The sequence below is a fragment of the Pleurodeles waltl genome, chromosome 4_1, assembly GCF_031143425.1.
Source record: "Pleurodeles waltl isolate 20211129_DDA chromosome 4_1, aPleWal1.hap1.20221129, whole genome shotgun sequence".
NCBI lineage: Eukaryota > Metazoa > Chordata > Amphibia > Caudata > Salamandridae > Pleurodeles > Pleurodeles waltl.
The window spans coordinates 209,445,025-210,598,457 of NC_090442.1; the positions used below are offsets into that span (position 1 = coordinate 209,445,025).

At 45.3% G+C, this 1,153,433-nt stretch overlaps 1 protein-coding gene across 4 annotated transcripts; it reads right to left on the reverse strand.

Moving 5' to 3' along the window:
• Window positions 1–29,325: 29,325 nt before the first annotated feature.
• IQSEC3 (IQ motif and Sec7 domain ArfGEF 3) lies at window positions 29,326–922,159 on the reverse strand. 4 transcript variants are annotated; one of them, XM_069228145.1, is made up of 15 exons: window positions 921,242–922,159; window positions 727,098–727,178; window positions 489,240–489,438; window positions 467,849–468,927; window positions 334,023–334,184; window positions 232,258–232,380; window positions 204,939–205,105; window positions 165,812–165,951; window positions 164,375–164,500; window positions 129,313–129,412; window positions 106,345–106,506; window positions 80,769–80,861; window positions 65,823–65,866; window positions 58,857–59,036; window positions 58,551–58,761 (listed from the first exon to the last, which is right to left on the reverse strand). In XM_069228145.1, the coding sequence occupies exons 1-15, from the start codon at window positions 921,916–921,918 to the stop codon at window positions 58,609–58,611; spliced, it is 3,486 nt and encodes a 1,161-aa protein (XP_069084246.1). In that variant the 5' UTR covers window positions 921,919–922,159; the 3' UTR covers window positions 58,551–58,608. The 4 variants fall into 4 exon arrangements, with proteins under 4 accessions (XP_069084244.1, XP_069084243.1, XP_069084246.1 ...); XM_069228144.1 differs by having other exon boundaries at window positions 489,150–489,438; window positions 921,242–922,109; XM_069228143.1 differs by lacking the exons at window positions 58,551–58,761; window positions 58,857–59,036 and adding an exon at window positions 29,326–32,106 and having other exon boundaries at window positions 921,242–921,992.
• Window positions 922,160–1,153,433: the final 231,274 nt, after the last annotated feature.

Below are 1,153,433 nucleotides of genomic sequence, written 5' to 3' on the forward strand. Positions count from 1 at the left end.
CGCCTACGTCGCTGTTGGTCGTGAAGGAGCAGAAAGACAAGGGCAGGTAGTATTTGGAGTTCCTGGTCCATGGAGTCGTCGTTCCTCGTGGGATGTGTAGAAGGTGAGCGTTTTCCCATAGCAAAAGCTGTTTCCGCCGTGTTTTTATCCACGGTGAATCCGCCCCGGAAAAGGTGGCGGATTGGCCTGTTGTGATACTGTGGGCGGTACATTGTCTCCCGCCTGTCTGTTGGCGGTGACCGCTGCGCTGCTTGTCTGTACCGCCGTGGCGGGCGAAGTGTTAAAGTGGCTGTCTTTGTTGGCGGTTTCCGCCAGGGTCATAATTCCCTTTTTTTGTCCGTCTGACTGTTTGCGGTATTACTGCATCTTTAACACCGTCCGCCACGGTTGTAATGACCCCCATAGTGTATTGTAGAAGAAGGAAAGACAGCTTTCACGCACACAGATATAGCAGTAACTTGAGTGCTTTCTAAAGCATAGCTTTCTGCACAAGTGGGTGCAGAATTAAAAGCTTCCTTCAAACATACGAAACAAGTAGAATGCAGGCAATACTGATGTCATCTTCTATCACCAACAGATCTAGTACAGAATATGCATCAGACATGTAAGCACCCCTGACACAGAAAAGATATAACACAAGCAATGTAACTCTGCCTTCCCTTACACACAGAACAGGTACAGCACGAGCAGCAACCAGCAGTGCGCACTTCCTTACCACACACACACAAACAACATGTACAGTATGGGAAATGACATACACACACCATGTACAACGTGGGGACTGCACTACAAGTTCCCTTACATATAAAGGTAGGCAACATACATCTTCAGAAGTGCAAGTGTCTCTCAAACACACAGAACAAACAAGTACAGGACAAGAAGCAGCAACATGATGGAAGTTTTCCTCACACACTGAATATGTCCACACAGAGAAGCATACACAAACATACACACACATGCACGTGCACACACACACATACACAACAGTAGACAGTTAGGGTTGAAACAAAATGAACTTCCAAATATATATAAAGGACCGGGCAGCACATTCAACAGAGGCAGTGCAAGCTTCCTTCACACACAGGTGAAGGTCAAGCAACATCAGGCCATGTTTCTCTCACAAACACAGAACAGGTCCACATACACAGAGGAACACGCACTCACAGGCATGCAAACACATTCTAGTTAGAGTACAGGTGTAGGTTAAATCTCTGATGGTTGGAGATTATTCCCCACTTTACTTTTACCAATTGTCCCCTAGGAATAGGATAACCCATATAGGAGGAGACCCACCACTGGTTGTACAAACAGTAGCAATGTTGTGTGCACCTAACATCATTGTATTTTCTGTACATAGCATACAGCAGTAAAACTGCCCACTCATCTGTGACACAGAAGAGATATAGCAGCAGGAGTACACGCCTCCTTACTCATGTATGTCAGATGCAACACAACTAGATCTACATGCTTTCCTTCAACATACAAAGGTTACAAAACTGTCCATAGCAAGACAAGTTTCCTTTATACATTTTTCAAACAGAGGAAACAATTACACTACAGACTGCTTGAAGAAGTATCTTTTTTCTCTCCCCCACACACACATGTGTATGACATACATATCACACCACAGGCAGTAGCACTGCAAAGTAGCGTCAGACTGGGGACTGTACCTACCAGTTCCTGCAGGCTTTCAAGTGCGCACAACTCCAAATAATAAATTGATGTTATTTCCTCACCTGGAACCAGGAAGTGCTCCCTAAAACCGAGTGGGAAACATTGTGGCACCTTAGTATCACTCACAAAATATCAAAAGTTAAGTGTGCGTAGATTTTCTATGCCTAGCTCCACATACATGTACTACAACAACATACATATCTCCAAGGGACATAGCTGTGGAATCTATAACAGTAAATCTATATTTTCCCATTTGCACTTATCTTCCTTAATTTTGTCCCTTGAAATCTGTTCCATGATATCAAAGTATCATGATATTCTGATTTTCAATTTTCAGTAGCACACTCCCCACTAGGTGCAACAATGCTGTTTGTTAGACCTATTATTTACAATATACATAGAGAAGGTTTTGGTCGTCTCTCTTCAACAGAAACTTATTTGGGTCAGCCTCCTTTTCCGATTTCTTTGAAACAGTATCAGTGACATCTTGGGTCCTCCTAGAGGTCAATACATGACTCATCTTGTGCTGTTTGGTGTATCATTCTGCCTCCTAGGAAGGGACTATTTTCCATCCATAAAGTACATCCAGTCATCACACTTTTTGTCAGATTCATTTCTTCATTTCGTACTTGCATTATATACAAAAGGCAAAGCATTTACAATTGTATTTTATAAGTTTGCACCGCTTTGGCGTCAAAAAATGAAGCAAATGTGGTGCAAAAAAAGTATAAATATGGGACTTTGTTATTTGTTAATCAATGTAGGAGATATTGGTTCATTTTACAGAAAAACAAATTAATTGCTAGGGATGCCAAAGGGTTATTCTTCTAATGGTTATTTGGAACTCCCCGGCTGCTGCTATCGGGCGGCTGATGAAATACAAATTCAGCACATCTGGTGGCTCTATTTCTAGCCAGAGGCATTGGTTATTCCGATGCTTTGTAGTTTTCAAATCATGTGTTATTTAGCTGCCGGAGAGCCTGTAAGTGATGGACTTAGCCCTTTCTGCAAGTTCAGCCTCAAACTTTTTGCCTTTATCCTCCTGTTTTCTGAACCTGTTTCTGTTGGCTTTTAGGACTCTGTGCACTTTACCGGTGCTAAGGTGCTTGTGCTCTCTCCTTAAAACATGGTAGGATTGGCTTATGCCCAATTGGCATACTTGCTTTACTTGTCAGTACCTAGTAAAGCCGCACTACATGTGCCCAGAACCTGTACATTAAATGCTACTAATGGGCCTGCAGCACCGATAGTGCACCCACCTAAGTAGCCCTTAAAACATGTCTCAGGTCTGCCATTGCAGCCTGCTTGTGCAGTAAACTGGTATTTTGACAAGGCAAAATAAACATTTTGCCAATTCCAAACATTCATTTTTATTACATACACACCACCTGTATGGTAGGCCCTGGACAGCCCAGAGTGCAGGGTGCAGTTTATTTAGAAAACTGAACATGTACTTTTAAGTGTTTCATGTTCTGGTAGTGGAGAACTCTTATATTTGTTTTTCACTACTCCAATAGGATAACACTGGAGTTAATTTATATTTAATAAGCTGTAAATTCCAAATGGGAGCAGGTAATCAGTTCAAGTTTGGTGTCTTTGGATTTGTAAAGAAAAATCCTCTCTTATGGCAAAGTCAGATTTTAAATTACTATTTTGAAAATGCCACTTCTAGAAAGCTGGCATATTCCTGCCCTAGCAATTTAGTGCCTGCACGCCATCTCTTGTTCACATGACTGGGTGTAGCTAACAGTTTGGCTTTGTGTATTCCTCATAGACTGCCACAAACAATAGAGAGCTTAGGTATGTTTGGATGGGTCATCATCACTGGCAGAATGGGAAAGCGGAGTTGGGCACAGGCCTACTTCCACTTGAATAGGTTGTGTGCTGCCTTCAGACAAAGGGCTGCACATCCCCTGTAGTTAGTCTGGAGCCAGGGCAGGGGAGGAAATCTGTGCACTTCAAAGGAAAACCTCCAGAAGCTTCTCCCGCTTCAAACGATGGAACTTGGAACTAATATTTGACGTTAGTCACATAATTTTCCGGCACACTTCTGGACCTGTAGAGATCCTGTTAAGAACAAAGACATCTGTGCTACCAAAAGGACAGCCTTTTCGGAGCCAAAGAGACAGAACAGGCAGTCAACCACCTGACCCAGCTACCAGATCCAGCTGGAGTAAGACCCTAACACTAAAAGTGTGCCTTTCAGGTCCTGTACCCTTGGTGTGGAGTGGAGCTGAATTGAAGTTTTGGGCTCTTTGCGACCACGGACGGTGCCATAACCTTGTTGCTCACACTGATTGTAAACACAAAGTTCCATCAACCCAACTATTACAGCATTGTCCTCTCACAGGAAGCGCCATTGCGAATCTCTGGGCCAGCCACCCACGATGACAACAGGATCTTCGTGCTACAGCGATGACCGTCTGCAACACCTGGCCTGCATTTCATGCTAGGACACCAAACATCTGCGATACTTCCCTGCTCCTTGCAGCCCCTTGCACTGCAAAACAGATGTAGAAGGTAACTTTTCAGCTGTACTAATCTAGTCCCTGTATCTGACCCGTGCTCCACAGAGGTCAGCCTGACCTACTGGCTTTCATGACCAGACATCCACAAGTGGTGCTTTAGCTTTTTGGTGCCATTTTCACTTAAATCTTTAAAATTGTGTAACCCCAGTTCTACTGATTGGATTTTTGTCATGTTGGTCTTTGTTTACATGTTGCTCTATTTTTCTAAATCAGTGTGGGATTGTTCTTGGGTTATGTTTTCACTTTATTACTGTTTGAGGTGCTGCATAAATACTTTACATATTGCACTGTACCTGACTGCTCTTTTCTAAGCTACCAGAGGGTTAATTTGGGGTTGCTTGTGCCTCACCCTGACAAGGATTGTGGTTTTCTACTTTTCTACCCGCCCAACCAGCAACCCAATTTCTCACAGTGAGGTATCAGCTCCTTTCAATCTGTACCTGTGTCTGTTTGGGTCTCAGTGCCTTGCAATCCCATTTAAGATGAAGGGTTTAAATCTAGACAATACCTGTGTTTGAAAGTTTGATAGTGGATCTACCCACCCACCACCCAACCCCCTGCCAATATGTCTATCATGAAAACGTCCCTAAAGGAGAACATTCAGAGTTGGCAAAATTACTCTTCCTACTGAACACTGGCATGTCGGGTGCGTATATTTTATTAGATACATCTATGAAGACAAAGCCTGGGTTGTTCTTCAGCCTTCATTCATTGGCTTCTATTTCACACGCTTGGCAAACAGGACATTTAAGAAAGGCAAGTGCAGATCTAAACATAAACCCACTACAATCTGGATGTGAAACAGGAGGGTCGTACTGGCCTATAAGGCAATTTGGCAGTGGCAGAAAGGCTGGTCTGGCTGGTAAGACTGTGGGATGTTTTTCTGGCTGTTTGTGGGCCTGTTTTAGGACTGGTTTAGGTCTGATGTACTGGTGTTTATTGTTGATTTCCTTGATATTACCACAAACATTGCTAGCAGCAAGCACAAATGCATGCAGTCGCTAATATCCTGCAAAACACTTATACAGTGTGTCTTTCCATGACTGACACAATTTGATCCTGCAGATCAAGGGATCCTTCAAAGATGTTTTAAGGCATGGCCAAAATGGCCTCTGTGTCACAGCCCACACCTTTAAAGGGGCCACCTCATTAACCTTTCAGGACAGCTCCACACTGTCTAGAATTAAAAAGTAACCAGTTGTTTACTTAATGTCTTATTTTTTTAGCCAGCCCTGCCGGAGAGAAAGAGAGACTTAAAGAAAATACCTATTTTATTCCGGTTTGATTCAGCAAGCATGCTAACCTTTCAAAGTGCATAGGCTCAGCCTTGCTGCACTGGCCTTTGTCTTTATTCAGCATGTGACATTTACTGTGGAGTAAAGATTGACATGATGTGGTTCCACTCTTAATGCATCGCCCTTTGAGGCTGCTGTTAGGTAATGCAATTAAAGCTTACTACTTCCTGATTCTGAATACCTGTCGCTCACAGCACAGGCAGTGCAGTATACAAAGGCACCCATCAGCACTGTGTACCTAAATGGCTCTGACTGACTAGCTACAGTGTAACAACATAGACTGTAGTTAGAAGGCTGGGTCGGAGCACTAGTCTTTCTGATTTTGTGGCAGGTAGGCTGTCAATGTGAATTGCGGCATAATATGCTCCCTCAGTGATTGCACAATCCACATGGAACCGGTGCAATCACAGCTTAGTACTAATTGACACAGAGTCCCTGTTCCTCACACAGCAGGAACTGAGGTACAATAAACAGAACAAAACCCTCTAAATGCACTAGTGGCATAATGCAAAATGATTCGGCTACGATGGAGAATGTGAATGTGATGGGAAATCCCTGAGTCTCATATACCTCACAGACATTCATTGGCATAGGGCTGAATAGGGACCCATTAGAGGCTGGGAGGCTCTTTTAAGGACTGGAGGCCGCCTGCACCACAGGGGCTCCCGAGGCCTGCATTGCACCCCTGATATGCACAGGCCCTAAAGGTGAGACAAGAGTCTCACAGTACCACATGCAACAGGCTGGTTCAGATTGATAATCTATCTGTTTCTCTGGTGCGGGCAAGCCAGAGAGACACTGTGTGCTGTAATGATGGGCCCAGATGTAGGCTGGTCAAAGAAGAGGACTGTCAATGATGGGCCTGTTAGACTTTTCATCCTTGACGTGGTCTCCCTTAACTTTTTGCCTCTGTTCCCCAGGAGGTAAGCAGGGGTTAGCTGAGGGTGATTCTCTTTTACCCTGACTAGAGTGAGGGTCCTTGCTTGAACAGGGGGTAACCTGACTGTCAACCAAAGTCCCCATTTCTAACAGTGGTGATCAGCGGTTGGGGTTTGGACTTGTATTTGTACTTGACATACAGTGATTAAGTGTACACTACTATTTTGAGTGCAGACCACTACGTGACCACATACTACTTGTTTGGTGATTTTTGAGTTTTTTTCTTTTGCTTGTATTTTTCCCTACATCCATTTTTGTGGTAGTCTTTGATTGACTTCTGAACTTCACTTGGGAACTTTTCTGCTTTTTGGAACTTTGCACTTTTGTTGACTTTTCATCATTTCTCAATCTGGAGATGCATCAGTTGGAGCTGCTTTTGACCTGGAGAAATTGGATCGCTATACCAAGTCCCAGTTAAAAGAGTTCTGTAAAAGCTTTAACTGTCCCATTAAGAGCTCCAAGAAGGAGGAGCTGCAAAAGGCGCTGAGGGCCTGGGTGACAGACAAGAGCACTGGAGGGCACACAGAGGATGAGGAAGATGAGGAGGAGGAAGTGCAGTCTATACACAATGGTATTGTGGGTGAGCCTGTTATGTCCAGGGAGAGGGTCTCCAGGGCAGGTAGCAGTGTCGCATCTAAGGGTCTGACCCTTGAAGAGTTGCAGGACTGTCAGGCAGAGAGGGACACCAGAGGGAGTTGGAGAAAATGAGGATGGCACTAGAAGAGAAAAAGATTTTGTTGGCTCATGAGCGTAGCTTGAGAGAGCTGGATCAGAGGAGCCAGTCTAGTAGGGATGGTGGCAGCCATCACAGTGCAGCCTGAAAGGAGGGTGCACATTCCTAAAGATCTTGTGAAGGATTATAAAAGGGAGGACGACATATACTTGTGGTTTAAGGGGTATGAGTCTGCTCTCCGTATGAATCTGTCCCTGAAGCTCATTGGGGGCGGGTCTGTGGAAGCACTTTGAGGTAGAGGGGAGGGATACACTGACAGCCTTAGGGGATGCTCAGAATTTCACCTACTCTAGCATGAAGGATGCCTTGCTTACAAGGTATGGTCTTACCCCTGGGCAGTACAAGGATACATTTAGATCCTACAAGAAGAAGGAATCCCAAACATGGTTGGAATGTGTTGATTCTTATTGCAGGTCAAAGGATGGTTGGGTGAAAGGCAGTAAGGTAACTACGTATGAGGGGCTTTACAATCTGACTGTTTGGGAGCACTTGTACAGTTTATGCTTTCCAGAGCTGCGCCAGCACCTGATTGATAGCAAGCTGACTGACCCCAGAAAGCTTGCGCAGGAAGCGGACTGCTGGAAGAGAACCAGGGTCCAGAAGAGGTATGGGAGAGACCACGCCAAGCGTGGGCAGGGTCCCTCTCAGAAGAAAGGGGGGGTAAGGGTAAACAGGGGGAGTTCTCTAAAGGGCCCCAAACTGATTCCCAGGGTAAGGATTCCCAACCCCACAGTGAGAAGAAGCCATGGTTCTCCAAAGGGAAGCCAGTGGCAGGTGGTCCCCCATGTAAGTGCTATGCATGTGACCAGGTGGGTCATGTGAGGGGGGAAGCCAAATGCCCCAAAATTGCACTGGCACCCACTGGTGCAACGTCCCAGGGTTTGGCCAGTGTAGTGCTTGGGGAGGAGTTGGTTTCAGGTGGGTGGGAACCAGCTGAGATGACCCTTGTCTCACTAGGGGACAGTGAGATGGTCCAGAGAACCCCAGTGCCTGAAAACACTAAGAAGTACAGGCAGTGGGTGACCATTAATGGACAGAGGGTGGAGGCACTGAGAGACACAGGAGCCAGTGGGACTACAGTGAGGAGTCAGCTTGTGCATGAAGAGCAGATAGATCCCTGGGTACTTCACCAAGTAGTTGCAGTGGACAACTCAGAGCGCCTGTGCAGAGTGGCGCACGTTCCCTTTGAATGGGGGGGGGTCTCAGATTCCTTGAAGGTAGCTGTGAGTCCAACTATGCCTGTTGATTGTTTGCTAGGCAAAGTCCTGGAGGATTCCCCTTGGAAGGAGGTGGAACACAGGTCTCACTTGGAGATGTTGGGTCTGCATGGGTGGGTATACGTATCCACCCGGTCAATGGCAGCCCGTCAGGGTAGTCAAGAGCCCCTGGAGCCTGAAACAGTGGCCCAGGGGACCGCCAAGTAGAGGAAGGGAGGAGGCGGAGCCTGAGGGTGACGACCCGGAGCCTACAGGGGAAGAGGTGGCTGAACTGGGTGAGGTCTCTGAGGTGTCGCAGTGGCGGCAGGAAGGGAAGTCCACCAGGGAAGCATTCTGTGCAGCACAGAAGACATGCCCTACTTTGGAGGGTTTGCGGCAGCAGGCTGCAGACCAGGCGGCTGGCAAGGAGCCAGGATCACACCTGATTTATTGGGAGGATGACCTCCTGTATAGTGAGCCTAAGGTTCCTGAGCTTGGATCAGCCTGTGTGCTGGTGGTACCCCAGTGCTTCAGGGCCTTCCTACTGGGGTTGGCTCATGATGTGCCTTTAGCTGGACATTTGGGGCAGGACAAGACCTTTGAGAGGCTTGTCACCCACTTTTACTGGCCCCTAATGTGAGGGCACTCAGATGCACATTGCCGGTCTTGTCAGACTTGTCAGGCAAGTGGTTAGAGTGAGAGGAAATGTAAGGCTCCCCTCCAGCCTTTGCCTGTGATTAGTACTCCCTTTGAGAGGGAAGGTATTGACATTGTGGGGCCTATGGACCCCAAGACAGCCTTGGGCAACAGGTTCATCCTGTTCTTGGTGGACCATGAAACACGGTACCCGGAAGCCATTCCTCTGAGGTCAGTCACCTGTGGTGGGTCGTGCACTGATAGGGGTTTTACCTGCATAGGGTTCCCTAAGGAAGTGGTATCTGATAGGGGTACAAACTTCATATCCACGTATATGAAGTCTTTGTGGAAAGTGTGTGGGGTAACCTACAAGTTCACAACACCTTACCACCCCCAAAGTAATGGTCTGGTTGAGAGATTCAACCGCACCTTGAAAGGCATGATTCACGGCCTGTCAGAGCCCTTGAGGCAGAAGTGGGACATCCTCTTGCCATGCCTTCTGTTCGCCTACAGGGAGGTGCCTCAAAAAGGACTTGGGTTTAGTCCCTTTGAGCTGATTTATGGCCACCCTGTGAGGGGACCTTTGAGTCTGGTGAAGGAGACTTTGGAGAAAGCTCCTAGTAAACCCCCCCAGGATGTATTTAGCTACATGCTGGCTTTGAGAAACCAGACTGCCCGCTTCAGGAGTCTCGCCCAGGAGAACCTGGAAGCAAGCAAGGAGGATATGAAACTGTGGTAAGACGAGAATGCAACTCTGGGCGAGTTTCAACCTGGTCAGAAAGTGTGGGTGATGGCTCCAGTGAGCCTAGGGCGCTCCAGGATAAGTGGACTGGGCCATTTGAGGTGGTGGAGTGCAAGAGTGAACCCACCTACCTGGTGGACTTGTGGTCTCCAAGGAACCCTTTAAGGGTCCTGCATGTCAACCGCCTCAAACCTCACTTTGAGCGTACTGAACTGTCCAGGCTCCTTGCGACAGATGATGGGGTAGAGGAGGAGAGTGAGCCTCTTCCTGACCTCCTGTCTGCAGAAGAAAAAGATGGGTCAGTGGAGGGAGTGATCCTCTCCCCCTCCGTGACTGAGGAGCAGCAAGGATACTGTCGCCACGTGTTGGGACAGTTTTCCTCACTGTTTTCCCTGATCCCAGGAGTCACACACTTGTGCACACATGATGTGGGCACTGGAAGCAGTACACCCATTAAACAGAAGGTTTACAGGGTGACTGACAGGGTCAGGGCATGCATTAAGGATGAGGTATCCAAAATGCTTGCTGTAGTGGTTATTGAGCACTCCAGCAGTCCTTGGGCCAGCCCAGTGGTATTGGTCCCAACGGCTGCTGCACCTGGTGCCACTCCAGAACTCAGGTTCTGTGTGGACTACCGGGGACTCAATGCGGTCAGCAAGACTGACGCACACCCCATCCCCTGAGCTGATGAGCTCATTGACCGGTTAGGTGCTGCCAAGTACCTCAGTACGTTTGACTTAACATCTGGGTACTGGCAGATTGCTTTAACTGAGGGGGCCCAGGAGAGGTCAGCATTCTCTACACTAGATGGTCACTTTCAATTTAAAGTGATGCCATTTGGAGTGAAGAATGCCCCTGCCACCTTTCAGAGGTTGGTCAACTAGGTGTTGGCTGGGCTGGATGAGTTCCAGTGCCACCTACCTGGATGACATCGCTGTGTTTAGTTCCACATGGGAGGAACACCTGCAACACCTCTGGAGAGTCTTAGAGGCCCTGCAGAAGGCAGGCCTCACTATTAAGGTGAGCAAGTGCCAAATAGGGCAGGGTTCTGTGGTGTACTTAGGACACCAGGTGGGGAGTGGCCAGGTGGCACCCCTACAGCCTAAGATTGACACAATTGTGGCTTGGGAGCCCCCCAAGACCCAGACTGAAGTGAGAGCCTTTTTAGGTCTCACAGGATATTACAGGAGGTTTGTTAAGGGAAATGGTACCATTGTTACCCCCTTAACTGAGTTGACTTCTAAGAAGCAACCCAGGAAAGTGATCTGGACAGAGGCTTTCCAGAACGCTTTTGATGCCCTGAAGGCTGCCATGTACACAGCACCTGTGCTGAAGGCACCTGACTACTCCAAGGAGTTTGTGTGCAAACAGACACCTCATAGCATGGTATTGGAGAAGTACTCTCACAGCTTAATGAAGAGGGCCTAGATCAACCCGTAGCCTTCATTAGCAGGAGGTTACTACCCAGGGAACGTAGGTGGAGTGCAATAGAACGCGAAGCGTTTGCTGTGGTCTGGGCCCTGAATAATCTAAGACCCTACTTGTTTGGGACTCACTTCTGAGTTCAGACCGACCACAGGCCCCTCAGATGGTTAATGCAGATGAGGGGTGAGAATCCCAAACTGTTGAGGTGGTCCATTTCCCTACAGGGGATGGACTTTACGGTGGAACACTGTCCTGGTACCGAGCACGCCAATGCTGATGGTCTGTCCAGGTTCTTCTGCCTTAGTGATAAGAACTCCCATGAGGTTGGGTAGTTGCTCCCCACTTTCAGCTGGGGGGGGACACATCTTAGACTTTTCATCTTTGGCGTGGTCTCCCTTAACTTTTTGCCTCTGTTCCCCAGGTTTTTGATGTGTGCTGGACTCTGATTTTGCTGTTTTTGTTACTCTGGACACTTTACCACTGCTAACCAGTGCTAAAGTGCAAGTGCTCCTTTACAAAATGTGTATGTGATTGGCTTATCCATGATTGGCATATTTGATTTACTAGTGAGTCCCTAGTAAAGTGAACTGGAGGTGCCAGGGCCTGTAAATCAAATGCTACTAGTGGGCCTGCAGCACTGGTTGTGCCACCCACATAAGTAGCTCTGTAATTATGTCTCAGACCTGCCATTACAGTGTCTGTGTGTGCAGTTTTAACTGTAAATTCGACTTCGCAAGTGTACCCACTAGCCAGACCTAAACCTTCCCTTTTCTTACATGTAAGGCACCCCAAAGGTAGGCCCTAGGTAGCCCCAAGGGCAGGGTGCAGTGTATATTTAAGGTAGGACATATAGTAATGTGTTTTTATATGTCCTGACAGTGAAATATTGCTAAATTTGTTTTTCAATGTTGCAAGGCCTGGCCCTCTCATAAGTTAACATGGGGGCTACCTTTAAATATGATTAAAGTGTAGATTCCCTTTGGGAGCGGGTGGACATGTGGAGTTTGGGGTCTCTAAGCTCACAATTTAAAAATAGATATTTTAGTAAAGTTGATTTTAAGATTGTGTGTTTGAAAATGCCACTTTTAGAAAGTGAGCATTTTCTTGCTTATACCATTTCTGTGACTCTGCCTGTTTGTGGATTCCCTGTCTGGGTCAGTTTGACAGTTGGGCTGGTTGCACCTCACACTAGACAGTGAGACAAAGGGAGCTGGGGTGTAGTCTGCATTTCCTGATGAGCCATCTGTGCTAGGAGGGAGGGGAGGAGTGGTCACTTACACCTGAAAGGGCTGTGCCTGTCCTTGCCAACATCAGGGCAGTGCGTGCTCTACGGGCGACTGGAATGCAAAAACCCAGCACTTACAAGATAAAGTAATTCATACATTATGCTGATGCGCTGTTGTTTAACCTTTTGCATTGCAGAGTTTAATCCTGAAGACTTATATTCAAGGTGCTTATAAATACTGTTCATTTGCAATGTATTGCTGCAGGCTTTCAGAGTGTGTCAGGGTGTGGTCCCTTTCCAGGGCCTTCTATAAGCTTTCTCTGCAGCATGACTGGGTGTGGTTTGTGGGCTGGGGCAAAACTCTATATAAGGGAGCCAGCCCAGCTCCACGTGCTCACTATTCAGAGGTCCCGGTGCAGAGCAGCAGCAACTTCCTGAGCTCCTGTTCCGGAGGCCTACTTTGATCTTCCAGGCCTTACCCTTCACTGGGTTGGTGATCCTTGATCAGGGCGGTAAGACAGAGGTCGGGCTGGGCCCCCGATCCCGTTCTTGAAGGCTTTCGAGTTCTTGGGCCTAATTTTCATGATAAAAGATTTTACCTTGAGCGTGTGAATGTGCGCTTGTTTTTTTCTGGCATTTGAATGCTGATATTCGAATCGGCAAGATGCGCGATTCATTTCTTGTGTGTAACTTTTGATATTCAGTGTGCGATACCATTTCATGGCATTCAAATGGTGGCATTCAAACCGGCAAAACGTGCGATTCATTTCTTGTGCTTAACTTGTGATACTCATTGTGCGCATCCATTTCTTGGCACTTAAAAGGTGACATTTGAATCGGCACAACGCGCGATTCATTTCCCACAATTGAACTTGATGTTTCAGATCATATGCAGTGTGCGCGATCATTTCATGGCATTTGCATATTCTTGTTGAAATCAGCAATGTGCGTAATTCATGTTTCTGCATTTAAAAACTATGGGCCTCATTATGACCCTGGCGGGCGGCGGAGGCCGCCCGCCAGGATCCCGCCCTCCATTATACCGCTCCGCGGTCTGAAGACCGCGGAGGGTATTATGAGTTTTTCCCTGGGCTGGCGGGCGGTCTCCAAAAGACCGCCCGCCAGCCCAGGGAAAAACTCCCTTCCCACGAGGATGCCGGCTCGTAATCGAGCCGGCGGAGTGGGAAGGTGCGACGGGTGCAGTGGCACCCGTCGCGTATTTCAGTGTCTGCAAGGCAGACACTGAAATACTTTGCGGGGCCCTCTTACGGGGGCCCCTGCCGTGCCCATGCCATTGGCATGGGCACGGCAGGGGCCCCCAGGGGCCCCGCGACCCCCCTACCGCCATCCTGTTCATGGCGGCTTTCCCTCCATGAACAGGATGGCGGTAGGGGGGGTCAGAATCCCCTCGGCGGCGCAGCGAGCTGCGCCGCCTTGGAGGATTCTAAGGTCAGTGGAAAACCGGCGGGAGACCGCCGGTTTTCCCGTTCTGACCGCGGCCAAAGCGCCGCGGTCAGAATGACCAAGGGAGCACCGCCGGCCTGTCGGCGGTGCTCCCGCCCCGTTGGCCCTGGCGGTAGAGAACCGCCAGGGTCAGAATGAGGGCCTAAGTGTTAGAATTCTAGATGTTACATTATATGTGCACAATAAGTTCCTTACTACAGCTCCTATGGTGTTCCAGAAAAAGTTCAGATTATTTCTTTGTCCTCATGCAAAAAGACTATAGGGGTCATTCTGACTTTGGCGGGCGGCGGAGGCCGCCCGCCAAAGTAACCCTGTCGAAAGACCGCACCGCGGTCAAAAGACCGCGGGGGTTATTTCGACTTTACCACTGGGCCGGCGGGCGACCGCCAAAAGGGCGCCCGCCGGCCCAGCGGGAAAGACCCTGCAACAATGAAGCGGAGTTGCAGGGGTGCGACGGGTGCAGTTGCACCCGTCGCGATTTTCACTGTCTGCAAAGCAGACAGTGAAAATCTTAATGGGGCCCTGTTAGGGGGCCCCTGCACTGCCCATGCCACTGGCATGGGCAGTGCAGGGGCCCCCAAGGGCCCCATGACACCCGTTCCCGCCCCGCCAGAAACAGGCTGGCGGGAAGGGGGTCGGAATCCCCATGGCGGCGCAGGATTCTCCGGGCCAGGGGAAATCTGGCGGGAAACCGCCGGATCCCCTTTTCTGACCGCGGCGGTGGCCCTGGAAGCACCGCCAGCCTGTTGGCGGTGCTTCCGTGTCCCTCCACCCTGGCTGTCCATGACCGCCAGGGTTGGAATGAGGGCCTATGTTTGATTTTGAAAAATAATTCTAGAGGGTTCTTATGTTTCTAGTCACTGTGTAACATTTCATTAAGAGATTCATTGAGAAGTTGTATTAATCATTCTTAATTCCTTCCCAGGTAACAAGACGTCTTGAGGCCTAGTTATTTAGTCCATGCTTAAGTTATCTATGGTTACAGTATGACAATGCTTAGAATCATAGTCTAGTAAAGAATTGTTGAACTTTTGGCCTTACGCAGGGTCATCCACAGTCTTTTTGCCTCCTTCCTCCTGGTTTTTCTGACCTCTCGCTGTTGGCTCTAGGACTCTGAGCACTTTATCACTGCTGACCAGTGCTAAAGTGCAGGTGCTCTCCCGTCTAAAGTTGGTATGATTGGCTTATACCTAATTGGCATATTTAATTTACCTATAAGTCCCTTATACAGTGGTATCTCTATACCCAGGGCCTGTAAATTATATACTACTAGTGGGCCTGCAGCGCTGCTTGCGCCACCCACTGAAGTAGACTTTCAAACCTGTCTCAGGCCTGCTAGCGCAGGGCCTGTGTGCGCAGTTTCTGCCACAGGGACCTGGCATCTAAACTTACTTGCCAGGCCAAGAACTCCCCTTTTACTACATGTAAGTCACCCCTAAGGTACGCCCTAGCTAGCCCTATGGGCAGGGTGCTATGTATGTAGAAAGGCAGGACATGTGCCATATTGCATGGCCTGTCCTAGTAGTGACAAACAGCCTAACTTGGTGTCTCACTGCTGTGAGTGCTGCCTTCTCATAGGATTGCATTAGAAATGCCCTACCTTATGTGTAAGGGGTATTGTCTGATTTATGAGGGGTAGCGTAGGCGTGTTTGGTATGGTTGTGATGGTGATAATAAATGCTGCTTACTGGTGTGGGTGTATTTTTTATTACTATCACAGAAATGCCACTTCTAGAAAGTGCGCATTTATCTGTGCTTATGACTCTGGTGTTTTGCAGCTTGAGTCCAATCCACGTCTGGGCAGAGTGACAGATGGGGCTTTGTGCATACTTTTCAGACAGCCTGTACACAAGGAGGGTGGAGGTGTCACAGATGTGCATCTGCATACTGAATAGTCTTCCTGGGCTGAGAGAAGGGAGAGGCGGGGCACACCTGCATTTGTAAAGACTGTGCCCTGGCCTCACACAATAGGGTCGTTAACCCCCCACTGATGTTTGGAGCCTGTGCTGAAAGGAGAGAGGGGGCACTCCCAGAACCAGTTGTAACTGGCTGGAACCTCCTCTCCCTACCATTGTAAAACACTGTAAGAACTGACTATAAGTACAGGGGAATTTTCCCCACAATTTAGAGACTCTTGGAATCATCTTGGAACTGGACACCAAAGGCTGAAAGGACTCACCAGGAACCGCCATGGACTGCTGCTGCTGTGCTGACCTGTGACCTGCCTGGTCACTGTGAAGGACTTGTCACTTGCTGCCTTTCCCTTGTGCTGGCCTGTAGCTGGGCCCTCCACCTGAGGACCTTGTCTTAAGATTCTGCTCCCCAGGGGCAGGGTGCTGTGGCCCCTGACCCCTGCATCAATTTCTTCACAAGGGGTGCTTCTCCGTGGTTGCGGCTGCCATAGCGCTGATTGCAGCGCGCTTATGGAGCCTTGGGAGCTCGTAGGCTCCTTGCTGCATTGTGCCCCTTTAAATAAGATCACCGCAGCGGCCCGGGAAGGTGGAAGAACACTCGCGCACCGCATCGGGTGCAGGCGAGTGTCTGCTCGGGCCCCAGGAGGGGTCTGATCTTCTTGTGGCTGCACGGCAGGACCAGGGGAAGGCGAAGGGAGTGCCTCCTTCCTCCTGGCCTCTGCGTTAGGAGCAGGACGCTCCTTTTCTGCTGTTAGGTAAAACGGCATTATTGTGCCCCCCCCCCTTGGTGGAAGGGCCAATGGAGGCCCAGGGGGCCCCCAGAGATCGTGGGTCCCGGGAGGGGCCTGTCATTAAACCGGAGGGGGTGCGTGGTGCCCCCCTCCTGCCCTAAGTTGTTTTTGCTGGCTTTGGCCGCCCTCGTGAGGGCCGGTTGAGGCCCTGGGGGGCCCCCAGTAATCACAGTCCCCGGAGGGGCCTGTCTATAAAAGAGAGGAGGTGCATGTCGCCCTCCTCTGACCCCAGAGTATAAGGGAGGCCCCCGTTTTGCGCATAGGAGCGCCGGGGTCCCCATTGTTCGCCTTCTAGGCACTGGAGGTGCCTTCATCCAACCAGGTACTGTTTAAAGGAACAATATAGTTGCAATCCAAAGTTCTTTCTACAGACTTTTGTTTGATTCATATATTACCTACCTGCGTTTGATGTCTTTACATATGTGTATGCAAATGTTCCTTTTATGGACATGCTTGCTAATATGTGTTTCTAACTTGCCATATGTTTTCTAATGTTCCTACTATGGGCATTTTATGATATTCTTATGACAAGTGCTGTGATGTAATAACGTGTTTTCCTGACTACTGCTTATGTTGCAGAATACTGAGTAATCTGTGTGTTATGTGTGACTACTGCTAGGTTGCAGAGTAACTAATGTGTAACGTTCTGACAACTGCTAAGGTAGCAGGATAGTACTGATATGTGATGTTTGGTCTGATAATTGCCTTGTGTACAATGCAGTATATTTTCATATAATCTGGTGTTGTATTTCCTTTGTGGTGGGGATATTGCGTCACATGTGTTGTGTGTGTTGTGCAAACGCTTTACACATTGCCTTTGGGTTAAGCCTGACTGCTCGTGCCAAGCTACCAAGGGGGTGAGCAGGGGTTATCTTGGACATGTAACTCCCTAGCCCTGACTAGAGTGGGTAAGTTCTGCCTGGCTGAGGTGCATACCCTAGCCAACCAGAAACCCCATTTCTAAGATTGGTTGTCAGCGGTGAGGATAGGACTTGCGCTTGCACAATACCATTGTGACTCATTATTTCACTACAAGGATTGCGTTTAGACCATCACATGTTTGGCTTCTCTTAACTTTCTCTCTTTGGTCATTTTTCCTGTTTTCAGTTCTCACGCTTGGGTATTGTGGTTGTCACATTTGAGTTATTTGTACCTTTTCAAGATGGGGCTTACCTTTGATTTAGAGGACCTGCCGTTTTACACGCAGGAGGAATTAGAGGGGTTCTGTAGAGAGAGAGGGCTGCCTGTAGAAGGGGACCTCAGGAGATCTCTGAATTTCTTTGAAAGGTTTGTGACATATACCCAGGGAGGGAGTGTGCTTAGGGGGTACCCAGAGGATCCTGCGTGTAGCGAGGGTTCCCAACGGGGGGGCTCCCAGACCTCATCCCTAGACAGTGGTAGAGAGACTGATCAGGAGGGTGAGAATGACCGGGTGGGGACGTCAGTTGACAGCGAAGGCCCCAGTGATAGGGAGTCCCTTGCTGGGTCCAGTGTAAGAAGCAGGGCTACCTCTCATTTCTTGATGCCTGATGAGCTAAGATATAGGCAGGAAGAGAGGGACCTGAAGTTGCAGTTAGCGTGCCTAGCTGTTGAGGAGATCAGGGCTGAGGTAGAGAAGGCCTTAGTACAGGAGAGCATGGCAGAGGCAGAGAGGGCCTTTGCCAGAGAAAGACTCGCTCTAGAGCGCAGTCTGAAGGTTCTGGACTCACCAGCGCTGCAGGTGGAGTCCAGTGGTGGCAGCAATGTACAGTGCTGTAGCAAAGATGTTCCTCACATACCCATTGATCTGGTACCTAGGTTCCAAGAGGGGGGTGACATACATCAGTGGTTAAAGGAATATGAGAGGGCTCTGGTAGAGCGCAGGATCCCTGAGAAGGATTGGGGAACTGGCCTAGGGAGCTTTATTCCTGAGGAGGGGAGGGATGCCCTACTGACTCTAGAAGAGAGCGACAGGGAGGGGTACTCCACTATGAAGAACACACTGATTGAGAAGTATGGTTTTTCCCCTGAGGAATACAGAAAAAGGTTTAGGGGTGGTAGGAAACTGTCCCACCAGTCTTGGGAGGAGTTTGTGGAGGATTGCTGCATTGCACTAGATGGATGGGTGAAGGGTAGCACAGTAAACAATTTTGAAGGGCTGTTTAATCTGATTGTCAGAGAGCACCTGCTTCATTGTTGTTTTTCAGAGTTACGCCAACACTTGTCAGTGAGTGAGTTCTCTGACCCCAGGGAGCTTGCAAAGGAGGCATACTTCTGGTTGAGTAGCAGAGGGTCTGGTGTGGCATTAGGGGGTGTTCCTAATGAGAGTGGTCTAGGTTTTCCCAACCAGGTGGGGTGGGAAAGGAATGGAGTGTCCCAGGTAGGTCCCAGTGGACTGGGATGGGTGAGGGACCCCATGTCCCGTCTCAGAGGAGAGGGAATGGGGTTGGGCTGAGGCCCAGGGTACCCGAGCTCCAGTCCCAGGTCCTGGAGGGTTCCATGAGTGAACGCCAGGAGGTGAGCCTAGCCTGTGCCTTAGGGCCAGCTGTTCAGAAGGATCCCATTTTGTCATTAGGACTTGGGCAGGTGGCTGGTGATAGCGTTCCGCCGGTCCTGGTGTCTGGTAGTCTCGCTCTACAGCAGAGGAGGCGGAAATCCAGGCATAGGGTTGAGAGGGGGCTGCGGGCCCCAGTGGAGAACCTGGAGGGTCAGGGGTCAGCTCTGAGAGCGAAGCCCCCCAGGAATGACCTTGGTGAGACCATTTCTGGGCTGGGGGGAATCCAGACTCTGTCAGATGGGCAGAGGTCAGGAGACCTGCGCCAGCCAGACTCTTGTGTGGCCCTTGGGGAAGGTGTTTCCCTGGTGGGGGGTAGGTGTGCCCCCCACAAAGTCCTGGTGCGCCAGGCAATGATTCAACCGCAGGGTGGTGACTCTGGGTTGGATGATCAGGTTCAGGGGGGTAAACTCTGACCTGATGGGGAGTAGGTGTGCTCCCAAGGAAGTCCTGGTACGCCAGGCAGTGGTTCAACCCCAGGGTAGTGACTCTGGGTTGGATTGCCAGATTCAGGGGGTAAGCTCTGATCTGGTAGGGGGTAGGTGTGCTCCCAAGGAAGTCCTGGTTCTCTGGGCAATGGTCCAGTCTAAGGGTGTCGTCCCTGGACTAGATAGACAGGTTCAGGGGGTAAACTCTGACCTGGTTGGGGGGGCGGTTAGTGTGCTCACCCCCGTGTGAAACTTCTGGTGGCTTCTCCCGAGGTGGGGGGACGCAGGACTCTGGAAGTGGGGTTCAGGGAGGGGGAAACCCGCTCCGGGCCCCGGTGCAACCCAAGGGTGTCCTCCCTAGGTTGGGTGGTCAGTCGCCAGGTAGTGATCCTGGGCTGGCGAGAGAGTTGTGCAGGGCTGCTGTACCAAGCACCCTGGCAAGTGGGGATTCTGGTGATACCCCTCCTAAAACAGGAGGGCGGGATCCTAGAAGGAGGGGTGGAGGGAGGAGAGGCTCGCCTTTAGCCCCTGTAGAGCCTATAGGTACAGACCTTAGGTTGGTGGATCAGTGGCAGGGTAGAGCTCCTGAACTGATTAGAAATGGAGTGGAGACAGGTTGCTTTGCACCTGGGGCTACCGCCCCCCCACTCGTTATGGTTTCAGAGACCAGAGGCTCCTAGATGGCCTGGGACCTGGTTCTGGCCATTGGCAGCTAGAGAACCCCCGTGGGTTGGTCTAGGCTGCCTGGGAAGCATTGACAGAGAGATCCAAGTGGAGTCAGGAAGGCATAGAACTGGAACATGCCCCTGCTGTTGTGGGCCTGGGTCCTTGTTCTATCGCCCCAATCAGGGAAGTACATCAAGGTATTGATTGTTCTCCCCTGGCTATTGGCTGGTAGGGGGTTGTGTTGGACTTTTGGCCTTACGCAGGGTCATCCCCAGTCTTTTTGCCTCCTTCCTCCTGGTTTTTCTGACCTCTCGCTGTTGGCTCTAGGACTCTGAGCACTTTATCACTGCTGACCAGTGCTAAAGTGCAGGTGCTCTCCCATCTAAAGTTGGTATGATTAGCTTATACCTAATTGGCATATTTAATTTACCTATAAGTCCCTTATACAGTGGTATCTCTATACCCAGGGCCTGTAAATTATATACTACTAGTGGGCCTGCAGCGCTGCTTGCGCCACCCACTGAAGTAGACTTTCAAACCTGTCTCAGGCCTGCTAGCGCCGGGCTTGTGTGCGCAGTTTCTGCCACAGGGACCTGGCATCTAAACTTACTTGCCAGGCCCAGAACTCCCCTTTTACTACATGTAACCCTATGGGCAGGGTGCTATGTATGTAGAAAGGCAGGACATGTGCCATATTGCATGGCCTGTCCTAGTAGTGACAAACAGCCTAACTTGGTGTCTCACTGCTGTGAGTGCTGCCTTCTCATAGGATTGCATTAGAAATGCCGTGCCTTATGTGTAAGGGGTATTGTCTGATTTATGAGGGGTAGCGTAAGCGTGTTTGGTATGGTTGTGATGGTGATAATAAATGCTGCTTACTGGTGTGGGTGTATTTTTTATTACTATCACAGAAATGCCATTTCTAGAAAGTGTGCATTTATCTGTGCTTATGACTCTGGTGTTTTGCAGCTTGACTCCAATCCACATCTGGGCAGAGTGACAGTTGGGACTTTGTGCATACTTTTCAGACAGCCTGTACACAGGGAGGGTGGAGGTGTCACAGAGGTCTCCCGCCGGTTTCCCGCTGCCCCCAAGGAATCCTCCAAGCCGGCGCAGCTTGCTGCGCCGGCTTGGGGATTCCGACTCCCCCTCCCGCCATCCAGTTCCTGGCGGTTCTCCCGCCGGGAACCGGATGGCGGGAGGGGGAGTCGCGGGGCCCCTGGGGGCCCCTGCAGTGCCCATGCCAACGGCATGGGCACTGCAGGGGCCCCCGTAAGAGGGCCCCAAAATGTATTTCACTGTCTGCTGCGCAGACAGTGAAATATGCGACGGGTGCAACTGCACCCGTCGCACAGCTTCCACTCCGCCGGCTCGATTCCGAGCCGGCTTCATCGTGGAAGCCTCTTTCCCGCTGGGCTGGCGGGCGGCCTTAAGGCGGCCGCCCGCCCAGCGGGAAACTCAGAATGCCGGCCGCGGTCTTCAGACCGCGGTGCGGTATTCCTGCGGCGCAACTTTGGCGGGCTGCCTCCGCCGCCCGTCAAAGTTGTAATGAGGGCCTCTGTGTCCAATGCACACAGAAAAAACTGTGCTTTTCACTTTACATACACACACACAAGGACAAGCCACTGACAGTATTTATTATTCTAACTCCATGTGCATTTTCCTACTGGGATAGGTTATGAAGCAAAAGCAAATATAACTGGACTCAAAAACTGCACTTTTACTTTCTTAATATGCTCACTCAAAAGCACCTAAAAACACTACAATGACCGTTTTTCATAGTTCACTGGTCCAGACAAAGCTAGTGTTGGCCTGGTTCTGTCAGGGTTTACCAGCACTAGGAGGACCCGTGTGTATGTTAAACACACACACAAACACACACACGCATACACACACACACAAGCACTGCCTGTCTCGCTTTTCTCAAAAACACTGTTATGGCACATTATTTCCTTCTATCTTTTCTGCAACCTGAATCAGAGGTCACATCCTATTTCTCCCGCTGGGTCAGCAGCCATTTTCGTCTTCTTGCATTTCCGGTCAAGTTTCACAATATAATTTTTAATTGAGAACAATGTTGGCCTGCCAGAGTCTCACCAGAGGTTTCGTTCTTCTTTTTTTCAAATTATCTGCAAATTATAGAAACTGAGCTGTGTGTCACCATAACAGAAAACAGTTGTTCGCTTGGTCAACCCTGGGTTTACTCAAAGAAGAAAACAAAGGCTGCGGGCAGTTGTGACATATTTCAATATAATTTCTAGAGCTCTATGGAACAGGTAAAATACTCCATATCCAATTTGTTTTTAAAAATATTACAGGCAACTTAGTGGCGGGCCACACCGATTGGAGGACGCTGCTCTGTTTTTCTGATTCTTGAAGAACACATTTCACATCTCTTCAGCATCAATCAAACATTACAGTCAGATTTAGTGCCGACCTCCCCCAACAAATAAATGGCATTGTAGGTAGGCCCAGGCGTGTAAGAGAGCAATCCATATACTTAAACTTAAATATTCGTTTAAAAACAATGTTACATCTTTTTATGACACGTGTTAACATCATCAACAAATCGAAAAGCAGCATAATGTATAATAAACATTGCAAAGCTTATGAAACACTTCTTGTGTCCCCATCTGCACTCCTGGTGGTATGAGTGTATCGTGAGGGATAGGGTGAGGGGTGAGGTTTGGCTCTCTGGTTAGGGTCGAGCCTGCGTTGCATCCGCTCGCGCATGCGTATCGCAGCGAGGCGCTTTAATGTTTAGAAAAGGGCTCGGAGCCCTGTCGACGTCATGTCAGTGTCTTTCATTGGTTCGTGGGCTTGCCTGTTAAAATCTGCTTGCTTTCATTAGTCTAAGACATGTATACTTCATGCCTTTTCCGGTGGTTAGCCCTCCTCGAGCGCATCGACCAAGTACAGAAAACGTGCGAGGCTCGCTGTTTTCTGTCCGGCTCGTGGACTACTTTTTTCTCTAATTTACTAGCACGATTTTGCTTGGCAGAAGTCGAGTGCTTTACATAGTTAATTGCACTTTTTCGGGTTACCTACATAAATGCACTTTTGCCGATAGGTGAAAAGTCGGGTTAGGAGTTTACAATGCTATCAGCTCTAACATGAGCAAACGCGAGACCCGTTGCATTGCAAATGCTTGTTTTGCTATGGGAGCGCTTCAATACTGTCAGGGTGGAATTCAGGGACTCAGCGTTTACCCTGATACACGGTGGTGCAAAGGCCTTATTCTTCCGTGTTAGGATTGCAGAACAAGCATTTGCAATGCAACAGGTCTCGCATTTGCTCGAGTTAGAGCTATCAGCATTGTAAACTCCTAACCAAACTTTTCTTGCCACATAAATTGAAAGAAAAAAAATTAATTTAATCGTGCTATGTAAAATCCAGCGCGATTGCGCTGAAATTGAAAACCAAAAAAACAAGCGCGATCGCACTTTGTAAAACCCAGCGCGATCGCACTGCGTGGAAAACAAAAACATAAAGTAGTGTAGAAACCAGCCTTAAACATTGAGCCTCGTATGTTTTCAGTAGTTGGCCAGTGCGCTTGAGGAGGGCTAAACACCGGAAAAGGTATGACGTATGATGCCTTTCACTAATGAAATCAAACGGATTTTAAAAGGCAAGCCCACGAACCAATGAAAGTGACATGCGTGACATGGGCATGGTTAAAAGCCCAAAGAGCCATTACTACAGGGACGGAGAGCTTGTGCGCTTGACCCTAAAAAGGAAGAGCCATTGTTAATGGGTGAATGATAGTGGTTCCTGTCAGGCACATTGGGTTGTAGCAAGAAAACTGTGTCCTATATTCTGTTGGCCAACAACAAAATACCTAGTCCTATCTTTCTCTGACACATGCAACCTAACTACAACACAGGGCAATGGCATACATTTGCTAAACACAAAGTATGCAGTGCTTAATTTGTGCTTGTTGTAAACGGTGCTAAGCACCAGCACTTATTTTTTAGGGCCGCCGCTTAGTCTTCAGTCTCAAGCATTTACAGCGAGCTAAAGACACATTTGGGAAAGACGGAGGAAGAGAAACGCGACAAAGCTTCACAATGGGAGAAAGGAGAAAGCTGCAAGCGTGAGCTGAAGGGACAGGGAGGGGTTTTAAATGGATTGAAGAGGCCCGAGATGGCTTCACTATGCAATTTCGCTGTCCTGTCTTTCAAAACAGCCACTTGACCAGAACATATAACCAATCCGGTACGCTCTATTTATTTATGTATGTGTGTTCCTGCAGTTCTAAAGCACAAACCTAGATGGCCTGCAACAGAGCTCTGGCTACCAAAGGTGCAAGAAAGACAGAGGGACTCTATGAGACCCACAGTTTCTATAATGTAGGGGTCTACCAAGTCCTGAGGAAGGCCCTATACCGTTTTTGGCCATAGATAGGACAGAAACATGGCGAATTCGGAACAAAGCCTAAGTAGGATCGTAACAACCCACCTTAGGTGCAGCTCACTTTTTTACCTTGTGACAGGGAGATATCATAGAATGAGAAAATCTCTCATTACACAATTTTAACAGATTGTGACCATAATAGTGTGCTAAATACAAATACCACACTCAGTCACTTTAAAACACATCTGAAGCTCTCCATGGACCAGTGTCCATGGTTAGGAGCTTACTCGATGATAAAGCATTCCATATAACTCTGGGTGAGAGCCCGGCGTAGAGCTGACTGTACAATATTTTATGAACAAAAACAAGAACTCATCTTAAAAACTTTGGGGGGGTGCATCAGATTAGGATTAGGAATGCTAATAAAGCCTGACCTCAGAAAGGTTGGAGCCTTTCAATGTATTCCTAAATGGAAACGATAGGGTTCCCTAAACCACCTTTCAGGCTGAGGCCCATTTGCTAAACCACAGAGAAAACTGACCATTTAAAATAAAAAGAGAAGCCCCTGGTTGCACTATTTCTCTTTTACTACCCATGCAATGGACGGCTCTCATTCTGTATTGGTAACAATACCAAATATTAATATTGGAAAGTCTGTTTTAGAAGCATGATTTTCCACAGTGGTGCGCATGTCCAAAACTGTTGCTTCCGCTGGAGTTTCATGAACACTCTAGAGCTTTAGAACAACTTAGCTTGGATCTGGATCTTGAGAATGTCTTGTCTAAGATCAGGAGAACAGAGTCTGAATTTCTCTAAGCATGAGAAGATCAAGGACAACAGAAGAAGAACTAGTGTAAGAGTTCCTATGCTGTGAGAGTTTGGAGAAAGAATCATTTCAGCTAGGTTGCAGGGCAGCTCAGAATGTATGTCCCTTCAGTCTTTGAACTTTACCCTCTTTTCCAAGATCAACAACCCAAAAAGGTGTCCACAATGGGTGGACACAATGATGACATGGAAAAGTTAGATGGAATTTTCTCTCTAGGACAGCTTCTAAAACTGCAGAGTAGGCAGTGACTGTGTAGAGTAGGACAACAGCCAATCACTATGAACCTTTTTAAAGGCACTTTTGTTTTGTAAACAAGGAGACAATTGGCTACTGTACGTGCATATATGCATTTAAGGAATCCCTTGTAGCAACCTATGTTTATTTTTAAGGTAACAAACCTTTGGCGAACGATGTAAATAAACAGTCATGTGTAGGCTCTCTTCCCCTTGACAGTGTACTACTCCACCATCAGGCGAAGAACTGATGTGCGTCTTGTCTCAGCTCACCATTGCTCAGCTGTCCTTGCCCTCGCATTCCCCAAACTAAACTTCCTTTTTCAAAAGGGAATACTTGTTATACATTTAAGAACTGTACTTGAAAAATCCAACCATTCTGACTCCAGTCAGAGGAGATCTTCCAGAAAATAAGACTATGGGCCTCATTTAGTTTGGCTGAGGGGGTTACTGTGTCACAATCGTGTTACGATTCTATTTTAACTTATGGAAATCGTAATACGGCAGACGGGATATCCGTCACATTTGTGACAGAGTATCAACTCCGCCAAACTCTAAATCAGGCCCTAAGTGATGAATTGTAGTCCCCCTCAACCATTCAGGTGGAATTTTGAGTGCTCCCTTGCACTTGAAAATGGGAAGAACATTTCCTCTACAGCCCAGGATGTAATTGGCCTTAGAGCGAGAGTGGAGTCATTTGCACATAATAAGCCCAATGCTGACCCCTGTTCAACGAGGACCATTAAAATCCAAGCTCATTAATCGAGCCTACAGGCCCACCGCCGAACATGCAGAAAAACCTTAAAAAGAATGTGGTTTTCTAAAAATCAAAAGAGCTGGTTCCACTATGCTTTCAGGCAACCCTTAGGTAAAAACCTAGAAGCGACGCTCAGAGACCTATGTGAATTGGGTTGTTCAACACACAGTGGAAATCAGTGCATCTTGTCAGTTGCACATGCACAGATAATTAGGCTTAGTTTACATATCAGTTAGGCATCTTCTATGCAAAAAAGTATAATTCGATTTTCTTAAGCGAAGAAAAGGAGAAAAACTGTCAAAATGCCTTCAAATAAGTATAATTTCCCCTTCTCTTTCCATGGAAGAACTTTCTAAAAATGTATATAATCTCACTTTGATGTAGAACTACAGAGCCCTTGACAGTGTAGTAAAACACGGAGAGAGAAGGTGACAGCTTGGTAGTTGAATTTTAAACATCTTATCCTATTTTTGGATCTCTTTGAAACATTAGGATGTTATTTACATTGATCCATGACAAGAGGAGGAGGGTGGATGCACGTGCTCCTTTGTAAATTGTAAGACATACCAGAGGACCTGGCCGGGGCAGTGGAACAATCAGGAAGTGTTTCCGTGAGCGTGGTGCGTGACTGGCAGACAGCGGTTTCGTGCCCATCTCATATAAAAAAAGAAATTCCATATTGTTGGGGTGTCTCCATATTGATAACTTTGTTGCAGTACAATATGCAGCATACAGAATCTTGATGAAAGACAACACAAAACTAACCAAGGGCATAAGAAAGATGCAATAAAAGGCAGCAGAACGTGCTAAAATAGCGCCATGATTACCGCAGCTGCCAACTAACTCAGGAAAATGAGATGTTTTGATTTTCAAAGGATTCAATTACTGTTTTGAGTTACTTGCACAGCTGTGAACTTAGCTCATGGTTTGAGGATGACTTTCAACCAGTCTTGTTTAGCTGTGCATGCTAGGACATGCAGACCCATACCTTGGGAGGGAAATTACAAGTCTCGACATGCTCTGTAATGTCGCCTGAAAAAACTGCTGCTTGAACGTCGCCATCGTGGCATGAAAACATCAACTGCGTGGGAACGCTGGTGTGCTTGGAATATGTAGGCATGTCCATGTACTGTTCATGGCTGCTTAGAGCTAAGTTAGGTATGTACAAAAAGTGCTTTTACAACTGTGCATCTGGCTTGACCTATGTTGTGTTTTTCTTGGACATACCAGTGAGGGCATATATGACTGAGTTGTATTTGTGTCACTAGGTGGAACAAGGATAACAATGCAATGTTGATATACTAGTAGCAACCAATGGCATCGCCTTTCAACAGATCAATACAAATTATAAACTCAGTTTTGGACCAGAAGACCGTACAATCAGCAATTTTTGTAAAAATATTCTATGCACAACTTTTAGCTTCTAAATTGATAGCATCATCTAAAGTTATCATCTTCACTATGTTAAAAGCCATCTTTCTGAGATGCGCATTCATGACTTGAGATATGATTCTGCCTCAGCAGCTTTCAGATTAATTTAGGTCGGAGACTTCCTGTTATGCGTGTTTCATTCTCACTACTCCCAATCGTGCTTGGTATACTAAAATAAAAATGAATCAATACATGTTAATACAAAGTATAACAAGAAACTAGAACACTTGTTCAACTAGATTACAAAACAAGTAACATAAAAAACAGTTCAAAGACTTAGGTGGAAGTTGCAGTCCAGTGGCATTCATCTGCAGTGTATGATGGCATCCCATGTTACTCGTCCTTCTTTGCAGCTCCAGCTCAAAGAGGAGTGAATGCTTTCCTGTACAACGTGTTCTAATCCGTTTTGAGACTGGTAGTTCTGATGGAACATTCCTGCATCAGAAGGCTCTCGAATATTTCACCTGACAGAATTGTCACTCTTTCTTCCTTCTTTCTAAATGTTCGCAGCACTATGGCTTTATTTACTAGTAACCACCAAAATATAAAAATTTTAAGTTTCCCAACAGATTAAGCATATAGAGTTTTTGCACCCATGATGGCCTCCTTCCAAAGCTACAATTCTCAAGACAAAATGAAGATGGTGTCTCATAGCATTACAGGGTCCATAATGCAAATTGCTATTTTAAACCCTGCAGTGCACAAAATTAGAGTTTTGTGACAGGATAATGTATTTTTGGTATTTACCGCAACCCATTCTGCAGTTGGATAAAGGTTTATGAAATCGACAACATGGGTTTAGAAATGGATACTAAATTGCAAATATTAAGGGGTGTGTTTGGGGTGTCACTCCAAGTTGCAATTTGGTACTGAATTTATCAATGGTTCGCGACCTCAATTCCCATCGCAAACCATTAAAAAGTTTCAAACAACTCAAGGGAGGTGATAACTCATTTGAAATGAATGATAAAAGTGTTTATTGGGGAGTAATGTGGTGGTCCATAGGATCACTGCCACCTCAAACTTAAAAAAAGTAAATTATTTCTTGCCAGTTTGCTGAACCTAGTAGGCCATCAATACTTATGAGATTGTTCAGATTGCCACCCACTTAGAATGGGAATTTTGGAACCCGGCCTATTAGTAAATAGGTCAGTTAGCAAAATCAGAATCAATTCACAAAAAATTGGTATGCAAGTCGTGACTGCTTTTTGCAAATTGATTTTTAGTACTTCTGCCCACAATGTGCTAAAGGTTCACAAATGTAGCTTGCCAGATCAGCTAATTTCATGAACACTGAGACATCTCAGCTGCTGATATCTATCCAGGGCCCTCCATTTCTAGATGATCATTTACTTCCTGGGCAGGTTTGTGTAACAGCTACTGGTAATGTTGCTATGTCTTTATGTGGAGCTTGTTCAGTTACATGCACAACTACAACTAAGGGTACCTTCATGTAGTACCCTTTCTGAATCCATAATAGCAAAGAATCTATGCTGAAGAGAATTTACTAAATTTAACAATTTTCTTTTTTTAATTTACAAGCTCTAAATATTTCTATTTTTATTAAACTGCAATCTTTCCAAAGGGTTTGATGGTAGTCAGGTAAATAGGACCTCTCTGGGTAGAGTTCAGTTAATTCTTCTTTCATAGTTTTCAGAGGTTTCAGTATGTGCTTATCTGCTTGAGACTCAACTACGTGTGACTAAAGGATAATTGTAAGCTATTGAGCTTGGTTGAAGACTATCCACACTATCAATGTAAGAGGAGTAAAATAGAAAGAGCCTTAGATATTTCCAAAAGTATTGAAATGGGATTTGGCAATTTAGAATTACAGCTTCCCAAAACATTTCTGACTTCTACTTTTTCTTCATTTCCTCTGGATTTCTTTACTGTACAATTTGCTTTTAGTGGAAGTAAAGAAGAAGATGACGCTGACAATAGAAAATGAGGGCCTGATTTAGAGTTTGGCACATGGGTACTCTGCCACAAACATGATGCATAACCCACCTGCCTTATTATGTGTTCTAGGTGATAATGCACTTGGATTCAGGCAGATGGGTTATCCATTATGTTTGTTATGAAGTAACCTGCCCGCTAAATTCTAAATCCGACCCTAAATCTACACTGTTTGTAGTAGATAAATACAAACGTTAGACACAACCCCAAAAGAATATGGAATCTCATCATTCAAAAAGTTTAACTACTAAGAATTCTGTTCTCTTTGTGTCTTTAAGTTTATGATGTAATAAAGAGATCCTGAGAAGTTAAGGTGATACTGTACCTGAGGTATTGATCATTCCTTGTAGGTAACAAAATTAGCCCAACTACTAGGCCATTTTTTTATGATACAAATTAAATTAAATCACACATTTAAAAGTTCCTGAAAAAGAAAATCAGATTTGCCATGCTAACATTGGTTTAGAATGACCTTATTTAAATTCTGATCTTCAATCTGTTAACATAATGTTATTAGACTGATGATACAGTGCTTAGTACCACAGCACTGAATATGGACATGCAGCAAGTAATAATAAAGCCAAATTATCTCCAATCAATCCGGCCTGCCTTGGAGAGATTACAGTCCGCTTACCTCCGCTGCAATTCAAATCTGTGACTGTAGGTTGCAATAGATTTTATGACAGGACACTAAGTGAAAGTATCAGTAAAATATACATTGGACATTTCCAATCAAGAGCTGTATAAAAATAGTTGCAAAAACATAGGATAAAAGGTCCAGACACTGGTGAATCTCTGTCCAACTGATCTCAAGTCATGAAGGCCCGATGATAATCTCAGCCAAAATTAGCTGGCTGGGAATCAATCAAACTTTCTAAATAACACAACTTTTTAAAACTCAAAATAAGATACAATTCCCTGACAAACCTTACTTTAAAAATGACTGCCACCTTTTATCAAGGGTCCAGAGAATAGTGTGGTGCTTTCATTGTTAAACATGCTTCATATTTACATGTGATGCAGTGAATGTCTTCATACTATATCGTATTTTTGACTTGACAGAGAGTGGTGGATTCTGTTAGAGAAAGATATAAACATACACTTCGACAGAAGAGAAGGAAGTCCAACCTCAACCAGTCTACCCTTTGTCCCTTTTCCTTCTGACCCAAGCCCATTGGGGCACCAATTAAAAGCCCTTTCTCGTTACTATTGCTTCTTTCTGAGTGTGTGTGTGTGTGTGTATGTCCCAATCAATGTCTGCATTAGTTTATTGTTTCTGGCTTCACAGCTTCTACCATTATCAAAGGACTCTGTAGTAGACTCTGTAGCTTGCAAAGCCTCTGTCCCTCCGATTAACTTGCTGGTCCGTAGGATTCCAAAAAAGCTGAGTGGTCTCCACTGTCAATTAATCACTGGTCTCCATTCTCCAACATGATGCAGAATCTGCACCACGATGCCCCACAGTACTGGTGTAACAAGAAATGAGGCAGTCATCTCACACAGGACACCAACAGTGTTCTTCCATGGAAAAGGGTACGTAACAAGAAGGAAGATTGCAAACTAAGCCATGTCATCTCCGCTTTGGACAAAAGAGATACAAAAGAAGTTGGACTGTCCTCACAAAGCATCAGCAGTAAGATGTGACACACACAATACACAGTGAGGGGTAAAAATGTTTAGAGATGAGTGAAGAAAGCAGTGGGTAACTCTTAATGTCTATAAATATGCCCTGTATTTAAAATTCTCTTTCGAAAAGGGAGAGGAAAAAAGGTTATATCGCTCTACAAAAAAAGTATTTACAAACTAGGTGTTACCATAAAGATGTGGTAAGATAAAAATGACTTTTGTGTTAGTGCTAGGAACACTAGGGGGTCTGTGCAAATGTCAAACAAGGTACAGTCTGTGCTAGCATTAGCTGGGCCTGGAGCAGCTACACCAAACTGCGAGAGCCGCTGGAATACCGACGCCTGCTGAGCAAGGAGCTAGGGGGGCAATACTGATGGGGATGATTGTAGGGTGGTGGTGGTGGCGGCAGGGGGGGCTGATGGTTGAGTTTCACTGGTGTCCCCTGTAGCCCACTATTCCGATTGCGTAGTGGTGTGGAGCTGCAGGATTCAGATACATAGCGGGTCATAGTCTGGTTGAGGCCCGGCATGGCACGGGCAAAGCTTGGGTTGTCCAGTACAATGACTTTGACAATCTGCTGGCACTGCACAAGTGTCTCTGGAGTGGGCTGTGATGGCGCCAAGGTGACCTGAAGCATCTCCTGCTGCATATTAGGATGTGTGCTGTGCTGCATCCCACTCACTGGGTCCAGGGCAGAGTTGTGCTGGTACGTTTGAAGCCTGTTGTGAATTGACACCTAGTTTAGAAACAGTCAAAGAAGCATTAAATGTTACAAGACTTTTTGCCCATCTCCTATGACTGGATGCCCTTCACACCTAACAACACCCCACCTCCATTATACAAATTGCAACCTGACCCTTGCTTGTGGGCACAGGCTCCACCCACCCATTGTTATACACATGCAAACAAGGCACCAATACCACAGTTACAATACAGTACACAATAGACTTACTTCTGTTATAATCACAGTACCACCAAAACATCATCACAAAATAAATTTGCATTGTTTTTTCTAATTGTATCCCCTTTGGGTTGCCTTTCTACTGGTAGTACATTAATTTGAAAATTAAGGTGGGCAGTATTTCTTATAATTATCATATAAAACTAAATATATATGTCTGCTTGTCAGATGTTTATATTTTGAAGGTAACAAGCTATTGTGAACGCCCATAGTTCTACGCAGAACACACGGGTGAGATTTGCACAGGTACACTGGGTGAACAACTGAATTGATCAGGAATGTACAAACCATATGATTACACTCAGAAAAGCACAAATAAAGATGAAAGGCGTGTCCAAGTCAATCTACATTCTACTTTGACCAAGATATCAGGTAACTTTATTGTGGTGGTACTGTGGGTTTAAATATAGATTGCATCATGTCCCGGATCAAAAAGAGTCATTCATTCCTAAAGAGGAAATACTATACATGTTTACCTCTTAAAGGGGCTATTAAGTGAACTATATCATAACAATTCTTAAAAAGCAAAAAAATATCATGAAGTAAATATATATCATGGAAAATTGATGATAATAACTTCTCTTGAATTGAAAATTGATGTTCCCTTATTGGAGTGACATTGCCTGCAGGCTTTGAGCAATCCCTGTTCCCTTTGTGATCAAAAGATGAGAGACTATGTAGTGTATTTCAGGTCACCGAACAGAAGCAGTATTTACCATGATAGCAAAGGTGAACAAAAGCATGGAGTGCTCCAGTGGGTAGTGGTTCATGGTGTACCAGCAAGGTTGCTTGATGCATGGAATGATAATGAGGTCATACCTGGTCTTCAGTGAGGACCCTGTGATTGCTTGGAAGGTAGCAGGTCCTGTCACACTGTTTGCTCTAGATCAATAGGATACATCTGTCCACTAGAACACTCCATAAGATATGAAGCTAGAGTCAACTGTAGACATCTAGGTAGTCCATTTTCATGTCTGCTGTTATCAGATAGACCATGTAATAGCTTCAAGATTATAGATGACTCCTCACATACTTGGTGTGACTCTAGAGACTAGCAATTGTGAAATACGCTAGCCAAGCATAAATGGGTCTGTGAACAATTGAAAAGTACAAAAAGAGTCTTAAAAGTACATTAGATGTAGGTTCTCACCATGTTTTCTAATTCATTTCAGGTCACCACCGACCAGGGTATTGAGGAAGAACAGTGAGCACAGTAATATTTGTAGCCTCTTCACCTGGTAGTAAGCAGTGCCTGTTTGATTTAGTTAAGTTGCATGACTTCTTTCACAGTAAGAAAACTTAAGAAGTTACAAAGGCACTTTCAATCTTTTCACAGAAGTAGTGTTTTTCAACATGGACCAATTTCTGATTGAACATCCCTGAACAGGTTCCTATCTACGGAGTGAAATGTGTTGACTGTATTTTAGAATTTCTTGGATGAACAAGTAAAGAATCGTTTTGATGAACATTGGAAGATGTTTGAGTACTCAGTCAAGTGAAACACAAGAAACATCAAGTTGTTTACCAAAATGTTGTCAACAAATCAATATTTGGTTGGATGACTATACATTGATCGAAAGTGCCTCTTCCATTTGTTAAGTTTCCATTGATGGATGGGTCTTTTTGATGGTTGACCTAGGCAGCTGGACACTCTTAGTGAACACATTTTTGATACAAATGTCAGAAGTGGCAGCTTTTTCCACAACCGTCTTTTGTAAATTGAGAGGTACCTTTCACAGTGTGTCTTCTTTTGCATTTTTAGGGGAAGACATTAATAGTGTCATCACTAAATGGAACATTTTTGGATTTCTCAGGCTGATATGAAATGTCTTGCTTCCATAACGTTTGTAAGTGTAGCTTTTGACTTACCTTAACAAAAACAGTATTTGGCTTGTACAATTAACAAGTGCAAGGCAAGATGCAAAGGACTGTGCAAGGAAGGACGACCACTAGGCAGACTCCTAATCTAGGACACCCAGGTTCTTCTTCCTAAAGTGGCTTCTTTTGGCACAAAAGAACATATTTTAGAAGTTTATTTCAGTGATTGTACCTAGTTGGTGACTCAAGGATCATTTAATGAGAATTTGACTATTTAAGTTATAATCTTGTGAAGAAATGGTTCAATTTCAGGGCAAGAATTCTAAAAAAAAACAGAAGCAAAACTACTAGATAGCACAAGTATGCTCAACTGTTGTGAGTAAAGCAGAGGCACCAACATATATGTTTTTTTAATTTTTCACTTACTGTTTTAATTTAAACATTATGCCTTCATTGCATTAAGCGGTATTACATCATATGACTTCTGCGAAGGTCCATATTCATTCTTATATATGAGCCATCAGAGCCCTTCATGGCAGGCTATATATAGGATTTCAGCCTTATGCGATGCATTATTCTTCTGTAGAGATCAAGTCCAAAAGGCAAGTTGCTTTATTGTGTCACATAACTCCAAAATGATTTGCAGTAGTTTTATAGTACATGGGATTCTGTAAACCATGTAGAAACTGCAGTAATTTCTTTATAATCAGCAAATATGATGCACCAAGTCACTAATTATAAAGAAAAGACTTCAGAACTCGACTATTATCGCATAATATAAGTTATTACAGTTGAGTTCTGATCTCACAATGCCGGAAGCCAGAGCCAACAGCCAAGGTGAAAGGCAGGTCAGCTCATGGAGAATAATTAAAGCAGGTGTTTAAAGCAACAAACAGAACCTTGCTTTTCTTTCTTATGCTCTATTTTAATAGCTTACAAAGGCAATAAGAGAGAATATGTTTATTTTTTGCACTCCTCAGTTAGAGAAAAGCTAGAATCTTTCTGCATGTTTCTACATGTTCCTAGCTACTGCAACTTTTTATAACTCGACTTGTATTGAGCAGTTTCTAATTTCCTTTTGCAACAAATATCTAACAGGTTTTTGATGTGTTTAATTTTGCACTAGAGGTTTTATTTTTAGTCACGTTTGCAAACATGCTTTCTCTTTCACATGAAAGAGCTCTACGCACCGAGGTTTTAAGTGGTTTATGGGAAAGGTGGTGGTGTGACCATGTATTATATTGATAAAGTAGCCCATGGCGTATATGATAAGGATACTGCAAGTCACCTCGGAGTTCCATTACTTTATAAAGGAACTCAGTCTTCTGCCTTGTTCGTCTATATGGTTTTGGAACTCCTCCGTGACTTGCAATATCCTTACAATGTACAGCGGCAGGTGCATTATCCCTTACATAATATATGGTAAGTGACAGATTATCTTCATAAATCATGGTGGTCGTTATTCCTTACCAACCACAATAATTATTTTCACAATACTGACAAAAGAAGTATTTCCATGGCCGATCCAATGTAATTTAGTGTGAAAGCGTGTGTGGGTATGTGTGTGTGTGTGTGTGTGTGTGTGGGTGTATGTACATGCATTTGGGGTAAGTCGAAGGGTTGATGAAATATTCTGTCTGCATCTGACGTAGAACGTAACTACCAATTACCTACTGTAAAATAATGAAGAAATATGTATATGTCTGCATCACACGTAGATCATGCCTGAATGTCATGTGACGTATCATTTTGATAAACGTATGTGCTTTCATTTAAAGAAAGCCCATGAGAGGAAGAATATATTTCTCTGTGAGCATGAACTGTATGCTTGAGTATGGATTTTTTAAAGTTGGTGAATACACAGGGGACCCTGTGACAAGCTCTGCATGCTCAGAATCATTTTCTGATGTAAATCCCACTTTAGCCCATCCAGCCGACATCACAGGAATCAATGGGTCCAATGCATACTCAGCAGCCACAAGCTCACCTTTAAGAGATCCCGAAGGGAAGGTTTGAGGACAGCACTGGATTCCAGGAAGGCTGTAGTGACTGCCTCTCCATCTGGAGGGGTGAGTTGGGCCCCTCCCAGCTACTGCTTGGCCCCGTGATAAATTTGTGTCAATCCAGCACACTGCGCTCTGCTGTCCCTGTGAGGCTGAGACCAGCCCCGGTCATCAGTCCTGATTTCATTACAAGACCAGAGGCTAATATTATGCATAACATCTTTTAATGCCAATCCAAGCAGTTCCTTTAAATAACTTTTACAAAAAATCTAGAGCTAGAACACTGTAAACAGACAATAAATATCTCCTGCATACAATGTCCTTCCTCTTTTAAATACTGTTTCAAGAAAGATAAGTACCATGAGAGACAGTGTTAATATGTTAATATTGTTTATAACAATAGAGTAAATTATTTGTAATAATTTAGTTGAAGATAATATTGAGTGAAGTGAGTGCTGCGCATCTAATTTTCAGAAGCTGCAGGGTGTGTGTGTGTTTGTTCAGTTGAATTCTTCACTAATTTTAATTTTAGAAATAGGCTCCTCAAAGCAGGTTAAATCATGATTTCAGTATACGTAATTTAAAAAATTTCAGATAGATGGAGCCATTCAAGTTCACATGAAGGCTCTGTTAACGTGCGTGGTTAGGAACAAGTTGTCACGGGTAATGTGTAGCTCGCACTGATATGGGGCTACAGGCGCTTGTTAAGAACATCAAATAAGCGTTCAGCACATGTAGAGATTCTTACCTCAGCAGTTGTTTTGTTAGCACGCCAGGAGCCACAAGCCATTACTTAATAAATAACATTTCGGGAAATGTAAATAACACACAAGTATGGCACGAGTTGGCTGCCATTTTAAAATGGTCTAAATACAATTCAATAATATAGTATACATGGGGAATGTTCCATGTGACGCGAATTTAAAACAACAATAGAGATAGCAACACAATTTGGTTACAGGAGTAGAATAAGAAGCAAGTTGGATAGTAAGGTTGTTTTACTGGATACTAGGCAGTTCATAGAGAACCTAGTTATAGGGGAAAAATGGAAGAGAGTTTGAGTCGGGATAGCCTTAAAAATGTATTCAACAGAAGATGAAGTCCCTGGTGAGAGAGACTATTGGCATGATAATGTTAAAGAAAAGGAAGGAGTTGGGGTCTGGAGATGAATATGTTAGAAAATGAAGTGATAACAGAAAAAAAGGTAAGAGGAAACAAAAGACTAAAACATATTGAGGGGTCGTTTATGTCTAAAACAGAAAAGGAGGAATTAAACACCATCAAAAAGAGAGGCATCCTTAGCAGCATGCATGGAAGAGGTATCCTTAGCGGCACAAAGGAGAAAATGCATGAGAATTTTAAGGATATTGAATTGGGCCATGGGTCATAAACAGATTTAAATGAAGACTTGGATGAATATATTTTTGATTTACATCAAGATGAGGATTTTGATGAGGAGTTGGAGAACTTTGGAAGTTCAGCCTCAAAGGGGTCATTGATAGTCCCTTTGGGGGAACAAAGGTTTTCGCCTCTCAGTATGATATTTTCTATCCAAGAAGTGGTGAATGGTGGCCCATGGAACACATTAGAATGTTTATTAGGGAATGGATTAAAAGGCCATTCGAGAGAGAAGTAAAAAGAGTACTAAACACAGAATGTGCTAAGGCAGTATCTGAGGACAAGATATGTTGTACCCCAAATATGTACCCAGAGATAGTTATAGTTACATTTTTGTTTTGTTTGGGAAGAGATCCCCACAAGGGGCTTGAAAGATCATTGAAACAGTGTCAAGACCAACTAGTAGATATTTTAGGTCCTCTGGGATGCATTTTGGGAATGTCTGAGGAGGCACATGTAAACTTCCAACTGACATAGATTTGTTGCTGGGATGGAGTCAAAGATCATTAGCAATTCAGGCAATATTTACAGGTCCCTTATATTAGCGGGCATTACAAAGGGTGAATGTGAAAGCCTTGGGACAAGGACTATGGTATGGAGACAGTTTAGGGTTGCATCCAAAATGGCAAAAAAAATTCTGTCCCCTTTGGAGAATTTCTGAGGATACAGAATAATTGTACTAGAATGGAGAACTACATATGAATGGTGAGGAACTGAAGAAGAGACTTGCTCAACTAGGATACCCCAAGCGATTTATCAGACAGGCCTTCAAGAGGGCAAAGTATTAAAATCAGGAGGCAATCCTCACTAGCCAGAAGAGGAATGAGAAAAAAGAGGGAAAATTAGTGTGTGTTACAAATCATTCCAACATAAATTTTAAGGTGAGGAAAATCTTCGAAAAAAAAATGCAACATACTTAACACAAAGAAAGAAGATCAGAGATTAGATAAGCCTATCCTTGCTTGCAGAAGAAATGCCAACCTCAGGGACAAGCTGGTTCACATACAGCTAAAACAGAATGAGGGAATATGCCAAAGTGTTATTACAGGGGCCGCACCTGTAAAGCGGAAACCAATGATGTGGCACGTGCCATGCTTGCCTTCAGCTGTAACTACAGAGAAATGGGAACATAATGGGAATAAAACCACCTTAAGGATATGACTATCTGCAAATGATTCATGTAGTTTATCTACTTTTGTGTCCTTGTGGCCTAGGATATGTTGGGGAAACCAGCAGAGAATTTAGGATACACTATGGGGAACACGGGTCAGCAATTAGAACAAAGGTGATGCAAGCCCCATTGGTTAAACATTGTGTGGAAGCTGGACATGGCGAGGATGAACTAAAGTGGCTGATATTTGAAAAAGTCAAATGGAAATTGGGACATTCAGAAACAAAGATACAGAAGGAGAGGGAGCAACCTTTTGGATTTCCTCCCTCGTTAAGACAAATATGCGGGCCTGAATGAAGAGATGTTATTGTTAGGGCCTTGAAAAAAGTACTTCATGAACTGAACAGATTGGGGTATTATGATGAATGGATCAGTAATAGAATGGAAGAGTATATGTGTCCGCAGATAAAGGTCCATGGTATAGTTTCTGTGGACATAACCCAGGTGTATTTGTCCTTTTCCCGTTTTTTGCATTTGAAGACATGGAATATGATTAATCTGATTGATGCAGTTGTTTCCATATCAGGGACACATGTATGTGAGTGATAGCTGAGGGTTTAGTACCATGCTGTCTCAGTAATTTAAGTCAGCATAACCTGTTGATGGTACAAGATGGCACCCACAGAGGTAGGATAGGGGAACATCTGGCCGTCTAGATGTTCTTGATGAGGCTCTTCCTAGGGGTGCTGTTTGCTTTAGTGTGGTAGAAGCGAAGGCAAGATAACAGAAGATAACCACTATTTTGAAGATCATCACTAATCTGAGTCTAATTGTAAATCTAAGATTATTTCCCACATGGGGTTGGTCATCAGTTGGCAGTAGTGAGCTGAGGGAGTCGATAGTGACTTATTGATGGCGCAGAGAAGTTGCAATCCATAAGGTACAGGTAACGTTCTAGTTGCAAGAGATTCAGGGGGTCAGAGACTCTTTTTAAGAGGAGTGCCGAACCAGATGGCAAAAGGTAACTGATCACAATGCCGTACTTTGCTGAAAGGAAATAGGGTGAATAACAGAAAGCAGTATGATCCTAGAAGATTAGTTGGCAAAGTTGGGGATCACTAGTCCCCAAAGCAACAGTGGGAGATATTGTGCTGCAAAACACGAAGGGGCTAGTAGTCGACTTACTTTAGTATTTTATGTCCTCCAGATAGGCAAGCTCTATATCCAGGTGGCAACCAGTGTGGAGCCGGTACACACTAGACGGGCCCTAGGGAGTAGTTTTACAGAGGCCTAGAATCAGCAAAAAAAGGTAATTGCCTGCAGAGCTATATGGCAAGTCAAGCGTTCCGTTGGCTTCTTCTCTGTACATTTTGTGACAGCTTCTGGTCAACATTTGGCCCTAATGTGTTGGCCTTCTAAAAAAATCTTAGTCTTTGAGTACATCGTATATATAGAGCACATGAAGGCCTATGTTGACAGAAACATAATTTGTTTTGTATATTTTGATAAGTCTGGTCGTAATCTGTCCCCCGTTACAGAAACACTCGGAGGACTTGACTGTGTATGAAAGTTACTAGGATCCTGTATGTCGAGTGGATGAATTCTGTGTGTAGTCTCATTGGGGAGAGGTAACCTTAAGCCTTAGTAGGCTCCTTTCAAGGTTTTCTAATATGTGGTTATTCTCTTGGTTTTTTTCAGATTGGTAACCTTAGGAGCAGTTTTTGTGAAGCTGTAACCAGCTTCTGGACACCAACATGTAAGTGTAAAAAGTTGGTGAAAAAAAAATGAATATATAAGTAGTGTAAAAAGACTGACATAAAAATCACTAATGAACCCATAAAGATTTGCCTAGTTCGAAAAAACGAGAAGGCACGAAACACGAAGAGGACCCAGTATTAATAAAGTGCATATGTAAGTGTATTGAGTAAGATGGCACCTCACAGAAAGGGGATTTGGTAGCATAAATTAATGTGCAAGAAGCTATGGAAATTTTTCTGTGTTGCATGCCTTCCACTAGCAGACTTATTGCTCCAATTTGGGTTTCTGTGAAGCTATGAACACGTTTGGGTGACACTTACTTAGTCTCTGCACATGAGGGTCTTGTGACACATTGGGGTGTTGGCAGATCTAAGGCAAAACTGGAGTAAATATATTATGTTGGAAGCCATGCTCAACAGCAATGTGGAATTGACCTTTGGTTTTTGTTTATTTTAGACTTTCCTGTTCGTCCTGTTAGTTTTTAATCATATACTGTACTGAGGTCCTGAAGAAGGTGGCAGAGATAGTGCAACTCCACCAAAATGTATATTGACAGTTGGTAAACCCAGTTTGACAACACCACAACAGGAGGAGAAGGAAGAATGGACTCCCCCTGAGTTGGGGAGGGGTGTTTGACGTGTCCAAACTGGGGGTTCTAAAGTGTGAGAGATAAAGTATGAATGCTGTAATAGAGGTAAGAGTAAGAAGGAGGGGACAAATGGAGTCCTGTGTTTTTTTCTAGGGTTAATTAGTGAAATTGTATACTATGAAAAGGGTTTGGTTATTCAAATTCTAGTTTTGTATTAGCTACTGTATGGGTTTTTCTGATAAATGCAGCAGACGAGAAGTATATGCTGTGAAAATCAATGATATCTATATATATAAAATAAATAAATAAAAGCAATGATGTCTGTGAAATGACTATGTGAGTATGTTGGATTAATGCTGGTTGTAGAATTGGGGTAGGCAAGTGGGCTCTTTCTGTTAATTTTGACAGTTTAGAGTTGAATCAGGAAGCAAAACAAGAGTTGAATTGGTGGTTGTACAATCTGGAGGCTTTGAATGGCAGGGCAATATTTGGTTGTGCCCCACATACTGTGCTAGAGATGGGATGGCTGGGATGCTAGATTATAAGAAAAACAAACAGGAAGGAAATGGTCAGAACTGGAAAGAAGAGAGGAACAAGTAAATTGTCTAGAACTGGCAACAGGTTTGTATGCTTTGAAGAGTTTCAAGACTCAATTGAAAGGCCAATCCGTTCTAATGAAAATTGACAATGTGTCAGCAGTACTGTATATAAACAGATTAGGAAGAACAGGATCTGGGAGGTTGTCAGAGTTGGTCAAGGAACTATGGTACTTCTGCTTCATCACAAGATAAGTGTAAAAGCAGAGTATTTGTCAAGGGAGATGAACATGATTGTGGATTTGGAATTCACGCAATCTGAAAAGGTTTACCAATTGGAAGTTGTGTCAAACAAGCTTTGAACGATAAAGAATGTGTGGGGTCCAACAAGCTTTGTACAATAAAGAATGTGTGGGGGAACCTTTGCAAGCAGGTTGAAATTTCAAAAGGAACAATATGTGAATTGGAGGCCAGACCTAGGAGTGTGGGAAGAGGATGCATTCCAACAGAGTTGGAAAGGGTTAAGAGCTTATGCATTTCCACTCTTTGCCATGATACAAAGAGTTTTGTTGTAGGTACGGAAAGAGAGATGCTTATTGATACTAGTGACTCCTTTTTGGGTTTCCCACGCATGGTTTTTGACACTGTTGGAGTTGGCTTGCAAATCACTTTTTATGATTCCTGCAAGGGAAGGTTTGCTAATAAATGGAGAAGGAGAGGAGCATCCATTGGTGTAGAGCAAAGTATTGAACCTTCTTGTTTGGAAGGTATCAGGAGATCAGAATGTGTCAAGGGACTTTCAAATAAGGCTGCTGAGCTATTCCAAGAATCAGGGGCACCAGGGACTAGACGCAGGTATAAAGGAATTTGGAGAGTATGGGTATATTGGTGCGTGGAAAGGAATGTGGGTCCCGTGGAGGCTCCAGTGGTAGAAGTGGCAAACTTTTTGTTGGAACAATTTGAGAAAGGTCTGAGATGCAGGGCAATAAATTACTATACATCAGCAATTTCAGACGGTTATTCCCAGATTGATGGAAAATCAGCAGATCAGGATATTATGGTTTGTAGGATTATGAAAAGTATGACAATGAGGAGACCACTGAGGGCAAGATATGAGTGCATGTGGGATGTCAATGTTATACTAACTTAATTCCAATCATGGCCAGTAAATAAGGATTTAGATTTGAAGAGACTTTCAGTAAAATGGTCAGCTTTACTGTGTTTAATATCTTGTAGAAGAGTATTGGATTTTAAAGCCTTGGAAGTAAACATCAGGCTATATGGACTACATGGAGTATATTTTGAAGTTTGTAAAAGAACAAAAACAATGTATTTTTATCCAAGGTTTGATGATCGTAAGAAGTTGTGTGTGGAAGATTGTTTAATAAATTATGCAAGTCAAATTCTGGAAAATAGAAGGGGTGGAGAAAACCATTTGTTGATGTCTTATGTACAACCATTTTGAGCGGTAAGTACAGCTGCAATTGCAAGATGGATTAAATGGGTTATGGGACGAACAGGTCTTGATGTGGAAAAGTTTAAAGCACACTCAACAAAAGGTGCTATGGCAAGTAAAGCTTTCTAATAAGGTGGAAGGTTAGAAGATATAATGAAGGCTGCAGATTAGTTTAGTGCAAGTACATTTTTTAGGCATTATTTCCGACCAAGGGAGAATATTTCAAATGTGGTGTTGAAGAGCTTTTAACATACATAATGGTAGCCTCCAGTTTTGTAATGAAATGACAATCCTCAAAATAAAAAAAAACAGAATCAAGATTTCATTAGATACACAGAGGCTAACATTATTCCACTCTCCGCTCCCTTAAAAAAAGAATTTGATGAACTTTCCATGTTACTGACTATTTAAATAAATGTGGTCTGTTTATTATTTTCAGATGTAAATTAAGAAGAGCATGGAGGAGACAGATTCTTTGAACGGTTGAAGATTAGGAAGTGAATAGTTTGAAGAAGAATTTAATTTCTTTCACGCATTTAAAAGAGGAAGGACATTCTATACAGGAGGTATTTATACTCTGTTTAGTGTTCTAGTTCCAGATTTTGTGCAAACGTTATTTAAAGGAGCTGCTTGGGGTGGCATTAATCAAATTTTGTCTTTAATGAAATCTTGATATTCTTTTCATTTTATTTGGAGAATTGCGATTCTCTTCACCCACACCTTCCGAAGGTCGGCCATTTTCAAGGTCCAGTGGAGAACACCCGGAAATAGGCATAGAAGCACAACTCTCTAGTCACCTCCCAGACGCTGGCCATTTTGGAGGTCCAGGCAACACAGTGGACGATATAGAAATAGAGGCAGCAGAAATAGAAAGATGACTCACTAGGCACTAGGTAAAGCAGGCATCTCATTTTTCCAGAGGGCATTCGAACATAGTGGTAGAAAGAGAACTTAATGAACAACTGCTATATCAGCTGACCTTCCAGTCCAGGACATCAGTAAAAACAATAGGTTGCAGAAATCGAAAGAGGACTCAAAACAAACACAACCCCCTAACAAAGAAACAGAAATCAAACCAAACCCCTACCAAGTCAATCCCAATGAGAAAGCAAGCACAACCCTGTTCAAAAGAAGCCTTAATCGAACCTTTTCTCAACTAAACCAGCCAGACTCTCAACTCTCTGAAGATTAGCATATCCTCCATCAAAAGAGACTTAAAACCTCACTTTTTCCTAAGATACCTCACCAATTGTTTGAGTCACACTTAAACTGGTCATCCTGAGTCTGTTATACGGTTCCCACAAAAAGTAGGAGTGCGTATTAGGATTACAGAACTTCAGGATAAAGGGACTGAGTTTGCATACACTATCAGGAAATGTCAGCCTAATTCCTAGCTAGCACACAATGCCTCACCAAATCCCTAACCTTCCTAGGGTAACAGATGGTTTTGGCAACCTCGAACATGCCCACTCTGATTTCCAAGGAAATTGTGGAAACAGATCTTGCTCTTTTGTTTTTTACTTATGTATGCCCAGGGCAAACACAAGAAAGGACGAATAAAGGTTTTCAAACATCTATTCAAATAATCCTATTCTTGCATAGAGAGAATGAGCTGTGATTATTAGGCAGAAAAACTAAGGATTCTAACCAGCATTACCAACATGGTGAACCGAATAAATAATCAAACCATGGTAATCTTATTTCTGTATCTTCTTACCTATCACTACCTATACTCTGAGAGCATAGCAGTTGTACCCTGTACTAGATCTTGAAGAATAGCCTGAGCTCCCCCATACCTAGATAGCTGAGCCGGGGGGTTTGCTTAGGGTGAAATTGGCAATCCTTCCTTGCAAGATAAAAAGTCAGTGAAAGCAGAGCTGCATATCAAGCACATTATCTGTTCCAGGACAATTCCTCTTATCCCTGCAGGGTAGTGCACGGTATATATAATGAAAACCACACTGTGTTAGAGGCACAGCTCTGATGAGATGATATATCTAGAGTCCAGAAGCTGTTTCCAAATGGACAATGCATGGATACCTTGTTCTATGTTCCTAGTCTTGACCAGAGTGTACAGGTTACATAACGAGAAAGACTTACTGAAAACAAACAGTGTGTACAGCGTATTCTCAGAAATATATCATGCAAGCTTAAACATATAAAATAATATTGCTAAAAATGATGTCAGTATAAAACCATGTAAAACCTGAAACTAAAATGGAGCACCAAAGTGGGCACCATAAGGCTTCGTGATAAGTCTGGAAGTCAATACTCGGGTAATGAGCGTTTGCATCCTCATGCTATTGCAGGCCCTCAAGTAATTTTCCCTTCTTACATTCGTCTCACAAGATCGCAATCAATCAATAATGACAACCAAGTCCCTAGGTATGTCCATAGGTATGTACCCTATGAATCTCTCCAACACATCTGTACACAATTACAAACACAATACCCTGGAAGAATCTGCAGGCAGCCTGTCTGCTGATCAGTACCATAGCCCCGACACAGGAAGCTCATTTCAATGACTCCTGCCTATCATTGTTTGACCACTCATTCCACTCCCTGCTCAATGCCTAAGCACAAGGCCAAATTGTCACTCCTCCTACCAAGCAGTCAAAACCACATACAATACTCAATCACCATCTCAATCACTCCTTTCAACCCCTACACTCACTATACCCCTTTTTCTCCCCAACAGGGCACCACATTTCAGCCTACCACCTCTACGAGCCTGTACTGGTATCCCACCACAAACACCATCCTGGGACTTTTCTGAGTCTGCCTACCCACTCTGGGCTGCAACCCCATTATTCCACCAGTCCACCCATCCTGTACACACGCTGTCCTATTCTTACCAAGATCTCCTTCTGTCACACTCCTACCTACCCCCAATACACACACACAAGGAGCATACCCCTACACTATGGGTGCCCTCCAGTAGAACTCTCCCTCCAATACACCCCGCTGATTCTTAATTACATAGCCGACCAACCACTTCTCTCACAATACTCACAAACTCATGTGTGTTACTTGAAAAGTCCCCAAAACATGTTAATAAAACAGTTCCTGCATTTCATCATGACCATGGCATGGGCTCTATATATCACAACATCCGGTTTGATATGCCAGGTGGCTATAGGAGAGATGGAGTGCACTTCACTGCAGAAGGGAAGAGGATCTTCCTCAGTAACATCAAGGAATGTATTCAGTTCCATGTGAAGCTCAACATTATACACTATAAACACAATGCACAAGAATCTTGCAAGAGCGGGAGCACAAATGCCTTCTTCCACTCATGTATTTGCATGACTCTCGCAAGAGGCACGCAAGCTCAAACATTTCACATATATTTCATGGATAAGAGCTGTGCATAATAGAGTGTGATTACTAGAGTCTGCACACACACAATAAACTTCATTAGGGACAGATTTTCTGTACCTCCTATTTTTTTAATATGATCCAGCAAGACTCCTATGAGTGAGGGAGTCCTGCAGCTGTGAATTTCTGCAAGGCTCCTAAAATTGCAGGAAAAACTAGTATAGTAGATGGCGTATGCTCTCCATTAGCCCCATTTTTTGCATGACTACTGTGCGCAGCAGGGTGTGGTGAGAGACTGGCCTCTCCACACAGACTTCTGTCTCAGATGATAGCTGTGCGTACTAGTATGTGTGGAGGGACTGGTCTTTCCACTGAGAACTCTCTCTTGAGTGACAGGTGTGCGTATTATGATGTCTAGAAGGACTTGCCTCTTCACTAAGACCTCTCACTTGGATTACAAGGGTGCATACTAGAGTTTTTGGTCCGAGTAGCCCCTTCGATGACACCTCTCTCGGATTATGCATAGTAGAAATTAGGCAGGGATGGCCTTTTCACCTAGACCTCCCTCTTAGATCATAGGTGCATGTAGTAGAGTGTAGAGAAGGACTGACCTCTACAATCAAACCTCGTTCTTGCATGAAATGTGTGCATAATAGAGTATGAGAAGGAGTGAACTCTCCACAGAGACCTCTTTCTTGGATGACAGGTGTGTGTAGTGGGGTGTCTACATGGACTGGCCTCTCCACTGAGACCTGTTGACACCAGAGCAGTACGCGCTCTATTGGCGACAAAAATGCAAAAAACCAGCACCCCAAAACAAAGTAATTTATGCATTGTGCTGATATGTTGTGGTTTAACCTTTTGCATTGCAGAGTTCAATCCTGAAAACTTATTTTTAATATGCTTACAAATACTGTTCCTTTGCAATGTACTGCTGCAGGTTTTCAGAGTGTGTTAGGGTGTGGCCCCTTACCAGGGCCTTCCAGAGACTTTCCCTGCAACATGCCTGGGCGTGGTTCTGGGCTGGGCCAAGACTCTATAAAAGAGAGCCAGCCCAACTCCCAGTGCTCACTATTCAGAGGTCCCGGTGCAGAGCAGCAGATTATTCCTGAGCTCCTGTCCCGGAGGCCTATTTGGATCTTCCAGTCTTCTGCCCTAATCCTTCATTGGTGATCATTGTTCCAGGCGGTAAGACGGTGGTTGGACTGTCCCGACACCGTTATTTAGAATTTTCATATTCTTGGTTTAAATTCTTAAATGAGTAACAGATTACTTGCGCGCTACCATTTCTTGACATTTATATGGTAGTTTACAAATAGGCAAGATGCGCAATTTATTTCATAAAGGTTTGACTTTGTTATTCATTGCGCGCTACCATCTCTTGACATTTACATGGTGGCTTAAGAATCAGCAAGACGCGCGATTCGTTTTATGGAGTTTAAACATTGTTGTCCATTGCGCGCTACTATTTCTTGACATTTACATGATGTTTTACAAATTGGCAAGACGTACAACTCGTTTCATGAGCATTTAACTTTGTTGTTCATTGCGCGCTACCATTTCTTGACATTTTACATGGTGGCTTAAGAATCGGCAAAAGAAGCGCGATTCGTTTCATTGTATTTTGATCTTGGTATTTATTGTGAGCTGTTATTCCTTGACATTTACATCGTGTTTTACGAATCGGCAAGACGCGCGATTCGATTAATGATGATTTGACTTTGATATTCATTGCGTGCTACCATTTCTTGGTATTTTACATGGTAACACTCAAATTGGCAAGACGCACGATTCTCTCCTCGAGTTTAATTCATGTCGTATATTGTATGCTACTGTTCTAAGATATTTATTATGTAATATTCGAGTTGACAAGTTATGTGATTTGTTTCCTGAATCCATATTGTGTTATTCATGGTGCTCAATCCTTTTATGGTGTTTACTATAGATATATATATATATATATATATATATATATATATATATATATATATCTGCAATATGCACAATTTGTGTTGAAACATTTTAAGAGTACACAGAAGGGCAGAGTTTCTAGATGCAATATTGTATGGTCCTAGTATACATTCTCAAAACAGGATTTATATGACTGGTTTAAAATTTAGTCAGAATGTTTTTTCTGATTCTCATGTAAAGGAAAGTACTTGAATAAGAAAGTTTTCATTTAATTAATCTTGATTCCCCTACAGGTATCCGGTCATCTTGAAACTTAGTCATTTTAAACTTAACTCTTAGATTGTTCATGTTTTCAGAGTGACTAGGCTTAGAATCATAGTCTAGTCTATGATATAATTTTCATATTGTGTGTTCTAACCTTTTTCTTACTACAGGTCTTCTTCCCAGCTGTTCCCTTCCTAATCCCCTCTTCCCCTCTTGAACTCTCTCAGTCTCTGTGATTTATCTATCAGAGTCTTGGAGCTGTTCAGTGGTGGACGTGTTGGGAACATGCACAGACCCCCAGGATCTGGTGACTCTGACAGAATAGTGAGCCCACTAATTATTATCCTCCTGGCTTGTGTATGTTCTCAACATGGCCACGCTAGATGAGTTAGTCAAGGCTATCACCCAGCTCCAAGCAGAGGTGGTATCATCCAAAGAATTGATAACTAGCTTAACAGAGAGAGTGAGTCAGTTGCAAGATAAGGTAGAGAAGAAGGAACAAAATCCCACAGGTGTGTCTTGGCCAGGTACTTCTTCTCAGGCTTCTGGAAGTAATCCGATTTCCCTAAATGTTCCTTCTGCAATTCCTTTAGCTCCCCCAGAACGTTTCTCAGGTGGCCCTTTGAAAGCGCAATCTTTCCTGGTTCAAGTGGAACTACACTTCACCTGCAGACCAAATACTTTTCCCGATGCCCAGCCCAAAGTAGCTTTCTTGTTATCATATCTGTCTGGGGATGCAGCTACTTGGGTAATTCCTCTTGTGCGTAAAAATAGTCCCTTGTTGTATAACTGGAGAATTTTTTTTCGTGAATTTGAGAGAGTTTTTGATCGTAGAACTGTAACACAGTCAGCAGATCGTGAATTATTAGATTTACGAAATGGGCGAAAAGGTAATTTTGCCAAAGATTGTCCAATCAAACCAAAGAACAAGCAAGGTCCAGTTCAGAAGGTCGCAGCCAATGCACCAGTCGAGTTGGAAAACTAAAACACCCGAGATGCAGAGAAGGGTTGCTCTTGGGTGTCACCGTGGACCCTTCACAATCTAGACATCTTAAACTGGAAAAAAGAGTTCAGGTCAAGAAAAAGATCTATTTCAAAAAAGCTCTAGTCGATTCTGGGGCTACTGGAAATTTTGTTGATGTCCAATTGGTTTGTGCATGGGGGATCCCATGTATTGAAAAGAAGACCCCAGAAATCATCCAGGCAGTCGATGGAAAACTCTTGAATGGAGGTCCGGTAACTCTTCAGACTATCCCCTTGTCGATGATTTTGAAGATAAGATTCAAAGAAAGAAACATAAAGAGAATATCATCTTTGACGTGATCCATGCTCCCCAATATGGGATTATCCTCGGCTTGCCATGGTTAACTCATCACAATCCGGAGATCAATTGGGCAGAACGAAAAATCGTGTTCTCATTTGCGCTATGTAACGAACAATGTCTCCAAAAGATTCAAGTACCAAAAGTTTGCAACTCTTACATTGCTACTGCCGCGGAGAAAGAAATTCAGCTGCCCAAACAGTATTCATCTTACAAAGATGTATTTGATGAGAAAGGAGCAGAGACTCTACCTCCTCATAGATCTTATGACCGTCAAATTGATCTAGCCCCAGGTGCGATTCTTCCCAACTGTTGTGTATATGCCCTGTCAGAACATGAAAATCAACATTTACGAAAATACCTAGATACATTTTTGGAGAATGGCTTCATTCGCCCCTCTAAGTCTCCTGCAGCTTCGCCTTTGTTTTTTGTTACAAAAGCTAATGGAGAACTTCGAACTTGCATCAACTATAGGGGTTTGAACAAATTCACCATCAAGAATAAATATCCTTTGCCCCTAATTCCGGTCTTATTGGAACAAGTAAAGAAAGCAAAAATCTACACGAAGTTTGACCTTTGAGGTGCTTATCATTTGGTCAGAATGAGAGAGGGTGACAAATGGAAAACAGCGTTCAAGACAAGATATGGCCTTTTTGAATACACCGCCATGCCTTTTGGTCTGTTTAATGCTCCAGCAGCATTTCAATTTTTCTTGAATGACGTTCTTAGAGAGTACCTGGACATATTTGCCATAGTCTACATCGATGACATTTTGATCTACTCAGACAATGAAAATGAACATGTCCAACATGTCAAGAAAATTCTTGCAGCCCTTTGAAAACACCATTTATATTGCAAACTAACCAAGTGTGAGTTTCACGTTACCACAGTTGAGTTTTTAGGGGTTATTCTTACCCCTCAAGGTATGGTGATGGCAGAAAAGAAAGTAAAAGCCGTATCTGATTGGCCCACCCCAAAGACTATTCGTGATGCACAATGTTTCCTGGGGTTTGCAAATTTTTACCGGAGGTTCATAAATCATTTCTCCCAGACAGTGGCTCCAATCACTAAGCTACTAAGAAAGAAAGAAAAGTTTGTATGGTCCCCAGAAGCTGATCAAGCCTTCTCGACTTTGAAGGATGCTATCTCCACTGCCCCAGTCTTGACTCATCCTGATGCGAATCAACCTTTCATAGTGGAAGCTGATGCTTCAGATGTAGCAATAGGAGCCGTCTTATGACAACGAAATTAAGACACTGGTCAACTTCATCCTGTAGCTTATATGTCTCGGAAGTTGAACGAAGCCGAACAGAACTATGTCATTGCTGAAAAAGAGCTTCTGGCGATTCGTGACGCCTTTAAAGAATGGAGACATCATTTGTTGGGTGCCAAATACACTGTTACAGTATATACTGATCATCGTAATCCTCAATTCATGAGTTCCGCCAGACTTTTGAACCCTCGGCAATTACGCTGGATGCTTTTTTTTGCCGAATTTGATTTTGTAGTAACCTTCCGGCCTGGTAAAGATAATCGCAAGGCTGACGCCTTGTCCCATCAAGAGTCTACCACGCTGCCTGCATTTCAAGCCTCCAGAGCTATCATTGCTCCTGACAAGGTTCTATGTATCATAAAAACTGAAGATTTCTTTGAAGAAATTTGCAACTCTTTCACTGTTGATAAATGGCAAACATGGGCCCAAGCAGATCCCAAAAGGTCAATCAAGCAAGGTTTACCCTTTCATGACGCTCGTTTGTTCGTACCCACTACCAAACTTCGCAAGATAGTGTTTCATTGGTTGCATGTTATACCTACGGCAGGTCACCCAGATACTCCTAAAACTCTTGAACTGATTCAACGCTATTTTTGGTGGCCTACCCTAACAAAAGATGTAAAAGCAATGGTAAACAACTGTGAAGTTTGTGCTGGCATTAAAACAAGTCATTCAAAACCAAAAGGGTTGTTACATCCACTTCCAACCCCAAGTCGTCCATGTGAGCACATTTTTTTAGACTTTATTACCGGTCGGCCAGTGGTTTAACAGCATTCAGTAATTCTGGTGGTAGTAGATAGTCTCACAAAATATGGACATTTTATCACCTGTAAAAAATTGCCCACTTCTAGTGAATTGGCAACTATTTTACTGAACAGAGTAGTTCGTTATCATGGACTGCCAAAGGTTATCCTCTCCGATCGGGGGTCACAATTTTCCTCCAATTTCTGGAAGACATGGTGTAAAACACTCCAAGTGACATCTACGCTATCTACTAGTCACCATCCTCAAACAGATGGTCAAACGGAGAGACTAAATCAGAATTTGAAACAATACCTAAGTGCCTACGCTGAAAAGGCACTTCATTCTTGGACATTTATGCTCTGGTTAGCTGAGTTAGCTTGCAATAACTCATTCCACACTTCTATTGGCGTTACACCCTTTTTTGGTTTATTTGGCTATCATCCTGACACCTTGCCCATCACAATTCCTCAAGAAAGTTCTCTTACTCCAGCTGTGTCAGAAACCATTCAGCATTTACATCAAAGCCAGAAACTGATTCAACAGCATTTAGATAAAGCCAAACAAAAATATAAAAGGCATTATGACAAGAAACATTGTGAGGGACCGCAATATCAACCAGGTGACAAAGTGTGGCTTTCCACAAAACATATAGACTTCAAGAAGAAGCACATGTTTAACCCTAAATTCATAGGTCCTTATACTGTCCTTCAGCAAATCAATCCTGTGACCTATAAACTACAATTGCCCAGATCCTTACGGATTCATCCAGTGTTTCACACTTCCCTCTTGAAAAAGGCAGTCCAAAAGGTCCACCCTCATCCAGCTCCTGTTCTAGTACAAGGGGAAGAAGAATATGAAGTCAAGAAAGTGTTGGATTCTACACTGAGAGGGCGTAATCTATGGTACTTAATCTCATGGAAAGGTTATGGTCCTGAAAGTAACTCATGGGTTTCCGCATCTGATGTTCATGCTCCAGTAATTGTGAGATGCTTTCGTCGTCTTAATCCAAGCAAACCAGGCCCTAGAGCGCGTCTGGGAGAGGGGAGTACTGTCAACACCAGAGCAGTACGTGCTCTATTGGCGACAAAAATGCAAAAACCCAGCACTCTCAAAACAAAGTAATTTATGCATTGTGCTGATACGTTGTGGTTTAATCTTTTGCATTGCAGAGTTCAATCCTGAAAACTTATTTTTAATATGTTTACAAATACTGTTCCTTTGCAATGTATTGCTGCAGGTTTTCAGAGTGTGTTAGGGTGTGGCCCCTTTCCAGGGCCTTCCAGAGACTTTCCCTGCAACATGCCTGGGCGTGGTTCTGGGCTGGGCCAAGACTCTATAAAAGAGAGCCAGCCCAACTCCCAGTGCCCACTATTCAGAGGTCCTGGTGCAGAGCAGCAGATTATTCCTGAGCTCCTGTCCCGGAGGCCTATTTGGATCTTCCAGTCTTCTGCCCTAATCCTTCCTTGGTGATCATTGTTCCAGGCGGTAAGACGGTGGTTGGACTGTTCCGACACCGTTATTTAGAATTTTCATATTCTTGGTTTAAATTCTTAAATGAGTAACAGATTGCTTGCGCGCTACCATTTCTTGACATTTATATGGTAGTTTACAAATAGGCAAGATGCGCGATTTATTTCATAAAGGTTTGACTTTGTTATTCATTGCGCGCTACCATTTCTTGACATTTACATGGTGGCTTAAGAATCGGAAAAGACGCGCGATTCGTTTTATGGTGTTTAAACATTGTTGTCCATTGCGCGCTACTATTTCTTGACATTTACATGATGTTTTACGAATTGGCAAGACGCACAACTCGTTTCATGACCATTTAACTTTGTTGTTCATTGTGCGCTATCATTTCTTGACATTTTACATGGTGGCTTAAGAATCGGCAAAAGAAGCGCGATTCGTTTCATTGTATTTTGATCTTGTTATTTATTGTGAGCTGTTATTCCTTGACATTTACATCGTGTTTTACGAATCGGCAAGACGCGCGATTCGATTAATGATGATTTGACTTTGATATTCATTGCGTGCTACCATTTCTTGGTATTTTACATGGTAACACTCAAATTGGCAAGACGCACAATTCTCTCCTCAAGTTTAATTCAAGTTGTTTATTGTATGCTACTATTCTAAGATATTTATTATGTAATATTCAAGTTGACAAGTTATGTGATTTGTTTCCTGAATCCATATTGTGTTATTCATGGTGCACAATCCTTTTATGGTGTTTACTATAGAGATATATATATGTATATATATATATATATATATACATATACATATAGATATCTCTATATCTGCAATATGCGCAATTTGTGTTGAAACATTTTAAGAGTACACAGAAGGGCAAAGTTTCTAGATGCAATATTGTATGGTCCTAGTATACATTCTCAAAACAGGATTTATATGACTGGTTTAAAATTTTGTCAGAATGTTTTTTCTGATTCTCATGTAAAGGAAAGTACTTGAATAAGAAAGTTTTCATTTAATTCATCTTGATTCCCCTACAGGTATCCGGTCATCTTGAAGCGTAGTCATTTTAAACTTAACTCTTAGATTGTTCATGTTTTCAGAGTGACTAGGCTTAGAATCATAGTCTAGTATTGATTTCAGGAGATATAATTTTCATATTGTGTGTTCTAACCTTTTTCTTACTACAAGTCTCCTTCCCAGCTGTTCCCTTCTTAATCCCCTCTTCCCCTCTTGAACTCTCTCAGTCTCTGTGATTTATCTATCAGAGTCTTGGAGCTGTTCAGTGGTGGACGTGTTGGGAACGTGCACAGACCCCGAGGATCTGGTGACTCTGACAGACTCTGTCTCACATGACGGGTGCGCATAAAAGAGTGTGCTAAGAGACATTACTCTCTTGCTGAGACATCTCTCTAAAATGATGGTTGTGCATATTAGAATGTGTGTATTAAGGTGTGTCCATGGACTGGTCTCTCCTGTCAGACCTCTCGCTCAGATAATGAGATTGCATAGTAGGGTGTGTACATCGACTACCCTTTCTTTCCTGACCTCTTTCTCAGATGAAAGTCCAGCAAGATCGTAGCTTTAAAAATTAACCATCTACTCTTTAAAGTACTTATCTGTTACACACTTCCTCTCAAAAACAAGGGCAACAATATGCATTCCTAATGGAGCGTATGGAGAACTTATCTAAGGCGTTTTTACTATTCGAGATCCCACAAGAGTCCTGCATGACATAAAGAAAAAGTTAAAAACAATGCCACACTGGCTTGTGTTACTCTGCCCCAGGGAGGCATTCCATGGGCGGAGCATGGCAATTCCCACATTTACCGTTACTGGTGGACCTTGGAATGCGCTCCATTCCGCCTATATATTATCGTTAAACCAACTTAAGTAAATAAAATCCAGAGAGTTAAGGAAGGGACATCCATGCTAGTGGAAGGTGAAGCTGTAAAAGGAGTAATATGTGTCACCGTCACGAAAAATAGGTGAAATATTGCAAAAAATAATTGCAATAAAATATATTTGCAGAAATATAATGTGATGATCAGTTGCTTTATGCTTATTTTAATGTTTGTATTTAAGATGATTTGTTGCCATATGAGATTGACCTTTATTATTCAAGTTAGTATCAGTAAATCCAGCAGCCCTAAAGTGGAATCAGCTCTGTTTCAATCTTGTAATGGCCATCCACAAGAACTACTTTCCCTCCCACAAGATTTTCAACAATTATATACTATTCTCATACATTTCTAGGAAACTTGGACTCATCTGCCAATCTCACACTTGAAACGCACAAGTACACCCAAAAGTCGCCAACTCGCGAGATGAAACTGCACATGCCATCAACAGAATGAAAACCATAGAAGCAGTCCAAACTCTAATAACACCAAAACAGAGGGAATCCGCTATACCTCCCGTTCATGTTCAATGGCCCCTCTCCATTTCTCCTCACTCACCGAGTCCTTGCTCACCATTCGCTGTTCCAGTCTCATAGGATAACTCCCACAAAAGTGTTTCTAACTAAAGTCCCCGCACTCAAACAGGACAACTAAAAAATACCTCTTTGCCTCCAATAAACACAGCTTTTGGTAGCTTCTTAGTAACCTATAAACCAACCTAATCCAATAGCATCTATGCTGCACGGAATACCAGCTCGACTACAAAACCCCATGCAGGCCTGGAAAACAGACAGTCTGTATCCCTATGAAACTCAGAATTGCTTTCACTGTCCTCTGCCTGACAGACAAATACCTTATTATGCCTGTCAAATAAAATCCTTCCTTACGCTCTACGCTGACATGTTATCCTCCAATCCCCTCCACCTATTCACCCCTTAAAATGTGGAAACATCTTGTCCCAGGACAAATCCTTTACTCTGATATTCATTGATCTTTCAGCACCATCCATTATCATTGTCTGCAGAATGTCACATATTATTCACCGGTTCTCCTCGTTGAATGGAAATGACAAATGCAGCCCTCTACTGAGTTAATATTCCCGATCTTACAAGACACACAAAGTTAAAGTGGCATTCATCCTCATCATGTCCACCAAAATCTGCATAATTACTCAATTGGAAGTCCATGTCAATATCTACATGATAGCTCTTCTAAACCTTTCTGCCAGCTTTAATCTGTTCTGCACATTGAAAATAGCAAGATTCACGTCAGAAAAATTAAGCATGCAGAAGAAAGCTAGTAGGGCATGATTTTCCTGACAATGTCTATAATGTATGCATCATAACAGATTCGGTGTCCATAGTTCAAAAAGCCCCAGTCAAATCTTAGTTCATTTCAATTGGCCACCCCCCCCACACACACCTCTTCAGCAGTGGTGTAACGAAACTTGAGTGGTCACCCCTGCAAAGCCCGATACTCAGCCGCCGACTGTCAGGAGCCCGAGGGTCCCCTGAAGCTCGGCGCACCCTGCAACACAGGGCTGTAGGGCCTAAAGTTACACCACTGCTCTTGGGCTGTATCTGGACTCTCAAAATATTTGCAATGTATGACTTTCCTCTTCCTCACCCCATAACTCAGCTGTGTCAGAAAAGCCTATCTAGTCACTGTGGTCTACTCTCATATAATTACCATAACACTATTTATAGTGACCAACAAGCCAAAACCAGGGTCAAAAAAGTCATGCCAGTAGCCACATCTTTGATCTGCAATACATTGACCATATTGCTTCAAGCATAAAGTCAGAGCACTGGCTTGCAGTATTTTAATGGGACAAATTTTAAACCCCTTGTCTTCTTCATAAGTCCCTATACAGCAGAGTGCCAAACTGTCTATCCAAGTTCATACTATCCTACTAGCCAATCATCCACACATTAACAAATAACGAAAGCAGATTTTTCATGTGCTTGTTGAAAAATGCAGCCCTCAAGTGAGTTAATATTCCTGATCTTAAAAAACACACGAAGTTAACACCCTACGGTTTCAGAAAAGTAGATCCCATGAAATTCCAAAAAGATTTCAAAACTGACATTTTCCAGTTGGACTCCCTAGCTAAGTTTCTGTCATTCTGCAGGTGATGAATCAACCACCACCTCTATCTCTGTGTGATTATCAAAATCAATGCTCAGAAACATCCCAAGGAGGGTTAGCGATTTCAAAACAAAGTTTAAACAAATATATTGAAAGAGCAGTCAGATATCCCTATCCCTTAGGACAATCTTTCACTCCGGCTCAGAAATACACAATTTCTCATCACCTTCAGGGGCTCTGCAAGTCCCACTTTTTCTCTGACCATAGGGGTAATAAAACACTATATTGTGGCTGAAATATTGACCTGCAAAATTATTCCTTCCACTATACATATAACATTACTGTAAAGCCAAGGTTAGTAAATGTATTCTTACCGCTACACGTTACCTTGACAATAGTGGTAGTCGATATGGTAGATGTGATATTTTTGTAGGTCAATATTTCAGTCACAACATAGCGACACACCACCACACCTAGGTGCCTCAATTGCCTCTCACAGAACTAGTGCATAGTCTATTAAGGAGAGTGAACAGATCTGTTGTATTGAACCTGTCCCTGTACTAGCCGCAGCACAACAGTAACTTAAGTTCTAGTGCTGTAACACAGGCAGAAATAAAACAAATAAATAACTAAAAAAGTAACATAGCATAGCCTGATTATGCCCAAGCTACTTTAACCTTAGCAGAATGTAAGAGCAATGCAGGGATTTTTGAGGACATTCGATCAGCTCAGCAGGCATACTAGATTCCACCTGTTTACATTACCTAAGCACAATGAAATAATGGCTGTGTCTATTAAAACACAAAGGGCCTGCTCGGGGAAGGCTTTGAAGTGACGGGCCCATAATAACATATGGACCTCCCTAGAGCTTTGCAGCACTATCGCCATCATTTATGGTGCTAATCCAACAAAGAGCCACAATAGCATCATATATTATGACACTATTATGGAAATATGTGCCATGGTGCACCGTATTGTAAATACAGCGTGCACATGGTGTCGTTAGGTGGTGGTGGTGGTGGTGGTGGTGGTGGGGGAGGGAGGTGCAAGAAATCTGGAAAAGTGGGTGACTGCAAGTTTAGTTTTTCCCTTATCTATGGACCAAGTGCTTCCATCAACAAGCTGGCACTACCAACATATTTGAGTCTGGTATATTTGTGAAACATGCATCTCATGTACACAGCTTCCATGCAACAACACTAGAGCACGACTTTACAAACAAAGAAATTACAAGTGCCACTACTTAATCTATTTCTAAATATATTTTATTGTTATTGTGGCTAGCACATCCAGTGACCAAAGAAACAATATATCACATCTGGTGCTGTGGATCTGGGTGAATCAAAGTGGCGTGCTGATGGGGGCAGGGAGAGCATCTCTTACGGCGCCACTGGCGTCCCCCGCAATCGGCATGCATCACCCCCTTCACCTCCTGCTTCAGCAGCTGGAGGGAGCAGCCGTCAAACTGCAAGAGAAAACGTTTCATCAAAACCCCAAATTGGCAATCAGCCCTATGCGCCCAATATAAGGTTGGACCACATGCATTTGTAATTGCCTCACTGTGTCCAGGTTCAGGATTTCCCAGCAGCTCCCTCCACTGTCCCGATAACCAGCGCGGCTCAAACGTAAGCTGTCAGGAAGCCTAGGGTCCACACCAGTGTCCCCATGCTGCGCTCTTGTCAAGGCCTGTTGCAAATCCTGGCGTATCAGTTGAAGAAGCTTTGCCCTCTGGGTGTCAAACTGCAAAACGTGATAGCAAAGGCCAGGGTTAAACATACTGCTTTGTACTTACCATCAATGCTAATGTATGGAAAGCCACTCACATCTTTAAGTGTATGAGGTCACATACCTGGCTAGGGAATGCCACCGACCAGGGATGCTCATTCTCCATCCAGTAAAGTCTGCCCACGACCGCCAATCAAACAGGAAGAACTAAGAGCGGTGAAACATCCAGCTCCAGGTGTTTTCTGCGGCAGCTAGAAGGGATCTGTGCCATTTCTCCTTCCAGAGAGAATGTGCAGACAGAGCGTGAGGCTGCACTAATGTATTTTTCATTCACTGCATGCACTTCTCAGGAGTACTCTTACATCAGGAGTCTTGCTGTGATCATGACAGCAACCAAATCAAGGTTGCTTGAGCGTTCCACTTTCCTTCAGATGGTCGATGAGAGGTACTGGACTATGGTGGAGCGTCCTTGGATGGTGGTTTTCCCCACTCAGGTAAATGTGTTTTGAAAATACAGTGGCATTCAGTGATATTTCTGGATTAACTTTCTAAGAACCTATCATCAGACATTAATCTAGTAGCTTACATAGCTGTATCAATATTACGTTGCATTTCAATGACTAATTGAACTTAACGTCACAAGAAAACAATAAGATCTACTATAGGAAAATCTGTCACCCTATGGAAAATGCTGTGCCATAAGGCTGCTATGGCAACGTCACTGCAGTATATATTATATTATTGTAAAGAATGTTGTATCATTCTAGGAAATTATGCAGCATACTGTAGTGTACGGTAATGCTGTAGGTACGAGCTATACTGTATAAAATGCAATGTTATAATGTAGTAAGTGGTGTCGGGCACAGTAGTAAATCTTTTGTCATTATGAAAAATGGTATGCCATACAAAACTAAATAGTGTGTCATATTCTATTTCGTATGATAATGTAGCAAAGAAAATGCTATTTCATCAGAAAAGGATAAGCCAAGATCTAGGAAAGTGCATGGGGAATTTATCTCTGATTGTAGGAGATTACATGTGGTGTTTTGGAAAACAGTGTACCATGTTAGAGGAAATCATATGAAATATTCCTGAAAACAGTTGGTCATCATGTAAAAAACTTTATGTCATATTGTAGAAAATAATATGCAACCTTGTAGGAAATTACATTGCACATTGTAGGGAGGAGCATATATTAATTCAAGAAGTTAGATATATCATTTTAATTTAAGAAAATGAATGATATAATAAGATCTATTTTAGGAAATGACATGCCGTAATGTAAGAATGTGGGAAATAGTTTGTCATGCGGTAGAAAATTATGTCACACAGGAATGAGAAATATAGTATGTCAAATTTCGAGAATTATGTCATATTTTGGGAAATAGAATGTCATTATAGGATATCTACATAATATTTTAGAAAGTGTAATCGAATGACAAAAAACAAAAAAAATTAAAAGTGATATGGCATACTCTAGCAATTTATATGACATACTGAAAAGAAAGTACTGTCCTCTTGAAAAGATTATGAAAAATGAAATAAATACTACAGCAAACATCAGCTAAACATGCTCATTATAGTAAAGAATGTGTTTTATGCAGCTAAGGTAAAGATACATTGCAGGAAATAATTTTCCACAGCTGTAAGTCATTTCATATGTCATGAAATTGGATGTTAGAGTGTAGAAAAGAAAATGTTATAATGTATGACTGCATATGTTATATTGTGGAAAATGACGTATTATAGAAAGGAAAATATTTGACTATGCAGTATAAACGAATATGACGTGTAACAACATAAAGAAAGTGTCACGTTGAAGGAAATTATAGCACGTCATAGTTGACAATATGGAATGCAGTGGAAAACAATATGACAAAATCACAAGCCAGTACTCAACAAACTACACAAATAAACTGATAAATACATAAACAAATTAATTCATTCATTAATTAGAAGAGCAAATATCATGGCACTATCTGTGAAGTTTTTTTTGTCAATATGCATTAAATTATTAACATATACCTATTACATTGTAGCAAATAGTAGATCAGATGAGGAAATATATGTGCCATGTGTAAGAAGCTGTTTGTCATACTTCAGAAATAAGTCATTTTGTTAAAAAACAAATTGTATTTTGAAAGTATCCTACAGCATTATTTTTCTAAAGCAAATCAGAAGTGCCATCACTGCTAATTCAGTTAGCTATGATTGACTGCATATCTCAATGGCATAACAGCAGGAGTAGAAACTACATATCCCGAGATTGGGATTTTTGTTAGGGAAGTATTTCCCAAACTGTATTAGACACAATGCCAAAATATAGTAAGAGTCTGGAATCCTGTAGGCAATTTTACATGTTTTGTATCAAACTATAAGAGATGGCATAGGCGCCTATATGAAAAAATGTTACAGGATCAGATTGGGTTATCTTGATAATTATACAAGAGTGCAGCACACATTAGGAAAGAATATGACACTTATATATGATGGAAAACATACTTTCAGAAAGGATATGGTGTGTTGTAATGATAGTAGTAGAATAAGGATAGCAAATGACAAATGCCAACAATAACAATACGGTATAAAAGGCAAAAGTTGAAAATATGATATGGATCCTTTTCTCATGCGTTATACTGAATAACTGGAGTGTATCTTCTAATGTAGATAGGTATATCATATAGTAGCGAACAAACTATATTATTACAAAGAATTGACATTCTTTGGTTGAGGGTTTAGAAGTGAAAATATTCAATTGACAAAATTAGTCTATTTCTGATGATATGACACATTGTATAGAATATGTCGCCATTTAGGTAAGTGTGTAAGGAAACATTGGCCCTAACTGTACCAATAATGATGATACCTTGCTTTGCTTCGGCCAATAATACTATCATTTTTTATTTAGCCATATATCCCGTTTCATGCTAAATGATATGGAAAAACCTTTAAAAGTTTGGGGCTGACTAAATGGAGGTCAGTGAAAGAAAAACACACAAAAAATGGTATCATCCACTCCCCCTGAGAAACTGTTTCCCCCTGTCCAGAGTGAAGCACATGGTGGCCCTCCTGCACCAGGAAGTTCACTGGACTCTGCTGTCTGGTGCAATGGTTATGCACATTAGAAAATAACACATCACAGCATGTTAGGGAGGTGCAATATGTGAACACATATGATGAACCTTTCCATTACCCACAACTACAAACAGAAAGTTGATCATCAGTGTTTGACATCAGTTGATATTCCACCATTGTGCTTCTTTAATAATATGGCTCCTCCAGTGTCAATTATAGATACTTTGAAAGAAATATGTCCCCCACTTTGGTGGACTGTACTAAATGTGGCAGATGTGTCTGTGCCACCTTGGCTGAAGCAGGTACAGTGCAGCAATGGCAAATTAGCACGTTACGACTCAAACTTAATCAGGCCATAAATTAAATGTTGTAACACAAGGTAAGTCAGATATGATATGTATAATTGTGGAAAGGATAGTCCAGTGTAGAAAAAGATATATCATACTACATCATAACATATAGGAGATGACATTGAATAAAATATTGTAATAAGTGGACTAATTTTTGTGACAGAATTGCATACTGTAGGACAGCATTAAACATACTGTAACGCTTTTACTCATCTGTATATTCTAAGTATCAATATTGCTGGATACCACTGCATTTCACGAGGTTGATATTGAATGTAAGACAAATGTGAGACAGATGAGAAATGATGTAGCAGCTTTTTTTTTTATTCTGACTTTTGTTAGTAGAGCAAAGCTGTGAATATACAAATGGTGGAAATTTGTGCCTGTGTGTTTGTTGGTGTGTGAATGTGTGTGCACATGTTTACTCTTTCGTGCATGTGTTTGTTAGAGCTTATGAAGCCTGAGTGTGAAAGACAGGTATAAAATTGCTTGTTTATTATTTATCCAAAATGGTAGTCACAGGGACTGATGGTTAAGGAATGGAACTGATCCCATCAGGCATTACCATCTCATCCATTGATACCTCAATGCTGCAGTAGGTGACATATTAGAAAATAGTGGGTCCGATCTCAATAGAAAAAAACACATGCAGACTAACGTCACATATTAATGTTTTAAGAGTGGATGGAAAGGGCTTAGCTAGGCTTAAAGTGCTGCTGAAAATATCTGGGCTCATAGTAGCTTGAATAGAATTGCACACAAAAAGCTGAGTAAAAAATTCCTCCTATGCTTTGTTAAATATTAAACTCCAACAATACCATATCCTTTCTATGCTTTGCTCAATATTAACGTTTCCAAATGTTCACTTTTATCATTTTTATAATACTTTTTTATACCTTTATTATTATCATAATGTGTCCTAAGAATTATCGTCATAATATGTTCAGTGTTTACATTTATACATTTTGTATTTGTCCTTTAAATTGCTCACTGGACGCCCTTCTACAATTAAATTTAAATATTTGCATTTCGCCAGTCAGTGATTCTCCCCATAGTATCTTTTGTCAATGTGTACAATTATCTAATTAAATATTCTTTCCATATTTGTTCCTTGCTTCCATCCCTCCAATTAATGATTCTTTGAAAAAGGTGCTTAACTACTATTTGCTCTATTACAACTAGGTGTCCCTCTGTACTTTGATTAACTATTTCACATTTTTCAATATGTCTTCCCTTCTTTTGTCGTTGTGTGTTTCTACAATTTTTCTCATGTTTGCAATTCTACAATTAATTACTGGCTCCATACTTTGATTAAATATGTGTCTTTACTAATTAATATTCTGTTCAGACACTGTTCATTCAGTGATTATAATTGTTCAATATACAATTATTTTGCATATTCTTTTTCACAAATTTTTACATTGCTCAATAAATTATTCAGTCTGTACTGTGTTTAATGTTCACATTTCTGCAATGTAACACTGTGCATATTTCCTTAACTGGTTTTAGATCTACAATGAATTATTATCACCATGTTTATATTAGTATTCACATTTCTCCAATATTATTTTCACTTCCCTAGTAAATTATATACATTTCTCTAATAAAGTAGTATTTCCTATCACTAAAAATGTTTGCATTCATTCAATTAAGTGTGCTCGGTATACTCTGCTCTGTGTTTACAGTTGCCAACAATTATTTAATCTTTTTTCTTCATTGTTTACATTTTCCTCCTTAATGAATTATTCCTGCCATACTTTGTTTTAACTTAGCATGTATCCAATACTGAATAAATGTTCATGTGTAAAGAGTCTAATGTTTACTTGTGTTCAATAAATTAATCTCTCTGGCCTTAGTCCTTTGTTTTATATTTACTCAATGCATTTTCTCCTAAACTGTTTATTGTTCACATTGCACCAATGTTTTTATGGTTCATTGCCAGTTTTTAATTATCTACACTGGTGCATTTACAGAAGTGTTCATGATTTCTGTCAATATATACTTTAATATGTATGTGTTTAAATAGATATATTTTTCAATACTCTGATAATAGGTAATTCTGTTAAAACATCCTGTTTCTAGTGGAGGTTCTTTCAAATATCACACATGAGGGAAGGGTAAATAGTCTCTTTTCACTAAGATTAGACCTCCTGGGGGCAACTTTGTTTTCTGCAAATGCAGGCATCTGTGCTTTAGCTGTAGGAAACCAAATAACAATAAGAACAGTTACTCTTTCAACCCCCTCAGCATGCCAACAATGAAACACACCTTCAGTAGAACAGAAGATATACTAAACTGCATAGGGGGTCACTGAGCCACTTCATATTCTCACTACCAGACAACATGTGTCTACTTGGATAGAGAAATATTGGGGTAAGAAAACAGTCTGAAATCCCTAGACCCTTCAATTGACAACGATGGCAGTGACCACTGCATGCACCAGTTACTGTTACTAGAAAAAGCATTCATTTAAAGTGTGAGGCCTGTTACCTACAAAATAGAAGTTACAGAATGAGAAAGCGGTAACCAATTGATAACCAGGAGATCCAGAGACAAGTCAGATTTTCAGGAAATCCAAGTAAGGTACAAATTTAACCTATTAATCAAATAGAACTAGTTTCTATAGTCAGTAGTTAGATGTAAGTCTGTCATGTTTGAAGCCCTAGAGGCACTCTGATCTAAACATTCAACCAATAAATTATGATTAATTTACTTATTGTCATAGTGCCCTTTGGGACAAAAATCACCTTGCCAAAGCCCATCCTTACTGTAACAATACAGTCCCCATTTCACAACGCTTCGTAGGAAAACGCTAGGGCATGTCCACAATCTGTCCCTTAGCAAACAGGCTACACCTAATGACTCAGGAAGGAAGTAAACGCAAGTTCTTTGACTGTTGTATATTTTTGTAGAATTTGACCCATTCATTTGAATACATCACACTACCTTAATTTGTCACAAGGAACTTCTGTTTTCCGTATAGGTACAGAATCGATTATTAGGAAGAAGTAGATGGGAATTAGAAAGAACAAAGTAAAATTTAAAATCCTCTGACTATTATGTACATGTCCTTCATCAAAATCTAATTCATTTTTTAATGTTAAAAGGGTGAGCAAACCACACTCCTATTTAATGAAATGTACATTCACAAACATATTTAGGAACATGGTATATATTTTAGAAAAAAATAATGGAGCTAGGAAGAATTCTGCTGCATGGAGCAATCCTAAAAAGGGAGGGGGCATTAATGTGACCAATCATTTTGACCCAGGACATATGCATTGTCTGAATTTAGCGAACAGCTCAAGAGACAATGGAGCATGGGATGGGATGTCACTACATAGCCTACTTACCTTGGTTACTGAGTCACACTTACCTCCACTGTGTTCTCTGAACCTTTCTCCCCAAAGTCTCTTTTACCTTAAAAGGAAAGAAAATACCCAACAGTTAGGCAAAGAAAGAAAAATGCATGGCCATGCAAAACATGGAATCATGTTTTTCATAATGACCAGTAATTGTTAATATAAGCTTTTACTACAACCGAAAAAACAGTATTCATTTTAGCTAGGTAGCTTGAAAAACAAAAATGCAAAATCTACATTAGAAGGCAGTGTTAATCCATAAATATCTCTTTGTAGATGTCCTAGAGTGAATTGTGTAAGGTAATATTTATTTTGGAACCCATGTTCACACATCTTTTTGCAAAAATGGAAACATAAACTGAGATGATAACAACTATAACTACTAGTTAAACAAGCAGGTTTTCACCAATTTTCTAACATTAGTTAAAGTGATTCAGAGTGCTAGTTGACGGGCATAGTATTCCAGAGGTTTGATGCAGCTCTGCAAAATGACCTATCTTCATAGGTTAGTGAATTTTCAATAGGAGCCACCAGAATACAATGATTTAAGGTGTGTCGGGACCAAAGAGAAATATACCAGACACATTTGGTCTCTCAGGTATATGATTTTGCATGTTATCACCATTGGTTTAAATACAACCTTTCCTCAGCAGAGGGATCTCAGCATGGGAGGGGATCACAGTACCCATTATCACACTTTCGTAGTTGAGTGCCATCATTAATATTTAGTTATCCATTAGAGACCACTAACAAATAAATCCTAATATCCATGTATTAGTGTAGGAAAGTGGATTATTGGTAAGGGCAGGTAAGTACCTACACTTAGCAATAGGCCACTAGCCACCACTAGGTCCAGTCAAGTCTCAATAAATTAATCCCAGCTCAACTCTTGGAAGCTTGGCAATGAGCAGTTAGGCTTAACTTGGGAGACAGGTGTGTAAAGCATTTAAAAATCACAAAACAGTAAATAATTAAAGCACAAAACACAACAAAAATCCAATTTATGAAAATAGATTATACTTTTATCTTAAAAATTACACTAACACAACAAAACTCTAATGTAGGGAACCAGAGATATGAATTTGTAAAGATTAAAAGTAATTATATCGCTTAGAAGCAAACAGCGCTCAACGGGTTAACAAAGGTCCCACTGGCCAGGGGGAATGTCCAGAGTTCAGGCCACCCACGATGTAACACTGTTACGCTTACTTTCAGAAGTGTTTCTTGATACAGGAAAGTGGTCCACAGCACCAGCAAAGGGGTCAGAGGCTCTGGTTTGTCTCTTGCAATCTGGGACTACAACTCCCACAATTCACCTCTTCAACTTATGGAGTGGTTTACAACAGTTGTTCCAAATGTCTCCAAACTTCTGGATCTTCTTCCAGAGGTAATGTTTGGGTCCTTGAAGTGTCCACAACTTGATGCAAGGTTCCCGAAGCTCTGAGTTGCTCCTTGGGAATTGAGACAACAATTCCCGGAATGCATCTGGTCAGAATCCTCAAATGGCCACTGGACGCTGCTCCGCTGGGCTCTTCTTGCAGGACTTGATGCACGGACTCTGGGTAGCTCCTTAGTACCTGTAGCTTACAAGGAGTCCACTCTTGGAGTTGTAGAAGTAAGGCAAGGTCCTTTTTTTGTTGAAGCCCAAAGTGTGCAGCTGATGCAGTCCTTGCGAGTACAGTGTCTAAGTGCAGGCCAGGGATCCAGCAGGGCAGTCCTTCTTCTCCAGTATCTTCTTCCAGCAGGGATCTGAGGTGTGGGTGCAGCTCTGCCATATTTACACTTGCTCCTGGGGTGGAAAGCAGGGGAGCCAAATGTCCAATCACAGGCAGGCCACCACCCTCTTGGATGACCACTTCCTGTAAAGTACAGCAAAAATCAATTTCTGAGAGCAATATTCTTTAAAAATCCAAAATAGCAGATTCTGAATTCTGGAAGTTAGGTCTGGCGAGTCTACCCACTGGTGTGGATGAAATTCCTTAACACACCCTGTTCCTGTCCTCTCCTTATCTAATCAGGGGCACACCTGGATGGGGGATACCTGGCTATCTGGGTTTGCAGGAAATGTTAGGGGGTGCCTTGAGCTACTCCAAGTGTCCTTCCTTCCTTTGAAGACCAGTTTGGCTGCTCTCCCCCCCTTCTGTTGCACCATCTGCTGAGGCAGATCTTCTTCCCTAGGCACTTCATTTGTCTTCAGCCCAGGCCACTTCACACCTCATCAATGCAGCCTGGCCAGGCTGCCAGAGGTTGGTCCATCAGAGAAGGGCACTACAGAGCTGAAGTTGGCAACTTTCAGGTGGAGTTCTAAAACTCTTTCCCTGACTAGTTAAATAAAATTCAACAATAGCAAGTTGTTGGATTATTTAAACAATAAATTTGATAACAGACTTGACATATCTATCTCCTCTTGAGGCCTTAATAATTAAAATAAAGTCTCCCCATTTTAGCCTATTGAGGCCATCCACTACAATGAGGGAAAATGAATTTGGTTATTTTTCTTCACCAGGGCTAATAAAACATCTTTTATAAAGTCCCTGCTTATAGTTACACTGCACCCAACCCTGAGGGAACACCGTAGAGGTCACTTATATGTACCAATAAGGTAGTTTAAGACTTTGGAAGTACTTTTAATACCAAAGTCAAATTTGCATGTAACATTTATTTAAAAGCAGCCAGCAAGGCAGGCCCGCCTTTAAAATGACACTGGGCACCTCAGCAGTGCAGCAGCAGGTAGACTACCAATGCTGGGGTCCCTAAACCTACATGCTCTACCATATACTGGGGACTTGTAGGTAGGTTAATACTGCCAATTATAATTAGCCTAATTTGCATAATTATTTTAATCAGAGCACAGGCCCTGGGACTGTTAGCAGTGCTCAGGGCACCATCAGAGTCAGGAAAACATCAGCAAAAAGTGAACAATATGTGTCAAAAAGTTAGGAGGCTTCTGCAATCAGCCTAGTTTTCTCACAATTAGTTAATGACATGAGGGACAAATTGGTGAAACAGACCGAGACTAACCATGTATTTCAAGCATGTTAATAAAATCTGTCCTCGCGTGATAGTGAAAAGGATGGAAACTAGAGTGAATGTGATGCTGAGTGAATGCCAGTTGATGACTATGATCCAGGGGGTATCCAGTGTGTTGGGTGATGGGGTTACTGAACAGGAGGAGTCCCTGGCAATTAATATTCTCTTACTTGGTAATGCCTCAGGGAGTGACAGTATTTATGTAGAACTATACCTGTTATTTTTACAACTCCGATCCTTTGTTTAGGTCCTGAATTGTGGAGGAAATCTAATTGTGCATCCTTCTGCTGAAACCTAATGCACACAGTAAATACTAAGGCCCAGATTTATGCCAAAGTGGCGCAGCACGGTGCTGCAACAAAAATAGCAGCGCCAAGCTTTGCCACTTTTGAAATGCAGTGATGCGCTGCATTTACAGGAATATGTCACACCGCTGCATTTCCCCCTGCGCCGGCACTAAATTTAGTTGCCTGCGCCAACGCAGGCATCCTTGCACCATAGTGCAAGTGTGTCTGTGTTGAGGGGATAGATTGTTTCTGTGCAGGAAGGTGTCCCATAGAAGTACCAAAGCGTCATTTTGAAATGATTGTTTATGTGCAGGAAGGGACATCGTCCAGCACTTAAACAATCGTCCATGGCATTTTGCTTCTTCTATGTGTGCTGCTAAATGCAGCACACAAAGAAAAGGCAAAAAACGAGGAGAAATAAAAACATTCCTCCTCGTTTTGCCATGCTAACGCCACCCCTGGGATGGCGTTAGTTTTTGTCACTGCCACAGACATCTTGAAAATCTAGGGCAGCATCAAAAGTAAAGGGTTGCATTGGAACGCCCACTGCAACACCCATTGCACGCCCCTCTGACACAGAAAATGGCGTCAGAGGGGCCCATATCTACAAGGTGGCGTAATGCCACAACAAGTGATCTTACACTGGAGCGTCACAAAAAGTGACACTCCAGTGGCGCCAGGGGCTCTTAAATATGCCCCTCAGTGGATTAGTTCATTATTTACCAGCTATACAATCATTGACCTTCTCTGCATTACATATGCTAGACTTGGGGATCACACATTAATGGAATTGCCCATTTTTAGGTTTGCAAATACCTTGTGTGTCCAATTTGTTTGTACAAAAACCTTATGGGAGGCACAATTTGCACCTTGGGGTAATAACTAGTCAGGTGCAACCAGAAACTTGCGTCAGATTCTCTATTCCTACAGCATTTGGAAACATGGTCTTAGCAATCTTCACATCAAAGCAATAGAGGAAGGATGTGTCGCTCAGGTTTGTAGGAGGATGCATGTGACATTTCTGACTAAAGCAGGGTAAACTGGTTCTAAAATCTACCGCTTTTACCATATGCCCTATCAAAGTTGTGGATCTAATGCCACCAAAAGAGAACAGACACACCACTGCATGTCTTCGAACTAATAATCCTACTCCCTTTTTAAAAAGAGAATGCCTTTTAATCGCATTATTTTACCCCTGAGCCATATATTTGAAACCCACTGGACAAACCTTGATTCAAGTGCATGTGATATTTGACACAGCAGAATTAGTTCTTATAGATGACTCTGGGATGCTTCACTCTTCTGCCAGCTACGAAAGTGTGATCAGCGAGCTGGAGGAACAGCTCAAAAGAGTTGAACAAAGGGTTTACCAGGTCACAAGTTTGAATCCAACCAAATCCCACTCAGCTCTCTTGGAGGTTGGCAAATTTAACACAATAAACTGAGAAATAGTAACTTCTGTTGCTGTTCACTAACACTGCAGCCAAGTGCCTGTTGCACCCAACAGCATGGTGGAAAATAAGGGAGGTTGGTGGATGAATGCGGGTAGGCCCCACCTCAGGATGTGAGTTGAGAAGTATGGTCCTGGCTGGGAAGAAAGGCTAGGACATACGCGCACTGAGGGAGGCAGGACTGGTGTAAGGACATTGGGAGTAGGCAGGAGTTGAAGAGGAAAGCATGACAGAGTTGAGTGAACAGTCAAATGGAGCTTAAGTAGCACTGGCAGCCTTTTAACATTTTGAACAGGCGCAACTCCAAGCCTGGTGCATGCATTCAACACTCTTTCGAAGAGGTTGCCACCTGTGTCCCTGTCTAGAGCATAGTTAGTAAGGCTGTGACTGGGCGGTCCTAAACAACAATCACCTACGATTTAAAAGGTACTTCTCAAAATGTGGAACACATGGACTTTCCAGATGTTGACATGGCATATTACCTTAGTGAACATGATGTCTGGACTTACAAATTCACTCACTTATCCACTCATTCATCCCCTTCAGTTCATTAATCACTTGCTCCAGAGATCTGTCTCTAACCTGCATGCAATTCAGGCCTTAACTGGATGTTATCTGACTAATAAAAGTTTGCACTAGTCTGCTTTCTGTAACTGTTCTCCTTGGAATGGATGATTGCACGTGTTACCTTCTCTGAGAGTGGGAAGCTTGCTTTGCTACTGCCATCCTGTACCAAACCTGTTAGGAAACAAAAACTTGCACTGCTGCCTGTTTTGTATGTGTCCTGTGATTGTGAAAGCTTGCACTGCTGCTGCTCTACCTGTATTTTTCCTCTGAAGGAGGGATGTTTGCATTAGTCTACCTATTCTATGAAGAAGGTGCAATGTTACTGCAGAATGAAGGTGTTTCCCCTGCTTATGAATTAAAATATGTGTAATGCACTTGGGTAGCATGTCCTATGAATTGGAACTTTTTCACAATATTTGATGTGAGATGTGTGCAGTCCTGGGGACGTTCCTGTCCCCAGGGGGCAATATTCGAGCGCCACAAAATGTTGATAAAAGAGACAAGAAGGTTTCCATTGCAGTACTCTCTGTTCCTAATCTTGGGGCAGGGAGCCACCCCTAAAAACATCTTAGCTCACCCACAATAAATTTTAATATAGGTATGGGAGCATACATGTTGACATAAAGAACATAAACTTAACAAACCTAGGGAACCCATATCTAGGAGACTGTACAATAGTAAACAGAAGCACTCTTGGCTGTTTACAGTGTTAGCTGTGGAACCCTTTTATGAACTTTACAAAGCTAGATAGGTGGGTCTCATCATCATATATGAGTACATTAAGACATAGTAATTCTAGTAGAGGTTTGGCTCTTTTTTCTAGGAGTGTTGTACTTCTTGTATATTTATGGGTGTTTACGGAGACTGTTAAACATTCCCTTAACTTCTCCCACTGCTTCATTAGGTTGTTAGCTACCTGTGTTTACCGAAACTATACTGTCACCTATCTTTTACCTATTTTTGTGTGTGTTAGTGAAAGCTGCATTGCTACTGTTCGAGTTGTTCCTTTGTTGTGTTGTAGGGCTGGGAATAAGGCTTTCCACCACACAAAAGATACCAATTTGGAGTGCCAATGCAAAAGAGTAAACTCTCACAAAATATGTGAGCAGAGTTTACTTTTGTTTTATGTGTGAAATAAGCAGATTTTAAAATGAATTAAATTACTTTGTAATACCCAGACGTGGGTCCCATGCTCGCTACGCCACCGGGTTCAAGCTAGCCTGGCTGATAAGGGGTAATATGCCAAAACCGGTCCCCGGATGCTTGTTTTCCTGTCCAGGTAGGACTTGGCCTGCCTGGGAGCAGGGTCAAGGCTGATTTGCATGTGTTTGGGTCCAAACAGGTATGGCGTGGCAACAAAATAACAATGGATTAAACCCAGATCTGTTGTCTAGGGGTGACTGTCCGACAATGTTCAGCATTCCGTCCGTCATCTTTTTGTCTTGCATTTTTGCCCTAAATGGGAAGGGTATGCTCAGACGTGGGTCCCGTGCTCGCTACGCCACCAGTTTCAAAATAGCCTGCCTGATGAGGGGTGATACCCAGAAACTGATCCCAGGATGCTTGTTTTCCGGTCCAGGGAGGACCAGGCCTGGCAATTTGGGTTGGACTGTTCCCATGAGGAGCAGGGTCAAGGCTGATTTCCATTTGGCTGGGACCAAACTGGAATGGCGTGGTGAGCAAAATAACAATGGATTAAACCAAGATCTGTGACTGGGGTGAATGTTTTATAATGTTCAGTATTCCGTCCATCATCTTTTTGTGTTGCATGGCCACAGAAAGCCTTGGAAACAGTATGGCATAGCCCAAACTAGCGAATTGAAAAGCCAGACCATGAGGCCACCAAGAGCTATGTAAGGCTGTGGCAAAGAAAATACACTCTTAGCCCATGAACCAACAAAGATACACTGCAAGAGTCTTACGAAATTAGGACAAATAGCAATTAAAAATAAAAAGGCAGGCATCTGTCACAATCAAGGAGCCAGAACTCAAAGCAGACCATGATAAATGGATGCTACCTCCTCCGGCCGATATAAGGGCAAGGTCTTGCAGTACTGCACACCAAGGAGCAGTGTGACAGAGAAAAGAACTCCATCAGCTAGAACAGCCCAAAAGAGCTAGTGACATAAATACTAAATTAGTGGTCAAAGACAGATAGGGACATTAACCAAGGGCCAGGAGAACACCGAAGCAAGCAGCAAAGCAAAAATACCTGGGTCTGGTGGTTTAGTGAAACAATGCATCCACTCTGAGGAAATATGATTGACCTCATGGTTACAGTTGTGAATCCCATTATGTCCACTCATCTTTTAATCCTTTTGATATCAATAGAGGGAGTAACAATGAGTTGAGTTATGTTATGTTATGTTAAAATTGCTTATTTAGCGCCTAAACTGCCCAGGGGCCTCGTATCGGTTATACTACAACGCAGAATCATCACTGTTCATAACCGCATAGGACATCACGCTCTAAATAACCAGGTTTTTAGGGCCTTCCTAAAGGGGATCTCTTGAGAACTTAATCTAATATTAAGAGGAAGACTATTCCAGAGTATAGCACCTTGATATGACAACGACCTTCCTCCCCATCTTGCTTTCTTCACTGTTGGAAATGTGACTAACATAGGTGAGGAGGGTCTGAGAGGTCTGCCTGGTGTGTAAAAGGAGGCCAGTGTTTTGAGCATTTCAGGGTCTTGATGGTATAAAGCTCTATGAATATGGCATAATGCCTTGAATTGAATACTTTTGGCTACTGGGAGCCAATGTAAGGAGGAGATTCCGGTCCGTATGGATTGTTGTTTGGGTGTTTTTCAAAGCACTTGTGCTGCAGCATTTTGCACCCTCTGTAGTCTTTGTATTACGTATCTTGGTGATCCTATGAACAGAGCAGTGCCATAATCAAGGCGTGATCCTATTAATGCCTGAATAGCCAGTCTTCTGGCTAGAAAAGGCAGGATTGCTAAAACCTTCCTCAAAGTCTTAAGCAAGACAAAGGAAGTGACATTGAGAGTTGGGGGTCCAACCATACCCAAGACTTTTTATAAGGTCTTTAGGGGGCGGGAGAGTGGCCACTCCTGTTGTTCTAATTGGATTAGCTAATTAATTTTTTGTTTGCCCAAAGAACATAACCTCAGTTTTTCCATCATTGAACTTCAATTTACTTCCCGACATCCATACAGCAACTGCTTTTAGGCAGGGACCTAATGCTGTCCCCAGATCCGGTTGTGTGTTGGAGAGGGAGACAATAATTTGAGTATCATCTGCATATGATACTAAGTTCAGACCAAATGACTGAACAATATCCACTAATGGCAGCATATAGATATTAAAAAGCAGAGGTCTCAGGGCAGAACCCTGTGGGACTCCAAAGCTGCTTATGATACGTTTGGATGTACAAGATCTGTCCAACACCTGGAAGGATCTTCCATGAGTAAATGATAGGATCCAATCTAAGGCTACTCCAGAGATTCCAATCCCCCACATCCTATCTTTAAGAGTGTTTAGGTCAACCGTATCGAATGCCGCACTCAGATCTAAGAGGATGATGGCTGTTTCAATTCCTTTATCCATCCTCTTTTTTGCTTCCTGAGTAATGAACATGTATATTCAGTATATTCAGTGCCAAGATGTCCCTAGGAGTGAACATGCATTTTAGAAATGCACATTATGTCATGTAAACCAGGCCCTTACCTTGCCCAGTAACTTCCAGCATATGAGAGCAGCCACAGCAGTGGCATAAAAAGGGGGCTATGGGCACTAATAGAGGCAAGCAAGATTGCATCCTCCGCACACCACTAGGTAGCCAAAAGGAAGAAATAATTTGGGCTACAGCGCTTCTCACATCATTGGGCCCCAGTGCCAATGCACTTGCTGCACCTTGGATAGAATGCCCTGAAAGCACAGGCAAAACCAATGCATCGCAAAGAACAAGAGACGTCAGAGACAAGCAATTAACAGCCATGCCATCTTCTGAAGGTTGTGTATCACAATTTCGAGGTAAAAAAAAAAACCTCCACAACACTGACTTCTAAATATTGTTAATTTTAGCATACATAAAAAGTATAGATTTTCTATTCTTTACTCCATAACAACTTACCTTCATGATATGTCAATAAATATGTAGGCCGATAATTAAACTTGAGTATTACAGAAGAAAATCCTAGGTGAGTTGCAGATGTTACCACTCTCATTTAAAGTTAATGTAGCAAAATCAGAATAGTATTAATCCCAATGCCTGCCAAAGCCAAGACATACGTAGGCAAAAACAAGTACTACACACCCGTACATGAGCATAACAGAAAAAGGTCTAGAAACACACTGTCGTTCTGTAGGAAGATGGTTCTTTATATAGTGGGCCAAAATGAGGTACACTGTGTAAAGAGTCCAGGCAAACCCCAATTGGCTGGGAGAGGCAAAAATTATAACTTAAATGCTCTCTTTAGTGGCAGTGTGGGTGAGCAAGAAGGCTTATCAGAGGGTCGTGCTAAGCTTTTATTGCACAAACAAAGGCAGTAAATGACACATACAATAAAGAAATCCAACACCAATTTATAAAAATAACACAAACGTTTATATGAATTTAAATACCAAGATCATTGGAATCGGGTAAGTACTTTGAGATATTAATTTTTATAGGTTTCAAAAGTTCACACACTGCAATTTCCAGAGCGACAATGTTATCCTATTGGGTAAAAAAATATACTGCATTTGGGCACTTGTCAGCAACATACGGGACTCTTCTCCAGGACTTAAGGTGAGTATGGGGCAAGGTCCAAGGCAGCACCAACAGGTCACTTCGGGAGGCAGTGGGATGTCCATGTGCAGAAGTGCTTTTCAGCATTGGGTGCCCTAATGTTATCCTACTCGAAAAGGAACATATACTACATTTGGGCACTGAGCACTGACTTACAGGACTGTTCTTTTGGGGTTAAGATAAGTATGGGGCAAGGATTAAGGCAGCTCCAACAGGTCACTTCGGAAGCATTGTCGGTTGAGGTAGGCCTGCACACTTGTTATTGAGGAGTCCTGCACAAAGAGGCTGCCGGCGGTGACTAGGAGTCCAGTCTGGTCAAACTCAGTGATGGGATAAGCCTTTGAGGGTCTCATGACCCCATTGGCATGTCACCTCCCTCAGACTTGGGCTGTGGGGTGCAGGTGGAGAGGTACTTTGAGGTGTCTGATGGCGGCGGTCGGAGGCTCACTCTTTGTCTTGGTTCTACAGAAAAAGGGCAAACAGGACAGCTGGGACTCACTTTCCCTGAAGTCCCTCGATGTACAGGTCGGTCTTCCTCAGCGTTGGTGTCTGGCTGGATACAACAAGCCTTGGTTGCTGCAAGGGGTATGGTAACCCAGGTATTGGCACTGTGCAGCTCCAGTCAATCTCGGTGTCCCCACACTTGGAGGGAGGACAGATGTGACCTGTGGGAGCACAGTAACCTCTTCCTGAGTGGCTGCAGCACTGGTAGTTCCTGTATTGGTTTGGTGCCTGAAGCTGCAGGGGAGTAGCTCCCCCCCTTAAAAGGAGTGCTCTAGTGATTTGCGAAGCACTGGCACCCTGTAGGTTTCTTGGAGTCTGCACAGTGGTAGTACAAGTCGGTTTCTCCATAATTGTCGGGGCCAGTAGGAGGCTGGCAGGGGCAGCACCAAGACAGTTGCTGCTCCTCTGTTCTCGTGTCAGCACTCTTCTTTGTCCACTCCTTCATGTCTGTTGAATATGGGTTCCTAGAATCAGGTGTGCCACCTATGTACAGTATATAGGGATGTTACAGGGAATGACAGGTAATAGCCCCATGGGCTAACTACCTATAGGGTGACTACACCATCTTTATGACCACTTCCTGGGTGAAGTGGGCATTACCATGATGCAGAGGACCTAATTCCACCAAAAACCAAGATGGTGCAATTTTTCTAGTCATATGCACTTCAGGTAGCCCACCTTAGGGATGGTACTAGCCTGAGGGTGTGCCTGAATAGCTAATTGTCCCACCTGTCCTGGTGCCAAATGCACCCTGGGCAAGGGGAAGCATTTCCCCTATTTGAAGGGAGCCATGGTTGCAAATCAAAGGGCCTTTAAAGCCTCCTGTTTTGATATGCTGATTACCAGTCATCCTGCTTGGAGGAGGTGACAACACCTCCTGAGAGAGCAGACATTGTTTCCGACCTCAGAGAGTGTAGGAGCTCACCTCCCGAGGATCAGAAACTCGTCTGTGGAGGCAGGCTGGTCAGGACAAGTCAGCCAGTACACTAGTAATAGGTAGATTTTCAGGGGATACCTACCTATGAGTGCATGTATTAATAAATCCATCACTGGAATCAGTGTGGGTTTATTAATATGAGGTGTTTGATACCAAGCACCATAGGTTTCAGTGAAGTCATTATGTAGCTGGGAAACTCATTTTGACAGTGCCCAGTATATACCTCAAAATGGCTTCCCTGTTCACTTGTACTGTCAGTAATTGAACTGGCCAACATAGGGCCATATCTTCTCATGCAGATCTGTCCTCACATGTAATATAATGCACCCTGCCTTGTGGCTGCAAGGCCTGCTGCTGGGGTGACTTACAAATATTACATACAGTATAAGGGGACATGGCACACAAGGTGTGTGCCATGTTGTGTTTTTACTGTTTAGAGCACCTCATCATGCACCATGCAGTGGCAATCCGTATGAGTTTTATGTTGTCTCACTTTGAGTGGCACAAGCTATGCTGCAGCTCTTATGGACCTTCTTTAGTACCCTGGTACCACGGGTACCATTTACTAGGGACTTACAGAGGTGCAATAGGCCTTGCCAATTGGGGATCAATTGACCTGTTATCTTGTTTTGGAAAAAAGAACTCTGGCACTGGGGACCTGGTTAGGAGGATCCTAGTGCACTCCAGTCAAAATTGCATCAAATACCAGGAAGAAAGTGGGGGGGACTACTGCAACAAAAAGCCAGTTTCCTACACATTCGGCCAAGCAGGACAGGACATACAAACAGAAACCAAGCCAAGGGCCAAAACAAGCTTGGCCACAGTGAGCCTATCGGTCACCACATCAGACTGGGGGATGAAACAGAGCCAATGCACAAACTGTCCATCAAATGCGTGTTACCCTCACCCCCTACCACACACACACAACTTTCAAAGTGCTCCTGGTACAGAGAGAGCAATAAAGCAAAATAAAAGCAAGACCAATGTGTGAATACTATCAGATGGTGTCCAATATCTTGAAGAATAGGAATAGCAATCTACTAAATACAGGCACAAGACACCAATCATTATCCATGACTGCTAGAGCTGAAAGCCCTCCTTGATGGACACAAAGCATATACTGCCATCCATACACAAAACCACAGCATAGCACAAGTTGAGCACCTGATAGCAGACACCAGTAAGCCGTCAGCCTGGTCCAAATGCAGCAAATAGCTCTTGCCCAAGTCCACTGGACCATAGGACTCGCATAGATGTAAGCTGGAGACCAAAGATGAAGGGAAGGCTGAGAGGCGCCCCCGAAACATGCAAACAGAGACCAGAGATTTGTCCTGCTACAGCAGGGACCATGAAAAGCACATTGCATAGCAAACAAACAAGCTACTCAACTCAAGAGATATCAAGATGACAAAACAGGATAGCATTACGCACGTCTGACTGCCCAACAGCAGTCTCAAAGAACATGAGGTAGTGAGGGATGGGGAATTGAGTGATTACAGAAGCCAGCACTCACATACAAACACCTGAACCCCATACAGGCTATACAAGACTCGGGGAACAGACCACACCACATGACACCACATCCCGTCAACAAGAAAGCCAAGTAGAAAGAAAGTGAAAACGTGGAGACAGAGCCCACTAAAGTGAGGCGCCACCAGTACATGAATTGCCGCATCAACCATTCTGTCCCAGCTAGAGCACCTAAGTAGGACAGACCGAGGCCCAGGACAGAGACCTGCTTGCTAACGCAAGGCAGTGGAATAGAAATCAAAAGGCAAATACGAAGTGACAGTACAAGACATATAATGAATAGAGAAAGCAGGTCATCAGCTTCTGGATGGGGGCAGGAAAAATAGGAGAAGCCTGAGTAGAAGGTACTGCCCTGTGGATAAACGACCACAGTATAAAAATGTAAGAAAACAATCAACAGAGTGAAGGGAAAACAGCCTTTTTCTCTTTTATGCAATCTACTGTCTCAGGGTGATGATTCAACTCTTGAACATAAGGAATGGCAATGAGTAACTCACTGCACCATCAAATCAGAATGGGATATCACTGCATGTCTGACAAAAGCAAAGAATAATATCCACGTCTCAAAATTTTAAAGCACTTAAAAAAATAAAACCAAGGTCAACGTGATGATGGAACATGCCTAGCCCCACCCTGTATGTCCTTTCTGTGAGAGTAAATTAGTATTTTAACCGGTCATACATTGTAATTAGGATAGTTATTGCATCTCAAAAAACATCTACAATCCCTTGCAATGATTTTAATAACAATTTTAAAAACTAGTGCAATCTCCGTGTTATGTGTACATTCTTGGGTTATTGCATTTTGGTGGAGGTGTGTGTTTTATATCTTATATGTGAATCCGCTATTTAGCAAGCATTGGCAAAGCCCATAGGTCTGGCATTGGTCGCCAGCATTTGGCAATTCTTGTTTTATTTTCCATGTTTTTTTGTAAAACATTATTGTTCCAGGAGCTGCTGGGGCCTTATCAATTTAAACAACATTGGCTAAAATCTCAAATGTTTTGTGGGTGTAAAATAAAGCAGGCTTTGCTATAGCACTCCCTGGCACTAATGGGAACTACTTTCTGTGTAGATGTGCTCCTTGTGAAAGGCAGCATGCCAAAAGTCAAAGTGAAGTCAGCCAATGGCTGAGACATTACCCTTTGATGCATGTTGGATTGGGTGGAAGAAAAATGTGACTGAAGTAACCACAGACTAATAGATTAAGGCTGGCTGAAAACTCCTATACGTAAGTATAATATACTCATAATTTTAGTAAAATCGAAAAGATCTTGACTTACACAAACTTTATAAGGCTAATTGGTCTGGGGTTGGCTGCTAACCTCTTAACTTTGAGAGAGAAGGACAGAAAGAAGGAAAAAGAAAGAAAAAGAAAGAAAGAAAGCGAACAACCTTGTGTGCAGATGTGCAACCAGTGAAAGAGCAAAAATGCAGTTGCTCAAAGTGAAGTTAATCAGTGAAGTTAACCAGTGGCTTAATTAAGCTTACCCAGTGCCCCATGATGTGGTAGTGGGCGGAAGCAAAATGTGAATGATACAACAACAAACCAATGGAAAAAGAGGGGCGGCTGAAAGCCTCCTTACATAAGGATAGTATACGTTTCATTTTAGTAATCTTAAAGGTTTTTGGCTAACACCATGCCTAAAAATCATAACCCTATATAAAATAAAGTAAAATATAAAACATTCTGAAGGTAACACTTACACTTACACTTCAAGTTTAGTCTCTTTATGCAATTGGCAAGGCTATGCAGCGCTACATAAATGATGCAAACGGAGTAGCCGCTTGCTTAACTGGCCAGAAATCGCTTTAGAGCGCACAAGCGGTACAGAATGCACTATAGAAACACCAATACAGCACAACTGCAAACTTTAAGAGTGATATGCGAGGGGCAACTAACCTGTCGGAGAGCTTTGCCGGGATTGTGATTCGCCTCGAGCTGGATTGGCTTTCAGCAGCAGGGACTTTTCACCTGGTGGTTTCTCTTGTTCCCCTGTGAGGTATGAGTCGGTGAGGAGTATTACAAGGAGGTGGGTGAGCAGCAGTGGTTAACAAAAGAGGGTGAGAGAAAGCAGCATGAGAGAAAACGTAATGCACGGGGGAAACATGAGATTCATCATTATATCATGAGCATAAAGATAATAAAAAAAATGAGAGAGAAAGCAAAGAATTTAATATGATTAGCATCTCCAGTTCATACACTAAGGCGTGTGCATGTATGCAGGTGCGCGTGTATACACACACAAACACACACACACACACACCCCCACCCGGGTACTCTCAGAGACACTGAAAAGTAATTATTCTGACTCAGCAGTGGAGCTGGACCCCTATTTCCATCCAGTGGCGTAACAAAGGCCAGCACGATGCAGAGGGGCCCCAGAACTTTAGGGGACCCCCTCAGCACAGTACACTGTGCACATGCGGCAGGCCCCTGACTGGGTGCAGGGGAAATCAAGTTCCTTACAGGTACTTTGCAGAGGGGCCCCCTTAAGGTTGGGGAGTGGGTGGGTGGGGGGGGTGATGCCATGATGAAGAGGGAATATGAATGTTTTCATGGTGTTAACCCAGACGTCCAAGAGGGAATGAAATAAATGTAATATTGTTACGTAGGGGGTGTGCCCATATGTGATGAAAATAAAAAAATAACATCATGCACATAGAGTGAAACAATATGAATGTGCCACCCCAGTGGTATTTCCCAGTCCTTTCCGGACGCTCTGAGTTAAATTGCCAAGGGTTAAACTGTAAACTGTAAGGGTTCAAATGCTAATGCACACAACAGGGGAGAGCGGACATCTTTGTATGGAGGCTCGGGCAATATTGAGTGCCTCTCAGATGTGGTGGTCCAGTTTGACCCTGGATGTAGGAGAGGAGTACAGGAATCTTATTCAATGAATCATTTTTGAACTGAGACCATATTGCTTCAGTACTGCAAGCATGTAGTCCAAGCTTTGGGTGTCAAAAGCCAGAGGCGGCTCCTCCGCTAGGGCGAAGGATCGTTGCCCCCTCATCCCCCCTGCCAGCAGCAGGAACTGCAAAACTTTTATAGAAACAACATAATAAACTCAGTTTATTATGATGTTTCTATAAAAGTGGGCGGGTTCACAGGCGTGAAGTGGACGGAGGGGACTGCGCAGTGCGCAAGTATGTTTGGCAGCAGTATCGGGCTGGCCAAACATACATGCGGAATGTGATCTCTCCAGCCCGGCACTGTGTGAGAGATCATACACAGGCTTCCAGTCTGCCTGGGAGCACTCTAGCCAATCATGGGCAATCCAAACGCTGCTTTGAGTAGCGTGAGGACCGGCCGCACAGCAAGCTAGGAGCTTGTGCCGGCAGCCTGCAACGACGGAGCAGAGCGGATGAAGTGGCGTGGCGCGGGAAAAAGGTACGTTTGATTTTTATTTATTTATTTATTTTTGCCCCACCCCTTTTCCCTCCCGCAAGCTGTGACTGTTGAAGCCTTGTTCTATTCAATAGGGAAACAAGCTGATTCAGGCCATATACATGCTCCTCTATCCATCACATTGATATAGACATCAAAAGTCAACTAAAGTATTATGGTGTGGCTTGGAATAATTTTGGTCGGAGTTGATGAGCGTTGTTAACTGTGGTAGTAGGAGATCAGTTAGTATTTTACTAAGGATTTTATAATCCACATTAAGGGGGTGATTCTGACCCTGGCGGTAAAATCCGCCAGGGCCAACCACCGCGGGAGCACCGCCAACAGGCTGGCGGTGCTCCCATGGGCATTCTGACCACGGCGGTACAGCTGCGGTCAGAAACGGAAAACCGGCGGTGTACCGCCGGTTTCCTGCTGCCCTGGGGAATCCTCCATGGTGGCGCAGCTTGCTTTTGACCGCGCAGCGGTATTCTGGCGGTCCCCGCCAGGCCGGTGGAGTCCAGGGTCAGAATGACCCCCTAAGTGTCTATAATGGGTGGTAGGAGGCGACATTAGCCAGGTCCTAGTTAGGTTTAGGTATAGAAGTGGCTATGGCTTCTGTTAGACCTGACATGCCTTAGGGTGGTCACCCCTAACTTTTTGCCTGCCTCCCTCCACTTTTTGGAACCCTGTTTTGCTGGCTTTTAGACTCTGCGCACTTTACCACTGCTAACCAGTGCTAAAGTGCATATGCTCTCTCCCCTTTTTAAACATGGTAACTTTGGATCATACCTGATTGGACTATTTAATTTACTTATAAGTCCCTAGTAATGTGCACTATATGTGCCTAGGGCCTGTAGATTAAATGCTACTAGTGGACCTGCAGCACTGGTTGTGCCACCCACTTAAGTAGCCCCCTTAACCTTGTCTCAGGCCTGCCATTGCAAGGCCTGTGTGTAGAGTTTCACTGCCACTTCAACTTGGCATTTAAAAGTACTTGCCAAGCCTAGAACTCCCCTTTTTCTACATATAAGGCACCCCTAATGTGTGCCCTAGGTAACCCATAGAGCAGGGTGCTGTGTAGGTAAAAGGCAGGACATGTACTTGTGTAGTTATATGTCCTGGTAGTGTAAAACTCCTAAATTCGTTTTTACACTACTATGAGGCCTGCCCCCTTCATAGGCTAACATTGGGGCTGCCGTCATACATTGTTGAAGTGGCAGCTGCTGATCTGAAAGGAGCAGGAAGGTCATATTTAGTATGGCCAGAATGGTAATACAAAATCCTGCTGACTGGTGAAGTCAGATTTAATATTACTATTCTAGAAATGCCACTTTTAGAAAGTGAGCATTTCTTTGTACTTAAATCTTTCTGTGCCTTACAATCCATATCTGGCTGGGCTTGGTTGACAGCTCTTCGTGCATTCACTCAGACACACCCCAAACACAGAGTACTCAGCCTCACTTGCATACATCTGCATTTTGAATGGGTCTTCCTGGGCTGGGAAGGTGGAGGGCCTGCTCTCACGCAAAGGACTGCCACACCCCCTACTGGGACCCTGGCAGACAGGATTGAACTGAAAGGGGACCTGGTGCACTTCTTAGCCACTCTTTGAAGTCTCCCGCACTTCAAAGGCACATTTGGGTATAAAACAGGGCCTCTGCCCTACCTCATCAGACACTTGCTGGAGAAGAAACCTGAACCAGAAACTACATCCTGCCAAGAAGAACTGCCTGGCTGCTCAAAGGACTCACCTGTCTGCTTTCTACAAAGGACTGCTGCCTTGCTGTTGGCCTGCTGCCTTGCTGAACTCCTGTCTGGCTGTGAAAGTGCTCTCCAAGGGCGTGGATAGAGCTTGCCTCCTGTTCCCTGAAGTCTCAGGACCAAAAAGACTTCTCTTTTTCACTTGGACACTTCGTGCGCCGCACACCGACGCTGATCGACGCGACGCCTTCGGGACGCCGACCAGAACTTTGACGCACGGCCTCGCAAGGACAACGCCGCCGTGAGAAATCAACGCGACGCCTGCCATGAGATCGAAACTTCGACGCGCAGCCCCGCAGAGCGACGCGCAGCCGGAAAACAAGCAGGAGAATCCACGCACAGACCCGGGACATCTGGTACTCCCCGCGATCCACAGAAAGAGACAGTCCGCGCGCCGGAAAACGACGCATGACTTCCCCGCGTGGAAAATAACGACGCAAGTCCGTGTGTGCTGAGGAGAAATCGACGCACACACCAGTTTTCCACGTATCTCTTCTCCTGTGGCCCTCTGAGGAGATTTTCCACCAGAAACCAGGTACTTTGTGTTTGAAAGAGACTTTGTTTGCTTTCTAAAGACTTCAGACACTTTATATCACTTTTCAGTGATATCTTTACAAATTCATATTGCAACTTTGATCATTTTGACCTGAAAATACCCAGATAAATATTATATATTTTTCTAAACACTGTGTGGTGTATTTTTGTGGTGTTATACTATGGTGTTGTATGATTTATTGCACAAATGCTTTACACATTGCCTTCTAAGTTAAGCCTGACTGCTCGTGCCAAGCTACCAGAGGGTGGGCACCGGCTGATTTTGGATTGTGTGTGACTTACCCTGACTAGAGTGAGGGTTCTTGCTTGGACAGAGGGCAACCTGACTGCCAACCAAAAACCCAATTTCTAACATTGGTGATCAGCGGTGAGGATAGGACTTGTGTTTGTGCAGTGACATACAGTAGCTAAGTATTTCACTACCTACCCACAGTGGAAGGTCAACTTGATTTTTCATCTTTTTTGCCTTTGGTTCTCTGATGTCCTCCTGGATATACTATTGATATTTTGGACTTTGGATTTTGGTTTTTGCCAGTAAGGCTTTATCAGCAATCAGATTGCTTACCTGCTCACTCTTTGTGCCTACTGACCACCTCATTAAGGCTGACCTAAGGAGGCTTTGCAGAAAATGAGGCCTTCCTGTATCAAGGAAATCTACTAAGATGGAAATGCTACATGCCTACATAGTCTGGGGGGAAGAAAGATGGGCAGAGAGAGAGGCAGAAAAAAACCAAATGACTAAGTACCCCTCAGATGAGGAGGGCGACTGCTCAAATGAGGAGGAAGACTACTCAGATGAGGAAAGAGAACCAGTGAGAGATGAATGGCTCCTAGCTCTAGAGCGGTGTATGGAAGAGCTAGATGAGCAGCTTGAAAGGGCTGAGGCAGCAAGACTCTTAGCCCTAGAAGAAGAAAGGACTGCAGCTCAAGAGCTGAGCTGTGAAGAGCTGAAACTGGAGGCCGAAAGGGCTGAGTCCAGTTCAGATGGTGGCAGCAAAAATCTTGCATCCAGTACTGCTGAAGAAGGGCACAAGCCCAGAGATGTGGTGCCCAACTTGAAGAAGGGAGTTGACACACCCCAGGTGGTTCAAGGGTATGAGGTAGTTCCCGTTATGCACAGGGTCCCTGAGAAGGATTGGGGAACTGGCACAGGGAGTCATATTCCTACTGGGGGGAGGGACACTTTACTGGCTCTAGCAGAGAGTGACAGAGAAAAGGGTTCCCCCCTGGTGGACGTCCTGGATATAGAGTGTAGAGACATCCCAGAAGAGTATGGGTTGAGTGTCAGGGACAGTCAGATACTGTCTCACCAGTCTCAGAAGGGTGATGTAGAGTGCTTTTTCAAGGTTGAGTCACTGGATGGTTGGGTGAAGGGTACTGTGGTTAATACATGTGAAGGGCAGAGTGATGTAATTGCTGGAGAGCATATGTCTGGTCCTTATTTTCCAGAGCTACGCCAACACCAGGTGGAGTGTGAGTTCTCTGGCCCCAGGGAGCTTACAATGGAGGCAGACTTCTGTGTGAGTACCAGGGAGTCTGAAGAGGCATTTGGGGGTGCTCCTGAAGGGAGTGGTCTAGGTGGTTCCCAACCAAGTGAGGTGGGAGAGGATTGTAGTGTCCCAGGTAGGTCCCAGGTCCTAGAGGGTTCCATGAGGGAACACCAGGAGGGAAGCCTAGCCTGTACCGTAGGGCCACCTGCTGAGGGAAGCCCGCAGTGTCAGAAGAACTTGGGGGGGTGACTGTAGCCAGCATCCCAACAGTTCTGGTGTCTGGCAGTACCACTCCTAGTGAGGGGGTGCAGAAGTCCAGACATAGGGTTGAGAGGGGGTTCCAGACCCCAGTGGAGGACCTTGAGAGTCAGGGGTCAGCTCTGAGAGCAGAGCCCCCGAGGAATGACCCAGGTGAAACTGTTTCTGGTTTGGGGGAAACCCAGACTCTGCCAGATGGGCAGAGGTCGGGAGACCTGCGCCAACCAGACTCTTGTGTGGCCCTTGGGGACGGTGTGTCCCTTGTGGGGGGTGAGAGTGCCCCCCCAGGAAGTCCTGGCATGCCAGGCAAAGATTCAACCTCAGAGTGGTGACTCTGGGTTGGATACCCAGGTTCAGAGGTTAAACTCTGACCTGGTGGGAGGTAGGTGTGCCTCCCAAGAAGTCCTGCTGTGCCAGGCAATTGTCCAACCTCAGAGTGTTGACTCTGGGTTGGATGGCCGGGTTCAGAGGTTAAACTCTGACCTGGTGGGGGGTAGGTGTGCCCCCCAGAAAGTCCTGGCGTGCCAGGCAGTTGTCCAACCTCAGGGTGTTGACTCTGGGTTGGATGGCCAGGTTCAGAGGTTAAACTCTGACCTAGTGGGAGGTAGGTGTGCCTCCCTGGAAGTCCTGGCCTGCCAGGCAATGGTTCAACCTCAGGGTGGTGACTCTGGGTTGGCTAACCAGGTTCAGAGGATAAACTCTGACCTGGTGGGGGGTAGGTGTGCCCCCCAGAAAGTCCTGGCGTGCCAGGCAATTGTTCAACCTCAGGGTGGTGACCCTGGGTTGGAGAACCAGGTTCAGAGGTTAACATCTGACCTGGTGGGAGGTAGGTGTGCCTCCCAGAAGGTCCTGGTGTGCCAGGCAGTTGCCCAACCTCAGGGTGGTGACCCTAGGTTGGAGAACCAGGTTCAGAGGTTAAACTCTGACCTGGTGGAGGGTCAGTGTGCCCTCCAGGAAGTCCTGGCGTGCCAGGAAATTGTTCAACTTCAGGGTGGTGACTTTGAGTTGAATGGTCAGGTGCAGAGGTTAAACTCTGACCTGGTGGGAGGTAGGTGTGCCTCCCAAGAAGTCCTGCTGTGCCAGGCAATTGTCCAACCTCAGGGTGTTGACTCTGGGTTGGATGGCCAGGTTCAGAGGTTAAACTCTGACCTGGTGGGGGGTAGGTGTGCCCCCCAGAAAGTCCTGGCGTGCCAGGCAGTTGTCCAACCTCAGGGTGTTGACTCTGGGTTGGATGGCCAGGTTCAGAGGTTAAACTCTGACCTGGTGGGAGGTAGGTGTGCCTCCCTGGAAGTCCTGGCCTGCCAGGCAATGGTTCAACCTCAGGGTGGTGACTCTGGGTTGGCTAACCAGGTTCAGAGGATAAACTCTGACCTGGTGGGGGGTAGGTGTGCCCCCCAGAAAGTCCTGGCATGCCAGGCAATTGTTCAACCGCAGGGTGGTGACCCTGGGTTGGCTAACCAGGTTCAGAGGATAAACTCTGACCTGGTAGGGGGTAGGTGTGCCCCCCAGAAAGTCCTGGCGTGCCAGGCAATTGTTTAACCTCAGGGTGGTGACCCTGGGTTGGAGAACCAGGTTCAGAGGTTAACCTCTGACCTGGTGGGAGGTAGGTGTGCCTCCCAGAAGGTCCTGGTGTGCCAGGCAGTTGCCCAACCTCAGGGTGGTGACCCTAGGTTGGAGAACCAGGTTCAGAGGTTAAACTCTGACCTGGTGGAGGGTCAGTGTGCCCTCCAGGAAGTCCTGGCGTGCCAGGCAATTGTTCAACTTCAGGGTGGTGAGTCTGAGTTGGATGGCCAAGTTCAGAGGTTAAACTCTGACCTGGTGGAGGGTCAGTGTGCCCTCCAGGAAGTCCTGGCGGGCCAGGCAATTGTTCAACTTCCGGGTGGTGACTCTGAGTTAAATGGTCAGGTGCAGAGGTTAAACTCTGACCTGGTGGGGGGTAGGTGTGCCTCCCAGAAAATCCTGGTTTGCCAGGCAGTGATCCAGTCTGAGGGTACAGACCCAGGGCTGGAAGACCAGGTTCAGGGTGTCCCCCCGGACCTGGAGGGAGGGGCTACTGATAACAGTGCCCCTACCATGTTGTCTTCTGAGGAGGCCACTCCTAGTTGGAGGGTGCTGGACCCCAGAAGGGAGGGCAGGGGGAGGGAAGCCTCACCCCGGGCCCTAGTCCAACCTGAAGGTACAGACCCCAGGTTGGAGGGCCAGTTGCAAGTTAACAGCCCTGCACTGGTGGAGGAATGGTACAGGGCGACTTCTATAAGCACCCTGACCATGTTGGACTCTAGGGGTACCGCTCCAGGAGGGAGGGTACAGAGCCCCAGAGGGGAGGACCAGGTTCAGGCTGTCATCCCTGACCTGGTGGAAGAGAGAGTGGTTAAAGGGTGCCCAGCACCTGGGGCTACCGCCCCCCACACCCCACAGCCACAGTGGTGGGAGAGCTTTGAGAGGCCTGGGGCCTGGCTCTCATCCCTGGCAGCTGTCAGTAACCACTGTGGCTTGCTGTCCGGGTGGACAGAGTTATCCCTGGGGGGGGGACAAGTGTCACACCCCGGGGGTAGAGTGGGCAACACCACTGTGTTGGTCATGGTGGTACTATCCTGCTCCTGGGATACATCTGTGAGCAAAGTAAGGTTAGCTGCTGCACAGATGGGATCCGCAGGTAAGGAGAAACGTTCCCCATGGGTTAGCTTAGTGGGCCCTGAGAGTATGGACAGAGGGATCCAATTAGAGTCAGGAAGGCGAAGAACTGGAGCATGCCCCTGCTGTTGTGGGCCTGGGTCCTTGTTCTGTCACCTCAAACAGGGAAGTACATCAGGATAGTGATTGTTCTCCCATGGCTTTAGGCTGGTGGGGGGTCATGTTGGACCTGGCTTTTTGACAGGGTCATCCCCAAACTTTTTGCCTCCTTCCTCCTATTTTTTCTGACCTGTTGTTGTTGGCTTTTGACCTCTGGGCACTTAACCACTGCTAACCAGTGCTAAAGTGCATATGCTCTCTGTGTAAATGGTACTATTGATTGGTTTATCCATGATTGGCTATTTAATTTACTTATAAGTCCCTAGTAGAGTGCACTATATTTGCCTAGGGCCTGTAGAATAAATGTTGCTAGTGGGCCTGCAGCACTGGTTGTGCCACCCACTTCAGTAGCCCCTTAACCCTGTCTCAGGCCTGCCATTGCAAGGCCTGTGTGTGCAGTTTCACTGCCACTTCGACTTGGCATTTAAGAGTACTTGCCAAGCCTAGAACTCCCCTTTTTCTACATATAAGTCATCCCTAATGTGTGCTCTAGGTAACCCCTAGAGCAGGGTGCTGTGTAGGTAAAAGGCAGGACATGTACCTGTGTAGTTATATGTCCTGGTAGTGTAAAACTCCTAAATTCGTTTTTACACTACTGTGAGGCCTGCTCCCTTCATAGGCTAACATTGGGGCTGCCCTCATACACTGTTGAAGTGGCAGCTGCTGATCTGAAAGGAGCAGGAAGGTCATATTTAGTATGGCCAGAATGGTAATGTAAAGTCCTGCTGACTGGTGAAGTCGGATTTAATATTACTATTCTAGAAATGCCACTTTTAGAAAGTGAGCATTTCTTTGCACTAAAATCTTGTTGTGCCCTTCAATCCATGTCTGGCTAGGTTTAGTTGACAGCTCCTTGTGCATTCACTCACATAAAGGACTGCCACACCCCCTACTGGGACTCTGGCAGACAGGATTGAACTGAAAGGGGGCTTGGTGCATTTCTTAGACACTCTTTGAAGTCACCCCCACTTCAAAGGCACAACTTAGTATAAAACAGGGCCTCTGCCCTACCTCATCAGACACTTGCTGGACAAGAAACCTGAACCAGAAACTACATCCTGCCAAGAAGAACTGCCTGGCTGCTCAAAGGACTCACCTGTCTGCTTTTCTACAAAGGACTGCTGCCTTGCTGTTGGCCTGCTGCCTTGCTGAACTCTTGTCTGGCTGTAAAAGTAATCTCCAAGGGCTTGGATAGAGCTTGCCTCCTGTTCCCTGAAGTCTCAGGACCAAAAAGACTTCTCTCTTCCACTTGGATGCTCCGTGCGCCGAAATTTTCGACGCACAGCTTGTTCCGCGGCAAGAAAAACGCCGCACACCGACGCTGATCGACGCGACGCCCTCGGGCGACCGAAACTTTGACGCACGGCCTCGCAAGGACAACGCCGCCCGACTTCCCAGGAGAAATCGACGCGACGCCTGCTGTGAGATCAAAACTTTGACGCATGGCCTCGCAAGGACAACGCCGCCCAACTTCCAAGGAGAAATCGACGCGACGCCTGCTGTGAGATAAAAACTTTGACGCACGGCCTCGCAAGGACAACGCCGCCCGACTCCCCAGGAGAAATCGACGCGACGCCTGCCGTGAGATCGAAACTTCGACGCGCAGCCCCGCAAAACGACGCGCAGCCGGAAAACAAGCAGGAAAATCCACGCACAGACCCGGGACATCTGGTACTCCCCGCAATACACAGAAAGAGACTGTCCGCGCGCCGGAAAATGACGCACGACTCCCCGCGTGGAAAATAACGACGCAAGTCCGTGTGTGCTGAGGAGAAATCGACGCACACACCAGTTTTCCACGTATCTCTTCTCCTGTGGCCCTCTGAGGAGATTTTCCACCAGAAACCAGGTACTTTGTGTTTGAAAGAGACTTTGTTTGCTTTCTAAAGACTTAATACACTTTATATCACTTTTCAGTGATATCTTTACAAATTCATATTGCAACTTTGATTGTTTTGACCTGAAAATACCCAGATAAATATTATATATTTTTCTAAACACTGTGTGGTGTATTTTTGTGGTGTTATACTATGGTGTTGTATGATTTATTGCACAAATGCTTTACACATTGCCTTCTAAGTTAAGCCTGACTGCTCGTGCCAAGCTACCAGAGGGTGGGCACAGGCTGATTTTGGATTGTGTGTGACTTACCCTGACTAGAGTGAGGGTTCTTGCTTGGACAGAGGGCAACCTGACTGCCAACCAAAAACCCCATTTCTAACAATCTGCATTTTGAATGGGTCTTCCTGGGCTGGGAGGTTAGAGGGCCTGCTCTCACATAAAGGACTGCCACAGCCCCTACTGGGACCCTAGCAGACAGGATTGAACTGAAAGGGGACCTGGTGCACTTCTTAGCCACTTCAAAGGCACATTTGGGTATAAAACAGGGCCTCTGCCCTACCTCATCAGACACTTGCTGGAGAAGAAACCTGAACCAGAAACTACATCCTGCCAAGAAGAACTGCCTGGCTGCTCAAAGGACTCACCTGTCTGCTTTCTACAAAGGACTGCTGCCTTGCTGTTGGCCTGCTGCCTTGCTGAACTCTTGTCCGGCTGTGAAAGTGCTCTCCAAGGGCTTGGATAGAGCTTGCCTCCTGTTCCCTGAAGTCTCAGGACCAAAAAGACTTCTCTTTTTCACATGGACGCTTCGGGCGCTGAAATTTTCGACGCACAGCTTGTTCCGCTGCGAGAAAAACGCCACACACCGACGGTGATCGAGGCGACGCCTTCAGGACGACCGGAACTTCGATGCACGGCCTCGCAAGGACAACGCCGCCCGACCTCCAGAGGAGAAATCAATGTGACGCCTGCCGTGAGAGCGAAACTTCGACGCGCAGCCCCGCAGAACGATGCGCAGCCAGAAAACAAGCAGGAGAATCCACGCACAGACCCGGGACATCTGGTAATCCCCGCGATCCACAGAAAGAGACTGTCCGTGCGCCGGAAAACAACGCACGACTTCCCCACGTGAAAAATAACGACGCAAGTCCGTGTGTGCTGGGGAGGAATCGACGCACACACCATTTTTCCATGTATCTCTTCTTCTGTGGCCCTCTGAGGAGATTTTCCACTCCAAACCAGGTACATTGTGCTTGAAAGAGACTTTGCTTGCCGCCGCCCGCCAAGCGGGAACCGCCAGAATACCGCTGCGCTGTCAAAAGACCGCCACGGTAATTCTGAGTTTCCCGCTGGGCGGGCGGGCGGGCGACCGCCAGAAGGCCGCCCGCCTGCCCAGCGGGAAACCCCCTTCTACGAGGATGCCGGCTCCGAATGGAGCCGGCGGAGTGGAAAGGGTGCGACGGGTGCAGTTGCACCCGTTGCGATTTTCAGTGTCTGCTATGCAGACACTGAAAATCTTAGTGGGGTCCTGTTAGGGGGCCCCTGCAATGCCCATGCCATTGGCATGGGCACTGCAGGGGCCCCCAGGGGCCCCACAACACCCGTTACCGCCATCCTGTTCCTGCCGGTGAAAACCGCCAGGAACAGGATGGCGGTAAGGGGGTTGGAATCCCCATGGCGGCGCTGCAAGCAACGCCGCGGGACCCGCCGGTTTCCCGTTTCTGACCGCGGCTGTACCGCCGCGGTCAGAATGCCCATGGGAGCACCGCCAGCCTGTTGGCGGTGCTCCCGTCATTTTAGCCCTGGCGGTCGTCGACCGCCAGGGTTAGAATGACCCCCTTTATATTACTTTTCAGTGATATCTCTACAAATTCACATTGCAACTTTATTCGTTTTGACCTACAATTAACCTGATAAATATTATATATTTTTCTAAACACTGTGTGGTGTATTTTTGTGGTGCTATATGGTGGTATTGTATGATTTATTGCACAAATACTTTCCACATTGCCTTCTAAGTTAAGCCTGACTGCTCGTGCCAAGCTACCAGAGGGTGGGCACAGGCTAATTTTGGATTGTGTGTGACTTACCCTGACTAGAGTGAGGGTTCTTGCTTGGACAGATGGTAACCTGACTGCCAACCAAAAACCCAATTTCTAACAGCTTCCCAAGTGGTTTGAGGAAGAATGCCTAACTGTGTATCCTCTGCGAACAAAGATTCGGGTTGCAGAACTACAAAGGTTTCATATGCCACATAAAAGTCAATGAGGTGTCCATCGGAGCCGGGGGATTTACAATAGGATAGCACTTGAATTGCCTAGATAGTGATAGGGGAGCCGAACATTAGTACTGCGCCTGGGGGTATGTCTCCAAGCAGGGCAGCACAGGAAGAATTGGTGAAACATGGATAGGTTCATCGCGGGGCCCACCTTATATAAGTCCCTATAATGTTGAGCAAAAGGTTGCATTAATATCATTTTGCATGAATACATATGTGCTGGTGTTATCCCTAATGGTGTGTATAGGTGACACCATATTTTGGGGACAGATAAGTTATGTCAACAGTTTACTTGTGAATATGAATTTGCATCAAGACACACCAGGCCTTCCATGAGCCTGGTATGTTTGCCTCTCAAGGTGTTTAGGTGGCCTTGGAGATCGGGGTTTATCAGAATCCGGTTTTTGAGGTGGCTTAACTTGTCTTCAGTGTGTTTGAGGTCCGCTTACAGCGATGCTTGGGTGCAATTGTTAGTACGTAGTGCGAGGCCTCTTATCACTACATTGTAGGCCTCCCACTTGTGAGCCATAGTAGAGTCTAGTCAGGCATTTTTGGTAAATGTACTGTATCGTGTCTTTCCAAAAACATATCACAAAATGCATGATCCTTCAGCCACAGTGGTTGTATCTAGTTCTACTTTAAAATCCTCCCCCAATATCCAGGGGGCATCTCCGCATGTTTAGAGAAAGCACTTGAGGGTGAGGCCCAGTAGCTGGACTGATTAGTAGTGGGGGCATACATTTGATCCTACCACCAGAGGCAGTCCTTAAAGGTGTCCCCTAACTAGCACATATCTGCTTTCTGGGTTGATCCAGGAGTCATCCAAGAGGAAAAGGACTCCTGCACAGATCTAAATTGTAGTAACTCGAGTACATGAGGAGTACCGAGTACTAATGATGCAGCCTCTCTATTTATGACGTAGCGCTCCAATGTCTGTATCATTAGTTTTCTGGAGGAAAGTTTTGTGTCCACAAACAATCCAAGTAAGACGTGTGTATTTACCCCATTGGTCTGTGGTTATTATGGGTTATCTAGTGTATGTATGTAGAGCAACACATTCAAGTGGGTGGGAACAGGAAGAGTAATTGGGGTCATTGTGTGCATGAGTATGACTCACAGATGGTGTGGACCCCCTCACGGAGAGAAAACAGCACAGCCAGCAGTCCAACCAGCATCATGCCTAAAAATATCCAACATCTCCCAGCAGAGGTAACGCAATTAAACATCATCAACATTAGCAAAGAGAAAGAGGCAAAAGAAAAACAAGGAGGGGGTACTGAGGACAGAAATCACACAGCTGTTGGGAACCAAAAAGGTATAATGTGTGGAGTGGGCAGCAGTATGCAGCTAGCATCATCTATTTGAAGTATGTAATGGATTTGAGAGCACAGCAACAAATGTGAGAACCACAGAGAGGTTTGTTAGGAGTAAGGATATGCCATGGGCCAGCAAGGGTGGGTGACAGCCCCGTGAGGCCGTTACACCAGCCTAAGCAAACAGAAGTGAATGTATGCCAGCCAGGAGAATACAAAAGGGAGTGAAAAGAACAGGAGGGTGACCATCAAAGAAGAACAGGAGGTTAGTAGACAAAGTCAAACCAGGTCTTCCACCAACAAAGGCATGACCCTGGGGCAGTAAGTGAATTCAGTGTGATCAATGAGTCTCCTGAGTCTTCACTAAAAAGTGATTATTTTTTGGAGGCCTGAAGTGTAGCCGTCATTTCAGTGGCCAAAATGCAGCCTGGCTGCATTTTGGCCTGGTAAGGCAAGTGTCTATACAGGGTCCGAGGCACTTATGCAGATGTCTCCCTCACTGGACTGAGTATCTTGGCTTGAGATGATCCCAACCATACGACGTTTGTCGATCCATGATTGAACTTCATCAGGGTTTGAAAAAAGATGGGGGTGTCCTGGTGGGTGACATTTAGGTGAGAGGGAAACAAGAGGGCATATTTCAATAACAAGCCCTGGAGTCTCCACTTTTACTACCATAGAGGAGGCCCGATGCTGTTGCACCACCAGTGTGAAATGGGGGAAGATTGAGATCCTTGATGTTCCTTCTGGTATTGGATGGCCCTGTTGTGCTTGCTTCAGTATGTGGTCATGCTTACAATAATTTAAGTTTGGCCTCAATCATGCGGTGAGGAGTCCAAGGGGCCAGTGGCCAAGCCAGAACTCAGGAACCCACTTCATGATGCATGTGGGGGATAAACCCTCAGGAGTAATCACGGTGTGCACCTAGTGTTCAATGTAGAGCATGGGATTGGAGCCCCCCTGCGCTCTATGGTAGATGAATGGCCCTAAGGTTATTTCAGTGCATTCTGCCTTGACGTACTGGGCATGATTCTTTAAAGGTCTGGATACGATTGGTAAGCTCAAGTAGGCGGGTTGCGATGTCTGCATGCTGTGGGCGGATGAACTGTAGGGCATTTTCCATGGCTATGACCCTTTCCTTCATTTGTCTATGATCCTCCTGAAGCAGCTTAATGTTGATCGATAATGCATCAGTTTTTGCCTTCATGCCCATGCAAGTTTCTTGGACAGCGGCAAGCATGAGGTCGAACTTATCTTGGGGAGTGTCAAGGGCACCCAATAATGGTCCTGAACGACTGTAAGGCACAATGGAGCGCTTATCACTGGAGCATCTTCCTGGATAGTATCAGTAGTGGTTGCCATAGTCTTAATGGAGCAGAGGTTCCCCATCAATAGTGTTCAAGAGTTGAGAAATCAGCACCGAATTGTCCTGTGACACCTTTCAGATAATCATGTGAGTTGAGAAATTATTCTGCTCGTAATACTAAAATTGTTTCAACATTAGATAATAAATAAAATACTTGTAGGTCCTCAAGGAGAAGCAGGGTTAAGAGTTTCCCAGTATCATGTTTTTGGTACAAGAATATTTTGGACACCCTCATCGTCTCATTTGATGTAAGCACCAGTTCAAGAAAAAAAATACAAATATTTTTCATTTTCGGGAATCATTTACCATTAATTGCACTTCATAATGGAAAATGGTGTTTGGTATTTTGCGCTTTTCCTTTATGATTGCCATATTAACAATCAGGAACAAGAAATGTACTCTACTTTCTTTCTAGACATAGACACAAATCGCTTTGGAGGGAACATTTTTTGCACATTTTAAATCAGTCTCAGTAATGTGAAGACATCCACTCACAAATGGTCATCCATATATCACTGGCTGTAAAAGAACAGCATGCTGCCAATGGCATTGGTCGGAAGCAGTGCTTAATTTGTGCATGTTGTTTCCGGTGCGGAGCACCGGCACTTATTTTTGAGGGCTGGGGCTTATTCTTCTGTCTCAAGCATTTCCTGCGAGAAAAAGACATGTATGAGAAAGACGAAGGAAGAGAGAAACGAAAAAGCGTCACAAAGGGAGAAAGCAGAAAGCTGCAAGAGTAAGTTGAAGGGGCAGGGCTTGGCTGTAAATTGATTGAAGAGGCACGAGATGGCTTAAGGATTGTGCTGCCTCAGTATTCAGTGTTCGCACATTTAAATGCAGCAGCCACATGTTTCAGAGGAGATCTTTGGGCACCGGCATGTTTTTACTTACAAATTAAGCACTGGTCGGAAGGGACCATCCATATGTGAAATGTGCAATTGTGGTGTACAAAACATTATGCAAAGTAAAGAGACTGAAAGTCTACTATGCACAAAAGACATAAAGATTCAAGCCAGAGACTATATTCTTACTCTATACATGATGAGAAGTAGGGATACAGATAGATTTGATGATCCTGGTGGTCTTGTTTTTATAGCACTTAAAACTAATTTATGACTTCAAAGATACTGCACATGACCAAAGCCAAAATGAGTGTTTGGAAACAAATCTTTAGAAACTTCTCAACCTTCCAAAATGAGTGTTTGAGCACTATAGCAATTCCACATTTTCTGCATGGTCACCTCAAATGTTTCACTTTTTTCAGGATTCTTTCTTTGCTAAATTTGGTGTTCTGTACACTTTACCTCACCTAAACAGGAGTAAAGTGCCTGTGCCCCTCCTTTAAACATGGTTAAATTGGCTTATCCTGATTGATACATTTAACTTGCCTATATGTCCCTTGTATGTGGTGTAGAAAATGCACCCAGGGCCTGGAATGTAAATGCCGCCTTTGACTGCAGCGCCAATGTTGCCATATACAAGGTTGCCTGTAAAACATGAGTTCAGGCCTATCATTTGTAGTCTAACTGAAATAGCCTAAAAGGATGATGTCAAACTGTTGGAAAATGGGTTATTGGTAGGGCAGGTAGGTACCTACACCTAGCAACAAGCCACTAACCTCCACATAGGTACAGTTAGGTCTCAGTAAATTAATCCCAGCTCAACCCTTGGTAGCTTGGCAACGAGCGTCAAGGCTTAACTTAGGAGACAAAGTGTAAAGCATTCAAATATCACAAAACAGTAATTAAATAAAACACAGGAAACAGTTTAAAAATCCAAAACCAATTTATAAAAATAGTTTATATTTTTATCTTTAAAATGACACAAAAACGATTAAAATCGGTTCAGGGGAACCGGAGATATGAATTTTTAAAGAATTATTACTTTTCTAGCGCTTAGAAACAAAAAGCGCCAATCGGGTCATCTGGTTGCACCTCGACCGGGGCAAAGTCAAACTTTCAGGCTGACCGCGATGGAGCCCTGCTCGGCTACAGGTCGCGGGAGGCCTCGGTTAAAAAGTTACCTTCTGACTTAGTCTTTATTTTGAAGTTTTTCTTCACCGGGACGAACCTGCCAGTTGAATCCGACCTCCTGGAGCCCTTGTCTGGATACGCGATGTGGGTTTCCTCGGTGGAGACTTTTACCTTCGGACTTAGTCGTTTTTTCAAGATGAAAATCCTTTGACCGGGGTAAACCTGGATCTTGATCCGACGTCCATGGAGCCCTTCTCGGATACGATGGCTGGGAGGTCCCGGTCAACTTTTTACGTTCGGACTTAGTCTCTTTTTTGGATGTTTTTCTTTACCGGGACGAACCACGAAGTCAGGCCGGGTCGCGGTTGAGGCAAGCCGGCTAGAATTTCCGCAGCGGGTCGGTCCCTCTCTGGAGCTTTTTTCCAAAAATTCTCAAATCTTTTCCAAACTTCTGGGGCTTCACCCAGATGTTCTTTTAAGGTTCTTTTGGGGTCCACAGCTCACCCCAAGGGTCCAGAAGTTCTGCGATGGTCCTTGGGGGGTGCGGACTTCAACTCCCAGAATGCACCTGGCGCAAACTCCTTTTTGGCCACTGGACAGTGGTCAGCTGGTCGCTTTCTTCAGGAGTTGGTGCAGGGGACTCTGGTTTAGCAATTTTTCACCTGTAGCAAACAGGGAGTCCCTCCTTGAACCAGTTGAAGCCAGGCAAAGTCCTTCTTGTGGTGAAGCCCAAGTGTGCAGCTGGTGCAGTCCTTCTGAGTGCAGGGTCCAGGTGCAGGCCAGGGGTCCAGCAGGGCAGTCCTTCTTCTTCTTTAGTTCCTTTCTTGTTGAATTCTGGAGGGGATCTGAGGCGTGGGGGCAGGTCTGCCAGTTTTATCCTTGCTCCTGGGTGAAAAGCAGGGGGGCCCTGGTTCTCCAATCAGGGACAGGGTCGTCCCCCTGTGATGACCACTTCCTGGGAAGTGTGGCAAAAATCCATCCCAGAAGGCAACAGTCTCTAAAAATCCAACATGGATGAATCTGATTTTTGGAGGTTACATCTGGCTGAGCCCACCCACTGGTGTGGCTAAAAATCATAAACACACCCCTCTCCTGCCCTCTCCTAATCTAATCAAGGGGGCACCTAATTGTCTGGGGTTGCAGGATGTGGGGGTGTTGCTGGGTGCTCCAAATGTCCTTCTCTGCCTTTGAAGACCAGTTTGGCAGCCCTCCCCCTTCCTGCCTCACCATCTGCTGAGGGGAGATTCTCTCCCCCAAGCACATTCCTTTGTGTGAAGTCAGGCCACTTCACACCTCATCAAGGTAGCCTGGCAGAAGCTGCTGCAGGCTGGCCAATCAGAGCACAGCAGCAAAAACAATGCAGAGCTGAAATTGGCAACTTTTTAGGTAAAGTCTAAACTTTTTACCTGAACAAGTTATATTAAATCCCACAACTGGAAGTTGTGGGATTTATTACAACAATTAATTTGATACCAAATTCTTGGTATGTAACATTTAAGGAGACTTTAAAATTTAAAATAAAGTCTTCCCATTCTAGCCTATGAAGGCCATTTACTTCAATGAGGGAAAAACGAATTTGGCTGTTTTTACCTCACCAGGGCTTATAAATCTATTTTTATAAAGTCCCTGCTTATAGTTACATGGCACCCAGCCCTAGGGGCACATAGGGCACACCTTAGGGGTGACTTATATGTAAAAATAAGGTAGTTTAAGACTTTGGAAGTACCTTTAATTCCAAAGTCGAATTTGCATATAACTTTAATTTAAAAGCAGCCAGCAAGGCAGGCTTGCTTTTAAAATGACACTGGGCACCTCAGCAGTGCACCTAGGTGTGCACCACCTATGCTGTGGTCCCTAAACCTACATGCCCTACCATATACTAGGGACTTATAGGTAGGTTAACTTAGCCAATTATAATTAGCCTAATTTGCATATCCATTTTACACAGAGCACAGGCCCTGGGACTGGTTAGCAGTACCCAGGGCACCATCAAAGTCAGGAAAACACCAGCAAAAAGAGGAAAATGGGGGCAAAAAGTTATGGGGCCTCTGCAATCAGCCCTGTTTTCTCACACAAACTTATTAAAGTAACCCTTTAAGACAGATGGGAAAACCTGCTTTTAAAAATTAATAAGTCAACTCTAAGTACAACTTATTGCCCACAAAGTAGAATGTCCAAAATCTTAAAATTTAACATGTGTTAGCATGTTCCTCCAGTGACTAGAACCCAACAGTTATTTTTACTGGCATGGCTTTAACTGTAACCTAAAAAATGTTGAAACACAGATATAAACTTTAATTTGTAACTTTTGACAGGAAATGGCTAAAATACTCATTCAACTACTTTATTAAACAATAATAATCCTAATGAGTTAAGAAAACTGTTCCCACAGCAGAGAAATGACAGGCCTAGTGACAGAATAGACTGGATGTATGGCATTTGATTCTTATTAGCCCAGGAAGGCCAGCTGGGGTGACCCAGGAACTACATTAACTTGAATAACTTGACTTCATTGAGAGTTTAGTGTGATCTGAGAGCTGAAGAAGGAATAGCGTTTGTCCCCCAGGGTGGCTCTGATCCCAGTGGGGTAGCTTTCCCTAGAACTGGCCTGGAGTGGAGGGGAGGGTACTTCTCATTTTCCTGGCCATGCCTCTAGGTAGACACAAGAGTTCTGTGCAAAGGAGGAAGGGTTTTCCTGTATTTTATTTTAGGAGTGAGGAGCACTGGGTATTTTTCTGCAGTAATGCAAGCAAGATATGCTGTAAAAGTGAAAGGATTACCCCTGGGAACTTTCTCCTAATTGGCTAGGGATTATTCAGGACTTAGCTCCACCCACTGGCCAGTGCACAATATAAATGAGAGACCTGAAGGAACCCATTGCCATACAATAAGCCTGTCTGCTCTGTCTCAAAGATACCTGGGTATTGGGCTCAGGTTAATTTAATGATGTTGGGCTCCATCCTGGAAAGTTAGTGTTAATATTTCTTGATCTGGTATTATTTCTTTCAAATAATATTCCACTTTTTACACCTACCATGTGTAGCTTAACTGCAGCACCCTAAAAACCTGCTGGGAAACCTGTCAAAATAAACTTTTTTAAACCTGGGAAACCCTGCTTTTAAATATTAATAAGTTATCCCTAGCTACACCTTGTTGCTTTCAAAGTAGGATGCCTCTTATTTAAACGTGGAACATCTGTGAAGTTCCTCTAGTGACTAACCCTCCTAAAGCTATTCTCAGTAGGAAGGCTGTTACTGGAGCCTGGAAAATGTCAAGGTACAGAACATTAATGTTAACCTAAAGCTGTAACAGGCAACAGCTAGAATAATCGTTCAAAGTCTATTTTTCATATTTTTCAAGCATTCAGTTCATTGGTGAAGTATTTGGAAAAAGGAATTTTTAGAAAATAACTTTTTCCCTGACAGAAACAGAGAGTCATGCTTGTCATGGTACATATGCTTCTAACACATAGAGACTATGACTCAAAGGGAGGAGGTCAATGAAGGGAGATGTTATTTAGAATAGTCTTCTTTGTTTTCTATTTCATTGCCCTTGTATGTATCACATATGTTGAGGTATGATTGATGAGGTATTCCATAAAAATATTGTTTCAAAAACATTGTGAGACACACATATTGAGTCAAAAGTACCATGATGTCAAAATATTATGGGTCAGAATACAAAAGGTCCCAATAGTATTTTTAGGACTTTTATAAATTTGGTTTCTAAATAGAATTGTACTTAATATTTGGTTTCTAATTATTTGGTTGAGTTTTAATAGTTTTTTGTGGAATAAGTTGCTATTATTTTGATGGTAAATATGTTTAATTATTTGTAGTGTTTTTGATGATTTAAAATTATAATTTAAAGTTGTTTAGTTTATGCCTAATTTGGGGGTAGGTTGTTTGCTTTGTAGGGGAATAGGCAAAGCATTTTTTAATAATTATACGTTTTAAAATTTGTATTTGTTATCTAATTTTGTGCTTTTTTTAGTCATATAGTAGATCACTAAAAAAATAGTAATATGTTTTTATTTGTTTTTAGGTCAATTAGATAATTGATTCTGTATAACATTTCATTATTTTCAGTAGTTTGGATATTTCTTAATTATATTATTTTTAGACTTTTGTGGTGTACAATAATTAATTCTGTGGTGTTATTGTTTTACAAAATAGTAGGTTTTCTTCTGTTATCTCTTGGGTTTGCTTTTGTGGTTGTTGGAATCTTAAGGTAATAGGTTAGGAAGTATTAAAACTCTATTTTTCCATTTGTTATTTAAATAATTCTTAAAAATCACTTTATGTATAATTGCATATGTTTATTTTTTAATAATGTATATAAATTATATAATGCTAAAGTATGTTTATATCTCTGTGGAAATACGCTTGGAGCCTGATTATGAGTTGGGCAGTTGAACCACCACAAATCCAATATGGCGGTAGTGATGAGGCCATCAAGGCAGTGGCATCATTCCCATTGTATTACAATATTTCCGCTGGTCAGCTCGATGGAAACAGTGCAGCAGCATTGGCCTCGGCTCCCTTAGGGAGCTGAGGGCAATGCCGTTGCACACAGCACCCTTGGAACACGCACTGTCGGCAATAACAGACTGAGCATTCTAAGAGTGCTGGCAGGGGGCCCCTGCACTGCCCATGACATTGTAGTAGTAGGCAGGCCAGGGGCCATCCTGTGGCCCCCAGTACTGTCTTCCCACCAGCCTTTTCATGGCGGGGACCCCGCTATGAAAAGGCTGGGGGAAAGAAAAGTCGTGATCAGCATGGCGATGCCAACCTCGGAACCTCTGTGGCTGACCATGACTGACATTCGCCAACCCATCTGAATCCCTGATCCGGAGGAGGTGGAGGTCTCCTGGAGGTCCGACTGTCAGGATCGTAATCCAGAGGTCGGACCCCCAGGATTCGGGCGGTCCAACTGCCACCGAAATTTCGGTGGTCTGTGGACTGCCAAACTCGTGATTAGGCCCTTAATCTTTATTTATTTTAAATACATACAATTTATTTGGTATTAGTATAGGATGGGGAAAATTAAATCTGACCTGTAGCTGACATTGGAGTGAGAGTAGTAAATTTAACTCCTCCAAAATCCAACATTTTCCCTACTGTTGCTTAAGCTGAAGTGAGAATAGTAAATCTGATCCCTCCTAGGTCAAACCCTCTCCCTATTATTGCTCAAGGTGGAGTTGGAACAATAACTCTGATCCTCCCTATTACAAAATTGTCCTTAATGTTGCTTACTTTTGAGAACGAATAGCAAATATAACCCTTCCAAGGTCCAGCACTTTCTTTACTGTTAGTTGCATTGGCATGTGAACAGCAAATCTGACCCCTTTTAAATGCAGCACATTCCCTACTGTCGCTCAGGTTGGAGCAGGAATACTCTGTTTTTTTTGTAATTACTTTAATATATATTTGCTTGTTTTCATTTTAAGTAAGTTTAACATTTTTTTAGCATTTATTTTGTAGTTTTATTTTAAATTCTGTTTTTATTTTAATGGTGCTATTCTATAACGTATTTTAATTGTTTAATATCTATTGTTCATAATGATAATTCTGGGATCCAGATGTGTACAGAATTGAACTTAAAGAAACACAGTGAATACAAATGGAAACTCATCTCTGACACCCTCATCCTCCTACCACCAGCGCCTGTAAAGAAGTTATGTATTGAGCCAGGCATTCGTCCTACCTGATATTCACCATAGTTTTGTCAGGAGGCAGGACAGTGGATTGTCCTCTTGCCTGAACTAAAGCTGTTTATGGGAATTCCCCGGCTAAAATCAGAGTTTGATGGTAGAAGAGCCAGCCAAGAAAGGACCAGAGTAAAATTGTGGATGTTGGTGGGCTTTGGAGGACAGTGCCATTCAACTCGAGTCACGGTGTTGGAGAGCAAGATGGACAAGAACAGCAGCCATAGCACGGGCCCCAGACTAGAACGAGTAAACTGGGCTGAGCGGGGATGGGGGAGGGGCATCAGGAGCAGGTTTAATAGCAGCCCAACCGAGCAGGACCAAGCAGCTGGTGTTCGGGGTGATTTTTTATGGACCATGTTAACTTAGTGGTGCTCTTTTGCAGATTAACATTTCGCCGCCTGCACTGCAGCGCTTCGTTAAACACCATTGCAGTTGGAGGTGGTGAAATGCCCTAGGGCGGTGCCGGGAGGTGAGCAGTGGCACGAGAGGCACCGCTGTAATACAAAAAAAACAGAATAGCAATCATCGCAGGAAAAACGCCATCTTTGAGAGAGTGTCGGGGTTTGCCCCATGGTGAAATGCCGGCAAATCCCTTTTTTTGCACTACTTTTTGACTGAACTGTAGCGCAAAATGATGGATTCACATTTTGCATAATTTCTCTGACATTTCTTGGAATTATGCAAAAGTATTTTATGTGAATTTCACACACGCCTAAATTTGACATGCACACTGGGACCTTACCAATCAATGCACATAACACTCAACTTAGAGACGGAAGTCATTCATCTATTTGCAACTGAAAAACGAATGCTTTTGTCATGAACAGAGTTTGAATTGATGGGTGCTGCATCATCCACTGTGATACACACAGACACGGATACTTGTGCACACACGCATACACATACAACACTCGTAGACACTCATGCGCACATAACTTGCGTATTTGTGAAAGCGTATGATCACAATTTGGGGTATTTGGCATGTATTAACATATGCTTATTTTACCCAACTCATGGTATTCACTTTAACGACTTCGGAGTCAAACAGATGTGATACTATGACCACAAGGTGAAACACAAATTCCTACACCCACAGACAATCATGTGCAAACACCACTGCTTAATTTGTGTTTGTTGTTTCCGGTGTTGAGCACCGGCACTTATTTTTGCGGGCCGGGGCTTATTCTTGTCTCAAGCATATGCTGCGAGCAAAAGACACACATGGGAAAGACGGAAGAAGGGAAAAACGAAAAAGCGTCACACAGGGAGAAAGTATAAAGCTGCAAGAGTGAGCTGAAGGGGCAGGGAGTGGCTTTATATGGTTTGAAGAGGCCAGAGATGGTTTTAGGATTACGCTGCCTCAGTATTCCGTGTTCCCACATTTAATTGCAGCAGCCTCGTGTTTAAAAGGAGGGCTTCGGGCACCGGTACGTTTTTATTTACAAATTAAACACTGGCAAACACAGTTGTATACTTGTTCACACGAGCACACACTCATGCACCCACACTCATGTTAATACACTTGTGCACTAAACTTACCTGCATAAACATAGGCACACACTGATGTGCACACATATGCACACAAACAAGTGCGCACACTAACACTCATACACACACACAGGTTTTTTGCTTATTTAGTTGTTATACTTTATTTGTGGGAGCAGAACAGCGTTCCCTACCACCCCCAAGGCTAACACTGCTTGGAAGCTGGACCTCGGGGAGGCAGACACTCGAATGAGTGGTGGCTCAAGGGCTGCAGGAATGACTAAGCAGGACATATCAGTCTTCGTTCTTTATATCCTACTCAGGGGGGCATCTGCCTTTCGGTCTCCCTTTTCCGTGTACCAGCATCTAGACCCGGAATCACTGATTAAGTACATTAATGCAGGGGAGAGTGAGAGTTGACCCGATCACGCACCGAAGACTTGTGCGTGGCACCATCTACTGTCTGTAATAAACAGCTTCCGATCACTGAGGTCACAGAAACAGGGGCCCACCAACGGACAGTATCTGTTTCTGATCTTGGGCAAAGGCCTAGGGCAGGGCCCTGCCACAAACTCATACTCTGCTTCCAGGGGAAGAGTGAAGAGATGACCCGGCCAGCAAGTTAACAGTGGCATGTTACCCGACTGAAAGCAGACAGTGTTGGGGCGTTCTACCCTCTCCCCAAAGGCATGCCCCGGATCCTAAAGCATGCCTCCAATTATGGAATTTAACCCTAGTGAGCAACTGCTTCAAAGTTGACACACATTTCTCATCCTGTTGGGGTGGGGGGGTGGGAGGGTGGGGCGCCAGGCTTCCTTCCTCTACCAAGTCCTAGAGCCTCGACACAAGCACCGGTTTTTAATAATTATGATTGATAATCATCAACACCTAGTGACTGCCTATTGACAAAAGAGTACAAGTGCCTCCAGTGGTTCAGTCCTAGGTTCCTGCAGATTGCACAGGAACCACTGTGTCCTGCACAAACACTGCACCGTGGAAAGCAATTAACCTCTTACACAGCAACTACAAACATGTTATGCTTTTAGGTTGGTTCTATAACTCACCTGGCTGCAAAAAATGTTCAATCTAAAAAGAGTAAACACAAAGAAACAGTGGCACACATTCACAAGGCACAGCCTATGTTGTGGAGTACATTCAACTCGTAAACGCATACATGTATATCTACAGTGGCAGATGTAAATAGGTCTCTGTATGTACCCACAGAAATATATAAATAACTATATACTCTGAATTTTAAAGGTCTTACATTCAATGCGGATCTGCTCCATCTCTGTCACTTCTGTTATCGACTCTTTCAGGTCTTCCACAAACTTTTGTAACTCCTCAGAGCCCAGGGCACAGAAATGTAGAACTTGTTTCTTTTCAGATCCGGACACAGGGGTCACCAGTGTGATGCCATGGGGGTAATCTGGGGGCCACAATCATAGGTACATCAGAAGAAAGTTGACAAGAACACAGAAAGCTGTATAGTTGTACACTCTTTGGAAACTAAAGTATTTCCTCTAACGAGGAGCGATGCAGTGGGGAGGAGTTAGCAATAAAGGTAACTATTGCACGAGACTTAGGCCCCAGGTTAGGGTGGGCAGCAAAAATCTTGGCATAAAATGTCTAATTATCTCATTTTATAATCAGTGAGGTGCCGCTGTACTAGAAGAAGCCAAACATCACCGGCAGTGATGTTGTTTTAAGTGAAGACATAGAAGCCTTTTCACAAAGGTATTTTCATCCGTAAACATTACTTAGGAGTCGGAAAATCATAATTTACGGATACATCCAGATAGTAAATCCCAGGCAAGGGAAGTGGGCATTCCAACGTATGATTTGCCTTAGAAGTATAGGAACATATATAAACACATATTTTTGTGGGCATCCCATAAGATGCTCCATTTCCCTTGTGAGGAATTTTGTAGAATTCCGCACAGATGGAATAGGACCCCATGGACATGTCATATGTCAATGTTCGTAGCTCGAACAGCAGCTGATTACTACATTGAATCTCAAGGCAATTTTTAAGACTTCTCGAGACTTCAGTTTAAGGCCATCCCCAAGTTTGACTTTAAAAACTATAAAAGTAGTGTAAAGCACATGTCCAAAAGCCAAACAATAGTTTAATTTTCTCCAACAAATATCCAACTATAGGGAACAACAATCGTCATACAATATGTAGACCATACATACATATTCAAGCTTTATTTGTGAAAATAACAAAATGTATACCATAGAAACAATGGGGAAAAACAGTAGTTGAGAACTTTAAAAACAACATTTAGACTTTATTTTCTGTATAAAAAACTGACTTTAGCCTGTATAATTTTATTTCTCATATCTTCAAGATGCTCATATGACCTCTGATCAAGGGCCCAATGCGCGGTCTGACTGCCACAATACAACCCTGGCGGTCAGGCCACCAGGGAACTGCCAGCTCTGCCAAGATCTCAGATCCCTGTGGTCTGGAGGTTGATAGCGGTCCTAATCCGCTGGGGATTACAACCCCCTTATCTCCCAGAGATTTCATGGCGGTAGCACCATCATGAAAAGGCTAGCAGAGAATGGGTACAGGGGCCCCCAGAGGGGCCCCAGCACTGCCCATGCACTTGGCATGGGCAGTGCAGCCGCCCCCCGGCCAGCACCATTGCAATGGACAGTAAACATTGCGAGGGTGCTAGTGCACCCAGCAGGCAACAGCACTGCTACGGGCTCGATTACGAGCCAGGGTGCTGTAGCCGGTTTCCCGCTACCCCAGTGGGCAGAAACTTAGGTTAGAAGGAAACTCTTTATAACACAGGTGGGGAGGTCGCAGCGTAGGCGGTAGCCACCCTGTTGGGAGTTTGACGGACAGGCTTTCCAGTCCGCCAAACTCATAATAGGGCCACAAGTCTTATTTTGCTTCAGTTTCGCACTGTGATTTTAGAGTTAGTCACACTTCGAAATGGAATTTAGTAGCTTGTTACTAGTAACATTGAATGGAGCATATAAGTAGGCAAAGTTTAAGCATTTGATCTAAAATACGCATTTTGCTTGTGTAGATCCACTCACAAAACTGTTAATATTTCCAATTCACCTTGCTGCTCTAATATTTGCTTACCCCTTGAATGTCAATTCACCAAAACACCAGGGGTAGCAGAAGCAACACTGCATGTCTTTTGACCCCAATGCCATGAAAGAACGTGATGTTAAATGATCTTTGACTCTCTGTCACCCTTCTCTCAGCTGTCTGTTTCTCAATTGTCTTTTTTATCACCCCTCACTCCCCTGTCTTTCTCACCTGTTGCTGTCTCTTTCTCACCCCTCCTGTCAACTAAATCTTCCTCACTGATCTTATATCTCACGTTCTGATTTTCTCACACATTCTGCCTCTTTTTCACCTGCCTCCCACCTCTTTTACACCGTTACATATCTCTTTCTCACCTGTCTCTGTCAGATTATCACCTCCATATTCATCACTTTCCCTCCTTTCGGTCTCTCCCTCAGCAGTTTTGTTTCTAACCTGCCTCTGTTCCCCTCTCTCTCCAAACTGTATAAGCACTCTTCCTCCTATTAATCTCTATCACTTTATCACTGCTCTCTCAATTGTCTCCCTTATTTTAGATGTCAAATTCTCACCTGTCCACTGAAAAGGTGAGGCGTATACCGGAAGAGTTTCCAAATTATCTTCTTTATTTTCAAGCTCGAATAATACAGCCTCAACTCCCGTCCGCCCACACCGGCTGCCCAACACCAACTGCCCCCAACACATTCAAACCAACACACACCATTCCAATTTCGATCCATTTTGATCGCACGCATAGTCGCACGGAAGAGCGCGTTGCGTGCACAACCTAACACATCTCCTTCCTTATAACGACACTTACAAAATAACCGTAAACGACATTAATAAATCATTTACATGTTGCAACAAATATGGTAAATATAACACTTATGCACACTAACTATGGTGCGGTTACATCGGTACATAATCACTGAATTTCTTAGGCGGCTTAATGTTCCTAGAAGATCGCCTACAATGTTCTGCAGAAGGATTACATGTTCTAGAAGAACGCAAGCTAACGCGTTCAACCTGTTTATCGTCACACACGTCAGTTTCATTCACAGTACTAGACAAAGATAGACTGCCCTTGTTCCACCATTTACCATCCCCCAACTTAACGGCACTGTTTCCTACACAAATTATCTTCCTGCAGTGGCTAAACCTGGATTAACCCTTCACCATGACCCTCGGATACTTCACCCTCACTAGATCCCCCACCTTCCAATCAGTCATGCGGTTGTGACTCCTTTTGGTTGACTTAACAGCAAGTTCAGAGTCCACCTTAGTTATATATTTATGTTGTGCTGCTACGTGTTTCTCCATAACACCGTCAACTTTATGCCATGGCACACCAAAACAACCCATCCATTCCCTAGTTAACTTTGAAGATGGAATACGGCCGCGTAGCAGGACAAAGGGTGAAACTTGAGTGTCAGAATTGGTCGTGGTACGTACCGCCCACAGCAATTTAGCTAACTCCGACTTGCAGTGTAGACCACTAGACTTGGACAACTGAATATTATCCTTGAGTACCCTGTTGAACCTTTCTACAAGTCCATTGCTACGAGGATGATACAATGATGTCTTGGAATGTCTGATGCCCAAAAACTTCATAAACTTCTCAAATTGAGCTGAAATAAACTGGGGTCCATTATCCGTCAAAATCTCATCCGGAATACCTTCTCTAGCAAAAATGCACTCCAACCACTGGATTACATTGTTAGAATCGGGAACTTTAACAAATTTGACTTCTGGCCATCTGCTGTAGTAATCAATAAGCACCAATCCATACTCTTAGGACCCATAAGACAAACTTACCGGACCAATAATATCTATTGCAAGCTTACTCCAAGATTTATTCGGAACCTCAACGGCTTCTATTGGACTTGGCACAGTAACTTGGGACTTATCGCTGACAGCGCAATGCACGCAATCCCTCACAAAATGCTCTATGCATTTATCAACACCAGGCCACCAAAACCCCTCTCTGACCCTTCTTTTCATCGCACGCATTCCAATGTGGCCTTTGTGCGCTAAACACAAAACTCTCTTCCTCATGCTATCTGGTACTACCATCTGCCTTGATCTAAATAACAACCCATTGATTACTGATAGTTCGTCAAAAACATGTTTGTACTTGTCCTTTAGTTCATCATTAGAGGACCACAAAGACCACCCTGTGGATACAGGGCGCACAACAGATTTCATGTTCGGGTCTGTCTCACATGCCTCCCTCCACTCCTGTTCATTCAGCGCACCATCCAACAGTTTACTCATTGAACACACCATTACATCATCATCGTCTTCTTTGGAACCAAAATCAGTTGCCAATTCTGCAGAAGAGTCGGAGCCGGATAGTCTAGACAAACAATCCGCCAAAATGTTTTTTTTTCCTGGTACATATTCTAACTTAAAATTGTGCTCACGCAATTTGTACTGCCACTTAGCGATCCTCGGAGTGGCTTTCTCAGAACCTTTGGCAGTGAAAAGTTGAACTAGAGGCTTGTGGTCCATCCTAACAGTAAATCTAGTACCCCAAACAAACTGTTTGAAATAACTGAAGCCCCACCAACATGCTAGAGCCTCCCGTTCGATCACAGAGGACATCGACTCAGCACCCTTCAAACTTCTCGACGCAAATGGTACGACTTCGTCCTTACCATCTCTCCTTTGTAATAACACGGCCCCCAACCCTTTCTGGCTGGCATCTGTCATTATAATAGAGTGATCCCGGGTGTCAAAGGGCTTTAAAGGAATCGCATGAGCAATCTCTTGCTTCATACCTTCAAATTCATGGTTACAATTAGAGTCCCACAAGAATTTTACATTCTTCTTCAATAGATTTCTCAGGTTATAGGTCTTTTCTGAGCAATTTGGTACAAACCTGCCATAAAATTCTATCAGTCCCATGAAAGACCTCAATTGATCTTTATTCTCTGGGCACACAAAATCCTGGATGGCTTTCACCAAACTTACTTTAGGTTTGATGCCTTCAGCTGATAACTCAAATCCAAATAATTCACAGAAGACTCACTGAATCGGCATTTAGCGGAACTGAGCGTTACACCTTTCAATTTCAGTACATCTAGCACACAACTTAGTCTCTCGTCATGCTCAGATTTATCTATGCCATAAACCAAAATATCATCCTGGAATGCCTTCACACCACTTAACTTATTGAACATGCTTTCCACTGTTCTCTGAAACAGGGCTGACGCGGAGCGGACGCCAACCCAAAAGGCATAAGCTTGAACTGAAATAAACCAAAAGGTGTAATAAAGGCTGTGTAATGTCTTGAGCTAGGATGTAGACTAATCTGATGGTAAGCAGATGTCATGTCGAGTAGGGAAAATACTTTACCATCTTTGATAGAGGATAGCATTTCTGAGATGTTGGGTAGAGGGTATTGATCTACCCAAATTTGGTTGTTCAAATCACACAAATCCACATACATCCTTAACGATCCATTCACCTTACGGGCTAATACAACAGGTGCAACCCAATCCGAACACTCAATAGGTTCAATTATATCTAGAGTACACAATTTGTCTAGTTCTTTCTTAAAATTGTCTCTTAGGGTGAAGGGAACCTTCCGTACCTTGTGTACCTTTGGTTGTGCATCCTTATTAATTTAAATTTTGTGAGCAAAACCCTTGAACAGGCCTACATTACTATTAAAAATTTCAGGATAACGTGATTCCCATTCATTAGACATGATAGAAGACACCTGCAAATATTCATTTTTCATTACAACTTGCTCAGGATTATTTGGATCTAGCACCAGCATTAATTTACCCTGATCACACCATCCTAAAAGGCATGTGTCATCCTTGGCCACGTAAATAGTAGCAGGTGAGATGTTATTTTTAAATTTGAGTGTTGCTTGGAATTCCCCAACTACATCAATTGCTTTCCCTCCATACCCGATAGGATGGATTGGTGAAGGTTTTAAGATGACTCCACGGGCTCTAAACAAGTCATTCCACTTGGTTTCGCTCAAAAGGGTGAAGGGTGAACCCGAATCAGCCATCATGTGAACCTGAACACCATCTATCTCAACCAAACAAAATGGTCTTCTCATACTAGAGTCCCTTACTTCACCAATCAGAGGTTCTTTGTCATACACCACGAATATTTCCCCTTCCTCACTACTAGAAGAAGAGTAATTACTTGCAACGACACTATTAACCTTGTGGTTGAGTTTGTCTGAACTATTGGGTCCGCTCGATCTACATACTCTTGCAAAATGTCCCTTCTTGTAACATTTAGCACACATTTTATCCAAAGCTGGGCAACATTTAGCATTACCTAATGGGGTAGTACTACCACATCTGTAACACTCTAGAGGTTTGGATACATTTTTCCCAGTCTTGCTTCCTAAAGGTTGCGGTGCATTTCCACTTTTCACATTCCTATTTTTGTATTTAGACTTAACTGCTAACACCTCTGATCCCAGCGACTGATTCTTGTCAGCGATTGACATTTGTTCCATGAACGACACAGTGCTTTCAATTCTGGTAGCAATCTCTAAGGCTTTCTGTAAAGTTAAGTTGGGTGTGGATAATAATGCTTCTTGTGTATTCTTATTATTAGTGTTTTCCACCAGTTGGTCTTTTATCATTTCTTCCTCAAACTCTTTGTAATCACATGAGACAGCCAAAAGTCTTAAAGCCCCAACATAACTGGACACAGATTCGCCTTCAGATTGAACCCTTTTGTAGAATTTATGTCTTTCCAAAGTGACATTTCTGCATTTTTTAAACCTCAAATTGAACTAATTGATTGCAGTCTGATACTCATCTTCTACACCGTCACCCTCCCCTTCAATTGCTAAGACAGGCACTTTGGGAATATACTTTAAAATTTTGCGCCCTTCACTGCCCAAACAATGTCTTAAAATTGCAAATTTCCTCTTGTGGGTGAAGGTTTCACCTTCTAAGGCATCCAAATACGCCTCAAATGCCTCTTTCCATTGTTCCCAATCTGCATCTGGTAACGCTGGATTGGGAACAAAATGAGGAGGAGGAGTGATAGACTGCTGCATAGTGATAATTACAGGAAGTAAGAATGGATATAAATGTAAAAATCAGATTTAGGTGTACCGAGGATTGTCTGTAGTGTATAAAAATGGCAGACAAATATGTCCACAATTCAGTTAATAAGCTGTGTTGGTTGACATGGCCATCGAGGGGTGCGTGTCACTGTAACACGCAAGCAGAATACACTGTGCAATAATGTGATGTACCTCCAAAATGGCCGCCGAGGTGTCCAGCAGAGTGTGGAAGCTGTAGACTAGTTGACGAATACACAGTGCAATGATGAGATGTGCCCTTAAAATGGCCGTCGAAATGTTCAACAGGACGTGGAAACTGTAGACTAAGAGCCGAAAAGTGTACATGCAGCGTGACAGCAGGACTTGTACATGACTCCCAATAGAAAATGGAATTGCAAAACTCTCTCAAAATGGCCGCTGGGGTGTAGACAGCCTCGAATTTCGGTGTGCTTCAAAATGGCTGCTGGAGCGTCCCACAAGGAAAGCAGCGGTCTAGATGTTAAAAAAAAAAATTTACTTAGAGTGCGTCAGGGACGCGTTCAGTTCAGATTCAACGTACGCTGAAATTCCCCAAAGCGCAAAACAGAGCAGATGCTTCCCCGGGAACAGAGCAGAGCGGCCACCAGCCGTCAGATGGAAAGCGGAAATGGCAGACTGCAAAACTGTAATCCGACAGCAGAGATTGTGAATACCGGAAAAGAGGCTGGATGAGAGGACCCTCGTCGCCACTGAAAACGTGAGGCATACACCGAAGAGTTTCGAAATTATCTTCTTTATTTTCAAGCTCGAATAATACAGCCTCAACTCCCGTCCGCCCACAACGGCTGCCCAACACCAACTGCCCCCAACACATTCAAACCAACAGACACCATTCCAAGTTCGATCCATTTTGATCGCACGCATAGTCGTGCGGAAGAGCGCGTCGCGTGCACAACCCAACAACCACCTCCTCAATTCTGATGTCTTTTAAGCTGTCTCATTACCAAACCTCTCACACACATCTTCACTCCTCTCTGAGTTCTCTCTCTCTCTCTCTCTCACATCACTGTCTCTATTATCTCCCTCAACTGCATCCTTCATCCTCTCCTTCTCTCTGAACAGACTCTTTCTCTGTAGTCTGTCACATCTCTCACCTGTCACCTCACTCTCTCTCAGCTGCCTCTTTCTTTTTCTTGCTTTACCTGTCCATCTCTGAGCTGTATCTTCCTTACAATGCTCACCTACCTCCATCTACCTCTCAGTTGCCTATCACCAGCTGCCCCTTTATTACTTTCTCACACCTGTGTCTCCATCTTTCTTAGCTATCTCTTTCTCGTGTTTCTATCTATATCTCTCATACAGTCCTCTATTCCCACCAGACTTCCCCTTCCTCTGACTTTCAGCTGTCTCTGTCACCGATGTCCTTCATTTATCGCTTTCACCTTTCTCACTCTCTTTTACACCTGTCTATGTCTCTCTCACACCTGTCACCTCTCCATGGTGTCTCTTTAATCCTGTTCCTAGTCTCTCACACACACCTGTTATTTTCTCGCCATCGCTCATGTTTCTTTGTAGTGTGCTCTTCCTTTCCTTTTTCCCCATCATTTCCCTTCAAATTCTGTTCCCTCTATCTCCCTAACCCCACCCTACCACTGTCTCCTGTCTCCCTTGCTCCCTTCACATGCCCAAGAGCAGCTGGAGACACAGAGATTCCTTTTTGCTGGTATTTGCTCCCCTTGAAAGAATAAATAATTGTTTTGCAAGTTTGTTACGTTTCTCTGAAGGCAGGGGTCACAAGCACAGTTCTAGATGTCAAAGCAGGCAAGCAAGGGATCGCAGCTCAGAACCCTGGTGACCCCTAAATGACTTCCATATCCAACCCATTCCTAGTTGAGGAAGTGGAGAGGAGCACTGAGTCAAACGTTTTCTTGGAGCATGTTCCTGGTGCTGTTGAATGGTGGTGTTGCTGAATATCAAGGCACCCTAATCTTGATTCCACCCCATGCATCTGTCTTCCACCACCTCACACTTCTTTTCTCTACCTCACTTGCAAATGCAAGACAATTCGCCCTGATATTTTTCATAAATATTGTAAAATAGGTTGATTTCACATACCCAGCTCCCAACGTGATGAATTTTAGGGAAAATACTTAACTGCCTCTTAGATTCCTTCTTCACCCTGCTCCTCACCTTACAAAAGTTTGTCTCCTCCAACAGACAACTTTCCTTCTAGTTCTATTTCTTTTTTCAATTCTGAGAAAGAAAAGTATGGCATTGGGATATAGGAGCCCTCTTCTCACCCACAGATCCTGTAATATCCAAGCTATCAATCACTAACTCCAAAAGATTCACCACAGTGAGTAGAACTTCTGGGCACCTGTCTATCCTGTTTTCAAAGCAGTGTACCATACTCAGCTAAATCTCAAATATGGAAAGCAAGAACTTCCTTCGAGTCACGTGTGTTTCTAGCAGCCAAAGGGACTATGGGGGTCATTACGACCCTGGCAGAAGGCGGAGAAGCGGTGGTAAGACTGCCAACATGCTGGCGGTCTTTTTTTTGGAATTATGACCATGGCGGTTACCGCCATGGTCATCCGCCGCTTCTCCGTTCCGCCCGCCAGGGCGGAGACGACCGCTGGGCTGGAGACCTGGGGCTCCAGCCCGGCGGTCGTCACTATACCGCCGGCGGTATTTGGACCCGGCTGACCGCCATGGATTTCATGCAGTTTGGAACCGCCATGAAATCCATGGCGGTAAGCACTATCAGTGCCAGGGAATTCCTTCCCTGGCACTGATAGAGGTCTCCCCCACCCCCACTCCGACTCCCTCCCCTACACCCCCCACCACCCCTGCCACCCCCCAAAGGTGGCAGGACCCCCCTCCCCACCCCGACCCCCAACATCAGACACCACTCATTCATACACGACACGCACACAGGCACCACCAACACACATACACGCACACACACTGACATACATGCCAACATCCACACACACAGACACGCACACCCACATTCAAACATACACGCACACATCCATACAGACATACCCACAGACATACACGCACTCATTCCCAAACACACAACACCCCCGCAAGCATACACGCACTCACACATCCCCTGTACATACACACACGCACACCCCCATGCACGCACACAACACACAACACCTCCCCACCCCCCTCCCCTAGCAGACGATCGACTTACCTGGTCCGTCGATCCTCTGGGAGGGGACGGGATCCATGGGGGCTGCTCGGCCGACACTACACCGTCAACAGAACACCGCCACGCCGAATCACAGGACGTGATTCCGTGGGCGGTGTTCTGTTGATGTGGCGGTGGAGGTGGAGCAACCTCCACTTCCCCGCCGCCCGCCAGTATGGCTGTTGGCGGCTCTCCATCCGAAAAAGGAAGGAGAGCTGCCAACAGTCATAATACGCCGCGCGGAAAACCACCACCACTGGCGGTCTTCAGCACGGCGGTCCCTCAGCGGTCTTTCAAAAAGACCGCCGAGGTCAAAATGACCCCCTATGTCTTCTGCTATAATGTTAACTTATCTGGAGTTTTGTGGGAAGCTTTGAGACACATAAATGTGTAATTCAATTGTATGTAAACATTAGCACAGCCTTTAGCTCTCGCGTTTGGGATGTCATACAGGATGTGCATCAGGCATGTGGTGCCTACAAAATAAGAGAGATGTTTTTCTGTTTAGTTACCCATTTGAGATCGATTGGCACCTAAAAAAAAACACTCACTAAAGTTTTTTTTTTTTTTTAAAGTGGGTAGGAGAAGCAATGGGGGCCAAAGCAACATGGGGGATGGTGGTGGAGAAGCATGGGGGCAGAATCAACTTGGAGGCACGGGCAATACGGTGGGATGGGGATGAGAAAGCAACTAGGAGGGAGCAGGTGGAAGGAGAAGAAGCAACAGGTGAGAGAGCAAAGTGGAGCGAGCAGAAGATCAAGTAACAGGAGTGTGGACAAGAAGCAATGGGCAAGAGAGGCGGGTGTGGTTCTTCTGCAATGCCATGACCAACGTAGCAACATGGATGACAAACAGCTGCCTCAAACTAAACACCGACAAAACGAAAGTCGTGATCTTCGGGAAAAACATCTCTGTATGGGACCACAGCTGATGGCCAGCAGAACTCGGACCAATGCCCTCTCCATCAGACCACGCACAAAACCTCAGCATCATCCTCGGCTGCCAACTATCCATGAATTGACAAGTCAACATAAGTCACCTCCTCCTGCATTTACATCCTCAGTATCCTCCGCCGAATGAGCAATGGATCCCTACCGACACCAGAAAGACAGTCGCGCACACCCTGGTCATCAGCTGCCTTGAATTTTTAACACTATCTACGCCAGAGTGTCCTCCTAGCTAATTAAAATACTTCACACTCTACAGAACGCCACAGCCAGACTCATACTCAATTTCCCCAAGTGTTAAACCATCAGCCCACACCTCAGGAACCTCCACTGGTTACCCATCCAGAAGAGATGGCAATTCAAAATCCTCACACTCGCATGCAAGGCTCTCCACAGCCTAGGGCTGTTCTACATCAACCATCAACAGAGCTTCTATGTCCCAGCAAGACAACTATGCCACACCTTGCTAAACATTGCTCATACCACCCACATCCATCGCAGCCATAGCAGAAGCCTCTCCTTCTCCTACACAGCAGCCAAGTCCTGGAACAGTCTGCTCCTCTACCTCCAAACAGCTCCTTGCCTGGCGGACTTCAGAAGGAGACGCAAGACATTGCTTTTCGATAGAGACACAGCACCCTCAGCGCCCACATACCCTTAGGGGTGATAGTGCTGCATTTTACATATGCTAAGATTGATTGATTGATATATTCTATTACTGCAAACATGAAAGAATTGTGGCTATGTGGTGTACATTGGCACATGGATATCTTGAATGGGTTCTGGATTCTCTTACACACATTTTGTATGTCTTGTATGTACCTATGATGCATATCTATAGCAGGAACTTAGCACAAAGGCAGCATAGTGCTGTGCAGGGTCAAAGACACACATAAGGTCAAGGAGTTTTAGGAGAGGTAGCTGGTTTATGGACTATTAATGCATTGTTATAAAATATTCTCAAAGAAGTGAGTCTTAGCCTCCTTCCTAAATTGGAGCAGAGATGTGACAGGCAGTCCTGATGGATATGAGGCTGCTGCTCCAGATCCTGGGTGCATAGATAAAAAAGGCCTGCTGCCTCGTTTTGTTTTCTTTTTTTACACTTCTCAGTCTGCAGTCTGATTTCTTCTCAGCTAAAAGCTTTGAGCAATAGGCCCAACTATTCTGCAGCAGGATTAATAACCTATGGAGCTATACTGATAGCTATATTGATAGCTAAGCATAAGGACAGAGCCACTCTGCTATAAGACTTTGAACATAAGCTCAGGAGCTGAGACACAGCTAAATGTCATCTACTTTTGCAAGGCAGCATCAATGAACTTTAAGACCAATGACTTGGGTGCATTTTCTCTGCTATCGCACAGCCCCATGTGGAGGATTATCCAGCCTTGCGATGCGAATGTTATTTCTGCGGTATTAGCATTCAGCCCTGAAAAGACACAACTTCACCGCCTCTGCTCTTCTCAAGAGCAGCCAGTTGCGAAGCCAGCCTTTCTGGGAAAAGAGCATGAAAGCACAACAAAATATTGTTGGTTCAGACTGTGTTGCAGGTAATAACAAGTGAAAGGTTCATGTGTCCTGATCTGAGAGGAGGTTGATTGTGTGCGACAGAAGTTTCAGCAAAACTGTGAATTTAAAAGTACTTGTAGAGAAATGTTCTGTTGAATAGCTCTATGTGTTCAAAAGACATTTTCCTGAAGGGGGTGGGTATTCTTTGGTTTTTCTATCACCATCAGAGAATTTTTTATCATCGTTCTACTTCAGTATAAAACTCCTTCTTAGTTAACCAAACAGTATGCATTTACGAGTAGGCACCTGGACACCTAGCTAGCCACTTGCCTGTGACTTCTAGTTCCTGCTTGTTTTAGACTGATCCAGTGACACCGCAGCTGTCTGGGTTTTCCCGCCAGGGTTTTCCAGACTAGGTTCTCCCACTCACTGTTCATCCTGCCAACATAAGTCCCGCCCACCTCAGGACCTACATAATACAGGCAGCAGCATGACAGTGAATGTATGCCACAACCTCTGGCCCTCCCTCACTCCGAAGATACACCATCACTGAGCTCTACACCCTCCAACCCAAATACCGCAACAAACACTGCCACTGCGCCAACCCACACTCCATGTTAGGACCTTTCTCCTGCACCTACTGCCACTTCACCTGCCACAGTACACACACCAGCCCACCGACCAGCCCCAGCCCTAACACACCACAGACACCACCTGAACAAAAACACCAACTCTCTCAAAACATGCTCACTATCCAGGCATTCCACTGAATTATGGGACCTCATTGCCACCCTCGCACCTGACATCGTCTTCCTTACCGAGACCTGGCTCAACCCCACATGTGACCCAGACTTTGCCAAAGTAATCCTCAATGGATATAAATGACTCACCAGGACCGCACCAACAAGCCGGCAGGAGGAACAGCCATCATCCACAGAGACCATACACAGAGACCCACATGGAACATCTCAATTTCCAGCTCCACATGGACAACAAAAAGAACCATCAGAGGCACCTTTGCATACTGACCCCCAAGGCCCGTGCACCATCGTAGGCTTTGTTGCACTCCTGGCCTTACACTCCAGTGACTACATTTTCCTCAATGACCTAAATTTCCATATCGACAACCCCAACAACAACACTGCATACCTCCTTGACAGTATGAGCAGCCTCAGGTTGACCCAGATCGTCCATGACCCTACACACACCCCAGGTTACATGTTGGATCCAATTTTCACCTCCAGCAACCACGTCAAATACAGCCATGTCACAGAACTCACATGGGCCAAGAACTTCATCATCCACTTCAGCACTTCAGCAACTCAACTGCCCTGATCACAGCCATCAATGACATCTGAACCTTCTCAACCAAGGAGAAACAGCAGCTTTGATCCTCCTAGCCCTGAAAAGACACAACTTCACCGCCTCTGCTCTTCTCAAGAGCAGCCAGTTGCGAAGCCAGCCTTTCTGGGAAAAGAGCATGAAAGCACAACAAAATATTGTTGGTTCAGACTGTGTTGCAGGTAATAACAAGTGAAAGGTTCATGTGTCCTGATCTGAGAGGAGGTTGATTGTGTGCGACAGAAGTTTCAGCAAAACTGTGAATTTAAAAGTACTTGTAGAGAAATGTTCTGTTGAATAGCTCTATGTGTTCAAAAGACATTTTCCTGAAGGGGGTGGGTATTCTTTGGTTTTTCTATCACCATCAGAGAATTTTTTATCATCGTTCTACTTCAGTATAAAACTCCTTCTTAGTTAACCAAACAGTATGCATTTACGAGTAGGCACCTGGACACCTAGCTAGCCACTTGCCTGTGACTTCTAGTTCCTGCTTGTTTTAGACTGATCCAGTGACACCGCAGCTGTCTGGGTTTTCCCGCCAGGGTTTTCCAGACTAGGTTCTCCCACTCACTGTTCATCCTGCCAACATAAGTCCCGCCCACCTCAGGACCTACATAATACAGGCAGCAGCATGACAGTGAATGTTTGCCACAACCTCTGGCCCTCCCTCACTCCGAAGATACACCATCACTGAGCTCTACACCCTCCAACCCAAATACCGCAACAAACACTGCCACTGCGCCAACCCACACTCCATGTTAGGACCTTTCTCCTGCACCTACTGCCACTTCACCTGCCACAGTACACACACCAGCCCACCGACCAGCCCCAGCCCTAACACACCACAGACACCACCTGAACAAAAACACCAACTCTCTCAAAACATGCTCACTATCCAGGCATTCCACTGAATTATGGGACCTCATTGCCACCCTCGCACCTGACATCGTCTTCCTTACCGAGACCTGGCTCAACCCCACATGTGACCCAGACTTTGCCAAAGTAATCCTCAATGGATATAAATGACTCACCAGGACCGCACCAACAAGCCGGCAGGAGGAACAGCCATCATCCACAGAGACCATACACAGAGACCCACATGGAACATCTCAATTTCCAGCTCCACATGGACAACAAAAAGAACCATCAGAGGCACCTTTGCATACTGACCCCCAAGGCCCGTGCACCATCGTAGGCTTTGTTGCACTCCTGGCCTTACACTCCAGTGACTACATCTTCCTCAATGACCTAAATTTCCATATCGACAACCCCAACAACAACACTGCATACCTCCTTGACAGTATGAGCAGCCTCAGGTTGACCCAGATCGTCCATGACCCTACACACACCCCAGGTTACATGTTGGATCCAATTTTCACCTCCAGCAACCACGTCAAATACAGCCATGTCACAGAACTCACATGGGCCAAGAACTTCATCATCCACTTCAGCACTTCAGCAACTCAACTGCCCTGATCACAGCCATCAATGACATCTGAACCTTCTCAACCAAGGAGAAACAGCAGCTTTGATCCTCCTCGACTTCTTGGCAGCCTTCGACACTACATCCCAACACATGCTGATCGAAAGACTCCATCACCAGCACGCCCATCACAACACAACGCTCATGTGCAATCACAACCCCCACTACCATTCACACGTCTCCTGTGTCCTGTCCCAGTGTGTCTGTGAGCCCTCCTCCCAAAGTACACAAACACAGGCACACACCCACTCAACAGCCATCCACCTCACAACAGCCTCCAGCCCATGCTCCTTCACCCAAACTAAGCAGACGTACACCTCCTACAACCACTACTTCTTCCTCCACTCCCACACCCCCTCCATCTTCCCGTCCCAGTGTGTCTAAAAAACTTTTCCTAGCTAACTTTAACCTCTTCCCTGCACCTCTCACCCCGTCTGTCCCCTAGGGCCACGATGTCTAGATCCCAGCCCACCACCTCAGCCACCACATCTGCGTCTGCTGTGATAGATGCACGTCCGGGTGGATCGATGGGGGCACCCGTCAGAGCTGCCAGTGTGCCACCTACAGATGTGAAGGACCACCCGGTTCCGCCACCTGCCAAGGTAAAAAAGGGGCCAGCTTCCAGCAGGGGAAAGTCGCACCACCCACCCAGCAAGGCCTCATGCAAACAGAGAGGACAATGCCAAGGTCCCAGCAGCGACTGCCAAGGTGGGGAAGGGACACAAGACAAAGGGCAAGTCACCTCAGGGCACAGTGCCTCCTGGTGAGTGGCAGGTGACCACCATTTCCTCAGGGATGCCAGCAACCTGTACCACAGTCAACACCGCCACAACGACCGCCACCTGCACCGCCATCTGCACCACCACCTTCACCGCCACTGCCACAACGTCAGTCTGTAGCATCCTCCCCAAGGATCAGCCATCCGAGGCTGCCGGAGACGGTATGGTGTCTCCCTCCAACACAACAGACACCTGCATCAGGGCCAGCACCAGCAGCATCTCTGCCGCAGCCAACGCCGCAGCCACTGCCACCTGCACCACAATCTGCACCGCCACGTGCCCAGCCGGTACCACTATATCGGACGTCAGCAGCATCACCTGTGGGCAGCCGTCAGAGGCTGCAGGTGGCGTCCTCGACCGTGGACACACCACTTGAGGCACCACCACCAGCACTGGCACGACCAGCAGTTGGCAACCTAAGTCGCCGCAGGATGGAGTGTGGCTCTGCCTCCATGGAGTATAATGCTACCTGTTCCATGTACATCTCGTGGCTCAGACACCCAGGTGACAGAAGGTCAACTGTCACACCCCAGGTGCAGCATTACTGGGTACAATGCCCCCTCCAGAACCAGTGGAGAGATGCATCCACTCCCCCTATCCTTGGCAGGATCAAACACTCTGGGCACAATGCCCCCTCCAGAACCAGTGGAGACATGCATCCACTCCCCCTATCCTTGGCAGGATCAAGCACTCTGGGCACAATGCCCCCTCCAGACCAGTGGAACATGTCACCGACTTGAGAGACTGTGGCTTTGCACTCCCCAGGACCAAGCAGTGGGCAAACTACCCACTTGAGAGACTGTGGCTTTGCACTCCCCAGGAGCAAGCAGTGGGCAAACCACCCACTTGAGAGACTGTGGCTTTGCACTCCCCAGGACCAAGCAGTGGGCAAACCACCCACTTGAGAGAGTGTGGCTTTGCACTCCCCAGGACCAAGCAGTGGGCATGGAGGCCCTTCGAGGGGCAGTGGCGTCGTACCATCTTCCGGCTGAGGTGCCCCCCCACCTCCCCTTCCCCCTGAGGTGCCTGTTTTTTTTTCGAACTGATGCCCCTGCAGTGTTCTCTCCGTTTTGAGGCAGGTGTCATGTGTGGCCTTCGCCCATGCTTTTTGGACCACTGGTCCACAGACATTTACAAGGGACAGTGTACGGCCTTGTGTATATAATGTGAACTTTTGTATATACTGATTATTTGATTTTCTCTTGCCATATCTGAATGTTCCAATATAACACTGGTTAGACTCATTTTCTTTTGTCCTTGCGTTCTTCCAGGGGATGACGGGGTGTATCAGTATTGTTCGATGTGTTTGTGTGTATGTTGTTGTGGGTGAGTGTGGGGGGTTGTGGTGTTGCGTGCCGTATGTGTGTCACTCTCTTTTCCCTCCTCCCCTCCGTGCTAGGAGCAGTACTCACCGTCCTCACCGCCGCTACCTTCTTTCTACTTCCTGGTGTATGAAAAGATACACCAACATAGGGAGGATCTGCAATTCGGGCTCCATGGCATCCTGGTTCTTTGTGGAGTGTCGAAAGGTGAGTGGTTCCCCTTCGATGTACTGTTTCTGCTGTGCTTTTGATGGCGTTGGTACCGCTCCAGAAAAGCTGGCAGATTGGCCTCTTATATTAGTGTGGGTAGTACATTGTCTTCCGCCTGTCTGTTGGCGGTGACCGCCGCGGTGTTTGTTGCTACTGCCATGGCGGTTGGAATGTTAAAGTGGCTGTCTGTGTTGGCGGTTTCCGCTTTTGGTTGTGATCTCATTTTTTTTACTGCTGGCCTGTTGGCGGTGTTACCACCGCTTTAACACCGACCGCCAGGGTTGTAATGAGGGCCATCATTTTTTATTCCAACTGCAAACAAGCACTGGTCAACAAAAAGTTTGGAAACTTTTCAAGTTTGTAGCAGTTAGTTTGGCTACTCTGGCCCAGTTTGTATGAACAAATATGACAAGATAGAGATGGGGGGCAATGTGGTAGGTTTCGACATTTACCTGGCCACCAGACAGTTTTCCAGTCCATTTCCAAACTTTACAGAACGACTGCTGTAGACTATTATGGAGTGGTTCTGATGCTGGGGATGCAGGATGAAAAGACGCTTAACGGTGCTTGAGTTGCTGTTCAGTTGATGGGGTTGCCTTTGTGGTGATTTCTCAGTGCATGGGTAATGTGGGACAACGATGGCCACAGAGGTCGGGGACCCATAAAGTTCTATTTGAGACAGCAGAAGGCCAGCTGCTGCTGTGCTACTCATCTGGCGACACAGTGCTTGGAGTGAAAGCTTTTGGTGAAGGTTGGTGTCCCTCTTAGGTGACCAATCTGAACTCTGATGGCACTCCTGGGTCCGTCTGATTAGGGTTCAGCTTCTGGCCATCAACGATTGATCTCTTTGGGTGCCCAATGGCAAGTAGCTGCGGATCTTCTGCAGTGGTTACCAACTTGCCAGTTTGGGCTTCTTCAGCTCTTTTGTCCCTGGAGCTGCTTCCATAGGATTAGCCAACTGATCTTTGGAGTCACTGTTTTGGTCTGGGGCTGTGGCTGGGGCATGACTTTTCCCATGCCAAGCGCCACAGGCACAGTCCAAACTTTGCTAGCGCAAATTGCAGCAGGTACAGCTTAGCAGACAATGCAGCCTCTCTTTGTGCAAGGGCAGCAGGGCTGTCCTTCAGTCCTTTTTCCAGTTCAATGTGATCTGGGGCTCCAGATGCCAGGGGTGCCATATTTATCTCAGGAAAGTGCGCTGAGGCGATCCACATTGCCACTAGCCAATGGGCTACCAGGTCCCCTCCCTCTGGGTGATGAATATCTGGCGAAGTGTTACATTTGGTAATCCCAGGGTGCACCATTCTTGCCACCCTCAAGATGTATGAACCTTCCCTTGACTTTGAGGAGCTTTGTAGCCCATCCTAGAGGTGTGGCTACCTCTGAGCTACATGCCCACAGAATAAACAATTTGGGCATTGGTCTTCCCTCTCTGACCCTGTCTCTAGTCTGTCTACCCAAAGGACATCCTTTCTGGAGTGTTATTGCCATTTGCCCACCAAAGCCGGCTTCCCCTTCAAAGTTTGCCTCTTAGGATAACACCCTGAGTGGCTTCCTGCTAAGGGGAAATAACACCTCATCATTCTGCGATCTACTATTGTTCCTAAGCCTGGGAGTCATTCACACTACTCCCCCCGGAGAGCAGAAATCCTGGCCAGTGCCCGTGTGAGGTCAATGGAGCAGCTGGGTCATGAAGCAGCAACTTTCTAAAAGTTGCATTGTTTAAAAGTGATATTAAATTTGACCTGGGCCTTGTGTTGGGTTTAATGGCACAATTAATTGGATACCTTGCAGTGCTCAGTTAGGTAGTCCCATTCTGGAGTTAGCCAGACTGGGTGGCAGCCAGTAAACCTGGGTTAGACAATGTTTCTACAAAGTTTTCCACAGCAAAACAACAATTTCAAAGTGTTGCTGCTAGGACATATGAAAAATATATGCAAAATATGTGTCCTACTTAATATCCAGAAATCTTTCTGCTCTATAGGCCATCCTGAGGGGAGACATACAGACATTGTTAAGGGAACGGATGACTTTGCCATTGATTGGAATGGCAAAGTCACACTAACAGTGTAAATACTTCCCTTCCAGTCTGCAGTGACGGCTGAGAGCTATTTCATACTTTGTCACACACAGGGTGGCACAATCAGTGCAGCGTCCCTGGGAAGACACTCTGCCTTACATGCCCTTGGTTCCTGGGTACCATATACTAGGGACTTATGAGTGAGTCAATACTTGCCAATTGAGTATAGCCAATTCGATACACACTTTGAAAGTAGACCTCCGTGCACTCTCAGAGTCAAAAATCCAGCAGCATCAGTCTAAAAATTGGGGGTTGAACAAGCAAAAAGAGGCATTTCCTTACACTCAGGTTAGCCTAGCAAAAAGTGAACACTGTTACCGTCCATTGGCCCAGTGGAAAAGTCGAAATAGGGAGCCAGACATACTGCCAGCAATGGCGGTATTCTGGCGCCCGCAGCCCGAGGTTGTAATGAGGGCCTAAATATCTATCTGCTCCCAATGCAAAGTTAGCATTTAATAATCCTACCAAGGTAACGCAGTGTTAGTCAATAGGAGAGATAAGCCCTACAGTAGTGAAATAAACAAATTGAGGAGTTTTTCACTACTGGGAGATATAAAACTTAAAGCTACACATCCTTCTTGTTAAATGCATAGCAACCTCTCCTATGAGCCTTCAGAGTCCACCTCACAGGGGCGTAAGTATTAAAAAAAGAAGGTTGAGATCTAGCAAAAGGTTTATTTTGCCACGTTGCGTTGGTAGTAAAACTGCACTACAGGCTTTAGCGGTAGGCATGATACAAGGTTTAAAGTGCTACATTAGTGCATGGTGTAATGGGTGCTGCAGGCCCATTGATAGCAGTTAATTTACAGGCCCTTGGTACATGTTGTACCATTTACTAGGGCCTTACTAGTAAATGTAATGTGCCAATCAGGTGTAGGACTACCTTACCATTTTTAGACAGAGAGCACAAACACTTTAGCACTTGTTAGCAATGGTAAAGTGCATAGAGTCCTAAAGCCAACAAAAACAAATTCAGCAATGCAGGTGGGTTGACAGCAAAACGTTTGTGAGAACACCACATCAAGGATGTCACGTCTAACACTGAATAGCTAGGGTGCAATGAGAGAAGTCAGGAAGAAGCTGTTGAACTTTTAGCATCTACTGAGCTTAGACGTGAACTAGAGAAACGTGATGTTTGCAGTTCAAATTTCAAGTTTTGAGCTTTGGAACCCAAGGTTTGAGTATAGTGCAGGTCACTAAAAAGGAATCCAACCTTGAGGAGGCCTCCTTTGCAGCAGCACCTACCCTTCTTCCACTAAAGGATTTCAGTCTAGTACATGTTTCTAAGGGCCTCATTAGGAGTTTGGCGGTCCGACCGCTGAACCACCAACACGGCGGTCTGGAGGCCACCACCAGCCTCCAGACTATTGTATTATGAATTCCTCACTGGGCTGGCCAACAGAAACAGTGCAGTGGCATTGGCCTTGGCTCTAAGATAGAGCCGAGGACAATGCAGCCGCACTGTTGGTGCCGCCAGCACACTCAGAATGCTCATTGTCATGGCAGCGTGCATTCCGAGTGTGCTGACAGAGGGGCCTCTGCACTGCCCATGACATGAGCATGGACAGCGCAGTGGTCCCCCTGTGTCCCTATCACTGCCATTCCGACAGCCTTTTCATGGCAGGGTCCCTGCCATGGAAAGGCCGGCAGAATGGCAAGTCATGATCAGCACAGCAGTGCCGACATTGGCACTGCAGTGCTTGACCACGACTTGCACCAACTCATCAGGATCCATAATCCTGCTGGTGGTGGGGGTATTGTGGCAGTCCGACCACCTGCATTCAAGTCTGGCAGTCGGACCATCAAGGATGTGTCGGTCAGACCGCCACCGCGGGTACAGCAGTCCATGGACCACTGTTACTCTTAATCAGGCCTTAAGTCTGAATGTAAAAATGCTGACCCGGTCATGGTCCTTACCCTTACCCCACCCACTCTAACTACGTTGCCAGTCCTCCACAGAATTTGACCAGGTCAAGCCAGAAATCAATATCCAACCATGCTGCTCAGCTGTTGGGTGCCCAAGACCACTTCCACCATATCCCTTTGATGTATATTAGATTTTTGTCTCCATTTTTTTCTTATGGGACCCTTGTTAAGAAACTCATAACTCTTGATCCTCTCAAATTATTCCTATTGATGTGGTTTTATTTTTGTGATTGCATTGTATTATGTTTTACTAAATTGGTTTGGGAAATGAACCTAATTTATTTTTTGACCTTAAGATTTGTTTGGGAAATCACTATACAACACATGCACTTTCTCCAAGAATAGCCTATCTGTGTGTATCAAGCTACAACTGGTAAGTTCAAACTTCTTCACAGAAAACTGCTTTTACTTTTATGTGTTATATTATTTAATTGAGGAAGTGCAGATGCAGTCAAGACTGAGATCCCTCTTCCCCAGTTACCGATCACATTTTGTTATAAGCATATTCAGCCACCTGACTCTAGATGAGGTTGGCGGACCGAGAGCTTGGCAGACAGGACACTCCGTTGCATTTGTGATGGAGCATCTCTCCCACTACACTACAAATCTGGCCCTTTATGTATTCATAGCATAGAATTATATAGTATTACTATTCTAGACAGTTTCAAATTTCTCAAACCACTACACACAAATGAGTGAGGCGAAGGCTGTGACGAGTCTAGGGGATTGATTGACCAGTTCATTTTCATGTGAGTAAGAACCTTCACAGTTATTTTGAGACTATAATTTATATCTTTGTTGTTCAGATTTTGTCTTTATTTGGGAAAATATGATTGTCATTAGGATTACCCCAACTAACATTGAGACCGGTTGTGACCATCATGTTTTCAAAAATACAGAACAAAAATAGAAACAACTCAAGAAGAGGATATCGTCTTCCACTTCCTCTCCCTACTGTAACAACTTGAGCGATGCATTGTCCCGGGGTGAGAATTGCAAGCATTTTCAGATGCAGGACTAATTTCTAATGCAAACTGCTCCCACACCTGTTGAGGTTCTGCACTTATATTTGAGGAAATTGAGCGACTGGGTCCATTAACAGTGAACAGTTTGTATTTCCCATTAAATTGCAAATTAAGTTTAGGGGTGCCAAGTCTGATGGTACCAGAGACCGCGGTGCTGGATCGCGAGAGTAACCAAACACTAGTGAACAAAGAAGTAACTTGAAATAATTTTCCAGTGCAACAAGGTCTGTCATCAGAGTATACTTCTATGCTCCACCAGTGGGCAATAGCACTACTTTTGTATGTTGAGAGAGACGTTTTCAGAAGGATCATTGTCCCCTGGAAACTTACATTCATTTTCATACAGATGATACTGCATTCCCAGCAGGCCCACCGACTTGCAGAAGGTGTACGTGGAAGAACTTTTTTTCTTAGGGCAAAGTTTGAGGATCTGCGGAAGAAAAAGAGACAAGGAAAATGACCCAGAAGCGCAAACGTAGAAAGATAATGAGAAACGGATACGTGGAAAACTTTAAATTACAACAGGTCATAACTTCTCAATGCTCCAAGATACACTTTCCAAAAAATTTAAATCAGTCAAGCGTGGATAGAAATTGGCTTAATTAAGCACACACACTGTCCACAGTTTATGGTTTAATAATAATCCTTGCTTACCCAGACTGCAATTTCATGCCTTTGTGCTGCATAAGGAGCTGTCAAGTACAGTAGCTAATGCTTAAATTAAATGTATTCTAACTTGCCAACTTTTGTACACGTTGGCATCTCATTATTGAGACCACCCATCTTACAGCTGCTGGAATACCTGTTACTCATAAATAATGTCGATAGGAGAGAAATCTGTTTTTCCCCCAGTGGCAACCGTGGTTGGCGCGCAAGAAATAATTAATGAGCATCGATGCAGTTACTTGGAAAGTTCTCTCCTGTTGATATTTGTCATGTCAGAGACAAGTGCGTAGGTGATACTTTTATCAAATTGCCTTAATTTTGCTCACGGGTAAATTTGTCGGCGTTTAATCACTTTTCAGACAGCTTCTGTTGCAAATCACTGGCATATCCTAAAATGTGTGCTTGTTTTTTGTGCAGCTGTGTATGATGGTTTTCAGTTTTTTTTTAAGCCAAACTTTATTGCGCATCCTAGAAGGACCGCAACTGTAGCAGAATCAAATCGGCAAAACGTTGCAACGTCTAATATTTCGTACAGATCAGGGTTATACAAGAGTCAACGGATCAGCACATCATGGTGACTTGCTTACTGCCAAACAAAGCATTATCTAGCATTTTAATCAGTTTACTGCAGTTGCTCCTGAATCCACTTTTAAGGATTCCTGCTAAGCCCCCGGGGTGGTAAGGATAAGTGAAAGGGCAAACCAACTATCTTGGTTCCATGGTAGGGTCTCCTGGCCTCTTCCAGTTTCTCGTGATCTCCCATTTAGCAAAGACCACCGCCAGATCCTGGAAGCGACTTATAACTCTATCTTAGCTGTATGCGAGAACTACTCTAGGAGACAATGATGGGCCAAACAAGGGACCTAGCGCTCTGTGCAGGCGGACAGTGTCTCTGTGACGCCCCTCCAATAAGTGACTAACTCTGGACAGCTCCAAAACATATCATAAAAGTCCACTCCCGTGCATGGGCACGCAGCCTCCAATTGTGAATAGAAGCTACTGAGTTTCCCAGGGGTGAGGTACGCCCTATGTAGGTAAAAAAGTTAATGAGCTTAAACCTGGCATTTCTGGTCACCTGAGCAGTATTGTATAGGATAGTCTCCCAGTCCCTCTCGCTGATATCCTGGCCAAGACCCCCTCCATTTCCCTTTCAGGGCCAACAGCTGGGTCTGGATATCTCCCCGTTAGCACTTGTAGATGCAAGTGATCGTCCTGTATGTTCCTGACACCGTGAGTATGTATTGATGGTGGACGATCTCAGTGGTTCTGACAACCCAGTCCTCCAGTGCTAACGAACTGCCTCAGTAACTGCATTATGTAGCAGGTAATGCCCTTGGAGAAGAGCATATCTTAGTTGCTCAAAAGAGAGGAGCACCACCACTCATATAAAGCTCCCATTGTTGGTACTCCCGCCTCTTGCCAAGCCATTAGCCCACGCCATGTTTCTCCATTCAGCAGCTCTTTGAGGTATCAAAGCGGTATATCTGGCCAGTAAGGGACCTTGATCCGTGTCTTACGAAGGCTATGAATCCAGCACTGTTGGGTGACCCTGTGTTCAGTGGAGTCTCCAGATTAGGCAAGGGAAGGCCGAGCAAGACTTCGATCAGCCAGGTTATTGCTGGGGATAATGGCAACAGTTCTCTGCCTGGCGTATGTCTATCCGCTACCCATTGTGTAAGCCACTGCAGTTGTGCCACAAGATAGTAAGCCCCACAATCCGGTACTGCCAGTCCTCCTTCACCCGCCGGACACTGCATGGAGGTCAGGGCTACTCTACATCTACCCCAGCCCCAAATAAAGCCATTTACTATCCTATTAATGTCCAAAAAGTAGGAGGCCGGCACCCGAACTGTGAGTGTGGTAAAAAGGTAAAGCAGATGAGGCAATACCACCATCCTGAGGAGAGAAACTTGACCGAGAGTGGAAGCACTGTCCAGAAAGCCGCATTGCCCCTAATGGAGCTGATCGCCCTGCCTGTTTTCCACCAGGTAGTCCTCTGAAGCATGATAGATGCAGACCCATAAGTTTTGAAAGGAGTCGTGCTCCCATAATAGGGGCTCCAAGTCCTCCGGTGGCTGATGCAATTCATGGATCAGGAACAAGTAGGATTTATGCCAATTAGCTTTCAGCCCAGACAAGGATCAATAGCATTCTAACATAGTGTAGGCGTCCCTCAGGTCATCCGAGTCATCTCAGAGAAAAAAGTAGCAGGTCATCCTCATACAGTGCTAGCTGGTGGGTATGGCCACCTGCATTCAGGCCGTGGTAAACTGCACCAGTGCAGGCCCAGCAAGCCCGGGGTTCCACCAATAGAGCGAAAATCAGTGTAGAAAGCGGGCAGCCCTATCGGTCCCCTCTCCACCTTCCATCCCTCTAAAATCTTTCGTCCTGTGTGGACTCAAGCCGTCAGTCCTGCATAAAGCAAGTGTGACCACGCAATGAAGCTCTTCACAAGACCCATATGTGCCATAATGCCATAAAGAAAACGCCATTCCAGGCAATTAAAGGCTTTTTCAATATCAATTGCTAATGCCGACACTCTTCCCACTTCCCGGTGTCGCGTAGGTTCTCATTATTCTAATGAGACTGCTGGATTTCGAGTGGCAGAATCGCCTGCACTGTGGGAGACTGAGTCTGACCCACTACAGGTGACACCTGTCGCTCCAGTCTGGGTTTTGCTCCGGCTAACGAGCAGTGCCTCATCTCTACCCAAGGGCAGGGATGATTGGGTAGCCTAGCGCATGACATAACTGGTTTCTCAGGAAAGCCTGGGTCAGTCAGGTCTCATCCGTTTCTCTCAGTTACATTAGTCTCATATACACAATAACAAACAGAGGCAGTATATGTTTCAATAATGTTTTTAATGAAGCAACTGCATTTTAGATAGCAAAGCGTGAGCTGCAATAACCAGGATGATACAGCATAACAAGATTATTATTATGACAAGGAGAGTGAAGCATAAAAATAACGCTACCATATTGTCACTATAGTCAATGGACTAATTCCTACCTATGCTATAATAGAGCATGTTAAGCTCTAATTCTGCCCTTCAGGTTCCCCTGGTAAGACATCATCCCCCATACCGGAGCAAAGGCCTGGAATCTGCAAAAGCAGCTGTAGCGAAGCAATCAACATACGGCAGTGGTTCTCTGGCTGGAATCTCCCTCTAACGTGTAAGGGACTGGGAAGTGTTTTTATAATAAAACAGCTGTTGTTCTGAGATAATGTCCCTATGTGAGGATGTGTGTTTTTCTACGAATGTCGGAGACTAAACTTATACCACGTTCACCGGCAACCTAACTTGCTGCAGCCTTGGAAGAAGCACAGAGTGAGCAAGAATGTCTTGTTTGAGAACAGAGTGCTGGCCTAGGCAAAAACAGTGAGATATATAGAAAATAAAACAAGTCCGTAAAAGCGGCTACTGTAACAATAATAAAGCAAATCCAAATAAAATATATCTAGGTTAAAGTGCACAGGGGCAGGCCTAGTGTGTTAAACCAACATGCATGGAGCTATAACTAAAATGGCTACACAACACTGGGTATTATCTCCAAAGATCATACACAAACGCCTGATGTTGTGGGCCATGCTATGCCCCGGGAAAAAGCCCGCCTGGTTCTGGTGTATCAGGGCTGTCATGTATGGCAAGAGGTGCGTAGCCAAAATTCTGCTCAAGATCTTATAGTCCGTTGGCTGCATGGAGAGCAGTCTATAGACCCTCTTATCAAGTAGTTCTTTCTAAGGCTTCAACAGCAGGACTATGAGGGCCTCTTGAGTAGACTGTGGTAGTTGTCAGGCGCTTTTGACCACACTGTATATGTCCACCAATTTCGGGGCCGGTGGCTCGGAATATGTAGCATAAAATTCTATCGGGAGCCCATCCATTCCGGATGTCTTATTCCTGGCCATAGTCTTTATGACCGCTTTAGCCTCTTGAATGGTAATTATGCCACGAGGTCATCAGCCTCCTGCCAACCAAGAGTCGTCAGTCACAGTCCTTCCAAGAACTCAGCCAATCGGTAGGTAGAGGAGTCCACAACCCCACTGTATAATTTAGCATAATAGTTATGGAATTCCCGATTGATGTCTTCCTGACGATAGAGCCTACAACCATCGTCAGAAGTTAGCTCTAATAGAATCGACACCCGCTTCGCAGGGTTCGCAAGCCATGGCAGGAGCACGCCCGTATTATCTTGCTAGACGTGGGCCTGGACCATATAGTTGTGGTAGTCAAAGCAACACAACCTTCCTACTTTCGTCACCACCAACCACCAGCTCAAGTTGAATCTACAGGTGTTCTGGGAGGCATTCCTCTAAGTCCCTGAGAGATTCCTCCATTGCCAGGGTCTCCTGAAACAGTGTCCGCCATTTCCGGACGGCCTCAGATATGCAGCATCCCCTAACCACTGTCCTAAAGGCATCCCACTCAAATAGGGGGGACCCCACATTGTCCTCAAAATATTGTATTATGCTTCTTCTGATAGTGGTTTTAAAAACCGGGTCATTAAAGGAGTCCGGGCTCAAATGTCACATGGGTATCAGAGGGCGCCGCCTCTCCCATTGCAATCCCATCAGTAAGGGATTGTGATCAGAAATTGTGCAGGGTAGGTAGTCTGTAATCATCAACAGCACATGTACATCTGGGGCGCAGAGGAAGGCGTCAAGCAGACATGGAGGTCATGGATTCCAGCAAAGAATAAGTAGTCTCACTCCTGCAAGTGCTGTAGCCTCCAAGAATCAAGTAGACCCCATTCCCGCTGTCAGTCCATAAACACCCAGGACTCTCTTGTGACCGGCATTTCCCACAAGGGAGGGTGTCAGCGGTCCAACAGGACTGACCCCATCAAATGTGGAGCAAGTGTGTGGGAAAGCTCTCCAAAAAATTATTGCTGGCCATTGTTTGGACCATAAATGCTGTCCAGCACTATATCTCAACCATCTAATTGCCCCAATGCCAGCACGTAGTGTCCCTCTGGGTCCACAACCTGACCCACATGCTGGAAGGGGACCACTGCCCTAACCGATATTAGGACACCACGTGCATGTCAAGTACGTTGTTTAATAAAGCCACCCCCTCCACCTGTGCTGTAAAGCCAGCCCCTTTGCAGCTGTCAGATGCATCTCCTGAAGGAGAGCTATCTGCACTCCTCTGCGCTGCAGGTACGAGTAGATCTATAACTCTTAGTTTTTGAGGACATCCCTCGGCTATTCCAAGTGAGAATTTTATAGGTGACTGGAGTCATCATGAGAGCAGGTTGTGTGATTGAACTATTTGTGTGTGTGGTATGTAGTGACTTCCCTCAGTGCCCCACCCCACCATTCTAGTGCTAAGGAACAGGTATTCTATTGATACACCACAACCAGTGGCGGCTCCTCCGTTTGGGCGGAGGAGCATCGCCTCCCCCTCCAGCAGTAGCAGCTGCCAAACTTCTACACTACAAAAATAATAAACTGTGTTCTTTGTAGTGTAGAAGGGGCGGGGCCACAGGCCATCACAAGCACAGATGGCGAGTGCTCAGCACTACCCCCTCAGTACACATGTATGTTTGGTCAGCTGTCTCAGGCCGGCCAAACATACATGCGCACTAAGCTCTTTCCAACCCGGCAACGCAGTGCCATGTTGAAGAGAACAGGAAGAATCAACCAGTCTGTCTAGGAGCACCCTGGCTTGGCGCTCCGACCAATCCGAATGCTAATGTCATGCTTCCAGCAGCATGAAAGCAGCGTTCGGATTGGCCGCAGGGCAGGCAGGGAGCCTGTGCCTGCGGCAAAGGAAAGACAAGCTGCGCGGTTGTGGTGGCGGCAGCGGTGCATTCAGGTAAGTTTTGTTTTGTTTTGTTTTTTAAATTATGAATTTTTCTTCCCCCCCCCCGGGCGCCGCCCCTCCCTGCCACGTGCCTCGAGCTGCTACTGACCACAACATAACATCCCCAACAGTAGATAACGAAAGTGCCCACAACATCCCATCCCCAGGACAAGTAGGGTTTCCCCCATCACCCAAACAAATTAGACAATAAACCTGCCATTAATCAACAATGGGAGCGTTCACTTAGCGTCCAACCCGAGCTTGCCACCTGTCCTGTTCGCCAGTCCTGTCGGGTCCTTCCCCAACCTTAATTAAGGACCTAAGTGACCAAGCTGCTACTGTTTATGGAGCAGTGGGCCATACCCAGATGGCTGAGGTTACATAAATGTATACAGGTGAGTGAGTGGTCAGGCAAAAACCCCTCCCCACCAGAGACTCTCTTAACAATTAATGCTAGCCGGACATATAATGTCAAGGACTAGCCCTGTTCATTAAGCACAGTACTTAGTAGACTTCCAGCTACTGTTGTGGCTGAGATTAGAAGAGTTAATCTGCAGTACATGGTATGATGTTAGGGAGGTCCCATCTGACAACTCCAGTTGCCTATCCACACTTGAGACACTCAAGTGCTGGGAGTCTTCTCCTGTCAATAGGGAGAGTGAATCTCTGATTGCTCCGCTCATTGCTGCCACCTCCTGAACTGCTCGCTGTTGGGCTCTCTGTGCTCCCTCCCCCATCAGGACTATCCCACCAGGGGGGCACTTATGTCTCTTTCTCATCATGGCTGGTGGCTAGGTCCCCCTAGGAGCTCCTCCACTAGGTCCATCATGTTCATGCATATGTAACCAACTCCAGATCTCCTGGGCTGTATGGAAGAATTGTGTGCCCCTCCAGCAGTGCCACTCTCAAGCGTGCTAGGAAAAACATGGCATACTTGAATCCCAGCTGTCAGAGCCGGCGGTTGGCCTCCAGGAATGATGCTGGTTGCTTTTGAATGATTTTGGTGAAGTCTGGAAAAATCTTAATCTTTTGATTGTCTATCTGTAAATCTCCTTTAGCCCAGGCACAGGCCAGGATACGTTCACGGTCTTTATAGTGTAACAAGATTGCTACCATCGGTCTCAGTGGTGTCCCAAGTGGTGGCAGGCGGGCCAGGACCCTATGGGATCGTTCCAGGGTGTAGAAGGAAGAAAGTCCCTCCAGGGCTACCTCCTTGCGTAGGCATTTCCAGAGGAAGGCCAAGGCGTCTCAGTCCTCCATGCATTCTGGAATGCCCACGATCCTAATGTTGTTCCTCCTCAACCTGTTCTCTCCGTCTTCTGCATGGGCCTTCATAATTTTTACTTTGGCCTTTTTACTTTTAGCACGCAACGTGTCAACATCCAGCTGCAGATCAGTCAATGTTCTTCTCTCTGTTGTAGTCACACGTCCGACTAGTCAAAAGGATTAGGTCTGCTCCCAAGGTGGCAATCTTAGTTTCCAACACTTCGCGAGTCATCGTGGCAGCCTGCAGGATATCCTGAAGGGTAAATCCCAGGGGCGCTTCTCTGGTGGTGACATGTCCTGTGGCAGAGGTCATTAGGGCTGTGAGCCAATATCAGTGACCCGCTTTTGGGCAGCTTTCCCCATCAAGATACAGATGTGGGACTGGCAGTGCGAGGGAATGGAGTTCCAACCTCTACTGACGTGTTGACCAGGTTTGTTCCGTGTTGTAGTTGGCCTCAGTCCCCTCTTCGTGGCCTGTCCATCAGGGATAGGGGGGACCGCAGTGCTCTGACCTAGAGGTCTACTATTCAAACCTCACATTATGGCCCTCAACTTCACGATGCAGTGATGTCTTATTTAGTGGGGGAGGTTAACTAACAGTGCATGAGAGTTGCCACTGCTTGCCTCCCTCAGTCCTTGTGGCTCTCAGGGGAGTGTGCTGTCTCTGATGTGCCTGCCATTGATTGGGCCAGGGCTTATGGGGGACCCACAAGCACTCCTCTCTCTCCCTCGTGACCCGCACCTTTTCAGGAACGCCGGGGCCATGTCACATGCACGGGTCCCAGATAGTCTGCCTCCAGACCCAGTTGAGGCATCAGCCCAGGTGAGGCTCCTCAAGCCAGGGGTGCCAAAACTGCCTCTGTGTCTTCGTCGTGGCAGCAAGCGCCTCGTTCTCTCAGGATCCCAAGAGGGGGAACCTGGCCTCCGTACCCCCAGTGTTGCATAGGTAACGATGAGGATCCTCACCGCAGAAAGGCTCCCCTGCAATGCGTGTCTGTCACTGTGTGTAGGCAGCAGATGGGGGCAGGCAGCTCATGGGCACACTCTCCTCCACCCACATGCAGGGAGGCCCCAGGGTGCAGCGATTCCCTCACAGCGCTATTCACAAATCGAAAACCAACAGCTCTCTGTCGTGTCATCCACCATCAGCTCCACAAGCCCTCAAGGTTCACCTGCTAGGGTCCCAGGACCACTCAAAGTAACCTTTCCGATCACAGTACTCCACACTTGATTGTGCTCACCAGGCAACTGTAGTCAGCATCGGCCCACTGGGCTAGTGCACCCATCACTGCTCAGAGGCTGTCATCTTGGGGCTCTTCCCCTCCACCCAAGTGCGCTTCCCACTGGTTCAAAAATGTCTCAAAAATATCTAGCGCTCTCGCTGCATACTGGGGGCTATTTCCGCTCCTAGCCTCCGGTCACGGGGGGCTATATGTGCAACCATCAATGCAACAAGGGCGAGCCTGCTGCACCTCCACCGGCCATCATGCACAGGGAGGGGCCGGGCCCCAGCACCTCTCACTCAGCGCGGTTCCCGTGCCCTCCACAAGCAGCTTCTAGCTGTGTTTCTCACTCTCACCTCCTTATTCCTCTAGGCTTCTCAACGGAGGACTCCGGGCCATCACAGGGATGATGCCGTGTCGTGCTCACCAGGCTCCGTCAGCTCACCAGACCAAGCATCACCTCGCAGTCCAGAAGCTGCCATTGTTGGGTTGCCATACCTCAGCGGGATACATGTAATAAAGATGAGTCCTGATGAAAGTGGAAGCAGGTTCTTTAATAGGAGTATCTTAGCCACATACAGAAGATCTTCAGCCAACAGTCCCTCACCAACAGCTTCCTCAGAATCTCTCTCCTAACACTCTACTCTGATGTCAACCATGACATCAGTGCCAAGAGATGAGATCCCTTACATTCTAATTCTGCATTCTATTATTACATTCTACCACACACCTTCCCCTTTTTAAAACAAATACAAACCCTTGAAAACATAAAGAACTATGTACAAAACGAAATGATAATACCAAATAAACAAAATGAAAACTGGAATAAAATAGATTACAATTTCTTTGAAACAACTACACGGTTGAGATTCCAGACTCTACCATCTTTAATTCTCACTGCATTCCTGAAAAGCTTGACCACTTCAAATGGACCCATAAACTTACTTCCAGACTTGCTAAATCTAGGGTTTCTAATTAAAATCTTATCACCCACTTTCACCTCAACCTTGCATGTGCTTTTCCTCCTATCATAGTTTTCCTTTCTTTTCTCTAAGCACTTTTCCTCTTTCGCCCTTTCCTCCTTATTTCTGTCACACCATGATACACACTCATTCTTACCCCAACGCACCCAACCTGGCGCCAAACAAGTGTTAGCTTTCTGTCCCCTGAAGACTACAAACGATACCTTGCCTGTAGTGACATGAGGAGAAAATCTGTATGTGTAGAGAACATTTTTAAGGCCATCCTTCCAATTCCTGCCAGCTGCAACTTCCAACTGTATACATTCCTTTATGCACTTATTAAATCTTTCTACTGTCCCATTACCCTCAGGATGATACAAAGAACATTTCTTATGCATGATACCCCTGGACTTACAGTACTCTTCCATCTCATTAGAAACAAACTGGGACCCATTGTCTGTGAGAATGGTGTTCTGTAAACCCTCACGGCTAAACATTTCATTAAAAAAATTAATTACTTTAGTAGTCTCCATGCTGCTACCAATTGCTATTTCTGCCCACCTTGAAAATTGATCCACTAGGACTAGAATATAGTTACAACCACCTTTACCAAATATAGGCCCTACCACATCCACCGCCACAACATCCCACGGTTTAGTGGAACATTCACGAGTACACATCGGCGGCACTCTGGTTTTGTAAATCTTGTCACTGTTACAGCAATCTTAACATTCTCTTACCCTCCTTTCAATCAACAGGTCCATTCCTGGCCACCAATAATTGAGGCGAATTCTTGCTTTGGTTTTACTCATCCCTTGATGACCCTCATGCGCTAATTCTATAATTTTTTCTCTCAACGATACAGGGACAACCAGTCTAGTTCCTCGCAGTAAAATCCCATTCTCCATTGATAATTCCTCTCTAACCTTCCAAAACCCGCCTAACTCTTTATCCCCTTTAACATATGAACTCCATCCCTTACTATGTTCCTTACACACGCGTTGTAGCACAGCATCCTCCATAACCGCTCTCAACCACTCATCTTGGTCAACAATACCTCTAGTCACATTACACACACTAATGACATCTTCTTGACTTCCTTCCGAATTGCTTTCTACCTCAGTACTCAATCTCGATAGACAATCAGCAATCTTATTACTCGGACCTGGGACATAAAACACCTTAAAAGCAAAGTCTTGTAAGCCAACAATCCACTTACTGATTCTTCCAGAGATCATATCCAGACCTCTCTTCATGAACACTTCCACAAGGGGTTTGTGATCAGTGAAAATCTGAAACTCCTTTCCCCACAGGAAATTTTTTAATTTATTGATCGCCCAAAACACACTTAAAGCTTCCTTTTCTATTGTTGAATAATTCATTTCTGCTCCTCGGAGAGTTCTAGAGCAGAAGACCACAGGTCTTAAATCTTGCTCCCCCAGGTCTTGTAAAAGTACCGCTCCTAACCCCTTCACACTCGCATCAGTCATGATCACACACACTTTCTTAGGATCAAATGAACTCAAACTTCCCACTGATGCAATTCTTTCTTTATACTCTCAAACTCCCTTCTACACTCATCATCCCACACAAATTCTTTCCCTTTCTTCAACAATTTCCTCATATTTGTGGTTTTGGATGCTAGATTTGGCAAAAACTTTGCTTGAAATTCAACCATTCCCAAGAATGTTAATAGTTCTTCTTTTTTTTCAGGTTCCTGTAAACCCAAAATGTTCTTAATAAGCTCTTCCTTAGGATACACCCCATTGGGTGTTATCCTATGACCTAAATATTCTACCTCTGGTCTACCAAAAGAACATTTCTTAATTTTAAGAGTCAAACCATGTTCTCTTAAAATTCCCCAAACTTTCCTGATTATTCTCTCATGTTCCTCTTCAGTCTGAGCATGTATCAGGATATCATCTTGAAAACATTTAACGCCTGGTTCTGAGCCAAACATATTGTACATCAAACGCTGGAAAACAGCTGCAGCTGACACTAAACCAAAGGGCATCCTTTTAAACCTAAAAGTCCCAAAAGGTGTGACGAAGGTGGTGTAGTCCCTTGAGTCTTCATGTAGCATGACCTGATGGTAGGCTGATGTGAGATCCAGTTTACTGAAATACTTGGACCCATGTAGCAAAGTCACCATCTCCGTTATATTGGGAAGAGGAAACTGGTTACTCACTACACATTTATTAAGATTCCTCAAATCAACACAGAGTCTAATGTCACCCGATTGTTTTTGTGTGACTACAATTGGTGACACCCATTCTGATGACTCCACAGGCTCAATGATTCCATCTTCGCATAGTCTTTGTATTTCTCTTTCTACATCATCCTTCATGGCAATTGGAACAGGACGCACTTTGGAAATTACAGGAACTGATCCTTCCTTTATTCGGATACGGTGGACATATTTCTTAAGACAACCCAACTTGTCACTGAACACATCCCCATAATCCTTCACAAACTTTGGCCAGATATTTTCCTTGACTTCCTGCACAGGAAATTTACCACCATCCAGTACTTTTTTGATGAATTCATATTTCAACAATATCGGAGAAGTTGAATTAGGATCTAATATGACGTTCAAGTCTCGTTGGTGCGGCCAACTTAAAACACTGTCCCCTTTTACTGGAACATAAATCTTCCCAAAAATAGTATTTCCTTTGAATGAAATTTCTGATTCAAAATAGCCTCTCAGTTGAATAGTTTGACCACCATACCCTCCTGGAACAACATCTGGATCTTTTAGATGGACAATGTGACTTAACTTTTCATCAAATACTTATTTGAAATTAGAGTCAACCACGCTCCAGAATCAAATAATACCTCCACATCTTCATTTAAAATCAAAACTGTGTCTCTCGGGTGATTTTTCTTTTGAGCATTAGCAGAAATCGACAAAATACAATCTTTCACTGATGTCACACTTTTGCTTGACTTACAGCATTTAGCAAAATGCCCCTTTTTATTACACAACTTACACGTGCTGTTGATAGCTGGACATTTCTTATAAGAGGCAAAGTGACCCGTATTCCCACAGCGGAAACATCTCAAATCCTTAGATCTCAACCATTGAGCATGAGTCATCTTATCTTCTCTTATCTTCTCCTTTGTCACCAGTCGTCTCTTTACTATGATCTTCTTTCTTTTAGTATATTTTGTTTACAGTATTATTCTTTCCTCTTTCCAACTCTTCCACACAAGCCAAGGTGTGTTCAACACTTTTTGCTAATACTATGATCTCTTGTAAAGAAGGATCATCCTTGCACCACCGTTCCTGGCGAACTTTATCACTCGAGCATCTCAGCATAAATTGATCTCTTATACGTTCCTCGATGGTAACACCAAACTTACAAGTAGATGCAAGTTTCCGTAAAGCTGTGATATAATCCTCAACACTTTCTCCTGGTTGTTGCTCTCTCATACCAAAGTGATATCTTTTACAAAATAGTACTCACATTTGGTAAATAGTGCAAATCCAATTTTTTTAGACAAATTTAAAATTCATTCAAATCTGTTGCCTCATCACCAGTGTCAGGTAAATTCTCAAAAATTTCTTGTCCTTCGCATCCTAGACAATGCATCAGGAGGGCTGTTTTTCTTTCATTATATAGATTAGTTCCACACACCCTGGAGTAATGTAAGAAAGTTTTTTTCCATTTTGACCATTTTATAGGAGGTTCTCCTGGTGTAGTCAGAAAAAATGGTGGCGGTGAGATGTTCTGCATACTTCCTTGTTATTTACTACCAAAACAATTTAAAAGTTGGAATATAAATGTTCAATATGCTTTTATTGTGCAACTTTGAAAACGACAAAACTTGAATTGAGTTCCCATTCACTTCATTGTAAGTATTTATAAACCTTCCAGCCTTTTTCTAACGGAAATTGGAGTAAAGCACTTTCCACAATAAACTCTTGAGAAGAAGAAGATCTGGCTGAAGAATAAACACTGCACGTTAGTAGACTTCAAATTGATTTCCTACTTAAAACTTCATTAAAATTAAAATGCTGTAAAAAATAGCACGAGCTCGGCAAGAGCGTGCTTTACGTGATGAGCGCGTGATGAGAGAAGGAGCGCGAGAAGATACTGTTGCAGTGCGCGCGTTCGGAGTGAACCTGAACAAAAATAAACACAGAGCGCGTCTAAGGATTCACTTCGCTTTATGAAAAAGTCAAAGTAATTAACCCGACGCGTTAGGAAAAATGATTTCCCTAAAACGCGATGGGCATATTAAAACACAAAATATGAAGAAGCATGTGGAGACACAGTTCGAGAGTGCGGGTGGAAAACTCCGCTTCTCAGCAATTACAGGGGATATGAAAATAAATACAGAAGGCAACTAAAGATGCGCTCGAACGTCTCTTTGCGCACAGCCACACAAAGGAAACGCATGTAAAATTGATAGACGAAAAGGAGAAAGCGTTTCAGTCTTCAAGTTTCGATCCACACATTTCAATACAAAGCGTTTCAATCCAAACAGGGATATCGTTCCTCACCGTTTTGAAAGAAATATCGTAGCTTCGTTTTGAGTAGATTAAAAGGCTGGATTAAACAAGCTGGAGCGAGAAAAGTCCCAAAATATACTGTGTTAAGATACTCCTGCACCCTCGTCGCCAAGTGTAATAAAGATGAGTCCTGATGAAAGTGGAAGCAGGTTCTTTAATAGGAGTACCTTAGCCACATACAGGAGATCTTCAGCCAACAGTCCCTCACCAACAGCTTCCTCAGAATCTCTCTCCTAACGCTCTACTCTGATGTCAACCATGACATCGGTGCCAAGAGATGAGATCCCTCACATTCTAATGCTGCATTCTATTATTACATTCTACCACAATACACACCACAAGGGTTTCCAGTGTGGGCCACGTCCAGGCACAGTGGCATCTCGATCTCTTGCTGCTCCCCAGGGGTCTTCCCTGACTGTGGCCCCAGTCACAGTAGTCAGTTGGCTATCGCTTAAGAGCTAACCTCACGCTCCTCTGCCATCTTCTGCCAGCACGGGCCTTTCCGCTTTCGGGCCTCAGACCACCCCACAGCACTGCTGAAGTTAGTAGTCCACCCCCTTTTTGTGTCAGGAGTAGAAAAGGAGGGGAAAAGGGTCACCTATTAAAGCAGGATTCCCATGGGTTAAGGATCGCCGGGCGGGAGCCGGCAAGGATGTGTCCTACTCTATCGCTAGCCACCCCCAATGGATGATGGTTTTCAGTTGCTTCAAAACTGTAAAGGTGAGCATTTGTTGCAAAATCCAAAAGGTCTTACTGGTAGGCAAGTTTTTCTAGATCAAGCTGTACCTCAGATTCAAGCGGTGCGCTGCATGTGCTTTCCTTCTTATGGGCTCCGTGGCATAGAGTTTAAGGGAATCTCTAGCAAGGTGCTAAAAGGCTAGAACCCTTTATGTTGGGTGCTAAGGAGAATATCAAAGTAATTGACATACAGGATGGTTCAATTAAAAACATGAAATAAAATAAATAGGTAAAATGGAAGGACTGTAATAAAGGTGCCTAAAGTACCAAGTGGGTTTTCAAAATATTTCGAAGAAACATACTTGCCTACAGCATCTCGAGGTGCTGCAGCCTGTATATTACTTCAGATACAACAATAGGTTATACTCATAAGAAGCAAGAGATCTCTGTTAATTATTGTACATACCTTTAGGATGCTGACTGCATAATCTCTTGAGCCAAAATATTTATCTTTGTAGAAAGAAATGTGTTCTTGTCCCTGTTTTTTTCTGTTTTTTGTTCCAATTTCTCCATCACTTGGGATTCCAGTTGGCTGAAATTCAGCAGCTGCCGCCGCAAAAGTCAAGGGGGGGACCAAGGGGGATGACGGGGATGTGGGAAACAACGTAAAAAAAAAAAAACACTTACCTTTCTCATCGCCACAGCTCACCGCCTTGCGCTCTTCTGGTGTCCCAGCATTCACTGGGACACAAGCAAAGGCTCCCCAGCAATTCTGACACTGCTTTCATGTGAAGCGTAGCATGAAAGCAATGTCAGGATTGGTCTGAGTGGCTTGGACTGCCACTCAAACACAACCCTGGGGTCTGTGCAGTTTCTCCAGTCCGGCTGTTCAACATAGCCAGGCTGGATAAACCTAAGTGTGCATGTGTGTTTGGCTGGTCTAAGATGGCTGGCAAAACACACATGCTCACTTAGGTGCACTCTCTCTTCATCCCCACTCCCGCCTCCCATGACCCAGCCCGCCCCCTCCCTGCACTGCTGGCTGAGCCATAAGATGAAAAATAAAACCATAATAAACTATCATTTTATTTTTCATCTCCTGGCTCTTGGCCAGGGGGTGATGCTCCTCCGCCATCGCAGAGGAGCCCCCTGCTGAAATTGTGTCTTTGCCTGTGGAAGTGTCCTGTCACAGAAGATGTTTCATTTGTGCTCTTATTTTACTTCAATATTTGCTCAGCCTAATTTTTATTTTGCGTTCTGTTTTGATTACATAGGTTTTGTTGCATGTGCACTTTAAGCTACAGATGCCATTGATAGTATCAAACATGGATCTTCCATGTGTTGTAAATGTTTACCCGAGTTGGGATGGTCCACTTCGATTCCAGCGCTGCAATAGCTGCAGCTCTGACAAGCATGGGTACCTCCTTTTTAGCTCTGGCATTTGAGGCAGTTTTTTCTGTCTCCTTGGATTAGTGTTCTCAAAACAAATCATACATATTATACATACATAGGAGGGATTTAGTTCAGCAGGCTTTATCTATTGGTCTGTTGACCTCAGGGGCATAGCTTGGTCAGTACGACGGGGTGTGAGCTTTAGGTTTCCTGACAATCACGCTGGCATATAATGCTAAAATAAATTGTACAAGCAGAGTGTATAAGAGGGGGCTTAAAGGCAGTGGAAAAGGAGAGGACTGCAAATTGATAGGAGTACTAACTGAGAGAAAAATAACGTTAAGATTACCCCAACTAACAGAGACCAGTTGTGACCATCATGTTTTCAAAAATATTGAAAAAAGTAGAAACAGCTCAAGGAGAGGATATCTTCGTTCAAGATTTTTAGGCTTTCAAACCAGAGATGAGAGAGGGTGTGTGTGTGTTTTTGTCAGTGTGTGCATGCTAAAATCCCAGCTTAAATCAGACACACAGCTCACCATAACTGACTGAAAGCACCTGTTCCCAAGTATTCACCATAAAATACCTTCATTGGGGGGGGGTGTACCACCCCAAACACTGCCCCCCACCCCCTGAAGTTACGGCCCTGGATGAACTGTCATTCGCATTTTGATTCTCCCACTACAACACACAGCATGGGACAATGGGTCAGCCACTTTTACCCACTGCCTTCCTTTACTTTGAGTAACAGCAGTGCTTAATTTGTAAATAAAAAGGTGCCGGTGCCCAAAGTCCTCCTCTTAAACACGCAGCTGCTGCAATTAAATGTGCGAACACGGAATACTGTGGCAGCGTAATCCTGAAACCATCTCGGGCCTCTTCAATCTATTTAAAACTACTCCCTGCCCCTTCAGCGCACTCTTGCAGCTTTCTACTTCTCCCTTTGTGACACTTTTTTGGTTTTCTCTTCCTCCGTTTTTCCAAAATGTGTATTTTGCTTGCAGCAAATGCTTGAAGCAGAAGACTAAGCGCCGGCCCTCAAAAATAAGTGCCAGTGCTAAGCACCGGAAACAACAAGCACAAATTAAGCACTGAGTAACAGTGCAAAGCTTGTGCACATTGTTCACATCTACTTAAAAATAGTGTATTTCTCTTGAGTGACAAAGCAGCTTCAATGTGTGCATTTTTGGTTTTATTTCTGTATATTATCTTTAAAAAATAGCTAGGATTTTGCTTGCAATACATGTACCTGAATAGACTTGATCTGCATTTCTTTGAGATTGCTATGTCTTTGGTAAGCCCAAATAGGTTCTTGTTTCAATATGGGACAGTTATTTAAAAATGTTTTTTGACTTATGCACTGTTTGTAGACGATTTTGACTTCTGGTACTCAGGAATAATAACTCATTTATATTTTTGGATTATTTGTGACTTGATCTAGGACTTGAGTTGAGTAACCTACTCAAATAGTATTTTTCATATGTATTTCTTGTTGATATTTTTCTAGTTTGCGGTTTGTTCTTTTGCGTTGCATCAGTTGATGTAGTGGGAGAATCTTTTTTAATAATCCTTGGTGATTTTTTTTTTATTGTGAAGTAAGGGCCAGATGTAGGAACAAAGCAAATTGCGACTTGCAATTTGCGAGTCCGAGCGACTTGCAAATTGCAACTCGCAATTTGCCATGCAGAAAGGTGTCTCAGACACCTTCTGCGACTCGCAATATCATTAATCATTAATATTATTGAGGTGGGTCACAGTTTGCGACCCCATTGCGTGTCTGGGCACTAACAGGGATGATGGCCTACTGGAGACAGCAGACCACATGTCCGTGACTGCTTTTTAATAAAGCATTTTTTTTTTCCATCTGCAGCCCGTTTTCCTTAAAGGAAAATGAGCGGCACTTGAAAAAAAATACCGAAACCTTTTGTTTCGGATTTTTTCAGAGTAGGCAGTGGTCCATAGGACCACTGCCTGCTCTGAAAAAATATTTTTGTGTACATTCACAAAGGGGAAGGGGTCCCATGTGGACCCCTTCCCGTTTGCGAATGAGTTACCATCCACTTCAAGTGGATGGTAACTGCGAGTTCATTTGCGACCGTTTTCGCGGTCGTAAATCAACTTGCATCGCGTTGCGAGTCGCAAATAGGAAGGGAACACCCCTTCCTATTTGCGAGTCGGAAACGCATTTTGCAAGTCGGTTCCAACTCGCAAAATGCGTTTCTGCATCGCGTAGAGGCTTTTGCGCCTCGCAAACGGCATTTTTCGCCGTTTGCGAGGTGCTAATGCCTTGCTACATCTGGCCCTAAGTTGTTTCTGTCAGTCGGGTTTGAGAACCAAGGTTGCCAAATCATGGCCACGAATACATTCAGAAAAAGTATATATATATTAAAAAAAAATACATTTGATTATTTTTAATTATTAAAAAAATGACCGACCAGACATTGTCTTCAGGATGCTCCCACTGTCTTTGTACAGCTTCATTATTTACCGGACAGTCATTATTTCACGTCCCCATCGCACCTCTCTACTTAAGAAAATCTATAAATTGTGTGAAGTAGCCAATAGTAACATGTGAAAATATGGCGCACCCTTTCTAGCATTATTTTACATTCCTTTAGTGCATTTGTGGACTCATTTCAAATTGCGCATAATCGAGCTCTATTGCTCCTCAAGTCCTAATAAGTTGTCAGTACACTTAATGTACTGGGATACGATAAAGGGGGAGAACTGCATCATAAATTATCTATCAGGGATTTCCAGATGCTGAATCTGGCTCTTTCATTTCTCAAATTACAGGACTGGTTAACTGGTCCAAATGTATGTTCAATCAATCAATCAATCAAATAATTTCTTAAGCGCACTACTCACCCGTTAGGGTCTCAAGGCACTGTGGATGGGGGAAGGGGTGGGGGGAGGTGGGTTGCTGGTTACTGCTCACAAAGCCATGTTTTAAGGTGCTTTCTGAAGGTTAGGAGGTCCTGGGCCTTGCGTAGGTTGATGGGGAGGGAGTTGCAGGTCTTGGCGGTGAGGTGGGAGAAGGATCTGCCGCCGGAAGTGGTGCATTGGATGCGGGGGACTGTAGCGAGGGCGAGGTCGGCGGAGCGGAGCTGTTGAGTTGTTATGTGGAAGTTTACTTTTTGTTGAGGTAGGCCGGGCTAGTGTTGTGGAGGGCTTTGTAAGCGTGGACGAGGACTTTTAAGATGATCCCTTTGTTGATGGGCAGCCAGTGTAGGGATCTGAGGTGGGCGGATATGTGTTCGTGGCGAGGGAGGTTGAGGATGAGACATGCGGCTGCGTTCTGAATTCGCTGGAGTTTTCTTTGAAGCTTGGCTGTGGTCCCCGCGTAGAGGGCGTTGCTGTAGTCCAGTCTGCTGCTGATGAGGGCGTGGGTGACTGTTTTTCTTGTTTCTAAAGGAATCCATTTGAAAGTCTTGCGTAGCATGCAAAGGGTGTTGAAGCAAGAGGATGATATGGCATTGATTTGCTGTGTCTTGGAGAGAGATGAGTCTAGAACGATGCCAAGGTTGCGTGCGTGGGTGTTGGGAGTGGTCCGAGGGTGGTAGGCCACCAGGAGTCGTTCCATGCCGTCTTGTTGGGGCCGAAGATGATGATTTCTGTTTTGTTTGAGTTTAGTTTGAGGTGGCTTGCTGTCATCCATTTGGCGATGTCGATGAGTCCGGTGTGCAGGTTTATTTTGGCGGTGGCTGGGTCTCTGGTGAGGGAGATGATTAGCTGGATGTCGTCTTTGTATGAGATGATGGTGATTCCGTGGGGCAGAGGATGTTGGTGGGAGGGGGCATGTAGAGGTTGAAGAGGGTGGGGCTGAGGGAGGATCCATGGGGGACCCTGCAGATGATCTTGGTGGCTGGAGACCGGAAAGGAGGGAGGCAAACTCTTTGGGTTCTTAGGGTGAGGAAGGAGATGAGCCACTCCAGGGCCTTGTGTTGAATTCCGGCCTCAAAAAGGCGTGTGCGGAGGGTTTGGTGGCATACAGTGTCGAATGTTCACTGTATGCCTGAATGATCCTTCCCTGTGAAGCTAGAATCTCAAAAAGGACCAGCTGACTGGGTCGACTGCGGCATCAAAGGCAATAATGACCGTAGGGAGATCCATTTTGCTGGATTTCTTAATCAAGCAGAGCACGCTTCTTATGTAATGATGGGACTTTTTTTTTATAAATCCTGACTGATATGGATTTATCGGGTAAGGCATTAAAGATTCCATTCAGGACGGAAACATGTTTATATTTTTTTTTCACTTGTATTTTCTGATCTTCGAAAAAGAGGGAGAAGCATAGAGGATCAGGAGCATCAGTTCACTACAATTTACTAAAGAAAGCTGTGAATAGTCACTGCTTCCCCCCTCTGAGTTTATCAGAAAGACCCAACAGCTCCAGCATCTTTCTCAAGAATGCCTATTCAAAAAGGGAGAGTGTACTATAGTGAAATCCCCTGCCCATATATGTTCACCCACTATCTTTTATAATCTTTATCACAGAGCATATAGGCGGTCATTCTGACCCTGGCGGTTGAAAACCGCGAGGGCAGAGTGCCGCGGAAGCACCGCCAACAGGCTGGCGGTGCTTCATGGGCAATTCTGACCGCGGCGGTAAAGCCGCGGTCAGAAAAGGGCAACCAGCGGTTTCCCGCCGGTTTACCCCTGCCCCAAAGAATCCTCCATGGCGGCGCTGCTCGCAGCACCGCCATGGGGATTCCGACCCCCTTCCCGCCATCCTGGTCCTGGCGGTAAAACCACAGGCATGGGCAGTGCAGGGGCCCCCTAACAGGGCCCCATAATGATTTTCAGTGTCTGCCTAGCAGACACTGAAAATCGCGACGGGTGCCACTGCACCCGTCGCACACCAGCAACTCCGCCGGCTCCATTCGGAGCCGGCTTCATCGTTGCTGGGGCTTTGCAGCTGGGCGGGCGGGTGCCCTTTTGGCGGTCGCCCGCCCAGCGCGAGAGTCAGAATGACCGCCGCGGTCATTTGACCGCGGTGCGGTCTTCTGGCGGTCTCTGCCCGGCAGGCGGTGCCCGCCGCCCGCCGGGGTCGGAATGACCCCCATAATGTCTTGGTTAGCATTTGTGATGGGCTACTAAAGCTGGATATGTACCTCCAGGTTCTCCTATGACTATGTTTGCAGCCAACTCTCCACACCTTCTGGTTGGCCAATGCAAAATATTGATTAGTGTATTATTTGTGTATCATTAGTCTAACTTTACAAATCAGGTGGGGAATTCAATTCCCTTATTATTCCCAGTGAAGAGACGCACCTTCTTGGTTAGGAATGCCTACCAAAAACTCCACGGGGTCCTGAGGAGTTCCTCCCACCTCTCAGCAGACCTTTTGGTCCCCTCCTGGGATAGCATCACACCTCCTTGCAGGAAGGCAGCAGACTGTCTCAGGTTACAACTGCAGCAGGTAATCAGAAACAGCTATTAGAACTTTTGGCCAAGAAAGTGGTGACTATCTAAAGTCACATCACAAAACAAAATAAAATGATGGACAGGGTGTTGATACTTTTCAAACACTCACCCCCTGGCCTAGAAGTTCGGGCCGGACTGTTCCCATGGGGAACAGGGTCAAGACTGATTTGCATAAGGCTTGGTCCAAACTGGGGTGACGTGGCGAGCAAAATAAAGATGGATTAAACCCAGATCTGTGACTGGGGGTGAGTGTTTGAAAAGGTTCAACCCTCCATCCATCATTTTATTTTATTTTGTGATGTTGCTTTGTGCGCCCTAAGTGGCAGGGGTATGCCCAGACGTGGGTCCCTTGCTCGCTGTGCCACTGGATTCAAGCTAGCCTGGCTGATGAAGGGTGATACCCTGAAACCGGTCCCAGGATGCTTGTTTCCTGTCCAGGGAGGACCTGGCCTAGCAGTTCAGGCTGGACTGTTCCCATGGGGAACAGGGTCAAGACTGATTTGCATATGGCTGGGTCCAAACTGGGGTGACGTGGTAAGCAAAATAACGATGGATTAAACCCAGATCTGTGACTGGGGGTGAGTGTTTGAAAAGTTTCAACACTCCATCCATCATTTTATTTAGTTTTGTGACTATCTAAAGTCACCTAAACATTAAAGGCTCCTTCAAATGCGACTATAGCAAGAAGTCCAGTTTAATGTAACAATTAATTTGATACATTGAAGTACTATATTTGGTGGTCCCAAATGGAGGTTAACACTTAAAAGTTGGGCTAGTGTAACCTCATGGTAGCCAATTGTTCTACCAGTCGTGTTACAGCAATTGCGACAATTGTGAGTTTTCTCTGTTAGTGCACGTAAAGCAACAATCAATCAATCAATCATAGCATTTGTAAAATGCAGCACTATTACGCCTATGGGTATCTGGGCGCTGAGGGTGCTGTCGAAAAGCCACGTTTTGACTCTCCTTCTGTAGTTCTCCCAGGGAGAGAGCTGTTCGTGGTGGAGGGGCCGACTGTTCAAGGACTTGGCTGCTGTGTAGGACACGGCCTCTGCTACGGCTGCAATGGATGCGGTGTTGGGTGTGAGGTTTAGTGCTGTAGAATGTAGTTGTCTCACTGGGACATAGAAGCTGATTCTGAAGAGATCTTTCGTGTGGTTGGCTGCAGTGTCAATGTGGGCAGTGATTGCTACTCTTTTTGCTGCCTTGATGTGGTTGTGGTAGTAGTTGATGTCTGCCTTTTAGGCGGCTCTGTCGAAAGGGGTCCTTGGTCATGCACCATTGTTTCTGTAGACGGTGGCAGTCGCATTTGGAGTTTCTGAGACCCAGAGTGTATCAACTTGCTGACTTGGAGGTGTTGTTGGTTTTAGCTGGTTTTCAGCGGGCGATTCCGCCGGTGGATTTGGTGATACAGGTGATGCAGTTTTGGATGGTCTGGTTGAGGTCTGGCGTGGGCTTGGGATGTGTGGTGTCTAGGGCCTGTGCGCAGAGGGTCTCGGATACCTTACCTCAGCTTCAGAGGGGGTGCTAAGGTGCTTGGAGGTGGTGTGCTGGAAATTGGAGATGGTAAAGTGGACGATGATGTGAGTGATCCAGGTGAGTTCAGTCATGTGGGTAAAAGTGACTCTGTCACTAGAAGTAAAGATGGCGTCCAGTGTGTGTCTGGATTTGTGTGTGGGTTTGGTGACCAGTTGGGTGAGGCCGATGTTGCTGATGTTCTCTATGAGTATGTGTCATTGGGGTTGTTAAGGTGGAAATTGAGATGGCCGAGTACAATGCAGTGGAGGAAGCCACTGGCGAGGGGGGGTGACGAGGTCAGCAATGGCGTCAAGGAAGGCTGGGCGTGGTCCCAGGGATCTGTATGCGAGGGTCCATTACGTTGTGTTGTTGCATCAGTCTGGAGTCGGAAGTTGAGGAGTTCCATGAGGGGTGATGGTGCATTGGATGGTTTCCCTGAAGATGATGGCAATGCCACCGCCACGTTTGTTGGTGTGGTCTCAATGTATCATCTTGTACCTGTTAATGGTGGCCATGGCAATGTCAGGGTTTGAGGAGGGTGTTAGCCGTGGTTTGGTGATGAAGGCGATGTCCGGGTCATGGGTGGGGATGGGTTCCCAGATTTCCATGGTATGTTTACAGGAGCATGCGTTTAGCAGGATGCAATGGAGTGGTGTTTGGTTTTCGTAGTCTTCTGTGTGGGTCCAGTGTGCGCAGGTGGGCCCGCATTGCAGGAGAAACAGCAGTGTAGGAAGGTGAAGGGTCACTTAGTTGAGCAAGGGGCGGCAGTGAGGCAGCTGTTGATGGGGTGTCCAACGTTCAGGGCCTGGAGCTCCCTGGTTGTATAGTGGTGGGAGGACCAGGGATCCAGGCGCTGGGCACAGTCCATGCACAGATGGGCAGAGACAGGCTTGCCTTTGGTGCATCTTGGGTGTGCCAGCGGCTCACATGCTGCGCATATCCACTGGGCGGCCACGCTGCCACCTCCATTATATGTCCTGGGAGGTGGGAGGGTTGGGGTAGGAAGCAGGACAGTAGGAGGGCGGGAGTGGACGTGGAGTGAAACAAGCTTTGGTAGGGGCATGAGCAGATGCAATCAGGCTCAAGAATGAGGGCAGAGCTGTCACAATCAGGCTCAGGAATGCAGGTGGAGCTGTCAGCGGCAGGCAGGAGGGTCGTGGAGCAGCTCGAGAGCTGTGACTGGCCGAATGGGCCCAAAGCATAAATATACATGATCTTCTTTTTGATATTGAGCACCCTGCCTTATGTGCTACTAAGGCCTTCCCTGGGGGTGAATTAAATGTTGAAAAGGAAGGTTTGGACTTGGCAAAGGGGCTTATTTGGCCATGTCAGGTTGGTAGTTTAAAGGCTGCACGATTAGCCTGCAGTGGCAGTCCTAGAGCTATGATCTCACTTTGTCACTGCAGTGGTGTCACAATTGAGTGCAGCAGTCCACCACTGACATTTAAGTTACTAGCACGGGGTACCCTTTGAATCATATACAAGAGGCCTATAAGTAAGTTAAATATGCCAATCAAGAATTAGCCAATCACATATACACTTTAAGGGGTCTGAGCACATGGACCTGGGCCTGGTTAGCAGGGCCCAGTGCACTTCAGAATTAAAAGTCCAGCAGCATTAGCCTATAGATATGGGGGGTGATCATAAAAAAGAAGCCTTTTACTTAAAATAAGGTTTTTGACCTTCAATCAGCGGCTGAAGAAAACCATAACTGCATAAACCCAGAAAGGGACGGCACACTTTCAACTGAATTTGTGACCGCTTTCTGGGCTAATACATTGAATAACTTATGGATTTATTTTCTCTATACTCAGTTTTGGAAACAATAAAACAATTTATATCAAACCAAATTCTTATCAAGTTATGACTTGCCACGATTTATGAAAGATATAGGGGGTCATTCTGACCGATGACCACGGAAGCACCACCAATAGGCTGGCGGTGCTTCCTTTGCTATTCCGACCACGGCTATAAAGCTGCGGTCGCCCAGCCGGGTCCGGCGGTTTCCCACCGGATTTCCCCCGGCTGGGAGAATCCATGGGGATTCCGACCCCCTTCCCGCCAGCCTGTTTCTGGCGGTTTTCACCGCCAGAAACAGGATGGCGGGAACGGGTGTCGTGGGGCCCCTGGGGGCCCCTGCACTGCCCATGCCACTGGCATGGGCAGTGCAGGGGCCCCCTAACAGGGCCCCAGCAGGATTTTCACTGTCTGCTTTGCAGACAGTGAAAATCGCGACGGGTGCAACTGCACCCGTCGCACCCCTGCAACACCGCCGGCTCCATTCGGAGCCGGCTTCAATGTTGCAGGGCCTTTCCCGCTGGGCCGGCGGGCGCTCTTTTGGCGGTCGCCGACCGGCCCAGCGGGAAAGTCGAAATGGCCCCCGCGGTCTTTTGACCGCGGAGCGGTCTTTCGAGGGGGGAAGTTTGGCGGGCGGCAACTGCCGCCCGCCAAACTCAGAATGACCCCCATAATGCCATCCAAGGCACTTTTACAGCGCATTGGACAACTCTCAGTCCCATTCTTGAGCATGGACATATGATAACTATAGTGACCTAAGGCTGGGGGACGCACCAAATAGCACACACTCAAAGCATTCGCCAGCAGAGCTCTGGTGCGGAGCTACATCGCACTATTGCTGAGTTATCCCACATTCCATGGTACAGAACTTGGTATGGGTGATAAATATTACACTTATTAAATAGTGGGAGTATCAGTATTTACCTAGTGTAGTATTATCAACCCAAATATCAATGCCTGTGGAAAGAGGCCTATGCTTGCTACATTAATATTTTGGATAAATTAATTCATTTACAAAACTATTTTAATGAAAGTATAATATTGTTTTGAAAAGGAAATATGCTTACATATCTTATTATACTCTATTCAGTGCTCCATTAGTCAATTTGGCAGGCAGTGTAACATTAATATTAGGATAAAACGATACCTTCCCTCGTTATACATCCGTGGTTTAACAAAATCATGATTGTGATTCATGAGAACATTGAATCCTAAATTTGTTACAAGTAGAAGTGTTAGCTGTAGAAATATTTTGCATGAAGACAAGTGAATTGTAGAAATATGTCTCATAAAGAGGACCTTCCACCCAGACTGGGACAGAACAAGATCCTAGAAGGCATGGAGGAGAGATTTAATTAACCTATGAGAATATGGCCACGGCATTTGGACAATGGCAATGCACATGTAATAAGTCATAAAATGAAGGCAAAATAAACAAGCTTCCAATAAATGCTTTTTTCAGCTCTAACTGCAAATTTCTGCGCTGACAACTGAAACCGATCAATTACAGTCCTGAAAGAGTTGAGAAATAATCGCTTCCAGACAGACGTTTCAGTTAGAAAACTAGAATATTAACTAGGATATATATCCCTGAGGCAACTGTCACCCTAAATAGAGAGATACCTACCCTAACACCATCTAATTCTGTCACCAACATTGTTCACTACTGAATTCCAAAAAATACCGTGTCATCCCGTAAGGAATTGTAGCCTGGGCAAAAATAGAATAGACACTATTTAATTTAAAAAGTCATAATCTCTGTTTCGTAGTAAAAACTGTTTTATGAGGGTGATATAACACACTGTTGGGAAGCTGGTTTTCCAAAACACTGCAGGAAGTTAACTAAAAATATCTATGAATGTCGTGTTTTTATATGAGAAGCTAGTTTAGTGACGTATTGGTCCTTCGGGATGCTTTAATCGAACTGTTAATTAATTGAAAATTTGATTTTTATATTTGATATGCAACATATATTATCTGCATAAACATATATTGTATCATATATAAAATAATATTTGAATAAATATTTTGGCATATTATTTTAAAAATAGAAAAGGTAAAAGACTTGCTTAGAATGAATAAATAATATTACATTTTCAAAACCCCCTTTGGGATGTTGACAGCAATTTGAAAATATTAACTACAACCTAATCTGATAGGTTGTTAAATAAAAAAGAAGGGAGAGATAGTACATTGTTAATGAACTATGATCCATCTGGTAGGTAGCATCTCCCTTAGAAAATACATAAACTCTAGATCTCACAAATGCAGTCCCATTGGTAAATTTTATCACAAAGCATACTGCAAGGAGATCTATCTCCATTTCCCATTGCCATCTCAATCAATCAATCAATCAGTCAGTCAGTCATGGATTTGTAAAATCGTGGCTAATCACACATAGGTTGCTGAATGTAGGCATGCTGCTCAGTCAAAGAGCCAGGTCTTGAGGTCCTTCCTGAAGTGCTTCAGTGATGCAGCCTGCCTGAGCTTGAGGGGAAGTGTGCTCCATGTCCGTGCTGCTAGGTAGGAGAAGGATCTTTCTCCTGCTGTACTTTTCCAGATCTTAGGGTCGGCTGCAAGGGCGAGCTGAGGGGAACAGAGACGTCTGTTGGGTGCGAAGAAGGGGAGGCAGTGGTTGAGGTATGCTAGTCCTATGCTGTGCTTGGAGGTGTGGATCTGGAGTTTGTATGTGATGTGCTTGTTGACTGGGAGCCAGTGTAGGTCTCTGAGGTGGTAGGCGATTCGGCTGTGTCGGGGGATGAGTCTGGCTGCTGCATTCTGGACTCTTTGCAGTCTTGATTGAAGTTTCTTGGTGATGCCAGCATAGAGTGTGTTGCCGTAGTCCGGTTTGCTGGTGATGAGTGCGTGGGTGACTGTCTTCCTCGTGTGCGGGGGGAATCCATTTGAAAATTTTCCGCAGGAGATGGAGGGTGTGGAAGCTTGATGAAGAGATGGCGTTAACTTGGAGGGTCATCGATAGAGGGGAGTCCAGGATGATGCCCAGGTTGCGTGCATGGTCATTGGTGGCAGGGCATTACCCAGAGCGGTGGGCCACCAGGAGTCGTTCCAGGCAGAAGGGGTGGAGCCGATCACGAGGATCTATGTCTTGTCTGAATTGAGCTTGAGGCAGCTGGCCTCCATCCAGGCGGCGACTGCTCTCATCCCGTTGTGGAAATTCTTCTTGGCTTGAGCAGATTCCTTGGACAGGGAGAGAATCAGTTGGGTGTCATCGGAAACTATGTTTAGCTCATGTTGTTTGGTGATCTTGGCGAGCGGGGCCATGTAGACTTTAAAAAGCGGCGGGCTGAGTGAGGTTCCTTTGGGCACTCTGCAGCAAGTGTCTATAGTTTCTGATGTAAACAGTTCTAGTCTGACCCTCTGTGTCCTTCCAGCCAGGAAGGACCTGATCCAGTTCAGGGCTTTCTCTCGGATGCCGGCATGATGCAGTCTGTCACAGTGGGTGGAGTGGGAGATGGTGTCAAATGCGGTGGAGAGGGCGAGGAGGATGAGTGCGGCAGTGCCTCCGGGGTCCAGTATGATGCATATGTCATCAGTGGCTGCTAAGAGTGCGGTTTTGGTGCTGTAGTTGCTTCTATATCCGGACTGAGATGGGTCTAAGATACGGTGTGTCTCGGGGAATTCGTTGAGTTGCTGGTTGACACCTTTCTCAGTTACCTTGGCTGGGAAAGGGAGCAGAGAGATGGGTCTGTAGTTCTTCAGCTTCCTAGGGTCGGCAGTGGGTTTCTTGAGTAGCAGGCTGATTTTGGTGTGTTTCTAGTCTGAGGGTAATGTGGCGGTCTCGAAGATGATGGTTCAGCAGAGCTCCGGTGCAATGGTGGCAGTGGCCAGGTTGAGGATGTGTTGGGGGCATGGATCCGAAGGTGCTCCTGAGTGGATGGAGTTCATCAGTCTTTGAGTGTCCTCGATGGTGATGGGGGTCTAGGAGTTCAGTATCTGGTGAGGTGCTAGGTCTGTGGCGGTGAGTGCTGCTGGTGGGCTTTGGTTCTTGAAGCCTTTGTAGATGTTCTGGATCTTAAGGTGAAAGAATATGGGGAAGTTGTTGCAGAGGTCTTGAGAGGGAGGCATGGATGAGGTGTCCGCCCCGGGGTTCTTGAACTTTTTGACGATGGCGAAGAACTCTTTGCTGTTGTGAGTGCTGGTGTTGAGGTGTGCTTGAAAGGCGTCTGTTTTGGTGGCTCTGATGTTCAGGTAGCACGTGGTGACTAAATTTTTGTAGGCTGTGCGGTCTTCAGTGGATTTGCAGAACCTCCATTTACGTTCCAATCGTCTGCAGGTGTGCTTGGATTCCTGCAGGTCTGGCGTAAACCACTTGGGTGTTTTGCTCTGTCGATTCCCTGCTGACGTCCTTAGGGGGACTATGTTGTCGGCAAAGTTTGAGAGCCAGCGGTGTATGTTGCTTGCAGCTTCATTTGCATGCCCTGGGTCCGGTGGGAAGGTGTGGTTGAGAGCGTTGGTGAGCTATGCTTCTGTGACTTTGTCCCAGGGCCTGCCGGGGGGCTGAGGGGTGTGGTGGCGTGCGGTGTTCTTTGTGTCGGTAAAGTGGATGCACTTGTGCTTGGTCCAATGGTGTTCGGAGTTGTGGGAGGTGGTGATGTTGTCCCCTGATGAGAAAACGGGGTTGAGAATGTGTCCGGCTCTGTGGGTGGGGACGTTGATGAGTTGTTTGAGGCCGACATTTGTGAGGTTGTCCAGGAGGTTTGAGGTCATCAAGGGTATCAAGGTGGAAATTGAGGTCGCCGAATAGGATGTAGTCGGAGGAGGTGAGCTCTTGGGGGCAATGAGGTCGGCGATGTCTTCGCAGAACTGGGTTTGGAGTCCGGGTGGAGTGTAGATGAGGGTGCCATGTAGGGAGGTGTCTGGGTTGGTCTGAACCAGGAAATGTAGATGCTTGTGTGTTGACTGAGACTACAACTCGATGGTGGTAGTCAGGCGGAGGCTGTTCTTGAAGATTATGGCAATGCCTCCTCCAGGCCAGCTGGCTCTGTCCTTCGTAGATGATTTTGTAGCTGTCTGGGATGGTCCTGGCAATGTCTGGGGCAGCAGTAGGGGTGATCTAGGTCTCCGTGAGGAAGGCAAAGTCCAGGGCTGTTGAGTCGAGGATGTCCCAGATTTCTACTGCATGGCTGACGAGGGAGCATGTGTTGAGGAGTATGCACTTCAGGTGGCTGTCCAAGCTTGGTGCTGGATCGTGGAGTGGTACTTGGAGGGTGCTGGAGCAGGCACTGCAAGAAAAAGGTCCATGGGTGTTCCTGGGGTTGGCTTGGTGGCAGGCTGATGTCTGGGCTGAGGGCACGTAGAGTGCTGGCGTCGAACTGGCGGGGGATGAAAACCAGGGTCCGTGGCGCTGGGCGCAGTCCAGGTGTAGACAAGCACAGATGGGCTTGCCTTTGGTGAGCTAGCGGCACAGTCGCACTGCGGCCACCATTAAGAAGGGGACGGAGGCAGAGGGGTCTGGTCATCTGGGAGGCAGGAGGGCAGGAAAAGGGATTTGCTAGGGAGGGAGGCGGGCCCGCAGGGGCAGCAGTGGCTTGGGGAAAACGCAAGAGGGAGAAAAAGATAAAGAGACAGAAAAGGAACAGAACTGAAAAAAACAGAAGTAAAGGCATAAGTAAAAAGCAAGAGTAAAGAGAGGCAGAACATACTTACTTGCAGATGGCCACCAGGCCACCAGGGATGAGGCACAGCTAGGAGTCTGCAGGTGGAGGTACACCTCGAACTGAGAGTCAGGCAGGCTCTCAGTTTGTCCCAAGCAGAAGCAGCAGCAGTAGCCGGAGGAACTGCACTCTGGAGGGCAACAGACGCTGACCAGGAGATCAGAGGAGTCACCCCCTCACAGCGCTGCGGCCGCCATTAAGAGGGGGAGGGAGGCAGGGGGTCTGGTCAGCTGGGAGGCGGGAGGGTGGGAAAAGTGCTTTGCGGAGGGCAGGAGGGCGGGACCGCAGGGGCAGCAGCTGCGTGGGGAAAACGCAAGAGGGAAAAAAAGAGAAACAGGCAGAAAAGAAACAGAAGTGAAAAAAATTGAAATAAAGGCAGAAGTAAAAAGGCAGGAGTAAAGAGAGGTAGAAGATACTTACTTTCAGATGTCCATTAGGCCACCAGGGATGAGACGCATGCAGGAGCCTGAGGGTGGAGGTGGGCCTCGAACTGTGAGCCAGGCAGGCTCTCAGTTTGTCCCAAGCAGAGGCAGCAGCAGCCAGAGGAGCTGCACTGGGGAGAGCAACAGAGGCTGACCAGGAGGGAGGGCAACAGATGCTGACCAAGAGGTCAGAGGAGTCGCCATCTTGATTATTTCTTTCATGAATCCATACTGTTTGTGCTAAACAGTGTGCAAGCACACTTGGCAAGAGTTCAAAATAGAAAAAATGACTATAGTGAGGGGGAGGTCTTATGTACACATATATGAGATGATAAATTGCCCCCAACCCCATTTATGATAATGCTGATTGACACATTACATAAATCCATCATTCACTGCTTTTTATTAAACTGAAAATATACTGTAATTAATCTGAACTTCACATTAAAGGGCATTCCTTCGTATAATGAAGCTTTTGCTATTCAGGACTGAAAAAGAAGAAGAGAGGGGTTAGCTTTGATGTTTTTCATAATGCTGTTAATCAGTCGCGGATCCTCCATTAGGGCGGAGGAGCATCGCCCCCTCCCACCTCTGCCAGTAGCAGCCGCTGCAAATCCTTTAACAAACTAATTGATAATAAACCATGTTTATTATCATTTCGTTTGTTAAAGGGGTGGGCCATGGGAGATGACGAGGATCAGGGGAGTTCACTGTGCACTCCCCTCAGAGCGCGTGTATGTTTGGCCGGCTGCTTTGGGCAGGCCGAACATACATGCGCAGTAGGCTCTCCCGGGAGCCCCCTCGGTGGGCGCTCCCAGACAATCCTAATGCTGCTTTGAGCTGCTTCAGGACTGGCTGCAGGGCAGGCTGGGAGCCTGTGCCTGCAGCGACGGGAGAGGAGCAGCGTGGCAGCTGAGAAGCAGGTAAGTGATTTAAAAAAAACTTTTTTAAAATTAATTCACACCCCCTGCACATTCCCCACACGCCGCCCCACATTGCCCCAAGAAAGCCCTGCAAGCCACTCCTGCTGTTAATTGAGGATTTGAAAAATGTCATACTGTCAGAGAGGAAGTTGTTGGGAAGTAAGAACAGGGGTTGTTTTAATGGCCCGGTTTTCTATTCCTACCCATTTCTTCTTAGGTTCTGAGTGATGGATAAAGCAATGTTTGGTTTAAGGTAAGGTAAAGGATAGGTAATAATCCTTTAGTTTAAGAATGTTAAAGCACCTTTTTGTACACAGAATATTTAACATATTTGTTAATGTTTTCTTAATTCTAGTTTTACAAGCTGTCGAAACATTTCACAGAACATAATGGTTTTTTGAAAGTATGTTCCTATTTACTGAGTTGCATTTCACCACACAGTTTGCATTTTGGCAACGTTCTAAAACTAAGGAGAAGCTTTCCTCAACTTTACACAAATTATTTTTTTAGTGTTTTCTGTATATCTGTTTTAAGAGTTATCGCTAATACTTCTAGGTCTGTAAGTTGCTTGTATTCTCATTTAAATGTCTTCAATCATAGTCTTTATGTTAACAATTCTTGAGATTGATGCTGCATTTGATCTTGACCTGTTAACTAGAGAATGAGCTATAACTGTCTGCAAGTCTGCATAGTGCGCATAGGGATATGTGAGACAACAATACTATAAGCAACATGGGAAACAACAGGTCTTTAAAATCTGTTTCTTCTATTTGAATATCCTTTATACTATTGCATACGTTAGTACAATTGCAAAAGATTCTACAGCCAGGTAAAATTATAATGGGGATTAAAGATACCTTTATATGGTTCCTTTTTTTAAGTTTGTGCACTTCTTGACAATAAACCATTTGTTTTGAATTTGGTGAATGAGTTTCCATATGGTGCTTCTAATCCTTGATAAAAATAATTCTTCAAAGGACAATCTTTTAGCATTTCATTTAATTAAGGATACATTGCTGAACGCCTTCTTGGCATCTGGAATCAATACTATATTGTGACTCAGTTTGTTCTTAGTGATCAGCATAATATTTCTCATAAGTCTAAAATTACCTAAGGAAAGAGGAGGCTGACAGTTACTTTCTCAGACCTGAGAGGAAGGGTTCTAAAGATAGCCATTCTGAAAAAGAGTGAACTGGGGAGAGAACCAACTCTTACTGTTTCCATAATTAAGCCTCGTAGGGTAATCAGGAAAAGAGAGCTAATGGTCATTAAATAGGAATTGCATAAGGCATGGAAAATTGACTTAACTAGCATTCTGGTGTGATTAAAATTTGAGTTCCAGGTGAAGTGATATCTATTTTCCAGGGTGGACTCAACACAGGTCTTTTTAGAAAATAGAGATCAACCCACTGAGTAACTTTTTAATACAGTGGATTGAGTGCCTTGGGGTGAGACTCCCTAGTATGTGCCTCATTGGAACTGTGTAAATCTGTGGATCTTGTGGACTGATTTGCTGGAAATCTTCTGTGCAGGAAAAAAGTTACTTAGCGAAGAGTTGTTATATCATTAGTATTTTGTCACTCTGCTTTTCGTTTCATCAATGAGGAGCCGGAGCGACAGAGCACCTGATACTTCAAGAGGCATCCAGAAGGAAAATGACTGTTATACAGTGGCAATCTAAAAGAGATTTTACACTGCAATTGGGGGAGTGTAAAAAGCTTTATATGCTGAGGTTTCTGTAATTTGGATAATCTCTGAGATGACCACCCTACATCAATATGATTGACCTTAGTCTAGTAACACAGATTTTACTTAGGCTTTTGGCATCTAAACTGCTTTAAGAAAGGCTTGAGTAACTATTTATCTTTACTTAGTTTGGGGAATAAGTAGTATATGAGGGTTTCACTGAGTTGGTGGAAGATTTAGTACTTCCTGTAGCATTGCATAGGAAAATTAATTATGGGCTAATTACATTTTTGAAACATTTACAGAAATTGGATGTGAGGGCATCTCGACCTAGAGCTTAGGTTAACTGAAAAGATGATAGAGCTTACACTAATCCCTCCAAAGATATGTTGCTGTTCCTGCGTTTTAACATTATCATTTAAAGAAGAAATATCTAGTTTGTTTAAGAATATCTATATCTGAGATCCATTTGTCTCTGCAGGCTTTTGAAAGCTTTAAGAATATTTATAAACCCATTTACATATGTCAATATATTTGTTGGTGATTACATAGCTGTCTACTATGTAGAAAATGTGTTATTGTTCTCCATTTCTTTAAGTTTAAATCCTATAGGCTTACCACTAGCCGCAGAGAAGAAACCTATAAAATAATTTAAATCTAAAGCAGATATTGCAAAACGCCCTGACAGGAGGGAGACAGTGATTGTTCTAGATGTGGAAAATTAAGCTGAAGAAGCATACACAACACTATGAGCCCAAGTTAATACCAGGAATTCACTGGGACCCCCTCACTTATGACATGCAGTGACTGACATAGATCATCAAATCCATCCCAAGAATTGCTCAACTCAGTGATCAGAGAAAGCTGAAGTCTAGGAACGTTCTAAACATGTTCAAAATCCACAAACCTGACACTCTTGACCAACCATAAGCGGCCTACAGTGCCTCAGTGTTTACTGAAAAAGTTGTTTGTATAAGCTACTGACAGTTTCACAGAAAAAACTCAGAATTCCTTCAAAACTGCAATTGATAGGGAAATTCCCTTCTGGCCACGGTAGACGTTACTGACATACCTTAATATCCCTTTTAAATATGGCACAGCAGCCTATCTAACTTTCATGCAGAAAAGGACACATAGGGAGGACATTCCAGAAAATGCATTACTGGCTTCAAAAATCCAGAGTTATACAGAACAGTTTCTTCAAATGGCTGACATTATTAGACAACAAGAAAAATGTAATGGCACCACTTAAAGCCAAACGCAGTCCATTCTAAACATTCAAGTTATAAACAAGGTATTGCAAACCTAGTTGATTAATGCTGAGATAACCCCTACAATACTGTATAACTTGGATTTTTGGAAGAAGAGTGAAAATGTAATGTGGAAAAATAAATACCATTAGCAAAAAAAGAGTGTAGAGGCACAGTGAACTTACCACTAACAAGTCATTGAAGAGAAACACCTCCCTTTGGTGTGCTGCCTGCTTCTGTAACTTATTTACATCTGTCACTTCAAATAATCGACTACAGCAGACCAGTCGACGGTGTGGCACTGAAAGGACCTGTCAAGGTACAGCAGTATTTAGTATAGAGTCTTTCAATACTTACTAAAAATTTAAATCATTTGTTTTTATGGTAAACATTTGTAAAGATTGATCTCATGGTGCCCTATGCATAAGCAAATTCTGTAGCAAATCACACCCATAACAAACATAGATAATAGGGGTAAAACATTTCAAACAAATATGCCAAATAACAACTCTCAATTAAGAAAAAAAGAAAAAATAACAAATGTTGAATTATTAGTATTTATATTAAATATACCTTGTATTACTTGCCACTTTACCAACCTTTTACTTCACTGCTTCTGGGTTGACTACTTATGCTACTCTCCTACAAGAATTCAATAGAATAAATGATGGCTCAGTTTTAACCACAATTCTACATGAGACAACTCTGTCAAATGTATGTTTGCAACGATCTCTGTATCAGTGCTTTTTTTATCACCTCACGTATGTGCAGCTGCCATTGTTGTAGGGGACACCACTCTTAGATACAGAAAGGTACTGAATCTCTTCTGTGACCATGAAACAAGACCTCATATACTCTGCAGGATCTGTGCATTAATGTACCTCAATAGGCAGTAGGTGTCATTAGTGCATCAGTGTCAGTCATATCACTCCAAATCCCTGTCTTCCATCCCAGGCAGTCTGGAAATGTGAAACTCTAACCAATTATATCACTCTCCAGCTCATTCAGAAGAAACAAACTGACAACATTCTCATTCCAGAAACGTAAACCCCCAACCGCATCCATTTTGAGATCTCATGAACAAGGGGCATTGTAAATTAATCTGACTGACTTTGAAAGCAATTCCTGGGTCAGCTGTTGCCTTGCAAGTTGTTTAATTGTGAAGTGAATTTGTAGATGTTTACTCTGGACAACATAACTTAATAGCATGTACTATACGGCTTCAACCACCTTTAAATGAAGGATATAGTAGCGGTATTGATTGATCCTAATCTAGTACTCATCTACAGTATGGTTTATTGATATTAGGAATTATTATATTGCTTTCAAGTAAACGTAGGAGATAAAGACCTACATGATCAGGTGATATTTTAGTCACTGTACTTCATTTCTCACCAAAGGGAGAATAACACTTCTAAGCATGAATGCAGTCCATAAAACTATAAACATACAAGTATTTCCCCAGGCAGAAGGAAGTAATCAGAATACCTTTGTTTTTTATTTTTACAATTAGAACACACACAGTCAGGTCAGGTACAATTCAGCATGGACCACTGGGAAATACAGAACAAGAATACAACAAGTTTAAGAAAGGAGTCAAGGAAAGGGCCAGTTGTACTCACAGTTTTCATTCCCACAATGGATTTTTCTACTTTGGTAACATAGGTCACATGATCTTCATTGGACTTCAGCTCTTTCAACTGGATCCTCTCATAAATGCCAACCACCATCTCTCGAGGAATGTCTGCGCCATCATCCACGCCTGCAGTCAGAATGGGATTGGACTTGATCATCCTTGTGTGACAACAATTGCCATGACTACTATGTTGAGTAGGTCAAATATAGTTTAAATCACATACACATTTTTATCAGTAACTGTGGTACTGAAAAAGTACTGTGTTACAAACATAAGTACACAGTCCTTCTTATTGCTATGATTTTACAGGTGGACCCTGTTGAGACTTAGGGACTGATTTAGACTTTGGTGGAGAGGGTACTCTGTCACAACAGAGAATGAGTACCCTCTCAACCAAAGCAAAGGTACAGTTGCCTCATTTAGAGTCGGGGGAGTTTCAGTATGCAGATGTGGGAGATCATCTACTCCGTCAGAGTTTTGGCCATGGTCTGCCCACCCAATTAAGAGTGGCCAGACAGATGACAAGTTTTCACTGTCTTTCACCACAAGGTAAAACCTGGCAGTAAAGGGAAGTTAAAATATCAAAATGACCCCCACACCATGGGGAAATCTCCCATTCCAAGTGGGGTCATTGCTTTTTTATTTTTGAGAACAAAATCACGCTTTGGAAATTTAAAAAAAAGTTGAAAGTTGGATAGACAGCTCTGTCCTTCTGACAGAGCTGTCTATCAAACTTTCAGAGCATTTACAAAAACCGCCCTGATAACAGTTCATGTAAATGTAAGAGGTGTCCACTGCGCCAGCGGGCATCTCTAAATTTAGAGGCTGAAGTACCCTCACCATAGATGGTGTACAGTACTCTGCCATGATGATGGTACATAATCCATCTACCAAACTCAAAAGCAGGCCCTAACTTTCCTTTTTTGACAGAATGAAAAACATAAATGTTTGTGGTTCAATGCTTGCATAAATCTCAGTCACTCGGAAATAGTATGGGCCGCATTACTTCTTATTTTTTTGGTTCACTGTGGCTTTTGTCAAAGGCCAGCCACTGGGCTTACTGTACTATTCAATGGGATATTTGTTATAAAGGCATGCAGGTTTTTTGCTTTGTCATTAGCATACAGGAAATTATATTTGCAACTATAAATAAAGAAAAAATAGTGGAACTATCAAGAATTCAACACAGAACAATAGAAAAACGACTCACAATTGTGGCAGTTGATTGCCTTTAGATTCGAGATCCTGCCTGGGAATTTTGTATAAAACTAGAACTATTTTATTTTGATTCCCACCTTGACAAAATGGTCAGGTAGCCTGGTGGGATAAATTGGTTCCTGAAACAGTAAATACCTTTGCTACGCCCAAAGTGTGGACTCCATTAAATAAGGCTCGATGATAAGCTGCAGGCTACTTTGTGGATTATTGTATAGGTGTCATTTTGCAGTGTGATGTATGGGCTGAGTTGAGCAAGAAGGTGTGGTAGATGGACCAGATTGTTTTTGTTAGCAGCACAAACACAATAAGCTTATTGGAGACAAACTACCATTGCTGTGCATGTATGAGATGGGAAATTCTGTGCCAGGACTCACCAATTTTGATGCTTTTTGAAGTACAGGATTCTGCTTGTGATGCAACTACGTTTTGGTGATGGAGCAGTCAACTCAAAAGGAGTAACTGTGATCTCTATATCCCATACAGACACTGTCAGGTAGGTTCTCATTATGCTAATGAGGCTACTGGATTTGGGAGACAGGATCACATGGATTGTGGCTACAACGTAGAATTCAACACCACATGTCGCCTGTCGGCCTAATCCGGGTTCTACGGCTAACTAGCAGCGTCTCATCTCTGGCCGAGATGATTGTGGCAACCGGGCGCATGACAAGAAGACTCCTCAGGAGAATGGTGGTCGATCAGATCCCATCCCTTTCTCTCAGTTACCAAAAAGTCTCATACAGGAAAAGACAACAGAGGCAGAATATAGTTCAATAAGGATTTATTGAAGTAAGTGCATCTTAGATAAAAAGGAATGTATTGCAATAACTAGGATGATAAAACACAATAAAAGCAAGCAGGTGATTAACAGAGTAAAACACAAGAATAGTCCTACCATACTGTCACTAAGAATGAAATAGATGTATAGTTCTCCTACCTCACTATGTCTGAGCACAGTGTAATAAACCTAATCTGCCCTTTGGGTTTTCACCCTTGTGGTACACCATCCCTCATACCTGGAGGATAAGCCTGTAGTCTAGAGAGACACCGTCCCAATGCGGATCAGGGGTCTGGCCGTCTAGGCAAGTAGCTGCGGCGAAGCGATCAGCAATCAGCATACAGTCATGGTCATCTGGCTGGAATATCCCTCTCACGTGTCTGGGACAAAGGGGTGTTTTTTAATAAAACAGTTGGCATTCTAAGAAATGGTCCCCACGTATGAGTATGTGTTTTCTGTGAATGTTGGAGGCACAGCATACCACGTTTGTCGGCAACACTATCTGACTGTAGCCTAGGAGAAGGCACAGAGTGAAATAAATGTCCTACTAAGAACGTACAATGAGATAAAGAAAATAAAACAGCACCGCAAATATAGCTAGAAAAATAAAGCAATGCTGAATAAAATGTAACAGGGTTAAAGTGCAGAGCGGCAGGCCTAGTTAGCATAAAACAATGTGTCTAAAATATGGCTGAAATAGCTTTACAACAAAACCATGGAGGCTCTAAATTTTCAGCATTGCCACTACTTCTGAGGCTTTCTTTTCATTTACTTCAAACAGCCCACGCATTCCTTATACATTTGTATTCTTGTAAACACAACCCCTTCTACTCAGGCTTATCATCTAGTGTCACCCTCTACAGTAATGCAAGTGTACAAAAAATGACCATGGATACAATCACAAAAGAGCCACACCAGGAAAGACTTCAAATTTGATTTAGTTCAGCCATGGAGACCAAGAAGCAGGAGCATTTCGACCAACCTGTGGTCCTGAGAGTGACCACAGGCTGGCCGAAACGTGTCTGCTTCTTGGTCTTCCGGCAGAAATAAATTGAACTCAAGAGAATTCCTGGTGAGGCTTTTTTGTGATTAAATCACTGCCATTTTCCTCTACATGTTAGGGGGCAACAGAGAGCCCTACCATCAAGCCCCAGTCCTATAGGAGGGAACCAACATGTTCCTGGATTCTGGATGGATCTAATGCAAGTTGCTGTGCTTTTGGTTTGAAATACAGCTATCCCTGAGGTTAAAGTCTTCATTTGGCAGTGAATAAGCTATGCTGTGTCAGAGCTGTGGAGAATGACATATGAATGTCATTGTGGTAACACTGTTCTGTGCTGTGTTGTATGTTACATGTTTTATTATGGCAGAAGAGGTAGGGAGCACACTGTATGGAATACCACCACACAATTCACCCGGATGCATTGTGGTAAATGCAGTGTATGATAACACTCACTTGAGTTGAAAGTCTTTCGTTTTCACCATTGTCAGGATATTTGTCCTTCTTCAGCACTCCCAAATTTTACTTCTTACTCTCTATTGAAGAAGGGCTAAATTTCTACAAATCAAACACCTTGAGAGCTAAATCTAGCCATGTTAAATCCATGCTTGATGCTGCTAAAAATTGCCCAAAGTTAATTTTTGATATCATCAAATAGTCAAACTCCCACCCCTCCACCAGAATAACGTTGTGATCATTTTTTACAGAGAATGTGCAATCTATTGAGCAACAACTTATCCCAGATTGCATGCTGACCTGAAAAGCCCAGTGGTCCTGCTCACACATTGACACAATCACTGAGTCGGATTTAGTTGAAGCTTTGACTAAGGTCAAACCTTGAATTGTCTTTCATCACTTTGCTGGCACACTGAGCAAGGAAATGGGCAAGATGAAGCTGCCATACTCAACCTCTCTAGTAAACTCCTCACTGTAACAAGGTCTTCACCATCCAGAAAATGTCAACACTGACATCAATGACTTGAACAAATTGTGCCTGATTTCAACACTTTTCTTCTTAAGAAAGGTATTAGGAAGCTGCACAGCATCTCAGCTATCGTGCCACATCCAGTCCAATACCCTTCTTATTTTTTTTACAATCTGGCTTCATGGAGAGTGGTATCACAGAAATTACCCTCCTTTAAATCGGGGTTGCCTCTCTTCACCATCTAGGCTCAGGGAATCCAGGTCTAATTGTGCAGTTAGATCTTTCGGCTGTCTTAAATATCAGCATTGTTAGAAATGGGGTGTTTGGTTGGCAGTCAGGTTACCCCCTGTCCAAGCAAGGAGCCTCACTCTAGTCAGGTTAAAAGAGAATCACCCTCAGCTAACCCTTGCTTACCCCCTTGTTAGCTTGGCACGAGCAGTAGGCTTAACTTCAGAGTGCTAGGTGTAAAGTATTTGTACCAACACACACAGTAACTTAATGAAAACACTACAAAATGACACAACACAGGTTTAGAGAAATAGTCTTCATGTAATTTTAAACACACACTAACGCTGTTAGCATAAAAATTTACCTTGGGTGTATCAAACATAACCCCACATGGGCGAGTGTGCGTCAAAAAGGGCTTGCGATGCATCAATATCACTCACAAGCGAGACCTTGCATCGTTTCTCCTTTAGTCAGGTCGGCGTGCGTCATTTCTTCTCTCTGCAGACGAGCGATGCGTCGATCCGGTCAGCACTCTGTGGTCCGGGCAGGCCTTGCGTTTTTTTGTACGCCCAGCGGTGTTTGCATCAGAAATTCAGCTGCACGATGGTCCGAAAACCATGCAGCGCAGGTTGCAATCTCAACACCCTCCGTCAGTGATGCTGCACGTCATTTCTCCAGCCGCGGGCGTCGATCTTACGGTCGCGTTGCAGGCCAGCTTCAATTTTCAGCCGCGAAGCTGGCGGCGCATCAATTTTTCAGCCGCAGATCGGAGTTGCATCATCTTTTCCCTGCACGGCGGTCTGTGCGTGGATTTCTCACTCCTGGGCTGCCAGCTTCATCTTTCAGGGTCCCAGGAACTGGATGGGCACCACTTAGCAGAGTAGGAGTCTCTTCAGAGACCCCAGGTGCTGGCAGAGAGAAGTCTTTGCTGTCCCTGAGACTCTAAACAACAGGAGGCAAGGTCTAAATCAAGCCCTTGGAGATCTTCACAAGAAGGAAGGCAACACAAAGTCCAGTCTTTGTCCTCTAGCACAGGCTTCTCCAGGCAGTGGTTCCTCTTGGTTTCCAGAAGTGTTTTAAAGTTTGTGGGTTTGTGGGTTTGGGTGCCCTTCTTATACCCATTTTCTCCTTTAAAGTAGGCCTACTTCAAAGCAAAGTCTCTCTTGATTGTGAAATTCTGCCTGGTCCAGGCCAGGCCCCAGACACTCACCAGGGGATTGGAGACAGCATTGTGTGAGGGCAGGCACAGCCCTTTCAGGTGTGAGTGACCACTCCTCCCCCCTAGCAGAGATGGCTCATCAGGATATGCAGGCTACACCCCAGCTCCATTTGTGTCACTGCCTAGTGAAAGGTGCAACCAGCCCAACTGTCAAACTGACCCAAGCAGAGTCACAGAAATGGTTTAAGCAAGAAAATGCTCACTTTCTAAAAGTGGCATTTTCAAACACACAATCTTAAAATCAACTTTACTAAAAGATGTGTTTATAAATTGTGAGCTCAGATACCCCAAACTCCGAATGTCTATCCGCTCCCAAAGGTAGTCTACACTTTAATCAGATTTAAAGGTAGCCCCCATTTTAACCTATGAGAGGGACAGGCCTTGCAACAGTGAAAAACGAATTTAGCAGTATTTCACTGTCAGGACATATAAAACACATTACTATATGTCCTACCTCAACCATACACTGCAACCTGCCCTTGGGGCTACCTAGGGCCTACCTTAGGGGTGCCTTACATGTAAGAAAAGGGAAGGTTTAGGCCTGGCAAGTGGGTACACTTGCCAAGTCGAAATGGCAGGATAAAAGTGCACACACAGACACTGCAGGGGGAGGTCTGAGACATGATTATAGGGCTACTCATGTGAGTGGCACAACCAGTGCTGCAGGCCCACTAGTAGCATTTGATTTACAGGCCCTGGGCACTGCTAGTGCACATTACTATGGACTTAATAGTAAATCAAATATGCCAATCTTGGATAAGCCAATTACATACACATTTTGTAAAGGAGCCCTTGCACGTTAGCATTGGTTAGCAGTGGTAAAGTGCCCAGAGCAACAAAAACAGGAAAAACAGAGTCCAGCACACATCAACAACCTGGGAAACAGAGGCAAAAAGTTAAGGGAGACCACGTCAAGGATGAAAAGTCTAACAAGCATATTCAAGGAATGAAATAGTGAAAATAGGGAGCTTTGTTTTGGAGAAACGCAACCTAAAACAAGGTGTCCCGAAGGTCTCTAACTTCTCTTCCCACCAACACTGTTTAATCCATATTTTGAACCGCATGGCAAAATTTGGACAAAATCTGAAATCCGTTATCATCAATTTGTAGTTGATAGCCAGATTTAACTGAAGATTTCCTCCCCTGAAGACATCTCTATTCTCTACTACATCCTCGATAATGATGGCCAACAACCACTTAAAATTCAATCCTATTAAAACTGGATTTCTTCTAATCTTTCCCAAAAAATTAAACTTCCCTATCCAAAAGTGGCTTGAATCCTTCTCTCCCCTGAACTGCAATCTGGCAATTGTGGAGAATGCCAAATAAATGGCCTTTGTTCTTGACCATTTTATAGACCTCCAGAGGCAAACCTCACCCATGGCCAAGGTGCAGGCCACCAGCTAAGACTGTCCTGGGACCTGAGGAAGTTCATTCCTGAGAAAGACTGGTTCTCCTGGATGAGACTATGGTACCTCACTCTGGTCTCCCTAAAGTGCATCCAGCTACTCTGAGGTGTGCTCCACGCAGCTGCACATAATTGCATGCTTTGTAACAGACCACAAGAAATTCAACCACATCTTTCCTATTCCTCACACCCTGCAATTGCTCCACATTGATGCAAGTTCCCCATTTATGACTGCATGTATTACTCATAAAGACCTCCACAACTCTACTCTCTCCTACCTGGTTGGAACACCGAACGTCTCTGGAGCTCAACAAAGATAAACAGATGCTGAGTTTAACCTGCTTCAACCTCGAACTTTCACACAAGAGACTGGAGACAAGGCATTCTCTGGTACTATAACAAGACTTTGAAACTCCCGCACACTAGCCTGTTGAGCCTGGCCCTTCCCGCAGGGTCATCCGCAGACATTTTGCCTTTTCCTTCCTTGCTGAATTTATTTTTGTTGGCTTTAGGACTCTGGGCACATCACCACTGCTGGTCAGTGCTAAAGTGCAGGTGCCCCATACTCTAAACATGGTAATATTGGTTTATCCACAATTGGCATATTTAATTTACTTGTAAGTCCCTAGTAAAGTGCCCTATAAATACCCAGGGCCTGTAAATGAAATGCTACTAGTGGGCCTGCAGCACTGATTGTGCTACCCACTACATTAGCCCTTGAAACATGTCTCAAGTCTGCCATTGCAGAGCCTGTGTGTGCGGTAATAAACTGCCATTTTGACCTGGCAAGTTCACTTGCTTGCCAGGCCCAAACCTTCCTTTTTATTACATGAAAGTCACCCCTACGTTAGGCCCTAGCTAGCACAAAGGGCAGGGTGCAGTGAATTTAAAACATTAGGCATGTACTTTTAAGTTTTCATGTCCAGGTAGTGAAAAACTCTTAAATACATTTTACAGTACTGTGAGGCCTACTCCTCTCGTAGTATAACACTGGAGATTCCTTAGTAAATTAATTAAACGTAACTGATGATTGGAAGGAAGTAGAACTGTCATGTTTAGTATGTATGGAATTGTAATGATAAATTCTCTTTCATGATAAAGTTGAATTTATCACTACAATTTTAAAAATGCCACCTTTTGAAAGTTGGCATCTTTCTGCTCTTAGCTCTGTGTGCCTGCTACCTGTCCCCATTATACATCTAGGGTCAGTGACACAGCTGGGCCTTGTGCATTCCCTCTAAACCACCTCAAACAATGGGAGATTAGGTGTGACTTGATGTGCCTCAATGGGACATTAACTGACTTGATATGGGGGTGGAGATTAGCACTGCCGAACTTACACCTGAATAGGCTTGTTCTGTTCATACACAATAGGGCTTAATGACCCTGCACTGTCACTCCATCCAGCTTGGAGCCAGCGGGTACAGATGGTTCCCTGTAACCAGCCCACGCTCCATCGTGGTCAGCCTGAACTTGTGACTTTGTTCCAGTCTGGCACAACCAGATAATCACAGTTGGCGCTTTGCACTTTTATGTGCTATTTTCACCTAAATATTTAAAATTGCATATCTCAGGATCTACGTATTGGATTTTTGTCGTTTTGGTCTTGTTCTGTTTATTAAATTAAGCTCTGTTTTTCTAACCATGTGTGGATTATTTTTGTGTGGTGTTCTCACTGTTTTACTATTTTAAGTGTTGCCCAAATACTTTACACATTGCCTCTTAAGTTAAGCCTGCCTGCTCTGTGTAAAGCTACCACAGGGTGAGCACAGGTTAGTTTATGGTGTGTATCTGGCTTAACCTAACTAGGACTGTAGTTCCTGCTTGAACAGGATGCATACATCTGCCAACTAGAGACCCCAGTTTCGAACACAGCCCTTTGCACAACCTCATGTATGTTCTTGTTCAAAAGATAACTCAGAAACCTCTGTTGGCTTGACCTGTCTTTTAGGTTACTACGAGGGTTAGCTATCTACTTTTTAGCCTTCAACTTCCCTGATGGTATGAATGCGTTAATCTTTGTTTTCCTGGTGCTAATAGGTTGCATGATAAGTTTGTTAACCAGAAGTTAATTTATGCTCTCGTGTAAAGTGCTCTAATGCAATTGAGCGAAACTTGAGCTAAATAAAAACAAAATAATAAAATGATGGGATAGGGTCTCCCTTAGCGAGGCAGCTGCTCTGACACTACTCCAACTGACTAGCTATAATGTTCCCCTAATAGTAGAGAATGCAGGAACTCTGATATCAGGATCACCAGTGTTCCCTACATTTTAAATGCAGCATGAGGTCAAAAGACAAAGCACCTAGCAAATTCTGGCAGATGTCCTGTTACCATCCATCTCTAAATGAGGCTAAACGTCTCCATATTTGTCAAAACAAGCATGCAGAGACAAGCAAATTGAAAGCTTAACATCTAGTAGTCTATATAAGCATCTTCCTCATGTTGCTCTATTGTACCTATTGTATCAAAATGTTTTAGGTTTAGAGCTGGGTAAGGACAAAAAGTGTATATGTTAGGAAGAGCAAGGCCCTAATTGCCAATGGTGCAGCATGTACAGTGGTTCTGGGGCCCAACGTATTGGGGGACTTCTAGACCCCAAATATGGCTATATGGGTGCATACTTCCCCTTGCCTCCATGAGTGCCTACATCACTATTGCTACGCCACTGAAGCAGGGCACAAAATTCACATTGTTTGTTTAGTAGTGACTACGTAGCTGGCCACTAGATATTTAGCTTTTTTTTTTTTTTGCTAAAGCCACTGGCTAAATAACAAAAATCAACAACTAGTTGGTCGGCAGCCATGCAAATAGAAAAACTCCACTACTTACCAGGCTACTGGCTAAATAAAAGAAATAATGTTTGATATGACTGGTGGCCATGCAAATTGCAACAAAATATCACCATTGATGTGCCCGCAGTCACGGACTAAGCAACAGAGATTATGCACTGTTTGGCTGTGAGATGTTCTAGTAGCAAAGACACTTGGCTTTTTACCCAGCACGTGGATAAATAGCAGATATTATGCACTGATTGGCTGGTGGTTCTGCAAATAGCAGAGAAACCTTACACTTTGCCTGGCTAATGTTGAAAAACAGACATTATGCACTATTTGGCTAGTGTTCATGCAAATGGCAAAAAATAAACCTTCACCGTTCACCCAATCACTTGCTAAATATTATTTTTGTATGGAAGTATGTATCCGCCCCATTCTACAAGTCTTCTTAACCTAATATTTATTTAAACAGCCAAATCAATATTCCTCTGAAATATCTTGTCCAGATGAATTGCCTTAATTAAGATTTACCAAAATCTCTCCCCCTCTGCCTATTTTTACACCTCTACCACAGCCCCAAATATACCTCCCTCATGACATCTAAAACGTCCCCTTCAAATCTTTCTTCACAGGTCCTCAAAGCCTTTCCGCTAAGTCAGAGACAGGCTCTGGTTCTAAGAGTTCCCATTCAGAATGTCAGGCTGTATTTTCTACCCTTTTACTAAATGCTGACTGTAAGTCTGTGGGTCTCACAATGCATTCAGCTTCAGTGGCAGTAGTGTAACTCTTCAATATTTCCAGACCCCACTAGTTTCTGCCCCACTTTGTGCCAATAATGCTCACACCAGTCTTCCATCCTGAGCTCTCAATGTGCCTTTGTTGGCCCTCAAAGCCCCTCATATGCTCTCCTAAAAACACTCTGACAGCACCCTGAAAAGTTTCTATTCACCCACACTTCATATTCTAATAACTGCCTCTGCCAAGTTTCTGAGGCCTTTGACCCCTCAACCTCCCACCTTACCAGCATCAAACATTCTCTGCTGTTCTTTAGAACTCCTCTCTTGCCCGAGCAAACTACCCGCCCCAGCAACCCTTCCCATAGTAGCTCTTGGAACCCCTCTAATGGCCCTTAGCATAGTTAAGTGGCCTTATGTCATGCATAACACCATCAATCAGTCCTGGTGTTTTCTCCTGCAGCAGTTTACATCCTATGATTTGGAGCTCATAATTTCAATGTAAAAAGCAAAACTATAAGTCTAAGGATGTATCCTCTGGTTGACGAAATAGCCATGACTGGCCGAAGGCTTTGCACATAACAAGAAGCCACTTGGTAGCTATATCTGAGCCCCATTCTGTTAATCATTAGAAACTGCTGATACTCTGAGACTTTCAACAGCCATCACCATTAACTACCTCACCTGGCTATACCTGGGTTGAAGAAGGTGGTGGGTCTTTAAACAAGGGTTGGTCTATGACTCATAACTCAGAACCATTTACAGGAGGCATGGCCTCTGTGACTAAGGGCCACATGTAGGAACCATTTTGCATGGTGTAAACTGCGAAAATCGCAGTTTGCACCATGCAAAATGCTCATCGCGATACTCAATCACAATTTGCGAGTCTGTACCGACTCGCAAATTGTGAATGCGACTCACAAATAGGAAGGGGTGTCCCCTTCCTATTTGTGACTCGCATTTCGATGCTAAATTGCTTTGTGACCGCAAATGCGGTCGTAAAGCAATTCGCAGTTACCACCAGTGTCACACTGGTGGTAACCCTTTCGCAAAAGGGAAGGGGTCCCCATGGGACCCCTTCCCCTTTGTGAATGTTGCCCAAAATGTTTTTTCAGAGCAGGCAGTGGTCCAATGGACCACTGCCTACTCTGAAAAAACGAAACCAAATGCTTTATTTAAAAAGCAGTCACAGACATGGAGGTCTGCTGTCTTCAGCTGGCCACCATCCCTGTGAGTGCAGGGACTCGCTATGGGGTCGCAAAATGCGACCCACCTCATTAATATTAATGAGGTGGGTCTTTGCGACCCCATAGCGAATCGCAGACGGTGTCTGAGACACCGTTCTGCATCCGATTTTGCGAATTGGAAATTGCGAGTCGCACTGACTCGCAATTTCCGATTCGCAAAATCAGAACTTCCTACATCTGGCCCCAAATGTATTTTGTCATATATATAGCCCAGAATTACATCTGGTCATCCTAGTTCTGGACCATCTGGATGCCATTCTCCTACTGGATTTCCTTCTCCTATGCCTGAATATACTGCTGCTCAGCTGTGCCCTGGGCATCTTGGTCATACAGGTTCACTCTTCCGCGTCCTGGTATTCCTGAGCCTTCTAGTGACTCTGATCGTTCAGGTCTTGGAGGTTCTGGTACTTCTTCTCCTACTATTCCCATTCATACTAATCCTCCTCCTCCTCCACCAGGTTTTCTAGGTGCTCCTAGGGAGCCTCTTCCTCCTTCTCATCCTGCTGTTCCTCATGGTCTTAGTCCTCGTGGTCCTGTACCACGACCCTAGGCCCACCTGCTCCTGCTGCTAGTCTTCCAGGTGGTGCTTGTCCCTCTCCACCTGGTCCCTCTCCTAATTATCACCCTAATCCTCATTGCCTTTCTAGACCTTATCATCCTCCTGCCTAACCCTTCTTGTCCTGATGGTCCATCTGGGCATTCCCCTTCCTAGTCATCATCTTGGCCCTTCTACTGTTCCTCTCTGGTCATTCTTTGCATGGTCTTTCTGGCTCAGGACCTCAGCTCCTCCTGGTCATTTTAGTTCACCTCTTGTTCCTCCTATTCCTCCTCCACCAGGTTCACCTGGTCCTAGCCTCTCTGGTGGCCCTCCTCTTTCTGGCCTGTCTTGTCTTAGTTATGCTGCTGTTCATGGCCATCCTCCTTCTGGTACTCTGTTCTCCTGCTCTTGGTCCAACTGATCCTTTGATCCTATTCTGATCTTCCTGCTCCTCCTACCCCTGGTAGTGCTCGTTTTCCTCTTGGCGGTTCTCTTCTGCTGTTCCTAGTGGCCTTTCTCTTCTTCTCCATCATGATCTTCTTCTTGTTCTTCCTACTCCTGATGCTTTTCTGGATGCTCCTGATGGTTCCTAGTCCTCATTGTGGCTGACGCCCTGCTGTTCCTAGACTTGAAACTCTGTGTGTTGTGCTCATCTTCCTAGAGGTCCTGGACCTTGTTATAGTCTTTGTGGCCTTCCTGTGCCTTTGATTCCTTCTGGTATTCCCCTCAGTCTTCCTTGCATTCATCCTCTGTCTGCCTTCTCCATTGTACTTTATCATTACTGCCTTCATTCTCACACTCCTACCCTCCACCTTCCAAACTGGTCAGTCTTGAGCCAGCTCTATGGAGAGGCAGACTGGGACCTCTTGGATGTTGCCACTGCAGTTTTGCACCCAGTGAACCAAGTCCTGCAGAGGTTCAGGTAAAGGTACTGAGTTTCTTCACAAAATAAAAAAAATGTGGCAGGGGCTGCAGCACATAAGACACACTGTTAAGCTCTGTTTTGGAAATACATTTTAATTCTCAGAAAAGCTAAAATGGAGTAATATGCACTACTCCAGTAAAGCGGATATGAAACAAATGGGGAGGAAGCCTTTAATCAGCAGGGTGCTGGCCCGAAAGCTCCCCTTCGCATCCAGTTAGTCAGTGAACAAGCTTGCTTCACAGAGAGTCCCCAGCTACAGCACTAACTGGGCAGACCAGAACTTTGCTACTGTGCAGTTCAACTCTGGTTTAAAATTATTCCTGTATTTATGCAAATGGCAGCTGGGTGAATAGGCACTACTAAGCTTTCAGGCCCCATTTGGGCCATAAGAAAAATTCACACTCCTGATCCAGACTTTCATTTAACCATCTACCAGACCTCAAAGCTCCCCTCAAAAGCACCCATATGCCTTCCCAAAGTCTTAATGCCAAGTTCTGAGAGTCTTCATCTACACATGTGCCACATCAGATAACTCAAGCCAGCCCACTTTCTCCAGGTGCCCATTCTTGCGTTTGCGTTTCTGAGAGTGTGCACACCTGCCCCAGTCTGCATGTTCCCAGGAGTATGCCCATTTTCTTGTGATTTTGCCCGCTTTACCTCCAGTCTAATCCTTCTCCCAAATGTCTTTGCCCTGCACCTTCCGATTCTCTCAAGCCTCCTATTTTTCCTGAGTCCGACCACTTTCTTCTTAGCCTGCCTGCTTTCTTCCCTCGCTGCTGGCTTTCATTTAGTCTTCGGTTTCTCACCTGAGTCTGACACTTTACCCTGAGGCTGTTACACTTTTCTTAAGCCTGTCAATTCTAACGTATCTGGACTTTCCCCCCTCAGTCTGTCCACTTACCTGCAGTTACACAGTTCTTCCCTGAGTCTACCCGCATTCCTCCACTCTGAATGTTCTCAATGGAATAGTGCCACGCTCTGTTCAGCCTAACTTCCATTAGTCTACTGGCTTTCCCATAAATCTTCCCATTTTCCTAATCACCTGCCAATTTTCCCAAAAAGTCCTGCTTTATCTGCTGACTGCCCACTTCCCCTAGTCCGTCCGTTCTCCTCCAAAAGTGCCCAATTACCCTCAGCAGGCACACTGCTGCCCAGTCCCGCCCGTTGAATTATCCCACTTTCTCATCAGACTGTCTGCTCCCCCTGCAAGTCTGCTCAATCCCCCCCAGCATGCCTGCTTTCCTCTAGCTGACTTTATTGCCCGAGAATGCTCATTTGCCCTTTTTAACCAGTATGTTCTTCAAGAATGTGTCTCATTTCCTTTAAGTCTGCCTTTTTTGCCAGTCTGCTCATTTTCCTCCAAGTCTGCTGACTTTCCTCTCAGTCTGCACGTTTTCCCCTCAACATGACCCCTTTACCCCGACTACCTTTTCCCTATTTGCTTTCCTCTCAGTAAATCCACTTTCTCCCAGTCTGCGTGTTCTTCCTTCATTTTTTGTAATTGTAATTGTATTAATGCAGTGCTTACGTCCCCCTGGCGAGGAGTCAAAGTGATTTTCAGCAGGTAGCACGCTACTCCAGAACCCAAAAAGGAGTAAGTGGATTAGTATAGGGAAATATTAGTTAATTTGAGCAGCATCTGTTAGTTGGATTGAATAGGATAAGGGAGGGATAAAAAAAGGGGTGATTCAAGGAGGAATAGAGGAAGGAAGAGTCTAGAAAGGGTCTTAAGGGAGATCATAGTAGTAGAATGAGGTTTGGGAGGCGTCAGAGAGAAGAGAACTGATGGATTAAATCTGTGACTGGGGGTGAATGTTTGATTTGCTCTGCATTCTGTCCAACATCTGTTGTTTTTGCATTTTTCACCCCAAGTGGGAAGGGGATGCCCTGGCTTGGGCCACGTACTCACTGTGCCACTAGATTCAAACTAGCCTAGCTGATGAAGGGTGATACCCTGAAACCAGTACTAGGATGCTTGTTTCCGGTCCAGGGAGGAACTGGCTTGGCCGTTCGGGTGGGACTGTTCCCATGAGGAACAGGTTCAAGACTGATTTGCATATGGCTTCGTCCAAACTGGGGTGGCATGGTAAGCAAAAAAATGATGGATTAAACCCAGATCTTTGTGACTGTGGGTGATTGTCTGCATTGTTTAGCATTCGGTCCATCATCTATTCTTTTTGCTTCTGCCTAGTTCCTAATAGCCACTTCCTTTTTAAATATAGTCAAGGGCTATTCAAACACATTGGTATCATTGTCATAAATACTGAGCTATGTAAATAATTATATTGAAGGCAGAAGCAGGTAGACATTTACCCAGTGCTTAATTTGAGCAGGTGTTTGCAAGTGGGGGCCCACCGGCACTCTTTTGTCCTCAACAAACTTTGATCCAGAGCAAGAGAGAGAGAGAAACACAAAAGGAGGAAATGAGGAAAAGCAAGACAGGAAAAAATACAGATAAAGGGAGAAAGCAGGGATGAAAAGGTACCTGCAACAGTAAGAAAAAAAGGTAATGAGTGTCTGGTGGCGGAATAAAGAGGCATTAAGAGGAATTAAGACTAGGCAGCCTTGGTATTCAGCACTTTGGCCTTCAACAGAGATGGCCAGGGGCTTCTGAGCAAAACTTCAGACAAATTAAGGACAGCATTTACTCAAACTAAAATCAAATAAAGCTCCTTCGCAGTTCTTTTTTTACAATATGCACCCTGTATTCCCCACACAAGAAAAATCACCTCTTCATAACCTGCCCAAAGGCTGATTCTTTGGTCCTCAGTCTAAGTCTATAAATGTTATCTACACAATATCATAACACATGGCAGTACATGCCCTGCTCTGCTTTTCCAGCCCTCCGCCTCTCTTAGAGATGTGATGAGAATACAGCAAAAGGAAGTGATTTTGCCCTGGCTATGTGTGATTCAACTTTCGCATTGACGTGTTAGCAAGTTTTGACCTTGTGAAAACAAGTGGCTAATTTACTATAGCCCTACATCTTTTTTTCACTCCCCTGGGTCTTAACACTGTCTACAATTAATTGGCAAAGCAATATTTTCCAAACTTGTTTAAAAACATCAGAGGGCCAGGCCCACAAGCTCACCAAAAGAAACAGTACCTGCAAATAAAACACGCTCAATTTATATTTACCTTCATCAGTTCACTGGTAATAAATACAACCTAGAACACCCCACAGTCACATCACAAACTGCCAGGAAATAACTCCTGCCCTCAACCTTTCATAGTAGAAAACAATCACCCATTGCCCTAGTAAGGCTTCCATCCTCATAAAAATGAATAAACTAAGTCCGATGGAATCTAAGTTGGGACTTTGCCATGGTGTCACAGCATTGGGTCTGTTGGGCATGTCTGTGGTGCACAAGAACCCTAACACTACACTATAGCATCTTCAAGAAGAACAAATTACTTATCTTCCTCACCTTTAGAATATCCTCAGGTGCAGGCTGGATCCGGAAAGTTTTACACAGCAGTGCTCCTGTGTGTCAGTAGATGGCGCTGTGAGGCTCCACACTGACTTTCCAATAAGAAGAGATGAACAGAATCACATATAAGTGGTGCTCTTGCGCAATGACATCTGTATCTTCTTTGACTTTTTCCGCGCCCAAGCCTAAAAACCAATCAGTGTGCCAATGTGCGAATCTCTAACTTGGGGCTATTTTAGATAGAAACAAGAGACCATTCCACAGAATGTGGAGGTGGGGGGTGTTAAGGAATCTGCAGTTAGATAAGGTATTTCCTAGAAAGAGTGTTACCAAAGGTAAGTAGCTTGTTCTGATAGATACTTCTAAAGGCAGATTCCTCACCTTTAGAATATATACCAAAATAGTACCTTCAAGGAGGAGGGTCTGTGAAATTGTCTCAGACCAAAACGTCCTGCAGAACTAAAAGAGTTAAATGTCCTTCCCATCGGACCTGATTGTCAAGGCCTCAGTGCTTCATGGATATGTGTAAGGAAGCCTGCATCATGGCATGACAAATGTTAAGAACAGGCACTCCGTGTGCCAACACAATGGCAGCAGCCTTGACTCTGGTGGAATGAGCCCTCTGTCCTTCCAGAGGCTACTTTTTTGTCAGTGCACAGCAGATCTTGATGCAGAGGACTATTCACCTTGACAAAGATCATTTCTGCACTGCCTTGTCTTTCTTTGCTCCAGAATACCCCACCAAAAGTGGATCATCCACTCAATAGCCTGTGACTTTGATTTTAACTTACGTGGAGATTTCGAAAGCAATTAGGATCTGTCATGGAAACAACCTCATGAGTAGGTCTGTGGTTTTTACTTTGAACAAGAGTTGGACTTGCGCTGTTTCCTATGGCATTCATTGATGTATAGGTTTGCTTCATGTTCCTTGACCGCCTTTGGATTTATGAGGGTGCATTCCTCACCCAATTTGAAGTTGGATCCTGAGAACAAAGCCAAAGCATACATCATATGCCTCTATCACAGATATTTGTTTGCTATAACCCTGCCAAGGTTTAAATCCTGTAGTTTTATAAGGGGGCATAGTCCCTATGTACTCTAGTTGGAGAACTTTTAGGATAAAAATCTCTTCAAACTGATGAGGAAAAAGGGAAGCAGAACTTTGGATCAACGTTCAAAGGCGTGGAAACAAAGGCAATGACGTCAACATACAGGGGTGGTGCTTCTATGAGACTCTCACTTCTAGATGGAACAAGGTCAACACAGAGCCACACGGCATCACCTACATGGGCCCAGGATCCATTCTGGGGCCTCAGGATATTTTAAAGGTGAGGGAACTGTGTTTAGAAGTATTTATGAGAACTTGGGATCAAGGGAGACTTCTGAAAGGGATTAAGCAAACCACCATCCTTGTGCCCTCTTCACTGCAACCACCCACACCTTGAATCTGTATTCCTGCCCATTCTTTCTGCCCTTGTTCACGTAAAACTCCCAAAATGAAAGGCACTGTCTTGCAAATGTAGCTTGGTTTGCACTACATGAGGCACATACATACATACGGAGGTATGGAAAGTGCTATTTAAATACCAATGCAATACAACACATGGAATGTACTTCCTGTTGGGCCTCTAGAATTAAAGTTTGCTTCACAACATTTATACGTTCGGTGGAACCCTACTTAGTTATGTTGTGTGGCAACACAAGGGTCATTTTTGTCCTCTTGCTTATTTAATATGGGTCTGTAACTCTAGCAAGCACTATAAGGTCTTTTGACAAACCTTCATAATTCAGGAGGACACATTCTTGTTAAAAGTCATTTATTCTGCCTTTTCATGCTATAAAAAAAAATTCAACATTTATTCAGTCATTCTGTTGAAGGTTCCAACAGCTTGTGATAATATACCAATATGTGTATGCATTGGCATCTGCATAGGACAAACCTAACTCGAAAACTATGGAGCAATGTACATCAAAGTGGGTCTGAGCATCAATTAAAGATTCCATACATAATGCATGGAGAGGAGAGAGTTGCTGGAATCTTTCCCATGTTGTTCAATACGCTTTGTAATGGGAAGTGGGGGGCTCTTTATTCAATATGGATGATACAGTACTGAATGGATAGTAAGTCCTTGAAGGTAAATTCCACAGCAAGAGTAGATGTAAGATAATATTTTGGTTGGCAACTGTCCTGCATGAGCCCTTTATCTAGATTCTCCACTTCCTTATCCTGCAAGACAAAGGACGTATAGATCTTGGAAGTGTATGTTGACCTGGCACTCTCTCCTGTACGAGATAGCAAATAGGATTCATACAACATACAGTAATCTCAAATTTACCAATTGTCTCTTTGATAACTTGGCCTACCCAGTGAAGGTTCAATTTGTCACTGCATTGGTTCATTTCTAGATGGACTAAGGCAATAGCCTCCAAAAATGTGTTCTGAAAAAACTGCAATAACATCAAAATGCAGCAGTGAGAGTACTTACTAGAACCTCATTTTTCCAGTCTTTATCTCCCTTCGGTTGTTGTATTGAAATAATACAGTTTATCCCCTACTGAAGTCTGGAGCCAGGGCTTGGGTTGAAAGGGGGTGTTGTGCACTTCTAAGGTTCTTTTGAAGTTACCTCCACATCAAAGGCATTTTAAGTATAAGTACAGGGACTCTGACCCCATAATTTTAGACACCATGTGGGACTTGTAACCAGACACTGCTAGCTCTACACACTGCACCAAGAGAGTGCTGTGGTGCCAGGAAGATCACCACTTGGACTACAGTGCTCTGTTGTGCTGACTGGCGTTCATGCTCGGCTGCTGGAGAGACTGATACTTTACTAGGGAAACCAGTGTGCTGGCCTGCTGCCAGTCTCCCTGCTTGTGTGCCCCAGTTGTTCTCCTGGGACCAGTGACTGCCCAGAATTGGCTGTGGAACTCTGAGTCCAGCCTCTCTAGTCACCTGCCACTAGCTGGTGGAGAGCGCTTCATTGGGGAGTTGGTTTTGGCCTAACAGAAAAGCGGGTGGCGAGCGCTTCATGGTTCTCAGTGCCTCTTAATTCAGCCAAGAGTGTGTGTTGAGTGCTGTTGCCCGGAGAAGCCCGGCAGCCTTAAGTCATGCAGCCTTTCTGCTTTCCCTCATGGCTGTGCTCCTTTCTACGATGGCACCGGGAGTGTAGCATTGTTCTCCCCTGTGAGGAGAGCCGGGGGGATGGAGAACGGCAGCCACGCCTTGAGCCAAGGTTGGTAGTGGCTTGAAACTATCTGGCATCTCTACTCAGTGGTCTGTGAGGTCCCAAGGGCCTCCAAATGCGTTGCAATGTTGGCCTACGTATTTCTGCAAAACCACCTCGCACAGCTTTGAGCATTCAGGGGCAGCTGCCTTCACTGTGGTTGACGCGGGGACCCAGTGAGGTCTCCCAGCAGATTACTACAGTTTGTTCTTCCCCCCTAACGATTTCACTGGATAAGGCATACGGGGGGCCTGCTGGCTTAGTGTGGCACACGTTCAGTGTTAATGCTCCAAGGGGTGAACCTCGGAAGAAGTCCTGATCCCAATATGAAACTCTCCCCGCACCCAGGAAGGCACTGTGGAGGTTTCGCAAATAAATTACCATATTCCCTGGAACAGGAGCACAGGTGAGCCACTACCTAGGTTTGGTAATATTGCATGTGGTGGAAATCTTGGAAATGACTGTGTAATAGTTAATAGGTGCGCAGAGATGTTGTGCCCTATGTTGACATAGTAACTGATGTGTTTTTCCCCCAACAAACGGCATATGTTGAAAAGTATCTATACAATTCAAGTGTTTTATTAATTATCTGCTGCATTTAACCCCGCAGTGTTTCCTGTGGTATGTAATTTTATGCCCAGCACTGTTCAGGATAGCGAGTACTATATACACAGTAATGTTTTTCATGATGCTTACAAAGTATAAGTTTTTTCATCATAAATTGCTCTCATTTTGAGGCTTGACCATTGCATACTTGGCAAAGTAACTATTGGTTCATGTTGTTTTGGTCTTGTGTTATATACAATATATGATATCTTTATATAAACCTGTGCGGAGTCTCTTTTTTAGTGTATTTATTCTGTCAATAGTGTGAGTTGTTGCACAAATGCTTTGCACATGACCTCTGGAGATAGGCCTGACTGCTCGGTGCCAAGCTACCAGGGGGTGAGCACAGTTTAGCTTTGGTGTGTAACTTACCTGCCCTGACTAGAATGGTGGGTTCTGCCTGGCTTAGGTTTCTAACAATGACATTATGTCCCACCTTCATAACTTCCATTGGAAATGTAGTGTGGCAATTTATTTCTATCATTTCAATCAATTGACCGATATCTAATCTGAACAGAGACAGAGGTAATTCTAGAATTTCCAGAATACACAAAGTGCCTCAAAAGAGCTTGGATGTGAGAAGGTGCCTGGGCACTACTGGCATTTTCAACAAAGGTCCTTGTTGTAGAACAAATGCTACTTTAGGAACAAGAACAGATCAAGAACCTCACAGCTAGAAGGAAGTGCTCCACAGGCGCTTCTGTACCAAGCACCCCCGGCTTTGGTTCTTTTAATTTGGCATAGTGGTGATTTTGCTCCTCTAGTGTAAATTGCATTATGGAATGCAGGTATGATGTTATTTTGCCTATTAGTGTAAACATGGTGCACTTATCTTATTGCAGTGTAGACTGATGTTCCTTCCCTGGATGATTATTGACTGTTTCTTGTTAGAACTTCATCAGAGGCCTGTCACTTACAAAGACAATGGAACATTCTTGCAAGCACTGTACGACATGCTAGATGTGTCACTATTTGTAAGAAAGTCATCCTTTTAGCCAGGTTCATACTCATTTTTTACTTATACTGGTGTTAACTGACTCTAACTGTGCCCAGGGCTCTGCTAACTAGGCCGAGGACCAGTACTCTCATTAAAAAGGTATATGGTAACTAGGTAGAATTATAATTGGTAATGAAGACTGCTGTAAGTCGATAGTATATAATAAGGCAAGGGGGTTTCAAACTACCTATAAGTCCCTAGTATATTGTAGGGTAGGGAGGTGTAGAGGCCCAGTAGATTTCCTGCAATGGAATGTGAACTGCTGTGCTGCCTGCTGTCATTTTTAAAGAGAGCCCTGCTGTGCAGACTTTCTTTAAAAGTAAAATAAATGCAAAATCGACTTTGGAATTAAAGGTACTTCCAAAGTGGGAATCTAGCTTATGTTTACATATAAGTCACCTCTAAGGTCCTCCTAGGTGCCACAGGGGTGGAGTGCCATGTAACTATAAGCAGAGACATTATAAAAACTGTTTTATATACCCTGGAGAGGGGAAAACAGCCCATTTCATTTTCCCCATACTAGATACTTAGCTCCATAGCCTAACATTGGATTTTTTTATTTAAGTATAAATATTGCTAGGAAGTCAAAGACTTAAAAGATTGGCAATGATATATCCAAAAACTTGCCACTGCTGGATTTATCATAACTAATGCAGAAGATAAGTTATAGGACTTTCTTTTCTGGGAGCCAAAATCCAGCCTTCTAGCAGACTATCCTGATTGGTCAGCCTTAACAGACTTATCCAAGCTACTTTGATGAGGTGATAAGTGGTCTGCATAGAGCACAGGTTATCCGGTAGGTGGAGCTCTGCAGCTGCAGAGAACAGGCCAGAAATGGGTCTGGGTAAATCAAAATTGGCTTCAAAGAGAGCAGGACAGTAAGGAATGCCAGCCAGGTCTACCCCCTCTTCCTGTACACCCAGTCAGATGACAGGCCCAGGAATGGAATTTGCAGACGGTCTGGAGGGGAAGTGTTAATGTAAATGAGAAAAACCAGCAGGTTGGTTTAGTCAGGTCGTACTCTCCCGGAGAGTAATATCCCATCTTGAATTTTAAAGTGCAGTGCTTTGTGAGACAAGAATATGCCACACTTGGGAGACGCATTGTGGGAATTGTAGATCCAAACTTTCATGGACCATCTCAGGGCTTCTAGACCCTTGGATTTGTGTTTTAGATACTTTAAACCCTCAAGAGGAACTTCAGAAAGAAGTTCCAGAAGTTTGCAACACCTTTTGGAAAAAGCTCCATAAGTGAACCGACCCGACGTCAAGAGTCAAGCCGACTGACTACCTTCAACCACGACCCAGCCTGGTTTTCAGATCTGTCCAGCTAAAAGCTCTGGAACTCCAGACTTCCAGGATTTGACCGGGGCCTAGCAAAGAAGCAATCCAATAACACTGCATTGAAATCAGCCTGCTGGAGGGGACCGCACCACGTCGAGAGAAAATCCTCTGGAAAAGTTTCTAAGTTTGAAGGTAAAATTTTGACCGGGGCCTCCCGCTTAGTGTATCTCACCAGAGCTCCACTGCGGTCAGGCCTCAAACTTTGAAGCTGTCCCAGTCAAGCACAACCAGATATCCCAAGTTGGCGCCATAGGTTTTTAAGCACTAGAAAGTGTGTAATCTTTAAAAATTCATATCTCCGGTTCGTTTTGGTGTCATTTTGAAGATAAAGCTATTTCGTATTCTTATAAATTGGTGTGGGAGTTTTACTGTGTGTTGTGTCTTACTTATTGTAAGGAAATGCCTCCTTGGCATGGTTGCCCCCTGACTTTTTGCCTTTGCTGATGCTATGTTTACAATTGAAAGTGTGCTGAGGCCTGCTAACCAGGCCCCAGCACCAGTGTTCTTTCCCTAACCTGTACTTTTGTATCCACAATTGGCAGACCCTGGCATCCAGATAAGTCCCTTGTAACTGGTACTTCTAGTACCAAGGGCCCTGATGCCAAGGAAGGCCTCTAAGGGCTGCAGCATGTCTTATGCCACCCTGGAGACCTCTCACTCAGCACAGACACACTGCTTACCAGCTTGTGTGTGCTAGTGAGGACAAAACGAGTAAGTCGACATGGCACTCCCCTCAGGGTGCCATGCCAGCCTCTCACTGCCTATGCAGTATAGGTAAGACACCCCTCTAGCAGGCCTTACAGCCCTAAGGCAGGGTGCACTATACCATAGGTGAGGGTACCAGTGCATGAGCATGGTACCCCTACAGTGTCTAAACAAAACCTTAGACATTGTAAGTGCAGGGTAGCCATAAGAGTATATGGTCTGGGAGTCTGTCAAACACGAACTCCACAGCACCATAATGGCTACACTGAAAACTGGGAAGTTTGGTATCAAACTTCTCAGCACAATAAATGCACACTCATGCCAGTGTACATTTTATTGCAAAATACACCCCAGAGGGCACCTTAGAGGTGCCCCCTGAAACTTAACCGACTGTCTGTGTAGGCTGACTAGTTCCAGCAGCCTGCCACACTAGAGACATGTTGCTGGCCCCATGGGGAGAGTGCCTTTGTCACTCTGAGGCCAGTAACAAAGCCTGCACTGGGTGGAGATGCTAACACCTCCCCCAGGCAGGAGCTGTAACACCTGGCGGTGAGCCTCAAAGGCTCACCCCTTTGTCACAGCCCAGCAGGGCACTCCAGCTTAGTGGAGTTGCCCGCCCCCTCCGGCCACGGCCCCCACTTTTGGCGGCAAGGCTGGAGGGAACAAAGAAAGCAACAAGGAGGAGTCACTGGCCAGTCAGGACAGCCCCTAAGGTGTCCTGAGCTGAGGTGACTCTAACTTTTAGAAATCCTCCATCTTGCAGATGGAGGATTCCCCCAATAGGGTTAGGATTGTGACCCCCTCCCCTTGGGAGGAGGCACAAAGAGGGTGTACCCACCCTCAGGGCTAGTAGCCATTGGCTACTAACCCCCCAGACCTAAACACGCCCTTAAATTTAGTATTTAAGGGCTACCCTGAACCCTAGAAAATTAGATTCCTGCAACAACAAGAAGAAGGACTGCCCAGCTGAAAACCCCTGCAGAGGAAGACCAGAAGACAACAACTGCCTTGGCTCCAGAAACTCACCGGCCTGTCTCCTGCCTTCCAAAGAACTCTGCTCCAGCGACGCCTTCCAAAGGGACCAGCGACCTCTGAATCCTCTGAGGACTGCCCTGCTTCGACGAAGACAAGAAACTCCCGAGGACAGCGGACCTGCTCCAAAAAGACTGCAACTTTGTTTCAAGAAGCAGCTTTAAAGAACCCTGCAACTCCCCGCAAGAAGCGTGAGACTTGCAACACTGCACCCGGCGACCACGACTCGGCTGGTGGAGAACCAACACCTCAGGGAGGACCCCCGGACTACTCTACGACTGTGAGTACCAAAACCTGTCCCCCCTGTGCCCCCACAGCGCCGCCTGCAGAGAGAATCCCGAGGCTTCCCCTGACCGCGACTCTCTGAAACCTAAGTCCCGACGCCTGGAAAAGACCCTGCACCCGCAGCCCCCAGGACCTGAAGGACCGGACTTTCACTGCAGAAGTGACCCCCAGGAGTCCCTCTCCCTTGCCCAAGTGGAGGTTTCCCCGAGGAAGCCCCCCCTTGCCTGCCTGCAGCGCTGAAGAGATCCGTTGATCTCTCATAGACTAACATTGCAAACCCGACGCTTGTTTCTACACTGCACCCGGCCGCCCCCGCGCTGCTGAGGGTGAAATTTCTGTGTGGGCTTGTGTCCCCCCCGGTGCCCTACAAAACCCCCCTGGTCTGCCCACCGAAGACGCGGGTACTTACCTGCAAGCAGACCGGAACCGGGGCACCCCCTTCTCTCCATTCTAGCCTATGCGTTTTGGGCACCACTTTGAACTCTGCACCTGACCGGCCCTGAGCTGCTGGTGTGGTGACTTTGGGGTTGCTCTGAACCCCCAACGGTGGGCTACCTTGGACCAAGAACTGAACCCTGTAAGTGTCTTACTTACCTGGTAAAACTAACAAAAACTTACCTCCCCCAGGAACTGTGAAAATTGCACTGTGTCCACTTTTGAAATAGCTATTTGTGAATAACTTGAAAAGTATACATGCAATTGAAATGATTCAAAGTTCCTAATGTACTTACCTGCAATACCTTTCAAACAAGATAGTACATGTTAAATTTGAACCTGTGGTTCTTAAAATAAACTAAGAAAAGATATTTTTCTATAACAAAACCTATTGGCTGGATTTGTCTCTGAGTGTGTGTACCTCATTTATTGTCTATGTGTATGTACAACAAATGCTTAACACTACTCCTTGGATAAGCCTACTGCTCGACCACACTACCACAAAATAGAGCATTAGTATTATCTATTTTTACCACTATTTTACCTCTAAGGGGAACCCTTGGACTCTGTGCATGCTATTCCTTACTTTGAAATAGCACATACAGAGCCAACTTCCTACATTGGTGGATCAGCGGTGGGGTACAAGACTTTGCATTTGCTGGACTACTCAGCCAATACCTGATCACACGACAAATTCCAAAATTGTCATAAGAAATTGATTTTTGCAATTTGAAAAGTTTTCTAAATTCTTAAAAGACCTGCTAGGGCCTTGTGTTAGATCCTGTTTAGCATTTCTTTTAGAGTTTAAAAGTTTGTAAAAGTTTGAATTAGATTCTAGAACCAGTTTTAGATTCTTAAAAAGTATTCCAACTTTTAGAAGCAAAATGTCTAGCACAGATGTGACTGTGGTGGAACTCGACACCACACCTTACCTCCATCTACAGATGAGAGAGCTAAGGTCACTCTGTAAACTAAAGAAAATAGCAATGGGCCCCAAACCTACCAAAATACAGCTCCAGGAGCTTTTGGCAGAGTTTGAAAAGGCCAACCCCTCTGAGGGTGGCAACTCAGAGGATGAAGATAGTGACTTGGAGGGAAATTCCCCCCCTCCAGTCCTACTTAGGGAGAGCAGGGCTTCTCAAGCCCTGACTCCACAAATAATAGTCAGAGATGCTGGTTCCCTCACAGGAGGGACCAACAACTCTGAAATCACTGAGGAAAACTCCAGTGAAGAGGACATCCAGTTAGCCAGGATGGCCAAAAGATTGGCTTTGGAAAGACAGATCCTAGCCATAGAGAGGGAAAGACAAGAGATGGGCCTAGGACCCATCAATGGTGGCAGCAACATAAATAGGGTCAGAGATTCTCCTGACATGTTGAAAATCCCTAAAGGGATTGTAACTAAATATGAAGATGGTGATGACATCACCAAATGGTTCACAGCTTTTGAGAGGGCTTGTGTAACCAGAAAAGTGAACAGATCTCACTGGGGTGCTCTCCTTTGGGAAATGTTCACAGGAAAGTGTAGGGATAGACTCCTCACACTCTCTGGAAAAGATGCAGAATCTTATGACCTCATGAAGGGTACCCTGATTGAGGGCTTTGGATTCTCCACTGAGGAGTATAGGATTAGATTCAGGGGGGCTCAGAAATCCTCGAGCCAGACCTGGGTTGACTTTGTAGACTACTCAGTAAAAACACTAGATGGTTGGATTCAAGGCAGTGGTGTAAGTAATTATGATGGGCTGTACAATTTATTTGTGAAAGAACACCTGTTAAGTAATTGTTTCAATGATAAACTGCATCAGCATCTGGTAGACCTAGGACCAATTTCTCCCCAAGAATTGGGAAAGAAGGCGGACCATTGGGTCAAGACTAGGGTGTCCAAAACTTCCACAGGGGGTGACCAAAAGAAAGGGGTCACAAAACCTCCCCAGGGGAAAGGTGGTGAGACAGCCAAAAATAAAAATAGTAAAGAGTCTTCTACAGGCCCCCAAAAACCTGCACAGGAGGGTGGGCCCAGAGCCTCCTCACAAAACAATCCTGGGTACAAGGGTAAAAACTTTGATCCCAAAAAGGCCTGGTGTCGAAACTGTAGTCAGTCTGGACACCAAACTGGAGACAAGGCCTGTCCCAAGAAAAGTTCCACTCCAAACTCCAATCCAGGTAACACTGGAATGGCTAGTCTCCAAGTGGGATCAACAGTGTGCCCAGAGCAAATCAGGGTCCACACTGAAGCTACTCTAGTCTCTGAGGGTGGGGTGGATTTAGCCACACTAGCTGCCTGGCCGCCTAACATGCAAAAATACAGGCAGCAGCTCTTTATTAATGGGACAAGTGTAGAGGGCCTGAGGGATACAGGTGCCAGTGTCACCATGGTGACAGAGAAACTGGTTTCCCCTGGCCAATACCTGACTGGAAAAACTTATACAGTCACCAATGCTGACAATCAAACTAAAGCACATCCCATGGCAATGGTAACTTTAGAATGGGGAGGGGTCAATGGCCTGAAACAGGTGGTGGTCTCCTCAAACATCCCAGTAGACTGTCTGCTTGGAAATGACCTGGAGTCCTCAGCATGGGCTGAGGTAGAGCTAAAAACCCATGCAGCCATGCTGGGTATCCCTGAACTGGTGTGTGTAAAAACAAGAGCACAATGCAAGGCACAGGGTGAAAAAGTAGAGCTGGAGTCTGGAAGAATGGCCCAGCCTACCAAGAGAAAAGGAAAGTCAGTTGGGAAACCAACTGCAACACAGTCAGAAAAAGAGAACCTCTCTTCTCAGGAAGAAGTTCTACCCTCTGAGGGAACTGAGCCTTTGGAGCTTGAACCTTATCAGGTTGAGCTCTTAGGCCCAGGGGGACCCTCAAGGGAGGAGCTGTGTAAGGGACAAGAAACCTGTCCCTCTCTTGAAGGCCTTAGGCAGCAAGCTGCTGAAGAGTCCAAGGGCAAGAAAAATGGAACACATAGGGTCTATTGGGAAGATGGACTCCTGTACACTGAGGCCAGAGACCCCAAACCTGGTGCCACTAGGAGAGTGGTAGTGCCTCAGTCGTTCAGAGAGTTTATTCTGACCTTAGCCCATGATATTCCCCTTGCTGGGCATTTGGGACAAACCAAGACGTGGGAGAGGTTAGTCAACCACTTCTACTGGCCCAATATGTCCCAGAAGGTTAAGGAGTTTTGCCTCTCCTGCCCCACCTGTCAATCCAGTGGTAAGACAGGTGGGCACCCAAAGGCCCCCCTCATTCCACTTCCAGTGGTGGGGGTCCCCTTTGAAAGCGTGGGTGTGGACATAGTTGGTCCACTGGACCCTCCCACAGCCTCAGGAAATATGTACATCCTAGTAGTAGTGGATCATACTACTAGGTATCCTGAAGCTATTCCCCTTAGGTCGACTACTGCCCCTGCAGTAGCCAAGGCCCTCATTGGTATCTTTACCAGAGTGGGTTTCCCTAAGGAGGTGGTGTCTGACAGAGGTACCAACTTCATGTCAGCATACCTAAAACACATGTGGAATGAGTGTGGAGTGACTTACAAATTCACTACACCATACCATCCACAAACTAATGGCTTAGTTGAGAGATTCAACAAGACATTAAAAGGCATGATCATGGGGCTCCCAGAAAAGCTCAAAAGGAGATGGGATGTCCTCTTGCCATGTCTGCTTTTTGCTTACAGAGAGGTGCCACAGAAGGGAGTAGGATTCTCACCCTTTGAACTTCTGTTTGGTCACCCTGTAAGGGGACCACTTGCTCTTGTTAAAGAAGGCTGGGAGAGACCTCTTCATGAGCCTAAACAAGACATAGTGGACTATGTACTTGGCCTTCGCTCTAGAATGGCAGAGTACATGGAAAAGGCAACCAAAAACCTTGAGGCCAGCCAACAGCTCCAGAAGTTTTGGTATGACCAAAAGGCTGCACTGGTTGAGTTCCAACCAGGGCAGAAAGTCTGGGTTCTGGAGCCTGTGGCTCCCAGGGCACTCCAGGACAAATGGAGTGGCCCTTACCCAGTGCTAGAAAGGAAGAGTCAGGTCACCTACCTGGTGGACCTGGGCACAAGCAGGAGCCCCAAGAGGGTGATCCATGTGAACCGCCTTAAGCTCTTCCATGACAGGGCTGATGTGAATCTGTTGATGGTAACAGATGAGGATCAGGAGGCAGAGAGTGAACCTCTCCCTGATCTTCTGTCATCAGACCCAAAAGATGGCTCAGTAGATGGAGTGATCTACTCAGACACCCTCTCTGGCCAACAGCAAGCTGATTGTAGGAGAGTCCTACAACAGTTTCCTGAACTCTTCTCCTTAACCCCTGGTCAGACACACCTGTGTACCCATGATGTGGACACAGGAGACAGCATGCCTGTCAAGAACAAAATCTTTAGACAGTCTGACCATGTTAAAGAAAGCATTAAGGTGGAAGTCCACAAGATGCTGGAATTGGGAGTAATTGAGCGCTCTGACAGCCCCTGGGCTAGCCCAGTGGTCTTAGTCCCCAAACCTCACACCAAAGATGGAAAGAAAGAGATGAGGTTTTGTGTGGATTACAGAGGGCTCAATTCTGTCACCAAGACAGATGCTCATCCAATTCCTAGAGCTGATGAGCTCATAGATAAATTAGGTGCTGCCAAATTCTTAAGTACCTTTGACTTGACAGCAGGGTACTGGCAAATAAAAATGGCACCTGGAGCAAAAGAGAAAACAGCATTCTCCACACCTGATGGGCATTATCAGTTTACTGTTATGCCCTTTGGTTTAAAGAATGCCCCTGCCACCTTCCAAAGGTTGGTGAATCAAGTCCTTGCTGGTTTGGAGTCCTTTAGCACAGCTTATCTTGATGATATTGCTGTCTTTAGCTCCACCTGGCAGGATCACCTGGTCCACCTGAAGAAGGTTTTGAAGGCTCTGCAATCTGCAGGCCTCTCTATCAAGGCATCCAAATGCCAGATAGGGCAGGGAACTGTGGTTTACTTGGGCCACCTTGTAGGTGGAGGCCAAGTTCAGCCACTCCAACCCAAGATCCAGACTATTCTGGACTGGGTAGCTCCAAAAACCCAGACTCAAGTCAGGGCATTCCTTGGCTTGACTGGGTATTACAGGAGGTTTGTGAAGGGATATGGATCCATTGTGACAGCCCTCACTGAACTCACCTCCAAGAAAATGCCCAAGAAAGTGAACTGGACTGTGGAATGCCAACAGGCCTTTGACACCCTGAAACAAGCAATGTGCTCAGCACCAGTTCTAAAAGCTCCAGATTATTCTAAGCAGTTCATTGTGCAGACAGATGCCTCTGAACATGGGATAGGGGCAGTTTTGTCCCAAACCAATGATGATGGCCTTGACCAGCCTGTTGCTTTCATTAGCAGGAGGTTACTCCCCAGGGAGCAGCGTTGGAGTGCCATTGAGAGGGAGGCCTTTGCTGTGGTTTGGTCCCTGAAGAAGCTGAGACCATACCTCTTTGGGACTCACTTCCTAGTTCAAACTGACCACAGACCTCTCAAATGGCTGATGCAAATGAAAGGTGAAAATCCTAAACTGTTGAGGTGGTCCATCTCCCTACAGGGAATGGACTTTATAGTGGAACACAGACCTGGGACTGCCCATGCCAATGCAGATGGCCTTTCCAGGTTCTTCCACTTAGAAAATGAAGACTCTCTTGGGAAAGGTTAGTCTCATCCTCTTTCGTTTGGGGGGGGGGGTTGTGTAAGGAAATGCCTCCTTGGCATGGTTGCCCCCTGACTTTTTGCCTTTGCTGATGCTATGTTTACAATTGAAAGTGTGCTGAGGCCTGCTAACCAGGCCCCAGCACCAGTGTTCTTTCCCTAACCTGTACTTTTGTATCCACAATTGGCAGACCCTGGCATCCAGATAAGTCCCTTGTAACTGGTACTTCTAGTACCAAGGGCCCTGATGCCAAGGAAGGCCTCTAAGGGCTGCAGCATGTCTTATGCCACCCTGGAGACCTCTCACTCAGCACAGACACACTGCTTACCAGCTTGTGTGTGCTAGTGAGGACAAAACGAGTAAGTCGACATGGCACTCCCCTCAGGGTGCCATGCCAGCCTCTCACTGCCTATGCAGTATAGGTAAGACACCCCTCTAGCAGGCCTTACAGCCCTAAGGCAGGGTGCACTATACCATAGGTGAGGGTACCAGTGCATGAGCATGGTACCCCTACAGTGTCTAAACAAAACCTTAGACATTGTAAGTGCAGGGTAGCCATAAGAGTATATGGTCTGGGAGTCTGTCAAACACGAACTCCACAGCACCATAATGGCTACACTGAAAACTGGGAAGTTTGGTATCAAACTTCTCAGCACAATAAATGCACACTGATGCCAGTGTACATTTTATTGCAAAATACACCCCAGAGGGCACCTTAGAGGTGCCCCCTGAAACTTAACCGACTGTCTGTGTAGGCTGACTAGTTCCAGCAGCCTGCCACACTAGAGACATGTTGCTGGCCCCATGGGGAGAGTGCCTTTGTCACTCTGAGGCCAGTAACAAAGCCTGCACTGGGTGGAGATGCTAACACCTCCCCCAGGCAGGAGCTGTAACACCTGGCGGTGAGCCTCAAAGGCTCACCCCTTTGTCACAGCCCAGCAGGGCACTCCAGCTTAGTGGAGTTGCCCGCCCCCTCCGGCCACGGCCCCCACTTTTGGCGGCAAGGCTGGAGGGAACAAAGAAAGCAACAAGGAGGAGTCACTGGCCAGTCAGGACAGCCCCTAAGGTGTCCTGAGCTGAGGTGACTCTAACTTTTAGAAATCCTCCATCTTGCAGATGGAGGATTCCCCCAATAGGGTTAGGATTGTGACCCCCTCCCCTTGGGAGGAGGCACAAAGAGGGTGTACCCACCCTCAGGGCTAGTAGCCATTGGCTACTAACCCCCCAGACCTAAACACGCCCTTAAATTTAGTATTTAACGGCTACCCTGAACCCTAGAAAATTAGATTCCTGCAACAACAACAAGAAGGACTGCCCAGCTGAAAACCCCTGCAGAGGAAGACCAGAAGACAACAACTGCCTTGGCTCCAGAAACTCACCGGCCTGTCTCCTGCCTTCCAAAGAACTCTGCTCCAGCGACGCCTTCCAAAGGGACCAGCGACCTCTGAATCCTCTGAGGACTGCCCTGCTTCGACGACGACAAGAAACTCCCGAGGACAGCGGACCTGCTCCAAAAAGACTGCAACTTTGTTTCAAGAAGCAGCTTTAAAGAACCCTGCAACTCCCCGCAAGAAGCGTGAGACTTGCAACACTGCACCCGGCGACCACGACTCGGCTGGTGGAGAACCAACACCTCAGGGAGGACCCCCGGACTACTCTACGACTGTGAGTACCAAAACCTGTCCCCCCTGAGCCCCCACAGCGCCGCCTGCAGAGGGAATCCCGAGGCTTCCCCTGACCGCGACTCTCTGAAACCTAAGTCCCGACGCCTGGAAAAGACCCTGCACCCGCAGCCCCCAGGACCTGAAGGACCGGACTTTCACTGCAGAAGTGACCCCCAGGAGTCCCTCTCCCTTGCCCAAGTGGAGGTTTCCCCGAGGAAGCCCCCCCTTGCCTGCCTGCAGCGCTGAAGAGATCCGTTGATCTCTCATAGACTAACATTGCAAACCCGACGCTTGTTTCTACTCTGCACCCGGCCGCCCCTGCGCTGCTGAGGGTGAAATTTCTGTGTGGGCTTGTGTCCCCCCCGGTGCCCTACAAAACCCCCCTGGTCTGCCCACCGAAGACGCGGGTACTTACCTGCAAGCAGACCGGAACCGGGGCACCCCCTTCTCTCCATTCTAGCCTATGCGTTTTGGGCACCACTTTGAACTCTGCACCTGACCGGCCCTGAGCTGCTGGTGTGGTGACTTTGGGGTTGCTCTGAACCCCCAACGGTGGGCTACCTTGGACCAAGAACTGAACCCTGTAAGTGTCTTACTTACCTGGTAAAACTAACAAAAACTTACCTCCCCCAGGAACTGTGAAAATTGCACTGTGTCCACTTTTGAAATAGCTATTTGTGAATAACTTGAAAAGTATACATGCAATTGAAATGATTCAAAGTTCCTAATGTACTTACCTGCAATACCTTTCAAACAAGATATTACATGTTAAATTTGAACCTGTGGTTCTTAAATTAAACTAAGAAAAGATATTTTTCTATAACAAAACCTATTGGCTGGATTTGTCTCTGAGTGTGTGTACCTCATTTATTGTCTATGTGTATGTACAACAAATGCTTAACACTACTCCTTGGATAAGCCTACTGCTCGACCACACTACCACAAAATAGAGCATTAGTATTATCTATTTTTACCACTATTTTACCTCTAAGGGGAACCCTTGGACTCTGTGCATGCTATTCCTTACTTTGAAATAGCACATACAGAGCCAACTTCCTACACTTATTTAATGTACTGTTGTTTTAAATGCTTTACATATCTGTCTCCTGAGTTAAATCTGCCTGCTCACAGCCAGCTGCCATGGATTGAGCAAGGGGCTAATGTATGGAGACTTTGACTGAACTGTATATTGTCTTGGGGGCTTTATTACTATTGGTGGGTGGAAGTTACCCATTTGGCAGACTTTAACACCCCCAAAACCCTCCCTCGGTCTTGCATGTCAACAGGTTGAAACCCCACCAAGACAGAGCAGACATGACCATGCTGATAGTCACAGATGAAGGGAGAGAAGAGTAAACTGAGCCACTGTCAGACCTCCTCTCTCACAATGTGCAAGATGGGTCAGTGGAGGGAGTTGTACTCTCTCCCAAAATGACAGACCAGCAGCCCAGAGACTACAAGCAGGTGCTGGAGCATGTTGCTGATCTGTTCTCTCTGACCCCAGGTATCACCAGTTGGTGTATACCCGACATTGACCCTGGTGATAGCCTAACAGTCAAGAACATGTTGTACAGGTTGTCTGACCAGGTCAGAGCCAGCATCAAGGGTGAAGTAGCTCAGATGCTGGAATAAGGGGTATTAGAGACCCCTGACAGCCCATGGTCCAGCCCACTCGTGCTTGTGTCCAAACCTAATCCCCAAGGGGGAAAGAAGGAAGTTAAGGTTCTGTGTGGATTACAGAGGACTGAATCCAGTCATAAAGACTGATGCTTACTAACCCTATACCTAGAGCTGGTGAGCTCATTACTATGGGACCATTGTGGCTCCCCTGACAGAACTCACTTCTAAAATGTGGCCAAAGAAAGTCATGTGGACCCCAGAGTGTCAGAAGACCTCTGACACTCTGAAAGAGGCTATGTGTTCAGCATCAGTGTTACTGGCCCCTGAGTACACAAAGGAATTTGTGGTTCAGACAGATGCTTCAGAACAAAGGATTGGGGTAGTGTTGGCACAGATAAATTGGGAGGACCTTGATCAGCCACTTGCCTTCATTAAAAGCAACTTCTACTCAGAGAACAGAGGTGGAGTGCCATTGAGAGGGAAGCCTTTGCTGTGGTTTGGTCCCTGAAAAAACTGAGATGATACCTGTTTGATACGCACTTCTTTGATCAAACTGACCACAGACTTCTCAGATGGCTCATGCAGATGAGGGGCAAGAATCCAAAGCTACTGAGTTGGGCCATTTATGTACAAGGGATGGACTTCACAGTGGAACACAGACCTGGGGTTGCCCATGCCAATGTGGATGGGCTTTCCAGGTTTTTCCACTTAGCTGATGAGGACTACCAGGGTGTAGGTTAGTTAGTCATCACCTTTCATTGGGGGGGTGAGGGTTCAAGTGAGAAAGTCATCCTTTTTGCCCTGTTCAACCCCAGTTTTTACTGACACCAGTGGTAACTGATTTCCACTGTGCCTTGGGCTCTGTTAATCAGGGCCAGTGCTCTGTTTAAAAAGGTATATGGTAATCAGGTATAATTACATTTGGCAATGATAGAACTCTGTAATTCCCTAGTATATAATTAGGCAAGGGGGGTTTAAACTACCAATAAGACCCTAGTATATAATAGGGCAGGGAGGTTTAGAGGCCCAGTAGATTTCTTGCACTGGAATGGGCACTGCTGTCATTTTTAAAGGCTGCCCTGCTTTGCAGACTGTCTTTAAAAGTAAAATATATGCAAGTTCGACTTTGGAATTAAAGGCACTTCCAAAGTGGGAATCTACCTTATTTTTACATATGTCACCTCTGAGGTCTCCTTTAGGTGCCCCAGGGGGTAGGGTGCTATTTGACTATAAGTGGGGACATTATAAAAGATGTTTTATATGCCTTGGTGAGGGAAAAATGGGCCATTTTGTTTTTCTCCTTTGTAGATACTAAGGGCAAGATGTACCAAAGGGTTTTTCCCATTCTGTGTCAATGGGAAAATGTGTTCGTACATATGGCCCTAAGCTCCATAAGCTAGCATTGGAATATTTTATCAAAAATGTCATTCAAGGACTTAAAAGATTGGTAATGATATATCCAACAATTTGCCACTGTTGAATGTATCATGATTTATCATAACTAATACTGAAGAGAAGTTACAGGATGTTCTTTTCTGTGAGCCAAAATCTAGCACTCTAGCAGCCCCTCCTGATTGTTCTGCCTTAACAGGCTTAGCCAAGCTGCTTTGATCATTGAATAAATATGTGAGAGCTGCATAGTAACTCAGATCTGCTGCCTGAAAATACAAGGAGAAGAAGAACTGCCCTGCTGGAATCCTGGTCTGCAACCCAAAGGACTGGACTCTGAAGGACTGGTCCTGCTACACACTGGGAACTACAACCCTGATAACTTTGCCTTGCTTCCAAAAGGATTAAGGAATGGACTTCCTGAAAGCAACAGTTTAACAGAGCTTCCCTGCACCATCTCCCTCAAGAAGTCCACAGTATGGAGTGCATCCAGTGCACTTTGAAGGATTTGGCCAGGTGCATTGTGGGAATGTAGGTCCAAACGTGCAAGGACCATCTAAGAGCTTCTAGGCCCTTGGATTTGTGTTTTGGACACTTTGAACCCTAAAGGGGAACTTCAGGAAAAGTTCCATAAGTAGATTGACCCGACGTCAAGAGTTAATTTGACTACCTTCATCCACGACACGGCCTGTATTTCAGGATCATATAGCTGAAAGCTCCGGAGCTCCTGACTTCCAGGATATGACCGGTGCCTTGCGGAGAAGCAATCCGACATCGCATCGAAATCGGCCTGCTGGAGGGGACTGCACGACGTCGTGAGAAAATCCTCCAGAAATGTTTCTAAGTCCGAATGTTTACAGGGGCCTCCCGCTTAGTGTTTCTGACCAGGTCTCCATCGCAGTCGACCTCTGTGCTGGTCAAGCTCGACCAGATGTCCCAAGTCGGCGCTATAGGTTTTTCAGCTCTAGAAAGTGTTTAATCTTTAAAAATTCATACCTGTAGTTCCCTATATTGTATTCTTGTTGTTTTGGTCTCATTTTACAAATAAAGTTTTGTCCTATTTTTAGAAATTGATGTGGGATTCATATTGTGTTCTGTGTTACTTATATAATATAATGTATTGGTGTTTTTAACTGCTTTACATACCTGTCGCCTGAGTTAAACCTGCCTTCTCGCAGCCAGCTACCAAGGGTTGAGCCAGGGGCTAGTGTATTGAGACCTTGACTGGACCTTTTATTGCATTGGTTGCCTTATTGCTAGTGTTAGCTACATACTTACCCCTACTAATAATCCACCTTCCAACAGTATTTCATTGTAGAATGTATTTAGTGCTTCACAGTCCTGATCAGCCTGTGGAAGGTTCTCATTCCCCTCAGGTTCTCTGGCACTTTTTTTGGGGTGCCTAGTAGATAGCACATTGGTTCCGTACAGTGTTATATGGGAGGTGTTGGGTGTTGTGAGTGATGTTCAGAGACATGTTAATTAAATAGTAGAGCAAACAGGCAGTTGTGTATTGGCCATACATGTTGCAGAAAAGTGTAAGATGTGCAAGCACAAGCAGCTACCTAACCTTTTTAATAGGTGGTCTACATCTACTTTTAGGGCTCTCCACACTAGCACTACTTGAGATTTATATCTCACCTGCTTTGCATGACCTTTAAACGATGTCAATGCCATAAATGTTCTCTGAGTGTGAATATATTTGTAGGGCACTGCTGGTGCCATCTGATACCGGTGTTGTGCGGTTTGCATGACAGAAATGTGCACTGCTGATGCCCTGGTGGTATCTGTTCTGTCTGAGAGGGAAGACTGTGGTCCTGATAGCACACCCGCTCTGGTTGCATGACTGTGTAGGTGTTTGGGAAGATTGCACTTCTGATGGCAATGTTTCAGTCTGTGTGTGTGAGTGTGGACATGTATAAACCACGCTGTGAGGACCGTTTCAGTCCTCATAGGGTTGGTAAACCCTGATAGACCCAGGCAAACATTATCTTTGTGAGGACCGGTGTGTTATGAGGACCAATCCCCATAGTGTGTTTAGGTCATTTCGAGAGAGTACATCAAAAAACTAAAAGTGCAGTTATAGTTGCCTCGGTCCACTTTATAACCTAGCCTACTATCAAAGTGCACATGGAGTTAGAATAGTAAATACATACTTCATTATGGTCAATGGCCACTACTCATAATGATAGGTGTGATATGTTATGTGTGTGTGGGTGTGTTGGTACGCATGTGTGTGTATGGAATATGCACTGCAACATGCGCTGCTGCTTCCTGTGCGGTGTAAAAAAGGAAACGTGCACCCTCTTGCATCCTGCACTTTGACCTTACACACCTTCTAAGCCCTGCTCCCACGCGCTCTAGCACCCTAGTCCCCCTCTTTATCTTTCCCCAAGGGTGTCAATCATTTTGGTGTTTCAATAGTGAAAAGGTCACCGAGCTTCAATGGCATACAATCAAGGTACATCATAGTTAGAAACAGTGGAAGCTTCCCTCATATACAACATGTGAAAGCAGCATAATAATTATATAACAAACACACACACACAAGCAAGGCACAGATGAAGGAGCAGTACAAAATTAATTTGTACAAAATTCATTTCCTGCCTGCGGGATAAGAGCACCCGCTAGCGCGGTCCTTGTGCTTCTTAAGTATAATTTTATTTAACAAAGCTAAAATGAAGGGAATTGCTTGTTTTACTCCACTGCACATGCCACCTGCACGAGAACACATATGATTATAAGTTCAAGTGTTCATTTATTCTTTGTGCTTGCCTGTGCACCAAGAATGCTAACGAGTCACGGCCATTTATCGTGGTTGTTGAAAGGTATGAATATGTGCTGATAATGTGCGATGTACAATTACAATCCTATGTATTGCTCAATTGATTGATTGCAAGTATGCTGCAACACAGTATTCCTCGAAAACAATACATCAGCCACAGAATGTGCATCTATATCGGAAGCACTTACATTATTATATATAATAGTTGTATGTAGACCTATACCCAAGTCCTTACAGTAACATAATTGAAGCGACTTCAGAGTAAAATGGGTGGCCAGACCAGCACACACTGATCATGTTCCAATGACACATTAAAAGGCAAATTTGTGTAGAGATGACTTAAAAATATGACTATGTAAGATACAAGGATATGCTACGATGCATTAACAAGGGTAGTTAGTGCTAAACAAAAGGAAATAACACAACTAAAAAACATACTAGGTAACGATAGTCTGGTAAGGCTAGCAAGTGGACCAGGTAAAAACATGTCTGAACATTAGGACATCAACTGAGTAGTCAGAGAGAAGTGTAGCACGTTATACTGCTAGACTGTCTTGCAGTAAAATCAATACATTGTTCGACCTTTTTCAATGTACCCAGAATCCCAGTGGAAAGTGACTACACAGAAAATAGCACCTCAGGGCTGCTGCAAGGATTATGGAAGCCCCATGCAAATGAAAATATGTATTTTGGAAGCGTCCACTCCACTACAACAAACATTTAATGGCCATTGTTTGCACTCTGTCACACTCTTGTTCCTTTCTGCGGTGGCACCATAAGGCAGCTGCTTACAGAGTCCATGATGTACCACCGGCCCAGGGGGCACCAACTACACAAGAGATGATTCACAGCATGGTGAGAGAGCCATGGTGTACCACCAGCTTAGGGACACCAACTACACAACAAGGGATGAAGCACAGCAGTGAGAGAGAGCACTGACCTCTGAGGTTCCGTATGAAGTCTTCCAGCATCATCTTCCTGTCGGGTTTGATATTGGGGCTGTACATGTCGGTATTGAGAAGGATGATGGCAAAAGCTAGGATGAAGATGGTGTCGGGGTTGTGGAACTGCTGGACAACATCGGGGTTGCATATGCAGTAGCGCTGGCTGGAATACAAAGGGGTTTATGAGAAAACATCAATCTACAGCTTAGCACCTCATTCTACCAGAGACAAATATCACACACAACACACCTTGATCAACTACAGGAGGTGAACTGAGAACCGGCAGCCAATTCAAGATGAAGAAAGTGATATTTTACGGAATCAATAACTAAACTCAATCAATGTGTACGTTTAAGGCTAATCTGGACCACGATGTTTGCATCAGGAAGTGCAATGAATATGAAGGTTGTACTAAGTTTGCCCTCTAAACTGAAGGTTTACTGTGGCTGTACCATAGTTTTTTGGTTTAATTTGTGGGTTTATTATGTTTTGTGAATATGTCAACTGACCCTGCCCTTTGGGGGAAGGAGAAGGGGTTTTGACAATTGTTTTAGGCTTGAAAGGATTTAAATTACACTATACCATAATTAAATTTCAACAATTATGCTTGCCACTTGATTGGAGAGATGAATCGGACTGTTTATTTCATGTTTTCATTTGCAGAAGTTTATTTTCTCCTCAAAATAATGATGTATGTTTGTAGTAAAAACAAACTTGAGATTCAGAAAAAAATGCCGGATCTGCGACTGCAGAATGCCTTTTTACAATGTACTAAGGCCCACTGAGAAGCACTACCCCAAACCTAGGACAGGTAACACGATTTTCATTGGTTTGTCCTGGCAGCCAGACATTTCAAGCCTTTGATTGGAATAGCTCCTCAGAAAGCTGGCATGTCTACTCTGCCTAGTTTCATAAACGTTCAAAATGGTTTCAGGTGAAAGTGGTAGCTTTAGTGATCACTACATACCAAGTACCTACTGTTAGAAATTGGGTCTTTGGTTGACAGTCAGGTTACCCCCTGTTCAAGCAAGGACCCTCACTCTAGTCTGGGTAAAAGAGAATCACCCTCAGCTAACCCCTGCTTACCCCCTTGGTAGCTTGGCAGAGCAGTAGGCTTAACTTCAGAGTGCTAGGTGTTAAGTATTTGAACCAACACACACAGTAACTTAATGAAAACAATACAAAATGACACAATACCAGTTTAGAAAAAATAGGAAATATTTATTCAAACAAAACAAGACCAAAACGACAAAAATCCGACATACACAAGTCAAATTATGAACTTTAAAGATTAAACTAAAAAATAGCACTTAGAAACACAAAATGCTTCGATGAGGTGTTAACACGGCGTCGTGACGGAGTCGTTCCCAACAAGCTGACACCAGCGGCGCCGGACACGGAGTCGCGTAGACCCCCAAGTACAGTACCTTTGGTGAAGAGTGAAAACAAGTTGATACGCGAAGTCGAGGATCGCGGCGTCAGTGCGAAACGTTGAATCTGCGCACTTCGAGCGGCGTCGGTCACAACGTGGTGCGGCGACTTCCAAGGAGTCGCGGACTTCAGCGGGACTGCAGCGGCATCGGGCCTGCGAAGGTCATCGCATTCCAGCAAAGATCACGGAGTCGGTTGCAGGCGGCGTCACCGGATTCAGCAGCAGCGTTGGTCCGAAGTTGTCCAAAGTCGATTTCCTTGGATTTCCACCAGCTTCCTTTCAAGGGACCAGGGACTGGATAGGGCACCACTTGTCAGAGCAGGATTCTATCCAGAGACTCCAGGTGCTGGCAGAAAGAAGTCTTTGCTGTCCCTGAGACTTCAAACAACAGGAGGCAACCTCTAAATCAAGCCCTTGTAGATTTCTTCACAAGATGGAAGGCACACAAAGTCCAGTCTTTGCCCTCTTACTCTGGCAGAAGCAGCAACTGCAGGATAGCTCCACAAAGCACAGTCACAGGAAGGGAAGCTCTTCTTCCTCAGCTCTTCAGCTCTTCTCCAGGCAGAGGTTCCTCTTGTTTCCAGAAGTGTTCTAAAGTCTGTGGTTTTGGGTGCCCTTCTTATACCCAATTTCTCCTTTGAAGTAGGCCTACTTCAAAGTAAAGTCTCTTTTGAATGCGAAATCCTGCCTTGCCCAGGCCAGGCCCCAGACACTCACCAGGGGGTCGGAGACTGCATAGTGTGAGGACAGGCACAGCCCTTTCAGGTGTAAGTGACCACTCCTCCCCTCCCTCCTAGCACAGATGGCTCATCAGGAAATGCAGACTACACCCCAGCTCCTTTTGTGTCACTGTCTAGTGTGAGGTGCAACCAGCCCAACTGTCAAACTGACGCGGGCAGGGAATCCATAAACAGGCAGAGTCACAGAAATGGTATAAGCAAGAAAATGCTCACTTTCTAAAAGTGGCATTTTCAAACACACTATCTTAAAACCAACTTTACTAAAAGATGTATTTTTAAATTGTGAGCTCAGAGACCCCAAACTCCACATGTCCATCCACTCCCAAAGGGAATCTACACTTTAATCAGATTTAAAGGTAGCCCCCATGTTAACCTATGAGAGGGACAGGTCTTGCAACAGTGAAAAACTAATTTAACAATATTTCACTGTCAGGACATATAAAACACATTACTATATGTCCTACCTTAACCATACACTACACCCTGCCCTTGGGTCTACCTAGGGCCTATCTTAGGGGTGTCTGACATGTAAGAAAAGGGAAGGTTTAGGCCTGGCAAGTGGATACACTTGCTAAGTCGAATTTACAGTTAAAACTGCCCACACAGACACTGCAATGGCAGGTCTGAGACATGATTACAGAGCTACTTATGTGGGTGGCATAACTGGTGCTGAAGGCTCACTAGTAACATTTGATTTACAGGTCCTGGCACCTCTAGTGCACCTTACTAGGGACTTACTAGTAAATCAAATATGCCAATCATGAATAAACCAATCAACATTACAATTTACACAGAGAGCATATGTACTTTAGCAGTGGTTAGCAGTGGTAAAGTGCTCAGAGTTCAAAAGCCAACAGCAACAGGTCAGACAAAATAGGAGGCAGGTGGCCAAAAGATTGGGGATGACCCTGTGTAGGAAGTTGGCTCTGTATGTGCTATTTCAAAGTAAGGAATAGCATGCACAGAGTCCAAGGGTTCCCCTTAGAGGTAAAATAGTGGTAAAAAGAGATAATACTAATGCTCTATTTTGTGGTAGTGTGGTCGAGCAGTAGGCTTATCCAAGGAGTAGTGTTAAGCATTTGTTGTACATACACATAGACAATAAATGAGGTACACACACTCAGAGACAAATCCAGCCAATAGGTTTTGTATAGAAAAATATCTTTTCTTAGTTTATTTTAAGAACCACAGGTTCAAATTTAACATGTAATATCTTGTTTGAAAGGTATTGCAGGTAAGTACATTAGGAACTTTGAATCATTTCAATTGCATGTATACTTTTCAAGTTATTCACAAATAGCTATTTTAAAAGTGGACACAGTGCAATTTTCACAGTTCCTGGGGGAGGTAAGTTTTTGTTAGTTTTACCAGGTAAGTAAGACACTTACAGGGTTCAGTTCTTGGTCCAAGGTAGCCCACCGTTGGGGGTTCAGAGCAACCCCAAAGTTACCACACCAGCAGCTCAGGGCCGGTCAGGTGCAGAGTTCAAAGTGGTGCCCAAAACGCATAGGCTTCCATGGAGAGAAGGGGGTGCCCCGGTTCCAGTCTGCCAGCAGGTAAGTACCCGTGTCTTCGGAGGGCAGGCCAGGGGGGTTTTGTAGGGCACCGGGGGGGACACAAGCCCAAACAGAAATTTCACCCTCAGCGGCGCGAGGGCGGCCGGGTGCAGTGTTAGAACAAGCGTCGGGTTCGCAATGGAAGTCAATGAGAGATCAAGGGATCTCTTCAGCGCTGCAGGCAGGCAAGGGGGGGCTTCCTCGGGGAAACCTCCACTTGGGCAAGGGAGAGGGACTCCTGGGGGTCACTTCTGCAGTGAAAGTCCGGTCCTTCAGGTCCTGGGGGCTGCGGGTGCAGGGTCTTTTCCAGGCGTCGGGAATTAGGTTTCAGAGAGTCGCGGTCAGGGGAAGCCTCGGGATTCCCTCTGCAGGCGGCGCTGTGGGGGCTCAGGGGGGACAGGTTTTGGTACTCACTGTCGTACAGTAGTCCGGGGGTCCTCCCTGAGGTGTTGGTTCTCCACCAGCCGAGTCGGGGTCGCCGGGTGCAGTGTTGCAAGTCTCACGCTTCTTGCGGGGAGATTGCAGGATTCTTTAAAGCTGCTCCTTTGGATAAAGTTGCAGTCTTTTTGGAGCAGGTCCGCTGTCCTCGGGAGTTTCTTGTCGTCGTCGAAGCAGGGCAGTCCTCAGAGGATTCAGAGGTCGCTGGTCCCTTTGGAAGGCGTCGCTGGAGCAGAGTTCCTTGGAAGGCAGGAGACAGGCCGGTGAGTTTCTGGAGCCAAGGCAGTTGTTGTCTTCTGGTCTTCCTCTGCAGGGGTTTTCAGCTAGGCAGTCCTTCTTCTTGTTGTTGCAGGAATCTCCAATCTTAGGTTCAGGGAAGCCCTTAAATACTAAATTTAAGGGCGTGTTTAGGTCTGGGGGGTTAGTAGCCAATGGCTACTAGCCCTGAGGGTGAGTACACCCTCTTTGTGCCTCCTCCCAAGGGGAGGGGGTCACATCCCTAATCCTATTGGGGGAATCCTCCATCTGCAAGATGGAGGATTTCTAAAAGTTAGAGTCACCTCAGCTCAGAACACCTTAGGGGCTGTCCTGACTGGCCAGTGACTCCTCCTTGTTATTCTCATTATTTTCTCCGGCCTTGCCGCCAAAAGTGGGGGCCGGGGCCGGAGGGGGCGGGCAACTCCACTAGCTGGAGTGTCCTGCGGTGCTGTGACAAAGGGGTGAGCCTTTGAGGCTCACCGCCAGGTGTTACAGCTCCTGCCTGGGGGAGGTGTTAGCATCTCCACCCAGTGCAGGCTTTGTTACTGGCCTCAGAGTGACAAAGGCACTCTCCCCATGGGGCCAGCAACATGTCTCTAGGGTGGCAGGCTGCTGGAACCAGTCAGCCTACACAGATAGTCGGTTAAGTTTCAGGGGGCACCTCTAAGGTGCCCTCTGTGGTGTATTTTACAATAAAATGTACACTGGCATCAGTGTGCATTTATTGTGCTGAGAAGTTTGATACCAAACTTCCCAGTTTTCAGTGTAGCCATTATGGTGCTGTGGAGTTCGTGTAAACCAGACTCCCAGACCATATACTCTTATGGCTACCCTGCACTTACAATGTCTAAGGTTTTGCTTAGACACTGTAGGGGCACAGTGCTCATGCACTGGTACCCTCACCTATGGTATAGTGCACCCTGCCTTAGGGCTGTAAGGCCTGCTAGAGGGGTGTCTTACCTATACTGCATAGGCAGTGAGAGGCTGGCATGGCACCCTGAGGGGAGTGCCATGTCGACTTACTCATTTTGTTCTCACTAGCACACACAAGCTGGTAAGCAGTGTGTCTGTGCTGGGTGAGGGGTCTCTAGGGTGGCATAATACATGCTGCAGCCCTTAGAGACCTTCCCTGGCATCAGGGCCCTTGGTACCAGAGGTACCAGTTACAAGGGACTTATCTGGATGCCAGGGTGTGCCAATTGGGGAATCAAAAGTACAGGTTAGGGAAAGAACACTGGTGCTGGGGCCTGGTTAGCAGGCCTCAGCACACTTTCAATTCAAAACATAGCATCAGCAAAGGCAAAACGTCAGGGGGTAACCATGCCAAGGAGCCATTTCCTTACACAACCCCCCCCCAAACGAAAGAGGATGAGACTAACCTTTCCCAAGAGAGTCTTCATTTTCTAAGTGGAAGAACCTGGAAAGGCCATCTGCATTGGCATGGGCAGTCCCAGGTCTGTGTTCCACTATAAAGTCCATTCCCTGTAGGGAGATGGACCACCTCAACAGTTTTGGATTTTCACCTTTCATTTGCATCAGCCATCTGAGAGGTCTGTGGTCAGTCTGAACTAGGAAGTGAGTACCAAAGAGGTATGGTCTCAGCTTCTTCAGGGACCAAACCACAGCAAAGGCCTCCCTCTCAATGGCACTCCAACACTGCTCCCTGGGGAGTAACCTCCTGCTAATGAAAGCAACAGGCTGGTCAAGGCCATCATCATTTGTTTGGGACAAAACTGCCCCTATCCCATGTTCAGAGGCATCTGTTTGCACAATGAATTGCTTGGAGTAATCTGGAGCTTTTAGAACTGGTGCTGTGCACATAGCTTGTTTCAGGGTGTCAAAGGCCTGTTGGCATTCTACAGTCCAGTTTACTTTCTTGGGCATTTTATTGGAGGTGAGTTCTGTGAGGGCTGTCACAATGGATCCATATCCCTTCACAAACCTCCTGTAGTACCCAGTCAAGCCAAGGAATGCCCTGACTTGAGTCTGGGTTTTTGGAGCTACCCAGTCCAGAATAGTCTGGATCTTGGGTTGGAGTGGCTGAACTTGGCCTCCACCTACAAGGTGTCCCAAGTAAACCACAGTTCCCTGCCCTATCTGGCATTTGGATGCCTTGATAGAGAGGCCTGCAGATTGCAGAGCCTTCAAAACCTTCTTCAGGTGGACCAGGTGATCCTGCCAGGTGGAGCTGAAGACAGCAATATCATCAAGATAAGCTGCACTAAAGGATTCCAGCCCAGCAAGGACTTGATTCACCAACCTTTGGAAGGTGGCAGGGGCATTCTTTAAACCAAAGGGCATAACAGTGAACTGATAATGCCCATCAGGTGTGGAGAATGCTGTCTTTTCTTTTGCTCCAGGGGCCATTTTGATTTGCCAGTACCCTGCTGTTAAGTCAAAGGTACTTAAGAATTTGGCAGCCCCTAATTTGTCTATTAGCTCATCAGCTCTAGGAATGGGATGAGCATCTGTCTTTGTGACAGAGTTGAGACCTCTGTAGTCCACACAAAACCTCATCTCTCTCTTTCCTTCTTTGGTGTGAGGTTTGTGGACTAAGACCACTGGGCTAGCCCAGGGGCTGTCAGAGTACTCAATTACTCCCAATTCCAGCATCTTGTGGACTTCCACCTTGATGCTTTCCTTAACTTGGTCAGACTGTCTAAATATTTTGTTTTTGACAGGCATGCTGTCTCCTGTGTCCACATCATGGGTACACAGGTGTGTCTGACCAGGGGTTAGGGAAAAGAGTTCAGCAAACTGCTGCAGGACCTTCCTGCAGTCAGACTGCTGTTGGCTAGAGAGGGTGTCTGAGTAGATCACTCCATCTACTGAGCCATCTTTAGGGTCTGATGAGAGGAGATCAGGGAGAGGTTCACTCTCAGCTTCCTGGTCCTCATCTGTTACCATCAACAGATTTACATCAGCCCTGTCATGGAAGAGCTTAAGGCGGTTCACATGGATCACCCTCTTGGGGCTCCTGCTTGTGCCCAGGTCCACCAGGTAGGTGACCTGACTCTTCCTTTCTAGTACTGGGTAAGGGCCACTCCATTTGTCCTGGAGTGCCCTGGGAGCCACAGGCTCCAGAACCCAGACTTTCTGTCCTGGTTGGAACTCAACCAGTGCAGCCTTTTGGTCATACCACAACTTCTGGAGTTGTTGGCTGGCCTCAAGGTTTTTACTTGCCTTTTCCATGTACTCTGCCATTCTTGAGCGAAGGCCAAGTACATAGTCCACTATGTCTTGTTTAGGCTCATGAAGAGGTCTCTCCCAGCCTTCTTTAACAAGAGCAAGTGGTCCCCTTACAGGGTGACCAAACAGAAGTTCAAAGGGTGAGAACCCTACTCCCTTCTGAGGCACCTCCCTGTAGGCGAAAAGCAGACATGGCAAGAGGACATCCCATCTCCTTTTGAGTTTTTCTGGGAGCCCCATGATCATGCCTTTTAATGTCTTGTTGAATCTCTCAACAAGGCCATTAGTTTGTGGATGATATGGTGTAGTGAATTTATAAGTCACTCCACACTCATTCCACATGTGTTTTAGGTAAGCTGACATGAAGTTGGTACCTCTGTCAGAAACCACCTCCTTAGGAAAACCCACTCTGGTAAAGATACCAATGAGGGCCTTGGCTACTGCAGGGGCAGTAGTCGACCTAAGGGGAATAGCTTCAGGATACCTAGTAGCATGATCCACTACTACTAGGATGTACATATTTCCTGAGGCTGTGGGAGGTTCTAGTGGACCAACTATGTCCACACCCACTCTTTCAAAGGGGACCCCCACCACTGGAAGTGGAATGAGGGGGGCCTTTGGGTGCCCACCTGTCTTACCACTGGCTTGACAGGTGGGGCAGGAGAGGCAAAACTCCTTAACCTTCTGGGACATATTGGGCCAGTAGAAGTGGTTGACTAACCTCTCCCACGTCTTGGTTTGTCCCAAATGCCCAGCAAGGGGAATATCATGGGCTAAGGTCAGAATAAACTCTCTGAAACTCTGAGGCACTACCACTCTTCTAGTGGCACCAGGTTTGGGATCTCTGGCCTCAGTGTATAGGAGTCCATCTTCCCAATAGACCCTATGTGTTCCATTTTTCTTGCCTTTGGACTCTTCAGCAGCTTGCTGCCTAAGGCCTTCAAGAGAGGGACAGGTTTCTTGTCCCTTACACAACTCTTCCCTTGAGGGTCCCCCTGGGCCTAAGAGCTCAACCTGGTAAGGTTCCAGCTCCATAGGCTCAGTTCCCTCAGAGGGCAGAACTTCTTCCTGAGAAGAGAGGTTCTCTTTTTGGTGTTGTGTTGCAGTTGGTTTCCCAACTGACTTTCCTTTTCTCTTGGTAGGCTGGGCCATTCTTCCAGACTCCAGCTCTACTTTTTCACCCTGTGCCTTGCACTGTGCCCTAGTCTTGACCCACACCAGTTCAGGGATACCCAGCATGGCTGCATGGGTTTTTAGTTCTACCTCAGCCCATGCTGAGGACTCAAGGTCATTTCCAAACAAACAGTCTACTGGGATATTCGAGGAGACCACCACCTGTTTCAGGCCATTGACCCCTCCCCACTCTAAAGTTACCATTGCCATGGGATGCACTTTAGTTTGATTGTCAGCATTGGTGACTGGATAGGTTTGTCCAGTCAGGTATTGGCCAGGGGAAACCAGTTTCTCTGTCACCATAGTGACACTGGCACCTGTATCCCTCAGGCCCTCTACACTTGTCCCATTAATTAAGAGCTGCTGCCTGTATTTTTGCATGTTAGGGGGCCAGGCAGCCAGTGTGGCTAAATCCACCCCACCCTCAGAGACTAATGTAGCTTCAGTGTGACACCTGATTTGCTCTGGGCACACTGTTGATCCCACTTGGAGACTGGCCATTCCAGTTTTAGCTGGATGGGAGTTGGAAGTGGTATCTTTCTTGGGACAGGCCTTGTCTCCAGTTTGGTGTCCAGACTGACTACAGTTTCGACACCAGGCCTTTTTGGGATCAAAGTTTTTACCCTTGTACCCAGGATTGTTTTGTGAAGAGGCTCTGGGCCCACCCTCCTGTGCAGGTTTTTGGGGGCCTGTAGAAGACTCTTTACTATTTTTATTTTTGGCTGTCTCACCACCTTTCCCCTGGGGAGGTTTTGTGACCCCTTTCTTTTGGTCACCCCCTGTGGAAGTTTTGGACACCCTAGTCTTGACCCAATGGTCCGCCTTCTTTCCCAATTCTTGGGGAGAAATTGGTCCTAGGTCCACCAGATGCTGATGCAGTTTATCATTGAAACAATTACTTAATAGGTGTTCTTTCACAAATAAATTGTACAGCCCATCATAATCATTTACACCATTTCCTTGAATCCAACCATCTAGTGTTTTTACTGAGTAGTCTACAAAGTCAACCCAGGTCTGGCTCGAGGATTTTTGAGCCCCCCTGAATCTAATCCTATACTCCTCAGTGGAGAATCCAAAGCCCTCAATCAGGGTACCCTTCATGAGGTCATAAGATTCTGCATCTTTTTTAGAGAGTGTGAGGAGTCTATCCCTACACTTTCCTGGGAACATTTCCCAAAGGAGAGCACCCCAGTGAGATTTGTTCACTTTTCTGGTTTCACAAGCCCTCTCAAAAGCTGTGAACCATTTGGTGATGTCATCACCATCTTCATATTTAGTTACAATCCCTTTGGGGATTTTCAACATGTCAGGAGAATCTCTGACCCTAGTTATGTTGCTGCCACCATTGATGGGTCCTAGGCCCATCTCTTGTCTTTCCCTTTCTATGGCTAGGATCTGTCTTTCCAAAGCCAATCTTTTGGCCATCCTGGCTAACTGCATGTCCTCTTCACTGGAGTTATCCTCAGTGATTTCAGAGTTGTTGGTCCCTCCTGTGAGGGAACCTGCATCTCTGACTATTATTTGTGGAGTCAGGGCTTGAGAAGCCCTGTTCTTCCCTAAGTAGGACTGGAGGGGGGGAATTTCCCTCCAAGTCACTATCTTCATCCTCTGTGTTGCCATCCTCAGAGGGGTTGGCTTTTTCAAACTCTGCCAAAAGCTCCTGGAGCTGTACTTTGGTAGGTTTGGAGCCCATTGCTATTTTCTTTAGTTTACAGAGTGACCTTAGCTCTCTCATCTGTAGATGGAGGTAAGGTGTGGTGTCGAGTTCCACCACATTCACATCTGTGCTAGACATTATGCTTCTAAAAGTTGGAATACTTTTTAAGAAACTAAACTGGTTCTAGAATCTAATTCAAACTTTTAACAAACTTTTAAACTCTAAAAGAAATACTAACAGGGACTAACACAAGGCCCTAGCAGGACTTTAAAGAATTTAGAAAACTTTTCAAATTGCAAAAATCAATTTCTAATGACAATTTTGGAATTTGTCGTGTGATCAGGTATTGGCTGAGTAGTCCAGCAAATGCAAAGTCTTGTACCCCACCGCTGATCCACCAATGTAGGAAGTTGGCTCTGTATGTGCTATTTCAAAGTAAGGAATAGCATGCACAGAGTCCAAGGGTTCCCCTTAGAGGTAAAATAGTGGTAAAAAGAGATAATACTAATGCTCTATTTTGTGGTAGTGTGGTCGAGCAGTAGGCTTATCCAAGGAGTAGTGTTAAGCATTTGTTGTACATACACATAGACAATAAATGAGGTACACACACTCAGAGACAAATCCAGCCAATAGGTTTTGTATAGAAAAATATATTTTCTTAGTTTATTTTAAGAACCACAGGTTCAAATTTAACATGTAATATCTTGTTTGAAAGGTATTGCAGGTAAGTACATTAGGAACTTTGAATCATTTCAATTGCATGTATACTTTTCAAGTTATTCACAAATAGCTATTTTAAAAGTGGACACTGCAATTTTCACAGTTCCTGGGGGAGGTAAGTTTTTGTTAGTTTTACCAGGTAAGTAAGACACTTACAGGGTTCAGTTCTTGGTCCAAGGTAGCCCACCGTTGGGGGTTCAGAGCAACCCCAAAGTTACCACACCAGCAGCTCAGGGCCGGTCAGGTGCAGAGTTCAAAGTGGTGCCCAAAACGCATAGGCTTCAATGGAGAGAAGGGGGTGCCCCGGTTCCAGTCTGCCAGCAGGTAAGTACCCGTGTCTTCGGAGGGCAGACCAGGGGGGTTTTGTAGGGCACCGGGGGGGACACAAGCCCACACAGAAATTTCACCCTCAGTGGCGCGGGGGCGGCCGGGTGCAGTGTTAGAACAAGCGTCGGGTTCGCAATGGAAGTCAATGAGAGATCAAGGGATCTCTTCAGCGCTGCAGGCAGGCAAGGGGGGGCTTCCTTGGGGAAACCTCCACTTGGGCAAGGGAGAGGGACTCCTGGGGGTCACTTCTGCAGTGAAAGTCCGGTCCTTCAGGTCCTGGGGGCTGCGGGTGCAGGGTCTTTTCCAGGCGTCGGGACTTAGGTTTCAGAGAGTCGCGGTCAGGGGATGCCTCGGGATTCCCTCTGCAGGCGGCGCTGTGGGGACTCAGGGGGGACAGGTTTTGGTACTCACTGTCGTAGAGTAGTCCGGGGGTCCTCCCTGAGGTGTTGGTTCTCCACCAGCCGAGTCGGGGTCGCCGGGTGCAGTGTTGCAAGTCTCACGCTTCTTGCGGGGAGATTGCAGGATTATTTAAAGCTGCTCCTTTGGATAAAGTTGCAGTCTTTTTGGAGCAGGTCCGCTGTCCTCGGGAGTTTCTTGTCGTCGTCGAAGCAGGGCAGTCCTCAGAGGATTCAGAGGTCGCTGGTCCCTTTGGAAGGCGTCGCTGGAGCAGAGTTCCTTGGAAGGCAGGAGACAGGCCGGTGAGTTTCTGGAGCCAAGGCAGTTGTTGTCTTCTGGTCTTCCTCTGCAGGGGTTTTCAGCTAGGCAGTCCTTCTTCTTGTTGTTGCAGGAATCTCCAATCTTAGGTTCAGGGAAGCCCTTAAATACTAAATTTAAGGGCGTGTTTAGGTCTGGGGGGTTAGTAGCCAATGGCTACTAGCCCTGAGGGTGAGTACACCCTCTTTGTGCCTCCTCCCAAGGGGAGGGGGTCACATCCCTAATCCTATTGGGGGAATCCTCCATCTGCAAGATGGAGGATTTCTAAAAGTTAGAGTCACCTCAGCTCAGGACACCTTAGGGGCTGTCCTGACTGGCCAGTGACTCCTCCTTGTTATTCTCATTATTTTCTCCGGCCTTGCCGCCAAAAGTGGGGGCCGGGGCCGGAGGGGGCGGGCAACTCCACTAGCTGGAGTGTCCTGCGGTGCTGTGACAAAGGGGTGAGCCTTTGAGGCTCACCGCCAGGTGTTACAGCTCCTGCCTGGGGGAGGTGTTAGCATCTCCACCCAGTGCAGGCTTTGTTACTGGCCTCAGAGTGACAAAGGCACTCTCCCCATGGGGCCAGCAACATGTCTCTAGGGTGGCAGGCTGCTGGAACCAGTCAGCCTACACAGATAGTCGGTTAAGTTTCAGGGGGCACCTCTAAGGTGCCCTCGGTGGTGTATTTTACAATAAAATGTACACTGGCATCAGTGTGCATTTATTGTGCTGAGAAGTTTGATACCAAACTTCCCAGTTTTCAGTGTAGCCATTATGGTGCTGTGGAGTTCGTGTAAAACAGACTCCCAGACCATATACTCTTATGGCTACCCTGCACTTACAATGTCTAAGGTTTTGCTTAGACACTGTAGGGGCACAGTGCTCATGCACTGGTACCCTCACCTATGGTATAGTGCACCCTGCCTTAGGGCTGTAAGGCCTGCTAGAGGGGTGTCTTACCTATACTGCATAGGCAGTGAGAGGCTGGCATGGCACCCTGAGGGGAGTGCCATGTCGACTTACTCATTTTGTTCTCACTAGCACACACAAGCTGGTAAGCAGTGTGTCTGTGCTGGGTGAGGGGTCTCTAGGGTGGCATAATACATGCTGCAGCCCTTAGAGACCTTCCCTGGCATCAGGGCCCTTGGTACCAGAGGTACCAGTTACAAGGGACTTATCTGGATGCCAGGGTGTGCCAATTGGGGAATCAAAAGTACAGGTTAGGGAAAGAACACTGGTGCTGGGGCCTGGTTAGCAGGCCTCAGCACACTTTCAATTCAAAACATAGCATCAGCAAAGGCAAAAAGTCAGGGGGTAACCATGCCAAGGAGGCATTTCCTTACACCCTGCATAAGCAAAAAAGTCCAACACCTACCAAGTCCATCCATGCATGAACCAGCTACCTCTCCTATCACTCATTGACTTTATGCTTGCCTTTGGCCCTATACCGTGCTGCACTGCCTTTTGACTAGGCTTGCACTGTAAAAATACCACATACATGTATACATCACTATGCCTTCTTTGAGGCTGCGTTAAACTGTGCTTCATGGCATATCTGGAATAAAAGAAAATAAGTGAAGGACCTGCTTTGTGGATGATCATTTTACATGTTATTGCAACAACTTCTATTTGCTGATTTACAAAGGCCTGTCTGGTTCTTTGCACTGCTTTGCTAAGTGTTCTACAATTATGATGGTATGTTTTCAAAATCTCTGTATTTATCTGAATTTTTGATTTATCTTCACTGCTGCATAAAAGAGATATCTCCAATTCAAGTGCACCAAGAGGCATCTGGCCTGACTGCATTTGTGGTATCCCTTTTAACAGCATGGCTGGCTGGTGAAGGCCGGGATGAGTTTGGAACATATTTGAAATAGGGTTCAGACCTTTTTTTCCTTTGAACATGAGTTGCACATTTCATCTTTTCCTGAAATTACACTGGCTCAGTTGTTTTGGAGATTGTTCCTTTTACATCACTCTTATACAGCTCAAAGTAACAATGGTTCTTAAGGGGCAACAATATTAAAGAAAAATACATATAATCCATCTCTATGTATTCAAGACTAACTAAATAGTTTCTTAAGGGGTTCATAACATTTTCATTCGTTCTCCAACATTCAAAAATGTATCCGGACTAATTATACCACCCCGTTGACCAGATTAAAAATGAATGCGAATTTGTCCTCTCTAACTCCGGTGTAGAACAAAGGAACAACTTGCCTCTGGCTATCTTTGCAGTGGTTATTAAACCTGTTGCACAAAAAGTCAATAGTGAGATCGGAGACTCTGTCATACAAGAAACACTTGTTGTAGATGATATTTGCTTGATAAGTGATTTAAGTAGCCCAACATATCTTAATGCATACCTGGACCCGTATTGGGGTTGGAGATGTGCTCAGACCAAAAATAACACCCCAAAAATATGCAGATGCAGGCACCTGACTCCTAATAGGTTAGGTCACATGTCCTCATCTATCCAAACTATGTGGTAAATATTGCAGTCAGTTGGGGACTAGCTTCATGTGGAGGTGGGCGTGTGGTGATGTCAATGTTCATGTATTTTAGGATATAATGTCAGAAATGATATGCAACTCCCATGTAATCCTCTGGAGTACACAGGTGTTCATTGTGGTCAGATTCGTAGCTTTCTAAAATCACTATTGGTCAGCTACTGAACTGGGCCAGCAACACCACAGTAAACACAGGCAATGGAAAATATAAAAACCCAAAGGTAATCAAATCATTAAATATTTAGACATTTTCAACGGGAAGCACATGATGGACTTTGGAGGCCACAATTTCTTAGACATCCAGAGTTGGTGTAAAACAAAGAGCCAAGTTGATAAAGTGATCAGACGCAGAGCAATACTGACCAATGAATAAGACTATGGGATCCACTGTCTGGAGAACATGTGGACATAGTAGAGCTCCTTCTGAACAGCTAGTATGTTGTAGGGCTGGGGGGTGGTGGCTGAATTATGAGTTGTCATTTGACTTACTGAAGTAAAAAGAGCAATTGCCTCAACAGAAATTTGCATTTTGTGTTTTGTTTGGTCCCTTGGGGCCTGATTACGACCTTGTCAGATAGGATACTCTGTCACAAACATGACAGATATCCGGCCCGCCATTTTTCAAGTTCCAGAGGATATAATGGAACTTGTAATACGGCGGGCTGGATATCTGTCACATTTGTGATGGAGCATCCCCTCCGCTAAGGTTGTAATCAGGCCCTAGGTGTTTTCACTTTGAATATTAACATGTGATTTCCTATAATCAAGTGCAGTTATTGAACATGTTCAACAAAGATGTTAATTAAGGGATTTTAAAGCAATAGGATAAAGATTACCAAGTAATATTTGTAAACCTAATAAAAACACAAATACAGACAGAACGAGCTGCGTTATTAAACAACTAAACAGTTCCTCTTCCTGATTCGAGCCACTGTGACACTTGCTTTCAAAGCCACAGAACTGACCACTGTACACACACAATACCTCTCCTCTAAGCTGCTAATGGATACAAGCACTGGGAAATCCAATAGCTCTGGTGTTGGCCACCAGCCTTTTGATAATTCTTCTTTTGTTTAGTCATGGTTTTTGTACAATTTTATAGTTCAGAAATCTGCTGTGCTCTATTCAATCTCAAAAAACATGGGCTAGAGGAACAAATGTTTTGGAGTCTCAAAAAAGCATACATTACCATAGTACTCTATGAAGGTAAATACTTTGTGTGTGGATGTGCTACTAGTGAAAGGGCAGCATGATATAGCTCATAGTGAAGTCAGTCAATGGCTGGAGTGGGCAGAAACAGTACCTCTTGATGCATGCTGCAAATGGAAGGAAAATGTGAATGATGCAACCACAGACTAATGGATGAAGTCCCACTGAAAGCCACTATATGTAATTATGTTATACACATAATTTTTGTAAAATCAAAAGGTCTTAGCTAACACAGACCAAAACAAAAGCTAATCGTTTTGGCATTGGATACCAGTCTTTTGCCTTCGAGAAGGAATGAAAAAAAGAAAGAGTGAGTCAGAGTTGCAAATCCAGAGTTCGTGTAAGCTGCTGTTTGCATTACTGTTGTCTTTCAGAAGGCTGTGGTCGCCACACATTTTTCAGACCAGTCCCAGATTTGGTGCACTATTGTTATTGCAGCAAGTAGATGTTCATACAGACTATTTAGTTCACAGATACATTATGAAACAAAGAATACTGATCAGTCACAGAATACACAGCACCAGAAGGACAAATGTTGCATTACGGATCAGGATAGCTTACTCAGAATTAACCCACTGAGCTGCTTCAGCAAAGGTAACACTGATTCCACTGTAAGAAGCTGTCTACCTGGCTCATGAATGTAAACATAATAAGTCTCTTCTAGCAATAAGAGGGGATTGCTGAATGTTTAAGATCTATAGCACCTTTTCTCAAAGTGTTGCATGTTCTGGCTTTCATCCTTCTTATATCCAAACAAGGATTCTATTATCATGCAGGTGTTTTTTATGTTGTCTCTTATGAAAGACTGGTAGGGCTGTGAAAAAGTCAATAAATCCATTAAATCGCTATTGTTGTAATTCACTCATGAATGGAAAATGATGGACTCCTCTTTGGTAATGTGGCTGTTTAAGCATCACGGACTCTGTTTTGTGAAGACACCACATGTTTTGTATTAAAGCTTTGTATACATACAATAACTTTATTACACCCCTAGGCTTTTAAATTATTTATTGCGCTCTGCTGCCTATTGTTCCTAATTGTTTTTTAAAAAGCTTTTTAAACAATAGCCAATCAGCTGTGGGAGGAAGCTAGCAGAGTGTGATCGATGCTAGTCTCCTGTACAGACCTCCAGAGACTGACATCTCACATGATTTGAAGTTTTTCAGCTCACAGCAGCTTTTATTATGTCAGTGCTAGCAATGTGATTTCTTAGCATCTTTCTCATTTCTAAAATGGGACTAGCAAAGGCCACAGTGACCTGAACAAGAGGTTGGTTGATGGAAGTGTCCGCACATGTGTGGCATTTCCCTTTACATCACAAAAAGGTACAGGGACCTACAGTTTTTCCTAGGAATGCTGCTGGCGCTTCTGAATGACACCTATGCTTCACTTTCTGCATTCAACCTCATTACCATTTCACTCCCACCCGTCACTTCCTATCTCTTTACGTAATTACTGTTTCCCTAGATTTTTCCCCTTGTTGCTTTCTCCCTCCCTTCCTCTTTCTGTCACTCTTGGTCAAAGTCTGATGATGAACAATAAGTCTCTGAGCCCACAAATAAGTAGTGGTGCCCACCACCTACAACCACCAGCTCACTGTAAGCACTACGGTCACCTGGCATCATGACACAGATAAGGAAATATGTGTATGAATTACCACCCTTATTAAGGGGTCTGTCCTACAGAACACCTAATGGGTGAACTCAAATAACACTAGGACATCTCTCTGGGCCTAATATTGTATCAAGGTGAACAACAAGACAGTACAATAGTGGATGATGAATTAAAGATAACAACTGAAAAGGATGTTGTTAATGGCTGCACAACATCAGATGCACAATGCTATACATGGACGGCTGATGCTTGGAGACCAAGGGCCGTTTCAATAACCTGATTCATTGCACATTCATAGTCATCATCCAACAAATGAAACTGCAAAATGCAGAAAAAGTGACACTAGAGCTAATCAAGACAGAATTTGATGCATGATGGCATGGTAGACATTTATGTCTTCTGGTAATTTTGCAGTAAACCAACGAGGGAGTGCTAAAAAAGAAGTGTGGAATTGGTGAGAACTTAATTAGGAATGGGTGGTGGGTATTCTCCAAATACTGGATAGTACACAGGATAAAACTGGCAAATCACCAGCACCTTCTTGGAATTTTCTTAGCCATGCGGAGACAGTAGGTGAAGAAAGAAGACCCTTGTGGAACAATAACTCTTAAGGACATCTGACTCCTGCTGACACCTATAATTGCTCTTTAGTGGTCAAGTGGTTAGCCCCCTGTTTGCCTACACTAAAGACACAACAAGCAGGACTTCTGACTCCAACTAGGCCCAGCTGACCACAGAGGATTAGATCCCACAGGAGCTTGGCTTGGGAAAGACTTTTATGCCTACATGCCTGCCCCAAGGAACTGTAGTCTGCAGAAGTGACAATAAATAACTTTTTCAGCAGTTGGAGAAACATGGGACTTAGTCCTTTGTTCCCACCTCTGAAGTGTCTTAGCAAGATGTCAAGGTAAGGTGTACCCTAGGTGGGCATGAAGACCAGGTTTGTCTCAGTCATAGTTTTTTGCAATGCTGAAAACTTGTTCAGCCGAACCTTGCAGTAAAGCCTCGTGGAACTCTGACAGACTACAACTTTCCATTTTGCCCCACTGGAAGATTCTGAGAACAAAAGAGGTGGCTAAGGGCCTGATTTAAATCTTGGTGGATGGGATACTTCATCACAAACATGACAGATATCCAGCCCACTGTATTACAAGTGCCAGAGGAAACAATGAACCTGTAATACCGCAGACGGTATATTCATCACGTTTTTGTTGGAATATCCTATCCTCCAAGATTTAAATCAGGAGCAAAGTCCCAAGGTAAAATTTTGGACAGGGGCAAGTTATCAAATGTATACAAGCAGCGAAGCGACCTTGGCAGCTATGAAATCCAGCTTGCCCCTCTCAGAATTTCTGAAGTCTAAACCAACATCTTTTGTTGAATTTCAAGGTATTTGGCTTCGAGGGGCCCTAGCTTGCTTTCACCTTGACCGTTGCCCTGCTGGAAGACTCTGACCTCAAAAGTGACTATGTCAAAAAGTAGAAACTCTGATCAGTGCAATCTTTGATGTGTCTAACACCTGCCCCATCATGGTCAGCCTGAAATTGCACCTAGGTCCATGTCTCCTGAGAACAGATATTTCTCAATATAGCTTTACTATTTTAAGGTGCTTTTTGAGACTGAGGTTTTAAAATTTGAATCTCTGGTGCCCTTTGAGTTTACAGCACCACAGCACCAGCCTGTATGCATGGGGGTTAGCTGCCCAATTAGAGTTGGCCGGAGGGAACTGTTCGATCTGGTGTAGAATAAAAAAAGAAAGAAAAATCACTGAAAAGACCAAAGCCCAATATGAAGTTATGGTTAGGTTTTTTTTTATAACACCTCCACGTATGGGTAAACAAAACCTTATAATTTTAATTAAAAGAACAATATTAACCGCTTCTGTGCCTTGGAGGAGGTGACCTCGTCCAAGGCTACAGTTCCCATGTGCCTTGGATGAGGTCACCTCGTCCAAGGCACGGGAACTTGGGGGAGCGCTAGCGCGCCACCCCTGTGCACTCCCCTCCCCCCCCAAGGCGGGGATGGAAGGGGAAGACCTTCCCCTTCCACCCCCTCCCCCCCCCACAACCCCTGTGACGTCAGCGCGCGCTGATTTGTCACAGGGGCCTCCCCCATCGCGCTGGAAGCAGATTGAAAGAGAAATGCTCTGCATTTCTCTTTCAATCACGTGGGGGAGGCCCGGAGGGGCTTCAAAGGGAAGGAAATGTATTTCCTTCCCTTTGAAGTCTCTCCCAGGGTTTCAAAAGCCGGATTGCTTTTGAAACCCCACTAGACACCAGGCAAGGGTCGCTCCCCTAGGGGGCAAATTATATTTAGGCCATTTCTGCCCCCCTTGGGGGCAGATTGGCCTATTTTGATGAGGCCAATCTGCCCCCAAGGGGTGCAGAAACCACTAGACACCAGGGAGTTTTTTTTCTTTACGTGAATTTCACGCAAGGGGAGCGACCCCCTAGGCAAGGGTCGCTCCCTGGGGGGCGGGGGGGTTATTTTAGTCCATTTATTAGGCCGATCTGCCCCCGGGGGGGCAGAAACCACTAGACGGCAGGCAATGGGGGGCAAATGGTACAGATTGGCCGATTTTAGGTCAATCTGCCCCCAAGGGGGCAGAAACCACTAGGCACCGGTGATTTTTTTTTTGGTGCCAATGTCACACACGGGGAGCGACCCCGTAGGCAAGGGTCACTCCCGGGGGGTGGGGGTTGGGGGGGCAAATTTATTTTAGGCCATTTCTGCCCCCAGGGGGGTCAGAAACCTCTAGGCGCCAGGGCAATTTTTTTTGGGTGGTTTTTTTTCGTTTGTTTTTTTAGAGATGGGGAGCAACCCATTAGGCAAGGGTCGCTCCCCTGGGGGACAAATTGTATTTAGACCATTTCTGCCCCCCTTGGGGCAGATTGGCTGATTTTAGATCAATCTGCCCCAAGGGGGCAGAAACCACTAGGCATCGCAGATTTTTTTTTTGGGCGCCAATGTCACGCAGGGGGAGCGACCCCGTAGGCAAGGGTCGATCCCGGGCAGGGGGGGTTGGGGGGTCAAATTTATTTTAGGGCATTTCTGCCCCCCCCCCGGGGCCGGCTGAGCTAGAGGCCAAAATCCACAGGTAGGCACTTTGCAAAAAACACCTCTGTTTCCTGTGAAAATATATGTTGTGTCCACGATGTGTTTTGGGCCATTTCCTTTTGTGGGCGCTAGGCCTACCCACAGAAGTGAGGTACCATTTTTATCGAGAGACTTAGGGGAACGCTGGGTGGAAGGAAATTGGTGGCTCCCCTCAGATTCCAGAACTTTCTGTCACCGAAATGAGAGGAAAAAGTGTTTTTTTAGCCAAATTTTGATGTTTGCAAAGGATTCTGGGTAACATAACCTGTCAGAGCCCCGCAAGTCACCCCATCTTGGATTCCCCTGGGTTTCTAGTTTTCAAAAATGCGCTGGTTCACTAGGTTTCCCCAGGTGCCGGCTGAGCTACAGGCCAAAATCCACAGGTAAGCACTTTGCAAAAAACACCTCTGTTTTCTTTAAAAAAATGTGATGTGTGCACGTTGCGTTTTTGGGCATTTCCTGTCGCGGGCGCTAGGCCTACCCACACAAGTGAGGTATCATTTTTATCGGGAGACTTGGGGGAACGCTGGGTGGAAGGAAATTTGTGGCTCCTCTCTGATTCCAGAACTTTCTGTCACCAAAATGTGAGGAAAATGTATTTTTTTAGCCAAATTTTGAGGTTTGCAAAGGATTCTGGGTGACAGAACCTGGTCAGAGCCCCACAAGTCACCCCATCTTGAATTCCCCTAGGTCTCTAGTTTTCAGAAATGCACAGGTTTGGTAGGTTTCCCTAGGTGCCGGCTGAGTTAGAGGCCAAAATCTACAGGTAGGCACTTTGCAAAAAACACCTGTTTTCTTTAAAACAATTTGATGTGTGCACGTTGCGTTTTGGGGCATTTCCTGTCGCGGGCGCTAGGCCTACCCACACAAGTGAGGTATCATTTTTATCGGGAGACTTGGGGGAACGCTGGGTGGAAGGAAATTTGTGGCTCCTCTCTGATTCCAGAACTTTCTGCCACAGAAATGTGAGGAACATGTGTTTTTTTAGCCAAATTTTGAGGTTTGCAATGGATTCTGGGTAACAGAACCTGGTCAGAGCCCCACAAGTCACCCCATCTTGGATTCCCCTAGGTCTCTAGTTTTCAAAAATGCACAGGTTTGGTAGGTTTCCCTAGGTGCCGGCTGAGCTAGAGGCCAAAACCTACAGGTAGGCACTTTGCAAAAACACCTCTGTTTTCTTTCAAAAAATGGGATGTGTCCACGTTGCGTTTTGGGGCATTTCCTGTTGCGGGCGCTAGGCCTACCCACACAAGTGAGGTATCATTTTTATCGGGAGACTTGGGGGAACACTGGGTGAAAGGAAATTTGTGCCTCCTCTCAGATTCCAGAACTTTCTGTCACAGAAATGAGAGGAACATGTGTTTTTTTAGCCAAATTTTGAGGTTTGCAAAGGATTCTGGGTAACAGAACCTGGTCAGAGCCCCACAAGTCACCCCATCCTGGATTCCCCTAAGTCTCTAGTTTTAAAAAATGCACAGGTTTGGTAGGTTTCCCTAGGTGCCGGCTGAGCTAGAGGCCAAAATCTACAGGTAGGCACTTTGCAAAAAACACCTCTGTTTTCTTTCAAAAAAATGGGATGTGTCCACGTTGCGTTTTGGGGTGTTTCCTGTCGCGGGCGCTAGGCCTACCCACACAAGTGAGGTATCATTTTTATCGGGAGACTTGGGGGAACATAGATTAGCAAAACAAGTGTTATTGCCCCTTGTCTTTCTCTACATTTTTTCCTTCCAAATATAGGAGAGTGTGTAAAAAAGACATCTATTTGAGAAATGCCCTGTAATTCACATGCTAGTATGGTCACCCCGGAATTCAGAGATGTGCAAATAACCACTGCTCCTCAACACCTTATCTTGTGCCCTTTTTGGAAATACAAAGGTTTTCTTGATAGCTATTTTTTACTCTTTATATTACAGCAAATGAATTGCTGTATACCCGGTATAGAATGAAAACGCACTGCAGGGTACAGCTCATTTATTGGCTCTGGGTACCTAGGGTTCTTGATGAACCTACAAGCCCTATATATCCCCACAACCAGAGGAGTCCAGCAGACATAACGGTATATTGCTTTCGAAAATCTGACATTGCAGGAAAATGTTACAGAGTAAAACGTAGAGAAAAATTGATGTTTTTTTCACCTCAATTTCAATATTTTTCTTTTTCAGTTGTTATTTTCTGTAGGAAACCCTTGTAGGATCTACACAAATCACCCCTTGCTGAATTCAGAATGTTGTCTACTTTTCAGAAATGTTTAGGTTTCTGGGATCCAGCATTGGTTTCATGCCCATTTCTGTCACTGACTGGAAGGAGGCTGAAAGCACAAAATCTTTTAAAAATGGGGTATGTCCCAGTAAAATGCCAAATTTGTGTTGAAAAATTGGGTTTTCTGATTCAAGTCTGACTGTTCCTGAAAGCTGGGAAGCTGGTAAGTTTAGCACCGCAAACCCTTTGTTGATGCCATTTTCAGGGGAAAAACCACAAGCCTTCTTCTGCAGCCACTTTTTCCCATTGTTTCGAAAAAAACGAAATTTTCACTGTATTTTGGTTAATTTCTTGGCCTCCTTCAGGGGAACCCACAAAGTCTGGGTACCTCTAGAATCCCTAGGATGTTGGAAAAAAAGGACGCAAATTTGGCTTGGCTAGCTTATGTGGACAAAAAGTTATGGGGACCTAAGCGCGAACTGCCCCAAATAGGCAAAAAAAGGCCTGGCACAGGAGGGGGAAAAGGCCTGGCAGAGAAGGGGTTAAGGGCAGTTATGGTTATGATTTCAAACACACCAAATGCAACGCAGTACTGCGGATGTTTCATTTAGTCATTTGGTTTCTCCTTCCATGGGTACCATGGCTATTCCCCCCCCACTAAGCCCAGAGATTGTAGTGATTCCTAATATCCCATGTACTAACCGTTTTGGGCTATTGGAGGAAGAGGGAGATTTGCCTGCCTGTGTAACACACGCTCTGCACGGAGATGCCATTGAGAATGTTAGTCAGCAAAATAATGCGTTTGTTTCTGACGGTGCGCAAATTTTGAATGAAAATGTTAATCTAGCTCTCGTTTTACGGAAGGTGGACGAAGTAAAGACTTTGGTTGTATCCTTATTGGGGTTGATGAGAGAGAATCTGATGCCAAATTGTAGCTGTAGCTGCCAGATAACAAGAAAGAAGGTGGGAATGGGGATGGTTGGGGGGAAAACTGTACCCAAGCTAGGATTAACACCAGCTATTCCCCCCCCCTAGGGTAGCTACGAATCCCCTTGCAACAGATTGACTCCCGCCCCACATTAAGAGCAATCAGTCTGAAGTTGCAAGGTTACGCCCGAAGTGCACTGGAGCTCCCAGTATTAGAGGCGCCCGGGGGGTGTCTATACTGCAACTCGGCCCAGCCCTGCGGAAGACGCACTTGAGGGGGCTGTCACACCTTGTGGGTTAGATGGAGCAGCTGGCCCCCATGGGATCCCAATTGGTTCAGGTATCTCCTTGACTGGTATTCCACTGCAGGTACGACAGGTACAACACTCAGGTCAAATAAGTAGAGCTAGTACTGTTTTTTTGATTAATGTTCCCAAACTACTACCTGGCTCTTTCGAAGATCATGAATCCTTGACCAATAAGGTTATCCACTGGTTGCGCTTTAGATGCAATTGTCCTTCGGTTATTCGTTTGGATATCCGTGAGGTAGGAAGACATCGTCAACCAGGGCTAAATCATGATTATATCTCTGTTTGTTTTATTAAAAAATCTATGGTGGACCATCTCATGGAATTCATAATCCGAACACGTGACATGTGGGTCAAGAAAAGGGTTGACATTAACCTTTCTTTAAAACCACCCTGCATTTGTATAGAAAGGAATACTAGTGAGCTAGCCCAGCCCCTGGAATGTGAACCCCCTGTGGACCACAACTCTTTTCATTCCCTGGACGCCATTGACCATTAACCCTGGGTTATGCATGTATCCAACTGGTTTCGTACTTTGGGTCTACGAAGGTTTTGGGAAGAACCACACAACTTGGAGAGATCTGATAAGACCCTCTTGAAGACAGTATATTGGTCCCATATAAAGAGTAATTTGGCCCGTTGTACATCTTATGGCCGACTGCCCAATTTATTTACCGACTTCAAGTGGTATCCCCAGTTTGAACAATATCTTGATTTGATTCCTGACCTCCTGGGGAAGGGTCTCTATGCACGCTTCCGCTTTGGGACCCTCCCGCTGTTATCCTTAACTAAAAATTGGGGCGCACCCTTATCCATTGATCTTTGCCCGGCTTGTCTTGGTTGCACTGAAACCATTGAACATTTTATGTCCTTTTGTCCTGCTTACACGACCCCGAGCTCTAAATGGATCCGTGCAACCTGCCGAGATTTGGGCTTGAGGCAGTGTTTTATAGCTATTAGGATTTTAAAGAGTGATACTTCTAAAAATGTTATCCATGCGGTTAGCAAGTACCTTGCGACAGCTTGGCGTATACGACATTGCTCACTGAAATAAATCTTTTATTCTGTTATCATCTATTTTAGGTCGTAGAAACTAGAAGGTTGAAGAAAAGGGATGTATGTCTTTTCGTCATGTTTTAATCTATGTATACATGCATCAAGTCATCAAGCTAACTTGTATATTTTTACTGTATGCTTTTTAAATTTAGCTATGTATGTATTTTATGCTTTGATGGCCTCAAAGACCGAATAAAGCTATTATTATTATTATTATTAGAGGATCTCACTATATTTATACGTCTAGAAAACAATACAAATAAATAATTCCACATTCATAGTTGTCTCTTTTTCAGTGGTAACGATACTGTGCCATGTAAATTCACCTGTATTTGCATCATTTCTAATGCCATCTATTGCATTATGGTTGAATTCGTGAGTATTGCATTTGGTGTGTGAGTTTTGATTTGCACAACTATGGTGGGAGTTATGGATTGTTGTCCTATCCATGGCTTGTACATTTCAGTGGTTTTAAAGATTTAATTAATAGCTACTTTAATTGTGCGTTTAAGTGAATGTCTGAGCTTTTTTATAGACACATTGTATAACAAAACCTACCTATTGCTTTGCTTTAACCATCACTTTTCTTTCAGTGAGTATCGCTAAGACATCACCACTCACATAGTCAATTGATGGTCTACAATTGCTAAATCCAAGCTTTGGAACTCTGCTCCAAAGGAACCATGGGCCAGATGTATGAAATAATTTTGCAGTCACAAACACTGATTTACCATACAATCCCTATTTGGTATTTGGTATTTGATTTGTAATAACCCTATATTACAATATGGTAAAGCCTTTCCAAATTGCAATATGTGGTTAGCAATTTGGAATAGCTGAGAAAGGAGCATTCCTTTCGAAATGCAAATGGCTACAGTGTGCGACCACAATTCCGGATGCAAACAAATGATCGGTTACTGACTCTTAAGTTGGTGGTGACTTATTTGCAAAGGGGAAGGGGTCCCCTTTGGACACCTTTCTCTTTGGAATCAGTCCAAGGGACCACTCACTGCCTGCTCTCCTTGAAGTTTTCCAAAAAGGATTTATTTTAAGCAGCACTGATTTCTTTAAGGAACACGAACATTTTAAAAAAGGTGTTGCAAACTGTGACTTGCCCCATAAATATTGAGGCAATTTTTTCTGCGACCCTGTTAAATTCCTTGCTTTGTGAATTGACCTGTTAGTACATAAGCGGTTCACAAAACCAGATTCCATCCGCAAACCTTTCAACCACTTTTTTCGAATTGAGTCTTCATAATCTAGCCCTGAGATCTCAACCAAGTTTTCTAGTGTCCAAGAAACAAATGAAAGCACATCACTGACATTTAGCCCTTGAGTTAATGATGTATTCATCTGTATCCTCCCACCTTATTCTCTTCGAATGCTCTCACAGGTCAATGATATTTCTTGCTGGAAATATTTTCATGTATTCTACTGAGTCCAAGTAAAGCACAATAATTCCACTTGCTATCGTAGCGCTATATGACAACATTCAATAATAAATACATCCCCTGACACCACAGAGCTAATAAAAAACAGGATGTACCTACCAAGGATAAGAAACATAAAAGGTGATTAATGGGTAAAAAGCACCACGTTTTCAATAATTTACTAAAAATCACTTGATTGGATTTAGCACACAAACATTTATGGGAACAGACCGGTCACTGATTTAGCTTTGGGTGGAATCTCTTAGAGGAGCGTTATGAATGGTGCTGTGTGTACAAGACAAGCTCTAAGAACACACATTCTGGGGTCTTTTGATACACAAGATTGTGCACAATGACCAATGCTTTGATAATACCTTACTGCGAATTGGCAGCCAGCGATGAGATCTAAACACTGGTGAGATGTGCTCATGCCTGGCTGTCCTGTGATCAGCAAGGCAGCTTCATTCTGCAGTAGCTGAAGGCACTGGAAAAGCTTCTCCATTGATCCCATATCACCAATTTTGAATAATCTAAACTGGACTTGATCAGTGCCATTACCTCTGAAATATGTAAATTTGTTTAAAAAAATGAGTGAGCCATTTTAGAGAGTCATAATTGAAAAAAGCAGAGATTGTCCACCAGGCTGGAATCTGTTCAGACAAAACAGTTTGCAGACCACTTTAGCCATGAAAGGCCCATTACTGAAGCCAGGTAATTTTCCTGCAATACGAAATATCTGAGGCGGGATGCGTGCTAGTACAGAAGTAGAGGAATCCTACATACCTGAATGCCTCAATCAACCTTTCCACCTTCTGTGCTTCTCCTTGTACTCGAATGTGGGCCTGGAATTTCCGCAGTGCTTCGTCTAGCTCCATGTTCGAGAAGTCCATCTCATCTACCACGCAGCTGTAGGAAGAGCAAAAAACATGCTTAAGTATTGGACTTCCTAGGTGCTAGCATTAGCTTCTGTATAATGCACTCTGTTAGGAATAAGTCAAAAGATTTAGGAAGTTTAGTATGATTCCCACAGCTTTCATGTGGTGTTCAACCACAGCAGAAGCCCTACCCCATGCCCACCACTGCGCACCAGCACTATTCAGGGCAGCAAGATGATCCGAAATACAGCGGTGACTTATTTGCGGTGCAAAGTGAATACCTCCTCACTGGCTACTTAATGGAAATTACAAAATCATGGTGCATGGGTCACCAAGGTAATGTTTGCCGATCACTACTGACGGCCAACAAATAACAATAGGCACACTGTCCTCACTTTCCTCCAAAAAGGAACCCTAGAATTCCTGCAGGAGCCAGAATATGTAAATTGATGCAGTGCAATCTTGCTCCAACATTTGCAACAACCAACTAGTGCAAAAATGCTACTTAACAGGCAAGTAGACAATTCGTGTTTTGCGTCAGTCAGTTGCTTGGATATCTCTTTAGCATTCTCTTTGCAAAATCAGTGCAAAATTGCACCGGGGAAAAGTTTATGTAGTTTTTTGCTAGGTCTATTGAGAGGCACTGGTATTCTCAAAGTGAAGAATTAAGAAAGAAATGCACCGAAACTCAGAGGATTAAATCATTAGTTATGTTTCTGGATGAACAAAGACATGAAGAGACTTTAAAGTGAACACCAGGAACGAATTCACCTCTAAATGACCGATCGGCGAAGAGCTAATGGCGAAAGGCTGGAACTGCACCAAACTGATGAGCAAAAAACGCGAAAACACACTGACGTTATAACCCGCACTGGTACAGAGCTTCTTGTAGTGTGGTTTTAATATTTAAGGTTAAGTGCAAAGTGTGTTTTTCATGTGCGTATCAGTAGGGTCAGTTCTTTTTCAGCTAACCCATGTGAGGGGTGCCTTTCTTCTCCCTCTCTTTTCCACAGTATTATACAATAAATTTTGATTTAAAATGTTCATTTCACCTGAACATTTAAAAGCTTTACGCTATGAATATATTAAATAGAGGAGCGCATACCGAAGGGGATTTACAGCAGTGGGATGTTCATTGTATACTAATTGCTATTAGTGGTAGAAGCGCATTGTGAAATTCATGTTTCAAAATTTCCATGATAATAAAAAAAATATCTGAGAACAGAGAAGAAAAATGAGGGAGTGAGTGCCGGGGGAGGGGGCAATCGAATTTCAGTCGATCCCAAGGTGCAGAATTATCAATAATTGTGAATGTAAAAATCTGAAGAAAATTCTAAACATATAAAAAAATACTTTAAAAAGTGAGTGGTTAATTTCTATTTTCATACAGAAGGTGTTACAAATGGGGTCTTTGGTTGCCAATCAGGTTACCCCTGTCCAATCAAGGACCCTCACTCTAGTCAGGTAAAGGAGAATCACCCTCAGCTAACCCCCGCTCACCTTCTTGGTAGCTTGGCACGAGCAGGCAGCCTTAACTTCAGTCTAGGTGTAAAATATTTGTATATATTTTTATTTCTATTTTTCCACGCCCAGCGATGTTGCATCAAAAATCCAGTCGCTCAGTATCACAAAACTGCGCTGTGTGGGGTTTGCGTCGTTATAAGCCTCCATTAGCGGGTGTTGCGCGTCATTTCTCCAGCCACGTTGCGTCGATCTTCCATCCGCGATGCAGGTGAAGCACAGATTTCAGCCGCGAAGCTGGCGGCGCGTCATTTCTCAGCTGCGTCTCGGAATGTGCTTTGAAAATGTCCCCGCACAGCAGTCTGTGCTTGGATTTTCAGCCTTGGACTGCCAGCTTCACCTTTTAAGGGCCCAGGAACCGGACAGGGCACCACTTGGCAGGGCAGGAGTCTCAGCAGAGAGTCCAGGTGCTGGCAGGGGAAGTCCTTGATGGCCCTGAGACTTCAACAACAGGAGGCAAACTCAGGTCAAGCCCTTGGAGATTTCTTCACAAGCAGGAATTCACAACAAAGTCCAGTGTTTGTCTCTTTTCACAGGCAGAAGAAGCAACTGCAGGATATCTCCACAAAGCAGTCACAGGCAGAGCAGCACTTCTTCTCAGCTCTTCAGCTCTTCTCCTTGGCAGAGGTTCCTCTTGATTTCCAGAAGTGATCTAATTTTCAGGTGTTATACCCATTTTGGCCTTTGAAGTAGGCCTACTTCAAAGGAAAGTCTCTCTTGTTTGTGAGATCCTGCCTTGTCCAGGCCAGGCCTCAGACACACACCAGGGAGTTGGAGACTGCATTGTGTGAGGGGAGGCACAGCCCTTTCAGGTGTAAGTGACCACACCTCCTCTCCCTCCTAGCACAGATGGCTCATCAGGATATGCACGCTAATACCCCAGCTCCCTTTGTGTCACTGTCTAGGGAGGGGTGCAAACAGCCCAACTGTCAAACTAACCTAGGCAGGGAATCCACAAACAGGCAGGGACCCAGAAGGGTTTAAGCAAGAAAATGCTCACTTTCTAAAAGTGGCATTTTCAAACACACAATCTTAAAACCAACTTTACTAAAAGATACATTTTTAAATTGTGAGTTCAGAGACCCCAAACTCCACATGTCCATTTGCTCCCAAAAGGAATCTACGCCTTAATCAGATTTAAAGGTAGACCCCATGTTAACCTATGAGAGAGATAGGTCTTGCAACAATGAAAAACAAATTTGGCAGTATTTCACTGTCAGGACATATAAAACACATAAGTACATGTCCCACCTTTAACATACACTGCACCCTTCCCAGGGGGCTACCTAGGGCCTACCTTAGGGGTATCTTACATGTAAGAAAAGGGAAGGTTTAGGTCTGGCAAGTGGGTACACTTGCCAAGTCAAATTATCAGTTAAAAACGGCACACACAGACACTCCAGTAGCAGGTCTGAGCCATGTTTACAGGGCTACTAATGTGGGTGGCACAACCAGTGCTGCAGGCCCACTAGTAGCATTTGATTTACAGGCCCTGGGCACCTCTTGTGCACTGTACTAAGGACTTACCAGTACATCAAACATGCCAATCATGGAAATCCAATTACACATATATTTTACATAGGAGCACTTTAGCACTGGGTCGCAGTGGTAAAGTGCCCAGAGTAACAAAAACAGCAAAAACAGAGTCCCGCACACATCAACAACCTGGTAACAGAAGGCATATGAAATATCTGACACATTGGCAGGATACGGGACTGATTTCATGCCTTCAATATACAAATATGCATCTGGTTAGCTGTTGCGTCAACCTTTACTTTTTTATCCATAGGCTGCTTTTGAGAGTAAACCAACCATGGATTCCCTTTAATCCCTTTACAAGATTAGTGGTATACCCATTGAACGGTCCAATAGTGCACCCTCATAAGAGCGGTGGGAAGTTTTTCCCTACCTTCAGAGTTCTGTCCGCCAAGGTGAACCTTTTGTAAGCATGTGCTGATAGGCCGCCACTTACAATCAGTTCATGTAGATCGTTGTGTCCAATGTTGATCCACCAGGTCTGGTCAATGCCAAATGTTCAGGATAACCGTTAACTTTGCTAGTAATTCACTCTACGTAAATGGATATCATGTAGATGATATTAAAGTTTGACAAGAGTTCAATCCCTAATGGGCCAAAACTGGACTCCTCTGACCAAGGTTATCTCATTCTCTAAACATCCTTTTTCTACCCTTCAACACTCCCCATAACAACCTACAAGTTACCTTTATCAACTGTGTAGCATGGCATGCTCGTTGCTCAATACTACCTCTGAAAATACCCTTGAGGACTAGATGCATGCGTATCCAACACAGTAACTGTGTACTGTCCTCAGACTCTTTACTCCATAGGTTCACATTGTTTGCTTAAAGGTCCATCACTTGTTGCCTTACTTATGTCCTTTAAGAAATAATCCTTTATACCCTCCCCTCTTGTAATCTCTGCCTCAGCGGAATGCATTCAAGCGTGGATTACGCCTCAGGACCACTATGTCATATTTGGTCCAGAAGGCAGCTAGGACCTTTTTGTTGCTTTTACAAATTTCCTGCCGCTTGGCGTCAGTTTGTTAGAACATGCTTCTGTAGGAGGCTGGCCTCGTTTGTAGTGGGTACCTAAGGTACACCTTAAACCTGGTCCAGTTGTCCCTTATTAGTGAAATGTTGGCAGTGTTCTAGCAGCTTAGGCTGCCTTGAGGTAGCCTTGAGGCTGAACTAGGAGACATGCAAAGCTCCTGCAATACCACTATAGCTACACAGTACTTATACACAATAAAAGACAATGCTCAGTGTTACTAAAAATAACGGTACTTTATTTTAGTGACACAAGGCCAAAAATTTCTTAGAGGCAATACTCCTTCTGGAGATAAGTATCATATACAATATATATACTAGAGAGCAAAATCAGGTAAGTAAATAGTCATAGAATTGTGCAAACAGTTAAAAATACAATAGAATGCAATAGGCCTAGGGGCAACACAACCCAGATACTAAGAAAGTGGAATGCGAATCACAAATTCCCCCCTAGGCAAGTGTAGTGTGTAGAGGGGCACTAGCAGTGTAAGAAAACACCATAGATAAGTAAAATACCCCACCCCAGAGCCCAGGAAAGTAGGAGTAAAGTACTGCAAGTTTCCTCAGGACACAGTACAGGTTGTGATAAGAGATATTGCAAGAGCCAAGCAAGACTGCAATCAACAAATGGTGGATTCCTGGACCTGAAGACCTGTGAAGAGAGGAAACCAAGTCCAGAAGTCGCAGGAGATTCCAGGAAGGACAGAAGCCCCGGCCAACCTTGAAGATGGTGCAAACGTGGCTTCGCCGGTTAGAAGAAGTGTGAAGAAGAGCACCAAAGAAGATGGCTGCAGGTTCCTGCATGGTGCACCAGATGTCCCACGTCGAGATGTTGGATGCAGGCTGTTTGCGTCTCTGGATTCGTCCAACAAGCCTTGGTTCAAGCAAGGTCGTGGTTTGCGTCAAGATGGTGCTGCCTGGACCCAGGAGGGACCTGTGGGCCTCAACTTGGACTCAGGAGGAGAGGGGGCTCCCAAAATCGGAGTGAGCCCACAGAAGACCAGGCAGCACCCATGGAGTCCCAGGACACGGGGACAAAGAAGATGCAAAGTGCGGTTAGTGCAGCACAACAAAGGAAGGTCCCACGCCGCTGGAGAACAACTCAGCGAGTTGTGAGTCGCAGGATGGAGTGCTGGGGACCTGGGCTACACTGTGCATGAAGGATTCTTGGAAGAAGTGCACAGAAGCCCAAAGAGCTGGAGATGACACAGTGCACTGGGGTACTGTCGTAAACCGTGAAGGCAAGCTCTTACATCCTCCAAATTTGGACAGCTGGACCTTAGGACAGTCTGGGTTGTGTTGGTTCACCACCTGTGTTCCAGGGAGTAAGCTCGTTGCCAGGAGAGGAGTCCCAGAGAACCGGTCATCGTCGCAGAAGGGTGCCTGCAGGAGCAGGGAAGTGACTCCATCACTCCACGGGAGATTCCTTCGGTTCTTCTGGTGCAGGGTGAAGAGAGGGAGTCCTCAGAGCGTGCACACCTTGGAAACTGTTGCAAATGCTGGCTGGAGCTGAAGTTACAGGTCACAGGAGTTGTCCTGGATACTCTGTTGCAGTTACAGTGGTTCCTAGAGCAGTCTGCGGTTGATCCGATGGTCAGAAGCTGAAGCAGAGGATGCAGAGAATTCCTGGAGGAGTCTTGCAAGCTCAATCCGAGGAAACAGCCAAAGGACAGACTCTAAATAGCCCTGAGAGGGGGATTGGCTACCTACCCAGGTATGCACCTATCAGGAGGGGTCTCTGACGTCCCCTGCTAGCACTGGCCACTTAGAGGTCTCCAAAGTGTCCCCACACCTTGGAATCCAAAATGGCTAACACCAGGGACACACTGGAGGAGCTCTGGGCACCACCCCTGGGGTGGTGATGGACAGGGGAGTGGTCACTCCCCTTTCCTTTGTTCAGTTTCAAGCCAGAGCAGGGACTGTGGGTCCCTGAGCTGGTGTAGACTGGCTTATGCAAGGAGGGCACCATCTATGCTCTTCAAAGCATTTCCAGAGGCTGGGGGAGGCTACCCCTCCCCAGCCCTTAACACCTATTTCCAAAGGGAGAGGGTGTAACACCCTCTCTCAGAGGACATTGTTTGTTCTGCCTTCCTGGGACTGGGCTGCCCAGACCCCAGGAGGGCAGAAGCCTGTCTGTGGGTTGGCAGCAGTGGTAGCTGCAGTGAAAACCCCAGAGAGCTGGTTTGGCAGTACCTGGGGTCCATGCTGGAGCCCCGGGGATGCATGGGATTGGCACCCCAATACCAGATTTGGCATGGGGGGACAATTCAATGCCAAATCCATATTCGGAGTTACCATTGTGAGGCTACATATATGTATTGACATATGTGTAGTGCATGCGTGTAATGGTATTCCCGTACTAACGAAGTCCGGGGAATCGGCCCTGGACAGCGTGAGGGCACCTTTGCTAGTGCAAGGGTGCCCTCACACTTAGTAACTTTGCACCTAGCCTTCAGAAAATAAAGGTTAGACATATAGGTGACTTATAAGTTACTTGAGTGCAGTGAAAATGGCTGTGAAATAGTGTGGGCACTATTTCATGCAGGCTGCAGTTGCAGTCCTTAAGAAAGGTTTGTCTGAGCTCCTTATGGGTGACACAAGAAATGCTGCAGCCCATAAGGATCTCATGGAACCCCAATGCCCTGGGTACCTAGGTACCATGTACCGTGTCCTCAGGTCCAGGAATCCGTCTTCAGTGCTTTGCAGTCAGTTGTGGTCTTTGCAGAATCTCCTATCACGACTTTAGTGTGTTTCTGGGGAAGTAGGGTAACTTTACTCCTACTTTTCAGGGTCTTGGGGTGGGGTATCTTGGACACCCTTAGTGTTTTCTTACACTCCCAGCGACCCTCTACACACTACACTAGGCCTGGGGTCCCTAAGTGGTTCGCATTCCACTTTCTTAGTATATGGTTTGTGTTGCCCCTAGGCCTATTGCATCCTATTGTATTCTACAGTGTTTGCACTAATTTTCTGTTTACTTACCTGATTTTGGTTTGTGTGTATATTTTGTGTATTTTACTTACCTCCTAAGGGAGTATATCCTCTAAGATATCTCTGACACATTGTCACTAAAATAAAGTACCTTTATTTTTGGTAACTCTGAGTATTGTGATTCTTATGGTATAGTACTATATGATATAAGTGGTATAGTAGGAGCTTTGCATGTCTCCTAGATCAGCCTAAGATGCTCTGCTTTAGCTACCTCTATGAGCTGCTAGAACACTACTAACCTACCAATAAGGGATAACTGGACCTGGCACAAGGTGTAAGCACCATCAGGTACCCACTATAAGCCAGGCCTGCCTCCTACAGTGGGTGTCCCAAAACTGGGATTAGAAATATATTTCTGCCAAGAAAGGGCAGATGATGCATTGCTATTATCAGACCAGCTGTGAGAAATCACACCCCTATTGGTGTGCTCCATCCTCTTTTTGTTTCTTTTGACTGCATCACTGTATTTTGACTCCATAATTTCCCATTGTGTAATCTACCTTTAAAACACAAAAGGAGATTGAAAGAGTGATGATATGAGGACTGTAGTTGCATGTAAATGCATTGAATTCAGTTTCTGAGCTCCGGGCACACTACCTGCCTATCCTTTGTGTTGAGATAACAGACGTAGCATAGCTGAGGGCTGCAGAGAGAGGCCAACCTGTCCCCTCTGTGTTACAAATGGAGTCTTTGGTTGGCAGTCAGGTTAACCCCTGTCCAAGCAAGGACCCTCACTCTAGTCAGGGTAAGTCACACACAATCTAAATTATCCTGTGCCCACCCTCTGGTAGCTTGGCAATGAGCAGTCAGGCTTAATTTAGAATGCAATGTGTAAAGTATTTGTGCAATAAATCATACAATAACACCATATAGCACCACAAAAGTACACCACACAGTGTTTAGAAAAATATATAATATTTATCTGGATAAATGCAGGTCAAAACGATTAAAGATGCAATAAGTAAATGTTGAGATATCACTGTAAAGTGATATAAATTGTCTTAAGTCTTTTAAAAGCAAACAAAGGGGGTCATTCTAACCCTGGCGGTCCAAGACCGCCAGGGCTAAAATGACGGGGGCACCGCCAACAGGCTGGCGGTGCCCCGCTGGGCATTCTGACCGCGGCGGTTCGGCCGCGGTCAGAAGTGGAAAACCGGGGGTCTCCCGCCGGTTTTCCGCTGCCCAAATGAATCCTCCATGGCGGCGCAGCAAGCTGCGCCGCCATGGAGGATTCTGACACCCCATACCGCCATCCTGTTCCTGGCAGTTCTCCCGCCAGGAACAGGATGGCGGTATGATGGCCCCAAAAAGAATTTCAGTGTCTGCTTTGCAGACACTGAAATTTGCGACGGGTGCAACTGCACCCGTCACACCTTCCCACTCCGCCGGCTCAATTCTGAGCCGGCGTCCTCGTGGGAAGGTAGTTTTACACTGGGCTGGCAGGCAGCCTTTTGGCGGTCGCCCGCCAGCCCAGTGTAAAACACAGAATAGCCGCAGCGGTCTTCCGACCGCGGTGAGGTATTCTGGAGGGGGGAAGTCTGGCCTCCGCCACCCGCCAGACTTAGAATCACCCCCAAAGTCTCTTTCAAGCACAAAGTACCTGGTTTGCGTGAAAAATCTCTGCAAAGAACCGCAGAGGAGGAGATGCATGGAAAAAAAGGGGGTGTGCATCGATTTCTCGGGCCGCAAATGGTGATGCGTTGTATAGTTTTCACACTGGGATGACTGTGCACTGATTTCCGGCACTCGGTCGTGGATCCTCTTCGGGTTGCGTGCTTTTCAGATGCCCCGGGGACAATGCGTGGATTTCCTGTGCAGGCAGGACGAAGTCACAGGAGCTGCGTCAAGCCGGTGGTTGTTGCGTCAAATTTTCTACTGCACGTCAGGCGCTGCGTCAATTCCTCTCTGGAAGTTGGGCTGCGTCGTTCCGGGTCGGATGTGCGTTGATCCAGTGGGCTGTGCGTCAAATTTACGGTCGCTATGCTGGTGCTACGTCGATCTTCTCATTGCGTAGTCGGGCTGCGTCATTCTGGTTTGGCGTGCAGTGACATTTTCACCACAGTGCAGGCTATGCGTCATTTCTTGCAGCCTGTGCGTCGAATTTCGCCGCACAAGGAGTCCTTCTTGTAGAGAGGAAGTCTTTTTGGTCCTGACACTTCAGGGAACAGGAGGCAAGATCTATCCAAGTCCTTGGAGAGCACCTCTTCACCACAGCCAGAGAGCAGCAAGGCAGCAGGGCAACAGCAAGGAATCAGTCCTTCACAGAAAGCAGACAGGTGAGTCCTTTGGGCAGCCAGGCAGTTCTTCTTGGCAGGATGCAGGTTCTGGTTCAAGTTTCTTCTCCAGGAAGTGTCTGAGTTGGTAGGGGCGAGGCCCTGTTTATATACCCAAATGTGCCTTTGAAGTGGGGGAGACTGAAAAGAGTGGCTTAGAAGTGCACCAGGTCCCCTTCCAGTTCAATTCTGTCTGGCAGGTTCCTAGTAGGGGGTGTAGCAGTTCTTTGTGTGAAGGCAGGCCCTCCACCCTCCCATCCCAGGAAGACCAATTCAAAATGCAGATGTATGCAAGTGAGGCTGAGTATCCTGTGTCTGGGGTGTGTCTGAGTGAATGACCAGAAGCTGTCAACTAAACCCAGCCAGACGTGGATTGTAAGGCACAGAAAGATTTAAGTGCAGAGAAATGCTTACTTTCTAAAAGTAGAATTTCTAAAATAGTAATATTAAATCCAACTTCACCAGTCAGCAGGATTTTATATCACCATTCTGACCATACTAAATATGACCTTCCTACTCCTTTCAGATCAGCAGCTACCACTCAAACAATGTATGAGGGCAGCCCCAATGTTAGCCTATGAAGAAAGCAGGCCTCGCAGCAGAGTAAAAACGAATTTAGGAGATTTACACTACCAGGACATGTAAACTACATAGGTACATGTCCTGCCTTTTGCCTACACAGCACCCTGCCCTATGGGTTACCTAGGGCATACCTTAGGGGAGTCTTATATGTAGAAAAGGGGGAGCTTTAGGCTTGGCAAATACTTTTAAATGCCAAGTCGAATTGGCAGTGAAACTGCACAGACATGCCTTGCAATGGCAGGCCTGAGACAAGGTTAAGGGGCTACTTAAGTGGGTGGCACAATCAGTGCTGCAGTCCCACTAGTAGCATTTAATCTACAGGCCCTGGGCACATATAGTGCACTATATTAGGGAGTTATAAGTAAATTAAATAGTCCAATTGGGTATGATCCAATGTAACCATGTTTAAAGGGAGAGAGCATATGCACTTTAGCACTGGTTAGCAGTGGTAAAGTGCGCAGTCTTAAAACCAGCAAAAACAGTATCTAAAAAGTGGAGGGAGGCAGGCAAAAAGTTAGGGGTGACCACTCTAAGTCTGTCAGGTTTAACATGTGTCTCCCCAGCTGAAAGTGGAGAGAGCTACCCAACCTCCTAGGAGCTCTTACCGCTAAGGCGGAAGTATCTGGAGAGACCATCAGTGTAGGCGTGCTCAATCCCCAGGCGATGCTCCACGTAAAGTCCATTCCCTGTAGGGAAATGGACTCCCTCAAGAGTTTAGGATTCTCGACCCTCATCTGCATGAGCCGTCTGAGGGGCCTGTGGTCTGTCTGAACCCGGAAGTGAGTTCCAAACAGGTAAGGTCTCAACTTCTTCAGTCCCCAGACCACATCAAATGTTTCTCTCTCAATAGCACTCCACCTCTGTTCCCGTGGTAATAGTCTTCTGCTAGTAAAGACTACTGGTAGGTCTGAACTCTCCTCATTTAGCTGTGCTAGAACAGCCCCATGCCATGCTCTTAAGCGTCCTTCTGCACAATAAATTCCTGGAAGTAGTCAGGGGCCTTGAGCACGGGGGCCGTGCATATGGCTTCCTTCACGGAATCAAAGGCTTTCTGACAAGCCTTTGTCCAATTCACCAACCTAGGTTGCTTTTTGGAGGTAAGTTCTGTCAAGGGTGACGCAATGGTACCATAGCCCATGACAAACCTACGGTAGTATCCAGTGAGGCCTAAGAAGGCTCTCACTTTGGTCTGTGTTCTAGGTGGTTGCCAGGCCTTGATAGTTTCAATCTTGGCCTGGAGTGGCTGCACCTTGCCACCACCTACTAGGTGTCCCAAGTACACCACGGAACCCTGCCCAATCTGGCACTTGCTATCCTTGATGGTCAGGCCTGCCCGTTGCAGAGCCTGAAGCACCTCCTTGAGGTGGAGCAGGTGTTCCTTCCAGCTGGAACTATAGACAGCTATGTCATCTAGATAGACTGTGCAGTAGGCATCCTTGCCAGCTAGGACTCCGTTAACCAACCGATGGAAGGTGGCGGGGGCATTTTTCAACCCAATGGGCATCACCCAGAACTGGCAATGGCCATCAGGTGTGAAAAATGTCGATCTCTCTTTAGCCCCCTCAGTCAAGGCAATCTGCCAGTACCCTGATGTGAGATCAAAAGTACTCAGAAACTTCGCAGCCCCTAGCCTGTCAACGAGCTCATCAGCTCGGGGATGGGGTGAGCGTCAGTCCCTGTGACTGAGTTGAGACCCCGGTAGTCCACACAGAACTGGAGTTCTGGCTTTGCACCGGTGGCAGCAGCCTTAGGTGCCAGCACCACAGGGCTGGCCCAGGGACTGCTGGACTTCTCAATAACCCCTAGGGTCAACATCTTGGAGACGTTCTCTTTGATGCTGGCCTTCACCTTATCCGACTACCTGTAAATTTTATTTTTCACAGGGGGACTATCTCCTGTGTCAATGTAATGGACACACAGATGGGTAAGTCCAGCAGTAAGAGAAAACAGGCAAGAGAACTCCTCTAACAACTCATAGCAGTCTCCTCTCTGATCTAGAGTCAGGAAGTCAGAGAGAATGACACCCTCCACTGATCCATCACCTTCTTTGGCAGAGAGGAGGTCGGGGAGAGGTTCACTCTCCTCTTCCATGCCCTCATCTGTGACCAGGAGCATACTGGCCTCAGACCTCTCAAAGTGAGGTTTGAGTCTGTTATGATAGAGGACCCTTAGGGGGTGCCTAGGGGTCTTGAGGTCCACTAGGTAAATGGCCTCCCCCTTCTGCTCCTTAATCTCAAATGGGCCAGACCAGCGGTCCTGGAGAGCCATAGGCTCTACTGGCTCCATCACCCAAACCTTGTCTCCAGGTGAGAACTCAACCAGAGTGGTCTTCCGTTCATACCACTCCTTCATCACCTCTTGACTGGCCTCAAGGTTACTCTTGGCCTGCTTCCAGAAGCGTTGGGTTTGGTTGCGGAGGGCCAGCATGTAGCTGACCACATCCTGAGGGGGTGTCTTGGGAGCTTTCTCCCAGCCCTCTCTAACTATGCTTAGCAGTCCCCTGACAGGGTGACCATAGCGAAGTTCAAAGGGGCTGAACCCCACCCCTTTCTGGGGCACGTCCCTATAAGCAAACAGCAGGCATGGCAAGAGGGCGTCCCAGTTACACCTCATTGCTTCAGTTAGGCCATTGATCATGCCTTTAAGGGTCTTGTTGAATCTCTCAACAAGCCCATTGGATTGAGGATGATAAGGGGTGGTAAACCAGTAGGTCACCCCACACTCATCCCACATGGACTTCATGTATGCAGGCACACCTTCAGTAGGGAATCCCACACGGGTGAATATTCCCAGCAGGTCACCACCGGTGCAGTCACTGTTCTCAGAGGGATTGCCTCTGGATAGCGGGTGGCATGGTCCACCAACACCAGGATAAACCTGTTACCCAAGACAGTTTTGGGGTCCAAGGGACGAATGATGTCGATGCCCACCCTTTCAAAGGGGGTGCCAATGACGGGAAGTGGGATCAGGGGAGCTTTAAGCTTTTTCCCTGTCTTCCCACTAACCTGGCAGGTGGGGCAGGCACTGCAGAAATTATGTGAGGCTACCCTCATTCTAGGCCAATGGAAGTGGGTGACAAGCCTGTCAAAGGTCTTGTCTTGGCCCAGATGTCCTGCCAGGGGAATGTCGTTAGCCAGGCCCAGTAGGAAGGCTCGGTAACACTGGGGGACACGTGTTGCCCCAGGGCCTGGAACCTTAGGCTCACTGTAAAGGAGATCATTCTCCCAGTAGATATGGTGAGTGCCAGAGGCTTCACCAGCTGCTTGGGCTGTGGCCTATCGCCTCAGATCCTCAAGGGTAGGGCATTCTTTCTGCGCCTTGCAGAATTCTGCCCTCGTTGGCCCACCCTCTACTTGCAAGCCAGCAAGTTCAGGTAGGTTGCCCAGGTCACCTATGTCCTCTCCAGTTGGCTCAGGGGACTCCTCCTCCTCAGGGGCCCCATCCACCATCGTGGGGACATCTGAGGCAGGTTTCCTGCACCTCTTGCCCTTCCTCTTTGGAGCTGTCTGGGCCATTGTTCCAGGCTCCAGACTCCCTTGACTCCCTTCCCGGGCAGCCATGGACCTTGTGGTCATGCAGACCCCCTCAGGCAAACCTAACATCTCCAGGTGGGATCTGATCTCTACCTCCTTCCATGCAATATGCTCAAGGTCATTGCCTAACAGACAATCTACAGGCATGGCAGGACTCACAGCTACTTTCAGAGTACCAGAGACCCCCCCCCCACTCAAAGGGAACCAAAGCCACCGGTAGGTGACTCTCACGTTTGTCAGCGACTATGACTTGGTGGAATGTATTAGGGACTATCTGCTCTGCTGGCACCAGCTGACTCTTGACAGTAGTCATGCTGTCTCCTGTGTCACGCAGAGCCTCTACCCTTTGCCCATCAATGATGACCCACTGCCTATACTTTGAAGTATTTGCAGGCATGTGAGCTTTAGGCACCATCTCTCTATCTCCCAGAGACACTAGGGAAACCTCTGTCTGCCCCCCAAAGCTAACTGGGACTGTCTCCCCCCTGAGCGCTACACCAGCCAACCCAGGTGTCTGTCCAGTAGCGGACTGTGCTCTTTTGGAACACTGGGAGTCGCCCTTAGAGTCGCCCTTAGAGTGTCCATGCTGGTAGCACTCTAAGCATTTGGGGATGAACTTCCCTGATTTTCTGTCAAAGAACCCTGGTTTCTTCCCAAATCTAGAAGAGGAATGGTTACCACCCCCCATCCCCTGGGAATTGTTTTGGGGGCCTTTTGAGAACTCCGTATCTTTAAGTTTATCTCCCCCCTCTTTCTTACGGTGGGAACCCTGACCAACTTTGTGGGTCCCTCCCCCACAGATGCCTTCTTGGATACTCTGGTGCTAATCTAGAGTTTCACCTCCTCAGCAAGCTTCCTGGGATCAGTCAGCTTGCTATCTACTAAGTGCTGGTGCAACTCTGTAAAAGAAATACTGAGCATATGCTCTCTCAGAATCAAGTCATATAACCCTTTGTAGTCATCTACTTTGCTGTCCCGCACCCATCCATCCAGTGCTTTATTGGATAAATCATAACAATCTGCCCAAGTTTGTGTGGAAAGTTTGGTGCTGTCCCTAAACCTCTGACAGTATTTCTCAGGGGTCAGCCCAAACTTGGTCAGTAAAGCGGCTTTCATGGTTGCATAGACATTCCTATCCTGTGGAGCTAGTGTGAGAAGTGTGTCCCGCCCCACTGCTGGTACATAAAACCACAAGGCCGCCCCCCCCCCCAGTACTCCGTAGAGGTCCCATGGGCCCTTAGTGCAAGTCATAGGCAGCCAACCATTTGTCAATGTCATCTCCCACCACAAAACTTGGCACCACATTCTTGGGTATACAAATATTTTTCTCCCCAACAGGTCCTGCATGTATGCTGCCACCATCAGTGCTGGACTCAGACTGTCTCGCCTTGATCTCCAGCTCCTTAAGACTCAGTTCATGAGCCAACAAAAGTTTCTTCTCAGTCAAGGCTCTCTCAGCTGCAGCCTGATTGGCTGCTCTCTCAGCTTCAGCCTGTTTGGCTTCTCTCTCTGCCCTTCTTTCCTCCTGTTGAGCCTCAATTTTCAACCTTACCATCTGCAATTGAAACCCTCTCTCCTCTCTCCTTTCCTCTGCGGTTAGGCCTTTTTATCAGAGGCACTGCTGCCTGGTTTGGCAGGGGGCACAATTGCAGTGGTAACATCATCCACTGATGGCAAAAAATCCTCTGAGGGGCCAGCCTCTGGATCCTCCTCCTCAGCATCCTCCTATGAATGGGCTTCTGCCCAGGCCCTCAGCGCAATTTGAAATTCCTCCATTCTGGAGGCACCTTGGGTGGGTACTCCCATCTCCCTGCAGAACCTTTTCAGCTGTTTGAAAGTACATGTCTCCAACAGGGCTAGGTCACAATCTCCTGCTTGAGACCCAGCCTGAGACATGTTGCGTGAGGATTTTAGTTAGAAAATTGCAAAAAGAGATAAAAATCAAGTTGACTTTTAACTGTGGGTACGTAGTGAAATACTTAGCTACTGTATGTCACTGCACAAATACAAGTCCTATCCTCACCGCTGATCACCAATGTTAGAAATGAGGTCTTTGGTTGGGAGTCAGGTTACCCCCGTCCAAGCAAGGACCCTCACTCTAGTCAGGGTAAGTCACACACAATCCAAATTATCCTGTGCCCACCCTCTGGTAGCTTGGCAATGAGCAGTCAGGCTTAACTTAGAAGGCAATGTGTAACGTATTTGTGCAATAAATCATACAATAACACCATATAGCACCACAATAATACACCACACAGTGTTTAGAAAAATATATAATATTTATCTGGATAAATGCAGGTCAAAACGATTAAAGATGCAATAAGTAAATGTTGAGATATCACTGAAAAGTGATATAAAGTGTCTTAATTCTTTTAAAAGCAAACAAAGGGGGTCATTCTGACCCCGGCGGTCCTGGCGGTGCCCCGCAGGGCATTCTGACCGCGGCGGTTTGGCCGCGGTCAGAAGTGGAAAACCGGCGGTCTCCCACCGGTTTTCCGCTGCCCAAAAGAATCCTCCATGGCGGCGCAGGTCACTTCGCCACCATGGGGATTCTGACACCCCATACCGCCATCCTGTTCCTGGCGGCTCTGCCGCCTGGAACAGGATGGCGGTATGGGGTGTCGTGGGGCCCCTGGGGGCCCCACAAAGAATATCAGTGTCTGCTCAGCAGACACTGAAATTCGCGACGGGTGCAACTGCACCCGTCGCACCTTCCCACTCCGCCGGCTCCATTCGGAGCCGGCGTCCTCGTGGGAAGGTTGTTTTCCACTGGGCTGGCGGGCGGCCTTTTGGCGGTCGCCCGCCAGCCCAGTGGAAAACCCAGAATCACCGCAGCGGTCTGACGACCGCGGTGCGGTGTTCTGGCGGGGGTACTTTGGCGGGCGGCCTCCGCCGCCCGCCAAGGTAAGAATCACCCCCAAAGTCTCTTTCAAACACAAAGTACCTGGTTCGCATAAAAAATCTCCGCAGAGAAGGAGATGCGTGTAAACAAAGGGGGTGTGCGTGTTTCTCGGGCCGCAAATGGCAATGCGTCATTTAGTTTTCACACAGGGATGGTTGTGCGTCGTTTTCTGGCGCTCAGTCGTGGATCTTCTTCGGGTTGCGGGGTTTGCAGACGCCCCGGGGACGATGTGTGGATTTCCTGTGCTGGCAGGACAAAGTCACAGGAGCTGTGTCGATCCGGTGGGCATTGCGTTTAATTTTCTACTGCACGACAGGTGCTGCGTCGATCCCCCTCTGGAAGGTGGGCTATGTCATTCCGGCTCGGATGTGCGTCGATCCAGTGGGCCGTGCGTCAAATTTCTGGTCTGTACGCTGGCGCTGCGTCGATCTTCTTGTTGTGAAGTCTGGCTGCGTCGTTCCGGTTCGGCGTGCGGTGAAAATGTCACAGCGGTGCAGGCAGTGCATCATTTCTGGCAGGCTGTGCATCGAATTTCACAGCACAAGGAGTCCTTCTTGTAGAGATGAAGTCCTTTTGGTCCTGAGACTTCAGGGAACAGGAGGCAAGCTCTATCAAAGCCCTTGGAAAGCACTTCTTCACCACAGCCAGAGAGCAGCAAGGCAGCAGGGCAACAGCAAGGCAGCAGTCCTTCACAGAAAGCAGACAGGTGAGTCCTTTGGGCAGCCAGGCAGTTCTTCTTGGCAGGATGCAGGTTCTGGTTCAGGTTTCCTCTCCAGGAAGTGTCTGAGTTGGTAGGGGCAGAGGCCCTGTTTATATACCCAAATGTGCCTTTGAAGTGGGAGAGACTTAAAAGAGTGGCTTAGAAGTGCACCAGGTCCCCTTTCAGTTCAATCCTGTCTGCCAGGGTCCCAGTAGGGGGTGTGGCAGTCCTTTGTGTGAAGGCAGGCCCTCCACCCTCCCAGCCCAGCCCAGCCCTCCCAGCCCAGGAAGACCCATTCAAAATGCAGATGTATGCAAGTGAGGCTGAGTATCCTGTGTTTGGGGTGTGTCTGAGTGAATGCACTAGGAGCTGTCAACTAAACCCAGCCAGACATGGATTCTAAGGCACAAAAAGATTTAAGTGCAGAGAACTGCTCACTTTCTAAAAGTGGCATTTCTAAAATAGTAATATTAAATTCAAATGTCACAAGTCAGCAGGATTTTATATCAACATTCTGGCCAAACTAAATATGACCTTCCTACTTCTTTCAGATCAGCAGCTACCACTCAAACAATCTATGAGGGCAGCCCCAATGGTACCCTGTTTGAGTGGCCTCACAGCAGTGTAAAAACGAATTTAGGGGTTTTACACTACCAGGACATGTAAACTACATAGGTACATGCCCTGCCTTTTGCCTACACAGCACGCTGCCCTATGGGTTACCTAGGGCATACCTTAGGGGAGTCTTATATGTAGAAAAAGGGGAGTTTTAGGCTTGGCAAGTACTTTTAAATGCAAAGTCGAATTGGCAGTGAAACTGCACACACAGGCCCGAGACAAGGTTAAGGGGCTACTTAAGTGGGTGGCACAATCAGTGCTGCAGGCCCACTAGTAGCATTTAATCTACAGGCCCTGGGCACATTTAGTGCACTCTACTAGGGACGTATAAGTAAATTAAATAGTCCAATTGGGTATGATCCAATGTTACCATGTTTAAAGGGAGAGAGCATATGCACTTTAGCACTGGTTAGCAGTGGTAAAGTGTGCAGAGTCTTAAAAACAGCAAAAACAGTATCTAAAAAGTGGAGGGAGGCAGGCAAAAAGTTAGGGATGACCACCCTAAGGCTGTCAGGTCTAACACTTTGAAATAGCCATGTCTGTTTTAGCGCACAATCAGAGATGTTCCTGCTGGACACAGGCAGAGGAAATAACAAAGGAATGTGCTGGGAGGGGAGCTTGGCCCGAGCTGCAGCAAAGCATCAAATGGTACCTAAAGTTGAATAAAAAGATGCACAGAATTATGGTTGAGGGTTGGATTCGAAGGTGCCTAGGATCATAGGTCGACAGAAAGTTTGAGTAAAGGTTCAAGTGTTGTTTTGGTATTTTTTGTATACGTAGCACACCACGTGTGAAGAAAGCCTACTGTTTCAGACCCTGTTGCTACCAGGATACAAACGCAGTTATGCAGAGAGACTGTGCTTGCCTGATTAGGAAATAATGTTGTGTGGTGTGATGATCTCTTCTCTGCTGCGACAATACGGCTACCTACATCAATTTTGGACAAATCCTACATGGGAACTCTATACAGTCATTCACATACACAGGCTTCCTTGAGGAATCTGTATCTCCTTCCATCCTAGTTTTTGTGCCTGAACTCAGTCAGGAACTGCCCTAATGGGATTGCATGCAAACTAACCTCCTAAAAACCCTTTTTTAGGCATAAGGAGAGATTACGATTACAAATCCAGAACTTGATGCATCCATTAAAAAAGTTCTTATTTGCAGTTTACCAGCAAAAAATATAATTTTATTGAATTTTTGTGTTACATAGTTAAATAATCAGACAAATCAATTTATCTGCTCTGCTTTGCATAAGAAAAGCTAAGGAATCAAAGCGAGGGACATGCCAGCAAAGACTGATATCCATATAAATGCATCACCTTTCTGTAATAGAGAACATAGACTAGTACAATATATTATTAATCTTCAGGGCTGTTCCAAATGCAGGAACTGTGATAAACAGCATGATCACTATATTTTATGCTCAGTATCCGAGCAGAAGGGTTGCAGTCTATCTAAGCAGGTGTCATTTGTTTAAAAATAAAACCCCACTTGCTATGATGACAACTCCATCCCCTCATTGCAGGATATACATTAGATCTATAGTCTTCAGTTACCATATCGGATACTTATCTGTCAGGTGCACTCATGGGGATCCTGGCAACTCAGCTATTAAGGCCTCCAAAAATCATAAAAATGTTTCTAGACCTGCTGGTCGAGTAACTTGAATAATCTACTCGACCTAGCTGTAATGTACTTGACCTATAAAGGTGTCACAAATTGTGTGATCCTCGGAAAATAGTTTACAGAGACACCTTTTTCTTCAGTCTAACATATGATTGAACCTCCAACATACATGAGCTCAGCATTTCTGCAGTATAAAAAACCTCTTTTGTTTGATTAAGTAGTCTAAAGCTTGCTGCATGTATCACAAGAATCTAACCCACATATAGGGGACACATGGCCTATGACTTGCTTTTAGTTTACTAATAGCATTTCCATCAGGGCAGAAGTGTTTCTCAGTTTGTTTAAACACCCTGTTTTAATACATATATATCTAAACCATGATGTGGTAGCATACTGTCATCAACCCACAGTACATTTTCAAGAAATGTCCAAAAACCATTCCACTAACTTGCAGTTTTACTAATAAAACTATACAGTGTATTAACAACCTGTGAAAACTGGGTTTCAGAAAACATATCCTCTGCATATCAACACGTAAAGTATTATGATTTGTTTTCACTTTATTAAAATATTTAGTCTTTTTTCACACTCTAAAAAGCAGGCCAGACAGTTCACCTTACAAAATCCTGGAACTCTGCAGCCAGAAGGAAAATTAATTGTAAGACAAAGTGACTTTTGACCTCTGCCTGTGAACAAAGAGCAAATGTGACATACAAGAACAAGATTTAAAAGTGTCTTTTATTGCTCCTCCACTTTCTGACTGAACAGAACACCTGTACTTTGTCAACTAGCCTGAAGGGGTGAGCAAGTCCTAAAAATGGATTGACTAGATCAAATATGACTCACCATAGCGAGATGTCAAGTAGATTTTTTGAGCCCTGCTATTATCCAATGGTTAGGTAGCTTGCCTTTTAGTCCAGTGTTCCACTGACAGGGTGAGGCCTCAACTATTGTAGGCACAGGGAACTCCTAAATGTGTGCATCCCAAAATATTTACCTCAATAACTCACCACTAGTTTGATGAATCGGAGACAGCGCTAAATCACAATTTTATGAGGCAATGTGTCCCCAAGATAAGGCACCCCCCAACATCTCAAAATACAGTCAATTAAGTAACAACATACTCAGTAATTGAGTTCAAGATCAGGATTACATTTAAAAGGTTTACTACAAAAATTCAAAAGTGCAATAGAGAGATCATAAATGCAGTCAATGTTATGAGGGCTCTCAGAATAGGATATTACAGAATACTGGGCTAATCTTAAAAAATTCTAAGTCCCAAGTCAGAAGCAAAATCAATAGAGAAACAGACAGTATTCATAGTAGCATTGAGACGTCTTTTGGCTTACCCCCGAAATCGAGGGTTTATATAGGAAATCTCCTGCTATCTAACAATAAAAGTGTTACGTCATCATAGTGTGAACAAAATAATTACTTTCTTAGCAAACCAGAGCAAAGTTTTCTGAAATGTCATATTGCTTGAGTACCTAAGCACTATCCTACTACAAGGATATTGAGTATGCCCACTCTGAGCAAATGTCATCCAGAGATGGCAGGAAAAACTAGTTAAGTTTCAAGTTTCAAGGTTATTTTACTTATGTTACAGAACTTCAAAGGAAATCTACATAAAACAAGTAAACAAAATACAAATTCTCAAAAGAGATAAAATAGCGCATAATCAATACGTTCCTCAGAGAACAATAAAAACTGTAACAGCATAAAAACACTCTAATCTAAATATACTAACGTTAATGCTGATTTGAAAAAACACTTAAAAAGGTTAAACATTATTTAGCAGAACATTTCATTGGGAGGTGCATAAAGTGGCTGTAATACCTCTGACGTAGAAAGTATCAATATTTGTACACATATGGGTCTCAGCCATTTACGCCAATATAAAAACAGTGCTGGACAGACTTAAAGAACAAGATTTAGATCTTGTAGGCCATTTTGACAATGATTACATTCAGCAGAGGTGCCTTACCCTTTGGCCAAACAGACATTAAGCAGAAGTAAACATTGCTGCCACAGAATCCAAAAGCATCTCAACCCCATGCAGCAAATTCCAAGTAATATAAGGTTGTGCCTCATTTACTAAGATGGAATCTAATAAATTCTGGAAACCCCTTTTTTTTAAAGCATGCCTCTGTCTAAACGAAAGCTTATGGTCCAAGTAGACTTCTTTAAACTGGCTTTTAATTGAGGCAATGTAAGTGCAAATACCTAATTATGGTCTAATTGTAACATGTCTACAGCATAAGAAAAGAATCTACAGACAGAAAACTTTTCCTTATTACCAACCAAAATGTCTTTCTTTATCAGGGACCTAAAGAAGTCATCTTCACTCCTTGTTAGACAAACAACCCAGAGTACCACCTCACCAAACTCTGAACAAAAGCTTCTCAAGCCCATTTCCAACATTAGGGCCGCTAGAAACCATGTAAAATTATCATAGTTAGTTTTTTTTTCTTCCCATGAAAGCATATGATTTTTCTTTCAAAAATGTTCATATTCAAATAGTGGGCTTCTGCAAACTGTTGCAATGTCTGCAGAAGCCTGTTTAACCCTTTCGGAGTAAGATCTAAAATTATTATGTTGTCCACATATAATAAGCAAACTATTGCTTTTCACCCAAATTTCGGGGTTATACCCTCGCTCTGTATTAGATGGCCAGGGAGATCTGAAATATATGAAGAAACAAGTAGCGGGGCTAAGAGACCCCTTGTTTTAGCCTGTTTTTATGGTGAGAATTTTCTGAAAAAGACACCTATCACCTCCTAAATGGACTCTACGCCAGGTAGAAGAATGGAGGGAGAGAACTAGATCTAATAGGGTTCCCTGGCATACCCAATTTAGAGAGCATTCTCCACAACAAGATTAACTCCACTTTATCAGATGCTGTGGAGAAGTCTAGATAAACCACATAGATAATCCCTCCTCTCACTGTAACATATTTTTCATTAATAACCTGTGGCTCTGCTATATTCTCAATTGTTCCATATCTTCTCCCAAACCCAGTTTGTTCCACAGGTGTAATTTTATATTCTTCTGCCCACTCATTTATCTGGGTCAGTAAACATTTGGGAAAAAACTTTGTCCACTGCATCTAAAAGGGTAGTCTGACGGTAATTTCATGGCAATTGTCAATCTCCCTTTTTGAATAAAGGTATTATAACACTTTCTGTCCAAGAAGGGGGATTTTTAAAATTTTCATAGCAACTTTTAAAAACCAGGAATAATACTTTCCTCCAAATGGGGGCATCCTTCTCCTTTTCAATAGAGACACTCTGGAATTCCTTTCAGGGGAGTATGTCATATATTGCATCCTAACAAGGGCACTTATTTACATTTTTGTTTTATAACTCTGTTTTGAATGGGTTTATAATGCAGAACCAACAAAAACAATACAGTGCATAGCAATATGAGATATCACAGATATCTTCTTTAAAGACAGAGCACATACAAAGTCAGAAATGTGTGTCAACAGCAGCCAAAGCAGTAATGTTTCCCCTCAGCCCCCCCACTTGTTAGTACCCTTATGAAACCAATTTGTATGTATACTATAAGTACTAGAATTTCAACATAGCCACAGTTGGTTGTCACTTTCGTATCCTGCATGTGCAATCCCATTAGTCAATCAGCAGCATCTGAGCTCCACTCAGAGCTTAATTAATCTGTGACAGTGAAAAGCTCCAATAAGTTTCCCCCCATGCGATCAAATCAGTTAGTGCCCCCTCATCCCTGCGTGTTATCCGCATATGTTGTTCCTCTGCGGCTCCCCATTCCAGGGTATCTTGCATCCAATAATCAATGGAGGGATTCTAGCGCTCATCCAGCTTATGGCCACCCTGCGCCTAGCCAGCACTAGAACCAGTTGTGCTAGTCTGTATGGGACTTTCCTTCCCTGAGGCATGTCAACGGCATTGCTTCTAGACCCAAACCTGTAACCTCCTCAACCTTCCCAGCCACCTCCCGCCAAAACTGCTTCACCTCCCTACAGGACCAAGCCAGATGTAGAGAGGAGGCACCCAACTCACCACATCTGGGACACCCAGCTTCCCTAGTTGGGTCAATCTTGTTGAGACAATCAGGTGTAATATACGTACAGTGTACAAAATTGAAATGTAGGAGCTTAAGTATATTATTGCTTGAGGCTGCGTGCATCATCGACAAGGTTGTATCCCAATCAGTGTCCTCCACTGGATCCCCCAGCTCCCGCTCGCAAGCTCTCCGTGCCACATAGGCCACACCTGGTTGATCCCCACGAAGAGTTCTAGAAAACAAGGTAATTAAATTATTCCCATCCCCCCAATTTATCAGCCCTTTCAACACCTTTGAAGACAGCGGGGCAGCTGGAAAATCACACCAGCTTTTCCGCACCACCCATACCACTTTGGCATACTGCAGGAATTGGCCTGGTCCCAAACCAAATGTGTTTGGGCTTCCTGAAAGGATATAAACTCCCTAATGGGGAACACATCCCCGCTACAAAACATCCCCTCTCTCTCCAGCTTTCCAAAGACATGAAATTATCCATATCAAGGAAGGAAGCCAAGTCCCATATCTTAAAATCCTTCTTAAAGGAAGCACAGTGGACCACCTTTTTATCGGCCTGCTCCCAGATCCATGCAGTATTTCTAACCAGGTATGGGACAGCTGTTTCCGACCGACCACCTTTCATCAGCATATGTGCTAGCATGTTATTGCCCATCAAATGGTTGCCTCTCCCAGTTATCCGACTCAGTTATCCACTTTGCAGCATGTTGTAAGTGCGCTGCATAGTAATCTAGCCTGCTATTAGGGATAGCCAACCTCCCGTCCTCTAAATCCCTCTGCAGTGTGGACAGCGCCACTCTACTGCGGCGCCCAGCCAACACCAATGAGCTCAGCAAACTATCCAAACAATTAAAGAGCCGGGAGGTTAACGGAAACAAAGAATTTTGTACCAGGTATAACACCGTGGAAGAAACACCATCTTTGCTACAGCCGCTCTTCCCGTTACATAGAAAGGCAGCCTGTTCCAGAATAATACCGAGTGCTCAAGGCCTGTCACTACTCTTTCCACATTATGGTGGTCATTCCAACCCTGGCAGTCGGTGTTAAACCTGCGGCCAAACCGCAAACAGGCCGGCGGGGTAAAAAATGGAATTCCGACCCTGGCGGAAACCGCCAACAGAGACCGCCACATTACCACACCGCCCGCCACGGCGGCACAAACAAACAGCGCGGCGGTCACCGCCAACAGACAGGCGGGAGACAATGTACCGCCCACTGTATCACAACCTACCAATCCGCCACCTTTTCCGGGGCGGTAGCCCCGCCGATAAAAACACGGCGGAAACAGCCATTTCGAAGGGAAAACGCCCACCTCCATATACCCCACGAGGAATCAGGACAGCATGGAACCCGAACTCCACATACTCCCAGCGATAGTGTTCCTACTCCTCTACCAGGAGCACGAACGCCGGCGCAGAAGACAACGGTGAGTACTGCACCTACGACACAGGGGAGGGGGGAGAAGAACATATTACGGGTACACACATACGTGACACACCCACCCTCACCCTCACCCACTACAACACACACATCAATGCATAGCAACACATCAGAGTGACACCCCCCAAATCCCCCGGAAGAATGCAAATACAAAAGTAAATGATTCTAAACATTGGAATATATTGTATAACTGGCTTAAAAATATATCTACACATCAAAAAATCTGAGATACATAAATGTACAAGTCCGACCATTGTAGCATGCATTGTCCGTGGACCACTGTGCCCAAATCACATGGGCAAAGCCCACACAAGATACCTGACTCCAACGGAGAGAACACTGCAGGGGCATCAGATAGCAAAACTACAGGCACCTCAGGGAGAAGGGAAGGGGGGCACCTTAGCCAGATGAGTGAACGATGCCAGATCCACGAGGGGCCTCCATGGCCACTGTTCAATCCTGGGGAGTGCAAAGCCACAGTCTCACAAGTCTCTGCAGTGAGTGGTTTGCCCACTGGACCATCCTGGGGAGTGCAAAGCCACAGTCTCACAAGTCTCTGCAGTGGGTGGTTTGCCCACTGGACCATCCTGGGGAGTGCAAAGCCACAGTCTCACAAGTGGATAACAGTCTCCACTGGTTCTGGAGAGGGCTTTGTGCCCAGAGTGCTTCGTGCAGCCCTGCCCAACATAGATGCGGGCCAGCCCCTGCCGCTCATGGGGCAGCGGTGCTTGAGACGGCGGTGCCCAGTTCAGCGGTGCTTGAGATGAAGGGCCCAGTGCAGCGGTGCTTGAGATGAAGGGCCCAGTTCAGCGGTGCTTGAGACGGCGGTGCCCAGTTCAGCGGTGCTTGAGATGAAGGGCCCAGTGCAGCGGTGCTTGAGATGAGGGGCCCAGTTCAGCGGTACTTGAGACGGCGGTGCCCAGTTCAGCGGTGCTTGAGACGGCGGTGCCCAGTTCAGCGGTGCTTGAGATGAAGGGCCCAGTTCAGCGGTACTTGAGACGGCGGTGCCCAGTTCAGCGGTGCTTGAGATGAAGGGCCCAGTTCAGCGGTGCTTGAGACGGCGGTGCCCAGTTCAGCGGTGCTTGAGATGAAGGGCCCAGTGCAGCGGTGCTTGAGATGAAGGGCCCAGTTCAGCGGTACTTGAGACGGCGGTGTCCAGTTCAGCGGTGCTTGAGATGAAGGGCCCAGTTCAGCGGTACTTGAGACGGCGGTGCCCAGTTCAGCGGTGCTTGAGATTAAGTGCCCAGTTCAGCTGTGCTTGAGACGGCGGTGCCCAGTTCAGCGGTGCTTGAGATGAAGGGCCCAGTGCAGCGGTGCTTGAGATGAAGGGCCCAGTTCAGCGGTACTTGAGACGGCGGTGCCCAGTTCAGCGGTGCTTGAGACGGTGGTGCACAGTTCAGCGGTGCTTGAGATGAAGGGCCCAGTTCAGCGGTGCTTGAGATGGTGGTGCCCAGTGCAGCGGTGCTTGAGATGAAGGGCCCAGTGCAGCAGTGCTTGAGATGAAGGGCCCAGTTCAGCGGTACTTGGGACGGCGGTGCCCAGTTCAGCGGTGCTTGAGACGGCGGTGCCCAGTTCAGCGGTGCTTGAGATGAAGGGCCCAGTTCAGCGGTGCTTGAGACAGCGGTGCCCAGTCCAGCGGTGCTTGAGATGAAGGGCCCAGTTCAGCGGTGCTTGAGATGAAGGGCCCAGTTCAGCGGTGCTTGAGACGGCGGTGCCCAGTTCAGCGGTGCTTGAGATGAAGGGCCCAGTGCAGCGGTGCTTGAGATGAAGGGCCCAGTTCAGCGGTGCTTGAGACGCCGGTGCCCAGTGCAGCGGTGCTTGAGATGAAGGGCCCAGTACAGCGGTGCTTGAGACGGCGGTGCCCAGTGCAGCGGTGCTTGAGATGAAGGGCCCAGTGCAGCGGTGCTTGAGATGAAGGTCCCAGCTCAGCGGTGCTTGAGACGGCGGTCCCCAGTGCAGCGGTGCTTGAGATGAAGGGCCCAATTCAGCGGTGCTTGAGATGAAGGGCCCAGTTCAGCGGTGCTTGAGACGGCGGTGCCCAGTTCAGCGGTGCTTGAGATGAAGGGCCCAGTTCAGCGGTGCTTGAGACGGCGGTGCCCAGTGCAGCGGATCTGGCCATGGCGTGGAGGTCATTTGCCACCTGTCCTGTGGCTGGCAGAGCCTTCCTGCCCATCTGTGCTGTGGCTGGCGGGGCCCTCCTGGGCTGCAGTGCTGGGCCTGTTGGTGGCCTCCTGCCCACCTGGGATGGGGCTGGCGGGGCCCTCCTGCCCACCTGGGATGGGGCTGGCGGGGCCCTCCTGGCCAGCTGGGCTGATGGCGGTGTTGTCGGGCGTGCTGCCCTTCCCAGCCTTCCCTGATCGCCTGTGTCCCTTCCCCACCTTGGGCGGTGTGCCAGCTGTCTCCACACTTCCTGCCGGAGCCATGGTAGGGGTTTGAGTCCCTGCTGTCTTCACCCTCTCGCACCGGCCACTGCCTATCTTTGGATGTTTCTCCGGGGGTGGGCTGCCCGTGCCTTGGCTCCGTACTAAACTTGCTGCCCTGGAGGGTGGGGGACTCCACAGTCCATGGCAGACTGTCATGACAGGGCCCGGCTTTGTCGTGGCTGAGGTGCTGACTATAGTCCTATGACATGGACGGGGTGGGGGAGTTGGTGGGAAGAGGTTGAGTTTGGACAGGAAAAACTTCTTAGGAGCAGTGGGACGGGTAGGTGTAGTGGGTATGGGAGTGGAGGAAGAGGTTATGGTTGTAGGAGTATGAAGTCTGGTGTCTTTGGGTGCAGGTGCTGTGGCTGGAGGCTGTCGTGAGGTGGATGGCTGTTGGGCGGGTGGCTGCCTGCGTTTGTGTATCTTGGAAGAGGGGGTCACAGACACACTGGGAGAGGACACAGGGGACGTGTAAATTGTAGTGGGGGTGGTGACTGCACGTGTGCGGGGGGTTCTGGTGTGTGTGCTGGTGATGGACGTAGTGGCTGAAGATGTTGTGCATGCAGGTGTGAGTGGAGACGTGACAGGGAGGGAGGAGGGAGACGAGGAGGAGGGGGACACAGTGGAGGCAGTGGGTGTTGGTATGTCTGTATGTGGATGTTGCTTGGGTGAATGCCTGTGTGATCTGTGGTGCTTATGTCTGCCTGAGCTTCCCTTGGGTGTTGAGGTGTGTGCAGGCTGGTCTGATGGTGTGTCAGGGATAGGCTGAGGTACAGGTGATAGGGTCTGGGTGGAGAAAGTTGGAGGGGGGAGGCTAGAGACAGGGACAATGGCTGCCATCAGTGCTGAGGCCAGAGTGTTAAACGATCGCTGTAGGGCAGCCTGACCAGAATGAATGCCCTCCAGGTATGCATTACTCTGGTGCACCTCTCTTTCTACACCCTGGATGACATTCAAAATGGTAGACTGCCCAACAGTGAGCGTCCTCAGGAGGTCAATGACCTCCTCACTGAGGGCAGCAGGGGTGACTGGGGCAGGGCCTGAGGTGCCTGGGGCGAAGGAGATGCCCACCTTCCTGGGTGAGCGGGCACGGGGCAAACGCTGAGGGGCTGCTGGGAGGGCGGTGCTGGTGCGGTGGGTGGCGGCTGTACCTGTTGTTGCGGGGAGCACAGATGTTGCCGCCACCACAAGGGAGCTCCCTTCAGAGGACGAGTCCGTGTCGCTGATGTCTGCCCGAGTCCCCGCTGTGGAGCTCCCCTCGCCCTCCGTCCCACTGGTGAATTCAGAGTCCGTTGCATGGCCCTCCATGGCCATGTGGGATGCAGCTCCCTCGTGCTCCGATGCCACTTCTCCTCCGCCTGATGATGCTAATGCACACATGAACAGGAAGACCACAAAAAAGGGGGGGGCAGAAAATAAAGACATGTTGAGTGCATGCATTGGCGACACCGTTGGCGGACAGGACAGACACAGAAGCCCCCTGCACTACGCCGCGCACTTGGGGTCGACTACTCAATCCGTGGAACATGGCCTGCAAGCCTATAGACGACATCTGCACACATAGATGACACAGGGCCTTGATTAGCTGTACTTGGCACCCTATAGAGGTGGGGGGCGGGGGCACAGGGCCATGCCTTACTGAGGGGCCTAGCTTACAGAAATCGCCCTGGCCTAGGGATACCCACAGCCCTCCTCCCCCACCCAGACACCTCCACTGCGCGCAAAGTCAACAGAATGAGAGTGTACTCACCCCCTTGTGTCTGCTGTGATGTCCTCACGCGCCCATCCAAATCGGGGTAGGCCACCGCCAGGATCCGGGACATCAGGGGGGTCAAAGTCCGACTGGCACCCCTCCCACGTTGGGAGGCCATCCCCAGCTGAGCCTCCGCCGTCTTCCTGCTCCAGCGTCGGATGTCCTCCCATCTCTTCCGGCAGTGGGTGCCCCGTCTCTGGTGGACCCCCAGGGTCCGGACGTCCTTGGCGATGGCACGCCAAATATCGATCTTCTGGTGGGCGCTCACCTTTGTGAAATGTACAGGGGGGGAAAAATAGTCATCACCATCTGCATGCTCAATGTGAGTGGCCCCCCATCCCTACCCTTGCCATGTGGCACATGCTCTCACCGTCGTTTGATGCATGCTCAATCGTTCCCCTCCCCACCATCATTCATCCACCCCACTCAACACAGGCATTGCCCACAAAGCATGGTCCCAGTGTTCTTACCTGTTGGTCTGGAGGACCGTAGAGTAGCGCATACTGGGGGAGGACCCCATCCACAAGTTTCTCCAATTCCTGAGCAGTGAAGGCAGGGGCCCTTTCCCCAGTCGCATGAGCCATTGTCTCTTCCAGACCGAGGTCACAGCAGCACTTGCAGTGTAGGTCCTCTCCTGTCGAAGATCAGGTATCGAGTGATTAAGCTGATAGAAAATGGCGGTCACGCCCGCAGCGGTGCGTACCGCGGCGGTGCGTACCGCGACCGCCGGCGCACATCTCCATTGGCTCCTGAGACCCATAGGGTTCAATGGTTAACCAATGCTGCTTTGCGCCGCGGTCTTCGACCGCCTACTACCACGGTGTGCCACGCCAGCGCATTTACCTCACATCCCATTGTCGCACTTCACAGGTCAGGCAGCTGCCATTTCAGGGGCCCACATGGCTTTCTTTCTACTGCGTCACACATACCTAGGCCTTGCATCAACACTCATACAAGCCATTCAATGCATTGGGAATCGTGTTATGTGCAAGCTGTGGTTACGTACCTGTGGGTTGATTGACTCTGTGCTCGCTGTTGTCCTTCATAGGCACCGTCCGCTGGGACATGCGAGGAGATGGAGGAATCTTCCCGTGTACAGACCGCTGGTGGACCTGTCGACAATGGAGGAAAGACATGTCATACTGACATATAGGCTTGACCGAGCCACTATCCATGAACTGTGTGCCCAGCTGGAGCCAGACCTGATGTCACCAATCCGCCAACCCACAGGGATCCCCCCTCTAGTGCAGGTGCTGTCAGTGCTCCATTTCTTTGCAAGTGGGTCTTTTCAATCTACAGTGGCAATAGCATCAGGGATGTCCCAGCCTATGTTTTCCAAGGTGTTGTCCAGAGTGTTGTCTGCCCTGCTGAAACACATGCGCAGCTACATCGTTTTCCCTGAGGTGAGGGATTTGCCTACAGTGAAAGGTGACTTCTATGCCCTTGGACATATCCCCAACATCATAGGTGCCATTGATGGGACACATGTGGCTTTGGTACCCCCCAGCAGGAGTGAACAGGTGTAAAGAAACAGGAAGAGTTATCATTCGATGAATGTACAGATGGTGTGTTTGGCAGACCAGTACATCTCCCATGTGAATGCCAAGTTCCCTGGCTCAGTGCATGACGCCTACATCATGCGGAATAGCAGCATCCCTTACGTGATGGGTCAACTCCAGAGGCACCGTGTGTGGCTAATTGGTGACTCTGGTTACCCCAACCTGTCATGGCTACTGACCCCAGTGAGGAATCCCAGGACAAGGGCAGAGGAACGCTACAATGAGGCCCATGGGCGTACTAGGAGGGTGATCGAGCGCACCTTCGGCCTCCTGAAGGCCAGGTTCCGGTGCCTCCATATGACAGGTGGTTCTCTCTACTACTCACCAAAGAAGGTGTGCCAGATCATCGTGGCCTGCTGTATGCTTCACAACCTGGCTTTGCGACGCCAGGTGCCTTTTCTGCAGGAGGATGGTCCAGATGGTGGTATTGTAGCAGCTGTGGGGCCTGTGGAGAGTGAAGACGAGGAAGCCGAAGAGGACGACATAGACAACAGGAACACAGTAATACGGCAGTATTTTCAGTGACACACAGGTAAGAATCCACACCGGCATATTACATATACTTAACCACTACTACGTCTCTACTGTCTGTCCTTTTCCCCCAGTGTATGGTAACTGAGTTGTGACTTTCCCTTCCGATTTGAGAGAAGTGGGCCCCACTGCGTGACATCTGCTTTGTTTCCCCATGGACTACAGCTGTGTGACAGTGGTATGTTGGCATCACAATGTAAATATGCATTTTGGCACAGTAATCTCTAATACATTTGTACTAAATGACAGCCAGACTCCAGAATGTTTTGTGCAATGACTGTGTTTATTTCTGTGCTCTATATTGGTGGGTGGTTGCAAATCGGTGAGGGGTGATGGTGGAGGATTGTCCATGGCAGAGTCCAGACTAGTATTATCACAGGTGCATTGTCCAAATGGCTGTGGGAAGTGGAGCAGGGGCAGTTTAAGGATGGACAGGGTGACAATGTGGGTCAGTGGGATGACAATGGCGGGGGTCTTGGCATCTTACTCTGTCTTCTTCCTGGATCTCAGGGCCCGCTTGCGGGGTGGTTCTCCTTCTGCAGGGGGTGGGGTGCTGGTGGCCTGTTGGTCCTGTGGCGGGGCCTCCTGTCCACTAGCGCCGGCAGAGGTGGTAGGCAGTTCTTGGTCCATGCTAGTGTCAGGGGCCCTTTGTGGTGCCACAGTGTCCCGCAATGTGGTGACTACCTGATTCAGAGCCCCTACAATGGTGCCCAGGGCGGAACTGACGGTTCGTAGTTCCTCCCTGAACCCCAAATACTGTTCCTCCTGCAGGAGCTGGATCTCCTGAAACCTGGCCAGGACCGTCGCAATCGTCTCCTGGGAATGATGGTAGGCTCCCATGATGGAGGAGAGGGCCTCGTGGAGAGTGGGTTTCCCGGGCCTGTCCCCCCCCCTGTCGCACAGCAGCCCTCCCAGTTCCCCTATTTTCCAGGGCCTCTGTCCCCTGGACCGTGTGCCCACTACCACTGCCCCCATGTCCCTGTTGTTGTTGGGGTGGTGGGTTAACCTGGGTGCCCTGTAGTGGTGGACACACCGCTGATTGACGTGTCCTGGGGACAGAGGTATGTGCCCGCTGGGTGGGTGCTGTGCTGGTGTTCCCAGAGGGGGGAAGGTCTGCTGTGGCCTGTGGCTGTCTGAGGGGAACCGACTGTCCCGAGGTCCCCGATGGGCCGGGCTGGTCATCTAGATCCAGGTCGACAGAGGTGCTGTCATCACTGTGGGCCTCTTCTGGGGGTGGAGTGGACATTTGTGGACCCTCCTGCGCGGTGACGTGGCGTTCGGGTCCTGCAGGGGTATAAATGGATGGTTATTGCATCTGTGTGTTCCATAGCGTGCAATGGGTGGGTGCCCGTGTACCCCAGTGCTGGCATTCCTGTGTGGGGGCTTTTGTGACGGTGGTTTGGGGGGGGGGATGGGGATGTGCAGTGGGCATGCTTTGGTGATGGGTGTCCATGCTTTGTGGTCGCATGCAGGGCTTGGGGTTGGGATGGGTGGGTTGTGATGGTGAGACATTTGCAAGGAGTAGGTGTGATGGGGGTGAGGGTGAGGGTGGGGGTATGAGTTGGCATGCTGGTGGGGTGGGGGGGCTGAAGTAGTGAAGATGAGACTTACCAGAGTCCATTCCTCCAGATACTCCGCCGTGGCCCTCAGGATGCAGGATCGCCAAGACCTGCTCATCCCATGTTGTAAATTCTGGGGGAGGAGGTGAGGGTCCGCCGCCAGTCCGCTGCACCGCGATGTTGTGCCTGGATACCATTGAACGCACCTTCCCCCGTAGGTCGTTCCACCGCTTCCTGATGTCGTCCCTATTTCTTGGGTGCTGTCCCACTGCATTTACCCTGTCGACTATTCTGCTCCATAGCTCCATCTTCCTGGCAATGGAGGTGTGCTGCACCTGTGTTCCGAAGAGCTGTGGCTCTACCCGTGCGATTTCCTCCACCATGACCCTGAGTTCATCCTCAGAAAACCTGGGGTGTCTTTGCGGTGCCATGGGGTGGTGTGGGTGATGTGTGGGGTGGATTGTGTGGTGCTAAGTGTGGTGATGTGTATTGGTGTGTTGTGTGAAGTGCGTGGTAATATTGCTGGGTGAAAGTAAAATGCGCGTCTGGGTGCTCGGATCTCTATTTCTCTGTGCGTGGTCCCGATTCTGGAGGAGTGGGGATTTGAGGGTGATGTGGGTGTGTGTTTTATATTGTCTTGGGTGTGTGGGAGTGGTGTTTGAATGTGTATCAGGTGTGTGTATTTTGATTTGTCCAATGTGGTTGTATTTTGTAAGTGTGTGTGTATTTTGAACGCGGCGGTGTGTCCCGCCAATAGAATACCGTGGTTGAAAGACCGCCGCGTGGATTCGTGTGTCGTGATAGTGTGGGCGTATTTCTGTTGGCGTGACGGTGGAGGTTTGATCATCGCCAGTTTCTCGCTGGCCTTTGGTGTGACGGACTTTTGTGGATGTCTGTATTTTGGCGGTTTGCCTGTTGTGGGTCAGAATGACCGTGGCGGTTTACCGCGGCTGCGGCGGTATGTTGGCGGTCTTCTGACAGCAGTAAGCTGATATTACCGCCAAGGTTGGAATGACCCCCTATATGTCTCATGTGCCGCTACAGTGTGGGTAACCCATATACCTAAGTATCTGAAACTCTCCAGTTCCCACCGAAGCCTCACTAACGGTAAGTCCTCCAGTTGTTTACCACAAAGTATCCCTAGAGGAAACAGGAGCGACTTATGCATATTCACCTTATGCCCCAATACAGCCCCAAACTCATCCAACAACCGCAACAACAGGGGCACCGAAACACTTGGCGATCGAAGGTATACCAAAGCATCATCTGCATTTAACTAACTGATGTGGGTGTTATGTCTCACTTGAATAACCCAGGGGGCCAACTCCTCCCGTAGCCATGCTGCTAATGGTTCCACCGCTAAAGAAAAAAGGAGCGGTGAAAGTAGACACCCCTGTCTGGTTCCCCTGCCAACCCACCAGGGCTCCAATAGTTCTCCTCCCACCCGAACTCGTACTGTGGGTGCAGTATACAGCAAGCGAACCTATGCAAAGAATTGGTGGCCAAACCCCATTCCCTGCAGTACCGCCATGAGATAGCCCCACTCCACCATATCAAAGGCCTTTTTTAGGTCTTACAACGCTAGCGCCAATTCGTCCTCCACACCCATGGTTTCATGCAAGACATGCGCCAAACAACATAGGTTAAAAGACATACTACGGCCAGGTATAAAACCTCATTGGTCTTCATGCACTAAGCCCCGAACACCTACACGTAGCCTAGTAGCCATTATCTTACAGAGGATCTTAACGTCACAGTTTAACATTGTGAGAGGCCGATAGGATGAGGGGTCACTCGAATCCTCCCCAGGCTTGAGCATCAGACAAACAATGCCCTGGCACGAGGACTCTGGCAGGACGCCCTGTACTCAGACCTCTTCAAAAACTGCCAATACTTTCTCTTGCAGCAGTAGGGAGTATGTTTGGTAGAGCTCGACCGGGAACTTGTCCCCCCTCACACAGGAGTCTCAGATTTAAACAATGCCTCCACCACAGCACCCACTTCCTCTACAGTTATCTCAGCATCCAAGTCTCTCATATTCTCAGGGTCCAGCTGTGGGAGACGCTGCTGCTGCAGAAACTCTTCCAAATACGGGCGTGACACTGTTTGCAAATGTTCTGCCAGTACTTTTAAGATATCCCTGCGATTGGTAACCTGTACAAGTGCAGCATTTTGGATATGCAGAATGGGGGGAGATTCCACTTCATGCTTTGGGATCCACGCCAGCAACCTGCCGGATTTGTCCCCCTCCCTGTGTAGCCGCTGTCTATATGATCTAAGTGTTAGCTTATCCAGTGTCTCCCAACATCTACTGACTTCCCTATACAATCGGAGCTGCTCTCTTTCTGCCTCTCTTGTTAGAAGGGTCTGGCATTGCATATCCGCTAGTTTCCCCTCCCATTCTTTCAGATCCTGTTCCAATTGTCTGCGCACCCGACATGCCTATGTGTACCTATACACACCCCTCTCAGAACCGCCTTCATTGCCTCCTACTCTGTCCCTCTGGTGGCCCTGGCACCCCAATTCATGTCTATGTAGTCCTTAATTACAACTGCCATTTTTTCACGATACGCAGCATCTGTCAAAAAATCTAGGGGCATGCGCCAGCTACGTGTCACCCCGCCATCTGAACCCCATTCCAGCTGCATCAATACTGGGGCGTTATCAGATAAAAAACTCCCCAAATGTGTTATATCCAACACTTGTGAGCAATTCATGCCACCCAGGAGGAATCAGTTCAAATGACTGTACGTGTTGTGAGTCTTAGAGTGACAAGTATATTCTCTACTCTCCGGGTGCAGTCCCCTCCACCCGTCCCATAATCCTAAATCATGCATGATTGCTGTGAGGGATCTCGTCATCAACAGTTTATTACCCTGTTTAGAAGGGTGATGATCTTTTTCACTGTCCAATATTCAATTGCAGTCTCCAGCCCACACAATAGGAGAACCCACCACTACCCCAGCACCTCAGCTATATTATCGTAGAAGCAATGATCATCTGGGTTGGGTGCATAAGTATTGAGTATAGTAAGGTGAGCACCATCTAATGTAACTTGTAGGAGTATATATTGCCCCTTAACATCAGCTTTGCTGTAGACATGCGTAAATGGAACCCATGGTGCAACCCATATTGCTATTCCCCTGGCAGAAAAGGAAAAAGACAAAGAGAACACTTGGCCCCGCCATTTTTTTTAGCAAGCTTTTGTGATTCCATCATATGCGTTTCCTGTAAAAAGGCTACTTGAATCTTATGCAGCCGCAGGAAAGAATGTACTCTATAGCACGCTGTGTAGTCTTTAAGCCCCCTTCAGTTCCATGTCAGCATATTATTGTGTTGACCCATATTAGTATTTTGTATTCTCCATCCGTTGTCGACTTCCCCCCTGCAGGGGAAAAGCAGATTGAGTACTTATCTCACATCTCACACACAAGCATGCACTGTTACTGTAACCAATAAACACATGCAAACATGCATTTACTAAACAATTCCCAACCCCCATTCCCACCCCGGAGAAACAATAAAACAAATACATCAAAGCGTACTGTAGATCCATATGTGTAAATGCTACCAGGACAAAAGCCTAGAACCTCAAGAAGAATAAAGTTAACTGTCAATGGAAATCATCTCCACTCCCAGGTCAGGTGCCACAGTCAGTCCAGCAGGCAGGCCAGGGGAAACCATTGCCATTGTACCATCCTGTTGAATTTCAATTCTGCCGTCGTCGCTTGCCCCCTGCCCTGTGGAGCCGTCCATTCAGTTCTCCCTGTGTTTCCTCCAAACTGAGTCATCCAAACCAGAGACACGACCAGCGGCAGAGTTGGCCTGCCCACACCTACCCTGTGCAACTTTATCCCACATCTCCAGCCATCTCCAGACCTCCTAAGGGCAGTCAAAATAAGTGGGATTTGCCTCCCGAGTGCACCTTTAAGCGAGCCGGGTACAGTAACATGAATCAAATGTTCATGGCACGAAGCTTGGCCTGCACCTCCATAAATCCCTTCCTCGTTGTTTGTAACTTGTTTGTATAGTCTGGATAAATGGAAATTCTGTGGTTTTCAAAAACAGGTTTGTCCGTTTCACGTGCCGCCCGTTCGATACAGTCTCGGTCCCTATATCTCAGAAGATGTGCAATGATAGCCCTCGGAGGGGCACCAGGCCGAGGAGGTGCGACCAGTGCCCTGTGAGCACGCTCCACTATGAACACACCGGACAGCCAGACAGGCTGCAGTACATCCCTGATCCATCGCTCCCTGAAGACCTCCACAGTGAAACCCTCTGCACGCTCGGGAACCCAAGAAGGCGCACATTATTGCATCGGGACTTACCCTTGGCATCCTCCAGTCTCGCTTCAAGCACCCCACTTATTTCCCTAGTTAGTAGGATGAGAGGTTGGGGAATCGCCTTAAGCTTACTCTTGGTGGTTTTTTGGCTAGCACATACTAGCAAGTGCTTCATGAACATACTAAATATTTCCAATTCATCCCTCTCTCAGGCTTTGAGGGTTTCAAGTTAGCTTCAAGTTTACTTTTCAAGCTCATAATTATCCTGTGATCCAACTGTGTCCTCCCAGTTTTTTTATCAAATTTGGATGAGGGACCTTCAAACTTTCACAAACTGATGGATGGCATATTCATGTCCAAGGAACAAATCAACATACTGTGATCACTAAAGGGTATCTATTGCCTTTAGGTCATGCAACAAAAGGAATGAGGTATAACCTACTACCACATAATCTAAAATTGCCCTTCCCCTTGGAGATTTATGTGTGTATAATGCCGGGGAATCCGAGGGAAGTCTCCCATTAGCTATAATACAATCGCTACTTTTCAATTGAGCAAGTAGGAGCTTCCCTCTCATGTCACTTCTTATCTTTGGTGGAAAGATACTCGAGGGGATTCCCAATGCTTCCTCATCACATAATTGGTGCAAGGCAAAGTTTGATACTTTGCAATTTAAATCCACTCTGAATAATATGTAGGGAGCCTACTCCCTATCAAGAGATTTATTAATAACAGAGAAAACCTTAGCAAATGTGCATCATGAGAAGCATCTGGCGAAATATATAGGCATTTACTAATAAATGATAAAAGGGATGTAACACCCAACTCGTGCTGTACTGAATAAGGTCACTAGAGGGCCTAGCATCAAAATCCAGGATATACTAATCTTCAGACAAAAACTCGTTCACACCATGGCCCTCATTCTGACCCTGGCGGATTGAATCCGCCAGGGCCGAGGGCAGCGAATGCACCGCCAACAGGCTGGCGGTGCATTCATGGGCATTCTGACCGCGGCGGTAACGCCGCGGTCAGAAACGGGAAACCAGCGGTCTCCCGCCGGTTTCCCGCTGCCCATGGGAATCCTCCATGGCGGCGCAGCAAGCTGCGCCGCCATGGGGATTCCGACCCCCTTCCCGCCAGCCTGGTTCTGGCGGTTTACACCGCCAGAACCTGGCTGGCGGGAACGGGTGTCGTGGGGCCCCTGGGGGCCCCTGCAGTGCCCATGCCAATGGCATGGGCACTGCAGGGGCCCCCTAACAGGGCCCCACATTGCTTTTCAGTGTCTGCTTAGCAGACACTGAAAAGCGCGACGGGTGCCACAGCACCCGTCGCACACCTTCCACTCCGCCGGCTCCATTCGGAGCCGGCATCCTCGTGGAAGGTGCTTTCCCGCTGGGCCGGCGGGCGATCTTTTGCAGATCGCCCGCCGGCCCAGCGGGAAAGTTGAAATGCCCCCCGCGGTCTTCTGACCGCGGGGCGGTGTTTGGGCGGTTTCCGCCCGGCGGGCGGCGTCCGCCGCCCGTCCGGGTCGGAATGAGGCCCCATGTCTCCTGGAGACAAATCACATTGACCTTTAGTGAGTTTAAAAAAATGCAATTTATCTGTGCTGTTCTTTATTCCCGGTGCAGTCCAGGAACCCTTGAGCTCGCTGCTAACTACAGGAATACAGTGAATGACTAGTCGAGCTGAACCATTTAGGACACCAGGTAACCAAATCCAACTATATGTTCCATCATTTAAATCTCGAGCTGCAGAGTTCAAAGGTTCCCTGAGTAAAACCTGTCTGCCATTCCTCACTAGGTTTAATTTCAGCCCCTGTTTATTAGCCATCTACCCCACTAACCACTCTGATGAGGAGCCGTGCCTACAATATGATTCCCCATCGCCTCCAATATTGCAACAACATCAATGCCTCTACATTACAGGCATTCAGAGTGTTGTAGAAATCGTATTAGCCATAAGCTTAAAATAAAAGATCAGCCTTGATTTACAGCCAGACTCTGAGCATAACAGAGGCACCAGGATAATATCACTACTTTGAATTAGACTCAGAGGCTCGGTCCCCAAGAAACATTTAGGCAGAGAGGATGTATTCAAAATAAGTCTGCATCGAAAAGTAAAGTAAAGTTAATGACCAGGAACCCACATTACACTGCATGGGACGTGTTTCTTCTGGATTAGGCAACTGTGAAGACCCTAAGTCCACAAACGGTGTAGCCATTGGGTCCAGATAAGCCAGCATACAAGAAGATTGAGCAGTGGAAGCCTCTACCACTGCCGCCTCTGCTATCTTCTCATTTGACCATCATAAATCTCCAGAAACAGTACTGCTGGCGTGTCCTTTAGATCTTATATTTCTTTTGATATTTTATTTTATAAGAAGAAATTCTGGGGGAGGTCGCACGGACCTTTGGACTTTGACAGTGAGAAAGGGTATGGTCTCAAAGACCTCATCAACAAACATTTTAATCAACAATATCACAAATTCAGATAGGGAGTCAGTAACTTGAACGCACCATGACCTATGTGGCCACGAATCACCACACCAGTTTAGTAAAGTCTAAACATTTATTTCCCTAGATTAACAATGCTAAGATCACATAAATCAAGCTCAGAACTAAATTATAAAGATACACAAATAACACTGCTGCCCAAATCTCCTATCGAAATGCAGCTTCTGCAGAAATAATGTGGTTAGGCACTCTAGAATAATCGTAAAGAATAACAACAATATCAAATGAATAATTGAAACAGAATACACTGAGTTATGGCAGATGAATTAGTAAAAATCATTTTCAAACAACAGTCAAATTTGGGATGTGTGGCACCCAATCTATTACACCAATTAGATTGCGCATGTTGGGCTTCATGCAAAAAAGGAAAAATCAGGCCAAAAATCTAATTTGGAAAACATCTTCATATGGCGCTAACAAAAATTAGCGGTTTGCTTCTAGATGGGAAAACATAAAAACCTGCAAAAAAACCAGATGCACTGATTTTCTTCAGCAGAGTATCTTCATGGTCAGCTTCAGATGGGCAGTGACATAAGGGAATGGTTCAGTAAAAAGTGGGCTTAAAGCACCTGAACCATTAATGGCAGTAACTAAGGTTAAACATCAAGAACAGAACAGAAAAGACTGCAAAAGAATTGTAAAGCATATGAAATATGAAAGAACAGAAAAGAATCTAAAGAGCAACTGAAAAGAAAGCTGAGCGTGAGTTAGTAAGGCTGAGCAAAAGACAGAGTGAGAGAGACTAACAGAATCTGGAAAACTAACTGAACTGCCTCCTCATCACTCAAGGTTTTCTATTAAAGTATCAGAAAACATCTAAAATTGTCTGCCATTGGACAATTATTAAGTTGAGTAGGAAAGAACCAATGAAAAAGTCGAATACGTTTCATAATGTAACAGCTTTCTTATGTGGCATCTTCCAGACTCCTGTTCACATGCAGAGATTTCACCAACTGCTTCTTGTGGTGTTAACAAAATGCAAACTGTAAGCCATTGTCCTGCCCCAGCACACTATCAGCTAAGAAAGTTACACATATGTTGCAGCTATGAAACATTTCTCATGTGCTGCGTAGAGCTCTGGGAAAGAATGATAACCTCTTCCCTTCACGTCAAAATTCTAAACCGTTCTCTTCTGACCCAACATGAGTTTCAAATGAAAGAAAACACACATTTAAAATGTGCAGTATAACCATTTCATAAGCTCTACACTAAAACATTTTAATTTCATAAATCATTAGTTAACCATTGTGCAAAGGTAGTAAAATACGAAATACATTTCACAGTGTGTTTATTTCAGAAATACATACATGTAACATTGCGAATTCATTAGTAAAGTGTAGGCCACATTTTAAACCTGGCTCATGTTATTTTGTTTGTGCACTGTTTAAACATACATCAGCTTAGTTAATTAATCACACAATTAGTCAACACTAAATTACGCTCTCTCAGTGCCCACTGCCGGAGGGACAGATGAGAATTTTGCATTGGCCCATCTGCACTTTGCAGGCTATCTGCCTCCTCTTTTAATCCTAGTTTCCCGCTTCGGTATTCTAGGTTGGATCTTTTCATTCCCCTCAGTAGTTTTGTCTAATCCTTGAGCTTTGGGTGAGGTGCACATGTCTCACTAACACTTATATCCTGCGTGGTGCAAGATTTAAAGCTTGGGAACTCTTCCTGTTCCGCACACAAGGTTATCCAACAGAACCCATCACTGCGGATATAGAGTCAAAAATAAATCTTATGGAGCCAACTGAACTTTCAGCTGAGGAAACCTTTTAGGAGACTCTTTACACTGCAGTTTTCCTGCCTGGGAGCCAAAATCAATATAGGCACGAGCCACTTTATTGTAGGTCATTTTGGCTGTCATTGAAGTCACTTCTCTAGGGGCTAACTGTCTAAAATCAAATCCCCTGTCTTTCTTGCTATTGGTCAATTCCTTCAGTATTGAGGTCATCGTCTCCAAAGTACAATCTGATCCTCCTACAAATTTTTCCAGCAGATTTAAAATTGAGGTTAAGAGCCTTTCTTGACTAAATAGTAAGGAGGAGACTTTTGCTTCTTGATGTGGGGGATGACATGGCAGATTATCATTTACTTTCAAATCTGGCACCATAGAAAGATGAGAATACAATGATGGATGATTTGAAAAGCTGTGGCGCTGTAAAAAGCTACTAGAATGCTGTATACCCGTAGATGAGGTTAAGGCGGGAATTCTCATGGGCTGTAACCTTTTAACCTTATTTTGAGGTCCGTATCTCTTGCATAAATTTAATTTCTGGTTTGGTAATGTAAAATCCTCATCAAGGGCCCCAACAGCTACTCTTTGAAGGAGACCCTTCAAGGGTGGAGTAGACAACTTATTCACCACGTTGGAGACCAGTAATGGAAGATCCACGATAAGAGGCCAAGGGGAGGAAAACATATAAGGAAGACTAGAGGGCAACCCTTGTGGATTCTGATCTTTTTGCGGGGGCCACACATAAAATGATGTAGGTGCTATGTCCTCCTCCAAAGGTACAGTAGTTAAAATAACCCCCTAAGAAATAGTCCCCCTTGCACTTTCAGGGAACGCAGCTCCCTTTACCCCTTCACAGAAATTTGCATTTGTTTTACAAACTTCCTAAGATGCCTTCTCTTTTTCCCACAGGGTAAAGTTTTGATTCTTGTCCTTCAACGCTGTGACTAAATGGTCTCTGCTCTGCAATGGATTGGATTTAGTTTTTGTACATGCCCTGCCCTGGGAACAGGCACCCAGATCTCAGCTTCTTTGCAGTCACTGTGCTCCTCTGGAACCTCAAATGTATATGATTCAAGTGTATTTCTTATATTTGGGAAGAAAAGCAGCTCCCTAAGCCCCTTTGGTCACTACACCAATCAGGGAGAGTCCTGTCCTCTGCCATCACTCACAGCCTCCACTGATCTCAAAAGTGCAGCATCAGCCTGCAAATCCGTAAGCAGGTGTATTTACTGTATCCTCCATGGTTACTCCCAAAAGACCATAGTAAAAATACCAGATTCCAGCCTTATCAAAAAAGCACGTCTTGTAGACAGCTAGAATTGCAATACCAGTCCGGTTCACTGTGCTGCCCCTTCCCACAGATTATTTCAAGCTGCTGCAGCCTCTGTTCCCAAGGTTGTTGATGTGTGCTGGACTCTGATTTTCCTGTTTTTGTTACTCTGGGCACTTTACCACTACTAACCAGTGATAAAGTGCAAGTGCTCCTTTACAAAATGTGTATGTAATTGGCTTATCCATGATTGGCATATTTAATTTACTAGTAAGTTCCTACTGAAGTGCACTAGAGGTGCCATGGCCTGTAAATCAAATGCTACTAGAGGGCCTGCAGCACTGGTTGTGCCACCCACATTAGTAGCCCTGTAATAATGTTTCAGACCTGCCACTGCAGTGTCTGTGTTTGCAGTTTTAACTGTAAATTCGACTTGGCAATTGTACCCACTTACAAGGCCAAAACCTTCCCTTTTTTACATATAAGTCACCCCTAAGGCAGGCCTAGGTAGCCCCAAGGGCAGGGTGCAGTGTATGGTTAAGGTAGGACATATAGGCCCTGATTCTGACCTTGGCGGACGGCGGAGGCCGTCCGCCAAGGTACCGCCGCCAAATGACCGCACCGCGGTCAGAAGACCGCGGCGGCCATTCAAACATTTCCTCTGGGCCGGCGGGCGCTCTCCAAAAGAGCGCCCTCCGGCCCAGAGGAAATGCCCCTGCAACGAGGACGCCGGCTCAGAATTGAGCCGGCGTAGTTGCAGGGGTGCGACGGGTGCAGTTGCACCCGTCGCGTATTTCAGTGTCTGCAAAGCAGACACTGAAATACTTTGCGGGGCCCTCTTACGGGGGCCCCTGCAGTGCCCATGCCATTGGCATGGGCACTGCAGGGGCCCCCAGGGGCCCTGCGGCACCCCCTACCGCCATCCTGTTCATGGCGGGTTTCCCGCCATGAACAGGATGGCGGTAGGGGGTGTCAGAATCCCCATGGCGGCGGAGCGCGCTCCGCCGCCATGGAGGATTCCCCCGAGCAGCGGAAAGTCGGCGGGGGACCGCCGACTTTCCGCTTCTGACCGCGGCTGAACCGCCGCGGTCAGAATGCTCGTGGGAGCACCGCCAGCCTGTTGGCGGTGCTCCCGAGGTCAGTGACCCTGGCGGCCACCGGCCGCCAGGGTCAGAATGACCCCCATAGTAATGTGTTTTCTATGTCCTGACAGTGAAATATTGCTAAATTCGTTTTTCACTGTTGCAAGGCCTGTCCCTCTCATAGGTTAACATGAGGGCTACCTTTAAATCTGATTAAAGTGTAGATTCCCTTTGGGAGTGGATGGACATGTGGAGTTTGGGGTCTCTGAGCTCCTAAATTAAAAATACATCTTTTAGTAAAGTTGATTTTAAGAATGTGTGTTTGAAAATGCCACTTTTAGAAAATGGGCATTTTCTTGCATATACCATTTCTGTGACTCTGCCTGTTTGTGGGTTCCCTGTCTGGGTCAGTTTGACAGTTGGGCTGGTTGCACCTCACACTAGACAGTGATACAAAGGGAGCTGGGGTGTAGCCTGCATATTCTGATGCGCCATCTGTGCTAGGAGGGAGGAGAGGAGTGGTCACCACGGGCTGTGGCTGCCCTCACACAATGCAGTCTCCAACCCCTTGGTGAGTGTCTGGGGCCTGGCCTGGGCAAAGCAGGATTTCACATTCAAAAGAGACTTTACTTTGAAGTAGGCCTACTTCAAAGGAGAAATTGGGTTTAAGAAGGGCACCCAAAACCACAGACTTTAGAACACTTCTGGAAACAAGAGGAACCTCTGCCTGGAGATGAAGAGCTGAGGAAGAAGAGCTGCCCTGCCTGTGATTGTGCTTTGTGGAGCTATCCTGCAATTGCTGCTTCTGCCAGAGTATGAGGGCAAAGACTGGACTTTGTGTGCCTTCAATCTTGAGAAGAACTCTCCAAGGGCTTGATTTAGAGCTTGCCTCCTGTTGTTTGAAGTCTCAGGGACAGCAAAGACTTCTCTCTGCCAGCACCTGGAGTCTCTGGAGAGACTCCTACACTGCCCTGTGGTGCCCATCCATTTCCTGGGACCCTGAAAGGAGAAGCTGGCAGCCTAAGAAGAGGAAATCCACGCACAGAGCGCAGTGCTAGGAAAAGATTGACGCGACTCCGATCTGCAGCTGAAGAAACGACACGCCGCCGGCTCCGCGGCTGAAAATCAACGCTCCCCGGAATCGCGACTGAAGAATCGACGCACGGAGCAGGAGAAATGACGTGCAGCATCGCTGACGGAGGCTGGGAGATCGCAACCCGCTCTGCATGGTTTCCGGATCATCGTGCAGCTGAATTTCTGGCGCAAGTACCACTGGGCATGTAAAAACAATTCAAGGCCTGCCTGGGCCCGAGAGTGCTGACCGGATCGACGCATCGCTCTCTGTGGAGAGAAGAAACGACGGGCCCGACCCGACAAAAGGAGAAACGACGCAAGGTCTCGCTCCTGAGTGAAATCGGCGCATCGCAAGCCCTTTTTGACGCACACTCGCCCATGTGGGGTTATTTTTGACGCACCCAAGGTACATTTTCACGCTAACAGGGTTAGTGTGTTTTAAAATACATAAAGGCTCTTTTTGCTTTTTCATTGATAACGACTTGTGTATTGTGGATTTTTGTCGTTTTGGTCTTGTTTTGTTTAGATAAATATTCTCTATTTTTCTAAACCTGTGTTGTGTCATTTTGTAGTGTTTTCATTAAGTTACTGTGGGCCTCATTCTGAGGCTGGCGGGCGGCGGTAGCCGCCCGCCTGGCGGGAACCGCCATATGGCCGCTCCGCGGTCAAAAGACCGCGGAGGCCATTCTGGCTTTCCCGCTGGGCTGGCGGGCGACCGCCAGAAGGCCGCCCGCTAGCCCAGTGTGAAACCCCTTCCCACGAGGAAGCCGGCTCCGAATGGAGCCGGCGGAGTGGGAAGGTGCGACGGGTGCAGTTGCACCCGTCGCGAATTTCAGTGTCTGGATTGCAGACACTGAAATTCTTTGTGGGGCCCTCTTACGGGGGCCCCTGCAGTGCCAATGCCATTGGCATGGGCACTGCAGGGGCCCCCAGGGTCCCCACGACACCCCATAACGCCATCCTGTTCCTGGCAGGTGAACCGCCAGGAACAGGATGGCGGTATGGGGTGTCGGAATCCCCATGGCGGCGCAGCAAGCTGCGCCGCCATGGCGGATTCCTGAGGGCAGCGGAAAACCGGCGGGAGACCGCCGGTTTTCCTGTTCTGACCGCGGGCAAACCGCCGCGATCAGAATGCCCTGCGGGGCACCGCCAGCCTGTTGGCGGTGCTCCCGCCGACCCCGGCCCGCCGGGGTCGGAATGACCCCCTGTGTGTGTTTGTACAAATACTTTACACCTGGCACTCTGAAGTTAAGCCTACTGCTCTGCCAAGCTACCAAGGGGGTAAGTAGGGGTTAGCTGAGGGTGATTCTCTTTTACCGTGACTAGAGTGAGGGTCCTTGCATGAACAGGGGGTAACCTGACTGTCAACCAAAGACCCCATTTCTAACAAAAAAAGATGGCGGGAAAGAGGGGTGCAGGGCAACAAGCCACACTGCTACCTAAATGTGGCCACCTCCACTGCTTTTCGTGCTACCCTCTTGGCTAGGCCCCCCTGTTGGAGTACTCCAGCCAGAAGACTACTTCCTCCACTCACCTCTTGTCCTCTTGTCCTCCTCGTAGCTGTGGGGCTGGCGATTTAGGAAGTTCCAACTTATCAGCCGACAGGGCTGGCAAAGCTAACACGGCAGACCAGGAATCCTGCAGGCCAACCAGCAGAATACGGTCCGTGGCTAAAATCACAGCTCAATCATGGCTAAAAATCAGGCCCACTGCTGGAAAGGGCTGGAGAGGGCTACAGAGTGGTACAGCAGTACAACAAGATTTAGTGATGTCACTCAGGCCCAGAATTCTACAAACTAGTTAGATGAACAACCGTGAACTATTATGAGTAAGTAGCTAACACAAGATACCGGAGCTAGCAGAAGATCCTTGGAAAAGGAAACATTATTTTAACCATGCTGGAAAGGTTTCATTGAGAAGAGCAAGAACAATTTCTTGATTGACTATGTACTGCAGAAATATTGAACAGAGTGCATGCAGGAGAGGACATGCATTTTTAGAAAGATGGTGTCTAAACTGTGGTAAAGCTAGCAAGAATCAGGACACCACCTGTTAGAAATGGGGTCCTTGGTTGACAGTCAGGTTACCCCCTGTTCAAGCAAGGACCCTCACTCTAGTTAGGATAAAAGAGAATCACCCTCAGCTAACCCCTGCTTACCCCCTTGGTAGCTTGGCAGAGCAGTAGGCTTAACCTCAGAGTGCTGGGCGTAAAGTATTTGTACCAACACACACAGTAACTTAATGAAAACACTACAAAATGACACAACACCAGTTTAGAAAAATAGGAAATATTTATCTAGACAAAACAAGACCAAAACGACAAAAATCCAACATACACAAGTCAAGTTATGATTTTTTTAAAGGTTTAAAAATAAAAAGAGTCTTTAGGTAGTTGTAACACCACACTAGCGCTGCTAGCGTGAAAATGTACCTGGTTTGCGTCAAAAATAACCCCGCACGGGCGGTGTGCGTCGAAAGTAACCCTGCACGGCTGTGTGCGTCGAAAACAACTCGGCACGGCGGTGCGCGTTGAAAAAGCCAGCCACACGACGATCCGAAAGTCCCGCGGCGCAGGGTGCGATCTCTCAGCCTCCGTCAGCGATGCTGCGCGTCGTTTCTCCTGCTCCGGGCGTCGGTTTTTCGGTCGCGTTTCCTGCGGCGTCGTTTCTCAGCTGCGGAACCGGCGTCGCGTCGATTTCTCAGCCGCGATCGGATTCGCGTCGATCTTTTCTCCGCACGGTGCTCGGTGCGTGTATTTTTGTCCTTAGGCTGCCAGCCTCTCCTTTTAGGGTCCCAGGAACTGGAAGGGCACCACAGAGCAGAGTAGGGGTCTCTCCAGAGACTCCAGGTGCTGGCAGGAAGAAGTCTTTGCTATCCCTGAGACTTCAACAACAGGAGGCAAGCTCTACATCAAGCCCTTGGAGATTTCTTCTTCAAGATGGAAGGCACACAAAGTCCAGTCTTTGCCCTCTTACTCAGGCAGAAGCAGCACTGCAGGAAAGCTCCACAAAGCACAGTCACAGGCAGGGCAGCACTTGTTCCTCAGCGATCAGCTCTTCTCCAGGCAGAGGTTCCTCTTGATTCCAGAAGTGTTTCTCAAGTTTGTAAGTTTGGGTGCCCTTCTTATACCCATTTTAGTCTTTGAAGTCACCTTCCTTCAAAGGGGACTCACACCTTCTTGTGAAATCCTGCCTTGCCCAGGCAAGGCCTCAGACACACACCAGGGGGCTGGAGACAGCATTGTCAGAGGCAGGCACAGTCCTTTCAGATGAGAGTGACCACTCCACCCCTCCCTCCTAGCAGAGATGGCTAATCAGGAAATGCAGATCACACCCCAGCTCCCTTTGTGTCACTGTCTGGTGTGAGGTGAAAAACAACCCAACTGTCAAACTGACCCAGACAGGGAATCCACAAACAAGGCAGAGTCACAGAATGGTTTAAGCAAGAAAATGCTCACTTTCTAAAAGTGGCATTTCCAAACGCACAATCTTAAAATCAACTTTACTAAAAGATGTATTTTTAAATTGTGAGTTCAGGGATCCCAAACTCCACATGTCCATCTACTCTCTAGGGGAATCTACACTTTAATCATATTTAAAGGTAGCCCCCATATTATCCTATGAGAGAGAGACAGACCTTGCAACAGTGAAAACGAAATTGGCAGTATTTCACTGTCAGGACATATAAACCACATTACTATATGTCCTACCTTATCCATACACTGCACCCTGCCCTTGGGGCTACCTAGGGCCTACCTTAGGGGTGCCTTACATGTAAGGAAAGGGAAGGTTTAGGCCTGGCAAGTGGGTACACTTGCCAAGTCGAATTTACAGTGTAAAAATACACATACAGACACTGCAGGGGCAGGTCTGAGACATGATTACAGAGCTACTTATGTGGGTGGCACAACCAGTGCTGCAGGCCCACTAGTAGCATTTGATTTACAGGCCCTGGCACCTCTAGTGCACTTTACTAGGGACTTACTAGTAATTCAAATATGCCAATCATGGATGAACCACTTACATACAATTTAAACAGGAGCACTTGCACTTTAGCACTGGTTAGCAGTGGTAAAGTGCCCAGAGTAACAAAAACAGCAAAATCAGAGTCCAGCACACATCAACAACCTGGGGAACAGAGGCAAAAAGTTAAGGGAGACCACGCCAAGGATGAAAAGTCTAACACGTGTCCCCCCCAGCTAAAAGTGGGGAGCAACTACCCAACCTCATGGGAGTTCTCATCACTAAGGCGGAAGAACCTGGACAGACCATCAGCATTGGCGTGCTCTGTACCGGGTCGATGTTCCACCGTAAAGTCCATCCCCTGTAGGGAAATGGACCACCTCAACAGTTTTGGGTTCTCACCCCTCATCTGCATTAACCATCTGAGGGGTCTGTGGTCGGTCTGAACTCGGAAGTGAGTCCCAAACAAGTAGGGTCTTAGCTTCTTCAGTGCCCAGACCACAGCAAACGCTTCACGTTCTATGGCACTCCACCTACGTTCCCTGGGTAGTAACCTCCTGCTAATGAAGGCTACGGGTTGATCTAGGCCCTCTTCATTCAGCTGTGAGAGTACTGCTCCAATACCATGCTCTGAGGCGTCTGTCTGTACAACAAACTCCGTGGAGTAGTCAGGTGCCTTCAGCACAGGTGCTGTGCACATGGCAGCCTTCAGGGCATCAAAAGCGTTCTGGCAAGCCTCTGTCCAGATCACTTTCTTGGGTTGCTTCTTAGAAGTCAACTCAGTTAAGGGGGTAACAATGGTACCATATCCCTTAACGAACCTCCGATAGTATCCTGTGAGACCTAAAAAGGCTCTCACTTCAGTCTGGGTCTTGGGAGGCTCCCAAGCCAGAATCGTGTCAATCTTAGGCTGTAGGGGTGCCACCTGGCCACTCCCCACCTGGTGTCCTAAGTACACAACAGAACCCTGCCCTATTTGGCACTTGCTCGCCTTAATAGTGAGGCCTGCCTTCTGCAGGGCCTCTAACACTCTCCAGAGGTGTTGCAGGTGTTCCTCCCATGTGGAACTAAACACAGCAATGTCATCCAGGTAGGCGGCACTGAACTCATCCAGTCCTGCCAACACCTGGTTGACCAACCTCTGAAAGGTGGCAGGGGCATTCTTCATCCCAAAGGGCATCACATTGAAGTGGAAGTGCCCATCGGGGGTAGAGAATGCTGACCTCTCCTTTGCCCCTTCAGTTAAGGCAATCTGCCAGTACCCAGATGTTAAATCAAACGTACTGAGGTACTTGGCAGCTCCTAACCGATCAATGAGCTCATCAGCTCGGGGGATGGGGTGTGCGTCAGTCTTGCTGACCGCATTGAGACCCCGGTAGTCCACACAGAACCTAAGTTCTGGAGTGGCACCAGGAGCAGTAGCCTTTGGGACCAAGACCACTGGGCTGGCCCAAGGACTGCTGGAGTGCTCAATAACCCTTAGGGCTAACATTTTGGAGACTTCCTCCTTAATGCAAGCCCTCACCCTGTCAGTCACCCTGTAAACCTTATGTTTAACAGGGGTACTGTCCCCAGTGTCCACATCATGTGTGCACAGGTGTGTGACTCCTGGGATCAGGGAAAACAGTGAGGCGAACTGTCCCAGCACGTGGCGACAGTCCCTCTGCTGTTCCTCAGTCAGGGAGGGGGAGAGGATCACTCCCTCCACAGACCCATCTTTCTCTCCTGCAGACAGGAGGTCAGGAAGAGGCTCACTCTCTTCCTCCACCCCGTCATCTGTCGCTAGGAGCATGGATAGCTCAGTTCGCTCAAAGTGTGGTTTGAGGCGGTTGACATGTAGGACCCTCAAGGGGTTCCTGGGGGATTGCAAGTCTACCAGATAGGTGACCTCGCTCTTTCTTTCCACCACCTCAAAAGGCCCAGTCCACTTATCTTGGAGAGCCCTAGGCTCCACTGGTGCCATGACCCACACTTTTTGTCCAGGCTGAAACTCAACCAGAGTGGCATTCTGGTCGTACCACTGTTTCATGTCCTCCTGGCTTGCTTCCAGGTTCTCCTGAGCGAGACTCCTGAAGCGGGCAGTCTGGTTTCTTAGTGCCAGCATGTAGCTAAATACATCCTGGGGTGGTTTACTAGGAGCTTTCTCCAAAGCCTCCTTCACCAGACTGAGCGGTCCCCTCACAGGGTGGCCATAGATGAGCTCAAAGGGGCTAAAGCCAAGTCCCTTTTGAGGCACCTCCCTGTAAGCGAACAGAAGGCATGGCAAGAGGACGTCCCACTTACGCCTCAAGGGCTCTGACAGGCCCTGAATCATGCCTTTCAAGGTGCGGTTGAATCTCTCAACCAGACCATTACTTTGGGGGTGGTAAGGGGTGGTGAACTTGTAGGTTACCCCACACACCTTCCACAGAGACTTCATATAAGTGGATATGAAGTTTGTACCCCTATCAGATACTACCTCCTTGGGGAACCCCATGCGGGTAAAAACCCCCATCAAGGCACGTCCCACCACGGGGGCGGTGACCGTCCTTAGAGGAATAGCTTCTGGGTACCGTGTGGCATGGTCCACCAAGACCAGGATGAACCTGTTGCCCATGGCTGTCTTGGGATCCAGAGGCCCCACAATGTCAATTCCTACCCTTTCAAAGGGAGTACTGACTACCGGTAAAGGTTGGAGGGGAGCTTTGCATTTCCCCCCACTCTTGCCACTTGCCTGACAAGTCTGACAAGATCTACAATAAGCAGCTGACTGCTTGTTCATCAAGGGCCAGTAAAAGTGGGAGACAAGCCTCTTATAGGTCTTGTCCTGCCCTAGATGTCCTGCCAAAGGCACATCATGAGCCAAACCCAGTAGGAAGGCCCTGAAGCCCTGGGGTACCACCAGCATACGAGCTGACCCCGGCTCAGGAACCTTAGGCTCACTATACAGGAGGCCATCCTCCCAATAAATCAGGTGAGTACCTGGCGCCCCGCCAGCCGCCTGGGCTGCAGCCTGCTGCCGCAGTCCCTCAAGAGTAGGGCACTCCTTCTGCGCTGTGCAGAATACTTCCCTGGTGGGTCCCCCTTCCTGCTGCCACTGCGACAGCTCGGGGACCTCCCCCAGTTCAGCCACCTGTTCCCCTGTAGGTTCCGGGGCATCACCCTCAGGCTCTGCCTCCTCCCGGACCGTGGGAACTTCTGGGGCGGGTTTCCCGCGCCTCCTGCCTTTCCTCTTCTTGGCGGTCCCCTGGGCCACTGTTTCAGGCTCCAGGGGCTCTTGACTACCCTGATTGGCTGCCATAGACCGGGTGGATACGCATACCCACCCAGGCAGACCCAACATCTCCAAGTGAGACCTGTGTTCCACCTCCTTCCAAGGGGAATCTTCCAGGTCGTTGCCTAGCAAACAATCAACAGGCATGGTTGGACTCACAGCTACTTTCCAGGAACCTGAGACCCCCCCCCATTCAAAGGGAACCTGCGCCACTCTGCAGAGGCGCTCAGAATTGTCTACTGCAACTACTTGGTGAAGTACCCGGGGATCAATCTGCTCTTCAGACACCAGGTGACTCCTCACTGTAGTCACACTGGCTCCAGTGTCTCTTAGAGCCTCCACCCTCTGTCCATTGATGGTCACCCATTGCCTGTACTTCTTAGTGTTATCAGGCACTAGGTTTCTCTGGACCATCTCACTGTCCCCTAGTGAGACAAGGGTCATTTCTGCTGGTTCCCACCCACCTGAAACCAACTCCTCCCCAAGCGCTACACTGGCCAAACCCTGGGACGGTGCACCAGTGGGTGCCGGTGTACTTTTGGGGCATTTGGGGTCCCCCCTCACATGACCCACCTGGTCACATGAATAGCACTTACGTAGGGGACCACCTGCCATTGGCTTCCCTTTGGAGAACCATGGCTTCTTTTCACTGGGGGGTTGGGAATCCTTACCCTGGGAATCAGTTTGGGGCCCTTTAGAGAACTCATCCTGTTTGCCCTTACCCCCCCCTTTCGTCTGAGAGGGACCCTGCCCACCCTTGGCGTGGTCTCCCCCATACCTCTTTTGGACCCTGGTGCTCTCCCAGCGGTCCGCTTCCTGTGCAAGCTTCCTGGGGTCAGTCAGCTTGCTGTCAATGAGGTGCTGGCGCAGCTCTGGAAAACATAAACTGTACAAGTGCTCCCAAGCAATTAAATTGTAAAGCCCCTCATACGTGTTTACCTTACTGCCCTTCACCCAACCATCCAGTGACCTGCAACAAGAATCAACACATTCCAACCATGTTTGGGATTCCTTTCTCTTGTAGGATCTAAACTTTTCCTTGTACTGCTCAGGGGTGAGACCATACCTGGTAAGTAAGGCCTCCTTCATGGCAGGGTAGGTGAGACTCTGAGCATCCCCTAAGGCCGTCAGTGTGTCCCTCCCCTCTGCCTCAAAATGCTTCCACAGGGCTGCCCCCCAATGAGCTTCAGGGACCAGGTTCATGTGGAGAGCTGACTCATAACCCTTGAACCACAAGTAGATATCATCCTCCCTCTTATAATCCCTCACAAGGTCTTTTGGGATGTGTACCCTTCTCTCAGGCTGCACTGTAGAATTGCTGCCACCATCCCTACTGGACTGACTCCTCTGATCCATCTCTTTTAAACTGAGCTCATGAGCCATGTTTATCTTCCTTTCCTCAAGGGCCAGCTTTCTCTGTTCCACCTCAAGGGTCAGCTTTCTCTGTTCCCCCTCTAGACTGAGCTTTTTCAGCTCCAACTGGTACTCCCTCTCTGCCTGTCTGTCCTGTAACTCTCCAGGTGTCAGACTCTTGGAGGACACACTGCTACCTGCCCTGGAGATCCTCCCCTGAGACATAGCAGGCCCACCCACTACATCAGTGTGAGTGACTTGCAACTCCTCTTCCCCCTCTGGCTCCTCATCTGTGTGCCCCTCAGCTGCTTTGGCTGTCACCCAGGCCCTCAGCGCCTTTTGCAGCTCATCCTTCTTGGATGAGCTCTTAATGGGACAGCCAACATTACTACAAAACTGCTTCAACTGAGCCACTTTGTAGCTCTCCAATTTCTCCAAGTCAAAAGCAGCTTCAGCTAGGGCATCTCCAGACTGAGACATGATGAGAGGTTAAAAAAAAATATGCACAGTTCCAAAAACAGAAAAGCAAGTTCTCAAATGAAGTTTCAGCAAAGTCAATCACGGGATCAGCGAAAAAAAAGAAACTGAATGCAGAGAAAAATAGTCCAAGTAAAAAAACAAAAATCACAAGACTAGTAGTATGTGGTCACGTAGTGGTCTGAGATCAAAACAGTAGTGTACACTTAATTACTGTATGTCAAGTACAAATACAAGTCCAAATCCCGACCGCTGGTCACCAATGTTAGAAATGGGGTCCTTGGTTGACAGTCAGGTTACCCCCTGTTCAAGCAAGGACCCTCACTCTAGTTAGGATAAAAGAGAATCACCCTCAGCTAACCCCTGCTTACCCCCTTGGTAGCTTGGCAGAGCAGTAGGCTTAACCTCAGAGTGCTGGGCGTAAAGTATTTGTACCAACACACACAGTAACTTAATGAAAACACTACAAAATGACACAACACCAGTTTAGAAAAATAGGAAATATTTATCTAGACAAAACAAGACCAAAACGACAAAAATCCAACATACACAAGTCAAGTTATGATTTTTTTAAAGGTTTAAAAATAAAAAGAGTCTTTAGGTAGTTGTAACACCACACTAGCGCTGCTAGCGTGAAAATGTACCTGGTTTGCGTCAAAAATAACCCCGCACGGGCGGTGTGCGTCGAAAGTAACCCTGCACGGCTGTGTGCGTCGAAAACAACTCGGCACGGCGGTGCGCGTTGAAAAAGCCAGCCACACGACGATCCGAAAGTCCCGCGGCGCAGGGTGCGATCTCTCAGCCTCCGTCAGCGATGCTGCGCGTCGTTTCTCCTGCTCCGGGCGTCGGTTTTTCGGTCGCGTTTCCTGCGGCGTCGTTTCTCAGCTGCGGAACCGGCGTCGCGTCGATTTCTCAGCCGCGATCGGATTCGCGTCGATCTTTTCTCCGCACGGTGCTCGGTGCGTGTATTTTTGTCCTTAGGCTGCCAGCCTCTCCTTTTAGGGTCCCAGGAACTGGAAGGGCACCACAGAGCAGAGTAGGGGTCTCTCCAGAGACTCCAGGTGCTGGCAGGAAGAAGTCTTTGCTATCCCTGAGACTTCAACAACAGGAGGCAAGCTCTACATCAAGCCCTTGGAGATTTCTTCTTCAAGATGGAAGGCACACAAAGTCCAGTCTTTGCCCTCTTACTCAGGCAGAAGCAGCACTGCAGGAAAGCTCCACAAAGCACAGTCACAGGCAGGGCAGCACTTGTTCCTCAGCGATCAGCTCTTCTCCAGGCAGAGGTTCCTCTTGATTCCAGAAGTGTTTCTCAAGTTTGTAAGTTTGGGTGCCCTTCTTATACCCATTTTAGTCTTTGAAGTCACCTTCCTTCAAAGGGGACTCACACCTTCTTGTGAAATCCTGCCTTGCCCAGGCAAGGCCTCAGACACACACCAGGGGGCTGGAGACAGCATTGTCAGAGGCAGGCACAGTCCTTTCAGATGAGAGTGACCACTCCACCCCTCCCTCCTAGCAGAGATGGCTAATCAGGAAATGCAGATCACACCCCAGCTCCCTTTGTGTCACTGTCTGGTGTGAGGTGAAAAACAACCCAACTGTCAAACTGACCCAGACAGGGAATCCACAAACAAGGCAGAGTCACAGAATGGTTTAAGCAAGAAAATGCTCACTTTCTAAAAGTGGCATTTCCAAACGCACAATCTTAAAATCAACTTTACTAAAAGATGTATTTTTAAATTGTGAGTTCAGGGATCCCAAACTCCACATGTCCATCTACTCTCTAGGGGAATCTACACTTTAATCATATTTAAAGGTAGCCCCCATATTATCCTATGAGAGAGAGACAGACCTTGCAACAGTGAAAACGAAATTGGCAGTATTTCACTGTCAGGACATATAAACCACATTACTATATGTCCTACCTTATCCATACACTGCACCCTGCCCTTGGGGCTACCTAGGGCCTACCTTAGGGGTGCCTTACATGTAAGGAAAGGGAAGGTTTAGGCCTGGCAAGTGGGTACACTTGCCAAGTCGAATTTACAGTGTAAAAATACACATACAGACACTGCAGGGGCAGGTCTGAGACATGATTACAGAGCTACTTATGTGGGTGGCACAACCAGTGCTGCAGGCCCACTAGTAGCATTTGATTTACAGGCCCTGGCACCTCTAGTGCACTTTACTAGGGACTTACTAGTAATTCAAATATGCCAATCATGGATGAACCACTTACATACAATTTAAACAGGAGCACTTGCACTTTAGCACTGGTTAGCAGTGGTAAAGTGCCCAGAGTAACAAAAACAGCAAAATCAGAGTCCAGCACACATCAACAACCTGGGGAACAGAGGCAAAAAGTTAAGGGAGACCACGCCAAGGATGAAAAGTCTAACACCACCCTTCTTTGTGTCAAGGGGGAATTTGTTTCAAGTGCAATAACATCATATCAATGTGCACATATAAGTTTGAAAGTAAATCCACGGTCTGCATGGTGTTAACAATACACAAAAATATAGAATGCAAAAAACCTCCAACACTAGCTTCGGATGGGTGAGTTAGGAATTCTCCTCATGATGTGCCTGACATCGGCTCATGGTAGTTCTTTAGACGAGTATTACACTTAATTCATCTCCACATATGTGTTCAAAAGTTATTATCATGTCCTCTCCTCTTGATACAGCCCATCCCAGCCATAAGACAATACTGTCATATTAAGTGCCAGAGTGAGCCCAGATGACCACAGACAGGCATTAAGAGAAGATGGTAGTAGTAATGATGTAGATTTGATTTCCTCCATTGGACATGGTGGGGACTATGTACTGTTATTGGTCACCGTTTTAAACAGATGCCCCTTTTAAAGGTTTTGAAGTAGGCATTGGCATATATTTGAACATAGTACACCGATGAGAATTATAGCACAATTCTGTTATTTTCTATGGAGCTGCGTCTTCCTATGTTTTTAAAAAAACGTCAGGAGGGAATTCTGCCAAAGTGTAGAAAGTACTATGCCCTGAGTTGTGTCAGTATGTAAAGTACATGAATGGGGATTTCAGCTAATCTTTTCACCTAGTTCTATCAGCCAGTACATTGGGCGCATAGTATATGGAAGGAAGGGCCTTTTGCTTTTGCTTGCTGAGGAGCAAGCTACTCCATGGCTGTGAATTATTGGTTCACAGGCTCATTTATGTTCGCGATTTCAGGTCTATGTTCTAAAAAATGAACTGCCTCCTAGTATTCTGCTGGTTCCATAGTGTAGTGGTCACCATGTCTGCTTCACACTCTGACGGTCCTGGGTGGGAAGAGATGCAGCCAGAGATGCTGATTTTCGAACTTTGGTACCAGGATCGAGTACTGGCATTAGCTCAACATCCTGTGACTCTGGGCAAATCACTTAACCTGCTGCTGCTTAAAAAAAAAATTGAGCTTGTGTAATGTAACCTAGGGCATATGTATCGTGCATTGTTGCGATCACAAACGGCCCAATCGGACCTTTTGTGACCGCAAGAATGCACTTTGGTATGTATGAAATCCAATTTGCGATTCAGTAACATGTTACCGAACACCAATTTGGAATTGCGCATGCATACCGATTCGGTATTAGGAAGGGGCGGGTCAAAGGCGTCCCTTCCAAATACAGACTTGCAGCTGTATGTAGGAATGTTTTGTGACCACATTTGGTCGCACAACATTCGCATTTCACCACCTACTTCAAGTAGGTGGTTACCCATTTGCAAACGGAAAGGGGTCCCCTTCCCCTTTGTGAATGGTAACAAAAACGTTTTTTAAGAGCACGCAGAAGTCCCACAAACCACTGCCTGCTCTTAAAAATGAAAAGGAAACTTTACATTTTTCTTTTTTAAACGCATCCCGTTTTTCCTCTAAGGAAAACGGGCTGCATTTTTTAAAAAAAAGCTTTTTTTTTAAAAACAATTACAGACATGGTGGCCTGCTGAGCCCAGCAGGCCACCTTCCATGTGATTTTTGTGTTTCCTAATGGCTCGCAAATTGTGACCTGTTAATTAATATTAATGAGGTAGGTCGACTTGCAACCCATTAGGAAACGCAAAATGAAACTCATGAAGTTTCATACATTCAAATAGTGATTACCTAATTGCGATTCGCAGAGGATCGCAATTAGGTCATTGCTATTGAAAACAATGATACATCCGGCCCTATGCCGTCTAATGCCCTATGGACAAGTTCTTGCTATATAAAACTGTAAAAAATAGAACAATACTATGCGCGGGCTTAACTGCGCCTGTGCAGCACATGCAGCAAGGGTCTCCTTCCCTGCAGTGAACCGTCCACCTGGAGGAAGACACTGGTAAAATCCATAATGAGAAAGAGAATTACAGCTGGAGGGAGATCGATGGCCAGAGCTCGGCGAGATGGGGCTCTTTGTGCTTCTGTATTCATGAAGGTGATCACAGGAACAATCAAGAGGTGCTTTATGAGCGAGAAAGACAAAACGGACCATTTCACATTGCCTGGCAATAGTGTTGATGTGTTTTTCCCCATCCTATTCCTTTCTCCTTGACGGAAACAAAAAAAGATCACATTTCAAAATATTTAATAGCTACTGTCCTTTCCAGATGGGTTAAAGAAGGTCTGCAATTCTGTGCTGAACAAAGTGCTGAAATGCACATGTTCAAGATCTATTGACACAACCTTCTTGGGTCGGATCACAAAACATTTTTGACTGGAGCTACTTCATGTGCTTGGTGGTAAGTCAAGGCATGCTTGGTGCACACACATTTTACCACCATATAATGAAAGCACTTTTCTGGAAGTGGCAATGTGAGACAAGAATGTGTGCAAATATGTGTTTGGTGATATTTTGTTTTGGTCGGTGATATATTCCTCTTGTTTTTTTGTGCTGTTGTGCTTTGTGCTGCAATATTGCACCATGATGTTATATTGTGCTCACTTTTTGACTGTTGTATTGGGCTTTGCTATGTTTTAATTGTGTTATGCTACTTTGTAAATGTTATTCTATTATGCTTTATGGTTAGGCTGAGCATAGCAGCGCGCAAGTGCTGCTTTTCTGACGTTTTGTTTTGTATCTGGGCTTTAAACCACGCCCACCGCACGCCCATCACTATCACTCGTTAGTCGGCTTGCCCTTCAAAAATCCTTTGGTGACATTGGTAAATGCTTTACGTTTGTCCCTCCGTGGGGGGCCATCGCCCCTGTTACATGGATAATTGCACTTTTGTCGATAAGTTTGTCTGCAAGCGAACTTCTTTTTCCTTTTGTGTCGCTTCACGCTGATGGTTTGAATCGACGCGCTTATGTGAAACTGTTTTACTTTTAAATTTCAATTTATGTGGCAAAAAAGTCTGGTTAGCAGTTAACAACGCTAATAGCTCTAACTCGAGCAAATGCGAGACCCATTGCATTGCAAATGCTTGTTTTACTTTCGGCTTGTCAACAAATGCAACTGTATTCCCAGTCAAAAGCAGCGCATACCGATAAAGTTCCATTTGACAAACAACCATTTATCACTTTCTAATGTAGTAAAATCGTGCAGCTCCAGCTCTTCACCCATTCAGGACAGGAGTCAGCCCAAAACTGCGTCAAGGACCTTCCTTACATTAGCATTTGCAGTGCTCTCTGCAGGAGATACAGCCCCTTGTGTATTTTGAGGGGTCCTGCTGAGCAGTCCTCATTAACTGCAGCCACTTCCCTCGTTAGAATGGATAAGCCAAGCGTCTGCAGCATGCGGTTCCCCCACACCAGTCTGAACGTGCTAAAGGTGGTGTGTGTGTCTATTTGGGATTTGGAGCTGTGAAATGACAGTCTCAACACACATCGCAGTTTTAGAGAGAGGAAAATGAAAGAAGTAGTGTACCCTCCACGTGTATGTACGTACCGGCTTTATACACACTTTGCACACCCTGCGGAGCTGCGTAAATCATCGAGTCTTTTCTGTAGCATGTATCTGCACTGGTGAATGTTTGTTTCATTTTGAAAAAAGATACTGAATCCTCAACTACAATGTGTCATGCTTTATCATTGTTTTCTGCCCTGTGGTGCTGCACATCCACTGGAACTGGGGTGATGAAATAGACGTCTTGGTTTGGTTTAGCTGAAAAATGTTGCTATGCAGTTTTTCAGATTTCCATCATTAGAGTAGAAATCAAATTTGAACCACAAACTCTCGTCCTAAACAATTTAAAACAATATAATATTAGAATTTCAGCAACCAGTTTTTGCAATCAGGAGGAAATAGCAATTGTAATTAAACTAAATCTGATAAAATGGAAATGAAACTGCCTCAGACTGGGGAACTGGATCACAGTGGTGTCAAATCCTTCTGTGCTGAAAACTGTAAGAAGAAAAAGTCTACAAGAATCTGAAACAGAAACCTAGACTCCTAAGAATAAAAACGTAGATTTACTGTTGAAATCTCTTATTTTGTTTCCTTCCTTTTCTTATTTGCTGTTAAATTAATTATTGACCTTGCCTGCTTTACTGATACCTAGTCTGCTTTTGATATACATTAACAATGAGAGGGGAAAGGGCACCTTCTATTGGACTTGCCTCCGTATGCTTCTCTAGACACGAATTCCTTTTTGGACAAGAAGCTCGTGCTGCTACTAAACTAGAGGCAGAACCCACTTGAACTCAGTCAACTGGGCTTCGCAAAAGCATCCACTGAGGGGACGTGGCTAGCAGCATGGCCTCAAATACGTTAACCGTCGTGGCTCTGCCGGGTCCTAGGAAACTGCCCATCCCTGTCTTCAGGTTCATTATATTTTGAAGCACTGCAGCCTTTTTTTATTTCCATTAACTCCTTTTTAAAACTGCAGTGCTTCAAAATAGGTCTGTGGGATGCTTGGCAACACTAGCATCGGAATCAGATAGATCACACTTTCTTTTCGCACCCTTGTAGAACTACTCCAGAATGGACCATATTCTTGTGAACATGTCAGCTGTGGTGGAAGGTAAAATGCACTTAATAGCACTCTCTGATTGCCCTCCCATAAAAATAGTTCTAGCATAGCGCAAGGAGGGTGGATATTAAACCGTGCGTGGCTGAGAGGTGGGATACTGAAAGAGGAACTCGTATTTTAGAGCATTTTTCAATTGAATCACTGGAAAGATCCAAATCATGACGGTATGTGGGATGCATTTAAAGCGGCTATAGGGGGATTTTTATCAGGATGCCTCTCAAAATGAAAAAACTAAAATGAAGAGAGCATACCTTGTTAGAGGCAGAACTATAAACAGCTTAGAAATAACATAAAGGAAAACCTTCTAGATTCATTCAAACAAAGCTCATGACGATAAGAGGGAAACTAAATGTTCTTTTAAATATTAAGGCAGAAATGGCCATAGTGCATTTAGAAAGACACACATATGATCAAGGGGACAAACTAGGGACACATCTGGCAAGACAACTGAGACAGAAAATTTAAATCAATTACATAAGGGACATTGCATTCCGGTCATGCCAAACTGCAACATCTGAAGAGGGGAAACTAGAGAGCTTCTACGACTTCTATTAGACCTTACATTCACAGGAATCAAGCTCAGATATTCACCAAACATACTATCTTGATGCAGCTGATCTTTCCAAACTAATACATGATGAATGTGAAGCCCTAGATTATCCGATCACTAAGGATGAGATGCACCTGGCATATAAACCGCTTGAAGTTCACAAAGCCCATGGCCCTAAAGGCTTCGTAAGGCATATGTACCTATCCTAAAACCCCATTATACTACATGTTTCAATACAACATTGAGGGAGGGAAAAGTATCGCATGCAATGAGTGAAGCACACGTTACCGTATCAGCAAAGTCATCACATAATGTGCATCTTTTAGTCCAGTAGCACTGCTTAATATTGATGCTAAACTCCTAGGTTTAATTAATAGCTCGGTAGTTCCTAGTAAGGGGGGGTCCGGCAATAAGAGAGCTCAAGTGAAGGGGACTATAAAATCAAAAAAAGGGAGTTTTTCTGCCCCCCTTCCACCGGATTTGGAGCCAAGAAAGAGGCACAGCAACAAACTTAGTAAAACCAGTAAGGTTTTGTGCGCTCAAGGCTCACTATCTGAGGGGGGTAAGCTGGCATCTCCCATTGCACCCTTTTTGAGGAACACTTCACGCAGTGTAGAGATGCAGCCTCCACAATCTTTAGAGAACTCTCCTCGTTCCTTGACCCCGTTAGCCACTTCCTTTGAGAATGTGAAGCAGGCAGGTGAGAAAGAGTCTGCACAAAACCAATCTGTTGAGTGTGGTGGGGCACAGGGCCCCTTGTATAAGAGGGCTTTAGAGTCTGGTCCATCCCCTCAGGATTCTGCGGTACAGAACCTCTTGATTTCTTTATCTGAGGAGATCAGAGGTAAATTTGAGGTATCTGAGTATAACCAAGGACAAATTAGAGAGTCCTGCGCGGCACTGGAAACTAAACTTAATGCGTTGGCTGAGAGGATAAGTAAATTGGAGACGGCAGTCTCAGAGCAGGAGGCTTGAGTACTGTCCAATTCCCAGGATATTTCCCAGCTGACACGCAACGGCAAGATGGTTCAGGAGAAGCTAGAATCTCTGTAGAATAACTTACGGAGGAATAATATTAGGTTACTGAATGTTCCTGAAGAGCTGGAAGGGGATGATATTAAGGCTTTTGTATTAACCCTGTTTAAGAAATTTTTCCCCACTTTGGACCAGATAAGGTTGAAAGAGGTTCACCGGGATCCCTTCAGGAGGAAGCCTGATAGGAAGACCCCCAGGAAGATTCTTGTTAACTTTGGTACTTACTATGTAAAAGAAAGAATTTTGTCTGATGCTCTCAAGGCGGGTAGTTTTTCAATGGGCGATTGGTCTTTTGGGATTCGCTCCGATCTCTCCAAAGCAACTTTAGATAGGCAGTGGGAATTGAGGAAGTATATGCAGGAATCCTAGATCCCATGGCGCTACAGTCCAGATGAGGTTCCCGGCCTTTTTGAAGATCATGTGGAATAATACTATGTACAATATTAGGGAGCCTGCGGAAGTCCAGGCATTGATTGAGAAAATTAAAAACCCATGCTGATTGTTTATTCTTTGAGAAAAACTGGCCGGTTTGAGCTCATTTGGGTGGTAATAGTCACCCTTCTGGATGACGAGGGAGGGTTCCCATGGGTGGAGGAGGTATAGGGTTCACTTGGGATATAGGTCAGGTGGTGCTTTTCACGTGGGATGGGAGGTGGGTGGGGAATGGGTGGGGAGATGGGAAACTATGCAAGTGTTTTAAAATGTCCTCAGTAGTGTGGTATGTATTCTTATGAGGGGGTTCAACTTTTTGTTAAGTTTATGGTCCTCCTGCGATAATTCTTTTATCGACAATGGTTAACCAGAAGAGGGCCCTGTTGAAGTTTTTATCATGGAATGCTAATGGCTTACGGGTTCCTGGGAGGAGGAGGAGAATTTTTGAATTCTTAAAGAGGGCAGAGGAGGAAGTAATTATTTTACAAGAAACTAATTTGTTAGAGACCGAATGGAATGTTTATCTTAAACATCTGAATTGGGTGGGTTATTGTGCATGTACTAATCAATCATGTGTGGTTAAGGGGGTGGCAATTTTGATAAAGAAATCAGTATATGTGAAGGTTGCTAATGTTAAGAAGGACCCTAGGGGTAGGTGGTTGAATGTGGAGGCCGCCGTGTACGGTACCTGGTTTACGATCGCTGGGTATTATGGTCCTAATGTTGATGACCCCTCACCCTTTCAAGACCTCTTTAACCAGTTATTGGTTGCTAAATACCCGATTATAGATGGTGGGGACTTCAACGTTTTATTGAACCCAATGTTAGATAAGTCTACACCAAGACCAACGGTGAACTTACCTAAAATCTCGGTCAAGGATAAAACAGGGAATGTTGGATCTTGGTTTAATAGACATTTGACATCAGAAGGGAGGGGTGGGTCCTAGGTACACATTTATTACCAAGAAATATGGCCATCATTCAAGGATAGATTTTTTCTTAATCCAATATCAGTTAAGGGACATGGTAATATCGGTTTGCCATGCCCCGGCACATCTTTCAGATCATTCAGCAGTAATAATGCAAGTTTCTCTTAATAGCCAAGTGCCTACTCCCAGGTGGACAGCTAATCGTACTCTTTTTTTGGACGAGTTGATTGTGGACAGTTTGAGGAAGGCGACTAATCAATTTATTAAACTAAATTATGGATCCACCACATTGCAGACAGTGTGGGATGCATATAAAGCTTTTATCAGAGGTAGGCTTGTGGGGTTGGCCACTTATAGATACAGGGCGGAGAAAGATCAATTAAAACAACTTGAGCTTAAGGTGGCTTCATTGCAGGAGGCTACTTTAAGGGTGTAGGAGAGTCAGATGGGGTATTTTAAAGCTCAGTTAGAATCGGCAAGATCCGAGTTGGGCTTATATTTAGAGAGGAAAGCGAGAAGGGCATGGGAATGCAGCAGGTTTGCCCACTATGAATATGGGGAAGGCTGTGGGAAACTTTTAGCCTGGAAAACCAAATCAGACAGTTCCAAGAATGTTATTTCGCTTGTTAGATCAGAGGTTACGGGAGCTTAATCCACAACCAATTCCGAGATAGAGGAGGCCTTTGTGGGCTTTTTTCAGAGTCTTTACACAGAAGAAACGTCGTTAAAAGCATATTTGGATGCGCTTCATCTCCCTCAGTTAACAGCATTGAACCAGAAGCAACTCACTAGGGAAATAGATACTGGGGAGGTGAGAGCAGCAATTCAGATTCTAAAGAAAGGGAAGGCTCCGGGACCAGATGGTTTGCCTAATGAGTTATATGGTAACCTTTGCGAGGAGTTGGTAACTATTCTGACAGAACAGTTTAATCTTCTTCTACAGGAAGGGGTTGATATGCCTAAGTCTTGGGGTGAGGCAGTTATTAGCCTCCTTTTGAAACCAGGGAAAGATCCGGCCCTTTGTAGTTCATACCGGCCAATATCTCTGTTGAATTCAGATTATAAGCTTTATACCCATATTTTGTCCAGCAGGCTCCAGTGCGTGATTTGCAACTTGATCCATGAGGACCAGAAAGGGTTTGTTAAAGGCAGGTATTTGCACGAGTTGACTCATGATTTGTTGGGTGCGGTGGATCTGGCGATCTCCGAAAAAGTTCCCCTATCGGTTCTCACATTTGATGCAGCCAAAGCTTTCGATCGGGTAAATTGGCGTTTTTTACAATGTGTAATGGAGGCTTTTAAGTTGAGCTTGAAATTTATTGAGGCTATTCAGGTCATCTATAAAGATCCGTCTGCTTGCATTTTGATCAATGATAAGGTATCTTCTAGATTTAGCATTCAGAGAGGGACGCAGCAGGGTTGTCCGTTATCCCCTCTTCTTTTTGATTTATATATTGAACCTTTAGCAGCCAGAATTAGGGCAGATAGAGAGATCCCTCCTTTCTTATGTATGGGCTGGGAGAAGAAGACAGCTTTGTATGCTGATGATCTTATGATATACACCGGGCACCTGACACATGTTTTTTCTAGAATTCTATTACTCTTAAATGAGTTTGGAGAAGTCTCGGGTTACTCTGTTAATCCCGAGAAAACGGAAGTTATGTGTTGGAATACTACCTTTGATAGCCCGTTGGTTAAGCAACAGATTAGATACCTGGGAATTCAAGTTATTCCCAATCTTAATGAATTGGCGAGGGTTAATTTTGATAAGCTTTGTAAGGAGACTCGTAACTTACTTAAGACTTGGGCCGGGCTCCCTCTGTCTTTTATAGGTAGAGTAAATGTGCTTAAGATGGTTATTCTTCCTAAATTCACATTTTTGTTTAATGCGATCCCCTTGGAATTTAAGAAGAGCTGGTCTCAGAAGATGCAAGCTGATTTAACCTCGTTTGTATGGTTAGGATTGCTTGGCAAAAATTATGTAGGCCCAAGGGGAAGGGGGGAATTGCAGCTCCAGATTTCTATAAATACTACTTAGCTTTTCATTTGAAAAATGTTAGGATTTTGCTAAGGGATAGGTCTGAATATACATCCTTTTGGGGCGCAGTGACTCAAGAATTCTTAGTGGCTTGTAGTTTTTTTTGGTATAAGTTTGGTCACCCGAAATTCTTCAAAAAGATTTGTTTAAAGCTTCTTAAGGATGCCGCCAGAGAATGGTGGTTAGTACGCCAAGCTCTCCATATTCATTATTATAGTCCCAGAGCTTCGGTCTGGGACTCTCCTGGTACTCCTGAGTTTCTTTTAGACAGATTGTCTCTGGTGTTAAAGGGAGTGACGAGGTGGGGACAAATTTTGAAGGAAGCCAAGTCGGTGCCCTGGTCAAGACTCGAGGAATTAACTGATTACAAGCTTTCAAGGTTTAAATATTTGCAATTAGCAAGCTGGGCTGCATCCCTTCAAGAGAAAGGGGGAGTGTATAATTATTGGGAAGAGAAATTATCTTCGATCTTAGTACATAAAGAAGTCTCTGTTTGGTATCAGGCACTGCTTGATGCTTTAGATTCAGCGGTTTTGCTTCCCGAGTAGAAATGGGGAGAGGTCTTGCCAGATTTGGAAATAGTGCACATTTGGGAATTATCAAGCTCCATGCTCTGGTCAGTAACTAGATCTGCCGCTGTGAAAAAAAATCATCTGTTCATGATGCACAGGGTTTATTGGTCCCCCCAGAAGTTATCCACTGTGGGGAAGTCTGAAAAAAAGTGTCCACGATGTGGGGAGCTTAATGAAAATGATATACATATGTTTTGGAGTTGCCCAAGTTTAGGTATCTTTTGGTCTGGGATTAATGCTTTTCTTAAGCAGTTTATAAGTACTGAAGTGGAGGTGACCTCCTCTTTTGTATTTTTTTGGTGTTTCCTCCAGTTCTGCCTGGGACCAGAAGCTATCCAGGCCACACAAGTGTATATTGTTTTTGTTGATGTTATTGGCTAGGAGACAAATATGTTTAAAATGGATCAGGCCCATACCTCCAAATGTTTTAGACTGGTTGTCTTCTGTAGATTATTTTTCTTGCTTAGAACGTAGCGGCCCGATGGGTAAAAATGATGAATGCTGGGCCATTTGGGAAAACGCTCGGCAAAATTGAATTATTTTTGGTATATAATCCAATGATTTCCCCCTACTCTCCCCCCACCCCCCTTCCCGGGCTTGTGGTTTGACATGAGCATCGGGTATGCTCGGGAGAGGTGAAGTGCTGTATCTACCTGGGGTTAACCTGGTTAAATTGATTCACCACGCAGGATGCAGGTTGATGACCCTCGAGTGGTGTGGCGGGATTTCTTCTATGAGGACAAAACTAAAAAAAACTTTAAAAAAATATTGATGCTAAACTCCAAACTAAGATATTGGCAGCTAGGCTGGAAACCCTACTAAACACAAATACACCCTGAGCAGTCTGGGTACATTAAGGGGAGAGGAACTCATGATAATTTGTGCAGGTTTGTCCATCTGTGTCAAAAAAATGAGGAATAACAAAATACCAACTGTCCTGATTGGCGCTGACCCTTTGACCAAATGAACTGATCCTTTTCAGTTAAAACCCTGCAAAGATTTGGATTTGGTGTACTCTACATCTCAATGTAATAGCCGGCTACCACTCCCCCTATCAAGAATACTTGTGAATGACAGTAAATCACGACTTAAGGCCCTTAACTAGAGGCATGAAGCCGGGCTGCCCCTTGTTCTCATTGTCCTTCACACTAAGCATTGACTCGTTATCTGCACAATTAAGTGTCAAAGAGGGGATCGAGTCTTTCCCTTTGGGCAGCTAGAACATAAGATTTCACTTGTTGCTGATACTATCCTGCTGTCACTAACCTCTCATCACACATCCATTCCAAAAGCACAGCAGATACTTAGTATTTTCAAAAGTGTCTGGATTGAAAGTTAATTTGGGAAAATCACAGATCTTAAACCTCACTCTTCCCTAATCTAAAGCAGATGCTTTAGCACTGCAAACTCCACTTAAGTGGAGTAAAGACTCAATTATGTATCTGGAAGTCGAGGTCACTCCAAACCCTGATGACCTATATAAACCTAATTTCCTTCCTACGCTGAATGCTTTCCATAACGACTGTCAAAGAAGGAGGTCACTGCTTTATTATCTGTGACTGGGCAGAATGAATGCTATTAAATTGATAAAATGAGCAGAACCTCTTTCACCTCTTTCAAGCACTCCCAATTTTAAATTAGAGAGAGGTTGTTAGTATCCTTAAGCACATGGTATTGACATCTGTCTGGCAAGGTGGGAGGGCGGGGCTCTCATATAAACAATTAAGATGCCTTCAATTAGCAGGAGGCCAGGCCCTACCTGACTTAGTGACCTACAATAGAGCTGTGCAGCTGGGAGTGTTAGCCAACTGGTCTCTGAGAGAAACAGACAAGCATTAGAACCACATGGACAGGGCAGTGACAGGGTGTGGGCTAAAGATCAATGGGCTAGAATGCTACCTCAGCAATTGCCTGTGGTTAGACTTATGGTAAGCATTCCTTCCAATTCCCTTTGTGTGTTAGACGTAATTCCCTAAGAGACCAAGGGTATGGCCCAACGTGGGTCCCATGCTCACTGTGCACTGGAACCAAGCAGGACCCAACTGATGAGCCTCAATCAGGGCAAACCAGATCTTGGGTGGTTGTGTATTGATTCAGAGGGGACCTGGCTTGACAGTTTTGGCTGGACTATTCCTACTGAATCAGGACCAAGACTGATCAGGATATGGCTGGGTCTAATCTGAGGTAGCATGTTGGGCAAAAGACAGATGGGTTGGAATGCTATCCCTAACGAATGCCAATGGTTAGACATATTGCAGGCATACGGCCCACCACTTTTTGGGTGTTTGAAGAATGAGATGCAGCCACACAGAGCGTAGATAAGGGACTTCCCACGTACTCTTACCTACCAACAAGGTTGATTCCAGTGCACAGAGAGTACAGTAGCACTATGTGGTCACCCAGACATACCTACCTTCCAGATTCACCGCTCTGTTTTGCCATTCCGGTACAGTGGCCCTCCTGTTCTTTGCGTGGAAGGTGCCTGACCTCCACCATTAGCAGCTCAGCAAAGACCCAGTGCTCCCATGTCCAGTCCTCGACAGGGTGAGACTGGAAACCAAACCCAGCACTGGTAAAAAGTTCAAAGCAGCCCCACTCTGGAGGAGACGTGAATCGAATGGGTCAGTTGGGGCATGGCATGCCCATCCAGCTCTGAAGGCAGCCCTCTTGTCTTTAGCCCCCGAGCAAAAATTCCAAAGTTGGGGAAAAGCCAGTCTGGCCCTGCTCATGGATGCCCTAAAGCATGCCAAAAGTCTGTGGCAGCTCTTCTAAGAGAGATCCCCCAAGAAGGAAACCCCCTTCTACACCTCCCTGCAGGTTGCAACCTCCTTCAGGCTTCAGATGACTCATTCAGACAGAACATTCTCTCTCCCGGCAGAATTGAGGTACTCTCCGCCATGCGCATGACCAATCATACTCATGCAGTTAGTAAGAGATAACCCCGCAGCTATCCCACTCCCTCCAGTCCAAGCTAAGCGACCCGTGCCGCTACCTAATGGCCCAACCTGGAATATTGTTCCAGGGCTCTCGCCTAATACAAACCCTCAGAAGTGGGCTGGTCAGCATCCTGCCACTCACTCGCCAGTCACCCTGCAATGGCGTACCCTTCCAGAAGTTTCTTTCCCAGCTTCTTGAGAACTCAAGAGGCAAGCGCATAAAACAAGGCCAGTTCCACTTGCAATAAAATGAAGACATCACCCCATCCATTGTGGAATGTAAAAACATTGAATATTTACACAGAGCATGCGCAACCACTGGTACTTTACTTTTAAATGTAGATTACGAATATTTTTACATGTACTCATTGTCCTCCAATGTATGTTTTATTGATATTTATTGGATTCGCCTTTTCTAATGCTCTAAAAGTAAATTAGGAAAAATAATCATATATTTTGCAGCACAGGACTGTGATGCGGGTCTCAAAGCTTTAAATGGACGCAAGTTATTTATTCAACGTTATGGCAACGGGACCAAGTGAGGCCGAAGCAGGTGTAGGAGGGAAGCTGCCTATTAGCAAATAGCTGGGGGCAGGAGGTGTCAGGGGAGCCTCTGCTCACCGAGATGAGTTGACCTATTTTTGAGGTTGCGTGCTTAGGTGAAAATGAAACCAGCTCTGGTCTGCCAATAGCCCTCTCCAGGACTAGAAATTACACTCACAGACCAGAAGGAGGAAGGCAGAAGCAGCACGACGGAACCGTAAGGCTTGATTTGCCCAGAAAAAACGGTGGTGCACACATTTAGAGTCCACTGACATTAATTAGTGACTGCTCGAAAGCAGATGCCCCTTGTACTTTGGTACCCGTTGCTACAGGACAGGACAATAACCTGGTTTACTGTGTCTTTAGTGGTCACTTCCTCCGTTTCCCATAGATCCTTAGCAATCAATATGGGGCTGTTTGAGAGGATACTGGTGGGACAAGACAGCAATCAGAGGAGTGCGAAGATCAATGTGTTATAGTGAATTAACATCCATGCGTTCTTGACCTGAAAACGATTTACATAAGCATGTTGTAAGATGTGACTGAGATGCAGTTTCCACTTGAACAAAGTACCAGGGTCCACTGCACACTGTACCAGTACCGTGGAAAGAAATCAACTGAAGGTAAATTTAAAGTTGTATGGACCAAACACGCAAGTGAAGCCACTGCTGCACACCAGGATTTGTGCAGATCCCCAGAGATGGTCAGAGAGCAGCTGTCATGGTGCCCATCCTCCTATCCTAGGAGCCCCTTTCTTGCGGGGGACAGCCTGAGTGGGAAGGCCAAAGGTATCATATCAACGCGTGTCTCCCCACGCTCACAGCTGATGACCTGTCTTGACTCTTCAACAGTAAACAAGATGGTGCATCAAGTCCACACCATAGTGTGTCGTGGGGCACCCAACGGATGGGGATGTTAGTATCACCAGTGATGCAACCTCCCATGATGGAAGGAGCCTCCAGCATATGGTTGCTTCCCATACAAACACTCGTGTAGATGTTTATGATGAGATATTCTTGTACACTGAAGCTACTGGCTCCACTTGTGGCAATGTGCGTTTCTTCCTACTCAGTTTTTTGTTCCTTTCCACCCAGAATAAAGTGTATCTTTTCCATGTACACCAGTAAGAATGTAAGGCCTCTCCTGAAGGACCCCATTGTTAGATTTTTGAATGCTCCCTTGCAGAATCCTTTCTTGTGTAGTGTCTGATGAAGCATCTTTGAGTGTTTTGGCACAGCTCACTTCCATCCATGTCCGTGTACTTTGCAAATGTCTAGCATCTCTGGTTCCCTTCACAGCGGTGAAGCAGCTGCACTGTGCTTCTGTGCCGCTCCATCCTCTTTCCTTTCAGCGAGTAGCAATTCCCTTTACCTAGCCGTGAGGAGGCCAGCTCAGACTGAAAATGCTACCCATTACCAGTGTGTTCTCTGTGAGTCCAAATGATACCTCTTTACACCGCTCGCTTTCCAAATCCTTTCTTCATATGTTATGTTTGTCAATTAGCTATTTGAGCAAACCTAAGGCACTTGAATATTCAACTGATAGTTACTGTGATCTGAACTGTGTTGGGTGGCCTTGGGGGCTGTAGACAGTAGTCCAAAGGGCCACTGCCTGCTTTTCCCAATGTATTCAGAAACGGAAAAGCAGCACCTGTTCTTTAAAGTTTCCCTTTTGAGAATGCAGACAGGGATGGTGATCTGCTTTTCCTCATAAGTTACCATCCCAGTGTTCATAACTAATCACAGGGAGTCAGAAATATTGACATACCTAATTAGTATACATTACGTAGATTGTTCTCTGAAGCCTTGTGGCTGGACATTTTCTAACATGCCCTATTACTCCAGAACTAAATGCAGGTCGCAGAAAGGCATTGCCTAAATTGTGACATGCCTTTTTATACATCAAGTTCAAAGTGAGCTGCTGTGCGCAACTTGGAGAGTCATGTATAAACAATCTGCATATAAGATCAATTCCGAATAAGTTAGATGAAATACACTACACCCAGATGGGCGCAAAAGTGCATCAATGTCAAATAATTGAATAATGTTACCTCCTAAGGTAGGCCAAGCAGCGTAAATCCCCAGAAGAACAAGCAAATGGCAAGTCCTTCAGCACAACCAGGCAAATGATGCTGCACACAGAACGATAAAATGATCTAGCAAGCCTCTATCCTTTATAATACCTCACTTAACAATACACTCTTTAGTTCTACTCTAGACTGCTACAATCCTATAAGACTCTTCTAAATACATCTAACAATATTACACAGCCACCTTGTGCACCCCGAAAAACGTAAAGGACACATAGGCTCTGAAGGTGCTATGAGACTGTACCCACAGTAGAACTAAACTACGCATAGGCGACTCACATACGCTCACACCAACTAGACATACAAAATTAATATAAATTTTATGCAGTCTATCCATCACTCCTCCTTGCTCCACCGTATGCTCAAGTGCAATGACTGATGACAGGATGGGATTACCATTGGTCATCAACCTCATCAAGAAAACACTTCCCACATAGGCCACACTGCAGTTCAGCATTCTTCCAAACAAAGCACGCTCTCCAGTGTATTGTGCTACCTGGCTTTTAATATTTGGATTATTAACTGGAAATCTTCATTACTCTGAGCCCCGTCTTCCTCAACATAGTCCTAACCCAGGAGACAGGCCATTCTATCAATAAAATACCCATATCTGCCTAAGGAACTCCTTCTGCCCATGAAGATGGTTGTCAAACACCCTTTCAGATAGCCGCAGGACAGGTAGGAGTTACTGGACGTGGTGGTTGAGGCTTTTTACTCCTGATGTCCCTGGGCCTGACCTACAATGGGAGCTTAGCAACTGGCTCAAGCACCCCTTTAGCACTTGACTTTCAGTGATAGCGCAAGTTGAGCAGTCCAAGGCTTCTCAGGGATGAGTTAGGTGTAAAGCAGCACAGGCTCACAATTCAAAATACATCAAGCAACCATAATTTATGATTGTTCAGTCAAATACTGGCTTTTATGGAAAAATTAGCATTTATCTACTAACACACGCTACAGTACAACACAATGCAGAAGATATACACAGTCTCTTTAAGACAAGCCCAATAGAATTACCTGGGTCAGCTTTACAGTGCCACTTCCCAGATTATGGCTGATGGTTATTCCCCCTGTCATGTGTGGTGACGTCCAAGCTAAGCCGCACTAATGTGTTCAAGTCTCATAAGTTCTGCGGGGGCTCCATTATAAAGTCCCACAAGCCCCTGCACTCGTGCGTGTTCATCAGAGCAAGTTCCCCAGAGTCTTGCAGCATAATTGTCAACCATACCTGCTCTCTAAGAGTGGTGGTTTAAAGTCCCAGGGCACACTTATGCAGCTCGACTGTGCCTGGACAGAAAGAAGCTGCTGCCGCCATCCTCAGCGCTCTTCTAATGAAGTGAATCTCTCCTGGAACCCGAGGCCTGTTTCTTATGCTCCCAGACTAGTTGCTCTCACTCTAGGTCACAGCAGCACATAGATTTAGAGTGATGCTCTTATCCTCCCTCACAGCTCCTATCTCATATGGTTGGTTCACAGCAGCACAAACAGGACTCTCTCTCACCATGGCCCCCACCTTGCATATGGGGTCACAGGTTGCAGGAATACATTGATGACCCCTACTTGTTTCACAGCACAGCACCAAGGGCAGTAACCCTTATTCTTTCTGGCAGCCCCACCTAGCATGATGATTGTAGACTTTTGCTCACGGTTCAGCAGCCTGATCAGAGCAGCAATCCCAATGGAGCAGAATCTCATATTCCACTTCTGGTTTTCATGCAATGTGATCCCCACTGGACCTCTGTCCCTCCAAGCACTCTCTTTCGCCTCACAGGGCCCGAGTCTACTGGTCTTGGGTCAGGCAAAAGCTGGTGCTACAGTCCAGGCAGGTGTTCTTGATCCTCCTGAGTGATGTTACGTCACGCAGCATGGGAGACTAACAGACCTGTAGTCCACAGTCCTGGTCATATAAATTCTTGAACATGCATGCCACCATGTGCGCTATTTCCTGACATACCTTCCCACAGGCATACATACATCCCAACCGTGCACAAAATCCAATGCAGGCCAAGAGTGTGTTAAGCACACAGCAGCAGAACTTTCCCAGGGTGGGCCAGGAGGCGCTACTCCTGTGACACAGGTATAAAGGCCTTTTCACTATACTGATCACTAAAAACTGAAAGACATGGTACGCTGCTGTTAGAAATGGGGTCTTTGGTTGGCAGTCAGGTTACCCACTGTCCAAGCAAGGACCCTCACTCTAGTCAGGGTAAGTCACGCAAAATCCAAATTATCCTGTGCCCACCCTCTGGCAGCTTGGCACTGAGCAGTCAGGCTTAACTTAGAAGACAATGTGTAAAGTATTTGTGCAATAAACCATACAATAACACCATATATCACCACACAAATACACCACACAGTGTTTAGAAAAATATATAATATGTATCTGATAAGATGCAGGTCAAAACAATTAAAATGCAATAAGTAAATGTTGAGATATCACTGTAAAAGTGATATAAAGTGCCTTAAGTCTTTTAAAAACAAATGAATGTCTCTTAAAAACAATAAAGGTCTCTTGCAAGCACAAAGTACCTGGTTTGCGTTCAAAATCCCCACAGGGGGCCGTAGAGGAGGCGATGTGTGGAAAATGGGGAGGTGTGCGGCGGTTTCGCCCCTTCGCACACTGACTTGCGTCGTTATATTCCACGCAGGGGAAGACTGTGCGTCCATTTCTGGCATGCAGACTTGGTTCCTCTTCAGGTTGCGGGGTTTTCTGGCACCCCGGGGATGGTGGGTGGAATCCTGGGCTTGCGGAGCGAAGTCACAAGCGCTGCATCGATCCAGTGGGCATTGCGTGGAAATTTCTCCTGCACAGCAGGTACTGCATCGATTCCTTTCTGGAAGTCAGGCTGTGTCGTCCTGGGTCAGCTGTGCATCGATCTGGTGGGCCGTGCGTCGACGTTCCAGTCGCAACGCAGGCGCTGCATTGATCTTCTCCTTGAGAAGTCACGCTGTGTCGTTCCGGTTCTCACCGCGCAGCAGGGTGTGCAACGTTTTTAGCAGGCTGTGCGTCGAATGTTCACCGCACAAGGAGTCCAGTTGCAGGAGTGAAGTCTTTTTGGTCCTGAGACTTCAGGGAACAGGAGGTAAGCTCTATCCAAGCCCTTGGAGAGCACTTCTCAGCACAACCAGAGAGCAGCAAGGCAGCAGGGCAACAGCAAGGCAGCAGTCCTTCTCAGAAAAGCAGTCCCAGTGAGTCCTTTGGGCCACCAGGCAGTTTCTTTTGGCAGGTCTGGTTCAGGGATTCTTCACCAGCAGGTTTCTTGTCCAGAAGTGGCTGTGAGGTAGAGTGTCTACCCCAAGAAGTGTCCAAAGTCTGTGGTTTGGGTTCCTCTTCTTATACCCATTTTGGCTTTTGAAGTAGGCTTACTTCATAGGAAAATCTCACTTGTTTGTGAAATCCTGCCTTGCCCAGGCAAGGCCTCAGACACACACAAGGGGGTTGAAGACTGCATTGTGTGAGGGCAGACACAGCCCTTTCAGGTGCGAGTGACCACTCCACCCCTCCCTCCTGTGACAGATGGCTCATCAGAATATGCAGGCTACACCCCAGCCCCCTTTGTGTCACTGTCTGGAGAGAGGTGCAAACAGCCCAACTGTCAAACTAACCCAGACAGAGAATCCACAAACAGGCAGAGTCACAAAAATGGTGCAAGCAAGAAAATGCCCACTTTCTAAAAGTGGCATTTTCAAACACACAATCTTAAAACCAACTTTACTAAAAGATCTATTTTTAAATTGTGAGTTCAGAGGTCCCAAACTCCACATGTCTATCTGCTCCCATGGGGAATCTATGCTTAATCATGTTTAAAGGCAACCCCCAGGTTATCCTATGAGAGAGATAGGCTTTGCAACAGTGAAAGCCGAATTTGACAGTATTTCACAGTCAAGACATATAAAACACATTAGTATATGTCCTACCTTAACCATACACTGCTCCCTGCCCATGGGGCTACCTAAGGCCTACATTAGGGGTGTCTTATATATAGGAAAAGGGAAGGATTAGGCCTGGCAAGTGGGGACACTTGCCAAGTCGAATTTACAGTGTAAAAACTGCACACACAAACACTGCAGTGGCAGGTCTGAGATATGATTACAGGGCTACCTGTGTGTGTGGCACCACCGGTGCTGCAGGCCCACTAGTAGCATTTGATTTACAGGCCATGGCACCTCTAGTGCACTTTACTAGGGACTTACTAGTAAATCAAATATGCCAATCATGGATAACCCAATCAATAGTACAATTTACACAGAGAGCATATGCACTTTAGCACTGGTTAGAAGTGGTAAAGTGCTCAAGAGTTCTAAAGCCAACAAAAACAGGTCAGGAAAAAGAGGAGGAAGGAGGCAAAAGGTTTGGGGATGACCCTGCAAAAAGGACCAGGTCAAACATGCTGCCACCACCGCACTTGTGCTACTTAATTTTCAGTGAAGGCAGTAGTCTTCCATCCCTTAAGAGTAGCGCTTTGGGCACTCCTCCCAGTTCAAGCAGACATAAGAGAGGCCTTGGTTTCAGCAGTCCAAGCAGACATGAGAGAGGCCTTGGTTGCAGCACATATGCATGATTGATGTTCTCAGATGATTAAAAATTGATAGCAAGGATCCAGATATCACCACAGATGGGGCACTCAAGGCACGGATACATAGCTATCATCAACAAGCAACTTGTCCATCACAACATTGATATACTTCTGGTAGATCTACTCAAGATCCCTACAGAATTTTCCTGACACAAAGCACTACAGAATCTAAATTGGCAGCTTTTACACATCTACTTATGCTAGAATAAGGCTTATTTCCTTTCCTATTAGCCCCAAAGGTGTCTAACAAAGACTGAGATGCTGCAAATTGTTTAAGATAATTGAGTATTGGTCTCTTAACATTTAAAGAGTAACATTTATTTCCTTCAGGAGTAGAATGCTTCGGGAAAAAAACTATTTCCTTTGCTACATAACATTTGGGGCAAATCTTAGGAAGAAATTATTGTGTAGGTCTAAGAACTCCATGGTCTGGAAGAATCTGAGAATTAGGAGGATCAATTACCAATGCCCTAAGCTCTTCTAAGCAACCAACTGAAGAGAAAGCAAGCAGAAGCAAACTTTAAAGTCAGGACTATTTTCGTGACTCCTGGGCACCCTAGTGAGGAGAAGAAAGGGATGGTATGCTGACATAAGACTTCGAGACTAATAGAATGACATAGGCCCTCATTACAACCTTGGCAGGCGGCGGAGGCCGCCCACCAAGGTTGGACTGCCGAGTGGCTGCCTATGCGGCCACAATCCAGCAAGCTGCATTACAACAGAGTTTCCGCCCGCCGGCCCAGCGGGGATGTCGGCCGTAACATTGGTGCCGGCTCCTAATGGAGCCGGCGGTGATGCGGCCGTGCGAAGGCCTGTTGGCGGTACAATCGCAAAAAGAACCCTGGCAGTCTTTGACCGCTAGGGTTGTAATGAAGCCCATAGTGTCTACTCCTATGAACACTAAAATCTGAGGCATTCTTCTTGGCTTTGAACAGGTTCATCAAAGGAAGCACTAAGCAAGTGATCAGGAATTGAAACACCCGTGGATAAATTGATGATGGAAATACAAGAGTTAACTAATACAGTCTCTGTCCCTCCTACATAAATTTCTGATGGGGAGCTCAGGCTCACCTTGGCCACCAATCCAAGGCAACTGGCTACTTCTGACAGCTTCTGGGACCTTGTTCTCCCTGTCTGTTTATGTAGGATGTTGTTATGTGATTGTCAGTCCTTATTGCAAACACATGACCAGAAAGGATAAGAACAAATATTTCAAGTGCTCTAAACACCTCTGTCAGTTCTCTTCAATTTGAGGAGAAACTCCCTTGTCTAGGTTCACGTTCACCGTACACCAACCAAACTTTTTTTCTGAAATAAAGGCATATGGGTTACAACATCTGCAAATCTTCACTTGACAGATCAATGTGAGCCAGTATATTCTGCACCAGAGGCCCTTGGCACCACTGCAGCTCTATCCAACATGAAGGCTTCAAATTTTAGAATGTCCTAATCTGTCTCAAGGTTCTTTTTCAATAAGGACTCCAGATGTTTCTGAATGTTCTGCCACTCCTTTACTACCAGGAATACCCTCAAAGCATCTTCCTGAGCCATTTAAAAAAATCCTAAAAAATTAAAAAATCATCCAGATAAGGAAATATTTATATCCCCTGAAAGTGAAAAAAGGCTTCCAGAGGAGCTAATACCTCAAAAATTCAAGATGCAGAAGACAGTCTGAAAAGCAAGCAGTGCAATTGTAATAAAATTTCACTAGGGAAAACCAAATGATGTGCTCAAATATGCAAATATGCATCCTGAAGATCCACTATGGACAGGAAGACCCCAGAATTAATCAAAGGAATGACATTTTGCAGAAAGACAAGTCTGAATGTTGTGTTTTCCAGCTAGCGGGTGATATGAATTATAACTTCATTCAAATGGGCTCCTTGAAAATGTTTGCCCTTATGAGGCTCTGGTTCCAAATTTCTTCATCAACTGCCAGTTCAAATCTAGAATGCTTTGAATGAGCTCACAATGCAAAAGAATCGGCTTCGTCTATTATCTTCTGCAGTTCAGAGAAAGCTTTGGAGAAGGTGTTTATTCCTCTACTTAATGATATCTGTGGAAAAACTTGCATCTCTTCATACTTATTCCCCGGAAAGAATAACCGGGTGAAGCAAGGGCACTTTAATTCCTGAGAATCAATTTACCTGTAAAAAAATAAAGAGGCCAACTGCTCCAAACCTCTCAGGTGCTTCGCATGGAGCATTCTTTCAGCATGCACAAACGAACTGGGAGCAATGGCTCAGCCTCAGCATCCTATGGCACACTCTTCCATTGAGGGGCAGCCTTATATGATGCTCAAGCACACAAAGTGAACGTAATGAAGTTGTACTGCTGTCAACAAGTACTATACTATACCAAATCCCCATTCCTCAAAGAAAGAGTTGTTTCAATTTCACTTTGAAACTGCTGTTTTCAGGATGAGACAGAGTGAAGCAGATTTTGAAGTCGGTAGTATGGGGACTTATGGGTATGAGGGAGGGTCATAAGATAAAAGAAAGAGTAATAGGACCAACATGCATACAATCTAGCCAGTAATCATTAGAGTTGTTGATAAATTGCTTGTTTTAGCGATGGAACACATGCTTCTCAAATTAGAGCACCCTCAAATGATTAGGACTGTAAAGAGGGAGATTGCACTAAGATGTAATGCATTTTGGTGCCTGATCAGGGGCATGGAGTGTTATATAAAATACAACTACGATGCAATAGGTATGTTCAGAGTATAACGTTAGAGATTTCCAACTTTTAGCTCAATTGCTTTATCCTTAAGAAACTTCTTTTAGATTTGGTTAAACGTTTTCAAAAGTTAGTAGACAGAGATTCTACTTGTCATGGGTGATAGTGACATTCATGGTTTCCAAGCAGCTGAATCAATGCAAATCTATTCCTTACAAATAATGGACATATAATGGACATAATCCCAGACTCCAAACCTATGGGGGCCCTTATCTAATGGATGTGAAACAATCTAGGGTAGGGAATCATCAATACAATAATGTAAAATGTACCCTTAGTTTCACGTTCTAATCTTTATTTAACACATTCTTGCACAGCAGGACATAAGGTCGTCATTTGGTTAAATTGATGTCACTGGATTATTTTAGGAAGCTGGCTCTGTATATACTATATCAAAATGAGAGTCCAGGTTCCCCAGAGGCTTAACAGAGACTAAAGCAGATAATACTAATGATCTCTTTTGTGGTAGTGTGGTCGAGCAGTTAGGCTTATCAGAGGGTAGTGCAAAGCATCTGTTGTACACACAAAGGCAATAAATGAAGCACACACTCAATGACTAACTCCAGGCCAATTGTTTTTATATAGCAAAAATATGTTTTGTTACTTTATTTCTAGAACCACAAGATTCAAATTGCAGGTAAGTACATTTGCAAATAAGTATCCAACATATGTATCAATACCACTTTGTTTCAATTTGGCAAGTTATACGTTTTTTGAATAAATAGCAATAATCTGTTTTAAAAGTTGACTGCAATTTTCATAACAGTTCCAGGGGGGAAGGAAAGTTAGCACAGTTATGAGGTAAGTACAAGACTTACAGTTCCAGTCTCCGGGGGTTAGGATGTCCATAGATGTTAACCCCAAACACCCACCACCAGCAACACAGGGCCGGCCAGGTGCAGAGGTCAAAGTTGAGGTTGATTTGACATCGGCTCATATGGAGACTGGGGGCACTCGGAATCATGCCTGCTTGCAGGTATGTACCCGCGTCTTCGGAGGGCAGACCTGGGTGGTTTAGAGGAGCACCGGGAGGTCGAAGGTCAGCACTAAACACACACCCTCAGCGGCACAGGGGCGGCCGGGTGCAGGGTACTTTCTTATAGGGGGACCCTGGAGGTCACAAAGATGCTGCAGGTGAAGACCAGGGGGTCTGTTTGGGGAAACAAAGGCTGGACAATGAGGTGGGGCAGCCTGCTGGACGTTGCTGCACCGAATGTCGGATTCCCCAAGGCCATGGGGCTGCGGGTAAAGGGGTACCTTTGGACGTTGGGAATCCTCGTCCAGTTCTGTCGCGGTCAGTGGGGCCCTCCGGATTCAGACTGCAGGCGACGTCGTGTTGTACAGGAGGGGTCGATCAGGGTGGGAACTAGCCTAGAATCACCTCAGAACCAGCGCTAGTTGGTTCGGCCACCTGGAAACGGGCAGTGGGCAGTGGTTGCAGAGTGGACAGGGCCGCTGTCCACAAGAGTTCTTGGTCCTCTGGGGTGCAGGCAGTCCTCTTGAGGCTTTTCAGAGGTTGCTGGTTCTGCAGGATGTGTCACCTTCTTTTAGCAGGACTTTAGAAGCTGGAGACAGGCCGGTAGGGCTGGGGCCAAGTCAGTTTGCGTCTTCAGTCTTCTCTGCTGGGGTCAGCTTAGCAGTCCTTTTTCTTTTTTCTTGTGAGGTTGCCAAGGAATCTGATGAGCTAGGTTCAGGGGGGCACTTAAATCCTGGATTTAGGGGTGTTACAGGGGCCAGAGGGCAGTAGCCAATGGCTACTGTCCCTGAGGGTGGCTACACCCTTTCTGTGTCCACTCCCTTTGGGGATGGGGACACAGACCTAACCCTATTGGTTCCAGTCCTCCAAATCAAGATGGAGGATTTTGCAAGGAGGGGGTCACCTCAGCTCTGTACACCTTAGAGGTGGTCCCAGCTGAGGTGGTCACTCCTCCTTATTTTCCCTAATTTTCATGCCGGACTTGCCACCAAAAGTGGGGCTTTGTCCGGGGGGCAGGCATCTCCATTAGCTGGGGTGCCCTGGGGCACAGTAACAGGACGCCTGAGCCTTTGAGGATCACCACCAGGTGTTACAGTTCCTCACACCTCCACCCAGAGCAGGCATTGCTTCCGGCCAGAGAGAGCACGGGCTCTCACCCATTGTGGTCAGAAAATGGTCTGAAAGTGGCAGGCTGGAACAGACTGGTCAGTGCTGTACTAGTAGTTTGGATAACATACAGAGGGCATCTCTAATATTCCCTCTGGGTGCATTTTGCAATCAATCCAACACTGACATCAGTGTGGGTTTATTCTGCTGAGAAGTTTGATACCAAACTTCCCAGTATTCAGTGAAGCCATTATGGAGCAATGGAGTTCATAATGACAAACTCCCAGCCTATATACTCATTATGGCCTACTGCACTTACAATGTCTAAGAATGGACTTAGACACTGTAGGGGCATATTGCTCATGCAGCTATGCCCTCACCTATGGTATAGTGCACCCCGCCTTAGGGCCGTAAGGCCTGCTAGACGGGTGACTTACCTATGCAACAGGCAGTGAGGAGGGAGGGGTGCCATGTCGACTTTGTCTTTTTTCTCCCCACCAGCACACACGCTGCAATGACAGTGTGCATGTGCTTGGTGAGGGGTCCCCAGGGTGGCATAATACATGCTGTAGCCTTTGGGGCCTTTCCTGGCCACAGGACCCTTGGTACCATGGGTACCTTTTACAAGGGACTTAACTGTGTGCCTGGGGTGTGCCAAATGTGAGCACAATGCTACAGAACACGGGGGGCCTGGTTAGCAGGATCCCAGCACACTCTCAGTCACGTTGGCATCAATATCAGGCAAAAAGTGGGGGAGGGGGTGTAACCATGACAACAAGGGCACTTTCCTACAATTATCACACCGAAAAACTCAGATTTGTAAAAGCAAAGACCAGAACTTGGAAAGTTATGCTCCTCTGACATGGAGTCATGTGATAGTCGTAATCTGTGCTACGCAATTCAGCATTTTGCTTTTAAAGGCAATGGCTTCACTTTTTAGTAAGCATGCTTTGCCTCTCTCTGTTTCCTGCATTGAGGAAAAAACAGACAGGTGCTCGCCTGGGAGGGAAAATGAGACAAAGGGAACTAAGTGTACCCAGTCGTACTGTAACCAGCCCAGTTGCCCGGAAACGACATTTGCCTTATTGTGAAAGACGTCCTTCTGAGAAAAAGACAGCAGGCAGTTGCATGATGACCTTCTCTGCCTTTTTACCACCTACCGCTATGAAAATGACAATACATATTGAAGGGCCTCCACTGCAGCACTGACTGTTAGTGTCTTTGTTCATAGGTTCAGTGTTACATATTTCACGTGATACTGCCTGCTCATGGGAGAATCTTAAGCTTAGCAGTTTGAAGAGGAAGGTTAGAATACACCAGCAGAGAAAATGAAGATAAATTAACAATGAGAGAGCAGAAAGGAGTCCACCGTCCCACTGACCGTCTGAAGTACAAAATGCGAGCCAATAAATCTCCTTTCCTAGATGTACCTTATGGCTCTATGTCATTGGAAAATAATTTATACAGGTCCTTCTTTTAACAATTGTAGGAAAATGCCTCTTTTTTGTATGGTCACCCCCATTTTTCCTGGCCTGTTGCTGCTGGTGTTTTGACTCTGCGTACTGGGACACTGCTAACAATGCCCCAGTGCATGTGCTCTGAACTCTAATACATGTCAAAATTGGCTACACCCCTGATTGGCACATTTCACCTACCTATAAGTCCCTATTATAGGGTACCAAAGTGTACCCAGGACCAGTGAGTTAAATGTCACTAGTGGACTGCAGCTTGCACCACTTATTGTTCCACCACTAAAGTGACCACACAAAGCATGTCTCACGGCCAGCCCCTGCAGCCTAGATTGGTAGTTTTAAAACTGACAAATCCAGTTGGCAAAATATTCCTTTTTCCAAGCCTAAGTCTTCCTTTTATAACCTATATGTAACCCCTTAAAGTAGACCCTATATGTGCATGGGTGTCCAGGTATTTAATGTGAAGTACCTGATTACTTATGTTTCACATGCCCTGGCAGTGAGAAAACCCAAAGTCGTTTTTCACTGTGAGACGGCTGGCTGTCCCATAAAAGAAATCACTGGGCTACATAACACCTTATAATGCACAATATATAACTGCAGTTTGGGGATAGCTGGAAAAATACTTAAAGGACTCATTTCAATAATACATTAAAGCTAACTTAATGGTCAAGTCGGATTGTAAAATGCTATTTTGAAAATAACACTTTTAGAAAGTTGTAATTTTCCTGCTTCAACCAAATGTGCCTTTCTGCAGGTTTTATTGTAATTCAAGAGCTCAATGACTCCTTGGATGAGGTGTGAAGTGGCTCCCATGGCTGAAACCAAAGGCTGTGTGTGGGTGAATTTGTCCAGTGTCTCTGACAGGATGACCCACAAACGTGACTGTTTTAAATGGACCCCGTCTGTCACAAACAGATGTAGCTCACACCTGGGGGTTGCTGGAGTTAGTCCAGACCTCTAAGTGGTGTGCCTAGCATCCTGGGACCCTTAGATAAATGTCAGAATGTACTCCTCTTGCATAACACTAAAAACAGAGACTTTATAAACTTTTTCAAGGATTTTTGACTGGAGAACCGACAGAAGACTGGGACTAACCTTCCAAGTCAATCCAACAAAGACGCATTGGCACTGAGCTAACAATTCAGATAGTTCTGAGCTTTTCCAGCATCAAATCTGTTTTAGCAGGACATCATAGTGAAGCAGGACCTGAGGTCAGGGCGGCAAGCAGCAACTTCTTGCCGCTATGCCCCACTGGAGGAATCCAAGTCCTAAAAAAGAGGCTAAGTCTGCAGGTAAAAATCTTCACCGTATGAAGATGCTAAAAGTATCCAACCAGTAAGGGACCTTCCTTGAGGCCTGCTGACTTGGGAAGCTGAGGGGTTTTCAACTTCCATTTCATAGATTAAATCAGAAGGTAAAACTTACAACCAGGTTGAACCCAGACTTTGACCCTGTTTAGCACGGCCAGTTGCCCACGGTTTACAGTTTTTGCATTTTGGCACTAAAACGTAATTCAAACTTTAAAAATTCATATCTCTGGTTCCCCATATTTAGTTTTTTTGGTCTTATTCTGTTCATTAAAATATTTCTCGATTTTTATAAATTAGAGTGGGATTTTGGTTGTGTTATGATGTCATCTTTTTAACTGTTTGGTACTTCTAAGTGCATTTTCATAGGTTATACCTGTCTGCTCTGTGCCATAGCTACCAGAGGCTGAGCTCAAGCTAAATGACTAAAGCCTTTATTGGGACTTACAAGTATAGTGCCATTATTACTTGTGGTGGACTACAGCGCACTCCAACTAAAAATCCACTTTCTCACAACAAATAAGTATTATCAGGTGTATTAGTCTATTTTTGTCACCCATTCATAATTTGACCAGCGTCTAGTGGTCCAGCTGCACTGGCTGGCTATTAGTCAGTACCTGTGGATTTCACTGCCCAACATACCTCTGGTTAGTGAAAGAAAGGATCTCTCCACTACACACTCTATAATGACATCACTTGATGGCCACTAAGTCATACCTTTTGTCAAGAGTTGGTCCTGACCTAGGTGAGAGAGCAGCAAAGCTGCACATTCACAGCTTGTCAGTGGGGATGGGTAAAGGGGAGAATACAAATATATATTAAGCCCACAAGTTGTCCAAGGAGTAAACCAAACAAGATGGACTACATCCTTTCCTGATTACAGACAGCAAGAAATATAACATGACTATTCGATACACAATACACGTATTTAATATGCCATTAGTGTGCAGCTGCAGATCTACAAACAAATTAACAAAGACCATTCCTATAACACACCATGCTAATTCTATTACATTTGGTATGTAATATTGAATTTAAATACTACGCATCTTTTTGGAACTCATTTTACCGACCTCAGAAGAAAAACTATTTGAGCTCATTAAAAATAAGGTATATCATTTATTAGGAATAAACTTTGCAAGGATTTCAATGTATGCCTCCCTAGTTACAACTAGATGTGTGCAGCAGGTGCATAACCGATTGAGCCACTTACCATGAAAGGAACTTGCTAGCAGCAGATTTTATAAAATGCCTACAAAATATGCTGGAACTCATTGTGCTGTTTTATTAGGACACAAACATGTGGCCTGCAGGTTACATGTCATGCTCTTGAACAGGCCCATCAATTCTCTGATGTATAAATGATGATGCAAAGCTTGTGACCAGCAGACAAAACACATTTATCTATTTATAGAAAACTGATGTAACTGCATCAAAAATGTGTCACTCACTTATGCCCTCTGGCTTTACAAAAAATCATTGGCTGTATCAATCAGACCATCTAATTAGCATAAACGCGCCCAAATTCTGCATATGTTGTATATTCAATAGGTATTCAGATATTCCAGTCTTCAATCGGTTAAAACAATAACCATATTTTTACATAATTCTCAGTGCACTTCTTGTTACACTTGAATACTTCATTAAGGTGCTGAATTAACTAACTTCTCATGAACATGTGTAAAAGAACAAAAAAATATTTCATAGTTCTTTATCATGATTCAAATTATTAGTACTGTCTAAAAGTCATCAAAAAGTCCAACTTCTCTTTCTTCTTTCAATATATTCTCCTGATCCGGTGATTCCACCTTTGCTCAATTCGTCAGTCTTAGATCCAGCAGTCGCTATGCTTTCAAACCTCTGCTAGAACTCACAAACCATTGTTCCTTCGTGTCAACTGTAGCACTTATGCAAAACATTTCAGTTCTAATTGATAATTGTGCCTTTCACGATGGACCACTTTCATTCTATGTACCCAAGAATATCATTTCTATGCTAACCTTTAATAACTATCTCCTCCACTTACATATCTTTTGACAATTTAAGTAAAATGCAATTTGATCTGATTAACATCTCGGTAACTCTTTCAAAAGATCAAAAAAATGCATTAGGATTATAAGTTTTTAATTTCTTTGTCTGACTATACTCTTATGTTCTGTGATTCGAAGTTTATTTATTTATTTACCATTAAATAGTATTTATCACACTAAGGGAATCAGATTTTTTTTTCAAGCAGAAAACATAGGACAGTTATGAAAATCGTCTATAAAATAAGTTTATAAAATGAACTAGTATGTGAAACATTTTCAAATTTTCCATAGAATTAAAATAAATCTATTTGAATTGTCTAGGACAAAAGGAAAAAATAAATAGGAACTGTTGCTATAGGATGAGTCTTCAAAGACTTTAGGATCAACATTGTCTACTCTGAGGTTAGCTTTGTACATATTATTACAGTAGTTGGTGTTTCAGTTCCATTTTGAATATATAAAAATATGGGATTTAATTCTGCAGGTAGAACAGAGTTCTAAATTTTATCAGCGTGTCTAAAAATAATTGAGAGATGCTTCTGTCTTTCTTAAACAGAGGTGGTCCTCTGGGCATGGTTTCAGCACTACCGGTGAGTAGGAACCTCCTTGCCAGCTGGGGGTGCAGTCTTGCGAGCTGAAGAATACAGAGTGTTGCGTGGACAGCTTCTAGCTAATCTGTGGATGGAGGCGGTTACTAGCTTCTTAGAGTATGAGTCCTGAGTCGAGAACACACCATTTGGGGGTGGGGAGGACCCTGTCTTCTCGGAGGCTTGTAACCCCAAGGCTACCTTGGCCACAAGCAGGGGAGCTGGGTATTCATGCTTCCTGCCCTGGGCCTCCACTGTCTTCCTCTCGTCTCTCTCCCCCAAACATCCCTTCCCCCCTTGCCGCTTTGGGTACCGCATCGACAAGTTTAGTCTTAGATATATTGAATAAGGCAGCATTCAACACTGGGTAGTTCTTAAGATATATGTTATGCAGTTTCCACATTATTCTGTATATAGCAGGTATGAGTACTGAGCTACACACAGGGGCGTCAGGAGATATGCTGAGAATTTATTAAAAACTGTAACCCAGGCGTGGACACCATGCATTGTGAATGGAGAGATATGCCACTGGTGAAGTATGGGTGGTGTAGCCAGCCACATGACTGTGCAACGTAGTTGAATCCAACCGATGCACAAACATGGTGTAAAGCTTGCTATGTGCAGTTGAATGTATCTGCTGAAATTTGAATATCAATAAAGAAAGTTAGAAAAAAACGTATGTGCCAGATACTTCTGGGTGCCCTGGTGCGAGGGTTAGTGCGTGACCCAAGCCATTTTAAAAGTTCCCTCATTTCAATAGGGAGCCATTTGAGAGCCTTGGAGACCAGGATAATGCGATCAAAGTATTGTGCACCTGAAACCAGTCTGGCCAAGGTATGGATAGCAGCCTCCAGGAGTAACTGCAACTTGGAAGGTCCTGAGGTTAGATTCTGGTCACTCCTCGTAGTAGCAGTTTGAGTTTTTTTTTTTTTCCCATGGTATTTGTGTGTATGTACACATTTTGTGTCTGGTGGGAAGCTGAGCAATTCAGCATAACTGATGAGGGGAGTACAGTTTTGAAGAGGCTTAACCATGCATGTGCAATATTCATTGTTAATTTGATCTCCTGTAGTTGGAAGATGTGCATGCGCAACTTTAAAAACATTTGAAGAATGGATGCAGTAAAAACATGGATATTTTCTTGTTTTTGTAATGTTAATCACAATTTTTGGGTTGCTCGTGTTCTTCTCTATTGGAATTAATATTGCTTTTATCCTTGGTCCTCTTTAGGTAAATATAGGCTGATAACATTTTCTCTCCTAAACTCAATCCATTGTTTTCAAGTTCTAATACTTCTTTTTACTTGTTTTATTTGATATCTTTATAATTCATTGTTTGATCTGAGTACTAACCTTTTTCTCTCCTACACTTTTAATAGCTCTTATCTTTGCCTGCCAGGGACTCGTGACCTGAAGGGTGCTGAAATAAAACAGCGGTGTAGGTAGCATGTAATACAATACTGAAGTTAGGGATTCAAACCAACCCTATTAGTGTTTGGTTAAACAGAGTACAAATAAAAGTGTCCCCATTAGTGAATTAGATGGCCAAAAAAAGCTGGGTCATGATTTCAAATTGGGGTAGATTTAAACACGTAAAGACACTCTGTATTTGAGATTGCTTCAGCCAATATTTGCTTTAATCTCTGGAACATCAACAGTAAAAACCGGCCTAGCAGATTATAACCGAGGCCCCCAAACATCCAAAACCGGCCCTGCCCAATTCCCCTATAGGCAAGTCTGATCCCAGCACCTATTTTTGGAGGGACAAAAAAGGCATGACAATGGGTTTTCACCCAAACTGGGCTTAAACTCAGGATTTTGCCCCAAGCAATGGTGGCACCTGCTACTATTTGGTAAAATTTAAATTGACCAAGATAAGTAGGAGTGTGGAAGGATTTCTCAAATCATAGACTAGGAGTGAAAGGATTATTTGTAGATGACATTGTTGACCTATATAATCCTAAATAAATGTTTCCCTTTTGATTTCTTTTTTTCTTAGGTCTGTGACAGTGCAGTTGTATGCAAGAGATGTTGGTAATAGTTATCTAAAATATACATAGAGTGGACTTTGGCTCAAACCAGAGAAGTATTAGTGTCTCATTTTATGCTCTTGGCTGTTTGTGACCTTCCAGAAAGAGCTTCCACTGAAATGCATGTGGGACTATTTTACATCTGAAAAGTACTCTCAATAACCACACTGTTTGTCACATTCAATTGTTTATCGCCTATATAAGTTCTACACAGAAAGCAACTCCTTTTGCTACTGAAGCATTTAATGTATTAAACAGCATTTGTAAATGCCTATATTCACAAGCATTAGCATATCAAAGCCAGATCTGTCAGCTTTGTACTCGTGCTAATGGATTTTTTATGAGCACTTGAGAGGTGTAAGGCTTCAAGACTTTGAGACTTTCACATGCTTAGTTTCATATCCCTCCAATGTCTTTACGCTATCTTAGATATACACATTTTGATAATTCACAAGACAGTTCAGAATAGCCTTGGCTCTCTCCTGAGGATGTCAACAAGGCTTTTATGTGTCACAGTGGGAATTGTTCCTCCAAAGGATTTGGCCACTGTTTGACAGGAAAATCCATAGGGTCCTAACAATATAATGTCTTTTGTGTTTTATAGCAAAACCCAGCCCAGCCAGAAGCTAGAGACAGAGGGACAATGCTATGTTAACATTTCACTGATCGGATACACCTCAGATTCCAAAAACAAAAAACAGTGATACCTTATTAAACCAGCAACTCAAAACAATATTATCTAACCAAACAGATTTCCACCAAAAAAAGTAAACAGTTGGCATACTGAAATGGACTTGAATATGGCTGTGGAATCCCAAGCTTTGCTGGATGCAAGTTCAGCCAGCAACTTCACAGCAAGAATGTGTTAGCATTAGAGTCTTACAGTGGGTAATCAATGGTAGCCTAAAAGGTGGATATAGGAGCTGAATCTTCAGAAAGCTAAGTTTACGGTTCTATCTAGGGGACCTAAATATCCATGAGGAGAAATTGGAGTGTGCACAGACAATACATTTTGTTCAGGAATTACCAGTTATCCATCTGCCCCAACCAGACATGACAGCTTTAGGGTGGTCACCCTCAACCTTTTGCCTGCCTTCCCCATTTTTTACACTGTTTTTGCTGGTTTTAGGACTCTACGCACTTCACCACTGCTAACCAGTGCTAAAGTGCATATGCTTTCTCTCTTAACACATGGTGACATTGGCTCATACCCAATTGGCTTATTTAATTTACTTAGTAAAGTTCACTACATGTGCCCAGGGTCCTGTAGATTAAATGCTACTAGTGGGCCTGAAGCAATGGTTGTGCCACCCACATAAGTAGCCCCTTAACCATGTTTAAGGCCTGCTATTGCAAGACCTGTGTGTGCAGTTTCACTGTGAAATCGATTTGACATTTAAAAGTGCTTGCCCAGTCTCAAACTCCCCTTTTTCTACATACAAGTCACCCCTATGGTAGGCCCTAGGTAGCCCATAGGGCAGGGTGCTATGTGGGTAAAAGGCAGGACATGTATATGTGTGTTCTATATGTCCTGTTAGTGTAAAACTCCTAAATTCGTTTTACACTGCTGTGAGGCCTGCTCCTTTCATAGGCTAACATTAGGGCTACCCTCATATACTGCTTGAGTGGTAGATTCTGATCTTAAAGGAGTAAGAATGTCATATTTAGTATGGCCAGAATGGTAATACAAAATCCTGCTGACTGGTGAAGTTGGATTTAACATTACTATTTTAGAAATGCCACTTTTAGAAAGTGAGCATTTCTCTGCACTTAAATCCTTCTGTGCCTTACAATCCACGCCTGGCTGGGTTAGTTGACAGCTCCCTTGTGCATTTCACTCAGACAATCCCAAACACAGGATGCTCAGTCACACCTGCACATATCTGCATACTGAATAGGTCTTCCTGGGCTGGGAGGGTGGAGGACCTGACACTTACATGTCAAAGGACAGTGGCCTGCCCTCACACAATGGACTGCCAAACCCCTACTGGGACCCTGGCATACAGGATGGAATTGAAAGGGGACCTTGGGCACCTCTAAGCCACTCTTTGAAGTCTCCCCCACTTCAAAGGCACATTTTGGTATTCAAACAGGGCCTCTGACCCTACCAAATCAGACACTTCTGGACTTCAAGGTACTCCTTGGGACAGAAACTCTGCCCCAGAACCTGCAACCTGCCAAGAGGAACCTCCTGGCTGCCCAAAGGACTCACCTGGACTCCTTTTCTGAGAAGGACTGGTGTCTTGCTGTTACCCTGCTGCCTTGTTGCCCTCTGGCTCTGCTGAGAAGTACTCTCCAAGGGCTTGGATTGAGCTTGCCTCCTGGTTTCTGAAGTCTCAGGGCCAAAAAGACTTCATCTCTGCAAAGAACTTCTTGTGCGGCGCAATTGACGCACAGCCTACCAGAATCGTTGCACAGCCTGCACCGCGGTGAGAAAATCACTGCACGCTGAACCGGAACGACCCAGCCCGGCTCCCAGAGTGGAAATCGACACAGCGCCAGCGTTGCAACCGGAACTTCGACGCACAGGCCACTGGCTCGACGCATTGACGCATTGACGAGCCGGACAGACGCAGCCCAACTTCCTACAAAGAGGAATCAACGCAGCGCCTGCCGTGTGATAGAAATTTTCCCGCATCGCTCACCGGATCAACGCAGCTCCTGTGACTTCGTGCTGCACGCTCATGATTTCTGTGCATCGTCCCCGGGGCGTCCAAATACCCTGCAACCCGAAGAGGATCCAAGCCTGAGCGCCAAAATCGACGCAAAGTCCATGCTAAGTGGAAAAGCATTGACGCATCATCTGTGTGCGCCCGGAGAAACCGACACACACTCAGGAGACACTTATTGCTTTTTAAGAACTAAAGACTCTATTTATCATTTTAACAGTGATATTTCAGTGTGTACTTATCAAATCTTGATCGTTTTGACCTGCATTTAATCAGAAAAAGGTTCTATATTTTTCTAAACCTGTATGGTGTATTTTTGTAGTGCTTATACTGTGTTATTGCATGATTTATTGCACAAATACTTTACACATTGCCTTCTATGGTAAGCCTGACTGCTCAGTGCCAAGCTACCAGAGGGTGGGCACAGGATAATTTGGACTGTATGTGACTTACCCTGAATAGTGTGAGGGTCCTTGCTTGGACATGTGGTAACCTGACTGCCAACCAAAGACCCCATTTATAACACCAGGCATCCAGTATTAAACATCCTAAGTATCAGCAGGTATTAGCAAAGACGGTCCAGAGATACACTAAGGATGAAGATGTCCCCACGATGTATGAAAGGTTCAAAGAATGGGTAACAAAGAATTTAGATGAGTTAGTTCCTCTGCATACTAACCAAAAAATGTCATCCCAGAAGAATAACTTTTGGTTCTAACCAGATTTAAAACAACTAAAAAGAGACTGCAAAAAGCTCGAAAGGAAATGGGGAGCCGAAATGATGAAGAAAACAAATAAAGCTATAAAGCAGCCCCAAAAAAATATTACCATCAAATTTGGAAAGCCCGGGCAAATGATCTTTCAGAAAGGATCGAACAATCAAGGAATTCTTCCAGAGAGGTATTCAAAATAGTAAATGCGTTTCTGGAATGTGAAATTCCGAGAGCTGGGTCCACAGCAAGTAGAACAATGTGAAACTCTAGCACGTCACTTTCTTGGAAAAGTGAGTGACATCTATGATGCCCTGGCAGTTTCAACAAAGGGGAAGCCCTGCATATAAGAGGAATTAGGAGTACATATCAATAAACCTATGCTTTCAACTTTTCCTGTATTAACAAAAGAGGATATTATAAAGGCAGGAACGTTAGTAAAGTCGGGGTCTCCAGTTGACCCGGCTCTAATTAACTTTCTATTAAAATTAGGCAAAATGGTGGCTGGAATGCTGGTTGACATGTTTAATCTCTCCTTGGAAAAAGGCAGTGTCCCGAGGATAGGACGCATGACATTATTTGTCCACTATTAAAAAAATCTAATCTGGATCTAGAGGCAGTTGTAAACTATAGATCACTGATCACCGAGAAGCTAACAATATTCTTCACCCTACAAAATGTCTTTTCAGGCAGGATACAGGACAGAAACCGCTCTTTTATGAGCCATGGAGGACCTGAAAATGACAATGGATCATGGTGGATCAGCAGCACTTTTCCTTCTAGATTTCAGTGCCACATTTGATAGGGTAGCATAATCTACCCTTCTCCATCAGTTGGATAGAGTTGTCATTACAGGGAAGGCACAAAGGTGGCTTGTTTCGTTTCTGGAAAATTGTACCTTTCAAGTCATCAAAGGAGCAGAACTCTCATTGAGTTATCAACTGAAGAGTGGCGTACCATAGGGCTCTTCTTTAAGCCCTACCCTTTTTATTTTGTGGCCACTTGGAGATATCATCAGTTTATTTGGATTCAAGATGGTATCCTATGCAGATGGCACTAGATGGTGTTACGCTATTACCAGATATTGATGCAATCTCTAGAAGACTGAACTGCTGCCTGGAAAGGGTGTTTGAATGTATGAAAGACAGCTGCCTAAGGCTTAATGGGGAGAAAACGGAGGTGATGGTACTGGGTCACAGCACCATGCTTTCGGAAAAGATAGTGTGTCCAAGCTCCCAATGGGAATGACCATTGCCTTAGGAGGAGGTAAAGAGTCTAGGAATGACTCTGAACAACATCTGACTATGGCCCCGCATGTGAAGAAGGTGTTGAGCTGTTGTTTTGGCCTTCTGCGAGTGCTTAGGAAGGTGTTAAAGTGGCTCCCAGTGGAATCACACAGAGTGGTGATCCAAGAGGTTATCTTGTCGCACCTTGACTATGGCAATGCTCTTTATTTAGGGAGTCCCAATGCAGTAATAGTCTAAAGAGTATCCAGAATGCTACAGCTCACATTCTGTTGGGAATACTGAAAGCACAGGCGGCGACCACAGCACCTAAAACACTTCATTGGCTGCTGAGAAAGTGCAGAATACAATTTAAGGCACTCTGCATTCTGAACCAGGCAAAGTACAAAGTAGGCCCTATCCTCATGCAACATATGGTGATTCCCTATAATGGGAATAGGGACCAGAGGTCCAATAAGCAAGAGCTGTTGGTTGTTCCCAAAATCAAAAGAGTAAGAAGCGGGGGAGGTCATTTAATACCGAGCACCTAAAATATGGAATGCGTTATCCAGAAATCTGCGACTGACAACAACCACTTGTGTTTTAGAAAAAAACTAAAGACCTTCCTTTTTCTTCAATCCTCTTGCTAGGCTTTCCACTCCATCGCTTCATACAGGCGCTGGGAAACCCTAAATGCGGGTAGCCATGTGCTCTACAGATGGTTTGGAATTGGAACTGAATCACCTTCATTCACTGTACGAAATGAGAGGAGGAGACTCCCTGTCCTATCATGAAGATATCTAAAAGGGTTGTCACATCCTCTCCAGATTTCAGGTGGGACAAGCTAGATTCTTTAAAACAAGCATTGGCACTGCCAATAAGTCTGGTTTATAATGGAATGTCAAACCAGACCTATGAATTCATGTCAGTTAATAACTGCCCTCTTCCTATCTGGGCTGCTGCCATAGAAAAACACCACAGATTATCTAGCTATCTGAGACACTTTGATAGACATGTGTGTGCCCCTAGATGATCAAGCTCAGGCAACTGGATAAATAAACAAAATGATCACATCTGTGTGGAGGGTAAACACTTTTTTTGTTGAAGCACACAACTTCTGCCCAATCAAAACTTGTACTCCTGGATTCCAACATGCCGGAGAAGCCAAAGGCCCTATGGTGGTGATACTCACATGATTGTCTTGTGACAGCTGCAAAGTAAAACCAGACCATAATGGGATTGATGAGCTCTGGAGTGTAGCGACAGGAGTAAGAGTAAGACTGGTTATAGCAATGATGAATGACTTCATGTTAAATCAGAGGAAGTCTATGTGGTCCAGCAAGAATGACTGCGGGGGCAAGTAGAAACAGGCAGCAAAGCGGTGTGAGCAGTTGCCAGCTAATTAGAGAAATTCATGTAGGCTTAATGGACATGCCAGATTAGGGTGGGTGATTTAGGGGTTCAGAATCTTTTTCACTACAAGTCATGAGGTTTAAGTCCAAAGGAAAGCATTGGCACAGGCAATATTTTCACCTGACATGGCTACACTGATTAGGAAGGAATAAAGAAATCAAACACATGAAACAAACATTGAGAACCAGTTCTGGGTTTGGAAAATTGGTACAACGGATTTTATTTTATTTTTATTGCAAACATATGCCTCAGAACTAAAAGTAAGAAAATAGAGGAATGTTTGCTGTCCCATAAACATAGTAGTCTTATGCTTCCAATGAAAATATCAGGAAAAATAAAACGTACCCTATTTAAATGTAATATAATGTAATGTAATGTAATATGTAATAGTGTAATAGTGTACATACTAGTGTTTCCTAGCAGTCAGGTGCACTTATTACAGGTGTTGAAGCTAAATTCTGATTGGTGCAAAGAAGAGCCACTATTGGCTTTGACTTACTGACCTTGAAGACATGGGGCCTGATTTAGATCTTGGCGGAGGAGTTACTCCGCTAAAATATAAATCCCATAGGATATAATGGCATTTTAGATTTCGGAAGATGGTATGTCCGTCACCGTTGTGATGGAATAAACCCTCCGTCAAACTTCTCCACCAAACTCTAAATTAGGCGCAGAGTTTAAAATGCACAGTTTCGACTGCAAAATTAAAAAACATAAAGAATGGAATTAAAAAAGTATTGACAAACTATGATATTGGCCCTCAAGCCCTGAAACTTAAGTGCACTTCTTACTAGGCAAATGTGTGCACATGATTAAGCTAAATGCCAACAGTCACAATACAAAGACAATAATTTACAGAAGTGGGCTGGCAAATTGCCCATGTTGAATGCTGTGGTGGGCAAAGCCCTCTATGTATTGTGTATCATGTGTTTTTTACAAGGACGTGTAGGAAAAGCTCAGTCTGTTTCGAGGCTGGACCTAAAAAGGAACATCAATGAGATTAACAAATATTGGCGATGCCAATAGGTCTGGCTTTAAAGAAATGTTTTATGGCAATGTGAAGTATCAGAAGTAAACAGCATGGAAATAGAAATGTATTTATCTGATAGCAAAGGGTAATAGAATAATATTGGTGTAGGTTAAAAGGTCAGGTAAGAATTGCACTGTCAAGCCAGACCTCCAAACTGTGCTGCTACCAGAACAAAACAACATCAATTATTTTGTTATTGATGGCACTTTAATATTGTTACAGTGCCATATGTGTGCCCTTGAAAGTTCAAGCTTAGGCAGCTAGATAAATAAACAAAATGATTACAACTGTGGAAGGCAAGCACTTTTTTGTGGAAACACATAACTTCTGCCCAGTCAAAACTTTTACTCCTGGTTCCTAAATTGTGGGTGGACCCATAGCCCCTTTCTTCTGAAACTCACATAATTGCGGGCAACAGCTGGGCTATCATACCAAGCCATAGAAAGGTGGTGCCCAAAGGTACCTTTGAAGGCCACATTAGAAGAGTGATGGTGACAGCACCAAAGCTGAGTCAAAAATGAAAGAAATATTTAACTAGCAGGAGTCTGAACAAAGGAGATTTGCCAATAGCCAACAGTTGCCAGTGTGAAGTATCCTCCAGTTGAAGCTCCAGAGTAGGAGAACATTTTGGTTGGAGCTAATGTAAGTAGCCGCTGCAGGTGAGCTTTAGGGTGTCATAGTATTCTTCCTGACCATTAATGGGAAATGCAGCATATAGGCATTACAGATGCCTTGTAAAAAAGGGACTTCTACAAAAACAAGATAAAATTTCATCGGGAACATGCCCAAAGAGGCATGCCTCCTGAAGATCAAAACCAACAATATCGGTGGGAAGCAATATCAAGAACAGAATATCGAAAACAAAATATCAACAGGTAAATCTAGATTTTCTATGCCTAATTCCAAATCTATGTACCTACAGCGGTACATATATCTTCAAAGTAATGTTATGTGGAGTTAGGAATAGTAAATCTGTGCTTCCCTATGTGCACGTCCCTTTCAAATTGTGTCCCTCAATAATGTCTTCAGTAATCTTGCACCACAATATTGCTAGTGTCGATATTCAGTAGCACTACTGCCCAAAGAAGGAGAGACAGCACTGACGACTGTGACAGAGCCAGGCCTGTGAGAGCAATTACTTACAACGGAACAGGAAATTAGATTGCAGGTGCCCAGAAAATTTCGGTTTGTTCATATTTGCTCAGAACCTAAATAAATGCAACAAATATGTAGTTCCCTAAGGTCTCAGCCTGGCAACCTGAAAAGGAGACAGTGACGCCATTAGATTCTGCCAAAGCTTTCCTGAGCACAATGAGAAGCAACAGCTTCTCAGAGTAGTATAAGGGAGGCAAAGTTATTGTTCTGAATCTCAATAGGTGTAGTCTCAGTTGTCTGTTGGCACTCTGTTTGGTTTTAAAACATCCCTGGGCGTTTGTGCTCACTACCCGCAGCATCTTAAAATTCGAAATAGACAGAGGTATTTTGTCAAAAACCAAACCTTCCTCCCTTTTTGAGAGATTCTAGAAACATTCTTCATATGTCCTTCCAGGTGTACATCACCTCAGAACTAAACATGCTATTTTGTAACAATACTGCCATTCCTTTTTATGAAACTGTTTAATGTTTTATGATAATGGAAGTGAAAAACAAAACAGCAGCATCTCTCATTTATACCCGGGCATTTACCATATGTGACGCCCGATTGTATGTTATAAGGATGTTCTCTAATGCCTTAGTTACAGTTCAGCATAATTTCTTCAAAATGTGGCCACATTAGTCCCAGGCGTCCCTGGGTGACCATGGGCTTTACATACAAATTTGTATGACTTGGCACATTAGTCGATGCCACCCACTCATGTTTCATCTGCTCTCCCATTCTTTCCCCGGGACCTTCCCATTCCTCCATTATCCCCAACAGCGCCATTTTAGGGTCCTTCATAAGTGGTCCGTTCATTTCCTGTGTAAATATCTGTTGCACCCGGGTCAGGGGTGAATAATTACAAGGCATTCTCATATGGAAGAAAGGTTAGACCTTGGATCTACATCTGAGACAAATTGGGGTGTGGCACCTTCCCACCTCGCAGAGTCTTTTAGTAGTGTAGTATATTCAGCAGTATTGTCTTTCTCATCCAGATTGCTTTGCATCCGCAAGCACAAACCTCTCTGTTCAGTGCTCTTTTAGGATATCACCTGCCTTGACTATAGCACTCACTGCCCCCAAACAACAAACGTATATCATTAAAAAGTCACAACGAATAAACTACCCCATGCCCATAGTCAATCCCTAGTGTGCACAACCAAAGGTGGCACTTTCCTCTTCATGTCCATGGGCTCTACAACTTCACATATTCTGGCCTGTGGTAGGAAATAATCATCACTCCCCTTCACTCTGTCCCTCTTGTCTCCTTGGATGGATCTGATATCATATTAAAAAACATATGCTTTTTCTGTCCTCCTCAAAGAATACTCATTCCCTTTTCTTCCTTATAGACATGACAGCCAGAAATCTTTTGGTAGATAAAAAGCGTTTGTTGGCAGCAAGAACTCGTCTCTGGCACAGAGTTTGCTGTGAGAGTTTAAAATTTCACAAGATCAGGTGCCTATCTTAGGAGGGTAAACTTGTCATTTGTATCCATTGTCTCTGATGTAAAATAATTGTTTATCAGTTATGATGCACTAAAAATTCGGGTAGGTCCTACTGCTGAGTCATTACCAGTGGATGAAAGTACATCCTTGATTCTGAAACTGCTCTCCTCAATCAACCACAATCTCTTAATCCAGGTAAACGACCCTGTTAGAGTGTGAAAATAACATGCGTTTAAAAGTGCAAGGCTGAAATGAAAATGAGGCCTACGCTGATAATTGCACCGATATTTCAAAAACAAAAATAAATCACTGTCTAATTGAATGTATTTTTATGTTTTACTAACTGAGAGTAATGGAAAAATGACAATTACATGTTCAGAAAATAAATAGTTTGAGTTTCATGAAATGTTGTTCACTGCACATTTTATTTAATATTTAAACAGGCCTACGTTAAGCTAATTCAGATGAAATAATGTGATGTTTAGAAATTGCTGATGTGGATGGAAAGTCACTGCCACTGTTCTGTCCTTCATGAAGCATCATGGTGAAGTGGAGGGAAATGTACTAATATTGATACAATTGTTTAGTTCTTGCTAGATGGAGTTCCACAGAAAACAATGGCTTTTGGTAGTTTTATGTAGTTCGAAACATTTTATTTCTGTGACGGAAACTGGTGATGGTAGTGAAAGGAGCTGAACCAATGAGGTAGAAAAGAACACAAGAATTGCAACATGAAGAAATGTGCTTTAGTTTTAATTGGTTCTGTCTAAAACCACCTAGGGTCTAAACCAATGGTAGAGTATCTAGTTACTTTTTAGGACTTTAATATTGTGATGTTAGCTCAGACTTGGGGAGATTTTGCTTTGTCCTTTGCTGTGCTCCGATGTGCTTTTATTTCTGTTAGTGAAATAATGTGCTATGTGCCACTTGCAGTTCAGATGCATTAATGCCAAATATTACTTAATTGTTCACTATATGTCACTGTCTACGGAAGATGACCAGAAGATGCTCCACTGATGAAGAATTTGCTGCCTGCTGAACCCATTAAGGAGAGGTATAACATAGTGTGCGCATTTGCCTTTCTTGCAGGTTTTCATGTTTTCTCTTCTAGAAACCCAACCGCTATTTTTGCTAGCGCCACAGACAGATGTTTCCAAATTAGTTTTTGTCTTCTTTTTCTTTTTTGGTCAACCTGTGTTATTTATGTATCTTTATAATCTGGTTATGCGTTTGATTTACGTGATTTTAGCATTGTTAATCTAAAGGGCAATAAATGTTCGAACTTTACTACACTTGTGGTGATTCAAGCAGCATTGAATGTGCTACAGGCATTTAGTGGTAGCCAATTTAGTCATTTCTGTGTAACTTTAATGAAAACAAATTTCTTTGTTCTAGATGATAGGCCAGCACAGGGAAAAACAACTATAAAAGGTGCAAGTCAGTATTCCTTATGTGACCAGTAAATCCGGCATTGCAATACTTGGTTCTGGAGAAGACTAGTGCTTGAACAAGGTATCTGAGGTCCGAGCTAGGATGGAAGTTGTTGACAGTCCTAGTGGTGCAACATGTAAAGAGGCGCACATAGCAGTTGCTTTGGCGTGCAATTCAAGGCTAGGTTTAGAATCCAGTCTTACACATCAGGACTTGATCCTTACAGTTTCTAGTTCTCCTGCCATTTTGGTGGTGGTTTGCTGGCAGAGGAAATAAAAAGGATTGACATTTTCTGCGCATTCAGTTTAAGTTTCATCTGGCACATTCATTTTTGTATATCATTTAGGCAGTTTATGACGGTCAGGAGGTTATGGAGCAGCCCATCTTCCAGAAGATCTGGGTGTCACCTGCATATTGGTGGAAGCTGACAACATGTGTTCGCAACAGTTCTCCAGATGCTCTACAATTAACTTGAAAACGATGAGAGCAAAACAGAACCTTGTCGAACCACAAAGAGCGATGGGATGAGGGTGGACGTCTGGTTCCCAATCCTCACTTGCAAGACATGTTTGGAAGATAAGAGTGAAAGCAGTTTAGAACAGAGCCATTTTCACCCATTCTTTCTTCAGGGAGTGCAAGCAGGAGGCGAGGCTGAGTGGTTCTAAGAGGCAAGATTCTACATTGTCTTGAAGCTGAAGGGACTCATCAACAATCTTAAGGAAACTAACTGCTGTGTAGTGGTTCGATCAGAATCTTGACTGAAAGGAGCCCAGGATTCTGTTGATGTTAATGTGAGGGTTCAGTCAATATGAAATGCACTCTTCAGCATATTTGGTGAGATATGGCAATACGCTGATTGGTCTAAAATATTCAGTTTTGGAGGGAGTCAGCATCCATCCTCTTTATGAGAGATCATACTTGCCCAGTTTTGAGACGACCTAGTACCATGCCTGCTTGGAGCTAGGCATTGACACAAGCCAGCCATTTGGGTGCGAAGATGTTTTTTTGAGTTCTGTGGACTTGGCTACAGGCATAGGATTGTCTGCATAATAGGTGGATCTGGTTTTTGAGATACCTTTATTTAAGTCTTGGAGGGACATTGAGGCAAAAGTCTTTCATTCCCTTAGAGGGACACAGAGGCAAAAGAGTGCCAGTCCTTTGGAGGGACATTGAGGCAAAAGTCTTCCATTCCCTCAAAGGGACACAGAGACAAAAGAGTGCCAGTCCTTTGGAGGGACATTGAGGCAAAAGAGTTCCAGCCCTGTGGGGGGGACACAGAGGGAAAAGAGGTCCAGTGAGCAAGTGTTTGCTTGGGACTAAAAGTGGGCACAGCCTTGTTGTTGTAAGGGAGATTATCAATATCTTCTCGAAGAGCGTTTAGCTTGTTGGAAAAATGATTGGCAAAATTTATTGCGCCTTTTGAAAAAAGTAACAGAGGATTGTTGTTTAAAAATGTGAAACACTTACTTAAGGTGGCTTCTTGTGAGGTTTAATCTGTTACTGAAATGTGTGTTTACAGCGCTCCCTGCTATTCTACTATCACAAAAACAGGAATAAATAAAAATGAAAAACAACATACAAAAAAAGAAAAAAAAGTGCTGTGATTACTACAAATATCATCCTCACCATTAATACAAGGAGCAAATTGTAGAGTGCAATACAGTAACTCAGCTACATTTCTCTAGAAGAGACCAGGCCCTTCCTTCCTAATGACTTAACACAGTTAGCATCAGCAGAAACCATGGATGAATGCCACTCAGCGGTGATGGTCTTGATACCGAAGTGAAAGACCACTAAAATAAGTCATAACCCAAGGTACAACTAGACACCCTTCAATGCTATGCTGTATCAGCTAAATATTGTACAACAGCCTGCTGAAGCATCGTGTAACTAATAAACATGTTAACAAAAATGTTATGCATATACAATTAAAAAGTAACGTTGAATTAGCATTTTAGAAGCATTCTTCATCCTTACAAAAATACCTCTAAGTAAATTATCTTTAATGAAATGGTCGCATGAAAAACAAGGAACAGTATCAACAAGCTGTATGGTTACTTACTCTAGGACATCACGATTAAACTGCTTCTTGCTGTTCCCCAGGAATTCTCCAATCATCTGCCTGCTGAGTCCTTTTCGCTGAAGTAGGAAGTGCGCTACCCCGATGGGTGTGTCGGGGATAAACCCTCGCGAGATGAGGAACTGTGTACCTTTGTCTGGATTTCTAGAAAAGACAAACAACTAGAGTTAGTTTCTGTTCCTCACTCTTAATGACCAGCTGTGAAACCCCTCCCCTTCTCCCCCAGTTTGCCCATTCAGCACTTGATTCTTGTATTGTAAAGTCAGCCTTATTGGTTCCCTCTCATGTGCAACACTCTTCTTTATGTGTTTGACAACCTCTGTGTGATTTACATGGTGTAGTGCATTGACTGGTGTATCAAGTAAGGTTACTCAGACTAAGTACACTAGGCCTGAAAATCAGGCCTCAAAATAAGTACAAGTTTTAATGATTAATCCTGTGCAAGCGGTGGAATATTTTTAACTGATGGTGTAACAAATTTCAGTTTTCATGCTAGTGGGCTGCCAGAAGTAACAGGAACTAATGCTTCTGTGTTTTCGAATACCACTGTATGCAGCTTTGTGTAGCAAGCATGGGGTTCCAAGCGAGTAACCCAGGCTACATACACAATGCTAAGGAGGAAAAGACATATTAAACTCTCTTTATGCAGGGAAGGGGGGAGGAGAAACTTATTGCTGTGCACCAGTACATTCAACTGAAGACCTTCTAGTGTACAGCTCTGTAGAGGCACACATGGCTATGCAACAAACTAAATGATAATAAGACGCAGTAAATCAAATAAGGAGGTTTAGACTAACTAGTTGACGATGGACAACAGTTAGTATCACTGAGTTGTTCATTATTGTGATCATAAATATTACACGGTTTGAATTAGACTAGCACATAACCTTGAGGTAGTTTACTCATATGTTAAAGATTAGATTGTCTTGCTAAACCTCCTTGCTTCACGACTAGTCTGCTGTGTTTAAGTAAAATGGAAATTACATTTGTTTATTAAAAAATACATTAAATCCTAATTGTTAGAAAATAGCAAGGTTTTTGTGTGTGCTGCATCTGAGGGGTCATGTCTCTTTATCTGTACACTGCACCACCCATGGATTCTCTGACTTACTTCACTTAGGAAGCACAACTCAGACACGGGGGCGAAATACCTCTCTGCTTCCTTTTCTCCACAGAGAAGCTACCTTTCGAGGCTAAGGAATTCTGCTGGATGTGACGCCCTGAAAAGTGAGGGGTTCACCACATCACCTACTATTAATAATGTGGTAAGTAAGAGCTGGAGGGGGGCAGGAATTGCAGGTTTACCCTGGTGCCGGTCCATGCACACCCACATTAAGAAGGACCATGCACCCAACATCACATCACACTTCCAAAAGGCCTGTGTAAGTCTTACTTTGTAAGCACATAATTTTTAAATGTTTCATTATGATAGTAATTAGATGAGCCCTCTTCGCTGTTTCCCTATTTCATATCACACATCACTAACAAAAGACGCCGGGCTAAGACGGATTCATTGAACGTTAATGGCGCTGAAAAGTTAGACCAATGAGAGAAAGCACAATCTCCAAGTTTGCATAACATAACCTCAAGGTAAATGTGTAAGGGGTGTTGGAAGTTTTAACCCTGGTGTCCAATGGACGAAGCGCACCCGTGTGTATCCTCATACTGATGGCTACATCCCCCTTGTGAAGCCTACTTGTACACTGAAGATCAGTGTGAGATTGTATAAGCTGTCTGTGTAAAGGAATGCAGCATCTCAGTGTCAACTTTCAAGTGCTTTAGGTTTCGTGGCAAAGAGGTCTGTTTTGTTGTCCTGAGGGAAAACATCTCTTCCTGTCTGCTGAGTCATGTCTGAATCTATCTGCCTCAGTAAAACCCCTCTAACTGGATTCACATCTCCTAGTGCTTAATTTGAGGCGGTGGTTTCTGGTGCTCAACAGCAGCACTTAATTTTCAACACCGCAATAATGACAGTTCACCACATGGTGGCGCAGTCTGTCTAATTTTAAGATGAGCCCAGCAACCATGTTTAATGATTCAACATACATTAAAAATGAATAATTCTTGCAACCCATGCCTTTCTTATAGCTTCGAGTGGCCTGGGCTAGTGAGAATTGTCACACTTGTAGGGGCATGATGGTTAGTAGGTGTGCTGGTGCTGTCACTGCAGTGCTTTATTTGAGCCTGTGGTTTCTGGTACTCACCCTACTGTTAGTCTAATTTTGAAGTGAGCACCAGCTACCCATGACATTCTTATAGTGTTAGGTGGCCTGAAATAGTCTGAATTGTCACACTTGTAGGAATACAACGGTTAGTAGTTATGTGGGTACTGTTGTTAGCAGCGCTGGCAGGGGCAATGAGCGGAGAAGGATGTACCACCTATTGTCTTTTTCTTGTATGGTGGTCTTCTAAGGGGGGATGCCAATCTTGAGCGGAGGTTTCTTTGTTGAATGTATTTGGTTATTTTGTTTCTGATAAAAAGCGGTCCTGTTCCGTGTATAGCTTTGTGGGTGACACAAGCAGCTTGAAGGTGGATCTTCTTGCAATGGGCAACCAGTGTAGTGCTCTCAAGGCAGGGGAGATGTGGGCTTGTGGCTTTACATGTAATAGTAGCCTGGCAGCACAGTTCTGAATACTAGTAGCCTATACCTTGTGTGGAAGTCCGAGGTGGGGGAAGATGCGTCACAGAGTCTTCAAGGTGATGAAGCTTGTTTGTGCTAATTTGCCACTTGGGCAGTCATTGTTAACTTCGAGTCCATGGTAATTCCAAGGTTTTTAACTTCCTGGGATAGTCCGAGATCGTCAGACCAGAAGCACAGTGGGTCATAATTTTTCCACTCACCACATATGAGTATTTCTGTTTTGGAGGCATTTAGTTTGAGATTGCTCCAAGTCATCCACTGATCAACGGCTCTGAGGCAACTGAAGATTTGTGAGTTTTCAGTGTCTTTGGGGCATTCCAATTTAAGTAGTATTTGTGTTTCATCTGCATAGTTGTAGCATGTGAGTTGAAAATCATTGATCAGTTCTGGTAATGATATCATGTAGATGTTGAAAAGCAAACGTGATATGATTGATCCTTGGGGGACCCTTGCTTTTGTGAGGTACGGTTTGGGTGAGAAGGGGAGAGAAAAAATAATATTAGTTCTCTTTTGAAGGTAGGGTGTAATCCAGTCGAGAGCAGTCCCTTCTATGACAGCTTTGTGGAATCTTTGGATTAGGGTGTCATGGTCAACCGTATCAAAGGCAGCCGAGAGGTCCAAAAGAAGTAGTGCAGCAACTCCATTGAGGTCGACTGTGTTTTTAAGATCATCCCAGATTGCTATGAGTGCCGATTCAGTGTCTCTTCCTGGGCAGAATCCAGTTTGGTAGTCTGAAAATATGGAATTGTCTTCAATTAATTGTGTCATCTGGGCGAATGCTGCTCTTTCTATCCATTTGCCCAGGAAAGGTCAATTTGTGATTGGTCTACAGTTGTTGTGGTCCTGCGGGTCTAGGTTTGTTTTCTTTAATAATGTGCGTATGAATGTCTTTTTCAGGTCTTCAGGAAAGGTTCCTGTAGTTAAAGAGTTGTTGATGATTCTTCTTACAGGTGTGGCAGCAGAAGTAGATAAAAGAATGTTACTGAAGATGTGTGGTGGACAAGGGTCAGAAGGCCAACCGGAAGGCCTGCTAGCTTTGACCACATCCATAAATTCACCTTGTGATATTTGTTTGAAGGAGTGTAAAGGCTGGGTTGGTTTATTTTTAGAGGGGATCTTAGGAAAGGGGTTGGTGCTGATGGTTTTCTTCTGTTTTAAATAGGAGTCCAATGTGTCTGCCTTAGTTGTGTAATGAGCTGCCAGTTTGTTTGTGAAATCTTGAGTAGTTGGATGACTTCCTTCTATGCATTTAGGTTTTTGAAATTCATTGAGAATTTTATAAAATTCTTTGGTTGCAGATTTAGCATTATGGATTCTGTCTGTTTAGAACCTTTTTTTAGCTTTTTTGATTGATGATTTGTATATTCTGTTAAGTTTGCGTAGCTGCAGATTGTTCTGAATGTTGTTTGTTTTGAGCCAGGTCCGCTGCAACCTTCTGGTTTGTTGCTTTATCTTTTTAAGTTCTGTGTTTCTCCAAAGTGTTGTTTTTCTTTTGCCCTGTTTAGTTTTTCGGAGTGGTATTCAGATATCAAAAGCTTCCTGTAGCCACTCATAAAGTTTTGGAACACAATTAATTGTATCTATATCTGTGTTTGCTGTTAGTTGTGTTTCTAAGTCATCAAAATTGAGTTTGCTCCATGGTCGATAGGTGCATGTATGTAAGTAATTGTGGGGTGTGTTGATGTATGGTGTTTTATGTTGGAAAGTTATCAAATGGTGGTCAGACCATGTGATTGGCGTGATACTATGAACAGTAACTAGTTCAGGCTTGGCACAAATGACATCTAGGATGTGTCCATCGATGTGTGTGGAATTCTGTACAATCTGATATAGGTTCAATGTGACTAGGAAAGTAGTGATAGCTTTTGGATGGGGTATATTGGGTTTGTCAAACCAAATATTTAGGTCCCCAAGAATGCATAGGTATGAGTATAATGTATTAAGGTTTGAGATTGTATCTAGAAAAGCATCTGGGAATGCTAAGTTGTTAGGTGGAGGTCTGTAAGGGAGGAGAAAGTTACAGGACGAAGTTGGAGTAGGGTGGCATCTGGTGAGGAGGGCTTCACAACCTTGTATGGAAATGTCTGTTTTACTGAGATTTATTGTTTGTTTGAATATAATAGCTAGTCCACCTCCTCTCTTGCCTAAACGGTTTTGTGTGATGGTTTGGTAGCCCGGAGGAAGGGCTTCATGCAACACTGCGGCCATGTCATCTCGCAACCATGATTCTGTTATGAATAGTAAGTCAGGTTGTGTGTTCGTGAGCAGGTCGTAGATGTGGTGCTTGTTTTTTTAGAGTGATCGAGCATTTATGAGCTGGCAGTTTAGAAAAAGTGTGTTAGTGAGAAGGATGAGCAGTATCTTTTAACCTTGTAGCAGATGTGTTGTTAGTTGTGATAACTGTGTGAGGGCCACAATAGTCCTGTTTTTCAATATAGTGTTCCTCTTCTAGCAGGCTTAGGAGGCATTTTGTTGGGTCTGTATGTGTCAGTGTTGGCCTTAGTGGCTAAGAGAGACAGGAAGAGTGTACTTTGTTTTTTAGGGTAGCCTTATCATGTAATAGACAAGGGGATGCGAAATTGTTAAGAGTGGCATGCTGTTTATTTTGTTTGTGTCTGTTTAGTGTGGAAGGAGTATGGGTTAGGGGTGGTGGAGGAGCATGTGGATCATAATGGAAGGCTCTAAATTGTGCAATGGATGAGAGGCGGGTGAATGAATGTTGCTGTGTTGGGGTGCTTGTGGTAGATGTATGTGAAGAGTGAGAATGTAGGGGTAAAGGTTGGCCAGGATTTGTATTCTTTGTGTAGTCATGAGGGTGGGAGTGGGTGTGATGGAAAGTATGATGAAAGTTACAGTTATAGATACTCCCTGCCTATGCTTATGTCAGTGAGTGTTACAAGGAAATAATTATGTCTGACAGCCCATGTTTCCAACTTATGCTGGGTCTGCAATGTCCCTTAGATTATAATTTTACTGTCTATAGCATGCTTTGTGTCTCACACAGGTTTCAACATTTCAGCAACATTATTAAACACAAGGTAAACACCCTTAGATCTGATTGTTGTAACATTCACTCAACATAATAGCGCTCTGTTGTAAATTCAAGGTATGTTCTTGATGATTATGATGAGTTCCTGGAGGTCACTGAAGCAGTGGCAGAGCATTCGAGCCATGGACAATGCATTTACCCTATCAATTCGTGGGAGAAAAGATTCCCCATGGTGGGCATGATTGATCCTTTTGAAAAGCAACACAGGTGGGGAAATGAAGAGCAAAGCAATGTGGGTGCAATCCTACATGTACTAAACTAGGCAACAACCAGGCTAACTTTCTAAAGGTAGAAGCAAGGGAACTAGGCTAGGCATGGGTGGAAGATGTGGACTTAGAAGATCTCCTAACAGTGGAACTGTGAGGAAAGTAGTTTATATTTGGTGTGGTTGCCCAAACTCACAGTGCAATAAAGACACAATTCAGATGTGTTTGTTAAACCTGTGCTCATTCCTGGATAGCTGTAGCTCAGAACAGTCAGACTTTAACAGAGGAACAGTGTAAAAAATGTAGTAGTACTAAAGTAGTTGAATAAGAAGAAAACGCAACACAATAAAAATCTGACACCAATTTACAAAAATAGGTTGTGTTTGTATCTTTAAATAGACACCTGAACAACAAAAATCCACCTGAAGGTGCATGAAATACGAACTTTCAAAGAAACTATAAGTCACATATTTTTAATAAGTGCAATAAATCATTGTAATCTACAACGATTCACAGTTTAGGTTTAATCATGAAAAGAAGCTTGAAGACAGCTATAAAGACACTGTTGTGGCAACCAGCTCTGGCAGGTAGCCAGTCACAGGAACCAGTAAGGTCCAGTTGAACCGTTACCTCGCAAATAAAGCTGTCTCTAGTCCAGGGTCTATGGGGAAACCACCATAGAAATCAATTGTGTGATCCTAATGCAAGGGATGCAGGGTGCTGAAAACGTCCAAGGAAGCTGTGGATGTTGACCCAGTGTCTAAGGTTTTCCTGTAGTCACCTCTCAGTCCACAAATACGGCAGGGTGACTTTGGCCTCAGGAGCTGGTGTCCTAAAGTCTGGGTGAAGTCCAACCAGAAACCCTTATTCCCTAGTCTACTGGTCTTCGGTTTCAGCAAGGCCAGAAATGTCCTTCTCCTGGCAGTAACTCCCTTGCTGGGTGACCAAACTGCACTCCAATGACTCTGCTGGGCCCTGCAGTCTCTGGTGCAATGTTTGAGGACTGGGACTCGGTCTCCCAGGGTCCACTTCAGTGGTCACTGGCAATCAGAATGGTGTTCTTGGCGCCCAACTAGCCAAGGTAGATTTCTTCAGCTTTTATGGTCCTGTGGCTATAACAGGGAGTCATCCAACTGATTCCTGGAGTCACCTTCTCTGTCTGAGGATCGGAGATGACTTTTCCTTGAGCAGGACAAAACAGGCTGGTCTTTTCTTTGCTAGCCCAAGGTGAAGCAGGTGCATTCCAGTCTTTGGTGTAGCCTCTCTTTTTTGGGTCCATGGAACAGCAAGGCAGCCCTTCATCGGTTCTCCTTTCCCTAGAAAGGTGATCTGAGGTCTGGGGGCCAGGGCCTTTTATGCCCACTATGAGCTTGGCAGGATGGGGTAGGGCTAACTAGCCAATCAGGATACCAGGTCCATGTACCTGATGACAACTTCCATGAACTGTGGTATCTAGCTGTCCCAGGGTACACTATTCTCCCCACTCACAACATGGCAGAGTCTTTCTCTAGGCGTGAGCTCCTTCGTTCATCACAGATGTGTGGCTCCTGGGGGGGCTACATGCCCACGGAAAAAACAGTTTGGCAACAGCCTATCCCTCTCTATCTGATCAAATGAAAAGCAGCCCTATTCATGTATGGCTACCACCTTGAAGCCCACCTTTTGGGCTCACACCTTGTTTGGCCATCTTGCTAGAAGGAGGGTACACCTCTTCCCTCAGCAGTACCCTTTGTGGTCCTTCCTGGGAGTCAGTCAAACCTCTCCTCAGAAGGGCAGAAAGCTGTCTCAAGGACAACAGCTTGGGTGCAACCATAACCGGTCACTGGAAACTTTGAGCAACAAAGTGGCAACTTACTAAAGTTACCATTTGTGATAAAATAACATTAGTTTCCCCTTGAGCAACTTGTTTGATACCTTTAAGTACCATATTTAATAGTCCCATTCAGAAATTAGCACAGCTGAGTTTGTCAGTGAATAATCCTGTACTCACCACAGGGCTACTAGTAAAAATGACAATGCAGGTTTTTACTGTCAGGACATGTAAAAACAAGTCACTACTTTTTATGGGCGAGCACAAGGTGCTCTGTTCATTTTGTAATCTCTCTTTGAGCTTGAAACCACCCCCATGCCACGTCAGTCACTAACATTGGTTCGTGGGCTTGCCTTTTAAAATCTGCTTGCTTTCATTTGTGAAAGGCATGCATACGTCATGCCTTTTCTGGTGTTTAGCCCACCTACACAGCACCGGTAAAGTACCAAAAACATACGAGGCTCAATGTTTTCAGCCTGGATTCTGGACTACTTTATCTGTTTATTTTCCACGCAGCGCAATCGTGCTGCATTTTACATAGCGCGATCGCGCTGCATTTTTTTTTGCTTTACTACGCTAATAGCTCTAACTCGAACAAATGCGAGACCCATTGCATTGAAAATGCTTGTTAATATACAGCACTCTGCCTTAGGGCTCATTAGTTTTGTCTTACGGGTGACTTATATGTATTAAAAAGTAAGGTTTGTGTGTGCTATTACTTTAAATGGCAAAGTTGAATTAGTAGTTTAAAACTGCTCTACCACTCTGCAGTGGCAGGCTAGGAGAGATGATTCATCGCGTCACACTTCTGGTGGCACAACGAGTGCTGCAGTCTTTGAGGGGACAGATCATGGGTACCTGTGGTACCATATACTAGGAATTTATAAATAAGCTAGTCCATGCTATTTGGGTGTAAGACAATTAAACGTACCCTTTTAAGGGTCAGAGCGCATTGACTGAGGCCTGGTGAGTAGGGATCAGTGCACTTACAGAGTCGAAAAAACATCAGGCCAAAGTTACCAAAAAGTGAAAAGAACAGTAACAGTTAAAGTAGGTGAATGCAGTAATAACATGCAGCTATGGAATGTCACCAGAGACCAACCAGATTGCTTTTATTATCTTAAAGATAACACCGGCTAATAGCAAACGTCATCCCTAATAGCTTCTTGTATCGCCTGAGTGACGTCTTGTATATGATGTCTTGGATCTGAGTGATACGTTACCCTGTGAAAACCTAATAAAGAAAGTTTGACCAAAATAAATGAATTAGGTGAATGCATAACTAAATAAATTTCTGCGCAAGAGTGCCCTGCATTGATGGCTTGAGGTGTGAGTGGACAGACAAGTATGGTGCAAGTTATTGACAACTAAGTTCATGGATCATTAGTTGTGTAAGATTCTAAGACTACCCCTTGCGAAAAGGCTTTCTAGCCCAAAGAGCTGATGGGATTTGTTATTTATTGTATAATTAAGGAAATGGCAATTAAAGCAGTCTCACGGTGATGCCGCAATGAAACACGCAATCAGCGAACTGAGAAAACAAAATACAGCATAAAAACCTGTAAAACCATGACACAGCCCTGTCCTCTATTGTTCACAGTTTTGACGCGCCCCTCGCTTTCACAAACATAAGTGTTTCTGATGCACGTTATCCCCAGTCTAAGGTGCCTAAATGCCGCCTATCTGCCATTTGATCCCACGATTTGCATAACGTTTGACCTGCTGCAAATCTCAGGGCCATACTCCTGTGATTTACACCCGGAATGTAATTGGTTGCTGCACCACTAATTACCAGCCAATTGTGATAGGTCCTTATTGTAATAAACACCTACTGGCACGCACTATGATCATGTGTTCTGCAGATTCAAAGTGGCCGACAATATCAGCCGAAAGTGAGGGTTGGGATCGAATGACCCACTAACTAAATAGTGTGGTGGCTTATGCAGGTGGTGCTAACAGCCAGTTGCCCACTTCCTGCACCCACCAATTCATCTCGCCTCTCTTTCCAGAGGAGAAGCTAGTTTTTCAGCACTTAAGCTTCAAGCCTCTTGGTCCCTGAGGCCCAGGTGACTCGACGTTTCCTAATTACAGTTTAATAAAATCATTAAATCCCTCTACGGAGATGCACTGTTGTTTCTTTATGATTATGCGTCATTTTTAATTCATGGTTATTGTACAATTATGATCAATTATTAATGGTGATTGTTATTAATTGTCACGTATGTTAAATAATGTATCAGTGAATTATTTTATTATGCAGAAGCTATGAATGTGCTGCTCACTGCATAAAAACATACAAGGTATCTGAATTAGGAATCTAAGGAGAGACACTTTAAATTCAATCGTGGAATAATTTGGCCCTTTGAATTGGCATGCAACATATCCAACAAAAATATATTTTGGTTCCTTACACTGAGACCTTACACGTCATGTGGGTATTTGCTCACTTATTGAACTGGTTTGGTGGGATTCATCTTAGAGTCAGTCTCGGAGTTTACACTGCACCCATGGTTGGCTGAACTTGGTTTATAGGGCAATACTTGTGTTCATGACTTGCCTTCTCAGAATGGGATGGGCGTGAAGGCTCTGGTATAACCACAAGCATTGTGTGCTCACTGCTTCCATGCGCTGCATGATTGAGGGGGGCACTGCTAGCCTGTGAGATGCTAGTTCTGTGCCAGTACTAATTCAACCCTTCACCAATCTTCGTTGATTTTCCAGAATACCAGCCTCTGTAAAAAGTCTGGTTAATTCATGTTCAAGCCTTAGTCACCTTTGTTTGGCCAATAAAAAACCATGGATAAGTATGAAAAGCAATTTTACAACCATTTTTCAAGCTTTCGGTCCTTGCTCAATGTGTGAACATACAAAAGAGAACAATAATTGTATGATAGTTCATGCATCTTTGGAGAGCTTTATGTTTATGGAGACAAAGAGTTGATGTGTTTCTTCAGTAATTTCTTCTAAACAAAATATCAATTATAAACAGGTAATCGGAGACCTCGTCGCTAAAGGACAGTATAGCTCATAGAAACGGCAACCTATGGGGACTTGAACTATCCGATTCTGTCGGAGCCATGGAGCACAGTGACTATGACTTCATGGCATAAGCTTGTCTATCCCCAGTTTTCGTGCCGTTTATAAAATGTATCTGGTTACATAAATTGCTGGTTTGTCTCTGGGTGGAGGACTACCATCTGAAAAAGTCACCCACAGGATGACAGTGTTGTATGTGGTGGTACTGCTGTGGAACAGCTGCATGGTCCGTATGACTTAGTGATAATGTAACTTCACGTAGTATGGCTTACTTTATGTAATATGGTTTACAGCTGTACGGCATCAGAAAGTCATGCTTTTTTCACTGCTCCTGAAAGTGACACACAGATATAGCTCCATCTTTACGTGCCTTCACTCCTGCATCATCAGCAACTGTGCAAGTTGCTTTCAGATCTCTCAGTCTCCATTCTATCATTCTTGTCTAGTGCCCTCTAAACATTATTTCGAATCACATTCATCTTCTTGGGTTAATCAACATCACACACATTGCAACATGGATGGAGCACATCGTCATCTGCCACTTAAACAGCACATTATGCTTCACATGTGGGCCATGTCAAATAATATTAGAATATTGGAATGTTGGGAGCTCCATTGAAAACAATGGAGTGCTCCGTCTTCTAATGGCCGGTAGAAGCCCAGCACTCCAACATTCCAATGTTTTTGTTCACAGCTGTTGCTATGAACAAAGGCCTCACGGAGCCCGAGGGGATTTCATTCCCCTCGAGCTCCGTGGGGTCTTTGCTTTATTTATTAGAAAATTCTGCCCTCTAGTGGCATAATGTAGTAATAGCCTTGTAGCCCTCTGTAGCTAGGCTATACCGGCATTAAAGTGCCACTCCCTTGCCTTTGTCTTGGGCCTTTAACTCTGGAGCAGGCCTTTAATGGCCGGTATAGCCAGCTATGGCAGGCTATGAGGCTATAGTGTCATAGTGTTAGGCCACATGAGTGGCAAAAATGTCCTATATAAATGATAATCATAAAGTAAATAATGCATGGTTAGAAGGGATCTTTGCTAGAGAAGGAATTCCTGATGAAATTCTGACCGACAATGGTTCGCAATTTACTTCGGGACAGTTTGCTAAATTTGAGTGGGGCGTTGAGTGCAATCGTGAATTCGACAATATTAAACAAGAGATTTCCCAAGCTATTCCCTTGAAACCATTTGATACTAGGGATTACACAATCATCATGACTGATGCCAGCCAAAAGGGGTTAGGAGCTGTGTTATTGCAAAAGAGGGATGGAAGGGAGGAAGTCGCTGCGTTTGCCTCTAGAAGTCTGAAAGGTGCCGAAGCAACCTATTCTGTGATTGAACGTGAGGCCTTAGCGTGCTGGTGGGGAATTAACCATTTCAAACAATTTGTGTGGGGCACAAGGTTCACAGTTAGAACCGATCACAAACCTTTAGTCCAACTATTTACAGCCAAGGGTGCGGAGAAGGCTACTCCACGTATAGCTAGATGGCAGTACAAATTATATGAACACAATTTTAAGTTAGAGTACGTGCCTGGCAAGAAAAATATTTTGGCTGATTGCTTGTCCAGATTGGGAAATACTGATCTGTTAGAAGAAACTTCTATGCATACCAATCTCAAGGATGAGGATGAGGATGTTGTTGTTTGTACCATAAGTGAGCAACTTAATGGTGCGTTAAATGAACATGAGTTGAAGAAGGCTTGTGAAGAAGATCATGATATTAAGTCTATAATGCATGGGGTTTGTTATGGGGTGGTCACATTGGTCTCCTGATAGCGACCTTAAGAACAAATTTAAACACGTATTTAATGAGTTGTCGGTAATCAATGGTCTTTTATTCAGGTCGGAATTATTGGTTGTGCCTAGTGGAATGAGAAAAAGGGTCCTCAACCTCGCGCATGAGGGTCATATAGGTATGCGCGCTATGAAAAGGAGAGTCAGAGATGGATTCTGGTAGCCAGGAGTGGATAAGTCTGTTGAGCATTTTGTAAGAGATTGTGTTTATTGTGCTGCCAGCGACAAGTCTCAAATCACAGTTCCAAGTCCTGTTGAAGCCATTAGTGTTCCTGATAAACCCTGGAGCAAGTTAGCTATTGACATAATAGGACCTATGAATTTATCTTATGGGTTCCAGGAATATGGGTTAGTATTGATAGATTTCTATAGTAGGTGGCCAGAGGTGAAATTTGTTAAAGTTCCTGACTCTTATAATGTGATTCAGTGGTTAGAAGGGATCTTTGCTAGAGAACGAATTCCTGATGAAATTCTGACCGAAAATGGTTCGCAATTTACTTCGGGACAGTTTGCTAAATTTGTGAATTTCTTGGAAATCAAACATTCTAAATCCTCTCTGTACCATCCCAGGAGTAATGGTTTAGTGGAAAGGTTTAATAGAGTCCTCAAAGACAACATTCAATTGTCTAAAGTGAGCGGTTTGCATTGCAAAAACGAACTGGATAAATTGTTGTGGGCTGTGCGCACTACTAATAATTCAGACACGCAGGTTTCTCCGTTTGTTTTATTGCGTGGACGTGTTCCATCCTCAAAGCTAACCAGGGATTGGATGGGTCGTTTTTGTGTGCCTTGGTAAAAAGTTGAGGGTGTGATGGAGAAACGTCGGGTTGCGCAGCAAAAGTATGTGCAAAGGGGTTCGCTAGACAACCACCGTCGCAAGTTTGACTGGAAGGTTGGCAACTCAGTGAGTCCCCGAGATCCACTGGTCTACCTAAGTTCTCTAGTGGTAAGACAATTGTCCAAGTTGGTGACAGCGCTGTAAAGCTTGATGATGGCAAGTGGTGGAATAAAGACAAGATATCCCTCACTAAGTCTGTTGCTACGGAGAAGGTAAAGGACGGTGAAGGTGGTGAGTGTGTTGTACGTCAGGAATTTCAATTCCCCTATACATCAATTGCTGCCAAATATCCTAAGAGAACTGTCAAACTACCTAAGAAATTCGATGATTATGTTGTGCGTTCTAGTCATCATTCTACTAAGGTAAACAATACTCCAGTACATCTGTACAGACGCTCGTCCAGAACTGTTAGACCTCCTAAGAAATTGCTTGTTTACATGTACTGATGATTTTGTTATAATATTTTAATGTAAATGCATGGATGTGCAATGTCTTTATATTCATGAATAGTTCCTTTAATCTATTTGTTTTCACTATTTGTTGTTAACATTGTAAAGGGAGGAGATGTGTTGTGTATGGGTTCTTCAATCGTTCCTTGTTCTGTGGAACCGATGTGGAGATTCTTGGAATGTAGAATGTTGGGGGGGGATTTGTGTAATGCGATGACAGTTGGATTGGGATCGGCGGAAGGAGGACGGGAGTAAGGAGCTGTCTGGATTCCTTTTACATAATAAAAGTTATATTGTTTACTCGGAATCGTGGACCCTGATTCCTTTCAATAATGTAGTAATAGCCTTGTAGCCCTCTGTAGCTAGGCTATACCGGCATTGAAGTGCCACTCCCTTGCCTTTGTCTTGGGCCTTTAACGCTGGAGCAGGCCTTTAATGGCCGGTATAGCCAGCTATGGCAGGCTATGAGGCTATAGTGTCATAGTGTTAGGCCACATGAGTGGCAAAAATGTCCTATATAAATGATAATCATAAAGTAAATAATGCATTGGACCTTTTGTGTCAGGGAACCTGGTTTGATAGCATCATAGCTCAAGTCTTTCTATATAATGTTGGTTGAGTTTTGTCTTTTGCCCTCTTAAGAAAAAAAGTGGAGACATTTGTTATAATCTTTTTGTTCCCCTATGGTGAATAACTGGGGCAGATACATCTGGACTGCCATTGTGTCAGAATGCTGGATGGTGCTACGGGTTAAACAACTCAGTAAGCCCAGTTTGTACCCTCGGATATCCATCCCTGCAGAGCATCCTTTACAACAATATTGGTAAATGTCAATATATATATATATATATATATATATATATATATATATATATATATATACAACAATATTGGTAAATGTCAATATATATATATATATATATATATATATGCATATATATATATATATATATATATTACCTAGTGGCACTCGCTACTAGGTAGTTATAGGTAGGACCACGGTTCTATATCTCTGCCAATTCCACTCAGTAGTTTTTGAGAAATTAAGTGGAGAACAAATTTGTATATCCGGGGTTGCAAAGGATTCATGACCCCTAACGATCTTGTGCTGAGATCTGATTGGCTGATAACACTTCAACAACAGAAGCTGTTGAAGTGTTGCCAGCCATCTTGGGACTCAGCTTCAGCCGAGTCCCAAAATAAAAGTTAAAAAAATACAAACGGGGCCGGGGTATGAACACCCTGACCACTTAGCTCTGGTAGTGGGGAACCAAAGGTTTTACGAGTGGAGAGATGGTGGATCTGCGAATCTGCTTGTAAAATAAAAAAATAAAAATGAAGACAGACTCCCGCGCTTCGTTAGTTCAATGCCCTGGGTGGGCCAAGTCCTGGGGACCTTTTTTTAAAACAAAGTGGGGGAGGCCTTCTGGCCCCCTCCCGACGCCCCGGAGACCGCCACCTCCCTGGAGCTCATTTTTTTGGGAGCTGGAGGCCTGAGCCCCCGCTATCCTGAGAGCAGCCACCTACCCAGGGCTTTAATGATATAAAGGGGGGTTCTGTTTGCCCCCCCCCCACCCTGGGGACCACCACCTTCTCGGGGCAATCTCTTAATTAATGTGGGGGGCCCTGTGCCCCTGGGGCAACACGTTATTCAGAGCAGGGTGGCGCGTGCCCTCCCTCGGTGCCCCAGGGACCACATCCCCAGAGCAGCACTATATTTTGGGGGAGGGGCCACGACCCAGGGACAACAACCTCCCTAGGGCTATGTAAATGTTAAAGGGGACAGCAAGGCCTCCCTCGAGGAGCCTCTGATGCCCCAGAGTCAGCCCCTGCTATGTCCAGGGGTGCCCACCACCGGTACATAGCTGATGGATGTTTGCAGCCAAGCCACAGCAAACACTTTGGGTTTTGATAGCAGGACCTTTAAAGCAGGTCCTGCAGTCAAAATCTGAAATTTCATCTCTTTACTCTGCACGAGTGCAGGGGACAGAGATGAAACGTCAGCAAGTACGGAGCTGCGATCAAAGTATCTCCGTGCTTGCTGCAGCATTAGCACTACGAGGGAAGCCTTAAAGCTTCCCCCACAGTGCCAGGTAGCCCATAAGGGCTTTGTATTAAAAAAAAAAAATGTAAGTACGGACCATGGGGGAGCCCTTGAGAGCTCCCACACTGTCCCACATAGCCTGTAAAGGGCTTTATAATAACAATTTAAATAAAAAATCAATTAAAAAGTAGGGACCATGGGAGAGCCCTTGAGGTCTCCCCCCATGGTCCCTACTTTTAAAAAAAAAAACTAAAATTTAATACAATGCCCACAAAGGACTACAAAAAAACAATTAGAAAGAAAACCCCCATAGCTCGGTGCGAAAAGAAATATACTTTTTTAAATATATTAAATACATTTTTTTGTGAAAAACAACAAAAATATCTTGTTCTAAGTATATGAGATATTAAAGCCTAATAAAACTCTCTCTCTCTCTCACTTTCGTTCTGTCTCACTTTCAATCAATTTCTCCCACTCACACACCCCACTTACAGACCCACTCGGACACTCACACGCCCACTCACATACCCACTCAGACACTCAAGCACCCCTTCAAAGACCAGTGCACAGACCGATGCACCCACTAAAACATTGATATATGCACTCTCACACCCAGACAATCTGACAGCCACTCTCACCCCAGATACACCCTCTCACACCTATTCAATCAATCAATCAATCAGTTTATTTATAAAGCACTCTACTCATCCGTTAGTTTCTCAAGGCACTGGGGGGGTGGGGAGCTACTGGTCGAAAAGCCATGTTTTGAGGTGTTTCCTGAATGTCAGGAGGTTCTGGGTCTGGCATAACTGGAGCGGCAGCGAGTTCCAGGTCTTGGCGGCGAGGTGTGAGAAGGATCTTCCTCTGGCAGTGGTGCGTCTGATGCGGGGGATGGTGGCAAGGGCGAGGCCGGCGGAGCGGAGATGGTGTGCGGGGGGTGTGGAAGGTGAGTCTGTCGTTGAGGTATGCGGGTCCTGTTTTGTAGTGGGCTTTGTGAGCGTGGGTCAGGAGCTTGAAGGTGGTCCTCTTTGGTATGGGTAGCCAGTGCAGGTCTTTGAGGTGGGGGGAGATGTGATTGCGGCGTGGTACGTCAAGGATGAGGCGAGTGGCTGCATTCTGGATTCGTTGTAGCTTTGATTGCAGTTTGTCTGATGTTCCAGCATAGAGGGCGTTACCGTAGTCCAATCTACTGCTGACCAGGGCATGGGTGGCGGTTTTTCTGGTCTCGACGGGGATCCACTTGAAGATCTTACGGAGCATGCAGAGAATGTTGTAGCAGGAAGAGGAGATTGCGTTGACCTGCTGAGCCATGCTGAGAGTGGTATCCAAGATGAAGCCTAGGTTGCGAGCGTGGGTGGTGGGCGAGGGCGCAGTGCCTAGAGTCTTGGGCCACCATGAGTCATTCCAAGCTGAAGGGTTGGGGCCGAAAATGAGGACCTCAGTTTTGTCAGTGTTAAGCTTGAGGCAGCTTGATTCCATCCAGCTGGAGATGGCGAGAAGTCAGTTGTGGAGGTTGTTTTTTGCAGTAGCAGGGACATTCGTGAGGGAGAGGATCAGCTGAGTGTCATCTGCGTATGATATTATGTTGATGTGGTGTGTTCGTGCGATGTTGGCGAGGGGGGCCATGTAGACATTGAAGAGCGTAGGGCTGAGTGAGGAACCCTGGGGGACGCCACAGATGATTCTGGAGGCTTCTGACTGGAATGGTGGAAGGCGGACTCTCTGGGTTCTGCCGGTAAGAAATGATGAGATCCAGTTGAGGGCTTTGTCGCGGATTCCCGTGCTGTAGAGACGTGTACGTAGGGTGCGATGGCATACCGTGTCGAAAGCAGTGGAGAGATCCAGCAGGATGAGTGCTGCGGTTTCGCCTTTATCGAGCATGATCCTTATGTTGTCAGTGGCAGCGATGACTGCGGTCTCGGTGCTGTGATTTTTTCTGAATCTGGATTGGGAGGTGTCGAGAGCTTTGCTGTCTTCTAGGAAACGGGAGAGTTGGGCATTGATGACTTTTTTGATGACCTTCTCACACCCAGAGAAGCTGCGGCTAACTCCCACCACGCATGATGAAAGGGCTGTGCACAACGTGGGTTTGGGTGGTTGGGGGGTGTTGGCCACAGGATCTGGCTGCAGGCCACCTCTAGCGGGCAACCTCCCTGCGCATATGTGAAGTATGTGCACAGTTGGGTGCACCCATATGCTACTAACTGAGGTATTCACAGACTCATTCAGTTACTTGCACACCCACTGATACACCCACTGATACACCCATTCAAACTCACGCAGCCCATTAATAGATCACCATTCTATTGACACATCCAGTTAATCAGCTGTAGAACACTGACACACCCACACACTTACCCATACAGTCACTGACAAAGTCACTGGCTCATTATTACAGCCACTTACACACGCAATCACTCAACTATATAACTATTCACACAACAAATCACTCACATGAACAGGCACTTACATTCCCACTCATTCACCCATACAGCCATTCACACAGCTGCTCACTGAGTAGCACAAGTTCTCACACATCCACTCACTATCCTATTAAAATCTGACTCACCAACTTAGATTATGCTAAAGCTACTCATACACCCACTGAGTCTCGCATACAGTCAATGAGACAGCCACTCGGTTATACGTACAGCCATACAGAAAGTGACTCAGCAAGTCACTTACCAATACAGTGACACCCATTCACTTACCCAGACAACAACTCTGACACCCACTCACTCAGACGTGCAGCCACCCACTCACTAAATTAAATGGAGCTGCTCACACAGTCACTTGCTCACATGTATATAGCAACTTACACATCCATTCAGTCTCCGATACAGCAAATGATCCAACCACTCATACACCCACATACACACTCACACACCCACTCACACACCGATACAACTACTTACACTCACTGGATGATGTCCTCAGTGATGGTATCATGATATCATATGAGATGTCATCAGTGATGTCACTGACCATGTCATGAGTGATGTAATATGTGAAATCATAAGCAGTGCATTACGGGAGCGTCAGTTATTTTTGACTCAGGTAACTATAACTGCTGAATTTCTATGTTTTTATACGAGTAAATTCAGGACCTAACTATAACGTCTATGGAACCCTTGTTTTTTTCAGTGACTATATATATATATATATATATATATATATATATACCCAAAAGAATGGGGGGCACTCATTACTTGTTCTATAAGGAGCTTTATGTACAAATATGCAAACACTGGCCAGCACGATACAATGGATGGGGACATGCCATGACTGCTGTTTTTTTCAGGTTTAGGGGGAATGTTAGCCACTATGCACTACCATATAAGAAACTTTCATTTTACTTACAATAGGCCAACTTAATTATGATGGAACATATACTATACGAGGCCTTGAGGAAGCAATGTATATCGCAAAACATTTGTTGGCAGTATTTGCATATGTATGATTAAAGCTGCCTATGGAGAAATTAAAGAGTACCCCTCATTCTTTTGAAAAAAAGTTGTTTAATTGACATCATATATGGCAAAGTGTTAATAAGGTTGCATCACACTGGTCTGGGGTGCACATTTAGCATACGAGTATTTATTATTAATAATATTTAATAATTTGTGATAATATATGAGTGTCTTTTATAGAAAACTGACCACCTGAGTTAAATCAAAGTTTTGAAGATAAACAAAAAAGTTTTGATAATATACCAAGGCCGACTATATCCTCCATATGGGAAAGGACCAGACCACCTCTCCTGTTACACTGTGGGCACCTTACATATGTAAAATATAGGAACTCGAATAAAGAGAAAAGCCACACATATCCTTCTCATGCACACAAAAGATCCTGAGAGCCAGGTCTCATGGTGGGCCCTCTTTGCTGTCCGGACAATGAATGGTCTACTGCTCACCTGACAATCAGGTGCGCATGGCTTTCAGTCTCCTCTCTTTAGGGCATGGTGGTCACACGCTTTCAAAGCAATCATGAGATTACCAATCTCAACAGACCCTTACAATTATTATACAATCATTTTAAAGATTCACAATCTAATACTATGGCGGCATTCCTCGCAGAAGCGGTTTTAATGACAAAATAACAGTGACTTCCTACTGGACAAGTGACTAATGCCAGGGCTCACTTTAAGGGTCGTCATTGAACATTCCAGTTCATGCTTGGCTCAATACAAAGATGTTCTGGATGAAAATAAATGAGGTTCAGACTTGTCTTTTTGAGACCCTTTCTTCACCATTGCTTAGAAGATGAAGAGTCCTTAAGGGGCGTCAGCCAGAGACTCTCCTTCTCACCACGCGGAAAGGGAGACGGTTTGCCATCCCAAACAGGATGACCTTCTCTTGAACACTTTTGTAACAATGTGGATGATCAATACTGCAAGCACAAAAAACTCTTCTTAGCACCTCAGTGCCAACAAGTGCAGTATAATCATTAAGGATGCACCGCCATCAGGCAAACATTTCATGAGACTCCAGCATTTCTATGCACAGTTTTTCCAAAGTGGGCCACCGAGTCAATACAGGAAAGAATGCATGATAATGCATAAACAATAAAGTAAATACATAGTACACACCCCAAGCGCTCCATGAATTCAAACAGAAAGTAGATATATTGATATTGAATGGATCTGGGTCAGCGAATGGTCTCTAGACATAAGATATTAGGATATCCATCCAAATAGGGTTTTGCAAGATTATTTTTAAAACTGTGTGTATAAAACATGGGTATGTAGAATTAGGCCACAAATGTACTCTGTAATAGTATCCAAACAACTGTAGTTGAATACTAAACTACATGTTTTCTAACTGCTTAAAAAATAAAAATAAAACCTAGGTAAATTCTGGCAGTTTGTCCTAATTTGGGGTAGCTATGTGTAATATCATATATAAAACCTCAAAAAACAGAGGGCTGGATCAAAGTTTTTTTTTTTTTGCCGTTAATACATCTTTGATAGTAAATACAAGAGTGTTTTCTGCAAAGATTTTTTACCACTTTATCGTCAAAGCTGATTTGTGAAGGTGGTAATAAGTGATGCAAATGTTTTTGTCTACTTAAACATATGGACTGCAACTGAGGTACAGCGCCACATAAACATGAATACAGCACATTACAGTAATGAAACATGGCAACAACGCAACTTTAATAGAGCACAGCAATAAAATACAAAACAATGCAACAACAATCGCAGAACACAATACACAAAACTTAAAGACAGCCCATCACATCAACAAACTAAAACGACGCAACACAATGACAGCATAAGAACACAAGGGCAAACTAATAATAAACAACATGCCTTCACAACAAACAACACAAAACGAACAACACAGCAAAACAAAAATAACACGGCAGCAGCACAAAACAACAGAAGAGTACAATACGATAATACACAAAAATGAGGCAGCAAGACTTCATAGTACCTCAATTCAACATTGAAATTGTGTTGTATTTGTGTGCAGTGTAAAATGTTTTGTGTTGGGTTTGTGTTCTGATATTGTGGTGTGTACTTGTTTTATATTGGAATTGAGTTGGGGTTATGTTTTTATTAAGTTTCGTTCTATGGTGAAATTATGTCTTTTTGTGCTAAGGAGTGTTGCGTTGTTTTGCATTACTGCATCGTGATGGTGTCACATTTTTCTGTGGTTGTGGTATATTGAGTTAGCTTAAATATTGTCATTCTTAGTGCTTCAATAATGTGTGGTGTTGTTGCCTTTTATTGTGAGGTATGCGGCTCCTTTTCAGGCTTTAACAAGGGCTGTTATTTTTCCACAGAAAACCAGAACATTCCATTATAGTTCAAGTGCAAAGTACAAATGTATTAAAGGCGGTGACATAATTCTGCGTTAGTTGAACTATTTAGCACAGCAATCGCCCTAAAACCATAGCATGGACCATGCCATAGCACTGCCCCCCCTCACTTTATGTGATCCGGTACACAAGCACATTTACAGCCTTTTTCCCTGGCTCGCACAATTACAGCCTTCTTCCCTGGCTCGCACATTTACAGCCTTCTTCCCTGGCTCTGGAAAGGTTACTGGTTGCCTTACTGCTGTTGCTGTGCTTGCTGTCTGACGTCTGTGTCTCGGTGCCTCCTACACCGATGACCTGAGAGTGATGAAGTCTTCCTAGGCTGCAATTTCCCGAAGGAGCTCTGAAGACATACGGTTGTCAATTATGTTCTTTTGTTTCTGGGGTTTCCTCAAAGTCTTTTCTATTTCTCTCCTGTCTCCAAGACCGTGGGACTTACCTCCCACGGACGCCGCCTATGATGACTCACATCTCAGCTCACCGCCTGCTCAGGCCTCCTTTTCTTTAGTGTCCCTGTCATTTCTTCTGCTCGCCTACAAACATGCGCTTTAGCTTGAATAGAATATTTAGACGTGCCCGCCTCTTCCATATGCTGTGCTCGCTCTGACTCACAGCTCTTCGGCAGAGACTGTCAACTTATTGTCAACCACTGCAAGATGTTAGTGTGTGAAGTAGACTTCAATTCTTCAGTCTGTGGTGTTTTCGGAATGCACAAATGTACGTTTGCGGCCTCTATAGTAATACTTGCTCTTTGCTTTCTAGGGGACCATTACAAGGCCCAGGACTTTGCCACATCATCTCATCCTTCAGGCTTACACGTACCAGGGGTGGCGGGAGCTCCAAGAGAAGTGTACGGGTATTATAGGTGGAACCATCAGTTTCCCTTGAGAAATGAGGAATTACTGTGGAATGACTGTCGGTGATCACCTCTCTCAAGGCTATTATGGACACCATCTCCAGTCCTGAACTTTTCACTTACAAATTTTAGGGTGTGTTAATTTAACTAGTAATAAAATGGGAGTAAAATAAGACTACAACACTCAGAATGCATTTGTTTATCACACAAAATTTCAGGATTAAAAACTGTCCATAATGACTTGGAGAAAGGTTGTCATCCTAGATTAGATATTTCTGAGTCCGATTTCTTGTTTCACCTGGAGAGTTTGGCTGTTTTCAGCATAGATAGTCTCGAGAAAAACAACAAGTATTTGCAATGCAATGGGTTTTGCGTTTGCTCGAGTTAGAACTATTAGCGTTGTAAATTCCTAACGGGACTTTCCTAGCCACTTAAATTAAAAATTAAAATTAAAACAGTTGACATAAGCAAGTCAATTCAAAGCGCCACAGCCACCATGAGCGTGAGCGCAAGAGTTATTGGCTCCTTGTGTGAATGTCTAGAAAGGATCGCGGTTGGGATGAAAGGCAAACCGAAACCGGAGGAGGGGCCATCATACGCTGTAACAGGAGGAAGCGTGACGTAGTGTGATGGCCAACAAAAATGTTCACTTAGTGAAACCTCGTTGGAGGGAACTCAACACACAAAGCAGGGACATTTCACAAAATGCACCAATACAAATGAAGCATTAAAAATATGCATAAGAAATAATGAGTCGCAAGAGTGGGTGTGGTTAAAAGCCCACAGACAGATTACAACAGGGCAGAGCGTTGCACGCTTGACCCTAAAAATTATTTAAAGCAGACGTGGAAATTCCAATGGGGACAATAACAGTTTTGACTGACCCAATCAGAATTAAAAGGGACCTCATAATTGAGGTCCTAGTAACAAGAGATGATTTTCTAGGGCAGTTATAAACCATTGGAGTGAGATTCCTGAACAGACAGAAGTGAGTTCTAGTGGATGGGTTCTAGAAGGTAAATAGATAAAAGCCTACTGATGCTCATGTAGGAATTTCATGATTGGCACCCCTTTGCTCATCAGGAGAAAGGGACTGGAGCTGGAGAGAAACCCTATTATCACTCTAAATCCAAGAACTATTTCCCTGGGGAAACATCGTTTACAACAAAGCATTTACCATGAAATGTGTTTACAACCACATGCCTTTATTACGAATATACCTTTACCACGTATCCCTTTACAATGAATTTCGTTCTAAAGGCATGAATGGTAGATGTATATGCGTGGTGAAGGTTTTAAAGGTAAGTATTATTTTGTTTTATTTTGTAAAGGCATGAATGGTAAAGGTGTTTGCGTAGAAAAGATTTTGCAGGCAAGTACAGGTTTAGGTTGGATATGGGTTTTGGGGAGGTAAGGGCATTTTGAGTTTTTAGGGAGGGTATGGGATTTAGGGTGGTAGGGGTATTGTTAGGTTTTAGGGTCGGTATGGGTTTTGGGTGGTAAGGACATTTTAGATTTTAGGGTGGGTATTGGATTTAGGGTGGTAAGGGTATTTTTAGGGTTTAGGTTGGGTATGGGTTTTGGGGTGGTAAGGGCATTTTAGGTTTTAGTATGGGTTTTGGAATGGTAAGGGCATTTTTTAGGTTTCAGGGTGGGTATGGAAATGAGGGTGGTAAGGGTATTTTTAGGGTTTATGTTGGGTATGGGTTTTGGAGTGGTAAGGGCAACGTTGGAAAGTGGATTATCGGTAAGGGCAGGTAAGTACCTTTACCCAGCAATAGGCCACTAACTCCCACTTAGGTCCAGTTAGGTCTCAGTACATTAAACCCAGCTCAAGCCTTGGTAGCTTGGCAATGAGCAACAAGGATTAACTTAGTAGACAAGTGTGTAAAGCAATTACAAATCACAAAACAGTAAATAAGTAACACATAAAACACAATAAAAATCCAACACCAATTTATAAAAATAGATTATATTTTTATCTATAAAATGACACTTAAATGATTAAAGTCAGATAAGGGGAACCAGAGAAATAATTTTTAAAGAATTAATGTTTTCTAGAGCATAGAAGCAACTAGCTCTGAAAAGGTTAAAAAAGGTCACACTGGAAAGGGACAAAGTCCAGAGTTCAGGCCACCCACAAGGGCACACTGTCACACTACCCTGGACCCCCACCCCGCCCCTAAAACCTAAACTACCCCAACCCCCCACCCTCGCCCCTAAAACCTAAAATTACCCTGACCCCCCACCCTTGCCCCTACAAAGTAAAATTACCCCCACCCCTGCCCCTAAAACTACCCCCAACCCTACCCTAGCCCCACTTACGTGACCGCGTCCTCTCCGACCCGAGTATGTTTTCCTCTGCCTTAACCACGCACGTCCGTTATTCAGACATGCATGGTTAAGGCAGAGGAAAATAGGGTTGTTGTTCAGGAAAGTGTTGTTCCGTTTTCGTGGACAAAACATCTTGTTGTTCCTGTGTCGTTGTTCAGGCTGCTTCCCCACTAAAATGTATAAAGCGCCAGACCTCAACTGTGTGCTTTCAGAACCCATTTCTCAAATGTGCGCTTATCTCTCCCAAAACTCCAACCCTTCAACTCTTGAAGTGACTAACATTCTTTTTCGCCTGAGCACCAACACCAACATTCCAACGATGACATTGCAGGGTGGCTGAGCTCTTGATAAAGCTGCAACTTTCTGCATAACTGAGGTAGACATATTAATAGACTACTTAAGAATACGCAGGTAAAACCTAGGGAATGCACTCTCTATTAGTAATCCAAGTGTCCCCTTCAATCCTGTTCAGAATAAGGAAAACTAGAGACACACTGAACAGACCCTACTGGCTTCACCACTGCTGAACAGATATCCCACTCAGACCAAAAGTCCATATACTGAGGCTCATAGATATCTATAGTGAAACAGGTGCAGTGGCACAAGGGATCTAGGATGTGAGGGGCCCTCCGTACCTCTTTTGTGACTGCGTTTTATTACACAACGTGTGGAAAGGAAGTCCATTTGAAAAGGAGGGAGAGATATTGTTTACTAGACTGGGCTTGTAGCCTCCCCATTGCCTGCCTTTAATGGGTTTCATCGTCAGTCTCATCTGCTGCCTCCTGATTGGGCAGTGCGTGCCAGCTTCATTTCCTGTTCTTTTCTCTGGAGCATGGACCAAGTACTGATTGCTACAGCTTGATTGTGGTTCCTTCTGCTGCTGATGCTGTGATTGAGGTACTATTTTTTTCTAGCTAGCACAGTCATCTCTGTTGCTTCGTACCTCTCATCCACCACCCTCCCATTTATCCATGTTGCTTGTTCGCTTCCACCAAACACCCTACCGTGCTCCATGTTGGTTCTTCCAACCCAAGCTCACCATCCCGTTCTCAGTGCTGCATCTCCTCCTTCAACCCCTACCCCTCAACCACCACCCTCCCAATTGTCTGTGTTGCCTCTTTCCTCCCTCTCTCACCCTCTTGTTGTGTCTTGTTGTCTGTGTTGTCCTCCCACAACCACCATATGAAAAAAAGCACTACGATGTGGCCAGCACTGCCTGCGTCATAGTACTTGTTTTTTATAACTTGTAGCCATGCTGCAGAGCAGCCACATTGCACTACTGCATAGCTAAAAGACATTTGCAAAGCCAGTAGCTTTCATATAAGCACGATCTATTGGTTTTGCCAATGCTTGTTCTTCTTTGCTTTGAAACCTACAGCACCTTGGCTACGACGTTTGTAAGCTCAATGAGGGTTTCACAACAGTCGGCAGCGATATAGAAGAAATTAATCTGTCCAGGTTGTGATACCTCCAGTTTTTTTCCAACTTAAAAATTGAAAACAGAGGTTCCAATTCATTAGCTTTCAAAACCACACAGGTTCCTTCATCAGCACTTAAACTACAGTTTTACGTGCGGCGAGGAAACGCGTGTGGTCTTGAAAGCTAATGAACTGGAATGTCTGCATTAAACATCAGCTGAAAGGCATAACAAACTCCATAGCATCTGCAATTACCGCACACGTCCCTTGTAGCCCCTTTGAATAAATATTTTAGACTTCTTATGCACCCGGTGAATTCTACATGGCGTGATCCTCTCACTGCAGGGGCGGGAGCAACTTTCTGAATGTATAAAGTGGGTGCGTTAAATCATGTCTTAACATACCAATATTAAGGGAGAGCGGAGGGAAGGTGGAAAAAGAGTGAGAATTACATAGCCTACGAGGAGGCAAAGCACTATGAAGAAAAAGAAAGAAGTGTTAAAGAAGAAAGACTGAAGATTCTGAATGAAATTCCAGGTGAAGGTTTACTGATGGTTTCTACTGGGTCCAATTGTGGCACATATGGTTTATGCCGCTTAATTCTATGCCCATGCTCAGTTTAAATATCATGATAAGTAACACTGGTTAAATAAAAATATGAACTGAAACTGACAAACAGTACACCAAAACAGATAACCAAATCCAAGATGCAACTGTAATTGAGTAGAATTTTCACCATAGCTGTTGGACTTTTTTCGCTTATCCAGGGTCATCCCCAATCTTTTTGCCTCCTGCCTCCTATTTTTTCTGACCTGTTGTTGTTGGCATTTGAACTCTGAGCACTTTACCACTGTTAACCAGTGCTAAAGTGCATATGTTCTCTGTGTAAATTGTATGGTAGATTGTTTTATCCATGATTGGCATATTTGATTTACTAGTAAGTCCCTAGTAAAGTGCACTAGGGATGCCCAGGGCTTGCAAACCAAATGCTACTAGTGGGCCTGCAGCACTGGTTGTGCCACCCACATAAGTAGCTCTGTAACCATGTCTCAGACCTGCCATTGCAGTGTCTATGTGTACAGTTTTAACTATAAATTCGACTTGTCAAGTGTACCCACTTGCCAGGCCTAAACCTTCCCTTTTCTTACATGTCAGACACCCCTAAGGTAGGCCCTAGGTAGCCCCAAGGGCAGGGTGCAGTGTATGGTTAAGGTAGGACATATGGTAATGTGTTTTATATGTCCTGACAGTGAAATATTGCTAAATTCGCTTTTCACTGTTGCAAGGCCTGTCCCTCTCATAGGTTAACATGGGGGCTACCTTTAAATCTGATTAAAGTGTAGATTCCTTTTGGGAGTGGATGAACATGTGGAGTTTGGGGTCTCTGAGCTCACAATTTAGAAATACATCTTTTAGTAAAGTTGATTTTAGGAATGTGTGTTTGAAAATGCCACTTTTAGAAAGTGAGCATTTTATTGCTTATAACATTTCTGTGACTCTGCCTGTTTGTGGATTCCCTGTCTGGGTCAGTTTGACAGTTGGGCTGGTTGCACCTCACACTAGATAGTGACACAAAAGGAGCTGGGGTGTAGTCTGCATTTCCTGATGAGCCATCTGTGCTAGGAGGGAGGGGAGGAGTGGTCACTTACACCTGAAAGGGCTGTGCCTGTCCTCACACAATGCAGTCTCCGTCCCCCTGGTGAGTGTCTGGGGCCTGGCCTGGGCAAGGCAGGATTTCACATTCAAAAGAGACGTTACTTTGAAGTAGGCCTACTTAAAAGGAGAAATTGGGTATAAGAAGGGCACCCAAAACCACAGACTTTAGATCACTTCTGGACATCAAGAGGAACCTCTGCCTGGAGAAGAGCTGAAGAGCTGAGGAGAAGTGCTGCCCTGCCTGTGACTGTGATTTGTGGAGCTATCCTGAAGTTGCTGCTTCTGCCAGAGTAAGAGGGTAAAGACTGGACTTTGTGTGCCTTCCATCTCGGGAAGAAATCTCCAAGGGCTTGATTTAGAGCTTGCCTCCTGTTGTTTGAAGTCTCAGGGACGGCAAAGACTTCTCTCTGCCAGCATCTGGAGTCTCTGGAGAGACCCCTGCTCTAAGTGGTGCCCTATCCAGTCCCTGGGCCCTTGAAAGGAAAGCTGGTGGAAATCCAAGGAAATCGACTTCAGACCGCCGCCGCTGCTGAATCCGGTGACGCCGCCTGCAACCGACTCCATGATCTTCGCTGGAACGCAATGACCTTCGCAGGCCCAACGCCGCTGCAGCCCCACTGAAGTCCACGACTCCATGGAAGTCGCCGCACCACGTCGTGACCGACGCCGCTCGAAGTGTGCGTATTCAACGTTTCGCACAGACGCCGCGATCCCCGACTTCGCGCATCGACTTGTTTTCACTCTTCACCAAAGGTACTGTACTTGGGGGTATACACGACTCCGTGTCCGGCGCTGCTGGTGTCGGCTTGTTGGGAATGACGCCGTGTTAACACCTCATCGAAGCATTTTGTGTTTCTAAGCGCTATTTTTGTGTTTAATCTTTAAAAATTCATAACTTGACTTGTGTATGTCGGATTTTTGTCATTTTGGTCTTGTTTTGTTTAGATAAATATTTCCTATTTTTCTAAACTGGTTTTGTGTCATTTTGTAGTGTTTTCATTGAGTTACTGTGTGTGTTGGTACAAATACTTTACACCTAGCACTCTGAAGTTAAGCCTACTGCTCTGCCAAGCTACCAAGGGGGTAAGCAGAGGTTAGCTGAGGGTAATCCCCTTTTACCCTGACTAGAGTGAGGGTCCTTGCTTGAACAAGGGGTAACCTGACTGTCAACCAAAGACCCCATTTCTAACAATAGTAAACCAGTAGATGTCCCAACACTCACATGTTAGCAGGTGGACAAGAAGAAACAATTTGCAACTGGCCAGCTACCATTTCAACAAGGGACGGAGAAACAAAAAGGAAAGAGTTGTGTGTAGAAGCAGAGCTGTACACAACTACAGAAGATCTTTGCCTACCCACGCACTGACACACCCAGTCCTCCGTGAATATTCAGGTCATTCAAGCCAGTTATTGGACTTCACTGCATTTTGACGTGTTTCCCATTCATAGGGCCTGATTTAGAGTTTGGCGGAGGGGTTTACTCCGTCATGACTGTGACAGATATCCCATCCGCAGTATTACGATTCCATTATAGCCTATGGAAATCATAAGATGGTGGATGGGATATCCATCACGTTTGTGACGGAGTAATCCCTCTACCAAACTCTAAATCAGGTGCTCTGTGTCCTAGTACTGGCAACTTCACCTCTAGATTAAAAGCCAATGCAAATTCACTTTGCTTCACCCTCAGCATAGACCTCTCCTTCAAAAAACACATCGCCAAGAAAACAAAGAAAGCACAGTTTCAGACCTCCCACCATAAAAAAGTAAAATCCTACCTACCTGACACTGACTACAGGTTTACAGTTTAATCCTTAGCCTAGATAATCTGGATGGAACCTTTCCGACACCAGTATGGCATCACTAAAAAAGGCATCCTGTGTGTTTCAGCTGGTCCTATCAAAGTCTTGAAAATCTTCGAACACATCACCCCAACACCGAAAGAACTACAGTGGGTGCCCCTCCAAGTTCAACCTGTTTTCAAAACCATCTGCATTGCCTACATGGCCATCAGAAACAGCACCCTCCTAACCACCTCAGAAACACAGACCCAAACCAGGAGCCAGCACATCACTAGTCTGCAGATGAGGAATGGAAGAAGGTAAGGACCAGAAGACAGACATTCAACATACATGAATCAGGAATCTAGAATGACTCCTCCATCAACATGAGAATGGCACTTACCCAACTGTAATTTAGAACAGATTCAAGGTCGTCACTTCGAAAGAGCACACTGTAGGACCCTACATCCAATCTGCCTTTCTAGTAAACGTCATCATATTCTTGGTACACACCTAGGGGGTCATTTTGACCTCAGCGGTCTTTTTTAAAGACCACCGAGGGACCGCCGTGCGGAAGACCGCCAGTGGTGGCGGTTTGCCGCTCGGCCTATTATGACCGTTGGCAGCTCTCCGTCCTTTTACGGACGGAGAGCCGCCAACAGCCATACTGGCGGGAAGCGGGGAAGTGGAGGTTGCTCCATCTCCACTGCCACGCCAACAGAACACCGCCGAGCGAATCACGTCCTGTGATTCGGCATGGCTGTGTTTGGTTGGCGGTGTGGTGTCGGCGGAGCTGCCCCCATGGCTCCCGTCCCCTCCCGGAGGATCGTCGGACCAGGTAAGTCGATCGTCCGTGAGTGTAGGGGGGTGTTGTGTGTTGTGTGGGTGCATGGGGGTGTGCATGTGTGTATGTAGAGCGGGTGTGTGAGTGCGTGTATGCTTGCGTGGTGTTGTGTGTATAGGAATGAGTGCGTGTATGTCTGTGGGTATGTCTGTAGGGATGTGTGCTTGTATGTTTGAATGTGGGTGTGCGTGTCTGACTGTGTGTGTGGATGTAGGCATGTATGTCGGCGTGTGTGCGTGTAAGTGTGTAGGTGGTGCCTGCGTGCGTGTCGTGTGGGTATGGGTGATGTGATGTTGGGGGTCGGGGTGGGGAGGGGGCCCTGCACCTTTGGGGGGTGGCAGGGATGGTGGGGGGTGTAGGGGAGGGAGTCGGGTGTGGGTGGGGTGTAGGGGAGACCCCTATCAGTGCCAGGGAATTAATTCCCTGGTACTGATAGTGCTTACCGCCATGGATTTCATGGTGGTTCAAACCGCTGGAAATCCACGGCGGTAAGCCTGGTCCAAATACTGCCGGCGGTATAGTGACGGCCGGCGGGCGGATGACCATGGCGATAACCGCCATGGTCATAATTCCAAAAGGTAAGACCGCCAGCCTGTTGGCAGTCTTACTGCCGGTTCTCCGCCTTCCGCCAGGGTCATAATGACCCCCCTAGTGTTCAGTACTTCATCCTTCCCCAACACATACATACATACATACATACTGAGCAAGATACACTTCCACTCTTGAGTACTGTACCCCTCAATCATATTCTCTTCTGTGTACCATCTTGAAATCTAAGTATCTAGGTATGTAAAATATTCTATAGGCACACTCTCCTTATGTACTATATAAATGTGAATCCATCTTACTTGCAACCCTTCCAACACTTTGCAATGTACTGTGTGAAGGTGATTTGACTTGATTATATCACCTTTGTAATGCTTTGCAAGGGCACAGCTTTTCATTTCTCTCAAGGTGTCATCGTCGATTTCATGATGAGCTTCGCTGAAATACATCTCATCATGGGGAGGCCAGACTTTCATGACCCTTGCAAGCTAGACCACAAGCTCCTGAAAAGGGCCTTGTCCAATGGGTCCATAAGGCCTCTATGTTTTTTACTCATGTCTGAGTATTAATATTAGTGGCTCCCATTGTAGAAAGGCATATTTTATTTCAAAGAGACATACTGTGAATGCTTCAATAGCATTGGTCTCTCGCCCACGTGGACTTCCCACACTTAGGGCCAGATATAGCAAAGTTTTGCGAGTCGCAAATGGCCCGATTCGCAATTTGAAACACCGCAAAATCGGAAATGGGATGCAAAAATCCCATTTCCAAAGTGCAAATTGCGATGCGAGCCATTACCGACTTGCAAAAATAGCGACCTGATTTAGCGACCCGCAAATAGGAAGTCGCAATTTGCGAGTCGCAAACCATATAAAAGAGCTAGTCGCAAAAAGCCCATTTTGCACACCCAAATTACCACTAAGTCAGAGCAGGTGGTAACCAGAACCAAAGTATAAAAGGAGACCCAGAAGGCATCTGGGTTACTCAAAATGGCTGAAATATATGTGATAGCAAGGAGGAGGAGAGTCCACACCGCCCCGCACAGGAGGAGGAGGAGCCAGAGACAGGAGAGGATATACAGAACCAGGCAGACATTTTTCCAACAAACTGAGGAGGAGATTTATGACAAATACAGACTCAGCAGTGCAGCAATATTAGAATTAACTGAACTACTCAATCCGCAGCTTCAACGCCACACTATGCGCGGCAGCGCTATCACCACACATGTGCAAGTGCTATGCTCACTGCACCTCTTGGCCTCGGGTAGCAATCAGGGGGTGATTGCAGTGGCAGGTGGGGTATCCCAAAGTACCCTCTCACGATTCTTCAGATGTTTCCTAGATGCCATATTCACACACATGTCCAGATACATATACCTTCCCAGGAATGAGGCAGAAATTAACAGCACCAAGTTGGACTTCTACAGAATTGCCAACTTCCCCCATGTAATAGGGTGTGTGGACGGGACAAATATACAAATCTGCCCACCTGCAAATCTGGAATATGTGTTCCGCAATAGGAAATGTACCTACTCACTGAACATCCAGGTGGTATGCGACGCCCATAATGTCATCACTGACATTGTAGCCAAATTTCCAGGGAGTACACATGACTCATACATATTCAGGCACAGTGGGATACACCAACGCCTAGAACATGGGGAGTTTGGAGACGGATATCTATTAGGTATTGCTGACTACACCCTGTAGCCATACACACAGGTCACTGTAGAAACCATCCATGCCCTGCTAACATTGCTTATTTTTGCCAAACAGGTGACAGTGCCTATGCGCTAAGACCATGGATACTTACCCTGTACCTAACACCTGGCAATGAGAACGAGAGGCGATATAACAGTGCACATCGGCAGACCAGAAATGTCATTGAGAGGACCTTTGGACTGTTAAAGGCAAGATTCCGATGCCTCCACAGAAGTGGAGGTGCGCTCCAGTATGCCCCAGTAACAGCATTCAAGATCGTTGGCGCATGCGCAATCCTACACAACATTGCCACCAGACATGTGCTACATCTCACCCCTGAAGACACAGATTCGGAGGATAAGGAGCAAGAGCTACCACATCGCCAGCCTGGGGATAGAAGCATTGCAAATCAAGGCAGACAGAGACGGGACCACATTGCAACCCAATACTTTGGCAGGTACGTGGCAACTGTCACCACACTAATTGATGTCACACAAACAGAGCCCAGTTGTGTAGTGGAACAAACAAAACCTTTTTATTAGTGAACTAAATGATGAAAGAATTTATCTGTCTGTAAGGGGCTGCACATGTCCACTTTGTATGAGGACACATTGACTTCATGTGCCTCATGAGTCCTGATGTGTTATGGCCTACAACCTCCTCCTTGGTCGCCCAGCATGGCTCATTCCAGGTGTGTCTGCTGACCCCTGCCATGCACTTCCACTCCTCAGTACACGTGTGTCAGTTGCAGTTACACTGCTGATAGTGGACCCCTCCTCACTGTCCTGAGGGGTCTCACCTGGGCCCCTTGCCACCTGCCTGGCCTCCAACATGTCCACTGCGTGGCTGATGCGGCCTAGTCCCCGTGCCACATCCCCAGCAAAGTGGCCAGGTTTGACCTGCAGACTCACGGTCCGTCTTGACAGGCCTGTAGTGTTCGTGGCAAGATGCCCAATGGACGCTGCCATGCAGTCAAATCTTGTGACTAGGTGGCGCTCGCGGCGCCTTGCACTGTGTCTATCAGCCACCAGTTCCGTCACTAGTGGCTGGATGGACTGGGTGAGTTCGCTCACACTGTCATTGAGTCTTGCGAACTGCGAGTTCACATCAGCCAGGCCATGTTTCATGTTATGTTCAAGTCTGTGCAAAGCACCTGATATCAACCGCAACTGTCTATTTTGCAGGCGCTGACCGGTAAGGAGGGATGCCTCGACTACAGACATTGCTGCCTCACCTAACTCCTCCTGGGGCACCACCTGACCTTGGCATCTGCGTCTGCGACATGGCTGTGCTGCTGGCTCTGGACGTCTCACTGTGGGGCTGGGGCCAGGGGTCATGTGTTCGTCCTCCATGTCCTGCACTTGTTCTGGAGGGGACTGTGGTGGTGTCATGCTGGGCCCTGGAATAGCTGCTGCAGGCTCCTGCACTGCCTGTGGCCTGCTGTCCCCTCCCTGGATGGTGTGGCTGGTGGGGGTGTCGTGTGGGAGACCTGTGGGACATAGGGAACACACTGTCAGTCTCTCACATCTGTTGTATGCCTCATAATAAACATTTGCCTATATGCTGACTACTGTACTACATTGCCCATAATGCACCATTCTGGTGGTTGCTAGTCTGGAATGGAGCTAGTCTGGTTGTGCCTGCTGCTGTGTACTGGGAGAGTGTGGATACTGCATTTGTAGGTGTGAATGCATATTTCATGGTACTCACTTTTGGATGTCCCTTGCACAGAACTGTCCAATGCTCCAATTCCTGACACAGCCTCAGGCTCCAGTGTCTGCTCCACCAATTCCTCAATGCCTGTCGGTGGTGGGATGGTGGATGGGCATCCTCCTGTGCCCCTCATTTCCCTGAGGCGCTCTGCCACCCTCTCCTTTGTTCTGGAGCGCAGGTTGTACCACCTTTTTTTTTATTTCATCCAGGGTTCGGTGGCTCACCCCAATGGCATTGATCCTCTCCTGTATTTGCAGCCAGATCTTCCTCTTCTCAGTGTCTGGGACACTCTGGGCTGCCTTGACAAAAAGTTGGTCATGGTGCTGGCAGCATTCTTCTGTTAGCACCTCAAGTTCTTTCTCAGAAAACTTGAGTTTCCTTTTCCTCCCTGCACTGCCTGTGTCTTCCATGGTAGCAGCAGCTCCTTTCTCCTGGTTGTTGCACATCAGTTTGAAAAGGGTGTGGTCCTCCCTCCTCCCAGGTGTATTTGATGACTTCCTGGTTCTGATGTCATCAGCAAGAGCCAGGAAGTGTTTTTCCAACTGTTATGCTGCACCTGCATGCAATTTGCGGGCCAGTCGCAATTTGCGACATCCGACTCGCAAATTGCGAGTTCACTTTTTGCGAGGTCGCAAAAAGCGACCTCGCTAAAAGCGAACTCGCAAACTGCAGTGCAACATCATTTGCGAGTCGCAATTTGATGTCGCTTTTTTTTCTTGGATCCCATTTTGCAAGTCGGAAATTGAGATTCGCATTGACTCGCAATTTCCGACTCACAAAATGTTTCCTACCTACATCTGGCCCTAACTCCTGTAATCCTCATTGCTGAATTGGAGATGTTGCATTGATGTTTGTGTACTACATTCTAGGGCTTGGTCAGATCTTGTTTTCTGCCCTTCTAAGTGACTGAATGCCAAAAGAAAGCAGACAGGTGTACACAATTCACACAGCCATTAGATGAGTCAGTCTTTATCTCAGTGTCTACCAATGACTCCTTGAAGAGAAGGTACTACCGAATATCAAGCCCCAGAATATTGTGGTGCAACAGTATTGAGGGCAGAATATCGGGGGATCAAAAGGTAAGTGCATATAGGGAAGTATAGATTTACTATTCCTAACTCCACATCTATGTTCCCTTAAGCTATATACTGTGTAGGTACATATATGTTAAGTAAGCTATAGACAATCTAGATTTATTTTTTTCAATATTTTGTCCTCGATATTATGTACCAGTGATTTTCTGTGGTTGATAATCAAGATGCACACACTTGAAGAATCAAGACTGTCAGCTGCCACTACAAGAAATATAGTTATGGTCGGGATAAATAGAAGCTCATGCAGCTTGAAGTAATTGAAGGAGATCTGTTCACAGTGTCTACAAAACGCATCAATGTCTGGCACCTTTCTTGGAGTATTATGGTATCCTGACAGCATGGCAGCCACACAAAGACACCACACGTTCCTTGGGGATATGATGTTTCCCATGCAGTCTAATTAATGATAAAAAGCTTTTACTAAAACAAAAAATGTGCATGTCCCTAATGTGGATGGCCCTCAACTTTTACCAGGCGTGACAATAATGATGCTGGTAACCTTGGAAGTGAGATATTGTGAGATGGAGAGTTCATTTCAGCTTTGCCCAGTAGAAATGTCTGTTCCAAAAATTAACTAATCCTCTCATAGTGGTTTCAAAGTCAATTTGGCAATGTAGTCTTCTAGAGTCCAAAGTGTGGTGGACCCTGCTTTAAATCGCCTCTCGTTCCTCTCAATGGTGGCCACCGGGGCCAGGATCTCTGGGCCTGGGAAGATGGGGTATGTACATAGAACCTTTATTGCAGTGGCGACTGGTGACTTTTCAAAGTGGTAGGGCGTAAAAGGTAGGGACAAGTTTGACTTAGTAAGTGAGCCCTACTAACATAAGGAAGGAACAGGAGGGTTCTCCCCTGAGAAAATGTTGAAAAAGGGGCAAATACAGCATTTTAAGCTAATTTTGTCAAAGAATTTGTTGAAAAAGAAATATGAATCTAGACCACATATACAATGCACATGGCAGCTGACTTGTCTCATGAATGGTATTATTGTAAGAGGAGAGGCCGAATTTTTCTAGTAAAGTACACCTGCACCCCAATAAGCATTATCTAGGGACATTGTGTTGGACTAAACCTGACTTGCATTTTTATCTGTCAGAAATCTAACATAAACTAAAAATATCAGTGGACAGTATGAGGCTCAACACCCACCATGAAGGCTGTACTGTGAAAACACACCTCCTTCCCTAATAAATAAGCCACACACAGAAACAGTCTTACCTCTGCATCGTGACTTTTATTGAACAAGCATTTGGAATGCAACGAGACTTTGTTTGCTCGCGTTAGAGCTATCAGCGTTGTAAACTCCTAACCGGACTTTTCTTGCCACATAAACGAATAATGAAAAGTAAAACAGTTTCACATATGCAAGCCGATGGTCAGCCATGAGCGCGAAGGAAACACAGAAAAGGAAACAGAAGTTCACTCACAGTGAAACTTATTGCCAAATGTGCAATTATCCATGTTACCGGCAAAAGTGCAATTATCCATGTAACCAGCAGAAGTGCAATTATCCAGGTAACAGGGTCGATGTCATGCAAAGCGCTCGACTTCTGCCCAGCAAGATCGCACTGCGCAGGAAATGAAAAGATAAAGTAGTCCAGAAACCAGCTGAAAACATGGAGCCTCGTATGTTTTCAGTAGTTTACTGGTGCGCTCGAGAAAAGCTAAACACCGGAAAAGGCATGACGAATGCATGCCTTTCACAAATGGAATCAATCGATTTTTAACCCCTTTGCAGCCAGGCCTTTTCCCCTCAGGTGCCTGGCCTTTTTTTGGGCTATTTGGGGAAGTTCGCGCTTAGGCCCTCATAACTTTTTGTCCACATAAGCTATCCATGCCAAATTTGCGTCCTTTTTTTCCAACATCGTAGGGAATCTAGAGGTACCCAGACTTTGTGGGTTTCCCTGAAGGAGGCCAAGAAATTTGCCAAAATACAGTTAAAATGTCGTTCTTTTTTTAAAAAAAATGGAAAAAAGGGTTTTTTTACCTGAAAATTGCATCAACAAAGGATTTGTGGTGCTAAAATCACCAGCTTCACAGCTTTCAGAAAACCCAATTTTTCAACACAATTTTGGCATTTTACTCAGACATACCCCATTTTTACTATTTTTTGTGCTTTCATCCTCCTTCCAGTTAGTGACAGAAATGGGTGTGAAACCAATGCTGGATCCCAGAAAGCTAAACATTTCTGAAAAGTAGACAAAATTCCAAATTTAACAAGGGGTAATTTGTGTAGATCCTGCAAGGTTTTCCTACAGAAAATAACTGCTTAAATAAACAAATATTGAAATTGAGGTGAAAAAACAGCCATTTTTCACAACGTTTTACTCTGTAACTTTTTCCTGCAAAGTCAGATTTTTTAAAGCAATATACCGTTACGTCAGGTGGACTCTTCTGGTTGCGGGGATACACAGGGCATGTAGGTTCATCAAGAACCCTAGGTACCCAGAGCCAATAAATGAGCTGCACCTTGCAATGGGTTTTCATTCTATGCCGGGTATACAGCAATTCATTTGTTGACATATAAAGAGTGAAAAATAGGTATCAAGAAAACCTTTGTATTTCCAAAATGGGCACAAGATAAGGTGTTGAGGAGCAGTGGTTATTTGCACATCTCTGAATTCCGGGGTGCCCATACTGGCATGTAAATTACAGGGCATTTCTCAAATAGAAGTCTTTTTTACACACTGTCTTATATTTGGAAGGAAAAAATGTAGAGAAAGACAAGGGGCAATAACACTTGTTTTGCTATTCTGTGTTCCCCCAAGTCTCCGGATTAAATAGGTACCTCACTTGCATGGGGAGGCCTAATGCTCGCTACAGGGAACACAACATGGACATCACATTTTTACATTGAAATCTGATGTGTTTTTTGCAAAGTGCCTAGCTGTAGAGTTTGGCCTCTAGCTCAGCTGGCACCTAGGGAAACCTATCACACCTGTGCCTTTTTTTAAACTAAACACCTAGGGGAATCCAAGATGGGGTGACTTGGTGGCTCTCACCAGGTTCTGTTACCCAGAATCCTTTGCAAACCTCATCATTTGGCCAAAAAAACATTTTTTCCTTCACATTTAGGTGACAGAAAGTTCTGGAATCTGAGAGGAGCAACAAATTCCCTTCCACCCAGCATTCCCCCAAGTCTTCCTATAAAAATGGTACCTCACTTGTGTGGGTAGGCCTAGCGCCTGGGACAGGAAATGCCCCAAAATACAACATGGACACATCACACTCTCCCAAAGAAAACAGACCTGTTTTTTGCAAAGTGCCTAACTGTGGATTTTGGCCTCTAGGTCAGCCAGCAACTAGGGAACCCTACCAAACCTGCATATTTTTTAAATCTAGACACCTAGGGGAATCCAGGATGGGGTGACTTGTGGGGCTCTCACCAGGTTCATTTACCCAGAATCTATTGCAAATCTCAATTTGACCCAAAAAAAACACTTTTTCCTCACATTTCAGTGACAGAAAGTTCTGGAATCTGAGAGGAGCCACAAATTTCCTTCCACCCAGCGTTCCTCCAAATCTCTCGATAAAAATGGTACCTCACTTGTGTGTGTAAGCCTAGCGCCAGCAACAGGAAATGCACCAAAACACAACGTGGACACATCACATTTTCCCAAAGAAAACAGACCTGTTTTCTGCAAATTGCCTAGTTGTAGATTTTGGCCTCTAGCTCAGCCGGCACCTACGGAAACCTACCAAACCTGAGCATTTTTGAAAATTAGACACCTAGAGGAATCCAACATGGGGTGACTTGTGGGGCTCTCACCAGGTTCTGTTACCCAGAATCCTTTGCAAACCTCACAATTTGGCCAAAAAAACACTTTTTCATCACAATTCGATGACAGAAGGTTCTGGAAACTGAGAGGAGCCACATATTTCCTTCTACCCAGCGTTCCCCCAAGTCTCCCGATAAAAATGGTACATCACTTGTGTGGGTAGGCCTAGTGCCCGCAAAAGGAAATGCCCCAAAACACTATCTGGACACATCAAAATTATCAAATACAAAACTGCCTGTTTTTGTGGGGGGCACCTGCGTTATTGTTCCTGGGCTCAGCAGCCATCTAGGGAAACCTACCAAACCCAGAAATTTCTGAAAAGAAGACACCCGAGGGAGTCCAGGGGGGTGTGACTTGCGTGGATCCCCCAAAGTTTTCATACCCAGAATCCTCAGCAAACCTCAAATTTAGCTAAAAAATCTAATTTTTCCCACATTTCTGTGTGGGATCACCGCACCGGTACCGTACCAGGACAAATTTCCTACCCAACGTCCCACTCACTCTCCTGGTAAAAATGATACCTCACTTGTGTAGGTGGGCCAAGTTCCTGTGACAGTGAAGAGCCAAAAACATGTTGAAATTTAGAGGGAACCAAAGCAGGTCCAAAAGGGCAGTTTGAAAAAAAGAATTTTAGGCTGACAAGTGCAGCAGAATTTTTATCAGTATAGATGAGACAACGCTGGGTGGTAGGAATTTTGTGGATTCCTGCAAATTTCAGAAGGTTCGATCACAAAAATGTTGGAAAAATGTGTGATTTCCAGCAACGTTGGAGGTTTGCAGGGCATTGTGGGTAAAAAAATGGTGCGGGATGCATGTGAAGCACACCATCCTGGAATCACCCAGATGTTTGGTTTTCAGATGTGTCTAGGTCTTGAGGTCTTGGGGATTTTTCTACATGGCAGCGTCCCAAAGTCCAAAAAGTGTAGCCCTCACCATTCCAAGTGGAACAGTTTTGAGAGTTAGCCAAGCTCTCATGGCCCAAATGTAAAACCAAAACCCAAAATAATCAAATGTCCTCTTGCTTGCCGTGGGATAAGATGTTTTAGTGTGCAGGGGGAGAGCTGAAAGACTGTTACCCCATTCAGTTGGGGTGGGGGTATAACCAGGCCCATACTGGTTGGTAGCCACCACCCCACTATTTTATATATTTTTTTAATTCCCTGGCATCTAGTATGCTTTCTGCCCCCCCCCCCCGGGAAAGATCCGGGGTAATTGCCCCATCTGCCCACCGGTGGGCAGAACAACTTTGGACACATTTATTAGGGGTGGGGGTATGGCCATACCCCCACCTTCTTATTTTGGAAAAAAAATCTTACCTGGTCTCTGGTGGGCTTTCTGCCCTCCTTGGGGGCAGATGGGCCTTCCAAAAATAGGCCGGTCTGCCCCCAGAGGGGCAAATATGGCCAACAGTAATGTGCCCCCCATGGGGAGTGACCCTTGCCCAAGGGGCTGCCCCCCAAACAAAACACACACATACACACACACCAATCCCTGGTGCCTAAGTGGTTTCTGCCCCCCCAGGGGCAGACCAGCCTAATATAAATAGACTGATCTGCCCCCAAGGGGAGCAGAAATTGCCTAAAATAAATTTGCCCCCCCCCCCAGGTGAGCGACCCTTGCCTAAGGGGTCTCTCCACTTGCGTAAAATTGGCACACAAAAAATCCCTCGTGCCTGGTGGTTTCTTCCCCCCTTGGGGGCAGACTGCCCTAATAAAAATAGGCTGGTCTGCACCCAAGGGGGGAGAAATGGGCTAAAATAAATTTGCCCCCCAGGCGAATGACCCTTGCCTAAGGGGTAGCTCCCCTTGCATGAAGTTGACGCAAAAAAATAAAAATACCTGGTGTCTAGTGGTTTCTGCCCCCCTTGGGGGCAGATTAGCTTAACAAAAAAAGGCATGTCTGCCCCCAGGGGGCACAGAAATAGCCTAAAGACAATTTGCCCCCCAGGGGAGAGACTCTTGCCTAAGGGGTTGCTCCCCACATATAAAAAAATAAAATAAAAAAAATCCCTGGTGTCTAGGGTTTTCTGCCCCCCGGGGGCAGATCGGCCTAATTACAATAGGCCGATCTGCCCCCAAGGGGTGCAGAAATGGCCTACAACACATTTTCCCCCCCAGGGGAGCGACCTTGGCCTAAGAGGTCGCTCCCCTCATGTGAAACTGACAAAAAAAATCCCTGGTGTCTAGTGGTTTCTGCTCCTCTTGGGGGCAGATTGGCCTAATACAAATAGGCCGATCTGCTCCCATGGGGGGCAGAAATGGCCTAATTACAATTTGCCCCCCTGGGGAGCAATCCTTGCCTAAGGGGTCGCTCCCCATATATAAAAAAACAAAAGAAACAAACAAAAAAAAATTATCCCTGGTGTCTAGCGGTTTCTGCTCCCCCTGCTGGCAGATCAGCCTAATTATAGTAGGCTGATCTGCCCCCGGGGGGGCAGAAATGGCCTAAAAATACATTTCCCCCCGGGGAGTGGCCCTTGCCCAAGGGGCCGCTGTGAGAAGGTAGCCTCTTTCTAGTCTTGTTACCCCCACTTTTGGCCTGTTTGTGAGTGTATGTCAGGGTGTTTGTCACTGTTTTCACTGTCTCACTGGGATCCTGATAGCCAGGCCTCAGTGCTCATAGTGAAAACACTATGTTTTCAGTATGTTTGTTATGTGTCACTGGGATCCTGCTGGTCAGGACCCCAGTGCTCATAGGTTTGTGGCCTATATGTATGTGTCACTGGGACCCTGTCACACAGGGCCCCAGTGCTCATAGGTGTGCATGTATATGTTCCCTGTGTGGTGCCTAACTGTCTCACTGAAGCTCTGCTAACCAGAACCTCAGTGGTTATGCTCTCTCATTTATTTCAAATTGTCACTAACAGGCTAGTGACCATTTTTACCAATTTACATTGGCTTACTGGAACACCCTTATAATTCCCTAGTATATGGTACTGAGGTACCCAGGGTATTGGGGTTCCAGGAGATCCCTATGGGCTGCAGCATTTCTTTTGCCACCCATAGGGAGCTCTGACAATTCTTACACAGGCCTGCCACTGCAGCCTGAGTGAAATAACGTCCACGTTATTTCACAGCCATTTTACACTGCACTTAAGTAACTTATAAGTCACCTATATGTCTAACCTTTACCTGGTAAAGGTTAGGTGCAAAGTTACTTAGTGTGAGGGCACCCTGGCACTAGCCAAGGTGCCCCCACATTGTTCAGAGCCAATTCCCTGAACTTTGTGAGTGCGGGGACACCATTACACGCGTGCACTACATATAGGTCACTACCTATATGTAGCTTCACAATGGTAACTCCGAATATGGCCATGTAACATGTCTATGATCATGGAATTGCCCCCTCTATGCCATCCTGGCATAGTTGGCACAATCCCATGATCCCAGTGGTCTGTAGCACAGACCCTGGTACTGCCAAACTGCCCTTCCTGGGGTTTCACTGCAGCTGCTGCTGCTGCCAACCCCTCAGACAGGCAGCTGCCCTCCTGGGGTCCAGCCAGGCCTGGCCCAGGATGGCAGAACAAAGAACTTCCTCTGAGAGAGGGTGTGACACCCTCTCCCTTTGGAAAATGGTGTGAAGGCAGGGGAGGAGTAGCCTCCCCCAGCCTCTGGAAATGCTTTGTTGGGCACAGAGGTGCCCAATTCTGCATAAGCCAGTCTACACCGGTTCAGGGACCCCTTAGCCCCTGCTCTGGCGCGAAACTGGACAAAGGAAAGGGGAGTGACCACTCCCCTGACCTGCACCTCCCCTGGGAGGTGTCCAGAGCTCCTCCAGTGTGCTCCAGACCTCTGCCATCTTGGAAACAGAGGTGCTGCTGGCACACTGGACTGCTCTGAGTGGCCAGTGCCACCAGGTGACGTCAGAGACTCCTTGTGATAGGCTCCTTCAGGTGTTGCTAGCCTATCCTCTCTCCTAGGTAGCCAAACCCTCTTTTCTGGCTATTTAGGGTCTCTGTCTCTGGAGAAACTTCAGATAACGAATGCAAGAGCTCATCCGAGTTCCTCTGCATCTCTCTCTTCACCTTCTGATAAGGAAACGACTGCTGACCGCGCTGGAAGCCTGCAAACCTGCAACATAGTAGCAAAGACGACTACTGCAACTCTGTAATGCTGATCCTGCCGCCTTCTCGACTGTTTTCCTGCTTGTGCATCCTGTGGGGGTAGTCTGCCTCCTCTCTGCATCAGAAGCTGCGAAGAAATCTCCCGTGGGTCGACGGAATCTTCCCCCTGCTAAAGCAGGCACCAAAAAGCTGCATCACGGTCCCTTGGGTCTCCTCTCACGACGACGAGCGAGGTCCCACGAATCCAGCAAGACTGTCCAAGTGACCCCCACGGTCCAGTGACTCTTCAGTCCAAGTGTGGTGGAGGTAAGTCCTTGCCTCCCCACGCCAGACTGCATTGTTGGTTTTCGCGACTTTTGCAACTTCTCCAGCTCCCGTGCACTTCCGGCGGAAATCCTTTGTGCACCCGGAAGCTGGGGTCCCCGGCACTCTAACCTGCATTGCACGACTTCCTAAGTTGTTCTCCGGCGACGTGGGACTCCTTTGTGTGACTTCAGGCGAGCACTGTTTCACGCATCCTCGTAGTGCCTGTTTCTGGCACTTCTCCGGGTGCTACCTGCTGCTGTGAGGGCTCCTTGTCTTGCTCGACGTCCCCTCTACCTCCTGGTCCAATTTGCACCGTCCTGGTCCATCCTGGGCCACAGCAGCGTCCAAAAACGCCAACCGCACGATTTGCAGCTAGCAAGGCTTGTTGGCGTCCATCCGGCGGGAAAACACTTCTACACGACTCTCCAAGGCGTGGGGGATCCATCCTCCAAAGGGGAAGGCTCTAGACCTTGTCGTTCCTGCAGTATTCACAGTTCTTCAGCCTAGTAAGAGCTTCTTTGCACCAACAGCTGGCATTTCTTGGGCATCTGCCCATCTCTGACTTGCTTGTGACTTTTGGACTTGGTCCCCTTGTTCCACAGGTACCCTCAGTCAGGAATCCATTGTTGTTGCACTGCTGATTTGTGTTTTCCTTGCATTTTCCCTCTATCACGAATTCTGTGTCTTTAGGGGAACTTTAGTGCACTTTGCACTCACTTTTCAGGGTCTTGGGGAGGGTTATTTTTCTAACTCTCACTATTTTCTAATAGTCCCAGCGACCCTCTACAAGGTCACATAGGTTTGGGGTCCATTCGTGGTTCGCATTCCACTTTTGGAGTATATGGTTTGTGTTGCCCCTATCCCTATGTTTCCCCATTGCATCCTATTGTAACTATATTGTTTGCACTGTTTTCTAAGACTATACTGCATATTTTTGCTATTGTGTATATATATCTTGTGTATATTTCCTATCCTCTCACTGAGGGTACACTCTAAGATACTTTGGCAGATTGTCATAAAAATGAAGTACCTTTATTTTTAGTATAACTGTGTATTGTGTTTTCTTATGATATTGTGCATATGACACTAAGTGGTACTGTAGTAGCTTCACACGTCTCCTAGTTCAGCCTAAGCTGCTCTGCTAAGCTACCATTATCTATCAGCCTAAGCTGCTAGACACCCTATACACTAATAAGGGATAACTGGGCCTGGTGCAAGGTGCAAGTACCCCTTGGTACTCACTACAAGCCAGTCCAGCCTCCTACAGCCGCTCCTCTTATGACATAAACAAAACCAAAAAAATCCCTGGTGTCCAGTGGCATTTCTGCTGCACGATTGCATTGCGATCGGGCAGCAGAAATGCAGAGAGAGACATGAAAGGAGAGGAAAGGCCTTTCCTCTCCTTTAATGCTTCTCTCGCCCACTCAACGTGATCGGAGGAGAAATGCTTTTGCTGAGCTTCCAGTGCGGTGGGGCAGCCTCTGATGAGGTCAGCGCGCAATGGCGCAATGACGTCTTCAGACCCCACAGGGGGCTTGGGGGAAGGGGCGGAGAGGAAGGGGAAGCGATTCCCCTTCCATCCCTGCCCAGGGGAGGGGGGTGTCAGGCACCCGGGGTGAGCGCTAGCGCTTCTCCTGTGGGCCCCTATCTGGACGTAACAGTTAGTTAGTTAGGCAAGCCCACGAACTAATGAAAGTGATGGGCATGGTTAGAAGCCCACAGAGAGATTACAACATGGTTCAGAGCTCTTGCGCGCGCTCGACCCTGAACAAGGACAATAGTCAGAATACATCATCTTCTAAATACAATCCTTATATTACATAGCAGATTTAATTATCATTGAAATGTGGTTCACATCCAGGGGAAAACATGCCCAATATGCCTGTATCAAATAAACTAGTACACAGCAGATGCCATAAATATCCTCAAACAAACTGGGAAATTGGAGAAAAAATAACCTAAAACAAAAGAACTGCCCCCAGATAAATCAGTTCTGGAAGTAAAGAGGTTTTTGGAAAAATGTGAACTGGTGAACCATTGAACTCTACATGAAATAGACTGTGAAGTGGTATCACTGCATATGCAGTTTTCATTTTATAAAGAGGATGTCTCCGCTTGAAGCAAATTGCTTTTAATTTGCACTGGTAGGTAGAACATTAGTTTTCCAAGGCAGGCCAGGATGAATTGCTGCCGCTAAAACAAGGTAGCTGCCTGTCGTCGTGTTCCTCGCAATGGCGGGTGTAAAAAGGCAGGACCATCCTGCTGCTCATGTTTATCTAACTTTCCAGAACATTCCAACAAATGTGAACTACATTGTTTCTAACCTTTAATATCTGTGATAGACTGCTTACAAAATGAAAGAATATTCCTTCAACGTAAAGATTTTTTCTAGTTTCATCCTGATTCTATTCTGATAGCTTGACATGAAATACACACATAAACCGTGATTAGTAACACTCGGGTGTCTGGAATTCTTGATGTCCCAGTATGCACATCTGTGAGAGAGCATGTGACATTATGGCCAGACCTGCCAACTTTGGTACTAAGGAACATGTTTGAGTCTGGCTGTCGATTCAACATCTTGTGATTCTAGGCCTATCACTTTTCCAGTGCTAATAAAAAAAATGTGATTGTGCGTAATGCAACTGGTGCTCATGTAAAGCGCTACAATCAGGTAGAGTTCACTCTAGATAAAACTGCAAAAAATGCATTTAAAACAAGCATTTGCAATGCAATGGGTCTTGCATTTTCTCGAGTTAGAGCTATTAACGCTGTAATGCCTAACTGTACTTTTCTTGCCACTTAAATTGAAAATGAAAAGTCAAACATTAGTTGACTTAAGCGAGCGGATTTAAAGCGCGATGGCCACCGTGAGCGTGAACGTGAAGGAGAGTCACAAAAGGAAAAAGAAGTTCGTTCACAGTCAAACTTATAGGCCAACGTGCAATTATCCATGTAACAGGGTCAATGGCCAAGGCGGTAACAAAACTCCCCCAAGGAGGGATAAAGGTAAAGCATTTGCCAATGATAACAAAGGATTTTTGAAAGGCAAGCCCATGAATGAGTGATAGTGATGGGCATGCGGTGGCCGTGGTTAAAAGCCCACAGATAGATTACATGTCAGAGCGCATACACGCTCGATCTAAAAAGGTATTGTTAGAAATGGGGACTTTGGTTGTCAGCCAGGTAACCCCCTATCCAAGCAAGGACCCTCACTCTAGTCAGGGTAAGTCACACACAATCTAAATTATCTTGTGCCCACCCTCTGGTAGCTGGGCCCTGAGCAGTCAGGCTTAACTTAGAAGGCAATGTGTAAAGAATGTATGCAATAAATTATGCACTAACACAGTAGAACACCACAAAAATACACCACACAGTGTTTTGAAAAATGTATAATATTTATCTGGTAAGATGCAGGTCAAAACGATTAAGATTCAATAAGTACACGTTGAAATATCACTTAGAAAATGATATAAAGAGTCTTTAGTTCTTAAAAAGCAACAAATGTCTCTTGCAAGCACAAAGTACCTGGTTTGCCTTCAAATTCTCTGCAAGGGACAGCAGAGGAGGAGTTGCGTGGAAAACGGGGATGTATGCGTCAATTTTTCTGGCGCAAACAGACAATACATCATTGAGTTTTCACGCAGGGCAGGCTTTACGTTGATTTCCAGCGCAGAGACTGGGATCCCCTTCGGGTTGGGGGTTTTCAGACGCCCCGGGGACGATGTGTTGAAATCCTGGGCATGCAGGACGTAGTCACAGGGGGTGCCTTGATCCGGTGGGCGTTGCCTCGAAATTTCTGCTGAACGGCAGGCGTTGTGTTGATTCCTCTGCGGAAGTCGGGCTGCGTAGCTCCGGCTCAGTTTTGCGTCGATCCAGTGGGCCATGCGCCGGATTTCCAGTCGCAACGCTGGCGCTGCATTGTTTTTCTCTTCGGGAAGTCGGGCTGCAGTGATTTTCTCACTGCGAGGCAGGCTGTGTGTGCCAAGACATATAAACTACACAGGTACATGTCCTGCCTTTTACCACCATAGCATCCTGCCCTAGGGGTACCTAGGGCCCACCTTAGGGGTGACTTATATGTAGAAAAAGGGGAGTTTAAGGCTTGGCAAGTACTTTTAAATGCCAAGTCGAAGTAGCAGTGAAACCACACGCGCAGGCCTTGCAATGGCAGGCCTGAGGCATGGTTAAGAGGCTACGTATGTGGGTGGCACAATCAGTGCTGCAGGCCCACTAGTAGCATTTTATCTACAGGCCCTGGGCACATGTAGTGCACTTTACTGGGGTCTTACAAGTAGATTAAATAAGCCAAGTGGGTATGAACCAATGTTACCCTATTTTAAGGGAAAAAGCATTTGCACTTTAGCACTGGTCAGCAGTGGTAAAGTGCGCAGTCTAAAAACCAGCAAAAACAGCATCCAAAAAGTGGAGGGAGGCAGGCAAAATGTTAGGGGTGACCACCCTAAGGCTGTCAGGTCTAACATGTGTCCCCCCCAGCTGAAAGTGTGGAGAGCTAGCCAACCTCCTGGGAGCTTTCATCGCTAAGGCGGAAGTATCTGGAGAGACCACCAGAGTTGGAATGGTCAATCCCCGGGCGATGCTCTACCATAAAGTCCATCTCCTGTAGGGAAATGGACCACCTCAAGATTTTAGGATTCTCGCCCCTCATCTGCATGAGCCATCTGAGGGGTCTGTGGTCTGTCTGAATCCGGAAGTGAGTCCTAAACAGGTATGGTCTCAGCTTCTTCAGTGCCCAGACCACAGCAAATGCTTCTCTCTCAATAGCACTCCACCTCTGTTCCCGTGGTAATAGCCTTCTGCTAATAAAGATGACGTTGGTCTAGACCCTCCTCATTTAGCTGTGCCAGAACTGCCCCTATGCCATGCTCTGAAGTGTCTGTCTGCACAATAAATTCCTGGGAGTAGTCAGGTGCCTTGAGCATGGGGGCCGTGCACATGACTTCCTTCAGAGAGTCAAAGGCTTTCTGACAAGCCTCTGTCAAATTCACCAACCTAGGTTGCTTTTTGGATGTGAGTTCTGTCAAGGGTGACACAATGGTTCCATAGCCCTTGATAAACCTCCGTTAATAACAAGTGAGGCCCAAGAAAACCCTCACCTCGGTTTAGGTTATAGGTGGTTGCCAGGCCTTGATAGTTTCAATCTTGGCCTGGAGAGGTTGCACTTTGCCACCACCTACTAGGTGTCCCAAGTACACCACGGAACCCTGCCCAATCTGGCACTTACTGGCCTTGATAGTCAGGCCTGCCTGTTGCAGGGCCTGAAGCACCTCCTTGAGGTGGAGCAGGTGTTCCTCCCAGCTGGAACTATAGACGGCAATGTCGTCTAGGTTGGCTGCGCAGAAGGCGTCCTTGTCAGCAAGGACCCCGTTGACCAACCGTTGGAAAGTACCGGGGGCACTTTTCAATCCAAAGAGCATTACTCTGAACTGGTAATGGCCCCCAGGAGTGGAGAAAGCAGATCTCTCTTGAGCGCCTTCAGACAAGGCGATCTGCCAGTACCCTGACGTGAGGTCAAAGGTACTAAGGAACTTGGCAGCGCCGAGCCTGTCTACAAGCTCGTCAGCTCTGGGGATGGGGTGAGCATCTGTCTTCGTGACAGAGTTGAGATCCCAGTAGTCCACGCAGAACCTAAGCTCTGGCTCGGCACAGGAAGCAGCAGCCTTGGAAACCAACACCACTGGGCTGGACCAGGGACTTCTCTATCACTCCAAGAGCCAGCATCTTGGAAACTTTATCCTTGATACTGGACCTCACTTTGTCTGACACCCTGTAAATCTTATTCTTCACAGGAGGACTGTCTTCTGTGTCAATGTCATGGACACACAAGTGTGTGAGTCCAGGAGTGAGGGAGAACAGGGAAGAGAACTGCTCCAACAACTCGTAGCAGTCTCCCTTCTGATCGAGAGTTAGGGGGTCAGACAGATTAACACCCTCCACTGACCCATCACCTTCTTTGGCAAAGAGGAGGTCGGGGAGAGGCTCACTCTCCTCTTCCATGCCATAATCTATCACACGGAGCATCCTGACCTCAGACCTCTCAAAATGAGGCTTCAGTCTGTTGTGGTGGAGAACCCTTAGGGGGTGTCTATGGGTCTTGAGGTCGACTAGGTAAGTGGCCTCCCTCTTTCGCTCCTTAACTTCAAATGGGTCAGTCCAGCGGTCCTGGAGAGCTCTAGGCTCTACTGGCTCCATCACCCAAACTTTGTCACCAGGTGATAATTCAACCAGAGTGGCCTCCCGGTCATACCACTCCTTCATCACCTCTTGACTGGCCTCGAGGTTGCTCTTGACCTGCTTCCACAAGCGCTGTGTCTGGTTGCGGAGGGCCAGCATGTAAATGACCACATCATGGGGAGGTTTCCTGGGAGCTTTCTCCCATCCCTCCTTTACGATGCTTAATGGTCCCCTGACAGGGTGATGATAGAGAAGTTCAAAGGGGCTGAACCCCACCCCTTTCTGGGGCACCTCCCTATAAGCAAAGAGAAGGCATGGCAAGAGGACGTCCCACTTATGCCTCATGGCCTCAGGTAGGCCAGTGACCATGCCTTTCAGGGTCTTGTTGAATCTCTCAACAAGCGCCTTGTTGAATCTCTCAACAAGCCCATTGGTTTGTGGATGGTAAGGGGTGGTAAACCAGTAGGTTACCCCACACTCTGTCACGTAGGCTCTCATTATTCTAATGAGACTACTGGATTTTGATCGGCTGAATCGCCTGTGGCGTGGGAGACTGAGTCTTAACCCACTACAGGTGACACCTGTCGCCCTTAATCCGGGTTTTGCTCCAGCTAACTAGTAGTGCCTCCTCTTTACCCAAGAGCAAGGATGATTGGGCAGCAGAGCGCATGACATAGTTGATTTCTCAGGGAAATCGTGGTCACTCAGGTCTCATCCGTTTCTCTCAGCAACATTGGTCTCACATACACAATGACAAACAGAGGCAGTTTATGTTTCAATAAGGTTTTAATGAAGCAACTGCATCTTAGATAAGCAAAGCATGTACTGTAATAACCAGGATGATACAGCATGACAAGATTAGAATTGTGACAAGGAGAGTGAAGCATAGAAATAACGCTACCATATTGTCACTAGAGTCAATAGACTAATTCCTACCTAGGCTACAATAGAGCAGAGCATGTTAAGCTCTAATTCTGCCCTTCAGGTTCCCCTGGGAAGACATCATCCCCCATACCTGAGCAAAGGCCTGAAGTCTGCATAAGCAGCTGTAGCAAAGCATTCAGCAATCAGCATACAGTTGTGGTTCTCTGGCTGGAATCTCCCTCTAACGTGTAAGGGACAAAGTAAGTGTTTTTATAATAAAACAGCTGATGTTCTGAGAAAATGTCCCTACATAAGGATGTGTGTTTTTCTATAAATACCAGAGACAAAACTTTTACCAAGTTCACCGGCAACCTATCTTACTGCAGCCTTGAAAGAAACGCAGAGTAAACAAGAATGTCTTGTTTGAGAATGTAGTGCTGGCCTAGGAGGCGAAAACATCTAGATAGAGAGGAATAAAACAAGACCACAAAAGTGGCTATTGTTAAAATAATAAATGAAGCTGAATAAAATATATCTAGGTTAAAGTGCACAGCGGCAGGCTTAGTATGCTAAAATAACGTGCATGGAGGTATAACTAAAATGGCTACCCAACAACTCATCCCATATGGACTTTATGTACGCTGACATTAACTTTGAGCCTCTGTCAGACAAACCTCCTTTGGGAACCACACACGGGTAAATATCCCCATCAGAGCTCTATTCATTACCGGTGCAGTCACTGTCCTTAGAGGGATCCCCTCTGGATAGCGGGTGGCATAGTCCACTTTATCCACGATGAACCTGTTGCCTAGGGCGGTTTTGGGATCCAAGGGACCAATGATGTCAAGGCCCACTTTTCAAAGTGGGTGCCAATAACGGGGAGTGGGATCAAGGGGGCCTTAAGCCTTTTCCCTGTCTTCCCATTAGCCTGGCATGGGGGGCAGGCCCTACAGAAGTTATATGAGGCTACCCGCATTCTAGGCCAATGGAAGTGGGTGACAAGCCTTGCAAAGGTCTTGTCTTGGCCCAAATGTCCTGCCAGGGGGATGTCGTGAGCAACAGAGGAAAACCCAACAAACCCTACCTGACCTGGGCAAGAGTTCCTATAAACTCTGCCATATGGAGGTGGTGCACGCCGAACGCGGATTCCCGCTGCAGATCGGCTCAAGGTCCATTTGTGGACTTCCTCTGTTAAATCAAGACTTTGGCAGCACGTGGATTTCCCGGACTCAGACCTAAGTACATACCATTCAAGAGGCAGTGTTGTCCCTCGATAGTCCTATGAGGCCCAGAATGAAAGGGCCGAAAAGCGTTGACACTTAACATATCCAGGCGAGGTTGGGTTGAAAAAATGTATTCGACCCTACAGAGTTGCACCACACACTGCTAGAAACCCCAAGAAGAAATTGACAGGTGTCCAGCAAGTGTGGGTACAAGAACCTACAACCATCGCATTTAAGTGGATTACAACTAGAAATGTTACCTGTAACCACTACCTCTCTCAGAGGAGATTAAGTTGGGGACAACCCACAGTTGACAGACTGCTCCCTCTTAAGTCTTCATTATGTATTTTGAAATTGTTGATGTTGTGTAACTCGTATTTGTTGTATTTTTTGTGCTATGTGTTTATATAATTGAGTCCTTTCGTCACAAATTGAATCATTTATGAGTCATTCTTTGCCCCTGCTGAATCTGATCCAAATAAATATTGTAAAGAAATTAGACCACGAAGAGAGTATTGATCACTCTTTCTTCTGAATTTAGAGAAATTATCCTGGCCTTTCGACCAACTTTGTTCCATACTATGGGGATGTCATGAGCCAGGCCCAGTAGGAAGGCCAGGTTAACACTGGGGGACCACCAGCACACGTGCTGCCGCAATGGCCCGAACCTTAGGCTTACTGTAGAGGAGATCATTCTCCCAGTATATATGGTGATCGCCAAAGGATTCACCTGCTGCTTGGTCTGAGGCCTGTTGCCTCAGACCCTCAACACTGGGGAACTCCTTCTGCGCTTTGCAGAATTAATCCCTGGTTGGCCCTCCCTCCACTTGCCAGCCAGCAAGAACAGGTAGGTTACCCAGGTCGGCAATATCTTCCCATAGTTGGCTCAGGGCCCTCCTCTTCTGGGACCCCGTCAACCCCCACCAGAATATCAGGGGCAGGTTTCCAGTGCCCCTTGCCCTTCCTCTGTGCAGCTGTCTGGGCCATTGTTCCAGGCCCCAGACTCCCGACTCCCTTCCCGGACAACCATGGACCTTGTGGTCATGCAGACCCACTCAGGCAAACCTAACATCTCCAGGTGGGATCTGAGCTCTACCTCATTCCAGGCAGTATGCTCAAGATCATTGCCTAACAGACAATCTAGAGGCATGGCAGGACTCACAGTTACCTTTAGAGTACCAGAGACCCCCCCCCCACTCAAAGGCAACCAGAGCCACCGGCGAGCCACACTCGAGATTGTCAGCGACTATGACTTGGTGGAATGTACTAGGGATGATTTTCTCTGCTGACACCAGCTGACCCCTGACAGTAGTCACACTAGCTTCTGTGTCACGCAGAGCCTCCACCCTTTCCCCATCAATGGTGACCCATTGCTTATACTTGGAAGGTTTCGCATGCATGTGGGCTTTTAGCACCATTTCCTTATCTTCCAGGGATACTGGTGACACCTCTATCTGCTCCACAAAGCTAACTGGGACTGTCTTCCCCCCAAGAGCTACATTAGCCAACCCGGGTGTCTGCCCTCAGTGAGGGGCCGTGCCCACTTGGGACACTGGGAGTCGCACTTAGAGTGTCCATGCTTGAAGCACTCTAAGCATTTGGGGGCAAATCTTCCTTGCTTTTTGTCAAAGTATCCTGGCCCCTTCTCAGACTCAGGTTGGGACTGGGTACCACCACCACCCTGGGAGCTGTTTTGGTGACCTTTTAAGAACTCCTTATGTTTACGTTTTTCTATCTCCTCTTTCTTCTGTTGGGAACCCTGACCACCTTTGTGGGTGTCCCCCCAGGTACCTTTTTGGTCACTCTTGTGCTAACCCAGAGGTCCGCCTCCTCAGCAAGCTTTCTAGATCAGTCACCTTATTGTGAACTAGGTGATGGCACAAGTCTGCAAAGCAAACACTGAACATATGCTCTTTCAGGATCAGATTATATAGCCCCAAATAGTTATCTACTTTACTGCCCGCACCTATCCATTCAGTGCCTTACTGGAGAAATCAAAAAAGTCTACCCAGTTCTGTGTGGAGAGTTTGGTGCTGTCCCTGAACCTCTGACCGTACTTCTCAGGTGTCAGCCCAAACTTGGCAAGCAAAGCAGTTTTCATGGGTGTGTATCTGTTTTGATCCTTAGGATCCAATGAAAGGAGTGTGTCCCTTCCACTACTGGTACATAGCACCACAAGGCCTCCCCCCATTGCTCCTCAGAGAATCCATGAGCCCCTAGTGCAACTTCATAAGTAGCCAACCACTTGCCAATGTCATCTCCCACCACATAACTTGACACTACATTTTTGGGTATACAAACCTTCCCTTCTCCTGCAGGTCCTGAACGTGTGCTGCCACCATCACTGCTGGGCTCAGACTGTCTTGCCTTAATATCCAGCTCCTTGAGACTCAGTTCATGAGCCAACAAAAGTTTCTTTTCAGCCAAGTCTCTCTCAGTTTCAGCCTGTTTGGCTTCTCTCTCTGCCCTCCTCTCCTCCTGTTGAGCTTCAATTTTTAACTTTGCCATTTTTAGTTGAAATTCTCTCTCCACCCTCCTTTCCTCTGCGGTCAGGCTGTGGCTAGAGACACTTGCTCCCTGGTCTACAAGGGGGCACAAATCCAGGGGTAACTTCCCCCACTACTGGCAAGAAATCCTCTGGGGGGCCATCCTCTTGGTCCTCCTCCTCAACATCCTCCTCTGAATGGGCTTCTGCCCAGGCCTTCAGTGCCATTTGGTATCCCTCCTTTTTGGAGACACCCTGGGTAAGTACTCCCATCCCTTGCAGAACCCCTTCAGCTGTTTGTCAGTATATGTCTCCAGCTTGGCTAGGTCACAATCTTCAGCTCTTGCTTGAGACCCAGCCAGAGACATGTTGAATGAGGGTTTTAGTTAAAAATGTCAGGCAAAAAACGAAATTGCAGAAAAGGAAAACAAATCAAGTTGACCTTCAACTGTGGGTAGGTAGTGTACACTAAGCTACTGTATATGACTGCACAAATACAAGTCCTATCCTCACAGCTGATCATCAATGTTAGAAATTGGGTCTTTGGTTGGCAGTCAGGTTATGCCCTGTCCAATCAAGGACCCTCACTCTAGTCAGGGTAAGTCACACACAGTCCAGATTATTCTATGCCCACCCTCTGATAACTTGGCACTGAGCAGTCAGAATTAATTTAGAAGGTAATGTGTAAAGTATTTGTGCAATAAATCATGCAATAACACAGTAGAAAGAACACCATAAAAATACACCACACAGTGTTTAGAAAAATATATAATATTTATCTAGTAAGATGCAGGTCAAAACTATTAAGATTCAATAAGTAAATTTGAAATATTACTTAGAAAATGATATAAAGAGTCCTTAGTTCTTAAAAAGCAACAAATGTCTCTTGCAAGCACATAGTACCTGGTTTGCGCTCAAAATTCTCCACAAGGGACCGCAGAGGAGGGGTTGCGTGGAAAATGGGGAGGTGTGCGTCGATTTTTCCGACGCACACAGACGATGCGTCGTTGAGTTTTCACGCAGGGCAGGCTTTGTGTTGATTTCCAGCACGGAGACTGGTATACTTTTTGGGTTGCGGGGTTTTCGGACACCCCGTGGACGATGCGTTGAAATCCTGGGTGTGCAGGACGAAGTCACAGGGGCTGCCTCGATCCAGTGGGCATTGCGTGGAAATTTCTGTTGCATGGCAGGCACTGCGTCGATTCCTCTCAGGAAGTCGGGCTGCATTGAATTTCCGGTCGCAACGCTGGCACTGCATCATTTTCCTCATCGGGAAGTTGGGCTGCGTTGATCCGGTACAGTGTGTGGTGATTTTCTCACTGCAAGGCAGGCTGTGCGTAGTTTCTTGCAGGCTGTGCATCGATTTTCAGCGCACAAGGAGTTATTTTGCAGGAATAGTCTTTTTGGTCCTGAGGCTTCAGGAACAGGAGGCAAGCTCTATCCAAGCCCTTAGAGAGCACTTCTTAGCAGAGCCAGAGGGCAGCAGGGCAACAGCAGGGCAGCAGTCCTTTGCAGAAAAGCAGTCAGGTGAGTCCTTTGGGCAGCCAGGCAGTTCCTCTTGGCAGGTTGCAAGTTCTGGTTCAGGGTTTCTTCACCAGTGGTATCTTGTGCGGAAGAGTCTGAGTTGGTAGGGTCAGAGACCCTGCTTGAATACCCAAATGTGCCTTTGAAGTGCGGGAGACTTCAAAGAGTGGCTTAGAAGTGCACAGGGTCCCCTTTCAGTTCCATACTGTCTGCCAGGGTCCCAGAAGGGGTGTGGCAGTCCTTTGTGTGAGGGCAGGGTACTGTCCTTTGACATGTAAGTGTCAGGCACTCCTCCTTTCCAGCCCAGGAAGACCCATTCAATATGCAGATGTATGCAAGTGTGACTGAGCAGCCTGTGCTTGGAGTTGTCTGAGTGAATGCACAAGGGAGCTGTCAACTTAACCTAGCCAGACGTGGATTGTAAGGCAGAGAAGGATTTAAGTGCAGAGGAATGCTCACTTTCTAAAAGTGGCATTTTTAAAATAGTAATATTAAATCCAACTTCACCAGTCAACAGGATTTTGTATTACCATTCTGGCCATACTACATATGACCTTATTACTCCTTTCAGATCAGAATCTACCACTCAAAACAGTATATGAGGTAGCCTTAATGTTAGCCTATGAAAGGAGCAGGCCTCACATCAGTGTAAAACGAATTTAGGAGTTTTACACTGCCAGGACATATAAACTACACAGGTACATGTCCTGCCTTTTACCTCCACCGCACCCTGCCCTATGGGTTCCTAGGACCCACCTTAGGGGTGACTTATATGTAGAGAAAGGGGTGTTTAAGGCTTGGCAAGTACTTTTAAATGCCAAGTCAAAGTGTAAGTGAAATTGCACACACAGTCCTTGCAATGGCAGGCCTGAGGCATGGTTAATAGGCTGCGTATGTGGGTGGCACAATCAGTGCTGCAGGCCCACTAGTAGCATTTCATCTATAGGCCCTGGGCACATGTAGTGCAATTTACGGGGGCCTTGCAAGTAGATTAAATAAGCCAATTGGGTATGAACCAATGTCACCATGTTTTAAGGGAGAGAGCATATGCACTTTAGCACTGGTTAGCAGTGGTAAAGTGCGCAGAGTCCTAAAACTGGAAAAACACTGTCCAAAAAGTGGAGGGAGGCAAGCAAAAAGTTAGGGGTGACCACCCTAAGGCTGTCAGGTCTAACAGGTATGGTGATTTTTTTCCCAACATGTTTTTGACAAGATTTTCTGCACAACTTGTCCAGGTTTCATACAGAGCAGTACACATGTTAAAGCAAAAATTGTATTACCTTAGATTTAGCATGGACCTTTGAACGAGGCCCTGATTGGATGCAAGGTCCACAGATCTACAGGATGGTGCTTGTATGGTCTTAAGACCCTGTTGCTGTGTTTTTATGACAGGTTTGAACCTCATTTTTTTGGTTCTGGCAGACCGGGTATTTTTTCATGTTATGAGATCTGTGTCAGAGTCTTCTGGCAAGTGCTTTTTATGAATATGACATGTTGCTCAGGGAGATCGGGATCCACCCAAATTGGTGTTCCATTTTCCATTAGTAGCCATGGCCCTAATGACCACTCTAAGACACCACCAAAGGTCGGTGGCAGCAGATTATAGTAATGTTGTGTGGGCCTTTTCATCTGACCTCCAGTGGGGAACTCGTATTGAATTTCTCTGGAAAATCACTGTGGTATGCCCAAGCTGGTTCCCCTCGTTCTATCTGAATGTGTGAAGTGTGCATGAGGGTGTTTGGGTACATGCCACGTGCATCTGCCTGGCGTTGGATACACATAACTGAAAGAGGAAGGAAGGTTATTTGCTGCACTGGACCTGGTGCCAAATCTGTTCCAGCAGCTTGTGATCAGACCAGACTAACATTAAAATTAAGAAATGACTAAAAGACATGGTGAAGCATGTACAGTTCTTACAGTGAAGATGGGCTGTCTGCCCAAATGTCACATTACATGCTTTGTGTGCCAGTCTGGAAACAATATTCAAACAAAACAGGAGGATCATTTCATCTCAAACTGGATGCAATTGGCACACTGAAAGGGAATATTTACTTTACAGTGATTAGTTTTGCCCACCCTTTGGGGTTGCCTTCGAATTTGAGCAGTCCAATTGGCCCAACTGCCCAGGAACCGGATGTAGGATGTTCCCTTAAGGATATCCACCTTTACCTCAAGGAGCTCAGCACATGTTTGTGGAGAAAGGCGAAGACCAGAGGCAACATTCTTGGCTGCCTCCCTTCAAGGGATAAGGACTGTACCAACAGTACTTAAGGAAACATCTATTTCTTTTGAAGGAACCATACAAGTGCACCTCCCTGTAAGTGGAGTATCTTCCTTTTCAGACAGAATCCAAGTTCAGAATCTTGCCAAGAGAAAATGGTCGAAACAGTGCCAGCTGAGACAAGAACATATCAGCGCCTATCCACTTCCCCTCTACTGGACGCTGCGTGTGAACTGAGTATGGCACTGATGATTTTGTGACACCAGTGTATCTGCACCCTGCACTTCCGTTCTTCTTCACTCTGTGTATTGTATGATAATATCAGGCCTACATGCCTGCACCCTCTGTTGCAACGCATTTTTCCCCTAGAAGCACCTGTGATAGTGTGATGTTCTTGAGTTTGCACCCTGCAATGCAGTGGTCTTTCTGCAGCAGTGATAAGTGTGCAAGACCCAAGCGTCTGAACCGTGCATCCTTGTACATCTTTTCTTCAAGTGAATTTGATGACGCAAAAAGCCTGTTTGTCCTACTTCCTTTATAATGCACCATTTCCTCATGCAAGGTAGATGCATGGCCATGTGAGGCCTGAAAGCTCCGCCAGTTGTATGCTAGTTACAGACCTATCCCTTGCTGAACAGCCGCTTGAGTTGAGCCTCTTGTGTCTTGTGCCCCGCCTGTCGCTTCTACACCCTGAGACTGCTATTCAGTCCCCTCAGTACCCTTAGTAAAACTAGGGATGAACCCTATGAAGTTACCCCCACCCCCCAAAAAAATAGCCTCTGCAACGACAGTAGACAGATGGGATGTACAGAGATACTGCTATCAGAAAAGTTGGTAATGACATAAAACTCTCCGACGCTCCTAAGTATGCCCCCTTAATAATAATAAATGTGTTATGGCTTTTGCAGGGTCATAACACTGCATGCATGTTGTATTTATTACATGTGATACATGTGCTGCACAATCTATACTTTCTAACTCATTTTCACCCTCCAAGAGAAAGCCTGGGCTGTTTGACCTCAATATTCCCTGCACCTAACTGCCATTCATATGCGCATGTTCTGCACACTGGAGAACTGACCTGACAGTTTGACTTGTGTGTATTTTGGTAGAAACTGTGGAGACATAGGAAGGAGAAGTTGTTTAATTAAATCAGCAGTAAAAGCATACAGGAGAATAGTGGGCAAATGTGTGTGGGGGTGTGTTTAAAGTTTTTGCAATAGAGGTGTGCTTCTAGAACGAGATGTTCATGGCATTCGCACTGTCAGATATAGGCACGGGAGTAACATAAAAAAGCTGTTCTGAGGGTGTGTCATCGACTTAAAATTCCCAGGCAGAGTCTGTTGGTAGTGTGAGAGCAAGGACCAAAATAAGAGTGTTAGACTTGGCATCCTTGGCGTGGTCTCCCCTAACATTTTGCCTCTGTTTCCCATGTTGTTGATGTGTGGTGGACTCTGTTTTTGATGTTTATGTTACTCTGGACACTTTACCACTGCTATCCAGTGCTAAAGTGCAAGTACTCCTATGTAAAATGTATGTCTAATTGGCTTTCCATGATTGGCATATTTAATTTACTAGTAAGTCCTTAGTACAGTGCACTAGAGTTGCCCAGGGCTGTAAATCAAATGCTACTAGTGGCCTGCAGCACTCGTTGTGCCCCCCAACATTAGTAGCCCTGTAAACATGGCTCAGACCTGCCACTGCAGTGTCTGTGTGTGCAGTTTTAAACTGCCAATTCGACTTGGCAAGTGTACCCACTTGCCAGGCCTAAACCTTCCCTTTTCTTGTATGTAAGATACCCCTAAGGTAGGCCCTAAGTAGCCCCATGGGCAGGGTGCAGTGTATGGTTAAGGTAGGACATATACTAATGTGTTTTATATGTCCTAACAGTGAAATACTGCCAAATTCAGTTTTCACTGTTGCAAGGCCTATCTCTCTCATAGGTTAACATGGGGGGTGCCTTTAAAATATGATTAAAGTGTAGATTCCCTTTGGGAGCAGATAGACATTGGAGTTTGGGGTCTCTGAACTCACAATTTAAAAATACATCTTTTAGTAAAGTTGGTTTTAAGATTGTGTGTTTGAAAATGCCACTTTTAGAAAGTGGGCATTTTCTAGCTTAAACTATTCTGTGACTCTGCCTGTTTGTGGATTCCCTGTCTGGGTTAGTTTGACAATAGGGCTGTTTGTACCTCTCTCTAGACAGTGACACAAAGGGAGCTGGGGTGTAGTCTGCATTTCCTGATGAGCCATCTGTGCTAGGAGGGAGGGGAGGATTGGTCACTCACACCTGAAAGGGCTGTGCCTGCCCTCACACAATGCAGTCTCCACCCCCTGGTGTGTGTCTGGGGCCTGGCCTGGGCAAGGCAGGATCTCACCAACAAGAGAGACTTTCCTTTGAAGTAGGCCGACTTTAAAGGCAGAAATGGGTATAAGAAGAGCACCCAAACCCCTGAAAATTAGATCACTTCTGGAAATCAAGAGGAACCTTTGCCCAGGAGAAGAGCTGCAGAGCTGGGGAGAAGTGCTGCCCTGCCAGTGACTGTGCTTTGTGGAGCTATCCTGCAGTTGCTGCTTTTGCCTGTGAAAGGCGACAAAGACTGGACTTTGTTGTGCATTCCTGCTTTTGAAGAATCTCCAAGGGCTTGACCTGAGCTTGCCTCCTGTTGTTGAAGTCTCAGGGCCATCAAAGACTTCCCCTGCCAGCACCTGGACTCTCTGCTGAGACTCCTGCCCTGCCAAGTGGTGCCCTATCCAGTTCCTGGGCCCCTGAAAGGTGAAGCTGGCAGACCAAGATTGAAATTCCATGCACAGACCGCCGTGCGGGGAAATTTTCAACGCACCTTCTGAAAAAGCAGCTGAGAAACGACGCACCGCTGGGTTCAAGGCTGAAACCAATGCCCCACCTGCATCACGGCTGGTCGATCGACGCAACGCGGCTGGAGAAACGACGTACAACACTCCCCGACAGAGGCTGTTAACATCGTAACCCCACATAGCGTGATTTTCTGATACCGTGCAACCTGATTTTTTACGCAAACCTCATTGGGCGTGGAAGAACAACGCAAAGCCTGCCAGGACCCGAGGTGCCTGTCCAGATCGACGCATCACTCTCTTATGGAGAGGAAAAAAGACGCATGCCGACCCGACCGGAGGAGCAACGACGCACAGTCCTGCTTGCGAGTGAGAAATAGACACATCGCTGGCCTTTTCCGACGCACACTTGCCAGTGCAGTGTTATTTTGACGCAACCCAAGTACTTTTTCACTCTAACAGTGTTCTCACTGTTTTCTAAAGGATTTGAGATTCTTAGGGCCAGATGTAGCAAACTTTTGCGAGTCGCAAATGGCCCGAATCGCAATTTGCGACCCTGCAAAATTGGAAATGGGATGCAAAAATCCCATTTCCGACTCGCAAAATGTGACGTGAGCCATTACCGACTCGCAAAAATAGCTACCCCATTTTGCGACCCGCAAATAGGAAGTCGCAAACCAAATGCAATAGCCACTCGCAAATTGCGACTAGTCGCAAAAAGCCCATTTTGCACTTCCAATTTACCACTAACTTAGAGCAGGTGGTAACCAGAACCAAAGTATAAAAGGAGACCCAGAAGGCACCTGGGTTACTCAAGATGGTGAAGATATATGTGATAGCAATGAGGAGGAGAGCCCACGCCGCACAGCAGAGGAGGAGGAGGAGCCAGAGACAGGAGAAGATATACAGAACCAGGCAGACACTTTTCCAACAAACAGAGAAGGAGATATATGATAAATATAGACTCAGCAGTGCAGCAATACTAGATTTAATAGATTTACTCAATCCGCAGCTACAACGCCAGACTGTGCGCGGCTGCGCCATCCCTACGCATGTGCAAGTGCTATGCTCACTGCACCTCTTGGCCTCGGGTAGCTATCAGGGGGTCATTGCTGTGGCAGGTGGGGTATCCCAAAGTTCACTCTCACGGTTCTTTAGAGCATTCCTAGATGCCTTACTCACACACATGTCCAGATACATATACCTACCCAGGAATGAGGCAGAAATCAACAGCACCAAGTTGGAATTCTACAGGATTGCCAACTTCCCCCATGTCATAGGGTGTGTGGACGGGACACATATACAAATCTGCCCTCCTGCAAATCTGGAATATCTGTTCCGCAACAGGAAGTGTACCCACTCACTGAACATACAGGTGGTATGTGACGCCCATTATGTTATCACTGACATGGTTGCCAAATTTCCAGGGAGCATACATGACTCCTACATTTTCAGGCACAGTGGGATACACCAACGCCTAGAACGTGGGGAGTTTGGAGACGGATACCTCCTAGGTATAGCTGAATACACCTTGCAGACATACACACAGGTCAATGTGGAAACCATCTATGCCCAGCTAACATTGTACATTTTGTGCCAAACAGGTGACAGTGCATATGCACTACGACCATGGATACTCACCCTGTACTTAACACCCAGCAATGAGAAAGACAGGCGATACAACAGTGCACATTGGAGGACCCAAAATATCATAGAGAGGACCTTTGGACTGCTGAAGGCACGACTCAGATGCCTCCACAGAAGTGGAGGTGCCCTCCAGTATACCCCAATAACAGCTTTCAAGATCATTGGTGCATGCGCTATCCTGCACAACATTGCCACCAGAAGTGGGCTACCTCTCACCCCAGAAGACCCAGATTCGGAGGATGAAGAGCAAGAGCTACCACATCACCATCATCGGGATAGAAGCATTGCAAATCAAGGCAGACTGAGACGGGACCACATTGCAAACCAATATTTTGGAAGGTACGTGCTAACTGTCACCACACTCACTAATGTCACACACAAAGAGTCCAGGTGTGAAGTGGAACTAACAAGAAATTTTAATAATGTGCACCAAAAAAACTATATACATTAACTACAGTTCAGGGGCTGTAAAAGTCCACCTGGCATGAGACACATTGACCTCATGTGCCCCTACTCCAGGACAGTGCGGAGCTCACACTCTACGCCGGCCTCGCCCAGCATGGCTGGTGCCTGGTGTGTCAGCAGTGCCCTGCCTTGCGCTACCACTGCGCAACACCCTGGTGTCACTGGCTGAGACACTGCTGACGGTGGAGCCCTCCTCGCTGTCCTGCGGCGTGTCAGCCACGCCCCTAGCCACCTGCCGTGCCTCCATGATATCTACGGCGTGGCTGAGACGCACCAGTCCACGTGCCACATCACTGGCAAAGTGGCCCATGTCTACCTGGAGGCTGACCGTGCGCCGTGAAAGGCCAGTGGTGTTCACTGCCAGCCTGACGATGGAGGCAGACGTTCGGTCCAGCCGGTGCATTAGCTGCCTGTCACGGCGCCTTGCACCCTCTCTCTCTGTTATGAGTTCTGCCACCAGTTGTCTCATTGAGAGTGCAAGGTTGCCGACATGGGTATTGAGTTGTTGCAGCTCTGTGTCTACCAGCTGCATGCCACTGTTCTGATTTTGCTCCATGCGCCGCATGGCCCCTGATATTCTCCTTATCTCCCGTGTCTGCAGGCGCTGACCCCGTAGGAGTGCAGCCTCGGTGGCCGACATGGAGGCGTCCCCTGACTCAGCCTGCGGCACTGGATGGACATTTACACGTCACCTGCGACGCTGTGGAGGCTCTGTGTCATCTACACCGGCACTGTGGCTGGGACCAGGTGCTGGCTCACTCACCAGTATGGTAACTGGTGCATCATGAGGGGACTGTGTGTGGGTGGTGCAGGTCCCTGTGGTGGCTTGTCCTGAGTCCTCTGCAGGCTGGTGGCTGACCTGTGGCCCCTGGATGCTTTGGCTGGAGGTGCTGTTGTGTGGGAGACCTGTGGGACATAGGGAACACACTGTCAGTATCTACCATCTGTTATCAACTTCCTAATAAACTGTTGCCTATCAACTGCCTACTTGACTACATTGCCCATAATGCACCATGCAGGTGGTTGCTACTCTGAAATGGAGCTATTTTGGTTGTGCATGCTGCTGTGTACAAGGTGGGTGGGGGTATGGCATATATGGGTGTAGATGCATGTCTCATGGCACTCACCGGTTGATGGTCCTGGCTCTGAAGTGTCCAGCTCTCCCATCCCGCACACTGCCTCTGGCTCCAAGGTCTCCTCCACTCTTTCCTCCAGGGGTGTGGGTGTGGTTGGTGGTACAGTGGATGGTCCCCCTCCAGTGCCCCTCATCTCCCAGAGCCGCTCTGCCACCCTCTCCTTGGTCTGGGAGCGCAGGTCATACCACCGTTTCTTTAAGTCTTCTATACTCCGGTGGCTGATACCCATGGAATTCACCTTGTCCTGGATTTCGGTCCAGATTCTTTTCTTCTCCACCTCTGACACACTGAGGGCTGCCTTACCAAACAGTTGTTCATGGTGCTGACAGCATTCCTCAGTCAGCACCTCCAGCTCTTGTTCTACAGATTTTGCTTTCTTGGTGTCTCTGCCATGGTAGCTGCTCTTACTCCGGTTTGCAGTGTAGCAGTTGAAAATGGGTGTGGTCCTCCCTCCTCCCAGGTGTATTTGTAAACTTCCTGGCTGTGATGTCATCATCAGGAGCCAGGAAGTGTTTTCCAGAGTGTTCTGCTGCACCTGCATTCAATTTCCAGCGCAGTCGCAATTTGCGACACCCACTCGCAATTTGCGTGATCGTTTTTAGCGCGTCGCAAAAAGCGACCTCGCAAACAGCGGACTCGCAATCTGCGGTGTGACTTCATTTGCGAGTCGCAAATTTAAGTCGCTTTTTCTTCTTGGATGCCATTTAGCGAGTCGGAAATTGCGAGTCGCAACGACTCGCAATTTCCGACTCGCTAAATTTTTCCTACCTACATCTGGCCCTTATTCTTAAAAAATTCATAACTTGACTTGTGTATGTTGTATTTCTTTTCATTTTGGTCTTGTTTTGTTTAGATAAATATTACCTATTTTTCTAAACCTGTGTTGTGTCATTTTGAAGTGTTTCCACTGAGTTACTGTGTGTGTTGGTACAAATACTTTACACATTGTTTCTGAAGTTAAGCCTGCCAGCTCGTGCCAAGCTACCAAGGGAGTGAGCGGGGGTTAACTGAGGGTGATGCTCCTTTTCTCTGACTAGATTGCGGGTCCTTGCTTGGACAGGGGGTAATCTGACTGCCAACCAAAGACCCCATTTCTAACAAAGAGCCTGTCTGTCCTTTTCATGTTTATCTAGGAACGTCGGCCCTTTCAAAGTGGAACGTCATATGGAAGCACTGCTGCTTAACTGTGCACGTGGTACCAGAAGGGCGGCCACCGTGGCCAGGGGCTTCAGTACCTGCAGGAACACTGGCTGCACGCACAAAGAGCTCATTCAGCTCCACCAGTGGGTCTCGCCTTTGATGTGTCCAGTGACAATTGCTGACTTCTCTCCAACACAAATCCGACGCCTGCCTTAAACCAGGGCTGATTGAGACAGTAGTGTTTTTTTAATTAGACCAGATGCATCGTTGTGGGTTCCAAATCACCTCTCCAGAGATGTTCATTGCTAAATACCAATCTTAACAGGCATTTTTGTCTCCCATTTCAACAAAGATCTACTAAAGTTAGCAGAACAGCCTGAGAAGATTTATGGCCCCAATAAAGATAAGCAATGCCCTTTGTGTGATGTTGTGAGTGCTGGCAGGGAGGGCCCTGAAGAGAGAGCTACGAGGACAGCATTGGAATAAAGCCAAAACAAATGTCTGGGACGTGGAAGGAACAGAATGCTGCAATAAAACGCAGGCAGTTACCAGCCTAAAACACCCACAGTGAAAGGGAGTATCAAAGAAATGGAAAAAAAAGTCTGTCACAGCAACAGATAAAGAAACCAAAGTGGAACAATACAGTGGTAGGTCACTGTTCTAAAACAGGTAGAACTGTCTACTAGCGGGTACACATTTTTTGTGGACACTGCAACCAACAAATTAAATTGCTTTCTTCCACAGTATAGGTACACTTAAGTATACACCAGGTCGAACGCTAACGCTCGGCCTAAAAAAGCCCCACAGAAAGACAATACAAGTCACACTGTCATTAAATATCAGCCATTACAATTAAATAACAAGCAAACTACCAATCTCCCAGCTAAGTTAAAACATCTGAGTGACATTCTTACCACCATTCAACAATCGCATAATGTTTTCCAAATTTCCAAGGCATCCTTTTAGTTTCTGAAAAGTCTCAAGCCCCTAATGCTCTGAAGGTGCACTTCTTAACTTCAAACAGGTCCCATCATATGATCTCTGTACCTGATTATACTCACACTGGAAACCACAAGACCGTCCTTCAAGTAACTGCAGAATCGCCATAGCTAAAGTATCTCTTTTAATGGTAACCTCAGGTTATTATTCAGTCAGCCAACTGTTCGTATTAGCGTTAATACCCAACTTCACCATATGCAGCCTCACTGCGTATGCATTGATAAGACCACACATTTTACAAACCGTGATATAAGTATGCTTTCCCCAAAGCCCGGCTTTGCCCAGGTCACCAGCGGGCTGCGCATGACACCTTTCAGCAGTGGGTAAAAACCCCACTCTGCATTTTATGTATGTTCCTGTTGTAGCCGGGCATGTCACTCGAGTACATTATTCAAAACACTGCTTAAATGTGAGTACTGGCCATCTGAAAACCTTTAACGAAATATGTATTAGCAAAAATGTAATTTAAACTTGTGTAGCACTGGTTTAAAATCAGGTACATATTAATTTGCTGAAAGCTTTGATTCATTACAGAATCCATTCCCAAATGGAGCCAGGTATGACGTGTATCCTTGCACTCCCCTTCAACTCCAAATGCTATCCTTTCATGTTCATTCCTGCCCTCTTTGAGTTTGGTGTAGTGTGTTTCTGAGTATTGAGTTGCACAGAAGTCAAAACACAGAGTCTGGGTGAAGTGTGCAGTAAACCACAAACTATTAGTTTGATTACCATAATACATGTAGAGTATCAAGAGAGTGCTGAGCAAATGGGAAGCAGCAGCCGAGGCTAGATGTTGGGCACAGGAAACCATAACACATCCATTCACTGCTTGCTTACTGGTCCTGGAAGTGCTAGTGCATTTTGTGACTCACAAGGAACAGAGAATAGCCAATCACTTTAAGGCTTAAAAATAAAGCCACACCATGATTGACCATGTTCTGTGTTGCTCCCACCCCTACGCTGCCTTCTGAGCTTGAGAACTGCTGTGTACAGAACAAATCTGTGCATTGCTCTCATGCTATTTTAGTAGTAAACAGCATGAGAACAACACACGTATTTGTGGGAGGAGGTGAAACTAATGCTTCAAAAGAGACTAGGGAAACCGGACTGTGTTCCCCCTGCTCCTCAACAGCGATGGCTCATGAGGACTAAAGTGCGCATGTCTGGTTGGCCCCACTAAGAAACCTGTTCAAGCAGACATGCACACTTAACTGAATACCTGTTGCCTGCCAATCAGCATCAGCAAATTTGGTCACGGGATGCCCAGAAATTGAGCACAATGCTTAACACAACGTAGAGCACACTGGGTCACCCCATATGAATTCATTTTAAAAAATCTATAGATTTTTTTTAATTAAGGGTAATGCATGTGGCGGATCATAACTCCAATGAAGAAACCACCCCTGCTTTATTGATCACACCACTTTGATGGTTGATAATAAATGACAAGTAGGCAGGGCTTTTGTCCTGCCATGAGGATTTTGGGACTGTACACATTTAGCAAATGTGGGTTCATTGATGATGTGGCCTTCACAATTAGTGAGAGACCTGCAAACTATGAAAAGTTACAAGTTGGGTTTCTGATAATGCTGTTGTATATCGGACTGCATGAAAAAAATCTATCCTTACCAAAAGGACTTTAATTGGCCATGGGCCTCTACCATTCTTGTCAAATTCTGTTAAGACTTTGATCTTGAATTGACTTTCTAAGTCACATTAAAAATGTGGTGTTCGTAGGAAGCTAAGTATATACATTAAATATTCCTCAAAATGGCTTCCACTTTGTTCTCAAAATGGCTTACAATATTTTGATACATTAATTTAATACATTAAATAATCCTCAAAACGGCATCCATTTTGTTCTCAAAATGGCTTACAATATTGTGTTCTAGTCACAAGGAACCATGTCTTGAAAGAGAAGGCTTCACTTCGTTTGTGAGTTAAAAAGATTTTAGAAAAAGCTAAAATATGACATCTAGTGTAATCCAGTATCAATCTGTTATTCCCTTACCTGGTACAGATTAGGGAAAATTATATTGCTTGCAGTTTGGAAGTTTTATGTCCCCTGAAAATAAAACCTGCTTGCCACCACGGTCTGGTACATCCTAATTCCCAAGATACAGTCAGATCTATAGAGGGACATTGTACTGGGTTACCATAATCTGTGGTATGAAGCCGTGCCTCAGAGTAGTAAAATTATATGTCAGTGAAAAATACTTAGAACAGAGACACAGAGTCAACAAATTAGCATCACAAAAGCTCGGCTTGTTGACACCGTATTATAGACCCCCCTTTCAATCTGCTGTGACGATGTTGCCAAAAAGCAAGAAGTTTCAGTTCCTTATTCTGGTTGCACCAATTATCCCTGCTGCAAGTTGCAAACCTGATAAATATGGATACTGAGCACATCATTCTGAGTAATTATGGTTATGAGTTGATAACACAGATTTTCCATGTTTTGTCATGTGCAGACTCAAAATATGTGCTATTTGCCAGCACCTTTTGCACTAGGTTTTCTGAGCAGGCAAAAAATTTGAATACAAAATTAGCACCCAAATTGAAATCGCAATTTCATTACAAGACCGGAGGGTACCATTATACAATAACCTTCTACTGCTGCCCCTCATGCAGCCCTTTAAAGAAGAATAATTCATCATAAAGTATTAGAATGTTCAGTGAATATAAATATCCAGCGCACACAGTCATCATCTTCTTTTATTGGCTGCTGTACTACATTTAAGTACTTCTGATTTTGTTATGTTTCTCTTCTTTATGGTATATTTATTATTATTTCTGTCTCTAGTTTCTTGAGAATTTGTATTGATTAATTTTAACTCATGCTCTGCCCTCCAAATTATGTTTGGGCTTAGTAAGTATTTATTTGGTAAACTTTTTTACTCTTTAATAACTGCTAGTATAGCAGTTAAAGCCACAAGCTGCTAGCTCACCAGATTTGTCCATTTGGTTTCTATGCTGAGATTGCGTTTCAGTTGTCTTCTTCTAAAGGAAGGGGACGGCTTTCATTTGGCTTCCCGCCGAGATCTTCTTGTTAATTTTAGAAGCTTTCCACATCAAGCATGAAAGCGGGGGTTTCCTGTTTAAGCCTACATGCTTCGCCAATGTACAGCGTTCAATTTTATTAAAAAGTTAACAGAGGGCGCAATAGCGTAAACTGTGGCTCCGCTATCGTGCACCTCACTAAAATAAAAAGAAGACTAGGAGTCCTTCATTATTTTTTATTTGGTTGCCAGGCACCTCCGTATCATAAGAGCGCGTTGTCGGGCAGCTTAACAAATTTCGAAAGATGCTGCTGTAAGCATTTTATGAGCATCTCTTAGCAACCAGATGAGCCAGGAGGCAACTTTGTAACCGAAAACGAGGGTGTTAGAACAAGCCCTTTGGTTAACTCTTTTTTAAATAAAAACTGGACTCTTTGCAAGTAATTGGCTTCCCTCTAGTGGTGTTCTAGAGGTACCATACAATTTGCTGTAGGTATAATTTTAGTAATACTGTTGGCCTGCTTGTACATTATATTTGATTAATTGACTTGCATAGTTATAGTTATTCTGTCCATTTGGTGTTCAAAATCAACCTCTTGTCTCAAGCCTGTCATATTATTATTATTATGGAGTTTTAGAAATGGGGTCTCTAGTTGGCAGTCAGTTTGCACCCTGTCCAAGTAGGGACCCTCTCACTAATCCAGATAAGGGAGATACCCAGTTCAGATAACCCGTGCTCACCCCCTTGGTAGCATGGCACGAGCAATCGGGCTTATCTCAGAAGCAATGCGTAAAGCATTTGCATATCACACTTAACACAGTGAAAACACTACAAAAGGACACCACACCAGTTTTAGAAAAATAGCCAATATTTATCTATGTAGAACAAGACCAAATATGATAAAAATCCAACAAACAGTAATAAATATATGAATTCTGCAAGATTTACTCAAAAAAACAGTTCCTTGAAACAGAGAGCTCCATCTGGGGCTATCACGGCATTGTGATCAACATAACCAACAGTTCAGGCCGGCCGGGGTGTCGTGGGCCAGCTACGGTGTTGGGAAGACCCTCAACAGTACTTTTGGATTTGCAGGGCACAATGATCCTCCAGAGAGCGTCGTCCCTGGCACCGTGGTGTCAGTTCCAGAGTCAGTGCGGGAGTCGTCGGGCCCTTGAAGTCACACGCATTGCAGATCAAACTCCGGGCTGATGAAGTCAGGAGCACTGGCGTGGATGGCGTCAGGGCTGCGGTACGAATCGGGATGATGCGACGTGCGGTGCCCACAGGTCATGGTGAAGGCAGCGGCTCGGTGACGGCGTCCAACGGCATCTGTGAGACCAGGACTGCGGTGTGAAGCAGGGAGGTGCAACGTTTGGTGTCACCAGGTCACGGTGCATGCAGCAGTGGGGTCGCAGCTGAAGCGCTGTCTCGATATGCCCAAGCCAGTGGTGCGGGACAGGACGGTGCTTTGTGACCCTCAAGAGCGGTGTCCACAGGCCACGGTGCGGGCAGGGATGCCTGGTGACGACACTGGAAACGATGGTGCTGGCGTCGGTGGACCGGGGCTGCGGTGTGGGACGGGACGGTGCTTTGTGTACCTCATAAGCAGTGGCCACAGGCCACGGTGCAGGTAGCGGCGCCGGTGTCAGCAGGAGCAGCAGCGTCGGGGTGCCCAGGCTGCGGTGTAAGCAGGCGATGCTGGAGTGTGGGCCCACAGGTCACGGTGCGAGAAGCGGCTCAGTGAAGTCTTCCGATGACAGCTTCAGTGAGACCATGGTCGCAGTACGAAGCGGAGCAGTGTGGCTCTGTGCGATGTCAGCAGGTCATGGTGCAGGCCAGTGGCATCGTTGGCGGTGTTGCAGTGGTTTCTCCTCTTGAACAGCACAAAACACACAGTTCCCAGAGCTTCAGGTCGAGGAAACTGAAGTCTTTGGAGTCCCTGAGACTTCCAACAGGAGGAGAACTCTCTCAAGCAGGACATACACCAATGTCCACCCTTTGCACTCTTTTCAGACAGAAGCAGCAACTGCAAACCAGTCCAGCAAAGCAACACAGCCAAGGGACAGAACTCCTCCTCCAGCTCTTCAGCTCTTCTCCTGGGCAGAGGTTCCTCTTGATTCCAGAAAGATTCTAAAAGTCTGGGGTTTTGGGTCCCATACTTACACCCTTTCGGCCTTTGAAGCTGGCAAACTTCAAAGCAAAGTCTCAAGTTTTTGTAAGATCCTTCCTTGTCCAGGCCAGGCCCCAGACACACACCGGGGGTTGGAGACTGCATTGTGTGAGGGCAGGCACAGTCCTTTCAGGTTTAAGGGACCACTCCTCCCTCCACTCTAGCTCAGATGGCTCATCAGGATTTGCAGGCTACACCCCATCTCCCTTTGTGTCACTGTCTAGGGTAGAGGTGCAAACAGCACAACTGTCAAACTGACCCAGATGGGAAATCCACCAACAGGCAGAGTCACAGAATGCTTTAAGCAAGGAAATGCCTACTTTCTAAAAGTGGCATTTTCAAACTCACAATTTAAAAACCAACTTCACTGAAAGATGTATTTTTAAATTGTGTTATTAGAGACCCCAAACTCTACATTTCTATCTGCCCGCAAAGGGAATCTGCGCTTTAAAGTTATTTAAAGGCACCCCCCATGTTAACCTATGAGGGGGATAGGCCGTGCAACAGTGAAAACCAAATTTGGCAGTATTTTACTGTTAGGACATGTAAAACACACCAGTATATGTCCTACCTTTTAAATACACCCTGCCCCTGGGGCTACCTAGGGCCTACCTTAGGATTACCTTACACGTACCAAAAGGGAAGGTTTACCCACTTGCCAGGTCGAATTGGCAGTTTAAAACTGCACACACTGACACTGCAGTGGCAGGTCTGAGCCATGTTTACAGGGCCTCTAATGTGGGTGGCACAACCATTGCTGCAGGCCCATTAGTAGCATTTGATTTACAGGCCCTGGGTACCTCTAGTGCACTGTACAAGGGACTTACCAGTAAAGCAAATATGCCAATCATGGATCACCCAATCACCAATACAATGTACCTAGGGAACACATGCACTTTAGCACTGATCAGCAGTGGTAAAGTGTGCTGAGACAATAAACCAGGAAAAACAAAGTCCAGTATACCATAAAAACAGGAGGTCAGAAGGCAAAAAGACAGGGGAGACACACCAAAAAGCTGCCAGGTCTAACATGGAGCCTACCAATCCCCAGGCTTTTCCTGTGATTGACCTGATGGGAGATTCTTTTAGATAATTTCTGGAGGAGGAACGTAGGTGCTCAGTGAAAGAGGTGGTGGATGCTGTGCTTGCTAAGAGGAAGAGGGATGCTCTCTCAGAAGAGAATTATTATTCCTTTTCTGATAGGGAGTCTGCTTCTACCTCTGTATACCAGAAAAGGGGTAAAGCTTTTCTTAAGAGGAGGTGTAAAAAGATGCCTATGGTCCTGGTAGCCTTTGTGCTACAATATAGTTGGGTGCTCATAACAGCACAAAAGAAAGAGGATACCTTGACGGGGTACAGGGAAAGGTTCTCCATGGCGGCATGCTAAGAAAGAGTGACCTTAATGGCACAAAGGAGTCATAGGATGTTTTGACATCCTCAGTGGAAACATTAGAGGATGATGAAAGAGAGTGGAATTAATATGTTTTTGACCAGTAGGAAAGCTCTGATTTCTTAGAGAACTTGGATGATGATTTGATTTAGGCTTCTACCTCCGCTGAGATAATGGACCCCATTCAGTGGAAAATGTTTAATTCTACCATGATAAAACAGCCACAAAGTGCGGAATGATGGCCCTTGGACCACTTATCCAAATTTCTAAAACTATGGGTTAGAAAGACTTTGGACAAAGATACCAGTAATTTGTTGAGGGCTGAGTACCCTAGACCTTCTACTGATGTCAAAACTTGTTCTACTCCCAATTTAGACCCTGAGATTATCACCTTTCTGTTTAAGTTTGGTAAGGACCCCAGGAAGGAGATTGAAAAATGTCTGAACCAATGTCAGGACAAAGCTCTTGATATGCTGAGTCCTTAGACTCACATTCTTGATATGGCAGAGGAAGCCAGGAGCAAAACTAGGAGGGTTGACGTTGACTTGTTTAGAGGTTGGGCACAATGTGCCATTTATCTATTGGGAAATGCTATTGCAAGCCTGATCACAGAAAGAAGGAAAGCAGTTCTAATGAGAATGAATCCCAGACTGGCTGACTTGTCTTTGAGGGAGAACATGGGAGATCCAAAGGGTTTACTTTTTGGAGAGAGCTTTGGCAAGTCCCTTGGGCTCAAAATTATATGAGAAGAGTCTTTGGCTCTAGAACTATTTTTGGAAGGGCTGACAGGAGGGGACTGGATGTCAGCCATGGTTCCTTCAGGTCCCAATATTAAAATCAGAATGCAAGAAGTTACGATAACTATGAAAGGGGCTACCATCCCAAAATAAAAATCTTTCCTCAGAGTGGGAGAAATTCAAGATCCTGTGGGGGAAGATCGAGAGCTCAGGGCACAGGATCTCAAGGTGAGCACCATCTGTTCGTCCTATGTAAAAGTGAGGGAAGGTTGAGATTTTTCAATCACAACTGGGAGAAAATTACAGGAGATGCCTGGGTTCTAGAAACCATTGCTGGGTTCAAAATAGAGTTCTGGGAAACACCAGTACAAATCAAACACCCAAAGTAGTTGGCATTAAATTCAGAAACATTGAGTCTGATAGAAGCAGAAGGGATTCAGATGTTGTAATAAGGGGCTTTGGTTCGAGTTACAGATTCAGAAAAGGAGAGGAAAGGTTTTGTTAGTACAGTTGTTCTAGTAAAGAAGAAGGACAAAGGTTGACGTTCTGTCATAAATTGGAGCGATTTGAACCAGTTTTTGGTTTACAGACACTTCAAGATGGAGGGTATCGATCTATTGAGACATTTTTCAGGCAAATGATTGGTTGGTGAAGTCAGACCTAAAAGACGCATACTTCACAATACATATGGCAAGGGTCAGCCAGAGATTCTTACGTTTCAAATGGAGGGGTGTTCTCTATCAGTTCCTCTGTCTCCTATTTGGACTGTCCTCAGCTCCATGGTGTTTCACCAAAGTGATTTGTCCAATGGTAGCCTTCCTCAGAGAGAGGGGCATCCAATTATTAATTCAATTGGATGATATTTTACTGATGTCTCAGGACAGGTCAGAACTTTTGAAACATTTGACATGGACAGTCGGACTTCTGGAGAGTTTAGGTTTTTTAGTAAATACCAAAAAGTCTGTCACGGTTCCAACTCAGAATATAGAATTTCTAGGATTTCAAGTAGATACAGCACTATCCCATCAAAGATAAAGAAAGAATAAAGGGAGTTCTGTTAAAGGAGGTGATCATTTTAAGGGACCTTGCATGAGTTTTGGGACTACTGTCATCATCCATTTAGGCCATCTCCCCGGGTCCTCTACATTACAGAGGCCTTCAGAGACTGAAAGCTTTGGGTCTAAGAAATGTTTTATGGTATAGGGACTCATTTCCCCTGGCACTGGATGCTCGGGAGGATTTAGAACTATGGAATGAAAAGGCCATCTTTGGAAATATTCCCAAACTCGTGCTGGAATCAGATGCTAGCAGTTTCGGTTGGGGAGCTCACCTGGACAGTTTAGAAACTGGTGGAAGATGGTTCAAGGAGGAACTGTTACTTCACATAAATTATCTAGAGATGTCTGCAGGTCTGAATATCTTGAAGAGCTTCAAGGATTTATGGAGGAACTCTGTTATACTGATCCACTTAGACAATTTTACAGCAGTTTCATATATAAACCGCTTGGGAGGTTCAAGGCCAAAGTTTCTGGCAGACATGGTGAAACAAATTTGGTATTTTTGTTGGGATCACAAGATTGTGTAGAGAGCAGAATTTATTCCAGGCCTTCAGAATATAAAGGCATATTAGAATTCCAGGTACCTCAGGGACTTCAGCAATTGAAAACTGAATCCACAGGTTTTCAGTATGATTCAATGGCTATGGGGTCCCGTTCAAGTAGACTTGTTTGCTATCAGGCTGACTTACCAGGTACCCAAGTACTTCAGCTGGAGACTGAATCCGGAGGCAATGCAGGAAGAGCTAAAGATATATTGAATTATTCTTGGGCCCCGGAACTAGGAAGAGGTACAAGGCTGTTTGGAAGAAGTGGTGTAGTTGGTGTATGGAGAGGGGTGTCAACCCCTCGTGGAAGCTCCTGTTTCCTGTAGCAGAGATAGCTAATTTCTTAGCTGATTTATAAAATTCAGGTCTTTCATTTAGGACTAATTATTGTTATAGATCAGCTATTTCTGTGGGTCATGCAATGGTTAACAATTTTTTCAATTGTGAGTGACCCTTGATTAGAAGGGTAATAACAGGCATGAGATTACGGAGAGCTCCTGGGGTTCATTATGAGTCTGTATGGGAGGTGAGTTTGACACTCAAGATTTTTACTTCATGACCAGGTAATAGTTATCTTTCTCTTAGACAGATCTCTTGGAAGCTAGCTTCTTTGCTCTGCTTGATTTCTTTTAGAAGGATTTCTGATGTTAAGGCGTTGAACATTTTGAATAGATTCTGTTCTCCTGAGGGGGTACACTTCGATAGTTGGAAAAGGACAAAAACTATGTCTGATTCGATCTTTTACCCTTATTTTCATGAATATAAAAAACTATGTGTGGTGATGTGCATGACAGCCTATGAGAACAGAATGTAGGGGTATAGAGCAGATGATAACAATCAGTTGTTATTGTCATATGGTAAACCTTACAAAGCAGTCTCTACAGCAATGTTAGATGGGTGTGTGTGGTTATGAGTGAAGCAGGTGTGGACCTTTACAAATTTGATGCCCACTCTTCCAGAGGTGCCATGGCTAGTAAGGTTTTCTGGTCAGGTGGTTCACTTCCAGAGATTATAAAAGCGGCAGACTGTTCAAATGCCAATACTTCTGCAAAATTCTACTTGAGACCTGTGGAGCATGTAAGTTATGTGGTGCTTAACAGCTTTAAACATGCTTAATGGTAGCCTCCGATCTTGTAATGAAATGGAGATTCGCCTATTAACATGCAAGGAGAAAATGGAGACTAACATTATCCGACCCCCCCCCCACCATATGAGGAGAAGATGAGAAAAGAGAAGTTTTAAAAAAAGAAAGATGTTTGTTTCCATTTAAGTAAAGACATATATGAACTTAAAATGCAAAGTTTAAGGTATTACTTAAGTAGGATGTTTGGTTATAGGATACTATTAATTTATGTTTTTAGCATCATATTTTCGTAGATTAATTTTTATTTTTTTATTTTTCAGAGAGAATTAATTATAAGGATTGTCAGAAGGAGAAGATGTTATCCTGTTTCGTCACAGCCTAAAAGAGGATGATGACTGCATGCCTTGGATAATTATATTCACTGAACATCCTAATGCTTTGTGATGTATTATTATTCTTTAAAGGGCTGCATGCTGGGGCAGCAATGAAAGGTTATTGAATAATATTAACCTCCGTTGTCTTTAATGAAATCAACATTCTCTTTGCATGTTAATAGGAGAATATCCATTCTGCCAGAAACTGTGGCATGTGGCTCACTTAGAATGAGGGCATCAATCTGTTTCTTTTCATGTTTTTTGCTGCTATAATTCCTTATCTACATTGTACTTTTAGTATTTCCTTCTAACTAAATCTGTTTTTTGTATCGGTATGGTTAGTTTGAGGAATGTATTTAATCTTTACTTATGATTGTCACCATTAGGGTTCTCTAACACCAAAATGCTGATCTAACGCAAAGTTTATTTTACAAAAAATGAGGGTAAAATATGCGTTTGCCCTTGAATGTGATCAATATGCTATGTTTAGCTGCCTTTCATTATAACCACACAGGCTATTTGCTTTTCTTTTCAGTTATTGTAGATGCATTTGGTATTACCATAACTGATTACAGGTAAAACATACTACCTATGACCCCATGAGATCGCATAGAACCAAGAAAGTGGTATAATTTGACCTTTGGTGTTGAGGACAACACAGAAGGCATTATTTCTCCTTAACAATAATGACCACTGAGATTGTGTCCTACCAATAACTAATACCCATGGGAATTTCAATGCTTTCAGCGCTGTAAATAGAGAAGCAATGCTCATTAGAGTGGAAGCAGACACATTGTGTACCATAAATATGAGTATTTACCCTGATAAATAGTATGCGTCATAAATACCATGAAAGGAGAAACCATGGTAGTTATAAATATTACAAAAAAGAAAAACAATATAAATCAGATGTATTTCTAAGTAGTAATTACCCCTCAATGTAATATTATGGGGAGACAGTGACAATTGAAGTACTGAGCCACCAGAAAAAAATAAGTTATTACAAACTTCTCTGTAGTTATTGCGCCAGGAGAGGATGACCATTAGGAAGGATGAGAATATTATCATCAGTTATTGTAGCAGAAATTACGATCAGTTATTATGCCAGCCTCTGCTGCTAGGCATTAAGCCAAGTAACAATAATGAGCAGTGTGGTAGAAATTACATTCTTTATTGTGCTAGAAAAAGTAAGCGGCTTGGTGTGCGGAATGACCATCATGTGGTGTACGGGAAAAAACATATCCAAGGGCTAGAAACTGTTATATTATTGCGTCAGGAAATAGAAAAAACTTTATTAAATATGGCTAGTGTGGAAGTAAATAATGACTGGTGCTACACTATTCATTTACAGTTTATTTTTATGAATTGATAAATACCACATTCCAGTTGCCTCTCCTCCAGCGCTAGCGAGGACGGACAATGATCTGTTGGACCACCAAGAGCTAAAATTAATGATCACACAATTTATAGTCTACATCCTAGCCATGTCCCATGCAGCAGCAGCGGTTCAAGCTGGTAAACCCTCAGAGAGGAAAAAAAGCTGTGATCACAGACCATTGTAAAGGTGAGGCTGTCTTTGACCTCTAACCTGGTAGTGCAACGTTCTGGATAGAGGTGTCTTCAGGCCCTTACACAATCAGAGACGGTTCCCCTCTTGAGTTAGGCGCGTGGCAGGAATTTCCAAAGGACTGTACCTTGTGCATGCAAAGTTCCACCGCTGAAGTTCTTGCGCATGGTTTTGTGGATAGTCTAAAGGCTGCACACCGCAGAGGTTCAGCTTAAAGTGGTGAAGTATGGCCACGCAGCCACTGGTATACTGGGCAGAATGTTGAACTTGCGGTCACAAATCAGCTTTCTTCTTAGAGAGATATCAACCAACAAATCTAAGGTACCTTTAGAACACATTGGCGAAGTTCGTGCTCAAACATGCAAAAAGTCATGTGGATGTAAGCAATCCCAAAAACAATGCAATGCAATCATGAGAAAAATAACGGAGGTCCAGGGCAAATAGATATAAACATTGAAAAATGCCACTAGTTAAGATATTTAAGTGGGAACAACTGGGATAAAAAAATAAGCTAACTGTCCAAAATTATTCAGGGGCCTATGATTTAAGATAAAGATTATATTATGCGCCCATTAAGAATTATAACAGTACAAAATTGCCCAGAAATCTTAAAAGTGTCTCTGTCGGTCTGTTTGCCTAACCAAGATCACAATAGCTCCAGGTAAGCATGAGGTGGAGGTTGGGCTCACGAAACAAAGTAAACTTGGTATTTAAATATGTGTACTCTCAATTAACTTAAAGAGGGGTAGGCCGTATAAGGTGACTAAAATCGGTTCCAGGGAATTGAATCAGTTTGGTGAGATCTTGCAACATAATGATTTAAGGTGACAAAAACAACACCCGACTGGGGAAGTCATGATATGTGGGCTTCAGGTGAATGCTGCAGGCTTTCTACGGCTGTGCAAAATTTGCAAAATTTAGTTTGGCATAATGGCGTGAAATTAAAGGAAAATTAAGCAACTATAACGACGTACAAAGTTACACTATCCTGGTGATGAGTCAGGGAACATACAGCCCAGTTCTGAATTGTTTTCAGTTCCTAGACAAAGCCACTTGCTAAGTAAAGTTCTTCTTTTAAAAGGGAATCAGTACAGCACCGAGTGTGTCAAATATTTGGCCACCAACTTGGCAATATAAAGGCACAGCCTTAGCTCATGTATGATTGCTATATCCCAAGATTTCCGATAGGAATCTATTTTAAATGGATCACGATCCCTCTTTTACATCAGGGGAAGCAACGCAAACTCCACAAGAATTTTCCTCTCTGATATCAGGATCCCATTTTCTGTAAGAAATCAAGGCAATATCCACTGTTGTTTAGAAAACATGCGCCGCTGCTGTCTGCCGTTACTGTCCTGAAATGACAGGCTATGTTCTAAGCAGTGCTTAATTTGTGCTGGTGGTTGCAGGTGGTGGGCCCCGGCACTCATTTTTTTTAATCAGACTTAGACTCAGTGCAAGAGAAAGAAAGGCATAAAAGGGAAAATAAAGCAGGGATGATAAAGAACCTGCCGGACTGAGCTAAAGAGTCAGGAAGTGTAGAGTGGAAGAAATGGCCATGCAGAGCAACCAAGGCCAGGCAACCTCGGTATTCAGTGGCCCGAGCATTCGGCAGTATATCTGCAGCGAGCTCCTAAGGAAAACTTTGAGCTCCTGTGCTTATTTTTTGCAAAACATAATCACTGGTTTTAAGAGGTGAGCCATTGCACCCCTGCCCTAGAGACTGACTTCAAGAAGAGATGTGTCTGATTAGCCATTCTCCTACTCTCTCTTGAGGCCCCATGAGACGTGTCCTAATGTTTGGAGAATGGACCCAAAAAGAGTTCAGCAAAGTTATACACAGCTAGACTCTATGTGACTCAAAGTAGGTTTCAGTAAAGCAAACAACATTTATGATAGGCCGGCAGGAGATGTATGTCTTACAACGGTTGAGTCCCGCGTCACTCTGCACTGACAGCACACTGTTCATGCACCGCTGCAAGATAGCACGCCCTTGCTTAGGTTTAGTGGCACACCATTAGTGCAGTGGCACAGGGGCTCAGGGGTCTGACGGGCCCACTGTACCCATAACACGGCATTTTACTGCAACCCAACAGGTGGGCAAGGGGCCTATTTCCCTTTCTTGCATTAGAGCTCATGGCAGGCTTCATACACCGATACCAATGGTTAGGTGGGCCCTTTAGGAAATTCCTAGATTTGTGGTGATTAATTACAGCCAATCCCAGAGAACCTAGTACACACAGCATTGATGCTGCTGGGCTTTAAAATACCACATTTCCCCTTAAATGTTTAATTTTATAGATATTATTATTGGAATTGTACTGTTTCTAACTATGTTTGACAATGTTCTACTGTGCCCATCTTGAAATATTTTAAATCAAATATCTTTATAAACGGCTTCTAAACAGATCTGTATACATATTTATTTTATTTTTTTCTGTCGAAACAGCACAATAATAGCTTGTACATCTTTCATAATGACAAAATACTGAATATTGCACCTTGTGTTAGTGTTTGAGTTTACAGCCCCTTACTTTTTTAAGCGAGGTGGGAAGAAAACATGTCCAGACCCAATTCAAAAGCAATTTTTATAGACGCATAGCCACTTTAGGAATTCACAAACGTCGGTTTTGCACTTGTAAAAGGATTTAATCAAACGAAGATTTTTTTGGGACAATCGACCCAGTAAAGAGTTCGGCAACTTTACATACAGCTAGGCCCTCTCTGAAATAACTCAAAATTGGTCTCAGATGAGCAAACAACTTTTATTCAGCCAACAGCAGATGTATCTCTTACACCGGCTGAGTGCCCGTGCCAGTCCACACTGAGAGCAGGCGGCTCAAGCACCGCTGCAAGATGGCACACCGTTGTCTAGGTTGGGTGGCACCCCATCCTGATGATTATTGTCTTTATTAAGAACCTTTGTAAAGCGTGGCGGGTAGCAGTGGCCACCACCGAGTGCACCACAGCAACTAAAACTGCAACACTTCGGTAAACCCCGCAGTCCCCCAATTCATTTTTGCCCCCGCTGGGCCTCGGTGTTATCATCTCTATGTAAAAAAACCTGCATTAACGTCAGCCACAAAGAAATGAAAATTGAAAAAAAATCTTATTTCATCCTCTTTTAACCACTTGGCGGCATATAACTTTAAGCTCTATTTTAGGGAGAGCTCAGAAGTCTGCAGAAGTTGCGTCAAGAAGGGAAGGCGCATGTTTATGTAGCTGAAAGTAGCTCCTTCTCGGCTTACCTGGGTCACGGGAGGCAGAGACAGGCTCCACCCTCCAGGTGCTCAGAGAAACACGCTCCTCCACTTAGGGCCTCGCGACATTCTTCTTGCAAGCTGTGCTTTCATATTCTTACGCACACAAGTTCCGCTCAGGGGGAGCAAACAGAAAGTCGAAGGACATGAAAATCATTTTAATTACAAATGTGCGCACGCGAACGTAGATGCTCCCTACTGGCGCTTAATTAGGAGAACATTCCATTTCAAAGCTGCAGGCGACCAAAGAAATAATGCTGTGTTCGGAAAAACCATGATGAGGACTCAGGGGCAGCTCCTTCCCAATTGTGAAGCAGCTTCGCGCCACTGGCTGAGCCAGCTGATGAAAAATAAAATTATATTTTACCTTGTTTTATTTTTCAGCTGCTGGCTCAGCCAGCATGTGCAGGGAGGGACGGGGCTGGGACATGGGATGAGGAGGAGTGGAGTGCACTAAGTGCCCATGTCTGTTTGGCCGACCGTCTCAGGCCGGCCAAACAGACATGCACACTTAGGTTACTGTACAGACCCCAGTGCACTGTCTGCCGCTCAGACCAAACCTGATGCTGCTCTCATGGTAGGCATAGCATGAGAGCAGCGCAAGGATTGAATGGGGAGCGTGTGCTGGTGTCCCAGGAACTGCTGGTACACCAGGAGAGCAGAGGAGCGAGGCGGTATCAGCAGCGTTGGAATAGTATATATATATTTTTTTTAATTATTATTATTTTATTACCCTGCATTCCCCCAACCCGCCCCTCCCCTTGAGATTTGGAGTGACTGCCACTGGTTGTGGTGTCACTGTTCATCATCATCACTGATAAAGAAAGAGCAGGAAGTCAGCTGCAAGCGCTCAGCATGGACATTCCCCACCATGGATCACGGAGCTTCAGCTCTCTCTCCCCCCCCTCTCTCTTTCTCTCTCTTCCCCCCTCCCCACATTCCCTCCCCGTCTGCTTCTGTAAACCTGGCACTCCTGAGAGACCCCTATACAACTGTGCTTCCACTAGAGAAATCTGTTGGTGTCTTGAAATACAGCAAATGTGAGGGTGCTATGCATGGAGGCAAACGGAGGTATTGTTTCTGTGTAGCTAGATTGCTCTGTTTAAAGGACGAAGGTCCTCAACCAACCCAGGATGGCATGCTTCTTACAGGGTCCCTGCTCCCACCACTATCAGAGATAGAGGTGACGGGGCTACAACCTTCTGTGAAATGACGGAAAGCATTTAGGGGGGTGGTATCATTAGTAGGTGGTCGTTTGAGACCCTAGATGTGGGTGTCAGATAGCAAACAATGAAGAGAAAATAGTTACAAATATCACTTCATGGGCATTGTTCAGTGTTTGTTCTTGTCCTCAAAGGGTAGGGGCTGCGAGGAAAGGGTATATATAATTCAACCCACTTGTAGCAGGTCAATATGTTTCTGTCTGTACTTATCACAAACAGGGTGTGAAGGCATTCTTCAGGACCATGAGCAATACACTCTGACAACAAAATAAGTGAAACAACAAATGAAGGAACACAACCTTGGTGGTGAATTAAACAATGTTCATCCATTGGAGGTTAGACCCTCTTAGTGTAGTGTCTGGGGTCTCAATTCAGCTCTTCTGGTCAAGGCTATGGCAAACCTCTTGGTGGATGCAGCCACAAACCGCACACCAGGCTGAGGAGACGACTTCCCCCAATGCTACCTCCAGTGATTTTCTTCGTTCTATTCCTCTGCTTCATTGTATTAAAATGAACAACCTGGCAGAAAGTACCTGGATGCATCATAAATCCTTGAGGTTACTGAAAGAGTGCATTGACCACTACAGTAAACATGGCAAATCAATCAAAATATATGAAAATTCTGTTTTGGCGAAAAAAAGAGATGAAGCCACAAGCCTCATTGTTTACATGCATCGATTATTGTGTGGGTTGTGGTTGTTCAGGGTATGATGACTGGACGGGTGGCATCTCCATGTTAGTCACTTTCATAACCTTTCAGTTTATATCACCAAAGAAACAGAAAACGGATACACAGAGTCACTGTGACAGATGAGAATGGACAATTTTAAATGGTTCATTAGAACACCTAGCATAATGGTGGCTCTAGGGAGACAGATACAAGTCACTCTTTAAAAACATTGGTAATTTATTATCAGGGAGCAACTAACTTTTGAAATATAATGACTATCAATGCAAAAATGGTGTGTTATACGAGAGCCATTCTGGGTCAGTGCATATAATGGAGCTTAACATCCTCCAGTGTGGCAAACCTGAAACTGTATCCGAGGAAGTTTAATCAAAACTGGACACCGTTGCCACGAACAGCTTTTCTAAGTCCCAACTTGTCAGGATTTCTGGAGTAACTCTTATGGGTTACTTCTAAGGCTCCAATAACCTCAGCTGCAGCGCTTGGTAACAGGACTCACTACAGTGGTGGCCACCAGCAAGGTCTATTGCAGGTCCAATTGATACTGGTCAGCTGGGAAATTTGGGAACAGTCCTCTTGCAGCTTCCTGTGCCCCCATACCCACACAGGTGGTTAGCCAACTGACCTTTGGAGTCAACTTCTTTGTTCTGTGTACAAGAGGGAGCAGGTCCAGTCTTTCAGAGCTCCTCTCAAGTCACAAACAGCAGGTCTGGTCCTCTTCTGATCTCTGTCAGGTCCAAAAATTGTTCTGAAGAGAGTTCCTTGAGGTGTCACATTTATGGTTGGCACTAACCAGCAGGTGGGTGTGAATTCTGAACACACTGTTACCAAAGGGGAAAAAGTTGCCGGGGCAACTCTACGCATGTTTTCAGCAGTACCTGTTTACCTTACTGCAAGCAATCCCACAGTGCTACTCACTCCTAAAATTCAATAAAGGGAAACCCTTTGCCTCTAGTGCAGAACTCTTGTGTTCACTCAGAGGTGAGGGCCAGGTAAATGAGCAGCCCCCTTTCCCTGTGTACACTCTAAACCAGTTTTAGAGGTGGCTTCCTCCCTGTCTTCCACTGGGCCTTGTGCCAGCTAGGTTTGTTCCAGCTGGGTTTTTGCTTCTTCGGGTCCCCCCTTACAGTAAGCTATGAATAGGCACACTGTACCTCTGTTTCTTTCAAGTTAAAAAAGTTCTTGGGCCTATTGAAACTGTTCTTCCTGGGATGAAAGGAATAAAACACCTTACACCCAGTTCATACTTTCACCAGGCTTAAGCCATTGTTCTGCTCTGAGAGCAGTTTTCACACCTCATTGTGATCAAGAACTTGGTTGGACAGCTGCTGAAGAGCTAAAGTGAATTAGCGTCCAGGAGCTTCTGTCAGGGAACAGGTAACTTTGTGAAGTTACTTTTACTAAATATGTATTTAAAAATCCAAATTGAACAATCAATTGGACTTTTAATAAGTATGAGAAATAGTCCTTGAATTACTATTTTAGGTGTTTCTTGTCAAGCGTTACAGATTACTTTGACATTTCCTAGAATTTCCTAGAATTCAGCCACAGCCTTGCCCGTGAAAACAACTTTTGGAGCCAAGTCATTGGAGGTATATGTCAACTTTAATTTCACGCATGTTCAACTTTTAAATATCAGGCGCCCTATAGCTTTGGACAACAAGGTGTACTTAGGATGACTTATTAATATTTAAAAGCAGGGTTTTCCACCTGCCTAAAAGAGTTATGATGATAGCTTTGACAGCTGTCTTTAGGCTGTTCCAATCAAGTTACAAATTATAGGCCCAAACAATTCTTTCCAGGCCCACTCTGCAGTCTATAGGTGGCATTTAACTTCCAGACCCTGGGTACATTTTCTACACAGTTTCTAGGCTCAATGAGAAGTGTGGCTCAATGGTTAGAGCGGCAGACCCTGATGCAGAAATCTGGCCTGGTTCAATTCCTGCCTCGGCAGGTCTTGGGCTCACCTTCCTTGGACCTGATAATTCTCACATCGGTGCCTAATCTAATTCATGGGTCCCACTCTGTAACTCTGGGCAATAGCTTGCTTAATCTCCACAATGGCCCCAACAGTGCTGGGATGCCTGGCTTCACCTTGGAGGTTGCCCAGGAGTGGGCACCTCACAGGGAAAAGCCAGGAGGGGTTCCACAGCGGTATGCGTACATCGCCTTGAGACCCTAATGGGTGAGTAGTGCGCTATACGAGTACGAAGTTTACAGTTTAGGCAAGTAAATATGTCAGATGGGGCAGCCAATGTAACAACGTTTAAGGGGGGCACTGGCACTTTACTCCTATTCTGAAGGGATAGAGTTTATAGAGTTACTAAAACGGCAAAAATAGGGTCCTGAAAAAGGGGTGACCATGCAGAAAAGGCAGATTTGCTACAACAGTTATATTTTTATCTACATGAGATATTTATCCTTCTAACACTATTTCAACTCTTTACCAATATCCAAAATGATTTTGAATTGTTACTGATTGATACATATGACTTCTGAGAGCACATACAATATTTGAGAGGAGGTTACTCTTCTGCTGAAAAAGGCACTTCAGTGGAGCTAGGCTTGCATAAGGAAATGGTTGCGTATACCCAAGCAGAACTTGCCTATTGTAATATGTTTGGGAGTTTGTATAGACAGAAATCTCCATCAGGAGAAGTTGTGCTTCCTGGGGTCCTCTCTATTGAAGTCTAGGGTTTTTTAACTAGCCGTGTGAGTCTCATAACCTCGTCAGCAGTAAGCCCTTGATGATTCCAGTGTAACAGTTGATTGCTGAAAGAAACATAAACATTTTTCAACTAGAACCAGTCAGTAACTTTGTATGTTCTGTTATGGGGAAGTAAACCATTTGTGTGTATGGCTTGCAGAAATTGACCCTGCAGTAGAAAGTAGGAGCATGTGTTACACCACATCCTTGAATTCTTCTTTCCAGAAAGAAAGAAAGGTTGATTATCTCATGTGCAAATACAGCAGTCACTGAAAATTAGTGTGGCAGCAATGTTAGAGATGAGTATGCTTCCAATATCTTGGGGACAATCAGAGACAGAATTGTTTTCCAGCTAAAGGAAAGTACAGCACAGAGTACATTCTTTCACTCTCTTGGTGATCAATGGCAGTTCACATTCTTGCCATGGATGACACTATGAGTAGGGTAATTGTTGGACTTGGCCCTCTCCGTGGGTTCAACCCCTAACCTTTTGCCTTGATCCTCTTGTCTTTCTGAATTAATTTTTGTTGACTCTGCACACTTTACCATTGCTAATCAGTGCTAAAGTGTTTGTGCATTCTCCGTTGAACATGGTGAAATTGGCTTACACCCGATTGGTGCATTTAATTTACTTGTACTAGTAAAATGGTACTACATGTACCCAGGGCCTGTAAATTAAATGCTGCTAGTGGGCCCACAGCACGTATTGTGCCACCCACTTAAATAGCCATTTAAACATGTCTCAGGCCTGCCATTGCAGCCTTTGTGTGCAATTTTAAACTGCCATTTCTCCCTGGCAAAATAAAGCCTTCCTTTTTAATGCATACAAGTCACCACTAGGGTAGACCCTAAACAGTCTTTAGTGCAGGGTACATTACATTTAAAAAGTTGGACATATACTTTTTAGGTTTACGAGTCCTGTTAGTGGGCTACCTTAAAACATTTAATACTTGATACCTTTTGTGTGGAAGCAGTTAGGAATGACAGGTTTGGTGTATGATGAATTGTAGTTTAAAATTATCTTTACTGGTAAAGTCTGATATTAAGTCACAATTCTGAAAGTGTCTTTTGAGAAAGTTGGCATTTTCTTCTCCCAACCATTCAGTGCCTGTAGCCTGTTTCTGAGTCACATGACTGGGTATAGTTGACAGTTGGCTTCTGTATATTCCTTTTAGACAGCATCACAATAGAGGGTCTGGGTGTTGGCAGGATGGGCCATCTTGGCTTAATGGTGGAGTGCAGAGCTGTGATCTACCACACTTGCACTGCAAACCCACTGGGCTGGGCCAGCTCACACACGAAGAACTTAACACTAGCCTGTTTTGTTCCCAGACAGGCTTGTACCAGGGAAGGGAGGCAGGAAAATCTAGACACCTCTGTAGTGGGTGGGTGGACTCCAGAGACATCTCCCACTTCAAAGTGAGCACCAGGTATACAAAGGGAACTCTCAGACCCACTCTTCAGTACACTCCTGGTCCTGCGGATACTACAAAAGAAGGACACCCTTCTGCCCTGCTGCTTGAGGCCTGTCCTGCTTGCTGAAAAGGAAGACTGGACCTGCGCCCTAAATCCCAGAATTAAGTGACTCTAAGGATCAGCTGACTGACCTCCTTTTTTAGAGCTACAGAGACATAGCAAACTCCAAAGGCCTTCCTGCATCTGCCCAGCTGACCTGCAACTGTCTGGACCCTGCTGACCTCTGCTGGAGTGAGTTCCTGATCCACAAGATGTGCCCCTCAGGTCTTGTGCCCTTGGTGTGGCATCAATTGAGCATCTTCTTAAAGAAAAGGAGAAATCCTGACATTTTGGACTCTTCATGACTGCAAATGGGCTTGTTTGTGCCAAGATCTGAGCGCTTATGCCAACCACCAAACAGAAGCTCTGGTGAACCCAACTTTTCATGCTAAAGCGACAGCCTGCGACAACCAGCAACACGAGATCTTCACTTCGTGCTACAGCACTGACAGCCCGCAGTGACTTCCAACGCAAATCTCCAGCAACGACCGTCCGTGATGCCCGACAGGATCATCCATGATGGCCAGGCCTGCTCTTCGTGCTACAGCAATGACCTTCCATGACACTCTCCCTGCTTCTTTCGGCCTACCCCACCATGAACCGAACTCTTCACGCTCAACTTTAGAAGGTAACTTTTTCAGTGGGACTAAGCTGGCCCCTGTATTCAGCCTGCGCTCCATCACGATCAGCCTGAACATGTGACTTTCACTTGGTCTCACACGACCAGATAGTGCTTTTAGGCACTATATTTGTCTTAAAATTTGAAATTGCATGTCTCTGGTTCTACTGATTGGATTTGCATTGTTTTGGTGTTAAACAATGTATTATATTTTACTCTATTTTTCTAAATTAGTGTGGGATTTTTGTTGTGTTGTGTTATCATTTTTTTACTGTTTGTGTGCTGCATAAATATTTTACACATTGCCTCACAGTCAAGTCTGACTGCTTTTTTGCCAAGCTACCAGAGTTAAGCACGTTAATTTGGGGTTGCTTCTTTTTTACCCTGACCAGGATTGTGGCTGTTGCTTGAGAAGAGCTCACAACCCCCTCAACCGACAACCCAATTTCTCACAGTAATGACAATAAAAGCACATCCCCTAACTGCAGCAGAAGATATGGACAGCAGATACTTGATCTCCTTCCCACTTTAATACATATCCATGCCTACTCACTACAGCTCCATAATCCCTTGTTTTCTCCAAGTGGCATCACTCATGCATGAGGCAAAAGCCGCCATCACACCTGAGGAACAGGGAGTGCGACTAGAGGTATTTTTTAATGTGTTTTTTAATGTTGCAATAAGACCAATTGAAGGGTAGGACAGATCAACTACAACACCCCACAGCTTCTGTTTCATGCAAGCATGGCCAAGGAGCCAGAGGAACTGCCTCCCTTTTCATACAGTGAAGACAGATAAAGTTGTGGCACCAGCTATTGTAAACCTATCCAGCCAGCACTAAGCCCTGCCGCCCGGGATGTGTCTTTCAGCCACCCATCCCTTCTCCAGAAGCTCTGACACCCTGATTATTTCTCCAATCTCAGTTTGGTGATTCTGCTCAGAAGCCCAGTGTAAAGAGAGAACAGTCTGAAGAGAGGCATGACATGGTGCAAACACTACTTCAATGCAGAGTGCCTAGTTAATCCTTGAGTCAGAGGGAGAAGTAGTCTCTTGGGATTGAAGGAGCTTCTGCAAGAGCTATGGCAAACCACACTGGACAGATCATACTGCGAATGTGATGCTCCACTCCACTGCTTTACAGGTCTTACAACTCTACCACAAAAAACACAAGCTGCTCTGCTTCTATGTTTATCAGATCACCATGCACTTCATCGGGGCTTCTTTACAATCTGTGTCCAAAATGTCCTTCTCGCAGTTTACCTGATCCAGTCCCACGTTCGGCCAACTGGGAAATGCTGACACTTCTCATTTTCGTGTATGGCAGCAAGATACTTACAACATCTAATATTATATCCTGATCAAACATCTGTTTTATGGTCTATATCCCCTGGTAGTTTCTGATCGAAACTGCATTCATGTTGATTCATGCATAATAAGTAAAATAATAGACAAACGTTTTCATTTGTGGGCATGTGATTTGCAATCAATTGAATATGCCGCGCAGCAGCGAATGCTGAGAGTTATGATGCAAGTGGCTGTTACTGAAGGCCATCTGGCATCTCATGGGACCCTTTCTGACACTGGATTGACTCTGCTGCGGTCTTACAAGGCTCTCCGAGGTATTGCTGTGGCTTGAGGCTGGTTCTGCCCCAGCCCTTTTGGTCTGGATTTTCAACTTTCCTTTCTGACATGATATGGACTCTGCCCTTCCCCTTCTGATACTTCAGAGGCAGAAACTCCATCCAGATTTCAGGTCCTGTTGATACCCCAAAAGCCAGCCTTTGGCCAGGCCCAAAATGTGGGTCTGGGGATGGATTGAGGAGCAGCATGAAATTCAATACGCACTAGTATGTAAAGGATAAATACAAGGAACAGAACAACAGAACCAAGGGTAATGGTGGAGCCTTCTGCTGAAAATGTCACTCTACAGTGCCTTTGTTGCCTTTAAAAAATGCTGAGGTTTCTCTCAGTTCTCTCCTTGTTTTTCGGTCTGGGCCTACAGATGCTTTGATGACTATAATCGAGAGCTAACAGAGTAGCGTGGTTCAAAAACTGTACCACAAGGCATGAAATAGACGAAGGCAGATATAACCGTACTTAACTGAGAGAGTACTCTACATTGTGCATTGAAATAAGAATCTATCATGCTGTAAGCAAATTCAGCCTTCACCAGAAGTAAGGTGAAGGAGTTGAGGCTGTACCTCTTGTTCAAAGGAACCATTTCATTGCATTTCCTTACCTGATCTGTGTGTGCATGGGATGTCTGTGCAGCAGAAGCTTATTCAGTTAGGAGCGTAACTCAGGGACCTGGAGCCCCTGCGGTGCAGCGGTGGGGCCAACCCTTCCAGGGGACCCCCGACCCTTCAAGACGGCCCCATTTATCCAAAGGTCAAAGAATATCAGTGTTCTATGCAGCCCTGCCAAGTACCACGCATCAGGCGTTAGAGTAATGCATTTTTAAAGTGGTGGTCTTAATCACTGCATTTGTCGTAGTAAATCATGGTGAGTCAAAATTGCTAGTAGATAAAACTCCGACATTAACAGGAACCTTTATAACCAGTAGGGTCAATTTTGACACATACCCAGTTCTGAAGGAGGGAAGGCAAGAGAGTAAGCAGGAGCAGATGGGGAAGTGGGTTTGCATGACGGTGGTTGACCCACTGGCTTCCCTTTTTCCCTCAGTGTTCCCCTGCACCAATGCGGCGCGCCCCCACTCGGCTTCTGCCCACCCATGGAGCTGATATGTTTATTGAAACAAATTGTTGCATAGATTTTCACTGTCGTCCCATGCTTACACCTAGATCTACAGGACAGGGTGTGTCCTCTCACAATAGTTCATTTGTCTCGGTAGGTGCTGTTGGGCCTACACCTAAGCAGGCATGGGTGGTTGGCTGCACTCTTAGGGCTCATTGAGAAATGGCCCATGTCGGGTGCCTGTCCCTCGTTAGGAGCGCATTTCCTGCTGCTGGCTGCCATTATTGTGTGCTGGAATCCAGGATTTGCAACAACTATCTGAGTCTGCTGGCAGTTTGCGCAAAACCCCAGGACAAATGTTTCTCTTTCACAAGGTTGGTTGAGCAAGCGCATTACTCTTACATTATATGTGCATGCTCGAACCCCATGCACGCTTTTTACTGCTGAAAGGGTTTCATGTGAAGGCCTCTTCTCAGCTTTGTATTCATTGAAGGCATCCTCTCAGCTTACTTTCCATTGCTGTGTGATAAGTGGTAGGTAGCACTTCATGCCTCCTGTGTGTTTTGCACAGGTTTGGTTCCATATCTATTTAAGGTGGGTGGTACAAGATTAGCCAGAGCACACTGTAAGTGAGATGCTGTGGACCCTATTCTAGCTATTCGCCCTCAGAGATGGTGCACTCTGCATCCTTTCAATACACGACCTCCGGTATCAAAATCCTATCAGTGTATCACCTTTATAAATAGCCCTAGCTAAGGTTGAGCCCAATCACTTCACCTAACTGCCAGGCACCATGATGGCATCACATCATCCCTTACCAACTGAAATGGGCTCTGTGTATGGCGAATGGGGTAGCACCTTGCTGGTACACCCCCACGGTATTCCCAGCTGCCTATGGGACAGTCTCCCTAGGTCCTTTAATGAGGGTGTTGAGATTCCTTCTTCTGATACCCCCTTAACTAGTAAGATCAAATGCACCACATTTGGCTGCCTTGCAGCTCCTAAGGTTAATCAAGAGTCGTACCTCTGCATGTAAGAAATGACGAGTGAATCCTTTTTACGAGTCACACTTAAAAAACATCCATCCTTCTGGCACAGATAGACCTTAACTGGGGACCTTGCCTTAAGCTTACTTAGAAATATTACCTCAAGTCCTACATGTACCAAAGGGGCCTATGCCTAATCACAGGGATATCGGTAGGGTATCCCTCCACAGTGCTCCATCCAGAGCAACAGGAGTGATAGAAGAATGTTTGTAACTACGTGGGGTTGTGGAGTACTGCCAGCAGCATAGCAAGGATGCCATTGTCCCTGGTGGAAGCAAAATAGGCTTTTTTACTGCTGTGTGGGGAGTAAAATTGAGCAATTATCAGTGTTTAATGGGCTCCCTGGTCTATGGGTGCTGGAACAACTGCACCGGTTGCACCAGTGGTTTATCTACCCACATGAGTAATGCATCTACCACATAAGTGCTTTGGGACTGGAGAGAGTGAATTCTAGCTTTTTGACATTTTGTAGACTGAACTTTCCTCAAACAATGGATGTACGATGTACGAATTTCTCAAAAAGTTTAGTACTTCAGCAAGCAATTTCTTATTTTCACGTTCTTATTTTCACGAAAATGTTGAGCGAATGTTGCCACTAGTCTGAAACAATTTACTCATACTAAAAAACCTGTAGGTTGTGTTGCATCATTGGTCATAGGAAATCCCAGAACCTGATTTTCTCTTTTGGAATTCCTGGCATTCTTGGCTTCAAATTCCTCTGATTTCAGGCTTGAGATTCTGCCTTTTGCTGGTTTCAAATTCTTCCTATTAATTGGGTATGTCTCTGTATGAGTTCAAGCAAGATGGCTTCTGCAAGACCTATGGCAAACCACACTGGGCAGATCATACTGCAAATGTGGTGCTCCACTCCCACTGCTTTACAGGTCTTCCAACTGCTCTGTGATCTGCTCTGTGTCCTGCAGCGCAAGTCATTGCAGTTGTTGAGTCGCAACTCCTCATATCCATCTGCTGACTGCCTGTTCACTCGCATTGGGCTGCATTGCATCTACAATAACCAGCATACTTTAAGCGTGCATTATTATCCAACTTGAAGGTATTGGAAATTGGCTTCTACTTTAAAGTTTTTAATTAAATACCAATCCACCTTATTTGCAGTTCTATGTGCCGGTTGCATAAATCTACTCAAGTTTCCAAATCCTATGTGTGAGTACCATACGCAGCTGAGGTTTTGCTTTGTACGCCTGTTACTTGTAGTCCTGTCTGTTACATTATCATGTCTGCACAAGAAGCAGCAGAATGCCAACAAAACACGGACTGGGAAAGCTACTCGCAAATGGATTCGGGAAACATTAGAGTTCTGTGCATGACTTCTTCTTTGAAGGCAGGCTGGTAGGCTCTTCGCAATCTACATGACCTTAAAAATTGGGGTATCCAGGTTTAGACACTTGTGACAGAGCCTCAACAGCCACCATATAAAGGAGATCACTTAGCTGGGCAGATAGCCAGTGCTACAGCCACTTCATCATATTCTCCCTACAAAAATAAAGTTATTTTAAAACGATTCAGTATATGCCTAATTATGACGAGTTCAAGCAAAGCTAGGTGTTTCCTGTTTGTGCATATTGTGCTAATACTATATGATCAACAAAAAATATTTTTTGTAATTTCAACAATAATGAAACTGTGATATTCTGCTAATGTCATGCAACTGCCTATCAAAATTCTATTGTCATAAATAATGCAAAACTATGAAATGTTCTTAATGTTACATTTATTTGGAAGTATGTAAAATAGTATTCAAACATCTAATGAGAAGTAGGGATACGCATTCACTGAATGGTTTTTGAGTACATTTCAAGATAAGTTTGCCATCCTATAATCAGTGCATCCTTATTTAATGTTCTTCCAGATCAGGAATTTAGAGATTTAGTATCAATTTACTCTAGATGACAGTTGTATACGAAGTACCTCAAAAGTTGGAAAATATTGTAATTGCCTGTGTTGAGAAAGATATTCTACACATAGCACACACGGACAAGTGTCTGTTTCCCCAATGTTTTTAGTATTCAATGCGGAAAGAAAACTAATAATGCTATAACATAGTTTGGTGCAGAGGGCCTTTGAGTTTTAAAACATCTTACACCTCCGTTAGTGGACGATGATAAACTAGAGGAGTTGAATAAATGTTAAATGTGTTATATCCTATTACCTGAAACGGTTTTCCACATCCTGTCTTACCCCATGGTTGTTTCCTGTCCTGAATGATGTAATGCCTGTCACCTGAAGATTCCAAATGTGACTATGTGCCACTGAGCTGACTGCAAGTTGTGGTGGTGTAAATAAACGTCTAGAAGACTTCTACCAGAGTGGTTTCACATTATTTCAACATTGGCGACGAGGACGGGTGTGCGATCCGTATGTCGGACAGAAAAAAATGGAAAGAAAATAAATAAAGTTGGGGAAAGATTTAGGTCAGAGAGTCCCTGTGAACCAGCATAAAAATGATGTCGCAGGGCTTAGGACATTTGCAGACACATGGAACTTCAAGACCTTCCAAAACGCGAGGAGACCAATAGGTACAAACACATACAACAAAAATATTCAAGCAATTACTGAATGCCGAAAACAGCATACTGAAATTGTACAAAGAGAAGAGAGAAAGTGTACGTCTTTGGATACAACTGTAGATGTTTATGGTGCTAAGATTAAAAATAGCGTTGTGTCAAGAGAGAAAGACAGTGCATGAGAAGATGTAAAAATAGAAATAAGAAGATGCATTCTGGTGATTTACATCAGACAGAGCCAAGATCATAAGAGGGTTGAAGGAACATGAGAAATTTCAGCGATGCAAGGATTGTGAAAGGGAATTTGTAGAATTGAAAAAGTGATTGTATCTGCACCTGCTTTACAACTGCTTGATACAAAAAATGGGCATTGTAAGTACTTATCTAGCAATGCTGGTTCGGGGGTTCTATTACTAGAAATGCGAGATTTCATAGGCATTAACACCACTTATGATTTAAACCATGGGTACTCACAAACTTTTTCTCGGGGGCCAAAATTGCAGTATGGTTTGCGGCCGAGGGCCGCACTGAAGTGACAGCGGGGGGCGGGGCTTAGAGGGGGCGGGGCTTAGAGGGGGAACAACCACCCCACCCCCTTTTTCAAAACAATGCCCCTACCCCAGTAACACACACAGCGCGCACACATACAGCGCCATCTGCTCTCACCCCTACCCCAGTAACACACACAGCGCGCACACATACAGCGCCATCTGCTCTCACCCCTACCCCAGTAACACACACAGCGCCATCTGCTCTCACCCCTACCCCAGTAACACACACTGCGCCATCTGCACACAGCGCGATCTGCTCTCACCCCTACCCCAGTAACACACACTGCGCCATCTGCACACAGCGCCATCTGCTCCCACCCCTACCCCAGTAACACACACAGCGCCATCTGCACACAGCGCCATCTGCTCTCACCCCTACCCCAGTAACACACACAGCGCCATCTGCTCTCACCCCTACCCCAGTAACACACACTGCGCCATCTGCACACAGCGCCATGTGCTCCCACCCCTACCCCAGTAACACACACAGCGCCATCTGCTCTCACCCCTACCCCAGTAACACACACTGCGCCATCTGCACACAGCGCCATCTGCTCTCACCCCACCCCAGTAACACACACACACAGCGCACACACACAGCGCCATCTGCTCTCACCCCTACCCCAGTAACACACACAGCGCGCACACACACAGCGCCATCTGCTCTCACCCCTACCCCAGTAACACACACAGGGCGCACACATACAGCGCCATCTGCTCTCACCCCTACCCCAGTAACACACACAGCGCGCACACACACAGCGCCATCTGCTCTCACCCCTACCCCAGTAACACACACACACAGCGCACACACACAGCGCAATCTGCTCTCACGCCTACCCCAGTAACACACACTACATTAAAAACAAATAAATAAATAACCAAAGAGCCTTACCTGACTCAAAGCACTGTAAAGATGCCACAAATGTGGAACAGCAGGCAGGCAGGCGGGCAGCAGACTTGGAGCCGGTGACAGGAAGCAGACGACCAAAGCCCCATAAAAGTTAGCTGCAAGCGCTGACTTTTATGGGGCTTTGGCTTCCAGGATCGTCAGGGCAACGCCATAAACAATGGCCGCCGTATGTAAACATAGAGGAGGGCCGTGGGAGCATGCTCCGGCGGCCCTCTTCTATGTTTACATACTGCTGCCATTATGATGTGCCGTTTGGTGTGCGTCTCGCGGGCCGCCAAGCTAGGTCCGTGGGGCCGCTGGCGGCCCGCGGGCCGTACTTTGAGTACCGTTGATTTAAACCCTTGAAGAGTGGAGAACAAATTAGTCTAATGTGCAGAAAGAAGCTCTGACAAGTTGCTGAGGTACTAACTATTTTAATAGTTATGCTTGGAGCTTTGAATTTGTCATTAGGACAGATCATCATCACCCATTAGTATATATATTCACTGCTAAAGGAGCAGGAATGGTGACAAGCAGTACTTCCAATTGGATGCTGCACATGCAAGAGTGTTGCTTTCGAATGGAGTACATGCAACAGAAGAAAAATAGTATTGTGGATTGCCTGTTCAGATTATCAGTCGAATGCGATGAGGCACAATGGTTGTGAGCACGATAGCCGTTTTGTGGCAAGGGTACAGGAAGTAACTAGGGGATGTATTTCTCTTGAAGCATAGATGTGTTTTTGGAAGAAGATATGGTACTAACAAGAAAGTGAAAGAGAATGTGATGGGAAGTCGGCTTGCCAAAGGGGGTGCTGTAGGTGATCATTTGGACAAATACAGGTATGTGAGTCTGAAGTTACCATGTGAACGTGGAATTTGGTTAGAAAAGAAATCTTGTTTATTTAAGACAAACTGAGGAACAAAGTTATATCTTGTTCCCCATTGGCAGTCACATAGTTGTGAATGTTAATACAAGGCGTGGTCATGGTAATTTGCGCTGGTCAGGTTTACACAGTTTTGTCGAAGAGAAATTTTAAACTGTGTTCCTTGCACATGGATTGTTAAAATCAGAAGGTAATCTGCTATTAAGGAGATTCTAAAGAAAAGAAAAGAGGATTTGAAAGGGAAGGAAAGTAAACTGATTTGTGGTGGGAGGCTGGGTGTGAGTCAAGGAAGGCATATTTGTAAGAGAAAAAGTGTACATATTTTCAAAACCGGCGAAGATTGCGAGAGTGGACGATTATATGATGAAGCTAAGTAATAGAAATGTGTGGAAACCTAAAAAACTCAAGTTGCCCTAATGTTTGTGGGAATGAAAGATGGGGAGTGGGTGAATAAAAGAGAGGCAAGGAGAGAGATGAGCAGAGGAGTGTGAGGGTGTGAAACCAATGTCGATGTTGAATTCGTGAAATTAGCCAATGTGAATAATAGTACCATGTACTTTACTTGATGTTGCAGCAATTTTATTATATTTTTTCGCCTGCACTTTTTGTTAACCAGTATATAAACTGAATGTGTATAATTTTGTTAGCCAATGTGTAAATTGACTATATATAGTTTATTCTTATATGCTGGGATTCATGTTTACAATTCTGTTGACTTTATATAGGTTATTCTTATGTGCTGGGATTCATTTTTACAATTCTGTTCCATATCATCGGTTAAAGTTCATTTTTGTTTCTTTTTACTTGGGAAGGAAGATGTGTTGTATCCTGCTTAAGTGCAGCACACATTAAGAGTACATTCTAAATACAGAATTCCAAAAAGGTGCCCTAAAGTTCTAGGATTGTTAGGTGGCTGACGGTTTCCTCCATTTAAGTTTGGCCTTGATAACTCTCCTCAAGCCTTTCCATGCTGGCGTTAGCTCAGTGACAAAATGTGGGAGGGGAAGCGGGCTATTGGCTGAAAGGCTGTACTTGAGAATACGAATGGGGAGGATGCGAGCAGTGTAATGGACTGTGTAATGGACTGGCTTCTGTTTCTCTAACACTGCTGCGCGGAAAGAGGCAAATTAATAAACATATAAAAGTTAGTTCACTAAATTAGATGCTGTGTTCCAGGTGGAGCTTAAGGTACCAATCTCATAAGGATAAATTAGCTGAGGTGATAGCACCCTGGGGACAGGAGCAGGTCAGAGGTTTAGAAGTCTTTCATTAAGCAACTGTGAGTAAGATTGTAGTAGATAGAGGAGATGCCCATGTGGTTCATGTGACAGTGGAGTAAGCCTTCATCATGCTTTAACACTGACTCATAGTTGGAGAGATTGATATGTGGCCATACAACTCAGAGACCAAAACTCAATAAGAACAATTCCCAGGTATATAGGACAGAGATTTCAAGGTCAAGATTGGTCAGTGGTTGACTTAATCCACAATGAATGAGGTGGCCGAGGTCAAAGCCATTCGATAGTCACTGGAATGCCTGGTACGGGAGATGGGTAGCTCCAAAATACCTGATGATCTTCTGCCATATGCAGATCCACAAGGTACTCTCACTGGCGCCCCTTACTTCCCAAACTGGAGGCAAACTTAACTGCACAGACTTCTTGCTTCTGGTTTGGTAACTGCTTCATCATAATGTTCCAGTTGCCACAAGGAATTACTAATGATGAAGGAGCCTTAGTGTTCCCACTGAAAGTGCTATGCTTGGTCTAGGATGCTGATAGAGACACAAAACTGCTGGGGTCTTTTTGCTCCTACAACAAGCTTTACACATTGTTGGAGTGTAGTTTTATAATCAAAATTAACATAAAATGTTTAAGAATTAATGCATAATGGTGCCGCATAGAAACTATATTAATGTGCTTTTACTAAACGTGTGTTTGAAATGTGCCCACGGGGAGTGGTCACCAATGTATATGATGATAATTGAAATTGACTAATAATGAAATATTAATGTACTAATGTATGATTTTGTATTAGTATCAAGAGTTATATGTTAAGGTTTTGCTAATTAATCACTAGGCCTTAGTTTGCATGGGTCGGGGCCTAGCTGTACGGTTTCATATTAAATGTGTTTTTCTAACGTGCAATTTGCTGACTTGCTGAAGGACATGTAGTTGTACTTTTCCAGAAGCTAGAAGATGTGTGTAACCGTAGTAAATTCTTTCTCATGAGACTCGACTTGCTCAAGGAGACATTCTTGCCGAATGCAACAGTGTAAACTTGCAACAGGTACAAGGTCGCCTGAACTGGTATAGATAATGGAACTACTGACTGGGTCTGTGAGAGGACCGCAAGAACATGAAATTGTACCTGACATTCTACCCGTTGGAGACGTCAATTACGGAAGCCAATAAACTACGTGAGAACTGTTGTGAGGTGATAATCTTAATGAGGCGATAAATAAATAATTGGATGAAGAAAATGGCGCACCAAAACTTCCCCAATTGGAAATTAGGGGACTGTACAACAAGTTTGATATAATCGTAGGACATAAGGAGAAATCAGCCATTACGTGCCTTTGCTATTGCCTAGACACTTTGCCACTCTGTTTAAAGACTTCGAACCATCCTTACTTTGCCTTGCCCGATTCATACTTTTCTCCTTATGAGGGAAGTGTTCCTTATTGCCCGTCTTGCTGAACTTTGCTGTGTTTCTTGGCTGATAGCGAATCAACTGATGTCCTGAGGACGAAAACTGACTCTGTATGCTGACCCATTACGGAGGGTAACTATAGGATGATGAAATTGTAATTGTCTGTTTGCCTTTTCTTTCAAGGTACAAACTACTCTTTTGATAGGGACCATAGTTAGATATTTTCCAAATTTGTGTTACTAAATTGTTTTGCATGAAGCCCAACATGCTAATGCTGATTCGAGGTTAGTTAAGGAATTCACTAAACGGACGCAAGCAGACAAATGACTGAATCTATGCTTTGTTGAATGATGCGCTAATGATACTCTGCTGAGAATAACCCATGTTGACGTCGTGCTTTGTTCTAATGTTTATGATTTTTGCTTTGATGAAATCTTATTCGAGTTGCCATATTATAAACGTGTTGATGTGTTTTCTAGTCTTGAGACTAATAAACTTGCTAGTAGAGTGTAATCAATAGGGAATAAATATCATAAATCTTACAAAATATTGTGTGGTTTTTCATGACTGAGAGGTCTTGGTGTGATTTGATTCTTACTTATGCCATTATCCAAATTGAATCGATTTGTTATAGTGAGTATTGATGATGTTATTGATCTATTGATTGCTATGTTGATTAATTGTCTCGTCCTGAGGTGTCTTCAATCAGGGTCAAAAGATTCATTGGCCTAGAACGAGTCCCAGACTAATTAATTATTTAATAAGGAACGCGTTATCAATAGCCCTCTAGTCTAAGCTAGAACCCATGCTCTTGATATACAACCAGTTAGGGTTCTGTAAATGTACTTTGCAGTTTCTTCTACTTAGTTGTTGCACGTTCCATCCACAAATATCAATCACCAACTAACTGATTATTACCGTCTCATTAATTTGGCTAAAGATTCTTTTTTTGACCTGGGAATCAAATTCAGAATGAAAGTAGGAATTCATTAATGTGTACGAGGTGCAGTAAATGTACAGTTCTTCTGAGTAGGCCTCTCATTCATCAAATATTCAGGGATATGAAAAATACTAACCCTCATCACTCGGAGCTTTAATATAACTGTTTTAAGAAGGCAGACACACCTTTTAAATCAGAAACTTACATCTAGTTTTCCATTCTGAGTAACCATTTATTTTCTTTAAGTGTGCATCCCATGTATCTATAAGTATAATGGAAAGGTGACCTTCAGGGCTAAACACTAAAAATGCGCATATTTAGATTAACAGTTCTGAGTGCTTCTGGGAATCTACTTATAATTCAACACACATTCGAAGAATGATAAACCGAGAGCCAAGGGGATGTTATCGTAAAGTATATCCGGCAGCACAACATTTAAAGTCAGTACACATCAGCAAGGTCTAGTTCCTAAAATCACTTTCATCACAGTTAATTTAATTGTGACAGATAATTACAATTCCGATTAAAAAACAGATTCCGACACACTTTAAAGCTTTCCTTTTCTAGAAGTGCCCATCGTGGTCATAGCTAGGGTGACAGCAAGTGGTCAACTTTATGTAACCAGTAGGGGGGTGCACAATGTCCCTATCAGTAGAATGGATAAACTGTAAACTTCGTACTTGTATAGCGCACTACTCACCCGTTAGGGTCTCAAGGCGCTGTACACATACTGCTGTGGAACCCCTCCTGGCTTTTCCCTGTGAGGTGCCCACTCCTGGGCAACCTCCAAGGTGAAGCCAGGCATCCCAGCGCTGTTGGGGCCGTTGTGGAGATTAAGCAAGCTATTGCCCAGAGTGGGACCCATGAATCAGATTAGGCACCAATGCGAGAATTATCAGGTCCGATGAAATTGAGCCCAAGACCCACCGAGGCGGGAATTGAACCCTGGTCCTGGGCCAGATTTGCGGGCCAGATTTCTGCATCAGGGTCTGCCGCTCTAATCATTGAGCCACACTTCTCCACCAATGGATGCCCCTAGGCCTCGAGGGTAAGTGTAACGTCACTTCCTACGGAGAAAACAAACCGGTATGCTGATCCACTGACCTTAGAAAACAGATATGCTGGGATATGGCACAAGAATTAACGGGAGCCACAACTTGACTCTGGCTCAGTTTGGCGTTAATTGATTTGTGTTGAAATGCCCCTTAGCTGTTGGTACAAAGCATTGAGGTGGGGAAATACAGAAAGTGGTGGGTACCTTAGTTTCAAGACTGATGTGGGTCTATATTTAAGAAATTAAATGAAGGGCTATGGTTTATCGTCATCATTCCTTCTGTACCTTCAGATTAGGGAATACACAGACAGGGCAGATGTTGCACCCTCGAAGTTGTTCTCAGTGTTTTTAAAACAGAGGGTTGGCAAGAACAATTCCAGGAAAAAGTTGCTGTTACTTTGGTAATAATTCTCATGCATTGAATATGGAAAGATGTGTCAATTAATATGCATAACGGTTTTAAGTCTTTTTTTAATGGTGCCATTTGCGTGTGGTGTAGCGTTTTGAAAACTGGAAAGCCTAGAGACCTGAAAGAATAAACACATTCAACATTTTGTCAGTAGAAAATTCATAGTTTTAGTTTCTTGAACTAAAATTTACTAATGTGCAGAAGAATGTCACCTGGTAATTCCTACACATCTTCTTGTCCAGCAATACGGTAATTATATGACTCCCCAGTGACACCATTTTGGAGCAACATATCCTGAAAAATTAAAATAGTTCATTTTTCGATGTAACCTAATATCCATAAGTGATTACCATAGAGCATAATTAAATGTAGTGACCCAGAAACTCTTCTGGTGACATTAAGGTACGATTAGCTCCAGCATTAATTGTCAAAGCCCCGTGTGCCCAATAAGAAATATTGCTGTCCTCCACATGTTCAGTAAGAAGTATTGCCACTCCCCACATGTCTAATATCAGATATTATTGTCTTCAAAAGCCTAGTATGAAATACGTATTACTGTACAGTAGGAGGTGTCAATGCCTTCACAAACCCATTAAACAGTAGTCTCACTCGCCACATGCTCTGTAAAGGATATAAGCACCTTTACACATGTGGTAAGAAATTAATGATAGTCTCCCCGTGCTCAGAAATGGATATTGCCAGTCTCCGGTATTCTAGAATGATTAATGTCAACCATATTTGAGGCAGCTACTAAAGCCCTACTTGGAAGTTGGCAATGGAGCTTAGAGCTAGAGCCACGTGAGAATCTGACTTGGTCTTGCTCCAGCAGGAACAATCCAGCCTGAGCTGCCAGGCCGGGATCCCAATGAGCAGGAATACTAGCCCAGTTCTGGCCTATTTGTGCCTTTTCAGTAGAGTGCAGCTTGAGTACTATGGCACAGTGAGCACGGGACCCACATCGGGCATATGTATCTCACTTAGGTTGTTACAGTGAGGAAAACAAAAAAAGTGATGCTGGGACGCTTGAATTAATTTCAACAACTGGTAATTACTCTGGGCTACAGATACCCACCATACCAGACACACAGACATTAGTAAGGTATACAAAATTACAGTTAGCTAATAAAACTATTGTCTCTCCTCAAATGGCCTTACAAGTATTCTGACGGAGCAAAACTTTTATATCCACAGTTTGTCACACTGGGTTATCAACACCAAAACCATTGCCTACTACAGTACTCTGTAAGATTCCATGTATCAAACCACCAATCTGTAGGCATCAATCCACATCAGAGAAAAAAAATGCATTCAACATTACTAATAAACTATCAGATACTTCCCTGCAATTGAAATAAAGTGGCCTGACCATTTTCTGATTCAGTTTCATGCATCGTCTACAATCCTATCATTGTCTTACATCACTTCATCAACTTGGATATGCTGCGTGAAACTTGATGCTCTCTATTCTAAGTTGTCTCATGCCATTAACAATCGATTAACTAAATTGCTTTACTAAATTTACCAGCCTAACCACTCCCAAACTCAATTCCTAATGTGAAACTACCTCCCAAAAGAAAGAACAATTCAGTTACAATCAGGGGCGTAGCTTGGTCAATAAGATTGGGGTGGGTGGTGAGCTTCCTGTTTCCCAACAATTACGCTGCAATATCTTTTTAAAACACATTATATGAGAAGCACAACATGAAGGGGGCCTAAGGGTAAGTGGAAAAAAAAGAGGAGGGTAGACTGTTGGGGGCACTTAAAACACAAAAAATTTCAAACTCATCAACATGTGTGGTTGTCAGTGTGGGCATGTAAAAATACCAGGTGAAATTCGACAGACACTTCTCGATACCCGACTAAAAGCACTTGTACCCAACTCTTTACTACAGAATACATTTTTTAAGGGGATGTAACACCCCTAACACTCCCCTCTTGAAGTTATGCCCCTGGTTACATTGTCTCTCATAAGCAAAGATGAAATCACCAAACATTATAAAACATTTCAAACCTACAAATTGCTACCTTCCACCTATTCCACACAACTTGAAACATATTAATTAATGTTCCACTGTGTTGAAGAAAGTTATTTCTCCACCGCCGTGAAGGTCCGCTTGCCGTATTTAGATGTTGGTGGTCCCTTGGCCAAAATCCCCCATTCAAACCGATGTCTCAGCCAAAAAACACCACCTGCGTCAACAGCGGGAGAGGGAACAGAGGATGTCATTGGTCCCCCAGCCACCCATCCCGCCGTGCAGATGCAGATGTGCCTTACCGTCAAGCAAAAGGTGGCAGCCCGACCTCCACTTCTGAGTTGGCGGATTGTGGGGGGGATGAAAACTCACATTTTTTTCCTGATTCCACCTCCGTTTTCGACTGGACATGACTGGACAACACCTGCTGCCATTGCTGGTCCGACCCACAGGAAAAACTCAATCCCTCCATCGCCGGACTCGAAGGTAGGGAACCCGCATTGCCAGGTTACGTTGGGTGGGCACTGCATGGGAGGTCGGACTACTACAGGCATATACATGCCACAGTAATTGTATTTAAATCACTGTGACATGCATATGTCAGGGAGACAAATGTGTCACACATGGCTGGGGACACACTGGCACAACACACACACTGCACACATACATAGCTGTCATTGTGGTGTCATCACTCAATGCAAAATAAATGCTGGGATCACAATAACGGTACACTCACTCTTGACAATGGTGTCCATGTGTGCGCATTGCAAGGGGACCTGTAGTGGTAGGTTTGTGCTATCTGTTGTGCATGTCTGTCAGACCGTGTATGTGTGTGTGTGTGGATTTGGCTGGCTGAGGTGGAAGGAGTTGGAGATGTGGTTAAGTCTGTATGCATGTGAGACCAATCTTGTTGTGTATGTTGTGTTGCCATGTGACACATTCAGGTGAGGGCTATTGTTGTGTGGTGGACATTGTCATGATGTTTGTAGTTGTGCTTGTGTGTGAGTGTGTTTGTGTAGCTGAGTGTGTAGTTGTGCTGGTTGTTGTGGTAGTGTTGTGTGTGGGTGTTGTGTCATGGATGTATGTCAATGTGTGTTTTCGGCATGTATGGGTTGTTTTGGAATTGTAGTGGATGATAGTGTGTATGTAGTGTGTTGTATAGTGTGCTGTGCAGGGGAACACATATAGCTATGGTACAGTGTGTGTGTGTCACTTACCTCTATTCCATAGCCGTTGTACGAAGTCAACTAGGTCCCACCATCGTCTCCCTCCGTCATCAATCCTTCTCCAGTCCACCGCTTGCAGAGGTGTAACATCTAAATACGGCGGGTGGAACACTATCGAATTGACGGTCTTCTCAGGCCCACCGCAGACGCAGCTTGGTGGTAACACTGCCAAGATCTAAATCAGGCCCTTAGTCTGAAGGTGTTTCAGAATTAATAGTCTGTGAGTCACACAGATGGCCAGCAGAGCTCCCCCATACATCAGTGATAGAGCCAGGCTCCCCAACACATTGCAAAACTCAAAAATATAGCCTACTACACATATTTGTAGTATTGACCGCATGACAATATTCCCTCCAAGAGAACAGGCAGGTGCCTAGCAGAGCTCATTAGAATCTTACACGGGTACTAAAGTGTAAATATTTTCAGGTGAGAAAGCTTGTTTTCAGTTTTCGCATCTCTCAACTGCTAGGACGCATTAATGCCTCGTAGATGGGCACTTAAGTAGGCTAAGTTAACATTAGCATGAAAACATGGCCACAGCAGGCAGTAGGCATTTATATCCTTCTATAGATTATCCAGTAAGTGTATTTTGGTATGCTCAGAACTGTTTAAATCATCTCTATTTTGAATGACCCTCTTTGCCAACTGCACACTTGTATACAATTAATACATGTTAGGAAAAGCAAAACACTAGTATGTATACAATCTGCTATACTAACAAAAAAAACATCTTCTGACAGATATTTGCCCTGGTTGTAGTATTTAAACAGACACCTAAAAAATACTGGACAATGTTAAAAACCTACTGTATGAAGGGGATTCTTGTGTTCTTGTTCTACGCAACCTCTCTCAGTCTTTGAAACAGCTGATTATCATAGGCTAATTTTAACCGATGCACACAAAAGGTGATTGGAGGAGTGCATGCAAATAACCTAAACCACTGGCAATCTCTCAGGGCAGCATTCCAACCCAGTATTTCTATCCACTGTCCCACTCTAGACAGACCCCTGCCTTATGCAAATCAATACTGACCATACTCCTAATGGGACAGTCCGTTCCGAAAGGAATGGTCCTCCCCAGAAGGGAACACTAGCAACCTTAGACTGGTCTAGGCCTTATTAGATGTGGTGTGCGAAATGTGTATAATCACGCAAAATCCTGGCAAAATTACATGATATTACTTGTAATTAGGAGACCTTCAAATCCGTCATTTAGCTACTTATTTTAACATGAAATGCGTCCTTGCATCAGTTTTTGACTCATTTTATGTTTATATTTCCAGAATGTTCACCACAAATGGTGTAGCACAAATGGTTATGTTGGTATGTTATGTTATGTAGATTTGTAGAGCGCATTATCACTCAGGAGGGTACCCTGATGAGCCTGTGGTAAATGTTCACTGTGATGGCACTTAAATGCAAAAAGAGATGTAATGGCATCATTTCCGGAATAACAAGTGTAAAGTGAAATTTCCAAAATGATGTGAATTATGCTGGTGTATTTTACGTTTTGCCCAGGCCTACTTATTAGGTCTCATAAGTGAGCTATAACTGGAATCCTGTGGAATAGTGATCAAGGAATCCATGTTTGGGCATACAATTGGCCACTTATGGCTTGACCACTTAAGGCTTTACATCAAACACAGAAAAGGTGATAGGAGGAATGTTTACAAATAGTCTGGAAATCACTCTGGGTAGTAGTTCCCCCGGCAAGAAAGACAGGTATATCCATGCGTGGATCCGATGCCCTCTGTGCCCCAGGGCTCAAGCTATACCTCAATGACAAGCTCAAAGTAGGACAAAGCATTCTGGGGGCGATTGTGTTACTGCCAGGAAGGGACCTGGCCTGGCAGTTCATGCTAGACCTAGAAATGCAGGCTATTAAATCAGGACCAAGAATAAATTACATATGGTTAGTCTCTGTGTAGAATGGTATAGTGGGTGGAAAACAATTGTTGTTTTAACCTTAACCCATGAGCAACACTTGGGCTTTCAAGGTCAATTTTTGAGCTGATTCTTCTCTTTTCTGATCAATCACTTATCAAATGCTTAAGATGTGAAAGTCTATCACAAATAGCGCTTTCATTCTGTGAGCAGTCCTCGGAGCTTTTTCTTACCTCTTTGCTCAATGTGTATCTTACACAACAGAATTTGTTGATCACATCCTCAAGAATTTCAATCCAACCATATATGGAAAACATCGAGTTCTACATAAGATTAGCATAACAAAAAATGCTTTTCCTATTATATATATATATATATGTGTGTGTGTGTTTATATATATATGTCGGTTGCCACTAGGTAGTTATAGTTAGGACCTAGTTTCTATAGAAAGAGATTTTGTTTTGCCTATAACTTTGGCGCCGCTTGACAAATCTTCACAAAATGTTCACAACTTATACCTTGCTGAGTTCAGCTTCTGTCTTGAAAGTTTCGGGGTGATCTGTCAAATGGGGGCTGAGAAAAGGGTAGTCCCAAAATGCGTTTTCCTCATTCATTTTTCCATAGGACCTTTAGACACGCCTGTACCTGAACCAATGGCCGGAATTACACCAAATTTGGCATGAAGCTAGATTCTGTTGCACAGATCACACTTTTTGCGATTTGTTGCAAATCTGTTCAGTAGTTTTGGAGAAACTTAAGGCCAAAAAATATAGAGATATAGGGACGCGGATCTTCCGTGGATCCAACTGTCCCCATGCTGATATCTGATTGGCTGACAACACTTCAGCAAGGAAATGTTGGCAGCCATCTTGGGACTCGGCTTCAGCCAAGTCCCAGAAAAAAATGAGAAAAAAGAAAATGGGCCAGGGTAGAGTCACCTTGACACCTTACCCTGGTGCTGGGGTCTCTGAGAGACCCTGCCAGGGATAAAAAGCATTTTTTTAAACAAATCTCAGAAAAATACACACACGGATCAGCTGATTTTTCTGAGATTTGTTTTTTCTAAATGCGGTCTCCCGTGTTTAAATTGCCCCGAGTGTGCTAGGTCTCAGCCCCATCATAGTGGAGGGGGGGCACAGGACCTCTCCTTGGGCTTTAATAAGCCCTAGGGACCACCACCTCCCAGGTCAAAAATGCTTTTTAGTGAGTGAGGAGGGCCCGAGGGCCTCCTCCACTGCCCTGGGGACCACCACCTCCCTGGGGCTATCAACTTAATTAATCCAGGAGGGCCTGTGGGACTCCAGGGACCACCACCCCGGGCCAAAAAACTATTTATTTTTTGGGGGACACAACACCCCCTGCTGCCCTGAGAACCACTACCCCCGGGGCCGGCTCCTGCTATGTCTCAGGTTGCCCACCCCGGGGACATAGCTGTTTGTTGTAGCTTGGTTGCAGCGCTGCAACCAAGCCACAGCAAACACTCTGGTGTTTGACAGCGTGACCTTCAAAGCAGGTCCCGCTGTCAAACAGTGGAGCTTTCATCTTTGTCCCCTGCACGCGTGCAGAGGACAGAGATGAAATGCTTTAGCAAGCACAGAGCTGCCCCCTCTCTGATCTCTTTCCGGCCCCAAGGACCCCATTTCCCTCGGCCCAATGCATTTAAAAGAGGAGTGACACTGCCTGGCCCCCTCCCTGAACCAATTATGGCCCTAGGGACTCCATCAGCCCAGGGCCATGTATATTTTAAAAAGGAGGAGGGCCACATGGCCCCTTCCCTGAGCCTTGTTAGGCCCTGGAGACCCCATCCCCCAGGGCCATTTTTAAAACTAAAGGGGGGCCGAGTCGCTCCGTCTCCAAGCCTTAAGAAGCCCTGTGGACCCTTCCCCCCCGGGCCACTAATTAAAATTAAAGGGAGGGGACACACGGCCCCCCCTCCCCGGGATGATTTGGTCCCGAGGGCCCCATCCCCTGCGGCCTGGTGCATTTTTATGTGGAGCGAGGCACATAGCCCCCAACCCTAGCCTGCTTTTAGGCCGGGGGACCCCATGCCCTGGGTCCCTGTTCATTTGTTAGGGGGAGGGGTGCATGGTGCCTCCCTCCCTGGGCCACTTTTAGCACCAGGACCATATTCCCAAGGACCCAGCAACATATTCAAGGGGGAGAGAGGCATGTGGCCCACCTTCCATTGGCTGTTTTTGGCCCCGGGGACACCATCCCTGGGGCCCTGTGCATGTTTTAGAGGGAGGGGGTCAGGCGGCACCCGTTTCTGGGCCGCTTTTAACCCCAGGGACCCCTTCATCCAGCCCCATCAACATATTTTATGGGGAGGTGGCACGCAACTCTTTCCCCAGGCCAATTTTGACCCCTTGGACCCCAACTCTGCGGGCAGGGAAAGAGATCCGCTCCCAACGGACAGGAGCATTTTTCAAGCTCCCGTCTGCTGGGAGCAGGCTTGGTGTTTGCTGCTGAGAGCAAACACAGGTTTCTCTGCCGATACTGGTGTTAGCAGGAAAACCGCTATATCCCGGGGTGGGCACCTCGGGACATAGCAAATGAGCAGGCCGTGGGCGATGGGATCCACTGGGCCATTAATGGCTCAGGGAGGGGGTTGCGTGGCCCCCACTCCCCTTTGCACAAATACGTCCAGGCCCCGGGAATAGGGTCCTGGGGCCAAAATCGGCACAAGGAGGGTGGGGTGCGTGCCCCCTCCTCCTTTTCAAATATGTCTGGGCCCAAGGGGGGGCACGTCCCCACTGCCCCATTTTCAACTAATATGGGCCCTGGGGGATGGGGTCTACGGGGCTGAAAACGACTGGTGAGAGGGGCCATGTGCCTCCAGAAACTAGAGCTGGACCCCAGGGATTGGATCCCTGGGGCCAGAATCAGCCTTGGAGGGGGGGGCGGGGCATACACACCCTCCTTGCCCAAAATTTAAATAGCACTCTTTCTGGACCTAAATCTAAGCTTTCTGCCAAATTTTGTGTAAAGCTGTTCAGCAGTTTTGGCTGTAGCTGTGTCTAAAGTTCCTACGGGAAAATGAATGGAGAAAATGTTTTGAGGGCGCTCTTATTTTTCTTGGCCCCCATTTGACGATAACCCCACAACTTTCCATGCACAAACTAGGCAAAAAAAGAGCACTTTTTTGGAAAGTTTTGTGGAGATTCCTCAAACTGCACCAAAGTTATTAGCAACACAAAAATGCATTTCCTATGGAAACACAATCCTAGCTGTAACTACCCAGTGCCAACCGCCACTGGGTGATATATATTGATATATATATAGGGTTGCTATGGGTCTGTTAACATTGTTTTTGTTTCAAATAACTTTACATGTTTGCATTTTAAATGTATTGCAAGATTATGTACATTATGTTTATACAAAGAATTATACTAGTTGATTTATTGTAATGAAAAGTTTGAAGGAAGGACATGTGTTAGCAATTAATCTCCCGAGCAGGATTTTCAATAGAGCTGTCAAGGGATTGGTCCCTTGAGCCAAAGCTGAAAGCTCCCAGATGCCAAGATCTGTGACTCATGAAGATTTGTATAAATGAAGCACAACTTTTTAAGAGATTTACTACGTATGTATCAAGGAAACTGTTTTTCATTACAGTTAACCGAGCAGTGCTTGTTTTACAGTCTGCGCCAGAGGATCCCGAGCCTTGGATGTGCCTGCCAACAGCCAAGTGTGCAGAGAAATTTATAGATAACATTGTGTTTTATTTCTTCAAGGCTAGGGACAGCTATTAACACCTGTCACCGGTGCTATTATTTCTTCCTCTGTTCCTTGTAGAAGGTGGTGGGGGGAGAGGATGTTGTGGCAGCCATCGGCTCCGCACAGCATGTGGTGCTCACAGTGTGTGTCTGTGACCCTGCATGGGCTTTTTTTGAACCCACAGGCCATATTGATGGTCATGGATACAGCCATCTCATGGGCACTACCAGATATTAATTCAATTAATAGGAGGGACTGAATACTTTGATGGCAAAAAACGGTGGGGGTGCAACAATGTGCCTTGCCAAGGGCAACAAAACACCTTGCAACTACACATAACATTTGCAGATTAAGGGCACAACAAAAAGCCTTGACAAGATGCCCTGGGCTCCACTGGGAATGTTCTCACTGCCACGCAGGCCCATTGGCTGCAACCTCTTACAGTTTTAACTTGCGGCATCGCTCTATTTTCCCATCCACAACTTTGAGACTAAAGGCTCCTTGGACATGCGTAGGGTGACCACCTGGCATAGAGGCAAATTCTGGACAGGACTGTAAAAAAGTGAGGACAAAGGGTCAAAATTCAGGACAAAAATTCAGGACGAAGGGTCAAAATTAGGGACAACAATTCATGGACAAACGCCAGTTTTACAGACACATCCAAGGAGAGGCCATATCCCACTACGTTATCAGTGCATTTATTTACTATTTCCTACATAGCACTATTTATTCACTATGGTCTTTTTGTGATTGCCTCCTCATATGCTACATTCAGGTGGTACATTACATCCTTGTTCAGTAGTAAATTAATGCCCTTCAGCACGGTGTGAAGGCCATCATCCTATGAAAATCAACCCAATCTTTCTTCGAGAGAAAGCATCAGCAACATTTTGATTGTTTCTAAACATTTTAAAACCCATGGCAAATAGTTTGGGAAACCTTAAGGTAAGTAACCATATGCTTGTTTAAACAAATTGAACAAAACACCTGGCTCACCTCAACCTCCAGTGGACTTTAAACCTAAAACAAACTTTAAAGAGGCAGAGGTGGTGTGTGCGACAGTCTCACATCCAATGTCAGGATGTGAGGTACCCATAACTTGTCTGTAGTCTCACAGCACTAGAGTGTATGTCCTGGATTCTACAGTTATCTCAGAGCTGGGAGCCAGGACTACCAATCAAAGAGAATAAGAGAAGGATGAAATTGAGATCATATGGGAGATACACAGCAACTTATTCAAAGGGTTGTTGCTAAGAACAGGATAAATAAGAGAAGAACAAAGTGGGATAATTCCTAAAATCGGTCAAGATGAGTCTGCCAAGAGTATCGGAAAGTATTGTGTACCTGGGGAGTTATACTAGCATAGAGGAGAGAAGCAGAAGAGGCACTGTCAAGTAGTTGAAAAAGCAGCACGCACCCACCCAGGAAAACTCTTATGGTGCAATGGTCCGCTGTTCGTGCTTGTGAAGGGTGAGCACGGGCAAGACTCCTTGTAAGGTTCTGATGGGCAGTGCCCCATTCTATCCATGTCTTAAAATGGTTTTGCAATCGAGCCAATGTCAAACCAGTGATCTGGCTTATCCCTAAATGTCAATGTGCATGTAGAATCTTCAAAATATTTGGGATGTAAACTGCATAAACAAAATGTAAAAAAATGAGAAAGATTTTTAAATGTAATTAGTGCGTCTTTACCGTATGGTAGTGTTTTCCCCATTATGTACAATGAGACCTCAGACTTAACTGGGAACAAGTTACCTTTCGATACCTAGGGATTCATATCTACCATTTCATCAATGATCTGCACAATGAAAATCTGGAAAGAGCAATACGGTCCCCCCAAGACCATTTTGATCTTTTGTCTTCTCTTCCTCTTTCAGTGATGGGCCACGTGGCAATAGTGAAGATGGTGTGTTACCCCGATTATTGTATTATTTTGCAACCCTTCCCCTGCTTATCCCTCATTCCTTCTTCAGACACATCCAACATCTGATTTTGTTGCTGGGGTGCCATTGGGTAACTCTTTCCACTCTAAAACTACCTGTGACAACGAGTGGGTTAGCCCTTACAGACTTAGAACACTATTCTGCTGCACAGCTCCAACGGGTGGCCAACTGGATGGGGTTTATGTGTTTAAGGAGGGCTTCCTGCACTACTCATTGTTTCCTATTGCACTGAACAGCATCCAGGGTAATCCCTCACAGCTTTTCTTGCCTTGCTAGGACTTCTAAACTTACTAACACAAAGAAACCCTATGCTCTTGCACTACCTTTGCTAGGCCTTCCCACTCGCACAGTACATCTGCGCTCGGGGCAGCTCCGTCAGTGGCATGCTGCATGCGTCTTAAAATCGGAGGATTTGTTTGTAGACGCCAAGCTACTAGATTTCCAAACCCTTGTGGCAGACTTCAATCTTCACCTGGGTCAACTCCTTACTAACAAACACTTTAAACAATTGTTCAATCATTAAATGCCCTATTTCATGTCTGCCACCTAGCACTAACCCCACATGAGGTGTGACAGAAGCTCTGCACCATTGGGAGTGGAGGCAAACTGATAAGATGGGTGTACAGCTCTTTCCTGCACATGGAGACAATTTCAGAGCTTCTCTCCATACTACCTAGGAGACTGATGTGACCAAACCTCTGCAAGATAGAACTGAGTTAAAACACTGGAATATCCCCACAACGTAACCACTGGCTGCCACTTTAAGTTCATTCCGAGAGCTTCTCTGGGAATACATTCCACCTGTTGCTTGCCATTAGCTCTCTGGTTTGTAACTCCCATTTCTTTGCTTTCGATTTGCTGGCTTTCTTTGTTTTAGGCTTTCTAGCTTGAGTTTGCCCCTTCTGAGGGCTCCCTTTCTGTAAACAGGCCTGTAAATGTTGTTCTTATCTCATCACATTTGCTGTGCTTTCAAAGAACACGGTTAAATGTCAGGCTCTGTCTTCGACATGAGCTTGGTATTTACTTTTCTTTCTCTGACTTCAAAGTGAGAGGATTTGGGTGACAATCTTGCTGGAAACTGGGTGTAAGAAAGAGTTTTCATCTATCACATGACAACATTTAAATGAACCTTGCAACCGTGCAAGTATTTCAAAATATATCAGAATTAGGAACACAAATGAATCACATTTTTGTTGGAAACAAATATTTTAATATGATTAAAACACATCATTACACCAGGTGATGCAATATCCACACATTATTTTCTGTGCAGTGTATGGTTGTTTTAGTAAAACTGTATGACTGTGCAATTGTAATGATAATTTCAATCAAAATTGTGTTGCCTTAATGGCACTGTGGATACCCTACTCTATGCACTCAGCTCTACTCTGCACCACTCCACTCCACTGCACTCTACCCTGCACCACTATACTTTACACCACTCTATGCCACTGCACTCTGCTCCACTCTGAACCACTCCACTCTACACCACTGCACTCTATGTCACTTCAAGCTTAGCCTCTCTATTATACTCTGTGCCACTCTGCTCTATGCCAATGCACTTTACGCCACTCTATACCACTGCACTCTGCATTCCTGCATGCTACACCACTCCAGTGTAGGCCACACCAATCTACTCTGCACAACTCCACGCTATGCCACTCTGCAACACTGCACTCTTTGCCAATACACTCAATGCCAGTGCACTTTACTCTATAGCACTCAACTCTATCCCCCTTCACTCTACACCAATCCACTGTACGTCACTGTAATCTACTCTGCATCACTACACTCTATGTCACTGCAGTCTACACCACTTTACTCTATGCCATTACACTCTATGCCACTCTACGCAAGTGCACTCTACCCTGCACCTCTTGACTCTATGCCACTTCACTCTACTCTGAAACAGTCTACTCTACATCACTGCACTCTATGCCACAGCACACTATGCCACTCTACTCCACTCTGCACCTCTCCACGCTATGCTCTGCACTATAAGCCACTGCAGTCTATACCAATGCACTCTACTCTGCATCACTATACTCTATGCCACTGCTCTCTGTACCACTCTACTCCACTCTACACCACTACACTCTGAAACTCTACTCTGCAACACTGCACTCTCTGCCACTGAACACTATGCCACTCTGCTCTGTACTACTGCTGTCTATGCCAGTACACTCTACGCCACTGCACTCTATGCCACTCTACTCTGCATCAATCCACTCTATGCCACTGCACTCTACAGCACTATACTCTACTCTGCATGGCATCTCTCTACACTACTGTACTCTGCACACTCTATGCCACTGCGCTCTATGCCACTCTACTGTATGCCACTCTACTCTATGCCACTCTGCTTTGCACCACTGCAATCTACTATGCACCACTCTAATCTATGTCTCTGCCTCTACGATGCTACATTGTACGCCGCTGAATTCTATGATCCTGCACTCAATGCGACTGTGCTCTACATTACTATGTTCTGCAACACTGTATGCCAATGCACCCTACACCAGTCCATTCTACTGTAGGCCACTCCAATGTATGCACTCTACGCAACTCCACAGTATGCCCCTCCCCAACACAACACTCTATCACACCACAACACTCTGCTCTACTCTTCATCATACCACTCTCCGACACTCTGTGCCACTCTCCTCTATGGCACTAACTTTTTATCATGCTGAACAGCAGCCACTCTGGTGTACAACATGGCTAAAACACATTGGCAAAGCCAATAGCGCTTGCATAAACAAGATGTATTGGTTTTGTTAATGCTTGTTAGTACTATGAGGTCTCGAGGTCCCTGAAAGCACTTTGAATGTGTAAGTCAAAATTATTTTAAACATTCATTACACACAGCATAATATAGGCTGCCACAAAGGTGCAAATACATTTAGGTTAAAGATGAAAAAGCTCATCCAAATATAGATTAAAAAAATATACAGATTATACCTTGTGCAAGCATTTTTTATAACTGTCCATTAAAAGCACACACTCCACAGCTCAGAACACCCTTACAGTACGTCTCAAAATGAAAATATCTTTGCCATCAGGAAGCTTCAAGTAACTCCATCAATTAAAGCTGATACAGGTTTCCAACCCCTTTTACATTTGCAGATTTACCAGGTGTGAGCATTTGCCATTTCTTTCAGGAAGCAGGCACCCTGGCAAGAAGGCCTGTTTCTTATCTGTCTACCCTTCCCTAATGATCAGAGCACAGGACTCGCTGCCTTCCATTCCAGCTGGGAAAACTGACTCTTATGTCAAGATCCAGAGGCCAATATTATGTAGTAAATTCCTTTATTGGCACCATTCGGCACCATCTTTAAAGCTTATAGAACTTGGAATCTTTAAACATTCCATAACATAATAAAAGCACCTAGCAACCGTCCCCTCTCTTCTTTTATTGCTGCTGCTCACTCACATAAGGTCATATTTTTGTGTACTCATTTGTACTTGAGTGTGTAAGTTAAGTGACTATAAGTGTATAAGTGGCAATGTGATTCCATAGTATTTTCATTTCCTAACGAATTTATGGCAGTTTAAGTCGTTTTTTGCTTAGATGAGTATAATTATACTGATTTAAGTATTTGGATTAAACTTAAATGACTAGTTTTGATTGGAAAGCATGTGGGATTTACTTCTATTTCAATTGTGATCAATTGCTAGTTTAACATGATTGTGTATTTATTGCCACCTTACTTCTGTAGCATAATTTGTGTTCAAAAGATACCAATGTTATTGGCAGTGGTGGAAAATGCAGAAATCTGTCAGATTTGACCAAAGTATACATTGGAAAGTGAGTAGTTTAAAAAAAAATACAACCTGCGTGTGAGCCGTACAGTTTGACACGTTGTAACTGTCTTCTTTAGCTGTTGCGGTATCGCAGCTGCGCGTATGCATGTTAGCAGCCATTCTAGTCTAGACTGCAAACTCAATTCAATGCTTGCAAAAAGCGTTTTGGGCCATTTTGGACTTTCTGACTTGCTGTGCAAGAAGAGTCTGACAGAATGTACACTGAAGAGTCTGACAGAACGCGCATTCTTTGTTGAGTATGACACATTGAGAAATGCTCAGTAGTTTTGGTCTTTTCATTGCATTGCGGATTACTTAAAGTGGAATAAATGTCTTCATTTCTTTCTAAATGTTTTAAAACTTGATTAAATTCCTGGTAGAGTATTACTCTAGGTAATTTTATCACATATTTTACAATTGTTCTTTCTGTGAGGCAAAGGGATATTAAGGGCCATATGTACGAACACATTTTCCCATAGACACAGAATGGGTAAAACCCTTTACTACATCTGCCCCTAAGTGTTTTAGCATGGAGCAAGGTGAAGGATCTCAGGAACTGAGTCTAGAGGTAAGACACAATAGGGTTATTGAGAGAATAACTTTGAAGGTTTCTAATAGGATGGAGAAAAGGCTGGAAATGTTGGCATCAAAGAGCCCATGTGTGGAGCCCATTTTTTGAGGAAGAACGATTTTGGTCTGCTAATGAAGCAGAAGCAGGTTTGAAAACTGGAAGCAAGGTTCCATGTGATGGCGAGCAATGGATTAGCAAAGAAAAAGAGATCTACAATTGTAGAACGTTTGCTCTGTTGACAGGCAAGTTGATGATGGTGAGGGCATACAGGATGGGCAAGAGAAAGGCCCAGAAAATTAGAGTGGAAAAAGATCAAAGAGCGCAAACTTAAGCTTATAATTGTGATGAATCCTCCGGAAGTGCAGAGGTGGAACTTAGTTGCTCGTCAAAATTTGAGATGGAGGATTTAGACAAGGTTTCTTTGAAAAGGAAAGTTTCCAGTGGATGGTAATAATAAGATATTTGACATGACTGAGAAGGCATATGTGTATAAGAATAGGATTGATGTTTAGAAACTATGCCAATGATTTCAGAGGGCAATTTGAGAGAAGAAAGATTATTTTATTAAAAATAGATCCGAAGCTGGTGGATCTAGCCAGTAAAGAGTAGTACCCTAGTGTTAATGGCTTATTATTAGGTGACGCCTTTATAAAGGATCTTTCAAGATATGTGGGTGCATTTAGTTCCCTACTTAAATCTTAGAAGGTGATAAAAAAAGGTTTTCCAGGAGCATGTTTTTGGGATTGCCGGGAGAACAAGGGGTTGTGTTCCCGGCCGTGGTCAAGGCATCTACCAGAGGCTCCTTTGCTCATGGCAACAGAAACTTCCAAGGACAGCAATCTTTCTGCAGTGGGAGATTTCATCCCCAGAAGCAGAGAGGTCAGAGTAGCAATGCCAGAGGTGAAAGAAAGAACAAAGGTAAGATTAGACCTTTCTGTTACCACCTTAAAACTGGGTGGAAGACTTGCCCAATTTTATCAGAGATGGTTTCAGATTTCAAGCGATCCTTGGGTGATAGATATGGCACGTGGATTTTGGAACGACCAGTACAAAGCTGTTTACCAAGGAAGCTGGTTTTCTCTTCAGATCAGATGAAGTTGATAGATTTAAAAATACAGGAGTTGATTGCAAAAAGAGCAGTTGTGTTGGAGGAAGATCAGGTGGACTGTTTTGCAAGCAATATATTCCTAGTGGAAAAGAAGGACAAAGGTATGCGTACAGTTATAAATTTGAGAGAGGTAAACGATTGGGTGGGTTATCCCAATTTCAAGATGGAGGGAATGCACTCGCTGAAGGATGTGCTGCAGAAGGGAGATTGGATGACCCGGGTGGATCTGGAAGATGCTTATCTGACAGTTCCAATTTGGGAGGAACATCAGAGATTTCTGAGGTTCCTATGGAAGAGGAGGTTGTGGAACTTTGTGTGTCTGCCTTTCAGACTCTCATCAGCACCATGGTGCTTTACAAAAATCCTTTGGCCAGTGGCTGCTTATTTGAGACAAAGGGGTATACAAGTTATCATCTATTTGTACAATATCTTGATTATGGATCAAGACAGGGAACACGCGATTTCACATACGAGGTTGGCAGCGAGACTGTTGGAGGATTTAGGATTTGTGGTAAACAGGACAAAGTCAGAGTTCATACCAGGACAGCACACATAATTTCTTGCTTTTATAATTGACCCAGTGGAAGGAACGTTGGAGTTACCAAAGGAGAAGCTGAAGAGAATAAGGACAGAGATAAAGAATACTCTAAGATTGAACAGTGTTTCACTGAGAACATTACCCTGAATTGTAGGTCTTTCGTCTTCTACTATTCAGGCTATTTTCCTGGAGTCCTTGCATTATAGGGCCTTACAGAGATAGAAAGCAAGACACTTAAAGGATGGATTGAGGTACTCAGATACTCTTTGTCTTACACATAAAGCAAGACAGGAATTGAGATGGTGATTGAGAAATATGGAGGCATGGAATGGGCGCACAGTTTTTTAACATAATATGGATTTGGTTGTAGAATCGGATACAAGCTTGGAAGGATGGGTGCCAGTTGTAGATTGCTTAGAACAGGTGGTTGCTGGACTGAGCACGAAAGGAATATGCATATACATTGTTTAGAGTTGCTAGCAGGTTCTTTTGCAAACATGTGCTTTGTAGAACAGACAATCAATTGTTCAGTAGTATTGCAGAAGCAGGTGTCTTAATAAGAAATGATTAATGAGTGTTTTTGTATTTTGAATAATGAATTATATAGAAAATGAATAACGTAGAAAAGAAAAAAATAATAATGCACACGTTTGAAAATGTGACCTCGGAGAATGGCCACCAAAGCTCACGAAATGTACTAATTGATGATTAATAGTAATGGAATATTGAAAATGTTTTAGATTAATGTAGTAATATGTCATATTTGGGGATATGAAGTATGTTCTTACTTATTAATTGTAAGCATTAACTTAGCAAGTGTCTGGGCCTAGTTACCAGGCCTCGTTCAGAAGCTGAATTTCTTAGCGGTTAATAAAATATGCTGATGGAGTGAATTAAACTATTAAATGTTCATTGTTTTATTAAAATGCTTAACAGAAGCTTTCTATGACAACCAACTAACAGGAGACAATGTCCTTAAAACTGTAACAAGCGATGTGTAATGTGTGTGAGATGTACTTTCCCAGGACGCGAACAGTGAAGACACTGACTGGAGACGAAGATGCAACAATTTGTTACCTGACGAGCCGGATGATGAAGACATCGTAAAGTGGACCAATCAACTTTGTGTAATAGGGAAATATTAGAATTCATAGATTTGGTATACAAATATTATTGGGTAGTGTATAAACGTATGATTAATTGACCAATAGGGAATTAGGGGATAGTTTGGGTGACTTTGATAAAACAACACGACATAGGGAAAATTAGGCAGACTAAAGAGAGATTTAGGGAATTACTGCGATATTGAGAACAAGAAGAGATTTGTGATTCTGTCATTGTGCTCATATTCTCTCACTGAGAGCCTGATGTGTTGCTGATCGATTGACGACCTGAGGAAGATGACTGATTCTCCTTGCTGACTCATACTGTGGATAAGTAGATATGACAATGTGACTGTAATGCATGTTTTTTCATCCTTTTCCTTCTAGGTACCAACTGTGCTGTGTTGATAGTCCCTTAGCTAGATGTTTTCCAAAATGTGTGTTCTAAATTGTTTGCATGAAGCCCCACATGCTGATGCTAATCTGGGTTAGTTGAGGCTATTCACCTGACGACTGATGAATTGCAGGGACAAATGGGTGACAAGCTATCTTGCTGAATTCTATGTATCATATTTCACTATTGTAGCTGACTTTGCTATTGATCTGCACCATTGCCTTAGAATGCGTTGTGACTCAAACCTTGATTAGATTGTGTTTCTTTCGTCATTTTGAACAATCAGTATTGTTCTTATATGTGTTTCATTTGATTGTGAGATTAATCCACATAAATTTAGCATTGTTAATATAAGGGAAATAAACTTACTAAACTTTACTGAAGGTGTGGTTATTCACGGCTGAAAACATATGGTGCGTGACGATTACTGACTCCATTGATTATTGAATTGACTAATGGTTATTGATTATTGTGTATTGATTATTGTTTCTGTTCTGGAGCTATGGTAAGAACATCTTAAATGAGTCAAAAGGTTAATCGACCTATACGTGTCCCATTGTAAGTTTACTTATTAAGGATCGACGCGCTAACAGTATTGAGGATGGACAATGTGTCAGCGGTGAGGTATGTCAACAGTCTGTGAGGACCACATTCACAGGGGCTGGTAGATTTGGCAAAGCTCTTTTTGAAGTGCTGCATGGAAAAGGGCTTGAATGTACAGGCGGAGCATATCTGAGGGTTGAAAAATTCAGTGGTGGATTGGTTTTCAAGTAATTTCCACATTTCCAGCGATTCGATGTTGGACAGAAATATATTCAGGCGTCTGAGCAATTTGTGGGGTCCGTTCCAAGTAGATCTCCTTGCAAACAGACTGAATGCTCAGGTAAAGAGATTTTTCAGCTGGCGCCCAGACACGGAAGCAGCAAAGGTAGATGCGTTTCTCCAGGATTTGAAGAGGTCTTCGCCCAAATGCATTTCCAATGTTTACCATGATCAGCAGAGTGACAGGGTTGATTTACAGATGGAAGTAGACTGTGGTAGAGGTCACTCCTTTGTGGAGCTCTCAGGCTCGGTATCCAATCATGTTGGAGATGAGTGTAGACTTCCTTGGGTTGCTACCAATATTTCTAGAGATTTTACAAAGCCTGCAGGGAGAAATACACAGTTTAGTAGCACGGTCTAGTAGAGGCATGGAGACTTTCAGGAGAGTATAGAAAAAGTCAGGACTTTCATCAGAGGCTACTAGACTCATTGACGAATCATGGGTACCAGAGATAAGAAGGCATATCGATTGGTATGGGGTAAATGGTTTTGCTGGTGGGTGGATAGGGATCTTGATCCCATTTCAGTTGACAAAGTTCAAGTAATTAATTTTTGGGCAACATTTTTGCTTAAGATCTGGCATACATGACAATGAATATGTATAGATCAGTAATTGCAGCTGGACACATTTTGGTGAATGGTTTAACTGTAGGGCAGGATGTAATAGTGAAGAGATTATTAAGGAGTATTGAGAGTGCTAAACCTCCAGGTACTAGCAATACAGCCCTTTGGGATATTTCTAAGGTACTACATTTTCTGGAGAGTTCGAGACGATAATAGCGATTTCAATTTGAGGGATTTGTCACTGAAGTTGATTATGTTGTTGTGCTTAAGTTAGTTTTTTGGGTAAGGGCAAGTTGTATGCAGCTTTTGTGGATCTAAGATCTGCATTCGACTTGGTCCCTAGGACTAAATTATGGGATTGCATACTGGAACAGGGAATGCCCAGGGCTCTAGTGCGACTCTTGATGAATCTTCATGCACACACATATGCCCAAGTCCGCTGGGGTAAGCCTGGCGAGGTTACGGACAGGTTCCATGTTTTGAAAGGTGTTAGACAAGGATGTGTCTTGGCTCCCACTCTGTTTTCCCTGTTTATTAACGGGGTTACCAAATATTTTGCAACACATCCCACGGATGCTCCCCAGATAGCGGGAATGAAAGTACCATTGCTCATGTTCGCGGATGATACCTTGTTATTATCAAAGACAAGGCAAGGGCTCCAGCAGGCCCTACTCAGATTTGAGTTATTTTGTGATGAGCATGAGCTTGAAGTAAATGTTTCTAAAACAAAATTTATTGTACTAAGAGGTCGAACACAAACTGTGGCAAGGGTTAAAATGGGTGGTGCTATTCTCGAGCAAACTAATGAATTTACATATCTGGGTGTGCATTTTAGTGATAATTTTAGTTGGAAACCCCAGATTGATATCCAAGCACTTAAACATGTTCAATTAGGCGGTGCCCTTCTTAAGGAATATAAAAGATCATTTACCCGCCCGATGTCCCCACTTATGGAAATCTATGGGTCAAAAATTCTTCCCTCTGTCTTGTATGGGGCTGAGCTTTGGGGTTATAGCAATCTGGACCGACTGATGCTGGCCCAAAACAGATTTACAAGAGGGGCGGTTGGTCTCCCGAGGTCATCCCCACGCATCCCGCTCCTTTATGACCTTGGGCTCCAACCGGTGGAAGATCAAGCCAGATTTCGGCCCTTGGCCTTCTGGCGGAGGTTGTGGTCTACCCCAGAGCTGTTATTATATGCGAAAGCATGCCTCGAGGTAAGGGACACCCTAGGATCCGATAAGATCGGTTGGTTTAAGGGTGTTAGAACCACCCTTTGTGCCATGGGTCTAGGTGCCCTTTGGCACAACCCAGACTCAGCTACTTTTCCTTCAAAAAAAGAGCTGAAACAACTATATTGGGAATGGGTGGTAGGCATAAGACACTCATCCCTTATAGGTAGTTCCCTTACAACAACATTTGTACACGTGAAAGATGTCTCTGCAATTGAAAAGTACTGGGATGTTATTACAAAACCTATGGACCGCAAATTATATCACCAAGTTAGAGTGGGCTCAATACCATTAAGGTGTTTAACCTCAACCTGGGGCACTGGAGGCCCAGATAAATGCCCATTGTGTACTGAAATGCGGGAAAATGTGAGCCATTTGTTCTTTGTCTGTCCATTATATGCTGCCCCAAGGAAGAAGTGGTTGGTACCCCTATGCAAAAGTCTGGGCACACAATCGGCCGAGACTGCTTGTAGGATCCTTAAAACTGATCTTTCACCTACTATAGCAATAGGGGTGGCCAAATTCCTGGGGTGGGCATGGTTAATTCGTTCCGAAATACTAAAACAGCTACATGTTTTAGATAAGTAAATTATCTTGAACTTTAGAACTGAGTTTTTAAAGTAATGTACTTTTTTTTTTTTTTTTTTTTATATGTTAAAATATTTAACAAATGAAGCATTAGATAGATTTAATACGTTCTTAGTAGCTTTTATGAAATATTGTATTTATTGTTCTAATCGTTAGCACTGTTAACTTTATAAGTATTATGACGTGTAGCATGTCTTTTATGATGAAATATCGAATAAAGACTTCATTGACTTGTTGTGCTTAATGTCTTTTTGTTTGGTTTCTGATGTCTGTGCTTTGGAGGTATCTTTTAGATCATATACCTCAGAAGGTATAGGTGTTCATATGAGACAGAGAACTAAGACAAATTTTTCTTCAATATTTTACCCATACTTCGATTAAAGACAAACGTTATGTGTTGTGCAGTTTGTTAAGGAGTAGGCATGCAGAACGATTATGCTAAGATCCACTGGAGTGGAACAGTTGCTTATTTCATTCAGACATCCACATAAGGCAGTTTGCTTGCCAACTCTGGCTAGACGGGTGAAAGAGATGATGCAAAGAGCTGGTATGGATGCAGGTCTGTTTAGTGCACATTCTGTGAGGGGTGCAGCTGCTTTAAAAGCTTGCATTATGGGTGGAAGTTTGTAAGACATTTTACGTTGTGCTGATTGGTCTTCTGTTCAGACGTTTTTATCTTAAGCCGGTGGAGAGTGCTGCAAGATGTCTAGTTGATAAGCTTTAAACTTGTATAATATTGACCTCCTGGTCTTGACATACAATGTATGTTTTTTCACAGCCATGGTGGGCTGAAAATCTGGATTTTATTAAAAACACAAAGGCTAATATTATCCCTCCCAATACTATCCCTTCCCTGATTTTTTTATTTTTTACCACAGAACAAGTTTAGAATCTTTCAGAAGTTTTGATGAATTCTTTGGAGGAAATGATTGTTTTTCTTAAAGAAGAAATGTATTTACAATTTGTGGATCTCATTTGGATGTATTTTAACAGTCTAAGTTCGCAGTTCATAAAAGAAGGAAGAGGACTGGTTGCTGGGGGTGTTTATTACAGCAGGGAAAGTAAATGGAGCACAAATCTCTGCAGCCCGATATATTCATCCTCATCACTGGGTGGAACTTGTGGCAGCAGAGATTGGGTGGTCGCACTTAACCCATTCTTGCATGAATTCGGGAAACTTTGTACCTCGCTGAAAAGTAAAATCCCTGAATTTGCCAGACTATGCTGAAGTGATTAAAAACATGACTACCACTATCTATGTACAAAGAAACAAACGTGTAGTAGAAAGTTAGCATAAAGTTGAGAGTTGGAATAAAGGATTACACTTTTTGCTGAGGTCAAGAACCGCAAATCGCAAAACTGTTGTTAAAAATGTGTACCTGCTCTAAAACACATAAGGCCTGATTCACAAAGGTAAATTCATACTTTTGTGTAAACGTACTATTTTTTGGGCATTCACAAGCTTCGGGTTTAATGTTACTAATAGTGATTTTACAACTGTGGAGACTCTGCACTCGCGGGCTAGACTCTGCACACAAAAAGATAGGCCTGTCCTATATTTGTATGTGCCAAATTATCCTCCCCGACTGTAGAGTCTCAGAATCATGCCCAAGGTTATTAACTGGTTGCCTCTGATGACGTCACAGGCAAACAGTGCCTCAAAATAACAGGAAGCCATTAGAACACTGTGAGAAAACTGATGTCACCTTCTTACTCCAAGCAGTACCTGTACCAAGCATGAACCTGCAACAACACCACCACAATTGATGAACTGCATGTACCTGCAAACCCTGAGCCACTGATGAGCTTCAGGGGCTCTTTTTAAGGTCACAAGTTGAACTATTTTGTGGTCTATACAATGACGATGATAGGAAATAAATGACTTCACCTGTCTCTTCACCACAAAGACGTCACAAGAAGCGGCATCATTGATGTAAATTATAAAACAACTGAAGTGAATGTACAAATACTCAAACTATCAAACTCTTAATAAAGCAAATAAATAATTATTTTAGTTAGTAAAACATTGGAATACTGAGAGCTCTATTTACGACAGTGGAGTGGCTTTGGGCTTATAATGGCTGGTATGAGCCTTCTGCTAGAACACCAATGTTTGTCTTTCTGTTTCTCCCTTTTTAATTTAGAACAATTTACCCTTAGTGGGTGTAATGTTCTAATAGCCTTCTAGCCTTTCTAGTTTAGGCTATACCAGTTGTTAAAAGCCCTCACCCTCGTTTTAGGCCCAAGCCGGTATGAAGCAGTCATATGCCAGGGGCACACCTGCAATATGGTCATTTAGTTTATTAAAACCGTTTTCTTGCAGCCTTTTTGTATTTTAGATAAAAAATGAAATAGAGGTACTTAGTAATGGAAACTTTTCAATCTCACCAAAGAAGAAAAAACACAATAAAGAAGAAGAATAAACAAATATGGTGATTTCCGTTTCTTGTAAATCTACAAAATCTACAGGAATTGCTGTGGCTGTCATTACCATGGTAAAGTTCATAACAAGACTCTGCACTCCATCTTCTCTAGTCTGATGGGTCTTGGCTTGCAAAGAGGCACCTTTCTGACTATAATCCATAGCTGTTCCCAGACTCCTATTATTTCTTTGATGTGTCTCATATAAATCCCACACATTCTCTACTACAACTTCTCTCCCTACAAGTATCATTACTGGGAGATTGAGCATAACCCTTGTGTCCTCCTCAGAAGGTGTCCAGTACCAAATAAAATGTTTTAAACTGGCCATCATGTGGAGAGAAAAAAGGTAATTTTCTTTACCCAGGCCTGCACCTTTTAAAATCACCAACCTTAGGCATTCTGGAATGTTGCCTTGTTTAATGACATCTCTTGGGGTTTTGCGATGTATTTTGACAACATTCACTGGATGGTCTCTTTGAGCCTTCTTTTTCGCTTGTTTGATATGAGAGTGTTGGTGTTGGCTCTAAAGGGTAACCACTGCCTTTATAGGAGGGGAGACGGTGGTTAATTATTATTTTATTTGGGTTTCAGTTTACCACTACAGGTTCAACCTTACATTATCAGAGTTCTGACTCTTGAAGCTGCTATTCTTTATCATAATTCTTTTGGTTGTTGGCAATATTCTTGATACCAGCAGATGGTCTTCTTCCATGTCTGGTGCTGTTTTTCTTATATTTATGAGCCATTTGTCACTTGGTATTTGCAATTGGGTTTCCTCCCAGATCAAGTCCATCAGTGTTTTGTGAGTATGGAAAATCTTTTTAGTGCAAAAGAAGAATTGGAGGCTTGTGTTGTATGCTCAGTTACTAGCCGAAGCCCAATACAAGTTATAATGACAAGTCCGGTAGTACGTAGCTTCCTCTGCCTTTTAATGTTTGCACTCTATGTTGAATTGTAGGATGTCGGACAGTGGGGAAGGAGTTAACAGGATCCTGCTCACATGTCGATCCTAGGATGGGGTACAGCGACCCTGGCCAATTCTGGCAAGGAAGGGGACAATCATACCCTCATTTAAAGTTAGTAAAAATGCTGTTTTTGTGTGGAAAATAGGAGCAAAAATTGCATTTCGGGCTTTACATTTTTCTTCCTATGTTGACTTTGCCTGCAGTAGCAATGAAACCACAGGGAATGTGGTAAAAGAAGCAGACTGTAAGAAATCGGGTTTTTGACTGAGGGGGTGGAAACCCTACTCAAGCAACAACCACAATCTTTGTCAGGGTGAACCACAAAAATCACTAAATTATTCTGTGCCTGACCCTCTGATAGCCTGGCACCAAATCAGGCAGGCTTAACTTAGAGGCACTGTGTAAAGTATTTATGCAGCACTCAAACAATACCAAACACAACACAGGACAAATCTCACACCAATTTAAAAGAGAACATTTCAATAATTTTAATTACAAATTAATAAATAAATGACAAAATATACAAAAATTATTTAAATCCAAGCACTAGAACCAGAGTTATGGTTTTTAAAACATATTTAGTGAAAAAATAATGCCATAAAGCGCCAATTGCAGGCAGGCCAGGGCAAAGTCAAAAGTTAAGGCTGAATGTGATGAAGTGCAGTTCAGATACACAAGGTGGATTGGGCCCAGTCTCAGCTTACCTTTGTACTTAGAAGAAATGTTGAAGAAAAGTCAGGAGAAGGTAGTGTTCAGTGAGTTAAGGCAGCAGGCTTTGTTGGAGGAGGAGTTGTCATCCACATGTTGAGCTGGACTAGGTCATGGTGAAGCCATCAATGAATGCAGAAAAAAGCTCAGAGTGGGAGAAGCCAAATTTCCAGCCTGAGGATGTAATCGTCATCATGTGGAGTCTGTTGCCAGGGAGCCCGGTGAAGATTTATAAGTTCAAACTTAGACAGCTTTTCGGAAGTCAAAAAACACCAGTAGGATGAAAGTGCAAGCCAAAGAAGGGCCCACAAAGCTGAATACCATCAATATGAGGTCCTGATGAAAAAGATTTGCTGCTGTTCAGAAAAACATAGCAGAAACTACTGCAAAGTCAGGCAGACTAGCAATGCACCTTGGGCAGATTGGCTGGTAGGTAGGGCCAGTATTCTGTCAGTTCTGGCATTTTTTGGTGAAAATGTCCAAATCCCAGCTCTTACGGTTTGGCAGGAGCAGCACCTCTAACACCACTTCAAAGAGTACAGGGCCCAGGGGATATTGCTTGGTGGGGGGAGGTTAGAACTCACTCCAGCAGAGGCTGGGTGCAAGGTTCTAGGTCTCTGGAGCTTGTGATGTCCCTGTAGCTCACGCAAGAGGCCATAAACCACCCCTTGGATTCACTCTCATAGTTCTGGCTTCAAGGAGACGGTTCTCTCTCCTTCAAGCAACAAGACAGGCATCAAGCAGCAGGGCAGATCTTTGAAGAACAAGGCAGGGTCAAGCAGCAAGACAGTCCCCTGGTAGCAGCAGAGCAGTTCTCTTAGGTACAAGGCAGGCCTCATGCAGCAGGGCAGTCTGCTTGAGTAGAAGGCAGTACTTCTAAAGTTTTCCACAGATCCAGGAGTATACTAAACAGGGGGTTCAGGAAGACCATTATTTATACCTGGTGCCAGCCGTTGAAGTGGAGGTATCATTCTGACTACCCCCACATCTGGTTCTGCAAAGTTCTTCAATTCCCCTGCAAAAGCTCCATGAAGTCTGGGGTGACAATAAACTGATGTCAGGTTCTGAAGGCAGCACATTGAAATGAAAGTGGGTCTGGGAACGGTTTTTCCTCACCTATTCTGGCAAGGTGGCTCATTCTGTCAATATCTAGTCCCCTATGTCTCACTGTCTGGGAGGAAAACACAAAGGCCAACTGCCAAGCTATTCACAGTCATGTGACTAAGGACACTGGCAGCACGCACAAAATGGTTATGGCAAGAAAATGCCAACTTTATAATTTTCAGGATTGTGACTTAAAATCTGACTTTACCATTAAAGAGGATTTTAATTTACAATTCATTGGAGTCTAAACTTGACATACCTATCTATTCCCAATCAAACGTTAGTACTTATTAAATGTAATAAGGTATATTCCCAATCAAACGTTAGTACTTATTAAATGCAATAAGGTAACCCATTGTTAGCCAATGTGAGAGATAGGCCTTACAGAAGTGAAAGATAAATTTATCATTACAAGGACATTTAAAACTTATAAACACATGTTCTACTTTTTTAATACAATACTTTCTGCCCTATGGGCTGTTTAGGGCCTACCTTAGGGATGGTTTATATGTTTTGAAAAGGAGGGTTGAACCCTGGCAAAAGATTTATTTTGCCCAGTCGAATTGGCAGTTTAAAACTGTGCTACAGTCTGCAATGGCAGGCCTGAGACTTGGTTTAAAGTGCTACTCATGTGTGTGGCACAATGAGTGCTGCAGGTCCACTGGTTGCATTTAATTTACTGGCCCTTGGTACATGTAGAATCTATACTAGGGACTATATAAGTAAATTAAATATGTCTATAAGGTGTAAGTCAGTAGTACCATGTTTTACGAGAGACTACAAGCAGTTTAGAACTGGTTAGTAGTGATGAAAAGCAGAAAGTGCTAATGCCAACAAACACTAAGTTCAGAAAACAGAAGGGGTGAAGGCAGAAGGTTTGAGGAAAGACCATGTCAAGGAAGACAGTTCTAACAAAGACATTAAGTGGCCATTATACAATGACACTGTGCAGTGAAATGACAGTTCTTAAGATTAAGACCACAATTTTAACAGGACATTCTCCACTCCCCGCAATTTTTCAGGTATGAGGGACTCATTGTCTTCTGCCCTAGCAGCATATTTTTTTACTCCCACCATAAGGTGGTGGTTTTAATGACAAACAAGTTTTTGATGGGTAGCAGCATTATTATATTTTAACTGGCCGCTGGCCTCTATTCTGGCGGGTCCTTTATATCATTACCAAAAGACCAGAGATAAGACTATCCAGTGCCAAAGGGTATACATCACTGTGGCTGACATGACTGGACCATGGAGTATTCCATAGGTGACATGAAGGTCAGGTAAGTGTTTTGCCTCCTCTGAGTTGCTGCTGCAAAGCCAATCACTGCTTTTTAAAACATTTGTTATGGTATTTTATGTGCAGTAAAGAACATTTGTCAAGACCATATGTGGATCATCCACTTTAACAACATAACCACATATGATATTTCATTGTGCATCAGTCAAGGACAAAAAAAATACATTTAAACAACAAAAAGGTAGAAATACCACAACAACAACAGTGTGCTGTTTTCCTCGGTCTGATACATAGCTTTCCTATATAATAAGCAGGGTCCTTGTGCCAATCACTGTTACACAAAAATGCTTCTTTGGGATGAAAGGACACTCCCAGTCAATATTTTTATATTCAACATGTTCACTCTCATCCCAAGAAATGGTCTGCATCTGTCAGACAAAGTCCAGGGTTCACCACCTTCCTGTTTCACAACTTCTTCATGATGGTGCCCTGCCAGCCATCTGTTGAAATCAAAACTCCTGATACCAAACAAGGCGAGACACAGGTTCTTGAGTGCAGCACGGGGTTAAGCTGCATCATGTAGCGGGGACACCCAGCAACTACCACTCTTTGCATGTATGGAATTGTATCCCATCCTCATTATCTGTGTTATAATCAAGACTCCTGACACCAAAGGTGGTGAGATACAGTTTTTTAGAAGAGGCAACACACACTAATTGCCAAAGCATGAATTCATAGGCTTAAACAGAGCTATTTCACACCAGGAGTACACTGGAATGCCACAAAATTATTCTATAATGTTCTTGTACCTTGATGGTATGCAAGTTGAGGAGCTCATTATCAGGCTGTGATAGTGCATTCTACACTCATTGCGTTTCTTATGTTAGGATACAGTAGGTTCAGGACTGTTTGGAAGCTACATTGTTCCCTTGAATCCAAGTTGATTTTTTTTCATTTCCATAATTGAGGACAATCAGGTAATTTCACGGTTAACCGTACACCCACCCATGGTGCAGCTGGCTTGAAAATGCATTTCCGAAACAAATTTGTCATAGGCCTCTAACACATGCCAAGAAGATGTCCCTCTTGCCCATTCGTTGGGTGGAAAATGACATAAGAGAAGGCCCTGCATATCCCTTGACCGTGCTACTGCCCCTGCTTCACATTAATATCTACAAACTAGAATGTCAGGCCAGGTCTACTGTCATGACTATTATGAGTATATAAGGAACGTATATGGCATCACGTGCTTTTATTTCAAGGGTTTAAAATCGAAAACAAAGTTAGAAGTTTGTCAGGCACTGAATGTGACTAGTTCGTCAGCTAGAGCAGCTCACATTTGAAAGCAGGTGCCTCTCTCTAAATTCAGGAAAACTTGATTTCTACAAGATGAGGAGGCGAGAGAAAGGAGTGCATGCTGCTGCGTCCTTCAGAAATGTTGTGGCATTGCTGGAAAGACATCTACACTACTGGCCTGCTATAACACTGACAGAAAACTGCAGAGAAGCCAAAAGCCCTGCATTATTACATTACTGCCAAGAAACTACTGGGAGATAGCACACAGTGGCGGCTTGTGGGAGGGAAAAGGGGTGGGGCGGCACCTGGCGAGGGCAGGGAGAGAAAAAATATAAAAGAATCTTTTTTTTTTAAACTTACCTTAATGCAGCACTACTCCGCTCCTCCTTCCTTGAGTGCAGGCACAGGTTCCCAGCCTGCCCTGCAGCCAATTGGCTGGGAGCGCCCAACCAGGGCACCCCCAGGCAGACTGGGAGCCTGTGCCTGCTCCCTCAAGCCCGGCAACACAGTGCTGGCCTGGAGAGAGCACACATACGCTCTGACTGGAGTGCACAGTGCACTCCCCTCATCCTCGTCACGTGCATGGCCCGCTCCTTTTAGTACAAAACCATAATAAACATGGTTTATTATGGTTTTGTACTAAAGGGTTTGCAGCTGCTGTTGCTGGTGGGTGGGTGGGGAGTTTAGCGAAGGAACCGCCCATGATAGCATATACTCAGGGCCAATACATCTATAAGAGGAGGCAAGGCTTTAGGGAAATGTCCCTAAAATGTGCCTTTTCAGATGATGAAAGTGAGTGCTTCCGTGGTAAACTGCTATTTTGCCAAGAGCGCTGAAAATCCCTGACTCATTCCAAAATGGTAAAAATCCAGCCCACTGCCATAATGCCTTTTAGAAACTCCTTTTTTTCAGTGTGGTTTTCTTGCGATAAATCATTTTTTGGACTTAATCGAGAACACCGTTATTGAACACTTTTGGTCTGTAAATCATTTTTGGAAATGATACCCATATGATGATATACCAGGATTCCATAAAATTATTTGTCATCAAGCACTGACTTAAGTAAGAGCAAATGGTGGGCCAAGAGGAGCGGCACCCTGCTTAGCATAACTACTATTCTATTTTTCACATTGCCCTTTACTCGAATGAAGTATTTCTTTACAAGTTTCCACGTTGCCCCTTCTGTAAGGCATCACAGACAATGGCATTTCCAGGTGGCAACAATGTGTAAAACACTCCCGCCACGCCAGCTGCCTCGTTGCTCCATGTGGGAAGCAACATTACGTTGCCACAACTGCAGGCCACTTTACTCATTACTCCAACTGCCTGTAGATGTAATGGCGAAGACATCTGAGTGGCAGAAGACCTGCTCCAATCACAACGCTTCTCTTTCTGTGTCTCTCTTTTACCTTTAAGAACAGTATAACCACTCAAGGGCGTCATATAGAGCCTGCCTGCAGTTCGGGCCTAAGACTCAGGACCTGGGCCTTTGACTCTTTGTAAACGGGTTATATCACTTAACTGGTGAACCCAGAGGTTGCAACTTTCGCCTCGATTGCTCACTCAGTAAAACGTCTGTTTACCTGGGTTTACACAATCGTTCTTGAGCACAAGCCCTGCAATCCATGCCTGGTTATTAACAAGGTAACTTCTCAGTCTCTAAAAGTCATGTAGGACGTTATGCCACACATGCCTCTGAAAATGTGACATTTCAAGCAGTAAACGTGATTGCTACAGCTGGGTTGATGTCTTGTAATGCTGTTCTTTACTGCAACCTTGGAGGAGAGGTATCTGCCAATCAAATTAGCGTTGTCATTGATGAGTGTTCTTTGTGGTCATGGTTCCTGTGCTCTTTTGTGGATACTGCACTATATAAAAATGCAATTTTAGTGGATACAATATTTAAAGCAACTTTTTTCTCCCTTGAGATTTTGCTTCTTTATGCCAGAATATAAAGCACACTGCATTTCACCCAGGTGAAATTATGCAGCCTATAGCTGCATATAGAAAAGGTTGAAATGATTATTCTGCGGCTCCCTTGATTCAATTTCACATTCAGTCATATTGATTTCAGGTGACATTTTCTTATCTGTTCAGAGTGTCGGTGAAATCTGGGACTCGTTCCCTGGCAGCGTATAGAGCAGTCGACTCATTGTGCACATCACTTCCCCACCACATCGTTATGAGTACAACTTCAGCCACAGCCTTATTGTTCTCACCACTAATCTGGGCTACGCAATGAGTGATGTCACAATGGGTCTCAAGACCCAAGCTGACATCATCAAAGGAACTTCCTAAATGCCTATTGATTGTTAGAAATGCAGGTCTAGGTGAAGAGTACTGATTTTCAGTTCTACACTAATGTTGGTTACTGGTATAGTAGCACAGTTAATTGATGATGCCTTGTACCTAATGCTTCATAAATGATGGCAGAGTTTAGTAAAATATATAGATAAAGGCAAGTATGTAAGGGCATTGAATTTAAAAAAGTGTGTATAACAGTTAAGAACATGCCTTTGTCTACTTACACATTGAAGAGGTTCAGTCCAATGCGGTAAAGGCGTTTCCTCATGGTGTCTGTGGAAAGCGTGGGTGATTTGCAGCTGGCTGGATTCTCACAGTGGTACCTGGGGAGACTCAAAATCATTGCTTGTAGGGCTTCTTTAGAGGACACCTCAGATGCTGACTTGGCTGAGGTGGAGGTGCTGGTGCTGCTCATCTGTTCAGAGTTGTCTGCTGTCTCTGACTCCGTGCCCTTGCTGTGTCCCATTTCGTTGTTGGAATCGAACATTTGCTGCACCATCATTTGTCCCTGTTCCACCAGACCTCCTGCCAAACCATTGGTGTTGACATTTACCTCTGTAAATGTGTGACTGTTCTGAATGATTCTGGTATCTACCAGTCCTTCTAGAGCATTGGAAGATTCTGTGTCATTGACCCCAGTGCCTTTGCTCTCTGTGGGCTTGGAAATCTGGCCTGGGCCAGCCTGGGCACTGCTTAGGCAGTTAGACATTGACACAGAGGTAGACGATGAGACAGAAATGTTCTTATTATCAATTTGAACTGTGACATCCCTGAAGGCCATCATGAGGGTGCTGCTACTTTTAGGCAATGCATCCTGCAAGCCCTCATCTTTCACTTGATCTTGCAGCTCAGCTTTGTCCATTTCCTGATTCTGCTGCATTGCACTAAAAGTCTCTCTTATCTGGTACGAGCTGCCATCTTGAAGTGAACACATGGTCTTGAGGCTCCATGTGCTGAGGGCATCATCAATGGACTTCGCCAGAGACTGAACCTGTTCTGTAAAAGAGTCCTCCAATTCTGTCAGGGCTCCACTGATTGTGGCTGGCAAAGATGGTGACCTCACCAGTGGAATCCCGACAAAGTTGTACCCTTCAACCAGGGCTTTCTCAGCTGAAAAACTTTCAGAGTTCTGGACTCTAACCTTTCGTAGGGATATTCGCCTGGGCATGCGGCTCTCGAGAAGTGAGTTTCGTATCTTTTCAAAGTTTTTACTGAGCTGGTACTGGCGAAAGGCCGTCTGGATCGTACATGCAGCCCTGCGCGAGACCAGGTGTCCCCCATATTTCTGCTCTAGCATTTCGACCTGAAACATAAAACAAATGTTAATTAACACTAACATTTACAAGGTCAATTGAATGCATACTTAAGTCATACATGTATGTTATGCTAAAGACCGAACTTTGGTAATGAACCTTTTTAGTTCCTGTTGACAGAAACCCATGTCTCAGTATTGCCAAGGATTACCTTGCAGCTAGACCATTGTCAATGGTAGAGAAAGCCTAGTTCATTATTTAAAGTTTACAATTTCTATTAAGCACTATACCCCTAGGGTACCCAGGTACTTGCTTCTGGGGTACAAAGCCAAACTTCCCTTTGCTTAACTACTAGGCCACCATCAAGTAAAAATGTCAGATGAAATCCAATTATACCTACCTATACATCTGTTTATAGAACACTGCAGAAAGGTAGACTAACATTACACAGTGCTAGTCCATGTATACCTTTGATCAAACTAATAATACCCCTGTTTGGGTGGCTCAACAACAGATGTCTGAATCATAGGAGAGGAGGACTGTGAGTGATCGCTTGTCTATTGGCCCTTCAACTATTTTGACCTCTGCCTAACAGATACCAGCATGTCAGAAACCCTAAGATAATTATTTACATGATCCTTAACTTCTTTTTTTAGATTTAAATCAGTTTTTTGAAAGACAAATTCAATAATTGATAAACCAAGAATGTGAAAATCAATTGTCATAAACAACATACCCAACAAGAAACACTACCAAAATGATACCATTAATTGTTTTTCTTTTCCTTGACCCAGTAGTGTCTGAATGTAGGAAACTGGTGATTTATATGGTTTACCATAATGAGGTGTAGCATGCAAAGTGTCCAGGGGTTCCCTTACTAGTGGACAGGGGCTTGCTCTAGCAATCCCAAGGTGCTGTCTTAGGGGACGGTATGGTCGAGCAGCTATAGGCTTACCAGAGAGGAGTGTTAGACATTTGCAATAGGCACAGAGTCAATAAATGATGCACATGACTCAATAAGGAGATCCACACCGATTTATAAAAATAACAGTTATCTTTATATATGTTTAGGCACCAAAATCAATTTGATCAGGTAAGTACGTTTTGCAAAATAAATTAATACAGTTTTGAAAAGTCGGCACAGTGCAATTTTCTAAAGCTGCAATGTTAACCTGTAGAGCAAAAACACATACAGCAAACAGGTAAAACAGCAAATTACAGGACCAATCGTCCAGACTTAAGGTGAGTATAGGGCAGGGTCCTAGGCCACACCATCAGGTCACCTCAGGAGGCAGAGGTGCAGTTCAGCATTGGGTGCCCTGTTGAAGTTAATGGGGATCGTCTGGTTTGAAAGATACTGCATGCAGGAACTGGGAGGCCAGGCGGGTGAACCAACAAGGGGGCTCAGATCTTGTGATGCTCGGGGGCACCTTTGGTCCTCTACTCCTGGGGCCGTGGAGTCTGGGTGCATAGTTTCCTGAGGCATCGGGTTTCTGTCAACAGAGGCAATCGTGGTAGAGGGGGCCTGCAGAAAGAGGCTGTAGGCCTGGACCAGTTGTCAAAGTCAGCAGGCAGGCTGGCATGGTTGGCAACGAGTCAGTCACTGGTCTTCAGTTTTTGCTTTCATGTCTCTTTAGGGTCCTCCTTCTTTCAGGCTGGCAGGGTGTGATTTTCTGGTGCCAGGGGCTCCCCTGAAAACTGGATTTTGGGGTGCTAGGGGAGTGTAGGGTACTAGTCAATGGGCTACTTATCCCTGGGGTCACTACACCCACCATTATGATCATTTCCTGTGGGAAGTGGGCATAATCCTGTCTCTGAATTCCTAATTCTGCCATCTCCAAGATGGCAGACTTTCAAATTTCATGTCCTCATCGGGTAGCCCACCTTAGGGGGAGAACTGGCCTGAAGGTGGATACCCCTCTCTGACTGATAATGTTCCCACCTTTCCAGGCACCAAATGGGCCCTGGGTTAGGGGTTCAGCATACCTTCACCTTGAGGGAAGCCAGATGCACATACTCAAGGCTCTTTGAAAGCTCCCTGCCTTGGAATGCTAATTCACAGGGCATCCTATTGGATGGAGTGTGGAACACCCCTGCCGCAGCTGTGTGTTCCACACCCCAGAGCAGCAGTTCCTGACTGCCCAAGAGCGCAGGCTCTCACCCTTGTGGGTCAGAAACTTGACTGTTGGTGGCAGGCTGGTTAATACCAGTCAGCCACCACACTAGTAGTTGGTAGGCTTTTCAGGGGGCACCTCTAAGGTGCCCTCTGGGTGCAATTATTAATACATCCATCACTGAAATCAGTGAGGGTTTATTAGTGCAAGCTGTTTGATACCAAACATCCCTGGTTTCGGTGAAGCCATCATGTAGCTGCGGAATTCATAGTGACCAGGGTCCAGCACATGTACTTAAAATGGCTTCCTGAATCATTTACCCTGTCTAAGAATCGACAAAGACATAGCAGGGGCATATCTACTCCTGCAGATATGTCCACACATGTAATATAATGCACCCTGACTTAGGGCTGGAAGGCCTGCTGTAGGGGTGACGTAGATATATTGCATGCAGTGTGTTTTTATTTTTGTCTGTATCAAGGCGCGCAGGTGGCAATGGCAGTCTGCATGTGTGTTAGAAATGGGGTTTTTGGTTGGCAGTCAGGTTACTACCCTCTGTCCAAGCACAAACCCTCATTCTAGTCAGGGTAAGTCACACACAATCCAAGATTATCCTGTGCCCACCCTCTGGTAGCTTGGCACGAGCAGTCAGGCTTAACTTAGAAGGCAATGTGTAAAGTATTTGTGCAATAAATCATACAATACCACCATATAGCACCACAAAAATACACCACACAGTGGTTAGAAAAATATATAATATTTATCAGGATAATTGTAGGTCAAAACGAATAAAGTTGCAATGTGAATTTGTAGAGATATCACTGAAAAGTGATATAAAGTGTCTTAAGTCTTTAAAAAGTAAACAAAGTCTCTTTCAAGCACAAAGTACCTTGTTTGGAGTGGAAAATCTCCTCAGAGGGCCAGAGAAGAAGAGATACGTGGAAAAATGGTGTGTGCGTCGATTTCTCCCCAGCACACACGGACTTGCGTCGTTATTTTTCACGGGGGGAAGTCGTGCGTCGTTTTCCGGCGCGCGGACAGTCTCTTTCTGTGGATCGCGGGGATTACCAGATGTCCCGGGTCTGTGCGTGGATTCTCCTGCTTGTTTTCCGGCTGCGCGTCGTTCTGCGGGGCTTCGCGTCGAAGTTTCGCTGTCACGGCAGGCGTCGCGTCGATTTCTCCTCTGGAAGTCGGGCAGCGTTGTCCTTGCATGGCCGTGCGTCGAAGTTCCGGTCGTCCCGAAGGCGTTGCGTCGATCAGCGTCGGTGTGCGGCGTTTTTCTTGCCGCAGAACAACCTGTGCGTCGAAAATTTCGCCACACGAAGCGTCCAAGTGAAAAAGAGAAGTCTTTTTGGTCCTGAGACTTCAGGGAACACGAGGCAAGCTCTATCCAAGCCCTTGGAGAGCACTTTCACAGCCAGACAAGAGTTCAGCAAGGCAGCAGGGCAACAGCAAGGCAGCAGTCCTTTGTAGAAAGCAGTCAGGTGAGTCCTTTAGGCAGCCAGGCAGTTCTTCTTGGCAGGATGAAGGTTCTGGTTCAGGTTTCTTCTCCAGCAAGTGTTTGATGAGATAGGGCAGAGGCCCTGTTTTATACCCAAATGTGCCTTTGAAGTGGGGGAGACTTCAAAGAGTGGCTAAGAAGTGCACCAGGTCCCCTTTCAGTCCAACCATGTCTGCCAGGGTCCCAGTAGGGGGTGTGGCAGTCCTTTGTGTGAGAGCAGGCCCTCAACCCTCCCAGCCCCCGAAGACCCATTCAAAATGCAGATGTATGCAAGTGAGGCTGAGTACCCTGTGTTTGGGGTGTGTCTGAGTGGATGCACAAGGAGCTGTCAACCAAGACCAGCCAGACATGGATTGTAAGGCATAGAAAGATTTAAGTGCAAAGAAATGCTCACTTTCTAAAAGTGGCATTTCTAGAATAGTAATATTAAATCCAACTTCACCAGCCAGCAGGATTTGGTATTACTATTCTGGCCATACTAAATATGACCTTCCTACTCCTTTCAGATCAGCAGCTACCACTTCAATACTGTATGAGGGCAGCCCCAATGTTAGCCTATGAAGGGAGCAGGCCTCACAGTAGTGCAAAACGAATTTAGGAGGTTTATACTACCAGGACATGTAAACTACACAGGTGCATGTCCTACCTTTCCCCCACACAGCACCCTGCTCTAGGGGTTACCTAGGGCACACATTAGAGGTGACTTATATGTGGAGAAAGGGGAGGTTTAGGCTTGGCAAGTACTTTTAAATGCCAAGTCGAGGTGTTAGTGAAACTGCACACACAGGCCATGCAATGGCAGGCCTGAGACAAGGAAAAGGGGCTACTTAAGTGGGTGGCACAACCAGTGCTGCAGGCCCACTAGTAGCATTTAGTCTACCAGCCCTAGGCACATATAGTGCACATTACTAGGGACTTATAAGTAAATTAAATAGTCCAATCAGGTATAATCCAAGATAACCATGTTTAAAGGGAGAGAGCATATGCACTTTAGCACTGGTTAGCAGTGGTAAAGTGCGCAGAGTCTAAAAGCCAGCAAAAACAGTGTCCAAAAAGTGGAGGGAGGCAGGCAAAAAGTTAGGGGTGACGACCCTAAGGCTGTCAGGTCTAACAATGAGCTAGGCGAGGGGCCCTTTAGGGTGGCACAATACATGCTGCAGTCCTTAGGGACCCTCTTTGGTAGCCATGCCCTAGGTACCTGGAGTGCCATTTACTAGTGTCTTACAGGGGTGCCAAACGTATAACCAATTGGAGAACACTGTACAGTTTTGGGAAAGAACACTGGCACTGGGGACCTGGATAGCAGGAACCCAGTGCACTTCAGTCAAAGTTGCATCAATTATCAGGCAAACAGTGGGGGCACTACTGCAACAAAAGCCCAGTCTCCTATACCTCCCCCCAGCCAAAAGGCCAGGAGACTCAGTCACAACCTGGGAGAATCTTCCTAGTCTGTCAGGCGAGGAAGAGTAAGAAGACAGGCTGATTGTTGAAGGGTCTACTCTGCCTTATATCCTCCTGTCCAAGCCACTTCCTTGGGGGAACTGACCTACTCAACAGTGTAGGACCCAATTTAAAATGCACTTTGGCTGCTGTTTTAGTTTCCTCACCCATTCTTTCTTCTTTGGGGTTAGAGGTTTCCACCTCTACTAACCCTATCTTAGCCAGCGCCATCCCCAGCTTACTCAAAGAGGTCACCAACAACTTGAGTAACTCCACCATGACCAACAGGGTTAGGGGGCCTAGCTTGCTATTAGACATTTGTTCAGACCACCATGCTAATGACAGTGCAGCCATAAAGGCTAACACCAGCAGAAGCCACTGACAGCTGTCAGAGCCCAGAACCACACCTTTAGCTCTTCACTGACAGGCGAAGGTGCTAACTTACAGGCTTCTTGGGTGCAGGGGGCTTATCTGCTGATTTTGAGAGAGGGGTTACTACATTCTGTTGCAAACACTCTCCTTCCACTCTCTCTTGTGTTAGCTGAGGAGCCACCATCTCAGACATAACAACTGCCTGACTAGTCAGGGCTTTTTGAGGGTCAGGTAAGGCTATACCACAGCTAACTTTTGAGTTCTCTCCTACTGGGGCAGGATCTCCTTGCCTCACTGGAACTTTGGCTAAAAGTTGCCTACCCTTCCTACTCATTTTTGTCCAAGTATTACTTGTGCCAGTTGCTGGTTCAGCAGCTCCAGCATCATTGGGAGAGGTCTAGTACTGGACCAGTATCTCTTTTGGGTTCAGACCAATCTCTGGGAGGTCATTGCCAAGGAGACACTCAAGGGAGAGTTCTAGACTGACTACCACCCTGCTCCATTTAAGGGACCCGGCTATACCTAGGGGTACTAAGGCCACAGGCCTATCAGTAAGCTCTCCTGGAACAATCCTTAAACTTTTAGTTTCTCCTGGCAAGTACTGGTCTGAGGACACCAACCTGTCGTGCACCAAGGTATCTCTCAGGGCAGAGACTGGGGTTCCATTGACCAGTAGGTGGTAAAAGTGGTTGCTTCCCTCTGGAATCACAAGCTCACTTTCTGGCCCCACTTCCCAGCTGAAGGCTACAAGGAGGTCCTCATCTGAGGAACCATCCTCAAAGGCTACACTGGCAACCCCTGGAGGTGTATTAGTGGGTGTGTTGTTACAACAGGAAGTGTCCTTGGTTCTTTTCCCTGTTGGTTTACAGTCAAAGTACTAAGCCTTTTTGGGATCCTAGTTTTTATCCTGGTACTCATCCTTGAATTATGAATTGTCTCTAGGCCCACCCTCTTGGACAGGGTTTTGGGGACCTACAGAAAACTCTTTAACTTTTTCTTTAGACTGTCCACCAACTTTCCTTTGGGGGGGCTTAGCAACCTCTTGCTTTTTGTCACCCTCGCCATGGCTCTTTTTGGACACTCTAGTTTTGATCCAATGATCAACCTTCCTTTCCAACTCCTGGATGAAGACCAAACCCGGGTCCACCAGTAATTGATGCAACTTTTCAGAGGTAGAATTACTTAACAGATGTTCTTTCATAGGCAAATTATAAAACCCATCATAATCTTGCACCTGACTTCCCTTCAACCAACCATCTAGTGTTTTCTCTGAAAAATCTACAAAATCTATTCAGGACTGACTCGAGGTTTTCTGAGTCTCCCTGAAGTTGATCTTGAACTCCTCAATGGCGAGTCCAAAGCCCTCAATCAGGGTATCTTTCATGGGGTTGTAGGACTCAGCATCTGTCTCATCCAGTGTCAGGGGCCTATCCCTGCAGTTTCCTGAAAACAGCTCACAGAGTAGAGAATCCTTGTACTTTTAGCCACGTTTGCTCATTTGACAAGTCCACTAAAAAGGCTGTAAACCATTTGGTGATATCATTACCCTCTGTATATTTGAGGACCATCCCTTTGGGGATCTTAGGGTCAAAAGCTTCTCCTTTCTCTCTCCCTATTTAGTTTTTTTACCATCTCAAGTTTTTACTTTTCTATAGCTAAGAGTTGGGCCCCTAGGTCTATTCTCTTAGCTACTTTCTGAAGATCAGCATCTTCACTAGCTGCATCATCTGGGGTACAGACAGAAGTGCCCCCAGTGTTATTACTGTCAGTAGGACTGCTGGTGGAATCATCGTCCTCTTCAGCATTCTCATTAAGGCTGTCTTTCCTTGCCATGCATCTATCATTTTCTGCAAGAAACTCTTGCAGATGGGCTTTAGTGGGTTTAAATCATATGGCAAGTTTCAATGCTTGGCAGAGGGCCTTAAGATGGACCAACTTAAGATTTTTGTAGGGGCTCAGGTTGAGCTCCTGGGATGAACCTGCTGCCCCAGTCATGGTTTTAAAGCAGTTAGGACCTTATTAGAAACTTTAAAAGAAATTCTAAGCATACCTCTAAAAGGGCCTAACTAACTAGAATACTTTTAAATTCTAAACAGTTTGGACTGGGAGATTTAACACAAGGCCCTAACAGCTAATTTTAAATACGTTAGAAAAATCAATAATTTGAAAAAAAAATGTTCATAACTAACAACATTTTTGGATTCCTTAGTGAAATCACCTGTTAACCGAGCGGTACAGCAAATTTCAAGTCTTGCATCGCACCGCTGCAACACAATGTAAGAAGCTGCCTTGTTATATGGTATACCAAAACGAGGTATAGTGTGCAAAGAGTCCAAGTCAAGCAGAGGGGAGTGTTAGACATCTGCATTAGACACACAGTCAAAAAATTATCAACATGACTCAACTCATCACTCACCATTAGGTCCAATCAAGTAAGCAAAACAATTATCACTAACTCATTTCCTTACCACCCACACCCTATTCTCTCAAAGAAGAGCCACAGTCCATTCTGATTGAAGCCTATCAACCCCATATTATCCAGAAGACTCCCAGACAGAAGTATTCCAGCCTGATTGAAGTCATATTGGAAATCCCACTGATGCTTTCAGTCCTGTCGCCACGTCTCATTTTTAACCAGTAAAAGGGTGCTTTATATGCCAGCCTCTTGGGGAGCATGTCGGGAAAAAAAGAAACATAGAACCTACCGATTCTGAATTTTCAACCTCAAAATCTTTTTCCCCTACCTCAATGGTTAAATGAAAATCAGTACAATGCCAATGCTGTAAGATCTTTGAAAATTTTGGAGACCCAGCAATGATCTCTGTACGTTGCCGTCATGGCGGTTCCTGACAAGGTACAAAATGTTTGGTGGATGACTGCCGTCGGTTTTGATGGCCGTCCACCAAACTCTTACAAACGTTATTTTTTTCAAAAGCAAACTCCTGGAAGTTTTTTGCACAGGATTTGAAGGCTGTTGTCAGGTCTCACAAACCTGAGCTAGATTCACATTCTTGCTGTTCCAGGGATTGACTCCTGATGGTAAGTGTATCTTGGCCCTGTTTTACGCCCTTCACTCTGCCACCATGCCATCCAATTTTTTATTCCACCGCCCTCACTGTATTCTCAATAGCAGTGATTTGCTCGGCTGAATGTGAATTTGCGTGCAACATAAATAACTAAGCTTAAGAGGGCCCTCTTCTTGCTGGCTAGACACATTTCTTCTTCGTGATCTGCAATTTCTCCCAGTGACTTTTATTGTGGTGCTCTCCATGCGGATTAAAAAAAATCCTTTTTGTATTTTTTTTCTCTCCAACATGGCATCTCTGAACAAGATGGTCTGGACAGAAAATTGTCTCACAAGCTGCCAAATCATGGTCTAGGTTGTTGCAAGTTTACGCTGCAGTCCCGAAGTTTGTAAACCATGACCTTTGGCCTGTCAATATAATGTGAGCTTTATCATCTAATTCCGGTATGCTATGAATGATTGTAGATTTGTGATTTTTATCAGGTTGGATAGTTTCTTTCTCCTTATTGATTCATTGTTTAGTAATAGCATGAATCTGCCTTTTAGGAAAAAGAAGTATCGTTGCTTGCTATTGTGACATGCATGTGTATAATTGTCATGCCATATTCTCACCAGCATCTTGGGAAGCAATCACTGACTGTTCAAGCATTTTTGATTCCGTGTAGAATAGTATAAAAGCCCATATTTTAGCTTACAACTAGAAAGGATAGAAAATTGGGCATATTTTCTCAGAACGTCAGAAAAAAGTAAAGAAAACTATTAGACTATTTTTATACAATATTAGATAGTTTCTTTGCATTCGTTTTTTTATTATTCACCTGTGCTAATGTTCTAATAAACACTTTAATCAACGCTTGCTATTTAGCAGTGTATACTAAAATGTTGTAGATGAAATACTGCCATTTTACTCACTCATCTGAAGCAATGTGAGGGCCACACCTGAATACATCATTTTAGGATCTCTGTAGAATAACCCACAGGTACGTCGGTGAGACTCCTGTCAGTTCTTCACTCTGCAGACTCACAGGTTATCAACACACGTCTTGTGGCCAAGAGAGATGCACCTGGAGGGCCCCGGATATTGATCAAATCAGTGGCTTAGAGATCGGTTTGTGACCCTCCAGGGCTGTAAACCTGAGATTAGTCAAAAGATTACCAAAGTGAAGAAGTCCGATCAGTGCACATAAACTTTTCATCCTTTGGCTAGGAAAAGTGTCCTCTCTACTTCTAAAGGTTTTGTTAGACATAATAAGTGAAAAGAAAGCCCTGTGTGATCTGTTAGCACCTGGACGGCGTTAACATACAAGTAAATGTGCCCCAGCTGCTTACTGCCCAGATTACCAGACGATGCGCACCATCCATGAGAAGGGATATGTATTTGTGGTAGACACTGAGCCAAAATATAGCATGGAGACATTTTTCTTTGGTAACAATCCTCACGTTGACCTCAATACATGGAATCCTAGTGAGCACACTGAAATAAACCCACCTCTGCAGTGTATTTCCTACCAGCACCTAGACGAACCATTAATTTACCAGTAACACGTGCAGTGATTCCAGGGCAACTCCCACTTACCACGGATCCTGTTAAACTAGATCCACTCATGTTACCGGGGCAATTCTGACCAGTGGTGGCAGACGACCCCCTTCCTTCACAACAAAACCAACAAAATCAGCAAGCCAGATGAGCAATAATTATTAGCTGTTTGCAGTTAGCACAGACAGAACATCTTACAGACAATGGGAAGAGGACCCCATGCACCCACTCGTCAGAGCACGCCTCTACTCATCAACAATGTGCTACCTTGGGGGGGGGGGTTGCTAATGTTTGCACTGCCATGCGCAATGCCCTATCTGTATCTGTCTTACCAGCCATCTTAAAACAAATCCATGAAAACAGAAGGCATCCTCCCTTCCTGTTCTTAGGAATGCACTTAATCAGGTACTATGAAACCGTTTCTGAAATAACTCTAGGGGATATTTAAAAAAATGAAGCAGAGGTGCTGTCCATTAGACTCAACTTATGGGTTCATGCTCACCCAGAGGGAAAACCTGGGGATTTCCTTGCTTTAGATGCTGCCCAGACTCCAGTAAGAGAGATGGACTGAGAGCCCATCTCCCATTCCAGACCTGCCTCTCGGTCCATTTTGGCTCCTTTTAAATAAGTGGTTAGTGTTGGAGTGCGCAGGGGTTGGTGAAGAGATAGGAGTCTGGTGTCTGGTTGCCGAGACCTATGTGAGGCAAGCCTAGAATCCGTATGCAGACCAGGACTGCAGGCCTTACACATATTCACACATTAGACACATATCGCCAAAGGGAATTGTTGCTGGATGAGTGAAGAAATTGTCTTAGAGAATGATACGAATCGAGGATAGCTGCTAGTCTGCTTCTAGAGCCTGCACCCACCCACCCACATTGTGGAGTTGTACACATTGATACCTGAAATCTACACTTCTATAGGAAAAGATACTCTTGGGACACAACCACCCAAATTTAAGTTTAGATCAAAACCCGAAACATAGGGTGTGCCTAGAGAAAAAGGCTAACAGCAGCAAAAATACAGAGAAGACACAACCAGAAATGGGCACATCTCCTCCTAGGAGATCCAAATCCCAATGCACATGAGGAGACAACTTGCCTGGCTCCACACTACATATGCAGGTGCAGGGGTAAGCGAACAATTTAGTGCCAGGAGGCAGTCTGAAGGACATTTGAGCGATACGTCCATGGACTAGGATCCCTGGCAATGTGAGGGTTGTGCTCACCTCAGACTCACTTCAGGAATACATTGTGGGGATTTTGTACATTTATTCAGATTAGCAGCTAATAGTATGGAGAAATATGTTAGCTCAGTTAAAAAATATTAGTAGGTGTACAATTTTGCATTGTGTGTGTTATAATCACTTGTGCTAATGTGCTCACAATTATCACTATCACTAGTATTCAGATTAGTTCATCATAAATATATGTTACTGTGTCTAATTTCCCTGTACCAAATGCGGGCCCCAAATAAACAAATCACCCTATTAGTATCTCCTGCAGGTTGATAGCAGTCTGCAGTCTCAAAATGTACCTGTCCCTGTGACAGCCCACCGGTGTGCCAGAATGACCCTTGTGTGTTTTTGACACATTGCGGACCTTTAGGATCTATATGCAGATCAAAGGGCTCAGAGAAATCTACCGGTGGGGCCAAAAACAATCGGCTTGCCTCAAGACGCTCTAGTTGTCCTAAGGGACACTAGGAGCTCCTCGAAATAGCAATAATTAAGTGGACAAATAAAGGTGTTCTGTCCTATCATCTTTAATGCTTCTGGTGGCTGTGGTCATCAAAGGATGCAGCTATATTTTCAGATGTATGTCACTGCCAATGACTTCCCTGTGATGCTGCAAACTGAGAGGAAGGAGCTGCGACTGTACACCTTGCATGAATTCTTCGCTGATCTCTAAAAGCAGGCTTGCATTGAAGAGACCAAAGACTGGGCTTCCTTGGCGCTCGCCTTTGTTATTCTCATAGCCAGAAATGATGGGTAGAGGTCAGTTTATCTCTTTAGCAGTCAGGAATATTAGAGTTTAATTGGACAAGGACTTCTCAGTGATCAAGCATATCTCTGAGGCATTGAAAGTAACTAATTGCCAACTCTTGGTGACAAGAACCTTTCACCACTCCTGGAGGCTTCCTAACAATGGGCGCCGGTGAGAGGAGTGCTGCAGATAAGATTATTGTAGCTAAGCTACTCCGGGCTCCGTTCTTGCACAATAACGAGGCCCCCACAGTTGCAAAGGTGTGGCACGAGTCATATTAAAATCAAGAAAAGTCTCCATGTTTCACCAACAATGGAAAACTCCATTGGCTGCTGGCACCTAGTAGAATCAGTTTTATGTTTCTACCCGTTGCTAGGCCATCAGGAGTCATGGGCAATACTTGGGTGATTTTGTGGCTGCAGCGTTGTCCCAATATATATTTGCTGCATTTTCCACATAATCCATCATCTGCCGCATAATCTGAAGATTTTAACAAAATATTATTTACAACTGGAAGGCATCAAAAGTTCCTAAAAATGCGGCTCCATGTGTTGCTGCGTTGTTGAAGGCCCTCCACAAAGGCTGAATGGTCATATCTTATTTCCTCTCCCTGTGTGTACTCGGATGTCAGACTGGATCTAATGTCGTGAAACCTTTGCCCAGATAGTGCTAGCATGTGTAAAAATTACAAAATAATGACGTAATACTACCACAAAAGCTTATTATGCCACGTAATTTGCCTTTCTTTCACACACAATTTAGTAAACTCTGCCACATAATGTGTTCCTTCTCTATTGAATAATTCCAGTGGCTAGGCAATATTTCCTGACTGGCTCACTAGTTAGTTTCTGCCAAACCAGAACCCGTAATTCGATATGTTTTCGAAATGTTCATGCCTTAATACCAAAGGTCACCAATCTTTAAGCATGCAAGACTCAAATAACATAATTCTCCTTGCCACTAGGTGTTTTACCATGGTGGATATAATGCATTGTAAGAGTTATTGCGCGTTATTACTCCTTAACATAACATAAAAATACATAACATTTAACAGCAAAGCATAACATACAGTATCTTACAATACATTACACACAAAAACGTAACAGGACAAAGGATAGCATGACAGAGTAGCAGAGCATGACAGATATCAAGCAGCATACCATGATGTGACATAGAATGGCGTGACGTGGCACAGAATGGCGTGACAAGACTACAGAATAGAATAGTGGAGCAATATATAGTTGCATGACACATGACTTGCTATTGCATACAATAGCATGACATGACAAGGGGCATAGCAAGCAATGGCGCATCAGGTGCAGAGGCACCTGCGCTCAGAAGGTTGTGGAACCCAAGGCACCCTTATTATAGCTATCTTTTTCCACTGAACTGGAGGTCAGGTCATTTTCTTCTCTTACTGTAGGGCCCAAGACAGCCCTACTGTGGCCCCTGTCATACCTTATATTAGGGTACTTCAATACGACAATAAATGGAAATCATAGCATTGTTTGTGGAGCCAGGCTGAAAATCTAAGGGATATTGAAGCCCGGCAGATTTCCAGCCATTCACACTCTTCATATCAAATAGCAGGATGTGTTCTGAATGTACCAAGCTGTCCAATTGGGCAGACCTGCGCCATATCCTGTTGCTTCTCATAGAAAACGTGGTTGACGGCCATATTGGAATAAAGACATTATCCGTGGAAGGTCGGGAATCATACAGAGGAGGGTGATGGAAAGTTATCTCCACCTTTCATTGGCTATTAATGAGACGCTTAAGAGTCGCAGGGGTTCTGTCTCCAAAGGGGGCACAAAATACCACACAGAGGAAGCATGTTTCACTTGGCTTCACAGAAGATCATAACTTCGACCACCACCTGATGTCTCACCTATCTGTGTTTTAAATACATATTCTCAAAGTAAGCACATGTTCCCTGCCCTGTAGGCTCTAGTGGGTAACTATTTACATAAAGTTATCCATGGCATTTGAAGAAGCTACTATGTTTTGATGTATTTGTCTGTTTCTTCTGGTCTCTCCCTTTATGTGATGGAAGGTCTGAGGCGTGCACTTTGCAGCAGGTCTCAGTCTGGCAGAAAAAGGTTTAACTTCCAGTGACAGCCTTCGACCTCGCACGGTCACACGTTCATTTTTGTGGGATCACATACCCTCCTGAGGGTTCCAGAAAGCATCCTTTATTGTCCATTTCTCTAAAGTCAAGCTCTCTCTGCCTATCATATCTTTCTATCAACCCCCTCCCCGTGGCTATCAACCATTGCTTCTCCCTACCCCTCCCCCACACAGTCGACTTCAAGTCTTCATCACTAGCTTATTACCAGCACAGATAGGTAAGTTAATGATTATAATAATGGTGTGGGGTCAGTTGTGAGGATCTGGGTGCCCTTTCAGGTGTTGGTTGGAGGAAGAACCAGTATTGTGCTTTCCATAGCATGACATCTGTATAATACTAGCAGAGCTCATCTGAGGGTTGTTATAGAAAGATACGCAAAAATAGTTTGCATATTCTCTGTAGCCCCATGCAGTCACAAACATACCTGTCGGTGAAGGTGAGGATAATGGAACATCATATAGTGCTAGAAGCCTCATTTAGAGTTTGTTGGACTGGTTACTCTGTCGCAAGCATGACAGATATCTCATCTGCCTGATTATAAGTGAATACAGGAGAAAGGATGTGTTGTTATGGCCAGAGATGCAGATTTTGGAGCTCGGAAGCCTGGTTTGAGTCTTGGTGTCAGCTCAACATCCTGTGATTGTGGGCAAATCACTTCATCTCCCGGTGCCTAAAAAATAAATGTGACTTTGTGTAATGTAACTGGGGATCCAGTGCCTTCAGGTCAAGTTCATGCTTTATAAAACTGCATTAGAAAAAAAAAAGCAATTGCCATAGAGTATAATGCCCTTGTAATAAGACAGAGCGAATATCTGTCACCTGCTTGACAGAGTAATCCATCCACCAAACTCTAAATCAGATCTTAACTACAGTTATGTCTTTTTAACTCCTCCATTCGTCAGCTATACAAGCACTGTTACTGCTCTGTAAACTTCCTTGGAGAAATCTGATCAGCAAATTTATTCTGCTGCATGATGCCTGGTACCTGCTTCATCTAATGGGAACAGCAAGAATTTGATCAAGAAATAATTAATTAAGGAAGCTTTAAAAACAAAAAAGTTATCATTGTGTTGCAATGTAGAGCAGGTGGTAGTAGATGGCAGTCTATTACTGATAATTATAAGGTTGCAAGTAGCCATCTCAAAACATGTGTAGGCATCAAAAGTTCTTCACTGCTTAATCCGTCCATCTAAAGGCAAGATCCACCTCTAGGAAAGCTGCTGGTGATGCATGCCCAACTCCCCCCCACCCCCCTTCCTCCTAACCAGAAAAAACACAGTCTGCTTGAACTTTGTGCTGAGAATCAATAACTGAGTCCCCTGCTGGCTGCAGGACACCACTTCTCCTCCACCCGCCCACCCTCCCTTTTGTGAAGCGTGAAAGGACAAGCGCATTCTGCCGTCTCCCTGCTCTAATAAAACCTCAGAAACGCAAGTAATTGCTTACTTGAAACTACGTCTCTCGGGGGAACAATCCTGCGGCAAATGACAAATATGGAAGGAGAACATGATTTCAGTGAGCAATTATTTTGTTATGTGTTTCTTTACTGCTGCAAAAAGCAGTTGTGGGGAGCAGAAGTGAAGACCAAGCAGCCATAAACTGAATCAAGAGCTGCTTGGAAACGCTCAAAGTGCGGGGTTGTGCTGTTTTTCACAAGCATATCTTATTGGATACCTGACATAGCTACAGTTTCACCTTGATTAGGTTCTTCCATCCAACATCATCCCATGCAGGAAACTGATGGTCTATCCCATGATTCTCTTTCTATCCTCTCAGTGGGTCCACTTGGGCCCCCTAACTGTGTGCCTGAGAAACATCTTTCAAGCCAAAGACTAGGATTCTAACTATCTACAAAGACCCACAGTGCATTGTCTAATTACTCACAAGAATTATCCTGAGTAACCCAACCTATTGGCACGCGTCACACAGAGGAGGTGCAGTTGCAACTGCTGGTTACCGCTAAGCAATGCTTGTGGGGTAAGGTAATCGATGGGTAATGGTCAATCCTATGTTTAGAACTGTGGACATCTATTTATCAAGATTAGCCCTGTAAGTGTGCACATTTCTGATACTTTTCCTGCTAAAAGAAGTATAACACATTTTCAGTCGGCATAACACGTAAAGGTACACCTAGGGCACAAGGAGGCAGACAGGAAGTCGGACAAACAATGAGATCGCTGGTTAGGCAGTTTCCCCTTAGTTTAAAGATCCTTCAAAACCAACCATGACACATTTCAAGAATGTTATTTTTCGGTGACCAAAGAATGTCTGACCCATGACAATATCATCCGACCTACGTTACTGTTTCACACACTGTTTTACCTCCATAATTCAAATTTTCTGTACGAGTATAACGTGTTAGAAATGTGCACGCAAACGTCCTTGTGTGGAAGATTCATTGGTAAACTATTTCTAAAGCGAGATTGAAAAGAAAATATTGAGAATTGGAAATTTCTTTCTTAAATTTCCAACTTCTGTCTTCCTTCTTCTTCACACTGAAAGATCAACTGCTCACACAAACGACCTCTTGCTCGCCAGCTCCAAGATATTTGCTGTTCACCAAACTGTTTTTGTGGTTTCCATGACCTGGTCCAATACCTAACCTTCAATGCTTTCCCCATATGCTCTAAAGCAAGAAAGGTAACTTTCAGCAGAAAGATTACACAGCTAGAGATCTGCAAGAAACCACTTTGATCCTCAACTCACAGCCTCAACGAACATCACTGAGTGGATTCTGGTGCTAAAATGCAAACCAGGTGCTAAGCATCACCGAACGGATGCCGATCTAAAACTCATGCCAGGTACTAAACATCAATCAGTGGATTTTGATGCTAAATGCTAAAACACCTGGTGGGTCTGACAAAGTAGCCAAGTAGAATCTCCTTTGTTAGAACAGAACTGAATACATCTGTGCAGCCACTTTTCTCAGTCCTCAAACATGCTTCATACTCACTAAAGATGAACTTAAAGTGAAGGTGCAAGTGTCTCATTTGCAAGTGTGATTGTGCTCTTCGCCCACAGTCTGCATCGCTTTTATAAGGAAGACAACTATCCCAGCTCTGGGGCTCCTATGAAACATGCTCAAGATACCTCTTGTAGCGGATGGGATGAGGCCAACCTACTTCCCTTCATGCCATAGCTCAAACTATCTACAGAGTTCGAAAGTTTTTGATGTGACAGATCAATTAAAATAGTATGCACCTTACTACGTAGGCACATTCTGGAAGGGCAGACTGTACGTATTATCCTAAGGGATGAACAATGCAAACAACTGAAACAACGAAAAATAGACAGAACACCTTTTTCTATTCACTTCTATCCATATAACAGAGATCCTTGTATTACTTTATCCTCATCACTTTATACCAGTGACTGTTAGACTCCTTCGTGTTATTTAAAGGATAAAAAGTACAATTCTTCCTAATGTCAAAAAAATAAGTAAAGTGGGTCATGCACAGCCAAAGGGCATACAGGAGAATCAGAACCAGTAGGCTAGCATAATAAAAAACATAAAATCAGCCCTGTTGAGAAGTGCAAGTGCTCAGCTAGGAAACAGTAGGAGGTACAGGTGCTCAAAATAGTGTCTGCCCACTGAAAACACATAGCACAAGACATACATGTGGGATATAAACAAAAGCTAAAAATGTGACAAATAGAGAGACTGGGACTCAAACCACACGTCAGGCCAGGCAAAGAAACATTAGAAGAACAGTGGTGAGCTTGAAGTGGGCGGGATCACAGGTGACACTTGCAGAAAAAGTTTGCCCATAGGTCTGCTGCATAAGATGACAGGTTCACTGATGGATCTCATGTTGTGATTTTAGCAGCACTCCTACTGCCAATTCTCACGGTGCACCACAGCTCACTTGAACAAATCACACATCTCACTTGAACAATTCACTTGTATCCCAATAGAAAACTAAATCAAGTCTAAGAACTGCATGATGCTTGAAGGCAAAACGATAATTTCATTGTATGGACTTTGTTGATCAGGAGCACAAGAAATATCTTGTTGTAGAGGATTTTATAGAATCTAAGGGTGCCTATTCACAAAGGTAAAAATGCACATGTATGTTTACTCGTGTGTATTCACACATCTACTCCTAGGTGTAACTCTACACTTTTTAGTATTCACCACTTAAAGTGTAGATTTACACCTAAGTGGAGACTTATATGTTTGCACACTATCGAATCAGGGAGTGGAGCTTCCTCCAATAGGATTTAAGTTAAGAGTGTAGAGTTACTATGAGTAACTTTTCTCACTTAGGTGGAGATCTCTGCCACTGTGTTGAGACCTCCCTACGGGAAAGAACCAAGAAAAGTATTAAAGATTATAACTTTAAAATAACCTGAATAGAATATTGTAATGTAAAGTATCAGTGTAAATGATTTTAAATATTAATTTTAACTTGGAACTAACAGAATAAAATACAATGGTTCAACACACTAACTTATCAAATTAAATCTGTATTAAATAATTTATTAATTTTAAAATATGATTTTGAATTATAAATAATAATTTTTAAACAATAAATACAAAACCCCACCTTTGTTAGATGTTATGCTTGTGTTTACATTTAATAATGGTGAAAAATTATGTATTTACGAAATGTTTTACTAGTACACATTTTAAAACTGCATTGTTTAAATCTAATTGTCATGTTTTAAACAATAAACTAATGAATTGATTATATACATATACATTTTGACATTAAATGTATAACATCTTATATGTACATGCAATATACATATGTGTATATATGTGTGTGTATATGCACACAGACACCAATACACATACACATAAACACACCAGATTTTACGAATGCCCTTCTGCCATAATACCTGAGCAGTCTGCAAAACATAGTGATACTAATGCTTTACTATAAAGAGAGCTGTGGTAAACCCAGAGGACTATTCAACGCACAACTCAAGCTGCTGTTTAGTTGGTGTATTGTTCCGCCTTCTGGGAAATACTGCCATTCGAATGAATGAAGGACTATTTTACGTCGGAAACGTGCACTCAGTCATAATGTTGTGTGCCATTTCTGTTTTTTATCTACTACATGAATGGTGTACAAAAGGGAATTCTTTTTTGCTACTTTTTTCACGGCATTAGTAAAGGCAGTAGGGCAGGCTCGAATAAGGTTAACTGTATTTGTGCTTGCAATTAATGAAAAACACGTGTGAACGCATGGGTTTACATAGGTTAGCAAATTAAGCCACGTCCAGTGGCTTTGCCAATGCTTGTTATAATAGTATCTGAGAATCATGTATGCGAGAAACATCCTTGCAAAGCGACCACCCTCACAGGCCATTTTTCCACTACTGTTCTTTGGTGCAGAAGAGTTTAATGTTGTATCTGGACTCAAAAATGAACAAACCGATCCCGTGCACTGCACGGCGGCCAAGGGGCGGGGCGTCCATGCTGAGACGAACACAGGCGAGGAAGAGCTGCACTTAAACACGCTGTGCGGTGCTTCAAGGAGCCAAGCGGAAGATGTCGAGCTGTGGAAAAGGAGGGGTCGGGGCTGCCTATTTTCTGCCTAGGAGGTTCGTGTAGTTGAGAGATAATTCGCCAAATATTCACATACTCGGCACTTAGTAGCTACGCGGGTTCCGGTAGGCGCTCGCGAGAACACTGTCTGAAAACACACAGCACATACACATCCTTTCTAAGCTAAACTCTCTAATTATCTGTTGGAAAACGCGGTTTAATAGTAGAGCTATGTTTACATTGTCAGACGTGCATTCAAAGGCTACCAAATTGGAGCCATTATTATCCCCTCGTTTTCAGCTTCCTGGAGCACAAAGCAGTTAGTGATGCGTGACAAACGCCTGCATCTCCCTCAGTTATTTTCACGCTAAACAGAGTATGATCTACTGGCTTAACCCAAACAACACTGTAAGGCTCGGGAGAACTAGGGCAGGCCTACATTTTATTCCAAATTAATACTTCCCCTCTCCCAAACCTCAGCATTTCTGTATTCAAACTTTTTAATGATCGCCCACCCCCTCCAGGCCCTGCTCTACATCATACTGAACTCCTCTGAAGAAAAGACAAAATGGCGGCCCCCGTGGCCTGCTTTCCCACATCAATCCATACTGTTCACAATGTCCCTTCTCTTGCGCCCTCGCCAAGCAGTGAGCCTCGCTCTTGCCACCTGCTGTACCTGTTTGTTCTTTAGGTCAAGAGATATCTCATAATCGGAGACCGTAGCATGGGAACAGGTGGCAGCACCCCTGCTGCGCTGTGCTCTCACCGGGGAGGAGTTGTGGTGAACGTTGGCTTTCGGCACCAGCGTGGGGCACCCCGCCGCTTGCTCCTCCGGCAGCTCTCCGTGTTTCGTGTTTAACGTCGGGGCATGAGAGCCACACTCCTGACCAGTCTGTCTGGCAGCATCCGTCCCTTCCGCCGTCTCACAGCCAGGCTTCTTGACGCGGGAGCCGCAGGAATCGTCACTGTGAAATAAAATGCAATTTTGTTTTCTCTTCTTTTAGTTTGACTTTCTATGCGCCTACACAATCCCTTGTTCATCTCTCCTCTCAGCATGTACAGTGGTTGGTTGCAATCCTAGCACCTACATTGTTCTGAAACGGGGCACTAACCCCCCAACACCGGAATGATATTATTGAGTGCACAGAACATATAAAGCCCACATTTTGTGGAAGAAAACATGTTCACATTTTATGACATACACACAAGACACGTACGAATGTCACTGACCTTGGTTATGTCCATTCTTAGAGCACCTCACTCCTTCTCAGTGTCACTACTCACTCACACATCATGGGAGTCTTTCCTGGGAAAACTGGAGTGTTCATTCCAATAGTCTTTGATTGGCCTATGCATGCCCAATGTCTTGGACACAAGTGTACATCAGCGCACACATACACACCACACAACACAGACATACAGAGAGCGTACACAAATCACACACCTACATAAAACACAGAAATAAACATACACCCAAAATCATTTCCCACCCGTGCGCCTGTGAAAATTTCCATCCAAGCATGGACAATAAGCAATACTGCTCAGTGAGCAAATGTCAGAAAAGGAGACAATTGAACTTTTGCCTAATGTTTTTCTGCCCTACATAAATGTTTTTAATTGATCGAGGCCCCTATAAATTACTGTATTTATAGTAACAGGCAGCAAGGGACCCAAGCTTTAACCTCATATTTTTCACTTTTTGTAACCCTCCTTACACTTCACATAGGCCATGCTGCAAGCAAATTCAGGCCGAACTCCTCTGTGCTTTAGTTCAGTGTGTTTTTCTGTGACACAGATTGTGCTTACAAATTCGGGTGGCAGAATATTGAGCATAGTGCACGAAGGGACTGTATTCTATTTGAGTTTTTTAATGGAATTATTTAAGATGAAAACTGGATAGTCAGATTTTGTTTTCACTGGTGGAAGAAATAGAAGACCTCTGTAGGTTTGGAACTAGTTTGCCTTTGACAAAAGGTCTTCCAACTGACAGAGACATTGGAGACAGGCTTCCAGTGGCTGAATAGAGAGTCATTGTCTCTCCATTTGGGGGACAAAGGTGATCAGAGTGGAGAGAAATGAAAAACCCCACTTATTTGAGAGACCTACGTTTTGTTCAAATAGAGAAAGGTACACCAACTCCTTCTGTTGATAGTGAGAGAATTATTTTGCAGTACTGTACTATACAATACTATATATAAACATGTCAACAGGTCATTTAAATTACACAAAGAATAATTATGTATCCAAGAGGTCAGAATTCATATGATTGTACCTGAGAGGCAATTATGACTTGGGGGCTCATTATAAGGTTGGCGGTTCCAGGGATGAGGCGGCCATTACCCGGCTCCCTCACCCTTCGCCATATTCCGATGTTTTCACTGGGCTGATCAGCAGGAACATCGTATTGCAACGTCCCACATGTCAGCCTGGCGGGAACAGTGCTACAGTAGTGGTCTAAGGGAGCCAAGGCCAATACTGTAGCATACAAGCACCCTCGGAATGCGCACTGTCTGTAAAGCAGACCGTGCACATTCCAAGGGTGCAGGTGGGGGGGTGCAATGCCCATGCCATGGGCAGTGCAGGAGCTCCCCTATGTGCCCCTGCACTGTTTCCACCAGCCTTTTCATGGTGGGGTCCCCACAGAGAAAAAGGCTGGCAGAAACTGGACTCGTGATCAGCGTGGCGGCACTGAATCCAGCGCTGCTGTGGCTGACCACAACTCCGATCGCCGTCAGCCCGCCGGGAACCATGTTCCTGACGGGCATGGCGGTCTGACCGCCAGGGTCGTAATGGTGCAGTCCGACTGCCACCGCTGCATCGGCGGTCCTAGGACCACCAGTGCATAATCAGGCCTTTGTATTATCACAGATTGCACCTTAGACATAAATTGGGAAATCCCAGTATTTTAGCGGATCCACTTTACAGAGAAGTGTCTGAATTAAGCTGTGAGAGCTTTGAACCCAGTGGCATTAGGGAGGTCATATGTCCCCTTGTTTGTCAACTGTCAATCAGAATGCTTTATTCTCTTGAGTGCTACACTATATAGATAACCAAAAGTTTAGACCAGAAAGTGTAAGTTTAGACCTAAAGTCTAACTTTACATATAGTAAAGTTAGACTTTTGGTCTAGGTTTACACTTCTGGTCTAAGTTTAGACTTAAATTCTAAACTTAGACCAAAGGTCTAGACCAGAAGTGTAAAGTTAGATCAAAGGTCTAACTTTACTATGAGTAAAGTTAGACTTTTCGTCTAAGTTTACACTTTTGGACTAAACTTTGAATTTTGGTCCAAGTTTTCCCTTTTGAATCAGGCCCGAAATGTTTGGCATGGTGATATATTCATTTTACATATTTTATTATTTTAAAATCATTTACTCATGTTTGTGGGATATGGGATATATTAGTGAATAGCTATTATTGTCAAACAGTTTAATTACAATTAAAGAAAAAATAATTTGTTCGTGGTAACATATTGTTTTTTATGTGTCTATGTTTTCTGCCATTGGGGATGGTTGTGGGATTCTGCTTGCTGTAAATATGATTTAATAATCTGAAAAAATGTGCTATTCTGATATATTTGTTATTTATTAAACTATGTAATTGTTTATATATTCAGTATTTTCAAAGTTTGAATTGAAAATGATGAAATAAGTTTAATGTGCATTTATATTATTTTTGTGTAGTAAATCTGAATCTCTCAATGCATACAAACAATGCACTTTTCCCAGTGTTTGTTGGACTGGGGTTAGAACAGTAAATTTGACTTCCCACTCCCATGTATGCAGTTTTCCCAATGTTTGCTGGACTACAGTTACATTATTAAATCTCACCACCCCCGAAGATGTGTGCAATGTAACAATGTTTGGTAGTCAGGTGTTAGAACAGGAAATATGACCCTCCTGCCTCCAACATCCATTTACGCCAGTTGTTTGTTAGGTGTAAGTTAGAATAGAAAATCCAACTTCCTTCCCCCAATGTATGCACTTGCCCCAAAGTTAGTTAGACTGGCGATGGAGTAATGTGTTTTTCTGTTTCAAATGTTTCTACAGAAATTGGATATTATCACCTTTACTGAACATGTTTTCCCAAGGCATCTCAGTTTTCTTTTCTGTTATTGTTTTTAATTGAAGTCATTGAGGAATTGAGCCTTCCCTAAAATCATTCTACTTGTCAAGTTGTCAGGCAAGCCGAATAAATACTATATGAGCACCTGATCCCTTCAAAGGTGCTTCCTACTTTTGAGTAAACATATGACCTGTGGTTAACGCTAGTCTCAGGCAGGCGCACAATTTTGGCACAAGTCCATGTATGCAACTCTTTGTAAATGTGTGTCAAAATTCATGGGTAGATGCATAGGAACGCCTATTCACCACCTGTCAAACGTCTCCCTTACGTAAATTAAAGCAAAGTAAAACAAGGCAGCGCATGTTGCTTTTTCTTTTCACAAAGGAACGCAAATCGCCATTTACATTGGTTTGTGAATACCAACATAGATTTTGTGTCGGGACTGCTTCAAAAAAGTGATTCAAACCTGATGCAAAATCTGTGCAGATCTGGCCCCTGGAATCTGCAAAGGAATCATAGCTAAGCTGGCATAAACTAACCCCCCAGTTTTTGACCCGCCGTTGCATCACAAAAAGCAGAAGGGATTGATCTCACATGTGACTAGCATATACACAGCCAAACTGGGATTTTATTTACATCGTCTAAATGGACTGTCCATTGATGAAGGTCGGTGCACTTCCATCATGCTGATGCACAAGAAAGGACGGAGAAACGAAAGGAGTCAGTCACATGTCTGTTTATCTTGACAAGTGACTGATTCTGCCCCAGCCCTGCCCAGTGTCAATGCGCCAGCCTGCTGACGCTTCCTTTGATTTCCTCTTTTGCATGACATCTTTCCCTGCAGGGCATCCCTCATCTAAAAACTCGGATTTCAGTACTATTAAAAAAGACAAAGCTTAATAAATTCGAAAAATTGCTTTCATGAGTAGAACTAAAAATAGGAGACCAAACTGAAACAGCCACAGGCCTGCAGACTCTGTGTGGGATGCACATCACCAAAAACTTCTCTCTAGCGCGAATAGAAACTCGCTTTCAGCTAGCAAGAACTCATTTTACTAGACTGATTCCTAAAGAAAACATTAGCACATAGTACTGCAGGCCGTGACAAGCCAGAGAGTGACCAAGGCGGCATATTAACGATACACAAAACGGGGACATACAAAAAAGAGCTACTCAGAAAAATTACTTTTCTTGGAAATGCATGTTGCTGGGAATGAGATGCCGCTTCACAGGTTCGGCCTGTTCTCATTTTCTCTTACTGATCTGCATCAGCATGTCTTGCTCGTTTCTTACTGAGAATTGCATTCAGCGCTGGAAATGGGAAAGGTTTACTCGGGGAACCCATAAGGTGCGGAAGTCAGGAGAGGCAGAGACACAAAAACAAAGTTTGACATTCAACTTACACATTTATGTTTTTCATAAACTCTTGTAAAGAAATTGGCAGCAAGGACAAGTTCGACAGTAAATGTGTTCCGGCTTGCTTAATTCTTCTCAGAGAGGCTGCATTTCATCCTGTAGTGTCGAGGCTCTTGCTTCAGAGATCGTTGTGTTCTGTTTTGTGCCGAGCAATTTCCACGGTATAATCACGGGCGTTGCTTGGTCAGTAGTGGGGTGGAGGGGACCTTTCCCAACAATCATGCCGGCACATTTTGTTGCCATATATTAGATGAGAAGAAAGACACGAGGGTGGTTACGGGGCAGTGGGAAGGGAGAGCAGTGCGGATTGTTAGCGGTACTTACAACAAAATGCAGGCAGTGAAGTCCGCCCTTGTTTTTACATGTAAAACCATTTGTATGTTTAGATCCCAGGACATTAGGGCAAATGGGGACTAAGGATTGGTTTTAGGTATTATTGCAATTTATTCTGTTTTACATCTTGCTGAGCCTACCTATACTATTGCTCGCCTCATGCTGACTGGATCGTTTCACTGTGTATTTTGCTGTAAAAGGAGGCCCATTTTGAAGGTGAACAGAGAATGTCTCTTAGAGAGCAGTCTGTCCGTACTTACAACTCACAATAATTTTGACAGTGCTCTTGAGGCAAAATCTTTTGTCAGACCTCTGCTGGGATGCCGGCTTTGGTCAGGCATCTGACTACTGATTTTTACATCATGCTAATTCCCTGTGTATGAGAATAGTTTGACTGATTAATTATATTTTTGCCTTCTGTAATGAGCTAAAACTTTGAATACACCTTTATTGTTATGAACTTATCTGATTCAAAGAGTCTTATTTAATTGAATACGTCATTTGATTCATTGTCATTCCTAATATTTTCAGGAGTACATTTGCTCATTTATACTCTTGAGGACAGCACCACCCCCGATACAGCGCGAGCATCTTTTCTTTAAATTGCCTGATAAGATGGTGTCAACAGTTTTGGTGGAGAATGTTAGTAACACAACAGATTAGGAGACTAAATAAGATCTAGGGATAAAATGCCCCCTTCCTTGGACCTAGCTACACTCTTGGTTCTAATGGGCTGGATAAATTGGATTATTGTCACTGTTCCTAAAGAAGTTATCAAATGAAGGAGTGTGAGTATAAGTGGGGCATGTGCATGGCGATGGATTGTACTTTGACCAAATGCATTATGGTACTTGTAGTTTGAGAGTGCAGAATTTGATTTACTGGTTCCTAAGAGTCTTAATTATTGTGATTTTATCATGATTTTGAGTTAAGTGATGGTGTTCACTATTATGTCCATTTGGGTATCATGGCAAAGACGTTAGATTTTAGGGACTGAATAGATCAAAAATATTGAATTATTGTGATTAATGTTGTTATTATGTTTGGTAAACTGATTTGTTGAAATCTAAGATCTTGAGAAAAATCCATATTGTTAAAATTATCAGCCAAATGGAAGTGTGCATTGTGAGGTGCAACATTCACACCACAATAGGGTATACGTTCCTGAGTTCTTAAAGTTCAGTTGCAAGTGTAGTTTAATCTAGACTAGTGATTGCGTATTCCTTGCTGCACAGGAATTAAACACACTGACCAACAGTGGGTAGCTGATGGGCAAGAACCTGCCTTAATGTAATTAATTGTACCATAAAGGCTACCACTCTCCCCCTGTAGTGAGATTTTAGATTGACTTCCCTTTCCCACATTTTAGGTAAAGCAGGCAGGAAAGCTTGTTAATAAAGTTGTATTTTTAATTTCGGTGCAATGTCATATTGAGCCACATTGCAATTGGTTGCTTATTATTATGGGTCAGACTGTGATTGGTTGGACTTTACTGCAGCCACTTTCTAACTGGTTGGTTATCACTGGTTATTTCACATAGTTTGTGAAGAGTTACATCTGGTGAAAATGGGTTATGCATTTTAAAAAGACAATTTCTATAGATTTGGGGGATAGAAATTACTTCCGGAATATTCTCTTGTCTCTGAAATGATGCTACATTCAGGGCTTCAGACACGGATGTGGTTAAAAGAATGGAAAGAGATCACATCTGGTGACAGGAGCATGCAATTTCTTTTTAAGGGCATCTTTAATGTGAAGAAACTTGAACATCTGAGGCGTGTGATATGTGAAAGAAAACCACACCCTAGACCTGTAAAATCTAAAGCGATGAATGAGTATGATCATACAGCAACTGAACAGGAACAAAACAAAATAAAGAGGAACGTTAGGAATGCTGTAAGTCATTGGTTAGATTCAAGCTGGGGAATGCAGAGAAAAGCATGGAGAGAGGATATGATGTTGTGAGTGGGTGTGTTTCTTGCAGTTGTTAATGGAATAGATACAAAGAAAATCGGAGATGGAATTGATGAGATTAAAAACGAGAAAGAAAAATAAAAGAAATACACAGAGAATGATTTTGGAGAGGAGGATGGATTCTTGGATGAATTATTAGTCTTAAAACCTCTACATAATGGCATTTCTCAAAAACATAGTTGGTCTGATCATGATATAGCGTTGGGAGAACCGAGTATGATTACACATACAGATGGAAAGCCAAGTGCACCAGAGAATGAAGCAAGTACTAGTAGGATTATTTTTATTAATATAATTACATCTACTGTTGATACAGCTATTATTGCTTCAGTTACTACTGTTACTGTAGCAAAATCTAGTGAACCAGTGAGGACAGAAATTCATATTTTCCAATTAAGAACTTATTCATGTTCAACCAAACCGGGTTCTCTAAAGGGGTCGGCACAACTGTCAACCTAATGGCCGTAGCACTATTATTTGACCAATGTCAGCACGCCAAGAAGTCACTCTTCCTCTCCTTCATAAACTACAAAGCAGCTTTTGATCAAGTAGACAGAAGCAAATTATGGTCCAAGCTTGCAAAATGGGGCATTCTGGCCCACTTGTTGAAAGCAATAGCCGTTCTCCACACAGACACCTGGGTAAGGGTTAAATTGGGCCACAGGACGTACCTCTCCAGAAAAATTCCTACCTCTCAGGGACTGCGGCAAGGATGTGTGCTTGCACCTCTTCTTTTCAATCTTTTTTTGGCCGATTTACCGGTGACACTAGACAAGGTGAATTCGCACCCACCAGGGTTGGGGCAAACTGCTATAGCATGCTGGATGTATGCCGATTATCTTATTCTCTTTAGTCATACCAGAATAGGTCTGCAAAGGCTACTCAACACAACAGCCGATTTTTCAGAAGAAAATGCTCCTATGATTAATAAAAAAATCATGCCCTTTAGGACGGCCGCACGGCCGTGGCACCAGTGGTACTTGGGCAACAACAAAATTGAAAAAGTGCACAAATATAAATACCTAGGGGTTCTTCTTGACTGCAACGGCTCCTTTAAGCCACACCTAGAATGCCTAAGCCGGAAATCCATCTCGCACACATTTGCATTTGACTGCGTTAAAAAAGCAACCAGCTCTTCAACCTGTCTGCACTTTTTGAAGGTCATCCAAGCCAAACTAATTCCAACAATCACATATGGCAGCGAAGCTTTGAGGGGCAGAGGCGAAGAGCACCTGGACAAAATGATCATCAAGCTTTTTAAGAGGCTATTCAGCTTATCAAATCGTGCTTCACCGGCCCTGGTCCGCCTAGAATTTGGCCTGACCAGACAGTCTCTAGCAAGGAAAGGGGCATTTATTAACCTAAGTTTCAAACTGAAAGCAGCAAGGGAAGGCTTGTTAAGTGCGCTTATCTGGGCCGCAATGGCCACGGACACCAACTCTCCCTCTCGTCTTTACCTTGAGGCCTCAATGGCGGCATTGGATCTGGTAGACCAATTGCCTCAACTCAGCTCGCTCCAGCTCGTCAAGCGTGTGACAAAAGCAACAGTCAAGACTCTCTCGCAGCAACTGTACAAAGAAGTCTTATTCAAACAAAGCCACGCCTGGCTCATCTTGTCATCATACAATACTCTTGTCCCAAAATCTTACCTGGGGGTAGCACTCAACCCGCGGACTAAAGCAGCTTTTACGAAACACCGAATGGGCTGCCTTCCAACATACGCTCTTCTCCCAAGGTGGTCGCAATGTAATATGACAGGCACTTGTTGACTATGCGGGCTGGCTCCAGGAACACTGGTCCACCAGATATATCTTTATAAAAGTACTACGATGGACCATAAAAAAATGTTAACGACCAGCTTGGCTTCAAAGAAGGCTGCGCAGGTGCAGACCGGCGATTCTAGTGGGATTCAAAGGGAACGATGTGCAGCTCAGCTGGAGGCTGGTATAATACCTGGACAAATTAGGGCATCTACTCCAAGAGACTGAACAAGTAGGACAAGTGTGCACAAGTAGTCAGCAAGCAACTTTGTAATTCTCAACAATCCAGCTGAAAATTTTAAACTGACCCTTTTTCTTTTAGTCACATACCAATTGTGTGATGGTTTTAATTAACTGAACACACTAATAAATAAATAAGTACAAGTGAATTAAGAATGGAATTTGGAGAAATTTGGCAGCGTACCGTTGACACAGAAAGGCTAACTGCATACAATGAGGATGAGGTAATATATCTGAGTGAGGAATCAGCTAGATGTGCATGTGAAGTATATGGAAAGCTTGATAATTTGGAATGTAACATTGATTTACACAAAAAGAAAAACAAGTGCAGAAATTACAGATGGATATGAGTGAAGGTGAGGTGAAAGGAATGGGTCTATTAACTCAGCAAACACATATCAAGAATGTAGTCAGTAGTACAATTATTTAAAGAAATACAGAGATAAGTGGAAGAAGAAAGGAGAAGTTAAGGCACAAAAGAAAAAGACAAAAAAGAGGTGAGTGCAAGTGTGAGTAAATCTATATCAGAAATGGTTGTTGCAAGAATCTTTTTGCAAGAAGAGCTTAGAGACGCTTACCAGTCAAACCGTACCAAGAGGTGGATAGATTAAAGATGATTTCAGAGGTGGTTTGGGTGGATATGAATATGTTATTTGAAAATATTGTCCCCCAGTGATTTATGACAGAATGTAAAGAGGCCTCGAAGAGTGTACTCTAAAAATAATCCAGCTCCTATGCTTATGGAAAAATATAGAGAAGTGATAACACATTTGAAACAAACGGTTGCAGAAATAGAGGGAAATTTGTCATAGATCATGAGAATTTTTTAAGAGCGGAAAGAATCAGTGCACCCATATTATGAAAGGTTGATACCAATATATAGAAAGTTGAATATCTGCCAAAAGAAGAATTTAAGATTTTGTATCAGCCTTTGTTTTAAGTTTGCACCCAGGCGCAAGAAGGCTTATTTCATGGATTATGTTATTTGATTCATTTTCAATTTTAACATAGTCAGGAGCACATTTCCTCATATACTCTTGAGGACAACAGTGCCCCAGTTTCTACATAGGCACTTTAGCTTCAGATTATCTGATAAAACAGTGTCAACAAAAACATCCTAAGTGGCTGCAGGTTGCTGCTCCGAATGGAGAGCAGACGACACGAGGCATTGCTGAAAGTTTACCAGTGTCAGCAAATTACATAGGGACAACTTCAGTATATTTCACTGGGTCCAGCCCGAATCCAGGATCTAGCTGAATAATAGATGCCAGATATGACTGGTTCCCCATTATTTCCAGCACTGATTGTATTCAGGGGGAAGAACCTGAATGGAGCTTCAACAGTAATGCAACATGAGACAGAACCCAAAAGGGCCTGCCTATTCGCAAACTGCATTTTGTCGTGATCTTTGTAGTTCTACAAAATCGATTACGAAATCTATTACAATCACAGGCATATGTGCAAATGTTACGCCTTCCTAACTCCAGTATTTTTGGTGACGCAAAGTCCTCCTCCACTGGAGAGTCTCTGCACACGTAAGTAGATATTTTAGTAGTAAATGTGAGACGGAGAGAGAGTAGTGATTCGAAAATGGGGGATACTGACTGCTAAAGGGGAGGAGGGGAATAAGGAAGGGTTAAGGAAGGGTCAGGAAGGGGTTTAGGGAGAGACATCCATCCGCAAAAGAGTAAGCCAATTCATGTTCACAAACCGCAATTCTAAAGTTACTTCAGTCAAAAAGTGACTCAAACCAGTACTAAAGTACACAGAACTGAACTGAAGTAAGTCCAGCACAACACTTGGCAACCCACTAGTGCTGCAAAACTCTTCCCTAGAAATCAATGGAATAAGGGACTTGAAAATAAAACCCTATAGTATATAACGTTACATTAAAATAAATTATTTTAAATAGGTAAAAATATAGACGGAAACAATTTAATGTATGTATAACCATTTTAAAATATTTTAGTAACCTTTTTGCATTTAACAATTAATGTAACAATAAGTTGTATTAAATATAATGAATTGACTTTTAATTAATTCATTAATTCTATACATCACTTTTAATTATTTTTAAAACATTATTTTATTCAGTTCTACATATACAGGGAGTGCAGAATTATTAGGCAAGTTGTATTTTTGAGGATTAATTTTATTATTGAACAACAACCATGTTCTCAATGAACCCAAAAAACTCATAAATATCAAAGCTGAATATTTTTGGAAGTAGTTTTTAGTTTGTTTTTAGTTTTAGCTATGTTAGGGGGATATCTGTGTGTGCAGGTGACTATTACTGTGCATAATTATTAGGCAACTTAACAAAAAACAAATATATACCCATTTCAATTATTTATTATTACCAGTGAAACCAATATAACATCTCAACATTCACAAATATACATTTCTGACATTCAAAAACAAAACAAAAACAAATCAGTGACCAATATAGCCACCTTTCTTTGCAAGGACACTCAAAAGCCTGCCATCCATGGATTCTGTCAGTGTTTTGATCTGTTCACCATCAACATTGCGTGCAGCAGCAACCACAGCCTCCCAGACACTGTTCAGAGAGGTGTACTGTTTTCCCTCCTTGTAAATCTCACATTTGATGATGGACCACAGGTTCTCAATGGGGTTCAGATCAGGTGAACAAGGAGGCCATGTCATTAGATTTCCTTCTTTTATACCCTTTCTTGCCAGCCACGCTGTGGAATACTTGGACGCGTGTGATGGAGCATTGTCCTGCATGAAAATCATGTTTTTCTTGAAGGATGCAGACTTCTTCCTGTACCACTGCTTGAAGAAGGTGTCTTCCAGGAACTGGCAGTAGGACTGGGAGTTGAGCTTGACTCCATCCTCAACCCGAAAAGGCCCCACAAGCTTATCTTTGATGATACCAGCCCAAACCAGTACTCCACCTCCACCTTGCTGGCGTCTGAGTCGGACTGGAGCTCTCTGCCCTTTACCAATCCAGCCACGGGCCCATCCATCTGGCCCATCAAGACTCACTCTCATTTCATCAGTCCATAAAACCTTAGAAAAATCAGTCTTGAGATATTTCTTGGCCCAGTCTTGACGTTTCAGCTTGTGTGTCTTGTTCAGTGGTGGTCGTCTTTCAGCCTTTCTTACCTTGGCCATGTCTCTGAGTATTGCACACCTTGTGCTTTTGGGCACTCCAGTGATGTTGCAGCTCTGAAATATGGCCAAACTGGTGGCAAGTGGCATCATGGCAGCTGCACGCTTGACTTTTCTCAGTTCATGGGCAGTTATTTTGCGCCTTGGTTTTTCCACACGCTACTTGCGACCCTGTTGACTATTTTGAATGAAACGCTTGATTGTTCGATGATCACGCTTCAGAAGCTTTGCAATTTTAAGAGTGCTGCATCCCTCTGCAAGATATCTCTCTATTTTTGACTTTTCTGAGCCTGTCAAGTCCTTCTTTTGACCCATTTTGCCAAAGGAAAGGAAGTTGCCTAATAATTATGCACACCTGATATAGGGTGTTGATGTCATTAGACCACACCCCTTCTCATTACAGAGATGCACATCACCTAATATGCTTAATTGGTAGTAGGCTTTCGAGCCTATACAGCTTGGAGTAAGACAACATGCATGAAGAGGATGATGTGGTCAAAATACTCATCTGCCTAATAATTCTGCACTCCCTGTAAAAGTTACCATATAATAATATTTAACGTAGGGAGTATTTTACCAAACTTTTTCCAAGTTGAATAAACCTTTTTTACTTTCCCATGTACTTTACCATAACGAGACTCTGCAATCGGGACAAAGATCTCCGTACAATAAAGTAGAGGGAAAACTAATATATGCTTTACTGTGGGGAAAACTTCACATTCAGGTTCAGAGATCTCCACATGGCAGAGTATAGTGAACATTTAAAAGAGTTTATTCAATCTGGAAACAAAATATAAAAATATTTCAATGTAAAATAGTAATGAATGTTATGGGTTTTTTTTAAATGTAGAAATAAACAAACAAATGCCACAACATTAATAATTGCATTTTGTAAGCAAATTAAATTACATTGAAAATATTTTCCTCAAGTTTAAATAAAAAAATAAATTCCCAACTAAAAGAAAATAATAATTATGCAGTGGTAATCATTAAATGTGATTTTAGTATTAATGAAGATTAATATAACTATATTTTAGCAATACAAAATGATGATGGACGGAGTGCTGACAATTTTAAACCACTCAACCCCAGTCACAGATCTGGGTTTAATCCATCGTTCTTTTGCTCACCAGGCCACCCCAATTTGGACCCAACCATACGCAAATCAGTCTTGGCCCTCTTTCCCCAGTCCAGCAAGAACTGCCGGGCCAGGTTCTCCCTAGACCGGAAACAAGCATCCTGGGATCGGTTTCAGGGTATCACCCTTCATCAGCCAGGCTAGCTTGAATCCAGTGGCACAGTGAGCAAGGGACCCACGTCTCGGCATATCCTTCCCACTTAGGGCAACTTTAGCAACAAAAAAGGATGATGGACGGTGTGCTGAAACTTTTCAACCACTCACCCCCTGTCACAGATCTGGGTTTAATCCATCACTCTTTTGCTCACCAGGCCACCCCAGTTGGGACCCAACCATATGCAAATCAGTCTTGACCCTGTTTCCCCATGAAAACAGTCCAGACCGAACTGCCAGGTCAGGCCGTCCCTAGACCAGAAACAAGAATCCTTGGACCGGTTTCAGGGTACCACCCTTCATCAGCCAGGCTAGCTTGAATTCAGTGGCACAGTGAGCAAGGGACCCACATCTGGGCATACCCTTCCCACTTAGGGAAACTTTAGCAAGACAAAAGGATGATGGGCGGAGTGCTGAAACTTTTCAACCATTCACCCCCAGTCACAGATCTGGGTTTAATCCATTGTTCTTTTACTCACCAGGCCACCCCAGTTTGGTCCCAACCATATGCATCAGGGAAGAAGCAGAAGGATCTTGCCAGTGGGAGCCCCTGCATGGCAATGCTGGCAGCTGGGTGAACTCAAGGGAATTCCTACGCCTGGGTACACGCTCCATATTACTCATGAATGCTCACTGGCACACAGATCCTCCTAGATGGACCGCCCCCTGGTTCACAAAGGATAACAGGACACAGAAATGAGATTGGAGCAGTCACATCTTGCACACAGGAGAGACAAGGACTTGCTGGACTAGACCTCCTCAGGCTCTGACAATGCTGCTTGGGACGTGCTGAAATATTTCACAGGGGGCACCTGAGGGGGGGCTGAAGATTCAAAGTGGGAATAATGCTCTCTAAACAACAACATCCTCATATGGGCCTTCAGAAATGGGAGGGAACCTACACACACTCAACATTGGGCGAACTGCTACTCCATGCCTGAATACTGCCCACTCTTCTGTACACATGGTCACTTGTCCACCTAATGGATGTGCAGCACATGGCATTCATGGGGATAATACTTGGCCTGCGAGGGAATATGAGGTTCTTGTTAGATTGTCGAGGTTTGCCCTTCCCTAATAACTCATCGTAAGAAACGGAACACATAAGTAATCAGAAAGAGATTCTGTTGCAGAATTTTCCTCTTTTTGGAAGTCATGGAAAACCAATTGAAATCAACCCCCACATTTTTAGTTCCAAGTATGAAAACCCCTCACCCATTAATTAGTGGCAAAAGTTATCATTAGGCTCCTCTTCCCCCTGATCTGTACTTTTCAGTCCTCGAGGCTCTATGTCTGGCTCTTAGCAGAGAATCTTTTCGGTATTGTGTTCCACTGGTCACAGGAGTTGTATACAATTTCTTTCATCTCTCTCTCTTGTTTAATGAGGATATTAAAAGGCGTCAAACTTAAATCTCTGGTGAAGAAGATATAATTGAATTTTATTTTGTACCTCCCTTGCAGGTGATTAAAAGCACTTAAACTGCTAGGAGCTTGTTTTGTGATTTGATGTCAAAGCCTCAGTGATGTCACTTCCTGCAATGTCTTTGGATGTGGTGAACTGACAACAGAGAGATTTCAGGGGAGGCACTGTTCCTAATAAGATAGAATAGAAAACGTCTTAGACCAGGTAGCAGACCCTCTCAGTAGCACATGAAATCATAGCACTGAAAAAATGTATTTTGTAAAAGCACAGACTCCAAATCATAGACTACCAAATTTTCAATCTTACATAAATGTTTTCCTACCACAAATTCGACTTGCACTTTATTCCACTATCAACCACTTGTCATCATGGAGGCTAAGACTTTAATTAGAATAGTAAAGGGTGCGGGTTTTAAGGAAAGCGAGAAATGATCTTGGCTGAATTTAAGAATTTAATTCAGTTCAAGGGCCCTAAAGTACTAAGGTTGGATCTCAGTCCAGCTGCTGTATTTGTGCACCCTTAGTGGTGTGCAACATAACCTGCATTTTGCGCTTTGACCAATGTACTTATCAGTTGCTGTGCAAAATGCCCATTCACAGGAGATTGCAGAAATTTCTCATTCATTATGTGTGTTGAGGTAGGAGCCTTTTTGCAACCCCCAGACAATGGCTGCAAAATGCTGGAACGGGGGCCTTAGAGGGACAGCAGACCTCAATACCTGCATTCAGATCTCCTGAATGGCAACATTTTGTAAAAGCAGCCCATGTCCATTTAAGGGACTCCTGATGTTTTCAAAAATAAAAGTTGCCTTTTAAGGATTAGCACTGAGGCGGGAGTGAGGGGCAGAGCGGTGGGTGCAGTGTTTACCTGGAACATTGTGAGCTCCCCAAAAGCCGGCAGCCACCATTCACATGGTGAATGCTGCCCTTGTAACTTGTACTTTGCAAATGTGTTGCCGCCCTCTTTCTGGCCTCAGGAACTCATCGAATATTTGAGGCCGCAATTGCTGTTGAAAATCATTGCTACATTGCACACTAACAGTACATATCGGAAAAAGTGATTTTCAAAACTTTTCCTACTCGCAGTGTGTGTTTATTACATTGCACCACACTATTTCGGGGTCCCAAAGCCTGTGGTTTTGTGAATTACGCCCTGCAAATCAGTTGTATACATAAGGCCAAAACCATTTGTAGGCAGATATTTAGGTAAAATCGACATCTTGATAGTCATGTTTTGCAGCATGTGTTTTTGCAAAATATGTTTTTGCAATCTGTGTTTTGACACGGAACCCTTTCTGTCATTTGACCGTACCCAGTGGAAGTGCTGTGACCCGCCCGTCTTCTGTAGAGCCCACCTGTGGCCCCCGGTAATGTACCTGGCTAGTGCTCTCACAACCTACCTGCCTCACTTCCTTTTGTGACGCCTGCTGCACTCAGTTTTTTCCTGGGTGCTGCTCATGCCATACTGAGCAACCAAATTACTATAAGGAAATAAAAATCCTCTACATGGTTGCCAGAGACATGGCTGCGAGGCCCGTGATTGGCTGCAGATTCCTAGTTTACGTCACAGAGTGGGTGATGTTTTTTTTCCCAAGAGATCACTCCACTGCAGCCCAAACCATGAAATTCATTAAAAAGCATGAAGGGTCCGTAGGGCTCCAGTGGCGGCGAGGAACTCAAGGAGGTCCCGGGGGGGATTGCCAAGTGACAAGGCGTATCTCCCCCGGGGTGTTTGGGGAAGTGGATTAGCCCAGGGCGCCTTTTGGGCGCTTTGGGCTATTGCCGGAGGTATTTGTAGGGGGCCATTTTGTGCCCCCGTCGCCATTTGGTGTTAGCCCCGGGTAGGTTGGGAGCATTTTTCCAGTGGCCAGCGGCAGATAGTGTGGAGCGGTTTTGGCGTTTGGCAGGTGTAGGTAGGATTAGTGGTGGAGTGCGGAGGTTTAATAGTTTAAAACAACAAAAAAAAGAGACAAAAGAAAGGATTTGAGGGAGCAGGGCGACGCCGTTAGTCCTACCTCGTTTGAAGGGTCGCGGAGGGCCTGAAGTGTATAGCAGGTAGGAACCTTCGGGTTTTTTCTGTTCGCGCCTTGTGAGTTTTTTGCAGAGTTATGGCAGCGGAAGCAAAGGTGCAACAAGCGCTTCGCTTGTTGGAGGAGGTCGGCTGTCTGGATCTACTGCGGCTGGAGGCGGAGGAGGCCGTCCATCCCGTGAGGAAGGCGGCGAGCAGTGTGGCGGCAGCAGTTCTTGCATGCTCGCTGCTGCGCCGCTGCCGGCCCCGAAGAGAGGGGTGAGTTGTTCGCTGAAGGCGAAGGAAAAGGCTAGGGTGCTTGGCAGGCGGGTCCAGGGTCGGGGCGGAGTGCAGGGAAGCTGCGGCAGCCGCATCAGGCCCTGAGGGCCAAGAGAGATGTGTGGCTGGGGAGGAGTAATTCCCTTTATGAGGATCGGAAGGGGATTTGTGGACAGCAAGGGGCAGAGCTGGAGTCCTCGGGGGATGACAGCCTCCTGGAAGGTACTAGCGCAGGTGGTGGGAGGGTGGGGAGAGTCTCATCTGGCAGTTGTAGATATAGAAGCATGGGCCTCACCAGGCAGCAGCCCTGAAGGTGCTTGGCAGGCTTTGGTGGTTATGAGCAGCAGGGGCAGGAATGGGCTGAGGAGATGCAGGAGTGGGGGTCTGGGGACAGCTCTAAAGAGGGGGGTTAGGGGAATTTTCAAGTTTTTCTGACACCCCCCCATTTCTCTGGGAATGGAGTGATGAGGATGGACAAGGGGGGGTTGAAGAGGACGGAATTACCTTAAAGGTGCGGCCTCCTCAGTGTACTTATGGGCGAGGTAAGGTATCCAAAAAGCAGTTAGTTAGGGAAGCAGTTTTATGTAAGCTGACAGACGTTAGAGAGGGCAGGGAGCAGGCAGGTTTGGGGCGCAAAGCAATGGATGACAAGGGAATAACCGGTGCAACGGGTATTTTATGGCAGGGCAAGACGGGACAGCAGGACCTGGAACGGGCAGGGGCGGCTCGTAGACCCCAGGATGAAGAGAAGGCTGGGCCCCGAGCGGCTAGCCGGATGGTGGTGAAGAGGTCAGCGGAAGAGGTGGTTGGCGGAGTTATGGTTGCTCCGCAGGGAAGGCGGAGCAGAGTGGGTTTTGCGCCCCCTGATCCCGCGCCCCTGTTGGAGTGGCGACCTCGCTCTGAACTACAGGTGCGGAGAGGAACCTCATGGGGTAAGAAGGTGATGCACCCCAGAGGTACGACGGGGTGAGGCGCAGGCAAGGGATCTGGGGGGCGCCCTGCCTGTGGATGCGATGCCAAGGGTGGATGAGTTGGACTACGATGACGATAGCATGGAGGAAGGGGAATTGAGGGAAGGTGCGGAAGACGAATGGTGGTGTGACAGGGGGGGTGTCTAATGTTGTTCAGTCGTTGCAGGATACCGAGGTGACCAAGGACGGATGGAATCGGACAGGGCGAGTGACTCAGTAGCGGCACCGGCCTTGTTGACATGGAAGAGGCAGGCCACGGTGGTTTCAATGGCAGTGGAAGCGAAAGTGGAGGTTGGGCAGGAGCGCCTGCATAAAGATGTTTATGTGGCAGATGTAGGTGTGGGGCCAGACGAAACGGTGGTGGTGAGTGCGCCTCAGAAGGACAAGGAGGACAAAAAAGCAGATTACGGTATTGGGACGGGGGGGGGGACAAAGTCAAAAAGCTTCCGTACATGGGTACTGCGAAGCCTCTGGACTCGCATTTGATGTTGACAACGAAAGAGAAGATTTGGCGCTGGAAATACGTTGAAATGCTAAAATGATTACATAGAGAGGTGCGTTCCAAGGAGGGGTCAAAAGAGGAGGAATACGAGCTGGCTAAGCGGGCAAAGGTCCCTGTGACCATTGAAAATTGGACGGCTGCCTTTTTGATTTATGCTAGTGTATAATGTGAGTGCTTCCCAGAGAGGGCGGTGGCGCTATTAAAATACATGGATGTGATCAGGAAGGCGCACTTGAATTATGGCGGTTACGCTTGGGTACAATACGATGAGGAGTTTCGAGTGCGTTTAGTGGCGGATGACTCCGTTTTGTGGGGCGAAATTGATGCAGATTTATGGCAGCATACCATGGGTCCGGCAAAATTCGGGAAGACGGTTTTTACAGCTACCGGTCTGCCCATCACGTATCGGCCCTTTCGAGACCGCCCCACCAAAGAGCGGGTCAGGAGCCAGCGCGACAGGGACCGTCAAGTCAGGTGCTTGCTAGGATTATAACAAAGGGCTGTGCACTCGGGAATATTGCAAGTTCTGGCACGAATGCTTGCGATGTGCCGGGAAGCATGCAGTCCTGCATTGTTATGCCACAAGCAACTCCGGAACGTCGGGACAAGGTCAGGGACCTGCCGGTGGTGCCAGCTCAGGGACACAGGGAGCTGGTAGGTACAAGGGTGGGCAGGGTGCTCTGGGAAAAGGCTCATACACCGGTTAGGTTGGACAGATTGCGTTTTTGGCTTGCTCAATACGATCGCTGGGACATGGCGCGTCTTTTATTTAGTGGTTTCAGTGAAGGTTTTCGCTTGCAGTATACAGGCCCGCGGGTGCGCCGGTGGGCGGACAATCTAAAGTCTATGGTCGGCCGGCGGGAAGCAATGGTGCAAAACAAGTTGGACAAGGAGGTTGCGGAGGGGAGGATGGAAGGGCCGTTTGTTGATTGGCCTTTGGATAACCTCATTGTCTCTCCCATTGGGGTGGTACCCAAAAAAGAAGCCGGTTACTTTCGGCTTATTCATCATCTCTCGTGGCCGGAAGGGGGCTCGATCAATGATTTAATTTCAGAGCATTTGACCAGGGTATCCTATGCGTTGTGGATGTCGCGATAGACTTGGTGGAGGTTTTTGGCGAGAAGGCCTTGATGGCTAAAACAAAAGACATAAAGTCTGCTTTTTGCCTGCTACCGTTGCACCCGGATGACTTCAAGTCGCTGGGTATTCAGTTCGAGGGGCGCTGGTATGTGGACAAGGCGCTGTCCATGGGATGTTCCATTTCATGTTCGTTATTCGAGCAATTCAGCACTTGTTTGCAGTGGATATTTTCTCGTGTCACAGGACATAAAGGGGTGACGCATTACCTTGATGATTTCTTTTTTGTGGCCCCACCGAATTCTGACCATTGCGCGGTCGTTCTGCGGCAATTTCAAGAACTCATGGGGGACCTGGGTGCGCCCCTGGCCCCCGAGAAAACGGTTGGACAGTCTACGGTAATAACCTTTTTGGGCATTGAACTAGATACCAATTTGATGGTGGCCAGGTTGCCCCTGGAAAAACAGAGGAGCATGATTGTGACGATCTCTCATATGGTGCAAAAAAGCAAGGTAACTGTGAGGGAGGTGTGGTGTAAAGAAATGGCTCCCTGTTGCAGTTACCCCCCACTTTTTGCCTGATACTGATGCTGACTTGACTGAGAAGTGTGCTGGGACCCTGCTAACCAGGCCCCAGCACCAGTGTTCTTTTACCTAAAATGTACCATTGTTTCCACAATTGGCACACCCTGGCATCCAGATAAGTCCCTTGTAACTGGTACCTCTGGTACCAAGGGCCCTGATGCCAGGGAAGGTCTCTAAGGGCTGCAGCATGTATTATGCCACCCTAGAGACCCCTCACTCAGCACAGACACACTGCTTACAAGCCTGTGTGTGCTAGTGAGAACAAAATGAGTAAGTCGACATGGCACTCCCCTCAGGGTGCCATGCCAGCCTCTCACTGCCTATGCAGTATAGGTAAGACACCCCTCTAGCAGGCCTTACAGCCCTAAGGCAGGGTGCACTATACCATAGGTGAGGGTACCAGTGCATGAGCACTGTGCCCCTACAGTGTCTAAGCAAAATCTTAGACATTGTAAGTGCAGGGTAGCCATAAGAGTATATGGTCTGGGAGTCTGTTTTACACGAACTCCACAGCACCATAATGGCTACACTGAAAACTGGGAAGTTTGGTATCAAACTTCTCAGCACAATAAATGCACACTGATGCCAGTGTACACTTTATTGTAAAATACACCACAGAGGGCACCTTAGAGGTGCCCCCTGAAACTTAACCAACTATCTGTGTAGGCTGACTGGTTCCAGCAGCCTGCCACACTAGAGACATGTTGCTGGCCCCATGGGGAGAGTGCCTTTGTCACTCTGAGGCCAGTAACAAAGCCTGCACTGGGTGGAGATGCTAACACCTCCCCCAGGCAGGAGCTGTAACACCTGGCGGTGAGCCTCAAAGGCTCACCCCTTTGTCACAGCCCAGCAGGGCACTCCAGCTTAGTGGAGTTGCCCGCCCCCTCCGGCCACGGCCCCCACTTTTGGCGGCAAGGCTGGAGGGAACAAAGAAAGCAACAAGGAGGAGTCACTGGCCAGTCAGGACAGCCCCTAAGGTGTCCTGAGCTGAGGTGACTCTAACTTTTAGAAATCCTCCATCTTGCAGATGGAGGATTCCCCCAATAGGATTAGGGATGTGACCCCCTCCCCTTGGGAGGAGGCACAAAGAGGGTGTACCCACCCTCAGGGCTAGTAGCCATTGGCTACTAACCCCCCAGACCTAAACACGCCCTTAAATTTAGTATTTAAGGGCTACCCTGAACCCTAGAAAATTTGATTCCTGCAACAACAACAAGAAGGACTGCCTAGCTGAAAACCCCTGCAGAGGAAGACCAGAAGACAACAACTGCCTTGGCTCCAGAAACTCACCGGCCTGTCACCTGCCTTCCAAAGAACTCTGCTCCAGCGACGCCTTCCAAAGGGACCAGCAACCTCTGAATCCTCTGAGGACTGCCCTGCTTCGATGACGACAAGAAACTCCCGAGGACAGCGGACCTGCTCCAAAAAGACTGCACCTTTATCCAAAGGAGCAGCTTTAAAGACCCCTGCAATCTCCCCGCAAGAAGCGTGAGACTTGCAACACTGCACCCGGCGACCCCGACTCGGCTGGTGGAGAACCAACACCTCAGGGAGGACCCCCGGACTACTCTACGACTGTGAGTACCAAAACCTGTCCCCCCTGAGCCCCCACAGCGCCGCCTGCAGAGGGAATCCCGAGGCTTCCCCTGACCGCGACTCTCTGAAACCTAAGTCCCGACGCCTGGAAAAGACCCTGCACCCGCAGCCCCCAGGACCTGAAGGACCGGACTTTCACTGCAGAAGTGACCCCCAGGAGTCCCTCTCCCTTGCCCAAGTGGAGGTTTCCCCGAGGAAGCCCCCCCCTTGCCTGCCTGCAGCGCTGAAGAGATCCCTTGATCTCTCATTGACTTCCATTGCGAACCCGACGCTTGTTCTAACACTGCACCCGGCCGCCCCCGCGCCGCTGAGGGTCAAATTTCTGTGTGGGCTTGTGTCCCCCCCGGTGCCCTACAAAACCCCCCTGGTCTGCCCTCCGAAGACGCGGGTACTTACCTGCTGGCAGACTGGAACCGGGGCACCCCCTTCTCTCCATTGAAGCCTATGCGTTTTGGGCACCACTTTGAACTCTGCACCTGACCGGCCCTGAGCTGCTGGTGTGGTAACTTTGGGGTTGCTCTGAACCCCCAACGGTGGGCTACCTTGGACCAAGAACTGAACCCAGTAAGTGTCGTACTTACCTGGTAAAACTAACAAAAACTTACCTCCCCCAGGAACTGTGAAAATTGCACTGTGTCCACTTTTAAAATAGCTATTTGTGAATAACTTGAAAAGTATACATGCAATTGAAATGATTCAAAGTTCCTAATGTACTTACCTGCAATACCTTTCAAACAAGATATTACATGTTAAATTTGAACCTGTGGTTCTTAAAATAAACTAAGAAAAGATATTTTTCTATACAAAACCTATTGGCTGGATTTGTCTCTGAGTGTGTGTACCTCATTTATTGTCTATGTGTATGTACAACAAATGCTTAACACTACTCCTTGGATAAGCCTACTGCTCGACCACACTACCACAAAATAGAGCATTAGTATTATCTCTTTTTACCACTATTTTACCTCTAAGGGGAACCCTTGGACTCTGTGCATGCTATTCCTTACTTTGAAATAGCACATACAGAGCCAACTTCCTACATTGGTGGATCAGCGGTGGGGTACAAGACTTTGCATTTGCTGGACTACTCAGCCAATACCTGATCACACGACAAATTCCAAAATTGTCATTAGAAATTGATTTTTGCAATTTGAAAAGTTTTCTAAATTCTTAAAAGTCCTGCTAGGGCCTTGTGTTAGTCCCTGTTAGCATTTCCTTTAGAGTTTAAAAGTTTGTTAAAAGTTTGAATTAGATTCTAGAACCAGTTTAGTTTCTTAAAAAGTATTCCAACTTTTAGAAGCATAATGTCTAGCACAGATGTGAATGTGGTGGAACTCGACACCACACCTTACCTCCATCTTAAGATGAGGGAGCTAAGGTCACTCTGTAAAATAAAGAAAATAACAATGGGCCCCAGACCTTCCAAACTACAGCTCCAGGAGCTGTTGGCAGAGTTTGCAAAGGCCAACCCCTCTGAGGATGGCAACACAGAGGATGAAGATAGTGACTTGGAGGGTGATTCCCCCCCACCAGTCCTATCTAGGGAGAACAGGGCTTCTCAAGCCCTGACTCCAAAAATAATAGTCAGAGATGCTGGTTCCCTCACAGCAGGAGAGACCAACACCTCTGAAATCACTGAGGATAACTCCAGTGAAGAGGACATCCAGTTAGCCAGGATGGCCAAAAGATTGGCTTTGGAAAGACAGATCCTAGCCATAGAAAGGGAAAGACAAGAGATGGGCCTAGGACCCATCAATGGTGGCAGCAACATAAATAGGGTCAGAGATTCTCCTGACATGTTGAAAATCCCTAAAGGGATTGTAACAAAATATGAAGATGGTGATGACATCACCAAATGGTTCACAGCTTTTGAGAGGGCTTGTGTAACCAGAAAAGTGAACAAATCTCACTGGGGTGCTCTCCTTTGGGAAATGTTCACAGGAAAGTGTAGGGATAGACTCCTCACACTCTCTAAAAAAGATGCAGAATCTTATGACCTCATGAAGGGTACCCTGATTGAGGGCTTTGGATTCTCCACTGAGGAGTATAGAATTAGATTCAGGGGGGCTCAAAAATCCTCGAGCCAGACCTGGGTTGATTATGTTGACTACTCAGTGAAAACACTGGATGGTTGGGTAACTGGAAATGAAGTGTATGACTATGTTGGGCTTTATAATTTGTTTATGAAAGAACACATTTTAAGTAACTGCTTCAATGAAAAGTTGCATCAGTATCTGGTAGACCTAGGTCCAATTTCTCCCCAAGAATTGGGAAAGAAGGCAGACCACTGGGTCAAGACTAGGGTAACCAAAACTTCCACTGGGGGTGACCAAAAGAAAGGGGTTACAAAGCCTCCCCAGGAGAAAGTGGGTGACACTAGAAACAAAGAAAAAGAGTCCCCTGTAGGCCCCCAAAAACCAGACCAGGTGGGTGGGCCCAGAGACACAACCCAAAACAAAGGTGGGTACCAGGGTAAGAGCTGGGATGCCACTAAGGCATGGTGCCATAACTGTAAACAGACAGGGCACCACACCAAGGACACTTCTTGTCCCAAAAACAAACCCCCTAGCAAAATCCCAGGGGTGACCAGTGTAGCCATTGGGGATGACTCCTCAGATGAGGAGGTCTTCATAGCCTTCAACTGGAAAAAGGGCCCAACAGGTGAGTTGGAGATTCCAGATGGAAGTAGACACTTCCACCACCTACAGGTGAATGGAATCCCAGCCACTGCCCTGAGAGACACTTGTGCCAGTCACACTATTGTGCATGACAGGCTGGTGTTCTCAAACCAGTACATCCCAGGTGAGATGGCCAGAGTAAGAGTTAGCCCAGACAGGGTCACTAATAGGCCTGTGGCTTTTGTGCCCATAGAAGTGGGTGGAACTTTTAGCTGGAGAAGGGTGGTAGTCAGTACAGACCTCCCCCTTGATTGTCTCCTTGGAAATGACTACCCAGAGGTTAGTCAGAGCCTAAGAGAAGAACTGGTCCAGGGCCAGTCCTCTCCCAAGGCTTCTGGAGTGCCTGCCTCTGCAGTAAATGCAAGTAGGCCCCAGAAGAAAAAGAAAAGGAAACAGAGTAGGAAAGGTGGACAACCTTTAGCCAAGGTTCCAGCAAGCCAAGGAGATTCTGCTCCAGTAGAGGAGAACTCCAAAAGTGGCTCTGATAAAGTCCAACCTGACCCACAAGAAGTCCTGGCTAGTCAGGCAACTGTTAAGCCTGAGTGGGTGGCTCCTCAGCTAACAGAAGAAAGAGTGGAAGAAGGGTGTTTACTACAAGATGTGGTAACCCCCCACTCTAATACAGCAGACAGGCACCCTGAACCCAAAGAAGCCTGTAACTTAGCCCCTTCCCTTGTAGGTGAAGAGCTAAAAGGGTGGTTCTGGGCACTGACAGCTGTCAGTGGCCTCTGCTGGGTGTTAGCCTTTATGGCTGCACTATCCTTGGCATGGTGGTCTGACCCCATGCCAAATAACAAGTTAGGCCCCCTGACCCTGTTGGTCATGGTGGGGTTACTCCAGCTCTGGGTAACCTCTTTGGGTAAGCTAGGGGTGACCCTGGCTAAGATAAGATTAGCAGAGGTGGATACCTCTAAACCCAAAATAGAGAGAATGGGTGAAGACATAAAAAGCACAGACAAGAGGCAGTTCAGACTAGGTCCTATCACTGTGGAAGTGGGTCAGTTCCCCAGAGGGAATGACCTGAACAGGAGGATGTAAGGCAGAGTAGGCCCTGCAACAAACCAGCCTATTTCCTCTACTCTTCCTCGCCTGACAGACTAGGAAGACTCTCCCAGCTTTGGCTGAGTCTCCTGGCCTGTGGGCTGGGGGGGGCTTGTGTAAAGAAATGGCTCCCTGTTGCAGTTACCCCCCACTTTTTGCCTGATACTGATGCTGACTTGACTGAGAAGTGTGCTGGGACCCTGCTAACCAGGCCCCAGCACCAGTGTTCTTTCACCTAAAATGTACCATTGTTTCCACAATTGGCACACCCTGGCATCCAGATAAGTCCCTTGTAACTGGTACCTCTGGTACCAAGGGCCCTGATGCCAGGGAAGGTCTCTAAGGGCTGCAGCATGTATTATGCCACCCTAGAGACCCCTCACTCAGCACAGACACACTGCTTACAAGCCTGTGTGTGCTAGTGAGAACAAAATGAGTAAGTCGACATGGCACTCCCCTCAGGGTGCCATGCCAGCCTCTCACTGCCTATGCAGTATAGGTAAGACACCCCTCTAGCAGGCCTTACAGCCCTAAGGCAGGGTGCACTATACCATAGGTGAGGGTACCAGTGCATGAGCACTGTGCCCCTACAGTGTCTAAGCAAAACCTTAGACATTGTAAGTGCAGGGTAGCCATAAGAGTATATGGTCTGGGAGTCTGTTTTACACGAACTCCACAGCACCATAATGGCTACACTGAAAACTGGGAAGTTTGGTATCAAACTTCTCAGCACAATAAATGCACACTGATGCCAGTGTACACTTTATTGTAAAATACACCACAGAGGGCACCTTAGAGGTGCCCCCTGAAACTTAACCAACTATCTGTGTAGGCTGACTGGTTCCAGCAGCCTGCCACACTAGAGACATGTTGCTGGCCCCATGGGGAGAGTGCCTTTGTCACTCTGAGGCCAGTAACAAAGCCTGCATTGGGTGGAGATGCTAACACCTCCCCCAGGCAGGAGCTGTAACACCTGGCGGTGAGCCTCAAAGGCTCACCCCTTTGTCACAGCCCAGCAGGGCACTCCAGCTTAGTGGAGTTGCCCGCCCCCTCCGGCCACGGCCCCCACTTTTGGCGGCAAGGCTGGAGGGATCAAAGAAAGCAACAAGGAGGAGTCACTGGCCAGTCAGGACAGCCCCTAAGGTGTCCTGAGCTGAGGTGACTCTAACTTTTAGAAATCCTCCATCTTGCAGATGGAGGATTCCCCCAATAGGATTAGGGATGTGACCCCCTCCCCTTGGGAGGAGGCACAAAGAGGGTGTACCCACCCTCAGGGCTAGTAGCCATTGGCTACTAACCCCCCAGACCTAAACACGCCCTTAAATTTAGTATTTAAGGGCTACCCTGAACCCTAGAAAATTAGATTCCTGCAACAACAAGAAGAAGGACTGCCTAGCTGAAAACCCCTGCAGAGGAAGACCAGAAGACAACAACTGCCTTGGCTCCAGAAACTCACCGGCCTGCCTCCTGCCTTCCAAAGAACTCTGCTCCAGCGACGCCTTCCAAAGGGACCAGCGACCTCTGAATCCTCTGAGGACTGCCCTGCTTCGACGACGACAAGAAACTCCCGAGGACAGCGGACCTGCTCCAAAAAGACTGCACCTTTATCCAAAGGAGCAGCTTTAAAGACCCCTGCAATCTCCCCGCAAGAAGCGTGAGACTTGCAACACTGCACCCGGCGACCCCGACTCGGCTGGTGGAGAACCAACACCTCAGGGAGGACCCCCGGACTACTCTACGACTGTGAGTACCAAAACCTGTCCCCCCCTGAGCCCCCACAGCGCCGCCTGCAGAGGGAATCCCGAGGCTTCCCCTGACCGCGACTCTCTGAAACCTAAGTCCCGACGCCTGGAAAAGACCCTGCACCCGCAGCCCCCAGGACCTGAAGGACCGGACTTTCACTGCAGAAGTGACCCCCAGGAGTCCCTCTCCCTTGCCCAAGTGGAGGTGTCCCCGAGGAAGCCCCCCCCTTGCCTGCCTGCAGCGCTGAAGAGATCCCTTGGTCTCTCATTGACTTCCATTGCGAACCCGACGCTTGTTCTAACACTGCACCCGGCCGCCCCCGCGCCGCTGAGGGTGAAATTTCTGTGTGGGCTTGTGTCCCCCCCGGTGCCCTACAAAACCCCCCTGGTCTGCCCTCCGAAGACGCGGGTACTTACCTGCTGGCAGACTGGAACCGGGGCACCCCCTTCTCTCCATTGAAGCCTATGCGTTTTGGGCACCACTTTGAACTCTGCACCTGACCGGCCCTGAGCTGCTGGTGTGGTAACTTTGGGGTTGCTCTGAACCCCCAACGGTGGGCTACCTTGGACCAAGAACTGAACCCAGTAAGTGTCGTACTTACCTGGTAAAACTAACAAAAACTTACCTCCCCCAGGAACTGTGAAAATTGCACTAAGTGTCCACTTTTAAAATAGCTATTTGTGAATAACTTGAAAAGTATACATGCAATTGAAATTATTCAAAGTTCCTAATGTACTTACCTGCAATACCTTTCAAACAAGATATTACATGTTAAATTTGAACCTGTGGTTCTTAAAATAAACTAAGAAAATATATTTTTCTATACAAAACCTATTGGCTGGATTTGTCTCTGAGTGTGTACCTCATTTATTGACTATGTGTATGTACAACAAATGCTTAACACTACTCCTTGGATAAGCCTACTGCTCGACCACACTACCACAAAATAGAGCATTAGTATTATCTCTTTTTACCACTATTTTACCTCTAAGGGGAACCCTTGGACCCTGTGCATGCTATTCCTTACTTTGAAATAGCACATACAGAGCCAACTTCCTACAGTGTTGCTCGGGCATTTGAATTTCGCTTGCCAGGTGGTGAGAGCGGGTCGGACTTTTTGTAGGCGTTTGGCTCTATCCCTGGCAGGGAAGCAGTTGCTACATCATCATGTCCGTCTTTGGGTAGGAGTGAAGGAAGATTTGCGAATGTGGTGCGTCTTTTTGGAGAAGTTCAATGGTATTCCCTTGCGGTCTTGGCAGACAGTGGAGTGGGATGTACAGATTTTTTCAGATGCGGCGGGGGCCTCCAGTTTTAGCCTGTATTGGCAAGGGAAGTTTTGCGCGGAATCTTGCCCGGCATCGTGGATGGGCGGGGGGAGGAGCATAGCATTCTTGGAATTGTTCCCATTGGCGGTCGCGGCAGTCATCTGGGGGCCGCTGCTCGAGCATAAAAGAGTACTTTTCAGGGTGGACAACTTAGCGGTAGTGCTCGTAGTCAACAGGCAGTTGGCTCGCGATGTGCAAGTGCTGCAGCTGCTGCGCGTTTTTTGTTACATTGCTTGCGCCACGATATTCAATTTAAGGCAAGACACGTACTGGGAGTGAACAATGACATTGCTGATGCTTTGTCTCGTTTGCAGTGGGAGCGATTTCATGGGCTCATTGCGGGCGAGCCCTTGTCCAGGACGCGGATGCCAGTGGCTTTATGGTCGGTAGGAGAAAAAGTATGTTCAGGTTGGTTTTGAATTCTTTGGCTCCATCGATGCGCCGGGCATGTGTGCGAGCCTGGCAGGAGTTCAGGCAGTCGGGTGCGCGTTGGCACGCAGACGAAAAAGGGAGAGTGGATGATGTGTTGCATTTCATTATGGAGCTGGTGGAGAGGCGACAGTCGCGGATCACTATTTCAGGAAAGTTGGCGGGCGTTGCGTTTTGGGGAAAAATGTTCTGGGGAGACGCCCCATCCGCTGGTGAATTGGGACACCGGTTTCTGGATGGTTGGGGGAAGGAGGAAGGAAAAAGGGGGGAAGGTAGACAACCCATTTCATTGGCATTGCTCAAAAGAATTTTGTGGAGTCTTGGGACTGCATGCTATGATGCGAGGGAATCAATACTGTTTAAGACACTCATGTCTTGGATGTTTTTCGGGGCGTTCAGGGTGTCGGAACTGTTGGGATTGGGAAGCATGCTGGGTTTGCGTTGGGATGAAGTGGATTTTCGGGGAGCTTCTGTATTACTGCGGATTCGGAGTTCAAAGACGGATCAGGCCGGTTTGGGTACTCATGTGGTGTTGCCGAGTTATCCGGTGTCTATTTTATGTCCGGTCAGGCTGGGTAAGGAGCTGCAGAGGGTTGGGCACATGGGAACAGAAGTGTTCCAGCATCACAACAGGGGTAAGGTAACGGCGCGCCAGCTTTTAGCAGTGCTGCGAGCGAGCTTGCGTTCTATTGGGCAGGATGCATCTAGCTTCGGTACGCATTCCTTTCGCATCAGCATGGCGACAGAGGCCGGTTTAAGGGGATGGCGGACAGGGCGAATTATGCGCTTGGGGAAGTGGAGATCAGATGCGTTTAAGCGGTATGTGAGATATGGAGTTTCCGGGTTGTGAATGATTATTAACCTTGTTTTTTTCCTGCTGCATGTTCTGTGTCAGGCCAGAGACACAATTCCTCTCCATTTGGTTCTTCGGACATTCCTTTGTCAAGTGGGCACACTGACAAGCGGGGCGCACAGCTATTGGGGTTAATTTGGGTTTAGATGCAGACCGATATAGGGTGCGATGGTGTGGGAAAGGGGTAATGCAATGGGACCAGCTGCTGGGGACATTGCAGGCGGAAAAAGGGCGGGGTGCTTGTCCGGATGTTTTAATCATACATTTGGGTGAGAACGACTTGGTAAAAAAAACGGGACTTTATGTGCTTAAAGCCATGAAAGCAGACTTGTTAAAGGTCCGGAGACAATGGTATGGGTGTCATTTGATTTGGACAGCATTTGTCCCGCGGCGGATTTGGAGGGGTGTGCGAAAACCGGGTGCGATCGAGAAGGCTCGGCGTAAGATTAATAAAGAATTGAAAGTTTTTTGTAGGTCTTACGGCATTTCAGTGTTGTAGCATGAGGATCTTCGCTTTGAGGATCGTGAATTTTTAAGAGGCGACGGAGTACACCTGTCCTTTATGAGCATGGAGTTGTACGTGCTCCAGGTAAAAGAAGTGTTGAAGGCATTGTTAGGGGAAAGGTAAGGTGATTTATCTGGCGGCGCTACCCTCCTATTGGGGGGGGCAGAAAAAGGAGGGACTCCTTTTTCAGGTGGCGGAAATGAGACAGTGCACAGGGCTATGACAACAAGAGGGGAGGACGGCAGAACCAACGAGGCATTGACAGGAGGGAAAGGACTGGACGGCAGCTGGACAACTCAGACAACAAGAGGTGGAAATTCAGGTTTTTTTTGCGAACTGGCACGCTCAGAGGGTGTATGATGCAGCAGGAGACTATTAACAGGACAATGGACTTTTGCAACTAATCAGGACAATGAAAAGGTTAATAAGAGGCCATGTGGTAAGGAATGGGAGGGGGGAGGGGAGGCGAGGGGGAGGTATGTTAGGATAACTCGATGTATAGTGAGGTGTTAGTTTTGTGAGGCGCTTAGGCCAAGGGCAAAAGTTATTGTTGTAAGTGCACCTGTTTCCAATAAAGCGGGCTTTTACACACAATAAGGCGGTATGGCGTCCTTCTTCCCCAAGGAGGTCCTGGGGGGGATTGCCGAGTGACGAGGCTTATCCCCCCTGGGGTGTTTGGGGAAGTGGATTAGCCCAGGGTGCCTTTTGGGCGCTTTGGGCTATGGCGGGAGGTATTTGTAGGGGGCCATTTTGTGCCCCCGTCGCCATTTGGTGTTAGCCCCGGGTAGGTTGGGAACATTTTTCCCCACCCTCCCTCCCATTGGTGCACCTAGTTCAAGGGGTGGGTTTTCTATAGTGTCCTGAGGTTGGCGGGTGGTGGCGAAAGGATCACCCACATTGGGCCTTGTTGGAGATGGGTGCACGGGGGGACAAAAAAGTTTTTGTAAGAAAGTCGCATGGAACAGGTGCAGGCGGAAATGAGACAGTGCACAGGGCTATGACAACAAGGGGGGAGGACGGCAGAACCGACAAGGCATTGACAGGTGGGAAAGGACTGGACGGCAGCAGGACAACTCAGACAACAAGAGGTGGACATTAAGGTTTTTTTTGCGGACTGGCACGCTCAGGGGTGTACAAAGTAGCAGGAGACTATTAACAGGACAATTGACTTTTGCAACTAATCAGGACAATGAAAAGGTTAATAAGAGGCCATGTGGTAAGGAATGGGAGGGGGGAGGGCAGGGTAGGGGAGGGAGAGGTATGATAGGATAACTCGATGTATAGTGAGGTGTTAGTTTTGTGAGGCGCTTAGGCCAAAGGCAAAAGTTATGGTTGTAAGTGCACTTGTTTCCAATAAAGTGGCCTTTTACACACAATAAGGCGGTATGGCGTCCTTCTTCCCCAATCTTTTTTCTTGCGGTCATTGCTCAGACTGCGGTGTGCACACCAGTTAAATAAATCATGGCCGCGGAATCCCCGGATGCCGAGAAAGGCGCCTTTTGTAGGCATGAATTTTTGTTCATTTCACAATTCATAGATTCTGTTAACTGCGTTCCGAAGGACGGGAGAAAAAGATACATATTTTTCCGTATAGCAGTTTCTAAGATGGCGGCGTGTGCCCATGTCATTGATAAGGTGGCTCGGTGAGTTAAATGCCCGCTGACAAACTAGAAAATTATCTATTCCAATTCTGGCAAGACTTGGTAACTCTTTAATTCTTTCAAGGTTGGTAAATTGTGTTGCATTGTAATATTGTTAATCTTTGCAAAAGCATGCATGACTGGCAAAGGCCGAAGAGGTCGTCACAAAGCATTGACAGCCTACAACTGCATTCCGTAGGGGAAGGCTTCACTGTATGAATGACATTGGCGGCCATGGGGGTGAGTACACGCATGGACCACTGTCTCCTCTTTCTGTGACCCTTTTGGAATCTACCACTTTCTGGCATTTTAACCCCTCTAATACTGGCGTTCTTTTAATGCTGCGATGGAGGTTATATGTCTCTTGCAGGCCTGCCACTAGGTATTCACACCTACTACCAAATTTTCACAGGATTCCTGCCTTGTTAATATATATTTCCGAAAATCCTTGCAAACAGCTACTTTGCACCATGATGGTTTGAAACACTGCAACATTGGGCAAAGCCCAAAGAATTGACTAGGTTGCTATGCAGGTGCTGTGCAAAAGCAGCACTGTGGTGTGCAAGGCCATAGCATTATCAGTGAGATTTGGGAGGTGTGAATATCAAATATCCCCCCAAAAAGGAGTGGGCTGGAGAGGTGAGATGACCAAGGTTTGGTATAGACTCTTCCCATGAGGAACAGAGTCAGTATTGATTTGCATTAGGTAAGCCTCAGTCTAGATGGGCACAGCGGGCAGAAACAGTGGTTTGGAATGCTACCCAGTGTGATTGCCACTGGCTAGACTATTTGCAAGCTTTCAATCCCATCAACTTTTGAGTGCTTGATTGCCAGAAGTATGCCTGGAAACTTGAGACTGACGCAGCTTGTCAAGCCTTTTACTGCCAATGTCTTTGAATTCCCAAAAGTAATACATTTGCACCCATTCAAGGATTACTAATATTAGTGCAAATGTACTATTTTTTGTTTGGTAAACCACTCATTTTAGATATATATAAGAGGTCCCAATTAAAAAATGAACAAGTTAAAGCATCTTAGTGAAATGAGAGCAATGAGAAAAAACAACACCGACATAGCAGACACAACTCAAGGCCCCCAGACCCAACTACCAAACCAAGAATGCATTGAAGATGTGTCACAACCTAAACACACCAGCTCAAGCTGCACCCTTTCCCATCCTGCCTGGTAGTTCTCCCTGGGAACCATGACTATGGTCACATACAACATAAATGATTTTATCAAGCGAGTGAATGCCCTACGTATTAAGTCTGAGTCTTAAATAGAGGAGGGTGCTCAGGCAATTAATTGAGTGAGCCAAGCCAGAGCTGAGCCGTGGGTCTGGCTTGGGTCTAAGAGTCTGTGCATGAGCTGAGCCATGAAAATATTTGCCAGGTATATTGTGCAACAGACATAATGTAAAAATATGATAAAATATCTTCCAAATTCAAAAAAGAGTTTCTCTTTAACACGTGGAAGTGTTTCACCTTAGTCCATTAGATTATATCACTGCATAGATGGATATTTATGAAAAGTTTTTAGAAACAGTCACGGCTCACCACGTAACGACAATGTCATTAGTGAACTAAGAGGCAAGTCAATAGTCATGTAAACATAAGCACGGCCTAGATTCTTATTAAGACGTAGCAACATTATAGTCTATTGAATCAAACATATAAGGTGCTTTTACACTGCACACCTCAAACTAAAGCTTGTAAAAGTGCGGTCATTGTGATAATAAAGAAAAAGGAGGCTCTGTGAAATAAAATATGTGGCCAGGATAACACAGTTCGTACAAGCAGGGAAGCCAGCTTGATTCCAGTTACCTCGTTTTACATTTTGAAATTCAGCCACCAGATGGATATCTCTGCCTAAGGTCACTGTTTTGTCTTTCATTCTTGGCTGACAACAAGAATAAATGACCCAAAAACCAAGCCATGAATGTATTTACTTAAGGTGTGTCACATCCCCCCCTGAAGCTACGTCCCTGGTGATGTGACCTAACCACAGTGCTTATTTTGTGTCATTGGTCGCCGGTGCTCGGCACCGGATCTTAGGTCTTAACTCTCACATATAAATGACAGTCGACTACATGGTGGCACTGGCCATCTATTCTTAAAAGGTGGACTTCAGCGGCAGGTTTTACAATCCGATATATAGTAGAAAGGTAACACTATCCGCATATCCAGGCCATTCTCACAGGTTCGGAGCCCAGAGTAGTCCATATTGTCACTTATGCAGGAGTGGGATTCTTGGTAGGCAGAGCCAGGACTGGCATTTGGTGGCACTGGCACGGTGCCCGGCTGGTGTACGCTAAAGTGGCCTTCCGAGCAATATCTTGGGCTCTGGTGATTATATATTTTTTACAGATTAAGCACAAACTAATTGTGTTTGGCTGAGACCAGATACTTCCACTTCCTTTGCCAACATCTGTGCAAATATTTAGCTGAGGATTCATCAGAAGCTGTACAAAGACAGACTTGTGGGAAAACAGAAAATGCACCTTACTGTGTGCAGTGAAATATCACATAGTAAATGCCTAGAAGGCACTGCCTAGAAGTAGTGCCAGCCTCATTATACATCAATAAAACGCCTACTTCAAGGCGCTGAAAGGGATTGTAGTGCTGCCTCGGGACAAATCCTTTCCTGAGAGTAATTCAATGGCTTTGTTTTTGGACTTTGTGCATGTTCGCGCCCCCTCTGTATCACTCTGTGGCTGGACAGATTCCTTGCTAGCATTTGAATGACATCACCCATTAATGCACTTTTTAGGACCCGTCCTAGTTTACTATATCGGACGCAGTCTGTGGAAGCGACCGATTTCACATTCACACTTGTGCAACACATTTCTCACGGAGCTGCATTTTTTCCTGCTCACATTTATCCAGGTTTCGCCTAGTGAACACCTCAGGACGGGGGAAGAAATGTAACAATACCATGCACCAAAACCGAAACTGCATCCCATCCCTCTTTGCGCTCTGTAAAACTGTCACACGCTAAAACGTAACATTTATAGTAGTTATAACACTCTCCCCGGTTTTCCCTGGGAGACTCCAGTGAGGTAAACCTGCGAACATTTATCAGGGAGGGGAGGCCTGACAAAAGGCAAACATGGAATGTGCTGCATTGAAAAACAATCCTGCATGTTATGCCTCATTTGTCTATTATAAACTCGGGTTATAAATACGTGTTAAAAAACCTCACCCTGGATAACGGCTGCATTGGTACCGCAGGCATTTCACTTATTTTAAACGTTTTTTTTCCTATTTTAAAACAGGTTTATATCGGCACCCCTGAAACTTTAACGCATTTTTTTAAATTAATATTTACATATATGTATCATTCCAGTTAGGGTGCAGCTGTCAACAATGGGACCTTGTGAGTAGTCCCAGGAATTCCTTTTCACCTTGAAGTTACAATCGCATAAATAAATGGCCATATAAATTACCCCTTCATTCCACCCACCCAGAGATGGAGCAACGGTGCCTTGGCATGGCTTAATACACAATTAAAAGGCACGTACCAGTGGCGTAACAAAGGCTCCCGCAGCCCCCGTGATGCGGGGGGAGGGGGAGTGCTCGCCACAGTACACTGTGCATGAGCGGCACGCTTTAGACTGGGTCCAAGTGGGAGGGGGCCCTCGAGGTACTATGCAGGAGGCCCCCCTAAAGTTCGTGGCCTCACTGGCATGTAGATTTATATTGCTGTTACTTATTCCTACCATGCTATCCCCATAGTTTTCAAAACAGGCTTTTTGGTTCCTTGCTCAGTAGTTGACAAGAAGGTCCTCGGGAAATATATGCAGCATTACTTCCTGTGGAGCCATTCAATAACACTCGTTATTGAACCTCACCTGGCTTATGGGCACAAGGAAGGGGTGGGACAATAGCTGCTGTTATTGACTAGCTTGAATGTTAATGAAGGTGCCACCTGAATGTGCCAGTGTCGTCAGCTCCCTCTTGTGTAGTCGCTGTATAGCTCTGCGGTGTGAGAGGGGAAGATGGAAGCCTCCATCTGCTGCAACAAAGTATATATCTAGGAAGCTGATTGGCTATTCTACTCCTCACAGACCAACAAAGCAGGTAAGAGGCCTTTTTCCCCGGCCATTATCCACCCCACTAGAAACAATAGCTAAGAAGTGTGGCAGGCACTGAGGGCTCCCGTATTCAGTGGCCATAGTGTGGCCGTCATTCTGGTGCTCTCACCTTCCATGCTTCACGCCATGTCCCCAAGGACCCCTCCATACGTCAAGTCCACAGAGCAAGAGCTGATAATGACACTCACCTGGGCCCGCCAGCACCAACCTCCTGAATTCAGACCATGCCAGGGTGGACTTCCTGACTGCCAGAAACAATATTATCCCTGCCAGTGGGGAAACCTGCTGCTGACCACAAAGGCATGATTAACTAATGCTCCATTTCCAACCTACTGTACGTTGCAAGTATTACTAGAGGAAGAGGCACATTACAGTTCAAGGGATATCTGGATCCCCACAACCTGCATCACAAATGCATGCAAGGCTTAAAAAGCGAGAGAAGTTCTAACAATGCATTGAGAGAGAGTACCCGGCAGCAGACGCTCACGCAAGGCATGCATGTTATGATGTCACCACGTGGAGGTGCCAAATTACAGCAAAAGCCCCCCAAACAACCTTTTCCCATAGCATTAAAAGCGCGCCAGGAGGCAAGAGTCGCAAAAATTCCTGAAAGTTCTCTGATTGTATACTTGGTGAAATGTGTATGAGAAGGACGCCATTTTCCTCTCATTGCCAAATGGTAGGCTAGGATGGTATTGAGATTTTTTAAAAATGTGTGGTTAAAACAAGATACAACCACTGCCATCCTTGACTGGCCATAAATTAACCAGAGATAGAAACAGGGCGTTTGCTACTTTCTTTCTAGGTGTTAAGTTTTTCAATGTTCCTTAAAGGGTTCATTTTAAGCACACAATCCATCCCTGCATTGATAGGTTTGACCCCCTGCGCACCCCCTAATGATGAGTCAGCCCTCTAGTGTTATTCTTTTGTCTGTAACTCGTGGTCCACAGATTGAGCTGTGTCTGGCACATGTCTGCAGTTGTAGGTAACATAAGATTCCTCTTGAACAGTTTTTCAATAAAACGACTGTCTCAGGAAATGTTTTATTATCAGTTCCCCTCCTTCTCAGGCATGTGCCAAAGCCCCCCCCCCCCCCCCCCCCCCCCCTGTTCCCACACAGTTATCATTTCCTCTTACCACTAGTGAGCGCCAAATTCCAGACAATCATCACAGGGGCTTCTGTTCCCCTCCTAAACCTTCATCTGAATAGGCAACTTCCATTCATCCCCTAAATTCCTCACCCTCTGCATTCAGCAGCCTTCTCGGTTTCCCGCCCTTTCCTCCTTTCACCCTTCAAGGCAGCTTTGATTCTCCTGTTGGCCCCTATATTAGGTCTGGCTTGATAGCAATCCGTTTGCGGACCCACTGTTACCAATTCTTTAATGCACACAAAGTGGGCCTCGGCTCCGCCCAGAGGAGTATCTCGCTCTCTCACCTCATGCTATCAGCTGTTTGGTGTCTCATTCCACCCCCAATGGAATACTTGCATGGCGACGCATGAAGGACTATATCACATCTCAAAAGTACATGGAATCGGAACACATTAAAAAGAGGTATTTATTACAGAAATGAATCGTCTTTTGTGTTTCTTCACTTTTTTTTTGTTTTTTTTTTACGGAAGAAGGTTTGCCATTTTCATTTTCAGTCAGGACTCTTAATACAAGCCAGACCTATTGACGTTGCTAATGCGTGTCTTAGCTTCCTGCCACAACCTGTATTGCTCTCTGTGGATTTGTATTACATCTGCGTGTCAGCCATATTGACATGATTTTGGATGACAGGAAATCAAGATAAATTCGGACAACTCTTACCTTGTAGTCTGGCGCCCAGGTGCATGTCTTCATTTTCCTCATGATTGATTGACTGATTGATTACACTTTTAACACAGTCAGTAACTGCAGGTCTCTAAGTGCCTTTCTTAGCTCTACCTGTAAGTGTGTTTTGATAGTTGTAAATGATGAGAGCAGATGCTGCTAAGCTGGAAACCCCTAAAGGCCAGTCAGACATTTTCCATGTATAATCAGGAGAGACAGATTCCTGCTACTAAAAGCGTGCTCAGGGCAATAGACTGTTACCATCTGCAACAAATATGCAGAAAAGTGTACATCTAGGCATTTAAGGGCAAAACAACCTATTTTAAACAGAATGGGCCTAATAAACGGTGCATCCAACTTGGACAACATTTCTCTCCTGCCTAGCTCAGTCACCAGGAACACTGCCCAGCTCTGGCCTTTCTGCAAGTGTTCTCTGTATGGCTCATGGAGTGTTGGGGCTTCCCGGGCTTTGGGAATGTTGGGGTTTCTAGGGGGATAGAACCTGCGGTGAGAGGATCAGTTGGGTTAGGTCGGTGGCAGTTGCTGGCTGCTCTCTCTCGTCCTGCTATGTACACTCATACTGTCCTGCCCATAAAGAATTACAATCCTCAACCCTGACATTGGCATCACCACCAACCACCAAAGCTCTATGAGAGAGGGATTGAAGGGGTAAAATTGGCTTAATATGTAAAGCTATTGAATGCAGCTTTCAACAATAGAGCCCAAATAAGATATTAATGGAGCCATTTTCTAGGTATCCTAATCATATGATATCCATCAGCACCCACTTTCCAGCATGAGAAATTTCCAAAAGTTCTCGGTTTTGCTTCAAAGAATGTCAGGTGTAATATCCCAGGTACCGTTGTACACCACATGCATAACCAAGATCTACCTCTGTGGTTTAGCTCTCCATCGGTAGCTTAGCAGAGTATTCAAGCTGATGACAGGAGTTTGGAATGCTAAGAAAAAACACCCACGGACAGTTAACTTAAAGTCGAGGGAGGGCAGTACATTAAACAACATAGATCTAAATCTACCAACAGGAAAGCTAGTGCTTCTATAATCTGAAACACCACGGAAAACCAGGAGGTCTTAGAGCACCCAGGATCAGCAATATCACCTCGCAGAGGTTTCTAGCATCTAAACGTTCCAACCACAAGCACTAAATTTACAAAATGAACAATGTTACAACAAAACCTATTACAATCAATGAGAACCTTGAGCCATTCAGTATTCTATCCTCGGGTAATGCAAGTAATATTTCAGAGATATCAATCCCAGTCTAAACAGGCGTGGTCCAGTTATGACTGCTACTGTGTAGGTCCAGTGTTATGTCTCAGTGGGATTGGGCCACTTCTGTACCAAATGTGCCCAAAGTCTTGGTGCCCCACTGCGAGAAATTAGGTTGTTGGTTGAGTGGGGGGTTAACCCTACTCAAGCAAAGCTACAATCCCTGTCAGGGTGAACAATAAAAGTCACTAAATTAACCTGTGCTTATTCCACTGGTAGCTTGGCACAAAAGCAGTCAGGCCTAACAGAGAGACAATGTGTAAAGTATTTATGCAGCACAAAAACACAAATCCCACACTGTTGGACTTTTTTGCTTATGCAGGGTCATCCCCAATCTTTTTGCCTCCTGCCTCCTATTTTTTCTGACCTGTTGCAGTTGGCTTTTGAACTCTGAGCACTTTACCACTGCTAACCAGTGCTAAAGTGCATATGCTCTCTGTGTAAAATTGTATGTGATTGGCTTATCCATGATTGGCATATTTGATTTATAAGTAAGTCCCTAGTACAGTGCACTAGAGGTGCCCAGGGCCTGTAAATCAAATGCTACTTGTTGGCCTGCAGCACTGGTTGTGCCACCCACATAAGTAGCTCTGTAATCATGTCTCAGACCTGCCACTGCAGTGTCTGTGTGTGCAGTTTTAACTGTAAATTCGACTTGGCAAGTGTACCCACTTGCCAGGCCTAAACCTTTCCTTTTCTTACATGTAAAGCACCCCTGAGGTAGGCCCTAGGTAGCCCCAAGTGCAGGGAGTAGTGCGTGGTTAGGGTAGGACATATAGTAATTTGTTTTATATGTCCTGACAGTGCAATATTGCTAAATTCGCTTTTCACTGTTGCTAGGCCTGTCCCTCTCATAAGGTTAACATGGGGGCTACCTTTAAATCTGATTAAAGTGTAGATTCCCTTTGGGAGCGGATGGACATGTGGAGTTTGGGGTCTCTGAGCTCACAATTTAAAAATAAATATTTTAGTAAAGTTGATTTTAAGATTGTGTGTTTGAAAATGCCACTTTTAGAAAGTGAGCATTTTCTTGCTTATACCATTTCTGTGACTCTGCCTGTTTGTGGATTCCCTGTCTGGGTCAGTTTGACAGTTGGGCTGGTTGCACCTCACACTAGACAGTGACACAAAGGGAGCTGGGGTGTAGCCTGCATATCCTGATGAGCCATCTGTGCTAGGAGGGAGGGGAGGAGTGGTCACTCACACCTGAAAGGGCTGTGCCTGCCCTCACACAATGCAGTCTCCAACCCCCTGGTGAGTGTCTGGGGCCTGGCCTGGGCAAGGCAGGATTTCACATTCCAAAGAGACTTTACTTTGAAGTAGGCCTACTTCAAAGGAGAAACTGGGTATAAAAAGGGCACCCAAACCACAGACTTGAGAAACACTTCTGGAACCAAGAGGAACCTCTGCCTGGAGAAGAGCTGAATAGCTGAGGAAGAAGAGCTGCCCTGCCTGTGACTGTGCTTTGTGGAGCTATCCTGCAGTTGCTGCTTCTGCCAGAGTAAGAGGGCAAAGACTGGACTTTGTGTGCCTTCCATCTTGAGAAGAAATCTCCAAGGGCTTGATCTAGAGCTTGCCTCCTGTTGTTTGAAGTCTCAGGGACAACAAAGACGTCTCTCTGCCAGTACCTGGAGTCTCTGGAGAGACTCCTACTCTGCCCTGTGGTGCCCATCCAGTTCCTGGGACTCTGAAAGGAGAAGCTGGCAGCCTAAAGACAAGAAAATCGATGCACAGAGCGCCGTGCGGGGAAAAGATTGACGCAAATCCGATCTGCGGCTGAAAAAACGACGCACCGCCGGCTCCGCAGCTGAGAAACGACGCTCGCAGGAAACGCAACTGAAAAATCGACGCACAGAGCAGGAGAAACGACGCGCAGCATCGCTGACGGAGGCTGGGAGATCACAACCTGCGCTGCAGGATTTTCGGATCATTGTGCAGCTGGATTTTTGACTCAAGTACCGCCGTGCAGAGTTATTTTTGACGCACACCTGCCCGTGCGGAGTTATTTTTGATGCACACCAGGTACATTTTCACTCTAGCAGCGCTAGTGTGTATTTAAAACTACTTAAAGACTCTTTTTGATTTTTAATTGATAACTTGACTTGTGTATGGTGGATTTTTGTCGTTTTGGTCTTGTTTTGTTTAGATAAATATTTCCTATTTTTCTAAACCTGTGTTGTGTCATTTTGTAGTGTTTTCATTAAGTTACTGTGTGTGTTGGTACAAATACTTTACACCTAGCATTCTGAAGTTAAGCCTACTGCTCTGCCAAGCTACCAAGGGGGTAAGCAGGGGTTAGCTGAGGGTGATTCTCTTTTACCCTGACTAGAGTGAGGGACCTTGCTTGGACAGGGGGTAAGCTGACTGTCAACCAAAGACCCCATTTCTAACATTGGTGATCAGCGGTTGGGATTTGGACTTGTATTTGTACTTGACATACAGTGATTAAGTGTACACTACTGTTTTGAGTTCAGACCACTACGTGACCACATACTACTTGTCTTGTGATTCTGCTTTTTGTTCTCTGATGTCCTCCTGGAAATATTGCTAATATTTTTGGACTTTGGATTTTGGTTGTGAAGCCTTTGCAGAATGGAAGTCAATTTCTGGCACCTATTTATGTATAAAAAGTGGCAGCTTAAAGCATTCTGCATGGAAAGGGGACTGGCTGTGAACAAGAAATCCAAAAGGGAGGATCTTGAGTCAGCCCTGTTTCAGTATGAGTTGAAACGTTGTCAGGCAACACCACCAAATGAGTCTGAGGAGGAGAACTCCTCTGAGGAGGAGGACTACTCTGGGGAGGAGGGCAGTGGCCCTGAGGAGGGAACAGAAAGATATGATTGGCTCCTAGCTCGAACCCGGAGTATGGAAGAGCTAGAAGCAGAACTTGAGAGGGCTGAAGAGAAGAGAGCCTTAGTCCTGGAAAAAGAAAGGATTGCAGCTCAAGAGCTGAGCTGTGAAAAGCTGAAGCTGGAAGCCATGAGGGCTGAGTCCAGTTCAGATGGTGGCAGCAAAAATCTTGTATCCAGTACTGCTGAAGAAGTGCACATGCCCAGAGATGTGGTGCCCTACTTGAAGGAGGGAGTTAACACACACCAGGAGGTTCAGGGGTATGAGGTAGCTCCAGTGATGCGCAGGGTGCCTGAGGTGGATTGGGGAACTGGCATGGGGAGTCATATTCCTACTGGTGGGAGGGACACTCTACTGACTCTAGGTGAGAGTCACAGGGAGAGGGGTTCCCCCCAGGTAGAAGTCCTGGTTATGGAGTGTGAAGAAATCCCAGAAGAGTGTGGGTTGAGTGTCAGGGACAGTAAGGTGCTGTCTCACCGGTCTCAGGAGGGTGATGTGGGGTGCTTTTTCAAAGCAGAATCACTGGATGGTTGTGTGAAGGGTACTTTGGTTAATTCATATGAGGGGCTGAGTGATGTAATTGCTGGAGAGCATATGTCTAGTCCTTATTTTCCAGAGCTTACGCCAACACCAGGTGGAGTGTGAGTTCTCTGACCCCAGGGAGCTTACAATGGAGGCAGACTTCTGGGTGAGTACCAGAGAGTCTGAAGAGGCATTTGGGGGTGCTCCTGAGAGGAGTGCTCTAGGTAGTTCCCAACCAGGTGAGGTAGGGAAGGATTGTAGTGTCCCAGGTAGGTCCCAGTGTAGTGGGATGGGTGAGGGACCCCATGTCCAGTCTCAGAGGAGAGGGAATGGGAATGGGCTGAGGCCCAAGGTGCCCAAGATCCGGTCCCAGGTCCTGGAGGGTTCCATGAGGGAACTCCAAGAGGGAAGCCTAGCCTGTACCGTAGGGCCATCTGTTGAGGGAGACCCCACAGTGTCAGGAGAACTTGGAGGGGCGGCTGTAGCCAGCGTCCCACCAGTTCTGATGTCTGGCAGTACGACTCCTAGTGAGAGGTACAGAAGTCCAGACGGAGACGGAGGGTTGAGAGGGGGGTTGTGGACCCCAGTGGAGAACCTGGAGGGTCAGGGGTCAGCTCTGAGAGCAGAGCCCCCCAGGAATGACCTTGGTGAGACCATTTCTGGGTTGGGGGGAATCCAGAATCTGTCAGATGGGCAGAGGTCAGGAGACCTGCACCAGCCAGACTCTTGTGTGGCCCTTGGGGACAGTGTGTCCCTTGAGGGGGGTAAGTGTGCCCCCCAGGAAGTCCTGGTGTGCCAGGCAATGGTTCAACTGCAGGGTGGTGACTCTGGGTTGAATGGTCAGGTTCAGGGGGTAAACTCTGACCTGATGGGGGGTAGGTGTGCTCCCAAGGAAGCCCTGGTGCGCCAGGCAGTGGTTCAACCGCAGGATGGTGACTCTGGGTTGGATGACCAGGTTCAGAGGGTAAACTCTGACCTGGTGGGGGGTACGTATGACCCCCAGGAAGTCCTGGGTTGCCAGGCAGTGGCCCAGTCTGTGGGTACAGACCCTGGACTGGAGGATCAGGTGCAGGGGGTAAACTCTGACCTGAAGGGGTGGGCGGTTTGCCTAATCACTCCCCCGGTGTGATTTCAAGGGGTACTCTCCCTGAGGGGCGGTGCAGAACCCTGAGAGTAGGGGCAGGGGAGGGAGAGCCTCACCCCTGGCCCCAGTGCAATCTAAGGGTACAAACCCTGTATTGGAAGGCCAGGTTCAGGGTGTCCCCCCTGACCTGGAGGAAGGGGCTACTGCTAACAGTACCCCTACCATGTTGTCTTCTGGGGGGGCACTCCTTGTTGGGGGGTGCAGGACCCCAGAAGGGAGGGCAGGGAGAGGGATGCCTCACCCCTGGCCCTGGTCCAACCTGAAGGTACAGACCCCAGGTTGGAGGACCAGTTGCAGATTTACATCCCTGTACTGGTGGAAGGATTGTGCAGGACTGCTTCTACAAGCACCCTGACAATTTTGGACTCTGGGGGTGCCGCTCCTGCAGGGAGGGTACAGAGCCCCAGAGGGGAGGACCAGGGTCAGGTTGTCATCCCTAACCTGGTGGAAGAGAGAGTGGTCAAAGGGTGCCAGGCACCTGGGGCTACCGCCCCCCACTCTCCGCAGTCACAGTGGTTGGAGAGGCCTGAGGCCAGGCTCTCATCCCTGACAGTTGTCCGGGGCCATTGTGGCTTGTTATCCTGGTGGACATGCCCCTGCTGTTGTGGGCCTGGGTCCTTGTTCTATCACCCCAATCAAGGAAGTACATCAAGGTATTGATTGTTCTCCCCTGGCTTTAGGCTGGTAGGGGGTCGTGTTGGAGTTTTTTGCTTATGCAGGTTCATCCCCTATCTTTTTGCCTCCGGCCTCCTATTTTTTCTGACCTGTTGCTGTTGGCTTTTGAACTCTGAGCACCTTACCACTGCTAACCAGTGCTAAAGTGCATATGCTCTCTGTGTAAAATTGTATGTGATTGGCTTATCCATGATTGGCATATTTGATTTATAAGTAAGTCCCTAGTACAGTGCACTAGAGGTGCCCAGGGCCTGTAAATCAAATGCTACTAGTTGGCTTGCAGCACTGGTTGTGCCACCCACATAAGTAGCTCTGTAATCATGGCTCAGACCTGCCATTGCAGTGTCTGTGTGTGCAGTTTTAACTGTAAATTCGACTTGGCAAGTGTACCCACTTGCCAGGCCTAAACCTTTCCTTTTCTTACATGTAAGGCACCCCTAAGGTAGGCCCTAGGTAGCCCCAAGGGCAGGGTGCAGTGTATGGTTAAGGTAGGCCCGCCGCCCGCCAAGCGGGAACCACCACTTAGCCGCTCCGCAGTCAAAAGACCGCGGAGGCCATTCAGACTTTCCCGCTGGGCCGGCGGGCGCCCGCCAAGGGAGCGCCCGCCGGCCCAGCGGGAAAGGCCCTGCAACATTGAAGCCGGCTCCGAATGGAGCCGGCGGTGTTGCAGGGGTGCGACGGGTGCAGTTGCACCCGTCGCGATTTTCACTGTCTGCTATGCAGACAGTGAAAATCATGCTGGGGCCCTGTTAGGAGGCCCCTGCACTGCCCATGCCAGTGGCATGGGCAGTGCAGGGGCCCCCAGGGGCCCCACGACACCCGTTCCCGCCATCCTGTTTCTGGCGGTGAAAACCGCCAGAAACAGGCTGGCGGGAAGGGGGTCGGAATCCAAGCAGCGCCGCCATGGAGGATTCTCCCAGCCGGGGGTAATCCGGCGGGAAACCGCCGGACCCAACTCGGCGACCACAGCTTTACAGCCGCGGTCGGAATGCCATATGAAGCACCGCCAGCCTGGAGGAAACGCGACTGAAAAATCGACGCACGGAGCAGGAGAAACGACGCACAGCATCGCTGACGGAGGCTGGGAGATCACAACCTGCGCTGCGGGATTTTCAGATCATCGTGCGGCTGGATTTTTTACTCAAGTACCGCCGTGCAGTTATTTTTGACGCACACCTGCCCGTGCGGAGTTATTTTTGACGCACACCAGGTACATTTTCACTCTAGCAGCGCTAGAGACCCCATTTCTAACACACACAATTTAGAAAAACAGAGTCAATTTCAATAAATCATTTGACACCAAAACAACAAAAATATAACCAGTCGAACCAGAGTTCTGAGTTTTTTAAAACTAGCACCTAAAAGATCAAAGCACCATTTGCGGCCATCTAGTTGCCTCAGATTGGGTCAAAGTAAAAGATATGACTGACTGCAATGGAGTGTGGGTCGGATAAAAGAAGTGGATTGAGCCCGGTTGGTGCTTACCTTTGGACTCAGAAGAAAAAGGTGAAGTTCAGCAGGACAAGATTGCAGGTGGTATCAGTCAGGGAGCCGCTGGATTATGTTGGGGTGAAGATTTCCACATTTGGATTTAGGGGTTGATTATGAGTTTGGCAGATGGAAACATCTGTCCTCCAAACTCCCAACCCCATTATGACTTTCCCACTGGGCTGAATGGCGGAAACCAAGGATTCTGCCGGTCAGCCCAGTGGGAAAGGTGCAGCAGCATTGTCGCCAGCTCATAATAGAACAGGGCAATGCGGCCACCCGCAGGGGCACCAGCACCCTTGAAATGCGCACTGTCTGTCATTTTATTTTTCTGCTGCTGGCACAGCAAGGGGGGCGACGCTGCTTCGCCTGCTGAGAGATTGGGCTGTACAGAGTACCAAGACTTTAGGGAATAGTAGTTTGGAAACAGCTAGTAGTGTTTGAAATTTGCCACAAGAGGGGTGCCCGCGGGCCTGGGAATACCCATTGGACCATTTAGCTTTTACTTTGGACTGGGAGGGAGCTAGTTGATCAGAGCATCAAATCTTGATAATTCAGAAAACATTAATCCTAGCGCAATGATTTAAACCGTTCAGGAGTCGGTGCAAACAGCCTTGGTCAAAAGGACACATCACAGGGGTCTAAGGTGAAGGGGGCTAGTGAGCTTATTCCCTAGGTAGGGTTAGCTTCTCTTTTTCAGGCCAGTAGCTTGTTTTTGAGGCACAGCAATAGGGATTCTCTAGTGCCCTAGTTTGATTTTAGATTTGTCAGAATTAGCAATAGATAGTCCTGGCTATATTTCATTACTAAACCAGTGCTACACGTAATTTCTGAAACCCCGTACTGGAAGTTTTGATACCATCTTATGTTGAAATCACTATGTTGTCACAGAGGTAAACAGAAGGACTTCCAAGGATGTCACACAAGTACAACCACATCCAGTGCTTAATTTGAGCTGGTGGTTTCCAGTGCCGGCAAGGCTCTTTTTTTTTAGGGCCGGCACGCCACTTATTTTTGAGGGCCGGCACTTATTTTTCTGCCTCAAGTATTTACTGCGAGCAAAATACACATATGGGAAATATGGAGGAAGAGAAAAACAAGCGTCACAAAGGGAGAAAGCAGAAAGCTGCAAGAGTGAGCTGAAGGGGCAGGAAGGAGCTGTAGATCAGTGGTTCCCAACCTGTGGGCCGGGGACCCCTGGGGGTCCGCGAAGCCTCCTCAGGGGGTCCGCGGCTGCTTAAAAAATGTAATAATATTAGGTCCCAGCTATCAGTAATGACTCCTTGGGAGTCCCCGTGTTCCAATAATGATTCAGTGGGGGTCCCAGGGCTCCAGTATTGATAAAATGGGGGTCCACAGAAGTCAAAAGGTTGGGAACCACTGCTGTAGATGAATTGAAGAGGCCTGAGATGGCTTTAGGATTAAGCTGCCTCAGTATTCTGTGCTGGCGCATTTAATTGCAGCAGCCCTGTGGTCAGATGAGAGCTTTGGGCACCGCACGTTTGTATTTACAAATTAAGCACTGACCACAGCACACATTTAGGGGCACACGAATAACCAACCTTAGCTATGTTGTGTCACATGGGTTTTAAAAAGACCAGCGCTGCACTCTAGCGGTATGGGCCATCAAACGTCAGTCATTCCATCGCCGGATGAGGGAGCAGTAGGCACTCTATACTAGGGGTCTAGAACACAATCTGTTCCCACACCACCACCCTCCCCGCGCGCCCAACCCCCCTTACCCTCCCCCACGCCCACGGCACAGCTCCGCTGCACATACAAGACCAACATTTGAACCACCTCTTTTGGGTTCGAAGATGTTACGCTCAGAGGCGAAATAGGTACTTAACAGATAAAAAAGGTAAAAACATGAGGGATGCAATTTTCTAGCGCTGCCAGAATCTCCGCCTGTTTAATTCGCACAGAAATCCACCAGGTACGATGGTAAGGTAATTCTGCCAAAAAGATGCAAACACTTTATTCCAAAAATAGCGAGAATTGGGAGCGCTGCATGGAGGGCCAATGAGACTGGGTGTGTATGAGTTAAGGGTCGTTATTTTAATAAGTAATGCCAACAGCCTTGGCCAAGTCTCGCGCGTCTCCCTGCCTTTTGCCAGCCGGCCCCATTGTGTGAGGCGGGACCTGAGATAAGCAGAATGCACGTGGTGATGAAATGTGAAGTTGACAAAGAAAATACACCAGCCGGCGTTCCATCTGGTCTGCAAAAGGAAGGCAGGCACTTTGTTTCCTGTTAAATCATACATAAAACATTATTTTTTTTTGACTGTGTGGGTAGGAAGAGTTAAAAAAAAAACCTGGCCCTGTCTTGGTGGCTCTTCATATGTGGTCTTGCTTGCATAGGCCTTAGATGAACGTGCTATGTAGCTGACGTTCTCGGGATCACAGTTCCCAAGACAACACGGCATTGCAAGACATCATCACTGTATGTCTAGGAAAGTCATGATTTACACCCCCAACCCCGATAACGTCATCGCATGCAAAGCGTACCTGGCAGAAATTCCTGTTGGCCAATGACAAGTGGTGTCTAAAAGGTGCGGACAATATGAGATTTCCGACATCTAGTGAATTTTTACAGAGAACATTCGGTTTGACTCTAGTTGCATCCTGAGGCTGGTTACTCGTGTCTTATGGTGTCTAATGTTTTCAGATGGTGTTTATCCCACCCAGCAAGTTTTGTTTTCCCACTGTATGTATAACATTTGATAACCAAATCAAATGTACTACAACTGATTACAGTTTGAACTAGCCAGCTAGAGCAGTGGCAGGATTACACATTCAAGGTCGTGCTCACTGAGTGCCAGGGAAGGGGCAAACAGGCACAGGAACCCTCAAGAGTAAGAAGAAACATCCCCAGGCATACCTGTAGTATGCCATGTGTCCGGAGCATTGCCAGACCCCATGACTATTTGCCAAGGACAGCAAAAAATATATTCAGGCATCCTCACTACAGGTACCCAGGTACCAGTACTACATGTCAAGGGCCGCAAAAACATCCCCAGCTTGAATGCTAAATATTCGGAATAGTACAAAACACAGTCATCCATCACCATGTCATGGAAAGCAAAAATATACCAGACCATCATCACTACATGCTGAGAACAGCAGCAAACACAAACTTGTAGTCACTTCATGTTACGGGCCTCTCAGAACTTTCCCAGCTACCATTACTACATACAAAATGCAGGGAACAGTAACAAACATACCCAGTCCTCCTCACTACATGGCAAGGACAGCAGAAAACATATAGAGCAGCAAAAAATTGTCCAGGGATCATGGCTGCATGCCAATAGCATTAAAAAAAAACAGGCATTACCACAGCAAACAACATCCACATGATGAAAGCCATCATGCTTCTGTGGCAAGGGCAGCAGTATCCAGGCCTTATCACCATATGCCGAGAAAAGCAAAAAACATTGCCAGGCATCTTTGCTTTAAACCACTGGGAGGAATAACTCTTACACTTGACAAGGAAGTAGGGACCTTCTGGGTTGCTCCCACTCTTACATTTTAAAGGCCACTTTTGCAGCCTTTGGAAGTGGCTATTTTTGTTGTATTGCCTCATTCATAGGACCAATAAGTGATGAATAAATCCAATGTTATTGGAATTAGAGATCACAGTCATACTTCTAGCTTGCATATTGGTTGGAATATTTTAGACCAGGTGCCTCTAACGAGCAACTCATGAGCTACCAGTAGCTCTCCAGCTACTTGTTAGTAGCTCTTCTGTGGTCAGCCCAGCCCAGCCTACTAGTACAGAAGCATTTGCTAGGTTGAATTAATATATGTATAGCGAAATTAAAAACAAACATTTGAGATATAAATGTGTGTTTTCAGAACCCATAAGCTGATGTTTAGAGAAAAATGGATGAATGTTCAAAATGTATTTAAAGATATTATTTGAGTGATAAATCACATGGTGTTGGAGAGGCATATTACTCATATTATTACTTTCGGGTGCTACTCGGATTACAGCTATTGGTGTTTTTTATTACTCATGTAGAGGCATTTCAAATTGATAATTATTTATTTACTTTACTGTTGATAACCCTGTTGAATGCAATGATGTGATCACTGCTGACAATCTTGGAGGGGGTGGTCACTATTACAACACCAATATTAGTAGCTCAGGGTGATTTTCATTGAACTTAGTAGCTCTTATAACAGAAAAGGTTGGAGACCCCTGTTTTAGATGTAATATTAATTATGAAATTGTGATTGCAGTGTTTGCATATGGTATGCATATAATATGTAAATACATATATTGGGAATATAATGTCAGGCAACAGGTTCAGGTTGAAGTTGAGGCAGGCAATTCAAGATTTTAACTCAATCCCTAAGTACACTATATCCTAATTTCTCACTTTTTTGTTTTTCTGGTGTTCTGGAAACCACAGTCATTCCGTTGTCCTGTGTATGGCACTCTATTTCACCCCATGCAATGCCAATTCCCTGTCTTTTGCCTTCATCTCTCTGTCCTTCAGCCTACCACTGATAGCTCCCATTTAGTTATTTCCAAAACATCCTCCCATCCCCGCTATCCACAAGAGCCACCCTATTACCATTCTATGCTTCAACTTACCTTCCATGAGAGGAGCCTCCACTCCCTTTGTGAGTTTTATCTTCCTGTACTTTTCCCTATATCTCTCATGGTTCAATCTGTAAAGGTAACAAGCAGTTCCCTCCTCCAAGGAGCAATATGCATTGTGGCATTGGACAGGTGTGGGGAAAGGGGGTTCTAAGCCCTCAGTGCACCTCACTGAACTGAATAGGAGGCCAAATCTCCTTCCATCTGTAACATTGACAGTGTGGAGAGGGCCCAAGGAGGATCTCATACGTTTTAGGGTCTGCCAGTTCTCTGATGCATCCCCTGTCACTATTCATGGAGGATGGGACCAAGTCACCCTAGCTTCTGGACAGGGCAGAATATCTATAGGTGACCCTACACTTAACAGTCGACACCATAAGACGTCCGAGCAATCTGCCAGTCTTCGTTGAGGATTGGTTGTCACCATCAGTAGTCAATAGGAACGGGAGAGTATGAAAAAACCTGTAATCATGAGCTAGTGCACATTTTGTGCGATGTGTCCCAGGAAGTAGGTCTTCAGGCATGCTCTCTTCTTCTGGTCAGAAGCATGAATGAGAGCACGACCATTGTTAAAAAGTGGTGGGATCGCTTCTACTGTTACTCCACTCAGCATGAGAAGCCTGGGGCCAGCTTGCTTCACCACCCGCAGTGTGCTGCGGTGCATACTGCCTCACAGACCCGTCCTCCAGTTCATACAGCGATTAAAATACTTTTTCATTCTTCTCAATGTACTTATCTTGTCTCCCTGGATCCCTGCCGACAACATCAATGCAGCCTCTGGTCTTCTTAAACCAGTTTGTGGTTGCTAGCCTGCCATCACAAGCAGCCACAATGCCCCCTGGCTGCCATCTTCTTCGGTGCTGGGCTCCAGGATCTCCATCATCACAAGCAAACAGTATGTCCCTTTTGCCATGGCAAGGATCTGAGCACTAAAATCTTGACACCATCCAATTCAGCCTCCCAGAACACTGTCATCCTCTCTAAGGATAATTTCATCACCAACAAGCATAGACATAGTGGTTGGGGTGCACTCAGGGGTAATATTGTGTTTCTTGAGCAGTGACGCTATACAGAATTACTGCGTGTTTGCTAATCATCATTTCCCTACGTACAGGAAGTAGAGGAATTTTTTTTTTGCTATAGGTATTATGTGAAAATCGTAAAGCAAACAAAACTAACACTAACTATTCAAAACAAAAGAATGCCACTGGATTCAACCAATTATTTTACTGACCACACTGTGGGGTAGGTGTTCGTATATAAAATTTCTAATATATCTAATATAGAAACTATAAACCTCCTGGTGCAAATATAAACAGAGCTCTTTCATCAGAAAAGATAACAGTCAACATCGCTCTCTCTCGCTCTCTATCACATTATACAGCATATAGGAGCGGCTACCAAAATGCCCCAGATTCTGTGAAAAAAATGCCACAGAATTTGTGAAAAAAGACTCAAAACACATCAATAATGTACCATAACCATAACCAAAACCTGAAGCTCGCAACTGTTAGACCTGGCATCCTTGGCGTGGTATTCCCTCTGACTTTTTGCCTTCCCTCCTCCTGTTTTACAGACTATGGGGGTCATTACGACCCTGGAGGAAGGCGGAGAAGCGGCAGTAAGACTGCCAACAGGCTGGCGGTCTTTTTTTAAAGATTATGACCATGGCGGTTACCGCCATGGTCATCCGCCGCTTCTCTGTTCCGCCCGCCAGGGCGGAGACGACCGCCGGGCTGGAGACCAGGGTCTCCAGCCCGGCGGTCGTCACCATACCGATATTTTGACCCGGCTGACCGCCATGGATTTCATGCGGTTTGGAACCGCCATGAAATCCATGGCGGTAAGCACTATCAGTGCCAGGGAACTCCTTCCCTGGCACTGATAGGGGTCTCCCCCACCCCGCACCCCCACCACGACCCGCTCCCCTACACCCCCCCACCACCCTACCACCCCCCAAAGGTGGCAGGACCCCCCTCCCCACCCCGACCCCCAACATCACATCACTCATACACACACAACACGCACGCAGGCACCACCAACACACACACACCGACATACATGCCAACATCCACACACACAGTCAGACACGCACACCCACATTCAAACATACACGCACACAACCGTATAGACATACCTACAGTCATACACGCACTCATTCCCAACCTCACAACACCACCGCAAGCATACACGCACTCACACACCCCCACTACATACACACACGCACACCCCCATGCACCCACACAACACCCGCCCACCCCCCTCCCCTAACAGACGATAGACTTAGCTGGTCCGTCGATCCTCCGGGAGGGGAGGGGATCCATGGGGGCTGCTCCGCCGACACCACACCGTCAACAGAACACCACCACGCCGAATCACAGGACGTGATTCGGTGGGCGGTGTTCTGTTGACGTGGCGGTGAAGGTGGAGCAACCTTCACTTCCCCGCCGCCCGCCAGTATGGCTGTTGGTGGCTCTCCGTCCGAAAAAGGACGGAGAGCTGCCAACGGTCATAATACGTCGAGCGGCAAACTGCCACCACTGGCGGTCTTCCGCATGGCGGTCCCTTGGCGGTCTTGGCAAAAGACCGCCGAGGTCAAAATGACCCCCATGTTTTTAATGTCTTTAGAACTCTGCACACTTTACCAATGCTAACCAGTATAAAAGTGCTTGTGCTCTCTTCCTGAAACATAGTAGAGTTCTCTTTTACCCCACTGGCATATTTAATTTACTTGTAAGTACCTAGTAAATGGCACTATCCATGCCCAGGGCCTGTAAATTAAATACTACTAGTGGGCTTGCAGCACTGATTGTGTCATTCACTTTAGTAGCTCTTCAAAATGCCATTCAGCCTGTGTGTGACATTTTGACCTGGCAAAACAAACCTTTTGCCAGGCCCAAAACATTCCTTTTTAATACAGATAAGCCACCCCTACAAGCCACCCCTACTGTAGAACCTGGACAGCCCAGAGGGCTTGATGCAGTGTATTTACACAGCTGGAAGTGTACTCTTTAATTTTAAATGTCCTGGTAGTGAAAAACACTTAAATGCGTTTTTCACTACTGCAAGGCCTACTGCCCCTATAGGCTTACATTGGACTTACCTTATTAAATATCAGTGATCATTTCCATTGGGAGCAGATAATCAGTCATGTTTGGCGTCTTTGGAAATGTAATGAAAAATCATCTCTCGTAGTGAAGTCAGATGTTACATCACAGTTTTGAAAATACCACTTCTATAAAGTTAATGCAAAAACAACAGATGATGGACAGAATGCAGAACAAATCAAACATTCATCCCCAGTCACAGATCTGGGTTTAATCCACCAGTTTTTTTGCTTGCCATGCCATTCCAGTTTAGACCCAACCATATGCAAATCAGTCTTGACACTGTTCCCCATGGGAACAGTCCAGCGCGAACTGCCAGGCCAGGTCTTCCTGGACCAGAAACAAGCATCCTGGGACGGGTTTCAGGGTATCACCCTTCATCAGCCAGGCTAGCTTGAATCTGGTGGCATAGCAAGCATGGGACCCACATCTGGGTATACCCTTCCCACTTGGGGTGACAAATGCAAAAACAACAAATTATGGTGATACCCTGAAACCGGTCCTAGGATGCTTGTTTCCGGTCCAGGGAGGACCTGGCTTGGCAGTTCAGGCTGGACTGTTCCCATGAGGAACAGGGTCAAGACTGATTTGCATATGGCTGGGTCCAACCAGGGGTGGCGAGGTGAGCAAAGAATCAATGGATTAAACCAAGATCTTTGTGACTGGGGGTGAATGTTTGATTTGCTCTGCATTCCATCCATCATCTGTTTTTTTTTGCACTTCTATAAAGTTGGCATTACCCTGCCTTAACTGTTTAGTGCCTGCAGCCGGTCTCTGGGTCACAAGACTGAGTGTTGCTGACAGTTGAGCTTTATGTAGACAGTCACAAACAATAGAGAGCTTAGGTGTGACTAGGATGGGCCATTACTGGCAGGATGGGAGAGCGAATATGGGCACAGCCCTACTTACGGTTGAATAGGCTGTGTCCTGCCTTCAGGCAAAGAGCTGCAAACCCTCTGTAGTTAATGTGAAGCCAGCTCCGCCTACTTCAGAGAAAGGCCTAGGTATACATATCAGACCCCAGACACCAACTCTTCGGGGCAAGTCTGGACCTGTGGATACTCTGCCAGGAGAAAGGACTGCTGTACTGCTGAAAGTATTGCTACTCTGCTGGCCTGCTGTGCTTCCTGCTGCCCTCTTGCCTGAGTGAGAAGGAGTGTACCCGCATCTGTTGAGCACAGGACCCCAGAGTGACTCCATGGGCTACTTGTCTGGCCTCCTAATTTCAGCCTCAGGGTTGGAAGGCTCTAATCACCTTGAGCCCAGCACTTGACTTTGCCATCAATGAATCCTACCCTGTCAAGTGGTGCCACCCTGGACCCTTGGATGTGGGCGTGAATGTGCGCTGCCAGCCCATCTCTGGATCCAACAGAACCAACGCATCACCTCTGCTGCATGGTGAAATCCCAAGCAGAACTGACACATCACCTCTGCTGTGAGGGTTCTTGAAGTGCAAGGACTTCTCATAGTCACAGCCTGCATCAGAACTGCCGCTTTGCAAAGCTTCACAGATGCAGGTCCTTGCATTGCAAATCTCTTGCTGAGGGCAGCCTCCACAACAACACAGGTTCTCACATGGCAGCCTTCCAGCTCCTTGGAACCAAAACATTGCCTCGACTGTGCGACACATCTTTGACGATGAACTTCATATCGCAAGCCCTCATCAACGGGATTCTCGATAATGGCACAGGACCTCGCATCGCAGCTCCTCTGAACTGATGCATCACCCCGGCTGCACAGCGCATCCTCGGAACGGGAGCTTGCGACTCTCCACAACCAGGAATTAAGGTACTCTTGTTCAGTGGACCTTCAAGGTCCCTGTAGCTGGCCTGCACTCCATCGTGGTCAGCCTGAACATGTTACTTTGCCCCAGTCCAGCGGGACTAGATACCCACAGTTAGCACTAGGTTTACTGAAATCTTTTAACATTGTATTTCTCTGGTTCTACTGATTGGATTTTATTGCATATGTCTTGATTTATCTATTAATGTTTACTCTATTTTTCTAAATTAGTGTGGAATTTACCTTGTGTTGTGTTTTCACTTTATTACTGTTTGAAGTGCTGCATGCATACTTTACACATTGTCTCCAAGCTAAGCCTGACTGCTCTGTGCCAATCTACCAGAGGGTTGAGTGCAGGTTAATTTGGTGTTTGCTTGTGCCTCATCCTGACATGGATTGTGGTTCCTGCTGGAGAAGGGTTTCACACTCCGCAATCAGTAACCTAATTTCTCACAGTGACGAGACATAACAAGCTCAATAAATGTATCCCTCGCTAAGGAAACTGTTCCCGATCAATGGAACAAGCAGTCATTACCTCCCTAAAATGATGGCAAATTAAGAAGATTTATGAGCAACTACAAGCAACTTCTAACCTGCTTTATCTCACTACAACACAGACATTCAAATGGCAGAATCACAGATGTTGGAGTCAGGGTTCCCGAGAAAAGTCCTGAAGACAAAACTCTTTAGGCAGACAATCCTTTGGCCAATTTCAAACACAAGAACAGTGGTTAGGAATCTGCCCCAGACACTCAGACTTGAGCAGTGTTTCTGATGTTTTGTGGCTCATGGGATACTGTGTAATGGCAACAAATCAGGATGTGTCAGTGCTTAATTTGTGCTTGTTGTTTCCGGTGCTAAGCACCGGCACTTATTTTTGAGGGCCGGAGCTTATTTTTCTGCCTCAAGCATTTGCTGCGAGCAAAAGACACATATGGGAAAGACAGAGGAAGAGAAAAACGAAAAAGCGTTACAAAGGGAGAAAGCAGAAAGCTGCAACAGTGAGCTGAAGGGGCAGGAAGTGGCTGTAAATGGATTGAAGAGGCCTGAGATGGCTTCTGGATTAAGCAACCTCAGTATTCCATGCTCACACATTTAGGTGGATCAGCTGCATGTTTAAAAGGAGGACTTTAGGCACCAGCACGTTTTTATTAACAAATTAAGCACTGGGATGTGGGATATCTTCAATAACAAGGACATATCCAAAGTTCTTAGTAGTAGTACAGATACACAAGGGTATTACCTCTTGAGCCTTTGCAGTGCAGACTAACATTTTTAATGAACTATGTTCTATCAAACTAAAAAAAAAAGTGCCTATTCTGGCGAATTCCCTATCCGGATGAGACATATATTGTAAATGCGTTAGTTGTTTGGACTGAAGATGAGAGCAAACTTTGAGCACAAAGCCCCCAAAACGTGTTTCGCCAGAATCATTTTTTAACCGCTGAATTAATACTTGCCAAATTAAAAATGGACGAGTAATGAGTTGGCTTAAAATGGTAAACCCAGAAACTATAGAGTCATCCTGCAAACAATTCCTCAATCAAAAGTTTACACCCATATGTGGTGTCATTGAACGGATCAGAGCATGCCTAAACACATGACATTATAGCTGGAAACACTTTAGCTCAGTTAGCAGCCCTGTAGTGATAAACACCCTCGAAAATAAAAAAGGAATGAACACATATTTGTATAAAAAAACTACTAGCAGCTTAAAAACAAAGATACTTAGCAGGTTTTCATACACCTCTTAAATTAATAGGTGCTGGTAGGTCACATGAAGTTTAATATTTGTTGTCAATACCAACATATGCGCTTCCAGGCTGGAGCACTGCTTCTACAATGAAACCACTTTCAAGCAGTAAAGGCACAGCGAAGGCCCTTACCAGCATGGCAATATTTCCCGAGGAGTCAATTATGACTTTGCTCAGTCGGATATGAACATCGTCCTGTGAAGAAATGCACTCCAGCGGCCTTTTTATTAGTGGAGCCGGCACTGTGCGGCCACCAAGGTATCGGATTCTTGTGCTGCTCTGTGCATTTAATTTTAAAGGGACAGCAGCACATCGCTCTAGGACCGAAAACTATTCTATGCGGTCAGTTCACCCCATAGATGGTAGTAGAGGAAGTGACATCACGCACCCTTCCATCCATGTTAAGAATAAGACCCTCATTATGAGTGGCTTAGTGTTTTGTGGGATGATTTTTTAAACTATAATTAACTATTGCCCATCATACTGGCTTCCACGTAGGGGAGCAAAGAAGAACCTCTACTACTGTTTATCTTGAGCGAGTTTCTGTTGTTCATGGCCTTCATTTCTGTTTTCACGGTTCGTCTTCAGGTGTTCTTGGGCCTGCCTTTCTTCCATTTACCTTCTAGGGTCTTGGTGAGGGTTGTTCCTGTGATGGAGTCTTGTTCTCATCTGATAGTGTGTCCTATCCATCTCCATCTTCTGCTCATAATTATGGTGTCCTTGCTCTCATGCCTGCATCTGTAGAGCATGTCCTGGTCGGAGTTTGTTTGCGGTCAGGAAATGTACAATATTCTTCTCAGGTTACTGGCGTAGAAGGCTGACAGGGTTAACAGTTTGGTGATATTGCTTTTCGTCTTCCCACAAAATTCTCAACTATTCAAGAGTGTGGAAAGAATGCAACTCTGCAAAATTGGTGCTGTTGATGGTATTGCTAATCTGAGATAATTATCACACTACTTACTTTCGGGTGCTATAACCATCACCTATTGGGTTTGCCCGTTTGAATGGGAAATGACCTGCAGATTTTCCCCCATATATATTTTCATATTTGACCAGTGATATTTATCCATGAATGCAGTCTGTTCACAAACTTCGGACATGTCGATGTGTTGGGGACATATTTTGGAGTTTATTGGACCAATTGTAATGAAGGCCTAAAGGGCTGACCTTTTGTTCTTAACAGCTCACCAGCCTCGCATACCATACTGTATGTGCAAGTTAAAAGCAAAAATTAGAAATTACAGAAAGTAAACCAGCATCAGAGAGTTGCCTTTGTGACCCCCCTGAAATGAGGGGTAGTAAGCACAGGGGTGCAAGTGGCACAGGAAAGAAAGTAGTAACAGCTGGTACCCCCTAGCTGTCTTTAATTGCCATTCATGCGCTAAGACAGCGGCTCTTAACCTTTTGACTGCTGTTGACCACCACTGAATCAGTATTGGAATCTAGGGACCTCAACTGAGTCATTATTGGAAGGAGTTCTATGATCTGAACCTCAAAACAATACACAAATGTAAAAACAAGCATACACCAAACTAATTTCCAATATTGAAATATTTTATCTAAATTCACAATGAAAAATAGAAAAAGTCTTCCTTACTTGTTTACAGTTTCTTCATTTTAATTTATTCATTTAAATATTATTTACTTCTGTAAACCATTTGTGGACCCCCTGAGTAGGTCTCGCGGACCCCCAGTGGTACTCAGACAGCAAATTTACTACTGCTGCTCTAGGATGTATGACACAGTTGTAACCTTTCCTTACCATCTAAAATGAATTGACAGGTAATGATGTGGGAATACGAGACAGCCCTGAAATGATTTTAAATGGATATTACTAGGACTATTGCTCCTGAAAGACTATTATACAGTAAAAGCACAGATAAGTACATGTAGAGCTGCAACGCACTGAAAGGTGTTGATGCAGCCCTTCCAAATCTGGCTGCAGTAATAATAAGGGGGAATTAACACTTCATTGGTTCTCAGTACTTTAAATGGGGCATTGCTGATACTTTAAATCAAGGTGTCCGTGCTTTTAAGAAGGTTCCGCCACATACTTGCATGTCTATAATACCCTCCTAGGGATACTGTGGCAGATGGAGCCTTTTGGTACAGTATTTGTTTGTTCTCAGATAAAACAGCGTACCCGACACAGACTTTCTGGGCATTGAGTTTCTCTAGTTGGATTAATCTCACACTGGCTTGATTCTGGTGTTCTAGCTTTCATATTTAATGTCAAACCACATTTACCAATTGGAGGTGCATGCAGGTTGAGATCATTTGCATTCTACCTGAAGCAGTTAGCGTTCTAGTGTCAAGGATACTGAGGCTGCCCCAGCGTTCTGAATAGCTGTGTGGTGATTGGACGGCATTCAGAGCTATTTAGAATTTTGAAGATGACTGGATTTTTCTGTCAGCGGAGAGTAAGGAGAAAAAGTGAGAAGGAAGTGCTCCAGAGGGCTACGCCCAGTAGGGATCTGGTCCAGGGAGCTGAGTTGAAGGTATTGCTGGGGTGCTTTTCTTCATGAGATTTTCTGTGAGTCTTTTCATTTTTAGTGGGTTGGCACATTTACTTTATTTTATTTTTTATAGAAAAGGCCTTTGCTACAGAAGGCATGTAAGAAGCTGATGCACACACGTGTAGATTGTAAGAAGCTCCAGAAGAGACAGTAGTGTTAACCGGTAACACTGACAAGCCTCCCGGCGGTAGACAACTCTGGTGAAACAGGATCACTGACAGAATATTGGAAACACAAATACAATGTGGACAGATTATCATGTAAAAAATATTGAGGACCAAAATATTGAGAAGGTAAGTAGGAATAGGTAAGTATAGTTTTACTATTCTTAACTCTACATCTACGTAGTTTGAAGATATATATTGTCAAGGTACATATAGGTGATGGTATATATTGTAAAACTTTCCTTACCTATAGAAATTTACTGTAAAAAAAAACGCTCAGCTCAGAAAGGTTGAAAAGCTAAAACCTATTTCTGGGTAAGGAGAGAGGTCATGCAGGCCTGCTGTTGAAAGTTAGGTACTATGACCCTATTGATAGTAAGAGGGAGATCATAATGCTATTTACAATTGCAGGTGAAGCAATTGCAGGGAGAACCCCTTCATGTTTATCCAGGGCCGGACTTGGGAACCAAAGCAGCCCTGGCATAAATGCTCATACCAGGCCTGCTCCCTTCATTTCCTTGTGCACTCTTTCTCTTGCCATCCACCCATTTTCACTCTTTCTCTCTCTTCGTCCTTTCTGAACACTTTCTTTCCGCCTTCCACCGTCATCCCTTTCTTTCTCTCTCTCCTAGAGCCTCTAAGTGCCTGCTGCAATTATCCTTGTGGAGCTGGAGAAAGTGACAAGGCACCAGGAGTGGCCCTCTGTCTACCCTAACAACTGGCCTCCAAGGGCTCCAGCCTCTGGGGAAATGCCCAGTGGAATACAGGGCCTGTCTGAACCTGCATTTAGCGCTTCGAAGTTAAGGTGCTAATTCTGAATGTTGCTTCCATTCAAGACTTGGAGTTGGTGAGACCTTCTGTGCTTACTTATCAAATGTAGATCTGGTTCAAGATAAAAAAAGTTCAAGTTCTGGAGGAAAGACGACCTTAGTGTTCATGCGGAGCACCACATAGGCTGGAGAGAGTTTTAGAATAAAAACATTCTTTGCTCTCACGCTCACATATAAAGCTCTCCCTGGACTACAGAGAACACCACTTATATTGGCAGTGGGTTGAGTTTTTCCTGAAGTGCTAGCAAAACACTTACAGTGTAGAAATTGAATTTCCGTGTAGAATGTATGGACTGTCTTTGGAGCCCTGAATATATCGATAGATACATATATTAAAAGCATTTTTCCTGTGTTCACCTCCATTTTATAGGTGTGCTTAAAGTGGTTCACAGAATCACGCAGATATTTAGCTGGAGGTCTATATAGTTACAAAATGATGGAATACATACTTTCAGCACATAGGGCCTGATTCACAAAGGCATTTGCACTTGTAAAACACGCATTTGCAATGCAATGGGTCTCGCGTTTGCTCAAGTTAGAGCTATTAGCGTTGTTAATTACTAACTCAACTTTTCTTGCCATATGAATTGAAAATGAAAAGTAAAACAGTTGACATAAGCGAGCAGATTCAAAGCGCCATGGTCGCCATGATTATGAGCATGAAGGAGAGACACAAAAAGAAAAATAATTTTGTTTGCAATCAAACTTATCAGCAATCCTGCAATTATCCATGTAACAGGTTCAGTGTCCAAGGCAGTAACAAAAACGCCCCAGGGAGGGACAAACGTAAAGCATTTACCAATTATAACAAAGGATTTTTGAAAAGCAAGCCTCAAACAAGTTAAAGTGATGGGCGTGCGGTGGGCGTGGTTAAAAGCCCACAATACTTACAACAGGTCAAAGCGCTTGCGCGCTCGACCTTAAAAACCTATGTGAGTACACATAGCAAAATATACGAAAGGAATTTATCAACAATGACATTGCAGTCATAAATCCTCTAATTAAGACATAATATTACCCTATGACAGTCCACTTTTTTGCAGGAGTAAATACTATGCAGGGGAACGAGTGGGCATTTCAAGGTGTGTTCAGCCTTGACAGTTTGTGAGCGCCCACAAGCACATTAGTTTGTGACTATTGACAAACTCCTCTCAACCTCTCCCACACTTAAAAAGGCCAGAGATTTATTCCAGGCAAGTGCAGGAGAGTAAATTGTTCTAGGTTGGGAAGTAGAGTGGAACACCCCCAAACTATGTGAGGTGCAGAGGAAATATTTTTCTTATGAACAAAAAAAAAAGAATAAATTAAGCCAATGCACAAAGGTATTGGACTTCTATTGGAGCAGTATTCTATGCATATGGTTTTGCACTGCGGAAATGCTATGGCCAAACAAACCTTGGCAAAGCAAAGAGCCTGGCCTTGGAAAGTGGTGGGATGGTTAATTTATTTTTTATTTGTAGCAAATATGTGCCACAAAAATAAAAATAAAATATGCCACCAACCATATGAGGTGGCCACATGGTTGCAATAACAATATTACATTTGAACAAAAATATCTATTGCATTTAATTTTAGTAGGATAGTGTTACTATCCTTAATTTTAGTAGGATAGTGTGGCTGCGTCCTAAGAGTACTCTGAAAAGATATAGAAACCATTTTCAGTTTTATTGTACATTACAGGCAGTACCTCAGACATGTAATGAGATCAGTGGATTGTAGGGTGAGGACTGAGGGCAGGTATAGTAAAATATTTTTTAGAGGTTTAGAAGGCGTTGCTGTCCACAGAAGTTAGTTCTAAACCCCAGCAAGACTACCTTACCTAAAAGGTGTTCGGAAGAGGTACTTCAGGAAAAACCTTGCAAAACGTGAACGGAGAATCCGCTTGGACAGAGGCACAATTTTGAAATCACTGTAGAAAACGCAGGCTCTACAAATTACCTCGTACCTAGGGAAAATAAAACCACTAATGCATGGGCGTCAATTCACCAAAAGGCCGTGGCTAGTGGAAGTGACATCACAGGCTATTTGACATTACTTTCACCCACATACTTACAGATACACACACGCATTCACACGTACACACGCTCTCTCTCAGATAAACACACTATTACCTGCAAGCACGCGCACAAAGTACATTTAAAAGTATTTTTTGCTTACCTCAGCTGCAAGGGAGAGTCGATTTCCAGCTCATTGCCCTCCATTTTTTATGTACACCAGTAGTGAATAATATAACATTATTCATTATTAATGTAATAAAAACAATCACAGAAAACAAGGAAAGTGGAGCCCAAAACAATGTCCATAAGTAGCAGGGGCAGCCCCTCGACAAGCGTCGCCCCGCTAAGAAAAATGCCACAGAACGGAAATATAAAATGGTAATAAACTTTCATTATTACCATTTTATTTTTCAGCACCCTGTCTTGAACCGAGTGTACTTGTTCAAAGTGCGCATGACCATTTGGCCGGCCATCTTGCGATGGCCAGCTTGGCATGCACACTTTAAACTTCTCTAACCCTCTGTCTTAAGACAGCTGGGTTAGAGAAAGCACAGGCCTCCAGCGCTCTTGTGAGCACTGAGGGAGGCCGCTCCCATCAAAACTGATGCTTCTTTCATGCTGGTTATCAGCATGAAAGCAGCACCAGAATTGGCTAGTGCAGTTTCTTGGCTCCCGTCGTGCGTTGGACCTAGGAGAGGAGAGACGACGAGAGGAGGACGTCCATCCTAAGGTGAGTGCTGTTTTTTTATTTTATTATTATTGTATCCCCTTGCTGCCCCCCATTGTAAATAAGAGCCAGCCGCAGCTGATAAGGACGACATGCCCCTCTGTTCCTAGCACTGATTTTGGCACCTCAAGGCCAGGGGGCGCAAAGGCAATGCCAGGGGTCGCAAGGGGCAAGCCTGGGGTCGCAGCTGCGACCCCTGGTGACCCCTAAATGACATCCATGCCCTAATGATGCAGTTATAGTGCACTGTGATATTATGACACTGTTTTACCTCAGAACTCATAATGAGCACCAAAGTGTTTTGGATTTTTTTCTTTTGATGATGATTACCGCCAGAAGGTAATCGAGGCTCAGGTGTCCTGGTAAAGTGTCTGGTAGGAAGTGTTTGGTAATAAGAGAAATTATGGGTTGTATTTGTGTTTACATTTCTGTTATCGTAATATTGCTCTTCATATATCTGCTTCTTTTCTTCCCTCATCCCTCTTTTTGTTCTGCTGTTGGGACACTTATTTAATATTTACTAATTGGAGTGCTGATGCAAGGACATTTAGAGCCCCTAACAAAACTACATTTAGCCATTTTGATTCTCAACCTTTCCTAGCAACAGGAACAAACATAGGTTTACACATCAGTTTATAGAAATCCGCTTGTCCCTCTCTTGGGTGACATATTTCCTAGGATTTATGGTGGATATCACATCATTCACCTAGAAGCTTCCTCCAAAGATGATCTCTGTTTGGGCATATCCTACGCAGACCACATTTCACAAATGTAGAATCTCACTCCAAGGTTCATTAGTGGCTTTCCAACATGGATTTCAGGGATGGCAAAGCCGCTGGCCAGATCAAGCTGGGTAGACAACTTGAATGGCTTGTCTATGGGGGGGTCAGTAGGGAGGTGTCTCCACATCAATGCCTTGAAACTAATTGCTATCTAGAGTCTGGCCAAGAGGAAGACATAGATGGTCATTTTGACTTTGGCGATAAAAGCCGCCTACTGCCGTGGTGATGGCCACCAGAATACCGCCACCGCGGCTACCATCCGTCCGCCATATTATGAGCACTGCTGGACTTCCGCCACAAGAAAGGCAGAAATCCGGCAGTGTTCATGGTGGCGGACGGTGGTAAGGTGGCGCTGCTACCACCAGCACCGCCATGTCGGTAGAACGCCGCCAGCTGTATCATGATCTGTGATACCACTTGGCGGGGTGCTGCTGGCGGTAGCAGCGCCCCTTCCCGTTCCCTGCCGGAAAAACTCCTCGTCAAAGGTAAGTCAGGCTTCCGACAGGGAGGGATGTGGGAGGGTGGGGGGGTGTTGTGTGTGTCCCCGAGTGTGTGCATGAATGTGTGAGTGAGTGTGTGAATGCGTCTGTGTGTGTTGTTTGCATGGTTGCATGCATGTTAGCGAATGCATGTAAGAATGGTGAAGTGAGTGCGTGTCTGCATGTCAGTGTGATTGTGTGTAAGAAGGTGTGCAAGCATGTCTGGAAGTATGCGTGTATGAATGAGTGTATGTCAGTGTGAGTGATTGGGTGTATGCGTGTCTGCGGGTGTGTGCATGTATGGGGGCTGTGTGGGTGAGTGAGAGGATTGGAGGGGCAGGGGTGTTTGGATTGGAAGGGGTAGGGGGTGTTTGGATCAGGGTGGGAGGGTTAGTGTGTGTATGGGGGTGGGGTTTTGGATGGGGGGTTAGGGGGTGTCAGGTGTGTGTTGGGGAGTGGGGGAGCCGCCTGCCGGTGACAGAAAGGAATTCCCTGTCACCGGTAGGGCCTACCGCCATGGTTTTCATGGCATTGCTAACACCACAAAAAACATGGTGGTAGGCAGGCTCATAATGCGCTGGTGGTACTGTGCCGGCAGCTGGGCTGGAGATTGATATCTCCGGCCCGGCGGCTGATACCGCCATGGCCGTCTGAGTGGAGAAGTGGCGGGTTGACTGCAGCCAACCCGCCATTCTCATAATGTGCCGGAATGTCCCGCCAACCTGTTGGCGGTACTCCTGCCACATTTACACTCACCGCCAGGGTCATAATGACCCCCATAGTGTTGTGTCTTCCTCAAAAAGATCCTTTCTGCTGTGAAGTATGTGCGCAAACTAGCAGGTACACACCTCTCACAGACCTCTATAGGCATCTCTGGGAGAACTGCCTTCAGAACCACCTAGTGATTTTTGTGGAATATCTCCCCATTCTGTCTAACTCAACAATAGATTGGTTCTCCTGTAACGCCAGTGAGGGGAGCATAATTTTGTCTTCAAACTCTGGTCCATTTGGATTGCCAGCTTTCTATGCTTATCAACAGGCAGTTAGTTTCGGGAAGACTGTGGATTGCTTCTTGCAAGACAGATCATATCTTCACTCTTCCAGCTCCCTAGCTGTCTACCTCTTCCCATGCATGTTTTTTCTTCAGACTGACTTTGCTCCCTCCAAATTCACCTTTTCAGGTGTGGTTCCCCCATGTACTAAAACTGTTAATGTATATTCCCCACCATCTTTCACTGTTTGGCCCTTTTTTCCTGAGCACAGGGAAGACTTTGCCATGGCCTGACCTTTTAAGGCAATCTGAACCTTTTGCAGCTGGAAAATCTCTTGCAGTTTTGACAATGGCTTGGTCTTTCAGGTCTCGCTTTCGACTAAGTGAATGAGTCATGAGCTGATGGAACCTGAGATGCCTATATATCAACCACATCCACTTGGCTTTGTTGTTGATTGGAACAGAATACAGAACCACATGCTTCCCTTTTCTTCTCCATTGTGAACTTCATTTAAGACCTTTTATGCAAAGGCTTTTCATTTGGAATGGGATGATCAATGTCTACTTTTCATCTCATCCTATCTACTCCTCTGAAGTTCTGTCTTCATAGTTAGGGACCTTATGAAATGGATTTACCTTAAAAGGTGCCCCATTCCACCAATATTTGTCTTTGTTGGATATTTTTCAAATTCTCTCTCTTTTCCCACCTCCACTTTTTTTCTTAATGGACTCTCTATCTCAAGCTTGTTGCTCTCTTTTTCTTATTTCTTGCAGAAGTGTCTCTGTCATTGAGGCTTTAACAATGTATGGCTTACATTCCTCTTCAGGTAGAGCCATGTCCTATGTTTCAGCTCGGACCAAGAGAGCCCCAGCTCCGTTCAGTGCATTATCTTAACTTTCCCTCTCTCCTCTCTTTGTGTGGCATAGGCTGTCAAAGGGATTACTATTTGAGGACCATTCTCATCAGGGCCTCCACTTCTTAATGACTTCTAATCTCATTCAGGAGACCCACAATATGTTATTTTGTCTGACCCTCGCTCACTATGTTTGTACGGTAACATATCGCTTTTGAAGGTCCACTCCCCAAGGAGCGCTATGGCATTGAAAGTCTTCTGAGCTGCACTGAATTTAAAGCACATCCAAAGGGTTGTGGATTGGTCCAGCACCACCACGTTCAAGACCTTCTACCTGAAGCCAGTGAATCACTTGGTTGGTAGATCTTGAAAGGGCTTTAAACACACCTATCATACTTCCTCTCATAGTTTTTTGCCAACATCTGTCTTTATAGTTATTTATTGTTTATATACAGACATCTGCTTTGCTTGTCGTCTTCCAAGACTTCCATCCCCCACACAACTGCCTCTTCCTTCCTTGCAAGTTGCTCTTAATAGCCTGACAGTCATTCAGTCTTGATTACAACTGATTTTCTTCTGCTTCAAACTGGACAAGTCTTCCATACTTGGTTTCACTAGATAGTTCTTCTTTGCTGGTATTTGCAATGATGAAACAGTTACTAGAAGCTGGTTCCTTTTATGAATATGGCCTGTGACTTAACTTTTTTATAACTTTATTGCTACTAGAAGCTGACATTAAAAAAGAGACAGGTATAGTATACTCTTCTCCTTGATTTCAATAAACTATCAGAGTTTCTTATAATTAAAGCTAGGCTAATCACCATTAAACTATAACAATACGTTACCCTACCTTTTCTTTATCTCTGTAACAAAATCATACAATTTTAGACCTCACTGCCCATTGTACTTGACCAACATAATTTTCTAGTATCCATTCTGAGCGGGGGTCAGCCTGCTTATGGCTCCTCTATGGTGAGATGAGGATTGCTCCTTGACAGTGGGCAATGGGCCTGGTGGTAGGAATGTGTTTTTCTTTCTCAAGGACGGCCTTGGGACTATGCCCAGTCTTTTCCTGCACTTCAAAAGATGCCTACCCTGTAATTGGCAGATGTAGCTCACATCCAGGCCTGCCTCCATTGCCTCCATTTTGTCTTCCTATATAACGTAGCCAAGGGGTAGGGAGGCTGCCCCAGAACTGGTCTGGAGTGACCACAAGGGAGGGTTTGCTCATTATCATAGCCACACTTTTGGGTGGCACAGGGAGCTCTGGCCAAGGGAAAAAGGGTTCTGCCATGTTGGATTTAGAGAAAGAGGGGTACTGTAGAACAGTTTACAGTAAAACACAAATACCTCTGGACATGTGGGGAATCGGATCAAGGACTGGCCTGCTTGGAGAAGAATCTTAAAGAAGACTGGAACTGCTTGCATTGAACTCAGAACTGTAGATTCCTTTGTTTTGAGATTGATCATTTGAGAGATTCAGTGATTGTGAGTGTGTGGGGTGATTGCATTATTTTCCCTTGGGGGAATTTGTTTATTTCATTGAACTCAGAACCCCAGAAGTGACTCCTAGGGACAGTTGGCTGACTTTCTGCTTGAGCTACAAGGACAGGCAAGCTTCCAGATGCCTCTCTCCTTGAAACTGCCCAGCTGACCAGTGTCCCGGACCCTGCGGCTGGCCTCTACTGGTGTGAGCCATAACCCCAAGTAGTGTCCACCAAGTCCTGACCCTTGGTTGGTGTTAGGGTGGACTCAAAACGCCGGTCGGCCTCAACTTGTTGGTTTGTCCCACTGAAGGAGATATGACTTTCAGAATAGTTTCTAAGTCCAAACATAGAGGGCTTCAGCGACACCGACAGCAAGCCAATCGCATAGAGGCCTTTCTGGTACAGACCCCGAACTTCGTCCACTCAGAGCTTCTTAGCTTATGACCACACCAGGACCCCATGCTTCAACAGCCTGCCATAGTTGAGGCCTGCCTCGAATTCAGCTGGCAACTTGCCCCACCGATGACTTGTCGATGACCACTTTTTCTCCATAAAAGTTTCTAAGTCATAAGGTAAACTTTCCACCTGGACAAACCTGGGCCCTGTCCTCAATGGGTGATCAATCGCAGTCAGCCTTAACTTTTGACATTGACCCAGTCTAGCATAATCAGCAAACAGTTGGTGGTTTGTGCCTTTTAGCTCTATTTTTAATTCAAACTCATTTAATTCTTATCTCCAGCTCTTATTGTGGGGTTCTCTTTTTGGTGTCATTTTATTTATTAAAATATTCTCTATTTTTCTAAATTGGTTAAGCCTGGCTGCTTTGTGCGAAGCTACCAGGGGGTTAAGCACAGGGTTATTAGTAACCTTAATGATCCATCCTGACAAGGATTCTGATTATTCTTTGAGGTGACTTCTAACCCTACTCATCTAATACTCCAATTTATTGCAATTACTATAAATGTACACTGCTGTACAGCATCATTTTGATGATATTGTTTACATGGTGTCCTATGAGCCACTTCAGCCATGCTTACAACATTCCTTCTCTCATACAAATGTGTAACTTAATGGAGGCAGCCTCTAACTGCGTGGTTTTTAGAATGTTGATTAGTTTAAAGCTAAAATGTTTGAATCTGAAAATTGCAGAAGTATTTCGAACTGGCAACTTCAGCAATGTAATAATTCATCCAGCATCACTGTGTTATGTCACTTAAGCCAGTCTTTAAACATATTATGAGATGTCAGCTTCATTTCGGCAAAACGTCTCCAGGATACTTGGGTGGAGAGCGTGTGTATGTGAGAGAGAGAAAGAGAGAGAGAGAGAGAGAGAGAGAGGAAGAGAGAAGAGAGAGACACACAGAGCAAAAGAGAGAGCAAGAGACCTTGAATCAGTCATTTGTTGAAAATTATAGATTTATCTGTTTCATGAAAGCTGTTACAGCTTAACAATAACCTCAGTCAACATCTGCACTATCGTCTGACAGCTTGCACCAAACCCTGGAATAATATTAGAAATGACCTGTAGAATATTACATCCCTTTCAGGCTTTAAAAAAAGTTAAACAACTATTTACATTTAAAAAAATTATAATTCATTGAGGAAAGTTGGTAGTTTTAGCTGACTGCTCACTTTGAAATGTGGGCTTGGGATGCTACTGTACTTCGTATTTCAAATTTTTTAACTGATTGTATACATGTTGTGCATATTATATCCTATGTTTATGATAATTTGACTATTTGTTATTTACTGTATGTAGGAAATTGAAAAACTGGTTGAGGGGGTTGAAACCCTGCTCAAGCAGCAAGCACAATCTCTGTCAGGGTAAAACACAAGCAAAACCAAGATTAATCCATGCTTAACTATCTGGTAGCTTGAAACAAAGCAGTCAGGTTTAACTTAGAGGTAATGTGTAAAGTATTCGTACACACTTCAAATAACAGTAAAGAGAAAACACAACACAAGAGAAACCCCATGCCAATCAAAACAATTACTAAAATTTAATAAATTACAATAATCCAATAAGTAGAACTGGAGGAATGCAATTTCAAAGTTTTACGTAAAAATAGTGCCTAGAAGCACAAAGCGCCAAATATGGTTATCTGATTGTGCCAGATCAGGGCAAAGTCACAAGTTCAGGCTGAATACAACGCAGAGCAGGCCAGCTACAGGGACCAACTTAGGCCAGCTGAACAAGTGTACCTTAAATCCTGGTTGGGGAGCGTTGGTAGATCCTGCATCGAGGAGAACCTTCAGGCCCCCGTCCGAGGTCCCGAACTGGGGTGGCACCACTGTGGGGGGGGGGGGGGGGCAGCAAGACTCACAGCAGACTAAGGGCCTCATTAAGAGTTTGGGGGATGGAAAACTCCATCCACCAAACTCCCGGCACGGTGGCCGCCACAAAAGTGGTGATCGTGATCTCCCTGCCGAAGTTAAGGGTTTCCCGCTAGGTTGGTGGATGGAAACCTACGTTTTCACCAGCTGGCCTAGAGGGAAACAGTCTACAGTCTGTGGCTCATAATCGAGCCGGCAGCAATGCTGTCACCTGCAGGGTGCACCAGCACCCTCACAATGTCCACTGTCTGCAAAGCAGACAGTGAACATTGCGTCGGTGCTGGGCAGGGGGACCCTGCACTGCCCATGCCAAGTATATGGGCAGTGCAGGGATCCCCCTGTGGCCCCTGCCCCTGTTCTCCACCAGCCTCTTCATGGCGGTGTTACCTCTATGAAAAGGCTGGCAGAGAAAGAGGTCGTAATCTGCAGGATTGGGATGTCTGCCACTGCCACACCGCCAGGATCTAAGATCCTGGTGGAGCTGGTGGTTCCCTGGTGGTCAGACGGCCAGGGTAGTTATGTGGCGGTCGGACTGCCATACTCGTAATCAGGCCCTAAGTCCAGTCACTGGGTCAAAGACGGTTGGAGCCTTTTCTGTCCCTGAAGCTCTGATCAGGAGGCCCGCTAACTACCTTTGGAGTCACTGTGGCGGCCCTGGGTTCAAGGTGGTGGTCCAGTCCTTTCACTCAGGCAGCAGAGCAGCAGGGCAGCAGCGTAACAGGACAGCAGAGTAGCAGTCCTACTTGTAGCAGGTCCAGATAGGTACTGATGAGTAAAGTCTGAGGGGCCAATATTTATACCCTGTGCCTATTTTGAAGTAGGAGAAGGTTCTAGACGTTTCCACCCCTTTAGGTGTTTTGAATGTCCTGCCCTCCTGCCCAGGCCCCAGCTTGTCTGAGCCTTTCTAATGTGCAAATATTTTAGGTGACAAATTCTCTCTCTCATAAAGTTATAGATGGCCCATCCTGCCAACACCTATGCTTCTTTGTCTCAGTCTCTGGGAACAATACACAAAAGACCAACTGCCAGCTATGCCTAGTCATTTGACCACGAACAGGCTGAGGGCACCAGATGGTTAGGACAAGAAAATGCCAACTTTCTAAAAGTGGCATTTTCAGAGTTGTCAAACCCCTACTGGAGCGAAGGAGGTGTTATCTCAAGTATATCCTCCTTTTAGCTAAGCAATAAACCCACAAGATACTTGCCATGAATCATCTGACCATTGACAATCCTTAAAATGTCAATATATTTCGACCTATACTCAAGCCCAAGGGGTTAAAGGTCTTCATGGGGGTAATAGGACTCCCTAGTATAATAACCATTCATACCATGCAGGATAATATCTTTTTATCTTACCACTCCATCCTAGTGGTCAGATGACTCAATGAACCTAGTGGAAGGCTTAGCCTTTGACGATGAGGTAACGTCCTCTATTTTATCAGCACCACCATATTTAAGTGACACAACTATCAGTCAAACCATCACCAATATGAATGACTCGGAGGCACTGATGGAAATTAAACACACACAGATCAAAACATTACTTCGTGGTCTGCTAATGACTGAGTATTTTCGTAAGAGGCAATGTGGCACCAAAAGGACTTATTGAATTAAAGGAACTGTGGATCTTCATGAAGGATGCAGAGTTCAGGAAGAACTGGTCACTGGTGGCATGGAGGTTCACCAGGGACTTTTTAGTCTTAATTATACGGATTGCGAAAAGACTCTCAGATGCCTTACTGATTCAAATCAAGACCAGTGAGACAGCACTAAAAACACAGGTGTCCAACACTGTGTTTAAAAAGAAATTGGAAGAGACCAATAAAGTCATAAATGAGTTCAACGAACACTTATTGATATCAAAAATACAAATGTTCCAGAAATATCTGAGAAAATTCTCCATGGAAGGGTCTTTCCCTATTCCAAACTGGACTTCCAGAGTAAGAAGAGTGAGGAATCAAATAGCTCTTCTGCAAGACGCTCCAGTTCTGAGTCAGATTAAAGTGAATCTAAGTACCCTAATCCTAGAACAAGAGGAGGGGGAGGAACAGAAGAGGACAGTACCATAAATAGTACTTTGGTCCACCACAGTTATAACAGTCACAGATGGAATGGAACCTCTACCAAGGACCCCTCTACAAACTCCGATTGGCAATGTACCATGGTTTTAACCACCTATGCCATTTTTTTAGCAAGGGGCTGAGGGAGGGGCGGAGGAAGAAGACCACAGAGTGCATTGGAACAACAAAGAGAACAATCTCCATAACCAGTGACAAGCAGAGAGAGGCAGTAGTAGTCGATCTCAGCAACAAAAGACTCACCGATTTACAACTCAAAGTACTGAACAAAGGATTAGGATATATCCCTATACAGAAACATGGCATTTTCCAATTGAGAAAAGAGATGGCTGAGTTCTTTTGGGTCAATCACTTGAAAGCCTTCTTCAAAGATAAACCAGGAGACCAACAAAGGCCTGGAAAGGAAATCACAGTTTAATCCACCAACCAACACTTTACCAGTTGAGGTACAAGCCTTTGAAAATGCAGAGACAAAAGAGATTGAGTCTCTCAACAAAAAGAATGATAGGCATTTTCACAACCCATCTAATGTGGAGTTGAAGGCCTTTTCAGATTTGACATAAGATTCTGAAATAATAATAAAACCAGCAGACAAAGGTGGGGCTCTGGCAGTATTAGCAGTTGAGATGTAGAGACAATAATGCAAAAAAACAATTAAATGACAACAGAAATTATTTAAAAATTGACTAAGGATCCCACAGGAAATATAGTGGATGACATTGCATACATGGTATAAGAGGCAGAAGAGAATGAATGGATTACAAAGCATGAAGCATAATTTTTGATCGACTCCAATCCGGTGTTACCATATTTCTACATCTTACCCAAGATCCATAAAGGTAAAATGTGTCCTCCAGGCACACGATTGTAGCAGGCACAGAATCAGCATTGGAACCACTGTTGAAGTTTGTGGACCATTTTTAAGACCTCTGGTAAGCAAAATTCTGTCCTTTGTACAGGATACTAATTATATTTTCAACATACTGAACAACATACCATTTGATCCCAGAAACCAATTTCTGATGACACCAGTTAAAGCCCTCCTTACAAGTATACCACAAGAGGAATCCTCGAGAGTGCTTGATAACTTACTATCATAACAAGAATGGACTTCCATAACACCTAAGGCGTTAGTGATAGATTGAGCACATGGAGCTCTCATGACGAATTATTTCATGTTTGAGGATTACTTTTCCTTAAAGACCCATGCAACATTTATGGGCAGAACCTTGGTCCCAAGTGTGGCTTGCCTAACATACGCTCCTTTGAGAAGGAATACATCTACACTGATGTCAATCAATACCTTGACAATATAAAGGAACAACATATCACCAATATATTCGTAATTTGGACAGGCTCAGAAGAATCAGCTATTTAATTCCCACTGTGTATTAATGGAACAAATGTGTTCCTTAAGTTCACATTGACTTTGAGCAAATGCAGAGATTCCTTTCTTGGACCTCATGATAAGACCACGAGATAACACTCTGAAGAGCGAAGTTTACTGCAAGCCCACAGATGGAACAATCTGATGCAATATGATAGCAACCACCCTAAGGCTTTGAGGAACAATCTACCGGTGGGCCAATTTCTCAGGTTGTGACAGAACTGCTCTGAAAAACAGGATTACAAATGGCATGCTCAACATCTAACTGCAAAACTTAGGGAGAAAAACTGTCCAAGTAAAGTGATCCGCATGGCCCAGTAAAGGGCATCCAACACTCCGAGGTCCTATTACAAAATACACAAAGACCAAGTCCTGAACAGTTGATTTGTGACTACATTCAGGTTACACTCCAATAAAGTTAAAAAATAGCTAAAAATACACTGTAACATTCTAATCAGGATCATTAAGACTGGAGAAGCCTACGTTCTCAGTTAAGAGAGGAAAATACATAAAGAACGAATTTGTTCATACACACCCGAAGCGTCAGAAGATCAGAACTAACATTCCAAAACATTGGAATCTACCACCAGTAGTAGGACATGTCCCGTGTGGACACTGTAATGTCTTCAGATTCACAAAAAGAGCAAAGCAACTGGATCTGGGTCTTTCCACCCCTTGGCTCCTTAAGGGTTTTACAAATTGTGAGTCAACCAATGTGATATATTTGCTCACATGTCTGTGTGGTGAGAGATATGTGGTTATGACTACACAAAAGATAAGAGTTTGGATTAATGAGCACAGGAGTACTAACAGATGCCTAAAAAATACAACCAAGCTCATGAGACATTTTCTTGAAAATAACCATAAGAGTACAATTTGGAATGCACCATCATAGAACAAATAGCTCCATGTGACTCTGACGTAAACAATAGGCTTTTTTACATGGAACAGAGATCGACATACCGACGAGGTACATCCAGTAGAGGCTTGAATGATGAGGTACAATGGACCAAACTCTAATGGGTTCGCTGGCTGCTGACATGGGTACACTGCTTCGTCTTGTAATTTTTGTAACAAGGCCAATAATAATGCAGTGATGATGTCTCATGGTATGAATAATTTTGATGGGCCTGAGGTTCATAGACACAGATCTAACCCTCCATAACTTTAAAAATGAGGCCACAGCTGCACTTTTTCATGTAGGAAGAAATAATGTGGAAATCACACTAGGGATGTCAATTATAAGCTTGGGTAGTATAGGAATAGTCCTCACACAGAGATTTACACTACAGAAATAAGTCATATGGTATTCAAAGTAATTCCACATAAATAATATTTGTAGAAACAAAAACTAATTTAAGATTCTGCCTAAACCTTTTTTGGGAGTGGAGGCTATGGATATGGACTCTAAGCACCATGGTCCTCAGCATTTCCTTAAAAAAATTGTATGGTGTCCTTATCAGCTTTATCTGGATAGTAATTGTTCAATAGATCAAGGTACAGTGGGAATTCACATTACCCCCATCAGCCATAAATCTCTAGGTCCCCTGTTCAGACTACAAGTCCCATCTGTCCCATATAGTGTAGCTACAGAGCGGCTTGAGTTACGGGTTCTGACACACCATTATGGGGACAGATACATCATGTCACCCGTTAACAAAGTGAACGAGACGTCTGGACAGGGACTACAAGTCCTAGTGGCCATAGTCAGAACACCCCGCAAAGCTTGGCCACATCGTTGCGGGATAGCCTGACTACAAATTCCGGCGACCACTGTGAGCATGTCAACAGCCGGAGGAGTCCACACAGCTGAGCTGTATTTCTTGCTGACAGCCCCGCAAGTGAACATACGTGACAGGTGGATTTTCTTTTTTAACAAAGCCCGAATAGAGCAGGGCATTGACTATACAGCAGTGGAAGAGGAGCCCTGACTAGGTGCATAGGCAACGTTTAACCTCTTGACAAAGTAAGTGAATGTGTGGGGATTTATTGAGACAATGAATGCACAGGTGTGAACTAACGGGTGGTTCACAAACTATACTTTATGCATGTGTAGTTTTGCGGTGCGGGAAATGGGGCGCACAGGTAGCGCATTAATAATTTTGCATGGACAGTTGTTTTGCTTTACCAGGTGGCTCGCCTGATGTGGCTTCTTGCTCACGTCCGTGAGCATCATTGAACACCCCCCCTCCCTGCTGGCCACCTGAACTTTATTATTTGCTCCACATGTGACCATAGGTTTGCAACACTTTACTGCAGCACGAAGGGGAGTCTAACCGACTCTCCCCTGATATTTCACTTTACAAAACGGTAGTGCCCGTGACCCGCTAGCGTGACACTACATTCCTCCCAAAAACCAAACAAACAACAAAATGGAAACATACAGAGGCATCAGACAATCACATAAAATATGAATGTCTCATGGCAACTGATCCCCCCAACTTCTGGGAAAGAGCCGGGTTGCCTCGTAGCTCATATCTGGTGGCATGGACCTGTCTGTGTGGTCGTCGGCTGGTTCCCCTTTGGAAAACAGGGTAATTCTGGTCCTCTCGGAAGTGGAGCGGGATTCTGCTGAATTAGAAGATGAAGGCGTAGGGAGAACATCACTATCCCCAGATACAGAACCCTGATCACTGTCAGGGAAATGGGACAGGGATTCCGACCCCTACGGACAAGATAGAGGATAGAATCGTTTGAACATGGAAACGTTCCGAGTGACGGCCGCACCAACATCCAACCTTACAAGGACGTCGTCCAAAAGGCAAGCAGAATTTACTTCCTGGGGACTGATCTTTGAGAAGCACTAGGTCGCCACCTGCAGGTCTGAGCTCTTGGCAATCCGGCATCAACTGGCCCTTTGGTTCTTGTCTAGCCTCTTCTGGTGTACTTGTCGGTCACTTATCGGGTCAAGCATCCACAATGGTGGGGAATGGAGTCTGTTACTACACGCCTGATGGAGACACGCCCTGGAGCCCGGCCGGTTGTGGAGTGGGGAGTTTGGCGGTAGCCTCTCAAAAATGCATATACAACATATTCAGGGGATTGCCCACTTGCAGAGGATATCCGGATAACCTTATTCAATGTTCTTATGAAGCATTCTACTTCACCATTCGCCTGAGGCCATCTGGGGATGATTTTTCTGTGTTGAATCCCCCTCGTTTTGAGATAAGATGCAAAGTCATGACTCTGGAAAGGAGGTCCATTGTCAGTCTTTAACTCTGATAATAGGCCAGGGGTGGCTAGAATTTTCTAAATTTTTGGTATCACACTGTCAGCCATCAAAGTGGAGATGACTTCGAATTCCGGGTACTTCGATAAGTCATCTATTATTACCATGGTATGCCTTCCATCTGGAAGGCTCCCAAAGTCTAGACTGGCCGAAATCCAAGGTTGTTGTGGCCCCGCTTCCGTCTCTACGGGGGCATGTCCAGTAGGCTCTCCCGAAACTTAGCACCACCCAAAGGAACATACCAGCTCCTGGACCTTCTCATCCATCAAGGGAAACCAAACTTTGGTTCGCAGCCGACCCTTCGCCTTCACCATCCCTAGGTGCCCATTGTGGGCTAGTTGTATTACGTGGTCAGTGAGAGAGGAGGGAATTACCAAATGGTGTCCTCTCAACAAACACCTGTCAGGGTCAACAGACAACTCCTGTCTGACATGGTAGAGACTCTCCATTTCGCGTTTGGAATCTAGGCCAAGTAGTGACAATTGTTTCTTCACAGAAAGCCTCTGATTTGACTGGACTACTTCAAATGCTTTCTGTATACACTCGTCTTGGTGTGTCACCTGGCGTATGACTTCAGTGGAGAGAGGTAGTGGTCGAGACCTGTCAGCTGCGTACCTTACATATTATTCCACTTCCTGAGTGTCCTCAAATTCTGCCATTGTGGTTGCCCGAGGGTGTCGACACAGGTAATCAGAGGGTTTATTGGACACAGGTCTGTATTCGATGCAGCATCTGTATTCTTGCAGTTGAAGTAGCCATTTCTCTATTCGGGCTGGTGGCTTTGAAGCTGTCCCATTAAACAGAGGGATGCAGGGCTTATTATCAGTGGTTACCATAAATGGGTGTCCATACACATACAGATGGAAATGTCTGTACCGCAATTGCCTCCTTCTCAATTTGCGAGTACGTTGTTCTGTGTCGGTCAGGTACCGGCTGGCAAACGCTATCGGTGACCATTTGTGGTTGGTTTGTCTTTGGAAAAGTACCGACCTCAAACCTTTGGGACTAGCGTCCACCACAATGGTTGTTTCCTTGCGGGGGTCGAAATACCGGAGAATGGTGTCGGTGGAGAGAGCGTTCTTAGCAGCTTTGAAAGCCGCTCCTGCGTGGGCCTCCACGACCAGGGCTCTGAGGCTTCCGTCAATTCACTGAGAGGCTGAATTAATGTTGACAGTTCCTGGATGAAACAAAACACCCACAGTAGCTCACCATCACTAGGAAACTGCGGATCTCTGTCACAGGTGTGGGAGGAGGTGCTTCCTTGAGGTCTCTCACCTTCTCGGGATCAGGTGCCACTCCGTCTGAGGAGAACACATATCCAAGGAAGTGGATCTTCTGCTTGAGAAACTCACACTTTCCTTGATGGAGCGTTAAACCAGAGTCCCTAATGTGCTGTAACACTCCTCCCAGCCTGCTCTATTGATCAGAAACAGTTGAGGGATACACAAGGATGTCGTCACTAATGTTGATAACTCCCGGGAGGCCAGCCAGTGGTTCCTGGATCACATTTTGGAATACCTTGGTGGCGCTTGAGATACCGAAACGGAGTCGTTTGTAGCACTGGAGGCCTATCTGCGTGGAAAAAGGCGTGATGTATCGAGACACTTTGGCCAGGACGAGGTGATGGTATCCAGATCGCAAGTCTAGTTTTGAAAACCAGCATGCCCCACTTAGCTCGCCTATCAGGTCATCAATCGTGGGGGTCAGGTGCCTTTCTCTTTTGATTGCAACATTAGGAAGGCACATATCCACACATATCTTCACTTCACTGGGTTGCTTGGGTTTCCGGGCGACAACAATTGGGGATACCCAGGATGTGGGCTTGGTCATTTTCTCGATTTATGCCTGCTGCTTCGAGTTTTTCTAACTCCTTTTCCACTTGCGGCATTAGATGGAAAGCAATGCGTTGATGTCTGAGTGCTACTAGCTGTATAAATTCATCTATGTGCAGACTATTTCCTTGCTTCGTAGACAACCAATTCCATCAAACACTTCTGGGAAGCGGCTCAGGATGTCTGTCACTGACTCTTGGTGTACCCCAAATGTGAAAGTGATTATGCCAATCGCTTCTGTTGTCTGGCATCCTACCAGCATCCCATGACCACCCTCCACAACATACACTTGGGCACCTACTGAGCAGGGCCCATAGGCAATGGTGATCCTGAAACAATCTCACAGGGCAGGCGGCGTGTTTTGTCCGTAGGCGTAAACCCTTATTTTTTGCAGGTTTGATACTGGGGGCTGGAGTCATCTGGTGATGCAAATCAGAGGACATGATGTTGATGGAGGCCCCTTTGTCCACCACGGCAAGAGTAGGGTGATCGCCCACTAGTATCTGGCACCGTGGCAGTTGTTTAAAAGACTGGATGGCTGCCCCCGACTGTGACTAATGAGTGGATGATGTGTTCCTCTTTGCCGTCGTCGTCCATGTTGCTGTTCCTCTCAGGTGCACTCAAGGCAGCTTTGATTGTGGTGCTCTCTACTCTTGGTTTTGTGGATCTGCACACTTTTGCTAAGTGGTTGATCTTGCAGCACCCAGCTCATAGATTTCCCCTCACTGGGCAGTCGGTGGAACTGTGTGGTGGCCCTCCGCAGTACCCACACGCTTTGGTGAGTGGGTGATTGTTCCTGGGCTTTGTTTTGGCAGGTGAGCACATCACCGCATTGACCAGCTCTGCTTTGACTGGTCTGCGTAGCACCGCTTCCATGTGTGATGCACAAGCTTTGGATCGTTCTTTCGTCCTTCCCATCATTAGGATATCCGCTAGGGATCTTCAGGACTCCTCTGGAATTCTCTCTTGTAACTTCGCCGAGACCCACCCCTGAATTATCTGTCCCCTTATTTCTTCAGTCTCGTTTGCGAACTCACACGTGTTAGCCAGTTCCTTCAGTCTCATGTAGAACAACTCAGTTGACTCTTCGGCTTGCTGCCTGGCTTGAAGGAAGATGAAGCGCTTATGGTCTTTATTAGCAATTGGCACAAAATGCATGTTGAGGGCAGCAATGATAGTTAGGTGGGTCTTGGGGGTGGCTTTAATAAGTATTTTGGAGATTTTGTATATATCTTGGTCTCCAAGGTGTAGTATTATGACTCTTTTTTTTTGTGCGTTTTCAACCTTGGTAGCTTCAAAGAATAATAGGACTGTTTCAACCCAGTTTTTCCATCTGAGCGCTTGCGCAGACAGAGCTCCTTCCATGACGAACGGTTCAACAGGTGGTATGCTGGACATCTTGCTGTGTTTGGTTGTGTGGGTCACTGTTAAACTTTTATGTGGGGTGATCTGACCTCTGGTTTGCTCCGCTTCTGCATTACGCTTTCTTTCTCTTATTTTCCCTTTTATTTTTTGGGTGCCACGCTGACACGGTCTCCCTTGTTGCTGGTAAGTTTCAACTGCTGTCGATATAATTTTATAATTATTATTATGATTATTTTATTTATTTTTTCAGGACTGCCAGATTGTGGAATCTGCTGGCTGGAGAAAAATCTGAGCCGCCTGCACGCTTGCGATGGACTGATGCAGACACGATGAGGCAGGCCTGGCACTCCTGGGCATCGGCTGGGAGTGGCCGCACCGTGAACGAACAAAATGTTCTGGCAGACCAGCGGGGGATCAGCCACAGGATACTGCAGCTGCCAAAATGACCATTGGAGCAAGGTGCGCTGCCTCAACAGCGCGTGGCACGAGCACTGTAGCGAGGTGTGCGGCCGCCACAGCGAGCAGACTGCAGTGAGTGTGGGAGTGACCCCCTCATTGCCAATGTAGTATCACGGTGCGGGGAATGTGGCACACAGGTAGCGCAGTGATAATGCTCTGACACTTGTTTTGTTTTAACAGGTGGCTCAGCGATGCAGCTTCTCGCTCACATCCGTGAGCATCATTGAACCCCAACCACTGCCAGCCACCTTGACTTTATTATCTGTTTCACACGTGACCACGGGGTGGCAACACTTTACTGTAGCACAAAGGGGAGTCTAACCGACTCCCTTGATACTTCACTTTATAACATGGTAGTGCCTGCAACCAGCTGCATAACTGGCGCAACACTACACGCATGCTCTACCCTGGGGGCACAGAAACGGAAAATGAGCTTCTGAAATTAGTGTGTGTGTGAGAATGACGCATCCACCAGTAATGAAATCGGTCTGATGTACGATGTTGGCACGTGGGTGGATGAACTATGCCATCTATACATATTAAGACCGGGGCCTAAAAAGCAAAAACAATGTGGGCACATGGGAGAATTACGAATTATGTCATATATACATTGTTAGATGCCTGCCCCCCAAAGCTAACTGGGACTGTCTTCCCCACCCCAGTGCTACACTAGCCAACCCAGGTGTCTGTCCAGTAGTGGGCTGTGCTCTCTTGGAACACTGGGAGTCACCCTTAGAGTGTCCATGCTGGTAGCCCTCCAAGCATTTGGGGATGAGTTTCCCTAATGTTCTATCAAAATACCCAGGCTTCTTCCCAAATCTAGATGAGGAATGGTTACCACCCCCCCCCTTTGGAATTCTTTTGGGGGCCTTTTGAGAACTCCTTATCTTTAAGTTTTTCTCCCCCCTCTTTCTTCTGTCGGGAACCCTGACCACCTTTGTGCCTTCTTGGACACTCTGGTGCTAACCCAGAGGTCCGCCTCCTCAGCAAGCTTCCTGGGATCAGTCGGCTTGCTATCTACTAAGTCCTGGCGCTCTCTCAGAATCAAGTCATATTACCCTTTGTAATCATCTACTTTACTGCCCTGCACCCATCCATCCAGTGCTTTATTGGAGAAATCATAACAATCTATTCAAGTTTGTGTTGAGAGTTTGGTGTTGTCCCTGAACCTCTGATGGTATTTCTCAGGGGTCAGCTCAAACTTGGCCAGTAAAGCAGCTTTCATGGGTGCATAGACATATCTATCTTGTGGAGCTAGTGGAAGAAGTGTGTCCCTCCCCACTGCTGGTACATAAAACCACAAAGCCGCCCCCCAGTGCTCCTCAGAGGTCCCATGGGCCCTTACCGCAACGTCATAGGCAGCCAGCCACTTGTCAATGTCCTCTCCCACCACAAAACCTGGCACCACATTCTTGGGTATACAAACCTTTTTCTCCCCAACAGGTCCTGCATGTATGCTGCCACCTTCACTGGTGGGCTCAGACTGTCTCGCCTTGATCTCCAGCTCCTTGAGACTCAGTTCATGAGCCAATAAAAGTTTTTTTCTCAGCTAAGGCTCTCTCAGCTGCTTTTGCTTCTCTCTCTGCTCTCCTTTCCTCCTGTTGAGCTTCAATGTTCAGCCTTGCCATTGAAATTCCCCCTCCTCTCTCCTTTCCTCTGCGGTCAGTCTTAAAACCACCAAAAACAGTGTCCAAAAAGTGGAGGGAGGCAAGCAAAAAGTTAGGGGTGACCACCCTAAGGCTGTCAGGTCTAACATACATTTTACGATCTGAGTCTAAAAAAACTAAATGTGAAAAATGAACATGTATGCAGCCCGCCCTAGGTGGTGTTGAGGATAGGGCAGTGGATGGGATCCATTACTATGTTCAGTTGTAGTGCTGCCTTTTGATAAAGGGAGTGGATGAGTGTGACTTGATTGCCACAATGAAGGTATGGGTGTAGCATATGGGTGATTTATGACCTCACCTATGACTCTATACACGCTCTACAGATGTTTTGATATCGGGGCATAAAAGTGAAAATGGACATCTTTTTTTCGGCATGTGTGCAAGAGTAACTAGGTCGCCATTATCAAAGTATTACGGCAGTTAGATGGCGGAGAAAGGGACGTGTGCACACAAATAATACACTCATATGGGTGGTATACACACTCAAGGGAGCAGAGAGGTGAGTCATAAGTTGTTCCACTCTTTCCATAATGATGTATAGTCTACATGTATTTCTAGTTTGCAACTAGAGAAGGTTTTCCCCCCACACTGTACCATTAAGTCTGTAGTTTAATGAGACTTGGTAAGTGCATGGCTATATACTCTAATCACCAGTATATGACATTGCTAGCACCTTTTGCTCTAGAATACTAGTATATGGATGGTGGGTGGAAGTCACTTATATGTAGAGGTAGATATTCTGTAGAGGCGAGAGATGGGTTTTTGTTAATGGTGACTTTGTGGTGGTGTGTTTTTTTTTTTAACATAAGGCTATAAATGCTAGATTTCGAAATTTAGAGTATCAAGGTATTTCCCTCACTCTTCATATACTAATCGTGTACGGGATAAGGGCTGGGGAAACAGCAATAACTATAGCCCTATTTTAGTATGAACTGGTAGGATAAAAAATGATTTTCCCTCATGGCATCAATGGTGGTCATACTAGGGAGTCCTGTTACTCTGATGAAGACCTTTGACCATTGGGCTCGAGTATAGATTGAAACGTTGGTATTTTGAGGATTCTAAATGGTCAGATGATTCAAGGCATTTCATCAGTAAACCAGGCGTTCTGTTTTTGCCATTACCAGGGGTACTCATCAATAAAAAGACATTTCTTTGGGTATAACCCTAGATAATTTTAATCTTTTTGAACTGGACCAGTGCATTTGTCCTGAAAAAAGATATATAAGAACTCTCAGGTCCTGTGGCCCTGGTTGAGTCCTCTGGGGTAGCATTGTTCCTACCCCAGCTTGGGAGGTTGCCGAGGATGAAGTGTTGATGGGGTCACGCTCTGGGTGGCTGAGGCAAGGCCAGGGCCAGGCAGAACCCACCACTCCCATCAGGGGTGGGTGATTGCACTCACTGTATAACATCCGCTTACCCTTTGGTAGCTTGGCGCAGAACAGTCAGGATTATCACAGAGGCAATGTGTAAAGCAATGGCACAGTACTACCACACAACAATTACACTGAGGTCACAAAAGACACTTCACACAAGATGTATGTAAATAAAGTTTGTAATCCACAAACAAGTTGTTTAACACAACAGGAACATCATGTACATTTGTGCATCAATCACATTTAGAAATATAATTAGTAGTTGTTAGAAATGGGGTCTTTGGTTGACAGTCAGGTTACCCCCTGTTCAAGCAAGGACCCTCACTCTAGTCAGGGTAAAAGAGAATCACCCTCAGCTAACCCCTGCTTACCCCCTTGGTAGCTTGGCAGAGCAGTAGGCTTAACCTCAGAGTGCTAGGTGTAAAGTATTTGTAACAACACACACAGTAAATTAATGAAAACACTACAAAATGACACAACACCGGTTTAGAAAAATAGGAAATATTTATCTAAACAAAACAAGACCAAAACGACAAAAATACGACATACACAAGTCAAGTTATGAATTTTTAGAGACTACACTCAAAAATAGCGCTTAGAAACCAAAATGCTTCGATTTGATGTTAACACGGCGTCGTGACTGAGTCGTTCCCAACAAGCCGACACCAGCGGCGCCGGACACGGAGTCGTGTAGATCCCCAAGTACAGTACCTTTGGTGAAGAGTGAAAACAAGCCGATGCGCGAAGTCGGGGATCGCGGCGTCCGTGCAAAACGTTGAATCCGCGCACTTCGAGCGGCGTCGGTCACGACATGGTGCGGCGACTTCCACGGAGTCGTGGACTTCAGCGGGGCTGCAGCGGCGTCGGGCCTGCGAAGAGCGTCGCGTTCCAGCGAAGGTCACGGCGTTGGGTGCAGGCGGCGTTACCGGATTCAGCAGCGGCGTCGGTCTGGAGTCGTCCGAAGTCGATTTCCTTGGATTTCCACCAGCTTTCCTTTCAAGGGCCCAGGGACTGTATAGGGCACCACTTGTCAGAGCAGGAGTCTCTCCAGAGACTCCAGGTGCTGGCAGAGAGAAGTCTTTGCTGTCCCTGAGACTTCAAACAACAGGAGGCAAGCTCTTAATCAAGCCCTTGGAGTTTTTTCACAAGATGGAAGGCACACAAAGTCCAGTCTTTGCCCTCTTACTCTGGCAGAAGCAGCACTGCAGGAAAGCTCCACAAAGCACAGTCACAGGCAGGGCAGCACTTCTTCCTCAGCTATCAGCTCTTCTCCAGGCAGAGGTTCCTCTTGGTTCCAGAAGTGTTTCTAAAGTCTGTAGATTTGGGTGCCCTTCTTATATCCATTTTAGTCTTTGAAGTCACCTTTCTTCAACGGGGACTCACACCTACTTGTGAAATCCTGCCTTGCCCAGGCAAGGCCTCAGACACACACCAGCGGGTTGGAGTCTGCATTGTCAGAGGCAGGCACAGTCCTTTCAGATGAGAGTGACCACTCCACCCCTCCCTCCTAGCAGAGATGGCTAATCAGGAAATGCAGGTTACACCCCAGCTCCCTTTGTGTCACTGTCTGGAGTGAGGTGAAAAACAACCCAACTGTCAAACTGACCCAGACAGGGAATCCACAAACAAGGCAGAGTCACAGAATGGTTTAAGCAAGAAAATGCTCACTTTCTAAAAGTGGCATTTTCAAACGCACAATCTTAAAATCAACTTTACTAAAAGATGTATTTTTAAATTGTGAGTTCAGGGACCCCAAACTCTACATGTCCATCTACTCTCTAGGGGAATCTACACTTTAATCATATTTAAAGGTAGCCACCATGTTATGACTATGAGAGAGACAGGCCTTGCAACAGTGAAAAACGAAGTTGGCAGTATTTCACTGTCAGGACATATAAACCACATTACTATATGCCCTACCTTATCCATACACTGCACCCTGCCCTTGGGGCTACCTAGGGCCTACCTTAGGGGTGCCTTACTTGTAAGAAAAGGGAAGGTTTAGGCCTGGCAAGTGGGTACACTTGCCAAGTCGAATTTACAGTGTAAAAATACACACACAGACACTGCAGTGGCAGGTCTGAGACATGATTACAGGGTTACTTGTGTGGGTGGCACAATCAGTGCTGCAGGTCCACTAGTAACATTTGATTTACAGGCCCTGGGCACCTCTAGTGCACTTTACTAGGGACTTAACAGTAAAACAAATATGCCAATCATGGAGAACCAATTACGTACACATTTTAAACAGGAGCACTTGCACTTTAGCACTGGTTAGCAGTGGTAAAGTGCCCAGAGTAATAAAACAGTAAAGTCAGAGTCCAGCACACATCAACAACCTGGGGAACAGAGGCAAAAAGTTAAGGGAGACCACGCCAAGGATGAAAAATCTAACAGTAGTACTAGGCCCAACTGTGTTAATATGACAATGGAAATATGTACGTGTGAGGAAAAAATATTACCTTCCCTCCCAGCACTCTCATGCCATGCAACCACGTTGGCAGCACGAGATCCATCCTAGCAATCACCCCCAATTCAATATCAAACAGATATAGGATGCATCCTGGTTCCCAATGATGGCAGCAATGTGTACATACAGAGAATCTCAGCACTTTTAAAATCGCTCTGTGGCCTAGGCCGCAAAGCTACTCTTCAATGTCAATCATAATGATAAACAGTGTGCACTGCACCCCCACCATGTGGTACAGTCAATCCCAGGCAATCACTCGCTCCACACCTCTAGGCAGTGCCATGGATATCAGGCAGGCTAGTGTACACCCACTTGCACACACTAGCTTCCAGTACTCCAATGCGGTTGTAGTATAACTCATCAAACAGCATTGAGTTTCCTTGTAGTTTATTCAAATAAGAAAGCACGCCAACACCAGTGTCTGCCTGTTCTCCACCCTGGTCAACTCCAACTGCCCCTTCCTCCAGTTCTCCACATCCTCCCCATTCCATTCTTTCAACTACAAACATTCCACTAACTCTACATTCTAAGTAAGAACTACATTACACAACACATCTTCCCCCTTTGGGAAATAAACAATAAGTAAAACATAAATCACAAGGAAGGAAAGGAAGGAAAATGATACAAAGTAAACTAATTTACAATACAGATCCTAATTTACAATGTAGTCCTTTAAATGCAAAGGTTTCTTAATCATTCTACCCAATCTGCTCCTGTAGGTTACATTCCTTCCAAGATTGTCCGGATGGTCCTTGGACACTTCCACTTCCTGTGCCGGGATGTCATAATTGTCCAAAACATCTTCTGACGCCGAATCAGCTTCTAGGATGTTAGCAGCTCCAGAGAAAGTGTCTTCATAAACAGGGTCTAGCCACAAATAATTCTTCATAGGTACAGCAGAATTCGCCCCAACAGCATCACCCAATAACTTAGTACAACGACTCATATGCCACACATGACCGTCACTTAATTTGGCAGAGTTTTTGTATACTTCAAGAACTGTTTTAGGCTCTGAAAACTTAATATCACCTTTTTTAACTTTACCTGGTAGTTTAACCCAAACAACATCACCTTTCTTCAGACTAACGTCTCTTGCCACTTTTTTTAAATCCACATAGGTTTTATACAACTCCTGTGCTTTCTGAATATTCTCCTTAATTTCAACAGGTGACCATTCTTTTACTCTAGATTTGCTTAACCAACCCTGATTATCCTTTGTAAATGGAATTCTACCCCTCATAACTGTAAAAGGGGTATAGCCTGTTACCGTTGGGGTGGTTCTGTACATCCAGATCATTTTCTTAACACTAGTTTTCCAATCAACATTTCTAAATTTAGCTAGTTGTACAGAATCTTTAATAACTCGATTAAACCTTTCCACTTCTCCATTTCCACTAGGATGGTAAACAGAAACTAACTTGTTTTCCATGCCATTTCTCTCAAAAAATTCTTCAACCTCCTCACTCTTAAATTGCACCCCATTATCAGTTATTATCTTCCTAGGCAGCCCTTCCCTTTGAAACAGTTCATCCAAGAATATCAGAACATTCTTTGAATTAGCTTTAGAAACAATTTTAATCTCTGGCCACTTTGAGAAGTAGTCTACTGCTACTATAATGTACCACTGCACATTCTCCTCTACAGTTGGTCCCATTATATCCAGACCTATAACTTCCCAAGCCATCTCAGGGCAAGGCACGGGATGTAAAGTAGGTTTTAAGGTCACCAGCGATTTGTCAGCATTCACGCATAAATCACAACTCCTAACAATTCTTTCAATATTGACATCCATACCAGGCCACCAATAGTTCTCCTTAACTTTCTTTTTAGTTTTGACAATGCCAAGATGTCCTTCATGATTTATTTTAATAATGGAGTCCCTTAATTTCTCAGGTGGAATTATCCTATCACCCCTCAATACCTTATCCTGTTCTACAGATAACTCATCTCGTAACTCAAAGAAAACTCTGAATTCTGCTGGCATTCCATTTTTCCCTGGCCAACCTTCTTGAATATACTGTTTAAGCGTGGTTAATATGGGGTCATTTGCTACAGATTCATTCCAAACCTCAGAACTAATGGCCTTCCAATCATAACTCCCTGACCAGGCGACCATGAACTCTTCGTCATCACCCACTAATTCTTTAAGTGGTAAGGGCAATCTGCTCAAACAGTCCGCCACCTTATTTTTAACTCCTGGAACATATACCAAATTGTATTTGAAATCCAACAATCTTATGGACATTCTAGCTATTCTTGCCGTTGACTTTAACAAACCTTCCGTAGTCAACACCTTGATTAGGGGTTTATGATCGCATCTGATTTCAATGTGAAAGCCCCACAGAAAATTTCTAAAATGTTCTAATCCTCAAACAACCGCCAGAGTCTCTCTCTCAATAACTGAGTACCTCTCTTCTGTGGGAGAAAGCGCTCTAGAGGCAAAGGCTATAGTAACTTCCTCACCAGTGATACCTTTCTGGCTTAATACAGCACCAATACATCTATTTGATGCGTCAGTAGTGAGAATAGAAGCAAGGTTAGGGTCAAACCCTGACAACGCTTTGCCCTCACAAATCTCTCGTTTTATACATTCAAAATCTTCTTGTAACACATCCGTCCATACAAATTTACATCTTTCTTTCAGCAGTTGTCTTAAGTTAAACGTTTTCTCAGAGAAACTCCTGACAAACCTTGCATAAAATTCTGCTAAGCCAAGGAACGACCGTAATTCGTCCTTATTTCTAGGAGCTGGGGCACCCCTAATGGCTGATAACAACTCTTTTTTTGGTTTAATCCCCCTCATAGTGATTTCATGTCCTAAATAATTTAAGCATTGAACTCCAAACTTACATTTCGAAAATTCAGCTGTCGGGCCATTCTCTCTTAAGATACTTAATACACAATTAACCCTCTTATCATGTTGCAGTCTGTTCCTTCCCATAATTAAAATGTAATCTTGAAAGACAACTACACCTTCCATATTCTTAAGCAGTTTGTGCATCAGTTTCTGGAAGACCGCTGCCGCTGAGGCCAGTCCAAAAGGCATACGAACATAACGGAAACAACCCTGAAAGGTCATGAACGCAGTCAGATTCTTACTATCTTCATGTAATCTCACCTGATGGTAAGCGGACGATAGGTCAATGGAAGTGAACCATTCCATGTCTTTTGTCAGGGCAAGCATTTCAGAAATTTTTGGTAAAGGAAACCTCTCCACTACTATGTTGTTATTTAGGTACCGCAAGTCGATGCATAGACGAATCTTCCCATTGGCTTTGCGTACTGCGACCAAAGGTGAGATCCATTCAGAGGCATCCACCTCTTCAATAATACCCTTGCGTAGAAGAGACTCTAATTCTTTATTTACTTCGTCTCTTATCACCCAGGGAATATCACGTGATTTGTGGACTTTCGGTACAGCATTATCCTTCAGCACAATTCTATGTGTAAAATTCTTAAGGGCACCAATATTCCCAGAAAAAAGTTCTGGAAATTCGTTCCTCAAAGTAACACTATAACTTTTATAGTCACCCACTACCTTAACCTGTTCCACACCGTTGGGATCCAAAACAATATTCAGGGCCCTTTGATCCAACCAACCCAATACTGCTGGTCCTTCTTCAGCAACATATAATTTGCCCACGGTTCTCCTGCCCTTGAATTCAAAAAACACTTCTCTAAAACCAATTATAGGAATGGATTCACCTGTAAAACTCTCTGGAGACACATCTGTTGGATTTAATGTGGAGCCAAGAACCTTTTGAAATTTATGCTCCCACATATTCTTGTTTATAATTGTGTACGGGGAACCAGAGTCTGCTACGATCAGTACACGCACTCCCCCCAAGAGAATTTCACAAACAGGCTTATTTCTAGATTGTAAACTTAAGTGTGATACACAAGAATTTTCTATTTGATTTACTTCCATGCAATCTTCTACATCAAAATCACTGTTAATACCTAAGACATACTCATGGCCCTTTGAATCGGCACTGGAATCAGAATTGCATTCCGAATCGGATTCACTGATCACCGCTGCAACTTTTCTACCTCTTCTACACACTTTAGCGAAATGGCCCTTAATGCCACACTTAGCACACTGTTGGTCAAGCGCCGGACATTTCTTGTAAAATGCTAAGTGCTCTTTACTCCCACATTGAAAACATTTTCGTTCAATATTCTTAGTTTCCACCTGTTTCCTATGTGTTTCTTCCTTATTCGTTTTAAATTTAACCTTGCTAACTACTTCATTCTGTACTTCTGTTTTTTCACAATAAATAGCCTTTGCACATTTATTCGAAATTTCAGCTTTTTTGACTAGAGCCACAACTTCCTCCAACTGTGACTCTCCATGTACCCACAATCTTTCTTGAATGTGAGAATTATTAACATGCATAATGATTTGATCCCTGATAAATTCATTATGCAACCCACCAAACCTACAAGTAAGTGCTAGTTTTTTTAGCTCGGAAACATATTCTTCAATAGATTCTGTTTTCTGTTGTTTCCTACTAAAAAAATTGTATCTGTCAATTGCAATACAGACTGATGTTGAATAATATCTGTCAAGGTCTTCTAAAGCATGAGAAAACACATTCAAATCCCCATCTTGTTGAACTTTTTTTTCTATTGAGTTATACACCTTAAGACCCATAGGACCCAAACAGTGTAATAAAATGTTCTTCTTTCTAGTTTGAGTCAAATCTTCATCATCAATAGTATCTAAATAGTTCAAAAAGTATTCTTTCCACTCTAGCCACTTGACATGTTGATCTCCAGTGGAAGTCAGAAAAGGTTGTGGAGGAGTAAGAGTAAATGTTTGAGCAGCACTCATTTTTGTTTCTTTACTTTACAAAATTATGAAAGAAGTCTCTCAAAAAACAAAAAGGTACATCCAATATGGCCGCCGAAAAGACACCTCAAAGAGTTCTAGTGTCCAGGAGGACGTAGCATTTAGTACACGCCCTGAACACAACACCGAGATCACAGTGAGTGCGAAGGAGCGGCGGTGTGAAGTCGAGGAAGGTAAAGCAGACACTTGGGCTTCTTTACTAGCTATTGCTGCAGAGCTTTGTTGTGGACTGAGCGCTGTGTAAGACCTCTTTTGCCTGGGCACGTGTGTAGCAGTGGAAACAGCGCGCTCCTCTTAAAAAAACACCTTGCGCCCTTCACCGAAGCTTGAGCGCGAGCATTGTATGTGCACACGCAATACAACACAGCCGAGATCGCACAAGAGCGACGGTTGATGCCTCGTGGCGTTGATGTCTCACGACTTGAGACAGCACAGCGCTAGTCCGTTCGTCCACATAAAAAAAAATAATAACAACACACGGTGCAGCGCAGCGGTACGGGCGGGATAAACTGCTTTAGAGATGCCCAGTCACAAAAAGGGAAATGTGTTGGCGCGCTACTCACTCCGGGTGGCCTCAAAGACGAGACGAATCAGCGAGGGTTTCAGACTTGAAATGTAGTCGTCGCCAAAATTCTTGTAGTATAACTCATCAAACAGCATTGAGTTTCCTTGTAGTTTATTCAAATAAGAAAGCACGCCAACACCAGTGTCTGCCTGTTCTCCACCCTGGTCAACTCCAACTGCCCCTTCCTCCAGTTCTCCACATCCTCCCCATTCCATTCTTTCAACTACAAACATTCCACTAACTCTACATTCTAAGTAAGAACTACATTACACAACAGCGGTGCTCTGACATTTGGCAGGTGAGATGCCAATGAGTTTGCAGACCCCTCTTGGAGCCAAACCTTCCTCCACCCTCCAACCAATTCCCGCTCGCCAAGAGCTAGAGATGTATTAGCATTGCCCCGGATACTAGGCCACTCTCAGCGGTTGGTTACACTTATTCAGGATCCCAGGGCAAAGGTGAGGGGAAGAAAGAGAGAATAGCTGAACAGGCAACAGTTGACAAATTGAGGTTTGGCCACAATTCAGGAAGTTCAGTCAGGGCTCTCCACACCTGCCTGCCAGCATGGGCCCAGGCTGCAAAGCATGGTGAAGGGTCACCTTGGGACACACGTTGTTCACAGTGACGCCCAGCCAAGCCAGACACTCAAATCCACAAATAGTTACCAATTGCGTGCCTCCCAGGAATGGAAGCACCACGTGTGGGTGCAATGACTTAGGCTATAGCAGGTGTCCCAGTTGCCCACAAATACTTACAAAATTTACACCTCCCTGAAAGGAAGTACAACGTTGGGTGTGCAATGACTTGAGTCTCACCAGAAGATTCCGATCACCCACGAACAGTTGCCAATTTTTGTGCTCTCCTGGTATCGGCACAATGTCTGGTGCATGATGACCTGAGTCGCATTAGACGATTCCGATCACACATGCAAACTAACCAATGCAGTACCTCCCTGGAATGAGGCACAAGGCTGGAGCACAATGATTTGTGTCACATCAGACAATCCCAAACACAATACAGTATTAGTTCCAATTCCATACCTCCCTGGAATGAGGCACAATGTCTGGTGCAAGATGACTTGAGTTGTACCAGACAATTCCGCTCACACAAGAAAAGTTATCAATGCAGTGCCTCTCTGGGATGAGGCACAAAGTCTGGTGCACGATGATCTGAGCTGTACCAGACATCTCTGGTCATGCGCACTGTGACGCAAGTTCAGCAGTGCAGCACGAGGTAGAATGCAGCACTGATCCTCATACAACCACACCTCAGAAGGTGGCAACCAGTGATATGGACACCGCACACAATAAGCATGCAGTTGGGTGTCACATGAGAGAAATGTGTCACACTTAACAAAAGCGGGCCATACGGGGTCCTGCAAATGGTGAATCCGCTCAATACCAACCAGACACTTACACGTGATGATCCTTAAATATGTGAAGTACTTTGAAGGCACTGCACCAGGCAAATCCGGTCTCCAGGCCCAATACTTAGTTCCAAGCTCACACCACTGCTTCTTGGTGGAATCCAGCAGACAACGTAGATCCGTAGGAGGGCACCGCTTTCCTGATGACACAAGTGAAGGTGTTGGTCCCTCGCAGGAAGTCTTTGATGTCCCTGAGACCACCACAAAGAACAGGGGGAGGCCAAAAAGCCCCTGGAGAGCACACTTTAGAGTGCGACACTGCAGCAGCCAGTTTGCCTTGGCCAGCCACGATACAGGAAGGGTGTGCGGTCCCTTCCCAGGGCAGTAAATACTCCTGTGCACAACAGATTCTTATGGCAGTGTGCACCACGCACTTCAGGGTCTCTGTCCCGTGTTCCTGCAAGTGTATCTCTAAGTTGCTGAAGTGTGATACACCAAGTATACTGAGTTGTGCCTTTGAAATTGGGGAGGGGGGGTTCTAAGGATTACCCTTTGAACCACAATTGCCTCCCCTACATTTCAGTCCTGTCTGCCATGGGGCTGTGGAATGCAGATCTTAATCTTTAGTGGGGCTATGATCTGGCTCCGAGAGGTCAAGTGTCAAAATCTCTCCTTCCAGTCTATCCAGCCAAGCCCCCAATTGGCAGAGGTCTGCTGTTCCAGTTGCCCAAGTTTATAGTTGTCGCTGGGGAATGCACAGATAGTTTCCTCCAGAGGAATGAACCTGAATTAACAAGTATCTTGTGCGTTTATTTTTAGAGTTGTGACTTAAAATCCACCATCACCATTGAAGAGGGTTTTAAACTGACCTTGCAGTAGTGAAAAATGAATTTAAGAATTGTTCACTACCAGAACATGTAAAAGTTAAAAGTACATGTCCAATCTTTTAAATACAGCGTACCCTGCACTATGGGCTTTTTAGGGCCAACCGTAGGGGTGCCTTTTATGTATTAAAAAGGAAGGTTTAGGCCGGACATAAGGTTTATTTTGCCAAGTCGAAAGGGTACTTTAAACTGCACACATGCAATGGCAGGCCTAAAACACGCTTAAAAGGCTACAAAAATGAGTGGCACAACCAGTGCTGCAGACCAACTAGTAGCATTTAATTTACAGGCCCTTGTACAAGTAGTACCACTTTATTAGGGGCTTACAAGTAAATTAAATGTGTCAATTGCGTATAAGCTAATTTCAACATATTTAAAGGAGAGAGCCCATGCACTGTAACAGTGGTAAAGGACACAGAGTACTATAGCCAACAAAAACAAGATCAGCAAAAATGAGGGAGTAAGGCAAAAAGTTTGGAAAGATCACCCTAAGTCTGATAGGTCTAATACTAAAAAAAAAAATTATGGGCCTCTTCAAGCTTTTCTTCATGGCAATGTGAACACATTCTACATAGTAAAGTAAATCACCTAAGATGAACAACCCATTGAAAGGAATTCGAAACTACTAGTGTTTCTCATGTCTAGAGCTGGTGACGTTCCTGTTTCACTTGTCTATGCTCAACATGCGAAAATTAATCCAAATGTATGTAATTCATAGCCCTTAAATTTGCAAATCCCTTTTAACAAGAACAAACAAGACCACTAGATCGCAATAAGACACACATAATTGCGATGATTCTGATTGGAATACTCAGATTAGGCCCTCAAATTAGTTTTCTCCTCAACCCACTGCTCTCTCATGAAGCCCTCTTGGATGACCCTTTCCAGTTAAGTACTTTCTAATGTTCATGTTGATGGCCATGTTGCGAAAAGACCTTCTCTCGTTATGCAGCATGGCTATGTGGAGACAGGATCCTTAAGTCAAAGACATTTGTAGAGGTCGAGCAAGCATTTTGATAGGTAGTTGACATTATTGCACCGTAAGCAGCGGAAGGGAACACAGTGTCCATAAAACTGTTCAATAGCCAGCATCTCATCAGAGAGTGGCCATTAATCTTTGACACATAGGTATCTTTCTTCGATTCTCCCTAGCCATTCGTCTCCTTCTGTCCTCCTGCCACTGCACTGAGATGGGCAACTGAGAAATGACTCTAATTTAGAGAGCAGCCATCAGTCTGACCTGGTGTATGTTACACAATAGTGTAGCTAAGGGTGGCATTTGGACTTTATGAGCACAGTATTAGCTGTAAATTGCCAAGTGCTAGAGGGAGCTGCAAAGGCACTGCCCTGGGCTCAGACAGAATCACAAGAGCAACAGATAAAGCGGGGTATGTTATTTAATAGGGTGGCCAGATGGTTAACTTAACTGCTGACATTTATTTAATGTGTGCACTTGGCACAAAAGGAGTCTGACAGACGACTGTACCCTGCAAACCTGCATTGGTACGGAGACCTGCTTCAGCACTGGCTGAGACACCAGAGCTTCCCTGCACTGCTCCTCTTTTTAGTACTGAAAATATGGGTCAGAAAGGATGTTCAGAGTCGGAGATCCTCTGTTTGCCACACCACCCGGACCCCAATCCTCTCTGGCGAACCACGCCTCCTCAGTCACTGGCAGTCCTACAGACCCATGCAAAGGGCCAGCCTTCGAGGCGGGCTGCATATCAGCATCAGCTACAGAAATCATATGGGCTGCTCTAACTGAAAAGAGAGGCGGTGAGCCACAGAGTGGATCTGCAGATTCCTCCTGTGGTCCAGGGGGTGAGTTCTGTGGACGCATGACATGAACAGCACCTGGTCCATTCTCCGTTTACCTCCAGACTTTGGCACCATTGCTCTGTGCCTCACTGCTCCAGCCCCATCACTCTGTCAGGAGGCCCACCACAACACCACTCCACAACTTGAATAGATAGCATCAGAGGCTGAATAGGGGAGACACTGCTTGCTGAACTGTGGCCCTGGCACACGGCCTGTTGTCTCCATGGCATTGATACAGCCCTCTTTCACTTGTCTATGAGCAATGACCCAAATGTATGTCATTCATGGCCCTTAAATTTGCAAATCCCCCTTTAACGAGAACATACAAGACAACTAGATCGCAAGTCACTAGAAGGAAAGTTTTTGAGAGGACTCCTGCTCAGAAGTAGCATTCGGCGAACATCCATGTTTATCCTTCATGCTGAATTGAATCAGATTTGAATGTGCGGTCCATGTATGTATATATGTATGTACATGTTATTTCAGTAGTGGAACCTATCCAAAAGGCAGCGAGTGCTGTAAGTAGTCAAAGGGAAGCTTAAAGTCAACGAGAAATAGTAGGGAAAGCTCGGTTGTGAAGGGTTAGTGCATTGTGATGACCTACATGGACGCAGACCCTATAAGGTCACGCCACTCAGGCCCTTCTTCACACTGCCATGTTCGCTGATTTGCAGTGATACCATGATTCTGGTAATTACATGGTCACCTCTGATAAGAATGACATAGCATTTTTTAAAGGCGAATAATTCACTGTAACAGTATTTCCGCATGATGTTTATCAATTATTGGTATGAACGTGTCAACGCCTATTTTCCCGTGCTAACGAGCACGGCTTTCACCTGCTGAGAAGCGGGATTGCATTATTTTGGTATGTGGTGATTTTGCTTTTCTCTAAATGCACACAAATTGTAGAAAATATACCGAAAAATCACTTTCCACATATTTAACACAATATTTTACACCGACAATGTATACTAAATGAGGGCATTACTCTTTGTTGAATGCAAAATATTAATAGCATATTTGAAACTATACCGATCACAAGTTTACTCTGAGTTCCTACTGACAATCTAATTCCTCATAATTACTGTCTCACTGTAGATCAGACAATATATTAATAAACGAACGTAATAATGACGTAACTCTACAATGTAAGTTAAACAAAAATTATCACTACTACCCTGTTTTAAAATAAGCACAACCTTGACTATGTTTTCTCTAAAACAATAATTCCTTGCCCTTAACCAATCCGAGATCCAGCACAAAAAATAATAGAGACTTGGGGCCTGATATATTTGATGATGGACAGACCATCATTCCGCCAGGGGACAGAGTAAATTACTCCGTCCCTATGGCAGAGGGACTATCCTCCAAATTTATAAATGACAGCCAAGCAGGCAGTCATTTAAAATGCATTGGTGGGAACCGCCGTCCTGGCAATGCAACCTTGCACCAGTTTCCTTTTTTTTATTTTCAAAAAGAAAATCTCGAAATGGGATTTTTGTTTCTGAAAGGAAAAAAATGTAATGCTCCCCCGTCGTGGCTGTCAACTCATATGGCATAGGGGTCATTAATAGCATTTTACTGTCCCTCACTGCCAGGGTTTTCCTGGCGGTGAAAGAGTTTTAAAAAATGGTCCATCCTTATTGAGTGGCTGCACGCAGGGCCATTTCTTTTATGGCCCGTACTCCTTTGTGCTGTCAAAGAGATTTGGGGCCATATGTACGAAAGCCTTTTCCCATAGACACAGAATGGGTAAAATCCTTTGGTACATCTGGCCCTTGGCTATGGCGCTGATGGAGTAGTCACAGCTAGCCAAACCTATGGTCCACCCACATTTAAATCAGGTGGGTGGACCATTGTGCTGAAGGTAAGGATGCTGCGTCACCTTTGCTGCAGAGTATTCTTACCGCCAACATAAATCAGGCCCTTATTCACCAATAGATCATTCATAGGATCTCACATTTAAAATTTAGGTTCGACCCCTTACCACATATGTAGATTGGGCATTTTACCCAGATTATCTATAATGACAATCCAATTAATGCACATAAAAAATGAAATTAAGAAACATGAGATAAAAATCAGAGCACAGGAGTTAATGAATAAAATCACTGTGGTATTCAAGTGATAAAATACTAACTAAAACTAATTTTATCAACTGAGATAAACTAATTTGGACTTGATGAAAATTACAAAGCTAACTACATTTTGCGTGCAAGCTTCTGTTTGTACTCAAGACAAAATTCCAAGGGTGACTCAGACGGTATTTGCCCATGCACAACTTGCACATGTGCTATTTGCCATTGTACAAACTGCGTGCACTGAGCGGTTTCCCTACATGTTTACAGCAGGTAAAAGCTAATGAGACTCTTGTGGCAAGCAGAGTGAAAATCCCGATTTACGCACCTGCAACCATTAAGCAGGTTTGACGTTCTCCAGAAAGCAGCTCAGTTAAGTTTGTCGCTACCATTAGGATCACGTTTAAATTCATTTCATAAGCCCCTTTCTCTCAGCCCGAGGCGTGAAAAACATTATTTGGTGCACTGAGGGTACATTTATCTTACTCTGCAGGACTTAATTATTTGCAATTTAACCCAGGACCATCGTTGTCGCTATGATGTTTGGTATATGTGACCTTTTATGCACGGAAAATAAAACATGGCAGCTTGCGTTAGTGTTTGGGCCTCCTTCTGGCCTCGGGAGGGTGAAAGTAGTCTTTCTGCCATTTCAACTCAGTTCTCGCGCCTTCTTGTCCTGCGGGTAGGTTTGTTCATCAGAGAAACTCTTGACAATAGCTTGCCATGGCAATAAAGCTGAAAACAGAAATTAATGTTAAAGTTCAGGAGTGAGGGGTATCGGACCTCAGCTGAGAAGAAAGGCTGAAGGGCCAGATGTAGGAAGCCTTTTGCGCCTCGCAAACGGCGAAAAAAGCAGTTTGCAAGGCACAAAAGGCCAAACGCGATGCACAACCTCAAATTGCGAGTCGGTACCGACTCGCAATTTGAGGCTACGACTCGCAAATAGGAAGGGGTGTTCCCTTCCTATTTGCGACCGCATCGCCATGCAGAGTTGGTTTGTGACCGCGAATGCAGTCGCAAACCAACTCGCAGTTACCATCCACTTGAAGTGGATAATAACTCATTCGCAAAAGGGAAGGGGTCCCCATGTGACCCCTTCCCCTTTGTGAATGCCAATAAAAATATTTTTTCAGAGCAAGCAGTGGTCCTATGGACCACTGCCTACTCTGAAAAAAACGAAACCAAATGGTTTCGGTATTTTTCTTTTTGCAGCTCATTTTCCTTTAAGGAAAACGGGCTGCAAAAAGAAAAAAAAAAACTGCTTTATTCAAAAAGCAGTCACGGACATGGTGGTCTGCTGTCTCCAGCAGGCCACCATCCCTGTGAGTGCCTAGATTCGCTATGGGGTCGCAAACTTCGACCCATCTCATAAATATTCATGAGGTGGGTCTTTGCGACCCCATAGCGAGTCGCAGAAGGTGTCTGAGACACCTTTCTGCATTACGTATTGCGAGTTGCAATTTGCGAGTCGCTATGACTCGCAAATTGCAAGTAGCAATTTTCAACCTACCTACATCTGGCCCGAAGTCCCTCAAATTATTGGTGACCTCCTATGCTCAGGAACAAGGCTCTTCACTCACAGCTCCAGTCAGTGTTTCAGCAGTGGTACTAGAACCATTTACCAAGTGGGGGTGCGACCCATCGACTTAAGTGCTTTTTTGCCATTACCATGCTGCTGATATATAATTTGCGATATTTGTAACCACATATTTTTATTTATGTGAGGAAACCTGAGTGCACTGTGGTATTCTCTTTTCACCTATGTCTCAGCAAGCGTGTCACTAGTTAAAATTACAAAATAAAATTTTGGTCAGAGAAAGGAACGGTAAACACATCCCCTCATATAAAAACTCAAGCCCTTTGTCAAACAAAGTTGCATGTCATGAGACAGTCAGGGGCCTAACCACCAGTCCTGCAGCCCAAGGGAGAGGTCCCCCAGCCTTCCATACATACAAGGGGTCCCCCTCTGCTTGTCAGCTCGAGGTATTGTGAGGGGCACCTCGCCATTCATTGGAGAGGGGGCCCTTAGGGTTCCCTTATGTCATCCCCGGTTGAATCCCTCAGTGCGTCTGGGACATTTGGTGTCTTCACTCGCAGGCAGCTGGAATATAATGACCAACCAATATGTGTCCTTAAAATGGATGTACTTTGATGACGCCTTCGCCTTGAAAAAGCCCCAGGTCGACTCACCAAAGGGGGTCAAACATGTGTCAGCTCTCTGGCTTTTCTGTCCAAAATGTCTATGACTTCTGCTTATAATGGACATTTACAATTAACTTTGGACCTTAAGGCTTATTGCTCAATTGTCTACAATTTTTGTTGCAAATGGACTTCAATAAATAACTCTGAATTCATTGACTGGGTTTTCAATCTTTTATCACTTAAGGCTAAGACTTGGGGCAAAATGGCCCATATCCCATCCGATTACTCAGGAAAACTTAGAATAGGGCATTCCATAAGTAGAAAGAATTGGGCCATAGCAAATTCGTTCTTTGGATTTACTGCTATTGGAATGTACGAAACTCCAGGAGTTTCATATAACGATTCACAAGGGTTGCAAATGGGTTATCATCAATGTGAAATTGGTGTTACCTGCGAATGCTTTGCGACCGTATTCACGGTAACAAAATAATCATACATACCTATGCTATTCGGTATTAGGAAGGGACGCCCTTGACACGCCCCTTCCTAATACCAAATCAGTATGTAGTCGCAAATCCAATCTGTGATTTGGTAACAAGTTACCGAATTGCAAATTGAACTTGATACATATCAAAAATGTTTGATACATCTGGCCCTATAGCTTGTGCCCTAAACTAACTATAAGTCGCGACCCGCCATGTGCAGTTTTTTCGTCAAAAATTTTACTGCAAATATTACATTGCTATTATCAATGATGTTATCAAAGATGTTATGAATGCCGTCATTTGTGTGGTCATTAGCAGTGCATGGCGAGGGCGTGAGTTATAGTTACCTTGGGGCACGGGGCACAAGTTATAGATAACTCTAACAAAAATATGGTTTTATACGTAAAAAATGAGAGCATAACTATAACGTCTTGTAGTGAATCCTAGTTTGTTTTAACAGGAGTTAGCTTAGCCGTAGGCTTGTAAACTCGTGCCCCCGTCACCCAGTGACTTTTAACCTACTTAGCTTGCTCTGTCTTAGTCCATTTAATTATTTATTTCCTTAAAAATGGCGGCCTTGTTTATAGTTAGGCCACTAGTTATGGGTTCTATTATCAGTGTCACTGCGCCAAGGCGTCGAGATCAAGCACGAAAGACAAACATACAGTAGGCATTCACACTTAGGGATTTTCCCTCTCTATACTTTTGAGGGATTGTTGATATTAATTGCCGTCCCAAGCATGTCTGTTATCTATTGTTATGAATAACACTTATGTCAGGGGACCTTGTAGATCTATATAAATACAACAAACTTTTAGACAGATAATCAGAGGGATTCCGACCAGAGGGCATCGCCACCATCGCTGATACCGATGCTGCAGTCATCTTGACGCTGACCCAGTCTTCGTGTCCCTGCGGAGTCTGAGATAGAGACCTCATTCCAAGGTAACGAGGGTTGGGGGCTCCTCTCATGGATACGGCTTTGGCAGATTAGGTTTAACGAACCCAGCTCTCCTTTTTTAGGTAGGAGGTTAGACTTACTCTCCTTAGGGTATTAGGGCTTATTCCATTTTACATATACATATATTTCTTTCATATATTGCATAATGGTGGGGGTCTTTATAACAATGACTCTCCTCTTCACAATACTGTTGCTTGGTATATTCATTATCCTAATCATTGCAGTTCATGCAACTTATCACAAATTGCAGTTATGTTGAATAAAAACTATTATAACTTCACTGCATCTGTGTTATTGCCTTTGTTTGTATGAGACATAATACATCTGTGAGGAAAGGGTAATTTCCGTTTAACCACGACAACCCTGAGAGATCTTACTTTGAGTCCATGCGTAAGCGACTGCTACAAATCACCTTTTACTATTGTGTTTCTGGTGCGGTACTGCTAGTAAGCCGGTAAGGTTTGGACAACAGTTACAACTAGTTGTAGGAAGAAACTTAGTCACCTACAAACGAAAGTACTGTCATCCTGAGACCAGCAGTCTTGCTCAGAGCAAGAGTCCAAACTACGACATGGCGCCACCAACGATGGTGTTTAGGCACTAATTTACGGATACCCTGACTATCACTGTCTCACAGACAACAGGTACCCTCAGTACCATTATACGGAGACGTCCGTGGTCTTTGGGAGAATCCTCCTCAGCCAAACAGGTAACACCTAATTAGGCTGTAGGTTGTTCGAGCTCGAACTCACAAAAGGAAAAACTTCCCCTATTTTGGTGTTCCGTTTCTCTAAACAACTATGGCTAATACCATAGACATTCCTGCAAATGCTAGACATGCACTTACACAACATTTATTAGCACATGGCCTTACGGAAGAGGGCGAGGATGTTACTATGATTATAGAAGCGAGTGAAGCCTACCAAACAGAAACATTTTACTGTTGGATTGCCTTTCCTGAGGCTGACCAACAGACGCACACATTTCACACATATGACATTGCGGACGTACCCATAAGATACGAAGCATACCAGTATCATGAAATATCGCTCACATATCAAGAGCATCAGAACTGGTTTGAAGGCGCCCTACCACATGTACTACGACGGGTGAGGCTAGGTCCTTTAAGTAATGAAGGGCCTACATGGCCCATGTTTGCCACATATACACCTCACCCAGGCATACAGACTATGCCGATTGTAGATTTAAGAATATTATATAATGAATTAGTGGCATTATATAGACGATTGGTCCAGTTCGTAATGCGAACATTGAACACTACACCAGCGCGTCCAGCACCGCCAGTAGCTGGTGGATATCAATTGGCTACTGGGATTAATCCACAAACAGTGCATACCATTATGGGTAAAGTGCCCACGGAACGAGAAAAAATACCGTTCTGGATTGCTCAGAAAACAAATCAGCTGGAAGCTGTGTTCCCCCATACGGGGCCACAGGAGAAACATAGACTGCTCACTATGTGCTTGCCTTTTGGGATGGTTCCCTCGGTGGATGAATGTGCCACTTGGGGTACAGTCTTCGCTGCCGTTTATACTACCACATATGGTACCCCTACACTTGCCAATTTACCGGAAGTGTTGAAACAAATGCAAAATGAGCATGGGGCTGCACCGGCCATAGATCTGGGGATGAAATTGATGCGTAACTTTGACGCCGTCTCCTCGATAATATTAAGTAATATTAAAGGGGAAGCAGTGGCACTGGAGATACGCCAGCGTCTCCGGGAAACTCCACATGTGGAACAGGAGAGACTGCTACCGAAAATAATATCTGATACCTATACTAGTATAGGACGAGATGGGCTGGGAGCCAAACCTAAAAAGTTGGACATACTGAGTCCCGCCCATAAGGAAGGTACAAAGCAAGCACAAGAGGGTTCTAAAAAGCGCTGGGACAAACAAAAAGATTTCAAAGATAGGAGAAATAAAAGAGCTGATTCTCCACATCCGGAGTACTCCGAAAGGAGGTATAATCTCAGGAATAGGGATTACATTAGAACTCCAGACAGATATACTGATTCACGTCCTTCTCGTTCCTTTCAGGACGCACCGGATAGACGTAGCGAGAGAGGGGGCCGCCAAGATCGACGTCCGGAATACGTGAAAGAAAAGAAAGACTCGCCGCAGTCTACCATTAAAAAAGAAGAAAAGATTCCTCAGCAAAAGCCACAATTTAAAAAGAAGAAAGTGGCAGCACTGACCGTTAAAAATGCCGGTAGTATTGAGAACACTGTTCAGGAACAAGAGGTGGGCAGTGACTCTGTTGGACAGCGCGGCAGAGGTCACGATATGTCGCCAGAGTCTGAAAGATCATCTGGATGCGACAGCAACTAGCGATTACATCGCAGTTGAGACGGCGGATGGCCGCGTTCTCCCACCCGATCAGGTTTATGATTTAACAATTCAGATAGAGGGAGACGTGGAACGCATTATTAGTGTAATATTCTGGGATGAAATTACTAGTGATATCCTGTTGGCCGAGAGAGATTGGCCACCTGATCATGTCCGCAAGCTCCCCCATGGGGAAGATGTCATTTTGCCTTCTTTCTCCGATCTTGTTCCGGAGGCAGACAAAAAAGCCTATGCTGCTGAATGGGCTTTACCGCAGGCACCTGCATTTTACCGTAATCATGTAGGTTGGGACAAGGACTCTCCTTGTCATGTTATTCCCGTTCGGTCTACACCACACCCGCAGCCACAATACCCTGTTAAACATGAAGCAAAAGCTCCAGTGATGGAGATACTGTCACAACTTGAATACCAGGGAGTAATTGAGCCCTGTACATCGGCAATGAATAATCCGCTGTTTCCCATTGCGAAACCTGATCATTCATATAGAATAGTGGTTGATTATAGACACTTGAATAGTCATACACGCACATATGCTATACAAAATTCACACAGCACAGCACTGATTAATAATATAGTGCGTAAAAAATACAAAACTACATTGGATATATCTAATGGATTTTTCTGCCAGAATTTAGCACATGAAAGTAGAGACCTAAGTGCATTTTCCTTTGGCTCTCAGAAACGCTTTTGTCGTTTACCCCAAGGCTATAAAAACAGCCCAGGACTGTTTTCGGCCCGTGTAACATCAATCTTGCACGAGCTTGATTCCGAGGCATTATCCAATGTGGATGATATCTATCTCACTGATGACACCCTTGACATTCATCTTGCAAGGGTCGATCGGATAATTATGGGATTTGCTGCCTTCGGATATAAATTTAATTTTAAGAAAAGCAAGATAGCCTTTCTTAGTGTATTGTTCCTAGGATATGAGCTATCAAACGAGGGGAAGAGCCTGGCCCCGCACTTCCTAGAAAAGTGTGCTCAGCTACAGCCTCCGAACACGCTTAAGAAATTACAGTCATTACTGGGTTTCTTTAATTTTGGCAGAACATACATTCCAGATTATGCTGAACGCGTCAAGCCACTATATGACTTAATTCAGCCCAATTTTTCTAGCAGGCGGTGGACAATTGAACACACACACATCCTTAGGGACATACAACGGGACATGCTGGAGGCTAGACACTTGTACACACGTGACAATAAAACGAATTTGGTCATCAGAATAATAGCTGGTGCCCTTGGATTTACCTATGTCACCTTTAATGAGGGTGACACGGTGCCGATAGCATACAAATCACATTTGTACTCCAATGCAGAGAAACGTTTTGCTCCTACTGAAAAAATTCTGACAGCAGTTCAGATGGCCGTCATAAAAGAGAGGCCACTTGCCCAGGGGAAGCGCATTATTGTTGTCTCCCCGGTACCGGCCTTAGAGGCTGTCACTAAAGCGAGCGTTCCAAACGCTAAGGCATTACATCCACGCTGGATTCAATGGGCAACGTCTCTGACCGCCACTGATGTTGATTATGTGTTTGACCCAAGACTTCAGACACAAGAATTTCTCCAGTATGAACAGTAGTACCCCGCTCCCTTACACATATTGCCAATAGACAGTTATGTTACCATCATTTATACTGACGGATCGGCACAACCGGCTGTGGGTACTAAACATCAATACTCGGCAGCTTGCGCAGCCGTGTGCGGGGTAATGGAAGACGGAGTTTTCCATCCTCATAATACCTACATTCAGACCTTAGGGGACTGCACAGCCCAGTTGGCCGAGCTTAAGGCTCTTCTTCTAGCGCTCGAACATTCAGAGCCAGGAACACAGACTTTGATCGTCTGTGATTCGTATTACTGCGTCCAGTCATACAATGAATACCTCAATCATTGGAAACTGAACAGGTTTAGAGATTCTAAAGGAAACACCATTAAACACAAAATGTTGTGGGGAAGGGTGGCTGATCTTAAGTATAAGCTGCCATGTGTCCATGTAGTTCATACATTAGGGCACCAACGTGTAGGAATACATGTTGCCGGTAATACATTGGCTGACGAAGCAGCCAAAGCATCAGTAGCTACGGCTTCTGTGGCTGCAGTGACTCGTTCTCGGACGAGGTTGGATAATGAAATACTGATTGCCGTTAAAGCCTCGGCTGCAGGCAAGCCCCTTCCGAAAGGATACCCTACGAACTATACCTATCATATCAGTGCACAGAATGTTTCTTTTGCAACAATTCCTGATGTTGGTGATCGAGTGATCCCAAATGAAGACCAAAGATTGGGGCTGATTACAGCTGCACGTGAGGGTGTCGCTTCTGCGCATGCTGGTATACAGGCCACTATCACCATTCTACAACAACGGTACTGGTGGCCTGGTCTATGCAGACGGTCTAAACAGTATGTCCTTTGCTGTGACATTTGTCAGCAGATTAAGGGCTCAAATATCAGACGCCCTCCGCAGACATCTCTCTTAGTGTCAGACAAGCCACTCCATTGTGTGTACCTGGACCACTGTGGTCCCTTGCAACCTGATGGTGCATACAAATACATTTTAGTGGCTGTAGATTCCTGTTCTAGATTCCTGTGGGTATGGCCACAGCGGTCGGCTGACGCCCGGACTGTTATAAAAGATTTGCTGATCTTTATCGGTACATATGCGGTTGCAGCATTCCATTCGGACCAGGGCCCTGCATTTGCCTCTAAGGCTTTCAGGGACGCCGTGAGGACGATGGGTGTTGAACTCCATTACTCCTCACCATACCATCCCGAGGGAAATTCGGTCGTGGAGAGGTGGAATTGTGATCTAAAGCAGTCCTTAACAGCTCGAGTATTAGGTTCAGGCCGCAGTTGGTTACATCACCTATATGGGGTCCAGAGAGCACTGAATAATCTGCCAAGACGGTCCTTGGGGGGAAAGTCTCCATATGAGGTTCTCTTTGGGACAACTATGTATGTCCCCCATCTTGATGCCCCTGGTATGGTGGCAGCAGAAACACCAATTGACATAAAAGAACGTCTCGCTGTTTTACAGGAGCTTCAACAATTCCGTGATGATAAATCATCTGCAAGTGCTGCCACCTTGAGAATAAGGGACTTGGCGAAAACTTTGACTGGCTGGATTCCTAACGTTGGGGATCTGGTTCGTAAGAAGATCGCTGTGAAAAAAGAGTTTGGTCCATCATACAGAGCACCTGTACCGGTCTTGGGAATAAAAGGCACCAGGACTGTCATCCTTCCACCGTTGTCTGGTTCCAAATCAAACAGATTCATCTCCATTGATGACATCAAATTACACCATGTGGCCGATTCTTCACAGTAGACCAGGAGGTCCCTTGGGTAGTTCCCGATCCCCTCTCACTACCCAACAGGACATCCCTCTACATAGTAGGATGACTATCGCTACTACTGACTATGCAACTATGTCAGCTGCTGTTCCAGACACTTCTTCAACCATGGGGAGGGCGGAAAATGAACTTTTGTTGGTTCCAGTAACAACTTCGGAGAACACCCCGCTACAGGATTTGGCTGTATTCTACACAAACTCTTCCACAACTAATAACGTTGTCTATCAGGAACTCCCGCGAACAGTGGATGAGAATTTGATGGGTCCGGTCTTTGCGGAGACTTCCTCTGGCTATTTTGTAGACATTGATGATTTTTCTTCAGATTCATCCTCAACTGAGACTGACAAACTTTCGAGAGGTAGCAAATTCTATCAATGGCTTAAGAAGAACTATTTGGTATATCCATGAAACTATCTCTGGTTCTGTTTGACATTTATTGCATTATTTTTATGGATTGGTTTTGTGACTGTTTTCTTTTTACTAATTAATGGTCACTATAATGCTGATCGCTCCTCAGTGGAGCCTGTTGATGTAATTTTAACACCACATCATTCATCACATAAGGTCCGACGTGATTTGTCCCCTGTCAATATTACAGCTATTCCAATTCCTGATGGGATTGTTTGGGACAAAGTTCAGTTCGATATATACGGGCCTACAGAGATAATTCAAGTACCATACGTGTTCAAGATTTCTATGTCTGATGTTATTACACCTAATGTTGTCTCTGATGATTGGGATGTCCAAACAGTTATTTCCATGCTAACTGAAATGAAGGACTACTCCGCTTTTGGAAGTGATGGTGTATATGATTATACAATGAATTATGATGAAATGTTCTGCTATAATAATTGGGGACATCACTACCTGCACCGTGCAACTAGATATAGGCCTCTCTTTAACTACACACAATGGGAACACTGTTCAACACCACAGGTGGGGAGTCCAAAGTATTTCAGTGACAAATTCACATACTTTTCTGGGCATGATACGAAGAAAGCTGAATCATATTATTTTAAATTACCTACAGCACAATTTAGAAAACTCTTGCTAACAGATACAAAACTGATTTATTCAGATTCCTTTGTTTCCCGACTCTCGATTGAAGGTTATGAATATTGGAAGAACACTATCGATTTGAAGAGTGTATGGGGAACACAAGATTGGAAAATACAGGGTAGGGAGGCTTTGTTTCGAGCTTGCTTAATTCCTGTGCAAATGATTTTTTGGAATGACACTGTTGAGCAGACATCATGTCTGGGGTTAGCAAAAATTAAAGATCTAAACACGCCCAATATTCCTACATCGACAAAATTTAGAGATTGGCAACACTTTCTTAATGTTTCAGAGGACAGGCTAGATGCATTGGTTAAGGCTGGTGCTTATAATTCTTCACTTTCCCGTCCCGGGGGATGGTTGGTATGGCCCACCGACACTGATGAGTGTCAGGCGTTTTTTGAACTCTTCAAGGGGTTTTTCCATTCATAGGCCAGACCCTTGCTTTCTATCAGGTCAACATACTGGTATAATTACAACATACAGTGTGGGTAAGCTGTGCCAGCAATGGGTGCAGACAAACACTTTAACAGCGGTTAAACAACACCTGAACACTCTTTCTGACAGTATAGATTTACAAGATTTCCTATTAGGTCCTAGGAAACAGCGCTCGAAACGGTTTTTATATGCTATGTATAATGAAATTTGGAAACTTTCTCAAATTGAGGCTGCTGCACGTTTACGGCAACTTGATAAGGAGAATTTGGAAAAACATTGGCTGTTGTCGACAATGGCATGAACACCCTATCCAACAGGATATACTCACTGTCGAATATAGTGTCATCTGCTATTGATATCACTCAGACTGATTTGTCCCGGTTATATCATGGGCAAACACAGCTACGTTCCATCATGCAGCTGGGTTGGACATTGCAGATGCTGAGAAGTGGCCACATTCCATGGAAATACATTAATGGGAGTGAACTATTCGCGGCTTTTAATTTTTCCAGGGAACAAGAGACAATGGCTAAAAGGGAGGCTCGTTTCACCTTGCTTCAAGTAGAAAAATTAGATAAGTTGCCCTTCACAGTAGCAGAGAGTCCTTCAACTATCTGGCTCTTACACAGCATTATTAATTTACCGTTTTCGACCTTTCGTTTCTCAAGCTGCCTGAAACATCTTGCAGTGGGACGATATGAACGGCTAGGAGATAGCTTTATTAAGGAAGAGTGGGAGTTGCCCTTTGAGTATCGATGTCTGAACGGCGAACAGGAGGTCTTTCTTAGCAGAAGTGAATGTGAGACTAATGTTCGTCATTCCATGATATGCAAACAGGTGTCTCTTCACGGTCTTTGCAATGCGGGGGTCGCAAATTTGGTCTGTTTTCTGAAGGGTACTCCCGTCCCCTTGATTCGTTCAGTGTTTCATGTAATTTCTAATGGGAGTTATGTTCTACTGAGCGATGACAGCTGTTGTGGCTTGCGACCTGAATTGCCTACGCAATCTCAGTCACGAAGGTCGTTACGTGTTGTGGCCATGTTTTGTTTCCCCCCACACGAGAGATACAAGTATCTGAAATGTGGCCCCACATTGATACTATTAATGTGAACTATGACAAGTTGAGTAGACTGAAGGCGCTATTGTTTCAAAAACAGGTCGCCTTGACATCCGCAAAAGAGACGTATGCTCTCCAGATTGCGAGATCATAAGCCGAGAAACAATCCCTTTTAAATACCGATTTCCCCAAACACTTTGGAGCGTTGGTATCCAGAATATTCAATGCTTCAAGCACCACTGGGATTGTTCATTTCTTTAAGGCTGTCGGGTCTGGTTTCATGTCCATCTTCCAGACTGTCTTCGGAGTCATCCCATCAGCCATCCATTCTCTCTTTTCCAGTGTGTTTGGTGGCTTTCCAATTATTTTGGCTTTAATTGGCGGACTACTACTGCTATTTTTTCTGATTCGCAGTGGTTGTTTTTTTCCAGCGACACAGAGCAATGGAGCCGCTCCCGTCAACCCCGCTGTGCCGTGAACGCATGGTTCGGATCTTCGGTACACCTTTGCTGGTGGAACTAGAGTTTGACTGGTCATTGTCATTCCGGCCTCTACTCTGGTGTGTACAACCGGTGTTCCGCTGCATATGGTGTCTCTTTGAACATCTGCCTATGGTCTGTCTTGCTGTTGCACCAACATCTCCTGTGGACCACGAACTGCTGATGTCCCCGATGAGGGTTCATACACGGTCATGCCCCTTGAGACTGAGGTTGCTCCGCGAGGCCACCTATGAGCCTTCTGTTATACGATCTAACATGAATGAGGACGCTACAGCGAGTGTCGATACACCGATGAATATGGCTCACTTCTGCTCTGTGGATCTGTTTGTCCGTCCAGCTCTTGATTTCACTTCAGATGATGTTGACTCATTTTTAAGATCCTTGAATGGTGACTTCGATGACATTCTTCAAGATCCTGCATATAGCACATAATTTGGTGAATTCGCTTGCCAGTTCCCGGTTCTAAAAACTAGCGATTATACTGAAAGTTTGCTATACTTGTCATAGTTGATATTAACATCTCTGAATGTTTTTTAAACGAATTTTAACACACAGCATTTATTTTTTGTCATTAAGTACATTTTGTTAGCTTGAGTTTTCGTTTTCGTTTTTTTTTGGCTTTTAGTTCAGTAGCAGCTTTTTTGGCGATTGAGTTTCTTTACCTTCATCATACCTGTTACGGCAATGGGGAGGGTGTAGTGAATCCTAGTTTGTTTTAGCGGGATAACAGGAGTTAGCTTAGCCGTAGGCTTGTAAACTCGTGCCCCGTCACCCAGTGACTTTTAACCTACTTAGCTTGCTCTGTCTTAGTCCATTTAATTATTTATTTCCTTTAAAATGGCTGCCTTGTTTATAGTTAGGCCACTTGTTATGGGTTCTATTATCAGTGTCACTGCGCCAAGGCGTCAAGATCAAGCACGAAAGACAAACATACAGTAGGCATTCACACTTAGGGATTTTCCCTCTCTATACTTTCGAGGGATTGTTGATATTAATTGCCGTCCCAAGCATGCCTGTTATCTATTGTTATGAATAACACTTATGTCAGGGGACCTTGTAGATCTATATAAATACAACACACTTTTAGACAGATAATCAGAGGGATTCCGACCAGAGGGCATCGCCACCATCGCTGATACCGATGCTGCAGTCATCTTGACGCTGACCCAGTCTTCGTGTCCCTGCGGAATCTGAGATAGAGACCTAATTCCAAGGTAACGAGGGTTGGGGGCTCCTCTCATGGACACGGCTTTGGCAGATTAGGTTTAACGAACCCAGCTCTCCTTTTTTAGGTAGGAGGTTAGACTTACTCTCCTTAGGGTATTAGGGCTTATTCCATTTTACATATACATATATTTCTTTCATATATTGCATAATGGTGGGGGTCTTTATAACAATGACTCTCCTCTTCACAATACTGTTGCTTGGTATATTCATTATCCTAATCATTGCAGTTCATGCAACTTATCACAAATTGCAGTTACGTTGAATAAAAACTATTATAACTTCACTGCATCTGTGTTATTGCCTTTGTTTGTATGAGACATAATAAATCTGTGAGAAAAGGGTAATTTCCGTTTAACCACGACAACCCTGAGAGATCTTACTTTGAGTCCATGCGTAAGCGACTGCTACAAATCACCTTTTACTATTGTGTTTCTGGTGAGGTACTGCTAGTAAGCCGGTAAGGTTTGGACAACAGTTACAACTAGTTGTAGGAAGAAACTTAGTCACCTACAAACGAAAGTACTGTCATCCTGAGACCAGCAGTCTTGCTCAGAGCAAGATTCCAAACTACGACAGTCTCTGTAACCTTCGTTTTTTTTAAAGTGAATTGCTATTTAAAAAAAAATCTATTTCCTAACTGTATCGTACTTGTAACCAGTGGCGGCTCCTCTGCTATGGCGTAGGAGCGTCCCCCTCCCACCAGCAGCAACCACTGCAAATCCTTTAACAACGAAAAGATAATAAACTAAGTTTTTCATTTTGTTGTTAAAGGGGCAGGGCATTGGGGATGATTGGGATGAGGGGAGTGCACTGTGCACTCCCCTCAGTGCGCATGTGTGTTTCGCCGGCTGTCTCGGGTCAGCCAAACACACATGCGCACTGTGCTCTCTTCAGCCCGGCACTGTGTTGCCAGGCACAGGCTCCCAGTCTGCCTGGGAACACCCTGGCTGGACACTCCCGGACAGTGCTAACGTTGCTCTGAGCCGCGTCAGGATTGGCTGCAAGGCAGGGTGGGAACATGTGCCTGCTGAGGAGATGGAGGATCGGCGGCACGCAAGTAAGTGTGTGTTTTTTTAATTTTTTTTATTTTTTTAATTATTATTATTAAAATTCCCTTCACCCCATGTGCCGCCCCGCCCCTTGTAATCCCCGTGAGCTGTGACTGCCTGTAACCCTTGTTTTTTTTTCCAGTGAATTTCTATGTTTTTTTTATTTTTTTATTTTTTACGTAAAGTAATTTTCATTACTGTACATTAATCCAACCACTGCCGCACCAGTCCCTGTGGTCAATCCCCCTAACACCCAGCCCCACTATGGGCACTGCCTTTAGACATGCGCGACAGGAGCTCCCCGCAGAGCCTGTCTCTCTGGGTGAGAGAATATGTTTGAGAAGTTGTCTCTGGGTGTGAGAGTGGCCGTGAGAGTGCCTGCCTGGGTGTGAGAGTGGGTGTGAGAGGGTCTATGTGGGTGTGAGAGTGTCTGATTGTGCTCCAATAGATGAAAGATGCATTCACCTCATTGAAGGATTTCAGATCGTTTTTCGATATGGAATCGCAGAGTAAACACACTTGCTTTGTCTTTGCCAAGCCCAGGAGTTAGGTTTGGTTGTCCTTTCCAGAAGTGGAGCTTCAACTGGGGCACCTGCTAAGTTTATATTTGTAAGTGTTTCCTGTTGAGGTTTAATTTCTGTGAAATGAGCATCATGGCCAGAACGGACGCTCACCTGCTCATTTATCCAACAAGAGTCCACAGTTTTGCACAAAATGTCGGTTAGTTAGTAAGTGCCACCTCGTTGGGTGAATGGCCAGTGTGTGTGTGTGGGGGGGCACACATTCTCCCCCAATCCCTGGCTATTTTGGACCCCTCGGGCCCCATCCTCGGGGCTCACCACTATTAAATGGGAAGGTGGACTGAGCGGCCCCCTCCCCTGGCTGATTTCCGACCCCAGGGTCCCATCCCCTGGGGCTCACTAAAATGTAATGTGGGGGGCGTGCAGCCCCTGTCCCTGGGCTGATCTCTTTTCATGAAACAGTGCTTTAAATTTGAGATTTTATTTCCACAAACGATTTTTGTTTTAGGTTGAGTATGGAAAAAGGACATGTAATATCAACCACTTGGGCTGTGACAAATTTTCAAGATGAAGTATACTTAAAGAAGATGTTTGATATGAGCGAGCCATGGGGAGAGATTTGTTTATTTAATAATTGAGGGATGGTATATTAAACACTATTGGGGGTGGATACTTGCTAGTTAGTGCCATATTTATGCAGTTTTTTTGCCGAGTCGAATATTGTTATCACAAACATTACCGTACTAAGGAGGTTAATTTGTATTCCAAAAATGTGTGATTTGAACAAAAGCAGTTAAAAGGAGTTTAATAAATTATTATGCAATGGGTATGCCATTCAAGTGATTTTAGTAATAAAGATGTTATGTTTGGATGAATTTAATAGTACTCAAGCAAAGAGAAATTCTAAGATGACTGGTTATTTGTAAGAGATAGTTTTGTCGTTTTTCCATGCTATGTCACGTTTGATCGGAGGGGTTTACACAGTATACCCCATACTGCATACTTTAAAAAATGAAACTGCAGATTTGGTGTTGCTAACACGATGAAGGCTCACTCCAAAATGTGTTGTTAGCTTCTTGCCATAAACACTTTCTGATAACTGCCACTGGAGTGCCAATCTCTTCTTGAGTGGGAAACTTTCCTGATATATATAGTTATTTTATTAGATGCTTATGAGTCTCTGTTGTATTTATATATTACAATATGTAGATATGATCATAACAACTGTATCTAAAAGTATTTCACTACTGAAATATTGAGGAAAATATACAAGTAACATAAATATACTTATAAAAATGCACAAAATATTAGTATGTGTTTATACAATACAACTTTATATCTCAATATATTATCTTCATTATTCATGTATACCCTTTCTATGTAGTTATGTATCTATATATTTATTACTTTACTCCTGCTGTAGAGAAAAAAGGAAAAAAAAACTTTGACTGCCTCCAATGCACTATTCTGTCTCATCGTATACTTCTTTGAATATATCCTCTCCCTCCACTCTGACTCATCCCAAACCTCATTCTACTACTATGATCTCAAAAATAATACTTTCTACACTCTTAGCTCCTCTATCCCTTCTTGGCTCACCCCCAAACCTAATTTTACTACTCTGATCTCCCAAATACCAGTTCTAGATTTTTTCCCTCATGTACCCCTCTTTTGACTCATCCCAAACTTTATTTTACTACTGTGATCTCCCTAATCCCTTTGCGGACACCTCCCTCCTCCATCTCTCATTTGACTCATCCCAAGACTCATCTTACTAGTATGCTCTCCCAAATCACACTTTTCTAGACTCTTCCTTCCTCTAACCCTCCATTATCCGATTCAATCCAACTACCCCAGGCTTGCATGTCCACCTCGCAAATTAACAGCTCATATTTTCCTATACTAATCCATCACTAATCCTTTTCAGGTTCCAGAGTCAGCATGCTACTCGCGCAAAAGCACTTTGACTCCTCATCACGGGTAGTAAGCGTTATATATATATATATATATATATATATATATATACTGTATATATATAGACACACACAATTACAATAGGCAATTAATCATAGCCTGTGACAGTTAAATTTAGAAAAGGAAAGGAGTCCTGATAATCAGGAGCAAAAGTCCTCACACACCACATATGGTGTCATGCTTCATCATCGGACAGCTCCTCGTCAGGCCGGCGCTGCAATGCCTGACGGGCACCCCCCAAAGGGGGGCTCTTTGCCGGAGATCTTTTTATTAATGATGAAGCCGCGGAACCAAATGTGGGTCCGAAAAAGAGGAGGAAAAAAGGAAAGGACAAAGTAAAATTGGCTCAAAACCCTCACTAAATGGTTTATTATTTGCTGTTGGGAATTGGTCAAGATTAAAAGAAGTTACAAGGGAGTGAAACAAGAGATAATGCTCAGGCACTCGTACAAAAAATCAAGGCAAAGGAATACCTTGCAATACTCCTGCAATCTAACACTCACAGTCAAGACGTCACATTCGGGAACGCAGCCGCGGGGGTAGGTGCACCACTGAGCGCCGGCAACACTACAAATTCACTGTGAACCGGGCAACAGGCCTGCGTGATCCCATGATACCCTTTCTCAGAATGGAGTTGGGTGACTGATAGGAAAGAAAAGCCAGTCCGGTTTATCTCTAGTAAGTGACTGATGACGTCTTGACTGTGAGTGTTAGATTGCAGGAGCTGAGAAAAGGGATAATAATATTTGTTTCCTTTATTTTCAATTGGAATAATCCAATGATTTAGTAGGTCCTGAAGAAGCGTCAGGGGATCCTTTTGGACCATAAGAGACGCGAAACATGTCGACCGCATATTGACCATATACTGAGGGATTTCGGATAATTACCGTCTTCCTTTGCCTTGATTTTTTGTACGAGTGCCTGAGCATTATCTCTTGTTTCACTCCCTTGTAACTTCTTTTAATCTTGACCAATTCCCAACAGCAAATAATAAACCATTTAGTGAGGGTTTTGAGCCAATTTTACTTTGTCCTTTCCTTTTTTCCTCCTCTTTTTCGGACCCACATTTGGTTCCGCGGCTTCATCATTAATAAAAAGATCTCCGGCAAAGAGCCCCCCTTCGGGGGGTGCCCGTCAGGCATTGCAGCGCCGGCCTGACGAGGAGCTGTCCGATGATGAAGCATGACACCATATGTGGTGTGTGAGGACTTTTGCTCCTGATTATCAGGACTCCTTTCCTTTTCCTTGTATCAGCTTTGGAACAGTGTATTATATTTCATTATCAGGTTGACTGGAGGGCATACACTGGACCATATAATCCTCCAATCCCTTCTCTTTATTTGACATAGTTAAATTTAGAAGTCAGCTTGGTCCTATGTTTGGAACAATGGTTGTCGCTGTGATAGAGGAAAGCGATACACACATGCTGTTCTCAATCACACAGCTTCCAGCATGGGACCCAGCCAACAGGACCAACAACCAATCCTTCTTGAATGTCGACAGAGCGTTTGTGGAAGGGGAATATAGACATTAAATAAAAAGCTTCAACATGCTCCAAAGTCTAACCAAGTGCGATTGTGGCGCCTTACTCCTTTTCTAATTTGTAGGAAGATTACAGAATGTAAAATTTTTTAGATGCTATATTTTGTTTACTGATGTAAACTTTTTTTTAGCACACCCATTTTTGTAAATAAAGGTGAGTCCCATTTACTAAACACACATCCAGTCCTAGTGGGCAAGGATAAAGGCTTGGCCAGAGAATGTAATGTGTAAGTGAATGTGAAAGTGATTATTGGAGATAAAGCTGCACAGTATTGATCTCAAGCAGCCTATTAGACCCATATCAGTCTGTGTGTCAATGATAACCCTCATCGTGTTTAAGGACAGGAAGTGTGCTATGTATAGACACATGAAGGAGTTTTTTTGTTGTTTCAAGCCCCACTCCAGTGGGCACAGGTACCAGCTTGACCAGGGAATATTTTATGTTACTACCTTACCATGCCATTTTATGGATTCAGGACATGGGATGCATATTGGTAGGATAGAGAAGCTGTTACTGTGTTGCTGGGATAACCTAGATGAAATGCATTTCCTGGATTAACAAAATACCAGTGTCAATGTGCACCTAATTGCTATGCATTTGCGCTACAAAATAACAAAAACTAGTGGTTCATAATCTGCACCATGTGTCCATTAAACTGGTTAAAACATACTCTCAAAGTGGATATTTCAGGATTCATCTGGTATAAGTTCCATCACCAGTGCTCAAGATGTAAATATAACTCCTCGTCCATGTTAAGTCCATCTAGATGTTTGGTGGATAGGATTCTATTTCCTGGGGGTGTAATCCTGATGAGACCAAAAAAAGCTCAGCTCCTCACTGCTGGAGATGATAGTGGTTAAAACAATATTTACCACCTTATCTGCATGGCAAACTACTCCTGATAGTAATTCTGATGCAAGTAGGCATGTGCTTTATAAAAATCACCCATTCATTCATTCATTCAATAATCACGCTGTAACAACTCCCAATGTAAACATCAATGAAGTAACAACTGATATTCTTTCAATACATTTAATTATCATCTTTTGTGGATAGAAAAGTCAACCGCAATTTAATCAACTTAGTCATTCTATCTTGCGTTCTTTCTGGTAATTCTATCTCCCTATAAGAAATGGGGCCTCTAGTTGGTAGTGGTTTGCACCCTGTCCAAGTACGGACCCTCACTCGAGTCAGGTTGAGAGAGCCACACAGCTAAGATAACTCCTGCTTACCCCCTTGGTAGCTTGGCTCAAGCAGTCAGGTTTATCTCAGAGGCAATGTGTAAAGTATTTGTGTGTACACACACACACACACAGTGAAAATACCACAAAGGTACTCCACACCACTTTAGAAACTTACCCAACATTTATCTGAGTAAAACAAGACCAAAATGACAAAAACCGAACATACACAAATAAAGATATCACTTTTAAAAGATTAAATGCAATATTAGTTCCTTGAAATCAATGAAGCGCTTAACTGAGGCAAAGTACTTGAGATCTGTCAAAAACGAAGACAGTGCGGGCCCCAGGGAGGGTGGTGCACCCAGAAGGTGGTGAAGCCAGAGATGGGTTGCTCCTTACTGTTGCAAGGGAGGTGATGCGTCAGTTCTTTAGTGCTAGGCAGGGGAGGTGATGCATCTGTTCCTTACTGCCAAAAGGGAATTGATGCATTGTTTGCGGCATGAAGCATTGGTTCCTTACAGCAATGTGGTGTAAATGAAGAAACTGGCCCCCAGGGTCATGCATCAGAAGACAAGCCACAATGTCAAAATAGTTTATAGAATTCACTGCTACCTCTAAATGCTTCCCAGCGCTAACATGAACCATGACGGAAAATGAAAGATGGACACACTGTTTATGTGAAAAGATAGTTCTTTAATTGTCTTCTAAAACTGAGCAAGTTGTTAATATCTCTTAATTGAAGAGGGATGGAGTTCCAGAGCTTAGCTGCCAGGAAAGCAAAGGTTCTGCTACCACTCTTAGTTCTATAGATCCTAGGGGTGGCCAGGAGAAAATGCTTTTTAGACCTTAAGTCTCGTGCTGTACAGTACAGGGTAATAATAATGTTATATATCCTTTTTCTTTTTTACTGGTAGCCAATGCAGGCTAGCCGGGGTCAACTGAGCTGACTGACATCTAGGAATATGTAACAACACTCTTGCTGCCGCATTTTAAATAATCTGCAGCCTCCTGATTACATACTCTAGGCTACCAAGGTAGAGTGAGTTCCCAAAATCCAGCTGTGGCAGGATGGGACCTTGGATTACTATTCTCAGAGTCTCCACAGGGAGTCATCTAATCATCTTCCTGAGGGCTCTTAAAAGGCAAAATAGGGCCCTACTACCTTCCTGGCCTGAGATGTCATCGTAAGGTCTTTGTCTAGGAGAACTCCTAGGTTCTTAACCTCCTCTTTAAGGATGGGATGTTCCCCCAGATGCATGGGCCTGCTAAATTGATCCCACAGGAACGGGTTATTTCCAATGACTATCACCTCAGTCTTATCACCATTCAATTTGAGGCAGTTCTAAGTCATCCAACTATGTACTCGATGCAGACAAATGGACAAATTCCCAAAAGAGGCCCTTGAATTAGGAGTCAAGGAGATGACAATCAGTGTGTCACCTGCATAAGACACTGTTAAAAATGGGGTCTCTAGTTGGCAGAGGTATCTACCCTTGTCCAAGTAGGGACCGCAATCCTAGTCAGGGTAAGTCACACACAATCCAAATTATCCTGTGCCCACCTTCTGGTAGTTTGACACTGAGCAATCAGGCTTAGCTTAGAAGGCAATGTGTGAAATATTGTGCAATAAACCATAGAGTAACACGGTGAAAACACCACAAAAATACACCACATACGTTTAGAAAAATATAGGATAGTCATCTGGTTAAATTAATGTCAAAACGATAACGTTTCAAAAAGCACAAGTTGAGATATCACTTTTGCAAGATTAAAAAGAGTCTTAAATCTTAGAAATCAACAGTTGTCTCTTGTTAAAACAAAGTACCTGGTTTGTGTAAAAAATAACACACACAGAGACGAGAGGAGATGCATGGGAAATTTCTTTCCACGCTGCAAGGGGTTTTGCATTGATTTCCAGCATGCGGTCTTGGTTCGTCACTGCAATGCGGGGATCTTTTTGATGCCCACGGACGATGAGGGGAAAATCCTGAGCATGCGTTAAGAGGTCACAGGCATTGCGTTGATCCAGTAGGCGATGCGTCAAATTTTCTGTCGCACAGCAAGCACTGAGGCAATTCTTCACTTGGGAAGTTGGGCTGCGTCGTTCCAGTTCGGCTGTGCATCACATTTCTGGCCGCAAGGCAGCTGTTGCATCGAATCTTCACTCAGGAAGTCTGGCTGCGTCGTTACGGTTCGGCTGTGCAGTGATTTTCTCATCGCAAGGCAGGCTGTGCATCGTTTCCAGCAGGCTGTGCATCGATTTTCGGTGCAAAAGGAGTTTCCTCAAGAGATTAAGTCCTTTTGGCCCTGAGCCTTCAGAAAACAGGAGGCAAGCTCAATCCAAACTCTTGGAGAGCACTTCTCAGCAAAGTCAGAGGGCAGCAAGACAGCAGGGCAATGGCAGGGCAGCAGTCCTTCTCAGCAAAGCAGTCCAGATGAGTCCTTTGGGCAGCCAGGCAGTCCCTCTTGATAGGTTGCAGGTTCAGGTCCAGAAGTGTCTCATTTGGTGAGGTCAGGGACCCAGTTTTCTATACCCAAAAATGCCTTTGAAGTGGGGGGAGACTTCAAAGAGTGGTTTTGAAGTGCACAAGGTCCCCTGTCGGTACACGTCTGTCTTCCAAGGTCCAAGTAGGGGGTTAGGCAGTCCATTGTGTGAAGGCAGGCCACTAGCCTTTGAAATTAAGTGTCAGGCCCTCCACCCTTCCAGCCCAGGAAGACCCATTCAGTATGCAGATGAGTGCAGGTGTGACTGAGTATCCTGTGTTTGTGGTTCTCTGGGTGAAATGCACAAGGAAGCTGTCGCTCAGCCCAGACGTTGATTGGAGGCAGGCTGTAAGGCACAGATGGATTTAAGTGCAGAGAAATGCTTAATTTCTAAAAGTGGCATTTCTAAAATATTAAATATTAATATAATGCAGGATTTTCTATTACCATTCTGGCCATACTAATTATGACCTGGTTACCACTTTCTGATCAGAATCTACCACTCAAACAGTATGAGGGTAGTCCTAATGCTGTCCTATGAAAGGAGTAGGCCTCACAGTAGTGGATTTTTTTTTACCTACATAGCACCCAGCCCTATGGGTTACCTAGGGCCTACCTTAGGGGTGACTTATATGTAGAAAAAGGGGAGTTTAAGGCTTGGAAAGTATTTTTACATGCCAAGTCGAAGTGGCAGTGAAACAGGCCTTGCAAGGGCAGGCCTGAGAACTGGTTAAGGGGCTACTTATGTGGTGGCACAACCAGTGCTGCAGGCCCACTAGTAGCATTTAATTTACAGACCCTAGGCACCTGTAGTGCAGTTTACTAGGGACTTACAAGTAAATTAAATATGCCAATTGGGCATGAGCCAATGTTACCATGTTTTAGGGAGAGAGCACATGCACTTTAGTACTGGTTAGCAGAGGTCAAGTGCCCAAAGTCCAAAAGCCAACAAAAACAGGTCAGAAAAAGTAGGAAGAGGAAGACCAAGTTTGGGGATAACCCTACAAGTAGTGGTGTTACAGGAAAGTCCCAATGTGTCTCAAATGTAAGAATTCCTTGCAGCATTGCTACCAAACATGTGTGGAATTCCAAGTGTGAGCTGTCTGTAATTACTTACTTCACATGCTTACTGAAGAGGCTTTATGACAACAGATTTTAGTCCAATTCCACAAGAGTTATCAATTTGTAATATGAATCAGGATAACTCTACAGTTTAAGTATAGTCAATTAGAGTTTGGAAAGAAAGGAAAGCAGGTAATTGAGCAAGTGGAAGGTCTGCATATTGCCCATCTTTCATTTAAAGTGATGTGACTATTTTTTTCAATGTGGAAGGAATTGAAATCGTTCCATGCTGAGGGCACGAGGGTGGTACACAATCAAATGACAAACAATAGGAATAATTTTCTTGGTAGAAATATCTTATTTTTTGCTCATGCGTCAGAAAAAAATGTTATTTGGACATCAATGCCCAAGAGAAATTCAGCTTAGGAATATTGTGGGGGGTCATTTTAGACCTAGGGGATAATTTTAGGTTTTGCGGTGTGGCCACCAAACCATCAGTGTTTTGGAGGCACCACATACACCATACTGTCAATGGGTAGACAGTCACACCTAGCGCTAGCCTCCAGTGAGGCAGATATTTACCCTCCAAATGGGCTTCCACTGTGTTTCAAAGCTGTGCAAATCATGCACTAACTTCTAGCATTATTGAGTTATTATATGTGTTGTAGACAGCACAATATTGTTGACAATGGAGCAATGACCACATTTTTAGAGTGGCAGAGACACAAATTAGATCATTATGACTGAGGTCACTGATTTAGTCATGGACATCCTTCACTTCATAATCAACTTTTAGGATGAAATGATTTATATGCTTTGGGTACGGTATCACCTTCATTGAATGTTACATAGGTGAATCTGATGGGACCAGCAATTACTCTGATGACCACATTTGTTTTGTTATCAAATGTATGTAAGTGTTTTGCTTGAAGCATGTCCTGCTGCAATGCTCTTAGAGAGTGTGTGTTCGATTGTCCAATATTTACCTGAAATGTCGAAGCGTATTAATTCATACAATGATTTTATGCATTGTGCAAAGTATGGAATGTGAGTTCTGCCAAAACTGAAGAAGCCCAATAATTATTCTAGCTTTTTAATGGTATTTGGTGGTTTGAGTTGTGCACATTTTTCTAGATTGTGGTGCACCAGGTTCTTTCCTTCATCAGATAACTCGTATCCCAAAAACAGGACACTGAGAAACGCAATATTAGTTTTCTTGAAATTGAATTTATAGCCTATTTCGGCAAATCGCACAACATTGCGGGATACCCCTCTTAAATATTCCAAGAGATCATCACCCGTAAGGGACATATCATCTACATAGGACAATGCCTAGGGTCAATTTCCTGTAAAATGGATGTTACGCATGCTGAGAACAGTCTAGGACTGTTCTCAAAACCCTGAGGGAGCCTACAAAATTTTCTGTGCAAGCCTAAAGGGCTAAATGCTGTTAAATCCCAGCTTTCAGACACTATATTTTGGCAGAAAAACCCGTTTGATATATCCAGGGTTGTTTTTTATTTTTTGCTCTCCATATTATTAATTAGTGATGTACTGTGTGCATTTTAGATAGCAAATATGCGTATATGACCATTTAAGTGTCTATACTCTAAGACTATTCTATGAGATGTTTAGCTTAGCTACAGGAAACAAGGGGTTGTTCATTGGTGAGACGCAGAGCTCAAGTACACCCTGGTATTCAAGCTGTGTGAGTATTTCTCTCACAGGTGCTTTAGTCTCATGTTTAATTGGATATTGAGGTTGAGGCTGTGGTTGTGATCTAATAGCTATTATGTGGTATGGAGAGGCTCTGTCCCACCCCACATAATTGTGATACAGTGCGGGGGCTTGTGCCATTGTTCAATCTACTGAGTAAGCTTCCCATAATTCCTAGGAACGAGAAGTGAGAAAGAAGGCACAATAACTTCTTCCCTGAATGGAAGATTGCAGACAAATTCTGGTGGCCAATGAATTTCTACCAATAGGATATCGTAGCACTGTGTCAAATTTTCCCAGAATATTACTTTAATTGTGCGCTCAATGTCTCCTTCAAGGTGCAATTTCAGTTTGTAAACTCTGTCGGGGAGGAGACGCGTGTGTCTGTGGTTTCGACTTCTATATAGTCATTAGTTGCTGTTGCATCCAGAAGCCCTTGAAGATTCTGGCAAGCTATTGTTACCTCTGGTGTGATGTCTAGCAGAGTCAGTGCCCACTTCCTGCTCTTCACTAAAGCTCTCAACATGCGTGGCATTTTGCGGCGAAATAGCTGCCGCGTCTTTCTTTTTAAATTGTTAGTTCTGTTCGGGAGGTTTATTTTCCTTTTTTATGGAAGTTTCACCCAAGTGGTGTGAATCTTTTCTTGATTCACGTACTCGTTTCATTGTTTGGAACGCTCACCTCTTTCACTTCGGTTACCCGGTGAGTCCTGAAAGGAATGAGATTTGCGTGTATCAGTATATTGGTATCTACTGGGAATTTTCAAACTATCTCTATTTCTTAAGTTGTATAGTTTATCAGACTTATCCAGACGCGGAGATTCTCCTCTCTGTTTTATATCATATTTTTTGTTTTTGTTTGTCCCAGCATTTTTTTTTAGAACCCTCCATTGCTTGCTTGGTAAAATCCTTATTGGCTTTACCTTTCAGTTGTGGTTTACTCAGACTGGCTCCTAAACTGACCCAACCTATACTAGAATAGGACCCAGCAATAATCTTTGGCAGCTCGCCTCCTGATCCTGTACAGGAATATCCTGGAGTCGCATGCAGACTGCCAGAGCTACTGCTTCCCTATTAATGTTACTTAATATTATTGAGGATACTGTGGTAAAGTTGCCCATTAGTTGCATCCCCAAGTCTAGGGCCGGGGCAGCCCTGTATTAGGCTTGAATTTGTTTCAACACTTCCGGAATATTCACGGTGTCAGTGTACCGCATGCAGTAGTATTGAGTGCAGGAAATTCTGCACCCCATGTGGTGCAGTTGTACACGGGGGGAACCATCCTGGATGGCAGGCATATTGTGAGATTCCTTAGTTTATCTTGAGGTCGCCTATGGGGAAACACTGCTTCCAAAGTGCTAGCCAAAATGGAATTTCTTCATGTTTGCTGGGTACCTTACCCATGACCGAATGTATTGTTGCAGGATTAATGCTTGCCGTAATCATGTGTGGTTACGCTGCAGAAGTCCTTGCCGGGCCGTGTTTAATGTTTGCATCACAAATTGTATTAAGCGTCTATGTACTTGTACTAAATTGCTATACAGGTGGTGCACTTGCGCTACTGCCATGGTTTTAGCATTTGGGTGTGTATATGTGGCCAGCTGTAGCCATGTGGGGCCTTCATTACTTAAAGGACCTAGTCTAATGCTGTGTACAATGTGTGGTAGGGCACCATCAAGCCAATTTTGGTGTTTTGATACGATAGAGGTATTTCTAAGTATGTCTGTATTGTGCAGAAGTATTAGCAATAGTGTAGTACTGAAACACGTGTGTTCCCATCCGCTGCTGGAAAGTTGACCCAGGAATAAAACATTTTGGTTCTATATGCCGCATTTGCCTCAGCTACAAATGTGACCGCTCCTCCCTCATCTGTAAGGCCATTATTTATTAAATGATTTGTGAGGGGGAGACTCATGTTTGCTGCAATTACAACCCATTGGGGTTCTGCCATGTGTCAAAGTTTGTATAATTCAGAGATAGGCACACCAGGTAGGGATCTTGTGCCGTGTGACAGCTGTTGGTCTAACCCTTCCTGACAGCTAGCAGCACCTCACCAATATGCAAGAGTAAAAAGCGATTTTAGGTAGTCCTTAGCATGTTATCTGGATTTCTTAGGGAAATCATGGTGGAACAGATCTTACCCCTTTCTCTCAGTCACATATGGCTCACACACAGGAAGGCAAAACAGAAGCACAGCTAGGTTCAATAGGTTTTATTGAATTAACAGCATTCTATATAAAAAAAGCATGTATTGCGATTATGAGGATGATAAAACATAATAAAAGCATAGGGAAAATCCCACCATACTGTCACAACAATGGTTCTAAAATCCCTACCAGCACTACTGAGATCCCCCACAAGAGCATTGTAGTGTAAGCCCTAATCTGCCCATTATCCCCCAGTGCCCCCCCATGGAAAACCCCATCTGTGATTGTAGGTAAAGAAGAGGTCTATTGATCTACCGCCAATTCTCCCAGATAGAGGGAGAGACAGCGTCAAGTCTCAAGAAAAACTTGAAAAGGCGGGGTGGAGTGTATGATGGGAACAGGTTGGAATTTCCCTCTGTCGTGTAGGGGCAGCGAGGTGTGTTATAATGAAACATCTGATGTGCTGAGAAAACTGCCCTGACGTGACAACACATGTACTTTTGTGTATAAGAGTTGTGGACATTAACGCTTTGTACCGGCAATAATTTGTAACTTATCACCTACAGCCTTGGACAGAGCACAGCATGAGAATGTTGTGCAGAGAAAAGAATAACAGAAGTCTGCGTAAAAGGAGAAGCTGATAAAGTAATAAACATCTCCACTAAAACAAGGCTTTATCTAAAATAATAGAGAAAAATGAATGCGTCAGAGTGAAAGGCACAAGCTGCAGGCCTATGCTAAAATAACATGCCTATGTACTAGTTAAATTAACCTCACAACAGTAGCATGCTTCCTAGACATACATCTAGCGCCTTGTGTGTTTACCTGCCACAGGGTTTACGAAGGTACAAAGCAAAATGAGGTAAAAAAGATGTTTCCTTGCTAAGGGGTCAGTAGGTGCATGGCCTTCTGTCACAATAGAGACCACTCATACTGTGCCGCTAATGGGCTCATGCAAAACAAAGCTCATGGCAAATTTAAAAAACTACACGGTAGTGACCATATTCAAAGTGTTGCCAGTGATGAATAAAAGCATCTGAACCCAACACAGCTAAACGGTTATTTTCAATTATCTCTGAACATTCGTAATAATAGGTTTTGAGTAAAGGTTTGACCTTGAAATTTAGCTCACTGTTTTTTTTTTTTTTTTGTAAACTCCATTTACTGCGAACGAGATGAAACTGGATGGAGTTAGGAAGCCACTAAAAGCGATCAGTGAGTCACCGGGCACTCTGAAAAGATTCTCCATAACGCAAAAAAAAAGTCCCGGAGATCCTTGAGAAGCCCCTCGACCTGTGAATCATGCATTTCCTGGAGAGCGGAGACGACGCAGATTCAAAGGAGAAATGTGCGCGTGCCTGGCAGCTGTGTGCGAGTAATTCACATCACGATGCAAGTGGACAAGACTATATGACATATGTCTATACTCATGCATCCATATTTCCTGAGTCTCCGGGTGCCAGAAGGCATTCAATTAAGACTGGAGATCAGGAAAGACTCGGAAATGGACGCCACAGCCCCATCTCTTCTATAAGCAGTGCGCCGGCTCCATTGGATACATTTAATAAAGATTGTCCGTAACCAGCTTTAAGCTGTCGCGCAACAGGCAGGTAAATGATGTATGGACCGTTTGCAAAGCTGGAAAGATACCACACTACTGCACCTTTCTTAATATATATTAGGAATTATCACTGGATTGAGTCAAGTTTATCATGATGCCCCTTTTGCTGTTCTGGGAAAGGTCTAGATTTGACTGGTGTCAGCTTGCTTGACCTACGCAGGCATGAGCATCAACTCTGCATTGCAATTATTTTCATCTTAAACCTGGAGCCAGATGACCTCTCGACCCGCGTGTGGGTTCAAGCACTTATACAGAGGAGGGCCAGTAACCACGCTATGCATTCTATGCGGGATCAGGGGTACCACAGATGTTCACTGGCTACACTTGCGTGCACATGGCATAAAGTGACATGGGACACAACACCCATGCCATCCTGCCTAAATACAGGAAAGGCTTGCGGTGGTAGCAGGGGGCAGGAATGAATTAATAAAAATAAAAAAAGCTTACCTGAATCGTCGCGCCCGCCTCCGTAACCACTGCGCTTCTCCTCTCCTGCAGGCAGGCTGCAGGCACAGGCTCCCAGCCTGCCTTGCGGCCACTCCTGACACTGCTCAGAGCAGCATCAGGATTGGCTGGGAGCAGGAGTCTGTGCAAGCTCTCTCCAGCCCAGCTGGAGAGACACTACTGCGCATGGGTGTTTGGCTGGCCTGAGACGGCCGGCCAAACATACATGCTCAGTGAGGGGGAGTTCTGTGCACTCCCCCTCAGTGCTAGTAAGAACCTGTGACCCTGCCCCTTTTTCTAAAAACAATAATAAACATAGGTTTGCAGCAGCTGCTTCTGGTGGGGAGGGGGGGGGGTGGCGACGCTCATCCGCCCTTATGGAGGAGCTGCCCCTGCCTAGAGAGAACTGCATCATCAAACAGTAATCCATGTAAGCACATAGAACTGTGGATGGATCGTAAACAGGGAAAACAGAACACAAAAACACCAAACTTTTAACAGTGCACTCACACACACAACAGACAACTAGCCTCTTGCACAGTAGCAGATTGTTGTAAGGGGCTCTGGGGAGCAGCCCCCCGCTTCCTGTAACGCCCCACATTCTGCGCTTAGCCTCTCTGAGTCCATGAAAGCATTACTTTTTTTTTTTTCTTGAATACTGCCAGTGCGCAGGTCAGCCCTCTCTGCCTCACTTCCAGGCTCCTGACGACAGGAGGAGGAGGGGGCTGAGTGGACTCAGAAACAATCCATCTATAGATTGCTGTTAAAACACTCAATAGGTGGATGTCTGCACTGCACGTTTCTGAGGGACACAATTCAATTACGGTCCCCTCACAAAGGCATAATCCATTTTATTCAGCAGACATATTGGGAATACCTCAGGCAGCACAAAATAACTGCTAAAATGTATTTGTCAGAATTCACGTCACTGCATCTCAGAGAAAAGTGAGAAGCCAAACAGGGAGCAGAGACACACAGGGAGCAGAGACACACAGGGAGCAGAGACAGGATCCCCAGCTAATCTTCGTGTAGGGCTTTGCTTCCAGTCCTATCAAGAAGCTGGGAGAGAGACAGGTGAGTTTTTGACTTTTCAAACCTTCCCAGCTGCAGTGGCAGGTGCCACAAATCTCAAGTGGGGTGGGGGGCAGGGGAGGTGCAGGGGACAGGGGAGGAAACAATACAATACAAAATAAATTTTAAAAACGTACCTGGCCGCCACCAATGGCCTCGCTCCTCTTCCCTTCCGGTGGTGTTGGTGTCCCAGTAGTCCGTGGGACACCAGCAAAGGTTCCCCATGCAATCCTGGTGCTACTCTCAAGCATGAGAGCAGCATCAGGATTGGTCTGAGCGGCTTGATCTGTTGCTCAGATAGCGCACTGGAGTCTGTGCTGTTTCTCCAAACCGGCTGTGCAACACAGCCGGGTTGGAGAACCGTAAGTGCGCATGTCAGTTTGGCCAGCCTAAGGTGGCTGGCCAAACTGACATGCGCAAGTAGTGCACTCCACTCCTCCTCCCCCTTCCCATGGCCCATCCCTGCCCCTCTCTGCACATGCTGGCTGAGCCAGCAGATGAAAAATAAAATGATAGTAAATATTGTTTTATTTTTCAGATGCTGGCTCTTAGTCAGTGGTGCGAAGCTCCTTTACGATTGCGGAGGAGCCACCCCTGCGGCTCTGGCTGACTTCTTCATAGGAGTCATGGTTTGCTGATTCCAATGTCCAGCACCGAATTCCTGCACTGCTGCTGTCATAAAGCCTCAAAGTTGCCAACAAAGGAAGCAAGGTTAGTAAAAAAAAGATTTCTGTGCTCATTTATGTATGTGTTGTGAACGATTTAAAGTGAATGGGATTGACTGAAAGCGTATGTGTGAGTGAGTTTGTGAGTGTCAATGAGAGTGAAAGCACGTGAGAATGAGTTTGAGAGTGTGTCTGAATAAGTGAAAGTGAGTATGAGGAAGTGAGAGCAGGAGTTTGAGTGCATTAGAAGGAGTGAGTGATTGGAGATTGTGAGAGGGAGTGGAAGTGAGTAAGGTGTGTAGCTTTTAATGGTGCGGTAGATGCAGTTGCACCATGGCCCGGAGTCTGATTGTGAAAGGGAAAGTGTGCATAAGTGTGTTTGCGAATGAGAACCAGTGAGTATGAGTATGGTTGTATGTTAGTAATAGTGAGTGGGAGTGAGAATGAGAAAGTGAGAGTTGGAATGAGTGAGAGTAAACGTAAAGGGGAGTGAGTATGAGCGTGGCAATTTTTTTTTTTTTTAAATGGGTGAACTCCTGTCAGGTATTACACCATACCAATTTTAAAGACCAATAGCTGCCACTGCTACTGCAGACAGGCTTGCAACAATAACTGCATCAAACACACCACAGTCCAGTGCATGACACTCGGAACACTTTATAGATGCAAACTGCACCCCTACACATGGCATTCCGAGCACTAGATTATGATGTTATGATACCCAGCACTCTTAATGCTATTCAGTTACATACAACACATTGGTAGATGGCGGGAGACATAGGGTGGTTATGGTAATTTTAGGAGTTAGTGTTGGGTAATGGTATAGGGTGGTACGGGTGTTTTTAGGGATTAGGGTTAGGTAGGGGCATAGGGTGTTTTTATATGGTTTAGGGGTTAGTAAACATATTTAGTAAGGGTGTTTTAGGGTTTAGGGGTAGGCAAGGGTATTCACAGGTAAGGGTGTTTCTATGGTACAGGTGATGGGTAAGGGTAGAGGGTGGTAAGAGCGCTTTTTAGTGTATAGGAGAGGGTAAGGATGGTAGGGGGATTTTTGGGGTTTAGGGTGGGTAAGGAAATAGGGTGGTAAGGATGCAAAAAGGGTGAGTTACCCCACATAGAAAAAAAATATTCTCATATTTTTTAAAAAATGGGGGAATTTGGCTGTTTCAGTCTCCACCCACCCAATTAAGAAAATATTGAAATGTGCAATGATTAAAAAGGCTGGGGGAATTTTAAAGGGGTCTTCCCAATTAAAAAAAATGAAATTATTTTTAATTATGTTTAAGATATATAATATAAAAAAAATCACCTTTTTCCTGACTCCAGGCCATTAGCAGTGCATGTGAACATTTTCATAGAGGTTTTATTTATTGCTATGAGGATCTTATCACTGTGTACCATACGGAAAACTGAAATTCCTTGAGTGTGACAATTCTGAGCCAAAACTTAAGTAAGAGACAACCTAATTTTACTTGCTCCAGTTTGTCCATGGATCCACTCTGCTCCAAAAGGACCTTAAAGTGGTCTGTGTCACTTCTAACCTTTTCCCACCTACCCCCTTGCCCAAGTCCTTTGGAGAGTCACCCTATGTTTGGCTGACGTGAGCAGCCCAAGGGTTCACCTGCCCTATTTTTTTTTTCAACACACCCATGAAAATAGAGAAAGTGAAACTCACCTCTCACTCCGATAAAGATTCGGAGGGAATACAATTAGTCCTATGGTGATTTTACCAAATTATAGGTATTTACTTGATTTCCCACAATAACGGGGCCATCTGAGTCATCTTGATGAATATCTAGCATTCAATGAAAAAAATATTTTCCATCTTCAGTTTGCAAGGTTCCTGTAACTAAGTCAATATATCTCTGGGATACTATGAGTTGCCATTGTCTGCCTGATGTTGCTTGTCTCTGATTAGAAGGAAAGGAAACGTTAAGGAAACACCTTCACAACTTATCAGTTTTTAAGTCTAGCTAACCCATCCTTGTATTCCTTTAAAAGGAAGCTGCCACTATTAGAATTTTCATTTTGAATTCTATTTAATTGCGTACATGTGTGACGTAGTTTGTCTATATCATAACATGCATTTCAAGCTTGGTTATATTTTAACATGGACAGTGTACATTAACTTCCATGGAGTGTGGGGTGTAATCAAGTCTGCTCGTTTTTTAACAAATAACTGTTTAAATTGTGCCAGCAACGAGGTGTGTGTCAATTGCCATGCTTTTGTGAAGCTGGAGAAAACTTCATTTCTCTGAAGTTCTTTCATAAAACACAAAAGCACAAGGAGATGGATGGACTGAATGGATTAATCTCAGACACTGGAAATCTCTCAGGCAACATCTCAATCTATGGGTTTTTTTTTACACACCATGCCGCCTCAGGTTGAACCCAACCATATGCAAAGCAGTCTTGACCCTGCTCCTCATGGGAACATTGCAGCCTGAACGGTCAGGCTAGGTCCTCCCTGAACTAGAACACAGCAACCTGGGACTGGTTTTCCCCTTATTAGGGCCCTTCAGTCAGGTATAACTTGGTTCCAGTGGCACAGTGAGCCCGGGACCCAAGTCTGGGTATGCCCAGCACAGTTAGGACAGCAAATGCAAAAAGAAGGTGTGTATGGAATGCTCAAATTAATCTCAGCCTCTGGCAGTTGCTCAAGCTGTGTCCCAATCCATCATTTTTTGCCCACTGCACCACCTTAGATTGAACCCAGCCATGTGCATATCGGTCTGGATCCAGCTCCTCATGAGAACAATCCAACCCGATCTGCCAGGCTAGGTCCCCAGCAATATTAATATATTCACAATAGCAACTAGGCCAAAGGAGTTCCAGGACTGTTCCCATGATTTATTCAGACCTAAGATTCAAAGTAAACCTCTCCTACAGTCAACCAATTGGATTTTCCTAAGAATTGGAATAGATGCCTCATCTACTAAATAGTGGCATGCATGCTTCATCATTGGCTGTCTATCCATACCCTGGTAAGATAGTACTACCAGGGCAGACTCAGCTAAGAACTCTTGGGAGTGCTTGGATAAAGTACCAACTGGATAGAAGCAGGGATCCAGATAATATACATAAAAACGCCTGTTGGTATACCCCAAAGATTTTCTTTATTAGAGGGTACCAGAGGCATGATAAAACCAATCTAGCTCAGGTTTCCTAGAGATTGTAATGTTCCCGGAAAACCATAAACCTATGCCAGCATGTTTCAACCCTCTCTATGAGCCCAGTGGGGTCTAGGGGCCTTCGTCAGAGCCAACACAACTCTCCCTGCCTATCACAATAATCTGTCACTCATACATGTGAGGCCTATTGCTCTCACCTGACTGGGAATTGACTTCACTTTCCGAAGTACCTACAAAGGTTAAAACAGAGATTCATTAGTCTCTCCAAAAAGGTTAGGTACTTGTAGGAGCATTTATTGATATATAAAGAACTCTCTCCTAAATGGACCATTACCTTCTACTGATACATAAAATGGTTCCCACTTCACTTGTGGATTTGAACTCCTACACTAAGGGGTTCACACCTGTTATAGATTTGCCTTGTCACCTCCCCAAACAATATTTAACCACACCTTCACTTGTTGCTTGTTCCATTAAGTTGAGTGAATACCCATTTTGAACACCATTTCTTCCCTGCTATGATTCTCTGTTAGTCCTTGGGCTAGGTTCTGTTTACCTCTAACCCCACAGAATTATCCTTTCAAATAAATCACTTACGTTTTCTCAATAATTCCATTAGTCAGGTGCCTGCAATACCTCTACTATCCTTGAGCTATCATGTTCGATTTTATGCATGTACCCAGCAAACCAGAACATAGGCAATCCTGGGACCGGTTTCACCCTAGTTAGGGCTCTTCAGCCAGGTATAGCTGGTGCCAGTGCACAATCAGTCAGGGACCCACATCTGGGCATACCTGGTGCACTTAGGGCATCAAATGCAAAAACAAGGTGATGGATAGAATGTTTGAATTAATCTCAGCCACTGGCAATCACTCAAAGCTGCATATCAATCCATTTCTTCTTACCCACCATGCCACCTCAGGTTTAACCCAGCCATATACAAATCAGTCTTGACCCTACTCCTCATGGGAACAATATAGCCCGAACAGACAGTATAGGTTCTCCCCGTATTGGAACAGAAGAAACCCAGGACTTGTTTCACCCTAGTCATGGCTCTTCAACCAGGGATAGCTTTGATCCCGTGGCACAGTGAGCCCAGGACCCATGTCTGGGCTACCCAGGGGTATAAAACACAGCAGCTGCAATGTTGCCACAAGGGTAGATGTCCTTTCAGGTTTTGTCTGGTAGGATGGAGGAAGGAATGCAGCTGTATACTTCTTATATTTTGAACACATAGTAGTGTTCATTGTCCCGTGTAACAAAGCAGGAGCTGATCCTTCCTCAGTCCATAGATCACCATGTACAAGAAAGGTATAAGATACTGGTTGAGGAACAGGGTTGGACACTGACCGGGACTGAAACACAGAGGACTGACTTCAGGTCTGGCGCCACAAAATGTGGGGAAGCTTTTCATGATTGTGCATACAAACAGACTAATATACCTATGTTTTCAAGTAGATAATTGTAATGTAGGTAGGGTCTAGACTAACTTATTAAAGAGGTGTAATGAACTATGATTGGGGAATATCTAACATTTGCACTAATATGTTTAATAATATATGAATGAACAAGCAGGTTTTATAAAGCATGCAATTACCTAAAGGTGTTGTGGCACTGAAAACTGATACATAAATGAAAGAAATTGCTAGACAGCACATCTTAAAAGGGGGAAATAAAAAGTCATGATTTCAGCTGTTTCCGAAATGTAACAAGATTGGATTGATTTCTAACATGAAATTGCAGTTTATTCCACAGCTGGCAGGTGGTGTAAGCAAAGCTGCACCCACCCCAGGAAACTGTATTTATCCTGGGGACTTGCATGTAAAGCGATGCAGACATCTACATTTTCTGTCTGGTTGGTACCATCTGAATTTGCCAGCCGAGCCGTTGAGTTTAGTACTGTATAAGGCTTTGTGAGCCAAGCAAAGCACCTTAAACACTACACGCTTCTTAACTGGGAGCCAATGCAATTCCATTTGGACATTAGTCACCGAACTGTATTTAGGGACTTTCTTTAAAAGACGGCAGCTGTGTTTTTCAGCGTCTGTAGTTTTTTTTTTAGAATTGCTTGTCGAGTACCCATGTAAAGGGCATTGCAGTAGTCAACTCTGGATAACACAAGAGCAATAATTACTGTTTTTTTTTTAAGCTGAAATGGTAGGAAAGCCAGTATTGTTTGTTTGTTTCTTTTTTTAGTTTTTTTTTTTAGCGACCCAAGCAGTACGAAGCAGGATGACATAGTTTTATTGACTTGATCGGAGAAGGATAAGGTAGAATCAAAAATTACCCCCAGGTTTCTCACCTTGGATTGGCTCTGAGGGGGGGGGGGAGGACTTGAGGCCACCAGGAATGACCCCAGAAAGTGGGTTCCTTTCCAAAAATAAGGACTTCTATTTTGTCTGAATTCAGTTTCAGACAATTGATAGTTATCCACTGGACAATTGCGTTCATACAATTAGTAAACCTGACGGCAGCTTCTTCCACCTTAGCTGGAATGGATAACACGATCTGGGTGTCGTCGGCGTATGCTATGGAGACAAAGCCATAAGAATGAATTAGCTTTACCAACGGTGCCACATAGATATTAAACAGAGTGGGGCTAAACAATGACCTCTGGGGGACCTCGCATGGAAGAGAGAATGATTTTGAATGGAAATCCCCAAGAGTCAAAAACTGCTGTCTATCACTTAAAAAGGAGGAAATAAGTTTCAATGCATCGCCCTTGATGCTGATCTTGGATAGTCGCTCCAGCTAAACACTCTGGCTATCCATATCAAATGCGGAAGACTGGTCCAAACACTGCTCTGCCTCTTGTCTTTAATGGCTCTTATCTCTTCTGCAACAGCAATCAAGGCTGCCTCAGTATTGAGGCCAGATCTAAATCCATATTGTGTAGTCTCCAGCAGATTGTTGTCTATAAATATCTTGATAAACTAACATTGAGATGTTTTTCATGCAGTTTAGCTGGATAGGGGAGTCGAGATATGGGGGAATTATTTGTTTTCCACCTTGGGATCCAGGGATGTTTTTTTTTAATAGTGGTAGTATTGAGACCTCTTTCCAAACAGTGGGGAAAAAACGTTGCAATAGTGACGATCAACAGATCGGTTATATGCTGTATTGTTTACAAACCTTACTATCATTCTAATAGGTATGATTTCTAGACAAACAGTGTATAATAACAAAATGAATGTGGTGTAAAATACCAAACACTGCATGTGTGTAGTGATTTCAGGCTTCAGAGTGAGGCTGTCGGGCTATGAGTAGTTCAGAGAACCTAAGACATATTTTAGCTGACTTGTAACACTGTTGTCTCTATGAACATAGCTCAGCGGAGAGGTAGTGAGAGCTACTTGCCTGCTTTCCTTTTCTCCAAAAAGGCTTCAGTTTCCTAGTGGGGCTTAGGAAATCTTTTTGGCATGACACCAATAATTTGGGGGTAACACAACAGAAAACTGATAAATGATTGCATCTCAAAACAGAGGCCTCAGAGGATAGTGACGTTGTAAGTGACGTGACTTGTGCATCTTCCGGTAACGCAAGGAGTTTTATGTGGAACTGCTGGAACATGTTTTCCATGTGCCTCGTCTTCATCATCAGGGTCACTATGTGTTGCTCTGGAGGATCCAAGGCTGTCAAGTGTTTCAGATTCTTACTCTTAGTTGCCAAGACGTATTTCTGAACTAATTCAAGTTAATTTCATGAATCTGATAAATTGAGCTAATGTGCATTTTGTTTATTAAAAGGAGCAGTTAGGATGGCTCAGGTGTTTGCTCCTCCCATGTAACATTCCCCCCAGGATTTCATTCACTGTTGGATTTGTCCTCCCCTGGGGGCAAGAAGTGATATTGAGGAGAGCCACTGAAGGGTTAATAGTTCATTTTGTCAGCTCAGAGTCCAAATCTAGTTGGTTTCTACAGTCTACTTTCAATTATGATGAATCAGCCCAGGCTCTAAAGCTGATTCCTGCTGTGTAGTTTACATGCATTTCTTTTTATGATAGAAGGCTGATGTTACCATTGCCCCCACATCTACACTGCCACACTAATCTTGTATAATAATAGAGACTGACACCAGAGTTGTAAGAGTTACCCTGCTAAGGGGTAATTACTGCTAGCTATTATCTTTTAGGAGGAGCATGGTTTGGTATTTGAAGCTGAGCTAGCCTTACAATGTACATGTGTTTGATATGAAATAGTTAAACTGTACTACTGGTGAGAAAGTCTGATCTTTAGTCTCTCAAGGTAGATCACTCCTGGCTGAGGGCAGGTCTATGATAACTTTACTTTCCTGATTGATGGTCTGTAGTGCCCAAGTTGGTATCTTCTCCAGAGTCCCACCTGAAACTGTCACTGCAGACTCCCACCATCCAACATTTTGCCATAAATTACTGTTGCCACAACCAGAAAAGAAGCGACCTACCACAGGGCTCTTAACTCTATGAAATAGTTGAAGGCAGTGGTACAATCTTTGTAGCTTTTAGCGTCAAAGGTCTAATAGTGTTCTGTAAAGTGCATAATCCCATTTGCTTTCCTGCATCTCTAAATAGAAAGGAACTTGCAATAGAAGGTGATGGTGGGCATCAACCAGTAAGTTATAAACCTCTTAAGTATATTTTCTATATTATATGTATATTTGTAAATGTAATATTTTTTATAAAGTTAATGTATTGTTTAATATTTAAAACTTGATATACTCACCTATTTTATTATTATATTTTTTGTCATTTTTATTTTATAGTTGATGTTTGTGTACTTTACATACAACGTATGTGAGGTCAATATTTGTGTCCTCTATATTTATTCTGGACCTTGCCCTCTCTGCAGGTTCACCCCCAAAGGCTTTGCCTTTTCCCTCCATTTTTTTGCTTAATTCATTTTTGTTGCCCTTTAGGACTTTGTGCACTTTACCACTGCTTACCAGTGTGAAAGTGCTTGTGCTTTCTCTTTGAAACATGTTAGATAAGCTTATGCCCAATTGGCATATTTAATTTACCTGTAAGTCCCTTGTAGAGTGGTATACCATACCAGATGCCTACGGTCTGCAAATTAAATGCTAGCAGTGTACTCTTAGCACTTATTGTGCCATCCACTTCAGTAGCAGTTTAAAACTGTCAACTTGGCAAGTAAAACCCCTGGCCAAGCCTTAAACTCCCTTTTTATTAATTGCAGATCCCCCTAAAGTAGGCACTAGGTAGCCCTTAGGGCAGGCTGTTGGGTAATTAAAAGGTTGGACATGTACTTGCATGTTCTGATAGTTAAAAACTCCTAAATTCGTTTTTCACTACTGCAAGGCTTACCCCTCTCATAGGATAACATTGTGGATTCCTTATTACATTTAATAAGCTGTAATTCTTAATTAGGCGTAGGTAGATATGTTATGTTTGGTACCTATGAAATTGTGTTGATAAACCCTCTTTAATGGTAAAGTCGTATTTTTCATTATAATTTTGAAAATGCCACTTTTAGAAAGTTTGCATTTTCCTGTCAGTAGCCCTTTTGTGCCTGCAGCCTGTCTTAAGTCACATGACTGGGTGTAGCTGACAGCTGGACTTTGTGAAGTCCTCACAGACAGTCACACGATAGAGGGATTACGTGTACCTCAATGGGACATCTGCTGTCAAGATGGGGGGCAGAACTGAGCACAGCCCCATGTACAACTGCATAGCCTGTGCTCTGCCTTCAAACAAAGGGCCTAACAACCCAACATTGTCATTGCATCCCTCTTGGAGTCAAGGCAGGGGAGTTGGGAAATTCCATGCACCTTAAGGAACTTTTCCAGAAGCTGCTCCAGAAGAAGGGCACCAGGCTATAAATATGGGACCTTCATACCCACTCTTCAGTTCACTACTGGACCTGTGGAAGGAATGCATGCTGCTGTGCACGCTGCCAGACTGCTGTTATACCTGGAAGGACTGCTTTGCTACTTGGACCCTGCCTTTAACCCTCAGAGGCCAGCCCTGCTGTTGCGCCATGCATATTCACCTGCACCCAGAAGTACCAGATATGACTCCAAAGTCTAGTTTGCTGGCCTCCTGTTCAGAGTCACAGGGACATAAAAGGCTCCCACCATCTTGAACACGCACCTGGACCCAGCCTGAGGGTGTCCTCAACCCCCAAGATGTATCCCACCAGTTCTGGAGGCTTGGTTGTGGTGATAAAGGTACTCAGATGGCCAAAAAACAAAACAGAGGACTTAGACACATCTTTGCTTAAAGTGCTCTGAGAACCAGGAGGAGACTAGGACTAACCTGCTTGTTTATCCATCCGAGGTGCATCGATGGTTGGATTGACTTTGCTGCTTCTCCTGCTACATTCTTCTCTGCATCAGTAAATCATTTTCATCAGTCCTTCATGAAAGGGGTATCTGACTTTGTGGAATTGTCTTTGGTTATAGCCCTCTGCCTCGTCCCACTGGAGAGTTTCAACCAAGGGATTTAGAGTCTAGCAGATGGGGTTATTCTGTCACAAATGTGAGGGATATACCGTCCACTGCATTACGATTCCATCATGTCCTATGAACATCATGAGACAGTGAGTGGACTGGATATCCGTTGCATATGTGATCATGTTATCTGTCCTCCAAACTCTAAATCATTCCGAACGTAGAAATCTTCACCACAGCTTTGACCCAAGGCCATCTGACGACAAAGCTCCCGCCTCTGAAACTTTCTGCAGTCTTGCCCCACTGAATTCTACCTTCTCAGAACACTTTCCTCAAGAATTCCAAAGGTAAGGGCTGACCAGGCCCAATCCACTTTTTGTCTCAGAACGACGCTCTATCACGGTGGGCCTTAACATTAGACTTTGTTCCGGTCTTGTGCAACAAGATCTCAATGGTTGGGGCTTTGCTTTTTTAGGCACTAGTTTTCCCTAAAAATTTTAACAATTCATAACTGTTGTTCTATTGATTAGATTTTTGCCGTTTTGGTGTCAAATAATTTATTAAAATTTACTCTATTTTCATAAATTGGTTTGGGATTTTTCTTGTGTTGTGTTATTACTGTTTGTGTGCTGCATAAATACTTTACACATTGCTTCTAAGTTAAGCTTGACTGCTTTTTGTGTTAAGCTACCCAGAGTTAATTTAGTGACTTTTTGTGGTTCACCCTGCAAGGGATTGTGGCTGTAAACATTAAATCAATTAAAAAAAACACTTACCAGCATGCCCCCGCTCCACTCCTAAGTCTCCTCTGCTGCAGGCACAGGCTCCCAGCCTGCCCTGCGGCCAATCCACATGCTGCTCAGAGCAGCATCAGGATTGGCAGGGAGCACACAACTAGAGCGCTCCCAGGCAGAGGGTGCACCCAGGCAGACTGGGAACCTGTGCCTGCTCTGTCCAGCCCAGCAACACAGTGTCTGGCTGGAGAGAGCACACTGGGTATGTGTGTTTGGCTGGCCCGAGATGCAAAACGCCAAACACATGCACTCTGAAGGGGAGTGCTTTGCACTCCCCTCAGTGCTGGTCACCCCGTGGCCCTGCCCCTTTACAAGAAGACGATAATAAACACAGTTTATTATCGTCTTCTTGTAAATTATTTGTAGCTGCCACTGCTGGCGGAGGATCAAAGCTCCTCCGCCCTAACGGAGGGCCCTCCCCTGCGTGATCTGCCCTGAAAGTAACTGGATCCCCTGGAGTAGAGAGCTGTGGCTCAAAAAAACGTGGCCTACACTTTTGCCTTAATAAATGCAGTATAGCAGTGGAACACCACAGCCTATGGTGCATTTACTAAGGCAAGAACCCCTATGGTAAAATTGGTTTAAGGTATAGAGGTTAAAGAAGGTGGAAGGTGCACTTAGGGCATTTTATCTAAATCTTAAATTAAGAAGCATATATTATTGTACAAACACCTAAAGATCTCTGCATTTAGGGGACCAAACAAATCAGCATGACATTTATCAAGAAAGTGGCTCCTGCTGTGTTTCTAGATCACCAAAGGTCCTTGAGATTCATATCTCAATCTGGAGGGTCAAAACCTCATGGGGCTTGCAAGCTGAGTGCTTGTCTTAGAACATTCACGAGGCATGAGATTCTACTCCATATGTTTAGTATACCATAAAAAATAGATGGTCTTAAACATAATTTTATTTTTAGGTGGCCATGTCAATATCTCCCACTGTGAATTTTGGACTGTTACCTTAGTACTAAGATTTTATTGACGACACCCGACAGCAGTTGGTGTCTAAAAACAATCACTGGCTATACTAACAAAGAGTTGAACAAGCAAAGGATCATAGGGCAACAAACAGTGGTAGTTTTGACTTGTTTGATGAAGTTACTTGATGAAGTCTACTAAAGGTGAATCAGAAGTTGCAAAATGTGCGTGACCAACTAAAGGCAACTTACAGTGTCATTTATGGGAGCAGCTAGTGACATCTGCATCAGGGCTTAAACACATTGCATGTGTGATAAGAGTGACTGTGAAAGTTCATGTCAGGAGTCAGACCTTCACTGACTATCTCTTAATGAGCCATTAATAGTGGAAAACCATTACACGAGTGAGCATCCTGTTTGGGTGTCAGGAAAGCCAGGAATCAAGAAGGATGTAAAATGAAAAATCAGGGAAGCTGAATTGATTAGGAAGTCGGGTAACTATTCGGCCTATGTCATTTAGAATAGATTGTGTCCACTTGCTCTGTATGATGCACACACATGGCAATTCTCTTTTGAGGTTAGCTCGTGTGAGATGGCGGGCAATGGTTCAGGCTAGGAACTGAGGTTAGTAATGAAGTCCAGAAACAGGCAAAGCTCACATTTAAGCAGTCAAATGATTTTTACGCTCTAGGTTTAATAGCAGAGTAGAGAAGCAGTCAAGTCACTTTATCTTTGTTTCAGAGCTTGCACTAGTTCTCTCTTTGAGAGTTTTCAATATGATTGTTAGAGCTGACATCCTTATGGTGGTCTTCCCTCCGTTTGCCTACCTCCTCCACTTTTCTGACCTCGGTTTTGCTGGCGTTAGGACTCTGAGTACTTTACCACTGCTAACCAGTGCTAAAGTGCATGTGCTCTCTCCTTAAAAACATGGTAATACTGGGTTATATCCAATTGGCATATGTAATTTAATTTATTTATAAGTCTCTAGTAAAGTGCACTACATGTGCCCAGCTCCTGTAAATTAGATGCTACTTGGGGGCCTGCAGCGCCGGTTGTGCCACCCACCTAAATTGCCCTTCACCCATGTCTAAGGCCTGCTATTGCAGCCTGTGTGTGCAGTTTTAGCCTGCCATGTTGACGTGGCAAAATAACTGCTTTGCCAGGCCCAAACCTTCCCTTTTTATACATATGTCATCCCTAAGGTTCATCTTGTACAACCCAGAGGGTAGGGTGTATTGTACTTAAAAGGCAGGGCCTGTACCTTTACGTTTTACATGTCCTGGTAATGAAACACTCCCAAAGTCGGTTTTCACTACAGAAAGGCCTATTTCTCCCATAGGATAACATTGGGATTACCTTATTACATCTTATGTGTAATTCACAACCTGGAAGAGATAAGTTTTTAGAAATTTTGCATTTTCTTACTTCAGCCTTTTGGTGCCTGCTGCCTGTCTCTGATCACTTGTCTGGGGTTGGTGACAGCTGGGCTGTGTGTATTCCCGCTAGACAACCACACACAAAGGTGTGACTTGATGGGCTGTCATGGTCCATCATGGCAGGGAGGAGCTGACCGCAACCTCACTTAGACCTGAATAGGCTGTGTGCTGGGCCCACACAAAGTGAATCTGGAGCTACGGCAGGAACAGCAGGACCTCTGTGAACTTCAAAGGCATGTCTTTGAATTCCCACCTATTACTAAGGCCCAAATGCATATAAGTATTGTACCTCTAACACCACCAATTCAGCACACTTCTGGATCTGTGAATACTTTGCCAGGAAGAAACACTGCTGTGCTGCTGGACTGCCACTCTGCTGGACTGTTGCTTTGCTGGACTCCTATCTTGCTGTGCGGCCCTGCTACCTGCTGTTCCCCTACCTGGGTGAGGACTGGACCTGCATCACTTGAACCCAAAGTGACTCCAAGGGCCAGCCAACTGGTCTCCTGATCTAAAGTCTCAGGGACATAAAAGACTTCCAATCAACCTACATCTGCACCTGGACTCTGCCATCTGTCAGTCTGCCCTGCCAAATTGTGCCATCCCAGACCTGGACCCTTGGAGGTGAGACTTAAGGTGCTTGTTCCAGAAGAAGAAATGCATCCTCTGTCAACCCAAACCTTCACAGCCACTGCGTTGATCAAAACTGGGTTGTTGCTCCTGTTGCGGGGTTCAGAACCAGCCCATCCTCCTGTTGAGTTGGTTGGAACTATCTCAATGCTCTTGTTACGTGGATTGGAACTGGTGTATCACCGCTGTGGCGAGAACAGACCCTAACTGACCCTCTAGACCCGCCGCATCTCAGAACCGACGCTTCGCCACCACTGCGTAATGAAAATAGATGCATCTCTTCTACCAGGTAGGGAAAATCAGCGCATCTCCTCCGTTGTAGGGATCAACATCAGCACATTGCTTCTGCTGCACCATGCATCTTCAATGTGAGCACCACCAGGCATAAGGTACTTTCACTCAGTAGGCCTCACTGGGCCCATGTATCTGGCCCATGCTCCATAGCTGTCGGCCTGAACTTTTGACTTTTTCCCAGTCCGGTGTGGCCATATATCCCCGATTGGTACTTATTGTGTCTAAGCCCTATTTTACAGTTTAATCTTTCAAAATTCATAACTTAAGTTCTACCTATTGGATTATTGTCATTTAGGTATTGTTTTATTTCTTACATTTTGCTCTATTCGTCTAACCTGTTGGGGAATCTTTTTGTGTGGTATTTTCTTTGTGTTGCTGTTTGAAGGATTGCACAAATACTTTACGTATTGCCACTTACGTCAAGCCTGACTGCTCTGTGCCAAGCTACCAGAGGATGAGCATATCTTAATTTAGGGAGTGTTTGTGACTTACCGTGACTAACATTGTGGTTCCTGCTTGATCAGGGTGCATATCTCTGTCAACCAGAAACCCAATTTCTAACAATGACCATGCTCAAACTCTCAAAGACAGTGATCCATAAAGGATGATTAGTTTCCCTACCTCCCCACGCTCCTCCTGCATTTTTCTTTCCCCTGCATGCATTATTTATGGTTTTTGTGCAAGAATGTGAATATGTAAGTAAGGTTTAATTGTACCAATATTTTTCACTAGCATCTTGATTTGAGTGAGACAAGGGACTGGGAGACTTCTTCATATATGTGTAGATGGTCTGACTTGTGCGGCTGATGTCACTAACAACTGTAGAAACTCCATTACGTTTCTGAAGTTTCTGCAGTATAACTTTAGAGAAAGGCTACGAAAAATGTAATTGCTGTGGAAATAGGTCGAGGAGGCCCAAAGGAATGTTGTATTGTGTAGATATCCACCAAAATTCCTAAGTGCCTTTCCCACACTGATTGTGTACTTAAAGGCTCAGTTGGATCATTTTTTTTATTAAAGTTATAATAAAAGCAGTTTATCAATATTTGCCGAACTTTCATGCTGAAAAGTTAGCAGGTAAGATAAAGAAGAACTAAAATACTGTAAGTTTGACCTTTGTGAGCAAGTTAAGCACAATAAATCCCAACACTACGAGTTTATGCTGGCTCACTGTTCCTTGCTATCTTATTTTTCAAAATTCGGCTAGACGTGCAGAAGTTCTGATAGTCATTTTAGGATGTTGATCAGCAAAGAGCTACTTCATATTTTCTCCCACGTCATATGTGGCAGTCCTCTCATCAAGATGTCCATTCATGTAGCCTTTATCCATTTGTGCCTTAGACACAGAATGAATACATGTAATAAAGAGCACAGATGTCTTCACAGCAGCATCGCCATCCTTTAATATGTCCTTAGGAGGGGAAAAATATGTTTTTGAAGTTTCAGGACAGTATATTTTCTTTAGGAGCCATTCAAGTTACAAGGAAAGGATGAAAGGATGTGATATCCATCATAATAGAACATCCCCTTCTTTGGGATTGTGCTAACCTTGACAAGGCTTAATTAGCCCTTCATATAACTCATTATTCTCTCTAAATAGCACATGATTCTTAATAGGAGGCCGCATCGCCACGGTTTATCATTACCATTACTTTGAACCATTTCCTTCCTTAAGCCATAGTGTTGCCTATGGGTGTATTCAGCTTTGATTAATAAACTCACCACCCAGTAGAAGTCCACATGATTTTCTACAAGACCGGCGAGATGAACTGCTGGGGCACAGCTAAGACGTTCTTTTCATGTTCTTGTCTCAAAGAAATCAGTTTCAGGTATATCACCATGTAACACTCACATGTTGTTACCTTTGGCTCCGCCACCATTCTCAGATGGGCAACTGTGCCAATTTCGCTTTTAAATATTTGAATAGCTGGTATAGTCATAGAAGCATTCTTATTGCATGTAAAGTATGGGGTTACTGAAGGCTGCCTATGGCTTTTTAAAGCTTTTTTTGTTAATACACAAATCCAGTTAATTTTCCCTATGCTGGTGTATTCATCTGTAGGAAAAAAATATGCGGGGCTGTAATGTTTCATCAATTGCTACCCATTAGAAGTTCATTATGGGCTGGTAACATAAATACTATGCATCCCTCCATTTCCAGAGACTTCCTCGCTAACTTGAGCCAGCTGATCACATAGGTTGCTCCTCTGTAAAACCAATCAACCCATAATAGTAAGTGTTATTGTCTTGTTCTTCTATACGTTTTTATCTCTCTCTACATTGACCCTCGATTTAAAATGTCCATTGCATTGCTCTGTCACAATAAAGATTAATTGTCAGTTTGTAAAATGGATGCATGGTTGACTGAGTTTTCCAAGTCTTCAGGCCAATACCTGCTGTTAAAACCCGTAGAGTATTGGAGGAAGGCTTAATATATTGACACTTGCTTCACCAACTCAGAGTTTCCACTAGTTGGGCAGGCCTCTCTGAAAACCACCCAAGGTTATGTAAATCACTTCTTCATTTTGTACCTACTTCTGCAAGCCTAAAGTCCAATTTCATATACAATCGGTAAACGGCATTGAGGCTAGGATATTGGTGTAATTCTGGGCCCATTTTTCCTTTCCATACTTCATTCTGTTGTCCCAAGTTTTTAGAACACTGGTTCATAGCACAAAGCTAGGAAACAGCCATAAGGACTGGTAGCCACCATTCCTTTTGTTCAATAGATAGCCCTAGACATAGTAAATTCAGACTAATGTCTTTCTCTTTTAAAGCTCCTCTCTGCTCTTATTATGTAAATTTTTATTCAGTGGGCATTTTAAACGTGTGTATCAGCTCATGTTGGGGGAATTTTGGTCAATGGCATTTCCCAGACTATGCACATTCTAATGGGCATTCAGACACATTGTCAAAATCTATCTACTGACCTTCAGAGATGACTGCAGATATATTTCTGATATGTAAATGTACCCCTTGCAGTGATTGACCTAATTCTCTGTAGGGCCTTGGTTGAGCCAGCCATCTCTGCAGGGTCACCCCCAAACTTTCTGCCTTCCTGTTTTCCAAACCCATTTTTGTTAGCTTTTAGGACCCTGTCCTCTCCTGTATACATGGTAAAATTGGCTTACACCCAGTTAATCAATTTAATTTACTTATACGTCCCTTTTAAAGTGGTACTAAAGGTACCCTGGGCCTTAAATTAAATGCTACTAGTGGGCCTGCAGCACTTATTGTGCCACCCATTCACGTATGCATGTCCTTGAAAGCATGTCTCAGGCTTGCCATGGTAGCCTATGTGTGCAATTTTGCCATTGCAACCTGGCAAAAAAAATCTTTTACAAGCCTAAACCTTTTTTTTTAATACATATGTCAACCATACGGTATGCCAAGAACAGGTATAGTGTAGGGTGCATTGTAATTAAAAGGTTGGCCATATACGATTACGTTTTTATATGTCAAAGTAGTGAAAAACTCTCAATTTGTTTTTCACTAAGGCACAGCTTACCTCTCCTGTAGGATAACATTGGGTTACCCTAATACATTTAATGAGAGGTAAGTTTTGTTTGGGAGCAGGTATGAATACCAGATGTGGTGTTTGAGAAACTTTAATGTAAACCCCTATTCAATAGTAAAGTCAGATTTTAAGCAGAACCACTGGAATTATGCAGCAGGCAAAGGCCAAATTATGTGGCAGGGTAGACTAAATAATGCAGCAAGAAAAAGCAGATTACAAGGCATAATGTTGCACATTTCCTGAGATAATTCTTTCATTTTTCTGTCATTTGTGCACTTGTTAATACCATCTGGGCATAGGTTGCACCTCATTAGTACCAGTTTAACACCCAAACATAGCAGTAAGCAACCAAAAGGTGATCAGTTAACCTTTGCAAAGGGCTTTTCACTGCAGTGAAACATTGATGCATCTTTAGTAACTTTTAAACCTTTTGAAGTACAAACAGTTTTGTTTGATAAAAGCTTTAGATTATGCAGCAGATGATGGGTTATGTGGCAAGTGTGGTAGCTAACAATTTTGCGGCCACGCCATCCGTGATTTTAAGTCATAATTCTGAAAATGCCACTTTTAAAAGTTGGCTTTTGTGTGTCCTATCCATTTACTGCCTGCAGCCTATTCTGGGTCACATGACTCTGAATGACTCTGCTGTTCGGGTTTGTATTACTTCCAGACAGTAACACAGGGGCAGCTTAGGTGTGGTTAGGATAGGCCATCCTGGCAGGATGATTGCATAGGCCTATCTGCTCCCAGTCCAAAGTTATCACTTATTAAATACAATAAGATAGCCCAGTGTTAGTCAGTGGAGGAGATGGGGCTTACACCAGTGAAAAACGACTGTAGGAGGTTTGTTTTACTGCTAGGGCATGTGTAACTTAACTACACATGTCCTACTTTTTAAATACAATGCACCATGCGTAACGTAGAGGTGACCTATAGGTATTAAAAAGGACGAATTAGGCCTGACAAAAGGTTTGTTTTGGCAGGTAGAAATGGCAGTTTAAAACTGCACTAGAGGTTGCAGTGGCAGTCCTGAGACAGGTTTAAAAAGTGTTACTTTACTGGGTGGTACAATGAGTACTGCAGGCCCAATAGCAGCACTCAATTTACAGGTCCTGGGTAGTACCATTTACTAGGGGCATACAAGTAAATTAAATGTACCAATCAGGTAGATGCCAATTGTGCCTTGTTTAAGGGAGAGAGCACAAGCATTTTCAAATGGTTAGCAGGCAAAAAGTGCACAAAGTTATTGGAAACTAAAACAAGTTCAGTAACTGAAGGCAAAACTCTTGTTGAGACCCTGCAAAGAGGGACAGATCCCTTACAGTGCTACACTGAACAAACAAGAATATAGTACCTGGTAACACTTCTCACCTTACCTTCTCTATATCCATGGACTATATAGCTATTACATGACACCACAGCTCCCTGATCATATGGACACAGGGTTACTCCTAGCTCTGGCTTGTAACTCAAACTTATTACTGTATGATCAGCTCTTCTATAAGGTTTCCAAAGGAACCTTTACTTTCACAAAGATCTACCAGCAGGCATATATACAGAGCTTGCATTTAGTAAGGTGCATGCCCCTCACTCTGTGCCCTTTACCATGAAACATACTATTTACTTGGGAAACTCTGCTTTTGTCTTAATTTGACAATTTTGCCTTAATTAATCTCCACAATATGTTTCAAAATATGATAATCTTTCTGATTTCAACTATTGATATAGCCTGGACTGTCCCCAGTGCCAGGAACCCTGGTCCTCCGGTCACCTACAGATACTCTGCCAAAGAGCTCCGAGCCCTGGACCACAGCTGCCGCAACAACAACTGCTGCATCACATCTCCTCGATCAACAGTAGGACCATTTTCCTGCCACTCCTGCTGTTTAGCTTAGCCTGCAACTCAGGACCTCCTGCCCTCAAAGAAACCCCTGCCACACCCATTGCACTGACCACAACCACCCCAGAACCACTCCACTGCCTCCTGCTCAACGCCCAATTGCTCTGCAGACACACCACTGAAATCAGGGACACCATCACTACCCTTACCCTGACGTTATCTTCATCACAGAGACCTGACTTAACCCCTACTCATCCCCTGACATCATCACCAGGATGCCCAACAGCTACAAAATGATACACCAGGACCACCCCAAAAAACATAGGAAGCATCGCCATCCTCCACAAAGAAACCATCCGCTGCACCACCACCGAAGATTACACTACACCGATCATGAATCACCTTAACTTCCAACTCAATACCGACAGCAAAACTACTATCACGTCCTGGTTTCTGCAAGGTCATCCCTGAATTAATCATCCCACCCGCCATTGACTCCAAGCATTACATCTTCCTTGGCAACCTCAACTTCCACCTCAATGACCCCAAAGAAGCAAACTTCACCAAGCTCCTAGAAAGCATGAGCAATATTGGCCTCATCTAACTTGTCACTGACTCAACACACAGTGCAGGACACACCCTCAAACAGATCTTCACGGCTAGCGGCAGAGTCAAGTACAGTCATGTCACCAAACTCACCCGAGCTTCTCCCACCGCAACTGGAACAAATTAACCAAGACCCAATAGACAGGCACCCTCAACACTACCCAGCCCAACTCCAGATTAAACATCAAACAGGCTGACCAGAATTTCCCCACCTGCATCACCAACGGTGCAGATAGTCACCCCCATCATGCCAGCCAGGACAGCAGATCCAACAACTAAGTCAGTTTATATACACCAGAACTCAGGACAATGAAGTGTAACTGCAAAAAGGCTAGAGAGAAGATGGTGCACCAGCAAAGATCCCACAAACCGAGCCACCTTCAAATATAGCCCTCCAACACCTGACACAAAAAGAAGCACCCTGGCAGACAAGAAACCCTCCTCCGACACCACCAAACTCCAAAACGACCACCCCATCTCTCTACTCCCCATTCCCGCCAAAGTCCTTGAGAAGGCCATCAACCGCCAATTCACTGAACACCTGAAGAGAAACAACCTACTGGACACCTCCCAGCTTCCGCACAAACCACATCAACGAGACTGCCCTGATAATTTTCGCTGACAACATCAGACCCCTCCTTGACAGGGGAAAACAGCGGCTCTTATCCTCTTCGACCTCTCCGCTGCATTCAGTACTGCATCTAACCACACAATCATCAAGAGACTCCACCAAATTGGGATCCAAGGAGATGCCCTCAAATGGATCTTATCATTCCTTGCAGGACAAACCCACAGAATCCGCCTACCACCCTTCAACTTGGAACCAAAGAGTACCATCTGCGGAGTCCCTCAAGAGTCATCACTCAGCCCCACTCAGTTCAACACTTACATGACACCCCTAGCCAACACTGTCAGAACATCGTTAGAACCCAGGGCCTCAACATCATTTCCTACACAGATGATACTCAGCTCATCCTCTCACTCTCAGAAGACCCCACCACCATGTGAAACTTCCGCAACTGCATGATGAGTGTCACCGGCTGGATGAAGACCAACGGCCTGAAGCTCAACACAGACCCGACCGAAGCGCTGATCTTTTGGAACAACAGTTCTCCGTGGAACATCACCTAGTGGCCTTCCGAACTCAAAATCAATACTGAGTTAGAAAGAGGACTAAAAGTGTCTAGCTACAGCTCTTATCCCTAGATCAGTGATGACTGCTTTCCCTTGAAGCCAGGTAATTCTGCACCAAATGTGATCTCTCCTGTACCAAATTGCTATAATGTTGAATTTTGCGCTAAATGTTCCAGCCACAATGAACAATTCTGGAAATCAAGGACAAAATAGGTTGTTATGCCTAAAAGCCAGCTGTCGTGCCAGTGGGGAACAGGGTGGTATATGTCCTATTACCCTCATGCAGCAGTCCTGGTATTGTTGCTTCCAACATCCTGTTTCTGCAGTGCTTTAACTCCGGCAATGGTCCTTCTTTGTAGCCTGTCCCAGCTGTGCAGCAGCTGCCCTAATGGGATCTCAGAAGCGATGATGAGTGTCAGCACCCTACATGGCCTATGTGCTGACGGAGACAGCTACACCGCTGCCGCAATGAGACTTGTCGCGAAAGCTGACACAGATTTCCACTGCAGTGCGGAGAAAACAAGTGACTCTATAAAAACACGTGTTCATTGTCTATCAAACCCAGCATCTTCCCTTTCAAGTCACACATCTTCCATTTAAGCACAGCAGGATTAAATCTGGAGTGCTCAAGTTAGCACACCATCACTGTAGTTTATTTTAATTTGGAACTTAGTGAATCTATAAAAATATCCCTTGTTGTCTAAGCCCCACTGCTTTTGCCACAGGCACTTTCCAGTCACTGTATTGAAAGCCCCTTGGGCTGTTCCTACATGCATTATGCATTGAGGCTTTACATGGAGTTTCCCTGACCCATTTACCCTTGTTGTGTCCACAATGAATGGATGATTAGCTTAATCTCTCTTACCGAAGGTAGCTTGAGATGTGTACACATACTATAACAGGTTCCTTGTTCAGCTGAGCTGCTGCACAGTAGGGGCAGGAGGTGCCAGCCAGTTTAGGACTCAACCACTTCACTGCTGCATGGCACCACCAAAGATACTAACTTTGCATTAATCCAAATCTCTGTATGATTAGCAATCCAGAGAAGCAATGAGAAAATGTAATGGTCTTTTATGCTGCAATTATTAATAACACCTGCATTCCAACAGCCTTCGACGTGAATTATGGGTAGTTAGGTAAAGTAGCTCCAGTGCTTAATTTGTGCCAGTTGTTTCCTGTGTGGGGCACTGCCACTTATTTTTCTGCCTTATGCGTTTACTGCGAGCAAAAGACACATATGAGGAAGAGGACAATGAAAAAGTGTCACAAAATAGGAGAAAGCAGAAAGCTGCAAGAGTGAGCTGAAGGGGCAGGGAGGGGCTGTAAATGGATTGAAGAGGCCTGAGATGGCTTTAGGGTTATGCTGCCTCAGTAATCCCTGTTAGCACATTTAATTGCAGCAGCCGCGTGTTTAAGAGGAGAGCTTTGGCCGCAGCACATTGTTATTTACAAATTAAGCACTGAGTAGCTCCTACCCCTGGCATGTCTTTTCCTACCCCGAGGGGCACTGATTATGCCACCCTTGTGCCTCAAGGACATGAAGGCAGGGACAGAAAGGGTTCTAAGACCCTTCTTTCCTTTCCTTGGTGGCCACTCCTTGTCCTTCCCCAGCTCGTCAGGGGCAGGCGGAATGCTGTATAAGTGCTAACATTGCGATAGCAGGAGGGGTCAAAGGATGGGCAGTATTATTGCAGACACCGCTGCTAGTTTGGTGAATCCACGTCAAAGCCCCATTTAAATTCCTCCTATCCTCCTTGCCTTCCTCAGCTTTCCAAAACCATTCACTGGGACCACACTGCAACTGAGTGTGGAAACCTTCTCCCCTCCTCCTCCTATCAAAACGCACGGTGCTTCCATGATTAAATGATTTTATTTAAAATAAATTTGAGTGCATTAAAAAATGTACGATGCACTGCCTTCGATGAAGTTAATGCAAACGAGGTGGCTTTCGGAGAATAAATCATGAATTCATAAGATAATCACAAGGTAACACAGCAGCACAATGAAATCCCAAAGTTTGACAAATAATACGTCTTGCCTGTCCCTTTTAATATCCTTAATACACTCGTGATTCCTTCGGAGATCATTAATCGATGCTTAGATTGATTTTCGACTTGGCTTCTGTTGTATTTTTTGCACATTTTCAACATAAGATGTGGTGATTATAAAGTAAACGTGGAAAGCACCGAACTCTGTAGCCTTTGCCTCTGTGCACCCTGTGTTTGGAGACAGAACCTGAACCAGGGCGGTTCTACAAGATGGAAAGGACTGTGTCCAAGTAACCGTTTGAGATGCGCCTCCTAAAAATAGGATGACAATCACAGACGCAGATGGAAATACTACCAGGGAAACCTTGGATTGCGCAGATTTTTCCGACAACTAAGCGTAGTGGAAAAAGGCGGGACATTCAGTGCTGCATGACACACAACAGAGACTGAGATGGACTCACTAGAAATTACAAAAATATACAGCTGGCACGTAGATGTTTAAACGGGGCATTGGACAAGGTCTTCAAGATTTCAAAATATTTTGGTAGAGGACAACTCATCCACTAACATTTGTGGCATGCTGCATCATCAAGGCAGGTGAATACCACCTAGCTGGACCCAATCACATTTGTGAGTTCAGCCACACAGTAAACATAATAGAATCCAGGTAAGCTGAAAAGATCTCTATTATTAGGTGGGTATCACTGATATCGTTAAAATAAGTTACTAGTGGATGCCTACAGCAATTAATGTTTCATGCATCTATTCTCATTTGCCAGCATGTTTTGGCCATCCCTATGCCCAGAGGTCTCAACAGCCTTCTCCAGGGCTATGGGATCCCTAATAGGTCTACCTTTACTAGCATGCAACATGAACATGGAGGCATAATATTCTCTTCCCTGATACCTATCCAATGTGTCTCCTCGCTATTTGGGCTTAGTTAGGCATCTCAGTTCTCATAAGAAGGTTTTGACGTACTGTAGGATAATCATTTTGAGTCTCTAATGGATGGCAAATAAAGCAATAAAGATCATTCGGGGGTCTTGAATGCTGTTTTGTTTATTAAGTAGCTTCAACCCTTGCTCATCCTCCAATCTAGCTCAATTGACAATGGGCTTCGATATCCTTCGGTTCTGCAGGCATAATCCTCACAGGCTTTTGAGCCTGCCGATATCGACATCAAGTTTCATACAACTGAAACTGTGTCCCTCACTTCGGTTCATCCATTGGAGAAACTTAGGATTCTATTATAAAGAGCTCTCCTTTGAAATATGTACTCTCAATCACTTATGTGGTGGCATAATTCTGTTATGAAACAAAAAGCACTGTCAACATTTCATCGTTCATAAGTGAGGGCCTGATTTTGTGTTTGGTGGATAGGATTTAATGCACTTGTATTAAGGATATCTGTGGTTTGTGATGAAATAACCCATCTGCCAAACTCCAAATCAGGCCCTACGTCTTCTTCCCTCTCTCCTTATTTCTTAGTTTTGGATGCAGATAAAGGTCTGTATTATTTGAATGACCCTTCTTAGGTACCTGAAAAAAAGTTCATTTTAGAATTCAGACGGACTGTGATGTGTAGGACATGTAAAAAGGCCTCTTTAATCATATTCAGAAGGAAGATCAGCTCCAGGATTTCTCTGGGATTCCTGTGGCATCTTGATCAAATTTGAAACTAATCAAGGAAGAGTTTCTTGGAAGCAGAGATACAGGGGGTCCTGTTGCCACAACTACACAAGGAATCTATCTGTGTGACTTTTTACAGATTTATTCAGCCCTATTCATTAGTGAGTGGAGACATAGGTGCATTCAAACAGTCTGATAATGAACTGTAAACAAATTCCCCCACAGATCTTCATGCAATAACACACTCTACCTTAGCTCACTTCATAAAAGCAGTTGCATTATTCACCTCATTATTAACATACATTTTTCCCCACATATACAGCAAATATGTTAGCTTAGAGTAACACTGAAAATTGTACTTCCATCGCCAAGTTCTTGGTGAATTATCTGGCCTTGTGAGATCTCCTCTTTCTGTGGTGCGGTGTGGGCACTCCTCTCCACCTTACACCCACTGGTTGGCAGTCCCTTGTTATCTAGGTCAGTATTACTGGAAAAAAGACAATTGTACTAGTCTCTGTAATATCTACCCATCTTCAATTTCTAGCTAGTTGATAATTCTCATATAAGACGTGTAGCTCAAATCCTCATTTTAAACAATGAATTTTACAACACATATTGTTTATTAGAATTTTCACAGTTTTATTTCATCTGGGCTAGTGAGTTTCGCTTCTTTTCGGATGCATTTTCAACCCGGTAGAGCATTAGAGCTTCTCTTTACATCCTCTTTAGATACCTCCTCAACAGGCTACTACCTGGGCAAGGGGAAAACTATGGGTAACCTAGTAAGAAGTGTATCACAGATTACACACATGAGGTCTTTCTGCAGCTTATTCTCTTGAAGTTATTAACCTGGATGATTGCCAGCTTTTATTGATAGTTGCGCCCCCTCAACTCCATAAAGCTAATTTTGATTGAGGGTATAGTGACTTCGATGAAATATTTAAAAACTAAAATAATGAGCAGTGACAAGAGCTGGAGTAGACAGATGGTCTGTTCCTGAAGGATAGTGCTGTATCAGTCTCCTACTACTGGGACTTCAGGAGCACAAAGAACTGTTGATCTACAGTCACTTAAATATCCAGAATGTAAGACGCTGAATGGGTCTTTAAGCTGTTATTTGTGAGAGTAGATGACACCAGGCAGTTTGCAGCACTGACATTAAGATGGATTATTCTGCCAGTGCATGACCCAGCAGCATGTCATTTGCATAGTTTTACAGCAGTGTGTGCACAATATGGGAAGCACAGGCAACCAGGAAAGTAATATACTAGACATGGGGCCTGATTTCGAATTTGGCGGACGGAAAACTCTGTCTGCCAAACTCCTGACAGGGTGGCCGCCGCCTACGTTGTGACCTCTCCACCGGAGTTGATAAGAGTTTCCCACTAGGTCAGCAGGTGGAAACCTAAGTTTCCGTCCGCTGGCCTAGCGGGAAACAGGCTACAGCATTGTCGCCAGATCATAATCAAGCCGGTGGCAATGCTGTAGCCTGCAGGGTGCATCAGCACCCTCTCAATGTTCACTGTCTGCTTTGGAGACAGTGAGCATTGTGAGGGTGCTGGCCATGGTGTCCCCTGCACTGCCCGTGCCAAGTACAGAGGCAGTGCAGGGCCCCCCCTGGGGTTCCTGCACCTGTTCTCTGCCAGAATTTTGATGGCGGTGGTGCCGCCATGAAACCACTGGCGGAGAAGAAGATCGTAATCCTCAGGGCAGCGGCGCTTGCAGTGCTGCCCTGGCGAATTACGACTGGCACCACCTCCAGACTGCTGGGATCTCTGATCCTGGCGGAGCTGGCGGCCCGACCACCAGGGTTGTAATGTGGCACTCAGACTACCGCATTGGTGGCTTTCCGACCACCATCCATGAGTCTGGCGGTCTAGTGACTGACAGACTCGTAATGTCCCCCATGGAGTGGAAACTATGACCCCCCATGGAGTGGAAACTAATAGCCCTCTGTTTCTAAGGCTTTTTGGTGTCCTTTTTAACCCTATTTGTTCCTCAACTATCATGTACCACCTTTTGCTTCCCATTTCTATTTCCCTCCTCCTCACTGTCTCTCTCTCTCTCTCTTTCTGAGGAATGATTAACATGCAAGTGTCCAGTCCATGTATGTAGTAACTTGCTATATGTGAAAGCGCTCAGACCTTGTCATGCAGTGCCAACTTTAGAGCAAAGCGACTGGTGCTGTAGTATGTGGTCCTTACCTCGAGGGGGCACCTTTTGTGTGAAAGGCTGTGGCCAGAAAAGAGCAACTTGCAAAGCGCTTTGTGTAGACAGTGTTTATATGGGGATAATATTAACAGCTAGATAGTTCAGAAAGTTAATGCAAGTGATGGAGAGATCTCTGATTTATTTGTCTCATAAAGTAGCATAAAGGGTTAATGCTGCTGCAAAGCACAACATACAACATTCAGATTGTAAATTTACATTTTATGTTGATAGCTCAGTCGGTTACTGTTTTTGCCACAGAGATCCTTTTGTTAGTTGCACTTAATAAAGTACAATCCTTCTAATATAGCACAGTGAACTACAATACAGCACCAAAGAGATGCATAGAAACTGCATAGCAGGGGTTGAGAACCTCATTGTTTTTTCTCAATCTTTTGCTATTCCAAGGTTGCTGAAAAGATTCTTATTAGTATAGACAACCACAATTGCTGTGATACCATTTACATCCTGTTTGTGGGTCAGGTTTAATAACACTTTGCATAGAGGTAAACTTGGAGTGAAGTATTATTTTGGGTTTTACTTTCCAGCACAAATCTTGATTTATGCTGAAAGTAGCCCTAAAATAATACAAACTAGTTTTCTGTGTTCCTATGCTCTACTTTGCATGAAGGGTGTCTATCATGAGAGGTACATGTGTTCTCATGCCGCCAACACCATGGGTTTTGACACTAATCCCTATCTGCTAACATTGGTAGAAACGGATTTGCATAAAGAAAATTATGCATCCTTGAGGCAGATGTAACATTAGAGAATAGTTTTATTTTCTCCAAACTTTTCCAGCTTTACATGTGTATGCACTATGAAGCACACATCCAAGCCTGAAAAGTGTTACTATTGTTAGGCACAGTATTGTATACTGGAATAGTACACTTTCAGTATAAAACCTATGCTTGACATCACACACGCACGTGCAAGGGTATATGCGTTGAAGCAAGGCTAGAGAAGAGAGCAACATTACTATGTCCTAGTAGACAAAGTGCTGTTGTACTTTCTACCTTTCACTCACGCAACAACTTTATTTACTGCACTGCATTTGTGAAAACCTTGTAAACATGTTTCTTCATTTCTCCAGACCAAGCACTCTCAGCACATAGGAGGTCATTATGAGTCTGGCGGTCACTAGACCGACAGCCTCGCAGATGGTGGTCGGATCGCTACCATTGCAGTGGTCCGAGCTCCTCATTACAACCCAAGGGGGTTAGGCCACCAGGGAACAGAGATCCAGGAGGTGGTGGTGGTCCTAATCCACCATTGCAGCGCTGCAAGCAACACTGCCCTGGGGGTTATGACCCCCTTCTCCGCCAGCAGTTTCATGGCGTTACCACCACCATGAAAATCCTTGCGGAGAACGGGTGCAGGAGGCCCCTGCACTGCTTTTCCCACTGCTTTGCCCATGCACTTGCTTTGCACACAGTGAACATTGTGAGGGTGCAGGTGCACAGTGCAGGCTACAGCTCTGCCGCCGGCTCAATTACGAGCAAGAGACAATGATGTAGCCTGTTTCCCACCAGGCCAGCCAGCGGAAACTAAGGTTTCTGCCCGCTGACCTAGCAGGAAACTATTATTAACTCCGGCAGGGAGATCACCACATAAGCAGCTGCCACCCTGATGGGGGTTTGGCGAATGGAGTTTTCCGTCTGTCAAACTCAAAATCAGGCCCTTAATGTTTACCAGTATGTGACTGCTACATCTTGTAGTCCCCGTTGTCTTATATAACTTTTCCTTTAGACAGGGGAGGTTGCTCCTTAAGAGCAGAGGAGCGTCACCCCGCCTGCTGTGAGCACAGCAGGTTAAACACAAATAAATAAAATGGTATAATAATGCCATTTTATTTTGCCACCAGCTCACTCTGTGTACAGCGCAAGTTTGAGGGCATGGGGCAGAGTTGAATCCTGCAATTGCAGGATGACTGCTGCCCCTTTCAGTGCGCATGTCGGGTTGGCTGGCTGTCTAGCTACGGCCAGCCCGACATGTGCACTGTCGACCCAGCAATCCCAGGGTTGTCAAACAGCCAGGGGATTGCTGGCACAGCCCACCCCCAGCCTCAAAATGAGTGCTGGGTTAGCCTGCTTCCACCAATCCTGGAGCTGATACTAATGCTGAATACAGCATGAGAGCAGCTCCACGTTTGGTTGGATTTACATTACCACTGAGCAGGAAGGAAGTCCATCCATTCCTGCTTGTGGAGGCCAGAGGAGAAGTGGCGCACTGGGGAGAGCCCCAAATATGGTGAGTTTGGCACCATTGCGCCCCACTATATATTTGTCCTGCAGGCCCCCAATGCCTATACACTGATTTACACACTTCTATAATTCATTGACGATAGGTGTATGTAATGCAAGGCACCCTGACACCCTACTTTCACATAAGTAGCACTATAGAAGAAATTAGATAAGAATGACTGAATGGCTAAAGAGATATGAGGGACACAATTTGAGAGTGGTAATGAGGAAATCCATGGGAAAAAAAGGTCATGGGTAGGCGCTAACTGAGATTGTCACACGGGGAGCCACCAGTGCTAAATCCGGCCATTATGTCATCTAGAACTAAACATATATGAAAGAAATAAATACTTTTTTTTAATAACATTGCTTCCCTCTCTGCTCCCAAATGTGTTTTTAAGAAGTGTGTCCCGGTTACTCTCCTACCCCCTGGCGCCTACGCTCGCTCCCATCGTCCTCTCTGTTAATGCCTCCGCCCACAGGCGGGGAGGGAGGGAGCTGGTTCACCAACAGTGATAGGATGCGGGTCAGCAGGCTTGCAGTCAAAGCGGGGCACAAAGCATCAAGCTCAGCCGCCCTTACCCACTTACTTCAGGGGAGGTGCAAATGCCCGCACGAAGCCATTGGCACCACCCTCCCATCAGGTAAACAAAATGAGTAAGAGAAGGGAACACACACTATGAAATGTGATGGGTAAGAAAGCGACACAAAAACTGAGAGAGCAAACAAAATAATAAATCAGTGGAGAAAGAAAGGGGAATGAAATATTGATTTTGCCTGATACTGTGAATGGCAGCTATTTTTTAGCCAAGATTGGGAAATGAAGCTCTTGATCCGCTACAGAGCAGTTATGTAACCCATCGTGTGAGACATTATTGCCTTCCCGGAGAGGGGTGGGAGGTGGAGGGAGGTCTGACAATCCCCTGTGTGTCCTGCAGCACAATTAACATTCCAAAGCGAAATCTGGAAAATGAAACCATTAATTTGTAGGAGGCATTTTTTTTTATTATTTAAATTAACCCCAGTTGTATAATTTTAGCTACACCCTTGCTTGTTTTACTTTAAGGCTAGAAGGCTGCACCAATCAGTCAGCTAGTACGCCTCAAAAAAGCTAACTGAGTCATCTTCTCATAGTCTTTCCTTGCAATAGAGACTGCCAGAGGTCATTCCAAGGGCTGGGAGAATCCAGTATGAGGCAGTCTTATCTCTAGTGGTGGACGGCTGAGACATTCTTAGTACGTCTTCATATTTTTCACCTAATATATTCAATCACTGACTAATAAATCGAAGGGAGAACCAACGCGGGCAAATTTGGTTGCAGAATCCTACTTTGACATTTCGAGAGTGTTGACTCTAATTTCCAGCGTCTTGATTCACTTGGGTGATTAAAGACAGGGATTTATCCTGATATCTTAATAAATCAGACATGATGATTGCTTCAGGAGAGTAGTAAGAACAGAACAACTTAGTCTGAAACCTGATGCACAAGTAATCACCCTTAGAATCGCCACAGCCTGCAGAACAACTAGTCCAGAGCTATAACTCCACTCAAGAGAGGACCCTACATCCTGATTCACCGCATGGCAGTGCTTTCTCCCAGCGGTGTACTTTTCTTCCTACTGTATAAACATCTCTTCATCTAGAGTTTCTATCAAGCTAATCATAGGATGTGCGGTTTTCGTCAAACATCACTTGCTACGTGTTCCCACTTAAGAAGACTTCATACCTTTCAACATCTATTTTTGAATACAAGGTGCTCTTTGATATCGGCATGTAGCACCAAGAACCATTAAGAGGACTGTGGTCTTTGCAAGTCCCACACTATACCATACCTAATGCAACTTTCTTGAGCAGGCCTTCCCTTTTGGCCACCACCTAAGTTCTTCCAGGCTTTGCACTGCTCTTGAACCTGCTAATGCTAAAATCACCCATGAGCCTTAGACATTTCCTGGAACATTATTCCTCTACTGTACACGTTAATGGGCCATTCTAAAAATGATTTAGTTCAGTCCAAATGTATGCACTCATTTGATACTTCCTGGGACCTTTGGGATATTACGTGCATCATTAATGTTAACGGCTAGTCAACATTATTTTTTAAAATCACTTTGGAATCATTCTTCAACATTATTGCACTGTATCTGCATAGACATTAACCAAGCATTGTCTGAGTTGCCTCTTACAACTCTGAGGACCTCTTGCATGGTTAAGTTTAGAGCTTAGACCTTGTCCATGCTACCAACACGAGAGCCAAGGACACAGTAAAGAGCCTTTCATTCATCTCTGTTTGCAAAATGCTGAGTGCAGAGTTGTGGAGGCTCAGCTGTAGCTTAGAAAATGTTATCACTCTTCCAGTCCTACCTCACTCGATGGAAAATTCATTTGAAACACAGAACACTAAAGTGTCTTATCTGGAAGCACAGCAATGACTTTGCAGTGACACTAACGCTCAAATGTCTCTGTAGTGTGTAAAACACATGCACCATTTCCCTTCGTGTAACTTTGTCACTTTAGAGGTCTTTTTTTGCTATTAGTAGTATTTTTTCAGCGTTGCCATTCTAATGTGGTTTCACTTTCACTGGCCAGTTGCTAGTTCATTTTGCAGATCCTATCCTAATACAGTATGTTGATCCTAATTTAGGATCTTATGCATAAAGTATAGTCCCCTTGACCAGTGTGTTGTCGACTAACACATTGCTCTCTAGGACACACAATTTATAGATTAACCTTTGCATCTTACTTAAATGTAGTCTTCAAAAATCTGGAAAACAGATTTATCTATACTAGAAAATGTAATTCCTCATATATGTTTACCTGTGGAGAGTTAAAACATCCTATCCATAAAGTTGACCTTTAGGTTGTATTCTATCAGAGTCCTTATAATGCGCAAATCTAACTCCAAAGGGTAGGTGAGTGATGTGCATATCAACACGTGAGGATAAAGATACTTGAAGGACACACAGGGCTTCATTAGAAGCTGGGGGTGAATCCCAATCCCAATTTAAACAGACGTTTGCAAAGGGTTTCGAATTCTAAAATGTGTGATAATTATTGAATCCTCACTGTTTTCATCTGACAAATCTTAGAGGGCAAGCCTTCTGAAGAAAAAAGGAAAAGCATTCAGAATTTGGTGAATTGAATACCGATTCCACTACATGCCTCATTTTGAAGGTGAAATCTCATACATTTATCCTATAAATGACCCACCATAGTCCACACAATGTGTAATTAAGGCCTGCTGGTGTGAAAATGCAAAGAGATCAGAAACAGATGAGATGAGGTGAGGGAGAGAAGGTGGTGGTTGTAGGTGTTGTGAGATTGCTGACCTGCAGGTATAATATCTTACTGTACGTGTTCATTTTACAGTGAGTGTGCATCCTTGCTGGTTCTATTGCAGTAATGTACTGTTTAAATGAACAAGAACTGCTGCTTGGACAGTTTCAGATAGACCACCCTTGTTATGATAAATGCCCAACAAATTGAATGGGCAACAAGGAACCAGAACGCTTTACTTTCTTTCTTTCAATTTGTCTTTATTAGGGTCGATCATTATCCATTACAGCATTACTTTATCAAGTGGAGGAACATGATACAACAGTCTTAACTCAAACAACAGCTTCATTAATCAAACCAGGCAGTTCACAAGCTCCCTTTTCTGACTGTCAAGCAGAGTCCAAAGGGAACAAGTCCTCTCACAGTGTGAGTCCACTCAACTTTTCATCCAGCATTTGTGAGGGGGAAACCGACCTGAAACAATAGAAAAACTTCAGATATATTTAAAGGGCACACCTCCCAAAAAACCCATACAGCTATCTAACCAATCTCCAGTCAACATGCAATATTCATGGGAAGTTACCTTATTTGAATAACGCACATTGACACCCGAAGGAAGCTTCTAAGCACTTCTTATGTCTAATGAGCCACCGAGTCACAAGTGAGTAAGCTAAACATATGTGCTGAAGATCACAAAATCGTAAGGTGCTGAGCAATGGCTACAGATTTTGTTACCTCTTTTCTTGACAGAATGTAGTTTAGCCTTTAATTTTATAATTATAGACCATGTGTGATGGTTTCTTCAGAGTTTACATATTTATTGCTTTCTCGCAGGTATGATTAAATAATACACAGAGAAACTGCATTAGTATGGACTGCCCAATTAATATCCTAATCTCTAAATGGTAAAATGAGACCAAAACCCAATGGCTCAATGTGCAGGTTTTTTTTTCTCTGGATATGTGAGCCACGGATTATTTGTCATGACCGGGTCCTCTACAGGCGCGGCTCCTCTGCTATAGTGGAGGAGAGTCACCCAACCCCCCGCCAGCAGCAGCTACAAACCTTTAACAAAATAAATTATAATAAACTATGTTTATAACCATTTTGTTGTTAAAGGATTGGGACCATAGTGCATGACACGGACGGAGGGGGTGTGCACAGCACTCACCTCAGTGCGCCTGTGTGTTTGGTTGGCCAACTCTGGCTGGCCAAACACACATGCGCACTGGGCTCTCTCCAACCCGTCACTGTGTGTTGCCGGGTTGGAGAGAGCAAGCAAAAGCTCCCAGTCTCCCTCTGAGTCCCAAGCCAGGACGCACTGGACAATCCGAACGCTGCTTTCATGCTGCCAGCAACATGAGAGCAGCGTTCGTATTGGTCACAGGGCAGGCTGGGACCCTGAGCCTGCAGTGGAGGTTGAAGAGCGGTGCGGTGGTAGCAGGGAATCAAGTAAGTGGGGTTTTTGATTTTTTTTTCTTCTCTTTTCCCCCAATACCCCCTGCCACACGCCGCCCATCGCCTTTTCCGCACCATGAGCCACTGCTGGTGCTGTACCTCACAAAGTGGTTGCACTCTGTTCCTCTGTCACCCTATCTTTCTAAGAGTTTGAAAATTATTTTTCATTTACACTTTTCTCTACATCCATAGCCTACCTTCACTTCTTTAATCTGGATTAAGTTATTGCCATTCTACAAGAACTGTTTATTATCTGTCTCACTTTTATTAACTGGTCTCATCTTGAAAAATGGTCATGTTTGATCCATCTGTGGATTACTATTCTCTGCTTATCTTCTCAAGTGTCTTTTTATTTCAGTCTCACCTTAACTTTGGCATCAATCTTATCTCACTTATAGCTCTTTGATGGCACCTTGAAGAGAGACTTATTCCTGTCTTTATTATAATATTCAGTATGCCCCATTCTCTTTTCTTTGTGTGTGATTTCCTTTGATTTTGTCATAACTCATCATGAACTGCAAGCACTCTATTTTTGCTGATGATTCCAGGTCTTCATTTGCCTTTCACCTTCTCCTAAAACTCTTATAAAATCAAGGGTTTACTATTTTGTCTTACATCTTTTGTCTTCTTTTTGATTTGCGGTTTTCAACTCTGGTCTAAACCATCCACCAAACCAGAGACACTAAATATCCCCCTGTGAGTGTATATATATATATATATATATATGTATATATATATATATATGCTGCACATAAAATTCGAACGATGGCACTCCATGCAGATTATTGTCCTTTATTTATATCCAAAATTTCATATCAATCCATGTAACTCAGAAATCACAGATTTAGGGCGACGCGTTTCAACCATCGCCCATCGCAAGACCGTGATGGTTGAAACACGTCGCCCTAAATCTGTGATTTCTGAGTTACATGGATTGGTATGAAATTTTGGATATAAATAAAGGACAGTAATCTGCATGGAGTGCCATTGTTCGAATTTTATGTGCAGCATATATTGAATGGGTCCTGTGCCCATTGTCTGAGCACCCACCTCGGTAGGCGAGCGCAGGAAGAATAGCAGGACGTCTTTTATTTATATATATATATATATATATATATATATATATATATATATTCTGCATACGTATTTGGCTCCTTCTTTTTATTTCATGAAATAACTAATTTTAAAGGTTACCTGTTTCTGTCGAAGGCTACAAATTAGTATTCATGACTCTTGTGTTTAGTCCTTAAACTGTTACAGTAGACTAATCTTTCCAATACTAATTGTGTCTGTTCCCTTGAATTTTTTTTTTCTAACAATACCTTATCTCCATTTCTTTTTATTCTAAATTCTTGTTGCTCCTATTCATAATCTGCAGGTTTTACTCTATTTTTGCCAATGGCTTCCTACCCCTTATTCTTTTAAATTCTACTTTGTGGACTTCGGTGCTCCTTTTTATCTACCTCATCCTTGCATCAGCACTCGCGTTCATGATACCGTAGGTCTATCACCTGCTCGCTCTGTGCTTCTTTATGTTTTTTCACTTTCTTTTCTAGGCCTAGGGACATTCGCCAACTTTCTTGCACCAAAATCTAAATAAGGCCCAAAATGGGAAAAACTGATAAAATCCTTCACACACATTCACACTAGATTAAAAAGTCAAAACGTGCATTATATTGCATGCGTAAAAGCAAGCTATTGAAAACAGTGTTTACCTCATCTCAGCTAACTCTAATGCCAAATATTTTATGCAGGCGGCTTGTCATTGGCAAATTCTGAATTGGCACATTGCTTCACTGAAACTTAGTGATGTAAATACAGACATAGGGGTCCTCCCAGAGCAGAGTTTTTTTTTAACTAAAGCATTTCCCAGTTCCTTTTTCTTTTAGTTCTCTGGGGCTAATCTCAAACCAAGGTGATAGATGTATCAGTTTCCTACAACCTCTCTGGCATAATTTTGAATTTAGCTAAAAAGCCACAGAACAGAAACATTTTCTGGTGCCACTCTGAATATGCAGAATTTAAAAGAGAGTATGGGCAACTTGTGCAACACAGCCTCTTTCCAATACTGCTTAAAAAAAGATTTCAAATGTATACACGTTAAAAAGGGTTGGAAAATAAAACTGGAGATTTGAATGAAGTAAAGTGAATACGAACTAAGAAAATAGTTAAATGACTGCTTGAGGGTTATTCGTAGTTCATGAAAGAAGGGAATGATGTGCAAAATATCCTGAAATCTATAAGAATGCAAAAATGATCCACTCCTTTCATGCTCAGTTGACACATCGCCCGGTTTCCATTTTGAAAGACGAAGAAAGGTAAATGGCTGGTTTCTTGTTTGGGAAAATATTTTGCCTCTCTCTGTTTAACAGCATTGCCTATTGGGTAGATTATCAGTTTGCCGCCCATTTTCATCACCAAATCAAAGTGCCTTGGCAGTGTAGAAGGTAACCTGATATCACTTATTCTTTTGTGCTGATCCTCATGATCATTCTTCTTTCCTACTGTCCCTTTAATTGTGATTTGAGTTTCTCCGTCAGCTAAAACCCGAAAAAAACCTTCTTGGCAGGCATGATGTAATTGTTCTGAAGACACTCCTCGCAAAATGGCAGCTCAGATTAATGCATCTCTATAAACAGAAAAGGACTAATTTGCCCCTTCAAACTTTCTCTTCTCCGCAGTTCTCTTCTGTCGGAGGCAGTGCTTCATTTGTGCTTGTTGTTTTCGGTGCTGAGCACCAGCACTTATTTGTGAGGGCCGGGGCTTATTCTTATGCCTCAAGCCTTTGCTGCGAGCAAAAGACACATATGTGAAAGACGGAAGATGGAAAAACTAAAAAGCGTCATAAAGGGAGAAAGTAGAAAGTTGCAGGATGAGCTGAAGGGGCTGGGGTGGCCGTAAACGGATTGAAGAGGCCTGAGATGGCTTCAGGATTACGCTGCCTCAGTACTCAGTGCTGGCAGATTTAATTACAGCAGCCTCGTGTTTAAGAGAAGGGCTTTGAGCACCGGCACCTTTTAATTTACAAATTAAGCACTGGTCGGAGGTATACTCGTACATTTGTCAACGTGCCCATGTTGTTTTACAGTCCACCAGTCATTTCATCATTGTAACAAAAGGCAAGGTCTATGAAATCCCTGTTATAATCTAAAATCTCTCTCAGATTAGATGTTCTACTGGTGGGTATTCTTAACACCGCTCCCTTCAGCTTTTTGTTGGTGAGGTGTTGTGTATTTGTATAGCACACTAATTACCTCTGAGGGCATCCAGGCACATTGCAGGAGGGTTAGGCAACTGTCTCCTTGGTGAGGTTTCACGAAGAGCAAGGACTTCAGCTTCTTGCGGAACTTGAAAAGTGATGAGAAGGCACTGATGTGGTGAGGGTGGCCGTTCCAAGGTTTAGAGAAGATATAGGAGAAGGTGCAGCCTCCAGCTGTGTCTTTGCAGATACCGGGTGTGCGTGCCAGGGAGTGTTTGGCTGAGCGGATGTGCCTAGGATGGGTGTCGAAGTGTATCCGCCTGTTAAAGTCTTCAGAAACAGTGTTGTGTAGTGCCTTATATGTGTGTGAGCAGTTTGAACTGAGCACATTTGTCGATTGGGAGCAGTGCAGTTCTCTGAGATGTGGGGTGTTATGAGTGTGATGAGGTAGGTTGAGGACGAGTCTTGCAGAGATGTGATGAATGGTCTGGTGCCTGTTCAGGAGCTTCTTAGTGATTCCTGCATAGACTGTGTTGACCCAGTCAAGTCTGCTGGTGGCCAGGGTCTGTGTAATCATTTTCCTGGTGTTCTCTGGTAGCTATTTAAAGCTCTTTTGCAGTATTCTACGGATGTGCAAATAAGTGGAGGTAACTTCATTTACTTGGGCTTTCATAACGAGCCTGTTGTCCAGGATGCTTACACAATTTCTTGTGTGGGTAGTAGAAGTTGGTAAGGGGCCAAAGTCAGCTAGCCACTAGGTGGAGACCTAAGTACTGGCTTTCCTTTCATAGATCTCCACTTCAGTTTTGTCAGTGTTTATTTTGAGGCAGCTTGATTTCATCCATGTGTCTACTGTGGTGGTGAGGTTGCTTTTCTAGTCGGGGTCTTGTCTGACAAGGAGACTATCATTTGGGTTTCCTCTGTGTAGCAGAGTATGTTGATGTTATATGATCAGATGAGGTCTGCCAGCGGAGTCATGTTTATGTTGAATAATGTTAGACTGAGAGAAGAACCTTCGAGGACTCCACATATGAGGTACTTGGCTTCTGACATGTAGGGTGGCAGGTTGACTCTTTGTGTTTTTTCTGTGAGGAAGGAACAGATCCATGTAAGGGCACGCCTTGTGTGTCTATTTAGTGTAGCCTTCTGATCAAGGCGGAGTGGGAGACCATGTTGAAGGTTGCAGATAGGTCAAGCAGTATTTGGGTCGCTGTGCCTCCACAGTGGAGGATCAGCCTGATATTGTCATTTGCTACGATAAGGGCAGTCTCAGAGCTGTGGTTGGACCGGAAACCTGATTACGTGGTGTCTAACTGCTAGTGAGTATTGAGGTAGTGATAGAGTTGCTTACTTATGGATTTTTCCATCAACTTGGCCAGGAGGCTAAATTAGTGATTCCTCCACAGAGTGTGTTGCTGGTAACTATTTGAAGATCTTTCACAGCATTCTAAGGATGTGGAAGCAAGTGGAGGTCACTGCGTTTACTTGGGCTGTCATTTTGAGCTTGTCAGTAAGAATGACGCCAAGATTTCTTGCATGGATCATATGTGTTGGTGAGGGTCTGAGATCTGTTGGCCACCAGGTGGAGTCCTAAGTGGAGACTTTTCTTCTAAAGATCACAGCTTCAGTTTTATCAGTGTTTATTTTTAGGCAGTTGGATTTTATCCATTTGGTTACTATAGTCATGCATGTGGCTAAGTCACATTTATGTTGAATAACACTAGACTGAGAGAAGATCTTTGGGGGACTCCGCAATGAGGTATTTGGCTTCTGACGGGTAGAGTGGCAGATTGACTTTTTTGTTTTTCCTGTGAGGGAGGAACAGGTCCAGTTGAGGGCAGGTTCTTGTATGCCTGTTTCTTGTAGTCTTTTGATCAAGATGGAGTGGGAGACCACGTTAAAGGTTGCAGAGACGTCAAACAGTATAAGGGAAGCTTTGTCTCCACAGTCAATCAGCCTGATGTCGTCAGGTGCTTCAATGAGGACAGTTTCAGAGCTGTGGATGGTTCAGAAACCTGACTGAGTGGTGTCTGAGAGTTGGTGAGTGTTGAGGTAGTGAGAGAGTTGCTTGCTTGTGGCTTTTTCCATGACCTTGGCCAGGTAGGCTAAAGGGAGATTGAGACGTAGTTTGCTAGTTACATTGGGTCTACCGAGCATTTCTTTAGGAATGCATTGACCATCACATGTTTCCAGGCATCCGGGAATGTCTTGGAGGTGATGGAGCTACTCAGGATGCAGGTGAGGACTCCACTGATAGGGGCGGTGCCCATATTCTAGATATGATGGGGCAAAGGTCTGTTGGTACCCCGGAGTGGATGGTCCTCATGATGTTGGCTGTTTCTTCCTTGGTGAGTGTTTCCCACGCAATCATGGTTTTTCTGTGGGTGTTTGTGGGTCGAAATTGTTGTAGTTGGCTTTGATTTTGTTGCTGAAGAATTCTGAGAGGTTGTCACAAAGGTCTTGCAACATGTGATGTTGTTAGTAGTGGCATCTGGTTAAGTGAAGTCTTTGATGAGCGTAAATATTTATTTTCCGCTATTGAAACTGTTGTCTATGAGCTCTATTAAAGCCTTCATCCCAGGGCTGTTTTTGTCATTTTCTAGGTGGTTTGTTCTCCATCTTCTTTTTGATTGTTTGCAGTGTTGTTGTGTTGCATGGAATTCCTCATTGTACCAGCTGGCCTGCTTCTGTGTTCTCCTCTGTGTGTTGTATTTACAAGGTGCCAGGGAGTCTGAATATTTTGTGATCCACTTCCCCAGATCGTTGCTGCCACTGTTGAGGTCATCGATAGAACTGGCTAGTTCAGGCACAGGGTGTATATCCAGTTGGAATCCTGGATACTGCCCCAGCTGTGTTTGTCCATGCTTGTGGTGGCATGTCTCATTAGATAGGGATGTTGATTTAGAATTGAATGACGGTGTGATCAGTCCAGGTGAGCAGCATGGTTTACGGTGATTTCAGTGCCATTTAAGGTGGTTCAGATAGGGCTGAGGGTATGTTTGACAGAGTGTGTGAGAGCGTGTGACATGCTGTGTAAGCCCCAGGTTCCCTAAGCTCTCAAGGAGTGCAGTAGTGTTGGTGTCACTCTTCTCCTCAAGGTGCAAGTTAGTCTCCTAGTAGGATGTAACTGGTGGAGTCGATGGTGAGGGGTGATGAAGAAGGTGGCTCCAGGTCCCAGTGGTCGGGTAGACGAGGGTTCCACTCAGAGTATATGTTTCTGATGCTCATAGCTTGAAATGTAGGTGCTCGATGTAGGAAGTTGTGGTGGTTGTAGTGCAGTTAAAGGGATCTTTGAATATTATTGTGATTCCTCCCCCTGGTTTGTGTTTGCGGTCCTGAGTTTGTATCCTGCGGTGATAGCAACGGTGATGGCTGTAGCCAACTCCAATGTCAGCCATGTTTCCGTTAGAAGGTGGAGATCTGGAGTGCTGTTGTATAGGATTTCTTAGATTTCCGTAGTGTGCTTGCTGAATGAGCTGGTGTTCAGGAGCAAGTATAATAATTTGTCTTGGGGTGCATGTTGGTGGGAGTGGAAGATGTGCTGTTTGTGTACTTTCATGCCTGGACTACAGGAACTCCCTCTACCTGGTGGCTCCATGACATGTGACCAGAAGGTTACAAGTCATCCTAAATGTGGTGGAATGGCTTCTGCTTAACGTTTCAAGACATATCTCAGCTAAGAATCTCTGGTTTCTCTTCACTGGCTTCCCATTGATCAGCAGGTAAAGTTCAAGACTCTACACCTGTCACATAGAGGACTTCATGCAAAAGTTCCTCCTCTGCTACAGGCCCTTATGGTATCCGATATACCGAGCAGGGCACTTAGGTCAACAACTTATGAAAGTGCCTCAAGTGCACAGGATAGGATCGGTGAGCATTTTGTCTCTTATCTCATTCCCAAGCTCTAGAACTCTATGCCCATTAGCCTGTGTCTGATGGAGGATGACTCTATATAGCTTAGTCCTTACCCAGAGAGGGTTCGCTGATAAGCATAGGTGCCAGTAATGTTGAGGATGCTAACGCGGGGAAGCCTTTTGGAAGCCATGCGCTCTATAAATCCCAAAAAAACATTAATAACGTAATTAACACCATAGAGTGGCTTCTCTGAGGACTGAGAGATCTTGGTTTCAATGATGCTGGCAATCACAAAATCCCTAGAGGTGCGAGGATAGTAGAGGAGGTACTTACTGAACCTTAGGGTGATGTAAACACTGATGTTTGTTGGTGTGGCTAAGGTTTTATTACTATGGAGCATACACACACGATATTCAACAAACTACTACTCTGGAACAAATGACAATCATAAAGTACTTCGAATTATGTAGTACATTTCACCTTTACACTATGAGTTCATTAGAATACCAGTTCACTAACTCAAGTAAAGTTCAGAAATGTGTTATGAGAAACAATGAGCTTAAAAGTGCTAGGTTTTGTGTGTATCTCTATCATAAATATCCTTGCAAGGGCTTTTATTTAATGCTCCATACTGGATTCCTTGAGACGTCATCCTAATCATGTCATTTCATTCCATTTCATATGGTTGCCTAGACCAAGTACTCTTATTTATTTAATGTTAACACTCGTTAACAAAGGTACTTTATGTCTGTAAATAGGTACATCATGGGTCAAGAATGTGCAGTATAAATAGAAGAAATAAGGTGCAGTTGGCCCAAAGAAAGAAGAATTGTAAAATATGGTTATGACTCTTGGTTTGTGTAACTTAATGTATTATTCACATAGACATTGACACATGAAAAATATCTATCGCCTGATGAAGACAACCTATTTTTGATATGATCTGTTCGAAATATGTAAACTCAAAGCAAGCCTAGAAAACAGAGAAGTATCATTTAGAGCAAATGATTTCTATTAAATCCAGGCAGTCATCTTGATCACTATATTCAGTTAAATGTATTTATTAATTTATTAGAGATCTGTATGCGACAAAATTATGTCTTTTTCATTCAAATTACCCTTTACAGCTCTACAGATTTACATCTCAGTCAGTATTCACTAATTATTTAAATGACATCTGAAACTAAAGTTTAATGGTAATATAAGTTTTAACTTGAAAAATGTTTTATTTGTTTTTCTTCTGTGTCAAGGGAGCTATTATAGAATATGTGATCTGAATTATTTACTTAATTGCTGCAATAACTATCACCTTTAACAGGACCCTGAAATTCTCTAAGCTGGTTAGCTGTGGTCTTGTTCTGTAAAGGGCTGACAACCACAAGGAGAAATGGATTGGGAGGAAGCTGTTCTCCAATATTGTATTATTGAGGCACTAACTCTGTCAGTCACTTAAATCTGAGGCCTAATTAAAATCAAAGAGCATCAGCAGTGAGTTTCACTGCGAGTTTAGTTTCTGATCTCTATGGTTTTCATTTCATACTGTGACTGCAGGGTTTCTGTTTCTGGGCGTATTTAGGGGGACTTGTGGATGACTGGCTAATGTTAAGAAAATCCACCAGTCTCTTATTAGTTGCAACAATTGTTTTGGATAATAATTCTCTATGTCTGTCTAGGATTGCTGCATGGTAACCCACTGCTGATTTAGCAAGTTTGTCCCTGGATGCCACACCGCAGTCCTGAGACAGAGAGCAATTTGATGCTGTCCATCCCCCAATGCAACATCATCTAAATTATTAAGCTTTTTGAAGTGGCTACCACCTGAAGCTTGATTGCATGCAATGCGTCCAAGAGAGAGACCTCCAGCTTCCTCGGAAACATGCATACATTTTTGCGACCTATGGAGTGTTGCAATGTGAGTTTTGTTGATAACGGCAGATGACTTATGTCTGTGCACTTCATGTGTTCCATCAGCACCTTCTCACCGATTGTATGAGCTATCAGCTCTTCCTATGGGTTGTGGATACAGAGATTGTACATGCAAGAAAGACTCTCTCATGTGGATTCCCCTCCCACTGCTTTTCATTCACTTCTTAGGACCATATAGTCTTTGTCAGAACTAACCACTTCCATGAATTCTCTTGTGTTGCCCAGCTATTGAACAATCTCTATGGGATAATCATAGTATATAGCACATCTCTCTTTGCAGGTCCTTAACTTTTTCTCTTGAGGCAACTTCCAGTGATATTTTGTGCACATCACTGAGACGCTCTTATACCACTGGAAGATCTTTTGAACATATATAACTTCTGGTCCATGCCACTGAATGCAACTCCTCTTTGTTGACAAACTCCATTCGGAACAGAGGAGCATATCCCATATTTACGCAGCTCTTCCCCCTTAGAGATGGGCAGATTGGTATGCAAAAAAACGCTGTTGTAGTGCCACAGATGCCTGATAGAATTAGGGTTGCTAAGGCTCAACTAATCAAAACTGACTCTCTGGGTTTCAGCTAAAGAGGCATGGATCTTCAGGACAATAATGCTGGTGTTGAAATGCATCGCTTGGAACTATGGAAGACATTGGGCAAGGCTCGATTTACTACTGATGTTGAACCAGAACTTTTTCAGCACCAGTGCCTTTAGGACATCGCTGCATAACATTCAAGGTCTGTCCTTTCTAGACCCAAGAGACACGATTCTTTGTTCCCAGTGATGGCAGAAGGTGCAGCCTCTTCTCACACTCCGGAAAACATTCTTTGGCAGTGTCTTCACCTTTGTACGCGGTGGAAGTCTCAATGTTGCAGAGTACCAAATGGTGGCAGAGAAGTTTTTCTTGGTTGCTCGACTTTGCATCTTTCACACCCACCCTAGAATGAATCTGTCCATGAAATCGTGATTTAGCACCTCTTCCAAGGCTCTGAGCTCTAAAGAGTCCTGAAAAAAATCACTCTGGCAACTCCTGATTGGTAGGAGGTTTAGGGATTATAGTCCTCGTGCCAGCCTAGCAGCACCACCTCCTGCTAGATGACAGGCTGTCATTGGAAAGTTCAAAATAAACCCAGTGAATGAATGGTTACTTGATGGAAAGACACTGATTATAGAGCAAGAAATGAGGAGTTGTAAGTCCCTGGCATCCTCAACTAGCAAGGGGAAAAGAACACACAGCAATGCTGCATCATGCACTTACTGGATAACAGACTAGTGGTCATGCAGTGATGATTGGACCTTTGGTGGCACCAGAAAGTCAGCTCTGTAACACTTAAGCGTCCCTGGATCCTGGACTAGCACAGCAAAATGCAGAGATCCAGAGAAGACTGCTTCCTGCCTACCTATACCGTATAATAAAGCACCTTCACACAGAAATGCCAGTACTTTTGTATAGCCTTTTGTGTTGTTCTGAACTCCACCCACTACCAGAATTTTTACAGCCATTCTCCTCTGTTCTGAATACTTTTTGAGCACTTACAACTGACATCTACTGGAACCAGTTGCGTTTTGGGTATTGAAGTATGTTTGTACATCTGGGAAAACAAGGAAATTCTATTGATGAAAAACCACTAATCAAAACCATAAGCAACTTACAAGTAGCTACAAGATCCCCCTGAAACAGTAGACATATTAGACCATTAGGTATACAAAAATGCATGTGAGGAACTGGATCCAGAAGAGATTATTTGCATGTGCTCAAAATATTTATTAAGGTGCATAAAGATAATGCAATCGCCCCAGTTGAATAAGCACATGTAACACCAAATGAAGGCATGCAAATCACTGGGAGGGGTTGTAAGGAAAAGAGAGGAGGAGAAAGAAAGAGACTCATGGATGGACGGACAAAAGAAAAAGACGACAAATAGGTGAGAAGGAGAGAGTTGATGTAAACATACAGCAAGGTGGAATCTTAACTGTGCTTGTGCTAGCATCCTGTGCCGACTCCAACCCTGTAATCATTCCACATTTTTAAATTGCTACAGCGAGGAGGCAATTCTTAAGGTATCACAGGAGCTATTTGTGGCATGTATTGTCCGTATATGAAATCGGTACTGAGCCATAATGGTATAAAATGTTTTGCATTCCTTCAAATTCTGTGTCTCCCAGAGTTTGGATTTTGTAAGTTTGTGTATTAGATATCGGACATAAAAGCACAAGTTAGCATGGGCCGATGGCTGACAAACATGCCAAACCTGTCTACTTTTAACACACACCCACATGGTGGTCACTATCAACTTTGCTTTCACCGCACCATCAGTCCCTAAGTCTGATGTCTTCATAGCCTCTGTTTGGAGGTGTTGAATGTATAGGCAGTAGGTGCCTCCATCCATAAGCACCACACAGTGGAAGATTTAAAGACACTGAATGAGTGAGTGAGGATTTTCATTCAATGTGCATCCATGAGCCAAAGCCATTCCAGATTTTCATGATAAACAGTGACTTTGTAATGATTCCTACTTAACCTCACTGCATGTAAACGTGCCTCATGGCGAGAACCTAAACATCTGGCACAGCACTGGCCAGTCATACTCTAATTGCAAACAGACTGCAAACACTAAAGGCCAAACGCACAAAGGGTTGACTTCATACACATCTGTGATGCATCTCTGATGCATAATAGGCATATCACAAATGAGCAATCGGCCATGTACACCACAAAGGTTCCTGATTCACAAATGGGATCCGCAGGTTGACATTGCTTTGCTTTCACAAGTCATTGTTTTCAGTGTGTTATTTCAACTGGATCAACTAAAGTGAACTAGGGCTACAACTCCCATGTGGACAACAACTATTTGGCCACACCACAGGTCGATAAACTGTGTAAAACTCTCACTTGGACATTTGCATGTGCACAGGATAAATGTACTCACTTGCAAAAAGCCCTTTGTCAAAAACACAAGCATCGTTTTCACATGTATTGAAACAAGTATTCCCTCAATTTCACAATGTCTATCTGTGTTCAGTCTATACATACTCCTTCCATGCCTTTTCACTCTGGATAACCTTTAAATTGGGAGGTCACTGAAGCCATTGGTGAGAGTGTATCATTAGGTGTGATGGTTGTTTATCTACTCTTTAAAGAACTTTTATGGGTTATGTTCCCCATGCCCCATCTATCATGTTATGCATTTAATCTGGAACAAATGATGCAGTGATCTGGAAGACATTGGTGCTTGGAGTTCCTCTGCCTAATAAAACTCTACTTGGATCACAAGGACCCACCTACTTTGTGAATTTCTTTGGAAATTTGCTACCACAGTAATCTACTGAGAATGCATCATCCGTGAAAACACATCTATTTGGCATTGCAGATATTTTCTGGAATTGCACCTAAGACATATTTCAGCCAATCATCATGGGGAAGCATATTTTAAAACAAGCATTTGCAATGCAATGGGTCTCGCATTATCTCAGGTTAGAGCTATTAGCGTTGTAAATTCCTACCTGCACTTTTCTTGCCACATAAAAAGAAAAGTAAAACAGTTGACATGAGCGAGCCAATTCAAAGCGCCACAGCCGCCATAAGCTTGAGCGCGAAGGAGAGACACAAAAGGGAAAAGAAGTTTGCTCGCAGTCAAACGTATCGGCAAAAGTGCAATTATCCATATAACCGGGTCAATGGCCAAAGCAGTAACAAAACTGCCCCAAGGAGGGACAAACCTAAAGCATTTACCAATAGTAGCAAAGGATTTTTGAAAGGCAAGGCCATGAACGAGTGATATTGATGGGTGTGCCGTGGGCATGGTTAAAAGCCCACAGATAGACCACCACACGTCAGAGCACTTGCGCTCGATCTAAATACAATGAGGCTGGGGTGTGTAATTTCAGCACTATACTGTAAAGATGTTGATGAAAAGGCTGATGTGCAGCATCTAAAGATACTGGATGGAGTGTAGACACTCCTTGTATTGAACCATATGTGTATGCTAGGGATGGCCCCGTGTCACTAGATCCACCACGTCTATCTGCCATGACATCTCTTTCGCACTGCAGCGCCACATCATCCCAAGTTGTCAGAAACCCAATCGGATGCCTCAAGTTACAAAGCTTTAAAGTTAGAGTCAACATTGATCGTAACATTCCATACTGAAATATTCAGCAACATTATTATTAAAGACGCAATCGTCTGCTAGGTGTTGGTACAGTCTGACAGCCTACGAATGGCCCGAACAGCCCATCAATAAAAAAAATTATTATGGTGCTCCATAATCAGACCCATCAAAGGAGTCTAAGATCTTAAAAATCAGTGTCTGATTACTGCAAACACTTCTTACCTGGCATCATTAACACTCTCCTAACTAAACTGCAATACATGCATAAAGTTGCAGCAGGATGCACAGAAGGTTTCGGGAATTATGCCCCAAAATGGCGAAATAAGACCACATAACAGCAACAATTGAACTGACTCCTGGTGGACAAGAGAATTATTTTTAGGGCCGTGTCATTGGTACTTAAATACATGTATGGCCCAGATAGCTTAGAATTGGAAAATAAACATAATATAAATCAACTGAGACATGATTTATGACTGCTCAACCCTTCCCTCAACAAATGGAGGGAGGATTCACATTCAAAGCTCCAACCTGTGAAACTATGCCTCGGCACCCATCAAGGATGGGTCTAGTTTGCAAAAGAACCTCTTATTGGCCAAAAGGTGAGCCTTCCAGACTTTAGTCACTGTATGTTTTTATGTTGACCAAAGGTGAAACATTGGCAAAGTCACTCACATTTAACATACTTAAAGGGGACACGAACCAAAGACCTGCTTGAGATCCACCAAATCAATGCCCTGTGGTTGTTAAGTATTTAGCAGTCTGTGTAAAGTTTTGATGTACGACTGTCCAGAATGTTAGCCCATATCTGTGTTGTCAGGCTGAAGCTAAATACTATGGGTGAGGTGGGAATAATCTACAGCATCGAGCAGATGCATGGCTGAAACTAATAACTAAAGTAGATCATGCAAAACAGAAAGGATCAATTGCTTTACATATGAGCTAAACACTCACATGCCGCAAGTCCCTTCTCCTGGGTCACGTTCTGGGCAAGCCTCAGCCAGTGGGTCAAGGAAAGTAGTGTTCTATTTGAGGGATTGTCCAAGCAAGAAAAACAATTAAAACTGACCCTGATGTATTCTTACGAAAAGATCCACACATGGTTTCTGCAAAGAATAAGTAGAGATTTCCTCACATGTGCTCAAGCATAGCACAGCTACACTTCTTCTGACTTCATGGCAGCAAGGCGGAATTTCAGTATCTCTTCCTTCTGCTCAGACCCAAGCTCAGCAAGCTGTTTTCTGGTGCTTGGCTGAATCCCATTGACTTAATTAACAAACCTAATTGAGACAATGCAAATCAGTACATACAGGCAGCTTTTCTGCTACAGAAAAATTCCAAAGTACTTGCATATGATTTCTCAGGATGTCATTACTCTTGGTAGACGCTATAAAATGAATCTTCCCTGCACTCTACACTGCTATCCCTACCCACCACGACCTCACAACACACAAATCTAGTTCAGGGAGCAGTAACAGAGGAAACCGCATATGGAAAAGTGCTACAGCAGGCCCGCTGGCAGCATCAAGCGGTTTTGAACTTGCACCTTGACTGACACCTAGAGAAGGGGCGGGAGCAGAGCAGGTGTCCTGTGAAATCGATTATCCCGTGAAATGGAGCTTTTCATGGTTCCACACTTGTTGCTGACTATGGGGCCTGCGCAGGGAAGGGGGTCATCATAAAGTTTTTTTAGCTCCACCTTTTGTCCCCACACACCCAAGCTGCTCGAGGTTTTGTGCCAGGGGCGATGGGCTCTGTCAGGGTAAGGGCACCTAGGCTGAAGGACTATGAGAGTTTCTGTTTAGCAGTCGCATGGCTTTGGAAATGTTCACTTCTATGGGGCAGACTTAGAATAGAGGAAGCCAGAGGCCTGGAATCAACAAACTACAGGTAAAACATGCGTAGAAATAATAAGTAAGGAGACATATAAGACAAGTGCCAAAGGAATGAAAAATGGTGTGTGTAGCGTTGCGAGGGCGTGTGGGTGAGAGAGGGATAGAGAGAAACATATGATTGTCTGATGGTGTCCCGTTAATAATATGTGCTGCAGGTATTTTTCTCTATGTACTGTGCCATTTTAAGGTCTAGCAATGGGATTACCAGACCTATTGTGTTGATTTAACACAGAGTAGGTTTTGCATAATCCTTCAAACCATTGGCATGCTTGCTTCAGGCCACTTCAGCATTGGCTTGAAATTGCTGTCATTCACTGTAGGAAAGTACCATCATGCCTGGCATGTTACCCCCATATTTCACTGTATATATGTTGTTTTAGTTGTATGTGTCACTGGGACCCTGCCAGCCAGGGCCCCAGTGCTCATAAGTGTGCCCTGTATGTGTTACCTGTGTGATGACTAACTGTCTCACTGAGGCTCTGCTAACCAGAACCTCAGTGGTTATGCTCTCTCATTTCTTTCCAAATTGTCACTAACAGGCTAGTGACCAATTTCACCAATTTACATTGGCATACTGGAACCCCCTTATAATTCCCTAGTATATGGTACTGAGGTACCCAGGGTATTGTGGTTCCAGGAGATCCCTATGGGCTGCAGCATTTCTTTTGCCACCCATAGGGAGCTATGACAATTCTTACACAGGCCTGCCACTGCAGCCTGAGTGAAATAACGTCCACATTATTTCACAGCCATTTACCACTGCACTTAAGTAACTTATAAGTCACCTATATGTCTAACCTTTACCTGGTAAAGGTTGGGTGCTAAGTTACTTAGTGTGTGGGCACCCTGGCACTAGCCAAGGTGCCCCCACATTGTTCAGGTCAAATTCCCCGGACTTTGTGAGTGCGGGGACACCATTACACGCGTGCACTATACATAGGTCACTACCTATGTATAGCTTCACAATGGTAACTCCGAACATGGCGATGTAACATGTCTAAGATCATGGAATTGCCACCCCAATGCCATCCTGGCATTGGGGAGACAATTCCATGATCCCCCGGGTCTCTAGCACACACCCGGATACTGCCAAACTGCCTTTCCCAGGGTTTCACTGCAGCTGCTGCTGCTGCCAACCCCTCAGACAGGTTTCTGACCTCCTGGGGTCCAGCCAGGCTTGGCCCAGGAAGGCAGAACAAAGGACTTCCTCAGAGAGAGGGTGTTACACCCTCTCCCTTTGGAAAAAGGTGTCAGGGCTGGGGAGGAGTAGCCTCCCCCAGCCTCTGGAAATGCTTTGAGGGGCACAGATGGTGCCCATCTCTGCATAAGCCAGTCTACACTGGTTCAGGGATCCCCCAGCCCTGCTCTGGCGCGAAACTGGACAAAGGAAAGGGGAGTGACCACTCCCCTGACCTGCACCTCCCCTGGGAGTTGCCCAGAGCTCCTCCAGTGTGCTCCAGACCTCTGCCATCTTGGAAACAGAGGTGCTGCTGGCACACTGGACTGCTCTGAGTGGCCAGTGCCAGCAGGTGACGTCAGAAACTCCTCCTGATAGGCTCTTACCTGTGTTGCTAGCCTATCCTCCTTCCTAAGTAGCCAAACGTCCTTTTCTGGCTATTTAGGGTCTCTGCTTTGGGGAATTCTTTAGATAACAACTGCAAGAGCTCATCAGAGTTCCTCTGCATCTCTCTCTTCACCTTCTGCCAAGGAATCGACTGCTGACCGCGCTGGAAGCCTGCAAAACCGCAACAAAGTAGCAAAGACGACTACTGCAACCTTGTAACGCTGATCCTGCCGCCTTCTCGACTGTTTTCCTGGTGGTGCATGCTGTGGGGGTAGTCTGCCTTCTCTCTGCACTAGAAGCTCCGAAGAAATCTCCCGTGGGTCGACGGAATCTTCCCCCTGCAACCGCAGGCACCAAAAGACTGCATCACCGGTCCTCTGGGTCCCCTCTCAGCACGACGAGCGTGGTCCCTGGAACTCAGCAACTCTGTCCAAGTGACTCCCACAGTCCAGTGTCTCTCCAGTCCAAGTTTGGTGGAGGTAACTCCTTGCCTCCCCACGCCAGACTGAATTGCTGGGTACCGTGTGATTTGCAGCTGCTCCGGCTCCTGTGCACTCTTCCAGGATTTCCTTTGTGCACAGCCAAGCCTGGGTCCAGACACTCTAACCTGCAGTGCACGACCTCCTGAGTTGTCCTCCGGCGTCGTGGGACCTTCTTTTGTGACTTCGGGTGAGCTCCGGTTCACTCTTCTTCGTAGTGCCTGTTCCGGCACTTCTGCGGGTGCTGCCTGCTTCTGAGTGGGCTCCTTGTCTTGCTGGGCGCCCCCTCTGTCTCCTCACGCAATTGGCGACATCCTGGTCCCTCCTGGGCCACAGCAGCATCCAAAAACCCTAACCGTGACCCTTGCAGCTAGCAAGGCTTGTTTGCGGTCTTTCTGCACGGAAACACCTCTGCAAGCTTCTTCACGACGTGGGACATCCATCCTCCAAAGGGGAAGTTCCTAGTCCTCTTCGTTCTTGCAGAATCCACAGCTTCTACCATCCGGTGGCAGCTTCTTTGCACCCACAGCTGGCATTTCCTGGGCATCTGCCCACTCCCGACTTGATCGTGACTCTTGGACTTGGTCCCCTTGTTCCACAGGTACTCTCGTCAGGAAATCCATCGTTGTTGCATTGCTGGTGTTGGTCTTCCTTGCAGAATTCCCCTATCACGACTTCTGTGCTCTCTGGGGAACTTAGGTGCACTTTACACCTACTTTTCAGGGTCTTGGGGTGGGCTATTTTTCTAACCCTCACTGTTTTCTTACAGTCCCAGCGACCCTCTACAAGCTCACATAGGTTTGGGGTCCATACGTTATTCGCATTCCACTTTTGGAGTATATGGTTTGTGTTGCCCCTATACCTATGTGCTCCCATTGCAATCTATTGTGACTATACATTGCTTGCACTGTTTTCTATTGCTATTACTGCATATTTTTGGTATTGTGTACATATATCTTGTGTATATTTGCTATCCTCATACTGAGGGTACTCACTGAGATACTTTTGGCATATTGTCATAAAAATAAAGTACCTTTATTTTTAGTATATCTGTGTATTGTGTTTTCTTATGATATTGTGCATATGACACCAGTGGTATAGTGGGAGCTTTGCATGTCTCCTAGTTCAGCCTAAGCTGCTCTGCTAAGCTACCCTTTTGCTAGACACCTCTTCTACACTAATAAGGGATAACTGGACCTGGTACAAAGTGTAAGTACCCCTTGGTACTCACTACAAGCCAGGCCAGCCTCCTACATTCACCTCTTAGCTGAGCCCAGAGGAGTAGTTTAGTCTCACTGTCATGCTGTTAGTGGTTTGGATGTGTTTGTTGTTCCTCCTTCATTGCTTCCATCAGAATGCGTGAGGGACTATTTCATTTTATAAATGAAGCAACCATTGGTTTGATTTTCTTTTTTTCACCGTGGCTGACATCTTCATAAGCTTCTAATAGCACTCGTATGAGTCTGACCGTCAGATGACCATCCCACTGGGGTGTAACATTTCAGATTGAGACAGCCTGATCTCTACATCAGCAGTAAAAGACTCCATCTTATGAGACTTCGGGCATGCTCGTGGGGTGCAGCCATCTGTTCTCCAGCTCTCCAGCATGGTGGCTACTGTTTTTCAGCTTTTTCTGTAAGCTCTGTGCATACTTTTTACACTGCAGCTGGGCTGCTTCATATGCCCCACAACAGGATAACAAGGAGCAGCTGAATGCTCAGCATGCGTGGCAGCCTCTTTTCATCCTGCTGCTGGGCGATGCAGTTGTTCAGCACACCCTGTGGTTCCTTCTCATCCTGCTTCCAGGCCACTAGTATCAAGTACTGCACAGCCAACGCATCTGCAAAGTCAATGTGTCTGGCTTCTATCTCAAAATGCAAGCCAGACCTATTGGTCACACCAGGATGAGATGATATGATAAGAAATAACACTTGAAGTGATTGGTGCATGTGATAGTCAGTTAACAAAAACATAGAATGGAGTTAGAAGACTCTTTAATCAAAAATTGAGCGAGATCACATTGACATTTACATTCACAAAAGCCCAATTTATATGGTTTAATTGTTAATCTACCATCCCAAGAGGTAGGGGGATGCTACTCTTCCATTGTAGGAGGTAGACCGCAGGCTGATTTCATTATTTGTCTTTAACCCTCTCTAAAAGATCACAAAGTTGCTCTCCATTCCATGACTTGGAATGATTCTCAGCTACAAAGGTCAGGCAAATTGACCGGTCTCTGCAGATGGGATATTCCCAAAGCTAAATGTGAATACAATGCAGCCATTGTATTCCCTTTGTTTCCTTTCATGTGTATCCTCCCCATGAGAAAGTAATCTTTTTAGCATGTCCACCCCAATGTTCCGGACAGACACTGGTAGCAACTAACCTTGACTGTGCCCTGGGCGCTGCTAAACAGGCCCAGAGCCAGTGCTCTGAATAAAAGGTATATGGTAAAATGTCACAGGTCTGTCATTGCCAATTGTAATTGTAAGTCCCTAGAATAGATAAGGCAGGTAATTTTACAGGCTCAGTAGCTTTCCTGCACTGGAGTGTGCACTGCTGTGTTGCCTACTGCCATTTTTAAAGACAGCCCTGCCTTGTAGACTGTCTTTAAAAAGTTAAATGTGTGCAAATTCGACTTTGTGATTTAAGGTACTCCCCAGTGTTAAATGACTTTATACTCACATATAAGTCACCACCAGGGTCTCCCCTGGGTGTCCCAGGGGTGGGCTGCCATGTAACTATAAGCAGGGACAATATGAAATATGTTTTATATGCCCTGCTGAGGGAAAAACTGCACATTTTCCTCATCGTAGATACTTAGCTCCATAGGCAAACATGGGATATTTTCCACAAGCATAGGTATTGTTAGGGAGGAGCTAAATCTGTCATGAAAGGACTCAAATGAATGGTAATGATAAATCCAACAACTTGCTATTGTTTGATTTATTATAACTAGTACAGAAAATTACTTCAAATGCTTTCTCTTCTGTAAGCCAAATTCCAGGCTGCTAGTGGGCTCTCCTGGTTGGTTAACCCTAACAGGATTAACCAGGCCGCTTTGATGAGGTGATAAGTGGCCTGCACTGAGCATAGGTTATCTGATGGGGGAGGTTGGCAGATGCTGAGGCCAGGTAAGGCCAGGAAGGGTGCTGGTAAATCAAACTGGGCTTCATAAGGAAGCAAGTCAGAAAGGAATGTGGCCAGGCCTGCTCTATTACCTTGTACCACACGGATAGATAGTGGGCTAAGGAATGGAATTTGCAGATGTGCAGAGGGGGAGTTAATGGAAATGAACTACACCAGTGGGTTGGTTTAGCCAGGTCTTGCTCTTCTGGAGGAAAATCATCCCTCTTGGAATGTTAAAGTCCAGTGCTTTATGGGAAAAGAAGATGCCACACTTTGTAGGAAGTTGCCATGTCTCTGGGAGGCACCCCGCAGCTCATCGGACAAGGATGCCCACTGACTGTCCCCCCAGGTTGATTGAATAAAAGTGGCTGATCTGCATTGGAATTCAGATCTGCTGCCTAAAACCACAAGATAAAGAAGTACTGCCCTGCTGCAACCCTGGTCTGCAACCCAAAGGACTGCACTCTGAAGTACTGATCCTGTTGCACACTTCAACAGCAGCCCTAAGGACTTTGCCTTGCTTAAAAAAAGGGCTCAGGAGTGGACTTCCTGTAAGCAACAGGTTAACACAGCTTGTCTGCTCTAACTTTCACAAAAGTACTCAGCCTGGAGTGCGTCCAGTGGACTTTTAACAATTTGGCCGGGTACATTGTGGGATTGTATTCCCAAGAACCATCTCAGAGTTTCTAGGCCGTTGGATTTGTGTTGTAGATGCAAAAAGATTCCTGCCTGGAAACGAGAAGGACTGCCATGCTGAACCCCCGGTCTGCACCAAGAAGGACTGCACTCACAGGGACTGCATCTGCTGTACACTCTAGGCTTCACAAAAGAGGACTTTGCCTGGCTTCTAAAGGATTCAGGAGTGGATTCCCTGTAAGTGACTGGTATAAAGGAGCTACCAACAGTCACTTGCATCAACTCCTACCAGAAGAGGCCAGCTGGACAGCATTCAGTGGAGTTTTAAGGATTTGGCCAAATCCATTGTAGAAATTAACATCCCAAGGAGCAACTCAGAGATTCTGGAACCTTGGATTGGGGTTGTGGACCACCTTCCTAGATCAAGAAACACTTCTGGAAGTAAGTGCAAAAGTGTCATATTGCAAATGGCTGGAACTCTTGACTGTGTCTCGGTCCAGTGTAACCTTTTGTTTTTTTTAACCCTTTCAGCGCTATTTACTTCTAACCACTAGTTTTACATTCAATCTTCAAAAAGTCATATCTCTGGTTCCCTATTTTGGATTTTTGTCGCTTTGGTGTAATTTTATAGATACAAATATTTCCTATTTTTATAAATTGGTGTGGGATTTCCATTGTGTGTTGTGGCTTACTTATTTACTGTATTGGTGTATTTAAAATGCTTTACATACCTGTCTCCTAAATTAAGCCTGTCTGCTTGTTGCCAAGCTACCAGGGGTTGAGCCAGGGGCTGATGTTTTGAGATCTTGACTTGACCTAACACTGTCTGGGGGTATTATTGCTAGTGGTCTGTGCGTACTTACCTCTACTAATAACCAGCCTCCAACACTCCCTCTCCTTGTTCCCACCTGTAATTTCAATGCAGCCACCTGTCAACTGTCAACCTAAACGGTCATTGTACTGCTTGTCTTTGACTAGCCTAGTGATGGTGAGAATAAATCTTCTGTGAACTCTTTCTTGATCCGGTAGTTATTCACTTTTGCACCACCAGCTTTTTCCGGCATTGCAGCAGATGACCTACAACTTGGGATGTTTGAAGTTGTAAAGGGTTTTTGCCAATGTTTGCAAATGTTTGTTGAAATCTTTGCTAGGTTTGTTAATATATTCCCTTTTTGACATTCTTGTGAAAATCATCACTTTTGAAACAATTCTTGTCACGTATATATTGTAGCGCTAAATAATAGTTCTGCCTGCGGAAGATAATGTTTCACAGAAAACAATGTTCTTCTCCCCTGCAAATTCATTATGCATTGGAAAACTCCACAATATGTAAAATTGCAAATAAATATTCAGCATATATTTTCCAGCATGGAGTTTTAATGCAAATATGCAAGCAGCATGAATCACACGCCATGGGCCAGCCAAGTATGGTTTTGCTGACTCTATTGGTGTTAAAATTATCTTGTTGTACAGAGATAAAACTTTGGACGGTGAACAGTGTGGAATAGAAGGTGTGATGACTTATCTCTCACTCAACAGTACATCAATATTGTCCTCTCTGACCAAAAACTCATAGAGAAAGACAAGAATGGTCTGGAAGCTTCCGCACCAGGACCTCTGGTTGAAACTACTATAATGGTAACACTGCTCTATGGTCGGATTCCATTATTTTTTATGTCATGCCCACAACTGGCATCGAGGATGCTTCCAGGCCGTTTTACCACATATGGAAACTGGGGCATATATAAGGGGACAAAGGGGCCTTATTTAGATCTTGGCAGAGGAGTTACTCTGTCACAACAGCGATGGATATCCCATCCACTGAAATCTAAATCCAATTGTGTTTTTTATGGGATTTAGATTTTGGCAGATGGGAAATCCGTCTCCCTTGTGACTGAGTAAACCTTTCGCTGAGATCTAAATCAGGCCCAATGTGATTTACCTAAGACCATACAGTTTAGTCACCTGGAGAAGCCACGATTAGCACCTAAACTCTTGGACCCCAAGACAAAACATTTATCCATTAGATCCCACAGCATCTCAAGTGTTTGAGCTGGTATAATTTCAGGCAAGATTAACAATCCTGGTTTACAGGGAGCCCAGAGGAGTCATTCCAGCTGACCTTGAACATTGCACATCTTGCAATTTACTTCCCACTGCAGGGGGGTCAGTTCCTCTGACTGGTTGGGGGTATTCAGAGCTCCAGTAATAATGGTGATTCTAATAGTTACCACACTTTCTTGAAATTGACTGAATGTAGTCAGTAAGGCACAACAAGACCTTCCTGGAACTCACTCTGTCTCTGCTCAGATGGCCTCATCACAACATCTTCAGCAAAATAAGAGGAGGATAGATATTGAATGAATGAATGGGGGAACTTGCATAACTTACAACAGCACAAATGGAATCAGTTATAGGCCTGATACAGACAACAAATATGCAGTTATAGGAAGTGGATACAAACTAATTGTGTACAATTGTAATCGGTATGGCTGTGCATTTCTAAATGGTTGTGTGAGGTGGGTATAACAGCAACTAACTATCTGTGCAACACATGCTGTAGCTTCTCAAATTCAGGGGCATTTTTTTTAAGAAAGTGGCGCATTGGTCCCGACGCACCTAACATCACCATGGTTGAGCTGTATATTCAATACTGCATACCATGGCAGTTGTTAAAACAATAGCATACATTTTTGACGCGATTGTGGCGCTTTGCTGCACTGGTGCCAAAAATGTTGATACTAGTGCAGCAAAGTACAGGGAGACGCATTGATAAAAATAACAGAAAAATGGCGCAGTGAAATATAAATTTCACTGCGCCATTTCTTCGGGCCTCCCTGCGCCGAAATGAGGTAGGCATAATGTGGCACAAGGAGTAGCAAAGTTGCGGCATGCAAGCATTGCACCACTTTGTAAATACGGCTTGGGGGAAAGGCCACCTTAGCGTAAAAAACAAATTATGCTACGGCGGTGAAAGGTGGCGCTAGCGGCTTGTAAATATGCCCCTCAATGCTTAATTTGTAAAAACGAGCTAGATATGAATCCCATGCTGGACTCAAGGCTCCAGGAAGGGCAGCCAGCTGCTGAGCAGAGAGGGGATGCGGGCTGGTGAAGCAGTCCTTACCTCTCAGACACTAAAAGCAGGTCAGGTCCCAAAAGCAGCAGCAGCACCCCATCCCCGCCCCTACCACCTGCTTGCTCTTTGGCCCTGTTGTCAATTGAGCCAGACAGCCGCATGCACGCACGTTTCTGGCACAATATGTGGGTTCTGGGAACGTACCTCCGAAGTAGAAGTACATTATAAATGCCCATTTAGCATGCAGTGGATATGGTGCACCCGCAATGTGCAGCCATTCACAGAGATGGTGATGCGAGGGTTGACTCCGGAAACGGAAGGCAAGGAGCGCACTGGGTTTCAGCACAAAAGATCACAGACAGGCGCAAGTGCATTCATTCTGAACTTAAAACTCTCAAGCCCGTTACAAATGACACCGATTTCTTTCGTGAGCAGAGGGAGGCCGAAGGCACCGATTATTCATTCAAGCTGGCTCTGACGTCGAAAAGATTACAGCGGACAGAAACGGGAATGAATTCAACAAACCGGCCCACCGAAGGCTGCGCCACTACAATTAAGCTCTAACGACTAAGCCACTTGTCACACGCAAACATAATGCAGACTATTGATCCGCAGACCAATGGCACAGATAGGCTGATAGAAAGGAGGGGGGTGATTAAATTAAATAGGCATTTTTCGGAGATTATACCATCCACTTTTAAGATTTTGGAATAATCTGGTGCACAATAGACACGTAGAAAAGAGCCGAGTTCCCAAGCGAACAACCTACCGAGGGCAGAATGCCCTTTATGCATTAGATTTCAGAATTGTATTTCATTTTTCTATTCTAATACTATATTGATTAAGAATCTGGCAAGAATACTGGCAGAGCTATAATGTACAGAGCAATGAATCAGAGTTTATCAAAGATAGGCTCATGCTCGGAAAGCTGATGATTGACTAATTTGGGACATGCAACATATGCAACCTCGCTAATACTATTACAAAACCAAAATCTGGGATTGGGTTTAAAATGAGGTATTGAAACCAACACCAATAATGAAAAGGAGCAGGGAGAGAGGTCCTCTTTTCACTTGTAAGGTTTTGCACAATGGAGTAACAAAGAACATAGATTTTCAGAGCTAATATGATAGCAATAGGAGTACAACATTCGCTATTTACTGATGATATTAATTGACACCGAAACATTAGCCTGACATCTTTCTTCAGTGGATAAAATTACAATTAGCCACTTACATATGGTTTCTACTTGATCTGTTTCCAGGCATGTGTGTTAATCAATATCTGCAAAATTTTACATTGAACCCTCCATTAACGTATCTAGACAGATCCTTAATGTTATTATTTTTTCATATCTATTGGATTCAGTTGGTATTTTAGCTCATTAGAATTGACCATGCTTTTTCTGGTTGACATGCATAGATCAATGTCGAAACCCCAAAATGTAGCAACTGGATCGACTATACCTTGTTGTATCTACATTGAATTTCCACAAGAAATAAGTAAATCGGGACACTTTAGACTGCTCTGTGGCTTAAAAGCAGTCTTTCACTTAAAAAGCTTTAAACATTTCAGAAAGGGTAGATACTGTAAATTGAGTTGAATGGGCCAAAACCTCAAAATCATGTATCTCTATAAATCAAACTATACCACCACAATGTCTGAATCATATACAGTAGTGAACTCAACAATGTTTTGATTAGTGAAGCAACTTCTGCAGATAATGGTTAACTTTTTTGAGCCCTTCAGCTCTTGGTAAAAGTGGAGGTGTTGCATTCCTACTAAATAAAAGTTTTACAAGTTTGAGCAAAAGGGGACTAGGTTAAATTAAGGCTAACACTAGGTGATGGCTGAAAGTACTTGTTAAAACACAGTTGAGATTTCTGAATGAATGGAACAGGATCACACTATTAAAATACTGGGGATCATTAGAGATTAGCAAATCAGCAATGTCTTGGAATGTTACATTGGAAGAGCAGGCCCCATACATGTAGTGAAACCACAAGTTATTCCGTTCAATATGTGATAAAGCTATTAGACAATATGGGGGTCATTCTGACTCCCGCCGGCCGCGGTAACTGCAGGGCCGGCGGGAGCCGCCAGAATACCGCTGCGCGGTCAGAAGACCGCCGCGGTTATTCTGGGTTTCCCGCTGGGCTGGCGGGCGACCGCTAGAAGGCCGCCCGCCAGCCCAGCGGGAAACACCCTTCCATGAGGATGCCGGCTCCGAATGGAGCCGGCACAGTGGAAGGGGTGCGACGGGTGCAGTAGCACCCGTCGCGATTTTCAGTGTCTGCATGGCAGACACTGAAAATCTTTGTGGGGCCCTGTTAGGGGGCCCCTGCAGTGCCCATGCCACTGGCATGGGCACTGCAGGGGCCCCCAGGAGCCCCACGACACCCCATACCGCCATCCTGTTCCTGGCGGCCGAAACCGCCAGGAACAGGATGGCGGTGTTGGGGTCGGAATCCCCATTGAGGATTCCCCAGGGCAGCGGAAAACCGGCGGTACACCGCCGGTTTTCCGTTTCTGACCGCGGCTGTACCGCCGCGGTCAGAATGCCCATGGGAGCACCGCCAGCCTGTTGGCGGTGCTCCCGCGGTCCCCAACCCTGGCGGTCTCGGACCGCCAGGGTTGGAATAACCACCTATGTCATATAATCATCTACATTCCATGCTGAGATTTAAGAATCTTAATTGCCTTCCGTTGCATACAAGCAAAGGGGATCTGCTGGAGGTGTCATTTACCCATGAGGAATTGTTTGAGTGCAAGGAAGCTAAACATTGAGGCTGGAGTCATTACTGAAGGTAAGGAGAGCTGCCTGGATTCCAGATACACACACTGGGAAAGCACTATGCAGTAGAGCAGAAGCAGTGAAATATGATTCCCAGTGGGCCATGGACTCTTGTCTGGAGAGGAAGTGGCCATCTAGGATCTTTGAGTATGTATTTCCTTGTGGTGCTTGCTATCCTTGCTTTCTCAATTGGACTAGAATGTTGCTGGCACTGGATCTCACTGCCTGGCTGTAGGTTTCAGGCGTCAAGACCTCTGGTTACTAAAGGATTATGGACATTATAATTTACAGTGAAGCATTCTTAAATCATGTGTGAAAGCAAAAGTAATTCCTTGTGAACTTCTTTGAAGACTTGGGTTATATGTTATTTTAAGAGTTCCTGTGTTGAAACCAGACAGATTCTTAAGAGTAAATTCCATATTTATTTACATCTTAAATGAACATGGCGTATAAGGTATTAGATTCTCTGTCTGTGTATACATCAGTAAGTGTATAGAACCACAGACTGTTAATGATGTTCTTTAAATATTTTCAAGTTCTGCAGAAGTCGAGTAGAAACTCATCTTCCATTAAAAATGTATTGTGACACAGGTTGGAGTACTTGTTTTAAACACAGAGAGATACGTGCAATTTAGCAAGAAATACAAGTTCTGTTTGTTTCCGGAATTGCAGTCTAGTCTATAATAGAGAGTTGGTTATATAAAGTTATTGCCACAGTACATCACTTCAAAATTACAAGTTATGTTCGGCAGACCATTAACAAGTTACTTAAGGTATCTCTTTGTCTTACGGAGATCCACTGAATGCTGCAGCCCTCCTTGACCCCAGAAGTGTTGAGGTAGACTGTGGCATCCTGCCTGTTTTCTTTCTTATCCAACTCCACTCTATTCTCTTATGTGTAGATTTTGGGGGGAGTTGAGGTTGAGAGAGAAAAAAAAATCTCTTTCATTGAATCTTGCACAAAATGTTAGTGCAAACCTGACAATCATAATGAGAAATATGTCGAGTGAAGGAATTTCACATAGGTCAAGGCTCTTAAGTAAGTGGTGAAGCAAATAATCTCAAGTATATTCAAGAGCTAATATTTTTAGTTTTATTTTAAGTAAATTCTAACTGGAAATACTTCCATTATAAAGTTTTAATGCCCTGGAATATCAGAGATGGGGTCCGTGTTTATATGGGTAAGCAAAGTAACATAAAGTCTAAAGCAAATATGGATGGCCTTTCACTCAATAACACTCAAATTAAATCTAACTGGGAAAATCATGTTCTGCACCTGTGAGGATGGATGTAGGCAAATAGAATAAATACCTTACACTTGTTGAGGGCATGGGTAAAACACTGTCATTATCTAAAATATATTTAAGGGCATGGTTCTAGGGAACCAGTTTAGACGTTCACATATACTCCATCTGTGTTCTCTTATTGTTGTCTAATGATTGCAATATGAAATATTGAGGCTATGCATATCGTGGTACAAGAATATTGTGGACCAAATATCGAAGAACAAGAAATCGAAAGGTAAGTAGAGGAAGTATAGATGTACTATTCCGAATGCCACATCTTCATACCTTCAAGATAAATATAACATCAAGGTACATATCCCTAATTCCTTTAAAAAATCCACACCCCGCCCCTTACAAAAAAAATAGCCAGACACAATCCCTTAATCCACCCCTGCCCCAGCCCGACTTAGCTCACTGCGTCCTCCATGGAACAACGCATGGCTTTTTCTGTGCCTTAACCACACATATGCGTTGTTAAGCACATGCGTAGTTAAGTGTGGTTACGCTTGCGTGGGAAAAGTCCACGTCCTTAAGGACACGTTGTTAAGGACGTTTCACTATTCAGTGGGCCTGACGCATTGATCAGAAATGCCGTGGTGGCTGGCAATCCCTGAAACTGATGGGGTGTAAAGAGGTGAATCAAACTACAAAGAGTGAGCGAGCAGAATTGCTACTTAAAAGATGTGGAGTGGGAGTCCACATCTTTTAAGTAGCAGAAAGTTTGAAAAAATGGGACCTAGCAGTGCATTATAAATTAAACATTTTAGATGAGTTGGACAAAACAACACAATGTTTTACAGACAGCTCGACAGAGGCAAAATATTTAAATACTTTTATGGTTTGGAAGCCACAGACCCCCCAATACACAGACGTAATGGTGGGAAAGGGGTGCAGGGAATAGATTCCCACACAACAGAATTTTCAAAACCTTATGGCAAAACAGTACATTTTTTGTCTAATGTACATAAGAAATGATAGAACAATCATGGGTTTTAAACAGTGATTAATTTGTAAAAAACAAAAAAAAAAAAATGAGTGTAGGAGACCAGAGTTTCAGATTTTTTTTTTTTTTTTTACAGCAACACACCGCTCAAGTTGCAGAAGGCCAGGGTTGTCGAATAAAAAAGCGCCCTACCTTGATACAATTTATTGACTTCGGAAGGATGAAGGGTTCAGGCAGCCCTGCTACGTTTTGAGATATAGCCTGCGGGGTGCTACCGATGAACGCCGCGAGGGCTTGACTCATTAAGTATACTCATTTTGTTACGTTTCTATGACTCAATGACGTCCCTTCCAATTTTTTATGTACCTTAGCATTCAATAGAGACATATTCTAGAAAAATGAAACGTTTGCAAAAAGTAGAAAGCAAACAAACTCTACTGATCAGTGTGTCTGCACAGGGTACAGCACTGGGACATGCAATTGCAAAATACACTGAAAGTGGGAAAACTCCAGAAAAGTAATATATAGCAACGCAGCGTCAGTAGAAGCTTTTTGAGAAGAGCAGGACTGCAGCGTCTTTACTGTGTGGGAGTTCAGTGTGTGGGCGCCAGTAATGACAGTGGAGAATGTGAGCTCGGTAGCCGGGGATGGACTGAAGAACTAAAAACCGCCCTTGCAAAAATGCTCAAATCACCCCCACTTCCTTGATCGCCTCGCTCTACCTCTATTTCCATCCATCCACTCCCTATCGATCCTTCTCTCACTTCTCCGTGTCTGGGGCCATGAACACTGCTGGAAACCTGGATACCTGCGAGATTTGCAGTCAATGGACAAAGCACAACTGAGTTATCTTTAATAACACCTGTCTTAAGGTCAGCAAAATCAGTGTAAATCAGTAACAAGTGTCTGGCACTTTGCTAGCGTAAGCAGAGGTACAGCAGTGAATTGGAATAATCTTGAATTTGTTTCTCCTCTGTTCACCTCAGGGAACGTTTGGGTGGGAGGATCTTGCCCCGAGGACCTGTCATAGAAGGTATCATTGGATCAATGCATAAAAAGAATGACTTAATTAATGAGCCTTGTAAGGAAAGGCCCTACAGAGTGAATCATCTATGTGATTTCCATAGACTATGGTCAAGGGAGGATCACATTAGCAAATAGCATGTTTATAATTGAGGGATCACCCTTACCGTTCCTCCTTGTGTTCACTGCCGCAGTTGCTGGCGAGGCCTCTGCCAGAGCCGGTTTTCACACAAACCGCAGGGGTAGTCCATTATGGACTTTGCAGATAGCGTGTGGATGTACTCGCAAGCACAAACATGCTCTGTCACACACTGCCTTTCCCCTCCAGGCCTCTTGCACTCCTCAGTGTGTCCTCCCCATCTGCAGCACCTCAGGGCCTTTCACTGTCAAAGTTAAATATAAGCATAGACTGGGATGCATTCATAGCGCGATCAACTTTGGATTTTGCACCTCCACCTGACAGGCTTCTCACTGCAGCTCCAAAAAGTCTAGGTGTACCTCACCCACAAGATTCTGACTGTGATGTAGGACTGCGCTCCTAACTTCACAGGCGTGTAAACAGCAGAGTCCCGGATTGAGTGTCCCACAGGCCTGTAACTGAAACTTTGGAGTGAGCAACTATTCTCACACGACTGCCATGATCTTTACAAACTAATTCATTTTAAGACCCGCTCCCACGTGCCACCTCCCTCCGCCTCACCTCCATTGCGCCGGCCCCTCCTCATTAGGGAAGCGAGCCACGACTGCAAACGAGTGCATGTCATAGCACCCTCAGAGATCCTAAGTTTGTAGGTAACCAGCTACCACAGCGCCCTTCCTGTGCACATGCGCAGTGAAGCTTGCTCAGCAGCGCAGGCTGGATTCCCATTTAAAAGTGCAGAGGCTCATTAAGGCTTTTACAAACCTTGCTCGGAATAATGCTAATAAAGAAAGGCTGACAATGGATAAATGTAGCCCTATTGCTCCCACTAAGAAACCACCCCTGCTAAAATGTGCTGTACTTTACCTTCTGCAACTCCTGAGAAATAGTCTAAGGCAATTATTCTTAACCTATGGTCTGCAGAACTCTTGGGGTCTGCAATATCTACTCTGAGGGTCCCCAACTGGTTAGAAAATGAAATAATATTCACAGATTAAGGAATTATCCCTATGTACAACAAAATTAAAACATTTAAATTGCTCTGTGTGAAGGAATTTGAAATTGGCGGATAACAAGTAACTTGGTATCCTTATCTTGATTTGTAGGAGCAGAACAGGTATAGCAAAAGGAATACAGTATGGATGATTGGGAGCCCCATTTGAAACACTTTTAAACTGACAAAAAGATAATGCATGTGGAACAAAAAAAACTAAATCATATGCGGGAATCTTTTAGCAATGATTGAACATTTTAAAATGCTCCAACCTTCGGATTCAAATTTTTGGGTTTTGAATATGTCTTTGTTTCTGAATTAATTTAAACGTTTCATAATTTGTGTATTTGATGTACACTAGTTTTTGTATTTTTGTAAGGTTCACTTCATAGAAACTGCATTGGTGGGGGCCGCCCGGCTGCGAGTAGTGAATTAGTGGGGGTCTACGGAAGTCAAAAGGTTAAGAACCGCGGGTGTAAGGTAAAGAGTAGACTCCATGTTCCCATCATCAGTTCAGTGCTGTATTTGAAATTCATGAGGCAAGATCCGCCGCCATTTGGGATGCGCAAAGCACTTTGAAGACGAGAGCGTGCTTGCGCGCAAGTGTCTAGAGGTAAAATGTAATTACTCAAAAATTGCGCAGTAAACACTTACGGGTTGCATTGATCTTACTTCAATCCCCCGCAATAACCAGAACTTCAAACCAGTGTATAAAACCCCCGAAGAAGCATGAATATGTGTAATCACAGCGCGCGCTCACGTGCCTGACCCGGCTTTCTCCTCAGTGCTCAGCAGGCCCTCCCCCGCTGCTCTGCAAGGATGCACATTTCCCATATATTTCCCATGCCCCGCTTCTTACTTTCCTGCTCTGCGGGCACTCAGTGGTTCACAGAGCTGCCCTCAGTCTAGCGCTGGGGAGGCCTTCGCCAGTGAGCCCGTGGCAGAAGCTCGCTAAAATGGCGGGTCACTGATTTTCAATTCTTTCATTGCCGCAGGCTCGGACTTTCTGCTCTCTACAGTTGATGAAATCAGCACCGATGCTAACTGGGTCATGTTAAATAACTGGAAAACGTATCATGCAAAGCACTTTGGATGAGCACATCATGATAAGGACAAGCTTAATTGTATTAGAAGCAAGGCCTATTTTTGTCATGTAAGGCCCCAACGGGTGTGTAGCATTTTTTTTTTCTTCTTTTCAGGCAGGTCCATGAAACTCACAATAAACCAGACCGCTTCCCAACAGCTCTTCACTGTGTCCTTTAAGAACTGAACACATCTCTTTGGGTGCGAGGATTTGAATAAAAGTGCAGTAGACACCAAGACTAACAAAGCGCACACTTTATCCTCTGCGCCACCTAGAGGTTGGTTTATAACAATATGCCTAAAGGGTAACACTGGATGGAAACCTCCTAACAGATCTAATCATGTTCAGAAGAGCAGCTTTCAGAGTCAGGTATGGGGTAAATTTCTCAGAGAAGGAGGGGTCTGCTCTTTCTCTCTGGGCAATTAACTATTCTGCTTCAACTCTGGGTGAACGCATATATTTGTATATGCAGCAAAGCTGAACAGACACCTGGATGTCCATGTCTAACCAAGTCTATAAACTCTCCCCCCAATTTAGTGATTGCGGTTTCAGATCAGGTAATACCCATAACCTGTGGCATTAATGCAGCCGCGCTCAGAACCCCCTATATTTGCTCATGTTCCTTGCTCAATCCACTCCCCTCTTGCTGGGGTCTCATGAGACTTCTAAAGTGTATTTACAGCTTCATGGACTCTGGAATGATGGACATGAGCATTATCCGAGGGTCCACCTTGGCTTCCAGCTACAGGACCGCAGTAGCCACACAGCTCTCCCTCCATTCTAACCACTTTATTCCGTATTGCTTCACATTCACCTTTTTATTAAATATAGTTGAGAGGCTCCCAACCTTAATTCCAGTGGCTGCAAACGTGAACTTAATCGTACCCATCTTCATATATCATGAGAGAACCTTTGATGAAGCCATATGTAAGGCTGTAAAGTCCTCTAAGGTCCCGATCCAGCCTTCCTCTGATTCTTTCTCACTTACTGAATGAAGCTGGGGGATAGTACACGGAATTAAGTTGTCCTGGGCCACTCTAAAACCCTTTAATTGTTTCTAGCTTCTAGAAGAATGTCCCTCTATAAATAACTTTGTATCACTCCTCTACCCTGCATTTTTCCTCTAGTCTCACACTATGCACCATGAACATATCTGGGAAATCTCAGCTGTCCTTCTTGAGGCCATTCACAATGCCAAACCGCGACACAGTGCCGTCTTGCACACTACTGGTCACCTGCTCCACCACACTAACAGATCCACTCTTCACAACCACTAGGTTTCCACACCACCATCAGTTGTAGTTGAACCACCTTCATTCTACCACTTAGCCTTCATCATTGACTATCCCATCATGCCTATTGATCGCTATAGCTTTTTGTGAAGCACTATGAGTGTGGACCAGGCCTCAGCTGCCAATCATCTTGCTCTGCACCCCTGCTGATGAGGTGTGGCACACGGAGCAGGGTCTTGTGTGCTGGTGATCGGCACATTTTCCCTTGGCAGCTACAGGTGTACAAGGTTTCAACACAAGTAGGCTGCCACTGATGGCTGCACAAACCCCGGGGAGGTGGAATGATGGGTTGGTGTGAGGAATCAATGACTGGAGCTCCTGATGCCCAGGTCTTTTGGGAGTGCCAACACTTCTAGTATTGATCAACCAATTAATTCATTAATTAGTTCATTTTAAGCTAACCAGTCATAAAATCAAGTCGCTTATAAATTGCTTCCTAGGTTCCAAGTTTCTTGGTTCTAATTCACTTTAGTTTTGACTGAAACACAATATAAAGTGAATTGTCCAAAGGCAAGTAGAGTGAAGCAAGGACACTATAACTCACATTTATAACATTCTGATGTCAAATCTATGCTCTTTGTACTGGCTGTATAATGGCAAAACTCCTAGGAAGAAACTAGAGTGTGAACAGAAAACAAATATATTTGAATGTCGATTTTTAGAGGCAAGAATGACTTGAAAGAATTGAAAAGAAAACGTAAGCACTTGCAAATGTATTTTTGCTTCTGCAAGACTACAGATGCTCCTCTCTAAACTCCATGTTATGGCGACATGTGTACCCTCAGCTCAGGGTCACTCAATCCTGAACCACTCCTTTAGGAATTGCAGCCTTTGTACAGTCTTGTCTTTGAAGCCTTTGTGCCTGGCCCTTGTTAAGAGTACCTCAACTTACAACCTGTGTACAACAGCTGTCCCTTCTGGGACAACTGGCATATAATGTGCCAACAGGATGTAAATTATTTCATTCTGGAAGGCAACATGAAAGTCTACTGGAGATTAAACCTACAAAGGCACTTCACTGCTGTGCATGTGTGGGGCAAGAAACAAGAACAACCTTTCCAAAAACACCACCTGAGCCAGCCATGCTTCTGCAGGTCCAGTACCAACAGCTAAGGGCTGTCGGGAAGAGGTATCATTTACTTGAAGTCAAATGTTCTTCGAAATGCTCCTAGATAGGCTGTGTCTTGATAGAAGTAGGCAGGTTCCTATCCAATGTTTTCCTAGTGATCGTAACCGCCAACTTTCTCTGTGTACTCTCCGTACGTTAATCATGCATTCTTTATATTAACTTCCTCATAATTAATCCTTTAAAAAAACTTTTGGGGCGTATGTTTCTTTGAGTCCACAGAAACCCAGCCTTAATCCATTGGAAATAACATCTCCATTCAGATCTCAGCCTTAAATCAAAAATAAATTAAACATAAGCTGGCACTCACTTTCTATGACATTTGGAGTTCATGAACAACATGTCCTTTTGCGTCTTTGGTCCTAAAATGTATCGGATTTTTGATCGTTTTCTTTATTGTTTTCATAAACAACACAAAGTAAAATAAGTTTGAAAAGTGTTTTTAACGTAAACTCTTGCTTTGTTGAAATTTAAAATCCACAAAAAAATGTTGGATTGAGAGCGTACTCAAAATATTTGGGAATCACCAGTCACTGTCAGAGCCATTATTTTTATTTAAAGACCACAAAGTATGACCTCACTCACAGACCTCAATACTTTAAAAAGACTATCCACATTCACATACCTCAAATCATTAGTTAGTTAGCATTTGCAGATTTCATATTGCATTAGCATTCTCATCCACCAACCTCAAATCATATGACAATTAGTAATGAAAGACCTTAAGTCATTACCACATTGCAACACATCACCAGTAACACATTGCAAATTGTTGGCCAATCACCTCAAATCATTAGACTTCGTTGACAAGCCTTCAATTGTTAGTGAATCACCATTCACATATTTCACAGCATTAGGAAATTGTCATTCATACACCATCCATCACAAATTCCAGTTGCATAAAATATGATTAAATAATTATCTGGTGACAATGATTGTGCACTGACAAGTTCCAGTCTTTGACTAATAATTGCTAAAGACCTCAAGTATATGATTACATATAAGTTACAGTGCATGATGGTTCAGTAATGATTAGGTCTGTGAATTATGATTTAGTATTGCTTTAAGATAAGTGAAAGAGATCAATTCAATAATGATTCGGGGTCTTTTAATGATTCAGTAAAGATTTGAGATCTGTGAATGATGAATCACTAGTTGGATGATGTCTAAACGATTCACTAATAATTTGAGGTCTGTGAAGTATAATCCAGTAATGATTTGAAGTCTATAAATGATGAGGTAATGATTAGAGGTGAGAGAATGATTATTCACTGATGAGTGCAAATCTTTGAACAATTCAGTAGTAACTTTTCGTTCATAGCATCAATTAAATCAACCCATTCTCTTTCTCCTGTCCCCTAGATTTTGAACCCTATTATTGGGGTCTTTGGCTTATTTACACTTAGATTACTATTTTCTTTAATACTCAAGGATACAGAATAATCTTCTTAATAGATCTCTGAGGGGCCACAATGCTGGTTTGTGCTTGATGTGTCCTCAACTGAAGAGAACAAATCTCAACTGCGCATCAGACATTAAATTGGTACAGGACTGGATTATCTTTATAATTTCGTACCACACCTTTATATGGCCCAATAAGCATAGGGCCTGCTTATTTGATGCCTATAATTACTAGAAAGACCTCTTGTCACAATCTGTCACAACAGATGTGCCTGCAGTTACCCAAACGTAACCATGCCATGTATGTTGGTTGCGTGTTTTCCATTTCAGCTCCTTTCCTCTGGAATGATCTACCATCCTACCTCCAACAATTCCGCACATTGGTAGACTTCAAGAAGAAGCTGGAGAGCAACTTTTTATGAGATGATTTCAAGACCACTGCCACGTTAGGAAGGTAGGTGCTTTGACATGCTGTTACTCACCCAACTGAAGTATGCAATTAAAGATTGTCTCATGGTTTATAGTTTGATTATGATGATTCAGTAATGATTTTACATCTGTGAATTATTATTCAGTAATGATTTGAGGTCTGTAAATGATAATGACGATTCACCATTGATGAGATAGTTATGAATGAAAATTCTCTAATAAATTGAGCACTATGAATGAAGAATGTGTAATATTTTGCAGTGTGCTTATGATGATTCATTAGTGATTTAAGGTCTATGAATGATGATTTGCCAATTAGTCAGTGCCTGTTAATGATGACTCACTATTGATTGTCATTCGATAGTCATTCAAAGACCTCAGATCATGAGTGAATTATTACACAAAGAGTTCACTTTTAAAAAGTAATCATTCAATTTACATATGAATCTTCAATGTAAACTTCAAATCACTACTAAAACTTCTTTAAACCACAACTAATTATTTGACGATCATCAACATACACAAACCTTACTGATATCATGTTGGAAAATGCCACTGTTGGCATGGTTACCCCCTAACTTTTGCCTTTTGTTGATGCCAGCTTTGATTGAAAGTGTGCTGGCACCCTGCTAACCAGGCCCCAGCACCAGTGCTCTTTCCCTAAAACTGTACCTTTGTCTCCACAATTGGCACAGACCTGGTATACAGATAAGTCCCTTGTAAAAGGTACCCCTGCTACCAAGGGCCCTGTGGCCAGGGAAGGTCTCTAAGTGCTGCAGCATATATTATGCCACACTGGGACCCCTCAGTCAGCACATGCACACTGCCTCACAGCTTGTGTGTGCTGGTGGGGAGAAAAATACTAAGTTGACATGGCACTCCCCTCAGGATGCCATGCCCACAACCCACTGCCTGTGGCATTGGTAAGTTACCCCTCTAGCAGGTCTTACAGCCCTAAGGCAGGGTGCACTATACCACAGGTGAGGGCATAGCTGCATGAGCGCTATGCCCCTACAGTGTCTAAGTCAATTCTTAGACATTGTAAGTGCAGGGTAGCATACAGAGTATATGGTCTGGGAGTTTGTCAAACACGAACTCCACAGTTCCATAATGGCTACACTGAATACTGGGAAGTTTGGTATCAATCTAATGCCAATGTGGGATTTAATGAGAAATGCACAAAGAGGGCATCTTAGAGATGCCCCCTACATGCCATCCCAACTGCTAGTGCTAGGCTGACCGGTCTCTGCCAGCTTGCCACTTCCAGACCTGTTTCTGGTCACATGGAGTGAGTGCCTTTGTCACTCTGTGACCAGGAACAAAGCCTGTCCTAGGTGGAGGTGTTTCACACCTCCTCCTGCAGGAACTGTAACACCTGGCGGTGAGCCTTCAAGGTTCAAGCCTGGTGTTACAACGCCCCAGGGCACTCCAGCTAGTGGAGATGCCCGCCCCCGGACACAGACCCCACTTTTGGTGGCAAGTCCAGGTAGATAATGAGAAAAACAAGGAGGAGTCACCCCCTCAGCCAGGTCCACCCCTAAGGTGACCAGAGCTGATGTGACCCCCCTCCTTAGAAAATCCTCCATCTTAGTTTGGAGGATTTAGCCCAATAGGAATAGGGATGTGCCCCCTCCCCAAAGGGAGGAGGCACAAGGAGGATGTAGCCACCCTCAGGGACAGTAGCCATTGGCTACTGCCCTCCAGCCTTAACACACCCCTAAATTTAGTATTTAGGGGTGACCCTGAACCCAGGAAATCAGATTACTGATGACCTATAAAGAAGAAGGGCTGCTGACCTGAAAATCCCGCAGAGAAGAAGGAAGACGACAACTGCTTTGGCCCTAGCCCTACTGGCCTGTCTCCTGATTCAAAGAATCGGCAACAGCTACGCAACCTGCGGGCCCAGCGACCTCTGCCAACTCAGAGGTCTGCCCTGCAACAACAAAGGACCAAGAAACTCCCATGGACAGCGGCCCTGTCTAAACCAGCAAGAGGAAGCTATCTTTAAAGGGACTCACACCTCACTCCAGAAGCGTGAGTCCCCACCACTCTGCACCCGATGCAGAGAAACCAACGACCCAGAGAGGACCCTCAGGTGACTCTGACGGCGTATCCACCCTGGTCTAACCTCTCTGAACCCCTACGACAACGCCTGCAGAGGGAATCCCGAGGACCCCCCGACCGCGACTGCCCAGTAAGAAGAAACCAGAAGCCTGGAAGAAGCACTGCACCCATAGCCCCCAGGCCCGTGAAGAACCAACCACTGCTGCAGCAGTGACCATCAGGCGGCCCTTACCCTTTCCCAGTTGCTGGCTGTCCCATGAAGCCCCACCTGTGCCCTGCCTGCAACATCTGAGAGACCCCCGAGTCCCTCCATTGATTTCTATTACAAACCCGGCACCTTGTTTGCCCACTGCACCCGGCTGCCCCTGTGCCGCTGTGGGTGTACTTTGTGTGCCTACTTGGGACACCTCCAGTGCTCCACAAACCCCCCCCTGGTTTGCTCCCTGAGGACGCAGGTACTTACCTGCTAGCAGACTGGAACCGGAGCACCCCCTGTCTCCATAGGCGTCCATGTTATTTGGGCCCCACTTTGACCTCTGCACCTGACCGGCCCTGAGTTGCTTGTGCTGGGTGTTTGGGGTAGAGTTGAACCCCCCACGGTGGGCTGCCTAAGCCCCGGAGACTGAACTTGTAAGTGCTTTACCTACCGTATTAACCAACCTGTACTTACATCCACCAAGAGCTGTTGCATTTTGCAGTGTCCACTTTCAAAATAGCTTATTGCCATTTTATGCCAAACTGTGTACATTACTGTTTTGATTCAAAGTCCTATCTATACCAATGCAAAGTACCTTACAATTAATGTACTTACCTGCAATTTGAATCTTGTGGTTTTAAAATAAATTACGAAAATAATATTTTTCTATTTAAAAACCTATTGGCCTGGAGTTAAGTCATTGAGTGTGTGTTCTCATTTATTGCCTGTGTGTGTACAACAAATGCTTAACACTACCCTCTAATAAGCCTAACTGCTCGACCACACTACCACAAATAGAGCATTAGTAGTATCTATTATTGCCTCTGTCACGCCTCTTGGGGAACCCCTGGACTCTGTGCACACTATCTCTCATTTTGATATAGTATATACACAGCCAGCTTCCTACACATCATCATCCCAAGACCATACTTCATCAGTGAATGCTCCTATGCATACCTCCCAAAACCAACATGCCATTTACATAGTCCAAGCCATTACTATAGCATTATTACATCATTGAAAGAAGTCAAATCATAGATAAAGTCACTCACAGACCTTAACTGACCAGTGAAGCATTACTGTCAGATGTCTTATTATTAGTAGATGGTCATTTACATACATTAAATCATTACTCTGTCACAAGCCTCAGATCATTAGCTGATCATTCCTGACAATAATGTAGTAAATATACAGACTCAATAATATTTATTCAGAAGTCAGAATACACTTCTAAATAAGATACACAATAGCACAGAAAGGATCTTTTTTCACTCTGACTCCAAATCAAGGCAGCCTACACGTCAATTTGGAAAGCCCCTAGAAAGCAACCATGCATGGATCAAGGTTCTATGCAAATAGCTCTGCACTGCGGCTAGAATGGGAAAGATGTTTGAGCACAGCAGGGAATCAAATAACAGCTTTTCTTCTGATGCTTTAAGAAACTGGATACATTTGGCCCACTGCCCCAGTGCAGAGGCTCTCAGGAATAAGATGGTGATATTTACTAAGACCCGGAGTCAGAAATGTTTTGTAGAAATGTCTGAAATGTGGTGACCTTAGATTCCCACCTGCAGTGTACTAACACAGGCACCCCTATCTCTGCATGTTCCTCATGACTGTGGCATGCCAGGCCTGTCACTGGAGTACTTCTGCTGGAATGTGATTTTTTTCCATTGATTTTTCCAGTATACCTTTTTCGTCACATTTAAAAAAATCCCTGTTAAAAAATCATGTACCCTTGCCTTTTTCAGGGGGAGTACTGTGTTATGTGTATTTAACAAAATAAATACAAAATGTTTGGAAATACCCAGATACCTCCACGTTTCTGTATTTTTCATGGCAATCTCTCACCTTAACACCAGCATTGCTGCCTTTATCCATAAATATGGTAACATGGACAGGTATCACCCACACTGTCAGATTTCACGTTTGCTTTTTAGTGCTACGTGTGGGACAAAGGATTCCCGCCAGTCAAGACTATAAATCCCAAAGCTTCAGCCATGACAGCGAAGGGGATTACAACTGAAAGTTAAATGTGTGTGTATGTGTGTGTTATTTATGAAGAAGAACTCCACCCTGGAAAACCATTGAGCACAACCAAGAGACAGCAGGTGTAATTATGCTGCAATAAAAACTCTTGCGGAAATAACAAAGACCTTGCAGCTAATGGAAGCTCTGTTAAAAATGGCCACTAATACAGGTATGCTGCTGCTTGGTAAAGTAGCGTATCAAAATACACATCGGAAAGAATTATGTTTCTCCTGGTCTTATTTTATAATGTGCATCATGATTTCTTTAGTTTATGCTTTAGAAATCTTTGATAATTATATGACTTTTTTCGAGTTTTGCGGGGATTATAGGTAGTTATAATCTCAGAATAGCACGGACATCATCAGTCCTCAAATAGAATGAACAGTAGGCATAATTAATGGAATGGGATTGGTCTTGGTCTAGGGTTGAATGTCACAAAATATTAGCAGTATTTCTTCGGTATACATAAGTAATATAGATGGGTCTTGCGGTAGCTTGGGAGAAGGTCTGGGGCGACTGTAGTGAGTTGTGGTCCTGATGCCGAGTATGTAGCAACATACAATCCCCGCAAGCCTTGAAAAAGTCCCAGTCTTGCGAGCCCTCATGGGGCGAAATACTTGTTGGCTGAAACTATATCCAACATATATTCCACCCAAAAGAGGGTTCTAATACAAGCTGTACAGCCATTATAACCAAATGACATATTTACGGAATGGAACTCTAATTTTATGTTTGTCTATACTCTTGTTTTTGTCTGAATTCATAAACATTGACACAATTAACGAAAAACTTTGATCAACACATTAATCTTTGTTGCCACCCAATACTGACTCTTCTGCGCAGTAGTAGAACTAGTATATGTTGTCTGACCCATCTCAGTGACACAGTAGGACACGTACACATAGTCGGTTCCGACAAATTTACACTCAGTCATTTAGTTCTTGATTCACACTCACTGAAGTCTGTCTGAGCAGTTTAATTGCAGGTTCTACATCCTTTCTCACTCTATCAGTCAGCTTCCACGTGGTGGTCATTATGCCCATAAGGTATTAGTAGAGATCTCTGATTGGTCACCTTGCAGCGGTCATTAACTGGGGCGATAGGGACGTTTCTTACAGGAAGTGTGTGTTTAATGACTCTGGAAAGCTGGATAGAGGAGGTAAAGACCTTCCCTAAACTAAAGCGGCAGTCGGATAATGCACAAGAAGAAGCGCTTTTTACAGCTGGCCAGATTAATCACGAGAAGGTCGATGGCTGGACGCGGCACCTGTGGATAGTATTTATTTACCAGTTAGTGATGCAGAGAGGCCCTTATTAAAGCCCGGCTTGCATTTTTCCAGCACACAATCAGCTCTCTTCCTGCTGTCGGTTCCGTGTCATTGTAGTTAATTACCGGCTGAGGTGCAGTCTAGCTGCTTCCGGATTCCAATCTTCTCAGCGAAAGTCCATTTAGATTTGTTCTGCCTCGTGCATCACTGGATTGAAAATGAGGAGCTCCCTGTCCGAGCATCCTTGGCCTGATTGTTTCTCGGGGCTGCAGGAGAGAGAAGCGGCTTAGCTCAGCTGACCATAGCTATTGGCCAGGATCCTCCCACAGGCGGTGAGTAAACCTTTTTTTTTTTTTAGTAGAATATGTATTGGTATTTTCTATTAGGAAAGACAACAGAGTATTTTATTGTTAAAATAAATCGAACAAACTCTTCAGCCTGCTCATGCTATCTACTTGTAAAACCCAATAACCATATGCAGACATATAGCCACACATGTTCTGACTCTGTTGTATATGTATGTATATGTACGTGCATAGAGGCACGAGCTGGGCCCATTTAAAGTTTAAAATGTCTAAATTTCTGTGTAATTGAGTTAGGTTTTCTGGGAGTCTTATTGTCAACCTTTCACGCAGTCATCGTTTCTCTTGTTGCAAATCTCCCCATCTCTCTCTACTCCACTATTTTAATTTCTCATTTTAGATGCCTCAAGGCTCAAGCTCAGCCTTTTCCCTGGCTTTCTTCACCTACAAAGAAGTACAGTTCGTAAAAGATTGTTTTCCATATGAAATAATGATTCAATGGCACCTTTCAAAAACCGCAGTCCTGCCAAAGATCCCAGTTAGAACTACTTCACCCCAAAAGTTTCTAATCATTGGGCGCGCTACCAGCCCCTCCTCCGCTGTACATCGCTCTCTCCCCGGTATCTCCAACCTTATTGGCTTGGCATATTCTGGCAGGGGACCACAAGAGCACAGAAGAAATAATCTATTCCACCAATCTGTGCTACATATCAACATTCACTTGTGTGCAGTCATTTAGGATCAGCAGCCAACTCTCAGCAGAAAGAAATATCCAAGGCATCAAACAAAGATAGAACTTCTGAAATAAAGTCTTAACCTTTATAATATACTAGGTAATTACCTGGAAGAGACTATTCCTATGTACCTCGATAAAACTAGATCAATCTCAATAAGTTTGACTTTAGTGGCGGTAGAATCCGTGTGTAAGGTCCTTAACAGTCAACATGTAGCGACTTGAGAGCTACTGGAAACCATTTTGTGACTTAAGACTTAAGACATAAGAATGTATTGTGACCACGTAAGAACAAAAATTAAGAACTGAGATAATATTCTCTGTTTTAGCAGCAGTCAAAGACTATTTAAAAAAACATGGGAACAGTGATGCTGTGCGCAATGGGGGCTGAGTGAGTGTGGGGGGCTTTAGGAGGTGCCACAGGCGTGGCTAAAAAAACAAAATATTCTGTAACTCTTTTCAGTCTTTCACCTTCAAGTAACTACATATAAAATAACGTACAACTTAAATGATAAACACATGCAATTTAAGTTAATCAGTGGGAAATTCACTATCGTACATTTTAAAACTTCTATTAGTTAATTCACTGCAAAGCAACTAGAGAATGTGTAACCAGAGTCACAAAATTGAATCCTGCTGGGTGCAGTGGATAATAGTGACTTGTGTATGTTTAGCGCTGTGAGGTCCTAGTCTGTGACAGAAAGCACTGCGAATATGTAATTATTTTGAACTTGCATTACACACAGTAGAAGATAGGCTTCTAAAAACGTACAAAAAAATTGAAGATTTAAAAATGTGCTGCCAAAATATAGATTTTAGTAATATCCTGATTGTACATAGTGCTTTAAAAAAAAAAATTACTAACTTTTAAAAATCACGTACTTCACAGGTCAGCAGGTAACTACCTTGCTAAACCTCTCAAAAAGAATTAATTTGTGTAATCAGGAAGCTTCAAGTGATTCCATCAATTAAAGGCTATACCAACTCCCAAAAACCCTTTACATTTGCAGATTAACCAGTTGTGCACACTTACATTTCTTTCAGGCACTCAGACACCCTGTCAGGAAGGCTTGTTTAGCTGTCCTCTCCTCCCTCGGTGTCACAGCACAGGAGGCTCCCAGACTTACACTTCAGCTGAAGCATTACAACTCTCTGAACTAACCATCTCTAGAGAGTTCTCTTTTCACAAAAAGTAGGGGAACTGTTTTTCTTAAATTAAAAAAAATAAGGGCATGTGTGCCCCTAAAATCCTGCCCACTTGGACAACTTCATTTTATGGGTTTTTATAGACCGCACTAAAGAGGCAGCGTTTTAGCACTGTCATAACCATCATGTAACACTGTTACTGAAATAGTACAGACTACTGTAGAAAGCATGCAAATCTTAGAGCTCAAGATGGATTTCTGATTGTCACTTCATTCCCTTTCTTGTCCGTTTCATGGTGTTTAATCAATGAGAATACCGAAATCCGTGAATATTAGATGCATAAAACATCCTCAAGTTCTCATAATAAAAAATGCCTCTTCTAAATATGGAGGAAGGCTGCTACATATGGCTGGGAGAAATTATTAGGCACATTTCAACCTTTTATTTTTGGCTGCAGAGCAAAATTAAGGTTGGTCTGTGGGTGAAAGAAACCCCAACCCAACACAGTTGCTTTAAGGAGCAATGTCAGGGGCTGAGCAATATAATTACCTCAATGGCAATTAACTCAATACAATTACCAGTGCTAGACTGCTAAAGTAACTCTAGTTTCTGTATTACTCGCTGCAAGGGATGAGGAATCCTTTTCTGCATGCTGCCTCTTTAAAAAAAAAACTCAGGCAGGCAGATGAACAACCTGTGAATTGCAAGAGGTTTTTCACCTGATTGTAAGGAACTAACCTGCACACCCCTTCCAGAAGTCCAGGCCTGGAGGGGCAAAACTTGGAAGATTGAGTCTCACTCAGGCTGGGGCCAGGTGCGCCTTCAAGATGGGTCAAGGTTTTTCTGTCCCTGAGGCTCTGAGAACGAGGCCAGCCAACCAGCCCTTGGAGTCACTCTAATAGCCCTGGGTTCAAGCAATGGAGCATGGTTCAAACAGCAGAGTAGGCCTCCAAGGGTTTGAGGCAGGCTTCAGGCTGCAAAGCAGCTCTTCCGGGTGCAGCAAAATAGTCTTCTGAAGTACGCAGCAGGCAGCAGGCAGCAGCAGACAGTCCTCTAAGAGTCCTTTCGCAGGTCTAGAAAGTGAACTGAAGAGTGCTAATGTTCATGAATACCCACAAACCCTTGAGTTATCGGATGTTCACCAGCATTTGCAAGTAATTGTTCCCACCCTGGGATTCCTATAAATTGCCAACAAGAGAAGATTGACTCCTAAGTACAATTACACCTTACCATTGAAATTTTATGTGTGATTAAATCAATTTGTTTTGTGAAGATTAGCTTTGAATTAGACTTGTAAATAATGCTATTTGTGCAGCTAAACGTCAGGTATGCCAATATTCTTGTGAATCTAGTCCTCATGCTTTAGATGGAGACAATGGCATACAATTGTGAACTATAGTTTGTGTTTCCAGTAATACACTTGTCAGTTTTGTGGGATGCTGAGAAACTACCAGCAATAGAGCTGTGCCCCAATCACAGCTCAACTACACAAAAATCTGATTATTCTAGAACTACGCAGATTACTCAAATGCATCTGCTGTCCTTGGAAAAAGCCAACCTTGATGAGAACATACGCAGCCTATAGATGACAACTAAATTGGCATTCATAGACAAAGCCAATGTTGTGCTATAAGTTTGTTAATTAAATGAAACAACCTCTTATCCAGGTTATAATAAAAGGCTCTTGGTTTTTATTATTGAAATAAACCCCAAACTGTTTATTTGGAATTTCAGCAACAGAAGGGTCTAATCTGCCAATTTTCTTAGATAGAGGTGGTATTTCAAAGCTGTGAAGGATTATTCTTCAGGCACAGCGGTCCCTCGAACCCACACCCTTACAAGCAAACCGATCAGGAGGGAGAGGAAATGGGGCACAAGAGGAGTCCACCAACAGGTGATTTAGGAGCACACTCAATTTAAGGGTAGAATGAAAGAAAAATGTGCCAGTTGAAAAGAAATGCCCAGGTGTTCATATGCCTAGACAAGGAAATGAAGTGGTCTTACTATTCCTTGCTGTTAGAAATTAGGTCTCTAGTTGTCAGAAGAATACACCTTTGTCCCAATAGGGAACACAATCCTAGTCAGGGTGAGTCACACACAATCGAAATTATTCTGTGCCCACGCTCTGGTAGCTATGCACTGAGAAGTCAGGCTTAACTTAGAAGGCAATGTGTAAAGTATTTGTGCAATAAATCATGCAATAACACAGTGAGAACACCACAAAAAGACACAATTTATCTGATTAAATTAAGGTCAAAATGATCAAGATTTGATAATCACAAGTTGAAATATCACTTTTGTGATGATAAGAAGAGTATTTAGTTCTTAAAAGCAACAATTGTCTTTTGCAAGCACAACGTACCTGGTTAGCGTCAAAATTACATGCGCGAAGACCGCAGAGGAGGAGATGCGTGGAAAAAGGTTGGCGTGCGTCGGATTTCCGGGCGCACACAGACGATGCATTGATTCTTTTCCACACGGCAAGGGGTTTGCATCGAATTCTGGCAGGCAGGCTTGAATCCTCTGTGCAATGCGGGTTTTTTTGATGCCCTGGGACGATGTGTGGAAATCCTGGGCATGTGGGATGAAGTCACAGTTGTCACGTCGATCCGGTGGGCAATGCGGTGGAGTTTCTGTCGCACGGCTGCCGCTGCGTCGATTTCTTTCACAGGAAGTCGGGCTGCGTCATTCCGGCTCGTAATGCGTCAATCCGGTGGGCTGTGTGTGGAAGTTCCAGTCTCAGCGCTGGCGCTCCGTCGATCTCCACTCGGGGAACCGGGCTGTGGACAAGAACGTAGTGGGAGTTTCTGCAAAATCAGAATGACTGGTGATGCTCCTTGGGTGGATCTATAAGCAGGAAGGTCCTGGTCTCCTCTCAATTTTCAGAGCACTTTTTAGCCAAAAATGTTGGGAGTTTGGCTATCTGGACAAATTTAATATTATTTCCAGAAGTCCAGGACTGGAGAGGCAGGACTTAGATGGTTGGATCTAACTCAGGCTGGGTCCAAGTGCGCATTCAAGATGGCTTGAGCGTTTTCTGTCCCTGAGGCTCTGAACAGGAGGCCAGCCAACCAGTCCTTGCTCTGGTAGCTTTGGGTTCAAGCAATGGAGCAGGGCTCAAACAGCAGGGCAGGAACTCCAAGGGTTTAAGGCACGCTCCAGGCAGCAGAGCAGTCCTTCCAGGTGCAGCAGAGTAGTACACAGCAGACAACACCAGCAGGCAGTTCTCTAAGAGTCCCTCAGCCGGTCCAGAAAGTGAACTGAAGAGTGGGTCTGAAGGCCCTGTTTATATACTTGGTGCCTTGTTTGAAGTGGAGACGTTTTTAGAGAATCCCTTTTTAGTGTTTGGCATTCCCTGCCTCCTCTGCCATAGCTCCAGCCTGGCTGCAGGCACAATGGTTTAGTGTGAAGTTATTTGTGTGAAAGCAGGGCACAGCCAGACTGTTAATTTGCAAGTAAGGCTGTGCCCAGCTCTGCCCCCCCATCCTGACAGGGATGGCCCATGCAGGCACATCTGCACCCTCTTTTGCGTGGAAACTACACCCAGTCATGTGACTCAGGAACAGGCTGAAGCACCAAATAGTTAGGGTAAGAAAGTACCAACTTTCTAAAAGTGGCATTTTCAAAATTGTAACCTAAAATCCAACTTTACCATTAAAGAGGATTTTGAATTACAATTTCTCAGGCACCAAACATGAATTCCCAACCTGTTCCCAATCAAATGTTAGCACCATTAAATGTAATAAGGCACCCAATGTTATCCTATGGGAGGGGTAGGCCTCACAGTAGTGAAAACAGATTGGTGTGTTTTTCACTACTAGGATATTTGAAACTTAAAAGTACATGTCCAACCTTCTAATTACAATGCACCCTACTCTATGTGCTACCCCACAGGGCCTACCATAGGGGTTGACATGTATATAATAAAAGGGGAGTCTAAGGCTTTGCAGGGAAGTTATTTTGCAAAGTCAAAATTGTAGTTTAAAACTGCACACAGGCTGATGTGGCAGACCTGGGACATGTTTTAAAGGGCTACTTAAATGGGTGGCACAATATGTGTTGCAGCACCACTAGTCATATTTAATATATAGGCCCTGGGTGTATGGTATACCACTTTACTGGAAACTAAGAAACTAATAAGAAAAGAAAATATGCCAATCAGGTTTAAGCCAATTTTACCATTTTTAAGGAGTGAGCACAAACACAAGCACTTACTGGTTAGCAGTGGTAAAGTGTACAGAGTACTAAGGCCACAAAAACAAATTCAGAAAAAATAGAAGGGCGAAGGCAAAAAGCTTGGGAGCCAGGTCCAACGCAAGGCAAATACAAAATCTGAAAATTTTAGAACATGCAAATAAGTCTGTAATTAGATCTCCAAATTTCTGTTCAGGGCAGTCCATCTCAGGACACCCTAAACGTTTTCTATACAAAGGACTTGTCCTAATACAGCACAAAAACATAATTCAGCTTAATCACACAAAAAACACTGACCACACATTAGGACTTATGTGATCCCTTTTTAACTTAGAGTAATATTAAATACTGTAGGAGCTCTTCTCTTGGTTACAGTTACAATGTTACTTTAATTAAAGCATATTTTCATCTTTTCATCCCCACTATGAGTGACAAAAATATATTTTTTAAATGAAGGGCAACCATGCTCTCAATGTGTACTCGCTGTCTGGCTCTTCCTTTAGGTGACTGTGACAGAGGAGGCAATGCAAAGAAGATCAATTACTCTGCATTGCAGGCCTCCAGAGAAAGACGAGAAGCTGCTAGTGGAGAAATGTCACTCATTTAGCAATGTGACAGGGTATCGGCCAATCACATGTTAATCAGCGGTTCCTTGCTGGAGTGTGGCATGGGATGGAACTAATGTGTGAAGAATTCCTTCCCTGGATATCTCTATCCTGTCTGAGATAAAGAGCACATCTACATCAGGATGGCACCTGCTCAATTGCTTCTCCTATGGCTATCTCCACAATACCCGGGGAGTGTACTAGCTTCTTGAAATTTATTTGAAAAATCACTAGTAATATTTATATCTCCAGAAAAAGAACAAGCTAGCAGACAAAATACTGATTATGAAATGTTGGCTCAGCAGTAAAAATCAAGGATTCATAGGCACAGGAAAGTATTTTCCATGCTCAAGGCAAAATAGGATTTTACCTTCTGTAGTGCTCCCCACAAATTGAAAGAATACTATTCCTCGGGCCTTTTGCAGGAAGCAGGCATTACCACTAGGTCATATGTTAAGGTTTTAACTCCTCTTTTGGAGTCGGAGGGCCTGCAGAGGCCATCTGTTTTGGCTTAAAAGAGTTCTTTCAGAGTGGAGTTTTTAATAGATTGAAAATAACCACTGGCTTAGTAACACACACGCCTTTGTTTTATCCCTGGCTCTCTTCAGTTTAGACAACAGATAACGCGTACCTAGAATATTGGGCAAAAAATAATAGATCAGGAAATCTACCTAAAAGATGTGCATTATGAAAATTTATAGAAGACTTCTATCTCTTACTTGGGCTAAAATGTTTGTATATGAAATTGAAATTGGAAAATCTGGTTTGTTTTTCCCAGTATTACATTTATAAACCTACTTTTGATTTTATAGAACACATAAATTCCTAGAAATATGGAATTGCCCTGTGCACCAGTACACAAGTACCCCACTTTTCTGTATGGATGTTACCACTAACACAACTACTAACCTCATTTTGTGTCCTTGACACAAGGCCGAACATTGGCCACAAACAGAGACCACATTACTAATTGAATTGACACTTAGCTCTAGTAACAGTGGTTAATATTTCAAAACTCAAGTGTGTTTATTTTACCAACCTCAAAATGGAGAACAACGTTGATACTTCTGTTGTTTTACTCTGTTATAGGTGCATTAACCCGTTCAGCTATCTGGCCAATGTGACTTCGAGTCATTTAACATGGCGTTCCACCATTAGGCCACTGTTCACAGCAAAGTCCAAAGAAGTGGTTGTAACTTATAGCAATAAACCCTTGTATTCAGGGCCTTCTGCCACACCCACCCGAACCCCCTAGGGCTAAAGAAGAAGGCCTCAGATGTCCAGTCTATTGGTGCTTCAGAGGAAGGACAAGTCTACTTATATTCAATCCAGTGGCAGCGTTTCAAGAGGGCAGCGATAGCGGCACAAACGCAGTTTCTGGTAAAGGCTGAGGGGATATGTGGAATATTTCCAAAACTGAATTGATCGGAAGTACTGAGGTGTGAATCACAATTTGTAGATATGCTAACAGCTCCATCACAGGATAGGAAAAGATTACAGGGTCAATTATTTGTCCGTGCGTCTGAAGCAGATTCGTGTGCAATTGAGGAAAAACATGTTCATTGCTTACTTGAGCATTGCATGTGATCCTGCTTTGCAGTGACAACATCAATAAACCCGAATAAGTCATGTTAAAACCCAGTGGAGCTTGGCCGGGTAGTCCTCGCTCCTTGAGACGTGTAGGTTCTGAAACCAACATGTGACTGAAACACAATTATACAAACAAGCCTGTGACTAGTAAGTGCAAGTCCAGTGTATGCTGTGTTAGGCTATTTGTTATGTTGTTCTGGATATGGCTGCTGTAAACACTAATAACAAACTTAAATAACTAGCACAGTATGCTGTGAACCCCATTGTGTGATTGTCGTGTATGTGTCTTCCTTCATCTTCTCACCTACCGTCAGCCATCAGGATAGTCATTGTTTTTTGGTTGTTGTAATAACTGGTCTATATAAATGTTGTGAGATTAAGAACATAATATGATTATTATATTGTATAATAATACTGTATTACATGTTACATGGTCCAAACGTAAAGAAATCTAGCTCTGAATAGAAGTAGAAAACAAAACAGAGCACAAACAGTCTGTTTTACTTGTTTCACTATGCTTAGGGCCTGGTTTAGAGTTTTTGGAGGTGTTTTACTCCGTCACTAAAGTGACGGATATCACGTTTGAGTATAACGATCCCATTTTAGCCTATGGAGATCATAATACGGCCAATGGGATATCAGTCACATTTGTGACGGAGTAACCCATCTGTCAAACTCTAAATAGGGCCCTAGGTCTAATGTCCTGCCTACCCTATTCCCCATCAGAGGGTAGCTCAGCTGGATGGAAATACTTGACTCAGTCATACCACATGGAGTTACAATGGGAGGATTAAATTCCATTATTTTGGCCTTGCCACTTTTGTCTGCCACTGCAGACAGGGATGAGTCATATGACAATTTGCCAAAGGTCTCCTCAAAAACAGCAGCCCAAACTGGATGGTAGAGAAGCCCCATCGCCTTCCAACAAAACACGTCTCCACACATAGTTCCATTTGTTTGGGCCTCATCATAGAGGTCATTTTTGATTCATTGACATCAGCTTGCGCACAGAAGCAGTCCTAAATTTATATTCCCAGTCCATTTTGAAATGCGCAGAAAAAGGTTCTGCTAGGTTAAAAAACCTAAGTGCACATCTGGTTTGGAACACAGACTACAAGTAATGTATTCCCTGTCATCGTTTCACATTCAACAAAGTAGCTCCAGCGTTTTCATTCTATTGATTTTAACATAATGTTCCCTTCGTGAATGCAAGGCGCCAATAAGTTATTGACTCTGCCCCAGGACTCCCGGATCTCAGATTTACTGTTGTTCTAGGAAAATCTCCTAATTTAATTTCAGAGTTTGTTGCTCTATAGCTTTGTGACTCTCAGACCTTGTTCACTTATAGCTCATGAATCTCAGAGCTTCCTAGCCTAAAGTTTTGTGAATCACAAAGTGTGCTCGCCTACAGCTTTATGATCCTCAACGCTTCTTCGCCTATAGTTTTGTGAACTTCAGAGCCCGATGGCTTATAGCTTTGTAAATCTCAGAGATTTTTAGCCTATAGGTTAATGAACTTTATAAATCTCACAGAGTGTTTTCCTAAAGCTCTGTGAACATCAGAACTTATTGGCCTACACCTTTGTGAACATTAGAGCTTGTTGGCCTATAGGTTTGTTAACCTCAGAGCTTATTACCCTATAGCTTCACAAACCTTGAAGCTTGTTAGCCTAAAGCTTTGTGACCATCCACCCTCATCAGCCTATTGCTTTGTGAACCTCAAAACCCATTAGCCAATAGCATATTGAACCTCAAACCTCATCAGCCTACACGTTTGTGAACCTCAGAACTTCTTGGCCTATAGCTTTGGGAACCACAGAGATTGTTGACCTATAGCTTTGTGACCTCAGAGCTTTTGTGATTGTAAATTTGTGAGCCTTAGAACTCCTGGTCTATAGCTTTGTGAATCTCAGAGGACGTTGGCTGTAGCTTTGTGAGCATCAAAGTTTGTTGGACCATAGCATTGAGAAACTTAATGCTCATCTGTCACTAGCTTTGTGAAGCTCACAGTTCATTGGCCGATAGGTTAGTGAACCTCAGAGATTGTTGGCCTGTAGCTTTGTGAAGCTCACAGTTCATTGGTGTATAGCTTAGTAAAGTGAGAAATATATAGATTATAGGGCAGAAATGTGGTGAAAAACACAGGCTTGGTTTCCAGGCAGCATATGGTAGCATTGTTACACCAGATTAACCCACTGTGAAAGGCACTGGGTTGAGTAAATCTCACATATTGTTGAGCTTTGGGTATGTATCTGAATACTACTCCCTCCATTTCAGATGGACGCACTGCTGCTTGCACCAGGATCACGGTACATCTTGTGTTTTAACACCTGCTACTCATACACAAAGCCCTCCTGCACAATGCTTCACAAACCGTGGGCTAAGTCTTCATACAGCTTCCCAAGCATTGATCTGTCACTCCTCAGCCTAGCCATGCACCTCGCTCACTGCACCACGATCAGAGCACAGCCTCATGCAGGTCCCATATACACAGCACACCTCCCAAACCCACAGTAATGGGCCACTAATATCCACACTGCTACCCAGCGCCCATATCTGTGCTGGTTCTATCAGAAGCATCCAGTGGCTTAACGAAACTTGAGGGCCCCCCTGGATAGTACATGGAGGCCCCCCCCTCCACGCTCACACAGGAGTTCGCAGGCCAGGGTACTGTGCCGAGGGTTTCCCCTGCACTGCGGGGGCCTTTGTTACGCCACTGCAAGCATCTCCCATCCAATGCTGCTATGTTTTCACTGAACACACAAGTGTATGGCCAGCTTTCCTTGTCGTACGCTTAGAGTTAGGTGTGAGAAAGGGAAAGTGGACAGTGGCCTAATGCAAAATGATACCCCCCCTTGCAGAAAGTAATAGGCGCCCTCCTAGTGTCCCATACCTCAGAGAAATGCAATACCTGGGCTCACTTGGGCCTCCTTGAAGGCTTGGAAGCCCTGCATTACGCAAAATGGATAGAACACCCACAAACATAGGCCTTTGCAGATATTCAACACCTTGAGCCATCAGTCCCACCACAAACACACGTGTAAAGTTACTCTTTAAACAGGTACGAGTTACAGTGTTACCCGGGTTGGTATGCGTGGGACACACAAATGGCTTGGAAAATGTCGACAGGAATAGGTTGATTACTGTGTCAGGTACAGAAAATGTTCAGATATGTATAAGTTAGAATTGTCTATGGAAGCTTGTGTTAAAATGAATGTATAGCAAATTGCTATTTCTCGTATGTTTAGAATATTAAGACCCCTGCCACAGTAGTGTTAATTTAGATGTATAGTTAGGAAAAAAACAATACATTTTAAAAAACATAAATAATTGCAGGACATACTGTGGGTAAAGAGGCACACTAAGGGGCACATGAACAAAACACTGATTAACGATTCAGTAATTTACCGACTCCAAATAGCGATTCGCAAATAAGAAATAGTCATTTGTGATTGGCTATTCATATGTTCATCCCAGTTGCAAATTCGCTTAAACACCATTTCGCACATGCAGTTTACCACCACCTCCGCCTAGGTGGTAATAATGTGCAGACTGTATAAACAGCCATAGAATGAATTGGATTTTTCCAAAATGACTACACTATATGTCATGGCAAGAAGGATGAAGATTTTGGCAAGTCTACAGAAACGGTGGAGGAGACAGGAGAGAAACTTCAGTCTGAGGATCACACTTTTTCAACAAACAGCGGAAGGGATATACACCAAGTAAAGGACTGGGTAGTGCAGTAATCCTTGATCTAATGGCTAATTTGAAGCCTCAGTTTGAGATCCACACCTTATGCAGTAGGTCCATCCCCACCTATGTGCAGGTGTTATGCAGTTTGCAGCTATAAATATCTGGTACCTATCAAAGTGTGTTTGCAGCAGCTGGTGGTGAGTCCCAGAATGCACTGTTGTGATTTTTCCTTGTGTTCCTTGATGCATTCTTAATGTGCATTAGCAGCTACGTATATTTCCCTAGAAATGCACAGGAATTACATACCACCAAGATAGCTTTTTATTGGATAGTCAACTTTCCCGATGTCATAGGATGGTGTAGATGGTACACATGTGACAGTGCCCACCCTCTGCCATTGAGTATATATCCTGCAACAGGAAATATACAGATTCTATGAATATACAGGTGGTATGTAATGTCCAATCTGATTACAGACACAGTAGCACATTTCTAAGTGAGCATCCATGATTCATTCATATTAAGACATTGATTGACACTCGTGTAAGGCTACAAGGAGGAGAGTTTGATGACGGATATATTTTTGGTAATTTTGATTGCAATAGAAAACCACAAATAGTGTTACTGTGATGTGCCAAAGAATACATTGCTGTTTTATAGGTGATTGGTCATATGCCATATACCTATGGATAATGACTCCATATAATAATCCAGCCAAATGCAGTGAGTGTCATTACAACGTGGCACATCGAAAAACGACAGGTTTTATTGAGCACACATTTTGAATACTGAAAAATAGATGCAGATGCCCGAACAAGAGTGGTGGTGCCTACAATAAATACTCTTCTGAAATTTGCTGCAAGATTGTTGCAATATATGTACACAATGGAGCAACTGACAGAGACTTGAAAGTTACTGTATCTGAGTCTGAAACTGATGATGAGGAAGAACATCTACTGCCACATACACAACATGATGCATCAGGAGCAGCAGAGGCTCAAAGGCCCCATGCAACCATTGAGGATTATTATTCTGGGTAAGTGAACTACTAACACAATACTAGATAATCAAACTCAAAGGCATGTTTGCAGGTAAACATGAACCAAACTTTATTCTTATGTTTTGCTAGGATATAAGCAAGGAAATGACATTACATAATGTCACTAGTATTGTTGAAAAATATTTGAACATGTGTACAAATGCACAGGAACTCCAAAATACACATGAGGATAACAGCCTATGACTTATGTTTGTTATGAACAGAGTGCTGGCACCCCCATTTACACCCCAGCTCTTTGACGCCTGGTTTCATGCATATTCAGACTGTCACTGACAGATATGCCACTGACACCAGATCGGTCATCACTCGCTGGACATACTACCTGACTGACACCTGCTACCTGGGTGGTTTGATGTCTCTACAGCACTTGCTACCTCTATTAGTCCACATCCCACATCATCGCTGTTGCGCACTTGGAGGTTAACAGGACACCTTGACAACACAGATGTCGCATGTGGAAGTCTGTCAATTGATCTCGTCAGTCCATCAATGTGGACACTGTTGGCATTCCCTACGTCTCTGATGTTCATTGTTGGTATTAAAATCTATGCATTGAGTCTTTAATGCATCTGTGAGGTTGTCAATCTTTGTATTAACGGAGCTTTCATTATCAGCGAGGGTTGTTGTAATATTATCTAATCTCGTGGTTATACTTTTCTCAATATCAGTAAGTTTTGTAGTAACCACCTTTATTTCCTTCTGTTGCAAGTGCTGAATCTTGAGCATCGATGCCTCCAGGCCACCAAACACTTGCACATTTTGAAAGATGTCCACACTTTTTATGTTTGTTGGGATGGAGTATTGACAACTCAGCAAGTGTGACGTCTTTGTCTTCCATATAGCTCTCTTGGCCTGACTACAGCGTTTGCCTCAAAATCTGTGCGCTTCTCCACAGACTTGATTTGCTGACTGTGTCTGTTCTACGACTGCGGGACTCATTGGTTCAGCTTGAGGTGTTGTGTTATGCCCTCAACATCAAGTGGCTCTTCAGCTTGCATCTGGCAATCCTCAAGCCCCTCGCTTTCAGAAGCATCACTCAGATGAGCATGGATAGCCTTGTGAACATGGAATCATAAATAATGTCTGACCTATGGCTAAATAATGTGGGTTTTATTTTGTTGTGTTGAAAAAATAAGTCTGAGAGCAGTCATATCAGCTATGGTGAATGTACTACATCTCCCAGGATGCACTGTTAATATACAAGGGTCACTTATCTTATTGACATATATTTTGGGCCACATTTTTATTTTAATGTTATTATTTTTAAATATGCACACACATTTAAACAATCCTGTACTATATTTAATATGTTATTGTAAAGCATAACGTGTATTTGGTATATTTATCAGGGTCTTGTTGTTCAATAACCTTGAGAGATTCCGGGAATCTCAGGTGTATCAGTTGTGCTGAATCCTCCCACTGGTTCCAAAGTTGTTTCCACAAGTGCCTCCATCCATTCTAATGAATACCAAATCGCTTTTTTCAACCTCGGCTAATTTTCTACATTCCAAATTGTGATAACCAGTTTGCGATTCACAAACAATTGCTAAAGGTAAAGGCTATTCGGAAATTTCACGCCTGTGCCCCCAAATGTGCGCATGCAGATTTCTCCTCTCTTACTCATGCAGATTGCCTGCCAAGTGCACCGAATCCCACTGGTGACAATGGGCAGATGGAATAGCTCTACAGCTGTTAGACAATCCCAATTTGTAGAAGTAAGAGTGATGATGTAGCTGAAGGTGGAAGTTAAGCAAAAACAATACAGTGTTTAAGTATGCCCAAGGGCCATGTTATACTTTATCCTCCAGATAATAGGGTAAGGCTGCGGGAAAGTTTAAAACAACATTCTAAGGGTGTGTTTTCATAGGAATACTGTTTTATTACTCTGCAAAGTGATTGCAAAATTACCTCAAATGTTAGCACGATTAGGGTGTTGACTTAAAATTCAATAGTATTTACTCTTGGGAAACGTAAACAACATTATGTAGATCGCCTGCCTAAATTATTAGGGAGGAGTGGGAGTATGGTCCTCTGCCACACTTCCCAATATTAGAAACTTGGTAGGTTTTATTTCAAGACAGGTTCAACCTGTCTACCGAAAAACAGTTGTTTTCAGCATCATCACTTCTGGAAGAACCAAGAAAGCCCTGCTAACCTTCTCCACGGCAGAAGACTGCAAAAGGCTTTCCAGATACTTGTAAACCCTGCAAAAACAGTTCCCACGAACAGCAGAGATTAGCTAACTGTAAGCTTCTACATGTGACATGTCAGGCGCAGAGAAATTTCACAAGGAGCCAACTGCAGACTCAATTTTAACAAGTGGAACAGACCCACTGATGCACTTAGACACACATCACTGTTCCGTGAATGAACGTGTGCACATGCACTTACACAGACATGATTTTTACTGAGAACACAGATGAACAAGCGTTATGTTCTGACAGAATATCCAATAAACACTCTAAAGAAGGCCCTATTTTTACAAAGCAATGCAATCATGCTCAACTTAAAGGATCAGCAAAAGAATCAGGCCAACTGTTAGCTTGGCCTCTTTTGTAATGTTATATAGGCTAGAAGGAGGACAGCCCCACAACCTCCTTCTCCCTCTTTGTTTTTGTACAACTGTTAATTTGACACTCCCCAATAGTGGTTGACAGGCGCTGGGATTAACAATATAACAGGTAACAGCCGTGATTGCTGGTGTTGCTGGCACTTACTGTATAGTTTAGGTTAGAGTTTCTCAACAAAGAGAATAAAGTTATATAAACGTAGCCTCTTAATCCGGGCTCTCTTTTCCATGTAGGGACATTCGGAAGGTATGCTGTGCCGCATTCACCCTCTCATGTAACGGGTTATCAGTGCGTAGACCTGCGGAAGCCATGTGTGGCATCATACGCGTGAGTGGGTGGGACACACGTACCATGCACATAGCAAAGACACTTAGAGGACTTGTTCTCGTGACCCTGAAATTGATTTTCACTGTTAAAGGGAGAAGAGAGGTTCAGACCAATGGGTAGACAGGTGCTTGCATCACTATTTCCATCCTCTTGGGAGAAGGTGGACTCTCTCTATTGACGGAATTGGAGCCTCAGGCTCTACTTCATCTGCCAGTGTGAATCTGAGGCCTCTTCAAGGGAGCGCACCCTTTCACTGCTAGCCACACACTGCAGCGCATACAATAGCATTTCAGTAGTTATGCAACGTGTTGTGACAAACGACCTGTTGTAGTTTATCAACATCATTTTACATTAGCAACTGCTCCAGTGGCGCTGAAGGAAATGTCCTCAGATTCGTGGCGCACATTGTGGTTTTACAAAACTAGTACTTGACTTCTGTGTTTTTTGTGTTATACTGAGTCAAACAGCATGCACATAATCCAACTGGGAACTACTTTTAAGCACCTTATCTTCTGTTAATAGAGATTTGAGTAGTGCTGTATAACCATTAGTATGGCCTCTCAGAGTTAAAGCACTGGACTTAATTCTAGTGGTGGTGCAATTGAATGTCTGCACGCGAATACCAAGGCTGGTAGTCTTAAACCACCAAATACTTCTTACTACCAGGCACCTCCTGCCTCATTATCTCACTCTGGCAGATTCCTGCTTTCTCCCTTTGTGACAGGTTTTCTCCTCCTCTGTCTATCTGATGTGTGTGTGCTGTTTTTTTTCCTTATTCACCCTCAGTAAACACCTGGGCCCATATTTATACTTTTTTAGTGATCCAATTGCGCCTTTTTTTGCGCAAAAGTGGTGCAAACGTACAAAATACAATTGTATTTTGTAACTTTGGGCTGCTTTTGCGTCAAAAAATGGCGCAAATGCGGCGCTAAAAAAGTATAAATATGGGCCCTGATGTGGAAATACAAGTGCCGGTCCCCAAAAATTAATGCCAGGGGCCTCCGCCAGCAAACACCAGCTCAAATTAAGCACTGCTTAAGTCACTTATCAGTAGTGGAAAACTAGTTTTCACAGATAGCACCTATATAATGTAAAATTATCCAACAACCTTTTTATAGATTAGAACAGTGGTTCCCAACCTTTTTTTACTTATGTAGACCCCCACTTTATCAATACTGGAACCCGGGGACCCCCACTGAATCATTATTGGAATCTGGGGACACCCCCACTGCGTCCTTAGTGAAAGCTCGGGACCTAATCTTTTAAAATTATTAAATTTTCTAAGCAGTCGCAGACTGCCTTAGGACACTTTGCGAACCCCCACGGGTCCCCGGACCACAGGTTGGGAACCACTGGATTAGAACATTTTCACTAATGCAGCTTAGAAGCATTCATGAAAGAACTGCTTTCCACAGAATTACATTTCTTTTGAACCAACTTAATGTAAAGGACTTTCCTATGAGAGCATGCTTATCTGTAAAATATATAGAAATATGGATAACCTTTCATCTCCGTGATGTCAAAGACAAGGACTATAGAACTCCCATAATCCGAAATCACTAGGGTTGCTGAAATGAAGTCCCAAATTCAGAATAGAAGAGCAGCACAATATGTTTTGCTCTTATTAAGTCCACCTTTTCATTCCTATCCCACCACCAGAAGGGCCTTCCAAGGACTAAGAAATTAAGACCCAGGACTGGCAGAGCATAACGTAAAACTCCTTGCTTTGGTTTTGCTCTTTCACTTCACCAACCCTCTCACCTAGATGCTTCGACCTTTGCCAGATCTACAACAATTCAATAAGAAAGAACATCGGGTAATGTAAGAGCAGATGTGAGCGCTGGGCTATTCTAATCCCCAAAACATTATTGCACATTATATCCATGCCCACCAGCAGCACAGGTTCCACTCTGTGCAGGATGCCATTTCATTCAGCTCTCAAAACCAGAACCAGAAGAGGTTGCTGTCTAAGTCATCTTCCAGTCGTGGAAGGCCATTTCATTAAGAAATGGTGCTTGTGTCTTTTTCAGCAAGACTAGATTCACCTTGGGGCCACTATTTCTCTCAGTGCAAATGCTCATGCCAATACTGAACCCATAAGGCATGAAAAGCAAGGTGATGGATGCAGTGCCTGAATTAATCTCAGCAACTGGCAACCGCTTTTGGCTGCATTACAACCCTTTGCTTTCCACCCACCGCGCCACCTCAGTGTGGCCTCAGCCAGATGCAAATCAGTTTTGACTCTGCTCCATTATAACTCGTGACCTGCAGGTAACACACATTTCTTTACGGCAAAAGCAGTAACCTACTCGGTTTACATAAAATACAAATCTGTTACCTGCATATTACATGTTGTGCTTTGCAGCAAGCACATTAACTCTCTATGCCTTTTTATTATGAGTGAAACCTGTGACTAGCATGTACACAGATTTATCCAGCAAGTGCTTTTACCACCAGAGTTAATGTTGTTTCCCCCTGGGAATTGCAGAATATTCAATGATCTGTGCAGCAGATGGCCTAACCTGTGAGAAGACCAATTAAGTAAGTCCACACAGATTTACTATCACATTTGTTGTTGTTGCCAATCTCTTTGGTGCAGAGTGTGTAAACATAAATGTGCATGTTGACTGTGGCTCCACCCCCTTTCTAGTGGTGCCCTGTAAAGCCCCAGTTTGGGGGATCTCTGCATAATTAGTTTTCTGTTTCCATCAGAGGGTGAGGAAAGAGCTGACTTCCAGCAGTTCTCTCATTGCTGACACACCCTAAATGACCCATTTAAACTTTCCAGCCTGCCCCCATCTTTTTTCAATTGGTTACACTGTCAATTGTTGCCATGCACAGTTGGAGTGAAAATGTGCCACACAAACAACTATGGACTTTGATTCACCAAATGCCAGGGGTGGTGGAAGTGACATCACACGCCTCAGTAAGAGACTATTCCATTTGTTTTAGGGTCTACATCCAGTCACGCTATTTTACGGAATTACGAAAATAGTCCGCACTTTCAGAAGAGAATTAATACTTAAATGTTCAGTTGTGAACTCACAACCTGAAGCAACAATTCCAAACACCATTGGAATTCGTGTGGCCCATTTTGAATTTGGATTGATCAATCTCAGACATAGTTGAGCACTGCAGTGCAAACAAAATGGAAATTTGGATTTCTAATGACTTTTCACATTTCCAATGGATTACTAGAGCTACAAACCACAGAAAGCATTCCATTACTGTAGAGTATATGTGAGGGAGACACGGCTTGACGCATATGAATTTTACACTAGAAAGCATCCATCCCCTGCGGTCTTCAGGGCACACCATTCAGCCCACACCTCCTTCTCACATGAGAGATAGTAACAAGGAGAACTGGCTGCAGACCACTCTTGTTGGAAAGCTGGGAAAAAGCCTTGAAGATGCTCGGGTGCATGCAGCATTTGTTTCGCCTCTGATTCCCTCATCTCTTTAATCGGCTTAGACTGATGAGCCACAGAAAAGATCAGCCGGGGTCTTTAGCTAAGGGATTTCTGCTCAGCCCCGAAGATCTGACTTTCCGCAAATGAACTGCGAGCACACCATTTAATCTAGGACACAGAGAGTCGCGAAGGCGCTAATGAAGCAAACTCTAATTAAAAACTGGATGGGTGAAGGATATTAACAGCACAAGCCCTGCAGAGTGTACACCATGCGAGGAAGCATTTCTATTTGGAAAGAAAAGAAATTAAAGTGTGGAGAACATTCTATATTCGTTATGTGACAGATTTCTGCCCATGTCCCTGAGCGACTGAGTCACCAATACCTTTCTACGAAGAGTAGGTCCTGAACAGTCTTCACTCTGTCTGTTTCTTGATCACTCCCAACTTCCATTAATCTGATGTTTGCTTTGCACTTCTCTTGCTTCCACCATTTTATGCTGCCACTTTTTCAGTTTCCTTTTCTTTCCCCCTCTCTCTCACTCACAAACACATACACCTATTAATGTAGGTGTAGTGGTGTTTTAGTGCATCCAGAGTCATCAAGTCTGTTGAAATACATCTATAAATTAGTCCCTCTTCCCCCACCTTCACAAACCTTTGGGAACTGCCTTGTTAGAAATGGGGTCTCTAGTTGGCAGGCAGTTTGCACATTGTCCAAGTAGGGACCCTTACTGTCAGGAAAAGGGAGATAGCCAGCTCAGGTAACCCCTGCTCGCCCCCTTGGTAGCTTGTCATGAGCAGCCAGGCTTATCTCAAAAGCAATGTGTAAAGAATTTGCACACAGTAATACAGTGAAAACACTACAAAAGGACACCACATCAGTTTTAGAAAAATCGCCAATATTTATCTGTGTAAAGCAAGACAAAAACGAGAAAAATTCAACATACAATAATAAAGATATGAGTTTTGCAAGAATTAACTTAAACATAGAGTTCCTTGAAGTCGATAGCTCCGTTTTAGGCTATCACAGTGTCGTGAACAACAAATCCAACAGGTCAGGTTGTCTGCAGTGTTGCGGGCCAGCTACAGTGTCAGGAAGACCCGCAAACAGTACCTTGGAAATGCAGGGCATTGTGATCCTCGCGATGAGGTCTGGAGTGCTTCGTCGCCGGCGTCTGTTCCAGAGGTCGGTGTGGGGGTCATCGGGCCTTTCAAGTCACACGCATTGCAGATCGAACTCCGGGCTGATAACGAAGTCAGGAGCACTGGCATTGAAGGCATCGGGGCTGCGGTGCGAAGCAGGACGGTGCGACGTGCAGTACTCACAGGTTACGGTGCAGGCAGCAGCTCAGTGACAGCATCCTGTGGCACTAATGAGACCAGGGCTGCAGTGTGAAGTGTGGCGGTGCGATGTGCGGGGTCTCCAGGACATGGTGCAGGCAGCATCCTCATTGTTGCTGAAGCGCTGTTGTCTGTAGGCCCAAGGCAGCGGTAAAGCATGGAGGGGCTCCATGCAGCACCCATGGGTAGTGGTGCAGACAGGGGCGTCAGGTGCCAATGCTGGAGTTGATGGCACTGGCATCGGTGGCCCGGGGCTGCGGTGTGGGATGGGATGGGATGGTGCTCCGTGTACCTCCCGAGCGGTGTCCTCAGGCCACAGTGCAGGCAGCGGCACCGGTGTCAGCATGGATCGGTGGCATCGGGATACCAAGGCTGCGGTGTGAGCAAGGCTTTGCAGAGTGCGGGACCCACAGGTCACAGTGCAAGCAGCAGCTCAGTGATGGTGTCAGGCGGTGGGAGCGGTAAGACCAGGGTTGCAGTGCAACGCGGGGCACAGCTCCGTGTTGTGTCATCAGGTCACGGTGCAGGCAGTGGAGTCGTTGACAGCGTCATGGTGGTTTTCCTTCTGTTGCAGCACACAGTTCCCAGTGCTGTAAGCAGATGAATCCGAAGTCTTTAATATACCTGAGATTTCCAACCGGAGGCAAGCTCTACTTCAAGCCCTTGGAAAACCTTTACAGGCAAGATACACAGCAAAGTCCAGTCGTTGTCCTCTTTAAGGCAGAAGCAGCAACAGCAGAAAAAAGTCCAAAACAGGCCAATCCAGCAAAGCACACACAGCAAAGGGGCAGTACGCCTCCTCCAGCTCTTCAGCTCTTCTCTTTGGCAGAGGTTCCTCTTGATTCAGGAGTGTTCTAAAAGTCTGGGGTTTTGGATTCACTATTTATACCAGTTCTGGCCTTTGAAGTAGGCAAACATCAAAGGAATTTCTCTGTTGTTCACAAGATCCTGCCTTGCCCAGACCTGAATACAGACACACTCCAGGGGGGCAGAGACCGCATTATGTGAGGACAGGCACAGCCCTTTCAGGTGCAGGTGTCAGCTCCTTCCTCCCCACTCTAGCCCAGGAGACTCCTCAGGATATGCAGGCTACACCCCAGCTCCCTCGGTGTCACTGCCTAGAAGGAATTCACAAACAGCCCAAGTGTCATTCTAATCCAGACGTGGATTCAACAGGCAGGCAGAGGCACAGAATGGTTTAAACAAGAAAATGCTCACTCTCTAAAAGTGGCATTTTCAAACAGACAATCTAAAAACCAACTTTACTAAAAGATGTATTTTTAAATTGTGAGTTCAGAGACCCCCAACTCCATATTTCGTATCTGCTCCCAATGCGAAATGACACTCAAGAGGAATTTAAATGCAATCCCCATGTTAACCTATGGGAGAGATAGGCCTTACAACAGTGAAAAACGAATTTGGCAGTATTTCACTATCAGGACATGTAAAACACCTTAGTATATGTCCTACCTTAAACATACACTGCACCCTGCCCAGGGGGCTACCTAGGGCCTACCTCAGGGGTGCTGACATGTAAGAAAAGGGAAGGTTTAGGCCTGGCAAGTGGGTACACTTGTCAAGTCAAATTGTCAGTTTAAAACTGCGCACACGGACACTGCAGTGGCAGGTTTGAGCCATGTTTATAGGGCTACTAAGATGAGTGGCACAACCAGTGCTGCAGGCCCACTAGTAGCATTTGATTTTCAGGCCCTGGGCACCTCTAGTGTACTTTACTAGGGTACTAAGATGGGTGGTACAACCAGTGCTGCGGGCCCAATATTAGCATTTGATTTACAGACCCTGGGCACCTCTAGTGTACTTTACTAGGGACTTCTTAGTAAATCAAATATGCCATTCATGGATAAACCAATCACCAATACAATTTACACAGGGAGCACTTGCGCAGTGATCTGCAGTGGCAAAGTGCACAGAGACTATAAATCAGCAAAAACAAAGTCACGCATACTATAAACAACAGTAAGTCAGAAGGCAAAGACAGGGGAAACACGCCAAAAGATGCCAAGCCTAACATGCCTCTATTGCAGCCAGGACATAAAGATTTGAATAAATAACTCTATCACCTTAAATCATTTTTGAGCCCTCTGTGGGTGAAAATAATGCTGAACTTGTGCCACATCCTTAACCCAGCTGTCACCTACCACCATAACCAGTTTCTGCATTTTGTTTTTTACATGCAAGGTTGTAGTATGGTACATTCAAAATGAGAGGGGCATTAGACCGATGTTCAGAAGGTGGTAGAGCAGGGATTAGGAACACTAGAAACCCCATAAACATATTTCTTCCTTTACTCTGTGATCCTATTCACACTCCTTTCAAACTGATGCAAACTGATTTCACAGCTCTTATTGCTGCTTGGGGAAAGACAGCATATCCACAATAAGACTTTAGGCTTACAAGTTGTACACAACTTCTGATCAAAAAGCTGCAGCTTCACAAAAAGAAGCTGCTTTCATTCAAGCCGTTCTTTGACAAAGCAAGCGGAGTACGCACACTGTTTCCCTACAAACTCATGTCTTTGGTCTGGTGAAAGGAGTGTGAAGTCTAAGGAGTGTGGCCGTCTCTAAATTCATGGACATTGAAAATTAAGGAACCAAGAGACAATCCCTGCACTCCTGACTCCCCCCCCCACAAACCGCAATAACCAACAATAGTCTTTAGCTGTTTTGATACCACAAGAAAGATTATCCAAGTCACATATATCTTATCTACTAGGAGTCCACAGAGGTTGTTTTTCTTTTCCATGTAACATTTTAGAGCTCTATAAACATCTATATTATACATAGGTTTATTAGCTGAAGAAATCATGGGGTCCAAGTTGAAAAACCGGAAGGATAACTTTATGATGTAAATGAATTTCTGAAATGGCCTCCAGAGGAAAGGAGGGAGCCATCTAAAGGACAACCTCTTCCTTGTGGAAGAGATGCATTCAGTGGTGCAACACAAAATTATGCTTCCTCCCCCAGCAGAATGTGATGAGAGGCCGCTAAGTCTCCCATATCTTATAAATACTCATTAGTCTTGGGCTGATTGGGGCCCCTCTTAAATTGAGACCCGCTAGGAATTGCTGCCCTCACAAGGAGGGTGGCCTGATGAGGTAAGCAGACCACCAGGCCTGTCATTGTTTTTAACTAAACCAATCTGTTTTTTAAATGTAGCCTGTTTTCCTTTAAGGACAACAGAACACATTTAAAAAGAAAAGTCTATACAACTTTTTTTTACGAGTAAGCAGTGGTCCTAGGGACCACTACCTACTTTTCATAAAAATTTTTTTTTACAAAATTGACAAAGATTAAGGGGTCTTTTAGAGACTCGTGTCCTGTTTTGGAGTGAGTTACCACCTCCCTTGAGGTGTTGGTAATGTATCAATGATCTGCGACCATTAGAAATCGCAACTTAGAAGGGATGCTCTAAATACGCTCCTTTCGATTTGCATTCAGTATGTAGTCATACACCTGTTTTGCGATTTGGGAAAAGGTTACCAATTGGCAATTTAGGTTTTGAACATACCCAAAAGATATTTTGCACTTCCAAAGGATCTGATTTTGCAAATTAGAGGCTTTGTGACCACAAAATAACTTTGAATGTACAGTCCATGGTCATAACTCACATTTTATAAATCATGTAACGCTGTTATGTCTTCTATGAGCTACGTGTTGCACTGCCACACTCGACAAAACTTAATAAGCAATGCATAGCAGCTGATGAGAGTGGCATACTATTTAAGGACTGTCCACTATCGACAATTGAAATACGGTTTTGTTTCATCTTTAAAGGTTTCTTGCTTTGCTACTATTGGTACAATCTTCCATAGATGTCCGATTTATTAAACAAGTTTTTGTACATTTAAGTATCTTACTCAGAAAGTACAAGTCAGCATCTTTTTACATCACAGAGTCTGTGATATATGCTGACTCGTACTGACAGATGCGTATCTAAATCAGTGAACTATCATCATACACAGGATTTGCTGAAGGAAGTCAATCTCTCCAGGGGTATGAAAAGAGAAAATTTAGTTGAACTGAAATTTTTGAGTGCTATTGTTGCGCTACCAATAAAAAAAAATTACCACTGCTCCGCACCGCTCCTCTCGCTGCTGCAGGCACAGGATCCTAGCCTGCCCTGCGCCAATCCTGACGCTGATCAAAGCAGCGTCAGGATTGGCTGGGACCGCCGAGCCAGGGCGCTCCCAGGCTGAGCCCAGTAACCGTGTTGCTGGGTTGGAGAGAGCGTACAGCGCATGTGTGTTTGGTCGGCCAGAGACGGCCAGCCAAACACACATGCGCTATGAGGGGAGTGCACAGAGCACAACCCTCGGCTCCTCACCCCCAATGCCCGCTCTTTTTACACGGAAAGGATAATAAACACGGTTTATTATCCTTTCCGTGTAAAAGGATTTGCAGCGGTTGCTGCCTGCGGGGAGGAGGGGGTGACGCTCCTCCGCCCATACAGAGGAGCCGCGCCTGCACAACAGCCTTACACAACAAACTCAGGATTCATAATCAAAACATGAGCTCAGGTAAAGCAGAAATACACCTGTGGGGCAGGTTCAACTGGCATACCAGGGCCCAGATTACTGAAAGGGTGCATTGTCCTTGTTTGCACCACAGCGTACCTTTAGGCAGATGCGACAGCCGCAAACAGGAACAATACTCCCTATTATAACACATGCGCTGCCCTCAGGGCAGCCCTAAATTCTTTCTCTCTTTTCTGTGGGAAGTGCATTAAGTGAAATACAGAACAACAGCTTCAAAACCATTCTGTGTTTCTCTGTGCAGGCGGCAGCCTGCTGCACTTTAAACAGGTGACAAAGATCCCCTGCAGGCCAGTGCGGTGAGTGACAGCACCCGCCTGCAACGGGATATCTGGGAGGTTCACTTGACTTTCATTCCCCCTTCTAGAGGGCTGCCCTCAGAAGGCGCAGTTAGTGCACCTCCTAAGGGCATGTTTGCTTTTGCACCCATGTCCATAATATGGCACGGCATCAGAGTCCAAATGATTCCCTCATTCGCATGGGACCACGCCCCCACGCAAACGAGAGAACAGCTTCTGAAGATTGCGCTGGTGCTACATGTGCCCCAGCGCTATCAGTACTGCAGAAGGGGGGTGCGCAAGTGTCTGTGGGTCCACAGCACCCCAGAGGTGCAAAAACCTGGCACACATCCATCACCATCTCAGCGCACTAGCTTTAATCCGGCCCCTGAAGGTGCCATGCTGCAGAAGTGTTACAGTGCCAGCTGTTCCCGCTGAGGCGATGTCACATTTGTAGCCACTCCTACCCCACGGATGGCAGGCTGAGTACATCCTTTACGGCTTGACAGGGCACAGGTACTTCATGCAGAAGCAACACACAGGTAGCTGCCCCTTTTGCAGTGACAGCCCATGACTGGCTATTCCCTTTCCAGTGGCATCACAGTGAGTGTCTCCTTCATTATAGTGAGAAGCTTTACTGCATTGGCAGCACCCAGAAAGCTACTCTCGTTGCACCACCAGGGCACAGTAAAGCATCCGCAGGTGTTGCCATTGGGCAGATTGCAATATTCTCTCTGGCCCTTCTTATCTTTGGTCTGTGCCTTGCAGGCAAAGAGGCAGAAGCAAAGCCTAATAAATTACACTGCAAGAGAGATGATCCCATAACAGGGCTGTGGGCCAGGTTGTGCGATCAGAAGCACATAGGTGATAAAGAGTAATAGATTTAAATGGTAAAGAAATGGTAAAGAAAAACGGGAGGGAGGCAAATTTAGAGCGCAGAAAGAAGGACTGAAAGGGGGGGTGGCAGGACCAAAAGCAAAATGAAAATGAGGATGGAAGAAATAAAGAAAAAGAAAGGGACAAAGGCAGACAGCAGTAAGAAAACAAGACCAGAAAGTAAGACGGATGGAAAGAAAGTCTGGAAGAAAAGAAATGAAAAACGATATACAGACAGAAGAAGTGAATGGAAAGCAGCAAGTACATATGGAACGGAGCAAGGAAGGTAACAAGAAAATAAGAGACAAAACAGAAGGAAGCAATACATGGAAGAAATAAGAAGGGGAGGAAGGGATGGGAAATGGAAGGAAGGAAAATAATGAAAATGGAAGGCTGCAAGGAAGGAAAGAAAAACATAATAAGAATGAAGAGCAGGAGAGAAGTGTGGAACGAAGGCGAGAAAGAAGAAAAGAAGAAAAAGAATAAGAATAAAATTAAGCAAGGCAGAAATAAAGGTAAATGAAATAGGGAAAAAAAGAAGAAAGGAGTGAATGTCAAAATGGAGAAAATGAAGAAAGAAAGGTTGATTAAAAGAAAAAAGGAAAGAAATCGGGGAAGAAGTACAGATGGGAAGAAAAAAACAGACTAAGGGAAGAAAACTGTAAATAAAAAAGAATGGTGGGAAGGAAGATGAAAGGAAAGATGTAATGGTGGAATAAACGATGAAAGGAATGAAAGAACAAACAATGCAAGTAAAGCTGGAAAGCAACATTAAAATAATATGAAAAGAAAACAGGTCTAAGTACAAGAAAAGAGAAAAATGGGTGGAAAGGGAAAGGAAGGAAATAAGAAAGAAAATAAGGGATAAATTAAGTGATAGGGAAAACAGAAAATAAAGAGCGAGAGAGAAAGACAGAAAATTAATAAAAGCTGAAGATTAAATGAAAGGAGGATGAAGAATGAAGATGTAAATTGGAGGAAAGAAAGACAAATATGGAAGGAACAGAGAAAAAGAAAATCCTAAAAGAAAAAGCAGTCAAATGAAAAATAGAAACAAGAACGAAGGAGCATGGTGGAAATAGAAAGAGGGTGGAAACTTAAATTATTGAGATAGAAAGAACAATGAAAAACAGAAAGCGAGGGGCAAAGACAAATAAATGAAGAAAACATTTTAAAAAAGAGAGGAAATGTTAGAAAATGGAAAAATAAATATAAGGGAGAGAAACAAAGGAACGGAGGCGTATGAAATCAAGGAAAAAAGCATTTGAACACACCAAAAAAACAGTTGACAAGAGGGGGAAGGGGATATTGAAACTTCATGGGTAACTGGAGAAATAGGCAAAAGGTGGAGGAGACCGGTAGGGAGGAAAAAAGGAACAAAAAATAAAAAGTTAAATATTTATATATTAGAGCAACAAGGACGCTATGAAGGAGGGCGGATTTGGGCAAAGGAAGGAGTTCAGTACAATTAACGAGAAAAACCGAGCAAGGAGAAGGGCAGGCACATAGCTTCAGGGGAGGAGAGTGTCACCCCCCACCAAAGAAATGCATTCTTGGCCTGATAGTTGGGTCAGGGAGCCCTGGTTTGGGTCCGCTGTGTCTGTTTTTCTTCCTCGACCCAGAATAAAAGACAGAATATCTTTGCTGTAAGACAGGAAAGAGAGCAAGAGAGAGAGATAATGTGGCTGAATTCCAAAATTTGAAACTGATAACCTTGAATCGATTCCAGCTTCCCTGCTTGTCCAAATTGTGTGATCCTAGGCAGATACATTTTTTTCAGAACCTCCTTTTACTTTATTATCACATATGAGAGCACTTTTAAAAACTTGAGTTCCGGAGGTGCACTGAACCAGCACCTCTAATGATTGATTTAATAGACTATAATGTTGTTCCATCTACAATAAAAATCTAGGACATGTTTAGGACTTACATGTCTACTTTAGGGTTTACATGAAGGGCCTGGGGTCTATACACTAACTGAACTGTGTAGTACATTTTGTACTACTACAATAGCAGTACAAACATACATAGATTGTGAGTAGGCCTCGAGGCCCTTCAGTTTGGTGAAGACTTGTATGTTACATGTTTGGAGGCAATTTATAATTGTATTTTGTGGATAGCCAAAAAGTAGTAAACTTACTCACAAAGTGTAAATTACTTAAAAACATATATTACGTTTCTGAATCAGACTCATATAGTGACTGGATTACAAAAAAGTAGTAAATATGCATCCACAGAAGTACTCCCTGAAAGGGTACAGATGTATTACTTTTTGGAATTCACAACAGGCAGCAGTAGACTTGGAAAGCTGTGCCTGTCTCAGGTTTCCAGGCATACTACTGGCATTCAAACACCCAAAAGGTGATAGGATGAATATTTAAGAATAGTCAAACCACTCGCAATTGTTCGGGGTAGCATTCCAACTAATTGTTTTTCGCCTGCTGTGCCACTTTAGACAGAAGCCTCACTAATGTACATCATTACTGACCCTGTTCTGTTCCTCATGAAAACAGTCCACCCCAAATCTTGGGGATCTCACCTTCCACACTACAGCCCACTGCTTTCTTAGTTTGGAAATTTAAAATACACACCCCGCCGAATCTCGCCGACTAAACTATGCCCCAGGAGAAGGACAGAGGCTTGGATAAGAGAGCAGCTTGTAAAATGGAGGTGAGAGAAACTGAGAACTAGAGGTAATCAAATGAGAGCGAGCTGGAGGTGAGCAGGGAAAATCAGAGATTGAAGTGACACCGGTAGATATTGTGGCGGGCATGCTAGAAATGTTGTTGGCTGCGGTACAAGGTAGTTCCATCTGCATATTATGCTTTTTCTATGCATTATGAGGCCCTAGTTAAAGATGGCCCATCTCTGCATGTTCTGGTATAAAGTGGTGACCCATGGCATAGTGTATGCATTATAGGCATTAGTGAGGCCCTGTTCAAAGCATCTCTAATTGGCTTACTGTGGGAATCCTAAACAATTTGTTGGCTTTCCATGGTATAATGGTGGGCCTTGCATTGAGCGGCTTTGCTTTGCAAATTATCAATATAATTGCACCCATTATTTCTGTTGTGCATCCTAGCATCAGATGGACATCTTTGACATTGGATGGCTATGCTTAGCATATGATTGGCATCTCTGACATAGGCATGTAAGTCAGATTCTGTCCTTATGAAACATGGAAGTACTTAATGAAAATGGTAACCTAATGTTAAGGACAAAACGAGTGGATTTACTAAGTGTAAACCTGGTACTTTGGTAAACAAATATGTAGGTTAAAAAAGATATGCCAAGACAAGACTATGTGAAGAACTCACTCTTACATCTCCATTTTCAACTGAGACCTTGTTGGCTTCTCTGGTTCCATTAATTATCAATATTTCTGCCTGTTGTTCTCAAAGGCTGTGTGAAGTCTTTTTTAATATTTGAGGGTGCCACAAAAAAAGCCCTTACTTACGAATACAGGATTCTGCTATATTTTAGGGCCTGAGAATGGTCTGTACGATTCCCAAAGGTCACGTCTCCAATGCTTTGTATTATATCATACTTTTGAAAAAACATGCGTGGGAAACTTTAATAGTAATTAGTGATTGGTTCAAGGGCAACTTCTTGTACCATACTAATCTGATATTTTATAAATTGCTGCTGGACAAACTGTCCCTTGTACAATCCACTCATAGGAAAAATTAGATTACCTGCCCTGATTTTCCACATGAGTAGCTGCTACCAGGTTTAGACAGACTTCCAGGTGCTTGATGTTTGTGGTTGGTTGTGGTGTTTCTAGCCTGCTGCTTGAGTATGACTGCCAAGCCTGGAGTTCCTGGGAGGTGAAATGTCCAGGATACGGAGATGTGTACATCCTGATGGGAAGAATTCCTGTCACCTGCCCAGGATGAGAACTACAAAGACACTTTGACTAGCTGCCATGCTTTTGAAGATTCGTCAGGTGCTATGCGGATAAAGGTTTAGAGTCCCTCAATTGATGGAGAGGAATTATATATATTGGTAATTTGGCAACATCACTACAGTAAAAACCTTAAGACTCAGAAACTGACTTTTCCCCACCCTCACAAGCCTACATAAACACTTTATTGGAATGCTATTTAATCTTGTGCTTTGTAGATGATTATTTTGCTAAAAGACTATTGTCCGGCAGGATTTGTTAAATTTTCCACTTAACAGTGGAGTTGTTTGTTAGGGAAACTGCATTTCACAAAAACTATTTTGTTGTTTTTTGGCCATGTTGGTTTCTATTTGTTACAAAATAGGTTACGAGGTCTGTATCCCTCCGAGCAGTTTTCATCTCCATGTTCCCTTTACCATTTTAATCTCATTTTTGTGATACTAACTGCTTTTGTTTTATTACAACTTGGTGTAGCTTTTTAATCTCATTACTTCTCCACAGTACACCACATCACCGTTTCATATCTTTAACCAATACTCTAAGCGCTCAGCTACTCAACAGAGGGTGAGTAAGAGGATATACTTAAGGTAAAGATTGGTTTACACCAGTGGTTCAGCCTCATCAGGGGAGATGAGGGGCCATTCACAGCTCATATAATTCCAATTAGTAATGCAAAGCAGCAAAGACTTCATGAGCATCTTTAAGAAGAAGAGACGCTACACAATTCACAAGTTTCTGAACATACATCCCTCTTGTTCCTCCAGGTGAGTGACACCCTAATCGGTTAGTGAAAATTGTACTATCAATCTTTATCAAGACACTTTCTTTAAAAAGATATAAATAAGGGGTTCCTGTGAATAATAACTAGGGGCCCACTTACCTTTCAAAATCTTCATCTTTTCCCCACTTTTCCGGGTTATCTCTGCTGATGCTGCTGAGCTCTTTTCACTCCAACTTCTTGGCCTTCTGAGTATTACAGACACACCATCCAATCTAAAGCTCACCAGCTCCCTCCAAGATCTGGCCCCCATCTGGGTGATGGAAGCTCACTGTCTTATTTTTGCACACTTAGTACTACTACTCATAAATAGAAATTTTGAGGGGAGGCAATTCTAATATATACCCTGACAGTGGCCTTGTGATGCTCTCGTGCAGGAAAGACTTGTAGACCCCTTTAGCACGGCTATTGTTTGAGCAGTTTTCAGTCTGATAGCCGTTTCCAGGAAATTTTAGGCATTTTTTAAATCCCATCATGGTCACTTTCACAGTCAGAGCTCCAAGAAAAAGTAGGAAGGCCTCAAAGTTCGAGTGATAGTTTACATTTCTGCAACCACTCACCTTAAGTCTTGAATTTTGTCACAGCCTATGAAACCAGGGATCACAGCGTACTATTTAAAAGATTAGAAGACATGCCTAGAGTCAAGAATCAGGCATTGTCTTGGTTTGGAGATTGTCAATCCTAATGATAAATAAAAGAGAAACATAGGTCCCTTTCTTTCAGAATCTCATGCCCTCAAAGATCCTCTCTCTTGTTTACAAACGTTAATATGGATTTGTCTCTTCCACTTTTATTCCTTGCTAAGCTCCCAGTAACGACTGAATGTTATGTGGGTGATATGCACATATGTCTGAACATGTCGACTAAATTTAAAGGACTTTTTATATTAGCTGTTTGAAGGTTATACAAAAAAGAATGTTCAACAATGATCACAAACTAAAAGCGAAGTCATTACTTTTGACGGGAAGTGAAAAGCGGCTAAACAGAGGTAAAAACCTCAAATATTGAGTGTCTCTGCCCTATGCTAACAAGGTGAAAAAACCTGTGTGTCATTATGGATGCATAGACATCCCTGTACCGACACAGAAAAACAGTAACAAAATGTTGTAACATCCAGTGTCTGTTGCTGAGGTGGCATATGATATTTTGTCTACTGCCCTTAGAGCATTTGCTTCAGAAACATTCCTCAACTCCATAACATATTTTTTATTGCTGTGAGTTAGTTGAAAGACCTCTCAAAAACTAATTTCTTCATTATAAATAATTAAAGATTGTAGGGTTAGAATAGTGCGTTGTCCTCATGGGGGACTCTATGGTACCTTCACATTACTTGCAACCTGTAGCCAAAAGGATAATGTTCAAGATTAGATGTGTGGCTTTTATATAATGGAATCAGCTGGATACAATGTGCCCATGCATATTAGGTTTGGTCCCACATTTAACAGAATATAACTGTTGACTTTCCCTAAATTAAGGTAGATACATAGGACTGGATGTTCATCCTCACCGCAAGCGACAAAACCTTGAGATTCGCTTAAACAGGCAAATCAAGGTGGCCGTCATCTGGAGCTCTTTTAGAAACTAACGAATAACCTGTTTTTGAAGTGTTAAGGAGCAGCTTGACAATATTGCTTAAATGTTCTCTATATAGATGCAGTGTAAAAGTGTGGTATATCAATCAATCAATCAATTTATAAAAATAAATATTTAAGCAGAGTTTGCAATATGTGGGCTGGATCTAAAGTAGCACAGAGCTAATCTTAGTACGCTTTGTCAGAAGATTGGGATAAAAGACAATCTGGTGTATTTCCAAAGATGCTTTGGAGCAAATCTGTGGAAAGACCAATGCAAATCTAATTTATCTATTAAGCTGTCCCCCAGGAAAAAATAATTGCAAATCAATGCAACGTATCCTCAGGGATGAAGGTAAACATGGTTTTCCCACCTACAGGACACACCAGGCAAGACCAGACAACTGCTCGCAGAAACAAGCTGCACTGACATACACGTTCCCCAACTCCACACATTCAAGATCATTTACAAGCCCAGGGTGAAGGGGAAAAGAGAGAAAGGAAGGTACTTAAAAATCTGGAAAGAAAAAAAGAAAAGTAGGAAAATGGATGGAAAGAAGAGGTAAGAAATAGGACTGAGCTAGGGAGAGAGAAAACGACAGGAGGTGTGACTCACCTTGGCAAGGAGCAGGCAGATGAAGGCTTCTGGTCAGCATCAGCGGCCGGACAGCAGAACTGATGCAAGACATTTTCATTTCTGTGGAGAAAGAAGAAAACGTGTTCAGAAAGTACCCAGTTAGACCAGTCAAGCAAATGAACACTGAAAGTAGGGCGGCTCTGGTACATCCGGAGTTGAACATAAATGCAAAATAATAAAACTCATAACTATAATAACTTTTTATAAATGTAGTGCTTCATTATGCGCTTCTACTGTTTGTAGATTCTGTAAAGTATGCATGATGTTAATATGCGTTTTAATGAGGTTTGGTTTACCGACCACACAAGGAGAGAGGATGTGGCGTAAAGGGAGAGGATGTGGCGTAAGGGCCTGAGCTACCGACTTAAGAGGTGGGGGAGCCAGCTTCAAGTCTCGGCATTGGATCAACATCCTGTGATTCTGGGCAAATCACTTAATCTCCCTGTGCCCACAATTCAGCACCTTGAGACCCTCTCAGGTGATCTGCCCTGCTTTACAAATCTTGGATTTAAGGATGGAAGGCTATGTTGAACTTTTCGGGATTCTAACCTATGACCTGACCTGCAGATCACAGCAAATGTCGGAAGCAAGCTTTTATGTCACTGAGCAAAATCTACCATGTGCTTAGCCAAAAACATTTACTCTGTTGAAACACTAATGAAGAATAAAAAAAATGTCCTTCTCCTTCCTTCAAGCTGCTTTCCTCACTACACATTCATCAATCTCAGTCTCTTGTCTAATCTTATATTGGCATGATGGCAGTTACTAATAGTCCTGGAGAAGCTCACAGCCAAGGATTGTTTCGATGCATTATTAGCCCTTTGTTCCCTATTTGTGCCAGCAAGGGCCAAATTGGCAATGATGACCAGCAGTGCCATTACTGGTATTGTAATTTGTTGTCTAAATAGACACATGAGGGGAAGGGCATGGCCTGGCACTGAATAAATAGGGAGTACATTGCGGAACTCCCGATAGGCAACTGATATGTTACTTCATCCAACTTTATAATTGACCCCCATGCACTCGAAATGCTTGGCAACATACAAGATACCCCATGCGGCTAATCCAGAGGTTTGGTGGGGGGCGGGGCTGTGCCAATTCTGAGGAAATAGCTGTGGCAGGCCTCTGCCCATATCAAGATGGTGACTGCTGCTGGATATCGGCTGTCAGTCCTTCTCTAGACAGTTGGGGGAAAAATCATGTACATGGACAGAATATGAAAGTCTAAACATGCTCCGAGAGGCCAAGAGGAGGAAGGAGAAGTTGGAATTTGCTCAGGCATGGGAATCCCTGGTTGAAACAGTCTGGCATCAGAGTACAACCCTTGACAGATAGCATCACCGAGATGAAGATCTACCAAAACTGGCTTTCTTCGTGGAGCTACACATTGGCAGGAATGGGACTCCGAATACACACAACTTTGTGTATTCTGGCTTTTTCCAAGGTGGGGCCTGATAATGAATAGCTGAGGCTTGTGCCTGACAAGTCTCCCTCCGCTGAGAGCCTTACAGTGGATGGGTGTGAATTTACCTTAAAGGAAGCTGGTATCTGCATGTGCCTGTTATATAAATTCATGTTAAGTGTATGTTAGGTTGAACGCCTTATTGTTATAGTAATTGTGAGGGGAGTGAACTATGCAATGAGAGGAAAATGGGATGGCAATTGTAACTTAAGTGTTTAACAGCAAGACGATGGAAGGAAATTTGCAGACAAAAAATAAGCAGAGGTGCATGCGTATACCATTAATGCTTATTGGGAGGATTTGATACCGTTTCTAAACTTGAAATGTGTGGCAAATAAGCCTTATCCTTGAAACTCCAATACATTTAGAATTGCCATAATAAATGGACCCTTTGGAAGCTGAAGGGGATTGGGCCAAAGTCATCCCTACACAATGTTTACAGATTTAGGGGGTGATTCCAAGTTTGGCTGGTGGCTGGCGCCGCCAGCCAAACGGGAACTGCCAGAATACCGCTGCGCGGTCATAAGACCGCCGCGGTTATTCTGAGTTTCCCGCTGGGCGGGCGGGCGACCGCCAGAAGGCCGCCCGCCCGCCCAGCGGGAAACCCCTTCCCACGAGGATGCCGGCTCCGAATGGAGCCGGCGGAGTGGGAAGGGTGCGACGGGTGCAGATGCACCCGTCGCGATTTTCAGTGTCTGCTACACAGACACTGAAAATCTTAGTGGGGCCCTGTTAGGGGGCCCCTGCAGTGCCCATGCCATTGGCATGGGCACTGCAGGCGCCCCCAGGGGCCCCACGACACCTGTTACCGCCAGCCAGGTTCTGGCGGTCAAAACCGCCAGAACCAGGCTGGCGGTAAGGGGGTCGGAATCCCCATGGCTGCGCTGCCTGCAGCGCCGCCATGGAGGATTCCCCAGGGCAGCGGGAAACCGGCAGGACACCGCCGGTTTCCCGTTTCTGACCGCGGCTGTACCGCCGCGGTCAGAATGCCCATTGGAGCACCGCCAGCCTGTTGGCGGTGCTCCCGTCATTTTAGCCCTGGCGGTCGTCGACCGCCAGGGTTAGAATGACCCCCTTAGTCTCTTTAATGCCAACGAGGAGCCTCCAACTAGGATCAAAATCCTTGCTTGGGCTGCCCATGTTAAAAGTTAAAAGCTATAAAGAACACCCGATGTATTGTAAACTAAAGTTAGGCAACCCATTTAAAACTGCATTATTAGTCTGTCCTAGAGACATCTTTAGCCGACTCACCAGCCTCATGTTTTCCCAAAAAATATAATAGAGATTTGGCAGGTGTCACCCTTTTTTTACTGACAAACAAAATGCCTAATTGGACTTTAATTGGGTCACTCGCTTTTCAAACCTATATCACCCTTCAAAATGGTTTTCATTCTCTATTCACCTTCAAGGGATCACACTCTTAAACACATAACTTCGCACTGCTCTTTTAAGTCTGCCCTTTTCATCCATTGGTCTGTTCCAGTGTCATTCACATTGTGCTTGCAGCCACCGAAGCTATATAGCATGAGGCTAGGGATCAGTCTACTTCCGCCAATATCTCTCTTCGCTGGGAGTGAGGGCATTTTCCTTGTGCACGTTGGCACATCTGCATTGAATGTAGTCCACTTCAGTGCCAGGACTAATAGGCTAATCTCGGTTTTCATTTCTGCTCCCAAATGTTTTTTTTTTTATTTATTTTAGCGCTGGCTCATTTTTTATTTTATTTCTTTTCTTTTTTTAAACATTTGCACATCACTATTAGAAAGTGGCATTTTTACTTTTTTATTATGTTCCCACTTTTAAAAATGTATTGCCTATGTTTGAAAATAAATAAGAAACATTGAAAGCTTGTCCTGGCCAGACCTATTGCCTTTGCCATTGATTATGTGTTTTTATGTGTAACCAGTTCTGCACTGAGGTAAATATAACCTCCAGATAATAGGATTACGAAAGATGCTCCCGGGAAGTTGGTTAAAATGACCGTGCTCTTAGGCTCCCTTTTTGAAAGTGTTCATCAATACAAAATTGCTTGCTCAGCCTACGCCGCTGTTATATTTTATTTCGGCCTATGTACAACTGCTTGGTAAATTTAGATAACTCATTATCAACACCCTATGCATTTAGCCTTTTCTATAATGTTTAGTAATTTTTCTGACAAAGGTTGCTCTAATATCAGTAAAGTTGAGCTTATTTTGCTCCACTGATGCTCTCGCTAACTAACATCATGAAGTTGCCCATTATAATTTTTTTGCCTATTGCATATCGATCAAGGCAGGGCACGTATCTTTAAAAAATCCTGATTGAGAAGCTAATTCCATGATTTCCTGGGTGTCTTTGATTCATAATGGCACACGATTGCTGAAGACGGCAAGAAGTGAGAGAAAACTGAGATACACATACATAGTCTACTATTGGTCTATTTTCCATGTGGTTATAATGTTTAGTTTTTTGGAAATATAACAGTTTTGGAACTTGCCACAAAGATCCTGTAAAGGGCATACATGGTTTTGAAACATTTGGGATCATTACAAAGCGGTAGGCCTTGAATAAATATGAGGTTTTGTTGGCTTCCTCAATGCAGTGGGATCAGTAGGCTTGTTTTGGCTCTAAAAGACACAGAAACAGTTGTGATGCACTCATTAGTAATTACTTATAAGACAATCACATGTAACCTTCTTAATATAATTTGATAGGTAGTAGTATCATCAATATGGAATTCATCACAAAAACAGTCCAATAGTAGTATTCAGTCCTTTAGGATTTATTCATGAAAATTTCAAATTGTCCTGGGCAATAACCCGTACTCCGTAGTGTGTAGAAAAACAACTCGATGTGCATTTCAACTGTATGTAAATTACATTCTTTCCGATGGAAAACGCAATGCCCAGAAGTATCCAAATGTAAGAGAGATCCAAAACAAGTTGAACATGATATATTATTTTCAAAACGGCTGCGTGTACTCTATTAGAAATATCTAGTGGCAGTGACCGAACGAGCTTCAAGTATCTATGCATTTTCCATCGGAAAGAATGTAATTTACATACAGTTCGTTACTGGATCGAAGGTGCTCTGTTTTGATGAAATTTCAGCCCTGAAGAAGACGTTTGGGTGAATGCCCTAAGACGAAACACGTGTTGAAATACACATCGAGTTGTTTTTCTACACACTATGGAGTACAGTTTATTGCCCAGGACAATTTGAAGTTTTCATGAATAAATGCTAAAAGACTGAATACTACTATTGGACTGTTTTTGTGATGACTTCCAGATTGATGATACTACTACCTATCAAATTATATTAAGAAGGTTACATACAATTGTCTTATAAGTAATTACTAATGAGTGCATCACAACTGTTTCTGTGTCTTTATGTGTTTACTATGTAAACCAGTTGGGGGACATGGGGTGTTCCCCTGTGATTGCACCATTTACATACATTATAACACTATCATCCTTGAGAGCCGATTCTTTCCCCCAATTTACACCCTATCAGATTAAATCTTGTTTGTTTTGGCTCTATCACAGGCACACCTGAGACCTCTGTATCGAATGTAACAAGTCAATCTATGTGTTCGTAAACTATGCTGTTTCAAGTCACGTTGCACTTTCCGGTACCACCATCCTGTGTCTGCCAAGTGCCTCAGGCACCATTTGATGGTGCGGAGAGGCTTTGCCAATTTTAACATGCTCGATCTAGACAATTTGTATACATTCACCATATAGGAATCCAAATGCCCTGAAACATTTCATAATGTAGCACGACTTACAGAAGGTAATATCTTCCAACGCTGAAAGCAGGAAAATCATCCATGAGTGGGGGAGGCCTTACAACCATTAACATAGAAAAGTTACTGCCATTTCCTAAGTCATCGGGGTACCTCTTCATTACCTACCCATTCTTACAATCAATAAATCTACTGGTATTATTGAAAAAAAACTCTAAAGGTTGCATGCACCATTGTAAACACTGTAAACCCCCCTGAGGCCAATAGAAGCCAGGCCTGATACCATATGATTTATACTGTGATGGAAATTGCTTCACTAATGGGGTGAGAGAGGATGTTGATTAATGGGAACGGCAGGGATTCTCTGGTCAGACCAATAACAAAAGCATTTGACTTCTCCCAGGGATGCTGAGCCACGTTGCCAAGATTCTTAAGATGCCAATGAGGTTTAAGCAGCGTCGGCTTAATGAGGTCTGTTTGCTGAGCCCGACAAAAGAGAAAACAGGATGTGCAACCTCTTTTGAAAATGATGTTTCACAGCATACTGAATCCCACAACGCAGATAACCCCTAATGTCTCTCCCTCATGCTAAGAGTGGTGTCTAAGAATGACGTAGCTTCACACTGTGGGTTTCACCCCTGTGGTTCTTCCAACCTGTCATTGGCCTTTTTACGATGACGGAGGGTTGAGCTAGTCCAATTCTCTCCTCGCTGATTGGTGCACCCTGCAGCCATCCTCATTCTGTGGCAGGGACCGTCTCCGTGCAGTGTTATCTCGCGCTCTGCTTCTCGCCGTCACAGTTCGCTTCTGATCAACGCTGTCTTTCATTTTGCCTCCTTAAGCTCATTCCCAAATCGCCCTTAATTCAAAGCTCCGCTGCAGCAAACAGGAAAGTCGTAAACAAATAAACCTCATAAATAAACCCATTTCCTTGGTCGTAAAATTCTTCGAGTTTGAATGTTGCCAGAAATCTTGTAAATGTTGCTGGGAACAGGGAACACATCACCCAGGGGCGCCGGGGTGTTCCACATTGTGTATTTAGGGGATGGAAACAAACCTTCGCATCTCTTTTTGGAGAGGGTGCGGGATCTTAGTGAGTTCAGCGGGAGCTGATCGAGGTCAGCTTGAGGTGAAGAAAATCCATAGGACTCTGAGATCCCTAGCAATCTGTAAAGTGTATTGTACTGCATTTGTACAGCGCTATATATACCTCTGTGTAGGGCATCGAGAAGCGTCTTACGTTGACTGGGGCAGTGCCTGCGGTATTATTGCCTTCAAAATATTGACTTAAAAACATTAATCAATATTTTCGCCTGCCCGTGTTTTAAAGTGGGACATATATTGTGAATTGGCAGGATCCTCTCAAATAGCTATTCTAAACCAGGCCCCTGTCCATGGCTGTCCAGTCTAATCGCGCCGTGATTGTCTCTGTGGCATAAATCTGCCCCAGTTCCATTCCTTGCTGCATTTAGGCTCCACCCAAGAGAAATGCGAAGAGATGTTTAGGGAAGACGAAGAATAGCAATCATTGGCAAAGCCAATAGGTCTTTCCTACACTAGAGCTATTGAATTTGTCAATGTCTTTTAGCCATGTTGTGCAGAAGCACAGCTGCTAAGCAGCTTTACTGAAAGTTAGAAAAAAAATACTAGGGCGCTGCCATCGCTGGCTGCATCAAAGCACTTTTTTTCTGGGATGGGAGGGGGCAAGCAAAAATGTGGGTAGGATTGATGGAGTCAAGCAGCAACAATGTGGGAAGGTTTGTTGGAGGGACGGGACAAGCAACAACACGGGAGGGATGGGGTAACCAACCACATTGCTTAAGGGGGTGGGAGGGACGCGGCAAGCAACAACAAAGAGGAAGCCGAGCAGAAGCTATGGGGCAAGCAACAAGGAACTGGGAGGAAAAGGTCAAGTAACACTAATGCGGGAGGGACAGAGCAAGCACCAGCAAAGCAGGCAGGATGAGGGAAGCAACAACAATGCAGGAGGGGACAGGAGGGTCGAGGCAAGCAACAACAATGTGGGAAGAGCATGGCAAGCACCAACAACGGAGGTGGTGGGTGGGAGACAGGGGCTAGCAAGCAGCAACCAGGAGGATCAAGAAAGCAACAGTGCAGGAGAGGGCAGAAGAGACCAGGCAAGCAAGCAGAACGCAGGAAGTGGGCAGAGAAGGGCGGGCAAGCAACAATGCGGGCAGGGGAGGGTGGTACGCAGCGAGGAAGCAACAATGTGGGAGAGGGCCAGGTGGGACGAGGCAAGTGAACAACAACGCAGAAGGGGCAAGAAACAACGCGGAGCAGGATAGCGAGGAGAAGGCCTGCAAACGCATGCATTCGTATGGAGTTCTGCAACAAAAAGAAAAATGCAGCTCAAAAAGCATGAGCAGTGGAAGGACCCAGGGCACAGAAACAGTAATTGGGCTATGCTCCGGGCGTGGGTCAAACACACAAAAAGGAAGGGACAAACACACGAAAAGGAGGGGAAGCCAGCATGTGTTGATCAAAATAAAGCAAGGAAATGAGAGTGACAATGAAACTAACCAATTGTACGCAATGGGCAGGCTTTAAGCCTCCAGTAAGTAAACAGAATGTCTCACAAATGATAGCGCATGCGCTGTCACAGGTTAGCCCTAAACAGGGGGATGTGTAATGTGGAACCTCATTTTGTACCAAATATCTGAACTCCTATATCAAGACGTGATGTTTTGACACAACAATGTTTCACACATCTTATTTTTACCACGTACTGTGTTCAGTATCACTCGGCATAGTTGCTGTGGAAATTGTAAAGTATTTTTATGGTTACACCCCACTACATAAACATATGGGTTCTACAAGCTCAGCCCATGTGAAGATGTAGGGTGCAGTTTTCAGATATTTCCATCAATCTTTGGTAGGATTTATCATATTTCACATAGTGTACATGCTTTTTTTTAACATAAAGAGTTTTGAAGACCAGAAGCTCAAAAGATCTGCATATAATAGTCCTGCCGTTACTGGTGGGCAAGCGACCAACGTTAAAGAAGACCCAAGCTAGAACCAAGCCAGCGGTCTTACTTGTTCCTAAATCTGTACGGAGTGGTTCACCCATACGATCCCAAGAACAGGAAGATTGGAACCATATTAATACATTCCACCGTAAGACCCAGAGCAGTCGCTTCTCTCAGTCTCATTCCTTCTGTAAACAGTCACATTTGAAACTTCCTTGGCCTTAAAACGATCTTTCACTAATGGTGCAACCAAACTCTGGAACTCCCAGGCAGCAGCTAAGAAGCCAAGTAATCCAATCTCTTTCAGCAAATTACTAAAAACTGACCACTTCCATCTTCAAAGGTTCCTCATTAACAAAACGCAAATTGGTATGTACTTCCAACTCTTCTATGATGAGCAGATTAAACATAACCATATCCTCTTGTTATTTGTCAAGTGTGCTATTATGGTGCCATGGCGCCTTCGAAAATTGCTAAATAAATAAATGTGCTTGATCACAGCTTAAATTTAAGGTTGGTAAGATTAGTTTATGGAAGATGGCTACAGTCACATTAGAATCAGGGTATGTAATGCGAGTTCTGAACTGGGGGCCAAGATTAATGTCAGATTGTATGGATTACAACTGATCAACTGAGTTTTCTTAACATTCATTGTATGCAAGTATATTTCATGTGGCTATCCTGAACATTTTTCATGGAGCACTTGTTCCTAGACCTATGCTGGACACTCGCACATTACGGTAACAAGATATGCTAAAACAGAGGAATGATTGTCTGGGCGTTACAGATACAAAACATGGAATTGGAAAAGAAATACTGTAAAACATCCAGTCTTGGAATGGAATGAAAAGGAGGCAATAGTAAAACCAGTGGAAAGTCTCATGGATGTCAACAAGTTTCCCTACTCCAGCAATTATTTTTGTTGTGATCTCGGTATATTCCTCCCTTGCTCTGTAACCTTCCATGTGGTTTCACTTCCTTGCTCTGTGACGCTTCCTCTCTCAAGGCGCTTCTCTCTCACCTCGTACCATTCCCTTCATTCCCACACAATCGGACTTCCTCTAGGGCTGCCTTATTAATTTCCAAAACGTGCTGCGCACCGGTGCTCGTTTATTGCCGCTGCGACATCTCTCCTTTGCCCTTGGCTTTAGTACCCCGGCTCTGAGCGCGCGCAGCGTCTCACTCACTGGAGGCCCGGGCCTCGCGGACAATGGGCCATTTATTTCATTCCACTCACGGGCCGTTCGCAGATGTGCTGCGGGTCACATTCTCCTTATTCCGCCTGTTAACTGTCATCGCTAATGGGACGCGGCACATGAAGGTTCTCAGGTGAGACATTATTTTAGAAAGCGCATCATTGTGTCTGAGCTGCAGCCACAGTGCCTGTGGTACTGCTTGCTGAGAAAAGCATTACCACAGCAGGTCACTGTGGCTTCACAGTCTGACAGTGGGGCTTTTCATTTCCAGGAACGTTTAAGTGTAAATCTCACAGAAGGACCTAGCCATCTCCTCTCATAACTTCTGGAACTCAAGTCCCTCCTGCGTGGGCAAAGAAGCGTGGCGGCCATTTTGATAGCATACATTCTGGTGCTTCTTGTCAGACTTTGCTCACTCTCCAAGCTGATACCTTAGTTTAGGGAAAGGGCCTCGTGTGCTAATCCCATACACAAACAAGAGATGTGCAAGTTTTATACCGAATGGTTTGTAAATGGAAATACAGTTTGCGATGTGACCTATGTATTTAGAGATCACATCACACACTTTACATTAGCAGAGGATCGTAAAATGACCCTCCTTGTGAACATTAATGTCAGGTCACATTTAGTGGTCTCCGTGCTTGGCTGTGAAGGCAGTAATGGAGGCCTTCGTGGTCCATCAGATTTCCATCCGTGCATTTACATTGGCAAGTGAGAACGGTTTTTTTTCTTTAAAAAATCAGCCCATATCCATTAAAAGGATAGGGGCGGTTTTTAGAAAAAGGCTTCCCGTATGGGAACACATTAGGGGGAGTCACTGAGGCCACATACTGGGAACAGCTTCCCCTTTGCGAATTAGTTATCGCGCTAACTCAGGGACCGGTAAGAGATCAATGGTCTGTGACCGCAATTGTAGTCACAAATTATTTATACATTCCACAGTAAATCAAAAATAAGAGGGGGATGCTTCTTTCACAGCTCCCCCCCCCAATATTTTTTTATAGATTCTTAATGTAACTCAAGTGCCTTTTTATGAAACGGAAAGACTTTTCCAACTCGTTAAAAAGCTTTGATTAATTTTTAAATGATTTTCTGTGGTTTCAAACAAAGTGCTGTTTAAATCACAGGAATTGTGACTGCAAACCATCTTTATACAGGAGTCCATATGAAGTGTTATAAAAAAACCAAAACGGGCTGTTAGTTTTTAAGAAATTTTCATAAAAAGGCGCATCTAAACAGCTGGAAAGCAATTGATCCTGACAAATGAGAAACACCAAGGCCAGGGCATAATTCCTAAAAAAGAAGTGGGGAGGTGCTAACTATGTTAGACAGTATGCACATAACATAATGGCGCATGACATCACAGTGTTTAACATCACAGAGCGTGACACTGCACATGGCATCACAGAAGTGGCATCACAGCCCTCTGGAAGTGACATCACAAGACGTGACATCAGATCCTAAGACCTCACACATATGTTCAGCAGGTCTATCATGAATACATCTGAGTGCATTACAATACTTAACAAATGTGATTTTGCATCTTAGTTGTTCCAAGAAAGTGACGCAACCCTGACACGATAGCTGGGCCTCAACATATACATTTACTTTTTTGAAACCCTGCCACAAAGATATTGGCAACAAGGAGACAGGTGGCAATCAACCTGCTCTGCCTAATTGGTTGCAAAGTCTGCATTTTAAAGTCTTACTGGGTTAAGGCACCTGCTGCAGAGACCTTTATATGCCAACTAAATCTTAAGGAATAACAACAATGGTAAGAACTCTGGAGGTTAACGTATTTGCTTGAGAGATCTGTGTTTTGTCTAGTCCCAGTTTTGAATCAAAGTAACATATGTCTCCTGTAAAGCACATTATGAGGCACACAGATGACAGATTCTTTATGTAAATGGGCATGTGGGTTACTGCTTTGACAGAGATCCTTTTGATGCTTGCAATTCATAACTTGTAATTCATCTAATATCACACAGTGAACTATTAAGGACTCGTTGCTCTTACACCTTGCAACCCTTCCTGTCTTATATAACACATCCTGTACACTGATTTACACACATATGGTTTATTGTCAATGTATTATGTGCATGTGTGATGTAAAGCGCTCTGACACCCTGCATTGGGATGAGTAGCGTTATAGCGCTATAAAAGAAATAAAATAAAATTGTGGTATTTAAATTGGTTTTGGTGTAAATTCTGGGACAGACCAACACATCTGACATTCTTACACAGCATGCATATGTCTTCTATACAGGGTCTGAAGAAAGTCAAAAACATGCCTCTCTTAAGTACCTGAGAAGGGATAAGATGTGTGCCTTTGTTTCTCCATTGCATTTAGTTGTGAAACTCCCAATAGTTCCCAGCCAGACTACACCAATAAAAGGAGGCCTGATGGCCTTGTTACTGTGGCCTTTGTTATGGACCCAGCTGGAATCTGATAGGTTTCCTTCCCGTCTGCACGTTGCAGCTCAGAAGGAAAGCAGGAATCATGCAGGCAGTGATGAATGTGTTCCGATGTCTAAAACTTACACCAGGACAAGTGCAGAGACGTTGTTCCAGCTTTTGGCTGCGATGAAGGAGTAAGTGTGACCCCCTGTCTTGCTTCCGTAGATGCAGGGTTTTATGTGAGGCACACAGAAGTGGAGCATAGGTGTCTGGAGGATTGATAGAGTTGGAGTCGGTCGTTGAGGTAGGCGGGGTCTGCATTGTGGAGGGCTTTGTAGGTGTGGATGAAAAGCCTGAATTTGCAGCATTTCTGAATGAGTAGCCAGTGCAGTTCTGCGAGGTAAGGTATGATGTGTGCACTTTTGGAGATGTTTAGGATGAGTCTGGTGGCAGTGTTATGGATGGTTTGGAGTCTTTGAGTGAGTTGCCTGGCAATGCCGACATATAGTGTGTTACCATAGTAGAGTCTGCTGTTGATGAGCGATCATGGCATTTTTCTAAGAATCCAATTCAATTACATTATTACCAATAGAGTGGCCAGACTTGTACCTATTCTTCACTTTAGAAAGTTTCTAAAGCTAATTGTATATATTTCCATTATGGAAATGAGGAGACCTACTCGTGTTTAAAGTCAATACATATTTTTAATTTATTGATCTAGTTTTTTACTCTTTTCATTTCACTATCTGGGCTTTTCATACATTTCTCCCAAGAAGCTCTATCATTATAAAATATTTCATAGTAGTAGCATCACATATTACAAAGCATGCACCTCAGTCTCCCGCATCTTGTAGCCTGCCATCTGCTCTGTACACAGCAACAGCATTGCAGTGCCTAGCAGAGACAGACAAAGAAGAAACCTCTTTGAGTCCATTAAAGGGCTGGGAATTATAATTTATTCATTTTAATTATTGGAACGGAAACACAGATTTAATTAGAATACAAGCGAAGGGGTTTCAAATAGTGTGGATAGATGGAAATAGGAAACATTGTTCAGAAAGCTTGACTGACTTAAAGTGTGTGCTCAGCTGATCTGGACTGTAAAAGCAGAGGCAGGCTATGGAAGCCGAGCGGAAAAAAGGTATTTGCTTGTCTACAGTTCCATAAGCAAAAGGTGGATTGGATTAGCATCAAACAGATGGGTAGAGCAGTGTGCATGCACCGTAATAATGCGCAAACTTGAACTTCTGCTCATATTTAACTTTGTTTCCTTTCCTTCCATCCTTTTTCACAAGAACTTACACCGTTTTCCAGATCGAAGTTTGACCAGTTGTTGGCTGTGGCAGAATAACCTTAGAAGGCTCAGAGAGTACTGCTTTGTATCACTTTAATTCTTCTCCATTATACTATTTTGGGGGAGTTTTGTTTCTTAGTCTGAACCAGTGTGGTACCAATGTGGTCTTTTTATTCTACATTTTTATAAGGTTCTTAAAATTTGCTAAGCACATTCATTTTATCATCTTTTAAATATGAAATCGGTTCTAAGCCAAATATCTATTTTACCACTTCCATGTCTGCCATAGCCTCGTTCATTTTTCCTCGACTCTCATTAGTTCTTTTGGCCTACCATCTATACGTGATATCCCCTTAACTGCACTATTGCCTCAAAAGAGACTTTGTGTTGTCACTAGTTCCTACCACTAACTAATCCTAATTTAAACTCTTTTCACTAATTATGAGGCGTAACCTTTAGATTAGTTAACCCTACACATTGTAATGGAAGGCAAGGCATTTTTACGTGCTGAGATAAGATTGAATGGGTCAGTCAATCAATCAGGGATTTGTAAAGTTCGGCTAATCTCCCGTGAGGGTCTCAAGGCACTGGGGGAAGTAGGGAGGGTACTGAGGATCAGTCAAAGAGCCAGGTCTTGAGTTCCTTCCTGAACAGAGACAGGGTGGGAGATTGCCTGAGATGGATGGGGAGTGTGTCCCAGGTCTTGGCGGTGATGTGGGAGAAGGATCTTCCTCTGGTTGTGGTTTTTTAGATGCGGGGGACATTGGCGAGGGCCTGGTCGGCAGAGCGGAGTTGTCTGGCGGGAGTGTAGAAGGAGAGTCTGTGGTTGAGGAAGGCTGGTCTGGAGTCCTGTATGGCCTTGTAGGCGTGGGTGAGGAGCTTGAAGGTGATTCTCTCGTCGATAGGCAGCCAGTGTAGGCCTCTTAGAAGGGCAAAGGTGTGGCTGTGTTGTGGGGCATTCTCGATGAGACGGGCGGCAGCTTTCTGGATGTGTTGTAGTCTTTTCCGGGTCTTGGGTAAAGTGAACATGATAAATGCAGAACACCATGAAATTAATGTTGTGATTACTGTCTTGAATGAGTTATGGTAATTTGAGGGAACAGCCTCAAGCATCCTTGAAGCGTCTTGAATGAGTTATGGTAATTTGAGGGAAGGGTTGAGAATAAAAGTAAAAAAAAAAAACAGTTCAGCCTCAAGCATCCTGTCTTTGGTCCTCGAGGAAGTGCTAGTATGAAGCACAAAATGTATGTATCGATGTACTACAAAAATAATTGTTGTAATTCAACCAGATGGACATCATGTTGTGTATGAAAATCATGGAAAAAATAAAACACTGGTCAACACTTATTTCTCATTCAAAATGATTCCAGTCCTCTTGGATTGCTTCTGTAAGTCATGTAACAAATATTAAATTGATTATATGTTCATTAGTTTGTACTTCCAGTGAGTATGCTCTTCAACAACACAGGGACATTTGACTCCATAATGCTGTACTGCATATCATCGACATGGACAAAACATACACCTTTTTTTAATCAACTGTACTTCCTCTAGCTGTCTGTAAGAATAAGGAAACTCATTTCTATTAACCCACTGAATAACACATTTGGCAGTGGATTAGCATTATTAATTATTTTATTGTAACATGTTTTCAAAGAAAATTTTTTAAATGATCATCTTAGCCATAACTGATCCAAACTGATTGCCTTCAATAAATTATAATCAAATATGGAACACATAAAGGGCAGTGGTTCTCTTGCAAGCTCAGACCCTAAAATGTCAACAGTAACCCCTTGAAGCATCTCATATTATTCAGGATAAACTTCAGTGTAACAAAAAAGCTTGCAACTCATGGTCGGTATTTGGCCCGGTTTCATATCCTTGAGCTTGATGAGCTATTTTATTCCTTTGACATTTGAAAACATCTTAAAAGTCTATGGAGTGGGTCGAAGTTATGGTCCAGCACCCTCAGTGAGTAAACATCTTAGTCCAAATACAAATAGGTGACTTTGGTGCAGACAGAGATCTTGGTAACCAGATTTGGGAACAACCAAGACCCACAGGAATAGATTCTCAGTAAGTAACTATTTGGTGGATAAAACATTGCAATGTATGCACAATTAACAATATACATATCATATCTGGTCATTGATCAAATATTGACATCCTTCACAGTTTACACTTAGCACCGGAAATCTAATGAAACCATTAAACAAGAGGCCTTTCTACTAAAAGACCATGGGCCAGATGTAGCAAGATATGCTTTTGCGAGTCTGAAATTGCGAGTCGTTGCGACTCGCAATTTCAGACTCGCAAAAGCATATGCAGAATGGTGTCTCAGACACCTTCTGCGTCTCGCTATGGAGTCGCAAAGACCCACCACATCAATATTAATGAGGTGGGTCGCTTTTTGCGACCCCATAGTGAGTCCCTGCACTCACAGGGATGGTGGCCGGCTGAAGTCAGCCGACCTCCATGTCTGTGACTGCTTTTTAAATAAAGCAGTTTTTTTTCATTTTGCAGCCCGTTTTCCTTAAAGGAAAACGAGTTGCAAAATGAAAAAAATACCGAAACCATTTGGTTTCGTTTTTTCAGAGTAGGCAGTGGACCACTGCCTGCTCTGAAAAAATATTTTTGTCGACATTCACAAAGGGGAAGGGGTCCCATGGGGACCCCTTCCCTTTTGCAAATGAGTTACCACCAGTGTGACGCTGGTGGTAACTGCGAGTTGCTTTGCGACCACATTCGCGGTCACAAAGCAAGCCTGAATTGCGATGCGAATCGCAAATAGGAAGGGAACACCCCTTCCTATTTGCGAGTCGCATTCCGACTCGCAATTTGGGAATGAGCATCGCGGGAGGCCGTTTGCATGGCGCAAACTGCGTTTTTCGCAGTTTGCGACATGCAAGCGGCTTGTAACATCTGGCCCCATATCTCTAACTCCCAGGCAACCTGAGCCCTCCTCTAACACCTGCACTGGGGCTTTAAGTTTGTGGAGGGAACCCCAAGACAGCCACCTCCATTTTGTGAGCCCAGCTTTTCCCCTGCGCCCTAACACAGCCCAGTGATCAAGAAATCCTAGAAGACCCACGTAAGGAGCCCAAGACTTTCTGGGAAATCTTGTTATTTGTTAAAAAGTGTTTATACTGTTACCCGTGCCTGTTTACTGTAGGCTCCCTGTGTTTCAGGCAGCTTGGCCTATTTAAACTGCTGTTTTTTTTAGCCGTGACTGTTTGAAATTTCTCTGCTAGTTTGTGGCAAAAGGCTGCATAAATCCAACCTCCCCCCTCTTTTTTTAAGAAAAGAGGCTACATACACCTCAGTGGCTAACCAGAGTGTGTTTAGGAGACTGCCTAATCTGTTTCTGTGATCTAAATTGTATTTAGAAAGTGTCTGCATCACCTGTTTGTGCCTTGAAAAAGCCAAATATCTGAATGCCCGACAAGCAGTATTTCAGTCTTTTACAATCTCTCCCTTACCTGGAAAGTAGACTCTGCTAGCTTGGAAGTGTGGATTCCGGCTGTATGTATCAAAGGAGATTCTGAATAGAGTAGCAGCTCCCTCCTCCCTTCCACAGGGGCTTGGGATCCAGTTAACCTGGGCCTTATGTAAGTTTCTATTGGTTGTTGCACATGTTTTTGTGATTGGTTGTTGGGATTAGTATTTCTATTGTCTTAAGGATTAGGGTTGGTGTTGTGATTGGTACTAGGGTTGAGATTCCTATTGGTTTGTCGTTTTAGGGATAGTGTTGTGATTGATTGTCAGGACAAGGGGTATGATTGGTGAATAGGGCTGGGTCTCCCATTAGTTGTTTGATTTAGGCTTACAAATCTGATTGGTTGGGGTTAGGACTAGGGCCCATATTTATACTTTTTTAGCAAACTTGCAAAATACGATTGGATTTTGTAAGTTTGCACAGTTTTTGCGTAAAAAAAGTGGCACAAATGCGGCGCTAAAAAAAAGTATAAATATGGGCCTAGGTTTCTATTGGCCAATAGGGCTATTTAAGTCTAGGGTTTAGGGCATCATAGCCTGGACGTGGAGGATAAGGGCGGAGAGGACAAGAGCATTTGCCTGTTTGGGCCTGTTCAGGCCTGGTCGGGCCTAAGGCCAGAAATGCTGCCCAATTTTCCAATTACCAGAAAGGACCTTACTCCCTATGCTTGCATCAACATGCAAACACATTATCAGCAAATACATCCAACTCTTGCATCACAAACTGGGCTCATACAAATTGCAATGTCTCATCAACCAACACAAAACCCCACATACCACACCTATACACACATCCACCACACCTACAACAGTAAAACACCTTAATTCTCACAGCAAACACTACTCTGTCCATTCCCACTAACACAATCTGCCATCTCCCACACAACACAAAACCACATTATACATTACTTTCAGCCATCCAGATAAACACTTCCTGTTCATACAAACCAATAGCACTATCCTCAATTTGCTCCTGCCAGACCCCCTTTTATCATGACAATACCTAAAACTAGTCTTCCAACACACCATCTACAAACACCCTCCCCCTCTCTTCACCAATTACACACAACCATACAATCCTTACACTCCACTCCACCACACATATTACCTTTTCCTTTTCCAGTTATCAAAACTAACACAAACACCCCTCACCCACATCCTTCCCCTCTTACACACCTCATACACTCTTCTCCAAAACACAACACTCCCTGTAATATTCTAATACCACTCACCAGCACTAACACACATACAAATCCTTCACAGAAAACCACTACATCAATATCTCCTCTCAGTATTCCACAAAAACAAATCAGACCACACACATCAGCACATCAAAATAACAAAAACTTGCATAATAATTTCTGTCACACCGACTCCCACCCTCATGACTACCCAAAGAATGCAAATCCTGACCAATCTTTACTCCTACATTCTCACTCTTCACAAACATCTACCTCAAGCACCCCAACGCAGCAACATTCATTCACCCGCCTCTCATCCATTGCACAACTTAAAGCCTTACATTATGATCCACATGCAGCTCCACCACCATACTCCTTCCACACTTTACAGATGCAAACAAAATAAACAACATGCCACTCTTAACAACTTTGCATCCCCTTGTCTATTACACAATAAGTCTACTCTACAAAAAAATACACTCCTCATGTCTCTCTCAGCCACCAAGTTCACCACCAATGCACACAGACCCAATAAAATACCTCCTTACCCTGATGGAAAAGGAACACTACATTGAAAAACAGGACTATTGTGACCCTCACACAGTTATCACAACTAAAAACACACCTTCTAGAAGCTCAAGATGTAATGCTCACACTTCTCCAAAACAAAACAACACTGCCACAAACACACATTTTATAAACTGCCTGCTCATAAATGCTTGATCACTTTAAGAAAAAAATCACCACATGTACGACCTGCTCACGGACACATAACCTGATTTACTATTCATTACGGAACCATGGTTAGAAGATGGCATGGCCCCAGTGTTGCATGAAGCCGTTCCTCTGGCCTATCAAACCATCACACAAAACAGTGTAGGCAAGAGTGGAGGTGGACTAGCTATTATATTCAAACAACAATAAATCCCAGTAAACAGACAACATTTCCACACAAGGTTGTGAGGCCCTCCTCATCAGAGCAACCCTACACCAACTTCCTCCTGCAACTTTCTACTCCTTTACAGAACTTCACCTAACAACTCAACATTCCCAGACACCTTTATAGAAACAGTCTCAAACCTTATAATATTATACTCAAACCTATGCATTCTTGGGGACCTAAACATTTTGTTTGACATATTCAATATGCCCCCATCCAAAAGCTATCACCACTGGCCTAGTCACATTGAACCTACATCAGATTGTACACAATCCCACACACATTTGTCATTTTTGCGATGCCTGAACTAGTTACAGTTCATAGCGTCATGCCAATCACATGGTCAGGCCACCATTTGATAACTTTCCAACTTAAACACCATAAATCAACAAACCCTATTGCAACCTACATATATCCATCTATCGACCATGGAGCAAACTTAATTTTGAAGACTTAGAAATACAACTAACAGCCAAAACTGATCTAGATACAATCAATTCTGTTCCAAAACCTTGAATGGCTACAGGAAGCTTTCAATATCCTAATAACACTCAGAAAAACTAAACAGTACAAAAGAAAACTAAAACCTTGGAGAAACACAGAACTTACAAAGATAAATCAACAAATCAGAAGGTTGCAATGGACCTGGCTCAAAACAAACATTTAGACAAACTTCAGCTACACAAACTTAACAGAATATACAAATCACCAATCGAAAAACTAAAAAAAAGTTACTACTCAGACAGAATTCTAAATGCCAAATCTGCAACAAAAATGTTTTATTTAAATCTTCAATTAATTTTGAAAACCTAAATGAACGGAAGTCATCCTGCGACTCAAGATTTCACAAACTGGCAACTCATTACACAACCAAGGCAGACACATTGGACTCCTATTTAAAACAGAAGAAAACCATCAGCACCAACCAATTTCCTAAAATCCCCTCCAAGAATAAACCAGCCCAGCCTCTGCACTTCTTCAAACAAATATCCCAAGGTGAATTTATAGATTTGGTCAAAGCAAGCAGGCCTTCCGGTTGCCCTTCTGACCCTTGTCCACCACACATCCTAAAAAACACTCCTTTATCTACTTTTGCTGCCACACATGTAAGAAGAATCATCAATTACTATTTAACTACAGGAAATTTTCCTGAAGATCTGATAAAGGCATACATAGGTCCGTTATTAAAGAAAACAAACCTAGACCCACTGGACCCTGACAACTACAGACCAATCACAAATGAACCTTTCCTGAGGAAACTGATAGAAAGAGCAACATTCGCCCAGATGTCAGAATTCATTGAGGACAATTCCATACTTTCAAACTCCCAAACTGGATTCCGCCCAGGAAGAGGCACTAAATCGGCATTCATAGCAATTTGGGATGATCTTAAAAACACAGTCGACCGCAATGGATTTGCTGCACCGCTTCTCTTGGACCTCTCAGCTGCCTTTGATACTGTTAACCATGACACCTTAATTCAAAGACTCCACGAAACCGGCACAGAAGGGACTGTTCTCGACTGGATTATAACCTACCTTTAAAACAGAACTAATATTATCTATTCTCCCCCTTTCTCGTCCAAACCGTACCTCACAAAAGCAAGGGTCCCCCAAGGATCAATCATCTCACCTATGCTTTTCAACATCTACATGATGTCATTACCAGAAATTATCAATGATTTTCAACTCACATGCTACAACTATGCCAATGACACACAAATACTACTTAAATTGGAATGCCCCAAAGACATTGAAAACTCACTAATTTTCAGTTGCCTCAGAGCCATAAATCAGTGGATGATTTGGAGCCATCTCAAACTCAATGCATCCAAAACGGAACTAAAAACATGTGGCGACTGGAAAGATTATGACCCACTGTGCACCTGGCCTGACGATCTCGGACCACCTTCTCAAGTATCCAACGAAGTTAAAAACCTTGGAATTACCACGAACTCCAAGTTACCAATGAATGCCCAAGTGGACAAATTAGCACGATCAAGCTTCACCACCTTGAAGACTCTACAATGCATCTTCCCCCACCTCGGATTTCTACACAAGGTGCAGTCTACTATCTCTCTTGTACTATCCAAATTGGATTATGCCAACGGCCTCCACCGTGGATCATCTCTATCTATCATGGAAAAAACTACAATGCATTCAGAAATCAGCTGCCAGGCTACTACTACATGTAAACCCACACGCCGGCATCTCCCCGGCCTTGAGAGCACTACACTGGTTACCCATTGCCAGAAGATCCACCTTCGAGCTGCTTTGTATCACCCACAAAGCTACACATGGAACAGGACTTTTCATCAGAAACAAAATAACCAAATACATTCAACAAAGAAACCTCCGCTCAAGATTGGCACCCTGCCTTAGAACACCACTATACAAGAAAAAGACAATAGGTACTACATCCTTCTCCGTTCAAGCAGCCAAACTATGGAATTCCTTACCCCCAAGTATAAGAGCCACGGATAACTATCTTGCCTGCAGAAGACTACTCAAGAGTTGTCTCTTTCCTTCATAACCACCATATTCAAACAGCATTGGATTGCATATGCATGTGTTGATAAATATTAATAATCTGATTATGTGTATATTCTAGATATGTATAGTTCTTAAAAAAATATGTATTGTAACTATTCCATAATAATAAATTATACACACTCTTCAAGCCAGTTTAACAAATGTATATTTACTCACAGTTTTATATATATATATATATATATATATATATACATATATATATATATATATATATATATATATATAAACAAGTGCATTTGTATGTATATATGTGTGTGTGTATACATATATATGTGTATATTATTCAATGCTTAACATATTCCATATTCATAGGTCATTACATAGCTCCTAGATAAGTTGTTATATTAGATACTTACGAATCTCTGCTTTCGTTTTTGTATCACAATGATCAAATGTTTTATTATCTATTTAATCTGCAAGCATTTTGCTATTCAAAAATTGAGGAAAGATAAATTAATGTTAGAAAAGTACCCTTCTTAATTAACTTTAAATATTACAAATCTTGAAAGTCTGTGTTTATACAATACTACTTTTCTTCTAATATTATTATACCCATTATTGTATTTCTTGCACATATATTCCCTTAATAATATGTATTTACATATCTATTTATTACTCTAGTCCTACTGTACTAGAGAAAAATAAAATAAAAATAAATACAATCTGTGAATAAAATTCAAATTATAAATAATTAAATAAAAAAATACATAAAAAAATTCAAATAAAAAGTATATATATATATGTATATATATATATATATACGTATATATATATATATATAAATAATATAAATATACTCTCTTGTAAGTTTTACTGTCTCCCCATCACCCTATGTCTCTATCAATCTATCTTCCATCCCCAATCTGACCCATCCCAAACCCATTCTACTACTTTCATCTCCAAAATAACCCTGCCCTCCTCTACTGCATCTAGCTCACCCCAAACCTCAGTTTACTACAATGATCTCCCAAACCACCCTACTAAATTCTCCCTTATTTGTCTCACCTTTGACTCATTCAAAACCCCTCCCCTCCCCTCCTGGTACTGTGATCTCCCTAACCCCTTTCCACAGACTCTTCCCTCCTCCATCTCTTCTTTACTCATCCCATGCCGCATCCTATTACTATAAACTCCCAAATAACATTTCTGCATTCTTCCCTCCTCTATCCCTCCATTACTCTAGTCAATCCAACTAACAAACTCACATATCCTCTGCTCAAATTAACTCATAATAATAATAAAACTGTACTCATATTTCCCTATACTAATCCACCACTAATTCCTCTTAGGTTCGGAGTAGCGTGCTACTCGCAGAAAAGCGCTTTGATGCCTCATCAGGGGTAGTAAGCGCTATATAAATACAATTACAATTACAGAGCAGTCAGACATAGCATGTGGCAATTCTCTATTGGGCTGCATGAGTTATCCAGGACTTTTTGTGGTTTACTGAGTGTAATGTCTCCTTAAAGAAGTAGCAGCCAAGTTTGTAGATTTCAAAGGCTGAACGAAAAATGGATCTTCAAGGTCAAGGTGGTAAAACTGGGCGACATTGCGGACTATGATTTGAGTACATGTTTGGGAGACTGTTGATGACACAGTAATATGAGAGGCCTTCATTATCAGGATCTGAAAGCGAACGGTGCCTCTTAGGGATTATTATGTAACGTGTTGATTATCAGTCACCATTTCCAATCTATACCCAGTGGTGAAATGTTTGCTTTTTGTTTCATTTAAAAAAACTGTTAAATTTAAATAATTTATAATGTTAATAAATAATGGCAAAATGTCCAGTTTAATGAACTACTACACAACAAATGTCCAATTTAATTTAAAAAAAAGCAGACAACAATTATTTTTCTTAGCTTTGTAAGCCTGGAAAAGCAAGAAAGACCGAAGTGCTATCTAGCTATATGATTTAAAAAACACAGCATTATGAGTACAAATGTGGCCAAGTGTTGGTGCAGTGTATATTTACAAACAGAAAGAATCATGAATATATATGGGTAAATCCTCCTTTAGGAGCAGGCAAATGAGGATATGAGTTATGTTGAAAATTCATAGGTTGGATTAGAAAGGTGTAATGAGTACAAAACAATTCCTGGCCTAAAATAAACTATATGTGATGCATTTTAAACATTTCGATCAGATAAAAGATTTTTTGTAGTACCTAAATGGAGCATGAGTTGTGGAGAAGTGTGGCACAATGGTTAGAGCGGCAGACCCTGAAGCAGAGATCTGGCTCAAGACCAGGGTGGAAGTCCTGCTTCGGCAGGTATTGGGCTCAATTCCCTTGGACCAGATAATTCTTGCCTCTGTGCCTAATCTAATTAATGAGTGCAACTCTGGGCAATAGCTTGCTTAATCTCCACAACGGCCCCAACAGCGCTTGGATGCCTGGAGGTACCCAGGAGTGGGCACCTCACAGGGAAAAGCCAGGAGGGGTTCCATAGCGGTATGAGTACAGCACCTTGAGACCCTAACGGGTGAGTAGTGTGCTATACAAGTGCAAAGTTTTTTTTATGAAACCACTTTGTTATTTATACATTACAGTATCTCTTATGAGTGGCAAGAGTAGCAAAATACAATATTTCAAGAACTGTGGATTGTTCAACGCCAGAGGGCCTTTTCCTCGGTTTTGTTTTGAAATAAGATCAGGTTATCAAATGATTGTCCAATAAAATGAAACCAGAAAAGATATGTAATATATTTTCAATCTTCTCCTAGTTTTAATGCGTTTGCACATCCCTTTGCAAGACATGCATCATTTTAAGCGTTTTTGACATTAGTTCAAGCATTTCTACGTGAAAAAGGAGATCTTCTGAGGTTCCAAAGAACATAGATTCTCTCCAAGAGAGCAACATATGTACATTGCGCCGGGATCCTTCTAGCGACCACAAGAACCTTTAATTTTTAGTATTTTATAAAGCACACGACTAGCCTTATGGGCATCCTTGAGTTGGAACACAGTAAACACAGAACAGTTAGGATCCAGTAGACTGTCTGTAAAGAGAAGAGTTTTCAAAGACTTCTTGCACGCCAGATGATCAGGACTGAGTATAAAAACACATTTTGTGACAGAATGCTGCTGATGTAGAGAGCAAAGGTGTTGGACCTGGCTTTTTGACAGGGACATCCCCAAACTTTTTGCCTCCTTCCTCCTATTTGTTCTGACCTGTTGTTGTTGGCTTTTGACCTCTGGGCACTTTACCACTGCTAACCAGTGCTAAAGTGCATATGCTCTCTGTGTAAATTGTACTACTGATTGGTTTATCCATGATTGACTATTTAATTTACTTGTAAGTCCCTGGTAGAGTGCACTACATGTGCCTAGGGCAGGTAGATTAAATGCTACTAGTGGGCCTGAAGCACTGGTTGTGCCACCCACCTCAGTAGCCCCTTAACCTTGTCTCAGGCCTGCCATTGCAAGGCCTGTGTGTGCAGTTTCACTGCCACTTCGACTTGGCATTTAAAGGTACTTGCCAAGCCTAGAACTCCCCTTTTTCTATACATAAGTCACCCCTAATGTGTGCCCTAGGTAACCCCTAGAGCAGGGTGCTGTGTGGGTAAAAAGCAGGACATGTACTTGTGTGGTTATATGTCCTGGTAGTGTAAAACTCCTAAATTCGTTTTTACACTACTGTGAGGCCTGCTCCCTTCATAGGCTAACATTGGGGCTGCTCTCATACATTGTTGAAGTGGCAGCTGCTGATCTGAAAGGAGCAGGAAGGTCATATTTAGTATGGCCAGAATGGTAATATAAAATCCTGCTGACTGGTGAAGTCGGATTTAATATTACTATTCTAGAAATGCCACTTTTAGAAAGTGAGCATTTCTTTGCACTAAAGTCTTGTTGTGCCCTTCAATCCACGTCTGGCTAGGTTTAGTTGACAGCTCCTTGTGCGTTCACTCAGACACACCCCAAACACAGGGTACTCAGCCTCACTTGCATACATCTGCATTTTGAATGGGTCTTTCTGAGCTGGGAGGGTGGAGGGCCTGCCCTCACAAAAAGGACTGCCACACCCCCTACTGGGACTCTGGCAGACAGGATTGAGCTGAAAGGGGGCTTGGTGCATTTCTTAGAGACTCTTTGAAGTCACCCCCACTTCAAAGGCACAACTTAGGATAAAACAGGGCCTCTGCCCTACCTCATCAGACACTTGCTGGAGAAGAAACCTGAACCAGAAACTACACCCTGCCAAGAAGAACTGCCTGGCTGCTCAAAGGACTCACCTGTCTGCTTTCTACAAAGGACTGCTGCCTTGCTGTTGCCCTGCTGCCTTGCTGAACTCTTGTCTGGCTGTGAAAGTGCTCTCCAAGGGCTTGGATAGAGCTTGCCTCCTGTTCCTTGAAGTCTCAGGACCAAAAAGACTTCTCTCTTTTACTTGGACGCTCCGTGCGCCGAAAATTTCGACGCACAGCTTGTTTCGCGGCCAGAAAAACGCCGCACTCCGACGCTGATCGACGCGACGCTCTTGGGACGATCGAAGATCCGACGCACGGCCTCGCAAGGACAACGCCGCCCGACCTCTAGAGGAGAAATCGACGCGACGCCTGCCGTGAGATCGTAATTTCAACGCGCAGCCCCGCAGATCGAAGTCTAGAGGAGAAATCGACGCGACGCCTGCCGTGAGATCGTAATTTCGACGCGCAGCCCCGCAGACCGACGTGCAGCCGGAGAACAAGCAGGAAAATCCACGCACAGACCCGGGACATCTGGTAATCCCCGCGATCCACAGAAAGAGACTGTCCACGCGCCGGAAAACGACGCCGACTTCCCCGCGTGGAAAATAACGACGCAAGTCCGTGTGTGCTGGGGAGAAATCGACGCACACACCCTTTTTCCACGCACCTCTTCTCTTGTGGCCCTCTGAGGAGATTTTTCCACTCCCAACCAGGTACTTGTGCTTGAAAGAGACTTTGTTTATATTCTAAAGACTTAAGACACTTTCTATCACTTTTCAGTGATATCTTTACAAATTCGTATTGCAACTTTGATCGTTTTGACCTGAAGATACCCAGATAAATATTATATATTTTTCTAAATACTGTGTGGTGTATTTTTGTGGTGTTATGCTATGGTGTTGTATGATTTATTGCACAAATGCTTTACACATTGCCTTTTAAGTTAAGCCTGACTGCTCGTGCCAAGCTACCGGAGGGTGACCACAGGCTAATTTTGGATTGTGTGTGACTTACCCTGACTAGAGTGAGGGTTCTTGCTTGGACAGAGGGCAACCTGACTGCCAACCAAAAACCCAATTTCTAACATTGGTGATCAGCAGTGAGGATAGGACTTGTGTTTGTGCAGTGACATACAGTAGCTAAGTATTTCACTACCTACCCACAGTTGAAGGTCAACTTGATTTTTCATCTTTTTTTGGCTTTTGGTTCTCTGATGTCCTCCTGGATATACTATTGATATTTTGGACTTTGGATTTTGGTTTTTGCTAGTAAGATCTTATCAGAATGGGATTGCTTACCTACTCATTCTTTGTTCGTACTGACCACCTCACTGAGGCTGACCTAAGGAAGCTTTGCAGACAATGGGGCCTTCCTGTAGCAAGGAGATCTACTAAAGCGGAGATGCTACATGCCTACATAGTCTGGGGGGAGGAAAGATGGGCAGAGAGAGAGGCAGCAAGAAACCAAATGACTAAGTACCCCTCAGATGAGGAGGAGGACTACACACATGAGGAGGAAGACTGCTCACATGAGGAGGAAGACTACTCAGATTTGCACAGTGACCCAGAAATAGATGAATGGCTCCGAAGTCAAAGGCGACAGGAGCAACAATTAGAGGAGTATCTTGCAGAGGTGGAGGCAAAAAGACTCTTAGCCCTGGAAGAAGAAAAGATTGCAGCTCAAGAGCTGAGCTGTAAAGAGCTGAAACTGGAGGCCGGAAGGGTTGAGTCCAGTTCAGATGGTGGCAGCAAAAATCTTGCATCTAGTACTGCTGAAGGAGGGCACAAACCCAGAGAGGTGGTGCCCAAATTGAAGAAGGGAGTTGACACACCCCAGGCGGTTCAAGGGTATGAGGTAGTTCCCGTTATGCACAGGGTCCCTGAGAAGGATTGGGGAACTGGCACAGGGAGTCATATTCCTACTGGGGGGAGGGACACTTTACTGACTCTAGCAGAGAGTGACAGAGAAAAGGGTTCCCCCCTGGTGGACGTCCTGGATATAGAGTGTAGAGACATCCCAGAAGAGTATGGGTTGAGTGTCAGGGACAGACAGATACTGTCTCACCAGTCTCAGGAGGGTGAAGTAGAGTGCTTTTCCAAGGTTGAGTTACTGGGTGGTTGGGTGAAGGGTACTGTGGTTAATACATGTGAAGGGCAGAGTGATATAATTGCTGGAGAGCATATGTCTGGTCCTTATTTTCCAGAGCTACGCCAACACCAGGTGGAGTGTGAGTTCTCTGACCCCAGGGAACTTACAATGGAGGCAGACTTCTGGGTAAGTACCAGAGAGTCTGAAGAGGCATTTGGGGGTGCTCCTGAAGGGAGTGGTCTAGGTGGTTCCCAACCGAGTGTGGTGGGAAAGGATTGTAGTGTCCCAGGTAGGTCCCAGGTCCTAGAGGGTTCCATGAGGGAACACCAGGAGGGAAGCCTAGCCTGTACCGTAGGGCCACCTTTTGAGGGAAGCCCCGCAGTGTCAGAAGAACTTGGGGGGGTGACTGTAGCCAGCATCCCAACAGTTCTGGTGTCTGGCAGTACCCCTCCTAGTGAGGGGGTGCAGAAGACCAGACATAGGGTTGAGAGGGGGTTGCAGAGCCCAGTGGAGGACCTTGAGAGTCAGGGGACAGCTCTGAGAGCAGAGCCCCCCAGGAATGACCCAGGTGAAACCGTTTCTGGTTTGGGGGAAACCCAGACTCTGCCGGATGGGCAGAGGTCGGGAGACCTGCGCCAGCCAGACTCTTGTGTGGCCCTTGGGGACGGTGTGTCCCTTGTGGGGGGTGAGAGTGCCCCCCAGGAAGTTCTGGCATGCCAGGCAAAGATTCAACCTCAGGGTGGTGACTCTGGGTTGGATACCCGGGTTCAGAGGTTAAACTCTGACCTGGTGGGAGGTAGATGTGCCTCCCAAGAAGTCCTGCTGTACCAGGCAATTGTCCAACCTCAGGGTGTTGACTCTGGGTTGGATGACCAGGTTCAGAGGTTAAACTCTGACCTGGTGGGGGGTAGGTGTGCCCCCCAGAAAGTCCTGGCGTGCCAGGCAATTGCCCAACCTCAGGGTGGTGACTCTGGGTTGGATGACCAGGTTCAGAGGTTAAACTCTGACCTGGTGGGGGGTAGGTGTGCCCCCCAGAAAGTCCTGGCGTGCCAGGCAATTGCCCAACCTCAGGGTGGTGACCCTGGGTTGGGGCACCAGGCTCAGAGGTTAAACTCTGACCTGGTGGGAGGTAGGTGTGCCTCCCTGGAAGTCCTGGTGTACCAGGCAGTTGTCCAACCTCAGGGTACTGACTCTGGGTTGGATAACCGGGTTCAGAGGTTAAACTCTGACCTGGTGGAGGGTCAGTGTGCCCTCCAGGAAGTCCTGGCGTGCCAGGAAATTGTTCAACTTCAGGGTGGTGACTCTGAGTTGAATGGCCAAGTTCAGAGGGTAAACTCTGACCTGGTGGAGGGTCAGTGTGCCCTCCAGGAAGTCCTGGCGTGCCAGGCAATTGTTCAACTTCAGGGTGGTGACTCTGAGTTGAATGGTCAGGTGCAGAGGTTAAACTCTGACCTGGTGGGGGGTAGGTGTGCCTCCCAGGAAGTCCTGGTTTGCCAGGCAGTGATCCAGTCTGAGGGTACAGACCCTGGGCTGGAAGACCAGGTTCAGGGTGTCCCCCCGGACCTGGAGGGAGGGGCTACTGATAACAGTGCCCCTACCATGTTGTCTTCTGAGGAGGCCACTCCTAGTTGGAGGGTGCTGGACACCAGAAGGGAGGGCAGGGGGAGGGAAGCCTCACCCCGGGCCCTAGTCCAACCTGAAGGTACAGACCCCAGGTTGGAGGGCCAGTTGCAGGTTAACAGCCCTGCACTGGTGGAGGAATGGTACAGGGCGACTTCTGTAAGCACCCTGACCATGTTGGACTCTGGGGGTACCGCTCCAGGAGGGAGGGTACAGAGCCCCAGAGGGGAGGACCAGGTTCAGGCTGTCATCCCTGACCTGGTGAAGGGGAGAGTGGTTAAAGGGTGCCCAGCACCTGGGGCTACCGCCCCCCACTCTCCACAGCCACAGTGGTTGGAGAGCTTTGAGAGGCCTGGGGCCTGGCTCTCATCCCTGGCAGCTGTCAGTAATCACTGTGGCTTACTGTCCGGGTGGACAGAGTTATCCCTGGGGAGGGGACAAGTGTCACACCCCGGGGGTAGAGTGGGCAACACCACTGTGTTGGTCATGGTGGTACTATCCTGCTCCTGGGATACATCTGTGAGCAAAGTAAGGTTAGGTGCTGCACAGATGGAATCCGCAGGTAAGGAGAAAGGTTCCCCATAGGTTGGCTTAGTGGGCCCTGAGAGTATGGACAGAGGGATCCAATTGGAGTCAGGAAGGCGAAGAACTGGAGCATGCCCCTGCTGTTGTGGGCCTGGGTCCTTGTTCTGTCGCCTCAAACAGGGAAGTACATCAGGATAGTGATTGTTCTCCCCTGGCTTTAGGCTGGTAGGGGGTCATGTTGGACCTGGCTTTTTGACAGGGACATCCCCAAACTTTTTGCCTCCTTCCTCCTATTTGTTCTGACCTGTTGTTGTTGGCTTTTGACCTCTGGGCACTTTACCACTGCTAACCAGTGCTAAAGTGCATATGCTCTCTGTGTAAATTGTACTACTGATTGGTTTATCCATGATTGACTATTTAATTTACTTGTAAGTCCCTGGTAGAGTGCACTACATGTGCCTAGGGCAGGTAGATTAAATGCTACTAGTGGGCCTGCAGCACTGGTTGTGCCACCCACCTCAGTAGCCCCTTAACCTTGTCTCAGGCCTGCCATTGCAAGGCCTGTGTGTGCAGTTTCACTGCCACTTCGACTTGGCATTTAAAGTTACTTGCCAAGCCTAGAACTCCCCTTTTTCTATACATAAGTCACCCCTAATGTGTGCCCTAGGTAACCCCTAGAGCAGGGTGCTGTGTGGGTAAAAGGCAGGACATGTACTTGTGTGGTTATATGTCCTGGTAGTGTAAAACTCCTAAATTCGTTTTTACACTACTGTGAGGCCTGCTCCCTTCATAGGCTAACATTGGGGCTGCTCTCATACATTGTTGAAGTGGCAGCTGCTGATCTGAAAGGAGCAGGAAGGTCATATTTAGTATGGCCAGAATGGTAATATAAAATCCTGCTGACTGGTGAAGTCGGATTTAATATTACTATTCTAGAAATGCCACTTTTAGAAAGTGAGCATTTCTTTGCACTAAACTCTTGTTGTGCCCTTCAATCCACGTCTGGCTAAGGGGGTGGAGGGCCTGCCCTCACACAAAGGACTGCCACACCCCCTACTGGAACTCTGGCAGACAGGATTGAGCTGAAAGGGGGCTTGGTGCATTTCTTAAAGACTCTTTGAAGTCACCCCCACTTCAAAGGCACAACTTAGGATAAAACAGGGCCTCTGCCCTACCTCATCAGACACTTGCTGGAGAAGAAACCTGAACCAGAAACTACATCCTGCCAAGAAGAACTGCCTGGCTGCTCAAAGGACTCACCTGTCTGCTTTCTACAAAGGACTGCTGCCTTGCTGTTGCCCTGCTGCCTTGCTGAACTCTTGTCTGGCTGTGAAAGTGCTCTCCAAGGGCTTGGATAGAGCTTGCCTCCTGTTCCTTGAAGTCTCAGGACCAAAAAGACTTCTCTCTTTTACTTGGACGCTCCGTGCGCCGAAAATTTCGACGCACAGCTTGTTTCACGGCGAGAAAAACGGCGCACTCCGACGCTGATCGACGCAACGCTCTTGGGACGATCGAAGATCCGACGCACGGCCTCGCAAGGACAACGCCGCCCGACCTCTAGAGGAGAAATTGACGCGACGCCTGCCGTGAGATCGTAATTTCAACGCGCAGCCCTGCAGATCGAAGTCTAGAGGAGAAATCGACGCGACACCTGCCGTGAGATCGTAATTTCGACGCGCAGCCCCGCAGACCGACGCGCAGCCGGAGAACAAGCAGGAAAATCCACGCACAGACCCGGGACATCTGGTAATCCCCGCGATCCACAGAAAGAGACTGTCCACGCGCCGGAAAACGACGCCGACTTCCCCGCGTGGAAAATAACGACGCAAGTCCGTGTGTGCTGGGGAGAAATCGACGCACACACCCTTTTTCCACGCACCTCTTCTCTTGTGGCCCTCTGAGGAGATTTTTCCACTCCCAACCAGGTACTTGTGCTTGAAAGAGACTTTGTTTATATTCTAAAGACTTAAGACACTTTCTATCACTTTTCAGTGATATCTTTACAAATTCGTATTGCAACTTTGATCGTTTTGACCTGAAGATACCCAGATAAATATTATATATTTTTCTAAATACTGTGTGGTGTATTTTTGTGGTGTTATGCTATGGTGTTGTATGATTTATTGCACAAATGCTTTACACATTGCTTTCTAAGTTAAGCCTGACTGCTCGTGCCAAGCTACCGGAGGGTGACCACAGGCTGATTTTGGATTGTGTGTGACTTACCCTGACTAGAGTGAGGGTTCTTGCTTGGACAGAGGGCAACCTGACTGCCAACCAAAAACCCCATTTCTAACAAAAGGCAATATCCTTTTTATACTTTAGTAGTGAATTCATGGATAATAGGTTAATATATCAAGCTTTGTTAGTGAGGAACTGCTATCACTTCCTCATTGAACCTCGAAATACAGTCCCCACACTAGAAAGCTAAGCGTAATACTTCCGCCTTCAGTCCGCACAATCTAAAGCACATACCTCACATAATGATGCAATATACTGCTGACACCACCCCATTATCATGCTACTTCCAATGATGATAGAATGTACTTTTCCACCATCCCCCACTCAACTACAATGTAATTTTTCCAGACACCATCATCAGCATCACTGACTCACAATCAGTGGCGGCCGTCAGCTTTAGGAGGGAGGGGGGCAGGCGGGGCACACACACACACACTCATTCTTTCACACACAGACACGCACGCACGCATGCACATCCATTAACAACACTCATACCAATCAAACATGCACGCATGCACCAAATATTCATTTTAAAACATCACACACATCCATTCTTTCACACACGCACGCACGCACATCCATTAACATTCATACCATTCAAACATGCACACATGCACCAAACATAAATTTTAAAAGATCGCACACACTCATTCTTTCACCACACCAAACATTCAATTTGAAACATCACACACACACACTTACCTTCGGCCTCCAGGACCCAGGAGGGTAGAGACTGCTGCCTAGGTCAGCCAATGAGGGAAGGCAGCAGTCCCAGCCTCGTCACAGAGTGGGATGGGGTCAGTGAGACTGCTGACCCCACCCCACTCTGTGACGAAGTGTCACTGATTGACACTCGCCCTGGGTGCTTCAGGGCTTAAACCTGAAGCGCCCAGGGCGAGCGTCAATGGGTGACACTTTCCTCGTCACCCAGGGGAGGGCCTCAAGGCACCTTTGCTGAGCCGAGGAGGTCATGCCCATAGGAGCTGTGACCTCCTCAGCCCAGCAAAATTCAGCTCAGGCAGCCAGGAGTCTGCGCAAATCGCACATGGCTCACTCCTGGCTGTCTGAGCTGAAAATGAAGAGTGTCTGTCAGGCTGGCCTTTGTTCAGCCTGACAGACACTCTTCATGAGGGGCAAAAGGTGGGGGGCGTGGCCCCTCCGCCCTAAAGGAGGGGCCGCCACTGCTCAAAAAACTCTCCTTCCACCCCCTCCCTTACGCAAAATACATGGCCCTCTACCACAGAGAGGCACAAAGAACTATTTCCGCCCCCACATTGAATTAGTGTACTGCTTTCACCATCCTGTCCTTGACCCAGGATGTCCTTCTTCCTCCGTCTCAGTGAAGAGCAATCTGCTGCTTCCTTCTGCTCACTGAAATACAATGTACTGCTCCCATCCTTTCAGTGAGCTACAATGTGCTGCTTCCTCTCTTTCGGTGAACAACAATGTACCACTTCACGCTTCTCCCTGAGCCACAATGCACTGTGTCTTCCTCTCACTGATGCAGTAGTGTAACAAAACTTGAGGTGGTCCCCCTGCAAGGTACATGAGGGGCCCCCATCCAGATTATTCAGGAGCTCTGAGTCCTGGGTACTGCGATGAGGGGGCCCTCTGGAGCTCGGGGCTCCTCCTCTCCGCCGGGGCTGCAGGGGCCTTTGTTACACCACTACTACAATGGACTTTTTCTTCCATCTGACAGAACCACAGTGTCCTGCTTCCCCACCCCTCAGAAAGCTTCAGGCTACCGGTTCCTCCATCCCACTGAACCACAATGTACAGCCCCCATCTTCTCACCGAACCACTATGCACTATGTCCTTCCTGTCAGTGAGCCACAATGTACTGCCTCTTCCCCTCACTAACCCAGAATGCACTGCTTTCAGCCCCACCCACTGAATCATAATTCACTGCGCCCACCCCATCACTAAGACGCCTTTCACTGCCTCGCCGACCCGCCGCGTCCGCCGTCTCTGGTTGCTCCGAATCAATGAACTACAATGTAGCGCTTCCACCACCTTTACCACAACATCCGCCTCCACTCCTCCTGTGCCACACACTGCCGTCTCCACCGCCGTAAATTACCCTCACAGACGAGTCCCCACAATGCTCTGACTGAGGAGTCCTCAGGATCCCAGAGAAGCACCATCATGAAGTCATGCTATTGATTTGTTGCTGATCTGTTGTTCACTGGAAACAGCGAGAAGTGGGCTATTTGAAAATACTTCAATTAAAGCTTTTTGAAAGCACCACGAGAACCTCATTCTGTTTAACCTGCCTGACACCACATAAAGTACACGGAAAGCACTCTTCAAAAGCAAAGGGCGATGAGTTAGAAGCTTATTTTGCAGAAATATCGTAATACACGGCTTGTTCGTAAGCCTTATTCTAAAACCACACTGCTGTCAGCTGGACTGCAGGAGGTTTGCTTAAATACGGCAGCCATGCAGAAGTACAGGATACTGTGGGAAGGAAAACCTTTCTCTTAAACGCATTAGTACTCTGTTTCTCCCTTTATCTGCCACAGGATATAATTTAGTCCTGATTTTAGCAGCTCAAGTCCTGGTTGGCTGTCACGCATTAGATGTTATTGAGTGGAATCGCAACAGCCGTATTTGTTTTTTAAAAATTGATTTTCAAGATGTTCCCATTAGCATACAAAGTGTTTCAAGGCTTGCTGCTTGGAGAGGTGTCAGAGCTAGTCTCTAAATTGGAACATGTTCCTGACACATACTGGGAGGCTAGAAAAACTCATATATTTCACATTTGAGGGATTTACTGAAGCTGCTACGTGGGCTACAGCAGCAGCAGCGCCCTCACACCACGACGCCCTGCTACTGCTGCCCACACCGAGCTACTCACAGAGAGGGAGCAGATGGACGGCAGCCAGCGCGGCTCTAAACGTGGGCACAGGTGGCAACCTCTGTGTGCTTCAAGACAATGAACGAATGGTGACACTCCGGCCTCTAAGCACCCAAGAAAGGTGGCACTCCCTGTGCCTCTAAGCACCCAAGGAAAGGTGGCACTCCCTGTGCCTCTAAGCACCCAAGGAAAGGTGGCACTCCTGCCTCTAGGCACTCAAGGAAAGGTGGCACTCCCGATGCCTCCAGGTACCGGACAGAAAGATGCCACTCGGTCTGCTCCTAAGCACCCAAGAAGATGGTGGCACTCCTTCTGCCTCTGAGCCCCCAAGGAAAGGTGGCACTCCCTCTGCCTAAAAGTACCCAAGGAAAAGGTGGCACTACCTCTGCCTCTTAGCACCCAGGAAATGTGCCTCTAAGCAACCATGGAAAGGTGTCACTTCCTCTGCCTCTAAGTACCCACAGAAAGGTAGCACTCCCTGTGCCTCTAAGCACCCAAGGAAAGGTGGCACTCCTTCTGCCTCTAGGCACTCAAGGAAAGGTGGCACTCCCGATGCCTCCAGGTACCGGACAGAAAGATGCCACTCGGTCTGCTCCTAAGCACCCAAGAAGATGGTGGCACTCCTTCTGCCTCTGAGCCCCCAAGGAAAGGTGGCACTCCCTCTGCCTAAAAGTACCCAAGGAAAAGATGGCACTACCTCTGCCTCTTAGCACCCAAGGAAATGTAGCATTATCCGTGCTTCTAAGCGTCCATGGAAAGGTGTCACTTCCTCTGCCTCTAAGTACCCACAGAAAGGTAGCACTGCCTGTGCCTCTAACCACCCAAGGAAAGGTGGCACTCCCTCTGCCTCTAAGCACCCACGGAAAGGTAGCACTCTCCGTGCCTCTAAGCACCCATGGAAAAGGGTCACCCGCCTCTGCCTCTAAGTACCCACGGAAAGGTAGCACTCCATGTGCCTCTAAGCACCCATACAAAGGTAGCACTCTGTGCCTCTAACACCCTACGGAAAGGTGGCCCCTAAGCAACCAAGAAAAAGGTGGCACTCCCTCTGCTTCTAAAACTGAAAAAGGACTGGTGATACTCCCTTTGCCATCCAAGCACCTGAAAGAAATGGTGGCACTCCCTCTATCCCCAAGGACTGTAAGAGGACGCTGGCAACAGGAACTCTTTTGAAGTCTAAATACAGGAGAGAATCGCAACACTCCCCATGCTCCTAAGTATCCAAATGAAAAATGGCACTCCCTCTGCGTCTAAAATAAAAAATACGTGAGACGGGAAAGGTGGCACTCACTCTGCCTTCCAAGCATTAGAATGAAAGGGGACACGTCCTCTGTGTTTAAGGACAGGAAAGAATGGCAACACCTGCTAAGGCGTTAGACACAGAAAGGAACTATGGTACTCCCTCTGCCTCTAAACACTAAAAGGAATAGTTGACAATCCACCTGCCTCTAAACATTAGCAGAAATGGTTGATACTCCCCATGCCTCTAAATATGGAAAGGAGCAGGGACATTCCATCTTCATCAATTTGCAGATGAGATGCTGATACTCCCTCCCTCTAAGCACCACAGGACATAGTTGCATTCCCTTAGCTCTAAATTTGAAAATGAATGATGACGCTCCATCTGCCTCTAAGCACAAAAAAGTAAGGGTGGTCCACCCTCTACCTCTAAACACACAAAGCAATGCTTTAACTCCTTCTGCCTTTAAGCAGGGCATAGGAAAAGAATGACAAAGTCCCAAACATCTCACACCACAAAAAGGAACAATAAAAAGATGCCTGCTTCAATAAACAGAAAAGTGGTAAAGGTCTGTATGCCCTACAACCAGAAGTGATATTCCATGCACTACCAAATATATGGAATGGCAGGATGAGTGGGTCACCCCAATACAGAAAAAAACATGTTTAAAGATTAGCTGGGATATACATAAAGATAACTGACTTTGATTAATTTGTATGTGTAATTTACTCTTACACTTTTGAATAACTTTCCTACTCACAAATGTGAGTGTAAAGTTATTCAAAAGTGTAGACTTACATGTCTCCACCCCCTAAAAAGCGAGTGTAACTTAACTTACAAGTGTAAGTTACTACTGACAAAAAAGAAAAAGGAATATGTCCATCACCTCACCTGGCAAACCACTAGTACTGCAACACCGGTCCAAAGACAATAATAAAGGTCGAGTATTGAAATAAAGCCCCATAGAAAATAATGTTAAATGCAATGATATTATTACAAATAGTTGAAGATATAAATAATTATACTTTAATGTTTAAAAAATCCAATCTAATACATATTTATGATTTAATTATAAAATGTTTTAATTGTTTTTAAATTTAAACATTAAAGTGACATTATTTTTTAAACTAAATTACTTCTACTTAATTCTATAATCACTTTTAATAATTATTAATGCATAATGCTTTTTTTTTTTACTATAGTTGAGAATGTATTCTTAATTTAAATGTGAAAAAAAAGTTGTACTTAATTTATATATCGCAATTAAATAAAGATGTAATTCAAAATTAAGTAAATAGTGCTGCAGCAGTTTTGTTTTGTTCTACATTTAAAATAAATCTATCAATTCATTTTAGAATAATGTTTCACATTAACATATTTTTGCTAATTTATTGAAGAGTTGAATCGACTTTTTTAATTTTCCTCCTTGTACTTTATCACAGGGAATTTATTATTTAATTTAAACTTGAGAAAAATAAGTTTTATTTAATTGAATCTATTTCAATTAAATAAAGATTTCATTCAAAATTAAGTAAATTGTGCTGTAGCACTTTTGTTGCTCTATGTTTAAGGTAAATATATAAAATGATTTGATATCAAAATTTAGCATTAAAATATTTTTACTATTTTATTGTAAAGTTAAATAAACGTTTTTTAATTTTTCCTATACTTTACCATACGGTGATCTCCACCCAGACTGTGGAGTCTCCCTATGGTAAAATAGAAGGGAAAAGTAAAAAAGTTTATTTAACGTAAGAAAACAGTAAAAATATGTTTATGCTAAATATTAATGTAAATTAATTGTATATTTTTATTTTAAATGTATCACAAAATAAAAAAGTGGTTAGACTATTTTGAAGCATTCTTCCTATCATCATCTGTGTGACTGAAGAAATGCCATAGGTGGCCTAGTGTGTGCGCAGAAGTGGGTCCCTTGCTCATTGTGCCATAAGATCCAAGATACACCTGACACATGAGGCTTAACAAGGACGAAACCAGGCTGTGGTTGCTTATGTTCCCTTTTAAAGGTGTGTCCTGCCTACCAGTTTGGGATGGACTGTTCCCCTGATGAGCACTTGCAGTACTGGTTTGGCTAAGGCATGTCTTTGTCTACAGTGGCACAGTGGGGAAAAAATGATGGGTTGGAATACTACTCCAAATTATTGCTAATAGACTATTTGCAAGCATTCCTTCCATTTCCTTTTGTGCTACTGGGGAATTGCTATTGTACATCTCCTCCTTGGCAAAGTCTGGCCCCAAATTCAGAAGAAAATGGTATAATGCAATCTTTTCCAAGACACACAAGAGAATTTCCCTATCTCCAGGAACACAAAGAACACAGTTGTGTGAGTGTCTCTCACTAAAGACATAAATGAAATAGTGAAAATAATTCCCTATTCCAGTACAAAGAGTGGACTGGTGAGACTCTTTCTTTTATAGGAAGCAAAAGCAAAGGGAATTAAGAAATTCTCTAGTGACACAAAGTGAACATGTGACACTTCGTCCTAGACAGAAATAATAATGGTCAAACGGTGCCCAACTTGTGGCAAGCAGAGGTGAAGCTGTTTTCTGAGACATCCAAAATTGAGAAAGGAATACCGGTTTCCCCAAAGAGTCAAGCAAGAATGTAAAATTGCCTTCAAGAGTAAAAAGAGGGTATTCAAATTCCAACCTCTTGCCACATGAACCAAAATGGAAGGTAATACATCTGATGTGAAACGTGTAAATTCATGGTGTGAGCTTATTTATAAACATAAACAAATTATAAAACAATGCCTTGAAAACAGTGAGAGAGTGGCACATCTTTTCAAATGGGAATGATTTAATTCTCTTCAGGGGAAAGAGAAAGAAATGACCAAACCTTCCTATAGATGCAAACGGTGGATCTCCTATATGACCACATGTTTTTCATTCAACAGTGTCGTCAAGAGACTCATCAGGACCATGTGCATTCTTTGTTTGATGGCAAAGATCCTATTGGTGCACTTTGTGAGAAAGGTGACTATTGGCAAGGAGTGTTTTGCTCCTGTCATCCATCATCTCAGGTGACTGTCACTCACCTGGCACCTTGCCTTGATTAATCCCTCTAGCAGGTTTGGTCTTGTCCCTTTGTTACTCACATTTAATACTGACTTTACCTTCGCTAATACTATCCAACAAGTATTGCAGCAGCACTGTCTAGGTAGCCACTCTAAGTACCTTCAAGCCTATTCTAATCTGTGCCCAACACTATAGTGTAGACTGCTTTAAGATAACATTATTTTTCTCTAATTCTAGTCAGGACAGTCTTTAAACAGTAGTCTTCCAGAGAATCAATAGACAATATCCACATTTTTCAGTGTTAGACATTATCATGAGGCTTCAGACTGGCCGCTTATTTACAAGGGTCAGAAAAACATGTGGATGCCTGATTCACAGACAGTGGTTGAAAATTTACTTATATAGCTTTCTTCCTCTGTTTGGAGTAAACTTTGATCATCGTTGATTTCATAAAGCATTTGACACTCCTGGGACAATGCAGAAGTAAATGAGAAACTCTTGTGAAATATCTGTTACTCACTCCAGTTACAAGTTAAGCTCATGTGAATGTACGAGAAATATATTTAAAACCGGTTGTATGTAACTGTTAGAAATGGGTTTTTTAGTTGGCAGTCAGGTTACCCTCTGTCCAAGCAAAAGCCCTCACTCTAGTCAGGGTAAGTCACACACTATCCAAGATTATCCTGTGCCCACCCTCTGGTAGCTTGGCACGAGCAGTCAGGCTTAACTTAGAAGGCAATGTGTAAAGTATTTGTGCAATAAATCATACAATACCACCATATAGCACCACAAAAATACACCACACAGTGTTTAGAAAAATATATAATATTTATCAGGATAATTGTAGGTCAAAAAGAATAAAGTTGCAATGGAAAATTGTAGAAATATCACAGGGAAGTGGTATAAAGTGTCTTAAGTCTTTAGAATGTAACAAAAGTCTCTTTCAAGCACAAGTACCTGGTTAGGAGTGGAAAAATCTCCTCAGAGGGCCACAAGAGAAGAGGTGCGTGGAAAAAGGGTGTGTGCGTCAATTTCTCCCCAGCACACACAGACTTGCGTCGTTATTTTCCACGCGGGGAAGTCGGGCGTCGTTTTCCGGCGCGTGGACAGTCTCTTTCTGTGGATCGCGGGGATTACCAGATGTCCCGGGTCTGTGCGTGGATTCTCCTGCTTGTTCTCCGGCTGTGCGTCGATCTGCGGGGCTGCGCGTCGAATTTACGAACTCACGGCAGGCGTTGCGTCGATTTCTCCTCTAGACTTCGATCTGCGGGGCTGCGCGTTGAAATTACGATCTCACGGCAGGTGTCGCGTCGATTTCTCCTCTAGAGGTCGGGCGGCGTTGTCCTTGCGAGGCCGTGCGTCGGATCTTCGATCGTCCCAAGAGCGTTGCGTCGATCAGCGTCGGTGTGCGGCGTTTTTCTCGCCGCGAAACAAGCTGTGCGTCGAAATTTTCGGCGCACAGAGCGTCCAAGTAAAAGAGAGAAGTCTTTTTGGTCCTGAGACTTCAGGGAACAGGAGGCAATCTCTATCCAAGCCCTTGGAGAGCACTTTCACAGCCAGACAAGAGTTCAGCAAGGCAGCAGGGCAACAGCAAGGCAGCAGTCCTTTGTAGAAAGCAGACAGGTGAGTCCTTTGAGCAGCCAGGCAGTTCTTCTTGGCAGGATGTAGTTTCTGGTTCAGGGTTCTTCTCCAGCAAGTGTCTGATGAGGTAGGGCAGAGGCCCTGTTTTATACCCAAATGTGCCTTTGAAGTGGGGGAGACTTCAAAGAGTGGCTAAGAAGTGCACCAGGTCCCCTTTCAGTTTACTCCTGTCTGCCAGGGTCCCAGTAGGGGGTGTGGCAGTCCTTTGTGTGAGAGCAGGCCCTCCACCCTCCCAGCCCAGGAAGACCCATTCAAAATGCAGATGTATGCAAGTGAGGCTGAGTACCCTGTGTTTGGGGTGTGTCTGAGTGAATGCACAAGGAGCTGTCAACCAAGCCCAGCCAGACGTGGATTGTAAGGCACAGAAGGATTTAAGTGCAAAGAAATGCTCACTTTCTAAAAGTGGCATTTCTAGAATAGTAATATTAAATCCGACTTCACCAGTCAGTAGGACTTTGTATTACCATTCTGGCCATACTAAATATGACCTCCCTGCTCCTTTCAGATCAGCAGCTGCCACTTCAACAGTGTATGAGGGCAGCCCTAATGTTAGCCTATGAAGGGAGCAGGCCTCTCAGTAGTGTGAAGACGAATTTAGGAGTTTTACACTACCAGGACATATAACTACACAGGTACATGTCCTGCCTTTTACCTACACAACACCCTGCCCTAGGGGTTACCTAGGGCACACCTTAAGGGTGACTTATATGTAGAAAAAGGGGAGTTCTAGGCTTGGCAAGTACTTTTAAATGCCAAGTCGAGGTGGCAGTGAAACTGCACACACAGGCCTTGCAATGGCAGGCCTGAGACAAGGAAAAAGGGGCTACTTAAGTGGGTGGCACAACCAGTGCTGCAGGCCCACTAGTAGCATTTAATTTACCAGCCCAATGCACATAAAGTGCACCTTACTAGGGACTTATAAGTAAATTAGTAGTCCAATCAGGTATGATTCCAGGTTACCATGTTTTAAGGGAGAGAGCATATGTACTTTAGCACTGGTTAGCAGTGGTAAAGTGCGCAGAGTCTATAAACCAGCAAAAACAGTGTCCAAAAAAATGGAGGGAGGCAGGCAAAAAGTTAGGGGTGACTACCCTAAGGCTGTCAGGTCTAACATGTGTCCCCCCCAGCTGAAAGTGGGGAGAGCTACCCGACCTCCTGGGAGCTCTCATCGCTAAGGCGGAAGTACCTGGAGAGACCATCAGCATTGGCGTGGTCAACCCCTGGGCGATGTTCCACTGTAAAGTCCATCCCCTGTAGGGAAATGGACCACCTCAAGAGTTTTGGATTCTCACCCCTCATCTGCATGAGCCATCTGAGGGGCCTGTGGTCTGTCTGAGCCCGGAAGTGAGTCCCAAACAGGTAGGGTCTTAGCTTCTTCAGTGCCCAGACCACAGCAAAAGCTTCTTGTTCAATAGCACTCCACCTCTGTTCCCGTGGTAATAGCCTTCTGCTAATAAAGACTACCGGTTGATCTCTGCCCTCCTCATTCAGCTGTGCTAGGACTGCCCCTATGCCATGCTCTGAAGCGTCTGTCTGCACGATAAATTCCTGGGAGTAGTCAGGGGCCATGAGTACGGGGGCCGTGCACATGGCTTCCTTCAGGGCGTCAAAGGCTTTCTGACAAGCCTCTGTCCAATTCACCAACCTAGGTTGCTTCTTGGAAGTGAGTTCTGTCAAGGGTGTTACAATGGTACCATAGCCCTTGACAAATCGGCGGTAGTATCCTGTGAGGCCTAGAAAGGCTCTCACCTCCGTCTGTGTTCGGGGTGGTTGCCAGGCCTTGATAGTTTCAATCTTGGCCTGGAGTGGCTGCACCTTGCCACCACCCACTAGGTGTCCTAAGTACACCACGGAACCCTGCCCAATCTGGCACTTACTGGCCTTGATGGTCAGGCCTGCCTGTTGCAGGGCCTGAAGCACCTCCTTCAGGTGAAGCAGGTGTTCCTCCCAGCTGGAACTGTAGACAGCTATGTCATCCAGGTAGGCTGCACAGAAGGCATCCTTGCCAGCTAGGACCCCGTTAACCAACCGTTGGAAGGTAGCGGGGGCATTTTTCAACCCAAACGGCATCACCCGGAACTGGTAATGGCCATCCGGGGTTGAAAATGCGGATCTTTCCTTGGCCCCCTCAGTTAGGCCGATCTGCCAGTACCCTGAAGTAAGATCAAACGTACTCAGGAACTTGGCAGCGCCTAGCCTGTCCACGAGCTCATCAGCTCGGGGGATGGGGTGAGCATCAGTCCGGGTGACTGAGTTGAGACCCCGGTAGTCCACACAGAACCGGAGTTCTGGCTTCGCACCTGGGGCAGTAGCCTTAGGGACCAATACCACTGGGCTGGCCCAGGGACTACTGGATTTCTCAATGACCCCTAGAGTCAACATCTTGGAGACCTCCTCCTTGATGCTGGCCTTCACCTTATCCGACAACCTGTAAATTTTGTTTTTCACAGGGAGACTGTCACCGGTGTCAATATCATGAACACAGAGGTGGGTCAGCCCAGGAGTAAGGGAGAACAGGGGGGAGAACTGCTCCAACAGCTCATAACAGTCTCCTTTCTGATTTAGAGTCAGGGAGTCAGACAGAATGACCCCGCTTACTGACCCATCACCTTCTTGGGCAGAGAGGAGGTCGGGGAGAGGTTCACTCTCCTCTTCCGTTCCTTCATCTGTGACCAGAAGCATGTTGATCTCCGACCTCTCGAAATGAGCTTTTAGTCGGTTCACATGGAGCACCCTTAGGGGATTCCTAGGGGTTTTGAGGTCCGCTAGGTAAGTGGCCTCCCCTTTCCGCTCCTTTATTTCAAATGGGCCAGACCAGCGGTCCTGGAGAGCTCTGGGCTCTACTGGCTCCATTACCCACACTTTGTCTCCAGGTTGAAACTCTACCAGGGTGGCCTTCTGGTCATACCATTGTTTCATCACCTCTTGACTGGCCTCAAGGTTATCTTGGGCTTCTTTCCAGAAGCGGGTCACCTGGTTGCGGAGGGCCAACGTATAGCTGACCACATCCTGAGGGGGTGTCTTTGGAGCTTTCTCCAATCCCTCCTGGACAATGCTTAAGGGTCCCCTGACAGGGTACCCATAGAGAAGTTCAAAGGGACTGAACCCTACCCCTCTCTGGGGGACCTCTCTGTAAGCAAAGAGAAGGCATGGTAAGAGGACGTCCCACTTACGCCTCATGGCCTCAGGGAGGCCACCAATCATGCCTTTCAGGGTCTTGTTGAATCTCTCCACAAGACCATTCGACTGGGGGTGATAGGGTGTGGTGAACTTGTAAGTTACACGACACGCATCCCACAGAGACTTCATGTATGCAGACATGAAGTTAGTGCCTCTGTCAGACACTATTTCCTTGGGGAATCCCACACGGGTAAATATCCCCATCAGGGTTCTGGCCACCACCGGTGCAGTTACTGTCCTCAGAGGGATTGCCTCTGGGTAACGGGTGGCATGGTCCACCAAAACCAGGATGAACCTGTTGCCTAAGGCAGTTTTGGGGTCCAAGGGACCAACAATGTCGATGCCCACCCTTTCAAAGGGGGTGCCAACGACCGGAAGTGGAATCAGGGGGGTTTTAACCCTTTTTCCTGCTTTACCACTGGCCTGGCAGGTAGGACAGGATCTGCAGAACTTGTCTGAGTGTGTCCTCATTTTGGGCCAATAAAAGTGGGTGACAAGCCTGTTAAAGGTCTTGCCCTGCCCCAAATGTCCTGCCAGGGGAATGTCGTGAGCCAGACCCAGTAGGAAGGTTCGGTAACATTGGGGGACCACCAGCACACGTGCTGCCCCAAAGCCCGGAACCTTAGGCTCACTGTAGAGGAGATCATTCTCCCAATATAGGTGGTGATCGCCAGAGGCGTCGCCGGCTGCCTGGTTTGAGGCTTGTTTCCTCAAACCTTCTAGAGTGGGACATTCTTTCTGCGCCTTGCAGAATTCCTCCCTGGTGGGTCCACCCTCAACTTGCCAGCCAGCAAGCTCAGGTAAGTCACCTAGGGCGGCAATGTCTTCCCCAGTTGGCTCGGAAGCCTCCTCCTCAGGAGCCCCGTCAGCCACTGTGGGAACAGCTGGGGCCGGTTTCCCGCACCCCTGGTCCCTCCTCCTGGCAGCTCTCTGGGCCATCGTTCCAGGCTCCAGATGCCCTTGACTTCCCTCTCGGTCAGCCATGGACCGTGTGGTCATGCAGACCCACTCAGGTAACCCTAACATCTCCAGGTGAGACCTGAGATCCACTTCTTTCCAAGCAGTGTGCTCAAGGTCATTGCCTAACAGACAATCTACAGGCATGGCAGGACTCACAGCTACTTTCAGAGTACCAGAGACCCCCCCCCACTCAAAGGGAACCAGAGCCACTGGTAGGTGACTCTCGCGATTGTCAGCGACTCTGACCTGGTGGAATGTATTGGGTACTATCTGCTCTGCTGACACCAGCTGACTCTTGATAGTAGTCATACTGGCTCCTGTGTCACGCAGAGCCTCCACCCTCTGCCCATCAATGGTGACCCACTGCCGGTACTTGGAAGTATTTCTGGGCATGTGGGCCTTGGGCACCATTTCTCCTTCTCCCAGGGACACTAGGGAAATCTCTACCTGCTCCCCAAAGCTAGTTGGGTCCATCTCCCCCCGAGTGCTACACTAGTCAACTCAGGTGCCTGTCCGGTAGTGGACGGTGCCCTCTTGGGGCACTGTGGATCGCCTTTGTAGTGACCATATTGGTAACACTCCATGCATTTGGGGCTAGATTTTCCTGACTTGTCAAATGTCCCTGGCTTTTTCCCAAATTTGGAAAAGGAAGGGTTGCCACCCCCTCCCTGGGAATTCTTTTGGGGGCCTTTAGAGAGTTCCTTATCTGTAAGTTTATCTCCCCCCTCTTTCTTCTGTTGGGAACCCTGACCTCCTTTGTGGGAGTCCCCCCCAGGTACCTTTTTGGACACTCTGGTGCTAACCCAGAGGTCCGCCTCCTCAGCAAGCTTCCTGGGATCAGTCAGCTTACTATCCACTAGGTGCTGGCGCAAATCTGTATAAGTAACATTAAGCATATGCTCTCTCAGGATCAAGTCATATAAACCTTTATAATCTGCTACTTTGTTGCCCCGCACCCATCCATTCAGTGCCTTACTAGAGAAATCAAAGAAATCTACCCATGTTTGTGTGGTTTGTTTGGTGCTGTCCCTGAACCTCTGACGGTATCCCTCAGGGGTCAGCCCAAACTTGGCAAGTAAAGTGGCTTTCTGGAGTGGGTATGTGTTTTGATCCGGTGGATCCAATGTGAGAAGTGTGTCCCTCCCCAATGGCGGCACATAACCCCACATAGCTACCCCCCATTGCCCTTCAGGAACCTCATGAGCCCTTAGTGCAACTTCATAAGCAGCTAACCATTTATCTATGTCATCTCCCACTACAAAACTGGGCACCACATTTTTGGGTATACGAACCTTCTTTTCTCCAGCAGGTCCTGTCTGTATGCTGCCACCATTATTGCTGGATTCAGACTGTTTTGCCTTGATCTCCAGCTCCTTGAGACTCAGTTCATGAGCCAACAATAGTTTCTTTTCAGCCAAAGCTCTTTCAGATTCCACTTGTTTGGCTGCTCTTTCAGCTTCTGCTTGTTTGGCTGCCCTTTCAGCTTCTGCTTGAATCTGTTTGGCTGTTCTTTCAGCTTCAATCTGTTTGGCTGCTCTTTCAGCCTCAGCTTGTTTGGCTTCTCTTTCTGCCCTCCTCTCCTCCTGTTGCGCCTCAATTTTCAGTTTTGCCATTTGCAATTGGAACTCCCTTTCCTCTCTCCTTTCCTCTGCGGTCAGGCTTTGCATGGAGACACTGCTCCCTGGTCTGGAAGGGTGCACAATTGCAGTGGTAACACCATCCATAGATAGTGAAAATCCTTCTGAGGGGCCATTTTCTGGCTCCCCTTCCTCATCATCCTCTAAATGGGCTTCTGCCCAGGCCCTCAGCGCCACTTGAAAGTCCTCCTTTCTGGAGGCCCCTTGGGTGGGTACCCTTAATGCCCTGCAGAATCCTCTTAGTTGTTTGACCGTGTATGTATCCAACTGGGCTAGGTCAAAGTCCCCTGTCTGAGACCCAGTCAGAGACATGTTGAGTGAGGATTTAGTTTTTGAAAATTGTCAGGAAAAAACGGATTTTCAAAAAGAGATAAAAACCAAGTTGACCTTCAACTGTGGGTAGGTAGTGAAATACTTAGCTACTGTATGTCACTGCACAAATATAAGTCCTATCCTCACCGCTGATCACCAATGTTAGAAATGGGGTTTTTAGTTGGCAGTCAGGTTACCCTCTGTCCAAGCAAAAGCCCTCACTCTAGTCAGGGTAAGTCACACACTATCCAAGATTATCCTGTGCCCACCCTCTGGTAGCTTGGCACGAGCAGTCAGGCTTAACTTAGAAGGCAATGTGTAAAGTATTTGTGCAATAAATCATACAATACCACCATATAGCACCACAAAAATACACCACACAGTGTTTAGAAAAATATATAATATTTATCAGGATAATTGTAGGTCAAAAAGAATAAAGTTGCAATGGAAAATTGTAGAAATATCACAGGGAAGTGGTATAAAGTGTCTTAAGTCTTTAGAATGTCACAAAAGTCTCTTTCAAGCACAAGTACCTGGTTAGGAGTGGAAAAATCTCCTCAGAGGGCCACAAGAGAAGAGGTGCGTGGAAAAAGGGTGTGTGTGTCGATTTCTCCCCAGCACACACGGACTTGCGTCGTTATTTTCCACGCGGGGAAGTCGGGCGTCGTTTTCCGGTGCGTGGACAGTCTCTTTCTGTGGATCGCGGGGATTACCAGATGTCCTGGGTCTGTGCGTGGATTCTCCTGCTTGTTCTCCGGCTGTGCATCGATCTGCGGGGCTGCGCGTCGAATTTACGAACTCACGGCAGGCGTCGCGTCGATTTCTCCTCTAGACTTCAATCTGCGGGGCTGCGCGTTGAAATTACGATCTCACGGCAGGTGTCGCGTCGATTTCTCCTCTAGAGGTCGGGCGGCGTTGTCCTTGCGAGGCCGTGCGTCGGATCTTCGATCGTCCCAAGAGCGTTGCGTCGATCAGCGTCGGTGTGCGGCGTTTTTCTCGCCGCGAAACAAGCTGTGCGTCGAAATTTTCGGCGCACCGAGCGTCCAAGTAAAAGAGAGAAGTCTTTTTGGTCCTGAGACTTCAGGGAACAGGAGGCAAGCTCTATCCAAGCCCTTGGAGAGCACTTTCACAGCCAGACAAGAGTTCAGCAAGGCAGCAGGGCAACAGCAAGCCAGCAGTCCTTTGTAAAAAGCAGACAGGTGAGTCCTTTGAGCAGCCAGGCAGTTCTTCTTGGCAGGATGTAGTTTCTGGTTCAGGGTTCTTCTCCAGCAAGTGTCTGATGAGGTAGGGCAGAGGCCCTGTTTTATACCCAAATGTGCCTTTGAAGTGGGGGAGACTTCAAAGAGTGGCTAAGAAGTGCACCAGGTCCCCTTTCAGTTTACTCCTGTCTGCCAGGGTCCCAGTAGGGGGTGTGGCAGTCCTTTGTGTGAGAGCAGGCCCTCCACCCTCCCAGCCCAGGAAGACCCATTCAAAATGCAGATGTATGCAAGTGAGGCTGAGTACCCTGTGTTTGGGGTGTGTCTGAGTGAATGCACAAGGAGCTGTCAACCAAGCCCAGCCAGACGTGGATTGTAAGGCACAGAAGGATTTAAGTGCAAAGAAATGCTCACTTTCTAAAAGTGGCATTTCTAGAATAGTAATATTAAATCCGACTTCACCAGTCAGTAGGACTTTGTATTACCATTCTGGCCATACTAAATATGACCTCCCTGCTCCTTTCAGATCAGCAGCTGCCACTTCAACAGTGTATGAGGGCAGCCCTAATGTTAGCCTATGAAGGGAGCAGGCCTCTCAGTAGTGTGAAAACGAATTTAGGAGTTTTACACTACCAGGACATATAACTACACAGGTACATGTCCTGCCTTTTACCTACACAGCACCCTGCCCTAGGGGTTACATAGGGCACACCTTAAGGGTGACTTATATGTAGAAAAAGGGGCGTTCTAGGCTTGGCAAGTACTTTTAAATGCCAAGTCGAGGTGGCAGTGAAACTGCACACACAGGCCTTGCAATGGCAGGCCTGAGACAAGGAAAAAGGGGCTACTTAAGTGGGTGGCACAACCAGTGCTGCAGGCCCACTAGTAGCATTTAATTTACCAGCCCTATGCACATAAAGTGCACCTTACTAGGGACTTATAAGTAAATTAGTAGTCCAATCAGGTATGATTCCAGGTTACCATGTTTTAAGGGAGAGAGCATATGCACTTTAGCACTGGTTAGCAGTGGTAAAGTGCGCAGAGTCTATAAACCAGCAAAAACAGTGTCCAAAAAAATGGAGGGAGGCAGGCAAAAAGTTAGGGGTGACTACCCTAAGGCTGTCAGGTCTAACAGTAACTCTGGTGTACACTTTCATTATTTTTCCCCGATAGAAAAATGTTCACTGCCTCATCTCCCGTTCTGCCATGTCCCGCTAATGTGAGCTGTGTTTCCTTCACATTAAAATCAGCCCTCGATAAAAGTAGATGTAGGTGTGCAGTCCGGCGGGAAACTCCCTGTAAACGTTTGTGAAGACAAGCAAACCTGCCAGTGTGTGTATGTTCCCCTGTTTTTCAGGTGTTCTCACCCAGATTTCCCTACTCCGCTGTCCTGTCGGGAGATGTATTCAGATGGAATATTACACCACCCTGACGTGACATTATTCTCTTGGTCAGTCAATGTGCTCCGCCAAAGCAAGGCTGCCAGCAATTCCTCTTAGTTAATATTCTGGGTTTGGTGAGAGACCGTTCCCATCTTGAGCCCCTAAATTATGGAATGATGGGCCTCATGCCTGACTCTTCATGGACAGAAGAAAACTTTCGAACACTTTGCAACAGTTCGAAAATGTGTGTCTTCTGCTAAGCTCTGAACGGATTCTCACCAGCATAGGGATGCTCGAAGAGGTAGTTGCGTATGTTTAATGAATTGTATTAACTCATTCATTCCTTCATTCACTTATGTGTGGGCAAATCACATTGCAAGTGCAAACGTTTGTGACTGCAGAACGTCAATTTACACTTGTAAAGTGAGCTATTTTGGCGCGGATCCGCAGCTAGCTTTCTGAATTGGGATTTATATGCTTACCCGTTCTACTTACTGTAACTGGTGACGATCAACGAGGAAAAGATATGGAATACATCGGGTGCACTCTCTTACCTTTATATGCAAGAGCAATACCTTTGGCACCAGTTTCTCACGGATGGTTCTGTTAACGTTTTGCCTTATTTACAGATCTCTTTGTTAGGGTTGTCAATTCCCACAGAAGGATCCTTTTCACCCTTGTTTCTTCCTCGACAGAAAAACTGTGACCATTGGGTTTCCTAAGCGAGCACTTGTAAATCGGCTTGTGCTTCCGCATGCTGACTGCTGTCCATCTAGATCATGGGTACTCACAAACTTTTTCTCGGGGGCCAAAATTGCAGTATGGTTTGCGGCCGAGGGCCGCACTGAAGTGACAGCGGGGGGCGGGGCTTAGAGGGGGCGGGGCTTAGAGGGGGAACAACCACCCCACCCCCTTTTTCAAAACAATGCCCCTACCCCAGTAACACACACAGCGCGCACACATACAGCGCCATCTGCTCTCACCCCTACCCCAGTAACACACACAGCGCGCACACATACAGCGCCATCTGCTCTCACCCCTACCCCAGTAACACACAGCGCGCACACACACAGCGCCATCTGCTCTCACCCCTACCCCAGTAACACACACAGCGCCATCTGCTCTCACCCCTACCCCAGTAACACACACTGCGCCATCTGCACACAGCGCCATCTGCTCCCACCCCTACCCCAGTAACACACACAGCGCCATCTGCTCTCACCCCTACCCCAGTAACACACACTGCGCCATCTGCACACAGCGCCATCTGCTCCCACCCCTACCCCAGTAACACACACAGCGCCATCTGCTCTCACCCCTACCCCAGTAACACACACTGCGCCATCTGCTCCCACCCCTACCCCAGTAACACACACAGCGCCATCTGCACACAGCGCCATCTGCTCTCACCCCTACCCCAGTAACACACACAGCGCGCACACACACAGCGCCATCTGCTCTCACCCCTACCCCAGTAACACACACACACAGCGCACACACACAGCACAATCTGCTCTCACGCCTACCCCAGTAACACACACTACATTAAAAACAAATAAATAAAAAACCAAAGAGCCTTACCTGACTCAAAGCACTGTAAAGATGCCACAAATGTGGAACAGCGGGCAGCAGACGTGGAGCCGGTGACAGGAAGCAGACGACCAAAGCCCCATAAAAGTTAGCTGCAAGCGCTGACTTTTATGGGGCTTTGGCTTCCAGGATCGTCAGGGCAACGCCATAAACAATGGCCACCGTATGTAAACATAGAGGAGGGCCGCGGGAGCATTCTCCCGCGGCCCTCTTCTATGTTTACATACTGCTGCCATTATGATGTGGCGTTTGGTGTGCGTCTCGCGGGCCGCCAAGCTAGGTCCGTGGGGCCGCTGGCGGCCCGCGGGCCGTACTTTGAGTACCGTTGATCTAGATTCTAGACTCAAACAACACTGCACCCAACCCCCCACCAATCCACTGATCATTAGGCGGTGCCATTTGAAGCCCTTACCATGGTCTCCAGAGCCATGATTTGGGTCAACGCAATGCGTAGGAAATCAGTCTCCATTTTAGGCTTACCTCTGTGCTCTTCAACAGAATAGCAACTAGCGAGATTCCAGCACAGGGGTGATGCTTCTACAGGGTGCCACCCCAGTAAAGGTATGCCAGCGTTTTTTGCGGGGTCCGGGTCTAAAACTACAAACGGAGCCTCACTTTTTCCGTTTATGGCAGATGGCACAGCCCCTGATTCAAAGTTTAAAAAGTTGTCCTCTAGGTAAAGAGAAAATGCGACAGGTACAGCACATGCGGCCTCATCATTCCTAAATAGAAAATATCATGTTTGCTTTAGAAATCAACAAACTAGGAGCCTAATGTGCCCTTTGACTCTGTGACGGTCTCGTCCCTGCTCTGCTTTCACTATTTATGCAGCAGGCACACATCTGTGGAGCTTTATTCCATCTCCAACCAACCAAATCCACATATCTGAAATCCCAAATGGAAGCTTTTATTTCCATTTAACTTTGCGCTTTGCGGTGCTATAGATTCTGCAATGTGCTGCTGGCATTGTGGGGCACGGTTCCTGCTTGCGCCAACAGCATAACAAAGTGCGGAAAGAAAATGTGACGTCCAACAACGTGGCCAGTTCCTTAAGTAGGTTTGCTGCACATCCAGTTCTACACAGTTTTTTGTAAGACTGCAAGAGACCACTATGTTGTTGGGCAGCTGTACATTATGAAAACATTACTATAGGAAAGGGAACATGACAATAATGAGGCATTATTGCTTCTCTTCCTTTAGAAGTAACTTAGGTCGCTTCCCCTTAAGGCACCTCTGGACCGTAATCAATTGAATGAAGAGCTAATCAAATTGCAGGTAAGTGGATTATCTGATCCTTTTATTGATGTCAGCACTAATAAATGACAACAATAGCCTCTTTTCTGGTGGCTAATGTGTTCGTGAAAAAGCTGGGGATCTTTAACAGATCATACAATGAAGATTGGGGCGCCCAAGGATTTTTAAATGAGAAAATGAACGGAAAATGTTAGAAATAAAAGTATCCTTAAGGAAATTACAAATGGGCCACAAGCAACCACAAAAGCATGCAGCATCTTTAAAAAGACATAGGGCCTTATCATTAGTTTGGCGGTCTTGAGACCGTCAAACTCACGGTGGCAGTGGGACCGTGACGGGTTGGCGGCCGTCAGTCATGGTCAGCCAGAGCGGTGCTGAGTTCAACACCGCATTGTGCCAGATTTTTCATGGCGGGGACCCCGAATGGGTACTTGTTGATTTAACCACAACGGCTACTGGCTGTGCCTTGTGCACTGGCTTTGTAGACCTGACAGTTACAATGAGGCGAGTATTGCATATAGGAGCAGGCTAACACCTGGTTATTTCCTGAAATAAAATGAACCACATCACTCCTGCCCTCCCATCTCTTAAATGCCTACCTATTGAGGTATAATGCTCCTTCAGAAGAGGCTGCATCACCAACAAAGACCTAATACTCAATACTAACCACTACTTAACACAGAAGTTAAGAATACTGAGTGCCTAAAGCAATGTCAGAGACATGGACAAACTCACTATTGACACTCATCTAAACAAGCACTGGCAAAGCCAATAGGTCTAACCTTGGTAATCTGGTGCTATGGTTATTATTTTATTGCAAGTAAATGCTACAAAAATTAAAAAGAAAGCATACCTCTCCCTAAGCATGGTCAAGTCAAGATTTGGCTACCAAGAGGATTTGTGTCTTAGCGATATGTGGTCGTGTTATGTGCTTTGCTGGAACAAAAAGTCTCCAAATGTACAAATCATCACCAATTTATCATCAGATTGAATGTTCCCCTGCCCCCCTACTTTAAGCAAACATTCATATCCAGCTGAATATCTGTTTTGTTTCTCTGAGCATCTGCATGTAGTGTTAGTGAATTACCAAAATACTGTAGAAAAAATGTTATGATATACAAATATTGTGTAAAAAATATTGTCCCCTCAAATATATCATCGGACAGAATAAAGAAGCTAAGAATATTTTTTAAGGTATATAATATTTTTTTTAAATGTCAATGTATAAAAACTTTTAATAAATATTTTGATAAATACTAGTTATTGTATCGTCAGAGGGTATAGTATTATGTTTTTAGTACAATGTGTAATTTCTCATCTGATTTTTTTATTCTAATATAATTTTTCCATTAAGCAGCAGGTTGTTGGGTTTGTAGGGGATTAGGATAGGAAGTTGTTTAAAATGTAAATGATTGTTTTTAATTTATATTTTATATGTAATTTAATGTATTGTTAAGTGATTCTGTAAAATAATTAATTGATCTGTTGTTATTTTAAATATGTGTTTAATTAATTGATTGATTAGTTTATTCAATTCTAAAATAGTTTCAAGTAGTCTTATATTTATAATTTATTCACTTAACACTATTATTTCTCATTTTATACTATTTTGTACTTTTTATTAATATCAATTGCTGATGTTTGTTTTTTAGTAGTAGGGAGGAAACTGTTTTAAGGATTTATATTTGAGCTATTTTCAAGGTAATAGTAATAAATACTTTTAGATTGAATTGAACTTAATGTGATATATATTTAATCAATATATTTGTATTTTAAATGGATTTACTTTATTTTTTTGTTCTTGTTTTTTTTATTTGGGAGCTGGAAAAGTAAATCTCCAAAAACCACCACTTTCCCTATTTTGCTTATATTGGAGTGAGAACAGTACAACCGAACCTCTTCAAACTCTAATGCTTTCCCTGCTTTTGCTTAGTTTGGCCTGGGAATGGTAAAACTGATCACTCCAAATTCCAAGACTTTCGCTACTATTGCTCAGATTGGAGTGGAAATGGTAAATCTAAACCCTCCAAAGTCCAACACTTTCCCCTACTGTTTGTTATATGGGATTGGGAATAGTAAACCTAACCCCTCCGATGTGGAGTCAGAATAATATACCTAACAGATCCAAAATCCAGCACCTTCCCTCCTCTTGTTTAGAGTGGAGCGAGAACAGTAAATCTAATGTCTCCCAGCCCTAGCTTTTTCCTTGCTTTTTTATATTGAAGTATGAATCGTACATCAAATGACTCCAAAGTCCAACACTTTCCCTGCTTTTGCATTCAGTGGCATGGGAGAAGTACATTTGATTCCTCCCTCCAAAGTCCAACACTTTCCCTGCTGTTGCTCAGCCTGGAGTGGGAATGGTAAATCTGACCCCTCCAAATCCAACACATTCCAAACTTTTGCTTAAATCGAAGCGGGTATAATAAATTTGACCCCTCCAAAATTTAACACATTACATACTTTTTTTATTTAGATTGCCAATTGTAACTCTGACCCCTCAAAAAAACAACATTTTCCCTACTGTTGCACAGATTTGAGGGAGAACATTAAACTTACTCCCTGGGAAATCCAACACTTTCCCTACTGTTTCTAAGTTTGGATTAGGAACAGTAAATATAAGCTTGCCAAAGTGAAGTGGGAACAGTAAGTCTAACCTCTGCAAAGTCCAACACTCTCCCTTTGTTTGCTTAGGTTGAAATGGGAAATAGTAAATGTGAACACCTCCCTCCAAAGTCCAACACTTTCTCTACTGTTGCTTTGTCTGGCGTGGCAGTAGTAAATGTGACGCCTCCCTTCAAAATCAAAGACTTTCCCTACAGTTGCTAAAAGTGGAGTGAGAACAGTAAATTTGACTCGTCTAAAGTTTACCACTTTCTCTGCTTGTTTTGTGTTTGAAGTTGGAATAGTAACTTTGACTTACTATACCTATGTTCAGTGCTTAAAGTGGAAATATAGACGTGCAGGAACTCACTAACTAGAGTACCTGTTTGCTGCTGAGAAGTGCTGGTACTTTCCCATTAAAAGTATTTCAGCAGTGTTGAGAAGTGCAGATACTATTGCTTCCAAATTAAAGAAGTGCGGGTACTTAGTACCGGATAGTACCTGCCCATTTAAAACACTGCTTATGTTAAACTGGGAATAGTAAATATGACTCCTTCAAAGTCCAACACTTTGCCTACTTTTGTTTTTATTTTATTTTTTTGTATTCATTTTTTTTAATATGGTTTGATATATTTTCATTCTAATCATTTGAATCTATTTTATTTTTTGTTTACATATTGTTTTAATCTATTTATATTGACTTTACAATGCTAATAGTTATTTTAAATATTTGTATTTTTAATTGTGTTATTATTTTAAAGTTTTAAATTCAAAATAAATTAAATAAAATGCTATATATACCCAAATACTGAAACTGAAAATTTCGAAATACTTACCTATTTTTTGGACAACATACTGATCTACAATATTTTTTGTCAAATTTTCGTATCTTACATACAAAGTATCTAAATTCGATATTTCAGTTCCCAATATTTTAGTCACAATAGTTGTGTATCACAGCACTTTTATTCCGGATATTTTGTCATACAAGCAAAATGTCAAAACAGGTGGTTCTAACGCCATTATCAAACACTGATGTTAGAAAACACCAACAGTTTCACATTTTCCTCTTGGTGTATTATTTTACAGAGAGGGGTTTCAGGTTTCCCACTTTCGCCTATTTGTTTTCCTTGAGGTATCTATCCCTTGCATACAAGCCTTGCTCTTATCTCCCATTGGCCCGCGCTCACAGTTGTGCACGGTTTTCCTTCTGCTGCCCTTATTATGATTAATTAACCTGCTACTTACTGGTAAACTTCATTACCCTATTAGGGGTCCTCCTCGTCCCACTCAGTCCTCAGATGGTTCCCTCCCTCCCTGGTTGCACATAATTGTCTGCAGCTTGGTATCACAAAAGGAGGAGGTGAGGGGGAGGAATAAGATATAAAAACATGTGTTTGCAATGCAAAAGGTCTCATGTTTGTACAAGTTAGAGCTATTAGCTCTACTGGACTTTTCTCGCCGCATAAATTGAAAATAAAAAGTAAAACAGTTGCCATAGGCAAGCAGATTCAAAACGCCACGGTTGCCATGAGCATGAGCGCGGAGGAGAGACACAAAAAGAATCTTGCTTGAAGTTTGCTTGCAGTCAAGCGTATCGGCAAAAGTGCAATTATCCATGTAGCCAAGGCGGTAACAAAACTGCCCCAAAGAGGGACAAACGTAAAGCATCTACCAATTATAACAAAGGATTTTTTGAAAGGCAAGCCCTGGAACAAGTGATAATGATTGGCGTACGGTGAGAGTAGTTAAAAGCCCAAAGATAGATTACAACAGGCCAGAGCGCTTGCTCGGTCGAACTAAAAAAAGAGAGAGAAAATAGAAGTTCTTAGGTGCTACGCTTGTCGGGGAAGGGGCAATCCCGCAGCTGTGAGGACTGAGAGGAGGAGGATCCCATGAGGGGGTAATGATGAGCATTACTTTCCCTCGCCCTCTGAACCCCTCCTCCATCCATCACTCTACCCCACAAGAACAGTTCTGGTCTGCATCAAAAACGTGCTTTATCTTTTCTGCTGCAGATTTGCTCTGTATTTTACCTCCAAAAACGGCCCAATACCAAACATTTATCAGTGTTATTTTTCCAACGGTTTTGTATCTTTTCTTTTCTGTGGCAAAATAACGACGAACACACTTCTGTGAGAGCTTAATGGTTGCCTCAAAGATTATTGGTTTATACTGAACCGCAAAAAAAGTTCAGGGGGAGGAAATTACGAGAATGATTGCGCACAGCAGTTAGCTGGAGCTCTCAAAAAGTAATCAACACAGGGAGAGGCGTTTTGCAAAAAAAATAATAGGTCGCCCACATTCCTCATCCTCTCCCTCTTGACAAAAATCCGATAACTCTGGCGAGGCGCTAGGAAACATACTGTTGAGCAGACTGGCTTATAAAGCTCCCTTCACCCTGGGAGCAGCTGGTTAAACCATGCTACGTCCAGCCTTAGGCAAGAAAGGTTACGATGAGAAAATTAATTGGAGATCTCAATGTTCCTGCCAATAAACAGGAAGCCTGCCAAAAGGTGAGAAGCGAAACCCTCGTTCCCGCCATCTTCTCCGCTCCAGCGCCGCCCACCCACGCAAATCTCAGAACCGCGGCCTCCGCGTCCCTGGTGCAAAAAAGGAGAAATGTGTATGTGCCTGGAAGGGATGAAGCTTTGCCAAAATGTGATTCTATTTCTGACTTCGGCTGCATTGGAGCATCTGTGGGCTGAGCAATCGCGAGCAGCCGCTGCGGCCCGGAGGCCGCCTGCTCTGTTTTTTATTATTTCGTGTGTCACTGTGAGGGTCTCTTTTCATGGAGACCCTGTTATAGCTATTGTTGGGACTGAGGGGGTGGCACGGCAGCATCACTGGGGCCCGGCTTTTACTCTCGGTTTCAAACCTCTGTCTCTTACCCAGGATCGGTACCAAACACAGGATGTCAACCCAAATACAAAAGAGATTTAAGTATGTATATAACCCCATACATCTGACTTTCTAGATCACATACAACAGACCCTCAGAAAAAGGCCACCAGATGCTAATGTGCTGTGAGGAGGGGCATCTGCGCATCAGCCTGGGGGGCCGTAGTGCATTAACAGCCCCAGACAGTTTCTTAATGCACACTGGGCAGTGGTCTCAGATTATGGAGGGGGTGTCTCCTCTTGCTTCGACGGATGACCTTGGGTCACAATAAGAGCTTGTGCAGTCCTCCACCGTACCCACACTGTGGTCCCCTCCTCTGCCAACAATCTGGTACAGGGGTCAGAGCATTGTCACCTGGCTTCCTGTTACAGAATACTGTTGTATGTCCTACACATTGCCTGGTTTCATATTTTCCTGACATTTTTATCACGGCTTTGGTGCTTCCTGTCATGCCCTGGGGCCCCGCCCAGCTCCTTCCCATGGTCCGGTGTGTTCGCAGCTGGTGAGATGAACGGTGGGTGTTTGCTTCTGCCAGTTAGTGATGTGAGAAGAAGAATATATCTTACCTGCTGCTTTTGAAGTCAGTTTTGTATACCATTATAATAAATACCAGGAATGGATTTTGTAGGAGGCAGGCCCCCGTCTTCCCTTAAACAGGGGAAACATTATTTGCTTCACTTGAGAGCTGGGCTGGGGTGAAATGTCACATATGATTCCTCTCGACCCCTGTGCCTGTTTTTCTACAGTACCTGTACTTTTAATATTAAAGGAGGGCTCCTGTGGCCCTTCCGTAATCCTAAAATGAATTTAAAATTGACATAATAAGACTCAATATATATTTCAGGTGCCTTTGGACGACTCAAACCTATCTGCGAATAGTATTCTCGCTGGCTACACACCTCAAGGCCAGGGGCATATCTTCCGGGATGGAGGGTTGGGGGTGGGTGCTGCACCACCCCCACCGATAAAAGTAGTTTCTGATGAATAGTTGGGTACAGGTGTTTTCAGTGGGGTATCTGTTGGATTTCACCTGGAATTTCTGCATGCACACACGTGCAAAAACACATACACACTCACTCTCTCGTCTCTCTTTTAAGCCCCTCCTATGCACCCTGTTTGTCGTATGATGTACTTTAACATTATATGTAAGCGTGATTGTCGGGAAACTAGAAGCTTCCCCCCAACCCAATCTTACTGATGAAACTACGCCCCTGCCCACGGGGACACTTTATTGTGTATAACTGTGAGTGTGACTGAACGATATAGATTTCTGTTAGTAGGACGTTGGCACCCAACCATCACGTCCCTATCCGTAAATAGAAGGAAGCTTTGACGTCATAGACCCCGGAAGCAGAAGGTTTAGACACTGGTCATTCATTTGCATTCAACAAGGCTTGGACTAGCTTGGAAGAGCCCTGGGTTTTATTTGTATGTAACTGAAGATTTGCCTGAGAGATGAGCATCTTATTCTCTATCAGGAAAGGCCCAGACCAAGTCAGACATCACAAACATCCAGCATCATTCCTGCCAACCCTAGAGGGATCGAGGGACATACAGAGTACGAAAGACGGAAAGGATCATTACAGTATGTTCACTAGAATGGGTTTTTAGTTCAGAAAAAAAAACGAAACTGATGTAAGTGTTCGTCTTTGAGTGACTGGTCTATGTGGGTCAAGAAATGAATGATGCGAGTCTTGTGTCCGATTCTTGTGGTCTCCATAAGTGAAAGTTCAGAAGCCTATATCCATTGGGTTAATTTGCAGGTACATCGTAACATGTGGGTCTGCTGAGGACTACGTAGGTGTCAGTGGGCATGATACCCGAGTGTGACTGGCCAGCACACCAATTGGGAGTGCCTAAGGTTTCTCGGAGGAAGAGACATATGAGGGAGACTGAGAGAGAGCAACAAAGAGGGAGCCTGTCCGTGACAGAGAGAGATGTGTGTGAATGTATGTGTGCGGTGGGGGAAGACAGAGAGAGAGATAAAAAGAGAGAGAGAGAAAGACGGTGTGAGGAAAAGAAACAGAGGGTCATTACGAGTATGGCGGTCTGATCCCCACATTTAAACCGTGGAGGTCAGACCACCAAGGAACCCCCAGCTCTGCCAGGATCCATGATTCCAGCGGCCTGGTGGTGGCGGAGATAGTAATCCGCCAGGACAGCGCTGCAAGCAGCGCTGCCCTGCGGATTATGACCTTGTTCTCAGCCAGCCTTTTCATGTTGTTAACATGCCATGAAAAGGCTGGTGGAGAACAGGTGCAGGGGCCACAACGCAGGCCCAGCACCATCGCAATGTTCACTGTTTGCTTTGCAGACAGTGAACATTGCGAAGGTGCTAGCGCACCCTGCTGGCTACAGCATTGTCACCGGCTCGATTACGAGTGGGAGACAATGCTGTAGCCTGTTTCCCACTAGGCTGGTGGGTGGAAACTCAGGTTTCCGCCCGCCGACCTAGCAGGAACTCGTAATGTCTCTGGCGGGGCGGTCACCACGTAGGTTGTGGCCACCCTGTTAGGAGTTTGGCGGATGGGCTTTCCCGTCCGCGAAACTCGAAATGATCTCCTCAAAGTGTGTGTGTGTGAGAGAGAGAGAGAGAGATACAGAGAGAGACTGAGAAAGAGAGAGAGATCTGTAAGTGAGGGAGGCAGGGCTGGCATTCCTCCACAGCACGCCGCCACGCCATCCACTGCCACCTCAGACACCAAAAATGCAACTCCTGTTTACACCACATGTTGTACCACTCTTGGTTGTTCCTAACGAGACAGGGAACTATAGGCAACCCCAAAGCAGATATTTGAGCTCAGGGGAGTTCAGTCTACAACTGAAAAGCTCCTGAGAATAACACTATCTCCTTCAATCATAAGACATGGTTTCTCATTCAGGGTACAGACACCAAGAGGCAGGAAGCTTTTATTGAAATGCAAATATAAAGAGTCAGGCAGAGCAATTTCCTTCATCTTCCATTCTGGGAAGCTAAGCTGGAGGGCCCAGCGAGAAACACGCCGCAGCACATCTGAGTGGTAATGCCACGAAGGGGCTGAGGAGGAGGTGAAGGAGTGGGAGGTGCAAGAAGTGGAGAGGGGGCGAGATGAAGGAAAAACTGGATTTGATACAAGGCTAAAGAAAATAGAAGGACGAATAGTAAAACGGATAAATGGAGAGGTGGGGCTGGATTTATGAAATTTCAGAGTAGGGACTCAGCGGCAGGAAAAGAGCAGCCGAGAAATGGGTCTTCTTTAGAAAATAGACATGCAGCATGAAAATCTGTATTTCCTGCAATCACATAGTGAAGAAGTCACATCAGAATCAAATCACAAGCGGATGTGGGTGGTTGCACTTTGTGTTGGCGAGGGGATGGTGTGTAAAGGATGTCCAAGAATGTTTGTTGCTCAAAAACATTTTTTTTATTTCTTCACTCGCCAGACCTTTAAAATTGTTTTTAACGCAAATAATCTAGAGTGATGTCTGCCATTTGGGAAACTGATTGTGTCTTCTGTTTGCAAATACACATGAAGGAAGAAGCCGGTGAAGAAAACGGCTGACATGGTGGAAGAAGACAAGATAGAGAATGAGGAGGAAGAGTACGAGCAAGTTAGAGCAACTAAAGAGATAACAGGAGAAACAAGAGGGAGGCAAAAAGAGCAAGACAGAGTAGAAGAACAGGTGAGGGTAAATGTAACAAATTATGTGACCTCTCTGGACTCCTCTCAACTCGTAGACATCAGAGACACAAACCCTGATGCAGTTCACAATAGGAGCAAAAGGTGGAAGCCATGAGCCTCCTACATATGAGCTGAAGGCATCTGAAAGTGGCTGAGCCACCGCAGGTCAGAGCCTCTAACCTTGATGTGGGTACCACCTGGTGTCTCGATTGGTAGCCACAGTGAGAGGGGGGGGCACCATTTACCGTAGTTCCTAGTATTTCCTTCAGTACAAAGCATCATTGTAGTCAGTACTAATGGGCATATTAAATTGCGAATCCCTGCAGAGAGGCCAACTCTCTCGAATCCACTACATCAAAACACTCTCAAATAGCCACCCTACATAACACCAACCACAACAGAGAATCCACTACCTTTACACACCACTTGCTTGGCATCACCATATAGACACCTAAGGGTTAGGTTTGAGATTAGGGTAAGGGTGAAATTTGGGTTGAGGGTCAGAGCTGGGTTTAAAGTTGGGATAAATATTAAGGTAAGAGGTAGGGTTAGCCTTAAGTTTATTGCTATCGATTGGGTTTGATGTACGGTTACAGGAAGGTTTCGTGTTAGGCTCAGGGTTAAGTTTGCAGTTGAGATAAAAGAAAGTCTTAACCTTAAATGTAGGGTTGTAGTAAGGAACAGCATTAAGTTACGGTGATGAGAGTTATGTTTAGAGTTCATGGAAAGGCTAGCGCTAGGATTGGTGTTCATGTACAAAGCAGTTGTGTGATGTAGCAAGGAATTCCATTACATACATCTTTGGTTGATGTAATGGTATCAATGTAGAGGTCTCTATGTTACAGTAAATTAACATAGTGGCAATCAACCTAGTAACAAATACCAGCCAAAATCACTCATTTTGTTTCCTAATACGTCTGAAGGACACAGAAAGACTGTTGAAAAGCTCACCCTCCTGTGAGAAACCTCAGTTGGAAGTTGTTATACTTCAGCACCTTTGGCAACCAATACAGTCACATACACACAATCACCAAAGGGCTTTTGATTTACAAGGTTAGCTATAAATCTAATATTCATCTCTGCCTGTTATCACTTCAGATATCGATATCTTTAGGCTCCACAGCAACCCCACAGAATACAAACAGTACAAGTACGAGCCTAGACAAAAGCCAATGATGCTGAAAAACCGCAAACAGGAAAACCCTGCACCCCCTTATGCAGTATTAATCCATCATCTCACTGGTCCACTGTAATGAGCCCTTGATGTATATTATCCACCATTTGTATTTATTTATGTATTTATTATGCAAAACTCACACCAGACAAGTCTAGTATCTAAACACAAGAAGATGAGATCAAGAGGGGAGCAAAAGAGTATGCACACAACTGACTGTGAGGAGCAGAAGCTGATGAACATACATGGATATTCCAATAAAGAATTACAAAGAGATGTATTGAAAAACTGTCTAGGGCTAATATCTTCCTGGTCCAGATGTAGACAAGTAAGATAATACAACTAATGAGTCTTAACAGGCTCTATAGACCATTAATAACCACTGTACGCTGAGCCACAAATGTGGTACTAAGGTATCCCTGGATCATTTTAACAGGGCAGTTACCTGGAGAATTGGTGGATCACCACTTCAACCACTCAAGATCTCTACTGAGTGCTCAGACTGCAAAACCATGATCAAAACGTAAGGACATAGGTGAGATGCCATCCATGAAGTCACTTAACATGTAATGAGGGTTGCAATATTTGAGGTCATAAGCAGGGGACAGCAGTGGGGGCGCAAGTTGTAGTTATCTCAGTAATCTATTACTGGTGAATGTCAGTGTTTTTATGGTTTTACCTTGTTTCAGCACCTAACTATAACACCCAGCTAAAACTTTAACCTTGTTTTTTGAACATAAGCTAAGATCTTTTTAGCATTCCTGACTATAGCGCCACTTTAACCTTTCATTTGTTTCAGTGAATTTCTATGTTTTTTTTAATGTAAAGATCTTATTACCATACCTAAGTATAACATCACTTTAAACTTTAGTATTTCAGTGGATTTCTGGTGTGTTTTGATCAGTAGTACATGGCCTTTGACTGTGCGATGTGGGTGATTTGGCTGCAAGGCCTGGCCTCTGCAGCATACAGCTTTCATTTACATTCTATTTGGTTTTACACATTTATAGTTTTTAGCTAATGTTTTTGTATTTTTTATATATAGTTTTAACCTTTTTTAAACTTATTTATTTCTTCTTTTCTTTTATGTTTTTACACAAATCGTTCTGTTCTGCTTGTAGGTGCTGTTCCAAGGCCCTTTTATATATTCTTCTATTAACTCCACCACAGGCCACAACTTTATGAAAGTGTCTGCAGCATATCCTGAAATGTTGCATGTTGTCATTATGTTCTTGCTCTTGTTATCCAGCACTCCATCTGGAGCAGATGCTGCTCTTTCTACCACTTGCTTCTTCTGTATCTTTGCATGTGCTATGCTGTATTAGTGCAAAGCCTTGAGGTATTTCCACATTTCAATGGTTCCTATGGAGTACTGCCCAGTCTTTGCTCTGCGCAGCACTTTCTAGTACAAAGTGCAGGTAACCTCTTGTGCACTCACTCTTGCGCAATCATTTTTTCTGCTAGTTGGAAGTTCGAAAAACTGCCACACCATTGATTCCTTTGCTGGTCTTGCTTCTTGTGGTGCTGCAGAAGTACCCGGGAGAACACTGATTTTATTAACTTCAGATGGTGTACCTTTCATAGACCTGGTGGATGTGTCTGCTCGTCTCCAGTTTTATCTGAGGTCACAACAGCTACGGATTGCATTTCCTGCAAACTGTCTCTGTTAAAAACTAACCTAGTAATGTGCTTAGCAAACCTACATAAGGTTGTTTCTGAAAGGCATGGGTTTTTTTGAGAAGCGTTTCCCGAGTAGCCAATGAAAGGACTGGTTTCATTTATAGATTTTTTACCACGCGTAACAGATCGGAAAACACCTGTGGGACCCGTAGAACCAATAAGAGTCCTGAGGAGGGTCCATCATAGGTTTTTCCTCCTGTTCCGGGTCCCACAGGAGTTAAGTGGGACCTGGAGCTTAAAAAAAAAAAAAAAATCACTATAAACGGGTGGACTTATTTAAACTTTGAGCCTAGAGGTTTCCCCACAGGCCCACATAAGAAAGGTCACTTGAGGGTTTTAGTGCTTTCTGCTTTTTAGGTGTTGTTGGTACCATGGTCCCTGAAAACAGTATTGTGGTACGTGTGACAGATAGAGGAACACCATTTTATTTCCTGACATCATTTGTTCTATGCATAGAAAGAGAGTTCCCACCCTTTTACTTGTATTAGGGTGTTGGAGTTCAAATTACTCACACCCTGTGTACTGTCTTCTGATATTTGTTTCCTTGTTGGATTTTTGGGGGGATTTTGAAAACAATGGCATCTGGAGGGAAGAGAGCTACAACAGCAGTTGGAGGAAGAGGAGTAGCACATGGAAGGCTCACACTCTGCATCACAGTCCAACCGTTTGGATTTTTTTCTGTGTTCTGCCTGGAAAAAAATTGTTAGCAAAAACACTGAGCTGCAGCCTGTACAAGAAACAATTTTCCATAAAATCAAATACTCATTCTATCAGATGTTAGAACAACCCAGGACATAACGCACAAGATATCTCTTTGCTGCAAAGAGGAGGAGGCAAGAGGGCAAAGGAGTCTCAACATTAACTGCTCCAAACCATACCTTCCTACCTGGTGACAATACTCCTTCTCAAGTTGTACCCGCCCTTCAACAAGACAGAAACTTACTCTACGAGTGCACTGCAAACTTCTACATGGATTGCACAACATTTGTTTCAGCAGGAGAGCAAAGTGCCCCAACCAGGGACCAGCTCTTACCTGCACATGAACAGGTCTGCAAAAGGAAGTCGTTTTATTTCTTCATTGGATGAAAGTTTAATGCCACTTTTTTTCAAGTTTTTAGTTCAATCCCATATTTAAAACAAAAAGTAAAGAAAGAAAAAGTTGTAGAAAAGAAAAGAAGGTTCTTATTAGAATCACCTATCTTGGATAAACAACAGAAAAATTATTCATGTTGTTGTCATATCTGTCTACTAATGTTTAGATATCCTTATAGTCCACTAAAGCAGGCTTTAATGGGCAGTAGCCTGGCCTTGTGCCCAACCCTCCACTGCCGCCAAGCTCCCCACTGCACAAGGCCTTTGGCCATACACTGCAGGGGTTTGCTTGAAACCTGGCATGTGGTCAGGCACTGAGCCCAACCCCCTGTGGGCCGTCACCCCCTGCTGTGTACAAACCCACGTATGAGGGCCTGCGCTGTGTGGGTTTGGGCTGCAGCTATCCCTCTGCTGCGCATGGCCTAAAGCTGTGCACGTCAGGAAATTGGAGCTGTAGGGACCGGCATCTACATAACTTTCAACTGATTTAGATATTTGTTCAAGAGTACAAAATACAGGGCATTCAGATGATCCATGATCCTATAATAGCAGTCATCGCAGACATAAAACCTTTATGAGTCAGGCATGGAAGAGTACTTAGCCATAACATTTCAAACAGATAATATCATGGTAGCTAGTAAACACTTTAACGATTAGGCTAATAGTTTGACCATGTTCTAAATTAGTGTCTGTATGTATGTATTTATGTGGTAATTATGTACCTAAAACCAAGCCAAAAGGCAGGGGTGAGCTGTACAAGGTCCAAGACAAAAACAGTCAATGTGTAATTGAAGGGGTAGCTTGTTTACAAGACTAAAGTGAACTGTTACTAAGTCAAGATGTAATGTTCTTTAAAAGAGTGTGCATTTGGGTGTTTCCTAGGTTGGAGCGTGTTTACAGCAGCCGTCATGGATACAGGGATGTCTGTCCAAATCCTAGGTGCATAGATGGAGAAGGCCTGTTGACAAGTTTTTTTCTTTTTTGCCACTTCTTTGTCTACAGTTTGATGATGTCCTAGTTGTAGGTGTGCCAAAAGCCACCAAAGTTGGAGAGCTTGTTAGCCAGATAATCAGGATGCCAGCATTTATGGCTTTGTAGATGATGCAGCTGGCTTTGAAGATGGTGTGGGGAAGCAAAGGCAGCCACAGGGGTAGAATGCAAGGTTATGATGTCATATTTCTTCCGGTCGCTGATGAGTCATTCTGTATTCAGAATCACAGAGGGGCTTGTGTGGTTCTGGGAATCTGTGGAGCAGGCCAGTGCCATCATCCATATGCTACAGTATGAAGTGGGAAGAATGCTTTCACTTCGTTTAGTAAAGGGATTTGGTACCAGGCCATTTTAGTTTTCTTATCAATGTGTTCCTTGAGGATCAGATCAGTGCTTCTGGTGAATCCGACCAACCAGCTTCATATCGTTAAGTTTTGGTCTAGTTATTGCTTCTTTTTCATGCACACAGCAGGTGGTGTTACACCTCAGGTAGGTGCTGGACATCCAGGTCAAGGATGAGGTGTTTGAGAACGTTTGGAACAGAGTAAACCCTCAAATACGTCAGTGCATTGCTGAATGGTGATGTTATGAGAAGAGCCCAAGGTGGCGCGTGGCCAAGCACTGAATGGATTAGGCAGCAGGGCGCCCGAGCTCCGTTACCCGCAACCGTACTGTAAACCCCACCGACCATCATGCACGGAGGAAACACTCAGGGGCCCTTTCCTAGACCCCCGAGACACCCAGGAGCCCAACCGATGGTTGCACTGTCCATGGCAACTCCCCGAACCAGACAATAATGGCAGTGGGGTGCGCCTGCCCGAGATGGCAGCCGTCCATCTAGGAGGAGGCCTCTGACAGGCTCCAGAGAAAGCGCTGACAGCTCACGGCGACCGGAGTGATGAGCGCCTGCCTGGGTCTTGCCGCTGAGGAGGAGAGGTGAAGGCAGGGCCCAGAGGAGACGGTAACGCAGGTGCCAGAGGCAGTGCCGCTGGCTTGCGGTACCCAGAGTGCCGAGCGGCAGCCTGGGCTGCGCCACTAAGGAGGAGAGGTGAAGGCAGGGCCCGAGGAGATGGTGACATGGGTGCCAGAGGCAGCACCGATGGCTCGCGGCACCCAAGAGGCTCCCTGGGCCTTACCGCTGAGGAGGTGAGGTGAAGGTGGGGCCCTGGGGAAACGGGGCCCGACCTGACGAACAGACCGCTGACTGTCACGATCCCGTGTTGCAGGGGGGGTCCCCCGTGGCTGGGGGACCCACGGCAGAAGAACCCCGAGGTCGGTGCCTTTCGCGCCTCCAGCGCTAGACACGAGGTGGGGGAGGCACACAGGGCCCAGACGGGGGTGAGGGCACCCTAGAATGCCAGTCGGCGGGGGCAAGAAGGAGGCAAGCGAGGACCGCAAGGTAGCACCGCATACTGGCCAACTGGTAGGCGCCAGGCGATGTGCACAGCACCAGCGCAGTGAAGAGGGCAAGGAAATGACGCAGGATACACACCATACCTCTGTGGCTCTGCAAGCCAGTAAAGCAGATGACAACACCTCATGGGACGGGACAAGAGATTTGGTGTAGAGGAGGAATAGACAGTGCACAACTACCGGGCTGCAGGGAGGAGCCCCCCCACAACAATACAGGAGTAGGTGTGGAAGCTACTCAGGGAGAGCACTAGCGGACGAATAGCGAACCAGGACTACAAACCTTGGTGTCACAGAGTTCTGGGAGACCCACTGCAGAGGCTGACCACCCTGAGGAGGCAGGGCCACCTCAGGGCAACACAGGACACCATAGTACTGCACTTGGGCAAGAGACAGGGCCAAGAGACCTACCTAGACTAGACCGGAGCACCTGAAGGAAGGTGTGATACCATCGGGAAACTGAAGGAATAATAGCACCCTGAGGTGAGAGGAGGGCTGAGGTGACGGGGTGAGGAAAGCCAGAACCCCTGTCAACTCTCGGCAAATGGAGCCGCCCACGGGGGTCCTAAAGCAGCCCTGGAGAAAAGGGGCACAGGTGAGCACGGCAATTTCATAGCTCTTTGGCGGCGATCCCTACAGCACGCAGTTAGGATGCGTAAAGCGGCTGCTACCTTAACACACCCAACCCAGGAGACCCGGGGGACGCCCGCCCTACAGATCGGACAGCCCACAGCAGTATGAAACCGCACTGGGGCCTCCTCGGGGTGCAGGACTGCAATATAAGGAAACAACCGTGGTTGGGTGCAGGGTGCACCCGGGGAGGAACCTACTCCCCAACATATCCTCAAATGGGGAAAGCCCTCAAAAAGAGAGACTGCAACATGGGGGACCCCCTGAGGCCCAGTCCAACCAAGGAAGCGGTGGCCTCACTCAGACTCCCCACAGTGGAGATGACACCTACCAATACTACAGGACGTACTCCAGGCCATTGCAGCCTCATGAACAGCACTGGAGGTCAAAATAGATACACTGAGTATAGATCTACAGTAGGCCTCCTTCGGGAGAACCACAGCAGATTAGCAGAGAGAGTCACCACGACGGAACAGGACTTAGCAGAAGCGGTTCCTGCCGTGGCCCTTACAGATGGTTGTCTGAATGCCATGGAAACCCACCTAAAAGCACTGGAAAATAGAGCATAAGATGCTGAAAACAGAGCAAGGCATAATAACATTAGGGTAATAGGACTTCCCGAAAAAAACGAAGGATCTGATATGGTGGGGTATCTGCAACAATAGCTTAAAAAAATGGTAGCCCCGGAAGGCCTCTCATCCTTCTTCGTGCTAGAAAGAGCTCCTAGGGTACATACTAAAGCACCCCCTCCGGGGGCTCCCCCAAGACCTGTGATAGCGCGACTTCTTCATTTCAGAGACCGAGACCACATATTACATTGGGCACAATGATCTGAAGATTGCAAACAGTAAAATATCAATATTCCCCGATTTCTCCCAAGAAGTCCAACGCCGGAGGGCTGCATTCACTTCTGTGAAATACAGGCTCAGAGAACTAGAGATCCTTTACTCTATTGGTCACCCAGACGGGGTGAAATTCTTCAACATGCCACTAGAAGCGTGGGCCTGGCTAGAGTCGGGACCGGACCCGTGCCCGAGTGCCACTTTGCAACACCGAAAGAGAAAACGCCGACCCAGATCTCATAGGAGACAACCATCATCCCGGATTGACCCACCCATGCTAGAAGAAGCGCAAGAGGAACGAGAGAGGGTGGTGGCGGCAGTTGCGTAGTTGGGTGGGACATCAGGGGACACAATGCCCCCGAGCCAACAGAGGGGGGCAGAACAAACGGACTCCAATAGCGAGACCACTACCTCAACGCAATCAAGTATGGTTCTGCCAGTGGTCACCCCAGGCACAGCAGACGAGCTCATATAGAAGGGAGACAGAACATTGCAATAGAGATCAATTGGAAACTCCAACTGCCAATCCGTTGGTGGGCCCTTGATGGATGGTAAGAAGAGTGATGCAGCCTTCCCTACTATTATCGACACCAATGCCTCTGCCACGTGATTTTGGAAACCTCTCACATAGCAGACAAAGACATGAGGGGTGAGATGCGGGCTGAGGGAATCCCGAAGCGCCCAGCCACTAGACAACAAAACCACGACCCCCGTACACACTGTGTTTGAATGTAGAGGCTATGAACATTATTGAAGTTTGGTTGTTTGACTGTTTGGGCAAAAGCACTATGGGCCTGATTACAACTTTGGAGGAGGTGTTAATCCGTCCCAAATGGGACGGATATACCACCAGCCGTATTACGAGTTCCATAGGATATAATGGACTCGTAATACGGCTGGTGGTATATCCGTCACATTTGGGACGGATTAACACCTTCCTCCAAAGTTGTAATCAGGCCCACTGTCTCTTGCCCTGGGAAGGGGAGTTGGAGAGAATGTTGTTTGATTACAGATCAATCCACTTCATGTTGCCTAGATATGTCATATAATTGTGTAGATGTAAGCAGGCCATCCTTGCAATGGGGAAGGTGCCTAGACGACAGTCACTGGGTTCTCCGATACACTGTTAATGGATACCACACTAAATATCAAATTCCTCACATGGAATATGAGGGGGATACGATCCATGACTAAACATCATAAAGTATTTTAATTCCTTAATAGGCAGGGTGTCCAAACGGCAATGCTGCAAGAGACACATCTAGATGCCGTTGAGGGCCATGCTCTCCAAAAGCAATGAGAGGCCAGGTATATTATACCACTTACTCTGCTTTCGCCAGAGGGGCCTTGATATGGGTCAAACATGGGGTACCATACCAGCACATGGCGACTATCATAGACCAACTGGGACGATATACCATAATTATTGGAAAGCTAGAAGGGAGGGAGGTAGTACTGGGCAGCATCTACGGCCCCAGTACAGACCAGGGAGGATTTTTAGCATCCGTTTCTTAACATCTGGCTACACACTTAATGGGACCGGTATTGCTGGGGGGAGACTTCAATTGTATAGAAGACACGACATTAGATAGGTCACCCACACCCTTGTCCTTGTAACCGATCACTAGGACGGCCCAAGCGTACCGTGCCTGGCAACAGAATTGGGGCCTGGTCGACTCCTGGCGCATCCAACACACAGACCAAAGGGACTATTCCTTTTACTTGCCAATGCATTATCTACATGTAAGACTAGACACCTTCCAATGTACACTGGAGATACATGAGCTGACACACATGAGTGAATACCTAACCCGGACAATCTCGGACAATAATCCATTGCTCCTTAAGCTTGGATGGTCTCGGACACGGGCACAGATCCCCACATGGCGGCTCCAGCCAAATTTACTAGAGGATGAGGCCTTTAAGCATACTATTGGTACAGCGATAGATGCTTACTTTGAGACTAATGAGGGCTTGACAGCTTCAAAACTGGTAGAAGGGCCGCGTTCAAGGTAGTCAGTTGCCGTGAGCGTTGGGTGTTGGTTCGGGATATAGCGAAAGCTGAGCAGGAACAGTGAGCGCTCGAGTAGAGACGCCCCAATGCCCTAGAAATACACGCAGCACTCATAACTGTGCGAGAGGCTAAGGCCTATCTAGCACGCACTCACGCAGAGGGGGATCATGCAAGTTCCCTACTGGCATGGCTAGAAAATGGAGGGTCCGTTATAGTTAAACTAACACATCCTATGAGCACAGCATATACTCCCAGGCTACAATTAATTGCTAATTTCATAAATACTATGCTGACCTCTAAACGAGCAACTGAGGGTGATATCCGCACCTTCTTATCACACCTCACACTCCCTACTATATCGGAGCAGGAGGCGACAGAACCGGGGGCAGCGATCACCATCGCAGAGGTGAAGGCTGCTATAGCCAGTATGGCCCGTAATAAAACACCGGGTCCAGATGGACTCCCAATAGAATTTTATTCGGCATACATCTCAAAGATGGGCCCGCGACTGGTGACCATTTACGAAGAGGCTAGGGTATGTCGAATTCTTCCTACATCTGCCCAAGAAGCCCTGATCATTCCTTTGCTGAAACCGCGGAAACCCCCACGCATGTAGCTTCCTACCGTCCCCTATCGATGCTATCAGTTGATTATAAGATATTGAGTAAAATTTTAGTGATGCGCCTAATGAGACACATGCCGCACCTGATACATATGGACCAGGCTGGGTTTATACCAGGGCGTTAGGCAACAATTAACATACAGCACCTCTTTTCGCTGCTTCATAGTGATGCTTATGATAAGCAAAGGGCGATGATATTTGCAATTGATTTTGAAAAGGCTTTCGATAGCCTAGAATGGCAATACCTATATGAGGTGCTTCGCAAATTCGGGCTGGGGGACCAGTTCATTGCATGGACGAGATTACTTTATACAGACCCGACAGCCAGGGTTCGCACAGGCAGCACTATCTCAGAGAGCTACCGGGTGGCGAGGAGGACTAGACAAGGCTGCCCTCTCTCCCCCTTGCTTTTTGCATTAGCAATAGAACCGTTAGCTTGTATGGCCAGGACAGGAAATGCATACGAGGGTATAGCAGTAGCCGGGCAGACTCACCCCATTGCTCTATAGGCTGACGACCTCCTTCTCTTCTCTTCTCGAAAGATGCAGGAGACGCGTTACAGAGAGCTTGTAACTTATTAGTACGATTTGGAGATATATCTGGGCTTAGAGTGAATTGCCAAAAATCCAGTTTATTTCCTACAATGGAAGGAAGGACTGATCCCCCAGACCTTAGGAACTTGCAATGGGAGCCGAGATGTCTGCCATTCCTAGGAGTTCAAACCTATCACAGCAACCAGGACTTGCTTGAAGGCAATGTGGCACGGGCTCTGGGAGGACTTCGCTGTACTATGGCCTTCTGGGCCACCCTGCCACTATCAGTGGCAGGCCGAGTGGCACTTCTGAAGATGATAGTGCTCCCCTGTCTCGTACTTTTTCATGACTCTCCCTGTATGGATCCCGAGAAGCATCTTCAAATAAGTGAACTCCATAGTCTAGGAATTTCTGTGGGGGCCAACAGGCAGTGATTGGCGCTCATGGTACTACAACGATCACTCGAAGAGGGAGAAATGGCCACCCCTGACTTTGAAGCTTATAATTTAGCAGGCCAATTACAGTGGCTGACCGGATGGATAGCAAGTAGTATGATGCCGGATCGTGAGATTACCCCATTCTAACCAGACCTGCACTCGTTGACTAGGGTTGTCCTTCATCTCGGCCCCTCCACCTGCCTCTAGCTCCAATGAGTTAAAAGTAATACACAAATGCTGGCTTCAGCTTCTTCACAGAGCACAAACTGCTGCATCCTATGCACCTGAAATACCACTGAGGTAGCTGCTAACACTGTTGTGTGGAGGGGACTGGAGGAGACTCTTGAGATGGGAGGCAGCAGGAGCAACCACCATGGGCACCCTGTATGAAGCAGACTCCCTGGTACCCTTCGAGGACTTCTGCAGTAGATATCGGATCCCTGCAGGGGACTTCCTGCTCTACAGGGCAATCACTAAGGCGATTGTCAGACACTGGCAGGTGGGAAGGACATAGCCACCCACATCAGTGGTGACTCAATACTTGGTGAGTGCCATGGGGACTCATAAGGCCATGACCTGCCTTTATAGAAAAATTAGGTCCACACTATGCCAGCCACTGACAACCCTTAAGCAGAAATGGGAAGCAGATTTAGGATCCCCTATTACAGATGCTGATTGGGAGGAAATCTTAGCTCGAACTACGCGAACCTCTAGGAACGTCAGATTCAAACTGATCAATATATATGTTTGGCACAGAGCATACCTGACCCCACGCAGGATAAGGAGACACTTTGGGGTGGCAGAGGCTAGATGTCCGAGATGTGGGGAGGAAGAGGCTGAATTCATCCACATGTTCTGGTACTGCCCAAAAATACGAGAGTACTGGCGATTAATCACACAACATTTAACAGACACGATTGAGCGGGAGCTACGTAATAATCCCAGACATTGCCTGCTAGGGGGCTATCATTGACAGGCCAAACACAAAATCACTAACCAGTTCTAAGATCTGGCCCTGGTTTTAGCTAAAAGAGAAATTGAAATGACATGTAAGGTGACACTGGGCCCCCAAGAAAGTACATGGCGGAGAGAGGTCCTGAAGTCGGCCAAGGCAGAGGAAGTAGTGAGACACTGGGAAGCACAGAGAGGCCAGGGGCCAATAGAGAGGGCACGGCGTGGAGCACCCTGGATTGTGACTGGGAACACCTCGGGGAGAGACCACCATCAGACATAGCACCCCCCGAGCACCCTGAGGTGACACTCACAGCAGGGAAACAGTGACGACTCCCGAAGCAGACTAATAAAAGAACAGCCATCCCCGGGGGGATTGGAGCAGATAGACAGTAAGCAAATGTCCCCACCACACAGAACAACACAAGAGACCCAAAAACAACAACACATCGAATCAGTTAGGCACACGATGGGGAGGGGGAGCTCCACCATAATGAGATGCTGGCTGATACTTCTGCTATGCTATATAAGGCTTTGCCAGTAGGTTTCAACAGTAGATACTTATGCATGTGATGCTACCTAATCATGCTGAACGTTGAATGTACTACAACAATGGTTACCGATTAACAGGCGCGGGGTATCAAAAGCATCTAGCATGATATGTCATTATAGAATTGAGGAGCCCCTACATAAGGATTGCACTGTTTGTTTTGTATTGAAAAACAATAACATACGTTTAAAAAAAAATGAGAAGAGCCCAAGGAATCGACAAAGAGGTACAAGATGACAGGACAAGATGAAACCCTCGAGAACCGTGCAGATGATTTGGGCCTGAGGCTAGGTATTGTGGGAAGGTTGAACTGGTGCAAGGAAAGGTGTTGTGCATCGTAGAGTTACCATTGCACCCTGAGTACCATCCCAGGAGCAGGTACTTTCTATTGTACAGATTAGAAGTAAAGTGCCAGTTGTGTTGCGCCCACAAATGTGATATAAATATGGCATCACATAAAGGAATTGGCAGTAGGGTGAAATGTGACGAGGAAAAATACAAGTTGGGGCATATTAACAAGTAGTCACCAATATAACTCCAATTACGCCTTTGTGGGAGGTTCAGATCAATACACCCTGAAAGCACAACAAAAACCACGGCGAAACATGTCTCCAGAGGAGCAATAACTGTGCTAAACCAATTTCTGTTCATCTGTTCCAGGTTATTCACTCACAGCCCCTGACAGGCGATTGATGGATTTTTCTCCATTGTAGAAACATGCCTAATGGAAGCTTCTCGCTTCAGTATGAGCAGAGCTGCAGATTCTGGCATTGCGGGAATGGAGTTATTCAGAGTGTGAATGAGATGTTAGCACTGAGCGCCCTGCAGTGTTGAAGGTTCTGGTTTAGCATAGGTGCTGCATGACGTCTCCCAGTACGCAGCAATGAAACGGAGGGTGGGAATATGTAATTCTGTTTTCAGGTGTATTTGATGTAATGTAAAGACAGCACAAAAGGAAAAAGGATTCACTGTGTATGTTACCTGGAATATTGCATGTTACTTCAAGTGTTGGTAGATGTTGACCATGCATAATCAACAAAGTACTTATGACCTATATAATATAGTTTCTATGCAAACAAAGATCACAGCACACAATATACAATGTAAGACAGATGAGAGTCAAATCAACATAGTCATTGAGGGATAGAAATGAATGAAACAATCGAGCACATCGGTGTTCATATCTTGTCTCCAAAGAAGAGTTCATTTATTCTGAACAAGCTGGTGTTCCATAGAACAGGGAACAATTTTTCCATAACAAAAAACAGCCAACATGTGTTTCGTCACACCAGTGACTTTTTCAAGGCCGAAAATGACGGGAAGGTTCCATACACGTAAAGTCAGATGCGTCTCAGCGATAGTAAACAGTCAAAGACACAGATAAGTAGTCTCATAGATAGTCCACAGGTCATGCGAAGCAGTCCATCAAAAGGAACCCCGGTAGGTCCAACCGTATGTGTCGTAAGTCCCGTCATTTTCAGCCTTGAAAAAGTCACTGGTGTGACGAAACACGTGTTGGCTGTTTTTTGTTATGGAAAAATTGTTCCCTGTTCTATGGAACACCAGCTTGTTCAGAATAAATGAACTCTTCTTTGGAGACAAGATATGAACACCGATGTGCTCGATTGTTTCATTCATTTCTATCCCTCAATGACTATGTTGATTTGACTCTCATCTGTCTTACATTGTATATTGTGTGCTGTGATCTTTGTTTGCATAATACTATGTGTGTGATTTTATTACACATTATTGTTGCCTAAGGGTAGTAGGGCATATGATCACGTGCACCATTTCATGCTCATCAGACTATACAACGTTTATGTACGAATCCTTTCGAGTGCGGCCATCTCTCACCCTTACTACCCAATATAGCTATAATATAGTTTCTATAACTCCTGAAAAAACTCAGACGCCCGAGTGCCCCCAAGCGAAACATATGTCGGCTGAATGCTCATACTAATTCTGATACACAGTTATTAGAGATTTGAGATTATCGGATAGCGAAATAACATATATCTACAATTTAATGACACTCTTAAAAACAAGCATAATCAAATTTTGTTAGTATGTCTGTAAGAATTCATGAACTAAAATTCTGGGAAAGAGTCCTCGTGTGGGGGATTTATTTCTGCGGCCCACATATAATTGGGGATTGAAAAACGACAAATGAAAGGGTGTTTTTTCGTACATTCTCACATTGATCTGGCTGCGACAAGATTACAGAACCAAGATGCGGTGGGGAAATGGGGCTGGAAACATGTAGTGGAGATGTTACTACGAAGCAAACTGTACATTTGAATTTAGCATATTTATTATAGGAGGTGATGTGGCCTAGTCACTAGAGCTGCAGGGACTGGAAGATGCAAGTTGGAATCCCAGCGGCTCAACATCCTGTGATTCTCTGCAAATCATTTATTGTCTGTGTGCCTAAAAAGCAAAATAAATGCATGACCTGGTCTGATTCTCTTGTGAAGGACTTAATGTCCTTGGGCCAGGTGCGTGCTATTAAAACAAACACAATCGCACACATTATTTACATTGTTATAATTCGACAGACGGGTTGGCAAGTGAGTATTGCATGATTTGAAGGTCAGGTACCGAACACTGCATCAGAATTCAGATCGCCACTTTTCAAGGACAGGAACTCGGCCAGAGGAGGGGAGGGCGCACACAGCAGCAGGTGAAAGCACGATTAATTACATGCCTTTGCTACGGCAATAACCGACGGCTTAAACAATATCCAGGCATCAATACCTTATATCAACCAGGAAGGAGGGGGCGGACGGCTCGGTTTAATAAAAGCAATGCAAACCACTGACGTGAATCCTCTGTAAGCCGCGCAGATCAGTCCTGCATGACCTGTCCTTTGCCAAGCAGAGGTGGATGTGAAGGCGGGAGTGGAGGATGGGAGACAGGGGAGGATGTCAAAAGGGTACCCTGCGTGAGACATCACGAGAACGTGCGCGCGCGCGTGCTTTATTATTCATAAGACGCACGTTCTCCCTAGGAGCATCTGGACGCTCTAAGATACTTTTGTTAACAGTAAAACTGAAAACATAGAAAAAAGACAAGCATTTGCAATGCAATGGGTCTCCCGTTTGCTCGAGTTGGAACTATTAGCGTGGTAAATTCCCAACTGGCCTTTTCTTGCCACATAAATTGAAAAGTAGAACAGTTGACATAAGCAAGTTGATTCAAAGAGCCACGGCCGCCATGAGCGCACAGGAGAGACGCAAAAGGAAAAAGAAGTTTGCTCGAAGTCAAACATGTTGGCAAAAGTGCAATCATAAATGTAACATGGTTGCGGTCCAGGGTGGTAACAAAACTGCTCCAGGAGGGACAAACGTAAATCATTTACCAATTATAACAAAGGATTTTGAAAGGCAAGCTCACAAACGAGTGATAGTGATGGGAGTGCGGTGGGCATGGTAAAAAGCTCACAGATAGATTACAACGCTTGCGTGCTCAACCTAAAATAATCTGTGACACAAATGCAGGTTAATAAATGCATCAAAGTTTTCATTGCTCTACTCAAAAACATATAATTCTAGATCCCATGTATCTGGGTTGGCTTAAGGTCTAGAGACTTAAATGTCCACCTCATCAACACACAAGCCTGATATATGGAACATTGTTAGAAATGGGGTTTCTGGTTGGCTAGGGTATGCACCTCAGCCAGGCAGAACTTACCCACTCTAGTCAGGGCAAGGGAGTTACACGTCCAAGATAACCCCTGCTCACCCCCTTGGTAGCTTGGCACGAGCAGTCAGGTCTATCCCAGAGGCAATGTGTAAAGCGTTTGCACAACACACGTGAAGCAAAATGTACACCACATAGTAAACACAACACTGAGCTATGTAAAAATAATCTGTGTTGCACAAAACATAATTAGACCAACATCACACGTAAGTAATACCCTGCTACCTTAGCATTTGTCAGATTGTTACACAAGTTACTAATACTCTGCAAGAATATGCAGTTGTCACATTAGAACACGTAAGTACTCAGGATTCTGCAACATAAGCAGTAGTCAGGAATTACAGTAAAAGTCCTATGCACTTGCAAGGAAAATACCCATAGAAGGAATATTAGAGAACATATTACAAATCATAAAAATACATATCAGCTAGACATGCCCATAAAAGGAGCATTAGCACATATATGCAAGGTCATGAAAAACATACATCCCTAATGCCCATAGCAAGAACACTGGAAAAACATGTCTGCCAGGAGAGTACCTGTTTCTGGGAAAAAGGGCACTCCTAGTGCCTGGGAAGAGGAGTATGGGGGCCCCCGGTGCTCCTATGCGCAAAAACGGGGGCCACGCAGGTCTCTTCGGAGAGAGGGGCGGTCTGCACCCTCTCTACAGTGAAAAGAACGGGCCCCTCTGGGGACCTGCGATCCTTGTAGGGTCCCCCCCAGGCCTCAACTGGCCCTCCACAAAGGGGGGAGCCAAACAATTGCCCAAAAGACGGTACGGGGCAATCGTGGCCCTTTGGCAGTGGCCGGGGGGAAAGGAACTCCCTTTCCGTACCCGGGCCCTGCAATACTGAGGGAAGCGAGGTCTCGCGGCACAGGGGCCTCAATGAGGTCTCCTCCCGCCCACGACCTGGAAGTACAGCAGCGACGGTCGCGCCGCTCCGGAGGAGTTCCAGCTCTTCTCCTCCAGCTGAGGTTGGCTCCCACATGGAGCGGAGTCGACCAGTGCCCTGGGGGCACGGGCCCAGATTTGCACGCCCCGGGGGCACGACAGGAGCGGCTCGCTTCTTCCAGCGAGTTTGTTGGTGCCTTGGGGACACCGGGGCAGCGCTGCTCCGGTGCGCAAAGCACAAGGGAAGCCGGGCTGCGGCAGTGATTCCTAGAAGCAGGGGAGCGCTTACAAAAGCACAAGGGCTCTTTTCCAAGCCCGGGCTGCAGCGGTGATTTTTAGCGGTGGGAAAAGCACTCCCAAAGCACTATGAAAAATAACTCCACAACCCTCCTGAGGCGCCAGGGGCCCAAAGCACAGCACTCTTCAAGCGCTACCCACTTCAAGGGACAGCGCTGAAAACCGGTGGTTGCAGGGGTCAGGGGCCACAGCACCCTGCCCCTGGGGGACTAAGCCCAAAAGAAAGGTCCACAGGTGGAGGGCTCAACAACAGGCCAGCACAAGGGGCATGCAGCAAGAGAAAAGTTCCTTCAGTGACCAACAGGTCACAGGTCAGCACAGCAGCAGCAGTCCATGGCGGTTCCTGGTGAGTTCTTCCAGCATTTCTGTGTCCAGTTCCAAGATGATAAAGAGTCTCCAAATTGTGGGGAAAATTCCTCTATACTTATACTCAGTCCTTACAATGTTTTGCAATGGTAGGGAGAGGAGGTTTCAGTCAGTTAGAACTGGTTCTGGGAGTGCCCCCTCTCTCCTTTCAGCACAGGCTCCAAACATCAGTGGGGGGTTAAAAACCCTATTGTGTGAGGCCAGGGCACAGCCTTTACAAATGCAGGTGTGCCCCGCCTCTCCCTTCTCTCAGCCCAGGAAGGCTTTACAATATGTAGATGCACCTCTGTGACACCTCCACCCTCCCTGTATTCAGGCTGTCTGAGAAGTATGCACAAAGCCCCAACTGTCAGTCTGCCCAGACGTGGATTGGAGGCAAGCTGCAAAACACCAGAGTCATAAGCACAGATAAATGCCCACTTTCTAGAAGTGGCATTTCTGTGATAGTAATAAAAAATACACCTACACCAGTAAGCAGCATTTCTCACCACTATCACAACCATACCAAACAAGCCTACGCTACCCCTCATAACTCAGACAATACCCCTTACACATAAGGCAGGGCATTTCCAATGCAATCCTATGAGAAGGCAGCACTCACAGCAGTGAGACACCAAGTTAGGCTGTTTGTCACTACCAGGACAGGCCACGCAACATTGCACATGTCCTGCCTTCTACATACATGGCACCCTGCCCAAAGGGCTAGCTAGGGCGTACCTTAGGGGTGACTTACATGTAGTAAAAGGGGAGTTCTGGGCCTGGCAAGTAAATTTAAATGCCAGGTCCCTGTGGCAGGAAACTGCGCACACAGGCTCTGCGCTAGCAGGCCTTAGATAGGTTTGACAGGCAACTTCAGTGGGTGGCGCAAGCAGCGCTGCAGGCCCACTAGTAGCATTTAATTTACAGGCCCTGGGTATAGGGATACCACTTTGCAAGGGACTTATAGGTAAATTAAATATGCCAATCAGGTATAATCCAATCATACCAATTTTGTAAGGGAGAGCACATGCACTTTAGCACTGGTTAGCGGTGACAAAGGGGGTCATTCTGACCCCGGCGGTCTTAGACCGCCGGGGCCAGGGTCGGCGGGAGCACCGCCGACAGGCCGGCGGTGCCCCGCAGGGCATTCTGACCGCGGCGGTAAAGCCGCGGTCAGACCGGCAACACTGGCGGTCTCCCGCCAGTGTACCGCCGCCCTTTTGAATCCTCCAAGGCGGCGCAGCTAGCTGCGCCGCCGAGGGGATTCCGACCCCCCCTACCGCCATCCAGTTCCCGGCGGTCCGCCCGCCGGGAACCGGATGACGGTAGGGGGGGTTGCTGGGGCCCCTGGGGGCCCCTGCAGTGCCCATGCCACTGGCATGGGCACTGCAGGGGCCCCCATAAGAGGGCCCCTACGAGTATTTCACTGTCTGCTTGGCAGACAGTGAAATACGCGACGGGTGCAACAGCACCCGTCGCACCTTCCCACTCCGCCGGCTCGATTACGAGCCGGCATCCTCGTGGGAAGGGAGTTTTTCCCTGGGCTGGCGGGCGGTCTTTTGGCGACCGCCCGCCAGCCCAGGGAAAAACTTAGAATACCCTCCGCGGTCTTTCGACCGCGGAGCGGTATTTCGGAGGGGGGAACTCTGGCGGGCGGCCTCCGCCGCCCGTCAGGGTCAGAATGACCCCCAAAGTGCTCAGAGTCAAAACGTCAGCCAACAAAGGTCAGAAAAATAAGGAGGCAAAAAGCAAAAAGTCTGGGGAATGACCCTGTAAAAGGGCCAGGTCCAACAAGCATGTAATAGCAGGAAGAGCATAGGGTCTATGGACGAAGCGTATAGTCTTAGCTGTTACCTTTGTGTATCTCTCAAACCACTCTGCCATGTTCAGCAGATAGAAAACAGAAGGGAGGAGCCTTCTACTTTCATTTTTAGATCGAGTGAGCATGCGCTTTCCGACCTATTGTTAACTATCTGGGGCCTTTTAACCATGCCAATCACAAGCCCATCATTTTCACTCGATCTTAGGCTTGCCGTTCAAAAATCCCTTGATGTAATTGGTAAATGCTTTATTTTTGTCTCCCCTTGGGGCGGTTTTGTTTCCGCCTTGCAGACTTACCTTGTTACATCAATAATTGCACGATTGCCGAAATACTTCAGCGTTGGCAAACTACTTTTTTCTTTGGTCTCTCTCCTTAGTGCTTTATGGCCGCCATGGCGCTCACAGCACGAACAGCGTCAACAATGCAAACTCCATTGGCACTATTGGAGTGCTGGTCACATTGTTCACACTGATCAGAGTCATTTCTTTTGGCTATTCTCTTCACGCTTCATAGCTTTCCCAAACACTCTTAAAATTGATAAATGCTTTTCTAAAACACACAGAAATCTGCAAGCAGCCCTCCTGCCAAAGAAGGAGAGCCGATACTACAATATTCACTGCACTCGAGAAAAGTCACACCATAATGCTTTGCAAGCATTCTTTTTCAAAACATTTTTGCCCATGACTCAGCCTGTGGTGGTCCTAGGACAATAGGACTACCACCAAAACATTCAGCATGACACACTCTTTCTGGTTACAGCATATCTGGGTCCCCACACTAGGTTAGTGGGAACCCCAAAATAATAACCCTTCCCACCATTCAGTCCCTTTTTAAGCTCTCTTATGGTTGGAACGTTTGTTTTTTAGCTTGAAGTAGTTTTGAGTTCTAAAGGCCTTAGTATAGCAATAGGCCTAAAAATGTGCAAGGTACTACGTCTTTTAAGGGCTAAATATGTGGTTGCACTACATTACTTTGTACCGTTTTAACTTAATGTGGTTATTCTCTCTAGGGGCTAATTATATGGTTACATGACCATGTTTCTTACAAATGCAATTTGTATTGTGGTGCCCTCTGGGAGCTGTTCTGAGCATTACAGACAACATACTACAATATTTGCTGCACTCCGTCATGCCATAGTGCTTTCCATGGCATTCTTTTACAAAATATTTTTTCTCCTAACTCAGCCTGTGGTGGTTCTTGGACAATGGGACCACCTAGAAAACTTTCACCACAACCTGCTCTTTCTGTTTAGTTCATCCCTGGATCCCCACACTAGGAACCCCAAAATAATAACCCCTCCTTCCATTCAGTTTCTTTTTAACCTCTCTCATGGCTGGAACTTTTGTTTTAAAGCTGAGAATAGTTTGTGTTTTAAGGGTCTTGTTTGTAATATTTTTTCAGTAGACCTGCTAGTCTTATAAATGTGTAATGCGCTACAACCTCTAGGGGCTAAATAAAAGGTTGTGCTTTTTTTCATGAGGTTATGCTTTCTAGGGGCTAACTATATACTAACATGACAATGTTTTTTACAAATGCTATTTTCATTGTGGTGCCCCATAGGGGCTCTTCTGAGCATTACAGTCTAGTGCCAAATGTTTATTTCTGATAAAGGTTTTCATTGGGTTTGTATAATAATTGTGTATATATTATTGATCTCTCCTTATTGCAATTATGACCATGATTCAGGCCAACTTAACATCCTTATTACTCTTTGACTGCTTGAAAACTCTTAATATATTTGGGTGACCCTTCTGGTTTATTTCTCTTGTTACTCAAACATGTCCGTCTTGTTTTGGGGATTGTGTTAGCTAGGAATTTGCTGGCAGATCTAAAACTATGATGCTAAATGGCAACATTTTCATTTTTGGCTGCTGATAGAGGAAGAACGTAAATGGAAGTGTTTTTGGTATATGCAGGGTCACTTGAATTATGTGGCAGGAAAAGACCAAGGGTCATATTTATGAAGGCCATAGCACCACCTTGAGCCACATTAGCAGCATTTTTTTATGCTAATGTGGCATTCAGTTGGCCAAAATTCCGCACCATATTTACAAAGTGGTGCAATCCATGCATTGCAGCACTTTGTAAACCCTTGCACCACATTATGCCTGCTCCAGGCATAATGTATACAAGGGGGGCAATCCAGCATTAGGAAGCCCAGAAAATGGCACAGTGGAATTTATGAGATTCCACTGCACCATTTTTTGTTTCATTTTTAACACCTGCCTTAGGCGGGTGTTAAAATGAGGATCCCATTTTTTTACAGTGGGCCTCCTTTCATTTTGCAGGATTAGCATCAAAATTTAGGATGCTAACCCCGCAAAGCACCAAACTAGCGTAGAAAAGTTATGGCGCTAGTTCCCTAACATGCGCCATAGTGCCGCATAAATACAGCGCATGCATGGTGTTGTTGGGGGGGGCGTAAAAAAAGTGACGCATCAGCTCTAATGTGCCACTTTTTCATAAATATGCCCCCAAATGTTGGCCAATTTATGTGGCAAGAAAAGTCTAGTTATGAATTTACAATGCCAATAACTCTAACTCAAGCAAAGGTGAGACCCATTGCATTGCAAATGCTTGTCATAGAAGGAGCTGTCCAAACCATAAAAACCCTTTGTACATGTAGGCCCATATTTATACTTTTTTAGCGCCGTATTTGCGTCATTTTTTTACGCAAAAGTGGCGCAAACTTACAAAATACAATTATATTTTGTAAATTTGTGTTGCTTTTGCGTATAAAAATGACGCAAATGCAGCGCTAAAAAAGTATAAATCAGGGCCCTAATGTGCTGCAGGGCTTTAAGTGAAAAGCAAAGAGTGTGTGGGGGGTGTCCTCTAAAAGGGGCATTGTCTACGTTATAAAGGGCGTGGCTTAAACATGTAAACTACATTTCTGTGATTCCCATAGTGAACCATAATACCCGTATTTTGATGCCTCCTTGAGCTTTCTGTTATTGCATCCAGATCTAACACAACAACTGACATACACTTAACAACAGCCAGGAATATTGTCTTTGTCAATAATTGTTTGCGCTTTAAAATAAATGAGTAACAACAATGGTTTTGTTGTAAAGAAGTATTATTAAAATGTTTCAATTCTGAAATTGTGAGACTGAGAATTAAACATTAGGGAGGTCAGTGGAAGGGGTGATGGTCTTCAGAGTGTATTAATCACTCTTGTTATGTTCACTCTGTGTTAGGCGTGTACACTTCCTCCACATCTCCTCCATATGCATATCGTACACCTCACCTCTTTCCTCTTCAGCATCCTCTTTTCATTCTCTTCTGACTGCACTTCCTCAAATAGCCTTCACATCACCCCCAATCATGCAACACACGCACTCATGTGTGTCCCATGTCAAAATTTTGACACCTGAATCATGCGACAGGACAGGGTCAAATTATCTGGCAGGGTTAAGTAAATTACGTGGCAAGAAATGCTAAATTATGCAGTTTAATGCAGCACGTTTTATAATAATATAACTTCATTATTTTATCATTTCTAAACTTGGTAACACTGTATTGACATTGGTTGCATCCACATTACAACCAGTTTGACACCCAAATATAGCAATAAGCAACAGAAAGGTGGCCAGTCCAGCTTTGCAAGGGGCCTTCTACTGCGTGGCAACACGGGTCGCTGCAGTTTTAGTAACTTTTTAACCGTTTGAGCTATAAACATTTTTTTGTGTTAAAAACAGAAGATTATGTGGCAGACGGTGGATGTTATGCAAATATGCCAAATCTTTAGTTGCGCAAACATTGCCGCGGCTGCACAGTTCCAGTGGCCCTGGCTATAGGCCCTGGTCCATGTCAATGTCCGTTTTTAATTACTTCCGGTTTTCAGACCTAGAGGGACTCAGTCCACTTTATGCTGTGACCTGCTGCCTTCAAAAGGACACACTTTCACAGCCATCTAATGCAGCTCTTGCCTTGCTAATGAGGCATCACATTTTCTTTCAGCAGACCGCTTTGCTGGCCGCACAATTTTAGATGTGTTGAAGTCTGATTATGTTGTTTCAGGGAGATCCGAGTGAAAACTAGTGCAGTAGTGAATGTTAGAGAGTACGTATTGAGAAATGGCCTTAGAAGCACCGTTTTTCTATGGAAGAGTGAATTTACCCAAAAGATACAGTGCCTAGAAACACAAAATAAAACCCTCATGCACTTGTGCCCTAAATGAAAAATCCTCCTCAAGTTAGATCTCCCGTATTTGGACATTAGCTCCTGGAACGGCCAGGGAACGTATTGGGGAAGGCCAGATCCAAGCCTACCAGCCGTGCTCATTTATCACATTGAGCAGCAATTTGGTCTCCTGACTGTTCAATTTAAGGAAATTACCACTCATTCATCACTGTATCCCACAAAAACTAGGAGCTGTTCGATTTTATGGTCATCGCGACTCTGCCGTCATTGCTTTCTGCCCCGTTTGAATGATTAATCACTCTAATAATCAACAATACACTATTATTCACAATTAGTGTAAGAAAAATACGCTCTCTTGCTGGGAGCGAGGGTCTAGCGGCCTGAGGCATCTGTGAGGGAGAGCGTGTGTTTTAAATGACAGTGCATGAGTGCAACTAATACTGAGAATGAATGAGTGACAATAAGAGGTAGTGCAAGCGTGAGAGAAAGTATGTATAAGTGAAAGTGAGTGTCGTAAATGAGTCAGTAGGAATAAGTGAAACTGAGAATGAGTGATTGAGCGTAAGAGTGAGTGTGCGTCAGAGTAGGTGTGAGTGCACGTGGGATTAAGTGCAAATGAGTGCAAATTAAAGAATGAGAGTAAAAACTATGCGAGAGTGAGTGAGAATGAATAAGTGTAAGTGAGAGAAGAGTGTGGGTGCGTGAGAATGAGTGTGTGTGAGTGAACTTAAGTTGGTGTGAGTCAGAATGTAGTGGTATGCTTGCAAATTGTCATTTATCCAAGATGCATCCACAACAAAGTGCTGGTGCTGGCCTTCTGGAGGTAATGCTTTGCACAAAAAGGCACATATGGAAACATGCCAGTGCTGGCATACTGGAGGATGTAATCATTGGCATAAGGGAGGTCAACCATGGCATGTGGGAGGTGAAAGCCATGACAACATGCTGACCCTGACACACTAGAGATAATTTGTGGCATAAGGGTTACCCTTGCAATTTGGATGAGCATTGGAAGAAATAGGTTTAAACTGTGTATTTAAAGCACAATGCAAGCACCAGCATTTTGCCATTTATGTCACATATATTAGGAATATCCCCTAATTGCCAGCACCAGTATTATTTTCCAGTAGATGTCCTCAAGGCAAAATTCTTATGCTGCCATATAGTATAGAATTTTTGGCATATGGAGGTAACTTTTGACACAAGGGGGGTTGGTGGGAAAATACTGATGCAGGCAATTGGAGGAAATTCTTGGCATATGTAACACCTGTGCAAAATGCTGGCACTTGCCTATTGGAGATAATCCTTGGCATAAAGATGGCAACCAAGACAAAATGCTGCCCCTGATATACTACAGATAACTTTTGACATAAAGGACTCCCTTTGTATGTAATGGCATCAAGGTCAAAAGGTACTTTTGGTATAAGGTGGCAACTATGTAAAATAGGCTGCACTTATTACAAAATGTTGGTCAAGGCACAACTGGGGTAATTTTGAATTATGGGAGCACCCTGTGTGCATTTGTAAAAAAGGAGTGAGCTCCTGGGGTGCATTAGGTTTCATGGGCTTGGCACACCATTGAAGGAATTGAATATTTCATGACTGCCCTTTCAGAGAAGAATTAGCAAAAGTATGCCAAAATTGTGTTTCAAATATACCATTTGACCCAATTTCTTTCAACATTTTTTCATAGGGAGGACTCCTCCTACCCATTCACTTTAGGACCAGTCATACTCACTCACTTCACTTGCTCTCTACAAACCTGGACCAAATATTATTATTGTACGTGTGGGAGACAAAACTGCCAGTTTTCCCAGATCCATGTGTGACTAGTTAGGCCAATCCTGTTTTTTTTCTTTGAAATCTGGGACTTCTAGTCCTATTTAACCAAGTATTAAACCAGGACTATGAAAAGTACGGCGGACACAGCGGTATGATTTCTTCAGATATTCTCTTTTATTTTCAAGATAAGATGATACAGCCTCAACTCCCGTCCGCCCACACAGCTGCCTCTTCACAACTGCCCGCAACCTTCAACCACCCCCTGACATTCCAAGATCTAGACATTCTAAATTCCTAACACGGTCGCGCGGCAGAGCATAATATGTGTAAATACCCAACACACTACAAGTCCTAGAGTTCTAATTTAAAAAAAGGGATGGCCTACTAAGTCACGCATGGACTTGGGAAACCTGACAGTTATGAGGAGAGAAAGTTGGGTAACCACTACTCATGGTACACATGCGCTTTTGGATGTGTCAGTCGCTACCTAGGTGTGTGCGGTGCAGGCACAGACATTTCAACCAACCTGATTGACCCAAATGTCAACCAGTGTGGGTGGTCAAAATGGTGAAATGCCCCAGGAACCTAATTATGGGTAAATGTCCAGATATAGCTTTTAAGTGACCAAGGGCCATATTTATACTTTTTGACGCAAAACTGCGCTAACGCAGTTTTGCGTCAAAAAAATTAGCGCCGGATAACGCCATTCTGAAGCGCCATGCGGGCGCCGTATTTATTCAATGACGTTAGCCGCCGGCGCTGCCTGGTGTGCGTGAAAAAAAACGACGTACACCAGGCAGCGCCGGCGTAGGGGGATATGAAGCTTGGGCGGCAAAAAATGGGGCAAGTCAGGCTGAGGCAAATTTTTCGCCTCAACCCGATTTGCGCCATTTTTTTCGACTCCCAACCCCCATTGAAATGACTCCTGTCTTAGCAAAGACAGGAGTCATGCCCCCTTGCCCAATGGCCATGCCCAGGGGACTTCTGTCCCCTGGGCATGGTCATTGGGCATAGTGGCATGTAGGGGGGCACAAATCAGGCCCCCCTATGCCACAAAAAAATAAAAAATAAAAACTTACCTGAACTTACCTTAATGTCCCTGGGATGGGTCCCTCCAGCCTTGGGTGTCCTCCTGGGGTGGGCAAGGGTGGCAGGGGGTGTCCCTGGGGGCATGGGAGGGCACCTCTGGGCTCCTTCCGAGCCAACAGGTCCCTTAACGCCTGCCCTGACCAGGCGCTAAAAAACGGCGCAAAAGCGGCCGGACGTCATTTTTTTGGACCCGCCCACTCCCGGGCGTGAATTTTGCCCGGGAGTGTAAATACGGCGCACATGCCTCGGAGTCAATTTTTTAGACGGGAACGCCTACCTTGCATATCATTAACGCAAAGTAGGTGTCCACACTCAAAAATGACGCAAACTCCATGGACTTTGGCGCTAGACGCGTCTAACGCCAAAGTATAAATATGGAGTTAGTTTTGCGTCAGAATTGCGTCAAAAAAAAACGACGCAATTCCGGCGCAAACAGAGTATAAATATGCCCCCAAGTCTTGTGTGGCACCTTCACCTGACCTCTCAGTCAGTACTGACTTTTAGCCAACAGCATTATACAAGCTAGGATTTCCGAGATCATAAACACAATCATAAACATGAAACTACAAATCCCAACTAGAAAAATGTTGTTGATTTGAATATCAAATTGTTAACCAGCATGACGGAATTGTCAGGATTGGTTCGAGTGGGCTGTCTCCGTGCTCCTACAGGGACTGGAGGCCTGTGCTTCCTCTACACCCAGCTGTCTAAGACAGCTCGGGTTGGAGAAGTTTAAAGTGTGCATGTGAAAGTGACATGTGCACTTTACACTGCAGTAGTCAGTCATCAGTCCTCCTTGCTACCAATCAGCAGCAATGGCCCAGCCTTCACAGTCAGCTCCGACTGGAAAAAATAAAGTGGTAATAAAGCCATTTTATTTTTTGACTTTTTCTGTGCCCTCAGCGGGGGACGATGCTCTTCCGCTCAAATGGAGAAGCAGCCTCTAGGAGGAGATTGAACAAAAGATAGAGAGAGAGAGAGACAAGGATAGAGTTAGGAAGTGAGAGCTGAGGAAATAAAGAGAATGAGAATAAGAGAATGAGGCAGAGAGACAGAGACCAATAGGGGGCATGGAGAAGAAAGGAGAGATAGGATGGGATAGAGAGAAAGAGACGGAGGGGAGATACGAAAGAAAAGGGGAGAGAGATACCACAGAACTGAGCTTTGACTCCATTGCTAGACTGTGTTTTTCATTTCCCAGGCAGGCTGGCTTCTGCTCCAGCCCTAAATGCTTCCATTGCTTTCTATGCATGCGCTGAGATTGCTGATTTCTTGGCTCTCAGCCAGAGCAGGCTTGCGGATTACCCACACACACACATTGGTAATAATTAATTTCTGCTTCAGTACCTCCCGCCTTCCTGTCAGTCCTGCAGGATACTCCCCCTTGGCTCGCTCGAGAACCGCAGGCTTCCTGCGCGTGTTCTACCAGGAGAGCGCAAGGGACATTTTTGGCTCTCCCTGGACCACCACCAGTCAACCAAGAAACAATCATTCAAACAAGAAATTCTTTAAGCAACTCTGGTGGTTGTTCAAAAATAAAAGTCAGTAATTGGCCCAGCTGGTATCGCTGTAGTTTCTGTTCACAGAGATGTGTTACTAGTGTTACTTTATCACGCAGTGGCCATAAATTAACCGCTAAAAGGTTGACCCCCCAAAAAATGCCAGACCAGGCAGGAAGAATATGTTTAGAAGGAGAAATATGTGGTTACCTTACATAAGACATCACTCATGACATCTTAAATGACATCATTGATGACATCACTGATCACATCTCAAATATTGTCATTCATGGCATCACTCTGTGGCAGCATTTTCAGCATGCCAAATCCTCAGTCCAATGAGCAAACTTCGCTCCTACCCCATCCCCCCACTGGCCTTGCAGCCAACACTCCAAGGCCATCCGATGCCCACTACACATGCCCTTCGATTGTGGGTAGCACTAGTTGCCCAGAGGGCCTGGTCTTCAAACAGGTCCTACATTAAAACATTAGTGAGCAGTCAACCCGGGCTGCACATGGGCTTCAGCCTTGCACACCGGGGGTTAGCCGCAGGGCTGGCCTACCGCCAAGCCTAGGAGCTATACTCTCATGAGATGGCCTCATTCAACCAGGTTTATTGAAGAAGCAAGTTCACAAAAATCACCAGGTAGGCTTACAGAATCTGTTTCGTTCATTTCTGTTAATTCTACATTTTACGGATAGGCTTTCTTCCATTTATAGCGTTTTCCCTTTTCATCTACTTCACGGACTACGAACAGCGGAAATGACGCACCTAGCGAGCGCACTGCCAGTATCACTTCTGGCTTCATTTGCACAGTGATTGCAAATGAAGCCAGAAGAATTCTGTCCCACACCATGGTGCATGTTTTTCTGCCGCTGCTCCATTTCGCTGCCCGGCGATGCAGACAGCCAAGGCAGTGAATGTGGGTCCCCATGCTCTCCCAGGGGCCCACATTACATAGAGCGAGGAGGAGGCCTGGTCACCCACCACGTGCCGTCGGCCTCAGCGTGCACACTTTGTGACGCTTGATCTTCTGCTCTTTTCGCCCAAGCAGATTTCCTGCTGCGACGGGATCCATAATTTTTTGGCCCCTGTCTTGGGCGCTTTGCCCCTTACTTCCCCAGTCTCTTCATCCTGCCTTTTCCCCTCACACAATGTCCTAGCCCTATCACCACTCCTGCACTTTCCCATTCCTCTAGCCATCCATCCGTGCACTCACTATTCCATCCATGCAGTCAATCACTCATTCATTGGCTCACCCAAATATCAAAGTGCTCCAAGCCATTGAATCATTCTCACGTTCATTCATTTAGGCCACCCCAGATGCAAATAACTTCTAAAGGAATAAGCAAAACTACAATTCCCAGAATGCCCTGTGTTGTTAGCTAAAACGCAAGGGCAGATTGAAGGTGTCACACAAAACACGAGCCTACTTGGCAGCAATGCATACATATTGGTTAAAAGAGACACGGAGTATGTCTGGCTAAATACAAATATTGCCACGTTCACGTTATGTTGCCCCTCTAGGCATCTGAGGCACAATTCTTGGCCCAGGCTGGCAAACATCAAGTAATGGACTGGAATGTAGTCTGGGCACTGCATGAATAACAATCTTAACATTACACCTACCTTTCCACCAGGCGTGTAGCTTCTATTGGTGCAGCAGGTGTAATGGTACCGAGGCCCAGAGCCCTGAGAAGCCCACTGAACACTTAAAGCCACAACAGCACTCAAAGAGGCCATGTTCCCAGCTTGCACCAGGGCCTATGGCATCCTTGCTACGCTTCTGCGCAGATGAGGATATAACCCGTTCCCAGGCCAGCAGACGAGCTAGCCAACCAAAGACAATGTATTGATTACTGCTTTCCCTGTAATAGTCTCCCCGTGGCCCGTCTGCGCGCGGTGAGAGTGAACAATGCCATCTGTAATGAAGTTAATACGCGCGCATTGAAGCGATCTGAGCCAGCCTCAGCCGGGAAAGAGGTGAGAGGCCGAGTGAATCCAAGTCACTCGTGACACCTTCAACCAACGTGGCGTGTTTAGGAAGAAGAGGTTGTGGTTTGCAAAGCAGGTTGTCATTATGGCCCAATCAGTCCCAAAAGGCAAAGCGCTTTGGATTAAAAGCAGCGAGTAGCCAGGGAAGCAGCTATCAATAGTGCAACAGGTGCAGTGGCACAGTGGTCCAAAGGTTTGTGGCCCCACCGCACCTAACAATTGCTGCTGTTTACTACCAAACCGGCCAGGCAAGGGGTTACTTTCCATGATTGCATTACTATCATGGTCCTTGCTGTGCCTCCAGGAGGGCCTGAAAGTGACATGTAGGAACCCCAGCGCTTAATTTGTAAAAAAAAAAAAAAGTTCCGGTGCTTAAAGATCTCCATCTCAAACACACGGCTGCTGCAATTAAATGTACCTGCACGGAATACCGAGGCAGCGTAATCCTGAAGCCATCTCAGGCCTCTTCAATCCATTTACAGCCACTCCCTCCCCCTTCAGCTCACTCCTGCAGCTTTCTGCTTTCGCTCGCTTTTTCGATTTTCTCTTCCTACCTCATTCCCACATATGTCTCTTGCTCACAGCAAAATGCTTGAGGCAGAAAAATGAGTGCCAGTCCTCAAAAGTAGGTGCCAGTGACCCGCACCGGAAACCACCGGCTCAAATTGAGCACTGAGGACATCCAATGTTTTTCAGAGAAACACAGCCGTACAAAGCTGGATGAAGCAAAACCTACTGTTTAATAATGTTTGTAAGCAGTCACAAAGAACATTTATGAACACTGCCAGTGCGTAGGTCAGCCCGTCTCAGCCTCTCCAGGTTCCTGATGACAGGAGGCGAAAAGGATCTATTTACAGAGTGCTGTTTAGAAACATAGGGAGTCATTCTGACCCCGGCGGGTGGCGGGAGCCGCCCGCCTGGAGGGAACCGCCAGAAGACCGTACCGCGGTCAAAAGACCGCAGCGGTTATTCTGGGTTTCCCACTGGGCTGGCGGGCGACCGCCAAAAGGCCGCCCGCCAGCCCAGTGGGAAACAGCCCTCCATGAGGATGCCGGCTCCGAATGGAGCCGGCGGAGTGGAGGATGTGCGACGGGTGCAGTGGCACCCGTCGCGTATTTCAGTGTCTGCAATGCAGACACTGAAATACAAAGTGGGGCCCTCTTACGGGGGCTCCTGCAGTGCCCATGCCATTGGCATGGGCACTGCAGGGGCCCCCAGGGGCCCCACGACACCCCTCACCGCCATCCTGTTCCTGGCGGGCGGAACCGCCAAGAACAGGATGGCGGTGAGGGGGTCGGAATCCCCCATGGCGGCGCAGCAAGCTGCGCCGCCATGGGGGATTCCCAGGGCAGCGGAAAACCGGCGGGAGACCGCCGGTTTTCCACTTGCCCAAGGGAGCACCGCCAGCCTGTTGGCGGTGCTCCCGGGGTCCCCGGCCCTGGCGATATTTACCGCCAGGGTCGGAATGACCCCCCATAGTATTCTGTAGATGTCGGGACTGCACAACTGGGGACTGTAATTCAACTATAATCTACTCACACAGCCACAACCTATGTTACCTAGCAGACATACTGCACATTTCCGGTGGTATAGTATATCTGCTAAAATGGGGTGCCAGGACACACATCAGTGCATCAATAAGGCCAATAAGGAGTCACATAGAGCAACAGGGGCAGAATCCCCAGCAGTATCCCATCTTTTGTTAGGCCTGCACTTTCAGTCCTATCAATAAACTGCAAATGGCTCTAGGTGGTCTTCCCCTTAATTCTGGCCCCACTGCTATGCCTGGCTCCTCGTTGGGAACCATGTCTTGCTGGTTCTGATGTGTTGGTTCTTTGTGCATGTATGAGTGCTTGTTTGTGAACCTACTTGTGAGTGATTCCAGGTGAATGAGACTGAGTGATATTGAGTGGGTTCAATGTGTTTGAGCGTGTCAATAAGAGTGAAACAGTAAAAATCAGTGAGATTGAGAAAGCGTGAGTATGAATAAGTGAAATTTAGTGTGAGGGAGTGAACGACTGTGAGTTAGAATTGTAAAGGGGAGACTGAGCGGGAGTGGCAGTGATTCAGCGTTGTAGCTATCATTTGTGCAAGAGGTGCAGTTCCACCAGTATCTAGAAGCAGGAGGACCTAGTGACTGATGTTTATTAAAGTAAAGCACCTGTAGCCATATTATTGATAGGGTGCACTGTCCCTGTTTGTGCCTTGATGCACCTTTAACAGGGTGTACCAGGCGCAAACACGGGCGGTGCCCCCTATTATAGATAACGCACTGCCCCAGGGCAGACACAAACTCACAGCTGCCCTGAAGTTGGTGCATTGGTGAAGCAGCTCTTTGGAGTACCTGCCTGTTCCTTCACAGCGCAGGCGGTACTCGGTCAGCACTTTAAACAGGAGACAGAGTTCTCTCTTCCAGAGGGTGCAGTGAGTGACTACACCTGCCTGATTGTGAGTGAGTGTGGGTGAGTAACATGTTGTGAGCATGTTTTATGCTTCTGAGCCTCCCACAGGCCATGGCATACTCGAGATAACTTTTGGTTTATTGGGGCACCCAAGGTAACATACTGTCACAGCATATTCAAGGTAGTTCTTGGCATGACAAAATGTAGGTCTTCACCAGTGCTTTATTTATAAAAGAATGAGTGCAGGTACCCAAAGCTATGCTTAAAACCTGAGGCTGGCACTATTAAATGTTAATACGCCCAATACCAAAGCTGCGTAATCTTCAACCCACCTCAGGCCTATTTAATCCACTACCAGGCACCTCCTGCCCCTTTATCTCACTCTTGCAAGTTCCTCCTTTCTCCCTGTGTGTTGTTTTTCCATATTTTTTTCTTTCCTTTTTGTGTGTTTTCTCTGTCTTGTACTTGGGAAATGGTTTATCATGCAAAATAAGTGCTGGTCCACAAAAATGAGTGCCGGTGGCCCCCACCGGCAATTATCTCCTCAAATTAAACACTGGTCCTCACATACTGGACGGAATTTCTGGCAGATGGGGGACATCAATGACAAATTCGTGCTGCTAGCATAGCGTACTGGAGCTAATTTTGACCAACCATGGTATATTTTGAGCCTGGGGGTCAGGTTGGAGGAAGGAAATCATGTTAAAATGCTGACTCTGACATACTGGAGGTATTTTTTGACATAAGGGTCACCATTGGTATAGTGTTTGTATCAATGGCAAAATTGTGGTGCTGGCATATTGCATGTAATTCTTGCCATAAAGGGGTACCCATGAAAATACTATGGCATTGGCACACTGAGAGCCCGTGGCTATTATTACACCGCACCACTTTCAGCAGTTCCTGTAATGCACCCACAGGATGCACAGTAAATATAAGAGCATCTTGTGGTTCCTAATCGTTTGAGGCTTACAATCTCAAAAACTGGAAATAACAGTGGGTCCAGATCTCCTATCAGGACTAATGAGTTAGAAAACTGATTTCCCCTTACTTTAACTATGTGGCAGTGTTTAGGAAGAGTGGGACAATCAACCTTGTAGTTATTCTTCTAGATAGACACAAATATCCAGCCCTGTATTAGGTCGGCCATTTTGACGTGGTGTCATTACTTGGCACTCTGCTAGAGCCAAAATTAATCTCTGTCTCCGAGCAAGAGAGAACTTATTGTCCCACCTATGGCTTCCAATTGAGACACTGTTAATTTATTATTAATAAAAACTGTGCTATATCATTGCCAGAGATAGGGGTAAAGGCACTGGTTCACAATCAGTAATGCAAAATAGATTCGAACACCATCTTGTCTCTAGTTCGTTACTCTACATGTGGGATTGGACAGTCTAATAAGTGGTAGGTGGAAAGCTTGAATTACTCTTAGCTATTGGTAATCACTCCGTGTCACATTCCTAGGCATCACGTTTCAGCTCATCTGTACCATTACAGCTATCTGCAAGTAGGTGGAATTGTTAGATCTCAGGTGAGTGGGGTGCACAGTTATGGGAATGGAGACATCTATACATGAATATTTGAGTGATCTGCAACCCTACCCTTATCTCCCACTCTTTCAGATTGGCTACGAACCAGTGAGTACCAAACTATGATATATTCTTGGTGAACCTTAGGAAGAGTCTTGTTAGAATGTCTCTATCATTTTCACTGGTGACACAAGTGGATTAGCTTTGCAATGAAGTGCATTGGGTTTTGGAACACGTGCAACTGTTTTTCATAGGTATTCCTTGAACGGCGTGTTCCTCGCCACAGCAAGAGTACGGGTAAAAAATCTTTCTTTGCAGCTTAGTATCAACTCTGTTTCAAGAAAGCCTGAGACTAAAGATTGTCCACAACATAAAATAAATATAAAACTGCATAACAGACATTTTTATCTGGAGCATCACACACACTCATCAAAGAAGAGCCAGTTTTACATCATCCAGTGTGCAAATGGCTTTCGGACATTGATAGGTTAGGTCAGACTATGGACAGGAAGAGCGGCGTCTTTCTTATGACTCCAGAGGTTAAGTCAATTAGGTTTATTTAAGATGTGAGACATATGCTCGCCTCCCATGGAGCTGGTCAACAGCTTGGCTTCAGAATTTGAAAGCACTTGGAGCTGGGCCAAAATGCGTTTTCAGAGCTTTGCAGAAAGGGCATCTCAGTCAACCAATCTGCTGCTAATTAGGGCACTTACTGGACTTCCATGGCTTTGGCTTTCGGCCCAAAACTGATTAAGATTACAGGTGGGGTGTTGACATGCAGAATGCAGGCTCATCACGTCATCCCATGGTGCTGAATGACGCATCTCCTTAGAGGTGTGGGGCGGGAAGGAACGTGCCGGCAGAGTGCAGTGTACGTCCTTCTAAGCGCTTCCACTTCCGCGCGCACCGCCTCTTACACCGGCACCGACTCTATCAAATACCAACACAAATAAACAAACAAAAGGTGCTGTGATTTTGGGACTGAAAGTGGGATTTCCCAACTATACAATGACTCCTCTTGATGGGAGGGGTACGGCCATTTTACAATCCTGGAATACACTGCCGATGCTGATTTAAAAGCCCATTTTAGTCAAGCAAAGCAGTAATTACAGCTTCTTACTGAGACATACTCACTGTTGTCAACTGGAACAAAACATCCTACGTGGAAACAATGAGCCCTAGACAGAGGGTGTGAGATCACAGGCGCTCAAAAACCTTCTCCATGGCAACGTTATCCTCCCTAAAATACCCTGCGCTCCCTTTAACTATCATAACATTGAGCAAACGAGCCAATCTAGGAATGAGAATCCCGCATTAGAGAGCTTCCACCGACTAAAGCTACCCAAACTCCCCTGAACATCCCCCAACCCTCACCCCCACCTCGAGCATCCCCCCAGCATCAAAGCCCCTTTATCAAAATGGCATCCGACAGTGTTGATCAGATGTAACTGAACCTTAAGGGGCTCTGCAGTTTAGGCTGCCCCACTAGTCCGAGACAAAGGTAAGAGAAGATGGTGGACCAGTGGTGGCTGGTGACTGAAAGCAGTGGTGGGGCACAAATACAAGACGGAATTACACCTTGTGAGAGAGCCTCACTACCCACGTATTTCCATTCACCTACTCACCCACTGCCTTTGGTCACCTACCCATTTACTCATCCACATTGTCATCCACTGCCATTCACACAACTCTTATACACAGACACCCACATTTTCTCAGCCACTCTGTCAAGCCCTGCAAACACATTCAAACAAACACACATTGCTTCACCCATCCAGTATCCAGCAGTTTCAGTGATAAAAGGTACACGTTTATTTGAGCTGCAGATTACATGTTCAATAAGACATATCACGTCATTAGTCTGCAGAAGAAATAAAACAATAGCTAGCCATGATAAATTACTGGAACCATTACTGCCATTGAGAGATGAAATCACCTACAGAGGCAGTGAAAGGAGAGGAGAGCTGAGAGAACAGATTTTTTTCTTATTGTCTGTAAAAAAGATAGAGCTCCAACTTACTTGTGTGCAGAGTTGTCTTTGGCATATTTGTGACTTGAGGTCTTCAGGTCACACTCCTGTCTCCCAGAGAGCCCTGGATGGAGTTATTTATTGTACTTATTCCATTTCTCTGCCACAGACTGGGGATTTTCTTTGCTCAATGCCACATTCTTTTAATAAAATGTGACCTCTGGTACGTAGACCCTTCTAATCACACCCCACCATTTGAGTAAATAGGAAAGGGTGGAGAATAATATTTTCAGAAACCCGGGCTGAAAAAAAACCGTTCCAGGCTGTTTACCATCAGGGCTTCCGGTGGAGAGACGTCACTGCCTTCTGAGAAAATGTAAGGGCTTTGAGCCCTGTCAGCCCTACTGTGCAGCGTTCAGCCACATACTGACGCAGGCGCAGTGGGGCTTTTCAAAGTGCACAACTTTCACTCCGAAAATGTTGTGCAGAAAATGTTTTACTTTCATCATGTAATTAAATTTATGCTTCCCTAGAGAGGCCAGAAAAGGCTAGGGGTGCAGCCCCTTAGCAGGGATGTGGAATTCCTATCGCCCGACGCCCAGGACATCTTGTTTGGGGTCAAGGGCAACAAGTTTTTATGTTTACTTTGTCCTTGGGACAAGTAGGCCCAACCCCCTGCAGCACAAACCCTTTGGCTGCCTGTTTACAGAGAGTTGAGCTCTCTGCAGTTGAGGTAATGTGTTTCCAAAAGATAATGCTGTTCGAACTTGTATTTATGGTTCATTATTTGAAAGCCTACATTATTAGGGTGCGTGCTGTAAATAAATGTTTTAAGGTCACACTTCACTACTGACGTTGGTTCCAGTACAAAAAAACAAAAACGTGTACACACGTTTGAAAAGTTTAGGCTAAGAGGCTAAGTATAATGCTCCCAGAATGCTCTTTGATTATATGCAAATGAAGTGTCATTTAGTAAAATGTGTTGATGCATGCTAGTATTTCCCAAAAATATTTCTAATGGAAAATCAGTGTAACCATTTTCAACACGATTATGGGAAGCATGAAAATAAACAAACACGGACAAAGCCAACTGATCTGACATATTTTTATAAGTCTTTTAGTTTCATCAATGCGTGTCTTGTTTTGACATGGCTTTTGTAACACTTTATTGTTGTGGGAGCTACCAGGCCCTCAACATTGTAACAAACATTGGCAAACCCCCCCCAAAAAAGTTTTTGAACTCTTAAAGCACGCGTTGCCACCAGCGGCATAACAAAGGCCCCGCAGCCGCCCTCCAGGGGGCCCCGTCAGCACAGCACCTGCCCTGAGTGAGTCTGGAGAGGGGGCTCCTCCATGTTCTTTGCAAAGGGGCACCCTCCAGTTTCGTTACGTCACTGATTGCCACTGTAGTTCCTGACACTGAACAAAACTACTTTGTGTGGCAATATGCTCCTTGTGGAAGAGCAGAATGCGATCACTCACAGTAAAGCCAGCCGAAAGAGAGAGAAATAGAAGTTTAATAAAAACAAAATGTCTTTGTTAACACCAGACCTAATTAGGGACCAAGACCCACATGTAGGTAGCTTTTTGCATGTCGCAAACAGCGACTTTCGCTGTTTGCGACGTGCAAAAAGCACATTGCGATGCACAAACCCAGTTTTGCGATTCAGTAACCTGGTTACCAAATCACAAAACGGGTTTGCGACTCGCAATTAGTAAGGGGTGTTCCCTTCCTAATTGCAACTCGCAGTGCAATGTAGGATTGTTTTGTGACCGCGAATGCGGGTGCACACCAATCGCAGTTTGCACCCATTTCAAATGGGTGCTAACACTTTCGCAAAAGGGAAGGGATCCCTATGGGACCCCTTTCCCATTGTGAATGTCACTGTAAACATTTTTTCAGAGCAAGCAGTGGTCCTGCGGACCACTGCCGGCTCTGAAAAAATGAAACGAAAATGTTTCATTTTTCGTTTTTGTTATGCATCTCGTTTTCCTTTAAGGAAAACGGGCTGCATTACAAAAAAACCCCAAAAAAACTGCTTTATTGAAAAGCAGTCACAGACATGGTGGTCTGCTGTCTCCAGCAGGCCACCATTCGTGAGGGGGTCGCAAATTGCGACCCACCTCATGATTATTCATGATGTGGGCATTTGCGAAGCCCTTGCGAATCACAGATGGTGTCAAGGACACCATCCTACATTTGGATTTGCGACTCGCAATTTGCAGGTCACAAATCTGAACCTACCTACTTGTGGCCCCAAATTCTTAAAGAAAGTCACAAAAGTGCACCCATGGTATATGTTGTACCCCTATAAAATATTTGTGAACTGTATTTTAGCGTGGGTAAATACGATGTGTAGATTTGCTCATGTGAAAATCTATTGAGCATTTGCAAGTTCATTTTCCCTCCAGCACTTTCTTCCCAACCCTGGAAGAAGTTCTAATTCTGCCATTGTCAGGAGTAAATGTCCAACCTTTCTTATTATGGGAAAATATTAGAGAGAAGCTGGTAAAAATCTTTAAAACATGCAGGTTAGTAGGTTTGCAGACTCAAAGGCATTCCAGCCCTGGAACTATTGCTTTCTGCTTCCTCCAGCCCAGTATGCAGATCTGCTACAGTGGGGATTGAAATTCCAAGTATTCAAGCCCTACTATGGTAGTAGCCCTGGCATAATCAGAGAGGCTATTAATTGCTGCCATAATTTGTCGCCACACTACATGGCACCAAAGGGACAAGTAGATCCTTTTACAGGACAAGTAGATTTGAGAAGCAACCTGTCCCCTGGACAAGTAGATATTTTAATAAATTCCACACCCCTGCCTTAGCCCTTGAACACCAGCCGCCACTGTGGTGGACCCTTAATGGGACCCACAAAAAGTGTTACCTTTGTGTACTATGCATACACTTTAGCCTAGGTGCTTATTTACACCACCAACGGCAGCATTGACAATCCATGAGAAAGGCCAAGAGGAGGGCACCTATAATTCTCTAAAGAGGGAACTGCCCACCGTTTGCCACTAGATGGCAGCATTCTTGTCTCAAAGAGCCCCAAAGCATCTGAATGCATGGAACTTCACACTGTACCGCGTGGCTTAGCTTGTGGCCTTGGGCCATGTCAAGTGAGCACATGACCCGCAGTAGAAGGACCATGCTGTGTGCTCTGCATCTCCATCTGCACCTCCATTTTGTGTTTTGAAGCGGAGCAAATGTTAGCGCAGGAGAAGAAAGAGTCCCGCCCGCAAGCCATTCCGTAAATGAGTCAGTGACTGCCTTTCACCAGAGTTGTGCCCTCAAAAAAAGCCAGAAGTCAAAAGCAGCCCAGCCGGACACACACCCGGCCGCCAGATACCGAGTCCATCCAGGGAACCAAACATGCACCCTGGGGTTTCAGCCGACAAGGTGACCAACAGATGAACCCGGGTATGAATTTAGCTTCGTTAAGCCCTAAAAAAGGACAGGAAGTGAAAAGAATTCTGAAGAAAATGTGCGTGACGCCAAGAAGAACAAGGGAAGAGATCAGCTGAGTTCCATCTTGTCATTAGAGACATCACAAAGAACATATACATTCAATAATATGCTATGTGTTATGTTCACTTGTGTATATGTACAATTGCACTACTAAAGGCCGCTCATATAGAACGTAAACATAATTTTTGGCATTTAATAATATTACTACCCAGCTCAATGGTATTAATTGTTATCAACTTCAGAAGAACACAAGTTTGGTGTTGCTATGTAGGTATTCAAATATATGTCAAGCGAGTAACACACAGATACTTTCAGCTAACATGGAGTACACGTGTATACAATGTGATAAGACTGTATCCAATTATGAGCCTACAGTATCTTTTGTGGTTCGGTACAATGCTATTTTTTGACTGTTGTGCTAAAGGCTGTGACAATACTTCCCATTGTAGTGCAGGGAGGAGAAACATGGCATCCTGACAGCGGAGTGTTGGGTCTCCCCAGCATTTATTTACTTGGATCCCCAACATCTTGTGCTCACCAGCCTTTGTCTGTCACGCTGTTCGAGGGTAACCCACCCTGCCACCTCACATCATCCATGAGATGCAAACGGACTCCGTGATTGAGGAAAACGTGACGCTTCCGCTCCTCCTGGGAAGGACTGCGGTAGCCTTTTCACAATACACATCTGACCTTTTGTTTTGGTGTCAGGAGCTTCTCTTCCGCCGACTGTACTCCAATTCAACGCCATGTGAAGACTAATAGGGGGCAGAGAGATGAGCCTGAGCTTGTGGCTGGTTTTAGTGCTACCCTAAGACGGTTATAAGCATCTGTCTTCTGGCACCACCACACATGACCAAAAGAGGGTGCCAGATTGCAACAAAAGGCATGGATAATAGGCCTTGCTGCGCACGGGAAGGGTGTGTTCAATCGGCAAAATATAGTTTGCCTTGGGCTTTGAATTTTTTTGCACCTAAGCTGCTGAATTCACCTTGGTAATTGGAGCCTAATTTGAACTGCTATATTAAAATTATATGCGTCCTTTGTATTCATTTTTAGAAACAGTTATCATAAAAAATTGTCGTAGCCTCCCCCCCCAAAAAGCACCACTAAGTCACCTTTTGCATAACCTCTTATGGTCGAGATCCCACCTATGAAAAAAATGTAATAATTGATATTTCAGAAGATCTGTTTCATTAGCCATGTCTCTGCTAACCAGACTATGGCGGCACTGCCTACACTGCCGGGACTGTATTCTCTAGGAGTCAAGCTGTGCCTGCGGTGGTCCAGCTCTCAACACGCGGCAGTGCATTAGGAGCGATAATGATGGGCTCCTCCAGAGGAGCCGACGTCCACAGTGACCCAACTACACCTACCCTCGGGCTTGCTCTGACAGATGTTGTCTTCCTCATTCAATTCCCTTCTCCAAAGCTTATTTTTTAACGATTTTGCGAGTGATATGGCGTCTTTTGCGAGGTAATGATGGATCACTGAACAGCATGTTGTATAACAGGGTCAACAGGGTCATAAGCGGCTTCCCTGCAGCTTCTTCCCCTGGTCCAGATTCAATGCATGGTACACATAGCGTGACCGACTGGGACATAAGTCTCATCTGTAGGACTTGCGATACAATCCACAGCACGATAGCCACAGAGCTCAAATGCAGATTGGGTATCTAAGCATCTAAGGCTCATGGTTAGTAGTGAACGGTACCTTTCACTGCCTTTTCCTGGTAAGTTACTAGCATACAGGCCAGCTGATTCGCAAATAATGGAAACTTTGGTAACTTTAATAACATAGACTGATTATTTCTCTTTTTATCCACCACTTTTTGGGCACATTTGGCCATTCTGGATCCTCCAGACGTTCTTCAAACAGTTTAAACAATGCATCCGAATTTAGAGACTCCATAACAGGCAAGCGCCACAACCTCATTTTTTGAGTCTTAAGATCCACATCAGCATCCCTACATGAGAGTCTTTGAAATGCTGGTAATATGAAAGAGTAATGTTCTTGACCATCACAAACTTTTCTCAAACTTGGCTGAGTGGTGACAATAATATGTTCAGAATGCTATCAACTCAGAGAGGACATAGACTGTTCTTCCATAGCTAGAATATGGCTCCCAGTGTTCGTGTGAATTATCTCAGCGAAAACTGTGTACTTGAGAAATCGCAATGTCCCTATTAGCAGAAGAGAGTGAATCTTAGAAAACATTATCAGCATTGCTGTTAAACTCTGCTAGCTCTTCATAAAAAAGGTGTTTGAGTCATTCACATACTTCCAGTGAGTTAATAGGAAAGGTGTACTGACAATTTGAAGTTTGATTGGAGAACTCAAGTTCTTGATCAATAAAGGACAGTTTTGCTGTTAGTGTGTTGATTGAGCTGAATGAGATCAGGTTGGGGAGATTGAGCTGTGACTTGAAGTGCCGATAGAGTCTGTTCATCATGGTGAGGTTCAGCTGGACATGGCAGTAAATTTCAGTTGAAGATGCAATGGACATGACTGCCTTTTTCCCAAACTAGTCTGTGACTCTTGGGTTTTAAGAGAGGTTTCTCCTTTGCCAGTATTCTGGTGGTTATAACCTTTAATTAAGGTGGCTGCATAGAGTGGCTCCCTTCAATTAGTCCCAATCTCCTGTGTCTTGTCCAGTTCTCTGGCCAAAGTATCCACCAATATAGGACAGGATTGATGCAGCATCTCTAACTGAATATTGTGATGGAAGAACCTGAGAATGAAGGAACACAGGAGAAGTTTATGCTTTGTGCCGGTTTCTGGCCCCTGTCTACTACTGCAGACCATGTAGCTTTGCAGGAGCCACGGGGCGTGGAAGCTATGGACTCCTAGCTCTATCCCTGTGCGCAGGCACTGTCCACAGTTCCCCTCAAGCTGGTATGGAGAGATGGTCTGCAACCATTTATTTCGGCATCCATCGCTGAATGAAGATGTGAGCCAGCACTTCACATTTCAGGCGATTCCTCACCGCTTGGTGGTTTGCAGTGCTTTGTACAAGGGAAGTGTGGACAGGAAGAGCACAGGCATCAGAAAGAACAAAGAAACAAGATAATTGACTTCTCTCTCTGAACCCGCACTGGCAACGTCTATCACTTGGCCTAGAAATAGGGGTTCATGTGTTTGTTTCGGAACTTCTGGCTAAATGTAAATGCACAAACCTGACAGCTTACCCAGTACCACCGTGTGTTACATGATATTGGCTCCCTTCATATGGTCACTCAGTGAAGAGTCAATATCACACGGTAGCAGAGAAGGCACGCTAGCAAACCCTGCACTGAGTGGGTTTCCAGCTCATTTTCGGAGGATCTAAACAGCTGATGTCTATTAAGGTGTGTGAAAATACCCCAAAACTTCACCAGTAGCCTCAGCAAGATTTTTTTTTTGTTTTTTTTTTTTTGAGGGGCAGGTTGGTGGAGGTGAGGGGGCAGAAATTTCTCTCAGACGGTTCTCGACATGAGGCCCCGCCCACTCCTCACACACTGAAATGTTTTTGAAGTTGGCATGTCTGGAAGCAAGGTGGCACCTCACAGTTCGGATAATATCGGACTGCTCATCAGCTAACTTTGCTTTGTAGGAGCATCCCGGAATAGGCAGGGGCAGTCCCTCAGCAGCAGGGAGAGAACCGAAACATGGCGATTGGCTGCAACGTACAGACACTACTGATCAGTTCCCCAGAGGATGGCCTGGAGAAAGGGGCTGCATATACGTTGCTTCAGAGTCAGTGGCTGAATGCAGGTACATCTGCGCTGCATGTTTAAGGTGATAATGTACTCCTTATTACATCTTTTTAGTTATGTACTGAGCTAAGCAAAGAGGCATCTCACTTTCACAGTGAATAGGTGAGCCTGGAATTTGTATGGACTCTGTGATAGGATCCTAATGACTTAAACACCTTTTTTCTATCAGTCCTGTGACTTCTTTAGTGCCAAAAAGAGTCACTTCTGACTCACTTTGGGTAAGGTCACTTCTGGTGATGTGCATCTGTTTGAGTACTTATATAGCATAAACCTAGCCATAAAGCAAAAGAGTTCATAGAAAATGACATCACTTCAGGTGACAATGTCACTTCCCTTGTTGCCACAGGAGTCACAAGTTGTGACCTACAAACCATCCTCTTCTTACGCCTTCAGAAGAAAAATTGATGTTGTCAAACTTGCTGTTTTTATACGTCACAAATTACAAAAGAATGCACATGTAAATATGTGTAAACATGAAAACACCAACTTGGGAAGATCTCTGTTGCGTTAAGTGCAATATTTATGTCATATTTGTAATAAATTGTGGGCCGACCATGCAATCACCTGCACTCGTGCCGCAAACATGGCGCCACGCTGCAAAGACGACGCAGCAGGGTTTTGTGTGACTTTGTTTAACCAGAAGTAGCCCCCACAGTTTCAAATTTGTGTGCAGCCCATGATTAAGCTGAACAAAATGTGTGATTTTTCAGGAATTATACTGAACGTCGACATATCATGAGATATAATGCATGCCTATGTTTTGTATATGGTTTCATTTGCCACTAGGTTTCAACTAAAAAGCCAGGTAGCCCTTTTTTTTGAAGAATTCGTTTTGCTTGAAAGTCTAGGGATGTTTGGGCTGCTTCACTCATGTTATACTCCCCTGTGCATCGTTATCAAAGCTTGAACAAAGTGATGCAAAGCCATTTTGGCACAAAATATATTTTTCTGTGAGAAACAATGCTATAGTACAGTGATTCCCAACTTTTTGACTTCTGTGGACCCCCACTTACTCACTAGTGGAAGCCGGGGACCCCCTGCCTAAACAATTTCCAGGGTGTGAACCTCAACAAAATGCACAGCTACAGAAACAGGTATATGTAAAAAAAAAAACACAAATTATGAAATATTTTCTTCAATTCACAAACAAAAGCTGAAATGATAAGTTTAATGGAAAAGTTGGAACTCTTCAGAATTTGGCTTTATTTCTAAAAGATAAAGCTATATGCTATTCTCCACCGTATGGCTTTGTATATTTTGCCATTAATGCACCCTGCCTTTTTGTCAGAGCTTGTTATTGCTGCATTTGGGGCCGCTAATCAGCCATACTACTGTTTCAAGTACTTGTGATGTTTCCGTGAGTCAAGCTAAGGATATGAACTTAATTTTTACCCTCCATTTTGAAATTCCTTCATATTTACAGAGCATTATAAAAAATTCAATTTAGCTTGGTTAGATACACATACTTTATGAATCCATGGACGGCTTTAGCTCTGATGGTGCCCAGGACGGCGATTTTTGTTGAAACTCCCACAACCACCTTCTTTTCCATGGATTTCCTCACTAACAACCTCCACTGGTGCCCTTCATCTCTTCACAGCCACTCTCTCATAATTTTTTCATAGCGCTACTCCTCCCACTATGGGGTGTCAGATCACTTTGCATCACACACACAAACACACTATACAAAGACTAGGATTCATACAAGTGTGTTAATCAGTGTTTAGGAAATGAGGGATACGGGGCGTATGAGTTGCATATCTTCCATACTGGTAGGAACTGAACATTAAGAGTGGTCGGCCTGGAGTAACACAGACCCAGAATTAGAAATGTAACACAGTGGTTGGGGTTGCTTGCCCGATTAAAAATCCTTTCTAATTATTATTTAGCAACCTTAGAATAAAATAATGATTTCGGGAGAAAAAAAAACCATAGGTTTCTGAACCAATGCATTGATGTTTGCATTCAGCTGTTTGATGCTGGTTACTGTGCCACATTAGAGGGGTTGTCTCCTATGCAAGTAATAAAAGGATCTCTATGAAAACAATCTTAAACCCACTGGGTTGCCTACATGAAATACAGATCTGTGAGCTGCATGATAAACGTTGTGATTTGCAGCAGCCACGTTTACTTTCTTTCTTTGTGATGAAATACAACTCCCACCAGACAAAATTCAGACCTATCAGCAAGTTTATTATCTACCACAGTTAACTTGACATTTTGATCACCCCCTGATAATTGCAGGGCCCAGTGAACATTCTGCAGTATGTGCCTGCAACCCTGTATATTATGCTGAAGTGAAGTGCTCCTGAACCTGGGGAACTGCGCGGTACAACCCTAGAGCCCAATCTTTATGAACAGCTGGGACCCCCTGAATAGGAGTCACAGACCCTCAGGGGTCCGCGGACCACGTGGTGGGAATCACACTGTAGTAAATGTGGGCCCTTCAGCTTCTGTGCAACACAGTGAGTTTCATAATTACACGTGGGATCCCACCCTGACAGGTCCTGGTGTCTGTGGCGCGGCTGCATCCTCAGACTCAATCTGTTGCTGATGCTATTTCTGCAATAACGCGCTCTGTAAAGCGCTCTGTTACTCTTCAAGCCACGCCTATGCCCCATCACATGCAATACATTTCCATCATGGGGCCGCCAGACCTCGGCAGTTTAATCCAACGTCAATTATAAAACAGAAAACAATAATTCAGCTGGAGCTGAAAACAAATTCACCAGTTTCATCATCTAAAGAAAATAATGAGCAGTGGTGAGGAAGGGGCTTAGCAAGGGAGCAGAGTGAGAGTATCAATAGTGGCATCACAATGTGTGTTTTAAATACCCGAATATCACGCAAAACATCTGCAACCAGATGGATAATTGCTGTCGAGGGCCTGAGTCTGTAAAGCTTTCCTGAGTTTCCGAACCAGTGCTAGTGTTTTTTTTAATACTGTGTTCTGGTACTTATCTGTATCCATTACAAATAAAGAACTACAATTACCAGAATGCAACGTAAAACGAGGCCTAGGTGAGCGGTTCGTGCTTGGCCCGCAGCTTCAGACCCTTGGGGCATGTTCTGTAAAGTGACATCAGTAAGTAAACCGAGCGCCAGCTATCCTGGGCACTGCCCTTCACAGTGCAAACAGTCTTGGCTCTTTGAACATGTCTTGCCTCTTTCCGCATTAGTCACCTTGACAGACTGGCATATTGAGCGGAACTCTGGTGGCATACTGGAACAGCACCCTTGTCAGGCTAATCATTCCACATCATGTCATTAGCAGTACACTGTAATATTTATGCAAAACACTGCAATGTAATTTCCTCTATCTTGGAATACTTAAACGAAGCTCATAGCATCTTAAATATATTTCATATCTGCAGTGGCCTACGAATGCAACACTATAGTGTATAAATAGCATCGTTCCTGGTGGTCTTCTTTCTCACCTACAGCTTTGATGTGTTTTGTCATGATACAGGAACAGTACTGGGCATTATATCCTGGCACAAAGTTTAAAAATATTACTCCCAGTTTTACAGGCAAAGATTGCTTCACCTGTGGCCGAACTATATTTACCGCTTGCGCACCCTGGAGTGAGACTGGCTTGTTCACTAAGCAGTGCTTAATTTGTTAAAACAGTTGCAGCGTCCACACCTTTTCTTAGAAGGGCACAGCTCACTGCCACTGCCAGCGGTGCCTGGTTCTATCACTGGCACCACCCACTGCCAGCTAGAGCGCCGTCCAGTGCCTTTGTTCCATAGCACTAATGTGTGTATGCTTAACAAGACAGCAAGAATGGACTTGTGGGTGGTGGTTTTCGACTTTCTGATGTCAGATAAAAGCTGGGGGTACCTGACCTAGCAGAATTGGGTGTTTCAGAGTCGGCAGACCCAGGGTCACATGCCATCCATCTCTGAATCACAACTGCTTCATTTGTACTGGTGGTTGGAGGCGGTGGACATGGGTACTTATTTTTGAGGACCAGGACTTAATTTTCATCATCAGATGTTAACATAGAGCAAGAAAGAGAAAGGCAGGAAATGGAGAAAGGGGATGCATTAATGTAGGAAGACACTGACAAAAGTAGAAATGAACAAGAATCTGCAAGAAGTGCGGAAAGAGATATTAGGGGGATTCAAAACGGAACAATTGGCGTATGAAGTTGGGTTTTTGGTCAAGGAGCGGTATAAACCCTTCTCAAGCAGAAATCCCAATCCTGGTCAGTGTGAACTATGAAAAGTTACTCAGTTAACGCTGGAGCCTCTTCAAATGCAGAAGAAACCTTATACAAGAGAAGGGAAATAATAACTGGTTGATTGGAAGAGAACCGAGTCTGAAAGAAAGTTGGACTGAAGGGACTGACAGTGAGGTGGAAAGCACAATAGACTGATAAAGGGGTGGAAAGGAGAGACGGAAAGAGCTAGATTGAAAAGACTGACAAAGGTGGGGTTTGGAGTGACTGATATGGGTGGATAGCAAAGATTGAGCGAGATAGTGGGAGAGGCTGGCAGAGAAGTGAACTAAGAAGGGGAGAATAACCAAGAGAGGAGAAATAGATGGAAAGATAGGGAAACAAATTCCATGTGTTGGAGGACAGACTGATAGGATGAACGAAGAGATTCATTGGAGAGGCAGTGAGAATGTTGCAAGGGAAAGACTTTGGGGGGCAGAGAAAAACTGATAGAGATGTGAAAGAGGCAGCCTGGTAGAGAGGGAAACACAAAAATAGAAAAGGAAATGTTTGATGGTCTCCACAGCAAGTAGTCATGCAATTTGAAAGCAAGTTAGACAGATGAGCCCAGGCCTAGTGCATGTGACATCACTCTACCTAAAGCCTGGGCAAATGGCAGAGCAAAGAGGTTAATCTCCAAGCAGCGAACCAATCTGAGAACTGTTACAGTATGTGACAAACCCACCGACTATAGATTCTCTCCTTAGAGGTTTACTAAATGTATGCTGTCTGAGAACCAGGCCTATCTCTCCATGGGTCTAAAACTAGATCCTGCACTTCACAACTCAACCATCTATGGTGGGTCACAGTGACTTGATCAAAACAGGCACGGCAGCTCTATGCTGTTCGCTCCACCTTTCTGCTCTGGAGAGGCTCTGTCTAAAACTCTACAGCTTTTTCTGTATCCAGTCCCCTTAGCTTCACATTTCCAAAGGCTATACAGGTTTGGTCAACACCAGTGCTTATTTTATAAAGCAAAGAATGCCAGTGCCCAAAGCTCTGCTCAGAAGCTCTTGGTGCACCGAATACCAAGGTTGGTAGTCTTAAAACTTTCCTGTGATTCTTTAATTAACTTGTCCCTTTCTCTCACTCTTGCAGGCTCCCGCTTTCTTCCTCTCTGACGATTTTGGTGTCTTTCTCTTCCTCCATCTTTCTGATCTGTGTTTCCTCGCTCTTTTCCTCTGTAAATATCTGATGCGTAAAAATAAGTGCTGGTGCCCCCCACCGGCAGCTACTGGCTCAAATTAAGCACTGGCAATGCCATCCTTCTCCTACGAACATCACGCAGCCCAGTACAGTCCTTCACCTCACAGCAGTTCACCCTTCAGCAGCCAGCAACGGGCTTAGCACCTCTACACGGAGTGCTATTTAACCTTTCGATGACCTAATGTGCCGCAGCCAATGAGACTACAGCATTTAGAGTGGGAGGCTGTGCAGATTTCAAAACAATATCCTTATTTGTTTAAGCCACTGTCAATTACAAAACAATTCACATTTGCATACAATTTCCACATAAAACGTGATTTATTTATCGTTAAAAGCTGTGCACTGATTATACACACCGTAAAAAAAATTAATCGAGAGGTTTCACTTACAATTAAAATAATGTTTCTCTGTCACAGTATGTGTAATTTGAAGGCAAAACTGTTAGTACTGGGTCTCATAATTAACCCCCTCTCTTAGCTCTCTGCCTTTTACCTGCAGCATGTAATTACAAAGCTAGAAAAAAACAATCAGTGGTGTTTCATCTAAAAAAAAATAATGACATTGCATCATTGACCCTGTTTTATTTCTACTTTACAGACAGCAGATTCGGGCACAGTAATTGCTGCTCCTTTGTTGCAGCTGTGATTAAGTTAATTATACTACTGACCTTGGAAGGGTGGGGGCGCCTTTACCCTTTCTAGGTTTAGGTAGCTGACTGTGACTGCTAATGCCTATTATTAAGCACTATTTAGTAACATGTTGCAGACTTGCTAGTCAATAAATTGTAATTGTAAAATTGTAGAATGGTTCATCATCAGGATCAAAGGTTGTTTGTTGTCGTTCCATTGATGCCATTGCAAGGCAGGATCAGAATGCATTAAATGTCCACTACTCCTAGGATGTTGTTTCAGACCCACACTTTTAGGCTTATTCCAAGTCCTGCAATGAACCCAAAGTTGGGCACAGAATTTTGGATTCAAAGTGGATGAACCTGTGGCCTTACCCCTTAGTTTTAACTATGCAAATTTCCTTCAGGAACAACCTTGAGCAATTTATGCGTGCAAATTCAACGTATCCTTCCTAACTTCGCCAATTCATCCTTGCAGTACCGGCAGGGATTTGCACAAGGAAAATAGTTTGGAAAGGTGAATAGTTTCCATTTTTCGGGTTGATCGCAAAGCGCTCTGTCCCTGGTGTATTCTCTCTGTGGGCTTTTAACCACGCCCATGTCACACCCGTCAGTTTGGTTGTTTCGTGGGCTTGCCTTTTAAAATTTGCTTGATTTAATTAGGGAAAGGCAGGCATAGGCCATACCTTTTCCGGTGTTTAGCCCGCCTCGAGCGCACCGGACAACTACTGATAACATACGAGGCTCCATGTTTTCGGTATGGTTTCTGGACTACTTTTTCTCTTTAATTCGTAGGCATCGCGATCTCACTTGGCAGTAGTCAAGCGCTTTGCATGATATCAACCCTGTTACATGGATATTTGCACTTTTGCCAGTTACATGGATAATTGCACTTTTGCCAATACATTTCACTGCAAGAGAACTTCTGTTTTCTTTTGTGTATCTGCTTTGCGCACATGGCAGCCGTTGGTTCGATTATGTGAAACTATTTTGCTTTCATTTTCAGTTTAAGTAAGTAGGAAAAGTCTGGTTGGTTATGTGAAACTGTATTACTTTTTGTTAGACTTTTCATCCTTGGCGTGGTCTCCCTTACCTTTTTGCCTCTGTTCCCCAGGTTATTGATGTGTGCTGGACTCTGATTTTGCTGTTTTTATTACTCTGGGCACTTTACCACTGCTAACCAGTGCTAAAGTGCAAGTGCTCCTGTTTAAAATGTGTATGTAATTGGTTCTCCATGATTGGCATATTTGTTTTACTGTTAAGTCCCTAGTAAAGTGCCCTAGAGGTGCCCAGGGCCTGTAAATCAAATGTTACTACTGGGCCTGCAGCACTGGTTGTGCCACCCACACAAGTAACCCGGTAATCATGTCTCAGACCTGCCACTGCAGTGTCTGTGTGTGTATTTTTACACTGTAAATTCGACTTGGCAAGTGTACCCACTTGCCAGGCCTAAACCTTCCCTTTTCGTACATGTAAGGCACCCCTAAGGTAGCCCATAGGTAGCCCCAAGGGCAGGGTGCAGTGTATGGATAAGGTAGGACATATAGTAATGTGGTTTATATGTCCTGACAGTGAAATACTTCCAACTTCGTTTTTCACTGTTGCAAGGCCTGTCTCTCTCATAGGATAATATGGGGGCTACCTTTGACTATGATTAAAGTGTAGATTCCCCTAGAGAGTAGATGGACATGTGGAGTTTGGGGTCCCTGAACTCACAATTTAAAAATACATCTTTTAGTAAAGTTGATTTTGAGATTGTTCGTTTGAAAATGCCACTTTTAGAAAGTGAGCATTTTCTTGCTTAAACCATTCTGTGACTCTGCCTTGTTTGTGGATTCCCTGTCTGGGTCAGTTTGACAGTTGGGTTGTTTTTCACCTCGCACTAGACAGTGACACAAAGGGAGCTGGGGTGTAACCTGCATTTCCTGATTAGCTATCTCTGCTAGGAGGGAGGGGTGGAGTCGTCACTCTCATCTGAAAGGACTGTGCCTGCCTCTGACAATGCAGACTCCAACCCCCTGGTGTGTGTCTGAGGCCTTGCCTGGGCAAGGCAGGATTTCACAAGTAGGTGTGAGTCCCCTTTGAAGAAAGGTCACTTCAAAGACTAAAATGGGTATAAAAAGGGCACCCAAATCTACAGTCTTTAGAAACACTTCTGGAACCAAGAGGAACCTCTGCCTGGAGAAGAGCTAATAGCTGAGGAAGAAGTGCTGCCCTGCCTGGGACTGTGCTTTGTGGAGCTTTCCTGCAGTTGCTGCTTCTGCCAGAGTAAGAGTGCAAAGACTGGACTTTGTGTGCCTTCTATCTTGTTAAGAAATCTCCCAGGGCTTGAGTTAGAGCTTGCATCCTGTTGTTTGAAGTCTCAGGGACAGCAAAGACTTCTCTCTGCCAGGACCTGGAGTCTCTGGAGAGACTCCTGCTCTGACAAGTGGTGCCCTATCCAGTCCCTGGGCCCTTGAAAGGAAAGCTGGTAGAAATCCAAGGAAATCGACTTCGGACGACTCCGGACCAACGCCGCTGCTGAATCCGGTGATGCCGCCTGCATCCGACGCCGTAACCTTCGCTGGAACGTGACGCTCTTCGCAGGCCGGACGCCGCCGCAGCCCCGCTGAAGTCCGCGACTCCGTGGAAGTCGCCGCACCACGTCGTGACCGCCGCCGCTCGAAGTGCGTGGACTCAACGTTTCGCACAGACGCCGCAATCCCCGACTTCGCGCATTGGCTTGTTTTCACTCTTCACCAAAGGTACTGTACTTGGGGGTCTACACGACTCCGTGTCTGGCGCCGCTGGTGTCGGCTTGTTGGGAACGACTCCGTCACAACGCTGTGTTAACATCTCATCGAAGCATTTTTGTTTCTAAACGCTATTTTTGAGTTTAATCTTTGAAAATTCATAACTTGACTTGAGTATGTCGGATTTTTGTTGTTTTGGTCTTGTTTTGTTTAGATAAATATTTCCTATTTTTTTAAACTGGTGTTGTGTCATTTTGTAGTGATTTCATTGAGTTACTGTGTGTGTTGGTACAAATACTTTACACCTAGCACTCAGAAGTTAAGCCTACTGCTCTGCCAAGCTACCAAGGGGGTAAGCAGGGGTTAGCTGAGGGTGATTCTCTTTTACCCTGACTAGAGTGAGGGTCCTTGCTTGAACAGGGGGTAACCTGACTGTCAACCAAAGACCCCATTTCTAACACTTTTCATTTTCAGTTTATGTGGCAAGAAAAGTCAGGTTAGGAGGTTACAACGCTAATAGCTTTAACTTGAGCAAACGCGAGACCCATTGCATTGAAAATGCTTGTTACTAGTCAGTAAAAGCGAAACCAGAGCCAGATGATATTCACTGTCCAGACCTGTGAAGTTCTGAATCTGTCCATAAATGAGCCCATGACCCTGCGACAGTAACAGTTCACTGAGGTCCTTATAACACCCAATACCTCCAATAAGACTACATGTCGGCAGAGAGCTCAAGCATAGACTTAGAGATAACATGAGGTGAACCCGCTTCTCTACTTTATTAGATATAAGGATGGTCATCATTGGTTCATAGGCTTCCTTATTTTTATTATATATTGTAGGTTTTTTACAAGATTGAGGATGGATTTTCAGGAGCAATCACCTTTTCAAACAGAACATGGTTATCCTGCTAAATTTCAATCGGAACTTTAGTGATAAAGTAAAAATCTATAAAATTCTGCTCAAAAGATATTTCAACCACTTGCAAATTCAGCTGCAGTTTTAGAGTCTTTCATGAAGCCTCAACATAGAGAAAGCTAACTGGGGGAATCATATTTTTGCATCAGTAAGATTTTAGATTTTTTACGTATGGATTTATTTGGAGAGGCAGGATTATTTTTAAAAACGTTTTGCAGAGCAGGAAGTCGTTTTCTATAAAACCAGGGCAGTTTCGGTGGCTACTTAGACAATTGAGTGGAAAGTTGAAAGGAGAGATGAAGTAAATACGAGACTTATACAAGTTCAGGATTAAATTCTGAAACGCTTGTTTGCGGAGGATGGGAACACCAGTTGTGTGCTAATTATCACAATCTCACAGTAGTCCTCTGATAGACTCGAGCAGTTCAAACCTACCGAAAGGTATCGAGGGAAAAGGCTTGTAAAAAAGGCACTCACTAATTCCTAGTGTCCTAAACAATCATTCTCCACGCTATACCTCATTTGCAAGTTGAAAACTCAGAAGAGGAGGTAGTTAACACACGTGGCAAATACATCCCTGCGAGGTAATGTGGGTCAGTGTTGGTGGTTTGCATTGTGATGATGTGAGATTTGAGAACAGTCTTTAAGGTAGGCAGGGAAGACAGTCTCCTGAATACACCTTTCAGGCATTCAATTGCAGAGTAGACCTTATGAGAAGTGGAATAGTGTATAAGGACGAAAGTAAGAGATATACAGTGGTAGAAAAGGTGCTCTCAGGATAATATATGCCATGAATCTTGAAAGATGGCGCGGAGCTCGAACTGTTGTTGGTGGCTGGCAGAAAGCCAACCTGCTTGTAGCAACTAATAGGAAGTGGGTTGGCAGAGTGGAGATTACATGTTGCAAAACTGTTCTTAGATCAGTATCGGCATTTAAAGCTAAATCCACATCAGGTGAATCTAACATAGATTAATTACTTTTTGCACCTCTGGTGTAAACACTCACATGGTGTTTTCTGTAATACAGATCACCCTAGCACTACGTATGCGCTGGCGTGATCTTAGGTAACGTTCCCTCATACTCCATGCTATGAGGAAACACTAGGCCTCTGTGCCCGGGCCATATTATAGACATGGGTGCAAAGACAAAGGAGCTGTCAGGGGGTGCAAAGTTACTGCATACCCAATGGCCCCACTTGATGAGGTAAAGAGGGTCCTATGGACGCTGTTAAATATGTCCCAACAGGTGGGTGCACTGGTATGCCGCTGCCAGGCCGGGCACAGCTTTGTGAGTGATAGGAAACAGCGTATTAAATGCAATAGGGTGCACTGGCCCAGTTTGCAATGTGGGCCCCAGTCTATATGCTCCTCTCGGACAGAGTATGTAGTGGCTGCCAGCAGTCAGATATATTATGCCCGGCACATGATATGACTAGACTGTTCGAACGCATGTTCAAAGACAAATGCTATGGCAGAAGGTATCTGTGGTCAAGTGGGTAACTGGAAAAAGGGGAATGGTATACTTATTTGCATGTCATTGCAGTGAACAGTGTATCTTTGCAGATATTTACACTTTTACTGGGCTGGGTGATCTCACACTCCTATGTATGTACATTATCCATATGCCTGAAACCAGATACAATGATCTGATCCACTGGAGACCGCAGATGTACGATATATTCTATTTTCCACATTTTTAGGAACCGTTTCTGATACAAATGGCATAATTTCAGAAAACCACATGGACAACAAATATTGTAAAACACCCTGACACCGCCGATGGCATCAGAGGGCAGATTCTGGTGACATGGCATGAAGGGACAGCATGGCAGTGGACCGGAAATCCAACATCCAGTGCACATTTTGAGGAATAACAACTCACTGATGATAGCAGGTACAAACACCTATAAACTAAAGCTCGCAAAAGTCAAAATCTAATGAAAATATGAAGCCGGACTTGTATAACTATCCTTAGCTCAAACCTTGTGCCAAAGAAAGGGCTTTCGGTGGAAATATTATAAAATAATCAAACATTTAAAGTACACAGAGTTTCAAAATATGAATAATGTCTATGCGCATCTGTTGGGTCATAGCGTGTTCTGAGATCGACAGTCCAAAAGTGGATTCCGCAAGTTCATCCGACACGTGTTTCGCTCAGGCATGATGGGTCCGTCGGATTCCTCAATGCAATGATGGATGTGTAGTTGCAACATTGGAAAGTAAAGCTCATTAGGTGGAAGATTGCCTAACTGGGTACAGCCTGCCGGTTCCCCGGGCTCTTCGCATACGGCATTAGTCACTATCAGGACTCATCTGTCTGTGTTTCCGTTCGGATTTCGTTGCAAGCACCTAGATGATTTACATTTAGGGTCGGTGGTTGTGAACTGGGCGAGTTCCACAGTGAGTCACCTTCTCGTCGAGTTATGAAGCGTTTCATACATCTCTGGATCACCTACTGTCCTTAATCAGGCTTGATGCACCAGGGGTAGGGAGATGCGGGCTGGCGAACCCCAAGGTCTTAATTCTAATCATGGCTTCTCTGCTTCAACAACATGAGTTATTCTAGGTAAACCAGTGACTGTGTCACACCTTTAGCCTCGGAAAGGATGCGCTCTTAGAAAGAGGCTAAATGCATTAATGCATGGCATTAAACCCTGCATTCAAGCTGCGGCGCACGTAGCGTTACTGATGGGTGAAGGGCGGCGTGGGAGGCGTGGCCCTTCTCATCCTTAGCTCTTGTCTGATGACTTGTGCACTCTGCTTGATGGCTGTTAATCTCGGCAAGCAGATACATTGACAGGGCCAGAGAGATATGGAGAACAATCAATACTGATAAATAGCATGCACAGCTCCGGCTCCCCGGAGACACTGTCTGACAAATTATGCAGGAGGGCCAGAGGTCAGGCTGCAGTTTTCTAGTGCAATAAATAACCCTGAAATCAGCTATGGGTTTTTATCCCGCCCGGCCATCTCTCCTGCCAATCACTGCAGGAGGTTACAAAGGGCAAACGAATGCAAATCAGGATCATTCTCTAGTGGTGCCACTTATAGAATGTGTATGGGGAGTGCTGCGCCCCTTTAATAATGCACATTTGCTGTGAGGATTAGGCTCCAGGCTAGTACGGCCCCAGCAGTTGTTTTGTCGGAGCATGTTCACCATAGCAGTCTCCTGTGCACTGAAGGAATGCCTCCATCATGTCCAAGCACGGAGTCCTTCTTCAGTCCCTTACTGCTACCCAGTGCTTGCTTTGTCAAATAAGGAGTGCTGCTGCCCAGAAGGCCCAGACTACCAGACCTGGAAGTCCGGAATCCACCCCAGGCCTCTTTAATTCGCAGCCAGACACCCCGTCACCTTACCTTCCGCTTTCTCCCTTGGTGACGTTTTTTCTGTCTTTCTAGTCCTCCCTAATTCCCGTTTGTGCGTTTTTTCCTCTCTTGCTCTTGGGAAATGTCTGATTCAGAAAAATAAGTGCCAGACCCCAAAAATTAGTGCAACCAACAGCTCAAACTAAGCACTGCTATTAGCAAGCCATGCTTGTACCAAAGGAAGCTCCTCCAGCGTTCCTACCACAGGCACCGGCGGCGTCTGTACCACTGCGGATGCCACAGTGCTGCACTGGCTCTCAATGGATGCAAAATTCAAAATGATTACTTATCTGTGACACTAGTTCTCTGTCAAGTGTATTGTTATTACATTCATAAAGAACCCACCCCCTCCCCAATGAAGTCGCATGAATGCGGGCAAAGGTTTGGTCCCAAGGCCTTATGGCTTTCATCAGACTGTCAAAATGAACTGTGGGACTAACAGTCACAATGCAGCATGCTGGGACTGTGGCGGTCACATGGCAGCCTTAAAGTGACAGTGCAGGTAGAGTCTGGCTACGCTTTTAGCACATTGCACCGAGTGTGGAACAGTGATCTGAGACCTGCAATGGCAGCTATTTAATACTGTTCCCTCTGCTTCAGGGACCAGTAGGTGGATCTCTCAACATAGCTGCCAATATCTCCTGCGGTTGTGCGCTAGTCTGAAAACCTCACTCAAGGCCATAACAGCACCATCTCTAGCCATGAACATTTCATCAGGTGTGTCTAATTAGTAACAATACTATAGCACCCAGAATGCACTGGGTTATGACATGTAAGCCCAGGACTGAGAAGGTTGCCCATGGAACTGGAGGGAAGTCAGCACCCTGTAATGTGAGCAGAATTGGCACTTCCATGATTCAAGGTAGAAGAGCTACTATAGAAGGTCCATAAGTTTGCCTTTTGTAGTTTATTGGGATCACTCCAGTACTGAAAATGTCTGCATCACCTCTGGATCTGGTCTATCCTCTTCCTCCTTCATGTCTTCTTCATTTCTGAGCAGTGCTACCTGGCTAGCCAGCACATTCTCGAGTGACAGGGATTAGATATTCCATGAATTGTCCTGATGACAAGGTCGAACAATGATCAACCGATAAGCTGCCCAAGAAGCATTATCAAAATTCCAGATGCACTCCATGGCTCATCCAGGAAGCATGAAGGAAGTCAACATCATGGACCAGCTGGTGTTGGGCAGGTTGTTTTATGGTTGAAGAGGCTCTGAGTATTATCCTGACGGTAACCTCCTGAACATGGCCTGCAACAAGATTTAATATAGGGGCTGAAGAGTGTAACTAGCAGCACTGACTTAGAAGCATACTGATTGAGTGGTGGCAATCAAGACGTCCATTCTTTCAACGACAAATACGATCATCTGGGACCAATGAGGAATAGATTTATCCATCAGCTGTTCGCAATCTTAGTTGTCTATGATGAAAATAGAGATCAAGTTGCAATGATAACATGATGGCAATCATGCATCTCTGAATGTGTCCAAAAGGCTCTTGATGTGCTCCCAAGGACACAGCAGGTTGACATTTTATGAATTCCAATGCTAAAATAGCATCCTGTGTACATTTTCTTCTGCTGTGCAAATTGGAAGAGGAACTATGCAATTTCAATGAAGTTTCTGTCACTGGCACAGTGAGTAGTTTATCTTTGGCAAATGCTTCTTGTGGCATTTTTCATGTGAGATTTTTGTCTTCACCACCTACATGCTATACCTTCTTGCCCTTACTCACATGTTTTTTAACACATTGACCATGAAAAGACTCCATATTGGTAAAGTAGATTTTACAGAGATGTTGGCCTGGAATTGACACCCTGATGAGGATAACTTTCGTCACAACATACAGCAGACTTTCTTTGATCTTGGGGTCAGGACCACTGGAAGCATTTGGTGGGACTATCTGTGTGGTACACTCTTGCATCATGCCTTCAATTTGCACCTGAATCACTGTGAGGGATGAATGTGATGGGGTTACACATTCTTTGTATCCTCTAAGGCTTCCTCTTATTCATGGTTTGTGACTGTCCAGGAAGGGTCTGTCCTTATTTCCACCAACATCAGCAACGCTGTCGCTGTTGTTGCTTGCAACCACTAACTCATGCCCTGCGTTAATTTATTTCTGCAACCTTGCTTGCAATGGTACTGTTAGAAATGGGGTTTCTGGTTGGCAGTCAGGTTACCCTCTGTCCAAGCAAAAGCCCTCACTCTAGTCAGGGTAAGTCACACACTATCCAAGATTATCCTGTGCCCACCCTCTGGTAGCTTGGCACGAGCAGTCAGGCTTAACTTAGAAGGCAATGTGTAAAGTATTTGTGCAATAAGTCATACAATACCACCATATAACACCACAAAAATACACCACACAGTGTTTAGAAAAATATATAATATTTATCAGGATAATTGTAGGTCAAAAAGAATAAAGATGCAATGGAAAATTGTAGAACTATCACAGGAAAGTGATATAAAGTGTCTTAAGTCTTTAGAATGCAATACAGTGTCTTTCAAGCACAAAGTACCTGGTTTCTGGTGCAAAATCTCCTCAGGGGGCCACAGGAAAAGGGATGCGTGGAAAAAGGGTGTGTGCGTCGATTTCTCCTCAGCACACAAAGACTTGCGTCGTTCTTTTCCACGCGGGGAAGTCGGGCGTCGTTTTCCGGCGCGCAGACAGTCTCTTTTTGTGGATCGCGGGGATTACCAGATGTCCCGGGTCTGTGCGTGGATTCTCCTGCTTGTTTTCCGGCTGCGCGTCGTTCTGCGGGGCTGCGCGTCGAAGTTTCGATCTCACGGTAGGTGTCGCGTCGATTTCTCCTTGGAAGTCGGGCGGCGTTGTCCTTGCGAGGCCGTGCGTCGAAAGTTTGGTCTCACGGCAGGCGTCGCGTCGCGTCGATTTCTCCTTGGAAGTCGGGCGGCGTTGTCCTTGCGAGGCCGTGCGTCAAAGTTTCGCACTCACGGTAGGCGTCGCGTCGATTTCTCCTGGAAAGTCGGGCGGCTTTGTCCTTGCGAGGTTGTGCGTCGAAGTCTCGATCGTCCCGAGGGCGTCGCGTCGATCAGCGTCGGTGTGCGGCGTTTTTCTCGCCGCGAAACAAGCTGTGCGTCGAAATTTTCGGCGCACGGCGCGTCCAAGTGAAAGGAAGAAGTCTTTTTGGTCCTGAGACTTCAAGGAACAGGAGGCAAGCTCTATCCAAGCCCTTGGAGAGCACTTTCACAGCCAGACAAGAGTTCAGCAAGGCAGCAGGGCAACAGCAAGACAGCAGTCCTTTGTAGAAAGCAGACAGGTGAGTCCTTTGAGCAGCCAGGCAGTTCTTCTTGGCAGGATGTAGTTTCTGGTTCCGGTTTCTTCTCCAGCAAGTGTCTGATGAGGTAGGGCAGAGGCCCTGTTTTATACCCAAATGTGCCTTTGAAGTGGGGGAGACTTCAAAGAGTGGCTAAGAAGTGCACCAGGTCCCCTTTCAGTTCAATACTGTCTGCCAGGGTCCCAGTAGGGGGTGTGGCAGTCCTTTGTGTGAGGGTAGGCCCTCCACCCTCCCAGCCCAGGAAGACCCATTCAAAATGCAGATGTATGCAAGTGAGGCTGAGTACCCTGTGTTTGGGGTGTGTCTGAGTGAATGCACAAGGAGCTGTCAACTAAACCTAGTCAGACGTGGATTGTAAGGCACAGAAGGATTTAAGTGCAAAGAAATGCTCACTTTCTAAAAGTGGCATTTCTAGAATAGCAATATTAAATCCGACTTCACCAGTCAGTAGGATTTTGTATTACCATTCTGGCCATACTAAATATGACCTCCCTGCTCCTTTCAGATCAGCAGCTGCCATTTCAACAGTGTATGAGGGCAGCCCCAATGTTAGCCTATGAAGGGAGCAGGCCTCACAGCAGTGCAAAAACGAATTGAAGGTTTTTTACACTACCAGGACATATAACTACACAGGTACATGTCCTGCCTTTTACCTACACAGCACCCTGCTCTAGGGGATACCCAGGGCACACATTAAGGGTGACTTATATGTAGAAAAAGGGGAGCTCTATGCTTGGCAGGTACTTTTAAATGCCAAGTCGAGGTGGCAGTGAAACTGCCCACACAGGCCTAGCAATGGTAGGCCTGAGACAAGGAAAAGGGGCTACTTAAGTGGGTGGCACAATCCGTGCTGCAGGTCCACTAGTAGCATTTAATCTATAGGCCCTAGGCACCTGGAGTGCACATTACTGGGGACTTATAAGTAGATTAAATAGTCCAATCAGGTATGATCCAAAGTTACCATGTTTACAGAGAGAGAGCATATGCACTTTAGCACTGGTTAGCAGTGGTAAAGTGCGCAGAGTCTAAAAACCAGCAAAAACAGTATCCACAAAGTGGAGGGAGGCAGGCAAAAAGTTAGGGGTGACTACCCTAAGGCTGTCAGGTCTAACATGTGTCCCCCCCAGCTGAAAGTGGGGAGAGCTACCCGACCTCTTGGGAGCTCTCATCGCTAAGGCGGAAGTACCTGGAGAGACCATCAGCATTGGTGTGGTCAACCCCTGGGCGATGTTCCACCGTAAAGTCCATCCCCTGTAGGGAAATGGACCACCTCAAGAGTTTTGGATTCTCACCCCTCATCTGCATGAGCCATCTGAGGGGCCTGTGGTCTGTCTGAACTAGGAAGTGAGTCCCAAACAGGTAGGGTCTCAGCTTCTTCAGTGCCCAGACCACAGCAAAAGCTTCTCTTTCAATAGCACTCCACCTCTGTTCCCGTGGTAATAGTCTTCTGCTAATAAAGACTACCGGTTGATCTCTGCCCTCCTCATTTAGCTGTGCTAGAACTGCCCCTATGCCATGCTCTGAAGCGTCTGTCTGCACGATAAATTCCTGGGAGTAGTCAGGGGCCTTGAGCACGGGGGCCGTGCACATGGCTTCCTTCAGGGAGTCAAAGGCTTTCTGACAAGCCTCTGTCCAATTCACCAACCTAGGTTGCTTCTTGGAAGTGAGTTCTGTCAAGGGTGTTGCAATGGTACCATAGCCCTTGACAAATCGGCGGTAGTATCCTGTGAGGCCTAGAAAGGCTCTCACCTCCGTCTGTGTTCGGGGTGGTTGCCAGGCCTTGATAGTTTCAATCTTGGCCTGGAGTGGCTGCACCTTGCCACCACCCACTAGGTGTCCTAAGTACACCACGGAACCCTGCCCAATCTGGCACTTACTGGCCTTGATGGTCAGGCCTGCCTGTTGCAGGGCCTGAAGCACCTCCTTGAGGTGAAGCAGGTGTTCCTCCCAGCTGGAACTGTAGACAGCTATGTCATCCAGGTAGGCTGCACAGAAGGCATCCTTGCCAGCTAGGACCCCGTTAACCAACCGTTGGAAGGTAGCGGGGGCATTTTTCAACCCAAACGGCATCACCCGGAACTGGTAATGGCCATCCGGGGTTGAAAATGCGGATCTTTCCTTGGCCCCCTCAGTTAGGCCGATCTGCCAGTACCCTGAAGTAAGATCAAACGTACTCAGGAACTTGGCAGCGCCTAGCCTGTCCACAAGCTCATCAGCTCGGGGGATGGGGTGAGCATCAGTCCGTGTGACTGAGTTGAGACCCCGGTAGTCCACACAGAACCGGAGTTCTGGCTTCGCACCTGGGGCAGTAGCCTTAGGGACCAATACCACTGGGCTGGCCCAGGGACTACTGGATTTCTCAATGACCCCTAGAGTCAACATCTTGGAGACCTCCTCCTTGATGCTGGCCTTCACCTTATCCGACAACCTGTAAATTTTGTTTTTCACAGGGAGACTGTCACCGGTGTCAATATCATGAACACAGAGGTGGGTCAGCCCAGGAGTAAGGGAGAACAGGGGGGAGAACTGCTCCAACAGCTCATAACAGTCTCCTTTCTGATTTAGAGTCAGGGAGTCAGACAGAATGACCCCGCTTACTGACCCATCACCTTCTTGTGCAGAGAGGAGGTCGGGGAGAGGTTCACTCTCCTCTTCCGTTCCTTCATCTGTGACCAGAAGCATGTTGATCTCCGACCTCTCACAATGAGCTTTTAGTCGGTTCACATGGAGCACCCTTAGGGGATTCCTAGGGGTTTTGAGGTCCACTAGGTAAGTGGCCTCCCCTTTCCGCTCCTTTATTTCAAATGGGCCAGACCAGCGGTCCTGGAGAGCTCTGGGCTCTACTGGCTCCATTACCCACACTTTGTCTCCAGGTTGAAACTCTACCAGGGTGGCCTTCTGGTCATACCATTGTTTCATCACCTCTTGACTGGCCTCAAGGTTATCTTGGGCTTCTTTCCAGAAGCGGGTCATCTGGTTGCGGAGGGCCAACATATAGCTGACCACATCCTGAGGGGGTGTCTTTGGAGCTTTCTCCAATCCCTCCTGGACAATGCTTAAGGGTCCCCTGACAGGGTACCCATAGAGAAGTTCAAAGGGACTGAACCCTACCCTTCTCTGGGGGACCTCCCTGTAAGCAAAGAGAAGGCATGGTAAGAGGACGTCCCACTTACGCCTCATGGCCTCAGGAAGGCCACCAATCATGCCTTTCAGGGTCTTGTTGAATCTCTCCACAAGACCGTTCGTCTGGGGGTGATAGGGTGTGGTGAACTTGTAGGTTACCCCACACGCATCCCACAGAGACTTCATGTATGCCGACATGAAGTTAGTGCCTCTGTCAGACACTATTTCCTTGGGGAATCCCACACGGGTAAATATCCCCATCAGGGTTCTGGCCACCACCGGTGCAGTTACTGTCCTTAGAGGGATTGCCTCTGGGTAACGGGTGGCATGGTCCACCAAAACCAGGATGAACCTGTTGCCTAAGGCAGTTTTGGGGTCCAAGGGACCAACAATGTCGATGCCCACCCTTTCAAAGGGGGTGCCAACGACAGGAAGTGGAATCAGGGGGGTTTTAATCCTTTTTCCTGCTTTACCACTGGCCTGGCAGGTAGGACAGGATCTGCAGAATTTGTCTGAGTGTGTCCTCATTTTGGGCCAATAAAAGTGGGTGACAAGCCTGTTAAAGGTCTTGCCCTGCCCCAAATGTCCTGCCAGGGGAATGTCGTGAGCCAGACCCAGTAGGAAGGTTCGGTAACATTGGGGGACCACCAGCATACGTGCTGCCCCAAAGCCCGGAACCCTAGGCTCACTGTAGAGGAGATCATTCTCCCAATATAGGTGGTGATCGCCAGAGGCGTCGCCGGCTGCCTGGTTTGAGGCTTGTTTCCTCAAACCTTCTAGAGTGGGACATTCTTTCTGCGCCTTGCAGAATTCCTCCCTGGTGGGTCCACCCTCAACTTGCCAGCCAGCAAGCTCAGGTAAGTCACCTAGGGCGGCGATGTCTTCCCCAGTTGGCTCGGAAGCCTCCTCCTCAGGAGCCCCGTCAGCCACTGTGGGAACAGCGGGGGCCGGTTTCCCGCACCCCTGGTCCCTCCTCCTGGCAGCTCTCTGGGCCATCGTTCCAGGCTCCAGATGCCCTTGACTTCCCTCTCGGTCAGCCATGGACCGTGTGGTCATGCAGACCCACTCAGGTAACCCTAACATCTCCAGGTGAGACCTGAGCTCCACTTCTTTCCAGGCAGTGTGCTCAAGGTCATTGCCTAACAGACAATCTACAGGCATGGCAGGACTCACAGCTACTTTCAGAGTACCAGAGACCCCCCCCCACTCAAAGGGAACCAGAGCCACCGGTAGGTGACTCTCGCGATTGTCAGCGACTCTGACCTGGTGGAATGCATTAGGTACTATCTGCTCTGCTGACACCAGCTGACTCTTGATAGTAGTCATACTGGCTCCTGTGTCACGCAGAGCCTCCACCCTCTGCCCATCAATGGTGACCCACTGCCGGTACTTGGAAGTATTTCTGGGCATGTGGGCCTTGGGCACCATTTCTCCTTCTCCCAGGGACACTAGGGAAATCTCTACCTGCTCCCCAAAGCTAGTTGGGTCCATCTCCCCCCCGAGTGCTACACTAGTCAACCCAGGTGCCTGTCCGGTAGTGGACGGTGCCCTCTTGGGGCACTGTGGATCGCCTTTGTAGTGACCATATTGGTAACACTCCATGCATTTGGGGCTAGATTTTCCTGACCTGTCAAATGTCCCTGGCTTTTTCCCAAATTTGGAAAAGGAAGGGTTGCCACCCCCTCCCTGGGAATTCTTTTGGGGGCCTTTAGAGAGTTCCTTATCTGTAAGTTTATCTCCCCCCTCTTTCTTCTGTTGGGAACCTTGACCACCTTTGTGGGAGTCCCCCCCAGGTACCTTTTTGGACACTCTGGTGCTAACCCAGAGGTCCGCCTCCTCAGCAAGCTTCCTGGGATCAGTCAGCTTACTATCCACTAGGTGCTGGCGCAAATCTGTATAAGTAACATTAAGCATATGCTCTCTCAGGATCAAGTCATATAAACCTTTATAATCTGCTACTTTGTTGCCCCGCACCCATCCATTCAGTGCCTTACTAGAGAAATCAAAGAAATCTACCCATGTTTGTGTGGTTTGTTTGGTGCTGTCCCTGAACCTCTGACGGTATCCCTCAGGGGTCAGCCCAAACTTGGCAAGTAAAGTGGCTTTCTGGAGTGGGTATGTGTTTTGATCCGGTGGATCCAATGTGAGAAGTGTGTCCCTCCCCAATGGCGGCACATAACCCCACATAGCTACCCCCCATTGCCCTTCAGGAACCTCATGAGCCCTTAGTGCAACTTCATACGCAGCTAACCATTTATCTATGTCATCTCCCACCACAAAACTGGGCACCACATTTTTGGGTATACGAACCTTCTTTTCTCCAGCAGGTCCTGTCTGTATGCTGCCACCATTATTGCTGGATTCAGACTGTCTTGCCTTGATCTCCAGCTCCTTGAGGCTCAGTTCATGAGCTAACAATAGTTTCTTTTCAGCCAAAGCTCTTTCAGCTTCCACTTGTTTGGCTGCTCTTTCAGCTTCTGCTTGTTTGGCTGCCCTTTCAGCTTCTGCTTGAATCTGTTTGGCTGTCCTTTCAGCTTCAATCTGTTTGGCTGCTCTTTCAGCCTCAGCTTGTTTGGCTTCTCTTTCTGCCCTCCTCTCCTCCTGTTGTGCCTCAATTTTCAGTTTTGCCATTTGCAATTGGAACTCCCTTTCCTCTCTCCTTTCCTCTGCGGTCAGGCTTTGCATGGAGACACTGCTCCCTGGTCTGGAAGGGTGCACAATTGCAGTGGTAACACCATCCATAGATAGTGAAAATCCTTCTGAGGGGCCATTTTCTGGCTCCTCTTCCTCCTCATCCTCTAAATGGGCTTCTGCCCAGGCCCTCAGCGCCACTTGAAAGTCCTCCTTTCTGGAGGCCCCTTGGGTGGGTACCCTTAATGCCCTGCAGAATCCTCTTAGTTGTTTGACCGTGTATGTATCCAACTGGACTAGGTCAAAGTCCCCTGTCTGAGACCCAGTCAGAGACATGTTGAGTGAGGATTTAGTTTTTGAAAATTGTCAGAAAAAAACGGATTTTCAAAAAGAGATAAAAACCAAGTTGACCTTCAACTGTGGGTAGGTAGTGAAATACTTAGCTACTGTATGTCACTGCACAAATACAAGTCCTATCCTCACCGCTGATCACCAATGTTAGAAATGGGGTTTCTGGTTGGCAGTCAGGTTACCCTCTGTCCAAGCAAAAGCCCTCACTCTAGTCAGGGTAAGTCACACACTATCCAAGATTATCCTGTGCCCACCCTCTGGTAGCTTGGCACGAGCAGTCAGGCTTAACTTAGAAGGCAATGTGTAAAGTATTTGTGCAATAAGTCATACAATACCACCATATAACACCACAAAAATACACCACACAGTGTTTAGAAAAATATATAATATTTATCAGGATAATTGTAGGTCAAAAAGAATAAAGATGCAATGGAAAATTGTAGAACTATCACAGGAAAGTGATATAAAGTGTCTTAAGTCTTTAGAATGCAATACAGTGTCTTTCAAGCACAAAGTACCTGGTTTCTGGTGGAAAATCTCCTCAGGGGGCCACAGGAAAAGGGATGCGTGGAAAAAGGGTGTGTGCGTCGATTTCTCCTCAGCACACAAAGACTTGCGTCGTTCTTTTCCACGCGGGGAAGTCGGGCGTCGTTTTCCGGCGCGCAGACAGTCTCTTTTTGTGGATCGCGGGGATTACCAGATGTCCCGGGTCTGTGCGTGGATTCTCCTGCTTGTTTTCCGGCTGCGCGTCGTTCTGCGGGGCTGCGCGTCGAAGTTTCGATCTCACGGTAGGCGTCGCGTCGATTTCTCCTTGGAAGTCGGGAGGCGTTGTCCTTGCGAGGCCGTGCGTCGAAAGTTTGGTCTCACGGCAGGCGTCGCGTCGATTTCTCCTTGGAAGTCGGGCGGCGTTGTCCTTGCGAGGCCGTGCGTCAAAGTTTCGCACTCACGGTAGGCGTCGCGTCGATTTCTCCTGGAAAGTCGGGCGGCTTTGTCCTTGCGAGGTTGTGCGTCGAAGTCTTGATCGTCCCGAGGGCGTCGCGTCGATCAGCGTCGGTGTGCGGCGTTTTTCTCGCCGCGAAACAAGCTGTGCGTCGAAATTTTCGTCGCACGGAGCGTCCAAGTGAAAGGAAGAAGTCTTTTTGGTCCTGAGACTTCAAGGAACAGGAGGCAAGCTCTATCCAAGCCCTTGGAGAGCACTTTCACAGCCAGACAAGAGTTCAGCAAGGCAGCAGGGCAACAGCAAGACAGCAGTCCTTTGTAGAAAGCAGACAGGTGAGTCCTTTGAGCAGCCAGGCAGTTCTTCTTGGCAGGATGTAGTTTCTGGTTCCGGTTTCTTCTCCAGCAAGTGTCTGATGAGGTAGGGCAGAGGCCCTGTTTTATACCCAAATGTGCCTTTGAAGTGGGGGAGACTTCAAAGAGTGGCTAAGAAGTGCACCAGGTCCCCTTTCAGTTCAATACTGTCTGCCAGGGTCCCAGTAGGGGGTGTGGCAGTCCTTTGTGTGAGGGTAGGCCCTCCACCCTCCCAGCCCAGGAAGACCCATTCAAAATGCAGATGTATGCAAGTGAGGCTGAGTACCCTGTGTTTGGGGTGTGTCTGAGTGAATGCACAAGGAGCTGTCAACTAAACCTAGTCAGACGTGGATTGTAAGGCACAGAAGGATTTAAGTGCAAAGAAATGCTCACTTTCTAAAAGTGGCATTTCTAGAATAGCAATATTAAATCCGACTTCACCAGTCAGTAGGATTTTGTATTACCATTCTGGCCATACTAAATATGACCTCCCTGCTCCTTTCAGATCAGCAGCTGCCATTTCAACAGTGTATGAGGGCAGCCCCAATGTTAGCCTATGAAGGGAGCAGGCCTCACAGCAGTGCAAAAACGAATTGAAGGTTTTTTACACTACCAGGACATATAACTACACAGGTACATGTCCTGCCTTTTACCTACACAGCACCCTGCTCTAGGGGATACCCAGGGCACACATTAAGGGTGACTTATATGTAGAAAAAGGGGAGCTCTATGCTTGGCAGGTACTTTTAAATGCCAAGTCGAGGTGGCAGTGAAACTGCCCACACAGGCCTAGCAATGGTAGGCCTGAGACAAGGAAAAGGGGCTACTTAAGTGGGTGGCACAATCCGTGCTGCAGGTCCACTAGTAGCATTTAATCTATAGGCCCTAGGCACCTGGAGTGCACATTACTGGGGACTTATAAGTAGATTAAATAGTCCAATCAGGTATGATCCAAAGTTACCATGTTTACAGAGAGAGAGCATATGCACTTTAGCACTGGTTAGCAGTGGTAAAGTGCGCAGAGTCTAAAAACCAGCAAAAACAGTATCCACAAAGTGGAGGGAGGCAGGCAAAAAGTTAGGGGTGACTACCCTAAGGCTGTCAGGTCTAACAGGTACATAATGCAATAGAGATTTCAGAGTATAGGTCAGAATAATAAATTCTCAAAAACGTAAACTGCAAATGAAGGAACCATAACAAACACATCTAACTGCAAAAGTATTACTGTGTAAAAAATATAGCCATAAAAACTCTATTCCCACTATTCCCAGTATATTTGGGAGCAAGTGTTATTCTGTGGGATTTACTGCAAGTCAACATTTTTAAAAGTAGAAGGTTTGATGTGCTCTTTACTTTTGGACATTGCATTTTGATCCTCCTGTGATCCTCATGTAATCTCTATTTGTGTAGTCTCTATCTGCATGTCCCCAACCTGTTTTGTTTTCTTTAGGTCCATTGCTATCTCTGAACCCAAGTAGTCTAGTACATTTTGTAAAGTGTACAAATATTGGATGGACGCCCTGAACTACAGGGTCCATGACTGCAAGTGCAAGGGCACTTTCTGCCAATTCTTTTGCTATCAGACTGGCAACTGATGTTAGTAGTGGTGGGAGTCATGGATGGAGCAGACTATCATTTGGGAATATAAAGAGTCCCTCAAGAGCCTCAGCAGGTGCAGACCTGTCTGCACAACAAACTAACAGCCCACCTTTGGTCCTCCAGACACCAGTGCATATCACAAGTTCTCCTAAGGATCTTTGGATCTTTCAGTCATAATATGCCTGCTGAAACCACACAAAAAGCCCATCTGATATTGAATGCTGTAGCGCTACTGTGGTACTACATGTAACCAGGGCCTGTAAATTAAATGCTACCAGTGGCCACCCACTTAAGTAGCCTTTCAAACATGTTAAAGGTTTGACACTGCAGTCTATGTATGCAGTTTTAAACTGCAATTGCAACCTTCCAAAACAAACCCTTTTCCAGGCCTAAGCCTTCCTTTTTAATACCTATAAGTCACCCCTAGGGTAAGCCCTACACAGTCCATAGGGCACGGTGCATGTATTTAAAAAGTTATTTTCATGTAAATGCTACCAGACAGTGTGACAAAAGTGGGAATAGGTGTTGGCAGGAAGGGTCGTGTCTGACTTCATAGGGGGGAGGAGCTATAACCTACTACGCTTGCACATCCCAAAGCCTCTGACTGAGCACACTCATATAGAGTTTGATACTAGCTTTTTGTGTACCCAGTAAAGCTGGGGCCAGGGCAGGGAGGCAGGAAATTCCAAACACCTCTGGGGTGTAAACCTCCAGAGCTTTCTCCTACTTCAAAGCTAGCACCAAGCAAGCAAGCATAAATATTGGACCCTTAGAAGAACAGCTACTTTGCTTTCCTGCTGCCTAAGTGAGATGTGCTGGACCTGAGACTTAAAACCAGGACTACCAGAGTGACTCGAAAGGCTAGTTGGCTGGCCTCCTGATCAGAGCCCCAGGGAAAGAAAATGATCCAAACCCCTTGAACTCAGCATCTGGACTCTGTCTGTTGTGAGTCGTGCCCAAAAGGGTGCCATCCAAGTCCTGGACATTTGTAGGTGGGCCTGAAGGTGCTCTGTCAGCTTATCTGTAGTCTCTTGGGCAGAACCGAAGCAGCACAACACATTCTTGATGCAGAATCTCACATCACATCTCCACAGAACTGCTGCTGCGCAAAGCATCCTCAACGCAGGACCTCACAACCAACGCTGCAAGACACATCCTCGAAATTGGACCTTGCAAAGCTTCGCAACCCAAAATTAAGGTACTTTTTCCAGAGGCCAAATAAAGTCTCCCCTTGAGAGGTCAATAATCCACACTCATGTATTCCTCAAATCACTTACTCAAGCATACCACAGGCTTACAGCCATCCTCAACATTTACAGATAAAATAAGTACCACAAAGGTGCCAGACAGTAAAGAGCTTTAATGGCATATATGCCAAAACATACCCAATTTATTTATCAGAAATAATAGTTCTATGGCAGCATTACATTGATCGTTTTGCTATCATAAAACAGCTACAGGCACTTGTTTTGGCATCAATTAAAAAGCATAAAACAATTACTCCACAATATGGCACATAGAAAATACAGCAAAATATTAAAACAGTGTAAAAAGAAGGGAAAATCACATAAAACAAAACACATATGCCTTTTTCAATAGTACTAATTAGTTGCGATCATGATGTTTCCAAGTGATAATCATCTATTGTTTCCTAATGTTCATCAGATTTAGTGTATCATTTAGTCCATCAACTCGTTTCAGTGGAATGCATACATAATAACCACCATCTTCAGGACAAAACCCAAAATACTATTTCCCACAAACATTCAAACTACAACACATAAAAAAAAAATTATAGTGAGAAGTTCCTACACTGGACCCATAGTTCAATAATGGAATCCAGAAAGAGCAAAATCATATTTATGTTTATTTTTATCTTTCTAAAATTGCAGAGGCACGGATGAAGTGACCACTCATGTTTTGGTTTTGTCTTGGGTTGAATTAATTCAAGTAACCAAATTCAGTTTACATTCAAGGGACCTTAGTCCTCCTTAGTACTTTAAAATATTAGATCCAATGTCTCTTGTTTGAGGTGCATCAAAAATTTATTAAGGAATGACCTCCTTGATATCACAATGAGTTATGTAGTCACTATTGCCTTCCTACACCATTTCACATGGATGCCAATGGGCAAAACCCTTGCTACATTCTTGAGATGGGCCTAAACTGGTCCTTGTATCTGCCCCACACTCCATTGGGGTCGGCCTGAAATTATGACTTTGTTCTGGTTTGGCGTGACCAGATAACTACAGTTGGGGTTTTGTTTTTCTAAGCATTGTTTTCAGTTAAATCTTTAAAAGTTTATATCTCCAGTTCTACTGATTGGATGTTTTTGGTTTTTGTCTCAAATAATTTATTACATTTTACTACATTCTTCTGAATTAGATTGGGATTTTTCTTGTGTTGTGTTTCACTTTATTACTATTTGAAGTGCAGCATAAATTATTTATACTATGCCTCTAAATTAAGCCTGATATCTATTGTGCCAAGCTACCAGAGGGGGAAGAACAGGTTATTTGATGTTTGCTTATGACTTTACCCTGACATAAATTGTGTTTGCTGCTTGGGTAGGGTTTCACCCCCCACCAAGCAGTAACCCAATTTCCTACAAAGGTAAATTGTCATGCCTCATAGAAAATACTGAAGTGCATCTTGAAAATGTCTGTGAGCTGGCAGTGAAATTGTCCTAAGATATGCACAATAATCAGATCCCAGCCTCTGTGCCACTTCCTGTCTCCACAGCAAGATGTGACATTCTCCTAAGGTGGGAAAGGGTAGTAATCTGCCTTTCCTGCTTCTTAGAGCCTATTCCCTCACACAAAACAATAGTAGTGACTCAATATCCTGTTAACTCAATAATTAACTACTCTGGCCAGGGCTGACAATCTTTATTCTTCAAGGTCATCTTTAAAAACCTCTTTAACAAAGTTGCCTGTTTATTAAAGGAAATTGTTAGTTTTACAAATGCAAATGATATAAAATGGAGACAGCTATTTAAAAAATCCTCTAGAACGTGATTGATTTGCTTATTAAAGATGTGTAAAATGTGCAAGTTATTTTAATAAGAATTCTACACTATGCCTCGGGTGCGATCACACATTTTGTAAAAAACACTGTTTTCCAGAAGAATGACAGTGGTCGCAGCAGGGGCAGAAAACCCACAGAGCAGGGTTGTGACGTTCCATTAGGGCCCTATTGATAACTGTCTTTTCCGGGCAGCCAAAAAGGTGCTTATGAGATCTACAGGTGGTAAGACCAAATTTATGTAATTTCTCGTCATCATACAGGGTGTCAAAGAAGCTGAAGAAGTTAGGGTTACAATTCATTCATCACTTATCGATGCAAAAGCAGAGAACTGTGTTTTAATCCCAGCTTTTCCTTGTTACGTCATTCTGTGATCAAGGACAAATTACTTCTGCCTGTACTTCAATATCTACGACTGGCAAACATACATTCCAATACATTAAGACCAAGACTGTAACTTTTAGAGCCCAGAAGGGAATTGCATTGGTAAGAAAAACCTGCTGACCTGTTGGGAAAGTCTAAATTTGCTGGCCCGGTCCTGGCCAGGCCAGTCTTGGTGAGTCAGCAGAGGCAATCACCTAAGTCTGTATTACCAAAAACTCACATATGATGGGTGTAGGAAAAGTGTTCAAAAATGAAGTGCACTGTGCAGAGAGTCAGTGGATCCCCAATTGGTATTGCAGAGGCAAAATTAGATAGGACTAATGCTCTGTTTTTGTGGTAGTGTGGGCGAGCAGTTAGGCTTATCAGAGTGCACTGCTAAGCATTTGTTGTATTCACAGGGGCAATAAATGAGACACACACTCAAAGAATAAAACCGAGACCAATTTAGAAAAATGAAATGTCTTTTTACATATGTTTCAGACCCAAAAAACTTCATAGTCAGGTAAGTAGATTTACAAGCAAGATTTAGAAGAAGACAACATACTCAATGCCTCCCAGTCTGGATTCCGCAAGAACCACAGCACTGAGACCGCCCTCATCACCTGCACAGACGACATCAGGACCAGAGTGGACAAGGGCGAGACCGTCGCCCTCATCCTCCTAGACCTCTCTGCAGCTTTTGACACTATATGCCACCAAACCCTCCGCGCACGCCTTTTCTATGCCGGAATTCGCCACAAGGCCCTGGACTGGCTCACCTCCTTCCTGTCCGAAAGAACCCAAAGAGTTTGCCTCCCTCCTTTCCGGTCTACAGCCACCAAGATCATCTGTGGGGTCCCCCAAGGATCCTCCCTCAGCCCCACCCTCTTCAACATCTACATGGCTCCTCTCTCCAACATCCTCTGCCCCCACGGCATCACCATCATTTCATACGCTGACGACACCCAGCTCATCATCTCCCTCACCAGGAACCCAGCCACCTCCAAGATTAACCTGCACGCCGGATTCCTTTACATCGCCAAATGGATGACAACAAACCACCTCAAATTGAACTCAAACAAAACAGAGATCATCATCTTCAGCCCCAACAAGACAGCATGGAACGACTCCTGGTGGCCCACCACCCTCGGACCACCCCCAACACCCACCACCCATGCACGCAACCTTGGCATCATACCGGATTAGACTCTCTCCATGACCCAGCAAATCAACGCCATATAATCCTCCTGCTTCAACACCCTTAGGATGCTACGCAAGACTTTCAAATGGATACCTTTAGAAACTAGAAGAACAGTCACCCACGCCCTCATTAGCAGCAGACTGGACTACGGCAATGCCCTCTACTCAGGGACCAAAGCCAAGCTTCAAAGGAAACTCCAGCAAATCCAGAACGCAGCCGCACATCTCATCTTCAACCTCCCTCACCACTAACACATATCCACCCACCTCAGATCCCTACACTGGTTGCCCATCAACAAAAGGATCATTTTCAAACTCCTCGTCCATGCTCACAAAGCCCTCCACGACACTGGACCGGCCTACCTCAATGACCGAGTAAACTTCCACATACCAACTCGACAGCTCCGCTCCACCGACCTCGCCTTCGCTACAGTCCCCCGCATCTAACGCACCACCTCCGGTGGCAGATCCTTCTCCCACCTCGCCGCTAACACCTGGAACTCCCTCCTCACCAACCTATGCAAGACCCAGGACTTCCTAAACTTCAGAAAGCACCTAAAAACATGGCTTTTTGAGCAGTAACCGCCCCTCCCCCCAGTGCCTTGAGACCCTACTGGGTGAGTAGTGCACTTAAGAAATTATTTGATTGACTGATTGATTGAAGCATAAATACAAGTTTTCCGTTTTGCAATGTTAACCTATGGGAGAAAAAGAAGAATGCAGTTTTGCAGGTAAGTACACGATTTACAAATCCAGTATTCAGGGTTTTAAGTCAACACCAGGCAAGGTTCAAATCAGTACCAAGAGGGCATCCACAGAGGCATAGGGGCAGCTGGGTGCAGAGGTCAAAATCGGAGTTGGGTGCCCAATGTTAACCAATGGAGACTGGGGGTGAATGAAGATGCACTACGCATGGCTAAGTAAAGCGGTGTCTGGGGTCGATCTCCTGGAGTCGAGGTAAGTTTAAGGGGGACCACAACGCAGCACCAAACTTACACCTTCAGCAGCACAGGGGCAACCGGGTGCAGAGTGCTAGCACAGTATTGGGCACCCAATGTTAACAAAAGCAGACTGGGCGTAATCAAAGATGCGCTGCTCACAGGTGAGAAAAGCGGTGTCAGGGGTCAATCTCTTGGGGTTGAGGTAAGTACAAGTGGGGCCACAAGGCAGCCCCAAACTTAAACCCTCAGCAGCAAAGGGGAGGGGGTTGGGTGCAGAGTGCCAATACAGCATTGGGTTGGCAATGTTAATTAATGGAAACTGGGGTGAATTAAGATGTGCTGCTCACAGGTGGCAAAGTGGCACCAGGGGTCGATCTCCTGGAATTGAGGTAAGTTTAAGGGGGGCCACAAGGCAGCACCAAACTTACACCCTCAACAGCAGAGGGGCAGCCGGGTGTAGAGTGCCAACACAACATTGGGCGCCTAATGTTAACCAATGGAGACTGAGGGTAATCAAAGATGCGCTGCACACAGGTGAGTAAAGCGGCATCAGGGGTCGATCTGTTGGGGTTGAGGTAAATACAAGTGGGGCCACAAGCCAGCCCCAAACTTACACCCTCAGCAGTACAGGGGCGGCTTGATGCAGAGTGCCAAAACAGCATCTGGTGTCCAATGTTAACCAATGTAGACTGGGGGTAACTGAAGATGCATTGGTCACAGGTGTGTAAAGCAATGTCAGGGGTCAATCTCCTGAGGTTGAGGTAAGCACAGGGGCCACAATGCAGCACCAACCTTACACCCTCAGTGGCACAGGGGTGGCCGGGTGCAGAGTGCCAGCACAGTTTAGGACGCCCAATGCAAATCAATAGGGGAGATCAGTTTTGGAAAAAAGCTGCAGGCTCAGGCCAGGAGGCTGAATGAAGAAAACCCACAGCTGCCCAGGTAAGTTCTGATGCTAGGGGACATAGGGACACTGACGGTCCAGTTCCCCAAGGCCCAAGGGCTCCAGACGCAGGGGTGTCCTCTGGTGTCGGGAACAGTTTACCAGGCAGGTTGTGGTCAGGGGGAGCGTTTGGTTTGAGGCTGCAGGCTTTGAGGCAGAGTCCAGCAAGGGTCAGCCCACACTGGATTTGGGCTCAGAATCGCTGGGGAACCTTTATAGGACCAGTGGGGTACCTAGACTTGGGCCCTGGATATCGGGTGCAGAGGTGGGTTTGGAGGCGGTTTTGCAGTTCCTCAGGACAGAGTTCTTTTCTTTTAAAGTTAGTTTCTTCTTGGACAGGTCTGCTGTTCTCTGGAGATCTTGATCTTTGTTGAAGGTAGGCAGTCCTCCCAAAGCTTTGGAGGTTGCTGGGCTGCAGGACGGGTCTTCTTTTGGCGCAGGATCGTCGAGTGCTGCAGACAGGCCCGCAGAGCTGGGGCCAAGTCGGTTGGTGTCTGCAGCCTTCTCTGCTGGAGCGGCTCTGTAGTGTCCAGTTCTCCTTAGATCATCAGAAATCTGAGTTCTAGTGTTCAGCGGTGCCACCTAAATTCTTAATTTAGGGCATTACATGAAGTGCCAGGCTGTAGCCAATGGGCTGACCACCTTCAGTGTGACTACACCCACGTTATGACCATTTCCTCATGGAAGTGAGCATAACCCTAAAACCTAGTGGCAAAACTCCTTCCAAGCAAGATGGAGCAATTTAAAAAGTAGTGTCCACTTCAGCACGTCCACCTTAGGGGTGGGACTGGCATGAATAGGGCACTCCTCCTAATTTAACTAATTTTTCTGCCTGTGCTGCCTCCAAAAGTGGGTCAGGACAGGGGGGTTGGTCATCTCCGCCATTTGGAGAGACCTGGGTTGCATTACAAAGGTGGCACCGCCTTTGAAGCTCCCCGCCCTGAAATGTCTATCCTGCCTAGGAGAAGAGGTCACACCTCTGCCCAGTGCAGGCTTTATCTCAGGCCCTCAAGAGCGCTGGCTCTCACCTTGGGGGGCCAGAAATGCAACTGTGGTGGCTGAACTGGTCAGGACCAGTCAGTCAACACACTAGTAGCTGGTAGGTTTTCAAGGGGCACCGCTAAGATACCCTCCAGATGCATTTTTTTATAAATCCATCACTGGGATCAGTGAGGGTTTATTATTTTGAGATGTTTGATACCAAACATCCCAGGATTCAGAGAAGCTATCATGTAGGTGGAGAACTCATAGGGACCAGTGTCCGGCACATGCATTTAAAATGGCTTCCCTGTACACTGTCTATGTCTGAGAATCGACAAAGACAAAGCAGGAGCATATCTGCTCATGCAGATATGCCTTCACATGTAGTATCATGTGCCCTGTCTTAGGGCTGTAAGGCCTGCTAGATGGGAAACTTACATATATTGCATGCAGTGTATAGGGGACATGGCACAGAGGCTGTGTGCAATGTTGTGTTTTCAATTTTGGAACCACCTTGTCATGCAGCCTGCAATGGCAGTCTGCATAAGGTTGGTGCTGGGTCCCCCAGAGTGGCACAAGTTGTAATGTAGCTCTGAGGGGCCCTCTTTAGTACCCAGGCCCTAGGTGCCAGTGGTACCATCCACTAGGAACATATAGGGGCTGAAGGGCCTTTTCACTTGGAGATCAAGGGACCAGGTGTTTTGTTTTAGGGAAGAAACACTGGCACTGGGGACCTGGTTAGTAGGAACACAGTGCACTTCAGTCAAAGTTGCATCTAAAAACAACACAAAAAGTGTGGGAGGCATGGAGGGAGTACTGCAACCAGAACCCAGCTTCCTACAATGGGATAAAGATTTGCTCTTATTATCCTATGTGGAGAGCAACAGTGAAATATGGCCACAGGGACCAGAAACCGTTGCTATGGTTACAGAGGGAGCTCTCAAATGAGTCTGGAGTTTGATCTGAATATCAGCACACAAGGGTTTTCAGGGGGGCCTTCTCTGTAACAAAATATCACCCCATTGGAGTTAATGTAAAATATAGACCTAGCGCAGTGATATTTTTGTAAACATATTTAAGCCATGATATTTATGCGGGACAATATTTTTGCTATCGATATTCCAACATACAACCTTTAATACTATGTTTTAGACTTTCCCTCTACGCTAAATGTGGCTCATTGTTCCTAATTAAGACGTACACAGTTTCACAGCTCATTCGCCTAATCAAAGTCAGGCAGATAGTAGAAATGTTTGTTCCCCTTTATAGACTGGCCGCGTTCAAGCTGAGTGTGCAAGTGTCCCGCTCTATACGTTGCAGTTTGAGGATTGGGGGGCATGTTCCAATCTCAGTGTGTGCACACTACTAATCTGCACAGCATGACTAGAAAAGCAAGTAAGTTGCAGACATTAAGTGCTGACATACCTGTATTTATTTAGTTTGTGGACATTCTGGTAAACAATGCACAGCCTACCAGTGATGCTTGCAGTTTCATCAGTCAATGAAAGGGAGCGCTTAGAAACTGTATGTCTAAGCGGGTATTCCAAATTCTTGTTTTACCCATCATACCTCCAACAGGAGTTCAGCAAGGGAAGAGGGGGGTGCAGGCGCTTACAAGATTTTCTCCACGTTCCTACGTGTGTGGTTACCAGTAAAGGGAGCTTCATTTCTGGCTCTTCGGAGTCTTCTAAATTAACAGGTCTTTCCAGCACTAAGGTAAAATTGAAGAAAAAACTATTTTTTGTACTTGGGTTTACCTAAAAGTCAGGTGGCGCTAGTGTACAGTCAGACGTCTGTCGATCTATCCACCTCCCTCAACAGGGACCATCCTACTGGAAATTCCATTATTTTAGAAATACGCTTGTGGCAGAGGCCTCCCACACAAAAGACGAAGATATGTAGTAAGGATATTTGAGAAAAAGGCACACAGTTGATCAAGTTAATCCTATTCTCATTCACCAGCTTCAGAGCAATTATCTTAGGGGTGATCCATTAGAAGATATAAAAGAAGTCTTGCCTCTGCTTCTGTGCGCTGCGCCTCCTGGCAGCGCCATCCATCCTTGAGCGCGGCTTATGACATACCATCAAAGGGATGAGATGTATGCATCAGCAACCGCACGTCCCCAAGACTCCTTAACCTGGGACAGGCAGCCTCTTGCCTGACACAAGCAATACATCATGATTCATGGGGCAATCACTTGTAATTTCATATGGGCCGCAGCGAATTGGTGAACGCTTGCCGCAAGTTTGCAGTAAAGTCATGTCACATCCAATTTATAGCAAGCAATGGATATATACTGAGTCAATCAGAAAGAAGCAGATCTCAAATCCCGAGTTAAAAAAAAAAATATGTGCCACAAATACACATCGGTCAACTCCTCTCAAGCTGCACAACGCGCAATGAGGCATCCTGTTCCATCGCCGTCTTAAAATCAGGCAAAAAATAGCATTTACATCAATGTTAAGCGGTAGAAGGCAGTCCATATTAACACATCACTGTGTATGTAATCTATGGGTTAAGGGAAGTGGGAGAGCACTCCTCTACCTCATTGATAAAGCAGTTAAGGTTTGACTGACCTTAAGATGTCTTCCAGTCACGACACAGCCATGTCCAAAAGCATTGCCGAGTGTTTTAGATCTGTGACATAAACTGCTGTTACGTTATTTATGGAATTTCAGTATGCTCTGTTGTGTTGTGTTATTGATAAGTCATACAGTGCAACATCCATCATTTCGGCACCGGGGACTGTTTTTGTTAGTCAATACAACTGGACTGAAAATGTAGAATCTTTAAGAGGCTCACGTTTTCACTAAATCCGCTGGGGGTTTTGGAGTGTTTTTACATTATTTTATTCATCCAGTCCTGGCTTTTTTGCTTAGGACACTTTGGGCTACTGGGGCTTGTAGTTTACTTTCTATATTTTAAACATGGCCTACAAGCACCAGCCTGGTGCTGCATAAAACGTCAGTTGTCCTACCTTCTCGAGTCAGCACTGCAATAGAGCAGTTACTAACGTTATTACAAGGATAGCCAAACCCCCCAACTGTGATGTTAGTGGGGTCTCCATGGAGGCTTCGGACCCTCAAATTAGCACAGCTTGTCGCTGTAATCAATGCATTTTAAAAGTCCTACTACAGGCACTACTCTATACAGCAGACAAGACCCCCTGTCCAAATAAATGTAAGTTACGCACTCCTGTAACATTCGAGTTTTCTTAATTTCTTAATAATCTATTACGGTCCGTTTTTATGACAATGTCTGGCAACATTAGTTATTTACAGCGCTTAGAAACGTCAGAAGCGCACTATGTAGAAAGACCAACCTATTATATAAAGTGTAATTGTTATTATTAGCATTATTGTGCACACAGAGTGCAGGTGCAACATACACACCTTTCAAAACATTCTACTGCGTTGCATGCAACACTAGAGCCACCTCGCTTCTGCCAATCCGTTGCGCAAAAGGCTTTTCATACCTCATTTGAGGAGACCCTAATGCAGGCGTTGCCTAGCAACCTGGTAGGATTCTGTTTGCCGCCAAGCAGACGGGGTTAGAATTTACAGTGCTGCTATCAGCACGCGCCGGTTTTGCGCGCTTTTTCTCTACACAGTTGTCTCCAGAGCAGGCTGAAGTTAATATTTTTAGTCATTTGTTTGGGAACGTCCCAGCAGAGCTCCACGGCCGAGGGAGCAGCGCTGCTATGTAATTTCTGATTAAATCAACCATTGACCTTGGATTTTCCGTTGCCATGGCGACAGTCATAGGTCCGGAAAGTATTGACAGCTGTCACGATCTATGGAGCCCCTCCCATACCTTGGTGTTTTCTCAGGTTTAAGTTCTTAGCTTGCTAATGCTGGAAAACGATGAATAATGACAAATATAACCGTAAACTGAGCGCATTCGCAAAGGGTATCTGCAACTGCATCACTTATACGGACGTGGCAGATATTACATTTAAACTCTAAGGCTAATATGGGTCATAAATATTAATGTGTAATTGTGAGCCATTTAGGGATAGTTTTATATGACAGAGTCTATGAGTGTCTGACGTGCTGTTTCTCCTGCAGTCTTGGTAGTTTTTTAAGTTGAGTAAGTATGACCCTTAGGGTCATCGAGTCTCACCAGCCTGATGTTTTGAAAAACATCATAATACAACAGACATATGTAAATATGGGCTTTTAATTGGCCGTCTTCATCCATTGCTCTGTTGAAGTATCATTTATATTGTGCTTCCTCCTACTACAGCCTACATCATAGGGCAATGGGACATCCACTTCAGCCAATATGTCTCTTCAAGGCTCTTGCATATGCGCGCATCTGTCTAGAAATCAGTTCACTTCAGTGCCACGGTTGGTAAGTTATTCTGTACTTTTTATTTCTGCTTTCACTTTATTTTTTTCAATGCACCAATGGTTACTTTTTTGACAAACACATGCATGCCACCTTTAGATGGTTACCTGTTTATTTATTACTTTTACACTTTTTACATACATTGAATATGTTTGTTAAAAATGCTTCAATTAAAAAATGCAGATGTGCCTAGGCCAGATCTATTGGCTTTGCCACTGCTCGGCAAAAACTGTGACCTCAAACTTAGGTTAGGTACATCCTCCAATTTTAAAGGAACTTTGCCTGACTATGCAAACACCACTGCTTCCAGCCTCAACAGAGACTGGCGTGCAGGCACAAGGCTATGTGGGGCGGCCTAAAAGTAGCAGTATCCCCAACCTCAAAACAATTATATTTACCCCTCCACACCTCCCCTGGGGAAGGAGGTCATGGAAATCTACTGACGTCAAATATGTTTTAACTTGGCTATACATTTAATACCCAGCTGTGATGTATGGTCAATTCATGTTTGTATAAATGTGTACCCTGCCCGGTCATCCGTTTTGAACATAGGTGTATATTTTTTACAACAGCAGTCTCCTTCAATGGAAGGAATAAATGGACAATGTAGTCTGGCCGTTTACAAATACTTTTTGTTGGCACTTAAAATGCAGTTTTTGAGTCCTCAGGTAATATTATTAGTCGTATTTATACATTTGTAACATGCAATATTTTAATGACGACAATTGTACTGTTTTATTTTCAAAGTTGAAGCAAACTTATTCTTGACATTGTTCCCCATAAGGGTCGGAATAGTTTTTAAAAACCTCTGCCTCTTCTCTAAATACATTTGCAGTGTCTCCCGAGCCACCCATCTACCTAATCAACAGAATCAGCCTTAGTGCACCCAGCAGATCCCTTAACTCTGCCAGCTCTGGTAACACCACAGCTGCTTTGTAGGAGGCTGGACTGGCTTGTAGTGAGTACCTAGGGGTACTTGCACCAGGACCAGTTATCCCTTATTAGTGTATAGGGTGTCTAGCAGCACAGGCTGATAGATAATGGTAGCTTAGCAGAGCAGCTTAGGCTGAACTAGGAGACGAGTGAAGCTCCTACAGTACCACTTAGTGTCATATGCACAATATCATAAGAAAACACAATACACAGATATACTAAAAATAAAGGTACTTTATTTTTATGACAATATGCCAAAAGTATCTCAGTGAGTACCCTCAGTATGAGGATAGCAAATATACACAAGATATATGAACACAATACCAAAATATGCAGTAATAGTATTAGAAAACAGTGCAAACAATGTATAGTTACAATAGGATGCAATGGAGACACATAGGGATAGGGGCAACACAAACCATATACTCCAAAAGTGGAATGTGAATCACAAATGGACCCCAAACCTATGTGACCTTGTAGAGGGTCGCTGGGACTATTAGAAAATAGTAAGGGTTAGAAAAATAGCCCACCCCAAGACCCTGAAAAGTGAGTGCAAAGTGCACTAAAGTTCCCCAAAGGACATAGAAGTCGTGATAGGGGAATTCTGCAGGAAAGACACAAACCAACAATGCAACAACGATGGATTTCCAGTCGAGGGTACCTGTGGAACAAGGGGACCAAGTCCAAAAGTCACAAGCAAGTCGGAGATGGGCAGATGCCCAGGAAATGCCAGCTGTGGGTGCAAAGATGCTGCTACTGGACAGTAGAAGCGTAGGTTTCTGCAAGAACGACAAGGGCTAGAGACTTCCCCTTTGGAGGACGGATCCCTCACGCCGTGGAGAGTCGTGCAGAAGTGTTTTCCCGCCGAAAGACCGCCAACAAGCCTTGCTAGCTGCAAATCATGCGGTTGGTGTTTTTGGATGCTGCTGTGGCCCAGGAGGGACCAGGATGTCGCAAATTGCGTCAGCGGACAGAGGGGACGTCGAGCAAGACACAGAGCCCTCTCAGCAGCAGGCAGCACCCGCAGAAGTGCCAGAAACAGGCACTACGAGGATGCGTGAAACGGTGCTCACCCGAAGTCGCACAAAGGAGTCCCACGTCGCCGGAGAACAAGTTAGGAGGTCGTGCAATGCAGGTTAGAGTGCCGTGGACCCAGGCTGGACTGTGCACAAAGGATTTCCGCCGGAAGTGCACGGAGGCCGGAGTAGCTGCAAAAGTCACGGTTTCCAGCAATGCAGTCTGGCGTGGGGAGGCAAGGACTTACCTCCACCAAACTTGGACTGAAGAGTCACTGGACTGTGGGAGTCACTTGGACAGAGTTGCTGGATTCAAGGGACCTCGCTCGTCGTGCTGAGAGGAGACCCAAGGTACCTGTGATGCAGTTCTTTGGTGCCTGCGGTTGCATGGGGACGATTCCGTCGACCCACGGGAGATTTCTTCGGAGCTTCTAGTGCAGAGAGGAGGCAGACTACCCCCACAGCATGCACCACGAGGAAAGCAGTCGAGAAGGCGGCTGGATCAGCGTTACAGAGTTGCAGTAGTCGTCTTTGCTACTATGTTGCAGTTTTGCAGGCTTCCAGCGCGGTCAGCAGTCGATTCCTTGGCAGAAGGTGAAGAGAGAGATGCAGAGGAACTCGGATGAGCTCTTGCATTCGTTATCTAAGGAATCCCAAGAGACAGAGACCCTAAATAGCCAGAAAAGAGGGTTTGGCTACTTAGGAGAGAGGATAGGCTAGCAACACCTGAAGGAGCCTATCAGAAGGAGTCTCTGACGTCACCTGATGGCACTGGCCACTCAGAGCAGTCCAGTGTGCCAGCAGCACCTCTGGTTCCAAGATGGCAGAGGTCTGGAGCACACTGGAGGAGCTCTGGGCACCTCCCAGGGGAGGTACAGGTCAGGAGAGTGGTCACTCCCCTTTCCTTTGTCCAGTTTCACGCCAGAGCAGGACTAAGGGGTCCCTGAACCGGTGTAGACTGGCTTATGCAGAAATGGGCACCAAATGTGCCCATGAAAGCATTTCCAGAGGCTGGGGGAGGCTACTCCTCCCCTGCCTTCACACCATTTTCCAAAGGGAGAGGGTGTAACACCCTCTCTCAGAGGAAGTCCTTTGTTCTGCCATCCTGGGCCAGGCCTGGCTGGACCCCAGGAGGGCAGATGCCTGTCTGAGGGGTTGGCAGCAGCAGCAGCTGCAGTGAAACCCCGGGAAAGGCAGTTTGGCAGTACCAGGGTCTGTGCTACAGACCACTGGGATCATGGGATTGTGCCAACTATGCCAGGATGGTATAGAGGGGGCAATTCCATGATCATAGACATATTACATGGCCATATTCGGAGTTACCATTGTGAAGCTACATATAGGTAGTGACCTATATGTAGTGCACGCGTGTAATGGTGTCCCCGCACTCACAAAGTCCGGGGAATTGGCCCTGAACAATGTGGGGGCACCTTGGCTAATGCCAGGGTGCCCACACACTAAGTAACTTAGCACCCAACCTTTACCAGGTAAAGGTTAGACATATAGGTGACTTATAAGTTACTTAAGTGCAGTGTAAAATGGCTGTGAAATAACGTGGACGTTATTTCACTCAGGCTGCAGTGGCAGGCCTGTGTAAGAATTGTCAGAGCTCCCTATGGGTGGCAAAAGAAATGCTGCAGCCCATAGGGATCTCCTGGAACCCCAATACCCTGGGTACCTCAGTACCATATACTAGGGAATTATAAGGGTGTTCCAGTAAGCCAATGTAAATTGGTAAAATTGGTCACTAGCCTGTTAGTGACAATTTGAAAGAAATGAGAGAGCATAACCACTGAGGTTCTGATTAGCAGAGCCTCAGTGAGACAGTTAGTCATAACACAGGTAACACATTCAGGCACACTTATGAGCACTGGGGCCCTGACTAGCAGGGTCCCAGTGACACATACAACTAAAACAACATATATACAGTGAAAAATGGGGGTAACATGCCAGGCAAGATGGTACTTTCCTACATGCTTCCAAAGGTGTTTAAACAAAATATCGAAGAAAAATATTTTGTGAACAAAATGTCATGTAAAGAATATTGAGGGCAAAAAGATCGCAAAGGTAGGTTTCTATGAGAAAACAAAGTTGTACTACGCTTAACTCCACCTATTTGTACTTGAAGATTTATGTATAATGTAGATTGAAGAATAGTACATTTACACTTACTTATTTTCACTTACTTTCTCGATATTTTAGTCCTCGATATGTTTGACATGATTTTCTGTTCAACAATATTATTCATTTCGATATTCTGTCAGACAAACATTTCCAATAATGTGTTTATGACCGTAGCAGTGTTTTAAACTGTAAATGATTCAAAATATCTGATCATCTCTATGGGATTTGGAGTACAACTTGTTCCTCAATTTGTTAATGTGGTCTGAATATTGTATTCAGGTTAGTCGTTGCTTATTTGATATGTCTAAATTATTGTGGAATGTCCATATGGTTTAAATGAAATTTTACTAATACATGGAATAAAAATAGTGTTAGTGTAGTGTCCTTTGTCTAATGTCTAGTTTTTTCTCCAGATAGTCACTTTTTAAGTTTACTTTGCCATGAAGATAACTAGTTCAAGTTCTGACCATCTTCAGTCCATATTTTTTTGCAACTTGAACTAGGAATGCTGCTATCGACTTCAACTATTGCATCGCTCTTCTGTCCTGGAACTCACTCAACACAAATAATCAGTAAGTTTATAATATAAGCGATTAAGCTAGCCATGATAGACCAATCAGCTAGCTGTACCTAAATAAAATTACTTGTACTGTATTTGATCATCCAAGAGTAGGCAAACTCAGTTAGTATTACATGCATTTTCCTGAAAGACCTTCTGGCAGAGAAAGCAATGACATTGGCAGTATTTACACGTCAGCAGCATGTGATATGGTTCTGTGGTCCTTTGGATATTTATTTGCGTGCCTTTTGTTTATATCACCTGATAATTCTCGTGTTGCAGATACTATTGTTTACTATGGGTGGACATTTCCTGGCCTCCTGCCTTCGTAAAACAGAACTAGACACATTCACACTGCAATATGAAGGTGTTCCATTTTGAACTGGATGCTTGAATCAGAGCTCCTTGAATCAACCCGGTAGTGCTTGTCTCATCTCACACAGGATGTCGTCTGTATCCCATCTCCAGCTGAAACCGCTCAAGAGAGGGACCTTCAGGCGGCATTATTTTTTGTGGAAGTTCCTAGAATCAGCATGGGCATCCAGTGAAAAGAAATGAAACAGCTCTTTTTAAATTGTCCCGCACTGCTAACAATCACCAATAATAATCATTCTAAAATATCGCTTTGTTTGATGACATCAGCTTGGGTTTTTGATGCATAATGACATCATTCATTGGATCCAGCACTTTAAGATTTTAGAAGAACAGGATATCTCTGCACCATGGCCTCGATTGTGGAATTGCCCATGTGACCTCCCATAGTCCACGTTTGTGGTTCAGGACTGCCACTAGATAATTCCTTGCACTTTTTATGTTTTGTGCTATGGTGAGTTATATTTGATAGTTCTTGCCAATTTCACCAACTGTGCCAAGTAATTGGCGCGCTTCTCAAGTAGCATATTACAAGCTTGATGTATGTGTTATCTTATTCCATGAACTTGTCTGATTATCTACACCCTAAATCCTATGTCTTCCTTCCTTTTCCTTCTGCACCTACCTGGAATCTAGAGAAAAATGTAGATGGTTTTGATCGAAGGGGCTTGGTACAAAGGTGCTTTGGCTGTAAGGGTTTTGATAGAACAAGACAACCCAAAATTGTTCCTCTTTACATCGATGTTGAAAGGAACATTTGATATAGAATTTGTAATAGTTAGCCTTGTGTCTAATAACGAGTAAGTAAGGGCCCCTCTGGCTGAGCCGAATAACTCATCTTTATTTAGCCAGTGTATGCAAAATAGAGTTATATGTGTGTGTGTGTGTGGAGGGCAGAGGGGCGGGTGTGTGTGACAGAGAACCTGGCAAATTGATTGAATTTTAGGAAGTATAAAACAGCCAGACAAATAGATTGAACACTTTAGTATATAATGACACACATTGGTCGCTTTATTGGTGCCTTTTGGACTTGGCCCTCTCTGCAGACTTGTTGCCTTCAACCCTCCTATTTCAGCTGAATTATTTTTTGATGACTCTAGGGCTCAGTGCACTTTACCACTGCTAACCAGTGCCAAAGTGCTTGTGCTCTCTCCTTTAAACATGGTAAAATTGGCTCCCATCCAATTTGTGGATTTAATTTACTTTTAAGTACCTAGTAAAGTGGTACTTCATGTACCCAGGGCCTGTAAATTAAATGCTACCAGTGGGCCTGCAGCACTAATTGTGCCACCCATTGAAGTGACCCTTTAAACTTGTCTCTGGCCTGACATTGCAGCCTCTGAGTGCAGTTTTAAACTGCCACCTCGACCTGGTGGGACAAATGTTTTTCCAGGTCCAAACTTTCGTTTTTACTACATATAAGTCGCCACTGGTATAGACCCTAAACAGCTCATAGGGCAGGGTACAGTGTACTTAAAACATTGTGTATGTACTTTTAACTTTTACATGTATTGGTAGTGAAAGATCCTTAAATGTGCTTTTCACTACTGCAAAATGCAGTAGTGCCTCTCTCATAGGATAACACTGAGTTAAAGTATTACATTTAAAAAGTAATAACTTTCAATTGACAGCAGGTAGGAATATTGAGTGTGGTGTCTAAAGAATTGTAAATTAAAGCCCTTTTTAATGTTAATGTCAGATTTTATGTCACAGTTCTGAAAATGCCACTTTTATAAAGTTAGTAAGTACAAAAAGACAACCCAGTAGGCCCTTGTAGGCTTGGGTACAAATATGTAACAAGTGGAGATGCCAACAAGGGACTTATTTGAACCAAAGTAATTTTTAAGTTGATTCCTTAATGATTTTAAGAGTTTCACATGTAATATCAAAATAAAATTGAATGGATATTAAATGATGCATAAACCTATCAAACAAATTGAGACAGCAGGTGTATAAACCAAATAATCATATATTTTCAAAAGTATGAAGACATCCAAAGTAGGATTCAAGAGGTATACCAGGCAAAAGCAAAAACTTCAAACTACATAGACATTGTAGGATGTATGGTGCAACTAAAACCCAATCCACCATAAGTCCATGAACATATAACCCACTCAAAAGAATATTATAGGAAGTGTCCAAGAGTAGTGATCCAAGGATCACAATTGAATTGAAATGTAAATAATGAGTTGGGTTATGCATCAACGTTTTGGTCCTGGTTGTATCGATGAAACCATGTTCAAGACTTGAAATTAGTGTGCAGAAAAGAGACCTCCCCCCCACCGGGGGTGATGAAATGTCCATAGATCAAAATTTTTAAACTGTACACCTGCATAACAATTTATGAAAATTAAATTAAACGAAAGAGCCACCACCAAAATTAATCAAGCCAGAGATGTGCACTAAGACATACAGTGAGACTCCACCATTTAAATGTCAAAGATGAGTTTATGAGCCACAGAGATAGTAGAGAATATAGTTAAAGTCTGAATAAATGCAAACCACAAGGTAATTAAGAAAGAGGATACCCTTGCGGAAAAGGTTCACTTCAAAGCCAACAATAATCAATTTGCTTCAGCTTAATTAATTCAAAGGTTATGGAATTGTGATTCATGAATCTCCACAGTCCTGAAACGAATCTCCACAGTCCTGAAACGAAAGACTGGGCATTGGACCACAAGGATTTGTTAATGGTAACTAAAAACCTGCTTATATATATAGATTATCGTGAGTAGTGTAGAAGCTCACGATTGACTCCTCAAAGCTATGTGGGGTCAAAATGTAACGAGCTAATACAGAAACCTGTGCTTGCATTGAAAAAATCAAGAAAATATAAAGCACCACACTGGTCATGACCACACTAAGCTAAAAACATACTTAATAATGACTCAGGAATTATATTTAAGATGACAAGAACTAGTGGGAGGCCCCACCCGTCTATACGGGGCAGTTACTTGATGACAGACCAAACTATTCAGACTGCATTTCGATAAATAAGTCGAGATAGAAGCTACCTTAATTCGCAAGACAGAACAGGAGTGTCTGGCTTTAATGGGCAAGCAATTGTGATGTGAGCACTCCAGCGGGTTGGCAGTAGGTGGCAATCAATAGTGGGATGAAGTGTCTCCACAACACAGGGCAGCGCCTTAATCTCTCTCAGTTTCCAGAATCCTGGACACCTAGGACAGCACGGGAAACTGCGTTTTAAGAAGGCATTAAACCACTAGAGCGCTAACCAATACCCACCATTTTGGGAGTAGTGTGTCAATAAAGAGAAGAGGAAAGTGAATGAAGCTAGGAAGTACATGACAACCAAGTGAAAAAAGGACACAAAATATAGGATTAACGTCCAAATGTTCATAAAAACAGAAACACTATAAATTCATGTACAGGGAAGGTAATTCTGCAATGGGTCTGAACATCTTGAAATCATTAAGGAATCAACTTTAAAAGTATTTTGGTTCAAATGAGTCCCTGGTTGGCATCTTTGCTTGTTTCACTTTTAGAAAGTTGGAATTTTCTTGTCCTAACCATTTGGTATCTGCTGCCTGTATCCTTGGTCACATGACTATGTGTAGCTGGCAGTTGTTATTTGTTTATTGCTTCCAGACAGTGAGACAAAGGAGGGCCATTTCTGACTTGATGAGAGGGGGAAGCTCTCACCTACCACACATGCACATCATAAAGGCTCTGCCTGAGCACACACACAAAGGGTTTGGCACTATCCTATTGTTAAACCAGATAATCCGGGAACAGGTCAAGGAGGCAGGGCATTCTAAAGACTTCTTGTGGTGGAAACCTCCAGAACCTTCCTCTACTTCATCCTAGGCACCACATATAAATATTGGACCCTAAGACACAACTGTTGAATACACTTCTGGACCTGTGCAAAACTTAGAAGAAGGACTGCCATTTGCTGCAAGCAGGACAGCCACTATGCTGTCCTGCTGTACTGCCCTGCTACTATTCTGTTTGAGTGAGAAGGACTGGACCTGCATCTTAGGCACAAGACCACCAGAGTGACTCCAAATGCTCTTTGGATAGCCTCCTGATCAGAGCCTCAGGAAAATAACAGGCTCAAACAAGCTTGAATCCTGCTGTGAGACCTGCCCTCTGAAGTGGTGTCACCCATGTCCTGTGCCCTGAGAAGTGGATCTCAAGGTGCTCTGCCAGCCTAGCTTTGCCAGCAGAATTGATGCAGAGCGATGCATCACCTCATCAGACTCCGCATCGAAACAGCTGCACGACACAACCCCGATGCAGAACGTCATGCTACAGCCCTGCAGCTCATCGGGACTGCCACTGTGCAATGCATCTCCACGCAAGAACCTCACACTGCCATCATAGCATCCTGGAACCACCACTGCGCGACACATCTCCACTCCAGGACCTCACATCGCCTCCACTGCACGATACCTCCTCAAAGCTGGATTTCACATCGCTCCAAGACCAGAATTTAAGGTGCTTTGTACAGGGGCCTAACTGGGTCCATGTAGCTGGCCCACGCTCCATTGCGGTCATTCTGAACTTGTGACTTTGTCCCGGTCTAGCATGGCAAGATAACCACAGTTGGTGCTTTGTGATTTTTGACGCTACTTTCACTTAAATCTTTAGAATTGCATATCCCCAATTCGACTGGTTGAATTTATATTGTTCTTAAATTATTAATTCAATTGTACTCTATTTTTCTAAATTGGTGTGGGATTTTTCTTGTGTTGTGTTTAGCTTTGTTACTGTTTTAATTGCTGCATAAATACTTTACACATTGCCTCTAAGTTAAGCCTGACTGCTTTTTACCAAGCTACTAGAGGGTTGCGCACAGGTTAATATGGGTTTGCCTGTCACCACCCTGACAACGATTGTGGTTGCAGCTTGAGTAGGGTTATTTCTTGTGTAGTAATTTCTTACAGTGACTGAAGCAATATCATTGGTTATGTAGTAACAATTTCTTGGCTTTTGCTTGGAAATATAAAGGTTCAAGTGACATGGATGAAATTGTCTCAATGGGGCAATCTTATTTCTCATAAGGAGATATTTAATGACTCAAATTGGGATATTTATGTTTTTTGTCTGGAGCAAGCTCCCATAAATAAGATTAGATTCATAGCTGATACAAGTCAGTTTCATGGTTTGCGTGGCTCTCATATGCTATGTTACCAGCATGCGTAGTGGGCATTAGAACCACTTGTACCACCGTGCAGTATTTATGAATATTGTCAAAGTCACTGTGTGCCCAAGTTCATCGCTTATAGTAAGCAATTTAATGACAAACAACAAAGTAAATAAGTGTTTCATCGATGGGCTGTTTCATGTGCTGTGTGGCAGGATCTTCTTTAGGGGGCACTGTCACATGATACATTAAGCACTAAGTCATTTTGAGGTCCACTTCATGCTGATGCTAGTAAATCTGATGGTTCAGGTAGTGCATCTGTTATAATGATGTGGAGGCACTGCATGATATATTGTGGGTAGATTGATTTGTGAAGGAGGAAGTACTTTCTACAAAATATATGAAGGTCATTCTTCCCAGAGTGCTAAAACTAGATCTAGTTTATGTCCTTGGCAGTGTGGAAAAATATGTTTCATATAAACAACAATCTTTGTATGACACCGATGCTCTTACTGTGAGACTTTATCTCCCTCCGGCAATATTTCTTCTTGTCCGGTTTTCTGGGACAGTTCATATTTGCATAATGTTTGTCTATAAAAATGTGCCTACATTTCTGTGACAAGTTCTCTCTCTCTCTCTGTCTGCCTCTCTCTCCCTGTCTATGACTTTCTTTCTGTCTCTCTGTGTATATATTTATACATACATAAATATGCATATATACCCTCTCTCTCTCTCTAAATATATATATATATATATGTAGGCAACCTACTAGGGTTATCAATATGACATTATTGGTGAAAGAGAAGGGCATACGTTTGGAAATAATATCAGCTGCAACATCAACTGTTCTCCAAAAAGTCCTTGAGAAAGATGCTTTACAAAAACAATCACGAGTAACACATTTGTCTCAAAGTGACACATAACAAATGCTAGTAAATATAGGTACGAAATGTCTTTGACCCACAGATGCTCAGGCTTTTTTTTCACAGGCAAGACAGATCTTTAGTTCCAGATATTTTTTTCCAATGACAGTTGTGCAGCATTTCTTATCTTTCAGTTAGTTTAGTAGATGTGCTATTGGGCAAAATGAAATACATTTTATATGAAAAAGTATCTCAAATGACATAATTGAAGACATCAGTGTTGACCATGTCTTTCATAACCACCATAAAATTGTTTTAAACAACTAGTTCTCGAATATTTCTGAACATATTTATGTCAAACCAAGCAAATGCACTTCTTTGAATAAAGTTATACTTTCATGGACAGTTTGGACTAATAATGTACAGCCGTTTTCTCTGTGTTGCAAAGCAAAGAATCCTATTGAAATTAAATGGTAAATATCAGTTTTTTTGCCTCTCCCATTTTTTGATTTCCATTTAATACATCTGCATGAAAGCTGCGAAATCAGTGGACGTATTTAAGGGGGGGAGGTAAAAAGCACGATTTGGTAATAATTTGTATCTATGAAACTTGATGGAACCTTAGCATTTTAACCTACTCTTGATATATACGAGTTTTCATCCAAATCTGTCAAGAGGGGGCACATTTAAAGGTAGGGTCACAAAAGTGCTCATTTGGAAATACTTTTAGTACTGGTTAACCAATCTCTGGTATCTGACAGCCTGTAAGTAAGTTAGGCACAGTGCAGGAATCTTAAGTTTGAACAAGATCTGACAAGCCTGCCAAAGGTAAAGAGGCTGCCAGCAGCAAGAGCTTGAGAGACCCTACAGGCCACAACCCACTGCAGAAAGCCAACCCCACTGCGCACATCCTTTGACCTTCCACAGTAGTTGGTGTGTACAGGGCTTTGCCTGCAGCTAGGCCCTTCGCCCAAAACTATGTGCAAGCCCATCATCGCCGTGCATGGCTTTTAGCCCTTTGCTCTGGGGGAGGGCATGTGGCCTGGTCTGTGGGCTGGCCCTGCTCACTGTTTTCCTAATGCTTGTAAAGGTATGCAAACCCTATCTTGGTGTTTGATGACCGAACTTTAGAACAGAGGACCCAAAATGGATGAGGGGAGCAGAACGCTCCCTTGTTCAATGTTTAAAAAAAATTTAATTTAGGTCTGCAGACAGTCTGCAATTCCAGATTTAAGGACTGTCCGCGGACTAACAGTCTAGATATCTCTAAATTTTAATCCTTTCGAGCTGATTGGCACAATTTTGTAATGCTGATTTCTCAAAAACTACTGAAAACATCAAAACCAAATCTAGTAAAGGCACTATCCTGAGTAAAGTTGATTTCATGACAAGTTTGAATTCATTTTGTTCAAGCTATTTTTCTGTAGTGGAGAGCAAAGAATCCTACGGGACTTGAAATGGGAAACCCTGTTTTTTAAGCACCCCTTTAAGTGTTCCTCAACTACTGACAGATTTCCATGGCACTCAAAATATCAAGACTAAGCTAAAAATGCTTAGAGGTTGCCAAGTGCTGCGCCTAACCGTTTTTTTTGACGCCCCATTTACTTTGTCCTCCCCGTAACAGGTTTGCATGAAACATGAGATTCCTGTGCTGGTCTTAGCATGCTAATTGGCTGCCAAATTTCATGCAGAGCACAACAGTTATTAGGACATGGACTCTTTTTTCCACTTCCCCCCTTTTAAATGTGCCCCTCTTGTTAGATCTGCAAAAATCTGAACATAACCAAAATAGACTAAGGGGTCATTCTAAGTTTGGCGGGCGGCGGTTGCCGCCCGCCTGGAGGGAACCGCCAATTGGCCGCTCCGCGGTCAGAAGACCGCTGGGGCCATTCTAACTTTCCCGCTGGGCCGGCGGGCGCTACCTAAGGTAGCGCCCGCCGGCCCAGCGGGAAAGGGGCCTGCAACACTGAAGCCGGCTCCGAATGGAGCCGGCGGTGTTGCAGGTGTGCGACGGGTGCAGTAGCACCCGTCGCGCTTTTCACTGTCTGCTATGCAGACAGTGAAAAGCTTAATGGGGCCCTGTTAGGGGGCCCCTGCACTGCCCATGCCGGTGGCATGGGCAGTGCAGGGGGCCCCACGACACCCGTTCCCGCCATCCTGTTCCTGGCGGTGAAAACCACCAGAAACAGGCTGGCGGGAAGGGGGTCGGAATCCCCATGGCGGCGCTGCTTGCAGCGCCGCCATGGAGGATTGGGCCAACCGGGGTTAATCCGGCGGGAAACCGCCGGACCCGGTTTTCTGACCGCGGCTTTACCGCCGCGGTCAGAATGGCCCAGGAAGCACCGCCAGCCTGTTGGCGGTGCTTTCCGTGGTCCGCGGCCCTGGCGGTTTTTACCGCCAGGGTCGGAATGAGGCCCTAAGTATGCTACATGTTTGCCATATTTTATGTGTATTCGTCACATAATGACACAATTATTTAAAAAAATACTATTCTGAACCTTTTTTGACAAATATGCACAAATGTAAACAAAAAAAATATCAGGAGTAAGCTAAATACCTTTTAATAATGCATACATGATAAATACCGTCCAAATGTCATGCAAGTTTGTCAAACAGAGCTATATTTATAGTTTAATCAAAAATACTCCTTTCCAATTCTGAGGATACCTCTATGTTTTAACCCTTTAATGTCCACCCCAAAAATTGTTTCAACTACTAATTTCTCAAAAACTACTGAATGAATGAATGAAGAGATTTGTGAAGCACACACCTTCTCCAAGACTGTGCCCGGCACTGAGATCAAAATGATATGCACCTAAGCATTGAAACAAATTTCAGCTCACTATTTCCATATCACGGTGTAGGAATAGTTCGGCGACACATACTACCATGAACATACTGCACATTTACTTAATGCCTATAAATGAAATGCTTATTGGTGTAACAACTAATACCCTTAAAATGTCTTGTTGCAAAAATAAAATAAAGAGTGCTTGTTAATTGCCTGATGCTTTAATGGAGGAATAGAATGAAGCTCCTGGCCCTAAAGTGTTCTACCACACTGTGACATTTTTTATATTGACCTACAAAAATATTGCATCTGAATATCAATTATCACTAGTTCATCAAGGTGTGTAAAGCTTGGTAAGTATAGAATTATTTTTCTTAGCTCCACATTCACATCCCTCAATGATGTTCAAATCTTCCTTAAATATAAATGTGGAGTGCCCTTAGAGTGTCATTTTGATGGCAAGAAGATAAAATGGGTTTAACTTTGTGGGTGATATTGAAGGTGGTCCTGTGACTAATTTTGTGGCACTCTGACTCTCTAATTAATAAATATACTTTGTATATAATGATTATCACAAAGACGACAGGCAGGCTACAGAATAAAAGTCAACCAAAACACAGTATGAACCTGCAATTTCAATTTTCTTAACTTGTTGTTAACAGGAATTATATAACATACTCGAGATTTTCTGAGATGTGTTTAGATTGTAGTGAAGTGTTAATGGGTTGTGATTAAATTATAATGCATGAATAAGTTGGGATCCATTATGCATGTCAGTAGTCATGTTATTATATTAATAACTTGATGTATTTGTTGAAACATTTATGAAAATAAAAACTACTGCTTATGAAAGAAACAATATAAAGTCATCTCTATTGGATCTAAATAAGTGATCACTTTTCAATGTGTAGCACATACATAGACTGCATGTTACCCCTTTCTTAATCCAAAGACTTAGAGATACCAGTATAGGGGACTCTAAGGCTAGAAATAAATACTATATTATAATAAATGAAGTCATTTGATTTTGTTCACCTATCTAGACACTCACTCAAATCTCCACAATATGTTATTGACTCTCCTTAAATATTTCTGCCCACTACTGAGCATAGTAAAAATTGCTACTGTTCTAGAAATCATGCCATATAGAAAAATATTATATGCTAAAATAACATTAGAATTATGAAGCCTATGATATAGAATATGGATATGACTGTTATCAAGTATGTTTTGCTAAATTAAAAAATAAAACGCAGTTAACATTAACACAGACCAATGATTCTCATTTTTAAATGATTTGTTGAGCTAATTGTGTCTCAAAGAAGGTACCTACAGGAAGGTATAGAGAGATTTAGAACATATACCCATTTAATATCACGTTCATCATTGATGGGCTAGACATGCTGTTTGACTCATGTACAAACGTGATTAATGCATGATGATGCATGAAATGAGTGTGTAAAAAAGAAGTTCAATATGAGATACCTATGCACATGAGTTGATATGGTCGTGATCTGAATTTGTAAATGTGATTCTATTTTAATTTATATTGTTTTGTAGCCATTTATTTCTTTACCAGCTTTCTGGAATATGTTTATTTTCCATTGACCAGCCTGTTTTCAATCTGTATGTCTTTTCCTGACTTAATTAATTACATATATTTACGTGCAATAAAACAAAACACTTAACAGATGATTTTATTCATTCTAGCCAGATATGTACAAAGCCAAAAATATCGCTCAGATTACAGTGCACTCTTTAAGTATGTTAGATAAATAATTGCATAGGTGTTTCAAGTCCCTCATCACTGCAAAGATATTGTCTAATCGAGCAGTGCTTACATTTTCACACGTAGAAAATCATGGGTAATGGAAGTCGGGAAGTGAATATTTATAAAGAACAAATTTGATATGAGCAAAAGAATATAATGCAGTACCTGACCTACATGTAAAACTGGTCTTTTTTCAGACCTATCCATCACAAATAAGTTCCCTACACATTGAATCAAATAGAAATCTTAATTCCCCTTATCTGCAGACGCCTAAAATTCCATCTATATCGGGAAGACGTTACACCATATACTATTCTGCCAAGGTACACCAAAAATGTATCAAATGGTCAACATTTGAAATAAACTGATACCATATGCGAAACAGAATTAATGATTCGAAAAGCAGACAGGTGAAGTGAATTGTGGAAAATCCTACTAAACATTAAAAAACACTTATGGGGCCAAACGTCACCGAGGGGTGTGCTAACTCTCAGCCGTAGTACAATTTCAATGTAATTATGAAGTATTCCAAAGAAACAGACATCTGGAATGAGTGAGGGCCTTATTATGAGTACCGTGGCCCATAGGAATAGCTTACCTGCGATGGCAGTCAGACTGCCACACTCTGGGCAGTCCAATCGCCTGATTACAACCCTGGCAGTCAGACCGCCACCACTGCCAGCATCATGGATGGCGGCGGTCAGAGTTGTGGTCAGCCATGGTGGTGCTGAGTTCAGCACCACTGTGCTGATCACAAGTCCCCTTTCCGCCAGCCTTTTCATGGCGGGGACCCTGCCATGAAAAGGCTGGTGGAAAGGCAGTGCCGGGGGCCACAGGGGGCCCCAGCCCAGCACCCTCAGAATGTGATACAACAGACAGTGCGCATTCCAAGGGTGCTGGGGTACCCTCTGCGCTCCATGAGGAGCCGAGGCCAATGCCACCACACTGCTCCCACTGGGCTGACCAACAGAAACCTCCTAATATGGAAATTTCCACCGGTCAGCCCAGTGGAAACATCATAATTGGGTTGGGGAGGAGGCTGCCAGCGCCACTGTGGTTTCCTCCCCACAGGGCTGGCAGGCCATCACTCGGCCCGCCAATCTCGTAATAAGGCTCTTCATTTTTTATTCTACATCTGGGCATCCGACACAAGTAATATAGACTTAATATCATTGGTTTCGAAATTGGCCAAAACTGAAAGAATAATAATAAAGTGTTTTTAATCATTTTAAGCAATGCAGCTGCTTATTTTAATATACACTCATTTTGTTTCTTACATTATTAAAAAGGTTTGCAGATTTATGCACACAGATACCACAAAATGTGAAATAGGACTTGGGACTATCAAGTACATTGGAGCACATTTGATGCCTACAGTTGGTAGGCATTTTAAATTTTTCTACGAGACAAACGTGGACAGTTCTATTCTAAGCCACACTGATGATTTCATCACCTATTACCAGTAGCAAATAACATTCTTAGAGAAGATGAATCCAACATATAAATGGCATATTCACAATAATGTGAATTTTTTAACAACAGAACAAGAAAATATTAGTCCCCCAGTTTGCCCATTTCTTTAAGGAAACACCCCTTCTCTGTTTGTGTACTCTATTTTCAACCAAACGCACATACCCAGCTAACAATAGACACCAATGTCTCCTCTCAACATGGTCTCTGACCTCATGTTGGGATGGGATGGGAATATCCCTATCATGGTGAAAGGTTTATACCCCTGCCCTGAGCGTCTGACTGTATTTGAAACTGGTATCCTGACTTTTTGTTTGGCCCTGGAATCACAGTAATTTTAGCATGTTAGAAGCCTAAGCCTGTCTCTGGTAATGCGAATTCCAGAACCTGTTCTTTGATCTGGAAAGGCCACAAAGCGTGTTCCCATAAAAGGCATAGGACTACTGTTCATGCCCTGGGTAAGTCACATAAAGTGGTGGTGGGAGCAAACACAGTGTTTGTGAATCTTTAATAGGGCCAGGTCTTTTTTCTCTGTGTCAGAAAACAGCATGGCCTTGTGATCCCTCTAGTGTAAGGTTCTGTTTTAAAATGAATCTGTCCTTGAGCTGACAAACTGGACATGTGTTGTGAGCGTATATGTGCAGTGAGTGTGTAGCACGTGCAAAGTAGTAGTGGTGGATGTTTTACATTGTATGTGGTGAGAGTCTGGGACCAGTGGAATCCATTTTTGATTGCCCCTGGTTTGGCATACATAGGGTGGATACAGCTTCCCAAGACAGTGGAAGTGAATTGACTGCATTTCTGTGGCTGGAGGTGGAGAACCACACACCGAAGTGAGAGAGGATGGAGACAGGTTTAGACTTGGAAATTCATTGAGGACCTTGTTAGCAAAGGACTGCTGATTAGTTCTTCCTGAGCACTAACATTTGGTAGATGATAGGGATATGGTGTGGGAATACGTTTTTTTGATTAAGGAGAAGTTTCCAATCATAGCATTAAAATTTGCCTGTCCCTGACTACTGTTTCATGAAGATTAATGCCCGCAGGTGCAGTGATCTCATACTTTGTTGCACTATTGTTTTAGATAGTCCTGCTGGGAACCAGAATCACTGCCACTTAATTTGAGACCCATCATCTTGCTCAAAGAGCGAGTCTGAAGAGAAGTCCAAAACCAACACAAACTGTAAAAGTCAGAACAAACCACTCCCTTTGTTCCAGGTCGATGTTCTTCTTGACCAAAGAGGAAAGTACTTTGCAGAGTAGTCAAAAAACTACAGTGTGATCAATGCTGGTGTCTGCATGACAGCCCATCTCCCAGAGGTGATGGCACATCACCTGTGGTTGGTAACTTGCTAGAAAAGCTGAGGGTCAGCCTTAGAGTCCACAAGCCTCCCTGTCGGCACAGCGTGTGAAGGAGAGAGCCTGGCCATGCAGGAGGACAGGCTGTTCAGGAGAAGCCTAGTGTGTTCCTAGCATTGGGAGCACCCAGATGTAGCAGACTGCCTTTGTTGACCAGAGCATGAGGATCCTTCCAGTCTACTGGTGCAGTTACCCATCAGACGATCATTGTGTTGCCCAGAAGGTCTGTCACAGGCCCCTGAATCTCTGGTGTTGCTACCAGAAGGGTTTACCTGTGATGAGTTAGTTACTGCAGCGGCCTTACAGCTGCATCTGCGGAAGACAAGCACATGCCTGCAACAGTCCATGGGCTCGAACCGCCAAAGATGAGCGCCTGCCTGCATTGGTCCATAGGCAGCAACTGACAAAGACAAGCATCAGCATGTATCAGCCCAGAGGCTTCAACTGCTAAACCGAGCAGGATTGATGCAGTGTTAAACTCAGTGGTCTAGTGAGGAGAGAGACGCTGTCTGCGATCTTTCTTCCTTTACACTGAAACTAGAGGATGCTGTGATTCGCAACACTGTTCAGCAGGTAATCCAAGGCTGAACTTGCATAAAGTAAGATACAGCCAGACTTCCACAAGGATCAATCCTGCTGCGAGAACCCTAACCCTTGCTGGCAGGAATTTTTAGCCATAAAGTCTATTAAACTGAACTAATAGGTATACACTGGGGTAATTGACAATGATCTGTATCTGTGCAAACACAAAGGCCTGTACCCATATCTTTACCTACCTCGCTATGGACATGGAGAGCTTCCCAGAGAGAAAATTGGGAGGAGCTGGCTCTGTAGAGGGTGGTTTTACTTCACTAGTGCTTAGAGGAGAGGTTGCAAACCTGTATCTTAATCATCTTTGGAGTGTGAAGTATTTCATTTTGCTGTCATCCTAACGTACTTTCTTTTTAGCTCAAGAAGGAAGTAGGCGAGACAATACTTTACTGTGCCTGTTGTTTGACTGTTGAGTTCTGAGCTCTTGTCCCCTAAACTACCACCCTTACAAGCCTTTGACTGATTTTCCTTGCTACCCTGAACATCAAGTGTGGAAAGTTGTATTTGGTCCAGGTTGAAAAGCCACAGTAGGGCAGTCTCCAGGACACCAGAGGCAAATACCTAGAACACCAAGTTTGTGGTCTAGTAGCTCCTGTCTGCACAAATACGCATCCAAACAGTGTCTTCCACCCCATTTGTTAGATTTGTAAATGATGAAAAACTCACTAGGGCAACCGAACCTTCCCTCAGAGGATTTGTAAATAATGCAAAAAAACAACAGGAAAGAATTATTTAGGAAATCTTTTCATTTTCAGATTGATTGGTTAGTAAGATCCAATCCGGGATAATATCAAAAAGGTAAATTTAAAGAAGAATATAATTCATTTGACATCCTTTGAAATGAATTAAATTGAAATAAAGAGCATACTCTATGCTGAAAGTATAGTTCAGGTATTTATGATTAGGTAGGTACATAGTTTCTTTTCAATACTAACAACACACATGAATTATTTGGCAATATTATTTTGCTATTATATTTTTCAATACAAAAACACAAAATATATATGAGACAGATAAATCCAAATCCTATGCAGGTTCACTTGTTCTGAGATTTTACAAAATGGTCACAATGACATCAAATAATGTGTGTTTTTTTTTACTGACCTTGTATATTGTGGATAACCATTCAACCTGATTTAACAAACTAGGAAAAGTTCACGTGTTATTTTATACAAAATAGATATAGGTGATGTGGAGAAAATATTGACATTTGAGTCTCTTAATGGAGAAAATCCATGAGACCATCTCAAGACAGCAATTAAAATCATCAGAACCCTTCTTAATATGTGCAACCATATTTTTTTTTTTATAATAGTTTGTTTGCTGTAGATACTACTCAAATCAATGATAATGCCTATGACAGATATACAAGTGTATTGAAATCGCCAATTTTTTCACCAGCAGAAGAATTAGTCGACTGTTTAGAATGCAGGTTTCAAATATACTCTTTGAAACTACTTAGGGAAAGCCAGCCTGGGATTGCTGCATGTGCATGTGTGCATACATATTAAGTAGCCAAAATAGAGATATATGGGATTAAATACCCCCTGTCCTACATTATAGAAATACTGCTAGTCACCCGAGGAGTCCATGACCATATAGACTAACCAGGCCAAGGGCCGAGTTCCATTATAAGGTCATAGAACTTTGAGATGATAGCAAGATTCGTATAATGCATGACCAGGGTACTTAGGGCCAGATGTAGCAAAGGGTTTTTCCCATTCTGTGTCAATGGGAAAATGTGTTCGTACATATGGCCCTTAATTCCTTATAATACATAGTCACACCATAACCCTTCCCACAAACCACTTAAATTCTTGGTGTGGTGCTCTTTCATATGAAAGAGCTAGGATGTTTGTAAACATGAAGAACAACATTAGAATCCCTAGTGCAAAATTAAGCACACCCCAAAAAGCAGTAAGGTATTTGTTACAAAACAATATCAGAATAAATTCACAAGTCAAACATAAAAACATAATACACGCTGTAGATCAAAATGCGCATGCAAGGACATTCTATCTTTCCTAAAATCTTTCCTAAAATGACCTAAAGGGTGGAAAAAATACTCATGTTGCCATTCATATCGCCTTTCTGCTTATCGCTGTTCACCTAAAAAAAACAATGAGCAGAAGGAGGAAAAGCCAGGTTTCATTGTTGTTTTTTAAACTGCAGCTTTTAATATGCTCCCTGACCTTGATCTGTCTGCCGGCTCCTGCCTCTGGAAGCAGGCATTGTGACTTAGAACTCAAGAGTAATAAGGTATTAGAGTTGAGCGGCTAAGTCATTTCTTTGTTACCATCGACTAGGGACCGCGCAAGCCGCCTGCAATAAGCACGTTAGAGGCGGGTTTTTCGGTTCTCATGTGTTGTAGCGTCATTACGCATGCGAAACATGTTCAAAGGTCATGATGAGAACGTTTAGCGTTCCACTTCCCTAGTTATGACATGACAACTATCCGCTATTAAATTCACGTGAATACATATACAGATGCAAAAGATGGCTGCTATTTCCAAATTACCGTAGATTTGACAGGACAATGTGAAGGAGAATGACATAACACACTACCATTCACACTCCGCGGAGTATTTCCCTCTCCTTTGAGGGCATAACTAATGTGGGTATTGTTACCTTGCATGGCAATACGCCAAATGCAATGCCATCGATTTTGTAAGGGTGTGTGGGTAGGTGTGCTTTGTTTGTTTCTTAACCTTTGCGTTTACCGACCCTCATTTAATAGATCTTTATATAATATGTGTGTTTATCTTGGTGTAAGGTTACAAAATAGACAGGAGAGACAGATGGCACCGCATCCAGTACAACAGACATAATTATTAATTGAGTGAATGATATTTAATGACTGTGTGCCAACTGGATTGACTGACGGCCACGGTTTTTAACGTAAATAGTTTCCTCCTGAAAGCCTTTTTGTAAGTATATCTTTTCAATGAACGATGATTTTGTTTGCAATTCGCAATTTCTAGACAACAAATGGGATGTTTTCTTGAATTCCACACTTGGTACATTCTAAAATTTTGTTTTGAATGAGTGAAACCCCCTTATGAATGTATAGCTAGAGATCATGGGTTGAACCCTCCTAATGAAAGCATAGGAGCTCAATAATTAATCAAATTCAGATGAAGACATCCTGCAACTCCAAGCTAGATCGTTCCTTTCTTTCCGGGGATGTGCTATTTGCTTTCGGTTACAGATGGATATATAATAGACACCTTGAGGCAATTAAAGATTATCCATCTAACTGATGAATTCCTTGCTTCCTGCGTCAAGCATATCCCTTCAGGGCTCTTAATGCTAAATTTTCAGACTTAAAATGCACATCTTTATCTCCAAGTTCATCTGGGAGAAAGAAATAATAAATGCGACAAAAATGGCACAAAGCTTTATTGAAAGAATAGTGTATTTCATTAAGCCCAGACCTGCTGGGACCGGTTCATTCAGAGCCCCATTGCAGCAAATGGACATTGGCACTTCAGCAGAGGGTTCGCGCGCTGCTTCGCCCACGGTGTGCCTGTACGTGGCCACTCTCGCTGCAGAGTAATGGGGCCATTTTCTTTTTGGATCACTTTACTTTCTGAGCTTTCAAATGTAACCAGGGCTCTTTTATGGAAACAGGAAGGTTGCTTCTTTCCTGTTTTTTAAAGGCAGTGGTACTAGTTTACCATCTTCCTCCATGCCTCTTCAGTGTTTATTTGTAACATTTTATGTTTTTTAAATCCACATCTAATCGGAATGCCCAACTGCATGTATAAATGTGTAACAAATGTGTTTTGGGTCTTCATCTAGCAACCTAGGCATTTGACAATATCAACTGCCAAGCTCATTTCCCATGTATTAAAAGGGAATTCATAATATGGCCCTCATTAAAACCGGGCTGGTAAAGCCTCACCTTGGCATAAATGAGAGTTTGTGCTAAACTACTAATCCAATTTGTGCAGTTTCCCTCCACATATTTTACCAGGTGAAACCTGGTGGAATTTGTAAAGAGCAAATACTGTACATATCTGATTTTGCAAACCAGAAAGGGGGGAAATGTGGTATTACCATGCTACTATCTGTTTCTGAGGTGTGGGCCTCGGAGTAGGGAGGTAATACAGCAACTGGCGCCAACAGTTTCTACCGGGTTCCAAATCACATCCCAGAATAATGAACAACTGGTGATGATATCAATATGTTTCAGCCTACGATAAAATTATTTTACCCAAATCACAACAGTAAGAGAGTAGCATGTTTATTTGTAATAATGGGAGTTTCCCAATTAAAGATGCATCCATAAACTTAAAATGTCATTGCTCCACTAGATGATGGTACACAGTATCTGTACCTTTTGCAGGTTTGTTTCTTCGATGGATATGATATCGACTACAATACATTTTTCTTGGTCTCTAATGTCATCTAAGCCACTTGGCCTCCCCTTCTACTCCACGACTGACGGATGCAATGAAGACAACTGAGCACATCTTCCGTGGGAACTATTGTTGGACTTGTCCCTCTCTGCAGGGCAACCCTCAAACATATTCCCCCTGTTTATTGAAATTCATTTTAGTTATCTTTAGGAGTCTGTGGACCATACCACTGCTAACCAATGCTAAAGTGATTGTGCTCTCTCCTTTAAACAGCCTATACCTTCTTTAAAATTAGCTTATACCCAATTGGCACATTTAATTTACTTGTAAGTAAAATGGTGCTTCTTGTTCCCAGGGCCAAATAATTAAATGCTATTAGTACCTTGCAGCACTCATTGGTCCATCCAGTGAAGTAGCCTTTTAAAACATGTATCAGGTCTGCCTCTGCAGCCTGTGTGTAGTTTTAAACTACCACATCGACTTGCCAAATGAACCCTTTTGCCAAGCCTAAGCCACCTTTTTTAGTGTATATGAGTCACCATTAAGGGAGGCCCTAAACTGCCCTTACTTTTATTCCACTACGACAAGGCCAATCTCTTTCATAGGATAACACTGGGTTACCGTATTACATTTAGTAAGTGATCATTTTGATAGGGAGCAAGTAGGAATGTCATGTTTACACTCAAATGAATTGTAATGTAAATGTCACTTTTAGAAAGTTGGAATTTTCCTATCCTATTTGGTGCCTGCAGCCTGTGTCCTGAGTCACGTGACTAGGTGTAGTTGGCCATTGTGTATTCCTCCCAGGCAGTGAGACAAAGGGTGACTAGGTGCTGGCAGGATGGGAGAGGCAGAGATGTTCCCTGCCCTGTTTACATTATGTTACATGGTTGCCTTCAGCACAATCACAAAGAAGTTGACACCAACTTATTGTCATCCTAGACCATTTGGAGACTGGGTAGGAGAAGGAAGGAAATTCCAAAACCAGATGTAGGGGGTGGGAGAGTCTCGAAGTTTCTCCCACTTCAAAGCTGGCACCAGGTATACATTCTGGACACTCACACCAACTATTCAGTACACTCCTGGACATATGGACACTAAACAAGAGAAGGAAGAATGGACCTGCTTCGGTCATCCCAGGCTACTTGAGCGACTCAAAGGGTCAGCTGGCTGACCTCCTGTTCTGAGTTACAAGGACACGACAAGCTCCAGAGGCTTCCCTGCAACTGCCCAGCTGGCCTGATGCACTGGATCTGCCTGGACCTGCCTGAACAAAACTAGCCTCTGCTGGAGTGAGTTCTTGATCCCTAAGAGGTGCCTCGCCTGGTCCTGGACCCTTAGCTGGCATCAGAGAGGGCTCCTCCTGGCCTAACTGAAGGTCCCATCAAATCAGGCTTGAAGCAACATGAAGCCTCACTGCACAGCTGCAAGCTTCATTAGAAGTGGATGGAGAAATGCAAAGCCTCGCTGCACAGTTACAAGTTTCATTGGAAGTGACTTGAAGCTATGTAAAGCCTCACAAAGCGTTGCTGCACAGCTTCATCAGAACCGGCAATACAAAGCCCCATGAAGCAATGCCACACAGGCTTAACACCACGCAAATAAGGTACAACTATCAGCAGATCAAACTTGGTCCTATACCGGGCCTGCACTCCTTTGTGGTCAGTCTGAACTGGTGACTTTTTCCCGGTCCAGCATGACCAGATACCCTCCGTATTTTTCTAAACTAATTTGGGATTTTTTGTGTGTTTTTACACTTCATGACTGTTGGTGCGCTGCATAAATACTTTACATGTTGCCTATTGATTAACCCTGACTGCTTTTGTGCTAAGCTACCACAGGGTTAAGCACAGGTTACTTTACTGACTCTGGTGGCTTACCCTGACAAGGATTATGGTTGTTGCTTGAGAAGGATGTCACCACCCCCTCCACCAATGACCCAATTTCTCACACCCATCAAATCTTTCGGTGAAGTTCTTGGATTCATGCACTCAGGGGCATCAAGTTTTGCATAATTCCTTCAACGTGCATTGCTCTTTTTGACCCATTTGTTAAAAAACCTATAGATCTTTCAGCCCCATAAGCGCATATGGCAATCCCCCATTTTACATATAAATCAAGGAATACTCCATTGCCTATATGAATAATAAACTGACAACAATGCTGTTAGGTAGCTCTGTGGGCTGAAAACTGGACGTAGGTAACAGAGTCTTATTAATGTTGTATACAGAAATTTAGAGTAAAAAATGTCATTGTGTGAAAGTTGTATTTATTTAATGCTTTTCACACTAATATTGCTACAACACATTTGTTTTTTGTTGTTGTTCACATCCTGTTTTGTTTCACTGTCGTTTCTTTTTCAAGGGTATGTATTTTTTCCATCCCAGTCCAGCTTCAAACCTCTCTTTCCCTTCGTCCCTCTTTTTGCATTCCTGTAACCATACTCCCCATTCCATACAATGACCCCCTTCCCCGTCACAAGTCTTTCACCTCTGCCCCCCGCCACCACTCAAACCGTTTCTCCACGCTGTGCGTTGATTCGTTCTTTCATGGGGGATTCTAACCCACACGGTTCATAACTCCCCTTCCAGCCAGAGCCACTTCTGATGCTCAATCCATGCAGGATTCAGACCATCTGCGAGGGCCAGGCTCGCCATTCTGCCACTGTCCCGGTGGGCGGCAGACTAGAGGGCTGCATTCATTGGTGGATGGGCTGCCGTCACCTGCGTGTGACCTCATTGGTCCATTCTAGTGGTTGTCCTCTGCTCTGTGACACTGGTTTGAACTCTTTTGCGGAAACTGATTTTGGATTCCGGTCCGCCGTGATGGCTGCTGCAGTTGCTTGGTACAGGAAGTATATTTTTTCTTGTCATGCAAGAAAATGCTTCTGAGATCAAGCATAGCGGCAGGAACTAAAGCGAGCAATCGGAGTCCGTGACTGCAGCAAGCAGTGACTGTGACAGAGGAGAGCGAACGAGATTGCTTATACCTGACTTTCACTTCTTTCTCAAACCTCGGCCCAGTCTTTGGCGTTTATGTCAAAAATCACCTGACTTCTTTATAATATTTCCTGGGGTAATTATGCAACTTTTCACCTGCGTTCGGGTATGAAACAAACTAAGCTAGTGAACAATTTTTATAATAGGTATTTTGGGACATTGCACTGCTGTACCATCTGTTCATCTAAATGTTCACTTTTCTGAAATCTCCCATTAAATATGTTCTTATGAAGTAAGAACCAATGTGTATATAAACACAGCTTACATCTTCCTATCACTTATATTAGTACTGGAGAAGGTGCTGTACCTCTACCCACAGCAGCTTCTTGGGGGGCTAAATTATTTTGAGGAAGCAAAGTATTTTAAGCCATGATTTTTGTAGTGGAATTATGCGAAAAGCAAAAACCATATTTTCAAAATTAGATATTCCAGTGGACATCTCTGTGCAATCTTCCTGTTTATTGTAATAGACCTACTACTACTTTCGACTTCGACCCCTTTCACTCTAGACATATTAGTACAGAAAATCAGGTTTATTGCTGAAATGCATTCATGGGTCCCGAATTTCCTTTTAAAACTAAATTTGGATGTTATGGTTTTAGATGCTATAGTTTAATTTTGAAATATTATATTTCCTGTTACTGATTCCCATACCTTGCTGCTGTAGACCTAACAGAACTATTTTATTTGATACAGGAGAAAGGTCTCCCCCCGAACACATTTTGGGAATTCACTTATTGATCATGTTTTTCAGAATTCAATTTATGGTCCATGCTCCATTGCAGTGCTTTAGAGTACATTAAAGAACAGCATAGGTAATTGGACCTATATACTACAGAGTACAGGATATGAGATGTGCTCCACTCCTTAGGACATGCATTTCACAAGTTTTATTCATCATAAAGTGAACAAGAACCAAAAATACACAGGCACATCTATGCATACCTTGGCCGCTGCAAACATCACCATATTTTGACAATCTAAGGAATGTAAAAAGAGACACTAGATACCATAGTCTCTCACCTTTAAAATATCCTATTTCCATTTCAATTGTTGTTTAAAGTTAACATTTTTAACTGCGAGGGTACTCTTATATGCAAAGGTCTTAAAAAGGCGCACTTTTCAGTTTTGCTGGGTTTATTCAGAAGGCATATCAATCAATCTGATCTTTTGATATAGATCATAATACTGGCTGTAAGAGTGAGCTGGTTTTGAGGTCTGGCTTGTCTGCAAGATCTATAGTTACCAACACTTTAAAATATGCATCAAGTGGGCTTCTCATCCACCCAAAGGAACATTACTGTCTCATCATCAGGCTTTTTGGTGTACCATTCCACCCCCTATGGAGTGCTTGTATTGGCACGCACGAAGGACTAATTTCCATTTGAAAAGTACACTGAAATTCACACATTAAATTCTTCATTTTTTAGATGCACTTTACATAGAAAATGCGTGTTTTGTTTTTCCACTGCTGCAGGCTTTTTTAAATGTTTAATCAGGACTCGAAATGCAAGCGAGAACCCGTGGTTTGGCCAATGCTTGTTTCAAGTAAGGTGACGTACAACTTTCATTCAGGCTACATTGGCTTATCGAGTTATCAGACAGAAGCAATCAGCAAATAATTACACAATTGATTGAGAAAGCAGATAAGAATGCCTTCAAAGGACGCTGAATGATGGTGGTGTGCTGATGCCGGGTGCTAGCGCTGTAAGCTGGAGAAATAACCGCAATAGACTGCTTTTTGTATTCCTTTAACGGCCTCTTGAGTGGGCCTAAAGCCCTGTGATCCCCTCATCTTTATGGGCACAGCCATGCTCTACATGTAATCTCCCCAGGCCCCATGATCTAGCAGAAGGACTTGTAATCGTCGATTGATTGATTGATTGAATCGTCAACCCACACACAGTAGAGATGGGTGACCACAAACCAATCAACCTTTGCCGGCACACTCGAAGGCCAGTGCCTTATACTGAGACAACTTCTGTTAGGATGTGACCTAGAATTTTACATTCAGCCCTGCAAGATGGAACCTTGGTTCTGCTCTAATCTGTTAAAGATTCAGGCTGAAATGTACCACAGACTAAGAAGAAAACGTATTGGCCTCTGTGATTCTGGAAGAGTTTCAGCCGCGGGTTTGCAGAGACACATTGCATTTGACCCTCTATGCTCTGTGAATGTGTTACACTCACCCAGTGATGACTGACCCATTCTCATTGCAAAGCTGCTGAAGTCATTGCTATACCACATACACACACTATATCTGTGAGAGGACGGCCCTGACTATCTGGTCTGCCCTGATTTTTTTGCTTTTGGAACACCTGGTTTTTGATCTTTTACTGTGAGAGAGCCTCATAGTTTGGGGCTCACCCTCAGCAAACTCATGGTAAAATGGACTGTGCATGTTTACCGCTGGTGCTGTCTTGTTAAGTAAACAATGCTATGATGGAGCAAGGGTAGGAGGCCCAGGGCTGGTTACACGTGATCATGTTTGTACACATGTGCACCCATGTGAGGGCTGCATGCGGCGAATTCCTGGTGTGCGCAGCCCAAGAACTGCGCTCAGGTAGCCTGGCGCAGAAGGGAATATGTAGGGTGAGTGGTGACTTGGAGTACGCCTTATAAGATGGGTGTACACATGTGATGGGTGATGTGATGGGTGTACACATGTGTACACATGGGATAATCAGTGTGCATACTGTCTTCATTGTAGTCACACTTCATTAAATGTCAATGGTAAAGGCTGGCCTAGGGCGCAACTCCAGTTCCCTGGGGTACACAGACTCCAGAGTTGCACCAATGTACACTGTAACCTGTATGAAAAGAGTAATGCAGTAGGTTACAAAAGCATACCTGTACAGCTTATGGGTCACCCAGGACTGTCATCTTCCTCTGACTCAGCTCGGGATTAGGACCAGTTACTGCTCTGTCCAGCTGCAGAAGCAGGGCCTTGCATCAATCAGCCAGCTGTCATTCCATGCCAGGAACCTGGCTTGCCCCAGGCCCCTCAACAAGGAGGGGCTCTTTGGAGGAATTGCTGGGAGAGGTCTTGGCAGGAATGTCAGGGTGTAGGGCCTGAGTCTCTCAGAGCACATGTGGCAACTAACTCTTGGACAACGCCATATTGGAACTATCCCAGATGCCTGTGCAGGAATGTTGGAACTGGGGCGGAGAAGTGATTTGGCACATCCAGATAGGCCAGCGGCGCAGCCCTACTGGATACTTCCGCCTGCACTAAAAAGGTCTTGCTCAGCGGAGGGCTCTCTCTCTTGGCTGTGCTTCTCTGCAGGACACTGGGACTGAAGACGGGCGTCATGGACAGCTGGAAAAAAGAAGCCCCTGACTGCCCACTGGGACAAGGACTCTGCCCTTGAATGACTCCAAACCCAGTAGGGCACACCCCGGTACCAGGAAAGCTGGTCCCCCTACACCACCTGAGGGCCAGTTGGGGGAAAGAATGGGTTCTGGTGCAAGGAGAGTGCATTGCCCAGAAGAAAGAAAGACATCCAGATGAAGGCTGGTGCAGGGAGTCAGTGGGACTGGCTCCCTGCATAGTTGGGAATCTACTAGACGTATGTCAGGAGGTCTAATAATAGTGCTATAGGCAGCAAGGGCTTGCTACCAGGACAAAATGAGCCAAAGATCGCCAAACTTGGGCCAATTAGGCCCGATATAGCTTCCTCCAAAGTGTGGCGACCTTTCACCTCTGTCAGGCAGCAAAGTGTGCGGCTCCGCCGCCGTGCTGTACTCCTGCCCACCGGGTGGGCCAGGGCCCAGGTGCTGCCCCCAAAGAAGAGCAGAGCCGGGGAGCACTGTTATGTGTCACTGGCGCAAATGTGGTAATGAGGGAGTGCCATTGTGCTCCCTTTAAGGTGAGGGGAGGGGCTCCGGACCCCATCCTGGGGCCCCACAAATAACCAAGGCCAGGGGATGCTGTTGTGCCCCTCGTAAAGGTGAAGAGAGGGGCCCCAAACCACATCCCGGAGCACGTCGTGAAGCAAAGTCGGGGGGACACTGTTGTGCCCCCGCAAAGGTGAAGTGAGGGGCACCAGACTCCATTCTGGGCACCCACAGCAAAGTAAGGTTGGGGGAATGCTGTTGTGCTCCCAGAAAGGTGAAGAGAGGGATCCTGGACCCCATCCCAGGGCCCTCGAATGGCTGGAGAAGGAGGGACGAGTGCCACCGCACTCCCCCCATCTGGCGAGCCCGGCTGCAGCACCACAAGTTTCTGCCTGCAGGCAGAATCCAAATGAAGAACCTGCTCCTGCAGCAGCACATGAAGGTGCTGGCCTAGCAGGAGCCGGCGAGAGCAGCTGGTGGTGGGCTCCCTGAGCTGCTTTCCAATATTGATGAAGGCCACAGGGTGTCTGGGTGGGACCGGACACCCCTCAACACAAAAAAAAGAAAGCAAACCAAAAGAAACCATAACATTGCCTTTCCCTGGAGCAGCGGGAGAGACGCTCATCTGTTTTCCATGCTCCAGAGGGAGCGCATCATAATGCCCTGCGGTTCCTGGCCCAGGTCCCTGGGCAAAAACTTCTCATTTGGCATGGTGTTGACCCCTAGGAGAGTGGGGTCACCACCAAAATCATCACCACATGCAGGGGGAGCTGCAGGAAGAGTGCAGCCTCCCCCTGGAAGTTATCAAATGTCCCCACCCTCAGTTTAATGGACAAGGAAAAGAAAACCCCTATGGGGTTCACATGTATTTCCAAGCTCTGTCCCAGCTAGAACTTTTGTTTCAGGGTGGTGGAACTATGCCCTCTAGGGGTGAAGATCATGGGTGCAGTCACTGTGGTCTGAATGGTGATAACAACGGATTGTTACAATGGTGAACACCCTCTAGGGTTGGAAGGCTGTTATTACATGTGTTGTTACAGAAATTGAGTCCTTTAGGGACTATGGTTAAAATGGTAGTATGTATGCTAAATATGATTCTAAATGTATGGCTGCAGCGTTGTGGCCAATGATATGACTTGTGTAGGGTCATATGAAAAGGCACCCTCTAGGAGTGAAATTTTATTATATAATAATTAACAACCAAGTGATGTCCTTTAGGGACTGTGTCAATTGTGCATAATTTTTATGTTGAATGTTTCAATGTGGAATATGATTCACCTTGGCCCACGGCCTTTAGGGGTGTGGTAGGCATGTTCCTTGTTGATGATTATTTGATTAATGAGAGTGACAGCCACTAGTGATCAAAGTAAATGTACTTTATTGCCTGCATTACGTGCTCTCACTCCAAGTTACAGTCCAATGTTGCATTGGAATATAAGTGAATGTTCTGCCATGTTGGTTGCTGGTTTATATTTCCCTTTGGGAGAGACAAGAATGATTATGCACTGTCATCCAAAAGTAATTCCATCTATTAGCTTGTGTATATTTGTAAACTGTTGCATAGTACTGAGTAGTGTGTGCGTAATAAATGTACTTTTACTTTATCAAAAGAAAAAGCACAAACTGGGTAATCATTTATTGAGTGTCATGCTTGTGTGCTTGTGAATGGTGATTCACTCCCACCCGCAACCTCCAATCAGCCGACCTTGCACTAGCTACAGTCCCCCGCATCCAACGAACCACCACAGGAGGCAGGGCTTTCTCTTACCTCGCCCCAGCAACCTGGAACTCCCTCCCCACCAACCTCCGCAAAACCCTCCTACTCTTCAGAAAAAACCTCAAGACATGGCTGTTCGAACAGTAAACCCCCTGACCCCCCCCCCTCACAAGCGCCTTGAGACCCTAACGGGTGAGTAGCGCGCTATATAAATTCTTTTGATTGATTGATTGATTGATTACTAGCCCACACCACCTTCCTTGAGTAAGCCTTGGACAGCTCTGCAGTGCTACCCTATGACAGTCAAGCACTACAATGGGGTGTTTGGTTCCCAGTGGTGGTCGAGTGCAGGCCCATTGCTTTTGCAGGCCACACATCTAATGACCCACCCTCCAACAATACCTGTACCCTCTTTCCCCTTCATGAATTATTCCCTGACTTTGTCTAGGCAACTGGAACTTCCTGTAGCAGAGACTATTAGGTAACTGGGAGAAATACTTATCCAACTGAAAGCTTTTTTAGTAGAATTTAGATTGCCTATTGAAAGGGTTACATACAGTGAAGCCATTGAGTAGTCTGGACACTGTTGGGTAACCAGTTACCAGATATGTCTTGGTTGCTATAATCTAGATGACAGGTAAAGCACACTTTGAAGATCTTTATACCTAAGCCCCCTACTTCAACAGTCCAGTCTAACACCAAGCTCGCAGCATCTCTCAGTGCATCACAACATACCCACATGCAGTCAAACAAACTTAGGAAAAGTTGCACAGAGTGAATAATTCACAACCAACGATTTAATCGGTAGATCGAGGACAAAACACCCATCCTTGTTTCAGAAAGAAACATGGCATAATTCAACATCTGGACTCAACCGCAAACAGGCATAATGAGAGCAGCACTCAGTAATGTGCCAAAACTTCTAAATGGTTCACTTAAAATTTGTGGATTACCCAGCGCCACCTTCTAAACAAGAAAGAATAATGTACTTATAAATAGCACATCAAATTTTGGACACACATTACACATCCCACAGAAATGAACATGAACATCAAAATAATTACAATCGACAACGTCAATGCAGAACACGCAATGCCCTTCTGTAATGTACTTAAAATAGTTCCTGCCTGAGGCTACAGGGCTGCAACTTTGACAGATGGTCCAATGTCATTCTGTCTGCTGGTCAAAGGTTTACACCATCCACTGGCTGAACCTGTGGAGTCTCTACCGGGAGAAACATGGCAGCTCTCCCACTCCTAAAGCAGGGGAACTGTGAGTCTGGCAGGCAGAGACCTCCAACACATTTGTGGCCGAGCACCCTATCTGCAAAACGCTGATTAAGGCCCTCGGTACAGCAGTGATGGCTTTTACTTGCAATCGATTTTACTCAAGCACAAAGAATACAAGCAATGTCTGAAAGCTCATCAAGTTAGAAAGCTGAGTTAGGCAAACACTCGGGCCCTAAATCACAGAGGTTTTTCCTGGTTAAAAACAGTCCTAGGAGAGTTTGGGAAAAAAACTTTCATGAATATAACCAGCAAGATTCCAATGGCCTATTTTAAAGACAGCAGTTAGCACTGAATACTTTATGTTTTTAAGATCAACTATCCAGATAATATTGATTCACACGCGAATATTTATTAAGTTTCATTTACGACTCAGAGCGTTTACCCAATAATTTTGATTCTTAAATATATTTATTCAGGGTTCCCACGGGATATTCTAAGGGAGAACTGTTATTACTTTGCTTTAAATAAAATTACTTCAGACAATTGCAAAATTAAAAACATAATAATCACAAAGCAGGGAGTTTCCGACTTCATTTTACTAAGAGGTCAATACTCCTGATGTAAAGTGTCAGTTGATAAGTAAGGTAGGTTCACCCATGTAAATGAATGTAAACTTATGTGCCACTTTCCATTGCCTTTGGATGGCCAGAGAGTTAAATACCCTTTATGAAACATACATTTGATGTCGAGAGACCCTCATAACTTACATAGTGTACTAGTAAAATCCATATAAGTTACATTGAGGTGTGCATGAGTAATACGCTACAGCATTTGTGGTGACTTTTAGAGGCTGGTCACTCCCGCGGCCTAGCTAAATATGTATAGAAATTAAAGGCTCTGTATACATAGCAAACATTAAGTTGGCTGTTTGATGTCGTCAGTATTATGCATAGATATTATAAAGGGATAAGTGAACAGGGCTATATGCTCACTGTTTGGTCACTGTAAGGGGACACCATAGTTAAGGAGATTTGATTCGCGAAGGTCGTGAAGACTGTTTATCTGTCCCACAGATGTCAGCAGCATATGTTCATCCATTAACCTCGACAGTCCCAGTCCAGAGGCGTTGTGAAGAGGTAGCTACTTGAGATAGAGCAGGGTGGAGGTGCTTCTATTAAGGGAGCAGGAAATAACACAGTCCTGGTAAATAAAGGAATAAAGGGGGTGCGGAAAGAACTACCCTGAAAGAAATGGATGCCTGGCCTTTAACTTCTGAGAACTGCAGTGTGTTGCTCCGTTGAGGCGAATACACATAAATTCAGGGGCGGCTCCTCCACTAGGGCAGAGGAGCGTTGCACCCCCACCAGCAGTTGCAAAACCTTTGAAAGAAAAGGATAATAAACCTGGTGTATTATCCCTTTCTTTTAAAGGAGCAGGGCCACGGGGGTGACGAGCAGTGAGGGGGAGTGCAGGAGAGTCCTCAGCACTCCCCCTCAGAGTGCGTGCATCGGCCAAACATACATGCGCAGTAGGGCAGGAGGCTCGCTCAAGCCCGGCAACATAGTTACCGGGCTCGAGAGAGCCTGCACAGGCTCCCAGTCTCCCTGGGAGCACCCTGGCTGGGCGCTCCCAGGCATTCCTGAGGCTGCTTTGAGCAGCGTCAGGATTGGCCGCAGGGCAGGCTGGGAGCCTGTGCCTGCCTGCCTGGTCTGGAGTGACGACGGACAGAGGAGCGGCGCAGAAGGTAAATGTTTTAATTTTCATTTTTTTAATTGAATTTTTATTTACACCTCCAACCCCCGCACGCGCACCGTCCCGCCCCTTCTTGTTATCAGGAGCCGCGACTGCATAAATTACTTTCTTTCTAGGATTATTTTTTTGTCTTTTGATATCGTTTTTGACAATAATATGTGGGGTATGGATTGAACATGCCAATAAAGAATGGACGAAAAGTTGACAAATTAAGATGGAAAAAGAGCTTTACAAGTCATTTAATTAAATAAATATAACCTCACACTTCAGCCAACAGCATTTTAAGCGCAAAAGAGAATGTGAGACTTTTAGGAAACTTTAGTGTTGAACATTTGTGTAAGAGTGTTGTTGAAAACCTTCGTGGTAAAAAGTTTGAAAGCTGTAATCTGTGTGATAGTTCATCAATTTGTGTGTGTCAGTGATTTGTAATTCATGATTTGCTGTTCAGTGGCCTTTCAATCCTTCCACTGCCATTAGTGTCGTCCTGCATGTATTATCAGTTTCACTGTTTATTGAATTAAAGAATGACCTTCAGTAAGTATTTGGCAGAGTTGGAACCATGCTATAAGTTAGGGGAGTTCTTGTCCTGTCAAACTCAACATTCCTCTAACTCATTTGAAAAGGGAGGAATAGCCAGGTTTTCAGTGGTGAAACCTAAACTGACTCGGCTGTCAGAAACCTATGACCCGGCAGCACATCCTCCACCAGCCAATCAGGTCACAGTGGCATGAGCCCCACCCGATTTCCGGTGAGACAACCACTGCTGACTCGGATTGCCGGGCTAGGCTACTGGTTACTTTTTTTTGGGCCGGGGGGTTTGCATCTGTAAAGCAAAAAATATTGCGTGGGCTGCATAACATGCTAATCCGTTTCACATTCAGCTCTGCCGAAAGTGCACCCACCGCATCAGTGAATGTATGTTTGTCAACGTGACCCCCACAAGCCAGGAGAGGACCCCTAAATGTAGTGGGCGTTCCTCTACAAGGATGGTGGAATCGAGAGACTCCCCTGATCTGGAGGGCTGGCACCCTTCCCGTCAGCCTCTAAATGAGGATCTTTGTGATGAGTGTTTATAAAACATGCTGTTGAAATAAACTCAAACTGAAGTCAAGTGTATGTGAATTTAAATTGTATTTATGTGAAATGCAATGTATACATGTCATTCAAAGATGTAAGAATATACAAGGCTCAGTTGCTCTTACACTATTTTAAATTATATTTTAAATTTTAAATATATTTAAATAACAATACATACATATAAGTACACACGTGTTAATGTTAAGACTGTCAATTCGGATTTGTTCAGTTGCGAGCTCAATCGTAATTGGTGGAATAGAAATTCTGGTCAGTGTGGCATATGCTAAATGATGCACCCTTTGATTAAGCCTACATGTCAAGATCTAGGAGAAGGGGGTGCATGACTATATTACGTTGTGTTGTTTTTCCTGGTGCTTCATTTTTTTCATTTGCTAGTTTCTGTTCCTAAGAAGTATGATTCAGATAATTCATTTACTGCATGCATCATCTAGTGCAGCTGGAATATCTGGACTGCATGGTCTGATTGAATTTGCTGTCTGCTACCGTGTCCTCCATCTGCGGAATCGTTCTCTGCAGATGGACTGCACACGCAGCCAGCTGCCCTGTGTCATGATCACAATTGCAATCATGACACAGAGAGAGATGCCATCTGCCCCGGTATTTGTCCTGGGGCAAGGTGGGGAGATGTGGATTAGGTGCATCTCAGGTCCAGGTGCCTCCACCCCACACCTGGGTAGGGTGGGTGAAGTGGATTGTCAGGGTAGGACCTAGGCAGCTGATGAGGCAGGGGAGGGCTATTTATTACAGCCCAAACCTTGGCTAGGCTAGGGTGCATTTTTACCCCTCTCTAGTTCTGGAAAAGGGTGGGATGAGTACCCTGGTCTGTACGACATGCTGGGGGTGATTGTGAACCACAGAGCGAGCCCAATGCCACACACTTATTCATAAAGCAGCACTGAAGGCCTCATTATATGTTTGGCGGGCGGCAGAAGCCGCCCGCCAAACTCTTTCGGACGGAAATCCTCCACTCTGGTTTTCCACCCACTGGCCCTATTACAAGTTTCCCGCTGGGCCAGCAGGAAACTCACCCCAACATTGACGCTGTCTCTGCCATCCTGTGCATGGCAGTGGAACCGCCTCGCAAAAGCTGGAAAACACAGGGGTTGTAATCCCCAGGGCAGAGCTGCTAGCAGCGCTTCCCTGGCAGATTAAGACGGCCAGCCTAAAAGTGGCGGTGCCGGCATTTTGACCGTGGCGATTTTGCAACGGTCGTAATGTGGAGGTCAGACCAGCACTTTGGCGGTCTCCTAATGAGGCACTCCTAATGAGGGCCTGAGTCTCCAATCGTGCTGATTTTTTCCTTCAAACATTTGGTGGATTTTTTAAAAACAAATGCCAGGTTTATCCTACACCAGGCACACCATTTTTACTAATAGAGAAAGTTTTTCATCCATACTTGTTCTTTAAATACTTTTGGTTTATGTTCACGATCACATTAAAATGAGAGGGAAACAAGACTGCTACCATCAGACAGTTTCACAGAGTAATTTTGTTTTTTTCATTGTGAAATTCCTGTGGAGATTTTCATTCTAATCTTGAGAACACATTTTTTGGACTTCCCTATAACTTAGATTTTTCTCCCTGATCAATCTACATCAAATTTGGCAGCATCAGAGTAGTTTTATGTAGTTTGTTTTCCATTGCTTGGTGCAGATTGGCCAGGGGCAGATGGTATCAATGCAAAACAACTCTTTCTATGGTCTGCAATATCAACCTTAAGTAAAGAGGTGCAAACGATAAATATTTCAGTTGAAAGCATATTACAGTTCTGGTTCAAAGCCTAAAAACACAGAAATGTCCCAGATATTCTGAGCTACACCTCCAATGCATTACTCATGACTTCAAACCAAATGTCAAGAATGAACTCACAAATGATATTGTCAAGAACATCACTGAAGAAATTATATATCACTTCACCATTTACATCATCAGATGCATCACTGAAGCTGATAAAAGACAGATTCAACTGGCTCAATATTCAGACTTACTGTGATATGATTAGGAAGGGGCGCTGTACCCTGGGAAAGTAAACAGACCTGGGCACCAAAATAAAAGTATTCCCACATTAGTGAATCAGATAGTTAAACAAGTGGTCCACATGTGCAAATCAGGGCAGTTTTGAACTTGTAAAAATTAGCTGTATATGTGGCATGCAAGATACAGGCAACTGCAGGAATGTTTGCTTGCTGTAGGCAGTTTGTGCTGATACTAGAAAAAACACAGCCCGACATACCATAGAACAGGTCCACAAACAGCCAGAAAAACAGTTGACGCACTGACCTGTGAGACCAGCCCTTCAGACGCTGCCCGAATACCCTATAGGCCAGGATGACCCTTGTTGAGTCCATTTCAGCTGCACCCATCATGATCTAAGTGCATGAAAGGGCTTTGTCTAGGCCCCTATGCTGAAGGGAGGACTTCTAGAGCCCACTTTGGATGCCAGTAGCCTTTGTGTGCAGGGTTTGACCTTGTTCTAACCTTTTACCAAGCCTCTCACACAAACCTTGTGCTTAGCAACCCACCTTTAATGGCCCACTAAACATGGCATTCACTGATGCTCACTGACCATCTGGTCAGACCCTATATTTAGCACCCACACATTCGGAGCCCACTGAGCACGGTCTTCATAAGCTCCATCAGTCTAAGAGTGCAATCACGGTTATCCTTCACTTGGAGACCACAAAGTCAATCCCTTGCACTTTACATGTACTTTTTGGGTCAGGGGCTGCTCTTTGGCCACATCCCACACTCATCAATGAATCCAGCACAGCAGCTTTAGCAATTAATGTTGGTAATGTTGATGTGATATGTAACGATCCCATGATGGCATCAGTTATGTAATTTGTGATGAAATCTGTCATATCATGTGGAATTCATTGTGAAGGATCAGGTTTTGTAGCTCAACATAACTGGGCCTTCAGGATTTTGATTATAACCATAATGTCCTTTCAGCTGAAAGTTTTAGGGGAATTGTTAGAGTTTTCAGAACAATTGTTACATTCCTATCTGAGTAAAGAACTATAATGTAAAGTGTCTTCAGTGTATTCATTTAGTGGTACTATGATATAGGTATGCCCTTTGGCAAAGTAAGCACCAGCTGCAAACAGATTTAGGCCATATGCAGCAGTTAATAGGCTAAGAACCTGGCTTTTACGAATGTCTTTTGCCCAGACCCCACACCCCTATTTGGTATTCTGCTTTATGCTGTGCATCCATAGCGAAAGAGTTGTTGTTTGCCACAACTTGTCCCCACTCTCTTAGAATCTGATGCACAAAGCATTTAGCCATTCACAGACACCAGATATAAGGCGCGGCCAAAGGTCACACCCTATGCCAAGTCTCCATGTCCCCTAAATGTGTGACAAACAGATTCATCTGTACTTGGATACACCTGAAGCATGTTGTACACTTCAATGTGTAAAAAGAACACATGCAGGTTAAAATGAATCAAGAAAAATGTCTTATAACCTAAAGGGATAGTGAATTCCTTTAGATATCAGAGAAGTGAGCATGATTTAACTAACAATTGTCATAATACACTTGGATCAAAGGTATAAATCATATATCTTGGTAGTGTCTTATACACTGGTTTTGGTGCCTCAGACCCATTCCTGTTGCAAAAGTACTACATAGTCCTCAGCTGTATGACTCAAGCTGTGTGCGGGATCTCCACGCACGCCACCAAGCTCCCTGCCCCAGAACTGCTACCAGTGCTCGTTAGCAGTGTTGGTGCCCACTGGCCCACTGGGTTCCTATGCTCCTAGAATCCACTGCTGTGACCTTGAGCTGTGCACAGCAGGCACTTGGGACAAGCAATGGCTTTTGACCATGCTGTAAGCCTGGATCCAAATCGACAAAACCAATTCAGCCTGAACAATGGTCATCTACTGAAGGACTGAGCCAGTATGCAGCCACTGGCCCTGCTCATATTTTGCAAAACCCACTTCAGACTGTTATGTGTTTATAAGCACACACATACCGAAAAAGGGCAGATCCTGGGACCTTCGGTTCGTATTCAGGGATTTGTATGAACTGGCATGTCTGTGGTGTACCCCCTGTCCTAGATTGCTCCCACTCCAAGCTGGGGTAGCCCGCTACATCAGAGGCAAGCCAGATTTTTTATATTTAGGCATATTTGTGACTAAAGCTAGGGTGGCCTTTCTCAGGGACAACCTCAACAGAATCCTTGAGAGTTATAAAACAAACGTAGACTGCTGGAGTAAACTTCTGCAGTCATTGATGGGATGGATGGCCCTCTATAAAAACATCCATCTGCCAAAATGTTTGTATGTGTTGTAGAATACCCCATTCAAGGTGGCGGATGGGCTCTTCAGGTCGGTGGATGATGTCACTAAAGCCCTGCTGTAGGACTAAGGGGCATCATGAACAGCACTGGCCACCTTGACCTGGAAGCCCCTTGAAGGTGGTATCACCCTCCCTAATTTGGCCCTATACTATTGGGCGACTCAGTTGTAGGTAATAAATGACTGGGCCTTTTAGCCACAGCAGGAACCATCACTGGTGGTGGACCAGAGAGTGATGGATCTAGGGGGCTACATCCGACACCTTTATGGGGTCAGGGGCTGCCACTGCTCCCCCCTCCAACAGACGTGGTCATAAAAATATGGAAGGCTGCGACAAGCTTGCCGGGTTGGAAGGGTAAAGTAATACTGAAAACCCACCTGTGCGATTCCGATATATAGACGAGCCTGCAGGTCATTGAGGGGTATAGAAAATGCTAGGTATTTCCAAGTTTGGAGATGTGTAGCATGACGGCAAGATGATACCATTCTCAGAACTCCAAGAACAGTATGAATTAAAGGGTAGTCAAACATTCTAGGCCAGCACAAAGAGGCACTGACTGAGATAGATGATGAGACACAATAGAATACAGGCACATATTTATACTTATGTAGCGCCGCATTTGCGTCATTTTTTGACGGAAAACCGGCGCAAACGTACAAAATACAATTGTATTTTGTACGTTTGCGACGCTTTTGCGTCAAAAAGTGGCGCAAATGCATCGCTAAAAAAGCATAAATATGGGCCACAGAGTGCTGGGCATCCCTGACCAGCCACACAATGTCCCAAATCTATTCCACTCTGCTCCACAACAGCCTCCCTCCATTAGACATTCTGCAGGGAAAGTGGGAGGTCGATTTTGGTAAAATGGAGGATGACGACTGGGAAGTGGCATGCTGATATCCATGTGAGGTGGGGATCGGAGCACAGCTTCAACAGATTCAGTTGAAAGTGTTCCATAGGGCTTACTTCACGAAAACCAGACTATCTCACATGGGAAGGAGTAATTCTGATCTATGCTCGAGGGGATGTGGGCAGAGCCCTGTTTTACACACTCTGGGGTTGCCCCAAGATCCATCCATTCTGGGAGGTGGTAAGACACAGAACCCCCAGAGGGGAACAAAATTACACTAAATCTCATTACGCAGCTGGTGGCCCTGGGAATCTGGGGAGAGTAGTCTCTGAACAGAAACACAATATATTTCTGCAATGTCACCCTGATAGTTGCCTGCTGAGATTTCCAGGCCTTTCTGAAATACTTGTTCGTGAACGTTTTCTGCAATGCAGTAGGAAGGGTATTCCATAATCTCACTGCCACCACCGAGAGGGCCCTCCCGCTGAGGCGAATTTGCTGAAATTTTTGAACTGAAAGAACAAAATCATTCAGAGAATGAAGAAACCTACTCGGGATATAGATATTGAACCTTTTCCTCAGTGGGTCAGCCGTGCACAACGGGAACTGGATACAAGATAGTGCCTCCATCACGCCATGCATCCAGTCCCCATGCCCCTGAAAGGTGAGATCATTATTTCCAGCTTTGTGCAATAGAGGCTTGGTGCAGACCATGGCCAGAACAAACTATGTCATCTACGTCAGCTACATTGTGAGCACAGTCCCACTGCACCCAGAGCTGCTCTGAACAACCTTGGGCCATGCCCTATGCGCAGTCTCTGCACCCACAGACAATGCCATGGAAAGTGGACTGGCCACTGGGAGAAGAGCATCTCCTTCAGCCACACCAGGCATCGAGTCACTGTACTTTCCCTGTACTTTATCTTGCACAGTGGGCTCTGGAAAAAAAGTCTGTGAAGGGAGTTATGATTATAAATCAGAACCAAAGAACTGCCAACATTCATCAGTTACGGTTAGCTAGGCAACTATCATACCCAATGAACTGCGCCTAACCATAAACAACGCATCAATAATTACATCACTGGTGATATCAGTAATGACATTATGTATCACAACACCTGCAGTCTGCAAACAGACACCCTTATCCGGTTTGCAAATAAATAAAGGATACTGAAGCTCTGCTGCGAGAAAATATATAATATACAGAGATGAATGCTTGCTGCAATTTTAAAAATTATAGATAGACAGATAGATAGATAGATAGATAGATAGATAGATAGATAGATAGATAGATAGATAGATAGATAGATAGATAGATAGATAGATAGATATTGTGGGGGCTAGTTGGAGTTTGTTCCCGGGAGGAGCATATTATGCAGCACATTATGCAGCACAAATATCTAAATTATGGAGCAAAAAATAATATTTCTGTGGAACAATCCCTGGTAGTATTATTTATTTCAATTTTAGCACAAAACAATATTTTGTGAAATCTACAAATTATGCAGATATATAGCAAATTATGCAGCTCAAGCAGTAATCCATTACTATGCAGTAAATGCTGCGTAAACCATTATTATGCGGTAAGCACTGCAGGGCCAGAATCTCATAAAGATGCTTGCCCTCACCCTTGTCCATTTATTTTTTCTCAACAATAAAGGTAAACACATCCTAATTAATGTAGTTCCAATCAGTGACCGTTGTTAGCTGCACTTTAAAGGAATCAGTGCATTCAAACCAACTACCACAAATTAAATATGTAAAATTAAAAAAAAAAAAAAAAAAAAAAAACAGGCAATGAGTAATATGGTTCTATAGTGTCATTTTAAGGTTCTTGTGAAATTAACATACCCCGTGGGTGCATGATGTCACCAGAAGGCTTCGATGAAAGTATTTCATCAAATTACACGCCTACCAGTTATGTATCCCTGGAAATCTGTGGCGGTCAAGCACATTTTCTGTGGCTTAATAACATCTTTATTTTATCATACTGATTCTAGCTGCAGTGTAGGGGTAATTTCCACAGTGTTACCAGCTATTCTAAACTCAAAAATAATTATTCAGTTTCATTGCTGTACCATTCGCTTTAAAAGTGCATGTACAGCCTATTCTTGAGTCCCAGCTATCCACCCTCAGATTATTAACATAGCCCTGTTTAATTCTCTGCTGCTGCAACACCAATTTAAAAGTTATCACACATAGTTGGTATTGGAATCTGCTCATAAAACAATAACAATAAATAAATATATTTTTAAATGAGAAAAGTATGAACAGAAAAATGCATTACTGATGAATAAATATCTCATTACTTCAGAGTTCTTGAATCTCAGCAGTATTTTCCTTTACACTTGACAAATGAACAGAAGCAGAAGCTTTGGAAATCAGGCTGCACATGAATGCCCTAACAGAACCCATAACTCACACATTAAATAAATAAACAACCCTTCATCTGCATGATTTCCTAAGGGGGATGTAGACCTAACTCAGATTATTAGTTTGGTCTCTTCTTCCATTCGTTCTTTTCATTCTATCACATTAAAAATCTTAAATCCAGTTTGAAAAATCCAAATTTCGGTCATTTTCAAGGTGTGCCCATATGAAATACTGATGGTTCATAGTATGATAGTTTCAGTACACTCTCAGCTATGGCAGCATATGCAGTGCTTTGAACAGAGATCATGTCACTTGAACATAAAATGAAATAAATTGTATTGTATTATCTACTTTGCACCTCCTGGCAAAATGTAAAGGGTGCAGGGTCACTCTGTCAAGGTGTGCATGTATACCCAGAATATAAGTGGTTCCTCATATTTTCAAAATAGCTGGGTTTAGCACCTTGTTGCACGTGCACTGATGGGTATCTAAGGCCACCCACCCCACAGTGGATGAATGCTGTGTTCCTTGGCACTGAGTTAGGCTGTGTAGAGCTGACTCTGCTGCCTGGATCTGCATCAGGAAACTAGTCCGACTGTAGGGAAGGACCTGAGCCCAGAATTATATTATTTGTGATGCAAGACAAGAAGGACTATCAGAAAAAAGCAATAGGGTGATATAACACTATGTACAATGCATAATATGGTGTTAAAATTATTACATCATATCATATATAAGATAAAGTAACTCCTGATGTACATTACAAGAATATGGCAAATCACTGATTAGCCTCCTTATAAGGTTATTGAACTCTGAGGTGACTTGCAATAATACTTCATCACGTATGGCAGGGAGTACTTTTTTCCTTATAATACATGGTCACAACATCACCTTTGTCACAAGCCACTTAAATCCTTGGTCCGTAACTCTTTCATATGAAGGAGAAACATGAAGTATAAAAATAAAATCTCTAGTACAAAATCAAAAAAGCTTTTAGATATGTGTTGCAAAAATACATTAGAATCAGTTGAATACAAGTCACTTTTTTGTTTTAAAAAGGGCACAGTAGCTCAGAATGTGTAGACACGTGCAGAAGGATTCAAACTTTTCTATGATTTCCTAATAAGTACAAAAATAAACAAGTAGCCATATATATCTCCTTTATGCATGTCATGTACAATTAGAAAAACAGAGCTGAAGAAATAAAAGTCATGTTTCATCTTTGTTCTTTAAACAGCTGCTTTTATTATGTTCCATGGCCAGACCTGCCTTCCTCCTTGTCTGCTGGCAGCAGGCATTGTGACATCAAAACTCAACTATTAGAAGTTATTACAATTGCACCCTGGTGTTGTTTCTTTATAATAGGTGGCTGGGTGCATTACAGGTCACCAATTAAAAAGAAATTAGAGACATGTTTTTATACAGGGATCACAGAATTCCATCTATTATAATAGTATTAATCATCTATATTGCACACACCACAGTTGAATGAACTGATATAGAGGTCAAAACCTCTCAAAAGACTGCATTAATGAAATAAATGTGGAGGGTGTTATAAAAATCCATAATTATGACCCAGCAGAAGGCAGACCTGAGTTACTAAATTTAGTTTTTACCTGAAAACACTGTTCTGTGCTTAGTGCATTCACCGTAAACGACACGGCTAGCAGCTTTACTTTAGAACACATGGGGGGGGGGGGGTTACCATGAGTGAATAACTGATAATATTAATAACTATCACAGCAGGAGAGGGCTCAATGCAGAAGGGACTGAGAACAATTATTTTAATTATAAATTAATTTCTCTGCTAGCTTTCCCAAGGCGAAACACATTGGCATATTTAATATGTTACTCACTAGATGTTTGAAATATGCAAACTAGTTATTAAATCTGCACTTCAACTTCGGCTATGGGTAAGAAAGCAGTCCTACAGAGCAGAGTCATTGATGAACTGGTTGTAATGAAGCAGTCTGACCGTGGTGGAAACATTCTCACTGCCAATCCATGGGTTGTAAATCACAAACCTACTACAATATCCTAAGTGCTTTATCCCTTCCTCCAAGTGTTTCAACCTTCACCTTAGCACCAACCCCTCTGCCATTTAAGCAGGGTTTCAACACAATGTTGATGAGTTGCTATCAAAGCTATCAATATCAAAATGGGTTGGTTAGCCAGGATTGCTTTAGGCATGGGTTGGTCCTGCTTTGTGTCACTCTCGCCCTTTAAACATTTTATGGTCATATAGATGTATTCAACCCAAAAGGAGGCTCAGTTATGGCCAATGTGGGCATAAATGACTGAGTGCTAATTAGAAGATATTGACAGTTCTCTTTCTTCATTTGTCATCAGGCTTAGTTAATTTAATAGTGCCATTATTGACATAAAAACTTCATAAACTACTTCCTCTTTCACCTCAAATTAAGTGCATTTGCTAAACTGGAGCTGTACACATGCGTGTGCCATACCCATGACCTGCAAGTCCATCAAATACTTTCTGGGTATGTCCTCGACATATATACAGGATATTTGACATCATGAAATGTTAATGGTTGTGACCAAATGTATTTTTGAGCACATTTTGTCTTAACATTGTGCTTCATACATACTCTGTGCATGGCTAGGGAACAGCCATGGGAACAAGGTTTGTGCCTTGCAATTCTATTTCTTTCAAGAGATGGAGGAATTATGCTATTACCATATTGATCACTGTCCCAATAACTATGTACTCTATTAAAAGTAACATTGTGTTCTTAGACCTATGGGCTGGGGATACTGTAAAATAATTTACTGTATCAAATAGCTTTTGCACTAAGAATGCCTCCTGTATTAACCACTTCCAAATTCAGCATTCTTCACAACAGAACAGACATGGGCGCTGATATTGGTCAGTTGCTGTGACCTACAATGGATTGTCCCTTCATTTTTATCACCAGATTGAACCAATAATTTAATGATTAGAATATGTCATAATGAGCTGTGTGTGTTGTGCTGCATTGACTGAGGTTATGCTTTGGTATGTTATGTTGCACTGTGCTCTGTTAAGACAGGTTAGCGGTGCTACACTCTGCAATACTGCACCATGTGCTGCTATATTTTGGTTACATGGCATTTACGTGGCCAGAGCACTTAACTGGGCAGTTACCTCATCAGGTGAACACCTTTTACAGTAAAGTCTTAAAAATAAAGATAGTTATGATACACGGTAATGCATTACAGGCATTAGCAATCAGACCAATTCAATCAGATGGATGCTAAAGATATATTGGAGCATTGGAATGTTGGGTGGTCCATTGGTGGCAGTGGAGTATCAGAGGGCCAATAATGTCTGATATAGAGCACTTGCTATAACATGCCATTGTTTGGCTTATTGCCCATGCCCTATTTAGTTTAGAGCGATCAGTCCTAAGTGGGTTCAAATGGTCCTTCTGCCTCGGGCTACACAGGGTGTTAAACGCCTTCTCCTCCTTATAAGACCTCACCACAACTTAGGTAGAGGCTTCTAAAGATGGGTATAGCCTGCACCAATAAGCTAAAAGGTTGTATAAGGTGTAATGGGACTTTCACGCTGAACGCAGTAATTCCTGGGTACATTAATAGGATCCACGATTCATCTTGAGGACATTACCTTATCCAAAAGATATTTGCTTCGCAATTTGTGGCAATTAAGGGAAATGAAGAGCATGCACTGTTCCTTAAATCTGTGAGATGCTGCGTGTATGGTCACCGCTGTATTTTTTACTCGATGCTCCATATGTTTACGTTTGACAATGAAGAGTCCATCAAATTCAAAAATCAGAAATCCACTACATGTGAACCTGGTAATCAGGCTGGTTAGATACTGGGCCCAATGATTATGCTTCGAAGCTCAGAAGCGTTCACCATGAACCCAGAATTTTCTTTGGCTAAACATTTTGATAATAACCATGATCAAAAGTGTTCCGTGGGGGTCAATGTGTAATAAATACGTCCATCCGTAAGCAGGGGAGGCACCACAATTAGGAAACTGAGGGAAAAAGGAGAGTGGGTCAGATATGAGCACTGGATCTACATTTCACTCATTGCTTTACAAGGCGCCTAGTTTGCTCCTTTTTAACACGAGTAAGAGCGGGGGAGAAAGCTTTAAATAGAAAAATATTTTATTTCTGCTGCTAAGGGCATTTGTATGAAATTTTGCAGTGGAAGCTTATATTAAGGTATGTATGTATATGCCATGCATTCTTTCCCCTTAAAACATAATACTCCCGGACAGACCCCGGCGCCGGAGCCACATTCCGACATTTCACCTCCCTGGCGAGGCAGCGCCTGCGACGGAGAAGCTGCTGGCAGACGCCCTACGGGAATTTTGCTCTCACTGTGCATGAGGTCATTCCACGATAAAATAAACCCAGATACATTTTTGAAAAAAAAGCTGTTGCAAATGGCAATACCGGAATTGTTTCCCACAGCGCACGCAACGGAAGCCTGAAAAACAGCGTTGCGACGTAATCGTCGTTTGTTTCCTACGTTGTGTAAACACTGCGTAAACTGAGGTGAGATTAATCAACTGTGGCGACCAAGGTGAGTGTAAATTATGTGGCTCATCCTGTGAGGCCGCCGCCTTCTCCATTCCTTCTGTACACACGGGTGCCCACGCAATGGCGTAACGAAACTTGAGAGGGCCTGCCCCCCCCCCCCCCCCAGAGGGCCCCCCCACCGGACGCACCCAGGCCAGGGTACTGTGCTGAGGGGGCCCCTCGAGCACGCAGCGCAGGGGCTGCGGGGGCCTTTGTTACGCCACTGTGTCCATGGCCCCGTTTACAAAAGGATGCCCTATTGTAGTACACATGGCTAAAACCTTTGGTAAGGCTGAGGGATTGCAGATGCCTCGATACACCACAGCAAATAGGACAAACTCCTACGGAGGCCATCTGCATCAAATAATGGATACATCTGGCTAAAGTGTCAACTTTGAAGGGCTTCAGAGCTCTATTTGTACGACATCCATACAGAATATACCAGAAACAGAAGCGCGATAAGATAATATGCTACTCCTGCCTACACCGGTTTTACCAATTTCAAAAAGATAAAGACTGTCAAGCCCTGCACGGATTTGAACCTGAGACCTCCTAATTATTCACATAAGAGCAGGTGCGTGCAACTCACTGAGCTACCATACAAGCTTACACTGGAAAAGAGCACTCATTTAAAATCGAAAACACAAAAAAATATGAAATCAAGATACATGTTTTGAGTGATCTGACAGTTGCAGAATGAGGCAGATGTGGAATGCAGTAAATGGAAAATATAAGCCTATGCAGAATAATGCCTAGCTTTAAAGGTAGGTACGGACTCCCTGGCGTATCAAATCACCGTATTTCACTTCCTGCTCTCTGTGCAGCGATCTAAAGAGGTCTCCGGCTTTACCACTGGTTTCCCCTCTATCAATGCTGCCCCGAGTCTGTCCCAGGCCTTCTTCCAGGAATACAGTGAAGGAGATGTCTTCTGGTGACTACACACATCCTTGGACCATGCCGACCTGTAATCTAGTCCCGGCGGCCCCACTTTACAAGAAATGTGTCATCCTGTGTAAATTAAGTTATCATTCTGAGCCTGGATTCCCTCGTCTATCAAAATCGTAGCGCTTGGAAGTGGCTTGAGGCCAGTATTAGGCGCTTCATATGCTCAGCTCGCAGGCGCCCAGAGGTGATTCGGTTTGCAGTGTTGTGCTGCACAGGTATCCGTTTCTCAGCCATCAGCGACGGACGCATATTAACTGTGAATAGTTACATTTACTTACGGGTTCCATAAAGCGCCGAGCTTAGAAGTGCAGCGGCTCGGTGAAGCCCGGGTGAGAGGCCAACCCTATCATTGAGAATCAGACAGGAGTTACTCGAAAGCCAGGTTTTCAGGCATCTCTGCTGGCTGGAACAGTAGGGGAGAAGTGTGCAGGATAAAAACGACAGCAAAGAAAGACTTTAAATCAATATTAACCAGAGAGATGCCTCACCCGGGGTGGAGATTATTAAAAATTATGCTTAATGGTGATAAAAGAACACGAGCCGCGGACGGGATGGTTTGTAGTTTTAAGGTGCGCGTGCTGTGCTGGTGAGTAAGCCCGTCCAGAGACTGTGGCATCAGCCGGACCATGTCGTGCACAAGCAGCGTTTTCACTAATATGTAACTCGGGTTTTATACACAAAATACTATGCAGCAGTGAGGAATATATAAGATATAGCAGCGGAATGTCAATGAAAGGATGAAACCGGGGACGCCTTGGACTAAATCCTAAAAGTACCATGAAAAGATGAACATCTTAGTAGGGTAGGAGCGAGTGAGACCTAAGTAAACCTGAGACATCCTGTGATCTGCGTATAGTTCGAACAGAGTGAGACCTGAGAACAAATGGGATGGAGTGAGACTTGAAGATTACTGAGGTTGTATCATTCCTGAGAATACCTGGGACGGAGCGCGACCTAAGTATACCTGAGACATCTGGTGATCTGCGTATAACTGGAATGGAGTGAGACCTGATCACAAATGGGGTGGGATTGGACTTGTCTATAATTGGGGATGTGTTATTCCTGAGAATACCTGGGACAGAGTTAGACCAGAGTATAACAGACGGTGTCAGATGTGAAAGTGGGATGAAGTGAGACCTGAGAATAACTGGAATGGAGTGAGCACAACTGAAATGGAGTGAGACCTGACTATAAATGAGGTTGTATCAAACCTGATAAGATGTGTGACTTAGTGAGACCCGAGTACAACACAAGCTGAGACAACTCTGAGTATAAGTGAGATGAAGAGAGATCTGTGCACAAATGGGGTTCAGTGAGACATGTCTATAAGTGGGTTTTTGTCAGACTTGAGAATACTTGGGACACAGATAAAGTCACATCTGAGTATCCCTGGGATAAGATCGACCTAAGCATAACTGGGACAGAGTGAGCCCTGAATATAACTGGGACGAGTGACACTTGAGTGTAATTTGGGATGGGTTGAGCCTCGAGTAAAAACTGAGAATGAGTGCGACCATACCATAGTTGTAATGGGGACAAACCTTGGTTCACCTGTGGGGGAATGAGACCTGAGTGTGATTGGGATGGAATGAAAACCGGATTTCTTGTATCGAGGCAGACTGGAGTATTATTGGGATGCAGTGAGACAAGGGCATAATGGCGATGGGGCGAGACCTGCTTAGTAAGTGTACTTGAGTAAGGCTGGGTATAATTGGGATGGAATGAGACTAGGTATTATTGGGATGGAGTGGGACCTGAGGATAACTGTTATGGGGTGAGACCTGTTTATGATAGGAATGGAGCGAAACTGGATGCAACTGGAGTGGAGTGAGACAAGCGTATAACTGAGATGGGGTGAGACCCGGTTATAACTGGGATGGAGAGGGAATGGGTATAATTGATGTGGAGTGAGACAAGGGTATACCTGAGGCGGGCGAGACCTGATTATAGTTGGGATGGAGAGGGACTGGGTATAATTGACATGTAGTGAGACAAGGTTATGACCCAGATGGGACGAGAACTGATTATAATTGAACCGGAGAGATGCTGGTATAATTGGAATGGAGTGAGACAAGGGTTTGAATGTGATACCAGGGCAGACAGAGACCGTAGTACACCAAGGGTAGACTGGGACTAGCAACACGTATCATAGAAACCTTAGTGTAACTGAAATGAGTCCTTGTAATCAGAAATGAGTCTAACTCACCGTGATTGAGCGTAATATGACCCAAATAACCCGAGACCTTCGTGAAACTGTGAAACAAGAACTTAATATACCTGGGATGGAAAGAGACCACGGGAATAAAGTGATAGACCATAGAATAACCTTGAAGCGGTGGTGTATGTCGGATGGGGTGAAACCTTTGTAAAACTAGGATCCGATGAGATGTTGGTACAAACAGGAGGCATAAACCCCTTATTAAGGTAGATCTTGGGATAACCTGAGGAGGTTGAATGCTCGGTGCACCAGCAATGGACTGGAAACCTTGGATCTCCTGTACAGATGAAGGACCCTACTACAACTACCAGCCTTGTTTCTGGGGGGACCCTTTGGTTTCTCTGCGCGGATGCGCACATCAGGGACAGAGTGAGACCTGCACATAACTGGGATGGAGTGAGACCTGAGTATACCTGGGATAGAGCGAGGCCCGAGTTTAACCTGGACCACGTAAGGGCTGAGTATAATTGGGGTACAGTCAGATCTAAGCCTTACTGTGATGGAGTGAGACCTTAGTATAACTGAGATGGAGTGAGATATGAATATAACTGCGGTGGGGTGAGAACTGAGTATAACTGGAATGGAGAGACCTTAGTGCAACTGAATTGAGACCCTGTAATCAGAAACTAGTCTAACTGATCTTGATTTAGCGTAATATAAACGAAATAACCCGAGCCCTTCGTGAAACATTTATATAGCGCTTCGATGACTGGGTGACATATTTTTTATAGCGCTTCGGTGACCGTGTGCCGCGCACAGCGCGCTTTCCGTGCGAGGCGGGGAATGCGCGGAGAGACTTACTCGGGCTTCCTTCCTAGGATGGCTTTGCTGATGGTGCCCGGCTTGTGCTGGACCACGGCTGTGCAGCAGCCCTGGGGGGCACGCTCCTTCTCCTCCTTCTCCGGCTGGGCAGCCCGGCTGCTGGGGCCCGCTTGCTGCGGGGCTGGGGGCTGCGATGGCCCCTTCTGCTGCTCCTGCTGGACAGCGGCCGGCGGGTGCTGGTGCGGCTGGGGCAGCGCCGCCGGGAGCTGTTGGTGGTGCTGAAGCTGCGCCGCCGGGAGCTGCTGAATCTGCGCCGCCGGGAGCTGTTGGTGGTGCTGAAGCTGCACCGCGGGGAGCTGTTGGTGGTGCTGAAGCTGCACCGCGGGGAGCTGTTGGTGGTGCTGAAGCTGCTGGTGGTGCTGCAGCTGCACCAGGAGCTGCTGCTGGTGGTGCTGCAGCTGGCCCTGGATCTGCTGCTGGTGCTGGAGCTGCTTCTGCAGCTGCTCCTGCTCGGCGGCCGGCGGTGGTGGCAGCAGCGCCGGGTGCCGCTGGTCGCGCAGGCTGCGGTTCTCGTCGCTCAGGTCGTCCAGCCTCCTCTCCAGCTCGTCGATGCGCTGCCGCTGCGTGTGGATCAGGCTCTGCTGGTTCTGCACGATGGCCGTCAGCTCCTTCAGGTAGAGCACGGCCCGCACCGGGTTCTCCAGCAGGCTCTCCATCCCCGGCCGGAGTTCAGCCTGTCCGGGCTCGGAATGAGGGGAGCGGGGGACGGAGCGGGGTGAGCTTAGCCCGACGTCACGCAAGGGGGAGGCGAGGCGAGGAGGAGCCTCTCTACACACCACCTACGATTAAACCCTCGCCTGCTTGGAGATGGGGGTGCAGAGGCGAGCAGCAGCATATCTCACGCCTCAGCTCCCAACACCACCAGCACCTTCAGCGCACTCGTCTACCATCAGCCGCAGGGAGAGGGGATGCAGAGGGGAGGCCTCATCCCTCAGCTATTGGTGCTAAAACACCTTCAGCCCACTCTGCTAGCATCAAGTCACGGGCAGAGGAGGTGCAGGAGGGCGCAGGTGCATGCTCATACCTCATCAGCACCACCAGCACCTTCACTGTACTCTTCTACCATTAGATGTGGGGGGCTCATCCCTCAGCTTCGGGTGCTACCAGCATCTTCGGTGCGCTCTGCTACCATCAAAGCATGAACAGAGGATGTGCAGGGGCATTCCTCAAACCTCAGCGACCAGCACCTTCACCAGAACATTCACCGCTAGCACGAGGGTTTGGGGGGTGCAGTTAAGCATGGGCATAGGTTAACCCTCAGCTACCAATAACACCAGCACCTGAGACCCACAACTACCACTAGTGCACAAGGATACGGGGGTGCAGAGTGGAGGGGCAACGCTCAACCCTCAACTACAAATCCCACCAGTATCTAGCTGTTCGCACTCTTCCAACATCAGCGCACAGGGAGAGAGTTTGGAGAGAGGAGCAGTGGCATGTCAGCGCCCCCCTGAAACCCTTGCATACAAGCACTGTGGACCCACAGCTAACACCTGCACCTGAAACTCCCAGCTATCTGCACCTTAGACCCCTAGCTACCAGCACCTTAGACCTACAGCTAACATCTGCTCCTTAAACCCTCAGCTAGCAACACTTTAGACCCACAGATAGCATCTGCACTTTAAACCCTCAAATACAAGCACCTTAGACACACAGCTAGCACTTGCACCCTAAACACCTCAGCTACCTGCACCCGAACTCCTCAGCTACCAGCAACTTAGACCCACAGCTACCAAAAACACATAGGGCATGGAGGCACAGAGAGAAGCAGTAGCAGTCTGAAATTCTCTGCTGTCAGCACTTTGGACCCCCACTTACCACCTGCATGTTAAACACTCAGCAACCAACACCTGAGATGCGCAGCTAACACCTGCACCTTAAACTCTCAGCTACCAGCACTTTACCTCCTCCTGTACATGAAACCCTCAGATACTCGTGACGCTCTCTCACTATTTTTCATTTTACTTAACACATACACTAATCAGCATTTTATATACAAACACACATTGCTTGATTTTCATGTTAAGATTGACCATATTTAGTGATTTTCACGTTATGTTAGTTGTAGTTAATATAGGCCTTAGTTTAAATGACTCATGCTAACATTTAACGTGCATTTCGGCTGCTGTGTTTTCTCTCACTCATTTTCTAATTTCAGGAGCCAAGCTACCGTACTTGAGCTAATTAATTGTTGAAATAGTTTTGGTTTCTGTGAAAAATGTTATCAGTATGGATTCTATGGATCATGAATAGTAAATGTACACACTTGTGCCTGGGACAAGCTGACTGCAATGTATCATCCTGCTACAAGATATCTCTGAAAGTACATGCAGCTGTGGGCTTCCTTTGTGTGATGTCTGGGAAGAAGGGCAAAGTCACGTTATCAGGTAATGCTGGATCCTAATAGGTCCCCACGCCTAAGAATCAAGGGGAGTCTTGTAGATTGTTTAGAATTATATGTTTTAAGTGTGCATTGCTGAGCGAGTTAGATTCAGATGCCCATTTCAGCTCTCTTGACACAACATAACTTGTCCTGCTCCTGCTCAAAGAGTTAGATTCCTGAGCAAATCCATTCTTCTTTACCTGATTTAGTCTTTGATTCTGCTTTTGTAGTCTTTACTTGATGACACCTGCTGCTCAACCTCCCACAACATCATTTGGATCCTTAGCTTAGCATTAGGGAGTTACCCTTCATGGGAAACTGAATCTTTCACTCAAGTTTGCCCCAAAGATTTGCATGGTGCTAAGCCGGTCCACCCTGCAACAAAATTCCAGTAACAGAGGAGGGTTCTCGATGAGCCTTAGAGAGTGAAAATTTTCCCCAGAGTCAGAATATGCTCCAGCCTAGACGACATCCCCAAAGTTCCATAGTCCAGTTTGGAGAGTTGGCTGTGTTCAAGCATTCCTGGAGTGGTTGAGGTGTGCTAGGAGTGTGAGAATATTAGGGGTCTGCATCTTTGCTTGTGTGGTGTCGAGCATTGTGGTAGTTGTGGTTTTGATGAGGTAGTGTGTTTTGCGGTTTGGCATCCATTTGGGTCCAGAAGGATTCTATACTGAAGTGGTGATTTGAAAATCTGTTTCATGCTTGTTGCATGTGCTTATGAACAGAAACACACTTGCTGCAAACAGTGGAAGTTTGATTATCAGATTCGTCATAGTCTAGGATCCGGTAATAGATATTGAGTCTTTTAAGGCTTCTGGTGTCGGGCCATTAAGCGCTATCGGCCACACAAAAAAGGGACATATTAAACTGTTGTTGTGATGGTGTACTAACTAAGAATTGGTGTTTGATTAAATCTTTTGCACAGACAGTTAGACCGTGCTAGTCAGGGTGATCTCCTGCTGGCTGAAAATTCACTTTGTGTCCATGATGGCACCAGGAGGGCAATATTAGCCATTCCCCTAGACTGTTTGTGATTTTGAATTTCCTTTAGTGAAACGGATAAGAGTTGTTGTTTTGTTTTTGATTTTCAGTAATTTGTTATTGCGAAGCTAATCGCTGTTGAGATAGAGCATCTGTGAGGTGCTGCAGGTTGCATCATAAGGTGAGCACTGATATTGATCGGTTGATGTATGTGCTAAGCTGGCATTGGTCATCACATCAGTAAGTGGGGGTATTAGGATGTATCCTGTTGTAGGAAAGTGCCCCTTTTGGCATAGTTACCCCCCACACACACTTTGTGCCTGATATTGATGTTGACTTAATTAGGAGTGTGTTGGGATCCTGCTAACCAGGCCCCAGCAGCAGTTTTATTTCCCCAAACCTGTGCCATTGTTTCCACAATTGCCACACCCCTGGCATACAGTTAAGTCGCTTGTAAAATGTACCCATGGTACCAAGAGCCCTGTGGCCAGGGAAAATCCAGAAGAGATACAGCATGTATTATGCCACCCAGGGGGACCCCTCACCAAGCACATGCACACAGCCATTACAGCTTGTGTGGCTGGTGGGGAGAAAAAGACAAAGTCGACAAGGCACCCCTCTCAAGGTGCCATGCCCACAAACCACTGTCTGTGGCATAAGTAAGTCACCCCTCTAGCAGGTCTTACAACCCTAAGGCAGGGTGCATTATACCACAGGTGAGGGCACAGTTGCATGAGTAGTATGCCCCTACAGTGTCTAAGTCCATTCTTAGACATTGTACGTGCAGTGTGGCAATACTGAATATATGGGCTGGGAATTTGTCATTACGAACTCCACAGCTCCAAAATGGCTTCACTGAAGCCTGGGAAGTTTGGATGTGTGGTGTGGTGTATGTGGTGATGAGTGTGGTGATGTGTAGTGGTGTGTGGTGTTTTGTGCGTGGATGTTGTGTGGGTGATGGTGTTGTGTGCCTCTGTGTGGTGGGGTTGTCTATGCTGTGCAGTCTCTCTGGCCTTCGTCAATAATTTTTGGTCATAGGGGTTTGTGGGTGATGTGGGTGTGTGTTTTATATTGTGTTGGGTGTGTGGGAGTGGTGTTTGTATGTGTATCAGGTGTGTGTATTTCGAATTGTCCAATGTGGCGGTGTTTTGGAGATGTGTGTGTATTTTGAGCGCAGCAGTGTGTACCGCCAATGGAATACCGCGGTTGAAAGACCGCTGCGTGGATTCGTGGGTCATGATAGCATGGGCGTATTTCTGTTGGGGTGACGGTGGATGTCTTGTTTTCGCCAGTTTATCACTGACCTTTGGTGTGGCGGACTTGTGTGGGTGTCTGAATTTCAGCGGATTCCGAGATGTGGGTCATAATAGCTTTGGCGGATTTCCGCGGCGGTGTATTGGCGGTCTTCTGCACGGCGGTAAGCAGCTTTTACCGCCAATGTTGTAATGACCCCCTAGATCTTTAACCGGTTTCTGCTTAAGCTTCCTAGAAAATTTAAAACTTGCATCAACAGTAGTGTCCATTTTAAGCCCCCTTGTTACTAGGAGCATTTTCCAATTTAAATTTGTGTCCAGCAAGATCCTTAAGTAATTAAAATTTAACACTTTCACAGTGGGGGTCTCATCAACAGTGAACATACGTGAATGGGTGATTCTTGGCCACAGATCATGATAAGGGATTTTTTGTGATTGACCCTTAGATGAAGGTGTCGCGTGGGCTCTCATTATCCTAAATGAGACTACTGGATTTCTAGGTAGCAGGATCGATAACGGTGTGGGGGACTGAGTCTGACCCACGTGTAAGGAACTCTGTCACCATAAATCCGGTTGTTGCTCCGGCTAACTAGCAGTGCCTCATTTCTCCCATGGGGAAGAGTTGATTGGGCAGCCGAGCGCATGACATCTTTGGAACTTCTCAGGGAAGTCGTGGTCACTCAGATCCAAACCAACTCTCTCATTTACAATATGGTCTCATATACAAATGACAATAGACAGTATAAGTTTTATATAATGTTTTAATAAAACGACTGTATTTTAGAAAATAAGGCGTGAGCCGCAATAACCAGAACAATACAACATAGTAGGATTGAGATAGTCACCAGGAGAGTAAAACATAAGAATAAAGCTATCATAATTCCTAACAGTTTCTACTCTCCCTCTGCTTGTTCTATTTAGAGCACAGCATGTTAAGCTTCTAGCTTGCCTTTCTGAATTACTAGGGAACATACGCCCTCATACCTGAGCAAAGGCCTGTGATTTGGTTCAGCATCTGCAACGAGGCAGTCAGCGTCTAGTTGTGGTTCCCTGGTCGGAATCTCCCTCTTGCATGTATTGGGACAAGGAAGTGATTTTATAACTAACATGTCATCGTGATCACAAAATGTCCCTACGCAGGAATGCCAAATCTAAACTCCTACCACGTCTATCGGCAATGTACCAGACTGTATCCTTGACCGAAGCACAGAGTGAATATGTTATGAAGAACTTCAGTGCTGAAGTAGGCAAAACAGTGTGATATGAATAAAAAACAATACCGTAGAACTGGCCATTTTGTAAAATAACAGTACGAAGCCTAATAAAAAGCATTTAGAGCAAAGGGCACAGAGGCTCTAAGCTGTCAGCAAATGAATAAAATACATTTAGGGCAAAGTGCACAAAGGCCTAAAGCCTGAAGCTAATGCACAAAATATACGTAAAACTAACCACACTACACCCTCCCCTTGTCGGTAGCAAGTGGTTCCAATAATATAAAAATATGCCCCAAATATAAACACTACATTTCGACAAGATGAGAAGACAACAAAGCCATAAATTTAGGAAACATGTGACCATAGAGCGAAATTCAATATAGTGTCAATTTAGTCGGAAGGGAAAAAAATCCAATAGTCAGACAGAAGCAATAGAACGTAGGAGCTCCTCCACTTCGAGATATGTTAAGATCGGAAGATCCACGCCACAAAGTACCATGGAGCAGGTGTGTTCCAAAGCCCCAAAATCACTCAGGGCGGCACCCCGTGCAGGGCCAAGGAAAGAGACAATACCATCTTCCTCCAGGAAGGGAATCTCATAATCCGCCTCACGAAGCAAACACAACCGTAGTGCACAAGTCTGGGAATGAGCCCTAATCGGGAACATCAACAGATCAGGATCGACCACTGGAGAGCGCTGCAGCGAGAGACAGAAAGCCAGTGCATGTTCAAACGAGCACCAAAGGCACCGAAACACGGGCTGTACACAATCCAAAACCGGCCTGAATGACAGAGACCAGTCACACTCCAAATGACCCAGGAGTGTAGCTCCAAAACACTGCATCATGCGATCACGACACAGCTGCGCTGACGGGAGCAGCAATATAGGATCTCGTCGTGGCGGGACAGCCATTGCGAAAAAATAGCAACAATAGCAAAACTCCAGCCAATAAAGCCAAAGTAATCGGGAAACCCCCAAAAATGCTTCCGAAAATAGAGTGTATAGCCGAAGGTATCAAACCGAATATGGAAGAGAAGGTGTGAGTGAAACCAACACCAACAGCTTTAAAAAAATGAGCAATATCAGCAGTGCTGGATGCATTAAATATACGTCCCACAAGTTCACCGAAGTGACTTGGAAAGTTAGTATTCAAAAGGGACTGTATCTCCGCCGATGATCTTGCCACTTGAAGTGCGTAGGTCTCGCTAGCAGATGTAAGGGCCACATGCTTTTGAAACAATAAAGCTTTCAGCCTACTCAACTTGTCGAAATCAACCTTGGAAGTAGCAATATGAGGCCAGATGTCCGCTACCTCCCTAATTTCAGTTGGGGGAAACAACACATTCCCGCAGCACGTAACGGCCTTGTTGACGACAACAACATAAACTATTCCGGCACGCATGCCACAGCAGCGTTCGCTGTTAACAACAATGTAACTGCCGTTAGAAAGCACCTGGAAAGTGTTTTTAATTACCGGGACTGGAACTCCCTTCAGATAACAAGCTAAGTTAGCAATCGAAGCATTACACGCTCCGTGCAAGGACAGCTGTTTACAAACCATGGAATGGCTGACAGAAGCTTCGCATTCGCTACCGCTAAGAAAAACCTCCCTCAAACCATTAACACATCTGTACTGAAAAGGAAGCTCCCACACCTCGTGTATGTAACCGTCACCCAATGGTTCATATCTACCCACCGGAATGTGCTTCAAACAAGAAGTAAATTGCAGAGTGGAGATAGGCAAATTAATAACCCCATGAATCAACCACTCAGCTGACGGAATCTCAGCCACCGTGAAAGGCAGTTTCTCCAATTTTTCAATATTTAACATAACATACGTCGCTTCCTTCTTAGCCATCAATTGTTGTTGACGAGTTAAATTAAAGGAGATAAAGATCTCTCTGGCACGAATGTGCTGCCACGGAACGCGACCCGCCTTCAAGGTCTGAAGAGTCCAACCCAGCTGCATGATAGATCGTGTCTGACTCTGCCCATGATATAAAGAGGACATGTCTGATTTTATAATGTCAATAGCAGAAGAAACAATGCTGTCAATCGTGTAAACACGGTCAGAAAGGGTATGCATGCCATTATCAACAACAGACAAAGTCTGCAGCAGATTTTCCTGATCAATCTGTCTTAATCGGGCTGCAGCCTCCTGTTGGGAAAGTTTCCAAAACTCATTATATACTTCGTATAAGAACCTTTTCCTCCCGACACCTTGGGACCTGATAAGAAATCTTGTAAATCAGTACCATTAGACAGTAACTTGAGATGTGACTTAACTGCATCCAGAGTGGAGTACTTCAACCATTGTTGACAAAGCTTCCCCACGCTGTATGTAGTTATTATATCAGCATGTTCTGGTGAAATGTAACGAGGGTCTGCCCTACTAGTCCTGAACCCCCCTGAAGAGGTGACAAAACGTTGATGACACTGATTAGTGTCTACAGGCCACAATAACCACCCGCCCGGATGTAACGATGAAGCGTTAAGCGTACCATTCTGGACCCAATGCGTAAATTCACCAAAAGTAGCATTCACATAGTGCTGCCAATTATTTAATTTGGAAGGGACAGGTATACTAGGCAAAGTCAACTCTCTAATCGACGCCAAGCCCAAACAACTAGTCTGTTGTACTGTGTCATTGAGGAAAATCATTTGCACAGGGATAATGCACGCTCTAAACAATGTATCCCTGCCTTGCATCTGCCAATTTTTCGTACCCCAAACACTTTTCAAATCAACAGTCTTCAACCAGTATTCATATCCCTCGACCGAAAGTTGAGATACAAACGAATTGGAATATAGTAATTTAGTATCGGTCAATAAAATTTGCTTATTAGAATACGGTGCAACTTTAAAATAGTAAGACTTAGCATTCCGCTGATCATGGCCAGAAAAATATGCACATTTATCATTATACGTTTTCGAACTCCCTTGTGGAGGAGTCGAGCAATGTTCCCATTGCACATAATTAAATATGGACTTAGGGCTACTAGCTTTGTGAATGAAGTGGTGTCCAGAATAGTTGTAGCAAAACATGTCACCATGATTATCTCTAAATTGGTAAGCATCCTCATCGTCATAGACAGTATAATATTGCAAATCCTTCAGCATAGAATCTACTGTCTTCACATCCCAATCATCAGAAACAATGCCTGGTATAACAATATCATTCATTGATAACTTGAGGACATAAGGTATTTGAATCAATTCAGTGGGACCATATATATCAAACATTACTTTATCCCACACAATCCCATCCGGAATTGGTATTGCAGAAATTTTCACATCGGACAAGTCTCTTCGAACCATATGAGACGAAAAATGTGGTCTCAACACAGTCTCCACGTGCTCAATGTCTGATCGATCAGGAAGAAAATGACCATGTATTACGAGAAAAAAAGTAACCACAAATCCCAACCATAAAACAATAGTCATTACAGCCATTAATAGCCACAAATAGTTCCAAGGAAGAACAAAATATGTACGTTTAAGCCAACTCAGTAGCTTACGTGGACCTCGGACAGAAGACAGCGATGACGAAGAGCTGGATACAGCCGCATCCGCGTTGTTGAAGCAGCCAGAGGCAGTTCTCGCAAAAGGTGCAACTGTGAACAAAGAAGCAGATGGAGGCTCTCTCCTAGGCACGCTATAAATCACATGTTCAGAAACATCAGTAGAACGTATAGCAACTTGATCAAAAGATTCCATATTAATCGTTGACTGTGGAACAATCGCAAGATCATCTTCCACCCTCCCCAAGCTCGGAGAGGAAACAGCGTCGGTGCAAATCACCTGCAGCGGGACTTCTTCCCCAGTAGTGAGAGGGATGCCGGAACTACTGGGTGTCCCTCTTGGTCTACTGTGCAGAATCGGCCACATGTTGTAACTTGACATTATCAATGGAAACAAAACGATTTCCTTTGGCCCCTTGCAGTGGCGGTAAAATCACAGTTCTCGTGCCGCTCACCCCTAACACCGGGACAGGTGCTCGATAAGAAGGACCAAATTCTTTCTTTACTGCGACCTTTTCACGCACTAGATCCCCAATCCTGGGTATCCAACCAGTAGGTGTTACTGGCTCATCCTTAATTCCTGAGGAGGCAGCACTTGCAGAACAGTTATCTTCACGGAATTGTTGTAAATCCTGCAAAACAGTGACACGATCATTTATGTCAAAGGGCGTATCTGCCGCCTCCACACCAGGACCATCTAGATCAGGAACATACATTTGTGTTCCAAACAGGCACTCATATGAAGTACGACCCCCCAGTGACCTTCTAGGCAAGTTATTAAGTGCTCTCTGTACTCCATACAGGTGGGCTAGCCAATTACGACCCGTACCTATAACCCTGGCCGTTAAGGATTGCTTTAAATCACGATTTAAACACTCCACGACAGAATTTCCCTCGGGATGAAATGGAGACGAGAATTGGAGCTGGACCCCCAACGAAGCCATGGTGTCCCTGAATGCCTTAGAGGCAAAAGCAGGGCCCTGGTCCGAATGAAAAGCCGCAACTGCAAATGTATTGACAAAGATACGCAAATCTTTAATAACAGTCCGAGCGTCAGCCGAGCGCTGTGGCCAGACCCACACAAATCTGGAGCACGAATCTACAGCAACCAATATGTATTTGTATGCACTATCTGGTGTCAGTGGACCACAATGGTCCAAGTACACACACTGTAATGGTCTGTTTGAAATCAGAAGGGGCGTCTGCTGCGGGCGTCTAGCCGACGACGCTTTAATTTGTTGACAGACGTCACAACAAAGGAGATACTGCTTCGTCTCTCTATAGAGACCAGGCCACCAGTAACGGGCCTGTAAAAGTGAAATCGTGGCAGCCACACCAGCATGTGCAGATGCCACCCCTTCATGTGCTGCAGAAATTAATCGAGGTCTCTCAACTTTATTTGGTAATTCACGTACACCAATGCCAGGAATATTAACAACAGCATTTAGCGCACCACTCAAGCAGTAACTATATTTAGAAGGAAATCCTTTAGGGAACGGCGTGCCATCAGCCGTAGCCTTTATGGCAGCCGAAATCTCTGTGTCTGGTTTGGAACTCGAACGAGTCACTGCGGCTACAGTGGCGAGAGCCACTGCCGACTTTGCAGCTTCATCAGCCAAAGTATTCCCAGCAACGTGTATTCCAACGCGCTGGTGTCCAAGTGTATGTACAACATGGACTTTAGAAAGCGTGTCTTTCAGATCCGCAACCTTACCCCACAACAATTTATGTTTAATGGTGTTGCCTTTAGAATCTCTGAACCCATTCATCTTCCAATAGTGCAGATATTCATTGAAAGACTGCACACAGTAGTAGGAGTCACAGACCAGCAAGGTCAAAATCACCGGATCCGCGTGCTCCAACGCTAACAAAAGAGCTTTGAGCTCAGCCAGCTGCGCCGTGCAATCTCCCAAGGTTTTAGTATAAGTATGTCGGGGCAGAACACTTCCCCCTCCATAGTCCCGCTCACCACCGCACATGCAGCAGAATACTGTTGTTTAGTCCCAACCGCTGGTTGCGCAGAGCCATCAGTATACATGACCACTTCATATTGGTCAATAGGCAATGTGCCAGCAGGAACTGGGTACTCTATTTCATATTGAAGAAATTCTTGAGTCTGCAGCTTAGGGTCAAATATGTAATCCACATCAGTGGCTATCAAAGACGTAGCCCATTGTATCCACCGCGGTGTAAAGCTTTCGAATTAGGAACACTCGCTTTTGTAACAGCCTCTAAGGCCGGAATCGGTGAAACGACAATGATGCGTTGGCCCTGGGCAAGCGGTCTTTCTTTGATCACAGCCATCTGTACTGCAGTGAGTATTTTCTCAGTCTGTGCAAAACGTTGTTCTGCAGCAGAATACAAGTGAGACTTGTACGCTATCGGGACTGTCTCACCCTCATTAAAGGTGACATACGTAAACCCAACAGCCCCAGGTATCACCCTGATGACTAAATGTGTCTTATTGTCCCGTGTGTGTAAGTGTTTAACCGCTAAGAGATCATTCTGCAACTCTCGCAGTATGTGTGTATGCTCAATCGTCCATAATCTACTCGAAAAATTCGGGCGAATCAGCTCATATAAAGGTTTTATTCGCGTAGCATAATCAGGAATGTAGGTTCTGCCAAAATTCAGAAACCCCAACAATGACTGAAGCTTCCGAACCGTATTAGGAGGCTGCAACAAAGCACATTTCTCCAAAAAATGTGGTGCTAGGCTCTTGCCCTCACTCGACAACTCATATCCCAGGAAAATGACGCTGAGGAAGGCAATCTTCGATTTCTTAAAATTAAACTTATAGCCAATATCAGCAAACCCCACAACAATGCGCGATACGCGCCTTAGATGTTGCAGAATCTCATCGTCCGTCAACTATATGTCATCAACATATGATAACGCCTCAGGGTCCAACTCGTGCAGCATTTCAGTCACACGAGCCGAAAACAGTCCTGGGCTATTCTTATACCCCCGAGGCAAACGACAAAAAATGTTCTGAGAGCCAAACGCACTGAAACTGGTATAGTCCCGACTTTCGGGCGCTATATTTTGGCAGAAAAATCCATTCGAGATATCCAACGTTGTTTTGTATTTTTTACGCACTATATTATTCATAAGCGCTGCGCTATGTGAATTCTGTATTGCATATGTGCGTGTGTGACTATTCAAATGTCTGTAATCCACCACTATCCTATAGGAATGGTCCGGTTTAGCAACCGGAAATAAGGGATTATTCATCGGCGAGACACAAGGCTCAATTACACCCTGGTACTCCAATTGCGTAAGTATATTCCTAACCGATGCCCTTGCTTCAAATTTAATAAGATACTGCGGCTGTGGCTGGGGTTCACCCTTTATTGGAATGACATGATAAGGTGATTGTTTATCCCACCCCACATTATTTCTATATAGGGCGGGGGCTTGTGCTAGAGCCCATGATTTACTGTAGGACTCCGCTAGTTCTCTCGGAACAAGTGGTGAAAAGGAAGGTGTAATAACCTCCTCCCCAACCGGACAGACGCAAACAAAGTCAGGTGGCCAATCTTGTTCAGCCAATAGAACATCATATGATTTTACCACATGGTCCCAAAAGATGGCGTGTACAATGCGGTCAATGTCCCCTTCTAATCGTAGAGTTACTAGATATACTCGATCAGGATCAGAGACTCGCATATCCGCCGTCTCGACTTGTATGAAGTCATCAGTTGCTTTCACCTCCAGACGCTCTAGAAGACTCCGGCGAACTATTGTGACCTCTGCCGCGCTGTCTAACAGTGCTAATGCCCATGTCTTGTTCGTCAAGAGAACTCTCTTCTTGAGCGGCATGTCTAACAGAGACTGCCGCCACTTTTTTCTTCTTAAATTGTTGTTTTTGTTGCAGCGGTTTTGTTAGAAATGGGGTTTTTGGTTGGCAGTTAGGTTGCCCTCTGTCCAAGCAAGAACCCTCACTCTAGTCAGGGTAAGTCACACACAATCCAAAATCAGCCTGTGCTCACCCTCCGGTAGCTTGGCACGAGCAGTCAGGCTTAACTTAGAAGGCAATGTGTAAAGCATTTGTGCAATAAATCATACAACACCATAGTATAACACCACAAAAATACACCACACAGTGTTTAGAAAAATATAGAATATTTATCGGGGTAATTGTAGGTCAAAACGATCAAAGTTGCAATACGAATTTGTAAAGATATCACTGAAAAGTGATATTAAGTGTCTTTAAGTCTTTAAAAAGCAATAAAGTGTCTTTCAAGCACAGAGTACCTGGTTTCTGGTGGGAAATCTCCTCAGAGGGCCACAGGAGAAGAGATGCGTGGAAAAAGGGGTGTGTGCGTCGATTTCCGCTCAGCACACACAGACTTGCGTCGTTCTTTTCCACGCGGGGAAGTCGGGCGTCGTTTTCCGGCGCGCAGACAGTCTCTTTTTGTGGATCGCGGGGATTACCAGATGTCCCGGGTCTGTGCGTGGATTCTCCTGCTTATTTTCCGGCTGCGCGTCGTTCTGCGGGGCTGCGCGTCGAAGTTTCGATCTCACGGTAGGCGTCGCGTCGATTTCTCCTTGGAAGTCGGGCGGCGTTGTCCTTGCGAGGCCGTGCGTCGAAATTTTGGTCTCACGGCAGGCGTCGCGTCGATTTCTCCTTGGAAGTCGGGCGGCGTTGTCCTTGCGAGGCCGTGCGTCAAAGTTTCGCACTCACGGTAGGCGTCGCGTCGATTTCTCCTTGGAAGTCGGGCGGCTTTGTCCTTGCGAGGTTGTGCGTCGAAGTCTCGATCGTCCCGAGGGCGTCGCGTTGATCAGCGTCGGTGTGCGGCGTTTTTCTCGCCGCTAAACAAGCTGTGCGTCGAAATTTTCGGCGCACGGAGCGTCCACGTGAAAGGCAGAAGTCTTTTTGGTCCTGAGACTTCAAGGAACAGGAGGCAAGCTCTATCCAAGCCCTTGGAGAGCACTTTCACAGCCAGACAAGAGTTCAGCAAGGCAGCAGGGCAACAGCAAGACAGCAGTCCTTTGGAGAAAGCAGACAGGTGAGTCCTTTGAGCAGCCAGGCAGTTCTTCTTGGCAGGATGTAGTTTCTGGTTCCGGTTTCTTCTCCAGCAAGTGTCTCTTGAGGTAGGGCAGAGGCCCTGTTTTATACTAAGTTGTGCCTTTGAAGTGGGGGTGATTTCAAAGAGTCTCTAAGAAATGCACCAAGTTCCCTTTCAGCTCAATCCTGTCTGCCAGAGTCCCAGTAGGGGGTGTGGCAGTCCTTTGTGTGAGGGCAGGCCCTCCACCCTCCCAGCCCAGGAAGACCCATTCAAAATGCAGATGTATGCAAGTGAGGCTGAGTACCCTGTGTTTGGGGTGTGTCTGAGTGAATGCACAAGGAGCTGTCAACTAAACCTAGCCAGACGTGGATTGAAGGGCACAACAAGATTTTAGTGCAAAGAAATGCTCACTTTCTAAAAGTGGCATTTCTAGAATAGTAATATTAAATCCGACTTCACCAGTCAGCAGGATTTTGTATTACCATTCTGGCCATACTAAATATGACCTTCCTGCTCCTTTCAGGTCAGCAGCTGCCACTTCAACAGTGTATGAGGGCAGCCCCAATGTTAGCCTATGAAGGGAGCAGGCCTCACAGTAATGTAAAAACGAATTTAGGAGTTTTACACTACCAGGACATATAACTACACAGGTACATGTCCTGCCTTTTACCTACACAGCACCCTGCTCTAGGGGTTACCTAGGGCACACATTAGGGATGACTTATATGTAGAAAAAGGGGAGTTCTAGGCTTGGCAAGTACTTTTAAATGCCAAGTCGAAGTGGCAGTGAAACTGCACACACAGGCCTTGCAATGGCAGGCCTGAGACAAGGTTAAGGGGCTACTGAGGTGGGTGGCACAACCAGTGCTGCAGGCCCACTAGTAGCATTTAATCTACATGCCCTAGGCACATGTAGTGCACTCTACTAGGGACTTACAGGTAAATTAAATAGTCAATCATGGATAAACCAATCAATAGTACAATTTACACAGAGAGCATATGCACTTTAGCACTGGTTAGCAGTGGTAAAGTGCTCAGAGGTCAAAAGCCAACAACAACAGGTCAGAAAAAATAGGAGGAAGGAGGCAAAAAGTTTGGGGATGTCCCTGTCAAAAAGCCAGGTCCAACAGGTTTCTCTTCTTGTTTAACAGAAACCTCCGCTGAGCGTTGCAAATCCTGTCTCGGTTTCACGTACTCCGTCCTACGCTCTGACCGCCCACCTCTCTCTCTTCTCTTCTCAGAGGAGTCCTGAAAGGAACGAGATTGGCGTGTATCAGTATATTGATATCGATCAGGCGTCTTCAAATTATCCCTATTTCTGAGATTATACCTATTCTGCGGGGTCTCCGGTTGGGGAGACTGTCCCCCATCTTTTTTAGGTGTTTGCTGTTTCTTGTCCCAGCGCTTTTTTGCACCCTCAGGTTGCTGTTGCTTAGCATTATCCTTATTATTTTTACCCTGCAATTGTGGTTTCTGTGGTCGAGCCCCCAGGCTATCATGACCAATACTAGAATATGTTTCTGCTATTATCCTCGGAAGGTCCTGCTCCTGATTAACCTGCGGAACATCCCGAAGATGCATTCGCACTGCTAGTGCTACAGCCTCCCCCTTGAGGTTACTCAAAATAATAGAAGAAACCGCATCAAAATTGCCCATCAATTGCATGCCCAAATCCAAGGCAGGGGCAGCCCCATATTCATCTTGAATTTGTTTAAGCACTTCCGGCAAATTAGCCAAAGTCGGTGTACCGTGTGCCGTAGTGTAGAGCGCGGCAAACACCGTGCCCCAAGTATTACAAAGGTCCACCGTAGGAACCATCCCATACGGCAAACACATTGTCAAAATTCTATGCTTATCTTGAGGTCCCGTATGGGGAAATACTGCTTCCAGCGTATTAATCTTTTGCGCCAGCCAAAATGGAGTCTCTTCACGTTTAGCCGGTACTTTACCCATAACTGAGTGTACAGTGGCCGGATTGATTCCCGGTACCACCGCTTGTGGGTGCGCTGGAGCAGCACGCGCTGCATTAGTATTTAATGTCTGCATCACAAACTGAACTAATCGTCTGTACGTTGCAGTTAATTCCATATATAAACGACGTACCTCAGCCACTGCCACATTTGCCACTCAAGGATATGGTGTATATGTAGCCAATAAAGGCCAGGTTGGACCATCATTACTCAACGGACCTAACCTTACTTGTGTTACTGAGTGTGGGAGGGCGCCATCAAGCCAATTATGGTGTTCTTGATATGATAAAGGAATTTCTAAGTATGCATAAGCCCTGTATTGGCCAGGGACATTCGCAACAGTATATTCGTGAAAAGTATTTGTACCCCCATCAGCCGCTGGAAATACGACCCAAGAATAAAAAAGTTCTGTTCTATAGGCTGCATGGGCGTCCACCACAAAAGTGACCGGACCCCCCTGGACTGTCAGTCCATGTGCTATCAGATGACCTGTGAGCGGATATCGCATATTAAGCGCTATATTCACCACAACCGGATTCGCCAGTTGTAGAAAAAAATAGCTCTAGGAAAGAGAAGGCACACCAATAACGGGGATTTTCCTTTCAAAGTTCAAGCTCGAACAACCAACCACTAAGCAATAGGATGTACCTAACCCGTGGTGGCGGAAACCCTCAGCCCCACGGACGTCTCCGCTTACGGAACCGAGGAGTCAAAATATATATAAGACCGAGATAGTCAGCCGGACCCAAACATTAGAGCCAGACCAATCGTTGGCGGCGCCATGTCGCGTGGGCTCTCATTATCCTAAATGAGACTACTGGATTTCTAGGTAGCAGGATCGATAACGGTGTGGGGGACTGAGTCTGACCCACGTGTAAGGAACTCTGTCACCATAAATCCGGTTGTTGCTCCGGCTAACTAGCAGTGCCTCATTTCTCCCATGGGGAAGAGATGATTGGGCAGCCGAGCGCATGACATCTTTGGAACTTCTCAGGGAAGTCGTGGTCACTCAGATCCAAACCAACTCTCTCATTTACAATATGGTCTCATATACAAATGACAATAGACAGTATACGTTTTATATAATGTTTTAATAAAACAACTGTATTTTAGAAAATAAGGCGTGAGCCGCAATAACCAGAACAATACAACATAGTAGGATTGAGATAGTCACCAGGAGAGTAAAACATAAGAATAAAGCTATCATAATTCCTAACAGTTTCTACTCTCCCTCTGCTTGTTCTATTTAGAGCACAGCATGTTAAGCTTCTAGCTTGCCTTTCTGAATCACTAGGGAACATACGCCCTCATACCTGAGCAAAGGCCTGTGATTTGGTTCAGCATCTGCAACGAGGCAGTCAGCGTCTAGTTGTGGTTCCCTGGTCGGAATCTCCCTCTTGCATGTATTGGGACAAGGAAGTGATTTTATAACTAACATGTCATCGTGATCACAAAATGTCCCTACGCAGGAATGCCAAATCTAAACTCCTACCACGTCTATCGGCAATGTACCAGACTGTATCCTTGACCGAAGCACAGAGTGAATATGTTATGAAGAACTTCAGTGCTGAAGTAGGCAAAACAGTGTGATATGAATAAAAAACAATACCGTAGAACTGGCCATTTTGTAAAATAACAGTACAAAGCCTAATAAAAAGCATTTAGAGCAAAGGGCACAGAGGCTCTAAGCTGTCAGCAAATTAATAAAATACATTTAGGGCAAAGTGCACAAAGGCCTAAAGCCTGAAGCTAATGCGCAAAATATACGTAAAACTAACCACACTACAAAGGTCCTCCTTAAAATCATTAAAAGACTCCAACAAAACATGAAACGCATTTGCTGTACACGACAATAGCATTGCATCATCAGCGTACAGGAGTACTGCTACTGACCGGTCCTAATCTTGGGCAAACCAATTCCTTTGTGAATTAAAGAAATGTTCAAGTGAGTTAATATAAAAGGACTAGGAAGGGGCCAGTATGCACCGCTGTCTGACCCCCTTGTGGACTTAGAAATCATAAATATTTACAAAGTAAGAGAAAATAATAAATGCCATAAGCATTTAACCAAAGTTGTACTCAATGCATACATAGGAAGAAGAATTTGATTTCACTAAAAAAATGCGATTCTAAGTGAACATGGAAAAGCCATTTAAGAAGATCAAATACTAAGGGTGTAAAGTGATGAATTTAAAACCATATAAATATTTGCAGTGAATGGGCTGACTTTTAAACCAAGATTGTTTGTGTGATACATAGAAATTGCTTCTGAAACATGTATCCATAGACGAATACATATATTCCAAATACATAGGTATGCTTTTCAATAGTTAATTTTCATGGCTGCAAAAATCATGCAGTTCATCACAAAACTAAGGGCATGATTTAGAGTTTGGCAGATGAGTTATGGATATAATGAGATCGTAATATAGCAGACAGAATATCCGTCATGTTTGTGATGGAACAATTCCATCCGCCAAACTTTAAATCAGGCCCTAAATAGTTTTTTTTCTTAGGCAGCGCTTGGAATTAGCACACTGACATTCTCTGTAGTTGAGGTATAACTTTGGCTCTATGAAAACACAAGCCGTTTGCTGTCTGGTTTAAATAGTTCTGTGCCAATATTCTAGATCACGTTTCATTTAGCATTAAGAACTGCCCTGCTGTTATTTCCATTGAAATAAATAAATCACAGTCATTTTATAAAAAAAAATCAGTGTAGGTAATACACTAATTTACCATAATACTTGAATTCATTAGGTCGAAGCCTACAAGGCAGCACAGCTGTCGAGTTGCAAAAACATATTGGGGACATGCTGAAAGCTTCCCTAGGAATGTATTCTGCCCATTCCTCACAGCTGGCTTTGTGTTTTGTAATTCACATTTGCTTGCTTTCTATTTTCTGGTTTTATTTGTTTTAGGCTGCTCCTCCTGTCTTCATCCCTCCCGTGGAGCATAGTCTGTTTACCACCTCTCTGATTGGCTCCTTATATTCTTCCATGAGTACACTCTTTCTGGGAATTCTGTATTTCTTCTTTGTGAAGCACTCCATGAGAGTAAACATGTTTCAGTTGTCTCCCTAGTATGCTAGTTCAAGTAGCAGTAAACATGATATATTTCTTTAAAAAGGTTCCCTGCCTCCTATTTTTCTGTTTGGCTGATTCTACTTATATCTGCCACTACCAGTTCATTAATCTCATATTCCTGTGAGGAACAATGTTCTGTCTCGAGCTATTTTAGTCAGAACTCTTTACGAATTACAAAACTTGAACAATCCTCTTCATTTTCACACCCATGCCATAGGGGTTGGTAGTAGGGAAGTGGTGGGAGCTGGTGCACTTCCAACATAACCATGCTGGAGTTCAGAAGCGAATGGGCAATAAAGAGGACTTTACATTTTGTTTTTATCGTGTCACATTTGCTGTGCATTCAAATACAGAAGTCAAATGTTAGGCTCTATCTTTCAAGGGAGCTGGGTATTTACTTTTCTTTCTTTGCAAGGTGAGAGGATTTATGTGTCAATCTTGCTGGGTACTAGAGGTGTGAAAGGAAAGGCTGTATGGAGGATGTTATTTTTTTCTAGCACACAACAAAATTAAAATGCCATTAATGAACTGCGCACAACTTTCAAAATATATCAGAATTAGGAAAGCACAAATGAAGCACATTTTTGTAAGTCTGAAGTGTGATGGAAACAAATATTTTACAATGATCAAAACAAAGCAATACACTATGTAATGCTGATTTCCACACATTATCATTTGTGCGCTGAATAGTTTTATCAGTAAAACTGAGTCTGTGCAAATGTAATGGTTACATCAATTGGAAATGTGTTGTCTGTACAGCAGTGAGCTACCACACCATGCATGCTCCACTCCACTCTACACCACTCTATAACACTCTATTCCACTTTATGCCACTCCACTCTGTCACTCTACGCCCTTCCACTCGAGACTCTACACCACTCTTCGACACTCTATGATACTCCATTCTACTACACTGTAGTCCATGCCACTCCATTCTATGAGACTCCTCTCTACAACATTCCACTGTATAACACTCAACTTAATGCCACTCCACAACACCTTACTCTTTGATAGTCCACTCTACAATGCTCCATGACACAAAAGTCTGTGACACTGCTACACTACATTCAACACTCCAAGAGACTCCATTCTATGACACTCCACTATACAGCACTATACTCCACTCCACATCACTTTAATCCACTCTATGACATTCCACTTTATAACACTCCACTACATTTCAATCCACTCTATGACACTCCACTATAAAACACTCCACTCTACAACACTGTACTCCACTCTACAATACTCCACTCTTTGCCACTCCACTCTCTGACACTCCACAACACATTAGTCCACTCTACAACATTCTACTCCACTATGGCTCTCCACTGTACAACACTGTACTCCATGACACTGCACTCTATGATCACAACACTTTAATCCACTCTATGCCTCTCCAATCTATGCCACTCCACTCTATGGCACTCCACTGTATGGCACTCCTCTCTATGGCACTCCACAACACATTAGTCCACTCTGACACTCCACTCTATGACACTTCACTCTATGACACTCCACTCTATGACACTTCACCCTATGACACTCCACTCTGTGACACTTCATATTTTACGACACTCTACTCTATGATGCTCCACTCTACAACCCTCCACTCTATGACACTCCACTGTACAACTGTTAGAAATTGGAGAGTAGTATTTAAGTGCACCAGTTCCTCTTTCAACTCAGTCCTGTCTGCCAGGAGATCTGGGGGGGGGGGGGTTATCAGTCCTTTGTGTGAGGTCAGGCCACCAGCCTTTGAAGTGAAAGTAAGAGCCCATCCAGCCTTCCTGCCCAGGGAGACCCATCGGTATGCAGCTGAATGCAGATTCAGCTGAGTGTCCTGTGTTTATGGCTCTGCGGGTGAAATGCACAAGGGGGGCTGTCAACCAGCACAGACCGAACGTGTATTAGAAACAGGCTTTAAGGCACAGAGAGCAGTAAGTGCAGAGAAATCGCTACTTTCAAAAAGCGGCATTTCTAAAATAGTAATGTTAAATTCCACTTCACCAGTAAGCAGTATTTCTCAATACCATTCCAACCATACCAAACATGACAACTCTACTCGTCTCAGATACGAAATTACCACCTAACAGTATATATGGGAATCTCCAATGCTGGCCTACGAAAGGAGCAGGCTTACAATAGTGAAAAATCGTTTGGGAAGTTTTTCACTACCAGGATGTGTAAAAACTTACAAGTACATGCTCTGCCTTTTACTTACATAGCACCCTGCCCTATGGGCTACCTAGGGTGTTCCTTAGGGGTGCGTTATTTGTAATAAAAGGGTAATTTAAGGCTTGCCAGGTCAAAGTGGCAGTGAAACTGCACACACAGGCTTTGCAATGGCAGGCCTGATACCTGGTTGAGGGGCTACTTATGTAGGTGACACAATCAGTATTGCAGGTCCACTACTAGCATTTAATTTACAGGCCCTAGGTACATATGGCCTAGTGCACTTTACTAGGGACTTATAGGTAAATTAGATATGCCAATTAAGTAGGAGCCAATGTTACCATGTTCAGGGGAGACAGCACAAGCACTTTAGCACTGGTTAGCAGTGGTAAAGAGCACAGAGTCCTAAAACCAGCAAAAACAAGATCAGAAAAATGTAGGGAGGCAGGCAAAAAGGTGGGGGAATACCACCCTAAGTCTGTCAGGTATAACAACAACACTATGCTCTACGACTACAACACTTCATACCACACTACGACACTCTGTTGTGTAGCCATTTTAGCCTTGCTCCATGCACGTTATTTTAACACACTAGGCCAGGCCGCTGTGCACCTTAACCTAGATATATTTTATTTGGCTTCATTTTATTATTGTTACAGTAGCCACTTTTACGGTCTTGTTTCATTTTCTGTTTATCTAACTGTTTTTGCCTAGGCCAGAACTCTGTTCTCAAACAAGACATTCTTGATCACCCTGTGCTTCTTCCAAGGCTACAGCTCGGTACATTGCTGGTGAACGTGGTAGAAGTTTAGTCTCCAACATTCGTAGAAAACACACATCCTTACGTAGGGACATTTTCCCAGACCATCAGCTGTGTTGTTAGAAAAACACTTCCTTATCCCTTACACGTTAGAGGGAAATTCCAGCCATAGAACCACGACTGTATGCTGATTGCTGAATGCTTCGCTACAGATGCTAATGCGGACTACAGTCCTTTGCTCAGGTATGGGGGATGATGTCTTTCTAGGGGAACCTGAAGGGCAGAATTAGAGCTTAACATGCTGTGCTCTATCATAGCTTAGGTAGGAGATAGTCTATTGGCAAAAGTGACAATATGATAGCGTTGTTTTTATGCTTCACTCTTCTCGTCACAATTTTAATACTGTCATGTTGTGTCGTCCTGGTTATTGCAGCTCACACTTTGCGATCTAAGATGCAGTTGTTTTATTAAATTCATTACTAAAACATACACTGCCTCTGTTTGTCATTTATATATGAAACTAAAAGTAATTGAGAGAAACGGATGAGACCTGAGTGACCACGGCTTCCCTGAGAATGCGCTTGGCTGCCCAATCATCCCTATCCTTGGGTAGAGATGAGGCACTGCTAGTTAGCCGGAGCAAAACCCGGATTGGATCGACCGGCATCACCCGCAGTGGATTAGACTTAGTCTCCCACACCGCGAGCGATTCTGCCGCTCAAAATCCAGTAGTCTCATTAGAATAATGAGAGCCTATGTGACACCTCTACTCTATGCCACTCCACTCTATGACACCCTACTCCACTGTACTCTGCTGTACTCCACTCTACGACACTGCACTGCACTCTATGCCACTCAACTGAATGCCACTCCAAGACACTTTACTTTATGGCCCTCCACGCCACTTTATGGTACTCCAATCTATGCCTCTCCACTCTACGCCACTCTACCCACTACCACTATACTACACATCACTGCATGTCACTTTGCTCTACTCTACACTACTTCACTCTTTGCCACTCTATGCCACTCTACTCCACCTTACGCTACTCCACTGTATGCCACTCCACACCACTTTACTCCACTCTGCGCCACTCTATTCCACAGCACTCTAGTCCACTCTGACATTCCACTCTACGACACTTGACTCTATGGCACTCTATACCATGCCACTCTGTGCCACTCAACTACACATCCCTGCATGCCACTTTACTCCACTCTATGACACTCCCCACTAAGCCACTCCACTCTTCGCCACTACATGCCACGCCACTCTGACACTCTACTCCACCCTACACCACTCCACTCTACTCTACTTCACTGTAGGCCACTCCACACCAATTTACTCCACTCTGCACCACTCCTCTCCCTGCCACTCCATTCCATTCTACTCTACTCTGACACCCCAATCTACGACACTCCACTCTATGCCACTCAATTCTTTGCCACTCCACTCTACGACAGGCTACTCTATGACACTATATGCCACTCTATGCTACACCACTCTACCATACTCCACTCCATGCCACTCCACTCTACAATACTCTACTTCATTCTACTCCATTCCAGTCTACGACACTCTATGCTATGCCACTCCACTCAACACCACTCCACTCCACTCTATGACACTCTATTCCACTCTACGTCTCTCCACTCTATGCAGCTCCACACCACTTTACTCCACTGTACGCTACTCCAATCTATAACACTCTACGACACTACTCTACGCCACTCTATTGTACAACACTTCACTCTCTGCCACTCTATTCTATGACACTCTACTCAACTCCACTCTACAATACTCTACTCAATTCCACTATGTGATACTCCACTCTATGCCACTGCCCTATACGCCACTCCACTCCATTCTACAATACTCTACTCCATTCCATTCTGCTACTTTCTACATCACTCCATTCCATTCCACTCTATGACACTCCTCACCATGTCACTCTAATCTAATGCATGCCACTGCACTCCATGCCACTCTACGGCACTCCACTCAACTCCACTGTACGCCACTTGATGACACTCCACACCACCTTACTTTATGTTACCAACATTTAGCCACACTGAACAGCAGCCATGCTGGTGTACAACCTGACTAAAACACATTGCCAAAGTCAATAGCTTTTGAATAGTTGAGGCCTGTTGGCTTTGCCAATGCTTGTTTTTCTGTTACTAAAACACAGTTCGCACCAGCATAGTAGCCAGAGTTCATTCATCCGCCACGGCTTTTGATCCAGTGAGAGAATAAATAATCTGAAAGCTTTATTCTACACGCCAGTAGAAATGTTTTATTGGTGTGTGTATTGGAGCAAAACTGTCTGTAGCAGACAGCTCAGGTTACTCTCTCTCACCCTCTCTCTCCTTCCTTGAAAGGCCTTTCCGGAAACGCTTTTACCTAAAGTGATGGCAACATCACTCTGGAATGTTAGTTCTCACTGCAAAGTTTAGGCTTCTTATATGAAACGTGAAAAAGTCCAGGGGCATGCATATTCCAATACAAACCATAGATTTTAAATGACAACATATCTGGTTCCGAAGCATTATAAATGGCAATGTAAAAAAAATACAATAAATAATCTAGGTCATACAATATTTTCAAAATTACATTTTTAAAATGTTTCTTATGCATAGATTAATAAAATAAAAGCTACATCATTTGAGTATCCCGGAGAACTTAAGCTTAAGACAAAACACATTTTATTGTATGTAAAATCATGGTGAATATCCCACACAAAATACCAGTAACTCGCTAAAGGGTTGCATTTAAACGTAGTAATCAGTGGTAATCTAGATTTGGTTGAGCAGCAGATGCGAGCCAAAAATAAAATCCAGAGATGTCTCTATCTCACTGATACTTTAAAAGTCAGTTGGTTCATGGATGCAGTCTCTTCCCCTACAGTGACTCCAAGAGATCGCAGTCAGCAGCACAGCAGCCTGCGATGCACTTTCAGAACAAGATCAAACCAGCAGAGAGGAGAAACCCATGCTGTAAGCTGAAAACAGGAAACCAACCCCTACTCTTTCATATGCCGCAACTGGGAAGTCCTTGAACGTCACATAGGGCCATATCTGCAAGTAGCTTGGGCTGTCAGTGCTTCTCTTTTTTGGACGCGCCAGTGCCGCAGGCTGGAGGCCCAAATCTACAATGCCACGCAAAGCCACTTTGTGTGGCTTTTCATGAGCCTGCAGATATGGAGTAAGGCAATGCAGAGCAAGTCACTGCCTTACTCTACATCAAGGAGGCATTCCACAGACATTGTGGTGGGTTTTCCCAAGCAACACCCATGTATTTTGACGCATTCCCAGAATTTACAAGGATTTGTAAACCTGAGAATGCGTCAAAAGGCTACGCCTCCCCAGAGGAGGTGTAACGAGGAGAAATAACTCTATTTCTACTGTTTTATTTCTCTTTCTATGTGTAAAAGACGGAAAATTCCTCCATTGGTTGTTTTTGTGCAGGAAGGTGTCTCTTCCTGCACAAAAACAACCATTCCAACAATGCAGTCTCATAGATACAGGTCTGCCTGCCCTTTTCTTTTGACACAGGGCAGCACAGCAAGAAGCCTTGCAGCGCTGCCCTGTGCCAAAATATTGTAAATAAGCCCCTCAGTGTTTAATTTGTAAGCACAATACTCCAGCCATGATTACAAATTGTGCCCCTCTGCTGCTCGTGTAAATGTCCACCCATGCTAGGTCTCCTGAGACATAAATACCCCCAACAAGAGGAAGTAAACGAGTATTCTCTTTCAAACAATACTTCCTCTGCACACCGTTAGTTAGAAAATTAACTGCGGTTATGTTATGGTACATGAGTGTTTCTAAGTCTGCTTCTACCTTTAACTCCTTAATGCATGACCACATGGCACACTCAGCGAGAAGGCGTTCTCAAAGCTCTATAAACAGGGTCCGGGCTTATGTAGTACAAAGCATGCCCATGGAAGCAGTGAAAGTTCTGCATATAATACAACTTTCATTAAACATCTCTCTCTTTCTCTCCCTCTCCATCTCTCTGTCCTCTATGTCTCTCCCCACCCCTTCACCTCAACTCCCTCGCTCTTCCGCTCTCACCCTTTATCTCTTGCTTTTCTTGTGCATCACAGTTAGTCTGTTCTAAGTGACCACACTGCACCGGTGCAATAGAGGTAACTGCTAGTAGCAGGAACTGAAAGGCGAAGCACCTGCCCACTTCTAGTCCCGCACTCCAGACAAGTGCAGTCCTTGAACAAGACGACTGCCCCCCTATTTGGGCCTACAAGGCAGAATGTGCACTCATTTTTATTGCACGTATCTGAATATTGGAGTGTTTTGGATCTATACAAACAGAATCAATAATGGCATAGAGATGGATATTTAGTTGACTTGGGATCCAAGGGTTAACCTCTTCACTCCTGTCCTTGGCTTCACTGATAACTCTGCAACAGCCCCGTTTGCATCTGGATGAGTCTTCCTCTGCATGAGAGTTTTAAGATCGTAATCTTTAAAATATCTTCAAGAAAGTATGCATCTTACAGTACCCAGACCTTTTATTATGTTTAAAGTTGAGTGTCTCATGAGTAGTATTGGAAAGATTTCTGCTAAGGGATTGAAGCTATTAGGGCAACAGAACAATGATAAACGTATGTGCTTGGCAAAAAAAACATATTTTAGATATTGCGCAGAAGCTCATTGTTAGAAATGGGGTCTTTGGTTGACAGTCAGGTTACCCCCCATTAAAGCAAGGACCCTCACTCTAGTCAGGGTAACAGAGAATCACCCTCAGCTAACCCCTGCTTACCCACTTGGTAGCTTGGCAGAGCAGTAGGCTTAACTTCAGAGTGCTAGGTGTAAAGTATTTGTACCAACACACACAGTAACTCAATGAAAACACTACAAAATGACACAACACCAGTTTAGAAAAATAGGAAATATTTATCTAAACAAAACAAGACCAAAACGACAAAAATCTACACACACAAGTCAAGTTATGAATTTTGAAAGATTAAACTAAAAAATAGCGCTTAGACACACAAAATGCTTCGATGAGGTGTTAACACGGCATCATGACGGAGTCGTTCCCAACAAGCCGACACCAGCAGCGCTGGACACGGAGTCGCGTAGACCCCCAAGTACAGTACCTTTGGTGAAGAGTAAAAACAAGTCGATGCGCGAAGTCAGGGATCGCGGCATCTGTGCGAAACGTTGGATCCGCACACTTAGAGCGGCATCAGTAACGACGTGGTGCGGCGACTTCCACGGAGTCGCAGACTTCAGCGGTTCTACAGCGATGACGGGCCTGCGAAGGTCGTCACGTTCCAGCGAAGATCACGGAGTCAGGTGCAGGCGGCGTCACTGGATTCAGCAGCAGCATCGATCCGAAGTCGTCCAAAGTCGATTTCCTTGGATTTCCACCAGCTTTCCTTTCAAGGGCCCAGGGACTGGATAGGGCACCACTTGTCAGAGCAGGAGTCTCTCCAGAGACTCCAGGTGCTGGCAGAGGAAGTCTTTGCTGTCCCTGAGACTTCAAACAACAGGAAGCAAGCTCTAAATCAAGCCCTTGCCTTGGAGATTTCTTCACAAGATGGAAGGCACACAAAGTCCAGTCTTTGCCCTCTTACTCTGGCAGAAGCAGCAACTGCAGGATAGTTCCACAAAGCACAGTCACAGGCAGGGCAACACTTGTCCTCAGCTCTTCAACTCTTCTCCTGGCAGAGGTTCCTCTTGATGTCCAGAAGTGATCTAAAGTCTGTGGTTTTGGGTGCCCTTCCTATACCCAATTTCTCCTTTGAAGTAGGCCTACTTCAAAGTAAAGACTCTTTTGAATGTGAAATCCTGCCTTGCCCAGGCCAGGCCCCAGACACTCACCAGGGGGTCGGAGACTGCATTGTGTGAGGACAGGCACAGCCCTTTCAGGTGTAAGTGACCACTCCTCCCCTCCCTCCTAGCACAGATGGCTCATCAGGAAATGCAGACTACACCCCAGCCCCCTTTGTGTCACTGTCTGGTGTGAGGTGCAACCAGCCCAACTGTCAAACTGACCCAGACAGGGAATCCACAAACAGGCAGAGTCACAGAAATGGTATAAGCAAGAAAATGCTCACTTTCTAAAAGTGGTGTTTTCAAACACACAATTTTAAAATCAACTTTACTAAAAGATGTATTTTTAAATTGTGAGCTCAGAGACCCCAAATTCCATATGTCCATCCGCTCCCAAAGGGAATCTACACTTTAATCCGATTTAAAGGTAGCCCCCATGTTAACCTATAAGAGGGACAGGCCTTGCAACAGTGAAAAACGAATTGAGCAATATTTCACTGTCAAGACATATAAAACACATTACTATATGTCCTACCTTAACCATACACTGCACCCTGCCCTTGGGGCTACCTAGGGCCTACCATGGGGGTGCCTTACATGTAAGAAAAGGGAAGGTTTAGGCCTGGCAAGTAGGTACACTTGCCAAGTCGAATTTACAGTTAAAACTGCACACACAGACACTGCAGTGGCAGGTCTGAGACATGATTACAGAGCTACTTATGTGGGTGGCACAACCAGTGCTGCAGGCCCACTAGTAGCATTTGATTTACAGGCCCTGGCACCTCTAGTGCACTTTACTAGGGACTTACTAGTAAATCAAATATGCCAATCATGGATACAACAATTACATACAATTTTACACAGAGAGCATATGCACTTTAGCACTGGTTAGCAGTGGTAAAGTGCTCAGAGTTCAAAAGCCAACAGCAACAGGTCAGAAAAAATGGGAGGCAGGAGGCAAAAAGATTGGGGATGACCCTGCAAAAAGGGCCATTTCCAACACTCATCCTCGCTCCAATAAAGTTAATGGCACATACGTGCATGTTCTCTTCCGATCATTCTAGCCTGTACCCTCTTTTCAGCCTCATCTTTTGGTGTCTTCATGTGGAAATTCGAACCCTAACTTGGAACATGCCACTTAAAACATCTCCAAGTTTTATATCAAGTTTTATAAATTTATGTTGTCATTAATAGAGTAAAGAGACCATATCTACTTTTACAGCTGGTGTCCTTGAAAATCTACACATGAAGAATGGTTTACACAACACAAACAAAAAGTAGGTCTTCTTCTCAGGAGTGGATTGTGGAGTAGCAATAACTTCCATGAAATCACTGCAACCATCTTTGTATTCACAACAGGGGAACAAGTCATGGCCACCTACTCCTTAAACATTCTCCCATAATGAACATCTTGGGGAAGACATATGGAGAGGCTTAGACTCATGCTTCTTAGATGATCATGCTACCATCAAGCTATGGGTAAAGTCTTTTCACACCAAGCCCCGTAAAGTCTATAATACCACCTTCAGTCGTGAAGAGAGTAATGAGGTCCACGGTAAGGTGCTCATTAAACCTTCAGATGACTTCATCATGTAGTCCAAGACAAACAACCTCTGATATCACTGTATGATTATTATGTTAGACTTGAATCAGCTATAGGTACATGGATTTTCTTGATGAAGTATGGATCAGGCCATGGTGTAATTACACAAGAGAAGTCTGCAACACTCCTGCCTGCTTAGAGATGGCTGTGAGAGTATATAAGTGAGCCTCTGGACATTTTTCCTCTTCTGTGTTTTGCAGTTGATCTATGAAGGTAAATTTGTGAGATATGCTTGAAGAATATGTCTAAAGACCAAGAGTTCTTATAATGTAAAAGAAAGGACAGTAAAAGATATGCTATGGGTGTTACTGATTTATAAAGCACAATCAGAGACCCCTAGGAGATCCCGGCACTAAATGATTTTAAAAGAGGACCACAAGAGGAAAACATTAAGAGAATAGGAGGTATGCTGAAGAAACATGTCTTAAGCTGTTTGTGGCACCCCAAGGGGTTAGGATCACTATACACTACAACAGGAAGATTATTCAATGCCCCTAGGGTAAGATAAGAGAAGGCATGCCCTCCGATATAGACCTTCTGGGATCTAGGAATCACAAGATGAACACAGGGGTGGGAGGTTGTTGGCAAGATTGACGAGAGACCTAGATGACAGTAGGACCTCTGACATCTGCAAAGGCGTTTGAAGAGGATTCTGGATGCAGGAGCACTAAATGCCTGGTAACTTGTTCTTGGTGTGCACAGCCTAGCGTGAGGAGGAAAGCTGCCTTTTAATTTTCAGTCTTTATGTTAGATAACACATATACCCAACTTGCAATAGACAAGAGTTACTTATCAAATTAGTAAAACTTGCACTTCCTGGCCACAGTAAAAATTGAGTAGGGAAAATATTTCTATGGTCTCGCAATTGCTGTTAGATAGGTATCCCACCGTCTCAGGAACCTATCCCATTCAGATAAAATAAAAGGGGGGGGGAAGAGATTCTATCAAAACATTGTTTCCCCATTACCTTGTGGAATCTCCTTTAAAGTTATTCCCTCTCTCCAACCTTATTATTTGACATTAATTCAAGTGAGCTGAAATACTGCATTTGCAATGCACATAGCCAAGGGTTTTTGATCGTAATTGGTCTACTCCTTAAGAATTTTGACCTTTCTCACTCCTTGCCTTCATATACTCCTATGCTGCCAATGGGTTAGTAAATACAAATATTTCCCCGTATCTTTAACTCCGTCTGTTAAACTGTGAGAATGTGGATTATTAGTTCACGTTGATGTGAATCCTCATCAAGTAATAATATTATAATTCTGTACTAGGTACAGTTAGGTCTCAATAACTTAAACCTGAGCTCAACCTTTGGTAGCTGTAGCACAAAGCAGACAGGCTTAAGCAGGAAAAATGTGTAAAACATTTATTAGTATCAAAACAGTTACAAAGTAGAAAAAGCAACACAATAAAAATCCCTCTCCAATTTATACAAATAGAACATTTTATTGTACAATAGATACCAAAACGACAAAAATCCAACAGGGAGAATATTGATATGAACTTTTCAAAAAAAGTTTAAAACAAAACTTTAAGTTTAAAAAAAGAGTGCCAAAAGACGAGAACCACCCACTGCTAGTATATAGTTGCAACAAAGTCACAAGTTCAGGCTTACTGCAATTGAGCTCGGTGCAGATACAGGACCAGGTTCGCCAGCTGGACGTTTACCTTGGGCCCTCTGCAGGGCTCTGTGGCACTGGGTGTCGCTCGGCATCGGATCCCCAGACGCCTTCGGCGAGGAGCTGCGCGGCTCGTCACTGCAGTGATCTGCATTGCTCTTCATTGGATACGGTGAGGATTTCAGTCGGGAGATCCATGGCTGTGCAGGGCTCTGAATCAACTGTGCATCGAATACAGGCAAACCTTCAGTAACCTTCAGTTAGGCAGAGAGAAGTGTACTCTGACTCCCATCAAGAGTCCAGGAACTTGAGGGCAACACTTGGGGGTCAGACCTCACTGCAGGGGAAGCCACTAGCAGGTTTCAGGGCAGATCCAGTGGGAAGTGGTCAGTGGTCATGTGGACTCTTCGGGAAGGTTAGCTTCTTGCAACTTTTGTGTCTCTATAGCTTAACAGGAGATCAGCCAACTGACCTCTAGAGTCCATTTCTCGGTCCAGGGTAATAGTGGGAGCAGGGCTAGCACTTGGTGCCTGTCTTCATAGCTTCAGCAGTAGACACAGTCATTCTTCTGTCTTCCACAGGCCCAGAGGTATCCTGAAGAGAGGTGTCCAGAAAAGTGTATTGGTGGTGCCACTTGTATGTCCAGTGTGGGAACTACTGGCCACTTCCTAACCCATGAGGTAAAGGTTTCCAGGGATGCCCTATCCACTTTTGCAGCACTTCCTATGTGTTTTGCTGTAAACTATCTCACAGTGCCCCTCTTCACCTAAAATCAATGTGGCAGGACCTTCCTTCCCTTGTGCAGAGCTACCTGTCCCATCCACAGGGGTGGTTATGGAGTTGGGATCCAGAACATAAATTATGAAGTTGGAAGCCGTAGTGGATGAGGAACACAAAGATGTATTTCAGGAAGAGACATTTCAGCCACTGTGCAGGCTACCACAGCTTTAACCCCCTGCACAACCTCTCATCTCAACCCATAACATTCTATATGAACATACCATTGTCCTGATGTTAATATGCATGACCATCAGGATAAACCACTAAAGTATAGGGGAAGATAAGGCAAGCAAGACAAATACAACACATACCCTCTTACAGAAAATAAAAAGAACTGAAGATAACATTATGGACACAGAAGGAACCGACCCAAGAAAAATAAACGGTGATAAACAAATGAGTACAAAGGTGTGAGAATGACAAAATACAGCAACCGTGAGTACAGTGCACGAACTATGAAATCCTCTCACACGACATGTAATTCTTGTTGGTTACAATAAACCTGTTGAAATTTCATATACGCCCGTCATCCAATTTAGTAACACCACGGAAAACCTTGACTACTCAGTGAGGTTTGCTAAAGCTGGAATGACTGGGCGAGCTTCCAAGTACCTTTAGCCTCACTACATCCTCCACATTAACATCTAAAGCCTTGACAACCTTCCAAAGTCCATATTGCTCTTTCCTTTTGCCTTGAAGTACACATTAATTTGCCCCCCTTCATTTAGATTCCTCAATCTTCAATGGTTCTTTAAGATGCACACTTGCCCGACGGGGCATATCATGCTATAGGGGTTTCTTTTACAGGACAGTTCAAAGGAACTTAATCAAGTTGTTGTAAGCGGGGTAAAGCTACATTCAACGGCACAACACTTCACCATTTTCATCCAGTTATCCTGCTTAAGTTAAGCTATTTGAATGGTTTCTTTCAAAGTTCACCTCGCTCTCTCAATCATTCTTTTCATTTGGGATGAATGATACAAGGCACATCTCTAGTGCTCAATATCTACTAAAAACTTTTCCATTATTTTGGAATTTAACTGCACCCCATTGCAAGAAAGTATATCTTTGGCTTAGTTTCTCTAGAAAAATATGTCTAACAAAAACTTAATAACAGAAGATGTGGTGACCTCATGAACTACATATACATCAGGTCATCTAGAGTGCAGGTTCATCAATTCCAGCAGGTACGTAGAAGTGCCCTTGAATTTAAAGGTATAGTGATATTGAAGACACTCTATTCCCAAACCTCCCAGGAAGGTTTGTGTACCACATACATTTTTGAGACATATCACTTACCATGCAATCAACACAACTTCTCACTATCATTTCCACTTGTAGATCCATTTCCAGCCACCAGTATACACACATTAACCTTTGTTTAATCTTGCAAATTCCTTGATGACCTTCATGAGCTAGTTGTAGCAGGCAATCTCTCACCTCAAGGGGAGTCACTAACCTAGCCCTCCTGAACAACAGGTTGTTCCTGACTGAAAGATCACCCATCACTTTGTCATGCCTTAGAAACATTTCACCTTTACCCAGATTTTCACTACCTTTAACTATTCTTTCACAAACACAAGTATCATCCTTCTCCAGTTCTATAACCATTGCTCTTCAGACACACATCCTGCCTTAAGGGCAAAAACCTTAACCTCATCTTCTTTCCACCGCAACACATCATCAACCTCATAATGCTGACATTCATTAGATAATCTGGAGAGACAATCAGTTGCCTTATTATCGACTCTTGTAATATATGAGACAACAAAGTGGTGGTCCTGCTACTTGCAAATGCGAGAAGAAATACAATTTAACCCCTTCTTCCCAAGTACCTCTTGCAGAGGTTTGCGGGCAGTTTGGACTTTCAATTCCACTCCTTACAAAAACTGCTTTAATGGCCCATTACACAATTAAGACTTCTTTTTCAATTGTAGAATATCTGACTTCAGCCCTTTTCAAGGCCCTTGATGCGAACGCCACAGTCACATAAATGCTCTTCTGTGTTTGCTTCACAATGGCCCCATGTAGAAATCATTGAAGTAGGAGCGCAATGGAAATGTTATGGAAACACATTTATTCAAATCTATAAATCCCACTGATGAAGAGACAGAAAGCACGACCATCCAGGAACCACCCTTTGCTACTCTCTCATCTCCAGCTCGTCTTTAACATTCCTAACTCCCTCACTAGCTAAAGTTCAAATTCTTAAATAGAACTATACCACGAGCACTCTTGTAATGAGCACATTAGCATAATGCTTACAGTACAACACGTTCCCCCTTTGTAACAAAAAAAGTAATACATCATACTGCTTCAGAGGGAATAACAAATTAAAAGTACTAAAGCGAAAGACAAAATCAAAACCTTCAATCTACATTACTTCAAAATATAGTCATTTAGTTTGTCATACAGTCTGATAGCTCTCTTAGAATGACGTTGTAAATTGATTTCACTTGAAACAATAACATCATCAGCATCATGTGACTGCACCATAACAGAATCATGTGATGGCGCCACAGAAATATCACTTTGTACAATTTCATTTGAAATCATATTATCAGAATTTCTACACTCATATAAATCATGTGTTTGAAATGAACTGCCTAAAATACCATCAGAAGAAGACCTTGAAGTTGACATTTCACTGAAATTGAATTCAGCACCAATGCTATCTATTTTACTCTGTTCTTTCAAAATCTTCTTTTGACCTGGTTTTAGATTCACAATGGAGCTCCTATTCCATTATCCTTTCTTTTGCAGTGACACCACATTTCCTGTAACTTCAATAGCCTGAACGGGTTAAGTAAATTTAGACTCTGCCTTATGATCCACACTTATTTTGGAAATAAGCACCCAATATCCTTTTTAACCATTTTAGGTTTACCTCTGTTCACTTTGTCATGATATGCCTTACAAAATATTTGCTTAGAACACAAATTATTCCTGGCCCCTTTTACTACTTTAGTAAACTCAGTTTTCAATGGAGTAGATTTGCACAGGTGTTACCTTCTCTCCCTCTCATCAGGTAAAATGGGGTAACTCCTGTAGTTGAATGTGGAGCATTATGATAACGCCAGAGTTTTTCTTTCAAATCCCTTGCACATTTTTGTTATTGGCCAAAGTCGATTGGATCCCTTCTTTCAGGAATCAATTGCCCATCTCAACTTAACTATGGGCCCTCTGAGTTTTAAGACCACACATTTCAAGGAAATGCTACAATTTTGACTAAACAAATTGCACTCCATTGTCAGACATCAAAGTCTTAGGCAAACCTTCAATTAGAAACACTTTATCAAAAGAAATCAATGACTTCAGTTGTAGTGGGATTAACCACAAAAGTATGGTATATCCATTTTGAAAAATTATCAATAAGTACAATCAAAAATGTATTGTTTTGTCCGCATATATTGTAAGGACCCAAAAAACCAATAGATACCTTATCCCATGGTTTACTTTATATTTCAAGTAAATTCAAGGGCTCAGAAGTCACCTTCTAATGTTTGTCAGAATTCACACAAACTGCACAACTATTAACAAACCTATCATCAGCTCAATCTATTCCAGGCCACCAATAATATTGCTTGAGCTTTTACTTCATACATGTAACGCCTGGATATCCATGGTGAACCAAATTAATTAATTGTTATGTTTTGTTTGTATAGTGCATGGCTGCTCCAGCAATGGGGCTTACTAGCGCTAGGCCCAAGACAGGAGAAACAGCAGCCGCCAGAAAAAGTATACCGGAAAGGAACATTACCCTAAGAAGTAATAATGCGAGAAAAACCAGGTTTTCACGGTCTTACTAAAACGCATGTGGTTCTCAATCCTCCTAATATGCAGGGGCAGCGAGTTCCAAGTAGCAAAGGCCTTAGCTCTAAAAGAACGCCCCTCAGCTCTAGCACGCTTGACATGAGGTACCTTGCCTAAAAAAAGATCCGTTGATCACATGGTATGGACAGGTCAGTATGGGAGAACCAAATTGGACAGAATGGGGGCACACACGGAGTACAGAATTTTGTGTGTAACACACAATGTCTTGAAGTGAATTCGCTTCTCCACTAGTCGCCAGTGTAATTTCTGTAGGAGTCTGGATACTAGCAAAACTTCAGGATTGAAAACAGCAAGCTAGCTGCAGCATATTGAACCAATTAGAGTCCTCTAATCACCAATTGATTGGCACCCAAGTAAAGGGCATTACAATACTCCTGATGAGAAAGGACTGCAGCCTGGACAATAGTGCGGTGTGTGTTGAAGTTGAAAAAGCCTAGAATAGGTCCAATGCACCGTAGAAGCTCAAAACAAGTACCTGTCACCGAGCTGGCCTGGGTCTCAAAGGTCAGAGACTTATCCATGATAACACTCAATTCTTTTACAAAATGTTTGGGTGTGGGGGGCACCCCAAGTGAGGTCAGTCACCAATGGTCACCCCAAAGATGGGTGTCTTTGCTTAATAGGAGTACCTCGGTTTTATTGGCATTCAGACGGAGACAATTGCAGGTCATCCATTCTGCCACTGCCCATAATCCTTTTTGGAAGCTAGCACACTCAAGTGAGGGGTTGCTTGTAAAGAAAAGCAGCAGCTTTGTATCATCAGTGTAAGCTATTATTGACATTCCTGTGGATTCAATGACTTGCGCCAGCAGCTGAACATATATATTGAGGAAGGTAGGGCTTAGTGAAGACCACTGCGGAACGCCATACTGTAAAACATGTGCATTTGAATTGAAAGGGGGGAAATGACCTGAAAAGAACGTTCAGATAGAAAGTAGGCAAACAAGAACAGAGCCAATCCGCCTTTCACGATACTCTGTAGATGTTGTGTCAGATTCTTATGCAACACTGTGTCAAAAGCAACACTCAAATCAAGCAATAGCAGTGCAGATGTATGGCCTTCATCAAGAGCACTGCGAAGTTGTTCCGTGACCAAAAGTAGAGCAGATTCTGTACTGTGCCTTGGCCTAAAGCTATTCTTGGAGACATCTAGAATGTTATTAGCATCCAGATATTTCCTCAGTATGTTTTTCACATGTTTCTCTGGGATCTTCACCAAAAAAGGCAGCAACGAAATAGTGCGGAAAATTTCTGATTTGGAAGCATCAAGAGAAGGCTTTTACAGAAGAGGAATCACCTTAGCGTGCTTCCACTGACTAGGTACCTGTGCTGAGGACAAAGATAGATTTATAATTTGTAGGCACAGTGGTAATAGGGGGTCTGCTAGCATAGGAAACAGATCACGTTTTAATGGACCTGCATGGGATCCATCTTAATTTGATGGCAGAGAGTAGTCAGCTCCTCCATATCTAAAAGGGGAGGGAGTTAAGTGCCAAAGTAGAATTAGTAACCTCTGAAGATGCTACATCAACTGACTTAGCGGACGCGATGTCCGAGGGAAACAACACAGATGTCATATATATAAAAAGACTATTGACCAGATTTATGAGGGCCTAGCGGCATTCCAATGCCACATTAGCATAATGTTTTTACGCTAATGTGGCTTTGGAAGACCAAAAACGCTGCACCATATTTACAAAGTGGCACAGTGCTTGCATTGCACCACTTTGTAACCCCTTGCGCTACATTATGCCTACTCCAGGCATAATATATGCAAGGGGGGAATTCCGGCACTGGGGGGGGGGCAAAAAATGTCACAAAGAAACTAAGAGATTTCTTTGCATTATTTTTATTGGCATTTTTAGCGCCTGCTAAGAGCAGGCATTAAAAAGAATTCCCATTGTTTTCAATGGGGCTCTAGGTGCTTTGCAGGATTAGCGTCATCATTTTTTAAGCTATTCCTGCAAAGTGCCGGACTAGCGTAAAAAATTATGAGGCTAGTCCCCCTGACTGCCTCTATGGTGCGTTGTATTTTAAATATGGCACACACATGGTGGCATTAGGTGGGGTGCTAAAGGGTGCAAGAAAAGTGGCACTGCACTAGGTGAAGCACCACTTTTCATAAATTTGCCCCTATGTCTTAACAAAATACCACTTTCCACAGTCAAGTCACGTGACACTTGAGCAAAACTTTGCAATCCTGGTTCCAGGTTCCTGCTAGGAGGCCACCCTTCTGGAGATATTGCTTTATAATTTGCTTGTCCTCCTCAACCATTAGCAACCATTCCAATTCAGATATGGTACTACCACAAATATCAACAGCATCCACAGTCACAACAACACATTCGTGTTGATCCAAAACCATCTCACTCTCATCATGCTTTTGGGGTTATCTAGATTAACAATTAGCTCTAAAATGTCTGCCCCCAACTATATGCTGTATTTCAAAATTAAACTCCTGCAATCTAGTAATTAGTCAGACAAACCTTGAAAAAGCTTTACCAGGTCTTATTCCACCCATCATATAAACCAAAGGTCTATGATCAGTCACAAGAACAAAAGACTGTCCCCACAAGAAAATCCTTAATTTTTCCACTGCCTAAATGCAGGCTAAAGCCTCCCTTTCGATAGTGATGTAGTGCAACTCTGCTCCTATTAATGCTCTGGAAATGAAAGCGAAGTGCTTTCTTTACCATTCACTACTTGGTTAAAAACTGCATCCAAACCAATAGAGCTGTCATCAACAATGACATAAGACCTACCTGCTCGGTCAAATGTTTTATGTGCAGGTGCCTAAACTATCAACAATTAAATCTTCTCAATGGCTTCATCTTGTCGTTCTGTCCATATAAATTGTTCACACTTTTTAAACAGTTTACGTAATGGTTCAGTGAATGCCGCATAGCCTTGAACAAATCTTGCATAATATTCGTCCAAACCTAAAAAAGATCTTAGAGAATGGTTTTATCACACTCTCTATGACACTCAGCAAGCCCATTTTAGGTGGAATGCCATACTTGTAAACCTATGTCCCAGATAGTCAATTTCACTAAATACTTGCATTTACTCTTGCTCACAGTCATTCCACTGTCTTCCAAAATCTGTAGAACTTGATCTAACAATTGATCATGCTCCTCAAGCATTTTGGCAAAACTCAGTATGTCATCTTGCAAGGGTTGCACCCCACACAAGCCTTGAAAAAAAAGTTATCTATCAACTTTTATAACAAACTGGCCGCTAAGGACAGACCGAATGTTAGTCTCAAATATATTTTGGCTCCAAACGGAATAAAAAATGCAGTCCGATCCCTTGATTCTTCTTCTAAAAGCGACCTGGTGATACGCTGAGTTGAAATATTTGGCTACACTAACCACTGCCACCACAATATTTTTGTTAAATGATCTCAAATCAGCACAGAGACGCAAATCTCCATGTTTTTAAAGCAATAGCTATAGCACATATCCATGCAGAACTATCCATTCGTTCAATAATACTTTTGTCACATAGGATATCCAAGTGATGCTTGAGCTGATGTCGTATGCCTAACTGAACCATACAAACTTTGTGCTGAACAGGAACAGCCCCTTCCTTAAGCTCTATTTTGTGTACAAAACCTTTCACATGACCCACTTTAGAGAAAAACACAGCCTTGTCCTTCTCAATTACATTTTCAACTCTGGTTTGCTGTACATCAATATGAATTAATGATACATCTCTAAAAACAATTAGACAATATGTCCCTGGACACAACATAACTCCCAATTTGCTTAAGTCACACCATCTGACTATAACTTTACAATTAATAGTCACATATATTTTTGTATATATGACTCTACCTTGAGGACCTAGCTTATCTTCAAAATTTCCCAACATTTCAATGTCGAAATTTCTGAATGCCTTGGGATTTATATCTGTTCTCTCCAATACAACATTCACCCACTCGTCTTTAAAAGTAACCTTAGACAAAATGGTGATTGGATAATCCGAATCAGCCATTATGTCAAGAGCTACATCTCCAACATGCAAAACTCCCAAATGTGCTTTAAGACCAGATTATTATTGATATTTGATTTAGAACCACATTTAAAACAACATTCTGTCTATCCCCACTTTGTTGTGGCTTTCTTTTCATTTGAATCAAACAAACAAGTGCATTAGTGTTAGCTTTATTCACTTCCAAAGCTTTAGAAGACAATATAGACCTCTCTATACCTTTGGCAACATCTAAGACCTTACAAGGTTTTAGATTACGACAAGCTAATAGCCACTCTTGAATTTTTTGGGACTCACAGTTGAACACAAATTGATCTCTTATGTATATATCTAAATTCTCACCAAACTCACAATTTGCTCCAAAAACCCTTAAAGCGGCTGCAAATTATTTGACAGATTCTTCCTCAAACTGTTTTCTCTTAAAGAAATGATGGCGTTCAATCATTACCTTTGGTCCTCTGTAAATTGATTTTCAAGCCTACATGCTGCCTCTTTAAATACATCACATGGGGCATCTCCTGTGGATGCTGGAATAGGTTTTACATTTTCAAACAATTCAATTGCAGCATTTCAAAACTACATAATAACACTCATTTTCTGTCTGCAGAGAGTGCCATATCTTTAACAGCAACCAAATAATGATCAAATGTTTTAAACCATTTTTCCATATCAGGACAGGAACCAAGAATTTGTAAAATTATACTGGGTTGATTAGACATTTGATTGTATGCCATGACTGTGAATGTATTTTTATTTATTTATCATATAGGTGATATATTATTTACATATTGCAGAAATGCACTGTATTTACATGCATATGCTAAGCAAAGCACTTGCATTCTAACATAAACTGACCCTTATTCGCTCTTCAGTATTCTCTCTGAAATTACATGTAGAAGCTAGCTTATGGAAAGCTGTAATAAAATCTTCCACTGATTCATCTTCTGCTTGCTTTCTTTTACCAAATGATAGTGTTGAAAAATGGTAGAAATTGTGGGGGAAAATTGTCAAGTTTTTTTTAATAGAAACTTCAAATTCATTCAAAAAATGTGATGCATCGTTTCATTTTCACTGTCTAAATCAGACAAATTCTCAAATGTTTCTTGGCCCCATTCACCTAAACAATGTAAAAGCATAGAGGCTTTTGTCTCCAGAGATAAATTAGGGCCACACACCTTTAAATAATTAATAAAAACCTTTTTTTCATTTAGATCATGTAAGATTAGGTTTTCCTATTGTTGACAGAAAACAGGTTGGAGGTGTAATGTTTAGCATTGTGTGGAAAAATGTGTATAAGAAAGTATTGAAAACATAATATACACAAATAATGAGGAAAAAGAAGTAAATATATAAATAAACAAAAACAAATGAAAGAAATGTCACTGGCACCCAAAACCTTCCTACCACTAAAGTATAGAGAAAGATAAGGAAAGCAAGACAAATACCACACCCTCCATTGTGGTAACTCAAACACTATCATGGGGCAGGCCCTCTCTTACTGGGACTGGTGTCCAGTTGGCTATCAGGACAAGGAAGGGGCAGGTCTATGTGTGAGTTACATCTGCTTTTGACAGGTTATGCAACTTTTCAAGTTTAATTAAATTCCTGAACACAGTCCAGATGGCCATATTGTCAGGGAGAAAACAATCTCCCCTCATTCATGCCTTACATCCACTGTCTGGGAGCATTACACATCCTGCCCCAGAAGGGCCATTAACAGTCAGGTAACACTGAACACTAGCAGAAAGGCACCTTTGACTTAGGCAGGAAAATACTAACTTTCTTAAAGAAGCATTTCCAAAATAGTAATTCAAAATCTCACTTGACCAATATATTGGTTTTTAAATTACTATTAGAGTTCTTGAATTATGGTTCTGGTTATTCCCCAAATGAAGCTATGCAGTATGAGGTGTAATAACGTAACACAGTGTTTTTCTATGGGCAAGCCAGCCTTGCCACAGTGAAAAATGACACTGAAGACTTTTCACTGATAGGACATGTGATACTTGTACACAAGGCCTACTTTTTAAATACCATGCACCCTGCTCTATGGGCATTTAGAGCCTTCCCTAGGGATGACCTATATTACAAAGAAAGGGTGAGGACTGACAAATGGTTTATTTTGCCAGGTTAAATTTGCAGTTTAAAAACTGCTCAGTCACGCTGCAGGGAAAAGCCTGAAGACATGCTTTGGATTGTCACTTTAATGGTGGCACAATAGAAGTTGCAGTACACTGGTGACATTTAATTTTCAGGACCTGGGCACCCTGGGTAACATATACTGGAGACTTAAAGGCAAGTTAAATGTGACACTTAGGGATGATAGCCAATTCAACAAGTTTTTAGGGGTCAAAGCACATGCACTGTGGCCTTGTCAGCAGGGTCCCACTGCACAGAGTACAAAAACCAACAGCATTACTCTAAAACAAAATGGGCATGAGCATGCAAAAGAAGGTACTTTCTTACACAAGCATATTGTTTTGCCACACGCCACTGACTGAGATCCTTCCATTCTTCCTTAAATTGTTGGTTTCTATGAGGCCTAACTTCCTGAGTTTGTGCAGCTACTGCCATCAATCTCATACGGGCTCCCTCCAATTTTTAGCCCAACCTTTCAACTTTCAAAAGCTCTCTGTAGTGCAGACATTTCCCTTTTATGTGCGTCAGAGAACCCTGCATCTCCTTGAAGGTAGCCATAATCATAGACCCACCCTGAGTAAGGGTGGCTTCAATGTTCTCTGGTGATGCGGAGTCACCTCCTCTACATCTTTTAGTTGTTGGAGACCATGATGCAAAGAAGTCACTCCTCCCTTTCCCTGGCTTCTGTTTCCTTTCTTTATAGTGTGCTAAGTAGAAAGGTGTGTAAATTGCCACTGCTAATGAAAATCGGAGCTCGTTGATGCACAGCAGAAGGCCTACTGTGACCCAGTTTCGTCTTGTCCTCCAGCCTCCCAATAGAACTGGTTTGAGCATGGGCTACGCAACTGTATATAAAGGGTACTGAATCAATCTCTATTTTGCAAGTCACTTATTTGCAACCTTGAAAGCCGGAGCGCTCAAAGCTCAGCGGCAATACAGGACCTCATTATAGTGCTGAAATCCACAGCATCCCTCAACATGGTGTACAGCCTCTTACCCGGAGGGCCACTAAAACCTCCCACCCCACCTCTCACTCCTGACACTAGAGCACTTACCAGAGGGTGGGGCCGTGTATGACCTCCAGATAAAAGCAGCCATTTTGGAGCATGGAAAGTGGCTACATTCTAATCAATTGCAAATAGGTTTTCAAACGTTTATGGACGCCAAGAAACATGGAGTTGTTGTCAAGCAGAGAGGTCATGACAGCTTGAATCGCCATTTTGTGGCACTTGGCCAACAGCAGTAGAAGGCTTTCCTCTAAGTATTTAAGCTCATGAATATATATGAGGTGAGTTTATTTCAAACTTCAGCATGATTTCAGCATCAAAATTAAGCTCAGATTGTGGACAATGGTAGGGGATTATCCTGATTTCAATGCCATTAGGTGTTGGACCTCAGTGTGTGTCAGAGCAGCCTAGAATGAGGACATCTGTATTACTTTTCTCTGTACTTAGTTTGTGGGCATTACGGGAGGTCTAGCAAGCCTGAAAGTGAAATTGTGAGGTTGCTACTTCATTGTTCACCTGGATGAAGAGTTAGATGTCATTTGCGCACCACTAAAACCTAAAACCAACAGATCGGGTATTCTCAGTAAGGGGAGCATAGACATATAACAAGATGAGGCCTAAAGAGGATCCATGATGAAAAGTGTAAGAAAGTGATCTAGGAGTGCTTCCAACGGGAGGGATGGAAGTCTCCTGCACTCCAAAAAAGATGAGAACCACCTAAGAGCAGGGCTCCATACCCCAACAGCTGAAAGATGCCGAAGAAAGGTAAGGTGGGAGATAACTGTGTTCCCGAAGGTCGAGTTAGCTTCTGAAGGTACGTGGGGCAGGCTGGGTCATTACACGGTGTGGGGGAAATCAGAGTGAGAAACGGTCAAGTGCAAACCCGTATCCGCGGCAAATCGCTCTAAGTTCAGACATCTATGAGATGGCCCTCGGGTATTACTCAGTGTTGTAATTAAACCCCTGTGAAAGAAAACAGTTCTTAATTATATCCTAATCACCTTAGGCTAACCCTGCATGTGGGACAGTGTGTGTTGATATAAGAAAACCTCCACGATTCAAAATGGCTTGAGAAAGAGATGATGGTGAATACTTACTCTTGCTGTGCCAGTCCAGGGCCACCTGTCTACCCTCCACCCCAAATGGAATAGCAGAAGGTACACTCTATACATTGAAACCTGCCTGTTGTACCAATTAACTCTGATTCTCTGTCAAAAAATTAGATTTGAAGCCTGCATAGCTCATATACCGGTTTATCTTAAACATGTTGCATTTTGATGCGGGGGTCCTTCATGCTTCCCTCTCTGAGAAGCACTGTTGTGGCACTGAATCTTCATGAATAAACATGAAAACTGGCATTAATTCTTATCAAGAGGAGATGGAGTGCTGAAGTAAGCCTCCTAAATACTGCTTCCAAGCAATTACAGGTACAGAGAAGAAAGATGTCCTTATGTTCTCAAACCCTCGGCCATAATCACCGCATTAGGAATCAAGTGAACAGAGACATTCCATGAAATCAAATCCTTTTCCCTTGACCAAGGCAGTGCACCATGTTTCTCCTAATTGGTGTCTACCAAGCGCCCTCTGTGTGTATGGAAACCTCATGAACGGAAGGAAGAGCCAGAGATTACCAAGTGCCAGGGACCAGAAGGAAGGGTAGGTATGGAGCCACCAGATCCTATGATGCGTACTGGAGAAGATGGGAGGTATGGAACTCCTGACTCCTGTGCGGTATACTGCAGAAGATGGGAGGCATGGAACTACTGATTATTGTGATATATACTGAAAAAGATGGGTGGTATGGAGCTCTTAACTCCTGTGATGTATACTGCAGAAGATGGTGGGTATGGAGCTCCTGACTCCTGTGATGTATACAGTAGAAGATGGGAGGTATGGAGCTGCTGGCTCCTATGATGTATATTGCAGAAGATGTAACGTATGGCGCTACTGACTCCAGTGATGTGTACTGCAGAAGATGGGAGCTATGGAGCTGTTGACTCCTGTGATGTATATATTGCAGAAGATGAAGGGTATGGAGCTTCTGACTCCTGCTGTGTATCCTGCAGAAGATCAGGGGTATGGATGGAGCCACTGACTCCTGAGATATATACTGCAGAAGATGGGAGGTATGGAGCTCCTGACTCCTGTGATGCATACAGTAGAGGATGGGAGGTATGGAGCTGCTGACTCCTGTGATGTATATTGCAGAAGATGAAGGGTATGGAGCTTCTGACTCCTGCTGTGTATCCTGCAGAAGATAAGGGGTACCAATGGAGCCACTGACTCCTGAGAGATATACTGCAGAAGATGGGAGGTATGGAGCTGCTGTCTCCTGTGATGTATACTGGAGAAGATGAGGGCTGTGGAGTTACTGAATCCAGTGATACATACTGCAGAAGATGGGAGGTATGGTGCTCTTGACTCGTGATATATACTGCAGCAGATGGGAGCTATGAAGCTACTGACTCCTGAGATGTATACTGCAAAAATATGGGAGGCATGGATCTCCTGACCCCTGTGATGTATACTGCGAAAAGATAGGAGGGATGGACCTACTGACCCCCTTATGTATACTACAGAAGATGGGAGGTATGGAGCTGCTGACTCCTGTGTTGTATACTACAGAAGATGGGAGGTATGGAGCTGTTAACTCCTGTGGTTTATACTATAGAAGATGGGAGGTATGGAGCCACCAGCTCCTGTGGTGTATTCTGTAGAAGATGAGGGGTATGGAAACGCGGACTCCTGTGGTATATGCAGAAGATGGGAGGTAAGGAGCCCTCCTGTGATGTATACTGCAGAAGATTAGGGGTATGGAGCTGCTGACTCCTGTGATGTATAATGCAAAAGATGAAGGGTATGGATAGAGCCGCTGACTGCTGTGATGTATACTCCAGAAGATAAGGACTATGGAGCAGCTGACTCCTGTGATGCATACTGCAGAAGATGAGGGGTATGGAAGGAACCACTGACTGATGTGATGTATACCGCAGAAAATGAGAAGAGTGGAGCAGCTGACTCCTGTGATGTATACTGCAGAAGATGAGGGGTATGGATGGAGCCACTGACTGCTGTGATGTATACCACAGAAAATGAGCAGCTGACTCCTGTGATGTATACTGTAGAAGATGAGGGGTATGGATGGAGCCACTGACTGCTGTGATGTTTACTGCAAAAGATGAGTCCTGTGATGCATACTGCAGAAGATGAGGGGTATGGATGGAAACGCTGACTGCTGTGATGTAAACCGCAGAAGATGAGGGGTATGGATGGAGCCACTGAATGCTGTGATGTATACTCTAGAAGATGAGGACTTTGGAGCCACTGACTCCTGTGATCTATACTGCAGAAGATGAGTGGTATGGAGCTGCTGACTCCTGTGATTTATATTGCGTGAGATGGCAAGTATGGAGCTGCGGGCTCCTGTGATGTATACCTCAGAAGATGGGAGGTATGGGGCCACTGACTCCTGAGATGTATAATGCTGAAGATGGAAGGTATGGGGCCACTGACTCCTGTGATGTATATTGCAGAGAATGAGAGGAATGGAGCCACTCTCTCCCGTGATGTATATTGCTGAAGATGGGAGGTATGGAGCTGTTGACTCCTGTGATGTATATTGCTGATGATGGGCGGTGTGGTGCCACTGACTCCTGTGATATATATTGCTGATAATGGGAGGTATGGAGCTGTTGACTATTGTGATATATATTGCTGATGTTGGGAGGTATGGTGAGTGTAATGATGTAACATGGCTCCATGCCAGAACACTGGGCATGGAACCAGCTTGTTCTGAGGTTCTGTGATGCAGGGTTCTCTGCATGACAGTTGATATGCTGGCTGTTGGTTGAGGCTGTAATAAATACCTCTTACCACATATCTTCATCTGGTGTGGATTCACTTTATTACACTGGCGACGAGGATGGGATAAAAAGGAACCCAGAGGAAGGGACAGCCTCAACAACAACAAAGAAGGAAGAGCTTGGATTATTTAAGAGAAAAACGGAGATAACTTACAGAGACGTGCTGGGAGAGGATCGAGCGTCTTGCAGCATGTTCTAGCGGAGAAAAGTGTGAAATTGCGGTTGTAGGGGCTTTGTGGAACGCTGTTTGAGCATTTACTAAGGATCAAAGTGGTCTCTGGATGCTTCACGACGTCAGAAGGTCAGTGAGCAATTGAAAAAGGACTGTAAGCTGTGGGAATTGTTGGCGGCCATCTTGAGTGTGGTGAAAGGAGAAAAACAAGCCAGATTGTCTGAAGAAAATAGACTGGATGTTTGGTTGCGGCCATTTTGAGTGAGGAAAACGATCCGAGATTGCTCAAAGAGAAAGCAAGCCCAACTGCCTGAAGAAAACGGACTAAATGTTTCGTGGCGGCCATCTTAGATGAGGAAGAAGGAATTTTTTTGTATTTTTTAATTTTTTTTTTTTTACAGCGCAATTGTTGGAGGACATCGAAGAAGAACATCGACGGACAATTGGAAGTTGAAACTTAGACGGAGACTGGATAAGGATCACTATATTGGTTTGTGGTCACGGGAATATACATTTCTTTGGAAACTTTATTGCACTTGTGGAATACAAGTATTGGGCGTTGTAAAATGAAGTAAACTGAAAAGGTCGTCTCTGCGGCGACAAACACACCTGAAGACCCGTGTTTGATATAGCGGCATCGTGCTGGGACATACGGTGACTGGGAAACCTTTTGGACTTTAAGTACTTTTAGCAACTAGTAGGGTTTGGAATATATTGTGGGGAAGAAGTGTTTTACACCTCTTGTGAGTATGCAGAATGTTACGGCGCCGCCGTTTTTCTTGTCAGATCCAGGAGAACCGGTTATTAAGTGGAAGAAATGGAAAAAGATTTTTGAGAATTATGCCAGGGTGTGTGGTACGAATTTGAGTGGTGAAAGGAAGCAGGCACTTTTGTTACATTGTTTAGGGGGTGAAGGACAGGAGGTGTTGGAAAATCTACCTCCATTGTCGCAAGCTGATCAGAGGGGGTTGAATGAATGTGAAATATGTGCAAGACAACTAGATTTACATTACTTGCCAAAGGTTAGTACTATTATGGAAAGGTACCATTTTGGTTTGCGGGAGCAAGGGAAAGAGGAGAGTGTTGAAGAATATATTACGGCGTTACGGAAGTTGGCTTCAAGTTGTAAATTTGGGGCGTTGGTAGAAGAAAGGATTAGAGATCAGTTTGTGCTGAGGTGTTGCAGTGATAAAGTGAGGGAAGAACTCTGGCTAAAGGACGAGCCACCGTTGGATGAGGTTGTTAGTATTGCAAAAAGGGTAGAGCATATGTTAAAGTGTGTTGGAGAACTAAGTAAAGCACATAAAGAAGACAAGGTCAGTGTAAAAGCACAAGAAGTGGAGTGTCAAGTCATACAAAAAGATGAGAAGAAAAAAAAGTATGAGGGTGTCCGTGAGAAAGGTGTTGTAATTGAAAATAGCGCAGAAAAGACACAGGGGAATAGGAGGTTTGCAACACCTTTTCAAGGAAATTGCTACAGATGTGGAAGATTTGGACACATGGCTAATGCAAGTGAGTGTCCTGCTAATAGGATTACTTGTAATGTTTGCGGAAAAAGAGGACATTTTGGGAAAAATTGTAGGATGAGGAATAGGAGAGATTCTAGATCAGAAATAAAGGAAGTCAGTTTTCAAGTTAGTGAGAGTGAGGTGGAACACCCCTCTGAATGGGTTTTGGTGGGGGATGTTAGAGTCAAAATGAAATTTGATTTGTGCTCTCACATCACGTTTCTCTCAAAGGATCTTTTTATGAAGAATTTTCAAGGAAGGAAGAAACTGTTCAAACCTAATATTAAACCTACGGGTTATGGTGGGTTGCCAATTAAGTTATTAGGTTATTTTGATGACTGCATTGAGTACAATGGTAGGTTCACTGATGCTAGGATTTATGTTGCTGAGAGGGGTGATAATTTGTTGAGCTGGAGTCATCAAGCACGTTTGGGTGTCATTCTCAATCCTAATGCACATCCATCTGTTCAGGTACAATCTATTGAGGGTGACGAAAACAAGTTTGTGAGAGCTTTTGGTGAATTGTTCAGTGACACCTTGGGGTGTTTAAAGGGGTACAATCACCATATTAAGTTGAAACAGGGCGCAGTACCAGTTGTGGCAAAAGTTAGACGCATTCCCATTTGTGTCCAAGACGCTGTACAAAAAGAGATAGATAAATTGTTGTCCACTGGTGTTATACAGCCTGTAGAGGCAACGGAGTGGTTAGCTCCCATTGTTGTGGCACGTAAACCAAATAATGAAATCCGTCTATGTGTGGATCTTCGTGCCTTAAATAAAGAAGTGGTGGTTGACAAGTTCCCACTTCCCAATATTGAGGAATTAGTATCATCGTTGGATGGTGCTTGTTATTTTACCACTCTGGATATGGCATCAGCATACCATCAGGTTCCGTTGAGTAAAGAGTGTCAAGAATTAACGGCTTTTATTACGCCAATGGGGGCCTTCAAGTTTTTGCGTATGCCGTTTGGGCTGGTTTCTGCGGCCTCAGTATTCCAGAGGATTATGGAAGATCTTTTTAAAGGCATTTCAGGCGTAAAGTGCTACCAGGACGATGTATTAATATGTGGGAGAGACGTGAGAGAACATGATGAGAGGGTGCATGCTGTGCTTAAAAGGATGCTTGATGCTGGGTTATCTCTTAGGCGAAGCAAATGTAAATTTGGAGTCACTGAACTGGACTATTTGGGTCATCATATTTCACGGCAGGGGATGAGTCCTAAAAAGGATTTGGTGGACACTATCGAAATGTTAAAAGAACCGTGTACAAAAGATGAGGTTTCTTCATTCTTAGGTATGGCAGAATTTTATAACAAATTTATACGAAATTTTGCAGATAAGACAGTAAATCTAAGGAAGTTGACGTGTAAGAATGCAGAGTTTGTTTGGACGGAAGAGTGTGGTACAGAATTTAAACAAGTAAAAAATGATCTCAGGAATGCACCAAACTTACAAGCTTTTGTACCTGGGAATCCCACTTTCATTGTTACTGATGCGAGTATAAAGGGGCTGGGTGCTCTTCTTTTTCAGATCAGGAAGGGCCAAGAGGTGCTAATAGCTTGTGCTTCAAGATGCTTGAAAGGGGCAGAGATAGGGTATTCTGTTATAGAGAAGGAAGCGTTGGCAATTTTCTGGGCCATAAACAAGTTCAGAAAATTTGTGTGGGGATCTTCTTTCGTAGTCAGGTCTGATCATAAACCCCTGAAAGAAATTTTTGAGAAGAAGGGTTTGGACTCAATTTCCTCGAGGATCAGGAGATGGGTCATTTCCTTACAGGAGTATAACTTCATGTTTGAATACATTCCGGGAAAGACAAATGTAACGGCAGACTGTCTGTCGAGATTGGTGGAGGTGGTAGGGAATGATAAATCTCAGGATGAAAATGATCAATGTGATGCTGAGTGTGGCATAAGAGTTTGTGATGTTACGCTGGGGGCTGTAAAGGAAGATGAATGGAGGGATGAGTTGCAAAAGGATAGTGAATTGTGTTCTGTGATGTCTCTTTTGGAACAGCATAAGTCTCGAAGTCTGGTTAAACCTTGGTCGTTAGTTGCGAATGAGTTAGCCGTTGTTGATGGTATTCTAATGAGGGGCACAAGAATGATTCCCCCATTGAGTTTGAGAGAAGTCATCGTGAACATGGCTCATGAAGGGCATATGGGCATTTCTAAAACCAAAGAGCGCATCCGTCAGGATTTCTGGTGGCCTGGATTAGATTTGATGGTGGAACGTACTGTTAGGGAGTGTACACCTTGTCAAGCTAGTGATAAGGTGCTCAAACCAAGATGTTCACCTATGGTTTGTAGAAGTTTACCAAAAAGTCCATGGGATGAATTAGCTATCGATATTGTGGGGCCATTGCATGGAGAACATCAGACTCCTTACCTGTTGGTGTTGCTGGATTTGTATTCACGATGGGTGGAGGTGAGTTTGGTGAGAGAGATCACTTCTCAATCTGTGATCAGTTTTTTTGAATCTGTGTTCAAACGCGAGAGTTTTCCTAACTCTATTCTTTCTGACAATGGTCCGCAGTTCTGTTCTGCTCAGATGGAGGAGTATTTTGTAAAATGTGGAATTGTACATAAAAACATTGCGTTATATCATCCAGAGGCGAATGGTGCTTTGGAGAGATTTAACAGGACTTTAAAAGAGAGAATACAATTAGCAAAGGTCTGTTTAGATTGAACTGTTTAGATCTGAACTGTTTAGATTGGAGAAAAGAACTGCAGGGTCGTATAACAGCTTACAGGTACACTCCTCATGCATCAATGGGGAAGACTCCTTTTGAACTGCTCAGGGGAAGGTCTCCAAATACTTGTTTGTGTCCTGGCTGGATGGTTGCTGGGAAGGGTTTGAAAAACAATGGTATTGGGGAATGGAGAGACAAAGAAGTGTCTCTGCAAAGCAAAAGGAAGATTTATGTTGATAAAAGGAATAATGCGAAAGTTACAAATTTTGAGGTTGGAGATAAAGTAAAGGTCAAAGCTCCTGTTGGGTGTCAAAATTGGTCAAAATATACCTCTCCAAAAACTATCATTAAGCTGTTTAAAAATGCTGTCAAGACGGATGATGGTCGCATCTGGAATCATAGTCGTGTAGCACATTTTGGGGGGTGTGGTGTGGCCGACAGGAGAGATGATACTTCTTATCGTTTTCCCTCTGACATTGATTTAAGGTCTGATCATACTCGTAGGAGTGTCAGAACACGCAGGTTTCCTTTACATTTGCGTGATTTTGTGTAGTTCTTTCTACCCTCTTTTTCTTTCTGTTCAAATGTGTTTTTGTTCTCATGTTACTTCTGTTCTAATGTAAAGAGGAAGAAGTGTAATGATGTAACATGGCTCCATGCCAGAACACTGGGAATGGAACCAGCTTGTTCTGAGGTTCTGTGATGCAGGGTTCTCTGCATGACAGTTGATATGCTGGCTGTTGGTTGAGGCTGTAATAAATACCTCTTACCACATATCTTCATCTGGTGTGGATTCACTTTATTACACTGCCACTGACTCTTCTGGTGTATATTGCTGAAGATGTGAAGTATGGAGCTGCTGACACCTGTGATGTATATTGAGAAGATGAGAGGAATAGAGCCACTGACTCCTGTGATGTATATTGCTGATGATGGGAGGTATGGAGCTGTTGACTATTGTGTTGTATATTGCTGATGATGGGAGGTATGCTGCCACTGACTCTTCTGGTGTATATTGCTGAAGATGTGAAGTATGGAGCTGCTGACACCTGTGATGTATATTGCTGAAGATAGGAGGCATGGAGCCATTGACTCCTAAAATATATATTACTGAAAATGAGAGGTATGGGGCCGATTGCAGGTATGGAGCCGCTGACTCCTGTGATATATATTGCTGGAGAGGAGAGGTGTGAGGTCGATGGTCAGTATGGGGTCACTGACTCCTGGGATGTATATTGCTGAAGATGGGAGGTATTGGGCTGCTGACTCCTGTGATGTATATTGCTGAAGGTGGGAGGTATTGAGCTGCTGACTCCGGTGATGTATATTGCTGAAGACGAGAGGTATGAAGCCACTGAGTTCTGTGGTGCATATTACATAAGATAAGTGACATGGAGCCCATGAGACCTATGATGTATATTGCAGAATGTGCGAGGCACGGAGTCAGTGTTTTTGTATGGTATATATTGCAAAAGATGGGAGGTATGCAGTCCTGTAGTATATGTTACAGAATATAGGAGGCCTGAAACCACCGAACCATATTGAACTGCAATGGAAGAAACGGAGAGTACATATGAACACGTTTCCTAAGCGATTACACATGACCAAACGTTCATCATGTAAAAATGCGCCTGAGTAAATGTATATGCGCGACTGTAAACCAATATCTTGAGTAATTTTACGATGTGTTGTCACTCGGGCTTCAGTGCTCTGTTGAATTTTGGGGAATAACTTAGATACCATGCATTTGAAATATGTTTGTGACTCTGAATCTAGGGCAATTCTTTGCCCCTCTATTGTCATTTTTGTGTCCAATGTCAACTTTCAGGGTTGTCTGAAGTTTCAAAATGTGCTTTTACTGCTGTTATACTAAATGTATTGCCGATTGCAAACGGGCAAAACTGCACTAATGAAGAAAACGTTTTCTGTCATCAAATTCAAATTATGGAAATGTAAAAAAAAAATTAGGCCCTTACATCGCGAGGGAAGGTCAAGCACTCTGTTGTTTATAATGTTTTGTTGTTCGATTGCAAAGCAGTCAAATATTCTTGGAGAAAGCCCCTAAAAAGATGTTGTGGTTGCGGCTCACCCGGTGATCGCGCCCTCATCGCCTCGTGCGTAAAATGGCGCGTGTCTCACAATGGGACGCCCACGCATCCATATTTAGCCGAGAGACCACAGCGGCGCTTTCCTTTTGCAGCACTCACAGGCCTGCAGCCGTCACCGCTGCCAGTGCGGGCGCAACGCAGCTCTGACCCTCAACTAATGAGGATAAACACAGATATCATGTCTCCTTATTAATGCGAACAGAACGTAGCATTTAACCTTTATAAATGGTTAAGCACAGGGAGCCGAGGTTTTGGTCGCTAAACTCGCGCGCCACTGCGGGGGAGTTTCTAACCCTGCTCGCAATTTGTATTCAGAATGCGTAGTACTGTGCCCGCAAACACATTTAAGCTGCTCTGATTCAGACCACTTCAAAACACACAATTGCTCGTTTCATTATTTGTTTTTCTTCGTCTCGTTTGTCTTGCTTAACTTGGGAAACGATGTAATTAAGTTTTATCGAGCTCAGCTTTCTACGAAGGGATTTTCCTTAGTGCGGAACACACACACGCTAACTGTAGGGGCAGTTACTGCCCTGGTGGTCCCTCCGCAGCCCGGAGCGGAAATGGCGGCGTTCTCCGGAGCTCCTGTACCGAGCGAGTGGGAGGGGAGGGGTGTCAAGGCCCAGTGGGGCCCATTAACGAAGGGTGCTGGACAGGTGAACTCGCCGAGCATCGGTACTTTCGTGGACGTCATTTAGGACCCCTGGCTTGCCCCTGGTAACCCCTGGCTTGCCCCTGGTAACCCCTGGCACTGCCTTTGCGACCCCTGCCTCAGAAGTGGCAAATTTAGTGTCAGAAACATAGGGGCAGCTCGTCCTTACGGACGTCGATTGAGCCTGCAGTCTCATTTTTTTGGGCATTTTTATTTTTCACTAATGGTGAATAATATGCTATTATTCACTACTAGTATAACAACTGAGTACAATTAGCTGGAATATGACCCTCCCTAGCAGTTGAGGGAAGTATAAAATGTTTTTACATGTATGTTGTGTGCATGCAAGTGAGAGTGTGTTTATGGGAGAGGTGTGTGTGTGTGTGTATGTGTGTGCAAGCATGTGTGTGTAAGCATGTGTGTGTGAGAGAATGTAAAGGTCAAATAGCATGTGATGCTACTTCCGCTACCCCTGGCCTTTTGGTAAATTGCCGTTCATGGGTATTTTCTGGCCCCAGTGCATCTTTCTGTGTCTCAGTCCTGCACCAGTGATTTATGGGATGTTGCTTGAGGTTTTGAGAAACACGGGTTCTTCTGCTCACCAACCTACAGGTTGCTCCTTCCCGACAATCCCCAGCACCGAGCTAAGATGCCCAACTTTCCAGTACCACTTCGCACAATACTTTGTACGTATTCACATTAGTAGACACTGTTGTGTTGTGGCTGTGATAGCCACAACACCGTGCAGGACTTGGCGCGCTGCTGAAGAGACTCACGCGACACAGTTGTAAGGCGGTACTGGTTGGCATGGTTGGATCAGGCCTGGCAAGTGGGCGCTCGGGCAGCACGGGTCCCCGTCTGCTTACTGCGAGCATCTCCCTGGCCTCCCGACCACGCCTCTCTTTATTTATAGCTCTGGGCCGGAGGCCACGGAGCAAACCACTGCACACGCAAACAAGAGGTGGAATCCATCCGGAAACATCCGGGGATTCCACCACGTCATTACACAGAAAGAACTTCCCCCACGATCCAGCATGGTGTCGGATGGTCGGTTACATCACCGACCAGCGACACGACATTCCTCCCCAAAATATGAAAACAACAAAAACACGTAAACAACTGTTCACTAGTCACACAGGTGATCACGCAGAAGAATAGAAGGGCATGGATTACTACGCAAGTTATATCGGGCATACCCTGATCGGTGGGACGACAAATCCTGACCCACATCATCCAGCCACCTGCTCAGCCGGGACAGGACCAGGGTCATCTTCATGTCGGTCATTAGAACTGGAAGTTAGACTGTCCACACCCGGCCCCAGAGACAACGGACCGACATCACAAGCATCACGGAAATTATCTTCGCCAGTATCTCCGGCAGGGTAAAACCTTTTAAACAAAGAGATGTTGCGGGTCACCGTCTCATTCCCACGCTCGGCTACGATAGCAGATCCGTTTCTTTGCACAATTATCCATGGGACAGAGCTGAAAGGCGTGCAAAACTTACTCCCCGGCAGAAATTGCTTCACTAACACTTGATCACCCACTCGCAGATCAGACGGGACTGCTCGGCGAGCACGGCTTGCCCGCTGATTAGACACACGCCTTTTTTCTTGAACTAAGTCACTGGACACAGCGGGAGGAATCCAAGAAGAATGATGCGGAATGGCATCCCCAGACGCTCTCCCAAATGCGAGGTGAGTCGGCGCTCTGTTCGTGGTGGAATGGGGTGTTTGCCTGTAATTCCTCAGGAATGAAAATATAGCATACTCAACGGCCTGACCACCAGCTAAAGCAATCCGGATAACTTTGTTCAAAGTCCTCATGAATCTCTCTACCTCACCGTTAGCTTGAGGCCAACGCGGGGTAATCCGGCGGTGACGTGTGCCCGTAATGTTAAGATACTCAGCTAGTTCTCTACTTTGGAACAGTGGCCCATTGTCTGTCTTTATCTCAGATATGAGACCATGTGTAGCCATTGCCTTCTCGAGACCAGAAATCACGACATCAGCCGTTAGGGCAGGGATGATCTCCACTTCGGGGTACTTTGAAAAATCATCGATAAGGACCATGGTGTGGCGACCATCAGGCAAGCTTCCAAAATCCAAGCTAGCCGAGACCCAGGGCCCAACTGGGGAGGGCTTAGTTTCGATCGGATTGGGCCTACTCGACTCACCAGTGGCCTGACACCACCTGCAAGACCTCACTAGACTCTCCACCTGTTCGTCCATAAGAGGAAACCACACTTTCGACCGGAGGCGGCTCTTCGTCTTAACCATCCCTTGGTGGCCATTGTGGGCCAACTCAACCGCTCGGGGGGTGAGGGAAGATGGAATGACCAACCGATTTCCTCTCAAAATGCACCTCTCGACATCAGTGGTAAGCTCATCCCTCACGTTGTACAGACTCCCGATGATACGTTGGGACTCTGTGGTCAGCAGAGGTAGTTGTCCTTTAAGACGGTGCCACTGATTATTCTGCATTACTACCAGAACTTTCTGTAAACATTCATCCTCTTTGGTTGCTTGCACAATTTCATCCATCATCATAGGTATCGGCCGGGATCGGTTTGTGATGTATCTAACATATTCCTCGGTCTCCTGCGCCTCCTCAATCTCCACAGCGGACGCAGCTCGGGGATGTCTCGACAAGTAGTCTGCTGGATTTTCAGATCCCGGGCGGTATTCTAACTGGCACCGATAGTCTTGCAACTGTAACATCCACTTCTCAATCCTCGGCGGGGGTTTGGAAGCGGTGCCATTAAAGAGAGGGAGCAACGGCTTGTGGTCGGTAGTTACGATAAACGGACAGCCATACACATAAATATGGAAGTGCTTGCAGCCCCAGTGCACCGCAATCGCTTCCTTTTCTATCTGCAAATAACGCTGTTCAGTTTCAGTAAGGACCGGCTGGCATAGGCAACAGGGGACCACATCCCTTCTGTCTGTTCTTGCAGCAAAACTGCCCCTAGTCCTTTTGGTCCAGCAGCAACGGCGATTTTGGTACTTCGTTTCGGATCGAAATATTTCAAAATGGTGTCACTGGAAAGTGCCTCTTTGATAGTATCAAACGCAGACTGTTCAGGGATCCCCCACCTCCATGGCTCAGAGGCTTTGGTGAGGTTCCGCAAAGACTGTGTGAGGTTAGACAAATCCTTAATGAAACGGCCACAGTAATTTACCATTCCTAGAAAACTCCTGACTTCAGTGATGTTGGTGGGAGGGGGCGCTTTTTTAATGTCATTTACTTTGGCCAGATCTGGGGCTACCCCACTCGCTGAAAACGTATAACCAAAAAACTGTATCCTGTCCCTTAGGAATTCACATTTTTCGCGATGGAGTGTGAGTCCTGACTCCTGAATACGTTGTAGGACCTTCTGGAGTCGGGAGTGGTGTTCCGCAATGGTGGGCGCATGGACAAGGATGTCGTCACTAACATTGATGGTTCCAGGCAATCCAATCAACAGCTCCTGAATGACATTTTGGAATACCTCTGCTGCACTGGATACCCCAAAACTCAACCGCTTATACCTCCGGAGCCCGACATGTGTTGGGAAGGTCGTAATATAATGGGAGTCTTTGGCTAATACCAGCTGGTGGTATCCGGACCTGAGGTCCAGTTTAGAAAACCACTGTGACTCGCTGAGCTCCCCCAGGATGTCGTCAATCGTTGGTGTTAGATGCCTTTCCCGTTTGTTGGAAGCATTAGGGAGGCGCATGTCTACACATATTCGTACTTCGCCGGGCTGTTTGGGTTTCCTCGCCACCACGATGGGGGAGACCCATGGAGTGGGTCTAGAGACCTTCTCAATGATTCCAGCCTTTTCCAAATTCTCCAGTTCTCTCTCCACTTGGGGTCGAAGATGGAACGCCACTCGCCGGTGACGAAGGGCTACCGGTTGTACTGTGTGATCAATGTGGAGCTTGATCTCTCGGCCTCGGAGACACCCAATTCCTTTGAATACTCCTTCATATCGGGCCACCAGTTCAGTTATGGACTCTTGATGAATGCTGAATGCAAACGTCACAATCGCCAACTCTTCCGTAGCTTTACAGCCCAACAGCATTCCAGTTCCTCCCTCGGTCACATATACCTTTGCTGAGGTGGATTGTGATCCATGGGTGAGAGTGGTTTGGAACATGCCTCTCAAAGCCAAAGGGGTGCTTTGCCCGTGTGCGTACACCCTGATGTTTGCCTTGGTCAGTGCTGGAGTCGGCACCATCCGACAGTATTCCTCTGCAGCCAAAAGGTTTATGGACGCTCCTGTGTCTACTACAGCGACAATCTTGTGTTCGCCCATCACGATCTGGCACTTTGGAAGTTGTGCTTGCCGAGGGTTGGTAGGCTTGACAGCAAATAGGGAGTGGACAACGTGAATCATCGCTTCGTCATCATCCATGTCACTCCCCCGCTCCGATTTTTCTGGAGGAGCCTCTTCCAGTGCGATATTAACAGATGCACTTGCAGTTATCTTGGACCGGCAAACCTTTGCGAAATGATTCATCTTTCTGCAGCTGGAGCATACTTTTCCCTTTGCTGGGCACTCAGATGATCTGTGTGGTATTCCCCCACAATACCCACATTGCCTCGTTCGGGCTTTGTTCAGTCTTTGTCTTGGTCTGTTCATGGGTGCCGTGACTGCATTGGCCATCTCTTCCTTTATGGGTCGTTGTAAGGCAGCCTCCGTGTGCGAGGCTCTGGCTCTCAACAGCTCCTTCGTGCGCCCCAATTGCAAAATGTCTGGCAAGGACTTTCCGGATTCCTCTAGGATGCGCTCCCGGAGCTTTAAAGATGCACACCCTTGGATCAACTGCCCTCTCACCTCTTCCGTTTCGGCATTGAATCTGCATGTGCTCACCAACTCTCTCAGCCTTAGGTGGAAGGCATCTAACGACTCCTCTACTTGTTGCCTCGCTTGTCTGAATATGAATCTTTCATAGTCAGTGTTGACCATAGGTTCAAAGTGCCTGTTGAGTGCCGCTATCAGCGTTGCATGTGTTTTGGGTGCATCTTCCACCAGGTTTTTTGATATTTTATATATGTCTTTCCCTCCTATGTGGATGAGCATAGCACGCTTCTGGTCATTTGCTGCCTTGGTGGCCTCGAAGAATAGGAGTACTCTTTCCACCCATTCTTTCCACTTTGGAGCTTGGGCAGATGGGGCTCCTTCTACAATGAATGGTTCTACTGGAGGTATTGCGGACATCGTGGCTAGTTGGGCTGAGGGGCTGAGCCGGGCTTGATACTATCGTGCAGGTAATGGAAAACACTGTCTGGTGGCAGAGGGTTCTAGGCACAGCTTATGGGGGCCACTCTTTTACTCACTGTGTCCTGATGTGCCTCGCTTTATTCACCAACTTTGTTTACTCTGGCTGCTCCACTGGACTTTTGTTGATGTCTCAAACACTGTGTCTGGGGTCTTTACCAGGGCTCAGAGGGGGTACTTTCTGTTGCCGTGATCTAGTTTCCACCTAGACCACTCCAGAAGAGAAAACAAACAGAACCGGCACGAGCACCGTGTAATACATGGCCGCCGCTCTGTTGTTTGATTTGTAGTTTTTTTTTTTTTAAACTGGACCGTGCGCCTGCCGCACGAGCACCGCGTTTTACACGCGGCCGCCGCGGGTCACACCCAGGGGCGTGGGGCCGCACACCCTCATCGCCAATTTGTTGTGTTGTGGCTGTGATAGCCCCAACACTGTGCAGGACTTGGCGCGCTGCTGAAGAGACTCACGCGACACAGTTGTAAGGCGGTACTGGTCGGCCTGGTCGGATCAGGCCTGGTAAGTCTGCGCTCGGGCAGCTCGGGTCCCCGTCTGCTTACTGTGAGCGTCTCCCTGGCCTCCCGACCACGCCTCTCTTTATTTATAGCTCTTGGCCGGAGGCCACGGAGCAAACCACTGCACACGCAAACAAGAGGTGCAATCCATCTGTAAACATCCGGTGATTCCACCACGTCATTACACAGAAATAACTTCCCCCACAATCCAGCATGGTGTCGGATGGTCGGTTACATCACCGACCAGCGACACAACAGACACTTCGCATACGTAAAGTCATTTTGCACGCATGGACCCACCAGAAGGCGTTTGTTGGGGAGCAGCGGGATTATGAGTCATGGAGCTCATTTTTGGGGTTTAATTTCACAGACCTCTATGCTAGCTCAAATCCTTCCCAAAGATATCACTCCGCTGAATTTTGAGTTGATCAAGTCTGATTACTGTACTACACTGCGTATGTGCGCCGACATCTTTACCACTTCTGGGTGTAAGTCGTGGCTGCTCGCTATTGGCATCATCAGAGAGACAAATGAATGAAACAGTCACAAGCCTGAAACACCAATGGTGAACAACAGCGTCTACCTCTGCCCCAGGACCCCAAGAAAAGTGCTCTCAATCTAATTACGTCTTTATCCCTGTATAAGAAAATATCGGGGGAGCTCATAAATAGACACAATACACATGGAGTGTATTAAAACAACACACTGGCATGGCCCCTAATAAGGGGGCGGAGGGACGGTAAATCACTTGTTCCACTTGCATTACCTAAATATGCTGGATACACTGATTTGAATGAATCAGTGGGAAACTGCAGAACCAGAAGTCATGGTTTTTAATCTTGCATCCATATTTGGCTAAATTCCGAGTTCTTGGGCAATCACCTTTTGGCTTATTTCTGTTTTCCTCCAAGATTGAAGCTACCTAGAGTCAATCTAGTTGTTAGTAAGTTTGTGATAAATAAGAAAAAAAGAGAACAACACTGAATATTTCCTTGGGTAAGAGCTGGCAGACATTGGCAACTCTCATCGGCCACTCAGTTTGTCAAAATGTAATATGTGGTACAATAATAGCCTTCAGAACCATAAAAAGTGCATCACAACCAGGGGTTTCTAACTATCAAATTGTTTGATCTTGGGCAAATCATGCTTGCCTGTGCCTCTGTCCCACGTTCTGACAATGTGTGTGCACCCTGAAGGATACGTAATGGGAGAAATAAACATCAGCATTATATTCACAGGAGGTGACCCCTGCATGATTATCATTCATACATTCAGGGTTGTTTAACCCCAGGTCTCCACATTCCCTATTAGCATCTGCAAAGATCGCAAGTCCTGGGAGCTGCATTGTGCATGGTCTTTCCTGTGCTGTAGTTCCTCTCTCTCAGTCATACGGGCACCTCTTTCGCAGCTCATACATGGCTGAACTTGTGAGAGGTGAATACCCTGCCAGTCCACTCAGAGTCCCACCAGAGAGTCAGCTGTGAGCAGCAAAACACGGGACATGTGTGTTCCAACACCGGCCGAGTGCAGGCAAAAGTACAAATCACCAACATGTGAGATAAATCTGAAGAAAATGCGAAAGTTGACCACCTGTCCCTGGGTGGGGGAAGGACTTGGCTATTGAAGTGGGCGATGAGCAGAAGCATTGTAAGCCTTGTCTAGACTGAAAGGGTGAGCGCAATACAGAGCTTGCTCTACTCACAGGAGCAACCCCTTGGAATTCCAGTCCCATACTGGGTCTCATGCGCTGTCCCCAGATAGGGGTGCTCGCCCTCTCAGTGCAACTGCATCACGAAGAGGAGGTGGGCACACCCTAAAGCCACCATCTTACAAACAAGAATACAAGCCCTGGTGCGGGAGAAACACGGCACGTGCAACATCCACTGCTTGTTCCTACTCAAGCCAGTCAGGCATGTTTTGGAATTATTTGGAACCAGTTATCGTTTTAAGAACCTTATACATGAAGGTGATGCCACAATATTTGGAAATATTTAGAGACAGTAAGGTATTTATGAACTTTATAACTTAAAATCAATGCCACATAAAGCAAATATCTAGCATTAGTAAGTTGATTCAAAGTCAAGAAATAAAAGATCCAGCAGTTTACTGTTGCGTTCAATACAAATTACAAGCCACAGCAATGGTAATAACAGAAGTAATTTAAAATGGCCCGTTGCATGCAAACCAAATCAGTAGTCCGATCTAGGCCTATCAACAAAGGTTAGAAACTGATTTTACTGAGATGAGTTGGGAACCAGGGGTGATGAACACACGGGAGTCTTGCAACGGTAAAACAACACACCTTGTAACGATCCAAATGCCTAATGTAGCTTAAACATATTGTAACTCAAAGAGATGTCATTAACTTACAGCAGAAAACAAGCATTTACCATGCAATTGGTCTCGCATGTTTCAAACAAGTTAAATGTCATCTTTTGACAACATCACCCACGAGCAAAAACAAAACAAAACGTGAGTGGAAACTGAGAACAGACGACGTAACAAAATAAAATAAAGTTAGCTTTAAAAAATAAAACTTTACAATTTTGTTTGTCCTGCTGGGCACGTTTTTGCCAGTCACAAGCCTTCTGTTTGCAGGGCACTGGAAGTTAGAACAAAATAGTACCTCTATCGTGTCAGGAGCAGCGGACGGGTGATAATTAAGTTGAAATCAATTAGTGCTTGATCCCTGCTCCACACAGAGGAATGGAAATGATGTCCGGCATGCCTTGACAAAGAAGGGTGCCACGCAAACCAACAAATGGTGAGCGGTGGGGGTGTGTGGGGGTGTGTGGCCCTTTACTGAACACAACAGTGTCTCGCAGGCTCGACCCTAAACAATGAAAAGGAAGCACTAATGTTTTCACGAGCTAGATTTCCACAGTGATCCCATCGTGTAACAACAGCAGTGGAATAAGCTGAGAGTAGATCAAGCTGTTAAAAGTTCTTTTAGTGCCTAGAAAGTAACTATTACGTCATCTCACAATAAAACAAACTTAACTGATGAAAATGAATATGGACAGTTTCTCCTCCAATGGGACACCTAACCATTTTTGAGCTTCTTAAATGCACAAATTAGTCACTGGGCACAACCAGGATCGTGTTCACTGCACCCCATTTCGGCCCACCTGGGTAAGGTTCTGTTTCAGGCAGCTCTACCCCTCTGGCTCTGAGGAGAAGTTTCTCGGCGTTCACTGCTCTTGCTGTGACCTTATTCATTCATAAGGAGACACCATCAGCTCTGTGATGTGATACAGGGTGGCAGCAGCCCGGGGTTCTGCTTTTTAAGCACAACATTACAGATTAAGACGTACAATAAAAATACCCAGCTTAATTTGAAGTGATTTTCTTCCAGCAGCGAGGAGCAGGCTGTGGGAAGGAGGCAGGGAACTGTTAGCAGGCTTCACATGTAATGGAATGTGGGCAGCTACCACCACTCCATGCCACGTTTCAGCAGCACGAGGGGCGTCCACTAGTTTCGTATTTTATGGATGAACACGCCCTTCCTTTGCTTATGTTATGTTTTTAATATAAGAATCACATAGTGTTCAATGGCAAGCACGTGCTGCACTGTCAGTACTAGCATCTGCCCAACCTGCCTTTCCAACTAAAGGAAAAGGGAGGAAGAAGATAGTCAATTACACATCACTTAACATGACAGGCCTATGACTGTGGTCTCCCTGGGCATCTGTTCAGACCTCAAGCCAAGATGGTGGCATCACCCAGAGGGAGGATTCTAACAGACTGTGACTGAGGGCAGAGGCTGCTCTATCCAGCCCCAGAGCTCCACTGCTGGGGGGGTTGTACTTCTGATCCGCCAGTACATGCAAACCATCCTTCACAAGCCAGTGCTGTTATTTCATTGGAGATGAGAGGAGCAAAGGACCTTGCTGGAAGGCCATATAATTGCAGCTTTGGCCACCTATTATTAATAGCAGAGCAATAGGTAGTCAATATTGACTATGCAGAGAGAAGGAGAAGTCTGTGTTTAGGGAAATGGTTTATTCTCTGGTGCATTTATTTCCCATATTCCACTGGCAACCGTAACCACAACAGCGTTCAGGGGTGCTTAACAAGCACGCGACCTGTGCATCGTGTGAAGTTCTTTTGCTCGGATGTAAGCCTGAGCATAGGCTCAAGTACTAGACTCTCTGACTGTGGTAGTTGTGTGCACTCACTGATGGACAAGTTACCATGCTGTCATTGTTGGATCATTGTTCTGACATGCACCATGGATTGTTGATACAGCTGAGTATCATCACGCAGTGTTTGTCACATACTAGCACTCATCAAAGGAAAGAGTGTGAAAAACTGCTTTAACTTGCTACTGACCTGCCCCATCAATGACATATCTGTCATACACTGGTGGCTCCTACTTAGGGATGGAAGGACGTTGACCCACTCCTTTGAACTACGACTCACCTTGAAAATAAAGCTGTCTTAATTGTGAATTGTAATTGTTGGAGCATATATAAAATTCATATTTGGCTGGCCCTCATACTGCAGAAAGGCTAGGCTGCAAGTACTTTTTATTGCCTGGTTACTTACCAGTAAATCTTGTTATCCTTAGTCCCTATTGTCATCAACACATTGCTATTGATGTGGGCCCCACCTCAACAAGGAGAGAAAAACAGGAAGTGGACGGGTAACCTCACCCACCCCCAGGATGCTGTAACCAGTAACCTACCCACCTCACTTTCTGACAATACCAAGCTCCTGAAGGCCAGCTGTAATGACTGTGACAAGGACAATAGGGAATAAGGATAATAAGATTTACCAGTAAGTAACCGGGCGATATCGCTACGTCCCATGTCCTCGTCTCAGTCACTACTTTAGAGGATTACCAAAGCAAACACTGACCTTTATGACCAACGTGAATGCTTTAATAATGTAAACAGCACACTTATCCTGCTTGAACATGTTTAATCCGTGCACTAAGAAGAAACAAATTATGTGAAAAATACTGCACTTAAATCAGACTTTCACCTAAAGATTTACCCTCCCTTAAACTCTCAATATAGTAGTGTTTAACAAAAGTTTGAGCTAAAGTTTGCACTACAGCCCAAGTAGCGCTCAACACATTTAAGACAGAGGTAGTCTCTGTGCTTCCACGTAAGAGGCTGCCACATCTCTAGTAGACAAGTGGATCAGCCCTGTATTCCTTCGGGTTGAGGGATATTAATGTTCAAAGATTAAAAGGTAAAAACAGTATTTAGAAGTCATGACGGCCCATGAGGATATCTGGTTGTGCGGGACCGGGGCAAAGTCAAGAGTTCAGGCCAACTGTGATGGAGTGCAAGCTGGCTACAGGGATCACACAAGGTCCGGTGAAGAAAAGTACCTTGATCCTGGTCACAACAGCAAGGTGCAGAGTACAGCCAAGCGATACATCGGTGTCAATCCTGCAATCAAGGTGATGTGTTGATTTTCTCCACGTATCGATGGTGATGCGTTGATTCCAAAGATGAAGCACTGATTCTGAGATGCACCAGTTCTGAGGCCAATGTGCCAGATTTCTCCACACAGTCAAGGGGATGTGTTGATCGTCTTCCTGCGGTGGCAGCAATATGGTCATTACGATGGCAATGCACTGGTTCCAAGTGCGATGCACCGGGTCTGATTCTCGCAACAATGAGGTTGCTTTGGTTCCGGTCCACCGAAAGGTGAATATTTGCAGGTTCTGATGAAGATGCGTGGGTTCTGTCAGTTGCAGCACTTTATACCCACTTCCAAGGTATCAAGGCTGGATTGGCATCACTTGGCAGGGCAAAACGTGAAGGAAGCAAATTCCAGGTGCTGGAGGTGATGATGAGTCAAAGTCTTTTGTGTCCCTGAGACTTCCGAAGAACAGGGGGCAATCCAGCAAGCCCTTGGAGTCACTCTGGGTTCAACTGAGATGGGTCCAGACATTCTTCAGCAGGGCAAAGGGCAGCAGACAGCAGGGCAGCATAGCCGAAGAGCAGTTCTTCCAGAGTAGCAGTCAGGAGTGGCAGTCCTTGTATCAGCAGAGCAGTCCTTGTTCCTGACAGAGTTTTCACAGGTCCAGCAGTGTACTGAGTTGGTAGGATCAGAGGTCCAGAACTCTAGTTGTGCCTTAGAAGTGGGGGTGATTTTAAAAAAATGGTCTTTCATAGAGGTCCTTTCGTACTTCCCGGCCTCCAGACTCACTACAGGGGGTTATGCATCTCTTTGTGTTGAAGCAGGACATCACATATTCAGGTGTAAGTGTCCGCTCCTCCCTTCCTCCCAACCTGCCCAGGCTGGCCCATCAGTCACACCTAAGCTGCCTTTGTGTGTGGCTGTCTAGAGGGAATGCACAAAATCCAGCTTTCACCCAGCCCAGACATGTAGTGGAGACAGGCTGCAGGCACACAGGGCTAAGAGCAGCAAAATGCCAACTTTTTAAAAGTGGCATTTTCAAAATTGTAATCATAAACCTTTCTTTACCATAATTCCATAGGTACTAAACACGTCATACCTACTCCTTCTCAATTAGGAATTACAGCTAATTAAATGCAATAAGGAATCCCCAGTGTTAACCTACGAGAGGGGCAGGCCTCACAGTAATGAAAAGTTCATTTGGGAGTTTATCACTAACAGGATATGTAAAACTTAAAAGTATATGTCCTGCCTTTTAATTACATAGCACCATAAGGCTACCTAGGTCCTACCTTGGTGGTAACTTATATGTAATAAAAGGGGCATTTAAGGCTTGAGAAGAGGTTTAAATGCCAAGTCGACATGGCAGTGAACTGCGCACACATAGGCTCTGAAATGGCAGGACTGAGACATGTTTAAGGGCTACTTGAGTGGGTGGCACAAGCAGTGCTGCAATATCACTAGTATCAGTTAATTTACAGGGCCTAGACACATGCATTGCACTTTACTAGGGACTTATAAGTAAATTAAGTACATCAATTGTGGATGCACCAATCAAACCACGTTTAGGGGAGAGCACACATGCACTTTAGCAATGGTCAACAGTGGTAAAATGCTCAGAGTCCTAAGGTCAACAAAAATAAATCAGCAAAAATTTGAGTCAAACAGGCAAAAGTTTGGGGGAAGACAGCCGTAAGGCTGTCAGGTCTAACAAACTCCTTTGCCTTTTTCCTCCTTTGAAACTGGAATAACAGCTCCCTTCACTTGTAAATTATAAAGTTCTGCTTCCAATACCTACCTTTATAAATATGTTGCGAAGCTTTGGTGTCTGAATGATCCAGCATCTACTGGTGGCTCCAAAAACTTTATCTTGTAACCCTCCTTCACCACTGGAGTCACACAGGCATCGGAGGGAGATTCTTCCCAACCTCCTTGGTTGAGGAGGGTATACCCCACATTAGTTAGGAGTGCTGGTCTCCGACCAGAGATCCTGATTTTCCTTTCTGATTCCCTTGGTTTCTGTTCTTTTTTCTTTGTCGCTTGAAGAAGGACTACTGTTGTTGTGGTTGCTATTGTGCAACTATCTTGGAGGCTGACAAAAGGAAGATTTAGATGAAAAGGAGCGTGATCTCGATCCAGAACCACCGATATTCTGTTGTAAGCACAAAGAGTGCTACTTTTCTTTAAAAAAATTGTGCAGCTTGTCTTCCAAACCTCTGCTTCCCTCAAATGGCATACACAGTGCCACCAATTTTTGCGCTGCATCAGTATGCCACTCTTTCAGTTATAGATTCTTTCTGGCTGATATAGTTGGCCATTTTGCCTGGGCCAATGCTCTAACTAGAGATGTCACATATGAATTCCACAAATACTCTTCCTTCTCCTGTACAACCTTGCAGTGACCTTTAATATTAGAGCTTATTGACTGCACAGTGTATGCCTCATATATTCCAGCACACGCTGCCAAATGAGCTCCTGCATATGATTTGTTTAATGGAGAGTCACACTACTTCTCCGTGTGATCTTTCAAAATGCTCTCCTCCACCACCAGGTTGCGTCCAACCTACATGGCCACAAGATGAATCCGGAGAAACTGATTAAGGGATGGGTTGTTTTATATCCTTGAATCTGGACATAGATCTGGGCACATTATTTTTTTCCAGATCCTTCCACTCCCTTTGCACCACTTCAGTAACATGTTGGTGTATTGGGAGCCCCAAAGAAGTAGATTGCTAAAACTATCTTAACACTGGTTCAGCAGAAATGCTGGGTAACTCTTCTACTTGAAACCCCATATTCTGACGAATATGGTCAGAATCTCTGGCAACATGTCCCTATCAATATATTTTCCTTTTTTCTCAGAAGTTAGAGATTTTGCAGCCTCCTCCTCTGCTCCTGAGCTGGAGATGACAGAATGCTGGTCATCATCTGAAGTCACAGGTTTAGGAGTCTTGAGGTCACACACAATCTTCAGAACAATTTTGTTAATTTTATCCTTCAGAGATTGCTCCTCCAGTGTAGGTTTCTTGCTTTGAGAGGTGTAAGGGAAGGAAGAAGTGGAATCCGACACCCCCTCGTTCTAGAACGTTTGCCTACATTGAAAAAAGTTGCAAGCAGAACGTCACAGAAGCAGCTCTCTCTTTCCAAACCCTCGATTGAAACTGCAACAAAGTCTGAACTTAGGGTGTTTCATTAAATTGGCTGGGCACCTGAGCCCATTCAATAAATCACTAATTCTGTGAAATTGAAACTAAAATAAAAAGCAATCCTTGCATGCAGCCCCTGATAGATTAATTAATTGGTCCGCAGGTATGTGTGTGAAAACAGAAGCTCTGCGCTCCCAATTACAACAATTGGCAAGCGCCCAAACTCCCCCACAGGCCAAGAGCACTAGAGCGGAAGCTCTGCACCCCTTCCCTTCTTCTCGCTCAAGCATGCCAACCACCCGGACGAAGAGTCTACTCATTCTTCAAGTCAGTCGAAACGTTGGCCACACCAAAGTAGTTGCGGCCGCATCCACCTTACCATCAGCACCTCTGCATTTGGGTCTAGCCACCAGGGAGTAGGGCAGGGTCAAACTCCCCCACCTGCCCCCCACCCCTGCATGCATTGTGCACCCATCTCTCTCCTGTGCCTGGCACAAGGGAGAGGTTTGGGTACAATGTTGGAGATATGAGCCCAGCAGGCATCCCACGCCATCATGTTCCTCACCCCAGTAGGCAGGAGAAAAAAAGACAAGAAGCTGGAGAGTAGGCTAGTGGTTATGTGGGGTTACCCCTGAACTTTCTTTTTTGTCTCATGATTAAGGTGGCATCCACATCAAAAGTAATGACTGTGACAAGGTCATGGGATGTAGGGATAACGTTATTAAGGTGGGACACGGAGTGACTGATGTCCCAGAGAACTTCAGTGTTGTGTAATAAATGTGTTGATGACAGTTTTCTGGACGTGGTCAGCCTGACATGCGCACTTCAGGATTGTGAGTACAAATCTGCTCTCTGTCAAGGGCACACGACTGGGTCAGAAAATGCAGCTCTCCGGAATTCACTGGGGTGCTCGGTTGCCTCTTCCAGCCAATTCCAAAGCAGCTTTAATGGAATTAAGGATAATAAACTTCATAAGAGCTATGTCCGCATTGGCTCTTTGCTCAAAACACCACCCCCAAGCTGGCTCAGTGTGAAGCCAGGAAGCACGAGGGCAGGAAGGGCCCAGAGTGTGGCATATCAAGGTTGTGACCTTATTCTGACACACACAGCGATTGGCCATGTGGTTTATTCTCTGCCGGTGCCTTCTTCCTTCAGCTAGAGTGCGCGAGCCGGGAAGGTAGGGACTAAGAGGTCTGTGCCGACAGCTGATCTGTGTGCGTCCCCGAGCACTTGGGACAGGCGTTGGCTTGCGTGCCTCAGTTTACTGCTCTGTTAAAGTGGCACTGCAGACAAGTGAGGATGCTGCCGCCGCAGTGCCAAGCAAACGCAAAGTGAGTGCTTTAAATAGCTGACGTGACGTGACGTAGCTGACGAGCTGAGTCGGACTGCCCTAATTACAGACAAACAGCATATAAAACAAGCACTTTGAGAAATCCCTTTAAAATTAAAATCCCAGCATTTTTTCACCAATTGTTTCATAAACATGGACAGCATGTTTTTTTGGAACCAGGAAATGGAAGGGGCCGCCCCAGATGATATATGGGACTGTTGGGTTGTCTGGCTGGGGCAAAGTCTTTGGCACCCGGCAATTTCCTCCTAGCCATGAGGTGCCCAAAATCCCCCTGACCTCCAAAAGGAACAAAAGAGAAAATGGCGGTCAAACTCAGAAGACCCAGTGGCCGCAGGATCCAGAACAAATATCGGCGAAAGGGCTTACCCAGGAAAATAACTGTCTGGGCATCTTTTGGGCGATGGCGGGCAAAGATGCGCCAAGTCTCGGCCCGGGTACGTCTCGCGCTGCGGGAGGAGCAGAAATGGGCAGTGGGGCTTTTCCCTCACCAAAGTCCACAGGGGGAAGTGGTCCCACCCTAGAGAGGAGCCTGTCAGGGCAGCGGCAGGTGAGTGGTGTTGGCGGTAGGAGACCCCCGTTGCAAGTATCCCACTCTGTGGGGGACAGCAGAAGCAGAAACGCACAGAGGGGTTCCTCCCCGCACCAAAGTCCACTAGGGGACGTAGTCTCACCCCAGAGAGGAGCCTGCCAGGGCAGCGGCAGGTGAGTGGTGTTGGCGGTAGGAGACCCCGTTTGCCAGTAACATGGACATCTCGCAGCCGATCTGATTTGGATTTGGGCATGCTCGATGGAGCGAGTAAGAAACTAAGCAGTGATGATGGCAACATCAATAAGGAGACGTTCATAGCTCTCAGATTCAGGACATATTTCTTTACCTAAGGCATTTTGTGCCAAGGACCAGAAATAAATGTGCACACTGTTGAAGGAACCGAGTTTATTGCGGAACACTAGAGCAGAGTTGAGATATAGTGCTTATTGTAGAGGTAAGGATAGCCTGTTTACATTTCAGTCTGGGATCGTGTGCATTTTAAATCACAAACACGTAGCAGACTTTTCCTGGCTGTAGCTGTCATTGGTCCATGTGCTTAAGATTTAAAACGCACTGTTTCTTTTAAAAATTACACCAGCTTTCGGTATATTACAGCGTGAACAAGCTGCCCCCGCTAGGCTTTTAACACGATTGCTTCATAGTAGAGCACAAGCAATCATTACATTTGATGGTCTCAGTCACTAGCCACCAAGATCTGGGTAAAAAGCAAAAGTCAACATCATGTACAAAAAGTCATTAATTATCTGACAGACAAAAAGAGGCAATTTTGAAATAAGACACATTACATTATTACCTTGCTATTGGCATGTAAAGCCCCTCTGTGTATACTTGCCTGCCTGACACATATGGGAAAGACGGAGGAAGAGAAAAACAAAACAGCGTCACAAAGGGAGAAAGCAGAAAGCTGCAAGAGTGAGATGAAGGGGCAGGGAGTGGCTGTAAATGGATTAAAGAGGCCAGAGATAGCTTCAGAATTACACTGCCTCAGTATTCTGTGCTCGCACATTTAATTGCAGCAGCCGCATGTTTACAAGGAGGGCTTTGAGCACCAGCACGTTTTTATTTACAAATTAAGCACTGTTCACTCGGTGAAATTCGGTGATGGCTTCACCATTGACTGTCCATATAACAAGGGAAGGACATGGAGCTTCGCTGCAGGAGCACTGTTGCCAAAACCAAATAGGACTCTGGGCAAGCTTCACTGAGTGGGGAGGACAGCTAGTGAAATGAAAAGATGCCGCTATGTTTTCAGTGTGACAAGGAGATACGCAGCATTTGTATAAGTGCATCAAAATGAAGAATCTATGACAGTGTTATCTGACGAGCCTGGTCCTGCCTTCTGTTCTTGAGCTAAACAAAGAGAGGAAAGAGTGAACAACAAGTGAGGGACTATCATTGTTCATTGTATTTGACATTGAACCCTGCTGAGGGCAATGTGAGCAGTGGCACCCCTTCCAGCAGCGTCTGAGGGAACCTGCTGTGCAGTGGGGGGACTGGAAGAAGTCCATGGAAACGTATTTGGCGGCAGTGGATGAGGAGGTGTCTGCACAGCCCTGCCAAGTGTCCCAGGTCCATGCCTAACCAGTCTAGGTTTCCCTTTCAATTCTGGGACTTGTAGCCTTCTTTATCCCATTATAAAGAATGACCACAAGTTCCAGAGTTCAAAGAAAAAAAATTGGACTGGAGCAGCTACACTAACACAAAGTTAGCTTTATTTTCTCATGGTTCGGGTGTTGAAGGAGGAAAATAGGCATTTACCGGTTCCTGAAAGGAGAGATGGAAAGGAGTATGGGAGTATGGATCTGTAACACGGTACCATACATGGAGAGCATGAAGGGAGACATGCAGTATTAGAAGAGACATGCGGTATGCCACTAAACACTGCGGTAAAGAGACACAGATTTCTGGAAGAACATAGTTAGAGATCTGTTGATGAACTGCACCAATAACATACAGATACAAGAAAAGATACTAGGTGTGAAAGAACCCACACTAAAAAGGACCATTGGTTTAGCGAAAAGAGCCGAGAATATCTCCAAATACCTCAAGGGATTAAATCCCAAAGAGTAAAATAAGCCATACTGGGTTATTACAGTATATTGAGTGTGATATCTAAAAATGGAGTGAGAAGGAAAAGAATGTGTGCATTGCAGAAGGGAGCGATGAGGAAGGAGGGAACAAAGGGCCATATGTACGAAAGCTTTTTCCCATAGACACAGAATGGGTAAAATCCTTTCGTACATCTGCCCCAAACTGCAGTGTTTGCGATTTGGCAGATACTTGGTAACATCACATACCTTCCCGCAAGGAAAGCCAAGTGTTAGAAGTGCATAAGGTGGGGCACAAGTGGCAGCAAAATGGTGCACAGTGCGCGAGAATGGAAGTGCAGTAGCAAGAATCAGGATAGTCAGGATGAATGCATCATTCTGAGATGGATAATCCACCATATGAAGAGGGCATTTTAGATGGAGTGACATGTGGCTTGAGCCTGTAGATGAGATCATAAAACCATCTTAACTGAATCCCTATTAATGTGTGTACTATTCAATTTTGAGGTAATATTACAATTCTTCAGTTTTTATTAAGACATGTATGGATTGGAAAGTGAAATATTGTGTCTGTTGATTGACTATAGAGATCTGAGTCCCTTCCCTCCCCCCAACTGCCTCCTTGGGAAGCCTGTGACTGCTCGCCCTCACTAACCTGAGAATCAAGTGGACACCGAGTATACTGCAAAAGGTGAACAAGCACTGACACCACTGTTGTGGCCCAGTAGCCCCTTCCTGCCCTGTGGCCTAGTTAATAGGGCTTGACAATTGACAGCAAGCAGTATAGAATGTACAGATTCCAGTTCCCACTGTCTGGAATCAGCTTAAGGACAGCATTACCCGTACACTGAGAGGAAAGATGCAAGGCTGTTGGGATCAAAGTTTGACACCTTACCCTTAGAACAGTGTTCAGGGGGCTCAGGACTGCCTGGAAAAAGGTTAATGAGATCCTGGCCAGTTAGAGGAACTGAACAATAAGGAAGAAACTGTGATGCTCTCTGGGGATGGACCCATGGTAGCAACCCAGGAAGGAAGTGCTATAGTGTAAGGTTCCCTTAGACTTATTGCCGAGGTTTTGCCCAGATTCTCTGGAGAGTGTCCCCCGAATTTGCTTTCTATTGTTTCCTCAAGACACTCCACTTTACCCAGTTTCAAGGGTAACACTGTCACTGATTATAGGAGTTATTCCCTTTGGTTGGTTAAATCTAGTAAGACCCTTAACTTGTAGTTAGAGGTTAACAAGGCTATTGTTGAAGAAGTGGAGAAAGCCAGAGAGTTTGGAAGGGTGAATGTAAGAAATTGGATTACTGGTTAATGGGATGGAAGCCCCACTTGGGCAACAACCACATTCCTTGACAGAGTGAACCACGAAGGTCACTAAATTAACCTGTGCTTAACCCTCTCGTGGCTTGACACAAAAGCAGTCAGGCTTAACTAGATACAAAGTGTAAAGTCTTTATGCAGCCCATAAACAGCAATAAAGTGAAAATACAACACAAGAAAAATCTCAAAATAATTTAGCTAAATAGAGTACATTTTAATGAATAAAATGATGACAGAGCGACAGAAAGGCAGTCAGTAGAACAAGCGATATGCTCTGCAAAAGATTTTAGTGAAAATAGCACCTAAAAGTACAAAGCGCCGATCACGGTCATCTGGTCACTTTAGACTGGGAAAAAATCACAAGTTCAGGCCGTCCTTGATAGATCATGGGTCTGATACAGGGATCAGGTTAGTCTTGCTGAAAAGTTACCTTCAAAGTCCAGCGCAAAGTGTCCTGTGCAAGGTGAAGGAGGGTGCGAGGAAAAGATAGGGTATTGCAGGTGGTCGTCTCTGTGGTCAGAGTGAGCTTTTGCTCTAACGCAGTGTGCAGAGCTTGCATTGCCAGTCATCGTTGGCAGGGGCTTTAGCGAGAAGAGCAAATCTCACTGGAGCTTCGTGTTGACAGTCATCACCTTGGGCAGCAGACAGAGTCTTGGTGCGAAGGGATCTGTTCACGGTCACGAACAGCCCAAACTACAGGATTTTAACTTTTCTTCTTTGTAGGAGCTTAAACTGATGCCAGCCAAGGACCTAGGACCTGGGGGGGGGGGGGGGGGGGGCACGTCTTGGAGATCAGAAACTCACTTCAGCTGAGGTCCAGGTCCATTTGCAAATCCAGTGCAGCAGGTGCAGTGCAGCAGGTCAGCTTGGCAGTCTCAGGGAGGCCACTGAATCTTGTTATGTCCCTGTAGCTCACATCGGATGGCAGCCAACTGACCCTTGGAATCACTTAGGTTAGCCTGGCATAAAGGTAAGCAACCCCCGTCTTCCTTCTCAGACAGCAAGGCAGTCACCAGCAGTCCTCAGCAGCAGGGCAGTCCTTCTGTAATGACCACAAGTCCAGGTGTGTTCTGAAGAGTGGCTCTGGAGATTCAGTATTTATACCTAGTGCCAGCCTTTGTGCCTGGGGGTGCTCCCTGTTCTACCTCCACATCTGGTTCTGGAAAGTTCTTCCTCTTTCAAGGATCTAAACTGTCTGTGGGTGACAAAAGGCAGGCCTGCTATCGGAGTCCTTTGTGAGTGCAGAAGGAAAGGCCCTTTGAAGTGTAATCCAACTTTACCATTAAAGAGCCTTTTTATTTACAAGTCAAAGGAGACCAAGAAGTATTTTTCTACCTGCTGCTAGTCTAAAGGTAGCACTTACTAAATGTAACAAGGTAATCCAGGGTTAGTCAATGGGAGAGATAGGCCTTACAAGAGTGAAAAACAACTTGAGTAGTTTTTCACTGCCAAAACATGTAGAACTTAAGCACACATGTCCTACTTTCTAAATACAGTGCACCCTGCCCTACCAGGGCCTACATTAGGGGTAACTTATATGTATTCAATTGCAGGGTCCAGGCCTTGAAAAGGGTTTATTTTGGCATGTCAATGACAAGTTAAAACTGCACTACAGCCTGAGCATCAGGCCTCAGGCATGTTTGAAAAGGCTACTTTATTGAGTGCCACAATGAGTGCGGCAGGCCAACAAACAACATTTAATGTACAGGCCCTGGGCACATGTAAGGACTTACACGTGTGTTAAATGTGCCAATTAGGTGTAAGCCAATGTTATCATGAGTAGGTGAGAGTGATGGAGGACAGGATTTTCATATCCTTAATCAGTTGATAGTAAAAGGGAGGCACAAGGAGGAGTGCACTATACCACATAGACAATACCTGTCCCATTTGACAGAGAAGGATCTAGAAAAACATGCAGCATTGTCTGACAGGGGGTTAGCTAGGAGGGTTAATAACCTGACTCAGGCCTACAAGACCCTGTAGGATGAAGGGCCAGCATACATCAACAAATGACTGACCATCCACCTAGCAACCAGACCCCTTCAATCAGGTTCCCACTCCCTCACAGACCCACCACGGATCCATTGAGCCAACAGAGGAGGACGCTCCTTTTCGCACCTGGTAGCTAAGGCTTGAAACAGCCTCCCCGGCACCTCTGGACCGCACCATCACTTCAGCAATTCAGAAGAGAACTAAAGACCTGGATGTTCGAATGGTCATTCCTTCACACAGCAGCATACAGCTCCAGCACCTCGAGACACTCACGGGTGATTTGCCGCGCTCTATAAATGTTTGATTGATTGATTGAGCAGCATATCTTTAAGCTAAAGGGAAAGGTGAATTCTCAACAGACTGGTTCCAAACAAGAGTGTAAGGGCCAGGACATTTCCCAAGGATCCAAGGTTGGACAGACAGGGAGAAAGGCAACTGGGTTCCGAGCAAGAAATAGAAAAACAAAAGGATATTTCCTCCATGCCCAACGTGGTGACTTGTTTTAAATGCCACAAGGAGTGGCATTAGAAAAGAGACAGTTGTGACAGATGATGTACTCTCTGCATCCATCATAGGCAATATGTTGGCAATTGGTTAGAGGACCCTTAAAGCTTAATCTGGGGGTGATGGATACTTGTGAAAGGAGCCTAGATGCTCTAGAGCATATTCATCCAAATGCCATGGTGTACGAAAGTGCCATTGTTGGCGTGGTTACCCCCCACTTGTTGCCTTATATTGATGCCAACTTTGATGAGAGTGTGCTAACCAGGCCCCAGCATCAGTGTTATTTCCCAAAATCTGTACCTTTGTTTACACAATTGGCACACCCCTGGCACCCAAATAAGTCCCTTGTAAAAGCTACCCATTGTACCAAGGACCCTGTGGCCAGGGAAGGTCCCAAAGGGATGCAGCATGTATTATGCCACCCTGGGGGATTCCTCACCAAGCACATACAGACTGCCTCTGCAGCTTGCCCGTGCTGGTGAGGAGGAAAAGGCAAAGTCGACATGGCACCCCTCTCAGGGTGCCAAGCCCACAAACTACTGCCTGTGGCATAGGTGAGTCACCCATATAGCAGGCCTTACAGCCCTAAGGCAGGGTGCACTATGCCACATGTGAGAGCATAGCTGCATGATCAATATGCCCCTACCGCGTCTAAGTCCATTCTTAGACATTGTAAATGCAGTGTAGCCATATTGAGTATGTGGTCTGGGAGTTTGTCATTATGAACTCCACAGCTCCAAATTGGCTTCACTGAATGCTGGGAAGTTTGGTATCAAACTTCTCAGCACAATAAACCCACACTGATGCAAGTGTTGGACAAAACCTTCACACCTCCCTCCTGCTGGAACTGTAACACCTGGCAGTGAGCCTCAAAGGGGCAGGCCTCTTGTTACAGTGTCCCAGGGCACCCCAGCTAGTGGATTTGCCCAAACCCCGGACAAAGCCCCACTTTTGGCGGAAAGTCCAGTGTGAAAATTAGGGAAAGCAGGAAGGAGTGACCACCCCAGCTAGGACCACCCCTAAGGTGTCCAGAGCTGAGGTGACCCCCTCCCAGCAGAATCCTGTATCTTAGTTTGGAGTACAGGGACCAATAGGGTTAGGTTTGTGTCCCCCTCCCCAAAGGGAGTGGACACAAGAAGGATGTAGCCACCCTCAGGGTCAGTAGCCACTGGGTACTGACCCCTGTAATGCCCCTAAATCCAGGATATAAGGTCTCCCCTGAACCCAAGTCATCAGATTCCTGGTGACCTCACAAGAAGAAAGAAGAAGGACTGCTAAGCTGAAGCCCCCAGCAGAGAAGAGGCAAAACTGACTTGGCCCAAGCCCTACCGGCCTGTCTCCTGTTTCAAAGAACCTGCAAAAGCAAGTGACGCATCCTGCGGGTCCAGTGACCTCTGCCAAGCCTCCAGAGGAGTGCTTGGATCGCAGAGGACCAAGAACTCCTGTGGACAACGGCCCTGTCCAAGAAGAATCTACATCTAAGGACTTCAGAGCCTCCCCGGATCTGCGAGTCCTGACCACTCTGCACCCAGCGCCCGTGTCCAGGTGGCTCAACCGGCTAGCAAGGATCCCCAGGCGATTCCAAGCAAGTGCCCACTCTGGGTTGACCTCTCCTGTCCCCCACAACAACACCTGCAGTGCAAATCCAGAGGACCCCTCTGACTGTGAAAGCTCCGGACGAAGATATCCCACGCAAAAAAGTACTCTGCACCCGCAGCCCCCAGGCCTTCGAAACCCGAGGACCCATCCTCCGGTGCTCAAAGTTCAGCCGACGGCCCACTTACTTGTTCAGTCTGTGGTTTTCCAGACCCCCTGGACCCAGCCTGCAGCATCTAAGTGATCCCCAAGGTCCCCTCATAGGAAAGCATTAGAAGACCGACGCTCTGTTTGCACCCTGTACCTGGCCACCCCAGCGCTGCTGAGGGTGGGAGTTTGGTGCCTACTTGTGGCCCCCCCCAGTGCTCCTCTAAACCCCCAACATCTGCCCTCCGAAGAGGAGGGTACTTACCTGCCAGCAGATCTGAAACCGAGTGCACCCCACCAGCCAGTGTTGATGGTGGTAGGTGTTTGGAGTTAACTTGAACCCCAACCAGTGGACTTCCTAAACCCCGGAGACTGGAACTGTAAGTGTTGTACTTACCTGCAAAACATACTAACTTTTCTTGCCCCCAGTAACTGTTTTGAAAATTGCACAGTGTCAAATTTTAAAACAGATTATTGCCATTTATTCAAAAACTGTACAATTTACCAATTTCAATCAAAGTGGTATTTATTTATATGTGAAATACGTATTAATTGATGTACTTACCTGCAACTTGAATCTTGTGGTTCTAGAAATAAATTAACAAAAAATATTTTTGCTATATTAAAATAATTGGTCTGGAATCAAGTAATTGAGTGTGTGCTTCTTCTAATGTCTGTGTGTGTACAACAAATGCTTTGCACTACCCTCTGATAAACCTAACTGCTCGACCACACTACCACAAAAGAGAGCATTAGTATTATCTACTTTAGCCTCTGTTAAGCTTCTGGGGAATCCATGGACTCTGTGCATACTATGGGGGTCATCTTGACCCTGGCGGTAAAAAACGCCTACTGGCTGGTAGCCGCGGCGATGGACTTTTGGCAGCCGTCGACACGGCTACCGGCCGTCAGCCGGATTATGACCACAGCTGGATTTCCACCAGAAGGATGGTGGAAATCCGGCTGTGGCCATGATGGAGGATGGCGATAAGGTGCCTGTAACAGCACAACGCCAGTAGACTGCTGAAGACCGTATCATGACCCATGGTACGGCCTGGCGGTGTTCTGCTGGCGGATGCTGCTGTTGGCAGCAGTGCCCGTCCCGTCTTCTGCCGAAGGACCCTCTACACAAAGGTAAGTGGATGCTCCGACAGGGGAGGGTTGTGGGGGATGTTGTGTGTGTTTGTGGGTGTGTGTGTGTATGTCTGTGCGTGCGTGAATACAGGTGTGTGTTTGGTGTTGTAAGTGTGTGCATGTATGGATGTGTGAGTGTGTGTATGTTGTGTTGTGTGAATGCGTGTGTGTTTGTATGTCAGTGTGTGTGGATGTGTGTGTGAATGGATGTCTGAATGCGTGGATGAATGTGGGAATGAGTGTGTGAATGCGTGTGGGAATGAAGGTGCGTGAATGAATGGGGGGTCTGGAGAGGGAAGGCTGGGGGGAACCTGGGGAGGGGTGGGTGGTGGGGAACACCCCTATCAGTCACAGGGAAGGGATTCCCTATCACTGTTAGTGCCTACCACCATGGTTTTTGTGGCGGTACGGTTGCCGCGAAAACCATGGCGGTAGGTGGGGTCATAATCCTGCAGGTGGGCTAGTGGCGGCGGCCGGGCTGGAGACTGAAGTCTCCAGACCGGCGGTCATTACCGCCGGGGTGGACGGTGTGGTACATTGGCAGTTTGGCTTGAGCCAAACCGCCAATGTCTTTATATGGAGAAAAGTACTGCCAGCCTGTTGGCAGTACATTCCTCCATATTAACGGTGTCCGCCGGGGTCATAATGACCCCCTATATCTCATTTTGATATAGTATATACAGAGCCAGCTTCCTGCACATGGGATCTATGTTAGAAGCAGGCATCCATGGGAGAAAGGTTCCTGCACTGAAGGATACAGGTCCTTACAGTGCTATGGTTGAGAAACAGTTTTTAAAATCTGAAGAGATTCTTCCTGTGTCAGTGGCAGAGGCTTGGTAGCGAATGGGGATGACATAGAGTACCCATTTGCTAGAGTTGAAATAGAAATCAGTAGCAAGACAGCCAATATTGATGTAGGGGTAAGAGAATATGTTTCTGGATGTCTTTTGGGCAATTATTTATTACCACCTGGTATAGTGTCAGGACCAGAAGCATACATGGTTTGGACCATGTCTGCTCTGCTGACCAGAAGACTGGCTGCACATTAGTCTCAGGAAGAGGCTGGGACCATTCTAGATTTGCAAAGGGCAGAGACAAGTAGTGAGTGCATTAGGGGAGACTCTGAGACAGCTCAGGCTGTAGATCCTGTTGCTCCTGATCCAGATGGAGAGGAGTATGAGACAGCCAAGGTGGACTCATGTTGGAGTCTGGATCACTTCAGGGTATGTTAGCTGCTAAAGGACACACCAGAGAGAAATACCACTAGGCACAAATTGAGCGTACTATTCTTATGGGACTTCAGAAGGAAGCCAGAGAACAGGCCACCAGCAGTGGTTGGACTACTGTACAGTGAGCCCATGAATCCTCAGCCAGGAACTTGGAAGACGCTAGTGATTTCCCTTGTACATAGGAACTTCCTGTTAACACAGGCTTATGAAGTGCCTTTAGCAGGACACTTTGGGGGTTATTCTAACTTTGGAGGAGTGTTAATCCGTCCCAAAAGTGACGGTAAAGTGACGGATATACCACCAGCCGTATTACGAGTTCCATAGGATATAATGGACTCGTAATACGGCTGGTGGTAAATCCGTCACTTTTCCGTCACTTTTGGGACGGATTAACACCTCCTCCAAAGTTAGAATAACCCCCTTTGTCCATTAAACAGGCCTAGCATAGGTGGGACTCTTTGTTCTAGTGGCCAGAGATGTGCCAAAACATACAGAGACTCTATCCGAACTGTCCTACTTGCCAAGTTACTCGAAAGTCAGGCGATAAGACCAAGGCACTGTTAGTGCACTGCCTGCAGCATGTGTGCCATTTGAGGGGTGGCTATTGTCACTGTTGGTAAGTCTGACACCCTTCTAAATCATAGGCAATAAGTATTTCTTCGTTGCGATGGATCATGCCACCAGGACCAGGTACCTCTGAGGACCCCGACTGCTAAGGGCAGCCATGGTACTCATAGCCATCTTTTGGCAGGTTGGAATTATTAAGACTATGATGTATGAAGAGGGAACCAACTTTATACCTTCTGACGTGAGAGAGATGTGTGAGCAAGCTTGTGTAACCTACCACTTCTCCAAAACACATCACCTGCAGACCAATAGGTTGGTGGAATGGTTTACCAAGACCCTTAAACACATAATGGGAACTCTAGCACAAGAAAAAAAAAATCTTCTCCTTCCAAGTCTGTTGTTCGCCTACAGGGAAATTCCACAGAGTTGAGTTCAGTCCCTTCAAATGTCTGTTTGGGCCCCAGGTACATGGCCCTCTCACCTCAGTTAGAGAAAGTTGAGCACGACCTTCCAAATCACCACAAAAGGATACAGTGGTCTATGTTATTCATGTAATGAAGCCAGTGACACAGTATATAGGTCAGGTGAAGAAAAACCTTTAGACAAGCCAAGAGCTGATGAAGCAGGGGTATGGCCAGAAGGCGACACTGAATGGGTACTACAAAGGTCAGGATGTGTTGGTGCTGAAGTGTATCTGTGTCATATTTTTAGAGGATAAGTGGTGTAGTCCATACAAGACAGTGTAGAAGATTTCTGAGGTGAACTACCTGGGGGACACAACTGCCACACAGGAGACAAGGAAGGTATTCCATGTTTACTGGCTGAAGCCTTACCTCTGGAGAGATTTTACTTCAAACATCCTGGCAGTGAGAGAGGAGACTGAGGACAGTGAGCCACTCCCTGACCAATTGAATACTGATGAAAAGATCGGGTCTGTAGAAGGGGTACATCTTGCCCCTGAGCTGGCTCCTAGGCCACAAAAAGGGTACAGAAACATATTGGGATGATTTTTCAATTTCTTCTTGCAGACCCCAGGGTTAACGCATGTTTGTGCGCATGACACAGACACAGGAGACAACTTGCCATTGCAGAGAAAGATCTATAGGATGACAGACAGAGTCTAAAAGGTGACTGAGATGTTGATCTGGAAGTGATTGAGCCACTGGTTAGTTTGAGTTGGTGGTTTCAGATGGGACCTACCAGCACTCATTTTGGGTGACCAACAATTAGTTTTCCTTAACAGAGTTTAATCCAGAGCAAGAAAGAGAAAAACACAAAAGGGAAAAGAAAGAGAAAGATAGAAAAACAGTGGCAAAGGAAGAAAGCAGGGGTGTTAAAGAACCTCCAAGAGTGAGATAAAGCAGCAGGAAGTGTGTAGTGGTGGATTAAAAGGACACAAGGTAGAATCAAGGCTACACAGCCATGGCATTCAGCACCCCAACATTTAATAGCACAGGTTAGGCTTCTGATCAAAAAAAGTTTCACTGCCACTTTTTCTTTAACAAATTAAGCACTGGATGAAGCATTCCTGTAGTCCTTGGGTCTGCCTATTAGTAATGTTCCTGAGCAAGGATTCACTGATCTGCACTTCTGTGTGGGCTACTGGGCCCTTAGTAAGTTAAGAATGATGCACATTCATGAACTGGTTGTACTGATGGAGTGCTGGCCGCTTCTTGAGTACCTTTGATCAATGGTTAGTGGCAGATTACATGACATCTAGTGCCAGGAAGACTGCATTCTTAATGCCAGATATCCTGTACCAGTTTAGAGTCATGCAGGTTGGGCTAAGGTATGCCACTGCTACTTTTCAGCACCTGGTGACTCATGTTTTATCAAGGCTTGTGGAGTTCTGTGTAGCCTACCTTGATGACACTGCTGTGTTTAGCAGTTCATGGGAGGACCACCTGGGGCACTGTGGCAGTGAGTCACCGGATGAAGATAATGGAAGTGGGCGAAAGAGACCCGAGCTGTCCCTCCAATGCACCAGAGGGACGAACGAGGGAAACATATTGGCACGCATAGGGGGGCATGCCGACGTTGCTGGGAAAGAAGAAGACATTGCCGGGAAAGAAGAGGACGTTGCCAGGAAGTAAGGAGACACGGTGGCGAACACGGAGGAGGAAGAACAAGATGGGGAAAAACAGAGCATGTCTGATGGCAGAGATATGTCAACTACTCGGGGTAAAACAGATACGTACAACCGTTTATCACCCACAGATGGATGGTCTGGTCAAACAGCACAACAAAACCCTGTTAAAAAAGACAATGTCGGACTCTGAGAGGGACTGGGATAAAAAGCTACCCCTTGTCCTATTTGCCATTAGAACACATATGCAAGCATCTACCGGTCATAGCCCTTTTGAGCTGGTCTTTGACCAAGAGCCAAGGACTCTCCTAGACATGGCAGCAGAGCAATGGGAAGAAAAGGAAGAGGAAGCTCATGATATCCTTACTTATATCCAACAATTGAAAGAGAACCTACACAAGCCATGGGAGGATGTGAGAGTTCACTTAAAAGGAAACTAAGAAAAACAGAAAAGACAACATGAAGAAGGAAAAAGGCTAAGAAACATCCCGATAGGTAGTAAGGTCCAAGTTCTTCTGCCAAGCACAGAAAATAAACTGTTAGCAAAGTGGGAGGGTCTTTTTTTTAGGGTTATAGAGGGAGTAACCCCGGTCACTTATAAAATCGAGAACCCCAACACCCATGAAAAACCCAGATCTATCATATCAATCTGTTGAAGATGTGGGAAGAGGTTGACAGTCAACCCTCCAGGAGTAATTCCAATCTCCTCATTACCAAGACTGAAATCCTAGAGATAACCCTACTGCCTTTTTCAGAAGAAGAGAGGGAGATTATACCCTCTCTTGGTCCTAACCTATTATCAATACAGAGGACACAAATGGTAGACTTTGTCAGAAGGCATAGAGGCGTCTTTTCAAAGATCCCAGGGAAAACCTTTTTAATACATTACCACATCCAGACTGGGGAAGGGAAAATAGTACGACAAAAACCATACAGCATCCATGAAGCCAAGAGACAGGTGATAGAAACAAAAGTAAGAGAAATGCTAAAGGCAGGGATAATAGAACCCTCAAATAGTCTTTGGAGTTCCCCAATCGATTTAGTACCAAAGCCAAACGGGTCCATTCAGTTCTGTATAGACTTTCGCCAACTTAATGCTATTTCTCACTGTGACACGTACCCCATGCCTCACGTGGCTGAACTAATCGAACGGTTAGGCAATGCCCGCTACCTCACCACATTAGACCTCACAAAAGGGTATTGGCAGATCCCCCTAAATTATGAGGATAAAGAAAAAACTGCATTCTCTACCCCTTCAGGTCTTTATCAGTTAACAGTGTTGCCTTTTCGGTTACACGGGGCCTGAGCAACTTTTCAGCGCCTTATGGATATGGTGCTAGAACCCCATCATGACTACGCTGCTGCCTACCTAGACGATATAGTCATTTATAGTCGTACTTGGGACCAACACTTAGAACAGTTATCAGCTGTTTTATATACCCTCAAAGAGACAGGCATGATGGCTAATCCAGAAAAATGCAGCATAGCCCGAAGTTCAATCAGCTACTATATCCTGCCTCAAATGGACAAAGCTGAGGCAATCAGGAAGATACCACCCCCAAAGACAAAACGTGACATACGGTCGTTTTTGGAGATAGTATGTTATTATTGATGGTTTGTTCCACATTACTCCACTTCCGCAGCCCCATAAACAGACCTACTGGAAAAGAACCGACCAAACAAAATACCCCACCTGGCAGAACCTCAATACAATAGCTATCAAAGTCTGAAGGAGTTGTTGGTCACCAATCCGGTGTTACAATGCCTGAGTTCCATAAGCCTTTCCTACTACAGACCGATGTCTCCGACCATGAATTAGGTGCTGTTCTTTCACAAGATGCAGAGGAAGGACATTCCCACCCTATAGCCTACATCAGCAGGAAATTGTTACCAAGAGAAAAGAAACGAATGCTTGGCCATAAAATGGGCTGTTGGAGCCCTGCAGGATTACCTTTTCGGCCGACCCTCCCTGCTTCTTACGACTCACGCCCTTTTAGCCTAACTAGCCTGTCATAAAGATACAAACCCAAGGGTGTTCCGATGGTTCTTATCCCTCAAACCCTTTATGTTTCAGGTGCGTCATACACCTGGTTCCACTCTGACCAATGCAGATTTCCTTCCACGATATCCTACGGACACGTGGCTGAATCAGCCACCTGTAGGGGTGAGTGAATGTGGCAGGGAGACACTGGAAGAAGAAGACAGAAGTGGGCAGATGAGCCCTGAGCCATCCCTCCAGTGCCCCAGGGGGACAAACGAGGGAAACATATCGGCACGCATGGGGGCCATGCCCACATTGCCAGGAAAGAAGAGGACGTTGCCGAGAAAGAAGAGGCCATTGGCGGGAAGGAAGGAGACGCAGAGGCGAACAAGGAGGAGGAAGAACAATATGGGGGAAAACAGAGCGGAGAGATGAATTGGAGAAGAGACGACCGGGAGCCGGAGCCAGCACGGTCAAAGGAGAGCTGCACAGAGAAGGAAGGAAGAGGCGAGGGGGAGCAGGCCGATGCAGGGAGATCTGGGAGACATGGAGGGGTCCACCGTGTTTCAGGAGGGACGTGGCTTAACCAGGTACATGACCGATTGTGCAGTCATGTGGGGCCGGTATTAAGGTGGGTGGGGAAAAAGGGGGGAGAAGAGGCGAAAAACCCAAAGCACGCCGGGCTAGGCCACGAGGGATAGCCCAAACACTTATCCTGGGAAACACTACAGCACAGCGAATCCTATCACTGCTGTGTATCATGGGGCAACTTATGATATTGTGAAGCACAAGCACAGACCAGATGATACCAGAGCACTATTAATAGCACATAGAGAACCTCTCGCGCCTTCCCCTTTTCTTTCTATTATTCTGCATGCACAAAATAACTGAGACAGCGATAAAGTTAAGAGACAAAGTAAAGAAATACTAAAAATAAACAATCCAAAATAGAAAAACCACAAAAACACTTACCTGATCCCGTCCTTGTTTCCTTTGCTCCTGGAGCCTGCAAATCTGTGGCACTGGAAGGAAGCCAAGAGCCTAAGAAAAGAAGAAAGCACCACATGAGGCAGCACAACACAAGGAGAAGATGACAAAAACAGGCAGACGGCACCCATTCCGATAAAATAACAAAACAAAGAACATACCACTTCAAGAATACTTCCCTGACTGGTCAGACATTTTTATTATAACGAAGGTGAACATCGTCCTCTACGGTTGGACCCTGTGACAGGCACCTAGACCAGGTGTTGGTTAGGGTGCAGGGAGCAAAACCATTGAGGCAACACAGCACATTAGAAGCAGACATCAATAGTGTATCTTGGGCATCCTGAGGCAATGGAGAGATCCATCTGTTGGATGTCAAGCTCTAGTTTGTGTTGCAGGTTGAGGTTCCCCCCACCTGGACTCAAGTGAGAACTTTTCTTGGGCTTACTGAATAGTACAGGAACTTTGTGGCCAACTAATGGTCCATAATTGCACCTGTAAGAGCCATGACATACAAGATGCAACGTAAGAGAGTGATTTGGGCTATAAAGTGTCAGAAGGTTTTCAAGGACCAGAATTCAACACTATTCAATGCTCTTGTGTTGAAGGCATCTTATTACAGTCATCCCTATATTATATATACTGGCTCCTCAGATAGGGGAGGTGGAGCAGAGTAGTGTCTCAACTTGATGTCAAGGGCAGAGAACATTCAGTAGAAGGCACACAATGAAAAAAAGTAAAGGTTTGGATATTTAGGAGGTGTAATAGCAGTTCACATTATGATGAAGTAACAGCCAGTAAGTCCGGCCAAAAAAGGGTCTGCATTACACATTTTGACACGTCGTAGAGGGACTGTTTAACTATCATTTGATATACTCATTTGATTGATAATCATGCAGGTTTAAATGCCACGAATGAACCCTACAATTAACTTGAGCTGTTTCGAAAGTTAACAGGTCATCACCTGAATGAGAAATAGCATATACCGCAAACTGCAATAATGTCCAATGTACTGACGGATTTTTAACCCTTAGCTAGGTCATGCGGTGAAGCTGGTTTTGCATGCCACAGATTTTGCTGTTCTTTGTAGTCATTCTGAGGACTAGTATTACACCAAAAGGGTCGGACATTAGCAGGTATAGCCTTAAAGAGGAATTCTACATGTGTGCCCCCATCCACTTTGCAGCTTGGCTGCCAGGGCGTACTGCTGATAATACAAGCTACCAATGGTTCAGGTGTAAATTGGGGCACATACTAGGCTGAATTCAGCATCCATATATACTGTGTAATAGTTAAGTGGGGACAAATGTATACTTCTTGATTGCAGAAGTAAGACTTGAGTATTCAGGGGTTAAGTTGATCCTGATAATTTCACAGTCAGGACCTATAAGGGGCAGCAGCTGATACCGTGGTGATTCTCTAACCCAGACACATACTTTAACATTAATAACTTCCACCATGCTACTAGCAGTCTATTTCACTTGAAGTTGACATATAATCAGACACAGTACAAAAATGAAATAACCAAAAATGAGGAGAATTGACTTGAATGCAGGTCCCTAAGTTCTCACCTAACAAAAATGTGCTGTTCTTGCTTGTAATGGAGCATCACACTGCAGGTGACAGCGATGCACAGAAGGTAATACCATGGGAACACAAAAGGATGATAGACGGAGTACTGAACAATGCAAAAACTCACCCCCCAGTCACAGATCTGGGTTTAATCCATCGTTCTTTTGCTCACCATGCCACCCCAGTTTGGACCCAGCCATATGCAAATCAGTCTTGACCCTGTTCCTCATGGGAACAGTCAAGCCCAAACTGCCAGGCCGGGTCCTCCCTGGACCGGAAACAAGCATCCTAGGACCGGTTTCAGGGTATCACCCTTCATCAGCCAGGCTAGCTTGAATCCAGTGGCACAACCTTAAACTCCCCTTTTATTACAGATAAGTACCCCCTAAGGTAGGCCCTGGGTAGGCCCTAAGGCAGGGTACTATGTAACTAAAAAGTATTTTAAAGTTTTACATGCCCTGGTAGTGAAAAATACCCAAAGTCGTTTTTCACTACTGTGAGGCCTACCTCTCCCATAGGATAACATTGGGGATTCCTTATTACATTTAATAAGCTGTAATTCCTACTTGAAAGAAGGTGGATATATCATGTTTGGTACCCATGGAATTGTAATGATAAACCCTCTTTAATAGTGAAGTTGGATTTTTTATTACGATTTTGAAAATGACACTTTTAGAAAGTTGGCATTTTCCTTCCCTTAGGCCCTTGTGCCTGCAGCCTGTCTTGGGTCACATGACTGGGTGTAGCTGACAGACTTTGTGAATTCCTCCCAGACAGTCACACAATAGTGGGATTTGCTGAGACTGAATGGGCCATCAACTGGCAGGATGGGGGGGCGGAGCTGAGCACAGCCCCACTTGTACCTGAATAGGCTCTGTCCTGTCCCCTTGCAATTGGCCTAATTACCTTGTATTATCAATGCAGCCAGGGCAGGTCAGGAAACTCCAAGAACTTCAAAGAACCTTTCCAAAAACGTCTTCCACCTTCTAGGAGTTCGGCTCCAGGGAATAAAAATAGGACTCTCCAACCCACACTTCAGCTCACTACTGTACCTGTGGAAGGACTCTCAGAGGTCTGCCTGCTGCTGTGACCTGCTGCTGTCAGACTGCTGCTGTACCTGGAAGGACTGCTTTGCTGGCTGGAGCCTGTCTAGAACCCTTAGAAGCCAGCCCTGCTATTGAGTCCTGCAACTACATCTGCACTCAGGACTATTAGAAGTAACTCCAAGGGATAGTTTCCTGGCCTCCTGTTCAGATCCATAGGGACATAACAGACTCTCACCATCTTGAACCCACATCTGGGCCCAGCCTGAGTAAGTTCAGAACCCCCAAGAGGTCTCCATCCACTCCTGGACCATTGGTTGTTGTGCTAAATGTGCCCAGATGGACATATTCCAAAACCGAGAACTTAGACACAGTTTGGGCAGAAAGTACTCTGACAACAGGGAGGAGACTGGGACTAACCTGATCGCCTATCCACCAGAAGTGTATTGCCAGTTGGATTGACTTTGTGGCTTCTCCCACACATTCTCTTCTGCAGTATTTCTAGGGTCCTTCACCAAAGGGGTATCTGACCTCATGGAACTGTCTTCCGCTACAGCCTTTTCTTCATCCTGCTGGAGATTTTTGACTTCAATTTCGGCGACTTATTCTGAAGGTAAAAATCTTCACTGCGGGTTTGCTTCACTGCCATCCGATGATGAAGCTCCCTTCTCGGACTCTTCTGCAGCCATACCCTGCTGAAGTTCTACCTTCTCGACATTTTTCTCTCAAACGTTTTCAAGTCCAAAGGTAAGTGCTGACTGGGCCCAATCCATTTCTTGTGTCTGAACTGTACTCCATTGTGTTTGGCCTTAACTTTCAACTTTGACCCCATCTCGCACTACAAGATGTCCGCAGTTGGTGCTTTTATCTTTTAGGTGCTATTTTGAACCTTAAACTTTAAAAATTAGTAACTCTAGTTCTATTGACTGGATTTTGGTTGTTTTGGTGTCAGATAATTTATCAGAATGCACTCTATTTTCTTAAATTGGTATAGTAATTTTGTTGTGTTGTGTTTTCATTTTATTACTGTTTATGCTTTGCATAAATATTTTACACATTGCCACTAAGTTAAGCTTCACTGCTTTTTGTGCCAAGCCACCCAGATTTAACCACAGGTTAATTTAGTGACTTTTTGTGGTTCATCCTGCAAGGCATTGTGGCTGTTGCTTGACCAGGGATCACACCACAGTCAACCAATTCCTCACACTGGGGTTCAGCAGCGAGGATCAAGATTTGTGTTTGTGTAGTACCATACAGAGATTTGTGTTAAACAAGAATCCCAGATATTTCATTTTTCTCAAGACACTCCATTATGGTGGTCTGAAAATGCCACAGTCCTATTCATGTGGCTCTTTCCTCACAAGATTTTCTGTTCCAAATCAACCTCCTCTAAACACAAATTTATGTGACACAAAATCACAGCCTCAAATTTCACTCCTTCTTTATAAAATATTCTTACCTCATACTCAATTACTGCTATTAAAATCAATTGAAAAAAACCCAGCTTATGTGATCTTGTTATTCAAAATGTTCTGCCCCCTGGTTCACAGAAAAATGCAAATTAGCCAATGTATCTGTCAAAAAGCTGGAAACAGTTAGGTCCTCATTATGACATTGGTGGTAAATCCCGCATACTGCTGCGGAGGCAAACATCCGTTCGCCAAATTATGACACACACACACACACCAATCCGACAGAATACGGCCACATATACAAATCCGCCAGCCCAAAGGTCAGTGCTAAAGTGGCGGTTCCAACACCCATACCGTTACGCCAACAAAACAACACCCACCACATTATGACCCACAAATCTCCACGGCGGACATTCAATGGCGCTAAACCATTGGCGGTACACACCAGCGCGCTCAGAATGGATACCCATATACTAAACTACACAACATTGGCCAATCCCACAAACACACACCTGACACTCATACACACTCCACACCCACCCACCCACAGCACTATAAAACACACACCCACATTACCCATCACCCGTTATGAATACAAATTATTGCCACCAGACTGACACCAAGACCACTGCAACAACTAGACACACACACCATATACACCTATACATCTCTCACGCACCCCACTTCACACACCCAGCCACAGTACCTAACACCCACACACTTACACACACCACACAACACCCATGTCCCCACAAAGGCACCCCTATTTCACAGATGAGGAGTTTCGGGTCATGGTGGAGGAAATAGTCAGGGTAGTGCCACAGCTGTTTGGCACACAGGTACAGTAAATATCCTTTGTCAGGAAGATGGAGCTATGGCAGAGAAACGTGGACAGGGTGAACGCCATGGGACAGCATCCAAGAAGAAGGGATGACATCAGGAAGAGGTGGAACGACCTACGGGGGAAGGTACGTTCCGTGGCAGCAAGGCACCAGCTCATCATACACAGGACTGTCGGTGGACTCCCACCTCCTCCCCAACAGCTCACAGCATGGGAGGAGCAAATCTTGGCATTACTGCATCCTGAGGGACTCACTGGAGTTGCAGGAGGACTGGACACTGGTGAGTCAACGTTTACTACTTATCAACGCCTATGCCTGCATGCCATCTCACCCCTCACCCTCACTCCCATCACTCCACTCCATCCCACACACTGCACCTACACATATGACTAACCCCAATGCCAAGCCCTGCATGCTATACCAATGCATGGACAGTCCTCCCAGCCCTGCATGGACACCCATCACAAAAGCACGCACAGCATGGAGAACTAACAATCACACAATACATCACCATACACAAACAAAGGTGGGAGGGTAACAGCAAAGATAGAGGGGAAGATAGGGATGTATAATATGTCACAGACATGAAGCATAATACATCACCTACATCCGCACAGTTGCCCCAGCCAATGTCAGCAGAGAGGAGGTGCCATAACAAATCAGTCCCCCGACAGGAGAGGCCCCCAGTGATGACAGTAACTCTAGACTTCTGGATCTGGATGAACTACCTGGCCCATCAGGGACCACTGGTCAGTCGGTCACCCCAACCCACTCCCAGTCAACCACAGAGCCTCCCCCATCAGTATCCAACACCACAGCACCCACCCAGCATCCCTACACCTCTGTCCCCAGGACACGTCAATCAGCAGTGTGCCCACCTGTACAGGGACCCCAGTCCACACCTCGCCCCCAAGACAATTAGGTAGCTGGGGTCAGTGGCAGTGGGCACACCGTTCAGGGGACAGAGACACAGGAGAACAAGGACACTGGGAAGACCGCTGTGCACCAGGGGGAGGACAGGCCCAGGGAAACGACTCTCCAAGAGGCACTCACCAAGATCCTGGGGGCCTACCAACAATCCCAGGACACGATGGGCCAGATCCTTAATAACATGCAGGAGAACAAGCGGCTGCAGGAGGAACACCGTCAGAAGATCAGGGAGGACTTGCAGGCTCTCAACACCACCATGAGTTCTATAGCAGGGGTGCTGGCAGACATGGCCAACATCATTAGGGAATCGAAAGCACACACCAGCGGGTCCCTACCACTAGCCAGTCAATTGACCACCCCTCCACTTCCGCTGCAGCTAGTGGGCAGGAGGCCCTGCCACCGGACCCACAGGACACCAGCACCTCTCCCCCTACAGAAGGTGAACCACCCCGCAAACGTTCCCTGTGACCCAGACAGAAGCCAGAGACACTTGCCAAGACCAAGACCACCGCCAGGAAATGAGGCTCTCCTGATTGTCCCCCTTGTGTCCCACTCTGTCACCTTGTCCATTTTGAAGTGCCTTTGCTCCCCTTCCTACGGCTCCTTGGACACTAGACCTGTGCTACAAACAGACTGGAACAATACCCTGGACGTTCCTGTACCATCACCCCATTCCATTGCACTTTACAGTCAATTATTTGCACTACAATAAGTACCCTCGAACACAACTTGAGTGACACCGTTTTATGTGTTGAAAATGTGCATTTATGGGAACGGTCACATCTAGTGCAAATGATCTGAACACTGTGATACCATACAAATAATGACCTGTAGCTGTCTGCAGTAAACACATCAGGACACTGTTGTGTTATCATCAACATCTGTAAAATGACAGTAAGTCGAGATGCAAAGGAAGTGAATGCCTTCATGATACAGCCACATCAATAGTCAGAGTAATGGTCAGTTCCACTAACTGACCTGGGTGTCATTGGAAGTATTGTTGTATAACTGATGTTCTGTTGTCCTCATCCTCTGCCTCCTCATCCTCACTGTCCTCAGGGTTCACTGCTGCCACAGGGTCATCTTCAGTCCCCTCCTCCTGCAGAAAAGGCACATGTCATCTGAGGGCCAGGTAGTGCAACATACAGCATGCCATTATTATCCGGCAGACCTTCTCGGGTGAGTAGCACAGGGATCCACCTGTCAGATACAGGCATCTGAACCTGGCTTTTCAGGAGGCCGAAGGTCCTCTCGATTATTCTCCTGGTTCGCCCATGTGCATCATTGTAACGGTTCTCAGCACCTGTCCTGGCATTCCTCACAGGGGTCAGGAGCCACGATAGGTTTGGGTAGCCAGAGTCACCTGCAAATATTGAGGGACAAACTTTAGCCTTACATAATGCTATGGGATAACACTTGAAGGCATACACTGACATACAGTGGATGGGGACTCTGGCTCACCTATTAGCCACACCCTGTGCATCTGTAGTTGGGCTATCACATTTGGGATGCTGCTATTCATCAGAACGAAGGCATCATGCACCAACCCAGGATACTTGGCAGTAACATGGGAGATGTACTTGTCCTCCAGGCACACCATTTGCAGATTCAGTGAGTGGAAACTCTTCCGATTCCTGAACACCTGTTCATTCTGGCGGGGGGGACAAACGCAATATGTGTACCTTCAATCGCCCCAATAATATTGGGAATATGTCCCATTGCATAGAATCCCGCTTTCACAGTGGCCAAATCTTCCCCCTGGGGGAAAGAAATGTAGCTGCACATGTGTTTCACCAAGGCAGACAATACCCTCTGCACACAGGGGTTTATCTCCCCCTCCCATTCATCCGCAATGGTAGGTATCTAAGGGCCACAAGAGTGAGTAGGTTGTCACAATTTGAACAATAGAACCACCACCTCAGGGTGCATACAGCATTAATGTGATGGGACAGTGGGAATGGCAATGTATGTGCAATTTTCATAAATGACTCAGTTATGGAAGATCTGTATGTAGTCCACCACCATGAAATGGCGACTGCCAGTCCTGTATCTAGGGACAGGTGGTAGTGAGGTAACTCCACCGACATTGGGGGTCTTTGCGGAAGGCAGTCTTGCACCGCCGTGCAATACCTCACTGGCTAATATGGGGCTCTATGGAGTACAGCGGCCAGCGGGGATCAGTGTTGACAGTGACGGTTTACACCACCACGGACGTGACCACCATTTTCTGTCTATAACCTCACTTGATTCCTGACTTTCCACAGGACAACACCTACACTACGTGTGCTTCTGTGACCTGTGTCTGGAACCTACCATGGCCTGTGTGATGGGGGATAGGGCCCCTGCCTTCTCGTTGATGGAGTTGGAGCGCTTGGTGGATGCAGTCCTGCCCCAGAATGGGCAGCTGTATGGGCCTCCAGACCAACAGGTGAGTACACCTTGGGCACAATGCATGTGGGAGGGTTGCATGGAGATGTGTGTGCAGGCATTGTGTCATGTGTGGAGTGGTATGTCTGGTGGTAGTGTACATGGTGTGCGCTGGGAGATGTGTGTGCCAAAGGATTTGGAAACAGGATTTGGGGGCCATATGTGTGACAGGCTGGATTGTATGTGTTATGCTGTCCTCCTGTCTGTATTACCTCTGCAGGTCAGTGCCCATCAAAAGAAGTGATTATGGCGTGCCATCGCCAAGGACGTGTGGACCCTGGGGGTCTACAGAAGGCAGATCACCCACTGCAGGAAACAGTGGGAGGACCTGAGACGCTGGGCACAAAAGACCACGGAGGCCCAGCTGGGGATGGCATCCCAACGAGGAAGGGGTGCCTGTCAGAACCTGACCCCCCTGATGCCCCGCATGCGGGCGGTGGCCTACCCAGAGCTGGATGGGCGTTTGAGGGCATCACAGCAGCCACAAGGGGGTGAGTACAGTTGGCATTACTACAATAATTGGTAGGTGGCATGGGATCCGGGTGGTGATTCTGAGTTAGTGGGTGCCCCTTAATGCCAGGACAGACATTGCAGCGTGATCCAGCTCAAGGGTAATGGGTGTATGGCAAATGCAGGTAACCTAGCTCATTTGCATTCCATGTCAGTCAGGGCTTTGTAGGTCCCTGGAGGTGTGCAGTTGGCGGAGTTTGGTCCTCATCTTGCTGTGGCATCTAGCCAATTCAATACCAGTGCAATGCATAGTGCTCAATCCTGATCCTTGTGTGTGACGGTGCTGTGTATGTCAACTGTGGTGTTAGTGCTGTAATTGACCCAGTGCTCCCTTTCTCTCCCCCCCTTTCTCCTTCTGTCATCCTGTCCATGTGTGCATTAGCATCATCTGGTGGAGGAGCAGGGGCACCGGCGACAGGGGGAGCTGCATCCCACAGGACCCAGGAGGCAGAGTCCACCAACGCAGAGGGAACCAATGGGCCAGAGGGCGAGGGGAGCACCACAGGAGAAACAGTAGGTGACAACACTGACTCAGATACCTCCTCTGATGGAAGCTCCCTGGTGGTAGCAGACACCTCAGTGACCACCCCAGCTCCAGGTACAGCCGTCACCCCCTTACCAGCACCGCCCTCCCAGTAGCCCCTCAGCGAGTTGCCTGTGCCCACTCACCCAGGAGGGTGGGCATCTCCTTTGCCCCATGCACCTCAAGCCGTGCCCCAATGAGCCCTGCTACCCTGAGTGAGGAGGCTATTGACCTCCTGAGATCCATCTCTATAGGGCAGTCAACCATTGTGAATGCCATCCAGGGGCTGGCATCCCAGATGCAGCAATGCAATGCATTCCTGGAGGGCATCCGTGGTGGATTGGCGGCCCAACGGAGATCGATTCAGGCTCTGGCCTTCTCTTTGATGGCAGCCATTGTTCCTGTCCTACTTTCCCCCATCCAAACTACCACTTCCCAGTCCCAGTCTCCTCAACCCCAACCCATCCCATGCACACATACAGACGAGCATGCACACAAGACATCACACAAGAGTGGCACAGTCAAACACAGGCACCACACTTCAGTCCACAAGCACTCACACAAACAACAGACAGTTGCACACACATCCACATCCACTGCCTCCACTGTCTCCCCCTTTTCCTCCTCCTCCACCTCCCTCACAGTCACACCCACACTCACACCTGCATGCACTGCTTTAACAGCCACAACCAGCATCACCACACCAAGCAGCACACACACCTCACTAGCAGACACCTCCACAACATCCATCCACTCGTCCCCTATATCCTCTCCCACCCTGTCTGTCCCCCCTTCCTAAAGGACACAAACACAGGCACTCAGACACCCAACAGCCGTCCACCTCACATCAGCACACTGTCCATGCACCTGCACCCAAGTCCAGCAGATGTACTCATCCAATAACCACTCCCTCAACCTCCACTCCCATCCCTCATCCCACCCCACCGTCCCTAAGAAGCTTTTCCTTGCTCAGCCTGACCTCTTCCCTGCCCCTTCCACCCCGTCCTGCCCGTAAGAGCAGGGTCCCAATGACCCAGCCCAGGACCTCAGCCAAACAGTCCATGGGGACAGTGGAGGAAACTCCTAGTCGTGGAGGCAAGGCAGTGAAGGATCCCATTCCAGCAGCCAGGAAAGGGAAGGATCCCACTCCACCAGCCAGAAAAGGGAAGGATACCACTTCACTAGCCAGGACAGGGAAGGATCCCAATCAACCAGCCAGGAAAGGGAAGGATCTCACTCCACCAGCCAGGAAAGGGAAGGATCCCACTCCACCACCAATGACAGAAGAGGTTCCCACTCAACTACCAATGTCAGAAGAGGTTCCCACTCAACCATCAATGACAGATGAGGTTCCCACTCAACCACCAATGTCAGAAAAGATTGCCACTCAACCACCAATGTCAGAAGAGGTTCCTACTCAACCACCAATGTCAGAAGAGGTTCCCACTCAACCACCAATGACAGAAGAGGTTCCCACTCAACCACCAATGTTAGAAAAGGTTCCCACTCAACCTCCAATGACAGAAAAGGTTCCCACTCAACCACTAATGACAGAAGAGGTTCCCACTCAACCACCGATGTCAGAAAAGGTTCCCATTCAACCACCAATGTCAGGAAAGATTCCCACTCAACCATCTCTGACAGACAGGAAGCCCTTACCACCAGCTGGGACACATCAGCCATCACCTCCAGCAGAGGCTGCCCAGGAGACACCTCCCCCAGCAGAGACAATGCAGCCCTCACCTCCAGCAGAGGGCATGTAGGCCACCCACCAGGGACTGTTGTACATGGGGCCCCCTCCAGAAACAGTGGGCAAGTTCCCCACCTCAAAGACTGTGACCTTGCACTCCCCAAAATTGGGAAATGGGTAAGGAGCCCCTCTAGAAGCAGTGGGCAAGTTCCCCACCTCAGAGACTGTGACCTTGCACTTCCCAGCATTGGGAAATGGGCATGGAGCCCCCTCCAGAAGCAGTGGGCAAGTTCCCCACCTCAGAGACTGTGACCTTGCACTCCCCAGCATTGGGAAATGGGCATGAAGACCCCTCCAGAAGCAGTGGGCAAGTTCACCACCTCAGAGACTGTGACCTTACACTCCCCAGCATTGGGAAATGGGCTTGGAGACCCCTCCAGAAGCAGTGCGCAAGTTCCCGACTTCAGCTGAGGTGCCCCCCACCCCCTTCCCCCTGAGGTGCATGTCCAATTCCGAGATGTTGCCCCTGCACAGTGTTGTGCGGAGTTATTCAGGATCAAGTTGGGGCTTGGACTGTGCCCTGTGGCCATGTGGGCCTTAAGTACTTTGGGCAGGGCATTGGCCCTTTCTGGACAACTGATCATGTATCTTTGTTCGAAATTTGGTTCATATGGTGGGTGTTGCCTTGCTATTACAATGTCAGTACTGCCGAACTGTAGTCCTTGTATTATTATGCCGTGTGTCGTGTGCCATTGGTTTACATCTGCAGCTGGTTGTGTGTGTGTGTCTGGTGTGTGTCGTGTGTGTGTGTCACTCTCCTTTTCCTCCCTCCCTTCCTTGTGTGCTAGGTGGCTGTACTCACCGTCCTCGTCGGCGTTGGTGTTCCAGGTGGAGCGTGGTGTAGAAGAGCATCGGGAAGACTTGCAGTTCCGGTTCCATGGCGGTCTTCTCTGTGTCTCTGTTGGTGAGTCTTTGGTCTTCTGTGATGTGTTTCCACCAGGCTCTTGATGTGTTCGTACCGCCCCAGAAATTGTGGCGGTTTGCAGTGTCATAATATGGTGGGCAGTACCTTGTCTTCTGCCTGGCTGTTGATGGCTACCGCCATGGTCAGTGGTGTTAATGCCTGGCGGATGGTGTGGTACATTAGCTGTCAATGGGAGTTATCACCGCCATGGTCATAATTTGGCGCTAATTACCACCAGCCTGTTGGCGGTGTTACCCCCACTTTAACAGTCACCGCCAATGTCAAAATGACCACCTCAGTGTTTTGATCATTCCATTACTAGGTACCACCACTACCAGTTTACTCTCTGCAGCTATAAAACACAAATTAGGCACGCTTGGGGACTTGTTTACTCCAATTAAATTAACAAGGCAACTAATTCCACTGCGATATTTTTTTAATGGTTTCCCCAGTCCCCAACCACATATGCAAAAAAGTTGCTGATAGCCCTCGAGCAAGCAAACCATCAATCATACTTAGACAGCGCTATAATCAAAGTACCCGTGAATTCAGACTACTTGATTTAGATTTAACAAAAAAGCAATACAGTCTGGCTCAGTTCTGGAACCGTGCTCATCGCGTTCCTTGCACCTGATGATCACCTTAGTAAGACAAGCTCATCAATCTGTGCAATCTGTCTCTTAAAGACACCAATGCTAATGCTTCCCCTTTCAAACCTTGCCATCATCCTTTCTCTTCAAAAAAATCAGCCAGCCATGCAATACTAAGTAACTACCATCCTACCTCCCTATGATCTTTTTGGATTGAGATACAGAAAAAATAAGTTCATTCACACCTTTGACTTGAAGCAAATTCTGTCCTTGACCAGGCAGAATTGGGCTTTGTTCCTTCCATAGCACTGAAACATTACTCACATTTTAGATCAGTGGTTCCCAACCAGTGGTCCAGGGACCGCTGGGGGTCCGTGAAGTCTCCTCAGGGAGTTGTCTGCAACTACTTAGAAAATTAAATATTATTAATAGATTAATAAAGTGTATATAAATAAAGTGGTTATTTGGACAACTGAAATTTAAAAAAATGTACTGTAAATGTCAAGGAATTTGTAATTAGAGGCTAAAAATTAAATTGGTATCCGCATGTTGATTCGTGGGAGCAGTGCAAGTGCGTCAAACTGAATATAGTATGGATGATGTGTGGCTTCAATTGAATTTAGAAAATCTCCAACCTTCCTATTAAAATTATTTTTTTTAAATGTATATTTGTTTGCAAATTGCACATTAAATAAAATGCGTTATCATTTGTGTATGTGTTTGATGAATGCTTGTATTTTTGTGTATCATTTTGCAGTATAGTTTTTTAGTTTAAATCATTGGCAGTGTGTAGGCCGGGGTCCCCGTCTTCTGTAATGACTCAGTGGGGAGTCCCCGGATTTCAATAAAGATTCAGTGGGGGTCCCGGGTTCCAGTAATCATAAAGCGGGGGGTCCACAGAAGTAAAATTTTGTAAACCACTGTTTTAGATAACCTCAGGCTAATGGTTGACAGGGTCTGCTTGGCAGCACTAGTTCTACTTAACCTGCCCACAGCTTTTGCTACAGTTAATTGTGACTGGCCCACCCAAAACAAGATGGAATAAATATAACAGAAATGTCTTATGCTGATGGCATACAAATTATGTCCTGCCTCAATAATGTTAAGTCAGACACCAGTGCTAATATTAGGAAACGCTTAACAAAGATTGTCTCCTACATAAAAAAAACAACTAACTAAAAATTATTACAGACAAACACAAATTCCGAAGGTTTGCATACAATCTGTACTTTGCCACATGGTGGTCAAATGAACTGGGCACTTCATCTAGGTTTCATTCTCCAGTTTTCAATCTGGGCTTCTGTTTTGGATCTCATTTTTCCTTGATGAACCAAGGACACAAAATATCAAGGATCTGCTCCTACCTAGGCTAGAATTCTGCAACTGTTTAAACATGGACTGACTAGCTATCTTGTGGCACAACTTCAACAAGTCCACTACACCTCTAATAGTGCATCTTGAACCTTCTACAACAACCACAGATCAAGCCAGGCTTGATAGCCCTGCAGTGGCTCCCTATCACCAAGGGGACACTCTTGAAGACCCTCTGGTTGGTTCACCGGGCCTACTACAACTTTGGTTTGCGTTATCTTTGTACAAGATTTCACAAGAGTACTCCTTCTACCACTTTTAGGGTCATGTGTACCAGATCATTTCACCTAGACACAGAATGAGTAAAACGCTTTGATACATCTTTCCCTTAGATGTTTCTCTTTGGGCCTTTTAGTCTTTCCTGAGGTTCGCATCACAGAGATGAGCGGCCAGTCATTTCTTCTTTTGCAACTAAACACTAGAATGCTTTTCATCCAATGATACACCTCTTAAAAATCATGTCTTCCTGTGGGGCTTACAAAACCTGGGTGTTTTTAGGCTGTCTCCAGCTGAGGTAATTCTTCTTTCTGTGAATCTGACGATTACCAGAATCCTCAGCACAAGGAAAGGTTTTTGGGTGCCAGTTTGATTGCTACAAATCGTTACAGAATGAAACATAATTTTACGCTAATCAGTAGCAAAATTCCTGTCTACGAGCTTTATTACAGCATAATAACAATTCACCCAAACACCTATTGGCTTTAACATATGCTCACAATAAATAAATCAGGCCAACCATCTTTTTAATAATAAACAGATAAGATGTATGGTGTATATAGAGTATATTTTACCAATGGGCCTATCACCTTTATTTTGTTTTTCATATAACCAACTCAGACCTATTGTAATGAGAATAATATTTCCAAGGCAAAATAACTGCTAATTTTGGGAATTCATGCACCTGTGACAAGCTCTGAGAAACAGAGCTGTAGAGTCACAGAGGCAGAGGGCTGGGTCACTGACGGATACACTCAAAGAGATCAAGAATACAGTTTCCCAATTTGTGTGTACTTCCAGGTCCCTTGAAGAGAAGGTGGAAGATGCTGACGGATGGACTTGTCTCTATGAATTTCCGTGAGGGTGAGGTGGAGAACCCATCAGTCAAGCTCTTTGAGATGTGGCTCCGCACGTCGGGGCGTGCTGAATCACTCTCCTTGTTGCCTCCAAGGAAATTTGCAAGAATGTGGATTCCTTTACCAATCCAGCCTGCAATGATAATCTCCAGCACTCTTTGATTTAATGAAATAAGCTTATTTCAACCGAAGAAGAACAAAACATTTTTACAACAAGCATATAAAAAAAGTATATTATATATATAACAGAACATAACATTACAAAATAAAATCAATTATTCTTATTTAAAGAACATAAAATAATTTTGTATAATACATTGGGAGAAACTTTTAAGGCTGCAGGCATCAGTTCTGCGTCAAGAGGTGCACAGACACCTAGGCCCATATTTATACTTTTTGACGCAAAACTGCGCCAACGCAGTTTTGCGTCAAAAAAATTAGCGCCGGCTAACGCCATTCTGAAGCGCCATGCGGGCGCCGTATTTATTGAATGACGTTAGCCGGCGTTAGCTGCCGGCGCCGTCTGGTGTGCGTTAAAAAAACCGACGTACACCAGGCAGCGCCGGCGTAGGGGGTTATGGGGCTTGGGCGTCAAGAAATGGGGCAAGTCAACCCGATTTGCGCCATTTTTTTTCACTCCCAACCCCCATAGAAATGACTCCTGTCTTAGCAAAGACAGGAGTCATGCCCCCTTGCCCAATTTTGTTTGACCCGCCCACTCACGGGCGTGATTTTTGCCCGGGAGTATAAATCCGACTCACATGCCTCGGAGTCGATTTTTTAGACGAGAACGCCTACCCTGCATATAATTAACGCAAAGTAGGTGTCCACGCTAAAAAATGACGCTAACTCCATGGACTTTGGCGCTCGACGCGTCTAACGCCAAAGTATAAATATGGAGTTAGTTTTGCGTCGAAATTGCGTCAAAAAAGACGACGCAATTCCGGCGCAAACGGAGTATAAATATGCCCCCAAGTTAATCAGTATAGAAGGCCAAAAGTTCTTGTGTTCTTTAATATTCAGAAATACAACTGAATAACACTGCATACAATCATAAAGTACGTATATCCAACTCCAAGAATAAAAACAAGTTAAACATGATTGTATTACCTCGCCACTTCAGGACTCGTGGGGTGCGTCAGTATATGACTATAAAATGGAATGCAACCGACTAAGTTGAACTTATCAAAGAGTATATTGTCTGTCTCTTGGGTCTATCAAACAATTGAAAGGATTTCCTCAGTTGTATCTCCAATACAAGAAACATTGAGGCAGAAAAAGGAGACGATAATGTCACAAGATTTATAAATACTGCATCTAAGCACCTGTATCGCCTCCTTTTCAAAACTGGTAACAAAAATGTTTTCAGCGGAGAGGAACACATCCTACAAAACAATACAATGCATAGTGGTTTGTTTAGACGAAGAGTCACATACAAGAGGCATACTTAGCTGAGTCTCTAATTCTTGGAAAACTGAGTCAGTCTTTGATCATTCCCAACTGAGTCAGGTCAACAACCCTCACTCATACCCACTCCCCATCAGCAAGGCCGGCACTAGGGCGGTGCGACCGGTGCCACCGCACCGGGCGTTGACTTCAGCTGGGGAGGGACAGTTATGGTTTTAAAAGCACCTGCTGCTGTGCTCCTTATCAGCAATTTTCAACAGTTATTCTAATGTTGCAAAAAGGGTTCATTTGGGTAAAAATTTGCGGATCGGAAATTGTGTGATACAGTGTTTTTGATAAGCCTGAATCTTGAAACCACGGGATACTGTGGGACTTGTGAGTAATGCATAAGGTTTGTTTATACCGATATCCAGGGCGATGTAGGAGCTGTTAGTGAGACACTGCAGCCCAGTGCGAGTATTTCACCCGGCACTTCACAGTTTCAGTCCTATTTTAGATCTATGTGCAATACTTCGCCCCCCTCAGCTTTAGTTGTTCAGAAATAGAAATATTTTTACTCTTCACATTTAAAAAAAACATTCATTAGATACTAACATTCTTAGCAACTATCCAATTCTCCAGCTTCCTGTTCCAACAAAGATTTTGGAGAATCATAAAGAGAGCTACTTTTTTTGCTGGTAAGTGGGGTCTGGATCAAGATGAGACACAGTACAGGGATCCCCTTGGTGTCCATCTTGGATAATTTCCTTTGAATGCTTGATGATGGCGGCAGAGAAGTCCCACTTTAGTCTTGGTATCAGATTACACCATAGCAGGATTCAATGCAGAGCCCAGAGGTGGTTCAGGTCGTACGAGCCACACAAGAGTCAAATGGTGAAAATCCCTTTCTCCTCAGCATTGAAGCCAGTGAAACTGGTTGTGTCGCAGGGCTCTTCATTAAGTCCTACGCTGTTCAGCATCTACGTGGCTCACCTTGCTAGTCTGGTTTGATTGAATCCTCTGACTTCACATTCATGATATATGCAGATGTTCTCCCCTGACTCTGGTTTCCATTTTTGCATGACTATTTACCAGCGACAGCTCCTCTGCAATGGCGGAGGAGTGTCACTCAACCGGCTTAGAGCCAGCAGCTGGAAAATAAAACAATATTTCGTTTTATTTTCCAGCTGCTGACCCAGCTGAGCCAGCATGTAAAGGGAGGGGAGGGGCTGGCCCATGGGAGGGGTGAAGGAGGAGAGAGTGCACATACAGGGAGTGCAGAATTATTAGGCAAATGAGTATTTTGACCACATCATCCTCCTTATGCATGTTGTCTTACTCCAAGCTGTATAGGCTCGAAAGCCTACTACCAATTAAGCATATTAGGTGATGTGCATCTCTGTAATGAGAAGGGGTGTGGTCTAATGACATCAACACCCTATATCAGGTGTGCATAATTATTAGGCAACTTCCTTTCCTTTGGCAAAATGGGTCAAAAGAAGGACTTGACAGGCTCAGAAAAGTCAAAAATAGTGAGATATCTTGCAGAGGGATGCAGCACTCTTAAAATTGCAAAGCTTCTGAAGCGTGATCATCGAACAATCAAGCGTTTCATTCAAAATAGTCAACAGGGTCGCAGGAAGCGTGTGGAAAAACCAAGGCGCAAAATAACCGCCCATGAACTGAGAAAAGTCAAGCGTGCAGCTGCCACGATGCCACTTGCCACCAGTTTGGCCATATTTCAGAGCTGCAACATCACTGGAGTGCCCAAAAGCACAAGGTGTGCAATACTCAGAGACATGGCCAAGGTAAGAAAGGCTGAAAGACGACCACCACTGAACAAGACACACAAGCTGAAACGTCAAGACTGGGCCAAGAAATATCTCAAGACTGATTTTTCTAAGGTTTTATGGACTGATGAAATGAGAGTGAGTCTTGATGGGCCAGATGGATGGGCCCGTGGCTGGATTGGTAAAGGGCAGAGAGCTCCAGTCCGACTCAGACGCCAGCAAGGTGGAGTACTGGTTTGGGCTGGTATCATCAAAGATGAGCTTGTGGGGCCTTTTCGGGTTGAGGATGGAGTCAAGCTCAACTCCCAGTCCTACTGCCAGTTCCTGGAAGACACCTTCTTCAAGCAGTGGTACAGGAAGAAGTCTGCATCCTTCAAGAAAAACATGATTTTCATGCAGGACAATGCTCCATCACACGCGTCCAAGTACTCCACAGCGTGGCTGGCAAGAAAGGGTATAAAAGAAGGAAATCTAATGACATGGCCTCCTTGTTCACCTGATCTGAACCCCATTGAGAACCTGTGGTCCATCATCAAATGTGAGATTTACAAGGAGGGAAACAAGTACACCTCTCTGAACAGTGTCTGGGAGGCTGTGGTTGCTGCTGCACGCAATGTTGATGGTGAACAGATCAAAACACTGACAGAATCCATGGATGGCAGGCTTTTGAGTGTCCTTGCAAAGAAAGGTGGCTATATTGGTCACTGATTTGTTTTTGTTTTGTTTTTGAATGTCAGAAATGTATATTTGTGAATGTTGAGATGTTATATTGGTTTCACTGGTAATAATAAATAATTGAAATGGGTATATATTTGTTTTTTGTTAAGTTGCCTAATAATTATGCACAGTAATAGTCACCTGCACACACAGATATCCCCCTAACATAGCTAAAACTAAAAACAAACTAAAAACTACTTCCAAAAATATTCAGCTTTGATATTAATGAGTTTTTTGGGTTCATTGAGAACATGGTTGTTGTTCAATAATAAAATTAATCCTCAAAAATACAACTTGCCTAATAATTCTGCACTCCCTGTAAGTGCACATGTTAGTTTGGCCTGCCGTATTACACAGCAGGATTGGAGAAACCGCACAGACTCCAATGCAGTGTCTGAGTGGCAGATCAAGCCACTCAGACCAATCCTGATGGTGCTCTCATGCTGGGTATAGCATGGGAGCAGTGCCAGGATTGCGTGGGGACCCTGTGCTGGTGTCCTAGGGACTGCTGGGAAACCATCAAAAGAGGAGCGCAAGGCAGCCGGAAGCATCGGAACAGGTATGTTTATTTATATTTTTATTTCCTCCCCCTGTCCCTACCCCCTCCATTGAGATTTGTGGTGGCCGCTCCTGCTATTTACAACAATTTATCAATGATGATCCCTGTCAACAAGATCACATATTTCTGCTGCTACATAATGCTGCTTAGGAAAATGGGTACTTTTCTTCTGCTGCACTGCTGTAAAACAGACCATTATTTTTTCACAAATGGATTACTGTAATGCTCTATTTATCAGCGCACTGCTAACTTCCAAAATATATAAATTGAAAATTCTTCAAAACCTGTCTTCTTGTACTATGCTAGATTTACACAGATGCACCAGGATATCTCAAGTCCTTGCCGGCTTTCATTGGATACCGGTTAGGTAACACATCCCATTTTCGAGCCTGTGTAAAATTCAACTTCTCTTTTGCCCTTACATTCCAAATGTCAACTCTTCACTAGCAGGAGTGCCCCAACCTTAGTACGCACACTCCAGTGCTGGGGCAGACTTTGAGCCTCATTTAGAGTTTGGGGGATGGGGTTACTCCATCACAAACAAGACGGATATCCCATCTGCTGTATTAGGATCCCATTATAATCTATGGGAATCATAATGTGGCGGACGGCATAACTGTCATGTTTGTGACAGAGTAACCCATCCTCCAAACTCTAAATCAGGCCCTTTGTCTCGAGAGTCAAACTAGGACATGTCAACTTGTGTTTTTCTTCTCCATGTGTGTGGCTAAGAGGATAAAGTTGGTCTCGAATCAGAATATTTGTTCTTAGCCATCAATGTCCCACCTTTTATGGTGGTCTTTTGAGTCCTGTTGGGGTTTTTGCCTTGATTGTTCTTGTTTTGAGGTGTTTGTTACTGCTCTTCCGCTTCTTGATGGGGGAGGGGAGTCAGCTATCAGGGTAGAAACACCATATGCCTCAATTATGGGAGTATGGGGAGAGAGAGTTGCCTGGGATCTTGTTTTTGTTCTTTATTGGTTCTTTTCACTGGTGCACTGGCAGTCCAGGATTACTGGTTCAGCATGCACTATTTTTTTAATCCATCAAGCTGAAACACCCCCTGATGATGGTGAATGATCTTTACATGACGGAGCTGCTTCTTTTGCACGTATTATCTTGGAATGTCAGTGGGCTGAATGACAAGGTTAAAAGGGGGTATGCTTGTAAGCTACAAAATGTCCATCTTCAGACATACTCCTTCTCTAACAGACTCATCTCCAAGGATCCCAGCACCATTTCATGGTTAGGTCTGGCTTCACAGATGTTCTCTATGCTAGCTATACCCAGATGTCTGGGAGGGTGGCTCTTCTTCTAAGGAGAAACTCACTGTTTCATGTGCACCACATGTGCAGACACACGTAATGATGGCTGCTGAGTCTCTTGAAGGGCACAAATGTGATTAAATGTTAACACCGTAACCTTGCCTCTGCCTCTTTTCTTACTTATCTGACTTTGATGTTGATTCAGACCTCTGTAGATCTGTTACTTATTGGGGGTGACTGTTATGGGTGATGGAGTGGGATATGGGTAGGTGCAACACTGCATAGACGTGATATCTAGACTAATATACAACTTTGCCACTTCTTCCAGCCTTACATATCAAATATATGTACCTCATCCTTCTGCTCATGACTCATGCGTGTACCTTTTTCCAAGCCTGATCATTTCTACATACCTCTAAGAGGTCTATGCCCAGTAACTGAAAGTTGAAATCTACCACTGCCCAGTATTGCCTACATGAGAAGACACCTAGGGAGAGGATGGGGTAACATGGAGACTTAGGGGGTCATTCTGACCTCGGCGGTAAAAGGCACTTACCGCCGGTCAGAAGACCGCCATAACACCGTTGCGGCCGCGGTAAACCGCCACGGTCATTCTGACCCGCAACTGGCAAACCGCCAAAAACCCGACATCCACAAAAGTCCGCCACACCAAAGGTCAGCGAAAAACTGGCGATGACCAAACCTCCACCGTCACGCCAACAGAAAAACGCCCATGCCATTCCGACTCACGAATCCACGCGGCGGTCTTTCAACCGCGGTATTCCATTGGCGGTACATACCGCCGCAGGCAAAATACACACACCCTTACAAAACCCAACCACATTGGACAATTTGAAACACACACACCTGATATACATACAAACAACACTCCCACACACCCAATTAAATATAAGACACACACCCACATCACCCACAAACCCTTACGACCACAATAGCGACTGAACGACAGAGAGAGACAGCACTGCTTAGAGTAGACCATCACACAGAGGCAAATCACAACATCACCCACACAATTACCACGCACAAAACACCATACACCACCACACTCACCACACTCTACAACACATACACCACCCCTCACCTCATCCACACCACCCCATGGCACCCCAAAGACACCCCAGGTTCTCTGACGCAGAACTCAGGGTCATGGTGGAGGAAATAGTTTGTGTAGAGCCCCAGCTCTTCGGGGCACAGGTGCAGCACACCACCATTGCCAGGAAGATGGAGCTATGGCAAAGGATAGTCGACAGGGTCAACGCTGTGGGACAGCATCCACGCAATCGGGATGACATCAGGAAGCGCTGGAACGACCTACGGGGGAAGGTGCGTTCCATGGTATCAAGGCACAACATCGCGGTGCAGAAGACTGGCGGCGGACCCCCACCTACTCCCCCAGAATTCACAGCATGGGAGGAGGAAGTCTTGCACATCCTGCATCCTGAGGGCCTCGCAGGAGTAGGCGGAGGAATGGACTCTGGTAAGTCAAATCTCCACTACTTCATTCCCCCCACCCCACCTGCATGCCAAATCATACCCCCACCCTCACCCCCACCCCCATCACACCAACTCCTTGCAAATGGCTCACCATCACAACCCACCCATCCCAAAACCTAGCCCTGCATGCGTCCCCAAAGCATGTACACCCATCACCAAAGCATGCCCACTGCACACACACATCACCCCCACAAGCCACCGTCACAAAAGCCCCCACAAGGGAATGCCTGCACTTGGGTACACGGCCACCCACCCATTACACGAAATGCCACACACAGAAGCAATAACCATACCCTTATACCCCTGCAGGACCCGAACGCCACCACACCGCCACGGAGAGTCCAGAGATGTCCATCCCACCCCCAGAAGAGGCCCCCAGTGATGACAGCAGCTCTGTCTCCCTGGACCCAGATGACCAGCCCGGCCCATCGGGGACCTCGGGACAGTCGGTTCCCCACAGACAGCCACAGGCTACAGCAGACCTAACCCCCTCTGGGAACACCAGCACAGCTCCCACCCAGCGGGCCCATGCCTCTGTCTCTAGGACACGTCAAGCAGCGGTGTGTCCGCCACTACAGGGCACCCAGGTTGACCCACCACCCCAACAACAACAGGGACCTGGGGGCAGTGGTAGTGGGCACACCGTCCAGGGGACAGAGGCCCAGGAACACAGGGGAACTGGGAGGGCTGCTGTGTGACAGGGGGGGGACAGGCCCAGGGAACCCACTCTCCAAGAGGCCCTCTCCTCCATCATGGGAGCATACCACCACTCCCAGGAGACGATGGCTACGGTACCGGGCAGGTTCCAGGAGATCCAGGTACTGCAGGAGGAACAGTACATGGGGTTCAGAGAGGAACTGAGGAACATTAGTTCCGCAATGGGGACCATCGCCGTGGCCCTTAACCAGATAGTCACCACATTGCGGGACCATGTGGCACCCCAAAGGGCCCCTGTCACTAGCCTAGACCAGGAACAGCCTACCACCTCCGCCGGCGCCAGTGGACAGGAGGCCCCCACACAACGACAGGCCACCAGAACCCCACCTCCTGCAGAAGAAGAACCACCCCGCAAGCGGAACCTGAGATCTCACAAGAAGACAGAGTAGGATGCCAAGACCCCGCCAGCAAACGATACCCCCTGATGTCATCCCACTGTCCCACATTGTCACCCTGTCCAACCTTAAACTGCCCCTGCTCCATCCTTCCACAGGCATATGGACAATGCACCTGTGAGACTGAGAACTGGACTCTGCCATGGACATTACTCCACCATCACCCATCACCGTTTACAATCATGTACCTAAATGTATCACTTTAATTAAATCACTTATTGCACTTAAAAAATCTGGAGTCTGCTTGTATTCTTAACAAATGTATTAGACATAACGTTGCAAAAATGTTCAGTTACATTGTGATGACAACATACCACTGTCACACAGCTGTAGTCCATGGGCAAACAAAGCAGAGGTCACGCAGTGGGGCCTACAGCTCTGAAAAGGGAAGGGAAAGTCACAAATCAGTTAACAGGAACTGGGGGGAAACACAGACAGTAGAGAGGCAGGAGGCTTTAAGTAAATGTAAAATGGCGTGGTTGATTCTTACCTGTGTGCTACTGAAAATACTGTTGTATCACTGTGTCCCTGTTGTCTGTGTCGTCCCCGTCGTCTTCCTCCTCTTCACTCTCCACAGGCTCCACAGCTGCTACAACACCACCATCTGGATCATCCTCCTGCAGGAAAGGCACCTGGCGTCGCAAAGCCAGGTTGTGAAGCATACAGCAGGCCACGATGATATGGCACACCTTCTTTGGTGAGTACATTAGGGATCCTCCTGTCATGTGCAGGCACCTAAACCTGGCCTTCAGGAGCCCGAAGGTCCGCTCAATCACCCTCCTAGTACGCCCATGGGCCTCATTGTACCGTTCCTCTGCCCTTGTCCTGGGATTCCTCACTGGGGTAAGTAGCCACAACAGGTTGGGGTAACCAGAGTCCCCCAAAAGCCACACACGGTGTCTCTGTAGCTGTTCCATCACATAAGGGATGCTGCTATTTCGCATGATATACGCGTCATGCACTGACCTAGGGAACTTGGCCTTTACATGGGAGATGTACTGGTCTGCCAAACAGACCACCTGGACATTCACCAAATGATAACTTTTTCTGTTCCTGTACACCTGCTCACTTCCACTGGGGGGGACCAAAGCCACATGGGTCCCATCAATGGCACCAATGATGTTGGGGATATGTCCAAGGGCATAGAAATCACCCTTCACTGTAGCCAAATCGCCCACCTCAGGGAACACAATGTAGCTCCGCATGTATTTCATCAGGGCAGACAACACTCTGGACAAAACCTTAGAAAACATAGGCTGAGACATCCCTGATGATATGGCCACTGTTGTTTGGAATGATCCACTTGCCAAAAAATGGAGTACTGACAAAACCTGCACCAGAGGGGGAATCCCTGTGGGTTGGCGAATGGGGGACATCAGGTCTGGCTCCAGCTGGGCACACAGTTCATGTATAGTGGCTCTGTCAAGCCTGTATGTCAGTATGATATGTCGTTCTTCCATTGTCGACAGGTCCACCAGTGGTCTGTACACGGGAGGATTCCTCCATCTCCTCGCAAGTCCCAGCGGACGGTGCCTAGGAAGGACAACATGGAGCACAGAGTCAAGCAACCCACAGGTACGTTCCCACAGCTTGCACAGTACACGATTCGCTATGCATTGAATGGCTTGTATGAGTGGCAATGCAAGGCCTAGGCCTGTGTGACGCAGTAGAAATTAAGCCATGTGGGCCCTTGAAATGGCGGCTGCCTGACCTGTGAAGTGTGACAATGGGATGTGAGGTCAATGCGCTGGCGTGCCACACCGTGGCGGTCGAAGACCGCGGTGCTAAGCCGCATTGGTTAACATTGAACCCTATGGGTTTCAGGAGCCAATGACGATGTGCGCCGGCGGTCGCAGTACGCACCACCGCGGTACGCACCGCCGTGGGCGTGACCGCCATTTTCTAACTGCTTAATCACTCGAGACCTGATCATCCACAGGAGAGGACCTATACTGCAAGTGCTGCTGTGACCTCGGTCTGGGAGATACAATGGCTGCTGCGACTGAGGAAAGGGCCTCTGCCTTCACATCTGAGGAATTGGAGAAACTTGTTGATGGGGTCCTCCCACAGTATGCGCTACTCTACGGTCCTCCAGACCAACAGGTAAGTACACAGGGAGCACGTAGTATGGGCTATGCCTGTGTTGAGTGGGGTGGATGTAAGATGGTGGGGAGGTGAGCGAATGAGGAGTGCAACGCACCACAGATGAGAGCATGTGCCACATGGCAAGGTTGGGGAGGGGGGGCCACTCACATCGACCATGCAGAAAAGTGATGATATTTATTTTCCCACCCTCTACATGTCACATAGGTCAGCGCCCATCAGAAAATCGAAATTTGGCGTGCCATCACCAAGGACGTCCGGGCCCTGGGGGTCCACAACAGATGGGGCACCCACTGCCGCAAGAGGTGGGAGGACATCCGCCGCGGGACCAGAAAGACAGCCGAGCCTCTGCTGGGGATGGCCTCCCAACCTAGGAGGGGTGCCAGCCGGCAATTGACCCCCCTGATGTCCCGGATCCTGGCGGTGGCCTACCCCGATTTGGATGGGCGCGTGAGGACATCACAGCAGACACAAGGGGGTGAGTATCAGCACATTCTGCTATATTAGCGCACAGTGGAGGTGTCTGGGTGGGGGAGGAGGGCTGTGGCTATCTCTAGGCCAGGGCGCTTTCTGTAGGCTAGGCCCCTCCGTTAGGCATGGCCCTGTGCCCCCCCCCCCACCTCTGTAGGGTGCTAAGTACAGCTATCCATGGTCTGGCCTCACCTATGTGTGCATTTGTCGTCCATAGACTTGTAGGCCAAGTCACAATAATTGAGTAGTGTACCCCGAGTGCGCGGCGTAGTGCTGGGGGCTTCTGTGTCTGTCCTCTCCACCAACGGTGCCGCCAATGCATGCACTCAACATGTCTTTCTTTCTTCTCCCCCCCCTTTTTCTTGGTTTTCCTGTTCATGTGTGCATTAGCATCATCAGGCGGAGGAGAAGTGGCATCGGCGCACGAGGGAGCTGCATCTCACATGGGCCCGGAGGGCCATACAACCGACTCCGAGTACACCAGTGAGACGGAGGGCGAGGGGAGCTCCACAACGGGGACCCGTGGAGACGTCAGCGACACCGACACGTCCTCGGAAGGGAGCTCCCTTGTGGTGGCGGCAACATCCGTGCCCACCGCAACAATAGGTACAGCCGCCACCCAGCGCACCAGCCCCACCCTCCCAGCAGCCCCTCAGCGTTCACCCCATGCCCGCTCGGCCAGGAAGCCGGCCATCTCCTTCGCCCCAGGCACCTCATTGACCTCCTGAGGACCATCATTGTTGGGCAGTCTACCCTTTTGAATGCCATCCAGGGTGTAGAGATGGAGGTGCATCGGAGCAATGCATACCTGGAGGGCATTCATTCGGGTCAGGCTGCCCATCAGCGATCGTTCAACGCTCTGGCCTCAGCACTGACGGCAGCAATTGTCCCTGTGTCTAGCCTCCCCCCTCCAACTTCCTCAACCCAGTCCCACTCCCCTGTTCCTCTGCCTATCCCAGACACACCTACAGACCAGCCTGCACACACCTCAACACCCAAGGGCAGCTCATCCAGACATAAGCACCACAGATCACACAAGCATTCACCCAAGCAACATCCACATGCAGACATGCCAACAGCCACTGCCTCCACTGTGTCCCCCTCATCCTCGTCTCCCTCCTCCCTCCCTGTGACGTCTCCACTCACACTTGCATGCACAACATCTTCAGCCACTACGTCCATCACCAGCACACCCACCAGAACACTCTGCACACGTGCAGTCACCACCCCCACTACCATTTACACGTCCCCTGTGTCCTCTCCCAGTGTGTCTGTCACCCCCTCTTCCAAACCACACAAACGCAAGCAGCCACCCACCCAACAGCCATCCACCTCACGTCAGCCTCCAGCCCAAGCACCTGCACCCAAAGACACCAGACTTCACACTCCTACAACCACATCCTCTTCCTCCACTCCCATACCCACTACACCTAACCGTCCCTCTCTTTCCAAATTGCTTTTCTTTTCCAAACTTGACCTCTTTCCTACAACTCCCCCACCCTGTCCATCTCAGAAGACTGCAATCAGCACCTCAGCCACCACCAAACCAGGACCTATCAGGACTGTTGTCCAAGGACTGTGGAGACCCCCACCCTCAAGGGCAACTACTCCGGCTAGGAGCCAAGGCACGACCAGCCCACCCCCGGAAAAGCACCCAAAAATTAGCAGTGCCCGGCGCGAGAGGCCACGGACACCAGGGACCAAAATCCCTACCCTGGCTCCGTCTGGAAGTGGGGTGCCACCTGGCACACCGCCAAAGGTGTCAAAGGGCCACAGACGACCAGGGAAGGGTGGGAAGGGCAGCACGCCCGACAAGTCCGGCAGCAGGCCAGCTGCCCAGGAGTGCCCCACCAGCCCCCTCCCAGGTGTGCAGGAGGACACCCAGAGGCCCGGTACAGCAGCCCAGGAGGGCCCCGCAAGCCAACGGACAGATGGGCAGGAAGGCCCCGCCAGCCACATGTCAGGTGGCGAGTGACACCCATGCCTGGGCCGGAACCGCTGAACTGGGCCCTTTCAAACAAGCACCGCTGAACTGGGCCCTTTCAAACAAGCACCGTTGAACAGGGCACCGCCGTCTCAAGCACCGCTGAACTGGGCACCGCCGTCTCAAGCACCGCTGAACAGGGCACCGCCGTCTCAAGCACCACTGAACTGGGCCCTTTCAAACAAGCACCGCTGAACTGGGCACCGCCGTCTCAAGCACCGCTGAACTGGGCCCTTTCAAACAAGCACCGCTGAACTGGGCACCGCCGTCTCAAGCACCACTGAACTGGGCCCTTTCAAACAAGCACCGCTGAACTGGGCACCGCCGTCTCAAGCACCGCTGAACTGGGCCCTTTCAAACAAGCACCGCTGAACTGGGCACCGCCGTCTCAAGCACCGCTGAACTGGGCACCGCCGTCTCAAGCACCGCTGAACTGGGCCCTTTCAAACAAGCACCGCTGAACTGGGCACCGCCGTCTCAAGCACCGCTGAACTGGGCCCTTTCAAACAAGCACCGCTGAACTGGGCACCGCCGTCTCAAGCACCGCTGAACTGGGCCCTTTCAAACAAGCACAGCTGAACTGGGCCCTTTCAAACAAGCACCGCTGAACTGGGCACCGCCGTCTCAAGCACCGCTGAACTGGGCACCGCCGTCTCAAGCACCGCTGAACTGGGCCCTTTCAAACAAGCACTGCTGAACTGGGCACCGCCGTCTCAAGCACCGCTGAACTGGGCCCTTTCAAACAAGCACCGCTGAACTGGGCACCGCCGTCTCAAGCACCGCTGAACTGGGCCCTTTCAAACAAGCACCGCTGAACTGGGCCCTTTCAAACAAGCACCGATGAACAGGGCACCGCCGTCTCAAGCACCGCTGAACTGGGCACCGCCGTCTCAAGCACCGCTGAACAGGGCACCACCGTCTCAAGCACCGCTGAACTGGGCCCTTTCAAACAAGCACCGCTGAACAGGGCACCGCCATCTCAAGCACCGCTGAACTGGGCCCTTTCAAACAAGCACCGCTGAACTGGGCCCTTTCAAACAAGCACTGCTGAACAGGGCACCGCCGTCTCAAGCACCGCTGAACTGGGCACCGCCGTCTCAAGCACCGCTGAACAGGGCACCGCCGTCTCAAGCACAGCTGAACTGGGCCCTTTCAAACAAGCACCGCTGAACTGGGCACCGCCGTCTCAAGCACCGCTGAACTGGGCCCTTTCAAACAAGCACCGCTGAACAGGGCACCGCTGTCTCAAGCACCGCTCCGCTAGGCCCTTGAACTCAAGCACCGCTCCGCTGGGCACCGCCGTCTCTGAACTGCTCTGCTGGGCCCTTCCTGTCAAGCACCGCTCCGCTGGGCCCTTCCTGTCAAGCACCGCTCCGCTGGGCCCTTCCTGTCAAGTACCGCTCCGCTGGGCACCGCCGTCTCTGAACTGCTCTGCTGGGCCCTTCCTGTCAAGCACCGCTCTGCTGGGCCCTTCCTGTCAAGCACCACTCCGCTGGGCCCTTCATCTCAAGCACCGCTCCGCTGGGCCCTTCCTGTCAAGCACCGCTCCGCTGGGCCCTTCATCTCAAGCACCGCTCCGCTGGGCACCGCCGTCTCTGAACTGCTCTGCTGGGCCCTTCCTGTCAAGCACCGCTCCGCTGGGCCCTTCCTGTCAAGCACCGCTCCGCTGGGCCCTTCATCTCAAGCACCGCTCCGCTTGGCCCTTCATCTCAAGCACCGCTCCGCTGGGTCCTTCATCTCAAGCACCGCTCCGCTGGGCACCGCCGTGTCAAGCACCGCTCCGCTGGGCACCGCCGTCTCTGAACTGCTCTGCTGGGCCCTTCCTGTCAAGCACCGCTCTGCTGGGCCCTTCATCTCAAGCACCGCTCCGCTGGGCACCGCCGTCTCTGAACTGCTCTGCTGGGCCCTTCCTGTCAAGCACCGCTCCGCTGGGCCCTTCCTGTCAAGCACCGCTCCGCTGGGCCCTTCATCTGAAGCACCGCTCCGCTTGGCCCTTCATCTCAAGCACCGCTCCGCTGGGTCCTTCATCTCAAGCACCGCTCCGCTGGGCACCGCCGTGTCAAGCACCGCTCCGCTGGGCACAGCCGTCTCTGAACTGCTCTGCTGGGCCCTTCCTGTCAAGCACCGCTCTGCTGGGCCCCTCATCTCAAGCACCGCTCCGCTGGGCACCGCCATCTCTGAACTGCTCTGCTGGGCCCTTCCTGTCAAGCACCGCTGGCCCATTGGCAGGGCCGGATCTGTGTCGGGCAGGGCTTCACGAAGCACTCTGGCCACCTTGCCTCCTCCATAACCAGTGGAGTCTGTAATCCACCTGATGGACTGTGGCTTTGCACTTCCCAGGATGCAGCAGTGGGCAATCCACCCACTGTAGAGACTTGAGAGACTGTGGCTTTGCACTTCCCAGGATGCAGCAGTGGGCAATCCACCCACTGTAGAGACTTGAGAGACTGTGGCTTTGCACTTCCCAGGATGCAGCAGTGGGCAATCCACCCACTGTAGAGACTTGAGAGACTGTGGCTTTGCACTCCCCAGGATGGTACAGTGGGCAATCCACCCACTGTCGAGACTTGAGAGACTGTGGCTTTGCACTCCCCAGGATGGTACAGTGGGCATGGAGGCCCCTCGTGGATCTGCCGTCGTGGACTCATGTGGCTGAGGTGCCCCCCTTCCCTTCCCCCTGAGGTGCCTGTAGTTTTATAATCTGGTGCCCCTGCAGTGTTCTCTCCAATGGAATCTGGTCTCGTGTGTGGGCTTTGCCCTTGTGTTTGTGCACATTGGCCCACGAACGATGGAACTTTGCCAAAAAGTGCCGGACTTTTGGCCTATGTATATATTTTTTATTATGTTATTTATTTGATATATATATTTCATATTTCATATTTCACATTACTTCAAATGTCCAATAATATACTTCAGTTTTAATGATCATTTAATTTTGTCTTTGCATTATTCCGTGGGGTTTGGGGGGTGTCACTCTGACTTGTTGCTCTGCATTGGTGTGTAGGGATTTGTGGGGGGGGGGTGGTGGGGGGGGTATCGCGTATGTGTGTGCCCGTAACCTTTTCTCCTCCCCCCTCCCCTGTGTCGTAGGTGCAGTACTCACCGTTGTCTTCTGCGCCGGCGTTCGTGCTCCTGGTAGAGGAGCAGGTAGACAATAGCTGGTAGGATGTTTAATTCGGGTTCCATGCTGTCCAGATTCCTCGTGGAGTGTGTAGAGGTGAGCGTTTTCCCGTTCGTAGTCTGTTTCCGCCGTGTTTTTATCGGCGGGGCTTCCGCCCCGGAAAAGGTGGCGGATTGGTGAGTTGTGATAGGGTGGGTGGTACATTGTCTGCCGCCTGCCTGTTGGCGGTGACCGCTGCGACGTTTGTTTGTCCCGCCGTGGCGGTCGGAGTGTTAAAGTGGCGGTCTGTGTTGGCGGTTCCCGCCAGGGTCAGAATTCCATTTTTTTTCCCGCCTGCCTGTTGGCGGGTTGGCCGCCGCTTTATCACCGACCGCCAGGGTTGGAATGACCCCCTTAATGCCTGGAGGCAGACTGATGCAACCTTTGCTAACTACCTTCAAGAAGCAGACGGCTTCAGCTATCATGGTCAATTGAATGTAGGGTCAGTCGAATCACTGGTCCCATTATGGAAGACTTTTAAACCTGCCTTGAGGGAACGTCCTCTATTTTTCAGCCTTAAATGCTTCATGACATGCACTTTCTTCAACTCAAGTCTAAATACAGAGTCTGGTTGTCTGGTGACACCAAAGGCATTGGCCAGTCACTAAAAGCATCAATTGACGAGGCTCAAAACCTGTGGAATCTGGTGAGAAGCTGGTCGGCTCTCAACAGGCTTGGCAAATGTGCACCCTGTTAGGGATAGGTGTGAGATGTACAGCAGGACTAATAAGTGTCAAGTGGCAGGTAGTTGCCCATGGCTTTGCAGAGAATTATGCAGCCATGCATGGTAATTGTAATTTTAGTTACATAGCGCTTACTAACCTTGACGAGGCATTGAAGTGCTTTTCAGCGAGTAGCAAGCTACTCCAGAACCAAAAGTGGATTAGTAGAGGGAAATATAAATTGTTTCTTAGGAGTGGTGGGAATGATAGACATGTGAGTCTGTTAGTTAGGCAGGATCAATCCACGCTGGGGCTACTGAGAAACCTTTAGACATGATTACTATGGGATGGTTTTTGCAGCCCAGGAGCCATTAGAACAAGTGCTCTCTGTGTTTATTGCTCCTCATGCAAACTCACTCCTCACCTTCAAGCTGAGCTCTCCTGAGCCTGCATGGGTGAGGTTCTCTCTCCCAATCTGGAAGAGGCCACCATTACTTTCCTCTTAGAACCTCGGACACTTGCTGACCACTGTGCAGTAGGCTCACCCCTCATGGTGACATGCAGTCATATGGATATAGGAGTGCCTGCACAAATACTTAAAGTCTATCAGATCATTCACCAGCATCACATCTCTATGAACCTGAACCAATCATACCTGTTCCAAAGTGGACCATTATCCACAATCTTCTAACCATTTTGCTAATGTTAGGGACTTCAAGCTCAACCATTTTGTTTCAATCTTAGATCGAGGAAATACCTACAAGCACAGGCGCCATTCGTTCCTCTGAAATGAAAAAAAGACACGAAGCCACTTGTGAGAAGCTGCACCAAGGAAAGGTGGTGGGGTGATCGAAGCAGTGGCGGGAGGGCGGAATGAGGAGGCCGGCAAGGGGAACAAACAAGGAACATTCAGGGTAAAGATGGAGGTGCAGGAGGGGGTAACAAAAAGGGAAGCAAGCAGGAGGCAGACGAAGCACAGTGGGAAAAGAGGGAGAGAAAAGAAAGGAGGAACAAGAGCAAATGGAAAGAGGGAGACAATGAGACCAAGGCACACAGGATCGGCTGGTAGAAGGCGCCAGTTAGAGTGGACAGACAGGGCTATACTTGTAAAGTTGTCCCTCGTGAACTGGAGGCAGAAAGAAACATCCTAGCAGCCAACGGCATCAGGTGACAGAAATACTCCTCTGGACTGAGCCATGCAGGGGCATATCTATCATCGGTCCAGCAGGTGCAGTGGCACCAGGGCACATAGCCTTGAGAGGCCAATTGAACCCTGATAATTGCTGTATTTTACTATCTCTACAGCAAAGGGGCCATTTTCCTTGCTTGCAACAGGCACCATTGCATCCTTCCTACGCTACTGGCTCAGCCAAGATGTGGCTGGCTGAAATAAGCTGGTCAAAAATGGCAATGGTTGAAGGGACGGACCCAGTCCCAGAGTCCACTATATTATATAAGCAAAAGATCAGGTTGACAACTGTTCTTGGACCTGAAAAGGCAGCTTTCGTTTAGCTTTATATTTTAACAGGATATGTATCGACCTGTCTGAGACTTCTCGATGCGCAAGTCTGTACATGTAGCAAATGTACCACCTTTTCCAAAAATGCTTTACTGTAGCACATTCTCACAGCAAATGGAAGAAGGTAGCAGGTGGTGCACGGTAAGAGACAGTTATTCATTCTACTATTGTTAGCTTACATAAAAATACCAGGGTTAAAGCATTTGTGGTGTATAAAACTGGAATAGTTTAAATCTAGCGCTGCTATAGATTTTTACAATGCTTAGTTTGAGCAGGTGGTTACCGGTGGGGCCCCTACCACCTATTTTTGAGTATCTGCACATATTTTCTCAACGGATGTTGACCCAGTGCAAGAGAGAGAAAACACACAAGGCGGAGGATGGGGGGGGTTCAGTGGGGTGTGAGATGGTGGAAGAGAAAACAGTGACAAATTGAGAAAGCAGAGATGCAAGAGTCAGACAGAGAGAGATGAAGAAGCAAGGAGTGTCTGGCACTGAATTAAAGAGGCACGAGGTGGACTCAATATAGGCATCTTTAGTATTCATCACGCTGGCATTTGCCAGTGCCAGCAGCAGGTTTCTGGGAAAAAGTTTGGTCTCTAGCACTTATTCTTGAACCCTTTCGCTTCTAGCCCCTAACCCCAGAGTGCTAATCCTTTTTTGGCTATTTTGCGCTAAGGCCTCCATAACCTTTTGTTCACATAAGCTATCCATGACAAATTTGTGTCCTTTTTTCCAACATCCTGGGGGATCCAAAAGTACCCAGGGTTTGGGGATTCCCCTGGAGGGGGGCAAATGCAAAAACAACAAGGTGATGGATGGGATGCCTAAATTAATTCAGCCCCTGGCAATCACTCAGACTGCCCAGATGTGGGTCACGGGCTCACTGGTGCCACTGGGTTCAAGCAAGCCTGGCTGATAAGGGGTGATACCCCTAAAACGGTCCCAGGATGCTTGTTTCCAATCTAGGGAGGTCCTGGCTTGACAGTTCAGACTGGACTGTTCCCATCGAGAACAGAGTCAAGACTGATTTGCATATGGCTGGGTCCAAACTGGTTTGGCATGGTGGGCAAAAAAACTGTGGATTGGGATGCAGCCCCGAGCAATTGCCAGTGGCTCAGATTAATTCAAGCATTCCATTGATCACCCTATTGTTTTTGCATAAACTTCTGGAATCAGCAGGAATCCAAAAAATTCCTTCCATCCAGCATTCTCCCACTTATCGCAATAAAAATGCTACCCCACTGGTGTGGCTAGGGCCTAGTGCCCCTAAATGAACAGATCAACCCAAGATCAATGAGTGTCCCTTTGTTATGCGAGGACTCCCATTGATGTTAGTTTGATCTGTTCCTGTCATGGGTACTAGGTCCAATCACACAAGTGGGGCAGCATTTTTACTGGGCCTGGGGGGAAATGCTGGGTGGTGGGAATTTTTTGGCTTCCTGCTGATGTGCGATTTTAGTCAAACTTTGAGGTTTGCATGGCATTGTAGGTAAGAAAGCTTTATGGGATCTATGAGTAGCACATCACCCTGTACTTCCCTGGGTGTCTAGTTTTTAGAAATGCCTGGGTTTGTTAGGTTTTCCTGGGTGGCCACCAAACCCAGGCCCAAAAACTGAAATTATCCCTTTTGTTGATGTTGCCACATTGCGTTTCAGAACCTGCACATTTGTGGACAATAAGCCCGCCCAAACAGGTGAGGTACCATTTTTATCAGGAGGTATGTGGGAACTCTGGGTGGCAGGACGTTTGAGGCTCCCAACAGATTCCAGCACTTTCAGAGATCCACATAAGCCACCTTGAAGTCCCCCGGTGTCTCATTCACAAAAATATCTAGAGTTGGTAGATTTTCCCTAGAGACAATGTACACACTGTCAGAGAAAGACAGAAAAGACAAATATTACTGCACAACCATCTACTTCTCCACTACACACACATACTGGTTGGATTTGGCACGAGGGTGAGTAAAAGATTCAAAATGTAAATTTTATGAACAAGAGGTTTCACAAAAATGAAATACACTGTAAATCATTGAAAGCTTAAAAAACTGTACCAATGACTCACAGCTCATGAGCTGTAAAGCCAAGACAAGGCACCAACCACTTTACAGGCCATTTACACCATTTTCATTCATGGCACACACAAAACTCTTTATACTGCTAGCAACGAGCCCAGCACATTACAACACTCACATCAACAAAAAATGCCTTTCAAGGGCCCATTACTTTCATACTCCCACATGTTGGTCAACAATTTCATCCAAAAATAAATCTTCCATAAACAACTGAAATAAATGTATAGGTAAAATGTTTTCAGTATTGAATCCACACCCTGCAACACCAGTAAAGGCATGCAACACAGGCTGCACCATGTTTGGGGCAACCAAGAGTTCAGCACTTCCAATGGGAAGCCTTTCAGCCCCAGGCTACATTGCAGATTCCTCTTGCTGCACTGCCTGCATATCAGTCTCTTCCGTTAAAAGAGACTCTTTCACCACACTGAGAGTGGCTTCATCATCAGATGATTCCTCTTGGATAGAAAATTCACTACCAGAATCTTTGGCTTCCTTCTCTGCCTCAAATGCAGAGTAAGTCTCAGAACCATGTTCAGAGGAGGATTCGAAAAGCAAACCAACCACCTGCTGAGCGATAATCCAACAATTAGCCATAATCCTTACTACTAAAGTTACACAACAGATAGGTCAACAATAACCAAAACTGTGTACATTAAGCAATAAAAAAACTGTGGCTGTCTCAAGGCTGAGGATCAACTGCACCTACACTGCACAGACACAGCAAGCATCGAAAAGTTCCACTGGAAAGGAAAAAGCTAAATAAAACGTTACACATATCACAGTAAAGAATGTGCACAAATAAATATGTTACTTTGAAAGACAATCACACAAAAAGTTAAAGATTTAAACATTAGTTCAGCAGTGAAAACAAATTATGGAAACAGAGCAAGGATTCACATTAGATGAAAAGATTACAAAATGAGTTGCTTACCAACCGTAACTCCACAAGCTACAGACCTGCCAAAGCTGCATCTGCAAATAGGATTCGCTGACATGATAAAAGCAATGATTGTCTCTACAATTAAAAAAAAGAAAAGAAAATTTAAAACAAATAAACATGATAACAAAATATCAATCAAAAGACACTGACATTCCCCCTAAAGGAGGCATGACAAAGGCAAAAATAGACTCCATCAGATGGAAGTAAACCTTACCCCATAAGCAGATACCCCATCACATACATAATTGCATTCCCAGGTGATTCAAGTGTTACCAGCCACTTTGAGGCCCAACCACTCAAAAAGACCAAAACCCAAACAATATGGTCCCTAAGGCGATCAGTACTTGCCCAAAACAATATGACCCCTAGGGGAGTGGTACTTGCAAAAGTAGCAGATACCCCACCACATACGTAACCTTAGTCCCAGGTGACTCAAGTGTTACTCCCACCCTGAGGCCCAACCACTCAAAAAGACCAAAACCCAAACAATATGGTCCCTAAGGCGATCAGTACTTGCCCAAGGAGTCAATCCCCCTCCAAACACAATCCCTGGTGTTTAATGGGCTTCAGGGGTGGAAGCTCCCCTTCAAAAAACTATTCTGTGGTGTCTAGTGGGCTTCTGCCCCCCTGAGGGTAGATAGGCCTTAAAACAGCGGATCTGCCCTCTGGGGGAGGGGGATGGGGGGAATAAAAACAAGAATCATCCCTCAAGGGAAGCGACTCTTGCCCAGTGGGTCCCTTTCACAAATTCGTAAAATAAAATCCCTGGAGTCTAAAGGGTTTCCCCCCCCCTCCCCAAAGGGGGCAGATTGGCTGAAAAACAGCCAAACTATCCCCGAGGGCAGGCCAAAACACAGATACACTATATTGCCTCCCAGGGGAGTGACCCTTGCCCAAGGGGTCGCTCTCCGCAATTTCATTAGGTAAAATCCCTGGTGTCTATTGGGTTTTGACCCTCCCCCAACCCCCGGCGTGCAGCTCAACTGAAAATAGGCCCAAATTAGCCCCCAAGGAGGGCTGAAACACAGATGCATGTATTGCCCCCCACAGGAATGACCCTTGCCCAAGGGGTCACTCACCAGAATATCTCGATGTAATGCCTGGTGTTTAGTTGGTTTAGACTCCCAGCCCGAACAAAATGGCCAAATTAGCTCTGGGGGCAGTGAAACACAGAAAATATATGCCCCAGGGAAGTGACCCTTGCCTAAGGGGCCGCTCCCCGAAATAGGGGAAAACAAATCCTTGGTGGTCTAGTGTGTTTCATTCCTGGTCCTGCTCCACGATTGCGGCCCCACCCATGAAAGTGGAGCAGAAACCCACTACATATAGACACAGAGGGAAAGGAAAAACTCTTTCCTTTCCACCTGTGTCTGTACGGCCCCTATACCACCCACCCCCCAGAGTAAAATTTATCTAGAAGGTGTCCTCTCTCCTGGGCGCGGGAAGCAAATGGCTTCCAGTCAGTGCATCCCAGCTCCATTGAATGATGTCGGTGTGCCATGTGTGCGCTGATGTCATCAGATCGCCAAGGCGGTGGGGGAGGTTCAGGAGTGGGCAGGTCAGTCCTGTGTCATATAATGTAGACAATGTGTCAGGGAACAGTGGGATCATTTTCAAAAAAGGCTTTTGAGAAACTAAAGTGGTTTAAGGCCAAAGAAGCAGGTCCCACTCAGTAATACCATGTGCAATTGATAAATACCTACTCCTGAACTTGTTATTACCTTGTAATACTTTAGGACATTGTACTAGTAATCTTTCCTGCATTAACCGCAGTGCCCCTTTGGCATTACAAAGACACCTTCCAATGTCTAAGATAGAGCACTCTTTCAGTCAAGACATATAATGCTGTCCTAGGGGTAACATCTTTCTTTCACTAAATGGTCTCGTTCTCTCTGGAGCAAATGCATCTCATCAGGGCTTGTGAAGGATACCTGGGGCCATGAGTTATAAACCACAGCGGAAGCCAAGCTAGTCCAGAAAGACACTACAGAAAATATCTTTCTAATCACAGAAGGGAGCCTATAGTAATTCCATTACACAGTACTTTTTATCATGCATTATTTATATTAGAAGGTCCTTTTGGGGAAAACAATGCAATCGCCTGATAAATTACTCTAATCATACCTTCGCTTTGCTCTTTCTAATCACTGTAACTGTGATCCTATGGATGACTGTGTCTTTACAGCTCTCATTGTCACAAAGCTGCTGTCAGAGAAAACGAAAACAGGTAATAGATGGGCATTCAAATCCTTCCTCCCTGGTCTTAAGAGAAAATTATTCATCTTTCATCTCCTCTGTACTCAAGCAAAGCACATTCCACACCCACTCTGTTATTTTGCAAGTTTGGACTGAGTGGCCTTTTAGGACAATACTATTTTAATGGGGTACATATGGGGCCAAGGAGATCCATCAGCGGTAACAGAGCATTTCCAATGCAAAACTATGTGCAGCTGTAACATGTTTATTATGTGCGCCTATACATTGTGCTTTACACTAAAGAGCATCTGTGAAGAATTGCTTTGTTAGAAACACTTACTGTCCCCCAGCATGTACTGACGCTACTTTCTTCTTTGACAGCACAAACACCATCAACATGGCAAAGCGACAATTACAATACCACAACCACAAAAAGAATGCAAAAACAACATGGCTGCTGCGACAATGTTACAACACAAATACAACTGTGCAATCACGCATCTTCAAAAGTATGACAAACAGCAACACTGTAACACAAACACCACTATTCAACACTAGAACACACTGCTACCACAACACTACAACTAATATGCAACACTGTGACACCATACTACAACCACCTCTCTACAAATAAAACACTACAATTACAACACTGTAACAATGCAACACTGCAACTACAATAGTACAAGGATTACATCAACACAACACTACAATTCTACGGTAACAAAACCAACATTCAAAAGGCAACTCCGACACCCAACATCCTCATTAGAACATGGCAACCAAAATACAATGCTGTTACTATGGCACTTCAACACTTTAACACTACACTACAACTTTATATCTGCAATATGACTACTACTCTACATTTGCAACACTACAACACTAAATGACGCATCCATCGGGTGCAAACAAGTACTGTCAGACTGCTTCTCTTTGAAGGAGGTCCACTTCACCACTGTCTCTCAGATACTAAAGCCATTAACTGTGTGAACCCGATGGGGAATCCCTCACTGTTCGGCATTGTAAAGCACATCTGTCCACACCTGATTAATATAGATTTGGAATACTTCTACAAACATTGGTAAAGCCAACAGCTCTGGCTTTAAAGTTCCAATGCATGCAAATACAGGCAGTCACAATACTGTTTACGTCTTGCACAATACTGTTTAAATTTATTGAGATGAAGAATTAAATGTAACAACAGTTGGAATGATACACAAAATAGCCAACAGCATGAGGTGACATAGGCCCGCATTATGACATTGGCGGTAAATCCCGCTTACTGCCGTGCTGATTGCTGCCAACTTACCTCCGCGCTGGCAAATATCTGTTCACCATATTATGACACACACACACCAATCCGACAGAATACAGCCACATACACAAATCCACCAGACCAAAGGTCAGTGCAAAAGTGGCGGTCCCAAAAACCACGACGTTACGCCAACAGAACAACGTCCATCACATTATGCCCACGAATCACCACGGCGGACATTCACTGGCGGTACATACCCCTGCATGCACAATGACACCCACAGAAAAAACACCACCACATTGGACAATTCAAACAACACTCACCTGACACCCATATAAACACACCACACCCACACGCCCACACCACTATAAAACACACACCCACATTACCCACAACCCTTTATGAATACAAATCATTGCCACCTGACAGACACCAAGACCACTGCCACAACTAGACACACACACCGCTCACACCCATACACCCCTCACGCACTCCACATCACACACGCCATTCACATTACCCAACACTCCCTCACCAACACACATCACATAACACCACAAAGGCATCCCCGTTTCACTGAGGAGGAGTTAAGGGTAATGGTGGAGGAAATCATCAGGGTAGAACCACAGCTATTTGGAGCACAGGTGCAGCAGATATCAATGGCAAGGAAGATGGAGCTACGGCGGAGAATCGTGGACACGATCAACGCAGTGGGACAGCACCCAAGAACAAGGGATGACATCAGGAAGAGGTGGAATGACCTACAGGGAAGGTACATTCCATAGCAGCAAGACACCAGCTCGCTATACAGAGGACTGGCAGTGGACCCCGACCTCCTCCCCCACAACTCACAGCGTGGTAGGAGCAGGTACTGGCAAAACTGCATTGTGAGGGACTGGCTGTAATTGGAGAAGGACTGCACACTGGTAAGTCAACTTTTAACCATTATCACCCTCCATACCTGCATGCCATCACACACCCACACCCTCACTCCTATCACTCCACTCCATCCCACACACTCCACCATCACATCACACTAATCTCAATGTCAAGCCCTGCATCCTGTACCAACGCATGGACACCCCTCCCAGCCCTGCATGGACACTCATCACCAAAGCATGCACAACATAGGGAAACTAACATAACCACTATACACCAACATACACAAGCAAAAGCTGTCAGGGGAACAACAACCATAGAGGGGAAGCTACAGAAGTACCAATGTCAGACATCTGAAGCATAATACATCATTTACATCCCCACAGGTACCCCAGCCAATGTCACTGGGGAGGAGGTGCCACCACTATCCAGCCCCCTAACAGAAGAGGCCTACAGTGATGACAGTAACTCTGTACTTCAGGATCTGGATGATCTACCTGGCCCATCAGGGACCACTGGACAGTCGGTCACCCAAGCACAGTCACAGACCATCACAGAGCCTCCCCCATCAGGAACCAACACCACACCACCCACCCAGCCTACCCACACCTCTGTCCCCAGGACACGTCAATCAGCAGTGTGCCCACCTGTACAGAGACCCCAGACCACACCTCGCACACAAGGCAATCAGGGACCTGCGGTCAGTGGCAGTGGGCACACGGTTCAGGGGACAGAGGCACAGGCCAACAAGGACACTGGGAGGACTGCTGTGTGCCAGGGGGAGGACAGGACCAGGGAACCGACTCCCCAGGAGGCACTCTCTGAGATCCTGGGAGCCTACCAACATTCCCAGGACACGATGGGCCAGATCCTAGACAATGTGCAGGAGAACAGGCGGCTGCAGGAGTGACAGTATCAGGGAATCAGGGAGGACTTGCAGGCCATCAACAACACCCTGATCTCCATGGCAGGGGTGCTGGCAGACATGGCCAACATTACGAGGGAGGCAGTGTCACACCAGCGGGCCCCTACCACTAGCCAGTCATCTGAACAGCCCTCCACTTCCGCTGCCGCTAGTGGCCAGGAGGCCCCACCACAGGACCAACAGGCCACCAGCACCCCTCCCCCTGCAGAAGGTGAACCACTCCGCAAACGTTCCCTGCGAACCAGACAGAAGCCAGAGACACTTGCCAAGACCACCGCCAGGAAATGAGACTCTCCTGATTGTCCCCCTTGTGTTCCACTCAGTCACCTTGTCCACCTTGAACTGCCATTGCTCCCCTTCCTATGTCCCCTTGGACACTGCACCTGTGCTACAAACAGACTGGAACAATACCCTGGACTTTCCTCCATCATCACCCCATTCCATTGCACTTTCCCCTCTAGATTTTAGCACTACAATAAACACCCTTAGATAATAATCGACTGCTAGTAATTCATGTATTGCAAATTTGTATTGATTGAAACAGCCACAACAATTGCAAATGAACTGTACATAGAATGAGCATAGAATTAAAGACCTGTAGCTGGCTATTGTGATCACACCAGGAGAAAGTGTCATATCACCAACATCTGCAAAATGAATATCCAGAGGTAACAGTAAGTAGGGCAAAGAAGTGGGTGATGCCAGCATGGCAATGTCACACAGAATACAACAATACACATAGAAAGGTAAACTTGCACTGTCTCACCTGTGTGTCATTGGAAGTACTGACGTATCACTGATGTTCTGTTGTCCACATCCTCATACTAACTGTCCTAAGGTTCCACTGCTGCCACGGGGCATCTCCAGTCTCCTCCTCCTGCAGAAAAGGTACATGCCGTCTGAGGGCCAGGTTGTGCAACATGCAGTATGCCACTACTATCTGGCAGACCTTCTTGGGTGAGTAGCACAGGGATCCACCTGTCAGATGGAGGCACCTGAACCTGGCCTTCAGGAGGCCAAAGGTCCTTTCAATGATCCTTCTGGTTCATCCATGTGCCTCATAATAACGTTCTTCTGCCCTTGTCTTGGCATTCCTCACAGGGGTCAGCAGCGATGACAGGTTTGGGTAACCATAGTCACCTGCAAATATTGAGGGATAACATTTAGCCACACACTATCCTATATGGCCAACAGCATAGGCATACACCAACATATACTGGGTGGGAACCAGGGCTCACCCATTAGCCACACCCTGTGTCTCTGTAGTTGGGCCATCACATTTGGGATGCTGCTATTCCTCAGGACAAAGGCATCATGCACCGACCCTGGATACTTAGCATTGACCTGGGAGATGTACTGGTCCACCAACCACACCATCTGCACATTCATGGAGTGGAAACTCTTACGATTCCTGAACTCCTGTTCATTCTGGCGGGGGGCACAAATGCAATATGTATTCCATCAGTTGCACCTATTATATTGGGGATATGTCCCATTGCATAGAATCCAGCCTTTACAGTGGCCAATTCCTCAACCTGGGGGAATGCAATGTAGCTGCACATATGTTTTATCAGGGCAGACAACACTCTTGTTAGCACATTTGAGAACATTGGCTGTGACATTCCTGCTGCTAAGCCCACTGTCACTTGGAAAGAACCAGTTGCCTGGAAATGGAGAACTGACAGCACTTGCACAAGAGGGGGGATCCCAGTGGGGTGCTGGATAGCAGATATCAGGTCAGGCTCCAATTGGGCACACAACTCTGTGATTGTGGCCCTGTCTAGTCTATAGGTGAGTGTTATGTGCCTGTCCTCCAGTGTAGCCAAGTCCACCAGGGGTCTGTACACGGGGGTATGTCTCCATCTCCTATTCATCAGCAGCAGTAGGTTTCTAAGGAACACAAGAGTGAATAGGCTGTCACAAACTGAACAATGGAGCCACGACAGCAGTCCACAATGTGCAAACAGGTAATAGGACAGTGTAATTAGTGAAGTATGAGTCCAATTGATCCTGTGACGCAGCAATAATCAATAGGCCTGTTCACCCCCCCTGAAATGGCGTCCGCCTGTCATGTGTGGAGGGACAGGTTGAAGTGAGGTAATGCCACTGACGCTGTGCGCCGTGGTGGTAGGCTGTCGTGAACCACTGTGCAATTCCTCATTGGTTAATATTGGGCCATATGAGGTACAGTGGCCAATGGTGATCTACGCCGGCAGGTGACGGCATGCACAGCCGCGGACGTGACTGCCATTTTCTATCAGATTCCTCACTTGTTTCTTGACCTCCCATAGGAGAGGACCTACACTGCATGTGCTGCTGTGACCTGTGTCTGGAACCTACCTGGGGAAAGGGCCCCAGCCTTCACTTCTAAAGAGTTGGAGCGACTGGTGGATGGGGTCCTACCCCAGTACGGACTGCTGTATGGGCCTCAAGATCAACAGGTGAGAATACCTTGTAAACAATGCATGTGGCATGAATGCTTGGAGTTGTGTGTGAAGGCCTTGTGTAAGGGGGTGGGTAGATGTCCTCTTGGCGGTGTACATGTTGTGGGCTGGGCTATGTGTGTGCCAATGGTGATGCAAACGGGTATGGTGGGCCATTTGTGTGGCAGGCTGGACTGTTTGTCTAATGGTGTTCTCCTGTGTGTATTGCCTCTGCAGGTCAGCGCCTATCAAAAGAAGGGAATATGGCGTGCCATCACCAAGGACATGCAGACCCTGGGGGTCTATGGCGGGCAGAGCACCCACTGTCGCAAACGGTGGAAGGACCTGAGACACTGGGCATGAAAGACAGCAGAGTCCCAGCTGGGGATGGCCTCCCAACGGGGAAGGGGTGCCCGTCGGACCCTGACCCCCCTGATGGCCTACATACTGTCAGAGGCCTACCCTGAGCTGGATGGGCTCTTAAGGGCATCACAGCAGCCACAAGGGGGTGAATACAGTGGCTATCATTACAACTTATGGCTGGTGGGGTGGTATCGGGGTGGTGGTTGTATGTCCTTGGGTGCCCCTAAGCTTGCCTAGCTTGTTAGTATTCACTCCTGGGCAGGGCTGCGTGGGTCCCAGATGTGCTGCAGTTAGCAGTGTGTGCCCCTCCTCATTCCTTGGTGACTAGCCATTTCACTGGTAGTGCCATGCATAGTGTGTGAGGATGCTGTGTACGCCAACAGTGGTGTTGGTGCAGTCACTGACCCTGTGTATCCTTTGCCTCTCTCCCCCCCTTTTCTTGTTTTGTCATCCTGGCCTTATGTGCATTAGCTTCCTCTGGCGGAGGAGCAGAGGCACTGGTGACAGAGGGAGCTGCATCCCACAGGACCCTGAAGGCAGAGTCCACCAACGCTGAGGGCTCCAGTGGGACGGGGGGTGAAGGGAGCACCACGGCGGAGACTGGAGGGGACAGTACAGTCTCTGATACCTCCTCCGATCGGAGCTCCCTGGTGGTGGCAGAGACCTTCGTGACCACCCCAGCTGCAAGTACATCTGCCACCCCCATACCAGCACTGCCCTTCCAGTAGCCCCTCACCGAGTTGCCCATGCCCGCTTACCCATGAGGGTGGGCATCTCCTTCGCCCCAGGCACCTCAGGCCCTACCCCAGTGAGCCCTGCTGCCGTGAGTGAGGAGGCTATTGATCTCCTGAGATCCATCTCTGCAGGGCAAACAACTATTGTGAATGCCATCCAGGGGCTCACAGCCCAGATGCAGAAATCTAATCCATTCCTGGAGGGTATTCACAGTGGATTGGCGGTCCAGTAGAGATCAATTCAGGCTCTGGCCTCCTCTCTGATGGCAGCTATTGTCCCTGTTTCAACCGTCCCCCCTCCAACTACCACTTCCCAGTCCCATTCTCCTCAACCCCAACCCATCCCAAGCACAAAGCCAGACAAGCATGCACACAAGACAACACCCAAGAGTGTCACAGGCAAACACAAGCACCACACTTCATCCCACTGGCACGCACACAAACATCATTGAGTTGCAGACACAACAACATTCACTATCTCCACTGTCTCCCCCTCCTCCTCCTCCTCCATCTCCCACCCAGTTACGTCTACACTCACACCTGCATGCACTACATCAGTATCCACTACCAGCATTATCACCACACCAAGCAGAACACACACCTCACTGGCAGACACCTCCACAACATCCATGCATGCGTCCCCTGTGTCCTCTCCCACCGTGTCTGTCCCCCCTCCTAAAGTACACAAATGCAAGCACTGAGACACCCAACAGCCATCCACCTTACAACAGCATACAGGCCATGCACCTGCACCCAAATCCAGCAGACAAACTCCTCCAACAACCAGTCCCTCATCTTCCACTCCCATTACTCCTCCCTCCTCCCGCCCCAAATTCCCTAAAAAGCTTTTCCTTGCCCAACTTGACCTCTTCCCTACCCCTCCTCCCCCCGTCCTGCATGTATGGGCAGGGTAGCAAGGACCCAGCCAAGCACCTCTGCCAAACAGTCCTCGGGCCCAGTGGTAGCACCACCTACTCGTGGTGGTCGGGATTCCAGGCCAACAATACTGAAGGGGAAGGAGCCTGCACCAGCTGCTAAGAAAGGGAAGGAGCCTGCACCAGCTGCTAAGAAGGGGAAGGAGCCTGAACCTACAGGCAGAAGGGTGAAGAGCCCATCCACCAGTGCCAGTAAGGGTAAGGGATCCCCAACCCATGAGCAGGAGGAGAGGAGGCAAGCTACGCCAGTGGAAGCTGACAGCCAAACACCGCCACCACCAGCAGCTGTCACAGGGCCCCAACCGCCGGCTGTGGTTGTGCAGCCATCGGATGGTGCAGGGGATGAGCAGGAGCCTCCCACAACCACCACCACAGTGCAGCTATCGGAGGGTGCAGGGGCTGAGCAGGAGCCTCCTCCAACCACCACCACCACAGTGCAGCCGTCGGAGGGTGCAGGGGCTGAGCAGGAGCCTCCCACAACCACCACCACAGTGCAGCCATCGGAGGGTGCAGGGGCTGAGCAGGAGCCTCCCACAACCACCACCACATTGCAGCTGTCACCGTCGGTGGACGTCATATAGTCCAACCTCCAAGGGCTGCTGTGCGGCTTGCCCCCTCCAGAACCAATGGGCAAGACACACACTTGAGAGACTGTGGCCTTGCACTCCCCAGGACAAAGCAATGGTCATGTTGCCCCCTCCAGAACCAGTGGGCAAGACACCCACTTGAGAGACTGTGGCCTTGCACTCCCCTGGACAAAGTACAGGGCATGTTGCCCCCTCCAGAACCAGTGGGCTTGTTGCCGCATCCGGCTGAGGTGCCCCCCTCACCCTAAGGTGTCTGCCTATTTGACAACTGATGCCCCTGCAGTGTTATATCCAGATTGGTGCAGGATTCGAGTGGGGCCTTGGACTGTGCCCTGTGGCCATGTGGGCACTTTGCACTATGAACAGGGCAGTGTCTCTTTTTTATACACGTGTACAGATCTCTATCATGGCCAAATCGGCTTTTTCATTTTATTGTTGGACTGATTACAATCATTTCGTAAATTCCTGTTGCCTTTGCATTATTCTATAGATTTTCGTGGTCAGATTGTTTTTGTAATGCAAATGGTTGTGTGTATGGCGTGTCTACTGTGGGTGTGTGTGGTGCGTGCGTGTGTCACCCTCGTTTTCATCCCACCCTCCCTTGTGTGCTAAGCGTCTGTACTCACCGTTGTTGTCTTCGTCAGCGTTGGTGTTCCAGGTATAACATAGGAGATCATCGGAAAGACTTGCAGTTCGGGTTCCATGGTGGCGTGGTTCTTCCCTGTGTCTCCAATGGTGAGTCCTTTCCATTCTGTGATGTGTTTTTGCCAGGCCTTTGATGGCGTTGGTACAGCCCTAGAAAAGGTGGCGGAATCGTGTCTCAAAATATGGTGGGCGGAACTTTGTCTTACGTCTGGCTGTAGGTGGCTACCGCCGTGGTGACTGTTGTTTCCACCCTGGCGGTCGGTGTGGTACATTAGCTGTCTATCGGAGATATCACTGCCACAGTCATAATTTGGCGGTAATTAGCGCCAGCCTGTTGGCGGTATTACTGCCACTTTATCACCGACCGCCAGGGTCGTAATGAGGGCCATAGTGTTTTGCTTTTCACTAATGACCGAGCTGACAAAAATCTCTGGAATGCACTTCTTAATCCAAAGAAGACATTTATTATTTCACTGTGCGAGGTTCCTAAAAGGAGATTAGCATGTTGAAAGCACATGTTTAAAAATAGTCACAACAATGAAACGAAAACATACCAAAATGATTCTCCACTGCAATGTACACAGCAAATATATGTATCTATATTATAATACGAGGCAAATAATGAATTAAAAATGCATCACCGAAGGGTCTGTCAGGTGCTTCATCTTTTTTATGCCAGCAAGACGATGACCCGTTCAAATGCCAAAGAGAAAGCGATCTCTACCCTCATGGGAAATATATCAGGCATCCGATGTCTATAATCCTGATTGAGGCCACTGACCCTCTCACTGTCCCACTGGGTCTTTTTAAATCCTAAAAAAGCAAAGGAGCTTTCTGGAAAACCACACATTTTGCGATTCAAACATGCTGGCTAGTTTAGGTATGCTTTGAAAATAACACGTTGGCGTTTGGCCACAATCCCAAGATGTCAAGTCAAAACAAGGCCGTTCCCTGCCATCTGAGTACATCCTTATCAACCAAAGCCCTTGGTGAGAAAAAGCAGGAAAACAAGACAGAATGCACAGTTTACAATGTGGAAAATTACGGGCAGCCTTTAACATGGCAGTGTCTAATGCTACGATAAAGTAAATAGGCAGAATGAATCTAAGGCGAAACTGAATACAAAATGTAGTCTGTAACTGGTGAACACTGGACAGCTAATCCAGGTGCAAAGTGGTGCAACACAAAGTCAGTGGTCAAAACACATATTTCACTACATTCCACACTTTGATCAATGACTTTGTGTAAACTACAGATTGAAAATCAACTTCTCTCTTATTTATTTTTACGCTTTAAAAAAAGAATTACAAGCAAATCAGGTATGCATTGTACACAGCAACATAATTTAATGATAAAAACAATCAGTATAAAGCAATGGAAGTGGATTAACGTATTGATCTTATAAACAGTTGAACCAGACACACCTACAATGAAAAGACTGAAGCTTATATATTCTGGTTGGGATAATAACTGATTGAATAGTGTCTCTAGGATAGCAAGTTGGTATAGAATTAGATGGAAACATCATGAGTCCTAATCATGTAAAGGTACGCGGTCCGCCTGTAATGTTTGCTGGAATATAAGTGTTCCCATACGAGTATAGTCAGCCAACTGGCAATTTTGCTTAATGAGATTGGCAGCAGTCACCAGATGATAACAAGCCATGGGTTAGTGCGAGGGAAAATGTAATCAAACAGGTTGACAGAACATCCATGTTACTCTGCATTGTTCCCATGCAGAACTTTGATCTGTGAAGCACAATTAGCGCTAAATGGATCCATAGGTTTTGTACTTTAAAAAGCAGCAGGAGCATTGCACAACGGTTATCAATCAGGTTCAAGTTGGGGGTGCTGTCCCTCCCCTGACCCCACACGCAAACGCCCAAAGGGAGACCACATAGCACACTGATGGTCAGTGGCAAGTCATAGTATGATCTAAAAAGAAACAAGTATGATTTTTCTTGCAAATAACATTTGTCATCTGAAATGTGCTCCCATTTTTCCTTTCTTTGTTTTATAATCAGAAGGACGTTATTGGGGCCCTTGGCTATAATTTCTGCAGGTTCTGGAGGGTCATTTGAGGATTGAACCCACACCTTAGCACTGAGGTTTTTATCTGCTGAACCACAACTTCCCTTTCCTTGCAGTGTCGGAAGGGCTGGGGCAGTCCCCTTCCTCACCAATCCTCCATGCACTGAACTTATGACAAGTTGAGCAATTCTGTCTCCAATCTGTATGAATAAATCAGCTTCTCCACTATTTAACAGAATAGCTTTGATTTCTATCTGTCCTTGTAACTTTCCTCTCCCCAATTGACCGTTGACTGTTTGTGGGACAGATCTCTGTTGTGTGTGCTGACAAATAGGACATTGCAAAATCACAGTTTGTTTAAAATCTAGGGGAATGTGCATCCCGCTAATCTCTGCCCACCTGTAAGTGGCTTTTTCTTCCAGGTGTCCACATTTCTGGTGCGCCCATTTAGCCATCCCTACCAAGTCAGAATTCTGGGTTGCCACTTCTGCCTCTGAAATTTTTGCTTTGTCGTCTGCAAGGTAATTGAACCAGCGTTCTGGTGAGTCAATGGGACAATCAGCATCTATGACTTTACTCTGTTCTAACATTTCCCAAATTTCCCGCCACAACTCTTTGCTTCACACCTCCTTTGTGTGATGGAACTAGTCATGTGCATGCCATGTGGGAAGCCAAATGGCTAATACATTTGGAGTGGACCAAGAATCAGTATAAATATGACAAGTCTCAAGCAGCTCTTGCTTTACAGCTTGATAGACAGCATACAACTCTGTATACTGTCTACTTTTTCCTTCTCCTGTGGTGGTCAACAACTTTTTGGTAACTGGATTGTATGACACTGTTTTCCAATGTCTTTTGGTACCCACGTATTTGAATGAACCATCAGTGAACGAAACATGCTTCCTATCCTCAGGGGACAAGGATTCAAATGGTACATCCCATCTCACTGGTGACTCTTTTACCTGTGGTACCTCCTGCACCCTCTCCTCATCCTGTACAAGGGCTTGTGACACCTGTTCATGTAGGGATGCAATGCATGCTGGTCTTACTCAAGCCCTGTCTTGTATGTACCATGTCCAGCGTATGATAGTAGCCTCTTGTGCATGTCCTATACGGTGAGATTTAGGTGAACTCATCACCCACTGCATGATTGGTATTTCAGGTCTAAGAATTACTTTATGACGTAGTGTTATTTGCTCAGTATCCACTAGAGCCCAATAACAGGCCAAAAGCTGTTTTTCAAAAGGAGTATAGCGCTCCCCAAAGTCAGATAGTTTTCTAGTCCAAAACCCCAGGGGCACCCTCATCCTCTTCTGTTTTTGCCCCATACTCCAATTTGCATATTGTCCCTGAACAGTTACATGTAACTCAATGTCTCCCTCTTGTACTGGCCACAAGTCTAAAGTCTGTTGAATAATTCATTTGCCAAATCAAAAGCATACTGCTGCTCTTCACCCCATTCAAACTCATGTTTTTTTCTGGTTACTTTGTACTAAAGGGTTGAGATTTTACTCAGATGCGGGTTTTGCTGTTTCCAAATATCAAGCAATCTCATGAAACTCTGTGTCTCTTGCTTAGTGCGAGGTGTAGCAAACTCCCAAATCTTTTGTTTTACCTGTAACAACATCTCTCTATGTTCTGGATTCCACTGAATTCCTATAAGCTGCACATTTTGCAACAGACTCTGTGTCTTGTCTGAATTAATTGTACACATCGTACTCTGCAAACGTTCTGTGAATATATCGGTAACATCCCCAACTTTTTGCTGGGTGTCATCTTTTAAAGAATGCATTTCAACTCCTGCCAAAAACTGTGGGCTACTCTGTATTATTTGTCCAAATATTGGCTGCGCACGAACTACGTTCTGCTCATGCAGCTCACACTGGCCCCCACCTTTTTTAACCTCCTCATTACTGGAATGTGAAAAGTCAGATTCCCCTGTAACAGCTTGTTAGATTTCAGCTTTATCTTGTAATAACTTGTTCTGGCTAAATTGCTCTCTTAATTTCTTATTTTCATATTCTAACTGTTTACATCTCTCATGCATTTTTCTGTAAGCAGACAAAAGTATCCAAACCCTCCTGCCAAGAACAAAAGGAATATCATTCCGTTCAAAAAGCACCTTTTTTAAACATGAAAAAAACATTCACTAAGTTTGTTTTATCCAAGCACTCATCCCAAAATTTAGAAAGTCCTGATACACAAGAAAACACATTTGCCAAGACATCATAAGGCATTTTAATTTCACATGCATTTTCAAACATGGTTTGCGGTGCTTCCTTTAACTCTCTGAATAAAAACATATTTATACTTTTAAATCGTGCACTCCCAACCTCCAACCTCTCTTTTAGACTGTCCGATCTACCCCAAAATGTTTTGCTTTTCACTAATGACCAAGCTGACAAAAATCTCTGGTATGCACTTCTTAATACAAAGAAGACATTTATTATTTCTCTATGCAAGGTTCCTAAAACGAGATTAGCATGTTGAAAGCACACATTTAAAAATAGTCACAACAATGAAATGAAAACATACCAAAATTATTCTCCATTGCAATATACACAGCAAATATATGTATCTATATTATAATGCAAAGCAAATAATGAATTAAAAATGCATCACCATAGGGCCTGTCAGGTGCTTCATCTTTCTCATGCCAGCAAGACGAAGACCCGTTCAACTGCGAAAGAAAAAGAGATCGCTACCCTCACGGGAAATATATCAGGCATCCGATGTCTAAAATCCTGATTAAGGACACTGACCCTCTCACTGTCGCACTGGGTCTTTTTATATCTTAAAAAAACAAAGGAGCTTTCTGGAAAAAACCCTCATTTTGTGATTCAAACATGCTGGCTAGTTTAGGTATGCTTTGAAAATAACACGTTGGGGTATGGCCACAATCCCAAGATGTCAAGTCAAAACAAGGCTGGTCCCTGCTGTGTGAGTACATCCTTATCAACCAAAGCCCTTGGTGAGAAAAAGCACAAAAACAAGACAGAATGCACAGTTTACAATGTGGAAAATTACAGGCAGCCTTTAACATGGCAGTGTCTAATGCTACGATAAAATCAATAGGCAGAATGAATCTAAGGCTAAATTGAATACAAAAGTAGTCTGTAACTGGTGAACACTGGACAGCTAATCCAGGTGCAAAGGGGTGCAACACAAAGTCAGTGGTCAAAACACATATTTCACTACACATAGTAAAACTCCTCAAGATGGCGCCAAAGCCGAATCTATGCATATATGCATGAAAGAATTGGTAAACAGTACATGATACAGTTGCAGTGGCGGTCGGTAATTTTAAGAGTGAGGGGGGCAGGGAATGGGGGAGGTTACACCTGTACACTTACACCTCACTCACACCTATTCAATCACACACGCACTCACACACCCATTCACACCACTCACTAACAAATACACATACATTCATACATGCACAAAACATTTAAAAAAGAAGTAAACTTACCTCAGCAGCTCTGTCAGGGAAGCCTCAGAGGTCCCAGGAGGGTTGGGACTGCTGCCTTCCCTCATTGGCTGACCTAAGGTTAGCCAATGAGGGAAGGCAGCAGTCTCAACCCTCGGGGTCCCAGGAGGGTTGGGGCTGCTGTCATCTCTCATTGGCTGGCCAATCAACGAGGGAAGGCAGCAGTTCCAACTCGTCACAGAATGGGATAGGGTCAGTGAAACTGCTGACCCCACTCTTTGAGGAAGTCCCATTGGTTGACACTCAGCCCCGGGCGCTTCAGGGCTTAAAACTGAAGCGCCCAAGTCCGAAGCAATCAGTGATGTCCCCCCTCGTCATGAGGAGAGGGCCTCAAGGCACCTTTGCTAGGTTGAAGAGGTCACACCCACAAGACAAAGTGCAGCTCAGGCAGCCACGAGTCTGTGCATTTAGCGCATGTCCAGCTCCTGGCTGACTGGCCTGAACCAGAAGAGTATCTGTCAGGCTGACTTTTGTTCAGCCTGACAGATACTCTTCACACCAAGAAAAGGGTAGGGGGGGTGTGGCCCCTCAGCCCGTACGGACAGGCCGCTGCTTTACAGTTGACTCACTTGGAACATTAGAGGGTATGTGGAGTTACAACTAAGAAGTATTAGATAAAGGAGTATCTAAAACAGGACATGACTGAGAAAAAAGAGATGACTGGATTGATATAATAATGCGGTATAACAGTTTATGAAGAAGAACCTGCAAACTCATGTTCCAAATAGAAATTAATTGCACAAGGATTTGTCCTGTTGATAGAGATATTTCTGATTACTAAATAATGTGTGCTTATCTACTTGAACGATTTGCACTAAAAACAAGAAGGTTGCACTTTGCATAGCTGTGTTTTGATAGCATTGACCAGACTAGGCCTGAACTAGGCACAACTCCATCTTGTATTCATAGACGTCCATGTTTTTGTCTCACCCTGTTTCCGCATGCAGTAGAGTATGCATAACAGAAATGCTCCGTTGGCATGCTGTTCTTGGTGAGCCTCGGAGGAAGCAGTCTTATAAAATGTTACTGTTCAGGTTTTGTTTTCTGCCTGCTTCAGCAAACCTGAAGTTGCCATTGTTTTGTATGTAACTAGATTTGTACTGTCACATCCACTGACATTAGGTCAAAAGAATGCTCATAGAATATTCATTTAGAGGATAGTGCTAAGATGGTGTTAGATGTACTGTATTAATTCTGTATTCTCTATTCCTATGTATTAAACCTGTGCTTTTCCGGTGTACTATGATATAAAAGAAACTCAATCTGAAGTGAGCAGCAGAATCTTTGCCTAATTCTTAGAGAGCAGACTCATGCCAGTTTGCCTCATGTTTAGGAGCTAAAATACTTACTGCTGCGTTTGACTGAGCTTTATGCTGATCCCCTATATTGACTAATGTACTATGTTTTTGCCTTCTATATTGATCCCTTAATAAAACTTCATGGTTTCTAACTTATCTATTGTCTCAAGCAGGCTTATTCATTGATTTTCGGGTGATTGAAATCAACTGTTATACAACTATTAATTTTTATCATAATTTTTTTATATTAATTGTTTTTAGATTTTTTTTCCATACACACTTTATAGATTTTCCAGCCATGTGTATATACAAGAAAATAGTATGTTTTGAGTAACGAGACTTCATCACCAACACAATTTCCTATAGTAACTGACAGATGGATACATTGTTCGAACCTAGTATCCCTGTGAAATATAGCACAAGTATTGTTAATCATCTATGGTCAGATGTACAAAGATTTCAGTTTGTGATTTCCTAATTGCGCATCATTGCGATACGCAATTAGGAAATTGCAAACTGCAATGTACAACACTGTCTCAGACACTGTTTGCGATTCTCAAATCAGTCGCAGGGGACCTGCCTCATCAATATTCATGAGACAGGTCACAATTTGAGACCCATTGGGAATGGCCTGCACTCACAGGAACGGTGGACTGCTGGGGTCAGTAGACCATTATGACTGTGATTTTTTTTTTAAATAAAGAGTTTTTTTAATGCAGCCAGTTTTCCTTAAAAGAAAACAGGGTGCATTTCAAAATTTAAAATGAAAAGTTTCCTTTTCATTTTTAAGAGTAGAGAGTGGTCCTTGGAACCACTTCCTGCTCTTAAAAAATGTTGGCACCCACATTCAAAAAGGACAAAAGGTAGCTCAGGGACCCCTTCCTGTTTGCGATTGCACATTCCAGTTGCAAAACATTCACACATGGCCCTGCAACTCGCTATTAGAAAGGGACGCCTTAAACACCCTCCTTTCTAATACTAACTCGTAAAATATATTTTGCAACTCGGTAATACGTTACCATATCACAAAATAGTTTTGGTACGTACAAAAAGGCTCTACTGTATAGGGGTCTCAAATGGCCCAATTCGCCATTTGTGAATTCTAAAACCTTTTGTACATCTGGCCCCTGGTAACTTGTTATATCCGTTTTTAATTAAGCTTTTGGAAAAAATGCAACTACAATTGAAATACTGACTCTCAATTATGTATGCTTTACTAGGTGTCAAACTGCCATATAAGATGGCAAAACCAAAGGAATAAAAGTGGGTCGACAATATATGACTAAGAGAACAAGATACCATTTGTCAATCAATTGAGAGATATGGACAAGCAAAACAACAAAAGGTTCCAGAGAATTAGAATATGTTTTAAGCTCAAGGCTGCTTTCGTAGGCTTTTCCTATTAAGTACAGATGCATCTTAATAAAACTTTTGCATTTTGAAGGAGGAGGGTCAACAATTCACAAATATAAACACATATTTGTATGTTTGTGCAGAGAGTTCGCATGAGCAGATAAAAAAGGCTGTGCGGCACTGCTTTATTATTAACAGAAATGTTAATTCTACTTCGGGTCATAAGGAAAGAAAAGTCGTGAAGACCTAATGATATTCTTTCACACAAACAAATTAATAATTCATGGGCTCTCTCACCCAATAGCCATATTACAAAGGAATTCGAAATGTCATCAACACATTAGCACACAATCCCCTCCTGGCCTATCTGAATTTGCCATTATACTACATTGTAAGTATATGCAATAATGCATTCTGGAATATTGTCAAATGTATATAGAACTGTTTACGTTCACTATGCGTTTTTCACCATGGGACATAGTGCACATCAGTCGTCTTGCCTGTCTGTTGAATTCTGCACATAAAAGCTGTACTCAATTTCTGCATACTTAGGGGCAGATTTATGGAAAGTGGAGCTGCACCGATTGCAGTGCCACTTTCTCTGGGCCCCTTAGCACCCCCCTACCGCCACCATGTGTGTGCCGTATTTAAAATATGGCGCACCATGGCGCAGGGTAGGGGCCAATAGCGTCATTTCACATGACGTTATTGATGTACTTTGCAGGAATAGCGCCAAAATATTGGTGCTTCTCCTGCAAAGTACATAGGGCCCATTCTAAAGAATGGAAGCCCCTTTTAATGCCTGCTCCTAAGCAGGCGTTAAAAGTGCCATAAAAAATGGCGCAAGGAAATATCACAGATTTCCATACGCCATTTTTCCGGCTCCCCTAATGGGGGAACGCCCTCTTTGCATACATTATGCCTGGCGCAGGCATAATGTAGTGCAAAGGGTTACAGAGTGGTGCATTGCATGCATTGCGCCACCCTGTAAATACAGCGCAGAGATTTCGACCTTGTTGGGCCACATTAACGTAAAAAATAATGGCATTAATGTGGCGCAAGGTGGCTCTAGGGGGCTATAAATATCCCCCTTATTGTTTCAATGAAATCACTTAAAGGACTCTATTTATGGTACCTTTACAATAATTGCATGCAAGAAATAAAATTCCTTGCCGAACAATGATCTCTTTAGAATGAATTCCAAATGAATCATTATTTGTTTTGTATGATGTGTGCCGAGGTCCCCACTGGTATGAGTGCGGCTCTTGTTTTCAGTAATAATTCTTGTTTTGTGTATTATGCAAAGCCTTATGGGAGGTGTTCAATAACACAACATCTGTCCTTAGTGAATGCACAAGTTAGTAGCACTTAAAGGCCAGCCTTGACTGACCTAAATATTTAATTTTCCTGACCCCTAAAATTCATCCATGGCCCTCCAGCATATAACTGTTCTTAACCAACTGAAATACACACATAGCATGTTCATAAGCACTAGGTGACATTCATTGAGAGCCCATAGTAAAGTGTAAGACTTCTTCAAAGCCAAACCTACTTCATCAGGTAAGGCGTTTTATGATTTGTACTTGAAGATGGTAATGCAAATTACTGAAGGGGCTAAATTTGGAATTAATAGTCACTTGTGAATTAAAGTCTTATTTCTTCATCTGTACAAGGTATGGTCCTGGGAAAAAAAATCTTTACATATGCTTTGGTTAATTGAGTATACATGGAAGAGAGTGAGCGTGTTCATAGAATGGTATTAGAGATTACATACACATGTATACATATCTATACATACATAGTTATGTGTTCTCCTTCTCTCCCTCGCTCAATACAGATATGAAGAAAGAGACAGGAAGAAAAGGATACCTGTGTAATTTGGTTCAATATTGGCATCACAGGGTTCTGGTGAGATCATAATAACCAGAATGCCACTTTCAGAAAGTGAGCATTTCTCTGCACTTAAATCCATCTGTGCCTTACAGTCTATCTCCAATCAATGTTTGGTCTGTGCTGGTTTACAGCTCCCTTGTGCTTTTCACCCAGACAACTATAAACACTGGACACTCAGTCACACCTGAATTCATCTGCATATTGAATGGGTCTTCCTGGGCTGGAAGGATGGAGGGCCTGACACTTACATTTCAAAGGCCAGTGGCCTGCTCTCACACAATGGACTCCTAAACCCCCTACTGGGATCCTGGCAGACAGGAATGAACTGAAAGGGGAACTTGTGCACTTCAAAACCACTCTTTGAAGTCTCCCCCACTTCAAAGGCATTTTTGGGTATATAAACTGTGTCTCTGACCCCACCAAACTAGACACTTCTGGACCTACACCTGTACCCTGTCAGAGGAGCTGCCTGGCTGCCCAAAGGATTCATCTGGACTGCTTTACTCAGAAGGACTGCTGCCCTGCTGTTACCCTGTTGCCCTGCTGGCCTCTGACTTTGCTGAGAAGGACTCCGCCTTCCCCAAAACTGCTCTCCAAGGGCTTGGATTGAGCTTGCCTTCTGTTTTCTGAAGTCTCAGGGCCAAAAAGATTCCATTGCTTCAGAAAACTCCTTGTGCGTCGAAAATCGACGCACTGCCTGCCAAAATCGACACGAAGTCTGCAGTGCGACCGAGAAATCGCTATACAACCGACCAGATCGACGCAGCCCCGACTGACCTACTGGAAATTCGATGCAGCGCATGCCTTGCGACATAAAATTTGACACATCACCTACCGTATTGACTCAGCGCCCGTGCCTTCTTTCAGCACGTCAAGGTTTTCCCCTTCATCATCCCTGGGCGTCAAAATATTCCCGCAGCGCAGTGAGGAACCAAGACTACGTGCCGAAAAACAACGCAAACCCCTTGCAGCATGGAAAGAAACGACGCATCATCTATGTCGCTATGGAAAATTTGACGCAACACCCTATTTTTCCACGCTTCTCCTACTCTGCGGTCTCTGTGCATCGTTATTTTTTACGCATACCAGGTACAGCGTGTAACAAAGAGACAACTGTTTATTTCTAAAGATTAAGACTCTTTTAAACTTTTTAAAAGTGATATGACAAGGGTATGTACCTCTGCCAACTAGAGACCCCATTTCTAACACAAGGCATTAGTTCCCTGATTTTTCATTGCACCCTTCAACTCTGTGCTATTTATTTTTGTCCCATAGCTCTCTTAGCAGTTTGGATCTTCCTTTGGAATTAAGCTCTTTCACCTGTTCTTTTATTTTAGGTTCTTTTGCTTGTGGTGTAACTTTTTTCCTCTGTTTGTATCAAATTCCTTGTGGATCTTCTGGCTTTAGGCCTGTACCTCGCTCTGCCCTTCTCCTTTCTGATGTCAGGGGGAGTTTAGTACCTGCCAGTTTCACCAAAGCATTCTATCTCTTCAGTCAAGCACTACATTAACTGTCTAGGAGTCTTCCTCTCTGCCTCCCTTGGGTGTTTTTAACTTTCACTGTGACCCTCTAAACGAGATATATTTCACCTTCCACATTTAATATTCTATGCAGCATGTCACAGTGGCTACTGAGAAGAGTTGCCCTTTCCATGGGGGACCTTGAAGGCACTCGACAGCCTGTCCAGTCCTTGCATATACATATATGATTTACTATGCAACACAGCTCGATTATTTCAGGTGTAGCAGAGCTCTGGTGCGTCCTATATTTCACTGCCACACTTCTGATGGAGCCAATAACTCCATACACATTTCAATTACCTAAACCTCCCGTCATCTAAATGAAAACATATCCCTTTATAGCTCTCAAAGAAACAGGGCAATAGCCACACGATGTGAATTGTATACAAATAGCCTTTTATTAAACACATAAATCAGGTCTATGCTTTACACTGAGGTTCAGTGTTCTTTTTATAACCTTCTGCAATGTCACTCTCAGAGTTCTTTCTCAATCCTTATGTCAGGAGTTAAATCATTTTATGCAGACTAAGAGGCAATGACCAGAAGGTGACAAGAGATGACAATTCATTGAGACATATGAGTTGCAACTAAGCATTATGTCTGAAATGATACCATTCGAAACTGTTTTTTAAAAATATATCTTTCTAAGATCTGTCCCCGAAGAGCTCTGCTGAACGTTTGGAATCTGCTTCCAATATCTCTTGTTCTTTTATTCCGTGCACCTATGCTTGTGTGCGCAAACGTGCGTGCCCAGAGACAACAGTGGTTTCTACTCTCAAAGTCTCACTTTGCTGATCACTCAATTTGCTTCGAACCCTAAATCTATAAAGACCACAACACAGGAAGCATCAGGTCACGTAAAGGGCATATTACTGAGCTTAAAGAGCATGTTACTGGCCGAGCAATAGCTCAAAGGCTCGGCAAAGCCACCTGGTCACATTTTCGCTTATTCCAATATTTCCCACGTATTTTCCAATCACCTCCATACAGTCCAAAAGAGCTGCAGGTGATCCTGTACATACTGACCCATCACAAACCTCCCATAAAGCAAGCCACACCACAGCCCTCCACATGGAAATGCTGGAATGTAATACACGGGGACCCTGAGAAGCAACAGGGCAAAGAGGCTACAGTATGGGCGTACTGTCCACTGTGCAATGCGAATATAATGACATTTAGATTCCAGTCTCGTTAAAACATAACAGAAGACTCCCAATTTGCCATCTACTGTGGGCCACGAACTGTGGTTTTAGAGTGTGTAGGTTGTCTCCATCAGCTACTGAGGTGAGCGTAATAAAGGTATTTTATAAAAAGCGCAGAACAGTCCTCGGTTGGTAATGAAGACATGGGAAAGACTTTCATTCAGTGTTTTAAATGGGCCGGTACTGTCCGGTACGGAGTACCGGCACTTTTTTGTTTTTAGAGGAAGAGTACCTGCACTTCTCAAGCAAAACATAATACTTTTAATTGGAGAGTACCATCACTTCTCAGAAACAAGCAGGACTCTGGCGCAGAGTACCTGCACTTATATTTTTCCATTTGAAGCACTGCTTACATTGGGGATCAGCGGTGAACATCTCTCTAAACCTAAATAAATAACCTAATCTCACACTCACGTTCTCTGAACACCGCACGATGCATTACCATCACACTATTTTCCTCGTCCCAGTCTATACTGGGACATCTCAAACAAGGTGCGCAGCCAGTGTGCCAGGGTCTTCATCCCGAAAGGCACTAGCCCATTCCTGAGCTCTTATAAAACAAGGAGCCTGGTTTCGGGAACGGCCTGCAGGAACTGGAAGGGAAGTCAGAGTCCCTGTAGGAGTTAGAGATTTCTGCCAAAGTCTACAGCCAAAGTTAGACATTGGCGGTTTCCTTCCCTATAGGCTAAGCCTTTCCTGCTGGCACAGGTGCTGACTGCGGGCACTGCATGCTGGCAGGGATTTGCTTGATCCCTTGGCTCAATTGATGGAGGTTTTCTACATGGCACAGTGATAGAGCAGGAATCCCCCTACCTTGTGTCAGTAGGTAGTGCGTGGAGTGTAAGTCCCACCTCCTTCCCTGCTGACATCACTGTTTGTGTTCAGCACCATAAGGTATTCGACATGACTCAACTATGTAATTAGCTGACATTATGGAGGCAATCTGATGGTCATTTTGGGTTGGGAAGTCAAGCTGGGTTCACCAGAGGGGCATGGCTGCCAGTTTGACAGATCCCTCACAGCGAAGCTTCAAAATGCATGGGAAAGTCAAGAGACCTTTTCTTCATGAATGTCAGGAATTAGTCAATATAGCTATCTCCAGGGATATGGCCCTTGCAGATGGGGGTGGAGGGAATAGTAGTCAGTCAAAATGTCCTCTGGAAAGTAAGGTGGATTTATGTAGGTTTTTCTAATATTTAGTTTGGTGGATGGCTTAGTCATGCCCCCGAGGACACTCGTGGAGGCAGTCTTAAGACGTCTATGCAGGTCTGAATCTCCCTTTTAAGGGAGGAATTAATGCCACTTATCAGAAGTTCCTGGGTTAAAAACTTTTGCCACTCTCTAGGAATTTCCAGGAGGGAATGGACTCTGCAGATTTGCTGGCCAAGATGGAGTTGACAGCTCACTTTCTGTCTTGCATTATATTAAATGGCTTTTGCATACTAATCTAGCAGCGGACTCCTTTGTGGTGGATCAAAAGTAGGTTTGGACAAGGGAACTGTGGTCAGAAGAGCATATCATCAGGCTCCCATTACAAAGCAAGAAGCTATTCATTCATTTCTTGGATTATATAATATATCGGACCTTTTAGGAGGTTAAGGCCCTCATTATGAACTTGGTGGTCGACAACACCATGCCGGCGGTGGTGGAAATTTCCGCCACTGGTATGGCGGTCTCGACCGCCACAAAACGAATACAGATGGGACCGCCACAGGTGGCCTCCCATCACCGCCAGGCTACCACCGACAGGCAGCCTGACGATGGCGGAATTCTTCATCCGACAGGGCAGCGCTGTAAGCAGCGCTGCCCTCCGGATAAAGAACCCTTGTTCTGCCAGCCATTCCCTGGCGGTTTCACCCACCAGGAAAAGGCTGGCGGAAGGGGTGCTCCGGGGCCCCCCTGGGGGCTCCTGCACTACCCATGCACTTGGCATGGGCAATGCAGGGGCCCCCGTGCAGAGCCCCGTTGCGCAGGTCACTGCCAAATTTACGGGCAGTGATCTGCGCAACGGGTGCTGCTGCACCCGCCGCACCGTGGCATTGACAATGTCCCGGCCCAGCATTCCTCTGGGCCGGCTGGCGGAAACACTGTTTCCACCCACTGGCTCAGCAGAATGTTAATTATTCGGCCAGCAGGGTCTCAAAGGGGCTGGTGGTCTGTGATAAGACCGCCAGCGTGAACACGGTGGGGATTCCCGCCATGTTCATAATGACCCCCTAAGTACTCTCTTCCCTTTTTTCTAAGAAACATGTCGCCCACAATTGCATTTTACCACAAAGGATTTTACTTATTATAGTCATGAAGACTCTTCCTCATATCAACATAGCTAACCAGGCAAATGCATCAGTAGCCTCTTCAGTGAAAAAATTAAGAAGATCCGACATTACATCCACAACACCAAGTCTGATTAATTTCTTACATCCACCCATTCCCACACAAACCCACAATGGCCATCCTTCAAAGCTCAACTTACTCAAAAGCACTTCTTATGAAGATGTTTTACCCTAGTACTTCATCAAAGCACTCTTTGAGGAGTCTCTCTCACTCCTGCTCACCATTGTCAATGCCACCCTCACCAAAGACATCTTCCCAGAAGCTCTCACGACAGGCCAGCTCCTCCCACTCCAATAGAATTCTACACTAGACATTGATGACCTTGCCAATAATCGGCCTAGCACTCATCTATCATTCATCAGTAAGTTCACCGAAAAAGCAGTCTAAGTTTATCTCCATGATCATCCCAATGCTAACCATTTCCTGGATGACTACTAATCTGGCTTCAAATCACACTGCAGCACAGAGATAGCTATCTTCTTATTTGTTATGTTACCAGTGGTTTTTATAGACAGCTGATTACCCGCGAGGGTATACAGGCTCTCTGTAGCCGCTGTGTGAGCCCACCCCTGAGCAAATCAATTGAAAAGTCAGGTCTTCAACTTCATGTGAAAGTCAGGAGGAGAGGAGAAAGCTCTAATTTGTTGTAGGAGATAGTTCCATGATTTAGGAGCCTGGCTTTGGGAGCCAGGTATGAGAAGGTGCAGCCCCCTGCTCTGCTTTTGTGAATGCGTGGGGTGTGTGCTAGTTAGAGACTGGCAGAGCAGAGGTGTCTAGAAGGTTTGTGGAAATGAATATGGCTATTGAGGTAGGCAGGGCCTGTGTGATGGAGGGTTTTGTATGAGTGGGTGAGGATTTGAAGTGAACGCTGTTGTGTATCGGGACCCAGTGGAGTTCCCTAAGGTGTATGTGACAGATCGAACAATATACAAACGACGACGAGGTATGCGTTTAGTTTTATGGCGGGATTTATTCTAAGATTAAGGTGGAATAAAGGAAAAACATGAAGTTTATAACCAAGCGGGCGGGGTTTCCTTAGGGTTTTCGGTGTTGTTGTTCAGTTTCCTGTATTGTTGATTTAGTCTCAAAGTCTCTTGGTTCTTTTCCAGGGTGACTTCTGGCGGGTCCCCTCAGGTGGATTCCAGGATACCGGAAAACAAAGGAAAACAACACCCGGGTAAGTATGGGGTTTAACCAAGGCTATCTCACTCTTTCTCTGGAGTCTTGTCTGGGTATGGGCAGGAACGATAAGGAGGGGTGGGTGCCTGTGCGGAGTTGGGGAACAAGTGCTCTCAATCTCTAGTTATAGATTTGTGGGGTGCTCATACGTGCTCGTTATCGTGCCCCTTTCTTTTCCCTCCCTTTCCTCCTTTATATTCCCTCCCCAGTCCCTAGTATGATATGGCCTTTGTTTTGGTCCACAAGGACCGTACCTTGGTGAGCCACGACCCTCCTGGGTCGTGGCTGGCGTTGTGGCGTTCCTCGGCTGCGGTTTCTTCTCCTGTGGACCTTTCTGAGGTCTCCCTCTCCTGGGCTCTCCTCTCCTGCTCCTCCGGTCTCCACTCCTGGGCTCTCCTCTCCTGCTCCTTCTCCTGGGCTCTCCTCTCCTGCTCCTCCGGTCTCCTCTCCTGCTCCTCCGTACTCCTCTCCTCGGCTCTCCTCTCCTGCTCCTCCGTTCTCCTTTCCTCGGCTCTCCTCTCCTGCTCCTCCGTTCTCCTCTCCTCGGCTCTCCTCTCCTGCTCCTCCGTCCTTGGTCCGGGGCCGTCCTCTCTTTTGGCTACGCCGCGCCGGGAAACCCATCCGGTTTCCCAGGCAACGGCCCTCCCACTGCCTCGCTCGTATCGCGTCGCCCCGGCAACGGGGAGACGCGGACATGACGTATCGGCCTGGTCCGATACGTCATGTCGAGCCGCGGTTGCCGGGGACACCCGGTCACACACCCCTTCCCAAGAACGGTCCTGATCGAGGACCGAGGTAGAGTCTGGGTATCTGGAGAGATAATCAGCCGGGGCCTGCTGGGGACCAGGGATGTGACGGACCTGAAATGAAAATGGTTGGAGTTCAAGGAACCACCTTAAGATCCGTGAATTCGTATCTTTATGAGCCGACAACCAAGTGAGGGGAGCATGATCTGTATAGAGAATAAAAGGGCGACCCAAAAGGTAATATTGCAGGGTGTCTACAGCCCATTTGATGGCCAAACATTCCTTTTCGATCGTGGGATAGTGGCGCTCCCGAGGAAACAGTTTCCTGCTAATATATACTATCGGGTGATCCCTACCGTCCCCATCGGGCTGGGTTAGTACCCCTCCTAGCCCGACATCAGAGGCATCTGTATAGAGGTGGAACGGTTTCGAGAAATCTGGGCACCGTAGGATGGGCTCCCTAGTCAGAAAGGATTTTAGCTGTTCAAAACTAGTCTTCTGTTGATCCGAAAAAGGGGCTAATTGATTAGGACGAAATTTAGCCAGAAGATCCGTAAGGGGGGCGGCTAGGGTGGAATAATTGGGAATGAATCTTCGATAGTAGCCGACCAACCCTAGGAAGGAACGCAAATCTTTCTTCGTTGCAGGGCTAGGTGCATTGAGAATAGCTTCTACCTTTTTAGATTGTGGTTGGAGGTTCCCTTGACTGATTTTGTATCCTAAATATGATATGTCAGGTTGTCCGATAACGCATTTTTTTGGATTGGCAGTTAACCCTGCCTGTCTCAGAGTATGGAATATCTGTTGCAAATGCAGTAGATGATCATTCCATGTTTCACTGAAAATAACTACGTCTTCTAAGTAAGCAGCTGTAAAATGTCGAAAGGGGTTTAGGAGGCTGTCCATTAACCGTTGAAATGTCGCTGGGGCTCCATGCAGTCCGAACGGCAACACTGTGAAGTGGTACAGACCGGACTGCGTGGCAAAGGCCGTTTTCTCTTTATCTTCTGCGGCTAGTGGAATCTGCCAATATCCTTTAGTTAAATCTAGGGTGGACATGTATTTTGCTTTTCCTAGTTTTTCTAATACATCATCCACCCTGGGTATCGGATACGTATCGAACATGGAATGTTCGTTGAGTTTCCTGAAGTCGATGCAGAACCTAATAGTACCACCAGGTTTTGGTACCAGGACAACTGGGGAGCACCAGGGACTAGTAGAAGGCTCTATTACTCCTAATTCTAGCATCTTTTGGATCTCGTCCTCCATAATCTGTTTCCTGGCTTCTGGGATACGATATGGTTGTAACCGGACAATTGTACCTGGTGCAGTCCGTATTTTATGGGCAATCAAAGAGGTTTTGCCTGGCACTGTGGAAAAAAATGATCTGAAATGTTCCAGTAAACGGAATACCTGTTCCCTCTCTAATTTTGTTAAGGAGGCGTTCACTGTGGGCAGACTCTCCTCAATAGTGGTCTCGGTCGGGCAAAATTCAATTTGAACCCTCCCATTGGGACATAGGAACCGGCCCATGGCTTCGGTCGAGTTAGAGCTCTCGGGTTTTTCCCATTTCTTTAAGAGATTTATGTGATAAATCTGGGTTTTCTGCGGCGTGGTCGAGATTTCAATTAGGTAAGTGACCAGGGAAACGGCTCGTAGTACTTTAATGGGACCCTGCCATTTTGCAACCAATTTATGTTCAGACGTGGGGCGCATTATAAGTACCTGATCCCCTGGTAGTAGAACCCTTAATTTACTCCCTCGATCGTAATACTGTTTTTGGTTCTGTTGGGCATGTTCCATATTTACTCGGACTGTGTCCCATAACTCTTGTAACTGAGACCGTAAGTCGTGGGCATATTCTAACAAAGGTTTCCCCCCTTCCTCCGCCTCCTCTTCCCACGCTTCTATGGCCATGTCTAGCAGGGATCGGGCTGTCTTCCGAACACGAGTTCAAAAGGACTGTGTCCGGTGGATGCTTGTTCATGTGTACGTATAGCATACAGTACCAGGGGCAACTTTTGATCCCAGTCTCTACCTGACTCTTCTACTACTTTCCTTAGCAGGGTTTTTATGGTACGGTTGAACCGTTCCACCAGTCCATCGGTCTGGGGATGGTACACCGAGGTGCGAATTTGGGAAATACCTAACGTTTTACACACCTGCTTCATGAGTGTAGACATGAAAGGAGTTCCCTGGTCAGTGAGTATTTCATGTGGAAATCCTACTCGAGAAAATACATTAATCATTGCTTGGGCTACTGTTTTGGTTGTTATGCTTTTTAAAGGAATGGCCTCTGGGTATCGGGTGGCATAATCTACCATGACTAGGATATATGTGTGTCCTTTCGTGGAGGGTACTATGGGACCTATCAAGTCCATTCCCATCCTACTAAATGGAACGTCTATGATGGGTAATGGCATGAGAGGCGCTTTTCTAGGTCTACCGGGTTCGGTAAGTTGGCACCTGGAACATTGGGAGCAAAATTTTCGTATGTGGGCGAAAACCCCCGGCCAATAAAACCGCCGGAGGAGATACTCCTCTGTTTTTTCCCTTCCGAAATGACCTCCTCCGGGTTGGCAGTGGGCTAAGGTTAGAACATGTTCTCTATAGTGCTCGGGCACTAACAACTGTTGCTTACGGTCCCCGAAGCGATTAGTGGTTATGCGATATAAAAAGTTTTTTCTAATTAAGAAGTAGGGGCCCACCTCTTCGGTTTCTTCGGATTTGGCCGACTTCCAAGCTTGGGCGAGAGAAGGATCTTCCCTCTGTCTTTGGGGAAACCCGACAGGCACCTCATGAGTCTCGGCAATCAGACCTGAGGGTGTGCCATGTGCCTCTTTCTCCCGGTGGTTTGCTTTTTCTACACGCTTCTCCCTACGTGACAGTTTCCTACGGGTAGAGGGGGGCTCTAGGTCGCTGTCAGAAAAAGGGGCACCCCTCCACCAATCCTGGGTCAGGGTGGGTTGTCGAACGTGGTCCAGGATCTCCTGAAAATGTTCGTAATCCGTCCCAATAATACATTCCTCTATCAGATCTGACATTATACCCATAGGAAGGATGTCCCTGTAATTCCTCCACTCTACTGTCAGGGCCTGTAAGGGGTATCTCTCCTTATCCCCGTGAATGCAGCAAATAGTCACTGTTAGAAATGGGGTCTCTGGTTGACAGTCAGGTTACCCCCTGTTCAAGCAAGGACCCTCACTCTAGTTAGGATAAAAGAGAATCACCCTCAGCTAACCCCTGCTTACCCCCTTGGTAGCTTGGCAGAGCAGTAGGCTTAACCTCAGAGTGCTGGGCGTAAAGTATTTGTACCAACACACACAGTAACTTAATGAAAACACTACAAAATGACACAACACCAGTTTAGAAAAATAGGAAATATTTATCTAGACAAAACAAGACCAAAACGACAAAAATCCAACATACACAAGTCAAGTTATGATTTTTTTAAAGGTTTAAAATAAAAAGAGTCTTTAGGTAGTTGTAACACCACACTAGCGCTGCTAGCGTGAAACTGTACCTGGTTTGCGTCAAAAATAACCCCGCACGGGCGGTGTGCGTCGAAAGTAACCCTGCACGGCTGTGTGCGTCGAAAACAACTCGGCACGGCGGTGCGCGTTGAAAAAAAGCCAGCCACACGACGATCCGAAAGTCCCGCGGCGCAGGGTGCGATCTCTCAGCCTCCGTCAGCGATGCTGCGCGTCGTTTCTCCTGCTCCGGGCGTCGGTGTTTCGGTCGCGTTTCCTGCGGCGTCGTTTCTCAGCTGCGAAACCGGCGTCGCGTCGTTTTCTCAGCCGCGATCGGATTCGCGTCGATCTTTTCTCCGCACGGTGCTCGGTGCGTGTATTTTTGTCCTTAGGCTGCCAGCCTCTCCTTTCAGGGTCCCAGGAACTGGAAGGGCACCACAGAGCAGAGTAGGGGTCTCTCCAGAGACTCCAGGTGCTGGCAGGAAGAAGTCTTTGCTATCCCTGAGACTTCAACAACAGGAGGCAAGCTCTACATCAAGCCCTTGGAGATTTCTTCTTCAAGATGGAAGGCACACAAAGTCCAGTCTTTGCCCTCTTACTCAGGCAGAAGCAGCACTGCAGGAAAGCTCCACAAAGCACAGTCACAGGCAGGGCAGCACTTCCTCCTCAGCTAACAGCTCTTCTCCAGGCAGAGGTTCCTCTTGATTCCAGAAGTGTTTCTAAAGTTTGTAAGTTTGGGTGCCCTTCTTATACCCATTTTAGTCTTTGAAGTCACCTTTCTTCAAAGGGGACTCACACCTTCTTGTGAAATCCTGCCTTGCCCAGGCAAGGCCTCAGACACACACCAGGGGGTTGGAGACAGCATTGTCAGAGGCAGGCACAGTCCTTTCAGATGAGAGTGACCACTCCACCCCTCCCTCCTAGCAGAGATGGCTAATCAGGAAATGCAGATCACACCCCAGCTCCCTTTGTGTCACTGTCTGGTGCGAGGTGAAAAACAACCCAGCTGTCAAACTGACCCAGACAGGGAATCCACAAACAAGGCAGAGTCACAGAATGGTTTAAGCAAGAAAATGCTCACTTTCTAAAAGTGGCATTTCCAAACGCACAATCTTAAAATCAACTTTACTAAAAGATGTATTTTTAAATTGTGAGTTCAGGGATCCCAAACTCCACATGTCCATCTACTCTCTAGGGGAATCTACACTTTAATCATATTTAAAGGTAGCCCCCATATTATCCTATGAGAGAGACAGACCTTGCAACAGTGAAAACGAAATTGGCAGTATTTCACTGTTAGGACATATAAACCACATTACTATATGTCCTACCTTATCCATACACTGCACCCTGCCCTTGGGGCTACCTAGGGCCTACCTTAGGGGTGCCTTACAGGTAAGGAAAGGGAAGGTTTAGACCTGGCAAGTGGGTACACTTGCCAAGTCGAATTTACAGTGTAAAAATACACATACAGACACTGCAGTGGCAGGTCTGAGACATGATTACAGAGCTACTTATGTGGGTGGCACAACCAGTGCTGCAGGCCCACTAGTAGCATTTGATTTACAGGCCCTGGCACCTCTAGTGCCCCTTACTAGGGACTTACTAGTAAATCAAATATGCCAATCATGGATAAACCACTTACATACAATTTAAACAGGAGAGCATATGCACTTTAGCACTGGTTAGCAGTGGTAAAGTGCTCAGAGTTGAAAAGCCAACAGCAACAGGTCCGAAAAAATTAGGAGGCAGGAGGCAAAAAAGACTGGGGATGACCCTGCATAAGCAAAAGTCCAACACGACCCCCTACCAGCCTAAAGCCAGGGGAGAACAATCAATACCTTGATGTACTTCCCTGATTGGGGCGATAGAACAGGGACCCAGGCCCACAACAGCAGGGGCATGTTCCAGTTCTACGCCTTCCTGACTCCAGTTGGATCCCTCTGTCCATACTCTCAGGGCCCACTAAGCTAACCCATGGGGAACCCTTCTCCACATCTACAGACACCATCTGTGCAACACCTAACTTTACTTTGCTCACAGGTGTATTGCAATGGGCAGATAGTACCACCAGGGCCAACACAGTGGTGTTGCCCACTCCACCCCCGGGGTGTGACTCTCGTCCTCCCCCCCCCAGGGGCAACTCTGTCCACCAGGACAGCAAGCCACAGTGGCCCCAGACAACTGTCAGGGATGAGAGCCCGACCTCAGGCCTCTCTAACCACTGTGACTGTGGAGAGTGGGGGGTGGTAGCCCCAGGTGCCTGGCACCCTTTGACCACCCTCTCTTCCACCAGGTCAGGGATGACAACCTGACCCTGGTCCTCCCCTCTGGGGCTCTGTACCCTCCCGGCAGAAGCGGCACCCCCAGAGTCAAAAACTGTCAGGGTGCTTGTAGAAGCAGTCCTGCACAATTCTTCCATCAGTGCAGGGATGTTAACCTGCAACTGATCCTCCAACCTGGGGTCTGTACCTTCAGGTTGGACCAGGGCCAGGGGTGAGGCTTCCCTCCCCCTGCCCTCTCTTCTGGGGTCCTGAACCACCCAACTAGGAGTGGCCCCCCCAGAAGACAACATGGTAGGGGCACTGTTAGCAGTAGCCCCTTCCTCCAGGTCAGGGGGGACACCCTTAACCTGGCCTCCCAATCCAGGGTCTGTACCCACAGACTGGATCACTGCCTGGCAAACCAGGACTTCCTGGGGGGCATACCTACCCCCTGCCAGGTCAGAGTTTACCCTCTGAACCTGGTCATCCAACCTAGGGTCACCACCCTGCGGTTGAACCACTGCCTGGCACACCAGGACTTCCTTGGGAGCACACTTACCCCCCATCAGGTCAGAGTTTTCCCCCTGAACCTGATCATTCAACCCAGAGTCACCACCCTGCGGTTGAACCATTGCCTGGCACACCAGGACTTCCAGGGGGGCACACTTACCCCCCTCAAGGGACACACTGTCCCGAAGGGCCACACAAGAGTCTGGCTGGCGCAGGTCCCCTGACCTCTGCCCATCTGACAGAGTCTGGATTCCCCCCAACCCAGAAATGGTCTCACCAAGGTCATTCATGGGGGGCTCTGCTCTCAGAGCTGACCCCTGACCCTCCAGGTTCTCCACTGGGGTCCGCAACCCCCTCTCAACCCTCTGTCTGGACTTCTGCACCCCCTCACTAGGAGTGGTACTGCCAGACACCAGAACTGGTGGGACGCTGGCTACAGCCGCCCCCCCAAGTTCTCCTGACACTGTGGGGTCTCCCTCAACAGATGGCCCTATGGTACAGGCTAGGCTCCCCTCCTGGTGTTCCCGCAGGGAACCCTCCAGGACCTGGGACCGGATCTCGGGCACCTTGGGCCTCAACCCATCCCCATTCCCTCTCCTCTGAGACTGGACATGGGGTCCCTCACCCATCCCACTACACTGGGACCTACCTGGGACACTACAATCCTTCCCTACCTCACCTGGTTGGGAACTACCTAGACCACTCCTCTCAGGAGCACCCCCAAATGCCTCTTCAGACTCTCTGGTACTCACCCAGAAGTCTGCCTCCATTGTAAGCTCCCTGGGGTCAGAGAACTCACACTCCACCTGGTGTTGGCATAGCTCTGGAAAATAAGGACTAGACATATGCTCTCCAGCAATTACATCACTCAGCCCCTCGCATGAATTAACCAAAGTACCCTTCACCCAACCATCCAGTGACTCTGCTTTGAAAAAGCACCCCACATCACCCTCCTGAGACTGGTGAGACAGTACCTGACTGTCCCTGACACTCAACCCACACTCTTCTGGGATGTTTTCACACTCCATAACCAGGACTTCTACCTGGGGGGAACCCCTCTCCCTGTCACTCTCACCTAGAGTCAGTAGAGTGTCCCTCCCACCAGTAGGAATATGACTCCCCATGCCAGTTCCCCAATCCACCTCAGGGACCCTGTGCATCACTGGAGCTACCTCATACCCCTGAACCTCCTGGCGTGTGTTAACTCCCTCCTTCAAGTAGGGCACCACCTCTCTGGGCATGTGCACTTCTGCAGCATCACTGGATATACAATTGTTGCTGCCACCATTCCAGCTGGACTCAGCCCTCATGACTTCCAGCTCTTTCAATTTAAGCTCGTAAGCATAAATCATTTTTTTAATCTCTAAGTTCCTCCTCCTTTCTTCCAACTCCCAATTGAGCTTTTTCAGCTCCCATTGGTACTCCCTCTCTGCCTGTCTGTCCTGTAACTCTTCAGGAGTCAGACCCTTGGGTGACACCCTGCCATCCCTCCTGGGGACCCTCCCCCCAGGCGTAACAGGTTCCTCCACTACACCACTGTGTATCCTCTGCACTTCCCCACCCATATTCTCCTCCTCTGTGTGCCCTCCAGCCTTCTTGATTGTCACCCAAGCCCTCTGTGCCTGTTGCAGCTCCCCCTCCCTGGTGGAGCTCTCAGTGGGACAGTCAAGATCTTTAAGGAACTGTTTCAATTGAGCAACTGAGTACTCCTTCAGTTTCTCCATTTCAAACACAGCTCCAGCTGTTGCATCTCCAGATTGAGACATGATGGTCACAAGTGCAAAGTTCCAAAGGCAGAAAAAATAATTTCCCAATGAAGTAAAAAGAATCAGTCAAGGGATCAGCAAAATCATGGAAGTAGAATAAAAAGAGTCCTTAAGAGAAAAATCAAAAGATCACCAAACAAGTAGTATGTGGTCACGTAGTGGTCTGAGATCAAAACAGTAGTGTACACTTAATTACTGTATGTCAAGTACAAATACAAGTCCAATCCCGACCGCTGGTCACCAATGTTAGAAATGGGGTCTCTGGTTGACAGTCAGGTTACCCCCTGTTCAAGCAAGGACCCTCACTCTAGTTAGGATAAAAGAGAATCACCCTCAGCTAACCCCTGCTTACCCCCTTGGTAGCTTGGCAGAGCAGTAGGCTTAACCTCAGAGTGCTGGGCGTAAAGTATTTGTACCAACACACACAGTAACTTAATGAAAACACTACAAAATGACACAACACCAGTTTAGAAAAATAGGAAATATTTATCTAGACAAAACAAGACCAAAACGACAAAAATCCAACATACACAAGTCAAGTTATGATTTTTTTAAAGGTTTAAAATAAAAAGAGTCTTTAGGTAGTTGTAACACCACACTAGCGCTGCTAGCGTGAAACTGTACCTGGTTTGCGTCAAAAATAACCCCGCACGGGCGGTGTGCGTCGAAAGTAACCCTGCACGGCTGTGTGCGTCGAAAACAACTCGGCACGGCGGTGCGCGTTGAAAAAAAGCCAGCCACACGACGATCCGAAAGTCCCGCGGCGCAGGGTGCGATCTCTCAGCCTCCGTCAGCGATGCTGCGCGTCGTTTCTCCTGCTCCGGGCGTCGGTGTTTCGGTCGCGTTTCCTGCGGCGTCGTTTCTCAGCTGCGAAACCGGCGTCGCGTCGTTTTCTCAGCCGCGATCGGATTCGCGTCGATCTTTTCTCCGCACGGTGCTCGGTGCGTGTATTTTTGTCCTTAGGCTGCCAGCCTCTCCTTTCAGGGTCCCAGGAACTGGAAGGGCACCACAGAGCAGAGTAGGGGTCTCTCCAGAGACTCCAGGTGCTGGCAGGAAGAAGTCTTTGCTATCCCTGAGACTTCAACAACAGGAGGCAAGCTCTACATCAAGCCCTTGGAGATTTCTTCTTCAAGATGGAAGGCACACAAAGTCCAGTCTTTGCCCTCTTACTCAGGCAGAAGCAGCACTGCAGGAAAGCTCCACAAAGCACAGTCACAGGCAGGGCAGCACTTCCTCCTCAGCTAACAGCTCTTCTCCAGGCAGAGGTTCCTCTTGATTCCAGAAGTGTTTCTAAAGTTTGTAAGTTTGGGTGCCCTTCTTATACCCATTTTAGTCTTTGAAGTCACCTTTCTTCAAAGGGGACTCACACCTTCTTGTGAAATCCTGCCTTGCCCAGGCAAGGCCTCAGACACACACCAGGGGGTTGGAGACAGCATTGTCAGAGGCAGGCACAGTCCTTTCAGATGAGAGTGACCACTCCACCCCTCCCTCCTAGCAGAGATGGCTAATCAGGAAATGCAGATCACACCCCAGCTCCCTTTGTGTCACTGTCTGGTGCGAGGTGAAAAACAACCCAGCTGTCAAACTGACCCAGACAGGGAATCCACAAACAAGGCAGAGTCACAGAATGGTTTAAGCAAGAAAATGCTCACTTTCTAAAAGTGGCATTTCCAAACGCACAATCTTAAAATCAACTTTACTAAAAGATGTATTTTTAAATTGTGAGTTCAGGGATCCCAAACTCCACATGTCCATCTACTCTCTAGGGGAATCTACACTTTAATCATATTTAAAGGTAGCCCCCATATTATCCTATGAGAGAGACAGACCTTGCAACAGTGAAAACGAAATTGGCAGTATTTCACTGTTAGGACATATAAACCACATTACTATATGTCCTACCTTATCCATACACTGCACCCTGCCCTTGGGGCTACCTAGGGCCTACCTTAGGGGTGCCTTACAGGTAAGGAAAGGGAAGGTTTAGACCTGGCAAGTGGGTACACTTGCCAAGTCGAATTTACAGTGTAAAAATACACATACAGACACTGCAGTGGCAGGTCTGAGACATGATTACAGAGCTACTTATGTGGGTGGCACAACCAGTGCTGCAGGCCCACTAGTAGCATTTGATTTACAGGCCCTGGCACCTCTAGTGCCCCTTACTAGGGACTTACTAGTAAATCAAATATGCCAATCATGGATAAACCACTTACATACAATTTAAACAGGAGAGCATATGCACTTTAGCACTGGTTAGCAGTGGTAAAGTGCTCAGAGTTGAAAAGCCAACAGCAACAGGTCCGAAAAAATTAGGAGGCAGGAGGCAAAAAAGACTGGGGATGACCCTGCATAAGCAAAAGTCCAACAGTCACCCAATGTTCGACTTCCTGGTCTGCTAGGGCTAGGAGATCCTTCCTTATCACGGATTGACTGCACCCGGAATCTATAAGGGCCCAAACCACTCGACCATTGACGTTTAAGGACTGTTTAAATTTGGGGTTGCCCCGGCCTGTACACAGCACCCGCCGTCGGGTAACTCCAACCTCCATGGGTTCACTAGTGTCTTGTTTTCTTGGACACATACGGGCAATGTGCCCCCATTCCCCACAGTTATAACACTGAGGACCCGGTACTGGTGGATGCTCGTAGGTTCTGCGAGGTATGGGTTCTTCGGGAAGGACTCTGGGAGTGCTTTTCGGGTTGGGGAGCCTCGGTTTTAGGCTGGGGCGGGTTGGCATATTTCGTACATTCACCGAACGATGATAGGCACATGCTAAGTCTATTGCCATCTCCGTGTTCACCTTGGGATGTTGACGGATCCAGTGTTTTGTAGCCGTAGGCAAGGCATCTAAATATTGTTCGAGGACAATTGTTTGGATTACGTCTTCCCGGCTATTCCCTGACGGACCCAACCATTTTAAAGCCAAATCGTTTACCCGATAGTAGAAGGTTCGGGGATCCTCGTTCGTTCCCCATTTGATTTTCCTGAATTTGATTCTATAATATTCCGTGTCGTGCCCCACCCGCTCTAATATACTGCTCTTTATTTCGAAATATGGGGTTGTTCCCCCGGGGTTCGCTGCTTGATATGCGGCTTGTAGGATTCCTGTAAGTAGGGGGGCGACATACTGGCCCCATCTATCTTCCGGCCATTGTGCGGTTGAGGCCACCCTTTCAAAATTAGTAAAAAAAGATTCGGGATCTTCCCCTTCTTGATATTTTTGCAAGACGGAACTTGGGACATTGGGGTGTACCTTAGTGGTAGCAATAGTCTCCGTCAGTTTCTTCAAGGCCGTCTCGTGGACCAGTTGATTATTGGCCAGTATGGTTGCCTGACTTTTCAAAGCCGACTGTAAGGCTTCACGGTCCTCCTTAGCCTCCCTCTGGTGGGCCTCCCACACCAGTTGTAGGTGTCGTTGGCCTTCGGCCAACTGTTTTATCATGTCCTCCAGCGAGGGGGCGTCACTCATTGTGTATACTGTTCGATTGTCGAGGAGGATCTAGAATCACATCCCACTTCTGACACCACTGTGACAGATCGAACAATATACAAACGACGACGAGGTATGCGTTTAGTTTTATGGCGGGATTTATTCTAAGATTAAGGTGGAATAAAGGAAAAACATGAAGTTTATAACCAAGTGGGCGGGGTTTCCTTAGGGTTTTCGGTGTTGTTGTTCAGTTTCCTGTATTGTTGATTTAGTCTCAAAGTCTCTTGGTTCTTTTCCAGGGTGACTTCTGGCGGGTCCCCTCAGGTGGATTCCAGGATACCGGAAAACAAAGGAAAACAACACCCGGGTAAGTATGGGGTTTAACCAAGGCTATCTCACTCTTTCTCTGGAGTCTTGTCTGGGTATGGGCAGGAACGATAAGGAGGGGTGGGTGCCTGTGCGGAGTTGGGGAACAAGTGCTCTCAATCTCTAGTTATAGATTTGTGGGGTGCTCATACGTGCTCGTTATCGTGCCCCTTTCTTTTCCCTCCCTTTCCTCCTTTATATTCCCTCCCCAGTCCCTAGTATGATATGGCCTTTGTTTTGGTCCACAAGGACCGTACCTTGGTGAGCCACGACCCTCCTGGGTCGTGGCTGGCGTTGTGGCGTTCCTCGGCTGCGGTTTCTTCTCCTGTGGACCTTTCTGAGGTCTCCCTCTCCTGGGCTCTCCTCTCCTGCTCCTCCGGTCTCCACTCCTGGGCTCTCCTCTCCTGCTCCTTCTCCTGGGCTCTCCTCTCCTGCTCCTCCGGTCTCCTCTCCTGCTCCTCCGTACTCCTCTCCTCGGCTCTCCTCTCCTGCTCCTCCGTTCTCCTCTCCTCGGCTCTCCTCTCCTGCTCCTCCGTTCTCCTCTCCTCGGCTCTCCTCTCCTGCTCCTCCGTCCTTGGTCCGGGGCCGTCCTCTCTTTTGGCTACGCCGCGCCGGGAAACCCATCCGGTTTCCCAGGCAACGGCCCTCCCACTGCCTCGCTCGTATCGCGTCGCCCCGGCAACGGGGAGACGCGGACATGACGTATCGGCCTGGTCCGATACGTCATGTCGAGCCGCGGTTGCCGGGGACACCCGGTCACAGTGTAGTATGATGTGGGCTCAGCATGGGAGGTTGAGGACTAGTCTGGGTGCTGCATTGTGGATGGTTTACAGTCTTCTTGTGAGCTGGTTGGCTATCCCTGTGTGCAGGGTGTCCCTATAGTTTAGTTTGCTGATCACACAGGCTGGGGTGATTGTTTTCCTGGTTGCTGCCTTACACATTGTAGATGATGGCTTCTGGACTTCACGTGAAGATTACTTTCCTCAACCTCTCAGGTGCCTTAGACAAAGTTGACCATCTCTTTCTCCAACGCACTTCGAAGTCTGATTCACCAACAATGTAATGGACTCTGGTAAGTACAAGGCCAACCACTTCACCCCCCCCCCCCAGCATGCTAACCCCCACCCTCACCCCCAACCCCCCAGCACACATCCTCCCTGAGAATGTCTCTCCAGCACAACCCACCCAACACCAACCCCTGCATGCCATCCCCAAACTATGGACACCCATCACCTAAGCATGACCACTGCACATACCCATCCCCCCCCCCACAAAACACCCTCACAACACCTCCCCCAAGGGAATGCCAGCACTGGGGGACAAGGGCACCCATAAAACGCAAGCTAATGCACACACAGAAACAATAACCATACCCTCTTACCCCATGCAGGACCCGAACGACAACACACCGGTCAGGAGGGACCAGAAATGTCCATCCCACCCCCGGAACAGGCCCCTAGTGATGACAGCAGCTCTGTCGACCTGGAACCTGACGACCAGCCCGGACCATCGGGGACCTCTGGGCAGTCGATTCCCCTCACCCAGACACAGGCCACTGCAGACCCAACCCCCTCTGGGAACAACAGCACAGCTCCCACCCAGCGGGCCCATGCCTCTGTCTCTAGGACAGGTCAAGCAGCGGTGTGTCTACCACTACAGGGCCCCCAGGGTAACCCACCAACCCAACAACAACAGGGACCTGGGGGCAGTGGGAGTGGGCACACCGTCCAGGGGACAGAGGCCCAGGGAAACAGGGCAACTCGGAGGGCTGCTGTGCGACAGGGGGGGAGGAGAGGCCCAGGGAACCCACTCTCCAAGAGGCCCTCACCACCATCATGGCAGCCTACCACCACTCACAAGAGACGATGGCGACGGTACTGGCCAGGTTCCAGGAGATCCAGGCACAGCAGGAGCAACGCTACATGGGGTTCAGCGACCAACTCACCAACATCTCAACCGCTATGGGGAGCATAGTCCAGGCCCTGAACCGTATAGAGGACACGTTTCGGGACCATGTGGCATCACACAGGGCCCCTGTCACTAGCCAGGAACAGGAACAGCCAACCACCTCCGCCGGCGCTAGTGGACAGGAGGCCCCACCACAACGACAGCCCACCAGAACCCCACCTCCTGCTGAACAACAACCACCCCGCAAAAGGAGCCTGAGATCAAAGAAACCGACAGAGTAGGATGTCAAGACCCCCGCCAGCATCACATACCCCCTGAAGTCCTCCCACTGTTCCACATTGCAAACCCTGTCAAACCTTGAACTGCCCCTGCTCCATCCTGCCACAGGCATATGGGCAATGCACCTGTGAGACTGAGAACTGGACTCTGCCATGGACATTACTCCACCCCCACCCATCACTGTTTCACTATCATGTACCAATATCTATGCACTAATAATAAATCACACATTGCACTGAAATCAATCAGGACTCAGCCTGTCTTATTTACAAATGTATGACACATTACATATCAATTACGTATTTTTAACATTGTGAATTACACATACTGAGGTAACTTAGCATTAGTCCATGGGCCAACCAAGCCGAGGTCACGCAGTGGCTCATACAGCACAGAAAAGGGAAGGGAAAATCAAACATCATGTTTATAGTTCTGGGGGGAAATCGACAAAGTTGAGATGCAGGAGGCTTTCAGGAAATGTAAAATGGCATGGGTGATTATTACCTGTGTGCTACTGGAAATACTGTTCTATTACTCTGTCCCTGTTGTCTGTGTCGTCCTCTGAGTCTTCCTCCTCTTCACTCTCCGCAGGCTCCACAGCTGCTTCAACACCACCATCTGCACCATCCTCCTGCAGGAAAGGAACCTGACGTCGCAATGCCAGATTGTGAAGCATACAGCAGGCCACGATGATGTGGCACACCTTCTTTGGTGAGTACATCAGGGATCCCCCTGTCATATGCAGGCACCTAAACCTGGCCTTCAGGAGGCCAAAGGTCCTTTCGATGATCCTCCTAGTTCGCCCATGGGCCTCATTGTACCGTTCCTCTGCCCTGGTCCGGGGATTCCTCACTGGGGTCAGTAGCCAAGGCAGGTTGGGGTAACCAGAGTCACCTATTAGCCACACACGTTGTCTCTGTAGCTGCTCCATCACATAGGGGATGCTGCTATTTCGCATAACATACGCGTCATGCACTGACCCTGGGAACTTGGCATTTACATGGGAGATGTACTGGTCAGCCAAACAGACCACCTGGACATTCATCGAATGATAACTTTTTCTGTTTCTGTACACCTGCTCATCGTCTTTTGGGGGTACCAAAGCCACATGGGTCCCATCAATGGCACCAATGATGTTGGGGATATGTCCAAGGGCATAGAAGTCACCCTTCACTGTAGGCAAGTCACCCTCCTCTGGGAAAATGATGTAGCTCCGCATGAGTTTCATCAGGGCAGACAACACTCTGCTCAAAATCTTAGAAAACATAGGCTGAGACATTCCAGATGACATGGCCACTGTTGTCTGGAATGACCCACTTGCCAAAAAATGGAGGACTGACAAAACCTGCACCAGAGGGGGAATCCCTGTGGGTTGGCGGATGGGGGACATCAGGGCTGGCTCCAGCTGGGCACACAGTTCATGGATAGTGGCACGGTCAAGTCTGTATCGAAGTATTATATGGCATTCTTCCATTGTCGACAGGTCCACCAGCGGTCGGTACACGCGAGGATTCGTCCTTCTCCTCCCAAGTCCCAGCGGACGGTGCCTAGGAAGGACAACATGGAGCACAGAGTCAGGCAAACCACAGGTATGTACAGACAGCTTGCACAGTTAAAGAATGGCAATGGGTTGAAAGGCGTGTATGTGTGGCAATGCAAGGCCTAGGCCTGTGTGTCGCAGTCAAAATTAAGCCATGTAGGCCCTTGAAATGGCGGCTGCCTGACCTGTGAAGTGGGACAATAGGATGTGAGGTCAATGCGCTGGCGGGGCACACCGTGGCGGTAGGCGGTCGAAGACCGCGGCGCAAACGCGCATTGGTTAACATTGAACCCTATGGGTTTCAGGAGCCAATGACGATGTGCGCCGGCGGTCGCGGTACGCACCGCCGCGGGCGTGAGCGCCATTTCCTAGCTGATTGATCACTCGAGACCTGATCATCCACAGGAGAGGACCTATACTGCAAGTGCTGCTGTGACCTCGGTCTGGAAGTGACAATGGCTGCTGCGACTGGGGAAAGGGCCCCTGCCTTCACGTCTGAAGAGTTGGAGAAGCTCGTGGATGGGGTCCTCCCCCAGTATGCGCTACTCTACAGTCCTCCAGACCAACAAGTGAGTACACCGGGTGCACATGGAATGGGCTATGCCTGTGTGGATTGGGGTGAATGTAAGTTGGTGGGGTGGGGGGCGAATGAGGAGTGCAACACACAACAGATGAGAGCATGTGCCATATGGCAAAGTTGGTGGGGGAGGCCAATCACATCTAACATGCAGGTCATTGATGATTTCCTCCTTTCCACCCTGTACATGTCAAATAGGTCAGCGCCCATCAGAGGATCGAGATTTGGCGTGCCATCGCCAAGGAAGTCCGGAACGTGGGGGTCCACAACAGACGGGGCACCCACTGCCGCAAGAGGTGGGAGGACATCCGCCGCGGAACAAGGAAGACCGCAGAAACACTGCTGGGGATGGCCTCCCAACCTAGGAGGGGTGCCAGTTGCACCATGACCCCCCTGATGTCCCGGATCCTGGCGGTGGCCTACCCTGAATTGGATGGGCGCTTTAAGACATCACAGCAGACACAAGGGGGTGAGTATCAGCACATTCTCCTATCTTTCTGCGCAGTGGAGGCGTCTGGGTGGGGGAGGAGGGCTGTGGGTGACATTAGGCCAGGGCGCTTTCTGTAGTGTAGTCCTCTCCCTTAGGCATGGCCCTGTGCCCCCGGCCCCCACCTCTGTAGGGTGACAAGTACAGCCATTGATGGTCCAGCATCACCCATGTGCGCGTTTGACGTCTCTTGGCCTGTTGTCCTAGTCAGTAGTACTGAGTAGTGTACCTCGAATGCGCGGCTTAGTGCATGAGGCTCCTGTGTCTGTCCTCTCCGCCAACGGTGTTGACATTGCATGCACTCAACCTCGTCTTCTTTTTTCTCCCTCCACCCTTTCTCTTCATCTTCTTGTGCATGTGTGCATTAGCATCATCAGGCGGAGGAGATTTGGCATCGGAGCACGAGGAAGCTGCAGGACACAAGGCCCCGGTGGGCCCAGGAACAGACACCGAGGGCACCAGTGATCCGGAGGGCGAGGGGAGCACCACGACGGGGACCGCTGGTGAGAGCAGCGACAGCGACACGTCCTCGGATGGGAGCTCCCTAGCGGTGGCGGCAACATCCGGGCCCCCCGCCTCTACAGGTACAGCCACCACCCAGCGCACCAGCACCGCCCTCCCAGCAGCCCCTCAGCCTACGCTCCGTGCCCGCTCGCCCAGGAAGGCGCGCGTCTCCTTCGCCCCAGGCACCTCAGCCCCTGCCCCTGTTGCCCCTGCTGCCCTCAGTGCGGAGCTCATTGACCTGGTGAGGACGCTCATTGTTGGGCAGACGACCCTTTTGAATGCCATCCAGGGTGTGCAAAGGGAGGCGCAACAGAGCAATGCGTACCTGGAGGGCATTCATTCGGGTCAGGCTGCCCATCAACGAGCGTTCACTGCTCTGGCCTCAGCACTGACGGCAGCCATTGTCCCTGTTTCCAGCCTCCCTCTTCTTACTGCCTCCAGCCTGTCTCTGTCTCCTGTTCCTCAGCCTATCCCATCCACACCATCAGACCAGCCTGCACACACCTCAACACCCAAGGGCAGCTCATCCAGACACAAGCACCACAGATCCCACAAACACTCACCCAAGCAACACCCAGATGCAGACATTCCAACAGTCACTGCCACCCCTGTGTCCTCCTCCTCCTCGTCTCCCTCCTCCCTCCCTGTGACGTCTACACTCACACCTGCATGCACCCCAACATCAGCCAGTGCTTCCATCACCACCACACCCTCCAGTACAGTCCACACTCGTGCAGTCACCACCCCCACTGCCATTTACACGTCCCCTGTGTCCTCTCCCACTGTGTCTGTCACCCCCTCTTCCAAGACACACAAACGCAGGCAGACACCCACCCAACAGCCATCCACCTCATGTCAGCCTACAGCACCAGCATCTTCACCCAATGACAGCACACCTGACTCTCCTACAACCACATCCTCTTCCTCCACTCCCATCACCACTTCTCCTACCCTTTACCTTGGACCTAAAAAGCTTTTCCTGGCTAATCTTGACCTCTTTCCCTCCGATGAGCTCCCCCCTCCATCTGCAAAGAGTCCCAAGAGCACCGCAGCCACCACCAGCCCAGCTTCGAGTGTCACTGTTGTGCATGGGTTCTGGAGTCCACCCTTTGCCAGCAGTGACACATCGATCAGCAGCAAGGACACGTCCAGCCCCCCCCCCGGCAAGAGGACCCGCAAAAACAAGGGCCGCCGTGCGAGGACTGACAGGGCTGCCCCCAAGGAGCAATGTGCGGCCACTTCACCAGCCACACCATCTAGGGGAGGCAAGGGCCCGAGAGCCCCATCAAAGGAGCGGAAGGGCAGCAGGAGCGCGGAGAAGGTGGACCCCACATGTCACATCCCAGCTGGGAAGGAGGACACTAAAGAGGCCAGGAGTCCGTCCCCGAAGGGTCCAGAAACGTCACAGTCCGAGGGCGACTGAGCAGGGAGTCCAGGCCAGGTCTGGCTCCCTTGACCTGCTGGATGAGCACCGCTGAACAGGGCCCGCCGTGGAGAAGAGCACCGCTGAACAGGGCCCGCGGTGCAGAAGAGCACCGCTGAACAGGGCCCGCCGTGGAGAAGAGCACCGCTGAACAGGGCCGGCCGTGGAGAAGAGCACCGCTGAACAGGGCCCGCCGTGGAGAAGAGCACCGCTGAACAGGGCCCGCGGTGCAGAAGAGCACCGCTGAACAGGGCCCCGCCGTGAAGATAGGCACCGCTGAACAGGGCCCGCCGTGGAGAAGAGCACCGCTGAACAGGGCCCGCGGTGCAGAAGAGCACCGCTGAACAGGGCCCCGCCGTGAAGATAGGCACCGCTGAACAGGGCCCGCCGTGGAGAAGAGCACCGCTGAACAGGGCCCGCCGTGCAGAAGAGCACCGCTGAACAGGGCCCGCCGTGCAGAAGAGCACCGCTGAACAGGGCCCCGCCGTGAAGATAGGCACCGCTGAACAGGGCCCGCCGTGGAGAAGAGCACTGCTGAACAGGGCCCGCGGTGCAGAAGAGCACCGCTGAACAGGGCCCCGCCGTGAAGATAGGCACTGCTGAACAGGGCCCGCCGCGGAGAAGAGCACCGCTGAACAGGGCCCGCGGTGCAGAAGAGCACCGCTGAACAGGGCCCGCCGTGGAGAAGAGCACCGCTGAACAGGGCCCCGCCGTGCAGAAGAGCACCGCTGAAGAGGGCCCCGCTGTGAGGATAGGCACCGCTGAAGAGGGCCCCGCCGTGAAGATAGGCACCACTGAAGAGGGCCCCGCCGTGAAGATAGGCACCGCTGAAGAGGGCCCCGCCATCTCAAGCACCGCTCCGCTGGGCACCGCTGTCTCAAGCACCGCTCCGCTGGGCACCGCCGTCACAAGCACCGCTCCGCTGGGCCCTTCTTCTCAAGCACCGCTCCGCTGGGCCCTTCATCTCCAGCACCGCTCCGCTGGGCCCTTCATCTCAAGCACTGCTCCGCTGGGCACCGCCGTCTCAAGCACCGCTCCGCTGGGCCCTTCTTCTCAAGCACCGCTCCGCTGGGCCCTTCATCTCAAGCACCGCTCCGCTGGGCCCCGCCGTCTCAAGCACCGCTCCGCTGGGCCCTTCATCTCAAGCACCGCTCCGCTGGGCACCGCCGTCTCAAGCACCGCTCCGCCCTTCATCTCAAGCACCGCTCCGCTGGGCACCGCCGTCTCAAGCACCGCTCCGCTGGGCCCTTCTTCTCAAGCACCGCTCCGCTGGGCCCTTCTTCTCAAGCACCGCCCCGCTGGGCACCGCCGTCTCAAGCACCGCTCCGCTGGGCACCGGCGTCTCAAGCACCGCTCCGCTGGGCCCTTCTTCTCAAGCACCGCTCCGCTGGGCCCTTCATCTCAAGCACCGCTCCGCTGGGCCCCGCCGTCTCAAGCACTGCTCCGCTGGGCCCTTCATCTCAAGCACCGCTCCGCTGGGCACCGCTGTCTCAAGCACCGCTCCGCTGGGCCCTTTTCTCAAGCACCGCTCCGCTGGGCCCTTCTTCTCAAGCACCGCTCCGCTGGGCACCGCCGTCTCAAGCACCGCTCCGCTGGGCCCTTCTTCTCAAGCACCGCTCCGCTGGGCCCTTCATCTCAAGCACCGCTCCGCTGGGCCCTTCTTCTCAAGCACCGCTCCGCTGGGCCCTTCATCTCAAGCACCGCTCCGCTGGGCCCCGCCGTCTCAAGCACCGCTCCGCTGGGCCCTTCATCTCAAGCACCGCTCCGCTGGGCCCCTCCGTCTCAAGCACCGCTCCGCTGGGCCCTTCTTCTCAAGCACCGCTCCGCTGGGCCCTTCTTCTCAAGCACCGCTCCGCTGGGCCCTTCATCTCAAGCACCGCTCCGCTGGGCACCGCCGTCTCAAGCACCGCTCCGCTGGGCCCTTCTTCTCAAGCACCGCTCCGCTGGGCCCTTCTTCTCAAGCACCGCTCCGCTGGGCCCTTCATCTCAAGCACCGCTCCGCTGGGCCCCGCCGTCTCAAGCACCGCTCCGCTCGGCCCTTCATCTCAAGCACCGCTCCGCTGGGCACCGCCGTCTCAAGCACCGCTCCGCTGGGCCCTTCTTCTCAAGCACCGCTCCGCTGGGCACCGCCGTCTCAAGCACCGCTCTGCTGGGCCCTTCTTCTCAAGCACCGCTCCGCTGGGCCCTTCTTCTCAAGCACCGCACCGCTCTGCTGGGCCCTTCATCTCAAGCACCGCTCCGCTGGGCCCCGCCGTCTCAAGCACCGCTCCGCTGGGCCCTTCATCTCAAGCACCGCTCCGCTGGGCACCGCCGTCTCAAGCACCGCTCCGCTGGGCCCTTCTTCTCAAGCACCGCTCCGCTGGGCCCTTCTTCTCAAGCACCGCTCCGCTGGGCACCGCCGTCTCAAGCACCGCTCCGCTGGGCCCTTCTTCTCAAGCACCGCTCCGCTGGGCACCGCCGTCTCAAGCACCGCTCCGCTGGGCCCTTCTTCTCAAGCACCGCTCCGCTGGGCCCTTCATCTCAAGCACCGCTCCGCTGGGCCTCGCCGTCTCAAGCACCGCTACGCTGGGCACCGCCGTCTCAAGCACCGCTCCGCTGGGCACCGCCGTCACAAGCACCGCTCCGCTGGGCCCTTCTTCTCAAGCACCGCTCCGCTGGGCCCTTCATCTCCAGCACCGCTCCGCTGGGCCCCGCCGTCTCAAGCACCGCTCCGCTGGGCCCTTCATCTCAAGCACTGCTCCGCTGGGCACCGCCGTCTCAAGCACCGCTGGGCCCTTCTTCTCAAGCACCGCTCCGTTGGGCCCTTCATCTCAAGCACCGCTCCGCTGGGCCCCGCCGTCTCAAGCACCGCTCCGCTGGGCCCTTCATCTCAAGCACCGCTCCGCTGGGCACCGCCGTCTCAAGCACCGCTCCGCCCTTCATCTCAAGCACCGCTCCGCTGGGCACCGCTGTCTCAAGCACCGCTCCGCTGGGCCCTTCTTCTCAAGCACCGCTCCGCTGGGCCCTTCTTCTCAAGCACCGCCCCGCTGGGCACCGCCGTCTCAAGCACCGCTCCGCTGGGCACCGGCGTCTCAAGCACCGCTCCGCTGGGCCCTTCTTCTCAAGCACCGCTCCGCTGGGCCCTTCATCTCAAGCACCGCTCCGCTGGGCCCCGCCGTCTCAAGCACCGCTCCGCTGGGCCCTTCATCTCAAGCACCGCTCCGCTGGGCACCGCCGTCTCAAGCACCGCTCCGCTGGGCCCTTTTCTCAAGCACCGCTCCGCTGGGCCCTTCTTCTCAAGCACCGCTCCGCTGGGCACCGCCGTCTCAAGCACCGCTCCGCTGGGCCCTTCTTCTCAAGCACCGCTCCGCTGGGCCCTTCATCTCAAGCACCGCTCCACTGGGCCCTTCTTCTCAAGCACCGCTCCGCTGGGCCCTTCATCTCAAGCACCGCTCCGCTGGGCCCCGCCGTCTCAAGCACCGCTCCGCTGGGCCCTTCATCTCAAGCACTGCTCCGCTGGGCCCCTCCGTCTCAAGCACCGCTCCGCTGGGCCCTTCTTCTCAAGCACCGCTCCGCTGGGCCCTTCTTCTCAAGCACCGCTCCGCTGGGCCCTTCATCTCAAGCACCGCTCCGCTGGGCACCGCCGTCTCAAGCACCGCTCCGCTGGGCCCTTCTTCTCAAGCACCGCTCCGCTGGGCCCTTCTTCTCAAGCACCGCTCCGCTGGGCCCTTCATCTCAAGCACCGCTCCGCTGGGCCCCGCCGTCTCAAGCACCGCTCCGCTGGGCCCTTCATCTCAAGCACCGCTCCGCTGGGCACCGCCGTCTCAAGCACCGCTCCGCTGGGCCCTTCTTCTCAAGCACCGCTCCGCTGGGCACCGCCGTCTCAAGCACCGCTCCGCTGGGCCCTTCTTCTCAAGCACCGCTCCGCTGGGCCCTTCTTCTCAAGCACCGCTCCGCTCTGCTGGGCCCTTCATCTCAAGCACCGCTCCGCTGGGCCCCGCCGTCTCAAGCACCGCTCCGCTGGGCCTTTCATCTCAAGCACCGCTCCGCTGGGCACCGCCGTCTCAAGCACCGCTCCGCTGGGCCCTTCTTCTCAAGCACCGCTCCGCTGGGCACCGCCGTCTCAAGCACCGCTCCGCTGGGCCCTTCTTCTCAAGCACCGCTCCGCTGGGCACCGCCGTCTCAAGCACCGCTCCGCTGGGCCCTTCTTCTCAAGCACCGCTCCGCTGGGCCCTTCATCTCAAGCACCGCTCCGCTGGGCCCCGCCGTCTCAAGCACCGCTACGCTGGGCACCGCCATCTCAAGCACCGCTCCGCTGGGCCCCGCCGTCTCAAGCACCGCTCCGCTGGGCCCTTCATCTCAAGCACCGCTCCGCTGGGCACCGCCGTCTCAAGCACCGCTCCGCTGGGCCCTTCTTCTCAAGCACCGCTCCGCTGGGCACCGCCGTCTCAAGCACCGCTCCGCTGGGCACCGCCGTCTCAAGCACCGCTCCGCTGGGCCCTTCATCTCAAGCACCGCTCCGCTGGGCCCTTCATCTCAAGCACCGCTCCGCTGGGCCCTTCTTCTCAAGCACCGCTCCGCTGGGCCCTTCATCTCAAGCACCGCTCCGCTGGGCCCCGCCGTCTCAAGCACCGCTCCGCTGGGCCCTTCATCTCAAGCACCGCTCCGCTGGGCCCCGCCGTCTCAAGCACCGCTCCGCTGGGCCCTTCATCTCAAGCACCGCTCCGCTGGGCCCCGGCGTCTCAAGCACCGCTCCGCTGGGCCCTTCTTCTCAAGCACCGCTCCGCTGGGCACCGCCGTCTCAAGCACCGCTCCGCTGGGCCCTTCTTCTCAAGCACCGCTCCGCTGGGCCCTTCATCTCAAGCACCGCTCCGCTGGGCACCGCCGTCTCAAGCACCGCTCCGCTGGGCCCTTCTTCTCAAGCACAGCTCCGCTGGGCCCTTCTTCTCAAGCACCGCTCCGCTGGGCCCTTCATCTCAAGCACCGCTCCGCTGGGCCCCGCCGTCTCAAGCACCGCTCCGCTGGGCCCTTCATCTCAAGCACCGCTCCGCTGGGCACCGCCGTCTCAAGCACCGCTCCGCTGGGCCCTTCTTCTCAAGCACCGCTCCGCTGGGCCCTTCATCTCAAGCACCGCTCCGCTGGGCACCGCCGTCTCAAGCACGGCTCCGCTGGGCCCTTCTTCTCAAGCACCGCTCCGCTGGGCCCTTCATCTCAAGCACCGCTCCGCTGGGCCCCGCCGTCTCAAGCACCGCTCCGCTGGGCCCTTCATCTCAAGCACCGCTCCGCTGGGCACCGCCGTCTCAAGCACCGCTCCGCTGGGCCCTTCTTCTCAAGCACCGCTCCGCTGGGCCCTTCTTCTCAAGCACCGCTCCGCTGGGCCCCGCCGTCTCAAGCACCGCTCCGCTGGGCCCTTCTTCTCAAGCACTACTCCGCTGGGCACCGCCGTCTCAAGCACCGCTCCGCTGGGCCCTTCTTCTCAAGCACCGCTCCGCTGGGCCCTTCATCTCAAGCACCGCTCCGCTGGGCCCTTCTTCTCAAGCACCGCTCCGCTGGGCCCTTCATCTCAAGCACCGCTCCGCTGGGCCCCGCCGTCTCAAGCACCGCTCCGCTGGGCCCTTCATCTCAAGCACCGCTCCGCTGGGCCCCGCCGTCTCAAGCACCGCTCCGCTGGGCCCTTCATCTCAAGCACCGCTCCGCTGGGCCCCGCCGTCTCAAGCACCGCTCCGCTGGGCCCTTCTTCTCAAGCACCGCTCCGCTGGGCACCGCCGTCTCAAGCACCGCTCCGCTGGGCCCTTCTTCTCAAGCACCGGTCCGCTGGGCCCTTCATCTCAAGCACCGCTCCGCTGGGCACCGCCGTCTCAAGCACCGCTCCGCTGGGCCCTTCTTCTCAAGCACCGCTCCGCTGGGCCCTTCTTCTCAAGCACCGCTCCGCTGGGCCCTTCATCTCAAGCACCGCTCCGCTGGGCCCCGCCGTCTCAAGCACCGCTCCGCTGGGCCCTTCATCTCAAGCACCGCTCCGCTGGGCACCGCCGTCTCAAGCACCGCTCCGCTGGGCCCTTCTTCTCAAGCACCGCTCCGCTGGGCCCTTCATCTCAAGCACCGCTCCGCTGGGCACCGCCGTCTCAAGCACCGCTCCGCTGGGCCCTTCTTCTCAAGCACCGCTCCGCTGGGCCCTTCATCTCAAGCACCGCTCCGCTGGGCCCCGCCGTCTCAAGCACCGCTCCGCTGGGCCCTTCATCTCAAGCACCGCTCCGCTGGGCACCGCCATCTCAAGCACCGCTCCGCTGGGCCCTTCTTCTCAAGCACCGCTCCGCTGGGCCCTTCTTCTCAAGCACCGCTCCGCTGGGCACCGCCGTCTCAAGCACCGCTCCGCTGGGCCCTTCTTCTCAAGCACCGCTCCGCTGGGCACCGCCGTCTCAAGCACCGCTCCGCTGGGCCCTTCTTCTCAAGCACCGCTCCGCTGGGCCCTTCATCTCAAGCACCGCTCCGCTGGGCCCCGCCGTCTCAAGCACCGCTCCGCTGGGCCCTTCATCTCAAGCACCGCTCCGCTGGGCCCCGCCGTCTCAAGCACCGCTCCGCTGGGCCCTTCTTCTCAAGCACCGCTCCGCTGGGCACCCCCGTCTCAAGCACTGTTTATGGTTCACTGTGCCCACCATGCCTCCTCCTTGACCAGTGGAGACTGTCATCCACCTGATGGACTGTGGCTTTGCACTCCCCAGGATGGTACAGTGGGCAGCCCACCCACTGTAGAGACATTGAGAGACTGTGGCTTTGCACTCCCCAGGATGGTACAGTGGGCAGCCCACCCACTGTAGAGACATTGAGAGACTGTGGCTTTGCACTCCCCAGGATGGTACAGTGGGCATGGTGGCTCCTCGTGGATCTGGCGTCGTGGACTCATGTGGCTGTGGTGCCCCCCCCTTCCCTTCCCCCTGAGGTGCCTGTAGTTTTTACATCTGATGCCCCTGCAGTGTTCTCTCCAAAGGACTCAGGTCTCCTGTGTGGGCTTTGCCCTTGTTTCTCAAAACTTTGGCCCACGGACATGATGAATTCGTAGGATGTGCAGGACTTGTTACTTCAGTTATACACTGATGTGTATATCATTTGTTTTCTTGTAAATATCTTTCATGGTTGTACGATAATTTTCAGGAGCTTTTTGGTACATAAATATTTATTCCAAATTTGATTATGTCATAGCATTTTTCAGGGGTGTTTGGGTGGTGTCACTGTGACTTGTTGCTCTGCATTGGTGTGTACATAGTTGGGGGGGGGGGTCGCATATGTGTGTGCCCGTAACCTTTCGTCCTCCCCCCTCCCGTGTGTCGTAGGTGCAGTACTCACCGTTGTCGTCTGCGCCGGACTTCGTACTCGTGGTAGATGAGAAGGTAGACGAGAGCAGGTAGGATGTTTAATTCGGGTTCCATGCTGTCCTCCTTCCTCCTGGAGTGCGTAGTGGTGTGCGTTTTCCCGTTCGTAGTCTGTTTCCGCCGTGTTTTTATCGGCGGTGCTCCCGCCCCGGAAAAGGTGGCGGATTGGTGAGTTGTGATAGTGTGGGCGGTACATTGTCTGCTGCCTGGCTGTTGGCGGTGACCGCCGCGCTGTTTGTTTGTACCGCCGTGGCGGTCGGAGTGTTAAAGTGGCTGTCTGTGTTGGCGGTTCCCGCCAGGGTCAGAATTCCATTGTTTTGACCGCCAGCCTGTTGGCGGGTTGGCCGCCGCTTTAACACCGACCGCCAGGGTTAGAATCACCCCCTCAGTGTCTCTAACAGTGCCTGCACATCATTGACACTCAGTTATACAGTGCTTACCTAAAACTCAACCCAACCAAGATAGAATTCCTGTTATTTGCCAAGAATAAAAATTCCCCAAATGCCAAGTCACTTAGGGCCAGATGTAGCAAACTTTTGCGAGTCGCAAATGGCCCGAATCGCAATTTGAGACCCCGCAAAATTGGAAATGGGATGCAAAACCCCCATTTCCGAATCACAAATTGCGCAGCGACCCATTACCGACTCGCAAAAATTGCGACCCCATTGTGCGACCTGCAAATAGGAAGTCGCAATTTGCGAGTCGCAAACCATATGAAATAGCCACTCGCAAATTACGACTAGTCGCAAAAAGCCCATTTTGCACTTCCAATTTACCACTAACTCAGAGCAGGTGGTAACCAGAACCAAAGTATAAATGGAGACCCAGAAGGCACCTGGGTTACTCAAGATGGCGGAGATATATGTGATAGCAAGGAGGAGGAGAGCCCACGCCGTACAGCAGATGAGGAGGCAGAGCCAGAGACAGGAGAAGATATACAGAACCAGACAGACACTATTCCAACAAACTGAGGAGGAGGTCTATGATAAATACAGACTCAGCAGTGCAGCAATATTAGAATTAATAGATCTACTCAATCCGCAGCTTCAACGCCAGACTGTGCACGGCAGTACCATCCCCACACATGTGCAAGTGCTATGCTCACTGCACCTCTTGGCCTCGGGTAGCTGTCAGGGGGTCATTGCTGTGGCAGGTGGGGTATCCCAAAGTGCACTCTCACGTTCTTCAGATCATTCCTAGATGCCATACTCACACACATGTCCAGATACATATACCTACCTAGGAATGAGGCAGAAATCAATAACACCAAGTTGGAATTCTACAGGATTGCCAACTTCCCTCATGTAATAGGGTGTGTAGACGGGACACATATACAAATAGCCCTCCTGCAAATCTGGAATATCTGTTCCGCAAACGGAAGTGTACCCACTCACTGAACATCCAGGTGGTTTGTGACACCCATTATGTTATAACTGACATGGGGCCAGATGTAGCAAAATGCAAAATTGCGACTTGCAATTTGCGAGTCCATCCGACTCGCAAATTGCAAGTCGCAATTTGCTATGCAGTACGGTGTCTCAGACACCGACTGCGACTCGCAATGGGGTCGCAATGACCCACCTCATAAATATTCATGAGGTGGGTCGCAAATTGCGGCCCCATTGCGAGTATAGGCACTCGCAAACATGGAGGCCTGCTGTAGTCAGCAGACCTCCGTGTTCGTGACTGCTTTATATAAAGCAGTTTTTTTTTTTTAAGTGTAGCCTGTTTTCCTTAAAGGAAAACGAGCTGCACTTAAAAAAAAAAACGAAACCTTTAGTTTCGGTATTTTTTCAGGGCAGGGAGTGGTCCCTTGGACCACTCCCTGCCCTGAAAAAATATTTTTGGGTCCATTCACAAAGTGGAAGGGGTCCCATGGGGACCCCTTCCAATTTGCGAGTGGGTTACCATCCACTTCAAGTGGATGGTAACTGCGAGTCCATTTGCGACCGCGTACGCGGTCTCAAATGGAATTGCATCCCACTGCGAGTCGCAAATAGGAAGGGAACACCCCTTCCTATTTGCGAGTCGGAAATGCATTTTGCGAGTCGGAGCCGACTCGCAAAATGCATTTCTGAATAGCAAAGTGGCTTTTGCGCCTCGCAAACGGCGATTTTCGCCGTTTGCGAGGCGCAAACACTTTGCTACATCTGGCCCTTAGTTGCCAAATTTCCAGGGAGTACACATGACTCTTACATTTTCAGGCACAGTGGGATACACCAACTCCTAGAACGTCGGGAGTTTGGAGACGGATATCTCCTAGGTATAGCTGAAGACACCTTGCAGACATACACACAGGTCAATGTGGAACCCATCCATGCCCAGCTAACATTGTTCATTTTTGCCCAACAGGTGACAGTGCATATGCACTACGACCATGGATACTTACCCCGTACTTAACACCCAGCAATGAGACTGAGAGGCGATACAACAGTGCACATAGGAGTACCCGAAATGTTATAGAAAGGACCTTTGGACTGTTGAAGACAAGATTCAGATGCCTCCACAGAAGTGGAGGTGCCCTCCAATATGCCCCAATAACAGCATTCAAGATCGTTGGCGCATGCGCTATACTGCACAACATTGCCACCAGACGTGGGCTACATCTCACCCCTGAAGACCCAGATTCAGAGGATGACGAGCAAGAGCTACCACATCGCCATCATGGGGATAGAAGCATTGCTAATCAAGGCAGACAGAGACGGGACCACATTGCAAACCAATACTTAGGAAGGTATGTGCTAACTGTCACCACACACACTAATGTCACACACAAAGAGCCCAGGTGTGAAGTGGAACAAACAAGAACTTTAATGAAGTGAACCAAAAACCTATAGAAATTAACTATTGATCAGGGGCTGTAAAAGTCCACCTGCTATGATGACACATTAACCTCATGTGCCTCCATTGTTTGTACGTGCGTAGCTCACATCCTACGCCTGGGACGCCCAGCATGGCTGGTGCCTGGAGCGTCTGCAGATCCCTGCCGTGCACTTCCACTAAGCAAGACCCTGGTGTCTGTGGCTGAAGCACTACTGATAGTAGAGCCCTCCCCTCTGCCGTGCCCCTAGCCACCTGTTGTGCCTCCATCATGTCTACAGCGTGGCTTATCCATCCCAGGCCGCGAGCCACATCGCTGGCAAAGTGGCCCATGTCGACCTGTAGACTGACTGTGCAGCGGGACAGCCCTGTGGTATTCACAGCCAGGCGGACGATGGAGGCAGCCATGCGGTCTAGTCGGTGGATTAGCTGGCGGTCACGGCGCCTTGCACTCTCTCTCTCCGTAAATAGTTCAGACACTAGTTGCCTTATGGAGAGCGCAAGGTCACCTACATTCCTGTTAAGGTTTTGTAGCTCTGTGTGGACCTGTGCCAGCCCTGTTGTCTGATTCCTCTCCATTCGCCGCATGGCCCCTGAAATCAGTCTCATTTCCTTTGTCCGCAGGCGCTGACCTTGGATGAGTGCTGCCTCGGCGGCGGACATGGAGGGGTCCCCTACATCTCCCTGAGACACTGCAGGGACATCGACACGTCGCCTGCGACGCGGTGGATCATCTGTGTCCTGTTGTCTGGCACTGTGGCTGGGACCAGGTGCTGGGTCTATCTCCACTATGGCCACTGGTGCATCTGGAGGGGACTGTGGTCGGGTGGTGCTGGTCCCTGTGGTGACTGCTCCTGGGTCCTGTGCTGCCTGGTGGCTGACCTCTGCACCCTGGACGGTGTGGCTGGTGGTGGTGTCTTGTGGGAGACCTGTGGGACATAGGGAACACACTGTCAGTATCTACCATCTGTTGTATGCTTCCTAATAAACTGTTGCCTATCAGCTGCCTACTGGACTACATTGCCCATAATGCACCATTCTGGTGGTTGCTACCCTGAAATGGAGCTATTTTGGTTGTGCATGCTGCAGTGTACTAGGTGGGTGGGGGTATGGCAGATATGGGTGTACATGCATGTTTCATGGTACTCACTGGTTGATGGTCCTGGCACTGACGTGTCCAGCTCTCCTATTCCAGACACTGCCTCTAGGGTCTCTTGCACTCTTTCCTCCATGGGTGTGGGTGGTGGGACGGTAGATGGGCCTCCTCCAGTGCCCCTCATCTCCCGGAGGTGCTCTGCCACCCTCTCCTTGGTCCTGGAGCGCAGGTCATACCACCTTTTTTTAAGTTCATCAATGCTCCTGTGGCTCACCCCCATTGAATTCACCTTCTCATGGATTTCCATCCAAATCCTCCTTTTCTCCAACTCAGGCACACTGAGGGCTGCTCTCCCAAAAAGTTGATCATGGTGCTGGCAGCATTCATCCGTCAGCACCTCCAGTTCCTTTTCTGAAAATTTGATCTTCCTCTTTCTGGCTGATTCCTCCATTGCTGCTGCTGTTCCTCCTGTTGGCTGTTCAGCAGTTGGAAATGGGTGTGGTCCTCCCTCCTCCCAGGTGTATTTGTAAACTTCCTGGCTGTGATGTCATCATCAAGAGCCAGGAAGTGTTTTCCAGAGTGTTCTGCTGCACCTGCATGCAATTTGCGGCACAGTCGCAATTTGCGACACACACTCGCAATTTGCGTGTTCATTTTTAGCGAGGTCGCAAACAGCGACCTCGCAAACAGCGGACTCGCAATCTGCCGTGCGACTTCATTTGCGAGTCCCAAAATGAAGTCGCTTCTTCTTGCTGGATACCTGTTTGCGAGTCGGAAATTGCGAGTCGCAAAAACTCGCAATTTCCGACTCGCAATTTTTTTCCTACCTACATCTGGCCCTTAGATTCACCCTGGACACCAACTCACCATTAAGGAACTCACTGCCAAAAAAAGCAAAAATGGCCTGCTATCAGCTTTCTCTGCTAAAGAATGTGAAACAATTTCTTCCAGAAAATGTTTCTTTCAGAGCTGCTGTTCAAGCACTTGTATTCATGCATCGGAGTGGTGGTAATGCCCTTCTCCATGGCCTTCCAGACTTCACACTGGCACCCTCAAGTGCGTCCTACAAGCCACAGACCATCTAATCTAGAACCTAAAGCAATACGGTTATATCGCCCTCCTGATGGAACTTCATTGGATCCCTTTGCTGGCCCACACCGCCTTCAAAATTAGTTAGATCAATAACAAAGCCATCACGACCAGCACCCCACTTATGTTGTAGACAAACTCACCATCTCTGGTGGTTCACCACACATTTGCAGCCAAAATTTCATCACACTGCTGACTAAGCAGTGTAAACAAAAAAAAGGCAGAATACCTTTTCCATCTATACACCCATAATCTGGAACAACAAGACTGAATCCATCATTACGCCCCATAGGCTGCTCCAATTTAGGGAAGAGTTGAAGGCTGCCCTCTTTAAAGAACACTACGTAACAATGCATTAAGTATCCACAACCCAACTTCCTCGATTATCAGTCGTTGACTTTCTACTCATCTGTGATCATGTCCAACACTCTGCGGCCTTTTAGCTAGGTTGATCTGTAGAAATACCATATACATACATACAAAGACTAGTTGTCCAAGAAGGATGCCAGCAAAAGTTAGGTGCATCTCCACAGCATTCCCAACTATGCCTATGGAGCTACTCTCCCTTAGAGTGGACATTGTCAAGCTATCTGGCAGGTGTGGCCAGGCTCTCAGACGAAAGTGAACAAGAAGCTTCTGATGATTATCAACTTGAAGAAGGTATACATTTATTGACATAATCCAGGTCAAGATGGGCATCATCTAGCACATCATTCCCCCTCGTGTTCCTGGAGAAGTTGTCATTGTCCTTGGATTTCATTTATTCATAACTCCATTTACATGTGCTTCGGAGCCACTTTTCTTTGCAATAAAGGTTCACCACTTTCAGGTCTAGCCACTCCAACTGAAATCCCTCAAGGATTATTACAAAAGTCTCAACCTCACTGGTGGGAGTAGTCTGCGAATTGACGAGACACCACAAGTTTCTCAACAATATCAAAGTTGCACCTGGTCAGAATCTCCAGTTCATTGGTGCCAGCTTGAGGGTGGCACGAGGCTTAAGTGACCAAACTGGTATTACTTCTCCTTCACCAGAAAGCTGCACCATCTTGAAAATGATGCCATGCAGTGTGATATTGTAGATGCTTTTGTCATTCTCAAGGCTCAATCACATTGATAGTCCAAATGCACAAGGTCTGCAGTGGTGGACCTGTCCAGGGATTACCTTTTACTGTTGTCAGAGCCTATTACACTCACCACAGATGACTATGGTTTGGAGATGGAACAAGGGGTGCCCTCTCAGCCCTGAACTAGTAATCAATAGGGCACTCCACTTACTAGAGTTGGAAGGAGCTAACAGTCATATTACTTCCCTTCAGGACACTTGCATTGTCCAACTCCAGTCGGTGGTTGTCCAGACAGGCACCACTGTGTCGAAGATCTATGTGAATAGTTAGCAGGAGGAGTGGGGGGCAGTAGGTAGAGGTTCCCTTTGGTAGTTGGGGTGGTGGTAAAGATGTGTTCTTGATCAGAAAAACATTTGCTGTCCATCAGAGGAGTCCACAACAGTGGTGGGCACAATGACCTGGCCAACAACCTGACCAGGTTTTTCCTTCATCTCTGGAGTTTTGTCTCTCCTGTCCTGGAAGACTTTTGCCACTTTGTCCAGGTTTCTTACAATTCAGTTCAAGATTTGTTCACTACAACTGCTGTTGCCTTTCTTCTAGTGCACTTATTTTGCTACTAGTAGGAAGGTATCTGGGGCGTGGCTGCCACTCTTTAGACAGAGCTGTTAGCTCTCCTTTATACCTAACCACCCTTTCCCCTGAGTCCTAGTGACTGGTTGGGTAAGGATATGTGCATGTAATCTTGATTGTCTGGCTCTAGGGAGAGATATGGCAAGGTTCCACCTTGTGCTTTAGCTGGCAGTAGTTCTGAATTGTCTTATAAATTACAGTTCTTTTTAATTATCCCAGATGCTTCAAAGGTGTTGCATCTCTTGACCTGCTAGTTGAGAGGCTGGGGATTCAGCAGCAAGGGTTTTCCAGGTGTTCAAAACTTGGTTGTTTTATGATGATGGGATAGCCCTTCCTGATGTACAGAAATATTATAGGGCAGCGCAGCTAGTGGTAGCGAATCATTGGGTTTATGCGCCTGAAGGGGAACCAGCTTATTGTAGGGACACATATGTAATGTAGCCAGGGGGCTACCTGAGGGCACTCTACGGAGGAAAGAATAACAAGCCCATTCCATTTCCAACCGTAGTCATACTATCACTATGGCACGCAGCAACGAAGACCTTCGGTTGGAGGGATAAACTTATGCAACCCACCCTCCTGTGGGACTCGGCATGATTGGGCACTTTGAGGAAGCAGAAAGGCTTTGACAAATGGGAACTGATCGGCCTGTCCAGAGTAGGGGACTTGTGGAAAGGGGAGAGGTGATTCAGTTTGCAGAGCTGCAAAATGAGCATTGGATGACTTCCAGTGAGGCATACAGACACTTGCAAATACGCCACACCTTGATGAAGACGATACCGAAGAGGGGACCTCCCAGAAGCTTTCCCACTAGAAGATAGATTGTCCAGGAAGGCAATCTTCCCTACCTACCGTAAAACACTAAATAACTCCCCTAACACTCTAGTCACACTGAGAACAAAATGGGAACCAGACCTTGGAGAGGTAGAGAATGATGAGTGACTGGCGGCCCTAGCTTCCCCTCGAAAAGTGGCCATACAATATAGGTTTAGGTTGGTACAATTAAAAATCCCCTATTGAAAAGATGGGGAGGGCACCAACAGCAATATGCCAAAGGAAATGTGGCCAAGTAGGAACACTCTTTCATATGATTTGGAGCTGTCCTGCCATACAGCAATACTGGGAGTCGGTGGTGGCTTGCCTTAATATAGTGAGTGGAAGTAACATGGAGGCAACTGCAAAGTGGTGCCTCCTGAATATTTGGGATGACACAGGCCTTACCCGAATGGTCCAGATTTGGATAACACAGATTGATGGTAGCCAACCCCAACATTGCCCTTTGCTGAAGGGCTGAACTGGCACCACAACTGTGTGACTAGAAAGAGGACATGGATTGGTACATGGTTGCAGAGCGGGTGGTGTGTGTGAGGGGAGGCCTTTGAGCATTTCTGGGGACCCTTTGTAGTCTTCTAGGGGAGACTGAGAACTGGCTTCCCACTTGTTGCAGGGTTTCACCTCATCCCTTTGAATTTGGAGTATGTGAGTCTTCAAGGTCCACTGTTTGAACCTTTGTCACAACCTTGTTTCAACCGCTTTCCTTTACGGTCTTGTTTGTGAGAACTATAAACCTCCACATTCTGTCTCAGTGTCATTAGCTACATGTTTCTTTAGGCTCTCCTGCTGTTGCAGCATTGTACGGAATTCATCTTTAAGAAGGCATCCATATTCCGCTGTAACCATGAGATCGTCCTTCTATAATTTTGTTCCGAACGGGCTTCAACGAAGGAGGTACACTTTCAGGCCTTGGATGTCTATCGGACTTCCCTGCCATGCACTGTGGGCATTGATCAATTGGACAGGATGACCTCTTTGCTGTCATCTTAATGGCCTCTGATTTAGCAGACCTATGTTGTAAGTAGGTCCAACAGGGGTATGGGGACGCCTTGGTGTGTCTCTGTACATGAAGCTGAAACTTAGTCTCTCACCTTTATTTTGGTCTTTCACTATCGGCCGGTGGTGGGTGATGGTGGGGGGGAGGGTGATCTTTCGGATTCAAGGGTTTAAGGATTTTTGTTAATCCTGTCCTCATGGAGTTTCAATTGCTGTACTTGTCTCGATTAATCTCACTAATGTAATAGGAGATGCGATAAAGTAATGGACGCAAATCAGATGGCTTGGCAGCAGTGGAATGTACTTGCTAGGAAGTGGACTGCAGGAATTAAGCGTTTTTTTTCAATACTATTATTTGTTATTTCTTGTTTTAAATCTAGCTTGTCAAAATAAAGTCTGTCTGTTTGTGGGTCATTTGCTTTGGTGTTAAGTTCTGCTTTCTTCTCCACCCCTGTACACCCCGAAAGTCAGTTCCTTCATGCATTCTCTTTCAGCAGCTCTCAAATGACTTAGACTCTGCCCCTCCTGGGGTATATATAGTCACCTTTCATCTGTTCACAAGCACTAAAGAATGGACTCAGAGGTTCCCACAGATGTTTTTACCCTGATTTAATATGTAGATGATTTGTTGGGTATTGTCAATGCCAAGTTAAAATGCAAACGTGACTCACACTATTTACTGAGTACTGGAGAAAAATATACTTCTCTGCTGACTGGTCACTGTAAGATAGAGACTCATCTGGGGATGGCCAAGTATTGTAGTCTATGGATTTGTGTCACACTAATATTGTGAAAGAATTTCAAGAACTTGTGAAAGCTGTTTTCCTGGTATCCAGCAGAGGAGCAAGACGTTTGGTCTTTAAAAAGCAGATCGTTTTCTGCCACTATTCTGGGTCGCCATGACATAACAAACATTTCACTTTTAACTGCTCTGAGAGGGAGGGCTTTGCCCTTGGGGTAGGTGTGCAAGACCATGGTAACAAAAGAAATGCCCATTATTCCTCTGCTGTGGCACCAGGGCTGTCCCCATGTTTGCGCCCTGTCACAGGTGCTGCCATTCTAAATTGCCTTAGCACCTCTTACTGTTGCTGTGCCTAATGCAGTGGCTGCACTGCTGTTTTTACAAAAATACATCTCTGAATGTCCAAACTATCTACATTGAAATATTGTTACTGTCTGCTTCTCAAATTACTCTGGTAGGGTGTTCTATGTTTATTCCAGCTTCACTGTTTCCCACTCCCCTTGAAAGAGCTAGCGCCTGGATAGCCTCGCTGGTGATTAGCTGCACTATACAAATCCCGATTGATTAATTGTTTAATTGATTAATTAAAAGAGAGCCACATTCCTGTCTCCTCACAACCGCTCACTTCACAAAACCCACCTCCCTGCCTAACCGTGATCTTGTATACTAGGCTGGGGGTTCCTATCTTAGAAACAATGAAGAGAGATTAGTAGATGAATATGATAAAATATGATGAAATCATTGAGAGGTGATGTTTACAGCAGGTGTATTCTGCCCAAGTGTCTGAATTAATTGCTCTTACCCAAGCATTTTATTTGGCCATCTAGAACAATGCATTTTTCTAAGCAGGCATTTGGTGTTACCCATAAATTTGTGCTTCTCTGGGTGTAAGGGTTTCTTACATCTGCAGGTACCGCCATCAAAAACAGATCATGGCCCTCATTCCGACATTGGCCGGCGGCGGTCGCCGCCGGCCTGTCGGGGGCCGCCAGAATACCGTTCCGCGGTCGAAAGACCGCGGCGGTGATTCTGACTTTCCCGCTGGGCTGGCGGGCGGCCGCCTTCAGGCCGCCCGCCAGCCCAGCGGGAAAGAGGCTTCCACGATGAAGCCGGCTCGGAATCGAGCCGGCGGAGTGGAAGCTGTGCGACGGGTGCAGTTGCACCCGTCGCGTATTTCACTGTCTGCAAAGCAGACAGTGAAATACATTTAGGGGCCCTCTTACAGGGGCCCCTGCAGTGCCCATGCCAGTGGCATGGGCACTGCAGGGGCCCCCAGGGGCCCCGCGACCCCCCCTACCGCCATCCGGTTCCCGGCGGGAGAACCGCCGGGAACTGGATGGCGGTAGGGGGGGTCGGAATCCCCTCGGCGGCGCAGCTAGCTGCGCCGCCTTGGAGGATTCCTATGGGCGGCGGTACACTGGCGGGAGACCGCCAGTGTTGCCGGTCCGACCGCGGCTTTACCGCCGCGGTCGGAATGCCCATTGGAGCACCGCCGGCCTGTCGGCGGTGCTCCCGCGGTCCTCCACCCTGGCGGTTTGAAACCGCCAGGGTCGGAATGAGGGCCCATGTGTCTGTGATGGTCGATGCCTCCAACTGGCCAATTATGTGCTGCCCACTAATCTGCTCAAGATGATGTCTCTAAAGATAATCCTTTAGCTGATAGTGCTGCTAAAAATTGATGCTTTGACCCCTACTCTAAAGTATCTTCGAATATGCCACAACCTGTTGAACCTCTCATGCCCACTCTGCAAGATTTTGCTAGCTTACAGGGCAAGTACCTGAAAGCAAAAAGTTGATCTGAACATGCAGATGGGCTGTGATGCAAGAAGAACGCCAAAATGGCTGCTCCTAAAATACTGTTATCAAACGTAGACCATCTGTACCATGGTACCACTCTTGTCAATTTACACTGAATGATCTGTGCCACAGGAACCCACTAATTTGCTCCTATTTTTCCCCCATTGCTCAGTACTACTGTCACAAGTGTGCCATCTGTCAAGCCTACATCTTCAGAAAGGGCACCAGAGCTACCTCATCTGTCTATGTGCCCCTTTGGAACCATCTGCCCACATCCAGATAGATTTCATTCAAATGCCCAGCGTGGCTCATATGTTTAAAAACTAGTAATAGTGGTACAGTTTCTGGATGGGTGGAGGCCTGTCCCTGGGCTTAAGCTATCACCATAGTTAAGTGACTATTTGGAGATTTTGGCAACATGTTTGGAATCCTACTCAACATCGGAAGTGACAGAGGAACTCATTTTATGTCTCCTGCAGGTCTGTAACTGTGCAAAGCTTTATAGATCGAATAGCACATCCATAGTTCTTATCGCCTCGAGTTTTAGGAGAAAAGTTGAGCAGATTAACAGAATATTATGAAACAATATAACTAAAATATGATAGGACTCAAATGAGGCTAAATGCCTTGCACTTAGTGTTAGTGTTGATGAGACCTTCATAACAATAAGACTAAACCCAGCCCATATGAGATTATAATTAGAAGACCAATGGTTCATCATTCCACCCCACTTGAATCTCCAGCTTTTCCTGATTTGCACTTGCCAGACGATTTCACCCTAGAGTACTGCAAATGACAAATACAGTCTCAAAATCTTCTACTGGCAAATCCAAGCTGCACTACCCACCAACTCAATCAATGTTTTCCACAACCTACAGCCTGGTCACTAGATTTAGATTACCCTTCAGCAGTGAAAGGCATTGCTCCAATCCTGGTGATGAGGCCTGTACCAAGTCCTACTCAACAACAACACTGGATTTAAGTGCTAAGGACTGTCCACCAAGTTCCAAGCATTACACTGCAAACTGACTGGAAGGCGAAGAGACACTGGACCTACTGACAGAAGAACTTCTGTCCCCGCCAGTGCACCACAAAGATGCAGCAAGGATACAGCTGTCCACCTGCTGCCCATGGCTTTGGCCGGTGACGATGAGAGTAGGAAGCCTCCCAGCTACCTGATACCTGGATCTGGCTGGCCATCATCGCATTTATCTTGGTTAGTTCATCGTTTGACTGTTCCAGGAGGGGGCAGACGATGGGTTGGAAAAAGTCAACCACACGACCCTCTAGAAAAACAAGCAATGAATTTGACACATACAATAATCTCCTGTAGGTCCTGGACCAGTATGAGTAGTTCCTGTACCTTTCTTCCTGCTGGCTGTGCTCCTGTGGGCCCACAGATTCCAATGGGGAGGTGCCTGCAATTCCAATACATTTTGAATGGGAGGAAGAATTTGCTCATCTATACCTACATGAGCACTTTGTCCCTGAATGCCTTATTCCAGATATCAATTTATATGCTGTTATCAGAGCCGAGGTACTACTAGTGAGCAGCTTTGCTAAGCATTCACATGGTGGAAGAATAATGTGGAATCTTCTCCTAAGTACCTTACTTTGCAAGCTGGCATAGGGGAACATTGTCCAGTACAGGTAACCTCTGGAGAGATAGCTGGTTTAGATTTAGTTTACCAAAAAGTATGATTTCTATTTTCAAACTACGTGGACAAAGATTGCTTTCCATCATCCATTCCCACAACAAGAGTAAAGGGGGGTAGTAGTATTTAGAATTTAGAGGTAGATGTAATATTTACTTGTTGCAGTTTGCAACCAGTATTCTTGCAATGAGTACAGAATTTTACGAACCAAACTATTTACTAATAGGCCAGTTTGTAAACATCCGATTTGGAGTGGATCATAATCCATCCTACCTCATGAATATTCATGAGGTGGGTCAAAAATTGCAACTCACTCTAATTTGAAGCCATCACAGTAATGACGATCTTCAAATGTAGCCCATTTTTCAAGGTAACAGTGTTGCCTTAAAAAAAAGCTTACTTTCTTTCTTAGGTCTGTTTGGGAGTTGGTAGTAGTCCCATGGATCACTGCCCACTCCCCAAAAATCTGTCTTTCCACATTCAAAAAGGGTTCAAAGCTGACTCTTTTCCTTTGGTGAATGGTTAAGCACTCCAACTGGGGTGTCAGTAACTTTCCAATGTCTTACCACCAGATTTCAGATGCAAAATATTGATACACTGCATACCGAATCAGTATTTGGAAGGGACACCAACATCACGCCCATTCCAAATACTGAATCGGTGGGGGAAGGAATTCACAATCCTACATTAGGAGTCTGTTAAAATTTAACAATATTCTAAAATGGAATTTGCACAGCATTTTTGCAGCTACAAACTCTGACCTGGAGCATATGCAATTCTAAAAATGCTTTGCACATCTAGCTCTTAGTCTCTATTCCTTCCTGAACCAGCCATGATATGTACATCTTTTTTATAGGTTTGAAATGGTTGAGCTATAAATTAGCACTAAAGAACAAAAAACAGATAACTAATATTTGGGCGATGCTTCCAAGTGAAATGACACCGCTTTATTTTGTGTGAGTGATCTTGAAGAAATTACTTAATCCATGGTAAGACAGGCCCGTAAATACCGATGTAGTTTTTGAGGCAAGACAGTAGAATGGAATGATCAACAGCCTCATAAGCTAGAGAGGCCTAGTTATATTAATGGTGTCCCTCTGCACCATTCAAGACAAAACAATTAATTATTGGTGAATGACATTTTGAAAAAGATCTGTTGAATGCTTAAAGTTTTCATTCTTCAGAAACTTTGTTTTTGTGTAGTTAGGATCACGTTGGTATCCGTTTGTGAAAAATTAGTTGGGTAATAATGCCACAGGTTATGCCACATAATTTTACTTTAATTACCACATAATGAGTTATTCTGTGTAATTTAGTTAGTCCAGCTATACAATTTGGTTCCCTGCAGCCACGTAATTCCAGTGGCCTTTCTCATAACTAACAATGGTCATAGTACACAATGATATATATATATTTTTTTCATTCCATTCAGACACCATAGAACCTTTGCACACAAACATTTAAACCATTTGAGGTACAGAGCAAAGAGTGCCAATAAGTGAAGGTGTGAAAGGAATTTATCAACAGACGAAAGAATTTGGAGTGGGCTTGAATTGAATGAGTGTGCTTGGCGATGGTAACAGTCATTGTGGGCTAAACACGTGATGTCTTGACAGTGCATCCCGGAGGACACCGTTCATGGGCCCCGACAAGTTCCACTGGAGAGGAGCAGGAGTACTTATTTCCATGTTAACTCTTTTGCCCAAACCTTCTGTTCTGTAGTCATTTTAGTTATAGCTCCATGCATGTTATTTTAGCATACTCGGCCTGCTGCTGTGCACTTTAACCTAGATATATTTTATTCAGCTTCGTTTATTATTATTATAATAGCCACTTTCACGGTCTTGTTTTATTTTCTCTCTAACTAACTGTTTTTCTGCCTAGGTCAGCACTCTGTTCTCAAACAAAATATTCTTGCTCACTCTGTGCTTCTTCCAAGGCTGCAGTAAGATAGTTTGCCGGTGAATGAGGTGTAGAGTTTTGTCTCTAACATTCATAGAAAACACACATCCTTACGTAGGGACATTTTCTCAGAACATCAGCTGTTTTATTATAAAAACACTTCCCTGTCCCTTACACGTTAGAGGGAGATTCCAGCCAGAGAACCGCAACTGTAAGCTGATTGCTGAATGCTTCGCTACAGCTGCTTATGCAGACTTCAGGCCTTTGCTCAGGTATGGGGGATGATATCTTCCCAGGAGAACCTGAAGGGCAGAATTAGAGGTTAACCCGCTGTGCTCTATTATAGCCTAGGTAGGAATTAGTCCATTGACTCTGGTGACAATATGGTAGTGTTATTTCTATGCTTTACTCTCCTTGTCACAATCTTAATCTTGTTATGCTGTATCGTCCTGGTTATTGCAGCCCATGCTTTGCTATTTAAGATGCAGTAGCTTTATTAAAACATTATTGAAACATATACTGCCTCTGTTTGTCATTGTGTATATGAGACTAATGTAACTGAGAGAAACAGATGAGACCTGAGTGACCACGGTTTCACTGAGAAATCAAGTATGTCATGCGCTCGGCTGCCCAATCGTCCCTGCCTTTGGGTAGAGATGAGGCATTGCTAGTTAGCCGGAGCAAAACCGCAATTGGAGCGACAGGCGTCACCTGTAGTGGGTTAGACTCAGTCCCCCACACCGCAGGCGATCCTGCAGCTCGAAATCCAGTAGTCTCATTAGAATAATGAGAGCCTATGCGACACTTTAAAGATTGCTGTAATCACCCGGCTAGACAATTACTGACCCCGGATATGATTCACTTCATAACTGATTTGGTCACCACTGTTGGGAAAGGGCCACATGAGTTAATAGAAGAAGGCGGATAGGGAAATAGTGTAGGATGTGCACCTACTTCTGGTGCCTTGTTCAGAAGTTCTCTGTAGGTGTTGCTGAATCTCCTTGTGTTCTTGCACTATTGCCTCTTTGGGCACCGATATTCCTTGATGACAGCCATTTTTTGTTTTGTATTCTTTCTGTCATCATGTGGTTTAGGTACTCCCAAACTACCACTACAGCTGATGCTTTAATGCAGACATTCCCAAGTAGATAGAGAGCCCTTTCTTTGTAGCGCCTGGTGCCTGTGTCATTGCAGACTTTCCAAAGAATCTTTAAGGCTCCCTACCGTTTTCAATAGTAGAGGACATGGAAGAGGGTCTCTACCAGCCCACAGATGCATCCAGGAAGTCTTGGTTCCTCTTTGCCCCAGCAGTGTCGGCGACATTTCTGACCTAAGATGTGGAGTCTCACCATGCAGAAAAGTTGCCTCCCTCCATGGTTCGAAAGCTTGTTTATATGCAGTTCTCCTTGACTGGAATAGGAGAATATAACTCCCCTCGATACGTGTTTTTCCTTTTCCATTTTGTCTTCCCCGGTATGTTCTTCCTTGTCCTAAAAGTTTTGTTTTCGTTGTTCTTCTATTCGTCAAATGTCCATGCCCACGAAGAGTGCTGTTACAAGGAGTCAATTTGCACATTTCTTCCGGATCCTAGAGCGTTTGGGCCAATGTAAGTTTGTTCCATCAATCATTCCCAAGATGGTTTGTTGTGCCAGCACTAGGAATCTTCGAGTCCTAGGGTGTTATATATAAGTCAGAGTCCGTGAGGGCGTTTTGCCTTTTGTCCTTTTGCCGTCAGTCTTCTATTTTTGTGAGTCTTACTTTTCCAGTTTGATTCACCTACTATGTAAACAAAGATCTACGCTTTTTCTAAAACAGGAGATCAACCTTCATAGACTGCCATTTAACTCTGTCACACTGCACCATAGTTTCCAACTGATCCCTTCCAAAGAGCTTAGTGAGGAATCTTTCTTCGCCTCGTCATAGATCTGCCAACCAATAGGCAGTGAAGAAAAACATAGCAAGTGGGCCAGAAAAACACTACTTGGGCTGGTGATCTCCAACTACATGAAGGAAGACTGCTTTTGAGCCTGGCTGCCTGCTTTGTCTCAATGAGGCAATTTTTTAGGAAAGGATTGGGGAGCCCATTCTAGCTCCCCAAGCATGGATTGTAACCCCTCATGGAGACCTGACTTGCATGACCAACATACTGCTGTGCAAGGATTTTATTCGGTATGGGTTCCTTTCAACCTCTCTTCCGCCTCCAATGTTTGCAAAGATTGAGTTGGTGCCGAGAGGGCCCAGGGAAGCTTTTGCCTTAGAGTGTTAGAAGCCCAGTGGTGGTTATTTACCCTATCCAGCACATGGTTCCCTGTAACTCTCGTTCTTATGTCCTGTTAAAGTCAGGATTTATTGTCCTGCTCGGGATCCTTCTGGAACACTTCACCACACCCTGCTACACCCACAGAACAGCGGGAGAGAAGCACAGAAACAGTGACTGCCCCTTATGTGATGCTTTCAAGGGTTCTCTCCTTACACATTTATCCCCAGAAAATGTTCAATTTCCTCACAGATAAACTCCTACTACTGTACAAGAGCATGCAAGCAACATGCACACAGGATGTCAGTACAAGGTTCTGCGTTTCATGTCACACTAGAACTATAAGCAACAGGGATCAGTAGACCACTTTCTCACTGAGACAGACAAAAGGGGTGATCAAAGTGTAAATAGAAAAATACAGAATCAAACATATGTTGGTGTTTGGTTATGCATCTGATCTAGGTAGGAGCCCTCAAACCTAACCAGAGTGAATGTTTATAGTATGGGGCATTAATATGTCGTATGAGTATACTTTATAGACTGCTTTATCCATTCTTACAGACACAACAATCAAAAAGTAAATATCTGTCAGAAATGTAATTCCCAAACAGTGTTTTTGAACTTTTTCCCTTTTGCAGGGTCATCTCCAATCTTTTTGCCTCCATCCTCCTATTTTCTCTGACCTGTTGCTGTTGGCTTTTGAACTCTGAGCACTTTACCACTGCTAACCAGTGTTAAAGTGCATATGCTCTCTGTGTAAATTGTATTGTTGTTTGGCTTTCCATGATTGGCATATTTGATTTACTAGTAAGTCCCCATTAAAGTGCACTAGAGGTGCCTAGGGCCTGCAAATCAAATGCTACTAGTGGGCCTGAAGTACTGGTTGTGCCACCCACACGAGTAGCCCTGTAAACATGGCTTATACCTGCCACTGTAGTGTCTGAGTGTGCAGTTTTAACCTGCCAATTCGACTTGGCAAGTGTACCCACTTGCCAGGCCTAAACCTTCCCTTTTCCTACATGTAAGGCACCCCTAAGGTAGGCCCTAGGTAGCCCCATGGGCAGGGTGCAGTGTATGTTTAAGGTAGTACATATACTAATGTGTTTTATATGTCCTGACAAGGAAATACTGCCAAATTCGGTTTTCACTGTGCAAGGCCTATCTCTCTCATAGGTTAACATGGGGACTGCCTTTAAATATTATTCAAGCGCAGGTTCCCTTTGGGAGTAGATAGACATGTGGAGTTTGGGGACTCTGAACTCTAAAAATACATCTATTAGTAATGTTGGTTTTGAGGTTGTGTGTTTGAAAATGCAACTTTTAGAAAATAGGCATTTTCTTGCTTAAACCATTCTGTGACTCTGCCTGTGGATTTCCTGTCTGGGTTAGTTTGACAGTTGGGCTGTTTGCACCTCTCTCTAGACAGTGACACAAAGGGAGCTGGGGTGTAGCCTGCATATCCTGTTGAGCCCTCTGTGCTAGAAGGGTGGGGAGGAGTGGTCACTCACACCTGAAAGGGCTGTGCCTGCCCTCACATAATGCAGTCTCCAACCCCCTGGTATGTGTCTGGGGCCTGGCCTGGGCAAGGCAGGATCTCCAAACAAGAGAGACTTTCCTTTGAAGTAGGCCTACTTCAAGGGCAGAAAGGGGTATAAGAAGAGCACCAAAATCCCTGACAATTAGATCTCTTCTGGAATCAAGAGGAACCTCTACCAAGGGGAAGTGCTGAAGAGCTGAGGAGAAGTACTGCCCTGTCTGTGACTGTGCTTTGTGGAGCGATCCTGCAGTTGCTGCTTCTGCCTGTGAAAGGGGACAAAGACTGGACTTTGTTGTGCATTCCGGCTTGTGAAGAATCTCCAAGGGCTTGGGCTTGAACTGAACTTGCCTCTTGTTGTTGAAGTCTCAGGGCCATCAAAAACTTCCCCTGCCAGCACCCGGACTCTCTGCTGAGACTCCTGCCCTGCCAAGTGGTGCCCTATCCAGTTCCTGGACCCCTTCCGTGATGTGGCTGATAAATGACACGCCGCTGGCTTCGTGGCTGAAATCAACGCCCCACCTGCATCACGGCTGGAAGATCAACGCAACGCAGCTGGAGAAACGACACGCAACACCCCCTAACGGATTCTGATAACGACGCAAACCCCACGAAGTGCAGTTTTGTGATACCGTTCGCCCAGATTTTCAACGCAACATCGGTGGGAGCGGATAAACAACGCAAAACCTGCCCGGACCTGAGGTGCCTGTCCGGATCGACGCATGGCTCTCTTGCGGGAGAGGAGAAACAACGCACGCCGACCTGACTGGAGGAGAACTGACGAACGGTCTTGCTTGCGAGTGAGAAATCGATGCATCGCTGGCCTTTTCCGACACACACTCGCCCGTGCAGTGTTATTTTTATGCTACCCAGGTCCTTTTGCATGCTCTCACTGTTTTCTAAAGAATTTAAGACTCCTATTCTTTGAAAATTCATAACTTGACTTGTGTATGTTGGATTTTTGTTGTTTTTGTCTTGTTTTGTTTAGATAAATATTCTCTTTTTTTCTAAACCTGTGTTGTGTCATTTTTAAGTGTTTTCACTGAATTACTGTGTGTGATGGTACAAATACTTTACACATTGCTTCTGAAGTTAAGCCTGCCTGCTCGTGCCAAGCTACCAAGAGGGTGAGCGGGCGTTAACTGAGGGTGGTTCTCCTTTACACTGACTAGAGTGAGGGTCCTTGCTTTGACAGGAGGTAACCTGACTGCCAACCAAAGACCGCATTTCTAACAGGTGTCTTCAGGTTTCTTCTAAAAAGTTCACCCCAATTTTTGATGTTGTTGCTTCCACGTCTTTTCCTGGTGAGTCAATATCCAATTTTGAGTCAACCTCTGATGTAGGTTCCCGTTGTGCTGTTGCTTGTTTTACTTTCACAAGTTGTCATATTTCTTGGCAAACATGTAAGCTCTGCCAAATTAGTAGTCTGGTTGGTCCCTTCTGAATTTGTGATTTTTTCTTTTAATTAAACCTTACTCAAATTTGTTGCTTACTGGGTTTAGTGTCTCGTAATTTTCATGGTGATGCCCCCCCCCAGTTTGCTTCCCTTATTTAACTTGTAATTTCATCCATTTTGGATTTGTGTTTTTCATACTCTTCTTGGGCGAAATCTATGTGTTGCTTCATCTTATTATTTGAGGCCTCCCTCAAGTTGTTTTCCCTTCTTCTGATGTTTTGGGATCTGTTAGAGCCACAAACCTCTTTAGCGTGCCCTCAACAGCACACAGTCACCTTGATGGAGGCAGGATCTGATATTGTCTGCCAGGGTGGCAGGCAATAACTTTGGACAATGGGTTGCAGGGTTACTCTCTACCATGTTTTGAACACTCGTCCCATCTTCCACCATCCAAAGAACTGCTGACGGAGGGCCATCTGTCTCTGATGCAGCCGGAAGTGCAAGCTCTTTTGACCAAAGGAGCAATAAGAGAGGGTGCCAACACTGGAAGTTGGTCGTGATTGTTATTCACACTACTTTCTGGTGCTGAAAAAAGATGGAGGTCTCCATCCGGTCTTATATCTCCACTCTTTCAATGTCTTCCTGAGGAAGGAAAAATTCAAGATACTCACCCTGGCCCAGGTCTCATCTGCCCCTGAACCTGTAGACTGGATGGTGGTGTTGGACCTGCAGGATGCTTATTTTCAGATCCCTGTCCTGCAGGCCCACAGGCACAACATGAGGTTTATGGGCCAAGAGCATTTTCAGGTCATTGTGCTTCCCTTTGACCTCCCCAGCTTTCCTTGGGTGTTCATGAAAATGATGGTGGTGGGTGCAGCACACTTTTGAAAGTCAGAGCTACCAGTGAAGGCGGGTAGACTCTAGGCAATCATCACCCACCTCCAGACTACAGCGAACTTTCTACCATCCTTGTAGTTTACTATCAATGTGCCACACCTGACGCCTTCGCAGCAACTTCCCTTTATTGGAGCGACTCTGGACACAGTGCATTTTGGTGCCTATTTTCTGGTGCAGAGAGTCTAAATCATTCAGGCTATGAATCCAATGTTGAAAACTCTGTCCTGGATCTCACTGAGCATGACTCTGAGCCTGCTGAGACTGATGGCCTCCTGGATCCTGCTTGTCAAACACACCAGTTGGCATACACAGGCCCTGCAGTGGGAACTGAAGTCTCAGGCAGAGCATCAGAGGGACCCTTTGGATCTGGTTCAGATTTCGGAGGACCCTGCATAACACAGCGGAGGCTGCAGGACGGCAACTGAGTACGAGGCAGACCCCTCTCCTTACCGCCCCCAGAGTTCACAGTGGTGAAAGACATATATAGTGCTTCAGGGTTGGGGCAGACATCTAGAAGAGGTAGAGATCAGATGCATTTGGTGTCCAGCAGAGGCCTGGCTCCACATCAAACTCGTGGAGGTGTGAGTCATCCACTTGGAGTTGTAAGCCTATTTACCATCCCTCAAAGGGAAGCCGGTGCAGGTGCGCATGGACAACACCATCACCATTTGGTACTGCAACAAGCAGGGCAGAGTGGGGTCATGGACAGTTTGTCAGGAAGCTTTGCATCCATAGACGGGGATAGATAAGCAAGGAGTTTTTCTGGTTTCTGGTAGGTTCCCTGAATAATAGAGTAGACAAACTAAGCTGTTGATACCTTGTGGATCACACATTGAATTGAACTGAGTTGTCTTCAAATCCAGTATTTTACCCTCAAAGAAGGGTTCTGTCTTGTATCCTCTGTGTTTCAACCCCTTGATAAGAGATAAGGTTGTGATCTTGAAGCAAAGCATGACCAATCCCAAGCTGCTCACTCGTTGATGCACTCTGCGAGATGGAACTTTTCTTTTGGCCAAACTATACTCCAGGGGACTACAGCGGCTGCAGGCCAAATCTGCAGTCAGCAACAGGCCTTGGGCAGCCATAGCAATGTGATCTACATGTCATGGATGAAGAAGTATTCTCTCTAGAGGCTCGGAAAGGATCAGTAGTCCTGGTGATGATGCAACCTTAACTCTCAGTGACGGTCTGCGGATGGAAGACTGCTGCCACCCAGAGGTGTAGAAGGATCTGCAGACACAGCAGAGGCCTGCTTGGCCTTGGTGGCCGCAAGAAAGACATTCACCATAGTGTGTAGCTATAGTGCACCTGAGTGGACACTGTGGCTCCTATAGATAGGTTCTCAGAGACATAATATGGCAGAAAGCCCCACTGACTGAACTGCTGTACCAGTATCAACCTGAAGCTATTCAACTATTCAAAAGCAACTCGATTCCCTTTGAGGTGATTAGCAGTGCTACGCAAATCGTTATTAATTTATTGATTGAACTGTCGTTGAAGGTAAGCGCTATGTCCTGTACATATTAGAAAACAGGAGCACATCCCCCACCTCCTGAGATCAGGCCCAACAACTTATGCGTAGATTCATACTTAGAGGGATGACTCGGTCCATTCAACCAAGGATCACGTAAGAGTTAAGTGACTCTATGTGAAACAAAGCACAATACTCAAGGCCCCCAAGACTCAAGTAATAAAGAACACTGCGCATGATCTCTCTCCCCCTTTCTCCATTCCCTTCTCTGGGAAATAACGTCTGGCACACTATTTTGTTTGCATGCAAAGCAAAATCCTCTCCCACTTTTCTCTTTTTCTTGGTCAATTTTTGAAGCAGAAACTTAAATATATGTAGTGTCTGGTTTAATAAAAAAAGTAGTAACTCTGCACCCATATGAGTACCTCCTCAATGAATGAAAACCTGCTCCTTTTTAGAAATCATAAACATTGGCAGCAGTAGGCTTCAAAAGTTGTGCCAGTATCAGGTTTCCAGTTATCTTACTGGCAATCAAATACCCCAAAAGGGATAATCTGACCACTAGCAATCGCTGGAGGTAGCATTCCGACTCATCATTTTACACCCATTGTAGGCAGAGAACCTGATTCAGAATTTGATGGACAGAGGATAGGCTGGTAGGGAGGAGAAAGACTTGGTCAGTCACTCTATCTTTACTCCACCTGTCAAACTTAGAGATGCCCGCTATCCCTGAGGAAATCTCTATACATTGGCATTTACCACAGTCATGAGGATTCCCGTCAATGTAGGAAAAGTTTAACAGGCAGCCCTGTTAAACATGATAGTTTCAAAAATATTTTTTATTTTTCACAAAGAAACTCGTGAGCAGGAGTTGGTTTTTGAAAAATAAACAAATGAGCTCCACAACACAGAGGTTTTCTCCCACAGAGTGTTTTTTATATGTACCTGGCAGTGACTGACAGTTAAAAAAAAATATCCAGCCAGCTACTCTAAATATGGCTCACCTCCAACAGCCCCTCCTCCGTTGGGCTGTCAGAGGAAGTTTTACACCAATGGAGTAAAATTTACTCTACCAGATAAAACTTGCAGTCCACCTGACAAATTTGGACAGACAGACCTTGTTTGGTGGACAGGGTAATTCACCACCTTTGTAATTGAGTACCCTGCCCCCAAACTCTACATCAGCCCAAAAGGCCCACTTATTGCAAATTAATAGTGACCTTGCTCTTCATAGGAACAGTCTCTTCTGAACCTTGGTCATCTCATCCCATCCCTCCCCCCTGCAGCAGACTGTTGTTTTAGTTAAGAAATTTGAGATTCACACCCCTGAATATCATTGACTATGCTGTGCCCTGAAAGCAACTCTTTTTATTTCACAGAAGAGCCCTAATGGATGCAATGAACTTCACCTAGCATTTTTGGTGTCTCAAAGAAACTTCACACCAGGAACAAATGACCTCCACTAAAAAACACGGAGGGCATAGCACGTTACAGAATACAAATGGTTCAATATGAGCCCATTTATACATCTATGGCTAATAGTACTGAACTAGGGGCCAGATGTAGGTAGCAAAAAATTTGCGAGTCGGAAATTGCGAGTCATTGCGAGTCGCAATTTCCGACTCGCAAAATGGTATCCAGCAAGAAAAAGCGACTTCATTTTGCGACTCGCAAATGAAGTCGCACCGCAGATTGCGAGTCCGCTGTTAGCTAGGTCACTTTTTGCGACCGCGCTAAAAACGAACACGCAAATTGCGAGTGGGTGTCGCAAATTGCGACTGTGCCGCAAATCGAATGCAGGTGCAGCAGAACACTCTGGAAAACACTTCCTGGCTCTTGATGATGACATCACAGCCAGGAAGTTTACTAATACACCTGGGAGGAGGGAGGACCACACCCATTTGAAACTGCTGAACTGCCAACAGGAAGAACAGCAGCGACAATGGCAGAAACACCCAGGAAGAGAAAGCTGAAATTTGCAGAGAAAGAACTGGAGGTGCTGACGGAGGAATGCTGCCAGCACCACAAACAACTATTTGGGAGAGCAGCCCTCAGTGTGCCAGAGCAGGAAAAAAGGCGGATTTGAAGTGAAATCCAGGACAAAGTCAATTCAATGGGTGTGAGACACAGAAGTATTGAGGAACTAAAGAAAAGGTGGTATGACCTGCGATCCCGGACCAAGGAGAGGATGGCAGAGCGGCTCCGGGAGATGAGGGGCACTGGAGGGGGACCATCAACTATACCACCACCCACACCTTTGGAGGAAAGAGTGGAGGAGACCCTGGAGCCAGAGGCAGTGTCCGGGATAGGAGAGATGGACACGTCAGCGCCAGGACCATCAACCAGTGAGTACCATGAGACATGCATGTACACCCATATCTGCCATACCCCCACCCACCTAGTACACAGCAGCAAGCACAACCAAAATAGCTCCATTTCAGAGTAGCAACCACCTGCATGGTGCATTATGGGCAATGTAGTCAAGTAGGCAGTTGATAGACAACAGTTTAATAGGAAGCAGATAACAGATGGTAGATACTGACAGTGTGTTCCCTATGTCCCACAGGTCTCCCACACGACACCACCTCCAGCCACAGCGTCCAGGGGCCACAGGTCAGCCACCAGCCAGCACAGGACCCAGGACCAGCCACCACAGGGACCTGCACCACCCAAACACAGTCCCCTCCTGATGCACCAGTGGGCATACTGGAGAGTGAGCCAGAACCCGGTCCCAGCCACAGTGCCAGTGTACAGGACACGGAACCTCCACCGCGTCGCAGGCGACGGCCCAATGTCCCTCCAGTGCCACAGGGTGAAGTAGGGGACGCCTCCATGTCCGCCGCCGAGGCTGCACTCCTACATGGTCAGCGCCTGCAGACAAGGGAGATAAGAATTATTTCAGGGGCCAAGCGGCGCATGGAACGCAACCAGACCACAGGGCTGCAACAGGTCCACACTGAGCTGCAACATCTCAACAGCACTGTTGGTGACCTTGCGCTCTCAATTAGACAACTGGTGTCAGAACTTGTCACCGAGGGAGAGGGTGCAAGGTGCCGTGACCGGCAGCTCATCCACCGCCTGGACCGCATGGCTGCCTCCATCATCCGGCTGGCTGGGGCACTGGTCCACTGGGCTGTCACGGCGCACAGTCAGCCTCCAGGTGGACATGGGCCACTTTGCCAGCGATGTGACACGTGGGCTGTGACGTATTAGCCACGCAGTCGATCTCATGGAGGCATGACAGGTGGCTAGGGGCACGGCAGACACCCGCAGGACAGTGAGGAGGACTCTACCATTAGCAGTGTCTCAGCCACAGACACCAGGGTGTTGCGCAGTGGTAGCGCACGGCAGGGCACTGCAGACGCACCAGGAACCAGCCATGCTGGGCGAGCACGGCGTAGGGTGTGAGCTACGCACTGTCATAGACTGGAGGCACATGAGGTTAATGTGTCGTCATAGCAGGTGGACTTTTGCAGCCCCTGATCTGTAGTTTGTGTAAATAGTTTATTGGTGCACATCATTAAAGTTCTTGTTTGTTCCACTTCACACCTGGACTCTTTGTGTGTGACATTTGTGTGTGTGGTGACAGTTAGCACGTACCTTCCAAAGTATTGGTTTGCAATGTGGTCCCGTCTCTGTCTGCTTTGATTTGCAATGCTTCTATCCCCATGATGGCGATGTGGTAGCTCTTGCTCCTCATCCTCCGAATCTGGGTGTTCTTGGGTGAGAGGTAGCCCACGTCTGGTGGCAATGTTGTGCAGTATAGCGCATGCCCCAACAATCTTGAATGCTGTTATTGGGGCATACTGGAGGGCACCTCCACTTCTGTGGAGGCATCTGAATCTTGCCTTCAACAGTCCAAAGGTCCTCTCTATAATATTTCAGGTCCTCCTATGTGCACTGTTGTATCGCCTCTCTGTCTCATTGCTGGGTGTTAAGTACAGGGTAAGTATCCATGGTCGTAGTGCATATGCACTGTCACCTGTTTGGCACAAAATGTACAATGTTAGCTGGGCATAGATGGGTTCCACATTGACCTGTGTGTATGTCTGCAAGGTGTATTCAGCTATACCTAGGAGGTATCCGTCTCCAAACTCCCCACGTTCTAGGCGTTGGTGTATCTCACTGTGCCTGAAAATGTAGGAATCATGTTTACTCCCTGGAAATTTGGCAACCATGTCAGTGATAACATAATGGGCGTCACATACCACCTGGATTGTCAGTGAGTGGGTACACTTCCGGTTGCGGAACAGATATTCCAGATTTGCAGGAGGGCATATTTGTATATGTGTTCCATCTACACACCCTATTACATGAGGGAAGTTGGCAATCCTGTAGAATTCCAACTTGGTGCTGTTGATTTCTGCCTCATTCCTGGGTAGGTATATGTATCTGGACGTGTGTGAGTATGGCATCTAGGAATGCTCTGAAGAACCGTGAGAGTGCACTTTGGGATACCCCACCTGCCACGGCAATGACCCCCTGATAGCTACCCAAGGCCAGTAGGGGCTGTGAGCACAGCACTTGCACATGTGTGGGGATGGCACTGCCACGCACAGTCTGGCGTTGAAGCTGCAGATTGAGTAGATCTATTAAATCTAGTATTGCTGCACTGCTAAGTCTGTATTTATCATATATCTCCTCCTCAGTTTGTTGGAATAGTGTCTGTCTGGTTCTGTATATCTTCTCCTGTCTCTGGCTCCTCCTCCTCATCTGCTGTGCGGCGTGGGCTCCCCTCCTCCTTTTTATCACATATATCTCCGCCATCTTGAGTAACCCAGGTGCCTTCTGGCTCCCCTTTTATACTTTGGTTATGGTTACCACCTGCTCTGAGTTAGTGGTAAATTGGAAGTGCAAAATGGGCTTTTTGCGACTAGTCGCAATTTGCGAGTGGCTATTGCATATGGTTTGCGACTTCCTATTTACGGGTCGCAAAATGGGGTCGCTAATTTTGCGAGTCGGTAATGGCTTGCGTCGCATTTTGCGATTCGGAAATGGGATTTTTGCATCCCATTTCCGATTTTGCGGGGTCACAAATTGCGATTCGGGCCATTTGCGACTCGCAAAAGTTTGCTACATCTGGCCCCTAGATCTTTTAAGCCAGGTATGTCGTACTGAAGTGAAGTAGTAGATCTTCTCAAAACCAACACGCTGTTAAGTGTGACAAGACCCCAAAGGAAAACACACATCTAAAATTTTGTAAACACGTTCTTACAGTCTTTACAAATATCCTTTGATTACATCTGTAAATGTTTTACATTTTGGTTACCTTCTTGGGGACTGACCCTGTTACATGGATAATTGCACGTTTGCCGATATGTATGACTGCGAGCGAACTTCTTTTTCCTTTTGTGGCTCTCCTTCGCGCTCAGGCTCATGGCAGCCATGGCACTTTGAATCGGCTCGCTTGTGTCAACTATTTTACTTTTCATTTTCAATTTAGCTCTAACTCCGAGCAAACGTGAGACCCATTATAATGCTATTTGTATTTAACCACCAGCTCCATCTTGACCGCTGACTCCATTTTGTGCTTAGCTTAGCTTCACACACACGATTAAGACTCATGATGTTTCCATTTCACTCTGTACATACTCACTATCCAGGGGACCCAGTTCAATGAAGTGAGGACTGTGACACCGAAATTCAATTATTATCCAAATCAGGATATATAGGCTTGAGTTATTCTATTGTAGGAGTATCTGTACTAGCAGTTTATAATACTCTAATTATTAATATGTTAGCATGTTTAATGGTTAAGAATATCAATCATACTTCTATTGCTTTGGCCGAATTATTGCTAAATATACAAGGTACTATGAAGGCCACATTGGAAAACGGAGCTGCTATTGACTATTTACTACTGAAGCATGATCATTATTGATCAGAATTTGAAGGTCTATGTTGTTTTAATCTGTCAGACCACTCTAAATCCATCCAGTACCATATTGACACTTTACATGAATTGGTGACAGGAGTAAAACAAGAAGTAGACACAGGGTGGTGGGACTGGTTGGTTCAGTGGTTGCCCGATTTTGGGCAATTACTCCATGCTTTGGGTGGGACACTTGTAGCAATTTCCATCATGGTAATGCTGTGTTGATGTGTACAATGCATACCTAATTTCACACTAGTATGTTATGAAAGTCACTGGTCAAAGGGTGGAATATAATGTTATTTGTATTTAAGCACCAGCTCCATGTTGACCACTGACTCCATTTTGTGCTTAGCTTAGCTTCACACACAGTCACATAGGTGGTGCAGGTATTTTTCTGTGCACAGCTTGTGCAACGTGTTTTCGCTCTTTCTCACTGAAACATGGGTACATAACATGGGGGAGTGAAGAATAAAGGTGATATGATGTACCAGGCTGAGAATGTTTATGGTACGGCAGGGAACAGCTCGGTCTTGGAAAAACACAGTGAGATTTGGCCAGTCTCTAGTGTATTCTTTTCTATACTGACCTGATACGGCCGGCGTTTGAACAATAACTTACCTGATGGGAGAGGGAAGTTTCTAGAATTCTCCTCTCCAGTTTGTTTAAAGTATAAAAGGTAGTGGAGCTTAACGGCTGGATGGACAGAGCTCATCTGAGGAGGGACGCCTTGCTCAGAACCTAATCCCATTGCGGGTAGTTCTCTCTCGCCGGTCGTCCGGGTTCCACAGACTGGTGGTGGCAAACAAAGGGATGATGTTGATATCAAGCCCAATGGTGATTCATTTTTAATTCTTATTTTTAGCTTTGCGTTGTACATGCGTGAATATGTAATCTATATGTGTATAGTATATTCATTGTTGAATTCTGTGATCAGTATTATTTCACTGCTGTGCTCATTTTCAGAGTTGCATGTGTTTCTGCATCTAAAGAACAAGTTACTTACCTTCGGTAAAGCATTTTCTGGTGGATACAATAGCTACCTGTGGATTCCTCATCTTATGAATTCACCCTTGCGCCAGCATCCGACGGAAAATCTTCCCAGCTCTCCACGTCGACAAGAACGTCACAATTGCACGGCTCCACACGACTCCGTCTGACATCACCGTGCCAATAAGAGGTCCTCGCCGGCGTGCTAACGTCAGTTTCACCCATTTTTTACGTGCCTTTGAGGCGAACAGGTCTAAACCAACTCCAAAATAACTCCAATAAATACATATATACACAAAACCTTCATGATGCAACATAATCAAAACCATCATTTATATATACAGGAAAAATATCAATTTATACATACATCTATACAACCACATACCTTAGTGCAATCAGACAGGCAACGGTGAGGCGGGTGGGACTGTGAGGAATCCACAGGTAGCTATTGTATCCACCAGAAAAAGCGTTGCCAAAGGTAAGTAACTTGTTCTTCTGATGGATACAACTACACCTGTGGATTCCTCACCTTATGAATAGAGTCCCAAAGCAGTACCAAACTTGGAGGTGGGTGCCAGTCTGATTACACCAAGAAATCCTGCAACATAGATCGTGCAAAATGGCCGTCCCTCCGAACCTCAGAGTCCAAGCAATAATGCTTTGCGAAGGTGTGGAGGGACGCCCAAGTTGCTGCCTTGCAAATATCCACCACCGGAAGCCCCCTTGCCAGGGCCAAAGTAGCAGACTTAGCCCTGGTGGAATGGGCTCTGACCCCCTCAGGGGGAACCTTTTTCGCCAGCGAGTAGCAGATCTTGATACAAAGGATAACCCACCTGGAGATTGTTCTTTTATGGACTGCTCTGCCCTTCCTTTGTCCAATATACCCCACGAACAGCTGATCTTCCAGGCGAAAGTGCTTTGTCCTTTCAATGTAAAAACTAAGCGCCCTTTTAGGGTCCAAGCAGTGAAGCATTTCTTCCTCCTTGAGGAGGAGGGTAGAAAGATGGAAGGGTAATAGTCTGCCCTATATGAAAAGGAGTGACAACTTTTGGCAAGAAAGCCGCCCTGGTTTTCAACACCACCTTATCTGGGAAAAAAAAGGTAAAGGGGGGTTTAACAGAAAGAGCTTGAAGCTCACTAACCTGCCTAACCGAGGTTATGGCAACAAAAAAACTGTTTTAAGCAAGAGTGCATGTGCTCAAATGGTGACCCCATTAAAAAGGTTAAAACAAGATTTAGGTCCCACTGATGCACATGAAAAGGAGTGGGAGGAAAATTATTAAGTAAACCCTTAAGAAACCTAACCACAATAGGTGATTTAAACAACGAGGGCTGATCCGGGAGGCAAAGAAAGGCTGACAGAGCAGCTAACTAACCCTTAACCGTAGCCACTGCACAACCCTTCTTTGCTAAGTCCAAAGCAAATAATAAAATATCAGAAAGGTGGGCCTTGAAAGGATCAATTTGCTTTTCTCCACACCAAGCCACGAATTTCGCCCAGCTGCCGGCATAAACCGACTAAGTGGAGTGTCGCCTGGCCGATAAAATAACATCCACTACATCTGGTGGGAGAGAAAAGGAACTCAGGTTGCCCCATTCAATCTCCAGGCATGAAGGTGCAGGCTCTGGAGGTGGGGGTGTAGAACCTGCCCCAGCGACTGCGAGAGGAGGTCTGCCCTGAGAGGGAGACGGAGCGGAGGGCACAGCGATAGTTGGAGAAGGTCCGTGTACCACACCCTTCTTGGCCAACTCGGGGCAATTAAAATAACCTGAGCTCGATCTTGGGGAATCTTCCTCAGAACCGGAGGAATTGAGGGTATGGGGGAAACGCGTAAAGCAACTGGTTGCACCAAGAGATCTGAAACGCGTCTCCCAAAGCTCCTTGCACAGAATACTGGAGGCTGCAGAATGGCAGGCAGTGCGCGTTCTCCCGAGTGGCAAACAGATATATCACAGGAGAACCCCCACATCTGAAAGATGTACAGGACCAGATCTGGATGGAGATGCCACTCGTGATCGGCGGAAAGATGCCGACTGAGAGAGTCCGAACGCACGTTGAGCACCCTGGCCAGATGATTTGCTATCAAGCAAATCTGATGGTCCTGAAGCCAGGACCAGAGACGCAGAGCTTCTCTGCAGAGAAGTTACGACCCTACTCCTCCCTACTCGTTTATATACCACATCGCAGTAGTGTTGTCCGTCAGGACCTGAACTGACTGACTGCGAAGGGACGGGAGGAAGGCCTTGAAAGCCAGATGTATCGCCCGCAATTCCAACAGATTGATATGAAAAGTCTGTTCTACTGGAGACCAATGACCCTTGATCTCCAGGTCCCCCAGATGAGCTCTCCACCCTAGAGTGGAAGCATCCGTCATGACCGTGGCCACCGGAGGAGGCAGTGAAAACGGCCTTCCTTGAGAAAGGTTGCTGTCCACAGCCCACCATCATAAATCCACTGCAGCGTCTCTGGAGATCATTATTGACTCCTCGAGATCCCCTTTGTGTTGAAACCACTGCCTGCGGAGGCACCATTGGAGAGCCCTCATGTGTCAACGTGCATGAGTGACAAACAGAATGCAAGAAGTGAACAGACCGAACAGACATAAGACCTTGAGGACTGGAACAACCGCTCCATTTTGAAATATTGGAAGCGACGCCTGAATATCCTGGACCGGCGGAGGATAGGCCCGATTCAATGTTGTATCCAGTACTGCCCCTATGAACAGGAGGTGTTGAGAGGGCTCCAGGTGAGATTTGGGTACACTTATTAAAAAAACCCAGCCTGAACAAAGTCATGACGGCCCCGTTTCTTATGCTTCTTCGAAGAAGCATGGGAAGAGGATCTACGATGGCTCCTATGACCCTCCTTTGCCTTAGCCAAAAAGAGTTTGGCCCCCCTTTCCTTTAACGCCTTTGGATTCATGCTCTGGCAAGACACACACTCCTCGACATCATTCTCAGAGCTAAGGCACCAAAGACAATCGTCATGAGGGTCAGTGACCGACATGCGACCCCGCTCTCTCTGCATGGCTTGAAACCGGACTTCCTAGGGAGAGACATTGTAACTGACAATTCTGATAGTAACAAAATGAAACCTCCAACAGAAGGGAGAGCTAGGAGAAAACCGTTAGCGTCGAAGGCACGGAAAAAAGGGAACTGACGTCAGCACGCCGGCAAAGACCTCCTATTGGCACGGTGACATCAGACGGTGTCACGTGGAGCCGTGCAATTGTGATGTCCTCGTCGACGTGGAAAGCTGGGAAGAAGATTTTCCGGCGGATGCTGGCGCAAGGGTGAATTCATAAGGTGAGGAATCCACAGGTAGTTGTATTCATCAGAAATATAAGCTCACATTATTTTTCTGTGCATGAGACTTGAGAAGTGTCCAAATAAATTCATTATTCAGACTAAGTGCACTGCATTTTGGCATTCCTTTTATTTAGTCTCCTCTCAGTCTCAAGTAGAGCAGAACACCCATTGCATTGCAAATGATTGTTTAAGCTAGACATTTGTCCACTGTCACCCTTAGGGTGATTAGATGTGCATTGGGAAAATTAAGTGCAAACTACAGGGAGCAAGTTAAATTAGCCTTTTGGTAATACTATTGCTCAACTTCAGGCAGGCAGTGAGGATAATAAAATATGTTTCCACAGACTCTGGCATACTTATTACCCTACATGCTTCAAAAGTTAGGAAATAAGGTGTTTTCAAACCGGTGCAGTTTAAAAACACAAAGGCCATCATTATGACATAGACGGCAAATGCCGCCTACCGCCACGGCGACGGGCACCAACATACCATCGCCATGGCTACCGACCATCCACGCCAGTATGACCGTAGCTGGAATTCCGCCAGAAGGCTGGTGGAATTCCGGCAACGGTCATGGCATCGGACGGTGGTAAGGTGGTGCTGCTGCCAGCAGCAGCGCCACTCCAGCAAAACACCGCCTACCGTATCATGTTCCATGATACGGCCTGGTGGTGTTTTGCTGGCGGATGCTGCTGCTGGCAGCAGTGCCGTGTACCGTCTCCTGCAGGAGGACCCCCTGCAAGCATGTAAGTCGGGTTGTCTGACAGGAGTGGGGGGTGTTGTGTGCATGTGTGGGGGTGTGTGCGACTGTGTTTGAACGTGTGTATGCATGTGAAATGCGTGTGTGCATGAGTGGGTGTGTGTGTGTACGTGCATGTTTTGTCCTGTGATTGCGTGTGTGCCTGGATGTATGTTTGTGAGTGTTGCTGTGAGTATGTATGAATGTATGCATGCGTGGGTGAATGTGTGTATGCGTGTGTGTAAGAGTGAGTATGTATGTCCGTGTATATGTGGGGGGGGGGGAGGACTCTGGCGAGGGGGAGGGTGTAAGGGAGACCCCCCATCAGTGCCAGGAATAGAATTCCCTGGCACTGATAGTGCCTACCGCCATGGTTTCCATGGTGGTACAGAAACCACAGAAACCACAGCGGTGGGCGGGGTCATAATGCCATGGGTGGCCGTCTGACTGTAGTCTCCAGTCTGGTGGTCGTTACCGCCGTGGCGGTGGGTGTGTTAACTTGGCGGTTTGGCTTTTGCATAATAGTAGAGGTATGTACCGCCAGCCTGTTGGCGGTAATACCTCCACTATTCCACCGACCGCAGGGGTCGTAATGACCCCCAAAATCCTTTACTCTGTTGCACAATGATATGCTCTTCAGTATTACTTTTTTTTTTTTAAGATATCTCCTACAGTCTGGTCTTTCAGATTTGAAATTGATACAGATGAACTGAACGTTTGTGCACAGCTACAACCTACTTACTGACTTACAAAAATATCAGACATCAAGGCAAGTAATCCTGGCTAAAGTGTGTTGACATACACATTATGTGTCTCTTTGCCGCTAAGAAAGCCTCCTTCTTTTAGGACAGAGGTCCTCTGATAAGCTATAACTGGACAGCAGGAAAAGTTCAAGTCTTTATTCCATCAACAGAGAGATACAGTCCTTAATCTTCCTTCTCCACCAACAGCTGTCCCACTTCTCTTCAACATTCCACCCAGTTGCCTAGGGGCCCTTGGAGCATCACTGATGGGATAATCAGTGACATCCCAAGGACAAGCTACAACACACCCTCCCCCCCCAAATGGAACACTAAAGAAATACTGCTAAAGAATTATAACTATTCCTAGATTACATTTAGAGGTAAGGAACAAAAAAAGTAATTAAACAATAAATAAGAAGTTCAACTGCAATCTTTGCAACAAATGGCAGTTAAATAGCTTTAACAGAGTACAATAGGAATGTCCAATTCTGATTTCCATAATTACCACTTATCACCTAGCTCATAGTCCATCAAGTAGTAGGGTGCTGTCTTGGAACGGAGACTATGGCGTCTTTCTCCAACTCGGCCTTCCTCTCCAGTGAATTGTGACAGTTACCATGTCTGACTATCCCATCACACCCTGCCAGCCTGGACATACTCCATACACTTCAATCGCACAATACTACAAAAAATTTCTTCATTTGAAAAATGCACTTTGGGCCTAGTGCTTAGATCTCCCTTTGAGTGTCTACCCTGGCCTTTTTATAAAAACATAATCCCCCACTTGCCACACTTGTTCATAAACATTGTGTTTAACATCAAATCGCTGCTTGTACTTTGCCTGATGTCTTTCCACCACACTCAATTGAACCACCTTCCTCCTCTCCTCACATTTCAACCAAACAGGATTAAATTTGGAACATGGAAGCCTTCCTCTCAAACATTAAAAAGGTGATAATTTGGTCACAATATTGGGTGTATTTCGATACGCCCAGAGCTTCTCCATGAGCACAGCTTTTAGCTGTATTCTCCCTTCCACAGCCTGCTGAGCGGATGCTTTAACCAGCTTCTTCTTGCATTCAACCAGGCCATTGGTCTGTGGGGAATAGAGTGCCGTATGTAAATGCGTGCTGCCCAGTTCCCCCAAAAATCCCTTTATCTCACTTGACACAAATTGAACTCCGTTGTCCTTGGCAATGGGCTTGGGAATTCACTCTGAAGCAAACACATCTCTCAGGAATTCCAAAACTGATCCGGTCATCACAGTACTCACACAAGATGCTGCAACCCGTTTAGATGTGTATTCAACTAACACCAGGGCAAACTTTTCTACTGGCGATAATAAATCAAAGCGTCCTACAATATCCAGCCCCAACGTAACCCAGGGTTCTTCTGGAGCCACTATTGGTCACAACAGAGATGTCCTGGTAATTTAAGACTTGTCACTTACTGCACACTTGATGGAACCTCTCACTACACTCTCAACCTGGCTGTCCAATCCCGGACACCAGTATCATTCTCTAACCCTTGCTTTGGTTGGATTCCTTCCCAAATGTCCCTTGTGCGCATCCTCATGCCTATGACAAGATATAACACTGGACAGCAGGAAGAGTTAAAATCTTTATTCCACCAACAGAGAAACACAGTCCTTAAGCTTCCTTCTCCACCAACAGCTGTCCCACTTCTCCTCAACATTCCACCCAGATGCCCTTGGAGCATCACTTATGAAATATTTAATTAGTGACATTCCAAGGACAAGCCACAACACCCCTGCCCACCCAGAACATAACCCCAAGCCCCGTTGTGATGCTGGCATTTGGAGAAATGCCAGTGTGGACTACTACCCTCCTTAAAGGTGAGGTCTTAAGTGGTTATAATACGAGGGGTAAGTCTGTATAACAGTGGTGTGGATGAGATATCACATTGGTGCATGGGGTAAGTGGGGAATGAAACACAATTAAATCTGCCTCTTGGTAGACAAATTCTTTATTGTTGTACCTAGTAGGGAGTGTATGATATTGGGTTATTTGTTGAGGGAGCTAAGTACTCACTTCAAGTAATATTCACAATCTTCGTAAGGGTGAACTTCTAAAGTCACTAAATGAACCTGAGCTCAAACTCCTGGTAGCTAAGATGCGGAGCAGACAGGCTTAGCTTAGAGGCAATGTGTAAAGTATTAATGCAGTACTGAAATATAATAAACTGGAAATGCAAAACAATACAAATCCATCCCCAAAGCTAGTCAATGGTTGCAGTAGAACTGGACCTAAATACAATTTGATACTGACCACAATGGAATGAGGGTTGGATACACTAACCAGGTCTGTCCTGCTTAAAAGATTTTGCCTTTTCACTCGATACTTTAAGTTGCAGTCCACTCCAAGAGTACTTTTAAAGTCCCCCCCGCACCTAAGGGTAAGCACTTAGGGCTAGATGTAGCAAATAAAATATTTGCGAGTTGCAAAGTGCGAGTCCATGCGACTCGCAATTTGCAACTCGCAAACTGGCATACAGTACGGTGTCTCAGACACCGACTGTGACTCGCTATGGGGTCGCAATGACCCACCTCATGAATATTCATGAGGTGGGTCGCAAATTGCGGCCCCATAGCGAGTCAAGGCACTCGCAAACATGGAGGCCTGCTGTAGTCAGCAGACCTCCGTGTTCGTGACTGCTTTAAATAAAGCAGTTTTTTTTTTTTTAAGTGTAGCCCGTTTTCCTAAAAGGAAAACGAGCTGCACTTAAAAAAAAAAACGAAACCTTTAGTTTCGGTATTTTTTCAGGGCAGGGAGTGGTCCCTTGGACCACTCCCTGCCCTGAAAAAATAATATGGGGTCCAGTCACAAAGGGGAAGGGGTCCCATGGGGACCCCTTCCCGTTTGCGAGTGGGTTACCATCCACTTCAAGTGGATGGTAACTGCGACTCCATTTGCGTACTCGTACGCGGTCGCAAATGGAATTGCATCCCACTGCGAGTCGCAAATAGGAAGGGAACACCCCTTCCTATTTGCGAGTCAGAAATGCATTTTGCGAGTCGGTCCCGACTCGCAAAATGCATTTCTGCATAGGAAACTCACATTTGCGACTCGCAAACGGCCATTTTTGCCGTTTGTGAGTCGCAAATCGTTTCCTACATCTGGCCCTTAGAGACTACAGGGTGTCAGGCAGAGGCCATATTATGGGGTCCAGTCCAGAGTCAGTTGCCACTGATCAAATGGGCAGTTGCAGGAAAAGAGGAAGTGTAGGTCCAGTTTTCTAGGCTGATCTCAGGTCTCAGGCAGCAGTTTCAGTCTTCTTCTGATCTCCCTTGTATTCAGGAGTGTTCTGCGGTGGGTGCCTGAAGATGCCCCATTTATGTATGGCATAAGCTTGTGGGTGACAATGACCCATGGGATGCCCTAACCAGTACGATAACGGTTCATGGGGCCAGCCCTACCCACTTTGGACATTTTCAAGATGGCCAAATACTTTGATCACACTAAGCTTGGGCTCTGAGTGCTGAGTGAGTGTACAGAGAAAGTACTATGATAATACTAATGTCCTCCCACATCTAACAAGAAAATTCAGTTTTAGGCACTTCCTTTACCCCCCAACAAACTCAGACAAAAGCCTGATGGAACAAAGCTGAGTCAGAAGCAACCAAACAGGAGATACACACGAATTGTTGTGGGCATCCTGTCTTGCCCTTCGAATTGCAACTCAAGTACTTGAATTTTGATATGTATAATCCTAGCATATTTGTCAAGCAGGTCTTGTCAATCCAGCAGGATCTGACACTGTGATGTCAACAAGAGGCTCACTGTGATGGGGGACAATCTAGCTGGTGGGAGAAAAGACAAGTGCAGGCCTTGGTGTTAGCTACATCTGCTTGAGACAGGCTAGGCTTCCTTGAAGTTAATTGAGTTATTGAGCCCAGACAATTTTGTCAATGGCAAAACACCACCTCCCACTGTCATGGGAGCGGGTTCACATCTCATTCACACCTATTCAAATACTAAGAACTGGTTGGCAGAAGTGGGAGAGAAAAATGCAGATCTAGCTTCCAGGGACTTCAGGTAGGGTAAAGCTGGCTTTGTAAAAGCCCCTTTTCCAGATTATGTATTACAAATCCAAATTCATTGTTGAATTAGGCTTGTAGTAAATATTTCAAAAAGTCCAAAAGTGAATTTTGTAGCTTTTTCCTAGGAGGAAACACCATTCATTGACTTTGACATTGTTTCCCAATGTGTTCCTATCGAATAGCCAATCTCGCAAAAGTGAAAATAGCTTTGAGGTGCTAGTCACTGTAAATACATGTTTAACATTAACATTTTATATGTGCACTTTTAAATACCATGTACCCTGCCAAATGAGCAATTTAAAACTGCACAGCCAGGCTACATTGGTAGGCTTGGAGACATGATTTACAGTGTCACTGTAGTGGATCGCACAATGAGTGACACAGTCCACTGGTAGTGTTTAATTTATAGCCCCTGGGCACACATATATACAAATATACATATATCTATAGGCAAATTAAATAAACCAATCAGGTTAATAGAAAAACCTCTATCGTACGCCCACCTCCTGACAGAGCATGGCACAAGGCCTGTGGCCAACCCTCCGCTGGGTACAGCAAAAGCCCGGATGGGGATGGGGCAGGGCCTGCCACAGGTCAGGCGCTGTGCCCAGCTCCTTCTAGTGCACAGAGGGTAGATGGCCATCCATGGGATTTGGCAAATACAGACTCCCACCGGCTATCAATTCTTTTATTAAAAGTACACAAGCAAGTACATAACAAAGCTAGTGGAAAGAGGTATAGAAGAAGGCTGGTTAACGGAAAAAGAAAACATATTCCCCCTGAACAAACACCCTAGGACTACAGTAATATACACACTGTCAAAGATTCATAAGGACCCACACACTCCTCCAGGCAGACCCATTATCTTCGGGGGGTGAACTCTATACTGGAACCTTTGGCCAAATATGTAGATATGTTCTTAAACCCACTGATTCACAACATACCGAGCTACCTAAAGGACACTACCAATGTGCTAAACAAATTGAAATACGTTACCTTTGATCCATATCAAGATCTACTTGTAACCCTAGATACTACCAGTTTATATCACAATGTTGTAGAGCCATTTTAGTGATGCCAGTGGGCATGTTATTTTAGCAACTAAGCCTGCTGCCTGCACCCTTTAGCCTAATAATGTATTATTTTATTTCATTTTATTCTTTTAAAATCAGCCACATTCGTGGTGGCATTTTATTTTCTTTATCTTGTTGTCTCTTTGACTAGAAAAGCATTACATGTCTTAACATGACATTCTTTCACTCTGTGCTTTCCTCAAGGCTGCAGTAAGACAGGATTGTCGGCACAAGTGGTACACTGCATCTCTAACATTCACAGAAACACACATATTTTTATGTGGGGACACTTCCTCGGAATATCATTTGTTTTTTTATAAAAACATTTCCCTGTGCCATGCACTTTAGAGGGAGGTTCCAGCCAGATGACCACGAATGCATGCTGTTAGTCTTCGTTTCAGCAAAGAAAGAGAAATAGCAGTAAGTATGAGAACATGAGAAATGTCTGTCTGTTGTATCCGTCGCCGCACCCGTTGGGCGTTTTACGGATAAATATATGTGTAGAGTAGAGTCCTTTTATAGAATAGGGTTGTGCCAATCATGAGAAGAGAACAGAAGAGGAAACCAACATGCAAATAATGAGCTTAAGAAAAGCACTCTGGGCAAGGTTTGTTTTATGTTATTCTCCTCTCCTGTCTTCTCACTTCTCCCTGTTAGTGGGTCACAGGGTTTCTGGCATGCGTCCAGTTAACCCCACCAGATGTCAGGGATTACATTTTTAACAGGGTCAGAGATGCCACACTCCTTGAAACAGAAGAGCCCGTCTGTTAGCACTAAGTCAAGCCCTTGTTAATTAGTGTGATATGGTAAACAACAAAAGAAAAGAAGAAAAAAAATTATTGTGACAACTCCGCACCATGACCGCCCAAACCCCCAAACATACACGCTCCCTTCCCTTCCCTTCAAGAATCACCCGCTACGCTGCAACTCTCCTGAGTTGTGGCGACTCTCCAGGGTCCTCTGGGGGTGTGTATCACTCTTCGCTCCACGCGTTGGGCACTTTGTCCTGGCTGGCAGTTTCCTCCTGCACTTCAGCTTCAGACAGGCTCCCTCCAACTCACATCTTGCTTCCTTGATCCTCTCCTTTCCCGATCTCCTTGCTTCCTTCCTGTGCAGCTGTGGCGTTCTTTTCTCCTCCTTCACTGTTGCAGACTTGGTCCTGGTCGTTGGAAGTTCCCCACTGCTGTTCAAAAATATGATAGTCCATTGTTAGTGTTGTTTGGCTCTGTGTTCTTCCTGCTTTAATCCTTTCTCTCTTTCTACTGCAGGAGTTCTTGCGGTATCGGGAGCTAGCAGTTTGGACTCAGGGATTCATGCAAGGTAAGTAGTTTTCTCACAATCACCCATGACATGTTAAATGACATCATTGATGATATCTTCCAGTTATTGTGACTGTGTCCTACAGGGTTTGTGGATGCCCCATTTTCTATCACCAATTAAGAGATAATGAATATAACTGTTCACCACATGCTAAACACAAAGCATATCTGTCATGTCACCCACATTTGTTGGATGTTATCTTATTTTAAATGGTATTCACCCATCAAACAATATACCTCAATACATTTTAATGGAGCCCTTCTTTTTTTAAATTGTGAACACCCAAAAGAAAAGAGTTCATACTTTACCTTAACAAGATCGCCCTCTTAAACACTTCCCATAACCTGCAATTTTAAGTGAAGAGGTTGATAGATATGCATTTGTCACTGATGAGACACCTTCACCTAAAGCCTATGGACAACCCTCTGTAGTTTGGCAAAATAACCTACTCACATTTCCAAGATGAGAACAATTGCATACAACCTTACAGTCACGCTTACAACCCTGAGTCAGTTAAAGAATATCTATGTGGGTCACCCCTACATTCTAGATTATTCAACAATCTGCAATACCTTGAAATCTTCAGTGAACTTCTGGAAATAAACATCCACACCTTATAAACAGCTTTGTTACATTGAATTTTTCTATAGCACTCCATTACAAGTATTTTACATGGGCACATGCCCAGACAACCACTGATAAATATTGTGGATTTTCTCACTGATTTTTTGCAACAGTCTTTGAACTTAAGCTACAACCTACTTTGAAACAGGCCTCTGCAAACCACATCAGGTGCTCGCAGACTTTACCTTCTTTAACATAGAGTTATACTTGCACTAGAAATGTTACTGATTTGTCAACGGTACACCATAACTTTCAACATGCACAACCACACTTGCCTTCCCTTCTATGCACCTGCATATGTACACACAGTAAGTCAGGGCTATATATATATGCTATACGAGCTTTGCTATCAACTTTATTTTTTAAGATGATGTAAGGGACTGTGGAGTAACAAGAATAGCAGAATCATGTATTATGTAATTTGAGAGGTCATTACTGATGTCATCAATGATGACATCTGAGATGTTATGAACACAAAATGTGATGTCATACATTGTTCATCATGGAGGTGCAAGTTACAGTTAGTTCACTAAAGTATAACTGCTGAATTTCGGTGATTGGTCCTTTTTTAAACGTTAGTTCTTATCCCATTACAACGCCTAATTATACCATTACTTTAAACTTAGCTATGTTCAGTGAATGCATATGCATGCAATCAATAGAAATTATGACAATCAGTTGGTTTCAGGTGCCTAATTCTGTTAGATATGCTTGTGAACACATCAACAAGTAAGGAGAAAGACATCTGATAACTTTGTCCTGTCACGAACTTTGCAACTCAAGATCCTGCACTAGCACATAGTCAGGTTTTGCAGTCATCATGAATTGCACACATCACAATACATTCCCTCTTCCTTGGGTCAAGTTCCAATCCACTTGTGTATCAGATCACACATTTAGGGAAAGGCCAGTATCTTCACCCTTACTCTACAACACAGTCCCTTTGTCTTAGAGAGCCTGGTGTACATGTGTTTGGACTGCTCAATCAGTACAGCTTCACTAGTCACTGCTGGATCGGCTTTTGCCAAAGTACCACTCACTGCCATCAGGACCATACACGAGCACCTGCGGAGATTACCCACAAACACACCACAACTATAGAGGCAATTTTGGTGTGCCAGGATATGGCTATTCCATGCTTCATTAGCACAACTGCTAGGTCAGTAAATCTTCTTTCCTGCTGGGCACACTTAGGGTGACAGTAAACCAAACAAGGTAACCTTAAGGCACAGCAGATCCACCCTGCCTCTTAAAGCCAAGATTATGTTTACCATTTCTTCCAAAAGGGACAAAGTTCTAAAGACGTCTACACCATCATGAAAATGGTTGGGTCACATTCAACATTCGGGGCAATTTCCCAAGGGTGAGATCCATATATATTTCAAAGCCGGGTTAGAAATAAATGAGTGCTGTGGAGATAATGTGAAGGAAAGTACCATCTTGCCTGGCATGTTACCCCCAGTTTTACTTGTGTGTCAGTTTGTTTTTGCCTGTCTCACTGGGATCCTGCTAGCCAGGTCCCCAGTGCTCATAGTTGTGGCCTGAATGTGTGTTCCCTGTGTGGTGCCTAACTGTGTCACAGAGGCTCTGCTAATCAGAACCTCAGTGCTTATGCTCTCTCTGCCTTTAAAATTGTCACTGCAGGCTAGTGACCATTTTTACCAATTCAAAATGGCACACTCGAACACCGTTATAATTCCCTAGTATATGGTACCCAGGTACCCAGAGTATTGGGATTCCAGGAGATCTCTATGGGCTGCAGCATTTATTTTGCTACCCATAGGGAGCTCAGACAATTATGACACAGGACTGCCACTGCAGCCTGAGTGAAATAACGTTCACGTTATTTCACAGCCATTTTACACTGCACTTAAGTAACTTATAAGTCAACTTCTGCCAAGGATCGACCGCTGACTGCTCCAGGACGCCTGCAAAACTGCAACAAAATAGCAAGAAGACTACCAGCAACATTGTAGCGCCTAATCCTGCCGGCTTTCTCAACTGTTTCCTGGTGCTGCATGCTCTGGGGGCTGTCTGCCTTCACCCTGCACTGGAAGCCAAGAAGAAATCTCCAGTGGGTCGACAGAATCTTCCCCCTGCTAACGCAGGCACCAAACTTCTGCTTCAACGGTCCTCTGGGTCCCCTCTCATCATGAAGAGCGTGGTCCCTGGAACACAGGAGCTGCATCCAAGTGACCCCGACAGTCCTGTGGTCCATCTGTCCAAATGTAGTGGAGGTAAGTCCTTGCCTCCCCACACCAGACAGTAATCCTGTGAACTGCCTGAACCGCAGTTGCTAGGGCTTCTGTGCACTTTTGCAAGGAATCCTTTGTGCACAGCACAACCCAGGTCCCCAGCACTCCGTCCTGCATTGCTCAACTCGCTGAGTTGACCACCGGCTTCGTGGGACCCTCTTTTGTAGTGTTGAGACGACCGCCGTGCTCAGTTTTCTTGAACCCATGTTCAAGTACTTCTGCGGGTGCTGCCTGCTTCTGCATGGGATCTCTGTATTGCTGAGCGCCCCCTCTGTCTCCTTGTCCATGTGGCGACCTCCTGGTCCTTCCTGGGCCCGGGCAGCACCCTTTTTCTTCAACCGCGACCTTTGCAGCTAGCAAGGCCTGTTTGTGGTCTTTCTGCATAGAAACAACTCTGCATCCTCCAGCACGCCGTGGAACATCTTCTGGGCAAAGGAGAAAATCCTGGCATCTTCCGTTGTTGCAGAATCTCCAGCTTCTTCCACCCAGAGGCAGCCATTTTGCACATTCATCCGGGGTTTAGTGGGCTCCTGTCCCCCTGGACACTTTCGTGACTCTTGGACTTGGTCCCCTTCCTTTACAGGTCCTCAGGTCCAGGAATCCGTCTTCAGTGCTTTGCAGTCAGTTGTGGTCTTTGCAGAATCTCCTATCATGACTTTAGTGTGTATCTGGGGAAGTAGGGTAACTTTACTCCTACTTTTCAGGGTTTTGGGGTGGGGTATCTTGGACACCCTTAGTGTTTTCTTACACTCCCAGTGACCCTCTACACAATACACTAGGCCTGGGGTCCCTAAGAGGTTCACATTCCACTTTCTTAGTATATGGTTTGTGTTGCCCCTAGGCCTTTTGCATCCTACTGTATTCTACACAGTGTTTGCACTACTTTTCTAACTGTTTACTTACCTGATTTTGGTTTGTGTGTATATTTTGTGTATTTTACTTACCTCCTAAGGGAGTATATCCGCAGAGATATTTTTAGCACATTGTCACTAAAATAAAGTACCTTTATTTTTAGTAACTGAGTATTGTGATTCTTATGATATAGTGCTAAATGATATAAGTGGTATAGTAGGAGCTTTGCATGTCTCCTAGTTCAGCCTCAGCTGCTCTGCTATAGCTACCTCTATCAGCCTAAGCTGCTAGAACACTACTAATCTACTAATAAGGGATAACTGGACCTGGCACAAGGAGTAAGTACCATCAGGTACCCACTATAAGCCAGCCAGCCTCCTACATAATGTATCGATATTAATTTAAAGTCACATGCTCCAGGATACTCTTGTGGTATAGTATGCAATTCTATACTAAATTTTATCTGTAAAGATGGTACGTGCTTCCCTTGACCGGTGAAACAAACACAATCAAATGCAGAACTTTGCATTTATAGCATCGGCTGATACAAAAGTGCAATTGTCAAGAGGCATGAACCTTCAATTCTCAATCCATGTGTTAGCTCATGCCCTTGAAACACCGGAGGTTCGAAACAGGCAAGTAGGTGTGAGGCACAGGAGCTCCTATCAGGGCATCTCCTTTCAGTCTATTATTTTATATGAGGTGGGAAACTGGGATAAGGAGAGAGAAGTCGCATTGCAAGGCTGCTTTCCCACACCTATCACTCAGAGTACGAGGCACTATCACTGGTGGACTGTGAAGTCTTCAGCAGCCCTGTGGGATGTCCCTAGTGCAGCCCTGAACACTGTGAAAGCTGTGTAGAAGTGCCTGTGATTGGCCAGCATTTGTTCACAATGAAATTGGGAGCCACAGCGCAACTCCCTGACAATGCACACAGCTGTCCCGTGTGACAGCCAGCATGGGTTGTAATAGCAGGCAGCAGACTTCTTCACAGCACTTCTGACCCCAGCATTAGTGGGATGGTAATTATATGCTTTGGGAGGTAGAAGTTGCATCATTGAAGGTATCTTGTAACTTAAATAACTGTTAAAAATTGCCCCTGCGGGCAGCAAGTCAGTATCTCTATGTCCGGACCTTTTCAGGGACTGAAAGGCCCCGGGGAGAGTCATAAGCAGCCCATGCAGAGCAGCATCCTCAGGAGTGTTTCACACCCTCACCCCTGGAGAGGGCAGATCGCAGGACCCTTCCCCTCTGACTCCTTGACTTTCCCAGTAATCAACATAGAGGGGAAAGCCTAGGGTCATCGACATCTCATAAAAATGGCCCAGGGAATACAAATGAACCACTCAGACTGAGAGCAGGGTCACCGAGGCGGTCTTCCAGTAGTGAAGATTTGAGAGTCTTCAGACATACCAGACGTGACGAAGAGATACCGCCATAAGGCTGGGAGGTGAGGGTGACAGCCTGACAGAGGGAACAACTTCCAGCATGGCATAAGAGGATGAAGATCACATTTGAAGCCAACAACCACGGCAAACGGAGAAGGACAGGGACGTAGCAGGACATTTCACAAGGGGATGATTTCAAAGCAAGGGTGAGAGGTAGAAACGAAATGGCATCAGCAGAAATGGCTTTTCACTCCCAAGGAAATAGAGGGACCTGAAAAAAAGAAGAGTGTTAACTTTTGAGAGAGAAGAGGGCAGCAGTCAAACAGGTCCGAAGAATATTATGGAAGAAGTGGAGAATGAGGCACATGAAAATCTGCCGGACAGTGACAATATAGAGTTAAGTGAAGAAGAACTCACATCTCTGTCAGATCAGGAAGATGATATAAGAAGAGGATGGGCAGCCAGACAAAGTGATAGTGCTACAGGAGGATGGGGACCAAGTCAGAGGCCGGTTCATTGAGGGCACCCTCCAAAGACAGGATAGATCAGAAGATAGAGAGCATCAGACAGTGTAGAGAGAAAGCATGACATCAGCCAAAAACGACTCAGGGAGGCAGTGACAGATCGAATGGAAACAGATCATCAAGACAGTGAGTGTGATGATGCATGGTGGTCAGGGGTAGGTACTATGGCTGAATTATCTAAGAGGCTTAAGATGTGGGATACACAAGGGAAAAGGTGGTAAGGAGAGAGTGGGTGGTTAAAATTTCTAAAATAACTTTTTGAGTAATGGAAAAAATATATAAAAAGGCTTGGGCCGTGTATAACTGTCAGGTGAGGGGTTAGTGAAAGGATGGAGATAAGGAGCAAATGGAATAGAAAGAGAATATGGGAGAAGACAAAGGGGGAAGAGATACAGAAAGCAGGAACTGACATTGCAAACACTTGCAATTTATTTACTCCCTCTGTTCTGGATGAGAAGAATATCGAGAAAGAAGTGAAAGACAAGGATAATAGGTGTAAGGATGATAATAGGCTACCATATGTTGGGGTTGCAGACACACTGGGTAGCCATTTGGCAGTATTCACTGGGTGGGACAGGACAGGAAAGGAGAATAGGGACCCTTCAAACTTCTTACTCAAGAACTTCAACATCGGTAAGAAAATGTTCAAAAGAGAGAGAAGGCATCTGGCTCAAGGGCATGATGGAGGATATAAAAGCAGAGGTGGAGAAGAAAAGGAGGAACAGATCTTGAGTCTCTGCCTGAAGTCTGCCAATGAGGGTGTAGTTTGAAGGGGTATGGTTAGGTCGTTCCATGCCTTGGTGGCGATGTAGGAAAAACAGCGGCTGCAGCTGTGTCAAATTCTGGTTGTGTGTGCGAAAGCCAGATAGGAGAAGCGCAGGTGTCTGGTGGGTTGGTGGAAGTGTAGACAGTAGTTGATGTAGTCTGGTCCTTGATCATGTAGAGTTTTGTAGGCGTGTGTGAGGAGCTTGAAATGATACCCCTTCTGGATGGGGAGCCAGTGGAGGTGGGGGGGGGGGGGAGAGGTGATGTGGGTGCCCCTGGGAAGGTCCAGGATAAGTCAGGTGACGGTGTTGTGAATTGTCTGAATTCTCCATAGGAGCTGGGAGGACATGCCGGCGAAGATAGCTTTGCCGTAGCCGAGGTGGCTAGTGAAGAGGGCCTGGGTGACAGTTTTCCTGGTGTTGGCTGGGATCCATCTGACGATTCTGCAGAGCATGTAGAGGGTGTGGAAGCAGGAGAAGGCGACTGAGTTGATGTGCCGCTTCATGCCCAGCTCACTGTTGAGGATGATGCCAAGGTTGCGAGCATGGTCTGTAGGCAAGGGAGTGGGTTCGAGTTTGACTGCCCACCAGCTATGGTCCCATATGGAGGTATTTTTCCCAAAGATCAGGACTTCCGTCTTGCCCGAGTTGAGCTCCAGGCAGTTAATTTTCATCCAGTTGGCTACGGTGGAAGTTGGTTCTGGTGGTGGAGGGCTTGTTGGAACTACAACAAAGGAGCTTGCTGCGGATATCATTGAAAGTTCAGGCCGGAATGTCAAAAACTCAACATGTACCACCCTATCACAGTGCAACGTGGAAGAAATACACAAAAAGTAGGTAAAGGGAGAAGGGTGCCTTGAAAAGACAGTTACACCAATTAAGACTGAGGTTTTGAGGACATTTTTGCTTCTATAGTCTGACCACCGTGTTGCAGGGTACTTGGAGTAAGGTTTCAGCATATGCTTTCACATTATTCATACAGGACTAAGATGCAGGAAATGGACGAACAATTTAAAATCTTGTATGGGGAAACAACGGTTGGTTCAAGAAAAATTGGACAATGATGTGACTGGAGCAATACGGCACAGTCCCCTTCATTTGATGACATAGGGGGTCATTACAACCCTGGCGGACGGTGTTAAAGGTGCAGTAATACCGCAAACAGGCCAGCGGACAAAAAAAAGGGAATTATGACCCTGGCGGAAACCGCCAACAAAGACAGCCACTTTAACACACCGCTCTCCGCGGCGGTACAGACAAGCAGCGCAGCGGTTACCGCCAACAGACAGGCGGGAGACAATGTACCGCCCACACTATTACAACCTGCCAATCCGCCACCTTTTCCGGGATGGATGCACCGCGGATAAAAACACGGCGGAAACAGCTTTTGCAATGGGAAAACGCTCACCTGAACACATCCCACGAGGAACGAGGACACCATGGAGCCCGAACTCCAAATACTCCCTGCGCTTGTTTTTCTGCTCCTTTACGACCAACAGCTACGTAGGCGCAGAAGATACCGGTGAGTACTGCACCTACGACACGGGGGAGGAGGGAAGCAAAAGTTAGGGGGACACCCACCAAACAACCCCACCCCCACCCTTGCATTATACTACATACACACCAATGCATTATCAAAAATCACAGTAACAACCCACAATCCCCCCGGAAGAATGAAAACACAAAGCCAAATTCGGGCAAATAATGTAATGTGCCAATATACATGTCATAAAAAAATATACAGATATATATATATATATCTCAAAATCACTCTTATTTACACATACAATCTGAGAAGTAGTGCAGATATGTACACAATAATGTCCGTGCACCAACAGTCCAAAAATGCATGGGCGAGGCCCACAATAGATACCTGACCAAAATCGAAGAGAACACTGCCGGGGCATCAGATGGAAATAAAACAGGCACCTCAGGGGGAAGGGAAGGAGGGGGGGCACCTCAGCCAGATGAATGCGAAGCCAGATCCACGACGGGGCTCCATGCCCATTGATGTATCCTGGGGTGTGCAAAGCCACAGTCTCTCAAGTCTCTACAGTGGGTGGCTTGCCCACTGTTCAATCCTGTGGAGTGCAAAGCCACAGTCTCTCAAGTCTCCCAAGTGGGTGGCTTGCCCACTGTACCATCCTGGGGAGTGCAAAGCCACAGTATCTCAAGTACATGCAGGTCTCCACTGGTTCTGGAGGGGGACTGGTGCCCAGACTGGATGAGTCTTCACGTGAAAGTACCTGTCCTGTCACTGTCCCAGCTGCACATGGGATAAGGATGCCTGATGTGGCGGCCTTTTCATTCCTACACGGTGCATGCCCTGTTCAGCGGTGCTTTGCCATGGCGGTCTTTGCCCTGTTCAGCGGTGCTTTGCCATGGCGGTCTTTGCCCTGTTCAGCGGTGCTTTGCCATGGCGGTCTTTGCCCTGTTCAGCGGTGCTTTGACATGGCGGTTCTGGACAGTTCAGCTGTGCTTTGACATGGCGGTTCTGGACAGTTCAGCGGTGCTTTGACATGGCGGTTCAGGACTGTTTAGCGGTGCTTTGCAATGGCGGTTCAGGACTGTTTAGCGGTGCTTTGCCATGGCGGTTCTGATACGGACATTGGTGTGTGGCATGACGATCTCCACACTGAACATTGGTGTGTGGCATGACGATCTCCACACTGGACATTGGTGGGTGGCATGACGATCTCCACACTGGGCATTGGTGTGTGGCATGACGTTCCATCATTGCCCAGCGGGGCTGTGGCATCCTGGCCCCTCCTGGGCTGTGACTCCGGCGGTGGTTTCTGGACCAGTGACGATACTTGTGCCCTCCTGGGCTGTGACTCCGGCGGTGGTCTCCTGACCAGTGACGATACTTGTGCCCTCCTGGGCTGTGACTCCGGAGGTGGTCTCTGGACCAGTGACGATACTTGTGCCCTCCTGGGTTGTGACTCCGGCGGTGGTCTCTGGACCAGTGACGATACTTGTGCCCTCCTGGGTTGTGACTCCGGTGGTGGTCTCCTGACCAGTGATGATACTTGTGCCCTCCTGGGCTGTGACTCTGGCGGTGGTTTCTGGACCAGTGACGATACTTGTGCCCTCCTGGGCTGTGACTCCCGCAGTGGTCTCCTGACCAGTGACGACGGTGCTGGCGGTTGTGTCTGGACTGCCGGACATGATGGCGCACTTCTCCGCTGTGACACTCACAACAGGCTGGGCAGACTTCCTCTGGACCTTTCCCACCTTTGTTGGAGTTACAGATGACTCACCAATCCCCTTCGATCCCATGTCACTTGTTGTCCCACTAGGGGTCTCAATACGGTCCCGTCGTCCACTCTCCATTTTAAGAGCCTATACAGGGGGTGGGCTGCCAGTGCCTTGGCTCCGGGTCCTACTGCCTGCCCGGGTGGACGGTGCACTCCAAAAACCTGGAACACGCACCACTGGTACTGGAGGCTTTTTGGCTGAGGCGCTATGACGGGACTGATGAATTGGAGGGGTGGGGGCAAAAAGGTCAATTTGACAGAGGGACAGTTTCTGACGAACACTGGGATGGGAGCTGGAGGGGGTCTGGGAGTGGAGGAAGAGGAGGTGGTTGTAGGAGGTGTCACTTTAGCTGTTTTGGGTGCAGGTACTGGAGGCTGTTGTGAGGTGGATGGATGTTGGGTGAGTGATTCCCGGCGTTTGTGTAGTTTGGGAGGGGGCGTCACAGACACACTGGGAGAGGACACAGGGGACGTGTAAATGGCAGTGGAGGTGGTGAGTGCAGGTAAGCGGCTTGTGGTGCTGGGTGTCCTGGTGCGAGTCCTAGTGCCTGTAGATGTGTTGCATGCAGGTGTGTGTGTAGACGAGACTGGGAGGGAGGAGGGAGAAGAGGAGGAGGGGGACACAGTGGATGTTGCTGTGTCTGTATGTGGGTGAGGCTTGCATGAGTGCCTGTGGTGTGTGTGGTGCCTATGTTTGCCTGAGCTACTTGTGTGTGTTGACTTGTGTGCATGCTGGTCTGTAGGTGTGCTTGGGATGGGCTGGGGTACAGGAGATTGGGTCTGGTTGGAGGAAGTTGGAAGGTGGAGGCTAGACACAGGGACAATGGCTGCCATCAGTGCTGAGGCCAGAGATTGCAGGGTTCGCTGAAGGACAGCCTGACCAGAATGAATGCCCTCCAGGAATGCATTACCGTGTTGCAACTCCCTTTCTACACCCTGGATGGCATTCACAATGGTAGACTGCCCAGTAGTGAGTGACCTGAGGAGGTCAATGGCCTCCTCACTGAGGGCAGCAGAGGTGCCTGGGGCGAAGGTGATGCCTACCCTCCTGGGTGAGCGAGCACGGGGCGAACGCTGAGGGGCTGCTGGGAGGGTGGTGCTGGTAGGGGGGGTGGCAGCTGTACCTGTAGAAGTGGGGCGCACACATGGTGCCGCCACCACAGGGGAGCTCCCATCGGCGGACGAGTCCGTGTCGCTTGTTGTTGATCCGGTGGCCGACGTGAAGCTCCCCTCGCCCTCCGTCCCACTGGTGCATTCAGAGTCTGTGGTGTGGCCCTCCATGGCCATGTGGGATGCAGCTCCCTCGTGCTCCGGTGCCACTGTACCTCCGCCTGATGATGCTGATGTACAAAAGGACAGGGAGAGCAGGAAAAGGGGGGGGGGGGGAGACAGAAGAAAGAGTTTTAGTGCATGGCATTCCGCTACCGTTGGCGGACAAGACAGACGCAGCAGCCCCATGCATTACGCCTTGCTCCTGACCTCTGCACATGCAATTTCTGGGACAAGGCCTACATGGCAATGGTGGAAATCTGCGCACATGGATGCCACGGGGCAACTATACCACAACTTGGCACTCTGCTGAGGTGGGGTTGAGTGCCACATTGCCTACATTACGGAGGGGCCTTGCCTACCTAACTCGCCCTGGCCTAGGTACACCCACAGGCCTCCTCCCCCACCCAGACCCCTCTAATGCGCGCAAAGTCCGCAGAATGAGGTTGTACTCACCCCCTTGTGTCTGCTGTGATGTCCTCAAGCTCCCATCCAACTCCGGGTAGGCCACGGCCAGGATCCGGAACATCAGGGGGGTCATGGTGCGACGGGCACCCCTCCCACGTTGGGAGGCCATCCCCAGCTGAGCCTCCGCCGTCTTCTTGATGCAGCGGCAAATGTCCTCCCATCTCTTACGGCAGTGGGTGCCCCGTCTCTGGTCGGCCCCCAGGGTCCGGACTTCCTTGGCGATGGCACGCCAAATGTCCCTCTTCTGGTGAGCGCTGACCTACATGACATGCACAAGGAATGAGGAACAGTCATTACCAACTGCACCGTCAATGTGAGTGGCCCCCTCCCTATTCTGGCCATGTGGCCCCTTCATTCCCATGCATTGTTGTTCTATGAACTCTGCTCCCTTCCCTCTTTCACCCAGCCCTCTCCACCCAGGCCTAGCCCATACAACGTGCTCCCTGTGTACTAACCTGTTGGTCTGGAGGACCGTAGAGTAGCGTGTACTGGGGGAGGACCCCATCCACAAGTTTCTCCAACTCCTGTGCAGTGAAGGCAGGGGCCCTTTCCCCAGATGCAGCAGCCATCGTTGCTTCCAGACCGAGGTCACAGCAGCACTAGCAGTGTAGGTCCTCTCCTGTCGAAGGTCAGGTATCTAGTGATTGAAGAGATAGAAAATGGCGGTGACGTCCGCGGCGGTGCGCATCATCACCGCCAGCGCACCTGTTCATTGGCTCCTGGGACCCATAGGGTCCAATATTAACCAATGCAGCATTGCGCCACGGTCTACGTCCGCCTACCGCGACGGTGTGCAACGCCAGCGCAGTTACCCCACAATCCCATTGTCCCAGTTTAGAGGTCAGGCAGCCGCCATTTCAGGGGCCCACATGGCTTCATTTACTACTGCGTCACGCATAGCTAGGCCTATACTCAACACACATACAGGAAGGGGTTTTGTCTGGTGTAGTCTTGTGTGTAACTGTGGGTACATACCTGGAGGAATAGTGACTGGTTCTTCGCTGTTGTCTTTCTTAGGCACCGTCAGCTGGGACATATGAGAAGATGGCGGAATCCTCCGGTGTACCGACCGCTGGTGGACCTGTTGACAATGGAAAAAAGACATATCATCGTCACCTACAGGTTTGACCATGCCACAATCCAGGAACTATGTACCCAGTTGGAGCCAGACCTGATGTCACCGATCCGCCATCCGACTGGAATCCCCCGACTTGCAGGTGCTGTCAGTACTCCATTTCCTTGCAAGTGGGTCTTTTCAGACAACAGTGGCCATGGCATCAGGGATGTCCCAGCCTATGTTTTCCAACGTGCTGTCCAGAGTGTTGTCTGCCCTGCTGAAACACTTAAGGAGATACATCATTTTCCCTGAGGTGGAGGATTTGCCTACAGTGAAAGGTGACTTCTATGCCCTTGGACATATCCCGAACGTCATAGGTGCTATTGATGGGACCCATGTAGCTCTGGTCCCCCCCCCCCCCCCACAGGAGTGAACAGGTGTACAGGAACCGGAAGAATTATCATTCGATGAATGTCCAGATGGTCTGTTTGGCAGACTAGTACATCTTGCAGGTAAATGCTATGTTCCCTGGCTCAGTGCATGACGCCTACATCCTGCGGAATAGCAGCATCCCTGATATGATGGGTCAACTCCAGAGTCCCCCAACCTTTCCTGGCTATTGACCCCAGTGAGGAATCCCAGGACCAGGGCAGAGGAACGGTACAATGATGCCCATGGGCGGACTAGGAGGGTTATCGAACGCACCTTCGGCCTTCTTAAGGCCAGGTTCAGGTGCCTCCATATGACAGGTGGATCCCTATTCTACTCACCGAAGAAGGTGTGCGACATCATCATCGCCTGCTCCATGCTCCATAATTTAGCATTGCGACGCCAGGTGCCTTTTCTGCAGGAGGATGATCCAGATGACGGTGTTGTGGAAGCTGTGGAGCGAGTGGACAGTGATGAGGATGAAGCGGAGGATGAAGAAAACGACAACAGGGAGTCAGTCGTACAGCAATATTTCCAGTGACACAGAGGTGAGAACAGTTTCTGGTTTAACATTACATTAACTTTCACACGTCTACCTCTATCCTGTACCTACATTTCACTCACTATTTGTTAATTGAGTTGTACTCTTCCATTTCAGTTTCACAGGTGTGGTTACCTACGTGTCAACTGCTTGCATCCTTGAAGGGCTTGTTATGTGTGACATTGGTATGTTAGCCTTACAATGGGTAACCCATTATGACACTGTAATTGATAATACAAAGTTCCAAATCATAGACCGACTCCAGATTTCTTTGGCTTTCAAGGGTGTTTATTTAAGTGATAAAAAAAATCAAGGAAGGTTGTAAAATGGGGATGGGTGATGGTGGAGGAATGTCCATGGCAGAGTCTAGTCTATTAGTCTGACAGGTGCACTGCCCATCTGGGCATTGGAAGTGGAGCTGGGGCAGTTCCAATCTGGACAGGGTGACAAAGTGGGACAGTGGGGGGACAATCAGGGTGGTCTTATTTCCTGGCGGTGGTCTTGCCATCTTGCTCTGTCCTGTTCCTGGATCTCAGGGCCCGCTTGCGTGGTGGTTGTCCGTCTGCAGGGGATGGGGTGCTGGTGTGTTGGTCCTGTGGCGGGGCGTCCTGTCCACTAGCGCCGGCGGAGGTGGTGGGCAGTTCGGCGTCCTGGCTAGTGTCAGGGGCCCCTTGGAGTGCCACGGTGTCCCTCAAGGTCTTTTGAATGTCCGTCAGCACCCCTACGATGGTGCCCAGGGCGGAGCTGATGGTCCTGAGCTCCTCCCTGAACCCCAAATAGACGCAGGGTCTCCTGCAACTTGTCCAGGACCGTCGCCATCGTCTCCTGGGAGTGGTGGTATGCTCCCATGATGGAGGAGAGGGCCTCGTGGAGAGTTGGTTCCCTTGGCCTGTCCTCCCTCTGTCGCACAGCAGCCCTCCCAGTTCCCCTATGTTCCTGTGCCTCCGTCCCCTGGACCGTGTGCCCACTACCACTGCCCCAAGGTCCCTGTTGTTGTTGGGGTGGTGGGTTAGCCTGGGTGCCCTGCAGTGGTGGACACACCGCTGATTGACCTGTCCTGGGTAGGGAGGTTTGGGCCCGTTGGGTGGGTGCTGTGCTGGTGTTACCAGAGGGTGGCAGCTCGGTGTTGGGCTGTGGCTGGGCAAGGGGAACCGACTGTCCTGAGGCCCACGATGGTCCGGGCTGGTCATCAGGATCCAGTAGGGAAGAGCTGCTGTCGTCACTGTGGGCCTCTTCTGGGGGTGGAGTGGTGTTGTCTGGACCCTCTGGTGTGGTGACGTTCCTTCGGGTTCCTGCAGGGGTATAAGAACATGATTATTGCATGTGTGTGTGTGTGTCATGGTGTGCAATGGGTGGGTGTTTGTGTACCCCAGTGCTAGCATTCCTGTGTGGGGGCTTGTGTGGTGATGGTTGGGGGGGGGGGTGTTCTGGATATGTGCAGTGGGCATGCTTTAGTGAGGGGTGCCCATGCTTAGTTGTGTCATGCAGGGCTTGGTGTTGGGATGGCTGGTTGGTGTCATGGGTACATTACTGAGGATTTGGGGTGATAGGGGAGGGTGTGAGGGTGGAGGTGTGTGATGGCATGCAGGTAGGGTGGGGGATGCGATAGTTAAGATTTGACTTACCAGTGTCCGTTCCTCCACCGACTCCTCCGAGGCCCTCAGGATGCAAGATGGTCAGGACTTGCTCCTCCCATGTTGTTAGTTGTGGGGGAGGAGGTGGGGGTCCTCCGCCAGTCCGCTGCACTGCGATGTTGTGCCTGGAGACCGTGGAACACACCTTCCCTTGTAGGTCGTTCCACCTCTTCCTGATGTCCTCCCTATTTCTTGGGTGCTGTCCCACTGCGTTGACCCTGTCCACTATTCTTCACCATAGCTCCATCTTCCTGGCTATTGATGTGTGCTGTACCTGTGAGCCAAATAGCTGTGGCTCTACCCGTACGATTTCCTCCACCATGACCCTGAGCTCCTCCTCGGAGAAGCGGGGGTGTCTTTGGCATGACATGGGGCAGTGTGTGTGAGGTGTGGGGTGGTGTATGTGGTGATGAGTGTGGTGAGTGTAGAGGTATGTGGTGTTTAGTGCGTGGATGTAGTGTGGGTGATGGTGTTGTGTGCCTCTGTGTGATGGGGTTGTCAATAGCTGTGCTGTCTCTCTGGCCTTCTCTCAGAAATTCAGGTTGTAGGGGTTTGTGGGTGATGTGGGTGTGTGTTTTATATTGTGTTGGGTGTGTGGGAGTGTTGTTTGTATGTGTATCAGGTGTGTGTATTTCGAAATGTCCAATGTGGCGGTGTTTTGTAGATGTGTGTGTATTTTGAGCGCGGCGGTGTGTACTGCCAATGGAATACCGCGGTTGAAAGACCGCTGCGTGGATTCGTGGGTCGTAATAGCATGGGCGTGTTTCTGTTGGCGTGGAGGATGTGTTTCCGCCAGTTTATCGCTGACCTTTGGTGTGGCGGTATTGTGTGG

Coding starts and splice junctions, on each gene's coding strand:
- IQSEC3 (XM_069228142.1), bottom strand. CDS start 921,918: ATGGAGAGCCTGCTGGAGAACCCGGTGCGGGCCGTGCTCTACCTGAAG. Junction 65,867..80,768: donor CCGGCAAAGCTCTCCGACAG/GTTAGTTGCCCC, acceptor TTTCCTTTTAAG/GTAAAAGAGACTTTGGGGAG. Junction 32,107..65,822: donor GTTCAGAGAACACAGTGGAG/GTAAGTGTGACT, acceptor TTTCTAAACTAG/GTGTCAATTCACAACAGGCT.